Genomic DNA, 1,038,288 nt, shown 5'->3' on the forward strand with positions numbered 1-1,038,288 from the left:
TTGACTTAAATAAACGAGAAATGGAGGGCTGACAGAGACAGCAAGTGAGAGACTGCCCTGGGAGGCAAAAGATGTAGTGGAAGGCAAGAAGAGGACAGCTCAGCTCTGCTGCTTGCTATTCCAGGTGTCATCTTTTCCAGTTGCTGCTGATTAGCGCTTGAACATATCTCCTGGGGAGAAAATTAAATATTGATCTATTTTTCTCTCTTCGTCCTAACTCCCATCCTCTTTTTTACTCTGCTTCTTTTTTATATAGAAAAGACCACTGCTGATGGAATTTCAAATGTGACTGGCCAGGGGTAAACTGCGTTAGGGAGCTTTCACATACAACAAAAACTCCCCCCCAGTGCCGTTAAGTTCATTCATCCAGTGGTTTGTGCAATGCAATGCCAGCTTTTTATTGCCCTCTGTTCAGTGCAGTCAAAGCTGCGTCTTGAATGCTTGCAACAGCATGGTCACATTCTCTTTGTATGTCTAGAAAGGAGGGATCCAGGAGACTAAATTGAAGTTTACTTAATTACTTTACAAAGACAAGGTTGTAAATTAGTTTATCATAAACCAAATTAAGGTATATTACTTGCAGTTCTGTTGCATCCTCAAATGTACAGTATACTTGTGCACACAGTATACTTGTGCACACAAAGTGGGGCGTTTATTTGTCCAATAATGGCTAATGTATTCAGTACATTAAGTACACAGATCCATTTTCACTGATATTTCACTGAACTCTGTGGATCCCTAAAGCACTTCAAGAGATTTATTTTGAGAGTATATGCTTATTCCTTCGGTTTAGCAACTTGAATATCCTTATTTTTATGACGGCCATCAATCATTATGTCGCTATTTTGACTTTCATTTGGATAAATTGTGAGAAGTCCTCCTGTACTGCGTCCTGAAATATGAAACTGAGACTGGCAATGATAGAAAGTTCTATGGGGAAAACCTTTGCTTTGCTTATGTGAGAACTCCAGTTGAAAGCCCAACTGACTGTCAAATTCCTAATTCCCAAATCCTGCTAATTATGAGGAAAAATGTTATGGTCTGTTCAATCATGTAACAGGTAATACAGCTTCAGCTTGTTAATCTCTCAGTGGGAGCCCAAATTCCTGCTGTGGGTCCAACGGGGGCCTGACTGTGCTGTGAATAAAGGGATTTGTTTAAATGGCGTGGAACAAGTGTGACAAAGGGGACTACTGGTTAGATAGTGCTGTGTACAGTGTGTCATTTGAATCACTGAGAGCAGTTGCATAGCCTATATTGACACCATGCCACTGCTATTGACTATTTCTGAAAGTACACAGAGAAGGACATAAAATGACCACACGACCATAAGGTGTATCACATATAAAAGACTAAATGATAAAACAAGAAGTATAATGTAGTCTTCCACCCACTCAGGTGATATCATAAGTCCTCCTACTCCACCTGAGTCCTCTGGGTGGCATAAAAAGAACAGCCACGCATGTAAATCCTTGCCTTTATGCCCCTTGTCCCTCCTTTCCCCTGTGTCCTGTTCTTCTCTGCGGAGCAGTGGCTTTCAGTGTGACGGCCTCAGCTGTGAGGGCCCAGACTAGTTGTGACAGGCCGGGATAGCAGCCGTTCCCCGCTGTCCGGGAGGATTAGCTCTCCTTCTTCAGGATGACTGGGGATGCCTCCTGGCCCCCATACCTGGCTTCTATAGGGTCTCCACATAACAAGGCTGATTGGGCCACTGTGGACTTTGTACAAGATGATGAGCAATGGAAATGATGCACCAATGATGATGAATATTTGTTTTTGTTTATCTTAAATGTGTATGTGCTTTATTGCAATTAAAAATGAACAGCATGCATTTATGTTACTTTGCCAGTCCTGTGAGAATGGTATGTATACACCACCAAAATGTACCTGGAGGTGCTACGCCTGTTAGTTTTAACTGAACTAAACTACCACACTAATGTGAGACATTAGTGTAACTACTGTACAGAAACAAGACTATTGCGAGGAAGACTATCAGCGTCCACCAGTCTCCATAATGCATTATAACGTACTGTACTTTGCAGACTGTTTAATGGCACAAAACAGCAAACAGAGCATGAGTACACCTTTATTCAAATTTACCTGTTCACCAAGGCCTATGGCCTCTAGTTAATTCTGTCATCCCCGGCAATCATTGCAATTATTATTTTCTGCTCTTGTATTATTTGTTTTGTCTGCCTCACTATGACTACATTTACATGCACACTAATATTCCACTATTATTCAGAATATGACAATATTCAGAATTTGATATTGGTCATGTTAACAGCATACTCCATTTGAATACTCTGAATTAGGCCCTATTACGAATGTAGCATTTTCCGATTAAGACATATAGGATATATATCGATATTATTCAGGTTTTAGGAGCATTCTTTGGACATGTATACAACACTTTTGGAATATGCATCTCATTTGGGGTTTTTATCGCAGTTAGCAGCATACAGCCTCTTGCCTGTTTATGGTCAGCTCTGTGCGTTGTAAACAAACCAACTAGCCAACAGTTTGCAAGGCTGGGGTAGGGATGCATGCCCAAAGGAAAAGCCCATATTTGTGGTCAGAAGGAGAAACACACATACTTTTAAACATTTTGAAAGACTTTGATATCAACAGATGTTTGGATATGCGCAAATATCGCAACGCCGACTTTTTCAAGAAGGTGAACAAATGACAGAGGGAGGCTGTGCTCGCACGGTCGAACAAGTCTCCCACTGGTTAATCAGAGTATGTATGGCTGCATATAAACAGGAATATTAGTGGAATATTCATTTTCATTAGCCGCGTAAACAGCTTAATAAGAATATTGTATTTTTACTAATATGGAATAATTCCAGCAAAAACTGGAATATTTTGTGCATGTAGATGTTGTCTAAGTGTAAAGCATCTTTGGGTCTCTCGAAAGGCGCTATATAAATATAAGTTGTATTGAACAGATCTGACAGGGACTTAATAATTGTCTTTTTTTCTGTAAGAGGCTTATTTTATTTAGTCAAAACAACACAGTATTTATAATGGAACAACAGGCATGCTATGGTAGTATGGTTATTTTGGACAATACAGTATGTGTCTAAGGTGTCTTCTCCACCTCCACCAGATGATATGCATGTATGTGTTTTATCTTCTATCCTGATAGGACGCAGCAGTGGTTATGTAGCATGTAGGATTAATTTTGAGAAACAACAGCTACAGTGTCATGGGTATATTTATTTACTGTGTGCTCTGAATTATGACTGTCTTTGTTTTTTACTTTAATAACTCAGCCGATTTATCCACAGTTTATGTGGGAGAAATGACAAAGCAAGTTTGTGTGTCCTGTTGCCACACAAACCCACTCAAATCTTTGTGGATCATTATATGTTTACAGTATGGACAAAAACAACAGCAACACAAGACACAGGAAATAATTAAAATAATTACATTTCCTTTCCAGATAGGCATAATTGGCATTGGCTGTTATTTGTTGTTGAAGTAAATTGTATCAGCAATAGCTCAGCAAGTGCAAAATAGGCAAAAGAAGGCACCTCCAGCTCAATCTGTGAAAGTTTTCAAATGTTGAAAAAGTTATTTCTTTTTGAGATCTCATACTTAAGGTAATAAATGACCAGATTTGAATTTTGTTCTTGGTGGCAAGATATTTACACTGGATGTCACAATATTGTTGTTAGTATCCTATAGAGAAAAATGACACAATTGGTTGTAATGTCAGTTTCCCAAAAGCATCATATAGTTACATTTTAGGGACAGATGCCATCGAGGAGCCATAATAATTATGACCCGGAGCAGTGAACTTTGCTACAGGAGACTTCCATCCATCCAACTACAATCCAACTACAATCCAACTACAATTGTCCCCTAACCTTAACTTCATGCTTATTATTGTAGTAATGATGACAAAGGTTGTCTTTAAGGAGTCTTTAAGGAAGTAGTAACTTTAAGCCACACCACATGTTTCTCTAACCTTAGCAAAATGATCATTTTAACCCAAACCATGATGTTTCTTAACCAAGTGGTTTTTGTGCCTAAATGTAACCACAGCTTTGACTCATCATAAAACATAATTATTTGTCACCACAAACAGTGATGTGTAATGGTTTTGGAAAGCATAGACAAATGATATTCTGCTAATTACTATCAATAGGGGTACCAGATTAGAAAACGCTCCAATGTGTCATACTGGAGAGTGAAACTACATATTTGATTGTTTGATTTACTTGTTAAAGTAGACAGATTGTAGTGATGGTACAGCTTGACTATTGTGCTTTAGACACTAGTGAGGTTGATGTATTCTTGACTGTTCAGTGCTGAATCTTAGTGTACTATTACTATTTATATGCTGACTACTGTTCAGATCCCAAGTATAATAAGCAACTTTTAGGGGCTCAAATTTAATTTGAAAATGTTTCCTACTTAAAAAAAAAAAAAAAAAATCATTCATGGATATATACTTCTAAATATTGCATTGCAGTGCATGATAAACAATTCCTCAGTGGTAATTTTAGTCACATTTGAGGAAAATAATGAAATTAAATCATCATTCTCACATTTAAGGTGCCATTGGTTCAGGCATTTAAAAGTTTACACCTGTGAAGGTAACAAAGTAATATTTGTTGTGATGCTAATGAAGCGTGTAAACATACCTAAGTTCAGCTGCTATATGCAGCACCATCAGGTTCTAGTGTCGGCTCAGAGCTGCATGTGATGATGGTTGAAATTGGCCTTTTGAGGCAACACTAAGGCATTATCATAGTAGTGTAACAGTGTAAAGGAGTGGAGTGTTGGTTTGTTAACTTACCAGTTCATCTTCAATTCTCAAAACATTTTATGGAAGAGTATTTCAAAATGTTCATTTTAATCTACCAAAAAAATGGCACAGCTGGTTTTGAAGTGGAAAGACTGAGCATTATATTTTTTTTTTCCCTGTTTTCCCCTCACAGCCATCAAGACTTATTGTCCCTGACATGGTAACTGTAAAGCAAACGCTTACAAACCAATTCCCACTTTTTCTACAATCGACCTCTCTTTTCTAGATTGGTGAGCAATCTCTATGAAAAAAAAAATCCTGACCTTTGGTTTTATAGACCATTTGCAGTATGAAAAAATGTCATAGTATGAAAAACCAAATAGCCCTCAGAAGCACTGGCCGGAAAAAGGCCTTTGTAGTGCTTGTGTGTACATAGGTGTGTAGACTTAAAAGTGTATTTGATATCAGTACCTTTACCCACAAGTTCAATTTGAACTTTCATGCACCATAAATAGCCATCAAGCGGACATTTTAAACTTGTGAGATTGAGGAAAAGACAGCTCTTGCATTAAAAAAGACAACCCCAGAACAGATGGGATGCTTTGCTCTGCTGACAAAGCCCAAAGCCTAAGACCAGACTCCATCATGATGACCAGTCCACCGTGGATTCCACAAGAGAAATAGCAAGTAAATCTTGACTGGCTGAGATCCAAACATTCAATTATTCATCGTCAGGGAATGCCTCTCCTTTTCCCAGCCTGACTTTATTTGAAAAATTTGAACAAGCCAAACAGGAAATGTGCTTTCATTTCCAGAGGCAGCCAAGAGCCAAGATTGAACGCCATTTTAATGAGCTTTCCCAATGAGGTGCCACCTGTTTTATCCAGATAATTGGATGATTGGCCACCCTTAAACGACCCCAGTGTGGCAAGCAATCTTTCTTTCCTTCTTTCTCTCTTTTTCTTTCTGCACATCATACTACTCCCAAGAATAACCAAGACCAATCCATGTAGACAGCATATTGTTATTGGAAAGACTCAATAGATAATGAGAAAACTTAAAGCAGACAGCAGAAAAAATATTCTTTTTCTATGTGCAGAAATGAGTCTGTGGTTGCAATGATTGTGATACACCAGTGTATATACTGTTGTAGCTACCTATTTACTTCATTTCATAATGGCACCATACTTGGTCTCAATTAGACCACATTTAGAAACATCACAGCTCACTGACGACTAACAAAATAACCACTGTCGAACACCACAGTCTAAGATGAACTTGATCATTTCATCATTTCACACCTCTGTCTTACATACAGCAGATATAGCTGTCTGATGCTCTGCCTAAAGGGCATGAATTAAGCCAACATTGCTTTTTAGAAGCAAATAGACCAATATCATTGTAACAAGGGAGCTGAGAACCTGTGTTCATAACATTTCCCTCAAATGCAAGAGTTTTAATGACTGACATATGATGTATAAGATACACCTGTATCATAAATAACTGTAAAATGCATTGTGTGTGACAATTTAACAGTATTAATTGAGTTTTCTGATACAATGTTAATTTGTTATCTTTACTTACTCACTGGTATTAAAGCATAAGTTTTGTGTTATTCTACATTTTTCTTACGGTCAACAAATCCCAAAAGACAAAAAACAGCAATGAACTAATCCTACTGACAGTTACTGTCTGTGTAGCCAAAGCCTGATATATCTTATTGCTCTGTTCCTTAGAGCCGCATTGTTTTCCAAGCAATATTAAAACCACATCACTGCACAACAACATTGCACTAGGTGACATGTTCCTTCAGTACCATAAAAACGGGCTCTGTAGTTTATTTTAAGTCAGTCTCACATACACTGTCCTGCTGCTGTAAATACTCAGCAGAGCACCATATGTGTGCTAATTTGCTGCTGAAAATAGTCCCCAACAAATTCTCTCTTTACTGTTTGAGTAACGTTTGCTAAAAACTACAGTGCCCATCTGTTTCAGGAAATTACTGAGGCATTTAAAAAAAAAATTAAACTATACATTGGGGCCTGTTTTGAAAGATTCTAGTCTTCAGTAGTGACATATGGGTTTGAGTGCCACAGACAGGGGTAGGAAAGTCAGAAAGTATTCAGAACAAACTAATGCATTGATGGTGTTGATCTTTTCATGGTATTTGTCGACAGTAAGAACAATACTGAATGATGCTAGCCTTATAACTTCAGGGATAATTTCCAGAGATTTAATTTTTGTGTTTTGGTTTTTCTACTCAGTGATGGCTGTTGAAAACGTAGATGAATTGAGCTGCATTTCAGAAATATCCCAGTTTGCCTGATGTAAAAAAAAAAAAAAAATTCACATAGACACCTCTTAAAACATATTACTGTTGTCAGTATAACTTCTAGACAGCTTGTCTTTATACTTTTCAGGTTTATTCATCTTAAGCCGTAACCTTTGCAAAGTAAGCAATGTTCACTAATGGTGGAAATGATTTAATTACAATTTGGCCAAAGTAGCTTCTTACTACCAAAATAACTCATTAAAGTTCAACTTGAATTAATTGCTTGTGTTTGGTTTTTGTTTTTTCTACAACAGCATGCATATCTGCTATGTACAGCACCTGCCCTGTGTTCTCCTTTGAGAAAAATCGGAAATCAAAAGATAGTCATTTATAATTAATATTTTTTTGGTTTCATGACGCCTGCTGTAAGCTGCTGAATATCACTTCTCATCCGATGAAGTTCATAAACGAGCCTGGCTGGGACATGTCCTATTGAACTTTGGTGGGAAACATGCAGAAACCAGAGCTGTCCACTTTGGGCATTAATGGAAAATTCTGATAATTAAAAAAAACATTATTTGGGGAAGATAACACCTTAGGGACCTACAAAACAGCAAATTAAAATCTTTAAATGACTCAAACTTTTGATAGGTTGTAGTTCCATAGGCAGGTGATGAGTTGGGTCAGCCCACATTGGCACATTAGATGTACTGCAATACAATAGTATTAACATCACACTGAATGATAAAAATTCACATACAAAATGTATACTGCATATACTGAAATCAACTCATTGTTCATGTATCTTTTCAATCTATACATTACAGAAAAAGGCTCCTACAACCATCAGAGGGTTATATGACAGTATGAAAGACAGTAATTTGCCGATCTACTACTGTACTTTAGCAACTCCAAAGAGTGCAATAAACAGAGACCACAGCTTCCTCATGACTGGGGACCTGACCTTTCCAGAGTAGCTGCCCCTCAATTTGCCAGCCCACAGCCCACACAGGCAGATAATAGGCATCCCCAGGAGTCACTATTACATCTACAGTATGTGTCCATATAGTCAAGCATGCACACAGACATGGACACACATGAAGTACTGTAGCTGTACATTCAAATGTCAGGCATATTTGTACCTAAAAGGGTATAGACAGAGTATCTGCCTGGGTTGTGGAAGAACTGCTAAAAATGAAGACGTAAAGGACAGAGTATTGGAAATTAGATGGTATGTCTTGATGACAGAAATATTTTCTCTGCTAATAAAGGATTATATGGAGGAGACATACGCTATACATAAAATAGTCTGTCAACAATTAACTAAATCAGGAATAAGGGGACAGTGGAGTTGTGACAAAAGCTGTGGTTTATTTGTGTAATTCATTCAGGTGTAAATTTAAAAACAGTGGCTTCATAATAACTTTACAACTCTCAGGCTTTATGGAATGTACTGATGTCCAGTGGACATCATGGATGCGGTTTTAAGTTTCAGCTAAATTTTCACTCTAAATAATATTTTATGAAGCTAAATGATTGTTTGTCAAACCTTTTATGTGAATGACATGCTCATGTTATGGTTCTGAACACAGATGTGTGGACTCAAAAGCTAGATGCAGATTATGTGAAGTAAAAACATGGGTTTATTTGGTCAGTGTCAAGGCAGAGGCCAGTAACATGTGGTCAAACAGCAAAGGGCAATGACATGTACACTGCTTTATGCTAATAATCCCACAATGCAATGCACTGCATTTTACAGATGCAAAAATGACTGTTGTAATGTACTGTTGTCCGGTGAATGAGCAGCTGGTACATATACTGAGAGGCTAATGAGGGAGCAAGGGGCAGGTGCGCAGCTGAGGATCAAGTGATTGGAGATGGTGAGAACACTCTGATAGCAGCTACTACATACTTGGTTAAGCCACACAAAGGTGACAGTAATGCTTTGTTGCAAGTGTTTCACTTTCACAAGAGAAAAGTCTTCAGATAGGAGGTCTAATGTCTATTTTCATAGTGCATTGCCTCGTTTTTTAGACAGATTTAGAATTTAAATCTGCAATTCTTCATAGACGGACAAATGTTCATCTGTGACAGCAAGTTGTTTGATATTCCCAAGAAGAGATAAAATGAGACGATGATGGACAGGTGGTTTGGATAAGTAAAAAGGTAAAGATGTGTTCAATGTGTATGTGTCATATTTTTTAGTAGCAGGAAAAAGTGTGTATATGTGCACATACAAAGGTGTTTGTGCAAGCTTGTATGAATGTGCTTGAAATATCTGAACCTGAGAGTTGGAGGGCTGGGGAGTGGGGGGGGGCAGATTTAGCTGGGTAATTGAGTGCTTAATCCCATCAAAGACTGCTTCATGCCGTCCGCTTCTCCCATAATCTGCCCATAATTACACACTCCCAACATCAGGCACACACAGACACATACAAAGTTGAGCTCGTACACATATACACACAGCCTTGTTCAGCCTTAAAAACAGTTCATACAAAGGTTATTGATGGTGTTTTGTTTCCATGGTTACTGAATATTTGTGGACATGTTCAGACTTGAACAACACTAGTGCTCCACCCTAATATATTTAATATAGCTTATTTTGCACATAGCTCATTCATAAAGCTAATAGATGCACTAATTAGCACTTGTCTATATAACATTTAACAAACCTGGTGTTACAGATATGATGTCTGGCTTTTAAAGCTTTAATATGTTACAGTGGATTAGAGGAAAGCAGTTTTACCTCATTAATATGCAAATATATGCATCAAGGCACTCCAAAATCTTATCAGATCATCTCCTGTGTTGGTAAACCTGTATGTGTAAGTATGAAGTTTGAGGATGAAGATGACACTGTGTGTACACTCTGTGTACCAGATGTTCGGTACATACAATAAAACCTCCACAAAAATATCTTCAGCCATTCTTTATAGTATCATTCCAGTCACTCACTTGTTGAGAAATCCATTAGTGTCCGTATTTGGTTTCAGGTTGTCCACAGAGATACAAACCCATTCGTCTGTCACAGTATGATATATATGCTACACAGTGTGCGAAACACACTCTTAACCTATGGGTCAGTGCAGTGAATCCCAGCGCTGACACATCTTTGATCAAGCTACTAAATGGCTCCAACAGGATAGTTGTCCCACATAAATCCTAAATGGCCCAGGTAAGCTGAGGAGGAGGAGAAGGTGGAGGAGGAGGTGTTTTTTCTTAGCCTGGCATGGCCAAAGGGGCTGGCGCTGATGCTAGTAAATAATATGGTAAATACTGAAGCTTTTATTCCTGAACACTCCTATCTGTCTGGCCCAGGGAGGGAAAATAAATACTGGTGGAGTGGGAGAGGAAGAGGGAGAGGGAGAGGGAGAGGGAGAGGGAGAGGGATCATCCAGCAGGGCCTACAGCAGATTAGAAAGGCAGGCTTGTGACTAGAGGCACGGTGGTTTGAGCTCACCTCAGAAAGTCTGGTATAGGAAAGTGAGTAAGTAACACCCGCTCTGCACCTTCAACTATCATCAGTGTGCCCATGAGCAAAGCACTTCCTCCCCCATATGCTCCAGTGGAGCTGCTAGTCAGAAATAGATGATTATAGTTGTTCTCTGCAGATCCCATATGTAAATTTATGTATATGACTGTGTAGTATGATGGAATTTTTTAACAAACTCCAATAACTGTTCTTGAATTAAGAAATAGGTATGCAAGGTTTAAGCTATTTCACTTAAATTATTTCAAAATGAAATATGAATCAATACATCAATACATTCCCATTCAATACATTTATGCAAATGTATTCAAGAGGAGGTGACAAGATGACTGATAACAATATTGAACAGCATCAATTCCAGTTTTCTGACACGCAACATGCTCACGTCTGGACAAGGACGGTACGGTTGCGTACACCCCTGACACCCTCAGTAGAGCGGAGGTCTGTAACAGTGGCAGAAAGACATGAATCTGAATGAATCTCCTCTTCTTCAATATGTAAACTTTTCCACCTGAGCCAAGTTTTTAAAAGTTTTCTGCAACAGATTTTTTTTTAGCCCTGCTAGTGCCGTGGCTCTAGTGGTGGCAATGGTCTGTCAGTTGATCCATCAGGCTACCACTTGGGTCCAGACTGAAATATCTTGACAACTGTTGTATGGACTGCCACAAATTTTTCTACAGACATTCATGGTATTCAGAGGATGAATCCTGCTGACTTTGGTGATCCCCTAAGTTTTAATCTAGCACCACTATGAGGTTGATATTTTTGTGGCTTTTGAGTGAAATGTCTCTAAACTACGGTTGGATGGATGGATTACCATGAAATTTGGCACACGTACTCATGTCCCCCTCCTCCTCGGATGAATTGTATTATTGGTGATCTTTTAAAGTCCCATCTTGTCAAAAATATGTTTTTCTTCTTGTTCTTTCAGTTGGATGTTTGGACTTCACTGTGCAGAATGATATACAGTATGTACAGTTCGTTTCCACATTCATCTGCTGAAGGAGGAAATTTTCTCTGTGTTCACTTTAGATGTGAGTTCAAGTCATGTATCTACAAGCATAATTTGTGACATCACAACTAGTTTGAAGCCAACCGTGGTCCAGTATGCAACTTACAAGACATCTTGTGCCCAGAAGTTAAACTTTGAAATGCAAAAAGACTCTTAATGAGATACTTGCACTTTTTTGTGGAAAAACCATATCAGAAGAAAAATTAGTAGTCAAAGCATAATATTTTTATATATCTTAAAACATGTCTGCAGGGTGTCTTTGACTTTTCATCCCATCAGGTCAAAATTTTGATTTATCCAATAATTACCTGCAAGACTAATGGCATTCCCATCAGACTCACCTGTACTTGTGCTAATTAGCATATGCTGATGTCCATGTTTACTGTGGTGATAATGGTAAACATTATACATGCTCAACTTTCAGTCTGTTTGCACTGTCATTGTGAACATTTTAGCGTGTTGATGTTAGTATTATTACCTCAAAGCACTGCTGTCTCTCGTACAGCCTGCTAGCATGGCTGTAGTAATCGCTGGCATTTTTTTTCTTTTTTTGTCTGCAATGTACCTAATGTGGAAGCATGGGACATGAGATAAAAGAAGGGCCAAAACTAAAAGAGAAAAAGGGAGGACAGAGTGACAAAATGTAAACACCCATCCATTGCAACAACCACATACACAGATACACATGCTCCATCAAATGTTGGAGGTGGGCCAATGTGCACGGTGGCCAGGTCGACCCCTTGTCTTGTTCAGGTGACTGTCAGCTGAGACAGATCGGGAGTCAGGGGAGGCAGTGAGGGGAAGGATTGGGGAAGAGGAGGAAGAGGAGGAGGAGAGGGAGGAGGAGGGGGAGGAGGCAACAGACTGCCAGATCGCTCTGTGGCAGAGCAGCATGGCCTCTGGCACTGTCACCACCGTCGCTACTGCTGCTTCTGTTGTTGTTGCTGTCAAATGACGACAGGATGGAGAAAAACAGAGAAAAACAAGGGAGGGTCGGGTTAGGGAGGACAGTGCTACAGATTGGAAAGACTACTAAAATAGTTTATTCAAGTAGAAATGCTGTCACTTTGCATAAGTTTTTTCTAAATTTAAAAATAAATTGGTAGGGGAAAATGTTTACAGATATACTCTTTGAATTCGTTATAGCACCCCAAAGTTCCCCTAAATCCTAAAATATCCTCTAGGATCACAATGAATAACTGCTGAAGGTCATCTCAGTGAAACATTAGTAAATAGTCATGTAATGTTGAAAATGTATGTTATTTTCTTTTTAATGATGAAATGCTTTTTACAGTACTTTTGCTTGAACAGAGAACTTTGGAGTTTTAATATATTCCTCCACAACTTACTGTATGAAAATATGTTTTCCACTGCAGGGTTGACTAGATCACTGTCTATAAGTAAGAGAAAATAAGAGTATTACATTTTGGCTTAGAGGTTTTCACAGTTTTCTCAAGAGGGAGACATTTAATTCCTGGGTGTTAAACAAACAGTCCTCCAGTATACTGGCATCAGCTCACAGTGCAATGTTCAACAGAAGTTTCCAGCCTTTGTAAACATGCTAAATTGGATTTAGCTTGGAGTATACTGTACTGTCAGGCTAACTGCTCAATGGGAGGAACTGGGTGTCCTCCCTCGCCCCTCACTGCTGTGCTCTGTAATTCTCAGGCTGGACTTCCTGTCTCTGCCTCTAGCTAAGGAAGCCAAATGTCAGTTTAAGTCTTCTTCCACTGCCGTTGGTTTATCTTACATGTTTCTTGTTCATTTGGAGTTGGGTTTAACACACTTAAGGGCAACATGTTTGATTTGGAAAGTGGTAGGGATAACAGCTAAAAACAAACATCCAAGGATGTGAGTTTAAGAGACGGAGGAATTGATGTAAATGTGTTGTCAGAAAGAGAGTGTGAAACCCCTTGGAAAGACTTTACAGCTGGGGATAGTACAAACAAGAGTAGAGAAGTCTGTATGGATCCTGACAGTTCTGTTAACTGTCTTTGATCATTTTTAACTCTATTATTCATCACAAGTTAGAAATAAAATAATTTCCAGGTTCTTGAAACGTATTTAAACATGATATCATGATGTCTGATATTTTTCTTGTATTGCTATTAAAGTAAAATAACAAGGGGTGCAGAAGTCAATGTTTTCACGCTTTGCATATACTGTACATTGCCCTCTCTAAGTACACCAAAATACTGTATTACAGTATGTAAAACTGCAGTAGACTTTTTCCTAGACTGTTGTTTAAAAATTATACATTAAAAAGTATAATTACAGTTCACTACAATAAGTATATTTTTAAGAATGAAACACCAATTTCACCTTTTAAACTTTTTAAAGCAAACGTATGTCGTACTGTGACTTTGCAAAATCCCAGCCAATTAAATGAGTGAGGAGGGTTTGATCTTGTCAGAAAATTGCATGAGACTTGCGTGGCTCTGCCTAAAAAGCTCTTACACATGTGAAAACACAACAAAAAATCCCCTATTAAATTCTCCAGTCATGCATATCAAACCTACAAATGCACAAGTCCACCCACACATATGTGGTGGGGAAGTTTACATCGCTGTTATTCCAATTAGCTGTGTTCACACTTGGCTAGTTAGCTGTGGATGCCTGTAAAAAAGTTCCATCTGTTTATGTATCACAGCTTCATGTTCCTCATACCAGCTTTCACAGGTCATTTAGTCTGCCAGAAGTGACTCAGACCCCACAAACAACGCTATTGTTGTTGTATTATTGTTGCTCCCTTGATAGAGGTTATGTGGTTATAAAGGTGGCTCATGCAGCTGTCCCGAGTCATGACAATGACATTTTAACATCTTGTCTTCTGTTTGAGTTGCAGCTGCTGTAAATGTGAATGTTTCCATGGCTTGACATTAGGTGACTATTTTTAGCAAGAGGACATTTGATGATTTGATGAGGATTTCAGCGTCAACAGAGTTTTTATTTTTCCTGGGAAAATGACATGGAGCTAATCCTGCAGTGAGAGCAAGACAGATAGACTGTGAGAGAGTTTTATCCTTGGTCTTAGAGGAATGGCACGGTCCAAACATCTAACACATGTCCACAGATGCACACACAGACACACACATATAATTAATGATTACCAAGGAGTGGAAATCATCTGGGTTAATTAAATGCCATTATCACAATTAGACTGACAGTTGCAGACATCCCTTCACACTCCTGTACACGGATGTGCACAGACACAACTACATGAATACACACACACTACATACAGTACACATACTGTTTTACCCCATCCATCTGCATGTAACTGACTGACAATTTATTCAGTAATATAGGCATTAAAATATTGGTGTAACCTGATCGCACAGTCATATTTTTCAGATTGGTGTGTAGAATGTAAAGAGATAATCATCAAGTTCTTGTCTTGCAATAACTTTTTCTTAAACTGTTAAGTGCTTATTAAAGGATAGTTTCACATTTTTGAAGTCTGTCTTAATATGCCCATTTGTACAATGAAATAGGTTTTGCTTGATGTAATCCTGCCTGTCCATACTGGCTTTTAAGAGATCCCTTCCCAAATACTTTCAATGTAAGAGTGCCAAAGTCCTCCTTCTGTGTAAAAATACATTCCAAAGTTTATCTGAGCTTAAACTGAGATTCAACATTATGAGTTAGAAAAATCAAGTGGATGTCTTCCAAAGTTAGCCTTTCTAGTACCAACAATCCATCCACCACAGCTCAGCATAGAAACACTGTGGGAAATGAAACCTCAGATAAACTTTGAAATGTATTTTTACACAAAATGAAGGCTGCAGATATTGTCTCCCATAACCACCATTAGAAGCATGTTGGAAGGGGATGTTTTAACAGCAAGTATGAACAAAATTGTAGACTTGAAAAACTGGAACCTATCCTTTGATGTCAGAGAAGTGATGATCGTCAAAAAGGCAATGTGGCCAACTGTAACATAATTTTTCTTGTAAGGTTTTTTCTTTGATGAAATGCATCATCAAGGAAAACACTGCTGAATCCCAAGTTATTCTATTTATTCTAATCAAACCAGTAGGGTGTAGCTGTAGGCAGAGGTGTTCAGCAGCTAAATATATTCACAGCTCAAGCGTGAGGACCGTATGTGCCTTGCACTTCAGTAGCCATACAGCTATTTTTGGTTTCATTTGGGTTTCCTTTTTAAATGCAAATTTGTGGTTACATACAGTAGTTTTCTCTTGTTCTTCAAATGTATGCTGCATATATATATACATATATATAGAAATTGAATTTTTTTGTTTGTTTGGCTCCTTGCAATTTGTTGACATCAAATGGCAACTACAGTGACTTGAAGCTGAAGCCAACGCGGAAGTCCCTTAAAGTGCAGTGCCAATGACAGCCACTAAATGCTGGCTCCAAAAAGTCCTTGGCTCCAGTAGACTCCCATTTAAAAAGCATCAACTTCTCTCTAGAAATACTAAGGCAATATTTTTTTTCAACAGGTCATTATTGTCTCAACTGCTAAATTTTGGCCCTCTAATAAGTATGCTGGTGGTCATTCTGGAAATTATTGCTCCATTAATAAGATTTGAAGACTCCATTAATAAGATTGACAGCTGTGATTGACCGTTGGCTCACCTGCTGCTCTCCCTGGCTCTGGGACTCACATTGAGTTGGACTATTGTCACAATATTTCGGTAAGTTTAATGTTATTTGATAATGATACCTGCCCTGTTAGCACAATTTAGCTAAAGTAGCTAAAGAAAGAGGGCTAAAAGACGTTAAAATGCTACATAGAGCTGAGGGGATTGCTGAGACAGGTGATAATTCTCTGTAGGTTCATCATGACAAGCAACCCATTTCATATACAAGTAGTCATGTGATCCATATAAAAATATTGATTATAGCTAGTAAAATTGTGTCTGTAAGACTTTACCATTGAATGAAGTTTTATCCAATGGTGTTACTAATACTTTTACTAGTCAAGATGAGTACTTGCTTCACCACCAGCTGCATTTTTGCAGGCAGCAATCTCACAGCCTCTTATCATAACCCCAAACATAACAGACAGTGGTGTGTGCATCTGTGTATGCAGCCAACTGGAAAGGCTGAGAGTTGCGGCTGTGAGCCTGCAGCCATAATTGAAATGCTGTTGCAGCCATTGGAAATGTAAAACATATATTTTATGTGTGCCAGAGGAACTTTTCCTAGAGGAACTGTAAGAGCTGTTATGAACCAGAGTCAGAATTTGAAACACTATCATGTTGAACAGAGAGAGAGAGAGAGTAAGAAAATGGCCAATTATTTTAAAAAGTTGTAGATTAGGCTATTACTTTAAGAATGCAAAGAGATATGAAAAGTACATGTTTTCTGCTGAGCTTCAGGCTGTAGAGTGTGTGGGTTGACCACTTAATTACATAGACTGATCAAATGTCTCTTTAATTACCACATCCATGGGTATGCTGGGGCCCTTCAGACACAGCCATGCTGGTACTGCTGACTGTTAGCTTTGATGGTGTTGACCACTGTACTTGTTTTATTCTGCATTCATCTTACTGTCTGATTGCGTGCAGTGACATTGTATCTGTTCTCTGTGAATTTTACATGAGGTTTAGTTGAGCCCTAAGTGCACATTCTTTGACTTTTAGGGGATATTGAAAGTACAATTTTATTTTTTCTTTAACCTTATGCCTATGAGAGTTGTAAAGTTATAATGAGTAATGTTAGGAAAATTATCCATCCTCACATTTAAAATGATGGATTACATTTGCTGTGAAATGTGTTTAATAGATTTTTGAGAACACTGTGAACAGATGATTTTAGGAGTTCATGGAAAACAGCAATAGAATCAACAGCAGTGCTGTAGCTTCTGACTGTGACAAATACACAGGCTTCTATTCATCGCAGGTATTAATTGAGGAAACTGTGAAATAGAAAATTGGTTAAGATTTCCTGAGCAATAATTAGCACAAATTATACTGTACATGTCTGAGCATTAGGTTGAGCCAAATCTGCAGTTATAAGAGAATCCCAGACATGGGTCCACTGGGTGCATTTGTGTCCTGTCTGCACACTTGTCACACTCTGGCATGTGTTTGCACACATGCATGTGTTTGTCCGCCTGTCTGTCCCTGTGTTCAGTGTGTTGGCAGGGCTACCTCCATTACACTGTTCATCAAAACCCTGCTCCCAGGCAACCTTGTCGCCTGGCAACACGAGTGAGGTTCACCAAGGAGGGACTTCAACCAGGCGCAAAGGGAAAGAAAACAGAAGGAAAGAGAAAGGGCAGGACACACTAGCCCCACCTCTAGCTTTCCACCTTTTGGTTTTCATCCGTTCGTACAGTGTTACACAACTCTCTTAAAATCTGGCAACTCCTTTCTAAAACTACATTTTGGCAGCACACTGAAAACAGCTTGCAATTATATTCTGAAACACATATGAACACCAAGCCAGGCAAGTAAGGTGTCAGTGTCATTTTGTTTTTGGCCTGCTGTTCAATATCCCTCTGCCAATCGTCAAAGCTGGCTCCATAGGCAAATTATAGGACTACATGCAAACTCTAACCCTCCATCACCCACCGCTGCATGCATGTGCATCCGTACTGGAGGCTCAGTGATCGAATGTGAAATGCGTCTTCATTTTAGAGCTGTTACACCGTAGAGCTGCAATTACCCACTGATGCCTGCTTACCGCCAGGCAATCAACACTCCATTAGCCCCTCCACACTCAGCCCTCAGACACACATATGCGCTGACACCCACAGACACACACACACATGGGCAGGCAGACACATGTACACACAAATGCACACTCCCTTCTCTCCCCTCCCAGCAACTGTGATTCTGGAGGGGACGCAAATCATTACTGACTGATGCAGCTTTTTCTCTTTTTTTCTTTTTTTTTACTTCCCTGTTTTTCTGTCTCTCCCAGCGTTTTTTCTCAATCCTTAAAATCGTGCTGCTTCCCTAGTTTCTCCTTCCTGAAGGGACTCTGGATTTTTCCATTTTTAACATATTCTAGCAGAGGAAACCGATCATGTAATACTTTGCCTGAGGTACAGTCGAGAGTAAATGTGTTATTCATGGCCAAAGGCATTTCTATCATGTTAAGTGGAAAATCTGCTGCAGAGAGGTGACTGGGATGCAGGTGGTGCTGAAATGAACATAAACATACTCACACACACACACTGAAACATGCTTATGAATCAGTGCACGGCAGCACAGACACATACAGTAGAAACAGACAGTCAAAAATAGTGAGATAAATGTGTAAATCTGCTTTCCTGGTTAAAATAGTAAGTCTCTGCAGGGAGCAACGTTGTGCATTCCAGTTCACAGCTTTAGACTGATATATATTCCTGTTTGCTTGTGTTTTCTCTCTCTTAACTTTCTAATCCAGTTGAGCACACAGGCACCCTCCAAGTATATTTTCCACCCACAGCACATATTACTTTCCTGATCAGTCCTCCACTCTCAGCATGTGTGAATTGTCGCCGACTGCCACCCTTCAAACACTCGAGGCGAGAAGCAGGCAGTCCTTCACTTTGCCTTCATTAAATTGGCGTTCTTTTGGGGAACTGTGAACAAACATTCAGCCCAAGGTGTCATTATTCATACTGATGACTCCCCGTCTGAACACTGACTGAGGGAAAAGCAACTGACATCCCATATGGCAATATTTCTGTCTGGTAAATCTTACATAACATAAAACATACAGGCATATTATGAAATTGTCATTACCACATGATTTTTTTCTTTTAAATGTGGGTAATAACTGCAAGGGCATTCAGTCACCTTATGTAAAGTACTGCATAGACTGTGAAAATAGCCCTGAGTCACTTGGAAGGACGATGTTTGAGAGGTTTTTTCTAAGTTTGAAATATGTTTCCATTTGCATTCACATTGCGGGTCAGAAGAATTAAAAAATTTACAGAGTGAAATCTTTCTTTTTATTAGAATTTCAACCCTTCTATGCCAAAATAACCTCTGTAACTATACAGTGAAGAAGTATCTGCTTTTCAAAACAGCTTGCTGTAGCTGAACAATAGAACCACTTAAACTTACACAGGGAAATCTCCTTCACACAATACAAAATAAAAGCAAATAAGAAAAATATTACCACTTTGTGAAATTGATTTGTACTGTATGAAATGTCTCAAAGCTCCACTAAGGGTTGTTCAGACTCATCCACTTAACCTTAACAGACAGTGTTGTGAATAAAAGAAGTTATCGTTTTGCTTGTTTGTTTCGCAAGAATTTTAATTGACTTATTATCATTTTCATAAGACAAAGTCAGGGAAACCCTTTGAAGAGCACTTGTACTGTAAAATAGTGTTCCTGGACTCATAGCACAAATGTAAAGGATCTCCATACAGTGACAGTAAGCAAATCTCTTTTATTCCCTAGAGAACCATCCTTTGTTCATTTATTTACTTATTTGTTCAGTCAAACCCCCAAGTGTGTCCTCTAATGTCTCCACTGTGAATTAATACAAATATTTGAAATATGGTCTTCAGTGTGCAGGTAATTAATTCAGAGATGTTAAACTGTGGTTGGAGTAGTTAGTTCATGAGGAAGAGTATGCAGGTTAATCTGGATTAATAATGTGTATGCTAAAACCGATCTCTATGTTAAATATAGGTCAAAATGATTCAGCTAGAGAGGAAACAGATTAAGTGTTGTGTTCAGCACTGGCATGTGTAATGTTATGCAAGTATGCATAACACCTATTAAAGTGGATTTATAGTTGTCTGTCAAGAGGTTAGTATAGCTACAGAGCCTATGCACATACTGTAGCCACCGTAGCTTCTCCAGAGGCTACACCATAGTTGACATTCACCTCTTCAAAAATGTAACGACACATTAGGGCTATAATGGCTATAAAGACACCGCATGGAAACCACAAAACTGCGTGACTGGCAGGTTTTAGTAGCTTGTGTTTCTGATGGTGGACTACATTAAACAAATTAAGAAAAGAATCAAGAATCAAAGCAAACATCTAGCAAAGCCATTTTCACTGCAGACCTTCTCCTTGCCATGGTCGTCACTTACTGTCACAGCGAATGGAAGAACATAAGCATGGTGAATGCATGGCAGTAGTCCTCTGTTCAGTGACAAGACAAGGTAAATCTTCGCTCTGTCCCAAAGTAAATGAACAATGTATGATTTACTGGGTGGGCTAAGCATGAATGAGTGGTGGCAAGAGATGACAGGATAGAGGAGGAAGATAAAAAAGAAAGGAGACACACTGAAATTAATGAGAGAGAAACTGAAGAGCTGGGGAAGTCAAAAAACAAAGCCGGGACCATTAAACAGACTATGTGGTCTGTTCGCTGTTTATCCAGATAAATATTAATAATCATCCCGATCTTTAAGCATGCTTGACTAGCCTGATTAGCATGCTTTCCACCTGTCTGTGTGTTGCTTGGCAACCATTCTGCTAAATGTCGCTGAAGAACTACATTGCTTGGTAGAAAGATGATTATTTGTTATCAATAAATGATTTAATTTTTTGTTGCTGTGTTTTTATTTTATGAAACCTTGTCAGGTATATGTAGTAACCATTTTATAAAAGCAATAAGCCACAAGAGGCCATGGTTTACAGTGATTTTAGAACAGATAAGGGGCATTGTTAAGTAGGATGCGGTGCCTAACAACGCCCCTTAGCTGTCCTAAAATCACTGTAAACCACAACCTCTTGTGGTTTATTGCTTAATTATAGGTTTTGAATGTGCTGGTCTCTTGAGCCAGTTGTTCTGTTTAAAAGCTAGCTATCTAATAGTGGTTTGGGGTAGTACGGCCTAATTTTAACAACTGCCTCATGTTTTCTTATATTCTTCTCCAATTCACGATAACTCATTCTTTTTGTTCTGCGTCTTGAGCTACAATCCCATTCATTCAATCTTTGGTTGGCCACAGTCACTCTTAAATCAGTCATTCCATGGAGACAGGTATTGTCAGGCACGCAAAAACTCATCTTGATACCAGTGAAACACCTATAGCCACTTTAGCCAGAAAGAGAAATTCAGCCCATCTACTCATTGATGTTTTTTTCTTCATTCCCACTCCTGTGGTCCTACACATTTTGGACTGGTAAAAAAATTTTTTACAGCAACGTGGATGGGCATCTCTTGCAACTGGCAATGAAGAGACCCTAAGAGTCAACAAAAGTCAACAAAAGTTGCTGGTGTGAAAGTTTCTGATTAAAACAGCAGTGCTAAGGTATTGCCCAGAGATACTTTCTAAAAACTTTCCCTGTGCTACTTCTGTGGTGAATGTATGTATGACTTGGCTTTTGTGCTTAGCTGTAAAGAAAGTAAAGAAAACTAAAACATAATGTTTACTGCTACCACTATTTTCTATATGAAAATGCCATCATGACATTTTTGCTTTTTCATGAAATGTCTTAACTATTGCATGGATTACCATGAAATTTGGTGTACAGGAAGAATCCTAAAAACTTTGATGATCCTCTGACTTTTCCTCTAGCACCATCATGAAGTTTTAACTGAATGTCCCCCTCAGGTGAATTTTAATAACTTTAGTGATCCCTTAATGTTTCATCTAGTGCCACCGTCTTGGTTTATTAACAAATACCTGCAAAACTAATGACAATCCCATCAAATGTACTTTGTGTTTAGTGCTAATTAGGAAAGGTTGGGATGTTAACTTGCTAAAGTAAGATGGACTACATTTATGGCTCTCATTCACACTCAGTCACACACACACATACACGCAGACACACACATCAATGGCAGTGAGCTACCATGCAAGCTGGCCTCATTATCAGGAGCAATTTCAAGTTCAATGTCTTGCCCAAGGACACTTCGACATGTGGACAGGAGAAGAAATTGAACTGCCAACCCTGTAATCAGTGGATAACCTGCTCTACCTGCTGAGCCACAGCAGGTATAATGTTTATAATGGTGATCATTGTCATTTTGACCATGTTAGTGTGCTGATTTTAGCATTTAGCTCAAAGCACCTCTGCACCTAAATACAGCCCCACAGAGCCACTAGAATGCTGTAGACTCTTAGTCTTGTTTCAGCCAAAAACAAGACTAAGAGTAATTTCTATGTATTAGAAATCACGTATGATGAATACTGTAATTTTGCCAGTTATTAACTTTTATTTGAGAATGGTGTTCCAAAAATGATCTTGAAATACCATTGCATGTGTTGCTGGGATTAATAGAAGATTCTGAAGCTATTTGACTTTACACTTTTTTCAGTTTATGCCATCTAATTATCACTATCACCAGCTAGGTATGTCAGCATATCAAAATGACATATTTTTATGAAATTCTACCACCATGGCAGAGAACAGATCAATCTACCAACCAGGCTGCTTGCAGTACAAATCCAGAGTTACTCAGTCAAAGCCTGAAAGAGAAAGTCATCTTCCTTCATGTTTCTCACAAATCTCACTCTCATCCCTCCCTCCTTAGCCCCTCTCTTCCATTTTTTCTCAGTGACACCAGCAATGTAAATAATTACCCAAACTACTGAGAACGAAAAACAAAGACAGAAAAAAAAGAGAAATATTTCCTCCTACACAAACATCTCATAAACCACCACTCTGTCAAAAATGAGCTGCATTCCCGATTGCAGTCTTCGATCTGTATGTCAGTATTTCGCTGAAAATAGTAATTAGGTTGTCAGGGAGAGAGCATGCGAGAGAAACATAATAAGCGCCCCACACACGGACACGCACACACACACACACACACACACACACACACACACACACACACACACACACACAGGCACACACACACACAGCTTGGGTAGAAGGGACAGTTAGGGGACAGAAGAGCCATTATGAGAAGCTGATGGCAGTGACAACCATGTGCTGTATGTCTTTACTCCTCCCTGCCAAACATATTGACTATGTATTGACTTTTTTATCTCCTAAATGGAGAACATAATGTACATATCACTGACAGGTCATTAGATCTAAATATGCATCCATTGTAGTAGTGCTGCTTTATAATACACTTACATGATCATTATTCTTTCATCCAACCTTTCGACATTTTTGTATAAGGGTTGTACTCACAAATATTGCAACATACAACATTGTGGAGGATGTAAGACTGCAAAGAACACCTACCGAGAAAGATTATTATACAGTTGCCTGAGCAGATATTAACATTTAGGTGGGAATGGACTGCTGCCAAAGCCTCAGAGGCAAACAGTTGTCACTGAATTGCACTACTGTCATAAAAATTGCAATGTGCATTCAGGAGGTCAAGTACATTCCTCAAGCTTGATGTATTTGCTGGTCACTGCCCTGTATATCAGCTGCTTGTTTTCAGTAGACCTTGTGAGAACCATCACAGTTATCTGAATGGCCAGGCAAACTGTGGTGGCTTCCCCCCACTGCTAACCATGCAGGAAGTCTGGGCATACAGCGTTTTGAGGATGGGAGGCACAGTAGATGGTGGTGATACTTTGCTGATACTGCACAAATGAACGAGTCAGAGATGAGACAAGGCTAAATGGGGAAAGGTTGACAGCATTAACCAAGAGGTGGGGAAAGTTAAAGATGCAGTGGGTGAGTGGAAGAGATGCAGAAAAGAGAAAGAGAACATCGCCTCACATGCAACAACATCTAGAGAGAAATCTGCTTCATTTGGCAGTGATCTTTCTACCATCAGTCTCTATCACCCATGGCTCTTGTTAGGCCCCGGCCATCAACCACACACAGAGTGGCTAACTAGCATCCCACAGCTCCACTTCCAATATGACAGTGTCCTTAACAACATCAGCACAGTGGGACAGAGAGTGACAACGGTCTCAGATGCAAAGAAAAATGATGGAAGCATACACTTTTCAGGTCAGAAAATTCACGCAGGTAACCCTGCACACACCAGTATCAAAATAAATGTATAATGAATGGTTAAATTTATATATGCAAATACAGACACATATTTAATGTATTTACACAATTTACCAACCAAGCATCAGAATTCAAAAGCTGTCTGGATGTGACCTAATAGGCTGGTAATCCAGTTTAGGTCACAAAATCTTTCCAATTAATTGCCTAAATCTAATCCCCAGATTTCTCTCTCTGGTGCTCACGTGCTCATTTGCATAACAACCATTATCAACATTTTCTCTGTCATGGTTTAAGTCTCTACTTTGCCCTGAATGTGGATTTCCTTACTTTTGTATCATGGTAAAAACAAAAACAAGTTATGGGTTAACTCTGAAATTACAAGAGAACACACACACACAGTCACACATGAACAAATTTCAACCTCCCTGTCTTTTGCCCTGTAAATTTTATTGATCCATCATTTAATTTAACCTGATCCATCTCTCCAGTTTATTGTTGAGGTAGATGCATCTGACAGTGGGGTGGGGGTGGTGCTTTCTCATGTTCTGGTCCTGATCAAAACATCACCCCCGTGCCCTCTTTTCCTGACATCTACAGAGCATGACACAGGTAACAGAGAGCTACTGGCAGTTAAACTAGTGATGGAGGGGTGGTGACACTGGCTAAAAGGAGCAGAGCAACCTCTCATTGTGTGGACTGACCATAAGAGACTGGCACACATACAAACCGCCAGTCACCTGAACTCTCGCCAAGACTGTTAGGCCTTATTCTTCAGTAGGTTTAACTTACACTCACCTATTGTCCTGGTTCCCATAATGTTAAACCTGATGCTCTCTCCAATCAACATGTTTCTGAGGAGTCTTAGTGCAGTCCAGACACCATCCTTCCCACAGCCTGTGTGGTGGCAGCTGTGACCTGGGAGGTAGAAGCAGCAGTCATGGAGGCCCAACAGACTCAGCCTGCTCAGTTTACCGTCTGCCTAACTGCTTGTTTGTTCCTGACTCTGTTCGTATTCTGGAGCTGGGACTCGACATCCAGCTCCAGAATACAAACCAGGTCAGAAAGTTTGGTTTCCTCCAAATATTTCAGTAAAGACTGACTCAAGCAAACTCTCACCCTGGTATATTGGTCCATTTGAAGTGGAATGAGTTATTAACCCTACCACTGTCAAACTCAAGTTGCCTAAGACCATGAGAATTCACTCCATCTTTCATGTCTCACAGTTGAAGTCTCAACCAGTCCTCTTTGCCCTCCTTCCAAGCCCTTTCCACCCAGCCAGTTCATCAATAACTAGATGTGCACTGTCGTGGTAGAGGTTTGCAGTACCTCGTGAACTCGGAGGGATATGGTCTGGAGGAGAAGTCCTGGGTCCCTAGGTCCTTCATCCTGGATGCTCATCTTGTTAAAGAGTTTCACTGGGCTCATCCTGAAAAGCCTGGTGGGTTGCCTGGAGGCTCCCATTAAGGCGGGGGTACTGTTAGGTTATTTGCTCTGCCTTTCCCATCCCTTGTGTTTCCAATTTGTCTCTCTCTGTGTTTGTTTGTGTGTGCTGGGCGTGGCCTTCTGGTTCCCTCTCCCACCTATCCACCTGCACACCTGCATCTGATCATCTCATCTACTCAACAAGCTACTGCATGGCTCTTCACTCAACTCTTTGCCAGATTATTCATTCACCTATGTGGTGCAACACTTCGGCCAACTCAAAGTATCTTTGCTTTAGTATTCTTGTTTTGTTTTTGTTTTTTTAACTCAGTTTAACTATTTACCTGTGCCTCAGGTTCACCTCTGCCTGTTGTCTTTTTCTCCTGCCTTGCCCAGCTCACCATCATGTCGTCAAGCTTCAGCTTGGAACCTGCGCAGTCTACCCAACCTCTGCCAACAACCCTGGCTTACCTGCTCTGTTGCCTGTCCTGGTCTCCAGACACTCCAGCCCATTCCCCAAACCATCTTCACAAAAAATCTACCATAAACAACCTTTTTGAACTGTGGAAATGTTTCCATGTCTGAGTTCTGCTTTTGGGTCTATAAACTATATTAACTCTTAACACAAACCACAATATCAACAAAAAATCAAATAAAAATGAGAGAAAATAAGTGGTTCTCTCACATTCATAATGTCACATCAACTGTAAATGGTTAAAGCACATAATAGTTAGAAAGCTAGATACATATATATATATATATAATAACTGTCCAATACTACTATCGCTCAGTGAGGCATTACCAAGTTAGCACCACAAATATAATCAACTTTAACATACAGAATAACATATGTAGCCTTAAGTGAGTTCTTTCTGAATAATTGCTGTTCTTAATTTCGTTTTAAAACTGATCTTTCTGGTAATCTGAGTTAAATGTAATGGTAGTTTGTTCCAGTTTGACATAGCCCTATACATTACAGTTTTCTTTAAGGTATTGGTTTGAGGTAAAGGTAACGTGAATGGTCCTGTGAAGGCATGTCTGGTGTCATAATAATGTTTATCATTGGTGTGCGTTAGCTGTGGATATAACTATGTAGGTTTTCTTAAGGCACAAATGTTTCTAATATAGTGAACCAGGTTGCATGCCAGTCACTCTTCCACCCTCATCCACAACAGCCTGGCATGCCTCCCTTCCACACTGTCCCTCATTGAACAGTGAAGAGCAAGGCGGCAGCTCTGTTTTGAGTGAGCTGGATCTTATTAAGCTCTTGTTATGAAGCACTAGACCAGATTGCTGGACAGTAATCAAGGTGGGATAAGACCAAAGATTGTATTACTTGTTTAATTGTTATCTCTATTAAAAAAGTAAGTGCACCTTCTGATGATGGAAATGTCTTTACTCATTTTGGCAACCATATTATTAATGTGAGTTGAACATGAAAGTGTTCCCTCAAGTGTGACACCCAACAATTTGGCCTCTTTAACCTGCTTAATAGCTACCCCTTGCAAATAGATGCAGAATTCTTGAGCATGCCTGGAGCCAAATATTAGACTCTTGGTTTTTGAGATGTTCAATTTCAGCCTGTTTTCAGAAACCCATTCAGAAACTAGCATGAACTCTTCTTGAAGGATTTTGTCTTGAAGTTCCTTGGTATTCTCTGCAGATACATAATGTAAACTGTAGTATCATCAGCATACATGCATGCATTTTTAATACACATGGCAGATCATTTGTGAAATGGAATATAGGAGAAGCCCTAGATAGCTGCCCTGGGGATTCCACATTGTAGTGATTTAATATTTGACAGGGTACCAATAGACAAAACATACTCTTTTCTGTTGGATAAATAACTTTTCATCCAATTGATAGCTGAAGTTTTGAATCCATATGCAGATCGTGATGAGTAATGCACAGCTGTTTGCTGGGTGGTGACCCAGACCCAAATATGGTGCATACAGGTTCAAATACAAATATACAAATTCATGCAGCAAAAGGCACAAACCCCACAATGCAAAAACACATTCATACTAACACCCACACACTCATTTTCTTCACTGCCAAAGCATTTATCTTTAATACAAATTCAAACAGTGTTACATTACAATAATTATGTATTTATTTCAGAAACATAACTATTTGGTGAACCAGTTTCCATGATCAGTATATATATATACTACTAAATATATATAGTATATATTTAGTAGTATGTTTTTAGCAGTAACAATCCATAGAGATGTGTGGGCTCAATCTACTGTGCATGATAAAGTTTTGAATCATTACCTGTTTGAGGAGAAGATGTTCCACTCTTGATAAACATCACGTCATTTTTATATGTCACCTAAATGTTGTCATAGTTGTCATGATTAGCAGAGAGCTCAGGTATATTTGTTTAGTCCAGATTTGTCACATGCACATATCACATAATGTTTTGACTGATAAAAACTAGCACCTTTAATGAATGGAGGGCAAGACACAGACTTTCAGCTAGTATTGTTGTGGTAGTTTGGTCTGGACAGCAAAGCAAAGCATTGTCAGCACAAAGTCGACGTAAGAAATCTAACCAGAATGAATTTAAACTGCAGAAAACAATCTGTGTGAACTCAGCCTCTCAAAGCCTGAGGCAAAGCTGACTGGATCTGAGCTGGTCCCATATACAATTTTCTTAATCTCTCTGCCTTTTGTGCTGGTTGGTCTCAGCTAATTTGATAAAGGATTATTATGGTAAATTAGAATTTAGATCTTTGTAGATTTAGATTTTTGTAGTTTAGACCATCTTACATATTAGTAATGATAACATTGTACACATCAGGTAAATTGCTGAGATCTGGGAACACAGAGACATTCAACATAAGTCCAACAGGGCAGAAGCATGAGCACTCAGACAGATTTTAAAAACATCTGAAAGTTTAATAGACACTGAAAGGATGGCCAAATCAACTCAAACTATTTATACTTCCAACTCATACTGCTTTAAAGATGCATATTTGAAGTCTCCAATATGCTGTCTTACTTCTATTTCCACAGGAGGAAGATGCTCAGCGACCACGAGCTGAAGCTCCTCCGCCGGCCTTTCGCTACTGATTAGGATCACAGTAGAAGGAGGTGGGAGGGAAGAGGAGAACAGGAACGAGGACGAGGTAGAGGAGGGAGGAGAGGGCATCAGGGGAGCTCTCTAGGAACGCACACCAGTTGACTCTGCTGCACCCTTCACAGTGGGAGCTGTCAATCCAATTATGCCGATAGTCTGGCCCACAAACTCACACACATACAGTACATACACTCTCCACCACTAAACACAAGAACTGCTCAGACACATATATTCATGTGTACACCCTCAAATGTTGCAGACATTTATAGGCACATCTACACACTCTCTGCCCACACACATTCACACACACGCCTATGAAGACAGCTCCAGCTGAGCCCCCGACTATCACCACATCCCCTGCTTGGTAAGAGTATCACAGCAACAACATGTGCAGCAGGGGGTGTGAAACTCTCTCCAGCTAATAAAGGCATGTAAGCACCGTTATCTACACACATACCCAGACACTTCAAAGCGCCGCTGTTGTGTGATGCTTGCCTGTCTGTTGTAAATTCCCCTTTCAAATGCTAGAACAAACCCTTTGAACATCCTTCCTGTCCCTTCTTCCCTTTCTCTCCTTCTCTCCATCTCTTCTCTCTGTCTTCGCAATCCACCTCTTTCATTACAGCTTGTTTATTGTGGAGTTAACCCTTTTTGTTCCTTGTGTGCGTGCTTGTCTTTGTGTGCATATTGCATCCTATTGCATTGCCTGACTGTTGTAATCATGTCCTGGAGAAAGCGTCGCAATATCTTTTTTCTACCGTCATACACTAAACATGGCATGTTGTTCTGTTCTCTGTGCAATAAACAAGGGGAATAAACACAAGTAATCTTATTTCAAACAATCATTTCTTTAACCTAAAGTGGCTTACAGTATGGAAACTGAATGCAGCATTAAGAGCAAAATGAGTCTTTTTACGTACACATGAGTTTTCCTTCACATGTAAACTAGTCATACAGCAAAATTCTACAATTTAGGTTTAAGCTTAAAAACCTACCTGTACCCTGTAGCCCATTTTTAATTAACATATTTTATTTAACATTTCAATCTGGAGTCATGATTCAGGTGTCTGATCCAGCCAGCCCTCAGTAATTTGGGACCTGGTTCTCTCCCTCTATCTCTCTCTCTTCCTCCACCCACTTATTTGTCTCAGCTTAGCTCTCTCTCGCATGGTGTCCATGGAGCTGAGGGCGATATGCAGAGCAGACGAGCCTGTCAAAGAGCTGGAGCATGGAGGGGGGAGAGAGGGAAGAGGAGAGGCCAGAGAGGAGAGAGGAGGTAGATTTTGGTAACATCAAATATTGAATATGTATTGAACAGCTGCAGAGGAATACAATATGCTTCTCAAGTAAAGTACTGACATTTAAATAAAATTTTACTTACCCTACACTCCTAATGTAAGTCATGTAGTGTATTGTGATAAAACAAATATAGAAACACTGCAAGTTTTGCACACACTGCAAGAGTACATTTTTGGTCGCACACGATGGAAATGCTGATATAAAAGATCATATTAAGAAGGCCAATCATAAGTGGTGGTTTCCCTGAGAGACGAGAGCTCCAGAAAAGGAATTCTAACTAAGAGGAAGGACTGCAAAGCGTAAAGAACCAGTAATCTTCTTAAAGGGAACTTTCTTTAAAGGCTCTTTCTCGATTTTTGTTATTAACAAGCTGCAATTGTGATTTAATGTTTTTGTTTTTTAATTTTTGGAAACTCACAACCAGCTCATGGCATAACATTATGAACATGTAAGTTAAAGTTATTTTTATGTTATAGCCTATAAAGTTATTTATAGGCCACAAAGAGATTTGCACCTTGTTTTGTTTTTTTTTTTTTAAATAGCTGGCAGAGAATGTAGGCCATTCAGCTGGCAGCCTGCACTTGTCCACACTGACAAATACCTTGGTGGATTTTGGGAGACAAAACATAATTTTTTGTCTGCTGAAGTGCTGTCCATGGTAGGTGTGCAAAGTGCTGAAATAATTGTCCCCAATCCTGATGAAAACGCCCATGGTGCATGCATATGCATGTGCATGTGCGGTACACTTAAGGGTCCCTGTTTGGGGGTTTGGGGGTTTGAAAATATGGTCACCCCACTTCTTTTATTCTCCTTTGTTCATTTTCCTGGCTACTACCTGCAATTGGTCAAAAAACATTAACATTTATGGTGTGTTCAGACAGAACATGAAGCAAATCTTTCCCCTACATAATTCGTGCGAGTGTGTTTATTTGCCCCAAACAGCCAATTTAGCAACTGTACATTAGCTGTAACCTAGCTAGCAAAAGATGCACCAACTGTGACTGTGGGACGGTGCCTGTGTGTTTGTGTTCTGTTAAGGTTCTAACTGAAATTAGAGCTCACCTAAAACTCTGGTTACTTCTGTTATTTACCAAATATGTGGTAAATTTGTGTCTACTCATGTCTACTTACGTCGTTCCAACAGACAGTTGCGCCACCTCTAAAATTCACTTTATGTTCAGTCTGAACATACAGTTAGAAGAGAATTTGCACTGTTGCAAGCTTTTAATTTATTTCAATGTAAAAAATAAGATACAAATATATTGTGAATAGTGTTAAATAACTATATATAACTATATAAAATGTAACTGCCATACTTCGTATGTGCAAAACAATACTTCACACATTTGAAATACTATTTTAAAATTTCGAATAAACACATCTATGCTTTTGGTCTACAAATAAAATTGAGAGACTGTGGTAGCGACGGTGGTGGTGGTGGGGGGGATGAGATTAGGGAGAAAAGTGAGAAAATGTGGTGAGGTGCAAAACATATAGTTGAAAGGGGTGGTAGAAAAGTGAAACTGGTGAGTTAGAGGGAATGAGATGCTGACTGAAGGGAGAGAGAGGAGATATAGAGGTAGTTTATGGTACAAAAGATACACATGCCAGTCTTCTCAGAGAGAAAGGTTAATGGATTTCTCTTGTTCAGCCCTCATCCTTTCTGAAACACACCCCTGTCCACTGCAACTTATACTGAAAGCTCCGGACACTCATCACGACTCACTGCCTGAAAGTAATGGTGGTTCTCTTCTAATAAGAAATGACCGTTATTATGAAGTACTTTCGTTGTTGGGATTTCCCATTTCTGTATGATTTCAATTGGCTCTGACATACTGTATGGTTGTGTCATTCAGAAGGGGTGGTTGGCTTTCTTTGACATTTTAAACACTGTGTATTACAGATCATGCTGTGATTTTTTTTTCACCAGATCTAAACTATACTCACACTCCATGCCTGACATGACATATGATAATGAGTTTTATGTGCACCGTTCCCATGCATGACATATATCTTTGTCATATAATGATAAATGCGGGACCTCTTCCCTAGCCAGATTGATTTTTTTATTCAGTGATTTCTCAGTTGAAAAAATAGCTGTCAATGTCTCTTGTTCTGTAGTCGTCTTGCTCGGAGGTACACGCCCTTGTCAGCAATTAAACAACTCAAGAATAAACATTGCATTTGCTACAGAGCACCACTTGTCCACCAACAATGTAGCAGTTCATTTTTTACCATTAACATTTAAATGGCTGCCACGATTGATTGACCAAGTTTGAATGGCAATTTTAACACACAAGTGATTCCTCTCATCCCCTATCAGCACTGATGTTGTCACAACATCGCATCACGGGTGCTTTGGCAATTATGCTTTCACCGTGCACAGTATTTACTGTCAGACGCTCTCAAACAGCTCCATTTGTAATGGACTGAAATACAGTGTGACAATGGCACATGGAGTAATGACTACCTTAAAAAGTACCCTTAGGTGCACAGAAAACATACAACAGGACCAGTCATTATCTTTTGTCATATATAATCATTAGATGAGCTTTTTCATCTGTTGTTTCACAGTACATTCAGATAGCATTTTAATTGTACCAACATTTCCAGCCAACAGTATGTCACACATGATTTTAAAAAGTAGTCAATGTGAAATGACTACATAACGAAATGTTTTATATGCTGCAGATCATTTTGAAATGGGATTGTGCTTAATGCTCCATTTAATATGATTGTCTATAGAATTCCTCAGTCTAAAGAGCCAAAGCGTTGCATTGAGGTTCATTGTGTTCAGTGTGAATCAGAATCCATACATCCAACTACACATCTAAGCTTTTCATCAATCCATTATGATGTCTTTACCCAAATTTTAATCCAATGAAATTTATGATTTTAGAGCTATTTTATCTATTTGTCAGCCATGATGTAGTACCGGGAAATATTATGTTGCCTTGCTATACCTGGGTTCTGATGTCTACATATACTGAACTTTCAGTTTGTTTGTTTTTTCATGTATTATGTATTTTACACCTTTCAGATCACATGTCTGCAGGACATGCCAACAGTGTGCGTACTGAGTGAAGTAAAGCAATGTATGCTTTCATTATTCTTTTAGATTATTAAATTGTAGGCTACATCAAGGTGATAACTTATGAGATAATGGGCTGTCACTCCTTTGTTCACACAATCACTACTTTCTATATAATATACATTCAAAAGTTTACTCTATAGTGAGCAATAAACTGAGATTTCTGACACTTATTTTTTTGCGTCATCTGTGACATGTAGTGTCACTCAATTGTCGGTGGGTGGCCTCACTCAGCCGTGGGCTGTGCTAGCCGGTAAAAGCTCAGCGCTGAGCTCAGTGCTGAGCTCATTTATGAGCGCTTTGTTAGGTGCAATGTTGTGAGAAAGAAACACATCCTGCCCAACATCTTCTGTTTATGGAAGGTATGGCAGCGGAGAGGACCAAACCGAAATATCACAGTTTTCTGGCTGCTGCCCCCCAGCTGATCGTCTGTCCTCTGACACAGTTTTACGAGGAATGGTGTCACATCTGCGCATTATCAGAGTGGATGGACAAAACACTGAGACTGGGTTATTCATTCCAGTATTGTCATGTTCCTCCTCTATTTTTGAGCATCAAGGACATAAATCTATCCTCCCAAGAGGAGATTTTCCCTTTCCAAGGAGACCTATAACTGAAACAGGCCATCTCGATCGTTCCCAGAAGGACAGAAGGGGTTTTACTCTGCATACTTCCTGGTTCCCAAGAGGACAGGGGGTTTCAAACCCATTTTAGATCTCCGTATTCTGAACCAATGTATCGCTCAAAAGACATTCCACATGCTAACCATCGGGAGATTGCTGGAACTGGTTCAAACAAGCAACTGATTCACCACCATCGACCTGAAAGATATTTATTTCAATGTCAAGGTGATGCCAAACATGCGTTTCAAAATTCAGGGGATAGCCTATGAGTACAACACGCTACCATTTGGCTACTCCCTGACCCCCTACATGTTCAGCAAGTGTGTGGACACAGCGCTGCCACCACTGTGCGACCAGGGCATGAGGGTCTTCTTTTACTTAGACGACCTCATTGTCATGGCCAGGTCCAGAGAATGGGCCATTTTCCACATAGCCAAGTTGGTGCTGCACCTTACCCAGTTAGGTTTTGCCATCAACTGGAAGAAGAGCGTCTCCCAGCCACACCAGTGGGCTGTGTCTGGGAGTTGTGCTTGATGTGGTCAGTCTGCAGACCATTTTGTTGGAACCCAGATGTACAGCTCTGCAGCAGGCAGTCCTTAGATTGTAGCAGGGAGCAGTAGTGACAGCTCTGATTGTCATGCAGGTGTTGGGGCTCATGGCAGCGGGCCATCCAGTTGCTCCACTGGGGCTCCTGCACATGCACATGCAAGTTTATCCTGAGTTTATGTATTTATTGGGACCATGTACAGTGTTAAACATAAATGTTACCATTTGATGTAGTGTTCCAGAGTTAGCTTATAGCTCATTTTCATCTGCAGTCCCTTAGGCAGGACCCAATTAAAACATATAACAGCACAATAACAAACAGTACAAAGCAAAAAACACACAGGACACATAATACAATAACAGTTTTATTTCGCTCCTGGTGAAAGAAGTGTGCAGCCTGGTTACAACATTTCTGCATTACACAACACAAACTGTTTTCGTCCTCTGTGTCCCTAACACTCAACTGGCAACTACCTCAATGTCACAGTGCCACCTAGTGGACTAGTGGACTAGCATTCAATACTCTCAATTTTACATTTACCACACCCATGAATTAGATTTTTTTATTTCTCACTAAAACCTGGCATAGACATGGTAAAATCAGCTCTTTTTCTGAGTTGTGTCCTCCAAAATACGACTTTGTTAACTCACCGCAGCTTATTGGCCGTGGTGGGGGCCTAGCTATAGTTTTGAATGATCTTTTTACCTGTGAACCCATGTTAATTGACAGATAAACAAGTTTTGAATTACTGTTGTGTAAGATTGAACAGTCAATTCCAGTACTTTGTGCACTTATATACGTACAGACCCCCTAAATTGAACAAAGTTTTTATTGACAAATCCTCTAACTTTTTGTCTTTTATGGTTACTAAATCTGATAACCTTTTAATTTTAAGTGATTTCTGCCAGGAAACTATTCCATGTCTATTACTCCTTTCATTGCCAGGCAGTTCTCAGATGCGTTCTCCTCTGTTCTCATTAAAGCTCCCCCTGCTGGTCTGGGCACAGAAGAACTGGTCACAGTATTCAATTCAAGATTTTCAAGATTCAATATGCATACAAATACGTATAACGAAATGTTGCTGTGTCAAAATCCCATGCAGTGCATAATGCAAATACAAGAAATTATAAAAGCTAAGCTAATATTTACAAAATTTATACCTATTTCTGTGAATGAAAGGGCCAACAATAAAACAATAAAAAGTAAGACTATTGATAAAGAGACAACAGTATGTAAATAGCCATAGTAAGCAAAAATATATAAAATAAGCATTTAGATATTATAATAAGTATTTAAATAGCAGTTGTAAGCAAAGTATACAAAATAAGCAAACTACAAAAACATAAACATGGTTATAAAGTATAGTATAATATACATGGGTGAATGTTCTTGGGTATATTGTCCTTCAAGTGTTTATTGTTCATTGTTCATGGCTCTGATAGCCTGTGGGAAGAAACTCTTCCTCAGTCTCTCAGTGTGTGATTTGTGGCTGCGCAGGCATTTTCTTGATCACAGCCACACAAACATTCCATTGCTGGGGTGGTGGGGGTCCTTTACTATTCCCTTAGCTTTGCTTACGCACCTCTTGTTGTATAGACTCTGCAAGGAGGGGAGCGCAGTACCTGCAGTGCACTCAGCTGATCACACAATCCTCTCTGTCCTGTTCCCATACCAGGTGGTTAGGCTCCCTGTCAGGATGTTCTGCACTGCAGCAGGGCAGAGGGATAGCAGGACTTTCTGTGAGATGTCGAATTTCCTCAGCTGTCTGAGGCGATACATACTGTCTTGCTTTTGCTGTCACAGTGTCAATATGTGTATTCCTTGCTAATATGCACACTGAAGTACTTAAAGCTGCTCACCCTCTCCACTGGAATCCCGCTGATTTGGAATGGGGTGTATGACCTCTGTCGTTTCCTGGCATAGTCCACAATCAGCTCCTTGGTTTTACTAATGTTCAGGGAGAGGTGGCTGGCTTGGTACTACAGCGACAGGCCTGCCACCTCTTCTAGATAGACTGTCTCATCATCATTCAAGATTGGGCCCACTACAACTGTGTCATCAGCAAACTTTATGATAGTGATCCAGGTGCACACAGGGTTATTTAGACCCAGGTTTACTTGCCAGCCTGTATGGGATGATAGTATTAAATAAAACTACAGGGTTAAATAAAACAACAAAAATAGCAAAAGTTAAACACTATCTGATCAGAGCTGACACAACAGCGTCTGGACTCAATCGTGCCATCTTTTACACTGCACCAATATTCTCGACTAAATTGCCCCCAACAAGCTGAGAAAAGCAAAAATCCAAGCTCAGCCCTGGTTTAACTCCATAATTCATTCAGTCAGGCAGGAATGCAGGAGAGCAGAGCGTAAATGGAAAAAAGATAAACTCCAAGTGTCTAACCAGCATCTGGGATACTGTCTGGCTAAATACCAACAGTGTGTCAAAGCAAAGAGAACCAAATATTTTTCTGACATTATCTTCAAACATGCCCATAGACCCTGCAGTCGCAAATTGTCATGAAGCAACACCAGACACCAGAGAATATTTCCTAAGATTCTTTATTAGCAAAATTGACACTATACAATCTTAGATCTCACTTCCCTCCTACAATCTGTCAGAGTTAAGTTCATGCTCCTCAGCTCTCATCATCTTTGAACCGATTTCTCTCTCCTCTTTGACACATATTCTCTCACATAGGAACCTTGCACATGTGCCTTAGACATTATTCCCTCATGCCTATTTAAGAAAGTGCTGGACACTGTTGGGCCTAGTATTTTATCAATAATTAATAGCTCTCTGGTCAATCTCAAAGCTCTCATTTTATCTAGAATTCTTGAAAAAATAGTTTTTTCTCTCAACTCATATTCTTCTTGGATAAATTAAGCATACTGGACAAATTTCAGTCAGGTTTTAGGATGCTCCATAGCACAGAGTCCGCACTCTGGGTCACAAATGATGTAGTCTTGTCTTTAGATTCAGGAAATTACACTATTTTAGTTCTTTTAGATCTCTCAGCTGCCTTTGAAACAGCCAATTACTCTATCCTCTTGGACAGCCTTAAGTGTGTTGTTGGTATTCAGGGACAGGCCCTTCAGTGGTTTGCCTCCTACTTCCAAGACCGATCAGCCTCTGTTATAATTGATAACATGTCCTCTTCCTCTGCACTCATCTCCTGTAGAGTACCACAAGGCTCCATATTAGGCCCTATTTTATTTTCCCTATATATGCTTTCTTTGGGGTGTATTTTCGGAAAATAATATCGCCAGCCATTGTTATGTCGACAACACCAAGCTGTACCTCCCACTGAAACCATGTGATCCATGCAGTGTTAACTCGCTTCTAAATTGCACTGAGGATGTACAATCCTGGATGGCAAAAAGCTTCCTTCAGCTAGACCAGAATTAAACTGAGGTCCTAAACTTCAACCCTGCAGACAACTCCATAACCATAATCAATGCCCCCAGGCCTCTGTCATTGAATATAAAGCCCCACGCAAGAAATCTCAGTGTTTGATTTAAAATTTGATAAACAAATCAACTCAGTTGTCAGCACTGTTTTTTTCCATCTTAGATCACTTAAAATCACTTAAAATCATTCCTGTCTGTTAAAGATTTAGAGACTATAGTTCATGCTTTTATTTCCTCTTGCTGTAATTCTCTCTATGTAAGAATCAGTCAGTCAGTCCTATCTCACCTATAGCTGGTTCAAAATGCACCAGTGAGACTCACCGGTACCAAGAAGAGAGACCATATCTCCCTTGTACTGGCCTCTCTTCACGGGTAACCAGTAAAGTACAGAAGTGATTTTAAGATTCTTTTATTTGCTTTTAAAGCACTGCATGGACTAGCACCAGATTACATCTCTGAACTGCTCATCCTCTATTCCACTTCCAGACCCCTCAGATCTGCTGACCAATCACTGCTCTCCATTCCATGCGCCCAGTTAAAAACCAGAGGTGATCAAGCATTTTCAGTTGTTGGCCTTAAATTGTGGAATAGTTTGCCACTAACAATTAGATCTTCCCCCTCCAGTGATACCTTTAAAACCTGCATCTTTTTTCTTTAGCCTCTTAATTGTCATCATGAAGTTATGCCTGACCACACTCTGGCTTTTATTTGTTTGTATTTTATTTGTTGTTTGTGCAATGCTGTTTGTGTTGTGATTTTTTCAAGATAGTATATGCTTTTATTAATTTACTTATATCCGATTATTTATGTCTGTGTTTTTATTTTGATCCTTCCTATGTTTATATTTGATCATTCCTGTTTTTTTGTTTGATTGTAATCATCAATCGAATAATCCCATAATTTAATCTCTCTGTAAAGCACTTTGATCAATGTTTATTGTTTTTAAATGTGCTCTATAAATAAATTGACTAGACTATTTCTTGGAAGCAGTATGTACCAGTGCAGACCTGGTAAGTACTATACTCGAAAAAGTCTCAGTAAAAAAGATTGCTTTGCTCATTTTTTTTGCCAGCACTATTATGGGAGTGAGCAATCTCTGTATTTATTCCAAACAAATTTGTATTGCTGTTCTTCTTGTATGCCTCTTTATTTCCCAAAGGAATCCTACATGCCACCAGGTGGTGAACAGCAATTGTACAGCCTTGTATAAACTGAATATGGCCTACTGTAGACTGCAACACAGTTGTTTTCTATCAGCTGACAAAATGGAGCAGCAATTTATTCATATTTAATTAAATCATAATATTGCAGATCAGCAGTGTTAGTATTAGTGGTAAAGAGAAGTTCTAAGAATTAGTATTAGAAGAAACAGGCTTCACAACCTAGAAGTTGCATGGTGAACTTAGTTCCAGTAACCAACTGTGAAAGAAGTCAGTGTGTGAATTGAAATTATTCTTGATTCACTCATGTCTGAAGAAGTCACTGCTTCACTGGACAAAGAATTTCAGCAGCAGATGCTAAATGTGCTTGCTGAGGCTGTGCTATGCAGGTTTATTTCACATGTGTAGAGTAGTAGAGATATAAAATGTCAGTATAGTGTAGTTTAAAAAAGCAGAGAATTATTACTGCATCAGTCATCATTAGGTTCTTTAGATTCCTTTCTGTAATCATTGAAAAGCATGATTTGAAAAAAATGAAGCACTGATATAACAGAAACAGCAGTTACTAACATTAGATTCAGAAATGGAGAAAAAAAAACAGCTCATTTTGATATGACTTTTTTTTGCAAATCACAAGGTCGGGTTGGATTTCACTCAAAATGTTAAACCGTGAAGCCCCTGGATTGAATAATACTGCAGGTGGCCTTTTACAATACATTAATTTGATGTGAATGAGTTGAATATGAGTGAAAATGGAACAGACATGGCTGTTGTTTCAATCTCTGCGACAAAAGCCAGTCATGTTGTCAAACATCCACAGCCTTCATCCAACCACAAAAAAATGTTAGACGTACATCAAATGAATCTCTCCTTGGTGTGTGCTGTGTCTGAGGGATTCATCAGTGACAAATGGTCTCAAACCAACTCATGTGTGATACAGGTGAGGGAGGAGTATAACTAGACTCAGCACACTGATGGCTCCTCAAATGGTGTGTGTGTGTGTGTGTGTGTGTGTGTGTGTGCTGTGAGAGAGACAGATGTAAAGAGACTCTGAGCTCATGAAAAGCATGTGATGTTGGATGTCTATGGTGACGTGTTCACCTGGTTGTCACGTGCCTGACTGCTGGCTGTGCTTTGGCAGCATGTGGCCACTCAAACATGAAGTTACATTAAATTGATTTATGTATCATGTTGAGCATATGTATAGGTCTGGTGTTATGGGAAATAGGCTGTTGGGAAGTGGACTGTATGTTTTATATGTGTGTGTACGACTGCTGGTGACTATATGTGCGTGCATGTGCAAAATATTAGATTGTATTTCAACTGCCTTCCTGTCAAACAATAACACGTATGGGGAAATCTATCAATGGGAATATACAGTGCATTCGTCTCCTCCATGTACTGAATGCAAACCCATTTTCTCATACATACCTGCACATACAAGTGTATCCAAACTTTTGACTGGTACTGTACATATGTATGCACAATCCACACCTCAGCTGTCTTGAAGCTTAAAAATCCACCTCTACCTTATCTGCTCCTGTTTGTCTACATGTCCTCCTTTGTGATTGGTCTAGATTTAATAAGGAGTCAGTAGGGATAATGGCCTCAATATTGTGCCCCATGAAGAGTAAACAGCTCTAATATTTTGCACATCCAATATGAGCACAAGCACAATTTAAACAAGAACATGAGGCATACATGAACAATAAACAGAATGTTTTCACATGATAAAAAAGTGAGGGAACATTTTGAATTTCAAGTGGCTTACTGCTCTTAAGGATAATTCAGGTCTATTATAACTTACTGCACTTACATATTTTTGTGGTTTTGATCACTTTCACTATTCAAGTTAATCAAATTATCATTCAATAATCAGTCAAATGTTCATACAACTTGTAAACAAACAAACTCCCATATTAGCCAGACTTATTTGGACAGTAAACTGTCCATTGTAAACATCCTTCCTTTAAGTGACATTAACCTACCATACTTAACGTAATTGAACACACACTGTGTAGTGAAGGTATTGTCACTGACATTTCTGTCACGCTCACTTTTGGTTTTACCTCCTAATAAAGTGGTTTAGATAATCTGACTGAAGTGTTGGCTTGTTTGCATCCTGTCTGATTATCTAACTTCTTTAGTTTTTTTTTTGTCCTATCTGACATTGTTGCAGTGATGCTGCCATGATCCCAGATCAAATCTAAATCAAAGTCTTCTAAATTACTTTACTACAGAGGTCCATATGTCTTGCTTGCCTGCTTGCAGCTTGTACCCAATGCTGTCCTTGTTGACAATGAGTATTATAAAAATCAGCTTAAACTAAAATATCTCTAACAAATGCTGAAGAGAGCATCACAGAAAAAAAGAAAACATGCTCAGAGTTTTGGAAACTCCACCTTTGAAAGCAAGATGCACAATAAGTAGCTCTATCATAAAGAAAATGACAAGAAGCAATTAGAAGCGATCCACATTATGGGAAACAATGGGAACATTTTGCTGTCATAGCACTACAGAGATGCTGCTTTTCATGCTCTCGTATTTTAAAAACGTCGTTATCACTCCTTTTCTTTTCCCTCCAGCTAAAAGAATGCAGCGATGTAGATCAAAATGAACCTGTGTGTCTGGCAGCTCTGAGTGCACAGATTGAGTACTATCAAAACCAGTTTTCGTGACTCACACCACATGCTGCTGCCTTCAATAGCACACCAGCAGAATGACTGAAATAGCATTCATTTATGGATTCCCACTTTTGATTTTGCTTTTAATTGGGTTTTCTGTGCCCTCAAATACATGCGCTGTACACTTTTAGATGCACACAAGCAGACAGCACACACATACACTCACACACAGCCAATATGAAATGAACAGAGCAAGTCCTTTCCCATTGATTTCTGCTTTTCATTATGCTGGTGCGGGTATTCGGGGGTATTTCACAAAGCACTCTTTATCGCCAGCATTCTTTTATGAAATGGAAATTATAACCGTGGGAGAAAAACCTTCCACCCGTCATTGTCATTCACTGACATACTATAGCAGGGCTCGAAGAGACGTCCACATTCATGGTCAACCACTGATCTGAGCTTATTCGCTTTAAACAGTTTCAAAAAGTATCTGAGTCTTTGGCAGCCATCCTGAAGACTAATTACTTGTTGAAAAAACTAATCAAACTGTTGTCTGTGTCATCTGACATCACAGCTCACACCTGCCTGCCCTTTAAATTGCTTCTCTTCATGCGGATTCCTGATAGCGATGGCTGATAGAGGGAGAGTTTTAAAAATTAAAAATAGAAAAGCAAGAGAAAAGGTGTGAACATTTTTCTGAGTGCCTTGATGTTTTTGCCCACATCTCTTCACTTCCACCTGTCGTTCTTTTTACCTGTACTTCTTCTCTTTCAACTCCTGCCTTGCTTGTCCGGTTTCAAACGTAAATTCAAAGCCTGCTTCCTTCCTCATCGCACCCCCTACATTACACCCATATCCTGACACTACCTTGTCTTTCTGCCACATCTTTATATCAGTTGCTTCATCTCTGCTTTCACGCATGCACACAATCCGCTGATTCATACTCAAGAGAAAAGCATCGCGTCCAACAAAGAAGACAACTCACCGTTCCATATGTCGTCTTTGTGATTCACTGTGCCCGCATTTTTTTGGTAACTAGTTCAGCTCTCTTGCAGCAAACCCACCATCTGTTGTTTTGGGGGATCATAACAAATACTGTCCATATCTGCGTGAACCTATGCAGTCGAGACATAGTCCCTCTTAACTTAAACTGTATATTTCCAGGGGTGCTGTTAAAATTTCAGGGCCCCCTGAATAGAGCTCACAGTAAGGAGTATCTATTATGTCCAGGTCTAGTTTATGCTCTTTTGGGCTTGGTTTTGACTGCTTACCTGTTGCTGACATTTACCTGTCTTATAAAACAAGTCCACTATGTTTTAGTCCATTACTGTTATCAGTCATGCTTTTGGGTCCAGACCTTGTTTTACTGAGCCATTGCAGTAGGGATAAAATATTAAAAAATGCTGAAACTGAATATCCATGTATACCCAAAATTCATTTTGCTACTAGACCTTTTTTACAGAAGACATTTTGACATGTCACAGTAGGAAAAGCATAGGTCTAAATAATAAAATGAGTGATGGCTAAATTCCATTTAGATGCTGCGGTGTCAGGGTCCTGCTATTGTGCATGCCAGCCCACTATCACAGTCTTGGCTTAGTGGAATGAAACTTCAATACACCTGAGACATTGTTAATGTTATTAGTGACACCTCTGCTTTTCTTATGATGATAAGTGAACATATGCTGTGAAAAAGACCTACAGCTGTACAAAAATTGCATGGAAACACTACAATGGAATAATGAAGGAACCACAAGAGGTCTTTATTATACTCAGAGCTGATTAGTCGATCAGTGTGTTCCTGTGTATACCTTAGTGATTACTGATTTTTACCATTTATTACCATTTTTACAACATAAGTGGATTTCTTAAAATCCATTAATACCCACTAAAGTGCCCACAAAACATTCTGACACGTTCTACTTGTAATTCCTTCTAGGAGGCTGACATGAATACTCTCTCCAGTTACATGGATTCTCTTAAATCATTCCACATACCCTCTTCATTTCTAAGTGGTGCACATGATGAACACGGGGGATTAGCTCATATAATGACGTCTGCAGTGTGCTTACAAGTCTGCAGAGGGTATCCATATACAGTAGATCTCATGGCATGTACCTACTGGAGAGTGTGTGTTTATACTTTATGCACTGTATAAATACATAAATAAGTCAGGACAGTTGTTCCTTAGAGTCAAATGAGTTTGATATACCACCATACTCAAGTATCACTGCAGTATATTTTAATAAGTCTGGAGACATGTCTTATAATGTCAGTATATTAGCAAAGGCAACATCAGCAGGATGAATTGTAAGTGCAATTATCTCAGGAATCAGCACAATCTCAACAGTTCTTGAAGACGAGACAGGATGATGAAGGGCCGCTTATATAAAAGTGCAGCTAATGGAAGCACTGCATGTGGTCTACAGTACGTGCGTATGTGTAGGTGGGTGGGTGATGAGGTGGAGTGCTGTGGGTGAAAGGGATATGTGATGCTCCATGCCTTCATGCCTTGTCTTTGTGTGTGGGTGGGCCTGTATGTTGATGTCATTTGCATGTTTGTAGGGGATATGTGTGAGCATGTATAGTGTATGAATATGTGGGGGTATAAATCTTTGCTCATGTATGAGGTATATAAAAAACCGTGACAAATTCTGTTCCTTGTTGCACTGTCCCCACTGGCTGTTTATGTTCTCTCTTTCTCTTCTGCACCACACACTCGCACACACACACACACACACACACACACACACACACATTTCTCAGCATCCTGCCTGTCCATCCTTCCCCCTCCATCATACTTCTCTCCACGGAGCTGCCAGAAAAATGGCTGTCTTTTAAATGGCCCACTCAGCATGGTAAGATGACTCGCTTATCATCAAGGTCTGCTCTCTGTGTAGACATCACACTTGCACACAAAAAACACCAACACACAACTGAGGATTTGTGCAAGGTTATGCATTTGCATACCCCCATACACACAAACACATTCACACACTATAGCCCTATATGCATGTTTTTTGTTTTTTTGCACAAAAGCATATACACACACACACAAATACAACACACACACACACACACACACACACCTGCCTGCTCTGATGCTCGTTCCTCATCCTCATTTCTAGCTTCTTCCACAACCAGTGCACCCTTCACTTCTCCCCCATCCTCCCTGTTTTACCCTGTCTGCCCCATAGGGGAGATTTCACACAGAGTGAAATACAGCGTTGCCAACATATGTCTCTAGCAATCAATTTACGCCACAGGGCTATCTCTTTTGGCTCCCTCTGCTTAATACACTACCACAGAGGGCTGCATGCAGACCGGTTTGGCTCTGTTCTCATCATGTTTCCCGGCAGAATTAGCCTAAAAAGAATTATTTGCATTGCATCGTGTGACTTTGTGCTTTATTTATGAGTGTATTGACAAATAACAGTAACCAGGCCACCTTTGCGCTTGTCATTCACACAGTGAGCAGAGTTACTGAGGCAGACATTTGTGTTTGATGTGCTGCCTTTCATTTATGACTGCAGTAATGTGGAAATTGTAATCGTTGGTGCAGAGAAGGTAAGTAAAAGTAAGGAGTTGGTTTTTGATATGTGACAGTGTGGCGGTGCACATCAAAAAGGATGTCTGAATTGCTTCTGGCGTCTTCCCTAAGTGCTTTGTTTTCAAGGTAAAAACGTGCTGTTGAAATTGTAATGATGATCAGTCCAGAAAAATGTTTGTGCTCCCTGTAAACACCGTGTTGCCCTGCAGCACGCCGGAAAATCCTGAATTTCAGCACCAGTGGAGTGGACAGTTCCCTGCAAATTTTTCCTCTCTTTGACTTTTTTCTTCTACCAACAAAATAAATGGCCACTTACAGGGTGAGGGCAGTAATGCATTAAGAACACAGGAAGAAGGAGAGAGAGGAAAGAGAGATCGACTGTGGGAGGGAGAAGATAGTCTAACACAGGTGGCTGTTGTTTTGTTTTTGTTTTTGTTTTTGTTGTTTTCAAGAAGAAACGCGTGTCGGCTCTTATATGAGCGGTGATGCGGGCTCATTAACTTGCCTGCTTCTCCTCTCCCTGCTCCTGCTAAAATCCGCCGTTTCAGTCAATTGCCTGTGACCGTTAAGACAGGAAGCAGGGTGGAGGGAAGGAGGGAGCAAAGGGTGAGGAGATGAAGAGATGAAACAGATTTATGTAGACATGCATGCATACAAAGAAAACCTACAAGAGATACTTGACACACACAAACACAGTTACACACCCACATAGACCCAAAGAAATTGATTCCTTTCATTCTCTCACATGCACGTACATGCACACAAACGCTGGCCTAATCACTGCTACTGTGTGAAAAGGAAAGCTCAAATAAAGAGCTGGATGGACTGATGGACTGTCTTCATTACGTTCCAGTCTGCCACTGAAAACCACTGGGAACAGATGTGGAAGTAGGGGAGGTTTTAAATCACCATAATCCCTTCCCAGTGCCCTTTCACTCCTGCTTTTATGTCGCTTTACTTGCTCTTTTTCTTGTATCTTTTCCTTTTTGTCCATGTCACACTACCCATGTGAGGAAAATAGGTGCCCTTCACTGTGAAATAATGCTAGACTTTTTCTTCAAATAAAAAAAAATAAATGAAGGACCCCGCTATGGTCCTTGAGGGCTTCTAAACTCCCAATCAGAATATTCTGCTCTGTCATGCATTAATTTATAAGTGGTGTGGACCCCTGGCGGTAACTCCCCTCATTCAGATCGTGGTATTATTCTCAGTATTAAATGCTCCTATCAATTAGTGTTGGTCTAAGGATTGCTTAGGGCAGCAGAACTACACCTCAGTGATTCAACCTGTCATCTTTTATAGATGTTCGTGAGTCCAAGGCACATCTGCCCTCAGAGGGAACAGTGTGCCGAGTGGTCAGCCGTGGAATCCATTCTCCAGAAGTGATCCAATAAAGTAGAGGAATAATGAGCAATGGAGTGTGAAAACGTGAGGCTTGGCTGAATAACAAGGTCAGTATTATTGCATGTGCTTCGTTTATATTGATGAAGGGACTGAGAGATCTTGGTGAAGAAGTGTGCCTTTTCAGAGCACTCGGATGCACACGGTGGAGTTTTTGCCAGGACCAGTTACACAAACCATCATTGATTCTGTTTTAACCAGAACTGAAAACAAACCAGTGCAGCATTTAATGAACTTCATCGCTATTAAAACCAGAATTTTTCACCATAACCCTCCTATTAACACATTCTAAATTAACCCGGCATTTTAAGAGGAGTAACAGCTTTCTGTTAACCGTGGGTTCTGCATTTCTGCTCACTAATTACAGGTGGGAGTATCAAAAAGAAATTCTAACTTCAAAAATTACAAGATCAGCTAAAGAAGGTGCATTTAAATTCAGTACATCTGATAATTATTGATTTTCCAAATATGAAAAAATAAGCCTAAATTCACAACAATTATTCAAAATATAGGTACCTATGAAACAAGAAGGCATGGGACAAAAGCAGAACACACACAATTACAACACAGATTGGCAGTGAAACTGACATTCAAGGGGTCTAATCTTGAGGAAAATATCATAAAGTGATGAATAAAATGAATGGAGTAAAATCAGTCATGATTCAAACCTGAGGGATTTATCAACAGGGCATTTATCTGGCCAACCCACTGACTAGTGTTCTCCACACCCAGCTTGACATCCACACAGAAACCATTGTTATGAAGGTCATTTCACGGAAAATAAATGAAAAGGGTTTCATTGCAGAAAGTTCAGGGTGAGGACCTACGCTTCATTCAGCCACGGCTGCATTATGCTCCTGTGGATGACTTACACTATTCACTTAGTACAAAGCAACGTGGCCTCTGCAGCTCCCAGGTGGACCACATGAATGAAGAGACTTGGAGCCAGGCCATCAGTACTTTGTCAAAAAGTTCCCTCAAGTTGGAGAACAGCCTCCTGGGAGGCTACACACTTCCAGGAAGGTCAGGTCAAAGTGTGAATGAGACAGTGTGTGCATGGGAAGGTGGTTCTGTTTATTTGTCCAAAATAACAGGAACATGTTTGTCATACTCTATTAAATTATTTCTAGGGCTCCTGGCTTACTTGTATTTGCACTTAAGTTTTTTGTATTTTCCCATTCTAACCTCACAATCACAAGTGCTTCATAATGTGTGCACGCACAATGAGGCCATCACCAGCCACTTCCTACTCTATTTTCTATTCATAAAGGTGCAGCACACATTCATTTGGTCTATGCACAAAATTATTGGGTTAAGAAATCTGCATCCTTTTTTTACACCTGCATGACTAAAAAACTAAAAAATTTTCATAAACTCAGCCCCTGTTGAAAAGTGATTAAATCATTAAATCATAAAGCAAAATGTGCAGCAAAAACACAGTATTGTGCATTACCATTACAAGTATACTTATTTCAGACCGGTAATTGGAATATTGTAAAATATGTTTTTATATTTTATATCTACTATAATCAACTGCTAATATGTACTAATATGTACCATAGCAGTAGTAACATCTATCAGCTCCTGACCATTGTCAGCAATCTGAATCCCCAGTCCCACACACTCTTGTGGGGCGTCAATGAGGAAGCTTCTTCAAAGCTCTAAGTGTGAGATGAACAGTAATAACTGTGTGCACTGTGCATGTGTGTGTATGTGTGTGCATGCATAGTAAAAACCATGTTCACGTAACATAAAATTTGTGCGTGGACATGAGATTCAACTCTGACTTTCTGCTTTCAATTAAGCTGGTAATGAGCTGACATTAAGGTCAAGCATGGACAGCGGTGCAGGAGAGCTCTGCACATTAATCAAAAGAAACTTCTTGGAGCGGCCAAGGGATATTATTAAACACAGTATTAAGATTTCTCCATGTCTTATACCTAAACAACAAGGTGTGAAGTCTGCCTATGTGCGTGTTTGTGTGTGTGTGTGTGTGTGTGTGTGTGTGTGTGTGTGTGTGTGTGTGTGTGGATGTGGGTGTGTGTGGACGAGGTCAATATTTAGCAAGTATGTCAGCCCAATACAATTTTGCCTGATATATTGGTGTACATTTTCATTCTTATTTGGAATAGGTAAATAAAAAGTCTCTATAGCACCTTCCACATACAAGGTGTTTTACAATAACCATATGCTTGGCTTTTTTAACCTCTTAAACTCCTCAAGGACGCCAGCATCTTCGACCAACATTGCTGTCTTTCAGAGGCTGTAGTGTACTCAGATTTAAAACTAGTGTGAAGATACTCATATCACATGAAACTAGTTGACCTAAGGCATCCATTGGTACCAACCAATGTCATGCTAGCTTGTCGGGAGGGGGACTAAATAACGCTCCAAAATTAGGCAAAATTTTGGAGAGGGAGAAACTGACATGGCCATTTTCAAAAGGGGTCCCTTGACCTCTAACCTTAAGATATCTGAATGAAAATGACTTTTTTGGGTACCCATGAGTCTCCCCTTTACAGACATGCCCACTTTATGCTAATCCTATGCAGTATTGGGCAAAAACCATGCAGTGTTATGCATGAAGTATAAAATTGTTATTTTCACCTATTCTAAAAATGGTGTATTTGAATATTTCTACATACTGGGGTCCCTAAACAGTCTTGGAATTGCATAAATTTAGTATGACTGGAAAGCTGAGACTCTTGTGGATTTAATGAGTGCATTGTATTCATGTGTGATGATCTTAGTCCCCACAGTAGCCATTTCATTGTAGGGAGACCATTTTTTCAAACTTGACCTCACTGTATAAAATGACCTATTGCGACATCTAGGATAATCACAGCCTCATGAAACGTTACAACCACAAACTACAGACCAGGACATTCAGAGGATTTCATAGGTATATTGACAATAAGGGGATTTCTGAGCAATTTCCAGAGCAGAAGTGCTCGCCATCCAATCACCGAAAAATTACAGAAATCTCCAAATGTCAAAAGTTTTTGATACCAAATCACAGCATGAATTTTTCTATGGTGTTCCTCAAGGTCTTGGTGTTTTAAAATGGTATTTGAGGGATTTTTGACCATTTTTATCAATTCTCAAGTGGTAAAAAACTGGTAACATTTTGCACCAAATATGTGTAACAAATGATATCAACCCAAAAATTGGTGCAACAACATAATTGAGCATGGGAATGGCCATCATATACTTTCATGATAATGTTCTGAGCCCTTATGCAAAATTTGAATGGGCGCCTAACCAAAACACTATGTTTATTACAGATTTATGACTAGGAAAACTTGACACACGGTGCTGAGCTGCATCTCAAATTAATTGTCAGGTTCCCAGTTTTCAAATATATACCACTTCTATACCGCAGTATATACCACTTATGTAGCATATACTGCTGACCTGCTATCTCCCCCTAAAGATCCCCTGCCCCCCCTAAAAATGTGTCATTTTCACGTCTTAATAAAAAACATCTGAAATGACTGATTACACACTGACTACAGCACTGGATAGTACAATTTGAGCACCATGACATTTTACCCATGATTCAGGCATTTAACAGCTACAGCTCAATCAGGCTTTGACAGTTTCTCTGCGTCTATGACTCATTGGATATGGTATTATTAAATGCCCAAACAAAACAAACAAAAAAAATTCTTTAAAGTGATGAAATCCTTCAGTTTTACCAGCCATTACAGTAATAGCTAATCATTCATTCATAGAATTTAGAATAAAATATTTATAAAACAAACCCCACTGCAAGGGTTTATATTTTTAGAAAGACTGATTAAAGAGATTCTCTATGATAAAATACATAGTCTGGCTGAGGCTAGTGGAACAGAGTCAAAGTCATGACATAACCTCCGGGCTAGCCTGTTCCACTAGCTCCATGCAATGCAGTTTCCCATTTCTTTCATCTGTCTATCTGATAAAAACGAAGCATGTACAAAAGTTGAAATCTTTGTGATTTTAACAAAGTTAAACAATGATTCATTTGTTGCCATACCAAAAATTACAGCTTCCATGAACATGTACATACAGTAAGCATACAGTAGTTGTAACTCGATTTTTTTCCATATCCATGATTTCCATCTACACTCTCTTTAATGTCATTTTTTAGCTGTCATATCTACTGTCTAAAAACTTTATGCTATCTGTCCTGTCCTGCTCTGTCTGAACAGAAATATTAAATAAACAACTACATTAGTTTGTTTTCAAAAAATGACATTCTTATTTAGACATATAGTATAGCGTGAACCAAGCAACATACTGTTGAACATCATGTCATGCTCTAGAGATGGATTTAAATAAATTTGCATTATTACAAATGTCATTGTGATTTTGAATGAGGTTTTCTTACTGCTGACAAAAAATATATAAGTTCTGGTTTCACTTCAGTTCTCCATCAGCCAACAGGGCCAAGATGAAATACATATTTTAATAAACAGACAACTCTGAAGAATGTTCTGACTATCCCCAGCAGGACAAGACATCTTTTATATATTTCTGATGCTTAAGTTTGCTCTCAAACCTCAATCCAGAACCTTTGAGGTAATATACTGAGTGGTGTCTGTTGCCATAATAAATATTTTTAAAAATAGCTTCAGAAAATTTATCAGTGTCATCTATCAAAATTATAAAATAAAACATAGAGATAATTGTTCTGTACAGGAGATATTTCTTGTGTAACTCCGAACAATGTCTTTTCTCCTCAGCCATATGCCTCACATGAGGAATTTAGGCTCTTTTGCACAATTACTTGCTCTTTTCATACTGTACCACACACTCATCTCTCCTCCACAGTCACTCATACACATACCATATAGATTATATACCATCTACCACAAATGTACTGTCATACATTATTTCAGCATGGGGGTAAAGAGAGGTCTGTGGAGGAGTAGTTGGCAGTGATGCCAGCCACCCCAGCACACTGACAAGATTACCTCTACACCCAATTCAATTAGGAGCCCACTTTAGTCACCACTCACCCCTTCAGGGTCTCCATAATCATAACAGATGGCTCTCTGTGAGACACCCACCATCTTTCACCTCCAAGAGGCCTGAAGAGGAGCAGAGCTGGGGCTCTCATCATGGCACAGCAGTGGATCATGCTGAGTCTTTTTCACTGCATGTCAGAGTACAGTAATACTTCTTTTGTAGCTGATTATATATACGGTGCACAGCAATAGTATGATTGAAGTCATAACCAGCATTACAAGAAAATAGCCAAAGTATAGCACATTAGCAGAGAAGTCCTGAACTAAAGACCTCCATTGGCGAAAATGTAACAGATTTTCAGTTTTTACGTTAAAAGTATTGAACATATGAGCTACATTATTTTAGACTGAAACTTTGCAGTGCTCTCAATTGACTTGACTGATTGGCACTCTGTATTGTTTGGCCTTTTGTAGAACCTGGTTTGTGTTAGAGTTGTTGAAATGTTCACTTTTCTTGCTTTTCTTTCTACTTTTATCAAGCTGTCAGAATAACACACTAAAGCTATCTGGTATTTGTGAAAGAACAGAAGATGAGAACAGATGAGTTTCAATCATTTAAGTCCACTGAGTCTTGTAATATCAGGCTTTTGCCTGGAGGGTCTGAGGAGGAGCAAGTGAGGAGTCAAAGGCTTTAGTTGTCTTTCTCCTAGCATTTCAGAATTCTTGGTAACAGAACTTTGACATTGATACATAGATGCTACAAATTACAGGCTGTGCTGTTGATATATACCTTTGCATAGAAGCATAGTATATTCTGTATGTAATTGCTTTTCTTAAGCAATAAATCCATATAAGAATTCCATTTTCTTGGTCTATATATATAATTCTACACAAAACACCAGAGTCGTTATCGTTTTTATTTTTCATGCAATTTGGTTTTATGGTGTTGATAACAGAGTTGTTTTATGTATCATCCCATGAAATTAAATCAAAAACATTTTGTGTAACTTTAATTCATTCATTTAGAAATGGTTTGATCTTTTTGAGACTAGGATCATATATATCATATCACATGACTTTCATTTGGGAACTACCTGCTGAAAGCATAAACAAGGATGCACAATGTCATCGATGTTAAGCACCTGATAGCCAGGTGCAGCCAAATCATCAAATCCTCTATTAATGAACCAAAAGGTCAAAATTTTCACTTAGCTTGACATCTTCTCAATGGATGGGCACAAACATTCATTGGTCACCAAACAACATATCAAAACAACTTTCTAATCCCCTGACTTTCACAAATATTATATTGAGGTTTTTGGCATTTATTCAAATATCTTAACTATTGGATGGATTGCCATGAAATTTGAGGTCCCTAACAGATAAATTCTGAGGACTTTATTGATATTGTGACTTATATCATCATCAGGTCAAAATTTCAATCTGATGTTTTGGTTTATGACCAAATACCTGTACAACTACTGACATTTCCATCACCCTCAGCAAATGATAGCATGCTAACAGGCTAAACTGTCATGGTGAACCTGATAAATATTGCCTTCTAAACATCAGCATGTTAGCATTGTCACTGTTAGCATGTTAGCTTACTGACATATTGCTTCAAGCATTGCTGTACAGCCTCTCAGAGCCACTAGCGCAGTTGTAGTGTAATTTATGCAGTAACTTATCCTTCTCATTTTCCACTTTCACAGATTTTTTCTTATGTTGACCGTGACAATAGAGACGAAGTTGCTATTGTTGCTCTGAAACAGATCCTGATGTTCACACAATTGTTCCTGCTGAGTTTACTCTGCGTGTTTTGTTCATGTTCCATTTTGTTATCATCATTTAATTATTGTTTGCTCACTCTCAGTACCTGCTGTATGCCTGAGAATCCTGATACACGTATATGTCTATGTGATGCCTAAGGGTCTTAAGGTTTATTCATGTTTTGTGTTTGGCTTGTGTATTTGGTTGTTATTGGGGGAATATCATGACATTTTTACAGGCAATGAATTTCTATTCTTTTATAACGGAGTACTTGCCAGAAAGTAAATCCAGTCATTTGAGAACCAAGTGTGTTATACAGTGATGATACTGTATCGTGGGACCAAAGCAAAATGCACTGTTTGGACATCAAACTCCACTTGAGATGCCTCCAGAGGTGGTTCCCCTCTCTTTCACTCTGGAACAAGTCACTCTATTTTTCATGTAAACTATAAAATCCTTCCCTCTGTGTGGCTCATGCAGGATGAATGAGGTCCCAGTTGTGTCATTTAATGATACATTTTTAAAATACCCAACACATTGGTCCCTTTGTGGCGCCTTGGGCTAAGGCACATACCATGTCCTCATGTCATTACGAGTTGGGTCCAGCTCAAGACCCCTGTCTAACGCCATCACAGATTTCTTTCTCACCCCCTCTTCTCCATTTGCTTCACACGACATGACTTGAGAAGCACCAGAAATGGCATAAAACTTTATCAAAATAGAGAACTCTGCTCATTGGCTGTGTACTGTATGAACACAACACTGTGACTTTTCGCATGTGACGGGAATCAAGTTTCTACTGCTAAGAGGGAAGCTGGCACCAAAGTGCCTCGCGGTGTACACAAAACAGTGGATCAAAGGCACAAACAAACCTTTTTGTTTTGGTAAGGTGAGAATGTTCAGAGAATAGAAAGCAAGCACCTAAGCAACTTGTGGTGCAGTGATATCGCTCCAGCTTTTTTTCCTTGAACATAAATGGTATGCTATTGTGCTCACATCGATACTGTTAAATTACATTCCAAAATAATATGTAAACCACAAATGTCTCTTTATATGTTTAAGTTATTCAAGACATGGAATGAACTACACAGGGAGTGAGGCAGCAATCTTGACGCAGTTTGTGTGTGTGTGTGTGTGTGTGTGTGTGTGTGTGTGTGTGTGTGTGTGTGTGTGTGTGTGTGTGATCAAAGAGTCTCTACCCCACCATGTGTTGATCCAGCCTAGGCCAGATAGAGCTTAGTCCCCATAATGTCCTGGGGTCCCCTCTCATTGCTGCCTTTGAATCCTGTCACAGATAACACTGCAGATTATATGCCTCTCCTGAGTCACTTTCAAGTTGACTGTACTCCAAAATCGTCAATCTCTCAATCAGACTGCATACATGTCTGCAGTAGAGAGCGGCACTATCCAGGCTTCTATCTGACTTTGTTGTTTCTATCAGCGAACAACTGGAGGGAGTTTTTGCACACAATGTTGTTGAGGAGGAAGAACAACATGCACACGACAGCAGGATGCTAATGTCATTGCTAGGTGGATAAGAGGGTCAAATGCAAATGATGAGATTATTAGCAAAAATAAAAATAGCACATCATCAAAGCTCATCATTCCATTGATCTATTTTCTATAAGCATCTATTACAACCATCTGCACAGTACCTCTGCTATTTCCAGTGATATAAAAGTCAAATGATTACATCCTCAAATGTCGGAGGTCCAGAGCTACAAATACGCTGCATAACAATAATTCACAAAAGGTTTTGTACAGTTTCAGATAAAACATTTCCCCATGTAGAAAAGAATCCTGGGATCAGGGAAAAAATCTGATTAAAATAACCCTGCTGTGTGCACTCACCTCAATGCAATTTTCCCATGCAGCCTTTCGTAGCAATTTTGTAATTCCACTCTGACAAAGAGGAACGAGACAAAGATCTTTTACAATATTGTCACACTTTACTAAAGCTCACAGCATCACATGAGCTCAGTGTCTGTGTTAGACAGAGAGTGAAGAGGCAGAGTGAAACACACAATATATAGCCACCTGTCATGAAAGCTATAAAGCATTCCGTCATTCTCAGAAGTAATTAAAAACTGCAGCTAGTCCTTTGTCTGTAACTTATCATGTTTCTCTTTCCTGGGGAGCCTTTTGCAGCTGCTGAGAGGCCTTTGATATATTTTGCATCTGCTGGGAGCAGCGGACTGGACACCTTCACACACTTTCTTATCTGCACCTTTAGCCTTGGCTCTTCTGAATCAGTTATTCTTTGTTCACACTCTCAGTGACTAAGATATTTTTCACAGCAGAAGCACTCTCGGTTAAAGAGTACATGCTTAAGATGTAGAATAATCAAACATAGTGAATATTAAACATGATTACATAGTAAAAATTAACTGTATGAGCAGACATGTGCAATAAAAGATTTTCAAACTTGATTATACATGTTGTATGTGTAATTTCCCTCACAAGCCACATCAGCTCAGTAAGTGGAATGAGTCTTTGGTTTACAGGAGGAGAAATATGAGTATGCAGGTATCCGTGCTTGAGTTTGTGTATTTGTGTGCATCGGTGGGTATATGAGAGAGAAAATGTAGTGTTTGGGTGTGATGTGAGCACACTAGCACAGATATTGCAAATTCATTTTCAGGTCGTATCGACCTCAAGTACCCAGGCGAGAATTTTTCAGAAGTGGTAAAGTGTGAGAGCATTGAAAAATGTTCAAAGTTGTGCTTTGGGGGTCATTTTAGAAAAATTAGAGGATGAGCTACATCAATGAATTTTGCAGTTTTTCCTATTTTTGTGAGGTCATGTTGACACAAGAAGGACAGAGGGGCAGAATCACAATTGAAACCTAACTCCTATTAGCTAACTTTTTCCTAATAAGTTGGCTGACATGTATTTATTATGTGTACTGTCTTGCACTGTTGGGGTTTCAAGTCTCTCAGTGTCCTAACAGGCACAGTACTTTGTTGCTAGAGCACCTGGCATATGTTTTTTTCCAGAACCCTCTATAATTACTGAATCTTATATATCTTTTTTATCTTTATAAGTATGTTTTCATTAGGCTTAATTTGGAAATAAATTGTTAATACATCTGCCCATTAAATCATGCATGATTTTGTTGTGGCCAAGAACCGGGCCAATGCGGTTCGTGTGAGGATGTGTTGGTGCTGTACATGTGTGAATACAAGAAATGTAAAAGGGACAGATGGTCGTAATGTGAGTTGGGAAACTGTCCTTCAGCTGTATGCTCATGAAACAAGTAGACCATAATAGCAAGCATCCACATGTTAAAGTGCCTTTGAACAAGACAGTGAGACTCCACCAGCTATATAGTCCTTGATCTGTTTCTGAATATGCTTCATACTCCCTGTGCAAACAATGCAAAACACAAACTGTCATTTAAATATAAAGAGTATCTCAGGAAAAGGTGGCAATCGGAATGCAGAGTGAAGGGATAGGCAATAGGACAAATGAGACATTAGGGATGGGTGTAAATTGATGACTGGTGGTAGAATTACTTACTATAACTTGCTCCTCTCACTTTCATCTAACTACTACAACTATTTAAATTCTTTTGAGAGTTGGAAGTGCTGCATGAATTACTCAGATATCATGCAATATGACTTAATTCTGTGTTCCTCAGGCCTGAATGTTGTCTTCACACTGGGATAACGGGAATTGGTGATGGTGAAGGGTTCATACACAGTGCAGCAGGTTCACCCATCGATGAATCCAACTTTACATGGAAGAAGTGTTCAGTCGCTGCACTCTTTACATAATAATCATGACTATTATAGCTTTAAAAATGCAGTTCAAAATGTGAGAAATCCACAGATGTCTCAGTGCAAGAATAAAAAATCTCTTTGGAAGCATATCTGCATAGAGGAACCATTTCTGATTCCATCACTGGAGCAAATTGCAACACACTGTGCTACATGGTCAGCTGAATTAAATCTCTTGACACCACACATCACAAAGACAAGGACATTACTTTCTATTAGAACATGATTTAGTTACATTGTATACATTTGATCGGGTTATTTTTGGTTTCATATTGAAATATGCGAGCACACTAAAAAACTTTACATGACATACATACATCCTGTCGCCATCACCTGCATGGGCTGCATCTTCCTATACTTCACATTGATTCGTTTATAGACAGGCGTGTGTCTGATGTTGGGTAGCGTTCTATCGCTGTTTGAATTAATGGAGAAAAATGAATGAACAGATAAATTTCGTTGCCACTATAATAAGATTATTATAATATTATTTACATCATAAAAAGGAAATTTGTCCCTCTCATTGGTCAACACACAACTTTTTCTAATGGCATTGCCCCCTTTGTATACTTCTGCTGCAGTTTCTTTATCTTCAGGTGGCAATGCTCTCCTGTCCTCTCTCATCCTCTCCAAAAATACCTGGAATGTGTCTTATGAGTTTTTTCCATTTGATTTTTTGTAATGTCATTGGACCATATTTCAATTAAAAAACTTGGTCTCTTCCTCTCCCCATGTGCTACCTTGGCTGATTTTTTTTCTTTGTCTGGTTCAGATGTCAGCCTGCCAGGACTTCCTGTAATCAGTCTGAAAGTCTGAACCATCCAAAAAATATTTCACACCAGAAACGAACGGACCAAGACCACCTTTTTCGTTGGACCAAGGTTTGGCTGGTCTAGAGGTTTCACACCTGTAATTTTGGTTTAGATCAAACTGAAAAATCTGAAAGTCTGGACCAAACAAGTTAAGTGTGAAAAGGCCCAAGTAGCACACTGTACTTTGTTTCCTCATGCTAATGTTCTTGTTGTATGGCCTAGGAGGGAACAAGCTGAACTCTGTCAAATTTAATCTTTTAATAAGGTTTAACACTAAAGAGAGAGCCACCACCTCCATCATCCCACCCTCTAACCCGTCCCTTAGCTGGGCTGGGCCGCTGTTCCCTCATGTAAATATGCTACAGCAAAGCACAGCTTCACCCGGGACATGTCACTGCTCAGCGGATGTGACGAGGGTTTGGAGGATAAGGGGGGAGGGAGGGTGGCTGGGTTGCACACAGAGCTTTGTTAATGGGTACACAATGTGCCGAGAGACAAGAAGCAGCACACTCCAGCAGACAGCGCTGTCATCACAGAGGGAAAGACAAAGTGGGAGGGTGAGAGAGAGAGAGGGTGGGAGAATTATTATTCTCCGACTTTGTTTATCAGTTATCATTGGCAGGCACACAGACAGAACCAAAGCATTATACACACACACACACACAGGCACTGATTGACAAATGCCACACACATGTATGCACGCAGATGGGCAGATGCACACTCAGTGGTATGCAGCCAGACAAAGGCACACGTAAAAATAAAGAAATGAGCAAGACACACATTCACGCACACATACACACGCACAGCATGGTTAAATGAATCTCCTAAATCACAAGCCAGTATTCAATTCATTAGGGAGCTCTTAGCAGCTGTTCTTGTCTAACCACATCAAGGCGAAGATTTAACACATGAATCTAACACTGAACACTTAGATAAGTCTGCTTTTCAAAGGGATGGGGGAATTCTCTTAATAATAGTTTGCCCAGAAATTGGTTTTAAACCCTAAGTCATAAGTACTGTTAAGCCCGCAGTATACTGCAAATGAAATCAATATCAATGTATTCTCAGAGGCAATACGGTGGGTGTGCAACCCAAAAAAAGCCTAGCATTAGGCTTTCATTGCTTCAGTGTGCAAAGGCCTCCAGTTAGTGCTTGTTGAAATTTTGGCACAATCTACTTCACCACCCCTAATTGCACTGGTGCCTGTAATAGGTTACAGTAGTGTGCTGTGATTAGTTGCACTCTTTACATGTGAGCTTTGGGAGCATGTCTCCAGTTAATCTGTTATGTGTTATTTCCACATGAGTTAGATGGACCCTTATGATGCCAGGATGATTTAAGTAAGGACGATTCTAGTGAATCACGATTGGGTTCTATGTTTACATAGCTTTAGCACATATTTCTATCGTCAATAACAGTAACACTGTAGTCACCAATTGATGAGATCTGTGAATGTGGCAACATCACTACAAACACCTGATCATGTTTTATCAATATGTGTTAATATGATTATCCTGGATCAAGATGTAAGGCTAGCATGAAAGAAATTCTGAGGCCAACTTCTACAAAATTATGGCTTGTTACAATTCTGGCCTTATTTTCATAGTTTGGCCAACATTTCAATCTGTTAAGATAACACTGTCACCAAAGTAACGGCTGAGATCTGGGAACAGGGCAACATTAATACAGCAAAGTCTCGCAGGGCAGGTAATTTAAAGCACCCAGTCAATCAAACAGTTAGGAAATAAGCCAGCAGTTTATCCAGATAATCTAAATCAACCTATTTGGAGGTAAAACTAAAAGGGAGCACGGTAGGTAAACATTGAATCACAAAGTCGGTCTCTATGTGACGGATGTTTACGACAGTTTAATGATGTTAACATTTGCCTTTGTTTGCTCATCTAAATAAGTTTGGCTAACCTGGAGGTTTGTTTAAAACCTGTCTGATGATCTGACTGCTCGGTCCTGTCTTCTGGAAATGATGCTCATATACTACTAATTTGCAGCAGCAAATATGTTTTGAGAGAAACATAGCGTTGCTGTTTTTTTTAATCAACATAATGGAAGGAAAAAGTAATTAATTAATGTCATCTGGCAAGTTGAAAAATATTGATACTGAACTAATTAGTAAAATCATTCACTGACAACGTATTTAATTTGTTCTTCTACATAATACTCTCTTCCAAAATATATCAACTCATTGAGCATGATAAAACTTGTATGGTTAGGCACTCAAAGCACTTGGTTAAGGTTTGGGAAAGACTGTGGTCTGGGTGAAATATTGAAAAAGTCATCAGTAATTTGAAACAGAGGGCATGACTTATTTACATAATTAATATTCAACATTAGGCAACTTTATGTTGCCAAAACTTAACCAAACACAGGACTCTGGACACGGCCCAGTCTCCTGTGTCACAGTTTTTAGCTTTGTATCCCCACCATATAACCTCACTACCTCCCTATGAGTTCCATGCTATACAAAAATGCATTCATTCCCTGGACAAAAGTCTGGCACCATATATAACCCTGGCAGCAATTACATTTCCTTCAAAATGTTACTGGCAAAACAAATTAGTACTATATACTATAAATGTAATTTCTAGGAAATAAGGTCAGGCTCTTTCTCCTGCCAGATGCCAGATTTGAGCAAATTCAGTAATTTAGAGAGAATAATATTATTTTTAACTATTAAAATAAGACTAAAGTTGGGTCAGAAATTAATCTACCCAGGACTATTTTTATCATTTCATTTTGTCATTTCATTTCACTAAAATTTCCAAGACCTTTATAGTAATGCATATGGTAATTGTTGTTTCCTGCACATGCCACACTTACTGTACCGAACATAATTTCCTTCATAAGTACCTTTAGGCAAGGTTATTGTATGTATTGGCCACATTCACACTTTAACAGTACATGCACTGATTCAGAAGCTGTAATTAGCACCTTTCAGGTTGCCTATATTGGGAAAGAATTACTCCCTAATCAAGTTCAGAGATCTGCTATTATCATTGTCACTGGGTCTGAGTCATTACCCATAGATAAAATACAGAATCCACCAAAATGTAGCATTTGAAATACATTTATCAGGCAGTTAAATAAATGACAGCAAGTTAATTATTAGATGACTGTTTATTGTTTTTCCAAGTGATGGATTGCTTTTAGACATGATGGATGAGTGGGAGAAATCTTTTAATGAAAGGGGTCACTCATTTTGGAAGACCATCAAAGCAGCTGCACATGTTCACCTCCTCATCCAGAATAATAGAGAAAAAGAAAAACATTCAGCCTCCTTGTTCGGTTCAAGGAACAAATACACCATATACTTTTTTTCTGTGAAAAAAAAAGACTGTATTGTGCTGGTGTACTCACAATAGCTTTTCCCACCTGACAAAATGAGCTACCTCACTTGAGAGCATTTTTATTCCACAGGTATCTCATCCCGAGAGAACAGCTCAAATTGTCAGAACACTAGTTCAAAATCATTTTTCAGCTGGATAATATTACTGTGGCTTTAGCTTTTAGCACATCTGGAGTGTGTGTTGCCTTTGTTTTGGATTTCAAAATTTGGAATTTATTTTTTGCAACATCTCCCCCAACAAACTCCACTCTCTGGAGAGGATGGACAGAGCTCAAGCCTTTGAGAACCTGCCAGTTGTGTATACTGAAGTCTCACCTCTACGAAAATGTGGCTTGAATCACATAATGTAACCTTTAACAATTGCTCCTTTTAAGCTTCCACTGAAATACAAGGAAGAAAATGTACCCAAAAGCTAAATGGAAGCAATTTTCTAGCATCTAAAATTCTGATTCAAAGGAAGAAATACTGCCAAAGGGAAGTAGCTAATTTGAAAGAACACATATTGAGGTGTATTGAGACCCCCTCCCTAAAAAAGTGAAATATCTCCTGGTTGGCTCTGGGGTGGTTAGGTTTCAGAGCACTCCATTTAAAAATAAAGACTCTGAGCTGCTGTCTGGAGCTCACACAGTATGCACTCAGATTAACTTAAGCAACAGCTCTGTGTTTATGCTCAGCTGTCAAAAACAATAAGCTCATAGACAACATAGTGCACAGCTCAGGCTGGCAATGGTGGGTGTGTGAGGGGTGTAGAGGTCACAGAAAGAGAGACTGAGAGAGACAGAAGAGGGAAGGAAAAGGAGATGGAGGATACCACAGATAACCTAAGAGTAGAGAAATGTGTGGAACTGTGTGTGTGTGTGTGTGTGTGTGTGTGTGTGTGGTAGAGCAAACCAGTGAGTAAGCAAATGCGTATGTTAGAGTGAGAGACAGACTGAGAGACATGCCTCTACCAGTGCTGAGGGCAGCAGGTTTTTGGCAGAAGCAGCGTTTTCGTGGGCGGAGGGGAGGAAAAGGGGACGGGAGAGTCAGAGGGATGGAGGAGGAGGAAGTGGAGGAGGAGGAGGAAGAGAAAGCATTTGGCTGTACCGGTGCCCAGGCATGTGGCGATGGCAGGGTCATGTCAGGCCTGATTGGCTTCAGTCTGTGATGGAGGTTGACCTTGAGAGCTTGCTGCTTTTCACTGACTCTGTCTGCTCAGTGAACACCAACCCGACACATTCCCATGCTCTGTCCCTGAGGCCACAGTCAGCAAGGGAGGCAGCCACACATGCATGAGAGTGTACAGATGTGTACATAACATACTGACACACACATACTGCATGCATGCACTGACATTTCTGAAGCCAGCACTAACCCTAGCTTCAAGATTTATTAAAGGGTCAGTTCACCCACATTATAAAAACCCTTTTTTCTCACTTAAGTCTAGTGGTATCTAACCATGCGGATAGTTTTGGAGTTATTTGCCCAAGCTTTGAGGTATCTGAGGAAAGTGAAAAGAAAGTAAATGGAATTTTATTTTGTGCTGCTAAAAACAATGAAGAATTAGATTTGAAAAACTAAAAAGCAGTGTGTCTTTACCGAAACAATGTGCCTCATGAAAGTACATTTTCACATTCTTATCCTAATTAGACTATTAGCCTAATTGACTCTCCCCCAAATTGCTGTATAAGTCCTCTGTGTTCTGTTCCATTTATGGGCAAGTTGCATTCTTAAAAATATTACCCAAAAGTGAAGACACTGGAAAAAAGAAAAAAGAGAAAAGTGAAAACACATTGTCAAGCTTCAATTCTGCTATCTGAAATCAGTAGATGAAAACATAAATTTAGCAGTGTCAGTACTGGTGTTAGGGGACCTGAAAAAATTAGAAAGTATTAATACAGCTGCCAACAACGTGTCATCAGAGCAGCGCTGTACTTTGACAGATATAAAGAAGAAATGGTTGTTAAAAATGTCTTGCTAGATGGCAGGCAGCAGCCACAGAGGTGGAGGAGAGAATAAATGTGATGTTATGGTTACATTGTCAAACTCCAAATTCATTCAGATTAAGGTTTTATAATTCTTAAGTCAAACAAGTGTTACACTATTTGTGCATGACTTGAAAGACTAGTGTAGACCACTTGAGAGAAAATCTTAAGTAGAAAAACGGTGAAAGCAGCAACTTCTCTTAAATCATTTGTACAGGATTTTTGTATGAGGCCTTAATGTCCTGGTTACTCTGGATAAAGCACAAGACTATTTATCTTCCATTTATCTCCTTGTATTGGAGAAGTGTATTTTACTACCTGAACACACACAAAAAAATCCCTCTATAGGACAGCATCACTGTAAATACTGTAACATTCTTTGAGCATACTAAGTAAAAAAAACTTTACTGTGTTCCCCACAGTGGCCTTGACAGTACGCACAAAATATCCCCATTATTGCCACTGATTTTCTTTCTATTTTCATGTTGCTTGTCTTCCACAGCTGATATTTAGAATGAACATTGAACCTTTTTTTGAGCCAAAGATTGATTTCTCAAATATTGCTTTTTATGTGTATTTGTTATTATTACACCCTATGGTTCCATAATATTCAATCTATAAGAGTTCAGTGACCTGACAAGTCAGAGCAGGGATTGAAAATTCTGGACTTGATCCTCATTAACATTACTCAACAACTTAATACTAGATCTAGTCTTAAGTCTTAGAGCTAAGCAATAACCTATAATGGCAGCCTTTTAAAAGCTATGAGGATCAAAAAGTCTTTGAAGATTTTCTTTATTGTGTTATCTTTGTGAAGACAAATTGTCATGGTAATAGTGTAACAGCACACAGACACATATGTCATCCTATCTAGCAGTGAATAGATCTGAGAGGATAGTCGGGACCTGAGGCACCTGTGGTGATGAAGGTCACACATCTGAGTGGTTCCTGAAGGACACAGGAAAGTGATCCTGCCTTTAAAAACCCCACCGACAACACATTAGCCGGTGTCCAGGGAGCAGCAGCCATGACACACACACATACATACATACACACACACACGCACAGCCATTCAGGGGATTCTGTTTCACCATTAAACATGTGATTTGTGGGAGATCCTCTCAAATTGCACACATGATCCATGTTTCCCTTTGGGCAATATATATTAGAATCAACACTCAGAGCAGGTAAAGGATGACTATCTTACAGCCAGAGACTGACTATTTCTGGAGGCATTTGAGCATAGCATGTATTGACATGTGGTTTGCTGAAGTTGTTTTGGTATTTAGACACAGTGGGTTTAGACACCACAATTGTTGACTGATATTTTCTGTACACACACCGATCAATAATCAAATTCTAATTCTCTGACCCTCTTTTACCTGTCCTGTGTTACCACTAGAAAGACACAGCACAATGTGGCCTTGATTGATTGTAAAAGTGCATTATTCTAATACATGTTGTTATGCAGCACAAACAACATTTCTGATGCATTTTCTTATTCGGCTTTATGAAAGCCAGTCTTGCTTGATGACTGCTTTTGTTGTTAAAAACCGCTGCTTGTTTTTTAAGCCTACACTTTGAGATAAGTGCTAGGCAATTTTGTGAACGAGTTGGTCCCCGCATTCAATGATGAAAGAAAACTATGAAAGCCAAGAGATTTTTAGCTTCAACAAGGAAAAAACAATAATAATGACAGATGATTTGACAGGAGACGTTGGTCATCAACAGGATAACTTGCAGCCTTTGTTACATGAATATCTTTTGATAGTAAGATATGTTATGGTAAAAGGTCACATACACAGCTGAAAAATAGCACATATACAAGACCTCTGTAAATGTGCTGCGTTTCACATTGCCCAAAGCAGTTTCTTAAACATTAATTTTCTGTAACAGACAAGTGCCTTGTGCCATTTAAAAGATAAATGCATAGGATTTTTTTCAGCTATGAACTGAAGGTGAACTGCACACCAAAGGCGAGCAGTAACAAAAACATTTACTCATTGTATAATTAATAAATTGGTAAAATATGGAACTGTCCTTTTGCTCTGCTCCATTTCAGAGGGACTTATAATGCTTTTTAGTACCAATGCTTTTTATGTGCCAACTGCACAGTCGCTAATTGGATTAATACTTTACAAGTAAAACATACCACAAGCTCATAAATTATGATACACTGCTGTAGAATAAACTACTCAACAGCATAGAGTAATTAGAGCTATGTGCTACCTACAGTAGAACAGCTTCAACATAAAAATTCTGCACAACACTTTAACACCCTGAAAGTGACTATTGTTCAGAATGAGCACTTTTACTTTTGGTACTTTTTATCTGAAGTGAATTTGACAGCAAATGCTTCTAGCCTACTTTTACTTGAGTACATTTCTGAATGCAGGACTTTTAATGGATTATGTTTACATAGTAATATCACTAATTTACAGGAGTGAGCACTTCTTCCTCCATTTCTATACACCAACCACATTTGAAGCCTTTGGCACTTGAATGTTAAGCATGCTTACTGTAGCCATTAGTGTGTAAAACAACAATAGAGGTATACACTAGTTGTTAGTAGAAATTGTAGCAGTAGTCTTAGCAATGTGTACAGGAGTGTGAGATTCATGTGCAAAACTGAATAATTGAAAATTTGCAAAGAAAGACATGCCACTGCAGTAAGCAAAGTAGCATCACTGCTATGTCTGCTAACTAGAATAAAATGTTTTCATGATTTACAATCAAAAAGTACTGCCAATTACTAAGTTTTATATCAATAATTACATGAATACTCTTGGAACTGTTAAGATTATAACAAATGGTTTTTGGCTCTTTGTTGACATTAGAATTCAAAGCCCCTCATGGCCCACCTGCACAGAAGTTCTCAATTATTTTAGTTGATTGCACCTTTTTTCTACAGACCATGGATGATTGACATGTTCCTCACCAGCTCATTAGTATTTATGGATCTGTTATGGTGGTGCAACTTACATCTTTATTGATCTTTAAACATGTAGAGTTTGTTGATCCCAACAAGCTCCGATCGTACAGTGGCTCCACCCAACTGTGTGGGTGTGCAGGTTATCCTCAAAGGCATTTATGTCACATCTGGAAAATTGAGCCACCAATGTACTGAACAATAAAAATACAATATAACAGCATTCTGCAATTATGGTTTTATTTTTATATGTTTTAACAGTAAAAAATCTCCTGGGCTGACTCCACTTCACATCAAGAAGATAGAACTTTTGATGCTGGAAGACAGGGACATTTCACTATGAACTATATTATGTCCCAGAACAATACCAGGTCTCTAGCCCTCATGTACTATTCATTTTATATGTTTTTCCTCACACTATCTCTGTTGGATCAGCTGGCGGGTTAGATTTTTACCTCAGTCCACGCACATGGTAAAATGGTTCGCACTTTGCAAAGCCCTTTGATTGTAAAGGGCCTCTGTGATAACAAGAACAGAAAATGTGGGGAAAAAAGGACATAAAAATGCGTCTCTTCCTCAGTATATCCAACCAAGCTGAGAGTTCTATGTTTTTTCAAGTGTTTCTAGCAAACGCTTTTTCTACTGCAAACCTTTTCCTGCTCATCTCCTGAGTCTAAATATAGAGATAGAGAAGAAGGGGAGAGTGAGTGAGAGCAAGAAAGAGAAACATCTCATGCTGGCATGTTGTCAGATCATCTTTTTTTGTGTTGATTTTTCCAATTATGGCTGAGTGACATGCAGTGTAGCAAATGGTGAGGGTTCTGGCGCTCATTTCAGACAGCAGTTAATGAGCTTTTTATCATCTATTTATGTGTTTTCTGTGAGAGAGCAGATGAAAGTGAAGATATCTCTGAGAAAATGCTTCCCAGACACCTCTAATTGTGATGAAATGAAATATCATTTTTTAAACACCTGATCAGCTTTGATCACATCATTTTTTTTCCTTTGTCATTTTTAGAAACACTAAGTGCGTACGATCCGTCACCTTGAAATCTCCATTGCAAATTATGATAGTGACCCCGTGACATAACTGTATACATGACACAGCTACATCTTTCAAAGGAATCTACAAGAGCTGCAATCTACAAAAGCCTAATTACTGTCAAAACATTCAACTGATTCATGTCCTGTATCAACACTGCTATAAACCCATATTTGCCTGATTATTAGTTTTATGAAGACTACATGGAGATATCTGGGGGTTTTAAATATGTTTGCTTTATTTACTTAAGGTATATAGTGAGTTTCTAGAGTGAATGTTGGTTGTACTAATAACACTTGTATTGATTTGCACTGATAGTCAGTGTCTTTAACTGAAAACATCCCTGCTGAAAAAGTAAGCATTGAAGGGAAATTTAGTTTTTATATAAAGTAGGTCTTATTTTAGTAGTTTAGGAGGGGAAATGAAGGCAAATAGTAAAATTATCACCCAAGTATCCTTTGCAGTTTACAAACTTCCTTTGACCTACTGTACTTGCCTAAGTTGTGCACATACAGGTTTACTGTGCAATGAGGAATTATTACCAACATTTTAGTTTAGCCTCCAAATAAAGTGGTTTAGATAAACTGCTGGCTTGTTTAAAACCTGTATGATGCTCTGATTGCTTGTGCCTCTCACCCTGTTGGACTCAAATCTCAGTACTTTCATGAGTAAGATATCATAATCAATAGTCCAGTCAGAAACACTTACATCAACATTTACAGCAAAGATTTAGATTTAGTGGAAAGGGCTCAGCTCTTTCAGAGAGCTCTCAATCAATCTGAGCAGAAACAAGGATTCAGCTGGGAGAACTAGCCACTGCTCAGCAAATATACATGATTAAATCTATCTTAGTAAAGTCAACGATAACCAAAGATTGTCGCATAAGGAAACAATTGGGGTGGCATTAGAACAGGCATTGGCATGAGTGTAAGTGTCATGGGAAGGAAAGACTGGAAGTGCACAAATCATGTAACATCGCCTCTGCCACTTCACTAACTAGTAGCTTGCTCTTTAGCGAACTGTACAAATAAGCAAACTGTGACAGTGTTCAGTGATCACTGATCCAACCCATAGAGCATGAATCATAGCCACTATCCTGCTGCATTCAGTGGGTCTTCATGGTGAGGCTATAATGCAGTGCTGTAAACCTGCATGAATATGACTGGATGTTACTAATCAGATGGTAGCCAAGCAGATAATGAAGAAGTCACTGATGTTGACACATGAATAAAGCAGCTGATGCCAATCAACTAATGAAAGTGCAACATCAGTGCTGGTTTTCTTGAGTCTAATTTTCCATTAGTAATGGCCAAAAATGTTCAAATAAGACCCAAGTTATAATACACCAAGCTTTCCCTATAAATGTTGAAATCAGACATCCTTCATTGTCAAGGTTTACATTGCGAGGCAGCTGGATTCACAAAATCACAACATCACAAGATCACACAAGAGCCCATCTTGTCAGGCTTCAAGTTATGCACTTGTGTCCGAACCACTAGTAGATCGGACTAATCAGCATCCTATGAGGATTCTCGCATGATCACATGAACACATGATTGCATGATCGTGATCTTGCAAATCCAACTACCTCACAAGATAAGACGGTGATAGACAGTGATAGACAGATGGTTCATCCAAGTTTCCAAGGACGGCTTCTCAGATGGTTCTGTGTAACAAACCATCTGGAGTATCAGGTTATGTCAAGGTGGGAAGGTGTCAAAATCACATTTTAGTTTTAGGATAATCATAATCAACACAATCATATTTACACATACTCAATCCAGTTAAGATATTATTAGGATATTTAGACTTCGTTTAATTGGAATCATATCAGGTTAAAAGTTTGCTATTGAAACCTAGTTTAATTTTCATATTTGAAATGCCAGTCTGATGTCTGATTTTTAATTAGTTTCCAATGTATTGATTCAACTCCAGCAAGCAAGGTTCACCAACCCTCAAAAAGAAACATGGATGACTTCATGTTGACGGCTAGCATCAATCACCACATTAGTGGAAGCTACAGAGCATGGAGATGAATCATCCTTCAGAGGGACAGTCCTGGGTGTCCTCTACCCTCCCTCCTCCTTTGGCCTCAATCCTCAGCCCCAGGGGATGTGTGGGAAGTGTTGTAGGGGTTGAGGTGAAGGGAGTGAGACTCACACATCAGGCCTCGATGATTAAGAGTCCAGATCCAGTGACTATGAATGTCAGCTTCTACAACACACACACCTTCCAACTGCTCTGGTCTGGTAGAGTGTGAACCCTCTCCACCTGCCTCAGTCAGGGGAGGCGAGGGAGGGGGGTGGAGGCACACCTCCCGTCATCCCCCACTGATGGATGGGGGACATTACAGCTCTTGGGGACAGGTGCCACTGACGATTAAAGGCCCCAACCAGTGGCTTGGAAAGAATGGAAGTGGAAAGAGGAGAGGGGAAGGAAAGGGAAACTGTTGCCGCAGAACGAGTAAACACAAACGCTGCAGGGAAAGCAGACGTGAAATGAGTGGTGAGGTGGAGGGAAAGGAGAGGGCGTTGCAGGTAGAGGCGAGACAGATGCTGAGAGCAGTTTTTTCGCTTGGATTTTCAAGTATGATACAGTACGATTGTCTGAATACCAAAACAGTGATCAAACAACTCAACATGCCTGCTAACAGGTGCGGAAACATTTTGCTTTGTCTGTTTCAGCCCCCTTTTTTTCATGCAGCCTTACCATGACAGGCACAGCCCTCCTTGTCTGTCTGTCTGCTACAGTCGTGCAGCTGCCCGGCTGCTCTCCTCTGTGCTGTTTCGATGACATTTGTTTCCTAACCCTGTCAGCTAGCAATGGGGAAAAGTATTACCTCCCTTTTCTCAGGGGCAATTCACCTGTCTGTCATTGGCACTCCCTGTCCTGTCACGGCATCACCGTGGTGCTACCTCGTAATTGGTTCCCTACACTGTTCTGGACTCAATCATTTTAAGTGTCCATGGCCTCACCTGTGCCCCCAGAAAACTCCTATTTGCAGGTAAATACATCTTGAGTACTGTATGTTTTCATTTCTATCTCTCTCATCAGTGCAAACACAAGGACTTAGAGATTTCTCTGATATGTGGAAAGCTAATACCAAATTAGGCTTGTCATGCATATGAGACCTTCCATTCCTAGATAATGATCATGCCACTGAAATGAACCCCCCATGGAGGTAAAATGTGACAAAAATAATCTGTGTGCTGCAGCTCCTTTCCATTATCATTTCCGATCATGGAGAGAGGGACAGAGGCGTTGTTGAGAGTGAAAGACAGAGGATAGGAGGGAGAAAGCAGCAGCCCACTGGGAATAGGCTGCTTTTTGTTGATGCCAAGTTCAACAGACTGACTGTGGAATTGAATCTCTACAAGACCAAGGCAAGGAATAATAGGCCCCGGCTGAGAGAATGGAACTATACTTTAGGTTTCAACTGCAGAGTGAAATGTACTGCCATCAGCAGAAAAAAAGGAAAGGAGTAGGGACCAATGTCTATCTCTGCAACACCAGTGATTATCTGGAAATTGCCATGACATTCAGCTATAATTTGCTTTGTAATGACTGAAAATAGCTGGTGATGAGTCCTCTCAGATTGCTATGTTATCAAAAACTGCGCTTGCGAAAAACAACGTTTTCACATTTGCAAACAGCAGGGGGAACCACTTCATCAAACCTACCCCCCTTCCAATTTCAGCTGTGGCTCTTCCTCTGATCCCTCCGTTTTTTCCCTCCATCTTTTTTCAGCAAGACCCAATCCATCAGTGTTTACTGTTATAATGTTTAATGTTTGCTCATCTGCTTACCCATAATCCCTCAGCACACATTCCTTCTCCTCCTTGGCCTCTATATTAAGGCTCTGTCGTCATTGACGGATTAACTCCTCTGAACTTCTCTGAGATGATACAGAGCTAACACATACTACTGAACTATGTATGGCTGTCATACCCACCACAATTTCTCTTGGGATTGTGTGTGTATGTGACTATGTGTGTGTGTTATTTCTTTATGCCAGTATGTGTATTTTTGCATGCTCTCAAGAGAATTCTACTTCAGCAGTCCACTTTGATTTACAGAGCTTTGATAAAGACTTTAAAAACACATTTAGCAGTAACAACAGCTGTTGGTTTTTCTATGAGCTCATATAGCTTCCCGTTGACTTTTTGACCCTTTCTACCCAAGAACCAGTGAATCACATTATGGAATAAAACATATGTTCTCCTTCAAGCACTGTGACAATCAAAACTAAACAGAAGTTTGAGTTGAGTTGAATAGCCACGGATGTTCTTTTAAAGTACTTCCAGACAAAATTGTGCGTAAACAAAAACTTTTCATGGTCACTCTCTTAAAACCTATGTATCCCACCTAATTATAATGAAAGGAGTGTTCCTTCTCAGTTAGTCCACGTCTGATAGGTTGTCATGTGGGTTTCTGCTTCCTCTTGAAAGTGTCCCTTTATCAGTGAATCCACACAGATACTGCTCTGAGCCTCTTGCCAGCTTATCTCCGTTAGACCGTTAATTAGCACCAAGTGCAGCAATTACACTCGAATATCCTAAGCAACAAAGACACAATAGATGGCCCCCTACCTACCCCCACCCCGCCTTACCCTGGCCTTAAAACTAGACCAGCTCCCACAAATGAGGGGAAGGAGAGAAGGGTGAGGAGAAGGAAATGAGGAAGGGAGATATTTGAGCAACACAAAGACAGAACTCGGATAAGACTCTGCTGTCGTTTTTAATTGGTTTGTCTCTCCTGAGAGGAGCCCCAAATCTGGAAGGTTTTAGATTGTGAGCCTTTCCCTGTATATGCCTGTAAGTTTGCGAGTATCTGCATATATATATAGATGTGTGTAAGTGCACTGTTTTTGATACATATAAAAATACACTGATCAAATAACCAGCTAAAATTGGTATTAGATAAACACTGACATCGTTTTCTGTGGTGACAGTTAGCTGTGCAATGAACACAGCTCAGCCTGTAGTTGCAAGGCTTCTGACTAAAACCTTTTTGAACAGGACTAGCAGTGTACAGCCATGCCAGCAGTTCTGTGAGGCTGTATTTCAGTTAAATGCTCACATCTGCATGCCAACATGCTAACAGTGATATGTTGATGTTTACAGATGATGTTTAGCAGGTGTAATGTTTACCATGTTCACCTTACATGTTAGCACGCAAATATTTGGTAATTAGGATTAAACAGAAAGTACAGCTGAGGCTGATGGGAATGTCATGGGTTTTGCAGGCATTTGGTCATAAACCAAAGTACTGGACAAATTACATTTTGACCAAATGAGGTGCTAGATGAAAAGTCAGGAGATCAAAGTCATTAGAATATATCGTCTGGGAACCATGAATGTCTGTGCCAAATTTTGTGCCACTCCATCAAGTAGATTTTCAGGTATATAATAACCCAAATGATATATCATTATAACATGATGATATACAGTAACTAAATCGCTGCTGGTGGTGCTAGAGGAAAAGTCAGAGCATGACCAAAGTCATTAAAATGTGTCCTCCAGTGACCTTGGATATCTGTTGTAAATTTAATGGCAATCCATTGAATGGTTGTTAAGATATATCACTGAACCACAAATGTCAATCTCATGGTGATGCTAGAGGAACAGTTACGTTCACCAAAGTCAGTAGGACTTCTGGGAACCATGAGAGTCTGTACAAAATGTTATAGAAATCCATCTAATAGTTGTGGACCAACCAACTGACTGACAGACTGATAGACTGACATTGCCATCCCTAGAGCCATGCTGCTAGCATGGCTAAAAAATATAAATTGGCTGTGTCTGAGACAGCTCACTTACAGGCTCTCTAACTTGTGTATGTTCACTTTGTTGCATTTGAAGGTACTATAGGCTGAAGTTTTGTATATACACCTATCAAATTAGCCCAAATCACAAATTGCAATAGAGAAGAGCATATCATTTTCCCCGGTTGATATGCTGTGGTAAATCTAATTTCCCCTGAGGTTGGTGGAAATTTGTTGCTGTCACTCCTCAATCTCGCTCTGTTCAGGTTTAAACTTATGCTTTTTGGAGTGATGAGGTCAGAGCCTAGACATTAATATTAACTCTACATACTCTCCATTTTCTCAGCATGAAGTTCAAATGGTTCCCCAGTTGTCACTGCAGTATGAAGCACTTAATACAAGAGCCGAAGACCAACATGACAGTATGTGACTCACTGAAATGCATCTATTTGCTCTCAGTAATAGTGTCAATCAGCTGCAGAGGAGGTTGTATGATTCCAATTATGAGTATAGTTTCTAAATACAGTCTGTACATGATGTTCCTATATTGTATGTTAGTTTAAGTCAATGCCAGCACTAATGGACTGCTTTACTCAGAGATGACATGAATGGGCCACAATACGTCCTCCATCTGAGTGCAGAAAAAAAACTATTCATCTTGTATAACATTCCTATACTAGTAAGGAGCATAAAAACTATTTTAAAAAAACTAATCAGAGCATTTTTGGAACACTTGCTACGGTGAAAGGTGGTGATGACTCGAAGGGCAAAAACTTTGGCTGAAAATTTGAAGGACTAATTCTAAAATACGTCACTGTAGCTAAGTGGGGTTTCTAGTAAATTAAGATCCTCACAAGTATAGGACATGTATTTGGATGCAAACTGTATAGATCATGCCCCACTGCGTCTGTCAGTATTTGAAAGGCCTTGGGTGTTAGCTTGTTCTTCCCACATGCACAATTGGCTGCTCTGTGAACAACTGACTTGACAGCAACCAGGAAACTGGCAACCATCTGGCGCCATTGGGGATCCAGGTTCCCCCTACAGCATTCATCAGGAACAGCAGAACTCAGGGGGAAAGCAGAAGCACAAATTAGGATATAACACATAATCTTAAAGGTTCTTGCACTGTTTCAGAATTACTTTTAATTCTGGAGGTAGTTGGTAATCTACACCAAACAACAGCTGTGACTATGAGGTGTTAGTAGTATCAGCTTAATAGTTATGAAAAGCTATTTAACTTTATATTATAACAACTGAACTACAGTAAATGTCCAGCTTCTTATAGTTATGGTAGAACTCAAGATCTTGACACATTAAAAGTACTACAGTGTCTTTTTGCAATTACCCATGTCCGCTCTTGGGAACTTTTTTCTAACATTATCACTGTTTGCTGCTGTGCCTACCTTGCACCAGTGAAGTTCAGAGTGTCTGTCTTAATGTTTTTTGATTTGGTTTCCCCAGCATGGATCCCCCTCCTACAGAGAAGAAAGAGGCTGAGGTGTGATGAGAACTATTAAGGAGCCTGGAGTTGTATAAGGTTGTTGTAAACTTAAAAGTAATGCAAGGTCAGTGCACTGTCACTGCTGTCTGATGAGGAGTAAATATAAATTCCTGACGCCTATCAATCAGTATTGGTGTGAAAATTAAGCTTACTGTGGGTGGCTGAGGGCTCACTGTATTATCTCATCATTTTTTTTAATCAAGGAGATTGACTGAATAATTACTTTCAACAACCTCTATATAACAGAAGTTTTTATTGTTATTATCCAAGTAAAGTGGCTGTTCTGGCATGTGTTGCCCTATAGACATCATCACAAAGAAGCACCTGTTTGTTCCAGTGTTGTGGAAGAATGTCTGACAAGACATCAACAGTGACTATGTTAAAATAGTAGCTGCTATTCACAGTTACAAAAATATTATGTACTCTGCACCACTTACTGCTAGCTTTCAACTAATATATGGAATATGTTTTAAAAAATCAGAACCAAAATTCTAAAATCTTATGGCTGAAATGATACAATAAAAATTCATATTTTGAAAACAAACTTATCTTCATCTTTTTTTCTTCTTTTTGTGTTTTATCACAGCAGGTCACATGATTCATCTTTCTTTACTGCCCCTTGCTGTGAATTGTTTTTCTTAATCTTTTTGCATGATGTCATGGCTAACGCTCAGTGCCAAGTGCAGTGGATTTGGCCAGAGAGTGGACGGGCTAATAATCGCTTGGCAGAATGTTTTTAACTGGGACACATCACTGTGTTTCAGGTGAATGCACACTCAGCAGAAGGGTAAGGGTGAAGGGAAGAAATGGGACACAGCAAAAAAAAAAAAAAAAAAAAAAAAAATCAACTTCAGGCTGCTCTGTATGCATAGCTGACACTTGTTTTCCTGTGGTGTATTCATGAGCTGCAGGAACCTCCAAGAGATGACACTATGGATGAGCTATCAAGTCACGGCAGCTTTTTGGATCCAACCATGTTTGCTTTTAAATCCATTGCTTCAAAAGGAAAGAAAAACAAAACTGCACAACCTTACATTTTGTGAACACCATAATCATTGTTGTTGCCATCCCAACAAATGCCAGCAAAAATAACTAACATTTGAACATCAACATTTTACATTTGAGATAATATGATTTACCCACAGCTGCAGTCTGACCTGTTCATTTCCTCTCAGAAAGGTGTTTCACAATAGAAAGCCTGTGATATAATCCATTTCCTTTGTCTGGTATGTTTCCTTAATGACTGTAATCATGACCTTTTGTGGATCCTACAGCTCTACCTCTTTCCACACAGTGCTCTCCAGCCTCTTGTCTGCACAATAATTTGCTCTTATGAGAATCAGACCTTATTATACCTGAAGGTCACACCATTATCACCTGCAGTCAGAATCCAAATTTTCACATACTGTTACTTCCTCAGACTATGAGAGAGAGATGTGACATTACCATCTTTTCTACTGATGAAACCAAAATACTGGAAACCAGGCACAGATATCCAAGACAGAGATAAAAGCTCACATCTGTAAACAGCAGTAGGTTAAAGATTGAAAATAGATCTTCACAACAGCAGCTATGAAACATATCCACTGTATTTTGGGGAATGTCGCGGCCAGGGAGGCACGCAAGCAAAGAGAGAGGGCTGTGAAGGAAAGAACAAGAGTGTCACATCCATTTGTAACTCCAGCTGTGATGTCAGGATGCTGGCAGGGGCTCACCAACTGCGCGCAGTGACGTTGATTGATGCAGGTGAGTGCCCTGACTTTCTCCCCAAATACTCATCTGTGAAGATCTGTCTGTTGGCGTTCCTTTATGAACCCATTGCTGAAAGTTGGAGACAGTGAAAGATGAGAAATTGGGCCAGCAGGATAGATGAGGGTGACAAAGATAAGAGTAAAGGTGAGAGTGGAGTGAGGAATAAAATAGCAGTGAGTGTGAGAATGAGAAAAAACTCTTTGAGAAGAGTGGTGAAAGGAGAGGAGATGGAGTGGTGTGACCATTCCAGAGAAAGTCAGACAGACAAAAAGAGTACATTATAAAGTTAGTGTTTCTTCTTTCTGGACTTTTTTCTCCCTCTTTTTCCCTCAATTCTATTTAAATATTAAGGGCTTGTAATTAAAAGGTGACAGAGAGGGATGCCACAGGGGGCTCTGGCTTTATTGACCGAGGAGTGACAAAGTATCAGTCGCTGCAACTTGCAGCCTGCATCAGAGGGGAGAGATCGGGGATCTTGAGGCAAGCGTGTCTGGCTGTCGAGATGTTTTCATCTGTTTACGTCCCAGCACGAGCTTGGTCGCCCTCCCGGGGCGCACTGACGGATTTGAGGCAAGAGCCCACCATGGCAGATATGTATTTCTGAGTGTTTATGTATTGCTTAATTTGTTTCTCTCCTCCACATGGGATTGAACTCTTGCTGAGAGATGACTGGCAAACATGAAGGAGGAGGAAAAGTCAGTTTTCAGCACTTTATGGTAGCATGTAGTGCAGTGGCAATTCCCCTGCCACCACAGACAATTCTGCTTTGGAAACAAACAGGGAAATTATGCAGTGCTTAGCCCTCCGTATGTCATCTGAATGCAGAAGTTGTTTATCACTGCCTCTTGAGTGTGTCAGCATCGAATGCACACTTGAAAAGAGTGTACTGTGGTTGTCATGGCCAACTGGTTCTGTGGCTGCTTGACAATAGCCACAGAACCAGATGGTGGCATGTCAGAGGTCAGCACACTTCACCTCCAAACAACAAGCGCAATTATCGATACAGTAATTGCACTCAGGTATTGACTGATGCAGCGACACCTCTGCATGATGAACAAAACAGTTACTGTACCTTGAAATACTCTTGATAAGATAAGAGAAATGCCTGCTCATCCTCAGCTGTACATTCCTCCCCATCAGAGCGGTGCTGTGGGTTATGCCTGAAACAGACAGGGATATTGTATTGGATCCTTACCTTCATTAATCATACATGCCTTTGAGTAAATTCACAGCTCAACAGATTTAATAAGAGATGTGCTGGTAGGCCCAGGCAGTCTATGTGCCTCATATATACCAGTGTAAGAGAGATCATTATGGAAATTCTCAGAGGGAGGTGAACTTTAATAACTGCTCAAAATAAATCAAGAGGCGATATGAAAATTGACAGGCATTTCTCCCCTTCCAGACCTCAGGTAGAGTGTGGAATTGAAACAACACCAAGCGTCAGAACATCTCAAGTAATATTGCTTCTTGAGGGAGATTCTGATTATGCAGGTTAGAATATTATGTGCCACTGCTTTGGGTAATCATGTAGTGCTGCAACCATGCTACTATTGCAATAAATCACAGTTTATGATAATGACTCAGGAGGAAATCATGCACACCTATGCATCCAGAACACAATGTGCGACGTTCATGCATATTCAGCGCAGACACCTCGGTTTGTTCCTCACTTCGCTCGGAACAGAATTCCAGAGCAACATATGTGATTATGTGCAGAGATGTAAATCTGCAGCAGATGACAAAACACAGGTGACCTTTCTTAACAAATCCTTGGTGACCTTAGGGTGTGAATGCAAATTTTAGGATGACTGATACAGTTTCAAAGGGCAGTTGTAGCCACAGACAGAGACTATCTTAGCTCCCAGGATTTCACTAATGTATGTTCAGGTACGTGGTGCAGGTGCCTGTTCTCTCTAAAATGAATGAAAGGGAAATATGTTAATATGTTAAGAAGGGAATGAATATTTTCTGCATTACAAGTGTATTAGATATGTTTCCCACTATGGGAGAATTACATTAAGGACACATAAATACAGAGGAAAGAGGCAGTTTTTTAACCTTCAACAAGTGAAATGGATACACTTGTTTTCAACTCCAGCAGCTCAGCTTAATTTGTGAACTCATGCAAAGATAATTTCTATCATCATTCTGTGAGTGATGTCTCTTATTTAACCATGACCATAGCCTTGCTCTGCTTTGATACTGATCAAATTATTTAATTTGTCTAGCCCAGTCTGTGGGTGGCAATTTGTCAGTATAAATAAAAATGTAAAATGTACATATGATATGTCAGAGTCTCTATCTCTGTATGTACGGAAAAAAAGATGCAATAACATTTTGTATATGCTCAAGTGCAAATATTCAAATGTGCAGGGCAGTGCAGAGGATTCAGAGATGGTTTGTTAGACAAGGCTGAGGATATACAGAGGTCAGAGGACTGAGTTCATCATTCTGATGGCCTGAGGAAAGTAGCTATTTCTTAGTCTCTCTGTGTTTGCCTTGTGGCTACAGAGGCGTTAACAGCAGTGTAGAAGCTGGAATGCTGGGATGGGATGAGAGTAGCGGGTCTTTAGGACCCCCTGAGAGACTCTCAATTTCTTAAACTGTCTGAAGTGATAAAGGTATTGCCTCGCCTTTTTCACCAACCGTCAACTGTCTAAGGTGTGTAGATCCTCTGCTGTGTCCTGTCAAAATCTACAACCAGCTCCTTGGTTTTGCAGACATTCAATAAGAGGTTGTTGGCCTCGCATCGAACCCAACATCCGGGGTTCATTCAGACAACTCACCCGAAGTAGATTATTATTTAAATGTAGAATATGTACAGCATTGGTGTCTGGCATCTAGGCTCTGACTTTGTCACTGCCCACAAGGAAATATTGATCTTACACAGCAGGGAGTGGAAAACGACGATACTAACCTCCAAGAGATAGACTCAAAGTCTGCAGGTGGACACACCATGATCAAATGGCATGTTGGATATATGTTACAGTGAGGGGAGTATGACATATAAGTAGTGCAGCAGCTCAAGTGGGGCTGCCTGAACTAACTCACAGGTGTCGCTTCTCTTGATTTCAGCAGCTGAACTTTGTTGCATATTATACCCTTTTCTCCCTCCCACTGTTGTCTAATAATAATCTAAAGATAAATAATTGGCTTTATTGTAAGCCAAAGTGGATACTTTGCTTTTTCACATGAGAAAATGGCGTATTCAATTTGTGCATTTAATCAGCTGCATTGAAGAGTTCTTGCTCACCTCTCAAAATTGATGAGCTCGAAGGCTGTACTAAGTCTGAAATATTGTATATGCAAAAAAGATTATTTTAAAGCAGTGAAAAGTCTGAGAGTCTCTGTGAATCATCATGTACCTACATGGACTGTTAGTTGATGAAAATGTTGGCTAGAATAACCTTTCTGCTGCTCTGCATTTTTGCTTTAACAAACTGAATACAGAGATGAACTGGCAATTGTGTTTGCCAAGGGTTGTTTTTTTTACAACTTGATGTTTTCGGAATATATTTTCTGCAACAGAAAACTTTCAAAACATACACATTGTCATTTGAGTTTTGCCATATTTTGCAATTAGTCTTGAGACATTTGCCAAAGGAATATTTGTCATTTATTTACAGCAGCTAACTACCACCTGCAGAGGCTGTGTCAGAAAAATACTGGAGGAATAGTAAAGAGATAGTAACATCAGTGAGATTATTAAATCAAGCCACTTGCTACAGCAGCACATAAACAAACCACTCAACTGAAGGTCGAGATTTTTTTTTTTCTGAGTGCGGTGTTTCATCCTCAACCACAGATAAAATGCGAAGCTAGTGATAGCACCACTGCGACTGTGTGGCCTAATTACAAAGTTGAAAAAGGATGGCAAGGACAATGATCATGATGTGGTCATAACTAAGGAGTCAAACTGTTCATGTCAGAGTCATCTTTTCTTTCATCATATCCTTTAACTATTGATTTCTTTTTGGCACTGTTCTGAAAGAATGTTTGCAGTAATTCAATCGATCATTTGAGAGTCACTCATAAAATAAGTATTTATTCCTTCCTCTTCAACTTGAAAGTACAGCTAATAAAAAGCATCCTGACTTGTCACCTTACAACAGGATTTAAAAAGGAAATGAAACATAGTTTTAGTTTGTGACTGCTGAGCCCTCGGGGGATTTGATGGAAGAGCTGACAAGCAGTGACAAACTTCCATGACTGTCCCTGAAGGTGCGGGGGTGAGCATTAAGCAGGCAGAGTGATGGACCCTATTTTAGTCTCTGGGAGCTGATAAGGCCAGGATTCTGAATCACACATTTACAGTCACAGTTACTGAAAAGCAGGGTCACTTCCCTCAGACGAGCTCTTCAGATGGAAATGGGAAGCATGAAGAAAAGAAATGAATTAAGGATGGCTCGTCTTTGTCTCTGTCGGACTAGAATTTCAAGGACTTTTTCCCCCCGATCCTATTCAAGAAATAGACTCTTAATAAAACCTGTCACACCGTCGTGCTGTTTTGAACTTTCACGCTGGTGTTGTAAGTGTTTAACATTCTAAAGAGGCAGAAAGTCTTGATTTAGTGTGGCAATTACATTATTTTATTATTGCTTACTAGCATTTCTCTTTCTGCACCGCAAAATATGGTTACTGTAAAGGAATGGTTAGGAAGCATGTATTGGTACACAACTGCAAAAATCAATACAATTGCAGACTCAAATAATTGTTTTTTTTTGCTGTTCTTTTTTGTTTGTTTCTTTTTTCTAACATTGCAGAATCATTTGGCAGAATTAAATATTCTGATCCCACAACCCAAACCAAATCGTACAGTGTGTATTTGTATCTGTTTACTCTAACTCTTGACATTTTGAATAACAATTGTGCCTGTTTAAGCAAGAAAATATAACACAATTAGTCACACTAATTAATGTCCTTTCTCCAATATGAACATTTAAAGTCTCTGCAGCCTAAATTATTCATTTGCAGCAAATCAAGCTTGTTCGTAATTATTTTCTACAGCTTTGTTGGCTTATTTTTGATACCAGAGTGATTTTTGAACAAGCTCTGGAATAGCAATGAAAAAGTCATTATTTAAGTCAGCATGTCAGTTTTGAAATGACATACTGTAGCTTTATTTTGCACCGAAAATTAATGGAAGAAAGACTATTTAAAATTGCCTGGAGCAGAAGTTGGCTCAAACCGTCTTTGAAAGCATATCTGCTTTTTATTTTGTGTTGCGGTTCTATTCCAGTCAGTCTGTTAAACCAAGAGACCTCAGAAGCATTTCGGAATTTATACTGAACAAGATGAATCATGAGCTTATAAGATTCAATAAAAGAATAGACAAGGAAAAACACCAAAGTACAAGACTGTTTACATAAGACTGAATTACTCATCACATACAGCAGTGAATTTGTTATTATCAGTTCCCTAAGGCCCTATTAAAAAATTATTCAGTGAGTAAACCTTTGACTTTCATCTCCTTCTCTAGTTGTGTTCTTTTTTTTTTTTAAAGGGGCTAGACTATGACCTTGATGCTGCTTTTCCTTCTTTTTTACATCAGAAATCAATGTAGGTAGTGGCACTCAACCTGAATACCATGTCTGAATATCATCTCTTAAATCAAAGAGTTGTCCTAACACTCTATATTTATTTGTGCTCAGCATTGATGGCACCACAGTCATATACCAAAGGAGCCCAAGGTCAAAGAAAGTATCATCTTGCCAATGCAAGAATCCCCCTTCTGATAACAGCAAATACCAAAGCTGGAGAGGCCGCAGACAGAAACCACAACTACAGAGAGAGAGAAACCTCAGTGAACTTTCCCCACACTGAACCAGCCTGAGATTGATTTTCTACACAGATCTCTAAACGGGTGTTACTCTCCTATCTGTAACAGTAATGAATTTCATTATAAGGCAATGGAACACACAGAGAGATGGAGATGCTGGCCGATGGCAGGGGAGAGAGAGAAGGAGAGAAAAAAGAAAGACAGAGGGAGAGGAAGGCGGGGCTGTCATTCAGAGTCTGTATGTCAATACTGACAACTCATCTTCCCTCTGGAGACTGAAATAACAGCCAACTGCAGAGCAATTATAAACGCTGCCTACTGCTTTTCAGCGACCTATATATTCCTCGGTGAATGTCAGTGTCTTACTGTTGTGGAAGTATGTATTGTTACATACATGTAAATAAAGACATACAACTTTCCACTCTACTTTCTTCCTCAACATGTCGTAACCCGGGTGCCTAGTAACCACGGTGACCAAAGACATCCCGAGGCTGTGAGTGTATCCTGGCCTCAGTGAGTCAGGACGCACGATTGGATGACTCATTGCCTTCTTGGGGCTAAAAAAGCCCTTTCATCATTATCTCCCACTCTCCCTAACTCTCTGTCTTTCTCCCCACACGCCCCCTCCTCCTCATTTTGCACTTATCTGCACCTCAGCTCTTCCCAGGTAAATAAAAGTCATTCGGTTTTTTCCCGGACCCCGAGGGAAAGTGTTGTCGTCTGATACTACAGAGAGGTGTCGGGGCATTCTGTTGACTTGCCAGTCGCCTTATTTTCATATCTACTCTACCCTTCTGTTTGGTTGCTAAGGAAGTGAATTGCAGCCCTATCATTTTGTGGTCATTAGTATTCATGAACGGTTGGGTCAGGTACCCCAGGAGTGATTGGCGTTCATGAATAAGCCAAATGCCACCAGAGGACTTGCAGAAAAACGGTTACTCCAGTTTTGTTAAAGATTTCAATCTCAAGTGGACAGTCGCTACAGTGTGTGGCTTGTAATGCTCAGAAGATATTCTAAAGGTTACACTGGTTATTTATTTAGTCTTTATCATTATGGAAATCAATTTCCAGATTTTCACTGCTGGACCAGCCATTCCTACCAAGAACTCTGTCATTATTTATGAATCTCCATTTCCTCCTGAACAAAATTGATTTGGCTCCATTCTCATCGTGTTTCCCCCAGAAATGATTTCCCAGATGGGGCATAATGTCATACAAAAATATTAGGTTAAAACTTAACATGGACTCTGGAGTAATTTTATTTTGAAATAGGTGTTCAATAAATTGGCTCCCTGTTCCACGAGTAGATCAAATATTGTCAGGCTAAACGATTGCTCTTCAAAAGGACACAGTCAGTCTCCATGAATGCTTTATCACACTGTCATGAAACTCTTCCCCTGGTATTAAAGGTATTACATAAACAAGGTAATATTGAAACAAGTTGAAAAACCACTGAGATGATATTCCAAAAAAAATACCTGTTTTTCAAATATCTACAGATCAGGAATAATATTTTAGAAACACAAATGTAATCTTTTTTTCTGGACATGGTCCTATGCTCCATATTTATCATATAATTATTGGCAGATTTAAATAAATATCATGTGTTGCATGCTATAATGATATAACACAGAAATTATCAAAGAGGAATGGAAAAGGATATGTCACAATACCCGATTCAAACCAGCAGCTTAATATTTAGACTACAAGTACAAGTGTATTATGTGCACATATATTATCTCCTCTCTATTGCATTAGCAGCTAAATATTAATAATCTACATGAATTTGGGTAATGTACTCCTTTATGTTTGTGAGTCTACAGATATTCAAAGTCTTTGAAAAAGACAAATGATTTGCCTGCAATTATAATGCCTCTCTGCCCACATTTCTGCATGTTGAAGTTCAGATGGTGAAATGGCTGTGGGCCCGGATAAACCAGTTGGTAAAACACTGGATGAACAAGGGTCCATTGCCTTGAGTCAAACTCAGGGTTTTTGTGTGAAAGTGCAATTACTCTCAGCCTTGGTAAAGAAGCTTCTTCAAATTCTTCTGTTGGTCAGTGGCTCATGTTCCTCCCTCAGCCATAACAAATCCCAACATCTATCCTCCCTTTGTCCCACTGTTTTTAATCCCTCTACTTCACTGCTGTCCTTATCTCCTGTTCTCACTTAGTCACTCTAATCCCGTCGCTCTGTCCTCCCTTTTAGCTTTTCAAGAGTGAATTCCACTTCTCTCTTTTTATTCAGCTCTTGTTCTTTCAGTCTGGTCTTTTGACCTTATGTTCTGCATTTCTCTTCTATATTTTTCTTGTTCTCCCACCCTTGTTTGCTCTCATTCAAACTGTGCTTCCTGACAATGCACTTGGTGTCTCTATCTCGCCCCTTCCTCTCGTTACCATTCTTATCTCTTGTTTATTCATTACTCCTCCACTGCTACTGCTCTCCAATCTGGCACCTCTCCTTCCTTTACCCACTACCTCCCACTGTCCATTTCAGTCCTGACCTTTCCTCCCTTCACCTCAGGCAGCTGCTCTCCCCTCGACCCTCAGCTATGTGCTTTACATATATCTCACTATACTATGCACTTTGTCATCTCTGCCCCACAACCAATACATGTTTAATCCTTGGCTTTAATTTGATCCTAACCAGTTTTCTCTTAAAAAGCCTGACACTACAAACACTGACTCGTCCTCTCAAGTATAGCAGTACAAACACCCACACACTCTGTCCCACTCTCTCTCTCTTTCTATCACGCATACACCCATGCACATGTTGACAGCTTGTCGCCTCGGTGACGTGACTGCACAGAGGTGACACTGCGTATGTCACTCTGACAGCTGGCATTTCACAGCGATCCACTAACTACGGTACTCACAACGCAGACAGGAGATAGATAGAAAGAGATAGAAAGGAGGGGAGAGAGAGAGAGTGAGAGAAAGAGAGAGGAGGATAGTTGTTTAAAGCAAAGATCAGCAAAACAATAAAATAAAACACCACAACAGACGGACAGTTTTGCTTTAATATTTCTGCCCTTATCTTACCCTTGTCCATGAAGATAAAGGTAAACTGCATAAGCTCAGTCTGCTGCTCAGTGCTGTGCTTCACAGTGACATGCAGTATGTTTGAAGGACACTTTGTGACAATTTAGGGATGAGTTTTAAAGCAAATTCTAAGTGGCAAGCTTTGTTAATAAAGCCATATGGTCACTTAAAAGCCTTATCTGTACATTTTTGACCACATAAATTACAAGTGAATTGTAATTGAACAATTATGCACCATATGTGCAGTTAGACAATGTTGTTGGTCGATACCAGTTAGTGGGAGAACAAAAATCTGAGTAAATGTGTTTATATTGCCCTTGATTAAAAAAGCATCATGGCCAAAGTAATGACAGTTCAATGGACACAAAACATGTTTTGCAAATAATCATTGTCACCTGCGCACACCTGTAAATGGATGCTGATATATTCTCTTCTGTTTTGCACCTGAATCCTCTTCCCTGTACCACCTGCAGTGCTAACAGCTGGAGCCGCACACCATACACACAGAACCTGGCTAACATGAGAGGATAGCATACTAAATGCATGATGGCATGGAATCTGTAGGAGAAACCAAAGTGATGTATTCAGTGCTGTTGGCAGCCCAGTCGGAGGTGAGGTGAACAAGCTTAGAGTGTGTGGCATATCCGTGTGGAAGATGAGGAGAGACCACTATATCAAGTCAGAAGGAGGAATGCATTGTGAGGCAGATAGACAAACTCACCTAGATGGTTGTGGCCACTCTGGAGCGTGTCATGGCTTCAAAGGCAGTCAACATACAGTATTTGACAGAGGGACAGGTTAGATCTGCTGGGTGCTCCATTGTCACAAGAGAGGACATTTTGGACTGTTATCACTTAGGAGAACCCTGTAGGGAAGAGATTTACTGTAAGAGGATCGTACAAAGCTGAAGAGCTGTAAAGATGTGCATGTAGAGTATTGGCTATTTGGCTCACCTTCTGCTTAACACTATGGATATACATGACTATTGAGCCTTGTACTGTACACATTCTGTGTAAGAACAGCCATGTTTTGTTAGCTCCTGTTCCTCCATGTCATTACTGTTGGCCATTCAACATAAATAACACACTACTTTGTACAATGGCACTGAATGTTGGCAGTGGATGTAAATCATATTCCCCAGAGCCAGACTTGTATAAATGTAATTTATTGGGACACTGAGCTGCTGTAGATTTATAAAAGATGGCTACACATGCAACTTAAGTTATTGTTCTTGCCATATTGAGAAAATGCTGTCTGTTCTAGTGAAACAGGTAAATCCTAGAGATTTATTGTTTTGATTTGCTATAATTCTGGTGTCCAAATTGGAAAGACATCATAATAACTTATTTTATATATATTTAACTTAATGTTAAAATAAGTAAATATAACATCATAAAAAACTGAGTGCATGTATGGTGAAGGAAATGAGTTTGTTCAATTTACTTTAACCCTCACTTATTGTTTCCTAGAATATGCAATATGCAACCCCATTGCAGTAGATTTTCAGAAGTAGTAGTAGTACAGAAGTACACTTGTGTAATAACCGTCTGGCTTTAACCCTTTCAGGCATGAATTATGACAACGTCAGTCAGGATTTTTTTCCTAAGTGTTTTTATTCCCCTTTAGGCATGAAAAAAATATTTGAACTTCATTTTTTTTGAGCATGCATTTTTCAAGGAGTTTTTAACATGTCCACTCAGGTGGACAGCATGCGTTTCAGTTTTCAACTTTAGGAATATGTATTTAACAAACCAATGAATAAAATTGTATATTATTTGAAAACTATAAAATGATATATATTTTCAAAGCTGTTAAACTAATGTTTTAACATATTTTAACATATTCTAATACTGTTCAATGCAATGCAAAACCACTGAACCTTGTTCCTGACTCCTCAGCTTCTCCCCTCTGTCTTATTGCATTTATTAGCACAGGAGCTACAGATGACTTGAAATGCAGAAGATCCAGACATTCTTTTGAGGTGCCAAGCATTCCCTCAGCATCCTCAGCTCTCTCAGCATTCTTATCCCCCTCAGTATCCTCAGGATCTTCAACCCCTCAGCCCCCTCAGCATCCTCAGCTCCCTCAGTATCCTTAGCCCCCTAAAACTGCAAGTTACATTCTAATAACGTATGTAACGTAAATAACAAAACAGTTACTGCAGATTAAGTATTTTCAAGAACAACAAAGTCACAGTAATAGTATAATTGTAGTTGAAATATTGTCAGCGATGCATGATGTCCAACTTAGTGGACAGATTATTAATCGTCATTTTCTCCCAGCATAAAATCAATACTTGGAAATTTTAACAATTGTATTACTCCTTAGTTGTTACTTGATGTTACAAATTTTTATTTACCTGCAAGGGCCTGCTACCATAGAAGGACTGGCAAGATATTCCTGAACTGCTGAGCGTTTCCGGCCGGCCAGCAGTCATCTTGGTTTTGAGAAATTTCTGTTGCACTTACAAAGGCCGGCCAATGGATAGCAGTGTATGGGATGACACACTAGGATCCACTGTGGTGGCTGATGTGCAACTATACCATCAAAACTATTGACGCACGATATTATCGGCACGTCATCGGTATCGGCTCTAAAATGAAATATCAGCATCTGCGAATTCTGCCGATTATGAGAGGCCGATATGTCGCCTTCTCCTCCGCCTCCAAACTGCACTTCCCTCGACGGACTGTGCCACCCTGGCGGTCCCGGTGCTAGTTGAGAGGCTAGTGAGTGTTAGCTGCAGCATGACCGGAGGGAAGCACAGCCAGCTAGCCTCTGCTAGCCTCCCAGCTAACGTTAGCCCCGGCTCTCCATGTGGATCCAAACAGAGCACCAAGCCCCAGTTTGTTATTCAGGTTTAAGAGGGCAGAAGCAGTGGGTCTGACGGGCAGCTTGAGTGAAGTGGAGCCTGCGGAGGAAGCACCGGAACCGTCATAGTGGTGCAGTCCGTCGAGGAGCTGCTATGTTCGGCTGCATAGATAGGAAACACTACGGCTGACAGGATGTACCACTCTGTGCAAAAAAAAAAAAAAAACCCGTTCATAACGGCGGTTGGCAACCAGCGTATTAAGTGCATTACCGCCACCTTCTGCTCCGGAGTGTGGACCAAAGATTAAATCCTACACATTAATCCTGTCTGTCTAATAAACTCAAAGAAAACTCTACCACTCCACCCACTTGGCAGGTTCATTAAAGTTTTATTGCTGAACTCTTGAACTCCAGTCTTCCTAAGTTCCTCTTTAATATATTGTCTTTCTTGATCATACTTAGTACAATCTAAGCTTGCATGCCTAATAGTCTCCTCAACCAGCTGGAAAAAAATATGCGCATATATTGGTATCAGCATGGGCAATCAGCCACAGTGAGTTGGAAATATCGGCATATCGGATATCGGCAAAAAATACAATATCGTGCATCCCTAATCAAAACCCATGCATATCTAAGAAAACGGCTTTTGAATAGCTGTCCACTGAAGTGACCACTATGCATGAGAGAGTTAACAAGATAAAATGGGTGATTCTATCTATGATATGGCTATGAAACAGAGAAGTCTGGAGTTTATTAACAGAAAGAGCAATCTCAGACTTATGGAAGTTTAAGTCATAACCAAAATAAAGTGCCCTAGTGCACTCAAGAATGAAGTTCAAAAAGTTATGGAGGAAGGCAAACAAGGTATAAGTGAGCTACAAGAGAACCTGAGTCATTTCATAGCATTGAAGAGGGAAAGAATCTTGAGAAAAGTGTCAGCTGGGACAAAGCTCTGTAAGGATCCCTTTAAATTGGTCAAAAATCTCTCTTCACCGGGGAGAATAGTGGTAGTCTGTAAAGCAACAAAGCAGGGCATACAAAACACCTTGTGAAATATACACAGACTGGGGAATTCATTGGAAGTTAATATGTTTTTTAGATGATCCAGAACACAAAATGGATTTTTGCCCACCAAAATGTAAAATGATGCCAACTCCAAGGTCATCTGGAAGATTAACAGAGGTGCTCCAGGTGTTGAGAAGAAAATCCGTGGTAATGGTTGAGACCAGGAGCAGTTATCATGCAGTAGGAAGAGATGTCTTTTTACCAGTATGCTTGTAAGTGCCTTTAATTGACATCCCACAGGTAAACAAATCACTTACAATGCAAAAAAACTAATTATGAACCAACTTCTTGACACATCTGAACAAAATACAGGGCTACATGGCTTCTCAGGGTGTTTTGATCATCCAGCCAAGAAACATGCAGTGTAATAGACCTGGAAGAAGCATTTGGCTCAGCACCATACAGCCCTCTGCGGGTAGATTTTTTTTTCTTCTGTGTAGAAAATGCCACCAAAATCATGTTAAAGCCCATTTTCAAGACAAAATGTGCAAATTTTAATATGCTTCACAATATTGGATTGGTACTTACCAAAGCATGACAGTGCCTGACAATTGGTATCATGGCAGGGTGCACAATCTCTGTAGTATTTTCAATGACAATGGAGGTAATCATTAGGCCATCAAAGTGGCTTGTTGGGAGAGGCAGCAAAAAAGGACATTCAGATATTCTACAATCACTTTGTTCCAACATACAGATGAAACCAATTATAAGATGAGAAAGATGGAATTTAGCCTGATAATTAGTCTAAATTAATATTTAATTTTCATTCATTTATTCAGCCTGACATTGCCTTCATGTTAGCTGTTATCTGTTTTGGATATAGAAACTGATCTTCAGTCAGACATGTCCATCCTGACGACATCATTGATGGTTGACAATTAGAGCTAGTGGTTCCTAAAAATTGTTAACATTTCTCATGTTGACTCAATTTTTCTGGCTCTGGCAATCATAATCCCTCCTAGCTCTTATTGGCTAGGTTGTTTTTCCAACCAGGAAAGCGCAACACCAGACCCATTTGAACAGCTGAAAAAATCTAAGATGTGTACTTATATCTAAGGTAGAGCACTGTATAGGCAACCCTATCAACAGACAAGATTTAATGTGTATGTGGCCAGTGCTTGATGCATATTGATGAGGAATGAACCCGACCAACTGTGAACTGCAAAGACATTTCTGATATTTGTGAACCCATTTCCTCTTCCCATTGCTACTTTATGTGATCTAGGGAAGGAGATGCAGCTGCATGAATTGTCTTGTATAAAATACATACTACAACCTTTAGCAATGGGTTTCCAAGCATTCCTCTATCCAACTGTTCCAGCTGTTTCTCAAGAGATGGAGAGAAATGAGAGAGAGATTTTCCAACAAAACTCTTGACCTGTAGGTATCAGAGGAACCACAGGTCACACCTTTTCTAACCCACAGTTGGAATGTCAGGTTGATGAGGGAGGACAGGAACAGAGCATTAACCAAAATAGGAGCCTTGAGAGAGGGCTGTTTTCAAAATGAATTCTAAATTGGCCTCAAATCTTAAGAGCCCCACTGACAACAGGATTGTTCATAAAAAGGTGCATACTCAGTGGCAACAAGGATGTGAGAACTGACCTCCTTACCCAGTGGGGGTCTGACAGAATGGAGGTTAACCAGACCTCCTGAAGAGACCATTGCTGATAAAAGAACTAAATTAATGACTGGACTATTTAAATGACCTTTGGGTCATTTGAACCGGAGAAAAGACAAGATAGCTCCACATTAAACATGGAGAGACACTCCCCTTTTGGGATTCCACTTACCTCCAGATACTGTTGTAAATCTGAAGTACATTCCTTAGCTAACTTCTCATGTATAGGTCCTATTCCAGCCAGGTTTCAGTTGCAGTGAATTAAGCTGTCCAACAGTATATAAGCCATATAATGTTGCTTATCATAAAATTGTATAAAGAATGGTATAATTTTGATAGCTGTACAATGAGCCATTGGTGAAATATTAAAATTCAGGGATAAAACATTTCTCACCATGTGACAACATGACAACAACACTGCCCTCTAATGACTGAGATAAGACTTTTATCCCCACATAGTTTGAGCTGTGTTAAATTGTTACTTTAAACCTCTGCACATGTATTACATATTATACACTTTTATATTTTTGGAAATGTTAGAGACATGTTTAAAGAAAGGTCCTGTTGAATTTATGTTTAAATCCATGTGTTTCAGAATGTTTAATCTGGTCACTACAAATGTTATGCTTAAAATCACCTGACTGTTGTCTTAACTTTTACTTCACAATTGTATTATGTTTTCGATAGTTAAATCAATGAAGAATGTCAGGTCAAATGTTTTTATATCATGAAATAAGAGTTAAGTTGAATGTATAATGCTAAACTATGTTTTCTGAGTGGTTTTACAATACACTGATATCTACACGTTTGACACTGATATCTACAAAGATTTGGCCATAGTCACCTGAAGAGTGAAATTATGTTCGTAAACTAAATTTAATCCATGTTCATTAATGTTCACTAATTTAAGAGATCATAAAAATCAGCTATTTCATGTCACCAAGACATGATCTGCTATCTTAGGTTTCCAACCATGTTTCTTTTGAGACAAATGAATTAAATATACAGAATTCAGGGCAAAACACTTTCAAACATGTCCAAAACTCCACCTGTCCTGACTGTGTTGATAAGTATGGGACGGGACAAATCCAGACAGGCTGGCCCTCCCATAGACTCAAGTAAGGAGCTTCCTCTCTGCTTAAGCTCCCGGTTTTATTTTCCTTAAAGACGTCTATTAGTTTTCTTTCGTATTTGTCAATCAAGTATGTGCGCATTTTAATCTTTTATTAAAACAAGTTCAAGTTTTTGCTTTATTTTGCAACAAGTCTTACGTTTTAAGGCTTAAGATTTTCTTTTGAAGTTGCGCTATAATAAAACATAATTACTCTAGCTTAACTAAAGAAGTAGAGCAGCCAGTGTTTTATCTGCAACCAAGAATCACTACAAATAACAAGAAGCCAACAAAAGACAACTCTTCAAATCAAGCCAGATAAAATAAGAAATAACTTCCATAGAGACGTTAAAGCCCATAGCATCCCTCCATTATTATAACCTAAGCCATGCTTCAATTCACTATTGCCACTGAGTTAAGATTTATATTATCATTTAAAGATCTTTTATTCATTCTTTTATTTTCTGCACCATGTATTCTTCAGACATTTATCTATATGATTAAATATCTTCATTTATCTAGGAAGTTGTTTGTGTTTGTGTCACTGTTTTGAGAGCTCAAACCTCAAATGTAAGACTGATCAACAAACATATGTTTTCCCTACATGCCTTATAAAACCAGGAAAATAATTAATTTAAAGTAGGTGATCCACCATCATGAAAGTCATACATGTTGCATGGCCATCCACCATTCCAGCCACCACACCCTTACTTTCTCACTTGCTACATTAAGGGCACACTACTTCCTGTGTTTGTACTGAACATTGAGAATTGGATATAAATCTTGAGGTGCAGAATCTTTCAATATGGATGTAATTCCTGGGAATTCCTATTCCTGGTATAGGACTGGATAGATTGGGTTAATGTGCATATATTGTATATAGTCTTTAAGAGGAGTTTCTACGCATTTAAGTAAAACTAGAGTTGACACTAATAGAGTCAAAAGACTCAACAGGGAGACAGAATCTGGGTAAATTCTGTTCTCGCAACTGTGAAGTGAAAATTTCTTTGTCTGTTAATCCACAGAGGCTGCTGCTCTTCATGCCAACTATGTAGTTCTTCTATTTATTTCAAAGTAACAGCTGCTGCTACCGGAGACACAAAATCCTTCACTTGATGTGCACTTAAGCATTTGTGGCTGGATGGAGGGGAACTTGCTTTGTACTGAAAAGCTCTACTTCATTCTAGGAAAGCAAGCGATTTTGTAGCTGCTCAGATGTTTTTCAGACATCTGTGGATAATGTGATAAAAAAATGCTTTGTTTCTACACATATTTAAGCAAAACCTCTACTACTGTTTGGATAAACTTTAATTATTTCTCAGGAAAGACCAGGTACCAAGTATTTAATTAATCTGCAAAAGAAAGTAGAAAAATAGACTTTTACTTAGCAAGATACAGTGCAACTAAGCAAGGTGAGCTGAGACCAACTGATAGAAGGAAAGGCTCACCTGATGTGTAGAAGAACATGAGAGGATATTGTTATCTAAACTGATGCTTCTGTGCAGCTAGAGAACGCCAACAGGCAACAGGCCTGACTGGAGAAGGATGGCAGCCTTATCAGAACTTCCACAGACGACTGACGTTTTTCTTAATTTATTTTCACCAGATTGCCAGATCAAGACTGGCATTTCCATCAGTTGTTGCTGGCTGTATGCAAGCATGCAAGTGCCTGTGACTGTATGTGTGTGTGTGTGTGTGTGTGTGTGTGTGTGTGTGTGTGTTGTGAGTGTTTTATGGTAATCCAGGTGAATATGAAGGAGGTAGTTTGGTTGGTGCAGTAATGTGTTATTTTTGAAATACCATTTGACTCCCCATTAATAATTTTACAGAGTGTGATAGCATTTGCTTTGCAGAAGAACATCTGTCTGGGACTCGACCCCGGAGATGCTATTGTTCTGTATCTGGGGTGTGTGTGTGTGTGTGTGTATGTGTGTGTGTGTATTTGTCTTTCTAAAATGCCTCAATCTCTCTGCTTGAATGCTTCCACTTTTCTAATTTTCACTACCTCTCCCCTGCTCCTTTCACCATTCCTTCTCTAATTACCTTTTCTTTACCGTCATTTCCCTATTTAGCATATGAATTGGAACCAGAGCATCTATGTGTAGTTCACTTATTATGTTTGCATGTGTATGGATGAAAGAGTATGGGCTCTCGTAATGAAATACATTGAGAAGTGCATTATATTCAATTATGGCTGTGACTGGAACATGAGTTCAAAGTTGGTAAGTGTCTTTTGTTTATACAGTGTAATGTATATGACCTTGAATCATAATTAGATAGCATGCAAGGATGTTTGCTGAAAGCAAATATAATTGCCATGGTCTTGTTTCACAGCTTCTGTATGTCTTTTCTTTTCCCGATTATCTTCTTTGCTTTTTCCTTGTTTTTTTTGCTTGTATTCATTTCTTTTAATGTTTGAATGGTATTTAAGTAAATATGCATTATTAGAAAACTGTGTTTGTTCCATATGCATGTATGAAGGGTGAAATGAAGGGCAGGGTTTTGTTTCGTCTTGTTCACTGCACACTCTTAAAAGAAAGAAAATTGCCTATCATGACTGGAATAGGTTTATGAAAGCTGATCTGTTAATAATAATAGTAGTGTAGTCAGTAATATTGATGCAGCAGCATATTTTAGCCTGATGTTGACTATCTCCACATTTGTGCAAATGCTGTTTGTTGCAAAAGTGGGTAAATTAGGTTTCATGCCAGCAGAATTTGTCAATCCTCTAATCAAACGGGATTAGATAGACATATAGAGTTTAGAACAATCTCTATTTGTACAGCACTTTTCAAAGGCCAAGCCAAAAAAGACAAAGGCAAAAAAATCATTAAATCAAGTCTAGAATATGGTACAGTAAGAGGATTAGGAAGTAACAAGTGAAAATGATATTGAAATAACAAAAATAACACAAGCCCAGATTTGATAATAATTGGTGAAGTTGGGAGCCTGATCTCATCAGGTAGGTCATTCCAAGCTAAAAAACTGAGTAATCTGCTCTCCCTTTCAGGATTTGGTTGAGGAACTCAGCTGAGGCATTCTGTTTTTGTTTTTTCAGTCATTTATCATCTGGCTTGGGCACAGATGTTTTGACATATTTGTTGCTTTGAAAGTACATATCAAAATGCTGATGGTCAAACCTCTTTGATCATTTAAAATGCTACTAATTGGCATTTAACTTACCCACCTTTCTTTGCATATGTGACTAATTAACTACAAATTAAGAGCTCTTTTCATCAGACATTTACATTTTATTTTCCACTTGCTGTGTTTTAAGCTAATGCAGGGTGACCTGGGAATTGAACAGGCTGTATAAATGTAAAACCCATGTCAAAAAACATCACTGTAAAATTAATCAAAACAATTTGTAACCTTGTAACCTTTGTCATGTCAGATGAAAAGAATACTGTACATGCTTGAAGTAATCTACACAGTGTACATGGATGACAGGATCGAGGCTGAGAGAGAGGGAGAGTGGGCTTTGAAGCTGAGATATCACACCGTACACTTTCTCAGATTACTCCCTTCTCACATAGCATTTCTCACTCATTTCCTAATGAGCTTAATGGACTGAGAGCCGAGTCTCACCTCTTTAAACCTGATGAGGTCGGGCAGAAAATTGATCTGCCTGGTGGGCTGATATGTGCTCATGCGAAATTTGATAGATGCTGTGTACATTTTTTTTTGTTCCTCAGTCATTTTATTGCTTAAGGAATAGGGATAACTGTGGTGTTGTCATGGAAATATGTTTTTTTTTCTATTTAACAACAGAAAATGCTCAAAGTGGTGTAGAATCATGTATTTAAAAATCTTTTTTTTTTTTTTGTCAAAATATAAAACAGAGATGTTTAAAAAAAAACATGCTTCATAGCATACAATAGCTTGAGCTCATGATTAGTCTGATTCCTGTGGTTAAATTGCTACAGTATGTGTTGTCAGTCAAAAAGTGGCCTTTGAATGATGTTCAGCCATGCAGCTCATCTTGTCTGCCTCTGTCAGTGTCTCTATCATGTCCTAGTTTCACTCTTAATCAATATCATATTTCATTTTCCGTCTGATGAAATCATTGTTTCTCCAAAAGGTCACCTCTCCAAAGAGCAAGAAGAAAGCTTTGCTTTTTCTGATTAACACTCACACTTTTTCAAAGGGGGTTTTCTGAGTCTTTGGGTTGTCACATCATAATGAAGTATTTGACCTATCAATTTAGGAACAGCTTGGAAACTAAGTGTGAAATAAAAAGATTTAGTTGGTGAAAGAAACACTTGCTGTCAATCAATAAAATAAACAGTGAGTGACAGCATTGTGATCAGTTTCCAACAGCAGGTAACAAACAGGCCTGTTTAAAAAATTCAAACACAGTTCAGCTACTGGAGATGCCCATTTCTCAAATGGAGTTTTTCTTTATCAATAACAAGGTGTCTTTGAATATCATGGGTACAAACACACCACCTCACTACAGAAGACTTGTGGCAATAAGACAAAAGAAAATGTGGGAGATCAGAACTGGGAAGCAGAGTCTGCAGGCATACTTGGGGTCCAAGATGATCACAGCCTCTGCTGGGTCTCTGAGGGTCTGACTCAAGGGGAGATCACAGAGTTGGGGTTTCACCACCCTCCATGTTGGAGTAAATTGTAGACTCAATTCACAACTTGAAATGGATAGACACCATCCCCCAACTAATACAGCCCCTGCCTCTTGGCTTTTGATATATCTTTTTTGAGGCTTTGACATCCCTCGCCTCAGCAATTCCAAACAAACCAGACACGTACTTGTAGCACCTAAGCGACATGTGAGCCACTATGAAAGGGGGTGAACTGACAGAGAAAGTGGCAAAATATACGTCTCTCATTAAATGTTATACAGTCTGTCAGTCATATACAGAGAAGAGTGGGAATGGACAGAAACTTGCCTTCTTCTGCCCCCTCTCTGCATCCTTGATTCAATGATACCTCTCAAACTGTCAGTGAGCAAAGTGTTCTGTGTGTGCGTGCACATGTGAAGCAATCCGTCCATCACATTTTCCAGCACATTTTCAAATGGCAGCTATCTTGTCGACATCCATGTACTCCAGCCCTGAGAACCTAAGGGAAGCCCCTGTCAAACGTATAAACAAGCATCCTTGTTTGTTTCTTTGATAACTATCTCAAGCTTTTGTCTCTCCCACCTCTTCAGATTCACCCCTTTCCAACATATCGGAGGAGCACTGATTAAAGATTTTGCTACCACAAGGAACAATCCATCAGGGTTGTACATAAGCGATCAAAAACCTCAAAGCCACCGCTCGCTCGCTCGCAGCTTTGTCTTCCAATGAGAAACAAGGCGGTATATCAAACGGCTGACAAAACCTGGGTAAAAAGGGAATATTTTATTCATAGTTTTCAACAGAGGGTAGGAGTGAGATATTAGGACAGCAAAGAACCTGCTGCAATTTAGATCCTGAACCGTGAACTCAGTGTCTCTTCCATTCGAGCCCTACTATTGGGGTGTTTAATGAGGAAACATGATCAGAGGAGTAGGTGACATCTGAAGTGTGTCGGGACACAAGAGGTGATGATATTTACAGCAGACAGATGTCACTTCCACCTTCCTCTCTTTCATATGTCATCAACTCTCTCAAGTTATTTTTTCTCATGGTGTTGCCGGGTTACTTTGGAGTTGTGAGAACATTTTAACCTCTTAACCCTGTAACTATTACCCTAAATCTCTAAATTAAGATACTCATTGCGTATGTGTGATCATGTTAAATATCTGCAACAATTTTCACAGCTTATTTCAATTAAAGTGGAGAAAATTAAAAACTGTCCACATTGTTGATCATCCAGAAACACTTTGATATTGTTTCTGAACAGGAATTAATCTTGCACTGTCAAAACTGCATATAGTGAGTTTCTGTTTCTTTTGGAAGACCGAAGCATAGATACAATACTAAGACTTACTGTTGGCTTCTAGTAGCTTTGACTCTTCATACTGGTTAATTGAATGAAAGCAGTCTCACCCTTTGTTCATGCATACAGACTCAAAGACGGCACAACGTGGGGGAATTGAGACTTGTGGGATTGACAACCAAAAGCTCTTCTTTAAATCCCTTGGGGAAAAAGAAGCAGAGTTCTTTTATACAAAATGAGGGTAAAACTGATTATAATGGTCAACAGATTCTCAAATGTTCCTTTTACTTCTTTAGCCTTGAGAGAATACATGGATCTTTATGATTTTACATTTACAGTAAAGAATTTCTTCAAATACCAGACTGTATCATCTCCTTTAGACCAAACTTACATTACTGTAGCTCACCTCTTAGTAACAGTAAGACTGTATGAGTGCTCGTGCGCATGAAATCGCGTGCAGGTGAGTGTGCCTGGTGTGTGCACGCTCATGTGTACCCCTGGATACGCCCCCTAGCGACGTGATTGGTCGGTGACGTGGATAACGTGGTTGGGCATGTCTGAGGTAAGTAGCACCTCATTTTAACACCTTGTTGGGCATGTTTAACCTGAGGATAGTATATATATAAAGAGCTGATGCTGGCATGAACAGCTGATGCCTTATGGTATTGATGCTACATAATCATATCGATTTTGTTGCGATTTTGGTCTGATTGCTGCTATTTCGATTCCGTTTTTAACCCTTCGTTTTTTCCTGATTTTTTGTGGCTATTTCAAGCTGTTTTTATCCCTCCATTTTTCACTGCGTTTTTCTTTTGTTTTCGTGGGGTGGTTTTGCTGCTATTTCGACCTGGTTTTATCCCATCCGTTTTGCCGCGGTTTTTCTACTGTTTTTGTAGGGCTGTTTTGGGCCTATTTCAATCCGTTTTTAACCCATTGTTTTTAATTATATCTTTCTGTTTTGTTGTGCTGTTTTTGTTGCTTTTTTTTATTCCAACGCATTTTACCCCTTCATTTTGTGATATTTGAACAATGGATTTTCAATCCGGTGAGTAGACAAGTACTTATTTTATCTCATAATATTTTTTATTTCTTGTAATCCATAGTCTTGTTTTAGTAAATTCAAATTGTTGTCGTGTGCTTAAAGTTTTTATCTATTAGGTAGCTGTGGGTCGAGTGATATTGAAAACATTCCTCTCATTGATACGGAAAGTTTGTATTTAATAGTTAAATATATAGCTGTATACATTTCCTTTTTATATTTTTATCATCGATAAATGGTGTTTTCTTTCTAAACTGATTATATTGTTTTCTTTTTTATTTTTAAACAGTAGTACCGTCTCCCTCTGTTGCTGAATCACCTTTGCAGAAGAGGGTGATTTTGTAGTCTCTAACTCCCCATACAAACGGAGAGCAGCATGTACACGCCTGTATTCTATGCAAAATAGTGATTTGATATTTTTATACGTTTATTTATCATGCCTTAAAAACAAATGTGTATGTGTGTGCATTTAAATCTGAAAAGGTCAAAAGTGGCCAAGGAACAAGCTTTCTCTGATGCAGCACAGGGATGACCGCGCTGCATGCGAATCAGCCAAGCGAAAAAAGTGTGAGGAGGAGACCATACAAGATATTATATATACACTACCTGTTTTGCAGCTTGGTGATTCGCTCTGTTTAGCTAATAACATAGACTTCACTGACACACCTTTAGACATTTTTGAGGCACTACCTGATTGTGTGTGGCAGAGGGATAGCTTACAAGAGCTTATGGCAGAACAGTTGGAAGCTCCTGGGTTGCCAGAGTTGCTCGATTTGCGCGAGCTTTATGATCTTTGTAATGGCAGTGATTTGGTGCAGACAGGGCAGTCAACAGATAGCCAATGTGACATTGTTGGTAGCTGTGTAGAGGATTTGTGTAACAGTGTTAGTACACGCTTTGATCATTAAAGATTATATTAAAGAATTAGAGAGGTCTACAAGTAAAAAAATTGATGAGCTACAGCGAAGCAATTGTCGTATTGTAATATAGCTGGGCTTCTTACCCACCAAGTGAAAACGTTATCAGAATCAAAATAGTAATGATTTTTCACTCAACAGTGACACTGTTTTGACCAGTGCACAGTTTGCCATAATAGTTGTGTTTATAGTTTACATCTAACAGTCCAGTAACATGTCCCCCCCTCCTGCCAAAAAATTCAGACATGACCGTGAGGCATGGTGTGATGCATGTAACAATCAGAATGATGATGATGATGTTCCCCCGTGCGGGTTTAACATGGAATATGATTATCTTGCATTGAGACGTTTAATTAAAAAACAAAATAGAATAATACGTGGCCTTACAAGAAAGGTAAAAAAAATGGGGTAAGTGTATTTCGCCTGCTACTACTGTTGTCACTGGGGGTGCCATCGTCCAGTCGTTCAGATGATGCTTTTATGAATGTGTGTAACCCTGTCTCTGGTGTCGGGGGTGTTGCTGTGGGTGTCACTGAGTCTTTAGATGGGGGTGAAGGGCCATCGTCTAGTGGTTCAGCTGGTGCTTTGATGAATATGTGTAACCCTGTCTCTGGTGCTGGGGGTGTCGCTGTGGGTGCTGCCGAGTCTGCAGCTGGGTGTGAAGTGCCATCGTCAAGTAGAAATGTTGAATTCCCACAGACTGGTGCAGGATAATCTAGGGTTGTGTCTGACTCCCCTTCTGCTTATGGTAGGTGTCATGTGCATGTCAGGGACAAACCTGCTTTTAACGCTTTTGAACTGCGTCAGCGTGTTGATTTTAGAGACATTAATTGCAATAATATGGAGCTTATACCTGCCAGAGTTAGAGATATATTTATGAAGTGGAGAAGTGGCACATAGCTGTAGCCCACCAGTTGATAATCCACAATATCGCTATAAACAAATATATTATAACCCCCTCCATGGATGTTGGCAGGGTGTGGTGCAGCATAGTGTTTATTAAAAAAGCTGTTGGAGGATGGTATCACAAACGACTCCCCTGGATTGAAACCCAATATTTCTGCTAATCTCCCTTTAAATGTGAAACTAGTTCCTTCTGCACCCACAAAATAAACAAAATTTGTAACATGGTTATACTGTAAACTTATGCGGGCTGTTGCAGTGTTAAGAAGCAATCTTGAATTAAATTCTTTTAATATTCTAGGTATAGAATCGTAAAAACCAACAGGTAGAGACATAAACACAGGCTGTTGTGTTTTAGAGCCACTGACAATCACATCAGCATCTGTCGCTGAGAAAGTATTCCACACCCTTGGATATTGGAGCTCAATAAGTCCCATTTCATGAGGTTCGTTCAAAACGATTGGCTTTGCTAATTTTGTCCTGAAACGCCATATCTTGTTGTTTGGGTATATCTGTATTGGAGCATTGGTAGATAATGTTACATAAAATCCTCTCTTCTCCATTTTGCTCTGACACCGAATATACCCCTATTCATAAGTGAGCATGTAAACAACCAGCACAAGCCTTTTAACACACGTCGACTATATGTTTTTCAGATACTCATGAGTTAAATTTCTCAGGCCACCCCAGCCATTTCACAAGGACTAGATTTCTGCGCCCTGATCTTTTTCTGGCCAATATTTTTTCTATTTTAAATGCTTTGTTTTTAATCAATGATCACATGCTGTAGCTCTGGCTCATAAAATGTGCCTTCCACTGCTTCACAGGCGAGATCTGTTAGTCTATATACAGGCGGGTCTCTGGCTACGCGTCCCGTTATTGTAAAAAACTCGTCTGTGTATGTCTTTTCATAACCTTTTCTAAACACGCCCCTCAGTGCCCCTCAGTGTTTATCCCCCATATTATATTGAAAGGACACAATTCTCTGCGGTTTACACTTGTACAATCTGTTAAAAACTAGTTTCTCATTGTCCCTATTTACATCTATGGGTGACATCTTTATCGATCTATGATGAGAGTTGTTATAGGCATTAATAAGGTCCTGGATCACATCGACATATCTGCGGTGTTGGTGTAGAAGGCATCCCAGTGTCAGGCACGCACTTTAACAAAATAAACACATTATATTAAAATGGAAAACACCAACACACTCATCCCAGATAAGTTTACCACACACATACATTTATGCGTTCCATACTCCGATTATATATATATATAAACACACATACGACCCACCATTTTCTTATTAGTCGTCAGACTCGACTGTCGATTTCCGCCCTACACAGGGTAGTAGGGATGCCAGTTTGCGCACCGAATGATATATCGCCAAAAAAAGACGTTTTCTAACGCTTTCATAAGAAGTGTTGATTCTGTCTCTTCTGATAGCCTTGTCAACTTCTCTAAACACTCTTTGCAGGGACCGCCAGTTGCACCACTGAATAAAGAAAAGTGGTTTAAACTGCATGCTATATTCATGATCTACACTCATTCTCTCCCTGTCTTCACAAACACTCAGAAAAATAAATCTGTCGGCCGGTCTGTTGAAACAAAATGCTTCAAAACGATACATCTCAAGACCTGTTGTGCTACTCCAACGCGACACAATGGTTGTCTCAGGGAAATCAGTCATGTCAAAGTCTAAGCATGCGACAGAACGAAACATCTTCCAATATTTTACAGACAAACACCCACTCGTTGTTTCATCATCTGCAAAATCACCGCCATCACCTGAATGACTACCCACACACAGCGTAACTACCGTCATAATATTTAACAGAGTAGGCGCTTTCACGCGCACGAGTCATACAGTCTTATTACTTCTGCTCTTATACTGTATATATACTGTATGTAGGTGTATTTCTGCTTTGACACCACATCCACTCTCAACCCAGCTCCTCCATGAGAGAGAGATTTTGAGCAACAAGCTGCTGAGAGATAAAAGGTACTTTTATTGGCCATTAGCTGAAGAGCAGACACAGCTTCAATCAAGCAGTATTCACAACTGAGCCATGTATCATATCAAAAGAAGACTGCCCAAACATGACCAGTAATCCTGATGCTGCGCTCATTGTTGCTTGAGACTTTGATCAGAATGCAGCAGGACCTGATGGTATCAGTAGGCGGGTCCTCAAACTATGTGCTGACCAACTAGCGCCAGTGTTCACAATGATATTCAACCTTTCCCTGACTCAGTCCGTTATACTCACATGCTTCAAGAAGTCCACTATCATTCCTGTGCCCAAGAAAACGAGAACAGCCTGATTGAATGACTACCTCCAGTGGTACTCACCTCTGTAGTGATGAAGTGCTTTGAACAGCTGGTCAAGGATTACATCTGTTCCTTACTACCCAGCACACTGGACCCACTACAGTTTGACCAACTGATCAACGGAAGACGCCATAGCACGCATCCTCCACACCAGAAGAGAGGGAGATTTGTGAGATTACTGATCATTGACTACAATTCAGCATTTAACACCATAGTTCCCTCCAGGCTTATCACAAAGCTCAAGGACCTGAGATTAAACACCTCACTGTGCATGTGGATCCTTGACTTCCTGACGGGCAGACCCCTGGCAGTGTAGGTAGACAGACACACCTCTTCTATCCTTATCCTTAACACAGGAGCACCCAAGGGCTGCATTTTGAGCCCCCTACTCTACTCCCTTGTATACACACACAACTGTGTAGCCACTTTCAACTCCAACACCATCATCAAGTTTGCTGATGACATACCTGCGGTGGGCTCAATCACAAGTGGTGCAACGGATCGTAGTTGATCCGTGATCCATATGGATCGCCCCCCCACGGTTCGGCACGCTTGTGAACTGCAGATTAATTGCAAAATTTAATGTCTCATTTAAGACAAAGTAAACAAACTGCTGTAAGTACAAGTCATAAGCAGACAGCTCATCGCTAACAGGGATTTTGAAGAGCAACGACCAAATCAGCATTTAACAGGTCCGAAGTGACATCTGCAGGTATGTTTACATGCTGTTCAATGTGTTGCAGCTGAGCGGCTAATTAGCTACGTAGCTGCTAACTGACGTTAGCGGTGAATGTTTGGTGGCTCATTCAACAAACTAAGCTGCAGGACAAGACGTGTGTTCATGTTTGTAAGTTATCAAGTTTTGATGATGTGGACAGAGGCTGTTGTTTCATTCACTACCATGTTTAAAGGAAGAAGGTATCATTCTTCATATTGCAATTTAATTTAACAATGGAGCTTTGAATATTTTATATATTTTAAGATTTTATTTAAACATTGGACATCTTGAATGTTGTTTTCATTTAAGACCACGGGCAAAAGTTCCATGCTGTAAGTTTTTTTTACAGAATATATGGAAAACAAAGTTTAATTTGTCTTTGATCTGATCCGTGACTCAAATCCTTGATACAATCCGAACCATGAGTTTTGTGATCCGTTGCACCCCTAGTATGTACAGTCTGTTTCCACATTCATCTGCTGAAGGAGGAAAGTTTCTTTGTGTTCACCTTGTGATATGAGTTCAAGTCGTGTATCTAGCATGATTTGTGACATCACAACTAGTTTGAAGCCAACCGTGGTCCAGTATGCAACTTACAAGACATCTTGTGCCCAGAAGTTAAACTTTGAAATGCAAAAAGACTCTTAATTAGATACTTGCACTTTTTTGTGGAAAAACCATATCAAAAGAAAAATTAGTCGTAAAAGCATAATATTTTTATATATCTTAAAACATGTCTGCAGGGTGTCTTTGACTTTTCATCTCATCAGGTCAAAATCTTGAATGTTGTTTCTATTTAAGACCATGGGTAAAACTTCCTTGCTGTAAGTGTTTTACAGAATATATGGAAAGCAAAGTTTTATTTGTCTCCTTTTTTTTTTGCTGATCTGAAAAATGATCCGTTCCATAACTCAAATCCATGATATGATCCGAATTGTGAGTTTTGTGATCCGTTGCACCCCTACCAATCACAGATAACAATGAAAAGGCCTACCCACTGGTGTCAGAACAACAACCTACTCCTGAAAGGCACTGCTCTACCCTGTGTAAAGGATATTTACACCAGATGCTGGAGTAATAATAAGGCTAGGAGAATCATTAAGGATCCAAACCACCCGGATAATGGCCTTTTCAAATAAACTCTAAATAAACTTGATTGATTGATTGATTGATTGATTGACAATTGCGCTGAATGCAGGCATATTTGTGATGTTTGTGTGCAAAGGTCTGATTCTCTGATCACCAATGAAATCCTGGGATGTGAGAAGCAGGTGGAAACATGAGAAATGACCGTACATGACCTTGCTTGTAAGTGTGTGGGTACATTTTTAAGTCTGTGTCAAGTACCAACTGTTTCTCTGTGGAGTTGGCAGATTTGTCCATCTCACTTTTTCAGCAGCTGTGATTGACAGTCGGGTGGGGCAGCAGTGTGTGTGTGTGAGAGAGAGAGAGAGAGAGAGAGACAAGAGGTTGAGCCAGAGGTGATCTGTGTGTGTGTGTGTGTGTGTGTGTGTGTGTGTGTATGTGTGTGACTGAGCATGTGCACGTGTGTAAGGGGGATTTATGAGTCAGGGACAAATGCGAGCGTACCACGCTGACAGTCTCCATCACAGAGGCCTGATGTGAAGGGACAGGTCGTGTCAGAACACAGGAGCAGCAGTTTCATCATCCAAAGACCAGATGGGAGAGAAAAACTCCAGGAAGACACACACTCACACTTAGCTGGCAGTGTTTGCCACAATGCACTGATGGGCTAATGAACGCATGGAAGGACAAAGGTAATCCTGTGCTTTATCACTCACACACACACACACACACACACACACAGAAAAAAAAAGAAAAAATCTGATTTCCATCAGTCAATCAAAGGCAGCATTCAGCCAGGGGAGTCACCGGTAGAAATGGCAGCCTCAGAGCAATGTCACCCCTGTCATCACAACAGGAGGGTTGCTTTTCTCTCATCCACAGGCAAACACATCCACATGATACGCTTGGCTGAGCAGAGAAGTTTGATTTCCCATTGCAGACTAAGTATTTTCAATGAATACAGTGGCCAGTGGCTGACAATGTCATCAAAATTAACACAAGGGATTGAGTCATGGTGAAATATGCCAGGCCTTTTTTTAAAATTTGATGTTTAAGGGTCAGCTACCACTTACCACTAGAGGAAAGTGAGAAAATATGGGTTTTTTGGGTTTTTTTTCATTATGTTGGTGAGTCAACTTTTTGAAATACACCTGTCTATTCAAGGTTTATCACAATCTCAAAATTAACTGAGGTGCAATGGCTTCACATGAGTTAAATACACCACCACCACCACCTTAGAGTTTACAGACTATGCCTCAAAATTTAAACCTCCCAACATGCTATACTATTTTCAGCAACTTCAGCCTGCAAAGCAGCTGCACTGGAACAATGCAGGTTAAATGCTTTTGTCAGGGGCAAATGAATGACTCATTTATCATGCTTGTTCCCTGCCTAAGTATTCAAACTTACAACTTTCTGACAATGACATTTACTGTAAGCAGAAGACTGCATTAGTCTGCTATCAGTACAGGTAAGTATGATGTGCTGATTCCTGCCAAACACATGCGCACATAACAAGTGTGCAAGAATGGGAGGTGGTATTGGATAATGAATTGACTAAGAAATCAATACAGTCCTTCTGTTTAAAATGTGGTATTGGTTGGTTAGGTTCCACTAGGTTTTAACAAAGCTACTGTCCAACCCCTAATATGGTAATAGAACCTGCATGATTGACTTAGGTATACATATTGATTTATGCAGCGTCGGAAATTAGCGGGGGGCAAGGGCAAAAAGGCCCCAAGAAATCTCAGAATGCCCCTAAAAACCGTGATCAAGGGGCAGAAATTGCCCCCAAAAATTCGAAAAAAATAATTTTATCTTCACCAGTTTAGGTCAATATCCTAATTCTACATGATGCCATCATTTTATTTTTAATTCATTCAATTCATTTAATATCAATTTCAACACACAAACACAAACAGTGCTGTTGTTCACACTAAGATACCTGACAGAGGTGTTGCACTCCTGCTGCACCTGCAGTGAAGTTCGCTGCCAGGATGGACCGCTACCTCCTTACAAAAACTCTAACTGCTCCACCCGATGAAAGCAACCTAAGTCCCAGGCCGTCACCAACACCACCACCAGCGAGCAAAAGAAAAATAGACTGTGTGTCGAATAAACGAATAAGACGACTCTCCTCTACTGCAAGGCATGCAGGACTCACCCACCCAAAAATAGCCTGGAACTGGGAAAAAGTAATCACAACTTTATCAATGGAAGCGAACAGGTCAAAAAAGTGTCCGGCTCATCGGCACCAAGCCAGCAAACATAATCGATTTGCTTATGATAAGTAATATTAACGCTAACACTAGCGTCTTTTGTCTGGCATGTTAGCCAATATAGTGTTAGTAATTTGGCTAACTAACGTTAATGTTAATACATATACATGGGTCTTGCCGAGGCTGTTTTATACTCTCATCTCATATATTCTCACTTTTTTATACAGATATGCCGCATTTTAGCTATAAAGAAGATCCGTCACTAAGCCACCTTCGCTTTTTTTTTTTTTTTTTCACCAAACCAAACAAATCCGGCATAATGCCACCGCGTGTGCTTTTACATAGCATCCCAGCATGATGTGTAACACAATAGCGTCAGCTCCCTGTCCAGCCATGCCAGCTATCCCAAAGCTTCACACAGACGTCCATCCAGCTACGACTACCTCCGTAGCCGACGTATTGGAGGAGCAACTCTGCCCCCCACTGTGTGTCCATACCTTTTATACAGAACAGCGAGGCGGAATAAAGGCTCAGCATTCCCGCCTTGAACAGGCTGTGTAAAAAGGGCAGCAACTAACATTGATGGGCTCAGTGCATCGAGTGAAATGAGCTTTTATTCCCAAATCTAGAACATATTTTTTACTAACCAATGAGGCAGTGCTGGATAATCGAGTCTATTATGTTATTTTCATCATGTCATCCTGGTCAAAACCTCAGCAAGGATAAATTTGGAGATGAAATAAAGAATGCTAAAAAAACTTCAGCTGAAGGCATTTCCAGAACTGCATCAATAAAGAAGGAATATTACACTAGTTTTGGCTCTTTTGACAGTACGTGTAGCTACTAGACTGTAATATTGTAAATATTATATTGTAATGACAACAGTAGACTGGCTTTGACTTGTAGGAGGTCTGAATATCTGACATTATCCCCCCAACCAGAACTTTTGGTCAATTTAATTAGATCAAACCAATTAAATATCGTCATGATCTCAAGATCATTATGTTATACTGTCATCTAGTGGTTTATACTGAAGGTTCTTCCTAAATAAAATCTTAGTTGTTGAAAGGAAATTGATGCATTAATTTGCTTTTCATGTGCTTATTATTGTAGTTAGAACATTTAGACAATTATTACAAATGAGACGGTGTTTACTGAGGAGGTTTTAGTTACAAGGTGATGATCACTGTATTTATTTTAATCTGCGCTCATTTCACATTAAAAACAGCAACTTTATGCACTAATTACTATTTTTGCCCCCAAAATTTAGTAAATGCCCCAATTTTTTAGACAGTGGGGGCAAAAGTTGCCCCCCCAAATTTTTTTTAATTTCCTACACTGGATTTGTGATTGACCAGTAATATGGTTGATTCTAATGAGCATGCAAAACATTTTATTATTATCATAAACAAAGCTTCTAACTTCAAGTAGGAAGTCAATTATCATTCTAATTTCACCATCTCACTGACTCCTCCCCTCTTATGTAGTATCCAGTGAACTCACTGAGATACGACTTTTCTCTCAACCAATGATCATTCAGAATGAAGGATATCTAAGCCACCTTAACTGTTGCGCCTCTTTACAGTCTATATAACTATACATTTAATCAATGGAGCCATGCTAACTTCTGGATGATTAAAATAAAACATCTGCATTAATTCCTTTGTTGTGTTAATTTCCTGCCTGTGACTACCGTGATTGAATTACTTTTATCCTCAAATTAAATGGAGACTGTCAGAGCTGAATGCTGAGCCAGGGGCTTTTCCAGTCTGTGCCATGAGTGGACTTCTGTGTGAAAACACTGAATGTTTTTAATTCCTTGGGATCAGTCCAACCCTCTCTGGTGTGCACTCTGCTTCTAGTGCAGTGTCTACTTCCTGTCTCTCTGCATCAGTGAGACGAGAGAATCCCTTCCCTATGCCGCCATCATTCTTCATTTCCATCAGCTCCTTCCCCAAACTGTAAACACCCCTTCACCTCCTGTCTGTAGCTGTGATCTCTAACCCCAGTGGCCTATGGGAGCTGCAGTCCTACTGATGTGTCCGTGCCCCAGTCACCTCCCTCGTGTTTTCTGGCTGAGTGGAGGCAGTCTCGGAGGGTTTTCTCGGGTGACAGAGCCTGACCAGACCCAGGTCATTCACTCGGGGATGGCTCGCTCCCCACCACTCTACCAGGAAAACTCAGTAGACAACTGACTGCTGGCCATTTGTTCAGCACATTTGTCAGCTGTTTGCTGTGGACAGCATGTCAGCTGAAATTCAGGGCAAAGACAAAATGGTATTGTCAAGAAGGTAAACACACCTTACATTAAGTATGAGCCAACTACGTGACAGCTGGGGTCAGATCTGCATCTCAAAGCCAAGCACTTGTATAAATACATTTTTTATAGAGACTTTAAATTTAGGCTACTTGCTGTTTTGAGCTACCAAGGAGCAAGTGGCCTTGAGCTGATCTCAGCACTAGATGACATGCCCAGTATGAGTTTCTGGGGTAGTAACACATTGTCCCTGGCCAGAAACTGTAGTTTGTGTCTTGTCAAGTTTGGTTCATGGTGAGCACCAACGAGACTGTCCGCCCAAGGAAAATTACATATATTTATGTTCAAGTGACAAAGCCCTAGACTGAGGCAAAGGATGAAATCTGGTGACGTTATATTAGAGCAACAGAGTCTGCATAAGGAAGAGGTTGGGGTGAATGGATGGGTCAACAAAACATTGGATTTTACACAAGAGATCGCTGTTCATTCCTCATTTCCAACCCAGAGTCAACATTGTTTTTTGAAAACATGACCACAATCATCCCCTAACCTTAACCACGTGGTTATTTTTGTAGCCATGATGAGGAAGATCCACTAACCTTTATGGAAGGAGTCATTGTAATCCAAACCACAATGTTTCCCTAACCCTTACGAAGTACTTCTTTTAATTTCAACCATGATCATTCCCTAAACTTAACCAAGTTCTGTTTGTGCCTAAACCTAAACTAAATGTCTTTATTTTTCAACAGCAATTTTTAACAAGGCCTGAAGAGCCCTGCTCCATTGTATTAATATGTATTAACCAAGTGCCTCTGCTTTCATATTAAATGTTCAACTCATAATAAACCCATCATCAGAGAAATGTGAACATTTTTCTGTTGTTCACTAGCACATCCCAAGTGGGAAATGAAATAAGTTTTGAAAATCATGTACAGGACTGCCTTCTTTTCTTTTTTGTCACTGCTGTCACTGAAATGAAATCGACACAGTTAAAAAAAACCTTTAAAAAGTTAAAAAAAAAATTGTTCCTACAAAAAGTGAAAATGTGCGATATTTGATTGCTGACTGTCACTGCTGACCTGTATCTCGCTATATAAAGCAAGGAATCTCTGTCTGTCTGTCTGTCCCTCACATATCTGGAGAACCGTTCATCCAATCTACTTCATATCTGGCAGGTGGATTCCTGGGGAAACAAGGAAGAGCAATGTCAATGTGTGAAGTTGTTTGGATGAGTGGTTCTCGAGAAATATCTAAAAAAATATCTCATAAATAACGTTGATTTGCTTCCTCTTCTGCCCATGAAGTCAACGAGCGGAAATACGGACAGCACCACTCTGCCATTGCAACCCTCATTGTGGTTGGAAGTGGGATTACATCTATAGTGTTAATGGACTTGAAAAAGTTTAACAGTAACATTACTGTGAACAAAACTTGGCATGTACATGCAAGACTTAGTGCTGGATGTCTCAGGCACATTCAGAAATACATAAAAATACCTAATAAACAACGTTGTGTCTACAACGTTGATTTCCTTCTTCTTCTGCCCGTGGAGTTAACAAGTGGAAATACAGATAGCGCCACTAAGCTCTACTGTTGAACTATGTGCTGTGACTGAAACTTGGCATGTACATTCAAGACTTAGTGCTGGATGTCTCAGGTACATTCAGAAAAATATAAAAATACCTCATAAACAACAGTGCTTCTGCTTCTTCTGCACATGGATTCAACGAGCGGAAAAACAGACAGTGCCACTCTGTCGTCGCAACCCACATTGTGGTCAGAGATGGGATTACATCCGTAGTGATAAGAACTGTTTAGAGAGTTTGAAAAAGTTTACAGTTAAGCTCTATTCCTGTTCTTCACGCACAGGAACTTTGTATGTATGTTCAAGACATAGTGCAGGATGTCTCAGGCACATTTTGAACGGGCACTACAGTTCATCTGATCAACTTCCGCTCAACTTAAAATTGTAGTCCCCAGATATTCGCAATGTGAGGCATTTAGGGAACATTTGTAAATTGTATTGTCTGCCGATAGCCTGCATCTCAGGTGTTTAGGGAGCATCAGTAAATTGTAGCATCTACTGATAGTCTGCATGAGAGGCATTTAGGGGACGGGCACTGTTCTCTCTAGGTATTGAGAGATCATCCTGTTCCAAACAGGCATGTTTAGAACAGGCACTGCACTAGTTCAGATTAATATCAAATAAACCTAAAATTAAAAGTGCTCAAGCACATTAGGGGAAATGGCTTAATTTTAAGATCTTTTCAAAATTTCAACCATGGCCTCCTGCAGCCAAGCATATCCTGCTGGCTCTTCTTTAGCTTCAGCCCCTGCAGTTCTCACCCTATCTCCATCACTGCACCAGTGCAATTACACCGCAGCTGCTGGACAAGGTTAGAGAGAGTTCAGTGCTCTCAAGCTCAGTCCCATGGTCCCTAAAGGACATTGATTCCTCTGACCTATGTGTGACTGCTCTTCCTCCAACCGAGATACACCCAGCTTCTTGTAGCATGCTTCAGTGCGCAGCTAATTTCCCAAGGCTCAGTACACTAGGCTATTAGCGCTGAGGCTAAACACTAGCTGCCACAAGCTGCTGTCTTGGTGAGATCTATAACCAGGCTGGGTGGAAACCATGAGAGCTCTGATACGCTAAAGGCTTCTACCAGCTACTCATGCATGTAGTCGTTACCTCCTAAACCTGTGTTTTCCACTAATAGGACAATTTCACAATTTCAGGTTTTGATTCTGCTCATGAACCAGCTGTACCTGCTATTGTAGTATGCTTTTGCTGTCTTACAAAATGAAGTGCATCAGTCATCTTTATACTAATACCTTTGTATGCAGACATTGTGTGTTGTTTTGACACTTCTAAATGATGAAACACAACAGGCATGAAGAACTTAAGTTGCCTCATGTTCTGACAAAATCATCAAACTACATCACACAAGTTACACCTAATTAACACATTTAAGCTAATGAGATCATGATTAAGCTAATTAATACATTATTTAGCATATTTTCAGGTACCTGACTTCACAACACCCTTGGAAGCAGTATTAGAATATTCTCAGGGTGTTAAGGCATGAAGGAGTGATAAAAGTTGTAAGAGTTTTTCATTCATTTTCTGGTTGATGTTCGAATTTGATCTGATAATTTGCTCTGTAGAGGTGTATTATGAGTTCTTAACATGTTGCTCTTTAGATATTTTGTACATTAAATGTGTCAATACAGACATGCAGTGTTGTAGTACTTGAGTCCAATTCAAGTCCTGATTTTCAGGACTCATGACTCAACTCGGACTTGAGCACTGATGACTCGGACTTGAGCAGCTACGGCACAGACAGTGTAGCCACACAACATGCATGTCGCGCACACAGCGCACAGAAAGCCACAGCCACAGCCACACACACACACACACACACACATATATTGTTGGTATGGAAGTTCTTTAGCATGAGTGAAGAAGACACAATGCTTGCAATTTGTAATAACATTGAGTCCAAAAAAAAAAAAACTTGTTAAATTCTTATAAAGAAAAGAACTTTTAAAAAATTGGAAATCAGAATCAGCCAAAAATTAAAATTGGTGCATCATTAATATTAATATGACAGCTGTGTCATTTTTGTTTAATTTAGACCTTTTTTATTTGGATGTCAGCTCTTTGACCGTGAGAGAACATGCACGCAATTAGACACCTTTGATTGTCATACTAAGTACAGGTATCATGGGCTTGCCACTGGTGGCCAGGATATATCCAGTAAAAAGAAGACAGAAGTATTGCTGTAATATAGCCACCAGCCATCAATAAGCCTCTGGGTGTACTGCTACTGAATAGCACACCAATCAGTGAGTTTTGCATAGTTCGTATTGACTTTAATGCAGGAGACCTTTCTCAGCTAGAGTGATATGTCTTTTTTTGCCTGAAGATGCCTTCCAGAAGATAGCCAGCCAATACGTGATACGTAGTGAGATGGTCCCGGATCATCTAGACACCTCCAAGATACCCAAAATATAAGATATCCAAAATACCCTTGAATGCAATGTGACATATAGTACTTTACTTAATCTACAAGGAGAAATTTTGTTTTCTTTTGACCCGTCCACAGGGAGTTCAGAATTTAGGTTCAGCTTTAGCATGGAAGCACAAGAGCCTGAAGATGATACAAAGATGTAATTATGACATTTTTCAAATTATTCTGGAATAGATTTTTCATGGAGTTATTATTATAACAAAGGTTCAGGAACAAGACCACGCCCTCCCTCTCACTAAATTCAATCACCTGTGCCTCACTAATTCAATCATCCGTGCATACCTATATATATCAGTTCTCACACGACCTACGACACGCTTGCATCGCAAACACTTACCTCCCGCCTGTGCTCCGTGATCCACGTTCCTCGGCAATATACCACCCACAACTAGATCCAGCTGCACCAACAAGATATCTCCTTCACCACCACATCCACATGGAACCCTTCTCCTCCAGACGCCGCGCTTCTGATCAGCTGGGAGCCAGATGCTCCACATGCATCCACGCAATGGCCCACTCGGACACGGCTCTTTTCCAAGCGATTGACATCTTCAACCAGATGTTTGCTCACCTCCGGCGAGCTCTCAAGGGGACGGTCGTCCCACTCCTATGAAACGATGATAAAGACAAACTTTTCGACTCTATGCAGACTCCACTTCCATCAACCTTCTCGTCGGCAGCTCAAATCCTCCCGCTCTTTCGGATTTATTGTTCGCCGCCGGGCCGACGCGCACCGATGACGTCACAACGCCGCCTACTACAACAGAGCCCAGACTTCTTCAGTCCCGACTGAAGGCCAGGCTGAGCTCCGGATACAAGTCCCGTTTCGCCGAACTGACAACAAAGCCAGGTTCTTCCTGCTCCTCTCTGCCTCCACCTCCACCACCGCTCCGGATGGCCGCTCACTTCCGGGTTCCCCGCCCAGTGCCACCAGTACACCGCGCATCGATGACATCACAACGCAGCCAACTGCTTCAGCCCTCTTGCAGGGCCAGGTCGTAACTTCACTTGTGCCTGCTCCCTCCTTGTCTGATCTGTCTCATGTTTTTCGTCTTTTCTCTCATCCCCGTGTCCGCAGGCTGTACAATCAACCCCCGCACATACATCCCCTCATCCTTTCCTCTTCCCTTCCTTCAGCTGCAGCTACCTCTACGCTTTCGGCTCCACTTGCTCCAGCAGCTCCTTCTTTTATGTTTCTTCCCTCAGCCACCTCCGGTCCTGCGGTTACCACAGTAACAGTTGCTCCCTCTGATGAACACACTCAATTTCCTACTGTTCTATCCCTGTTCCCCTCCCTTCCCCAACACCCAAATGTTTTTTCTGTGTCTTCAGCACCCCCCATCGCCGATCCCCTCGCTCCAGCCGTCGTTAACTCTGTGCCTGCGAGCACTTTTACTCTGGCCTCTGCCACTCCTCCCCTCCACGGCCTACAAAGCCAGGCTTTCCAGTTCTGCCGCTCCAGCCGACTCACTTGTGGGTTCCCTACCCAGCGCCCCCCGCACTGGCACACCGATGATTCCATCCTGCCGCCACTATGATTCGGCAACAGACTGCTTCAGCCCCAGCTAGGGCCAGGTCATATTTCCTCACGTGCCTGCTCCCTACGTCTTAATTGCCTCATGTTTTTGTTTCATCCCTGTGTCTATGAGCCGCACATCTTACCACTTCACACGCATCCCTTCATCCCTTCATCCCTTTTACCCTCGATCCTCATCCCTTCATCCCTCGCCCCTCGACCTTCATCCCTCACCCCTCGCCCCTCGACCTTCATCCCTCACCCCTCAATCCTTCATCGCTTCATCCTTCGACCCTCATCTCCTCGACCCTCGTCCCTTCATCTCTCAGCCCTCGACCCTCATCCCTTCATCTCTCAGCCCTCGACCCTCATCCCTTCATCCCTCACCCCTCGATCCTTCATCCCTTCATCCCTCGACCCTCATCTCCTCGACCCTCATCCCTTCATCTCTCACCCCTCGACCTTCATCCCTCGACCCTCATCCCTTCATCCCTCGCCCCTCGATCCTTCATCCCTTCATCCTTCATCCCTCACCCCTCGACCCTCGACCCTCATCCCTTCATCCCTCGACCCTCATCTCCTCGACCCTTATCCCTTCATCCCCGCCCCTCGATCCTTCATCCCTCAACCCTCATCCCTTCATCCCTCACCCCTCAACCCTCATCCCTTCATCCCTCGCCCCTCGACCCTCATCCCTTCATCCCTCCCTCAATCCATCCTTTATGAATCATCCTGGCTCTCCTCCATCAATATTATTTGTTTACAGCACCCCATTTTGCTTCCTCCTGCCACAGCTACTATAGTTCCCTCGACTTGCCTGCTTCTTTTCATTCATTCAACCTTTATTTACATCTGGAGGTATCATTGAGGGCATGCCCTCATTTTCAGTGACATTGACTGACTGTATCAACTGCTTTGCAACAGTGAACAATTTTCATTGCAATCGATTCATTGCTTCAGGGAGCCTGGTTTTCCTCATCCTTAGTTGATACATAAAGAAGCCACAGAGCTCCCTCCTTTCTAACCCCCTCCGTTTTGTATTTGTTTTCGTCTCATCCCTGTGTCCGCAGACTGCACAATCAACTCCTGCACATACATCCCCTCATCCTGGCATCCTTTCCTCTTCCCTTCCCTCAGCTGCAGCTACCTCAGCGCTTTCGGCTCCACCCACCCCCGCAGCTCTTTTCTTCTCTTTCTTCCCATAGCCACGGTCTTTCGTTCCATTCACTCAACATCCTGACCCTCTCCTGCTTCACTACCTTCGCCCGTTCCACTCAAGATTAAATCTTCCACAATACACGTCAACGCCAGCCGAACTAACGTCTCCATAAAACTGTCCTCAGGGGCACCATACCTAGCCTTGTTTCACGCACACTTCCACATGTTATCTGTAAGTCCGAACCACATCTTATGCCAAATGTCCGCCCCTCACTTCAGACTTCCTGGCCCACTACCAAACTCTCTGTACAGGCAACCTGTCTCCTCACATTGACAAAGTCAGTCCACATTCCTAACCGTACTCTGGCCAATTCTTCCACAGTGGAGCCGCTTCAACTACTTCCAAAAAAGAAATCCCAGACCACCTGTTAAAATTAAATAAATAAAATTCTCGACCGCTAGTCTTCCCAAGATTCCATACCTACCTCAGCGACATTCAAAGAGCCCGTTCTCACTTAGTCCAATGAAGTTAACTTTGGAGGATGACAAAGCAGAAAGCTCATCAAGACATGTCCATTACATTGAGTCTCAACCCCCAGGTTCCTAGACACTCCAGCCTCTTTGTGATTCCATTTGGTCGCCGGTAGTCCCCAAAACCCCATTTTTCTCCTGTCTCCCCTCTCAATGGGCGCCACGGTGGCTCAAAGTGGTTAGCACTTATGCCTCACAGCAAGAAGGTCCTGGGTACGAACACTGGCTGTCCCAGGTCCTTTCTGTGTGGAGTTTGCATGTTCTCCCCGTGTTCGCGTGGGTTTCCACCAGGTACTCCGCTTTCCCCCATTATCAAAGGCATGCTCGTTAGGGTTGATACTTCCGCATAAGTAATTCTTCTTGTCCTATTCTAGGAACCACAGGGGGATGATGAAGCAGAAAGCTCATCGAGACATGTCCCCCACCCTGAGTCTCGACCCCCGGATTCCTAGACGCTCCAGCCTCTTTGTGATTCCATTTGGTCCCCGGTCATCCCCAAGCCATCGACTCATCCCTCTCCTCGACCATATCATCCCACTATACACAACCCGGACCAACCTTCAGCTCCCATTCATACCCCCAGCAATCGACCCCTTTCATCCCTCTCCTTGACCCCCATCCAGCCCACCATACACCATTCTCATCCAATCCTGAACCCTCTTGACAATCCAAATAAATCTACTTTTTATACCGTTCAAATGGCATGGTCTTTGTTAGTGAATTTGCAGTAAAAAAAAAGGGCAATATTGGTGGAAAATTAGTGCAATCTATGATATGTTTGCAGCCAATTGATAACCTTTGGCCTGGGTAGGATCTGTTTGCAACATTGTCTTTTCTGGCAAACTTGAGTCCCCAAACTGAAATTTTACACATAACGGCTTTAACCAGCTTGGACGCTCAATACATCAACATGGGCTCAAGTGGTTAAAGGCCTTTCAAACTCTAACCAGTACCAATGACTGAAAAGTGCTGTTCTGCATAACAGCTATTTATCTAATCAAAATATCATAATACAGTTATGTTGTGTATATCACATTATCTCTAAGTGGATACTGTGTGTAACTGAATCCTCCGTATTCATCAAGCTCATGAAGCTCTACAGCTGCTGTTGATTCCCTCAGAGGTGTAACACAGTGGGGACAAACACTGCCTCCAAACAAATAACTTATATCCAATCACCATGGAAACATTGACCCTGACCCAACCGCCCCCCCACCCAAGGCTGGGGACACAACTGCATGATAAGCAGCTTTTCAACCCTGATGCCAGTCTGGACTTTGTGTCCCTCCCAGCCCATCCAGTTATGAGGCCAGTTGCCAGAGGCCAGTGTGAATCTCATATACAGCAGCCGCTATCAGTCGGTCCGTAGGGGAGGCTGGTACTCAGTGAGGGCAGAGATAGTCGCAACTGTGAGCTAATTTTGCCACCGTTCTCTGCTACATAGTGCAACAGAATAATCACACCAATAACACTCTCTGGCTCCATTTCAGCACAGGAAATTAAAGAAACAACGAGGAATGAGGCTCTGCTCCGGATCTCACATCAATTTTTTTTCAACCCCCTGAGCTGCCAAGAGAGGACGTCCAAGGCAATAAGGCTCACAGCCTGCGGAGGGAAATGTTGTGCCAAAAATATTTGTTGTTTTCAATAATGTGGCTGTTTGTATTGCACAGAGGAGAGGAGAGGAGAGATTGTGGCGTACATACAATCTCTTGGAATGCCCTCAATTCACCATAGATGCCTTATTCTGTTACCCAAGGGATATAATGAGGAAAGAGTATGATTAGTATGATTAGTCTGCCTGTGTGGTAGCCTGAATCCTGCTGTGTGTGTGTATTAGCATATGTATGTGTTTTTCCTCTCTGTCCTATTTATATGGCTGATACTACTATTGCTGCCTGTATTTTAACCCAGGCGTGTTGGCTCAATGTCATTGGCTTATGGTTACCATTGGACCCACTTAAAGACAGCAGATCCCCTGAGACTCAATTGCCCGCACAGGCTCTGCTCGTTCTGCTTCTGACAGGCTAACTCTCCCTTTGCTAATCCCCTGGAAAGGTGCCTGGCCCTGGGAACAGCAGCCCAAAGAGTGGTCCCTGTCTCTGGAGCTTTGAACAGGTGCCCTGAGGGTCTTTACTGGCCCCAGAGACGCAACCTCCAATCCTCAGTGATCCTCAGGATGAGCCAAGAAAAAGCTGCACCATGGAGATCTTCTGCCCAGGCAAGCCAATGGCAGCCAGTCATGCAGACAGCCAGTGAGCATCAGCAGTTTCATGAAGACAGAGGGGAGAGTGGGAGGCAGGAAATTGGACTAACACCACTGGTCAAAATAAAATGGGCACACACATACAGAAGTGCACACATACAACCCTCTCCCTTCAAGTGCACAAACTTTCACTTACTTAAGGCTAACATTTGGCATGGGGATATTGCAGTTTGCTGCAAGTGGTGTTTCCCAGAGAGTGAAGCGTGTGTGTGTGTGTGTGTGTGTGTGTGTGTGTGTGTGTGTGTGTGTGTGTGTGTGTGTGTGTGTGTGTGTGTTTGTTTGAGAGAGAGTGAAGGATCCCTTTCATCTCGCCTCTGCTACCAATCGTGCAGACCCCACCACCATCATCACCCAGCCGCCCACTCTCAAGTTTTCTTTTTTCCTTTAACAGTGACTGCCTTGAAAGCCCCATCACTATTCAGGTGATTGTTCTTTCTAACGTGATGACAGAACAACAACAGTGTAACCATACTTTTTTATTTGTAGGAGCCACAGTGAGGGTGGGTGGGAGTGATTCAGAGACAGAGACTGAGACTGGAGTGTAGTGACACATAGTAAACAGGACTACAGTGGAAAGAGGCAAGTAGTATGTAATAAAGTAAATAATAAGAAATAATAATGATCTTTGTGTTCAGTGCAGTTACATTCAGACACTTTGCCATTAGCTAAAAAAAGACAAGTTTAGTGGTTTCCCTGAAGAGAAAATTATTATTATAATTATTTCTTTTGTGATTTAAGTGAGATTTCAGTCCATTTCATGTTTTATGGCTCATTATACAAAAATTTAAGTGCTAAACTTTCTAGTAAAATGTCCTCCATTTATGATGAGTTCTTCTAGTTGAATGGATTTTTTAAAAAGTTTTTTTTTTCAGTAGATTTCATTTGTAGAGTTTGGGACAGAAAACCAAGTTCTTTGTTTGAAATGTAATGTTATATGTAAGTGAGTAACTAATGCCATGTACCATGTCTGATACCAGGTCTGAACACAAATCACTTGCTGCACAGAAAAGTATGTATTCCAAGCTTTACATTTTATGCAGCAACATTATTGAAAATAGGACTATTTAGCATGATAACCACCATATGTAAACACATAAACAAATCAATGATAGGTATGGGGCTAAAACTAATTAAAAATTAATTTCATTATTGATTTATCTGGTAATTATTTTGTGTATTAATCAGTCTGTACAATGTCAGAAAATAGTGAAAAATAAACATTACAATTTCCCTGATGCCAAGACATCCCTGGTTTGTCGCACCAACACTCCAAAACACAAAGGTGTACAATTTGCATGTTATACATATCATATGAAACTTAGAAAATTAGCAAATCCTCTCACATTTGAGACACTGGATCAGTAAATGTTTGGTGCTTTTTGCTTGATAAATGGCTTATATGATTAATCATTATTGAAATTCTATTATAATGATCAGTGTCAATTTTCTGTCAGATGACGCAACTAATCATTACAGCACCAGATATGTACAGGTACAAAAGACACGATAGATACAGCCTACCAATACATTTGAGCACAATTAGCAGTGCTTGTGAGTGAGAAGCTGATGAGGGCCTGTTACTGTCACTGCACTAGCAAATCCTAGTTGGCTCCTTTGAGAAAAGGGGATTTGGGGGAATAAAATGAACCTCTGCCTGTGTTATGACCTCCCGATTAAGGTCCTCACTCTCAGGTTCAAAGAAGTGGCTGGTGTGTATCCAGGCAGACACCTGGCAGTCTACTTTCCTCAGGCCAACATAGATTTAAAACCTTCTGAATCACTGCTACACCACTACTTGTTGTACAGCTAAAAGTGGAATCATAACTTGGCTATAATTTACATGTGCTAACCATCTAAACCTGCCATGAGTATCAGAGGGTGTTAAGATGTCTCAATATCTTAAGATATGCTTGTGCAAAACCGGTTTTGACTATAGTTTGTTGTTTAAAGAGGAAACATGACCTTGCTCCAATCATTGTTTTCCTGTATAAGGGCTTCTGAATACAGTTCAATTAGAGTGCTGCTAGAGTGCTTAAAATAAATACATTCTTCTAAGGCAACAGAGGCTGACCAGATAGTGTTTTATTCACCATATAGTAAGACAATAAATGTGACTTCGACACAGATGCAAAGACTGGCATTTTCTATAAAAGTAACAAACAAGTGGAACATGGGGGTGGTTTTAGATAACACATACAGCACAACATGGGGGAGGAAAGTGTTAGCACTTTACTGAATTCATTATTACCTCTAATTAGCATAATAAGTAGTTATGCAAACCTGTTATGGGGAACTCATTGAAGAAAGGTTAGCTCTTTAACTACTGAGGGGGAGTCCATGATCAGGTGTCGATGTGCGCATGCATACACACACACACACACACACACACAAACACTGCTATACAATACAATGGTTTGCTCAGTCAACAATCACTTTTTAGCTGAAATTATTTCAGCCAAGGCCCAACAAGCTTTTGCTTGGGTTTGAGGTGTCACTTAGACGCGTTAGAAGATTTTTATACTTTCTTGTAATAACAAAGGCCTTAACAGTTGGTGGATCTGGGAGGAGCATGGCTGGTTATTAGCAATAATTAATAATTATCAGAGATAATAATCAATTATTAAATAATTAAATGATTAATATGAATTGATAATGCCAGGGCACCATCTCATCCAGCAAAGGGAGAATCTTCCAGTCGGTGGGGAAAAACTGGCTCGTAAGAAAGCAAGGCCTCCTTGGCGTGGTTACAATGGGAAGGCAATGGGTGAAGTTATGCTGCTTGCATTTAAAGCTGCGGTGATGTTACAGCTGCGTTGTTATGACACCCAGTGGTGTTGATGCCTCTCTGTCAATGAGAGACGATTTGACACCAAGGTGCAAACTGAGCAAAGCATGCTGGAAGATGGAGTCCATTTTGGACTACTTTTGTTTGACTTGGCGCCCTTCCCTGTTATCAGGCTTTGTGACTGCATGCAGGCCTGCCTTTGTCTCATGCTCATGGAGTATGATACCCAACACAGTACTATAAATAGTATTTTCCTGCATTATAGAGGCTACAAATTTCAGAGGAAACTAGTTGACATTTCTAAAGTTCAACAGACTTACACAAAAATCTTATTTTTTCATATCAGTGCAATGTGCATTCCTTGATCCTGAATATAATTTTTATAATGGATGTCAGGAGCAGGGATGATCAAATGTATTTTGGTTCATCCGGGGTTAGGATGATGAAAACCATTTTGGCAGTATTCCAGCTAGTTCACTTGTTGGCTGCTGTTCTGGGGAAAGAGTTTAACATTTTGCTTAAATTGTCAGTTTTCTGTTCAGAGATTTCCCAGCAGTGACATGCCATACCTGACACCAAATTACATTTCAGAAAATAGGCTGAATCTATATCATCTCACTTGGAGTGTGGGACACTTCTCTATTGCAATCCTAATTTACAGTTGTGACTGATAAAACAAATAAAAGTCATGCCCAGAATTTAATGTAGTTCTAATAAGCATAGCATTATAATCATAAACACACACATGCCACATTCAGAGCTAAAAATGCACTTCTCATACGGTATCTCCCAACTGACTGTGGTTTTGTCTCCTTTATAGTGGAATAACAGGGTCAAAGTTATAGCCAGGCTGGGGAAAAACAGTGCAAACATGTACTCCATTAACCTGTTTATTCCCACTAAAGCCACAGAGCATGAAATGCACCCTGCTCCCTCATGACACTGCATGAGGGAAACCAAAGTCTTTATGGGGCTTATTAGAAAGTCTTCACACTCTGTCTGAAAGCAGGAGGGAGAAAAAAAATAAAGAAGGAGTGAGAAAATATTTTGATATTTGCTGCAACAACAAAAGAAAGGGAATCAGCTGTTCATCAGCTTGGATAAAATGTGAAAAAAAGCTTTCAGAACTACATATATAGTCTTACACATACAATATTGGTTTGTACTGAGCAGGTTCTGTGGGTTTCTTCAGTGTCAGTGTCATTCTGCATTATTGTCCTGCATCAATTAACACTCAACCATGAAAGGCAACTTGCACCCCGATATCATTACTCTTCATGTAAAAAAAAATCTTAATTGAGGGGAAATCTTGTTAATTTAAAAACCATAAAACCTTTTCATGACAATGTTTTTCTAGGACTTCAGTTGGTCGTTACATCAAATACATCAAAATTATGGAGGCCAGTGGGGAAATTGCAAGGTGCACTCATATAGCTTAGCTCATGTGAGTCAAAGGTTTTTCTTGGACTTTAATCATTGTAAAGGGTAGGAAAGCCTCAGGAAAAAAGTAAGTATATACAGTACACAGTGTGAATAACAGTCAGGGCTCTGTTCAGTCTGAACTGAGCCATCATTAGTCCTCATCAGTCATCATTTGTTCCAATTTATCCCCACGGCGGTTGATATGTGGCAAGTTTTGTAGTTTTGGTGGCAAAAACGTTGGTGAGAGAGACAGAGCAAAAAGCAGATTGGAGATTGGAAGCACACACACACACATACACACACACACACACAAGGAAATCAGTGGTATGATGTCTCTTTTCCAAAAAACAGAGTGCTTTAGGGTTCAGACACTGACCTCGTCTGCTGTTGGCGAAGAAAACCCAAGTCAACCACAAAAACAGAGAGCGCCTCCCAAGCTCTACATATATTTTTACATTCTCCAGTGGATGAAGTTGAAAGGAGAGACCCATTACACTCAATAGGTATTTTCAACCCGCTACTGTTACCCACAGCCATTTTCTTTTCTTTTCTGAGGGAGTTGGCAGGAAAAAAAAAAGAAAGAAACATTGCAGTGAGAAAAATAACCGAGGGTTGTGTCTGAGCATCCAGCTTTCCTTGCCTTGTGCAAAATGAAATGGCATACTATAATTCCAAAAGTAAATAAATGTTTTCTGCGGGAGCCTTGTTGTTTAGGCTTCTCAGGCCTGTCCAAGAAATATCTTTTAAGTATGGAGATGAGTACAGAGGCTTCCTTAAAAACACACAAACACACACACATGGCACTAACACCGCTGCTGTGCATGGCATATTATTTATTTTCTGTATATCACTGGGCTGGAGAATAACAGATGAAACTGAATTAAACATCATTTTAGGGAGAGACAAACAGTAAGTATGCTTGCACAGGTGGATGTGGAAGTTTCCAGGATTTTGTGCAAGAATTTTAAGTGTATGTGTGTGTCAGGCATACTGTACCTGTAAACACACTGGCTGCTCTCTACCTTTCGAAATTCCATTTCATGACACAGTGACAGATAAAAACAGCATCACCTCCCCATATCTCCTACCTCTGGCTCCGTCTCGCCAATTCTTGACGCGCCTCAAACCAGCTGCAATAAAACTCAAAAACCCACTTCTGGCTTGGTTCCCTTACTCACATTTATGCCTTTCAGAAATGCTCACTAGCACTTAACTGACAATTACAGCACATTATACAACAGCATGGAAAAGGAAACTGGCAGAACCTGTCTCATAAGATTATTGAGGCTGTAATTGGACTTACAAGCTACTGTAGCCTATGTACAAATTTGTAGCCACCCCTTAAAGGTGCAAGATGTGTAGGTGAGTGACACAATCTGCAAACATGCAGTTTAAGTTAGTAAAAATTAAATGCCAGAGGGAAAAACTGTAAGCAAGGTAATACATATAACACTGACTTAAAATTCATATTACTTTTATCAAATACAAAAACTAATCAGAACTGCTGTTTGCAGCTATTATTTACATCACCAGGTCAAAGGCCAAATCAGATCAGTGATTGGATCATGGTTGTATTTAGTGCACCCACCATAGGATGGCTTAGTATACAGCAGGGGAAATCCTCCTGGATCCATTAATGAGCATCCAATTGTGATGCCAGTCATACATAAACATCTTCTTATTAACACGTGGGTACTTATAGCCAGTGAATGTGTGGGAAATGTCATTTCAATTATAATGGACAAATGAAGTGATATTGGGAAATAGAGAAGCATTATCAAGGCCTCATACATAAATTGCATGCAGTAATACATTCACCAGTTGGTTTAATATTACCATATAATTGATTACTTGTACATACAGCGAGTCACGTGGTTGTGGTTTCCTGTAAAAGAGGACTGAGGAAATGAGAGAACTGAGAGACAGAGGGGTGATGTGATCAACAGTGCTACAAGACAGCATAGTTACATAAACGCAACATAAAAATATTTCATAGATGCTTTTTGTTTGATTTACACAGCTTGGTATCCATATGTTCACCAAGATTAAAATGTAAAGGACAGTGCATCATAAAGATTTCATGGACATTAAAGTCAATAAAGTGAATATAACAACTGTGGACAGCATTTATTATTATTTATGTATTTATTTAACGTTTATTCGTATATAGACAAGTATATAGCATGAAATAATGCCATATACCACAGCATTTATAGTCTAAGCTAGTTTGCAATGCCCATCCTTAGAATGCATAAAACCCAACAATAATATACATATGGAATTGCACAAGACTCAACGATACATATACATGCATTAAAGCACAAAACACACAAAACTCAACAAGAAAATACATACAAAACAGCACAAGATAAGATGTTGTCTCAAAAGACATTAGCTTTGTTTTGAATGGCACATAATAGGACTGAATGACTGTGCTGAGTATAAACAGACAAGTATCAAGTCCTGCATCCCGGTTAAACTGGTTTGTATTAGCCTGTAACTTAAAACTACTGAAAATGTAAGAAAAGTAAACTTAATAAAACTGATGATTTAAAAATAATAGAAATGATGATATATGTGATATTTATTTTGTGGATATATATACTGTACGGTATAATACTTTTATCATCCAGAAAAGCTTTGTTTACCAGGTAAAGAAACACTCAAGTTTCCTGCATGACCTTTGAACACTATCTACTCTCCTGAAATTGCACCACTCTAAATTATGACTAACACTAGTGAAAGGTAAAGTGAGGAAAAGTGAGAGCTAAAATTGCCTTGTGCATGATGAACCAGAAAATTTCACAAGTTGTCAACCAGTTCAACACATTTCACATCTCATTAACTTTTGGACCTTTATTATTAACTGAAAAGGCTTTTTCTCCTCATATTTAATAGTCGAATTGTGGCTATTAAACAGCAGCGGTTATGGATAGCAAAGGTACATGCAGGAATTTAAGATTATTCACATGAATCAGCACTTCTGTAAAACCCACTGCCTCTTATGTAAAGGACATTTATTTTAATAATGAAACTTCGGGGCTTAAGTCATTATATGAAAGCCATAATAAATAGTAAAGATGGTACTAATCCATCAGGCTGGAGCTTATCCAAAATCACATTGGGCACATTGGGCAATAGTATAATATGGGCAATAATATAAAATGTAATTTAAGTTACCAAAATTGACTTAATTGGGTCTGGATTTTATCAAATTTGCAGTTGGTATTATGGTTACGTTTGATAGTCATAATAACAGACACATCATATATTAAAGCTATGATCTGTTTCTGTCTTTTTAGTAACTATAATAAAAACTGAGAGGGCTACCATTTGAGCTACCATGACCATATTTTATACATTGCATACAGCTGGTTAAATCAGTTGTACACCAATTTTAAGTCGTTATTAGTCACATCCATGCATACATAATTATAGACAATACAAAAGATAGAATATGTGTATTCTTGTCTGATCCACTTGAAAATGGCATAATATTAATTGTCATTGGCTGCACTGCATTCTGATCTCTCAGGGCTACTGTTGAAGAAGAAATCTATGATGGATGTCCTCTATGATTGTTAAATGTCAGCCTAAAATGATAGTTTCACAAAGAAGCTCTTGCTCTTTGACACCAGAACCTACCATTTACTTGATATTTTAGATGACTGAAGCTTTTCCTGTTGCCACTCACTGTCATATGGAGGGAAATATCTCAGAGTGATGATCACATCATCCACATTTCTGCAGTTAACAGAAAGAATAAGAAAAATATATGATTGAGCTGAAGAAAAAAGGGCCCAGAAATATACAGTCTTTTGTACTATTTCAGGGTGAATTTTTCTTTTGTGATTAGAGCACCTGTAATTAAGTGTAATTAAGTCTTAACTAATTTTGGAATATAATAAGCTTGGATTATTAAGATCCTATCTTTCTGTCATTTCTGGTTTTCATATTTAAAACGTATATTAACTACAGACAGTTGGAGATGAAATGTGTGTAATTATTTCTCATCTTTAAGTTTGTGATCACAAAGTATGACAGGAACCATTTTTGTTATGGTGACATAATTAAATTATTTCCTTGTGATTCAAGGAAACCAAATGATGAAAGATGAGCTTTTGCCAGGTTCTTTCTAACCTTCCATACATGGCAGCTTTACCCGGTTTTATGTCAAATGTTTCATGCTCAGTATTTCACAAATGCACCTCTTCCTACACAAAACCTTGTACATCCGAGACCATGACGTGCCATTTTTCAACTTACATTTTTGTATACAGTATGATGCAATGTTGCATTTTCCTTAAAATGCCTTTAAGCATATACAAAACAGTATATTATGAGTAAATGATGCATCCCTTTCTCAAAGGAAGTACAGTACTGTATGAAACAAATGAAGTAGGTATGTATTTCAAACACATTGTTATAGCTGTCAGTTTGCAGGTGGGCTCAACATGAATTTTCTGCTAAGTGTCAAGTCTGGCAGATGAATCCCAGCAGAGGTGGGTAAAAGATGGAAACAGCAGCAAGAGGACTAATTTGCAGGTCAGAGTTAATACTTCACCAAGACTGACAGTCACTCCAATCACCTCAGTATTTTTTTCATTTTCTTATTAAAGCTACTAGCACATGATATTCTAGGAAGTATAGTTCATGTCAGCACCTCACACTGATATGCATTTCCATCACAACCTGTTTCTGAAAGTTGTTTGACATTTAAATCAAAGTATACTGCACATGACGTTGCTGGCATTATACAGGTGACAGTGTTACAGTCTGGTATTCTCCAATCTTTGATTACACTGTGATGAAAACTAAGTAGTGCCGTTTGTGGAATACTCCACCTGGAATACCTCCATTTTGGATTCAAAACATGTCCAGATAGATGATTTTATGAGCATTTTAGGAAGAGTTAAACTAATGTGGATGCAGAATCATTAATGTTTTATTGATATGTTGACTTGTGGCACTGATGTGTCTTTGTCTTTCTCTGTTCTCAGAGTCTGTCTGCTCACAAGTAGCCTGATTCAGTCTAACTGGACAATGGCTGAGTTAAGGAAGGCCTTCCATATGGTTGTTAGTAAAATGTTTACATTAACTAAGATATCACTGATTTTCAAATCAATGACATCATGTAGACTCACTTTCTTGGACCTTCTTTCCTGACCAACACCCTCAACATCCCTTTTCTAAATCAAAATGGTGCCACCATCAATACATCAGTTGCATGTTGTACGCCTCCATACTCCACACTTATCCTCTATCATGAATGATTTTTATGGTGAACAATGGCAAAACCTCACAAATTAGGAGTTACTTCATCATTCCACATTTTGATCCAGCCCAGTCCCAATGTAGATAGTGCAATCATTCCCTCCTAGAAAGTCACACAGAGTACTGAGCATTCCCTTATTTAATGGTTCAACAGCGATACCTACCCCCTCCTGTTTGAGAGCATTGTTTCCCTTTGGTTATTGCACCATCAGTTACCCCTACGGATGCCTGGCTGACATAAATGCGTACTTCCCATGCCAGCCAAGCAAATTAAACTGAATTGAAGGTGGAGAGAGAATGGAAGATTAAGTGAGGGATGGGGCCTGGAGAGAGAGACAGAGAGAGAGAGAGAGAGAGAGAGAGAGAGAGAGAGAGAGAGAGAGAGAGATTGAGCAAGAGATTAAAGGAATGACTTGCAATCAGGAGTAAAAGAGGCCATCTCAGTTTCTCTTTGCAACCACACACAGACACACACACACACACACACACACACACACATGCACACACACACACACACTCAGGTTTGTCCGACTACGCTTGTAAAGCCCATTTCTCATTTATCTGCTAAGAATAAGCCCTTCTTTCACAGTGCATTCATAAAGTTAGCCCTCATCCTAATCTAGACCTATTTACAATCCAAAACCTGAACCCAAGGTTGAAGTGGGGCACATTTAAGGCAGGGCATATTTGCTCACAGCCGATTCACTGTACTGTGCTTGGTCATACAATTCAACAAATTTCCGAAGTGGGAAGCTGGTCAGGGATTATGTCCTTGTTACATTAGCAACTCTTACTCATTGGTGTGGGTGAAAAAAAATCTCTTTAACCAGCATGTCACATCGGCTTTTCCTTGAATATGTACTTCTAAAATATGGAATGCATCTTTTATCTTTTCAAGGGCTGGTTAAATTCATACAGATAAATAGTTTTAACTTCTATTTTGACCACTCCATTTCCTCAAGAATGAGTAAAATAATTAAATTTGATTTTGTGATCTAAAATATCCAAAATAATCCATTAACATTTATGTACAATAATACCAATATTATTTTGGTTTTATTGCAATAAAGAGTCTAAACCAACTGATGTATTCCAATCCAAAACCCCAGTCCAAACTCTCAAAGGAATACTCAGGCACTTTGGGAAATTTGCTTATTTACTGTATAACTGAGTTTTAGATGAGAAGATCAATTCCAATTTCATTTGTGCGTTCAATACAAAGGTGGCTGCATGAGGTATTTAGCCTAGCTTAGAAACCAAGTGTGTGGCAGAAGGAAACAAATGGTATCTGTCAAAAGCATTCTATAGATGTTCATATTCAACTTTCTGCAAGACTCTCTGCAAATAAGTTAAATTTGCCAAAATGTTGCAATAGTCCTATGACTATCTTAACAAAGAACTAGTGTAAACTTACCCCTTTAAATTAACTCAAATATTTATCTTAAATTAACCCTAAGATCTCATGCTAAAACTTTTTCTGACATGGATAGAACTAGAAGAACACAGCATAAAAATGTACATGCACACACACAAATACAAACATCATCACATGTACACATAGTGCCTTCCAGGAAGTGGGGAGCTCTGTGCCAATTTTCTCAGCCTTGATAGTGCAGCACAAAAGAAGCATTGTTCACCATCGGCAGGCGCTTTCCATCTCAGGGGGATAAAAGAGAGAGGGAATAATTGCTTACCCTCGCACTGTGTGTTAAGTGTGTCTCCTAACAGCAGCCAGGCATGATGATAGAGATAGCGAAGCTTCTTGCCCCCACGCACACCAACACAAGGTGCTGCTGTCCATTTTTACCACTGCAACGGTGATCACCAGAGGTGCCCCCTGGAAAATAGCCCCTCTTGATGTTGTGCACATAGGGACTCTGGATGCTCTCATTAAATCATATATACATGCATACAGGTTTAGATCTTGTCTGTGATCTTTACAGCAATCCATTCCATGTTTCATTCTCTCCCTACTGTAAACAAATGCAAAAATACTGACATGAATTTCACATTCAAACAGAGGCACATCTCTAATGTGTTTTTTTGTCTCTGCCGTGTATCCCTCTCTTGTGCAGAAGATGCTATCTGCAAATATGCTGATGTTGTCACTGTAGCATTATACACACACACAGCATGTCCATAGGGCTCCGTGGGGTAAATATGTTTGGAGCCATCATGCCTGATCATCTAATCATGACTAGGCCTTTAGGGAACAGAGCATGCCTGTTTTTTTTCCCTCGCCATACAGTACATGCTGATCACACATTTCTCCCACAATGCCCTTCAACACTACAGATTTATATCTCATAGGCAGTTTAGATTGCTACAAAGACAGACCGAATAAAGTGCTGCTTTGCCAATTTTCTCTTTTTTTGATGGTGATAATTGATGTGTTTTGAGTTTTTCTGTCACTGCTGTTTCTTCTGCTTCTGCGGTTTCTTCTGCTTCATTAGACAAATCCAGGTGATTGTTCAGCACATACAATTTGCTTGTGGTTACATGTCTTATTCTCATCAACCACTGCTTTTCTTAGAATCTCATAGTGTCTGAACCTCCATCAAAACTTCATTAAATATCCTGCTGACAGACATGCTTGTTGATTTACAGCTACTGTCTACTTGTGCCTAATCAGCAGGGTTGCTTTTGTATGAAACAACGGCTTTCTTCATCCGTTGGGGTAATACGTGTGATAAAGAGGCTGAAAGTTCCTGGCAAAGGAAAATTGAAGAGCACAGCAGGAGGAGCTAAACTAAGTCCAATACTGACAGCTGTAAACTTTTATGTAACACCATTTGTGTTTAAGAGGCAGTTAATTGCCATAGTTTGCCAAAATCATTTGCTTTTTTACTTTTTCTCCTTAACTACAATCTACAATCCTCCTTGTCTTTCTTTGGACATTATGTATTCTTTTCTGATTCATGAAATGTCATTTATAATATACTGTATTATCATTACTGATCATCAAATCAATGAAAAACGTCTCCTACCTGCAAACATTTCTGAAACTTAATAAACATATTTGCAATGTACAGACAGCCCCTTTTAAAGTTTTTTTTTTAGCTTACCTCACCAACATTTAGGCTACCATTATCTCTTGTTACTAAAGTAAGATGGATACTGTCTCTTTCTCCCCTCTTTCACTTATTTTCACTTACCATTCCATCAGAGTAGTACACTGCTCATTACATTCCTTTTCCCCATATTTACCGAATGCATAATAGATGTGAACTCAGTTTTATTCTTCTGTGAAATATCTGGGAACTCAACCGCGTTGATGCCCAGAGTCCAGTAGTGGAATGGTGCAGTAAGTCAATTCAAATCACACCCAACATCACAAATCACAAATTTCTCTCCAAGTTCTCCACATGAAACAAAAAAAAGAACATCATTACAACACATATAGTAAGTGTTTTCTGACCTGACATCTGATGTAGATTGACTGCAGGTACAAAAACTATTTGGTTATGATCATGTTTGGGATTTAAATAACTACTTTCTAAAGGTTTAAGAAACACTGTGGTTTGGATTAAAACAACTCATTAAAGTTGGGAGGCCTTTGTTGTCATTGTTAAACTAATAACCTATCGGGAAATTAAGGTTGGGAAATTGTGGTCATGGCTAAAAGAAACCAATGGGAAATGGAAAGGGAACAACAATCTCTGTGTGAAAGTCCCACATTTTGTTGACCCATCCATCTACACCGACATCCTCCCTCTGTGGATTTGGTGGCTCTATAACAACATCATACCATTTTCTCCTTCACTCCCAGTGGATAAGAGTCATAATTCCTACGGCGGCAAAGGGGCTTGAACATAAACAAATGTTGTTAATGTGCATTTGCTAAAACCACAGATGCTGTCATTTTTCTTGAGAGGACAGCATCAAATTTCCTCAGAGGGTAACAGCAAAGATTTGAAACTGAAATATTAAAGTCATATTTTTCTTCATGTGTCAGCATGCAAACCTCTTTTCTGTCTTTTCTTCATCATTTGTTGACCATTAATCAACATCCTTCCCACACACAATGGAAATAGATCAACTTCCCTGAAAAGTGGAGTATTCTGGTGGTAGCAAATCCACATGCCTTGCCTTAACTAGTGTAATGCCTGTTCAAAACGTGTCTGTTCGGATCGGGCCAATTGCTTGGCCTCTGATATTGCTGCTTCATCGTATAGAAAAATTAATACAATTGATTTGAGGTGTGAATGAGTATATACATCAACAACATGAAAGAAAATCACATTATATTATATACAGATGTTAAGTACTGTAATAGTGAATCTGCATTTAAGGGCTGCAATTAAACATAAAATACATAACAGAGAGAGAGAGAGCTTTTGAAAAAAAATGTGCATCTGAAAATAAAGTGGATCTCTAAGATCATTTATTTTCTGTGGTTTCAGTTGAGATCATTTGAGTGGGTACATTTGCCAAAAGATTTGTGCTTATATAAGACATACTGGTTTTTTAGCTGCCCATGGGAAGTAGCCTAAGAGTCTGTCCATTCCTGATTAAAAGCTATGTTATCGCTGCCTTCTTTTCTCTTTTTAGAGCACGCCAGGTGAAAAAACTTTTCTCTGACTCATTGTACAGCTCTGATCACTGGCTGTGCACGGTTATGGTTTTATTATTATAGAGTGCAAAAAAATCAGAAACATAAATACTTTTTGGTGAAAACTTATGCAGGGACTTAACAGCTTAATGAACACTCACACTCAACATTTCCATTAATTTAGTTATTTGACTATTACACACATCATTTAGCCATTTCCAGTTAGGCCCTATGCAATTTCCAAATCATCAGATATTATCCTGAGTAAGAATATTCACTCACACTAATCCAAATTCATTTCCAGATTCAGAGAAATGCTCCACTCCAGCAGCGGAGGGCGGTCACCACTTCAGCACAATGCTCTTTTTATTCCTGGACAGCATGCACAGCTCCTCCAACTGTGCTCATGACATGCAGCTGCAGATCACAGAAGCCCCACCCTGCTGCTAAAGAGCTGAGCAGCTCTCTAATCGCTTGTTTATTCAAAGTTTATTAAAATGAAATGTATCATTTGTCCAAATTGCACCAAATTCAACACTGCACTTCCTTGGATCCTCAGCAACACAGCTGCCAAGTGTGAAGTAAATCGGATGAACTGTTCTGGAGATAGATGAGGGACACACATACATACATACACACAGACAGACAAGAGAGTCCTTGCTGTATAGTTAGATGATCTGAATGGAGACTTTCAGGTTTCTCTCCATAACTATACTTTCACTTTACAGTAAGTACACACTGACAGCTCCCATAAATGCTGCCCCGCTGACCATTACCATGTCCTTTAGGCCAATGAGCATATCCATTAAAGTATGATTTTAAATGGTGACATTTTATGATGACATTTTATAAGTATAACAACCTATGTCACATCTAAGACAAACAAATTTACTTGTGTTTAAACAACTACCCCTTTGCTCTTTTATGTCAAGTTATTATTTGTGAATTTGATGGAAATGTGATAATGTGCTCACAACAATAACAACAAACAAGGGAGAGGCTTCTTTGGTGTGTTGACTTTTTTTCATGTCTGATTACATGGCACACTTGATTTGTCTCATTTCAGGGATGAGCAAGACGGAGATGGTAGCACTGTGATTCGGGAGCTTGGTACCATCAATTCAATTCAATTAGTTTTAATTAGCTCAATGGAGAGAAAGAGGAAAAAACAACAACCTCACAGGGTCCCCCAACAATGAAATGAATTACTCATGAGTGAAAGCTTATCAAATCAGCCAGCTTTATATGTAGAGAATATTAAATCATGGTGCTGGAAGACATACAACTGGAATGAGTTATACTGATATTTAAAAGGCATGAAATCTCTATTGGATTCAAATCAGATCATGATAACAGCCTGGCGGTTATTTGATGATATTTGGTTTGTTATACACCCAGTTGACATCTGTCTGCAGTGAGATATTTTCATTTATTTTTAGATATTGCCTTTGAATGGAAAACTCTCATTGAGCCAAACAGCACTGACTCACATTTGATTGAAGTATACATCTAACAATGACCGCAGAGACCTGCAGTTTTGTGAAAAGCAGGTCTCTGCCAAATGTTATATAGATAAGATCTCTCTCTGATCATAACTTAGACTTCTATATCTCAGGAGACATTGTGGATGTGAGAAAGGCATCAGTGTGAACAAAACATATATGGATTCTGTATAGTGACTACATACAATGCAATAGTGCAGTTGGTTTCCAACTTGTTCAGGAGGTGACCCCTTAAGCGTTGTCTACTTGTGACTTATGTAACTTATCACAAGTTGCATAGGCCTAAGAGTTTTGTGAGGATTCATTAAATGGCAACACTATACAGTATTTCACAAGGAAAAACAATTATTGTAAAAAAGAATTAAAATTTAGTTGTAACAGAGCATGTTTTTTTCCATGCAGGTAAATGTTTATGTGTTTATGTATTTGGAGCCCTATTAGCTTTCACCAGCACAATAGCTACTCTTCCTGGAGTTTAGGAGAAAAAAAACAATTACACTGGATAATAATTACAATTTCATGCAACTATATACATAAATAAATCTTAACAAGGGTGCACAAATTGTTAATATCAGTGTTGTAAAAGAGCTATCTTGGCCATTGCCATTTTTCTAGCTTTCTGATGGTGTTCATTCTCCTAGAGAAAAGGCAGTTTGGTTGGTTGAGAATACATACAAAACAGAAAAAGGTTAAAAGACTACAAACCAATCTCTCCTTCACTTTCTACAAGGACTGACCAGCATGCATTCTCTCAACTTCTCATCTAAATGAAAAGTTCAGAACTAGATGTGCTGCTCAATTCTCAATTAACTAGAGCTAATACAATAGCCACACTGGACCACATCACAGAGCAATAGTCCAGGTATGATGAAACTAATGATTGTACAACCTGCTTTAATGTACTTGGAGATAGAAATAAGTAGCAGCATTTAGTAGCAGATACAGCAGTTATCCCTCTGCCAATTTTAGTTTTAATTTGTCTATATCACTTGTCCATAATCCATTTCTTAGACCAAGGTATCAGATTGTAATACATAATGAGTGAATGAAGTACTCTGATATTTCCAAAGGACCGCCAAACATGGCAGTAACAATTGAGATCACAAAACACAGAAATGGGAGTAAATGTAACTTTGAGTTTGAACTTCAAATGATCCCCTCTCAGCCTCATCTAACATGTGAGTGCAGGCATAACTTAAAAAACTGTAAGTGACACAGCTTTCTGTCGTGACAATGGCCCACCTACCCTCTGCCAATATTGTTTTTAATCTGATATTTTGGCTTGAGAAATAAATTCTGAGAGGTGCCAATATTCTTTTGACAGGCTTCTCTCGCACCGTGCTGCTCAATAAGCCTGTGATTGATGCAGCCCCTCCAGGTTCATTGACTAGGACTGTGATTTTTCTGTCGACACAGTGCTCACCTCTGACGTAGGCAGACCTTTAAGGCAGAACACAGTGATGGCTAGATGGATGGTATACCCTGTAAAAGTACTCCAAAGACACATTATTGACTTATGTGTCAATAGTGTATGTGTGTTCAATGGTTCCCAATGGTTTCTGATTGATCATCCACCAAGGTGTAAACTAGCCATTTATTTATTTGATTTTGAATGCTTAGCATGTACTGTATATTTCCATGAAAATGTAATAATTGGTGAAATTGCAGACTTTCCAATGACATACATGTTCCAACTAAAGACCATGCTACTCTGACTGAAGAAAGTATATTCTGCAAATGAGGAGAAAAGGTTGAAATGAAGACTTTTGCTGCGACAATTTGCTGACATGATGTGGGACATGATGAGCAGACCCATGAGCTCTCCCACTGAGGCAAGTCAGAGCAACAGACCACAGTGAGGCCGCAGAAAGCTACTAATGAGAAACTTTGTCAGCCCAGTGTCTGACATGATGAGCGGAGGAAATGAAGAGAAAGTGAGACTGAGAGAGAAATGGAGTTTCAGCGTCAAATGGTCTCCCTGACTCAAATGACCCTCTTCTCTGCCCAGATCAAATGGTCCCACTTGTGCAGGTGACACCTCCTTTTTGCCAGGAGGAATGGCGATGGGCCAGTCTTAAGGGTAACAGGTGATGGTGCAGCAGAAACAGAATGGCTTGGCTAGTCAAAGCTTATCCCACTTGTTGTCTGAAAAAAACATACAGCAACAGTGGTTTTTAAGTCCAACATGGCTCAGAGGCCTGCTGGTTTTCATTTGATCTACAGATTAGATTTACACAAAGGATGCGTACTTAATGCAATTAACTAACTGGAAGGATAAAAAAGAAAACTGGCAGTACTCTGTTGAGAGGTAAAAATACTGAGATTTGAATCCAGTTGGCACACAAAAAGAAGCTATAAAGCTGTGGATATTCACATTATCTCACCAAATTATTCCCGTTCCACTTGAACAAATAGCTCTGTCTCTCAAAATTACCATACCTCTGAATGCATCTGATATTTGAAATGGCTGAAATTTATGAATGTATGAATTTAGAAACTATACCAATACCACAGCAAAAGTAGAGAGTATGATTCTCAGATCATTAGACCAATACTTTAGGACCCTAATTGCCTATAAGAATAGCATGTAAATATTCAAATCAGTAGAAAAAAATGTCAATGAAAAATACCTGCTGAGTATGCTGTACATGTAAGTTGTATTTAAATCCTCCAACACTATTCTCTCCTCTTTGTTGATAGTGCCTACTTTCCTATTGGCTATTATAAATCTTTATGAGGGGAATGTGTGTGTGCGTGTGTGTGTGTGTATGTGTGTGTGTGTGTGTGTGTATCCAAGTAAATAAACTAATGAAGGTAATGTCTTCTATAGAGGAAAATCTCTCTCTTTTTATATTGTTTTTCCCTTTATGATGATGATGATCAAATGGAGCTCATAGACCCACTGTTTCGTCTACATAATTGCCTGTAGAAATGTTTGTGGACAGTCATTAGCAAATAATAGCAATAGTGCATTTGATACTTATAAGTTTGTGACTCATTGGTAATTACTCCATTTTGACTCAAACAATGTAGTTTTTTATAATTAGGTTCAAAACTGGTTAATGATAATGCTAGGCTGTCATGTTTAATATCATTCTTGGAGGCAGTTATGACAGCCAGAAAGATCTGGTCCAGATGTTGTTCTTTGGGTATATTTTGTTGATTTTTCTGGGACTACAGTATAGATTTTTTTTTTCTTTTGGTTCATTTTCATTCTTTGATTTTCAGTTGATCAAAATGGCGTATTTTATTCCTTGAAATCACTCATTGGCTCATCTTATTCTGTATATTTATAATTAGCCTACACACACTTTCATCTTCTTTGACAACCCTATTTATAAAATTCTAAAATCTTCACTGCCTATTAGGCGCGACCACTTCCACAGAAAAGTATTTTAAACAGCATATCCAGTTTAGCCCTTCCCGTCTCCCTCGCCCTGGGTGAAGTAGCCTTCTCCTGCCTGAGCGGGGCGTGTCTCTGTGGGCGGCCTCCTCAGTGCGGTGCCGCTGCCACTGCTGCTGATGCCGCTAGCTGTCTCCTATTCCAGTGGATGCAGGTGGATATGCGTCAAAGCGCACAGAAACACCCAGAAGCCTCCACGAGGAACAGAGCGACGGAACCTCCACAATAAAAGCCCCTTTGAGACATATAAATGAAGGAGTTTTAATTTGAAAAGAAGAATCCGAAGTTGCATTTTCCGCCTTCTGGCTGGCTTGACGGCAGGGATGCAGGTGGAGCGACTCGGCCAGGACCGTTCACATCTGTCTTGAAGGAGAGAGGGGGGAAAGAAAACCTGCGTTCTGATCTGCTCAACGCTCTGGATAAAAAAAAAAAGAAACACAGAAACGTAACCTGTATCCAGGCTATATCCAGGGATATTTACAAACCTCCCCAAGTCTGGAGAATAAAATCGGAGGGATTGCCGCAAAACACAAGTAAGGACTTTTCTCTTCTTTGCTGTGATGACTATATGCTTTTGTGGGGGTTTTTTTCTGGCTGTGAGGATTTGTCGCTGTCTACACATGCTTTCCAAATGATAACAGGTGATGTCGGGGAAAAAAAATACACTCACATGGTCCATTAATGAGCAATTGTTGGCTTTGCTCTGTTGAGAGGGAGCCAGCAGCAAACGATGCGTAATGGGTCAATATTTGGAGGAGATTGGGAGGCGAGTGGATTTGAGGTCCGCTGTTTGTTTTCTGCGGCTCTGGGAGTAGACACGTTGAATCCGGTGTGGGGGGGAATGATGGACATATATGTTTTGGAGCCACGCGTGACAGCAGTGGTGGAGTGTGGGAATCCAGCAAAAAATATCTCACTGTGCTCGGCGAAAGAGAAAGTCAGTTTGTGTGCTTCTTTAAGCTGTGGATGTGTTTACGCAATGTCCAGACGACTTGCGAGGGGGGCTATTCTTACAGGTTCCGACACTCATTAAACCCGAGCTATCGTTTTCATTTTTACTGCTCCAGTTTGTACTAAAACATTAACCTAAATTGTAGCGATTTGTACTCTCTGTGGAATCTATTGATAGTATATGCAGCCTAATTTTCACACACACCGCGTGCTTACTTGTGCACTTCTTCTCTCCAAATCCGTGAAATTAAAATTAGCTGGAATTTCACCTACTAGAGTTGATTCATGTTTTTGGTCCCATCCTCTGGGTGTATTATTCAAGTCATCTTTATAATGATAGAATAAAATCTTTATGACACTGAAAAACAGGCCGCCGGAGGGTACGCTTTCTTTACTGAACAGCTGCATTAAAACTGGATGCTGAAGGGCAGTATTGCCGTGATCTGACCATCTCAGAAATGTTATCTCCAAGTAAATGTGATAAGCATGATGTGTTAGGAATGCACGCGCGTACAGTACGTGGATATCTGGAGCTCTGTAATGCGCCGACCATAATGCGACTGTGTGCGACTCCTGCGCCAACGTGTCGCCAAACGCCCACTGGGGTGCGTAACGGTGTCTCTACCCAAAATCCCCAAACCAGAAGATAAATACCAAGTCCAACAAATCGGTATATCTCTAATTATGGGATACAAGTCGGGTTGTGGGGTCAGTTGTGCTTACAATAATTAAACCGAGCCCAAGCTTGAGTTCGCAACGGCGCAGGGACAGAAACGGACGGGAAGCACGCGACCAGAAAGACGATGAAAGCAGACATCACATGAGGAGAGTCCCACACGCCACTGACAAAGCTGACCCACTGTGTCTCTTACTACTTAAGCTGTGTGATAAATATGACACCAGACTTGTCCTTTTTCACGATATTTGCATGGTGATCACTTGTCTGAAGCAACTTCCCCCTCTTTCTTGTTGGACAGAGGACTGTGTGGCATGGTGGGAATAGCTTTACTAAAGAAAACATATCTTAATACAATTTGCTTTAAATTGTATGACTTTGCTGAATAACACGCATAGTGCTGACTTTAATGAAGTTTGATGAATACAGAGAAGTGTCCCGGTTCTTATTGACTGACCCGAATTCATTGCTTAAAGGCCTATGCAAAGAAAATACAATACTGTGAGGATGATTGGCTGAGACACGCACAGGAAGTGGATGTGCTTATTGAGCCAGCTGTCTTCTTAATGCAAATGAAGCCCTGTGCCAGAAATCAAGCAAGGTGATGAGATTCATTTCCTGGTTACTTGTTTCTGAGGCCAGGAATATTTTGACTCATGCTGTCAGGGCTAAAGGCCATGTTGAAGGACTTGACCACTGGTTAAAAAATCTATTTTTCAGTCATTCAATCAAATAATTACAGCACAAATATTGCTTTTCCTAAGCATAATTTTGTATTCAGCTGTTCCCAGTGGAAAAAACCCTCACAAAAATGACTCCACAATCAGCTCAGTCTAACTACTCTAGTTTTTACAATGGCTTTGAAAATACCTGAATAGCTTCTCCCCTTTATAATAATACACACTGAGCAGACTGCCGGCAGAAAATGGGCCCATACATGATTCCACTTTTGTTCTCAGAGCTTTCAGTGCACTTCATGAAGGGTGCTTAACATTGCCTTTGTGGGTTGAGATGACTTATAATAATTGCAAATTCCCCTACAATTTGAATAATTTTTCCAGACCTTTTCACTGTTTGTTATTCGGTGAGTGCAAAAAGTGGATTTGAGGTCCTGCGCTTCTCTTTGTTTTCGCTCATCCCTCTGACATGAGGCTTCCAACAACTTTCCTGAATACAAATCTCCAGCTTTTCAACTCAAATGCCATCATTCTGGGTCAACACACAATCAGCATGCCATTTGAACACCCCAGAAAAACAACACCTTTTCAAATGCATAATGTGACTTATTGTAAAGTGTCCACTATGTGTGCTTCTGTGGGTGGCATCTGTAGCCCCAGTTTGTTAGAGTTTATCTCAGAGAACAAACTTCAGGAAGGAGCTGGATCTCATGTGACTAATAAGATATTCAGTCTCATGCTGGGTATATTTAGGCCAAGTGCAGCGCTCAAAGCAGCTGTCAGATTGGAGGCATCAGTCAGAAACTCTATTCCTTCGCAGGTCAGTGTTTTGAGCAGCTGTCATTGTCTCTTGACAGAGAGCCGAGGCACTGTCTTCTATCTCACCTCTATCAAAACATGTGCACTCACACCCTCCCCACCCCCCTGCCCGCCCCACCGCGCCCATCCAGTTTACCACCACAGAGACAGAGAGAACGAAAATGGAAGAGAAGAGAATCAGAATGGGTAATCTTCCTGTAATCCCTCGCACGGCAGCAAAGAGAGCAATCTGCCTCATTAACTCACTCTTCTGCCGCTCACCGCCTGGCCCTCATCCATCTTCCTGTTCATCCGTCCACCATCCGCCTGCGGAGTGGGAGAGAAGAGAGGTTAAAGGAGCTTAGGGGAACTATAAAGAAGGCAGACACTTTCACTTGCATAAAAAGGGGAGGAAATGCGATATGAAAATGAAAGACTCCCTCCTCCTACTCCTCACGCCCTCCATTTTAGCTGTGGGGGCCATGATGAGGGAAGACGTGCCCGGCCTGCACTTTCTCCCGCCTTTCTATCGCTTTTCTCCTTCGATTAAGCAGTCAGAGTAGAGGGGGAAGGGCTTATGATGGAGAGATGGAGTGAAGGACCTCTCATTGTCTCTGAGTGATTGCATGGTTGGATTCGTGAGAGAAAGAGAAGGGGCGATAGACAGAGAAACAGGAGGAAAGAGAGAATACAGTATGGCCTATTGATCAGATCAAGTTACACCCTTCCCTCCTGTGTGGCCATGGCAATAGGATATCCATGTCTAGGTTGGGACTAATATTAGTCAGTCTGGAGGGACATTTATTATGTAAGTTAGTACATCGCTTGTCGTGCTGTCGGCTGCAGAGGAAAAGGCACAAAATTGTCTTGTGATTGCACCAGTTGAGTTCAAAGCGCTGCACAGCTTTTAACAACTTCCCTTTGGTCTTTCTAATTGAGAAAGAGTTGAGAGACTTGGTTGTTGAAAATCCTGGATCGGTGCAACATACTCTACTGTATTCCACAAAGATTGGGTCATGAATTCATTCAGCACAGCTCACAAGTACATCTGAATCTTGGATGAGAGTTTTTTTTCTTCTCTCAAATAGTTGAAAGTAGTGTAATCCCAGCCCCCTTTTTTCATATCTGAGTAACCCCCAAAAAGCAGGCACTGCCAATGAATTAATGAAGATGTTCTTTGTAGCCTCCAGTGAGAAGCTGATTTGAAATATTTGCATTACCATATTGCTCGCCTTTTAAGAGGCTCAAGTGAGATCCTTGGCACTACAGTCAAGCTTAAATTTCTTAGAGCAAGAACAGGGGGGTATCAATAATGGAGAAATAAAATGGACATTTCAAGCTACTTTGTCATGTCTGCACCTCATCTCCTTTTGGCTTCTCCTCAAATATTATCCACCTCAGGTGTAACCCAACCTAGACCTGAGAGAACTCTTTGCCTGAGAGTTTTTCAGGACCAGCGTCTGTTTCAGGTGTGAGACTTATCTCTTTAGCACCCGCCACTGAGCCATTTAACCTAAATTACTCCAGCGCAAAGGCAGCTGCTGTTTCTCAGGTTTAAAAATATCACCCCAGAACCCCTTCCTCCCCATTTAGAAGGGCACATACCAGACAAAACAAGCTGATGTAACCTCACAGTTGATGCTGATGTATCATGTTCACCTACAACCTAAAGACAGTCCTTCATCTCAGAGTCGGTAGTAAACACTGGTGTTTTTTACACTGCAGAGCTTTTAAATCAAATTGTTCTGAGCCTCATTTTGCTTTGCATTATCATACATAAACCCCAAGATTGTTTCCATCTTTGTATGAACTGTATCCATCCATTCAAGACTATGCTAACATGTGGTTAGCTCTGAATGTATCCTATTTCAAAGTGGAGCAGGTTGCATAACAGGGATATGGGACACAAAAAACCCCACATCAGAGTTTTATGCTCATAATTGAAGAGTGGGTGTTAGTAACTAATCCTTATGCTGTGGGATATCACTCATCCACACAATTTCTAGTTTTGCATAATCATGCAATTTGTTTGCATAACACTTGCATAGCTAACTACTGTACACAATAGCATGCTTCTAAAGACAAGTGCTGGACATTACCATCAGTCAGTTACTCGCTTTTAGGAAGGAGCCTTATGCAATTAAATGAAAGTTAATCTATGATAAGACTTTTTTTTCTCCTGTTTAATTCATCTATCCTATGGTCAACAAAGCATATTATGAGAATTTTTTCCCATTTGAACAATATACAGCAATTTTTAAGGATGCAGGGAATGCAGACGGTCCAAAGAAAGTTCAGAGTCATCACTCTGAATATAAATATGCTCCTCACAATAGTTTGTATATGAGTCATACATTAGCTGTAGCTTTCACTGAGGACATAAAGCCAGACAAGCTTCCTCACTTTTAATAAATATTGTAGTGTCTCTCTTTTTGTTTTTTCCGTCGAGCTCCTTTTTGCAAGTCCTTAGCTGACTCTCAGCGGTGCACCTTGAAAAACTGTAGGTACTGTTCTCATTCAAGTACCCTTAAGAGAATTGTTGTACTCCACCACAGTTTATGCTTCTCACAGAAATCCATAAGGCTTTTGTCCATCATTCATATATCATGGATGAATATATTTTCAGAGCACCACCCCAGCAGCCAAATCAATACGAGATGTCCAAACTTGTGCTATACATGCTAAAAACTTAGACGGTAGCTCTATTCTGAAATGTAACTATTTCCAATACCAGAATGCAGCTGTTCCTTACACTCTTTTCACTGGCTGAAATTAGGTCTGGATTGTCCCCACCTGTGAGAAGAATAGAGTGAGCGACAGGGGGCACTCGGGGGCTGATGGGGGTCATGATATTGAGATACAGTCTACTGCTGCGACCAAGGCCACACTCAGCTCCAGCACAACAGTACTTTCCCCGCCAGGCGATGGAGAGGGATGGCTATTCTGCAAGCCACAATGGCCACTTCACTGCAGAGAGGGAAAGGTTTTTGCAGGGCACAATGGGTCCTTTTAGAGAGGTGGTGGTGCTGCTGCCTGGGCCTGCAATGGGTTTGTGTAGCCAGCGTACCTTCGTCAGGCTTCTCTTGTCTCCAATACGATGGCGCTCTGTTTGCAGACAGCCTCAGGGCAGAGTGTGGGAATAGCCGCCATTTATCCCATAGAACTCTCACGTCGAGCGCTCTCAACAGCCAAGGACGTAGGTTGAGAAGGCAGGGTCAAACAATTACCCAGCACTATTCTCTCCGTTGTAATGAGCCAGGAATAGAGAAGCACAATTGAGTGATGACTGCTGACACCATTTTGTGATTCAAAGGAGAAACAGAAATGAAATGGGCACTCAGATTCAATCACATTTAGCTTTATTGTGTTTTTATAGTTGTTATGTATTTTGCTTTCATGCAGTAACTGTATTTCCTTTTTTTCACATTTTCTCTGTTTTTTTTTTTTTTTTGTGGTGAAAATTGTTGAAGCTAAGATGTTAGTTCTATTTGCATCATGTGCCCTGCTCCAAACTTGAGTTTTAACAGCTTCGCTATTGATGACCCTTTCCTGTTTGTCGGGGGAAATGAGTCCTGTGTCACATTTGTGCCAATCTGCCACTTTGGCTGCCGCTTTTCCACTTTGAAGAGGAAAAGTGGAGACATGAAGGCTGAATGTGTCAGAATGATGGTGAGAGGAAAGAGGGGGAGGAGTGAGTGGAGGGAGGGAGAGCAGAGTCACAGACCATCCGTCCCTCCCTCCATCTCAGTCCAGCCGTTTCAATCCAACCATCCATCCAGATAGCTTTAGTGAGACTTGCTGACTAACTGCTCTGATGCAGTGCAGGCTTTTCTTTAGTCCTTTGGACCGCATCCCTCTCCATACTTGGACATTTTTAGCAGTTCAGTACACTGCTGTTGAATAAGTCTTTTTCCTACGCTCCTTTTCAATTATAATTCAAGGAATGATTCAAAGTGTATACTACTTATTCACAACCAAATGCAAAGCGTCTATTCCCTACTAGTTAGATTTTAGACATTATAATTAATTGTTATATTTTAAAGTTATAAGCCTATTTTTTATATCACATTTCCCAGTTTGATCAACTTTATAAGAGATATGATGCAATATGCAGTACATATGATTTTAATGTTCTAGCTGTTTCCTTTGCCACACAAAAAATGATTACTATACGTTTACAGCTCCAACAGTAGTGATTTGTTTAACTAGAGGAACTGCTGAGTTAGGATGAGCAGTAATAGCTATTGTGGCTCACATACCAATTTTTGTATGCTCACACCACATACAAAAATTGAAAAGCAGCACCACATGTGTATGATGTCACATTATTGGACAGATTGTGTGACTGACAGTGAATCATTGTCAAGTGCAGTGTAAAAACACCACAGCATGAGCATCAGAACTGCTAAGCTGCATAAAATCATGTTATTATACAACGTAAAATATTATTAGAGCCAATACTTTTTCAACTAATCAGTTTTTTAGTACACTACTGGTTTAGTTTCAACTGTGTGAAGATGCCCAAAGCTGCAACTTCTCAAATCATGGCCCAGAAATTAAATAAACCCAGATCTGATTGTTTGGGATCAGAGCCACTCTTCCTATCAATGGTGCTAATTGTGGGGGTTTAGCACTTACCAGGTTTCCAAGTCTCTCTCTCTCTCTCTTTCTCTGTCTCTCTCCCATTTCCAAATGGAGCAGTCCAGGATTCATCAGTGTTTTCCCTCACTTCCAAGCCAGTGTGACACACCATTTGGCCTGGGTGTTTTGGGACTGGCATGTATGGTGACTTGCGCCTCCCACTCCCCAGCGAGTCCCTGGAATAACTCTGTGATTTGACATGGCCCCCGGTGTACAGCAAGCTGTGGAGTGTGGGAGACAGGAAGTGTGTGTGTGTCACAGATGGTATTAACAGCAGAGATGCTTGTGCCTGTTTTGACAAAGCAGATCCCCAGGAATCTATCAGGGATTTCCACCACTGCTGTGGCCTGTTGGTCAGTCACCATTTTTTGGTTTTCTGAAATGGAGGTTACATTACAAGATTGATATGACACTTGATAAACAGCTTGAGCTAAGTTAGAATAATGTTGCAGACACCACAACCAAATAATTCAAAATTGGGTACAATAAGTAATTTTTACCCCAGATATTTGAATTTTGAGCAAGTTGCTTCCATGTAGTATGAACTTGTCTTCACTCAAGCACCAGTTTCTCACAGTAGAACTGAAACTATATTCAGTTAGATCAGAAATGTCTTTAATATTAATTTAATTATTCAACATTAATAAAACACAACAAATATTACTTTAGAAAGAGTTAGGCAAAATGTTCTCCACATAGTAAGAGGAAAGATCAATATTATCACAATGAACAGCTTCCAGGCAGACAGAGAATCTGAGAAGGGTTATAAGAGAAAAAATGAGAAAAAAAACCAAAACATAGACAAACACAGGCAGATCATAGGAACCCAGCAGACCTTTTAGGTCTTCCAGAACACAGATGCTGTGTTGAAAAGTCAGCCCTACCAAAGCCCTATCAAACTTCTTCAGAGCACTATCGATCGAAAGCTCTCTCTCTTGCCAAGCCATTTTCTCCAAGGATGCCGCTATTTGCAAGGCGGGCACTTTGCTCCAGTTACCCACTATTCACTCGCTAACCCTGTTCCGCCATCAGCCATGAATCTATAAGGCTTAGTCACACCTGTGTGGCCTGGAGCAAGTCAATGAGGAGAGAGGGTGAGTGTGTTGCTCTCTCCTCTAACATTAACATCTCCATCTTCTTCCTAGTTTATCCTTTTTGTATTCTCAGGGAGGGAAGAAACAGGAGTGAAGTCCCTGCATTCTTAAAGTGGGCTCTTTTCACAGTTTCCAAGGGTTTTCATAGATGTGCAAAATGATCACATCAGCACTTTGAAAATCATCCATTATTAATGTCAGAAGACATCATTGTTCTCTTGTTGATGATGTCTGAATACATTAAACAGGAATGTGAGATCGGATATTCCTGTTGGGATATATCAGATTCTCAGTATTTTGCTATATTAATATTAACTAACATAACCTTTAATTACCACAGAGAGGGGATTTTCAAAACATTCCCTCAAATTCATACTGCACTTGTATGTAAATGCATTTCTCAACCTTAGTGTGTGTTAAGATATTTAACTTGCTGATTGCAAAATATGGGGAGTATGAGCCCCTATTTAAACTAGACATTATGAAAAGACATTATGAAATATAACATCAATCTGAAACAACATGCCATTTTAGCTAATATATATATAAAAAAAAATTGAACCTTTGTGGATTTAGGAAAATAAGGAAAACATTTCATAACAGCTGCCATAGTTTTCACAGTTTGAAATTTGGAAAGAAAGACCAATGGGAGCCCAGTGAGTGGTGTGTTCATCGAGTCAGTTGTAGGAAGCATATGTAATATTTGAGTGTGAGAGAGAACTGTAAAACATATATTGAATAGCCTACTTAAAAAGAAAATACATAGCTCAAGGCTCAAGCTTTACTAAGCCACAATGGGTAAAGTGTAAAGAAAAGAAATATTTTCAACAAAGTCTCATTTGTCTATTGGGTATTGGGTAAAGACATCCGTAACCCTCAACCAAACAGTGACTATCTTTGCAATACTTTCCACACTTTTCTTACTATCATTTGTGTATTTATTTTTGTTCAGATCTCCTCTATCCACTACAATTAAATACTGAGTGGCGGCTCTGAGAATTTCTCTGACCGTCCTTGATATCATTTAGTGCTTGTGGCACATTCCACAGTGCATTGCCACTCCTAGCCTCTCTGGTTCAGAGCAGTGCAGCTGAACCAGAAACAATGAGTGCAAGATGCACTGTGGGATAGGCCATGAGGAGTCCATAACCAACAAGGAAGGACATGCTTTGTGCACACGGTCCATTGGCAGCACTGCCACTGAATTGTGAGCGGTTGTCAATTCAGCACCATGGACAGTTCTCTACCAACACACATTTTGTCTCTCCTACACAGGTCTGCCTGACTCACAAAGCCAGACTACTGTTAGTGAGCTAACCTTCCTATTGCACAAAGGTGTCTTAGTTTTAACTGCAGATCATCACCCTGGTAACCTATGCTGCATAACATAGCTAATATGCTCCATATTCAGGATTAAAACACCATTTCTGTAGAAAAACTGAGTCAGTACATTTAACATTTTTAGATCATTTGCCCACTCTGGTGATAAAACATTGTGTCTAACAAATAGCTGGTAGATGTTAGCTAAGCATAGATATCAATAATGAATTAAATTTAGACTATTAATTGTGCTACAAAACTCCCAACATCGATTGGTTCAGTGTAAACTGTTGCACTCATATTTCATCATTGCAGCTCTGGAGAACATGAAACCAACTTTTTAAATAGAAATCAGAGAGAGTCAATACACAGTACTGTGTTAATGGAAAGTAAAGTATGTCCACAGTGCTCTAATAATGCTGCACTGCTAAGCCTTTTTATTTATGCATTTATTGATTTTATACATTCATTTATGCATAGTGCACCTCTCTTCCAATAGCACTTTTTAACCTTTTTTGGCAATAGAAATAGTGTTTTCTTTTCACTGTTATAATGTTGTGTATTGCTCATGCTGAATCTTTATAAGATATTTTATTTGTGAAATATAAAAGCACGATGTAATTTATCCTTTTTTCTATAGATACCTTTATATCCCATGTTATTTTATATCTTGAAAAATGTATAAATCTAGGCCAGCAAAAGTGTTTACAGTCTGTTACTTTTATTGTTTTCCAGTGGTTTTATATTCTAGTCTAGTCGTCTACTTTATTTTTCTTTGATAATGTTAAAAATAAAAATTTCATATGGATCAAATCTGTTTTTGCTGTCCATGGAAAGGAATATTCAATCAGTGGTCTCATTCACAGTAACAGACAGTGACTTACTCTGTGCAAGCAAACATAGCCAGTGCTGAAAGGAGACCCATGCTGTTGATTCACTACCTTGGACAGCCACTCTACGCAGCCCACTCTGCCTCTGCTCTTCCATCTCTCCAAACCAGCCAGCTTTCTATGAGGGAGTAAGAGGGTTTCAGCACCTTGGATAGCTCCAGATCCTGGACTGCTACTCACTCTTTCCTGTTCCACACAGAGGAGCTGTTCTTTCAGCACCTAGTTCCACACACTATCACAGTTCTCACTTTCTGTGTGTGTTTGAAAGTGTATCTACCATAGACATAGTGTGTATTCTGGGCTTGTTGTTGGTGGAGCTCCCTGGACAGCTGCCTGCAGAAGGACTGCTGCTCTGGCTTTTGTATGATGGATTAGAGGTGTGTGTCTGTATATGTAGGTTGAGGGAGACTTGAACTGCATACACTATGTTCCAATTTTTTCCTCCCTCTCTGCCTCCACCTTTCTGTCTCTTTCTCCCTCTAATTATGACTCTGGGTTGGCCCTGTTGTTGTTTACCTTCCTGACACTGCTTATATTTTTACTCACTGTTGTTGCAGAAATTAATGGCAGGTCTCAGGAAGTAAACAGCCATGAAACGACCCAGTCAGGCCCATTTCTAAATACAATACAAAAGTTGTGTGTGTGTATCTTGGCCTGGTGGTGGCTTAAGCTGTTGTTTTTATTAATTATTGACTTGTGTGAAGCTAGTGGGAAGGGCTTGCGGCACTTGTGGGAAAAGACTATTATGATTATGTCTGATTTACAGCCCTTAGCTCTCCTCGTGATGACAGTACAGCAATTTCTCCTCTCCCACCACATCGTCCCACTACCTCTGTCTTTTCTCCTTTACCCCACTTTTGCTTTGCATCTAGCATTGCTTTTTTTCTTTTTAAGAAAATCAAGCTAGACTTGAGACTGGAATAATCGAGGCTTAGGGGGAGAACTGCTGACTGGAGCCCTTTGATGTTTTGGACTGCTGGTTTTGCGTCAGGTCATGGTGTAAATGTAGTGATGAGGTCATGGAGTGTTAAGCCCAAGCCTCTTAACGCACTTAAGGTAGCTGCGGAATATCTACGTAAGCTCTTTGAAGTGCATAAATTTTGTCTCATGGCATGTGCAGTGTCAGAAGCTTTTCCGTGAAGGAAATACTGTAGTGATTTATGGACTATTACAAGATAGCAATTGTGCTCAATGTGCAATAACAGTACAGCCCTGCGGTAGGTGTGTGTGCAAGAATGCATCAGAAGAGATTAGATTACATCAAATTTGAAAATGACATCTTAAGTGTCCATTAAAAAGGATTAATACATTTTGCACAAACACACAGTTGCATGACAGTCCCTACAATGCTCATTTCAGCAAGAATGATCACATCCTTTAGTGTGCTTACATGTCCTTTTAGAGAAAGTTTTATACGCATATGAATCCATATGCATATCAGCATGTATATACATTTTGTGCATGCGTGTGCCCTGTTGATGTCCCCGGGCACCACCTGTGACCTAAGGAAGGATAAAGTCAGTGTGCTGATGTGGCAGCTGATGCCTTTCCCACCCCTACAGATGGCCCTGATAGGCAACAGCACGGCACAGGGACAGCTGCTGGGTGTCACAGCAAAAGAGAGAGGGAGAGAGGTGAGAGGGTGGGAAGGAGGCAAAGGCAAAAACCGTATAAGGTGGTATTCATGTTTGTGTTTGCAGGTTGTGTGTACATGCAAAAGCAATCTGTCTCCTTACCTCATGTTCTCTTTCCTATCTTAACACTTAGAACACATCAGTGTGATAATGCAAACGTCCTGGAGGGAAGCAAGACCAATTAAAGTGATCATTACACCGCTGACTTTTGGTGTTTTTTGGGTGATGTAGGAAACAAAACTAACTCTGTAACTAGTGTTTCACTCTTGTGTGAGGCACCATCCTACAAATGTAACCTTGTATCTCCAAAATGGAAACTTCTCCAAAGCTGTGGAAATGGTGTTATTTTAAGCTTCAATGTATATTTGACATTTTCAATTGGTTTTAAAAGTTTTTTGAGCCTAAGAAGTAGGATAATTTTCTCAACGCATAGAGGAACAAAATAGCTAAGCTTAAAGAAATTAGGATTTTGCATGAAAATAACAAAATGTATGTATCGCATCCATGCATACATTCTTCTCCATGAGAATAACTGTATTCTCATGGAGAAGAATATCCCTAATTGACCATCCCTTATAGACTGCTGCAGTGACCTAATCTGTGTGTGCATCTGTTTATGGAGCAATAGTTAGTCATGCCACCTATGTGCAGCTACACACAGTAGCAGGCTGAAGTGTAGTCAGTCTGGGGCACAGATTGCTTCTACTCAATTTTAGCCTAGGGCAAATAAAAACTACAGAAATTAGGGAAAGGTGAAAGAAGAAATGATGACAATAGAAAGAAATGAGGAGAGAATGGGACAAAGTAATGGAAGTGATTTTTAGAGGAGAGATGATGTTGTAAGAGGGAGGAAGGAATGGAAGGAGAGGAAGAGGGGGAGAGAAAAACTATCCACTTAACACAGTGAGAGTCTACCAGAAAAAGAGACAGACAGAGAAAGAGAGGAAATGAGGTTTGGTAAGGGTGCAGAGCAACCTGTGGATTGACATTGACTCACCTTGGCTGTCAGTCAGTTGGAAGGAGGGGTTATCTGTCTCCCCCTGGCCCACTCCCTGCTGCTTTAATGAATTTACTCAGGCCTTGGGAATGGCTAATGCACTTGTTTATGTAGGTAGGAAAACAGGTGGCTGGAAAGTTCACCTCTAGCACTCATTTCCTGGGGGAAACCAAATAGTCCAGCAGGCTGGTGCTCATCTGCAATTTGGTTATCATTTTGCTGGTTTAAATCCAAATCCTGACCTTTGGTCTGTGTCTCCTGAGCTCTCTCTTATATTTCCTGACCCATGTAGTGTCTTACACAGTGCATCAGAATTTTGTTATTTTATTGCCCAATTTTGTATCAATTCTGAAAGAAATTCTGGCCCCAATTCATAGGTTTGTGAAGAGAATACCCAGATGAATCCCACATGTGGGTTGAGGCTTTTCTTTCCGCTCTATCTGCCTGCCTCCTCAGTTGGCCTATCGTTACCACACCATCCCGTCCTTCATTCAAATGCTCCACTGACTGTTCTGCGTCAAATAGGCAGCCCGAGGACTCAGGGGGAAGTATCCACAGAGAGATGGGATGGTGAGCTGCAGGGTGTGGGGGCAGTTGCTCTGTTGTAGGAAGACATGTGGAGGAGAGAGGAGAATGCAGCTATCATCCATTCCTATTAGAGGAGAGAGGAGAGGGAGGAGGGCCAGTAGGGAGAGACGGGAAGGAGACAATAAGTCACAAGATGCCAAGAGGGCACAGAATATGCCTCTGGATTCAATGTGAGCAGGAACGCGTCACTCATAGTCATGTTAATAACCAAGGATGAAAAGCAGAAAGAGCAAGCACAGAGAGAAAGAGAGAGGAAAAAGAGGGACTAAATCTCGAGACAGAGACCTTTACCTCCTGTGCAGTGTTAAATGCTAAATATGTTACTGCTTACTGCAGAGCATGTCTTTCTCAACCCTTCGGGCCTTTTCCTTGCCTCTGACTCCTGAGAGGAGAGAGGAGGGGTTGGGCAGAGGACTGGGTATGCCAGAGCTAGCTGTAGGCTCCTTGCCTGCCTGAAATTGCTAAGAGATCTGTCTCCCTTTGCTTTCCCTGGTTAGCATAGTTGAATTCAGCAAATATGGCATGTGACCATTTTCTGATTTTATTCTTTTTCCTGCTGAATTCTTCTTTAGTGCACAGTGGACCTCTTAAAATATACATTGGCCCAAGTTGTGTAATGAAATTTACAAGACTGACTCTGACAAGATGGTCTAATAGCGTGGCATGGCCAGAGGTTGTATGAATAGCAGAATTATTGACAGATTTCTTTTTGTATCAGGTAACTGTAGCCTATATCCAGTACTATACCTTAGTGTGCGACTGGGAATGAAATAAAGAGACTGCCCATCCCCTGTGCATCCACTGCAAATTTTATTTCAATCTAGCCATGATTTCTTATATAAAAAAGTGATTATTTAACCTGAAAATTGTATTACAGGGAACCTATTAAAGTATTAAAAACAGTGAAGATTCAGTCTCTGGGAGGCAGGAATGTGCATCTAAAATTCCATGCACAAAAGCTTTTGATAGTCTATTTCCTTTGCACAAGTGTAACATTTCGTGTAGTGCTAGAATAAATGTCAACTGGTCTCTAAAAACAACGTGAAGCCAAGAATGACCATAGTGAGTGTTATAGCAATCTGGGTTGTAGCTGTGATAGCAGATTTGAGTAAATGTGCGGTCCCTCCCAGCCGCTCCCATAATGGTACAGTCCCGCCTTCACCTGGGGTCACGAGACAGTAGTTGTCTTGGCCCAGTTCGGCGCGTTCGTCTGTTCCAAGAAGAAGACAAATTACAAAGAAGATGAACTATGGAGGAAACGCAGCGAAGTGCTTTCAAATAATGGATATATTCGATATAAATGGACAGTAAAAGTGCGGAAGGTCAAGTGTTCGAGCAGTGTTATGCCTAAATTGCTAACCTAGCATAATTGTTTGAAATTGACGCGCGTACAAAATGGCGCTTTTCATGGAGGTGGATATCAAAGTGCAGCACGTAGAACTGGTGAGTGTCCATTTTACTAGTTTATTTTTATACAGTTACTTGCATTTTGTACTCAAAACCACCGAAACTGTGTTTACAGTCGGATTACAACATTTCAACGTTGAGTTTTGAGTTCGCAATTTTGTTCAACATTGACGCAGTTAACGTAAATTTGAGCAACGATAAAATACGTCGAGAGAAAAACTAACTAAGTCATTTCACTTGTAATTTGAATCTCATACACAGACATACTGGCTTGAATGAACAACGTCAATGCTTGTACAGTGATGTCTGATACTTTTTAGCGCCGTAAGTAGTGGAAAAAAACTTCAGCGTCGTTTTAAAACGAGGAAAACTATTTTAGTCTTTGGTCGAAGTAAGGAAACAGGTGTTTTCAATAATGGCTAATTAGACCTTTGTGCGGGTTGAAGTTGGGTGGAGCTATTACACCAAACTACAAACGTGTAAGACTCAAATAAGCATGTGCTATCCTACTATATCATGTGGTTAAAAAACAAAGGATAAAAATTAACTTAAAAGACCTTGCTAATGACTGCCAATCAAGCAGTCTACACAGTCCTGAGAAAGAGACATAATTAGGGAAAATAAATGATAACACGTGTGGAGGTGATTTGTGTTGTTTGGCTGTGTCAGGTGGTGGTTGTTGTTGTTTGGTGGTTTAGTGTAGTGTTAGTAGAGGTGGGAAAAAAACCCCAAAGTGGTGGCCTTTATCTGAGTCATAACACACAGTGTGCTTCCATTTCATACTGGGAATCATTCTGTAAGAGTAGGTGTCAGTGTTTCTGACCGGTGGATGTTTCACTTTGACAGGAAACTCTTTGTATTATCTGGTACTTCAACTGGATTACAATACCTGAGCAGTATCCGTGTGGGATTTGTGGCCCTGAGACATACATGTCACTCACTCCTGCAGTGTGACTGCCACTTAGCACTGGATGTGATTGTTGTGGTGGCATCCTTGAGAAAGTGATAACGAAGAATCACTTTCATCCTGATTGTGTTTGTAAGTGTTATGCTGTGGTGTGTGTGTAGGCCTATATGTATTTGTAGTTTAATTTTTTTCAGGACAACGCTTTGTTTAGTCTGAACGAGGCAGTGATCATACATGCACTGTTTTGGTTAAGCTTCTCATGACAAAGTTTTAAGAAAACAGTTGTACTTAAGGAAAATGTATTTCAGCTTTCATCAGATGACTAAACTAATGCACCTACTATTGTGGGTAGGATCCCAGTCACATCACGACAGAACAAAATGCTGTAGTGTTGGTTTTGAAATAATGAGATGAGAACCCGTGACATTTCTTAAAGGTCTTGGTGTTTATGATTTTGACCTGAAATCCTCATAACGGTTCAAGATGGTTCAAGTTATATAGGGTCAAAAACAAAAAAAGGGATCGTTTGGCTGGATATGAGGTGTGAGTGTAGTTGGAGTTATCCTAGACACTTCTTCAGTGTTTCTAAAGCATTTTCAATGCCTCAAACTTAGTGGCACAGCCGTGGTGGCTCATCAGTGATGTCATGACTGGACAAGCGACGTCTTGAACATAAAACATGCCCAGTAGTGCAGAATTAAAAGGTCAATCATCTCCAGATGTGCGCTTCATTGGTTTCATTTTTGAACTCAGGGTCGTCTTACTCAGGTGTGTGTTTGTGCCTTAGTTTGCACCACCTTAATGCTCCTATGGGTTTCTGTGTGTCAGCATGGGCAATAGTAAATGTGCTCATATTTTTTCTGTGTGTGACTAAAGGTGTATGTGTTTGTGTGTGAGTATGAGTGGATGTGAGGGAGTATTCATGGATCCTAGCCTGTGGGCAGGAAACATCATCTTTCTTGTTTACAGGGAAGGGATGTCTCAGAGTGTAGGCTGCCTTTTGCAGAGCTGCTGCCCATTGGTATGTGAAGGTTTTATAATTGAATTAGCCCAGGCCTTATGGCCTAATGTTGGAGGCATGCTGAGTTCCAATGCAACACAGCTTGCTCATTATTTGTGAAAAGAGGTCAAGAAGAAATTGCATGTGTGTACTTGTTAAAGATGGGGTTGACATAGGGCAGTGTGTATTTTTGTGCATGTAAATGCAGAAGTTTGTGTTTTTGAGACCAGAATTCATATTCTTCCACCAGGTTAACTCACCTTGTCCCTGTTCCACATATGTATGTATTAGGTCTTGCTGGCTGCTAGATTCAGTGCTCTGGATGTGGTGATGACTGCTTCATCATCAGGTCCTGTGTAAATCTAGGAATGTTTAATTACTGTTGGACACATCTATCAATCAGAGCTCTTGGGGCACTTGAGGAGCCTGAAAACTGGCGTAATTTATCCATCAGAGAGTAGCTGTGTTCTTTTACAAGTATAGATATTGTGTTGAAAGCGCTGTGCATGCATTAGCATTGGTGCAATTAGCACCAACTCACACTAGTATGTAGCCACAGATCAGTGTGCACCACATATCTAATCTGTCTCCTTCTGTCTGCTTGTCTTTCTCTCTCCCTCTGTCTCTCTCTCGCTCTCACTTACACACACACACACACACACAGTGCACAGCAGTTACCCACAGGTGCTACAGCTGAAAATGCATGGGCACAATCATTTATTTCAATCGGGCTTCTGTCAGTTTAGCATAGTTTAGCATAGCCACCTGAGGATTGAAGAAAAAATGTATGCAGATTTGCCATTACTCAGATATCAGCTAAACAGCACTTTGCCTCCACTGATCAACTGTGTGTGCTGCATTACATCACTCTGAGATAATATACCGCAGCCCATCCATCTAATTCCCTTACAGTTCCTTTCAGTTGCGTTTTCTGTTTTTGCAGACATCTTCTCTGTGCTTCTAGATTTGTCAGGGAATCTATGTATTTGCATGTCTCCGTTTTTGCATTTACTTATTGGCTGCTTTCACTGGCTGTCTTTTTTCCATTCGAACCTAGCGGTAGATCACACAAAATACGCTTAAGACACATTTCTGCCTGGCACAATACGGCCGCAGTAATACGTTCACTTGTAATGGCCTACAATCGGTTTGGTAGACTGTGGTTTGTAACGGTGGTTCTGTGGAGGATGTTGGCGTGTATAATGAGGATTAAATCATAGATGGGTCGGGAGCATTTCCGAGTACTGTGTCGAGACACCGCCGTGGTTTGGGTTTTAGTGCACACACACTCGCGCACTGAGGAGGCCAAGCATTAAAAGCCCCACGGCATAGCAGACAAATGTGTGTGTAAGATGTTATTGTGCATAATTTAGCAAGATGAAAGAACTGGCGTGCTCAACTCACAGTCTTTAGAGTGTAATGGGTGCCGACCCAAAAAATCACAAAATAACAAATGAAGTCGTCAGCACTCAGAAATAAGTGTATATCACTTTTTTAATGATACACAGCAGCAAAAAAACGGATGCATTTCAGCCCTAGGCTTTTCTCAGCGTTATTGAAACAATTGTGGATGTGACCCCTATTAAACAGCAGCCAGGAGCCTGCTGGTGATTACAACCAGCTGATGCAAATCAGCCAAACAGGCATCATCACAAAACTAAAACAATAAAAAGCTATTTTTATTGTTAGTGTGTAAATCAATCGGTCACCATTTGGTTGTTACAATCACATAATGTGATATATCTCCTTATGGCTTAAATTGTCTTAAATTTTCTTATTTTTCTTGTTAGTAGTAGTTTTGTGATGATGCCTGTTTGGCTGATTTGTATCAGCTGGTTGTAATCACCAGCAGGCTCCTGGCTGCTGTTTAATAGGGGTCACACCCACAATTGTTTCAGTGACACTGAAGAAAGCCTAGGGCTGAAACGCGTCTGTTTTTTTGCGGCTGTGCATCATTAAAAAGGTGATATACACTTATTTGTGCTGACGACTTCATTTGCATAATTTAGCAAGAGCAGCCTAGTAGCTGTGTGAACTGGACGTCTGCAGTTATCAAGTGAGCTCACTCATATGGAATGGATCTGCATGAGTGGGCTAATCTTACCTGTGGATTGCACATGAAAGTGTGGTATATGAGCTATATGAGGAATTATGCCTAGCTGGAGAGGAGGAGGAAAGAGGACGGAAGGAGGAAGAGGAGGAGGAAGCGGATGGAAAGTCGGTAAAAAAATTGGCGAGACAGGAGGTTGGAGCTCATTGTCAGAGGGGCTATGTAAAGTGGAGCTTAAATTCACTGTGGTAACTGTGACTTCCACAAAAGCGCTCCGTGTTAGCGGGTCCTGCAGGACAGACTGGCAGAGAAAATTGCTATCATTTGATATTCAAATAATATTCAAATATTCAAATAAAAAGCTTGTGCTTGACAGTCCCTCTGGCTTTTTCTCAACAACCGGCCTCTCCATCCTTCCCTTTCCTCCTCTTCTTCCTCTGGTTTCTCCAACTGTCTGTTGTGTATCTCCTCCCCCACTGAGCGTGTTTTAACACTGTCTTATTTCAAGGCAAATGCAGCTTGAGGGGCTTTTTGACTCTCACAGGCAGTGGCTGTGTTTAATTGTGGTGCATCCAGCAATGTGGACAAGAGACTATACACTCTGTCTCTCTCTCTTTGTCATCCTGTCTTTGTAGCCATTTTCTTGTTTGTCTGTATTTCCAGTTGAACTCAATTCATTCCACTGTGTTACTGACATGAATGTTAGATGAACACTATTACCAGAGCATCTAAATACAACTGAATAAAATAAAAACAAATGGCTCATAACAATAAACATCTGTTTCATTTGTATGACTGTGTGTGTGTGGGAGTGGTAATGAAGTAGCTGCAATGCTGTGTAGTCATTCTACAGTGATTCAGTTTGTTGTGTATGTGGTTTGGGTGTTTTTTGTTTTTTTTTATATAACGAAAAATGAATTGCATAGCTTAAATGTTCAAATAATAAATCCAAGTGAACTAGATAAGCAGTTAGCACGGCCTGCCTTGCCCCTCTATGGGATGCGTCACCCACAGTTTAGTGCCAATGACTGATCTGTTTATATGATCTGCAGCGAGTCATTATGGCTGCCCGCCACTTGGGCGACATATCCCTCCCTGTGTGGCGTTCCCGGGGACATTCATCAAATGCCTAATGGCCAAAAACAGGGGCCAGGCCACACTCTCCTCGAGACTTGTGGTTTTGGCCAACATGTTTCCGTCTGCAGATGGAGGGAAGATGGAATGCTAATTAGAATCCAGTAGGTCCGTTTGTGTCCTTGGCGCACACCTTTTACCAGCTAATGTGCATATCAATGTCGAGAGGAAGAAACCTTACACAACAACTCTGGTTATTATGTTTTGACTTCATTTTTGACATGCACAGTGATTAAAATGAAATTTGATATTTTGATTTGATATTTCAGTTTACGACAACAGGAATGGTGTAATGTCTTAAGGAAGTTTTTTTTCATGATAATGTTGATACTATTAAGATTTGTCAGAAAGAATGCATATAATATAGAGGGCTGTGCGATTATTTTATATATATCTCGTGATGAGAGAAAAACGTCTTTCATATTATGCTCTATTGTTTATTTCGTTGTGACGCATATCACCCTCTTTACGGCAGTATTTTTCATCCTTTGGAGTCTGTCCATCTTTTGCGCGGATTTCATCGATAAATTGCCCTTCTTGGCTTTTTACTTGCAAAGCTTTTATTGCACTTAAAGTAACGGAATGAGTTTAGTTGTCATCAACTCTCCAACTCTCCACAGCTGTCTCTCCTCTGCTACGCTACACACACACGAAGGGCACAGCCCCGCCCACACTGAGAAAGAGCTGAGGAGTGAGACAGCGACTATAAATGACAGCAAAATGCAGTAGAGACTGTCTTTATTTATGTTAGTTACCAAATTTATGTGCAGTCATTTAATTTCAGCTCAGTGTGAGAGTCTCTACTGTGTTTTTCTGTCATTTATGGTTGCGCTACTCTCTTCTGCTCTCTATGGTTCACTGCGTGTGGGACTGAGTCCTCTGTGTGTGTGTAGCACACACACAGAGACAGTGAACCAAGTGAAATACCTGCGTTGACGACAGCTACACTCGTTACGTTACTGTAAGTGCAATAAAAGCTTCGGGAGTAACAAGCCAAAGGGGGGGCGGGCAAGGACCAACTATTTATTCATTGAATTAAAATGTGCTGTATCTGGATAGGTATCGTTATCTGGATATGAAATGACCTTTATTGGGATATGAGATTTTTGTAATATCGCCCAACCCTAATGTCAACATTTGTGTGAAATATGTCAGAATCATCTCTTAGCTCAGTTTCTTGGCGTAGTCTATTCATTCCTGGTGATATCACTAGTTTGATAGAATTACAGCAGTGTTTTACAAACAGCAAAAAGGGAGTTACAAAATAGCTGATATCACCACATCTGCACAATGCTTGACACCAAGCATGAATATGAGTGGCAGTTCAATTTTAATCACCCCTCATCAGCAGCAATCATTTAAGTAAACAGTGCACAGGGACGGGATAATTAATCATCAGTCCCTCATCCTCAATTAGTTTGCTATTGGAGAAGCGGAAGGGAATATTCCAATCGCCAAGCTGCTATAAAGGCGGGCATGTTGATGACACATCGTAGTTAAAGACTTCCACCATCCCAGGATCTAATAGGCAACATCTTGTTAGCAGTCCCTCAGTGGATAGTCTAGATGGGCTGAGAGCTGAAATTCGAGCGAGGAGAAATAAAGGGGGGAGAGAAGAAGAGATGGCAGTAGAGATAAAATGTTTATATCATATTAATTCATGTTTGTTTCTCTCAGCACTCATGCGACTGGTCTTCTTGTATAAACGGTATGTATGTGGATGTGCACTCAAGTTGCTTTTTCATCAGAGGCAAAAAGGATGAATCAATATGGTCTGACTGCTGTGACTGCACTGCATCAGCATTTTCACAGACTGGAAACAGTGGCACCACTCCCTAAAATCGATCAGTCAATGAATTCATCAATCAGTGGTGCTATACCCAAGCCATTTAGCTTTGGTAACCTTTCAATCAGTTTAATGAGCTGTTTTTGTGTCACTGCAGTGACTGAGGTAATGCAAGGCTGACTGAAAGAATTCCATGGTGACGTCACGATTTTCCAGAAAATGATTTGCCTTATTCAGCCTATTCTGTCTAATCTGATCTTTAATTAACCTGCTCCAGTATAACTAATGTGGAACATAGACTCTTATTCACAGAGGCAGTTGGGCTCATCACGTGTAAGTCGATGAGCTTTCAGGCTTGTTCTCTCCTGAAGACTGGTTTCTTGGAAGAAACACGATTAAACTTCAGTCAATCACAGTCTATTGATAAAAAGAAAAGAGCAATGGGTTATTATTTTGTATTTTGCCCCCTAGTCAGATGGTATTATTTTTAAATTCATGCGCTGTTACCTGAGCCACAGAGGTAGGAAGAAGCCGTATTGATCCTATGTCAGGCAAGGAGAACACGCTGTGAGAGGGAGTAAGGGAAGGAGGCAGCAAGAGGAATACAGGAAAGACAGTGACAGAGAATATTTGAATGTAAAGATAAAGAGGAAGATAGAGTATGGTAAGAATGGCCAGGCAGGCTGGCGTGCAGCAGCTGTCAGATAAGTGCACAGGGAGCGATGGTAAGCTGTGATGAGACAGCTGAACTTTGCGCTGCCTTCCCCCTAGTTCCCTTTGGTGGCACCATAGCCACTTTTTCAAAAGGCATTAGCTGTCATTCTGTGTGAACTTAAGATAAGATAAGATTAGTGTTTATTGTCTCCCTTTGGAGAAATTTGTCTTGGGCATTCAAGAGAACACAGGTGCCACAACAGCACACAGCCTGTCCATAGAGACAATATATCCATATACATGTACAATCAAACTACAGTTAACATGCAGTATCATACACAGATCCATATACACAAAAACATACACATCAAGAATATTGCATGATGCCCTACACCAAAATACAGCACAGATGTCTTAAACCAAGATATTGCACCCACCCCATCCACACACACACACACACACTTCTTACTGTTCAGTGGTTTGATTGATAATGGAACTAAGGAAAATTTTATAAGGCATCAGCTCATGCTCTTTGTAAAGGATATGGTTTGGGTCACAGGTGATTCTAAGGCCCTGCCTCATCACTGTCTCCTCAAATATCTCCTGGAGAGAAGATGGGGTCAGCATCCCAATTATTTTTCCAGCCCTTCTGATCAGGTTTTTGAGTTGTGAGTTTAACAGACAGGTTACCAAACCATGTTGTGATGCCATAACGAATAATAGATTCAATGGCTGCCCGGTAGTGGTATTATCGAATCCATGGACCCTGAGCCTTCACAGAAAATGCAGACACTGACTGATTCTTGAACAAACATACTCCACTTGATGAGCCTATTGTAACTGAGAATCAAAGTGAGATGACGACTTAGTTTGTTTTGACGTTTAACATCAGGTTGTGCCGCTCACACCACTGCACAACCTCTTCTATCTCTGACTTATGCATTAGAATGTCTGAATCTTTTGTCAGTAAACTGAGCATAGCTGTATCACCAGAAAACCTGATAATGTAGGTGTTTGTGTACTGGTTTCTACAGTCATTTGTATATAATGTGAAAAGAAGGGGGAGCTTATGCAGCCTTGAAGAGCTCCAGTAGTTGTAGCCAGTATGTCAAAGAGAGTTTAGTTGACTTTCACCTGCTGTTGTGTTCCTATGAGAAATGCATGATGTCATCTGATTATATAGGGATTCACCTCCATCTGTTTCAGCTTGTTTAAGAGGATCTGAGGGAGTATAGTATTCAATGCTGAGCTAAAGTCCATAAACATTAGTTTTGCATAAGCTGTAGGATTTTCAAGGTGCTATAGAATAAAATGAGTCGTGGTATTTGGAGCATCATCAGTGCCTCTACCATCTTTATAAGCACATTGTTAGGAGTCTAAGAGATGTTTTACCTCACTTCGTAGGTTCCCTACCATAATACATTCAAGTAATTTCATCGCTATTGATGCCAATGCTACTGGTCTAAAATCATTATCATTAACTTGGGCATCACTACTCTCCCACTATCTGTACTCAGTGCCAGTCCCCTGTGATGCTGGCTTTTAGTTAGCTGGCAGTACAACAACAAAGGATGACAGCAAGGGCTACACCAGCTCAGTTACCTCAGATGGCCTCCTGCTTCATGTCTCATCTTCCTATGGGAGTCCTCAGGTGACTCTGGCAGTTAGCAGTGTAGCAGCCACGGGAGGGAGCATTCCTCTCCGAGGATGATGGGATCATTATACCCATATTTTTCCATTGCTAATGTACAGTATTGCTCAGTTGTACTGAGCCAGCTTTTGATACAGTATAATGGTATTCTCTGAGCATTCTTTGGTTTTCCACAGATATACAGGAGAGGAATGTGGTAGTAACAACCTCGCCAGCACCCTATCAAAGTGGGCCATCACTAAACGTTTTGAAGTAATTTCTACATCTATAAATTATGGTTTGAATTGATTTGCTAGGGTTCTTTCACTAAATTTGAAGACTAGAGCATTTTGCTTGTCATTAAACTTTTGCAGGTGGCAAAGGCTGGAAAACGTGTGTGGTGCAGCGTACACAGTTTGTGCACACACCTTTAGTGTTGTGCGCTAGGTTAAAAAAAAAAATCATGATTTGACAGACAAACATGTCCATAGGGATTTAAATTTTATACCAAGGTGGAACAAAAAGATGAAAAATAAACGTTGTGATAAATAACAGTATTTATTTTGTAGACCTGGGACAAAACTCTTATCTCCCAATTCGAAATTATCATGATACTTGGGTGCTGATTCGATTCAGAATCGATTGAATGAATAGAAAAGGGGGCACTGTTTTCAGTCTCTTGCTCCAGTGTACTATGTACCAAAACCATTCACTGGTGTCCTTACTCCACTGAAATACAATATGAAACATTACTGGCAGATAAGATAAATGGTCCATAGCCTTTTATTTTAAAAAGTTAACTGCATTCATTAATGAATGAATGAATTAATTTGAAAGTATCTTAAAGTCTCCTGTCTGTATTAGAATAACAAACTGAGGGGGAGTGCTCCGCTGTGTTGTTATTAATGTCATGTCTCCAGAAGTGGAGAGCAGCCTCTCTGCTGCACCATTAGCCCAGAAGACATCATTGTCCAAGACACTGAGTGGGTGCAGGGTTTTTGAGGTGAAAGACTGAGAACTGAGTTAATTTCTTTACCTCAGAGTTGGTTTAAGTTGTCTGTGCTGCAGTGTGTAATTATTTAGTCATTAAATCAAAAAACATGTGCAAATGCTGCATTTTTTGAAGATTAACTGAGAGTAGATTGTCCAGGGGCTGTACTGCCCTTGCAGTTGAGTTCTGCCTTTTTTGTTTCATCAACATCGCATGCCGGAATTTTCAACAAAGGCAGAGGCCAGTAACACAAAGTAGGGCTGCTCAATTATGGCAAAAATCATAATCACGATTATTTTGGTTAATAATGAGATCATGATTATTTAACACAATTACTTTTTGACTTTCATTTTTGCCAATTGCCAATGCCGATATATGCACATATTTTTTTTTCCAGCTGGCTGAGGAGACTATTACACCTGCAATCATAGATTGTACTAATGATCAAAGACAATATATGGGAAGAGCTTAGGAAAACTGAAGTTCAGAAGCTCAGCGTTAAAACTTTAATGAACCTGCCAAGTGGGTGGAGCAGTAGTTTTCTTTGAGTTTATTAGACAGATAGGATTAATGTGTAGGATTTAATCTTTGGTCCACAGTCCGAAGCAGAGAGTGGCGATGATGCACCCAATATGCTGGTTGCCAACCGCTGTTATAAACCAAAAAGAAGAAGAAGAAAAAGTTTTTTCAAACAGAGTGGTACATCCTGTCAGCCGAGGTGTTTCCTATCTGTGCAGCTGATCACCATAGCACGACCACGGACTATTACATCCTGATGGTCCCGGTGTTTCCTCCGCAGGCTCCACCTCACTCAACTGCCCAACAGACCCGCTGCTTCTTCCCACTTTAACCTGAAATACAAACCGGGGCTCGGTGCTCTGGTTGGATCCAAACGGAGAGTCGGAGCTAGCTGGTAGTTTAGCGGAGGCTAACTGGCAAGGCTAACTGGCTGTGCTTCTCCTCGGTCATGCTGCGGCTAATGCTCTTCTAGTGTTCTGGCTAGCCCCGGCTCTCCGTTAAAATCAACCGGAGCACCGAGCCCCGGTTTGTTATTCAGGTTAAAGTGGGAAGAAGCAGCAGGTCTGTCGGGCAGCTGATCGAAGTGGAGTGTGTGGAGGAAACACCGGTTTCACTACAGGCAGATTCACTTGCTACAGTGGGCAAGGAAATAAAACCAATGAATCAGTAATAATCGTCGGAAGCCAAAATTGTAATTGGAAAATAAAATTTGATTAATTACACAGCCCTAATACAAAGGCAGCCCATTTTTGAGTTAGATAGGCAGGGAAAACCCTGTATATTTTTTCAGATTGCATTCATGCACAGTTACAGTACAGTGAAATCTTTGAGTTGACAAGGCTAAAAGCTGCTATACTTTTACTTTTTGGGAAATGATGTTTGGGAAATGATGTGAGGATGCAGAATGAGAGGATGAACATCTACAGCAACAGATATGTGGTGGAAAGTGAAACACCTCAAGGGATAGTCAGTAGTCTGCTGTTGTTTTCAGTACGAATTAATAAATATACACTAAGAGAACTTGAGTTGGTTTGGATATTTGTTAATCTTAATTAGCTGATAGTTGAGTGAGAGGAGGGTAGGCTAAATATCAAGCACATCTTCAGCGATTCTGGAGTCCATTATATCAGGAGCAGAATGGTCACTTTGATTCTCTGATTTCCAGAGGAATTCCAGTCTGACAAAGACAAGAAAGAACTATATTAATCCTGATGGAAATTCTTGTGCTATCAACATGCGCAATGCAACAGAAACACAAGGTAGAGAAAGACATTACTTAGTCAAATCTAAATACTGTGAACAATAAATAAAAATAAAATAAATAAATAGAAAAAGATAAAACAGTGACAGTGTAATATAGAACAACAGAGTTGTCAGTGACAAGTTGAAAGTGACAATTTATATTGATATTAAATGATAGAATGATGGCCACAGTGCTGACAGCAGAAGAAAAACAGACAGGGTGAAGATACCGCACCCTCGATATTGCACTCAGTGTAGATGGTGAATTACTTATTGCACATATTCAGTTTAAGGCCATAGAATGATTCATGATGTTACATGTTATTGTCCTTACTGAAAGGATTTTTAGGTGATCTCCCTTCAAAGGGAGGAGTTACAGAGTCTGATGGCCTCCAGTGGAAAGGATGTACCTGTACTGTTCAGCCCTGTACCAAGGGGCAGTGAGAGTCTGTGTGCTCTGATGTCCTTCTAGGGAGGCATGCAGGGGGATAGAGGGCTTGTCCATGATGCTAAGAAGTTTCTGCAGCATCCTCCTCTGACACATCCACCAGAGTCTTTAGTTCCACTCCCAGAACAGAACCAGCCTTCTTAATGAGCTTGTTAAGTCTGTTGGCATCAGCTCCCCTCACCCTGCTGCCCCAGCACACTGCCCAAAGACTGGATAATATCCAAGCTCAGCACTGCTGTTACATTGAGGAGCTACAAAGCTGCAGACAAATACAAGCCTTAAATGTGTTAAATGTGGTGATGTGATTAGAAAGTAGCTACAGCATAATGAGCTGGTAGACTTGGATTGAAAGCTATATTTTTTTAATTAGATAAGTATAGGGCCCTAAGAAATCGGTTTTGATATTTTCCAGATTCCACTTTTATTTTTTCCCAAATTCCCTGTTTTCTGTTTTAATTTTTCTAAATTCTGTGTTTTATGATTTAAGCACATTTTGTCATCAGAAAGAATGTCTTATCATATGGTGGATGAATAAAATTTCAACAATTCAATAAGTATTCAAAATTTAATCATACATTAAAGGAAATTAATATATATCAATGAATTTGTAATGATACAGCATAGCATTGCACTAATTTTTAATCAAAGAAAGTGTTTCAATACACAGTACAGTCAGACATCAGCACAAAGAAGTGAAACAGATATGTAAGCACTATGGCCTGAAGTAATCCTTCACATTGTTGTGAGTGATTGCACTGTGTGCCATTAAAAAAAAAAAAAAAAATAAATAAAATAAAAAAAAAAATCGCAAAATAACACTGGTAAAACGAGGCTTATAGTGAAGGGATTTGAACAGCAATTTGCTCATCCTACCAGAGTCAGGGTGTAGCCACTAACCAGCTGTAGGGATGGGTATCGTTAGGATTCTATCTTTTTCTTATCCATATCCTTATCGGTCTGGTTCGTACTCTTACTGGTTCATTTTTCATTACTAAAGAATAGGATTTTTTTGAATTATTATTTTAAAAATATAATAATTTCAGAACAGGATTAGAATTGATTTATATTTTAAATATAATATTGTTTCTAGAGCAGCAACATTAAAGTTTACACTCAATAATATCCTACTGGAAACAAATCTAAAATGTCAGTTAAATAAATATTATTCCTGATAGGCTGGGGCGGTATCTGTTTTTTTTCATAGTTTCATACTTTTCTGGTTTTCTGGTTTTTCTTCATTCCACTGGGGGATATGGTATATGACAGTATTTTTGTGTTTTTTTTTTTTTTTTTTTTTTTTTTTTTTAAACCTGTCTCTTACCTTTCATCCAGTACCACAGTACCATAGTGGAGAAACAGCTGAATAAATGTCAGGAGCAAACTTACTGAAGGCCAGCAGATGAACAACAGCTCAAACAATGAAAAGTCTTGTGAGTTTCATTCACCACAAACATAACAAGACATAACAAGATAAAATTTTCAGCAAAGTTATAAACTTTGAATTACTACTTCTGCAGTCTTTACTTCCTGTAGAGTCAACGAGCGGAAATGCGGACAGTGCCATTCTGCCATTGCAACCCACACTGTGGTTGGAGGGGGGATTACATGCTGCCTTCAAGTGCTCCTCGTAAACTCAAGGTGTACTTAAGGTTTACTTGGAGTCTGCATTTTTGACAGTATTGAAAATCATACCTTCGAGATTTCTAAATACCGATAACAAAATGTTTTGAGTTCATATGTACATCAGTCTCATCATTATCTCCTTACTGCTGCCCCCTCTAAAGAGAGGTGTTTTTAAAAAGATCAAATGCACAAAATGACTAATGTTTTAAAATAAAATGCTCTGTTATCAACATCTGTTTTTAAAAGGTTGGCAGTTATTTTGTTCACATCTACTGGAGTCAAAGTTTTTTGTTAATATTCTTGCATTTATAAACTTTTATATTATTTGAGTGATTCTTTTTTATCACTGTTTATTTACACTTGAGTTATTTCCCCATATCAATAATCTTTCCATTTTATTCTAAATTGTGAAGCTGTTATATTTTTTCTTTTAATATGTCACTTTATTAAATTTTAACATTTTTTCAGATGAGAAAGTAAACATTTAGATTACCACATGTGGTCAGTTTATCCAAATAACACCTGTTTTGAAATTTGCTTTGACATTTCTCTACTGTCCCAGAATTGTCCCACACACTATTGTTGCGTCCTAGGTGCTATTTTTACTGTCCCCAGGACAACGGGACATCCTTAAGTTCCAGCACTGGTACTTGCAGTCAGTGGAGTTGGCTGGAAAAATTGATTCATATAATAGTGATTCTTATCTTCTACAATTCTGATACAATTCACAGATCCCAAAAAATAGATTATTCTATGATGTTAATAACGTAATGCTGACAGAACAAAAAAGGCGGAACTGCACCCAGAGCAGCACCTGGGTGTTCTACAGTGTGCACACACTACAGTTGACTTGTGGTTTATCTTCATAAAAGGCAGGCGGTTGGGCCCTTTTTGAATTTAATGACTTAATAATAGCTTTGTGAAACAAAGGTTACGTATTTTTTGAAAACTTCATACGTCTTCACCCAATGACTAATGTTAGCAGAGCGGAGCAGTAAACTCCAGCAGTAACAAACAAGACTGGCTGACCATACCACACTGCAGCACTTTAGAAAACTTAACGGTTTTTTTCTTTGCCCGACCAACTCTGGTCAGGCAAAGGAAATGGCTCAGTCCGCACAGCATTTTGGCAATGATGGCTTTCCACTACTAGCGGTGCAGCAGAGAGGCTGTTTTCCACTGCTGGAGACAGAACCTATATTTATAAAATTTTAAATCAAAAACTTTTCTCTTTTTTTGTTGGTCAGTTACATTCATCAAGACCAGTTTTTTTTTTTTAATTGCCAGTTATGTGTCATATTGCACTTCAGTGGACAAAGCACATGAGTGAGTGATTTGACACACAGTGCACTGGACAACAAGAGCCCCTTAGCAGTCAGTGCACTATGTAGAAAGTGGTCATAAATTCAAAGATACAGTTTCCAGCCAAAACTGTCCCTCTTTTTTGGTACTGTACCTTTTACCTTAGATGACTTACTGTAGGATGGGATCATTGCCTGTAGGATGTAATCACAGAGCAAAGGCAGGATTACTGATGCATTCTCAAGGTCTGATTCCTCTAATTCTTTAATTTTGGCACAGCAACTGGAGATTCATTGTTCAGCCACAAGACATTTGCACACTATATAGTGAAATTGTCATGAGCTGTCCCTGAATAGGATAGTACAAGAGGACAACGTAACAAAAGAAAAATTGGCAGAACTGTAAAATTGAACTCACTGTACACAAAGTTAAATGGTACTGTACTGTAGTACAATGCAGTAATTCCCATATGTATTGTACAGTTCGTCTCCTGTGGAAAAAAACAATCAGCATTGGAAATGGTCAGGATGGAGACTGCAGAGTGTCAAATCCCATTCATACTTATTTTAATGTTTGTAATCTGCAAAATGATGATGGTATTTTGATCTTTCTGCATCTGAGCCTAGCTGGACACTAGATATACACAAAGTAGATGGATGAAAACAAAATGTTGAATCAATTTTATTCATTTATTAATGTGTAGCAGGAGGCTTGCTTGAATGCTGATGAAAAGTATTGTGATTCTAGGCCAACCCTGCCCTAAAAGAATAAAAAAGTAAATCTCCTCTCGGTCTGAGCCAATATTGAGTTTTCTACCAAACACTTGAATCTCCATCATCACTGCCACTGTGTTTCTATACAAAAAGAGATATGTGCAAATAGTTCTGTACATGTCTGTCAGTTTAAAAAAAAAAAAATTCAACACACAACAACAAAGCTAATAAGCTTGCCATTTCCCACCTTCTGGGGTATGTTTACATTAATACACAGACTTGTGATGGTGTTTGATGTAGGTGTGTGAATGCATATGTTTAACGAGTTCCCCTACCAGATTCAACTGCACTCTGGTAATTGATTCACAACTTTTGAAATGCAGTAGGTTGGAGAATGATGGAAGGGGGAGAGAAAGAGATAAAACACAGGATGTGTGTTGTGTATGATCTTTTGTGGTTCAGCCTATCCCAGAATGCATTTCTCACCAACCGGCAGCCAGCAATGGTGGAGATTTTGAACCAGGCTATTGTAAGGCTGAGCTATTGTAATTTTCGCTGCAGGATTGTTAATATTTCACTTAAGTTTTTAATATTTTTTCAGTTGAGAAAGGAACCATTTAGATTCCAAATATGTGGTCAGTTTATCCAAATAAAATAATTCACTGCATCTCTCTGTCGATGTAGTTATTTTTTTGTGAGAGAAAAAAAGTGTTAGTGGAGCTTTGAGTTGAGATTATTTTGTCACAGTACAGTCTGGCAGTTGTGTTGAAGCTGAGCTGCTGCTGTCAGCAAGTACGTTGCTGTTCCAGTTGCAGAATGACCGTACTGTGTCCTCCCGTCCTCGGAAGCTAGAGCCACTTAAGAGAAAGAGAGAGAGGATTAGCTTCTTCAGCTCATGAAGGAAGACATGAGGTTGCAGAGGCAGAGGAGAGTAGAGCTCAGAAAAGTAGAGAGAGAATGGACAGGCTTTTCTCCTTACTTGAGAGATCAGTTGAAAAATAAAAAATATTGAATGAATTAAAATAAAGTAAGTGTTAAATACATTGTTTATTTCATTTACAGCAGTCTTTACAACTTTTTACAATATACATAATAAGCACATAAGAAGTGGAATAAAAGGGTTTCTGCAGGTCCTTTTTAAAAAGTCTTAAATTCAATTTTATAAATATTACCTCCAAAGTTTGCAACAATGGGTTAGCCTAGCCTGACGACGCTAAACAGAGAACACAGAAATGTGTGGCTGCTGAGTCGCTGAGCCGCTGCCACCCCAAAGCAGTCAACCTAGGGGAAACACTGATACACTTATGTATATTTTGGTTCAGCTGAGCAAGGAGTCCCTGGTGGTGCTGCTGGACTTGGATGGGCTGCCACAATGATAAAATAAAAACTTCTGGCTCCATTTCTACTAGCTGTGTCCCAATTGTCAACTGCAGCTGTCAAGGTTGCTAGGTGACAGGAGCAGCGCTTTGTGACGCAAGGGTAAGGGCAGGAACAGCTGGTGATGCAAATAGGAAATCCTCAATAGACCAGACCATCTCATTTAACAAGACTTAGTTCGGCCTTTGTGGTCTATGAAGGGCACACCTCTGTAGACTGTGTCCTTCGAAGGATGCAGCCTCTGAACTGGGAATCAGCTAATCATCAGTCATTGTATATGAGCCAAAATGGCAGCCAGACTGCATTTTGTTGAATATATGAACAATCAGATTTTGACATGAATGTATGCTTGCTAAATTGCTGCACTTCTGCATGATATTCATATTTCATATGCCCAAAAAAGCTTGAATATTTATTAATTTAATAATTAATTTGAAATAATTTAACTATGCAAATTTTGGGAATAGTATTGTATATGTTCAGAAAATGTAGATTTGTAAACTCCTTGATACTTAAACCCATCATACTTCAGCTGAGCAAGGTGCTTTTGTAGATGTTAGAAACCGTAACTAACCCTTGACAATCTCAGAATTCAAGCAACATTCACGTCAAGTCTTTTTTTGCCCGTCACCTGTCAACTATCAATATATCAATCAGTAGTGAAATGCATGTCTTCAGTTGAAAGAGACACCAGTGGATTTATGTTTCAGCACACACTGCAAGCACAGATTAGTCCTTTAAAGAGCAAACACTGTAGTAGACAATATTAAACCCTCAGAACACTGCAGTGTATTTGATATATGAGCTGTCTGCCTTTTCCACCTCCTAGCTAATAGTAATAACATTTATTCAAACAAAATCATCCCCTTTTTTTCTCCTTTTAACCTTGGAGCTTTGTGTTGGGGCTTTCTGTGTGTTTGGAAGGCTGACAGCCTGAGCTGTTGTTGTCAGAGGCTTTGCTCTCAAATACCACTCTAAGGTTTCATTCAATCAGTCATTCTCCCTGTGTCTCAGCATGCTGTGTATCGATGTTGGTTTGTAGCCCCTCTCCCACTGTGAGCCGCTGAAGTTGATGTAGCCTTAGGGCAGAATAAGCAGCCATCCAGCTGTGGATTGATGGGGGAGAAAGACACATGTGCACATACACACAAACACACACACAAGCAACTGCAGGCTTGCTATTGATCCGATCATCTTGATGCTGACTCCAGTGTAGTGCACTCATGTCAAAAGGGCTGTGGAACACCACACAGCTACATGGGGTGCATTCAGTCAAACTGGCCACAGCTGGGTTAAGAAAGTGTAACATCACTTGAACTACTGTAATACTTCTTAGTATCCTTTTGTTGGCAAGACAGTTTCTTGCCACATGGGCGCCAACATGACCGCTTGTTTCTTAAGGAATTACTCTTTGTATTTGTCTTGGTGTGTAATAATTGGGAAGTAGTCATCAGCTAAGGGGTCAGATCACCCAAATGACCAAGACCAATTTCTCTCTTACTGCAAGTTGTATATAGCCATCCACATAGTTTAAATTTTATGTGCTGAGGTATATAAGATATGTACCTTTTGTAAAAGGATTTAGTAAAATTGAGGTGAGTGCAGTTTTGTTTGTGCTGCTCAATGCATTGAAAAAATACAGTAATGTGTCCTCATAAAAATGATGTCTATAATTCTAGGTAAACCACAATGTACAACAGTTTTCATTTGGGATTGTTTCTTCAGTAGAAAGGCGAGGTACTATAAGGGATAAGTAAGAAAACATCTGTCTTTGTGATTTTGATCAACTGCCACTTGTAGTTGTATATATTGTACCTTTATTGGACTCTGAAAATATGAATGATCCCTTCTGTTTCTTTTGTTATGAAGATAAGGCTTTCATTTAACAACATCAACACATAATAGTTCCTCAACTGCTCGATAGGAAGAACACTCAGTGGGATACTGATAGGGAAGCATGCAGCACTGTGGGAAGTCATAAAAGGCCAGTGGTTCATTACCAGTCTAATGGACAAAGAGAAAAATCCTATAACCCAGTTGGAGAAGGGCTTTGTCTTTATGAACCTGCTCCCTCTTCTCTGACCAACACCTACTATCTTCATGTTGCTTTCTTCCTTCTCTAGTTTTCACTTGCACTTGGATGACCATAGACAATGGTTTGACTGATATTAATGTTTTTTGGGCTATACATAGACAACCAAAATATTAATTTAGCTTTAGGTTTTAGACAAAGACAGACAAGAGTGCGTGTGCACACACACATACATGAGCTTCAACCTACACAAAAAGGCATCATCAATGACTGAGAGTGTAATGGATCCTCCTCAGGTTTCCCCCAGTGCACACATCTACATGAGCAGCGACAGAGCTGAGGAGAGGAGGGGTAAGAGACAGAAAGGGAGAGTGAAAGCTGCAGACAGGGAGAAAGAGATAAGAACTTGTAAGTACTCCTCTTTCTATTATCCAGCTAAAGCACTCATTGTTATCACTTTTGCACTTGCTCTATTGGGGCAAGACAGTGTTGTGTTTCACCCTGCAGTGAGTGTGTGTATGTGTATGTGTGTGTGTGTGTGTGTTGGGGTTTTAAGTGTTCATGATTATTTGGCAATGCCAAAGGCATTTTCTGATGATCACTTTGATGACGTTGTACCCACAACAGGCAGGTGATGAAAATAGCTTTGTGTTTTCTCTGAGGCGAAAGAGGTATTATTAACTTTGATCGCTATGTCTGGATGTTTATTTTAGGCGGAAAATTGAGTCATCAACATGGAAATGACTTAATTTTGACTTCATCCTACAGACATAACAGTACCCAGTTCAAAAGTGAACTGAGTGCAGAAAGGCCGTCCTTCTCTGTAGTTTTCTCCTCCTTTCCTCTCCTCTCCTCCTCCCTGCTCTCCCCTCCTCTCCCCTGCTCTGCTCTGCTCTGCTCTGTAGGGTCTTGCCTTTCATCCAGAGACTGCTAGTTGGGATCATCTCATGACATTACCTATGCAGACAGGGTAATAGGACCCATGGATTGATCCTTGCTTTCCTCCATGAGGGGATCTCTAGCCAGAGGCTTAGGTTACAAAGCTGACATCATTTTTAGTACCCCCACCTCCCACAGTCATACTCCATCTACCCCACTAAACCTTCTCCTCCAGCGAGAAAAGATTTGCATGAATGCATGAACAGCTTTATGGGCCACATAACTAAAATAGATTTTTTTGAAGGATTCCCAAAATACAGTAAAAAAAAAAAAAAAAGTAAGTTAGTTGAATTGTAAAAGAATTCACCTGGAGAATGGCCTGATGTGTCATTGGTAGCCAGAGAGCTATTAAAACACCTACTGGACTGCTCATGTTAAAGTTGTTTACAATTGAAACAGTAGTGAATAGTTAATTAGCAAAAGATTCTCAACAAGGTTAACAAATGATAATTGCTCCTCAAGGAATGGGGATGTAGAGTAACCCAGTTTTCTCTGTTAAAAAGCTGCACCTCTATTTAATGAAAGCTGGACTGCCCACATAATCAAACACTAACAGAGTTAATTCTTTATCAATAGTGACTACCAGATCGTAAAGACAGAAACTTAATGTTAGAACATTGCTGGATAACTCCAGTGTTTTTAAGGCCCTTTTATATAAAAAAAGTTCTCTTGCTGAAGTCTTGGGGACCACTGTTTCTGCAAAGCAAAACCAGCAAAAGAAAACATTTTTCACTCTCAGAAATGCACAATACATCTGGATGAGAATAGATGTGAACACTGTGAACGGAACATTCATAGATATGAACACTAGATGCAACGTGTCATAGTGACTTGCCATTCTGATGGAACTACATGGCAACCATCTTACCTTGGTCCAGTTTTAAACTTGCTGTAATTGGAACCTATGTTGAAATCTATGTCAGTCCTTGTATTTTTCTACCAATACACCATTACTGTTTTTTTTTTTTTTCAAAGGAATGAGCATAACACAACAGTGCCTGTCTAGACTGAACCAAAAAACCAAAGATTCTGGTAGAATTTTGTTTATTTATAGCTCTAAGAGAACAAATCATGGTTTCAGTCATTAATCTCATAATTGTGATAATGCTGAGAAATTGCTGGAATTTTGCAAAATTGCAAGCTTGACCTCAACTGCTGATGTACAAACCTCCTTTTTCCAACTGGATTACTTTACCTGATCAACACATGGATCATTTTTTATTTGCTTTACTGAAAGGAAAATCGTGTAAAGGTATGAGGTAAGCTGACAAAAAGTGATGTTAATATATGATGACTGATTGCAGGATTCCTTGCTAGATGTTGTGAACATGTAATGTTAATTGCAACTCCTTGTTCTTGAATATGTTGGGTGATTGTGTGGTTGGTTAGTGCTCTGTGTTGCTGTCAGTGGCTAATGTTACTGTTGTGTTGATTTGCTTGGACTTCATGTTTTGTGTAGATTGTAACATAGCTGGCTTGCTGGATTTGTTTTCAGATATTTAGATTTAGAAGTGAAGATGAGCACTTCTCCTTGTCATTAACATGTTGTATGTTTACACTTGATTGACAACTGCTTGGTGGTCAAATGCTATGGTAATATTAATAACTTTGTAATAACGTTACTAAATGTTACCTTTGATATCAAAGTTAGCTAACAATAAAACAATGTTTGCTGGTTATAACTTATCTTTTTAGCTAACAGATCAATGTTGAGAGCTTGCGATCAGCAATAACTGACTTAGAACTCAGCTGGTCTATTACTTGGTAACTTGGCTAATGGTAAAGTTACCAAGTTTACTAACTTTTTATAGTTTTAGTTGACCCATATGTTTAAAAAAAAAAAAAAAAAAAAAGTGATGCCAGCCTCCCTGGTCTCTTTGGTCCTTTTGTTAAAGTGGTGCTGCACAGCCAACAACCATAGTTGCTGCCAATGAGTAGTGATTGTAAACAAAATCCAGGTCAAATGGCAGACGGTTATCCCATGATTTATGATGTAATGTTGCATCTAGTGTTCTATGGAAAAATTGCTGTATCTCAAACTGCTATATGTGTATAATGTAAAAGAGGAGATTTTGAGGTGTAGAACGTTGTAAATTAGCTCTCAATGCCTGAATACATTAGCACCTTGTTACAAACATTTGGTCATATTTGCTTGCTCTATTTCTCTGTCATTTACACAACACAGTGTCACAATATAACATGGTTTGGCCTTATGATAACATGGCTTTAGGGCAAAGTTGATTTTTTGGTTCCCTTTCTCTCACTGTGTTTGGAGATGTTGAGATTGAAGATTTGGAGTCTTCCAAATAGCTGGTCAAAATCATTTACTCACCACTAGTGATATTAAATATGAAAGGAAGATGGGACAGAATTTTAAAAGGTCAGCTGGGTAATTTCGTATCTACAAACTACAAACATAGCAAGTGAGTGTCCCAAAAGTGTCGTCTGACATGTTCTGGATATAAATGGTGATGATGGATTCATGTATTGCACTCTTGAAGAATACTCTTGAACACCTGTGAGAAAAGCATATCTGATGAAAATATGGTTGGTATAATTGTTTTGGTCTGTATGTACAGTATGGTTCCCACTCAAATCTCTTGACTGGTAGTGTTCTTCACAGTTTTGTGTGATAACACATCAGTCATGGACATAAAATGGCAGCCAGGTATTGAAAATTATATTTAATTTTTAAACTACTTTTCAGTCATATTGTCTTTAGTTTGGAATTTGCTTATTATACAGACTAACATTTGACTGATCACAAATATGTACATCTAAATAACCTGCACCCTATACAGATAGATATAACATAATTGTGATTTAATAACTAAACAATACATTTCCAATGAAAATGTGGAAGTTTAGAAGTAATATTTTACTTTGGAGCAGCAAAGTGATATCTCACACTTAATTTACAGAAAAGATGTTGCATGGATTGGCATATGCTATTTTCTGTATCAAAGATGATGCCAAGAAAAAACAAAAGTACAAATTAACACGTCAGTGTATTCACACATAAAACCTCAATTCACATACTTGCTTCAAGAGATTTACAGCTCTTGCACATGTAAAGACTTGCAACATACTGCAAACTTTTTAACCAAAATCTGAGTTAGTGACTGACTAATAAGTCTTAAGTCCATCAATAATGGGGATGCAGTGTTCATCATGCATTAATTAGGACTTAAGTAACTAGTAAATAACTTTTACACCTTTTGTATGTTCTACATCTTATGCTCAGACACTGCTGTATAATTTTTCTGATGTGATGCATATGTAAGCTCTCCTCAAGAGTTCTTAAAATGGCGTTCCTGTGAGCCAGTTGTGTGATTTATCAGTTATGAGATGATGCTATGTGTCATGGCCAAAGATGACAGGTTTGTGTTCATCCCCAACAGGGAAGAAACAGAACAGGAGTTAAATACAGCTCAGAGATCTCCTAGAATTCATGCTCACAGATCACAAAAACAAATGCTTTGTGAAAAAAAATAAAAAATTCTCCTGAATTATTCATGGTTTTTCATGGGAATGTTTCATCAAGTTCTACTTTTCCACTATCACATCAAGTGGAGTGCGACAGATGATTTAGGCCCGCAAAACACACTTTAGGGGGAGAGACAATGGTGGAAAGAAAGGCTTAAAAAAAAAAAAAAAAAAAAAAAAAGACAACAGCAGAAGTCCCAGGGGTAGAGTAAGGCAACTTGATCCCTTCTCTGTCTCCAGTGGACTGATTGTAAAACAGCTCTAGTTCTCTGAGCAGTTGTCGCTGGTCTCCTGTGACAACTCTGTTTTTGTATATTTACTGTATATTTTTTCTCAAAAAGGAAGTGAGAGTTTGGGGATGCATTTGTTTCACATTCGCTCAATAACCTCAAATGACAAAAAGGTAGATTGAAGCTGCAACTGGCGTTGACAGCAGCCCTATTCGCATGGGACTAGTATTACCTGGGGACCTCATAAGATTTAGAAACGACCCCCCCCCCCCCCCCCCCACACACACACACACACACACACACACACACACACACACACACCTATGTTTTGTGTGGTGCATTAGCACAGGATAAACAAAGTCTGTATTTTACGCAAATTTACTGACATCACCCCCCCCTCCCCCCCGATATGATTGAAAATCTCAAGGCTCTTAACTGTTAACACCCTGTTGAAAGATAGAAAAATGTACATGCTGCCATGCATGTCATCCATTTCATCATCTTTCAAGATTTCGCTCTTGTGATGGATTTGAGGTTGCTCTTTTTGTGAATTGATTTCCATGTTGTGTAGCAAGATGAGCCTCCTGAATTTGTACCCAAAATGCTGTCAAAACTTTGATTTATAATTTCTACCATGGCCACTATAATTCTTGACCGGGAAAGAGGCAGAAAAAAGGTGTGGAGAAAACAGAAAACCTTGCTTTAAAAAAACAAAAAACGACCCCATGTCACGAGATGCCGATTCGCACAGGACTACTGTTATCACATAACCTCTGTGTTTGGCAAAATATGGTAGGTAATTTGTGGTGGAACTTTTCCTTTACACATTACAGACATAGCAGATTTGCGCGGGATTAAGATCACAGACGACCTCCGCAATTATTACAAATTACTAGAGGTCCTGAGGTAATACTAGTCTCGTGCGAATAAGGCTTATGATGGGGTTAGGAGTGCTTTTGACTTGTTGTCATGGAAACAGAGAATGCACTTTTAGAGATAATTGCCATATACGACAAAGCTATTAACAGACAGTCTGATCCTCTCATTGGGTACTGATCAGTTAAACTCTGACAAAGGGAATATGGCAAGAACACTAAGAAGCTGTAGTGTTGCATGTTAAGTGTGTGTAAGCAGGGGTGTGTATGTCTTTGTGTTGGACAGTGAGTGTATATCTGTCTGTGAATGTCCGTTTTTCGGACCCTGTCTCCATAACAACATGATGTGGACAGTTTGATGTGAGTACTGCACTGCAAAAGGCAGATTCTGGCCATTCATGTCTTCGCATCTCTGCACTTCTTTTCTCTTGCCTGTAACACGTGGTGTGAGGGCTGGGAGCACTCATTACTCAGCTCAAGTTATAATAAAAAAGAGACAAATATATTTGAATCCGGGGAGTAATATTGCTATAGCTGAATACATTAGTACCCTGTCCTGGCAAAATACAGCACTATTTTGTTGGCTCCCTTTTGTTTTTCTCATTTTAGAGGAGAGGAATGAAGGAGATAGCAACAGTGCCACATAATTTAAAAAAAAAAACAAAACAACAACCCAAAAAACCAAACAAACGAATGTACACGAATGCACATTTAAAACAGACCCACACTAAAGACACTACTGTGTATAATAGATGAGACACAGTCCAGTAGGTGCAGACTAATTTCAAAATGACAGATATCAGAGAACTGTGTTTGAAGCTAACCTTTCCCCTTCAGCCATTAGGGAAAGATTGGGCCTTGCTAGACATCGTTTATAGCCTGGCTGGCTCCAAACAGCCAGTAAAAGACACTGGGGTCACTGTGGGTATTAAAACATGGGGCAGTGATATCAGCACCATTTTGCTTCGAAATACAGACAAAGCTCCAAATCATAGTTTCTGGAGAGTGCTCTAACACACACACATAACCCACAAATATAACCCCAGTGCTCTTCATCTGTTCTTGCTCTAAGCACCTTGGTAGCATAAATCGATGGCCTAAAGCTGCCTCTTAAAGCAATCTTAAACCATGCTTTTAAAGTTTGGAGATGAAGGATATCATTTTACCAATGGCCTGTGATTTTTAAATATGAAGTCTTTCGTGAAGTGCCTGGCACAAAAGGTGCATATATCCTATAGGCATTTTAGATTGAAGTGAGTTTGTGTAATATGAAATATTAATGAAAATCTGATTTTACCCTTAACTGAACTCAAAAGAAAACTAGTCAAAACAGAGTGCACTCACGCATCGTCTGTAGACCCCACCTCCACTTGTCCCTAGGAGTGGATCAGATGAAGGGATAGGAGACAGAAGATAGAGGAGAAGGAGATGTTAGAGTTCCTTAATAATTCATTTCCATCTGCCGATATAAAAGTTCTAAATTCCACTTGAAATAATACATGAATCGCTGCCACAGACACACCCGTGTCAATTTTTAATGGTCGCCTCTTTTCCAGTGACTACACCAAATCAATCATTGTCCCAAAGTCAAAAGTTGGAAAGTTCTTTTTTTTTTATTGCTGTACCCTATTTCATCCAATCGACATTATTCACAGATCCCAAGCATGGAGGAGTTGTCTCAAATGGTTTTCAAGGTCTACCTTGAACGGACGTGCGGGGACAAATTTTTCACAGTGGCATGGAAGTCCTAGTGAAGATGACATTTTTCCTTTTTTTATTTTTTTCTCTTTTTATTCCTGTTGAAATATGCATCGTGTTGCCAGAGATCCCTGAGTGCCTTCTCCTGTTCGGGACTTGAAAGTGGCATGCACTCCTCTTTTTGTTGTGTGCCACATCTAATTCTCTTTCCTCTCCAGTAGTGTATTAATACATGCACGCCAGAATTAGTGACACTCAAATGTCCACACAGTCTCTGTGCAGACTTAAGTGTTTGAAGTAGGTTGGATGTGCTTGTCCTGCTTGAGTGTCTATTTGTGTGCACAGCCTGTGCAGACACTATAGAGTTATATATTGTTATATTGTTGTGTATTACAATTGTCTTTTCATAAGTGTTTGTATGTATCTTTGACTCTGTATGTGTTTGTGGTCAGGATAAATATAGTTGCCTTGTCTATCTACCCATGTTGGTGGTTTGGCCTGCAGTTTCTGTGCCTTGCATATTTTACAGGCTGTGGGCCCGTCAGTTGGCCACCTCACACCAGCCCTGACAAGTGTTGTCTGTGTCGCCTCACCTCTCTCTCCAGACAACCGCTCAAAGCACACAGAAGCGCACACATGAATCACACACACAGGCCCAAGCACACGCACAGGCCATACACAACTGTTGTGACAAAGTCAGATTTGTTTTTTCCTGGCATGGCATGCTCTCACTGCCAGTGCCAAGGTGCTGTTATAGATTCAACGTGACATGTTGAGCAATTATTCATTTTTTCATATTCAAAATGACATGAGGAAAAAGACTCCATGGTAAAATCAATTATGCTGAATTGTAATGGCCTCTTCCTTATCGACTGACATCTCTGTTTATGTATAATTGGTTCATGATAGCAGTCTCTTTGCTCATATCGCCTTATCAAGTGCATCTCTCACAATTTACCCCAACACAGAAATGCATTTTAATCCAAGATACATCTCTCGGGCTTTATGATAACACTAGAAATCTATAGGGTCATCTATACTAGATCCCGTCATCATGATGTTTGATAATGGCATATAGACTTATCTGAAAATGTCTATCTTTCAGACTAGCGAGTCCATGTAAGCACAAAGCCAGTGAAGTGTAAAGAACAGCTTAGTGGGGTCTCTTCTTCCATCTCTGTCTCGACATGTTTTAAGGCTAGTTCCCTTTCGCATCCCTCTGGCCTCATTTCTGTTACCCTAGGTGCTCTGCTGGTGAAACGAGACAATGGAAAACCAGGAATTGACCATTACAGAACACTGCAATAATTAAAACAGAAGCTCCTTTGTGTTTCACAAAGTGGGCACTTTATTACACCACATGGGTGTCAGTTTCAGGCAGGAAGTGTTGACGGTGACCGACTGTGAGCGAGGTCCTTGTCTTACACGTTTCAGGGTCTCCAGCCGCTACTACTTAAGCCTGCACACCTCAGGCCAACCTGATTAGGCCACCTCTGCCTTGTTTTCATCCACTTCCTCTTTATTAGCTAATAGGCTTAGCTCTCTCAGGGGGCCACATACACATCGGATCAGCACACCAACCTGTGCTCTGTCTATCTCTGCCTCATTTTCTACCCCCACCTCCTTTTCTTTTTCTTTCTCTGCCTCATTAACTGTCTTGTGCAAAACCTCCTTTTTTTTTTTTTTTTTTTTTTTTTTTGACATAGCTGCTTCACTTCCTGCAAACTGCAGAGATGCATGTAGGAATGCAAAGGAAGCCATCTTTAGATACTCTTGTTTGTATACCATCTATGAACACACAGGCATGCACACAAACACACACATGCACATTGTATTGACTCAACTTAAAGTGAATGAATTATTCATGTTTCTTTTCTGCATTTAGGGACCCATCTCCTTCATCCTCTTCTTTGTTTGTCTGTTTTCCCTTTGGGCAGAAACACACACAAGCACACGCGCACACTTGGAACGAAGGGCAAGTTTTACTACTGCTTTGCTGATTCTTGGTGTGGAGTCATAAAAACAGACAGCATCATCCCTGACTTATCACTGGCAATATAAACATAATAACTCCACTGGGATGCTGCATTACACTGTAATTGACCCTTCCTCATCTGCAAAATTGAGCCCATCATTTCCAACTCATGTGTGGCAAGTCTTTAGTCTGGATGACGAATTAAATTAATATGAGGACTAGCTTAATGCTATCAAAGCACATCCACCTTGAAGTTAATTGTAAAAATAAAAATGGGATAAATATGATATGATGACATGATTATTATAGGGCATTAACACTAGCACTGCCAAGAAGTTTGGTACAGCTGCCCCATCTGTTGGCGTGTCCACTCCAGGAAGGCGTGGTTATTCATTTTGTTCATTTGTCTTTATTAATTTGTTTGTTTTTAATAAGTTAATTTTATTAATTATTTTGTGTGGGATAAAGCATAGACGAGGCTGTTGTTATAGCGCAGCCAGGTGGCATCAGTTCCATGCCAAGCTTTTTCAGCGCAGCCGCTTGACAAACTATATTTTGTGAATACAAACGTGAATACAGACGTTCATGTTGTACATAGTATAGGCTGTAAACAGTAAGCAACACCTATAATTATCCCCACTAATAACAAATAAGGAATTATAATGTAACTTAATAAATCTGAACAGTGGAAACACCAGATGTGTTGCTGCCTGCAGTCCAGTGCACAAGCCACACTGGTCTCTGTGAGATCTCGCATGCCATCTCCAGGTAGAACAATTATTGTAAAACACTTTAGGCTATTTTGGTCAAATCAGTTGTACAGGGTATCCTTGAATCTTAAAGTCTTAAAAGGCTTTAAATTTTATTTTCAGAATTTAAGGCCATATAACAGAAGGATACTTCGTACTATTTCATCAGACAGGAGAGGGACAAATTGATCAAAAAGTTGCATTTATTTGTGACATTTCAGTGCTAAACCTTCATCAGGCAAATGATTTGTGACAATGAGAAGCCATCTTAAATAGGGTGTGGCTGTAAGCCTGTAACCAATCACATTCCCCATGTGCAATATAAAGGCATAAATAACAATCATCAATTTACTATATGACAGTCTCCAATACCATACCGGGAGCTAGAAAAGTAAAACACTCTGTATAGCAACAATCATTAGGTAGTATGGGTGGGTACAATTAAAATAAAGGCCCCAAAGGCTAAAATGCATTCTCAAAAAAGATACTCCCAAATATTGCAGATTACATTTGTAGATGAACCTGTAGGGATACATTTACATGCCATGTAAATACATTTACATGCCATGTAAATGTATCTGCATTTATAAATAAATAGAACCCTTCTAATAAATACATCAAGGCCTCACAAAATTCCAGTGGGTAAACACTATATCAGTGGATACATACTTTATGTTAAGTAGCAATAATCAAATTTACCTCTACCCTATCAAGACTGCATACATTAAATTAAGTAGGCCCTTATAAATACATTATACAGGTCCCAAGAGGTAATTGCAGTCAAAAAAATGCACATATTTAGCAGGTTACACTTATGGATGAACCTAACATAGCATATATAAAAAGTCAACACCAATATTTTACTTAGAACCATCCAAAATACTAAATACAAAAGACATCAAGGCCTCAAAAAATTATTCAGCATCAATGCATCATTGGTAAATGAATCTGATAATGATCTGGTATGGACATATTCATATGTATCCAGGACTGTCTGGAGCTGGACAAGGAACCCCTTGGATTAATCTTTAGCAACAAAAAAAACCCCATTGCTATATAGCCCACAGAAAACTATCTACAGAATATATTCATTATAAGGAATCATAGGAAAATTTTAACAAGTAATTCATCGTTCAGTCCCTTAGTAGCCCATGTTTGAAGAGTATGAATCCAGTAGGCCTCATGCTGTTTGAGTATTTTGTCATGGTCACCACCCCTGGGGGGTAGGGTGACCGGTTCGAAACATAATGAAGGGATGTTATGGTGAGCTTCATTGAAATGCATTTCTGCGTTTTGTGCTTTTGTGCTCACTAATACTTTAAGTTTTCTGGTGGTTTTCCCATGCAAACTCACAGGGACAATGTATCATATACGTATATCACGTATGTGGATGCACAAGTGATGACGCTGTTGATGGGAAATATTTTGCCTGTGTGGGGATGGGAGAAATGATTAGTAATGGAATTTTGTGAGACCTTATTGCATTTATTATGAAGGGTTCTATTTATTTATTGATGCTGATTTTTAACATGACATGTAAAGGTGTCCTTACAGGTTTGTTTACAAATGTAACCTGCAGTATTTGGGGATGTATCTTTTTTAAGAATGCTTTTAGCCTTTTGGGCCACAGGCATTTATTTTATAGTAATCTACCCATTTAATGTAAGCATTTTTTAGGTAAACTTATGATTGGTGCTATACAGAGTGTTTTATTTTTCTAGCTCCAGGTATTATATTGGAGACTGTCATATTGTAAATTGATGTTTGGCACTTATGCCTTCCTATTGCACGTGGGGAATGTGATTGGTTGCAGGCTTACAGCTACTCCTTATTTAAGATGGCTTCTCATTGTCACAAACCATTTGCCCGGTGAAGGTCTAGCACCAAGACATTGCAAATAAATGTATCATCGCAAGTTAGACAGTGTGCAAGTGTTTATGTGCGACTTTGTGAATTTAAGACCATAAAGTGTCTTAAGTCGATAAGCCAATATGACAGGTCTTAAATTTCAAGACGATGCCTAGACTCCCAGAGGATTTAATAGGCTATTTGTTTAAATATAAAATCACTTTGTCATTCGTCAGTCTCAGACATCAGTCTAGTTCGTCAGTTCATTTTTTCTCCTTACCTTATTGTAGCCATTTGGCCCAGTTCTGCACATATTTGCAACTTGCTCTTACAATTTTCCCTGAAGGAAACAAGTGACAAGATTCAGGAAGTAAACACATCATTTACTGATGATGCTAAGCTAAAGACAGCACCAGAGGTATTCAAAGAAGAGGCAAAGTCTTGTTACAGATGTGGCCGAAATTATTGGTACCCTTGCATTTAATTAAAATAATGCACCATTCCCCCTGAACAGTGTTGAAATTAAGATATTGTATTATCAATGCATCGCTATGTTTGGTTTGCAGTGGAGCAAAACAAAAAAGTTGAGAAAATAACTAAATCCATGCTTATTCTACAAAGACATTCTAAAATTGCCTGGACAAAATTATTGGTACCCTTTAGAAGTTGTAAGAAATAATTGATTTGTAGTGATACTTTAAGCAAGACTATTGTGTTTTTAAAGGAGAAAATTACTCACTCTGCTATTTTGTGCAATTGTGTGCATCACATTGAACATGGGAAACAAAGAAAACCAGAGTGGTCTGAAAGCATTGGAAAAAAGGTAATAGCCAAGCATGGTCAATGTAGAGGTTACAAGACCATCTCCAAAGAGCTTAATGTTCCTGTGTCCAGTGTTGCCAATATTATTAAGACGTTTAGGGTCCATGGAACTGTAGCCAACATCTCTGGACGTGGTCACAAGAGGAAAACTGGCCCGAGACTGAACAGAAGGATTACTCGAGTAGTCGAGAAAGAACCAAGGAAAACTTCAGTACAGATCCAAGCTGATCTTCAAGTTCAAGGTACAATAATTTCAAGTCCCACCATCCGTCGCTGTCTGAATGAAAATGGGCTCCATGGTAGAAGACCCCACTTCTAAGAGGGAGACACAAAAAAGCCAGACTGGACTTTGCCAAAATGCATGTTGACAAGCCACAGTCCTTCTGGGAGAAAATGTTTGGACAGATGAAACAAAATTAGAGCTTTTCGGTAAATCCCATCAACCCTATGTTTACAGAAGAAAAAATGAAGCCTTCAAAGAAAATAACACGTCTACTGTGTCTACTGTGAAACATGGAGGAGGCTCAGTGATGTTTTGGGGTTGCTTTGCTGCCTCAGGCACTGGGTGCCTTGAATCTGTGCAGGGCACAATGAAATCACAAGGCTATCAAGGCATTTTGGTGCGAAACATACAGACCAGTGTCAGAAAGCAGCAGGATAATGACTCCAAATATACATCAAAAAGTACCCAAGAGTAGATAAGAAGAAAACGCTGGACCATTCTTAAGTGGCCTGCTATGAGCCCTGATCTGAATCCCATTGAACATCTGTGAAAAGAGCTGAAACTTGCAGTTGGGAGACGGCATCCATCAAACCTGAGAGAACTGGAGCAGTTTGCTCAAGAAGAGTGGGCCGAACTACCAGTGGAGAAGAGTAGAAATCTTATTGAGAGTTACAGAAAGCGTTTGACTGCAGTTATTGCCTCCCAAAGGCTGTGCTACAAAATACTAAGTTAAGGGTACCAATATTTTTGGCCATGCCATTTTCATTAGTTTTATTGTGTTAAATAATATGTTAAGTAGTAAATCTAAAGCAAAGTTTAAGTTGTATTCAATGTGAAATAAACAATGATGGATACCATATACTTCTGTTAGTTTCAACTTAATACAGAGAAAATTTAATTTTTTTGTTTGTTTTTTAAAAAGGTGGAAGGGTACCAATATTTTCAGCCACATCTGTATATCTGACACTTCTCAGAATTTGGACAGTACTGTTCGTCTTTGGGTTTAACACTGACCTTCAATATGTTACACATATTGACTGAGAAGAGGAGACGAGAGGACTTTTTAAACTGATAATCACTTTGGCAGGTATTTTCTGTTTAAGTTAAAATAGACAAAAGGTCAGTACACATTTGTCCACAATGACTGAGGTCGACGTTAAATAATTAAATATGTTTTAACAAACGGCGAGAAAAGAAATGTGGAGAACTTGTAGTCTGAGAGAGCGTGAGCGGGGAATCACTTGTGTAGTAGTGGTGGGTGTGTTACAGACACTAAACTGTCCTCTGTCTGATCAGCTTCATGTTTTGTCATGATGATGATGTCATATTTTCTGACCTTGTAGTATGAGCAAGGTTATGTTGGCAGTTTAAGAGCAGTTAGTCTGTAAAAGTTCTGAGTGTGAGATGCAATTGGATTGTTTGGATGTAGTTGGCTCACCAAAACCCAAATCAAGACAAGAACATGCAACAAACACAACAAGCGACATATAGAATTACCGAAAATATAGCACTGAACAGAAGAACATGACATAAAATACCAACACCTGCAGCTCAGCTTTTTGAGTTTATAATGTTCATTGCATTAGGAATAAAAGACTTCTTAAAAATACCCTGTGGCACCTGCTGGAGTTCAGAGTCTCAAATGTCTGTCAGATTGCTTAACACTTTATTTCTTGTCCTGACTGTATTCAGTTCACTCAGCTTCATTTGGGACTTAGTTATTTTGTTGACAATACAAACTATTCTTGCTAGCTAACTCCTAAGCCTTTAGTTCAGGTGACCTAACCACGATGTTAGATGGAATGTTAAAACACAGAAGCACAGTTTGAGCATTTTAAACATTTTATGCATTTATATGCTTGTTGGATTTTTATGTCACTGTTCCTAGACTGAGGCACCAATCAGGCAAAGTGAAATAAGTAATTCTGATAGCACTGATAGCAGCGGGTATCTTATTGTCTCATATTGATAATTTTATGTGATATTGCATATATTTGTTATATGGTGATACATTGGATAAAATAATCCATAGGTAAATAATCCATCCAAACGTATCATCCAGCCTGCTGTGGAAAAGGTATTAAATTTTCTTTGCTGTGGTCTTAAAAGGGTCTTAAAAAGCATTAAATTTGATTTTTAAAAAGTGTGCAGACACACTGATTGTAACTAATATACCCATGGATATTTGTGGGCAATATTTGCAAGCCCCTGTTATTCAATGTTGTTTGATGGACCTGAAAACCTTCTCATCCAGTAACTTACGAAGCTCTGACTATGCCTGTCATTTACATTATATATTGATATGTTGGGCATAAAAGTTGTTAGGCTTGCATAGATAGACATTTTTCAGACATCAGGGCTGTAGAACCTGTGAAAATCTTGTCTGTCCTTTCATTGGCAGTAGATGGTACTCACCTTGAAAGAACATCAGGCTTTAAAAGCCATGAGACATTTTCCAGATGAATATTTTGAAGACTTATGCCAGTGATACTGCAACAAGGGTAATTGATCCATCTTAGCTTGCAGTAAAAAAACAGAACAGCAGTCTTTTGTGGGTAATGCCCAGTCATCAAAGGTTTTGTGTGATGAAATGTGTAAGGACTAATTAAGCTTAACCTTTCACTGCCCTGAAATTTCTGCAATGAAATAAAAAGCAATTTTTTATGATGTCATTTAAATGGACAAAAACATTATAAATTACAGCATTTTGCAAACATAACTATATTTAAAGCATAGGCAGAATGTCCAATAATAAAATGTTGACATAAACTCACCAAGCAATTTATTAGGAAAACCTGTGTCTAATCTAATGCATTCCAATACAACAGTTCTGCTATTAATTCTATGTCTATGAAGCTTATACATTTTTGGTTTTTGTTGGCATTGTCAGAAAGATGATAATTCTACTTTATTATTGAGGTAGTAGTGGGTGGTGGTGTACTGGAGGGGTGCATTAAATTGAAAAGTTTTCCTAATATTTTGTCCACCCCATTAACATACATGAGGGTGGCAAGATATTAGGAACATGTTTCAATTTAATAAAAGTATAGAAAAGTAGAATTTTAAGTAGAGCTGTTGTATTTGATTGCATTAGATTGCACAGGTGTTCCTGATAAAGTGCTTGGTGAGTGCATATTTACAAAGGCAGGTTTTTATTATTTTGCTATTATTGCAGATATCCCTGAGTTGCATTATGCACAATCATCAGTCCTACATCAAATTGCTCTACAGTATGCCATCATTTATTATTCATACATGAGATTTTCTCCTGGTCCTAATAAATTATCTGACTTGTGTGGTGAGTGCTGCTTGAGTTGTGTTGGAAGCAGTCTTTAAGTTGTCCCTTGTGGGATGGATGATGCTCTGAGATGCTGTTGGCTTGTGTAACCATTGGCGTGCCATACACTTTTGTGGTTGCAATGAGAGAATCCCATTGATTCACAGATGAGATTAGCCAAGGATTGTGGTGCTCATGAAGAGCGTGACAGACCATGCCGTGCATGTGCAAAGTTGGTTGTAGCACAGTAGAGTGGTGGAGGAAGGAGAAAAAGGAGATGGGTTATATCCAAATCTTTTGAATGAATTTAGTGTAACAAGTTTTTGTGTTTCTGTGTAGATTTTCAGTGTGTTTGCAACAGATAAATGTTCTGAAATGGCAACATATGCCTACACAGTCACCCATTGCCTTTTTGTACATGTGTTTGGCAAGGCATCCGTTTCAGCAGCTCTAGCAGACCCCTCTAGCCCTGTCCTATTGCCTACTATTGGGCTATACATCTGGGGCTGGGGTTGTGACAGAGCCCCCCCCAGCCATAGAGGCTAACATTCAAGTGAAGAACAAACGAAACCAAAGGCTGTGAGCTAGTGTGATACCATTACCCAGATACTATCAGGGAGAAATGCTGTTGCCTGGCCAACTAGGCCCACATCCCATCATTAGCCAAGTGCAGCATTTCTACACTTCCTCCCCAAGGAGTTACCTGGGTACTGTTTTCTCCACTCACTCACACCTGCATGTGGGCCAGTCTACAAAAGATATACACAGCTATATTTAGTAACTAATCCATTTCCGATCCTTTGTTTATTGTAATGCATTGTCCTCGGTGTAAGATCTACACTGGCAGTACTCTATGGATACTATGCCAAACACTGGGAAAACATTTAAGGGGAAGCTTTGACACAGCCTATATTCTTATTGCTTTGGCTTGATTTTACAAATTTTATTAGGCATACTTAAGTGTACATTATGTAAAAATATATACATATCCAATCATGACTTTGTATAGGCAGATACTCATTATTACATGAGTTTGAAAGGGATTGTATGCAAACCAATTAGGACATTCATACATATCACATTTGCAGATCATACAGTAGAATGATAATACTAATCACTCCATCATAATCCTGACTGGAAAATTATATCGGTGTTCCCTTACAAAAAGACTACTGTTGGGTAATTTTTTTTGTTGTAACCACTGTGTATTGACTCCTTAAACTCTTTTTGATTTAAAAAAAAAAAAAAAAAAAAAAAAAAAAAAAAAAATCTGTTGCCATACCAGTGAATACCCTGTGGACAGCAAATAAAGATTCCTTTAGTATACTTTCACCACAGGTGGCTCCACATGTAGCGCAGGCAGCTGGGCTCTTTATCAAAGCGTATATACTCTAGAGCAAGCCAGCAGAATGCATGTAAGCCATGTCAATTGAGAATGGTGTGTCTGAAAAGGAGGGCAGCCATCAGGGACAGATAAATGTTTGGTCTTCCCCGGTGTTTCTCTGTCCAAGTCTTAAATGAACCAAAAAAATTAAGCTTGGTGTTGTTGGGGTGTAGTGGCAAATGTCAGAAGGGCGTCATTATAAAAGCCTGTGGATGCATTTAGAAACATCCATAAGAGGAGATCTCTTCAGCCGTCTCAGCCACATTTTCCAGTCATCCATCTCACGAGCATCTGACGGAACAGATACCCTCCTATTTTAATCTATCCAACTGTCTACACAGGCTGTGTAATGGCTCGCATTTCACGCGCTATAGGTGCGTAACTGTGACCCGAAGCATATTTTTAGGTTTCAAGTCTAATTTCCCTCCATCTTATGCGCGTAATTACAGTGATTGTGTATTAGGCATAGAATGCTTCCAAAATGCAGATGACCTACATTCAACCCTGCACCTGAACGCCTCCAGTGTAGACACAGAAACAGAGCACTCAATGCTGCTGCTCTGCTGAACGTGTTGCTCACGCTATGCTTTCTGTGTAGACACTGTGTTATACCATCACAAGTTCTGAGCACTGTATACTCAGCTCTGACCTACTATGTGAAGCACAGTGCTACAGTGTTAAATCAAAGGTAGGTTTTGTTTGTTTTTTAAAAAGGTGGAAGGGTACCAATATTTTCAGCCACATCTGTATATCTGACACTTCTCAGAATTTGGACAGTACTGTTCGTCTTTGGGTTTAACACTGACCTTCAATATGTTACAATATGTATCAAAGGTAACTTATTGTGTCTAGACTGTCGTTTAGTAGTTTGTTGCATCTGAGTTCCAATTTCAAAGGTCTCTGTTTCATTAACAGACAATCCAAGACAAAAGTAGTTGTGAGGTGACGGACTGAAAAACAGGAGGAAACAAAGATGGATAGAGTTCAGACAAAGAGTGAGACATGGATTGAGAAAAAGAGACAAGAGGAGTAAAAGCGAGAGAGCTCACTGGGAGGAAGTGTCAAGAGAGCTCTGGTCTTCCCTCTTTCGAAGAGACGCTGATCATAGAGTGCGTGGCTGTTGTGGGATCAAAGGCTTTGTCAGTCAAAGCCCCTTAACTCCGTCTCTGCAGAGCCTACTACAGGTATTCAGAGAGGCATGGACTTGGAATTATTCATGACCAGAGAGGCTAACCCTCAGATGCTCTCTGCAGAGAACTAGACGGCACATCTGGGGTCACAGGTCTCAAAGCCTCCCCTTATCTGCCCCCAGGCATGGAGTTGAGAACAGCTGTTGGGTTTGGCTTCTTTTCCTCTGCTGTATTATCTGTTTTAACACACATACAGCACAGTAGTGTGTTTGGCACAGTCATGCTGTGAAGTGTTTGTGTGTGGCATAGATGGCATGTTTTGCATGTATATGGGTGGGCAGGTGGGTGGATTCTTGGCATGAGATGTGTTGTTTTTCCTTGTGTATGTATATATTTAGCTTTTCTACCCATGGCTGAACTAATTCTTCTTGCGAACGAAACAGTTAAATCACATTCTACTCACAGATCCAACTTTCAAACAACATATGGTTTGGGCTTGCTGGAAGCATATATGAATACTATTAAGTCATCTTTTTGCAGTTCCGTTACACAAAGCTGATTAGGCGCTCAGGCAAGGATCTATGTGAATTGAATATAGATCTACTATAATCTGAATTTGAACTGACATAATTGCACTTCATTTTCCATTCCATTTTTATTTTAAAACAATTAAAAATAAAATTTCTCAGTCTATATTCACATTTAAAGCAAAACGGGTTTCTGGGAAATTCAACTGTTGTCCTTTATTATCTATCAAAATATTCATACAAACTCACAAATGGTTTTCATCATAATGTATCTGCCTGCTATTGGAACAGCATATGTAACTTACCTCAAACCATTAATATCTCTCTCAGCTTCTCTCAAAAGTGTGGAAAGGCATCTTGGAAAAAACACAAGATTTCACAAGTTGTCACAACCAAACTCTGTGAAAATGATGATGTCTTTAGTTTTCTTGTTTTGTCTAACAGTCCTAACATTAGGAACAACAATTAATTAATAGCAATTTACTATCGTATATGACAAAAGAAAACAGCAAATCCTCACATTTGAGAAGCTACAACAATAAACACAGAAGAATGACTGAAACAATTAATTGATTATTAAGATAGTTGCCAATAATTTTCTTTCTATCAACAAATAAACTTTGTGGCTCTAAGGTCCCTCAGATAAACTGCACTTATATAGTGCTTTTCCACCTGAATGGACAAAGCACTTTACAATATTTGCCTCTCATTCGCCCATTCGCACACACACTCACACTAATTACGACAAGCTACCATGCAAGGTGTTGGCATGACCATTGGGAGCCACTTGGGTATTCAGTGTCTTGCTCAAGGACACTTTGACACATGGACATGGAGACCTGGGGATCATACCGCCAACCCTGCAGTTAGTGGATGACCCACTCTACCTCCTGAGCCACAGCCGCCCTCACAGGCTTTGTACAGTCCCCAACAGCCTCCACCAATCAAATATCTAGGCTTAGTTAGTAGGTGGTTAAGGTTATGTTTAGGGCCTTGGTTTAGTCTAGTGTCATTCCTTGTCAGGCCTGTAAGGAAATGTGACCCAAGAGGCTTATATCAGGGCAACAAAGTTACCCAACTGTGATACACCTGTTGGAGCATGTATGTAGGGAAGTCCTTGTTTGATATAGTCTCACTTTATTAATAGTAAAATTAGAAGGTTTATATCTTAATTACAATGTGCATTTAGTATAAGACCAGGCAGTTAAATGGTTTATTTTCCTGCCTTTTCTTGTTGTTCATTGGTCTAACTAGTACACTGCAAACATTGCTTTTTTGGCACCAATCCCTGTTCAAAGTACTTAGTAAGGGATTAAAAATTGAATTTAAGAAAAATCAACCAAGAGAAAATTGATAGATGCATTTTCTTCCGATCATCTGAAATCCTTTTGTGTGTGTTTTTTTTTTTTTTTTTCTTTTTCCTTTTTCTTTTTTTTTGTACTTTTAGGTGCCAGATGCCTGAGGACATAAAACACCTCATTACATTTGGCATTATTTCAATTTAGGCTGAAAGAAAGCTGGTACACTGAGCATGTTTAAAACTAAAACAATTGTTACAGTAAACATAGGTCTGCTATGGAGCTAAAGCCTAAGCTAATGTCCATTGTACACATTTAAGTCATACAGAAACAACATGATGTTCGGACTGATTTTGGTGTTGTAGGCAGGATTCAGCGGAACAGTCCACTGTAAATGCCAGCTTCAAGCCTGGAATTAAGTCATTTCTAGGGCAAGGCCACTTTGGCCTTTGATAAATACAAATTTATTGGGGCATCATGGCCAAAATATAGGGCACCAAAGCCAAAACCAATGGTGCAACAACATTAAATGATGATTACATTGTATGAAGACAAAACAGTATACAATCAACAATTAGTAGTCAGTGTATTGAAAAATAGTATAGAGTTTATTAAAACTGTACACTGAATGTCTGACTTTTTCACAAAATGCTGTCTGAAAAAATGTGAACAATTCATTATATTATTATATTTTAATGATAAATTCTATAAATGGGTAACGGTGATCAATATTAATCTAAACAAGTTTCAACACGTGTGCAACTATTAGCATTTGAGTCTGAGATCATAGGAGCAGTCACAAAAATGACTTAAAACACTTTTTACACGTTAAACATTAAACACACTGATGAGAAACGTCTCAAGGAGAGACTCAGATGAGAGCTGCCAGTCATGTAACAGCCGGCAGACTCTCCTGATCTGTCTTAACTGAGAAGTGACCGTCTGCTTTCAGACTGTGTGTGTTAATGTCACATCGTGCTGAAACAGTAGCAACCCATCAGGTCTCACAGCAAGTTATAAATGCTATGTACATTTGTAGTTAGCTAAGTTAACACCATGCAGCAATATCCTGGTTAGGACGTCAACAGTTAACTGTCAAGAATATTTTTAACTGGTTATGCATGTCGGTCTAAGGGTTCATTTGCATACACACTGCACTAATGGCTTGTTCACTACATCGATCTTCTTTGTCAATGGATAAAGTACCGGTGTGAAACCGACTTCAACATGGAGTTTTGCATTATGGGCTGTTTGTAGCATTAATGTTGCTAGGCTAGCGAGTGTCTTAATGTCTGTTCATAGTGAGTGTGTTGGAGTCAATCAGCACTAAAAGTTTTTCGTTACTCCAGTTCAACCTGCAGCAGTTGCTGAAGGATCATGTAACGTCTTTTTCTGCCACAGAGGAAATAAATTCATAACGAGTGAAAGTGAGTCCAAAGCATCTGCCAACGTCTCTACTACTACAACAAGCTGCTAGATAAGTTATCACTGTCACAGACAGGTGAAGCAGGCGGTTTTATAAATACTACGTTAACTGCAAGAGAAAATCATTTTTGACTGCTTCCGAGAGCCTGTTAGGAGAGTGTGTGACTTAACTTTAAAACACAATGCAGTGTTTCCCCTACAATAGTACAGGCCTAAAAATATTTTTTTAAATGCCAAAAATAATGCCAAATATCTATTCATTCGGAAATCAATAGTGTATGGGAGCCTCTGAGCAGCGCTGTTTCGAAACGCGAGTCAACGTCTGTGTTGTTGCCTGGGAAACTGCAGGTTGTGTAACTCCTTTTAAGGAATAGGGTAGTACCAGTGAGTGAATGGTTAAGCGAGAGAGTGAGCATCAGAAAAGTGAATGTGAGCACAGCTGAGGAAAAGGTTAGCAGTAAGCCCGTTTTCAGACCAAATCAGGTGGTGCGGCGTTCAGCCATAGGGTCGAGTGGAGATGTGTGGGCGTGTTTATTTGTCCTCAGGAACGTAACTGCTGTGAAACAATCAGAAAATAATGTTTTATTGATCTGATTCACCGTCTTTCTCGCTACCAGCGCTCTCTCTCTTCATTCACTCTCTAGCTCGCTTGACCACTGCTTCTCTCTCTCTCTCTCTCTCTCTCTCGCTCTCTCACTGGTGCTCTCTCTCTTTCTCTTGTCTTTTTTTAAAATGAGTCGGGAAGCAGACAGCAAGCCTTACTTTACTTTTAACGTTAGTTATCATTAGTAAGTTGTCAGTCTGGCAATAAATGTACAGTACAGACTACAGTGTGTCAGTTAATAAATGCTGCAGCTTTTCAAGACCAAGAAAAGTCACGTCTGTTGTTTCCCCAACAGCTGGAAAAGTGAAGGTGGTTAGCTCCGAAGTTAGCAACCATGAGTAATCTGACGACGTTAAACAAGAGAAATAATGAACAGACAAGTTCACCAAGCCACTCAACCTGGGGGAAACATTACGGCATTACGGCCACACCCCGGGGCATCCACGGCACTGGCCATTTGGCCGTGGTATAATTCCTGCCCTGCAGCTTGATGGTTGTGACTATCTGTTGTTGACTTACTGATGGGATTTTTTTCTTATACTCAACTTTTGAACTATTCTGCATGTGCCATGTCGAACAACATTTGTTATAATAGTTTAAAGCTTCCCAGCAGACTTTATTTGAAAGACTACATGAACAAACCCCTTAAAATGCTTGGGGATCTATTAAACCCATTGCTTTGGATGATGCTTAACTCTAAAGTAATTGTTTTCAATTTGGATCTGATTTATGGCATCTCATTAGTGCTTCCTAGTTAGCAATGTTAACTCATCAGAGGAATGTAACATTTTGAAAGGCAGCTCAATTCTCCTTTCTTTCTTGTACTTGCGTTAACATGAAGCTTGAGAGGGAAGAGCAGCTTGTAATACTTTTTGTGTGCACTCACTTGTGCCAACAGTTTGGTGACAAAATTATGTTTTTGTGATGCAGCATCACATTTAGATCACTCCTAACAAAATCCAAGTGACCCCTGTCTTTGCCAGATCGCTTTGTAATCACTTTGTTGGCATGACAAGAACTACAAGAAAGAAGGCTGCTTTTTTCAATTGTGTAGTTTGGACCAGCTGACAAAGCAGACGGAATGAGATGGGTGTGAAGAGTGTCTAGGGTGAAGCAGTAGAGGTATAGAAGATGTTGTCTGGGCATCAGATGAACCCTTTCTACCTTAGCCTCCCCTTGTCTTTGTGCTCCCCTTTCTGTCAATAATAAAGCAGTTGTTTCACCAGAACAAGACATTCTGCAAGCCATGTCTCACTTTCTATTCATGGTTTCCTCTACCTCCCGCCCCCAAAGCTTAATAGTGTATGCAAGCAACCATTGTCTCTTTTCTTGTTGTGGTAGGAGAAAGTAAGATGGTGCAGGTGTTTTATTCCCCTGTTACTTGAACATCATTGACAGATGGTGAAAAAGGTATTGACATATGGGCTATCCCTGCATTTAGTTTTTGAGCTGGTAAATATGAACACTATCCAAAATTTCTTATATTGCAAATAGTCGTCTTTATTTAAGTTTTGAAAAGTCTCAAAACATTGTCAGTCATGCTAACTGAAATTTTGTCCATTTCAGAATTTATGCTACTTTTTTTTGGACCGTAAATATTCCAGAATTCCAGCCATATAGAACAACTACCAGACATATATATAAACAGCCATATAATAGCCTACATTTAAACAACCATAACACAAAATGCTATGATCCAACAAATATCAGCAACCAAACATACAAAATATGCTTTGGGACAGCGTTGGGAACATGATGGAAAAAGTTAGTTTCAAGCTCTGCAAGTTATTACAAATCTCATGTACCCTACTTTGACTTAAACATTTGCCTAAATTTCCTCAGTTACCATCATCTTTTCGAAATGTTGACACATTTCTCCCATCCTCACTGGGGCTGGGGAAAAGTTGAACTTCCTACTGATCAGTTACATGATATTGAACTGTGGAGCTCTGGGCTGATCCATTTGGTTCACTGTGCCAATAATGGATGTAACGCTACCTGAGAGAAAACAGTAATACTTTTCAAAGTCGTGTTAACTACTGTTGAGGCAAAGTGCAGGGCTAGAGTGTGCGTCGGCTTTTGAATCTCATGCCATGCTTACATCTGACCAAACACTCTCAATGTCTTAACAGCGGAGGCAAAACCGAACTTTTGCATAATTTAAGTTGTCTTGGCAACATATTATAGATCCCACAATATTAGGCTATTTAATATGCTCTTAATGAATGAATGAATTTATTTATTTGACAATTGGCATATTTCCCACCAGGCATTTTGGCCATTTATGTTTTCATCTGCTGGACAACTATATGTGATACTGGCAAAAAGCTGGTATCACGTGCTAACGGCTAATGTAAACCCTGGTCCATTTTATTGTATTTATTTTGTGAATACTTACTGTATTTCTTTGCTAGCTAATGTGAAAGATGCAACAGTACAAGCAACAGTACAAGCAACAGCTTACCTCAAGACTTTGAGAGCATATTCCAGTTATTTCTGTCAACATTTTCATTCACATTTACCTGCATTTTATTGCATTTTTCAAACCTATAGACAAGTGAATTTGATAAACTGCATTGGGGTTTAATTTTGCGGAGAAAATTAAGTCAGTGAATATGATAAACAGGGTGGACAGTGATGAGGATGAGAGAAATACAAGAATTTAATAATGAATAATAATTGCAGCCAATTTTTGTTGGTAGAGAAAGGAAATGATGACCTTGTGAACTGTTAACCTCCCTCCTGCCCAACCTTGTCAGCTTTTGGTGAGGGATTACAGGATTATTCCGTAATTTGTATCGCAGTACAGGGACACCCACTACCTTTCTCTTTGTACTTTGATCTCAGTCTTGACAGGAAAAAGTCCCATGTCAACCCATTAGAATATCTGTTGTTTTAAGAAATAAATGAGAGGGCATGGGGAAACTGAGAAAGTAGGTCAGGGTGAATACGCAATGTAGGGAGTAGGGGGAGGGAAAGACTGAGCAAGGGGGAAAAATAGGGACAGAAAGGGGGTACTAAACTCCAAGGCAATAGTTAAGTGAAATATGGAGCTTGCTTTCAAGTGTACACCCAAATCAGCACTTTGCATTTTGATAGAATATGAGACAGTGTTGAAGTCACTTGATGAATTTATTTATGTGTGGGTGGATAGCATCCACCCTGACTCTGCGACACGCTTGGTCGGACTCTCCCTCATACTTGCAAATTGCTGGCAGGGGGCAAATAAAGGTGACTCAGGGTCTCATCTACTCAGTGTACTACAAGCTGTGGAGACCAACCATGTAATGATCGACTTATTTACATAATGTCCCCTCAATGTGGCAAATCATATGGATTTGTATGGGTTCATTAAAGTTTGACCTATATGGGTTTTTGAAGCCAATGCAGACATAAGATGAAGCATTTTAAGGCTGTTTGCAGCACAAGCAGATGTATTTTATGGGGAGGTGGGAGAGGGTTTGAGCACTGCTTCAATAAAAATAGGATTGTACATGATGGTCTTCCACACTGTCTCTCTTTCCCCCTTTTTTTCTTGTCTTGTCTGTAATATTTCATAGATGTTCTCTCTTTTTTCATGCACTCGTCACAATCATAAATGAAACATGGTGGGCGTGGGTCATTGGAGCTGGTGTTGTGGTTGGCCTGAGTAGTTTGCTCTTGCATACATGGACACATCTCTACAAACACACATCAATCTCGACATTCTCATGTATAATTATGTGTAAAATGGTTCACCACACTTGAGCATGAAATAGCTGACACCATTTGAGAATACTCACAAGGGATTTGACATTGGATTGGCCCGTGGCTCACCACCTGTCCCTGTCCCTCTTGATGATAAAATTACCAAAGTTGTGAGGCATCTACTTTCAGTGTAAAGTCTAGGACCAAATTTCAAACAAAATACAACAACTCACTGCACTGCTTCATCTGAATGAACCTCCCACCTGTTTGCACCTCTCCTCCCCCCTGTGCACTGTGTGCTTTGTGTTTCAAGGTCAGTAAAAAAACAGTCGGAGCACTGTGCGTGCTGCTTGTTGCGCCTCCACGAAAATAGAAACCTAACTGTTAAATTGTTGTTTTTTGCTAGACAAAACATTAAAGAACAACAAATAATCTTAAAAAACTGCACTATTTCATCAATTACAACTGGATTTATGACACATGATTCCCCCTTATGTTTACATGTAGCATTTTAGTTTAATATCACTCACAAAAATATTAATATAATCACAGAAAAAATTGAAAAAGAATAGAACAAGTGTGCTTACAATACGAACTGCCTAAAATGATAACACTGTATTAAAATGTATTGCAAAGCATATAAGTCATTTAGAGAGCTGTGTGCATCTGAAGACAACTTATATACAATACATCACTGATAGAGCTTTTATCCATCCACGTTAAGAGCAAGAATGTCATCATGAAATATGTCCATCTATTCATGCCACACATATTGCCAGAGCTAATGGGTTTCCTTTTCAAGTTGCGTTTGTTAAGACGGTCCACTTTGCAGCATTAGATAGTCAAACTGGGTAGTGTTCGACCTGAAATACTTTTCCTTTCTTGCCCAAACAACAACCAGAAACAAGTGAACAACCAGTCATTGGTTTGGTTAAGGGATGTTCCCGACTCTGGATTTTCAGTCGACTTGTGATGTGTATTCTCATATTGCAGGGTTGGAAATGAACTTTTTTTTGTTCACTTGCCACTGTGGTTGGTGGATTCCAAAATCCACTCAGTTTTTTACCAGCCACTTTCTTGATTTAATTGGTAGTCTGCATGTGAAAAATAATAAAACAAAATCTACAATATTCAAACAAGAAGCTATTTTATTTCATAAGATAAATGTTATTATTATTATTATTTAAACTCTTAAGGAAAATGCTCTCTCTCTCTCTCGCGCACTCGCTCGCTCTCTCATACACACAAATAGTACACACTCACACTCACTCATTTACTTACTCACTCACAGACACACATATGAACTGTGAACTGATGGAAGTTACATTTGAGTTCAGTGGTGCTTTCCTGAGTGTTCGTCTTCCCCTCTATGAATTCTGGCCTTCTAGGAAGGATGCTAGCCTGATGCCAGAGTTGGATGGCAGGGGTGAGGTCAAAATCCTCTAGAGGGAGTGGAGAGCAGGACATCAGCAGGTCACACAGGCTTCTTGACGTAAGACAGGACTTCAGTCACTCTTCATTAACTTCATTTGATCGAAGCCTCTTTCACAGTCTGCTGTAGTGGCTGGTAGGGTAAGAATGACGTCGACCAGGCTGAGGAGGTCAGGGCATTGTTGTCACAAAAACCTGTTGATCACTGGCCAGGTCTGTGTGTGAAGACTCTTTCCCTTCTCGTACAGTCTTGTCTTGAGGATGGTCCACTGGTCTGCTATGAATTCAATAGCGACCCCTGAGGATGTCAGGATGCTATGGAATTATCTTGTTAATTCCTCCACTTCCGATTCACCAAATTCTGAAAAGAGACGTGAAAGTGAAAAAAATATTGAGTTATATGCTTTCAAGAATTTCATCGTCTGAATCTGAACAACATACCTTCTCTGTGATCTGCATCAGGCCAACTGTTACGATTCACCAACTTTGTAGCTGGGAAAATCGCTGTGAATTGACTTTGCAGACTCTGGCAGAGTTGGTCAAGCAGCTTGAAGGTAGCCTTCATAACACAGTTCAGGGTGTTGTCGTCATTCTCGTGCTGGTCCATATAGGCTTTCAGCTTGGGCCCAGGTCTCTGGTATACAAGTATGTTTTTTTTCTAGATATTCAGCTAAGCAGCAATTCACAACTTGTCAGTTCTCCCAGTCACTTACCTGGTTTTATATTTTGTGAGCACTGTCTGGGTGGTTTGAAGAGTTTTGAAGAGTCTGAGAGAGGCTGCTGAGGTGGGTCAGGCAATCATGCATGAAGTTGCATAACATGAAAACTGCTGGATCCCGGCAGGTTTGAAAGTAGTGGCGCGATTTACTCCTCTGCACTGGATTCACTCCTTCAGCATCTGGTGACTGAATCTTTATACAAAATCAGTCAAACAAGAACATTTTTTAGTTCAATGGCCACTTTAAAAAATAAGTTAGTTCAATTCATGATATTACACTGAACCTAATTCATTACAGTCAATTGACCTAACCTTTTAACATTCAAGTAATCTATACTGTTATTTAGCCTTACCTTTTTCTAGGTGCTGGGTAAGTCCCTGGTAGGCTCTCAGAAAATGGTCAATGGACCTGAAGAGGTGAGAAACCCACGTGGTACCTCCAACCCTAGTTGGTTGAAGGGGCTTCTTGTCTTGAAGCTGTGCGTCAGTTTTGCCCTTTTGTGAGTGCTTTTACAGTAGAATGTATGCAGCCCTGAGAGCAGATCTTCAAGCTGTTTTGCCATAGAGCAGCTCTTGGTGGCATCCTTGAACACTAGTTCCAGGCAGCGAGCCATACAGTGAATGCCCAGGACTCGCATGTTAATTCCTCTCAGCCTGCTCACTATGCCTTTACCTGCCCCTGCCATCAATGCAGCACCATGGGTTACACATGCCACCAACTTGGCCTTTCATTTCCCTTCTCCGTGGACCTCCCTCATCATGTTATCTATTGCCTGGGCGATGTTCTCACAGTCTGCTCTCTCCACATCCTTTAACCTTACGAGGTGGACCTCCACCTTGCCTTGGTTGCATAGAGCATCTCATGTTCCATCACAGCAGTGTCAGTAGACCTGTCAGACATGATGAAGAGGAATCTTGCTGCCGCTGTCTTTGACTGTAGGGTCTTCCTCTCAAATTCAGCTATGTGCTAAATAAACACCCTGGCTTGCTTCTGATTCATGTATGTGCTCCCTGTGCTTATTCTTTTTTTTCTCATCTAATCCAGATAATTTAAAAAAAAAAAAAAAAAATAATAATAATAATAAACGTAAATTGTCACTAGAAGTCAATGGATAGCCATCTTTACCTTTTTGCTAACTACATGTAGCTAGCTAGCTAATGACATTACATGACAGCTATATTCCGACCTTAAGTCAACATTTAGTCTAACGTTAGTAAATGGACTAAAAAAATGATAATGTACTTGCATTGCCATTTGTAATCTCAAAATGGCCTTCCTTTTTTCGCGATTGCATGGGCATTCCTAAACAGTATGCTCGTCCTCTCCAAACTGGGCTGTCTTCAGGCTGGTTAGTGCTGTATCCTCTGGGGCTGATTTTCCCTGTACTGTCTTTCTTACCTGGATGGGGCAGTATGGCTTTTAGGTTTTTAGTCGCAATAATGAAACTATTAGTTCTCTCATTGTCTGGCTTGTCTCCTCGTGAACTAACCAATCATGGGACTCTCTGTTTTTTTTCTCCACGGTTTTTCTCTACTTCTCATAAAAACAAAAAACATTTCATTACCTTTGCCTCTTTGGCCTGTGTCTCCTCCTGGGAGGTCTTCTCTGCAGACCTTTTAACCCCTGCGATGTAATGTCACATTGTTTCTCTGTGTCTCCTTGTTAAAGTGTCCAAGTAAAACAAGCAGACTTGCAATTCAATCTGCGTTGTGGAATGTCACAAATTGCTGTGTTACGCTACTTTTATGTACCCGCCAAAGTAACTGGTAGGTTGAGCAAATTCACCCGCCATTACACAAAAGCACCCGGATTTGGCAGGTGCTAATTTCCAACCCTGCATATTGTCATCAATATTTCTCTATATTTATCTCTTTACATATATTTGTAAATTAACCACCTGCATCACTGAAGTGTTTTTAACATGAGGTCAGATCATGTACACACGCATACCCGTCAGACCAGCCATATGCTTGTCATTTGTGTCCAAAGTGGTGATTATTTTCTTCCTCCTGTTTGTCCACCAAGAAGATAACCTTTACATTTATTGGCCAGTGGTCTTGCTGCCTCTGGCATCCTCCCTGGCTTTAATTAAACCTGTAATTGTGCAGACAGACTCTTCTCTCATTATATCTAATCTTTTCTTTCAACCTGCTTGCTGTCCCCTGTTCAATTAACTGAACTCACTGTTGTTGAGGCAGCGGTATAACACAGGGTGAGAGCGAAGTAAATGAAGTTAGAAGTATGAGCTTGTCAATTTCTGCTCTGACCACATTGACCTTCAGTGCAGGTTGCATTTTCTTGTGAGATGTTTGAAATAAGATGTGGAGCGTTGGACATAGGACTCTATTTATTATTTATTATATATATATTATTTATTGCAATTATTGTTGCAAATAGTGCTGCAGCTAATTATAATTTTCATTGATTAGATTATTTTTTTTAGATTAATTGTTTGATCTATTAAATATCAGAATTTTTTTTGAAAAAGCTCCTCACAATTTCCCCAGAAATCTTCAAGTTGCTTGTTTGTTTGACCAAGAGTCAGTCCAATTTGAATTTAATTGTTAATTTGAATGATTATTAATGAATATGAATATAATGATATAAAACAAAGTGGGAACATTTTCTTACAACAATTATCAAAATTGTTGACCACTAATATTCTGTACACCAATAAATGAATCAAATAATTATTTCAGGACCACTATGATATGTTCTAAAACCTCTTCTGTTGCTTTTGAGAATGAATGAAGAGTGGCTCTGTTGTGTTCACATGAACCTGATGTTGGAGAAGCAAGCTACTCTGTTGTGTGTAGACCTTGTCAAGGTCAGTTTTTCTCCACGTTTGCTGTACTGTGTGTCCAAGGTTGGACAGTCTGCATGCCACATGCTGGTAGCAGCCTGTATCCTGCTGCTTTCAAAGTCACAGTATTTAGCATACTCCACAAGCCTCTGATTTGTTAATGATGGAATAAAGGATATCTGTCATACCCTGTTTATTTCTCTTTTGTTCTGCGGTCTCATGGTGAGAAGGAGATTGTCAACAGTAGGAAAATACAACCATTATTGTAGACAGAACAGACCTCTGCCCTCTCTTATTGTCCACTGACAGTCCCTGTATACAGTGCATTTTCCTCATTATGATTGAAGTGGATTTAGCAGGACAGGATTCAGGGCTTTCCACAAGGATATGGAGTAGCCAGCTAGGGGGCTCCAGGTGCACGCACCCCCTGATTGATCAGAACTTTTGTAATTAAGAATCATTCGACCTTATTTATTTTTTAAAATTTATTTACTGACACCTTCACTGTAAGGTTTATCAAGACATGCCATGATGATGGTTAATGTCTTGTTTTACTAGAAACATAAATACACTCTTATTCAATGAAACAAGGTTATTTTAAGAAGGAACATGTTTTAATCCCATGTCTCATGTATCCTATGTATTGGTTTTAAATTAAAATATTTATAAAATAAACCTGTGCCTAAAATAACATGTGAATCACTTGACTCAAATCATGTGAACCTACTGAATCAACTCAACTTCTAGTCATCTTCGTCTTACTTTTCATCTTCTCTACTCTGAGTCCATACTCAGCTCTAAAGTGCCCTGCTGAGCTGCTCCTGTTACTTTGATAATTCATTCATTTCAATTCAAGATAATTCATTCATTTGTTCATTCATAAAGCCATAAATGTCTGTGTGGAGTATATGGAAAATGTAGCACTTTCAGCTTATAGCGCCTTTCTAGTCTTCTGACCACTCAAAGCCCACCATGCGAGGCCCCATCCTACCCATCAGAGGAAATCATTGACACACATTTACACAGTAACGGCACAGCCATCAGGAGCAATTTGGGGTTCATTATCTTGCCCAAGGACATCTCAACATGCGGACCGCAGGAGCTGGGAATCGAACCGCCGATCTTCCGATTAGTGGATGACCTGCTCGACCTGCTCTACCTCTTGAGCCACAGTAGCCTGCTTAATGAGGATGTCCCCTGTCTGTGCAATCAATGCAATTCTTAATGTGTTTTGTCATCAATTATTTTGCTAATATTTGTCAAACACTGAAGACGGCTCTCTACTCGGCAGGCCACAACCTCTCAGCTGAACGCACGCACACACATACATTCATATAGAGTATGTGGGGGGACGAGACTGATACAGACAGATAGGCATGTTTCTCTATCATCATGCTCTCATTGTTTTGAAGCGGAGGCTAGTGGTTGTAAATGTTCACACATAGTGAATCACAACTTGTTAATCAAAAGGATTTTATTAGAATCAAAAATTAATCTAATAAAATAGCCAGCTGGACTTAAATTAGTAGTTGGCTCTTCGGCCAGGAGCCGGCACTTATGGAAAGCTCTGCAGGATTTGGTGTAGAGCAAATCCTCTAGTGTTAGCATGAGCATTGTCCAAGAGGTATTGGAAGATAAAAGAATGATCAAGGAGTTAAACTGAGATTAGAAGATGACAGTGAGGTCTAAACAAAGAGGTGTGTGTGTGTGTGTTTGTTGTTGTGTATGGCAAGTAAAGGTGACCCTGGATGGACAAGGGATGGAAAGGAAACTTAAGATCAGTATCTACAAACTTATCTCTGCTTGGGCCTTGTACACCAGATTGACAGAGGAAGCCACACTAGAGAGGGTGGGGTGTGTATGTGTGTGCATTTGTTGATGGGGACTTACATTTCACAGTCCTAAGTATGTGACATAGCATCCTTAGTGCTCCACTTAAATAAATAAAATATCTTAGTTTTAGAAAATTTGAGTAAGCTGAGGACATAACCAATTTTTTTATTAATTAGAAACAAATCATGTAACTGCCCTTTATTTAAAGTGGTTGATAGTCATTTCAACACCTTTAGGTCAAATGAATAAGTGTAACATTCATATTTGTAATTAGGCTATGTCGCAGTAAAACATCAACAATAACATTTTTTTAATTAAACCACAGCCCAGATGTGTGCTATAGTCAGTGGTAAGAGAAAACCACAGCCTCCTCCACAAATTGTTTGTGCAGGTATTGTGCCAGTCTGTCACAATTAAGTGCTGAGAACGAGGTGATAATGCCTTAATTATGTTCCTTAGAATCCCCCCGCGCCATTAAAGCCAAACACAAACCCCCTTTTGTTGTTCGGCAATTACGTTGCATCTTCACTTATGCTCCCTTCGCTTTGTCTGGCATCCATTTTCTGGAATGGCCTCCATCCTTGCGTCTTAGATATGACCAGAAAATAGAATAGATATAAGGAGCTGAGAGATTGCTGTTGAAAAGGAAAGCAGCAGAGAGTGAAAGAAGTCAGGCAGAGCAATGGAGAAAAGGATTATTGAATGTTGTGCTATTGTTAGTCAGGGACGTCAGAGTGCATGTGTGCGTAATCCAGTTGGGGAAGCAAGGGACACACAGAGCCATGCCAACTGTTACTGACGGCAGGCCGTAGGATTAGCGCTGCACTTGTTCACTCCCTTATTATTTTCCACTCACCCCTCCTAAAGAAACAATCCTGTATACAAGGCTGTGTAGCCTTAGTGTAGCTCTGCCCTTTTTCCTCATCAGCTCTTACACGTGTGAAGAATACATTAATTTGTTCTGAAAATGCTATTACACAAATGGAATGTGGCAACAAGGGTATAAAAATGTACTGTATATTCTGAGGAGAAGAGTTGCAGCATGCTCATATTCTGTCACAGACATGCTCACCCCTACACCTATAGTATAATTAAGATTAGCGGTGCCCTTGGCTAATGTCTCTGCTGTATAACTGGCACACTCAGGGGTCAAAGGGTAATGAAACATTTGCAGGTACAAGCACTGACCCTGATTTCCAAAGGCACTGCTCTTTGCAGTCAAAAAATGCATATTGTTAATTTTAGTATGCATTATTCTCCCGGGCAGACAGGCTATACATAGCTTTATGGCCTAGCTTTGTGGCCTCCGGTCAAGGCACTTTACCTCGTTAAAAGATCCTGTTTAATAATTAATTGAGTCCATCAGCTTCAAAGGCAGTGATCAATCGATTGAGCAACTCCTTCACCCACATTCCTGAGGAAGCTACAGCTTCCATGAAATTGTGTTTCCCTCCTTCACTAATGATTTATTTTCAGTGCTTCTAACCAAACACACTAAGACTAAGAAGTCAAACGGCAATTATGCTGAAATGTGGTGCCTACCCTTATATCATCCTTGATCATCCCATTTCAAAGAAATATTGGTTATACTGTGTTTTTTAATGAAAGCTGCTTCAGACAGATCTATCCAAGAGAGATGGAGGTTAGTTGGGTAAGGCTGACTACTATTCTTGGCAGAGATGATGATAGTGATGATGGCTGAGGAAGAGCGGCCCTGAGGACTGTTGCTTTGCTGTCAGCTCTGACCCCTTGCCTCAGGGTCAACATCAGTGGTGTACATCTCTGCCTCTGGGTCTCCTCAGCAATGCAAACCGGACAGTGCCTGCATTTTTTCATCCAGTTGACACTGGTATCCTTAATCATCCACATCTCCTTTGCCACCTTAGCTCCTCCCGAAGCCCCTGGCTTCTTTCCTCCCTTTTTATTCTTTTTCAGTCCCTCACCTCCATGCCTGCTCTCCATGTCTTTGTGTTCAAAGTTTAGACTTACTTTTATTTCACACAACTATTCCATAGTGTACAGTGCAGTATGCTCTATGTAGGACTCTTTGATATGACCAAAATCTAATATCCTGATATGGGTAATTTCATATCCAGATAATGATACATATCACGATATAGCACATTTTCTGTAAATTCAATGAATAAATAGTTTCTGGTTTGTGTCAGACTTTTCATACCCAAACCATGTCCATGCAATATAAGTAGCCCCTTTTTAGGTACAAGCTCCTTTTGTCTTTGTCCATCTTTTGCGCAAATTACATTAATAAATTACTCTTCTTGGCTTTTTGCTTGTGAAGCTATTGTTGAACTTACAGTAACGTAACAAGTGTAGTTGTTGTCAATTTGAGTACTTCATCTGGTTCACTGTCTGTCCTTCTTCACATGGAGGGCTCAGCCTACCCCTGGTGAGACACAGAGCAGAGGAGAGTGGCAGGCCCATAAATGACAGTAAAAAGCAGTGGAGACTCTCACACTAGCTGAAGTGAAACAAGTGCACATTAATTAGGTAAATAACATTAACATTGTCTCTACTGCGTTTTGCTGTCATTTATGGTTGCGCTACTCTCCTCTTCTCTGCTCTCCATTGAGGGCAGGGCTGAGCCCTTCATGTGTGTGCTGTAAACAGTGCAGCAGAGGTGGGACGGTAAACCAGATGAAGTACTTCAGTTGACGACATCTACAATCTTTACGTTACTATTACTCGGCTCAAGCACCTCGTTCCTGGCCGCATCACTGTCGTGCTAACAATGGTGGTAAAGCACACCCTCTCGTGTAATATTGCGATCATACAACAGTGACCAACAAAATAAATAAAAACTAAATGTATTCATATTGTGAATACCCCCCCCCCCCCAAAGCAGAGTTACTTCGTCTTCGAGGGCAGATGCATTGTGAAGATCTTTTCTTGAAGTATTGAAAAAATATAAAATAAATGAACGTCTTTGTGTTTCTGTAAGTAGGGTGATGTATCAGAGAGAAATTGCTAATTATTTCAAGTCAAATGGCCAATAAAATAATCACCATCTTTGTATTCATCCAAAACTGCTGCCACACTGAGAATCACTAGACTTTAATGAGGACATTACTGCCATCAGTACACCAAGGTCATCTGTTTTGTCTTTTGCCCTCTTAGCAACCAACCAACCCACCAAAAGTCAAAAGTGGATTTCCCTTTCCGTTGAGAAAGTCAATTAGTTTCATGTGATCATATTGTCTGTATCATCATTGCTTTTAACACTTTCCCCGTAGTATAATTCAGTTATGTAAACTCTCACCATTCAAATAGCAATAGATATTATCTTCTAAAATGTTTGTTAAACATCTCACAATAACAGACTTAACGGCATAATTTGCGAATTGTGAATTTTGCAAGATACTGCAAAGTGTTCATATGCATAGTATGTGGGATAATATGCAGAAAAGCAGTGCTTTCTGTAAATAGTTTTAATGACATTCTTAAGAAATAATGTAATTCAGATTGCATGCTGATAATTTTATAATAATGCCAAAGATTATTTCTCTAGATTATATCATTGCTTTGCATAATGAGTCAATATAAATTATGAAGCAAGGATATTATGAAATGATTTAAAACTCCAAGTCTTTAAGCCTAATTACACTATCCACAAGAAGATACATTGGGTTTTTGTGTGTATTCCAGCATTTAGATCTTAAAGTCTGTTTTTGGGTGTGCTTCTTAATGTGTGATTCTTTGTCAGTCTCTGCTTTCACGCTTTCCTAGGTTAAGATCTCAGAGCATTAGGGTTGACAAACAACTATACCTCCACGCAGAGAATTAGGAGTGATTGCGTGTGCCAGAAAGGAGCAAAAATGAAACAATAAGTTTGAGTAGGTGGCAGTACACGCTCAGACTTCTGGTCGGTGGAACTGGGTCATCCCAGCTACAGGCCATCACTATCCTACATCTAAATTTTTATTGGCAGAAACTCTGTGTTCCTACTTCCACAGTGATTTTTCCCCCTCTAATAGGCCACAAGTCAAGTAATATTTCTGAACTACAGAAGTCTCATGCTTTGGGCTATTCTCACACACAGGTAGTGTTATCTTCCAACAAAGCTGATATAAAAATAGAAGACAGACATAGTAGCAGCTGCAATGTTTTACCCTCTGTATAAAGACTGTTCTGTTGTTTAGAAACAAAATCTGGAGATACTGTGTTTTGTGTGTGGTCCTTGTGGATCATTTGGTTCAATAGGCCATGTTAACTGTAGGGGTTAAGGGTTTGATTCCCAATGGAGCCACATATACATATATAAAATGTATGCCTTTAGGGTACTTCTAAGTACTCTCTGACATACAATCATCTAGTAGTGGCAGATAGTTTTAATCATGCAAGCCTTCCTCTGAGGATGAGTCCTGTGGAGGCAGAAAACATCTCATTTTGTGAGTTAGACCTCTTTTGGTAGTCAAAGAATTTATTTATTTCTAATATTTGCACTTGTGCTGTTAGCATGAACAAATCCAATCTATCCACACTAATTTATGTCTGTCTTCAAAGTGCTCATATGTCAGCCAATAGCTGCATACCTAGGTAAGCTGGTTTTCTGATCAGGTTGACTTCCAACATAATGACTGCTCATGAAAAAACGGAAAAAAGTGTAGATTAGACTTTGATAGGTTTCTCTCAAGATAATATTTTTCCTCAGAATAGCTTTTCTCCCCATTAAAGGTTTCTATAACTAAACTCTAATCTGTCACCAAGTGACACGTGTACCAAAGCTGCATGTGGGTCTTCATTTCTATCTCCTGTATGCCCATGACATTTGACCTTTGCCAGCTAAAGGAACAGACATTGATCCGTGTCGAGCTGGTTGTCCACTCCTTTTTAGCTTAACTGCCACTGGCTCATTGTAATGATTCAGTGTCCTACAGGTGTCATTGGACCCCATTACTGGAGACAGGCTTGATTGGCTATGCAAGAAACCTTGGCTCATTAGAGGCAATGGAACCGGTGAGAGTCCCATTTCCACGGCTTCCCTCATTCGCATATTGGCCACAGATTTCTCGGATATTCCATTGTTTGAGTGGCAGGATTAAAGTGACAGGAAATTTCGGATGGATGAGTTTCTGAATGACAATGCACTGCCCATAATTGAACTAAGGATTTACATGTTTGCCTTACACAAGTGGGCAGTAGCTATTGCCTACACATGTAAGGCTATTCAGACAAAATATTAGGATTATTATATATTTTTATTTCATATACAGTTGTCAATATATAGTATATACAGATTTTTTATTTGACTTTGTGAATACCTCACAGTATTGCCTGCTCTGTATTTGTCTGAGAATTTTGCTTAATCTAACAATGCAGTCTTTTACACAAAACCTGATTTACAGCCTTGAGACATTTAGGTTTGAACTTATCATGTATTATTGCCTGTCTGAGAGCTATTGGATTTGACGGGATATTTGTGCTCAGCTCGCCAGACTGGTGTTCTGAACGTAATGTGATGCAATTTTGATCACCCCTGACCTTGTCTTTATTCTTGTGGTTATAAAGCCCTACTAAGCTTAATCCACACTGGAAACACAATATACTATTAATGTACTGACCATACACACACGTACATACAGATGCATAACTAGAGATTTCCCCCCGCTCTGTGTCTCTATTACTTAATTTGTTAAGTCCCAGAGGAATATTATGCATAATGTAGGATTTTGAGAGCTTTCTTGCCCTCAACACAATCTGTTCTGGTCTCAGTGAAGCTTCACTGACCAGACCTCGGTCAAAGAGTATCTGTAAATGGCAATGTTGTTATGCTTCTTGGACCTGATGTGTAGGGTTTATTTTTCAATAAATATTCACAATTAGATTATTTATAGAGTTCAAACCAAATGCATAATAAAATATAGATAGGTTCAGTAATTATTTCCAAAAGTTTTATTGGGAGAAGTTTAATGTTAGTTTTAGGGTATTAGGTCACATTATGTAACTATAATAGAAAGGTTTGCTGATATTGTAATTGTCAGAGGTTGTTGGGGGCCATACACAGCTTGAATATTGAGTTCAGGGGAGAGAAAGTCCTCCAGACATATTTGCAAGGAAGTGGTTTGTTGCTGATGACTGATTTTAGACATGAGCTCAGACAGTGGTTCTGAAGTATTTTATGTTGAAAGGTGGTGTACAAATATTGACAATTATTTGTGAAAACATTTTCACAATAGCTGCAGTTTTGTCCAATTGTGATAAACTGCACTATTTAATAGATATTGGATTATATATTGTTATGACAGGATTTCAAATTCCAAGAGAGATTCTGCTTTGTCAAGTGTTTTTGATATCTCTTTATATAGAAGAATTAAGGAAGTAAATGACATAGCACAACAAGTTTTTGCCCTTTTTAACAATCAACTCTGCTTAAAGAGTGGAGAACATATTATAAACTGTGGAGCACACATCTGTTTCTTTTTCCAAAAATCTAAAAAGTGCCATAAAGTAAAAAGTGTTATACACTATTAATAGTTGTATCTTCAAAAAGATTTTACTGGCAGTCCTGTTATTATTTTATGAAGTGTTGCTAATTTATTAATAAGAATATTATATGCTTTTAAATATTAACCTTGTTGTGAAATATAGAAGCCTGCATTTGGATTAGGCATTTTAACTGATGAACAAATGGATTAGTTGGGTCAGAGGTGGTATGACTTTGGTATGTCTTGAGTGCTGCAGACGTCAGCTAATGTCACAATGTCAGCAGTAGTAAGGGGTTTATAGGTGACACAAAGGAGAGGAGGGAGGGTGTGTGCATGTAGAGGCCTTATGTGTGCCCTTATTCCCATCGTTATCACCTCACAACCTTACCAGGTCATTGCCACTCTACAAACACACACTGACATATCCGTACGTCTGTCATGTACACACTTTTGTCCAGTCAGTGTTTCAGCAGTGAACAGGTTATTTACAGCTGTGGCCTCAGCTCTCCTCCACACGCAATTAAAAAGCTGTTTGGATGCACTCATGTGTAACTCATCGGCCATCTATCCTTCCCTTCTTCCCTCCCCTGTTTCCTTTTATTTTTCCTCCGTTTTGCTCACTGAAGGGGAGCTTTTTCATTACACCACACATGACATCCTCCTTTTTGTCAAGGTCGCAGAGGAGAGTCTCCCAGATGATTGTTGTCACCTGTCACCCCTTTTTCTTCTCAGCATTGGTTTTCTTTCTGTGATGTGCAAACCATCACATACAAGCTATTGCAGGGGTCTGCACTTGCTCTGCTGCCATGCTGATTGTATTCACCCTGAGTGCAAAGTGTTTAAACAAGTCATTGTCACAGTGCAAGTGGTAATTTGCAAAAGGCCGTGTTCTTTAATAATGCTTTTCATGGGCTGAGTGTCATGTCCTGATGGCATGGCTTCAACTGATCCATTTCAGTTCTGGCCATAAGCTCAACCATACTTCATATAGTTCATTATGGAGAGAACTGGCTGAACGCCAGACTTGAACACTGTCTGGATGCCACTATTCTCAATTAGACTGTGTGTGTGTGTGTGTGTGTGTGTGTGTGTGTGTGTGTCAGTTAGAGAGCAGAGGTCATTATTTCACAACCATTATCCAACCAAGCTGAACCTTAATGCCCCTCCTCAAAGTCTCATGTTAATTCCTCCCTATTCATGCTCTACTGTGAATAACTGTTCACCTGAGATTCTCCTCTACTTCTCCTCTTCTTTGTTGCATCCTGCCATGAACTGCTGGTACACCCTCTTTTCGGCTTCACTCCTCTCCTCCTCTCCCTCCTCCACTCTGTCCCATGAGTTCCCAGAGGTGACAGGCAACGAATGAGGACACTCATTGTTACGCCAGCCCGAGCAAAGCCATGCATTTTTAATCTGCTCTGACACTATCCTCCGTCCCTCTCTTTCTCTCTCTTTCTGTTTTCCTCTTCTATCTCCCTCGGCATCCTGTCCCCCAGCCACAGCTTGATTCACACCCAGCAGAGAGGCATTTCACCTGGGACCACAAACCTCAGTGTCCTGCCTGCCCCTGGTGCTTGTGCCCCGCTGTGTGTATGTGTGTGAATGGGAGACACCTCTGTAGTGTAACTGTGCTTCAGGGCTTCACAGCTTGTGTCTGGGGTGCGGTGGGGGTTGGGGAGGCGGTCTGCATCCACTGACCTTCAGCCATTAGCAAAAGGCTTCTCTCAAACATTCTGTCCACTGCGGGTAAATTTTGCTCAATGAAACTAATAGCACTATTACTGAAGTCTTTTGGTTGCCAGCTGACAACGGTCTCTTGTGTGAATAAATTAATGGATTTATCAATAAGACATTTGGTGGATATTTAACATTGCTGATTTAGATAATGAGAATCCCTCACAGAAACAGAATACATCCGCTTTGCTGATCTTACACACAGACATTGACAAAAGTTTAAATTTATATTGAAGGATTTATAGTGATAGAAAAAGCATCTCCACACTCCAGTCTATATAATATTTGACATTTAACAATTGACACTTTACAATTTATTATATATATTATAGAGCAGTGGCTCTCAAACTTTTTGACTTGTGACTAGATATGGGTATTATTAGGATTTTATCTCTATCAATACTGATAATGCTTATTGATACGTATCGATACTCTTATACTTATCGATATGTGTCAGTAAAATTTTTTGCTGACACAGGATATCAAACAAAAGCCAGAGGCTATATCACATTAAGTTGCTGTGAGCTGTAAACTCACCACTTCTAAACAGAAGACAGAAGATAACGTTATCTCGGAGCCTGACAAGCCTGGGCAAGGCCTTTCTTCCTCCAGGCAGCTCTCCTGCTCCCGCCTCCGTCTCAGACTCACCCTGGTCGGTGGCTGTCTCCTTGGCCTGCTGCTGGCTGTGCTATCTTCTTCTTTTTTTTTTAAATATTAAGTTTACTGTAATTATAGAATAATTAGTTGTAAAGCACCTTTCATACAATGCAGTTCAAAGTGCTTTATGTTAAATTATAAAAAATCTTTTAAAACAAATTAGATGTGGCAAACGAAGCATTGGAATAAAACAGCATATAATTGGAATAAAATTTCAAATAAGATGAAAAGAAATGAGTAAACTTTCAGTAAGATTAAATAAGTGCCAGACTACTAAAAGCAAGATTAAAAAGGTGAGACTTAAGATGTTAGATTGACATGTAGATCAACAAATGTAATCTTCTAATACAAAAGTTATGTTTTAGAAAGCCTTCACCATCCCTAGAATAAATGATTATATGTATGAATACTAAACTTGTTTGTTATAACCATAGCTTATTTTATTAAGATGTAGAGTGGTTGGTGTCAGTCTCAAAGCCTGCAAGAATTCAACTAGGCCTAGTTTTAATATACGTGACTAATTAGGCTCAACTGTTACGTGTATTTAGTGCTCGTTTTTAGCTTGTTCACACCAATTTGTGATTAGCAGAATGAGCTGTCCATGGCTGTGTAAAACATTCTGGCTGAGGGTGAAGATGGACCAGCAATTGACTGCGGGGTGAGACGTCGAAGACCATTTCTGCAAGTTCATTACCTGCTTGTTCAACAGGTGTTTGAAAAATCAGTCCTGCCCTCATGCATACACAGGCAGGCACCAATACCAAATGCAGAGGAGAGGAGAGAAAAGCAGAGAGACGTAACTCCCTATTCAGAAGCAGGTTTTGAGTGGTGTCCCTTGTCTGTAGCCAATGTAAAAAGGCTCAGGATTATCGTATTCTTGTAATTATCGGCTGAAATTCGGAACAATAACAATAGTTTTCTTATTTAATGTTGTATTTGCCACCTATGTTATGCATCTCTTGTAACCAGATTTATGAATGCAATAACATGCCTCTGTTTGCATTATATTCACTTCCAGTTTATTTACATGGTTCTCACATGTCTGTAAATGCTATAATGGAAGTCATTACTCTCCCGCTCTGTGCTCCATTCTAATAGGGCATCAATATGCTCTTAGTGGCGCCATTGGTATTGAACACTCTCCCTCCTTCAGAGCAGACTTACTGCTGCTGGGTCTTTCCTTCATTCTTCCCTTCTATTTCCCTCCCAATGTCAACTCACCTCTTTTCCTTGTCGATCCCCTTGACTCTCCCTCCGTAACAGCCCCCACCTTCTTTCCCTGCTGTTCTCTCCTCGTGCTTGAAGATGGTGAATTAGCTCCAGCCTTCAACAGGGATCTGCCTGTAATGAAGCCTTTGTGTTTGTACTCTGAGCCGGCGCCGTTTCGAAATTGAATTGGATGTTCTCTCCCCGCTCGGTTCCTCTTACCTTCCTGCTCCTAACACGACTTGGGCTTTCTCCATTATCTCTTGCATTCCTTGCCACAATGCTCCACATCGTGCGCCTCAATATGCGAGCATGTTTTTTGAACGCATGCAAATGGTCCCAGGCACATATCCAAGTACCTGCACCTGGTTGCGTAATATGCTACGCATGCACTACACACACACATATATACATATATATATATATATATATATATATATATATATATATATATATATATGAACACACACACAGTATATACCACTTTGTGTTGTATGAATGCTTGGAGATGTACACATATACATTCTCCCTTGCCATGTTCATGGACCAATTTGCACTAATGCTCTATTCTGGCGCCCATAGCTCCCCACACACTTGTATTTGCATCCTCTCTGGTGTACTTATCTCTCCCTCACTGCCACTGTCATCAGTGCTTATACCTCAAGTTTTTTTTTTTTTTTTTTTTGCAACTGTTTTTGCTGTTCCCAATGTGTGACTCCCTGTTTCAGGTCTTCCTGACCTCTCCTTATTCTTCACACGTGGCTTCCCTGCTGTCTGGGAAGCCATCAACAAAGATCTGCACTCACCAAATCCTGCCTGGGTAGCAGGGGGCCTTCTTGTGTCCCCTCGCCATGCTTAGGCTGTTACCAAGTGCTTTAGTCTCACTTGCTTCCTCTCCGTCTGCTCCTACCCCCTCTCTCCCTCCCCTCCCATATTTTCTCCTCTACTCTCCTGGTAATGGTCAGGGATGAAAGAGAGAGCTTGTTTCTGTTCACTGATGCCCCAGTTGGCTTCTTGCCTTTCTTCCACTATTGTTGTCTCGGCTTAGCAGTGGTTAGCAGGCGCTTAAGAAGGTAAACACAGTAGGAGGCATGACAGGAACATGACAGAATACAGGCGGTGAGGGTTTATTTAGGGAAAATGAAAAAGAAATACATGGAAAAAGCAGGTGGAGTGTGATGAATGATATATGATGGAATGCTTTCATATTCAAAGAGGGAAGAGTAGACTGAGGGCCCTGTACTGTGGCAAAGAGTGCAGAGGGCCCAAAGTGTGACAGCTGCAGTCCAATTTTCAGTTTATTTTGCTGTTTTTAATACTTTTCTTTTATGTTTTTCTGACATACAGCAACTTGACAAAAGTCCATTGGCATTGCCTCTGGGACAACATGTCACATATCCACCAAATACCTCCCTAAACTCTCTTTGACACTGACACTTTATGTAAGGATTATAGAAGAGAGATGCAAACATGACATTTTGACTCACTGTTTGACTTGGCAGAAAAATAGCCCAGAACAACAATAGTCGGGCTGTAAAAGTAGCACAGACAGCAGTCGAAAGAGGGTGAGAGGGAGGTTTGGGTAGAGTGAAGAGGCCAGGAGTGTGTGTGTGTGTGTGTGTGTGTGTGTGTGTGTGTGTGTGTGTGTGTGTGTGTGTGTGTGTGTGTGTGTGTGTGTGTGTGTGTGTGTGTGTGTGTGTGTGTGTGTTTTTTTTTTTTTTAAGTCTGGAAAAATATGAGAATCTTGATTCACTCTAGGGCTTTTAATGACCATGAAATTTATAAACAATAATTCTATCCCAGTTCACCTGTATCTGTGTTGTTGAATTATATACTCACCATTACTAGAAATGACAGCAAAACAGAGCCAGGTAGACTTTACATAAATGCCCAGCTAACCTTTTCCTGTGAACTCAATGAGACTTTCCATTGGCACGTAGCTTATTTGACACTAGCCCTGTTACTCTGTGGGAGAGCTGGGCTTCCGTTTACATGCTTCGAGTATACATCATTATGGAATATCACATTACTACCACATTATAACTAGTTTAGTGCCGGTGGATGGGCACAGTGTGTACTGGCTGTTGTTCACTCAGCCATATGGCAGAGGTGATTGCCCTAGTGGTGTCTTGCTATAACTTCTACAGGTGGCTCTGTGGTGTAAACATATCACTGAAAGGAAGTTCTTTTTACAGTTGGTAATAATTGTTGGTCTGTGAGAGTTGTAATGAATGTGCGTATAAAAACTTATAAGCCTTGTGTGATCCTTTTTAGTTGGAAAATGGTTTGAAAGCCCCCTATATTGTAGCCTGGTTATGTTTTTAATGAAACCAGTGCAGTTTGTAAACCTTGCTGAAGGGCAGAGATTTATCCAAAGCTGGTATGTTTCTGACTGCAGTTTTTTTGTTACCCATTTATTGAGGCAAACATGCACACACAATTTGTTAGATGTTATCATCGGTTGCATGTGTTATTTCCTGTATCATTATTTATATTCTATTTTTCTTTGCTGTATTTATTAATATTTTTAAGTTAGTGACCCCATTTTTCATGGGAATCATTAAAGTTTCATCTTATCACATAGATGCACTCATGCAAACACACGCACATAAACACAAAGTACAACACACACTAATATGTAAATGTATGGACAAAATACAGATAAAATATAGACGCTCACCTTAAAATGCATAACAACAAAATCCATGAATACATATTAACATTATGAAAATAAACATGTCACATTACAGATGTTGAAATGATTCATTGATTCATTTTTCATAGCTACTAGCATAGAAAAAACACTGACCCTGTCAGGTTCATGATGTTTGCTCACAAAATGATTGCACAGTGATGATTATGTGCTCAGCAATAATGTCACTGGGGAGTTGCTTTGTTTCTTTTTAATATGTAATATTATACTTTCCTTTCCTACATCCCACTTCAACACACTGTTGCACTGTTTCCTTACAGAGAAAATAATTATTCAAAGGCATTATCTTGATTTTGTTTGTATGAGAGAGAAAAATGGAGAAAGTGCATGTTTGTGTGTGTGTGAGAGAGAGACTGTAGGTGTCTGCTGCATTGGCCTGAGAGGTTAAAGGTTCCTCTTTGCATTAGCGAGTGGTCAATGAGTTTATAGACTCAGAATTGTGTGGTATGAGGACAAGGAGGAAAAGCTATAGTCAATTTGAAACACACACATGCAGGCAAGCATACATCACACACAACTGTTCACTGCCAATGCACTTCACAAAACGAACTCCAGCCTCTGTTATGATGCCAAATCAATAGGTGAGCATCGACTTCATCTCAAGATAATGTGATCATCAGCATCTTACATTTCTAAACAAACACACCTGAGACAACATCTATGCCTTCTCCTGTGCGGGCAGATTTTACAAGGTCATAGCCAGTGCATTTTGTATTGATCGACTGAACTACTGTCTTTTAGCTTTTCCACTTGGTTTCAGTAGTAAATCCTGAGGCACTGAGTGGTTTCAATTGGCCTCAGAGGCAGCTGGTGTAATATTATTTTATTCCAGGGGTCATAATTTATCCTGTCTGTAATATCCCCACTGAGGCTGTTGGGAGAAGGATGCAGTTTGTCTTGCAAGTTCAGGTCGGATGCTTAAAGAATTCCTCCTGCATTTCTGGGCTTTTTTCAGAAAGACAGTGAGCATTAACTGTTCTTACATAATCTGATCCTTTATTCTCAACTGCAGCCCCCCCCAATCCAGCCTGTGTCTCCTCTCTTCTCTCCTCTGCCTAACCTACTTCTGCCCAGAGGCTTGCAAATGTGTGTGCATTCTGTCCCCTTTTTGACAGCTCTCTGTGTGTGTCTCTGTGTCTATATGTGTATGTGCACACACAAAGCTGTGTGTCACCTTATATCTTTTCAAACCAAATTCTTGCCACTTTTTTGTTCTGAGTCACAAAGCGGCACCGCATGCCTGTGCATGTTCCCGCTCCCTCAGATTTAGAGCTGAACTAAAGCAGACCTGAATCAATGTTTTCAGAGTAACTTCAGTTCAATTTTTCATCAGTTATTCTTCGTTACTTCTTCTTTCCTCCTCAAAAGAGGAGAGAGAGCTGATGAGAGAGACGGACTTGATACTGAGGACTACATGTGAGAGGAGCTGGGTGAGAGGTCTTTTGTAAGACACTGCTTTCAACCATATTGCCCAGATCAATATGCCACCAAAGGAAGTGTGCTGAGTGAATTGAGAGGCCAATAATGAGCTCAGCGAGTCTACAAGGTCTGTGAAATTAAACACATTGCTCACCTGCTGCAGATATCACTGGGCCTTGACTCTTAGTAATCATATCGGCGCCCGAACGTCAATGGAAATCGCTAAGCTGGAACGTTGAGTAGAATATCCAGGCCCCAGTTTATTGCTTCTGTCGGTCCCCAGGTCTCCAGTGTGCTTGTGTTTCTTTTGATTTCTCTGAAATGTTTGTAACAATACGACTCTACATCAGCCTTAGCTGGGATATTGAAATGTCAATTCCATTTATAAATCTGCGGTTGTGGTGATATCCTCTCAAATATATAAAACATATCCTCTCTTTGAGAGTTTGTGTCATCACCCGCTGAGTTTACGAGCTGTGAGGTCTAAAAGCCAATAAACATTAAAGAGGCTAGTTATAACTGCAGGTTTACTTCTAATAAGATTTGTTGCTAATGGTATTTTTATGATGGCTGCAGTCGATAGAATCTTAACCAACAAAATGTATTAAACTTTCCAACTTCATTATTCCCCATTGATACTTCCTTGCCTGAATTAAACATTTGGTATTCTATCAAACTGAGTAAAAATTTATCAGCATTATTTGTGTGAATAGGCATTTAAGATCCTTTTGAACCAAACTTCCATTAGTGATGAGTGTCAAAAACTCAGAAAGCCTATTTAGTCTGTGTTTTTATAGTGGTTACATTATAGGACTTTCTCACAGCTTTTAGCCTTTTATCTCCGGTTCTATTCACCAGCCCCTTTCACTCAAAAAAAAAAAAAAAGTGCTATGTTAGACAGGCGCACAGGTGGCTTATGGGAAAATTGGAGCTCAGAGAGGTTGGAAGGTTGGCTTCTTAAAATATAGGGCAGCCTCCCTAATAAGGTGCAAATATCAGGCCTGTGGCATGAGCGAAGCAAATTGCTTTTTGACAGTATATTTAAGATGGTAATCGACTGTCATTTACCACAGCCAATTCGCTCTGAATTGCTACGTGTGCCTCAGTGTCCCTCCCACTCCTACTCTGTCTCACTTCCTTTTCTTTCTATCTGCTGTCCCTCTCATTTTTCCTGTCTGATTCTTCCATAATTCATTGGTGGCGACCCCCCAGCCACACACCCCCCACTTCACAAAGCACAGTAATGCACATAATAGATGAAATTCAGTATTATATTCATAAATCCCGCACTTGCTCTGGGCTTAAGGAGAATGTTATTTGACAGAGTGGCAGCTTCTGTGGCTCCGTTTTAGAGGACATGAACAAGCAGCAACATGTATAAAGGTACACAATAAACCAAACTATATTTGTGTGGCTGTGTGCACATAGAATATGTGTGTGTGTGTGTCAGAGCATTTAAACCAGTGGTTTTGTTGACTGAAAACATACTGACATCAAATAGTTAAATTAAAATTGATAAATGAAAAAAGTGAAGCTATAATAACCCAGGTGTACTAACATCCTTCCCTTCCCACAGTTTTTAATCCCTTAGCTCACCAACTTCTATTGTTATTGCTGTTGGGCTCATGAAAAAATAATAGCAATGCTTGTGTTCCTTCAAGGCTGTCCCTGTACTTGCTGCCCTCTTACAGGCTGGTTGGCTGCTGCTGAAATGCTTCTTGTCATTGGCCACTCAGGAACTAGAAATTGCATCTAATTGCACCTGCCACTGCCCCAATTAATATGCAGGAGAAATGGGACGGTTGCCACCATATACAACCGCTAATGGCCCCTTTTTTGTTGGTGTAATTTTCTAGAAGCAATCTCAAGCTGTAGCATAATGCCTTTGAAATGCATACACAATTTCAGGCTCATGTAGGCGAAGATGTAGACAATATGCATCCTGGTCTCAGAAATGTTTGACAAATGAGCTTGACACAGAGGTGTAATAGCAAATATCTTTACCTGTTGACTCAATGACTCAGACTCGGTTCCTAATTGATGTGTGTAAGTTTTCAAATTCAAGTTGAAATTTACTTTTTAACAAGCTTATCTTAACCACAGTTGTACTTTGTACATAAATATAACTTGTAGCTGACCATTTCACATAATTTGGTTAACAAAATAATCTATTTTCTCACATAAGGTTTTGTGGGGGAGGTATTGAATATTTACATCATGTCCATGAGGTATTAAGTGTGATAATTTGCACTAATTTCTCAACATCTGTAAGCTTAGAAGAGACACAGTTAGAAGTATATATGTATCTTTTTTACACTCCTGGCTTTGTTACACCAATCTCAACAAATGTTATCTTGTTTTTCAGATGATCATGAATACTTATTCTATACTATAACTCAGCACAAATAATTTATTCAGAATCAAGCTTTCTAAATCATTACAAATTACAAAACCTGAAGAGGCACTATCTTCCTTTGAATAAATAAATTCTTACTTTCCTCTTTTTAGTGCAGTGAAACTCATCCTTAGATTAACAGAGGTTTGGTATTTCACGAAGTTGTCTCCTTTGACCATTATGAAGCCCAGTGTACAACATGTGACTGCTGCTGAAAGAGTGTCCTTTTTCCACCCTTTACTTAACAATGGCTATAGAAAAGGCCCAGTGGCTATATTGACAGCATGGTGTTTTCTTCCTAAAATAGACACAATACCTTTGTCAACACCACACTATCAGTTCTCGCTCCCAACACTAAGGCTCCGACAGGTCTTTGTTTCTTACCAAGATGGTTCTCTCTTGTCTGATGGGGAGAAGATGAAGGAAGGAAAGAATGTGCATGTATGTGTTTGTGTGAATGGATAGGAGTTGGAAGACATCAAGCAAGCAGGCATCTGCAGAAGCACTGTCTGGCAAGATGACTGTGGAGCGAGTTCTCCTTTTTTTCCCCCCTTCTCTCCTCTTCTTGCTCTCCCAAGCCTTACTTTTTTCTTTCTATTGCCTTCCAACCTTCTCTGTCTTTCCTATGTCCTGTCTCACTCTATAACCCCCCCCCCCCCCCCCTCTCTCTCTCCATTTCTTTTCTCCCAGATAAGGCCAGTAGAGCTGCAGGCTGCTGGGCTGGTTAATTGGAACGGGGAGAGTCTCGAGGCCTGGCCAGTGAGCCTTGTGCTTCTACCAAAACATCTCTAGGCACCAAGACAGCCACACGCATGCCAGTGGGCACACACACACACACACACACAAGCACACACAAACTTAATCGGCCACATTTCCACACGCCCACAGCAAACATTTTACATTTCACGCATGCAAAGCAACTTAGAATGGCTGAACAGGTAGGAGTTCAGTATCTTACTCAAGGAAAATTGCAGAGGAAGCATTTACATAACTTACATATATATGAACTTGTATGCCGTAAACATACTGTTGGTGTCCAGGGCTGCCTTTAATTGCATTCACATATGCATCACCTTTGGTACTGATTGGTCCTTCTATATGTGCATATGTACCATACACGAACATACATGCACAAACATACGAAATTAACCCCTCCAGGCATTAAAGTACAGCTATTTCACCCTCTTCACTGCAGTGGTGCAAACTGATATTAATCTGGGACAGCTATCACCCCCACACAACAGTGATAACATGACAGGGCTTAACCCAGGGCGCAAACAAACCGCCAGTTCATTTTGCTTTAGCATTAAGTCAGATTCATTTGAATTTAAACTTGCAACACTGGCTGTACCTGTTGTCCACAAGCACTTCTGAAAGGTTGGAAATAGCTGGAACAGTGGGACACAGTGGGATGGTGATTGATGGCAGGGTGAACCGAGAGAGGGAGTTAAAGAGAGAGGGAGTGTGAGGAGGGAGGGGCGTGATGGGAAATGAGAGGCATTATGAGGAGGTTAGTGTCAAACAGGGAGGAAAAAGGAGGATGGAAGGACAAGTGAAAGAGGTATTTAGAGCTTGGATGAGCAGGCAGCCATACGCTAATGTTACAGTATGTGTGCAAAAACTCTGTCAGTCTTTCTGTCTCACACCATGATTGGTACATTAAACTGCAGTATGATGAGGCTGGCTGATGGCACGCAGATCTAATGGAGCTGTTGTGTGGAAGATGACGTGCGTGTGAGTGCGTGTGATAATACATGTCAGTGTGATTTTGCCTCAAGTAGCATGGCATGCTAAGTGTCACTGATGTCATCTTTCTGTTTTTTTTTTCTTCATTTATGTCCCTCATGCTCAGTTTCCTTCTGCTCCCCTCTGCTCTCTACTGTTGTCGGCCATTTTGTTTCGATCAGGGATGTAATAATGCGACTTGCTAACACCGATTGGTGTGCTTCCTCTGGTCTCTGTTGTCACAGGCCTACATGATGTAGTATGTGTATCTTTTCCATTTCTGTCATTTATGTGTTCTTGTTTTTGGTGTGAGACTGTCAGCACTGCCATCACAAAGGCTGCTGTGTCTTGTGTCTGTAATTCATCTCTGACTAGTCAGACTAGTTGAAAACAATCTTTACCACACATTGTGCCCTTAAAAAGCCTTCATTATTGCCAGCCAGAGTTTACTGATTGACTTGATAAAGTGTCTAAAACAAGCAGCAAAATAGATGCATGTGTTTATCTTTCACTACATCCCTTTTTATACAGTTCCCAAACTTAACCTGTATGATTGCCCTGTTTTTCAGCCTGATCTTACAAAAATATGTGACATGACCATGACCTCTTTAACATATGTTATTTTAACAAATCTTGCCACTACCAAGTAATGTGGTGTTAAGAGGCTGTGGTCTTTTCACATATTTCTGTGAGATCAGGATGCTCTTTTTTCACCCTCACAACATTTCAGCTTGCAGAGCAAATTCATTTACTCCCCATGATTCACCCTGTCAAGGTGTCGTGGCAAAAGGAGCAACAAGGAGTCCCGCTAAAGTCATTATTAATCTGGCTGTTACAGAGCTAACAGCAAGGCTAAAGCCCTTGATCTGTTTCATTAGCATCTCCTCATCAGGGCTAAATGCAGTTAGCACTAACAGCCAGAGCTAGTCACTAGTGGCTTACAGCTGATGGGGCTGATCAAAGGCAATAGTCTGATGTAGAATAAAGGCCCACTCACCTCTGTGTTAGCTCACACGCTCCACATGACTGGAGGACTGTGTCATGGAGCTTGGCTTTCGTAATACTCATTAGTATATTTTTTTCCCCACCCAGCTTTAAGGTGCTCAGTCTCCTTCATTTCCTCTTTGAAATGCAGGTTTGTTCTTTTTTACAATATCTGTTCTCTGTAATTCCTCCTTCCTTCAATCCCTGAATATAAACCTGTCTCTCCAGTCTAGAGCTGCATTCCAGCGATGTCAGACAGTCAGAAATGTGGATTTTCTAGTTAGAAAGATGTGCTACAACAGCCCTCCAGAATGAAACTCATACATGATTTCTCAATCCAGAAAACTGACATGACATCAACATTGTTGCAAAGACTGCAAACAACAACATTCCCTTTCTGAAAATGTGTAGGCTATAATTTTTACTTTTGCACTTCTTGACCTAATATCAAATTACCTGTCAGAGATTACCCTATACATTGAATTTTAATGGTGAAATTGCACTTAAAGCTACTGACATTTTTGCTAATAAGCTAGTGCATGCCAAATTGCATTGATTTAACAGGACACATGGGGAATAATTTGATAAAAGAAAGAAAATTTTGCAGTCTTTTGTATTTGCTCCCTGGTTTTGCTAAGATTTTCCATTGAAACACACACGTTTGATTTACTGCTTTCTTGGAATTGTCTGACTTCCAAATCATCCCTCTTATCTCTTCTCCCCATCCAACTCTGTATTCTTGATAATCAAAATGTCTTGGCACTTCTCTTTCTATGTTTCTCTGTGCTACCCACTCTAACACCACTCCTTTTAAAAAAAAAAAAAAAAAAAAAAAAAAAAAAAAAATCCTTGTTCTCTATCTTGACCAGGAATATTAAAAGTGGCTCAGCGTGCCTCTCTGGTTAATTAGAGCACAGCAGCCGCAGCGGCAGCCTCATGCTGACGGATGGTACACTGCTGAGCTTCTCACAGGCCAGGATTAATGTCTCCTGCCTGACAAGGATATGGTGTGTGTGTGTGTGTGTGTGTCTGCTTGTTTGCATGTGGAAACTGTGTGTATAATGCATACATGCGTAGGTGTATTTGTGCATAGAAAAACTATTTGTGTGTGTAAATATTTGTGTGGGCTACACCTGTATTATCCTTTTTCTAGATTATTGTGCTGTATAAATATATTTCATACGCTTCAGCCATTTTTATTGCACCTGAAAAGTGATTGTGTCATATTCACAATTATAAATAAGGTTGTTGTCCATTAGAAGGAAAAAAAACAAAAATGCACAACACTGAACTGTATGTTGCACTGTTAGGCAGTGAAGTATTCAAAGCAGACTTCATCTGATTGAGCATAGTGTTTGCAGAAGAAGGAAGATGAATACCTGGCACAACTTCACACAACAGGTGTAGTCTGGTCAGTGGGGAATCTGAGGACTTGGGGCCAAGGCGGAGCTCTGCAAGAGATGGATTAAACACCAAAACACACATTCATGCCAAGGCATACTGTAAATGTGTGTGCACATACTGAAACTCATGCTTCCACAACAAAAACAAATTCAACAAGAACAAATTCCCCAAAACTGATCCAACCACACACAAGCAAGCATACACACATTTTTAAAGCTACATTCACACTACAAACCTTCATGGCCACTTTTACATTGTTGGCTAAATACTATATGTTTTAAGGGTGTTTGCTTTTACTCTAGGATGTAAACCACATACAATATAGTATCATGGCAGTTCACAAGTGCTTAAAAGAGAAGCATACATGAAGTGAAAACACAAAAACAACCTCACCAGCTTCTGTTTAGATTTCAGTTTCTTTCCATTATTGTGTGGTCTCTGCGCTAATGCTGGCTTAGCTTAACTGCTGTGGGCAGGAAAATCATGACAACTGGCTCAAATCAATGATTTAACATTATTATAACAATTTATTTTCATGCAAGTATTATTATTGAACCCTTCCAATTAGTGCATTCAGATAAGTACAGAAAATTTTCTTAAGTATTTTATTGACAGAAAACATCCCATCTTTGTCTCGAGTGATGGAGAAAAATAATAAATGGGACTGTTTCCACTGCAATGTGGATGTAGCCAAAGACTCTTAAAGAGTTGGAGCAGAATTTCTGTCAAGATCTTACCAACATTCCCCATGGGATGATGTGTGAGGAAATGGGTTGGTGGGGGCTCACATGACCATGCAGTTGTTCTGAGGGTTGCAGAGCTTCACTTTGACAAGAAGTCAAGTCGGGGTGTATGAGGCTGGGTACAGATTGAGTCAAGCTGCCTGGCTATGCTACAGCTTAGCCAAGCACTGTGAGTGAGAGAGCTGTTTTAGTTTCCTTGAGAAAAGACTCAAGGCTGATGGATGTCATGCTAACAGTTAGGAAAAATGTTTTTGGACTGAAACTGCACTGAAGCTGGATCGTACATGTCATTTGTAAAACAATACTGCGGTCAAATGCTGTAGAGGGGACATTGTTGACTGTAACTTTGTCAAAAATCATAATCCCAAATGCAGGCATAAAGATAGACGCACACAAACTTGCGCTTCCAGATGAACACTGCACTGTCACACAAGGACAGTTGGTCAGTTGAATGCAGACAGCTGCACACGCAACTAGAATCAATCACAACCACACACACTCACACACACAGCTCAACCCTCAGAGCTCTAGTTATCTCCTGAGGCTTGTTATGTTTCCTCAGTGTCCTTGGGATTTAATGGTACCATCAGGCGAGCCCGCCAATACTCCTAAATAAATAGCAACACAATGCATAGAGGATACACTGAAACTCAACATAGTGAAACTTCATAGACAGTGCTGTGAAAAGAGCAAAAGACACTGCTTCGTTCGGTAGCATTAGAGTCCCCAACCAGACAGAAATAACTCAATGAATATTCAATTTGGCTAGGGAATATTCCAAATCTATTTACCCATTAGGGACACAGATGTGGTTAAAAGAATGGTTGATTAAACAAGTGTAAGCTCTCAAATTGTTCACAAAATGCAATTCTTTTGGTCCCAAAGTGTTCAGGGGTTTTATCATGTTTTTGTTGATGTTCATAATTGCCATTATGAACAATGTAATGATTTATGTGTGTGTGTGTGTGTGTGTGTGAGGTGAGGTGGGGGGGTTGCATGCATGTTAAACAGTAGGCTTTCTGTTCATGATGTAGTATATGTCTGCAAATTAGTGGGAAGCGTATTTGCTTCTGCATAATCAGATGTACATGTATTCCTTCCAATGTACATTTAAAGTACAATATACCCATCCAGATGTGCATCTTAGAATGCCTTTTATCTCTGAAGAGGACCTGTTTCTTCTCACAACTGCTGTTGATGAATCCTGTGAATCATGCTGGATCATTTGCAGTACCGCATGTATCTGCAATGCTAGTGTGTGTGTAAACGAGAGAAGAACGTGTGCAAACATGCAGATTGGGTTCTGTCACTCAGAGACCAAAATAACCCAGCCCCGGTTTTATCACTCCTAGAGGCATGTTGTGCCTGCCACAGATTAGAAGACATTTTGTCTGACAGTGTCTCACATTTAACAATCTGACATACAGTAAGGCTGAATTCACACCAAATCAGGCATTGCGACAAAAATGCCAGTCCTCCCATTCATTTGAATGGGGGTAGTCTGTTTAGGCTACAAGAGCGGAGGCTGCAGGGGTGCCGCAGTGGCCTGCGGCAAGAAAGTTGAACCATAATCAATTTATGGAGAAATGCAACCTGACGTCACGCTGCCGTGGCCAATCACAGCCGACAATCAGACTGATCAGAGCTGTTCAACTCTGCCATGAGGGAAGACAAAAACGTTACTAAGAAGAGGGGAGGACATTTCTCTTCGTTTGATAATGTAAAGTAAAGATAACGTCAAGTTAGACTTTGCTGACGGCTTCCCGACTCATTTTTAAAAAGATGAGAGAAAAAGAGACAGCTAAAGTGAGCTTAGAGAGAGAGATTGATCAGCGGTCGAATGAGCTAGAGAGTTAATGAAGAGGGCTAGCAGTCGTAGTTACAAAGCTGGTGAAAGAGAGGAGTAAAATGTTATTTTCTGACCGTTTCACAGTGGTTACAAACAAACAAGCCCACACTCCTACCCACACCCCGCACCTCCACACAACACTGCAGAAGTGTGCTACAATGCCTGATTTGATGTGAATTCAGTCTAAGTCATGTGTTCTTAGTGCCCGATGTGTACACATAGTTGGAATCATGAAGCCTAATACAAAGGACTGTAGCCCTACTTTTTCTGTCAGAAACTGAAAAACTGTAGTTCAGGAGGCCATACATTCAACATAGACAGCAGATCACATACACAGAGGATTTAGGATGGTAGCTAGTAGGAAAACCACAAAATGGATAAGATACGTCCCAGAGTCTTTTTTTTTTTTGTACTCTGTCAGTACATCTGTGGTCATGCACTTCACCTGGTACAAAACAGACAGATAAACTGCCATCTGTACCTTGTTACCACCAATGCTCTGATATCCACCAAAGTGAGCACACTTTGACACTGTAAGATTTAAAATTAAGTGTTTATAATTAAAACCCTTTCATAATATGGTAAACTTTGAATTTAGTTGGAACGTTCAAGATGGCTGGATTAAATGCTATGACAGGATTAAGCAGCAAATAACCACAATTTTACCCTTTTTGTTGCAACAGTATGTCGCCTTTTAGGTATGGTCTCATTTGTATTGATCTTTAGTTGTGACATACATTGACATGTATGAGGATGTTAGTTTAAAATTTTTTAATCTTTTTTGTGTGTGTTGTATTTTGGAACAACACAGCACCCATTTTTTTCTGTCAGTCATCTAAGCTAATTTTCTCCACACCTACACCACTTAGATGTCAAGCATAATGTGTTCTGTGCTTCCCATTTTGAAAATGGGACCCTATGAGTTCCATCTGGAGGCAGCATTACTTTCTCTTGCTTGCCAATATGAACATCACCCAGAGAAAAATAGCCCCAATATTATTTGTGTTCTACCCTCTTCTATTTCTCACAGGTCCGTCTGTCCCCTCTGTCCGCCCTCCTCTTTCTCCATCGATGTTAAGCCTCGCCCCTCTGAGATCATAATTATGCATCCTTCTCTCTCTCTCTGTCTCTCCCTCCTTCTCTCTCTCTCCTCCGCCCCCTCCTGTATCTCTCCCCCCTCCCCGTATCTCTCTCACTGTCCCTCCCTCCCTTGCTTGCTTGTAAGCTAGCGTCATCACTGTTGTCACTATGAAACCAGGGAGGATAGCATAAGGCAGCATGAGCAGGGGTGAGCCTAGCTTTAATTGTGGACTGTGGTGGAAATTAAATCTCACTCAAGAAATAATGGCTGGGGATTAGGCTGAGCCCCAGGGTCAAGACCAGCTATTCAGATAGCTATTGACTCTGCAGCACTCCACTCTGAAATGCATTTGATTTAATGATGTGTGTGTTTGCATATGCATGTCCATAGCATGTGTGTGCCACAGAGAAAGGGTGTGATTTATTAAATATACTCTTACTGATTGGCCAAAAAGTGTGTGCAGATGACAGCTCTCCTCAGTGCAAGAGAAACCATTATGTTCAGTTTCAGTACACTGCTTGACATATCTATTAACATGACTGCGAGAGATCAAATGAAATAAGACATATATATTGCTCAGATCCCTCTGGGAAGTATGGAGCCATGCAAAATTCACAAAGCTTATTTATTGCTGGGCTCTAGACAAACTTTTTTTGCTTTCAACTGAGAAGAGCATAGGAATTTTTATATATAGTACATGGTGTCTAAAACTGCAGAGGAAAGCAAACTACCGGCGAAGCAGATGAAAGATGGGGGAAAAAAAAAAGCATTTAAAAAAAATGTTCTAAGGCTATCAACAGAGTAATTGCTGATTACATAATTTTTGGATATATTTGTGTGTAGACTTTCCCTGTTTTGTATAGTTGTGATGAAATGCATTGAAACATATTTGCATGTAATTTATGGTTGTTGTTTTTGTGTGTTTCCTCCAGATCCCCACCTCCCACTATAATGATGGGACCCATACCTACCTAAAGTCCTGTGGTCAGTAGGTTTCAGGAGAAGAATGGGTTTACACTGAAACCATGACTGCATCTCATGCTCCAGCAGACACCAGCAAGCTCTGACACCCATCTCCTCTGGGCTCTCTTTCCATTTTGCTAATTTTATTCTGGCTGCACCCCCCTTAAAGAAAGATCAAGATCGGATAACTCTTCCCCAAAGCTTTTGGTGGCAGCTGAAATTTCTTGGAAATTACACTGAGATCTGGATTCTAGAGACGAAGATTCTATTTTCGGTCCAGGATAGACCAAGAGGCTTTTGAAGAAACGGCTGTGTTGAAATTATCATATTCCCCCCTCTTATACTCTACCCCATTCTTCATTCTTTCCTCAAAGTCCCAGAGGCACCAACTGATGGAGAGACGAAGGAGAGAGTCAGGATAAGGACAAGAATTAGAGCATCAGAGAGATAAGGAAAAATTCTGCTGATTCATTAGGAAAATTGGAGTAGTGCCCTTGCAAGGATTACTTCACCCAGTGAGCTGCATATCTTAGTTCAGAGATATATAAAAATTATTGTTTACATTTGAAATCTGTTAGCCACCGCAAAGCTAGGCCCTACCTCTGTGGTTTATTTAGACCTATAAGGCATCAAATAGAGAAGGGGAAACAGGAACTTTGAGGATGACAAGGGGGTTAAGATTCCTGTGTTGGCCCCTGTGGCCTCTGGCCCTCCTCAGCCTGCTCACTACTGTGAGGATGCTGGAATTCGGTGGGGCACCCGGTCAGTGGGCACGCTACGGACGCTGGGAAGCTGGATCAGTGGGTGAGCTGAGCTTTAGCCTCAAGACCAACATCAGCAAAGCCTTGGTACTCTACCTGGATGATGGTGGCAACTGTGACTTCTTGGAGCTGCTGATTGCTGGTGGGCGCCTCCAGCTGCGCTTTGCCATCCACTGTGCCGAGCCCGCCACTTTACACATGGAGACACGGGTGAATGATGACCGCTGGCACATGGTCTTGCTCACCCGCAACTTCCGTGAGACCCTTCTGATGGTGGATGGGGAGACTAAAGTGGCTGAGGTCAAGTCCAAGAGGAAGGAGATGGCAGTGGTCAGTGATCTGTTTGTGGGCGGGATCCCGCCTGATGTGCGTCTCTCTGCGCTGACATCCAGCACAGTGAAGTATGAGCCACCCTTCCAGGGCTTGATCTCCAATCTGAAGGTGGGGGAGATGCCTCCTACTTTGCTAAATAGCCAGGGCATCCAGAGTGACCTGGAGTACCTCTGCACCAAACAGAATCCGTGCTTCAATGGAGGGTTTTGCTCTATTCAGTATGGAGAGGTTCACTGTGACTGCACCCACACCCGCTTCAAGGGGAAGTACTGCAAGGAAGGTAAGGAACCAACATACTCTACCTACTCTATGCTTTTTTCAGTGCATTAATTCTGTGCACTACAAGTGGCTAGCAGAGTGTGCTCCCCCTTGGCATGATAACGATAACTCTGTTTGCTTGGTTACTGAAAATCACTGTTATGCCATGAGATGTTGCAGATTTGGCCCTTACCTTTGGTGGGTTTATCACTTCGTAGCAACTTGGTCTCTTTGAGGATAGGATGAGTTGTACAGTTCTGATGTGTATAAGTTATACTAAAATAGTCTTTTTCTTCACCTTTTTTCTTAAGTCTCTTGAAGAGAGGTCACAAGTGACTCATTTCTTTGGTGTGAGGCAGCAAGTAATATCTAGCTCAGTAAGATGTGTTCTAGTAGGGTTTAGAACCCAATGAGGGCTGAGAGGAAGGAGGGTGAGGTGCTTTCTGAAAAGGCTACTGGCAAGCATTTTCAGTCAATCATACAATGTTTTTAAGAAGTTTCTTTTCTTTTAAGATTGAGTTGTTGAAAAAGCATTTGGGATTATGTGAGTCATACAAGATTTTTAGACATGGCACAGGTGCTACATTGGATTTGGCTGAGAATTTTTTTTTTGAAAACAATACTTAACATCAAAGGTGCTGAATATCTGAACAGAGTATTTCAAATGCAAAATCACACACTGTAGGTCTGCTTTTCAACTGGCTTTCTTTCCTTCTTTCTATTTCATTCCTTCTCTATGTCTCTTCTTTTTTCTTTCCAAGCCTATTGTCTCTGGCGTGCACCCTGCTCCTGCCTTCATTTGCTCTTGGGATGTGCTCCTGTGCTGTCAGCTCATGTCAAACTGTGTTCTGTTTTAAACCTCTGGCTCCCTCTTTCACTGACACATCCCATTTCCATATCTATAGTTTTTCCCTCTCCTTCACGTTCATCCATCTCTCTGTTTCTCTTCGTCCCGCAGCATTTCCTTCACCCGCCTCCTACCTTCTCCTCTCAAGGCTATCTGGGCTTTCCATCTCTCTTCACCTCCCTCCCTCTCTGTCTCTCCCGAGTTCACTCCCTTACTCCACTTATCTCTCTTTCACCTTTACCCGCTGTCAGCACTTCCTACTCCTGCCTCCCCTCCTCCTGCACTTATCTCCCTCCTCTCTTTAACTTTCGTTCTGTCTGCATCTCCACACCTTGCTTGTGAATTCACATTCCCTATGCAGCCATCAGAAATTGCTTGCTCTGTCTAGATCATTTGTAATAGGGGAAAAGCACTTCAGCCTACATTATCTCCAGTTTTTTGCTGTTATAATATATACTATTAATATTGCAACACAACCTTCACAATAATCAATAGACTGAGTAGCGCCTACCTTGTCCTGTGTGATGAAATGACTTGTAATTACTGAATCTTCAAAAGGTAGATAACTAATTTGCCAGCAGTTATGTACCAATTGTTTGAAGTCTTGCATTTTTGTGGCACTCACAGATAAGCTTTGACAGCGCTGAAAAAAATTAACCCAAACAAAATATTTTGTTCAAATTTTTGTTAGAGTATTGCTTTTGAAAGATCTGAAGTAATAAGAATAAAATCAGCATACAACCATAATTTAGATCAAAGCTTTTAAGTTGTTTTGATGTAGAAAGTCTAGAACAGTCTTTAGTAGCTCAAGAAGCTGTATTGTTTCGTCTTTTGCTCTCCGAAGGAGCCAAACAGAGGCAGAATCCTTCATTTCTTGCAGATGAGTTATTGCCGTTTAGAGACTCTGTAGCACAGCAAATGATGTCACTGCTGGACAGCCATGTATGTCTGTCTGTCTCCATCTCTCTTCCTGTCTCCCTCTCATATTTTACAGTTCCTTTTTAATTCTTGAAGCCCTTTCTCCTCCTCTCTCTCTGTGTGCTCTGTGTCAGATTGCTGTGTGGTTGCTGCAAGCAGATACTGCTGCTTGGCTCTTGGCTAAATTGAGAGCAGAATACCAATGCAGTGCTACAGTGACTGCAGGAAACATTTGTCCTTTTGAAATGAAGAGAGAGAGAGAAAGATAGAGGTTGAGTGAGGGAATGAGATGGAGGTAAGGAGGAGAGAAACAGAACAAGAGGAAAGAGGGGAGAGAGCAATGGCTGATCAGTAGTGAGAAATGGAGAGGAGCGCAAGAATGAGAAAGACAGCATGAAGATATTCATTTGCTCAGTGTTAATTTATTTTCAGAGATGTTCTTTGGTTTGAGGATTGTAAATTGGGTCATTATGGCTGACTGCCAGTGCAGTGGTATATTTATTCCTTTTATCTAACACGTGGATGAGAATGTAAAGGTCTCTCTCTCTTTTAGTTGGTTTTAAGACACTCCAGATGTCTGTACTACTAACAAATCCATGTCTCGCTGTGTTAACTCTGTGGTGAAGGGGCCATGTCAAGGGAAAGCTTATGTTTAAAGGGCTGCTGCCTGCTCACTTCAGAGAGGGAAAACACATCATTTCATGGAAACATTTTTAATGATGAGATGTGGCACTTGCTATATATTCATGTGTCTCGTTGTAGATGATTTGTGATGTGCTACTTGATCATTTAGGCATTTAGCTGATGCCCTTCCTCACAGAGATTTACAATTGATAGAATCAGCTTGAATTCCTAGATCACTAAAACTACAAACAGCTGAAAATGCACAGTTCAAAGATTTGAGCAACTATACATTATTTTATCAGAATACAATGGAGGTGATTTAAAATTGACCTCCACTAAGGATTTTGTACTGTAGTAGCTAAATTAGGCCATTTGCATCACCTTGTCAGGTATTCAAATTAGAATTATTGTCATCTATATTTCTCTATATTTATCTCATTACATATATTTTGTTCTTATAGGCCTATATACTAAACAACATTATTACTTATTGATTGTTTCTTCAATACAGCCTCCTGTGAGAAATATTATTCATGTCTCCGGCCAATTACCACAGTTACAGAGCCATTTGTACCTAAAGAGCAGTCTCCCCACAATTGATATAACAGCTACATGGGTCTTGTGTTTTTACCTGTAAGACTTGTGTTGTAATGCTGCTGTTCATCCTTTGTGATGTGAAAACGTCACATTTCCACACAGAAATACAATGTGCGCGTCCTGGTATTAGTTCATCTTGCCTATAAGAGTCAGTCACACTGGACGGTAGAAGAGGAGACAATAGAGATGCTGGTACACGTCTGTTTAAACAGTAGTTTAACCAATTATCCTGTCCTCCGTTTCCATCATCCCTCTCTGTTTCCATCACAATTATGTTTGTAGGTGTTTAAGAAACAAGAATCTGTAAAACTTTACAGCCTGTCATGCTGTCATTAGGGATGGGAATTGTTAAGACTTTATTGATACCAATGCCATTATCGATTCTGCTTATTAGTCCAATTCTTTATCAATTCCCTTATCGATTCCTGATCAATTTGTAGAAAAAAGTAGGCCTACATAAGGTTTCATTATCAACGCAACTGTTTTACTATCTCCACTGTTTCTCAATGACCTTGCATGCTGATGAATTTATGAAACATAACTGGTAGATAAGATAAATGGTCCGCAACCAAAAGTTAACTGCATTAGTTAGTTTATTAGTTAGTTTAATTAGTTGTCAGGCATATCTACTTGTTCATATGAAAATCAACGGACAGAAAATGTGTTATCATCGTCTCCATTGTGAAATTTCTTTCATTTTCAAAAACATAAACATGCTTCCAACCCAGTTCACTTTTCTCAACACATACTAAAGAAATTCTATTTGCTTTCATGTCTCCATTATAAACTAAATCAATAAACAAACACACCTTTTCTCCTAATGTTTTCTTCTAACGTTACACCCCCCCTCCACCCCGACGCCAACCCTTGCTGTAGTTACTTGTTTGTGCGAAGCAATAACGTTACTCAAACTATGTTATTACTATGCAATACACATCATCACAATAGCTATTGCCTGTTCCCAAATTCAATATAAAATTGTGACAATTTCAATTTACCTCTTCAGTGAACGTGCTTCTTTCTTCTCTCAGTTTCAAGGTAGCGTTGATCATTTCTTCACGGAGCTGTGCTCTGAGGAAACGGAAAGTGATCTGGTCGTCTTTGCCATAGCAGTGCAAACAATAAAACCCAGGTTGAAAAGTTGTCTGTTTCCACTTTAAGTTGATTAGTTTAAAATGTTAATATGATCAAAGTTTAATTAATTAATTAAACTGATGTGAGTTGATCAGCTAGATAATTTATCTAGAGAAGAGTACCCACTCTGTTGGTCCCTGTTGAACTACAAAAACACACAGTCCTCTTGAGGTCATACAGTGGTGTTACAGAGTGATCTCTTCATTCATAATCTTTGGCAGAATACAGACAGCAGCTGCAGAGAGCACATTAACCAGAGAAGAGCCAAACTTTTCATTTTAGCTGTTACAGAATTAATGTTAATTAGCTACAGCTGATCTAATCTGCTGCCAGTGATGTCTGTCATTTTAACCAGCGACGCCAACAGTCAGCTAAAAATCATAAGCCTGCTAAAAGAGTGAGGAGAGATAAAAGGTTTGGTAAGAGATTCATCAGATCTGGGTCCAAAATAGACCTAGCAATCAGAACCCATCCTTATGCAGGATATCATATTTGTCTAAAATTAACCTATCAATTCAAACATGAACATGCATCCAGTAGGGCTGCCACTCAGAGCAGCAGCTCATTAGCAGAGGAACTGTTTATGAGAAAAAATGCCAAAAACAGCCTTTTCACATGTGGGTGGAAACAAAGCACTGGGATGTGAATCACTGAAACAATAGATTGTGGGCTTTTACAGAAAAAATAAAATGAAACAGATGTGTTTCATTGACACCAGATAATTATACAAAATTGCAGGACAAATGAAAGGTACCTGTCCTTTGAAAAGAAACAAAGAAAGGGATTTTAAGAGAGAAAAGAAGCTGAATGTTAATACAATAGAAACTGCTTATGATCACGGTTACAGTGATCAACTGCTTATATGGATCAAAAAGCCTGGGACAGAGTCATTCCTATACAAATGCTGTTTAAATAACTCACTTAGAGTAACCAAGAAGTCTGCTTACAGTGTCCATTTTGGGTCTTGGGTCACCATATCTGTGGAAAATGCAGTCTCTCAAGTGGATAAAAAATTAGCTCCATTCAGCCACTAGCTCCGCTAGCTGTCAGTTCCGCCAGCCGTGCTGTGGCATCCGCTTGGCGGCTGTCAGCGGCTCAAACCACCGGGATCAGGCCCAGCAAGTAATGCCGAACTGTAGATCAGTTAAAAAGACTTAAGTCATTATAAAACTGTGTTCATTTCCTATATTCAGCGAGGAAACTTTTAAAATGTCAAGAATTATAATCAGGGTTTGGTGAGAAACCAGATCACTGTCCGATTTAGCGCAATGTAAGTCAGAGACCTGTACTGTATTTTGAAATGGTCAGTAAAATTCCGTAAATGGTGATGCTGTCTGTTTCATTTCTTTATATTCATGTAATAAATATACAAATGTCAATTAGATGGTAAGCTGCATGAGAAATAAAGAAAAAGAAGAAAAAATCGATTGTAGTGATCATCCACTTATAGTGATCAATTTGAGCAGGACAGACGTGATCACTACCAGCGGTTTCTACTGTATATAGTATATAATGTGCTATGTGGTGTCCTGTCGTGGAGTCTTGAAGGAGTTGTTTAGATATGTCTCTGGATTAAAGCCAACATTTTGTGGTGATAGTCAGCATCATTTTCACGCCAAAATAAGGACAGATATGACACCTTTTTGAACCTGTGTTATGAATCACCAATAAAGATGCAATTAAAGACTGACAGCCAAAATTAGTTTGGTAAAAGGTTCACTGTGATTGGCAGCTGGTCAACTGTGATGCCCACCTATTGAACAATTTATTGTCAGCTGTCAGTCTGAACAGCATTTAGACACTAAAGTCACCACTCAAGCCCAGTATATAAAGCAAACCGTTGTGTATTGATCAAATCTTTTAAAAACTGTTAAGTAAACAAGCATGATTATTATTTCTTAGAGATGGATAACAATGGCTGATGTCTGATATGCTGTTCAAGAATAAAGGTTTAATAAAAAAGTGTGAATAAAATCTAGTTTTTGATGACAACAAATAAAGAAATATTTGTTAAGTACAAAGTTAACATTATTACAAGACACTAAGCGAGAATGTAGTGATCAGAGGAATTGTTGGTTTTTTCTACTGTCCTCTTTACTGATAGCTGCTCTATGCTCATGAATACAAGGCTTTGTAAGTGGCAGGCTTTGATGTACACATTAGAGCATACCGAGAGAGAATGGGGTTTGACACTAAGAAGTTGCCTTCAAGTCTGCCTGAAGCAAAGATGGAAAGGAGAAGAGCCAACTTGAACCATGTGATCTTAACCACATTGTTACATAAATCTTCTCAGCATGCACATTCAACAACCACACTTTGACAGCCTGTAGTGCACTGTGGACTAATTATTGAAGTAGAAGCTATTAGCCACAAAGGTCTAATTTACTACAAAAATATTGTCTTCCAGACTTTTGAAATCCCTTTATAATGATGAATGTCAGCCCAAAGTGGACTCAGTAAAATCTGAAAAATTTTATATGACAGCAGACGTTCTGTAATTTAAGAAGGTTATGCCATCTCATCTCCCTCAAGCACTGTTTTTTTAATCTTACTGCTCCCTTTGTAGAGTCTGTGTCTCCTGTTGCGTCCATTTGAATACCATTGATCTCACTCAGCTGTTCCTTCATCCATGTCTGCCACAGAAAGTTTCAGCATTTTTGCTCATTTACACTGAGATTGTTCTGGTGAAGTGGGAGGTTGTTAAGAAGAGAACATCAGATTGAATGTGAACATCACACAGTCAGCTTGATGTCTTTTTGAAACTGACCTCCTCCACAGACAAAATTCAGACTTTACCTCACAAATATTACACTGAATTCTTATACAGAGAAGCAAACATACATATTACCTGAAACAAAATAAGCTTAATGTATGTGTGTAGGTGCACCTTTTCTGCTATGATGGTAGATTTGGTTAACATTAGCATGCATTTTGAAATAGTCACGGGCACGCCTTTTACCATTAGGGGTTGTAATTAAAGCCGCTATGTGCCTCTGTGGGCCATTGTTTTTATAATTGATGCTGCCCCTGGCTTTGTTCTCTGTTGACCCCCAAACGGCAGCACTGGGCAAGAAAGCTATGCGCTCTTAACTCAGTGTAATTAGAGGTTAAATGAATTTGTGAAAATGAATGCTGTGATATTAATACATTCATTTACTGAACAAATTATGAATAGTCTTTCAGGTTTCCACAAGGCTTGACTTCAACCCAACTTGAAAGCAATTTGTCATGTTTCTTTTAATATATATAGGCTATTTTTAAATGACATGTAAATGGCTGTGTATAACCAAGCTACAGAGGCATGCTGTCTGAAATCGTAGTCATCTGGCCAAAAAATGTCTGTTATGAGCCACTTCTTTCTCACAAGAAACTTGATTTCAGAACATAACTGAGTCAGACATCAGCATATTGAATGTATTGATCTCTGTGGCTATTTCACATCAGTTTGCAAATGCGCTGGTCAGTGAATTTAATTATTTTCATATTGATTTTTGAATGTCAGGGGATGGCAATTTTCAGTGTGATTGAGATTTCTTTGTTTAAAATTGTATTCTGTCAGTAAAGCGTATTTGACAGGAGTTGGGCAAATGAGCATAATGATTTACTCATTACAGAATAATGTCAGTAATATGTATAATTTAGTCATTGTCATTGACATTAAATTTGGGAAGTTTGTAATCTTAATTGGATAATCTATAGATTTAGGTGTAAAATTTCATATTCATAATGCTACATTATATTGATTACACTTTTTGGGAGATAATGAGCAGTCAGTTATGGTTTACATTTGAAAAATAATCTTCCCCAGCCTCATCAGTCATATAGCGTGGGAGTGCATTTACTTCTCTTATTCAGCTTGTGACAGGAAATTATATCTAGTAGTGTGACAGAAAATTGTTATCCGTCCGCATTTGCTGCCTGTTTCTGGCAGTGGAATAAACACTACCCCATTTATGAGGAAAAAAGGTTGATGCAGCAGCCCTTTTCCACTTGGCAGCGCCATATAGAGAAGTGCTCAAAAACAGCTGCTTAGCTCATTACTGCTCACACTCTCCAATTCACTTTCATCATCACTTTTTATTATATACGTTGGAATAAAGCAGAAACCTGTGTCCCTGAGGAATGCTGCTGTTAACCGGCCTGGACCTTGTATTTTGGCATCGCCCCCTTAAAGCAAGAAGCTGTGACCTCAGGTGAGCCTCTAGCTGCAGAGTGAGCGAGACAGAAGTGAGACAGACAGAGCTGCATTCAGGGAGCCAAGGCGTCAGATTCAAATGCACACTGTCCTTTTTATAGCCTGTGGAGATGTTTTAACACGGTTTGCCATGAACAGATGCTATTTTCCCTGAAAGGCCAGAGTAATCTGGGTTTATCAGTTGTTGTAATTCATGAATGATAAGGGCCCCGACACTCTCTTAACACCACAACACCCATGAACTTGGCATTTTATATACTGCAGTTCTACCTCATTTTAGGTAACGTTTGAACATTGTTTTTTTATGTTAAATTACATTCACATTGAAAGTTGAGCCTGAATATAATTATTATAATTCAAAATAGCTTTACCTTTTCTTGTCTCAAGCAGTGAAACAAGAAGAACCTCACCTTTACACCCATGAAGTTGACATTTTGTACTGCAAGCTTACATTAATACAATATCATATTAATATTTGAACTTAATTTTGTGAAATTACATCTCACATAGTGAAAAATGTAGGTTGTTACTGAAAATGGATATTTTGAAAGAAATACATGTATCCCCTTTACACTACAACCTTATGCCTAATGGATGTTAGAATATCATACTACTTTAAATGTGAGTTGAGTGAGGCGGTACAGAAAATTTTAGTACTAATAGTTGGGGTAGGACGTTGACAGAACAGGGCTGGGGCAAAGAGCGGAGGACACCAAGGAGAGTCATACATCATGGTGATAATTACGCTCTCTCCCCACTGGCAACCACAGAGGGAGGAGGTGGAGTGAGTTGGGGTTGAGTGTGTGGTGGTGTGGTTGGGGAGCGGGGGCTCACTGCCTGATAATTGAACTCCCAATTAACTTGTCCTGTATACATAAATAAGCATATTACTAATGAGGGGGCTGTACCATGTAAGACTGCCTGAAGAGGTTCCATAGATAACCTTATCAGCAATATGTTTGGCTGTGACAACACATGCTGACAGAATCTAAGCCATGTCTTCTTGCCCACACCAACCAACTACACAGATAAAGTCTAATGAAGCCCTCCATGCTTCAAGTCTCCATTGGATCTTAGTGCTGAGATTTTGTTGGTGTTTACCAAAGTAGCTGTGTCATATCTCTGCTGCTGCGACTGCTGCTGCTACTGTGTGCTGGTGGGATTTGGTGCTTGTAAAGTAGGTGTCCTTATCTTTCTATCATTTTGGTATTCTTTTTCCCTCTCTTTCTCTTGTTAACCAATAAGCAATCCCCTTAGTTTCAGTTTGTGTCGGTTGGTACCCTACGGGCACAGATGGGAAGACTACGGAAATATTTTACCAAAGTGTATTGTTAGAAGTTTCAATGGTACAGTTTTTCCCCTAAAGTTACAGCAGTAATAAAAGTAATAACAGACTTAATTATAGTGCACTTATCCAAAGAGACTTAGTCAGTGCATAGAAAATAAATGACAATAAATGAGTAAACATGCACATAATATTATTATTGTTATTATTATTAATAATTACGATGATGATGATAATAAATTCATTTGTTTGCGTAATGACACATTAGCAGAGCTGCCCCCTCCCCCATGGAATGAATGAAAGAAACTTGGTTTTGCAGTAGAAGGACAAATTCAGGCAGTAACTGGAGGGAATATCACCAATAATCATCTGAAATCGCATCTTACTTTTCTCCTTGCCAATCTTTGTTTCTGATGTTTTAATAAGTATCTACACTGTCTCTCTAGTCATCCCGCTTTTTTCATCTCCTCCCCTTCTTCTGTTCCTCTTTTTCTCATTCTCTACCCATCACCTACTCACTTATTCTTTTTTATTTATTTATTTTTTTTACTTCTTTCAACTGTGTAGTCTTAGCTTTTTGCTGGCTGAGCAATCCCAAGTTCAAAGGACACATGCTCCTGGGTCTCCATTCTCCTGTTGATAGATTCCCAGCTTCTTCGAACTGACAGCAAAGCAGAAATCCACTATTTAGGCATGGGTACCCAATATTCCTCAATTCCTCATACTTTCATCAAAGGATGTTTCACTACACGCTTATCTCATTCTTTCTTGCCGTGCTGTCTTCCTCCATATTGCTCTCTCATGGTTTTTCTTATATCTGTGCTTTTGCACACAGGAAGAGCATATATTAATCTATACTCCAAATAACTGATTCTGATCCAGTCTTTTTCATAACCTGGTCTTCGTTGCATTAAAAAAAAAAATCCAGTAAAAACTGCTTCAGATGAGAGACTTCCTTAAATCCCTAATCCCCTAATTCCTCCCCTCTTTTTTGCACTGTATGAATACTTTCATGCAGATTGCTTCTCCTCGCAGAAGCATAAAGCAAGAATTAATGGATTAAAGTGTGAGGTTAAGTTGCCTGACTCAAAGCAGCCGGTGAGTATTAGGCACACTCAAAAACATGTTTGTTTTGACTTGCATGACGCAATGGGGTGGTAGTGTAGGATGTAGGTGGGGTGGGTGCAATCAAGCGAGTGGCTTCCAGTGTCAGTGTGATGTTTCCAGCCCACCACCTTCTTCACCTTTTTCTCAGGTGAGTCTTTAGTGGCTTGAAGGTCCCTTCTGGCGCAGTCGTCCGTCACATGCAATTAAAACTTGCTCTCTACCCCAGCTGTCACTCTACAAGTGGAAAAGTGAGCGAGAGGTCTGGCACACACATTCCTGTCACATGTCACTTGACATCCATCCCCATTATAGCTGAGCTGTAGGGGTGGCAAGGAGACAAAGTAGGCCCAAAACAAACTGATCTTTTTGAAAGCTTGGTTACAGTATTTTTTTTACTTATTGCGTTAAATGAATGCTAAATGCTTAGTCTGTTGCGGTTCCATGAGTTACTGCAGCGTCACCATATAATACAAGTATAATATACAGCATTTACTTATGAGACAGTTATTGATAATTTGCACATGTGACTGTGAGGGATTGTTTTTTAAATAATAGATGAGAAAATCGACATGCATCTCATTGCAATACACGCATTACAACACACTTCTGGAGTCCATTAGACAGCTTTCCCAATGCAACAACAAAGCAAATCAATAAGGGATTCTCTGATGGCTTGTTTTTACTGTGTCGAGCATGCAGCATCAGTATCCTAATGCACTCACGTCAAAGGCTTTAAATTTAATATATATAGATTTTTCAGTGTCTGGTGCAAAGTTTTATTCAATTAGGCTTGATTTTTTTTTTTTTTTACCTTCAGGGTCTTCTGATTATTTGTGTACACAGTTAATTAAAAGAAAGGCGGCTCCCCAGAGGCACCAGCCACCAGAAAAGGCGGTATTATGGGCTGCACAGTCAGGGCTTTCCACAAGGATATGGAGTAGCAAGCCAGTGGGGAAAAAGTAGCCAACTAGGGAGAAAAACAAAAATTTTGGTTGTAAAAACCAAAATTTGGTGGCCTCTGGCACAATCTAATGCCACTATTTCACCATATACTTACTTACGCCTATCACTTTTTTTCATGGAGCGTAGGCCATTGACCACAGTCCGCCAGAGTCTTCTGTCTTCTGTCCTGGGCCATCCTCTCCAGCTGTTTCCATGTCAGCCCAGCAGATTGATGTCTGTCTCAAGGTCCCTGCACCAGGTGTTCTTGGGCCGATCACTCTGTCTTTTACCTTGGGGGTTCCATCTAAGGGCCTGCCTGGTGGTGCTTGGGTTTCTGGAGTGTGTGGCTGGTCTATCCCCATCTTCTTCTCTTGATCTCCTCTTCCACAGATGTTGGCCTGTTCTCTGCCAGAGATCATTGTTGCTGACTATATCTGGCTAGTGGATGTTTAAGATCCGCCTCAAGCAGCTGTTGATGAATGTTTGTACTTTCGTCGTTTTGGTCTTGCTTGTCCTCCACATCTCTGATCCATAGAATAGTATAGGCTTTATGTTGGAGCTGTCTGAGTTTTGTCTGCTGGCTGATTTCTTTGGAACTCCAAATGTTCTTCAGTTGGATGAATAAAGCCCTTGTCTTGCCGATTCTGACTCTGACGTCTGCCTCTGTGCTGCCCTGCCTGTCAGTGACACTGCTTAGGTAAGTGAAGGCTTCTCCTTCCTCAAGTACTGTTCCCTCCAGGGTCACTGGGTCTTTTTGGGTTGTGTTGACCTTGAGGACTTTAGTTTTCCCTTTATGGATATTGAGGCCTTGTTGAAGTCTATGAAGTTGATACAGTGGAAAGTTCCGTTCAAATGATTAATCGATTATGATAGAGGGTTGCAATCTGGTCCACACATTATTAATTCTGCTGAAAGCCTGCTTGCTGGTCTCTTAGCTCTGGGTCCACAGCTTTTTTTATTCATTATTCAATTTTTATTTGTTTTTATTCTGTTGAAGATCTTTCCTGGCACTAAGAGAAGCATGATTCCTCTGTAGTCATGGCATTTGCAGAGGAGCTGGGGAGCTTGACCAGGTCTTTCCAATCTGCTGGTACTTCCTCTTTCTCCCAGATCTTCTCAAATAGTGGGTGCAGCTTCTCTACAGAGGTGTCCATATCTGCCTTCAGTGATTCTGCAGGAATGTTGTCTGGTCCTGCTGCTGTGCTGTTCTTCAGTTGTGTGATGTTCTTTTTAATTTCCAGCTTGGTGGGCTTTCCACAGTAGCTGGGCAAATCCGTCTCCGCAGGTTGTATGTCCAGAGGGCTGGGTGGTGTCAGTCTGTTCAGGAGTTCTTCAAAATGCTCTGCCTACTGTTGTTCTATTCCTGTGATTGTCTTCCCTTGCTTGTCTTTCACCGGTTGCTCTGGCTGGCTGATCTCGACAGACAGCTACTTGGTAGTGTCATACAGTTCTTTCATGTTTCCTTTTGCTACTGCCTCTTCTGCTTCTTTAGACAGGTTCGATGTAGTTTCTCTTGTCCTTCTTGATGCTCTTCTTTACTTTTCTGTTGACCTCTGTGTATTCTTGCCTTGGTTGGCCTATGACAGTTGTTAATCTCTGCCTTCTTCTCTTTCCTCTCTTCTGTCTTGGGTAGCGTTTCTGCTGATATCCACTCTTTCTGCTGGCATTTCTTTAGTCCAGTCTCTGACATGTTGTTGTGATGGCCTCTCTTGACTAACTCTGAACATTTCTTGCAATACTTGGCATCTGTTCTTCAGATTTAGTGTGTACTCCTCCCTTTCCTGTGTGTCTTTCAAAAGGTAGATGTTGAACTTGTCTCTTTGTTGCTGCTTCAGTTTCAGTTTCAGCTTCAGCGTGGGGACTAGCAGGTGGTGATCTAAAGCCATGTCTGCTCCTCTCCTCACACATAGGTCCCACAGTGATCTCCTGAACTTCCTGGTTATAAGGAAGTGGTCTATCTGGTGGTTCGCCACACCACACCACACCATCTGATGATACCCAGGTTGCATTGTGGATCCTCTTGTGTGGAAATATGCTTCCTCTGATAACTAGGTTGTTCAGGGCACAGGTGTCCACAAGTCCATTCCATCATATAAGCTGATCTTAATTATTGCATATTTTAATGAGTTTGCCTACCTGATTGTAAACATGTAGAGAATTATTGTAAAGGAGAATTAGGCTTCTTGTGTGTTTTAGTCCACACAGTCTGTAAAAATGTAAACCATGGATAAAATGTATGATGTGGAAAACATATAAACTTCATCATTTATATTATTGCAGGAAGTTCCATTACATCATATTTTATTTTTGAAACATAATTTGGGGCATCTAACATTCATTTGCATAATTGGCCAATGGCAAAAAATACAGAAGAATTCTAGGATATTTCAAACTAAAATTACAGTGTGAGGCTGAGGCATAGCCCACATTTTCCTCATAGGACATAGTCCTGAAACTTTGACAACATTGCCTTTGTCACATCTGTTTGGAGTATATGGAAAATGCAGAGCTTTCAGCTGACTATTTAATACTGACTGCGCAATTGTCAAGTCTCTGCCATTTGTGTTTTCCAGTGTTTTCTGAAGTAGCCTATCTAATTAGGATGCACCCTGTTTGTCCATTCAACGCAATTCTTAACGTGTTTTGTCATCAATTATTTTTGTAATATTTGTTAAACACTGAAGACGACTCTCCACTCTCTAACCAGCAGAACACAACCTCGCATGTTGGGACAGGACTGATATAGACTGATACAGACAGATAGGCACATTTCTCTATCATCATGCTTGCATTGTTTTGAAGCGGAGACTAGTGGTCATAAATGTACACACATAGCGAATCGCAACTTGTTAATCGAAACTATGCTGTTAGAATCAAACATTAATATAATGAAGTAGCCGGCTGGACTTAGATGAGTAGTTGCAGCTCAAACTCAGCAGATAAAGCATTGATTTGGGCTAGTTGTAATTAAAGTCAATCAAGTTACACCTCTATTCATATTATTTTGGACTGAAAAGGACTTGGGAATCCAAAGCCACAATATAACACAGTTTAGAGGGCAACAATGGACATATACATATTTACAAGGGAGGCACTTGGGAATAAACCTTTGGAAGTGAGATCTTTCATGCATGATTGCACATAAAAATGCTGCACTATGTTATATTCACTATTACTTTGTAGCCTGAGGAGGAGATGTAGTGTTACGTTTAACTCTGATAATGGTCTATATTACTCTAAGTTTTTATTAGAACACTTTGTAACCATGAAAGAACACAAATGTTAGCAATCCATTTTTGTCCCACACCCACCTCTACAGTGGATATTGTAGGCTACATATCAGCAGTACATGTTAAAGCCTACATAAAATAGTCATAGCTTATTGCTTTTATTGTTTGATTATTAGTTTATTTCTTCTCTGGCATCTTTTTATATTCTGGTGTGCTCACATCTTGGCAGCTGTAACAAATTAAATTTCCTACTTGGCTGAATGGTTTCACCTTACACTCTGCTCTTGATATGTTGCTGTTACTGTTTCGTTTGACACACACTCAACGTCCAGCTTTGAGTGTGTTCTCACTCAAAGCTGGACTTTGAGTGTGTTCTCATTCAAGAGTGGGCTCTCACTCGAAGGCTTGGTTTAGAGCAAGTTGGTTAACTTTTTTTTGACAATTGTTTAAGGGTCACCAGTGAAACCAAATGGTTCAATACGTTTGTGAGACAGGCCACAAGATATTATATGATATTATGTTTCATTAAGATAATGGCTAACATTATCTTAATGCAAAGAAACATGGTTGCCAAAGAACTGAGGATGTATAATATGGCCCTTGGATGCTACATTACATCACCCGGAACCCTTGTGCATTAATATATGTTCAGATTAGCCATATTGTGCCATTCACTTATAGCTTGGCTCAAAAAACACAACTGCTGCTCTTAGCACTACACAACTTGAGTCTACACAGTCATGCTGGGTGTTTTTTTTTGGACTACTGCACTTAAAAGCTCAAGGAAGCCAATCTAAGCATGGTTTATTGCACCTACATGTGAAAGGATCTGGAGAGAAACTAAAAGAAAAGATGGGAGAAAATGAGATTGTGAAGTGCTGAACACCCCACCTTCATAGCTGCAAACTGTTGATCTCAGTCAACCAGTTTTGCTCTGTAACCCCAGGCTCCTGGTGACAATGATGACTGACTGTAATGTGACTGATAAGAGATGCTTGTGACTCCATGCATCAGGTGACCCCCTGTGGCCCTCTTCTGGACAACTTGTTTGTGCACTGAGTCAGAAACAAGATACATGGGAAAGCAGGGAAGAAAGGTTTGGGGGAAACAAATAACAGGGTGAAAAAGGGGTGAAAGCTCAGAGGAGGTTTTGGACCAAAGTGAGGCTTGGAAGACATTGCTTTCAACACCGACTGAGGGAAAATCTTCACCTTTCTTCAGTCCCTCCCTTCTTTCTGGGATTCCACTTCAATCAAACACCTGCCAGCTGAGCTTCAAAAGAGGACTGTAATCCCCCTCCCTTCACAAGCTAAAGACCCCTGCAAATGTAATATTACAATATTGATAGACTGAATAGAGCAGGTTCTGATACTGCCTGAGGTGCCTTTATAGCCCTGACTGAGTGTGTGACTCGAGCCCCTGTCGATACAGGTACAAACAACCCTGCACTACACTAAAGCATATAAAGGAAATCACAACATGTAAGACTCAAATTGGCCTTTGGAGACTACCTAAAGGAGCTAAGTTGTCATCACTGCTGATTTCTGCATGAACAGGGTGGCATTCATTATTACTTTATACATCTCCTGTGAACCGGGCTGGTTCTATGACATTTATTTATTTATATAGCCTTCCAAACAGACGGGACCACCTATGGAGTTAATACAGCGCCGGCGACACCAAATTACTAGGAAATGAGGTCTGATTGCTGATGTGCCTGCTGCTGTAATGCCGTCACTCAAGTTGCAAGCTGTTTGTGCTTGTGGCTCATCAGAGCTCTCCTGCCTCACTGCTGAGTGAGACTGAGGGTAAAACTTCTCTTTTATTTATTTTTACACTACTTTCAATTTGACTGGTGCATTTTTTCAATGAAATAACCTGGCTAATTGAAGAATCTGTTGGGTTCTGCAAGAGTGTGGAGAAAAAAGCGAAAGATTTTGGGCTACATTTTTTTTTTTTTTGACTAAGCTACAATTAAAGTCAGCATGCTCACTGTGCAGGGCAATAACCTGGTGAATTAGCCCACCAAGTGCCATGTTGTATAGCAAACAGGACATTGACTGATAAAGGTCATTGCGGTTGAAACACAATAAGATGGCTGAACTTGTTTGAGCTGGAAATCTGAGGTAAGCAAATGGCACCATCAAAGCAAAAGCTGCCAAAGGTAGAAACTCATAATGGGGGGTCCAGATAGTTAGGACACTCAGACAGGAAGGAGGACATTTTTGAGCATGTGGAGAGCACCAAGATATAAAGAGAGAAACTCATCTTCGGCTAATTAGCAGACAGAAATACGCTGCATGGCACAACAGCGTGGCAGTGATAGTGACAAAGTCGCCCAAAACCTTAAGAATGGGCTTATGTCTCTGATGGATTACCTGGGGTGATATTTGTCAGGGAAAATTGAACAGCTTGAGGGGCACACTGTGAGTGCTGGGAGGGCAGCACATAGTGATGCCAGTCTGGAGATTGTGTATCTGTGGGAATGTTTAGAATTGCAATCAGGAGACGTATGTGAGGAGTGTGGGACTCACCCCAGTGGTGAGGCCTTTAGCATGGCTTCTCTGTGTCTCACAGGCAGGTTGACAGATGGTATGGAAATATTCACAAAAAAGGAGCAACAAAGAAAGGTAGACAGAGACATTTCACCTTTGTTTCTTTGTACATCCAGTTCCTCCACTGATATAACTGTTTTGCCACACAGGCATGGACCTTAACGATAAGTTTTCAGTTTCATTAGCATCAATATGATGACATGATAATGTGATGCAAGAAAACAGACTTTATTTTCACATTCTGAAATTATTATTGTAATTATTCACTCTTTCCATGCTTTTGGAGCAGTCATGACAACATAGCACCACATTTATTCATAGCCACCCTTCTCAGCAGAAGGACTTAATCACACATTTCCATAAACACATAAACACATTGACACACATCCTCTGGTGTCACCGCTCACAAACCGAGCAGGGAAGGTAAATATTGACTGACAGTCTTCTCATTAAAAGGCTTTTTGACTATCATACCCTGAAAAGGACATATAGTACACTAATTGCAAATGTTAGAGTGCAAGGGGCAATGTGTGCTCATGATAATGGTCACCCTTTGTCTACTGCTTCTCCACTGGAGACCCTGCGTAGGCCTATTGCCAAGGGATAAGGGCAGAAGGGTGGAATCAGATTGGAGGTCATCCTGGGTCTTGGGAATTACACGATTTCACTGTAAATGCAGAAAACATAGTTCATGTGAAAATAGGGTTAATCTTGTTATGCCGGGAGATCATGCCAAGTTTATACAATGGACACAGCTTCTAGAACCCATTTTCTCTGCCAGCTGTTGTCTCTGTATTCCACTAAGCCGTGCATTTTTAAAAACCATCTTTACAGCTCAGAGTTACAATAAGCATAATGCCTTCCCCTAATGCTTGTTGTTCAGCCATGGTTTAAATTAGGTCCATCATAGCAACAAAGTCATACAAAGTCACCAATACCATTGGTAAAATGTGAAATATTATAAAAATGAAACTGCACAGTAAAGACTTATCTCATGAATATGGAGACAAGAACTAGAGCAAGAGAGAGTAAAGAGACAAGACATAAAATAAATCACAATCCCAAAGAGAATTGTTCTGCTGTTCACATGTCTGATCAAGCTTAAAAATGCTATTACTCTATTGTCACTGGGGCTGTTCTCCCTGGTTTAACTTCGAAAGATGCACTGACTTTTCCACTTCAGGTCTAATACGCGCCAACAGTTCACCTCTCCCTTTTCTTTGCGAGAGGATAATACTAGCTCCTCTTTTTATTGTGATGAAAAGGCAGTGCTGGCTTTAATGTGATTTCATTTCCTCTGCGCTTGGAGCTTCTATAGGCAGAAGTCCTGACAGTCACTTTACCTGAAAGCAATCAGTAGGAATGACCGTTGCTTTAGTGTGTGATTGAATACCAATAAATCTGACCCTCTTATTTCCCCTTTGAACACAGAATGGTGGAGGGATGCCAGCTTGTACAGACAAGAGAGTGGATTATCTTCCCTGGTGGACTTTTAGCTACATGATCCGGCATCACAGTGCAAAGCTTCCGTAAAATATGTAGTGGAAGAGATTGATTGAAGCTGATACAGTAATCCATATTATACTTACAACATTTATATTACCTCAGCCATTCTGTATCTCTCTGTTGTACTGTATGAACAAGTATCTCTTGCCCTTTGACTTTTCATTGATATTGGAGGAGGTTAGAGTGCAGAGGTCATAGTGACTCAGGACTGTGTTTGCAGCCTGCCTTCCATGGACCTCTCATTGATCTGTCTTTGAATTTTTCTTTTCTCCTCTTTTCCATCTGTACCACAAAGTGTGGAACTTGGCTCATACATAAAACAAGTCTAGACAATCACCATCTGCATCATTCTATCCCCTGAGTTTCAAAGACTAAACCATGACGCAAGCATCTCAAAATGGCTTCCTGGATGGTTTTGAAAAGAAAGGGCAGATGGGGGTAGGGATTAATTCCATGTTTTATTTGTGCTGCTAATGACAAAGAGGCTGTTTTGGCCCTTGTGAGGGGAGAGGCAATCTTGAAGTGAACTGACAAGATTTTGACCAAAAATAAATATATTCCCATAATACTTCTATGGCAACAAGACACAATAGTCACACCCACATAGCTGGTAATGAATGATCAACCTAGCATTATCCTTTTATCTTCGCCCACAGGGGTGTTAATGAACTATGTCTGTGTAAAACGGAAGAGGTAGGTAGGACTTAAAGGATCCTTTTTAAAATTGGGTAGAGAGTGAAAACTGAGGCAACCAAAGAGCCAACACCAAACAGTAAGTCAACAATAATTTATTACAAAAAGCAATAAATACAATCTGTTAAAAACTATAATATGAACTATAAAATGTTAAATAAAATTATACTACTAAAATGAATAAATTTTGAAATAAAAGTACAATGAAAAAAAAAATGTTGAAATTAAGAATACTAAAACTATAAAATGTTAAACGTCTATAGTGTCGCTTAAAACAGCTTGAGGGTCTGTTTTCCTTTAGAGAGAGGAGAAGAGTCTTTACACGTCTTAGAAGTGACCAGAGGGGAGTTTTGGACTGTTGGCCTACCTAACAATGACAGTAGGTGACGCTGGCCTTATCTGTAAGTGGGGATCATTTGTAGGTTGCCTGCTGGCTCTTCCTCCCCGGAGCCGCCGACCTCTTCTGGCTGCCGACCTCTTCTGGCTGCCGACCTCCGCTGGCCACCGGCCCACACTGGCCGCAGACCTCTGCTGCTCACTGGTAACATCTCGTTAGAGACAGCTAGCAATAACTAGACCCAAAACCACCCGCTTGTCCCCAAGAGTACTTTTCTTGTTTACCCACACAACTGGGCAGAGCTCTCACTCTGCCCGCTGTCTGTGTTGCGCTGTAGTACTCTGGGTAGTTTCCTCTCTCGTCTCTACTTGTTTCTCCTCTCTGTCTGAATCTCCTGCATGCCCTTTGGCCACCTGGAGGGGAATGGTACTTCAGGAAACTGGGGAGTGTCACCCTGCCTGCGGTCCCTGGTCGCCATGGTGGGGCACCTCCTGGGCCTTTTCCCTCTCTCCCTCTCCCTCCCATAATTCTGCCATGGTGCGCCCATAGGTGCACCCAGGGAGAGAGGTATACTCAAGCCCTCCATGAAAAAGTTGCCCACACCTGGTTCTTACCTGGACCACAGGCAGGGCTAAACACTGCTCAACATGTCTGTCGTCCCTCCTCCTGACATGTGCTCTCTATTCTCCTTCCTTTTCGCCCGATTCCCCCCTGTTGCCATGTTGCTTGGCTCAGCCTTTGTTTTCGTGTACGGGTGTCTAGTCCCTCTTCCTAGGTGTGCTGTTGGTTCCTCCAGCTGCACCCTTGTGTCTGATTGGTTCACAACAATGTCTATCAATGAGCTCAACCAGGTGCAAGTATTTAGTGGTAATCACAGTGGTAGGAAGTTAAACATGCATCAAACATTAGCAACAGCAGATTTCAAACTAAAAACATGCAAATAAAACCAAGCACAGCAATAAAAGCAATTTAAAACACAACACATAAAAACATGCAATATAAAATAACCACAGAAAATATAAAACTATAAATATAAGGAATCAAATAAAACCACTACTTCCACCGTGTGACATCTGGGCTGGATTTTTATCAGTGTGATACATTTATTATGTAAATTCAAATACAGACTTATACTTTATTCACACACAAACATACATGCAGGGACAGACACACAAACCTACCGTAAACAGATGAGCTAGAGATGGATGTGTTTACTTCGTCTGTCTTCAGCCAGGTAACTACTGTGATATGGCCTGGTTTTTCAGTGTATTTGGGACTGTGTGTGTGTGTCATCGCACAGCACAGGTGGCGGGCAGCAGGGACGGGAGCAGGCCAGTGAGCAGGTAGAATACCACTGAGGTGGAAATAACACAGTCTGGACTCCTCCGTTGCTCGGAGAGGCCTGGCGTGAAATGCTGCAGGTAATGCTGACCGCACACTGTTGCTCCCCCTGCGCTGAACAAAATCTGGTACAGGTGCATCTGTGTGGCTTTGTATATCTGGGCAAGTCATGCAGGTATTTGCTGGCATGGATGCGTAAACAAGCAAATGCACACAGATAAATAAACTGTACATATGTAAACAAAAAAAATTTCAGCAGTTTGACCTTTGTGACTGTTTTATGTCCAGATTGGTGCTTGATAGCTGATACTGACTGTTGAACTTGGAATAGAATAAAAATAAACCAGTTGCGAGCTAGAAGGTATTAAACAGTCTAAAACTTGTATGCTTTGAAAAATGGTCAGTACTAATGTAAAATAATAGTAATGTTCCTAATATAAGACACTTTTGCCCTTTAAAATATTCAGTTCAACATCATACACGTGATTTGTAGTTGAGTGGCTAAAATGTGCCGAATCAGTGGTGCCCTCTTAATGGATAATGATTGTGCAATTGATTATTGAGAGAAAAAAATGGTTGCTTATATATTATATTTTTAATATTTTTTATATTTGATTGCTGTGTGTGTACTGTTTGTAGATGACATATCCAGGGCCTTTGTTCACATACTTTCACCTGTTGCCGCTGACCAAAGCCAGCACACAGCTGAGAGCCCAGCTGCTGTTCCTCTGGCATATTAAATAGACAGGTGCCATTGCCAAAGGCAATCATAAACTCATAATAGTCCAAAAGTTCCTGTAGTTTAGCAGCCTCAAACTCTGTGATTACACCAAACACTGGCAGCAGACAGATAAGGATAAGATAAGAGCAGATAAGATAAGAAAGACAGCATAATTGAGGAAAACAAAAACGCTTACCAGCTAGTAAATTAATAGTTAATTCTAACACCCCATACTTGAGAGCCTTAGTTGCTGAAACATGTATTATACGCTTGACTCTGTCTGACCTGCATACAAGAGTGATCAAGCTTCCTGGAGTGTGAAAGTGACTACGAGGAGGAGGAGGCAAATAAAGGAGACCAGTCAACACCCTTCTGTTTTGTCTCCTCCAAAGCCCTTCTTTTGTTCTTATGTTTTTGGCAGTGAGCCTCAGGTCCAGCCAACTTTCACTGCACTGATTTGTCTGTGACACATCAGTAGCTCACAGAGCCACTCACTACTCTCGTCTTAAAGAGTTTAGTGGGGAGAAGTGAGGGGTGAGCCTGAATGCCAGTGCTAGGTATCCTGTAGACCTGCATTTTGTTCAGGCTGTCGTATCAGAGGCAATTCTCCTCAGCAAATAAATCCATATCCCCTCGGAGACAGATGGATAGATTGCCAGACAAGCATGGAATCAGGCGGGCAGCTGGGCATACTAGGTATGATCCCACCAACCAACTTTCCTTACCCTTACCAGTTTCTATGTAGGGGGGTTATGCACCAGGTTAGGTCAGTAAACTCAAGTCAGTTGAGCAGTACATGTTGTTGTCTTGACTACTTCTGACAACTTTAACTTTAGAACCTGTTAGGTAAAATGTAGAATATAAAGTGTTGATGGAAAAGCATACATCTAATTGCCATATGAATATGCAGCAGAATTGATTGAAACAGAGCAAGAAATGCTGAAAATGTATATGAAAATGTGGTGACACACAATGATGAAATAAATGGTGCTTATATTATATATGAAATATATAACAACTAACAAAAAGATGAGCATATAATTAAAACTTTTACGGTACTATATACTTAATATAGCATAAATCAACAGACAATATGGAAGGCAAGGCATGTATGCAGACTTTCCAGGTGTGTAGAATTTCATCATAGGCTACAACATGCATTCAAATCATCAGATTATTCAATTTAGACTCTTGTACACATAACCATGGTATCAATGTGCAAACATTGTGTGTGCATGTAAATAAGAATGCCCACAAATCATTTTAATGCTAGATAGATATAATAGACTGCACCTTCACTGAAAATTTGTGTAAATATTCTAAGTCTGTATTTATGTGGTCATCTGTAGCTGTATTGATGTTCACTTTGCCCAATTATGTTGTGAATATTTTGTGCTCATTTGAATTGACATTGAACTTGGCCTCTTCCTGCATATTACCATCTGTGAAATATTTTCTGATTGTGTTTATGCTATCATTGTTTCTCTGACATCCCAGCTGTCTTTACACTTTCTAATTCTGCATACTGTATATTCCAGAAGTGCTTCTTCCTGCTGTGTTTCCCATGGAGCTGTCCCATTTGGTGACTCAGTGACCCCCTTGCTCATGTACAAATCTGCACACTGTCCCTTTACATAATGCCCACAGCCCATTTCATTTTCACTCTGGTGAACAAGACTGAAACAATGGCTTAGTACACACCCCCACCCCAACTCTTTTCTTCCATATTCCCTCCCTATGGTTCAATGACTACTGTCTCATTGAGGGATGGAGAGCCGATGTTCCCATTGCCACATCCACATAAAGGAACAATGAATGTGTCAGTGCACTGGGGGACCGTGAGGGGCTGGAGACAAGGTCAGGAGGTTGGTTCGGGACAATAATGCATACAAGTCAGGCAGAAATGAATGTTCCAAATCCCTAGCAAGAGCTGGACTCCCCTTTCGGGCACAGTTCTGCCACAGGCCAAAAACTCATTCCCTCAAACACATTCAGCCATTTCTGCAGTGCTGTGTCCGGAGTGTGTTTTAGTCTGTGCATGGCGCAAACAACACACTCCATTTAGAAATTACATTTCTTTTCCAGTGCTGAACTTTTTATTAAAGCCGGTGTCCAGCAGACAGAGCCTGTGAGAGAGTAGGAGATGGTTACCAAGTAAAACCTCAGGTAAACTTTGTGTACTGTGCAGCTACAGATCCTACCTTGGCGGTAGGAGAGATTTTCACAAAACTGTGTCTTTGCAGTCCTGATTTTTCGCTGTTTTCTGATGATGTCTGGTTAGGTGTTCAGTGCAGTGGTTGACCTTAACAGAGAAAGCAGCATCTTGAAGTTTGTGCTGTCTGTCTCTGTGATCTTTGTGTCTTTGGCTTTCTTGGTTGTAGATGTGAATTATTGTGTGAACCTTGTCGAGGCTGAACTCCATTGAACTCCATTCCATTAGTATGATTCACTGGGGTAGGTCACAACAAAGCCATACTGTATCTCCCAACATATTATTACATGGGATGGGTAGTATCAACTAACTAACTGCACTCAGATCATTGACAGCGCAAGAGTCCTCTTACTGGAAAAAAGATGCATTCTCACTCTTGCAGTTCATCAAGAGTGAGAATGTATTCTGAATTAAGTCCAAGGATGCTAAAGTGCAAGAGTTGGTAGGTACAAGATGACAGGTGATGACATGTGATAGCTCTCCTTGGAAGGCCAAGCAAATCAAATTGAAGCAAGGGAAAACCACAGTCTAGACTGATTCTCATATCCAGCTATTGTTTCATGTGCTCCTAACTTAAATGAAAACCACAGACAAGTCCATCATGTTCAGGTAAAGTTGTAAAACAATACCAGAATAATCATTTTCCCATTCCCATCACTTTTTACTCAAATATCTTTCACCTTTATGGCTAAATCACTGATTTTTACTGGCTGGGTTATAGTTGTTTATGCATCTTTAGTTTGTCTTGATTATGAAAGTGTAAATATTGTTTTAGAGAAGTGCTGTATACATAAAGTTATTATTACTTGACTCCGCTTTCAACAAACATGAATTATGGAATGCAAAATGGCGCTTGAAGCTGCTCAGGGTAATTTACATCAGCATTGAAAAACAATTGACTTTGTAATAGCTTTCGAGTTAAGATCTATCTTTTGTCCTCAATATCTATCTTCCCTGCAATATTGAATTTCCAGCTCCCTGAGTTGAATGCAGTGACCCAAAGCAGCAGCAGCCATCACACACCTTACTACCTTATTTGAGATTAAAGGCAATAAGATAATGGTGCTCTTGCTAGCAAAGAGCAGGCTAATAAACCCCAGGGCCATCCACCAGGCCACATAATGATTTGATAGCAATGATTCAGTGTATGACTAACTCAGAGAATGAAAAAGGGAGAATTTGCTAGTGGGTGCTTTTGAAAAATTTAGAAGATCCCATCTTTATGTGAAACTAAGTCTCTCTTCACCATCAAAAATTGCTTCTTGTTTGCTATTGAATGAATTTGGCTTGTGTCATTCTGTGTTTCGCTGATTATACAGAATCATGTATCAAAGGAACAAGTCATAAAGTATTCAGTTATTCAATATTGTGAGAACTGAGTGACATAGTATATGCAATCTGAAATTATCTACTCAGTGATTTACATATTTATTGTGCCACATTAGACCAAGAAAGATAATAAGGTAGATATCTTACTCATGTAGTTTTCAGTGATAATGCATATGATGAGCTGAACAAGCCCTCTTATATGTAATCTGGTTTATTAAATCATTTAATATTAGATTCCCCTTTGTAGTACAATAGAGAAGAGGTTTTTTTTTCTCCAAATAACCCAGATAATATATCTATATGCTATGCAGATTAAAGACCAAACAGACTAGCTTTACATTATTCCAAGACACATTTTATGTACAAATCTCTTTTGAGTGTTTTGGTCATGCAAGTTAATAACATTTACATTTACCCCTCTTGAGCAACATTTTGCTAGTTCACTTGGGCACCTCAACCCAAAATCCATTGGCCTTGCCTCGCAGACTGTAATGTACACATTCATTCTGACATTCATCACTTCCTGACTGTAGGGAGGTGTACTGCTGTGGGCTCGCTACCACCAACAGCCCAGAGTGTGGTGGCATTTTTGGAGATCTATGAGGGTGTTTATGAGCAGCTTGAAAAGGGCATTTTGCAGATTTATGGATGACAAGGCTAAATGATCTATGGAAAATGGGGGGCGGGGGGAGGAAATTGTTGTTGTTGATTGGAAAGAGTGTGTTTAGAAGTGTGCATTTTTTGTGTGTATTTCAGAAGAGTGTGTCCATCCCTCCCATCCCACGATGTCAGGGACCTTTCACAGTACAATATGACAGGGACAGGGACATGTGGGGATATGAATGAATAAATAAAAAGGTCACGTCAAGCCATTTTCATAAAAGCTCATTAACTTTTATTTGCTGCAAAAGATGTCTGTGTAATTAGAATAACAGAGATTGAGCTAATGAAATTACAATAAACAGTGGTGGAGTGGAACCAAAAAATAACACAGAGCTCACGCATGTCTGAGACTTAACTGCACATTATTGGCAGGTGACCTTTCAAGGAGATTGAGTTAGATCCCAGGTGTGTTTTGCAAGGTGTGGGTTAAGTTTGTGTGTATGCATGTATGCATACTGTATGTGTGTGTAATCTCCTTGTTCCCTGAATATTTGAGCACCCAGGATTTTCTCGTGTGTGTGAGACGGGGTGGTACAGTAACAGAGATGTTTTTATTGCTACTCCAACCTTCATTTATTGGCCCTATCATTGTCTGCTGGACAAGTAGAAGAACAATATATGTTTGACAAATGGCAAGTTATCGAACTGGCTTTCTCTGCACATTGTTAAATAAAAATGAGCAATCAGACACATAGATTTTTTTATTTATTAGCAGATTTAATAATGAGGGTAGCTACCTCATCCCTGGCTTGCAGAATGCAGTGCAGATCCTGCTCTGCCATTTCCCCAGCCTGGCAGTGTCATGTTAACAAATGCCAGAAGAATGAAGGTTTCCACTGCAGCCACAACATGAACTGATTTCAGAAGGAACTACTCAGTGAAATGTGCTTGGTGCTGTGTTCAGGCAGCACACTCCCAGCCCTACATGATCAGGCTTTGTGGTAGACATGATTGGACACCAGCTCTCTGCTCCCATATATTATTGACAGCGGGCAAGTATGGGTTTCATTGTGTGTCATTAGCAAGAGCAGGTCATAAATGATGAATGATACCTGATGTTGCATTTGTAAGAGATGAATGAGTAAAGCTCTCTGTAAAACAGTAATCAATTCTTGGTCAATTTAATCACCTCATTGGTCTGATGTCTGTCTTCGACCTTCAGAAGGGAAGTCATTCAGTTGGGACAGCGATGCTGATACATAAGAGCAACGGTTCATATTTTATTAAAATTGAAATCATGTATGTAATAGATTAATAAGTGTGAGAAAAAAAGGATTATTATATGGATAAGATTGTAGGGATTTGCTCCAAAGTCGCATCAACCCCATCCCTGTGTTATTCCAACACCTCACCTTTCTAACCTGCATGATATCTGGCTTGGTTCCATAGATATGAGGGAGATTTGTCAGCCTCCCTGTTTGTTCACTGTGTGTGCTGATAGCCTGGCAGCCTGTTTGTTTATTCCCTGTCTAGGTCAAAGCTGATGCCCTCGCTCTTCTTCTCTGCCTTTCCACTCTCTCACCAAGCCTCTGAATCTGAGTCTCTGAACTCATACAGACCCTGTTGTGCTGACCTTTTCAGAGAACTATATGTGCTGTAAGGTAATGTCACAACATCCAATTCTCAGATCCATTGCCTGTTGTCTAAAAAAGCTGAAGGTTGTCTCTGGTGGTCGGTAGATTCATGAATCAATTGTTCATTTGAAAAAGACTTGAAGGTGAACAATTCACATGGGCTTGCTAAAGCAACTGCATCAAAATGTCGAATTGTTTGGCTGTAGTTAGACTGTTCTTGATACGGTCTTAATGCAGAATATACTAAAGTACATGCAGTAGGTGTGGGCGGAATCTATTTTTTAATACGTTCATACCTTCCTGACATTTCACCGGGGTATACGATATATGATGGTATTTGTGTGTTCAAAAAAAAAAAAGCAAACAAAAAATTGCAAAATGTATTGACAGCATCAGGATTTCTAAATACCCTGCTATACTGTAATACCTTGATACTACCCAAGCCTAGTAGACAGTGCTTTTTCTGTGACCCTTAAGTACAGTTGATTCATATATATTGCATCCCTTGAGGGATCAATGGTATTTTCCCCTATTACAGAAACAATAGTAAACAATAGATTGCATGGCACTGAATGTACCTTTGATATATATCCACCAGTAAATGAGAATGAGAATGCTTTTTCCTCAGTCTAATTAATCAGTATGGACTTGATTTATGTAGCTAAAAATACATCATATGTTTGTGTTTACTATCATGGCAGACCTGTTTTTTTTTCCTCAGAGAATATCAGATCTTTAGTTTTTTATTTTCCCAGAAATAAAACACACATTTTTCCACAAATGTTAGTATTCCTACAAATTATCAAGTAAGAAGGAGAAAATCTTCCCCCCATTTTTGGTAAAGTTTGGATGGATGGAATAAGCTTAAGGATAAGGAAATGTTTGGGATAGATAGGATGCTACAGACTAGCAGGCACATAGAGAGATTATCTACTCGATCATTCTGTGAGATAGTTCATTAACGTGCTTTGATGTTCTGGTGAACTATGAGGATTAAATTCTGCCGATGAGAACCTTACAAACAGGTTTTCATTTTGTCTTCTGCTGATGTATTCAGAAATGTTCAGTTGACCTGAATCATTTGAAGCTTCAACGTTATGAATCATCACAAAGTAAACAAATCTGACCTGCTGTCAATAAGAATGTGAACATCACACTACTCATCTGAAACATTTCAGTGAGCTCAAGTGGGTTTCTGTCTGATGGATCCATTCTGATACATTATGTATCGCAAAGGTCATCAGTGTAATAAGATGCTGGGGGGGTCAGGAGATTCAGCAGCCACACATTTCTCCGTTCTCTTTCTCTGTTTAGCATCTACAGGTTAGGCTAACCCATTGCTGCTAACTTAAGAGCTAACCCCCTTCACTTTTTCAGCAGTTGGGGAAACGACAAACGTGACTTTCCTTGGTCTTGACAAACTGCAGCATTTATTAACTGACACACTGTAGTCTTTACACCGTCACTTTCTGCTGCTTACTATCTCACTCAACCACTCACGCACCCACAGCTACGCACACATTTTTAGCACTGCCTTATTCCTTAAAAGGAGCTACGTTACCAAGAGTTTCCCAGGCAATGACATAGAGGTTAACTCACGTTTCGAAACTGCGCTGCACAGAGGCTGTCAAACGCTATTGATTTCTGAATGAATGGATATTTGCCGTCATTATTAGCATTAAAAACATTTTTTTTTTGGCCTGGTGGGGTTTCTCATTCTACCATTATAGGGAAAACACTGCAGTAACATGCTGCTTACACACTGATGCTTCAGTATTAATAATCTAATGATGTCATATATTATAATATATCAGTCAGAGGGACCAAACCTCTACTTTCACTGCAATACTTTGACTATATCAAGCTGATAATACTTACGTACTTTTACTTAAGTAGGATTTTTCAGGCAGGACTTTAACATTGCTGTTTCGGTACTTTTACTAAAGTACTGGTAAAGAATCTGAGGTTTGCAGGCTATTTAAAAAAAATCACCATGTAAAACCTTTTGGCACTTTTTGCCTTTTTGCTGAAAGTGCAGAGTGACTGAAAACATGGGTAGAGAGAGGGGTATGACATGCAACAAATGTCATTGCGGATAGGTGGCATGTGTCTTAACCAGTAGGCTACTGGAGCACCTATTTTGACATATATTCTATGCATTTTCTTTTTTCTTTTTCTACTTCCATTCTTTTCTTTTATTCTATTATAGTTAGGACATATAATTTACACCTTGGAGGACATTATTCACAGGGGATTTAATGAAAATGGCCCTATTTTTCTTCTCCTCTGAATGAAAAAGCATAAGTCATCATAATTTAAACCTTGGAGAGCATTCTTCACAAAAAATATTGGTTTATTTCTATCTTACAATTATATACCATTATTGATGCATACTCAATTCTTAATTTTTCTCCTTTTTGTTGCAAACAAAGCAATGTAATGAGAAGGTTTTGCTCCATGGTTACCATACGAGTTGGCACAGCAACTACAGCAGTTGATCTTAATTTATGTGTAGCTGTTCTTTCTAGTGGTTAGCCTGGCTAGAATAGCTCTATAACCTCTTACCAGTCACCCCTATTTTTGTGCATGAGCCCTAAAATATGTACCAGAAATAAAAAGGTTTAGTGTTCATAACTGTGGTTTCATTTGAAAGGCAACTCTTAAAATTTCACTACCAAAAATGGTATACCTCAGAATGAGTATAACTGATCCTGAACCAAAGTTACAGAGGCTAAACTGTCCCACAGGTAGGACAGTGTTGTTTAACAGATTAATCAGACTGCTTGGCTAGGATGACCTCACTGTGTAAAAAAGGAATCCTTTTCAGGTTTCACAGACAAGCGAGTTTCAGCTCCCAGTCTGTAGCAACCCTGATCATTTCCTTACAAGACAACAGCCTTATTACCAGACCGCTTGATCTCTGCAGGAGAACAAGCTCCTGCTGCGACATACTTCTTTAAAATAGCTCTATCCATTTTCAGATTCTGATTCAGATTCTCATGTGGGTAGAGGGATTATGACAAAGTGCAGTGAAACATACTTGAACCCAGGCAGACACTCACGCTAGCACACACTGAGATAATGTAGGTCAACACACCCTCACATACCCACATGAGAGAGACACACACACAGAGTATTGATTTACTGTCATACACCTTGAAGGAAGGCAGGTGGAAGGGTGCCCCAGGCTACCAACTGTTTTCCAGAAAGTTCACATATGACTTGCATTGTTTACTTTCTGAATGCATATTCTCTCAAAGACAGCAGCATTTTTGGCACAGCAGTGAGTTAGACACACATTGGCACCTGGCAAGACGGTTGACTAAGTGTTGAAACTGTGAAGCAATCGTTTTGACAATGGCATTTCTATTTTCTACCCCCCTTTTTTTTTGGGCAGGTGTAAACTCTGTGAGCTGGTACTTTTTTCTGCGCACTCTACACTTTTTTCTGTCTCTCTAACTGACAAAGACCCAGCCTCTTAAAGATGATGGTACTTGAAAGCTCAGCATTTCATTTTCACACTTTTTCCACTATCTTTCACATTTCTTTCTCTGAAAGTGAACAACAATACTGGACATGCAGTGCTATAATGCCACAATTGACATAATCACTCACATTTCCTGTATTTTACCTTTTTACTGTAGCTCATGTAGTTGACTTTTAAGATATTTTTTGTCTGTGGCTAGAAGGTAGGTTTATTCATGCTAAGGGCAGTTGATGAATACAGCAGGTCATTTATAATGGACTCAAATGTGCTTTAAGTGTAACATGAAAGGAACGTGTTGTTTTTTGTTGTCCATTATGTAAATTCATTCGACCTTTTCAGTGGGTACATGACCCTTGATTTGACAGAGGTGTGCCTTAACATCCACAGAATGACCGGCCAGTATGTGACAGTATGTGTTCATTATTTCAGTGGCTCCTAAATTTGACCCATATATTGTGGTACTATGTGGCTGAAAACTCTGCATGAATTTGATGATATGGGAATACAGCAGATATAAAACATGTTGACAACACATTAAAACGTGCTGTATTGCAAAGGCTTTTTTCTCAAAATCTTTGAATGCAAAATTCATTAATGTCTCAATATATCAAGCAGGTAGCTCAGATCAGTCCTTCTCTGTTAAGTTCATTATCATCACAAAGTGCAAAGATGCCTTCAGGTTGCAAGATGTTTTCATCATATGCCAATTTTGCTTTTCTGCTTTTTTATTTTTTAAGCAGTAAGCAAACTGTCTAGGAAGACTATGAAACTGTGTGACTTATAATCTATACTCTGTTTTCTACTTGTAGACCTGGCCAATAATATTGGTGCCTCCACCTGTTTGAAACTGACCAAAATATCTGGTATACATCATTCATTATTTCACAAATCATTTGCATTGATTTACTTACTTCCATATTATTTAATACAATAAAACAAATGAAAATGGCATGGCCAAAAATATCGGTACCCTTAACTTAGTATTTTGTAGCACAGCCTTTGGAGGCAATAACTGCAGTCAAACGCTTTCTTTAACTCTGAATAAGATTTCTACACTTCTCCACTGGTAGTTCGGCCCACTCTTCTTGAGCAAACTGCTCCAATTCTCTCAGGTTTGATGGATGCTGTCTCCCAACTACAAGTTTCAGCTCTTTTCACAGATATTCAGTGGTATTCAGATCAGGACTCATAGCAGGCCACTTCAGAACAGTCCAACGTTTTCTCTCATCCACTCTTGGGTACTTTTTGAGGTATGTTAGGAGTCATTATCCTGCTGGAACACCCATGACCTGCGACTAAGACACGGCTCTCTGACACTGGTCTGTATGTTTTGCACCAAAATGCCTTGACAGTCTCCTGATTTCATTGTGCCCTGCACAGATTCAAGGCAGCCAGTGCCTGAGGCAGCAAAGCAACCCCAAAACATCACTGAGCCTCCTCCATGTTTCACAGTAGACATGGTGTTATTTTCTTTGAAAGCTTCATTTTTTCTTCTGTAAACATAGGGTTGATGGGATTTACCGAAAAGCTCTAATTTAGTTTCATCTGTCCAAAGCACATTCTCCCAGAAGGACTGTGGCTTGTCAACATACATTTTGGCAAAGTCCAGTCTGGCTTTTTGTGTCTCCCTCGTAGAAGTGGGGTCTTCCTGGGTCTTCTACCATGGAGCCCATTTTCATTCAGATAGCGACGGATGTTGGGACTTGACATTATTGTACCTTGAACTTGAAGATCAGCTTGCATCTGTATAGAAGTTTTCCTTGGATCTTTCGTGACCATTCGAGCAATCCTTCTGTTCAATCTTGGGCCAAATTTCCTCTTGCGACCAAGTCCAGAGATGTTGATGCTACAGTTCCATGGGCCTTAAACTGCTTAATAATATTGGCAACACTGGACACAGGAACATTAAGCTCTTTGGAGATGGTCTTGTAACCTTTACGTTGACCATGCTTGGCTGTAACCTTTTTTCTAATGTCTTCAAATCACTCTCTACTTTCTGTTTTCCATGTTCAATGTGATGCACATAGTGGCACAAAACAGCAGATTGAGGAGTTTTCTCTTTTTAAACTGATTGCGTGAGTGATTGTAAGATTGAAAACGTCTGTGATACTAATTAAAACACAATAGTCTGTTTAAAGGACTAGTTTGTAGGATTTAGTGGCATCTAGTGGTGAGGTTGCAGATTGCAACCAACTGAGCCTAGGAGTGTAGGAGAACCTACGGTGGCCGCGAAACTTGCGAAAAACACAACAGGTCCTCTCTAGAGGCAGTGTTTGGTTTTTCTATTCTGGGCTACTGCAGAAACATGGCAGTGCAACATGGCGGCTCCGTGGAAGAGGACCCGCTCCCTATGTAGATATAAAGGGCTCATTCTAAGGTAACAAACACAACAATCTTATTTTCAGGTGATTATACACTAATTCTGTTTCTGCCAAGTCCCTTCTGCTAGATGCCACTAAATTCTACACATTGCACCTTTAAAGTATCACTACAAATCAATTATTTTTTACAACTACTAAAAGGTACACTTTTAGGGCTGACTGACTCTAACACACTCACTATAAACAGACTTTTAAGACACTCGCTAGCCTAGCAACATTAAGGCTACAAACAACCCAAAATGCAAAATAAGAGTAATAAGAGAAAATAATAAGAGAAATGTAAGAGTTGGTTTTACACCGGTACTTTATCCATTCAAAAAGAATATCTGATGTTGTGAACACATAAGTGTCAAGCCATTAGTGGAGTGTGTATGCAAATTAACCTAAAGACTGACATGCGTAACCAGTTAAAAATATTCTCAGCAGTTAACCGATTGTTAACTATTGACATCCCTAGTGTGAATGCATTTAATTAGCTGCTGTGTTGCAAAGAAAATAAAATAACAGATTTGCCAGTATACATTTTATAGAATACAAATTATAATTGTTTTCACCCCAGTGGAATGGAAATCGGGGGGCTCTAAAGTGACTGTCAGACATACTCGAGGTCGTTAGCAAAGAACTGTGCATAATATTATACCTAAACCACTGGTTGGTTATTTCATTTATTTTCCTATCTCTTTGTTTGCTGTTAGTGTTGTAGAGGATAAAATATTCTCCTAAGCCAGAGGAAAATGATAGGTGCTTTCTACAGCACATTGTTGTGCACATAACACCCCATCTTTCAAAGCTGTGGAAAAACAAATCAATACTCCTCCACTGAAACAGAAAGCAAGAAATAAAACAAGAATTCCAGTTCACCTGTGTTCATAAGGTTTTGCTCTTCTTTAGCTTTTGCAAACAAAGATAAAAAAAAAAGTTTCTCCCCTTCTGCCTACTTTGTATTTAATTCTTGCACTGTGTACTTTTCTATTTTAGAATTCTTTCGTCCATGTAATCTAGGGGCGTGCTGCTCAGCACCTCGGGGCCACACCGGGCAGTTCCAGACAAAGTCACATTAGCTTCTCTTGACCTCACAGCTGTAATCGGCTCTAGTGGGAAGCGGGGGGGTTTCATGGTGTTTTGCAAGATCCCATGCTCACCGTTAATAGTTTTGCAAGTGTGAGGCCGAGAGTGTTACAACAGCTTACCTGGAGATTACAGCATCAGCAGTTCCCTTACAATACAACCCCATGGGATTTGACTGCCATTACCCTACCATGGCGATTTTTTTTTTTTTTTCATCTGTGGCACTTAGAGATTTGGAGTGACTTCACCAGGCAGTTATCGGAAAAGCGAGGATTGAGCTGTGGCTCTCCATCTCAGCACACACTTTGTGAGGACAATGACAATACGAGCTGTTGTCATTGCAAATGGAGCATCTTGTGTTGTATTAATTAGGCACTTGGCATCAGATGACATGCTGTGATCATTTATTTCTGTTTTGTCATGTCTACAGCAGTTTTGGATGCATCAGCCGGCATGACAGAATCCTGCTCATCACAATGCATGGCTCTGCACATGCTGTGCGCCCGCAGATTTATTTACAATGTCTCCAGAGTGAGGTGTTTCCCTTCATACTGTACATTGTCTAAAAGTCTATTTCAGCGATGGATGAGAAGGAATGGAAACTGGCAGCCTTCTTTTTCTTTTAGAAATCCCCAACAATACCAGCCATGTTGTTGGACTGGAGAGGCTGGCTAGCTCAATCCTAACTCAATCGAGGATCATCAACAATTGTTACTAAATCAGCCCCTTTAGTCTTTAGCTTCTCTCTCAATTCATTACAAGTGAATGGGCTTTTATTGGCGTGACCATTTTAACAGGGACTCAGGGAGTGTGTGGAAGCTTGTAAGGCTGAATCGACACAGGCAATTTACGAGGGGATCGACAGGCGACTTGAGGCCAAAACCAACACAAAACAAACAGAGCTAGAGAGAGTGAGAGAGAGATTAAGAGATTTGTCAACCCCCCAACCCCACTGTTCCTCCATTTTTATTGTCCCTCTATTTTTTTTTCTCAGCTTGTTTGTTTTGCTCTGCTCATCCCCCTTCAATCTTGGATGCTGTTGGTCTTCCAGGCTGGCTCGTCATTTTTCTGTGCATGTATTTTTCCTTCTTGAGATTTTCCCTGGCAGTCTTCCCAACAAATCCTAACATGTCCTCCACTGAGACTGCTATTCAGACTGTATTATATTATTCCATGCCTTCATTTTTTTTTTTTTTTTCAGAAAGTGTTCTGACAGTTGACTGTCATTTAGATATGACATATTTGTCATATGTCAAATGTCATAGACTGACATTTAAAATGCAAAGAGCTACTTTGAGTGTTAGTTTCCCCATTTAAACAACATACTGTTTGCTGTAGTGCAAAAAGAGAATATTTTGAAAAAGAGAGAAGAGGAAACACAAAAATCCTGGTAAAATATCTTCTAACGATTTCTTCTTTTCAATCATCTTGTTGTTTTTCGATTTAACTGCCTTCTATAGCCATTTCAAAATCTTTAAGGTTTCACTGAGGTGTAGGTGTTTATATCTACAGGTGGCATTGAAAGCATTAAGACAAGTTATATAGGAAGTCTGAGATATCAAAGCAGAAAAGATGAATGTCCTCATTCCCCTCAGTCAAACAAGAGTTGAAGCAGGTCAAATCTTTTAGCTCTTGTCAAATGCCCTACCAGTGATTCCCACAATGCGTGCCAAGTATGACACATCTTTCCTTCTTCATCCTTGACTTATTTGTGTTTTGAGGGAAAATCCTCCAGTCGAACATAATATCTGACATCTAAGACTGGGAAATACTGGAAAATTATTTAAATTAGGCTAAATGATTTGAAGTTTTATCATATTGTCATATGATATTGTGAGATCAATATCAACACAGAAAAAATCTATTTAAGCAGTTAATTTGACTTTTTCAGTTGAGTGTGAAAGATGTGGCACACTGTGTTTATTTCCATTCTTTGTGTAATTCTGATATCTCTGTAAGACAAATAAGCAAATGAGACCACAAGTAAGAAGATTGACCATCTAATCATGTTGAACTCTACATGCTACAACATGGATGCATGGCTGAAGGTCACAGATAGGTCAGGGGTGATGATCTTTGTGATAAGAAGCCACAACGATCAATGGCATTGGGTTACCACAGTCAATAAAAATCCACAACTCCTTGTGGTGACTTGAAACTCCATTATAGTGGTTCTGGAATCATCTGGACATCACATGAGTTGTTGTTGTCTATGTTTGTTATTTACATTGCACCAGTAAACACACAACCAGTTATACCTTTGCACTAGAAACTTGAGCCATTTTCATAAGTTTTTGCTGCACGGCTTGTTGTTTCATCAAATTCAATGCCCCACCCTTAAACAATAGTTTTCAGTCTCATCCTGTTTCTTATTTCACATAAGAGATAAGCTGTCTGCCAAGGTTTCTTACATCTCATATCTTCCTCGCCCCCCTCTCTGTACTCTTCCCCCTTCCTCTCTCCCACTCCTCTCTTTTCCCATTATCTCCCCCCTTACTCCCATCTTCCCTGTCTTCCTAGCTTTGCAAAGATAAGATTCGCTCTCCCCAGTGAGTTCCTGGTGTCGATACTAATGTGCTGCTATCATCGATGAACTGTCAGACCACCTCCTCCCATCCCACACAATTCCTCTCCTGACCTTCCTGCAACAGTAATACACTACAAAAACTTTAATGACACATGCATGTTCCATATGACTGACATTTTAAACACAGGGTTTAATGCTGAGTGACAGATTGATAAAATATTTCTTTTTGCCTTGTTCAGTGACACACTTTTTGCACCATGCAAATGAGTCATAGAAACTTAATTATTATTAATAAAAGCCATCTACATAGCTGAATTAAACATAATAGAAATGTATCATTAGATCACAACAGAGCACATGACGGGAGTGGCAAGAGGCATCAGCCCACTCAGTCATTGGTCTGGTTGAGAAATGGAGCAACAAACATGTCACTTAATGTGTGATGATGTGTCTTTGCTCACAGTCTTTGGGCTCAGGAAGGGAGCTGAGTGGCTGCCAGCGAACAGTTAGTGACATCAATGAGGTGGATCGACCGCTGCTGATTGAACCTAACTATATGTGTCATCCTGGCGAACCCTGTTATCCAAATCACCTCACAGCATCATAAGTATGCATATTTTTAGCACAGGGAACCCCGGTGGTAACCAAATCTCAAACCCGGAAACCATTAGTGTTACGCTCTGTCTGTAGAGCTGCACATGGAAACGACTTTGTATAGTGTCTTTGCCATAGGGGTAGAGACTTGAGCTGCTGCGCCCAAAGGGTGAAATGTCACTGCAATGCTTTGACGTCAAATGACAGTTGTTTGACTTTTTCTTTACACATGAACCATAAAAGTAAAATCTCCCAAGTGTGGCAGCCACACTTACATTTCATGTCTAATCAACGCAGATAGCTTAGAAAATGGCTTCAACTAGACAGCGTTTCACAGAGATTATTCTTGCAGGCTGTCTCGAACAGCCAATGATGTCATTTACTGTTTCAGTTTCTCCTTTTAGATAAGTTTTGCAGTCAATAATTGTCAATCTTGTAAATACTGACTGTATTACAGGCCTGTTGTAGCTCCTCTGTAAGAGCAAATGGCCACTGTCTGACTGGAATTCACTTCTGTCCTTCATAGCAGTTGCTTAAAAGCTCTTAAAAGAACTCGATTTGTTACGACAAATGCCCACTTTCTTACATTTTCTTATGTCAGTGTGTCATGAAAATGGCAGGAACAGTTCACAAGGTTTGTGTGCACTCAGGCAACATTACATTGAGTGTTTGAATAAGGGAACAAAGCCAAACATGGGTCACTTAATAGGAGACCCATCAGACATAAATATCCATATACACACACATACAAAACAATGTTTTTCATCCTCATGTGTAATAAGCATTATGTGTACAGTCTGTTTAGGATGAGTGGATGTAGATAATTGGTTGACCCTATACAAACTCCACAAGTAGCACATTAACAGTGCTCTTGCTTTATCATTTGTTGAAATCAAAAAATGTTTTCATAAAGAGGTCACTGGAGAGCATACAGTTAATTCAGGATGAAATGAGAGTTAAGAATATAACATCCTCCAAATTAAATGCTGACTTAAAAAGACCATTCTGAACACAACCTTGTATGTTTGTCTAATAATCTAACCTTTTGTTTTATGTTTTTATTCATTGGAAGAAATAATCTGACAAGAGGATTTGATAGTGGGGGACAAAAGAACATGATCCCTTCATGTCATTTGAGTTCATGACCATGTCAGATTTCAGGAGCAATGGAAACACAAGCTATTTTAGGTCACCTTGAACATGGATTAGTAAGAATACAAGAACTATCATAAAAAGTCAGATTTGTATAGATGTAGACAAAATATTCTATATTCAGGGAGAATAAATGTCGTCATTTAATTTGTTTTATTGATACAGTTATGTTTTTTACAAACCCAGGTCAGGATTTTAGATTGTTTGGTGTGTTAAAACTTAAAATACTTGACCAGCTTGCATATCTGGACACATTTGTTGTCTGGTGATGTTTTTTGTCTCATGTCCACAGATGACTGTCCAAATATAGATGACATGATGCCATGTTGAGATGAGTCCAGCACAGCTATTGAGCAATTTAATTGCAGAAAAAAAATCAGCAATCTGAAACATTACCAGTGCACGCCAGGTTTTGGTTTCAGCCCCCTATAATCAAAGAGCAAGGGCTTGCTAGAGCTTACAGGAGCTGCCATTTTACATCAGTGTTGAGCAGTCATACAGGGAGAAACTTACTGTACTGTAGAAGAAGCAGAAATACCCCACTGACAGCAGCCCTAATAGACCAGAATGCTAGGCAGACAGCCACAAGACATGTTTTGTTTGGATTGTGTGATGGAGTACTCACTTTTTCTTCACAGGATGAAACTTAATATGCTCAGCTGTTGCTTGTTTCCACCTACACATACAACCTGCAGCATTTTCTGGGGGTTGTTGAAAGGCATTGTGGGAAATGTAGTAAAATACTGACTGATGTGGAAGTAGAAAGGTGGGTTGTGTACACTACAATGTTTTATCACAAAAGGACTCCTGAAGTGCTTTGAACATCACGGAGTGGTGACATACTAATCAGTGTGTCTTTAATTTGTTACCTCTACAGAGAACAGTTCACTCCTCTGCCACGATAAATCTCACAAAGAAACACAAAAACACTTCTCCTACTCCTAAATGAATATTTGATCACTAGTCAATACTTCTGAATTATATTGTGTTGTCACGTAAATGATACTAATACGAACTTCAATGATGTTTAAAACCAAGGTTAAATGTAGTGAAAAATGAGCAGAGTTGAAATCAAATGTCATTAAGTCCGCTAGGCTGGAGGGCCCAAATGGACAGGAAGGCAGCCAAGCCAGGCCAATGCTTGATTGGTGAAAGATATACTCATTTCCTGGCTTCTCACACACATGCACACAAAGGAAATATGCGAAGTACATATTTAAAATATTCATATTGTATGGGGTTAGGGTAAGGGTTTAATGGTGTTTTAAGCTCTCTATCCCACAAAGGTGCAATCCATTAATCACTGTACTTTTTGTCCGTGGTCTGCTTGCTTGCTGTGGCTGTCTGCACACAGTCACCAGAGCTGGAGATATCAGCTCACATTTTCTGCCATCTATTTGCTGCCATCCATCCTTGTATATTGTTAAAAACACATTTCACAGGTTTGAAAACAGTCCCAGATAATCCATCACAGCAAACATGAAGCCTTCATTTGATTTAGTCAAAGTAGTCAGTTTTTTTCAATATATCATTGTGCCTCAGTTCAGGTTTTTTTTTTTTTTTATATATTATATCAGTGCTGGATTATGTTACACTTTGCTTTCTGTCAATCACCAGACACCCGCCGGAGGAACTCAAGTCACCTTACAAACTTTATTGTAACACTCATGTCTTTTTATTTAGGTTGCCTTGGTGAGTGGAACAGCATTTTAAACTAAGTTTAACCTCGCAAAGCCTCTTTTATTGCTGCTCTTCACAGACAGGAGTTGGGTTGTACTGCATAATCTCATGTTTCTGATAGCTCCCCCACCCCCCCACGCCCATATCTTTTTGAGCATCAACAAATTGTCTTCCTTTACTGTCTTTTTGCCTCCTCTCGCTCCTTGCTTTCCCCAGTCAGCTCCTATCATCTCTTGCCTAATTAGCTCAGGCCGTTTGGAATCAGTTCTTTTCTCACCTGCCGAAACACATCATTGCTGTTTTCTTAATAAAAAAAAGACTAAAATGATCCAGCTGCTACACTGTTATACAGCTCATGCACCTCAAATTCTGTCTACAGAGAAGGTGTGGTAAAATGGCTTTTTTTAACTAGCTTTACACTCAGTTAATAAACCACACAGCTGTTTAAAAGAGGATCAGTTTAGTATCTAATACTGCCCACTGCAAAGGAAGGAATGTTTTATCTCTACTTTCAGCCTTTATTTTATCTCAATTTCTTCCTGTCTCTTTATTGCTGTTCATTTCTCTGACCTTGTCCTTGTTGAACCTTGTTCGAAGGGCCCTGATATATGTCAACCATTGCCTTTACCCTGTCCTCTAACTTTTACTCTTAACGCTGTGATGACATTGGTACAAGAGGTGACCCCCCCATTCATTTCTCAGGTTATTACCTCTCCCTGAACTCCCTCTGAAACCTGCTTTTGCTTTATGAGTCAGCAGTGTGTGAGGTTACACCAGTCTCTCTTTGTTAAGTTTGAAGGTACTACGGACATAGTACTTGATTGTTTCTATGAAAAACGTGTCTAGGGAGCACTCAGTGCTTATCTCTGCCAAGGATAAACAATCTTTTAAATATATTTACAATAGAAAAAGTTATGAGGGTAGAGCGATGGACAAGGGAGATAATGTATGATATGTAATGTTTCTTTTTTGTACTTTTATCAATAGAAAATTGATTAAAATAAGAAAATATATAGAAATGTTATCCCGAAATCTGGATCCAGATGTGCATCAAAATACAAAGTGACAGTCACAGACACAGTAGATCATGAGAATAAGGTAAGAATGTTTCAAAATGCTAGCCGTCACACTGTGTTAACAAATCCTTTACAAATGTCTTGAGCTGCACTGAAAACACTTCCTCAACTCATGGCTTACAATTTTGATTGAAATCCATTATATGTTTTTATTTGTTGCCCTCCAAGGCAAGATAAACTGCAGTGACTGCTAACAAATGCAGAAAAATATATCCCCATCTAAATTAACTATTAGACATGTAGACATTGGCAAAATGAACACCTAATATTTAATATGTTCAAGCATAAAATATCCAGTGAATATCTGCCTATATTTACCAAACAAACAAACAGGGATTAAGAAAAGATTAATATGAAGGCATCTTAACAACTCATTTAGTTGCTTAAAATTGTTGATTCAATCTCTTTATGCAAGTGGAACAAATCTGCTTTTAGGTTGAGGTAATTTCATTTCTTTCTAATGTTGATTATTATTTATTATTTCTCATAAATTAATGGATATTACTTTGAAACAAGGTGGGTATACAATATACCATGTTTTCTGATTTTTAAAAAAAATCTAGATACACCTTAGACGGAAATGGCTTTTACTGTTCAGTGAAGAAAAAACCCTATACATCTGTTTTATTTTTAAGGTTAGTGCATTTCTCAGATCATTCCCATTTTGACCCGTTTCCTCTTTCCCCTGCTACATCCTGTGTTTTAAATGGGGATACTCTATCTATTGTGTTGTTGCTAGATAATTCAGTCAATTTGTTTATTTTTTTCTTTATCAGGATTAGAAAGCCTCAACTGTATTTGCACAGTTGTTGGGTGGAAGTTTTGTGTTTTGCTGTCGAGATTTGGTATGAAATCTGCAAAGGCCATGTCTTGCGGATTAACTTGTCAGTCAGAGAGAAAGTTTCTGACAATGTGAGAGAGTTCAGGACAAAGCTTCCCTCTGATTAGAATGTAAAGAGGAAGGAAAAGGCTGTGTGTGTGTGCGTGCACATGTTTCTATCCATCTGTCTGTCTCCTCTCTACTTACCCTGTCTCCATTATTCACTAATGTTGTCATTTCTTTTCCTCTCTGCCTGTCTGAAATGATGTCAAATAGCCTTGGATGGAAAGGGCTTTTTCTCTTTCTTCTTGCCTTTTGAAATCTCAGTTCACTGAGTGACACTCTGCTGGCCAAAATAATAGACTTTCAAAGTCTTTCCAGTGCAACCAGAGTGACTCACAAGACAGGGACCATGTAAAATAATGGTTGGCATTGAAGTTTGGAATAAAAGGCTGACTCCAAAGCAAGACACAGAAATTTCAAATTAAGTATCACTTTTTTGTTCCACTGTAATTAGACTCCAATATGAGGTATACCAAAGAAAGCAGTAGCAGTGTCCACAGCCCTGTTAGGCTCTTTGTTGGCATTGTTGCCCAAAAGCAAAAACAGCCCACTTTAACTCTAACCCAGCATTGTTTGGCTAATGTGTTCACCTGTGTGGATCCAAAGAAAATGTTGTATTGTGTGCTGCTCCAATATCCACTCTGGTGACGTGTTTGCTTTACGCCACATTTATGCTACAAAACACAGGGTGGGTAAATTGCAGCTGGAAAACTGATGGAAACATTAGTTAACCAAACCACTTTATGGAAATTTACAGGTGTATATGCTCAGTGACCAAAATGAATTTGTATATCTGTAGCGCATATTGTATATTCTAAGGTCAAAAGACAGTGATGTTAGTATAATTTAATGTTACCATTTACAGGTTGTAGTGGCACAATGATTTGTTGTTTGGTCTAAGGGATTTAGTTAGCACCAAGCTGCACGGCTGTCCTGAACACCTTTTGGCTGCCATCAACAAGAAGGGCTGTGGGCCTTACTTGAACCCTGGTGAGCCAGCCCCAATCCTTGTCTTGGGTCGGCAACTGTGCACTGTTCTCTGTTATTGCTGTGGCTAAGAAACAGACAGACAGAACCTAAACCAAAATGATTGTTGGATAAGGGTTGTCATTTATTGTCCATCATAGCCTCAACAAAAGAGTTAAGCTGTCAGCAGCATCCTGCTCTCCTCTCTTCTCTCCACTTCTCTTTATCTTCTGGCATCTGCCCTCTGACCTGCTCATATTAGGTAAGAGCTCTTTCTAGACTGTTGACCAATCATAACACAAATAACAACCTGTGACTGTGACAAGAGTTCAACCTCTTTGTTACTGTCTCCACAGGAATTTAATATTATAAGCTTCACAAATGTCATTGGAGTGCTGTTGCATCGGATTACGTTAGACTGGAAGGTATTCTTCTTATATTGTCCATTCAACAGCAACATGCCACTCTCCCTTCTTGTTGTATCATGTATAGAAGGTAATGACTGCTTAGTGTAATATGTCCCTGCAATTATTTTAAACCATTGCAATGATGCACTGTTTTGTATATGAGGAAAAAATATAAATACTTACGAATACAAATACTTAACTCTCATCCTGAAACTTTTTTCTTTGAAATTATGATGAACTCACCATGGGCTTTGATTTTATTGTCCTGACTTAATTGTCCAGTTCATACATATGTAAACACAGTTTTACAAAAAGTTAAAGTAAAGCTCCCCGCCACTTATCACTTTTATTTGTATTTATTAATTAATCCAAAAATCAGTTTTGAGTTTATCCAACATGCAATTGTGTAGATTTGATAGTACATGGATTGTTAATATCATATCTGAAAAGTTTTCTTGGTGATAGGTGTCACTTGTTGTGTGTATGAAAGTGTGTGTCCATGGTTACATAACATCTAAGTTCTTAAAATACATTCAGCAAAAAAAGTAAAAAAGTGTTGCTTTTATATCTCAGCAACAGGAAAGAAGGCAAGAACCAGAAAAAATAGAGAAAAGTACAAATACACCACTATGTATTTCACAGTTTGTGTCTATTTCACAAACTTAATTGAAATTGTGTTGGAGTGTGCGGGGGGCTTGATGTCTGCATGATTCGCACGTGCTTCTCCAGCTGTGTGTAAGTGTGAGAGAGAGAGATATAGTCACTTTCTTGCTGCCTCTGATGTTGAGCTTGAACTCCCTCTGTGATGACTGCTGCTGTGCTTCAGCCTTTTATCTATAATGAGAAGATTATTATGAAAATTATAGATGATTATTTTTTAAAAGAAGTCAACAATCACAATAGATTGTTCTCAGGAAGCTCACTGCTTGACTTCTAAGGCCTCATCTCTTATTAACTGACTACATATTTATTGACGGAATGACTTTGAGTAAAAGGACAAAAAAGAACTTTTTCATTGGTCACCTAACAGCTATTTGTGCAACCAACCATATTTCGTATCATGTGTTTTTTCTTGAGATAAAGTTCCTGAATAGTAATTATATACTAATCATAGTATTTTAACATGTTCAACCGGCATATTTACAACTAGTGTTGTACCTTGCAATATTACTTGACACCCATTCATGCTCTTTTTGTATCCAGCAAACAGTTAATTGTGCAGCTTTCTTCATGTGCAAAGAAATGGGAGGATAGTGATAGAGAGGAGGTTGTTTTTCAATGCAGGCATGCTTTTCTTCCCTCTGTAAATCCTTTAGTTAGCTTGGTGAGGATTAGGTCTGAAAAGTCTCTCATTTGCCTCCAAAGCCCTCAGGGATTCATTGGTGAAGAAATCCAGCTTCTCTACTGCTTCCGTCTGAATTTTACTTTGGTATTTATTTATTTATTTATTTTTATTGCAGCCCACTTCTGATTTATGCTCTTTCATACCCTGTGACTGTCATCTTTATTAATTTCGACATTTTCTTGCTTAGGGATGTAGGAAGAAATGTCACATTTGACTGGCTGTCATTTTTTATGTGAGCTTGTGTCTATATTTCAGCCACGTCTTTTAGATCTGGACTGGAAAAGGTTAGAATAAAGAACTAGTATTCTTTTTTATTATTGAGGGCGTAGTAGATGACGATGGTGTACTGGAGTGCATTATATTGAATGGTGTTCCTAATATTTTGTCTACTCCATTAACATCCATGATAACGGCACCCACTACAACCTCAATAATAAACATAAAGTAGAATTATCGCCTTTCTGACAATGTCAACAAAAAGTGAAAATGTACAAGCTTTGTAAAGGTAGAATTTATGGCAGAGCTGTTGTATTGGATTGCAATACAACAGCATTGGATTGCATTAGATTGCACATGTGTACCTAATAAAGTGGCCGGTGTGTGTGTGTTTTTTGTATATATATATATATATATAATATATATATGAAAGCTTTTGAGCGTTTTCATCAGAAAAATGTTTTCCACATTCCCATATGAATAACAAGGTACATTGAATAGACGAGGATCCCAGTGGAGCTTACAGCCTGAGGCTATGTGGGATATACCCTAATGGAAAACAGCTCCAGGATAAAGGTAATGGGTGGTAAAGACTACTGGAACTTATCAATGGGATAAAAGGGACAAGCTTAGAGGGATGGGGTCTATTCCACAAAGTATCTGACTGAAATCGTATTTCTTCCTTAAGGCTAGACTTCAAAACCATTCCCAGTGTGAAACAATGCCTGCTCGGAAGGAATACCTGTCAATTAATAGTCAGTTAGTTTTGCTCACCTTTTCCTGTGGTATGGCCTCTTGAGGGGTGATTCTTAATGTTCTTAAGAGGTAAGGAATGTCTTCCCAGGTGGAATATGTAGACTGTGACAAAAAAGTTGATGAAAAAAGAACTTGAACTTGATTTATTTAAATAAATATGTTTTGCATTTCAAGCAGTGCTCCAAGTTGTTTTTATCTGGCTTTTATCTAGAAACTCAAAACTATGCCTTGAAATTGAAACTATTATCGTTTTTTCTTGGTTTTTGTCTTTTAAAAAAAGTTTCTTTGCTTTTAAGTAGAACATAATGCAAGAAGATGGGAGGTTCTGAAGAGGGTGCTTTTCCTCATGAATTTAAGTAAACCAACATCCAGACTATCCAAGTGAGTTATTCTAGTGTTTTAGGAAAAAAAACCCAAAAACAAAACATTGAACAGAAACAATTTTCCTCTGTCACTGAAGGATGGACTGTATGAAGCTGGGTTAAACAAAGAAAGCAAGAGGGACTATGTTGAGAGATGAGTGGAGGGGAAAGTCAGAGTCATGGCCGGTGATGATACAAACAACCTCAAACATCCTTTGCTCCTTGCTGAATGAAAGAGGAAGATATGAGAGAGCACAATGAAAGAAATGATGATGGACTATGATCCGAGATGAGACGAGAGGATAGGCAGTCATGGCCAGTGATTATATAAACAACCTCTACATCAGACTAGCAGAGTTCCCATGCTTCAGCTTGACACATGCTCTTTCATTCATTAACGTCTTTCAATCAGTGTGCTGGTATCCTTTCAGCTGGTTAAATGCACCCCAAGCTTTCTACACTCAACAGAGTTTTAATCTTTATAGATTTATGTGGATGGTTTTATGTTAAATGGCAGTACTTATGACATTCACTGTGACCAGCTGGACTCAATTCAGGCAGCAGGGATACATGGTGACACCATTCTTCAACTGAAGAAGTCCCAATGTTTTGCTTGATGTCCTTGAGGGTTTCTGTTTTTGTCTGGCTGACCTCCCAGCTCCATGTGGAGGGGGACAACTGTGGTACAAAAAGAGAATGTTTTATCTTCTGGAGTCATTATTTTATTAACCCTGTGGTTTTAGTTAACTATAATCTCATTGTTAAAGCTTAAGACCCTTTGATGCTTTCAAAGTGGTCAGTAGTAGTACAAAATTCATAAGCAGATGTAAGATTCAGTTAATGTACGGGTGAATTCAAGAGCTTGCATTCAAGAGAAGCCCTTTTCAGGAACTGCTGGTGTGTTATGGGAAATCTGGTTGGCCTTTCAGCTACGTTGGGACCCTATTTGTGCGTTTCAGATCTTTAAATGGCTGCTGCTATCATCAAATGTTAATGTTAAAAGCAACTGTACCTATGTACAATTGCATATAAGTCTTATGTGTTGGAAACAACACATATGAATTGTATATAAAAAATTGATTTGTTCCTTGCAGCTCTAAAGTGTTGCATATTTTTCTCTTTGGTTGACCTTGTAGTTCATGTATAAATTGTATGTGGCTCAAAAGGCTTATGATGATACTGTATGATTCTTCTGCAGTTGTTTATGCTGTGAGTGAAATACGGTACCAAAAAAAGACTGAACCAGTACAGTATAGAGTCACAGTGATATATTATTGACCAAGCTACAACTTAATACAGCAGCATCTGCTGAAGACCCAGGCCCAGCAGCCACAACAGCAGATCAAAATGCCAAGTTCTCCACAGGAATGCCATGCCAAGCTAGAGGCTGTTTTACATTCTTGGGTAGCGCCTTATCTTGGCAGTCGTCTGCAGTTTCGTTTTTTAGCATTACAGATTGGCCTCTGTTGCCGTAGGGTAGCTTTTTTAAGTAAAGAGTCCTGCTGGAGCCTGATCTCTTTGACTCCCCCTCACTGTGTCATTAAGCCAGAGAGAAGTGAGAGTCACTGTATCTCAGTTGGGAATCCTCTTTAACTGAAGCCTCCTGTTCCCTATGGGAGGTAATGTGGTTCCAGTATGCTGGTTGAGGGGGTCCCATACACTCCTATTAGAGATTTCTTTAAAACGGTAATATGTGTATTTGTGGGATAATTGGGGGGCCATTGGCAGGCTTTTAAGAAAGTCAACAGATAAACAATGTCAGATTACATTTTCAGGGGAGCAGACTTTTGTTCTGCTGTCAAGATTTCAGTCCTCATTGGTGGTCTTTATTTAGATTTTATCTCATAAAAAATTAGTTTGGAGAAAACATAGGAATACATTTATTTGAAAAAAGTAACATCTAATAAGTGTGCTCTTTCTGTCTTTTCTCTTTTGCATGCACTCCCTTTGGACTTCCCTGAAGCTGAAGAGTATGCTGTTGAAGGTAAGACTGATGCTTTGCTTCTCAGGCCCTCTGATGGCTTCCCTTTATGCTGTCATGGATGCTGATGCTGGCTGCTTGTTAATGCTCTGTGCCCTCCCTCTGGGGAGGGGCATTGTCAGTTTGGACTGCGGTTTTAAGTGACTTCAAGGGGGGCTAAATTACAGTTTCCGAATAAGACAAAAGTGACAGATGTACAACCCAAATTATCCCTGTTATATCCCTTGTTTGTTTTATCTTGTGTTTTTAAATTTTATTTTGTTTTGTGGTTTCTCTTTTATAGACAAGAATATAGCTGTATAATTCACACAAGAATATATTTATGCACTTAAAAATAGAAAAATGTCAAGGCAGCTTGGCATTTGTGAGTCAATTTACCACTGACAAGGTTTTGTTAAAGTTAACAAGATATGACATGCTGAATTTGAGATGCTGTCTTCCTGCCTTTTTCCCTGTCCTATCTACAACAAAGGTGAATGACGGCTGCCACTTGGGGCCCCTGAGGGGCCTCATTAGCCCTTAGGCCAGGCACTAAGCCAGTGCTGGGTGTGGCAGACTTTATGGATAGATCAGCTTTAGCTTGTCTGTCTGCAGGCTGTTGCCTGGCTCAGCTCTGCGCTGTTCACGAGGAGGTTCACCCACTACTTGACTATCTGTTTGTCAGTCAAATCAGACACTCAGATTGACAAAAACAGGCTTTTTTGAACTTGTGCGTTGTGTGGTGAACTGGTGTCTAGGCGTGGGTGTGTGCGTATGTTTGCATGTTTTGGATTTGCATTTCCTGCTTGCTGAGTTTGAGGTGATGTATTGCCTATCACACAGTCTGAACCAGCAAGGGAAATCACTATGACAAACACCTTCTTGCTCTAAGTTTGTCTTTAAAGCTGAAAACTTAAATGCTGCAGTTATTTCTCAATCCTTGTACCAATAATGAGTTGTTTATCTTGTGGCATTTTGTAAATACAGAGGCATATGTCATAGTTTAATTTCATTGTTATCAGCTAACCCAGTGAAGTTCTGAATTCTGGTCTGGGCTTGGTATGTAATATGTGGACACTTGTAGACTGCTTAGAAGCTGACATTTTCTCAGTTTTTCCTACATGAGAAATGCAAGCTTCCTGTAATGACTTTATGTGTGTGTGTTGTGCGTGAGTGCCCTTGTAGCCTGGTCCCATGTCTGTACTGTGGAAGCCCTTGATGGGAAAATGTCAGGGGAAGTTAAGAGAACAGCAATTGTTGGACAGCGTAGCCCCTCCAGACTGATGTTGAATGAGGTGAGGGGTGAGAGAGCTTTGTGAAAGAGAGTTGTAGAGTGAGCAGAAGAGGGTTGCCTTATGCTGTGATGAAGAGTAGTGATTTTACTCTGACAGACACAAGGGAGATAAGGCTCCTCCCAGGCCTAACCTGTTAACTTTCTGACTACAGAAGTTAAACCAGACTGTACAACAGATGCACAGTGCAGAGTTACGGTAAAAAGTAGTGGACCTAAGTACCAAATAGTTTGGACTGTTTGTGTTTGGGAATGTCAAGCCAATGTCACTCAGGCCTAACCTTTTATCTCAGTACCTGCAGTTTTCTTACTGATTGTAAATGTTTCTTTGTGCTGGGCAAGGGCAGGCATGGTAGGTTTGTTCCCTATTAATAATGTGGGCTCCCAGCAATTTGCAAGAGCAACATCTTTCCTTGTGCAGAGGTCTAGGTGTTTTCTGCAGTTACACCATAACTCTAATATGAAAGACCCCTTGGGTTTTTAAAGAATTTAAAAAATGGGGTTTATTTTGACTCAGAATATTCTCCAGGTAAAGAATACATTGTTTGATAGAAAAACTAATAGAGAAAAGTACTTAAATGTAAATGCTAATGCCTAAATTAATTCGTGTTCTCTGAAGAAATGTAATTTAATTTAAAACAAGGAGTTGTGTTTCCAATGTGTTGTGTATCAACAAGACAGCTCAATAGGAAATTTAATTAATGGCTCATTGTCTGTGATACCAAATCCTTAGAGTGCTTCTGCACTCTTTTCTCCTCTATTTTTGGGGTTTCCCTGTGACCCTATTTGGGCTAATTAGTGTTGGTGACCATGTGTTCAAAGGTTGGTTGAGTGATGATGTGGAGAAATGTTGAAAGCCCCAGGGAGGCCGGTGCCCCTGGAAGGTGGCTGTTGGCCCTTGCTCTTCCATCGAAGGGCCTCGATTGATGATCTGCCTGCAACACTGACCTGCTTTCACTGGTGAGCAAACCGTGTACTGCCATCTGCGTACTGATAGCCAAACATGTCCTCTCCCTGGGGAGCTGCTTGTGCAGTTTCATTATATAAGCATAGGTTTACCCCATTGCCTGGTGCAGTGGCGTTGCTGTAGTGGCTAGTAAAGAGATGACACTAACACTGAAGGTAGTGGTAGCCTAGAGGTTAGACAAATAGGATAATGACCTGATCTATAGAGAGAAAACAAACTGCCAATTAAGTGTTCTTGTGCAAGGCATTGACTACCTTACTGGACCAGATTGTGTTAAAAGTGCTTGAGAAAGGAAGCCTGTAGTGGTATTGTTGAATTGTTGGTTTGAATCTATGTAACTATGCTAAACACAAAATAAGCACCAGACACCAGCCAAATGCTAGTAAAATATGCAAGTGTCTGGTAGATTTGCTTTCCTCACCAGCCAAAAAAACAATGGTAATTTATTGAGTGGCTGGTAAAATTTCAACATTCCCAAGCCATTTGGCCGGTGGACAAAAAAGTTAATTTTGCTTGTAATTATGTAAATGTGAAGCATAGTTTCTTAAACAGGCCTGTTTGTGGTCAGCTGACCATCCTGGTAAAGACAAGTTTACAAAAAAGGAAAAACTGAATATTATAGAGGCAGTAAAAACACAGGCTGTTCATTCAGATGCAGAAGGATAGCCATTCAAAATTTTCTTTCAACTGATGGTTTGACATACCATGACCATGGCTGGGAGAAAAACTAGTTCATATACAGAACTAGTTCATATACAGTTGGACAATACATATCAAATCTAAACCTGGTCAGTGTGGCTGGCCTCTGAGACTGGCTGATAGATTTCGTGACTTGGTGCTTTGTTTGGATGAGGGATGTTCTGAACTGCCCACACTGATCTTAATCAATCTGATCAAGGCTAATGATCTTTTCTCTCTGAGCCACGCAGACCTCCAACTTAATCTCATCCCCGGGAGAGGGTAATAACAATTCCCCCCCCCCCTGGTGTAAAAAAAAAAAATGGAAGTTTGATGTTGGCCGGAGATACAGGATTATAGATTTGAGTGGGCCCTGTGGTTATACGAGATTGCTTTGGATCATCCAAACCAGATTATGGATTTTGTTCTTATTTGCTCAGGAGAAATAAAACAAACTCATAGACCAATAACTTGTTTTTCTAAATGCTTGTGCGTCAAGGCAGCAGAAGAAGAAAATACACAGTCAAGCAAATATTAAATGTACCAATGTCATTGTGGCATTAACCTAGATTTTGTTTGTTTCTGGAACAAATGGTGCTTATACGTGATCCTTATTCAAATTCCAACTGCTGTTGGAACCATTGGCTAAAAGACAGACCACCTGGGTGATGAAAACAGTTTTGATCTTGCCAAAAAATGGTACATGAGAACGATAAGGTATTTATTTATATAACAGTATAAAATAACAATGCTATTTGTCCATTCCTCCGATCAATAAAGCTTAACTGTGCATTTTTCATTGAACGTGCGAGAGATTTGCAGTGTTCAAACAAAATAATCGATTGTGGAAGATTGCTGGCTAGCTTTTTACTCACAAGTACTTGAAAAGAATAGGCTGCAAACAAACACGCGCACACACAGTAACCTCAATGGATGGAAAAAAATTGCCAGGAAGGGTGGAACAGAGCTGAATGGCTTCTTTCTTCAGCTCTGAAATTGCTCAAGAGCCTTTGGACAGTAGGATGCCTTGATGTTGCCTCTGCCTGCCCAGCCTCTGCCAGATGTTGCAGTGAGATTAAGCCTCCTCAGGTCCTGGAGGAGCCAAAGTCCAGCCATGCTTGCTCTCACAAGACGTTAATTTCACCCCACACAGCTCACACTCTTTTCTCTCTTTCCATTTTACTGCTTTGTGATAACAAAGTCTAAAGGGATGAAGTAGGCGTCCACTTGTGAGCAACTCCAGATGCTTCAGTGTCAACATGCGTGGCCTCAGGCAATACTGTTTACTATGATGGAGAGAGAAATGAATTGGACAATGCATGGCCTGGAGTTCTGGATGTTGTATAGTGTTTGTGTGTGTGCATGAAAGAGCATTGGGTGGGCCAAATTTTGCTGAGGTTTTTCTTTGTTTTCTTTTGCATTTGCCGACTACTACAGTCCTGTAAAACTCCAAAATGGCTACATATTTGCTAATTAAGCATCTGTCTGATATCTCTGTACATACTGCATATATTTTGTTGACTTTGTAATCCTGATGCTTTTCACTATTGGAGTTTTGTCAAAATTTGCTTCCCAGGTTAGTTAAATTCTTTTGACTCATTTGAACTTTTTGATTCAATTTGGAGTAAGGTTTTGTAGCTGAGAGGTTGCAGCAGACTTTATACCCTTTTGAAAGACCACCACCAGTATTTTTGACATATTACATTTTTCACAACTTTGTTGAAATCAACACCCTTGAGTTGACTATTTTCCCTCTACCTACCACACAAGTTGTAGGTTCAGCACTTCTTCTATATTACAGTGACATACCACAATGAGCTTTTGGAGGGATTTCAATGCTTCCTTCAAAGCACTCCTTCCTCCTGTGTACTAAAATGAGAATTTGATGTTCACCTATGTCCCTTTGTTACTTTTGAAATAGGAGAAAAAAAATATTTTAAGCGTTTCCCGTTGGACTTTGGGGTTTTGAGATGTATGGAGTTTATATTGCTCTCGTTTTGTTTTGTCTTCTTGCCGTGTATATGCACTCCGGACATCTCTGCCTTCCTTTCCTTTTACAGATTCTTCCATTCTTTTTTTCTGTCCTCTCTTCTTCATCTCAATCATCATCTTCCCTCTTCTGGCAGATCAACTTATAGGTTGTAGCTAAGAGGCTTTTTGGCGAGATTCCTATATAAGAAGCTGTGAAATACAGCTTTACTGAGTTATTGAAGGCCATATAGACTGGACCAGAGAAGAGCACGCAAAAGAATAAGAGGTGGACCCAGGTTTATTTGCTGGTGCCCACATTGTGTAGTGAATACTGTGACATTTACATTCTTACCTGTTTTCACAGCTATGAAATGTAATTGAATTGGAAGACATTTATTTGCCCACATATTGCAATATATTCAAAGGCAACACCTCAACACTCCAATGTTAGCATCCATTTTAAGTCCTTAATACAGCTTTAACCTTGGTCTTTTGGAGGCTCTTAATGTTTGACACTATCATAAGATATCATAGTAACTAATGTACAAAGTAGGTGATTAACCTACTAGGGCTATGCTGGCAGTGGTATCAGTGTGCAGTTTAAGCCCTATTGGGAATAGATCAGATTAACAGTTGAATGTGGGATAATGTAATTATTAGCTGAGCATCTCTGTCATTTGTCTCCCTTTTTTAAATCTGCTATGTCCATACATCCCGCATACCATACTGCTGTCAAAGATCCTGGCCTATAAGGTACACATAAATAAATAAATAGATAAACAGAAAAATAAATGAATGAATTAACGGTAACCTTGAATAACACAGACCTGTTGGAACTGACAAGATTGATGCTACTCTACTTCCAATTTGGCTAAAATAATGAAAACAAACAAACAAACAAAGGAGTCACAACTCTGGATCATTTGCAACTTTCCTTTGCTCCTGCACCCATGTTGATAATAGTGGTGCCACAAATGATGGAGATCTTTTAATGCTTAAGGCATGGCCATTGATCATGTACATTGTCCTAAAAACTGATGTGTTCCAAATAGCACTGTACATGATTTCATTAAATACATTCAAAGTGAGACATCAAACAGGTTTAATTAGTCATTCATAGGAATGGAGAAGTATCCCAAAGCACAGATCTATGCAGTGTGTGTGTGTGGCTGTGTATGTGGGTGTATACTGGCATGCTGGGATACATGTAGAAGCTGACACATTCCTATTTTCCACCTAACACCCACTGTCACTTTCATAACCAGATTTGTCCGCTGCTCAAGTCAAGAGTCACTGCTTCTTCTTTTTTTTTTTTTCCTCTCTCACCACACAACTTGCCATTATTTCCTCAGTGTTAGAACACTCCTGTTGTGTACCTGCAGCCTTTTCTGAATTCAATTATGCCATGAAATGCCACTGACTGCAAAGCTAAGAGTCCATGCTGGCCAAGTGACACTGTGAGAGATTGCGTTTGGGCAGGGCCCGGTGAAAAGTCCATCTCCTGCCCGTCCCCCAGCCGACAGCCAGTGCTAAGAAAATAAAAGCACTCACACTCACTCTCACTTCCATCCGGCTGCTAAGCCAAAAGGTTGAGGAAAGTCGTTACTGCCAAATTTATCTTTCTCGTAGGTGTGTGTGCATGTGTGTTTTTTTGTGTGTGTGTGTGTGTGTGTGTTTTTGTGTGTAAATATGTTCCTCTTAGGACAGACTCTGAAGTCCGCTTGCTTGTGTCTGCATCTGTGTGATGCATGCATATATGCTGGTGTGTGTTTTCCCACTTCATCACTTAACCTCTTCCAATCCCCCCCTCCCTACCATAGATCCATTTTTAGGGAGGGGCAGGGGATCTTTAGGGGGAGATAGCAGGTCAGCAGTATGTGCCACATAGAAGTGGTATATATCACCTGAAAGCTGGGAACCTGAAGGTTAATTTAAGATGCAGTTCAGCACTGTGTGTCAAGTTTTCCTAGTCATAAGTCTGTAATAAACATTGAGTTTTGGTTAGGCACCTATTTAACTTTTGAAAGTTTAGAGTATATAAGAGCTTAAAACATTATGATGAAAGTATATGATGGCCATTCCCATGCTCAGTTATGTCTCATAATTTGTTGCAGCAATTTTTGGGTTTATCATTTGTTATACAGATTTGGTGCAAAATGTAACCATTTTTGGCCAGTTGGGAATTGATTAAAAAAAAATGTTCAAAAGTCCCTCCAAAATACCACTTTAAGACACCAAGACCTTGAGGAACACCATAGAAAAATTCATGCTGTGATTTGGTATCAAAAACTTTTGACATTTGGCGATTTCTTTAAGAATTGCATTTTTTGGCGATTGGATGGCGAGCACTTCTGCTCTGGAAATTGCTCAGAAACCCCCTTATTGTCAATATACCCATGAAATCCTCTGAATGCCCTGGTCTCTAGTTTGTAGTTGTAAAGTTTCATGAGGCTGTGATTATCCTAGATGTCGCAATAAGTCATTTTATACAGTGAGGTCAAGTTTCTAAAAATGGTCTCACTGCAATGAAATGGCTGCTACGGGGACTAAGATCATCACACATGAATACAATTAGGCTCCTTGAATCCACAAGAGTCTCAGCTTTCCAGTCATACCCAATTTATGCAATTCCAAGACTGTTTAGGGACCCCAGTATGTAGAAATATTCAAATACACCACTTTTAGAATAGGTGAAAATAGCATATTTATACTGCATGCAAAAAACTGCATGGTTTTCATCTAAAACTGCATGGGATTAGCATAAAGTGGACATGTCTGTAAAAGGGAGACTCATGGGTACCCATAGAAGTCATTTTTAGTCAGATATCTTAAGGTTAGAGGTACAGAAACCCCTTTGAAAATGGCCATGCCAGTTTTTCCCTCACCAAAATTTGGCCTAACTTTGGAGCGTTATATCATGGTAGCTCCCAACAAGCTAGCATGACATGGTAACAATGGATGCCTTAGGTCGTCTAGTTTCATAAGACACCAGAATCTTCACTCCGGCTCTAATCTTCACTCTAGCCTGCTACAGCCTCTGAAAGACAGTTATGTCAGCCGAGGATGCCGGAATCCTTATGGAGTTTAAGAGGTTAAGCTTGTCTAAAGACACACTCCTCTGAAGTCTAATACCACACCGTCATACAAATTCAGCCTCCCTGCCTGAGTCATTTTCTCAGTCCAGAGCAGACAGGTTCTTCACTCTGATTGATTCACCGGGTGAATGTTTGTTTTAACTGTCTTGTTTAGGGCCTGGCCTTTATTTGTTGTCCAATTTTCATTTAGAAGGCCTACAATTATGTATGAAGGGCTGTTGGTGGCACAGAGGCAGTGCAAAGAGAAATGGTCTGGTAATATTGAGATCAATAGGCTGGTGAGATGAATGAGAGTGACCAATAAAAGAAGGGAAGTGGGGAATAGAGCTATTCTCTGCTCATCTCTCCCTCAGTTACATAATGGGAAAATAGTAACACTTGACTGAGCTTGTTTTGCCACTGAATACCTCCCTCCGTTTGAATGTGAAATGATATTCTTTTGGAATTCAAGTAGGGTAGATTGGAGAATGTGTTTTTCTCTTTTCTTGCTTGATCCTCCTTTTTTCTTGCATTTTCCATTTTCTGCTTAGTGGAAAATCAGAGCAAACCAAGGCATTTCTGTAGTAAAGCGCAGTGTTTACTGCAAATCTAGAAAACTCTGCCACGATGTGAGGTCAGTTAAACAATACCTTTCACCCAAGATCAAGCCTTTTTACATGTACTTATTCAAAACCTGATCTGTGATGTCTAAACATGTTCTAATCCATACACATCCTGAGTATCATCACAGCAGTTAACCACAAAAAGCACACAATGAGTTTTTACTGTCCTTGATGATGCAGGCTTTGTAATCAATGAGTGATACAGAGCTGATTGTTGTATTTCAAAGGTCCTTATAGTTTGAAAAGTAAGTAGACAAAAAAAAATATAGTCACAAGTATTAGTGTGCGCTTAAAATGTAGGCTTGTAAAATGTAAAAAAGTGCTTGGGAAAGACAACTGGACATTTAAGCCAAAAAAAACAAACAAAACCTTAAGATACCAAACCTGTCAGACCTAAACTTGGAATTTTTGCAGACCATCTCCATAAAGATTTGTTAGCTTTTGTTAACTGTAGTAATGCATGGGCAAAAAGCACTTGATTAACAAGAAGAATAAAAGCATTTGAAACTGTATAAAAATTACAATAAGTAGTGAAAGCATTGTCACATCTCCAAGATCTCCAAATATCTTTAGGCTCAGCTAACAAAATGTTTGAATTAAGAATCCAGATGTATGTTTTCCACATTAATTCTGTCTCTACTAACAAAGTATATGGTGTGTGCCTTGGTGATAGACTGAAAAGACTCCTCTGATTCATTTCTCGTGTGTTGATGATTAGTTCTTGTTGACAACTTGACATAAATCCAGAATTTATTGTTCTTAGATTCTAGCCAACAATTTAGTCTAACTTTTCACCACAGCTACAGCATCAAGTCCAAATCTGCAAAGTCACAGATTTAGTCAGACTTTGTTAGATTAGGACCAGGCCTTACATTACTTCCTCTGTCCATGAAAGCAGAGTCAGACATCACATCCTTTTGAATTTTGAATTCTAATTTTTAGCAAATTGCTGTTTTCCCACCCGTAGTCCCTGGGCAGGTAAGTAGAATAATAATATAGTCAGAAAATTACACAAATTACACATGTATTATTTCAACATGTATCCCATTCCCTAATTTCAAGTAAATTACACCCACATTGTAATATTTAATGTATTGTTGTTTTGTACATTACAAGGTGAAGTAGGCAAGGCTCAGGATTGCCATCTTAGAATGTAGAGGTCAAATCTGTGTCAGTCTTACTGTACAACAATTGGTACTTAATTGGTACCACAATTGTAATTAAACAAAAACATAGTTAATTGGACCATGTCTGTGGATGCTGAGAATAGTATTTATGCCATTTTCTTGTTTTAAATGCCAGATAAACAAAGGATAGAAGAGACACATTTTCTAAATGGGGGATATACACCAGTCTGAAAGCTGCTATTTGGAGTATTTTGAGGCCATTATGTTACTAAAACAGTTGCCTAATTGAGAACTGAATACTGAATGAGTGCTTTCTTGTCCTGTAGGAAGTTGGCTTTTCTTAGTTTATGGAAAATGAAAATTGACAAAACAAAGACATTTTTCATAACATTCCTGTTTGAGACATCAAATTTGATTAACATTACATTTATATTGCAGCACACACAGGGGTAAGTGTTTTGGTAATGAATATTATGGGGGATCTCTGCTGTTCTAGACAGCTCGGTAAAAAAAACAGATCATTTTGTCTACACAGCTGATTCAAACTCAACATGACAAAATTACAAAGTCTTTTTAGCAAACACTTTAGCAAACTATACAGCAGGGCATTTCTTCATTCATCACAGCCGGTCTCCAAAAAATGTTTTTATTCATCAGTGTTTAATTAGTAATTTTTGCTCTGCAACTGTGAACATCACAGCCCTCTCACTTACTTACTACGTCTTCTCTATTTTGAACTGGTGTGAACTGTGTCTTTTAATAGTTCAAATCAGACTGAGCTAGCATGATTGAGATTGATTTATTGAGTTAACCCTGAGTATATTTTGTGCTTAAGCCAAGTCAGGATTCTCATATCGAGCTCTGCTTTTTGTGGCCTTGTTTGTGCAGTTGCACGCTAGTTTACGATAAACAAAACAGACATCTCTGAGATAAATAATTAGCTGAACTGTCCCTTTTACAACATCCCTGCAGACAAGACTCGCCTCTTTTTTTCTCTCCACTGTCAGTATGGCCTAACCACTATGATGAGTTATCAGAAACACCATAAATTTGTTCAGCAGCTGCCACAAAGCCTCACTCGCTACAGCTCTTATTTATTTATCTGTCGCCTCTCCAATTCTATGGGGACCAGAGAGGAGGAGCTATAATGCCACAGACCCTCAGTGCTCCCTGAATGGGCTGGGTTAGGCCTGGTGTGCTTGCTTTCTCAGCATGTAATCATTTTGGGGGGAGGAAGAGGACGGTGGGGGTGTAGAGGGAGATGAGAGACAATGAGCAAAAGAGAAGAATGCAAAGAGAGGAAGAAATAAATCGTTAGGGATGGGAAACAAGAGACAGGGGATGGAGTGAGGAATAAGATTGGCTGAGGGAAATCTCAAGAGCTCAGGCGTCAGACCAGCAGGCTGTTTCAGTAGAAGGAGACATGGCCTAGATACTTCACTAGGATTCACTGTTAATGACTGTTCAGCTTGGCCAGGGTTTCATTTTGTCAACTAAGCCAGTGGCATTATACACCATGTGGCTTTTTAGCCATGTCTGTGTGTGTGTGAGGAAGTCTGCAAGGACAACATAACAGTGAGTGAATTAACTTCAAAGTAGCTATGATTTTTACACATCAACTATTGTAGTGTTCAAATTTCTCTAACATATGAGTATACATCTCTTTTGCAGGTAGGATATGATCAAACAAGTTATCAAACCCGAGCTCTCAGTTTGATGGATAATGTCCCTAACCACTGGGTTCATCAACCAGCTGAATTTGCTCCATATTGCTGTGGATATTTTGGTGATCAAATCCTCATTCACATTTCTATTTTGAATTGAGACTGTCAGTCCTTGTATCAACAGGTCAGTCAATTTTATTCTCAGGGTTGTTGGAGTCATCAGTCCTGGAAAATGAACATGTTGAAAGCAAGCAATGTAGCAATCCTGGTGCCACAGGTGGTCACTAAGCTTGTACTCCATATTGGGCCTTGAAATCTATCCTAGCAATTTGATTTCTGCAGGTTTCACCAGGAAACTGATAGAAAGACAACCGTTTGTTTTTATGGCTTGACAGAAGCCAATAAATGGAAACTGATCCAATCCCCCAGAACCTCTTCTTCCTCTCCTTTGCTTTGTCTTCTTTTGCAGACTGGAAACACACAAATAAACATACTTACCCCTGTGCAGAATCCAGAGTACATCCACATCACTGCAGTAGATTGAGCATGTGAATATGTCTGTGTGCACATGGCCATGAGGGTGTGTGTCTGTGTGTGTGTGTCTGTGTGTGTGTGTGTGTGTGTGTGTGTGTGTCTGTGTGTGTGTGTGTGTGTGTGTGTGTGTGTGAGAGCAAAAGGTGCTTGTGCATGTTGCAGGGCCCAGATTAAGCTGTCACACAGGCTGTGAGTGGTTGCAGACAGACTGATCAATGTGGGCCAGCTTGCAGATAATAAAGTGGTTGGGTCTCCCCTGATGCCTTTAATTGAACAAGTGTCGCTAGCTTGGCCCATCTGGACAGAAACCATCCTGGGAATTGGGTGTTTTCATGTGGTCTGTGGTCTGAATGGTTGGTGAGAAAGTAAATTTGGAGCCATGACACCCTGTGAGTAGCCCAGGATACAGTAAAGAGGCAACATGTGGGAGGACAAACAGGCAACATTAATCTTTTAGCTTAATGCGCTCAATCTGCACTGTACTGTAAATGTAGCCTACTCCTGTTTGTGCTTGAGTGTGTCCTCCTTCAGAAAGGAATTATGATTTAAACTGTGATACTAAACATTTTATAAACATTCCACTCCTTAATTTATCATTTCTCAGTTCAGTGTCAGTGAGGCTTTGAGTCTGTGTTGGATAATCTAACAACAGCAGGGAGAGTAGGAATCTTATTTTGTAGTTTTTCATCAAAGTCAATATTGTTTGACCTCATCTGTAAAAGTTTTAGCTAGCACTATTCTTTATTTGTGTGTGTTCATATCTCTGACCCTCAGGACCAGTATAGGTGGATTGTACTGTTTGCTCTTAAAATTGAGTCCAGCTAAAATGTCTTCAATTGGAAAAAGTGCACATATTGTTCTGTCAGTGACACAACTTCAAGTGAAAGGCCGTCTCTGAATGTGCTCTGGCCTTAGTTCCTTTAAAATATGAAAATAGAGCAGTGTGTGAAAGCACATTTATTTACATCCTAGAGGACCAAAGGCATAAACATAAACTGCCTAAGGGTATTGTTTCTGCATGCAGGGAGAATTTATTACAATCGAGGAATTCTCTTTTTTGTGCATGTATGTGTTTTGCTGTTTAATTCTTTACCACTGTCAAAGATCCTACAGTTAAATCTGCAGGCACTAGGGAGTGCAAGATGAACAATTCAACGCCTTAAGCGAGTGGCCCAGTTGAATAAGATAAGGTCAGAACTCCACTCCTGATTTAGAGGATACAGAGCAGCTCCCATCTGGACACTGACAAGAGCAGCCTCCCTCTTCTCTCTAAGCTAAGTCAATGAAGAGACCTTCTACCTGCCTCGTTCGCTGTTTCTCCCCTCCGTCAGCCAGAGCCCCTATACACTATTCATAAACTTGGGCAGAGGGTTGTCTGACCTTTTTGCTGAAATGTTAGGGCAAATGAGTTGTCAGAGTAGTGGACGTGGCAGCCATGCTAAGTCCCAGCTCCGGTCCTATACTCTCTAGCTCCAGCCCACCTCTCTTTTTTTCACCTTTTCACAGCGAACCTGCCCTTTCTGCCTCTGTAGTATTAGTCCCACCACCACCACTTACTGTCATGAAGTTCTGATTGCAGAACAAGGCGCGCAGAAAAGATGCAAAATATTTTGAACCATGATGTTCACACATAGTCACAAAGTTATCACAAAGAGGCGAATGCAAGTTATTCTCACACTGTCACATGCCCACTCTGAGAAAACTGGCCTTCAAGCTTATCAAATGCAATACAAAAAGGTAGCCCTGTGGTCCATTCCTGCTGGTAGCTTTTTCTCCCCAGGTAAACTGCAGGTCAGTCATTTCAATCAGAAATGAGTGTAAAGTGCTTTACAGCAGTCTGATAAGCATCCTTTGTGAATCACTGCCCTAATTCAGTCTGTACATCACAAATCCTTGAATTACTATCACCCACTTTTACCCTGAAAACAGAGCAGCTTATAATGAGCCCAAATGCAAGCAGCACCCTTTTAAAGCAGAGTAAACACTAAGCTTGCTGAGCCACTGGCCCCCAGGGTCTCCGCATATTCATTACCTTACGTAATGGCTTTTTAAAATAAACCCCACTGCATTCAGCAAGCATTAGTTATTCCTGCATAGTAATTAGCTATTCCAGACTGCTTTTTGTGTATGTGTTACTGCTGGTGTGCTTTTTCAAAACACAGAACAAAAGTGAAACTTTGTGGTTACTCAGGAACAAGCCACACATTTATGTTTCCACTCGAACTATTCCACTCTCAACAGATTTGTACAGTCTTACACTTTGGCTTTTAATTTTTTAGACAGAAGGATACAGAGGGGTGATGTGGCAATGCAGGAGCTCGGTTACCCCTAGATTTTAAGCAGCTTTGCATACTATACTAGCTAGCCCTCAGACCTGATCCATCAGCTCAGATACAGGAATATTTTACTTGTGATCAAAAGCACCCCTCATTTCCTGTATTCCCCTCTACTTGCCAATTTGTCCTCTGCCTGAACTTGATCTTATCTTGTGGTTCAGGGCTCAAACTCATCCCCTCTCCCCATAGACCTCTTGCCTTTACTTTCTGACCTTAGCCTGACACAGATCCTGCCTTTTGAAGACAAGTGAAGATCAAGTGTGGATCAAGGGGTTAGTCGCTCTGGTGATACAGGGTTTTTTTCCGTCTCTGTCTGTGGTTTGTATATGTCTGTGCTCTGTGGGGCGATGAGTTCTGCATGCTAAATTTATGCAGTAATTGGGTGTGTGCCTGTTTGCCGTTGGCTCCGGCTCATCATTTAGATTGAGAGGAAATCTATGGAAGGGTGGTAAACATATTGCTAAGTAAGGGGAATGTAGGCCTGTGAGTGTCATTGCACTCAGTGCTGTGTACATAGGATGATAGCATGCGGACAAATGCCCCCACTGTCATTGGAGGTCAGCTTTTTTATTACTGTGGCAGACTGTAGCAGGACTACGCATGAGTAAAGAGCAGAGTATATATATATTTTCCCTCCTTAAAATGAGTTTTTACACTTCTATTTGCATTTAATATGGCAAAGTTTGTCATTAACAATAGCTTGCTGTTTGAAAGACAGGCTTTGAATCAACCAACTTAAACACAACCATTGCTTCTCACCATGCTGTCACACCACGCTAGCAAACTAGTCAGTGTTTACCTGCCTCCCAAGCAGTTACAGTCACCATATCACATCTCGCCTGCCCTTACTGTTTACTGAAGGCCATGATTAAGTGCCATGATGGAAAGCATCAACATTCATTTCATCCATATTTGATGAGTGAATGTCTCCCTCCTATTACAGACAACAGAGGGAAGCTGTAATCAACATTCACACACACTGTGAATAATTATTTACCCAGATAATGGCTGTGTTTATGCAAGCACAGAAAAAAAGGTTGATTTTTTTTTTTTTTTTTTTTTTTCACTCCATGTTATTTTTCCCTCTATGATAAAGAGAACACTGATTAGGTAATAGCATGACTGATTTCCTGTCTTTTTTATTATTTGGGTTATTTGGGTTCAGACTACATCCAGATCTGTAAACTAATGTTATTAGCCTTCTTCAAAGATAAACCTTTGTCAACCCTGGGAAAACAGCACCAGAATAAACCTATCTGTGATGGAGCTGACATGCTGTCATTTGACCGCACTAATGATTTGGCATAATAACTGATCCAGTGTCTATTACACATTCTGCTCACATGTAGACTCAGCAGAGGGGTAGATCATGACTGCATTGAGTTGTGTTATGCTCAATTTCAGAGTAACCCTGTAAACCTTAGATTTTTATGAGCTAGACCCCATTTCTGCAGGGTATCGTCACATTTAAGTGAACGTGGATCCACAAATGAGGTCAGCAGAGCGGGCTGTTTCGTTAAGGGCATAGGAATCATAGTTCCTGGCTCCGACTATTACAAATGACATGTAACGATTAGCATATAGAGATGGGAACTGGTTGTTAGAAATTGTAAATCAGGACCGTGTCACATTGACACTGTAACATATGTAGCATTAGCAGCAATCAGTTTTTATGGTATGTTTTTCTTTCAGGTAACCTGTGTAGAATGAGCATTTGTAGAATGATGGATCATTTTGGTCAGTATGGTGGGTGAAATTCAAGCCAAATTCGTATTGTCCCAATTCATCCAGCTATATCGGTCTCTCTGTATGTACTTGTCATCTTCAACCAGAAGCTCTCCACTGGCGTGATAGTGTAACCCCTAAAATGAACTATTGTGCAGTCAGTGCTCTTGTCCCAGCAGTTTGCTAAAAACTTGCTAACAATGCAGAACGTCATGAAGAGGAATCAGCTCTAACCCTGCTGATAGGAAGTGAATGGTATTTCTATTTTGACAAGATCATGCCCGTACCACAAACTTTGGCATTCTGCTTCTGCTCTTTCCCCTTACTCTCTCATACTTTTCTCATTGCTTGCCAGTGTTTAGTGGGCACTATGACAGCACTGACTGATGCAGGCCCAACCAGCATATGACAGGCAGACACATGCCCACTCTTGGACCTCATCTCGCCAACCTGTTTTCATTTCCAACAGCCAGGCAGGTAGATAAATTGAATGATCCCTGTTTGAATTATTTTTCCCCGTCTTGAATGGTGGGACCTGTGGTTGGTTCAAAACGTTCTCCCCACACCAGCCCTTTACACCACGTCCTTAGTAATGTATCTTTGTTTCTGCCAACTGAAAGAGATGTTGATGCCAAAGAACCACAGAGTGCAGTTCAGGGGCAGAAAGAAAGCCATGTCATGCTTCTTCATGCTGCTGTGTGTCAGCAAACAATGAATTTGTGTTTGGATGGAAATCCCCAATGCTTCAAACACACACTACACTAGTCCAGGGAGGAGAACGATATTTGGAGTCAAGAATTTCTTGAACAGTTTGATTGCATCAGAACAAAACATCTGACTTGTCTACGTGGGAATTTGAGTTGATCTAGCCCACCATTTCTTTAGGTCCATATTCTTGAAACACGCTTAACACCACGTTCACACTCCCAGGAGAGACTAAAATCAAAGTGGTTTTAGAGACTCTTGAAATTGGCTTTATTTCATCTCACTGGCTCCCCAACATGCCTTTAGAGAGAGATTATGTAAAGAGTGAAATCACTTTGAGTTCATATGTATATTTATTTCCCAAAGCAAACTTTACATTGCTGAAATGGAGATTAAAAAACAAAAACAAACAAAAAAAACTAATATAAAAATAAATGAATAAAAAAGTAGAATGTCTTCATGAGCTGTAAATATAGCCCATCAGATCCCTTTTGACTTTTACAGCCATTTATACAGATTTGCTACTCTGTGTTGAGCAGTATAGATAAAGGTAAGAGCACTCTTTATGTGTAGTGCGATCTGTCTTTCTCCAACATGAAGGAAAAACAAGAGGGGAGAGGTGGGGACAACAATGCGACAGGTGGAGTCTTAATGCTGAGACAAAAATGTCTGCTCTCCTATCTGAACTTTTTTCCCAGCTGCTTGGTAGAGTTTTTAGCTGTGCATGGACTGGCATCACATGTATATGGTAGGGGGAGGCTTATGCACTAATTATTGAGCAAGAAAGTAGTGGCCACAAGGCCTGGTCTCCTAGGACCATGCTAGCTATTATATCACCAAATTCATATTAATTCTTGTTCCCTGTAGCAGCAGTCCCCGTTTTAAAAGGGACAGGAAGAACTCTTTGTACTCCACTTAAAGGTGTTGTCATTTTGTTGCCATTGCACATTGCTGTCCTTCCATTTTACAAGACACCAGGGCTAATCTCTGTGATGTGTAATGAAAGAACTGCAGTGACAGGATTCCATTGCTCACCCTCCTCTTAACATTTCTCTTGGCAGTTTTCCTTTAGCTCTTTAATGCTTGCTATGTTAAGCTAAGGTCTAGGAGGCAACTGTTGACTGTTAACAGCAGGAAATGTTACAGCTAGCCTCAAAATTAGCAGAAATTAATTGGGATTTTTACACAAGTGTATCAGAAAGTAGCAGACAGCCACACTAGCCATTAGTCCACAAAGCAATCCCAAAGACCCAGAAGAGACCAATTTACCTGCTATTTAATGCCACAACAATCTTAATGGGAGACAGAGGGCACCCAGAATGGCATATCTTGTTATTACTGTTTCTCAGCTTAATTATTGTCACCATTTGGGGACCCCAACAGGGCTGCCCTCTCTGCCCCCATGCTTTTTTCATAATAACCCAATGTTATTAGTAGCCATTAGCATTCTCTGTAGTAAACTGTACACTTCAGATCCACAGCTGCTAAACTGCTATCAAGATTATACTTTCCCTAGGCAATAGAGATTAGCACACCTGAGGAGCTGAATCTCCAAAGTAACACACTGTTACTAGTAGCACACTGTTTATCCCACTCACACAGCAAGTCTAATAGATTTGACTCAACCCTTCTTCTCTCATGCAAAATGTGAAATGTAATAAGCTACTCAGTTAGATGGTCTGTTGAAACCACAACATATTGATGAGCAATTTTCATTGAGCGAGTGTTACATCTCAGCAGTTGTTGTGCATCTTTGGTCTTTTGAAATGTCTGCTGGTGAATGACGCATATTACATGAGTGCTGTCATGGCTCACACCAATAACAAGCATACATTTCAAATGCCACAGTGTTATTGTAGTTAGTCACTGGACCCAGGTGTGTTTATGAGCGACATGTCTACAGCTGATGTTGGCAAGAAGCATAAACTACGCATGAACCAGAGTTTATAGGGTCATTAGTGCCCATCTCCGTCAGTGAGTAGATTTGCTCCTGTTAGTGCTGTTTAATATTGTGTTCTTGCTTCCAGACATCCAAAAAGCTCAGAGCTGACCCATTAAATTTGCAGCTGCTTTTATATGACCTGAGCTGCCAAACCCTCAAAAAGAAAGTCCCTCTTTTGAATTATGAAGCAGTTTGTGTGTCGGGTCATTATGAAAATGGATTTTTGTGAGACTTTCTCATAGACAGTGCTTGGCCTTGGTTTATTTCTGCCTTTGTGATTTTCTCTGGTGTGAGTGCTCTCATACACTGTTCTTGCAAAGTAAACGCACAAACATGCAAAGATGTAAAGAAACATATGCTTGCATGTGAATTGCTCAAGTGCACACAGAAGCAGCCGCATACAACAAAGCTATTTTATAGTCTAGATGCTTGCAATGGCATGTTCTTTGCTTACAGCATTTAAAGCAGTTTTTTTCCAGTTAAAAGATAGTATGGAATACACTTCGGGGAGTAATCTGTTGCTTGCAGCTGCCCTGCACTTCCCACCCCGCCACAATCTTCACACACCCTTTTATGGTAACTTTATATATCCCTGTCCTTTTGTCTCTCCTTTTCTCTTTTACACATACAGACAGAAACGCGCACACACAAATTCTAATGGCCCCCATTATAGTCCATTGTAGTATTCTTCAGGCTGTATAGAACCACAGAGGCTTATCCTTGTTGTTTGCTGGACAAAGGAGCTCTCTACCACTGTATGTAGACAGAGGCTCAGGTAAAAACACTAATTTCGAATTTTCAGATATACTGTCACTTTGTTGACTTACATCTGGTGACAAACACACAATACATGTGTTTGGCTGCTACTGTAGCTCGAGATAGGCTCAACAAAAGTTGAAAAGGGGCTGAAAGGACAAAGACTTGCACTGTACCGAAATATAATCCAAAGTCAGTCATAGGAACAGTACTGTACTCATATTATCCTCTGACCAAATGTACCCATTCACTATTGAGTTGCACGTATGATATATGCTGTACTTCCTAAATTCATGTCAAGACAGCATAACTAGTAAAACTACAGAACTACCTAGCAAAGTAATCATAAACTTTGCATGAGATGATTATTGATTTGTTGATAGTCCTAGTGGGTGGTAAACATCTGGAACATAAGCTGTGGGGAGAAAAAAAATCTGCTCCTGTAGGAAGTGACCCATTTTCTCTTGTCATTATGGCAAAAGTTGATAACAGTAAAAAGAAATGCCCATTCTTGGATGTGCAAGCCCTGTTTTTTATTTATATATATATATATATATTTCTTAAAAAGAATTAACGGTTTAAAACAGTAATTCAAGTGTTGACTGGAGGTTTATTTGACGTTTCCCAGTTTAGGATTTTATGGACACACTGTCAGCCAATTGGAATTGATTATCCGTTATGGTCATGGTTTAAGTAACACATATAGCTCCACACAGCAGATGTAGACAGTCACTTGAGGAAGTAGGTGATAGATGCCCTGAAGCAGGATTGGCATCTGTAGTGTCTCATATACATTCAAGTAGGTGTTTATACCCTGTCAACTCGACAGACCTAACCCCAGAGTGCAGTAAACAATGGAGGAAGTTGACGTCAGAGCAAGGGGAAAGCCGTAAGAGAGGAGTTTGAGGTTGAAGAGAGAGATGCCAGAGTACAAGGAATCACAACTCGACTTCCCTGCTTATTCATCCAGAGCTCTGCATGGAAACCCCATTGGTGTTTTTAATAAAAAGTGGCATCACTCAAAACGAGGCACTGACACATTCTACCTCCTTTATACATTTCCTTCCTCCTCTTTTTTTTTTTTTGGTCCCTACTTGCACTATTTCCTCTGTCCTCCTGCATCTCTACCCTTCCTTTCTCTCTACATGAAATGACATCAGACACCTGATAAATATTTCATGACACTTCTTTACCCCTGTGCAAATAATGGATGCTATAAAAACCATAAATACATCTCTTTTCATCCTGGAGCTGTGTGTGTGTGTGTATATATATATATATATATGTATGTATTCGTGTGTGCATGCATGTGCACAGTATATTCATGCTCAGAAACAGGTACTTCTGCCATCAAGGACATTGTTTGGAGAGATTCATGCATGGAACAGCACAGTTCAGTGACATCATATCAAGTCAAGGCTTGAACACATTAATCCATATATTCTGGGTTTCTTTTTCTTTTTCCTCTTTTATTGTTCCAGATTTCACTTTCACATGCCCATTGAATACACCCCTCTCATACTCTCTATCCCTCTCTCTCACCCAAAGGCACAGACACACACGCACACTCTCCCTCTGTCCCATTTCTTTTATCACACCCCTGACTGGGTGGCCCCAAGCTCCCTACATAAGGAATGAATTGGTTGATATGCACAGTGACAGAAATCCAATACAGCTCTCACAAACCGGTAATACTTGACTTGTGGTGTAGTTGGAGGATCCTTAATGGATTATTATGAAATATAACACAAAGCAAAATACACCATGAATCTGGTTGAACTCTGATAGAGGTTATTAGGTGCTACACTGTTGTGTTGCAACAGTTTCAAGAATTTGTCTCCTGGAGGTTCTTCATTGTTTATATTTCATATTATGTCATGATCTTACCTTTTGGTATTCTGATAAACATATGATGAAAATGTGCTGAGACCATAAACAAGATTTATAAGACTCCACAAACACCAACCAAGCTTTAAATAACATTTTTATTGATTACTATGACTTGCATAAACATTCAGTTGCACTCTACTTAATTTTCAACATGTTGCATTTCTGTGACCTCAAGGCATTTTTTGTCCCTTGTGTTTTTGCACTAAATTATGGAAGCATAGCCCTAGCTAGAAAATAAATGTCAATTTACTTGCCTGACTTTTATCTGGAAGGGTAAGGAATCATCTTGACTCATTTCTTTTATGTTTGGGCATTTGGTGGAGCAGTTCTGCTCATCAAATATCCGGAAATTGGGCTCGAATGTGAATCATCAGAAAGTGAGGCATCCAGGGTTTTTTGTTCTCAAATTAGCTTGGCTTTATTCAAGGGTGATGCTGGCCAGATTGAAGTTTTCCTTTTGCTTTGTTTCTCTTTATCTCATGGAAGGCAAATCAGAGATGCAGACAATTATTATAAATGACTTAGCAAGATCCTTATTTAAACATGCTTTTATCTTTCGTCCTTTCTTGCTTGGTGTGACAGCAGCACACTTTGAGTGGGCTATTCTGTTTGTTTTCTTGTCTCTGTTAGGGCTGGGTATCACTTAAAAAATTACGATACCAGTACCCTTAAAGTGATATCGATACCAATAGAGTACTTCATGTGACACTTTCTACTTCATTCGATACCCATCATGTGAATGGAAGCATTCAGTTGCATAAAATGCCATCACTCCTCCCCATCCAAATGGTTTTTACATGAGTACGTTTTGAAAGTGTTTGAATTATTGGAATGTTTATTAAATAACTGTACAAAAGTGTACAATGTAGTATTATCACCACAGACTGTATGGGTTATAGCTGCTGCGGTAGTGGGCCAATCATGTCGCATTAAATAGAAGAATGCTTTCGACGATTGGCTGCGAGCAGAACCATACAAATAATCATTTTTTTCTAGATCTGGGTACAAAAAGGATCAAATGCAAGTATTGTTTGACAGGAGAAGTTTTGATACTACTTGGTATTGGGTTATTTTGGTCAATATTTAAAGGTATTGAGTACTGATACTCAACCTTAGTCTCTGTGCATTGCAGTGAACTTTGATTTGCTTTTAAGGAAGAAGTGGTTTCTTAAGATTTCCCCAGCTGCAGTGAAGTGTGTGGTGTTATAGCAAGTCAGAACCCAAAAGCTATTATAGGCCATTAGGCCATTAAGAGGCATTTAAAATGTTCAGGCTTTGTGTCCTCAATGGAACATAATTGATGGCTTCCGTAACTTTTGTGAGCACTGATGTGTGGGTGTTGGTAATGTAGTCAAGTCCGACACAGGGCCCATAAAGACATTCAGAGCATTTAAGTAACCAGATTACTCAGAGAAACAGTTATGCAGGTCATTGGAGAAGGCATTTACATGAACTGTAGTAATGCAGTTACTTCTTCCCTACCCCTGACCTTATTTGGGAACCATGGCTTTCTGTATTAGTAATAGAGTACGCTGTGTCTGACCTTTTTTTTTCCTGGTGTCTGTCACTTCCTCACAACACGCAAGTATATGAATTTAACAAATAGTCAAATGTTCAATTGTGGAAAGACTGCATTTTCAGTTTTAGTTGCACTTTGGATGGAATCATTTTAAATACAAGGGCACATCACCACACATGATTTAACCTTTCATCTACCCGCTCTGCTGTTACTCGCGCACATGCATGCATGTAAACTCCCACCGTTCCGAACGCTCTCCTGGAGCTGAGGAAATCCGATGTCTCTAATCCTCAACCACGAATGCAGAAAACAGGATTCTTGTTAACATGACGTTAAAAAACACAGCTTACTGGAGAAAGCGGGCTGTAACCCAATCACTTAAGTGCATATTAATGCACTGATTGGTATTGTACACAAGATAACTCACATTTGTCGTTAATGTGGTCCAAAAGTGGTTGTATTTGCTGATTTTAAAGTCAGTGTGGTAATGGCTAGGCGTAAATGTGTTGCAGTTTGCCAAAACACTGCCATGGTCTGGTAAATTCTGGCAAAAGACAAGACTAAAAAGATATTTACAAATCACAATTTTCACAGTTTCCCGCCAGAACATTTTATAGTGTCAATAGTGTTGAGTGAGCTTTGATTGACTTTCTAAAATTATTTTGATGAGCCATTATAGATTCAAGACTAAATTTGTATTTATTGGGCTCAATGTCCAAATAATCAGAATGTAACAGACAAAAATAAATGATTTTATGTCTCAGTGAGTACAGATACAAATAGATGAGCATCAATATCTGGGAACAGAATTATCAAGTAGACATGGCACCAAATTTTACATAATGCTGAAAGACGAGACTGCTGTTGTAATGCCCACTACTTTTAAACAAATGACGCCATTTGTTTTGATGCCCTATGACATTTTCAAATTTTAGTTGGCCAAGTACAGTATTCCAGGTTCCTCATTTTGTTTGCAGTAAATACAAAAGTACTGTATTTTATGACTGTGTGAATATGAACCTGTTTTATTAAGTGAAATTCCTTTTGACATATTACCTTTGAAACAAACTTTTCCAAGAAATGGGTACTTGAAGACTATTATAGCATTTATTCCAAGTGTCTCTCTATTTCCTCCTCTCACACTGGCCAATCAATAGCTAATGGACACTAATACAAAGAGCAGAGCAAATCTCACACACCGTGAGTGCCCAATCAGCCAGTACTTTCAAATCAAATCCACTTGAGTCATTGCTGATGGAAGCCTGTGGCCTGATTAAGGCAATTATTTCCTTCATGTTACCTTACCTTACCTTACCTCTTATATGTTCAGCCCTCTTAGAGTATGTACAGAGTCAATCATATGTGCACAAACCTATAGATCAGAATCAAATGATCAGGAATGAGGTGTCCTAAAGGTCCACACATTTAATATGATTTAAAACATGTGATTATTCATTGTATGGCTATAAACAGCCTACACTTAATCTTTGAATAGATAAATCACCTCCTTAGCAAATTAATTCATGTATTCTCCATTGTTCCTTTAAAGCATTTATTGTCGAAGTGGCTTCCTCTAATGTTTCCGACTCTGAAAAAGTAAGACACCCACGGTGTCTGCACCACTTCTGATTGACTCCTATTTTCAAATCGACACATGCAGCGCTGTATCTCTCTGATTGCTATGCAAACGCAAGAACTCATACATATTCGTATGGTTATTCAACATCTTTCCAGAGTGAATAAATCTATATTCTTTCAGTTCCATTAATGGCACACCATATACAATGAAGCCAGCCAATTTCCTGGATGAACCCACACATAGCAGCCTTGACATTTAACCCAATAATCTTCGATTGTTTACTGTAAAATTTCACAGCAAAGAGAGAAAGAGGAATTGAAGAGGGCAGGCAGAACACTAGAAAGGTTTCTGACACAGAGACACAGGTGAGGACTTAGCCACTCACTATGAAGGCAATAGAGACAGAGAGGAGGATGAGCTTTGATGGGAGGGGTGGTATTTGGTTTGCAGGGTGAGCTGCTACCCACAGCAGGGTAATAACACCCCCACACCTTGACAAAGATCAGGCCAACTTGGCAATCTAACCCACCAGGCAACTGTGAGGTCCTTACCATGGGATTTATTCTGCCTTTGCCGTATAAACAGTTTCTTATCTTATCGCTTCCCTGTCGGCTGCAGGCCTGCCCTGACAGCATGCAGCTTGATAGGAGCCATCATTAGGGAAAACTATGCTATGTTCACACAGCAGCCAAAAGTGTCCCACCACTGATTTTGTTTTCCTTCCCCATGTTTCACCGATAGGATGTTTGAGAAACGGAGTGAAGTACAAAAAAGCTGGACCACAAGGATGTAGTTTGTCCAATAAAAAAACAAAACAAAGCTACAATGGGTCCTAAGCACTGTCATAAAAAAGTAATACAAACAAAAAGCAAAACTTTTGGTGCTCACTTCAGCTTTGTGAGCCGGTGAACAGTAAAGTTGCCTGCTTGATTTTAATTTAAATACATTGCTCAATCAAGACAAAACCCCAAGCCACACTATATAATGGAAATATGACAAAACACAATCTGTTATTTCATTAATATCTGATGACGGCTCAGATTAGATAAATATACATTAAAATAGTTGCAGTAATAAGCAGAATTTCAGAATTGAGCATGAAAGCCCTGAAGTGTGAACAAGCCCTCTGAGCTGTAGCACCCAGTAGAGAAACTGCATTTAGTGCTGCTACATTGTATCCTATGAGTGTGTGACTGCATGTACATGCTCACACGCAGGTCTATGTTTAAAACGGTTAGCGATAAGAACAATCAGCTCAGGTGTGTTGTTGCTTTAAAAACATTCTACAGTGAAATTACAAGATAACCATCATCACTACTGCTTGGTATTATCTGGCATGATGTGCTTCAGCATCCCAAAATGAGGGGATAGAAAACCATTTTGCAGGAACTGCTCCTACAAAACTGTTACCTGTGTGAGTATTTTCAGGTACAACGCCCTGTTAACAACTGCTTGTGTGAACAGATGGTGGGTTAGTCACACACACGCACACACAGATATGCATACACCAGAGACTGAGAGAGATTGTAATGGAACTGTCCGTCAAGTCAAATCAGTGACAAACATGGAATGTTTCAATCTATTCTAGCAGCAGAGGAGAGACAAAAGGCTTTGGAGAGGGCATGATAACAGCAATGAAATGTGTTCAAAATATAGATTAACAGCAAATGGATATTTCAGGCTATTCAGGAGCATTTTCCTCTTTTCAGTGCTTCCAAAGGGGAATATACCAGTTATTTTATTCAGATTTTTGATAGAATGTATATTTGAATGTGTGAGGCTGAGAAGTGTTGTTGTGGAACTGCAGTTAGACCACTGATGCCAGTAGTAGGGGGGCCAAGGGGCCATTGGCTCCCACTTCATTGTATCCCCTCAAATGCCCCTATATTGCAACACTTGCGGTAAAAAGATGCAGGGTGTTTTCTTCTCACAGTCCTGTAGGTCCTGAGGGATGCCACTGCGACAGCCCTGAATGGTTTGAGTCGAGCCCCACACATTTCTGGTCTTCAAAACTGGTATTTTAATGTAAAAGAGCAGAGTTTAAAAGAAATATGGTGCTGCACATAAGATGTATACAGGCCATGGATGTATGGCAACAAAGTTACTTTTTACAGTGAGCGCAGTGGTTTCCAGTGTTTCATGCTTTCCTCCACATTTCAGCATAGAGATTGGTCCATAATGAAAACTGCAGAGAGCAAAAAAGCCTCATGGTGTGGCTGTAGCAGAGGTGTGCACACACAGAGCTCGCCACAGTCACAAACCAACTTCAATGTATTTTGCTTCTTTTACTTCTCTAGTATTTCATATCTATAACATAATCTACTGAGATGTCCATCAAAATATGGCTATTAATGTGACTCAGGCAGGTCTGAAATGTGTTAGATTAATGTCTGAATCTTAAAATAATGTCGTTCAGGTGTCACCAAATGTATCAGGGATTTCACAGAAACGTCAGCACTGATGTTCTGTTTGTTCCCCACAGTTGGCTGTGTCAGATTTTCCTCTTACTTTATTAAATACCCGCAGCACCACACAGCAGCAGAAACAATAAGTGTGTCTTTAAATTGAGAGAGTGATGTGCATGTTTATGCACGTGGCACAGCAGCAGTAACTTCATTAACATGTCAACAGAATGGTAATTAATGCTCTGTGTTCTGCTACCCAGTTACACCATTAAAGAGGTCAGCTGTTACACACAGATTCCAGGTTTATAAGGTGGAATTGTTTGTAATAAAGCAGCACTTATGGATGAATCTTGAGCTCCATCAGAGCTGTCAGCACATTTTTATTTGAAGTAGCTAAAAGTCTAAGATAAACCTAAACCCCATACCCACTTGGCAACCCCTCCCTCCGTGGTCTGCATGCAAGTCCACAGTTGTCCACTGATGTGGAAAGTATGAAAAGGCTTTAATACACACACGCATTTTGGCCCCTGCACTTCTGAAATGAATCCAGCGCCTCTGAGTTAGATGACAACGTTCTCTTAAGCAGTGTTTGCCACTAATTTTATTTCTCACTGAATTCTTAACCAGAAACGGAATGAAATGACTCAGTTAGATGACATGACAAATAAGATACGACAGTTAAAAATTCTGCGGAGGAATGTGCTGTCTTGTGGGTGTCTGAAAGTTTGTCTTTCTCAGTTTGGTTTTCACTGTTTGCTTTTTATTTGTGTGTGCATGTGTGTTGGTCTTTGCCCATGCACCTGCATGCGGAAGGTAAAAGGGTTATAAATCACTGTCTCTGTGTGCGAGCATATGTTTTTGTTTTTCTTGCCTTCTCGGCCCATTATGAGACGCTGCTCGTCCTGACAGTTGGAATGGATGGCAGTCATTATTTATGATGCCGTCCACTCGTCACTGCATGTTGTCACCAGACGAGCTGTCAGCTGTCACAAGATGGTAATCGCACAAATGCTATTTGGCTAGAATCTGATAGATATGTATTTGAGGTAAATAACTGTATGGTGTGCTCTGCTCCTTGCACGTGTGTCACTGAGAGAGAGATAAAGAGAGATAAAGACAAGGGCTTGGATGGAGTCTTCTCCACTCTGATCACATGCATGTGCCAAATGAGATTTCCAATTTAAATCTGAGATGGCTTTCAGCCTAAGGCTGACAGTCTGCTGAGTGTGGTTGTGTCTCACGTAAAGCATTTCTTCATCATATAATTATGGTAAACACACACCAAAAGAACAATTTGCAGCCTCTATCACAGTGCACACATTCACTGATTTTAACTTTGCACACACCTGCTTTTATGTGGCAGACACTCTGCTGGATTGCTTTAACTAAAGAGAGAATCACTGGCTAGTTTCAGTGTCACATTTGCATCATCAATATTGCCAGCATGCTGTAAGGTTTATAATAGTGTTGCCTCACATTCCATATACTGCAAATGTCCTGCGCTTAATCTAGTTCACCAGCCCAGTTCGCTTTGTATTGAGCTCTGGCTGAAATCCATGCTGCGTATATACATCTTTTTTTCTTCCTCACTGGGAATAAGTTCCTTGGAATTTTTATGCTGTAGAATTCATCCATAAAAACAGTTTGTGCATTTTTCAACACAACAGAAAGGCTGGAGAGTTGCACACATCACACATCAAAAGCGACATCAGAGCAAGAGCACTATTCCATATTTTAAGTTTTCTGCTTCTGTGAAAAACATTTTTTTAAGCTGGTTAGAACAAAGATAATTAAGATGTATTTAGTTACAATTTCATGGTTTTTCAGTTTTCTGTAGCTTCAAATGGTATTTTAGCAAAAGCATCACTTTTTTGCATGATTTTCAGTGAATTTACTCATCTTCCCTTTAACTGATCTTATTTAAGACATTACATCTCTGTCTACATTCAAAATGTTCTATTACCTCTCTTCCATCATTTTTTGTAATTCTGGAGCCAGCCATTCATGTCAGAAAAGTGTGGGAGCACTTTTCATTCGCAATTAAGTTTGGATAATTACAACCTGAGTAACTTTGTGTAATCACTATGTATTTTGAGCACACATTTTTAATGTGAACCCCTACCCTACACATCCTCTCACACTTAACATTGCATTTAGACAGCTGTTAAGTGTAGTAGGTGCTTTGGTGTACACCAGTTTTGCCCTGAAGCTGTGTGGTGTTGCAGGAAGGACGAGGTATAACTGAAGAGATTACGAAACCCCTCTGAGGTAACTGGTGATTTGCTGTGCTTCAAACCCACACCACTCGCCACTTTCTCTGTGTGCATTTCCCTCTCTTTGTCTCTCCCCTTCCCCTTATGGTGACATTTTTCAGGGGTTTGTGTGACGCCATGAATGACAACTAGGGGCTCTTTGGAGTGTATGTCGGCAGAGTGGCCTGGCAGAAGGAGATAAGGAGAGGAGAGGCCGCACACATGCACACACACGCCCACACACACACATGCATATTGCCCATGCTTTAGAAAAACAGGACACAAATACCTACATACAGAAAATCCAAAAGAAGTCCTGATATCATTCTACAAATGTTTTTGTAAATTGTGTGATATGCATATACCCATACTCAGCCACACACCTTGTGGACATTGATGCACGATTTTTGCTGTCCAATGTTGTTAGCGGTCATGCTATCAGCTGACAGCGTCAACTAGTAACCAACTGAAAGTGACAGTGTTATTAAAACTTTTATTTGCTGTTAAAATTGAGTTGCATACTTTTTTTCTGCATATTACAACACCTATGGAGAGACTAATTTACGAACAAGTTACAGTAAAAAGTTTCACATGTAGCACTTGTAACAAGTGTACACACATGTACACGTATTGCATTGCCCAATTCCATCACTTTGTGAAAACACTTTGATTGCAGCACCAGCGTGGGTCTTGTTTGTTAAATTGTTTGTCAGGATCTGAGCCCTTTAAGAGTCATGTTAGAACACGGTTTGAATTTTAGGACATGTGCACAAGCTACAACACACAGACACACACACACACACCTGTTGCTGTGCACTGCCCCAATACTGTGTGAAAACACTAAAAGCATTTCAACAAGAGTACTCCCCATAAGGCACAGATGCTTATTAACAAAGCCCTTCTGCAGCCATGTCACACCTCAACATCTGTCTTACAGAGATAAAGGCCTGGATGTTAAACAGCAGTAAAACTGACGCTCTTCTTACTGGATCTCCACTCCAGATTCAGTCATCCCCCATACTTCATCTCACCTTTGACAGCCATGATATCCCCCTTTCCTCCGCAGTCACTAATCTGGGTGTTAGGTTTGACCCTCAGCTGACTTTTAATGACCATATAAGACATCTATCCAAAATCTCTTTCTACCATCTCAAAAACATCTCTAAACTCTGCCCCTATCTAACCCTGACAGATGCAAAAAAGGCCCCCAGTACCAAGCTCCAGACCATGGGAGATTTAGTCTTCTGCTCTGCTGCACCACACTTGTGGAACACACATCCTAACCATCTGAGGCGGCACAGACCCTAGACTCTTTTAAAAAAAGGCCTCAAACATTTCTATTCAGGAAGCCTTTTTCATCTTAACTCTTATTACTATGCGTGCGTTCTGTGTTAGTAACTCAGGGTGATACACATGCACACATATATTCTCCGCTGCACCAGTGTAGAGCCCTAGCTCCAGCTTGCCTACCTTGGGAATGGCAGCAGCAGATGGCGCCTGTTCAGAAGTGCCGAGTACCCAGATCTGTTGGTTGGATCCTCGAGAGGCGCCGTTGATCATAGAAATGAAGTGGAGATGACACTGATCACTCTTCCTCCTCCTCCCCAAGCTCCCTCGCTTTCAGTAAATACAGAGGAGCGGAGAGATACTTAAGGTGCAGAAAGGGTAAGGAGAATGGAAGCAATATGGGAGGTGAATGCAAACATAACAGAATGTTTACATGGAGGCAGTGTCTGTGGGAATTTGAATGCAGACAAGGAAGTGCTACCACCTTGTTAACTAAAAACAACACACATAAAAGGGTTCAATTGTCAGTGAAGCCTGAACAAGAAAAAAGAAAAAAAAAACACCTCTTGATTGATTTTGGTATTTCTGAGGCAGCTCTAATTATATGCTTTTGTTACTGACACTGATGAAATACTCAGAAACAGTTATTGATTTGGCTGCCTGACTCTTTTTTCTGAGGCAGATCCATTTCACTACAGCTGGCATCAATCTTTATCCCAGTTTCAGGTGCCTTCTTTAGCTGAGCAATTAGTTTTAATTACAGCTTATATGGAAATTGATTGATCTGGATCACTGTAATATGGGCTATTTCTAAGACACCGCTTCCTTTTCAGTGTGGTTCAAAATTAATATTGTGTATCTAATTTATTCTTTAAATTATGCACAGTACATCAGTCTTGAGATTGTATTTATTATGCTTTTTATCGCAACCAGTAAACAAGACATTTATTGAGACACACTGCAGTCCACACAAACCTTTGTCTGGCCGTTGGTCTATAAACATGTTGCTGTTGAATATGCAGCCTACTTTGACAAACTGTACACAATATAGTATATATCTACACAACATAGCACTAAAATCAATGCATTTTTTCCCAAAGTTGTTTTCCAGAGTGATTACTGTCAGTTTTCACAACTACATAATGCCATATTGTGGTGTTTTTGTTTGCTGGCTTGTGTTGGTTTTGACCTTGACCATTTCCTGCCTGTCACGATGCCCAACATGATTGCATTATATGTCTTTGTTTTCAAGTTGGATGGATTGATATGTTGCACATAAGAAATCACAGGGAAGGATACGAGTCATATTTTGATGGGACCTTAGATTCCAAAGTTCTGTCATGATACTGGAGATTATACATGAGACAGTGTTTGTCACTAACTTGATCCTTAAACTTTAACATCCTTTGAATTTATACTGTTAAAATAATCAAACCTAAGCAGCGTTTCCCATACATAGGCTCTACTTGGGCGGCTTGCCCAGGTAGATTAAGTCCTCCCCAGGTAGATAAAATACAAATTCCAATTTTTTTTCAATCAAAATGCACAGTTGTCATTTCATAATGCACACAGACCAGCAGACCTTCAGCCCCAGAAATGCCACCAAGTATAAATATCACAACACTGCTAACTCAGTTTGTGCCTCACACAGATCTGCTAGAGTGAGCAAGTCACATAAGAGACAACAGAGAGGTGACGTTGTGTTAATAACCTAGAGATGTATTCCTTTTTCTGTGGCGGTAAACGCAACACATAACTGGCCGATAGCTAACTGTGCTAACTGTCCTTTCCCATTCACTTAGACGGGATTGTTTTTCCATCACAAGCTCAATGTGACATGTTTCCCAGTATGAGCTAACGATATTTTCTCTGTTGTGAAAACGTGAGTGTAGAGCAAATTATGTTTTGTTCTGCTATTTCGTTAATTGTAGCTCATGGGAATGTGGGTTAGCTTGCACCTGTTTTTGAGCTATAACGAGTGTATCCTTATAGCTGCCCTCTTTTAAAACATTTATTAGTTTAGAGTTTAGTTTATTGGTTAGTTTATGGACCTGAATGTTCGATCAAAAATGATTTTCTTTTCAACGATCATAGATCATGGTCATATTACATTTAAGTTTATAATTATTGTAATAGTTAATTGAAGAACACTTTAATATTCTAAATTAGAAGTGCAATAAAAACAGAAACAGGACTGTTACACCTATTTCCACTTTTATTCGAATGCAAATAATTTTGCCGCCTAAAGAATACAGATACAAATACTGGGCTCTCTGCACATCCATTGCACACACGCACACACACCCACATTTGAGAGCCTCTTGTAGAGCCACTAGCTCAGCTACAACACAGGTACCACACAGAAACTTTATAAAGGGCCATGAATGTGCTTCTAGTGATAGGCAAAGCTCTGGCGGACTCTGTGTTTCCAGCGCAGACACAGAGAGTCTGACAGCAGCTGCTCATGGCTGGTTATTTTGCTTGCATTTCTTTTTCATTGTCACCTACAATTTCCGTCTATCTGACCATCACCAGTCTGTTGAGCTCCTCCATAAGGAGGCGGAGGGTAGTGGCAGTCTGGCAGAGGTGAGCCAAAGTAGCTGAATCAATTCTGTGCTGTCCCATGTTTTAAAAAAATGAAAAAAAAGTATTGATAAATATCGCGATATATTGCAGTTTTGATTTTTTTTTATCCCTCCCCTAATACAGATAGAAATGTTTTGTTTTTTTTCAAAGCAAGAAACATGAGATGTTCCAACAGGGAATGCCAACTGTGCAAATAGGCACATGATAAAAGGATCCAGAGAACAACTCTGGGCCAAAAGCAGAGTTTAAGTGTTTTGATCTCTTGAATATATTTTGAAAATGTAAAATGTATTTATTATGTAAATAGTTATTTATTTTTTAATAGTTATTTATTTTGACATGATCATCAAAAAGCAGAAATCAAGTCTGTGTTTTGTTCTTTAATATATTTTGACAATGGAAAATGCATTTTAATATGTAAAGTTATTTATGTCTGAATAGTCATTTATGTTGACATTGTTGTTTATTTTGAATAGTTATTCATTTGCAATAAATAGTTTTTCATAAATCTTTGTTTGACGAATTTATAACTGAACACTCTGCGCCACCCACCAGTATGTGGTAAATTCTCATCCTGTGTGAAACACTGCTAAAAATCCTAGTTACACATGGCAACTTGTCAAACGGATACATGCATTCACAGGCCACACACTCACCCCACACACAGAGAGCCCTTCCAGAGAAGATATCATGGCCAAAGGAGTGTATCCCATTTTTTCAATTTTCCCTTCTCCCCTGTTCAGATAAAGCTCTTCTTTGGTATAAGACACACCGGATAATTGCATATAATTTGATTTTGCAGTTCAGTGACCTTGTGGTCAGTTTGTTGCACTTGACAGTAGATAGCCTGAGAGAAAGATTCAGTATGTGACCATCTTAGTAAATGTGTGTGTATACTGTACATGTCAGCATATATGTTTTAGGCTTTTGAGAGAAAAGATGACACAGACCAGTGATCAGCCCAATCCCCAGTGACCTGATGTCAGATACTCAACAGTAGTCTGAAGCTAGTCCTGGCACAGCAGTGTACAGTACATGCCCTGACTATTTAAGACTTGCTAATGTTATCTTGTGGATCATCAGAATCTTTTTATAGTGTCACATAATGAGAAGTTCTAATAAGTAAAGGAGAGCAGTGAAGGGCCACTGGGGATTTGAGTTCTTTGTACCTCAAGCCAGCACATTAGCATTCATAGAGTATCATGGATTAGAGCGGTAATCCTCAGGAAGCTTGTTTTTTTTTTTTTTTTTTTTTTTTTTCAGATTTTTGCGATATCTTTGGTGCTAACCAGACATAGCTTTGGTGTTTTTACACTGTGCTGCACAGAGACTGTATTCATATTTCAAAGAGTGGAGCTGGCATTGTCACATCTCCGTTTACATTGTTGTTTCCGTTGCTCTTCCATCACTCTTTTCCTTTTCTTATTCAGTCACAGTGACTGTCACTGTTCATGCTAACTAACTGTTAGATATTCAGTCCAAATAAACCTGAAACAAAAACCAAATCATTCTCTTCCACAGGATATATTTACCCAGGAAAGACCCAACGCACACAAATCTAGGTTTTCATAAACTAACAACCTTTAGCAAACTCGAATTTCATTTACAAGAAAGGTCAGATATTATATTTTCAAACCAGAATAATATCCAATACAATCTTAACTAACTGTGATGGAAAAATCCATTGGAAGTAAATGTCTTATCTGCCCTCTTAAACTTGTAAACTGGTGACCAAGTAATGACCCCCTGCCACTAGACACAGTAAGGGACAAAGGCACCATATTTTGATGTCTCTCCCTCTCTCACGTGGGTTCTGAGCCACTAATCCAGTTTCCTCTGGGCTCCCTAGAGATGAGCTGATCCAGCAGTGACTGGTATTCAGCCCCAGACACACTGCTAGGAACGACTGCCATGGAGGGGATGAGGGCATCAAGTGCCAAATAGCTGGTGACTCAGGCAGCACCAAGCCCCTCTGATCTACCGCCAGATTCCTCTGTGGAGGTGGAGGTAGTGTGTGGAGGAGGGTGGGATTGCAGATCAAGGAGGTCAGGCTGCCCACCTCCTGAATCGAAGTGAAAATATTGCTTTGCGACGAGCAACCTGCAGCTATTACGCTTCCCTTTCTTCTGCCAAGAATTCAAAAATAGCCCAGAGAACAGATTGAGTGGTTTTCTTAAAGAGCTGTCATGGGGCTTGAAACAGCACGGTGGATCTGAGGATGAAGTCGTGACAGATGGGATCAGTGGAGCCTAGCATAACAGCCTTATCTGATTAAGCAATCCTACACTGTATGAGCACTAGCCAAAACGACCGCAGTGGTTCTGGTTTTGGCGCAATGGTGATGACAATATTTACTCTGCGTTACACTACCAAAGTCCCTAAGGTTTTGGCAAAAGCACACCTTTGCTCGTACGCATGCATGCACGCACACACATGCGCACACACACACACACACACACAATGATATCAGGTGTGGCTGTGAGATAACATGGACTTCTTGCACCTGAGGGTTGTGTTGGTCTCCGGACAGCTCCTCAGGGTAACAGGCTGCTCCAATCTGTTTATCTTGTTATTTTGGATAGCCAGGTGCCGGAGAAATGGATATGATAAATATGTTCCCGCACCTCTAATACTATATTTGATACACCAAAATACATATAACACTCTAAACATGCAATTGATCCATTGAGTTTGATTTTGCACAACTCTTAGCCTGACTTGCTTATTTCACATGATGGTAATGTAATTCAATATAAATTTAAAAACAGGTCTGTGTTTGTTCCACTCGTCTTGCACTTCATCAGTGTCGTTATGTATGCTGGTGAATGCTTACGGTTAAACAATATAGCCTTGGCAACATGGACTTAATGGGCCACAGGATTTCTGACAATATAAAAAGGATTTACCCCCAAAAGGCAATTTTGCTGCAGTGGGAAGGTCTATTAACGGGTTAGTTTTATTCCATTGCCCTATACCTGCAATCCCTGTTAGGTTTACCTCTGTGGGCAATGAACCAGGAGACAATATTTTTGTGAATATCATTGCTGATGCACCCTTAATATAATTACTGGATTCTCTTATTCGCTTTTATAACCTTTTTCAAATGCAAATCCCCCTTGACTTTTCAGGGTTGGGCATTATGTATTTGGGTGGATAATGTAATAAAAACACACAATAGCAAGCTTAATTGCTTCTAGAGAAAGACACACTGGAAGGGGAGAAGCGAGCTCCACAGTGTTGAGGCCAAATGAAAAAGGGGGACAAAAGAAGTGGGGATGATGGAGGTTAGGAAACAGAGTGAATAGAACATAAAAGTCTGGCAGAAAAGGAAAAAAGGAGAGTACAGAGAAGACATTATCAAAAGATGAGAATGACAGAAAGATAGCAGAAGAATGTGAAGCAGTATGTGAATACACCAGTATGGCCGCCGTCATGGTAAGAAAGATACTGGAGCCAGTTGCCATGCCAACAGGGGTTGGGCTGCAGCATCTCATTCATTTGTCCACAGAAGGCCTAAGAAGTGATGAGTGACTTTCAAGAGAAACAAAACTTGGAAAGAAAGAAATTCTGTGATGTTGAAGGGAAAGAAATGGATTTCTGTCAGTCTTTTCTCTTTCACCGCAACATTCTTGGGCTGACTACAGTAGCTCACATATTTCAGGGAAATATGGCTGACACTTCAAGGTGGAACACTCCATGTCGGTAAAGAAAAAATTATTAATGAGGGCAGTGACAGCATGTTAGGAATTTCCAGGCAGGTGGTACAATGAGCAGAAATAAAGGTTCTGCTTAACCTCTTAGCCTCACTCTGCTCCACTGGTTATATTTACTGTATGTGTAACTTTCGGATTAAAACGTATTTGTATATTAGACCATTTTTTTATTGATACCCCTTCACAAATACACACGCACTTGATGGATTTTTTTCCCTTTTTGTCTCTTTTAGTTAAGCTTTTTCTCAGCGCTCATCATACGTGAAACCCCATTCCAAACAGAGCTGGGCTATTTCACAGCACAGCGACACCAGACGTCTCCTACATTGTGTTTAACATTGTTGAAATATTTGTTTACAAGGTTCAGTGGCGTTTAATTTTCTTGTGATCAGCTCTCTCTCTTCTCTTTCTCCCTCTCCTTAGCTCCTTCTGCTTGCTCGAACTCAGGAGCCCTTTTGTTTGAATATGCAGAGGACTTTTCTCTCTCCACTGGTATTTGTTCAGTTTGCCTAATTAGTTTGGCGAGATGAAAGCAAGCAGCAGGGCTTTTTGCTCAGTGGCTGAAACTAAACGAGATACTTGTGTGTCTGAAAGAAAAAACAACTTGAGATTTTTTTGTTTCTGTAGTTTAGGGTTGAGCTCTGCCATTTATGGTGTGGCATTTCCTTTACAACAGATGAATAGACAAAAGAATGGATGTCTTTTTTCTGTCAAATTAATACTACTTCTCTTTTCCACATTAGTCTGACAATTTCCCACAAATGCAGTCGTCCTTGCATAGCAGAAATTAAAAATAAAATGGTGAAAGTTCATCTTAAGTGACGGTTCATCTCAAGAATGCTATTCAGTCCTCAATTTTATGACAATGGGTGAAGTGCATAGACCTAAGTTAAGATGATGTGTTTTTAAAGTTAATTCATCTAGTCGACAAATGATCTTTTTGCTTTAAGAACAGTTATGATATGAAACTACAATTTTATTTTTGCACAATTCAACCTGCTCAAGTTCTGCTTAAGCAACTTTAGAACTGTTTTATTCACCACTGTGTAACAAGAAACACACCATTATGCTGTTGAATGAATAAGGGATAGTTTGGACTTTTCAGTCTCAGTTAAATCAAGCTGCTTATTGTTCCTAACAAAGATCATTCCAGCCTCAGAAAATAGGCACATGAAATATGGATACATTTGTTTCACAATTTCCATTAATTTTGCCATAATTACCCAACTCCCTCAAATGACTGAACTTCCAGGAGCACTGCAGATTCCATGGTCTAATGGGGTTTACCCAGCCCAATGAGCTAAATGAAGTTAGTGTGTCGTCTCAGTCGGAAGACATTAATTTTCCATTATGGGATGTTGTTGTAGTTACCTGCTGAGACCCACCCCCTGACACAAGACAGGAAGTCGCCCTAACAAAACCTCACAGGGAGCCACATTTCCAGGAAAAGTCATTAAGAATTTATTTTTTTCCTAACATGAAACTACAGTTCACTGCTGTGCTGTTAGTGGAGAGGAACAGGATATGAGCTCCTAAACGTTGTCTGAGGGAAGAAAAACGCTCAAGGCAAGGTGTTATTTTGTGCTAATGTCCCTATAGATTACTTTGTCTCTGACTTGAGCTTCCATGGCTCAGAGAACCAGATTTTGTTGTTGTTTTTACTTCATCTCAATGACATGGGCTTACTTTTGCAATAGAGGTGAAAATGATAGCAAAAATATCCACCTTGGAGGAGCCAAGATGGTGTTGTAGAAGGAACACCATACTTCATTGAGCTTTAATGATATTTGTCCATTTATCCGATTATTTTACGTATTCGCTTGGCGAAAGTATCATACCTTATAGCATGACTCTTGACAATTAGTTTTTGAAAATACCCTGCAACATGCCCAGAACCTTGAAAAAATCGTCTGAACGTGAAGATGCTAGCAGTAGCACCAACTCGAACATTCTCCAGGCAATGGACAGAATAACCAATTGTATCATGAAGGCTATAGATACTAAAGTTGACACAGTACTTGTGGCTATAAGGGATCAAAGAACCCAAATACAGGCTCTGGGAGTTCAAGTCGGTAAGCCGGAGGGTAGAATGGCTAGTGTGGAGACCATTATGGTATTGTTGCAGTCAAGTGACTGCAAGTGACAACTTGACTAATTCTATGGTTAGGTGTGAGTATAGTGCTTGGTTGATCTATTTAATGAGGATATTTCCCCATTTCCTTTAGGCTTTATTATATATTTATTTTTTGTTTTTTTTAATGTTTTTACACAGCTAAGTCATTGTACTTTTCTCTTTTTAAATGGAGTGCTTCAGGGTATTTCCAGTCCATTTCCAGTATGTCTGCATTAACAGTTTAAATTGATGGCAAATAAGCTTCAGGTCTGTATTTGGGATATACAAGGGATTCATAATCCCATTAAATGTAGGATAATAATTACCTTCTTGAAAAAAAGAATATATAGATATTACACTGATGCAAGAAACCCATCTTGATAACATAGAACATTTGAAGTTACAACAGGAAATAAAGATGTATTCTTTTTGTCATTTATAACTAGAAGTAGGGGTTTTGCTATACTTATTAGACAGACTCTGCCTTTTAAGGTGCTTAATTTTGTTAGATAAAAATTATTGTTATGTTATAATTAAAGGTAGCCTACAAGGGCAAGATATTGTTCTTGTTCTTGGACCTTACGGAAATGACAGCTTGATACAGTAATTGTGGGCATTGATTTTAATCGTATATTAAATTCAGCCTGTGGTTCTTTCTCCCCAAGCAAATTCTCCTTGTGCCATTTGTGAGGATCTCAGATTTGATGATGTATGGAGAAGTCTTCACCCCTCTAACAAAGAGTATACTTTTTTTCTGCAACTCATAGGTGTCAGACTAGAATTGATTATTTTTTTCTACTCAGAACTGAATTACTCAGTTTTTTCTTGTAGTATAGGCAGTACAATTATATCTGACCATGCCAGTGTGGTTATGGATATAAAACTCAAGGGTTCAATATATATCATATATCTTGACAATGGAGACTTGGAGACTTCTTATTCTTAAAGACAATACTTTTACATCTTACTTTTCCACTGAACTGCATTTTTGTCCATTAACTTACAATCAACAGCTAATGGCTTTTATGGAAAACTTGCGAAGCTTATGCAAGAGGTTTGATCATATCATATTCTGCCACTAATAGGCGCCAAAAGCTGGAACTGTCAGATAAAGAAAAAGCTTACATTAGCTGTCCATCACCTACTTTATGGAAAGAAATATTTGCTCTCAGATCAGCTATAAATTGTCTACAAGACTACTAGTCTAAGTATACTAGACAGAGGTTTTATGAATATGGAGATAAACCAGGGAAATGTCTTAGCATACCTTGCTAAAAAAAGAAAAGAGTAGAGTCCCAGCAGCTATTGTTGATGCTGCAGGCAACAAGGTATGAAAATAGGTTGATAAATGACTGCTTTAAGAAATTTGATACAAATTTGTAATATTCTGAACAGACAAGTGATGTACCTCAATTAATGGAAGACTTTTTTGCTCAGATTAATCTCCCCACAATATCAAAATTAAAAAAAAGAGATGAAGTAATTAAGGCTATTAAGAACCTCCAGAGTGGGAAGTCACCAGGACCTGATGGGTTCTGTGCGAATTTTACAAGGAGTTTCAGGACCTGCTTTTAGAACCATTACTTGAAATGTTTAATCATTGATTTTTTTTCTGCAGAATTACCACAGACTCTAAGGAGGCTAACATATCACTTAGGCAATATTACAAAAAGGGAAATGCCCTGAGCCTTGTTCCTCCTATAGGCTGATAGCTCTTCTAAAATTCTAGCTACTCATTTAGAGGACCTTTTGCCCATACTAATTAAAGAAGATCAGACTGTTTTTTTTAAAGGCCAGAATTTAACTAACAATGTTAGATGTCTCTTTAATGTTATTCAGGCCTTTGAACAAAAATCTGTAGTCTAGTGCTTTCCCTAGATGCAGAGAAAGCATTGTTGAGTGGTCTTTTTTATTTTACACATTTGAAAAATTTGGTCGCGGTAATAATTTTGTGAAATGGATTAATGTCATATATAATGACCCTCAAACTGCAGTGATGACTAATGGATTTAGATCAAAGTACTTGTTTTTACACAAAGGTACTAGGCATGGCTGTCCTCTGTCACCTCTTCTATTTGCATTGGCTATCGAGCAACTGGCTGAGCCCATTACAATGATGCCCTCTATATATGGTTTACAGGTTGGAGATGTATGTCATAAAATAACTCTTTATGCTGATAAGGATGATAAACCTGTTTAGTAAATTTTCTGGATGTGAGATTAACTTAAACAAGTCAGAGTTTATGCCCCTGGGTAGTCTTACTACCATACCTAATACTATGCCATCCTCGCATTTCCAATGGTTCCCCTTCGGTTTTGTCTATTTAAGTAGTTTTGTTACCTCATCATTTAATCAGATGTATAACGCCAATTTTGTTCCATTATTTGGTAAAATAAGACAAGATTTAGAGCGCTGAAACTCACTTCCTGTTTCTTGGTTAGGGTTCTCCCAATTTGGTTATATATTTGTTATCCCATTGCTGGTCAAGTCAGTATCCAACATTACTGGCAAAAATTCAAGATTGTTATTTATTGCGGTAAATGTGGAAGTTAATTTGAATCTTCCCTCCAGACTGCGGACTGATCACCATGCCTTCAGATTATTGATTTGTTTTGGACTGTTATTGGACCGTATTCGAAAAACAATAGAGGAATCATTTGGATGGGATAAAGCAATCTGGGTAACAAATTCATTTTTACCAGAGCTATTTCTCCTAACCCTAACTCTGTCTCTTAAGGGCCGATGTTAGGTTGTATTCATTTGACATTTCATTTGTCTGCTTTACTGCCACAGTGCTGCCACAGCGGTAAAAGAGGGGGCTGAACTAGATAATTGTAAATGCTTGGTGGTAGTAGAGTGCTTGAATCCTGCTGACAGCATTTTAGGATAATACCCCCCTGACCACAATGTAATCATTTTACCTCCATTATCTTGTTTTCATAATCGTTGGAAGCCAAAATTGTAATCGAAAATAAAATTTGATTAATCGCACAGCCCTACTGCACATGCTGTAGTTGTGTGTGGCTCTTTGTTTGTCATGTCTTAATTCAAGGCTCCCTTGTCATGTTGTTTGTTTGGTAATGCTCCTGTGACATCTTAAAAGTTGTTATGGGTTCATATGGGTTATTATGGGTGTTTTACAGCGGTTATGTTCTAGAGCACAAATAAACACCCCCTCCCCCACACATCTCCGTGCAATCCTGAGGCAGAGCACCGCAATGCCTGATTTGGTCTGAATACGGTGGCACGAGATTCAAAAGCCGGCAAACTCTCCAGCAACAGCCCTGCACCTTGGCTCAACAGCAGTTAACACGTCTCTGAAAAGTGTTATTGTTTTCTCTCAGGTAACGTTACATTAAACGTTACATTGGCATGGTGCAACAATCATCAGATAAAGTTTTCAACTGTTTCCAACTAATAGAGGAGAAACCTCTGTTAACATATTGATAAATTTAACAGAGCCAAGCTTCCCGGAAACATCTGCTCCTTCTAAAAGATCATTTATGATTTCCCATAAAGACACTAACTCATTCTTTGAACATTTCACATAATTCAGTATTAATTTTACCTCCATGTAAAGTGAATAAACTTGATGCTTCCCAGATAATGCATCTGCCTTAACATTGTTAAGGCAGATGCATTAACAATGTTAAGGCAGATGAGCAAGTTTACACATTTGTATAAGTGCTGATTTATTAAACTGGAGTTCTACTGAGTGAAACATAATGACAGATTTAGCCAATGATATTTTATGATGTGACAATGCTGTGTTTAAGGTCTGGTTAGGTTTAGGCACAAACACCACTTGGATAGGATTCGGGAAAGATCATTTTCTGGATTAAAATGATCACAACATATTAAGAGCAAAAAAACACTCTAGGGAGAGTGTGTATTTTTGGAGCAACGGGCCTTCAGAGCAGTAGCAGCCCCTGGGACCTACAGGATGGACCCAAAGCTTTGCCACCATGCTCACAGCTGTTGTGTTCACTATTGCTGTCGACATGAACACAGACGAGATGCAGGAGGTTTTCCGTGAATGATACACATCCAGAGCGTTTTGGAGTTGGTTTAATACTGAATATTAAGGGAACAAATGACAGACCCTTTATCAATGGTATTCACCCTCAGTTTGGTCCATTATAGTTAGGCTACAGAGAAAACCAATTATTAATTTACAGTCAGTATCAGAACTTGTTTTCTTATGTGTGATTACTAGAGATATTCCTTTCAAATGGAGTGAGTACCTTTTTAGAAAAGAGTATAACCAACCTCTGCAATAAAAACAATTAAAAAAAAACAAAACATCAACTAAATTAAATTAATAACCTTGACTTTTGGTTTTCCACATTTGAAATATTTGGAGCTCTTAAATGTAGAACAGGAATCACAGTTTCCATACTACTTTAATTGGCTGGTTTGCATTTGTATAGCTTACAGCATTATCATTTCCATGTGAAAGCTGACTTCTCTTGCTGTGTTAGGGGGGTTGGCTGTTAGAGGAGAGGCTCTAAGCCGTTTTTCTACTACATGGTACTGGCTCGGTTCAACTGTACTTGCTTTACTTTTCTGGATTTTGTTTTCTATTGCAGATAGTAACCCCTCAAAGTAGGACGGTTGGTTATAGTAAAGAGAAGAACGTGAGATGAGTCTGAGACTTTCATGAGACAAATCTGAGAAGTATGATCCATAAGAGATCTCATCATTTCTCCTCCTTGTCAGATTTATTTCTCTTAAATGTCCAACTGAGGCTATATATGAAAAGGTAGCATAAGAAAAATGAGAAACAGTTAAGAATTTAATTAACTGTAGTAATCAGAATCAGAAATTGATTGCGAGGGGAAATAGTGTTATTTTACAGTTGCTCACATTCTAGAAGTGAAATACATGTAAGCATAGAGAAATTATAAAAAATAGACCACAGTGAATGCACAAACAACAACATCCATCTTCCACATATACCTGTTCGTTAAGCCATTAGCTGAGTAGTTTTGTTGGATGGCTCAGATTCAGTCATCTGTGTTCTGAGATGTTTCAGCATTTATTTGAGATGTTTACTGTCTCAAATCTTTCCAGCGCTGCTCTGATGCTCACTTTTTTTCTGACTGCTGAGCTCTTGCAAAACCCAAGCCGGAAAGTGTGTTGTGTTACTATGACAACCCGCAACCGTGAGTTGTCATGTCAGCTACGACTACCTGCATATTAAAGAGTTTTTAATACGGAGATTTTGACATTTATTGCTTATTTATTCTGTTTTGTTATGTTCAAAACGCAACCTAAAACGTGGGCTAGTTAAATGTCACTGATTTTTTTTTTTTTTTTTTAATGTGGTGAAACGTTATTAAAAATGCGCAATCAATGGTGAAATCTTCGGTTAGACATTGGCTTGGACGAAGAAGGTATGGGGCAGTAGACTTATCTTGGACTTTTTTGGTATGCACTGCTACTCCTGGATAAATTATTTCACTCCCCTTCACTGCTGCTGCGACATTACCGTGGTAATAACGTTTTGAAATGAGTGACATCTGTATATGAGCTGGTTCCTTTGGAATATCTTACAAGTATTCTACAAAGTCTGGCAAGTCTGAAGGAATTCTTCTTCTTCCAAAACAAACGCAATTTTGAGGGCCTAAACGTGCACATCTACATGTCGATATTGAGTCATAGTCATAGCGCCACCCACTGACAACAGGAAGTCAGTGGGTGGCGAAGCTTATGCAAGAGGTTTGATCATATCATATTCTGCCACCTTCGCAAACATCTGATTCACATGAAATTTTCAAGGTGTGGTCTACAGTTGATATACAGCAACATGTTGTTCATTTGATGGGTGTTCTCTAGCACCACATGGTGGACACAGGAAATGATATTCAACTCCTTCGTGCAAAGTTCGATAAGAGTCTGATCCTGAACACTCAATAAAAGCCCTTCGACTACACTGTGCCTCGACGTGCGCAAGGGTGCGAGGGCCCGGTCATCACTGCGTGCAGCTTTAATTCCTTATATGTTTGTATTATTATTATTATTATTATTATTATTATCATTATTGTTATTCTTGCGGAAAAATAAGAAAATCCAATAAATCTATACAAAATCCATCTCTACAAGTCATTTAATATACTTTAGAGGTGAAATGTTTTATTTCAAGTGGAGAATGATAATTGCTTTTTTTCCCTTCCTTGATTTTTGGAGTGATTAGCCTTATTTCAAGATATTGATAGTCGAGACACGTCAGTAATTGGAAATTTTTATAATCATTTCATCCTGGATATTTTTTCAGTGGTTTTAGATAAACTCATTTATTCAAATTTGAAACTCAGTGTGAAATGTCATGATTAAGAAAAAATTAGAGAGCAAGAAGATAATTTAGACTGATGCTGTTTGTGGAGGGCTAGAATATTTTACATAAGAAAGGGGGCGTGGTTGCATCTGCTAATTGTCCACTTGAGGACTAGCTTCCTTCCTCTCCATCACATCTGACATTGCAATCACAGCTTCCAAAACAGGGAAAAGGAACAAGAAAAAACAAAACTGTAAAGACGGCATGCATTTTGTTGCCCATTCCCCACTTGCAGCTTCACTAATGAGTGGGGTCCAGAAGTGGTAATCAGAGCCATCCATTCCATGAAATTGGCTCTAGATAGAGGGTGGATGGACCAGGGAACAGTTGTAGGATACCTCTGCAGCACTGGCAGTTGAAGATTAGGAAGAGGAGAGGAAGGACTGATAGATACTCTGCGCAAGGACATCAGATCTCAGTGGGGACTAATGATTAGTTTTGACCTCATAAATGAAAGGAAAATGGAGGTCAGACATAGAATGTATTGGCTGTTGCAAGTTGGACCCAGCTTGGCTCTTTCTGGCCAGAAACTGAAAACATTTGGTTACTGGGAAAATACAAACAATGAAACGAAGATGCTGCCAGTTGATTTTTTTTTTGTTTGTTTTTGTTTTTTTTTTAATTACACAATCAAAAAGGCACATGTCATACTGAAGAGATTGCAATTAACAACAAAAAAAAAAACCAAGCGAGCAACAACAATAACAAAAACAAAACAAATTACAAAACAGAAATAAACAATAACAAAAACACAAGTTGTCAATCGGGAATTTAGGTACATAGATATTAATAAAGGTATAGGGCTTTATGAATTTTACAACATTTTACATATTTTTTTATACAGTGTTGTTTGGATATGCAGCAAATATAGGAATAGTTTTTAAAAAGCAACATTTGTGTATGAAATATTTTGCCAAATTAATTAAATTATAATTCCCAAATTCTGTTTTCTTGTCCTCCAGTTGGAGACCAAATTTTATATTTTCATATGTTAGAATCAGAATACTTTGATCATTATGGGTTATCCAATATTTAAAAGCATCCCAAAAGGTCCTATCTTAATCTACAGGAGAGAAAAAGATTTCTATGGTTTCAATGTCTGAGTTACAGAAAGAACAAATATTTAAATCTAAATTAAATCCTTAAATCTAAAATTAATCTTTAGCCTTAGGTGGAATTGGAAAGGAGAAGTAACTAGTTCTTATCTTTGAGTGAGAGTTTTTTTAATCCAAAAAGCTACATCCACTAATGAAGGCCTCTGTGGAATAACCACAAATCGTTTCTTGCAGGATTGCCTTAATTACTGTTATATTTCCTATTAGTACTAGCAAGATAGTATTTTTCAATGAAAACATTATGTTAAAATATTACCACCGTTATCTAATAAATGTACAATAGACCAGATACCTTTCTCCATCCATTCTTTGTAAAAAAAAAAAAAAAAAAAACCCAAACAAAAACAAAAGAAAAAAAAGATTTTCTTTTAAATAATGCATCTATGATTCCATATTGTGTGGGGTAAAGTCAGTCGGTTTCCATTAACGGAAAACTTGTTAATGAAAAGCAGACAGCTTAACTTAGAAATGTCAAAGTCACATCTTAATAAGAAATCTATAACACTAAAATTCCCAAAGATTTTGGACGGAAAATCAAACTAAAAACTTTCACATTTTCTAATAAAAGTTTGTAACCATTTTAATTTGACGGTACCATTCATTGGATCAAAGACAATTGCATTTAGACCTCCTTTCTTAACATATTTCACAATATCACTTCTCCTTAAATAATGATACTTATTTTTCCATATAAAGTTGAAGTTAGAAGATGCTAGGAGTTCAAACTTTGGAGATGCACTCTAGGACAGGAGGATGCTATATTTGCTCTATATTTTGTTATTCAGTGTTGGAAGCACTCCTCCTTTAATTGAATGCAGTTGGGTTTTATAGAAAACCTAGCAAAACACTGTAGGACCTCTGAGGATCTTTAGTCTGTCTGGTGTAAATTAGCATAAGTGAAGAAATCATCAACATCCCTTCTGTGTGTTAGCTTCAGTGGCTAAAACATGAAATTAGTCCAAGTTCTCTGACTCGACATATGGAAGTCCTATTTATTTATGAACTGTTTAATTAAGATGGAAAAGCAACTGTTCAGATCTCTACCCCTCACCAATCTCCAAGATGCTCTGATTTATTTTTCCAGACATATCCAATGACATATTAGCTGTGTTTTAATGAACAAAATGTGCGAGTCAAAGTGATTCACTCAGCGTTGTGCAGTTAATTAGGAGATGTGGGGGAGCATGATATCTTCATATGAGAGATTTTCCTCTATTCTGTATGCGGAGAGATCCTAGTCAAGTCTCAGTTATTACGCCAATAAACAACACTCAGAGTGTTTGTTTTTATTCAGCAGGGGCTTACACATATTACAGACATATTATATGGACAATTTTCAAAGTGTGAAAAGTTAATGTTTTATATCTTTAATTTTGCAGTATGTTGTGCCATTGCTTACAGTAAATCTAAAACACCAAAGCAATGGCAGCAAAGTTGGAGCCAAAATCAGGACAAACAATAATGTTTTGGATTATCTATCAAGGCAGTATTGGTTTGCGTACTCTCTGTCTGCAAACCTTGGCATGTGCCATCTTAATTATGTAGTGTGGTCCTGTCTAATTGTAACTTTGAATAGTAAATCACATCATTTGACAGGCTTCCAAAATACTTAGTGCATCGCTCCTGACAGATGATGGCTGTTGCTGCTGTGTTAAGTAGAAAGTGACCATAAAGATTTAATGCTTCACTCGCTCAGCTTAAGTGCCTTGCCTGGGGTCAACAGTTCCCTGTGGTATTTCCAGGGAAATCACATGCATATACACACACACACACACACACACACACACACACACACACACACACACACACACACACACACACACACACACACATACAGAAGAGAATACTGAAATGCTGTAAAAGGAGTGCAATTTTTATTCAGATACCTGGAGAATCTAGGGCATCCTGCCAGAAACCAACACACCAACCAAGAAATAAACATGTACTCAGATTCTTACGTATATTCAGTGCGTAAGTACTATGAAATAATATATAATTTACAATGTAAATTTTACATCCATATATTTACAAGTGCTCCACTAATCACCAGAGTGAATATGACATCATACAAGATCACTAAGTAGCATAAAACCTGTGCAGTGCTTTTTGTGCTTTGATTGGTTGTCGTCACTATTAGCTTCACACACGCACATCTTGTGTCAGTCATAAAATAAATGAAGTTTGTTTTTCCAAACTGACTGTTCAGGTTTTCCATTTTCCAAGGAGTATTTTAGAAAACCCCCTTTTTGCTTCATTGTTGCTGAAGTAAAGATGTGCCTTTGCTTCACTTTTCAGACTGCTGTGGTAACTAGTCAGTTGAGAGGGAATAAGATTTGTGTTGCAATATAATCAGATAGCTGTGGTGCTGCAGCTAATGGATCCTGCAGTATATACAACCAAGCCACAACCACAAGAGCTATATGCTGCAGCCAACATGTAAGTGTCTCAAGGGGAAACTCCCAAATCTCTGTAGTGTCAAATACCCAACACCTGTGGGTTTGAATGTGTCTGTTAAAAACTGGTAGTTTCATCTTTCATAGACCTGCTATCAGCTTGAATTCATGATGTTTCCAATGAATTCCAGTGGTGACAAGCTGTGAAAGCTAAAAGTCTTATGAAACTTAAAAACCACTCCTGCAGTTCGCTGTTCATATGTTCATTATGTCTCAACAACGCTGCTTCTGTTGGTAGCTTGCACAGTTGGCTGTTTTGTTACTGTCACTACTTTCGCTATACTTATGCGTCATTGACTTCATTTGCATTAGCCTGTATTTGTCATAACTGGCATGGACAGTTACCTTCACAAGTATTTTACTTATTTTACTATTGGAATAATATACTAAAAGCCACTAAATTGAATAAAATGAATTTTAGTCATTGTTTTATGAAGACTTACAAAGAAGAGTATAGGTTCATGTGTGCTTGACTGACATGTGACCACCTGTCAAATTCAATCTACTGCATGCTCAATCTACCTCAGCTCCATCCAGGTTTATCAACTCAAATTCAGACATTTGCAGCATGTGCAAAACCCAAATCAAAGCTTTAAAACATTCACTCACCTGTGGGTGATGTACTGCATCCATGATTTTCTACAGTGTACTGTGTGTGTAAAACTGAGGACACTGCAGTGACCTGCAGACTAGGTGTTATACTGTACAGACACTGACTCAGTTTCTTTTCATGTGCAGACAAAAGCTTAACCTATTGACCATATAAGGACCAATGGATCAAAGCTTTTCCAGTCTTGGTGTTGCAAATTAACTGAGGGTCAGTGTAGACGTAATTGACAAGGGTTCATCTCAGCAAGCCTTGCTATTTTGTCTTTTGTTTGTTTGTTTGTTTTTGGCAGAAACATCAATAAGGCATTTTGATGTTCAGCAAAACAGCAGATGGACATTTCTCAGTATATACAGCATGTAGGGAAAACCAGGATGAAAGTAACACTTTTCAGATAAACGTCATTTTAAAAAGATTATGTTACAGACAGAAACTAATCCTATAATTTGACTTTGAATGGAGGTTGCGCGTTATTACTTTCAATCTCATCAGTCGGATGAAAGTAACCCGTGTGGGTCAAAAGTAACACAACAGCATAAAACTGAGTTGTTTATATTATTTTTGTTTTTATTAAAATATCTGACAATGTCCTTGGTAATATGTAATTGCAAACCTATTATGTCCTTTATCTTAATAAAAAATTATTAAATTTCATTTTCAATTTCAATTTTCAGTTTCATCATCAACATTTTACAACAGTATGAACAATATAACATTTAAAGAAATTTTAACAGTATAAAAGTGTAAAAATAACACATTTCATTCACTGTATTACCAAAATAAGTTCTTTTTTTTATTCATTGTCACAGTTGTGACAGTTGTGTGATATAGTGCTCTGTGCCCTCAGTACAGGCCTTGGACCAGTGCAGACAAAAGAGACACTGCACCCACACTTCACCAAGCAATAATGAGCTGAATGTCTCCCCACACACAAGACATTTCTCATCCTTGACCAGGGAAACTTTAGGTGCAGTGGTTTGATCAGAGTACAGCCTGCTGTAACACACACAGTGTGATCACATTAGCGGCGGGACAAAACAAACAGCTGTTACAATCGTCCCGGCAATGACTCCTGACAGTTGCTTCTATACTGAAAAAATCTGACATGGCAAACGTCAAGATGTGTTAAAGTACTAAATAATCTGTCAAATGATCATGACTACGACAGATGAAACGCAATTTGTCATTCAAAAAAAAAAAAAACACTTGAGTGAATTCAGAAACAGCTTTTCGGATAAAACTCTGCAATAGTATGATGTATCCACAGGATTTCTCGAGGTTCTGGTAAATGTTGTGTGCTATATGTGCTGACGCAGTTAGACATATCAAACTTGTATGGGCTCGGAGAAAATTGCCCTGTTACTTTCATCCCGTGTTACTTTCATACTGGCTTTCCCCTACTACACATTATGAGCAAGGCAAATGCAGGATGTGTTCACTGTAAGCCTTTTATCCCTTATTAAAATCACAGTGAGCTGCAGTCTATGACTACACTGTCAGTCAGCAGCTGTGGACCCAGTGAGAAAGATTTTCACTTGATGTTCAAGTATAGAATTTTACATGTTTCTTCCTTTTGAAATAGGGCATGCTCTATGTTAATAATTTAAAACACTGAAATATATTGAAGCCTTTAACATCAATCTATAACTCTGCAAGATTTTAGAAGTCTTCTTAGCCCCTTACCTCCCACTATCTCTCCCTTTCTCTCTCTCATAGAATAGATATCCACAATGAATTATTAAAGCACTTTAAATTCTACCACAGTTTCTATATTACTTAAGCTGTGCAAAGACACTATGCATTATAAATCATCCTACTGAGATGAATATTATTCATATTCAATCAGAACCATTTTCCAACATCCTTTTAAGCAGATGTTTTTACAAATCGCACTGGTTTGTTTCTGAGCCCCCAAGGGCCATGTCTGCACTTTTTGGCGATATGAGACATACCGTGATGATTAAGTTGTGAAACTTTATCTATGCCCAGGCCAAGTAAAAGCCAATGATTTGTGGGTGTGTCAAACGTTTTGGTTATTGTGTAGTTTTATATCTTGTGCCAAGGGTGCACCAAGCAATAAGCTGCACATAAAACCATTTATTGCTCTTACTTTATACTTCATGACTTTTATATGCTTCTTGTTGATATTTCTTGCTTTTTGGTAGCGCTCGCTCCCACTAAAGTCATCGAAGGCGGTATCTTTTAAAACATTTTTTAAACCGCTGTTGCATGATTACCATTTTGTGATCACTAAGTAAAGAGGAGGCTCTTGTGTCAGTATGGCATGTGCCTTCAGGAGGCACGTGAAGTACGGTGGCCATATGCTGGTTAGAATCCTTGGAGGATGAAGCTATTTAACATGCCATCCCAGCACCACAGGGGGCTCGCGAAGCAAACACATTCTTCCTTCTGACTTAGTCTATGTGTCCATCTGATGAACGAGGGATAGAGAAAGTGAGAGGAAAGGAGGTGCGGAAGGGGTAGAAAGGGATAATGATGATGACTACCATTTTTCTCTGTCCCCTCCAATTGTGCGTTGTTGCTGCTGCCCTGAGACCCAGCACATCTGTTCGTGTGTGTGTGTGTATGTGTGGAGGATGATGAGGCTCATCATAATCTGTGAATATTTCAGGAATGTTGTGATAGATTAATTCCTGACAATGTTTTGAAGAACATGCTGTACCTGTTGAATGCTGTTTACAAAACAAGGACTTTTTTTTTTTTACCAGTTCATTACAACATGATCAGTGTGTCCAAATACGATTTTAGTTGAAAGTTGAAAACACAAACAAACACTTGACCTCATAATCAGTCTGTACTCAACTTTTAGTTGGAGTGGGAGAAGCTGACACAACTGTTTCGTTGATGCTCACTCGCCATTCAATAATTTCTGGTAGGCACTTTTTGATTAATTCGCTCATCTTCATCATTACAGTAGGCAAGTATCAGTCTTTGGTGTATCTATGAATTGATATCCATACAGTACATATAACCCTGGTTGGCATTGCCCGTCTTTCATGCAGTATCATCTATCATCTATCATGCAGTATCTGGCAGGACACTGGTGTTGGAGCCACCAACAGTCATTTAAATGAAATCAGTAATTTGCCAAGCAATAGTGACTTGTGCTCATGAGTCTTGAAAACAGAAGAAAGTGGCAGATGTGGAGGAAGAGAGCAGGAGGCAGCTGCAGCTGGCTGATGGAGGGTTGGAAGTGAAGACAGGGAGCAAGAAAAGCTGGGGAAAAAAGGGGAATACAGAATGGAGGAGGAGTGGGCAAGATTAGACGTAAGCACGTCTCCTCCTAATGGAAGAATTATGAGCCTGCTCCATCTGCCACTCAATCATAACCAGCCAATCAGCAGCAGTTCCGTCAGGCACTCCCATCTGTATTCGCCACAGAATTAAGGATGTAATCAAATGCTCAGATGTGAAGGAGGTGGGGGGTGGGGAGTTCATAGTTTGGGCTCGGTTTTGGTCACGTTGCCAGCATTTGAGGCAAGCGATACTGCTTGAGGCTGTGGTAATTTGATTTGTGCTTTAATATTGATGCAGAATGAAAGTTAAGAGAGGGAGAGCTTTTTCTTATGTTGGTTAAATTCGGATGTCTTACAGTGATCAGTAATTTAAATTTTCAGTCATGCCGCCTTTTCTCCCTCTCACTCCACTTGCTAGTGAAAGCCATCACATCCTGATCAGGATCTGGCAAGTTAGGAGTCTGACATCCTCTGCTTCTGCCAAGACAACATAATGTGTGTGACTGGCTGTGTGTGTAAGTATGTGTGGAGCTTTTGTGTCTTTCTGTGTGGGAAGAAATGTTGTGTGAAAATAAGTTTGCCATTTTGTGTGGATCAAATTGTAACTTTCAAATATCCAGTTTCACCCTCCAATACAATACCTTGGAATGAATTGATTGCTTTCTGTGTCTTTTTTGGCACCATGCAGCATACCTGTCTGAAAATCTCCGGTTAACACAGGCTGTGAAGATGTCATTGGACAACTGGCTGCCATTTCTCTGGCTTTTTTCTTCTTTTCTTCTGTGCATCCTTTTCTCACCTTCTCCTCTTCACCTTTTCTTGTCTTCCTCTGCCATAAAATTGTGCCACTGTGTCTTTTCCCCGCCTGAGCTGGATGAGGCTGGGGTGGGGGGGGGTATTTGAATGATTTGGTATGCAGCGACAGCACCGTTCTGTTTCATTGCAGGAGCCCTAGCCTTATCTCCTTAATGGATTATGAGCAAGGAAACAAAAACAGAGGGAGGCAGAATGAGAATGATTGGACTCCCTGCAAAGGGCCGGCAGGAAACGGACTGCAGCCAGATTAATAAAACACTCTGCCTGTACATTTCCTCTGCCCCTGAATCACAGATGTTATTAGGAAAGAGGACAATAGGAACAGCTTGTTGTCAAGAGTCATTTGAGCTTCTGTGGTCTTTGCATTCTGATTTGCCCGCTCACTTTTGGTGCTATAGATGTGTTTTGTGCATTCACGCTGCAGACTAACAGCTAGCCTCAGGTTATGTGTTAATTTGTTTTCTGGGACATTAAACTATCGTTTTCTTGTTTGTCCGCAAGAAAAAGCAGGCAGCAACTGAATGTTTAGGTAATCTTGGATATCTAGCACCACATTTAGCCAGTCCATGGTCTAAACGTTGATAGACAAACCTTTAGTACATTTACTGTGCATGGAAGCTGAGGTTTTGGTATTGATTAGGGCTGCTTTAAAGGCTATCTCTCTTTTTAACTCCTGCTAGAGTTCTGAAAACGGTATTTTACCACATCCTTGATTCAAGAGGGTAAGTGAGAGGCTGTATTGAGTCATCATATTGCTGTGTCTAAATGGCAGTATGCTGCCTAACCTCTACATCGACAGATCTCTTGATTTGACCATCATCAGCCACAGAAAATGATGAGTGCAGAATACCTCAATTTCTTTGAAAAAATAGTATCTTTAGATCAATACTGTTCCAAGCTATGAATCTCAGGTATCAGGACAAAAATTCAAATATATTTCACATGTGTGGTAGCTAATTCCATAGCTGAATATTAATGAAGTGCAGCCATCAGTGATGTGAATCTTTTCAAGTCTTTTAGGTAAAAAGTATCTTGAATTAGAAAAAAAAATAAAGCACAATACTTCAAGGCTGCAACACTTGACTTCCTTGATGCTGAAGGGCTATTTAGACTGAGCTGTTTGCTGGTAGTGCCAAGAGTCTTATGTTTGAAATGGTATTGATCAAGGTAAGACAGGTTGACTTGAAAAGATTTGACCTTTTGGGGCTTCTGGTCCAACAGACATAATGTTGTTGATATTCTGTGCTGCCTGGGGTTAAATCCGATTTGCTTTAGCCACTCTGTTTATTTGGGAATAAACCCTTGCTTTAGGCTAGTTAGGACCATATTTCATTTTTATTTAAGTTCTATTTCTCTGTTATACAGTTTGCTTCCAAGAATTCAGTCCATGAGACATGCTGCTGTATGTTTACAGTACATGAACACTACCAGCTAGGATGCTTGAAAATATTTTGCTATAATTTTTACCCTCCTGCCATGTATTTGTCCCTGATGATCCCCCGTACAGTAGCATTCTCAAACAGGTGCTGTACGAAGGCTGAATGTTGTATTATCAACAGTAAGAGCTATTTTTATGCATGTCATTGTGGTTGTAAACTTGTAAATGCTGCTGCTTGAGCATTGTGTATTATATTTTTTCACAATCTAGACTGGAGTGTGTATGTTAACACACACAATAAGTTCTTTTATTCTTTTTCAGTATTTTTAACCCAGTAAGTTTAAGTAATGACCTTGTGAGAGTGGGAATTGTTCAGCCTGTTGCTTCCTTGGCCACAGTTCAACCTGAAACTGGAGGTATTTTGGTGGTCATTTAAGTTCAGTTTATTTCCCAGAAGTGTTATTATAAATTTTTGCACATCCATAATTTCCTATATGTTTTTTGTCTGTATAGGTTGTTTCTGTCTGTGAAATGGTTTGCTGGGTATTGTTGCCTGATTCAGAAGGTACTTAATGGTAACTATTGTTCACCAACAATTGCAGGAGACCATTGTGAATGTTTTTCTTTGAAATCTATTGATATGCGGTTTTTGCTAGATGTGTGCACAATAGCCTACAGTAAGCTAAATAAGTATTTTAGGCTGTACTCACATCTGTGTGGGAATAATATTTGGCTTTGGGTTTCTACAGACAACACAAAACATTTTATCCTGTAGTGTTTTTCCTGGTTTATCTCTGACCCTCTCTGTGTGAGACCTTGCAGAGCTCAGATTCTTTTTTTATGACTTGAGTACAGTAAGAGATGAGGAATCCAGTTTAAATCTTTTCTGCCAAACAGTTCTCTGTGTGTTCCATAAGTACTCCAGAGGAAAAAAAAGCATTTGTGAGAGCAATAGCCTTCGGGGGTTGCGCCAAATGAAAATGCTTTTTTTTCTAAACCCCCCACACCTCACTCAAAAAGTGTTTGCTTGTTTTCTGTTACTATTCGCTCTCTCTCTATCTCTATCTCTCTTTCTCGTTTTTTACCTTTGATTTGAACTCTGACATCCACGTCTGCCCCAGGATGTCTGTCACAAACTGCAGTCCAACGTTGTGACAATGCTTTTTTTCTTCCCGTGCCTTTTATGACCTTCTTTTCTTCCTCTTTCTGTTCTTTTTTTCTGTTTTTTCCCTTTCAAGGTCTGGCGCACCTGACGTTAAACGACCAAGGTATGGGTTCATTCCTTTTTATTTTGGTTCTGTTTTTTTTTAGAGGAATTGACTCAGCCTCTTCGCCCCTAGCCCCTTGAAACTGCCGCTTTCCCTCACAATTTCCTCCTCCGCTTTTTACCTTTTCTCGGTGCCATATACCTCCATTTCCCCCCCAAAATCCTCCCTTGTCTTTTTAACCCCTTGCAACATCCTCCCCTATTGCTCCCCCTTATTTCTCTCCTTCCATATCTCCACTTTTTTTTTTCTTTTTGTTTTGGTTGTGCCTCCTGCTTCTCCTCCCTTTCCCTACCGCCATGTCTTTGTGCTTTTCTGTGACCTCCACCAATGTGTGTCCACCCCTTGTCCTGTCCTATGGCTCACGTCCTGGACCTTCACCTCTGACCACCTTTGACCCCGACGACCTGACCCTGGGGCTGAAGGTAACACTTTTCTGCTATCCCTTCTGCTTGGGTTTAAACAAAAAGAAGAGAAACTGCTGATTCTATTGGAAATGTGTTTGCTGGTCAAAGTTACAAAAGCAAAATGTGTTCACACTCCCATTCACTAACACTTCAAGGTGAAAGTGTTGTCGAATGTGCAGAGTTTTCATCACCACTCTGCTGACATTCCCATTGTTTGGCATTCAGATTTTTTAAAGGGTTATCATTCAAGTTCTGAACCTTAAATTACATGTGTTATATTTCTTTTTTTTACAAGAAAATGTGTCTGCAATTGTTTCGATGTTTCTGTGATCACTAGATGTTGTTTTTGCTGCTGTTATGTCTATATAGCACAAATACATCTAACACCACAGCTGTTTAATCTATGCCACACTACACAATATAATTTTGGGAAATATACACTCACATTACTTTGTGTCCCACCAACATGTTTCTGCTCATCTTCTGACCTTTTGCACATTTGACATGTTTTTCAGAGAAGGTGTTCCAATCATGAGCAACACATTTTTTTATGTGCGAATTGGATGTCAGTATTTGTACTTTTACAGCCAAGATGCATTCTAAACTACACACCATGCTCCTGACTCTTTACTATTCCTCACAATTATATTCTCCTATTCACTGACCTATATCTTCCGCTGACCTCCCACTGAGGCCTGTCCACAGAAAAAAGTGTTAAAACAAAGTTCATAAGAAGAAAAGAAATGAACAAGTGCAGTAGCCAGTGAGTGTTCTGACTGGGCATGGATGAGGCATTGATAATATCGGCATGTAAGCGGTATCGACCGATATAAGCTTAAAATGACATATCAGTATTGGCCTGAAATGAACATTTTTGCTGAAATGACGGGCCGATTCATTACCTTCTCCTCTGCCGCCTGGCTGTGCTTCCCTCCATGGACTTTTTCACCCTGACGGTCCTGGTGCTTCCTCCGCAGGCTCCACTTCACTCAGTTGCCTAACAGACCCACTGCTTCTTCCCACTTAAACCTGAATAAAAAACCGGGGATCAGTTTTCCGGTTGGATCCACATGGAGATCTGAGGCTAGCTGGCTGTTTTTCCCTTCGGCCATGCTGCGGCTAACGCTTTGCTAGCCTCCCAGCTAGTGCCGGTTCTCCATGTGGATCCAACCGGAGCACTGAGCCCCGGTTTGTTAATTACTTTAAAATGGGAGAGGGTCTGTCGGGCAGCTGAGTGAAGAGGAGCCTGCGGAGGAAGCACTGGGACCCTTAAGGTGAAACAGTTTGAGGTGCTGCTGTGTTTGGCTGCACAGATAGGAAACACCTTGGCTGGCAGGATATACCAATGTGTTTGAAAAAAAAAAAACCTTCTTCTTTTACTTTTGTGGTTTATAACGGCGGTTGGCAACTAGCATATTAGGTGCATTACTGCCACCTTCTGCTTCGGAGTGTGGACCAAAGATTAAATACTATCCATTAATCCTGACTGTCTAATAAACTCAAAGAAAACTCTACTGCTTGACTCACTTGGCAGGTTCATTAAAGTTTTAATGCTGAGCTCCTGAACTCCAGTCTTCCTAAGTTCTTACTTTATATATTGTCTTTCTTGATCATACATACAATCTATGATTGCATGCGAAATAGTCTCCTAGGCCAGGTGGAAAAAAATATGTGCATATATCAGTATAGACATCGGCAATCGGCCAAAATGAGTTGGAAAATAATGGCATATTGGATATTAGCAAAAAATCCAATATCGTGCATCCCTGGTTCTGACCTTTTACTGGTGTGAAGAGAGCTTCCTCTCTTCTATAATCGTAGTAAATGATCTACTGGGACTTGAGCAACGACCCTTTTCCTTTGACTCAAGTGAACAATTGAGGGAGAAGCCCAGGTTTCACCGGCAAATTCAAAAGTGAACTTGTTTTGGTTCTAATAGATCACTCAGACTTTTAGTGAACCTTGTTGAACCTTTACTTTACCCAATATTTAGTGTGAGGATTGGCACCAAAATTACCTCAGCTCATGTGTTGGATTTTAATTTTACAAAAAGTGAGGGGAAACATGTAGAGAAGAGTTAATATTCCAGTATGATATCCATACTCTTTCATTCTCATTGTAGATTATAGTATATGGAAAACAGATTAGACATAAATTACTGCTGTGAACACATTAAATAATTGCAGCAGTAGAATCAAAGTCAACTGTAGGCTACCATTAGGCTCCAAATCTATGTGTAAACTGATTTGAAGTGATGATATGAATTTGATTCATCACTTTAAAAAAGGACCACAGTTGTTTCCACTGGAGATGAAATGGTGCCTGAAAGATTGCCAGTAGATACGTTGCAGGAAAACAGTCTGTGTGTTTCATTAATTTTAATTAGTGTAAAACCTGATTGATTAAAGACAAAGTTAGACCAAATGAGTATGCTCATGAGAAGCGTCTCCATCCATGACACTTGACGCGACTTAAGTTTACATAAGAGGCAAAGCAACGTTAGCCAGACACCTATATCACAAGGTTGACATTTTTTTTAAGGTTAGGGATATACAGACTATAATAATAATAATGTGCACCAACACAAACAATGTATCCTAAAATATGTCCTCATTCGTTGGATGATGCTCCTAACCACAAATGTAGCACATGCACTTAGTAGAGTAACTATTCTATATATTCTCACTCACTTCTCACACTCAATCCCATACAGTAAAAATATTGTGTTAAAGAATCGGTTTTATACATAGATGAAACCATGAAGTTTTTTGTATTAACAATAGATTGTCAGCACTGACAATCTATTGTAAATTACTTGTATGGAATGGTTCTGTTGCACAGTACCCACTTTTTTACTGTCATCGAGCAAGATGCTTACCAGTTCATTGCTTCTGTACGGCACGATACAAAGGATGAACAGGGTTTCCCCAGAAAAATTGTTAGGCCTGGTGGCAAGAATCTTTTGAAGGGGGCCACGCCGGCAGCCAAGTGACTTTTTTGCCAGCAACAGACTGATGGCAGCATTAAGGTGGGGCCCTATAGTTTCTGTGATAATAGAATCATGGAAGGAATCGCAGAATTCAGAATTTAAAAAAGCTATAACACATATAACATGGGGCCCTACATTAAGTCAGTGCTAAAAGTTGACATAATGTGTCATAAATAAGTCATTTATTCACACACATTTAAAAAAATCAACAACTATAGTAGAGTCTTACAAAGAATCTGGCAATTTACAGTCTTGGAATGCTGTGTTTTTTAACAATAGCAAAAGAAATTAAATTAAATATCAAAGTTTTTGCACTCTACAAAAAAGTCCTGATTGGCTACTGATTCTTACAGCCTTGGAATGCACATTTCAAAAACAACAAAATAAAATCAAAGTTTATACCATAGCTGGTTGATAAGCTCTGACACATCTTTACTGCTTCCTGGAATAAATTGCAGCTCATTCATGTCACTACAAGCAGCAAAATTTGTCTACACAATTTTCCGGAACTCTGCTTTGCCTGAAGGACTGCATTTTTTTATTTTTTTTTATTTTTTTTGCAAACTGTGGATCATAATATACATGTCCAGCTACATTCACAGTTTATGCTGCTCACCCAGCTCTACACCGATCAGCTCTACACTGATAGCAGCCACCACCGCTCCCTCACTCTCACAAGTTTACTGTTAGCTGTTAGCCTAAAACACTAGCGGTGCCTCAAATTGTCAAGACTGCTCTTCAGCAAAACTGCTAACAAAACTTTATGTCCTTAACTTGCAAGCTACAGTAAGTGGTTTTCCAACTATTATATCTGTTTCCAACCAAGCTGGCGCACTGTAACTGTTAAAAAAAACATCTTAAAAATACATTTAAAAAAAACAAAAACTCCCCAATGCTAAGGCCTGACGGGGGTCAGCTTAGGCCTGGCAGGCCGGTGGGCTTGCAATACACTGATGGAAACCCTAGATGAATATATTTTCCTATCCCCAGCAGACAGTCGCTGCCACCAGCAGATGAATCATAACCATAATCCCTTCATCTCTATGCAGCGTCTACTCTGCCTCCCTATAACATCTCCTGCAACCTACTGCCATTTAATACTGATCCCTAGCTGTAGTCCATCCAAGACGGGGCTGACTGTTTACTCCAGTCACACACTCATAGCTAGATGAGCTCACACCAGGATAATAGAACGTACCAGAAGAATGGAAGATCTGATATTAGAGTATCTATCAATCTCCATCATCCCTCCCTGAGACACGCCCTGATCTCAACATCAGACATTCAGTCTCTGATCCACCATGTGTAGAGCATAGCTGTGCTGTTCCTGTTAACTCTGCCTCCGCAAGCAGCAGGATCTAAACTAAAGGTTGCTGAAACAGAACAGTTCATAACTTTTTAAAAAAAAGAGAGAAAAGAGGGGTTGGGATTGAGGAAGATAAGGTGGGGAAAAAGTTGTAGAGAATAAATGGAATCTTATCACACTCACAGCTGAGCTGCCTTAATTTGCATGTCACTGACTGCAACCCACTTCCCTGTCTCTCATACATTACTTTCTCAAAGACTGATGTGTAATAAAAAACATCTCCAAATAGGCCACAGGCATTCAATGAAAGTCTAATTCATAATGCTTTATTTTATCTCAAAACAGAGACTACTGTACAGGTAACAATATTTTTTTTTCCCTTTTTATTATTTATTTTTATCAAGGCTAACTAATGCAAGTTAAATAAGGCCTACACAATGAACAAGGTAAATAACCTGGGGGAGGGATGCCATATTATCGGAGTTCAAAGAAAAGTAGCTGATTATGCTTGTTTTCATCAAACAATGCCTAGCCAGCCATTTATATTGATCACCCTGTAGCCAGAATTAATACAGTGTTTGTTCCCAATGGACAGGCCAAAAAAACATCTTAAAAGAGGAAAATCAATAAACTTATTTGGTAAAGGCCAGAATGTGTGACATGTTAGCGAATTAGCTGTTTTTCACTGAAGGACTTAAGCACCTCTCAGCTTTCCAGGCATCAACTTCCCTTGAATATGTGTGTGTGCGCGCATGTGCGTGCATTTATGGATGTGTTCATGTGAGCCAGGATAGCCCTGTTTTTAACAAAAAAAAGAGCGGTTTTGGTCAATGTTCATGATCAGAGGCAGGGGCGTCAGCCATCACATAACCAGGGCTAGAAAATCAATGTCAGTCTCCTCTCAAACCCAAGGCTGTCCTTCACAGCTGTAGGAAGGACAAACCCCAGGCTTCAGTCACTGCTGATCTCTATCTTCCTGTCTGTAAGACTGCTGCCAACCTCACACACTGGGCTGCATGCTTGGCAAGCTACAGATTACATTTAACAATAAGATAATTATTTAAAAAGAGCCATGACAGACACGGACTCTCTGAGCAATAATTTTCAACAACCAAAGTAATTAAACTTGTCTACTCTCTTGGATGAACATCGCCCTAAATATTTGCATTTAAAACAATATTTACACTATAGTAATTGACAAATTCAAGAGCATTTTCTGGCATTACCCTCTGCTCCCCTCACCACTAAGGACTACCACTCATACCTAAATATTATTCTTTAAATAACATGAGGCTTGTCAACTGTCATGGCAGTTGAGTAACAAAGACTAGTCCTTATATACAGATACATTATTAGGCAATGGTTAAAATTACGTGTAACAAGAACATTTAAATTTTATTGCACCAAAGACATTTTTACTGCAATTTGAAATGAAAGGGTTCTCAACTTCTGGTTATATCAGAGAAAAGCATATTTGATATTTTTTAATGGATTTTGGATGCAAAAGAATAACATGCACAGAGATTGTCATGGTGAGATACTGTAGATGAAAGATTGAAGAAATTCTGTACATGCAGCAGCAGAATAGAAGTTCAGCTATTGGAGCTACCTCTGTTTGTAATGCAAAAAGGCAGTGCAGTGTTGACCCTGACTAAATGTGGTCAAACTTTCACTGAGATCAACTTTTTAACAGAAATGGCAATATGTATATTGCCATTGACTATGGTGAGAAAAAGGGCAGACATTAAGACTTGAATAGGATAAGATACACTTTCATACTTTAGTACTTTAAAATTTATATTTTTTAATTATTTATAGTATTATTATTGTCTGGTATTTTTCAGTATTTTATTCCCATACTTTGTGTGATATAACATGTTTTTTTTGTTTCTTTCTTTGTTTTGTTTTTATATCTTATTGCACCGGGACCTGTATAATGTTAATTTCATTCCCTTACATATACAATGTGTTGGAATGACAATAAAAACCTTGAAATTACAATAAAAACTTGAAATAATTGAAATCTTACCTTACTCAAGTCAGACCTTGATTTTGACCCTCAAAATTTGAGACCTATTAGCCAAAAAATTAAGGTAGTTAATACATCACAGTCTTAAAAATCTTCTCATACAATTTGGTCCTATTTGACCCAAGTCTTTTTACAGAAAGTGCATTATTATACAGGAGCACTTTCATAACAACTTATCTCGTCAGAGATGAGACAGCACAGTCCCTAGGGAATGTGCACACAATGCATATTTTAAACATATGAAACATTTATTTTATTTTTGAAATTTAAACTGTGGTCATCTAGTATGGTATACTAGAGGACTGTTGTTTGTCTTACCTCTGGCTCATACAAAAATATAACATGACCTGGTTGAAATTAATTGTCGAGCAGAAGTCGCAAGGTAAGTTCATATGGAAGTGCAAAGTGACCTATGAAACTATGACAGCATGTAGAATTTAAACAGGAGCTTAAAATGCTAAAAGTACTACTGTATGACAATGTACTGTATGTAATTATAGACGTAGCCTATTTCCTTGGGCCAGCAATTTCCAAGGTGTTGATGCATCACTCTAAACAGCTGCCCTGAAGCTGTTTCAGCTGATACAAACTAATTAAGGGGCCCTTAAATAAATAAAACTGCCGTTTCCAATAATAGGAAAAAAAGTGCAAGTTAATGGCTTTAAATTGCCAACATTTCCAGCCCCTTTGGGAATGCAGATGTTTTTGCCCACAGATCATTTGGTTTCTGTTCGAATGAAGTCCCCTGCTGCCACCAACACCACCTCCTCTTTTGGAGAGGCCAGCATGATGCATACTGGGAATCAAATTAACCAGGCCCTGGGAGATTGTCTCTTGGCAGGTTTAATGTAGATCTCTTTGGAGATACTGGAGGGAAAATGAAGGGAATATCCAGTCAGATCTGTATCTAACCTCGAATGTAATAGACTAGGTCCAGGTCAAGATAGCCATCTCTGTCTGAGCTCACTGAGGGCAGTTTATGGAGTCCATGTGCCACTGTGTTCTGCTCAAGCTATTTAAAACACACTGAGAACTGCAATGAAGTTCAGTATAAGTGTGAAACCAGTTGGTCTTCATTTTCATGCTGTTAAGTAACACTGATCCATTACTTTATTAGCTCATTGATAAATCAGACCAATACTGGCTAATAATAAGTGGATATGATCCATATAGTATTGTTCTCGTCTCATATGATGAATATGAAACAGTCTGATTAGGTCTGTCAGTTATTCAAAACGTTTCTGTCTGGTCTAAGCATCACTCCTGAATTGATTTATGTAACATTGTAATCTCAACTGACAAAAGTTTGCATGAATACACTATTACTGTGTTCATATTATGTATCCTGAGTTATTTAGAGCTTGGCTTCATATTCTAAATGATATATAAGATTCTAGGGCAAATCATTAAATTATTAACTACTAAATAGTGTGAATGTTAAGTTGATGGTTATTTAAAATTTTTTGTACAAATTATTGTACTATAATTAAAGATGCTCCTCCTGAGTGCCATGTGACTTTGAGTGAAGGCAGCCTGCTATTCACTGCCCACTGTCCAAGCCTTATTTGAGCAGTAGAGGCTTTCTCCAATAAGCTTGAACAGGTTTATGCACACATACTTTTATAAACAACACACAGACAAAAATAAAAAATGCACACATGGACAAAAAAGCACACAGAGAAATACTCATAATTTGCCAATCCACTGGCCATGGCTTGACAAAGGCAACAGAATATACTTCATGTTTTGATCATAGAAAATGATATTTAAAAATATGTGTCCTTCTGATTCATGATTTAAAATATTTATTTTCCAGCACCAAAATATGGGCTACATTATTACGGTAGCAATGTTTCAGAAAAAAGGATGACCAGTGAAACAAAGAACCAAACAAACACTGGAACTTCATTTTGGTAACAGATAATTCCTTTGTGACCTGGGACCACTAAGATTTTCTTTAAAATCATCATATATCAAGGAAATATGAAAACTTTCATGCTCTTTTTCAGCAACATCTTGCTTCACGCTCCTAACAGATTATGGAAATGTCCTGTACAACTACTGTCTGAAGAAGTGAAAACCTTTCAGTTCAAGTGCTTTCAGACAGCAAGTGGTTACTGCAGTATCTTCCGCCTGGCAAAGCCATTATTCTGTCATTTGAATGGGCAGGAACAGGGTGCAACTTGACGACAACGACAAAACATGGCTGTGTTGCTGCACAATTTGATCTAATGTGACAATTGGTGATAAGTCAGTCAGAATAATCTTATAGCTAGTAAACAGAGGTTTAAACTTAATCCTCTTTTTGTAAGTCTAAGATAACTTATATAAAACTATAGGGAATAAATATGAGCAAAACCCATTTGCTACTGATATATGCTGTTTTCTATTAGTATATATTAATCTTGACAAGCAATACATTATCATCTTACTCTAATATAAGTTCATCGTTATTAGCTTTGCTAAATGTTGACATGGCTCAGCCACTCTCTCCAGAGTTGAATTAATCAGTTTCAGTTCAGCACCATAAGTACTACGCTGCTGAAATGAAATTATGCTTGAATTGGATTAATATTTTGGCAAAGTAAAAATAAAATTGATATTCAGATGAACGTTTGAATATACTGTGCTAAAATTCATTAACGCACTGTGATTCTAGTTCAAAATTTTATCCTCATTGTAAAACCCAATGGATGATCATTTTGATTTATACAGTGATCTCTTCCACCCTGTTCAGCAGCCTGAGCTTGGTGGTCTGTTTGGCTTGAAGCCTGCGAGGCTACTGCTAAGACATTAGGCCTGGATGTAGAGCTGCCACAGTATTGAATTTTTCCCTACCACACAAATTAGCGAAGCCATTCAAACTGTCACAGTAACTTCCATTTAAAAAAAACAAAACAAAAAAAAACAACAACAACAAAAAAAACTCGGATGTTATAAAATTATTGGTTCCTAATTACCATATTGGCCCAATATAAGGCGATCCTGATTATAAGAAGAACCCTCCCTTTTCCAACACCTGTTTTGGGAAAAATACAACTTACATCATAGTAAAGTTAAATACTCACACACTCTCCTGCCAGACTCTCGGAAGTGGTCAAAAATTATTTTCTCCAGCAGTTAGCATTTATTAGACTGCCTGTATGTCTTTTTGAACTCCTTATCATCTGTGATAGTGGTATTTGGCAGCTTGACATATTCCATTTCTGCAGTAGAGACGTCAGAAGATGCTTTGGACTCGTTTTCACTGGTCATGAATTTATTTCCTCCGTGGCAGAAAAACATGTTACATAAGCCTTCAGAAACCCATGCGGGTTAAACTGGACTAATGAAACACTTTTAGGGCTGACTGACTCTAATATGCTCAATTTTAACAGACTTCAAGACACTTGCTAGCCTAGCAACATTAAGGCTACAAGCAACTCGTAATGCACAGGAGTTGGTTTTACACTGGTACTTTATCCATTCAATATTTGATGTTGTTAACACGTAATTGTCTAGACCCCGAATATAAGACAACCACACTTTTCCAGGAAAAAAAACACATCTCATATTCAGACCAAAATGGTAAACTTTTCAGATGCATTTATTCCTGTAGTAGTCTATTCTTTATATCCTCTGTAGTCTAAATGGCTATCTTTATTCCAGTGTTGACATTAAGAGGCCGACTTTGCAGCAGGAATATTGGTCGGCATTCGGCAGGCATGTAATTTTTTATGTCAAGCCTCAGAGAATAACTAATGTCCCATCACTTGAGCTGCTCTGCTCACTCAGCGGTGAAGCGGTGATCAGCTTTACTCCGCGGTGGGCCTGATGTGATTGCGTTACTACGGTAATTCGGTAACCACAGCAGCTCTACCTGGACAGCAGAAGTCCTCACACAGGCAGGAATTTCTCCTGACACAGCAGCAGGCTAAAATGGATGGAGCTCTACAGCAGCCTGAATCTGCTTCGCACAGTCCTCACAGTCATACAGAGAAAAGCCTGTGATGAGCACGTCTGTGGCTATGTGCCCCTGTGCCTATAGCATATCAGGGCTACTGCACTATTATCAGAGTTTCAGTTTCTACTCCAAACCAAAATTTAAAATATCTAGACAAAATTTATACACATGGAGTTGAAGAGTTAGAATGAATATAACATATTTTGTCTCCATCTTAAGACAACTGTAACAGACTAAAACAATAATATGACTTTCCTGCTTCATGAAGCAGATGTAAAAGAGGATTTGCCAGAGCCAAAATGAAAATACATAAAATGTAGGTGGTAGGAGGTTTTATGCCCTTGAAGCTGTACAAAGATGAGTGTACAAAAGTTACTTCATGCAACCAATGATAGGAAGACAAAAGTAGCAGTCTAATTAACAATGTCTATTAAATAAAAGATCAGAATCCATAGTCGAGGTCAATCATGTATGAGAGTTCCCTATTAATGGTGTAATCACAATCACAAGGCTAATGCTGATTGACAGGGCTGGACTGAGGCTACCCTGTGTGACCTTCAGTGGCTCCCTGGGGTGAAGCCAATCACAGTGTGTGACAGTCCCCAGTCCCTCTGCCCCCTTCTCTGAGATTGATCAGAGGCCTGCATTGTGTTTCCTAGGCTAGGCACGCCTCATTATTGACAGCCTCACTTAGAGAAACTGACAGGACACATCATACACCCAGCGAACTCCCACTTTGCTTGGCAATGGACATTCTGGGCTGTTTACACATACATGCACACACAACAACAGACTTTCATTTAATGCCTCAATGTGTGATAGGTTGCAGCTCAGTCAATTACTAAATTCAATCCAATTGCTCCTGAGTTCGATAAATCATAGTATCATTTATTTGACTTTGCTTTTGTTGCACCTTTTTGGTTATAAAAAAAAAAAAAAAAAAAAGCTATTTCTGTTGGAAGGGCACTCTAAAGAGGAAAAAAGGACCATACACAAGCATACCAAAGAAGTGCAAAATCATTATTTTAGCATTGTAAGTTTGCATTAATATGACCATTGCAATAAAGAAATGGATCTCATCACAGCTTGACAAAGCAGTGCATACGATGAGGATCAGAAAACAGCGAGGCTCCCATCTGTTAGATGAATTCCTGGAATACGGGCATAGAAATGTAACAACATTGTGTAACTATTGTTTTCAGGAGCTGAAAATTGTCTGAAAGTTTTATACATAGTATTTTTAATGACACTTCATCTCACTCGTCTTTATGTCTCTCTGTAATCCCCTCCTGTGAATTTGGAATTTGCATGGTATGACATGTAGGAGTATTAATACTTTATTATTGAATTACCTCGTTATTGGGGGCACCACCTCCTTTTGGTTAGGAATTGTTAGTGCCAAGAGGGAGCACTAACTCTTGTTCAATTTAATCAATGAATCAGTCTCATAATCGTAAATTCTTGTCCCAAACAGTGACCTCTGTTCACTACAGCTCAGAAACAACAAAACACTTCTAGGATAAATTAAGACATTTATTAATAGCTAAATGTCTTAAGGATACATGATAAAGCATAAGATAATGTACAGAAAATAATAAATAAAAAGAAAGTAAAACAAATAAATAAGGCCTAGGAATGATAATAAAAATAATAAAGAAAATTATTCAGCAAAAGTGGCTCGAAGTGTGTAACTCGAGGCTTAATGTGTTGCACCAGGGAATGCTAAGGGAAAGCTAATTCAACTTCTCTAAATAAATTCTTATAATTTTAACATTATTCAACATCAACCCTTGATCACAAAGCGAGGTTGAAGTGTTTTGTCGTGGTAGAGGCGTCATCGCGGCAGGTCCAGCACATAGACTGTTCAATGCTGATCCAGCATTGTCTGATGCAGCATCACCAGTGGTGTTGAAGTGAAAGAGCACGGATCAGCTGTGGCTCATCTTTGTAGGTGTAGAGAATCAAGCCGTGTCAGGCTGCTCTGAAAGAGTCTTTAGGCCGGTTTATCTTCTAGTTTGTAGTATTGCTCTCAGAGAGCAGGTAGAGGTTCAGTTTCAAGCATTCTTCTTATTCTTCTTCTCCTTCTGGAGCTTAAGTTGAGGATTCAGGCTGTGGTTGGCTTGTAGTAACTCGAGTTGAGTGCCCAATAAAGTTTAGTCTGACTATGCTCAAATCTTCAGCAGTGTCTACTTTAAACTGAAATACTGTATGTGTTTACTTCAAAATTGAAGTACTATATGTGGAAATACGAGACTTAATATTACTAATAAAACAATTAAATTAACTTGTTGATATAAAAGATTAAATACGGACATATTTAGCTGAAAAACAAATAAAAGAGACCTCTTCAGATTTTTCTTGAGTTCTTGGAGGCCAGCTCAAAGAGGAATCTCTTCAAGGCTGTTTTTATAAGTTAGGATAAAACGGGAGGAGTTTGGGTGTGTTCTAAAGGGTTTTGCACCGAATTATTGATGGATATTCAATTACTTTGTTGTAGGGGCTTTAGGTGTGGCTGGTGGTTTGCAGACTGCGTCTCCTGAAGTAAAGGAAAGTAAAGTCATGATATTTTCTGATTAATAACAGTCCTGCAGCTTGTATCGTATTTGTAAAACCATTAAAGAAACAGTTAAGCAGTTTACATGATTCATAAGTCAGTTCTCCTAAGAAACAAACATTAATCTTCACATTAACACTTCATGATGTTTAAGCATATAACCTCCATTGATTCATCTTTCTCAAACTATTTACACGTCTTAAACAATCTACTGAAATCAAGTTTAATACTATAGTGAAAGGAAATAAAGTTAGGCAACACTTAGGTGATTAGATTACTTTCAGAAACATATTTAAATATTACTTCAACTTCGTAATATAAAGCATTCAATGTGACTATAGTTTAACAATAAAAGAAAACTTTAAACTGAAATCCTTCAAACATATCTTTACATTCCTATTACTTCAGAAACGTCATTCTTTTGATACAACTACTTGTCTAATTTAACTATTAAAATATGATTGTCTATGAGGTTAATAGATCACAAGTTAAACACTTGGGTGACTTTAAAATACAAATACATGGTTACCAAACATTCATTAACTCTTCACATAAGGGAATTTAACTCTTGTCAATAGAGGGGAGTATGGTTATATGTAGTGTAAAAGGTTAATAAAATCTAAGTCCTATATCTCTTTAGTAGATAGTCATACACCTAGGAAAGTTATACCATTCTTCTTGTATTTACATGACAAATAACATGATATAAGTTGCATAATGATTAGTTATTTCATTTACATGAATCACAGGTTTGCCTCAGGTTTGCAGGGAGGCTTCACAAAGTCCTCAGGAATGTGGGTTAGTTTATGGCTTTGGTGATAAGAGTCTGTGCTCCATATAAGATGGGAGTTGTTTTTCTCAGGTCCAAGTGGCCTTTAGGATCAGTTCATCCTTTTAGTTTGTGTCATAATTCAACTTATCGAAATGATTTCTTAGGAGGTCTTTCTGAGTCTGTTGAGCATCACTGATCAACCCCACTTAGAGGGTTACAAAGGTCAATTCTGCAGGCCGGGGGTCTGCGCTACAAACTTAGGAATCCAGGGAGTCTGTCTCTTATTTTCCAAAAGCATCAAAGATTAGTTAACACAATTAAAGAACAAGCAGTTGTCCTCCTACAGACACAATATGTGCCATATTCTAATAGAATAAATAGTACAGTGTAGGACACAGTTGAGAGAGCTCTGTCTGTGGCACTTTTACAGAGCCTTTTAATAACGTTTAAAAACATAATTTGCTTTATTGGCTTAGCCATCAGGAGCCATTTAGGTTTCACTTTGACATTACTGGAGAAGCCATGGATTGAACTGCCAACCATGCGACTGATAGATGACCCACTCTCCCTGCTGAGCCATAGTTGCCCTTGTTTTAATATAATACGTTAGCATATTTTTGCACTGTCATTATCAAAAGAAATCACAAAATCTTATATAGTTGACAATAATATCAAAGTCTTATCCCAGACTTTCTTCTCAGTGAGGGCAAAACATTTTTCTTATGCCTATTTAATCTCACACTTACATTATTTTCATTTGTCTGTAAATATGCATAACCTAGTACAAAGTGACAACCTTCTAAATGTCACACAAATTCCTTGCAAGGCCAGAGGGTGATGTACTTTTCATCTAGACACAATGTTTCATGTGATTTGATTTAAGGGGAAAAAAGCAAAAATAAAATGACACTTAACGTGACCAAGCCCAAGGAAGTCATGAGACATCTGAGTCTGGCTGAGAATCTAAGACAAGGTTTAAAATATATCATCTGTGGGCAGGCATAATTGAAGCAACGTCAATTGTGTAAATGAATCATGAAATTTAAATGATTGTATATTAAAGGTGAATACAATGGAATAATGAGGACAGGCTTGAGCAAGGTTTGACCACTTTAAAAAAGTTGCATATGAACATAAAGACAGAAATACAGAGAGAGGGACATTAAACTGGGTGCACAGTAAACAGTAAATAGGTTTAAAAAAAAAAAGAAAAGAAAAAAAAAAGAAAAACCTTTTCTGTAGACAAATTATAAAAGTGTACAGATCAATAACCAGAACTTATCACTGGAAAAAATGGTGCACCAAGAAACCACAACATTCTTCTAAAATGCAAATCAAATGTAGTAATACTGGCTTATAAAAACTTCAAATGTTGATACTCTCTTGGGGGGGAAATATATACACAAATAGATGTGTCTGGAGCATGAATATATTAAATGTTATGTGCATAGAATTCATTGAGCTGATTATGGTTGAGATGATAACATGACTTCCTACCTCAAGACACTCCCAAACTTTGTGAAAAAAGTAGCCATTATACTGTAAAATCAAACATGATTCAGGGATTGCATTGCATATATTAGAATTTTTATGAAAATAATTTTGGTGACTACAACAATATCTGAGAAATGTGTATTGTCATCTTTTCCATTTTCAAAATGGGAAGCAAATACTATTCACAAATGAGTGACTGGGACTTCGGTTTAAAAACTGTTTAGTGCCTGCTGTATGGACCAATGGTGCAATAATACAGTTTATGCAATCCGTCCACTTTTAAATAGGGTGTTAAATGCATACTAAACCATGCCAATATTTTAGCATCTTATAAATATTAACATTTTAACCTTTTAAATAAATGTACAGAAAAATATTTAGAACAATTGAACATATCCTAACACTGGAAATAGGGAAAGGAGAGCAGAAAATTCGTAATTAGTGCAACCCATGAGTGAAATATGAAGCACAGTTTTTCACATTTCACCACATAATTAATAAACCTAACTGATAAAAACTTAATTTGTGCTTAGACTGGCTTGAGGATGCATTGTAGTTATTGAATGAATGAAGTGAGTGAGTACGGGGAACTCAACTTCTACTCTAAGACTAAAAAATATTTAGTATAATATAATAAGTTTTAGGCACCAAAAGTAAAGTGAGAATGCGTACAAAAATATTGCCATAAATTGTTTTAATGTATCAATTAACGTCTTACAAAGTTGAGTAAACAGCAGAAACCTAAATGAAATCAATATTTGTTGTGAGCAGCTTTGCCTTTAAAACAGCAGCAGTTCTCCTCGGTACACTTTAACACAGTTTTTCATGGTAACTTGCAGGTAGGTTGTTGTAACCATCCTGGAGAAAGAATGTTCTTCTGTGGATTTATTATTTAGGCCATCTCAGGTGCTTCTTCATGTAATCCCAGATTGACTCCATGATGTTGAGATCAGGGCTCTGTGGGGGCCAAACCACATCATCATTCTTCTTGTTGCTGAAAATAGTTCTTTATGACTCTAGCTGTATGCTTGGGGTCATTGTCATGTCATGAATAAATTTGGGACCGACCAGACACCTCCCTGATGGTATTGCATAATTGATAAGAATCTAAACATCTAAAAACTTTTGCACAGTACTATAAGCGCTAATGGACATAGACATGGAAAACAACAAGTTCATTGTTTTAGAGACACTACTACTAACACTTGCAAAAAATTCTAACAAGGTTACGTTAAGGGGCTGCCAAAGATCAGGGGAGGTAGAAGCCAACCAAAAGTTGTAAAGAACACATATATTACGAGTTCCATGAATCTTTAATAAGAGTGGCTACTTTGAGACAGTGATTGACTAAACAAGGTAACCAAATATGTCAATATTTATTGAACCATTGATGGATAGGGGCCATTAATATCTTGAACACATGAGCCAAAGCCCAGTGCAAGCAGAGTAATTTCAGTCTTCTTCATATGCAGCTATTGCCCTCTGTCCCTTTTTTCCCTTTAATTTAGTGGACCTTTACCCCAATGTTTTTTTTTCTCCAAGAATCAATGAACCGCTCCCCCCTCCACACACACACACACACACACAAACCTTTTTTTCCCCCCTTCTTTTCTTTGTACCTTTGTTGTCCTTATTTAGAAGGGTACTTAATTGAATTTGGCCAATGGGGCATTAATCTTGGGGCATTGTGGTCGGAGTCTGGAAATTGGATCAGGTCAGGTTTTTACATGTTGTAATTAAGGTCACCAGGGGCAAGAAGTAGGGGGAGACGTGACGAGGGAGGGTGGAGGGAGTAGCACATAAGATAGAATAGAGAGGGAGGAGTATAGAAGTGGGAAAGTGGGAGAGGTGAGTAAGGCTGTTTGGATGACTACTAAAAGAAAATACAGAGCAATAGCAGTTAGGGGTGGGTGGAAAAAATGAGGAATTGCATTTCTTATCTTGTACAATTCTGAATCGATTCACAAATTCCAAAAATCAAGTTTTGTAACATTATTTGATAGCATCATGTTAATGGAATGAAATAGGTGGGACATAACTGTGAGGCACAGTGCAGTACCCGATGCATGTACAGCGTGCACATGCTAGAGTTGTTCACTTGTTGTTCATCTTCAAAAAAAGCAAGCGTTTGGGTGCATTTTGGATTTAATAGCATAATAATTTGGAAGAGAAAGGTGATGTATTTTGTCAATACTTGCCCAAGGGCACCTTAGTGGTGTTGATAAGGGTCAGAGGATTGAGTCTCAAGAAAGCTAAAGAGGAGAGAGCAATGATAGATTTACAGACTAGATGAGAAAGGGAGGGCTTGGAGAGTGATGAAAGAGCGATGAGGAAGGGAAACAAGATAATAAAACCTCACATATTTTCACTGGGTATTGGCTAAGCAAAGGCATTTTGCTATCATAAGCATAGCCAAAGGGCCAGTAATTACAAAGGATCTCAAATGTGAGAGAAATACAAGTCGCCTCTCTCCCTCTTCTCTTTCTGCCTCCACCCCTCTGTCTATATCTGTCTGCTTCCGTCTTATTCTTGTCATCTTTTGCTTTCTCTCCATCTGCCTGTTTCTGGCTGTCTCCTTTCTCTGTTCTTGTCTGATCTCTGGAGAGACAACATCAGGCGGTGAGGGGAAACTGATGAAGACAGGGATATGTGGAAATAGAGAAGGGGATGTGGAAGGAGGGGGGGAGGGAGGAGGGTTGGAGAGATGAGGCCCATCAGTAGATGAGTGTTACAGGAGTAGAATGATAATGACCAGCGAGCCCTTGCTTACCACTGCGCTGTCTCTCCACAGTTGTAGTGTCACAGAAAAAAATCTGCAGAGCACACATGTACTGTAATGTCTAATCTAGTTCCTGCCTACACATGGTCTCTATACTCCCCTACGTGGTTCAACAATACAAAAGCTGCTATAAAACCCTTGAGGGACCATGAGCTCCTAACAATTACCACAAGGAACATCAAAGCGATCACACACTCATAGAATTATTAATCTCCATCTATCACTCACATATACTCATACAGAGTTATTGAGATGAAGCAGTCTTGCTTCATATCTTATTTCTACAGTCTTAGCATTGTTCGAATGCACAAAGCTCATGAATACTCGCTCTGTGATAAAAGCATTCCAGGCGATGAGTTTAGATAGCCAAGAGTTAAAGCCACACTCTAGTGCCACACTCCCTCTAATGTTCTCTAAGCATTTAAATGTAGACTGCAGCAAAATTGAAAGCTGAATAAGTAAATTTCAGGCTGCATATTTAATAGTCTTTTCAGAAAAAAAGCTCTGGCTGGCTGACTAGAATGTAATGTAATGAACAAAAATAATCACTCTCTCTTTCACAGTTCAGTTTCTCTTCTTCTGTCCTGGGAAAATGATATTTCTGCATTTAGTAAATAAAAAGAAAGAAGGGAGAGCTAATCTCTTTGGTGGGAGAGGACGGACTAATGAAACATGTTGACACATGTATTAGAGACTGCCATAATTGAATAAGGGGATTTGGAAGAGAGAGAGAACATTATTAAGATATGTGGGGATTTAAAACGGTGGAGAACAGAGGCAAGGCCAACTGAGTCAAACCAGTGCCTAGAAACATCTTTCAAGTTGCCTTGGGAAAGAAAGAGGCTTGGTTTATTTCAGTCCAGCATTTGTGTGTTTATATTTTATGGTTATGTTCTGTTTACCTAAAATAAATAAATAAATAATTTCATTGAAGACTTTGACCCCATCTTGCAACTGTAACTGTAACTGTGCACATTTGTAGAATATCTACACAATTAGAAAAAAAAAGATTGTTCACATGGTACGCAGATACAGCGCGTAACAATAAAAACACCCATCCAAAACAACAAAATCCATCCAAAAAAATAAGTTATAAGTATAAAACCGGGAGGTAGGCCTTAGAAAAGATGTTATGAATATTACTTCTAGTATTAAAGAAGTATTGATCATACACAGTCCAATGGACAGGGTCATGCCATAGATACCTATCAAACTTTAAATGCAAGTTAAGATAGCTGTAATATTAGAACTACAGAGGGCTCAATTTTTATTTAAAAATGTACATATCTTATATACATATCTTAGACTGCATCACAAATAGTGGCTGCACAAGAGAGAACGATATCGTTCGCACTAATTAAAAAAGTGTTGATACACTCTATTTGCTCGAACGCATGTGACCAGTTATTTTCAGTGTGTGGTGTCAACCAATCAGGTGCCACCAGGAAAAGCCAAACATATTACATACGTACTGCCATCGTATGGAGGAAAGTATGCCCTTCAGCACACAAAGGTTGTAGGCAGCACTTTTGCATTAGTCATCACATGTTTCTGTAATTATGTATAATTTATGTGAGAGTAACAACTGAAATTTATACACACACAACATAACAATAACAAAAAATATTTTTCATTAAAAAATGTATTTCACAATTGGAATTGCAGTATGAGGCAGCACCCATAATGGACGACACACCCCTGCTATCAGAGTTACTGTAATCATACATACTGAAAAAAGATAAAAAGAGCACACAACTAAATGCCAGTATGTTTTAACCACACATTAGGTGAAATAACAGGATGTATGACTATTCTTCAACTGGGTGATGAAGCCCCACCTGGCCTCTGATCCTCTGTCCTTCCCCCTAGAGTGTTTCAGTCATATGGCTAATTAGTAGATATTCACACTCTTCAAACGCTTGCCTCCTGCTAACCTCCTGTAATCCCCCATAGCATGCATGCATGTCATTTTAATAATTAAATATACTAAAGCTGGGAAAATTCATCTTCATGAGTTACAGGGCAGTGGATGTACGCATAATGGCTAATGAATGCACATAACTGGTCTAAGGTTGTCAATTGTGCTACTATTACTGAACTATGACAGAATAAGTTTGACATTAAACTTCACTGTACTAATATAATATAATCATTGAAACAGAGTAGGTACCAGTTTATTTTATTAATAGGCAGACTGTTAAAGTCTAATTAAGACAATGACTCACTTAGGAAATGGAAAAGAGTGTTGAAAGGCTTATTAGTGTTTTTTGATAAATATTTTAAAAAAAAACTTTGATAAATGACATGTTTATATCATCATAAACCCTGATTATAAGGCTTGCTTCAGTACTACTCTCATAATAATGGAACCTTAACTCTGTAAAGCATTTTATTTAAAACATGCATGATTTAAGGTGTAGAGAATTGAACAATATCCATTAAATCTGGAAAAAGTAATATTTGGAAGACACTAGAACTTTTTATTGAATCTATGAAGATCTCATCTTTTTATGCAAATGCAGTCTGAAATCCAAAACTGACACCTGTGAACACCATGGCACAGCTTAGTGTCAGTAGGAAGGTATATAGCACGGCATATTGTAGGTCATGACCTTTCCCAGATGAAGCCGCACAGTTTGTAATTCCTCTCTTTACATGTGGGAAATGACTCACAATGACCTTGTCCTCCAAATAACTCCTTTCGTACTGATCAAAGCTACCTATCTTATCTCCAAAATGGGCTTAATTGGGCAGATGATTTGTGTAGTGAAAGGTTTTAACATATTACTGAGGCTAGGTGAACCAAAATAATTCCCCCTAGTTAAGAGAGAAGATAAGAAGTCAGTGCCAACTGTCTGAAGTGCTTTCATTGCATTTGCTCTACGCTCCTTGCATCAAGGTGAACTGTCGAATTAGCCAGACAGCAAGGTTACTGGGAATTCACAGGTTTTCATTTTGAAAAGAAGCGTTAACAATTCATTTTATGCTTTTAATACAACCTTACATGACATTGCTTTGTTGCAGATACAATTGCTGAGTGCATGTACTAATCAATAGTTGAAAGACTTGAATGACATCTTCTTACCTATTGTATTGTGTTCCTGAATGAAAAAAGGCAACTTTCATGGTTTAACTATATTTCCTTCAGATAATACATACACATTTTCTTCTTGCAAATCAAAAGGAAAGCTGGTGAAAGGTTGTCACAGCATCTCTGAATTAAACATTTTACACCACACAAAATACTCCGCCTCAATTTTTCCCCTTGCTAATTTTGAGAATTCACAGGGCAGTGGGTGGTTTTGTGCTCGCCGGAGCATACAAACGGAGGCAATGAGGCAAGTGGAATAACATTAGAGCCTCTTGTTTGAAACTGCAATCCACGGAGCAGGTAGACGGGAGGAGGGACGGGGGGGACGGGCATTTGTATTGGCGGCTCAGATCAAGTGCATAACTAATGACTACTGCTCTAAATGTCAGCAGAGACGTAGGGCTACCCTGACGGATGCTTTCTAAGCTGAGATCACACAAGAAATATCAGATTACAGGAAAAGATCAAAACCTGGGCTAATTTTCTCAGCAAGCACCAGGGGACAGAGATATTATGGGGAGAAAGAGGGGTGATGGGACTGGATTCAGGATCTTGATGAAGGGGCTGTAAAAAAGAAAAAGAAGTAAAAAGAAACATGACATCAAATGGAGCCATTGGGCAGAGGAGATGGCCTTCATGTAGACTGTGCTTTTATGTTGATTGAGAACAAAAGAGTTGCTGTGTAAGTTATAGGCTCACGCAAATGTTTCCATGAGGCTGTAGCTGCCACGATCACATTCATGAATAAGATATTGTAGCTATTTCTCTGTGTGCATGATTTGCATTCCCAATTCCCAAAGCCAGTTTGCGAGCATTTTTCATTCCAATGATTCATCAAGTGCAATTGCTTTCAAAGAAAAGGGAAAAAAACAAAAAAAACTTAAAAATTACAGAAGACATTAGTATGCCTGAGACCTTATGGACAAACAGAATACTCTATGAGCTCTGAGATCTTCATTCACAGATCTGACAGAAGTGTCTAAACTGATGTGCACTTTAATAAATCTCTTTTTACACTAATCCCATTACTTTAAAATGATAATAAAAATCCCATTGGTAACACAAGCAACAGGCCTGCATCCACAGGTAGCTATGCACGTTTCACCTGCACCACTCTCAAGTGCCTCTGTGTAAGGACATAGATTTTTACAACAATGCCCTCCTGAGGAAATTTAAAGTAAAACAGTGCATTGGCAGTGCTCATTCAAACTCAAACACTGTTTATATTTGTGCATTAATAATTTCCTCTCTATCCAACTCCATCTGTATTTCTGTCTGGCTGTTTGTTCAGCTATCCAGTTTGATTCCACATTACACAATCAATATTCATACTGTCGTTTTAGACATGCACAATCAGAATTGGTTAATTCCCACCTTTGATGGAAAATCCATCAATCATGAAGCTAATGAAATTCTTGATATGATTGAAACACTGCCTTATTTGAGCCCCTAATACCTATGCTGTTGTGGTGTCAATTCAGGGCATATATGAATAATATCTAGTCACAGGAATGTTCATGTTATCTCATCTTCCATTCTTTTCTACTGTCTTTCTCAACTGGAAAGAAAGAACATAGGGAGTGTGAAGTTCATAAACCATATAACGCTACAGAATGTTTTATCAGTGACCTTTATTATTCTTCCCAGAAACCAAGAAAAAGTTGCAATTTAGATTTATTGACATGACATTTAATCTTGCCATCTTAACATTGTACTGAAATTTGAAAATCATTCCTTGCCCAACTCCCAACTCTAAACTATGTTTCTTCTTACACAAAGCCACTTTAATGATGAGATTAGATTCATATCAAACAAAATTATGAAAGGACATCGATACTAAAAACCAAGTTTTTGTGGTTTTTGGCAGTGAAAGTGAGCATACAAACACCTCTTTTAAAAAAAAAAAAAAAAATTAAATGTACATTTATTTAAGAAAATCAGGAATTACTGTTCTCAATAATCAATTTAAACAACACTGTTTATTGGACTATTTTCATTAAGCCATAAATCAAATGTGTTTTTACATGACACAATGGCTATTACTTCATAGGTAGGGTGTGACCAGAGAATTTGTCCTAACTGAAGAAGACATGTACAAGCTGGTTTTGAGCAGATAAAGTCAGTTTTACACACGTGTATAGTTGCAAAATCACCTGTAAGAGTCTACAGTATGTGATTATCTGTAAACATAATTCAGTATAGAAACATACTGGTGTTACTGTTTACCGAAACTTTATGCATATGCATCCATGCTTTTATCTGTGCACAGGGTCCAATGAGCTAATTCAGAAAATGCCAAACACCTGTTTCTTAAGATTCATGAGAGTTCTTCAAGTGGAAAGATCAGCCGTGTAACAGAACAGCTCAGTACAGAATCTCAAAATTGGTTAAACTGATGTAGTTGAATTGACTTTAGGCTTGTAACACTGAAGGAGGATCACATTGTCTCTCTATCAAAGGTAAATATTCACTTGAACTCTGTAATGAAACACTGATAGTAGGCGAATGGATTTAGACGTGAACCCATTACCTTTTAAAGAACAATCGCTACTGTGATGAGAGGTTTCCTTTTTTATGCGGTTAAGGAGATTTGGGTCGATGCCTTCTGTATTCCACTTATCCCATAATTCCTGCCCTCCATCCACTTATTAATTATTCACTTTCTGCCCCCCAACCTCCACTCCACTCCCATCTTTTTGGCTTCAAGATAAGCTCATCAGGCCTTCAGTGTTTCCCTTACCTTTGCCTTAAAGGGGTGGCACGCCCCACCAGTGGGACCCTCCGCCCCTCCTGAAAGAAACAAAATAGGCTATGTTTGTTTTGTTATTTATGTACACTCATTTCATTTCAGCTCAGTGTACAGAAATACACCAATACAAACAACCGCCTTAATGCACACATCTTTGACATCAATGTTTTTCACAGTACCCTGAATGAGCAGATCAAAACTATGCTGAGTGTCTCTACCGTGTTTTGGTGTTCTGCTCTCTGTGTTGGTGGTTGACCGAGGGTGAGGCTCAGCTCCCTCACGCACACAGACACACAAACACACTCACACATTGGTGGACACAGTGAATCAAGTGAAGATAACATGTAACTTGCGTTTTTTGAGAATGTTTGTTACTGTATGTGCAATAAAAGCTTTGCAAATAAAAAGCCAGAGTAATTTATCAAAACACCTTTTCAACAAACATAAACATACGGAAAAGCGATACTCCACCTGCTTTGTCTGCAGTATTCTGATATGTTTTACACAACTACAGTGCGCTGGTTAGGCCAACTGCTAATAGTAATGAACAGGCTAAAACCAAAGCTGTACACTTGTGCAGCTGTACATAGTCTGTTTATCTTAGTTTGTCACATATATTGAAACTAGTCAAATCCTTGTAAAATTGAAGCAGTAAATCACCTCAGCAGCAGAGGTAGGACAGAGGACAGGAGGAATGACTGATACTGACTGAAGTATAAGTTTATATAGTGACTTTGCTGTTGTAAGCATTACTGTTGCTACTCTAGAAACAATATTTTGCTATATTTAAAATATAAATCTATTCTAATCCTGAATGTATTCTTTTTTAAAATAACTATATTTAGAAACTATAAGCCTTGTTTTACCAGTTATTTTGTGATTATTATTTTTATTTATTCACTTTTTTTTTTTACTATTTACATTGTTTTAAGCTTGCTAGGCAGTGAGGGAGGAAGTCTATCACTTTTAGTTTCGAACCAGTCTTCTTTGTAAGTATGTGAATTCCAAGTAAGGAAATCAAAAGGAAGGGACACTAAAAACATAGATCACAGTTCTAACATTCACACTATGTGAATAAATGTTTACTATCACTAAGAAGTTCCAAAAAATACTGACTTAGGAGCTCACCACAGCAAAAATAAAAAAATTTAGCTGTTTGTCAAGCCTATTTCTGCTTTATATTCATGCTCTAACACTAGTTCACTGGGAGCAACTCAGCACCTCCACTGAAGCAGTTAAAGATTAAGGGTGTGACCAAACATTTCTGGAGCGCTTTATATGAACTATGAAGCATTTACTATTTGTTTGGCCAAGTGAGAACAATACCATTCAAACTTGGCTGATAAGTCAACCTCAATATGTCTGAAATTCAGGTCTCAATCTTCCTCCATGTGAACTGTTATACAGCTTATCAGAAGTAAGAGCTTTATTCATTACTGGAAATAACCAACCACAACAGAAACTCAGTGCAGTATGTACATGCATATCTAAACCTAATCATTGAAATGCTGTATAATACACTTATGACCATTTTTGAAGGTTTTTGAGGTTTATATCATCAATACTAGCCAAATATATGCTGCAAATACCACTCAAACACCCTTACAGTAGACAGTGAAACTATGACAATAGACATGGATAAAGGCTAGAGGATAAACATTTAATTGCCTAATATGTAAATTGCATGCCCTCCTATGTTAAAAAAAAAAAAAAAAAAAGATGGAGCCAGCTGCAGCAGCAGCTGGAGGTGAAACCAATTAGGTGTGAGCTCGGAGATGACCACACAATGCTGATAACCAACTTTCTTGCACCTCGGTTAGAAACAACTGCTTAAGAGTAATAAACTATGTAATTGTTCCATAACAGATCTGATGAAACACAATCCACCACAAAAGTTGCATTGCGGTACCATTGGTCTACATTTTTGCATTTTGTTTACAACCTGAATGAAAAGGCTTCTAAACTTGCAAAGTTACTCCAAATTATGCCACCAACTTATCATTTAGTATGCTCTTATATAGGCCAATGCATTGCATTCTCTTTTAAATTGAGAATGTCACACCTATTCATACATATGGCAATTTAATGTGCTCTTGATTTCAGCAAAGGTACATATAAGATATGGACAAATAACTTCTCTAAACAGTCAGTTGCTCTGCAGTGACAGTTATATGGTTAAATGTTGGCTGTAAAATATATATGGTCAGTATGTTCAGCACTTTTAGTTCATGATTTAGGATTTAGTTTATGGCTAAATCCACTATTTCCATCTAGAACATTACACACTCAATAGCTGCACTTCCTATAAACACAGTTGGTCAAGTAGTTTATTACAGGTTTAGTGAATATTAACAAAACAAAAACAAAACATAATTTTAGTCAAGTGGTAATAACTACCTGCAGTTATTACCACTACTACTGTTAGAATCACCTGCCCAATCAACTGCCCAATTCTGGGCAGTCTTTTGCAATGTGCGCCATGTTGACCCACTCCATCCTGGTGGCTTACTCTGTGCTGATGCTGATTCTCTAAACTTGACAAATGAGGACAAAGATGGTTCCCTTCACAAAGAGACATCTATGATGTGGAGTTACAACACGCAGAGATAACCAAGAATTGAGACAGAATTATTCTAAGGAGCAGCAGTAAGTATTCTAACATTTTGGCAAAAAAATATCTGCATATGGAAAACAGTGAGCATGCATATGGGCAACAGATACACAGATTATGCTGTAGCAGTCGCTTGATATGTTTATATCCAGTAATAAAACGTTTTAACACTTTATTGCCACTGTGAAAACTTGTAGTCTTTTGATTCCGACCTGACATAGGCAATGTTCTTTGTATAAAAAAAAAAAAAAAATCTAAAAACCTGTCAACTAAGTATTTGATAGTGTTTGATATGCAAAAAATAAATTGATTATGTACTAATTGAGCAGGAAGGGGTGTAGCAATATAAAGGAAACCACTTCTAACACTGAATTTTTGTTTCAATAAATATGTGCATTACATTATTATAACACCAGCTCCAGGAAGCATGTTTACAACATCATGTCCACACTGAGTGAATATCAAATAACACCACCACCATTTTTAAGTCAGCTCGTACACAAAGTTTCAGTAACAATCACTTTGACCCAGCCAATTAATTGGTAGATTAATCAACTAATACTAATATTAAGTGAATAATTTAATCAAGCAGCAGGGCTTGGCAACACTAACCTCAGACCATTAACTCGGGTAGAGCATTACAGCATTAGTCCAGTCACATCTAAGAGAACAAGCACACTAATCATAAAGGAACAGAGCGGGGGCCTTGATAGCGGGCCACTGCAGCATTTATAAAGTACCCTTCTTAACCCTCACAAAGCAGCAAAGTATACTGAAATGTTGCCTGTTTGTTGGATCCAGGAGAGCCTTCAAAGTGTCCTTAATATCGTTATTTTACCCTTATGCATAGACAAGTCACACTGTGCCAGATCCTTTATTTTCCCTTTTAAATGCATCCTCTTCATTCGCTCCCTTTCTCCTTTATCTTCTTTCCTCTTCCACCTCTACCTCACTTTCAAGTTCACCCATAATTTCTCCATTTATTGCTTTTGTACAATTGGCTCGACATTTTAAGGAGTCTCTGGCAGACATCTTGTAGAATCGCTTATGACTTTCATTCCCCCGATCAGGTGCCTTAACGATTTCAAATGAGCAGGAAGCCTGTGGGCCATATCCATCTGAGGAACTGATTAAACCTGTTGATCATACAGATATCCAACAAAATTAAACCATTCAAAAGGCTTCATGCACAAATTCTGAAGCATGTCAGTTACTTTACATCATGTAATGCCATCAGAGTGAACAAGAATACACTTTAAAATATTGTCTATTGTATGTAGTATGCTTATAGAGTAATTATATCTGCTTAGTTGTTTTGTACACCATATTTCCTACTGCAATACATTTTTCTTTTTGTTTTATCATAATACAGATGTCCTCTCAGATGAAAACGGTAATCTTACAAGATGTGATTGACAGTTTAATACCAAAGTGTGGATGACATGAGAAGCAGAAAATATCCCTCTTGGTGTGGCCATTTTATCATTTATCTTTGTATGTACTCTCCATTTCTAAGAAAGAAAAACATTTCAAGTCGATTTAGTGTTTAGTGTCCACATTTTGCTCTTGACAGATGCGCTCAGACAGTTTCAATGGCAGGCTGAAATTACACATTGTTCTTGTGGAGGCTCTATAATGGCAAATTGGGGAGCACTTTGGTGTTTAGCAAGAAATAAAGAATTTAATGAAATCAGCGATCAAATGTGGATGTTTTTTAGTGACAGGTTTGAGAATGGAGAAGTAAAGAGGAGTTCATTGTAGAAAACCAGGCGACAAGCAGACCTAAGCTATGCAGGCTGTAAACACTGACACTTTGTCAACTAAAAATCCTGTAAAAGCAGTCACTGCAAACCAATAAAGTAGTGTTCATGGTGATAGTTGAGAAAATTGAATATTGAGGCATTTGTTAGAGGTTTTGTTTTGTGTACATGTAGTATGTAGCCTTAATGTGTGTTTGCTATGTTTATATGTGGGTGTGTCTGTCATGCTGTAAGCATGTGTGTGTTTGTGTGTGTACTGTCAAGGAGCACTTGACATCAGAGGAGAGGTATGGGCTGAGGGTAGCAGAAGGGGATTTGGTGAATTACCAGGCTGCAGCCTCAGCATCGAGTCCAGAGGATTAGAGCAAGGACTGGGGTCCAGGAAAGAGATGTGCAGACGCACGAGAAGAAGGGGATCAGTGTGTGTGTATGTGTGTGTGCGTGTGCATGTGTTTGTGTGAAACATTGGTCAAACACGGACTTCAAGCACTAAGAGGTACCATGTCACATCACATAAGAGCACCCTCAAGGTCACTGGGATGCGCAGGAAGCGTGATGTGTGGTGTGCCAGTTGAAATAACTGCACTATGACGGATTGAAACACACACTTATAGAAGCAACCTTTTACAGGACATATGCAAAATTGCTCTAATTGGAGGAATCACCCAGCTCTCCTCACGAAGTACACAGATGTTGTGAATTTTGGTCAAAGCCATTTTACCCTTACTGAATACTCATTAGTTCTATATTGATCAAAAGTAGAAACAAATGTTGAGTTTGAAAAAGGGCTGCAACAATACACAGAAAGACGTCAGATGTTTAACTAACTTGTTTAATTAACTGCCTTGTATATGTACATAAGGTACATATTCACAGTATCATTTAGATCTAGTCATCTAGTCACTAAAGTTAAGTAACCAGTCAGCCACTGCCTACAGAACCCCCCACCCGCCCCATACTGACATATGCTTTGTTATATTCATACAAGGAAACACAATTTTTCCTTCTCAAACCCATTTTATTATTTTTCCACCCTTTTAGCCACTGCAATGTCCTTCTCTCCCACAATGCACTCAAACAGAGCTATGATGAGAGTAGCGCCCATCAGTCTTATTTTCTCTGGGGAGACCCACTCAAGCCTGCTGGCCACTGGGGGTCCAAAGGACCAATGGTTCCTCAGAAAACCACTGTAGCTATCAACCCAGCCCAGTCACTCAACTGTGTCACTATTACCTGACAATAGTGCTTTCTCCTGCCTCCTCTGGCTGCTGCAGGATAAAAAAAATAACTAAAAATCAATTCTTATGGTTAAATATTGGTAGATGTTATTTCGACAATTGTAAGACAAAGATTTAAATCACATTTAATAATTACGAAAGGTTTAGGTTGCTTGAGTTGATTCACCCGAGCAGGTAAAAGTGTTATAAGGTAAAAGTGCCCCCCCTCATGTATGTTAAGAGTGAACAAAATATTAGGAACACCATTCAATATAGTGCACTCCAGTACACCACCACCCACAACAACCTCAATAATAAACATAAAGTAGAAAGAAAGAATTATCATAATTATCACATAAAGTAGTTAAGTAGAATTATCACCATTCTGACAATGTCAACAAAAACTGAAAATGTATAAACTTCGTGGATGTAGAATTTATGGCAAAGCTGTTGTATTGGATTGCACAGGTTTACCTAATGAAGTGGCTGGTGATTGTGTGAATGTGTGTGAGTGTGTGTGTGTGTGTGTAAACTTAGCACAAAAAGTAAGGAAATTTGTGTTTTGTGTTTGTTGTAACAGTGCTTCTTGGCAATAAATCTTATACCGTTGGAAAACCTATTTATTTCCCTTTTAAATGGTGCCACATTTGTAAGGAACATGCATTTGTGGGATGAGCAACAGAGCTGAGTATGTGGTTGTGCCCATGAAAAATTTGCCAAATCTTCTCTCCCAATGCCAAACAGCTTATTTTGCTGTTGCTATTGACTCTTGTTTTGAGCCTCTGGTACCCCCAGGTACCTGAGTGGCACCTGATTGGCAGCACCTGTGAGCATGGGCCCTGCTACAGTGGTCAGTAGGTGTCTGCTTCAAGAATCGGCATGCCATGTTTGACTGATCTGGATAGGGCCCATGCGACAGGGCAACTTCAAGCTGGTGTTCCGTAAAACCAAGTTGCGGCATTATTTGGAGTGAGCCCTAGTACCATCTCCAAAGTGAAGACCAAGTTCCATGTAACGGGGGATGTCAGAGACAGGCCGTGAAATGGGCGTCCCAAGAAGACGACACCCCAAGAAGACCGTTTCTTCACCTTGTCAGCACTTAGGTACTGTAGGCTGTCTTCTACAGACTTGCAGTCAAGGTTTGCAGGATGATATGGCTGATGGCTCCCTGCCCAGACAATCTGGAACAGGCTGCACGCAGCCATTCTCCGGTCTCATAGGGCTGCTAGGAGGGGTGGCATCTCCCTCACTGGAAAAACGAGGCTTGTTATCATTTGAGGCAATCTCAATGCAGAGATATATCGAGACGAGATTCTGCAACCAGTGGCAATCCCACATCTCCACAGTCTGGGACCGAACTCTATCCTCCAAGATAACAACGCTCGCCCCACAGAGCAGGGTTTATCAGAGACTACCTCCAGAATTTTGGAGTGGAGAGGATGGAATGGCCTGCCAGTAGTGTCCTCAACCCTATTGAACCACTTGTGGGATCAGCTTGGGCGTGCTGTTCATGCCAGAGTGACCAACACAACCACATTGACTGACTTGCGTCAAATGCTGGTTGAAGAATGGGATGCCACACAGCAGTGTGTGACCAGGCTGGTGACCAGCATGAGGAGGAGGTGCCAGGCTGTTGTGGCTGTGTATGGTTCTTCCACACGTTACTGAGGCTCCTGTTTGTTAAATGAATAAATTGTTAAATTACCAATATGTCTTATTTCTTCAAACTTCAATCATCTAATCCACCAAACAAGAGTCAATGGCAGAATAAGCTGTTTGGCATTGGCAGAGAAGATTTGGCAAATTTTTCATGGACGCAACCCACATACTCAGCTCTGCTGCTCATCCCACAAATGCATGTTCCTTACAAATGTTGCACCATTTAAAAGGGAAATAAACAGGCTTTCCAATGGTATAATATTTATTGCCAAGAAGCATTGTAACAACAAAGAAATTTTCTGATTTCTGTGCTACCTAATTGGAGTTGAGATTACTCTACATGATGCTGCCCATGCATCAAGAAGAAACACAGTGGTGTTTTGTGCATGTGAATAAACACATACACCCACATCTTAAAAGTTTCACCAGCGGCCCCTAAGCAAAATGGCAATCAAATGATTTAACCATACCTAAATATTTAATGTGAGAGTTAGATCTTCCTCCAACTTACAAGAAGTCAAACAGCTCCAGAGCTACTGCATATGTTTAATGGGAGCTATTTACTGTATAATTAGGACTTGGACACAGACAGCCTACATAAAAGACTAAAGGGTAGCTGTCCTATTTCCAAAATTCCACTCTTCACAACCGCCCTCATGTCTCTGGCAAAGCTGGGCTGATTAACAGTCTCCCTCTCCCACTTGTTTTCCTCCCTTGGACTGGCAGTGGTGGAGGCACATAGGATTTAACCCCAATTGATTGCTTGGGATTCCAGTAATGACCCTGGAATATGATCAAAAGCTTCAAGGAATTTCTAAACTCCTGAAGCAGAGTAAGGGAGAGAGGAGGGTGAAAGAGAGTGATTCCTGTAAATGCTACACATAAAAAAAAAATCATGAATCTGGCATCCAATAATCCTGTGAGTTTGCTGGTGGTATGGTGAAAGCTCTAACGAGCTGCATGCCCCTCACAATTAGAAAAGCAGGGCTAGGGTAGGGTGGTCAGACTCTGACAAGAGGCAAACACAGAGGAAGCTTAGGGAAACAGCAGTTCATCTGTCAACTGTGTATTGCCACCTCTTGAATCCTGCTTCTCATTTGTTCATCTCTTGCATACTTGTTTGTTTAGCTGGATTCATATTTGTACACATTGGCTCTATCTCTTTTTGTGGTTACTTATATTTTTTATGATATCATTATTCACAATAGAACATGTGAAATGTGATGTTTATGTTCATGTGACAAAGCCCTCTAGCAGCCTTAGTAATTATGACGAGAGCAAAGGAGGAAGTCAGGTGACATTCTTATAGAGTGACAAAGTTTACTTAATTAGGACGTTGTGGTGGATGGATGGGTCAGACTTTAACATAGTAGACCGCAGTTTGTTTTCCTTTTTCCAACCGACACTCAATGTTCACACTCAAGATCAGTGGTTATTATGGTAACCATTATGATGAAGTTCCCTTAACAACCTTAATGAAGTTGTAATTTTAATCTAGACCTTCTTCACCTCATTTCCTGGCCCACACTTACTCCAGAGATGGTTCAGAAAGTGTTTTTTATATATATATATATATATATATATATATATATATATATATATATATATATATATATAATTAATAGCACATCTTTGCTTTCTCATTCTAATGTTACAATGTTGCAACTTATAATACACACACACACACACACAGCACTTTCATCCTGACCAGTGCTGTGTGATCACAGCCGGGTCTTCTTGGATCCACTCAGATATTACACATAATGTTCAACAGACCTCGTATCCATGGCAACAGAACGGGACCCAACCCAGACCCAATTGACTGTATAAAACATGGATCTGAACCCATATGGATCCTAGGTCTAGTCTCAGGTCCTAGGGTTCAGGTGGACCCATGAAGACCTCTACAGGGCAGGGTTGCTTTCCACAGTGGTTGTGGTATTGGCAGAGGGGCCCTTGTTCCAAACTCTCCTCTTACCACCCAGACCAGCTCAGTAGCAGACTTGATGCCCAGTGGAGGTCTGAACCCAGGGTAATGAGGACTCCATCCTTAAGTGATCAGAAAGATCTAACACTGCTTCGGCATGGAAGAAGTTATCTGGTTTTGCTTCCTGAGTAACACGGCATTGTTCTTTCCTTTTTTCTATGAAGAACAACAGCCCACCTCTGGGGTGTAAAATGATGGCGCCTCAGGGCTTGCTTTCTGCCTTCTCTCATCTCAGTTTTCTCCTGTTCTTTCAACATTGAAGAGTTGTGGTAGCATGGGGGGGGGGTAAAATGGTGATTTCTACCTACAAATTTACAATTATAATTTGTACATTACGATTATAATTGAATTAAAATTTATTGACAAAGTAGTCAAAATTTGCTAATTTGTTAGTTGTGCATACTGAGCAAGTTGCATGCTCTGCCTACTGGTCTAACCTTTAAAAACACTGACTCTATGGGGTGAATCAGAGTTGCTGGCTAATAAATTTTTTCAATGAAGGCAACCTTTCCCTGAGATGACCCACCCTGTAAAGGACATAAATCATTTTGCAGTAATTACACTTACAGAAAAGTGCCTTACTATTACTTGTCTTTTATCCTGAAAAGTGTTATAGACTGCGGTGTAGTCTGCAGACTCTCACTGCACCCAAGGATATCTCCAGCCTTGAAAAATAACTTGCCAAAAGGGGCGAGGGCAGTAAAAGCAGTAGAGAGAGACTGTTAAAGAGAAACAGCAAAGCAGAGATAAAGAGGCAGAATGGGAACTAACATTCAGGAATTTATCTTCATTTATCCTTTCACTTATTCAAGAATGATGTTATTCCCTGTTCAAATGCACCACTTTGAAAGTCAGTGTACCATAAGTTTGAATCATTCTCTCACTTCATTGTTATGCATGATATTTGGGTAACATTTTACCACACATCAGTAGGAACCTATATGGTATAACACAGCTGATGAGCTTCATTAAACTCACTGCTTTGGCAGACATTTTACCTTTGTGAAAATCAAGTGTTCTTTTGAAATTGTCATGATAGCTAGCACAGCCATGCGCATGTCCACAGTGGAAGGCATAGAGCTCATGTTCATGTTGGCAAATGAAAAGCTTGAGCTAAGAGGAAGCCTCAGTCTCCATCTCTGTGAATGACACCCATTGCTCCTCTCATCTCTCATTAAGAATAAATGGAGGGCATGTAATCACTGTACAGCTTAATTTATATGCTGTTGTTTGACTTTCTATTTGGATTTTAGTTGTCACTTTTTTGTTTAGATAGTTAATTAGAACATCAATTACATGCCTGATATGTATTTTGTCCCCTTCACTGCCAGTGCTGTACGGGCAATCTGTGCTGTCTATAATTATTATTTCTTACCAAAAAATATTAATTTTGGATAGTCAGCTTTCAAACTCATTGATAGGTGTTTTGTGGAATACCTAGAGTTGGAAATATATACTTTTTTTTTTTAAGGTTTTAATCTTTTTTGTTTTATCTAAGGGGGTTTAGTTGTATGATTACCATCCTACACCAGGATAGCATTTTATTTGGTTTTCAATAAAAGTTTCCTGTTACTTGAGAGTGTATTCAATAATGTAAACTATGCACAGGTGATCACTGTCTATGGTGGCCCTCTTGCATGTAGTTTCAGGGTATTTTAGTCCTGCACAACTCAAGAGCACAGTGGTGTGAGAAGCGTACTGTTTCTATCCATTTAGCTTATTAGATGAAATCCACCAGTAATAAGATCTTGATCAAGGCAGAATGCCAGCAGATTTCCCTTGTTTGCTCAGCGTTGTGGAAAATAAGCACAAAGTCATTCCAGCACTTAGGTTGTCACCTCTATGTGTGAAAATATGCGTATAGATTTTTCCCTAGAGTCTGTTGGGGATTCAGTAAATGCACAATCATCTTTTCTATTTCCATACTTTGCTCACTGTACTCGAAGACTCTTCTTGAAGCATTACATTGTTACCACTGACACAGTATTATCAAACTTTAATAACTGTGTTCACATTGCAATAAGGACCTCACCAGTTTTAGCTGTTGTTTGTAGTCAGTAGACAGTACAAGAGAGATAGAGTAGGGGGGGTGAAATATTAACAGTGAAACAGTTCAAGAAAGAGTCATTCTGAGTTGGAGTTTTTGACTGAATTCATTGATTCATAATATGTTGTTCTTGATGTCCCCACTGTCTCTCTGTCTTTGTGTCTCATATGCATTTTTCAGAAGTAGCAGCCCTGAAGGCATAAATGATGTATATTTGTGGGCACAGTTAGCTTTAAAGCAAAGAAGGAGCTCAAAATGTAAAAAGATGCCAATGGCTTCTGATTCATTCATGAACCCTGCTATTGGTTTACAATCAGAAACAAACACTTCCTACATATATTCAGTTTTTATTTCCCATTTCTTTCATTGAAAGAATTGAAATCATTTTTCATTTTGTAACAACCTGTGAACACTTATCACTAATCAGTTTATCTCCGTTTTGAAACTGAGAAGCAGGGCCTGATGGTGTTCTCTATATTTTATTTAGTAGTTCATTAATAATGTTCCATATAGGCCTGGATTTATATTATCCGTTGATTCTTTAAAGTCCTTTTGAGAATTTTTTTTTTTTTTCTGAATTTAAATAGGCACAAAGTTATTTGTATATGTTATATATTCTTTTAAATTTAGGGGAGTTGGATTTAAAATACTTTTTTTTGTTTTTTTAGGAACTGAAGTAAACCCAGGTTTATCTAAATCAGCATTCATCTTTCTTCTTGTCTTTTTGAGTTGAAAACACTGGTTCAATAAACCAAATACATGTATAAAATTTGAGGCTAATTCGGGATCTTCCCCATGAAGAACATTTTCCCATGAGATATTTGCTATCTTAGACCTGAAATTGGGTCTGTGGATGATTCTCTTTCTTGAACAGATCGATATCACCTATGAGATAATAAACATATCCTTTTGATATAAGTTGGAGAAGATCTGATAACCTTTGATTAAAAAACAATATCTGTATTGTGTGCACAGTAAATAACTCCATCAATTACACTTCTTCCCCCAACTGAGAGGCATGATGTAACTTCAATAAAAACAGGTTCTGCAACATTAGATTCAAAAGTCACAAGATCACCTCTGTTGACAAATTGGTAACTTTTGTGGATGGAGAGAGACACACCTCCTCCACTACTCAATCCCCTTGTTCAATGAATAGCAGTTTATATAATCAAACCACAGATTAATTTAGCCATGTTTCAGTTCAAGCTACAATGGAAAATTTATGATCCAGACATGAGGGCAATGGGTCAGACTGTCATAATTCTTGGATAAGCTCCTTACATAGAAATGAAAAATAGAAATGTTTTGGCTGTAACGGGATGTGCTTAGCACATCTAGAACTTGTATCACTGATTTCTAGTGGACAAAAAATAGAAGTTTTTCATTTTAAATCTAAAAATAAGCTAACCAGTCTCAGTAAGCTACATAATAGCAAACTGAACTTAGTTTTTTGCCTCTAATAACTAAAGCTATTAATTGTTGGGCTGAAACTAATGATTTAAAAAAATATGTATAACTGGCAGTTATTTTCTTGATTAATCAATTTGTCTATAAAATGATTTGGGGGAAAATGGTGACAAATCTTAATCACTGTTTCCCCAAGCCCAAGGTGACATCCTCAAATGTCTTCTTAGATATTTAGTTTACTGTCATAAAAGTAAAAAAAACAGAAAATATTCACATTTAAGGAACTGAAAAAAAAAAAGGATTCAAAATAGTTAGCAATTTCGGTTAATAAACTACTCATTGCACCTTTTAAATAAATGTCTTATTTTTGCACATGTATTTGTTTGTACTTATTTATGTGTCTCTTTTTTTTGCTTTTGGTTTTTACCTGAAATATGTATTTCTTCTTAATGTGTTCTTGTATTATTCCTCTTTGGTATATGTGTGTTGGTGTCCTGCGTCTCACTCCTTAAAGTGTATCATGTTCTCTCCACACTCCTCCTGCTCCACATTTATGGATGAGAAGGGTTGACAGCCAAGCAGTGCTGAGAGAAGTGTGGAGTGGTGGTAAGAGATGGAAAGTAAATCGACAGCAGACAGGGTCCAGTGCTTCTCTGTTGTGAGACTGAACTGCTAAAAAGTAAAGGGGAGGCCGGTCAGGGGTCATTTTCCAGCTTGCTTTTCCAATGATGGCATTATGGTCACAAAAAGTTTTCATGCATTGTTTGGTGTAATGAGGAGTATCATACAGTGTAAAAACATTGTGTGTGGAAGAGGTGACAGGCTTACAAAAAACCAACAGCCTTGGCCTCAATGTCTTTCCTCCATGAAATACTGAGCAACAAACTGTTGCTGGCATCCAGCTGGGGTTATTTACTATACTACAGGGGTCACTAGAGACTTTATAGCTCTGCCCCTGGGTCCTATCAGCTCTCCAGAATGATATATCATCTATAAAACATGGTCATCCCAGCTCTGCGCCCCACACTGTAAAGATGGCGTGGCTGCCATAACTTTATATTTGTACACAGCTGCCATGACATGATATTACATGGGACCACATATACTGCTCTGTACATCTTTATGTCTCTTCTGGTGTGCTCACTGTGGCCTGGGAGAGGTGGAAAGGCATGATAGATGAGCTATATTTGACCAACTATCTCTTCATTTGCTCCATTCCACTATCTTAGCTCCCTTTTATCACACACACTCACTTCCTCCTTGTCCCCGTCATTGGCTGTACCCCCATGTGTAAGAGCATGTTTGTCGATGCCTGAGCAAGCAAGGTGCAGCTGATAGCACTTGGGAGCTGGAGATATCCTTGTCAAAATCCAGGATATTAACAAACACGGCCTGGGAGACTGCGGCCTATTGATTGCGAACATTCCTCTGGCACCTTTTCTTCTGTTGCCTTCATTCAACACTGTGGTCATTTAAGCTCTGCCTCAGCTCTTGTGCCTGAACTGTAGATCAAGAGCAAGGCCTGCACCGCAAGGCAAAGTGCCCTGTGCTCCATCTGCTCTGGCCGAGATTCCTATTCTGCCCCATGTGTTGGGACTGAAGAGGTTTCTTTTCACCTTGGACATAGAATGGTAGCCATCTCGCCAGTAGGGATGGCAGCCTACTTTGTTCATGGCTGGCAGTAATAAAATGGAATTAACTAGCAGCTCAGTGAGCTAAGGTGTAAATTTCCCTTTCCTGACACTGTGCATTTGAGTGAGACTCCTTTTCCATTGTGTGTCTTGAAGGAAATTCTTCAAACACACAGATCCAAAAAAAAAAACCCAACAAAAACCTTAACATGATCTTAAAGATTTCATTTATTACCATACAAAACAAAGTGTGATATTTTTTTCCCACTCAGTGCATCAATATGACACTTTTTTAAGTTTGTAGTTTTAGAGACTCATTCTTTAGAGTTGTACTGATTTATTTATTAATGCAATATTATGGAAGATACTCTGATTTCGTGTCCCTCAAAACATATTGTACCTCTGAAATGTCATAAACCAAAAGGAGAAAAAAAACCCCAAAAAACATGGCAGTTCAGTTTTCTTTGACTAATCTGTTATCTTCAACCACAACTCACAATGTTAGCTGTCATTTTAGGGAAAGGAAATTCTTAAAAAGTACAGTAGTGCTTTGCTTTTTCCACATATTTCCCAGAAAATTATGCAACTATGGTAATGTTCGACAGGTCATTGACAACAGAGTACTCCTTGAGACATCCCCAAATTTTGCAGCAGGTTCAGAATTCTGTGTGTACAGCTTCCTTGAGGAAAAAAAAGAAAAGTTGCTTTTCATAACTTAATTGGATGGACTCTCCACCCCAACATTGATCAACTGTATATTTGCTGTAATACTTAACACCTGCCAACTGATGTAGCAGCTCCAATCCTTAATTAGAAATATGGCCTGACAGCACGGATCAATATTTTTGATGAAAATTATTCATGTTTATTAAAACATTTTTTTTCTTTTTCTTTTTTGAATCACTTATTGAACATTGGAAGGAATCCAAAAGGAGTAGGGACAGGGCTGTTAATAAGCTATGGGGGTGATATTGGCTTTGAAGTTCTTTAAAACTTGCTACCACTCCCTACCACTTATTCTTTGTCTTACTCTATCATGCTATGACTCTGTGTATGGTGTCTGCCTGAACCATCATAGGTTGATGTGCCATGCTATTTTTTCAGGAGGTGACAAGAAGCAGAAAGCAATGTGTATTGTTATGTTGTTCAACCAATAACTATTTATTTTAAGTTACTATTTATTCATGCTACTGCATGAATGCAGATTTCTTTTTTTTTCATTACCGGTTGCCCTCTTCTTCTTTCTGTTTTAATTTCATTATTCTCTTGGCTATTTTGGTTTTGTTTGGGGGTGAAAAAACCTTTTAATTGGATAAACTGGTGGTAAAATGTAAAAAATAAAACATGAATAGTTGCAGTTAGGAAGAATGTTTGTTTAAGTGTCTGACAACATGTCTTATTTTAATGAGTTTGAGTCTTAGGGGTCGTTATTTGCAGAATAGAGGGAATTGGAAAGTGAATGTCAAGAAGTTAGCTGTTGCCTGAGAGGTCCTTTTTTGACCTTTTAAGACTTGCTTTTACAGAGATAATATGAATGCTGCATTCTGATCATCCCTGGTAGTCGTTTTCCTCTATCATCACAATTAGCAGCTCTGTGTTGAGGCTTATGTGTGGATTAGCACTATAGTAGACATCTAATGCTAATTGCAGTCTCCCTGTGCTATTATATCTCATGTTGTCGTGACTACCTTTGAACTGATCAATCCTTTCTTTTTCCCTTTTCCGTTTCTTCTCTTCCAGGTGACTCATCTCAAGTTGGTAAGTTGACTTCTTTCCATAATTTCTGCTATCTTTTGCATGTTCTTTTATATGCACTCACCTCGCTTCCGTAGGAAATGTGTGGTTCCAGCCCATCTTTATTATACAGTGCAGTTAGGTTTGTGTGAACATTTACATGCACGCACACATACAAACAAAACCACCAATTATCTCTTAACCGTAGTTGGTGTGCAAAATGAAGCGAACAGTTGAATATAAATCTTTCTCTTTCTGCCTTTGTTTTTCCCTTGTATTTTTATTCTTTATGCGTTGCAGCCATTTCAAGTTGCCTACTACATTACCTTTCATTTGTTTGTACTGTATATTGATGTGGGGATTTTCCATTGTTTACTGTGAAAATCACTCTTAGCCCCCACTTTGGGAGCCACATAGGCATTATTTTCCAGTGCAAATGTAGACGGTTTTTGTGAATTACTAGTTAGTGTGGGAGCCCAGACACCATTCTGTGTTTCAGTAATATCATACTGTACAATGTTGTTATAAGGCACTGACTGCCTCATAAAAATCCAGAGCTCAGTGAGTTGTTTCTCATTTTTAAGTTTATGAAGTTTGTGAAAGTGGCTCATGTAGTGTCTCAGATGTAGTGCCTCAGATTTAGAGGTATGGATTTCAGTAAAAGACTGTGTGTAGTTGTACAATTTTTATTCACCCATTATTCATCTGCCTCAAGTTTTTTTTTTTTTTTTTTTTTAATGCTACATTTATCAGACTTTCCATTGGTTTGGTTGAGTGCTTCCCATGTTTAAATGGGACTTTTGATAGCAATTCAGACATACAATGCAAATCCTCACAACTATTTTCGGCTCATTTCTTTTTTGCTAACTCTTCCACATTGTACTAATTTTCAAAATGACCTTCTCATTCATGTAACTTATGTGGAAAGTTATAGGCAAATTTTATTTCATCTTCCATGTTGTGGTGTACTGGACCTGAAATGCTGTGGACCATTTAGGCATTTATTAAAACACAAACAGAGGCTTTATGTGTAAATATGCTGACACGTCACAGTAGGCTAACTTTCTATCAGCGTAGCATTTGGAATCAGCGGGGGAGAAATACATGAGCGAGGGATAGGACTGGGGTAGAGGATGAGATGGACAGACTAATGGGACGTATCAACACCTCACACAAACAGCAGGAAAATTAGATGAATAGAGTTTAAAAAACTCTAGCTCACAGCACTTTGCAGCAGCCAACTCCTGCTTTAGTGATGTGTCAGTGTTATCTCTTGCCTTCTAATAATTAGCTTTGTCTCGCTGCAGCACCCACTATGCATTATGAACTTGTAATAGTAATCTACGGCACAGCAGAATGTGTGGCATGCAATGAGAAAAACATGCAGTCATGATGATAATAAGGTTTTGTCCAATCCCATGGTGTATAATTTCCCCTATGAGTTCTACGCTGTAATAATTCAAGCATATCTCCTGATCCTTATAAGTAAATGGTTTTTTGTGTGTGTCTGCTTGTTAAGCTTGGTCCAGACTGTTTGGCCTAGAGATCTGATGTTGTCTGAATACTAATGTGGCATTTTGTTTGGAAACGGAGTGGGGACTGGAGTTTTGGTTTAGGACATGTTCACCCCCGGGGTGCAGTGCCGAGTATGAACGAATATTCAAATACCACACCCGTTTCTTACCACCCTGCAAGAATCAAGATCCAGAGAGGAGAACAAAAAACTAATTAAAATTTGATCTGGGAGGCCAATGCAAATCGAGTTTCATCTTCATTAAGACCACTGGGTAAAGAAGAGGGAGATAATTCCTTTCTTTTTTGAGATACAGGACAAGGTGTTTTTCTCAGTCTTCAAATTCAACATGGCCACGTGCTGGTAGGCATATGGTTTCTGAGCAGTGCACACTGTATAATGATAATTGTGATGATGATAATAGATATCATAGCAGTAGTAGTAGTTTGCACTGCAGTCCAAAATAATAGATTCTTAATGTTCTCCTTAAGAACCAGTATTAACACAATAATTGTGTACACTAAGGTAGATATTTTTCAAACACAGTAGAAGTTTTAATTAATAAATACTATTGTTAGTTTTTTTATTTACAGTACAAAAGTCAAAATGTACATTAAGGAAGTCAGTCAATCTGTTATTGTAGGACCATCTCTGTCCAGTCAGTTTTACTGGCCTAAATGTAATGCAAAAGTTTTCTATTGGATCAGTGGTGTAAAACTGCCAGATCTTGGTGTTGCAGTGCACACATATGCACACAACTCCATTATTCTCCTGATGTTTTTCAAAATTCAGTAAATGCAGTTGAAACTCACATGGGTACAGATGTCACATCCCGCTCCACACCAGTTAAAGAATATGACAATCAGTGTTGCAAAATATATCATTGCTGGAAGTTAATATTGCTGTTTTTTGTAGACAGTCAGATTTCTCTTTTCACTGCCAGGCTTCTGAGGCAGGTAGTGGCAGAGGTAATTGTTGTCCCTTAGAAGAAGAGGCAGGCAGGCAGACTACGAGCAGAGATCCTTATCCTCTTGCTGAATTCTGACTCCAAAAATGGCATTGGCAGAGACAGGGACATCTTTCTGTGTACATCTGTCTGTCTCTGTCTCTCTCAAGCCTTGTTCTCCACCGCTCAGATGATTAGCATCGCTCTTTCCCTTTTTTCTCTCTCACTCCCTTGAATGCCAACCCCAGGCTAGTCAGAGCCAGCAGAAGCCTCTTCAAGCTGATGCTGCACTGGGATTGGCCTGCTCTCCACACATGGTACCAAGAATGATCAGTGAACCACACATCCAAAATTTGGAAGAGACAATGAAGGATTCAGGCTCTGTGTTGGGTGGAGGGTGGCACTTAGTAGAACATATTGTTTTTCTCCACTTCCCCCCTCCAGAATGTTCAATAGTAAGACAGCCCCCCACAAAATGTGTCAATGCCTCAAGCTATTTGTTTTAATTCAGCCTTAGTTTTTTTCTTACATCTCCCAAAGTCTGGCATTATGTATTTATACACAGTTGGGAAACTCATTATGTATCCTAAACTGCTTTAGTCTGAGATAATACAGACATGGAGGAGCGGCCTGCTGCAAACATTGAGATGGTTCCTAACTTTCCTAATTTATGAATTCCTTTCCTCACCTTGATTATTATAATGCTGCACACTGAGGCAGTGTTCTGTTTGATCACAGTGACCTGGCTACTTAATTGAACAAGTCTTATACATCAGCCACAAATGTGGAAACCAAGACAATAAAATAACCATTTTCCCCGGAAATATAATTGGTGCTTCAGTTATTTTCCCTTCCTGGTGATAACCAGCACGGTCTCAGAACAGCACAACAAAATAGCAAATCTGCAGTGTAACACCCGAGCCTGTGGCCACATTTACATACTAGAGGAGGGTGGTAATGAGATAGCTACCTGAGATAATTACTACTCAAGGCATCCAGCTCTCATCCCCTACCACAGGGAACCAGTTTAACTCACTACAATTAAATGGTCACTCATTTGCTCCATTTGAGGCACCATTTATGCCCTTTTATGCTTCACTGTGTTTAAACACAACAGTGACTTAAATAGCAGAAACTTTGACCAGCAAATGTTAAAGGATATATGTTCATATAGAGTTATTGATATCAAAATAAAGGACAGACACTGGGAAGTGATCATTTAAGCCCATGGCTCTGGCTAAGCTTAATACAACACACTGGCAACATTTGTGTGCCTACTACTTGATTCCAACAAGCTCACTTTCCTCTGGCATTGTTGTTCATCTGTCATTTGGAATCATCTGATTTAACTGGATTACGTTTAAATGGTAAAATGTCTCTTTCCAGTATTAAAAAGATCCTCCTGTAATATATGCATTCTTTAAAATTGTAACTGGACACCTTGTCTTGCTTATTCCCCACCCGCGAGTATCCATACAGTTAGCAGTGATAGACAAGGATGTTATTTTTTTATCAACCTCTTTCTCCTCATTCTTTCACATTTATTTTTTATGCAATGTTTCTATTGTCGCTATACAGTATGTGGATCTGGGACATAATACATGCAGTCTTGTTATCATTGTGACCTTTTTTTTCTGGCTGGAGCTTAATATTCAGGTCTGAAAACAGTCTTCATCAGGACAGACTCCTGTCTGTCAGACTAAGGACTCAGGAGTCAAAACAGATGTTAATGCTTGGTGGAAAAAAGAATTGCTTATTTGACCCTTTCTCCCAATATATAAAACCATAAATGCCTGGCGGTATATTCAGCATGACCGTGGTGTGGCTTAGAAATGACATCATTAACACTAATGACAATAAATCCTAACTTGTAAAATGTTTATGTTGCTGACGTTGACTCAGTAACTGCTCTGCTGACATTCCGCCTTTTTTGAAGGCTGGAGAAATCCCTGACATGGCCATCAATCAAACCTACTGCCGTTATATTTCATCCTAGTCTTGTCTCAAACGAATAAATTAAACTGTAATATCTTGACTGCTGAGAAATTGCGTTGAATTGTTATAAATGATGGTGTGTTGATGGTGTGTGATTGTTGAGCTTAGTTTATTCAGCTGAGCAACGTGAGACTACACACTAGGAATAAGAGATGGAGAGCACTGTTAGATCTACATTGGTGCCAGCATGTGAAGATTAACGGCGTCCGCTTCCATTAGCTTCACAGTAATTGTTAAGACAGCGATGAACAGTCCATAGCTCTAATCCTCAAATCAAAGAAGTTGCACAGACCACCAACATTCAGGTTTAATTTCTCCACTAAAAAAAAATGTGACTTAATCTTTCCATCTTATTCAGAGATCACAGCATAGAGGTGACTTACTTCCTGTCAAAGTATCTACTAATTAACTGGAATTTGATTCCGGGCTCTTGAAATAGTTTTTTCGGTAGAAAGAAGAGGCTATGCAAGCTTTGTCAATGTAAAGATGTTGATTTTAATGATGGAGCTGGTGGTGCTAAGCAAGTTAAGATTCTCTAACGTACAATAGGGCGTGACATACTTTACACTGTGACAAAAACCTTCATCTCCTAGGTGAATGAGTATAGCACTGTGAATTCAAAGACAGATGAGTGAAAACTGTATACAGAGATGAAAGATTCAGGGAGAACAAAGCATGTCAAGGAGGTGAGAATGGAAGTGTATGCCTTGTGCATGCTGTACTTGTAAGACACAGATGCAGAATCATGAGGACGTGTGACTGTCAACAGAAAAAACACACAGACACAATTAAAACTTGACCTAGCCTTGCAGCTGATCCTCCTAAGTTTTAAGTAACACAAAACTTCTCACAATTTGATCTGCATTCAATCATTTCCTCCTTGGCATCCACTCACACAGTGTCCTTTGGTGTTTGTGTTGAGCCCAAGGCTGAAGTTCATTACAATGCTTGGCAGGCTCATTGCAGATCTATTAGGTTGATTTGACTCCATGAGGCAGTAGAGAAAGAGCTAGTATAAGAGAAAAGAAGGCAGAGTAATGTGGTTGTATTATGGGAGCAGCAGGGGTGTTTGCTAAGTATAGGGCCAGGCCGTTGCTGTAGCTGGGCCTTGGTGCCCTCTAGCTCCACAGCTTAGAGGGAGCGTTCAATAACAGCCACAGCTTATTACCAACAGCTGGTGCTGGGTCCTGCCCAGGGCCAATCGCATACATTAACACACACCATCACACACACGCACCCACCCACACACACGCACACGCACACATACACACACACACACACATCCATCCATCTATGGACTTTTATTATTATGATTTTCTATTGACTACATCCATTCCCTAACGTGATTACATTCTTTCCTTTTTTGATGTATATGATGCTGTGAGTGCACACTGCAAACAAGAGATAAGAAGCATCACCACAGGGGGACAAATTTGCATACTTTCTGTGGCCTGAGCTCTGTCAGTGTCCACTATGTTGCTGTTGATTTTCCTGTTGATGAAATATGAGCTTCTGTAGGTGGCATTACTGTGTGTTTGTTCATTGCGACATTGTAGTTATTGCACATTACAATTATTACACATGATTAACAACACAGCTCATCTTCTGTTTATTTCCAACAACCACTCCTGCTGCAGCCTGCAGGTCCATGTAGCACATCACTTGTGTTTTAGAGGACTTTTATAAAGAGAGATCACAGTGGCAGTTGATGAGCTTGTTTTAAGTGGATTCATAAAGAAAAATGAATTATCTTTTTGTAAAATGTTTACTTTTCTCAAACTATCATGATTCTAATGTAACTTAAACTGTAAAACTGTATAACCCTGAAGCACCCCTTTGAAGAAGTGACTCACAAATGAATCACTTAACTTGGCATACATGTCCTCACTCACACATATAGACCAACACTTGCCTGTGTTGCCTCAGGGTCATGACAGTGCAACTGTGGGTCTGAGGAGGCGATGACAGAGAATCAGCAGCAAACTGTCCACTCCTGCAGGCTCTTACTGTGTGCACACACCTCTGAAATCTACACAGCAGCACTGCAGACATACGTGTGCACCTGAGACAGAGGAAGATCATGTCTGTTTGTTGTTCAACTTTATATAAATCTGGTTTAATTGAGTCCTGTGATAATATTGGAACACAAGTGTGTATGAGTAGAGTGAAAGTGATGTGAAAAGTGTGATGTGAGAGGCTGAGTTTGCCTTTAGACAGAGTTAAAACACTGCATGTTTATGAGGAGCTGCACTGACTTTGGAAGACTATTCAGGCACCTTAAAACACCTGATATGTGACCCTATGATTGGCAAGGATATAATTTCTGGTGTTGTTATTTTCCTTATTTGTTGTCAGTTAGTTTGAAGGTTTGTTTGTCGGAGTGTGTTTGGCTCGTTTGGGGAACTTGGTGTCATCTGGAGGGATTTTCTTCTCTTGCAGCGGTGACAGCAGGGGTTTAACTGGCGGAATGATTAATATAATAAGTTAAAAAAAAACCCGTCCTTTGTGAGGAGTGTGTGTGGCTGACACAGAAGTATCCCCAACTAGACCCCACCATGTCCGTCAGAAAGAAAGCTGTTTTCACCTCACATATTATTTATTTTTAACAATCCAGCACATGCTTCTTAACCTTTTTATGACTAAACTAAATATAAATGAAATTTATGAAATGATATGAAACATTCTATTATTGATTGCCATTATCAAAGTCAAACTCTATGAAGAAAGATAGAGCTGGCAGTAGCAGCTCTGCAGCAGCAACAATGTCTGTGTGGATACTGCAGACCTGCGTCGCCCAGGTGTTAGGCTTATTTGAAGGACTGCAATTGTGATACATGAGGAGAGCTGCTATAAGTAGCACAACTTGATTTATGGCCAATTTCCTGCTAAGCCCCGCCCTTGGCAAAGTTTTTTGATCAATGGCAGCCATGGCTTTGGACCAAACTTGCCCATTTATAGTAGAATTGTTTAGGTCAGTCCCACAAGGCGGAATACTAAATTTGGTACTGATACAGTTAAATTCCAAGAAGTTGATGTCACATTACTCTTTTCAGTTTATGCAAAAAATCCATCATGGCAGACATTTATGGTCCAATTGGCTTTTTTGTAGAGCACATTGAGCTGGACTGAATTATCACTGTGTGGGTGTCCCAGCCTTTTTTTTTTTTTTTTGAATGTGAAATTATAGCGCCACCATCTGGCCGATTTCAGTCAGGTTTCTTGTGAAGCGTTTGCACATCATTTCCAGTTATTGGGCCAAGTTTCATGTCTCTAGCTCATTCCAGCTCATAGCAATTTGAGCCGCGGCAGAATAAAACAAATAATAATAATAAACTGGCACAAACTCAATAGGGTTCTACTCCTGTGTGCATTAATTTTTTGTGTCAACTTCCAGACGACACAGTGAAGCAGGTATTTCTTACATCATTATGACATAGACGGACCTTCTGGCACATTTTGCTTCTCCACAAACACACTCTTCCTGTTTCTCTGTCTTGCATAACATAAGCTCTGAGGCTGATATCAGATTATATATCACCACAGCAGAGATCTGATCTGAACTGTGCTTATGTAAAAAAAAAAATCTGTCCTTTTTCTACTGCACAGACAAAAATCTAAAGATTATTTCTTTCACATGGATATAACAAAAAATTCCCTTTGTGTTGCATTTAAAGTTTTCAAATTTTTAGTGAGTATGATTTAATGTCAATGTGCGTAAATAGACTATGGTGGACACAGTTGCCATTCTGTACTTCTGTAAGCAAACTGTTAGCTTCAAGAAAATATACTACTCTTTAATTGTTTGTACATGTCATAATACAAAATGATTCTATTATTAGTGAATCTAATATATATTTTATTGCTTACTTTATATTCAATTTCCCTGCTCAATTGTATCTGTCCCCAATTGACCTCACTCTTACATTAATCACTTCATAATTTCACATGCCCCATTCTCAGCCCAACCCCCGTAAGGCTCCACGGCCCATGCTGGCATACCGCAGCCACTGTGTATCTGTTAGCAATAACTGCTGTGTGGTTCCCAGGCCACGGTCAGCAGCAGCCCACAGCCGGCCTGATCGATAGGCAACCCAATAGGAGGGATGAGGCCCATGAATCAACCTGTCTGTATATGAACAACAACAGGCACATACACACATATGTGGCAGGATGCATACAATAGCTTTGAACATGCACATGTGCTCACATGTAAAGACAAATTATCCATGGACACCCCCCGTCACCAGCACACCTACTACTACTTTGCATGCACACACACACACACACACACACACACACACACACACACACACATACACACATAAAGGAAATAGTTGTGTTTATAATTAACATTTAAATCTCCCAATCTAAGTAGCTATGAAGGGACTGTTACTAATGTATTTCATAATATTAGATCCCTTAATTATAGAATATATTATGTGGTCCTGAGAGCTCAATGCACTGCAACTTAAAAAAACACAAGCAAGTAGACAAAACACAAGCAAATTAAGTAAACATCTTCATCAATTTGACAACACATGCACAGCATTTAGAAAACATGCTGCAAATTCAGACAAATCAAGTCAGACACAACACATTACAGACAACACAACACAATACAGCAATGTGCTGCAATTACACCAAATGATAACAGAAGTGTTTCCAGAGGACACTTAAAAGTGATGAACACATCTGGACAGGCTTGTTGTTGCCACGGTTTGTGACTCACAACATTATTGAAGTCAGCTATCTGTCAGTGGTGTTGGAAAATAAGCTAAAATGTAAGTGTTTCCGGTTTATTTTAACATCATGATCGCATGATTCAAATATTATTGCAGATATCCAGCCATGTTCATCACTTTTAAGTGTCCTCTGGAAACACTTCAGTTACTGTTTGGTGTAATTGCAGCACGTTTCTATATTGTGTTGTTTTGTCTGTAATGTTTTGTGTCGGTGTTGTGTTGCCTGAATTTGCAGCACATTTTCCAAATGCTGTGCATGTGTTGTCAAATTGATGTTTTCTTAATTTGCAGCATATTGAGCTCTCAGGGCCACCATACTATATTCTTATTTTCTTTCAACATTGATTAAATTAGTAATCCTCTAGTAATCAAGTATACCATGAACTTGTATGTAGAAATATTTTAAGCTGTCGGTAATGTTTGCTGGTTTCACTGCCTTGGATTTCATTACATAAATGTAGTTTTGTAGTCTTTATTTAGAATAAATGTGGACATCAAATTCATTGTTTATCAATTCACAGATTTCATAACTTACTGCAAAAAGGAAGCTCAAACTAGTCCATGAGTTTCTTGTGCCTAATCAGAGATGCCAGATACTTGAACAAGATCTCATCTATTTGTTTTTGTTCAATATCACATTTCCGTACACGCTCTGTAATAGTTTCCTTACTGTACGTGAGAAGTTGAGTAGTTATTAATGTTGCACTTTGTGCTTTTGGTTTAAGGTTTTTTACACTTTTTAAGTACTACAGTATAGCCCATCTCTATTACCTTGTATGATAAGACACTGTGGGTTTTAAAAAGTCTGTTTTCCGCCATCTCAGCAGCCAGGTTTATGTTATATCACGTCTCATAAACCATAAGGAAAAAAAAAAACCCTCCACAGCCACCAGTACAAGGGCCAAGAGCCTAGTTGGTAGTGTGGCTAAGGCTGTTGCTTTGCTGTTTTATAGTGGACTAGCTAGTGTTTGATAGCACCCTGGTTTCCTGGCTTGTGGTCTCACACAGTGTGTGAATGTTTCCAGGATGGATGTTTGGATGTCGGCGGCTGGCACAGGATTTCATAGCAGCCCCTCCCCTCTCTCTATATCTCTATCAGAAAAGTATTCAGTTCATGGACGGCAGTCTACAGTAAAGTGTCTAGTAGAAGTAATGGATCTGAGGAGATACTCCAGGTTTTGAGAGGTTGAAGACATAGACACACGGAATGCATTAATTTCCTCCTTTGTTTCATGTTATTGCTTGTGCAAACACTTTATACAGTGATGCTTTCCATAGCTGTCTTTGTCATGCTCATACAAACAAGTAAAACCCCTATTAGAAATGTGAAAAAATCACATTCCTTCTGTCGATATCTGACTTTGTTATCCATTTTATTCTTATAGCATTTTCCAAATCCAAATTCAGTATACTGTATTTCTTGTCGACATGATGTTTAAGAAATCAGGTCACTGCATACAATATTCAGCATACCATAATCACTGTTGAATGATGTTTGCCACTTTGCAGTATCTCAAACTTGATAAGTTGTAGAGAGAATGTGAGCTTAAAACCATCTTAAGTCATTTTTAAACTTTTGTTTATTCATGGTGGCAATCGTGGCAGCTTCATTTAAGAGATGCATTTAAAATCTATATGAAATATGGCAAACATAATGTACCATTTTGAAGTAGCTCTTTCTTTGTGTTCATATAGACAAAAGTGGGTAATGGGTGATTTGTGTTTGCGCAGCATATGCAGCATATTAGTTCTAATCTGAAACCATTTTCGTATGTAAACGCAGCTTCAGCAAATGGAAGCTTTAAGTAGTCCACGATAATTTTTGTCAGTGCTTGCAGTTACTTCAAGGTAAATTGAACAAGTGGGGGGAAAAGTGACATCATTGCATTTGTAATTCCTTCAGCCTCCTCGGTTGTCCTGTGGTGTTGCTGTTGAGTAAAACGTGTAGTGAGGTGGTTCTCGGAGGTGATGAATGGGGGCCGGTGGACCCAGAGTGTTATCAGTGCTACTAACGCCTGCAAACTAGAAGAACACAGGGTTTGCTCGGGGCTAGGACACAGCCAGGCTATGAGGCTAAGGTTGATATATCGCTACACAGTCACAATAGGATTCATGTTGTAAGGGCCTGGGAGAACATTGTAAGAGCAAGAGGGCCAATAGCTGCGAGAGTGTGTATTTATGGAGAGTGTGAGAGAAAAAGAGGGACTATGCAATTTATGTCTGTATGTGTGTGCACGATCTAAGAGTCCTTGTGCAGTTTGATATGAATCACACAAAATTTTGTGTACTTCATTGAGTATACTGAAAGGTGAAGTATATTCCACTCTGCTGCAGAAATGATTGAGTTTTTAGTAGAATGGCTGTGTGTGTGTGTGTGTGTGTGTGTGTGATTGATAGATGTGCTTGTTAAAAAAAAAAGGCATGCGGCTGTGAAACGACCGACCAATTAAATCCAATCTGTTCCAGAGGATAGATGACATCATAAAAGTACGTCATCCTGCCAGTGACTGCACAATGCCCACATGCACACTCGTACACAAAGAGATAGATACAAACTGTAAAACAGCTCCTAGTTTCCACAGAATGACATTTGCTTACTATGCTAAAAATATGTACATCATCATTCACCTCATTGTTTTCTTCTCCCTCCTACTTTCTTCCTCTTCTCCTCACCTGTGTATGGATGTAGTGTGTGTATTTGGATCAGGCTATCCCTTGAAGCAAAATCAAACTGCATAGTGAGCAATTCAATGGGTAAAATATCAAATGTATATTAATATCAACATATTAATTTCAAGTTGTACCATTCAACAGTAGATATCATGTTACTTGTATTCAACAGACAATTCAGTAAACAGTCTTGTTTCCTTATCAAAAGTGTTAAATAAAAGGAAAAAAACAGTGCAACTGAATAAAATTAAATAAATTTAGCATGTATTTTAATCTCCCTCATTGTTATATTATCACAGTGCTTCAAACAGCCCTCTGAACAGTCATAAGCTATCCACACCTACCAATATACAGCTGGCCTATTTAATGCTGGAGGGAAAAAAGTGATTTTTAGATGCATCACGATGGAGACGTGGATGATTCTGCATTGATTCATGTATGTCAAAAATCGATTTTCTAAACGTTAGTTAATGCCGTGTTGTTGACGGAATGAAAAAGGCGGAACTCGACTGTGAGGGCAGTGCAGCACCCGGACAGTCCACAGCACACACACACTAGAGTTATCTTGTAGTTTATCTTCAAAAAAGGCAGCAGTTGCAAGCATGTTTTGATTAAATGACTAAATAATTACTTTTACGAGACGAACGTGAAGTATATTGTGAATACTTTTACGCCATCACTTGGAGACTCATGTTAGCGGAGCGGAGCAGCAAACTCCAGCAGTAACAAATGAGACTGGCCAACCAACACACACTGCAGCATTAAACAACTTAAACCAACTCTGAGGTGAAGAAAATAACTCGGTACTCAGTCTGTTTCACCTCAGAAACCCTGCGCCTGCTCAGTGTCTTGGAAAACAGTCGCTTTCCCCGGAGCTAATGGTGCAGCAGAGAGGCTGCTCTCCGCTGCTGGAGACATGACATTAATAACAACACAGCGGAGCACTCGTTCCCCTCAGTTTGTTGTTCTCTGTAAGATGCTTTCAGATTAATTAATTCATTAATTATTGCAGTTAACTTTTTAAAATAAAAATGGTCTGCAGCCTGGTTTGGCACGCGATATACTGGAGCAGGAGACTGAAAATTGTACCCCCTTTTCTATTCATTCAATCGAGAATCAATTCTGAAATCGAATCAGATGCCAAAGAATCGGGATTGAATCAAATGGTGAGATACCCCTGTTTCACCATCTCTGTCTTCTATTCCCTCTCATTTAACTGTAAAGCTTACGTTCTGTTGCCTAAGAGGTAATTAATGTAGACGAGACAGTTATGCAACACTTCTCATCTTCTCAGCCTCATTGTGTCTCTCCTCCATTTTTTTCAAGGCTGTTTTGTCACCACAGATAAAGTGGGTCGCACTTGAAAAATTGGATTTAATGTCAGATTTTCAAAATCTTTTTGTGAGACACTTTTTTTTTTTTTCCTCTGATTAATTTTTTTGGCTTTATGTGAGGGTAACCTTCCATATGGCAGTATGGGGTTTAGGACAATGAGGGGAATATTCAATGTCAAATCTTTGCCACCCATATATACTGGGTGATGCTAGCTAAAATGTCAAAGACCCACCTGCTCAATATGAAAATACTATAAAAATAGGTAAGGGGGAAGAGAAATGTCCTCCTACCTCCAATTCGGAAAACAAAGACTGACAGCAACTTGTCCGCCAAAATTAACTCAGGGAAGATGTGGAGGTAAACTAGAAGCTGTCAAGCGGCCTTGCACATGTGCAGTCTGAAATGTCTTAATCATCATCTTCTTTGGCTTTTACGGCAACTAGTGTTGCATTCCTGTCACCTTCTGGATGTAAGAAGTATCTCAGTCCTAATTCACTTGAATGGTTTGTGATTAGAAAACACATTAACATTTTGTACAGATAAAGAGAGACACAATTACATTGACTTTGTTAGAAAAAAATATTTAAACTTAAAGAACATAAAGAAATGTATTTCAAGTAAACTGAAAATAAACAAATTAATATAAGGTACACAACCCCACCCTGTTCACTTTTTTGAGTTTATGTTAATACATAAAACTTTATTTACCATTTGTCACACATGTAGGAGAATGAGCCATATTCAGAGCTGTAGATGCTAAAAAATAGATGTGATAATTAAATTAACATGTGCATGTGGTTAACAGCCTGCAGAACACCAGCAATAGCTCAAAACATTGTCACTGGCTGTGAGATTTTCTTACCCACATGTGTAAATCCTGTGCAGTCTGTCTTTCACAGCACAAGAAATAGGAAGTCGCTTTGTTTGTGATTCATCCCAAACAAGGAGGCGGTAAAAAAAAAAAAGGATGATGGAGGTGTGTGGAAGGAGGGGAAAGAGAAAGAAAAGCAGACAAAAACAGACAAAGAAAATATCTGCATTCCTGTCAGCGTGCGAGGATGACAGAAAAGCTCTCAGTTATTAAAGCGTTGACAGCCTCTGACAGCGATATAGCTCTATTTTGCTCCGGCCCCATCAGCGCCTTGACTGGAATTCAAAACAGTCTACATGTCATATAGAGCGCTGACAGGTGTTTGTGTCCCCTTTATGTTAGAATTGCCAGTAATAAAATAAATAAATAAAAGAGATCTTCTGTCCATTCCCAGCATCCCACTTGTTTGATACAATAGCGTAGGAAAGCTGATTTACCAGGATGACGCATTCTCACTCATGTTGAGGTTTTTGATATGCACTCGGATTTGTTTGGCTGCCAGCTGTTGGACAAAATATGAAGTATAATATGCCAAAATCTGACTTCAGTGACAATGCTTCAAAGTTTAATATCTTAAAATGGGACTTGGCGTTTACAACTTTTATGTCAGGTGTTTAAGTGATTCCTCACTCCCGTTGTGTTGTTCGCAACTAGTTTAGTCAGACTGGGATTCAGTTCAAAATATGGTGGACTGTGTAATATGTTGCAGTCTTTAAGCTGCTCGACCATGCTTGTTGTCCACTGGTAAATAGGTTCTTCTACTGATGTGTTTTATCAGAAAATAAATATTTTTTAATAGAAGATTCAGATTCAGTTTCAACCATTTTGGCATTCATAACCAAATTTTGGAAAATTGTTGTTCCCTGTCCAGTGTACAATAGTTTATAGTAATTGTGAAGATGTAAATGAGCTGCAGACTACGCACTAAACACATTTCAAGTCAAATAAATAAGAAGATTACAAAGTCACGGTTAAACTACAGAATGGCTGCTCAAATTGTATTTTAAAAATCCAATTTCTGAGTTGATTTTCATATCAATCATTGTTTTTGCCTATTTTCTACTATTCAAACACAAACAATTCCGATCTTTCAATGGAACACAATGTATCGCTTGGTACAAAGGCAAGACTTTGTTTGCAGTTTTTCTTTTTACTCTGTGTTTTCAGTTTATTAGTAGCTTATTCTAGTAAACTGTACAATGCACGGAGATAGTTGCAGTTGACCTCTACTGTGCATTGTGCCCTTTAGAATGAATTCTCCTCCAAGGACACTGTGCCATCCACGAAGAACCTTTGATAAATGCCTTAGGGTGTAACCAAGGACTGCTCTGATTCACAGGGGCTGCGGTGACAAACAGCCTTTACTGTGTAACATGGTTTAATGGGCATAGGAGTGGACGACCTTCCATACGACTTACACAACATCTTCATCATTGTATGAATGTGGGGTCTGTGTTGTGTGACTGTGAATGTGAATGTTTTTGGTATGTGGGGAGGGGAGTTACTGCTGTGTGGATGGTGTAGAGACAGTCACATTTGCACCTATATTGCCTGATTTTCAGGGTCTTTGAGAATACTCAGTGGATAGAAACGGACACATTTCTGGGTGTTTTGTTCTATGGAGGCTGACATTGTTACTCACAGATATCTAGAATGCAATTCACTTTCTACACTCTCTGTACAATTTGCATGAATTTCAGTTTACTGTGTGCTGTGTATGGAGAGGGAAATGTAAAATGAATCTTCACTAAATGGTTTAATGTCAAAGATGCACAGAAGAATATAGCCTTGTAATATTAGTGTGACAACAATATAATAACACTCCATTATTTAGTGTAATAGTAAGCATATATGATATTACTACTGTGAAGCAAGTGGATACATGATGCATACTATAGATACCTGTGGGGCCATTACCACCACTTCTGCTAGGGTGAGTCATGTTTGTCTTTAAACATTTTTTGTTACAGACAATTTAATGATGATTTTTGGCCTTAATAAGTTTGAATGTCATCAAATAATATGGACAATACATTCCCAGTATAATGCAGCCCAATTCTCTGTCAAGCACGTTCAGGCTCAGTAAACTCATATGAGGCTCATCAAGGGTCATCAAACAGCTACTTGCCTTGGAACAGAATGTCCAACACTGTTTGGAGCCAAATTTACGTAAATACAGATAGGTGATGTCAAAATGAAGACGCAAATGACTGAAATATTAGGCTTTTGTTACAGTATTGCAGGAAGAAGGTAGGACATTCTGCATGGTTCATGTGATTAAAGTTGTATATAGTGCTCCATCATTTGTTTATCCACAAAAATGTTGAGGTACACTAGATACCATTAGTGTCAGTTAGCATCTCCACTGAAGTTAATCAGACTACATTGAGTTGGATTTGACAGCTAGCTGGTCCCCATAGTGGCAGGCAATGCTTTCATTATTCAGCAGACCAACATGCTCTTGCAGAGTCAGTGGGCACTGCTGGTATTTTGAAACTGCTGTTGTGTTTACAAAATTTAGTTAGGTTTATGTTTATATTTTAAACATTTCAAAATAACTGTAGCAAAAGAAATGCAGTGTTTTTATTATTTTGACAGTCATAGGTAAAACTTTTCTGTAGTACCACAACAATTCCACTGTTGAAGTTCACTTTAATATTTCAAACCATACAGCCACCAGCAGTAAACTTGTGGTGGAAACAGAGAAATGAAGCACACAAAGAGCGGAAAGGTTAGTAAAGGACAAAAAAGTTGAGATTGCAGAAAGTAGAATCAGAACAACCAAAGGCAAATTTCTTCAGTAGGATGTTTTTCTGTTATTTACCAAGATATCCCAAAATTACTAAACAAATTTAGTAAAAAAAAAAAGTGTGGTGGAAAGTTCTGCCATAGGCCTGTAAACTGCTGAATAGTTTTTGCATATACTTCTGGATAAAAATTATCAAACCAAGAGGCATAGAAGCAAGTTGTTTCCAGAATTCCTTAAACCAAGGAACCCAGGCTTATTTGCACCCTTACTAAGAGTTATATGATACATATATACATGTCTGTATGCTAACATGACTGCCAACAGTCAATTCATTTAGATTAGCACAAAGACTGAAAACGAGGAAACCACTTTCTTGGCTATGTTCAAAGATAACAAATTCCACCCACCAGCACATAAAAAACTTAATGATTAACATGTTATAACAAGTATATAATGTACTACAATTCCTTTTACAAAGCCCGGAGTTCCCAGAGGGGATCCAAATATTCCCTAAACCATCAACCACACCATCAGCAAATCATAGTAATTGTCTTCCACTTCAATGCCGATGCCAATTTTAAAAAAAGAAAAAAAAAAATCTAAATGGTCTCTAACATTAGAATAAAAATCATCCTAACTTACAAAACCAATTTTAAATTGATTTATGATAATAATATCTATTTTCAGTGATGCTCCAAAAGATCCACACTGTTTTGACTTCAAACACTCATTCTCCTGTTGGTTGTGTCTCTACTTTGCATCCTGACGTTCCCCTCTTTCTATGTAATCACCATTCTAAACAGGTTGTAATCAGCCTTACTGTGGAGAGGCTGAATCTGAAGCCTCCGCTCTGATTGGGAACAACAACAACATATATATATATTTTTTCTTCTTTTTTTCCCTTCGCTGTTGACAGGCACAAAAAATGTATGAAAATGTTGGGGCATGGTTATTTTTTTTTTTTTCCTCATCAAAAATTTACTTTTGAATTATGGACACATTGAAATACAAGAAGAAAGGAGAAACCTGTGAGGGATTACAAAAAAATGAACATGAGACATCAAAAGCAGCTAAGAATGGAAATAACGAGCAAAAGCACTACCGAAAAACATGCTGCTGGTCTAAGTCTCACTCATTTGCAGAGAAAATCCAACACAATGCTAGTTTTACCTTTTGTCTTTAAATATTAACAACACTTTGACAGGAACACCAAAGCTAAAAATACAAATATCATATATTGTTACACAGGAACGTTGACAAAGCTAAGGGAGACAACCAAAGAGAACATTTAAAGAATTTATATTACAGGTTTTGCTTTTGTATTTTTCAGCTCTCTCCCCCAACAACGCTGCTGTAATGTAGGTGTTGATGTGGGGCCTCTCAGTCTGTTCACTTTTGCCTTAGAGGTGGGGAGCTCATTGCTATTTCTCAGCAGGCTGTTTCTTTTAGCTGGAGGCTCTCTTGGGTGTTGTTACATTTGGGGAGTCCTTTGTGTCCTTTATTGGTTTCAAAGTCAGCTGCTGGAGTATTTTATGTGAGCACATTTACTTTCCTGTAGATGTGTGGATTCAAGCAGAGGTATAAATATTAGTGTTAGACTGACATCTCTGTTTTCTTGTATGTATAATCAACTTATAACACAAGGCTGAAAATGTATGGTTTCTCTGGGGTTGTCACCTATTGTTCATGAGCATACAGTGGTTGGTTAGATTCAGGTATGCTGCAAAATGTTATCAAACGTAAGTTTTAAAGAATTGCAGAATTTAGTGATACTAACACACACAATTAGAACACAAGTGAGGTATGAAACAAATTTAGAATACATATGCCTACCATATCTTCACAAACAAATATCAAATGTATTGTGGAACAACTTTAATGTAAATATTGGCCGTACATATATTCTGTCTCACCAAAGGGTACCCTATAGTGTAAAAGCAGTCCATGCTGTCATTTTGTGGGAAAAATATGTGAATTTAAAATCGTCATCAAATTAATAATAATAATAATATATTGATGCCTATATTGACTTTTGGCAGCTGTGATCCAAAAACTTTGATATCTTTATCAGCCTTTAGAAACCTATATATTTGTGATCTTATCACACTTTTCAACCTCCTTTTTGAAACCCTCTTTGTGTAGCTTTGTCATACACACACACCTAGAGTATTCACAGTACATTGTTGTAAGCAGCAGAGTCTATTCCCTTGGAATTGTTCACAGCAAGGCCACCTCAGATGGATTCTGTCATTGTCGTCCACAGAAAAGCTTCTCTGTGTTTGATGCAGTGTTACAAACGCTGCAGTTCACTGTCCAAAGGCTTTTAATTGTGTTGGGAAGCCGCAGGCCTTTTTGTACAACAAGGCTTTTGACAATACAGCTCTGATTGTGGTTTTGGACAAACAATAGCGCTGTGATTTGAGCCACTTGGCCCGTGATTGCTGCCAGAGCAGACTTTCTGACTTTGTGTTCTTGTGATGGAGATGGCAGGGGACGACATCAACATCCTCCACATGAAGCACTTCAGATTGGGGTTGGTTGTGTTTGTCTGTGTGTGGGTGGCTGTTTACTTTTTTCATTCCCTCAGACATTCTCCATGTTCGTTTTTCTTTCCGGGAAATGCCCTTTGTCAACCCTTTAATTTTTGATACAGAAAACCTGAAAATACCAAGTGCGCAAGTTGTATTTGCCTCTCTTTTTGCCTTTCTTTGTATATATGTAATTTCAATCCCTGGTGGCTAACGACGGGGGCTATGTAGTGATTTAATGGCTGATCACACAGTTAGTGATCACAACTTACGTTGGGAAGTGAGTGCAGCTTTACATTGAAGACCACACAGATGGGAAAGTACCTTTCAAAATAAACAAAACTCAGCACCAGCCAAAGTCATTGTTTATCAAATTGGAATTTGTTTAACAACCCAATTAACCCTCTGCCAATCCTCTATACTATGGTCAATTTGTGCTATGAAGCAATGAAAATTTATTATATTTGTAGCTTTTAATTTGTAATGAAACTATCAACCAACTACTTTGAATACTAATAATATTAAAGGTATAATGTGTAAGAATTGGCCAACAGCATATCCCCCCCAACCCCCCCACACACACGCCACCCCACCACCATCATTCACTGAATATATCATAAAGTTTACTGTTTACAGTGAATCTGTGCTTTGGCGTTGTCAAGATATCAAAGTGCTACAGAGACATTAGAGACAGTGGTAAATTACAAACAAGCTGCACAGACCAGAAAGCGGTTGCACCAAAGAGATAAGTTACAACATAACTCTAAGTAACAACTAAATATTTACACACATGCCCCTAGGGTAGGTGTAAATCATAAAATGTCTCAGAACTCAATTATTGTAGAACAGCAGTTTTTCTGCCACACAGCATCATTTTTTCATTAATTGCATGCCATTTTACAACACAGTAATCCAGTAGGAGACCTAATATTTTGATTAGTATTATTATATTTCAATATTGATCCAGCTTACTATGATGTGCTATGATGCCAAATGGCTTATGCCAGCTTTCATATAGCTGATGTGTCGGCTCAGCTGACATGAACAGCTGATGTCTCTCAAGCAGTCTGCGGCAGCTGCTCCGACAATGTCAGCTTTCCAAATAGGCGTTAATAGGTTAAACTGACCACATATTGGGAGTCTACATGGTTACTTTCTCACCTGAACAAATATTAAAACTTAATAAAATGACATATTAACAGTTAAATTTCAACAGCTTTCAGCCTGGCTCCGCCATTAATGCCGTTGCTACATCTCCTTTCTCTCATGTTGGACTGAGGGCAGACATGAGGCTACAGTGACTCACTATCACCCCTGTGGTACAAAATGGTATTACTTCAGTTAGCATGCTAACTTCAGTAGATATCTCTGCAACACAGTACATATAGGTCTATGACATAATATCAAAACTGTTATTTCCTCACATGCTGTTGATAATTTTAGTTAATTTAGTAATGTTTTAAGCTTAAAATTTTGGCCAATTCTTACACATTATACCTTTTTAAGTAAATGCCAGTTTGCACTATGGCTGCAGCAGTATTTCAGACCTGGCTCCGTGGACTGAGTGGAAGTCGAGGTCACAGTGAAGGACAGGAGGTCTGATGGGTGTGTTAGCTGTGGGTTATAGGAAGCCAACAGACGAAACACAGCCAGGGTTGAGAGCTCAATATCTGCTCATCGCCCGCCACTCTACACTGCCTCCACCTGCAGCAGGTGGTGTGACCCGAACACTTGACACACACTCAGCCAGACAGAGTGATAGATGACTGTTGGCCCACTTTGTCATGATGAGAATGGGTCAGTATGAATGCACACACTCACAAATGGCATCCCATCAGGGACATTGCCCTGCCTCACACCTAACAGCTGCCCCTTTGGCTCAGCGTCACTCCCTATTTAGCGTTCCTTTTTTTTTAGTCACTTCTAATGTATTCAACTCAATAACAAATACTTTTTCAGTCCTCTCATTGATATGTTTAACGTCTTTACACACAGCTTGCCTATTCTCTGATGGCCTGACCCGGTTGATCTCGACCACAACGAGCTAATATGTGTTTGCTAATGTCTGTCTTCTCATTACACACAAATTATCACAGAAATTCTGTGAGATTGGACTACTGACTAAATGCAATCAGAGTCTGAGCTGGAGACACAAAGTGTTTGCGCGGGTGTCGGTGCACTCATTCATGCTTGTAAGCCTGCATGTGTTGAAGTTTCTTGACTAATGAGGCTTCCCTCCAGGCTTCACTGACATCAAAACACACCGAGACACTGCAAGACAGATACATTTGATGGATATGTTCTGCTACCTCGCCAACCAACAGGCGTACAGGTAGCTTGGCACAGGTGCCAACAATGAATATGCACCGCGAGTTTGCTGTTATTATCACAGTCATGTTTTACACTGTTTTCCCCTAGCAAAGCCTCAATCTTTTCTCTCTAAAGACAATGTTATTTTTTGGCTTTGAATGCATAATTTATCCTAAAATATCAGGTATTCTGTTTTTAGAAAGTGAATCCAAGGATAATGGCACTGCTTTGTTCAGCAGAAGTGATTAAAAAAGAGACAATGTAATTAAAGGTCCCATATTTTACATTTTTCCGGTGTTTTGATATCCATTAGAAAATATTTTTGTGGTTTTAAGTACCATAAACCATCTCAATATAGATTTACATCTCCTCTCTTAAGCTTCTTTCTGGAACTCAACCAAGAACAGCCTGTTTTGTGTCTTCTCAATGCCCCTCTCTTCTCATTGCCTGATTGTTTTCTGAGTGACGCACACCCAGGCTAACCACAGGTAACCAATTGTAGCCTACTGTATCTATGTTAAACCAGGGCTCTGGGTAAAAGTCATCGGTAAATTTTGATGGCCCCCACTGAAGATAATGTTATCCAACCTTTGGAAGGCTGAGCAATGGAAAATATGCTTCCTGACATCCAACAACTGTGCAGTGTTTCCTCCACGTCTGTCTCTCCTCTGCTCCGCCCCGCCCTCTGGTGAAACACAGGGAGCAGAGGCAAGGAGAGAAACTAGCACGAACATAAATGACAGCAAAACACAGTAGAGACTCTCACACTGAGCTGAAATGAAATGAGTGCACATAAATTAGGTAAATAACAAAGATATTTTGTTTATTTTGCAAAAGCTGAGTGTATAGTAGTGACATAGCAACCTAGAAGTCCAAACAGCTTGTTTAAAGGCACAGTTTTTGAATACGGGCTGTGTGCATTTCTCTGTGGACTGAGCATTTATTTATTACTTTCACAGTATAGCTGCTTTATAATCAAAAAAAGAAATAGAAATCTCACGTTCTACAATATGGGACCTTTAAAGTTAGTTATTTGGACACAAAGAAAAGAAGAGATTTATCATTTTCTCCATCAATTAGCTGGCAGAAGCAGCTCAGGCATGGAACGCGCTAACAATGTGGAGGCTGTCTTCATTTAATTTGATCCGCAGAATGATCTGAAGAACAGCGACCTGGCAGGGAGCATTCTCTGCTAATGTGAGGTTTTATTTTGAAATTATTAGGTACTTTTTGCTTGTTGCATTTCAATTTAAGGTTGACTGGTCCACAGTCACAGTCACAGGCAGAGGCAATAGATATCCCAGCATGCAGGTTTATTTTATATGTGCCCAGATAGATAACAATAATAACATGCAAAGTGTTTATCCTTGATCCAGAGCACTTAAATGTACCACGACTGTATGACTGCATGCATTTTCACCACAGGTGTTTTTAGTAACTGAACCTTTTGCTGAGCAAAAACTCAAACTCGGAAGAGACTTAGCAGCCATTTGAATGAGGAGAGGGAGGATGACTCAAAACAATTCTACGGTAACTAGGGTGTTTTCGGGCTTGCACAGTGTGCGAGTGAAAATCATTAGTAGCCTATTGATATTAATGATCGTGTGGATTTTTAGCAGGGGCGTTCATAATTTAGCAGCAGCAGTACACCACTGCAAAATTTAGGGAATACACTGCTATTTCAGTGTTTCCCCAATTTTGCAGCGTTTTTTTTATAGCTCCGTTAAGGAAAAAGGCAGTGCGTGTGTGTAAATGTGAGTGTGTAGTTGCGCAAGTGGCAGAAACATGATGTGAATGTGAGCGGAGCAGAGGAAAAGTTTAGCAGTAAGTTGTCAATCTGGCAGTAAATGTACAGTACAGACTGTCAGTTAATAAATGCAGCAGCTCCTCAAGACAAAGAAAATACTCATCTATCGAAGGGGGTTAGCCCCGAAGTTAGCAACAATGCGTTAGCTTAACTTGACCAGGCTCACTTAAGGTGGACTGACTTTTAAGGTGGACCAGCAATTCTCATTTTAGTGTCAATCTCAGCAGCTCTTTAACAGAGAACAGAGAAATGTCTGGCTGATGAGTCTCTGTCTTTCTGTCTTTAGTTTTTCATATGCCCCCACATATGACAACCCCACACCCAACCCCACCATGAAGCCGCCACCACCGCTCCAAAGCAGTCAACCTAGGGGCAACACTGTATTCTATTACAAGTGCAGTCTTTCAATCACTTGCTCCCCAGAGACAGCTTTTGTATTCACTACAAATATGCAAATATTCAATCAAAAGCAGAAAAATCTACTTATAGGCATTGAGAATTCATCTAGCAAGATGACGATACAAAACATGTTTTATGGCCTGGGTTAAGTGAATGATAAAATTGCAGGTAGGAAGCCTGTGTGGGTGGACAGCGAGAGAAGTGGAAAGGTAGAGAGAGAGGAGTGGTGAGGTGGCAGGATTGCATTGGAGGAGGAGAGGATGGCAGGAGGGTAAAGCGGCTTTCTTCTCTTGGCAGGGTTGAAGAGGAGGGTAGGAGAGCAGGAAAAGGCTGAAGGTGGGCAGGAGAGCATACTCACTGTCTGATACAATTAACACCACATACTAGAAGCAAAGGTGCTGCTGCTGGGATATAGATACAGAAACATATCGCTTCTGACATTGATTTTTATTAAAGCTCAGATGTTCACCAATCCTGTCTACCTCTGATATGACAAGAGGTTTACAACACTGACTTGTTGACAATGTATATTGTATATTTTCATTCACACATCTGATTTTAGAAATCATTCCAGTGTGGTGTAGTAGAATTTTACTGAAACTTGCATCAAACCTTTATTTGCACAATGTCAAATACAAGATAAAATAAAAAATGTCACAGCATTATTATAACATGTTAAAACTCAAGAAAAACCCACTCAATCAAAACAGTTGTTCAGGCAGAGCCAGTTATTTTATTTCATGAACAAAATAACTGCAGTCATCAATCATATATACAAACCAAACTTATTTTTAAAATGTTCTGGGTTTTCAAATTTTTGTGGGAATTAAACTCCAAACTGTTGCCCAGAATTTGGGCATTTGAAATTTGAAAATGCAGGCCAAGGCTGATGAATCAGCCTGCTCCCCTCCCTATCACGTATTGTCTTAACAAGTGTAATCAAAGACCATAATAAGGCTTCCTGTGGTGTATGACACAGAATAAAGGTTCCCTGATGCAGTGGTAATGTAGAATATATCAAGAACTCCACCATGGCTGTCACTATGTATCTGCATGGTGGGCTCCACATTACTTTGATAATGGATACAGAAATATAACTTTGGCATACAACAAGGACTCTGGAATTGGATTTTGATAGGGATAGTAAGAATGAAGACTCCCTACATCTTAAGATTTTCATATTGCCTCAAGCCACGCTCATCCACTCATTCAGCCCGACGGAGCTCATAAAGAGAAGAGACGGAGAGAGTATGTTAAGAGTCTCTGTTATTCTGTGCTTGATTTGATTAGGGTGTTCTCCATGGCTAAAATTAGCCCTAGTGTTCTGGACAGTGCCCAGGGATAACTCTGTGGATTGCACTGATGATGTATTTTTATTCATAAACTTTTGCCCCATTGCCTGTATTTTTTTCTTGAGCAGTGGTCATAGCTACAGAGTAATGCCAACAGATGAAACTGACAGTAATTTGTTATGATTCACTCACTGCTGGTGGGGATTTTTTCATCGCAAATATAACATTAAATATTTGTTATTCTCAAGCTGATTGAATTTACTGATGTTTTCCATACAAGCTTCAGAAGTCTATTTGACGAGTTTCATTCCAACATTTAATATCCACCAAAGAAAGAAAAAAGGCTGCCCTCCAGTATATTAAGTAACTTAAATTCTTGGGTAAATGATAGTTAACTTAAAGGAAAATATCACCACTTCAGCTGTGAATGCCTTGTGGATGCCCAGTCTTGTGGTAGCAACTCTGCTTGTGCTCGTGTTTACCTGTCTGTTAAGCTAAGTTCCTCATTATATAGAAAGGGAGTCATGTACAGGTATACAGCACATTTGTCTGCAGGACATTTCTTTATGAAAATCAAACCTGCATCCTTCCTCACAGTCTCCAGATTTGAATCTGAAACTTGACTGCATCTGTCATAAGTTGTCCAGGTTTTGAATGACATTTCTGCTGAGGGAAAACTTTAGGGATGTTCTTCTTGATTTGGCTTATGAGTGTCCTGACAAAGTCAATCATCTATTACAGCTCAAATTCTGATGCACACAAGCTCTGTGGATCTTTGTCAGTCTCTCACCAAAGCTCACTGATACTGCTTTCTATCTCATTCTGCTTTTTAACAACAGAATATTACATACCACTCATTGTTAGTTATGATTGGACAGCCCTTACTCCTGTGCAAGTTCATGTTGGTATGTGACTATTGGAAACCTGGTGTTTCTCTAGCGCTTCAATAAAAAATCAAAAGGAGGCTCTGTTGAGAACAGTTTAATTGCTTGGGGTTTTCTACGGCAAAACACCAACATGGTAGGAATGAAAGAAAATAAGTGCTATCTACTGAATAAATTAAGGAAAAAATGCTGATGCATTGTTTCCTTAAAATCCCAGCTCTACCGTCACCCTGTTCTTTTAAAATACATTTTTGGAGTCTCTTAAGTTGAGATTCTCACTAAGTTTTGTTATCCAACTGTGCATACAGAAATAACAATTCGTCAGCATAGATCATTAGTCTTTGTTGAGCCTATACTGTTGATTACACAAAAAAAGTCTGGGGGAGAGTGAGCATTAACACTGTGTGCCACAGGTGGGCTGACTCTGCAGGACTTGGTCTTGGATCACAAACAGCGTCCAGTCTGAAGCACTGCCAAATACTGGTCAGTAATCACATTACATCCATCCTGCCTAATAAAGGCCAGAGCTTGAAGCTACTACCAGTGTAGTTTAATTTCACTTTTTTGGAATGCAATACATATGCATGCACGATTGAACATGTGATGGATTACAAGCATCAGAATGCAAATTACTGTACTTCCAGAGCAAGCACAGTTATTGGTTTGACCTAAAAACTGCTTTTATACAGTGGACATTTTTTGTTAAAATGAGTGTTTAAATTTATTGCCTTTTGTTGCCCCTAAAAAAACAAGGAAAAAACCCCTCATACAAACGCACGCATGCACGCACACGCACGCACGCGCACACACACACACACACACACACACACACACACACACACACACACACACACACACAAATAAAGCAGACAGAAAAGGGGATGCTTCTGGTTCTGTGTGCTCATATGTTCATCAGTTCTTTTGACTTCATATATATGCAGGCCTGCTTTCTGTACATGTTCCTATTATTGCAAACCTCCTCATTGCCCTCCATGTCAGCCCATGCAGCTCATTAGGGCTAAGGGCATATCTTGACTCTGCCATCGTCATGGCAACACTAGAATTAAACTTCTCAGGGCATTTCTGGCTGTTTCAGTGCTCTCATCTCCCAGGCACTTAGAAAATCATGTGGAATTTCTATGTTTTTTGTGTGCAGCTGTATCCACAAGAGGCGGGCTGAGAGCAATGTGCACTGTGTGTTTGTCTGTGCATGTGTGTAAGGTTGTATATGTATGTACATACAGACATGTAGAGACATATACATACTTGTGGGAAGAGGCACTCTATAGGTGACAATCCAAATTACCATGACCTGTGTATGGCTCCATAGCCACTTGTCTTTGCCTTGAAACCCCTATAAAAGTTGTCTGTCTGCAGCAGTAGCCAGAGCCACTTATCTACCTGATAGGATGAGCACAGAGTGGAGCAGCAATTTGTATGCACAGAAACACTCTGCTGTCACAGGGTGGGCTAACCCAGGAGATTAAGAACCCGTAGAGGCTTTAGTGTCGGGAAGAGATCATGTTTTGGTCCTAGTGATCAGCACTAGCTGCCACATGACAGCGTGATAAACAGGGGACTCAGACGCCACATCTTGGTTGATTTAAATAACCCCTCACACTCACCTCACTATTAACGGTGCCGTAGCTACTTTGAAGGATGCGCACTCAATGCCTCATGAAATATCTTGGTTAGGAATGGAAAGGGGAGGAAGAAGATGATATATGACAACATATAAAGAAAGGAGGGAACATTTACTGCATGGAATTATGATCAAGTGATGGGAATAAAAAAGCACAGAGTGCCAGGGATCACCCATAATCCTTGACCATTTTGTTTTTAATGGTTGTTCGATTGATATCTGATTAATAACAGTCTTTAATTTTTAAATTATGTTATAATTGTAATTATTTATTAGTTATACTTAAAGCTTGATTTTTCTGAACTGACTCAAACAATAACAGTGAATGAAGACAACTTCATTTTCTTCCTCTGTCATGTGTGTGTCTGTAGGTGTGTGGGTCTACTTGTCATACTGAATAAGGTTTATATCCTCCTCTGGTCTGCAGTTTACTTCTTTGATTTGTCTGTATGTCAATACGCTGGGTCCATTGTAAAGGGCAGTATTCTCAGTGTGGACATTTTCAACCCAGTTGGCTTTTACTGTATGACTGGCAGTATTACTCAGCATGGTTTACCAACCTTCCTCTAGGCTTCTCATAGGGTGAGGTGACATTGGTTTTAATGACATACGTCTTTGTTTTCAAAAGCTTCAGGGCAATGCATTCAATAACTCTAATCTGGGTTTTGGACAGAACAAAAAAAACATCCGCATGAGAACGGATTTTTCCTTCAAATGAAGGCAGTCTTCTGTGCTTACAGTGGTGGATATGCTTTGTGTTGGCCCTTTGGGATGCATGTAAGTAGGCCTTATCCATGTAGCATAATTCCTTATAGGGCCTGCTTTGTTGTCACAAATAGGATTCAGCGTCCACTAGACAAGTACTAATCCAGGGCAACTGTATGTAGCTTTTTAGTCTTATCAAGATTTACAGTATAGTGTTAACCTATTATATTAACCTCGCCTGATTTAATTTCTCTCCAGTTCAGTTAGTTGGCAGAGAATAAACAAAGGAGTGTGCCAGCCAGTGTATTAGGACTTTAGGGCTCCTAAAATATATAATCAGGCATACTGTAGCTATTGGATGAGGCGTTATCAGGGAGCAGAATGTGCACAGCTTATTATCTTGGCTTAGTCTTTCACTAACTGCCTTGCTACAAGACCTTTTTAACACCTGATGCCAGCAAACACTCATAACAATCCCCTTGGATGGTTGCACAGAGATTTAAGATGTGGATAGAGAAAATTAGACAGAGGGATAATGATTAGGTGATGGAGAGATATAGATGAATAAAGAAAAAATGGAGGGGGGCATCTCAGTTGGGGGAACATAATGGATCTGAACTTAATCAGCAATGAGCATTAATGTTGATGTAGCTGTGTTTATTCAAATTAATCATCAAGGACAGGACACCCCCCTCCTCATGCCAGAAGAGCAGAGAATTTGTCTCCGCAGTGCCTTGCCAAGGAAATTGATGATGAATTACTCCGTTTATCAAGTCGCCCCCATTAACAAGCCTGCTGACGGCCCTGTCTCCATCCCAGAAGACATTTTTTTTTGGCTTCAGTGGATGGTAATTTGGATCCTGAAGATTTTTTTTTTTCCTCCCCTGCTCGTCGCCTCAGTGAAAAGTGAAACTGCAACAAGCTTCAGTGGTAATGGCTAGGTGTGATGCTGAACCTTAATGCATTTCACTTAACATCTCGCTGATTAGATAAGTGGATGAGTAGCAGCGGAAGGAGCAGTTACACCGAAGTGAAAAAGCGAGTGTGTGCATAAATCCCAGGGTGCCTTCTCTGGCAGCTGCGGGTAAACACAGATTAATGTTGTTCGACCAACACATCAGAGAGGATGTGTGCTTAGATAATCAAGACCTACTCAGGATATTGGCTCTGTTCAGATAAATTCTTGTCAAAGTTCCCCTCCCATAATCTGGGATCAGTGTTGTCTTTTCCTGATTAATTTAAAGAAGTCAGACTGAATGCAAACAGTGAAATAAAGTTTAAGTCAAGCTTAGAAGTGCTAATAAATAAAAGTTAAATCTCATTCAAACCCATAAGAGAAAGTGTTTCTTTACACTACCTTTGACTTAACTGAACAAAGGTAAGTATTTGGCTTAGTTCAGCAAAGCCAGGTCTTACTTGTCAGGCTTTAGATTGAAACTAAATGAAAAACATTGGCAATTCATTAACCACCGACCTTCCATGAGAGATGGATGGCTGAGGATGGCAAAAAAAGAGGTAGGGAAAGAAAAAGAAGCAATCAGATGAAAGGATGAAGAAAAGCTTGTGGCAGAGGAAAAATGGCTAGATATCGGAGGGCGCATTTCTTGTGTAGGCCATTCGTCATGTACAGCTGGAATGGGAAGGGGAGAATGAATGGAGGTGCGGAGGGGAACAACGAAGGAGAGGCGGGAGAGAGGTAGAGGCTGGGGAGTGATGAACAGTTGGCCTATCCCATCAAGGATGCCTTCTAACCTGTGCTACAAAGAGGGGCATCCATCACGCAGGCAGGCAGCAGTGCTTTACACAAATGCACGGACATAGAAACACACTGCTCACATGCTGGGCTCACACTCACAAAGGGCACAGTGATCACAGCCAGGGGCTACTGTGTATCACCCAACAAACTCTATTACACCCTGAAGTGTGGGATGATGTTCCACTAAACCATTTTTAAGGTGCAAGAATGTGCTGCTTTTCATCATCATTTTCATCAATCAATGTATATCTTTTTCAAAATGTATTAAAAACATGAATTGGAAAGACAGATTTTTAAATTTTATTACAAAAGTACACATTTGGTTTCTTGAAGAATTATATTATGAGTCATTATGATAATGTAGCAGCTCCACACCAATAATGACAGAAGCCATCCTTTTACATGTCCCACTTGAATTCAGTGACATCTTAAAATTGTACAGCAGAATGTGTGTCGTAAAAAAAAAAAAAAAAAAATCAAGCAAAATAGGTGATGCTCGCATTTTGTTGATGTTGAGACTACTTGCAATACAGTTAATAGGATAGCTGCCTCCATTTTGGATTCCCCTGTTTTATCCATTCCCTCAAAGGTCAACACTGTCAAGACTGTTTAGAAATGTTCAGCAGCAGGGATTTTTTTGTCAAAGTTCACCAAAGTTGAACACAAAAAATTCACTGATCGCAGCAATTGCATCAAAATAAATTGATTTTGATCCATAATTTCACTGTTACAGATTATGATGAGTCCTTGTGCTTATGTTTCTTAGAGTAAATGTAACATACTGTTTGTGTTAAATAGTGTGGGTGTGTTAGTGTGTTCATACCTGTGAATGTGCATTTCTGCATTTCTGTTCCAGTGCAAGCTTTTTATCCTTGGAGGAAACGCCTATATTTTCCTTGTGCTGCAGGGCAAGCATTTATCTGCACAACCTTGACACTTACCCAGCTGTGTGTCAAATGAGCTGCATGTCTTACGTGAAAATGTGCATTTCACACTGGTGTGTATGTGTGCAAATTGAAGCCCGTTCATCTGTTTCCTCCGTGGTTGGCCTGTTTACAATACGGGGACAAAAGTGTCGCTCTCAGCTTGGCAGATGTTGGTGCTAACGCTGCTCGACTGTTCACTCTTAATCATGTGGGCACACGTCAGACACCCTGCTGCTGCTGCAGTTATGGATTAGTCTCTTCTAGCTATTGACTGCGGGCAAAGCTGAAGGCTGGGGAGAGGCTGATAAAAGACACCTGAGTGTGTGTGGCACGCCAGGGCCCTGGCTGTGGGTTTTATTGACTACCTGGCCCAATCAACACTCTGAGCCGAAGGGAGAGCTTGTTAGCAGCCATGTACTGCTTAGATGCCTTCATGATGTAAGAGTGTAGATTGGTGGATGGATGGGGGGTGGGTGTGTTTGTGTAAATGTCAGTGTGAGTTCAAGAAGATAAAAGCAAGAGCAGAAAAAAATCACACACAAGTACAGATGCAAACACACACACACACACACACACACACACACACACACACACACACACACACACACACACGGTACATGCCATCACTTCTGTTGTTAGTCTCACACTCCCCCGCCATAACTGATGTTAGTTAGATATATCCAGTGGATTCAGATAGTATTCAGACCCCTTCACTTTTTGTACCCTTTTGTTGTAGATTTAGTGAAAACATGTTCTTACATATATAAGTATTCAGACTGGTATAGGCCCTGTTAGTCAATAAAAATGTAGTAAGACATCATAATTTTTCTATTTAAACAGAAATGATACCTGGTAGTTTGATGTGGTTTGGAGAGGAAGAGTTGCAGTTCCTAATTGGATTTCTTCTTTGAATGTACATTATTTACAATCCGATGGAAATTGAAGGTGTTAGTCATGTAAAATGAGTTCAAAATTTAATGGATTGTACAATATTCTTACGCATAGTGTCTGTGCAGCTCTGTTGTTGGTTCAGCTCTGCCTTTAGTCTGTATGGTCTTGCTCATCAGTACTTAATCATCCAGCCATATCTATTTCTCATGTCTGCACTCTTTTGCAATGTCTGATCAGCTAAAGAGCAGGTTGGCTATATATTGCAGTTTCAGTATTTTCTGATGGAGGAGTTTCGGTTAATTTAAGTTTTTCTAAGCCAATCCTACTGTGTTTGGCAATACAAACAATGGCTTTTGCTGCTGCTTCAGGTCTGGGCTGTTTGACTGGAATCATTATCACAATATCAAGGATATTTTCAGTTATGCCTATATTTCATGATTTGGAAAGGGTATGAAAAATGAAATCAAACATCCTCAAACTGATGTTCAAAACAATGAGCTGTACTCCACTGGTATATGTTATTTGACACCAAAAACTTCAAGAATTTAAGTGTAAACCTCGCCCACTTATCGGACAGTAGTGCATAGGAAGATGTGTCAACCCTGTCTCCAAGTTCTAACTAACCGTAGTGTAATAGTAGTTTATGTAAACGCTTGCAGACCAGAGGAAAGAGATTGGTGCTCTGGGATCCATTTTTAAATCATTCATGCTGTCCTTCTTCAGAGACTCTGGACAGTAACATATGTTTAAACTTAACTAGATTATTTCTGCCTCAAGAAAAGTTCTACCTCCTCAGAGACATGTTTGTATAACTAAATCTCCAAACTTTTTCTTATTTTTTACCCTCTAAATCTCCAAACTGTTCTCAAACCACAGCCCTAAGTGCTGTTGACACACTTCACAGGTTTGGGTTTTATTTGTAGAGACAAAGAGGGAAGAAGAGGAAGAAGAGAAGGTGAGTTTGGTGGGGAGACACAGAGAAACGACACCCTTAGTTAAGCATTATTAAAAATGGATGAGGGCATTACTTGCTTTTTTCAATATCTGATTTAGAGTTAATGAGGGAAATTAGAGCGAGGGGAGGGGAAAAAGACTGATTGTACCAGGGATTGGGAAGGAAACTCGGCTGTGGTGCTTGGAGCCTTTGTTGCCATGGAGATCAGTGGGGAGGCAATTAGAAATGTGCAGATCGTGTTTGAATAGTGTATGCATAATTGATTAAAATCTTTTACGGTGTGGCTATGGTGATGTTAGTTGGAAGTTCTTTATTAGGAATAACCCCTTGAGATGCACCATCTCGTGTTCGAGGGGGTCCTAAACGACAGTAATACAGTATAAGCACAATTAGAACAGTTAACAGAAAACAAAAATAACTACAAGAACATAGCCTCAAGCGGCAGTTTGCAGGTTCAAACCTTTTTGCGCTCACCACAAGGAAGCAGCTCAGTTGGCCAAAATGAAAGCGACAAGCAGCAACAAGCGGGTTTCAGACTTCAAGTCACATCAGCTAGTTTATATTTTGTTCAAAGGAGTGAAACCAATCACACACTTATTTCATCATCACAAGCCTGTAGCATTTCAATAATTGTGCACTCCAAGTTCCGCCATTTGTCCCCCCTTCATCATATCTGAACGAAACTCAGTGTGTATTTTCAGGTGATAGTGCAGGATGTCTTCAGTGAGTTTAATTGGGATTGCTCAAAGGCATCTTGAGTTATGAGAAAATATGTGATAGGCCACACCCACTCACACCAATCAGTATGGCACTTCAGATTTTGGTTAATACTCACCCTTAGAGCATGCACACCAGTTTTGGTGAAAGGGTTAGGGTTCTGTCCACTGGGTTTTCAGATGCACAATTGTGGCGCCCCTATGGGTTGGGCTTAAAATGCTTTGGTCGACCTATTCACAAAAACACTAAAGTTATGTTCCAAGATTTATGATGATTGGACAAATGGTTATTGAGTTATGGCACATTTCCTCCTATGTCCTGCCCTTTGTGAAGATATTTTGGTTGATGGTGGCCATGTTTTTGAACCAATCTTGCTCATTAATTGTAGAATTGTATATCTCAGTCCCCCAGGAACATAGGGCCAATTAAGAGTTTCATACATTGTACAATGATGATTTATGAAAGCACAACCAAAAGCAAATCTGCATAGTCTATTATAAACTATACTGAGAGGAAGATTAATTTTGGCTTTGGCTTTACAACATAAACATAATCCAATATTGGTAAAATGAGTTGTAAAAATGAGTCGGTAAAGAACAACAATACCAAAGTTCATTTTCTTCACAATATGATTAATGTGGCATTTCAATGGAAGTTCAGAGTCAAGCCATAGGCCCAGTGTGTTCAACTCTTTGCAGTGGTGTGCCATCAAGACAATGGCATCAAGGCAATAATACATGAATGAGCTTTAGGTTTGGATTTAATGCTTTGGCAATTACTGAAAATCATAGTGTGAGATTTACTTGTGTTGAGTGGTAATTTATTAGCTGCGAGCCAGTGTTGTAAGATATTTAATAATCAGACCGCAAAGCTGATTCAATCTATACTAAATTAGTTTTAGATGTGTATATTACCATGTCATCCACATAATGCTGAACACAACATTCAGAGCAAATCGAGGGGATGTCATTAAAAAAAATGGAAAAAGAGAAGTGGACCAAAAGTTGAGCCTTGAGGCACAGCTCATGATTGTGCTAATGTATCAGATTTGTTTCCTTGTATGACAACACATTCTGTAATGAAGATAGGAATTGAACCGAAGTAAAGCATTATGTGATGGACCAACAAAGTACAGTTTACCTTAAGAAAGGTAGTGGTCAACCAGATCAAAAGATCATCACAGGTGTTATTCTCCTGAAAATAAAGGAGCTGTGACTACACAGTACATTGATAAAATCACTACCAGCAGAAGGATCAGGCATTATGGCAGAACAGACTGAGGAGAAATGCTGATTAAATGCTTGAGCAACTAGAAGTGGATCATGCAATATAACATTGTCAACTCTTATCTGATTAAGTGACGTTTTATCAGAAACATTAATTAGTTTTGATTTTATTCCAAAATTTTTTAGGATTTTTAAAGTCGTGAGCAAGAGATTCTTTATAATAATTGGATTTGGCATTTCTGGTCCTAGTTTTGCTCGCATTTCTCAACTGTCTGTATTTTTCCCAATCAGCAGGATCCTTGGACTTTCGAAATGTGGCCTATGCATTATCTCTTTGCCTGAAAATACTTACAAGATCAGAAGTTATCCAGGGAAGATGCCTTCCCTTGACTTTAGTAGTTTTCAAGGGAGTATGTTTATTTATAACTTCAGTGAATTCAGAATATTACTTATATATAATAATATATATTCAAAATATATGTTTCTCAGAACTTAATACAGAAACCTGCAACCCAAAGCTCTTCTGTGTTTGGTAAGTTTTTTTTCTGCTTGCCTGTCTGTGTTTTGGCTGTGTTTTAATGTATAGTCTGTGACAGACTGGCTTGCACTAATCTGCTTCGGTTTTTAAAGCTGTGAGAAAATAAGGTCTAGATACTATTTTCCCACGTTAAACTAGAAGGTTTCTTCTTTCTCCAGTGTTCTACAGTGCCTGCACTATTTTTATGGTCCACGAGCAATCAAAGCCTCATTGATGGTTCTCAGTTTTGTTGTTGTTTTGGGGTTTGGTTTACAGTGTTGTTGACCTTCATTTGCACAGCAGTCTGCTCTAGGGAATATTTTTCAGCTGCACAGCTGGCAGTTGGCACACTATGATTGTGTTATAAAAAAGTATGTGTGTACAACATAAAATATATCTCTTTTTATGTCTGTGTGAATGTGTTTTCCATATGTTTCATTTTGGGATCACTTGAATGCAGTTACAGTACATGCACATTTTCCCATCAAAACAAGTCTGACAGTTATCAGGAATATAATTTTGAAAATCTTATGAATATCTTTATCTTTAGAATGTGCTTCCTGGCAGAAGCGTAGGGATTGTTTCTGATCAGTGAGTAAAGTAGTTCTTTTTTTCAGCTTATACAAACCTTGTGAAAAATATTAAATTAAATAATCTATTAGGTCATTTGTTTGTTGTACTTTCTTAATTTTTGTTTCACTTTAAACATGAATAGAAATGATCCAGGTTTTTACAAGTTGACCTAACAATCACCAATATTTGTCTTCACTAATTAGTAAATTTGAGAGTCAGGTATGGTTACCTTCTTTTATGAAATACCTTTTTCCCCTTTCCCCATTTGCCAACCTAACTTTTCTGAAGGGACAATGATAGCAGATCAAACAGTGTTTAGTCAGAGCCCGTGAGCTCCATTTTTCTCCCTCGAGAGCCACCAGTTTCTAATTGTTTTAACCCTGCTTTACTTTTTGGAAGTTGAAATCCAAAATCTTGTGCATTATCATTTATCTTTGTCATAATGAACCGATTTTTTTTGTGGTTGTTGTCATTTTAGAAATCAAGTCTTGTGGAGCGGTTTTGTGCTACAATTGAAGATTAAAAGAACAAAATTCACACTGACCACATTAATGTTTTAATTAAATTCTTAGCCAAAATTGTATTTGCAGTATGAAAACCAAAATGAGATGAAATGTTAATTGCAGCTGTATTCTCTTTGTTATCCAAGAGAGAAACATTTAAATTGAGGATTGAAAGAAACATGCATTAGATTGTCCAGCAAATTTGAATACAATGAATAATTTTAAACAACATATTTAGTTTATATTGTTGATACTTTTGTGACTTATATTTTATATTGTATTTAATTATAATTATTATTATTTTTTTCTTCTTTCCAGTTCTAACTCACTCAGCCTAGGTGCTGTCCAAGGTGCTGAAAGTGCCCAGCGCTCTTATACACTAGATTTGTGTGTCCCACTGTCACAAGAGTTCTGTTTTTTCTGTTTTACATCATTAACACCATCTGATCATTTTGTGGACCACTATGCCATTAGGAGTAGTTACCAGTAGGTGTGGTATGGAAAGGGCTGTAATTCATGACTAAATCACATCTTCTCCTCCCCCTAAAAAGCAGTCCACCTGGCACAATCTTGTCATGATTAGGACACTTCTCAATAGTGAATGTGCCACCAAATCTTACTCAAGTTTGGAAGATCGTGACAAATGACTGTATTCCTCCTAATGTAGGAGATGAGTCAGTGACAAATAGCCATAACAGAAACAGCTGACTGATGCAGCTGAAATTGTTTGGCTTTAGAGGTTTGGCAGTACCCGACAGCTGGCTTCTTACCCCTACAGAGGATGTGACTCCTGAATCTCCATGCATTGGTCATACCGACAGCTGTGTGTTGTTGAACATTAATTACATAGTCAAGTCAAAATCATGGCACGTGCCCACAATACAAAACTATGCAGGAGAAACAGAATAGGGCTTGATGAATACATCAAGCAATAATGAAAACCTAAATCCTTAGAGAAACACACAAAGCAAGACTTTGTCCCCTTCCTGTATTCTTTTTTTCCCTCTTTCTCAGCCAACTGACATCCAAGTCCAGTTTTCATCTCTTACACAGGATGTGTATATGATGTTGAGCAGTGGCGTGTGAGAGCAGTGCCTCCCTCTTACAGTCTCTTCCTGGATATCTGTTGCCTTCTCTCTCTTTTTATCTTCCTCTCTTTCTTTCACTGCTATGCATTTTTCCATGGCTTTGATATTGCCTACCTCCCAGTCAGGACCCGGTCTCCATGGTGATGGGGTGTCCATGCCACTGCCTGGCATTGGCACTCCAGAGAATGGCTGTTTGTTGGGCTTAGAGCCAAGCCTGCATCTTTGCAGGTGCCAGTATGTTGTGAAAAAAATCCATGACTGACACACAGTATTGTTTGTAGCTTTGTAGTAAATTTGACATCCTAACTCCTGAAAAAAGAGACAAAAACTTCAAGAAAGTACTTTTGTTTTGCCCCCAATATTGAAATTCACATTTCAAACACATTGCGGTTGTTGAGCCACACAGTTGTTGGCTAAATGTATGAAATTTTGAGTGCTAAAAAATTACATTTCTAGTGTGCTTGTCAAATCACATGACAATACCCTTTAACTTAATAGGAGCAGCAGTCTACCTTGCAGTTTAAGCCCCTGTTTCATTTTGTTATTCTAGGATTTAAGCAGGAATACTTATGTATTGGCTCTCTTAAAGAGATGCAAAACACAGGCATTTGGCAGGCATTTGGTGCTGTAAAGACATGTTTCATATTTGCTTAAGGAAATCAAAAGAGTAAACACTCTAGAGTTTTGTCAAACCGCTTGGTGTGGACACATGACTACGGTTTCTGTCTAGTTGATCCTTTTATGCAGAGGTCTCTGCACAACCCTGTCTCCTAGAAAGTACATTTATATAGTACTAAATTGCAAAAGCAAATATGTTTTGCAGAAAACATAATGCTGGCTGAATTACATTATCTCTCAACATGATTACAAAATGTTGCAAGTTGCAAAAAACATTGATATTGAACTATTGAATTTTCCCACCAAAATATCCAATCTTGCAATACAATATCCGCTAGTAGTGACTACAGCAATATTAAACTCTTTTATGGTTATGTATAGGCGAAAGTTCATTTGTAAAGCACATTTCACCAACAGGGCAGTTCAAAGTGCTTTACATAAAACACAAAAGGCATCAAGACAGAATGTAAAAGCAGCATAAGGCAATATATAAAGACATTTCAAGACAATTAAAAAATGTTAAAATGGAAATAAAAATAAGCTACAATAGGATATGACAGATAAAACAAGAGAATAAAAGTTACAGTGCAATGTAAGATATTAATTAAAAGCCTGAAATTTGACTTAAGAAAAGGCAGCAGCAAACAGAAAAGTCCTCAGCCTTGATTTAAAAGAACTGAGAGTTGCAGCAGACCTGCAGTTTTCTGGGAGTTTGTTCCAGATATGTGGAGCATAGTATAGGCACTGGCAGCACTTGGTTAAGGTTAGGGAAAGGTCGTGGTTTAATATGGGAAAAAGGCTGCAGTAACTTGAATCACAATATGTTTATTAACATTTAACTAAAACCATGATCTTTAAGTTACCTTATCCAACATGCTTTTGTTGCCTAAACCTAATCACAGTCAGGACTCAGGATATGCCCACCATCCACTCTGACCTAATCTTTCCTTCCTCAGTGCGGTATACAATACAAATGTAGTACTTCACTTATTTAAAAAAAAAAAAAAACGCACTGCCTGTGAACATAATCCAGATAGTGATTGTCAACACAACATAGTTGGGATAACAGTTTAGTAGTACATAAACTTAATTTCTAGCAGACTGGGTTGACCTGCAGTTAAGAGATTTACGTGATTATGTGTCTTGCTAAAAGACACATCATACAGAACACTTTGCAGTTACTGGAATCAGCCATGTGATCTCCTGATGATTACATATTCCTTTTAACCTCTCTGGCACCTTTATGCAGAATGTGATGTAAAAACTGTGACACAAAGATGCAAATATTAGCTTAAGCCAATGTTTTCTCTGTAGTAAACCTTGTAACCATGCAAAAGTTGGGTCTAGACACTCTCACGTGTTCTTGGGGAAGTTCTAATGTGAGTCCCCAACAAAAATTTAACATATCACAATATTTGAGTTCGCCGGAAATGACTCAAAGTGCAAAATATTTGTAATCATAGGTATTACTAGTCTTATTTGCTGTTTACAATGTTCACTATACAGTAAACAGATGTAGAGTTAAGTTTTTATACCTTGATCTTTGCCTTCTGAGGCCCTTTATTTATTTATTTTATTTATTTATCAAATAAGGGGCTTTACATTATGTACTATATATTTCATTTGAGTTTTGTGACATGCAAAAAATTATTATTACTTATTTTACATTATTTCTCTTTGTCAATAATGAGAAAATAAAACCATCTGACCATGGAACCCCAAATCTATAACTTCTTTCAAGTCAAAGAATAATGATGTAAGATACTGTATATAAATAGTTGGATTTCATACACAGAGCAATATCGACTGTGTGGGAGGCTAGACGTTGTGGCCAACTGAACATTTTTCCTCGTATCTAAGTAACTCTTTAATAAGGTGATACAAAGATCTCTGCACTTCATGGCTCGGTGTATGAAAATATATTTAGCAAAAGGATATAATAGACTAGCAGATATAGTTTTGTCACCTTCGCATGCATGTATTTGGATTTGTCTTCAACTTAAAAAAATTAGGTGGATTTGGGAAGGGATTATTTTACGTCTTCATTTACATTTAATTAAATAATTAAAGGCAAATTCATCCCCGATGTATCAGAGAATGTGATGGATCAGTTGAAATGCCTAGAGTACATTTCTCATTTTATCAAGTCGATCCTCTTTAATGTACACTAACATTTCATCAAACATGGTGAAAACAGTGGCAGTTTAATGATGACAATATAAAGTCTATAGCCCATCTCTGTTCTCTCTGTGTTGAATGCTTCCCTAATCAGGATATAACAACATCTTAACACAAATAGCAACAATGACACAGATTTCCACCACACTGTAGATAAAAGGGTGTGCTTGATGTTGACTCTGTGACACTCCTATTCACATCCTCATTAACACAAACAGAATGGCTTTGTTTGCTGAGACAAACGCAGTTTCATTCCTCTGCCTTTGACTTGGAACAAGGCACATTGAATTGCTCCACTGTCAGTCCATCTTTAAGGTCTCACCTGTCTCATTTTCTGTCTCTCTCTCTGAACAGACAAGTTTGTGTATGATATGTCATTTGCATCAGCTTCCGAAGGTGAGATGTGTAGATAAAAGAGAAAGTTTTCCTCTCATTAAAATCACAGTTTCATTTCTGACATGAATGAAGATGACCTCTGTCTCTGTGACTGTTCCATCCGTTACAACCCACCCTACCTGCTTCCACCCTGTCTCTTTTAACTTTTTTTTCTGTGAACACTGCCTGCTGCCACCCTCTGGTTGTGCATCAGATAGACTCTCTCTGATTTCCTTCAGGGCTTAGCTGCGTGTTAAGGCTATGCTGGCATGGTGTGATGTGGCTGCCTTGTTTTATTTGTTGGCTTTAAATACATTTTATGAACAATAAAGCATGTACAGATGGGGATATTGATGTTAGATAGGCGTATCCAACATTATGAGTAACACTCCGTTTGACATGTTTCTATTTCTATCAATTAAACGGAACGTGGGATCTCTGAGAGGCATGCATCTGTATTTTTTGTCAATTATAGACCTCTACAAATGCCAAACATTTGCTGGTTCCAGCTTTTAAAATATGAGGATTAGCTGATTTTCTTTGTCTTATATAATAATACATCGAATACCTTGAGGTTTTAGACTGTTGGCCAAACAAAAGCAATTTCAATACATCACATTGGGCTATGTTTATTTAGACAAAAGTCATTTAATCAAAGAATTAACTTAGATTCATAAATAATAAAAATAACCATTAGATTTAGCCCAAATGCACATACAATTGATGCAGTACTTCATAATAATCTGTTGATGCTGTAACTATATCCTGAACAAAGAGATCCGTTGAGTCAATTTAAACTGAACTTATACTGTTCTAAAGGATGTAAAATCCTGTCCTTCAGGGTGGAATCATCGGGGAAAACATGGCGTTGGTGTATGTCTAGTCTGTTGTGACAGTATGTTGAAAGGTGTGGGATAATGCCGCCTCTGTTGACATGAAAATTGGATTTGATCCTGTAATAGCAGATTATGAGGTTGGATTGGATACAATAGCTGAATGCAGTTTTTGTCATAAAAAAGCTATTGTAACCAAAGTGTTCCTCCATCAACCTCTATAGTGTTATGTTCACCATTATGTGCCATTGTAATAGCTGTCACATGCTGTCAAAACATGGCACTGAAGCTCAGACGTTTGACTGAGGTCATGAATTCACTTGTCCTACAGAATGGCTCCATTCGACAAACTAAGATTTGTATGGGATGAAAGGAAAAAAAAGGTAAAAAAAAAACAACAACAATACCATATGCATTATCACATTTGCAAAAAGTAACATTTTATCTTCAATAAACAAATAAATCACTGTTATTATAATCATCATCACTATCATCAATGGCATTATCTGATCAATAGTTCAATTATCATTATCTTCGTCAGCAACATCATTATCATCATAGATGGTGTCATTATCATCATCATCACCATTACCCACAACATGAATTGACCTTTTTACGGCTTCTTCACTCACTGACAAAAAGACACATACTTATACACAACAGTGTCGCACTGAATCACACGTCAGGCCTCCACTTCACTTAAAGGTCATCAGAAATGGTTGACAGTGACAGTCGCTGATAAGTGATATCTCACACAGCTCCACTGTAGGTCGGCACGTTCATCAGTTTTCCTTAATTCTGAGCAGGTATGTAGTGTGATCACATTGGAAAATTGATCAAGTTAAGCAGATATCAGTAGGCATACTAAATCTGTTTTTCTTGGTAAAAGAGGAGCTGCTCATATCTGCAAATGATAGATATAAATTGCAGATGAGTCTGAGACAGTTCCATGAAGATCTTTTGTTTCATTTGATCGACGTCCATCAGCACATGTTTTGTATCATTTCCTGTTTGTACTAAATGGCTATACACATTGATTTCTAACTACAAAAATAGTGTACAGCAATGAAATGTATGTTGTACATAATGTGAACTACTGGTATGTAATATAGAAATGAGACACGGCAATGGTTTGTTTTTTTCCTCTAGAATAATGTAATGGAGAATATGAAGAGGCTAAAAAGCATGTTACACATTAGATAAAAGGCATAAATATGTTATCCTTGCTCTTTGTGGTTGTCCTTAGACACACCAAAGTAAATTCTTAGCTGGCTTCACTTGATGGCATAGTTCCCATCTGCAAATGTTGTGCATCCATCTTGAGGATGGAATGATTGGGATTTAATTCAAACTGATAACAAAAAAAATGTCTGTACATGTGAGTGTGTGTTTGTGTACTCCTATGCACATATAGTATACAGTGTATATATATAAATGCCAAGACAATATATACTCAGACATCAACTGTCAGTCACCTTGACATTATCATCTCTCCCCCACACATTGGCTGCTCCAACTGTGATCTGTTCCCTCTCTCTCCCTCTTTCTTTCTCTCCCTCTTGCATCATCTCAGTATGCGATAAGTCGCCTAAGCACCTCATTATGCATGTTGCAGCTCTACATGCTTCATAATGTGACATGCTCAGATTGGTAATGGTTAAAGATAGTTTGTGCGGAGGGTGGTGGATTGTGGGTGGATAGTGATCGCGGTGTTGGAGAGGGAGGGGGGTCCTCCTCCATAAATCAAGTGTGTCAAATTACAAGATTGTGTTACATGATTAGCATCTACATAATGAGAGGAGTTCATTACCCTCCTTTATTAGCTGTGATTGGGCTTTCGGATGCTGTGTCGGAAAAGCTTACAGAGTTTGGGTGCATTTATGTTTATTAAGGTGATGGATTTAGCAACTGCATCTCAAGGGGTGCAGATGTGGGTGTGTGGGTGTGGCTGTGTTTTGTGGTTTCTGGTGTTTATTCAGTGAGGTATTTAAGCATAAAGCACTGTATGTGTGACAGCATGCACAAACACATAAATGCTTGCTTGAAGTGGTGCGAGTGCGCACAAACACACTGTAACATATACTGTGTGGGCACGCACATATAATGATGTGCTGTTTATAACCTCCACACACACACACACATACACATCATATGTCCCTTCCCCCAACACACACCCCCAGCCCCCCTCTGTGAAGCATCTGCTCAGTTCGGAGTGTGTACTCACCTGCCCAGCATGCCAGCGCAATCCACTGTTGCTAAATCCATTTAGTCCATATGGCTCTGCCACGTCTCTTCTTCAGTGTGTGCAGTGCATGTGTTTGTGTGTGTGTGTGTGTGTGTGCGCGCGCGCAGCTTCCCTCATACCTGCCTATGCTTTGAAATCCTTCTCAGAGGGTCAGCCTCTCTAAAATCTCCCCTGGGATCACTCAGGATTTTCCCTGCACTCTTCAGCAAAGATTTCACATCTGTTTTAAAGTCTTTCAACTTGTTTGTGCTTTCTGTGCCTAATTCCTCACCATGTTGAACTTGAGAAACACCTTTCTGTTTCTTGTTGATAATTAACAGTATAGACTTTAATCAAATCCATTTATAGATATGTTTCATGTTGTATAATAAACCTTTTCCCCCATTTCTTATTATCACCTTATGTGATTAGTTAGCATGACGATTCAGTGGCTTTTACTTCTGTTTGACTGTTTTTCACTTTGAAAAAAAAAATCACGATTTGTAATGAGAACTGCTCTAAAAATAATGTCAACAAATACTGGTGTTAACATGTTGACATGGCTTAAATAGACTTAAATCTGAATGCACTTTAGGGTAGCAAAGTCATTATTTTCTCAGTACTGTCTGGTTTTAAGTTACCGTAGCCTGGGGACAACCTCATTTTTGCGTTACATAAAAATGTGAATATAGCCTCCCTAAAAGTTAGATATATTGCACACATTTCTTCAGTGATACTTCTTAGTTAACATCTTTGTTTGCAATGCACTGCTGAAAGGCAGTTTTTACCACAGTTCTTTCAACTGAATTTGATCTCAATGCATTTGTCCCTGATTACCCACTTATGTCCTTAACATTGATCTAACCCTAATTAGTATCATTTACATTCCTGCTGCAGGGAATAGTCAAGTCAAATCCATCTTTGTATCCCACAAGGACACGCTGTGGTTTTGTGGAAATACAAAACCACAGAAAACAAGAAAATGTGTCCAAATATATATATATTATTCTTATCTGAGGAAAAACCTCTTTTGTGCTGCATTGCATGCTGATAACCATGCAATACGTTGACTCACCACACCAGCACCATGTTTGCAAGACACAGCACAAACACACAGACACATATTCCCTGAGTGCTCTTTGGCCCTTTTCGCCCCTTTGTTTTTGTCTCTCTCTTCATCTGTGAACATATTGCAAGTGTGGGATAAGGATGTGAAGTAGTAAGTGGCAAGACATGACCCCTCCTTCCCCTTGCACACACACGCGCACACAAACACACACACAGTCTCTACTGCTTGTATCTTGCCCATCCTATCCCAGTGGTACTGAGGTGCTATCTTTCTCTAACCTGCCAAGGTTGTCAGGTGCTGATGGATGGCAAACAGATATGGTGGAGGGAGGGACAGAAGCACCAGGACATAAACAGTGCTTCCTTCAGCAACCTGCTGATGCTCTGTCTCAGCCTCTACACACAGCTGGTGGTTGGTGGTGATGGTGGAAGGATCACTAGTGGGTATACTTTTAAAACTTCATCACTTGGGCAGTTTTCCAAGAACAAAATGTTGTTGCATTCTGTTCTGATATCTTAGAGTGCCGCTGTAGTATTTAGAGTAGCTTAAATGGATTTAACTGAATTGGGCTTTGACAAATAATATTTTTTTATAATCTGTTGGATTTGTGTAATAGGGTATATTTAGTGTCTATAATCTGTATCGACAGTTGTGATGATTGCCATGCCAAACATAATGTCCATTCAAAAGTTCTATTTGAAATTATTACTTATTATATAGAAGTTGCAAAGATTCTGTTGCAGAAGCCTCCATTGAAACCCATGCCAACAAAGTGAGTAAAGCCAGATGATTGATGATTAATTGCAGGTTTTGCAGATTGCCATCAGTAATCCTGCTGACTGAAATCATAAACTTTACTGATTTATATCAAAAGGCAAATATCATCAAACAAATACATGTTTCAACCCAATCAGGACATTCAAATTCATGACATCAGATTGCAACTACAAACGTGATTTGATTGATAATTTCGGTGCCATTAGAGCTAATAAGGAGCGCTGGAGCCATGATCCCCAACTGACACTTCCTCTCACTGGGTTTCAGACCCCGCAAGCCCCCTTGTCTCCTGGCCCTGGCTTCTACAGGTGACTTGAGAGGGAGGCAACCACTCTTTCCATCATGCTAAACCACCAGAAATACCTTGTCTCTAATAGACCAGGAGGAGAAATCAGGACACTGGAGAGAGGGGAGGCATGGAGAATGTAAAGATGTGTGTGCGTTTATGTTCTCACATAACATTAAAAATATATAGTGATATTATTCCATATTCTACATATTCTAGATATTCATATACCTGTGTTTCCACATACAAGTACAGTGGAGAGCCCATAACTTGCACACTTACTGCTGAAGTGCACATGTGCACACAGTGTCAAAAAGCTCTCAGGGATTGGTACATGGAGATTTACCATGCCCCTTATTTACGGTGGTGAGCTCCATTCGGAGGTCAACGTACGCTGCATCTTTGAAATGTAATTATGTGGCGATTGGTGAAGTGTGGATGCGGGTGTGACGATTTATAGGCGACTTAGTCCTAATGGATGGCAACTGAGCCACTCCATTCAGTCCACACACACCCCTCACCCCCAAGGCCCTGGTAAAGATTAGAATAAATGAAGTATGGAGGTACGGAGGTTGAGGCGATGAGTGCATGGCCCGGGACAAGGAGAGGGCAGTGGAAGTATTCTGTGTGTGACTGATCTCCCAGATGATGCTACCTATCTGATTCAGGGTTAATGGTATAGATTTCAAGCTAATGAAAGTTTGAATGGCCGTTTTAAGTGAAGTGTGGGGCCACTTGAACTATGATATTGTAGCTACTGTATGTTGCAATATCACACATATTCAAGTCACAGTTATGGTGGAGAAGGATTTTTTTTTCAGTTTTTAGTTTAACTGAGTAGATGTTAAAAATGGAAATCTACAAAACACCCATTCACTCTCATGCTTAAAACAACATATAGCTTGAGAGCCTCAAGGTCACTTGCTGGGTATCACATGAGGACCAATTCATTGTGCTTAAAGAGCGCTGGCCTAGCTGGGATTGTTTTCCTATGGACATAATTAACTGCAAGCAGAGATTAGGATTATTTCATTTAGGTAATCTGGCCCAGGAGTCCCTGGCCAGCAGTGGTTGGGAGAGATAGAGGAGGATAAATTGGTAATGTCTTATAATGAGCAGCTACAGCATGCTTTGGCCCCAACCAGACAAATAAGCATGCTGTCGCCCCATTGCCTTCTCCCTCCATTGTGACAGGGCCCAGAATGGGAAATCATTTTTCCATTTATTTTTTAATCATTTTCTCAATTTCCCTCTCCCTACCGTCCATGCCGAAAGTAATTTAATCTCTGGGCCACTTCAAAAGACACATTTTTGTGCGCATGCTCACGCCTTGCCAAATAACAGATTGCATGTCTGTAGACTTGGACGCACATGCACACACGGACACACTTCTCCCCTTTCCTTGAGGGTATGGTGTCATTTTGGGGAGATGTGTCCTTAAGCTGCTTTCTCTTTCTGTACTAAATGTTGTTATTTACTGTAGATATGTGTTATCTCTAGAAGGTTATCAGTAGTATGGACGCTCAAATGATGAGGAAACATGAGCACAAAAGAGAATCGGAGGCAAAACAAAGTTATTTTTGGTCGCATATCTGGAAATCATCTCGGAAAGTGTTCCACCTCCACTTTGGTATGGATGGCATTTGCTTGCTGTCATCCTAAAAAGGCTTAGAAAAAAAGCATGCTGGTTCAAGCTTCCAAACTGCTTTCATCATGAAGCCATAGTTGACACCAGCTTTGCAGTACAGACAGGCTTAACAGTTTGTCTGCATTCAAAGCACAGCAGCAAATCCCATCCAAAAGTATACATTTTCTCTCCCCAGCAATCACAGTGGAAAGAGTCTGTCTGTCTGTCTGACTCCAAACACTGGTTTGCTTCCAATTCCTGGGCTGAAGATTTTTGTTTACCCTGTTTAGACTGATGGTAGCGGTATAGAGAACACAATAACCAACGATGAGCTGTGCCCCTATAATTTTCTCAATACATGTATCTATGTAGCAGACTTCCAGAGGCTAAATAATTTCTGCTGACAAATAATAAAGGAGAGGTGGGGGATTGTAGGCACTGGCCCATAAATATTTAAGGAGTGGAGAATTATTACAGAGTTGGGTTTTATGGGAAGCCTTGACTCTGATTGTAGTGGTTTTGAGGGATTGTGAATGTGTGCCTGTGCATTTGTGCTGCCCATGGTGTCATGCTTCAAATACATTTTACCAACTTATTGGTGTTGGTTATTTTGTTTGTTCTTTTTATGATCTCCTCAGACATCTTACGACTGCACATCCAGACCTCACTGTCTGTGTGATGTGTTTATGTGATCTTCAGCGCGCCCTTTTTGTTATTGTGATAGAATTTCTTTTGAATTTTGCAGCAATTTCTCTTCACAACTTTGATCCCAAATAGCCAATATAGTTGGACTGGTATGAGACAAGGCAATTACGTGATAACTGCTTTACTCTCAAAGTTGTCTGATGGCGTCTTTTTTATTTTCTATTTGATTTGTTTTTGTTTTATTTTTAATCATACTTTTATTTTTTAGCTCTAAGCTGTTACTGGTTGTTATTGGTGATTTTTTAATCATATTTTTGAATCACACAACTTTACTGTAAACATTAATTTTATTTTTAGCCATTTATTGTGGCTACAGCAAAAATAATTTATCACCTTGGGGTGATGTCTCAGGAGGCTCAGCAGCTACATAGCATTATACTGTGGACTGAAACCTCTATTTAGTGAGTAGCACGCATAGGAAGACTGGCAGGGCGAGGAAGAAAGAAAGCACACGAAGAGTGTATAACACCAGGGTCTTTTTCGAGGAATCCCAGCATGCCCTGCGCAGTCTCTTTTCTCATTTAGCTCACTGACCCTCAGCCACTTCCCAGTGGTGCAGACCAGCTCCCACCTTCTTCTTGGCTTCTATTGGTTGGTGGATGAGGAAAAATGACTGTGACATTAACTATCGATTCCACATCAACGCATCGGGCTCCAACACTGCCCCAGACACATTGATTTCTATTCTGGTTGTCATTGGAGAACACAAAAAAGTTGAGGTCTGCTCAGCTTTGAGAAAGGTGCCCTTTTTTAAATGGCTGCCAGCTCACAGGTCAGTATTTTCCCAGAGCCAAAGGTATCCCACATGGCTGAATTTTATGTAAGCATGCAAGTTAGCAGTCAAAGGATGTATTTGTTCCCTTTCAGCTCAATTTTCCCTTGGCATGCACTGTGCACTGACCAGCATGCCTAGTTGAGGATCTACACATCAGGAGTCATTGGTCTAGATAGGTTTGAAATTTCTAGAGATGTTAAGCTATTGTTCCTGGCCAAGATGTCAGCAACCTGCATTATAAACAGCAATGCTGCATTTGTAGAAAATTCACAAAACATGTCCCGCCATGAAAGAAGAACAGACTAGGCTCAGGAATACCCCACGTCTCAGCCAAATTTTGAATAACACTGCATAATGTGCCACCCTTCAGCTGTGAAAGGCCTTTTGCATATGTTGATATAATTAGCCAACACTGCACAAATGAGTTGTGTAGCTGCTAGTATCATGGTCTTTGTTCAGCATCTGGCCTGTGGTGCAGAGCAAGGCCTGCATACAGGATAATGGGGCTGATGGCAGGTGGCGATTTGTGTTAGGCAATTGAAAGCCATTCCCTCCTATGATTGGCGGAGGAACGGTCATGCCAGGGTGGACACGAGAGAATACGCCAGGAAGCAGTGTCCAGCGCTGCCAGCCAGTCACTTTGTGTGCTCATTGGTTGGTTGGTGTGCTGGTGATCTGGCAGTCTAAACACTGCAGGGCAAACAGTCAAGAGTGAAAGTATCGATTACATTTATTACTGTTCCTTCAATTAGCAGTTTTTTTTTCTGTACTACTTTGATATTTGAGGTAAAGTCAGTGATTTTACTTGCACTAGTGTTGTAGCGAAGGGAACGATGTACCTTATTACAATTGGAATCACACTGATTACAGTGCACAGATGTTAAATATCTTTAACAAGACAACCACTGAGTGCTTAAAAGGATCAAATGTTTTACTTTTACTCTAGTATATATCTTAAAAAGTACCTCTGCTTTATTAACTTGCCAATAAAGTAACAGTATTTCATCATGTGTGGAACTACATAGTACATTCGCGATTTAAATGTGTTTGTGTGTGCATGTGGTTCTAAGTGTATATGCTAATCAAAAACTAAGTATGAAATGATTTTTGTTTGAATTCATTATAAACTTGTGTGTAACATAAAATAGCTGCTGCCTGTTCTCTTCTTTTTATTCCCAACCAACATCACCTTAACCTTAGCAACAGTAAAAGTTTTCAGTTGCTGAATAAACATGTTCTAGCCGCACCTCTTTTATGGACTTCTTTTTTCATTTTTCATGAATATTTATAGAAACAGTTTTACCACTTGGCTGGCTGTAAAGCACATCATTCTGGCAAAGTGGCAGAAATGCAGCTGGAATGTATGAACTGATCACTGCATGCATCTGATTATTCTGTACATAGCCACAAAGTCCCATAATGGAGAAAAAGGAGATGCCTTTCATGACTGACATACCGGGGAGAATATCTCCCATCACATCTGATATGTGTATATATTATCTAGAGATATAAATGTAGAGAAATAAATATGTGTTGATAGATTGACAGACATGCTCTAAACCAATTATATGTGAGTTAAAATATGTTTTTCTACTCATGCTTGGCTATTGCTCATAAAAGCTAAGGCTACTGTATGTAATGAGTAAGATAAACGTAAGTTTTTTTCTTGTCCGTGGGTCAAGAGTACAATGCTGAACCTCTAGGGCAGAGGTGACATTGTGTTTGTTCACATGTAAGTTTGTGTGTATGAGGGAGAGAGTGCACAAAAGTAAGAGATTGATGACTAAAACAGGGTGTGCTTACTCATAAAGCTCCTTCGGTCATCCCTTGTTCCTAAAGCTGCCCTCTCAGTCACCCACGTCAAGACCACTGAGTGTCAGACGTTAGTTGTGCAGTTATGATTGACATGTACATGTTCTTGTGTGTTTTGATAAAGGAAGGATGAGAATAAATCAGACATTTGGCAACATCTAAAGAAAATCATTTTAAAAAACTGGAAGAAAAAGAAAGAAAAGAAAATACATAATCATGACGTGTCAACATCCTATTTTATCTTGTAAATCTTTAAGCAAGTAAACTGTCAAAACATGAACGTTTGTGCTGTTTGATACTGTTGAATGTTTACACGAAAACATTCTAATTGCTATGGTGCTGACAGACTAACTACGGTGGGATGATCACTGTCTGGTAGTGAAGAATGCACAAAGAGAAACAAGGAAATGGTTCCTTTACTACTGTAGATACCCCATAACACACAGCAGCACAGTTTCATCTGGTAAAGTCAGGTCACGTATGTCTTAAAGCTTTTTGGAAGTGTACTGCCTTTCACTGTAAGGACTAAATTACATCTTTCTTATTCTGGACACACACCAACCTTCCCTCACCTTTTCCCGCAGTCCCCTCACTAACCAGTGGTTCTTGAATCTTCCTCTCTTCTCTTGCATGAAATTTCAGTTTAAAGATAGCCAAACACTCAGTGCATGCTCCTTACTTCACCTGTCTTACATTTAAGTTCTATTTTTGTGACATAGAATTAACTCAACCCCTCCATCTACCTCACAGTTGTTGCCAAGCTTTTGCTGCTTCTTAAACGCTGACAGTTGGCTAGAGTCCAGCTTTATTTGTACTGAGAGCTTCTTGACTGTAGTTTACTTTTGATCTGGCTGATGAAACAGGTGTGTTTTTTAAAGTTTTTTTTTGTTGTTGTTTTTTTCTTTTTTCCAAAAGCTGCTACATGCCTACAGGGCGGCCGACATAGTAGATGAAGGACAAAATGATAACAGCCTCACATAAGGTATAGACAAAGCATAGACCTGTTCAGCTGACAGCTGTGACAAGAAGTGTCTACACTTCATATTATCAGAATGCAGCGTTACTGTGATCATCTTGAGAATGTTCATGTCAATCCCTCTACTTTAACGCTGCAATGTGGGACTTTTGTTTCCCTGTTCTGGCAGTGAGAAGAATTACAAAAACAGTGTCGACACATGCTCCACTGTAGCCTACTCTGTCGCTACTGTTGCGGCTGTAAATTGGTGGATAAATTGTTTTGAGTGTCACACAATCCCCACAAAATGACTTGTTACTTGTAATAACATTTTGAAAATCTAGATAGCTGCATGATTAAATTATTTTATGCTACTTGAGTTAGCAGAGAGCTAACTGGAAGTTAGCTGGCTCGGCTGGCAGAAGTCTCCAGTAGAACATGCGTGGTATACATTCATCTGGCCAGCACGGAAAGGCCAAACCCGACACCAGATTAAAATCTGGGAGAGATTTATCTGGTGGTGATAGACTTAATCATCATTGTGTGAACTTGTTTGGCAAAGGCTTAGATGTAATGGATGTTCATTTATACGTGAAAGTTCTGCACTGCAGGTTTAACAGTGATGGCAATGAACTAGGGACGCAAATTTTAAATTTTTTAATTGATAGTCGGCCATGTTAACAATCGATTATCAGTTAATCATCAGCAATTTATGAAATATTGTTAATGACTATAATCTAAGTATCTTAAAGAGCACTGATCACTTTGCATGACTGTCAGTATAAATTAATCTAAAATGATACTGAAAATGGGTATTAGAAGGAGATATTTGCATATTTGAATGACATGATATTATTAGGCTATAAAATGACATTCATCACATAATGAGATAACCCATGTTATTTAAATTACCAAAATAGCCTTAATACCCCAAATGGACAATAATGAGCCATAATAATAACAATAAACAACCACCAAACTTATGGGTGATTTAATGTCGCAACAAAATCCACAACAACATCATGCGTACAATTTCACCAACTGAATTATTAATTTAGGTATTTCAACATGTGTGAATAAGACAACATCACCAAGAAATACATTTATGTATGTATGTATGTATGTATGTATGTATGTATGTATTTATTGGGACCAGAGAGTTAGCTTATAGCTAATTTTCATCTGCAGTCCCTTAGGCAGGTCACAATTAAAACATACAACTGCACAGTATCAAACAGTACAAAGCAAAAAACACACAGGATACATAATACAAAATGCAAAGCTACACACAATAGCACATCACATACACCCACAATGTCAACTAGAAATTAATAATGTAAGCTTGTCAAATTAAAAGCAAGATTAATTGCGTTCATGAGAAGACCATGAGATGAAATTTAGATTTTTGTTAATTTGATTTTGAACATACGGATGGAACTGCAGCTCTTGAGGTAACCATTAAAGCTTTTTTTAATTCATAACATAATGCAAATATATATTTATCTTGTGATGTTCCATTCAGGAAAACAGAGTAAGGCAATGTGAAATTAGGCTAAATAGCTTATAAACAATAAACAGTAACACAGTAAAACAAAAATGAATGAATAATCAATTAACTAAAAATAAGTTTTACACACAATGAATGTTTGTGAGTAGAATAAATCATTTGAACACATCTGATTATGCGTGTCCCTCCAACACACTCTGAGCAGACATTCAGCATCTTGACTGTACATTTTTCCTGCACTTCAGGCACTTGGCAAAGGTTTTTTGCAGGTCATTCCCCTCTGCTCTTTTTATTTAATTTAATTATGACTTGTCAGACACACACTCCAATGAATGCTGTTGTCTAGCCACTTAGAATGTTTAAACATGAGCCGCACGAAAATAAATGCATTTCATATAAGAGTAAATTTTACCCGGTGACAGTAATAAATGCCTGTGTTTCCTCGATTCATCTTCACTATTTTTAACAATAGGGGATGCTTCACAACAGTATTTTAGAAAAGGTCAAAGACTGGGGGACATGATTTTTTTTATTAAAACATAGTAACATGCAATTGAACAAGACTAGGTGAAAACCTCATATATGGTTGGACTGTGTATGGTCAATTTGTGAAATTGTGGCCAATTTGTTTCAGGGATAGTCAGTGGCAGTGTCTATAATGTGAATTCCTGGATATTAAATGTTCACCTGCAATTTTCTGTAGTGGTCCCAGTAATATTTGTTAGAGTGTACTGAAGTAGCATCACATGACATGTTTAAGCTATGTTTGAGTCCAAAAAAAAAAAAAAAAAAAAGGTTATAAATGCAGTTGCAAGAACAATACTTTCCACTCATATATTGGAATGTTTGATTTCAAATAGAAGTGATTTTCATTCTAATTATAACTATTCTAATTATCTGTATCTCCCCCTGCTCTTCCATCTGTTTCACTTGGCGGATGTCTCTCGTTTTTCACTCTGCACCGAGTGTTTTGTCAGAGTGATGGTTATTTGGGGTGCTTTAACTTATGCCTCTATACATGTTTTTTCTGCCTCTTGTCTGGCCAATGATCATGGAGGCTGTGGTGGAAATTGTAAATGTAAAAAGTTTTGACAGCATTTTGGGTGCAAATTCAGGAGGCTCATCTCTGCCGGGTTATCTGAGTTACAGTCAACTCAAGTGCACCTGCAGAGCAGCAATTTAGCACACTAAACTGATATAACAGCCTACATGAGTCGCATGTTTTACCTGCAAGACTTGTGTTTTAATGCCGTTGTTCATCATTTGTGATGTGAAAACATCAGAGAAATAAAAAGCTTGCGTCCTGGTATTCAGTCCAGTTATAAAATCCAAACACACCTCGGGGGGTGTCTTCTGCCGGCTGCTGACAGTGCTGTCAGCTGGGGAGTCGATCACACTGGACGGTAGAGGAGGGTAGAGGGTAGAGACGCTGGTACATGTCTGTTTAAACAGGAGTTTAGCCAATTTCACTGCATTTAACGCCGGAGCTGAGAGCGTCAGAGCTTGGAGCAGGAAACACAGTTGCTCTGCGTTGCGCTGCTGTCCTCTGCTTCCATTATCTTGCACTGATTCATTTTGAAGGAGCAATGGCAAACGAGGAAACTCCAACACTCGGCTGCCAGTCACTCACTCACTCACTCACTCACTCACTCACTCAGAACCGTGGTTATAGTGCTGGTCCATTGCTGGTCCAGCCAATAACCCACAGGTGACATGAACATGCCTGTTGTAGTGTTAACACTAGAACCGCCACAGGGTAACAGTTGGATGGTTCCCTACAGTGAACCATCCAACTGTTTACTGTATAATTCTGTATATTACTATTTACAGTACAGTACTTTCTACACTGATTGATGTTGATTACCGTATTAGGATTCTCCAGCCTGTTTCTCGACATGTTAGTGGGTGCCAGTAGAGTTGGCACAGTTGTCGGGGAAATATGTTTGCCACAGTTTACAGTGCCAGAGGCCTGTGAAGAACAAAAGACACTGTAGAGCTTTCATGAGAAACATGGTGGGGAAGTGTTTGTACCTGAGAATATTTGACTGTTTGTACACCTCCCCCATCAATGACTGTCCCCTCCTCCCATCCTCTCATCTTCCACTTCTCTATCCAGCAGCTTCCCACTATCACCTCTTTCATCCCCATCTCGGTCTCTTCTCCGTTCTGCTGATTTCCTTTGAAATTTCCCCATCTCACAGCTCGTTTGGTTGTATACGCAGGGCTAAATGTGATCAGGTGCTGAATTAATTTACTACCTCATATCTTGGGAATGTTTGGCATTTGCACCTTTAAGCTCGACTGATGAGAAGATGCAAGTTTGTGGACTGGATGTTCATGGGATGATATGATAATATAAGAAAAAAGGAATGGAGAAATGGGGAAGGGAGGAAAAATAAATACAAGACTGCCAGAGAGATGGAAGGATTCATGTGTGTTTTTCTAGTATAAAGAGGGGGAGATGTGGGAGGACAGAGAGCATCATGGGGGGAAAATGCAAGACATATCCAGCAAGAGAGTAGGGGAGATGATGGAGAGAATGCAGACACAGATATAGAGCGAGAGGCAAGATGATTTTGTTGATGATGATAATGCATCCCCAGCAAAGTTGATAAAGAAAGAAAGAGAGAAATGGATGAGGGGAAAGAAGCAAGAGAGGAAATGTCCGCACAATTACTGTGGCTGCCAGAAAGAGGCTAATCAAATGGCACTTGGCACAGCGGGCCTCTGCTCCACGCAGCTGGTGGAGGAGGGAGAGAATGGGCTTTGACAGCAGGGAGAAAAGATGGGGAGGGAGGAAGTGAGGGCTGCAGAGGAGGTTGCAAAATACAGGGAGGAGGGCTTCAAAACACGGGGAATCTTGTATACAGGACAAGGAAGGGGGAAGACGGCTTACTGTAGAGAACGGGACACAAAATTAGAGATGTCAATCCTCGTGAATGTGGAGAGAGGGAGGAGGAAAGGATCGAGAGCATGAACAGCAAATGGAGGGAAATTTTGACATGCCAGAGAGAGCGAGTGGGCGGGTGGGGAGTGGGAGATGTCATATCACAGGTCATGATGCTTCTTCTTTTTGACAGGCACTGCATATAGTATCAACATTTACACATATCGTTCTTACACTACAAGCCGCCTTATCACCAAGAGCTGGGAAAAATAGTGTTTTTGTGCCAGTACAGTGTTAATATTGCAGACGCTTGATGAGTGAGAGTGTGTGTGTGTGTTTATTTGTGTGACTGAGTCAATCGCAAGAGCAGAGTTTAATAGAATGAAGAGAAAGCTTAGGCGATCAAAGCAGAGAGAGAATCTTTGCTGGCACTCGGCAGCAACAAGATGGCCAGTCAATGCTAATTTCAATAACTCTTTAATTATTGGTGTCAGAGCTCCTTTGGATCATTTTGTGCTGTGTGAGCAAGCAAGACAGAGAAGAGAGAGGGAGGAGAAGCAGTGAGATAGGGATTCTTAGTACTAAAATATTAATGAAATATGAATGACGGGAGATACAGGAGGTGAGAGGAGTGGGTACTGTAGATGAGAGAGGGGGGAGAAAACAGTGATGGAAACGTCTCTTCTGTAATATTGATGCTGAGAGTTTGGTTGTAGGGGGAACTTTGGATGGGAGTGAGGGAGGAAGAGAGATGGAAATTTAACATCTTTCTCGCTTACTCATGTACTTCTCTCTGTATCTCATCTCAACTCCCATATGAACTCTAGCTTTCATTTAAAGCCCACCCCACCCCCAACTACCCCCCATCCCCCCACCTCCACCCCGGTGCCCTCCTCCTCTGTCAGCTCTTATACTCCTCCCTCGTTCGAGGGAATATCTGACATTATGACATTGCCTCTTCTTCTTCCTCCCTGTTCTTCTGCTGTGTCACGCTCCTCGAATGGTATACACAATGAACTGATTCTTGACACAGTACTGTGCCATCCATCCATCTACATGTCACATTTTGTGCGACCCCAGATGCAAACAAGAGTAAAACTGTTTACTCCTACTCCGTTCCATGTCCTCTTCCCAGGATACATTATACTCAAATGTGGCTAATTAAAGAGGAGACAGGCGGCTCATCAACTAGAGGGAGCTTTTATTGCTCTATACAGCTCACATCAAGGATTGGAGAGTTACCAAAGAACCCCAAACAAAGCAGCTAAAACTCAGATAGGAGCAGTTTCATGTGGCAACTTTGCCTTTTACACAAGCATGGACCCTGAACCCATTAATGTGTGCATCAGACAAAATTGGCATGTGCCCAAAAAACCTTCTCCTGACTGATCCATGACATTTTTAAATACCTTCAAAGTGAATGGGATATGGCAAGACCTTTCTACCTCTAGAAAAGGCTGTCTTTAGGCTCCTCCACCCACAAATACCTTACAAACAAACCAACATTTATCACTATTCCCTATTATAGTAAACCACAGTCTTAGTCCCATCTGTAGTTTAATTTTAATGCAAGAAAATGGGGTTCAGTAGGAGTCCTCATTGCATCAATTCTCCAAGTGAAAAGAATGGCATGTTAGCATTCTGTGCAGCTAATTACCCTGAGTGGGAGGTTTCCAACAAACACTACCAGCCGTCTTTGTTGTCAGGATGCTTTCATAATTGTTGGCATCACCGGGGCTGATCAGTTGCATTTTGTGACGATAACACTTCTATTTATTTTTGCTGATTTATTTTCTTTAGTAAAAACAGACGTGATAATGGTTTTCTGAACTCAAAATGAACCAAGCATCATTTTGGAAATGCTATTCACCGAATTGTCCTCTGTTTATTTCTCTCTTTCATCACTACATTGGTAAATTAGGGGCAAGTCTAAAACACATGTAATTTAAATGTTAGTTAAGTATAACACCACAGTAAAACAGTGAAACTTAATTGCAGACCGTAAAAACTGTATAAAACCTGCCTAATTACAGTAACAAGATAATTATAATTTGTTACTTCCAGTCTTAGCTTAGCCACGTACCACTTTTCTTCTCTTAGTTGTGGAGAACAATGCTGGTGCTGTTGTCACTTAAAAATAAATTCATTTTTGTACCTGGAAAGTATGACCAACAATCCTTCTTCATTGATATACCCCTAAAAACTGATCTGTTATTAACTATAATAGAAACTACAGTCTGTCTAAAAACAGATGATTGGATGGATGCTTTAAATTAATGTCGCCATAAAGAAAGAAAGAGGTGGTAATGTTGACTACAATCTTTAGTTTGTACCATAGATATCATATGAATTTTCACATAATGCACAGCAGAAGACTGTCACTGTCTCTTCACTGTAAACAATGGCTGGAGTTGTCATAATACACCCTGCAGTGTCAAACGTACCTTATCATTTTAGTTCTTCATTCAAGGTTAGCTAGCTGAGCCTCGGGGAACCCTTCAGATGTCTACAGCGTAAAGAGTTGTGACATTGACACAGGAGTCACAGCGGAGTCACGTCTCCCGCATTTGACAAGGTTGTGATGAGGCTGCCATCATATTAAGGGAAAAGGCAGAACGTGCAGCACAGTTTTCAATGCAGAGAGAACTTGGGGAAGAAGAAATCTTCTGTTTGTGGATGGTAAGCTTAGAAAGAAACTCAACAATCTCTCTAAATACCCACAGGCCTGGGGAAACACATTCACACAGCAGCACACACAATAAAACTCCCACGTACACTGGCTGAGCCACTGCCCACACTACTGCGCAGAGGAAGTGTGTGTGTGTGTGTGTATGCGTGTGTGGTTTCACTGAAGCAGCAATACTCTTCTAAGCCTACAGATAGTCAAGGAGAGACAGGGAATGAGTGGGACAGATAGGGCCCAATGTCTAATTAACTTACTGCCTTCAGAGGATGTGTGTGTCCTTAAATCCAAGGCAAATGATGACCACTGGGGAGAAGGAAGGGAGGGAGAGAGAGAGAGAGAGAGAGGGGAAGAAGGAGACTGCAGTGATGCAGAGGAAGAGGGTACTGAGACATGAAAAGTACCACTGTAGTTCATATTAAAACAGCGTGCAACAAAGAAGCTCTATGTGAACTTTAAATATAGATTGTCCCACTTTTCATCAGGCATATGTATATTACACAGGGTTCTTCCTGTTATAGAATATAGGCTGATAATAAAAAAGAAAATACAGTGGGATGTGATTTTTTTTTTTTTTTTTTTTTTCCCACTGGCTGCAGTGATGATCAGCCAGTGAAAAGGGTTTTCCGTGTCAGCAGCAGCCATCAAAAAAGTACCACGGCATGCCTAAAGAACAGATCAGAAAACATCCTGATGCACCTACGTGAGCAGAAAATGCCTGAGCTGTTACACACAGATTTATAGCGAGTGATAGAGATGGTCCCGATCCTCCACAGGCAGAATTCTCCTAAGCAGTTGCAAACATGGAGACCTGGGCCAAATATTTCTGGGTAGAACACTGCTATGTGAATGATGAATACAATACAAACATCTGATGGGTATTTGCTCATATTGTAGGTTCAGTCTCTCCTAAACTGAAGTTCCCTGTGATGCCGCATCTACAGCATTTGCTCACAGAGTTGTTTTCAGTGAAAGCAAGGAAAGGAAAGTGTTGACAGCTAGTATGACTGCAAAAATCACTCTGTGAGACTGAAAAACAAACTCACTAAGGCACAAAAGACAGACAGGAAGAGACTGAGAGGCAGCAGCACAGGGAGATGGTTTATTAGAGTCTTTAATTAGACCAGACATAGAGTGCTGTCTGTGTGTATAACACAGGCTAGGCCTAAAGGGGGGAGTATAAGGGGAAAGTCACTTTCAAGCTCCACTAATATAATGGGGCTCCCGTGGGACTAAGCAGGGGGTAGTTTTTTTTTTGCCTCATTTCTGTGTGCGCACAAGTGTGTGTTCATCTATCACCGACAAAACTCTCCCTTTTATTCAACCTGTCTCAAGGTTGGCTCAAACAGCTGAAGACATCACTGCAGACCATGAGGTTAATGTGTGACTTTTTGCCATTATCATCCTCAGCAGCAGCGCACACAAACAGAGCCTCTTGCTAAGCCTGGTGTCATATCAGTCTTGTGTGGCTAAGCAGGCTGTTCAGTGAGATGTGAAATTGAAATGCAGCCTTGGTTATTAGACAAACAGGCCATCACCCGTACTGCTAGTTCACTGTCAATAGCCGCTGTAGCGTCAACTAACAACAGAGCTCATTCGTTGATTAAGAAAAGCTGTGCATGTTGTGTATGTTTATGTGTGCATGAGCGCAGGTGCAAGTTAATAGGTTTGCGTGTGTGTGTGTGTGTGCTTGCATTTGGGTACCATCAGCCTATACATCACTGAGACTACATGAGTGTGAAATATTAATCTTTAGCGGAAGTACAAATGAAAACATGACTTCTGGTTTAATATTCCATTTGAATCCATTAACCTGCTGACAGAGACATACAAACATTGATTTACAGTTATTGTGTGGAAACAGCCTACAGGGCTTCACCTGTATGTAGATAACAGTGGTATGCCCCAGCTACACACTGGAATAGACTTGAGTGAATGATCACTCTATTCATTGAATTCTGCACTAATTAAATTGATTCATTTAGTCCTATATAGGAAGTAAACCATAAAATAAGCATACTTACAAAGGCCCTGAATGTATTTTATAGATGGGTAGGATAAGGGCGTCTACATGAAGTCAAACTGGAACAACCAGCGGCAGAGTGTTAATCAGGAAGATCTGGAGAGATCCTGGTGGTTCGGTAACGCTTTTGGTTGATTTTTGTGGCCTAACTAACAGTATTGTGTCTTGCTGCAGGCTGAGCTGATAGAGCTGTGTGCTTGCAGATTCAGTATCTCCACATACAAACAAACACATTTTCTTTTAGGGCCCAAACCTAACCTGCAGTATAATTGAATGACCTCACCTTGGAGTTGCACACTCCTACTTTGACTTGACATTTTAAGAGCAGGTTTCCTGGTCAAGTTAGGCAGGTGTGGGTTAAAAGATATCGATTTTTTTTTTTTTTTTTTTTTTTTAAATTGGAGGAGGGTGCAGTCAAGTGTTCCAAAAAATATTCTGTGCGTATGAGAGATGTTTGCACTTCTTTGTTTATGATTTGTATGTAAAAGATTAAACTGCAGCACAGGTCTCGCCACTACACATACACACAAACACACACACACACACACACACACACACACACACACACACACACACACACACCCACACCCACACACACACACACACACACAATAATTCAGCCCCAACATCTGTCAAACCAACAGATGTGCATTCTGTCTTTCTGAGTGGGTGAGCAAACGATGCATTGCAAACACTCCATTTTACCAAGTCGTTAACTATTATACTTTAATTTTGAAGTCTTATTTATGTTAAATCTGGATTTATGGAACTATGGAGTGAGAACAATCAAATGCTGTTATAGCAGCATGTTGTTACAGCAGCATTTGGTTTAAACAATTTTATAGTAATGAGTTTTTGGAGCTGGTTTTAGTTTGGAATTGTGTCAAAAACAAGGTTTTGTTGTTTAGCAGTCATTGTTTCCCACTCTTCTACTTCACCCCACCCCTGAGAACATCCTTCCCTGAACAGAGTGGGTAGACATTGGCACCACTCATTTATTAGTAACCATGCTGTCATCACATCTCTACCCTGACTTCTTCACAATTTGTACCCCTCATGTGACTCTTAACAACTGCTCTAACTGCCATATGACCTCAAAAACTCTCATTACCTTTAGCTCCATGCCTAAAAGAACTGGCAATGCCTCTCGAATGAGCAGCAAAATGTTTTCAAAACTACACATCATGTTCATCTTCTTTTGACTAATTACTGCTACATACCACTTTCCTTTTTCCTCCCACAACTGATTAAGTTATGAGTCTGGTTCTGTAAATGGGCAAAACACTATCTATAAACGTCTGAACATGCTACAGTTTATCATATTGCATCAAAGTACTTTCTGGCCGGGAGTGGCCTTGTGCAATCATGATATCTGTGTCAATGACCCTAAACAGCTCCCTCCGAGTTGCTGCCATTGAATGCTGCACACAAGGGCATGACAATGATGTGTAGTTACTTAAGGAGATAAAAGCTTCTTTCACTTTCTCTGCTGGAACTTTGTGTTTTGGGGAATTGAACCAGTAGTCTTACAGTCAACTGCCCCACTAGTTAGAAAGAACTAATCTTGATATTTTTAGTTTTATAAAAGGGAGCTGATTTTGGAAACTGAACTTGGAGGACATGTAACAATTTACACAGAACTCCTTTAATTTTTCTCTTTTGTATTTGCTCTGAATTTTACATACATTTTACAAGCAAAAAAAATGCTATCTACTCTACTCTTCTATGGTATTCTATCTAATACATCAGCGGACTAAATCCCTTTTAAGCTTCTGTGTTCTCTTTGTTGTCCAGTCTCTGAACCTTCTGAGCTGATAATTTTACATTCACTTTCAAATATCAGTGCACATATTGATCAAGTATGAAAGCTTACAAAAAGGAGTTTTCCAAGAGTCTTGCTTTGCTGTCTGTAGGCATTGTACATTTCATTTCCACCCACAAACTCAGATTAATTCCAGAATTTAGTTTTTTATGTGTGGGCTTCATTAGGATTCCACCAGAGTACCAGAGGGGTACAAGTTGTTGTAAAAAATGTTTGTTGTTGAAAGACTTGCCAGATCCCTGTGGTATTTGTTACAATGCAGTTTTGACATGTCACCCTTATTTGTTTAATAGTTTAAAAGTTGTCAGATACACAATGCCAAATTCTCCTTTCCTTGCCTCATACCAAACTCTCCTCTTGTCTGCAAGCAGCCATGTTTTCTAGCTCCTCCGTGGGCAGTTACACAGTTTTTCGATACCAGGTTCAAGAGGTCAAATGCCTTTAGCAACAAGTTTCGCTCATTAAAACTTCCTCAGCTGAATGAATGCCTTATTAGCGGTTCAACTTGTTGGATTAGTTATTCCCTCTCTTTCAAAATTGGCATTTACTCAAGTGTGACTTGAACTTTCTTCTTCTTCTTATGTGTTTGTGGGTTTTTTTGGTTTTTTTTACTCTAAGCGATCGGTCTTACCCTTTGCAGCTTCCTCATGGTTACCATTGTACTCCTGTACAATTCTCCAGTACTACAATTTTCTATGGTCTGTAGTCTCTGTTGGAAGGATATGTGCTACTTCCATGACAAGGTGTCCCCAGCTACTTTTTTTCACCTGCCAGGGATGAGCTTCACAGGGTGGGTATAACGTACAGGAAGTTCACACTGTCGTCCTGAGTTTCACCCCCAACTAAGCAAGGCTCCTAACCGATCGGTAGAAGTTGCTAATGCAGCAACAATGATGTATAGACTCATCGGTTTCCCATACAGCTGATTGTGTTTGTTGGAATACATGACTATGGTGGAGGTACCTCTATGGGAAAGTGAACTAATCTTGGTGGTGTCAAAAGGTCAAAGACATCATTGGAGGGAAATGGAATGAGAAGAAGTATCTTGTCTCGCTGTGTACAACATCAATTACTCAGCATCCACCTGAAGAAATCAGACTGTCCTTATTTCCCAAGGATTATGTTTATAAAAGAGGAGGCCAACTCAATGCTGCAGCACTCATCAGCTTTAATATAATAATGGGCATACACACACACACTCACACTACTACACTAAACTGCTACAATACACTAACACCACTGCCGGCGACGACATTAACATATTAAGTAAAGCAGTTTACAATGGATAATTCTTCAGGCAATTTGCCAAGGATTCTCATACAATTAAAAGAACCCACATAAAACAGCATCAGGCACACGTCCAAATAAACGCATTGTCTTTCATTTTTCTTTGCTCTATTGGTAGTAATTTGTGATAAACTTTGTAAGAGTGTGCATTTCATTAAATTTGTTACATGCGTCTCTTTAGGCTGTCAGTTAACATTTTAATATAACTTAAGTCTGCTTTTTGTAAGAGTAGCTTATATATTATATGTGCAGGCGGTATGCACGTGATTGCTGTTTTTGAAAACGTCTTTGTGCAAATATGCAGAATATGCAAATCTTTTTTGTCTTATGCAAGACATTTTCACCACACTTCAATATAGAGTTAATGAGCCAAACCTGACCAATGCTCACTGGAGTCATAGGAAGAAAACAATCTATACTTCAGTATTCCACATGGTTTCTTTCATGTTGCTGAGGTAAAATATGAACGTCAGTCTGATCACTCTAGCAGAGAATGGCCATCTATGTGAAATAGGAAGTGTACAGTTACAGTTATCTTGGATATAAGTCTGATTTCCTATGGTAAATAATCTTGAGTTGGCAATTGCAAACAGCTACCACACAGTCACTTTTCATAGGAGTTACAGTTCTACCACCCATGGTATTGATTTTGGTTTTTAAAGTTGACTTTTCTGGTCCTAAAAACGTTTAAAAAAAATAATCCAATGAAAAGGTGGATGGAGGTGTTTAGGTCACTCTGCCCTCATCTTGATTCCAACACCGAAGAGAGAGGGTGTCTCAGAAATAAGTCTTGTGTTAACTAACAATGGCACTCTGTAATGTGATACAAGGTTATGTGTACAAGATGTGTGGGTAAGTGCAACTTGATGATGTGGGGGCTCACATTGCTCAAGCGAGGTGCATGTTCTGGCTCAAGTTAATAGGGCTTATTATGTACTTTGTCTGCCTTGCAATCAGCTCCCTGTTTGCTAAGGAGCCCACCATTCAGGAGCACAAGCCTATTGTTAGTGTCAGTTTATTTGACGTTTTCTTTGTGTCCTGGTTGGGCATGAACAGCTCTCCACTGTAATAATAAAAGAAATCACCTGCTAGACACCCACAGAGAAAAGCTCAAGTTTGTCATTTCCATTTAAAAAGTACCATTATACATTCAAATGCCATGAAATGCAACTGCCTGACTCTCTCAGCCCTTAAAACTATATATAAATAAGAAAAAAATAAATAAAAACAACAATAAGTAAGAAATCCCACAAATAATAAATCACTGAGTTATGTGAGTGCTTACTGTTCAGTAATCTAACAGCCTCGGGGTAAAAACTGTCTTTGAGGCAGCTAGTCTGAGTTCTGATGCTCTGTAAGCGTTTTTGCGAGGGAAGGAATGAGAACAGACCATGTGCTGGGTGGTTTGTGTCCTCCATAATACTTAGGGCCTTCCTTCTGCAGTGGGGGGTGTAAATGTCCTGAATCTGTGGCATTGATGTTCCTATGATTTTTTTTTTTTTTTTTTTAAGCCGTTTTTACTGTCCCCCTCAGTTGTTTGTGGTCTTGTTCAGTCAGGTTGCCAAACCACACCAGTATGCCTCCATTAAGGATGCTCTCTATAGTAGCCTGGTAGAAATTGACCAGGGTTTTTGTGGACATTCCATATTTTTTAAGGTATCACAGAAAGAATAGTCTCTGTTGCGCCTTCTTAATGACACAATTGGTGTTAAGAGACCAGGAGAGGGAGTCTGAGATCTGAATGCCTTATTCACAATTTCAATATGGACATCATTGATGGAAACTGGTGGCTGAACAGTTTTGGACTTCCTAAAATCAACAATTATATCCTTTGTTTTCTAACCATTTAGAGAAAGGTTATTGTCTTCACACTGTATGGATAGATCCCTCACCCTCTTCCTATAGGTGTTCTCATTGTTGTCATTTATCAGTCCAATCACTGTGGTGTTTCACAGTCATGTGTGAATAGATTGTAGAGTAAGGGACTATGGCAACAACCCTGTCGTACTCCTATGTTGAGAACTATGGCAAATGAGTAGCTGGTATGTGCTCTCACTGTCTGAGGTCTGACGGTCAGAAAGTCATGTAGTTTACAGATGGAATTACAAAGACCAAGTTCCCTAAACTTTATCACCAATTTAGATGGTACAATGTACAGAGCTATAGTTAGTAAACAATGTTCTGACATAGGCATTTTTATCTTCAAGATGTTTTAACTCAGTATGCAGAGCCAGTGATACAGCGTGTTCCACAGATCTATTTGTGGTTGACTGGAATGTTAAGGTTTATGTATTTCTTAACTAATTTTTCAAAGCATATCATTATTACTGAGGTAAAACAACAGGTCTATAGTCATTAAGACAGGATATAGGTGTTTTTTTGGGTACAGGCAAAATAAGGGTTTTCTTAAAGCACATAGGAACCACAGACAATGACAGATTAAAAATGTCTACAAAAACATACAATAGCTGACTAGAGCAGCTCTTAAGGACACGACATGGATACTGTTAAAAGAAAGAAAGAGCTGAGGAAAAAGGAACAGAGAGAAAGAAGAAAGAGTGCATATGAGGGAGACAGAGAAAGAGGTGGAGTGGAGTCATGAGGCTGCTGCCACGGTGTCTGATATTGCGGTTACAAAATGGATTGTTTCCAAGGCGACAGACAATTAAAGGCAACTGTTTTATCTCCATCAAACCTTATCCTTTACTACTGGAAATGATCAGTGGAGGAAACAGGACAGGCAAAACTGTCTCATGAAAATGCTAGACGTAAACTCCTAGAGATGACAGTGAGGGAGGGGGTCAAAAAGGTCCTCACCACACAGTGCTGACACGGTCCAACTCGAGACACACCTTGTTTTCAGTTTCATGTCAGGGTTATGAAACCAAACTTACAGTAACAGTCTACCAATGAAGAACACATTTTATATGCAAATCACGCTTGTTTCTGTTCTTACAAGCTCTACGGAAAGATTTACTCTTTCCTTCTTTGCCACCTGCATGCTCCTCCAGCGACCTTCAAATACTGTCAATCAAAGCAACTGCATAAGGGATTTAATTAAAATGAACCATGCACTCTTAAAATGTGACCTGCAGCTACATTTAAAGGTGGAGGAGAAAAAAAGAATCTAATCAAGTGCCTTTATGCCAAGGGCTCTTAAAATGCATGTCCTCTACGAGTCTATGGACTCCTTGTAGACATACATTTTTACTAATAAAGTCAAGTGGGTGATTAGAATGGCAGATACATGCACATTGTACAGGTAAGGTCTACCATACAATGTAAAAAGATGAAACCATGTTAAAGTAACTAATATATTGCCTCAAAAATGTATTTATTCCATCTGATTTTTATTTTATTTTAGATGTAATTTATTTTAGTTTGGCTAATCTTGAGCTAAATTTGGACATATATTCTCTACAACTTCTCTAGAACAGTTCCCACAACACAACAATCCACCTCATATAATAATGTCTGAATCCTGTAGTGTTTTATCCACTTGTATCACCCCCAGGAAATGTGAGGCTCTCTATCATCTGAAACCTGGCTCACCCAGATTTCAGTATCAATATTGTGTGTCTGTAAGGCTCAAGAAAGTAAGGCTCAAAAGGCAATGGAGACAACTTAAATGACTCATGCATTACCTCACTGTGGACAGCTCATTCGATATTGACACTGATGCTCTTTTGGTGGCATGCCACAGAACAAAAGATACATTGTAAATGATATGATAGTACATTTGCTATGGCTCAACAAACACCTCTTAAGTGGGGAGGAATGGTCAGTGCAACAAAGAACTTTGGCCTACAGCAAATGAGCTGGGCAGATTGCAAATTATAGCCCCTTCATTACAGGATTGCAATCAGTCCATGGATCAATACATCCAGTAATCACCTGCTGTACAGAGAAAGGAGAGTGGAGAGGATTGACGGTGGGAGCAATGTTCCTCTTTTAAGCCTTGTGTCAATGGCCCCACAAAGAGGCAGAGATCCATAAATGTATCCACAAATTACCAACTCAGCTAACTAGATAGTGTCACAGGCTAGGTCAGTGCTAGACGTAAAAGGGGGAAATAGAGACAGCAGACACCTATAATAGAGAATTGCTATAGGAATTCTACATTAAAATGTATGATTTTAGTGATTCATGAAATATTATTATACGTCATTTCATGAAAAACTCATAATAGCAATAGCATAGTGGCACAATAGCATTGTTGATGTTTTGGTCAAGTTCATTGCAAACATGGCAACCAACTAGGGGTCCTGTTACACCCAGTTCCGGAAAAAATAGGCGGGGTGACCAGTTGGGATAAAATAAAACACATTTGCCACGATGCAGCTTGGCATCATCTGGAAACATCTGGCATCATCTGCGTTAGCCAGTCAGGTGCACATTCCTCGACTAAGTACCTTGTAATGTGATTTTTGAGAGGAATGATGAAAAGATTGCAACCCTGATAAACTCCCAGAGTTATAAATTCTTGTTTCATTTTTATGATCGTTTCTATGAGAGTTTTTGTTCAACACAGTGCTGTTTTTGACCTGCGTGAGAGGCTCCATTCTCAGTAAAAAAGTCTGGGTCGGCTTCAAGTTGATTTGGAGGTCCAGGCCAGTTAGGTTTGATTCAAAATTGGCAAAATCAAGTATCTTTTTCAAAATCGATGCAAACCCTGTCAGTTTTGGTGGATAAAACCTCTCTGTATACTGTGTAGTGTAGATCTGTCTGCTGAGAGTCTTTAGTTCTTTTCATTTCTTTCCTCCATTGTGGCATGCTTCATGAAAACAGCTGTGGATATAAAAGGGAAATGTTATGTGCGCCAGAGTTCTATATCACTGCCTAGGTATTGAGTTGGTGTGTTTGTCTGTTTGTTTACTTATGTGGTGTTTTTTGATTTTTTTTTTTTTTTTTTTTTTTTTGTTCCCGTGCATGTGCAAGGTCTTTAACACTGGCCAAACGTTTAATAAACAAACTGTTTTTCCCTGCAGTTCATTGGCCTTTGTCTGTGCCTCAGAGCTAGCACAGGACACTAGCCACTGTCTGTGGACCCAGCAGGCCTGTTTGATTCATGAAGCAGCATCAAAGCGTTCATATGCCCCGTACATCTCCCACTACTTTCTCTCATCTCATTGTTGAATCGTTTCACCAAAGCTGTCGGATACTCTCTCTGCAGGGTGGACGGCACTCGTCGGAAACTAATAGAGGGTGACTGTATATGCACATGCGGGTGTGTTGGTACGTGTGGGTGTGTATGAACAGTGAAGTAATGTGATGTGACGAGTGGATTTGCCAGCATGTGGTCATCTAGAGTTTGGATGCTTTCAAATGCACACACATACATACACTTGTGTTATTCCATTCTCTCTGTTCTAATTCGCCTAAAACTACCTAATTACTCCTGATATGTAATCCAATTGGCCAAAAAGCACTATGTTAAGGTTCATTATGCGTTGACTAATGCACCACACAAGTTTGGATGGAGCTATTCATGCAGCTCATCTTATTAAACCTGCTCTCTCTCCCAGTCTGAGTGGAATCCAATTTAATCACACATGCCGCACTGTGCTTTTATTACAGTAATATCCACCAAAGACTACTACCCTAAAATGGCATTTTTGGGGCAGCATTGACAAACACAGATTGCATTTGTGTTCTCATGACATTTTATAGCCATTTATGATGCTGTGTTTTTCCAGAATGGTGACACTTGTTACAAATATCAGTAGATCATAATTCATGACATTGCTATTGCTAGCTCGCAAGCTAGACAGCATACTAACTTACACAACCTGATACTTATTCACTTGTGGCTCTGTGCTCAAGTTAAGCTATAGCAGCCTGTTAACACAGTATGTGTGTGTGGGTTGGACTGCACAATGGTCCAAGTCAATGGCATTGATTCTACACAGGTTGGAATTCCATCCTCTTCCTCTCTCCCTCCTCCCCTTCACTCTTTCACTGTGTATTTCATAGAAATGAAGTTCCCCTTTCAAGAACAATGATGTCGCAGAGAGCAAGCTGCTTGACACATCGACTGCAGCAAAGTCCTTAGCTATTGCCAGTGACATGATTGTGACAGAGGTGGCAGTGGAGGTTGAGGTCACTGAATCCATTTCGTGTATAAAAGTAGAAGGGAGACTGGAAAAGTGATTTCTTTAGGATGCGGTCTAAACTAAGTTGGATCTGGAGTGCTTGGAAAATGAGGTGATATTGCACTGATCCCTTGTTTGAAATGTCTAACTCAGCCAGCAAAAGCTACAACAGTACTATTTTTATCAGCAGATTCATGCCTGCTTTTCCTTCTTCTCTTTTGTACTTGCATCTTTACATTTTTTGAAACCATTGAACTTTTGAATCCGACGTGTAGGAGATTTAGCCTGAAGTGCAAGCACTACCAAAGGCTTCTAAAACCGGGTAGACGTGGGCAGATGACAAACATCGGGTTCCCTCATCACATCTGCTTATTCATGAAACAGTTGTTAGGTTATATTGCTCTGCCTAGACACGCGGAGTATCATTTTTGACCCCTAAAAATACCAAGTACTAAAGGTCTGCACCCCAATTGCATTGAAATCAAATACCAGAGGAACTCAACATTTAATTAATAATAAAGATGCTATTACGGGTGGCTAAATTTCAAATGAGTCATTTCAGTAATGTAGTCAGGGCCTTCTGTGAGGTTAATTGAGACCTTGACAGCACTCTAGTCTCTGCTGCGTGCTCGTGTGTCTTGTCTTACCTCTGGCTACAGCGTCGGCTCTTGGGCTTTATAGAGAGAGATTTGATCTGAGTGAAAAGCGTATACTGTTAGTGTGTATGTGTATGTAGTCACAAGAGTGCTATCATGGGAGCAAGAGGACAAGATAGAGATGTACAGTAGATGCAAGAAGAGAAACAGATGTATAGCGACAAGCACATATTCATGGGAGCTGAAGTGGTCTCAGAGAAGGGAAAGAAAAGTCATTCTTTATATTAGTTTTTGTATCTTGAAAGCCGAGGCTGAAGTGATCTTCTTTTCTCTCCGGGGAAACTGGGAGGGAGGCTTTTCCAGTGTTCTGCATTGTAGAGGAGGATCACCAACTTCCTGGAGCATACAGGATATACAGAAAATTACTTAACTCAACTAGCAATATGAGATGGATCAGTGTCAATTTCTGGATAATACTGCAATGCATTACTGGCTGCTTAGTGTTGGTTTTTGCTACCTCTGCCTCTAAAGTCGAGAATAAAAACCATATGATTGTGTTAATTTTGAAATAATCCATTGAGGGACATTATTGGCATTGTGACCAAATTAACTAGTGCAACCGTGAAAACCGTCCCACCCGTCCTCTCCTGTCACTCCCTGATCCTCTCTAGCTTTATCTCTTCCTCTCAGCCTTCTGTTCATTAAACAGACATAAACAAAAGAAAGTTTTTTGTTTGCAGCTCGTGTCTCTCCGTTGCATGCGGCTCAGTCTCGCTGAGCTCATGGAAGCAATAACAAGCAGTTTGTTACCGTTAACAGCCCATACTTTGGGAGGGGGTCCAACTTAATACATAATTGAAAATGGTTGCTGTGGTCCATTTGCTACGCTTTTGTTCTTCCTACATCAGCAACGCAGGCACCGCCAGGAGGCTGCTCTTGGGGGATTTGCTATTTTTTCTCTGTCATTTTTCCCCTCCATCTCTTTCTCTCTCTCCTTTGATGCCTTTTTTTCGATGACAATTCACACTTCAGTTGAGATTGCTCTAAATTTCTATTTCAGCCAAAATGCTCTTTTAAGTAGCTGTCTCTCTGTCTGAATGCCATTCGTCCCTCAATTCCTCGTTTTTACCACCACATAAAATGTTTTCTTTTATGTGAGTGCATGCACCCATATTATGTGGCTATGTTTGTCTCAAAGTGAGCTCCATCATCCCTTTTTAATGTTTCAGAAGTAGAGCAGTTAGAATGTCACTTAACACAACACTCGCTCGGCCTCTCTTCTTGAATCACATTTCTTTTTTCATATAAGATCTGTAAAGCATTTATTTCTTAACTCAATGTTAATGAATTTGTGTGATCAACTTTTCCTTGAGTTGGCCATATTTAACAGTCCATGGTCATAAAAGGTCACATCTGTCAAATGGACACAGTATTATCCATCACCACTCTTCTCCTCTCACCTGAGATTGCTCCTGTGCGAACTCGCTTGCTCATGAGATTTGGCTTTCAATCTGCCAGTGGACCACCCCTCTGGCTAGCCTCAGCTTCTCTCCCTGGGGAAATGCACCAAGGTCTTGGACTGATTTTGTTGTAATGGAACTTGAGGATAAACTAGATTTGATGATCCATACTGGGACCTCTCGGAGGTTTGAGTTTGCGGCCCCCCCGTTTCAGACCTAAACCTCATTACCTGAGGCTGATTCTTCAATCTGGTCTCCCCAAGGAGACAGAGGTGGGCAGGGGCAAACGAACACAGGAAGTGGAGTGTCACTTCAGATCACAGCTCATGTTAGGAAACCAGTTGATTTGTATCACTGCGGCGCGGAGAAGATTTGTGCCAAAGAATATAACTATATAAATAAACTATATGTACATATAATCACAAGAAACAGTATGGATTACTGAGTAGATGAATGCTAATTTTTCCCAGGCCCGCTGATGTAAGTGTCCACACTTTGACTCGTGTGATTGAGGTGTCACTATTGTGAGTGTTGCTGCAGCTGTACTCTCTGTTCTGACAGCTGCAGGTGTTTGTTCAGTTCCTGACAGATGCACATTGTGTCCTCCTCCTGCTGCTGTTAGGCTGCTGTTAGACATGTGTCCATTGTACAAACTGGCTGTTTTGACTGGCAGTGTGTGAACAAAGCTCACTGCAGTGGAAGGAGGCCATGTGCTACAGAGTGACAGACAGTAGGAAAGTTGTCAAACACCTTTTCTTCGCTTTTAAGTTTGGCTTTTTCGAGCTGCTCCTCTTGGCTCCACTTTGTCTGGTCTTGGCATTCATTCTTCTTCTGTTATTTTCTCTGCTGTTTCTCTTCCCCCCACCCTTTAATTCTAAAATCCCCTCCTCTCTAATTTCTATCCCAGCTGTTTGCTTTGCTCTGATGGAAGTAATTTTATTTCACACATGACACACTGCTGCTGCTGATTTACTCCAAAAATTACTCCACTGCACATGCATCATGCTGAAAGAATTGTATATGTTTCTTTAATGTGTTGTTAATTTATCCATAAACTAAAGCAAATGTTATTTTTGCCCTGTGAAGCTTTGATGATGAGAACATTTCTCGAGTCCATTAGAGTTGCAACAAGAATCAATATTTTAACATTGCAGTCCCTAACCACATCTAAATGGTTTCATCTCAAAATATTTGACCCGTGACATCTGGCACAGAGAAGTGATCACAATTAAGTGTTACATTAGTGTTAGTCCAGTGCTTTTTATTTATGTATGAAGAATACCAGTGTTTTAGGATTTACTCTGCTTAGAGGCGGGGTTTTAGACTTTTAATAGCAAGAAACAGCTTCTTTTTTTTAAGAAAATGCTTTTTAAAATAGTTTCTTTTAAAATTATGTTCCTTTGTAAGGGAAACACCAGTGTTCCTTAATTCTATAGTAGTTAAACAAGCTTCGGCAGACTGATTTTATGATGTAATCCTGCATTCATATGAAATTCCTTTTAACTAATATCCCTTTTTTTTCTTCTTCTGTTTTCACTTCCGCAGGTAAGGAAGAGTCAGTGGCCACCTTCAAGGGCAACGAGTTCTTCTGCTACGACCTGTCGCTGACACCCATCCAGAGCAGCACTGACGAGATCACGCTTTCCTTCCGCACGCTGCAACGCAACGGCCTCATGCTACACACCGGCAAGTCGGCTGACTACGTAAACCTTTCCTTGAAGAGCGGTGCTGTTTGGCTGGTCATCAACCTGGGCTCAGGGGCCTTTGAGGCCCTGGTGGAGCCTGTCAACGGCAAGTTCAACGACAACGCCTGGCATGACGTGCGCGTCACCCGCAACCTGCGCCAGGTAAACACTGCCCACGTAATCCAGGGCCACCGCAGTCGGAGTGGTGCCTCTGTCTGCTACCCACCTTTATCTTTGCTGCTTTATTTAACTCTTTTTTGCTGTCTCCATCTTTTTCTCTTATCTCTCTGTACATAGAGCACACAGGGAATGTTTGTCTCACCTTTCTTCTCTCTTCTCCTGATGCTTGCAGCCCACTTAAACAAAAGTTTATTTTTTTCCAGGTCGGCGTTGAACAGAAGGCAGGTGCCGGTTTTTGTTTTGTTTTGGGATTTTTCTTCATTTCTTTCTTTGCTTTATATTTTTGTCCAAAGCAACCAAAGATCCATGTCACCATCATATTCAAGGGTCATTTAAAGACAAAAGGTGAAAAGTAATCACAGACCTGATGAGAATAAAATACCAGTCATGGTGATAATAATTAACATGGATTGTAATGAAATCAAAGACAACTGTGCATATTTAAGGTGTTAGAGAGGGCATTGTTTCTGTGCTGTTAATGAAAAACTGATGAAAAAAAGTGTTCTTCTCAGTATGTATGCACATAATGTACTAGGCTACACAAATGGAATGCACCCTAATTTATCAAAGGTGACAATGCACTTAAACCCTTTCTGAACAAATTACCCATCGCATCTTTACAAACCTTTAATCGTAGCTAATGGAAAACAAAAGAGCTCTAGCAAACTGAATGTCTATGCATATGTGTGTAAATTGGTGTGTGCCTGTGCATACCAGCTTGTCTCAACTACTTAATTTTTGCACAATGCACAGCAAAGCACTAAAGTACATGTACATACAGTACACTCTCTAGGTGCTGGGCTCTCTAGATGTACTGGGTCATCAATTGGCAGTTGCAGATACCAGCAGTGAGATACAATCAATTTCACTTTCACTTGCCGTGCTTACTACTTCACATTTTTTTTGGTAATTGTAATTGGAATGAATGGCTTGTCAGACCTAATAATGGGCATTGTAAGTGGCCCCGAATGCAAAAAAGCCTGATGTGAATGCATTAACACAAAGATGGTGCATCAATTTCTTTTGTGTGCACCTGCAAAAACATCCCCTGAAAGTTGACAAAAAACAAGCAATTGTATCAAACTTCTGTACTTTTAGCCACTAAAGAAACTCCTCTCCACGCAAAATAGGACAACCTGAGAGAAAAGTGATTCTTAATGTGGACTAAGTGCTGTTAAATTATAGGGGGAAATTTCCATGCCAACCACACTCTGCAATTTCTGTCATGTTGCAATAATATTAATATATATTTGAGTGTGGTAACTTAGACGTGGAAATGGTCCAAGATTTGTGGAGCTGATGTTTTGTTAGCATATGCTGCACTTGCCTTAGGATAAGGGCAAAAATGATCATGTACTCGCAGACACACACACATACAGAGTCTGGGTCAAATATGTTCTCCTGTAGAAAATATGTGTGATCAGCAGAGTGAGACTAGCTTAATGAGTTTGAGAAGCCAACACAATTTTAAAGATTTACAGCTTGAGCCAACCCACCTACCACCAACTGCAACATAACGACCATTAGGCAAATGAGTAACACAGGCAGATACACACATGCTAGACTGAGGTCTGTCTGTCTGTCTGTCCATCCGTCCATCTACTTGCCTGTCTGTCTGTATTAACATTTACAATAAAATTTGTTGCATTACATTTCTCATTTTCAGTCAATTCAGGGTAGTACCAATACTACCAGTTAATAAACTATACTTTTGCAACCTTATTAAATATAGGTTTGATCACAAATATAAAGTATTATTATAAAGCTTAACTAGAATTTAAATTTTAAAACAAGTGGGGGAAAAGTCTGCAAGTGATTAAATTTGTCATCCAAAGTTAAATCACTTCAGAATTTACATATAAAGTGTTGCTTCCTTGAAACTATCAGGAAAATCTATTGCTGTTTGGGTGATCTCATTTTACTCATAGAAAAGTTAAAACAAAAATAATGCAAGTTTGTCTTAAAAACAAAAAAAAATATTATTGTAATATTAGTTAAATGAGTTGTCTTCTGCCCTGCAAGTTGTAGCTGAACAGATATGCATGAACCCTGTCCATGCCTTGAACTAGAACTAACCACCCACACCATCCTGTCCGGGTGATCTCCATTAACTCACATAACAGCTTGAATCCCCAGTGGATCATTGTAATTGACATAACAGGCAGCCTAAGTGTTAAAGAGCTCTCTAGATTTACACTGGACAATCCCACTGAGAGACACAAGGAGAGAGGTATTGATGACATTGACCACCCCTGACCCTGTGTTTACTCCCCGACTGATACCCAGCTGATCAATGAGCACTTGCATGCTTTGAGGTCTCATAGAAAACACATGCATTTACACAGTTACACACATCAGAGAAATTTGAGATTCAGACGCATTGCCTTTGCATTCATATGTTCACACAGTTGTTGAGAAACACCTAAGGATGACACCTGAGAAACACTTAAATGTGTGTGGGAAGTGTTTTCTTTACATTAACAATTACCAACTACCATTTCCAGTCTGTGAAGCAATTAACTATTAGGCTTTAGTTTGACAAATATGACGGTAAAGATCTCAGCAATAACCAATAATAACATATGAGCTGGTGCACAGTGCAAAAAAGAAGCACATGCATATTTCATGCAGCATATTTCAAAACTCATATTTAGTCAAAATATATGAATGAAAATCTGAAAGAAAAACAATCCGATTTGTTCCTTAGCAGGATCTTTTCAATCGTAACACACAGTGTCCATAACAGCGGCATGGCAGTGTGTTTTGTACTCTGACAAAAAAGGAAACTGAAGAAACACCAATAATCTGTATACCGTCTGTTTTACAGAACCATGGGAGAAATATGACAATTTATAGCATATACAGGATATGTACATGGAACACATTTCAATGCAGTGCTGTCCAGTATTAAGACATTACAAACTATTGCTTCCCAGAAAGTTGTTGAATCAACACTTCATTAATAGTCTAATACATATTGACCATTATAAGGCTTGCAAAGATTGTATTTATAGCAGGCCTGTTCATTTGCATTATGGTTTATATTGCACAAAAATGGCTTTCTCTCTAAAATAGCCCCCCCCCTCCCCATATATTGTTTTGTGTATGACATATTTTCAGATTATGTGTGGCCATACACACTTAAAATTGACAAATATGAATTGCAGACAGTTGTCCAACAACATGCACGCCTTGCCCTTCCTACTGCGGTTGGCGGGGTTTAGATTCTAAAAATACTGTTAATTAAGTCAATTTATCTTTAAATAGAATTGTGAATGTAAACAGCGCACCCACACAAACACATCATTATTGTTCTCCACTGCTCCTCACATTAGGGTTAACATGATATCTCATGCTAAAGATTGCCTGCAGTCTACAACAAAAGCATTACATTCCAACTGAGGTTATTGTACAGTCCTTGTGGTCTCAAAAGTCTCATCCACTCTCTGTCTGGTGTTTATAATGGCTCGTGCAACGTCACGCATATCTACTGCTGCATCAGTAAGCTCCAAAATAAGTAAAGCCTGTGAGCTTTCTCAAGCCTTTTTCTCTCTCTGACTCTCTCTCCCTCTGTATGTGTATATTCACCGTCTTTCTCCACAAAACCTATGAATTTGTCAGCTTTGTGCGGGATTAAAATGAAGCAGACAGAATTAGGTGAGGTGATAGGGACTCTCCACCGAGAGAGGAGAGAAATGAGAGGGGGTTGGGGAGGAAAAAGGGTATGTTATGTGCTTAACAAATGATCACAGGTGCAGAGCTCCCCTTGGTGGCATCTGACAGTATTGCAAGTGTGGATGTAGTATATGTTTGAGGAGTTTGGCTAATCCCTTTGGTGTACTGTTGATAGGCAGGCAAGGACACTTGCGTTGACCTCTCATCAGTGCAAGTCTCTCCCCTACAATACACACACAATCCACCCATCCCTCCCCACCTAACGCATACTACAGTTAGCATAAGCAGTAAGCCATCTTTTCCTCTTTATCCCTCCCTCTTCTCTCCCTGACATGATAATGTACCATCATGAAAATATTGTAGACTTCAGCATTGGTGACCACCCTTGACCTAACTCTCCCTCAGGGTCACACACACTGTCTAAACACACTGCAGAAAAAGGAAGGGCAAAGACAGAGATACAAGCCCTCATATCTGGGTGTCTTGGGAAACTATAGATATATCTGAAACACTGCACCAAAACAGAGCACAGTGTGAAAATAGGTCAAATATGAAGTGTGCAAGGACAACGACTCTAGTCAGCATACATCTACTGTAGCAGTAATAGCCCTTCTCTTAATGTATGCACAATGCATAGTTGAAATAAAAACTGCTCATTGTCTACTGTACTGTATCTTCCATGGGTATTGATTTTCTGATATTATTTTTTTTCAAATCCCACTTTTGATCTTCCCAGAAACCCTGCCAACACATGAACTAATCCACATACTGCTGTATTCCTGCAGGGATACCTTATCACATTTACAACTGGAAAAATCAGCCACAATTCAATAGAAATAGCTTGGATAGAAACTAAAACCACTGGCGCCTGTGTTATTATGTTCATACCCATTACTTCCATTACAATAACTCAAAGTCAATCAATCAGTTTGCATGTATTGCAGACTAGCAGTAATACAAGTGCAGATCAGTCAGTGTCTGATGTTGACTGGGACTGATGAATATTTAGTGGCTAATGTATTGCCTTTGAACTTAAGATTTACACACATGTTCAGGTATCAGCAGTGACACAGGAGTATCAAATGAAAGAACAGGAGTCAGCTGATTCAATTCATCAACTTTCACTCCTGTCACATACTCATTATTTCCATAGCTTTGCAATTTAAACCAGCAAATAGAGCAAGTAACTATTTCTGTAACACAACTTAATTATGATTACACACTAATGTGAATTTACTATTGTGGTTTGTATTCCTGTAGTCAAGCTATTGTCAGGAATTAATATGCCAGTCCAAGTAACACAGTTGATTGCACTCAAAGTTTGTCAGCTTTTACTTTATTTAGTAGTTCTGTTGGTTTGAAATTCAGTTGCTGCTGCTCTTTTTATGAGGATACAAAAGCGGTAAGCAAGATGTTCTCTTTAGACATAGTAAATGGAGAAGCCATTGTAGAAATAAAAGCAGTGCACTGTGCATAAACTATACAGCATAATGTAAAAGATTAGTAAAAGAATCGCCTGCAGTGTATGACAGGAATGTTTCACTCAGCAGCTCTATAGTTGACTGTAGTGTAGCTTTTGTGGTGGTATTTGTAGGACTCATTCACTTACCTCAAAGATATTGTCAATGTTTTGGTTTTTGTCCGTGGTTTATTGAGATTATAGCAATGCCAGGAAAAATGGGGAATGTCATGCTTTCGATCTAATGGGAAGATAGGAATACAGAAATACAGTAATCTATATACTAATGTATTCTTGGAGGGCCCGCTTCCCATGTTGATGATCACTGCAACAATCAGAAAGGCCTCACATCTCAACGTTCTGTCTGTATACTTAGCAGGCATTTGGGTACCACAGGACACTGTAGGCAGCCAGAGGAAACATGAGACACATAACGCTATGGGAAAGGGAATGTGTGCTTGTGTGTCTGTATTTTTGTGTGTTCATCAGAAGTAGAGTGTAAGAAAATGATTGTGTTCACTACACAGAGTGGGAAATGAAGTTTAGTGCTGCTATCTGAGAGAGGAGTATCTGAGCAGTGGGAGCATGGAGAGAGCACTGGGAGAGAGACAACAGTTTGTTCTCTTCTAAGAGAAAGAGAACAGAAGCGAGCTTTCTTTTAATTCCCCAATGTGACTTTACAACCGAAAGATTCAACATCCCAATGTGTCACAGAACTGGGCCAGTAGCTTTGCCAGCATCTAGAGAGAGAGTCCTTTGAACTCAATATATCTTTTTCTGTGAGCACAATTTTTCTTTCTGTATCACCGTCACCCTTTCCTCCCTTTTATACTCTCACCTACAGTATCGTTGGTCCTTCTCTTGTCTCTGACTGTCGGTCTCTTTCAGTCTACCTTGATGTTCTTTAAGTCCCTCCACTCATGCACATCTCTTTTCCATATAATTGGACCTTGGGTGGACCTATTGGATTAATGCATGGATCAAACAGATTTGCTCATGTTCTTAAAGTGCTGAATGTAGATCCCTGAGGTTCAACTGCCGGCCCTTGGTTCAGCTCGAGCAGGCGAGCTTTGATCTGCATTAGGATCGAGTTCAGCAAAGGCCACATTGAGAATGATAATCTGTTCCACATAGGCAGCAACCGCTATGAACTGTATCAGAATCCAGTGAGGTATTGCAACTTTGAGTAAGTGGATTTCTTTTATTTACTTTTGGACTAAAGAGCCTTAAAAATCCATAGAGTAAGGCAGATAGAGACGTTTGTTTTGCTGTATGCCGGATTGACATAACACACTATAGTGATTCAGCCTACTGGAAAACCTTCATATCGGCTGTTCTACAATCCCCTGCTATACAGGAAGTGTTGTCTTTTACCTATCTAGCAGCAGCAGAAGGGCTTTACTTTCTTTGAATAAACACGTTAGCAGTAACAATAGCATCATTGCTATAACACAAAGAGAAAAAATAAACACTACTCTTCTCTTCATTTTTTGCTGTTTTAATTACTCCCACTACTAAAATGCATCATAAAAAAGTTACTTTCAAAGTTAGGGTCATTGTCAATCCACAGGCGCGTGTGGCTGTTTATGATTGTGAGGCTCAAGCACACCCTCATAGTCAATAATAGATCATAAAACTTTACACACACAAACTTTACAAGCAGCGAGACAACATTACATAAAAACCAATAAGGCAAACATAGTTATTCAGTTGAGCACACACACAGACTACACTTCTTCTAGCCACCATGCATGTCCTCCATAAATAATAAAAACTGGTGCTATGTATTCACATTCAAAATACAACACTGTTCTCATGCCATTCTCACATATGCCCTTTCACCCATACTACTGTATGGGTGTTATAAAAAGAAACCAAGTTAAGGGATGGAAAACCTATGGAAAAAATTGACTTTCCACCCAAAAAATTATGGTTTACTTTTAAAATTAAACACTTGCAGCGCAGTTGCTGTCATGACTGAAAAATCAGGGAGAATAGTGGCTATTTATTAGTGTTGTAAGTTCTGCATGCTGTGCAATCTTCTAAAAGCTTCATCTCATTTGAAAATAATGTGTTTGTTGTATAATGTTAAACCCTTCAATCATCATTCAGTCCCTGATATGTTGTAATCCCAGTTACTAAGACATCACGATATTTAAGAGTAATGTTTTAATCATGGACTGTATAAAAATAATGGACATAGTCATCGTGACGTCACCCATTGGTTTGTGGACTCACGTTTTGAAGCCTTGAGTCTGGCATTTTGACTATCACCATCTTGGATATTTGAAGCCATAAGTGATGAGAAGTGACCATATTTGGACGAGAGGTCGGAGCTGACCTGCTAGCTTGGTTAGTACGGTGCATCGGTTATGGTTAACTGATAATGCTAATGCCAGTGTTAATTTTCGCTAGCGAAAATTGGACGTAAAAACGTTAAACACACAATATGTAATTTCAGCCACTAGGGGTCTCGCAATCAAAACAATAACAAAAGATGGAATGTGTTGACATTGTTAAGTAGTGTGGGATCATGAGAGTAGTTGTCTTCATTGTTAAACAACTAGCTTCTTCAGGTTTGGATTACTCCAGTGTTTGTCATTTAGGATGTTTTTACCAGGAGTTGATCTATCTGCAGAGGTCTCCTCCTCTCCAAAACAAACAGACCCGGTGATTAAAACAGGCAAAAACACTGAATAAAGCAGTTTCACGTAAAAAATCAGTGTTTCTCTGACTCTGTTCAGCGGGCACAGGACGTCCATTAGGGGCTGCTAGCTGTGCTGCTACTAACGTTTGCTCACCTTGTTTCTCTGATAACTTAAGATCCAGATGTTCAGCAGGTTTTTAGCGGGAGCTGAATTATCCACAGAGGTCTCCTCCCTCAAAAACAAATATACACAGGGATTAAAACCGGTAAAAATACTGAATAAAGCTATTTCACGTAAAAACAAAAAAACAGTGTTTCTCCGCCAATGTTCAGCGAGTACCAGACTTCTGGGAAGGGCTGCTAGGTGAGCTGCTGCTAACGTTTGCCCAGTTTTTTTCTCTGATAACTTATATCCAGACGTTTGATGACTAAAATCCTTCATCCAGTTAAAAGATATAGTTAAAAATGACCAAGATCTAAAAAGTTTATCATAAAAATGTGGCTTAAAACTGAACAAAAGTCAATTTATTACAGAGTCTGTCAAACAAACACAACGCCGACATATTATCTTGTATGCATATACTGTACTCTTTGGTAGACGCCATTGTGGCAAACAGCCACAATGCCGATTTATTATCTTGTAGGTGTATGTTCTATGGTAGATGCAATTGTAGCGGACAAACACAACACCAACGCATGCATCTTGTGCACGTATACTCTAGAGGGGTATGATGCCATTGACAGGTGACCAAATGAAACGGACTGTTACCTTGATTAAAATTACAGATTTCTCTGGGTTTGGAAACATTTGGGATAATGTAAGTACACAACTCAACAATATATATAACACAGGTCTAGTTGTTTTTAGACATTATAATGCGAAATAGTTACATATTACAGCTTTAAAACAAAATGCACATACTGGAAAAACTGAACAGCCTAATCCTTAGAGGGTCTTTTAGTACAACCAAATATTGAACAAGACTTTTTTAGATTCATTCAACTTCCATGAACTGAAAACAAACTGAATAGTGACAGCTACAGCTACATCTATTCTCTGAATCCGGGGTTATGCCATGGTTATGTTACCTAACCAATATTGTTGCCATGGTAGCAACTTGTCAATCACAACATAGCCACACCCTAAAACATACCCTGCTTTATTGTCCCATTTAAATTAAATGGGACCATAATTTACAAAATGAACATCATACTGTATTGAAGACGACTTGAAACTAGCAATTGAGTCCATAAACTCATTAGGAAAGTGTTTACTGAGGTAATAAATCAAGGGTCCTTTTCTCATAGCTTTCCATATAATCAGACTTCTTTTGGGAGCCAGTGGAGTCGCCCCCTGCTGACCATCAGAGAGAATGCAGGTTTAAGTCAATTCCGCATTGGCATCACTTTTCAGACCCGGAACTACCCGCTTGGTTTTAACTGGCAGGGCATGGTGGGAAAACAATCACATTTATTTCAGATGAGCCCAACCCCTTCAATCAATACTAGCAGATGTCTGGACACCCCCCTTCTCATTGTTGTCCTTTCTATATCTACCTCTCTCACTTGTTCTCCATTCATTTCTGTAAGGCATGATCAACTGCAATTACCTTGCCTCCTCCTCCTCCATCCTTCCTCTCCCTCCCCTCTCATCCAACTTTCCTCCAAGAGGCAGCTAGAATTCCTAAGGGAGAGCCAATCAATCCCTCTGTTGCTCCTCTTCCCCTCCCTCCCTCTCTTATTTTCACTCTGTCTCTCTCGTCCATTCTTTCCAGCAATTTGTCACTTAGCAACAGTGTCTGCTATGCTGATGGGTAGTGAATCGTCCCTGGCTGCAGTACTCCAGCAGTTGCATTAACCCTTTCCCCACAACTAAGTCCTACAGAGAAGCACTATGATATTACTGATAAAAGAATGACTGAAACATCCTTTTTAGTAGGAAACAGCATTTTGAAACCCTCTTTCCTTGGTCCTCTGAACCTGCTATGTACTTACATGCAAGTGCAAAAAAAGACAAAAAGTAATTCTGCTAAACTATTGGGCAAATCAAGTTAATGAGTGACTGGTTACTCCAGTAATTTTACTCTGGAAACGAAGGTTTACATGTAATAGCCACCCCACACTTACACCTTGTGGATTAGTTCACATGTTAGCGTCTCAATAAGGTCAGAACAATGTGTTTAGCATAATGACAGATTGAACCTCTTGTAGCCGAATTGAAAATGCAATTTAGAGTGCTCATCTGTGCCAACACATACAGCACACACTTTTACATTGGTGATAGGAATTGCTATTCAAGGCAGGCAGGAGTAGTGGATTTGTTTGATGTACATAATGACATGCTAACACCTCTGTAATCCGCTCTGTTTACTGCCAATGACATTTTAAGTATTCCTAATGTGCTCCAGCCGTGCTGAGAGGAGATGGGGGGGGGGCACAGTTGGTGTGCGGGTGGATGCATGTTGGGAATTTTCCCCCGTTTCTTTCCCCATGCTGATCAGAGGTCAACACCTAAAGCGCAGCTTCTGCCTGTACATTGCCCAAACTGCAAACACCTCATGCTATGAAACAATGGCACAACTGTTTGATACCAACACTAAGCGGTTCTGTGCATTTGAGGAAAAAAAGTTAATTTGCATCACATTTACACTTCATTAGCATATCCGCCTGCATTCCCACATTCACTCATTCATCAGCCTCATTTGCCACTACCTGCACAAGCACTTTCATGTTTATTCATCCTTCTGTCTCACAGACCTATAATCAGATAACAAATCTAAGCACCATTAGCACATTCAAACAGGTGGGAACAGGTCATAAAATGTTGCTGAGACAGAAACTGGTAAGAGATCGAGAAAGAGATTAAGGGACAACACAAGACCTGTGAACAGTGTGAAAGACTTTGGAAGAGAATAAGGAAAGGAGGTAGTAGAAGAAATAACACAAAGTCCCCATGAAATTAAGTATTTTTAATTCAATTTAATTGAAAAAGACCCTGCAATCTTGCTTCACCTTTATTGTTTATCTTTTTTTTTCTCACTTTAAATAATTGGTTGGATTCTACAAAATTCCCTTGTTGTTTTTTTGTTGTTGTTGTTTTGTTTTTGTTTTGTTTTTTTCTTATATACCACAGCCAAGAAGGCATAAAGGAGACGCAGATCTCCACCAGGTGTGTCTGGGGGCATGTATAGTCTCAGCTTTCTTTAAGATGCATAGAATATTGTAATGGTGTTGTAACTGAGCATCCTCCTGGGTTCGCCTAAATGTATAAACTTAATAAGGAAACAGTAAACGTGATGATAAGTCCAATCTTCTCAATTTAAACATTATTTATTTAGGACATTTTGTTGTAACACACCACACAAAATAAAACCCCTCTTTACCTCCCTCTCCCCTCCCAAACAAAGAAGAGTTGAATCCCACTCACTTGCCCCTCCTGGCTCCCTTACAGTCAAAATGGTATACCTAACTCTAGTTGTTGCGTATAAAACGCGTCATAAAATAGGTTTTTCGACAGTTGTGAATCACTGCACCTACAAGAGGTCCTTGAGCATACATTCATAAATGTGCACAAAAAATATTAGGCTGATGGGTCCAGTAGTATGCAAGATTAGCTGCGGACAGATACACACACGGACACACATGACCAAATGCATAATCTCCTCCAGGCTTACACCTGATGGAGATAAAAAATAGTCCAACATAATGTCACATTGTTTACTTCACACAATGAAGGTACAGTGAATTCAACTGAAGAATGTACCGGTAAGCTTCTCCTTAAAAAAAGCGGTTGATCAATATAAATCTTGTAATTTAGGATTGTATAGCCATATCCCGATGAGTTGTTACAGTAGCTCAGTAGCCAGTTTACAAAGAGAGATGCAGCCATTCAGTCAGAGACAGGGATGATAGGAAGAAAAAGAGAGTTATGACCATCCGCATTGCCATACACAATATCTTCGACTGCAATTTTCATGCACACACACACACACACACCTACACAGAAGCGCACACTCTCACACACTGTTTGTTTGCAGACTTCTCCCCACCGTAATTGCAGTGACATTTATATTTGCACCTGAAGCCTGTCTGCCAGTTTCCATTACTTGGAGCTAGACTTAGAGAGAGGCAGACTAGAGTGAATGCCAGATGATTGGAATGAATGCAGAATCAAATGTACCTGAAAGAGCTATTCTGAATCAAAGCCCTGCTCCTCTCTATCTGACAGGGTCACCCACAGAGTGTCTGTGTTACAGAGAAACACCCAATATACCACAGAGGCATAAATACCCAGCAAGGCACATAAATGTACTGTATATAATATGGATGCTCAACTTTATACAGCCAAAAGATTTAGATTATACTTAATATGTTTAAAACGCATACCGAATTTTCATGTGTGAAATTTTCACCTAATGACAAATGGCACCCATTCCCTCCCCTCCCACCCCATAATACTATTCCACAATATCACTTTTATCACTTATTTCTAAAGGCTCCAATTGGAAATTTATGAGAGAACAATCATCAGTCATAGAACTTTCTCAGTTACAATGATAAATCTATCTGGACTGGGAATCTTGGCTCCGCTGCACAATCCATTGATCATTTTCACAGCTTTGTCATTAAATATTTATTCAGCTTATTCACTGGTGGCCACAGTTCAGTAAGGTCCACCGTGACGACTGTGTAAAAGATCAGCAACTCAACAAAAAACATAATTTTACATCTCATTCAACTCTGGTTGGCATTCTGCGTGTCATTATCTTCATGTTGACAGAGGTATGTCAACCCTGTCACCTGTCTGTGAAATGTACAGCTACAAAACGCAGATTGTGAATTACCATGTGAACAGTATGAAGATTAGCTAATTTCTCCTCCTTCCCTACCCCATTCCCCAATATTTAATACATGAAGGTTTTCTAGCCCAGGGGGTCCTTTGAGACGGATGCAACACAAAGTTGTTAGTCTGGGCCCGTGGTTGTTTACATGACTGGGAGTTTTATCCTCCATTAGCAGACATCGGCATTCACAGCCTTCGTTTTCCCACATGGGTCAATTACAGAGAGGGTGATGGGCTGTCACAGCATGGGCTCCAGGCATGTTAGGTTTAAGGCTTGAAACAAGCGCAGTGCATGGGAGAGGAAATTTACTGTATGAGTAAAATTAGTGGTACGGAAAGGGCTGAGTCTGTCTATTTTGGATACTTATGCATTCCGACTCCCTCTTGTGTACTGTAGTTGTTTATCTCCAAAATCCCTTGCTGGATTTTTTTTTGGTGCTCTCAGTTGTTGTCAGCTCACTGTATTTTCTCAGCACTATACTTTCCTCCTTTCTGAGGAGAACAATTTGGCACTCCTGGGATACTTTTAGAGACCTCATTTACACTTAGTCACTTCATGCATCTTGGGCGGATCGGATAGATATCCAATCTCAAAAAAGCCAAGTGCAAATGCATCCAAGAAGCATTCAAGATTGATTGAAATATAGCCAGAAATACAGTATAGCCAAATGTTAAGGAGGTGTAAATGCATCCATCTGTCTAAGACTACTCCTCCCAACTGTAACTGCGTCAGCAAACAAGAAATAGCCTCTCACAGGGTCTGTCCTGTCTTGTTTTCCTTGTAATAATGGCCAAGTTACACTGAAATTAGCTGCCATTCTCTCTGTCTCATTAAAGCAACAGGAAAACATGCCATGCGTCTGATCAGGATTGAGGGAGCATTGATCATCATGAGTGAGGGAGCGGCATGAGTGAGAGCCTGTGAAGAAGATAAAACTTTTGTCTCGCTTGTAGTTCATAAATAATTTTCTTAGCAATGTATTTGTGTTAGTTTATGGATAATTGTTTGCTAGCTAGTATGTTAATTGGTGTAACTTAACTGGTAAAATGCTGTTATTTTGCAAGTTATTGTAGTTGTGGTGTTCAGCTGCAGGTGTATTACTACCGCCTTCTGGACTGACCCTGATTTACAGGTAGCCTGGAAAAACCAAAACATATTGCAATCAGATTTGGGATCTAGCCAACAGATATGGTTATATGTTTCTAAGTGTAAAAGAAAGTGTCTAAATTTAATCTGGAGTTTTTTTTGGATCGGAAACACTTGAAATGACAAGTGTAAATGGAGCAAAAGTGGGACAAGGATGGATTCCTCTCATATGGTCTGCTATTGCAGAAGTCACCGTGGATTTCCCTCTATACATGCCGCAGTAGTACTGCAAGCACTTCCTTCTTGTACATCTTGGAGCAGAACAAAATTGGAAAATCATGACTGAAACCCTTTAAACCAACTGGTTACCATACCATTCTGTCAACCCTTTGATAACAAAAATAGAACAAAAGTTTAATTTTCTGCACAATTGATCTTGACAATGGAGCACCAGTTCAGCAATGCTTACAGTTCTCAAGCCTGCAGTAGAATGTCTGATTTGTGTAATAGCTACGCCTCTAGATCTCCTACACATCTACTTTCACACACAGTTTCAATGGCTCATTTTGCTTCACTTTCTAGTCTAGGAGTTTATTCATTTAACACTTAAACTTCTTACTCTTCAAATCATGAACTCAGTCCAACTGCTTATGCAGACTTTCTTTTAAGGGAAAGCTTGGGTAACTTAAAACTCTACACTAGACAACATAATGTAGTTAATTTCCATAATTTAATCTAATTTCCAGTGGCCCAGTATGGTGAATCAAGACACCACTATAGATGAGACAAACAACTCAGCATCTTGAAATGCAAGTCAATGTGACAATAAAACAAATTGAGTAACTAATTCGCTGAATTCAGGTTATACATACACAGATTCCAATTTATGATCTGTGCAGCTCTTTTATTTATTTATCTGGTCGACATCATATCCATTTATCGACTTGTCTTGACCCTGTAGACTTAACCTTTACCTGAGAAAGGTTTGGGAAAATAGATTTTTTGGGTGTACTGCTTACTGAAAGAAGCACATGTTACACGTGTATGTGTACTTTTAGAGGCCTATGCAGATACCATGCATACCAAAGTCAAAATGTAATCTTTTCCTTCATTTCCACCACCCATGTTTTCACTCCACTCACCACCATAACTTTATCATGCCATTTCAAAGATCATCAGCAATTTTAAGAATACATTTTTTCACAACTATACTAGGGCTGTTCTGTCAAAGAACTGATAGAGAGATAAGTTCAAAATCCAGACATCAAATGTTTGAAAGGGATCTAAAACCTGCAGAATTCAAAATGTTGCTCTTAATAACCTCTAATTTTTTTCCCTTTCTGTATCACAGACTATCTTTCAATGAGTTTTGAAAAGCCCACAGTCATTGTCACCTTTGTAGGGGTACATTTGTCTAATTTAATAAACCATTGTCAGGCTCGAAGTCGTTGAGCTCCTTATTATATCCGGTCTTGTATCAGCGATGTATCAGCTGTTGTTTTATGAAAGCTCAGGGAAATGGGAGTGCAGAGTGGTGTGGATATGCAAATTCACACCCACCATTGAATCTTATTTACCTAATTAATGGATTAAGAGGAGTCATTAGACAAAGTGGGTAAATGGTGACTGCACTTTAGCATGACCCTTGATCAAAGAGTGGGTGTGCATGAAGCTTCACATCCCCCCACTAGTCCCATGTTGAGGACTTTGTTTATGGTTACCACTCAGCTCCCACACAGATGGCATGGACACATAGTAATCCATCCCACATACAAACACACCCACAGTACTGTACCTACTGTACATACAACAGGGACAGATTCACACACATACACATGGTTGTAGACAAACATACAGGTATAACTGTTCAACCAAATGTGCTTTCCTACACTTTATGTTGTGGAGGCCATTGTCATCTATTGTATATATCTCAACAGCTTGACTTACAGCTTTGTATTTATTGCTTCATATTTCACATTGTTGCATTTACAGTGGGCTAGGCAAGGTAATTACTCAATGTAAAATCTGATTTGTCTCAACAGCCTAAATGACAAATTTCAACAGAGAAAACTGTTCTATTCCCAACAAGTGGGACCCCATAGATTCACCCTTTTTGCCCAAAGTCTGTGTGCCAGATATGATCACCAGCAGCTGACAGTTTCAACTTTCAGATCAAGATATAAGATGTCCTCTAGATGTCCACTCCGTCCTGAGGGAAAGCTCAGGACAGATCTCATTGTTTGATCTTGCCTCTCTTACCTCACTGTGATTTGCCAACTTGCCACATGCGTATAAAGCTGGGACATGAGATGGTATTTTAAGATGGAAAGTGTACATATTAATGTTCTTCTGCACATTGGCAACAAAGTTCTAAATAATACAGATCTTTAAAAAAAGACAGGAAATAATTGAATTTACAGGTGTAAGACATAACATGTAAAACATGGTTTCTTATTTGTTGATTTTATTTATTTCCATTTCACATTCTATTTTGCATGTTTATCTCTCCCAAAGGGTTGCAAACACTGCTACTTACTTTGGAAATGGCTTACATGATTAAATGAAGATTTCTCTCTTTTTCAGATTGCTGTTGATACCAGAATCCTTAATAAAATGTCTCTCTCTTCCTTTCTTTCCCTTCCTATCCTTGAGTCTTTCTTTCTCTCACTCTCAAGAATATGCAAAATCAATTCTGTCGGCCCCTGATTATTTCATATCACTGCTTTTAACACTGGAAGTGCACTGTAGTTTTAACCATAACCTGATAGCCAACTTGAGCTGATATGTGTCCATTTTTAATATGCAATACTTTCTTTTTGGTTTTCTCCTGCATATATCACATTCGACCATTATTGAGAACTTGGAGAAATTTTGCCTAGGGATTTGCACATTTTGAGTCTGATTGGATCAAAACCCAGTCCTAGAACATCGGAAGAACATCATTTTGAAATGGAGTAGACCCAACCGCCAGCCGAGCCCACTGTCCAGATTAGCCTGTCAGAGTGAATACTAATACTTATGTACTTTTCCCTCATTCCCTTCCTCGCTCAAAACAAACATCCCCATCAAAACTACCCAAAACCCCTCTGTGGAAGTTGATTTGCTAACTCTTGTCTCTTTTACTAACAAGCTTCAGAATTCTTCCAATTTGATTCTTTTCATTGGTGAATTTTTTTTTTCCTTACCTTTTATGATTTCAACGACTAACACTGTGTCATCACGGAATGTGAACCATCTGTTGTTTTCTCTACTTAACTTACGACTTACATACTAACAAATGTATTGTTATCCTTCTATCAATTTTGTTCTTTTATATTTTTTTGTAGACGTCCCTAAACTAAAGTTTTACAGTTGCTTTCTTTATTTCTTTATTTGGATGTTTTACTACATAGCTGTAGGAAAAAGATACATTCTTTTAAATTATATTTACTATAACATTGAATTTTTGCTCAGAATCTGATCGCCTATTGAGAAGAGAAGTTGGTTTTGCACAAGGCGATTTTTCTTTTCTTCTTTCTCCACCTTTTTGGGGTTGAGGTGTGTTTTCTTGAGTTTAAGGTTTGTCATTATTTTTTTCTTTCTCCTCCCCCTGTTTTCTCCTGAAGCACGCAGGCATTGGACACGCTATGGTAAACAAACTGCATTATATGGTAGATATCATTCTAATTGTCTTATACTTTGGTTTGCCCTGGGTTTTCCGTTACCTCTTTCTATTCTGTTTGCTTTACTGAAAGTACAATCCGCCATCAATTCCAAGGTAGCTGAAAAACTCCACCTCTCTGTTTTTCTTTTAGCCCTCTCTATATATGTTATTGCTTTTTTATTGCCATCCAGTTCTCCCCCTCCTGAAAAGAATTAATGTATTCATCCAAAGAGGTCTGCCCAAAAAATATATAACTTAAATTTTAAGATTTTATTTTTTTGCTGTTTATCTTCCTCCTCTTTTAGTTTATTTTTATTTATTTTACTCCAAACACTATCCGTATGAAGAAATAAAGAATTATAATGCAAGATATCTCTCAATTGAGTACTTTACTTTTTTTATGTTTCCTTCTGATTTTTTTTTCTTAGAAAAACCCTATAAAGTGAGCGTACACAGCAGATTTCTCAAGCAGACAAATACCCTCTATAGCAACTCCAGTGAGGGGAAGTAAAAAGAGAGAGCTCATCATTAATTTTCCCAACTTTTCAACAACATGAGAGCAATGGCGCCGTGGTGGCCATCTTGCTGTGTGTCCTCAGATGGACCTGTGCCTGTTACAGAGCAACTTGTTATCTAGGCTTGCCGTCCTATGGTTTATGGAGTCATGAAGAGTATTTACAGCTCCTGATTTAGTGGACAAAGCCTTCACTGTAAAGTAGGCCTCAAATGAGGCCTTGATCCCATTAGTGGCCTTAGGCTGATTTATGATCAATATGGAGCTGTTCCCAGACCTGTGTACCCTCTTGTACACACACATGTACACACTTATGAAAGTGCTTTAATGTGGTAATAGTCCCCTGAACTCGGGTGCAGAAATGAGCATAAAAGATCATTATTGAAAATAAAATAGCAATTACACCTTTATTAAACTAAAAAAACTACAAAAAGAGGAAGTTTTTCAAAATAGGTTGCAGACGTGTATGTTGTAAAAATTATGATTTTTTTAAAATAATACCTACAACACAATAGTGGGATCTTATTTTAAAAACTGTTATCAGGCTGAATCTGTTACAGTGCTACCAATGTACACTGGTAGACCACGCTTAGTGCGTAGTTGTGGTCAGTCTTACTTGCTTTCACTGGACTTTCCAATCAATAAATGAAGCTCTCTGCCCATTGCTGCAGACCATAAAGGGAACTGCCTGGAAAAAGCTGAACTGTGTGCGATCGACCCCTCATTAACACTAACACTAACTTATATTTCTTATACTTTACTGGCCTCACCTCTTGCATGACGAGACTTGACCCCCCCCCCTAATCTTTTTTTGTTGTTTTTGATATACAGATTGCATTGAGTATATATGCATATGTATATATCATGGCTAACATATATACATACATATATCAATTGTCCTAATATAATCAATATGGCCATAAAACATGTTAGCCGCACCCTCTTGTTGTTTTATTTCTTTATTTTACTTCATTTCCTTTTTTACTTTTATAAGTTTAACTTCAAAATTAACTTACTAAAATGAATAATGACCTCACACCTTACTTTGCTGAAACAAAACTAAGGGGAAAAAGTACAGAGGGGAGACAGATTTTCATTTTCTGGGTGAATAGAGGATTGATGCCCAAGGAATAAATCTGGCTAATCCATCATAACACATGAGCTGGAGAAAACTGTTGTAAGTGTGTGGAAAGCCACTGTATCTGCTAGTGACTCGCTCAGTCTTGGCTCAAATTTGACAGAAGTGATGAAGCAATTTTGAGCTCACATCAGAAATGCTGTGGTGAAATTATAGTGGAGGCATAATAAGAACTGCAATCATGACTGAGTACAGATTTTTGGAGGACAGGGATACTGATGATACAATATGTCCTGCCATTGGAATACTAATTGCTCTATTCACCAAGACAGGGATGTCCTCTCTCTCCTTTCAATTTTCCCTATTCTTTAAAAAACCCTCTCATTTCCGTTGATTTCATCTGTGATTGATGACATTGGTCCCATCCTGTCCCACTTCCACCTCCAAACTTACAGTATCCAGTGGTTGTATTCCTGCATCCTGTTTGCATGTTTCTATTGGCTAGAACATCTTAACATCCGCATCCTCACAGGGTCTAAATGCTGCTCTAGCCCAGCACGTGTCAGTCTGTTGTACACGTGTCTAGACTTTTTTTTTTGGTCTTTGGTTTTGTTCTTTTTTGTTTGTTAGTTTTTTTGTTGCCGTTGTTGCATACTTGTCCAAATAAAACCTTAACATTGAAAGCTCTTTTCCTTTCCCCATTTGTCTGTTGTTGTGGTACCCTGAAATTAAATTTACTTCCCCACTACTTCCCCATTTTTTGCTGCATCTTGCCAGATGTTTTTTTGTTTGTTTTTTTATTTAATAGTTGCTCTGTTTGTGTTGTGTCTGATGGAATTCTCCCCCCATTCCCATTATTCCTGTCATCTTTCCATTTAAGTGCATGGCTTGTGTGTCACCCTGTTAACTTGGATGGATTCATTTTGTTTCTTCTTAACCAAAACAAACCCTTGTCACATGAAATAACACATTCAATCCAAATCTGGATCTGGTTTGAGCAATCAAATTGCAGAGGACTTTTAAAGAATCCTCACCCACTCCTACTACTTCAACTAAATTTACTAAAACAAACGTGTTACTAATCTGTTTGAATCAAACCTTTGTTGTAACTGTACTAACAACCATTTTTGTGTCTGACTTTCCCTTACTTACAAAAGTACTAACCGATTTCGTTCACCCTCCAACCCTTTTAACTCTTTTCGGCACACAGCTAAAGAATCCCTGCCCCTCTTTCTCTTCCCTCCCTTTGTCAACAGTCTCCAAAACAGCACTCACCCCACACTTCCCAACCTTCCCTCATGGCTTTACTAACCTAGGGATGTAGCTTCGTTCGTAGTTCTATGATGTTTTAGTTTACCAAACTAGGTTCAAGGTTGTTTGGTTATTTAATGTTGAAAGACAGGACCATCTCTCACAATAATTGCGCCCGGCCTATATATATATGATCTGCCAGACACCTATTGAAGTCCATTGCTGGATGGGAACCCCTTCTTTCTCTTTCTCTCTCGAGCATCCCTCCTTCCTGTTACCTGATAGGAGGGTCAGTGTGTGCGCTCTATTATGACACGTTTCTTGTATGATCCTTTAACTAAAAATGTAATGCATTAACTCCAAAATATAACACATTGTTTCTCCCTGCAAAAGATCCTTGACAGTAATCAGACGTAGTGCCAACAAGGGTAAGTGATGTACTTTCAAGGTAAGCGCGTTGCCTCCTTTTTGCATGGGTTATGATGTGAAATATATAAAGGTACTGATAGGTGTCCATATTTGGTAAGGCTTTACTTTACAAGTCAAAAAGTCAGAAATTGCTGACAAAGAAACTAGACTCAAAGCAAAGATTGGATGTTCAAAATCATGACTGCAGTTGGGAATTGAAGGAAAAACATCATCTGTACTGCTGAATAGAAGATGTATGCACTTTGAGAGTGGGTGACTCACATAAAGCAATTTTCCATTGTATGTGTTGAAGGGCTGACAAGAAATAGCTTCAAATACCATAGACTGTAAAATTCTTCTTCCTTTTTTTTCTTTTCATATTGGGGATATGGCTAACATAAGCTTGGAGACTTGCTTTGATACTTCTACCCAGCCCCTTCAAAACCACCTGGGTTCTTTCAGATGCACTTCTTTATGGAAGTAGTGGCTGTTAAACTCATGTTACTTTCTACTCACGCTTCCTCATTTCTTTTTTTAAAATGTTATAGTCAAGGCATAAGTTGCTACCGGACTCCTGAAAATCAGTAAAGGCAGTAGATGAGTTGTGAGCATTCTCACTATGTAGGGAACGGTGTGCATGTGTATACAGCAGGGCTCGAGACTAACAGCGTCCCATCGTCCCGGGGACTGTTGAAAATGTGTTTGGGGCGAACAGAGTTCTTACCCAGGATGCCTCTGGAATTAAATGATTTTATTTATTTATTTAAAACTGTTGCTTAGCAAATAAGTTAACCAAGTGCTGACTTCAATAGAGTGTGTTCTCTCATGCTGTTACTATAGTTACTATCACTGGCTGGCTACTCAGCATGAGACCTGAAATGTTCTTGCGCTACCAGTCCATCCATCCCCTCAGTCACAAACAGCTTGCTGGCAGGAGCTTGCAAATATGTTGCGTTGATTAAACAAAACACAGTGCTACCCTGGCTGTGTGTGAGTATATTAGCTAAAGCATACATTTAGACATTTTCAATACATTAATGTGGTCTTTTTTGTTATAATCTAAGCTTCAAACACTAATCAAACACAGCTTATACGTGGACAGTAATGATGTGTGCCATTGCGCGGATTGCAGTTATATCCACAGGCACTGCGATTAATCGGTGGATCTAGTGGCTCGGGTCATAAAAAATTACATTTGGGTAATAGCAGATGGATTTCAGGATGGATGCATTAATCAGGAAAATATTAATTACCTTTTCTAAAGATGTGAACATAGCAGAGAGAGCAGAGCTGCGGTCCGCTGCTGCTCTGCTTCATTTTTCGTCAGGCACAAATTACTAACTCAGAACCAAGCAAACTAACAACAGGGAATAGCAAGAAATATACAGGCACTAACACTAACAATTATATAGTTGAGATTGCTGTAGAAATTGGTGCAGTCAGCATATTACAGTCTTTCCAGACCACATGCGTTATCACGTGCAGAAACGGGACCGCAGTAGGAAGCATACATAGTAGGCTATATAAATATGAAACTGTATTGCAAAGGCACAATTTACAGTTACTGAGAGCAGTATCTCTAATCTTTAAAGTAAATCATCAAAGAAAACACTCATACATCAACAGAGGTAGATTTAGTGATTTGGGGGGCGCAGGCAAACTCTGTCTTGCTTTACAAAGTAAAACAACATTTTGAGTTTTGGGATGGTTTGCATTCACTTCGGGAAGGTTAAAATTGTTTCTCGGGATGGTGGTGAAAAAAGTTAGTCCGGAGCCCTGGTATATAGTATAACATGATCTAGCTACATCACCAAATGTTATTTAACCAAACGCATTATTTACATTCGAGCCCGCTTAAATTGAAACATGGTTTCCGTGTATACAGGATCTGATTAGTCTTATCAATTCAAGTATAGTGTTATTGTTTTAATTCTATTCAATAAGACTTTTTTGTGCCATATAAGTAATCCCTAGCACAGCTGGAATCATATGGACTGGGATCATATGTTGTTTACTTGATGAGAGGGGGATCTTCTTTACAGAGCCCTCAGTATTCAGCAGCCTGCAGTCATGGAGTCAGATATGGTTATTGAGCCAGTGACACGCTCAGCTGAGCACAGTTCAGGACTCCACACAGAGTGCAGTTCTAGTTCACCATACACTGTATGTGAAGCCCCATCATAAAAGCTGTGCTATTCTGCAGGCAGTTGGTATTTTATGAGGAACAAGCACAGAAGTGAAGGATTGACTGAATAGAAAAGAGGTTAATAACATCATATAAGACATGCCCCCACCACAGGACTATCAAGGAAGCTAGTTCAGCAGCATGTGGATGGGTAAAATGGAATTTGAACTTAGAGCTGTGTCAATCCCTTCACAGTATATTCAGCTGTAAACAGCTCTAGTGGGTTTTCTAATGTATCTGGGACACACAGGTTCAGCAAAGATCAGCCAGATCTGTCTGGTTTCTGTGTGCATTGGACTAAAGAAGCATTTGATAAGCAGCTGAGAAAAAAAACAAGGGATCCAACCGAGGCAGCAAGTGGGCTTTTGAGTTAGATCATTGTATTACTTATACTCACCTATTTAAATAGTTGAATTTTTTTTTAGTGGTGCAGTGTTGGTTGCTTGTTTTTAGGCACCCGTGAAAGGTGGAGCAAGGCCATATATGTTTTTTTTGTTTTGTTTTTTTGTTCGTTTTTTATTTTATTGATTTTTAATATATCCTTGGGCAGAGTTCAAACAGGGAAAAATAATAAAGGAGGATGATAGAAAAGTGTTGATTAGCCAGTTACATTTAGTATTAATAAGGTTTTGCTTCAGGAGTTAAATTGTGATCACAGAATTACAAAGAATTATTATCAGGCCATATTGTTGCATTTGCTCAGGTTACTCAAAGAGATTTTTCCCAGAAAAAGAAATCACAGATGCTTTCATACTATAAATAATGTGCTAAGCCACCATTTCATGTTAATGAGAAAATGGTATAAGAAATATTAAAACACAAGTAATCGTAAAAGATGCAGCATTTTGGCACAGGAGTGATGGTCACCATCCCTGGTTGTTCTGGATGTCCTTACTCGGTACTGCTTTGGGGTCTGTCAGTTTGATCACTTTGAATACATTCACAATCATAGAAACACAGACACAGGTGGTATTTCAGTTGGATCCAACATTTCAACCATCATTAATTTTACCCGTGAGCTATTATCACCATTAAGTATAGAGGAATAACAGAGGGAGCTAATATTGTAGGTTCACCTCTGTGGATATTAACATGTTCTATCAAAGTGAAACTTTACTTTAAAGTGACTTTATAGTTTCCTCTGTGGCTCAGTCAGATTTACCTCCACCACCATCCAGTTTATAAGCTGATTCCAGGGACAGAAGAAAATGGTAAAATTAAACTATAAATTGGTAATTTTCTTTCAGAATCATTCCCCAGCTGCCAGCTTCTCATCTGGCTTTGCCAATATATTAATAAGATATTCATTAATAACAAATTCTCATGCACTTTAAAATTAAATATAAATGCATGTCATATTAAGAACTGTAAAATAGCGCATATAGTGTGCTAACTATAATTATGACCTAGCTTTGTTATAAAACCAATTATACCTTATGAGCACATTCAAATATTTCATATTTTTTAATATTCAGGTTTTGTGAGAGAAAGGTCCTCCTAATTTGGCGGATCTGTCCACATCTGCACTGGGTGACATGTTCCTTTGCCCCAAAGATTACAATCATGTTAGTTTGTTTAGAGACGGTTCCAAAGACAAATGACGACAATGAAATTTTCAGCCTCCAGGGACTAGTTCCTTGTACAGCAGACACCACTGTGTATGCGTAGGAACATAGTTCTATTTATGGAGCTTCGCGAGCTTGTGTTACATATCACAACTTCTTGACTTTGTACCGAAGTTCTCTGAGAAATTTACAGCACAGTGGAATACCACATAGATCAGTAGATGAGTTCATGAGTTCATTGTTGGTTTGGCTCTGCACACAAGAAAAATGTAATAAATCGCCAACCCTGTTCTTTAATATTTAATTTGTTGGAGTTAATTTAAAGAAAGATCAGTCTGCATTTTGTAGCAAATGTTTTGAGATGGGGATGTATGCAGATTTCCTCCAGACTGTATGACTTCCAGGCAGGCAGCACCAAGGTATTTCAACTAGCAACCTGTTATATCATCACCCTTTCCTTCCTCCAGCCAGTGATGCAACTGCTTGTAATGTTACTCAATGGGATGATTGTGCAGTCTGGAAGAAGCAAAAACTAGCTAACTCTTCTGAATAATTACAAAGTTACCACAGAGGAAACACTCGGATATTTGTTTTGATTTTATTCATTTTTTGGACTAATAATGCATGTGCTTGTTTTGGATCTCTGACATATTGTCTCTGTGGGGTTTTTATTGTTTAGATCCAACCTCTGATCACACAGCGACTCACTGAATATAATATGATTGCCCCAGGCATTGTTTTCGTAATACTGCATGCATTAAAAGCTTTGATGAACTACTAAAGTGGTGTAATCTAGAATGATAGAGAGGGCAAGAGAAAGAAAGACAACAAAAACATTGCTAATTTCTCCTTTTCCCTCTTTAACTGGGAACTTCATAGGTGTCTGGCAGCTAGCCAATGCTGGTTCCTCATGTCTCCAATCAGCACATCAAGCCACAAAAATATACTGTCAAGAACCCTCCACAAAATATGATCCCAAATTAAAGAGCCTAACTTGGCCATAAAATATGTTGGTGTTCTTCAATATTTTAGACATTATAATTTCAGAAGCTTTACATGTCTTTACCTTTTGACATCGCAAATCCTATCTCCTTACGTCGAGAAGAGGTCATGCCAAGGGTAGATGGCTTTGGCCAAAGACCATAGGAACATGCTTTAAATGCATTGTGAGACTTCCCTCCCCACCCCCCGTTCTTCCTCCTAAGCCACCAGTAAGGTTTCGCTGCTCACTAAAATGGCCCTACTGAAAGCCTCATCTGAGATCTCCAAAGACGACCCCAACACACCACCACTGTCAACTGCAGATTCTTCATGCTGGATCCATCTGGCCAATATGATCTTCTTTCTCAATAAGTAGCAACAGCAGACATAAAAATGAGTTGCCCTGTTAACAAGGGAAGTACGGCAAAGAAAAAAAGAAGTGAAAAGAAATCAACAACAAAAAAAAGACGAGTATTCAGCTGGGACGACTGATCTGTTGAGTGCAGTTGCTAAGGTTTCTTTTCAGCCCCCTGCTTTAGAATGTTATTTCCATGGCTGAGACCTATACTTCAGGTTAAGTTACAGCTTTTGATTGAGGATAAATTGCATTTTTATAGATAGAAATAAATGCTTTTGTGATTTTCTTTTTTTAAACAAACTGAAAATGTGCTATTAGTGTAAAATTCAATCAATCTATCACACTAAAGGAAAACAATCTCTAGATCCAACATGCAAAAATACTTCTATATCCATAATCACATAGTAACTGAGCAAATGTAAATTTGAACCTCAGATAAAATGAAGGTAGTAGTTTGTGCTAGCATTACATTTGAGTGTGCGAAGGTAATAAAAAAACAGATGGTTGTGTACGTGGCTCCCTGCAGTGCTGTATTTATGCTGTGTACACTTATGCAGAATAACAGATGTTGAATCAGAGACTGGAGTGCCTCACTTTCACCCAGGCCAGCTCTATTAGAATAATTAGACAATAAATTGGTCACTAACTGCAAAAGTCCCTCCCAAATCAAACAGCAGGATTTGGCAGGATGTTTGTATCGCAGCATAGCTGATAGCAAATACAGCCATGATGTAATACAATCAGCCAAATTGTACTTATTAGCATTTTCAACAATCACTGGAATTTGTCACATTGTAATGAGTATAATGTAAAAAGACAAGGTTTTTATTTGCGATGACTGCTGAAAAAGGAGGAAATCCTTATCCTCATTTGAGATGCATTCTAATATCAACTGAGCATATATCATGTCTCATTTTTATTCACTCTTCAAGTACTCTTTGAACTGACAAGGTAGGGACTGGTGTTACATTTAAAACAGTTGCCTCACCTCATTCTGTAAGGTCTAGTGTTACATCAGTACAAGAGTAGTCTCTACATATGCTGTTGTAATTTAGGTTAAAACTCTTTTTGAGCAGGTCATGTTCCACTAATAGGCGGGCACTGAGACTTAATATTACAGACATCGAAATACCATTTGAGCTTAAAAGAAAAAAAAATGACAGCAATCTCACAGAAAAGCCTGGGGGAGCCTCAAAAATGTACCATTTTTGCATCGTACCATTTAAATTAATTAATGAATTTAGTTTTGGGGGGGTATAACAGTCGTGTTTGTGCACTGCAGTCCACACTATCTTATACTATCAGCTTGCAGCTGTGTGTTTGATTCCACTTGGTGCTTCCTGCTCTGTAAGCAATCAAACATGCAGCTCAGAATGTGTAACCTTGCACTAAAGACAAGACTGGAGGCAATTAAATATTGAAAAGGAAGTTATTTTTACTGGGAGTTCCTTGAGTGAGGACTGGTTCAGGAAAGGAATATTGCAGAATAACTATGTCAGTGAAGGAAAGGTCATTTGATAATTTAAAAATAGTGTTCCCTGTAAGGTATCAGGTATTTGTACTCGTTTCGTGAAACCACTGATTCAGTGCATTTTTTTAGATAGTTGTGTGTTAATTATTGGCATGTTTATAGAAGAAGGCTGTTTATACTTAAACTGTTTATTACTTATATAGAATTCTAAATGTCTTTTCAGCACACTAAATCCAGTTTAAGATACAGGTAATTTCTACTTTTGCCTTTACTCACCTAAATAAAGACTGTTCCTCTACCACAGCTATTGATTATACAATGAGAACAGAACTGTTCCATTGGTTTACTTTTAGCAACTGCACTCTAGAGTGAAAGCCCCCAGTCTGACTGGCACCAAAAGCAACCAACCAAGCGATACCATTTAGGGGTTGGCCCAGCCTATAACTTGTGTTTAATCCACTTTCTTCCTTGTTTTTCTCCTCATTCTTCTAATTTCTCTCTTCTCTCTTCATTCTTTATTTCTTTCTATCCCTGCTGTATTTCTCTCTCCCTATCTCTTTGTCTTCTTTCATCTGTCTCTTTTGGGCCATGCCTATGCCAGGTGACCATCTCAGTTGATGGTATATTGACCACCACTGGTTACACCCAGGAAGATTACACCATGTTGGGCTCAGATGACTTCTTCTACATCGGAGGGAGCCCCAACACTGCTGACCTGCCCGGATCGCCGGTCAGCAACAACTTCATGGGCTGCCTTAAAGATGTGAGTGACTGGGTTTGATGTAATGTGTAGTGTTGTGATTATTTACTGTATGTAGCTCAACACGCCACCATATACACCATCGCTTTGTACTGTGTCCTTGCCCCAATGCTGGTAGTTTACTTGCTGTTAAAACGTTTCCACTGCACCAGCCCGCAATGCAGTCTAACCACCAGCGTGTGATAAGTTTAAAATATCACAGACGCTCATATTGCCTTATGAGAAAATGTTTATATTTTTTGTCAGCTGATTACCTGTTTTCATCAGTTAAAGGACCATTATGTAGGATTTAGTAGCATCTAGCAGTGAGGTTGCAGATTAGAACCAACTGAGTACCCCTCCCCTCAACCTCCCCGTCCAAGCGTGTAGGAGAACCTAGGGTGGCCGTGAAACTCACGAAAAAAGCGAAAGGCCCTCTCTAGAGCTGTTTGGTTTGTCCATTCTGGGCTACTGTAGAAACATGGCAGTGCAACATGGTGGGCTCTGTGGAAGAGGACCCACTCCCTTTGTAGATATAAAGGGCTCATTCTAAGGTAATGAAAACACAATGATTCTTTTCAGGTGATTATACACTAATGAAAACATACTTATGAACATTATATTCCATTTCTGCCAAGTCCATTCTGCTAGATGTCACTAAATTGTACACACTGGACCTTTAGAAGATATCTCTAAACTCTGGGTAACGATTTTCTGTTCCAAACAAAATGAAATGCAATGGGAAAAAATGGTACAGTTATTTCAAAGTCGCAAAAAGAAAACACAACATCCAATTGTGGTATAGCATCATCCTCACACATGCTCACACACACATTTGCGCGGACTCTGAAACAGTCACTTGAGAATCATCAGTCTGTGCAGATATAACTCCCATGAGTGAGAGTAGGAAGTGTCGGACATATAATATCCTGAATTCCTTTCAAGTTCCTCCCTTCTAACCATACTGCAGACAAAACACATCCACAGTACTCACCATAGTGGGCTGGGCTGAAAAAAATCAGACTGAGATTTATACACATAGCCATGCCAGCATACACATATGATACTAATACGCCGCCACACATAGTCATGGATGGACATGTAAGGGACAGTTGCCTCATAAAAACTTTGTTTCTTCAATTTTGTCAAAAATGACTTATTTTCACCAGGGTTTTATTTCACTGCTTAACAAGCTGTCAAGAGGACCAATCACAGCTTAAAGTATTATGCCCTTGTAAATGTAATGACTTGTATAGAGGCGACGCAACATGGTGCCATCGCATTTCCTCATAAACCACGCTGATTGAATAAGTAATTACTTTTGCCATCACTTTTAATGGATCGCACAGTAATCGCCCTATCTCTAACTTAATTATGCCTGTAGAATTACATTTTCATTATTTGGGTTGCTATTGGAAGGATCCCTAGTGGCTCTTAAACTTCCCAAGGCGTTTAACTATCCTCTCTCTCATCAAGACAAGGCTGGATTTACAGTCAACCTACAGACAGAGCAAAGGCAGTGGGAGGGGTGTGAACAGTAAGGAAAAAAAGACAACTGTTAGCGCTAACAGCAACAAATAGAGGTGAAAGTAAAGAATCAAAGTGAATAAAGTGCTGGGAATGGAAAGTCAGAGCAGATGGTTGGAGAGCAGAGCATTTAAGACTCTGTCAGATAGACTGATTGATCTCCCAATAAATACCAAAATGAGAGAAGATGCTGCACGGAGAAAATTAGGAAGAAATAGCTTGAATTAAGAGTGCACGTTTAATATGTGTAATATTGAAATGAGAACATGTTTCAAATAATAATGGAGCTGCATTTATCAGCAGACAATTTTAATGGATCGCAGAGCGCAGACAAAAGTAAGAAAAGGAATGTTAATGAAAAATGGATAGTTTTGAGGCAGAGGGTGAGAGGGAAGGGAATATGTTCCAGAAAAAAATCCAGAGAGAAGTGGTGTTACTGTAAACATCAGACATCAGCATTCATGTTTGACCTTCTGCCAATGGCTGAATTTTTCAGTTAGCAGCTTGGGTTTGGGTCAGCACTGCAAAACATATCTCAAAATATTGTACAGTCAAGTATAGAATGTTAAAATCTTGTTTTCCACAAATCAATGGAAACCGTTTGCTGACAGCATTAGGCAGTTAGTCTGAATTCCTATGGGCCTGCTGTACAGCAGACACAGAATTTTAAAGATTCCCATAGTGTACTGTTTACTCTGACTCCAAAGTGAACAGTTTCTGTACAGTATGGATCTGAGATTAGCACTGAATCAAATAAGACAGTCCTGTATGTCTGCTTTTCTGAGTGGCGTTACTATGCTCCTTCTATGTTTGTATGGGTAGCTTCTGGGTGCTCGTGTGTCCTCGTACTTTTTTTGGAGGGAGCGGGTATTTTTGTACTGTTTTTGGACTAAGCTAGACATTGCCCTTGAGAAAATCATGGCTTTAAACTGGAGATTTTTTCAGGGCACTGCAATGGAGCGGATGATGATTTTACCCCAGAGGATCAACAAAAATATAACAAGCCTGTATATGTGTTACTCAATGTCAGACCTTTTTTTACTTAAAGTAATACATTTAACACTCGATACCAGTCCCCGTGGTATCAAAAAGATATACTGTTGAATCCAGATTTGAGCTTACTAGAAGTTTGCACTGGTCGTCTTTCCTGGTGTTTGAGTCATATGGGCTCAACTCTTCAGCTGCAGTCAAGCTTTAATGAATATATCAGCTGAACTGAGCTACAAAGGTAACTACGGAGAAGGACTCTAAGAAAACCCACAATGACAATTACTGAAAGCGCCAGGTAGAGTAGTAGTGGCTGAAAGTAAAGAGGAAAGTGAGTGTTGGGGGGTTAGACGGCGGTGTGTTTCATCCTGTGCTAGTTCAGTGGCACAGCTCGGATTATCAGTGGTGTTATGGTCCGGGGCAAGGCTTTCATGCCGCCACCGTGGTCAAACGCCTTTGATACGCTTGGCCAGCACCCTCCAGGCAGCAGGAATCCAAAGGAAGAGCACAGCAGAAGAAGAGTGAAAAGGCACCAAAAGACGAACTGAAACCCTTTGCTGTGTGTATATGCGTGTGTGTGCGTGCGTGTGTGTGTGTGTGTGTGTGATCTTACGTGTGTATTCAAAGTCACCCACATGCTATGATCATACACTGTGTGATGTGTGTTTTCTAGGCTCCCAGTCAGAGTGGTGGGGTGTGAAATCAGGTCTCCCTGCTCCTCAGCCCCCCAGTCTTGTTTCCACAGATTCTTCTCTTCTTCTGCATGTCACCATCTGTCTCTCCACCGCAACCTCCGCCTCTCCATCTTTCTCCCAGACAGTGACCTTGCTATCGCCCATTTCACACTCCTCCCTCCATCTCAGTCTCTCTCTGCTCCTGCTCGCATCCCTCACTTCACCCACCTCTCTCATCACCTCTCTCTGCCTCTCATCTTCCCTTTCTCGGGGGCAGTTTTGTGTAATTAAGTCCATGGTAGCGCTGTTGGTACGCCAGCTTTGCCATCCTGACGGCCAAATTAAAAATTGATTTCTTCGACTGATTCCATGCACTGGATGAATGCTCTCGCCCTCCTCCTTGCCCTCACTCTCTTTCACTCCCTCTCCCTTCCTGCCCTCCCAACTTCATATTGATGCTCTATCTGCAGCCCCTTTCGAGTCTCACCTTTGTTGCACAATAAAATCTTCTGGAGTCACCCATCATCCCGACTCAAACTCCACCTACCTCAAGTCCATATTCATTTTAGACTTTGTTGTCGCAAAGTCTATTCTTTGCCCTTTCCATTTGTGCTTCCTTATCACTGAGGCAACAGTAATCAATACAGTGTGGTAATGCTTAGCATAGAGGATAAACCGCCAGTAAATGTCACTTCAGTCGATAAATATATAAAATGAGTTAAATTACTTCATATTAACACCTTGACGGATTGATTAGTGGATTGTCTATGAATCTCTTGTATCCTTCCTGCAAGATCAGGCACATACTGTGTGATATATGGCCGAACATTCAGAACCCTAAGTGCATTAGGAAAAAGTGATTATTTTTGTACTGCTGACCTGCAGGGTTTTGGATTTGCAGAGTTTCTCAATGACAAAACAAATCAATCGAGTCACCCCTGAGGAAGGCTTTGGCGATACATTACCTTGTTTGTGCTTTTTCACTGTAATCACTGATCCAAAGTCCATGTCCAGGGCCTCAAACAGTCTGATTTTTAGAAAAATCACTGACGTTAATCAAAAAACAAAAACACCCTGTGGCTCTGTTACCCAAGTCAATGAATTCTGAAGTCAGAAGTGATGATCAAATCAAAAGGGGGGACAAAAACTGTGTTGCTAGGCATTATTAACTCTGTTCAAGATTTCAAAGTTTTTTAAACCTTTGACAGTGAGCCTTTTATTTGTGGACATAGCAAGTGAGCTTCTCTGCAGTGGGTAATTGGGTTGTTAGATGAGCTGTTGAGACTTGCCCTCCCAATATTGAAGAGGACATATTACAAAATATCTCTATAAAGCCAGACAGCCTCAAGGGTTTGAAGATATGAAAGAAAGGCATATGGTCTAGAAGCTGAGTCAGCACATGCATTTATAAAGCATCTGCCCCTGACTGAGGACAGGTTAGCTGGGTCCTTTGCTTTACAAAGGCACAAGTTTTTTGATAAACCTTTCAGAAAGGGCCTTGCTTGCCTCACACCCTTTGGTGCTCCCATACATCCCTCTGTCCCTCACTGACCCATGTCTTTCTCTCATTTTTCATTCAGAGCTGTCTTCTCCTGCGTCTCTCCTGGCTGTACACCTCTCCTTAATGTTCGTCCACCTTCTTTTACCTTCAGCTCTTTGCTTTTTGTCGCCCCTGGCTACTCCTCTCCTTTTATGTTTTTGTTCTTTTGCTAGAAACACTTAAGTGACTGTGGATAGATAGTTTTTCACACACTTAATGACTGAAAAATGCAGTGTTTGTTTTTTTTCTGTTTGTTTGTTTGTTTTTTTCCTTTTTTTGTCTGGCCCTCATTGAAGTGCGCACACTAGAAAGCAAACTAGAATTGGACACACACACTAAAGCAAACAAGCACTTAAATGTGTACAGATGATCTGGAGTGCCGCAGTAATAACAGTAATGTTTACCATGTACCACCTGACATCTAAACCTCAGAAAAAATCCTGCACTTGTTGGGGATCACAAACATCATCACCATCAATAACCAATCATGTCGAATGTTAAAGCGAGTTGACTGCCTTCGTTGTTGTTTTAATTGGTGACACATTGGATTGCACAAAATCCCTCTGAAATTGGAAGTCTTGACATCAGTGACATATTGAAAGCTGGCATGATAATCTGTCATTGTGCTTGTGACACCCCATCTCTGCCTCATCAGCTAGTTTGATCACATTCATGACTAAGAAACCAAAAAACTCAGAGGAATGCATTGTTAGCTGTTAATTAGTATTTTAAAGACATTCTGTAGCCTCACATGCAGCTATTGCTGGTCTTCATGTAGATAGGGGTTGTTCACTGACTCGATTACAGGCAGATGTCAAGACTTAAGATTTAACCTTTCAGTCTAAAGCCCAGCTAGCAGCTCCTAGTCCCTAATCAGCAATTTGTCTATTATATTGTGTTATCTTTTGTTTACAGTTGCCATTCTAGGTTAGTCCAGAGAAGAGTAGTGTTAGAGGAAAGATCATAATATGTTATGGCCAAATAAGAATCTTGATGTTGCTTTTTTTTAACAAGTGGCAAATCTTTTCTGGATGGTGTTGCTAAGAAAAGGTCCTGAGGTCTCAGGAAACCATATGATTTATCATTTAGGAAACAAGACTATCCATAGCAAATATAATGGCAATCTGGTCATTAATTTTTTTTAATAATAATAAACTTCTAAACTATTTATAGAACTATTTTTAAAACAAAGTTTACAAAGTACTTTACAACAAAAAAACAGAACAGGTAACCACAACAGTGCAATGAGTATAAAATAAGGCAAGAATAAAAATAAATAAATAAAACAAGATAAGACAGGATTAAAATATTGTGGTTAAGATAACTAAATCAATGTGATTAATAAAAGGGAGCCAAATTAACTATAATTGGAGTAAACTATACAATTAAAGTGTGCTGTGAGAAGTGAATCTCATAGTATTTCAATTTACAAGAAGGTTTGTATGGACTTTTGAAAATTCAGTGATTTAAAAGTTATCAGTAGGCGTTTAAAACAATTCTAAAACAAATAGGCAGCCAGTGCAGAGAAGCTAAAATAGGTTTCATGTGATCTCATCTCTTGGTTCTAGTTAAAAACCTTGTGGCTGACTTTTGTACAGCCTGTAGCCTGTCTAATGCTTTTCAATTAAGACAAGTAAAAATGCATTGCAGTAATCAAGTCTTATGCTGTCATTAACCTCAGGATTAATGAAGAGACAATTTTACCTAACCAATATAATTAGGTATTATCTTCTTGGGGACTCAAATGTTGGTATACTAACTTCAATATCAATCTGACAATTATTTGACTGGATAATTGGTCTGGAACAAAGTGGTAAATTGATCTATTCACAGCACCTTATACCTTTCAAAACCAATAAATAATAATCATGTTTGATGTCGCTGGTACTGACTGGGAACAAGCCTACCAAATAACTTTTACAAACTATTTAGCTTAGACCTGGGCTTAGACTTTGGTTGGAATTCAAACTCTGTCATTAGAGCCATATTGCAAATGCAACAAAAGTTATGTACAGTATGTCTCCAGATTTATTTCCAGCCTCATCTTTTCCCCACATGTTCTATGATCCTTTGTAAAAAGCAGTACACCAGGCTGCATCCAGCAGCATGGGTAAACAAAAATAAATACCTGAAAATAAATAAAATAAAAATAAATCTTCTCTTTCCTCCCACTGCCTTTTCTCTCTTTCACCTATCTATCTTTGTTTCTAACACCTTAAGCCAGGCAAGCTCACACCCCATTAGCTGCCAGTTTTAGCATTATCATGGCTAATTATTAAGACTAATCTCTGCTAATGATGGCATTATGAGGTGTACAGTACATGTGGCAGTGTGACCAATGTAGGAGATAACAAAGGAGGCTTAAGTTGGTATATATGTGTTCCTGTAGTGCATTCTGGGTCTGTGTGTAGGTGTAATGTATCTGTAATGCATGCAGGTGTAATTAAACTAGTTAAGGATTCTCTAAGAGATAGAGGAAGGCAAAGGTATCCTATCAAAACATCCAGATATCAAAGTTATGCCCAACTTTACCCTTAAAATTGAATCCTGACAAAACTCATTAGAAACATCATATCAACTTATCTCTATTACCTTTCAAATCTCTGCAAGTTGATTTTCACAGTCCACCAAAGGGAATTGAAACCAATGGCTATATGGAGGTTTATCAATCTAAAACGGTATTGTATGAATTGAAAATGGTGTGCAGTAATATCAGTTTACGCAGTTTGTAGTTAATAGACTAAATCACGGAAAACCACTTATATGGCCCTTGAATGCATTTTGTCAAAGGAAGAGGGTAAAGCTCCTAACACAACAAGCAGGTAGGTCTTCTGTGTGTTTAATCGGGGCCACATCAATAGAAACATGTCTGTTGTTGCGATCAAACCTAAGACTTTACAAAAACAGAACAATTTTCTTCCCTTCGAAGCTGCAGCAGTGGAAGAAAACAAAGACAGAAATGTGGAGAAGGAGATTTTTTTTTTCTCCATTACCTGTCAGAGAGTATGTTTGGGTCTGTGAGAGTGTGAACAGCGCTACAATCAGGAGAGAAAACACACAGACAAACATGAAGACCTCAGCTGCTTCACACTATTACCTTGAGGACAGCCTCTCAGAACGCTGTCTACAGAGTGTTCAACAAATAAAAGGAGAACTAAAACTATGAAAGACAAGGATAATTTACTTTGCCTTTAGCACTTAATCCATTATGAATGCACACAGTGAGGCATAGACACACACTTTGAGCTGAAACAATAGAGCCGTATTTCATCAAAGGCTGTTGGAGACATTTGCATTAAGGCTCTAGGCAACATTCACTTCTCTGTGTCTGGATATCCCCTGGAGCCTTTTAATTTTTTCCGTTTATTGTACATACTGTATATACTGACATTTCTGAGCTACATTTTTTTACAACAACAAATACTTTATACGCTTTATGGATTTGACTAAGAGTTAGGAGTTTATACAGTAGTGATCAGAGCTTGATGCACAGAGCAAGTTGTGGACCCACACAATCCCAGCACACCCAGGCATCAGTGAAATCAATGAAAGCATGCCCTGGGCAACTTGGTGGCCCCAAGTGGTAGCTCAGTGTTTGAATTTTTCAAAGTGTGAAGGACTTTCTTAGTAAATCATGTAACATCAGTAAACTGAGCACTCCTCTGACCTAAATTTCTTGTTCTGGGATTGTGGGTTGGAGATGGAAAAGCAGCTTCTGTAGCACAATGAATTTTTCAGTCATGTATTTCATTCATGTTTCGATTCATCATTTCCCCACGCTGACAAGTTTTCCCAGCAGCCACTATAACTGACACTTGGAATTAATTTGGGCAATTAGGATGCATCTGCAGCCTCTAAGTTTTGTGGACAGAATGTGCTTCTCTATCGCAAGCTACATTTTATGTTTTAGGCTATTTCAAAGTCCATTTTAGAATAATAATGCAATTCTATATGCCGTATTTGAATCCACAGTCACACGTCATCACCCCTATTTTAGAGAGGGTACATGAAGAACAGAATTATAACTTGGTAAACACTTGCTCTGTTCTCTGCTCTCCAGGTGGTGTACAAGAACAACGACTTTAAGCTGGAGCTGTCACGGCTGGCCATCGAGCGTGATCCTAAAATCACCCTGAATGGTGACCTTGTGTTCCGCTGCGAAGACGTGGCCGCCCTAGACCCTGTCACCTTTGAGACCGCTGAGTCCTACATCTCCCTGCCCAAGTGGAACACCAAGAAGACAGGGTCCATCTCTTTCGACTTCCGCACCACAGAGCCCAGCGGCCTCCTACTGTTCAGCCACGGCCGCCCTCAGGGGCCCAAAGAACAGAAACCTGGGAGGGAGCTGAAGACAGATTATTTTGCCATGGAGCTGCTGGACGGTTATTTGTACCTGCTGATTGATATGGGCTCTGGAAAAACAAAGCTGAAGGCCAGCAACAAAAAGGTCAATGACGGAGAATGGTGTCATGTAGATTTCCAGAGGGAAGGGAGAAAAGGTGAGGAGTGCTTTAAACTCTGGTAATTTTGAGACTGACATCTGTTCAATAAGTTGACTGAGCATGTGACATATTCTTATTGCAGTATTGTTGGAGTAGTCATTCACATTCACCACCCACATCTTTGAAGCCAATCCAGATGTTCTTATTTTCACATTAAGAGGCAGATTCATGTCAGTGAGATATTTGCTACTTTTGATTGCTCTTTTTACTTTGTAAGATTCAACGTCTTCACAGTTAGCAGTATGTCAGAAAATTATAAGATTATATAGACTATTTACTGACCTATATTAAAAAAGGAGATACTTTCATTGTATAAGGATAAAACCTAGTAGTGTAATTTTACCTGGCAGTCATAATGAAAGAAAGGAGAAAAAAAAAAGTGAAATCATACTGTGCTATCAACTTTACCTCACATTTAATGTGAATTTCATCCAGCCCACTGTCTAGCCTTTTGTCGTGTCAACAAGAATATCTTTTGTCTGTTTTTTTCTGCACACTACTGAAAATACAAAGTAGCAAGAAAAAAACTCTTCACAAAACACGACACCACCAGACAGCACCGACTATTCTTTGCAGCTTTAGAATTGCTTTTCAAATTGCTGGCTACTATAGCTGGCTCCTCAGCATTTTACAAACCACAAATGTGTCCTTGGTTAAAACATGCACTTATTCTTAATCTATTAATATTTCTTTATTGAATTTCATTGTGTTTTGTAGCTTCTTTAGGCAACAGATTGGAGGTGTTCATTGGATAATGGTAACTTAGTGTCACAGAAAAAGGAGACTGAATTGACCCCTAAAACAGTCTAGCTCCCCATGCTAATCCAAGCATGCCAAAGCCAAAGCTAAGAAAAGGTTACACATACTATTAATAACACATGTAGTGTTATTTATTATTGTGAGATTATTTTTCATACCTGTGTGTTGGCTAGTGATATCTCTGCCTGCATGTGGGCGTAAACAGGAGCATCTGCATGCTTGAGAGTGTGGTGTCTGATGAACGATCTGTAGGTGGGCAAGCACCTTGGATATTATATCTCCCTCTAATGGCGTGTTATAATGAGGAAGAGTGTGAACAAGTGTGTGTGTGTGTGTGCGTGTGTGCGCTCACTGCTACTCCTGCTGTAATTGGCTTTTAATAGAAAATTAAGACGGAGTCGTTAATCACGGAAAGAGAGAGGGCCTTTTGTTTCACTCGCTCCCTGCTGCATTCTGCTTCCCTTCTCCTCCATTTAGCCTATTACAGACACATTAGACACACACACTCTCCCTCTCTCTCTCTGCTGTCATCTATTCTCCCTGTCTCATGTCCATCCCTCTGTCTGTGTCCTGTGCCCCCCCAACCATTCACTCACTCACCTCCATGACCACACACATCAATCATTTGCACTGTCCCTTTGACATGCACAGGTACATATGAGCCAAGTTTTATGTTATTTATTTTAATAACAATTATGATATTAGCCAGTTCATATTGCACTTTCTTGTTTCTGTTTCTGTCTTTTAGGATCTATCTCAGTCAACAGCCGCAGCATGCCCTTCAGCTCCCCAGAGGGCAGTGAGATCCTTGACCTGGACAGTGATATGTACCTTGGTGGGCTGCCTGAGTCAAAGTCGGACCTCATTCTGCCACCTGAGGTTTGGACGGCGCTACTTAACTACGGCTATGTGGGCTGTGTCCGTGACCTCTTCATAGACGGCAAAAGCCGTGATGTCCGCCGTCTGGCTGAGATCCAGAGTGCGCTGGGCGTCAGCAGTTTCTGCACCCGTGAGCTGCAGAAACGGTGCAGCAGTGCCCCCTGTGGCAATGCAGGTCTATGCAAAGAGGGCTGGAACCGCTACATATGTGATTGCACCGGCACCGGATACTTGGGCACCAACTGTGAGATAGGTAAGGAGGGTGGTGGTGGAGGAAAGGGGTGTCTGTATGTCTGTCTGTTTTATACACCCCTGCATGCATAGTTTGTAATATTGGGTATACACAAATCAGAAAGCCATTGTGTCGTCCAAACCAAGGTACACGAAACGACACAGTAAGCTTTCTTACAGTGAAGTAAAAAGGAAATTCAAAAAATTGAGGCACTATACACTACAATATTTATAAAATGTGCAAAGGGGATCACAGATGGTCCCAATATGACACAATGTAATGTCTCTAAATCTTTGTTGTACAAATGATGCACAATTCAGTAAATGAACCAGAGCAAGAAAACAAGTGTAGAATGAACATTTGAAAACATTTGACAATGTGTTGCTTTGTGTTTGACACAGCCAAGCAGCTGCTGTATAGTAGGAGCAAAAGCTCCACAGGGAGCTATGTATGAACCAAATGCCACCCGAGGGTGGGTGGCACTGGGGCCCTCCAGTTGGGAGGGGGGAGTCGAGGCTAAATAACTGAAAGGCTGGCAGCAGTGTGGCAGAGCAGCCAGGCCTACTGCTGCCATCTGTGGCAGTCACGCAAACCCAGGTGGCGCATACGCCATCACGATGCGAGGTGAGCCAGGCAAATAGGACCACGTACGTCTGATTCATCCCAATTAGCTGCAGGCGCCTCACTTCATGGTTTGTCTTTGCACATCCGTGGGGGTGAGTGAGCCATGACAGTATGGGATTTTGAAGGAGAAGGAGGGTAATGAGGGAAGGCGAGATTGGATTCAAATCAGGACAGTGGAGGTAGAGGATGAAATGTCTTTATTTTTGAAGGGTGATATTTTAACAGTTTTGTCTTTGGGTGCTCAGATGACAAGTGTAGTTTTAGCGATGCTCTTCTGCCATCTAGTGGAGCTTTGTGTTACTGCAGAGTTATGGCACAGGGCAGTTTTGTATTAACCAGCAACACATTTCTCTATGCCAGTAGACTGAGTGGATAGATTAACAGTGTGTGGACAATCAACGATATTGATTGGAGGAAAAACTCAGAGGATATTACATGATCCCTCCAAGCCACATAAAATTAAAATCATTGATGATGTTTTGAGCAGGCATTAGGGTGATAATGAATATTTTTTGTTCACTGTGGATTGTTGTGATTGATTGTTAGAATAATGCTGCATTGAGAATATATCACATTTATATGTAAGTGGGGTCTTTGTCAAAGAAGCCAGTACCTGTTTGTCCACCCATCGCATGGTTTTTCTACATCTTTTAGCATCATGTTTTTTGTCTGCCCTCTAAAACCTAAATGTTGAAAGTACCATGTGACAGTGACTCTTGTTAGCCTGTGGTGACACATATCGACCCGAACTGCAAAATAAGAGCAGTCCTCAGGGAACTGTCACTCTGCACAGCAGTATATTTATGGCATGGCTGATTCTAGAGAGTGTAACCACGGTTGTGTCTAGTGTAAATAAGGATGTCTCGGAAACCAGCTGCACTTTTGTTTTTTGTCATTTTTCTAAGCCTGAAGTGAGCCTGACATTGGATTCACTGATATTTCTTGTGGTTTTCTGCCTTTTATTATATTGAATGTTTTCTTTTTGCGTGCTTAATTGTCATCCGATGACAACTGATAATAGGGACATAAAAGGCCCTGAGCAAATTCTTTACACAGTCAAACATGAATTTGACACAAATTTAGAAATTATTATATTTATTGACAAAAAGAAATGGTAGCTAACATAAAGGTGTATCTGGCATCACTTGCTACTAAACTTTCAAACCCACCGAGTGATATTATCCTTTGATCAGTGATACATTTTCAGTCATCAGACCAACATGACTTTGATCATTGTTTCTTACTGAGTGTTCCCTTGATCCTATTCTATAGATGCAGCACTCAGATACATCTGTTTTCACAAATGAATTTTGTGTTAGTTCTGTATCAGTTTTGAAATGATAGTAGTTAAGTAAATACCACAAAAAATCGAAAAAGGCAAAAGTATATGACAGGTATGTAGTGGAAAATCGCTTGATCACTCAATAAACACACAAATAGATCATTGTCAGGTTATGAAATAATGTTATCAAATAATACAACAGAGGTACAATAGTACTCAGCCAGTCCTTTAAATACTATTGTACAAAATTTGAAACATCTCCTTTCTAACTTAACATGTCAGTAAACAACCCTCAGATAGAAACAAAAGTCAAGAGTTCAACTAACCCAGGAACAGTCTTTCCTCACAACCATATATGACAGCACACACGCATGCACTAAGTAGCATCACAAAGTAACATTGCTACCATATTAAATTAAGAACAAACAACACTGTCCTCTAAAGGCTTATCAGATTGACACATAGAAATCTACATAACTATGATTTATCTTACCACTGGCTCAAACAAAAGTACAACAGAATAAACTAACTGTTAAAAGACTCAACTGTCTCATTTTACACAGCAAAGAACCAAGTTTAGAATAGACACAGCATAAAGGAATTTGGAACAGGTGTAGAACACAAACTAACATTAAACTGAACTTAAGAACGCTATTTGTAACATGTATGATTTATACAAGAAATACATCAAATGATAACCTTCTATTCAATTGTCTCTCACAGGTACCACACCTTTTAAGAAAGCAAGTTGACATGATGATGAAACATTAAAAATCCATCTGTAGTGTTTGGTGAAACCAGGTTAAATATATAAAATATTTAAATCTGTTCCAATCTTATTTAGATTGACATTGAATTTGACAAATGTTTACAGTATACTTGACTATCAAATGTTGTCTGTACACCTCTGTCCTGTGTTGTGTGACTCACTTTGTCACTCTCATGTCCTCTCCTTCACCCCTATCCAGAGGCGACGGTGCTGAGTTATGATGGCAGCATGTACCTGAAAATCATCATGCCGGTCACCATGCACACGGAGGCGGAGGACGTGGCTCTGCGTTTCATGTCTCAGCGGGCTTATGGCCTGCTTATGGCCACCACCTCCAAGGAGTCAGCGGACACCCTGCGACTGGAGCTGGACGGAGGCCGCGTCAAGCTCACAGTGAACCTTGGTAGGCCACCGTGATTCATTGTGGATGTTCCTGCTAACCATTCCCCTACCATCCCATCCCCTCATCTTTGCTCTGTATTTTAGCACTGCATACCGCTGAACTTAGAGTGATAGTTTGACATTTTGAGTTTTACAGCATTATTTTTTCCACTCTCAGAAAGTTTGTGGGAGGGGAAGGGCTTCATTATTTGTCCCTCAGTTTCTTCAGGTTTGTTACATGTGATATAACAAGGTTTATGCAGTACAATAAGCTAACAAGCTAGCCTTGAAACTGGATGCCAACAGTGCTCGAAGGCTATTTATTCTAGAAAACTGAGTTACAAATACAGGAACTTCTCCTCCACTTACTCATAAAGTCCCTGCTGCAGTAAGATAACACTAAAATTCAAAATGTAAAGGTATCATTTCTCCATCTGTGGGGAGCCACCCTGCAGTCATTTCTGTCCCATACTCTTTGACCCCTTGACCAACCCTATCCACTTTTCATTCATCCTATTCTTTTTGTTCCCTGTGAAGCCCCATAGTACCTCCTCCCGTTAAAAAGCTCCATCTCTAACAGAATCACTGGCCCAACCCTGAGCCTTAACCCGTGAACCTGTCTCTAAAAGCTTCAAGGTGGTCTTGTTCCTATCTCGTTCTTCCTCACGGCCCTGCTCTTCTCCCTTTTAATGGAGTTTGCTGAGGGGCTGTTTGGCTCCACTTCTGCCTAGCAGCGCTGCTTAGAGAGATCCAGATCATAGGTAATTACAGATGTGTTCAAAGAAGAGAGGGATGTAAAGAGGTCTGTAAGGCAATTTTTGTGGGGAGAAGTTCAGTGAAATTATATGACGAGAAGGGTTTGTAAGATGGTGTTCTTAGAAGGGGCAAATGCAATCCCTCTAATAACTGACTGCCGAAATGCAGACCTTTTGACTTATGAAAATTTAATTTCAATGAATATTAGTGCTCTGGGCAGATGTGTATGACCTTCCAGCTTCAGATACTTCTAGTCTGTGCTGATCCTTTGAAGGAACAGACTCTCCGCACTGAGCAGGGGAGGAGCAGGACAGAGGTGCACCCCGGAATATGGGAATTTAAGCCACCATAGAGACAGGAAGGGGGGCTGTGGGATAAACGAAGGTGGCTGTTCCTCTCTCTTTTTCTCTTTCCCTCTCTCTCTTTCTTTCTTTCTTCTGTCACTCATGAACTCACCCACCTGGCCAAGACTCAGACGATGGAACTTTTCATCCCTTCAATGGCCTGTATGTCTGCGGCCCTCGGATCAAACAGTCAGAGAGACCAGCTCACAGCTGTAGTGGTCCCAAGTTGCACACACACTCACGGTACACAGGGCCACAGCTACAGCTCTTCTCAGGATTTTCATAGCTCTTGCAAGGAAATTAATTAATAACTAAAGTGAAACACATCTCATAATCAGCAGGGAATCCTCAATATCTGTTAAGACTTTCTCTCCAAACTTTAATCCTTGTTAAGATAATTAAATCCCTGCTAATTAATCACTAGGAAAGGCTATAATTGGACAGAATTAGTCCTAATGCTATTTATTAGTGGTAGATGATGATCCTAACCTTTCTAATGTGGAATGTGTCAGCTGAAGCTAAGTCTCTTATTTAGACACTGTCAACTAACACATTTATTTGTATATTATTTGTATTATTTGTATTCCCATGCAAATAGTTTTACACCATAAGACATTGTATTTGATGATCACTGAAAGGCATTCATGTCCTGTTGTGACTTTTGCTTCTCTGAGCTAGGGACAACTTTTCCAAAAAGTATGGCTTCTGCTCCCAAAATCATTCACTTCAATAAACATCACTACTTACCAGCACATGTGGCCCATAGATACATTTAACATAACAGTATTTGTGTTACCCACACCTCTCTACACAGTGATGCTGGTCCCTGGCTGTTTGTGTCCACTATTCTGTAGCGGTTGACAGCTCGAGACCACAACCCAACCACACTGCCACATGCACACATAGCTCAGCCACAAAATGGCAGAATAGCAACAAATTCATTTCACTCTGAGATTCTGTAGGGAAAATAATTTGATAATTTGAATTCTGTCAGAGGTCTACGTTTTTTTATTCCCTCTCAGACAGGGTCAAAGATCAGGGTAAGCCACTCAACAGGTTCCAGTTTTTATTCCAGGACATTCAACCAGGGCGGATGTTTACTGACAATCCTGTCTTTCAGTTGAAGGACAAAGCTTTTTAACCAATACTCCACCATCCTGCCCAACCTCCATATGACAGCACAGTTTGTAAAATGATAACACTTTGTGTTTTTGTTGCACCACTTGTAGCAAATAGTACACAGCAGGGTCTTATTTCATGTGGTTTGTGTGCACCAGGCATGAGGTGGCTGGGATGTGCAGATCACCCTTTCTTGTCATTTACACTGTTGGGTTTCTTATGCCCAAAGAGCTGCAGAAGGCAAGTGCATCTCTCAAATTGCCAGGAAGGAGGGCTAAAGTTAAAGGTGCAAGACATTGCATCTGCTCTTGTGACGGCACAGCAGATGCAGAAAAAAGGATATTTGTACACAGTGTGTACTGTTTCACATTATTTATTTCCAATCCTTGTCAAGAAAGCAGCCACCTGAAGTTATTTAGGCCATCTAATTCTGACTAAAACATTTTGTGCAGTTGAAATTATTAGGCTCTATCTGGCATGCTAAATGAAGTTAATCATATATTTATGATGTTTGAACTGTTGTATTCATTATACAGTCTTTGATTTACGAAGAAAAAAAAAACAAACTTTTGACATGAAATATTGAAAACGATGAAAAGTGCATAAAGGTTTTGCCAGATGGTATGTTAAATCTTTGATGCTCACTATTTCAGAACTGCACTCCACCCAGATAGAACCTTATAATTGCAAGTACACAATTAGCATTTTGATATTGTCTCTTTTTTATGTAATCATATGCCAACAATAGAGCACTTTCTGTAGTTTAATACCTTAAATATGGAAGTGTCATCGCTTTGTTGACATTGCATAATGCTCCCCTACTGTATGGATCCCGTGGTGCAATTCTTGCCTTCTGCTGAGCTTTGGGAATATTGGGGGTGGAAGGAGGGATGGATGGATGATGGGATTGATGGAGTAAAAGGGTGATGCTGACTCAGAGCCTGTCCCCGGATGGTGGCCCCAGAGCAATTCTTGGTTGTCTGCAGAATGTACCTTGAAGGATGTAAAATGTCTTTTTTCTCTTTTATCCTCTCTCTTCTTTCTTTCTGTCTCTTTCTTTCTGTCTCTTTCTTTCTCCTTTTCTTTTTATTTGATCTCACCATCTCGCTCTCTCTCCCGCCAGATTGTATCAGGATAGACTGTAGCCTCAGTAAGTGGTTCTATCCATTTTTCTGACTAAAATGTATCTGTGTATCTTATCTGAATTCTGTGCAGTAGCCCTTTTCTGCTTTCTTCTGACTTCATGAAGAGGGACATCTCTCTTATTACCCACATCTTCAGTCCCTACCATATTTTTTGCCTGTGAATAAATCAGTTGAATTTCTTTTTTTCAATTACACACCTTTTTCTCTCATTATTATTTTTCATTTGTGTCTTTCTTACTGCCTCATTTGTATGTCCCTCTCCACCTCTTTTGCCAATACATGATCTAAGTTGTATTTTTCCTTCTTTCCATAAGTTCTGTCATTTTAATTTCCCCTTTTCTGTCACAAATTTAATTATTGTTTCACTTGCATAATTATCTGGATTTTTCATCCCGCAATCCCTCTTGCTTGCTTACCACACTCTGCTATGAAATTATTTAATTGCCTCTCCCCTGCTTATTACCCATTTTATTCATTTTCCTGTCAACCTTCTCCAAAAATGCATTCAGAAAAGGGCAACTTGACACTCCCCTGTTGGATGTTCCTATTTTCTATTATGCAGCGCTGAGCCTCGGCTCCACTCGGCTGCACACACAGGTGTTGCTTGTTTTCTATGTGGGACAAACTGTAGTTCTGGCCCCCAGAAAGCTAATTGCTTATCCACTGAGAGACAGCACCACCTGGTGCGTGCTTGTTTTTGGAGCAAGCTAATGTTTTCCTGCCCCATGCTGACAGAATGATAGCAAACTGTTATTTCTATCATGGCCACTGACAATTGAACAACTAGACTACAGGTAAGTGCTGCCAGCCATGGTGACAAAAATGGAGAAAACCTGATGTTTGCCATAATGTTTGTGTCTTTGTGTGTATGTTCCTCATGTTTAATGATGTCTTTGTTAGGGTAGAAAGGTGGGGGCTTGACTTTGTTCAACCTCTAACAGTAACCGAAGGGGCAGCGTCACAAGGGGCTTTTTCATTTGCTGCCTTAGAAAAAAGTGTGTTTAGAGAAATTGGCTGAGTATATTGCTCCTCATTGCAGTCAGAAAGATCAGGTGTGGGCAAGGATTAGGGTTTGCATTTGAGATTAAGTAAAAAAAATAGGATATCGTCAGATTCTTATTGTGTTAGTGGTGATGGTTAAAGAAATAATTTTAGTCAGTTGAAGCCACCATGTAAAGTAATAGTAGTATAGTATGTACAGTGTGTACCTCAGTTGCTGATGGTCAACTGTATTCTTCTACTGTATGTGGTTCACGTCTCTGCACTTAAAATACATTTGAACATTCTTTATGTCAGACTTTATGGAGTGCAATTCAAAAACTTCAAAAGCCTCTGCCAGGCATGGAAGTGGCCTCAGTATGACGAATTACACCCCTCGTTATGTGTGGAGCCACTGACATGACGCACATTCAAATAATGCATAGAAGATTGCTATTCCTCTGTTTGACCACTAGATGTCGCACAATCATTGGGAATATTGTGTGCTTTCCCTGCAGTAGGGAGGAGTTTGTGACTGAAGCTGTTTTTTTCTTTTCTTTTTTTTTTTTTTTTTTTATCACCACAGGTCTCTAAACCATTTCTCTGACTGGCTAGTTGGAAATGACTTGGTCTCTGCATTATTTCAAATCTTATATGGTAGTTGAGGTCTCAATAGATTTGTATGTTTTAATGTGAGAAATGTTGTGCAGATAGAGTTTTTCCACAGAATCTACCAGGCTTTCTTCATAAAACTACCACTATTTTTGATCATTGTTTTTTTTTTTTTTTTTTTTTTAATTTAGCACTTGTATTTAAATATTGATGTGGTTATTTACTGATGCTGCTCAAGCAATAATCTGTCGCAGTCTTGGAACATTGTGTTTTATTGGTTTTGCACAGAATATTTTATTTAACTTTTATATTTTTTGGTTGACTGAGCACCCTTGTACAGCACTGTCCTGCTTCAGTCACACAAAACACTATATAAAAATGCCAAAATATGACTGTGTGAGTGTATAAAAGAGGGGAAGAAATTGAATGTGTGTGAGAGAGAGACCAGAAGAACGTGAGAGACAGAGCAAACCAGGGCAGAGGTACAGACAACAATTTATTCAATGCCATGACATCTCCCAGTTGATTCCTCCTCCAGAGCCCTACAGTAACTAAAGCCTTGAATTCCAGTAAGAAAATCAGGGTGCCAAAGTCTCTCTGCTGGCTGGTCTATCTAGATAGTTTTTCTTGTTCACATTTATTTCAGCTTTAATGGCAATACATAATTAACAGAACAAAACCTTAGCAGGGTGAGCAGCACTACTAATGTTTCACTAAATACAGTAGAGAGAGATTTATGGATTCTGACTGCACTCATTGATTGAAAAGACCAGAGAGTACTGGAATAAAATATTAAATACTATATATCCCCGATTTCTATAATAGAGGAGGAATAAAAATGTAATGTCTTGAGCTACTGTCCTCGAGCAAAAGTGGCTCATGTATACAAGGTGACTGCTATGAAGATTAATAATAAAAGATAATTTTTTCTGGGGCAAAAGGACAAATGCAGATACAATATATCTGCAACAGAGTAGCTGCATTTTCCATCTATTTTCTATCTTTTTTTTTAAACAAGGAATTATTCAATTAGTGATAAAATACACAGAAATAGGTAACTGTTTAAATACAACGTGTTACATAACGTGCATTTCAACAAAAGGGACATGGGGTTATGTAGGGTACATATGTGTGAGTGTGTGTGTGTCATCTTGATTTTCTTCTCATCTCCTGTTGCTTCATTTTCGGACAAACAGTGATCTTGCCCACCGTAACTTCCACATCACATCACTGTATCATAACTTGCAAACATAAACCAATGAAAAACAATGGGAGTAATCAGAAGAAGAGGAATATGTTTAATTCGGTTGCATTTTGGGATACTAATGGACGCCCAGCAAGCTCTGCTGAATGATTAGCATACAGATTGCATGAGCACTCAAATATCATAGTCATACAAAACTGTTTCTCCTTTACTTTTCTCTGTTGTGGTGTTACTACTACTACTGCTATAACTACAGTCTTTCAACTGTTGACCCTTTTCACCTTTTTATTTCTGGACTTTGAAGTGCTTTGTGAGGCTTAGGAAGTGAAGGTTCAGCCTTGTGTTTTTATTGCAGAACATTGTGACCCTGCTTTCCCACCTTAATGCAAGTGGATATGATATGGAGCAGAACTGTAGCCCTCAGCTCCAGTCAGGTCAGAGTGTCAGGCTGATGAAATCTGTTTGGAAGGTGGCCTTTCAGCAGCCAGCAGCACCTTCTTAGCGCAAGATGAGATGAGATTTGGCGTGACATATGGCCAGCATGTGGGGTGCAAGCACTCCGTCTGCTAATATCATGCCCTTTGGCCTATACACCTGCAGGTCCTCACTCCAGAACACACACAGGCACACAGTGTGGCAGTGTGTAAAGAAGACAGTTAATTTAATTGATTATGGTTCAGCATTCAAAAATCTCTAAAAGCAAAACTTAAAATTTAAGTTTTGATTTAAAAAATCACAACGTTTCAATTAATTGGCGTAAGTGTCGCCTAGATGAGTGGAGACATGTTCTGTGAAAGTGGCCAGATAAACTCTCATTTTTTGTTATCTGACAGTAACAGATGCAACCAGACAATAAAGAGCCAGGCAGTTGGCAGTGTAGCTCCTATGTGTTGATCAATGGCCAACATTTTACTGAAGACTGATAGTTACTGTATCTGGCTTGGTCACAATGCCATCATTGTGCTCTGTGTAAAGGCAAGCTCGACTACTCAGTTTCTGGGGGTTCCTTTGAACTGATTTTTATTTATCTTCACATGGCAACTAAGTGGTTATGGTTAAGAAAAAGGCAAAGATTAACTACAAGTCTGTGAAGGGATAGGAACTCTGGAGTCCCCCATGGAAATTATGATCCCTTACATGCCCATTCACCACCCTGACCTCAACACCCTTACTTTCTGCTGCTGCAGGGGCAATTATTTAATAGCCATGCCTTGGAGACATGGTTTTAGGCCTATACTTCATTTTCCTAGTCAGATTTTTGTCATGAGTCAATGTGGTCTGAAAATCCACTGAGTTTTTTTGTATTTGTGTTTTTGTCTGATCAAACCACACCCACAAAGTCCTGATAAAGCAGATTAGCTGAGTTTTTGAGAGTTAAGCTCTTAATGAATAATAACTTGAGATGTTTTTATTGGGAACATAATATTAAGTTAAAAGATATACTTAATATTTGAAACCAAGTTTTCAGGGGCTTTAATATGGAAATTAATGTAGTCTCAGACCTCTATAGCTGTCACAAAGATGGACACCATTTGTAATCTCGAAAATATCTTAATTATAAACGAGCAAACAGTTCCTTACTTAATTAGGATCCGCTCACCACTTCCTTGTGTGATGAGATAACCTTGAATCCTGTCATTACAATTAAGCAAATATTTACATCAGAAATATATGGTGTGGCAAACTTAGGGCAACCCAGATGTTTTTATCACAGTTTGTGCAAAATACTCATTCTCTATTCATAACAAGCATGTGATATGAATATGTTTGGTAGTCTATCAAAGGAGGGATGACTTATTTTTGAATTCTGATCTTCACAAAGTAAACATGCTCTTTTTAGTAGCAATATACCAGATATACCCCTGAGGTTATATATAAGTGCTTGTTTAGAAAAGTATCCTTTTAACTTTATTTTTCCAGTTTATTCTATCTTAGCATGTATCCTGAGTAGTCTGAAAATCAATTTTAGTGAGAGGGAGCCAGAGAGACAGGCCAGGACAGAAAAGTTTTATGAGGTTAGTGATTACAGGGATTTGCCAAAATGTTACACTTAGTCTTTGATGGTCACTTGGCTGAAATCTATACATATCTTATACTCACACCACCATTAATATTTTATGCAGTGTAATATGAGCAAAATTGGATCTAAACTGCTATTAATGTTAATGATTGGTGAGTTTAAGTGTGACTGTTTAGCTCATTTATTTTGATGTTCATTTGCTAATATGTATTTCTTTTAATCAAACTGAATTTTAAATCAAACTAACTGACTTTAGTAAGCATGGAATCCCCATAGCAATACACAGATAGTGGGGAGATAGCATTAAGATGAAATTCTACTGTGCTGTACTAGGGGTACTTAAAATTCTGAAACTCTGTCATCTACTATCTGTGAACACAGCACTGCTGGATGTGATCAGAAGTGTGATTTGTTATGCCTGCAACTAATGCAGAAATATGTTTTCTGTGTTTTGACCCGTGGTGTGGTCAGTATAGCCTCATGTGAGTAAAAAACAAAAACAATGGTATCAAATTAATTGTAAGGGTCAAACCAAGATGAAAATCAATCCATTTTGAATCATGCACAAAATCCTATTGATTTTCATTTAGTAGTAATTAAATACCTCAGCACATTTTCCAGAGAGCTACTGGTCCTATAGTTGAGTAATTTTACAGATAAGTTAATTTAGATCCACATTTTTAGCTTTTTGTTTAACAATACCGTAGGCTAATAAGAATAGCACAATGATGACTGATATTACCATGAGATTACTACATTGCTATTCAATGCTGTCACAGAAATGTGCACACCCACAAACATAGATGTACTTGTACGCACACATGTATACATGCATTCACATATTGTGGGCAGAGGAATGAATGTAAGTGAGATTTTGCCCACACACATGCACACACACACACACACAAACACAGCATATCTCTGTCACTGAAGCTGTCACCCTCCTCAGTCTTAACTGCCTCCACCCAGGTTGCCAGGTGTCACACTCTTCCCCCATGTGTTTTGTACGGTCACGACTACTGAAATATGTAGCGCAGTTCATGTTTCCATTTTCACTGCAGATACAGTACATGTGTTCAGAGACGGCGGGTGTCATGGCCATTTTATATTTGAATGGATGGTTTGCTCCGTCTAATTTGTATTGCATTGGTTTCTTATCTGCCGCCCCAGCTCTTTCTCACTTGTCTCCAAGCAGATGGCTCTCCTACATTCTTAGTGAATCACAAATATTCAATTTGAATGAGTTTCCAATCGCTCACTTAAATCATGAGTCATCACGTCCTATCTCAGCCAAATAGATGTCCAAGAGGGATATGCAGGAGGCACTAGAAGTTGCCCCCAGCACGCATAACATCCTACAGTTTGTGAAGTTCGAGTATGTATCAGGGTTAGACTGTATAACATTTATTTTGGAGATGCTTGGATTTGGATTTGATTTTTAAAGGCAATTTAATGCTCCAATGGAGGACCACCATTTTTTTTATTTAATGTTCATTTTATCCTCCACAACTCCAGGCCAAATGTGATGCAATGAGCCAATAAGAGGAGTATGTTATTAACATAATGCCTATATCTTTGCACCCTCAGATGGATATGTCATTTGATATAAATAGATTTATGTTAAAAGCAATCATCTAGCTCAGCGAGGGAAAACAGAAATTAATTGAACATTTCTCAGCAACAAGTTTAACTATAATTGCAATAACAGTTGTCTCTGTGTTAATAGTGCACTGCTAAGCACCAATAAGAAAACACATGTATGTCTAAGTATTTAAACACACTGGATATAACTAACCTTCCTGGTAGTTGCCTAGAAATACTCTACTGTCACACACAAATCATCTTTAACAGAAAAAATAAAATAATAATAAAAAAATACATACACATACAGTAAATATCGCCTCCATGGATGCAACTTCATTTAATTTCCACACATTTTATCGTATTTTGCTCCGTGCATGTTTTAATGGAAATGAACCAAATGCTTCTTAAAATGTTAAACAGAAATGACCTAGTAAAAAAGTGCTTTGAAGCCTATATGAACTTCAAAGGAATATGTAATCAGAGCATTTTCCTAACTACAGCTGGAATGGGATGTGCAAGGGTGAGTGTGTTTGTGTGCAAGCATCCATGTGTGATGCATTGTATATGTATCTGTCTGCGTCTTCAGCCACATGTGTCTGCAGATGTTTATATTACAGTTCACCAGGTCTATCACTATGCACAGTGATAATGTGATTATAGAAATTCCTGTTAACTGAGGTCACAGTTGATTTGGAAGATAGCAAAGTTCTGGTACCAGTAGATGCCATATGTATTATCATACTGAAAATAAAGTAAAAGCTTAGTTAGGAAAGATTTCTTAAGCAATAGGCATATCCCAAATAAAAAAACAGATGTAGATTACATGTTTTTATTACTGTTAAAAGCAACTCAGAGCAGAGACAATCCGCCAAAACATACTCCCCCTTTTGCACATAATTGCACAAATGAGCCGGAGAGCTGTGATTGCCAAGTACTCACAAATGAAAGGGCAATACTCTAGCTGAAGGACATGCTGGGAAGGTGATCGACCGTGGTTGTATAAAAACTACTGACCTTACAGAGCTTAGTCTTATATCATTTATTTTGCTATTTTTAAAGCAATCCTCTATTCCCATTCAGTGTTCAACAGCCTAGAAATTTCGGCGACTGTCTCACTGTCAAAGGCCCTTTCTTCATTGTTGAACCCAAAGGAGAGATAAGTTTAAGCAGGAGGGAGAGATGGTGAAGAAACCTAAATTGACAAAGCAGAACGAGGGAAAGATGGCTAGTAGGGATGGACTCTGACAACCGCTGACAGATGAACGAGTGGAAAGAGAATGAGGGAGAGAAAAATCAAGGAATCAGGGACGATAGGGATGAAAGTAACAGAGTGAATGAAGATCTAACAAGGACGACAGTGCCTTGTAGTTTTTCTTTTTCTATTTACTTCAGCCCTCTGTCTCTTCTCTCTCTGAACTTAAGACACCTGAGGCAATCTACTCATTATACCTAACCGGGTGAGGAGATTGCCTTCCTGCCCTTTTTGTCTAATAAGAATTGTCCACATCAATGTCCCAGTGTCTACTTGTACTCTGGCCACAATTTCAGATCTTTTACTTGGAAAAGGTAAAGAAAGGTGTGTTCTGTCTTTTCACCTGGGACCTGGTCAAGTACTGGGAACCAACATGTTTGAGAAGATCACACCTGCCTTCCTGGTCCACTGAGCAGCTTGTGGAGCATGTTTGACAGGAGGCTGGCAGGCTTGTCTTGCTCAGTGCCTTCTGATACCTCAATAGTCTTCAGATTGCAGCCTCTCCTTTCAGGGACACAACTTAGGCAGCCAAGTGGTTTGAAGCCATATTTACAAGTAACAATTTGTGATTTACACATACACACTAGCTCATATCTGTGTAGTGGCTAGTTAGTTTTCAGTCTTAAGCAAACCATTCTCTGTCTGGTTTACCTTCTTTTCTAAATGGACTGTACTTGTATAGCGCCTTTCTAGTCTTCGGACCACTCAATGGGTACAGCTACCATACAAGGTCCCAACCTGTCCATCGGAGGGAGCTAACCATTCACACACATTCATACTCCTGCTCCTGATACTGAAACTGAAACTACCAAGATACTCCTAACCTAAATTGAACCCTAAATTGCTGCAATTTGGGGTTGCAGCAATTTAACCTCCTGAGCCCCTGTGGCTCAGGAGGTTTTGTGGATGTCTTTCAGTATATTAAGCTGCAAAGGTTTGTCTCCGTCGGTGGTTGCTTTGTTGAGTTTTGAGGGCATTATGACATTGAATACAACAAAAAGGAGCAGAACTCAGTAACTAGTAGAATAAGATAAATATAACCCAGATCAAAAGAAAAAAATGCAGGATAATAGTTTTGAAAGACCTATCTAATAATCCATTAGACATCGTCTAATAGCATTCCATGAACACTTCATTATCTCATATACATGTTTGGGATCTTTGGGCTGGTGAGACCAATATAAAATCAATATGACTTAACAATATTCAGAAAAAAGGGGGTCTTCTGATTAGTCTTGAGGTTCCACTGAGAATCATTGCCACACTAACCCTAGTGTGTGAAAAAAAAGGCAAACGAGATCCAAGTACTTATTGTGGATCCCAGAAAGTGCTTCAGTCCTACTGATTCCAGGGTTTTCATGAAAACTTCAGTTGTGTGTAAATTTTGGAATATTACAAGACTAACAATCTGGTGCTGGACATAAATTAAGCACTTTTAATGGAAAATAGCACAAATTTGCTCTTTCTTTATTATAGTAAATGAACATTTAAGCCCAAAAAGATCATTAAAGGGTGGATGCAAGGGGAGCTTGCAATCACAATTTAAACAAATACACTTAAAATGTTTAGTATTCTGCTCAAGTGCAGAAGTGCAAAAGATCTCTTTTACTCTATCATCAATAGGAAAAGATTGCCTATATCCACTTGGGATTTGAGCTCCCTCTGTATTTATTTTTACAGAGTTATGTCAACAAAGTAGTTGAAATTGTTCAGATCTCAATGGGCCTTTCTCAATACCAAGTATGCCAAATTCAAACTTGGCAAGTTTGACTCTGGATTACAAACTTCCGAAGACGGGAGGACACAGTACGATCATTCTGCAATTGGAACAGCAGCGTACTTTCTGACAGCAGCAGCTCAGCTTCAACACAATTGCCTGACTGTACTGTGACAAAATAATCTCAACTCAAAGCTCCACTAACACTTTTTTCTCACAAAAAAATAACCTCATTGACAGAGAGATGCAGTAAATTATGTTATTCGGTATGTAATGTAGCTATGATAAAAATTCAAACTGTTACATACCATAATAAAATGAAACTAAATTTAATATAGACTGATCAGTTCATTTTAATGAATTTATAGTTATTGAAATGTGGTGATATCTGTATATATGGAGCCCCAGAGGCAGCACTGGCGTTTTGTCCAGTAAAAACAACATTTCATCTGTGAGACCAACATTTATCTTCCAAAAGGAATTATATATCAAAATGCTGCAGAGACATTAGAGCCAGCAGTAAACTACCCAAGAGCTGCATAGATCAGTTCATCAGATCATGTTCTCCTCAGGATGACAATGGACGTTGACCGGCCGATCATCTCAGGAGTCGGACTGCTAGCAGCTGAGATGACCAGCTGGTCTACCAGGCCAGTGGCTCCTCACATCTCCAAAAACGTAGGAGCAAATTTCCAAATAGGCGTTATTTAAATAAACTGACCACATAACAGGAATCTAAATGGTTACTTTCTCGCTTGAAATATATATTAAAACTATATTAAATGCCAATTGGAGTGAAATGCATTTTTGGATACTTGGCTTTCCTACGTCCACACAAGTCAGCTCCAGATGTATCCTTTGGTGGGTGGAGCAAGTACACATCCGGGCATTTTGACTGCACTTGAACTTTGAAATGGAACAGTACTTGGGCTGCGACTGATGACATTTCACAAGGACACAAGTACAGACAAGAACGCAGATTGAGAAAGGCTCAATGAGTGCACAGAGGACAAGAGCTTTGTGTTGAACAGGGATATGGCTGCCTCACCAGCGAAGCCTTAGTCCATGATCAGTCTGCCTCCTTTCATTGCTACGTGGCACCAGCGACAGGTTAGATTGGGACTCATTACAAAGACTCTAATGAGAGAACCAGCAGCAGCCTGGAGCTGTCAAGATGCATACCTCCTTGCAGGACTGATGGTTATCCCATGGGACCATACCCTCCTGCCACAGCATGCAGGGAAATACGGTTCAAATCATAAATCAGCATCCCCCGGGACCTTTTCCTAGGGAGGGAGGGAGGGAGAGAGATGTGAGGATGGGTGGAAAAAAAACAAAGAAGGAAGCAAACTGATAAGAAGCAGGCAATAGAGGGTGAGTGTGAAAAGGGAAAGCAAGGAGCCAGTGTGCAGATGGCTGTACGAAAGGGAAGAATGGAGTCGTCTGTGTTTGAAGCTCCAAAGGGAGCTCTGAAATTCTGGAGAGGACGGGTGCAATGAATGATTCATTTCCTCCTTCTCGAAATCAATGTGCTGTTCTCTCAATATCTTCCCAACTCAAATGTGTCTTCCTGCGGTGGCCATCTGCAATTCTAGAAGATATCAACAGCGGTTATCTTGTCATGGATGCTAAAGCACCAAGCACACCCCTCCCTCACAGGGGCGAGAACAGTGGGAAAGAGAAAGTGTGTGGCCCCTGATAGCAGGCATTGAATACAAATGTCTGTGTGTGAGCAAGCATCACACACACATTTTGCTTCAGAGAAAGGAAAGTAGACACACTTGTGCGCGCGCACACACAGGCACAGGCTGCCTTATCTCTGTAATTGGCACAGGGGGTCAGAGCGGCAGGCGTAGATAATCATTGCTGGGGGTCATAATCTGTTTGCCGCTCCCCTCCCTTCTTCTTCCTCCTCTTCTCTCTTCGACCCCTCCCTTGCCATCAAAACCACACACACCCAGACACACTCGGCCACCTCCAGCCTTTTTTTTCCCCCCTGTTTATGATGCAGCACCATGCAGGAGATGTTTGGATGTGGCCACAGGGGGGCTGTTTTGCTGTTGTGTCAGCATGCGACTGTGTCCTCAACTGACTGCCAGACCCCCCACTTACCACTCCCCAGTCCTCCCATGCACCCACACAAACAGATCCCTCCAACCCCTCCACCCTCCTCCCAGTGTTCTCAGAGGTACAACACATACTGTAAAACAAGAAGAGCTACATTGCAGGGGGTAAAACTTGATAGATTACAAGGAGAGAAATGTAGGTTAGACTGAAAAAGGTGATTTGGGGCTAATAAAAACACAGGAAAGATAGTAAGGGCCAGCAACAAAATGAGGAGACAGAAAAGGGAAGAGGGATAGATGGAGGAGGATCTTGATGTAGATGTCTCCTTGCATTTTTATCAACATTATCAGCTCATATCTTTCATTTCCATCACGCCATCTTTGCTGTTAGAAGCCATTTATATGGCACACATGCATGCACACACACAAACACATACTCATACACAGCTTTTCATTAGATCTGCGGCGATAGGCCTGCGCTCCTTTGAGATAGAAAATATGATATCTTAAGATAGGAGCCAAATGGAATTATCGTCAAAGGAGGTCTTATCCTGATAACTCTGAAGAGCAAAGTAAATCCTGTCTCTTGCCATAGAAACCACATTAACTTATGCAGCCTTATGTAACTATTGCTATCTGCCTTTGCTTTTACAGAAAAATAACAACTCCATATGGGTCAGTTGCCTCCATCGAAGAACCCTCAGCCCTCTCATAAACCACATTCCACAGCAGTAGAAAAGTCATTTCCACTCCCATTCCCACATATGGTATGTGTATATAATAACCATTTGGTAAATGATGCTGCAATGCTGCCAGCAGAGTGACTGAGGCAAAAAAAAAGTACAAGGATATAAAGAACTCCATCCCAACACACACATAATGTATATACATTTTGCCTATGTGACTCACCCATAACACACTTTCCAATTTAGCCATTGCTTGGCTCATTTTTAAACAAGACACTTCTGAATCTGAAAGTCAATGAAGGCAGTTAACACAGTTACTGGTCATGAATCATAAAATGGCACCCCTGGGTCTCTGAATAAGGCATCATTTACATAGTCCTACCTCTGTAAATTCAATATTAGCCAAACATGCAAGAAACAGCTTAGGTTTCTTGATAGTGGGCTGACTGGTAGGGGAGCTGTTTTGTTATGTTTTTGTTTTTTGTTGTTTGTTTATTTGGTCACTATGGGGTGGAGAAAATCTGTTGGGAATTATTCCCATTGGAAAAAACATGCAATTTTAGTGAAAGCATTTTAAATCCTTTAAATCATTGCAATGATGAATTGCAATCATTGCATTGATTATTTGGATTCCTTCCCCATCTGGACATATTGACCATATCCATACATATATAAATTCAGGATTACTTAATTGGTTACTAAAGCTATACATATTAATGTTCTGCCAGCATGATGCTGTTAGTATGTATCCTGTATGTGGGTGAAGAAAGTCAAGAATGACAAAAATTCATGTTCTGTTATATGATTACTTAATCAGATGACACCTTGTAGAGCAACATGTGTCTGACATAAAAGACAAAAAAAACAAAACAAAGGGTGACAGTGGCTGTTAGATAAGCTGCAGTCAGCATCCTGTTGCTTGCACTATTGCAGGTGATGTCTTTTCCCCCACTTTCTCTTCTCATAATTACATAAAAAATCTCTAACATGGTGTTTTGCACCATTTTTTAGCAAAGCATCTCTCGCTCCCTTTCAGTTACCCCCGCTGTATATTCGTTCATACGCATGCACAAACACACACAAAGGTTTCTGCTGTGCTGTGGCTGCTGGCGAATGAGAGCCAATATGTGTTAATCAACCACCCAAACCTGACCCCTCCTGCAAACCGCCAACTTCTTTTTACCAACCGTGTTTACTAAATACCAGTAGTTCTGCTATCTGTTCTACTATCACTTTGGAACTTGTTTTCTGCTCCTTTGTTGAAGAAATAATGTTTTAGGTGTGTGTGCTCAGGAGTGGGTGACTTTTTATTGCTGGTGTGTTTTGTTGTGAAATGTGTAGTGGTTGACGGAGGCAGCTAGCTGTTTCATTAGCTGGAGAGCTAATATCCACGGGGTGTTTCTAGTTAGATAGCACTGTTTTTATTGTGTTGTTTTGTCATTATGCCAGTCATTTGTTGATCTTAGCGGGAGAGAAGCAAGGCACTTTGGAGCGTGCAAAAAACGCTTGCACGCTCCATCACTTACGTTGGATATTCGTGGAAAATCCGTCCCAGGTCCTTCGCATAGAAATCAGTCTACCGGCTGTTACAGACAACTGAGAAAGTTGGGGAAGGTTTCATTTTTTATTTTACATTACTACCCGTTCACTCATTGGCAATAAAAAAAGATTCATACATGTAATTTGCCTCACAATTCTACATATAGAACCTTTAACTGGGACTGATGGATGAATGATTGAATGGATCGATTTACCATGTCTAATTTCTATTAGGTAATGACACCTGCATTGATATTGTCCCAAAATACAGTATCCATGCTCAAATTATTTACATTGTCATCAGCACAGTTTAACACAAAGCAGGTATAACAGCCTGAGGAGGTGGAGCTTATCAACCCACATACAACCCATATAACCATCTATAAACATGAAATTTCACCACAGCTTGTTTACATAAGAGATTATGATTAAATGTGAAATGTGTTGTATGTTATTATATTTCTCTGTTATAAAGGCAGCAAGGGATTATACTACACAGCATACTGTACATAACCACAGCTTTAGTGGCTTACAGCACTATTATCTCGCCTGTTCCCATGCAGGATGTACAGGTAAAGAAAAGGTTTTTACAGAAACAAGCTAAATAGGCTTTTGAATAAATCTTATAGCCCGCTGATTCAGTTTGTGTGTTAGAGGCAAACATTGAACCAGTGGGAAACGCTTGTATTGTAACATTTCAGGAAATCATTTTCCAGAACACTATATTCACCTACTTTATCATTTCAAACTGTATTTAATATCCCTATAAGTAGTGACACAATATCTATGATAGTGTAGGTACTTAACAGTGTCCTTAACATATATTTAATCCTGAATTAAGAACATCTATATGATATTTAAAATGTGTTCCCTACTCACTCATCGTTTTTATTCGGTAAATTGCTGCTTATATAGTGCTTTTATCCAAAGCACTTTACAATGTTTCTGCTGTTCACTCACCCATTCACACACACATTCACTCACCAATAGTGGCAAGCTACCACACAGGGTGCTGGCGCTACCATCGGGAGCAATATCTTGACCAAGGACACTTCAACATGTGAACAGGCAGAGTCAGGGATTGAACCACCAACCCTCTAATTAGTTGACAACCCGCTCTACCTCCTCTGCCACAGCTGCCTTATCTATTTATACTCTCTGAATTTATCCAACCCTCATTTCTCCTGTATTTTAGATTGTTATGTAATGTTATATTATGAATGTATCAGTATAATATTCCAATGACCATTACTGGGGCTATATGAATTATACAATATGTTAGTGAATCCTCCTAGCTTTTGTTGTAGTTCATTTTGACAACTCAGGCTGTGCCAGTCACTGTGTTTACCAGTCAGCTGTCACAGGTGATAATGCACTAGAAATACAACATGGCAGTAGCATACAGAGATTCCACTCTCACCAGAGCAAAAGCAAAGCACTGGGACGTTATTGACTGACTTGTGCCACTTTACTGCTATCAAACTAGTCCCCGTGGTGTACGAACATTTCACAGTGTTTGAAGTTGTACCACCTGTACTATAAACTGTAACACTACAGTGTGTCATTTCTTGCTCTGCAGTTTATAGAATTTTCCAAAATAAGCCATGGAGCCTAACATTACCTCACTTTCAAATGGAAATCAGACAATGATCACATGCAGCAGCAAGCCCACAGTGAATTACTTCAAACTGAATGAATAAATATGTGACCTGCATACTTCTAATTAGTATTTGAAACATTTTATGCTGTCCTACCCGTCAAAATTAACTTTCGATTTGTCCTTGTTAAAGGCAGTGTTAAATAGAGATGTTACAGTACGTGTATTCATCCCGAACCATCATGGCACGGACGTGATGGTTTGGTGCATGCAGTCATACGAAGAATACGCTCTGTCACCCAAACAATTACTGTCAGATAGTTTAATAATCCACTTATTCCAATTTGCAGAACAATAATTCTAGAGCATGAAGTCCACGTGGTACATTTTGACAGCACACCACTTAGCATAGCATGCTCATGGGTATATGCTAGCCAAAATAGCCTGGTTACCTTGGTTACCCTGTAGTATCACTGCTCTCAGATCGACAAACGAAAGACTCGTAACACTGGCCGAGTACAACACTATGATTAAAATATGCTCTGTTATCTCCCTAGTGAAATGATACCGTGTCTCCTCGTCCCCCTCCCCTCTCTGTGACGGTCGGCTTTGCACTCCGCCTTTGAGTGAAGTCATTCAGAACAATGATGAAAACATTAGATTTTTTATGTGGTCAGACAGCACATCATAAGAACCAGTTTTGAGAGAGGAAAATGTAGTTAGAAAGTATGAAATTAAAAGTAGTGGTTTGGTCTTGCTTATTTAACCAGGACGTCCTTTGAGATTGAAATCTTTTTTTAAGGGAGACCTGGCCGAAACAGCACACCAGTTACAGTTTAAGTAGAAATAAAAAACAACAGATAAAAGATATAAAACTGACCAAACCGACACCAAAACCGAGATACATACCGAACCATGAATTTTGTGCACCATTACACACCTAGTGATAAATCATACCCCAGCCTCCAGTTTGTTTTGGAAATGTAACCTAACATAAGAACACAGAGGGTTGCTCCTACTTCTCTATGTCTTACTTGCTTTTCAGATTTGACACTGTATTGTTTTGCACACAGCTTCCTCAATATCACCTTAACATTTCTGATGAACGTGGTTAGCATATGAGAGTGGTGGCAGGGAGGGCTTTGGTGTCGCGGAGTTGTGGCCTCGCTGTCCAGACACCAGTCGACTGAAGTAATCAAGTGTGAAGGTTGTGAGGAGCAAACAGCCATTAACTTCCCAAACACAGGCCATCATCACCGTCTGCAGAGGACAGAGGGGAGGGCGTGTGTGTGTGTGTGTGTGTGTGTGTGTGTCAGTGTCACTGTGTGAATGAGAGCTAGTGCCAGGGCTGCTGAGTGTAGTATAGGATTGTGTGTGTCCTCTTTATTGCTATCTGATGGGTTGAGTGGATTGTGTGATTGTGAGTGTGTCTGATGGGAAGTGTATGAGTGCACGGTGTGTGTTTGCAGCTACAGTAGGACTATCATCAGTTTGGCAGAGGGGATTGTGTGTTTGTGTGTACTTGTGCATGTGTGCACTTCTGAGATGTGCAAGTTTGAAGCCTTGACTACAGCCTAGTAAATAGTAATTGGCATGCATTTGTTGTACTTTCAGACTTGCACACATACACTCTGGCATGTATCTATTTATTCAGATTTGCTGGGAAATCAGGCCATGCATCCCACTATGTCTGCCTATCCAGTGTGATCTCAGTGCACACTATTCCCATATGGCATTACAGTGGGACAGTGCTTGGCATGCCCAGGCCTGTGACCGCCTGTTTGACATGCCACTGTGTCAGCTGGTGTGATGCCATGCTGAACCAACCCATCTGCTTCGGGTCGAGCTGGCACAAGGGGGAACTCATTGGAGGCAGGCATGAGGAAAAGGGCATTGGACCAGGGGTTTGGTAAAGCATGGCATCCAAAAATCTCCTGAACTACTGCCCTCAAAAGGTCCAGAGCATGAACAAGGGTGTGATGGAGTGCGTGTGTTTGTTTTCAGTATAGACTAGGAGAGTAAATTCACTTATGAGAAGTGGATAAGCTGTCCACCTTACTGACTGTGGAATAGTTCCCCTACAAGTGACAGCTGGTGGAAGAGTGTTTGAATGGAAGCCAAGCGTAATTATTATTTCTTTCTTTCAGAAAATGTAATTGTGTTTTGTTTATGGGTCAATGACAAATAAATCATTTAAAAGGGCCTAAAGAATCTTACCAAGGATTTGTTGATGCTATATTAGAATATAAATCTGTTCGATGATGCAGTTTTACAGTATGATGAAAGACATTGATTGATGTGGTGATGTGTTCCTCATGATGATTACCAACTGGGGGTCATAGTGTACTCGCCTTATTTGGCATTACATCATGAGTGTGATTGTATGTGGGTTGGTGATGTGTGTGGGTTATAGGAGTGGTGTTGCAAGCGTGAGTGTTTTTGTTGAGGACCAAATTGGTTAAAAACATTTCAAATACATATTAATTGGGCTTTTCAAACAAGAGGTACATTTGACATTCAATGCAACTGTGTTTGCATTCTGTACAATGTAGTATGTCTTATCTAATTGAGCTTAAGTTGAGGCATACAACAAGGTTCCAAATCCAATGAAATTGTCATTTAAGAGTTAAGAGTCAGGTAAATAGCAGTTGTGATTAATGTTAGATGAAATGGTTGCAGTTTTGGAGTGTAGTAGTCCAGGTAAAATTCCAGAGAAGACATTTAACTCAATTGAGTCCCCAAAACACACTAAACCGTGGGGCATATGTGTGAAAATGTGTGTAATTTCGGGTTGAAGTAGGCTATCAATGTGTGGTTCACAACACGTCAGGGGTCCCTTTCAGTGCAGCAATGAGATGTGCAGTATTTATAGGATTTGTCCATTTGGGTGGGAGGAGAGCATTCAGCCGTTTGAACTTAAGAGGCAACACGCTGTGAGGCTCTGTTTAAAAGAAATCAATAGCAAGTCAAGCGGATTCAGAGGAGATGCAGTTCAGGAGGGTGTTTCAAAAGCAGCGATACCTGGGACAGATCAGTTGTTTGTGAATTTATGTGTCTGTGTATAAAAGATGTGTGTCTGTAGGCAGCAGCTTGCAGTGCAGCAGTCATTTGAGGGTATAGAGAAAGTGTTGAAGGAGGAGAGGATTGTTACAGAGACAGACATAAAGAGAGAAAAGAGTGTGTGTGTGTATGTGTGTGTGTGTGTGTGTGTCGGAGGGGGGGTTGGAGGGGGGAGGGTGTTCCTCTTCATTACCGACACTAAGGAGCCATGCCAGGAGCACAGATGGCAGAGGAGAGGAGAGGGGGCATGGAGTTGGCACATAAACTGCAACACACACTCACACAGCACATACATTCACACACTCAAAATGACATTAAAAATATGTAAATCAAAAGAATAAGTCCTCAAAGCTCAATATGTACACCTAATAATAGTGAAATACATCACATGTATTACAAACACACGCATTCATATAGCCTAGATGTTGTCCTAAAGATCACCTACCCCCACACATACACACACACACACACACACACACACACACGTGACATCAAGCTATCCCGTGGTGTTGCCGCACCAGTTTCTTGGCTGGGGAAGCAGCCATGCTGACACTGCATCTCTTTCTTTATCTTTTGCCATCTCGCTTTCTCTAACACAGACGCACACACACTCTGCCCTCCCATTACACCCTTCCTTCAACCCCTTGCCACCACTGATGCTGTAACCTAAGACCTAAATTAAAATTTTAACAGTATCTTTTTGAAAATGAGTCCCACTCTCTTTCTTTCTCTCTCTTTATCTGCCGCATTCACACACACACATACACACACATACATACACACACCCCAATGGTCCAATTAGGAGTAGTGGACTGTTTGCGCGGCAGGAAAGCAGGGCAGCATGTTTGTGTGTGGGAGATGTATCTATTGTGCACAGCATGTACTGCTCTCCTCTGCAAGGTTGAGCGGAAGACCAAGCTCTCACACACTCTCTCACAAACACACACCTCCCACAAATGTAGGAAGCAAGAAAGCCATGTAGTCTCAGTTCATACCCTACAGTACCTACAGTACACCTAAGAAACACCTACTGTACCACCTCCCCACTCTTATACATAACTGAAGTTACTTTGTTACATAAAAATCTGTGTTTTAACACCAGATATTGTATGTCTGATTTTTTATTATTATTATTCTATACATTATATACTATGGGCTATTAGAGGGTTACAAGACAATAGGATTGGTGAAATATTGATCGATTGCTATCTCAGTGGCAAAAACAAATATATCACAGCTACTATTGCTTTTTCCACCAACATGTAGTGAAGTTAGTTTGATATTCGCTGTTCATTAGCTACTAGAGTTGATTTTTTAGTCCTCAGTAACTTAGAAAAAACACTGGTCATTGGGTTATGGATACTGGAGGAACATTTTGTATCCACTGGTTTTAGGATGATTTTGTTCGGATTTCATATTTGATTTTTTTCTTCAGGCATAATAGAGGAGGACATGGCTTTCAGGTGATGATGCCATGTGGCTGCCTGATTTTAATGCCTTTTTACTTTGTTTTGGGAATTTTTAGCTCCAAACTTTTTTGTAATGCAGTGTGTTTCTTCCTTGCAAGTTGTTTGTGCTTCTGTGTAAGATGATGTGATGATGTACACAGACACTTTTAGACTGTATTGAATTAATTTTTTCCCTCTTTGTTTGATGATACATGCTTGGCTGGCACAGGGCAGAATCACATCATAAAAAAACACATGGATGTTATTTCAAATCAGTTGTGTTTGTAAAAAGTACAATACTACACATATGCTAATCCAACAAGTGAAAACAGTGGTTCTTAAATCTTAAATTATTTTATTTTTTACAACATTTTATTACTTTTACTTTTGCAACATTTAGATATGTTTTATGTTAGTGTAATTCTAACAAGACTGAAAGTTCTGTTTTTCATATAAAAATGTTTTATGCATCCCAGCCATCGGTTGATGGCACAATCCAATCAATCTCAAATTTTCTAAGCTAAGCTCTGATATAAAGGAATACACAGATACAATGACTTGGTTATAAATCAAGATATTTATTTAACTACCAAGGGGTAGTTATATACATATATACATATATACATATATATACACATATATACAGCTAATTTGAATGAAGAATGGATGCATGAATGAATGGATAAATTAAATTAAGTTATTGCCGACAGGATGAAAGAATTAATAAATGAATGTTATAAAAAATGAGTCAAAAACTAATGAGGGGCCAAGACTCTAACTACAGCCAATAAAAATTCAAATTTTGAATAGCTGTTGCATCAACTCTGACACAGAAGCATGGTAGATGGTTTCCTGCTGTTTCCTTGGTGATGAAGGGCTGATTATGAGGAGCTTCCTGCAAAGCGCCAAGCAAGGTGAAGCAGACTCGGGGTCGCTAGAGTAACAGCCAGATGAGAACTGCTGCAGTAGGTTCAGTGAAAGAGCTTTGGTTCACTGCTTCTCAGGAGGATGAAGCCAGTCTCAGACTAGCTGAGGCCACGTAGTGGACACACACAGAGCAGAGAGGTGTCTCAGTGCATTTAGTGGCAGGCTGCAGAGTTGAATGCATTGGACTCTAAACTAGTCAGAAGAGTCCTTGGAAAAGTCTTCAAAATGTTTAACTACACAATAAAAATAGGAGAATACAAAAATAACAGGTTATTCAAATGCCAAATGGCATTGCTTGGCTTGTGGCTTAGGCATCTTTGCCGCCTTTTGCTTCTTAGTTTAGTCTCTTTCTGGAGCTCTCAGTCATAGAAAAAAACAACACCGAAATGCCAGGTCATCCCAGCTGCAGGGCTGAGAGGAACCCAGAAGAAGCTGCAGCGGTCATCAAGGCAAAAAGCAGAAGATGAGCAACTGCCAAAAGGGCATGAGCTAAGAAGAGAGAGACAAGCTATAAGACTTCTTATAGCTGGTTAGATAAGTCTAGATACATATTTTTACACATTTTAGTAGTATTTCTCACCATTTCAGACACATATTGTATATAAAAGAAAAGAGAGGAGGGGAGTGACTCAAAGGAATGCAGCTTCTCCCAAAATTTATGACTTGAGAGATAGGAGCTAGCTGAAGAAGGGAGGGTGGCCCATCCAGGTTTGGGCACAAAGTCGTTAATTTCCAAAACTGTACATTTGCCTTCTGTGGCTGGTAGTGAGAAGGCTGGATTGTTAGTTCTGTCCAATTTTTCCATGACATCCTTATTCCTTTAGGTCAGAGGTCATTAGGTACGTGTGTGTGTGTGCTCCTGCACCTACACAGACAGACTGTTAGGCCAAAAGGAATCATAATGTTTTTGAAAGAATCAAACTTTGCCTCTCATTCCTGGGTTCATTATCCTACATACCTTTTATTATTAATGATCAATGGCATCCACTAAACACATATGATTTGCATGCCTTTTTATTTTACTTTATACATTTTAAAATTTTTATTATTATTATTATCAAAAGGAAGAAGAAAATGTCTTTAGGGAAATGCATGTGAAAGACTGTGTTTGATCAGCAGCAACTGACAGGCTCAGCCACGAAGTGACATTTGAAGATGACTTTACCAGTGCACTTTTCCATGGTGAAAGTTTGGTGGCTCATTCAACAAGCTGTGGTGCAGGACAAGATTTGTGTTCATGTCTGTAAGTTAGATAAGGAGGGGACTTTAGCAGGAAAGCTAATGTTGCATAGACTATAAAAAAAATAATGGATGTAGCCACCATGGCGTCACCCATTGGTTTGTGAACTCCCATTTTGAAGCCTTGAGTTTGCATTTTGACTGTCACCATCTTGGATTTTTGTAACCAGAAGTGAATATATTTGGATGAGAGGGTAACACTAGCTGCTAGTTTGGTTAGCACAGTGCATTTACAGTCTATGGTTTCAAACAAAATGTACTTGCTGGAAAAACATCCAACTCCCTAGAGGTCTTTTAGTACCACCAAACACCGAACAAGACTTTTTTTAGGAGACCAAAATGTTACAATTAACTATCATGAACTGAAAACACACTGAAATAGCAACGGCTACAGCTATTGCTATGGCTACAGCTTTGGCCTGCTTTGTCATCTGTTTTACTCCAAATGGGACCATAATTTACAAAATGAACATCAAGCTGTATTGAAGAAGACTTGAAACTAGCGACTGAGACCATAAACTCATTAGGAAAGTGTTTATTGAAGTAATACAAGTGAGAAGATGGATCATTTTATCATAGACTTCCATACAATCAGACTACTTTTTGGAGCTAGTGGAGTTGCCCCTGCTGGCCATTAGAGAGAATGCAGATTTAAGGTAATTCCACATTGGCTCCACTTTTCAGACCCAGAGCTACCTGCTTGGTTGGTTGTTGTTCAGAGTCATTGGATCTTGTGTAGCAGGATGCTCTCTGGCTCAGTGTGCTTCACCTCCTATGATAGATGGCTGACATTACTGCTTTAAGCAAAGATTTGATTGATCATATTGAAATAAGGTCTCCATTTACGTAGGCAAGGAACAGTACTCTAACAAATTATTAGATATAAGATGGGGGCACAATCATGACACCAAAAATGATTAAATATAAATTTCTCCCTTTTGGTTTCTGATTTGTTTCTCAAAGGAGAACACGGAACATGTGACTTACAGAGCAGATATGTATGCTCTAGCAAACAAAAACATATTCATTTGGGCTAAAAAAGTGTACATTCTTTTTAATATATTCAAAGCTATATGCACCTGCATATGCATACATCTGTGTGAGTGTATACGGTAACGTGTGTTCACCTCACAATGTGCTTTCCCAGATGGGTGCACAACAGGGGGTTGCCTGAGGTCTATCACCTGGTAGTGAAATGCTAATCATGAACATAAATAAATCCTAAATCCATGCACATACACATATTCCCACTTTAATTACAGCATCTGTCTGTCTTGCTAAGCAGGAATTTTATGGAGATATGTTATTCTTTCCCCTTTGTTTCCATATGAATCCACAAAAAAGCCAGGCATTACAATTCCCCCTGGTCAGCATTTGGTCTCTCTGATTGTGTTTTTATCCTCCTCTGCTGCTCTGCATGAAAAATCCATTCCAATCATCTGGTATCCACCCTCATCTCTGCATCTTCTCTCCTCTGTCCCCCCCTCAGTCATTCTTTCTCTTGTGCCCTATTTTCGACAACGCACAGTATCAGCATCCTCCCTCTTTCCTCAGAGTGGGGCTGCTGAGCCAAGAATGAAGCACTGAGGAGTGTGGATCTTTCTTGAGCCCATTTTAATTGGACTGCAGTGCACTGTTATATTTTCCTTTTTCTCATGGGTGCCTGCAAGTGTGCGTGTGGATGCACGCATGTGGGTAGCTTCGTTGAAACTCATGACCTCAAAAGTCCCGAGCGCTAGCTGCTCATAATTATGTTCTCTTCCAGGGAATTTGAATCACAAAGCTCAAAGTGGCAGTCACTACTGTATCCCATACTTGAAGATGGCAGGTTCTGTCAAACCTCGTAAAAGAGAATTTGATGCTGTTGTAAAAGGGGATCAACTTTTATGGAACTCGACTAACATAGTAGTTCAGGTTCCCCTGTTTAGTTGAGTCAGTATTGAGATGAAAAAAGGCAAAGTGGCATATTCAGGGCACAGCATTGTTCTATATTACAATATGTCTCTGTTCAGTGTTACATATATTTCTCTCTCTCTCTCTCCACTGCTCAGTCCAGGCTCTAGTGCAACCCACTGATTGGGGCATAAACTGTCTTGTTAGCTCAGTAACATCATCACATTCAATCCCTCCTAGCAAATTTTGACCCTTTGACTTGCTGACACACCCTGCAGTTACTAGTGACCCCTACAATCTCGACACTCTGACTGCATATGCTTGAGTGACCCTGACAAACAGCAAGCTTCGATGGCTTGCCCCCATGTATGACTCATGGCTGGTTCTATTGTCATCTAGTGCACCAGTTTTGGACTTGCCAGGAAATGCCTGTGGCTCTCTCATTCTGTGGCACTGTTGTTTTGGCCACTACGTTGGCTAGCAGTGATCGTTCCTCTCTGGCCAGCTTTGAGCCCTCTGGCCAGCGTCAGACTTTGGCGCACTTGTTAGCATAACAATCATGTGGGGAAATCTCACTTGGTTTGCTGTGTGGCCAGTATCAGTCAAGGGTCATTCTGACTGACGATGGGGATGTTAGCTGGACCACACAGTGCTCTGCTTTCATGTAGAATGCAAAAGATATAAAATGAAACATGCCTCATAGTGGTTTTATCATTTTTAGTTAAAGTTGGGGCTTTGAGTTGTGGTGACTGTGACAAACATGAACAGGAATGAGTGAAATCATTTCACTTGGCGACATATTCACATTGTAAGATGTTTCTATTTTAAGCACTTCAGGCTTTTGAGAGTGCACACGTTTTCATCAGTGGTCTGAGAAACATCTTGATCTTGGTGCCACTTCTGCACAGTCAGAGAAAAGAAACATTTCTCATTCCTGATTGTCATGACAGAAATGATTTCATCATTTCCCACTGCAAAGTGACGATCATCTTCACTGTCTCAAGTTGTTTTGATTGGAGGGTAGACATGAAGTTGTATTTACACAACACAAGTTGTATAACATAATGCTGCAGTAGCAACCACACAGCCTGAATAGAGACTGATGGCAACAACCAGCAGCCATTGGCTGATGACTTGTGTTCCATTGATCCAATTGCATTAATCAAGGTTGTTTACAGAGAGAACACAGCTACCAATGATGGATGACTACTGGTAATTATGCAACAGCCCGCAAACATCACACCCCTCATTTATGGTGTGCTGACACAGTCAATGAAAATAATCCACAATCCTGGCTATTTTTACATGTGTTAAGAAATCTCTCTGACACCTCTTCATCTCCCATTTGACAGGTTTAGAAAGTACAAGGAAGTGACAGACTGAGAGTTGAAGGGAACAAAAGAGATAGAGAGATGAAGAGGGATGATGCTTCTGTTTATGTGATCACAGTCCTTTGCCCTGCTGATCTCCAAGAAAAAAATGAGAGGGCAGAAGTGGCAGGATAAGAATTAATTGCTTTTTAATAATCGCTGGTTCTTTTATTAATGAACCCTGGTCCCCCTTTGTTTTTCCAGCAATGAGTCCTTCTCTTTGCCAGTGGCTGCATTAAAGGCTTGTCGGCTCATTTAACCCTGGGCCGCTGGCTCTCAGCTTGCAGTGTTACCTGACCAGTAGAGGCTTTGCTTCACTTCACTTCACTTCACTGTCAGCTATACATCAAACCCAGCCAGCATTAGGTGCTTCATCAATATATGGGTTTGAGGCAGTCATTGTTCTCAGTAACACGGGTGACATTATGACCTGAGCATGAAGCCAATGCTGAAATATTGAAAATTATGTAAGTGAAAGTGTTGAATTTTAGAGTTACAGTTGTGATCTCAGCAAGCAGTTATTTAACCTTCCACCCCCTCAACCCGCCCGCAGAGACAAGAGTATGACAGTGAACTTGCATTCCGAACTTGTGCTTTTCCTCAAGTGTTGTTATTACTGTACGTCACACTTTGCCCCAACAACCTAATGGATCCCTCGCTGCATTTTCACCACCTTCTGCCCAGACCTTTTTCTTGCTTGGCTAGCTGGACCAGAGTAGCATATATATCTTTTGCCCCATTGTTAGTGGTATTATGGCCAAATGGCTCTTACTATATGTGCAGCAGTGGCCCTTGCTCTCCTGCGGCCTGTAGCAGCCAAGTCAAATAAATATTACATGGACTCTATTCTAAAGGGTAGCCGTTCCCATTCATTTGCGCTGCACTAGACTCTTCTAACTTTTACGATCTTACATCAGCCAGCCGGCTCTGCTGCTGCTCTGTTGCACTTTGTTTCTCAGTGTTTAGTTCTTTTCTAGGGTTCTTTTTTACTCCTTTTTCATCTTCATGTGTTTTCATATTTCCTCCCCTATCCTCCCATCTATCTTTGTATCAGCTTTAACTTCTCTGCTGGCAACTTTTGTTCACTCTTGCTCTCTTTGCAGCAATATAGCAGCCTTTTCCTTTATATTTACTTCACACATGGTGTGATCAAAAGTCTCTCTATCCAATTTCACGTGGCTGAAGACAAAAAGGCCATGAAAAAAACAATATAATAAAAAAGTAACAGGAGTAAATGGGAAAACAATTCTCCAGTGGGCCGTGTGTGTTCTTCCCAGGCGGTACCATCAATTGATGGGACCTTTTTTCCTCTAGACTAAATAATTTCGCACACATCTGGGAAGAGGACAATCATATTTTACCAGGCTGTGCTATTATCATCCACTCCAGCACCTGATATAATACACTCAGGCTCCAGCTAGCCAACCAGTCAGAAAGGAGCCACTGACCCTGGAAGTGGAGTGGCATCTCTAATAGTAGATCTATAATAAACAAAGCACCAGTGCTAATAGTGTAAGAAAGCCAGTGGCTTTTGATGTTGTGGTTTCTTTATCTATGAGCCACAATGGCCCTTGCTCCACTTCAGAGCTGCCTAAAAGCACAGATAAGTACAGAAGGTGGCTTAATGGAAGTGACTGGTTTCTTGCAGTCGGTTGTCATATCTCATACTTCCCCTCTCTTTATGTATGTTTATTTTGAATCCTTTAACCAACTTTGACACAGCTATTAGCCAGCATCAGCCATCGCCTTGGCTTTAGCCATGGATCATGTCAACTCGTCATGGTGCATTGAAAGAGGGATTCATGACTGCTGACTTAATCAAAATCCACACTCTTTCTCCTGCTGTCATTCCCTCACGCCTGCAAATTGTTCTAAAGTTGATGTAATAAGGCTCTGTCATTGGAAAGATATAAATACCCTGTTCCCCACTTTCAAAAGACGCTTATGTAAATATGGCTCTAATAAGCATTTCTGCAACACCATATGCTGTTGCATCAAATTGTCTCCTTCAGTGGTCGAGGCAGGACAACAGCAAGAGAGTCAAGCAGAGCAGAAGGGAATTGGGAGTAGAGAAGTGGAAAGAGGGAATTAGAGAGGACGGTGGTTTGGGAGATGAGCAGTTAAACCGTCTGGTCTAACCCATCAACTCTCCCACTTACAGGGCGCATTAAGAGTCCTCTATGTGCTGAACTGAGACATGTAATGTTCTGTGAAAGCAGAACACGACTTCCTATAATGTTTGCAACACAACATCTTCAGTCGTCGGCGGCTGCCTGTTCTAATCTACTTCCTCAGCTGGTTACGACTTTTTTGTCCTACTTTCTTTGATGACATCCTGCTGCAATGCTGCGAGGTTTTGAGAAGACGTTCGATTTTACAGTCTGTCAGGCCAGATATTTGATTCCTTTCATTCCCAGCATACTGGGAGAATCCATAGTGTGAATGTGTTTCGCAAACATGCAGGTTTTCTCTACTAGCTCTGTCACCTACTGTGTGTGAACTTTGTGTGTGTGTTGGGGGGGTTGGGTGGGTGTGTAAGTAGGCGCACACACCTTTCCCACTGTGCTGTTTGTGATTTGAATTCCCCCCCTACTACAGGCAAAGGACCTGAGACACTGTTCGCGGGGCAGAAGCTGAATGACAACGAGTGGCATGCGGTGAAGGTGGTGCGAAGAGGAAAGAGCCTGCAGCTGTCTGTGGATAACGTCACAGTGGAAGGTTAGTCGTGTTTGAGAAACAGATGGATTCTTTTGAGGTGAAAGGCAGTCAGTGAGACTATAGTGAGTGTGAGGATGGTGTTTTACCCAAAAATCCACACACATTATCCCCAATATAATGCATCTACCCACAGCAAAGGTATCTGTTTTGCCATTTGTCATTAAAACTACTCGTTTAAAAGAGGAATATGATTAATTATGATGATCTGATATTTAGGGTGAGTGGTAAAAAGTGCTTTATTGACAAATGTCATTAAATTGCTAAAATTAATATAATTAGTTCCATTACTCATTTATGAGTAATCCTTAATACCCAACTCTGGTCACAATGTTAGCCATGTTGACTTACAGTATGTCTCATTTTAACTAAGCACGAAGAACAACCTATAGCTGAAACCCCAGCAACTCTGTATACATATTAAAATATCTATATACTATCTATACATATAAATAAAGCTGAAAGTATGAAATATATGTAATTTAGACAGAGCACAAAAAAGAAATGAAAGAGGAAGAGTTTATTCAAACATATACTGACTGTGAGTGAGCAGCTGTGTACAAAGTACAGAGGTACAGGTTCTGCCAGCTACTAAGAAAATAGCAAGAGAGGGATGAAAGGTCAAGAGACGAGGTAGAATCATGGGCACTCACTGTATTATGGCCTCAGGTGAAAGGATGGCAAGCCAAAGGATGAGGAAAGAGGTGAGAAAAAGGTGTGAGCTAGATGAAGAAAATAGAGTGGGCACACTGAGGCCAGAAGCAAGGAATGACCCTGTGAAGTTCTGCCTGGTTCACAAACTGGTTCACGGGAAAGAAAAAGCAGGAAGCGCCCAGAGAGTCCTTGCAGGACTGGCCAGGCTTCAACAGGGAAGGCATTTTATTTGGCATTTGGCCAAGCTCATTACTCCATATCTCTCAGTTAACACAGTATATATTGTGGCGGGTAGAGCAGTAACACAAGATTTTCTGCAATATTATGCTTGTATATTTTCCTTCACAGCAGGTTAGAAAAATGGGCTCAACCTTTGTGAACATATGCAACAAAACCATATACTGTACACACACTGTTTTTTCAAGCAACAAAAATCCATTTTAAGATATAATAAGCATAATAATATGTCAGAACCATATAAAATGTGTTTATCACTAATTTACTATTACAGACACAGTACATTAGTTTGATATTCATTGCCTTACAGTTAAATGTATTATACATGCATTTTAATATTACCATGGCTTTTCCATGATTGAGTTTGACCTACAATTTTCACAGAAAGTGTAAACCTCTTGAAGCTTAACTTATTGTGCCGTGACACATATTGAATTACATTTTGCTTAGAATAGCTATAATTCATTCACAGTATTATAATGTGACATAATCCTTAACATTTTCTCAGGATGCCTTATATTGCCTATTGTATAGCATTACAATTAATGTATTACCATTTATGCTCAAAGTTGATACTGTTTTTTCCAGGCCAGATGACTGGTGCCCACACACGTCTCGAGTTCCACAATATCGAGACAGGCATCATGACTGAACGCCGCTTCATATCTGTCGTGCCCTCAAACTTCATTGGCCATCTCCAGGGCCTGACCTTCAACGGGTTGCCCTACCTAGACCAGTGCAAAAATGGGGACATCTCCTACTGCGAGCTGAACGCCCGCTTTGGCATGCGTCACATCATCGCAGATCCGGTGACGTTTCGAACGAAAGGCAGCTACTTAGCGTTAGCAACATTGCAAGCTTACGCCTCCATGCACCTCTTCTTTCAGTTTAAAACCACTACGCCTGATGGCCTGATGCTCTTCAACTCTGGAGACGGGAGCGACTTCATTGTTGTGGAACTGGTGAAGGGGTGAGTCCCATGTGTTTTCAGTTACATTGATTGACAAGAAAATTGAGATGTTAGGTGTAGCATTTTATGTATTGTTCCCAAAAACACTCTTGCCTACTGTCACAAAAGAGCTTCTGTTTTCCATAATTCCCTCTGTATTTGGCTTTACTGATCACAATATATACATTACAGACTCCTCTTCAAATCTGTCATTGACAGAAAACATGAGAACCAGTCTAGCTGTAAATACTGCATTTTGTTATTGGATGGAAAACTCAGGTCTCAGGTATTTATTTTACAATCCATTAACTGATAACTGTTAATGCATAATTTTGAGCATTAATTTTGAGTGCATTTCTCTGACCAGCAAAGTATTTGGCAGATTTTCTATAAAGGCTTGAAGAAGCCAGCAGAAACCAGAAGTGGTTTGTGCTTGCTTGTGAACGGTGAATTGTATCACCCTAAAAGCTGTACATAATTAGAGTATCAAAAAAAGGTTTTTGCTTGTGTACCTCCCTTCCTCTTGTGCTCTATATTCAGCACTGTTACAAACACAAAAGCTTGAGCTTCCTCTGCCACACAAAGACAAGAGGCTACATAAAGGAATTGGAATCAAGGTAGAAAAAAACGCATACCTTGAATGAAACAGCCACAATAGCCTTAACACAAAACACAAAAGAGCCATATTTGTGTGAAAGAAGGAACTGTGCCACCTTGTCTGCCTGTGGGCAAACAGGAGCTTTTAGACAAAAGCAGATTTCTATATTCACATGTCAAACCAGTCAGTAAGCAAAAAAGAAAAGTGGGCTCATATGTGCTGGTAATATTACACTATTTTCCTTAAAAATATGCTCTTACACAGTGAATGATTGAGACATTAGACAGCAAGTAAGAGAGTGGAATGACATCCAATCTTCAATCATTTCATCATGACAATTGGAGGTTGAGTGCTGTTGACTGTGACCTGTCATGAGTATCTGTCATTGGAAGAAAACATGTCATGATGAGTTTGAATTCTAAAGTGAAACCGAATCACTACTGACATGATTGTCCCCATTTTCTGAACAATTGTTCTGACTGGCATGCAGTGATTTTGATTTTCTTTACTTGAAGAATTGGTTTTGAATTACATCTGTAATAATAATCACACAAACACACACTCTTACACGTTTTCCTTAATCTCACATCTTTCTTGTCAGATATGTCCACTATGTCTTTGACCTTGGAAACGGGCCATCGCTGATGAAGGGCAACTCAGACAAGCCACTGAATGACAACCAGTGGCACAACGTAGTGGTGTCCCGGGATGCAAACAATGTACATACGCTCAAGATCGACTCACGCACCGTTACTCAGCACTCCAATGGAGCCCGCAACCTGGACCTCAAAGGTAACAGCAGACAGTCCAGCATTCAGTGATAGATTCTTCCAGAAAACATTACCACTAACGGGAAATAACTATTCCAGTGTCATCCCTGGCCCTTAAGTGTTGTTGGAAGGTCGCCATGAACACATGCCAGCTCAAATCCATCTAAATTAGACCCACTTTCAGGATCACAGTGGCTTTTAGAATAGCTCCACTGTACATCCACTTACTTTTCTTAGTCACTGAGGAATTCTTACTTTTTGTAGTAGAGTGTTTCTAAAAGAAGTCTTGAAACCTTTTGCTCTTAAATAATTAACAAAAATATAATTGTTAGAACACTAGATTATAATTTTCTTTGCTGTAAATACACAGAGCACAATTTTAATCTCTTCTAATCTCTTCTTCTCAATCTAATCTTTGTGAGGTATATTTTTCTCTGTGCATACCTTACCAAAAAAAGAAAAGGTTTATAGGAATTTGCATGTGTTTGCTTGGACATATGCACTATTTACTATTGTCTTTTCTTTTATTTAAAATTTTGTACGTTTCAGTGCAAAGGCCCAGGATAAACAGAGAAAACTAAATGATGCTGCCAAGTGTAAATGTGCTTGCCAAACAAGAGTGGACAGGGGGTGAAATAAAACTTAACAAAAGCCTGGCAGCATCTGTGCTAGCCTGTCCTCTTCACCTTGAGAGATGATCCCCCCTCTTTCAGCAGATGTTGGCTTTACAGGAACAGGGCAATAACAGAGCAATATCCTTCACCAATCGGTATCCCAATATTACCTAAATCCAACATTGCAAACCAAGGTGAAAAAAGAGTCATACCAAAAACAATAAAGGCTTATGCCTTCATCCTTCTGCGCTTTGCTCCTTTTTGCTGTCACTTGCTTGTTTCAACCAAGCAGCCTGTCTGTCACATTTGGTACACTTGACTTACACCCACAGTATGATGACTATTATTTGATGGAGACACCTTTACTTCTTTGACTTTAAAATACCCTGTCCTCAGGAATCATCTTGAAATAATAGCCATGGTTACAAGGCACTTCAGTGTGAATTGGTATCTCTGGTCTGCTTGGAGACTGAGACTGGAAGCTTAGGTAAATGTAGGCTTTAGACCTCAGAAGTCAGGTTCTCTGATGTGTTATTTGGATGCTTAAGAGAGGCTGTCTGTGGAACAAAAGAGTGACAGAATGGAATTAAAAGTAGATTCAGAAAAAAAGACAAAAGGAGATACTTACATGGAAGAAAGACACTATGATGTTGACAGTGGACAACAGAGTACATAGGATAGTTTTACCAAAACTAAACTCTTTCAAGTGCCTGTCAGTACTAACATTAAGCTTAGCTGGAGGTGATTCACCTTTATTTTTGCCTGCGTCATGTCCCAGTATTTGGAGTGCTCTTGAAGTTACTTGGGGTTGTTGTGTAAGACACATCAGAAGTCAGGGTGAGCCCCCAGGGCCACTGAAGGCTGTGAGGAGTCAAAAGATCAAAAAGTGCCCCAGGCTTCTTTGGGAAGACATGATTTAGTGACGGACTTAACCTTTTTCAGTTTTGTCCATTGAGGTATGCATGGTGCAATTAAAAAAGGTAACCATAAAAGGCATTGGGTATAGAGGAATGGTACTCCGCCAGTGTCCTTACACCGGGATACAGACAAGAGTACTGGATGTAGAACAAACTGTCATAAGCTGGAGACATAGGGAATGAAGAGTATAAAATTATCTACAGTGGGTTTTAGCAGTGAGACATGTAATTAGCAGCCTGGTCTCACAAAATTTCATGGTGAAATTCAAATAAAGTGCATCATGCACATGGCCAATTATGTTATTGTCACATGCTTTGAAGGAGGAATGTAATTGTTACATTATTTATGTGTCATTATACAGTAGTTTGTGCTCATTTCACAAGACTGTGATGTCAATAGAGTAATCAGAAATTTCTAGATATAATTAATGCCTGCTTTTGTGGCTATTAAGTATAGCAAGCAGCAGCTTAATATGTATTCATTATGCATTGTGAGTGATTGATAGATAAAATGGGTCTCCTGTGCATCCATGCAGTCTTTGCAGCATATCTATTCTGGTGATCTCCTACAGTAAAGTGAAGTAATTGATGTCTGTAATTACGAGGGTTTTGTTTTTGATTGATTGTGTCTGTCTGGGCTGTGGCAAAGACTGCTGTCAATCAACTTTGAGATTAGACAAGAGAGTCATCAAGAGACAGTCAATGAGGTTTTTAAGGGAGTGTGCTGCTATCTGGCAGCTGTTGGACTATTTTTTTTTTGGTTTCCGTCTCACCCAGGACCATTATCCCACATCATTCCCATCTTCAATTTCTCCCACCATTTGCAGTCATGTTGCTCTGTCTCTTTTCTAGTCAAGCAGAAATGCTTCACAACCCTCAAGCAGAAGAGATATACCCCCCAGTTGTCATTTTACTTTACAAAATGTAAACATAATATGTCTTCCCCTTATTGGGACAAGCAGTGTTCTCTAAGCACTACAACTGGTGTTAGCATTCCCTCACTCAGCTTGAGTGATTAATAGACAATTGTACTTCCTTATAAAACACCACCAACCAAGCGTGCACCGACAAGATCCCTCAGCTGCCCACCACAGTACCATGGAGCGACACTAGCTCCATTTGCATATTCGAAATTACAGACATCCCATTGAATGATTTGTCTCTACAAATGAAACAGAAGGCAGCCGTTTTGCCTTTTCAGTGTCCCATCATCACAATATACATGGCTGGGGAGTAACTTTCCATCTGTTATTAATCTGTGAACCATTGTATTAGAGACTTCTTTATTTTCAGGGGTCCTTTGCTTTATTTGAAGAACTCTTGCCTGCAGGGGCTGGTGGCTAAGGCAGTTTGGTGCTAGTGGGAAAAAAATAGTTGTAAATCTTGCCTCAGAGGACATTCATGGGAGGGGGAAGATGTCTCTATCCTCAATTCCCTTGTCTAATTGGACATTCAAACCTTGCTCTGTAGTTCTGCTGTGACAATTCCCCTGCCAAAATATCATACACAGCTCAAACACTGTAGTGTCATCAACACTACAGCAAAGCACCAGACCTACACATGTGTGTAGTTGGAGAAAGACTCTTGACAAATACATAATCATATATTCTACCAAACATTATAGGCAGAATTTTCTTTCCCTTACATCTGTGTACACATAGACACATACAGTATGCTATGTTTGCTTTTCTGACTGTTCAGCAGTCAGACACAAGGCTTTGCAAATCAAACACAGAAGAAATAGCAACAATAAGCCATTTCTTACAATCTCTTTGCTCTGTTTTAAAACCATTTCTGCCTGCATTTCAAAGAAAATAAAACAATTCTCCAAGCTTTATTCGTGTAATTGCCCAGAGAAAATGGGGAAAATGGATTTTGTGCTCTCTGTCTTCCTTCTCTTTGTTTTGGACAGGCAAAAAAATCTTCAAGGCATCCCTCTTTGTCAGCTAAAGTATGGTGAGGGAACAACACACACAGTCCCCAAGGATAGCGCTGAGTGGATCTAGTTTTTTATAGTGAATACAAGTCTCACAAGAAGACATGTTGAACATACACCGTAAAGGGAATACAGTTCTATCATTCCTGTTGACAACCTGCAGAACACAGTGATAGCAAGCTATTACCATGTGTTTACCCTGAAATGGTCTCGTTGATCCTACAGTGCAACACAGTTTAAAAGGATACTTATCAAATATGCTAAAAACAATATGAAGGTTAAGTATGATAATACAAAACAGTCATTTAGTAATACCATTGGAGTTTAAAAAACAAACAAAAAAAAAACTGAATAGGATTTCATTTAGTGATGCACGATATTATCAACATGTCATCGGTATCGGCCGATAAAAGCTCCAAAATGAAATATCGGCATCGGCCATTTTTGCCGATTATGAAAGGCCGATTTATTGCCTTCTCCTCCGCCGCCTGACTGTGCTCCCTGCCACGGACTGTTTCACCCTGACGGTCCAGGTGCTTCCTCCACAGGCTAGCTGGCTGTGCTTCCCTCCGGCCATGCTGCTGCTAAGGCTCCGCTAGCCTCTCAGCTAACGTTAGCCCCGGCTCTCCATGTGGATCCAACCAGAGCACTGAGCCCCAGTTTGTTATTCAGGTTTAAGAGGGAAGAAGCAGTGGGTCTGATGGGCAGCTTGAGTGAAGTGGAGCCTGCGGACGAAGCACCGGGACCGTCAGGGAGAAACAGAAACAGTCCATCAAAGAGCTGCTAAGTTCGGCTGCACAGATAGGAAACACCTCGGCTGACAGGATGTACCACTCTGTTTAGAAAAAAAATCTTTTTGGTTTATAACGGCAGTTGGCAACCAGCGTATTAGGTGCATTACTGCTACCTTCTGCTCCAGAGTGTGGACCAGAGATTAAATCCTACACGTTAATCCTGTCTGTCTAATGAACTCAATGAAAACTCTACCACTCCACCCACTGATCCACCAGGTTGATTAAAGTTTTAAGGCTTCCTAAATTCTTCCTTCATATATTGTCTTTCTTTATCATACTTAGTACAATCTATGCTTGCATGCATAATAGTCTCCTCAGCCATCTGGAAAAAAATATGTGCATATATCGGTATTGGCATTGGCAATCGGCCACAATGAGTTGAAAATATCGGCATATCGGATATCAGCAAAAAATCCAATATCGTGCATCCCTAATTTCATTATTTAGTACCAAACAGTGAGTGCAGATTTTTGTAACTTTAAATTTGTGCTTGTTTATTTCATGACAAGTATCACACACATCATGACCAGCAGACCTGACTACAGGTCAGAGCTGACTAAAATCATTGTTCACTGTGTTATTATGATAAAAAAAAGAGTGGAGGGAGAGAAAAGTGTTCCTTAGTCTATGTACCAGTGGTCGGCAAATGGTGGCTCGTGAGCCAAATTTGGCGAGCCTAACCAAAACTGAAGTTTTCCTTTCTATTGATTACATCAAATTATTTACATGACTTCTCATTAATCTACAGTACATAACAATGTAAACAAGGCTAATGTAAATTCCAATAAGTATGACCTTGTTACTGAACTTCCATTATGTATAACACAGGCCAAATTATGTTTTGTACCTATCAGAGAACAGATATGTGTCAATAACAACACTGTGCTTCAACCATAAATGAAGCAGCCCACTGTTTATAGTGTGTGGGAAAGAAATCAATCATATTTTAACACAGAAGATATGCTAATGTTTAGTCCTTTTTTGCCAAATGAGTCTTAACATAAGCTGATGTTTTATAAATTAATGTTATTCTTGAATTAATCAAAATAAATAAACAAACAAAACCTACTTAAAGCATATTTTGTGGCTTTCACCGCGCCTGTGCAATGTCGGCTTCCCAACAAGCAGTGCTGAGAAAATCTGGCCCATGGTTGAACCCAATTGCTGACCCTTGCCATATACGTTTCACAAGCATAGTACATCATTATCAAACTAGAACTACTTGTTCGGGTCAGTTTGTTCTCACTTCAGTCAGAAAAAAATTCTTTGGATGCTCTGTTACTTCCAGGGCAGTAAGGGTAGAGCTTCTTCCCTATTCAAATTGACAGGAAATAAAATGACCGTCATAGAGCATCTAAAACAGAGTTTCTAAGCTTTCTAAGTTGCCAAGCTAAAATTAGTGGTCATACCTGTCATAAATCCTTATAAACACATTGATTCCACGAATCTATCTATTATCTGTCTATTATCTGTTAGGTGTTGCAGTGTAACTGTTGTTATCTCTGAATAAATCAAACAGTGAATAAGGGATTCCCTTCATTAAACACATCCACAGCAGGAAAGTGTGTTTGATGCTTCATATTGTGAGGGCTTTTTCAGTAGTGCTTTCTGATATGTTGCCACATGAACCTGATGTGGCATTGGTTAATTTTTTTTCACATTTATGTGAAATTGAAAAATTGTAATGTTCAAACTCTTAACAACAGCATGAAACAAATATGTTTCATTTTTTTAATGCTTGCCAGGTGTTACTTGTGGCATTGTAACATTAATAATTTCCATGTTCACCCAGAAGACAAGCAGCCCCCTCTAGGGAACAAACAGAACAATTAGTAGCATCCTCTGTGTGACAGGAAGTCATGGGGACTTTATCATGTGTCTTCATTTTAAGGAACATTTGCACCAGTAATACCTCTTGGGGTGGACAGAGGCTAATTGTTTCCATTTGTTAATGCTAATTATGCCAAGGTATCACAATTAATTTAACAATGATATATTGATCATTAATTAATTAGTGCTAAACATAGCACCTAAAACCAAGAACACTTAATAATAATAATTAGTGAATATTCTCTGACTAACTATGAGGATATACTGTATGTCCTTCACCTTATCCTGTAACATCATTTAGCAGTTAACAGCAATACTGTCGCATAGCACAGGGCAAGAAATGCAAGCATCTGTAGAAGTTCAAACAAATTAATTGTTGCATTATTAATATAGCAGCACCAAAATGTACTGTACTGAACTTATAATGGCATTACAAATTCAAATCTCAGTAATGTTGTTTAAAGTTTGTGAAGAATTATTTATGGTGGAAATTAGTGATTGATCTTTCCTTGGCCACAACAGTGACATGCAAATTCTTAAAACTAGAGCAATAAATTATCAAAGATAGTCACGCAAACAAAACAGATGACTGCATGTTTTAGTGATTGCATGGTCTTGTAGTCCTGTTCTGATTGCATCTTGTATTATTGCCCCCTGTAAAGCTGAAGTTGAAGTAACATCCATTTCTCTGAGGAGAATACCCTGCTTTACTGTGATATCAATGCCACTATTACATACAGTGATAGGAAATAGGAATAACAACAACAATATAATAATTATTATTAAGAGTTTTTCAGGTTGAGTAGATGCAAGGAGGAGGAATAATTTGGCATACCATATTCAGACAACGCCTGTCCCTTCTTTTTGAAGATGTTTGCTAATGAGGCATACTTGTGTAGAATTGTAAAGAGATGACATTGAATGTGTTCCATTTTTCAACAAAAGCTGAACAAATTGAAACACAGTATGGAGGAGAGGTTTGGCAAAGGAAAGAGAGGAGGAGAAAAAGACAAACAGGTACACACATTTTAATGAGCTCTGCTCTTGCTGGCGGTAAAATTGAGATTAGCCGTTTGATCACCCCAAAGCTTTTCTTTCTTCTTCTTTCTGGTTAATATCAGTGTCTGACAAACCAAGCTAAGCTTGTCACTAATCCTGCCACAATACCAAAACCTCTGCATTCCTCATAGCAGACCAGGTACAACACTAATTCTAGCCATTGTCTTTCCCCCATCCCCACCAAGGCTGTACACTCTCCAAGTGATAAAGCTGTAATTTCCACAATGGACAGTACAGGCTGTCCCAAAGGAAAAAAAAATTAAATGAAGTTGAGTGCTTCCTGTATTTTCAAGTTTTTCTGTCACACAAAATCGAAAGGCTTGACGATGATCAGTGTTTCTTGTACAAAAATAATTTTCGGCTGCAGAGTAATTATCAAATTTGAGCAGGCACTCTTTGTATTATTGCTTAAAAGTTGTAATATATTAGAAATCCCTTCCCTTTGACCATATCCCTGAAAATGTGTTAATAGGTCTACATCTGACAGAATTTTCGAGCATAAGACCTGTTAAGAGTTTTTGCAGCAGAAATACTTGGTAAATTTGGGGTTATTATGATGACACTTCAAGTAGGTGTTTGAATTTACAAATAGGTAAACAAAGTGCTGTGCTGTCTTGATAATTCTAGTAATGCAGATTGCCCTAGTTTTTTCATTACAACCCCAACAAAGAAAGGCAACACATTCAGCACCATAATACTTATTCTTTGATTTTTGTAAACTGCCATCTAACTTAAGTGCAAATGGTGGACAGTGCCAGCACCATGGTAGGAAAATTACAATCAGGATATTGAATGGAAGAACAGTTGATAAAGTTGTGATGGAATGAGGGGAATTCTGTTACTGATATGTGGATGTCTATATAAACCTTCAGCCCATAGGTAATACTCCTTCTCATGTATGTTAATGGGGTGGACAAGATATTAGGAACATCATTCAATATAATCCACTCCAATACACCATCACCACCCACTACGACCTCAATAATAAACATTTAGTAGAATTATCACCTTTCTTACAATGTCAACAAAAACTGAAAAATGTATAAGCTTCGTAAATGTAGAATTTATGGCAAAGCTGTTGTATTGGATTGCATTAGATTGCACAGGTGTACCTAATGAAGTGGCCGGTGAGTGTATATAACCAGTAAACAACTTCAGTAGTGAAGCTGGCGGTTAAGTGCCTTGGTCACAGGCAGCTCGGTGGAGTGCATTATATAGATCTAGATTACAGACTCACATAGCAAGTATACGGCCTCTTTGAATAGAGAGCTTTTCATGGTGTGCAGACGTTTTCATTTTCCGCTTTACCAGCTACATTATGTGTCTCCAAACAGAATTGGTTAAGACTCCAGGTGCCTTAAGGATATCTGACCCCCTGTGTCTAACACTCCAGATGTTAAGATGACCAGATCCTTACTTAATTACTGGGGGTGGGCACATTCTGATCAGTGACTAAAATTAAGCCTTTACATAGTAGTGACCATCAGCCCACACCTTTGCTAGTGTCCAAATTGTCCAACCATAAAATCATAAGCACACTGACTAGTGGCCCTCAATGGTCAGAATACAATTTCCTCAACTCCTCTGTGGTGGGTTTCCTCCATCCACCAATAACCAGCCTTCTCTCTGGTTATTTGGGTCAGGGTCACAGTGGCAGCAGGATAAGAAAATGAGCTCAGACATTCTCCTGCCCTCCTCTTCCTTTGGAGAGCTTGATGCATTCTTAGGTTAGATGGGATATGTAATCCCTCAAACAAGTACTGCATCTTCAGCAGGTTTTTCCACTCTACAGGAATACCTACATAATCACATACTACCTCAACTGGCTCCTTCCAATGTGTCAGACCACCAGTTCCACTTTGAGCTTTTTCTGGATGTCTGACTTCTTGTCCCCTCCTGACCCAATGAGCCTCGATATCTTGCTAAGGATACTCATTTTAGTCATTAGTTTATATAATGTCATTCTTTAAGTAACTATCCTAAACTCATGATCAAAGGGGGTGGCTAGAATGTAAACTGACTGGCAATCAAGCTCTTCACCAGGCTCAAGTCTATTTTCAACACAACTTTGGTTCACTGGCCACTGATAGCAGTGGTCATATTACTGTCACTCATGAGCCAGATCACAAAATACTTCGAACATACTGTTAATGTCATACTAATCACCTATGGGTCATTTTCACCTGCTAGCCCTCTCTTCAAGAGGTATTTTTCTCATGCTACCCTTCTCCATAAGAGAATCGGGATGAGCAACAGTACAGCAGCCCTTGAGCTGGAAGGGATTGGCTTGCTCAGTGGCTTGCTCAGGGACATAACAGGGGATATTTTGTAAAAAGGGTGATTGTACTCACCTTCTTGGATGAAAGGAACATGGCTCTAACCTCTTGAAACCCTGACACAGCAATCCAGTCTCACATCAAAACATGTAATAGCTACGTTGGTACACAGCACAAAATGTATTAGTTTCATAATAATGGCTATAAAATTGTTAGATGTCTCCATTTTTTGGCCTTTTCTTTTCTATTGGCCTGCATCCTCATCACATGACTGTCAAATTTCTGTCTGCTCAAACACAACAAATGGCTGCCATTCCCTTTATTCTCAGTGGAAAGTGCAATTTGTTTTGATAACATTTTTAGCAATAGATGTGCATTTTATTTTAATAATCTTTGTTCAGTGAATGTATACAATGTTTAGTTGGTCAGTTATTATGAAGATTCTTGCAGGCTTTCTATTGTTGCTATAGTTGTTGCTATGGACACTGCTGAATTATTGTCTTTATGTTGTGCAGTTATCTGAGCTGTCATGTCATTTGTGTTATTTTATGTAACTGTTTGATGATCTTTCAATAAAAAATGTAGAAACGTTAACATGGGACAGTGAGGAAAATACTTCCTTGCGGGTCTGCCAGTCAGACAATCGCAAAGCTTCAAATTCTGGATTTCAAATTCAATTCATCCCTTCGGCACTCTAAAATCTACCTTTTTTTATTGAAATATCATCATCAAACAGTTTCGCAAAACAACACAAATAACATAACAGCTCAGATGACAGCACAACGCAAAGACAATGATGCAAACAACATGCAACTGCGTGGTTTCAGTGATAGCAGCGTTAATAGCAACCACCATAGCAATGACAGAAAGCCTGCAAAAATCTTTGTAATAAGTGACAAACTAAACATCATAGACATTCACAGAGCGAAGATTATGAAAACATAATGCACATTTCTTGCTAGAAATGTTATCAAAACACATTTTTATGCCAAAATTATTTTAAAATATTGCATTTTCCACTGAGAATAAAAGGAATGGTAGCCATTTTTTTGTTTGAGCTTGTTTGAACTTGACAGTCACGTGATGTGGACACAGACCAATAGAAAAGAATAGGCCGGAAAAATGTAGGCATCTCACAGATTTAGAGCCATAATTGTGAAACTAATTCGTTTTGCACTGTGGACCAACGTAGCTATTACATGTTTTCATGTGAGAGTGGGTTGGATACAGCTGCTGTATGAGTTTTACACGATCTAGAAAATGCATATTTTTTCCTCTTTTTTCATCTGTTCAGGATTTGGCCTTGAAAATACTATTGTTAGGGCAACACTGATTTGCTGCAGTTACTCACCATGAGCAGTACATTGTCACTAACACTGTGCATGCCCATCCCCTGTCTTGAGTACACTGACACCAATGCATTAACATATCCACCTATTCAAACTGAACCTTTGTCAGGATGGACATAAAACACAATCTATTCGTCCTCTGACGATACATACATTGTTACATCCTGAGGGTTTTCCTGTCCTTCCATTACATTGTGTGGAGAGGAAATGACATTACCATAATGCCAGGATCTAGTCCATTATGTGAGAAGAATACATTTCTCTTCTCCCTTCTCTTTGCTTCTTATTATCGCCTTCCTCTATAATGTCACATCACAATGAATAGCCTTTAAAATCAGCATCTCTGGGGCAACAGTAACAAGAGGACTGTACAGATCCATTAAGTGAAGGACAAGACAGAGGTGTGATCATACTGAAGAAATTTATTGTCCAGAATTGGAAATTGAAATCCTTTTCATTTCTGCTTCAACCACCATGGAAATAGCGACACAAATATTATGAAGCGAGAGGCAAAATACTGCAACTGTTTGTCTGTATAGCACTGATCCCATAATTTTTTTTCAGAAATGTTCTTGTCCTTGTAATCCTTAGAAGAGTATACTGTTAGCTTTAAGGGGTTCAAGTGTTAACATGCTTCAAGGTTTTATTAAGCCAACAGTTTTGGAAAGCAATCTCAAATGTCTATGGTAAGCGGAGATTAATCCAGCTGAATGCTGAAACTATTGTGCAGGTGTTTCAAGCTGCTGCTCCTAATGTGTTGAATTTATTGGACAAATACTCCGTTTCTCTTTAAATACAAAAAGAGTCTGTTTTCTCTACTAGCTATGGTCCCACAGCTAATTTCACCTCTACTGTGTGTTTTGGCATATTCATGAGTAGTCTCTCATGACAAAGATATTAAGGCTTAAAGAAAGTGTGGGGCATGTTTACTTCATTGGAAAGTGTCTCAGCCCATCATACTCACCTGGCTCCATAAACTTTGGCTTTTCTTGGCTTCAGTAACTGCATAGCAGACCCAGAGAAAAAATCTTATAGGTTCATAATTTTGAAGTCTAACTCAAAACATTGCTCACATAGCCACATTTAAAGTTATTAATCGCTGTGATCACTCCATATGTCCATACTGGCTGTGAAGAAATTCCTTCCTAGTGCGTCTCCAGTGTAAGTGATTGGGACAAAATTCACAGTCTTCTTTACATGCAAAAATGAATAAAGTTGATTGAAGCTGATATGAGGCTTAAGCAGTCCAAATTAATCAAATCAAGTGGGGATCTTTCAAAGTTTGTCTCTTTAGTACAAAATTCCCTCTTTTTATTTCCCCCAGACAGTGATTCTCTGCAGTAGAGGGATAGTAACACAAAGCAGGAATTTTATTCAAAAAGATTGTAACTTACTAGCTACTTCAGACTGTTGAAGCCCCTTATGAACTTAATCTGAACTAGAATTAATTTTTACATAGAACGAGGGCTGTGGGTTTTGTTCCACGTCACTTACATTGGACTAGTAGTATTAGGAAGGGATCATGTCAGTATGAACAAGAATAATACAGTCTAAAAACTGTTGAAATTCAAATATGGGCCTGTCAATATTGTCCTAAGATAGACCAAAATTGTGAACCTCTTTTTCAATAATAATAAATAAAATAATTCCTCATGTGACCAATATACTGTAGTTCTTTGTACTTGTTTGATGATTTCTCTTGAAACAAGTGTCAGTATCTTGGAACTAATCAGGCTGCTCCATAGTGTCATATTGTTAAGATGGATTATTTTGTTTTCATACATAAAATTACCAGTGTTCCAGAGTTTTTTTTTTTTTAGTGTGTTACTGTAGTTTGTAGAACATGAATCATGATTTAGGTGCAGAAGTAAGGTTTGGGTTGAAATCTGATGTTGTATGGAAGAGCAAACTGAGCTTTTGGGTATAAGTTTTGGTACCTTTACAGGATTTATAACATGTGTCCTTTATTCAATTTCCTCTTTAACACTGCTTCAGTTTGCACCTGGTGTAGGATTGCAAATGACAGAGAGGGAGGAGGCTTTGTAATGAAGATCTGCCAAAGCTGACACTGAATCCATTTGCATAATAACTAAACAAATCACATGCAGCATAACTGGATTAGCACCTCATGTCAGATAGTATGAATGTCTCAAGCAGTTACTTCAGCCTCTTGAAGGGGAAGTTTCACTGTAGGAAAGTGAAGACAGTGGAAGCAATTTGGGATAGATGTTGAGTTTATCTGCACTTTCCATTAATTTGTCATAATCATCCTCAGCACAGTCAGTGATATTGCCATAATCACTGTTCTCATCATCCTCATTATTAACGTTTTCAATCAACAACAACTATTCTGAACAATTAAAATGAATCAATCAACACTGAATCACCATCGTCACAGACCAAAATAGATTACAACTTTTAAAGCCAGTTATTGAACCTACATCATCAGATAAACACATGCGTTAAATAACTGTTTTTTCCCACACCACCTCTTTTTTACACTTATGTGTTGTGTAGTTAATTGAATGTTGTTTCTAAGTCAATATGGCAACATCATATTTCATGTCAAGTCGTATATAGTCAATATAAATCAACCTAAATATATACGTCAATCACTTAGTCCTATAAAGCCTCACCTTCCCCTCCAGATTCTTTTTTGTTTCCTTTTTATTCATTTCCCTCCCATGTCCTTCTCTAGCCCCGCTATTTTTCCACTCAGTGTCAGTGCTCTTTCAATAAATGATGGACTAGGTAGCTTGAGTGCTGCAATAGAGCAGTGTGTTTTAGGTTTTTTTCTCCCACTGACCTGTCTTACATTACAATTTACTATGGCATTACTCAGAGCTTTGGCTGTTTTCCCATCCTCTCTTCTCCTTTCTCCTGCTTCATCTCTTCTCTCCATCAATAGCCAGCTTCTCCACCATAGCTGGAGTGGAGATAGAGACAGCACCTCTACAGAGTCTACAGAGTCTAATCGTGTGTCTGTCTGCACAGGTGTGCACATGTGTAAAATCTGTGCTCAATGCTCTCTACAACCTCAGTGCAGACGTATAAAAAATGCCTCAATATAAAAATATCCCATCCCTAAATGAAAAAAAGACTGACAATGTAATAAAATAGTGCTGAAATGGTAAGTCCCTTAATTGAACAGTTGATAGCTTAAAAATGAACCAACAAAAATTTTTACTATAAAATCAATACATATAAAATAATCAACAGACTAATCAATAATAAAAACAACCATTGGTTACAGCCTTAATGTGAAAATATATTATGTCAGATTCTCTTTTAGTGAAGAATGTTTACTCGTTGCAGTCATAGTGTTGTAGGATATGTCCACTTCTTATATGTAAAACACATATAACAATTGATTAAAAATGTCACAACTTTTTTTTTTTTCAAAATTAATTTCTGCTTTCTGCTCTATGCAAACCAAAGACAGACGGAAAACAGGATGGAAATGAAACCCTCTACTCTGTCTGTTTTCATAATGCTGTATCTAACCTCTATCCAGACAGATAGACCAAGAAAAAAAATGTCTTTTTTTTTCAATAACTGTCACGTTAAATGTAGAAAGCCTCTTTACTGAAGGAAGAATGGACAGGAAAAAAAGGCCATTTAAAAAGAAAAATAAAAACAGAACGATTAGTGCAGACAAACATTTTATTAATGTACAAAAGAATGTTTGTGATAATGGTAAAAGGTAACACAAAGGAGGGGAAATAAAACAGGGTAGGTAAGAAATATTGGAAACTGACTAATACTATAGAGGCAGTAAGTGACATTGATCTTCTACTGTTTTGGTTATATAACCTTTCAAACTGTCCCTTCACCCTATGAAGTTTGATTTTCAAAATTACACAAGAGATTAACAGTTAAAAATACATTTATCACATTCTATTGTGGGGTGATTTAGAAGGAGGCCTGATTGGTTGGCCTCTACTCTCCTGGCAGAGACCTGAGTAGTAATAATTCCCCCTGATGAATGGGATATTGTCATGGGTCATTTTGTTTTTTACACACTCACAAGTCCCATTTTCCATCATCTTAGAAAGAGGAAGAAAAAAAGGTTGAAAGAGGAAAGCCTGCTGTCATCCATTAATATATGATTTCTCACAACAACAATGGTAGCCATCATTAGAGTCCACTTGAAAACAGACATATCATGACAAAACAGTGGGACATTTACGTTTTGTGCAAAAATCAAAAGGAAATTCCACCTTTATACATTTTATGAAAGTAACTTTTACAGAATTATAGAGATTTAATTTGTAGGTGTGAATAAGTCTCCTATTCCTTTGAATAGCAAAGACCGATTGCAGTGAAATCCTGGAACTGCTCCATGGACCGTGAATAATAGAATAACTGCTAGGATGCTGTGACAGCAGTCATTGGGATTGTACTGCAGGATTTGGGTACATTGTCTGATCACATCTGGGATTCCTTCACTGAGATCAAACTGATTTAGATGTAGTATCTTAAATATCAGAAATGTTCTGAGCCCACAGTCAGTCCCTAACTCATGTTCAGATTGTCACCTGAAGACATCATCATTTCAAAAGTGCAGTCTGTGGACATTTAACATCTGCTCGTTTTAACAGGTGCAATGTACATTATACTAATAAAAAACTGATACATATGACCTGTAATGTCATCTGGGACAGATATCATGTAAAGTAAATGGAAGAAAGAGGGACAGATAAAGATAGACAAAGTGAGGGTATTGGAAGCACACAAAAGCGAGGGTGGAGAATGAAAGGGCAGGGAGATGAAGACAAATATGGGGAAATGGAAAGTAAAAGATAGTGACTGAGCAAAGTAAGAAAAACTGAAGTGCAATTGAAAGGAGAGAGCGCAGCCAAGGCAAAGCGAAAGGACACAGAATACGGAGTGACATTTCATAGATGGAGAATGGAAGCATGAAAAGTGTGTAATGATGCCTATCACTATACAATCTTTCAACGAGTGTCATAAGCAAGCACTGGCACGTATTCAGAGCCCTCTCAAGGACATGTATACCAACTGATTTGTGTTGTGTTGGGTTATTGAAAAGTTCTCTATTTTTGTTTTAGCAGAAATTAATTATTTTCCCTCTAATGTAGATATACATCCTTGAGGGGAAATTTGCGTTTGCAGCTTGTATAATGTTAATACAACAGGCAGTGCCCTAAATGATTATAGAGCAGCTAAGAGACTTTATATACTGTATGCTGTAAAGCTTGGCATCGAAGGGTTTACATGTAATTGCATAGACACGGTGCTTCCCGAGAAACATGAGCCCAATTGGGCAGATGGTGGCACTGTAATTAATGCCCCTTACACTGTAAGTCTGATTGACTCGAAATTTCACACACAAGTCCACCTCAATGTGCTCTACAAAAAAGCCTCTTGGACCATAATAGTCCGCCACGATGGATTTTTTGCCAATTTGCATAAACTGGTAATGTGAATAGAACTTTTTTGATTTTGACTCTATCAACACCAAATTGGGTATACAGCATTGTGGGACTGAGATACACATATGTATTATAAGCGAGCAAGATCGGTCCTAAAACATGGCCACCATCAATCAAAATATCTTCGCAAAGTTCGGAGTTTAGCAGGAAATTCATCATAAATCTTGGTAGGTATCTTCAGAACATGTAGTGTAATAGGTCTACCAACGCATTTTGAGCCTAACTCAAAGGGAGTGCCACAAATCCTGAAAACATGTACCTCAAAACCCAATAAACAGAATTTCACCAATTTTGCTGTGCATGCTCTGGGGTCAAATATTAACTGAAATCTGAAGTGCCATATTGATTGGTGCAAATAGGCATGGCCTATCACATATTTGCTCATAGCTCAAGATGCCCTCGAGCAATCCTGATTAAACTCACTGGAGATATCTTGCACTATATCCTGAACCTACACACCAAGTTTGGTTCACATCCAATAAAGGGGGAACAAATGGCAGAACTTTGAGTGTGCAATTATTGAAATGCTGCAGGCTTTCTGATGATGAAACAAGTGTGTGATTGGTCTCACTCACTTCTTTGAACAGAATCAAACTAACTGAAGTGACTTTGTTCATCTTTGTGAAGACTGACACCTGCTTGTTGCTGCTTGCAGCTTTAATTTTGGCCGATTGAGCTGCTTCCTTCTGTTGAGTGCAAAAAAGTTTGAACCTGCGAATTGCCACATGCAGCTATATTTATTATTATTTTTACCTTTTATATACTCGGTGTCCTGATTATGAAGTGTGGTTAAACTGGAACCATGTTTTACATGTCCGGATAAAGAATTTTGACTGACACCTTCCAGCGAATCAGTTTTTCTTTTTTTATTTGCCTTTGAAGTAGTATATCCACTAATAGCCTGTTGTGAATCAAACTGTATATATTAATAATAATTATACATTTTATTTATAGAGCACTTTTCAGGGTACAAAGACAATTTACACAAGTTAAAATGATCATAGAAAACAACCAACCAAAAACATATGACACACTTTGTTAATCACAAATTAAAAGCAGTTCTGAAAAGGGGAGTTTTGATTAGTGATTTGAACATGGACAGATCAATGTAGTCTTGGATGTGTTTGGGGAGAGAGTTCCGGAGGGAGGGGGCAGCTATGGAGAAGGCTCTGTCACCCCAGGTCCTGTGCTTGGTCCTGAACGGTGGAGACAGGAGGTTGGCATCAGAGGAGCGAAGGCTGTGGGAGGTAATGTGGTGGTGGTGTAGGTTGATGAGGTAGGAGGGGTCAGGGCAGTGAAGGGCCTGGTTATTGAGGGCTTTGTGAGTGAGGAGAAGGACTTTGAGTTGGATCTGTAGTGGGATAGGGAACCAGTGAAGGTTCTGGAGGACAGGGATGTTGTGGTCACAGGAGTGGGGCTGGGTGAGCAGGTGAGCAGCAGAATTCTGGATGTACTGGAGTTTACTTAGGGATTTCGATGATGTGCCATAAAGAATGCTGTTGCAGTAGTCAATTCTGGATGTTATGAAAGCATGGATTTCGGCAGCAGAGAAGAAGAGTGATGGGTGGAGATGAGCTATGTTTTTTAGGTGGAAAAAGGGAGTTCGGGTGATTTGTTTTGTGTGGTGTTCAAAGGAGAGGTTGCTGTCAAAAATGACTCCCAGCTTGTGGATGTGTGGGGAGGGAGACAGAGTGGAGTTATCAATGGTGAGGCAGAAGTTGTGAATGGTTTTGGTGAGGGATTTGGGACCGATGATGATTGTGTCTGATTTATCACAGTTTAGTTTGAGGAAGTTGCTTGCATCCATAATTTAATTTCAGTGAGGCAGTTGGTCAGGGTGGAGTGACTTTCAGTGGTGATGGATTTAGTGGAGATGTGGAGCTGGAGACCATGACGATGTATGATGTTACCAAGGGGGAGCATGTAGAGGATGAACAGGAGAGGACCAAACACCGAGCCCTGGGGAACCCCTTGCTACAGAGCAGTGGAGGGGGTGCAGTTGTTGATGTTGATGAACTGTTGTCTGTTGTCTGTGAGATATGACCTTAGCCAGGAAGAGGGCAATACCATTGATGTTAAGGGAGGATTCAAGGCGGTTGAGAAGAATGGTGTGGTTGATAGTGTCGAAAGCTGCAGTGAGGTCGAGGAGGATGAGGATGCTAAAGTGACCAGTCTGAGGAGAGGAGGTTGACTTTGAGGAGGGCTGTTTGAGTGCTGTGCTGTGAGCGGAAACCGGATTGAAATGGTTCAAACAGGTCTTGGGAGATGAGGTGGGCTTTAAGTTGGAAGGCAACAACACGTTCCAGTATTTTTGACAGGAAGGGGAGATTGGAGATGGGCTGAAATTGCTTAAAATATTGGGGTTGAGTCCAGGTTTTTCGAGGATGGGGGTGACAGCAGCCAGTTTGAGTGTTTGGGGGGACTGAACCAGAGCTTAAGGAGGAGTTAATGATTTCTGTGATGAGTGAGGAGATAGCAGGGAGGTGGTCCTTGACAAGATTGGATGGGATGGGATCCAGAACATAAGTGGAGCTTGTGTGGAGTTGGATAGCGACATTGGAGACACAGGGGATATGCTCAACACATGGTATATATTTCTTATAAACAGTTTTCAGGCACCTGCAGGAATGTTATCTTTGCTATCAAAGTATTCAAGGCTAGACAGATTGTTTGTTGATCAAGAAGCAATAATGGGCCAATCACAATAGCTTGTTCCCACAAGGTTCTTGTAAGAGCAAGCCGGGTTCTTACAATAGCTTGTAAGAACCCCCCCCCTCCCCATCTTGCTCTGTTTGTCTGTGTTAAAATGTGGTGAAAGACTTAATTTCAATGAGTAATTTTAGGCATGTAAACACGTACTGCATTTTAAAAACAGTAATTAATGCATGACGAACACAGTCAAACATTAGTCGCTCAGTTTCATGCTTAAGTAGTACTTGTGTATCACAGGTTCTTTTGCCCTTGCCTAAACATTCTTAGACATGAGCAAAGAAAGACTTGAATATTGATGAGTCATTGCTCAAATTTTGATATGAATAAAGCTTGATTGTGGTGACAGCATGCAAAACATTTGCAAACACAGTAAATTTTACTGCATTGTAATTGTTTAACATTGCATTTTCAGTCACTGTTTCCAATTACAGCTTGTTTCCTATCACTTAGCTGCCTACATTCATAGAATTAGAGAGGGAGGGATAAAGACACTTTGAAAATGTATTGCACCACCTGCGGTTACAATAGAACTGAACGAGAGCCAGCATGCACCTGTTAGTGAAAACATGTCACTGCAGTATCAAATAATTACAGCTTTACTTTGCTTCAATCTTTTGTTTTTTTCCTTACAGAATTCAAAACACCTCTTGCTATACCATTTGTCTTCAGATACACACACATCCAAAGCACAGTGACACAACACACAACGTAATTATACAACTTTTTTTTTAGCATCTGCAATTAACTCGCAAGCAGCGTCAACATTTATTCTCTACACCAATCGTCTTGTTGTGGCATCTTTGCAGATCAGAGCGCCTCTGTAATTAGCAACCACAGATTCCCTGCGTCTTCCTGCTGGCTGCCATTGTCCCAGCCCTGCCTTTAACACACACTGCCACCGCCTAAAAGTCATTCATTTGCACAGCCTACAGCATATGTGTGTGTGTGTGTGTGTTTTAGTGTCTCTCATCATTCAATCTTTGTCAATTAGAGCCAGCATGAGAGCAAAGCAACACAAACAACAGAGAGGAGAGAGTGAGGACTCAAGAGAGGGAGGCAGAGAGTCTTAATAGAGCATTTAATGAAAGTTAATGGTCGGGTTTGTGTTCACTAGGGAATTGGCGAGAGGAAACTGAGTATTGTATGAGATGAGACCAGGCATTGTGTATTCATGACTTAATCTCATTGTCAAACTTATATTCTTAATGATGGATATGTGGTAAATAATATATATCACAGTATTTCTAGATGTGGGCAAAGACTGCAATACCATCACTCCACTTGGGAGCCAATTACAGGCAAGGATGAAATACAGGTCTTATCTTGAGTTGACAAGATGTACTGACCAAATAAAATGAATAGCTTAACAGTGCTATTGAATTTAAACACTATATCTCCAAAAAAGTAAACTTACACAATAAAAAATCCCCATCTCAATTATTTGACTATGGAAAATACACACAAAATAAAGACTATTTGGATGGTTGAATGGGTGTCATGGGTCTTACACCCATGAAATGTATTCCCCTTGCAGATAACTCAAAAGATAATGAAAACAGTGAAATTGGAGCTATAAGGTTTTCAATTTTGGAAGTAGCTAGTTCTTCTGACCAAATAATACATGTATAACACAGCCAAATGATTTAACATTGCACCTCTAAGAAAGATATCAAGAAAATTACTAATATTCTCCAGTCAGTGCTCCTGTTTGCTAGATATTAAAGATCAAGTTGTGAATGGCTGTCATGAGTCTTAAGGTCATCCACCCATCTCTCAGATGACTCATAGATCAAAATTTTGGTTTTGCAAAACTAGATATATGAGGTTTTCACATCATGGAAGACAAATGAAACCATCATCACAGAGATCTATATTTCACTTTAAAAAATCTCTGAAAACTCTGATTGTCCAGTGTAAATGTTAAGTTAGTATGCTCTTCCAATTGTGCTGTCAGAGTCTTTCAAGGGCCCCGTATCATAGCATCCCAACTCCTCACACTAGCCCCTGAGAGGTCATTATGGTAACCGTAGAGATGTGGAGGTGGTGGTCTCTGCGATGTCTGGGAGGCTATAATTGGTCCCATCTTGTGGATTGCTCTGAGCTCTTGAGCTGCACAAGCATTCATCACTGCTGGGACAGCAGAGCCAGACCAGGACACAGTTTCTGGCTGGGAAAATGGTTACTCATCATTCTAACTTACCTACTCCAGAGCAGTCCCAAAAACTGTAAGCCAAAAAAGCAAATCAAGTTGTGTAAGTAGCAATAACACATCTTGTGGCACGCTCAAATATCGGTCTTACCCACATTACTGAGTAAATGACAAGAAACAAGTTGTATAGACATTCAAACTTTATTTAATTTCTTAGTTGTATAAAACAAATTTGATAACCCAGAGCATATAAGCAACTAATAGATGTGACCTAAAGATGTGTCAGCATTTCACATTAATGTTTTAGGTGTTACTTATATAAGTGTGGAAAAACCAACCTCCTTCAATAAGGAATAGTTTCTTTGAACAAATATAAAAATTGTAAATGTAGCTTCATGCTCATTTACATGTTAAATAAAAGTGTTCTACAGTAAAAATAGAAAAGAAATAGTTTATAAAAAGTTGCTGTTGGGTCACTCTGCATGAATTATGCATGTAGCACTACTTGGATCAGTGCTTGGTATGACATTGTGAATTTCTCACATGCTAACTTGGCTGCTTGCAGCTTTTAGATGTTAGGAACTGGTACTTTTGCAGTAAACAGTGCGATACTGCAGCTATGTCGCATTTAAAAACAAGGTGGATACGCTGTAATGTATGCTGTGGAACAAACTGTTCATGGCCCAAAAAAGGAAGTCAAACTTTACCCGAAGAAATCTGTAATTCAAATTAAAGTATCCAACTCCAAACTAAACACAATGAGAGCCCAGTTCTTTTAGTGGGAGTGTGTATGTGTGTTGCATATTTATTCATCTTCTGTAGTCTTTACGCCACTGAAAGAAAACAAAACTTGCATGACTAATTTTTATAGTACATCTGGCGCAGCCCCCCTCTTTTCTTGTCTATTCCAGTTATGCAGTCAGCCAGTGGAATCTCAAACATACTGTTGACTTCTGCAGGAAATGTGCTGTTTGCTCTTTTGAGATGAACTCTATACCGATAATTTCATATTTGCTAAATGGTTCTTACAGCCGCGATTTCAGGACATCACTCAGTCGGACAGCTAATGAATTCATTTTATTGATTATAACGCCCGGGAGCCCCAGCTGGGAAATATGAAGTGTCAAGTACTCATTAATTCTAGAGAGAAGTTGGCAAACATCATTGACTCATTCCATTACACAAAGTCCACATATAATTGACCTCTTGGCTCATTGCTTCTCAGAGTGCTAAAGTTGAAAGTTCTGGTTTTCAGCTGGTAAAATATACTTTTTCAGTTTTTTCTAAGTGGGATAGTTTTCTGAAGGCCCTATCTTTTCTGGTTGTTCATTTTATGCCTACTTAAATATAAAGTGTAAAGTAGGAGTTTTGATGACGAGAAATGCCTGAAGCATTTCAAACCGTGTTTATTCTTATGCACTTACATCAAAGGCCTCTTTGTGTTTTTCATAATTTTACTTGGCATTTTCTGCACAACTCTACAGAACAGAGGGGCTGAGAGAGGAAAAGAGAGGGAGATAATTGGGCTTAAAAGTGGATGGATATTTTCTTTTATGTTGTAATGTAAAGAGACCTTAATTGTACTTGAGCGCTGAGATATCCCAAAATTCAGCTTTATCTTCTTGCTTCTTGCTGATTCACAAATTCTGCTCCCTTCATGAGAAAATGCTGCTGGGTACGTTCTGTTCTCCTCCCGGAAGGATTCAGTATATGGACAGGCTCACATAATAAATCTTTCTAAGCATCCAGTGTCATTTCCAATGCTTTAGCTTGATGCTGTACAATCTATACATGTCAACTGTAAGCTACTTCTTTGAATCATGTAATTATCAGAACGTTTTCTTGGCGACTCTGTAATGACAAGCATTATGTCAGGGGATGTCTCTTAGGGAGGCTTTCCTCCCAACATTCACACTACCTGTCTTTAAAATGTCAGTCCTCTGTCTCTTGGTGACTGTAGTGTTTACTGTCTGCTACCCGCATCCAGTATAACACACCTTCACAATTTATCAGCAGCACACTATACTCTAGAGGCACAGTCTGAGATTCAAATGTACCTAAAGTACTGAACACACACGGGTCTCATTTGGCCTTTAACAACAACAATTCTGAGGAGTCATTTGACATTTAACAGATTAATCAGGAAGTTAGAACAAAACAAGCACAGACAGTCCAGTGTGCTGTATATAATAGTAATGGACTTAATTATTTAATTATGTTGGCCTTGCTCCCTTGCTGATCTACACTCTTCTCTTCTTAACAGACTACAATAAAGTTCATGTTATTTGCATGTTTGAAAAGAAATTTTTTATACATGAGTGTGCCTTATTATACAAAGGCAGAATATGGCATCTTATATATATGTGTGTGTGTGTATATGTATATCCAACAACATTCAGTTCTCTGCTTCCTTTGTAGAATTCTGTGAATGTTAAAGATCTTTGATGGGTCACGAAAGACTGAAAACATTGTATTTGCACAATTAGGTTTCTGTTTACAAAACCATATACAGTACAATGAGTAAAAAGCACAAACTATGAAAAGCACATTATGTGTTGTGGCTGCAATTTCAGTGTACAAGAATTATGTCATGAAAATTAGCTAGGACTCAATTTAGACATGCATGTTTGGTTGTGGTCAGACAGGACCAGAATATTAGAATTGGGAATCAAACCTGGGTTTGAGGCAGATGTATCCACCCATCCATAACCCATTTCTAAGATGATGATACTACAAATACAGCTGTAGTTTTTTGTAGCTGTCCAGCAATTGTCCATTTACAGTGGAGCATTTTAAATATTTTGCTGGTTGAAGCAACAACAACAACAATAAAAGGATTAATTACAATAGGGATTGTAGAATATATTAAAAAATAGAAAAAGACTAGTAGCTCAAGCCCTTTTTTCTGCTTCCTTACCCTGACATTTTAATTTCTGTTTGTTTTGATGTTGAACTTGTGATGTCAATATCTTACTAATAGGCTGTTTTATCTTTGCCTCCCTAACACTGATATGTATATTAATGTTGTTTGAGTATGTTTAATCTCTCTCTTTTTATATTTATACACAATGTGTTTAGTATAACATGTCACTAGGAATGCAGGATATTGGATTTTTTGCCGATATCCAATATGCTGATATTTCCAACTCATTGTGGCCAATTGCCGATGCCGATATATGCACATATTTGTTTCCAGATGGCTGAGGAGACTATTATGCATGCAAGCATAGATTGTATGTATGATCAAAAAAGACAATATATGAAGGAAGAATTTAGGAAGCCTTAAAACTTTAATCAACCTTCCAAGTGGGTGGAGCAGTAGTTTTCATTGAATTCATTAGACAGACAGGATTAATGTGTAGGATTTAATCTCTGGTCCACACTCTGGAGCAGAAGGTAGCGGTAATGCACCTAATACACCGGTTGCCAAGTGCCGTTATAAACCAAAAAGATTTTTTTTCCAAACAGAGTGGTACATCCATGGATGTATAGTAAGAGCTGGATAGGGCGCCACTGCTCAGCTATGCAGCCAATTTTTCCTAGTGGCCACTCGCGATATTGCAGCGAAAAATCCCCCTGCGGCCCAAAAAGGATTTTCCCTATAGACCACCATTGTAAAAGAGATGCCTGTAAAACTGTTGACAGGACACCTCGAACTGCAAACAATGTCAATTATGACTCTTTCTGTTATGAACTTTTGATCCATGGAGGTTTTATGTTTGAAAAACTTTCCTCGAGCCGAGAAAAAAAACGTCATCACAATGTAAAGTCCGTGGGCCGAGCAGGAGCTTGTGGGCGGGGCCAGCGGGGGAAACACTACTGCGCACATTCAGTGGGCCGCACAACGCGGAAGCTAGAAACTTTTTTGGCGTATGCGCCAGGCGAGCAATTCCTATAGGACTGAATGGGCGCCATTTTTAGTCCAGTATTCAGCTCTTATAATACATCCATGGGTACATCCTGTCAGCCAAGGTGTTTCCTATCTATGCAGCCGAATGTTAGCTGAGAGGCTAGCGGAGCTTTAGCTGCAGCATGGCCGGGGGGAAGCATAGCCAGCTAGCCTCTGCTAGCCTCCCAGCTAACGTTAGCCCCGATTCTGCATGTGGATCCAAACAGAGCACCGAGCCCCGGTTTGTTATTCAAGTTAAAGTTAAAGTGGGAAGAAGCAGCGGGTCTGACGGGCAGCCTGAGTGAAGTGGAGCCTGCGGAGGAAGTACCGGGACCGTCAAGGCCTAAATGCACTGGAAGCGTGTGACGCGCATGTTTTGAATTACACGAATTGTTTTCAATGGCCGAACACGCACCAGAAGCGCTATGACGCGCGTCTAACTGCCTTGACGCGCCTACTCCTACCTTGTTTTGATTTTTGAAGCGTCAAATGAGGACCCAGCACCCAAAGCTGTTTTCTCTGCAGGCGAAAAAGAGAGAGATAGCGCAAGTCAGCTGAGCACTTGCGAGCAAGCGAGAGAGACAGCGCGGCGGTGGTCGAGCAAGGAGAGCCAGCAGTAGTGAGAACAAAATCGCCGAATGAGAGAAGTAAAACGTTATATTCTGATTATTTCACAGCAGTCACGTTTTAATGCACAAATAAATAACCATCAAACAGTCAACAAATAATTTACTGTGGACACTGACGCTCTTAGTTTCAGTTTCATTTTCCTCCTCTGCATTTCTCCTTTTCATTCATTCATTACATCCAACTAGCGTTTAATACGAGGACAAAATGACAAATTTGTGTTGGTTCTGTGGTGTTAGAATTTCAACTCTGACGCTTGCAGTGCGCCATAGGAGCATCAATTGACGCGCATCAGTTACCGCTCCCAGTGCGTTTAGGTCTTCAGGGTGGAACAGTCCGTGGAGGGAAGCACAGTCAGGCAAGGGAGGAGATGGCAACAAATTGGCCTCTCATAATTGGCAGAAATGGTCGATGACGATATTTCAATTTAGAGCTTTTATCGGACGATTCCGATGATGTGCCGATAATATCGTGCATCCCTAAATGTCACAGATTATTTTCACACATAAGTGTGTGGTGTAAGTGATGAATATTGTCTACAGGCAATTGTACATTATTACAATTCAATTTCTCATGAGTGGTTTCTATGTCTGTTTTACAGGAGAGCTGTACATCGGTGGCGTGACAAAGACCATGTACAGCAATCTGCCCAAGCTGATTGCGTCCCGGGATGGGTACCAGGGCTGTCTGGCCTCTGTGGACCTGAATGGGAGACTCCCCGACCTGATCGCAGATGCCCTCCACAGGGTGGGCCAGGTGGAACGAGGCTGCGATGGTAAGTCAAAGAATAGTCAAAGTTATTTGTAACTCTCCATTTCAAAAGTAACAGTTCGTGGCTTGACACCCAGGGTGTGTTGTACTTAATTTCTATTTTTCACTTAAAGACAGTGAAAAAAAAACACATTTTTTAAATGATTCAGACACTGAAAATACATTGTGCTAATTATTACTTAGAAAGGTACAAACGTTGTTTTCAAGTGATCTTTGATACGTCTCACAGTATGTAAGTACATTTTTACACACCACCTTGCTTCTCTGTTTTAAATAGCCTCTCTGCCTTTTTCTGTTTTTTATTAACAGCCATAAATTGGACCTGTTTCCCTCATTGGCTTTATTACACACAAGTCTGACACTTGCAGAGATTCTTCAGTAAAAAGACACCAAAACAGCAACTTGGTGCATTTTTCTGTGGCTGTTATTCCCTGATATACACCAATAACCACACCCATATTCTTCCAGCTCTGGGCAGTCTTTACAGTCTGAGCCTCTGTCCTCTGTATATCCTCTCTATTGCCCCATAAAACCTGCATGAGGGAGGTATCTCTCCTCTAATGTTATTGTCAGTGTGGCTAATCTCAGCGACACCCCGCCCTCATTGGCTTTTGCCTCATCAATCTTGCATTTGTTATGTTTTTACCTCTGCTGTGCGCAGTTCGTCACCATGTCTCAGGCTGCATGGCTCCAGTGTCAAGCAGTTAATCCTGAGTATAACAGTGGATTTAGGCTATAGCATTTCCCCCTTTCACACACCCTACCCTGAACCCCCCCACACACATACACACACACACACACATACACACACCTTTCCACCACGTCTCAATGGCGTACTGAGCATTGGAGAGCACAGACTTGATTTCCCTAAGGGCTGCACTGGCCGACTCGATGCGGCACTGATCCAGCTTTTTTTTTTTTCTCCCTCGATTCCTAACACGGCTACCTCTGCCAACCAGCCTTATTACCTGCCTACAGTTATACACCACAATTACTTCGCTTCAAACACAGTTTAAAACTGCATTAAGCTATCATATTGACTCCTGCAGGCACCCGAAATGGATGCTAATATTAGTTAATGATTGGATGTGCCAGGGAGCTGAGTAGTAGTAATTGACCAGTTTTGGAAGGGTGGATGTTTTTGACAAATAATAGTATACCTGTACCTGGGGCTGTTGCAAATCTGTGTATTCCCTTGCTGATATTACAGGAATACATCAAAAACAATTGTGACTACTTATCTAATTCTCTTATAATCAAATTCAGAATGTTATTCCTTACCATACACCAGAGAAGCCAAACACTGTTGACATCATATTAGTTCAATTAAATCTTTTATACTTAATAGTTTGCCATTGTTGGTTGATCTCCTATAACAATAACAGTTTAGCTAGAAAAAATGCCATATCTGAATTCCAGGGTTTCTAAAGCAGTAGTAAGAGTAATGAAGATGACTTTTCCACAATGCAGTGCTGTCCTTGGTGTGGATCACTGCCAAAGTCCTGACCGACTTGTTTCTGAGGTCATTGTTAGCTTGTGCACTGGGGATACAGAGTGGTCAGAGGTGGCTGCTGGTCCAGTCTCTCTAGACCTAAGGCCAGACAAAGGCCAGAACATTGAGCTTGTTCTTGTAGCTCTCTACTGACTCAGCGGATCACAACAACAAAGGGTCCTAAGTGTGAGACTTAGGGAGTACAGGTACATAAACATAGCTGCTGACTCACTGTGCCTCAAGAGAGGAGACACAAAGGGAAAAAAGCCCCCAAAATATGTGAAAAACATACTGTATCAATCAATTTGAATGAAATCGCATAGCATTAGTAGTTCTAAGATTAGTAGCATGAGCATCTGTAGCAGTTGGAGAAAATGTAGTTCCAAGATTAATACAAATAAAAACTTAAGATTTAGAGATTCTGTTACCATGTCCAAAAATTGAGAAGCTCTTGTTAAACTATTTGTTTCCTTTAAATATTATTTTATTCCAAACCAAAAGCTCCAAGCGATCTCCAGTTGAGCACTGCAGCCTTCTCTACACTGCCAATATGAGAGCAGATGTTTCAGTTGTAACCCAGCTGTTAGTTGCAGAAGCAGGTGACAGCAGTGAGGGAGTGGAAATGTGTGCTCTCTTTAGGTTTTCCAACTAATGTGAGGCTTAGTGGCTCCTTATATTGTCCAGGACTTTCATGAACATTTGGAGCAAAGGCAGCAGATGGAGTTTTGTGCGCCAACACACCCAAGGCACCCAAATAACAGGTCCTCAGGCAGCCGTAAGAAGGTAGTGTGTGACCGATCAGTATATGAAAGAAGAGTAAGAAAGTAATGACATGACTTGGTTATTAATTATAACAATATGCTTAATTAGATCCTCAAGGGAACCTTTTATAAGTGAGTAATTAACAGGGCAATTAGCCTGGTTAGGAACAACTAACAGAATAAGCTGATAGGAAGGAAATGACATTGAATTTAAGTGGACATTTTAGAGCAGAAAAGCTCTCATAGATTGGTGGTTTATTTTTACTTTTTTATTATTTATTTTCTGTGGGGGAGGGTGGGGCCTTTTTTTAATTGGGCCATTTGTAAATGGCACAGTGAGATGTCTGTTTATCTATGCGGAAACAAATTAGTCTGGCACTGAACCACGGTTCTTTGGAAATGTTTGTGTTTAATTGAGATTTTAATGAGAATCCCCACCAACAACAACATGACAGCCACCACACATACTTATTTTTAGAACCATTCTCTTGCCTAAGACTTGATCTGCATCCTAATGTTAAATCTATCATTCAGCCTTTTCCCTCTAATTTTGAGAACAATTATTTGAAACCAGGTTTTGTTGGAAAGAAAACTAATGATGACATTGTCTTCTTTCATTTCCATCAGTTGTATTAGCCCCTTATGCTACACAGTCAACAAAGGCAAACACTTTCCATATCATATCAATTCATGTGCCAATGCCCGTTTGGTCAATAGTATACTGTATATAATGTGAAGTGGAAATTAGTTTTCAAAGCAGTCTGTCACATCACCTGAGTAAATGGCTGGAATTCCTGAGAGAAATTACTACGCTGTGGTTTCTAATTGACAATTTAAATGCCTTCATCCATCCATGACAGTGGGAGGGAACAACAGGAGACCCCCCCACCCCCCCACAAAAAAACATGGACACCAATATACTGTAGATGCTAAACTGAAGCTGCCTCCACCACCCTACTAATTTCCAATTCAAATGTGTCCCTAGTCTGGCGATTACACCAGGTTTCAACCTTGAATTAATGTCAAATTTAATCTGAATACATTTCTAAGCAACCTTAATCAAATCACTTTCATTCGGCAGATGAGCAGCTACTGTTTGGTCGCAGTCAATGTGTCTTCTCACATAAATATTAAAAACGTCAGGTTTATGTTTTATTTGAGACTTTCCTAGAAGTAAACAGTGCATTCTACATAGTTAATTTGAAGAGTTAATTTAGACAAATTACATGTTATTTATTTCCTTAACATGTTTATCATGAGGTGAACCGTACATAACTCACACTAACAGAGCCTTGATCTATCATGATATATTGTGGTTCATATGGCAGTTGACTCAAACATCCAGCAGGTATGAAGCAACATGAGCATCCCATTGAAGTCCCCCTTCTCAATGCTTGACGAATCTAAATCCAATTTTCACTTTTTTCATCCCAGTTTAGTTCACCAGCTCCTAAGTAAATTATCTATGTCCCTAATACTCAACCCTTTTCATCAGCCTCTCTTCACCAACACAGTGAGTGAGTTGAAGTCAGCTAAAGGTGTTGAACCTCTGTGGGATTGACAGTACTGCTAGCAGCAACCCTCTCACATTACTTTAATGTAAATATCAAAAATATTGCTCAACACAGCTTTAAAAAAAGTATCCTCAGCTGTCATTTCCAAGAGATGTGAGATGCTAGCAGAGCTGCCTGAGGGTTTTATGCCTGGGTCAGCTGAAAATGCTATAACATGCTCCTCATTAGTACATTTTTGTGCATTATGTAAGGTCCTTTACATGAATTTAATATATCTTTGAACAGCAAATTTAAGTTTCTTTGCTCTTGCCCTTGTTATGCTCTTAGGACCCAGTACCACCTGTACGGAGGAGTCCTGCTACCATCAGGGGGTGTGTCTCCAGCAGTGGGAGGGCTTCACCTGCGACTGCACCATGACGTCCTATGGAGGCTCATTTTGCAATGACCGTAAGTGAAAAGTTTTCAATTTAATGACTGTCATGCTTTGTTTGCAAAAGACTGAGTGTGTATGGCTGGCAAGAGTGGTGCAGGTGGATAGCTTGTGCTAGGGTGCTAAGTTAAAACTCCACAGGCAACTTTGCAGGTCTGTTGTTGAAGAGTCCATTTTTAAGGTTTTAGGGAATACATTACTCATTGGTGAGTCAGCTTTTTGTCACTGAAGCACTAATTTACAGCTCTTTAGTAGACCATTTGTGTGAATCTTCAGGATCTCAATTAGTAGAAATGGGATGCTCTACTCTGCTACAGTCTTAATCTGTCATTGAAGCTGATAAGATGTTTGCATTTTTACATACACAAATACACAACCTTATGCAATTTTGAACAGCATCACATTAGATCTACGGGAACACATTTTTCCTCACGGATGTTTAGCCTAATTGCTTGAATTGCAAATGCTTGTGTCCATTAACAGTAAAACTTGTTAACATATTCCTACTAAGAATTAAAATGTTGACACTTCAACAGGGCCACACGGATTGCACTTCACATAGCGTTCACTCCTCTTCTAATATTCTATTACTCACATGTTATTCCAAGTAATACTTTAGATTGTACAACTCAGACTTCACCATGAGATTGGTTCTTTGGCTACTGAGGCACTGCTTAACACATGCTGTGAGGAGAAACAGTGATTTAAGTCCTGTGTCTCTACCATGTGGTCACCTGCTGGGTGGCTGGCTGCAAGGGAGAACATGGAGGAAGGTATGGAGAGGGGGTACAACAGGTTTCTTGTAAGCGTGTTTATTTTATTAGTTTTAAGTGTTGCTTTCCTCAGTTGGCAGTATGTATTTGTTGTAATATGATTGTGGTTAATGATTTTACTGAGGGCCCAGTGTTGAAGCTACAGTGTACATATCTATATAGAAATTGCTTAGGTGTGAACTATCTGCAGTCAAAAGACTTCATCTTTAGCATAATGTTCATTGAACATCAAAAATGACCTCTTTGAAAGAAAACATTCTGAATTATTGTCAGGGAACGGTTAATGCACTGCAAAGGATATACAACTAAAAGAAATCTTTTGGTGAGGTTTGATCAACTCAACTGTACTAGTATGTAGTATATTGTACTGTGTTAAATTCAACAGATGAAACAGCATTGGGAACTTTCTTACCCAGTAGCAGAAATGTTCACCTGTTCGGCATAAAAGATCAAAAATACAGTAATAAAAGATTTGTTGAGACTGATACTTGCAGTGTTTAATAATTGTGTTGGTTGCAGACCTCCACAACTACCAGCTTGGTAGAGCTTATGTACAATTAGCATTCAGCACTCCTGACAGGCTTGATTTAAACAGGGGCAGAGGCAGGGTGACAGGCTAATAGACTTGTTTGCATAAGTCTTTGTTTGCTTATTAAGTGGTGGGTGCCGAGTTAAGCTGTATCACCCTCTTCTCATTTTCTATTTTTTCAAACCACCCTATGTTTCATTTGTGATAGAGTTTATCTCTGATTGTTGTGTGTTGTTGCCCTTGTTATGTTGTCTGTGATGTTAACTAGACACAATATGACTAGGCATGACAGCAAGGGGCTGATTAGTGAGGTGCTCTTTTGGCTCTTGGAAGATTCAAGCAAGTAGAAGGTGATAATAACTGCTCTTTCGGCATGACAGCCATGCCGAGATAAGCAGAGAGACCCATTGCTCCTTGAGAGAGGAAAGCAAATGATGAGAGGAGAGAGGTGCTGATTCCTGCATTTGAGTTGTTGCCTGTGGGGAGCGTTAGTGGCTTTACCGTGCTGGTTTCAAAGATGACAGGTGTGTGACACCAGGAAGAATACTAACATGTGTTCCGTGGAAAGACCTAGGAGGTGTGTGTGTATATGCTTGGGAGTTTTGTGTGAGTGTGTGGAGTGGAAGAAAGGACGTCACCAGCAGCCTGATCAAAGATTGCAATGTATAATTGCAGGCAACAGAAGAAGCATTGTATGTAGAGCAACTATCAGCCTCTAACAGTGGAGTCTAAAATGTAACTATATGACCAATATGATCTTAATGAAGTTCATTAATCTAGCATGGAAGTCATATAACAGCTTGATGGGCACATTTTTTAACACCACATGTGGTGTTACTATAAGTCATTGGCTGCTGGCTAAAGTCCACTTCTCCTGTCTTTTGTCTTCTTGCAAGTTATTACAACTTTCTTGATGAGAGGTTGTCATACTCCATCTGAAATGGATCTTTGACTGATGAACCAGCACCAGCTTACTGATGGTGTTGTATATCGTACAGGTTGTAAAGCCATCAAAGATGGATTTGTGGTTTTAGGCAATATATATAAAAACAATATTTTTTTTCAAAAAGTGAATTTCAGTATTCAATAGTCAAAATCGGAAGATAAAGTTTGATGTAAAGTAATTGAAGAAGTGTTTTTTAAAAAAATGTGTTTGACAAAATGCTGGCTGAATGCTACACAATGATTGTGTCATAGTGTACATACTTATTTTACCAACAGTATGCCAGCCTCTTTCAAAGTGTGCATGCATTGCTATTCAATAGCTGGTTTCTATTGCAGCACATCCTTTTCTTTCCTGACAGCAGCTGCACATCTTCAGACTTGGCCTTCTGTCTTCATTTCTGCCAGCTTGGAAAAACATATTTCATCTCTTGACCTTGAGAGCCTGCCCCGGTTGAACTTTTGCCTTGTTCCCGTTATAGTCTTCTCTTTCGTCTCTTTGCGTTTCCTCGTCATATACACTCCTTGAAACTTTTTCTGGGCTTACCCAATAACTTAATCAACATTTTTCTGAACAACCTTCAAGGATTTTTTCTTGGAATTGTCTGCTCTGAAAACCAAGGTAGGACTCATTACATGTGGTAGCATTTTTAATTTGTGTACAAAACTGATGTTATAGGTCTGGAAATCTCGCATCGTTTTTGTTTTTTGCAATGGACACAGAGGACTTGCAGTGTTACTCACAGCCCTATAAACAGGGTTCCCTTCCACAGTAAAATATCTTTCCCCTTTAATCTACCATGTGCCCCAGATTTTTCAACATATCTGAAATGGATGGCTTTGAAAGGTTTAAATTCCTTGTAGAATTTTCAGTGTATTTTTTTTTTTTTTGTAGCCATAGAGATCATATACAGGAGCTTGTGTCCTACTTGCCTGTCTCTGCCTGCATAACAAGAATGAGACCGGGATAAACAGGTGAATGGGATGCATCTCTTTGTAGTTTTATAAACATGTTATCAAAAGAAGGGACAGAAATTGGGCCAGTAGAATGAATCACAAAGAACCAGCCTGCCATGTGATCACACTCTTTATCTGTCACTTTGCCACCACACTGTGAGAAATACAGTGCATACATACAACACACACACACAATCACACAGACCTTCTACGTGACAGGCCAGGCACACAGTAGTTGCCTCCTGTCTGCACATCTTCAAACCGTGCAGCCAAATGTAAACACAAGGACTCACCAGCAGTATCTTGTATCAAATGTATCTGTCTTCCAAAACAGCCTCTTCTCTTCAGTTCTCATTAACAGTTGAAACATCTGGTGTATTTGCTATAACACTGAAAAACACATCACATTCTGTTGGAGCTGGAGGTTGTTGCACATACTGTAGAAGCGTGTGCATGCACACAGATGCATTTATAGAACAACAAATAGAAAAAAGGCTGTCTTGTACCCCTCTTCCACACACACACGCGCACACACACACACACCACAGAGCATTTGTTATTCAGCAGCAGCCTGCAGTGATTGACTGGTCTATTTGTCTCTGCGTAGCGTATAAGTGGGCCACTTGGTATTCTGCCTTATTCATCTGGAACCAACTCAGACAGAGATGCTGTGTAAGTGCGTGCGGTACGAGGGGCTTTGTTTCTCTCTCACTTCTTTCTCATTCTCTGTTTATGTGAGTGAGAGAGCGACCACAAGAAAACAAGATGGAGAGGGGAGACGCTGGGAGGAGTAGGCTGTGTCTGTGCAATAATTTGTTTAACTGTATGTATTCATTGGGCGTTCCCACAACACGTGCATGTGTACAATGAATCCAGCTGCCGGTGCATAGTGCTGTCTGTCATACTAATTGAGTGCAGAGTGCCAGTGTGTTTGCAGCACTGCTGATTTCAATCTGCCTCCTCTCCCAATCCTTGATCTCTATTTCGTCTTTGTCTGTCACCATTCCCAGGCTCTCAGAAATAAGAAAAAAAAAAAAAAAGGAGCAGGAGGTTGTTGCACATACTGTAGACCAGAATTGTACCCTATACACATACTTTCTTTCAAGTTACCATTACCATTATATACCATTTATATATTCAAAACTAAAATTACTGTATATAGGTCTAAACAAAATATTAGTTTTTATTTTACTCAATACTCCAATGATGCCTCTCAATTTGAGAAAAATTGTTTCAGATCTTTTGTATCAGCTTATAAAAAATCAGCATCATTAGTAACAGTTGGCCGACAGTTGGCGCATTTTGAAAGAATGCTACTGTGCCTGGAGTTCAGGCCTAAAGTCCTGACAATTTTGAAACCACTATATACCTTAATCTTGAACCTTTATTTTGGATCAAAAGGTACAAATGTGGTCTCATAAGGGTCCAATATGTGGCTATTATGGTACATCTGTGAAAATGAACTTTTCAGTAGGAAAATTGACCTCTATTTTTGAGTACACTGTAGCTCTTCATTACTTGAGTCCTTTATTTATGCCTTATGAGGGCCATAACACCAGGTGAATTGATTTCAACAATTCTCAGGGACTAAGTGCAGCTCACTAAGTGTTGTACTCCTTGCTTTTGCTATCCTACTGTTAATGCTTGATAAGCTTGATAGGTTTCAACAGGTATTGGTCACGCCTAGTCCCTCTTGCAATCTCTCCTCACCAAACTTTAATGAAACTTGATCACTGAAATGCATTCACTCTCATCCTCTCTAGTGACTCAACAGGTGATCATTTGCTTGACACATCGCTTGAAATGCAGAAAAAGCAAAAAAAAAAAAAAAGCAGAGAAAAGAAAATCAAAGATGGCCACTCGTCTCTAGAGCAAAATAGCCTGAATCCAGCCTCACTGTGTTTGTAATGCACTTGATTTAGACTTAACATCGATTGTAAGGCCACTTGTTGTGATGAAGGTCACACTGGCTTCAACATGGACTCAGTGCTCAACACAGCATGGATCAGGACAGACTTAAGGGGAGGCTTTAGCCCTCTCAGATTCTCATCACCAGCTCAAAACACTCAGCCCAAACTCAGGAGGAATGAGTAAGTAGAGCTGCAAACCTCTCAGAGAGGAAAAAATTCCCTTCAACCCCCCCCCTCCCCTGATTCAATGAGGGAAATCAACTGTTTTAACTCAAGAAGCTGTCTGGGAGAAAGACAAGCATGGTCGTGCATGGAAGGTGTCTGACTTGCTTTTTTGGCTTATACTCTCTCTAATTCTTGATTCTAATTTTTGTTGATTATTGTTATTCACTCCTCCCACCTCTTCTGTGGCTCCCATCTTCTCTTCGCACTGTTTGCCAGCCGGCCCCAAAGAGCTGCTGTCCGGACCTAGCAATTAACCGCCACCTCATTAGGCCAGCAACGCAGTGTGAATCCTGAATAATTACTTGGCTTGCTTTTTTCATGCCCATAAATACACACACACACACACACAAAAAGCACCCTCTCTACTTCTCAGTTGTGGGCTGCTCCAGAAATGAGATGGAAAGAGACTGGGGAGGTTGCAGCTATCTTCCCATTTGCAGACGCTGTGAGTGAGAGCATGGGCAAAGAAATGAAAGGATGAATAGAAAGCAGTGGAAAGAAAAGAGCGAGAGTGAGGAATGAAATAGGGTTTGGGCATGCAAAGGCAATTTTGGCTCCCCCAAAAGAGGGCAGCGTTAAGCCCATTGGACTTTAGAAGTCACCATGTCAAGAGCTTGAAGGGGATTGGTTGAGGGTGGATGGTCACATTCTGTGGCCAGCAGTGCTGAGGGCGGTAGGTGAAAGTAATAGCTTGGCTTAAGATATGGCTTAGTTGGGAATAGTGCTTTTACTGTAGTAGTTTATTGGCTTGAACACTTGTACTAATTGAAATTTTTCATCGATGTGCCATTTTTCAAGACATACAATACATGTGAGGTTATATGGTAAAACAAGGTGAAGATATCTCACCCACAATAACAGTGATAGTGTTGACTTGGATTACAGGTATTTCATTCTGGTGTCAAGTGTCTATTTGTGAGTCTGGAGTCAGGTAGCTTTGGCAGGTAAGCCAGACGTCTGTGTCTTACTTTGGGGTAAAAATACCAAAAGAAACTTTTCTCCTGATGAGTTTTTGTTTTGTGTTGAACCAGTGCAGAGTCTCCACTCCTTGCTTGGTTTTAATTAAAGATTGGATGAGCTTTTAAACCACAATGTACATTAAAGGACACTTAATAGGGCTTTGTAATTGCTTCGAGACCACTCCAGCCACTTGCAAACATTATCAAAAGCCTTTCACTATACTCTGGAACAAGAACAATAGAGGTGGGGGGGATTTTTGTGCATGTCCATGTGGATTTGAGACAGAGAATCAAAATATAAAAAAGGGTGAAAACAGGGGAAAGCAATTATTTCTCACAGGCAGTCAGTTTAAACTTTTCTTATTAGTCAATTCCTTTGTTGACGCTTTGTAAATAGCAGCATCGCACATCTGACTAGTGTCAATATTCTGGACCTGATTGAATTCAGTGGTGCAAATGCACTTGCAAATACCACACACACCTTCTGCAATCAAACTGATGTAAACAAGACTACGAGAGATCTACTTTGTGCGTGATATGTATGTATGTGTGTGTGTGATGCATTTGAATACTACTACAGTGTTAGCATGACACAGATGGCAGTCACGGTTAGGTGCTAAAAGGCTCTCCAGCTCATATTTTAGCTATTTTCAGTCATTTTTCAGAATTGTTCTGACTCATGATCAAATGGGATGGATATGTTAACCTATGAAGAGCATTACCTTTCCCCCAAACCATTTACTATCCATACCTCTGATTATACCAAAAAGTGCAATTCACACATATATGTAGTAAACATCCATGTTATGGTTATTAGAACATAATGTAGTGTATTCTGTTTCCTCTTTGAATATCAAGTGTTGTTTTCTTCTGAGACTGTCCTCACCAGAAAACAACAGCACCTGTTGTTTCTTCAAATCTTCAATTTTACTTTTCCAGACAAGAGACCTCTTGTGGTCACATAAGTAATGACTGCTCTCCTCCAGAGGCAAAAGCAGAAGTGGTGTTATGTTCTTCTGGAGGCCAAGATGGATAACTGTGTGTACAAAGAGTCTGACTTTGACACAAGACAGTAGTTCTCATCTTTTGACATTTCTTTTAATCATGTTCATGATTTTTCTCTAATAGAGAAGAGGCTCGTCTTTAGAAGAAGGCATGAATGACAGCAGCAGTACAAGCAGAAGCAGTGTTTATCATTGGCAGTACTGAGCACCTGAAATAATAGCCGGTGCTTTAGGGATGACTGCACTCCCAGAATACATTAAATTTCGGACGACACTGTCCACACATTGGATTTGGTGGGTGGAAATAGTGCTGTGTCAGACAGTCAAATTCCTTCATATTGTCTCTCTCTTGTGCTTGATCGCCCTCCCCCAGACACACGCTTACGCAAATGCACACATGCACACGCCTGCAAACACACAAAAAACTCTTCTGAGAATGTCAATGTTTCCTTAGGGCATCAGCACGGAGCGAGACCTTTACTCAAGTTGACATGGTAGATGATCAGGACTGACACATACACACATGCACGCCCACGTGCACAGATACAAACACACACTTTCCTTGTATTTATCCCTGTGGGGGTTGAGCTGTCGGTTAGTTGAGCTGACAGTTTCCTCTTCACCTTGTCTTCACTCTCCATCCTGTCCTCTACCTTCCTGCCTTTTATTCCCTGTTCACGTCCCATTACTCTCTTTTCCACTGCTGCTCCCTGTAAGCTGAGGGAATCCCATGTTGCTGTGCAGCAAGCCTCCTACTCATAGACAGAGTTGATCCATATTTAACATAATTGTTAGTCTCACACTGGTGGTATTGTGTGCTCTAGTGTCTCTCACATCAAAGATCACAATTCTTCTTTCGCATGGATGATCTTATGGTAATCAAAAAATGTGTTCTCAGGAAAAACATTGTCTTTTAGCCCTTCGCCTCCTCTCCCATTGGCTAATTATGGAAATCCCAGCCTCATTTGCAGAAAGAAGAACAGCGACATCTTCTTGCCTTGCGCTATAAAGCAACATGTGGATGGTTAGGAGGCTCTGTTGAGGCGGTGGCACCTGACCGTCTTGCTTTTCTCTTTTGTCTTTTGGGTTTATGATAATTACATCTCCAAATGATAGCAGTAGCGATAACACATGCTAACACTCTAAACTTAGAGAACCATAACAAAAGTCAGATTAGAACAGATTAGATCATGCACATAAAAGAATAGGTGATTCCTAACTAGATAATACACACATACACACTTTTTTACATGCTTCATTATACACATCATCCCCACATTGTTTGAGATACTGATGATAAAGCATTTGAAATCACCAATTATAATTCAGAAAAAAAAAAATCTTTTCAACTTTTCTTTAGATTTCGGAAAGAAAAAGAAAAATCCAAACATATCCAATGAACTGATCAATCGGAGGAAGCTAATGAATGAGTTACTTGTTGAAAGATGTCATCTACCGGCAGTGCATGTCCATGAACTGTAAACAGTGTCCTTGAGCAAGAGTGCTCTATTCGCACACTCTCTGGAACTCTAAATTGATTGTGTGTTAGGTAGAAGGTTAAAATAACTTGTGAAAACACATGAACTTCATCTGAGGCCAATATTTTACTCTTCAGACATATTTCCCTTTATCTCTTTAAAGAGGGAGATCAACAGCATGGATCATTACTGCAATGGACTAGTAGCAACACTTCCCATGAACTCTAGCAGTAGTTAATCGGTGACAGGTTAGACTGACAGAACCCTTTCACAGAGAATCACATAAAAGCACTGGGTTGGCACATACAATACAATATGATACACATTTTATGTGGTAAATTCCTTATTCCCCAATTTTCTATGTAATGAAATATTCATTCCATGTCTAATGTTAATTAAAAATGGTCCATTTCCCATATAACTTTAGTGATCGTTCTTTTTAAATAGTAATATGTTTTAAAACAGCAGAGTTTATGTCCACCACCAGTGTTTTCTTGTTTATACGTGTGTTTTTTTCTTCTGGGTGTGCATGTATAAATGTGCCTGTATGAGTGTAAAATGTGTGCTTTTATTCATAGAAGACATATAACCTTTATTTAAGTCAGGAGCCTCAGGATACTGAATCACTGCAGAAATACTCAGACCTGAACATTGTCTGTTATATGTTGTGCTCTGCAGGACTAAAACTACCCTCACATCTTCACCTCTGTCCCTAGACCAGTAATGGAATTTTCCAAGCGGAAACGCAGTGGCCATTTTAAAGCCGGCCTGAATCAGGTGGCTAGTGATGTGATAAATGATGGCGGCCAAAGAGGGCGATAAATCAGGAATATCCTTCACTCCCCTTCCCTAAAGAATTAATATACATTGTGATACTTTTCACTGCATAGATTCAAGTTGTGACATTTTAATAGATTTTTTCCCCCTCTCGCTTATCCCCAAGCCACTTTTGTTAAAGCCCTGTGCAGACTTTTGTATCATCTTGTGGATATTACATTGTGTCCAGAGAGGAATCTTACTGATAATTTGTCTCACAAGGAGTAAAGTCTTTTTTTATTTACTGCTGTGATAGAACTGCATTATAAAACCTGAGCTTTAGTGTATGTGTATTGTTGGCTTTTGATTAAGACTTTTTGGCACACTTAATTTAAAGAAGATGTGAGCTTGTATGTCCCTGGGTGTGTTAGATGCAGTTATTATACTGGGATGTGCTATGTCTCTGGTTTCTGTACTCCGATTGATGACATGGGGATAGGCTGAGTGTAGATGAGAACAACCTAGAGAAAGAGCATAAGAAGATGTAGACAGAGAGAGAGTGAAAGAGAGAGAGAGAGATGGCACTCTTTTCAAAGCCCCCTTGCCTTAGCTGTCTAGGGAAAGTTTGACTTTCACAGTTGGAATGTATAATCAAGTCAGCCTTCTCTCTTCCTTTTAAAACAACTCCTATCACTGTCTAACACAAGAGGTTTGCTTTTTTTTTTTCATTTTATTTCAGTTTACAGCTATATGTTTTGAAGTTTTGGTGCTTATAAGCATTGATTCTGACTTTATAAGGCGCAATTAATAACACAACAAATCTAGATCAATTATTTACTCATGCGTGACCCCCCACTGCTGCATCATTTCAAACATAGATCAATGCATTCATTTTCCCCTTGATTCTTCACAGTCCTCTTTTTTTTTGCCATAAGGGACACTATGAAAGTACAAATCTTCTATTTTTCATTCACCACCTGCACCGCAGTATTCCTAATTTTTATACTCTTTATTCATATCATCCATATACTCAGCTCAAAAGCAATTGAATAGTTACAGAATAATTTTTCAGTTACTGAAAGGTGGACATCCGTCAGATTGGAAAGAAAAAAGTAAAATTACTTAACATACATACAGATAAGAATAAACAGGCAAGTGGATATAATTCATTGCACATTGCTTTAACATAGTTGAACAGTTTCATCCATCATTTTTCACACAAAGAAATGGTACCTTGTTTTGAAGACTGAGGAAAAAACATCATTGGTCTTAAAGCAGCATATATTGGTGCTCAGTGCCAAAGCTGGAGGTAGTGTTGGCGTTGCAGGGGCATTGGAGTATTGAATGGGCACACAGAATCTTTAAGTTGAGCTTCGGACAGTTCATTTGCATCCTGTCTACTAGCATAAACATCGGTTTCCTTTAGTTATGATGGCAGTCTTCGTCTAACCTTATTCTAGTGTTTCAGTTGCCTCACTTTATCCATAGATTAATCCAATCAGAAAAGTCTGAAATGTCTTGCTGAATGCACTCATTTAAAAAAGGCTGTTTTTTATGTGTTTTTCAAATATCTTTAGTATGAGGAATGAAGGAATATCCTCTATACTGAGCTGTTGGTTGAACATAATTAAGCTTTGAAATGAGGGATGACTATCCTGAATGAGTTTTACATTTAATGTAACTGCAATGCTGCATAACAGTTGTTTTCCAAGCTATAATATGCATCATTTCACCTTGAGGCAGAATGGTGGCTTGTTTGTCCTATGACTCAGTTTTCAAGTTCCTACCTGAACCTTATTCATCTCGATTAGCTGTCTATCTTTACTAAAATGGATTCTATAAAGCCACATCAGGCACTGAAGAAAACTGAATGCAGTGCTGATATTCATCGTGTTTTTATGTATGTCGTCTACATGTGTGGCTGTGCTCTTGTTGCTCATGCTTTTCTCCTCTCTCGTTGTTGCCATGACTTCCTGGCTTTGGAGCCAGTAGCTTTATCTTGATAGCTGCTACCAGCGCACTGCAGGCCAGAAGATGATTACATGCTCTTGAAAAAGAGATATTTGAATGATGACAGGGGTCACAGGCAGACACAGACTGATGATATTTTATTCTACTGATATTTTCATGCCAAAAATGAATATAGGTGCTTCAATCCCAATACTTCACACATTCTTAAGTGTGTATGGTATCACTCACAAAATAACTATGGCTATTTGAACTCCAGTTTGCTTCCTTGTTTGCCTACTTTCATTCACACAATCTTGTTTTTTTTACTTAGTTTCCTGATAATGTTTGTCAGAGTTACATTTTCCACGTTTTCCAGGGAATATTTGTGTGCAGATTTGATAAGTGAACTTACATTACTTTGCAGACACATACTGAGGTAGGAGTAAGTAATATTTAATTTGTATGACTAGGATAATGTTCTGTAAGACTTGTGGATCACATTTTAGGACATTGCTATCTTATACAGATCAAATATTCCATTTGCTTGATGTGTTTAAAATGAGAACATCTCTGCTATCCTTCTTCTTGCTGCTTCAATTTAATTACAATCATTTGGAAACTGCTCTAGAATTTTGTATCCTTAAACTTTAGCATAAATAGGACTCTATCTTTTGCTTTCTCTCACACACATCCCTCACAGTACATCTAAGGAGGGCCAGGGATCGATTGAGGCCAGGCATATGAGCATAACAAAGTAAACAAGTGTCCTTGAGCAGAGCAGAAACCACATTAATAACCCCCAGTGACAGCCTACTTTTCTCTGAATGCCATTCTGACTGTAGCTGAAAATGCTTTCTGTAAAATTGATAATACATACATTCAGCAAATTTGTTATCCGGCACTCATCAGAGAATCAAGAGGAATTTCAATTGTGTTTTGGATGCTGTGGAAGATGGAACTGTAGCATCCTACTTGTCTCCATGAATCATCCTGGACGTGTCATCAGCAGACATTGGATGTCTTTTCATTGCTATGCTAATGATACCCAGCTGTACATCAAAACTGCCCAATGCCCTTCTGCAGCCATGTCACGCCTCAGCGCCTGTCTTAAAGAGATAAAGGCCTGGATGTTAAACAGCAGCAAAACTAAAGCTCTCCTTATTGGCACTCCACACCAGATTCAGTCATCCCCCATGCCTCATCTTGCCTTTGACGGCCAAGACATCCCCCTTTCCTCTTCAGTCACTAATCTGGGTGTTAGCTTTGACCCTCAGCTGAATTTTGATGACCATATAAGACATCTATGCAAAACCTCTTTTTTATCATCTCAAAAACATCTCTAAACTCTGCCCCTATCTAACCCTGTCAGATGCAGAGAAACTTGTCCATGCCTTTACATTCTCAAGATTGGACTACTACAATGTGCTCTTCACAGGGATCCCTCGCAGGAGCAACTAGAAGCTCCAGTACATTCAGAACAGCACTGCCAGAATCCTGATGAGAGTGTGAAAACACAAACATATAACTCCAATTGTGTTTTCATTGCACTGGCTCCCTGTCTCCTTCAGGGTTGACTGCAAAGTCCTGCTACTCACATACAAACCCATCAACGGACATGCACCTCTCTACCCACAGGAACTGATCATACCACAAACCTCTGGTCCAGAAGTACTAAGCTCCGCACCATCAGGGATCAAACCGTCTGCTCTGCTGCACCACACTTGTGGAACAGCCTTCCTAACCATCCGAGGGCAGCACAGACCCTAGACTCTTTTAAAAAAGACCTAAAAACATTTCTATTTAGGAAGTCTTTTTCATCTTAATTCTTATTACTATTTTTTATATTGTGTTTTCTATGTTATTAATACTGTAGCAGTTTGACTTTCACAATGAATGAAAAGTGTGGTACAAATTAAATGTATTATTATTTATTATCTTGCTGCTGAATACCTGGCTCTGCATCCTCTCTGTCTAACAGATCACTGACTACAGATGTTTCTATTTTGTGTTTTCCAACAGTGTTTTCTTGCCTGACCAGCCAGAAATAAGGCAGAACCTCTTCCCCACTCCCTTGTTTCCATCCCTGTGCTTGGCACATCCTGTATTATTCATGGCAAGACTGTTCTTTGTAAATAGAGTAACCCAGGCCGCCCAGCCAGGTGACGTTTATCGGTGGGAACCATAGACAGGCCTGACAAAACATCCCTACTGTAAGAGCTTTTAAAAGCAAAGGTGTGAGGGAAATGTGCAGAAATTGACACTGTGAAACAAAATGCTGTGTCAACATTAAGGCTCCAACAGTCCCACACACTCGCATAGACGCTCACGCAACCAGTAGCCTTAGCCGACTCTGGCTTACCAAACAAGACTGGAAAGCACATTTACCCCTACCCCTTCAAATGGTAGAAAAATGTGCTTCCAGCAGCAATGCTGTTGAATAATTTATTTGCATTGTGGTTCTCCATGTGTATGGGGCTTTGTTGTCCTAATTCCTTCCATTCACTCAGGATTACATAGAGAACTTATTAGTGTCTTGAAATTTAGGTGAGCCATGTTCATGGCTAGTGTTTAAAGTTGAATTTTCTTTTTTTCCCTTGGGACTAGTAAGGCAAAAATATACAATGGGACTTGTTTTAGGTTGCAGTAATTGTGTAATTTTTGGGCCATGCTAGCGACATGCCTCTAGGGATGGGTCAGACTGTAATATGTCAACATCTATAGGATCTATTGTCATGAAATTTTGCACAGACATCCATGGTCCACACAGGATGAATCCTACTGACTTCAGTGATGCTCTGACTTTTCATTTAGTCCCACCGTGAGGTTGACATTTTTGGTTTTACTGAAATATATCAACAACTATTGGACGGATCGGTACAAAATTTGGCACCGACATTCATAGTTCCCAGATGATGAATCCTACTCACTTTGGTGATCCTCTAGCGTCACCCTGATGTTCACATTTGTAATTTTGGTTAACCCTTCTCAACAACTGTTGGCTAGATTGCCATGAAATTTTATACAGTCCTTCATGTCTCCCTCAGGATGAACCTTAACTTTTCATCTAACGTTTCTCATATCTATCATCTAAACTAGAGGGTATGACAGGACAATGATCCTACCCCATCCCTGATTAAAACAAATTAGGTATGGGTGGAATCCTCTGATAAATTAAATGAATTTCTCTCAGGCAAGTATTAACACATCATAAATGTTTATCCAGAACTGCTCATGTTAGTTGGTAAGTGTTATTATTTAACATGATGGTCTCTTGTGAAGCTGTAGAGGATTGTTACAGTAGGTCATCAACATCAGTGGTTCTTCCATCATGCTATCTGCAGTTGTTGTCTCAAGCCTCTCTGTCCCCTTGCAACAGAGAGATGGCTTCCTCTGATCTGAAACCCCTGCGAGCTTGTCCTTCACCTTTCTACTCCATGAATGAACAGGCTGGACAATAACTGTCCACCTACCTAGAGGGGAAATGAATTGAAAATCACATGCAGTTCTGAGATTAGCCCGAGGGCCGTTTAAATCTCACTGAAATGCTGTGAAAGAAGAAAGAGAGGAGTTTGAATTGTTTTTTTTTTTCACTCTCGCTCTCCTCTTTTATACCCCCCCCCCACTACCATTCCACAACCCACATACACTACCACCACCCCCCATGGTTCCTACAGTTAAATTTAGCTGTCCTAATTCCTATTGTCACCTCTCCATTCTCTGCCAATAGCTCTTTCTTTGCCTTCCTCCCCCCAACCATGCTTCTGTTGTTATTCATTTCAATTTGGCATTGGCATAAATGTTACATTACCTGCGTAGCCAGTGTGTTGTGTTTGTGTTAGTTACTTTTCCTCATTAATAAAGGACCTGAGTTGCTGCATATTAAGCTCTCACATTCAGTTTCTCTAGTGTATCAGTAGATCATACATTTTATGCAAAATATAAAAATTAGATAGCAGTTTAGTTCATTGTAATTTATAATTACATTAGATCAAGAAATCCATCTTCTCTTCACCATCATACTGGAAAGTAATGGTTGGCAATTTCACTCCCCCTGCTCTTAGTAATACTTGCAGTTGCTTGGGGAGCATTTCGTTTAATTTTTCCATGTATTCTTTATGGAAAATAATAAAATATTGCTGTTACTCAATAAGAAATATCCTTCTCCTTTCCTTCAATGATTTTGTGTTTTATGGTGAGCTTGACTTTCCAATAGATGGCTTACAGACTCCTAAATTGGCCCATCTTTGCTACTTGCCACAGATGGAGCATGCATGAGTAGTCTGCATACAGGCATTAAGTGTGTTTCGATCTAAAAGCCCATCAGCGTGACTCTCCCCAGTGTGCAAATGTGCACACAAGCTGACGTCCAAACCCTTTGCACACACTCACAAAGACACGTACACACAGCCCTAATAAATATTGCCTCCCTATTTTGTGTCATTCTACTCCCTGGAGAGAAGCCCATATCGACAGGCAGCACAGCTTTGCGTGATCAATAGTCTCTTTCTCTACCTCTCTCTTTCTGTCTCTGTCTCTTGCTCCCCACACGACTTACCCATATCTCAGCTCCCTGTTCTCCCTCTGATGTTCTAGCTGAATTACTTCTCATCTTAAGCATTTAGCCAGAAAACCACAAAAGCTCTGATCAGTCTCATTTGGTTTCATTTTCGATCAATTACCCAGTATTCTACATGTTGGAAGAAAGTGTGAAGGCAGGCTTTCTGTATTGGATTGTGTATTACAGAAATCTCCATGGGAAGGTGCACGGTGCCTCAACCCTGATTTGCACAGCCAGCTACCGTCAGCACCACTATAATGTGTTGCTGTGAAAAGGCCAAAGGGTCACATGAAACCATTTAAGTCCAGCTAGATTGAATACAGCTACAGTGCTCTGCAGCTTGCACTCTGATGAATAGTGTATAAAACCTAAAGCCCTTTACACACACTCACTTGTATGCACACATGCATACTGGCAGAGTAGATGGCTCTCTTTGCTTCATACATATTCACAAATGACTTGTTTGTCTTATCTCATGATTCATATTGCCCCCAGAATTGAAATGTCATGTTGATTCAGTGTAATACATATATAACCGCTGAATTGACTCATTTTTATAACCATTCATAATGAGATCATAATTACTACTACTACTCCTGCTAATTTTCTAATAATATATAACAGAAGCAACAAAAATAAAATGTTTCTCATTTGAGTGGACATCAGAATATCAGTAAAATTGATCCACTTTAAAATTCAACAGAAAAAAGTTCCCCCAATCACTTCTGAAATGAAAGGAAAACACATTAGAATTTTATTTGCCAATCGTGCGTCGTCCTTCTCTGTGAATCCCCAAATTTATTGGCTTTTCATGTGTTATGGACTCTCTATCAACAGCCAGTGTAGTATTGATCAATTCTACAATAAAGACATAATGAAACATGGCTGCATTCACTATGTCTGAGGTGGATGCAAGTCATGGCCAATGTGAGCTTTTTAATTAAAGGCCAACATCAGCAAAGCAATTTAATGGCCTAAATTTGAATGTAGTACATGAAGAAAGGAGGGATGAGAGAGGGAGGTGGAGGAAGTGCAGGCCTGCAGGTCCCCCCCCTGAGGGCCCAGCCACAGCTTTGTGTAAATACATGGCAGCAGTACACAGCAGACAGAGGAGTCTCTTGCTCTGAAGCAAAAAATCTGGTTATTTTAGGAGCTTAAACAGCAGGAATGCCTTCTCCTCCTACACGTGTCTACCTTTTGAAGTCACAACGCTTTAAGGAATTGTCTGGACCAGTTTAAAATTTGTTAGTTGTGTGATTTGCAAGTTAGACTGCATTTGAATTAGCTTAGACTGAAGATCCACAGGCTAAAAACAGTCTTATAACTTTGCCTGTGTGTGTTTTGTGGAGATAATTTCTAATATACAGTATAAGGGATGAAGGGAAGGAATGCAGAAGGTAAAAGAGGGAAAGATTTTGACAGAAAGAGAAAGTAAACTGTGACTCCATGTATAGTTTGAGTATATCACTCCCCACCCACACTCATCATTGGTGGCATTTGGGGCTGTCAAGGACCAAAAAAGGGTGGAAAAAATCCTAACTTTTGATCCCTGCAGTGATAAAATATTGAAGCAGTTTTCAGCTCACAGTGCAGTCACCGCTCTTCAAATATTCTGCTTCAAGATAAAAGGCTGACCCCCGTACTGCCGCTATACTTCACCTCACCCCTTCTCATCAATTACTCTCCCTTTGTCTTACTTGTTCTCTCTGTCTTTTGCTCACCTTGTCTCATAGTTGTTCTTGTCCCAGCTCACTTATTTCCCTGTCTATGTTAGAAAGAGGGAAAGGAAGTGTCTGTATGGGTGTATGAATGACAGCAAAATAAGCAGTGATAGTGCTGTTGGAAATCAAACGGATGATTTGTTTCATGCAGGCCTGCCTGTAAGCTGACACATGTTCATTTATGACCCTGTTCACACTGAGTGCTTAAAGTGGAAATAGACAATCTTCCGAGAAAATGAAGGCTCAATTTACAGCACAAAGGAACGTCAACCATTGCGCAACCAGAAGAGGAAGAGGATAGTGCTTTTGTTTTCCCCAGAAGCTATTGATAGCTATATATCATAATAATTTGTTAGGTGGCCAACCTCTTTCTATTGTCTTATTGGTATATGATAAATGTGGAATATTGCACAGGCAAATCTGATGACACACTACTTATATCTGTGTACGCTACGTTTTAGTTGCATTGAGTATACTACCTGAATAAACTTGTATTTTGATTTGATTTGACCAGAGGGCTTTCTTCCTGTTAGTTAAAGAGTTGTCTGTTTCTACTTTAAATGTGTCTTGGCATGCGTGTCATTGGCTCAAGATAAACATGTGGTTCCACCCCAAACACTTTACAGACACACAAAGCCACATTCAGGGGAGTTGATGAACCACACACTGCTTGTACTGTAGTGTTAATGAAAATGTGTCTTACCACATTAAAGGTTTGCCCAGTCATCTGTGTGTATAGCACAACAAACCTCCCACAAACAGTTGGATACTGGTAGCTAGCTGATCCCAGCAATTCTAACAGGGTTTTAATGAGGGTTTTGGATCTAAAGCCAGTCTCAGACATGCTCTTCATTCTGTAAATGTGAGCTTGAAAGCTAAATCTAATCACACTGGAGATGCCAATGTCGGGTGTGAACTATAATCTACTTCAGATGAATGTTGACACAGTCTGGATATGTCCAGATACATTATAGGTGTGAATCGGACTAGAAGGTAGAGCCTCAACTTTTGAGAGAGTAGAAGAAAGAGGCTCTTTTGTTGTGTGTGTGTGTGTGTGCTTCAGTCTGTGGCCAGGACTGTGTCATTCTTGCAAATATCATGTGTATTTATGTGAGTTGGAATATCCAGCACCGGTACCAGTATTCTCAATTCCCCTCATGCCTATGCCTCTGTTCTCCTCTATCTGACTCTCAATCTCTCTGTCTCTCCCTCTCTCTCCATCCTCTTCCTCCCATGTGGCAGTGATTCATCACAGCAGTGAAACTGTGAACACAGGGAGATAAGCCAGTCAGTAGCGTATGGTAACTACAGCTGGCACATTTAAAAAAAAAAAAAAAAAACAGATGAAGAGGGAGGTAGAAGATGACGTTGGAGAAAGGGAATTTTATTTTCCAATATTTTAGGTTCATGTGACATGTTAATTAGGTGGCCAGGAAAGGTCCTTTCTTAGACTGAGACTTCTTTCCTTGGCATTGCTGTACTGCAATTGCATGTTACATATTGGTATTGGCAGATATATCAGCCAGATGGATTTATCAGTTGGGATTTACTAAGACATAAGGAAGACCACAGTGGAACTGTTATAGTCTTAGCTGTACTATCCAGGTTATGTAATAAATTGTCACGATTAACATGAATTTGGTGATGATATGCCATATAGCTTTATCTCTTTCAAAAGAAATATGCAAATAAGGTGTCAGATATGATTTCTGTTTGTTCAGACTTCTTCATAGTCGCCATCATTAAAAGGATTGCTGAAAACTCTAGATGTTTGCCGTTCTCATGGGATTATGGTTTTTATTTCTGATGGCATGCAGCCATTATCTCCCTCACTCCACAGGAAGCAATGAGATGTGACAGTCTATTGTATGGCTGCTATTAGAAACAGCATAACAATAAGATGTCATGCTTACTTTCATAATTAAATTGAATGATTTCTTTCAATTAACTATAGCTATTGTATTTTTTGATTTCTATAGAAAAATGATAGAAATGTAAAAATGAAGACAAACCTCCCTGCAGAACAGCAGCACCATACTTTTGTCCCCTTTGAGACGGGAATATTGCACATACACCTAGAATATGTGCAATTACTGAATAATTATAACTCACTACCTTTTAAAGTAAATATATTATTTATATATTCAAATAATTGAAAGTCACCTTTAGAAATTAAATTAAATAATACAGAAAATAAATAGCATTTAAATCATCAAAGCCACAACATGAACTAAAAAGAAGTACAATACATTGTCATTGCAAGACAAAGGGATGGAGTGTATAATTTATTTAATGGGTTTTAGAAACAATAGCAGGGTAGGATAAAAGACCACCATGAGTAGAAGAGTGAGAGAAGAGGTAGAAGAGATCCATACTGTAGAAGGAGGAGGAGATCGCTCCTCCGCTTCCTGTCGTCTCCAGAGAATGAACTAGCAGAGCAGCGGGAAGACAGAACACGAATGTGAATGTGCAGAGCACACACTCACACACATATCCAGCATGTTCAGAGTGCTACTAGATAACAAGCAGATCAAGCTTTAAAACCTTCTCCAACCTTTTTCCTGATTCATTCCCCTGATTCCCCCCCTCCCTCTTCTTTCCCCATCTTCCATTTCTCCATATCTCTGTCCTTTATCCTTACTTTAACCTTACTTTTTTACACACACATGCTTTTTGTTTTATCTCCTGTGGCCTAGCTTCCTCATTCCCTCCCCTTGAATGACTCATTTCCATCTTTATTACTTTCTTCTTACATTCCTCTTTCCATCCATCCTCTTCTTCCTCCCCATGTCCCATGTTGTTTCCATACTTTATTCTTTGTCTTTTCTTATACCTCTCTTCCCTGTCTACCCTCCCGGACTTACTGTCTTTGTGTTTTCTTCATTCTTCTCTTCTTATATTCCTCATCCTCCGCCCTTAATCTCATTTCTTCATTCCCTCTTTCTCTCTCCTGTTTCCCTTTATCTACAGCTCCTTCCCTTGCTCTCCTCCATCCTTTCCCTTGTGCTGTTCCTACATTTATACCATACAACAGCTACAACCTCTCTAACAGAGCCCACTCTTAAGCCTTTCTAATTTAACAGTGCACTACAGCTGGGGCCCCCAGGGGCCCTAAGGACTGTCAAGTTTTTTAGGTGGAAAAGAGGGAAAAACAGTAGGGGAGTTCTCAAGGGAGCAATTTCAAATGGGGACAAGGAAGTAGAAGAGGGGGAGATAGAAAGTCAGAAAACTTAAGGTCATCTGTGCATCACTTCACTAAATATTGCCAGTCAGATCTGTGTGTGTGTGTGTGTGTGTGTGTGTGTGTGTGTGTGTGTGTGTGTGTGTGTATTGGAGGAAGTTAAAAGTCAGTGTGGGAAAGGTGAGAAAAGAGAGCAGGTGATTTGAGTTTAAGATGCAGTCTGTATGCTCAGCTCTGAGAAATCACTCAAGCTTTGAACCCAGTCTTTACCCTAGTTTCATGCATAAAGTAGTTCTGTGTGTGTGTGTGAGTGAGTAAGATAGAGAGAGAATGTGTGTGTGTGTGTGTGTGTGCCACAGAGAATTTCAGACAGAGCAGGGAAGAAAGAAGTGTGGAGAGAGCGAGATAAGTTATGCTGATCTCTGTATGTGCACGCGCCTACGTGTGCAGAGCAAGTGAAGAGAGCAAGGCACTCAGTCTGGCATTAATGAGTGACACACTCCTTAGCTGGGCTCTAGTGGAATCCACTTCACTGTGCTCATCTTCACATCACTTTTACTTTCTTTATGTCTGGTAATCAGTGATCTGTCATTGCCGTGACTTTTGTCTGTATTTTGTCTTTGTCTACATGTTAGGTGATAACCTTACTCTCTCCTGTCTTATCTTTTTTGGGAACTAAGATATCAAGCCTTGTTTTTAAAATGACACCTCTACAGTTTTATGATTATGTAATTGGTTTTGAAAAGGTTTCATTCGAGGAGACAGTCAGTTATAGCATTTGGTCACCAGGGAACAAAGCAGCAAATGCTGATTGTGCTTTGATTTGCTCCATAAAAAAATATGACTTATTGGCTTTTCCTTCTGACACCGAATGTTCTTTTTCTTCCTTTCACTCCTTTCACAACCAGTATTCTGAGGATTGAAGGTTCATAGGGCATTTGCAATAAGATATTAAAGACATGTAGGAACAGTTTTGGATGCTACTTGAAGGCATTCTTGAGAAAGTAGTTATTTTTGTTCGGTACATGCACATGTGTACAACATTTACACTCAGAAGAAGCAAAATGATGACATTTGATTCAGAATAAGGTTTCTCTTTTTTCCCCTTTTTTCTAAATTATGATGTTCAATCTTCAATTCATCAGACAGGATGAGTCCTGTGTTCTTCAGATGCACAGGGTTCTGACCCCAGGTCAAATCACACTAAATTAAGTTCACCTTTTCATCTCACCAATATCATTGACCCCCTGACAACCCCACTCACTCAAAATGTATGTTAGTTATTTTGGTAACTGATCTGTTCCCCTCCTTCTAGCATATTCTTCTGTTGTGCCTAAACCCTTATAACAGTTCCTACGAGGCATTATTTGTGCATTATAATCAGCCCTAGAGGCAATTAAGTGGCAGCAGGATGCCAAGGCCTGCCCAGCAAACAGGTAGTAAATTATTAATAATAGGCTTAAATGAGACTGTTAGTCATTGGCTGAAAAGCGGAGGTCCGTGTGTGTTTGTATGTGTGCTGGCTTGCTTTTGTGCATTCAGTCACTGTGGGGATAATTATTTAAAAGGAAAGAAAATGGAGAAACAAAGAGAAAATGGCTCTAGAAATAGAGAGGGATGAGGGTGTAGGGAAGGAAATTGGGATGTAGACAGCATGTGGAGAGGATGAATTGCATAATTAAAAAAAAGTAGCCAGTGCATAATGATTGCACAGATCCTGGGATAGGATGGTAGAGGAATGGCCTGGGAGTGCAGCTGTCCCCAGGCCTGAGTGAGAGATAGCAGGGGCAGGGGGCAGGGATAATACGCTTCTACAAATGGAAACTGCTGCTCATTTAACAAAGTTATCTGTTTCATTTTGATGGAAACATGCAAGAGCACGCATATCCGTGCATTGACAAACAGAAAGGCAAATGCATATATTGGCATGGTGCCACGCAAACATACTGCCGATACGTTGACACACACACACACACACACACACACACACACACACACACACACACACACACTTGCAAACATGATCAGTATTCTCATCCTACAAGAGGCATGAAAACCCACATGCACAGATATGGACACAAACAGAGACCTTTAATTTGTGGATCCTGCATCCCGTGAAAAATGTTGGCCTGCTGTTCTTCCATTTTCTGTCACTTCCATTTTTGGTAACACATGCTGTTGAGGAAGCCAAAAAAAAATAGTGTGTGCCCCTGGGGAAGGAAAGTGAAAGTAGAGAGAGACAGGGGTCTCCTGTTCAGCTGAGTCAATTTGGCTGCTGGTCCCCTGTCAGTGTGTTTGAAGTGTATTTGTTTGACCTGTAGACCTACAAAACTAACATCCACGCATGAGTTTAGATTTACCTTGCTGGCAATTGTAAGCAAATGGGTAGAGAGTAAGAGAAGGGCAAAGAGAGTTGAAATGTTTTTCATGAAAAACTTTCTCATCCAACAGTCAATATTAAAACCAGTTAATGAAAGAGTTGGTATTTTAAAACATGTTTTTTTTCTGTGGAATGCTGATGTTTGAAACTGTGTAGGTTCATTTTCAAGAACTGCAATTTGATCTGAAGCTGGTATCATTTTCAAATGGCCACACATGGAGAACTTTAGGCAAGGTTTCATTATGTCCTGATCTAAAAATAGAATCAAGTCAGCACAAAATCTAAATATATCTGAGGATACAATTTAGATGCCACTCCTTTATGAGAAAATCATTTTTATTCCCTCCTAAAGGTGCTATTGATGTCTTCCAATAATGTGCCATAGCCATGGTTGAGTTTTTGCTTTCATATCTAACGCACAATGTACTGCACATTCTAGTTTTAATGAAAAGCAGATTGGATTCAGCTTAAACTGATTATAGCTCACACTTTTAAGTGCACCTCTAAACACCTCCCTGTAGACACCTAACAGAACCTGCAGGACATCATAGATCAGTTTATTTCTTGGAGTCAACAACAACACTGTTTTAAGTTAATATTTTCTTCATGGAAAACTAAGCACACTGAGCCCAAGGATATCAGCAAGGTAGTATGGATTCAATGATAATCATTTATTTTTTAAAACATTATAATTTTGTATAAACCCCAGCACTTGCTCAAATATTGTACATTTAATAATTACATGAGTATACGCATTCTCAAACACACTTAGCAGTATCAGCATTCTCACTTATATATATTTCTATCCACCTTCCTCCACCCTGCTGTGCAGAGAGAGGTTGCACGGATAGAACTTTGTCTTACATCAAAATGTCATCGGCTCCAGCTGCAGCAAGGTTTTTTGAGACTCTGTTTTGTCAGATGCAAGATAGTGTGTTGTTTTTACACCTTATACCTCTCAGTTTAAGTCGGTCAAGTTTGCCGACTCCCGCAGGTACCACTGAGTGGGAAATGTCGAGTGACAACGTCAAAGACTTCAAAGGAGAGTGCGTGGTGAAAATGTGCTTGAATGCAGAGGGAGCGCAAAACTGTGTACAGAGGGACACGTACTCATGAATGCATAAACAAACACAGGCTCACTTAGACCTACAAGTGTAGAGACATACTCACACACTGTCCCACATGCGCACGCGCACTCTCTCAAACACACACTCCTGTGTCCTCTGACTCACTCTTTCAGCTTGTCTTTGTTGAATTTATCAACATAATCCCTCTGTCTTTGCTTGTTCAATAGAGAAATGGGGAAAAAAAAAAATAAGCCAGATAGGGTGAGGAGGGGGTTTGAGGGAGGGGGGTGGCAATGAGAGAGACACACCCGCAAAGTAGTGGGAAAGAGGCAGGACATTAAAATGCATGGATGCCCTTGCCAGTTCTGATAAAGCTCACAATACACCGGCATCAAATCTCATCAAATAGTTATCACTGCAGACAGTATATAGCAGGAAGAGGTTCTTAGCATTTTATCCACAAGTCCTGTCCACGGAGCTACATGAGCATATGAGAGAGAATGTGTGTGTGTGTCAGTTTGTGTGGACCTGACCTTCCTGCAGGCCAGCCCATGTCCTTGTGTTCAGTGCTGTCACCTTTTGACCAGCACTAATAGCATAAAGCACTGCCTCTGACATTGGACACACATCTGGATTGTCCACTCTAATGCAGAAACCCTCAAGGTCAATCCCAAACACCTTGACCTCATTCTTCTTCTCTTTGATCACCCGCCTTATGATTTTACTGTATTCCCTCTTTCTCTCTCTCTCTCTCTTTCACCACTTCCACCTCTACTCTCTTTCTCTAAGCCTCATTCCCTGCTGTACACTACCTGTCTGGAATCCTAAAGGGACTGTACAGGAGTGTCACCTCTCCACAACACAAACACATTTACCGATGAACTGTGGACACCCTCCTCTGCTCTTGATGAACTTGGCCCGCAGGGATGTGCTGTATGTGTGTGCGTGTGTGTGAGAGAGAGGAGGTGGAGGTTGGAGGTGTTAGAGGAGGGTGGGGGGGAAGAGGAAATGGGCTGTCAATACATGCCCTGGGCCGAGAAAATGTCAAAGACAGACATGGCGGATGGATTGAGAGACACTGGGTGTTCTGTTCACGGTGTTATGCCTTGAAGATCGATCAAGAATAGCCCATGGTCATCGCTGCTTCAAAGTTAAAGTGCTGCATGTAAAAAATGCAACCTGCTGTGGAAGCCGATGTTTGCGATGCAGAGCTGAGAGTGTGCATACTGAGAACATGTATGTAGACATGTGCAAACTGTAAATGAGAGCTACTGTACCAGGATCCGCAAGTGTCAATACTTGCCTGAGGTGGTAACAATCTTTATTGACGTCAAGATTAATTTAATATTCTGATCTTGCAAAGACACGATTCATTTGTACTGTATGATGGTGAAAGAAAAGTCAATAGCAAATTGAAATTGACACCTCCAGCAATGCTGTGTTTCCCTATCTCCATACTGGCAAATCTTTGAAATTTGACTGTTTCTGTAAGGTTAGTTAGTGAGAGAGGGACAAATGCTGCACCCACCACACATGCCATAATACTGTCATGTATTGAACAAAGTTTTGTGTACGCAGGTATAATCATGTGGTAAAGCACAGAATTCGGACACCAGCAGTAAGATATTGACATTTAAGTTGGTAAATAAGACAAATAACTAGCTAGCTAACTGCAACAGGTTTTTGCCCTTTCACAATGGCACCCAAGCAGTCCTAAAGCGGGGGCCAGGTTCAGCTGAGCACAAATACCAGAGCAAGTGGCAGGGGAAATAAGGGGGTTGAAATGTCTCTGCGCTCTTTGCCTTTTTCCTCTCTGATGATTGATGGTGGACATTGTTCAGTGGCTTTTAGTCACAGTCTTGTAATTGCTTTTTGATATTGTTACAAATGAGAAATTACTCTGTCCCATTACCAGCACAGGAGATAAACAATAGGGTGGCTTCGGCGGAGTAAGGGCGATAAGACGATGTTTACAAAGAGAAGCACTAACGCTCACATTCCATTTATTTGAACGGAGCTACATTACACACAGAGGAAGAGGAGCAGTTGAGAGCACTGGGAGAGTGAGCGACCTTAGGATGTAAATTATTGAGAAATGTCTGTGCTTTATCATTATACAAAACTACACTGGCAGACAAGGCTATTTAATAAAACTAACTTCACTTTTCACAACACTGATTATTTATAAAAGATATATCATGACGAGAAGACAAATAGAGCATTAGTCTGCCACCTCAAAAATCAAATGGTGTCTTCAATGCTGAAGAACACTATATTTTTAAGTGTAATAACAATCCCCATGGTCAACAGGATTTAAGTGGACCAAATTGATTGAAGAGCGTGGTGAAAGAGGATGAAGGAGAGTTTACTGCATGTGTGTGCAGCCCATCCAGCCCCCATGGAGGCAGCATCAAGGAGTTATATTAATGGTCCCTGTCTCTTCACGTCAGGCCTTGTGTAAGTAATGTCCTGGAACGTCACTTACTGTTCCTTCCCTGCCCCCTAACAAGGCACCTTCCAGCACCCTTCTCACCCCACCCCCCCCTTTAACATACTGCACCCCCACCCACCTCCCGACAACGGGGGAATCAATGCTAATCACCCATCACTTATCTGATCCATCACCCGGTCACGGTGTGCCATGCTGATGGTTGACAGATGAGATGGAGGTTGTGTGTGTGTGTGTGTGTGTACGGTCAGGTGGTGGGTGTTTGATTAGTTCTCAGTTTGAGAAGATGAAAATCTAATGCTCCAAGGACTACAGACTGTTATCCCTATTATCACAAGTGTGGACACGATCCTGTTGACACTGGTGACATTTCCCATATATCACTAACACAGAGTGCATGACCCTGTGTAAAATACATCATGCGTATTAAGATGTGTGACGAAAATAGCCTGTTGGTTGGTTGTCGACTGCCTCACTTGAAATGACTGTGTTTACATCATAGCTGGTTTTTGTGGGCAAGTCTGAAGTCTCCAGTCGATCAAGACAAGTCCAACTCAGGTCACGAGTCCACTGACCATTAAATTCACACAGTGTTTTAAAGATTTTGAAGGTTTGTTTGTTTTTTACATAGTCCTTTCAATTTCTAGGTCTAATAGTTAATTATTCATGGTGTGGTTATGTACGCAAGGCCTGTCTTGTTTTATTTTTTATTGTTCTGGAATTTTACCAGGTCTTTGGGAGGTAAAGCCTCATAGCAATCAAGTCCAAATCAGTTCTTTCACATTTTTGTGTTTTATGCCTGACTCGAGTCCAAGTCTCAAGTCCACAACTCTGGCTTACATTCTATAAAATGCTGACATGTGAGCTCCACTGCACCAGTGAACACACTGATTTGTTGTTTTACACTTCTCAACCCACTCATTCGTAGAATATCCCATCAGGCCTTCCTCTGTTATTCCAAGCCACTCATCTTCCCATTCCCCCTGTGTCTCCAGGCCAGACTGACTCGAATTTCTCTCATTTCCCATCATTACCACTTTTTACTTTAAAAATAGATGAATCCTGCTCCTTGCCTGCCACTGTACTGTACTGTACTGTACTGCCATGGTAATCTTGTGTGTATCAATGCTGCAATGCAGCACTGAAGATCTCCATTTTGCTCATGAAGACTTTGCCATGACAAGAATAAATTTGACTTGACCTGAGTAAATGATTTGCACTTGTCTCAACTGACCTGAAACTTGACTCGGACCACCAAGTTGATTGATGCTACAGTGATCATTTTTCATCATCTTGGTATCTGTTTTGCAGATGTTAGATATGTGTCTGACTGCATCTGCACATCAAGTGAACTTTTAAGGGCCACCACATCAACTAACAATAAATTTGGTTCAGAAGAACAAGCAGCTTTTTTCCTGATTATTGATGTGCCATTGTGTTTGAGGTTTGAAGACATTGTGAATCTGTGATGTCTGATTTGTGTGTATCAATCCAGACATCACAGGCTTTAAATCAAACACTGTCTCAGCTTATAAATACCCTTTCTACTTCTTTTGCTCTGTCGGGTCTACTCGGCTCAATGACAACATAGACGCCGTTGCTGATTTTTAATTTCTAGAGACTTTTGACTGGTTAACTTCTTAAAGATGGCACCACCAAATTCCCAGTGTTTTGCCACAAGTTATTTTGTCGCTCCCTATAATCACAGCCCTAGAGTGTTTTGTGGTTTGCTTTGATTCGTACACCCGCAAGATTCATAAAAAAAAAGTTGTTTGCCAGTAGTAAAAAACAAACCAGCTCTCAGGGGTAGCAAAGATCCCTGCAGAATACGTCCCTGCCTTAGTGACAGAGGAACACTGGCGTGCAGTAAGTCCCTGCACTCAAAATATGTTCCCTCTGTGTTAGAAGATTCCCATATGATTCCCACCTTTGCCCTTAGACGTGGAAAACAACTTCCCTAATTGATAGGAACATGTCATATGATGCAGGCTGATGAGACTCAGAATGAGTGTGTGGTGCCTGAAGGTGGTGCTTTCCACATGGGGTTTTTTGGCTTTGCATGTTGGAGGCTAAGGTACAACACTGATTGCATGTCAATTAGTCTGTCAGAAAGTAAACAAGAGGTCCACTACAAGTGTGTATGTGACAGTGACTGAGAGAGGGAGACAGATAGAAGCAAAGACCGCAAAATAGTTTGTGGGTGCACTAGTTAGAGGAAGCCATTTTGCATTCTCCAGCCATCCGTGCTTTCCAGATTTTTTCCCTTCTTGCACAGAATACTAATAAAACCTCCAACCACACACAGCAATGCCAAGGAAAGTGAGGATGAAATATGCAACTTAAGTTATTTTTTTTCTTTAAATTTTTGGGCGTCAAAGCCAAGGTTATTTGTCATCTCATGGAGAGGGGTTCTCAGGCTTAACTGATTATGTCTGCTATGGGCTCATAAGAACAATGATCCGTTAAGGGTGAAGGAGTCACTGCCACCAGATCGTTTGTCTTAACTTGGTAAAGCAATAAACAAGGTTCAAGTGCTTTTCCTTTTTGCTGTGTATGTACAGTGCATGTGTGCTGTGTGTGTGTGTGTAGCGTAGTTGACATTTTTTTTAATATCAGTGTGCTCACATTTGTCTGCCTAAACAGAATGTGCTAGAAGGCTTGACATCTCTTCATTTTGGCTGTGTTCTTGCCACAAAAGAGAGGTGATAATGAAACAGGAATCAAACGGTAGCCAACCCAGTGAATCTCACATGTCACAAGGTGTCCCAATTTAATGATGCATGCTTGACTGAAGAAGAAAATCACCCGAAAACCATAATTTCAGTGTGAAATGCAAAAGGAATAAAAATTAATCAGAACCCCCCGTTGTTCCCACCCTGCTCATCTTGTGCCAGAGATTTAGGAGTTTGTACTGTCCTACACTAGCACACACATGCACATGCACACTTTGTCTGTAACTCATGTTTTGATCAGCCTTGTGCGTAGTATGCTTTGTGATGTATTCTCCAGTGGATGCCATCTCTGAAGTGTTTAATCACTGATTATTCTGTCACCCAGGAGCAGCTGGCTCAGTGAGTTCTGTGTGTGTGTGTGTGTGTGTTTGAGAGAGAAATAGTGAGTGAGAGCGGGTGCAAGAGAGAATTTATTAAATCGGGAGACAATTAGAAATAGGTTACCAAAACATAGAATCACAACTTTGCAAAAATCCCTGCACATGTATTTCTTTCTGTCACTCTAACATATGTGCATGTGCAGTTAGGTATCAGGCTTACATGCAAAGTGAAATTAAGTGAATGTGAAATGCAGAGCTCATCAATACATAGTGTCTTAAACAAACTAATAAACATGAATGCAAAACAAATCATTTTTAAGAAACACAACAGAATTCAGGGCATAAAATTAATGTAAATGTTGATAATGATGTAGACATATGCATTATACTCTGAATAGATGCTGTGTTTTTTCTCTTATTTTGTTACATTAGCAAGAAGAATTTGTTTTGGTATTTGCATTTTTGATGTATTATGATTTTATACATTTTGAAGCAGGCGGGGCTTTAACTGGACGAAGTTTCTATCTAAATTATTATTAAGATACAATATAAAAGTAGTATAGTATAATAATAAATTATTCTAAAATGAAAAAAAAAAAATCCATGCTGACCTTGCTGTCTGCTGGTATGGACATAATTATCTACATTTCTAATTAGAGTTATGGAATGAATAATATGAATATCTTCAGTCTTAACTGCTCTATGGTATTGTGCTGGTTGAAAGCTTGATCAACCTTCCAGTTCTAACTGGCAGATAATGAAGAGACAGTTATGAACATTGAAGTTGCTTTTGCTATGAACTGCTTAATGATTTTATACACTTTGTATTATAATCCTTGTGCTGTGAGCTTCACAACAACCCACCCCCACCTGCAGACACACTTTGTAGGAGACATGTATGTACTGGGAGAAATCTAAAAGATCTTCGTGTGCATGTGCATATGTTTTCATAAAGGTCTGTTAAACCTACTTCAGAGTGTGTATTTCAGGGCTATTATACTGAATTGCATTTTATTATTTGTTCCTGTTTATGTGTCCACCCCTGTAATTGAAACAAGTTGATCCTGTCTTTTCAGTTGTGAAGAATGAACCCAAGTGTATTTGAGGGAGCTGTCCCTGGTGCTGAATTCATTTCAAACCCTACTGGCTCTTGTTAGTTTCAAAAAGACTAAAGTAAAGATGATATTTGGAACAGGATGTTAGGAGGGAGGATGGCAGTATTGCATAATTCAGAAAGGAAGGTAGCGGGGGATGTGTTTGAGAGAAAACGACAGAACATCAACAGCCCTGACAGGAAAAAAACGAAGATGAAGATTCTGGTGAGAGGGAGGGGAGAGCATACTACAGAGGAAGTGTGCATGTGTCAGGAAGGTGTGTGTTTCTAGTAACAGTTGAGCCAGCGAGTATGTGACCTCTGCCACAGTGAAGGCAGTACCCAGGGAATAGAGCAGATGGATGAGTAGCTGGTGTCTCAGCACCTCTCCAGTCCACTACTGGCATACTCTGTCCATTTGTCAGCATTAGGGGAAGGAGGAGGAAGACAATGGGGGTTGTTTCCCCTCTTGCTACTCTCCCTCTCCTTATAGATTTCTAGATCAGATAGACAGATAGAGGTGAATATTGTTTCCTTATCTGGTCAAATGTTAAATATTTTGACTATATGTACAACATATTTGCAACACTGAGACCCTGAAATGCAAGATTTTTCCTCAATAGGCAGGCACCTCTGAGTAGGAGAGGCATTGGAAAAGAAAAAAATATGGCAGAAAGGTGACACAGAATTGGAGTACATTATAATAAATCCACCAGGGAAGCACTTGAGCATAGCCGAGGAAAGTGTACTAGCGCTCAGTTGAAAAATGAGCATAGTTGCGTCATGTCCATTTTGAGTTCAGACTCATTTGGATGTCCTCTGAGCTGCAGACATACAGTACCTGGCTCAATATTGTAGCTCTAAAAGCATCAAACTCCAGGCAGCATGTCTCTTTATTGATGTTTTACATCTCATACTGAAGCCCTTCATCCTCCATCTTTGTACTATGAACACAAAGATGGACTTGAGGCGACTGAGGCCTAGGAGGTCATCTACTAATCATAAGATCGGGGGTGCGATCCCCAGCTCCTCCAGTCCGCATGTCAAAGTGTCCTTAGGCAAAATACTGAACCCCAAATTGCTCCTGAATGATGTGTTATCGGTGTGTGAGTGTGTGTGAATGATTAAAACTCCTCCTGATGAGCAGGTTGGCACCTTGCATGGCAGCATCTGCCATCAGTGTATGAATGTGAGTGTGAATGGGTGAATGTGAAATGTAGTGTAAAGTGCTTTGAGTGGTCTGAAGACTAGAAAAGCGCTATATAAATGCAGTCCATTTACCATATGAATAGGTTGGCTCTAATCGATGCAGACAGCTATACAGATTGTGTTTTCATGAAATGCTTAATTTGCGCATGGCTTCTGCTTTTGTGAGACTGTGCAGCCATAGCTGTGCATTTTGAACCTATCCACCCATATGAATACTTAAATTTACTTCATCTACATGTCAGGAAACTGCATCATCATTTGAATAATCTATCAGCGTGTTATCCTGGAACAGAAATGATGCCAACCACACTGTTCTGACCTTGTAAATATATGTTGATATGCTCTTTTTATCCAATATTTACAGCAAAACACCATTAGCTAGTGGACAGTTGATGCTTTTGTCTTGCTCTCTACTGGCTGTGTATTAGACCAAACTGCTGTTTTTTATAGACATCATGCTGCAGGAGAGACACAAGAAAATGTTCACCAGTTCAGAGGATGTCTGAGGTTAGACAACCTCAGCAGGTCAAAGGTACCTATGAGGTTCATTGTGCCTTAGGCTTTTCTGTGATCTTAGTGTGTATTTGTGTGTGTGTGTGTGCGGGGGGGGGGGGGGGGGGGGGGGGGTGTTGCATGTCAATGTGCTTGGTGTGTGTGTATTCCCTGGTTAAAAATGTATGCCTCGAGGCACATCATTTGAGTGTCTTGATGTTTTGTGCAGACATTGTAATCATTATGCTACAGTAGTTATTATTCAACAGTAAAAATCAATGTTGCACTTAAAAACAATGATACATACAGACAAGCGAGGTAGCATTGCCATGCCTTCAGGGTAATCTGCAACACAGTGGCACAGTAGAGAGCAGCTCCTCATACACAACAAAATCCCCTTTAAAAACAGCCCTCAACAGCGGGGGCAAAATGTTTTGTTTTGTTTTGTTTTACACATTTTCATGCACACAGTAACACTTTTCGCCTTGCATATGAATATCTTGATCTGATGGTTAGTGATTTTCTATGGAGCCATACTCATTCATAGAACCTGTTTCTAAAAGGGAAAGAAAACATGTTTTTATAGCTACGATGCTCCAAAAAGGTATTTCCATCAGCCTTCTAGTAAGTGCCATTCAATGACATCCCATATTATTACCAAGCCTACAGCCATTGGAAACTGTAAGACTGAATGCCTGAAACCAGAATGAGTTCCAGGATGAGGGTGGTGATTTTAACATTGTATGCAATGCTTGTATATGCTCACGTATGTAGAGGTGGAAATTACAAATTGCTTTGGTGATTCAAATTGATCAATCGGTTCCTAGCAGCCCCATTCAAACACACAGCAGTGTATTCATTATTACACAATTACATTACCTTTCATAATGCCAAGATGTTAACTGTCCTCAGTTCTGTCTGAGATTCTAAGTAAATTTAGTCTAGTCCTGGTTTTAACAGTTGTGTTCAGTTCAGTAGAAATATGATATTAACCTGTCAGCACATAGATTATTACATCATGATTGTTTCTTTGGCTTTTGAAGTCTTTCAATGAGCACATCTGAGCTGACAGTAAGGTGAAATGCGATTGCTAAAAGCTACTAGTTTGGTCAGTGATAGTTCAGCTTGATGATTCTTTGTTAAAGAATTTTGTTGTTAGTATACTTCCATGTAGTTGACCGCATGTTGTAATGTAGTATTTAGTATGTAGTATTTTGTCAATATCCTGCTTTCAGTCTGGGACAAGGGAATATTTCAGTGCCGCACAGTGCTGTGTTTCCACAGTTGGACACAGCCTTGGGTCTCACATAATGTCACCATCCTGCAGAAGGAGTTTTTTTTTTTTTTTTTTTTTTAAATCCAACATCTCAAACTGAGATTCACAGTCCCCACCCAATTGTTGCCTATGTGTTGTTGCAGCATTTATAACAACGTTATCAGTTTTCTTGGCTTGGTCACGGATGTGAAAGCATTTTCACACCTGGAGCATGATGCCCTGTTAAAAGGAAATAATAGCAAATAGTTGGGTTTCTGTAGTACACAAACACAGCTGAGTCACCTCTCTGCAGCTTAGTTAAAAATCCTGAGTTTATATGGGAGGCATTTTCAACATTTCAACATTTTTTCATATACAAGTTTATATCCAAACACTTAACAAATACAAACACTTTCTCACCCTCCTCACTTGCATTGTGAGCCCTAATGCTCCAAGGGTGGCAGAGCATATATGTGTGTTTTTTTTTTTTTTACTTCCAATCTATTTTAGTCATTTATTTATTTTCTTAAGCCCCTGAAGCTTTGCTCCTGGTGTTATTCACAGTTGGCACCTCACCTACATTAATTACATTACTACATTAGAGTGTGAGTCAGTGAGTTTAGGGGCAGGTAGGTTAAATTATATTAATCACACATGGGGAAAGGCAGTACTACAAATTTAGTTAGGTCACTTTGAGGGAGGGTGGTGAATGCTGTTTAAGAATTGTAAAAGAGAGTTGCAGAGCAAAAATGCTGAGTCGCAACAGGACAGATGGTCACTCACTGTGCAAAGACACGTGTAATTAGACAGCACATACCTTCAAACTGTTAACTGATTCCTGTTCCCAGCAAATTAAAAGAAGAAAATGTGGTATGTATGTGTGCATATATGCTATGTTTGTGTGTGTGTGTGCATTTGTGTATGAATGTTGTGTGTGGCTGTGTCTCTAAAGTGAGAACAATTGGTTCCTTGAAACACATGCACACAGATTCCTCAGCCAGACATTAGGCCAGTGAGCCACAATCCTAGTGCCATCTGCTGTGGACTAATACACCAGTTAACAAGAGTCTTCCATCTCTGCTAAGCCCCACTGCCAGTATGACTGATTACTATTCCAGCTGTTTTGTTTGTGAGTGTTTACACTTTCAGTCCAGCAGTGCAGTGTGAAGTCATTTACCTTAAGCCATGTTGAAGGCCTCTTTAGAAAGTCAACAACTAGAGGACAAAGCTACCAGCTGCCATTACTGGCATGCTTATGCCATGTATTGTCTATTTTTGTAACTGTTTAAATAGGATTTATTCTTATTTAACAAGTTGTGATGTTTTGTTTGGAAGAACTGAGATAGATTTTGTTGTATTTGCATTTTTGGATGTTGTCCCCATGCCTGCGTGGGTTTTCTGTAGGTGCTAAGGTTGAGTTGTTAAGTATACTAATTTGTATCTAGACACTCCCTATCTCTCACTTTTTGTCTGGTCTTTACCATTTTTATCTGTCTCTCTCTTCTTCTCTCTGTTTCTGTGTCTTTCTCTTGTTTCCTCTCCTCTGAGATGGATCAATGGCTTCCACTAGCCAAACCCATCTTATTGACATGATTGTGCTCTCAGAGTAACAGAACACTGGTCAGAAAAGAGTCATCCTCCAAACTCAGCCTGCGGTATAAATAGAGTTGTCAGTTTGAGACGTCACATAGCTATTACAGTTACAGTGTCATGTTTCACACTTGCATTATTATAATCAGTAAATTGCCTGACCCAGGCATTATGTCCGGCACACATTCCAATGTCCAGTGCTGGATCAAGTCCTCAATATTGGTACACATTTGCCTACTTGCTCACATGTAAATAACTTTTTTTCAGCACATCAGTCTCTTCCTTGAATGGTGGCTAAGATGGCAGCAGGGAGCACAGGTGCAGTCGCAACTTTACTGACACACTTTACTTTTAAACTTTTTTAATCAAACTGTCATACCTGATACAAAACCACTTTTTAATGAAACCTGTCACAACAAAAGATGAGCCACCAACCTGCTAACTCAATCCATGAATCAAAACAATAAACACCTTGGATTTGGGAAATACGCCCTTGTCATCATACCACTATACCCATACTGGAACCAAAATTATACAAAGACACATCCTTTGCTTTTAAAACATCAAAGGCAAAAGATGTGTATGAGATGGATACTGCCATGTTTAAAGATCTAAGCACATCATTAGTCTCTCCCCTCACAAAGATATTAAACCAGTCCTTCTCCCCGGGAGTCTTCCTGAGTGCTTGGAAGATGGCTATTGTAACACCGATTTTTAAATCTGCCAACCCTCTCACCAACTGCAACTACAGGCCTATCAGTATCCTACCAGCAGTATCAAAGATAACAGAGAGATGGGTTGCAGAGCAATTGGCTTTTCACCTGAACAACAGCACCTTTTCCCTGCACCCAATGCAGTCCAGATTTAGAGCCAGGTTGCCTCCATCTTATCCAACACAATGGCCTACGTTACCAAATGGTTAAATCATAGCTGTATACAACTAAACGTGTCAAAAACTACTAGCATGTATTTAACAAAGAAAACTAGCAATATTGTTGAGCCACACATACTTTTATTGGACAAAGATTAGAAGTTGTCAAAAATTCAAATATCTTGTGATCATGATAGACTCAAATTTCTCCTTCAAAACTCAGGCTAAGAAGGTTTTCAACAGTGTCAAGTACAACCTAACAAATTTCAGATTCATAAAGAATTGCATGTCAACCGAGGCTGCTAGAATGTACATGAATGGTGTGATATCGCACCTAATCTACTGCTTAACAAGCCAGTCACAGGCAAGTAGTTCACCATTGAGGCCAATAGAATCACTATATAAACAAACCATGAAAACCCTTGATAAGAAACCTAATAGTTTTCACCACTGTGACATGCTAGAAAAATATGACCTTGTGAGCCTGGAAAAACTTAATCAAGCATGCAAATATATGTCTCATCTATAAAATTATTCATGGAATGTCTCCTCCCCCACTCAGCTGCTTTGTTAGGCAATGAGTAAATACAAATCAGATTACAAGAGGAGTCACAAGAGGAAAGTGCATTATCCCAATAAGAAAATCTGCTTTCACTCAATCTGCCTTTTCAATTAAAGCAGCACATGAAAAGAATGCTATACCAGTCCAAATCAGTGAACTCACCACTTGTAGGTCCTTTTCTAGACAGTTAAGAACATGACTTACAAGCCACCAAATCTGTCAGCACTAGTTTGGATGCTTTCATCATTTGGCAAATGTCTGTCAATACACAACTTGTATGTTGCTGAACTGTCCTGTTGCTTGACTTAGTGCTACTGTTGTCCTGTTGCTCCTATCTGTCTTTGTTTATGTCTGCTTTTGCAAAGCCATTCTGTAATTTAAGCTATTCTGTAATTGTTTAAGCTGTTCTGTTGTTGTCTTTGTTGAACCGTAACTTGCTCTGCTTTCATTGCTGCCCATGACTGTGTTCTGCTTATGTCTGTCTATATTCTGCTTTTACTCTAATTGACGTGCCTTACATCGTGATTATTGTTTTAAACTTGTTTGTTGATTTTAGACTGACATTAGGCTGCCAACTTCACACCCTGCCAGGGACTATGGATGAAAACTAGCCTTCTGGCTAAATCAGGCATTTTTACATTAATGTTTATTAAAATGCACTGTCCCTGAGAAATAAACTGAATAAATAAATAAAGTTACTTGAGTTCCTCCAGCTTATTTAAAGATAAGCACTTTTTCAGTCCTCCAGGGCTATTTGGACTAATGGATATTGAGCGTGTTAATATTTTTCTGCTCATTTCAATGGGTTTATATTTTGCTGCCTCAGCCTTTTATGGTAATTAGGGAGGATCTGATAACACTGAGGATATTTAAAACTAAAAACCTCTGAACTTAGAGAATAAAGCCAAACGACTCCCTCTTGTTTTTTCTCTCTTCCTGTAAAACTGTTGTCTTCAATTTCGCTAGCTCTTTTTAAAGAATTTAACCATCATACTTTGGACCTTGTAGCACTGTGGTAATGATGTCCTCCTCAAAGCATGTCAGCACAAGAACATTTCAGCCTGTCACTCAGTTGCTAGGAAATCTACCTCTTTCTTACACGTGCACACACACAGACATGCAAACACAGAGGCCTTTTTTCAGATGTAAAAGCCTGAAAAGTTGGGAGTGTGGAGGCAAGTAGAGCAAAGTGTAGTTAAGTGTCGATAAACACAAAGGGCAAGGTGACATTGACAGCATGACTGTCAACCACACACATCTCTGCACTCACGGGGCTGAGAACAGCAGCTCACACAAAGTCCAGTGACGTACTGTAGAAACTGGAGAACGGACGCAAGAAGGCGAGAGTTATGGGACAGACTCAGCTCATCTGAATGGCCTTGTATGAATTTGTAAACTTTTGCATCTCTCATACAATCCTATACATGCCTGCATGAAAACTGTCCCAGTTCCCATGAAGTGGAACATTGTATGCTTTTAGTAGTTAAACATTGATTTTTGACTCATGGCTTCAGTGATTCATCAATTTTTCAACCCCAAATTTGTGATTTATGTTAATATATGATGGCTTTCACTGTTCAAAAAAGGTACTATAGTTGAAAGTTTTTTTTGTTCTTCAGTGTTGAAAAGAGAACAACTTCACAGTGAGCTATAAAATTCTCTATATATTGATAGTCACCATTTTGCAGTTTGGCTCACTGTGTTGAAAAAATTTAAATACTGACATCCTCAGCTTCAAAAATTCAAGATGTCTAAAAACAGACAGACTCCTTTTCCTCCTACTTCCAAGGTTGTTTTTTTTTCTTTCACAGTCCCATTGGTTAAATGATGATTTTAGAGCACAGCAATGGTTCCCAATTGATTTGGCTCTTTGTCACCCCTGCTTGCTCTGGTACACTCCTCTCTGCCTCTGTGATAATGCCTTGCAGCAGTGAGCTTAGGCTGTTTATTTTGGATGGTGAAAGAATCACAGCCTGCCAAAATGTGATTGGTTAGGCCAAGTTTCCGAATGGCCTGTTACCTTTTGAAAAGCTCTGTAAAATCGGACACAGAACATAAGTCACACTCCTTGAGGTAACCTTCAGTAAATCTTCTGTGCCTGTAATTTGAGTCATTTTAATGATTTTGCCATGGAGACACACTGAAGGTGCCACAGTATGTCACCCATTTTCATATCAGTTGAAGATGGATTTTGTGACAATAATAATAACATTATCACTAAAGTTTCCCAGGAAGCTAGTTTGCCCAACATCCTGTGAAACATATTTTTATTTCTTGATAATTTAAAAGATAATTATAATTATCTTTGTATAGTTTAAAAACTGGTGATGCATTATTTGATCATGTCAAGGATTGTGCTAAAGGAAAACTCTTTGTCTTGTAAGGGGAAAACTCAGCTCAGGCCATCGCTACTGCTTCCTCCTTGACTGTACATTGAAAAATATCCTCTATCAGATTATTTACATATTGCATTTTGCTCACTCTAAAGCACCTTCATGTAGCCATAGTAAAGCATTGCTTGGGAACTCCATTAAGTATTGAGTGGTCTGTCAGAGTCAAACAGGCTTATGGGTTTCAACCTTACCCTTGTTCCCTTGTCACTGATATGCACATATACAAATTACAAGGCCTGTGTTACACTCACAGGGGCCCACCTCAATCTCCTTCTTCCCCACGGCTCCATTTAATGACTTCATCACTCATTGGCAAGATTTTTTGTATCATTAGGCGGACTCTGGCCAGTGACATGCTTGAGATTGGTTTGACTTGCCTGGGCAGACGGTGAATCATGCAAAGGGTCTTGGGAGTACCGAAGATCCAAAGCTCCATGATTATCCCCTTCACTCAGGCTGGATGTAGGCTGAGCTGGCTGGACTAAAAGCCCAGATCAGTGCCTCTACAAATGGGACCCTAAGCCCCAGGGCTTCTAACCCGTCTTTATTCAAGCTGGCACACTGGCAGAACTTAGTATGTGGTGATGTAGACACATGAGGTCAGTTGGTCTCACTTTCTCTGTCTGACCCCATTTTTACTTCCCAGTAATGGAATACATAGATATTATTCTTTTTTAATAATTCTGAATCTGACTTATGAAAGATATACAGTGAAGATTGAAAGAAAGGTGGAAATGACACAAGAGAAAAGTCTGGATTCAAAACCAGGACACTGCAGGTATACCATCTTCCCCTTATATACCTGATGTATAATAATGAATAAAAAGAGGATTTGAGGGGAATGGAGAATCCTTATTCATGCTTCTTTTCATTTCCCCCCTTTTTCTACCAATTTGGAAGGGATAATTTCCCATAGTCCTTGTCGTTGCTGAGTCCCTGTGTTGATTGAGTGTAAGAGTGAATGCACCATCAACAGTATACTCTATGACCATCATTGTGATGACCTCAGTGCAGACTTTGGGATATAGAAAAGAAAAAAAACCTCCAATATGGTTATTGAGAGTTAAGCTATCATAAATCCCTCTCTGTCTGTCTGAGAGCTTCCCCTTGAGAAACTTGTCTGAAGTTAACTGGGACACTTGTGAAATTACTTCCATATGGCTGTGAGGGGATAAAGGGAATTGCTACTGTACATACTACCTCCCCATGGACTAAAACCAGCAGAGTCTACCCTTTTTTGTGACAGCACCTCAACACCATAAATCTCTGATGTAAGCCCAGAAGAGGCTACTGAGTCTCTGATGTGAGTGAGGCATTGGTTGAACTCCATTTGCAGCCTTTTAAAGCTGCATCTTTTCACCTAGTGTGCAAAGGTTTACACTGATGGCACTTAAGGAAAACAGCTGAATGAGGGGCCATTTCTTTGGATTCAGGCATCTTTCACACAAGCCTCCTCCATCTCCTGCCACTTTCCTCATATGCTTTTCCCCTCATGCCATTTTTAACCTCCTGTATATGCTGCTGCACATTTTGACACCTACAGATTCATGGCATTTTTTCTCCCCCTTCCCCCTTCCTTTGGTTTTGCCTCAATATCAGAGAAGTTGAAATAATTCAGAGCAGGACAGGGGAATTTGTGTCTGTTAGAGCTGCGTCCTAACTTGTCACGCCTTGTGGGTATGATGGCCTCAGGCTAGATTTACAGCCACAGGCCTGGTTTCCCAAGAGCTAGCAGAGCCACCACTCCAACACCTTTGGTGAGGGTTTATAGAGGGGGTGTTGTGGTTATGATTTGCTGCAATACTGTATGTCTCTGGATCATTCACATAGTGTACAAGCTGGTGTCTTACTTGTTTGCCTTAGTTACTCACTTACTTTGCAAACACACGCACATGTTAATGAACACATATCAACCGTTTATTGGTGCAAGCTGTAAGCTCTGTATTCTTAGCATCATCTAATTGCTCTGTCTATCCACTAATACCCTTCCAGCACTAGTGTTTGCTTTCCAATGATTTCTATCCCCTACCGTGTCCCCCTCCATAGCCATTCTCAAATAAATAATGAATTTGTTTGAAGCTAGTCTCTCCCCCCTGGCTAACCGCAAGCTACATCCGTTTAATGTGATTCTCTTTAATGTGTTCTTGCTCTTCTCAGCAGTCTGTGACCCTTGGAGATAATTGTGAAGCCATTATGTGGAATCACTGTCATTATGCAGGCTGTCATAGCATGATTGTTGTACCTCATGCATTTTACAGTATTGAACAGAGTCATTGCTTAGGTTAGAGATGTTGTCATATTTCATGTGCCATGAATTTAATTTAAATGTTAATATTATTATTATTATATCTTATTATGTTTGGTCCCCAAAACATTAATTACATGACCATGCAATTAGGTGTCTAACATAACTTGAACCCTAATAGCAGCAAGGTTCTAGCATACAGCATAGCTTTCAGCATGCATACTGAGGCTGCACCATTGTGTGAGATCAACCACATCAATACAAAATTAAAACACGCATGGGGTAGCACAAAAATGCACAACATATGAAACACACGTTAATTGCACTGCATATTGCCTCTCATCTAAAAATTAACCTCTCTAGACTTAAACATTTGGGTTTTCTGTATTATCCACACAACAGTTAACATTCTGTAATAAAATCTTTAATGGTTATGTAGCATCACCTTGAAAATTATTAGTAATGTTAGCACAGCAAGAGTTTTCTTCATCTTTTTTCTGCCTACTGTCTTCATATTACCTTAAAACTGAAAGACTCCATGATACTAAATAATGTTAATAATGGAAGTTTTATGGAGCTTAGACAGTAGCTATACATATGATTTATTATTGTTCTTCTGATTATCTCTCTCACCAAAGAGTGTTAATATTCAACAATTCTACAAAATCCTTGATTACATTTCAGGCAACATTCAATGCCAACATTGATCAATTTATTATTCCTACAATATCTGCAACTACAGTTTGTTGAAGGTATGTTAGGACTAGAAAACTAAATACTTGGTTAAGTTTAGCAAATATTGTCACCATTAAGTGCTCAAAAGAGACAACTGACACTTGATATAAAATGTGTTTTGCAGAATTGTCCACTGTGAACCATATTCCTAGAGCTGAATTTTCTGGCAGATTTGATTTCTTTTTCAGTGGAATGCTGGGTATAAATTGTGAAAATTCACTCAGTGTGACCACATCATCAAATTCACCAGAACAGAAAATATCAAGGATTAAATCTTAAGCATCTTCCTTTAAACAATAATGTCTATATACACTGCACCTCTCCCCCAAACACGTTATCATCTCCAGCAATTCTTTTGCTCACACAAATCCACAAAACTTGTACTTAAACCACACACATGTACGCATCCGCACACACACACATACCTGTGGGCTTCCTCCAAAGGTTCTGAGAGATGGACAAGTTGACAATACAGTGTAGTCATCTGTGCGCAGTGGCATATGTTTCACACTCTAGGCTTGGACCACAAATGCAATCATGCATGCATGCACATGCACAAACACACACATACATAATGTAAACACAGCAGACACAATCATCCCCCAAAGAACTTTAGCCTAAAAAGTCAGTAGGTCTGTGTTTAAGGCCCAGGGGGCAAACTAAACACAGTCTTCTGCCAGACTCAGATACAGCAATAATAATCAGATTTCCTTTGGGATCAAAAGCCACATGCTACACTTAGCATGAATAGAGATTCACTGGATGGTACAGAGTAGAGTGCATACTTACTCTTTGAATACAGATGACCATGAGAGCCAAGTAGGCTCACTCTAAGCCTGGGGTGAACAACTTTATGCAATTCAGAATTCCCTTTCAGATGACCTAATTGGTCAGTAATTGAGCGGTTGTGAGCTGATGTGGAGTTGCTCCTTTCATGAAATAAAAAGGAACAGGGCAGCGATTGACTGTACAGTAAATACTGATGCAGGTCCAAAGAAGCTTAAGCATTACTTTTTTCTTGCTCCTTTGAATTTACTCCCAATTTTTCTTTCTTTCCTCCTTCCTCCACTTGTCCATTTTACTCATACACTAAATTAACTCCACTTCCTGCATTTAACTTTCTTTTATGATTTTCTTTTAATTCATGTGAATGTCCCTTTTCTCTAAGTTTTAAAAGGGTTTGTATTCTCTTTGATCTCTGAGAAACTTTGTTCCCCAAGAGAGACTCAGAGAAAAGGAACAAGAAAAGGCAACTCTTAATTCATTTTTTTCCATTGCTTTTGTTACCATATCATTTGTACAGTAGCTGCATGACTTGAGGGAGAACATTTATTATTGCGTATTACAAAATTATATTTTAAAAAACTTCTTGTATTTGTACAACTTTTCATGATTTGTGTGACAAAGATCACATTACATCGGACTTGTTAAATGTAACACAAAATACACAACCCTGAGGACCTGGCTATAGAAGTAATCATCATGTAGGGACTGTTTTTTGTTTTTGAGGCAATCATTTCTTTGTTCAGAGTTCTGGCACCAAAGCTTATTTCTGTCTGAGACTCGAAACAAAGTACCAGCAAGATGTAAGGCACTATTTTCTATTATGCTGTGGATTGTGGCTGAAATGCAGTGCTAGTGCAAAATGATACGTTATTGCAAACATTACTCATACTAAAAGACACCAGTCTTTTCATGCTGGAAAATAACAGCCTACTCTCAGTTTAGTCACACCTCCTGTTGTGTAGGCTCTGCAGGGAGGGGAGTGTGGTACCCGTAGTGTGCTCAGCCGGACTTTTTGTGAGACCTTGAATTTCCTTGGCTGTCTGAGGGTGATACAGGTGCTGTCTTGCCTTTGCTGTCACAGTGTCAATATGTGTAGTCCATGTTAAGTCCTTGTTAATATGCACACTGTGGTACTTAAAGTTGCTTGCCCTCACGTCTGGAGTCGATGCATGATTTGCAGTGAGGTGTAAGACCTCTGTTGTTTCCTGGTGTACTCCACAATCAGCTCCTTGGTTTTACTGAGATTCAGGGAGAGGTGGTTGTCCTGGCACGACTGCAACACGCCTGCCACCTCCTCCAGATAGGCTGCCTCATCATCATTCGAGATCCGGCCCACTACAACTGTGTCATCAGCAAACTTTATGATGGTGTTGGAACTTTGTTTGGTCACACTGAAAAGTTTGTATTAGGAGTAGAGCAGAGGGCTCATCACGCAACCTTGGGGGGCCCCAGTGCTGAGGATCAGAGGGTTGAAGGTGTGCCCGCTCACCCTGACCACCTGAGGTTGAGCGGTCAGAACATCAAAGTGTTGTCAAGGTGGGAGAGTGTGGTGTGCAGTACCTGGGAGATGGTGTCGTCGATGGATTGGTTTGAGTGGTAGGCTAATTGCAGGGGGTCTAAGGTGCTTGGCAGAGAGGAGCAGATGTAGTCCTTTATTAACCTCGTTGGCACAGGGACAATAGTGGACCATTTGAAGCATATGGAGCCAACACTGGAGCCAGGACGTCAGCGCAGGACTTGAGAACCCGCCGGGAGATGCCAGTTGTCAATGGAGCAGTTATTGATGTAGTATAACCATATATCTCAACAAAAATACAAATGATGATTATGTTTATCTGTTCCAGTTTGTGCTTGTTATTTAACACATAGAGCTACACTATCTGACCTGCTTTGTCTGAGCTATGATAATAATACATTTTATTTATAGAGCACTTTTCAAGATACTCAAAAACACTAATAGTCAACCCCCCTTTGTAAATTATGCATACTCTTTGCTCTTACTCATCATATCCTGCTTTTACTGCTTCACATTAAAAACGCTTCACTGGTACTTGCTTGCTTCATGCCTTTGGTTAGATTTCACCTGTAGTGTGGTATTTTGGTACAATGGTATTTTGTGATTAACAGAAAAAAATGTTAATCGATATAACACTCAATTTAGACAACAATGCACTAGTCAAAAAGCTGTTTTGGTTGGAGAATTGATTATTCCCCCAAATCGCTGAAAGGCTATTTACTGTGAATGCAAGTCTCTCTCTCCTCTGGCTCACTATTCAAGTAGGTAAATGACTGATGTGTTGAGATGAATATCATAATCAAAACCCTATTGAAACTCAGAGCTTATGAAGATACAGCGCCATAACAACAAAAACAGATTCTGTAATACAGGTGGAGAGATATTCTTAGTATCTAGTTGGATGTTAATGATGTGTTTTATGATGGGTTTCAACACTGATTCAGGCTGTGTTACATCATCCATTTACTGACAAAATGTTTTCAGGGTTTTGTTCATCATTAGTAATCACTAAGTCATTTTATTTGCAGACATGAAGCCTGTTAAGAGAACAATAAACTTGAATAAAGCAGCTAATTGGCTTGCAGGTGGAACCCTACTGGCCCTGATATTCATCTGCTGTGTGCAGTTTGGTGGCTGGTCTCTCATATTCTGCTCTTGCTTTTCTGGAAGTTGTTTTACTCAGACAGATAATGAAGTAGAAATGGTGGTGAGCAGGAAAGATGGACCAGTGCCGAGGCTAAAGTTTCAAATAGGGAAAGGTCAGTGAGAGGAACAAGCAAAGCTGTCACTCTGCACAAATGTCAGCAGCACAGTTCACCGGGTGTTATTAGGTAAAAGGTGGGCCAATTAATCCTGATTAGACAGCAGAGTGTTCAGGGGGTCGACAGCCAGGGTGGAACCTCAAGTCTTTAGTGTATGAAGACATGGAGAAAGGATTACCAGAAGCAAAGTCTACATTTTCTTCTCTCAGATAGGCTTTTTGTTGGAGAGAATAGCAGTGTTATGGTTACATGTTTACTTGCAAATTATCTCAGCGGAAAATATTTTTTTGTGGGTCAGTGTGGATCATTTCAGTGATTGTGTTCTGTCAGCATGTGCAATTTCCATCACAAACAAAACCTCCAAACAAATAACCTGGAACCGTTTGTGTATTCTTATGTGTAAATACAGTACATTTTCTTCCACTTCACTAGTAGAAAGCCATCATTAACTCATATTGCCACATGTGACCGTTTATTTACATAAACGGTTTGTCCTGCCAGTTGATTTTTATTCACTGGCATGTTTTACACACATTTTCCCTTTTGTCTCCACCTGCTTTTATTGCTTCACTGTGTCCTATTTTCTTTAATCTAAATCATTTCCCAGAAGTGTCTAGGTGGTGATCTGCACCCAGTTCCACTTTGCATCATATCAACTGGCCCTCTACTTTTGTTTTGGTGATTTACAGACATATGAAATCAAAACTGTTGTGCAAATGAATAAAATAAATTGATGGATTGTCCCCACCCTCAGCTCATATTCACTCAACTTCCTGCAGAGCTCTGTAAATGTGAATGCTATTATACCAGTGAGCTTGCAGTTCCTGCCATGCCAGCTGTTATGACCTGTGTTATATATCATTTATGTTCTATGTTGTTATATATATATCGTTTATGTTCTAGACTTCATCCCTTTATATCCCCAGTCTCTCCTTTGCTAGTTCATACCCATCCTCTATCATCTGCATGCTCCTGTCTGCCGCACTTTGTGGTGCATGGTTTCATGATGATTTCGCAGGTGTGGTTTAATCTGTTCCAAAGCATGAATTATGACAAAACAAACACAGAGGAAGGAACTGAATACAAAGAGGCGTCACTACAATCTGCCCTCACTTCCAGGAACAGAGGACAGTGGAGCTATCCCGGTGACACAAACCTGATCACCGCTCCCTCCCAAGTGTGGAGAAGCATGTCCTGATCATTCCTCACTCTGTGCACCACCAACAGGGACAGGGTGGGCTTTTCATATCATATTTTTTGTCAATAGTGGATTCATATGTGAGATGGGTAATGCGATATAAGTTTGCAATGTAACAGCCCCTCAATCAATGTCAAGGCCCTTCCTGTCATTGGAGAGTGACACTGTTATTAACCACTGCTACCACTCTCACCCAACAGTGATTACAGTGGATGAGAGAGGATCAGCAGTAGAGCGTTTTCACTCTCCTTCTCCGGCCTCTGTCATCTTTCTCTGTCCAGCGTCATTAACATCAGAGAGATGTAGCAAATTAAATGAACATGGTGTTTTAAAATGCAAAGGAAATGCTGTGGACTGGAAAAAAATATATTCTAACATCACCACAAAAATAATTATGAGTTGGAGGAAAAAAAAGACAGTAAAGAACAATATCTCACATCAACCAAATGATGTGTTGCCTAATCTAACATGACTGGGCTGGCTATTAATTGGTGACACTTGGATGAAGCCTTTTTGTGCATGAGGAATGAGCAGTGATGAAAGTGATGGTAGTGTAAAATGTGTTATACTTTTTAAAGTATATTTTAAAGATTTCTATGTGATATAATATGCTATATCTCATCTGATGAATTGTCTTTAGGATCACTCTCTGCCTCTATATATCTACCCCCTCTACCCTTGCTCTACTTTGTAGTTCTTGCATGTTTCTTAGTCCCGCACTTGTGGCCCTGTGATAGAGTTAAATCACTTTAATGGCCTATGTGTGCTCCATGAATGCTCTTGTAACACAGCAGTACAGCTCAGTGTGCCCTGGGCGGAGCACAGTTTAGAGGGATGAATCTTTCCGGTCTGCTCATTAACTGATGGATCTCATAACAGGAAAGTGTATAAAGAGCGATGTCAAGAAAACAGAACCACAACTTGATGTGATGAGAGCATCTGCAGATGCAAGGGAGGCATCTGTTAGTCCTAGGGGTAGTCATCAAAATGAATCTGTGTCAGTCCACTGGAATTGCAGATATGCTTTAAAACTGATGCTTATTTGCAGTTTTCTAACTGTTGCTTCAAACCTGATTTTGATCAATTTGTTTGTGATGTCTGAGAACGCTGGGACTATTAAAGCACTATCTTAAGTACTTTGAATTTTTAATGGTGCTCTCATTTAAAATGTTCCAAATCATCTCGTGATATTAAGCCGGAAAAGACTGACAGTGAAGTTCTTTGGTAGGAGAATTAGTAGGTCTTGTGGGGCCCGAAGGCTCCATATACAGTTTGTGCCTGTTAGAGATAATTTGATACCTGATAGATTCAGTCATGGTGACTGTGACTTTTCAGTGAAAGTGTACAAGTCTCCATCCTCTTTACACTGCCCTACTGTGTCTTTGTTTCTCCTTTGGCCTCATGTCTGGTAGATCCAGGCCTCACCCCAAACCTCCCTCACTCTGCCTATCTACTTCCCCTTCCCTGCCTCTCTCCATCCCTCAACTCTCTCCTGAGGGAGTTGGGAAGCTAATGGCTTTGTGCTGAGTCCTCACCATTAATCAGGCCCCCATTAGCCGAGCCCATATAAAGCTTTGGACTAATGGATACACAGGAATGAGAGGGCCGGTGAGGACAGGAGTGTACAGATGGAGGGACAGGACAGGGTGGAGAGGGAAAGTAGGGCAGGGACAAGGTGAGGTCGTAGTGTTACAGTTAATTTATACTTTTATCAGTGGATGTGTCTGTTATGCCTCCCGAGAGTCTGTCTGTGGCACCTGTATGTACTGCAACATCTGCAGTCAGGAGTTTCAGTGTGTTTTTTGGATTAATAGGATTTTAAGTGAACATATCTCTCCATAACGGTTCATTACAAACAGCTCGAGATGCATAAATAGAGAGAGCGATATTATCTGAGCGCACAAAGTCATAGAAGGCATATACTGCAAGTGATTTGTCTCTGTTGTGAGCATCTCTTTACATTTAATGTCTTTGTCTTTTCCTTCTCTCTCTTTTTTCTGTATTGGTCTTGAGTAGACAGTAGGTGCTTATATATGGTGCCATGGTTAGATCATGTGTTAGAGTTAAGATACTCTCCAAAACTTTGTGCATAATTCTTTGGAAGAAAATGTGTTTGAAGCTGCTGGGGCTAGAAAACAAATCAGTTATCATTTATATCAAGTATTTTGCAAGAGTTAGAAATGAATGGTACCAATAAAGTAATATCTTAGGTCACTGGCATATAATGCTACATTAAAATTAAAAGTCAAAATGATCTCATATTTTCAGCTATTTAAATAATAGTAATATTAAAGCAATTAAATGTAGCCTTATTACATTAATTGAGTAGCTAATATAATTAAGCCAGCCAGGTAGCTATTCCAGCACTGGACTCTAAACATCAGATTGAATTGCAGCTAAATTAGCTGTAACCCCACTGTTTGCTGCTGTGTAAATAAGGACTATTTAGAAATTCCCTTTATTTCACAAGTAATGCTGAAATCTCCAACTCAATAGAAATGACTAGGGCAACAAAGACACTTTCACCCCCCACTGCCTTGCAGGTAATCAGTTCAGTAGCAGTAGCCTGCCCTTGTGTTTCCCAAGCATTAATGGAGTCCACGTGGGGTTCTTTGATTAGCTCTGGTGCTCTGTGCTACTGTCTATGTCTCTATGCTTATGCCAACTGTACGGCCAGCTTGCCAACCTGACACTCTGACACAGACACACATGCGCACAAACATTTCCTCATTATGAGTTGGAGGAATCCGCTGAGTTGGGAGAAGCCAGACAGCAATTATCCAAGCCAGAGAGTCAGCAAGCAGCACTACACCAGAGGAAAGCCTGTTAGACAGAGACAACACCTTGTTGTCAGAGTTGGATAGTCCTCATCAGAGCCTAAGCCGCTCTGTGACTGACTATCCTGTCTTTGGTCGCAATGAAAGAGAAGAGGGAAAACACTGACAGGGCTGATTTAATAGGTTGCAAAACAAGAGTATTGGAATGCAGGTGGAAAAGAGAAGGAGGTATCCAGAGGCACTGTTATGTGATGTATCACTCTGCCAATAGTAATGGCATGTTGGAAACTGGAATCATGGTGCACAGCTACATCTTTAAAAGTTTCTGAGAGGCTGCCTTTTTCTTCCCCAATTGAATGAAAAAAGAATTACCATTGCTTCTTTTTTCAGCCCACATGCAGTATCCCATATTCCATAAAGTGGTGACATGTCTCATCTAATGAGAGCAGACGGGGGAAAAAACCCCTCTGCACAGCCTTCAGTCTTGTGTTAGTCTGTGATGCCAATTATTATAGCTGATACAGGCTCTTCTATATTTTCAAATGGAGCTTTCTTCTAAGTATTCCAATCATTTAAATGTTGTGTGTATCTTGTGTTGGGATTGACATTCGTCAAAGTGAACATGCAGAGTGGTAAAGATCAACAGTAACTTGACTTTCCAGCCAAGGGGAATGGGGGCATATTTGTCTGTACCTAAAATCCGTCACTTTCTATTGCTGCAGGTTTCCCCCATAGTGGCAGGCTTTCCACTTCTTGCATGACAGAGGCTCTGCCAAGGTCTGAAATATATATGAGGGGATGCGGGACGGCGCGCCATTTCAGGACCTCCCATTATGACTGTGAATCAGAGCATTCTCCTCGCCGCTGAATAATTCATGCAGAGAAAGTATCTGCTTAGTCAGATTCATTTTTTTTCTTCTTGATGTAGGGAATGGATAGAAAACAGTCAGCACTCATCCTAGAGTAGCTAAGGTATAAAGTTGCTACTAAGATCAAGTTCCAGTCTGGGGACTTACAAAGAGAAAATAAAATCTTTGATCTTTGCAAATGGCAGATAGATCTTGAAAGAGAGAGAATGTCCCTGAATAAAATCTGTTTTCCAGGAAGCCTTGTTAGAATTCAGGAAGAGTATTTTTGATCCCCTTGCAACTGCCAGTATTTGAATTGCAATGAGTGGAATAAGGAGCAGGTGAGGTGGAGGATGAGTTGTTGTGGGAAGGGCTGTTCCGGACGCCCCTTTATTTATTCCAGACGCTCTCAGTGTCCCATTACTCACGCAGCAGCCTAAGAGCTCTAAGTCATTGAAACCCTGTTAAAACCCTGCGTCAGCAACACAGACAGACTGAGAGAGGGGAAAGCAGAGAGAGAGAGAGAGAGAGAGGAAGAGAGGGCAATAGACAAAACGGAGGTGAGACAAAACAACCGTCCTACTCTGAGCCCCATTTTTCCTGAGTATGTCTGCCGGTGCTTGCTATCCAAACCTCCATTAGCTTCCATAAATAATGAAAAGGAACAATGAGTGTGTTAGCATTGAGCTATTTCCCGCCTTCACTGCTGGGACCTAGACCCCTGTGAGCAACTGGATGGGTATATAGGCAGACAAGGTTGAGAAACTAGAAAAGATGAGCAGGAAATGCCTGATCACGCCCAGACTGACCTAAAGGAGAAAGTAAGAGTTCTTTTTGGAACTAGTCACCCTATCCATCTTGCTGCTAGATGGGTGTGTGTCAGGGGAATCATCCTTTATAGACTTCTTATCTGTTTAAGATGAAATGCCCAAATTGAAAACTTTGTTTTGAGTGATTGAAAAAGTTAGAGATTGAGTTTGGTTTCACTACACATAATGTTTAACTTAGCGGAGAGGTTTGAGTACTGAGAGCTGTTATTATCGTCATGTGTTTGTTTAGTGTCAGTGCATAGCCAGTTAAGTTGAAAGTGAATGTCACTAGTTGTGCTGTCAGGTTTATTTGCATCATCTGCATTATAAATGTTCTGTCTAGTGATTCTTTCACATATGATTCATACTGTACTGGAAAGACATGAGAACAAAACCTTTGCTGCCCACTTGAGAAGTGCTCTCAGAATTTTGGATCCTACCTTTTATGAATGCGTAATTAGAATTATTCCAATATTACACCAATATTTGTACTGCAAAGGAGTCTGGAAAATACATCCACAATGTAAAGAAGCCTGTAGAGGACTAACTCAATATACATTTGAAGAAGTCTCTTGAACTCTTGAGGCTGTAGCAGGCACTGTGTACTTTGGTGGCCTGAAGTTCCAGCTGAAACAAACAAGGACTTAATTGCTTATACCTTTTGTAAAGTGACATTGAAAATTTGTCCCAATTTTAACCTTTAATAGTGGCTTTTTTTTCTGGAGTAATCATTTGTTGCTGATAATGAAAACGATTTTCTGTCTTCCTGTGCACCAGTAAGCTTACCAGCCAGTGACCTGAAACAATTTTGGACAAAGGGAACATATAGCATTTCAGTTAAAAGAAACTGTTTGGTTGTCTGTATTCCAGCCTAAATTTTCTATTTACACTGCAGATATAAAATATATATTTCTGTTAGCCTCCAACACTTTCTCACCCTCTGCTCTGTGATCCACATCCCTCAGCTGTTAGTGCACACACACACCCTGCCAAGACCATCACTATCTCTCCTTTTTGTTGTGAGAGCACTTGAAACAGCTCAAATCAGACCACAACAGCTGGCCTCAGACCTCTGCTAAGAAAAAAAAAAAAAAATGTCAGGCTAGGAGTAGAGCAAAAGAGAGGGGAGGCAGTAGTGATAGTACAAAGGGGAAAGAGAAAAAGAAGCTGAATGAAAGAAAACAAATGTAATAGAGGCTGCAAAAGGTAAAGACTGGCAGTAGTGAAATGAAATAGATATGTGAAGTAGACCAAAAAGAGAGAGAGAGTTGGAGAGTAAAGCCGTGAAGACAGACATGAGAGCACAATGTATTTATCATGTCTCCTCACTCTATTCAGCACCTCCCTCTTAACAACAGCACGAAGACATGTGAGGATGAAGGAACAGAGGGAACATGGATTTGTCAAATACATGACACCTTTGCTCCATCACGTCACTTTGCAGGGATGTCAATTACTTATGACATGTGACACTGCTGCATCACCTTTCACGGGGCTTGTGATAGATTGTTCTGGCTCTTCGAGTTATTTTTATATTCATGTTGTTTTCACTTACTTCCTACCACATAACATGACAGATGTGGAAATTAGAAAGTGAAATATCATGTATGTTGTCCCTCAGAATCACAACGATCCGCACATGCACAGAGAATAATAATGAAAGATGGTTAAATAGTCATAATGCATTACGGCAGGTAGGGTCTTTTATTTCAAATAGGCATTTGTAGTATTCTTTGAACATCAAGCATGTTATCGGGCTGCATATGGCATAAATAGATGCTATACTTTTTAAAATACAGGAGATACATACAAATAAAGCCTTAAACTGCTGCTTGTGATCATTTTGTGTTTGTTTATTTAATTTGACAATTAGAGACTTAGATCTTTAATTAGACTGAGATTAGACTTCAAACTTTCCACTAAAAAGGTAAAAGTTGCACCAAATGGAAGTGATGATACAACTAAGGCATTTTAAAAGATGCACTGTGGGTCAGATTGGAACATATGCACACACATCTGGACATAGGATTGTGGAATTTCATACCTGAACACAAACTACCACCACCGACCATGACAGTTGTGTTCAGAATTTTAATTGGGCCTCACACCTACATCTGCACACACACACACTGCACCCCCTATTCAGCCAGATAACTCCTGTGACCCTGACTGTGGCTCTGGCATTAGTCCCCCATAATGTAACCTCAGCTGCAGCCTTGCGTGTCACCTCGGTCCGCTTTATAATCTTGGTTGGCTCTGCGGTCATGGTGATGGTGAGGTTACATGCTTGGATGTCAAGAATCTCACTCAATTGCTCTCCTCTTATGTTAGCCGGTGCAGGGCTGCACACGTGTGATTTCATGGTCAGCCATGCGTGTTCTTTCCTCAATCCTTCCTCCCATCTTTCCCTCCTCTTCATTCTTGTCTCCCTCCCTTATTCATAGGGGAGAGGGCGGGAAGGAAATGCAGGTGAGAGATTTTGACAGTCAGCACAGTTTGTTGTTTTTTTTATCCTATTTGCTTTTTTCCTACTACATCATCTGCCTTTGCTCCTCTGCCTTCCCACTCAGGCTGCATTGCATTGGATCTCTTTCCTTACCTCGCCATTATCTCCCTTTCTCTTTCTGTCATGAATGCAAAATCTGTATTTGTTTTGGAGATTCTCAGCATTTGCTTCCATAGGAGACATGCTGTAGGAAGCCGTTTAATGGTGTGTTTTGTTTGCATCAGATTCCAGCTAGTGCTTAATGTTTCACTTTTTAGGCTTCACAATAGCATTCTAATGCTGACAGTGTGACAGAGATGCTGGGGTGCATAGTATAGCACACGCCCACGCATGCACATACATGTCTGAATTAGGACTCCTCCAGAGCCTGTACAGCCCACTTTTCTTTTTCCATTTCAGCTGCCCTCGTGGAACAAATATCAAGAGAGAAGCAACTGTGATGACTATCAGGATAAGATTTCACTTCTAAAACCCTCTGTGAAGCAAACATTAGCAGATACAAAATGTAAGAAATGTAATCAACATCAGGAGGAAATAATTATTTTGAACATATCGACAAAATAGCAAAATATATATGCAAAGACATTTCTTTTGTTTTCTGTACAATACCCACTCATGGCAACTAAAGCATTTGGTTTAGTTTAGGCAACTCAAGGCACATGGTTATGGTAGGGGAGAGATCATGGTTTAGAATAAATACCTACAACATCATCGTTTGAAAATAACTTGAAGAACAAGACTAGATGCTTTGGCTGGAATTGATGTCGTTTTTTTTTTCTCTGCCTTTTTAGCATTTCTAGCTTTGGTTGTGTACAGTATACTTACTAGAAGAGGATAACTATCCTTTACTCCGACACTCCATTTTGATCTTTCTCTCTGTCTTTCTGTCTGTCTTTGTCCATCTGTCCTCCTGTCTCTTTCTCTGTCCACCAGTCCTTGGCTTTGTAGTGTGTGGGATGTTCAAAGAGAGAGTCAGGCTAGAAAGAACCCCCTCTGTTTGATTGCGGAGGGGTCAGTGATGATTGCTGCAGGTTTTACTTCCTCAGAGAAATTGTCAGAAGAAAGGCACAGTGTGCATCTGTCTCCACGTGTGTAGGCTGGGGTTTCTGTGAAGCATGTGTGTGTGTGTGTGTCCGTGTAGCTGAATGCTGGTGCATATATGTAAGAGTAAATCAGCTCCTGAAAGAAAGAACCTGAAAGAAATGGACAGCTGTGTTGAGGTCTGCTCTGAACTCTCCTCATGCCTTATTATTTGCTGGGATGTTGTGCCTGAACGCTGTGGCTGGTTATTACCACCTACAATCTTTTACTTGCAAGCAATTTTACCAAGCTCTTCCAAAGCATGACCCAGACAGTCAGAGTTGGTGAGGGCAACAGAGAAGCGATGAGGTAGGGAGGGTGACCCCTGGCAAACGACTGGCTCTCTTCTGTAGCTTTGAATCTAATGTGAACTTTTACTGAAGGAGTTGATGTGAAAATCAGCATAGGTCATAAAGCGGTATTCAAACACCAAGCGAGAAGGGCTGTTTCTTTAACTACAAGATGGGAAAAAAAGTGCAGCCATTGATTCTTAGAGGTCAAAGGGGGGAGCTCAATAGATGCACTGTGCAGATGGAGTCAAATGATAAATGGCAGTTTAAACAACTCACAAACACGCTCTGATTTCATAAAGGCATCAGTGTGTGTGTCCAGCCTTGTGATGAAGTGCAGTTCTCATCTTCATATGTTAATGATCGCCTCTCCCAACCTCCGTCACCCTAGAATGACCCACATCTCCATGGGAACAGACCCATTTAAAGCCACAGCTGTTCAGAACAGCCCATCTTAAAAATTCTCCAGGCTGTCTTTTCAACCCACCAGTCTAATTTACAGCCATAATGATCAAGCAAATTTAAAGCAGCCGCCATCAAGGGAGCTGGCCAGGGCAAGGAAAAAGTTTGAGGAGGGGAAGACAAAGAGGGAGAGAGAGAAGTGATTAAAGGTGTAATGGGTGGGCGAAGGAGCCGGGGGAAGGTGTGTTCTTGGTTCCTGGGACAGAGAGAGGTGGTGAAATATGAAGTCTAAAAAGCAATGTGACAGAGAAAAATGTCTCCCTCCCTTTTTCCGTTTCCCTCACTTATCACTGCGAATCAGCCCTGTGTCGTCAAAACCTCCTCAGGTGTAAGCCACACCTCGTGAACACTACTAAAGAGGCCTAGAAGATAGGGCAAAGAAAAAACAAAGTGATTACTTCTTGCTGGCCATGTTTAATCAGTCTCCCACTATGCTTTAGATAACTTTTGACCCAGGCTTGATAGGAAATTAAAACGATTTCTCTGGTGATGGAGAATTCAAGGAGTGGTTTCCTGAAGGACATTCTTGTCTTTAATTATATTCTGGGCAATTCTCCATTACGGGGTCAACACATACAGCCTTGTTCAAGGCAAAAACCAGGAAGTGAATCACTAGCATTCATCTTGTTATTGGTTCTTCTGATGCCCCTGTGACCTTACTAACCTTCCCAAGGACCCAATGTCCCTATTAAAGCCTAACCGTGTATTAAAGGGCACGGTGTGAAATAGGCAGTCATAACATGAATGGGTCTCATAAAATGTGACTTTGTGCAATCGTGTTCCCAACTTTTTAACACTTAGTCCCATAGAATAGCCCAATAACCCTGTGCAAGACAGCCATTTTCACCACCGGTCTGTTCGACTACAAAGGGGGTGATATTTTCCACAGAATAAAATGCTAAACAGAACTGAGGGACACCTATGAATCCGAGATACAGACCACAAAATATGCATTCATAGACATTATGAATGCAGTCAATGTCAATGCAGGATCTGTTTCTTAGAGCAGCTTTTGTGTTTACAGGGTTTCTTTTTCACACTGTGGATAAACACTGCTTTGCTCTGACAGCATCTTCACGCACTTGGCTCTGGTTTGCATTCAGTCACTGCAGTCACTTCCTTGAGTCCGATGTCTAGACAGTAATTTCATGAATAAATACAATAAATATCACCTCCATTTTGCCCTCCTGATTGATCTGTAAGCCCTGTGTTGATATGATGAATACAATAGAAAGAAGTGCTGTGATGCATATATCTGACTTGACTAGAAAATAATGAATATTTGTGTGTGTGTGGCGACTCCTCACTGCCTGTCAGCATTATGCAGAGCACACACATTTACACACTCGTGTTAAAATGCACTGACAGACAGGAATACTTAAAAAGACATGAGCAAATATTATGGACACACAAAAACTGTTTACACACACTTGTACACAATCATGAATGGAGTCAGTAATAGACGTAGGTCAGACCAAATGAGAAAAGGGCATTGATTTCAAACAACTAAAAGACTAACTATCTCTTGATGCATTGTATCACATCCTAGCCTCTGTTTACATATTGATTTGGCTGAGTTGGGTGCATGAAAATCCCCCAACAACAGTATTTTATTTTGATGATACTTAAGTACCTTCTATGGCTGTAAAGTCAACATAAATATGAGCAATGATATGGTGCTCTCCCACACAGTGAAGTAATGTTCTGGGCTATATGAGCAAGCTGGGAAAGGTCTTCCTCTGCCAGTGGTGCAGAAGATGGAGAAGAGGAGGACGGGGGTGGTGGGAGAGACAAAGAGTGCCAGCAGCTTCAGCTCTCATGTCCATAGGGCCTAACTTTCTCTCTTCTCACTCAAATGTCGACTTGTGTGACCTTATGGATTGTATGCGTGTGTATGTAGGTGTTCAGGACAGCATGGAACATGGCTTGAGAGGAAATCTGCTATGTTTCATTATCATTTCATACAAGACATTTTTACATTTGTTTTAGGATAAAAAATGAGTAACCAAGTTGCTTTAAAATTTTGAGTCAACTGAACTAGTACTATATAGTTTGCCCAATTGGTTCAATTAACTGAACTTAAGAAAATAAGACACACTGACAGCGAATCCCATGAAAAGATCAAAACCAGCTCTGCCTTCATCTATCTCACAATGTCTGATTGTGACACTCAACCCTAAACACATTTGTTCCTACTGAATACATCAATCTTTAAAATTAGGTCACAGATATCTAATTTTTTTCAGGCTCAGTAATTTCTTTAAACAGCCGGACACCGTTTGTTTTTTTTTCTAATCAAATCTAACTCAAACAAGATTAAATAGTGTATTTGTCAGGGACTGTTTTCACATTTTAAACTCATCTCTTTTGTAAGTCTAGTTGGGTTTGATTTCCTGTTTGATTGTGTGTTAGTGTTTATTTTTTCACAAATAAAGCGTTTTCATGTTGGATCCCTCATGGGCCACATAGCCTATTAATTGCTGCTTGTGTTTACTGCTAGCAGCCACAGCACTGATAAATAAGAAATGTTGTATATGGCTGAAATTCCCTACATACAATGGGTATGGGAATACAGATAAAAAGGATAGCTATCATCACGGTTTGTATTGTTTAATTCCGAGGGAATTCCAGATGACCCATCGGAGACATTTGAAGCCAAATACAATGCATACTTGAAAATAACCTAATAAGTCAACAGTGTATGAAGTTATTTAGTCAGACAGACCATTTTGTTTGACCTGACTTGAAACTGACAAACCTACCTAATTACACTGAGTTCATGATGGAAGATCAGTGGATTTAATTGAATTCATCATTAAATTTGACAACGTATCAGTCAGTTTGTGATGATATACACAGCCCAATACAATTCCATAGACTTCACTATAGCAGAGGCTTGATGCATGTACGCTTTGTTCGTTTATGTGAGTTTATTTCACCCTCCATCAGAGAAACATTCACCGTGTTTGTGCTTTAAGGGGCTTGGTGTGTATGCTGTGATCATTTCTATGATCCCCTGATTAATGTTAGACCAAAGTTTGATTGATACCATATGATGATGAGAATGCACTTGCCCCAGTGAAAGTATCTGATTGATATCACAGACAAGTACTCCACAATTACTAATTGAAATGTTTCTGGCTGACCCAAAATGACCTTGTCATTAGTGTGTCACAATGGCTGCTGTGTCTAAGCTTGATGGTTAAATGCATTTTGAGAGAAAATTAAAGGAATAGAAGAATGCTGGTAGAGGAAATGACATGAAGAGGACACTTGAAGGCAAGACTTTGTCTAGCACATTTCAACAACAAGGCAATTCAAAATGCTTTACATAAAACATTAAGGCATCAAGACAACATGTAAAAGAAACACACAGTAATATAAAAACACATGAATATACATAAATACAATTAAAAAGACTTAAATAGATTCACAATTAGACTGCTAATAAAATAGTGGGAAAATTGTTATCAAATGGGAAGCCATCTCATCCTTGTTTCCATTATGATTAATTACTAAATTGAATAATATATGATCATAGTTTGCACATACATACGAATACGAACAAACGTATTTGAATATGGTTACAGATAAGTCTACCCCACACAGTTTTGAAAATCTGCAGTTTCAGTTTGCTTGCCCCCCGCCAAATCTTCTTCACACTATAGATTACCTGCTGTGATATATCACGCGGAGAATGATGGGTAGAGGGAACATCATCTACAAGCACTGAGAGATGATAGTGGCAAGGTGAGGAAATGGGCTGGAAAATTCAGAATAGTGTCGTACGATGATGATACCCATTTCCCGTAAAACAAGATGGAGTGTGTGGCAGCCTTCGAATAAGAGAGCACAAGGGTGGCATTGTCTTTAGACTGATGGGGGAGTTGCGCTAATGGTCACAGATCCAGTGAGAAAAGAACAGAGGTAGCAAGTAAAACAGCATATATACAGTGTAATATAATAGGGGAAGGAAGTATCTTTCTTTTTTTTCATTGTCCTCACTTGAAAGAGCAAAGTGACCTAAAACTTTTGTGTTAAGCAACAAAGAGTAAGTCAGCATTTTCGAGTCACACATGTAGTCTGATATTTAAATCTATAAAGCCTTTAGCTATACATGTACAATAGCTCTAGTGGGCAATGAAGCAAGATAGGCTAATGTGTTGAAATGCTGATGCTCTTTCAGTTGCCCGTATAGCTGGCTGAGTTGCTGTCGGTCGAAGGGAAGAAAAACTGTCCCTGTTCTTGTAGTCATCATGGCTGCAGGGGAGTTAAAGAGGGTTGCGATTCTATGCACCAGAAGTTTTACATGATCATTTAAAGATCCCATATAAAATGTAAATAGTTAAGCTAAAAAGTGAGCCTTTGTAGAAGAGTTACACACCACTGGAAAAAATTTGCTCATGATCTTCAAAACTTGATAATTCTCTCTGTCAGTGACTAGATAATAGAAGAAAATGTGTCCATTCCATTCAGTATCTGGATAAGTGCATATGTTGGGCATTTGTCTGCAAATCTGTACACATCAACATTTATTCGTGTGCTTTTTTACCATGTCAGGTAATGTGTCTGTTCTGTGAAACAGGTGTCAAAAGTAGAGCCGCAATTGTGCGATTTTGCTGCGGCTTGCCCGCCGTACTACATTTTACTCACTCTCACTGATCACATATTCAACACAGGTAACTGGCTAGGCCTCAAGTCATTTCCAGATTATAGTGCCTGATACTGAAATCAAATTAGACTGAATTAAAATGAGCCTCTTATAGGTCTAATTATGGAGAATGGAATGGCTGCTCTTTGCTTCAGGGTGCCAGAAAGTCATGAAGCAAGGGAAAGAGTTTTATATTCTAAAATCACAGATTATATCAGAAAGCAGTCCAATCATAAAGGAGACCTGAGGGCACAAAAGTGAAGGGCCAGTGAAAAATGTTTTGTGTCACTGATATGCATTTACCATTCCTGGATGACCCTCTAGGCTTTTGTCTCCAGGCTCACAGAGTAATGCTGAAAAAGGAAACTGCCTAATGTTGTCCTGCAGGTTGTAAGACATGTTATATAAAAAGACTTAAGAGAAAATATCCCATGACCAGTGTCTGCCCTTTCCCACACTGTCCTCTCCAGAAGCCATTAAACATCACTGCAGACCAGTGTTAGAACTTCAGAAGATGTAGTCATAATGAGAGCAATATGTGTGTGAGGATGAGTGTGTGCGTGAAATGCTTGGCATGTTCCAAAATGTCTTAATCAGTGCCAATAGCTCAACGGAAGCCCCGCAGCTCTGGTGGGCCAGTGGCTGGTTGTCTGGGAAGGAGCAAACAAACGCTCACACACAAACACAGACACCGACACAACTGTGAATGCCATCTGGCTTTTGGAGGCCCCTGTAGAGAGGCCGGGCCCTCAGAGAGATGCGCTAAAGAGTGGGTGGTCACTGGAAGGGGAGAAGGACAAGGATGGAGCGAGAAAGAGAAAGAGGGTTTTTGAGTGTGTGAGATTGCAGACGGATAGGCCTCCACCTGCCTACTATTTATTGCTAATTGGCCGTCAGGCTATTATGCTGTGCCAAAACAATAGCAGGGTGCCATAACACAATCTGACTGCCATATTTTCTATCTCTATCTCTCTCTCTCTGTCCCTCTCTGTTTACTCCCATGTACTTTGCTGTCGTCCCTTATCCTGTCACTGCTTTTAAGTCCACAATCTATGGAGACCACATGTAATTGAAGAGTAATGTGATCTGAAAGGCCAAACCTGGAGGAAGAAATAAATGCCATGGAAGACAGCTTATGCTCTCCATTTTCTTAAGAGTGACTGTCCCGTGAGGCTACAGTGAATCTAAATGCCTACACCATGGGCTTAAGAAATGCACTTTACACAAGCAGTACATTGCTTTTGCTATGAATTGGCACCCATTGACCTTACACTGGGTTAAGTAAAGTTTCCCATGGTGGCATTGTTAGCTGTACATGCTAACGATGTCTGTGGGTGTATAACGTACTGTTGATGTAAGAAGATCCATCTGCAGACAGCTGCTGACTCTTCCGTCTAGGAAATATATTAGTGAGTCCTGTTTGAACTGTAATTGGAACGGTGGTAAACCCAACTGCAGGTGTCCTTGAAGAGTTTGCTGTTTTGGTGTGTGCAAAGGTTTGTTTGATCCTCTGTGTGTGTGATCATAGCAAGCTACTTTTCCATCATCCTCGGTTATATCTTTGGTCGCAGGTTAATGTCTGGAAGGATATGTTGTACCTTAGAGGAAACAATTCAATTGGTGGCACAAAATAAGAGGGGTGAATGGGAGTGGCTTTGTTTGCTTTTTTGGTGTGTGTGTGTGTTTTTGTGTCTTCAATTTTCCACCCCAGAGGCTTGCAGAAATTCTAAAGATTAATGTGTAGCCTAGTGATTTTTCATTTTTACAATCAAGTTTATCTGTAATAATAAACACATGGATAAGATTTGAGGTCACAACAACATAGTTAATGCACAGCTTGAATCAAGGACAAACAAGTTTAGTCTAAACTGTTTAGTCCTGATTTTAAATCAAACTGAATTGAAGCAGGATTTGTTTTATTGGGAGCAAGTGGTAATGTAATATACAGCAGAACATGTGGAAGGAATAGAGGGTCAATTATGGTCAAGTAAAAGTGGCTTTGATTAGAAATGAGTATGGCCACTTAACCGACAAATATTGACAAGTGGGTTGGGAGTAATTAATAGCCCTTCATAGAAGAGCAAGGACAGGAATAGTTAATATTAAGTTTGCATTGGCTAAGACGAGAGGATAATCATCTGCCGATCAAAGTTGTTTGCCTTTAACAAACCTTTTTTTTTTTAACTGAAGAAGAGAGACAAAGGAGAAAATTTACCCCTGGGGAGTCGAAGCATCAGTGAAAGAGAGGAGATGGCAGAGGAGGAAGAATATGATTATGTGGCTAGGCATTGCAAATTGAATTATTTAAATGTACGCACTGTAATCTTGGCCAAGGGAGTGAAAATAAAATGACGAGCCAACGAATGAACCAGAATGAGGAAGACAGAGAGAAAAAGTACAGGACAGTGTGTGGTGAGATTTAAAAAAAAAAAAAAACTGTTGCAACCATCCATACACCAAAGCTCTCCGTTCCATAGAAATCCAGTCGGTTATTTCAGTAAAGCTGTTTGAAATGCAAGGTTTGCCTGCCCTCTGAGGTGGAGAGGTGCCTCATCTTCTGCAAAAGCAGACTCCAGATTTTGACCACAACAGCAAAGAGGGAAAAAAAAAAACACAATGAGAAAACATTAACAATAACTGTCATGGCACAGCCTGGTTGTCAGTGTCGCACACATTTATGTAACATATAGTTGGAGCTCCCTCACAAGCCAATCCCAGACAGCCAGATCTATTTCCTCCCCTGATTAAATTTCAACTCAATCGTTTTGTGTGCCATTAATCCTATGTGCTTTTTTTATATTCCTGTTCCCTCTGTACTTCCAATCATCCTAGATTAGCGATCCTCCATTACATGTTCCCTTTCTCATTTCCATAAGCATTCATCCTCTCGTGTTACATGTTAGCATTGGTGCCTATCTCTTGGCTAACAAAAGGACATCCCTGCCCATTTCCTATTATTAGTATAGAAGCCTAATGACTTTATCAGACCCTGTCACAGAGCAATTCCTGTAAACCCCTGCAGTGCATGAGCGGGACGAGACACAGAGCAGAGCTGAATAAAGAGTGTAAGGGTCTTTAATTAAATGTTTCATCTTGGCATTTGATAAGCCCAGCAGGGCATTATGGCTGCCAGCTATGGAGCCTGATGGAGGGAGGGGACTGAAATCAAACTCCCCCCATCTATCTTTGCTACCACAAACAGGAAAAACACTCCCACAGATATTTAGACACTCACACAGTATATTTGCATTCACACCGCCTACCTCAACGAAATGTTACAGTAAATAACCCAAATAATGTTGTAATACATATTAAATCAGTAAGCCTATCAGTATATTTACATCTCATTTATCACAGGTCAAGAATGCATGATCTTTTCATGCAATAATGAAGAGAGAGTAACACCTACAAAGCAATTATGTGTGAAAATAGTATAATTCAGTGAAAGCAAAAGTCAGTCTGCTTTAATTAATTTAATTCTCATAGATTACTATGAACAGAAATAGAAGTAAAATGAAGAGAAGATGTGACAAAGCAATCATATACTGGCAACACTGACCTACTCTTTCTGTACTAATATATTTGTTATCATGAATCAAAACGCCTAGTCCAGTATTCCTCAGAAATTTGCTGTTTATATTGGACAGTTCGGCAACACGTGATTTATGTCTAACACCAACTTTCATTTGCAGTGCAGGAAGTAGTTGCCCCCCTTATGTAGAGAGATGTTAAGTGATGATGTGAAGGTCGGGGGTCGTAGGTGAAGGTCGGATGGGTGTGTAGCGTGTCGGACTTGAATTTGCTGATTTTTGTATCTGCTGTTTTTCACTCCAGTTCCCACTTGTTGTCTACTAACTAAACTTTATATCTTGATGGTGGCAGGTAGTGGAAAGGTCTTTCAGCAGTAGTGTATCTAATGATGTCAGCACTTTAGCAGAGATTTCAGGCAGATCACTCATGAATTCACCAGACAACATCTGACATCTGAGAGTAAAGATTAATGCCTTCAACTAACCCAATCTTCAAATATGGATTGCACCTAGAAAGTGCTCACACAGCCCTCTTCCTCAATCTAAATTATTGAGTGCATACATGTGATGTGTTTACTTGGGCCTGTGTCCGTATGAATAAGTAATGCTGTGTCACGCACAGAGCATGTAAAGAGATATGACGGCTGGAGATTTCACAGCAAAGAGTGAGGGAATTTAGGAAAGAGTTTTGGTTAGAAGAACGTGTCTGGATTTGTTTCTGTACTATGATTATATCTGAAAACACACAAACACAAAGATGATAAAACCCTCTTTAGTGAACACATCATGTTGGTCTTCACTTTGTATTATGTCTGTCTAGGGTTATTCTTTTTCTCTGATCTCTGTAAGAATAAGGTGCTAGGATTTCAAATGTACAAACAATTTTCCATATGCATCTTGATCTTGATCTGCTCTTAACTGCCACTATGAGACTTGAACAGTATTTAATCATGAAAAGTGAAAATAATCTCAATTCACTTCATAATTCTGTGAAAACATATGCTGTTCAGCATCGTGGATTAAATTTGCTGGTTCGAGATCTAAGGGGGTGTCTAATACTTGCTGGCTTGATTATTCAGTGATTGACCCAGGATAGTTCCTGTTGTGTAATTCACCTCCACCTGACACCCCAACCCAGCAGACTAAATGTCAACCTGCTCAATGTCCTGTTTGCCACTGAAGTGCTTGTCAAGATTATTTCCTCACCTTTTCTCTTGCTCCTAAAGGCTGATGATACTTTCCATAATATTTTAAAAATAAAAAGGACACCTTCCTTTGTATTTCAATAAAATCAGTCAGGGACAAAGTAGAGAGTCCACAACACCACAGGCAGTAGCACAGACTGGTGCTGAGATGCGGTAAGCATTGAGTTCAACAACAGATTCATCTAATATTCTCACTGATTTATTTATAACCAAAATTGAAGTGAATAAAGACTAATTATGGATGTTTGACTCACCAGTTGTTGTCCCTGCTCAGCCTGTAGTTTAGTGTAACGTTAGTCCATTTGTGTATTCCACCATCCTCAATAGAACAAAATAATCCAAACAGTTTAACAAACTTTGTACATATCATGGTCCCTTATTAAAACTTCATCCTCCTCTCCTTCGTGCTGGCAAACCTGCCAACCACTTTGTCTTTGTCAATGTTTATGTCTTGCTCAACACACGACAAAATGAGGTTGGATAGTCTGGCCTCATCCATGCATGAATGCGCATAGCTCTTAATGAGCCTCAGATGGCAGAAACTTCGTCTTGCGAGTTTCATTCATCACAAACATAAGAAGACACGAGTATCTCATTTTTTTAGAACTAACAGAGAATGAATAGAAAAAGTTCAGAGAGTGACTAGTCCTGATGTGCTGCCAGGTTTGGTCGCACGCTACGTCCCCGGCGGGGCCCCTCCTCAGTGTGGGCCTTTGGGCAGTGGCCCCCTCTGCCCCCACAGTCGCTCCACTTATGACTCTACTGTAGTTGTGTGTTTTCATATGGTTGCTCTCTTTCTTCCTGCTGGCTTGAGATGACTTAATTTAATAACCACTGATACAGACACTTGGGGTTATTAAGTCTCCGGGAGAAGAAGACAACAGCTTCATGACTAATTATGATGTTGGCCACGTCACATCGTGTGTTGGCTCTTGACTTGTGTTCATGTTGTGCATGGGGATGAGAGAGAGGGAGAGAAGCACATAAGAACTACTGAAAAAAAAGAATAGATAGAGCCAGAGATTAATACATTCACTCTAAATATTGAATCTATTTACCCATCAACTTACTTTGCTGTTGTTTGATAATAATTTCAGTGACTCTCCCTTAATTAACAACTCTATCATTCCCTGGCCATTAAAATGTGCATCACAGCACTTTTTGCAATCCTGATTGGCAGCAGCAGTCAATAGCATGATGGAAAGTCATGTTCACATATTCAAAGCAGGCCTCCCCATCTGTCTATTGATAACCTCGACATGTTAACCCTTCAACCTTGTGCTGCTGCAAGTCAACAGATAAGCTCTCAAACTTAACGTCTCCATCAGCCTCATCCGTAATGAGCCCTCATGTAGCCACTTGATAGGAGACCTGCACTTAGGTAGTTAATGTCCTCTATTGAGCTGAAGCACTAGCGGCTGTCAAAGCAGGGAGAGAGCATGAGAGAAGAGGAGAGAGGTATGGAAATGTCAATGATATTCCTGGACATTTGTCTTTCTGTGTCACTATTTTTTCCTCTCCATTGTTCCCACATTTTTCTCTCTCTGTCACAAAGCGAAGGCAAAATGTAAAATGTAAAAAATCATCAATGAAGCTTTTAAGATCAAAGCCTGAGCTGATGTTTATTAAAAAAAAAAAAAAAACACAATCAACCGCAACCACTGGATGGCACCTCACTTGTGATTGTCAATACATTATATATTATCTCTATGGAAGAAAATTGGATGTGAAGATTGATCCGTTAAGTGCAGGGATTTGTGATAAAGAAAAACTGTGGGGTTGCCAGGTGTTCCCAGCCCCTGACCTTTAATAGTAGGTGTGGAAAATCCAGTTGGGGGTTGGTTGCAAGTGTGGAGGCCTGCCTTTGTAGGGGCCCGACGCGGGTGACTGGATCCAAGATCTTGCTGTCAAACAGCATCAACAATTTAGCACGCTGGGCCCCACAGATTACTTTGTGGCTTTGATATAAAAAAACACCACAAAGTGTGCAGTAAACAACACTAGCAGGCATGCTACATACACCAGTTTTTGTCAGGTCAAAAGGACAAACAGTGGAGGATGGGAACATCAGGAAAGCAAAGAGGAAAAAGTATTAAATTAATCTGTGCATTAATTGAGAGCAAGACCATGAAACAAAGTAATCAGACACGATGCTTCCAAAGACTGGTACACAGGACACCGCAAAACCAAACAGTTATCCTTTGTGTAATGTATTCAGCTGCTGTATTGCCCTGTTGCGGACAGCAGCGGTGGCTTCTGTGTGCAGAGCGTGTAACGAAGGCTGACACATTGAGGAGGCAGCAGTCACCCTGTCCATTAACTCTGAAATCCTGATTCCAGTCAGCTATACTGCAGCAGAGGCTCTGCACTTTTGCTGCACTCCTAGTTGGCACACACATAGGTTTGCAACACATACACAATCTGTCTCAATGTAGGCACAAATTCACCCAAAACATACCCTAAAAGGATATTTTCTGCTTCTGTTTTTGAAAAGTTGTACTTTGCTAGTGATAAGTGAAACTGTATACAGAGAACTGGGAGGAAATATTTTCCGCTGAGGGGAAATCAGTGGAAAGTGTTTATTTCAAGGGTTTCTCTCTGAGATAAGAGATGACACAAGAAGGAGCAAACATCAGAAAGGGGGGATTATGACCAAACTGCCTCCCAGAGGGAGAGAATGATAAAGACTAGAGCTTTAAAAAAAAAAAAAAAAAAAGAACTCGTCTAAGCTGGGAGTTGGTGTTGGGGGAAAGGATTAAAATGACAGGTATGAATATCAAGAGAAGATTTGGACATCCTGGCGAAAGGACACTCAGTGCCAAGAAGCTGTGCAAACTGATATCTGTGGAGACAATACTGTCTGGCATTACGTTATTCACTGATTTACACTCGACTTATTTACTGGATAAATAAATATCTCTATTGTTTCAATTACAATTGTGCTTGTCATATAGTGTCTCTTCACTGAAGTTCTGGATTGGTAGTATTTTATGTAATGTATCTACTTCGTGCATTTTTGTCCATATGCAGCAGCTGTTCTATACACATAAATAATAATAATGTGCACCTGTGCCAAAATGTAGTAAATACTGTCCAACATGCCTGGTGGCTTTTCTGTTTTTGTTTTTTTATGATCACATTTTTATTGTTATTCAACAAACCATACAAAGAAAGATATATTTTGACTTTATGAAATATAAGATTGCAGAAACACGGAATTAACTTTCTTTCAGTAAGCATATATACAACCTGCCTAAGACATAAAAACATGTCATGCATTAGAACAGAAAGTAATGATATTGACAATAATGATTACATAATGATTAATTACAATAAGGGATAAATAAAGTAAAGAAATAATTAAAAAGTGCATACATACATACAAAACACACACATGCACATCAAACACACACACTCAAAGACAAAACAGAGGGTGCTAAACATCTAAGCACACTAGATTGAAAAAGCTAGAGGCAATATATTGACCTTACAGAGTGTTTTTCAAGGATTCAGCGGTACCACGCCAGGCATTTAATGTGTTCTCATTGGCACCATTAATTTGAGCTGTTGAGAGCTCCATGTATATGACATCTAAAAAGAAGAGGGTCTAAGATCTTATAGTAAGAGAATGAAGTGGCTTCCAGTGGGTTGCAGTCATTTTCTTGGATGCTGTCAGTCCGGTAAAAATTACACACTTTTTGAGTTTGGAAAGATTAAGAACTGATAGGTGATTTAGAATCGAAGCACATATAGTTACAGGTACTGTTTCATGTATAAAATTGGATAATTTGGATGCAACATTGTTCCAAATTGTCTAACAAGAGGACAGTCCCAAAACATATGAAGAAACGTGCCCTGAATCATCACTGAGCACAGGTCACAAAAAGAATAATAATGATTTTCAAGCGATGGAGTTTGACAGGGGTAAGGTATGTTCTTTGCAAATATTGAAGTGAATTTGCTGATGATCTGGGTTGCGAGATGCATCATGGATAACATTATCTGCTGCCAGACTTGACTGGCTTGAAGCCTGTCTGATCAGAATTGACTAGTGATGGCATGTGGTGCCCGAGATGGTGGGCAAGGAGCTTCACAAAGATCTTAAAATCAGAATTCAAGAGACTGAGAGGGTTGTAACTGGCCATTCAGTTGGATCCTTGTCTTTTTTTAAAAGCAAGGAAATGAGGGCAGTATTAACATCCTTTGAGAATCTTATATCCAGAAGAAATGGATGCAGCTGCTCCCAGAAAGTTACATAATATTCAGGGGGGAACCCATCAATACCTGGTGATTTACCTCTCTGCATGGTCAGTGCTGCTTCCCTGAGCTCCTCTCAGGTGATTGGTTTATCTAAATTAGTTGAGTCTGTTCATGATAGCTGGGGTAAGTGTAACTGATTTAGAAATCTGTCACATTGATTTTTGTCTGGGAGTATCTCTGAGTTATATAAATTGGAGTAAATTTGGAATATTTCTTTTACCTGTTTGGGATCAGTGCAGATATTGCCATCTGCAGGCTTAGTAGCAGGGATATCTGAAAAATGGTCACTGGCCCTAATTCTCATAGCAAGAAGGTGGCTAGGTCTGGCACTATAAAAATAATACTGTTCTTATGTTCTAATGTTCTGAAAAATTGAGTTGCAAAATGGAATCTAACCTAGTAAATTCTGCCTCAAGATTTTGTAAGCGAAGAGATCTGGTTTTGTGTGCATTAGAGCTAAACAATGTTGTGTTCCTAATGCTCCTAATGAAGCCCTTTATCACATCCCGCAGTATTCTTGAGTCCTCCACAGAACCAGCAGTAAAACCAATAAATTCCCTGAATTCTATGATGAATTGTTAAGTATAGGCTTTGTTTTTCAATAAAAAGGTGTTAAAGCACCATCTGGCTGCACGCTTAGACAGACGACCCAAAGTGGCAGAACAAAAGACACTTTTATAGCGCTATTGGGAGTAAAACTATATAATTAATACAATGAAAAAGCTGAGGGGACGCAAAAAGAAAATGTATTCTAGAAAAAGATTTATGTCTACCTGAGAAAAAAGTAGAATCTTTTACAGAGGGGTTGACTAATCACCAAATGTCTGTAAGCCCCAAATAACTGGCTCAGGTTTTTAGAGTGTTCCTGGCCTCCACTGAGGATGTTGCATTCAATCTATCAAAGACTGGATACCACACCCTATTGAAATATGCACCCACAATAGAAGAGTAATCTGTTAACTCTAAACATTTTTGTAGTGATTGTGTTGTAGAAAGTACTGTCAAAAACATTTGGAGCATTTGCTGAGACAGGGGCAAATAGTAATCACAATTCTACCCATGTTGTCTGCCCAAGATGTCAACACTCTGATTTGGAGATTGCATCTAGCTACAATGGCCATACCTTTAGATTTTGTATTAGTGGAGGAAAATGCTATAGTATAGAAGAATTTATTAGGAAGATGATCGGCATCTTCGTTCAACAGATGCGTCTCTTGCAATAACGCTATGTCAACATTTTATCTCTTCAATAGACCAAGAGTGCTCATTCATTTGTGAGGGGCATTCAATCCACCACAGTTCCACACTAAAATGGAAGGTTCACCCCTAATCTAAAGTAATTCTCTAAATGTATTCATAGAAAAAATACTATCACAGCCCCCCGCTTGATTCAATTCTGGCATAACTGTACCCAAAGTAAAGTCCCTCTTTACACAAGATAAACAAGATGTAGACACAAAATATAAACAGGAGAAAAAGGATAAAAAAAGAACATGCAAACAGGTCATAAACTGTAAGGTCGGTCTGTGATCACAAAAGGATGTGGGGCAGCCAAAGAAAAAGTCCAGCTCAGTAATACAACAACAATGTTTATTGCTGATTAGATTAATTTAGCTAGATAATGACCCAATGTAGCTATGGCAACATGCACAGTAGCTATAACATTAGCCTGCAAAATATACATTTGAATGAAAATAGAACAAAAAGTAGGTTATTTATTAACTTAAAGATAATTATACTCATTAATTATGATAAGCAATGTTTGGTGTATTTGGGGCCAGTTGAGGACATTGGGCTGTCATCACCCCAAGAGCTCATACAATTTTAGCCCTTTGTGTCCAGCAACAACAAGATGATCAAAAAAGTTCAGAAAGTAAACAATTCAATTCAATCTTTTTTCAATTCAATTTTATTTATATAGCGCCAAATCATAACAAAAGTTATCTCTTTTCACATAGAGCAGGTCTAGATCGTACTCTTTAATTTACAAAGACCCAACAATTCCCCCATGAGCAAGCATTTGGCGACAGCAGCAAGGAAAAAACAATGCAGACATAGCAAAGCAACAGTCCACAAAAGTAGAATTGCCAGTCCAGCAGGTAGCAGGCCAACTCAGTGCAGAACTAGAGCTGTTCTCGGCATCATCCGAGGTGGACTCCAATGCTGCTGTTCAATGTAGAGGTCTCCAGACGCGGGGCCGCCACAGAGGTCAGAAAATCCTTCGCTTCTTTTAGAGAGGTGAAGGCCTTGTAAATCCTCCGCTTATTTGAGAAAGGTGAAGACCTTGTATTGAACACTGTCCTTAATCTTCAACATGGCAGGATAAAGTAGAAAAAAGTCCAGACCTTTAGCTCAAGCTGTATCCATTGCCTGATGGAAGGCTTGGCCGCATTTAACAGTGAAATTGCTGTAGTCAGGACAGAAGCGAATTCTCTACCATTAATGGAGAGAGGATTTTTCCTGGCAGCACCTAGAATGGTCTGGCAGGTTGGGTAGCGAAGCACATTGAAAATTAGGGGTGCAGTTACAGTGACACGAATGTTACATCTTCTGTTCCTGTCCTCCATATCCGCTAACTTGAGCTCAATTTCCTGAAGAGCTTTGTCATGGCTATCCAATGTACTGGAGTCAGTCTCAACAGTGGTTTAAGTGTATTAACGTCCGATCTGATCGTGCCAAGGCCTGCCGTCAGCATGGCTAGTTCAGCCTGAATAGCTCATAGCTTCTCATCAGTGTCTTTCCCTACCTGTTGAATCTGGATGAGGCACTGTTCAAAGGAGAGATGCTGTTTTTCCAATACAGAATCAGCAATGGCATTGATGTCCTGCCATTAGCTTTTCTTTTCCTAGATATTGTCATTAGCTAACTTTAATCAATGCAAGATAAGCCAACATGGAACCCAGTAGCTTGAAAGATCAACATTTGGCGAAACTGGGCTAGGAAACCCTGAAAACCTAGGCTGCCATCTTGTCCAGCTGATCACGTGACTCCACTTTTCAGTATTGTACTTGTTCATCGATATCAATGACTGTTTGCAAACCATGTTGGATGCTATCAGCTATAGATGAAATTGCAGCTCAAGCCATGTATCCCTTATGTGCAGGATAAAGCAAAGAGAATTCTCTCCCCAATCTGTTCCCTGCAGATTTCTCATTGTTGTTGTGTGTTAATCTCAGTGATAACAGCGAGGACTCGAAGCTCCCTATCTGGAGTTTAAATCAATAGGCACTTCCATTTATCGAACATAGACACCAACAGAGCATCAAAAAGGGCTTATGTCTTAAATAAGCTGTTGTACAGTGCACACTGTCGGTCTGTCTTTCTGTTGATCTCTCATTTTTTCACTGTCTTTCACACACATACACACACACATTAACTGCTGTTCCTCTTCACGTAGGCTTTGGATAAATTAGATGTGATTCAGCAGGCATTTTAAACACTGGGGCGTCTCATACCCTAGAGCTCTGCAATCTGGCTCCCCAGAAAGATGATGACTCTTTCTTTCTCTTTCTCATGCACTCTCCCTCTCTCCCTCTCTCCTCTCTCAACTTTCTCTCTTGCACCATGCTCTGTCTCCCTCGCTCCCCAGAGCTATTGTTGGGCCTTCATTGCGTATAGAAATTGTATTTAAAAATCCTTAAATCCTTGTCAAAATTTCTCCCTGTGTGCAGGAGATTACTGTGAACCAGTATTATTCTGGAATGGCTTTACCAGGCACTCTCCCTCCCCACCAACCTTTGAGCATGTACCCTGATTATTACCTTCACAATGGCACGCAGAAAGGAATTGCTTTCAGGTCCCAGTAAACCTGTAAATCACCTTCTGAAGTTGTTGCAAGGCAAAGAATAAGCACTTTTAGAAAAATGAATGTTTCACTGCTAGTGCTAATTAGAATAAAAAGGCACTGCGGCTTGGAGTTTTGTCATAGTGTTAGTTGTACTGACACCTCTGTCTATTAGAATGGACCAGAAACATTTCTTTTCAATATTGTTTTGGCTCAGTGAGAGTAATTCTCTCCAGGGCCAATTGTCCATGGCCTTAGGTTAGGGGCCACCTCATAGACATCATGGATGAGGGAGAATGAGGTGGAGTTGAAGCCCATCTGGCCCAGACAGCTGGGTCCACAGCTGGAGGGACAGACAGTGACAGCTGACTCACCACACAGTGCTAGGCTGCAGAGATGGATGGATGGATGGCTGGAGGGGAGGGAAGGAAGCAATGGAGAGAAGATAAGTAGAGGTGAGCGAGAGAGCGAGATGGGAAAAGGTTGACAGCCTACAGCGCTCTTATTTAGCATTTTTAAAACAGTGAAATTGAGGCAGAAAAAGAGAATGTTTTTCTTCTCAGTTTTTGGCACAGATAAGTAATTTTGTTCTTGAAATAATACACACAAACTAACATTTTTGTGTGTGTATACATAGTATTGCTTATACAGTATGTAAGAGATTTCAGCAGTAACACAATCAGCACGCAACACAACCTTACATCTGTGTCTGTTTATTTTGCTACACAGTGGTATATGTGCAGCTAACTGGTATGGATTGTCTGCACAGGAGGCGTTCAGCTGCATTTTTCAGTTGTCGTCTCGCACACGTCTGATGGAACAGACACGCTTCTATTTTAATCAATAAAGCTGTCTGCACAGGCTGTGTAAAGGCTTACTTTTTAGTCTATTCTTATTTAATCTAAATCTATTTTCTTCTCTTTTACCCATGCAACTACACTGATTGTGTATTGGGCTCTGAGCGCTGCCAATTCGTGGGTGATCTACACTCAACTCTGTCCCTAAATGCTTCCTGTGTAGACACAGACAGAGAGAATTTGCTGGTGCTGCTCTAATGTGCTCATGCTACACCCTCTGTGCAGACACGGTGTGGGCTGATGTAGTTGGCCAGTACTGCTGACACAATGTCCGGTTTAGGATCATAACAGTAGAGAGTGTCAAGGGGACAAGAGCAAATGTAATATGAATATGAAGTTATTAATATCAAAACACAGCTTATAGCCTAACACTCTGGGTGCTCCTCCCTGACTGACCAGAGTAGCCACAAAAACCTGTAGATTAAAAAAGCCCTGACACCACCAGGGCTCTGTAGATATCTGTATATGATATGCTTGGTTAAAAAGTGACCAAGCAGCTTGTTTGGAGCATCGACCGTGGCCCAACCCCAGGGTGAACCAAGCCTCATCTATTCCTGTAAAGGAGTAAATTATTTTGACTGTGGGTGAAAAAAAGCTGATTCAGCTGATGAGACATTCTTCCAGCACCCTGAGGAGTAAGCCATCCCGGTACTGTTTAAATATTCAACATGCCCACCTACTGATAGATATCAGACTTTTGTAATTACCAAACACCCAATTAACTACAGAGCTAACATAAGATTGGCAGACAGTGTCATTCTGCGTATGATCGTTAATGGAAACTTGGAGAAAATGGCTTTTATGGTGATGGTGGAAAGGATGGATGGGGGGCTTTATACTTTTCCTCTCATCTCCTTGCTGTCTCCCTTTCTCTCCCCCTGAGGATATATCATTTCACATGATTAAGATGTGTGCAACCTGCTCCCTCCATCCAAGCGAAACAGGAGACCCCCCCCACCCCCCCCACCAGCTAGTTATCTTTCCCCCTTCTCTACCGAGCTGAGGCTTCTTTTGCCCACAACACACACATTTTCCTTTAATCCCTCCCCTCTAATTACCAAACACTCTCTCTCTGCTTTTTTCCTTTCTGTCTTTCATCCTGATCCCTTCTTTTTCATCTATCGTATCTCTTACCTTCCCCATTCCCACATAGTGCATTAAACTTCTTTTTCACTTCCTGCTCATTATACGCCATATAGATGTATTCATTTAACCAGATATTTTTAGTTTTCAATGCTGGTGAAGCCACAATGCTATTAGTGGCTTCCTTCCTCTTTAACTCTGTACTCTAATGCAGCAGTTCTCAAACTTTTTCATGTCAAGGACCCTAAATTGATACAAATTAGACCACAGATCCTCATTTGATAAGATTTTGTCCCGGGGTCCCCCATCTGAGAATATTTTTGCTTTTAGATGTTTTATTACAGAAAGTGTATGAAACCAATGTCCAAAATAGTCATATATGCTGTCATTGTGTTATTTATGGATGGAATTTATAGTGAAAATAAATTATTCCCTTTTTTGCTGGGGACCCCCTGGTACCCCACAAGGACCCCTGGAGGTCCCAGACCCCACTTTGTGGACCATTGCTCTAATGCACCCATCAGTTTTGTATAGATGGCTTAATATATTGCTTTCATTCATGATTTTGATCTTTTTGCGGCTTACTTTCAAGGCATTGTTGGGTTAATGTATGCACCTGATTACCAGCAGGATAATTGATGCAGGTTGGTGGAAAACCAATAGATTTTAATTACCAAACCTCCATGAGAGCAGCATATTAAAGTAAGTAAATAAACAGTGTGAATCCCATTTCAATCCACAGTCAGGCTACAGATCCATGTTAATGTCTTTGCAATGTTGCATGTCTGTGGATACACAGTTATATTAGCTAATGTATTGTATAACTGCCATGTTGCTCTACAAATGTCAAAGCATGGAGTCTGTAGCCCAATTATTTTGACAGTGAGCAGATAAAGTCTTTATCTTTTGTGTTTATTTTAATGTTTTGTGAGCAGCCTATAGCCTAGGTCTATGGCATAGAAGCTTGGTTTCATACGGCTGTTGTGTTGCATACGTGATGTCATTGAATCAGATAGTGGTAACTGTGCTATAGGCTGCAGCCAGCTGGCCCACAGTGTTCCATTTTAATGTCTTAAAAATGATTAATCGCTAACATTGTGGTTACTCTATAGTGTGGATAGGTCATAATGTTGTTGACAGAAGATTCAGACTGTTGCCTGTGTTGTTGAGTTGAGTTAAATATATGGAGAGACCGTTCAAAGATCTGTTTCAGTCTTTGTTTTTGTATAAGTGAATGTTCTTAAGAGAGAGAAATGAGACTTTTCAGTTGCCTCTCCACTGTTAGTGTCTTGGCCATCGTCCAGTCCAGCACCGCGGACAGCACCACTGTGTTGCTGTCCCAGCGGCATTCTGAAACAGAGATGAAAGGGAACCTGTTGCAGAGAAACCCTCATTAACAAGAGATGTTTTGCTTATGCATAGAAATAAATCTATTTAGAGATATTTGCTTACCACAAAACAATTCTGTGAACTGACAAGGATTGAAATTAATAAGCTCTGTTAGTGAAAAATCCTTCAGAAAGTGAAAACTAGTAGCTTTCTATTGAAAAATCATTGTGCAATCAATTTGAGAAAATTTAATGCCCATCCATGAATTTGTTTTTCCTGCCACGTCTAATCCCAACCCACCCAAAAATCTCATGGTTGTGGTGGGTGTTTGGGTATACAAGGTGTCTTACTTGGACACATGACATGTTCATTTCTTCTTATTTTAGATGTCCGCTCTCAAAATACTACGCAGTAAAGCCAAGATAGCTACTGCATTCAGTTATGTTTTGTGGAGTATCAGGAGAGAGATACTGTTTTTTCTGAATGGATGACGTATTATTTGGGCTTCAAACACGATCCAACTGAAGCTTTCTGCTGTCAGATCAGTTTTCCTTTTCATCTTTTCAGAAAGTGAGCTATCTGATTATCATAGGTTGATAAGGCATGTTTGTCATTCCACAAGTGAAGTGATTTTGAATACCCTGCCTGCTAAATGACAGTTAACAATTGACAACATAGATGTCAAACTGCTTTTCGGGTGTTTCTGTTTGCATTCCTGACATACAAGGTTATTTCCCTGTTTGCAGTATCCAGCAGTGCACTTATATAAGCGGACAACATCGGGGCTCAGTCTAGAGGAAGTTTCCCAACAGTGCACTTACATAAGAGGCTAACATCGGGGGCTCAGTACGGGAGAAAGCTACTGAATAGCACAAACAGGAGATGGGAGTTAAAAATTGATGACTTGCTTTTTGTGTTTTGCCTTCCCCTGCTGTGCGAGCAAAGAGATCCAGCTTGTCCTAGTTTCCTGACCTCACCCAACGGAAAAATCCAAGCCTTCCCTCTACTTCCTTTTTGGGTGCCATGTGTATTGCTGCTTGCACCCTTTAAATAGATCAATACATTAACATTGTATATACAGCCACATGGACTCTTTAGCGTTTGCTTCTTTGAAAAAAAATCCCCTCCCACTTTGTATTTCTGTCATCTTTGCTTCTTAACATCGAGTGGTGTTTGAGCTCTAATTAATTAGGTGTCTAATGCCAAGAAGGTTTCCTCAGGATTAGAATGTAGACGAGAGGCTTTGATCCCTTGTCTGTCAGTAAACTAATCCCACTTCCTCCATCTATGACCTCACTTCCCCTAAGGGACTTTGGAGGTTGTAGTTTCACTGGGGGGAATATTTAGTGCAAGGCTTTTGGCCTCTGGGATGTGAATGTTGCATCACTCAGCAGTAGCACCGACTTGACATGTGTGTGTAGTGCAATTAGTATGTGCGCATGTACGTGTAGTGATTGTTTACCTGTGTGTATTTGTGTACTCTGTATTCCTTGTTTTTCTTTTGCCAGAGGGGAGCAGAGCAGCAGGTGTTGGCAGACCTCTGTGCTTTTCACTATAATGAGTTCCCAGTCCACACACTGTCCTCTGAAGGAAACATCTATAGTGTCAGCGTCTCATAATGAAACAGCACATTTTACATATACTTATATACTATATAGATACTTTGAAATATCTTTAGAGAGAAGTTTTATGATAGACGTTATTATAATCTGTAGGAATAACACTACACTTGAAATTAATATTATGCATTCATAAAGTTAATAGGGGCACCACCTCCGTTGATGAATTAATCAGTTAATACTTAATTCATTCATTAATTAGGAGGAAAAATAATTAAATCAAATTAATCAGTCTTATACCTGCTCTGTCAGTCATGAACCCCCCATCTATAAAATAAAAGAATACAAATATGACTTGGTGATAAATCAAGATATTTATTGAACTACAGGGAAACACTAAACATATGCACATATATACAATCAAAATGAATGAATGGATGCGGGAATGAATGGGTAAATTAAATTAACAAGTTATTGCTGACAGAATGAATGAATGAATGAATGAATGAATTATCAAAAATGAGTCAAAAACACAGTGAGGGGCCAAGACTCCCCAATAAAATTTAAATTTTGAATAGCTCTTGCATTAGCTCTCAGACAGAAGCATGGTAGATGGTTTTCCAAAATCTGTGTGTCTTAGGACAATTGGAATAAAAAGATTCCAAATGGGCAGAAACACCTGCACAATATAAGTCACTTGAATTGAATATACTGAGCCAATCGGTACGTCTAAACCACTGCACTGGAGGAGAAAGAGTGTGAAATGAAATAAATTAACTTTTACCCACCCAATACTTCATTTAATGAATATGCAACATTTCAGACCAACTTGACTTGAGTTCATACTGTACAGTGACAACTTGAGTTGATTTGTTGTTTGTGTTGTTGTTGTTGTAGGATTGCATGCTGCTGTTACTTTGCTAAACATCTTAGCACCCGAAAGCAAAAGAAAGAACCAGAAAGATAGAGAATGGGAACAAGCTTTTGGATTTGGACACTCTACAGTTGGATGGATTGTGTGGGTTTGTCTGAGATTCTGTAATCTTCTAAGTTCAGCAGTTCAGTCTTGGTGCAAGTTCAGGACTGGTGTCCCGGTCACCCTGGGTGTCACATCTCCCTCACCCTGACAGCAGCCAACACAGCATCTCTTGATCCCCCTGGGATGTTCCCACCTGGCAGAGGTGTATGTGTGTGTCTGTGTGTGTGTGTGTGTGTGTGCATGTATGTGTGGGAGAGAGTGAGTAAATGAGTAATAGTCCGGATGCTTTCTCTCCATCAGTGCAGAAGACCTGCACTGGCTTTTCCTGTTTTGGCCATTTTTCTTGCTTCTTGTCTCTAGCACTGAGCTCCCGTCCCAGCTGAGATCTCTATCAGCCATGATTTATCTGATACACAATCTCCCTCTATTTCTCTCTTTCCAGCTCTTTCCCTCTATCTCTCACGCTCTTTCATACTACTTCTCCTCTTGCAATCCAACATTTACATTTCTTTCTACACTGCTCACATCTTTCTCCTCCTCATTATTTCGCATCCCTTGTTCCTCCCGCTCCTCATGTTTTTTTCTCGGTGTCCCCACCTGTCACTCTTTCTTTTTCTGTCTTGCCCACACTTAAGTACCCTGCCCTCCTTTTGGCAAGAATAGCTGAAAATGAGTACATGGAGTGCAAGGAGAAAATAAGACATGCAGAGGGGGAATTGAGGTCCAAGCTTGAAAGGGCGTGCTTAGAACTGAGTGCGGAGAGGTCAAAAGAAAAAATGAGAGGAGAGGATTAATAGATGATAAGAGATAGGAGGTGTGGATGCATGAAATAAAACATTAGAAATATTATAGAGAGAGAATATTCCTTAGTTAATTTGACAGTTAGTAAATAGTTAGTATTATTGAGTTCTTCATTATCTTTATTATCTGCATATGTTGTTTGTAATTGTACCAGTATGTGTGTGTTATTGCTGTACTTACTCAAGAGAATGTGCTCGCTGGTATTGTATCCATTGATTTAAAAATCTGGTGCTTCTGTTTATGTGTATGTGTTCAAACAGCAAACCCAGCATGCATGTGTGCCTACCATCCTTCCTGCGTGCGTGCTCCCCTCCTTCCAATTCTCTCCACTCATTCCCCTCCCACTCTCTCTCTCTCTCTCTTTCTCTCTCTCTCTTTCTCTCTCTCATTGCTCCAACCAGACACACAAACACTCTCTCTCTCTGTCTCTGCTCTGCCCTATGTATCATAGTCACCGTTTGTGCATTCAAAGGATCCGAGTGTGTTCACCTTTCCCTTTCGGCTCTATTTCTGCCCTGCCTAGTGCAGAGCCTTGCGCGTCTACTGTTGAGGGGGGGGGGGCAGCTGAGTTGATCGGAGGAAAAGGAGAAGGGAGAACTGTGCGGGCAGGAAGGATGCGCTCGTTGCTGCAGCTTCTGATTCAATTAGCATGAATTTCACAGCAGAGGCAGCAGCGGCAATAGCGGCAGCAACATCGTCAGACTCTCTCAGCAAGCCAGCAGCAGCACCCTGTGTCGGAGCTCCACCGAGAGGATCAGCGGCTGCTCCTCATCTGCCTCCCACCCTGGAAAGCAGTGTTTGAAGGGGCAGAGAAAAAGGAATCATATTCTCCTAGGGTGAAGAGCAGTCACAAGTAGGACGGAGCTTGGTTACAAGTCTAACGGTTGGAGGATTGTTGTGTTGAACTGGACATCAACCACTCTGATGATGGTTCAGAGCTTTGGTTATGGTTTAATCCTGTTAAGGTGTCTTCTTGGTGCTGCTCTGCGTTCCATTACCCATATTGATTTATTTTGTTAGAAAAAAGGAGATTGAATTCAGCACTGCTGCACTTGGAAATAGCCGACCAGTTTGTCCTCCTTCTCGCCATCCCTTTTTTCTTTCCAGTCCTGTATTCTATTTATTCATCCCTTATTTTCCTGCTCTCAGCTGAACACTGAACAGGTTCGGAGCGCCTTCAGGGATTTGAAGCTCTGAAACGGGATTTGGCTACTCCTTCATCACAGCACCCCTTTTCTCAGCTTCGCCTCTCCTTTTGCACCCTGGTTTCACTCTTATGTATTTTTTCATCCTACATGCTCTCCATTTAAATCATCTCCAAAAAGCTCAAAAGGGATGGCGGGAGTCTTTTTCTTCACGATGGAGGCTTGGATTATGGTTGGAGAAGCCCTGTGAAGATCTCCCCAAGGCGAAGGAAACCCTGTCAAACAATTAACTCAACGAGCTGTACACAAGATATTTTTAAGGAGCTAAAATGGAGTCTTGTGTCTGCTAAATCAGTGCTGCTAAGCTGTGATTATTTAATTGAATTTGCCAAGGAAGTTGCATGTTAGACAGAAGAGGTTAGGTTTTATACAAAAAGGTTTAATTGTCTTTGTAGAGGAGTGGGAGTTGTTGTTTTGGTTCTCAAGGATTCAGGCAGAAGCTTTTGGATATCGACACTAGACTCTTGGAGGATTTTTGGGGTCTTTCTTTTCAGGAAGGATTTTGTAATTTTTTTTTTCACCGTTTTTTTTTCTTTCCAATCATTTTTGGGATTTTCAATCAAGGATCTTTTTTTTTCCTTTCTTGGCTTATATTTTTAATCTGTATTTTCTTTCACAATTTTTTTTTTTTTCCTCCCCGGGCTCGAAAGCAGGGGATCATGGGCCCTGGATTCATTTGAGATGTTCACTTCCTGTTTGTGTCGCATGAGAGGAAGGAGCCTTATGTTCCTTTCAGGCCCTGCCCCCATGGAGCAGGAGGTGGAAGTGGAGGTGGACGGAGGGTTACTACTGGTACCCAGGCCAGCAGCGGCGTCACCCGTGGTGTGGGCCAGTCCAGCCTTCCTGTTCAGGCTGGTGCTCTCTCTGGCACTGCTGGTGTTCCCCTGTCCAGCCGTGGCCGCCCGAGTCTCCTCCTCCCTCAGTACCACCCACCATGTCCACCACTTCCACAACAAGCATGGTACTGTGCCCATTGCCATCAACCGGATGCCCTTTCTTACACGTGGGGGCCATGGTAAGATCCGCTGTTTTCGTTGCTCTTTTCCTAGACTGTTCTGGAACTGATCAGCCAGTGATTGACCAGCAATTTTGCTGAGCGACAATGCAAAAGTGCATATGTGAGTTTGCCTGAGAGGAATGACATGGACTTAAGGGGTCAATGGAAGTTAATTTTCTTCAAAGGTTGATTTATGGAGGCAATGAGCTCTAAGTTGAGTACATAAGCCCAGGCAATTGGTTCATCCATCTATTGATCTCTGTCTTCTCTGGAAAGACTGAGAGGAGCCAGGTCTGGGCGACCAACATCACAGCCTCAGCTCCCCATAGGCCGATGTCTTGATTCATGTCCCCAATTTGGCGGATGATGTTTCCAGAAGCTATTCCTTTCTGGCTTTTTGCAGCACATCCCAAGCCAGCTTGATTCCGCTACTTGCCTTTCGAGCTCAGCAGCCATCTTGGGTGTACCGATGTATTGAACTGTGGCCAATTTAAATTCATGTTATCACCATCTGTGGCCATAATTGTTGACGCATGCTGGCAGCCGCTAAAAGAGAATGGCCTTAACTGGTTGTTGAGATGCTAAATCTCACATGTTGTGTGTCACGGTACATTGTGTACTCAGGAAAATCCATTGATAATTGCCTGAGCACTCCTTATTTTGTCCTACTTTCCGGAGTATGTCTTTGGCTCAGTGCTCTGTGGTGCATCAGTTGCTGCGCTGTTCTTAGCCTAAGCTGTCACGGACAAGGCAGGGTTTCACACTGATGATTCCTTTGATGTTCCCCAACCCAAGCTTTTTTCACTGCAATTTTTCTTCTCTTTTTTTCTCTCAATTTATTTTCTTGGTTCTTTTCAACACCCTGTGTTCAACACCACGCTACTTTGACAGAAGACGTTAATAGCATTTATTGATTCCTCAGCATGTTCATGCTCACATTCTTCCATTTGCATCCACTTAGTTTTTTTCTAACAAGCCCTGCTTCTATCTGTCTGTCTGTCTGTCTCTCTCTCTCTCTCTCTCGCTACCTCTCTGCCCTCTCTTCTCTCTCGCCTCAGCAAAACCTGTAATCTGTATCAATCAATCTGGTGTCAGATGAGCTGAGGAGCCTCAGATAGTCCTCTGCGGTCAGTTGGCTGTGGTGAGCTTCTATAGGCATTATCAGCGCACAACCTCTTCCCCAATTCTTAGTACTGCATTGGATTTATGGTTATCCACATTCTCCTCCCAGCCCACAGCTACATGTGCACAAGTCGTCACAGTCAAAGTGTGACTGAGCACACAAATGAGGGCTAACCTGTGTCATAGAAGAGATATGAAGGAATATTCACAGTGTTGTGTCAATGACAAACAAATGATCTAACCTTTCTGTGGCGCTCAGTGGGGGTGTAATGTTTCATCAAATCCATTGATTTATTGATTTAATTGAATTAATTTGACTTTTGATTCTGAGGTCAAACCTAGTACTTCAGAGACAATTTAAGTATAACATATATATTGTTATCATATTGGTCTTGATTTAAAAAGAATTAAAAAGATTCAAAGAATTCAAAAATTAAAGAGCCCATCAGAAAATATTTGTTTCTTTTAACAACATCCAATGCTCTTGTAGGCCAACACAGTTCCAGTTTAAAGCATATTTAACAAATAAATCAATGATTAAGTATAAACATAAATTACTTTGCCATATATCATAAGTATCGTAAGATATGTAGCCATCCAACTTTGTGCACCATCTGACCGCGTTCAGATGGCGTTCAGTTGTGTTCTGCAACATTTTAATGGCAAACATGTTCCACTACATAAAACACTCACAAAAAGAAAAAGGGTTACAATTTTCTTTAATTGATTTATCTAGTAAGAGCAGGGCTGCCTGTCAGTTATGTTTTGATTGCAGCTGAAAATGTTGCCTACATCGTCCCTGCTTTTAAATTTCCTTGTGATGTTTGTGTGCTGCTGTGTAAGTAGCATTGTCTGACATGAAATGAAGAATTTGTGTCTTACATAAAAGATATGTTTTGTTTTGTTCATGTTACAGAATATTTCCATATTACTTATCTGATCAAAGCAGGAGGATCTTTCGTGTGCTCTTCTCCTCTCAATTGTGTCACATAACCCTTCACAATTTAGATTAGCTTGTTAGCATCAGTGTTGCTGTTACTACATCTGGGGAGTTTGAGTCTTGCAGTACTTGGTCAAAGTTGACATATGATTTAAAACTTTATAATATATAATTGACAGTGTTCCACCCCAATGCAAACCCTTGTATGTTGTTATCTAAAGTAAAATCTTAAAAGCACATGGCAGTTCATCAGAGAGAAACACTCAATAACAGCACACAAGCAGTTTCTCTCTCCTAAAATGGCAGACCAAGCCAGTGTCTTCTTCTTATTGCTATTTCCTTTTATTTTCCTGCCTTCTCTTTCATCTAGCTTGGATAATTGGATTGCACCTCTTACATCTTGAGTTGCTAAGCTATTTAAATTGACATAATTAACATAAAAATGTTCTCTGGCTCTCTCTGTGGATTTATGACTGTCGGAAGATATTGGCCTGCAAGAAAAATGGTCTGTTTGCCCTGTGAAGAGGAAAGGCTACATTTCCATAGCAAACTTAGAGGCCCAGGCTCAGGCGCCAGATGTCACCCGGCACTGTATGGGCCTGTCAGTCTTCTGTGTTTGTTCTCATGTGCTGCATGTTTGACAGTCATGCATAAAAAAGTACATGTTGAGTGAAAAACGAAGCTAAGTTCAAGCAAGATGGAGAAGTTATTTTGTTGGTTGGCTGTGTTTGCTGTTCTTTTTTTTTTCCCCTGGCAGTATGCTATAACAGTTACTAATGTACGCCTACACAGCATACATTGCTGTTCCTCATTGGGTTTGTCTTTTTTTTTTTTTAGTAGCACACTTCCAGCATTTTCATTATCTACTACAAGACAGCACACGCACATTAGAAGACTGCTCTTGTGCAGGGAGTCAATTTCAATTGCCATCATAAATACTTCCATTGCAGTCTGGCATATCAAGTCCTTGTCTGAAATGCCAGCTCTCCATGTATTGTCAACCAAGTGGCACAGCTTATTACCAGCACTAATACCCCACTCAGTGATAAGAGCCCACTTGCTTCTGAGCATTTTTCTGTAGACAGTTTCTCAACTGGTTGTCATTGTCACAACACTGTAGTAGAGCCTTTGCCGCTACGGACATGTACCTTGGTCAGACCTCACGTCAGCCTCAAAAGCCTCAAAAAGCCTTCCACCTGCCTGCCTGCAGCATGCCAAGCAAGTCTTACTGTCTGCAAGGAAAGATGGTCCCCACATCATCCATTAAGCTGTCATTGTGGCCCTGAAGCCACCCCTGGGTTTTAACATATCAGGTCTACGAGATTCAAGGCTTACGCCTTATCTGCTTCTCTCTTCCCACAATGTCATCATTATGCTACATCTGTCTGGATGAGCTCCTGCAGGGCCATGCTGCACTCACTTGCTGGCACACGCCCACCCATCCATGAATACACACAAGCAGCACAGCAGATAGAATGATTGCAGTCTTTTACAATGATGAAGACATGCAGGGAGGAGCAGTTTGTTTATTTTATATGGGCTGAAATGGAAATATATTGTACTTACATGTTGCATATACAGTAATTAAATGTGACTTGGGAAGCTTGAGTGCAAGTGGAACCATATTGGATGAATTGTTGTCATGAGGCTTTGTTCTTACATCTCTCTTTATATCTTTAAAAGTGATCATCAACAAATATCTGTGTTTAGACAGAATGAAGGGGCCTGGTACCCACCATTGCCACTGATTACACATCTCCATTGTTTCATCCGCTGTGATGGATGAAGAGCTGCCCCATTTAGAAGGCCCTTTCTGTTTCTGTCTGTCCGAGACAGCAACCAATTGCAGCCTTCTATATGTAAAGCAGTTCATTACTGTCTATTCAGATGCTGCAACGTCTCACCCACATTGCTCTGATAGCAGCTAATTGGAGAGTCTTGACCGATGAACTGTGGCATTTCAGTAGGCTGTCTGCCCGGTGATAAGTGACCCCTTACACACATAGACATGCACACTTTACTACTATGTATTTGTCTCTCACTTAGATCCGCGGGGAATGCAGTGGTTCTTGTAGCAATGTATGACTTTCTTATTATGAATCTTCAATGCCTCTGTGAATCCATACCCTATTGTGCTGTATAGATGTGTTGCTTTTAAAGAATACATTATGTTCCCTAGATATTTACAGTATGCATGATTACACAAGCACTGCAATTAGAGTGAGCTTGCACTGAGGTGTGAACGGCCTACATCATTCCAAATACAAACCAGTAAGCTTTGCTCAGGGCTTGTTTATATGTGTGATCATCGCTCATTCGCACCAGTGGCATGACCGGGGTTTTGTTGGTGTTTCTGGCTTCGTTCATTGCTCATCTGTCAACACATCTGTGCTTACAAACACACACACACACACACACACACACCTATGCACACTCATGACTCTGGATTGGAGACAGAGAAAGGAAATGTTTGCCATGCGAGGTAATCCATACCTGAACACCCCACTGCATAGGGCTAAAGGGATTAAAAAGCTAATTTTGATTCAGGCTGTCTTTGATGTTTTAGATGGAGAGCTTCCAAGAGATTTTAGTGCTGGGTGGATCACTTTGTCCTTGGCACTGGACAGAATAAATCCACTGGGGGGGTCCAGGAGTGAGCCTGGTGTCTATATCCACGTGTGTACACTTGTTTCTAATCTGCACAAGTTTGTGTGGATGTCATAGACAGGCTGCCAAGGATGAAACATCTCCCGCAGCGGCTTAGGGCCACATTTCGAGAAACATCAGCATCGTTCAACTCTCGCTCTGCCCATCATAATTGGCCACCTTGGAAACTGAGGACAGACTCAACCTCAGGTGTGTTTGTGGAAGCAGGCAGCTGATGAAAAAAAGGCAGGAAATGGAAGGTTGACCTTGATCACCTCGAACCATCAAATGAATCAAGATTTAGACAAGACTATAATCACTGCTGCTCACACATCACCTGATCCTTCTTTCAGCATTATAAAAGCGTGATTTGTGTGAGTGTTTTTGCTTTTGTGCATCATAAGACTGTCTTTTATGTCCACACTTGCAACCTGACCATCAAAGAAAAACACATGAATTGTTATCTCTGCAGAAAAGCATCGCTTACAGCAAGGCAGCTATTGCTAAAATAAAAAATACAATAATATTGCTTAGCTGAGGCAAAGCAGGCTGGATTTTTGTTGTTTGTCCAGTTTTAAATATGAATTGCATCAATGAAATGAACACAGAAAACTGAGAGCAGGGAAATGGAGGGCTAATCTAAATAATTATAATGATGGCACAAATGTGCATGTGCACGCAATAAAATACAATAATTTACAGCAATGTTAAATAATGGCAACAGTGTTTGTCCACATTGAGTTATATCATGAAATAACCTGCAGCTACAGGGTCCATACTTGACTCGCACTGTGTGTAAATGTTAATTACAGGGTTGCTGTGGTGGATGCGCAGCCCCCTCCCCCCCATGTCAGAGTGCCCTTGAAGTAATTGGAGAGATATTGTATATTCACACATTTTTGTCCTCCCTATATGAATTCAATTCCCCATTGACATCTCTGGCATGGATTTCTTTACCTTTTTAACTTTAGGCATATAATTACCATACCATTAATACCAATGTCAGTGTTGTTTCTGAAACGCTCTATTTTCTCTCCATTGTTGTCTTTGTTTTCTTAGTTGTATTTCCCCTCTATCACTCCAGTCACTCTACCTTCAGTCTATAGTACATGTATCTTCTAGACCTGTTGATCCTCCAAGACTTTTTTCTCTACATCTGTTTCTTTTCACATTGTCTCTTATTTTGGAGCCATGTTTTCTGTGTGCCCTGGCCAACTTCCTTTGGGAGAACAGTCACTGTTTGTAGTGCTCTGCGCGTTGTTGTTTGCTTGGCTTGACTGCACATGCATACTGATGAAGTCAGCTGCTGCCTATCTATCTGCCCTATCCTGGACAGGCAGGGCCACTAGCCCTCTGAGTCCCAAGGTGCGAGCACCATTTTTGCTGAAAACCACCCAGTGTGTGGCCCTCTCTTCTCAAGTCCTGTCCTTTTCTTTCACCAATGGCCTATATCACTGGTTACTGTGCTAATGACAAGCTGCTATGTTTGATAATCACCACTTTATCTCTGGGCTGCAGGGGGAGGTCAGGTGCAATCTGTGTGTGTTCATCTGTGTGTAAGGATGTTGAGGGGGAGAGCTGTTGAGCGCTCTCCTTTGAGAGTCAAGTCACAACCCCTCTCTTTCAGAGAACACTATTAGTATTCATGATTCTCCCTCCACACAAAGTCCAAGGCGCACAACCACATGCACGGACACGTGCATCGTGATGAGAAACAGAAAGGACGCCTCAGGTGTTCTGGCCAGTTAAGATAAGCTGGCTGGTTTGACATTTTCTGTCCTGCTCCCACATCCCCACCCTTCCAACCCCTTTTTACACCTGAGCATTTGTGCTGCCATGAAAAGGGGACATATATAAGCCAAGTGTGCCAGGCTGCACTCTTCCGAAAACCTGTCAAGACCGAAAATGTGTCATCAACTTCAGTAAGTTCAGAGATATTTGACTGTTGAGCCCACCATAGCAGGAGTTAGATTAACAGGTTTTCTCTTTTCAATAACTTCTTGGTCTCTTGCTTGGTACTTGGCTTCAGGCAGGTTGCATTTTTGAGATTTTATGAAGTGGAAGGAAAGTGGGTGTTTGAAGCAGCACTCTGCAGCAGTTTGAATCCACATTCCCATTGTCTGGTGCCTCACATGCACTGCAGCAATACACTCAAAGGTTATGTTGCCTAATCTGTGTATATGTATGTGCATGATAGCATAGAAGTGTCTCTTTGGTGGCTGTCTTACTTTCCTAGTGAGTATTTGCACCCCTCTGACAGCTCTCAGCCGAGCGCTGAAGTGGGCTCTGTGGGCTTGTCCTCCTCTTGTTTTGGCTGTAGTTGCCTGCTCTGTTTGTTACTGAAACATAAGGTCAGCACGCCAACAGGCAGTCAGCTCACTGTTGGGTGATCACTCAGAGGCTGTAAAAGGAGATGCAGTAGGATGTGCAGAAACACTGTACTTAAAGACAAGTCATTGCAGTCATAGATTAGTAGATTTTGACTAAATTTTCAAGACTGTCTTATAGTTTTGGATAAAACCTAAATGGAATGGCAAATAACTAACCTCTACATTTCTATGCCAATAAAAGTTAATAAGGTAACACTATAAAAGCAGAAGATCTTTTGCTTACAGCTCAAATAACAATAGAGGCAACAAAAAATAATTCAGTCTTTTGGTGGAAATATTTTTTATTTCATTAGTTAATTAAAGAAAGAAGCTGCTTATTTGCATCTGAAAATCAGCTAGTCATAATTTGTGATTTTGGCAAGGAAGTCTTCAATGAAACCTCATTATGCAAATATAGCTTTTCCACCTTTTTATCTCCAATTCTTTAATTTGCTGTGTTGTGTAAAGGAACAATCATTCTCATTTGCTTAAAGGTTGCTTCAATTCCACATCCTTCTATTAGTGTGAGAGGGAGCACAGTGAAACACTCTTGTTTGGGTAAAATAAAGATCAGAATTGTTTGACATATATCAGTACACCAATCACCTGTGTAGTTTTCCTGCATGCAGCCAGCTAGCTAGCAAGCATATCTTCTCTCCCTGCCCGTAAAATTGATTTGCCCTGTCTTGCTCTTGTGTGTTCGGCCACCGACACGAAATAAGGTGTCACACGGCCGCAGGGGCCAGATGAACGCATTCCACCCAACACAGCCATTAATAGCTTTTCTATTAAAACCAAAGAACGAGTGAGGGGAGGGAAGATACCACTTTCCTTGGTTGAGTTGCTGAGGATCCTCCTCTGCCTTGGGTTTGATTAATGCCCCTCTAAAGCAAGAGAAGCCACACACTAATCCATTTGTCACAAACTAACTGATATGAATAACAATCTAACGTCATTTAGAAGTTACCTATTAGTCTCTGGTCTTTCCATTGTTGATGTTGTCAGTCACCTTTGCCAAACAAAATATTGCACAGAACATGGTTTTAGTGTGCTATTTGCAGTATGTGTGTGCTGTCTTGAGCACTTGATGATTTTGAAATCACATTTTCCTCCTTGCAAGCTAAATTGCAGCCTTCATCAGCAGCAGCAGGTGCAGTTATTCGCAGTTTCTCTTGGGTTTTAACAATAAATTGTTTCCTCCTTGAGATTTAGCCATCTGAAATTTTGTTAAAAGTTGGCATTGAGCTTAGGGGAAGTGACATGGTTACTCTTGCAGTGTGTGGTGGGGATGTTCTCTCATTCCCACCCACCTTCCCTGCCACGGCACATGAAAGCACCACGGGCACATCAGTGGGAGCGCATCACGGCGTGGGCAACGCCTTGGCTTTGTAGACAGCAGAGACGAGGGGGCCAGATCTTCAGAGGGTGCGGTGATGTAAGCCTGCTTTAATTATTTAGCCGCCAGATATTAAAGCGGTGCGACTTGGGGGCCCGCGCCAAGGATTTTAGTGTCCACTGGGAGTGCTCGCCATTAATGAACAAAGTGGCTTATATTATGCATGACTGATGCTTTGAAAAACCGCCACCTCTGCCACTCTACTCAACCCTAAGGAGTTTTAGGAGGCAGAGGAAAACACTTTCATTGGCTTTGAATGCAGCCCCTCACCCTCCATCCCGCAGCTAATATTCTCCATCTCCAACCTCACTTTTCAAGGGGCCTCTGCTGTCCAAGAACTGAAATATGACCAAATATTATATCATACTGGAAATTGTACAGATCTGTTAGCAGGCAGTAAATTTGAGGTAATGTACATGAATGCCTTTCATGCTTGCAATTTTCATCAGTATTTACAAAAACAACAATCATAGTGTTAATCTTGCGAAAGGTGCAATCATATGCTTCCTAGCATTTAAAAAAACCTCAAATTTATATATAAAATGTGCACTGCATCATAATTATATGCATGAAAAGACCACAATACACAAGACGCAAACATTGTGTCTTCATTTACAAAGCACATAATTGGACATTTTACAACACGTATGATTGTTATAGATTTTTTTCATGGGACAATCAATTCTTTGTGTGGACTTGAATACTCAATATAACCAGTTGCATCCAAAAGGGAGATGACACATTAAAAGTATCTACAATAAACCTGGTGTACAAAAATGGAGGACATATTTTAGAAACCACTTTGTATTGGTTTGATTTCAGTGTTTTGAAAGGAATAACAGAGAGAAAATTCAGTGACTGGAGACAAGCACTTATGATTCCTTTTCACAGTACCAGTAGTAATTCACCTGAATAATTTTCCTTAGTTGCTGATACATGGTTAACAATAGTATCCCATCATATCCCATTCTGTCTTACACAAATCTGTTAAATAAATCTCTTTATAAAAAGGCTTCATCTATTCAGTTGAATTCTGTGTTATAATGGTGGTGGCGGGGGGAATGATGGTGGTGTTGATATCTTACTAATCAAGGGTGGCACAGTGGTGCAGTGGTTAGCGCTGTCACCTCACAGTGTGGGTTTGAACCCACTGGCTGACATGTTGGCCACCAGTTTGCATCTTCTCCCCATGCTTGCATGGGTACTCTGGCCTCCTCCCACAGACAGGTTAAGTGCATGCAGGTAAGGTTAATCTGTGACTCTAAATTGCCCATAGGTGTGAATGTGAGTGTGAATGGTTGGCTATCTCTATACTGTATGTTAGCCCTGTGATTGGACCAGTCCAGGGTGTACCTTGCCTCTCACCCAATATCAGCTGAGATCTTACTAATCAGTGACACATTAACAATTCTTTGTCTCATTTCTCCCCACCTATGGTGAACACTGTATGGTCCATTAAACATTTATCTATAGAGATAGCTTTGCTCAGCTGGTCTTCTGCTTGGCTCCATCCATTAAAAAAATCCATGGTTGTATTGCCTTCAAATATTTAAATGTGATTTTCTTGACTGAGAGCACTCAAAGCAAGCAGGATGTCAACAGGGGTTTCCTTGTCAGCTTTTGTTTATTCCGTCTGGCTGACAGAGGAAGCAACCCATGGGACAAGGCAGTATATTGGCTACGCTTGTTTTATACCCATGATTTATTTTTACTGCAGTCCTTTGGGAACACTGATTTCTTGGCTTAATTGGTCTTTGTTGCTGCATGGTGTTATTGTGGAGGTTCAAGAGTATGAGACAAAATGTGATATATTGTATCAGTGGAGGCATGCATTTTCACGGTTTGATATAATATGTCAGGATGTGAAAATGAATGTTTCTGGAGGTGCTTGACAGACAGCAACCTCCTGCTGTGTGTGTGTATACGCCGTATCACATAAATACACATGTACACACATGCACACACCCACACATGTTCTACTGGCAGAAAGTAACTTTCCAGAGCTCAAGTGAACTTCAAAGATCTCAGCATCTTCATCTGACACATCTGTGTCAGGGCTCTGATGACTGACAGACGTGACATCCATCACCATCATTCCCCCCTGCCAGTGCCACTAATGTGCCCACAAGTCATCCCTGTATGCAGCTTCCATATTGGAAAAAGGAGGAGGGGAAGATGAGATATCTGGTGAAAACGAGGAAAAATGGTGGAAAGAGAGGAGATTAATAGAGTAGGGAAAAGAGAGAGAGCTGCACAGCAGGGGAGGCAAAGGAAGGTTGGAGTGCAAGAGAGAGAGAGAACTATAGAGAGTGATAGAGTCTTGGTATGGTGTGTTTGAAGCCCTAACTCATCTTCTTGCACACAGAGCCTTGACACACTTAAATCTCCTCCCTGGGGGCTTTGGGGGGCTGTGGAGATGAACCAAGGCACTACTGGAGCAGAACCAGAGATAGGCGAACCCCTGCTACTTTCCACTCTGCTCCACTCAACTCTGCACCACTGCCATCTTATCCCAGCCCATCAGTCATTTCACTGCGGAAATAGGTTATTCAGGAGTGTGCCCAGGTGACAGTCCCATTTGGGGCTAACCAAAGCCACACTCAGCTTCACAGTTCTGGACCACAGGGCCCTAAACCTCTGCCTTTCAGCTCAGTCGCTCTTCTGACCATGGCACAATTGAAATGTGCATTGACATTTTTCCTTTTCACCACTTACCACCCTATTACACACATGCAATGGAAATTGCCCTGACTCAAAAGAGCACCTGAGCTGATACAAAATCATTGACTGTCTTGCCATTTGGCAGATAGCTTGACTTTATTCTCTGTGTTACATGAGTACTAGCATAGGGTTGATTTTCCGTAATGGGACCACTATAGCAGATCTTAGAGTAGCTTATGGCGCATTTGCAGTTATGTGATTGTATGATCTGACATTCAGACTTGGTGTGGACAAGGTGCAGGCTGTTCTCTCATGGGATGGAGGAACAGCGTAGGTCAATATCTACTCTGAGAGAGTCAAGTGAAAGTGATAACTCAAAGTGGCTGTAAACTAGATTGATTGCAGTGGAGAACAGTGCAGGCAGAGCATTCCTAATGGTAGTGGCGCAGTGAAGGCCTATCCAGCATCACCCTGTACTTACAGAGAGTAGAGTCTATAATCTGTCTGCGACGATAACTGTAATGTGGGGGCCTTTATCTGCCAAGGGGGAAACCAAGAGGCTTATCTCATGGCCTGTATGTAAGGCAAATCACTCCGTCGCCCATCGTCTGCAAGCTTCACCCAATCCACCTCCTCCTCCTCTTCTTCTTCTTCCACATACCAGCTAATGTTTCCTCATTGGGCAGATTATTGACCGCCAATGGCAGGGCACGTGGGCGGGCTAAGAGGCTCAGTCTGGCAGAGAATTTGAAAATGGATAGTTTCCTCAGAATCTTCCACTTTAAACTGCACAGCTAAGTGTAGAATGTCTTCCTGAAAGATATAATAGGGAGAAACATGACATTTCATCTGCTTATTTGTTTATGCTGGAGGACTAAATGGCCACTAAGTCACATAAATTGAAACTGGCATGGAATACTTCTCATAAATACTGAAAATTCACACTTAATTTGACTCTCCCAAGTAATTTAGCCTCCTTGAAATATTTTCAATTAAACTTATGTGTCCGGTGACCTGAAACCTTGGAGATCTCCCCAGTTAGTGCGGAGCTATCTAACTGCATATTCATCAGTCAGGATAATGGCTGTCCAGTACATAAGCAATTCTGTCCTTTCAGCATGGATAGAAGGCCAGGTTTACCCACAAACTGGGTTAGATTACAACTAACTGTCATCATGAAACTAAATCCTACAGGGACAAAGTATTATTGTAATTTCAGTGTGCCTGTCATTGGTTAGGTTGTATTTTTAGTCATGCTGGCTCCTGTAATTATTAGATTACAGGCCTGCTTGATCTATAGTTACCAAACCAAACACCCGGGCATCATGTCAAATACAAATAAATTGAAACAATATTCATTTGGGGGAAGCAGAAAAGTCATTCTGCATTTGAGGAATTATACCAACAGACATTTAGATGCACAGTTGCCAGACAAATCTAACTCAAGGTAGATGGATTGTTGGCATGAAGCCCATTAAGGCTACATCCTGTCAATGCCAAAGAAACGGCCTCTACCTGGACACCATTTCTTAGATGAACTGAACCGAACGTGCTTGACCTTCCGCTGTCCACTTGTGTCTGTGTCCGCGTCTGTCTGCATTTGAAGCGTTTCCCGAACAGGAGCCTTGATCTGTTTGCCAGTGATTTAGTGCTGTTCTAAAATTCCTTTTTTACCCATGCTTTCCACATATCTCATCAGTCCTCTTGTTCTTAAATAACCTCCCTTGCTTTTCTGCCGTATTTCAATTTACATTTCCTTTCCCCTCCATTATTGAGGGCCAGATGACGAGAGCGTGCTTGCAATGAGTGGCTGGAGTGATATATATCCATCTTGTGTGCTTGGCTTTATGCAGAGGCGGAGTTCCCAGCACTGCACTTGACTTGAATCATTTCCCCAGTTGAGAGAGTGGCTGCCTACTTGTCAGTCATATGTCTTTCTTTGTTAGTTGCCTCCCTCCATTCATAGCCCCCTTCTTTCTTTTTGTACCTGCTCTGTGGTCTCACATACAGTGCAGAGAAAAATTAAGCTCTCCAGGTATTGATTGTATTTCACTCACAGGTAGGGGCTATAGTCCATAAGCCCTACTTTGCGGATCAAAAGGTCAGAGCTCTTGAAGAGTAATAAACAAGATTGATGTTGGGTTCTCGTAGAGGCCCTTAAGTGGTAGATAACGGATGGACTGGTGTACTGTCTCCAACAGGAACATTTAAAACTTTTTGTTCTCATTCTGACGCTCACTGAAAATTGAATTTCTGTTCTTATAAAGCTGTTGGGTTGCGTCCCCCACCAGCCCACAGTATTATATATGGAGATCATTTTAATCCTGTCCCCTGCGGAAGATGTGGGATTCCATGACTATTTTTACTATGAGATTTCAGTGATTCAGAATAGCTGAAAGTATGCATATGATTCACAAGTTGTGATGTGGGGAGACTTTAAATGTACTGTATCCTGTCAATCTGACATGACTCATTCCATTTGCGCAAATGTAACAGTTGTTCCAACACACACGGGCACACACACACACACAAAAACAGTTACTAATCATGTCCCCTCCTACAAATAATGCTTCAGAAATGCAATTTAATGTGAGTGATTTTCTGTTAAAATGTTAAACACTATGAGCGTGTTTATCACATTTAAAAATACCATACCTTTGTAATCGAGTCCTTGTCTCACAAATCCTCCACCAAGCAAATTATTTTCATGGTGTAAATTTAACTTGCAAAACATTTGTTCTGTGATGTCAAAGCTCAGGAGCAATTACAACAAAACCAAGGTAATACAATGCAGGTTCTGATATGCTGTTTTCGTATTCAGGCTCCTTTATAGCTCACATGCAGTTGCATGTGTTCCTAACAATAATCACATAGAGGATGATGTAGGATACTTCATGTCATAATCAAAATACAGGCCACATGAGTCAATTTGTGCTGGTGGCAAAGGTAGCAATATGTGTTATGGGTACATTGTTACTGGGTGTGTCACACAAGGCCAGATAGATGGAAGGATTGATGAATGCAGGCACAGTAGGCAGGTGAGAGATGGAAAGTGTTATTTTTCCTCCCTCTCTTTTCTCTCAGTGGCGGGAGGTGACCTCTAGCTCGGCGATATGAAGAGAATGTCACGCAACATTACCCCTCCCTTTGCCCCAGACGCAGATGAAGTTTTATTTTTTGTGCCATGCTGTGGAGAGAAAACAATTCTTTTCCATCTTGATTAATGTCTGGTACGTGGGCAGGCAGTACACAAGAAGGCAGTAAAGAAAGGATTGGTATCCCTTTATACTGTACATTCTTTCTCCCTGATCTGCCACATGTATTAATCAGACTGGTGACAGTCTCAGAGGAGAACCAGTGTCCAGGGCTTCCTCCCTCAGGATGTCACCTATGGTCCTCTCACATTGGTTAGCTGACCTCCCTCCAGAAGAGACTGCTATTTCACACACAAACAATTTCATTTAACAATTCAAGCTTTTCATAGGAAAATGGGTTCCCAGTGGAACATCTTTGCAGCAACTTTGCTTTTTTACAAGAAACAGAACTAGGGTCAAGAGCCAGCAGCCATCATGAATACCTAATATGTCCCTTTATTCAATGAATAACCAAGGCACACATTCTGTTATTTTTTCTATCTCTGCTTCTGTCTCTGCTGCCAGTTGTGTCATATTGGACACTATTCCATACTTCCATACTGTTGCCAGCAACTGTGACCATTGCCATATGCAAAATCTGTCAAGATGGCACCAAAGGATATGTGTATGGATATGATAATTCTCCATATAGTGCACCACTGACATGTCAGTATGGTTGATTACCAGGCAAATATTTGACTGTTTCCCAGATGGACAGGGCAGTTTGCATCCATGAGCATCCGTCCATGTGGTTAATTACTGAGTAAAGAGAAACCCCACCCCCACCCTCCAGCTCAACCAGCACTTCCTCTCTGTAATTACCTGTCAGACCTGACCATCAGATAAGAACAGTAGCTTTATGTTTGGTACAGGACCTTCTATTGTTTACCGTCAACACCATTCAGTCAGTCTGCTCAGTAATCAAATGCTATTTGTAGCTTATATGGAGTGGGAGTGAACCTCATCCTCTAAATCACATGTCCAAGCTTTTCAACTGGCAACAAGGCGTGGCTTACGTTTAATGGTAGCAAATGTCAGATCTGATAGAAGGTCCCTTCAGAGGGAAGCTGCCAGAAGCTTGTCAAGAGTGACATGTGAAAGGCGAGTTGACATAGTTGTGGCATTGGACACTGGGTGGTGGGGTCGACTCAGGCTGCCTGCACAGGGACCTGGTGTTTGTTATTTTAGCTGTTTCTGTGTCTGCGCCTGTGGGACTCACCAAGGTCTGCAAGAAAACAATATAACAAAGCAAGAGTGAATATCTTGAGTATTTCACAAAAAAACGCATACTGTAAAATGTATTTGTATTGTAGAAGAATGCAAATACATTTTTCAACAAAAAGTGTCATTCCATGTGAAATCAACAGAGGCCTCCTGACAGACCATCTTGGATTTGCTTCATACAGTACTTGTAGTAAATAATGTCATTGTACTCAACAACTAGTGTGCAAAATTTTTGGTTTGTATCTTCTTTAGTTTCTGAGATACGGAGGCTTTAAAAGGGGGCATGACCTGCCAAAACTGAGTGCTGCTAAAATATTACACAGTTCTATAAGCCATTACTTTTGAACTATTCATGCTAGATGCTTGAAATTTTAGTTTGGTTCAAGGCATCAACTTCATATTTTGTGCATTTACTAATTAAAGCATGCTCTTTCCAGTGGTATGATTATTTTTATGGTTTACTTTGTCATACACGTGCAGTATCTGCTTGAAATATAGGTGTGAAATTTAAATTTGAATGCCTCATAAATCAGAAATTTTGATTTACACCATCTAGTTGCTAAAAAAGTACTATAACATGAGCGTTAAAAGATCTGATGTGGTTCAGTGTGCTTTGGAGTGTACTCCAAAGCACGAAAGAATTTTTTTAATACAATTTTCAGCAAGCCATAAATTGGCAAATATGCAACTGTGGGCCAACTATTTTATAAGTTAAAAACATCTAATAGTGTAGAACATTCTCTGAAAATTTTAAGCATCTAGCATGAATAGTTCAAAAGTAATGACTTACAGAACTTTGTGATTTTTCAGCAACAGGCCAAGACTCCTTTTTAAAGCTCCCATCTCTCTGAAACGAAAGAAGATACAAGCCGAAAATTTTGCATACTAGTTGTTTGGTACAATGACATTATTTACATAAAGTATGAAGCAAATCCAAGATGGTCAGTCAGGAAAATCTTCTAAAATCTGTTGATTTGACCTGGAAAAGCAAGTAGTTGCAGTCAAGAGTTAGTGTGTATTTGTGTCTTTGTGCATGTTTGTACAATTTGTGAAATAGAATCTGTTACATAGCTTATGAGAGAGCATGTAAACGTACTCTGCTAAGTGTCATCTCAGTACCTTTTGATGAGTGGAAACTGACAGAGGGTTTCTCACACTGCGCAGAGTGGGAGGTACGTGTGCAGTTATGTTAATGCACATGTGTGTGGGTGGCGGCAGAACTGACATCCAAGCATCTGGAAAGGTGACTTTCACTCCAAGCAAACAGTTGAAGCTGAGGATTGATTGGCAGGAGAATATCCACTCCACTCTGTCTACTTCTCATTGCTATTTAATTACGAATTAAGCCCTGCACGCTTGAAGTGAACAGATACCTTGTTATAGGTGTGGCAAGAGATAACTGATAATCTTTTCCTCATATTTACTCAAGACTCAAGGACATCTTACACAATGAGGAAGCAATGAGACAAGGGATTACTGCATGCGAGAATCACAGTGTTTGCAGGGTTTATCTTTTTTTCATCTCATTACCCAAAAACAACTATAGAAAAATACATTGTACTTAACTTAGTGCTACATTTAAATAATTTATGTATTGGATCAGGTCAATCTGTGTTACTGTAATTATACTGTAGATTTCTGTGTGGCACTGACACAAATAGTCGATACTGGAATGAAAAATGTTTGCTGAGTGATTAGTCAATGATCCCAGTCTCAGTTTTTCTTGAAGTAATTAGTTTTATCCTTTTAGAAAGGGAACTTACCTTGAAAGCTCAAAGCAGTGATGGCTATTGAGCAAGGCAGGAGGGAAAGGTTTGGAAACATGGAAGAGAAACAGGTCAGCTGAGGAATAACTTTGAGAGTACTGCACTAATTACATTATGCCGTTATGTTTTGCCTAATTTTTTGTCTGAAATTACAGACATTGGCTTTTTTTTACCAGACATTATCGGTATTAGTTGCCATTGTAGTGCAGAAATAAGCAATAACAAAAATGGACAGCGTTTGTCTGTAACTTATATGGAGAAAGCCGTCATTTTACTGTACTATTAAGCCTGTGAAAACTGTGTATCTCTGGGGGGGCTCAAGTCTGAGAAAATAACCCTAATGATGTCATAGCGATGTCATCAAGGTTATCTTTACTTTCTTAATAACACAAAGCCTGCGTTACAAATTGGAAGGGGCATGGAGTTGAAAGGCATGGATGTTTACCAGGCAGTGAGGGTTTAATTAAAGACATTATTAACTTGCATTATAGAGAGTAGTTTTGGAGCTTGACTGTAACAAGGCACTAAAAGTTTGATCATTCTTTTTTTAAATCTATACCTCGCAAGTTTCCCCACTCCATAGAAATGCACTAAATACCCCTTTAATAATTGCATAATAATCATTGCATATAATGCATATTGCACAGACTGATTACCAAATACACATCTGGTTTGACTGAATAGTTCACTGCATTGTGCTAGGTAGGTCAGTGACAGTGTGATGAGGGCAGAGTAGTATCAAAGCTGTTGTGTGTGTGTGGTCAGTTGTTGGTGCAGCCCTGGCCTCCACATTTTGGGTTTTGAATATTTGATTGAATTTCCAATTAAATCCACTTTTTCTTTATCTTACAGACTATTAGGTACCTGCAGGCAATTAGTTTCTTATGAAAAGATTAATCTTCCAAAAAGTTGGTGTAGTTCTCTAAGCTGAATTCTGACAGAGCAGACATTTGGACAGGAAGTGGTTGGTGACATCCCAGTGGTATATCTAGCTGAGGTGTGCTGGCATGACAGCCTTTTCCCGTTACATGACATAGGGAGCTTTTCATCCCACCCCGAGCCCACGGGTGGCTGCCAGTGTGACTGAATCTGAAGTCAATGGTGCCTTGACTGGACACCTCTGTCAGAGCTTTCCAGAAAATAGCCACTGAATGAAGAAAATAACAGAACATAACAGGAAAGGGACATAGCACTTGTGCTCTTCCCCCTCAAGTCACAGCTCATATTCAATTAGTGAAACCAAATAAAATCCACAGAGGCTTTCAATAAGGAATCAATGGTGGAGAAAAGAAGGCGTGTGGGAATTATGAAGAAATATGGAAGAGCTGTCTTCTTAACCTCATCTTTGGAAACAACAGTGTTATTCATGGCAAGATGCTGCATCTCACTTTGCAGAGCTCCAAGGTTGTTTCAGGCAAACTCTTGAAAAAAAACAAGGCAGGAATTTGATTCACTTGCTACAGTATATAAATGGGGGCATAAGAATGCATCTTGGAATGCATAATCACCCCACCCCCCCCTGCTGGTGATGTGCATCATAAGCGTTATCTCAGAGGCCCCAATTAAAAACTTCCCCTGATTCAGTAACATTGTTGTGTTCTGAAAACATCATACTGCTTACTCTCACTTTCCTCACCTCAGTGATCTCTCCCTGTCTTTGACAAGAAGATGACGACGAATTTAGTGTTCTGCACTCCGTCGAAATATGAAAACAATTTGAGAAATAGAGCGAATGGAATGTTAAGAGGATATGGAGGACACAGGAGAGGGAGAAAAAAGGCATTCAGAGATGTTTGAAAAAACCAAAATTCTGTAAATCTCAATGTCAGAGATAAATAAGTGTGGCATTGCTTAGCTTGTTTTGTGAGACTTAATACCAAAAATATACCAGTTTCTCTGAGTGGTTATGGTTGAGGAGGTAACATAGTTAAGTGTTTTAGTTTTTCACATTTTAATTGTAAAGTTTCTTTACAAATGACCAGACTTTTATTGAGCAATAAGCACAAGAATCAGTATTTTAATTGGAATGGATGTTGCATTTTCACACTTTGAATTAGGATTAATAGACGGGTCCAGTTTTATGAATCAATATCCTTTTTTGGTGAAACTCATTTTCCACAGCTCCAGTGAAGGTGTGACTGCCTGTACACAACCTGAACTCTCCCTGTAGTCCCCACTCCCCACAAAGGGTTCCTCTCCAACATACCGTGATCTCTTCATGCTTTCAGGTTGACTGCTGTCTTCATTCATCCCTTCTCCCCCTCTGACTCTCTCATCCCCTCTCAGCCAATTCTACACTATTTCCCCATCCATGATGTGGAGCTGGGAGGCTTTCAGGGCTGTGGCTGGAGCAGCTGTCACCGACACAGCGGACTTTCTTAATTGGCTCCCCTGGGGCAGTCCCCTTGGTGGAGCAGAGCAGGGCAGTAAGTGTGGAGGCATGCCGTAGAGAACCAGAGCCCATGCAGGCCTGCTTTAAAACCCAGTCAAGAAGCCTCTGGGCTGCATTACTTGCTTTATAACTCAGTTGACAATTGGAGGGAGGAAACCCATTATACATTTTAAAGGAAAGCCATGCCAATTGTAAATGGATTATCTAATGGTGTTTGCGGCTTCTCATAGATTTCTTTCTTTCATAGTTTTGTTGAGATACACACAGTCAGTTTTTGAACTGCCAATCAACCAAAGCAATGGTTCAATCTGTTTGCTAGAAGTGTTACTCTTGATATGAAACAATAACTTTACTTTAAAAATATCATGATGGATTTTAAAAATGCTGTAAACTAAAGAAGAAAAGTGACCTTTGGAAAGAGTTACATGCAAAAAAGCAAAACATATTCTCAACATACAACAGAAGACATGTCAAACATGCGGATACTTCTACATAATTAACTATATTTTCCGTTTGAACTGGTTAAGTGTGCATGTCATGGTTATTTTCTATCCTCTCCTAATTTAACATGTCAGCAAATTGCATCATTGGCATCCCCAAGCTGATTTAAACAGTACATCCTTGTACTTACTGTATGTATATATGTACACAAAGACAGGACATATTCTGTCACAGCTAGTGACTGTCACCCTCTGGATTTATGCATACAGTAATTTAAAGGATTTCTGTAGGGTCTATTATCAGATAGAATAAGCCACTCTAACTGGGATCTCCTGGCTCCCAATTTCCATAGTCACTGTGGAAATCATGTCCACATCACTTTGTGGTGTTTTGCACACGTTCACTCGCAGTCTTTGCATTTTCTTTTGTCTCAATTTTTTTCTGTTTCATATAATCTTTTACCTTAATATACCTACATCTCTCTTTGGCTTTTCTTCTTTTTCTCTATCTTGCTGGCTTTGTGCAGCTCAGTGCCAGAGCAGAAGGATGAGTCAATGAATTAGACATCTGTTTTTCCCTCTTCCACTCCCTCATTTTTATTCCTCAGCTCTGCCATCCCGCCTGCACCTCTTCATGCCACATGGCCCTGATATCCTTAGTTTCCCTGTCTCTGAACCTTCTCATCCTCTCCCTCATTTGCTCCCTCCTCATTTGTCTTCATCCTTCTGTTTTCTTTTTTTACCACCATCTCTTACTCTACCATCCTCCTTTCATCCATTTTGTTTCTGTCTCTCTTTCTTTCTCTTGCTGGAACAAGGAGGCTTTATCTTCAACCCAGTCTCATGGCAGTTCATGAAATAGTCATGAAATTGAATCTATAGATTCGTGCACATGGACACGAATTTTCCATTTTTTTGGTGACACTCAGCACAACTTTTAAACTAATGTATTTCAATTGGAAGTATATTTTATTTTGGGTTTTTTTCTTTCATTCGAGACTCAGGAGCACAGAAGCTGGTTGTTATCTTTGTTTTCTGTTCCCCTCATTACAGCTAATGCAATTCCAGCACTTGTGTTGTTTCCCTCTGCCTTTCACCCCACTTTAGCCCAGCCCAGACTGATTAGGTGGCATCGTTATGGGACTCCAAATAAAAGCGTGATTCTGTGCCTTCTTCTATTAATTGAGAAGCGAGTTGACTGAGGGATAGATAGATGAAGGGATTGAAGAAGAATTAATATAATCAGGGAGGTTTGAAGGGGATAACTTCAGAGAGCATTGCCAATTTCACTAATGGTTGTATCTCAGCATTACTCCAAGATTGCCTTTTTGGCAGGTACAGTGGTTGTAATTTTTTTTCCAAAGTATATTCAGCTAACATCAGTGTCAGCATGGGGTGAAACTGCTGAAAACACACACACAAACATTTCTGTGTTGACTTCCCTTCTCCAATTAATTGATTTGACTTGACAGCTCATTTTAGCTCTGACAGAAAGAATCAGTCTAATACACCAGAGCAGAGTCACAAGAAATGCACGTAAACAGCAGTTGGACATAAGAGTCTTTCCAGCAATGGAAAAAAGCCTATGTGTATTAGCTAATGATTAACATCCATTCACTGGTCTATTAAATGGTATCCAATTAGCACTGAGTAGTGAGGAAGAAGCAACTTTACGGTGTGATATTTTCATAGCCTCTGGTTCCCTGGCATTTTCAACTGATTTGTTAATTAAAGTTAGGTGGGGGGTGGGGGGGTGATTGACCTTTTAGCTCAATTTGTTTCCTAGCTGCCGGAGGATCGGGGGTGTATTTCCTTTTTTTTCTGGTGAGTAACTGAGCGAGGAGAAAGGGCTGCACCCTCGGGTATCCTGGAGTCTGAATTATACAGTCACTGGGCCTGACTGTTTGTACATGTACTGTACAAACACACACACACATATTCATAGCACGGCAACAGAATTATGCAGCTGTGTCAGTTATTGTTAGCAAATAGTGCACACACAGCAGGTTTACACCTGCTCTGACGCACCTGCATTTAAAGACAACAACAACACAGAGTTATTGTGGCAGCAACATGAACACATAATAATGTGCACATACAGAACACTGGTTATAATGTGTTATCAAATTGAATGTTGATATAAATAATGTCAGGAAATCTTCCTAATCTCGAGAATGCATTTTGTTTGTGACTCACCAACCTGTCTCAAATTGAAAGTTAGTTATCAGTTGCAATCAGACTCACTGACAAAATATTCTCTGCTGACAATTTTCCTGACAGGTGCTCAAAATATGAGGAAAACCAGAACTGGTTTTAATTCACACATAGTGTATATTATCAGCAGTTTAGCAGAGCACTTGAATGCACTCTAACTGAACTTAAGTTCACTAAAAAATATTTTTGATAATAACAAACCAATAAATGCCCATTCCCCAACCAAGCTCTGGAGAAAAAGTCAACAGCCAACTTTGTTTCTGCTTTGTTTATCAGTATCAATACTGGTGACATCATGATCAAATGGTTCTATGTTTTAGTGAAGTTGGCATCTATTTGATCTGCTTAACAGAAAAGCAACACTTTTATATTCAGCTTAGTGCTTAGTTCAGTGAAATTCTGAACCAAATGAAACAATTGAAGCTATTAATCTTCTACTGTGATTATTGTTTAAGTATAACACTTAGCCCATTTAAAATATGTTACTTCCTTTAGTGTTATAGCTAAGGAATAAATCTGGGGAAAATGCTCTCCTAATTTATCCCAGTGAGTCAGTGGGAGACAGTGGGGTCTCCCACTGACTCAAATGAAGAGTGATGATGGGACTAGACTGACAGGCACAGTGACCACTGAGATTGATGAAAGGTGCCACTGGGAGACAGATGAGGGTGTGATGGGAAGGGACACATCACATGGAATGGTGGACGAAAAGGTCAAAGTTTGGGGCACAGCATGAAAGGGAATCCGTACTCTGTGCGTTGTGATCAGAGAAATGAAAGGTACTTTGAAGTGGTGCCTCATGGCGAAGAAGGCTTTGACTATGAAGTCAACATGGTGCTTGGTGGATGTCAGAGGGACTTCACACCCTGCGTGGTGAACACTAAGAAAACACACTGTACTGTAAATCATTTGTTTCATTTGTTATTCTTGAGTGTCTTAAAATATTTTTGCTTATGTTTTGAGAGGAAGATATGCAAGAAAGCAACAGTAAAGTAATAGACAAACATGGTATATGTTACACATATAAAAGACAGATAACATTTGACAAAGATACTCAGTTAAAATCAACACATTGTTACTAATCTAATAGGACGCCTCACGCCTAGAGTATACATCAATAAAAGCACCTGTTGGACTTCTTTTTTTTGTTTTTTTAAATCACTAATTGTCACCATGGAGAATATATATATGTGTGTACATATATTTATGTATATATGTACATAAAGAATAATAATAAATAAAACATTAGGAACACTCTGAGAGTTCAGTTTCCCCAAATAGAATAACTAAGCTTTGACTTAACATGTTGATTCAGATGTGGTCTTCTTCATTGTATTCACACACACATTACAAATTTATAATATCAGAGTACTCCATGAGTTCATTGTCAAGGCTTCCTCCAGATGTGTCCTCATGAATAAACAGTAATAGAGTGAGAAAAGGAAAGAACTCTAAGTCCCCAGTCATTAAAAACATATAAGCAAGAAAGAGATAGAGTGTGTTGTCCTTCTGCCTGATAGCACCCTCCCCTAGAGGCCACCTCCTGTTACAGAGAAGAGCATACATTAGTCTGAGTTTATAGCCCAGCTGAAACACAATGGCAGAGAGGAGGAAGAAGGGAGCTAAAGAGAGGGAAATTAGGCAGAAGTTACAGTGTAAATGTGACAAAGAAAGATAGAGGGAATCACCAACTGGATGAATAAGAGTTGAGAGTGAAAGTGGAGTAGGCAGTCAGACAGTAACCTTGAGGTTAGAAAAGCTTGCTTGTGACAGAGAAGTAAGAATACCAATGTTATATCTCAAGAGAGGCGCGGCCAAGGCACATAACCAACTGTTGCAGTATGTCTGTGCAGTGACCAGCATTATCAGAGTCTGATCTTTCCGGGCATCTCCCAGTAGAACTGTATGAATGTCAGAGTATTGCTGTAAAAGAGCATTCATGCTCAGTTGACTGTCCCTGCATGAATAAATGTTTAACAAGACTAAAGGTCTACAGCCCTGCTAGCAGCCCCCTAGAGGCAATGTGGTTAATTATACCCAACAATATGCAAATTCCTGCCAAATTTCCCATTATTGGAGCCTCCCCAGTAGTATGACGAGAAGTATAAAGTTTGTCCTGAGGGTGACGCTAGAGGCCACAGAGTCATTAAAATTCAAATGATTCATCTCCTTGGGAATGGGAATGTGTTTGGCAACATTCATGGTAATCTGCCACCTACTTTGTGATATAACTTGTCATGAAAGTGGCACTAGGAGAAAACTTATACTACTCAAAGTGGAAGGGTTGAAATTTCTATTGTACAAAAAGAAATGAATGCCCCAATGGCAGAGCTAAGGAAAGTGTCAGGAGGTCTTGATCATGATTAATCCTCTGGAGACCATGAATATATACTTAGCCAATGTCATAGAAATATCGTTAATGTAGTTTTTGTAATCATTGCCTTTTTAGCACCAGCAAGTGTTGGACAAGGGTAAAATTTGACCCAACAGTGGAGGTAGACAAAAGGTCAGAGGGTCACCTGAATTGTAGAGTATTGTCCTCTCAGCACTAGATTCCATGGTAACCTATCCAGTAGTGGTCAAGGGCATCCTGAAGTCTCGCCACTGGCAAGGGGGAAGAAAAGTAAACAACATGAGTCAGGGTGTGTGTGCATGTCTGTCAGAAACTGTAGCAGAGGTAGAAATAGATTGAGAGAAAAGTGCTCCCAACAACTTCTTCCCATGTCACATTAATGAAACCTAGGCGTATAATGATGTTATCTACTCCCACTCGCTCATATGCAAATCCACACTCGGAAAGTCGGCTCTCTTTGTAACACATGTTCCCTCACCTAAAGCACAAAAGCTGTTGCATGTCGGCCCAAGAGAGTAAGATGGATCATCTCAGTCAAGACCTTAGACGTTTCTATTCATGCCACCTCTCTCTATAGAAGCTAATGGATTTTCCCTGCAGCACATCTTTATTGTCTAATGCACAATAATGTCTTGGATGCTTTATGAGCTCGACCTAGCAAGCAGACAGAGAAGAAAGTAACGCCAAGGCTGATCGATGGCTAGGTAGTTGATGGATATAACCATATGGAACAGGAAGGTTGGTGGGGGGGGGAACAGAGCTGTGCTGTAGAAAGCTACATTAGATGCTTAATGCTGTTCTGCAGAGAGACATCTGGGCTTAATGCACAGTAGAAGGATTCTGGTATCTTATCTGTGGAGAATTATAAATATGGATATGTGGGAATGGCTTGCACACTTGGATAGATTTGGACAGAAAGGAGCCTAAGGGTTGTAGTTAAATGAGCTGTGGTTATTTATAGACATATTTATTTTCTGCTTCACATTATATTTGTTTCATTCAAAGGCTTGTAGTGTTTTCTCTCTTCTGATGGGGATATTTTAGCTGTTTGCACTGCCTGTAGTCTTATCTTCCACTGACTTCCTCTAGTGACAGTGATGCACACCAATTCACCACCAATTTTCAGCTGAAACTTTATTAACAGGAAAAGTTATGAAATACATGAAGGTTTCATAATGAAATTCTGCAATTCTGATGGGACACATCACAAAAAAGGAATATGATCTAAAAAATATGACATTGCGTTCAAATACTGTACAATGGATGTCCTTGTGTATATGCATGCAGTTTGGAGTCACTTTGTACAGAAAAAGATGTTAGTTCAGTAGTGCATAGCATGAAGGAATGGTTCAGCGCTCCTGTGGGAGTGGATCTGTACCTGTCTCCTTTATGCTTTCAATGCTTGGCTGCACTAAGCACCCATCTGTAGGAACACATGGGGTGAGACAGAGTCGGGCGAGCCAACCGCTGATGAGAGAATCGGTAACATTGTGATGTTAGAGCGAGAGCAGAACCTCCACAGCCGGAGATGCATGTTGTGTATGACGGAGCGGACAAACACACATACCTAACTTCTCCTTACGCAAACAAGTACACAAATAGCTGTGCGATGGGGGTTTGACAGCAGGCTGCTTCACATCCCAAGTTTCAGCATTCTGGACACTGCACAGCTCCAGTGAAAGTTCCTACACGGATACTTTTCTCTAAGCATTTCCATTCATTTCCCCATTCTTCACTTTGATCTTCACATGGGAAAAAAGCCACAAACAGCTAGGTATCTTGCAGTTGCAAATGTAATTTTAAAAGGTATGATCTCAGTTTTCTCTAAACGGAAAGTCTCATCTCTCTCCCTGTACTGATGGTGGTGTTCAGTGGAAAAATGATACCACCTGAGGAAATGATGTCAGAACTAAAGGTGAGGCGCTTAGCTTGATTATTATGTTATTGTCTAACAGACAAAGAAAAGCTCCTCTGCAGCCATTTTGAAATCTTAAAAGATGAAAACATGGCCGGGAATACTGCGTAGCTCTGCACATGCTGAAGAAAAAGAGCGATAACCTTCCACTGTGGATGGATTAAAGCAAAGACCTTACCTGCAGATAAAAGTTTCTCTCAGCACGCCAACCAGCCCACGTTCCACCGCTGTGTTTCGATAGTAGACTTTAAATGGTAGTGTGATTATTAAACCCAGTTCAGGTTCTCTCTCAGCTTCCTGGCTCCACTGACTTCGCCCTCTCTTTCTTTCTGAAGCCCACATCAAGGTGTCTGCAGCCTTCAAAGTCACTAGTCTTTAGCCAGCCAATCCTCTTAGCACCAGGAAGAGGATCTCCCTTTGACACAATGCTGACGTTCGCTGCATGAGACCTGTCAGATGTGTGTGAGGTGGGAGTGTGCGTGTCTCTAAGAACTTAGGTTCTTTTTATATATAAAGAAGCCTATGTGTTTCAAAGGAAAGGTGATTCCTAAGTCAGACAGCCATTGACATGTCAGCAGAATTAATAGTATAGTATTTTTCATTCGTAATGGACAAAGCATGCACGTGTGTGTGTGCGAGGGTCTACCACACATGCTGCGTTTCGCCTGAACCACTCTTATCTATATAAACAGCCATATAGTGCTTGCTGATTATGTCCATGCATTTGGCAGGCCTCATGGGCAGTATGTCTCTTTCAACAGTCCCGGTAATCTTATCGCCACTTTTTGCCAGCGTTTTTGTGATGCTGTCAACTCCTGATAATGACCACAAGTCAGCAGGGTTTTTATTTATGCCTCTGATGGTCAACACTCAACAATCCCTCTCTTGACATTTAACTGCCAAAATGTTCTCTTTTTTTTTTTCCAACATGCGGTTGCGTATGACCTCAAATGTGAGGATGTGTTCACGGGCGCGTCTTTGCCTGAGTGCATCTGATGGCTCAAAGTGCCAGCTTTTATGATTTAATAACAGCAATTATCACTTTGGGGAGAATAGAATAGACAGTTTATTGGTTTCAGGATAGCTTAGACACAGCACGCTGTGTTTGTGTCGCTACTATCTCTGTGCCACACACAGACATAATGGAAGTGTAAGGTACATCTGTGTGTGGGTGTGGCAGAGAGGAAAGATGGTTTGTTGTCTATCCTTCAGCGCCGTCCTTGTTGCTTATTTGGCTCATTCCTCTCAATGTGTTGCTTTTCAGGGTTGAGTGGAAGGAAGAAAGATGGGTTGAAGCAGAAAAGAAGAGAGAGGAGAAAAGAGAAATAGACATTGCCAGGGGAATTCGAGAGAGCGTGGGTAAAGAAAGAAGTTGATGATTGAGAGGAAATCATCTCTGCTATAATATTCTATAATGTTTAAATGAAAAAAACCATGGCCTCAGTCCAGCTAGATAAACTCTGAAAGAGACTCTGGGGAAATGCTGAGGAGCCAGGGAGAGAGTAAGAGTTGCTATGGACACTGATTCACTCAGAAAAGACTTTCCTTTCATTGGGATCCATTTATCCATCACTCATTGTTATTTCAGAAACAGTTGGGCAAATCAAATATGGGCTAGAGGAGTGAGAGAGAGAGAGAGAGAGAGAGAGAGAGAGAGGGAGAGTTAGCGTGTTTAAAGTACATAGATAAAGGTGGTGGAGCAGCAGAAGAAAGGAGCACTTTAGCCTAATGCGTCCTGCTGCATGGCTCAACGTACATGCTTCACACATCTCTGGAACTGACATTAGACCTGCATATTTCATAAATGTAATGTTTATTTCATCACATGTCTATCTCAAACTCTCGCTTTGTATTGACTCGGTCCAGCCCTTCTGAGCCATTGTATCGCCTCTGTTTCTTTCTATGTTTCTTTTTTTATCCATCACTGCATCCATTTCTATTTTTCGTCCTCCTTTACCACCATTAATTCCCTTTAGGTCACACTACAAAATCAGCTCACGCAATCTTTCTTCTTTTCTTGATGTTTTTGCTTTGCTCAAAAAAGGCATTGACTGGATGTCAGACAAGTGTAATGTCCAGATTATCCAGATCTATGATTAAGATTTGTATTTTAGTCTGACAAGAATACAATCTGTCCTTTAGATAATGATCAATGATCAGGACTTACCAACAGAAGGTTCAGTAAGTCCTACAACATGAAAGACAAAATAGATAATCTGTGTTTGCCTTCCAAAACTACCCAAAGGAGTGTTTTGTGATCTGGCAGGCCTATTGCCGGGACAACATTGTTGTCAGTGCCCTCCATAAAGCGTATAACTGTTAGAAAAATGATATAATCTGAGGTTAAAGAAAGAAAAATGATGGTCATGGTTAAGAGAAGCCAATGTTCACAGTAGGTAGAAGATGATAAGGTGTCAAAGTTGGACAGTTTGTCTTGCTTTAATCTCTATCAAGCTAAAAGATATGTAGAGACACACACACACACACACACACACACACACACACACACACACACAGCCATTTCCATCTCACATTCTCACCACTGTTAACAGTCTCCCCACAGCCTCAGCCAAAGAGTGCATGTGGTGTTGCTGGGACCGCTGCATTGCTCAGGGGCCATTAATTTCCAAGCTGTGCTTAACGCACTTGGCTCTCTGTGGGGAAGATGACATGTATATGTATGAGTTTTCAGGGACCAGGAAAGAAGCAAGCAATGGAGGAAAATAGTGAGGGGAGAAGGACTGAAGAAAGGCAACTGAAAAGAAAGGATAAAAAGGGGAGGAGGTGATTAGAAGGAGATATGATAAAAGGAAAGAAGTAAGTCAAGGCACATATTTCTAGTGGAACAAGGAAAGAAGAGGAAGAATGGAAAAATAACAATAGGCATATGTCTCATTCCAGACACATAGCTCAGAGAGGTGAACTGAAACAGCAACTCAAGGTTAGATGCAGCATTTCGACAAGGCAGCATGCACTGCGAATTGTATATAACATTATTTTGAATGTGTATATATCATTCACAACAAGCTTGCACTTTTCTGCACTGCATGGTGTCAAGGTCATTAAATTGAATGATTGGGAAATGCATCGGGAAACTTGACAGCATGTATTTCCCAGACCTAAGTTTGTTCTTGGTGGTGAAGTCATTTGGCAGCAGCTTCAGTTATTGTTGCTCTTGCTTTTTAGGAAGTGTTTTTTTGTAATTCGCTTACAAAAAGAATTATTTCCTCAAGATATGGAAGGTTCACACTCAACTTGAATGTGGTACCAATACTAATAGGATAAATCAACCAGGTCTCAGTCAGTGGGGATAAGACAACTAAGTTTTTTTAACTAGACCACTGGAGCAGTTAAAGTTTGAATATCTAATCTCCAGCATCAGAAAGAGAGGGTTCAGTGTAGCCAAAGACAAAATATCTGCAACAAGAGATAATTGCAGCTGAAATCATTGTTTAACACAAACTCAATGCCAGAGAGAGCCACTAACTTGTATAATACGGTAATAAGGTATGGTAATTGCCAACCAGCCTATAGACTGCTGGTCCGCATCAAGATGTCAATCCCCATCCTCTGTCCTCACTAACAACCCATCCAGCCAATTAACGCTGTTTATCTAAGAATGGATCATTATCAATACACCCCTGCGACATAGCAACACCCGACACAAACTGAGATCATCGGGGGCCTCATTATTCTATTTCTTTTATTCTTTTTTCTAGAGGTGGGATGACCCAGATATGAAGAATAAATTGATAGGACTGTCTGCCTAAAAAGAAATCCCCATTATGTGAAGTAAAGCCAACAGTTTTCTCAATCTGGGTTTTTTTTTCTTCTCTATCGTCCTCCAAATGTTTTGTGCAGGTGATTCTAATTTTAATGAGTAGTGTGAGTATTAGCCCTTGGTTGAGCCTTGCTTTTGAGGTGCTCTTTTGAAGCAGGCTCTGCTAAATATTTAGGCCATGGGGCTGATGATATAAATAAATTCGGAGATGTTCTCTCTCCAGTAAAGCCTGCCAGTCTCTGCGCCTCCCTCTGCTCGATTCTGTTATCCGTTATGTGTTTTGAGAGTTTAGATTCAAGAGAGATTCCAAAGGCTGAGAGTCTCATATTAATATGCACGCTCCTATATTTAGTCATAATAGTTGTAGAAAAATTCACAGCATTTGACGGTTGTGTCAGGATAATTAAATGCTCTTTGGCTACAGTGTTAATTCCTCATTACCGTATTCACTTTGACCTATTAGTATAATTGCCACAAAGAAGTGACACATTGCCAAGAAGAGTAGTTCCCACTACATTGCTTTGTTTATGGTTCAACTTTCATGGAGAATCAATATTATGGTTTTACAGCATATCTTGATTTACTTTAATTATCATCCACATACTGTAACAATGAAGGTTTTGTCTAAATACCGTCGTGCTGAGATGTGAAATGTTTAGTTGATCAACTGAAAATTACAATTCTGATATTTTGACAATTTAATTTGTTTAAGTCAGTTGTCAAGCAAAAATTTCAAACATTCACTGATTCAAGAGTCTCAAATGTTGCTGTTGCCTCTGTAATATCTCTGTAAGTTGAATATCTTGTGTCAAAACAAGTGATTAGAAACCCTCGCCTAGGAAAAGTCTGATCAGAATTTTTCATTACTCTATAGACAAAACAATCAAATAATAGCAAAAACAATTGCAATTTAAATGACACTGTAAGTAATCCTAAATTGCAGCCCTAAAATACTCCTTAACTTGACTCTGAGAGACATGCAGGCTGCAGGAAAAACAACACAAACATAGTCACAGAAGCTTTTACAAACCAGGCGGAGGTGTCATATGTTGTGGTGTCTCCAAATCCCTGTCTTCTCTCTTTACATCTTCTCATCTGCCTCAATCTGCTTCGAACAGAATCCTCGGTGGATACTGGATAGATGATGGAAACGAGTGTTGAGACATTTAAGGACTTCAGAAATCTTTAATTATTTCTCCTCAACACATATTCCAAAATTCACTCTCCCTCAACCAACTGAAACAGTAAAATGCTACTTACATGTCAATCATAATATCAGTATTAATCATCCAGTAGTATTACACGCACAGGATCCATTTTTCTGCATTAGGAGTACTCTTATTTTTGATACTCTAAGAACATTTTGCTTATAATACTTTTTATGTAGGTGACATTTCCAATGCAGAACTTGTAATGGCGTCTTTATACATTGCAGTCTACCTACTTTTACTTAGGTTAAGCATCTGAATTCTTCCTCCCCCCCATCATAATTTTCTCTCTGTTGTCTTTCCCTCCTCTGGTGGTTGTAGTCAGGTGTCTCATTAACCCAAACCCAAGCTGCAGAGCAGAGGTTCTCTGCCTTACTGCCAGTCATATACTGGTTTCCACCCTCCCTTGGTTAGGGTACAGGCCTTCCCCCCCTGCTGTTCCAGCCCCTGGCACAGGATTTCCTGCCTAGAAAGCTCTGGCATCAAGAGAGCTGAAGCTTTCCAACCATGATCCAAATTAACTGTGACAAGAATCTAATGCACGACTGAGAAACTCCTCTTTGTTTTTGAGGGGTAGCTCCATCACTTTTGTCTGAGGCTTTTTTAAAAAAAATTGTTTGCCTAGTTTCACATAGATTTTTTAATTCCATGCTCAAATTGTTTGTCAATATCCACAATCACACTGTAATTTAGGGTGTGCTACAAAATCGAAGTGAGAATATTAGAAATATTGATTTAATACATTTACATGCATCATGTTTATCTGGTTAATATGAACAGCAGTTCCTTGAAATGACCTCACTGACCTCAGGCTCTTGAAAAATCCATCTGTGTGTGTGTATTGTATATGTTTGTGTACATGTTTGACGCAAAGCCAACTGTGTTCTGTCCATACCACTTTAAAGGGTCAAGTCACCCAAATCACACAAAAAACAAGACATTTTTCCCCATTAACCCCTGTTGGTGTCTATGTAGACATATATTTTTGGTTTATTTGTCTGAATTTTGACATATCTGTCTCTGACATTTCTACATTTTTCCACACTGCTGCTTGTTTTCAGCTGCAACACCCTACCTGTTCAGCCGTGTTAGAAGAGGCTGGAAAGGAAAAGTAATGGTCCAAGCCTTGTCATGGGTTTGGCACACTAGGTCAGGATGGGTTTAGTCTAGATGGGACAAAGAGTGGTCCTACAGATGCTGTTACCGGTCAGATTGCTTTTGGCAGCCAAATGTCCAGGAACCCAGCTGGGTATCTGGATGGTTACACAGGCATGGAGTGGATATCCAAGAGTGCACATGTGTGTGTGTGTTGAGAAGTGTTGGCTCGTCTGCGTGCTTTGTGGTGACTGTGTGCCCTTCATATGCCTCTTCTCTGCTGTTATGCTTTACCAAAGTTTTTGTCAAATCCACTTTAAATTTTACGTGCTGCTTTTATGATGTTGCTGTCATGTACACTTTAATTGGACCTGTGAGATTTGGGGATTTGCTCCTTTATGTGTAATTACAGGAAGAAGTATTTGTGTATTTGCGCTTTTATTTGCTTCCTCTATCTTTTTTAGTTTTATATTTCCCCAAAGTTTGTTTTCATTCCAGTTTAATAAAAACCTAAAGCACAGATACTGTATGTAGCATTACTAGATTTTGCTGCGGGCATAATTTAACAGCAGCTTATGGTAATGCAGTCATCATCCTTTTCTCTGTATGGAAATGACCAAAATATTGCTGTCTGAAAAATTATTTTAAAAATGGTTCCTTCGTGAAAACACATTTGAATTATCAATCACACCTACTGAAGCTTAATTTCTGTATGAGCTCTCAATTTAAATTCCCTCAAAATGAAATAAACAACCAACCAAGCAAACAGATTAATAAATAAACAAAAGCATGTCAATAGATAAATATCTCCACAGCTCATTAACATTTTGCATCTTACTCCCTGTGTAGCCTCACAGTCCCCGTATTTTCAATTAACCCTTGATGAAATTGCTCAGTGGTATTGAGAGAGAAAAGGTTATAAACCTTCTATCCTCCTCCAGCTCTCACCAATCCACACACACACACACCACTCTGCTAGCGCTTGGTTAAAATGGAGGTCAGTAGAAAGAGCAGGACACTGACAAATCAGAATGCTGAGGACGTAGACTCATTCACACACATGCTTGTGTGTAGATCAATCACAAGGCAGCCACAGCAGGTGCTAACATGGAAACTGATGGGGTGGTGCAATAGAAACACAAGTCCTTTCATGTGTCCAATTAGTGCTTGACACAGGTGTCTCTTCTACAAAAGCATAGCCATTATAGTATACAAGATTGTATACTATAATTGTATACAAAAATATTCAGCTAGTACTGTTTTATGCATATTTTCTTTGTTGTTGAATGCAACCCAGTGTGGACCTGTAAAGTTTCATGTAATCTAATTCATAGAGGTTAAAGAAACATTATTTACATGCCTGTTTTCCCTCTGAGAGTGTGAGATGGGGTTGAAACCTCCATCTTTTTTGGTAAGCTATAGATTCTTGGTGAATCTGATAGAAGTCATTGTACCTGCGCAGCGTAGACCCTATTAAAATTTAATGAATGGCCTATTGTTCATGCCCAGTGGTTTATTATTCACTGTCCGGAAGATGTTTTTCTGTTAGTACAAGGGCTGTCTCTCTTGCTACCACTAGTACCATGTATAAACATGTATATTGCTTGGGGAAATGGCCACTGAGTGGAATGTCTCTCCCAGAGGGACGGTCTTTGGTTTTAATCAAACACTACGCTGGTCATGAGTCTCATTTTGCTGTCTTCTGAAAAGCATAAAATTAAGAGAGTTAAGATTCTGAAAGAGCAGAGTTGTAGTAGAATAAGAAATTACAAAAGTGTTAAATATTGATAATGTTTCAGTATTCGAATGACCTATTTCAGACCATCACTGTGTGTCTTTTGACAACCTAACCTTAACAAAGACTAAAAGGAAATTTTTGGTTCAAAAGAGATTTCTAGATGATGAGGTTGAAGCAAAGTTCTCTAATGTTATGAGAACATTTGAGTCATACAGTTATGACTGCTCTTTAAATGACATGGTTGAAAATTTCAGCAATAACTTGTCATCTGCTTTAAATAGAGTTGCTCCACTAAAGGTTAAAAAGAGGTCAGCTGACAGAATCTCCCCATGGTTAAACAATAACTGTTAATGAGATCAAGAGAATCCGTTGGGCAGCTGAAAGAAAATGGAGGGAAACTACAGTTGAACTCACAGTTCACTGTAATATATACAAAGAAGCCATGACTGTCTGTAACAAAGCAATACGTCAGGCAAGAAAGGATTACTTTTCCAAGATAATTACAGAGAACACTGGGAACCCTAGAATATTGTTCTCCACTATTGACCAGCTACTCAACACTTCCCCCATCCCCCCACAGTTCACTGCATCAAAATGTGAAGAACTCTTCAATAACAAAATTACCTCAGTTAGAGCCAGTATTGCTGCTGATGTAAACACAGATGATCTCAGCAAATCCTGCAAAAATGATGTAACCAGGGGGAAATTCACCTGGATTACATTAAATGAGCTTTGCAAAACTGTCACTGAGTGTAACTCCTCCACCTCAGGTATTGACCCTGTACCTACAGCATTTTTAAGCGGATGTTCAACAGTGTTTCAAGTCAAGTCCTGAAGATTATAAATACATCTCTTAAACCTTTACTAAAGAAACCCAACCTAGATGGTAATACACTGACCAGCTATAGGCCGATATCCAACCCTCCATTCATGAGTAAGATACTTGAAAAGATCATTTCCAATAAACTCCTTTCTTAAAGAAAACAACATCCTGTAGGAATTTCAGTCAGGCTTAAGAACACACAGCACTCAAACTGCTCTTACTAAAATAGTCAGCAACCTCAGTCTAAACTCTGACAATAAGGTCTCAATCTTTATCCTCTTAGACCTGAGCACAGTGTTTGATACGATGAGCATTTTACCATTGACCATGATATCCTAATCAATTGTCTTGAAAGGTTGGTTGGTATATTAGCACAACTGTACAACTCTGCTGAACCAAATGATGCTGCAGCTATAAATTCCATTACTACCTGTCTTCTGGCAATAAATAACTGGATGAGCATAAGTTATTACATTTGTGCTTCATTAACAAACAACAGACAGAGAAGAATACTACAAGCACCCATGGCCCACTCAAATTACACTTGATTACAGTGTGTTCCTGTAGCATAATTCAAGAGGAAGGTCAGTAAATGGACCCACCTCTTTGTTTGTATTGTAGTGATCTAACATTGCAGAGAATTCTAATTTTTAGTCCATCACAGTTTGAAAATATGGGTAAGATATAAATACTTCTATATTTAAATACTATATATATATATATCTAATATATATTGTCACCTTCTGAATCTCACTCTTAATATTTACACACAGTATGCCTCAAGACTCAATAGTGTGTCTTTATTTCGATGCAGTTCTCTCTGCATCTACTGTCTGGCACTGGCAGTTGCCGTTTTCTAAAGATGACACACCGCACACTGTGCTTACAGGTTACACAGGGAGAGAGTGCATACACAGCATCCCAAAACACTGATTGTTGCTGCAGGAGAGGATTCGTGAATGCTGATGCCCACTCACACTGTACACAAGCACACACACATTCAGGCTACAGGTTAGGTCCTATTTTGCTGGAAACATGACTGGCTGAGCCCCTGTCAACAGTTCACTGAAACATTCATCACACCCTCTCTTAATCCATCCAAGCCATGTTCAACAAGACCCATCCCATGATAGTCTACCACATGTCAAATGTTAACAAAATAAATTCAGAGTTAAATGGCTCTATGGATAGATATGACTTTATTCAAATGAATATAACTAGTTATCAAGCTCCTTTTAAACAATGTTACAAAGTGCTGCAATCAAGGATATCTCAAATCCAAAGACAAAATTAGCATTCTTATTTTAACACACATTCACACCCATTTCCACAAGTTCCACTTGTGCAACTTAATATGCAAAGCAATACATTTTTCTTACATGCTAAACAGTGAAAAAGAACAGCATACAAAAATAAGTCTCCTTACTCATTGCAAACACATAGCAGCCAGACTCACACCCAGGCTGTAATACTCAAATATTGGATTTGCCAGAATGCATGGCAGACTAATAATATACATTATAATGGAGTATACCCATGATATTGCTGTTCATTTGTGATATAGTCAGGTTTGAACCCACCATGCCGCACCCCATCTCCCACACAAGTTATTACTCTAAGCCGATGCAGCCAATTTATTATGTTATTCTCATCCCTGCACATACACATGCAGACTTGATAAGGTGACACAGGCAGTAAAAAATGTAGGCCACTGTATATTGTGCAAAGTAAAGTTTGCTATTCATTTAGCAGAACTGGGATGTAAATAGAATTTCTTTGTGTCTGTCTCCCACCTACATTTTATCACATTTACTTTCAGGGCAGGGGTGCACATACACACACACAGACTGTCATAGTGTACTACATTGTGACCTTTGATTTAAATTAGGCTTTGTTGGCAGTTCTGATATGTAGGAGGCACAACAGCTTTAGCCCGCTTTTCCCAGCCAACCAGTTCATGCAGTGGTGTTACTTGATAATGGTGTTTAAAAATTTGTATTTTTTCAACCAGGCATAGGTTTTCTGTGTTTTGATAAAGGCAGCTGAGGAAAATGTAGTTATGTGTGTGAAATGGATTTGCTCTTTGAGCTTTGCATTAAAAGGGGCCTAGAACATTTGGAAATGAGAATATTCCCCCCTTGCCAGGGTTTTATCCTTCATTTGCTGTAATGCACATTAACAACACCTAAGATATTTTTTTTACAAAAATGCCTTTGGCAAGTATATGTGCATGTGTGTGTTTGCTGTGTCCTTGCCCAGGTCCTATTTCAAACGTGTACCCGTGGCTTTTGCCGGGAGCCAGCCAGCTCAGGTTCATCTCAGATTAGCACATTTTTGTTGTTGAATATATTTCTGTTGTGCTTCAGCCACCGCCAGTTAAATTGAGGGGAAGAAGTGAAACAAACACAGATTTCTCTCACTGTGTTTGGCATCAATGTAGCTGTCATTTCTTTTTGTCTTTTTCTTTTCTTATTTCTTCTTTTCTGTCTCTCCCACCAGCGTTTTTGATGGTTTCAGAAATCAGGATAAAATGTGGTTGCTTCCCTTGTCAAAAGAAATGCATCTCCTTTCAACATGTCTTGTCATGATGAGCCAATGTCAGCTCCATCAAGGGCCAAACAGTCATCTGAGTGCTCCAGGTGCTGCACTGTGCGTGTCCCAGTGAAAATAGCAAGAGCCTTCTTGAACTCTTTCTGTTCATTACTATCCCACTTAAAGTGGCAATTTCTGCTTTGCACAAAATGACCATAATATATCTGCAGGGGCTGTTGATCAATACCAATTACGAAACATTTCCTTAGCCATGTGGAGAGATTTCTTTCAAAATTAATTTTCTTTTGTTTAGGAACAAAGACCTCCGCTTAGACTTTCAAGACCCTTCATAACCTCAAGCACCCCTAGAGTTGATAAAGATTGAGTGTCTTGCTCAAGGACGCTTCAGTCTTTTATTTCTCTAACAATGAGACATTTCTGCTGTTTGAGTGCAATAAACATAGATACATATGCAACAGAAATGCATAGCCCCCAATGCACAGGCTGTAATTTAAGACCGGAAGTATGCTGTCATAAAATGCGGTAAAACATAGATTCACCCTGGCAATCTGGTATGTCTGGTACCTACCAGGACATGTTGTCTCACTGGATATTTGTTGTAGCATCCCTATAAAGAAGTAATGTCACGTTAAATGTCAGGAAGCTAAGAGAGTGTTTTTTTCCCTTGTGAATGCTCTGCTAATATACTCATAGAACTACCTCTGAATGTTTCCTCCAGTCTCCTGCCTTGCCTCAGGGTCCTTAGCCCCTTTTGGTCCTTGCGCGATCAATAAAAAGAGGGGGACTTTCGATCGTCTCCTCACCTCCCCGCCATTCCTTTTTCACATCAAAGACAACCATCGCGCAAATACACCCACATACACCACAGCGTCCTCTCTCACGCTATTCCCCCTCTCTCGATCTTTGTCTCTCGCTCTGTTTCTTTGTGACTCGCTCCATCCCCTCTCCCCCTTGTTCACACACTTACCCTTTAACGTTAAACTTTACTGTCAAATCTCTGCGGGCCACCGGAGCGCAAAGACAAATGTTTCCCGTCGAAATGAGAATTGATTTTCCCAGCGGCCTCCGTAATCAGCAGTTCGTACATTTTCATTTCGATAAAAAGTGGCGAGGGACATCGTTGCAGTAATGACTGTCCCCGTGGGGAACTGAAGGGCACCCGGGGGTGAGAGGGATGGGGGGCTGGGAGGGGGTTCATTGGTGACCGGAACATCATCTAGTTGCTTGGAAGCTTATGTTCTTGCAGGAATCTTGCTACCTTGTTGATGAGATCCTGTCACTCATTACCACAAGTGTGCTCTGGAGACCACTTGGTCAGAAGGAGGTAGTATTGTTGTAGCTGTAAATTTCAGGTTTTCAACACTCTAAAGAGGCTAATTACATTATAACAAGATGATCTGGAGTACCACTTTACTCATAACAGTCATTTATATACATTATCAACCCACAAAGATGTGACTTGGTGCTTCCTCTCACATGCACAGGAAACAAACAACAGAAGAATTAGCTGAGAGCACCTTCATGAAGAATGAGGTCATAAAAGGTAGCAGAGAAATTGAGAAAGGTTAGACAATATTATGCAACGAGGAAGTAGGATGAGTGACAGTGGACACAGACAGATTTAGTGACGGGAGGAGATGGAGGAAAGTGGATGTGGAGGGCAGGAGTAGGAGCCAAACTTAATGGCCTATGCAGTGGGGAGTAGTGAGGTAAATCAGCCTATAAATCCATGTGCTGATGTACCAGGCCAAGACTTGACACGCTCCTCTGCCAGCGGTTAGCGGTATGCTTTGCACCTGACTTCCCCCATTCTTCTGGTTCTGATTTCTCTCGTTCTGTCTCCTGTCTTATTGTCCCCGTCATGACTCAGACATCTGCGGTTTTATTTTAGATATGCAAAGAGACAGACACAGAGGAAAGACTTAATCACACGTAAACCTTAGTGCACAGCAGATTGTAAGGTTCTATGCACAAATATACTTAAAATGCAAACCTAAAAATAAGGAAAAACATGGAAATCTGTTGTTTTTCAAGCTGACCTGGTGGCTAGGTGAGCTTTCAGCCATGATATCAACCAGCTGTGAGCCTTTTTCACATCAACCTCTTGTCTCTCTCTCTCCCATATATCGTCTATCTCTCTCCACTGAGACAAAAACAAAAACATCCTTTAAAGTTTATGCATGCAGTATCATTGCATTAATATAATAAATCAAACACACTTGACAGTTTTATTGCAACACAATGCAGCTAATTTAATTTAAGGTGCCATATATATGCTAGTGGCAACTAGCACCTCCTACACATGGACATCAGTGTACTCTAGGGAGAAGTGCAGTCGTTGTGGATTTGTTGGAGCCTCACTGCTGTAGGCTACAGAGAAGATGAGATGAGATTGATTTGTCATGACTGATGCCAGGCCCAGTGGTGCTTGGTCGCACAGCCTTTTGGTAATGTGTTATTTTGAGTGTCTTTTTTTTTTTCCACCCTCAATTCTCCCCAATTTGGTATTGCCAATTCTGCCGTACTCCAGTGCTTACCATTTCTGACTACACTTTTAGCCTAGAGGGAGCCACTGAACCTCTGATGGCCATATCAACTGTCTTGTCTGTTAGTTATTTTTATGGATTTAAAGATGGAAATCAACATCTTCTCTGAGTAGTATTGGCTCCCATCGTGTTTGTGAATGTACAAATTAATATGGTTTTTCAAAAGCTAAAAGTGTATAGCCAGCTAATACTAGGCAAATGTTGTTTGAAAGTGACTGTCCTATGACTGAGTCCAAGATGTTGTAAGGTATCTAAATCAGTGGCAGCTGGTGGTCAAAAAATTTGGGCAGACCGGAGGAAAACCAACCCACAGTGTCATGTTATCTTACACTAGTTGGCTACTTATTTCTACCTTTGTATGCTCAAGTTATGTTATGTTCTTATATTCAATGCAGAGCCATACTGAGATTTGGTAATTGTTTATTTCAACCAATTACTCTTTTTTGTATTTTGATCTCCCTCTTGCCTCTCAAAAATAGAGGAAGCAACTTCCTCTGTCCCTACGGACCAGCCTCCTCTGATAGTGCATGAATATAAAAAACAGTCAGGGTGGAAAAATGGATACTGAACAAAAATAATCCTATCTTGCTGACATTCTTTAACAGATGCAAAGACTAGGAGGTTCACTAGCACTTACTGTCTTGCAAATACATAGACATGATGTGCGCACACAGTGCTATGACAACAGGTATGACCATGTCCTTTTCTCAGATGGTGTATCCATACTTGGCACCTGTTTGACGTGTATGTAGTGCATCATTCTCACACTGTATTGCATATGCATCTAACCCAAGGCAATGTGTTTCTCAAGCACACTGACAAAGCCAAAAGCATTTGCATTAAGACACATGGTGCACGTCAAACATCACCTGTCCACCTTCCCGCGGAATGTCAGAGCGTTGAAGCATTCACACTTTTCTCTAGGCCACTGCTTCTCATGATCCAGCCTGCAATTTCCCACAGTCAAAGAAAAAAGAAATCGTTTTAAGGCAAGGACTGCTGAGACACGAATGTACTGCATGTGTGAATAACTGTGTGTGTGTGTGAGCAGTGTGGAAAAATGAGTGGTGGGTATATGCTACCTTTTAGCCTTTACATCCCTTTGACATTTAATTCACTCTTGCCCAGTTTGCTTTTTCTGCTTTTCAATTTGATCATGAAAAGATCCTGTGACAGAAAGGTACAGCACTTTCCCTTTTCTGCTGTATTATTCAGCATAATTCCCCCACTCACACAAGAAAATGAACCCTTTTATGGCCTTTCTAATGCTAAGCATTACCCAGATCTAGCACGTTGAGAAAAACGGGGAGGACTCACCCCTGTGGCTTAATGCGGTGTATATCTCTTGGTAGGCTGGACTATTCAGACTAATTGAAGCACAGCATGGTGTTTGATAAACAAGCTGTTCCCCCCACTGCATGCGACTAATAGAATCTCCTCAGTCGAATTAATAATGGCACAATAATTTAGTCCATGTTTATCTGTGACACTCGGGATTGAACAAAGGGGGAGAATGCTAAGCTGCAAAAAAGAAAACATATACTAAACATAATTTAGTTATACCTCCATAAGTACTTTAGTATTTTGCAGCCAGTCTTAATATGGTTTAGCTATTTTTAATTGCAGATATGTCATAAATTTCTTTTCATTGACTAAAATATTTTCTTTTTTGATTGTTCCATGCACAAGACATGAAGAAATCCATGTTACTTTAGACTGGATTTCCACTTTAAGGACTGCTGTTTTCAGCCCTAGTGTAGCTTTAAGTGGCTACCGTCGAGTGGCTAGTTGGTTACAGAGTGCCAAGTACCACTTCACAGATTATTCAGTGTCTGCAGTAGAGTTGCCCTGTAGCAAAGTGGAGGATAAGAGTAAAACACGATAAAAACCTGTGGCAAATGGATACATCTTTTCTCAGGCGGGCAGTGAGCGGATGGAGATAGCTGGGCTCTGTTTGCTGGGTTATTGTAAATGCGCTGTCAGTGAAAGACCGAAGGCTGTCATTCACATTTGATTGAAGCTGACATTTTGTTGGCGTTCACCCTCCCGCCCTCTCTTGATACATGGAATCAGCCTGGGTTTGCTTGTCGGATGGTTTCCATTAGTTGGGCAGTTAGGTGTATTAGAACTACTCTCTGGTGGATTACAGTGTTGATAGTCTGTCAATCTCTCACACTCAAATGCCAGGTTTCACACAGGTTTCTCCTCTTTCTTTCTCTACCTACCATCACTCCCTTACTGATTGTTTATCCTGAAAGCCTTGATTGATGTCTACACTGCAAGAATTCATCTCACAATAATCACCTTCCTTTCCTCATATTACATGCTCGTGTGACAAATCACATTTAACTAGGTGTGAGAACCGAGAGTGTTGCCTCCCTCCTCTTCTGATTTAACACACAATATTGTGAGATCCTGAGCATGGATGTGCTTACAGTATCACAGACGGTGTGGTAGTGCATGACATGTCGTAAAATATTGGTTGCGGTGAATTTGTGACGAACAACAACGGTTATTATTGTCAGGACTGTTTTAAATGCATGGTTGTAAAGCACATCATGATATTTAGGGGACAAAAAGCTAGTGAGAGTACTTTTTAGTTTTACTGGGTTTCACAATACAATCAATCAACATTTCTGGGAAGTCAAGTTTGAATAATAAAATGAGGTGATTTCCATCCACGGACATATCGGAATCAAGGAAAATCCTGCCAGTAAAGCAAAGATAAGCCAATATTTTTAATAGCACAAAGCAAAACTACACCCTCTCTATTTCTGCATGCAGCAGCAATGCTTCAGCACTAACAGTAGCTAACATGCATAATAATAGAAAAGAGACATGTAGGAGTTATCTGGATCTGTGGCAGCTCACTGAAAATCTATTTTCTCCTGTGGTTTGTGCTTCTTGCATAAATCTGCAAATATCAGAGTTGTATGTATCATCCATATTTAAGTTATTGTGTAGGAACGCACAGTGTTGGCTGTGAGGCAGTACATTTACACCAGTGACCAAGTCTTTAATGTTAGACAAGATATGCGATGTCTATCACAGTCAGCATGTGGGTCCAGGAGTATTTCAACAGTAATTTCCACAATCTAATATGTTTTATCTGTCAGACCTCAGTGACAATATGACACCTTCAGTTCACTGTTGTGTTTGTAGCACTGACTTTCAGCTAGATCAAAGTGTATCTCTTGATATGTAGCAAAGGATATTGCTTTTGCTGAAGAGCAACAAACAAGTTTATGAAAATTCTTGTTTTCTTGAGATTCCAATATTGATAGAAGCCCCTTTTACTTGTTTTGTCTTTCTCGTGAGCATGATCTTCCTTTTTCAGGATCTGTACTCATAATTGGACACAAAAGATTAAATACCTCCAGGATAACTGTTCTTTAGCAACTCGTAAGCATGTTGGGTATGAGGTGGAGCAGAGAATAAATGTGCAGCAATGACCCAATCTGTTTGAGGATGGAAATTAATTCAGTCTTAAGCAATTCTGGTTGAGTGACAGGCCTGGCGAGAGGCCTTGATTTCCCCACAGCGCCGTCGCTCCATCTTAAAGCTAACCTCATACATAAAAAGACCACCAATTAGGAGTTAGGGCTGCCCATCGTCCTGGATTATGATTTCATAATTGAGTGTGCTGGAGGTCACTACACTTACTTTATCTCTGTGGGGGGACTTTATTTGGAAACGGCCTTGCCAACAGAAGGTGATGGCTTCCTAATAGCTGTCAGCTCCAGGCAAAATTGCCTGTCAATGAAGGTAATTGGGCACATAAGCCATTGTATGCACTGTCACTCTGTCCACATTCCGACGCTCTGTAAAACCTTTAAAAAAGGCAGTCAGTTATATCACCATGCTGTTTAAGCGCACCTGACATGTTGGGTGATGGAATAACCTCTGGTGAGACAAGAATTCAATCTGTTATTCTAGCTATTTTTTCTGTTTTACACTGCATACGTCCCCTGTATTATTGGTATCTAACTATTTAATAGGTAATTGTCAGCTCCACGAAGCTCATCAGGTGTAATTGAGCAGTCAGTGCTGGTAGATACCTTCTTTAGGGATTTAGTTGGATTAGCCCATCCTTCTCACTGCACTGCACAACAGTATTCAACTCTGGCACTTTCTTTAACACATCTGTCTAGCCCAGCTGGCTGATTAGCCTGGGCTCGTACATTTTCTCACTGTCACTAGCTTTATTTCTCTTTCCTCACTTTGTTTCATTTTTTTTTTTTTTTTTTTACTAAAATTAGCAGGGAATTAGCTGCATGATCACAGGTGTCTAACACTGCTTTATTCCCTCTCCCTGTCCTCTCTCCTTCACACCCACACATCCCTTCCTCCATTCAGTTTCTGCTTGTGCACTCACATGTCTCTAACCCACTAGTGACGCCAATGTGGTTAGGTCTGGTGATCACAGAGCTAATGTATTGAGAGGAAGCTGAAAATAGCACCAAACAATCGACAGGCAAGCACTGAAATGCAAGAGGAGGAAGGAAATGCATAGCAATTGGTGCTCTGGGGTAGCAGGAGCACTGAGGCAGTAAGGCAGCAGCTCAGGATCTCATATACATTCTTACACAGGTGGATCTCTTTAATGATAAAGCTCATAGACGAAAACCAGAATACATAAATGGATTTGTGTGGTTTTGCTGCGGGTAAGAACGAGTGTTGACTTTAATATCAACTGGAAGTGAAAACATACACTTGAAGTATTCATAGGATAATCTCTAAGTGAGAAATGAGAGATACAGCCAGTTTAGACCTGAAGGGGTTTTGATCTGGTACCAAAGAGAGAGGAGAGAGAGGGGCTCTGCCCCTCAGCCATACTTCACCTTCATAGCTTCCATAAACCAGGAAATGTTCCCAGATAAAAAAGGGAAATTGATTTGCAAATGGGGAAAACTGTAAAAAGCAGAGATGAAACACTGTGTATGTGGTAGGTCTCGAGTGTGTACATAAAATACAGTAGCAACTCAGCCTTGCAGTTTGAAGACACATACAAGCACATCGTTGAGCTGAGCTGTTGAGAGTCCAGTCGCGTCCCTCACTGTCCTCCCCTCTTGTGACCTCCTGTTCCATTTCTGTATCTCACCTATTTTCTGTCTGTCCCTCCTCCTGCCCCCTCTCTCTCTCTTTCATCTCACAGCTTCTTTTATTTACCATGTATCATTTTTTGCGTAGGCCTGACCCGAAACCATGTCAGCTGCTGATTGAAGCCATCAATTATTTAGCTAAACGCAACAGAGTTCTGGCCAAAGTCCTCCCTTCAACTCCTGCCACTGACTCAACTCTAAAGCTGCCTGGTGAATAATTCACATGTGCCCTCTCTTCCCCTTGGCTACAGACCTACAGAGTTACTTCACTTTTGGACTTCATTGGTTTTTAGCCTAAGGTGGCAAATAAAGCCTTAGTTAATGCACACACTGCTGCCAGTTCATTCTGGTTTAACTTCCATTGGGGTTTTATGTTGCATTAGCTGGTCTTGCAAAGACATAACATTACCTTATGGCTTTAAAATGATTCACATGGGGTTGCTAGGCTGGGGCTTCAGGTGCAGTTACCAGGTGGGGCTACATGTCAACCAGTACAGCAATACTATAAGATTGATTGCTCAAAGGAGACATAGCTGGAACATAGGTCTGGTAAATGATCTAAGAACAGCTTCGTAGATGTAGGAGGTGATGAAAAACAGCATGAAAAGCATAATTCAAATGGAGCTTTTGTAAAGCGGTATCTGGAGATTAGAGAAGAAAGCAAAGTTTTACATAACCTCTGCGGGGGAAGGCTATCATGGGAGGCTTAATGTCTATAGGTCTATAATGTTTGCTTATTCTTTAAAACCAATTCAATCCTTGTATGTAAACAACATCAGCAGCGTGTTTAAGTAGCGGTACGTAGGTGAGAGTGCGGTCAAAGACCGGACAGGGCTGGTGGAGGGATGTGTGGTGGGGGGGGGGATGTCTGGATTTACCATTTAATTCAATAGCAAGCACAACTGAGTGCACAGTGCGGACTCTTTGTATTGTAAACGTAGGAGGCAGGCCTTTCACTCTCCCCAGGACCCGACTACTGAGGCTCCCTGAGGCTGTGGTGCTGGAAGAACACACGCGCACACACACACACACACACACACACACACACACACACAGTCAGACTGCATGACTACACCCGCCCACTATGTGGTGTGCTCAGACTTTCTTTATCTGAAGCATGTACAACATGCCCACACATTCCTAATATAGCTTAATAGCTACATCAGTCATATTATTCCAAAATTAGATTAATTCCTTTTGGTTTTCCTCTTGAACACATTTTTATGATAATCAGCTGGAAGAAACAACTACACTACTGTTTATTTAACATAATAATAATTAATATGTATTAAATGATGAAAAGATTTCAGGTTCTGGCATAAAGTTCAAGTAAAGATTTGTAATGTGTCACCGTAGCTGTGCAATGGAAGAGGCAGTTTTAAAGTTGAGCATTAGTGAAGGAATTCAGTTTAGCATTTAGCTTCTGATGCCTGCTTTGCATCTATCTTTGAAAAATTTGTGAGTAAATGGAACCCCAAATGAGATAAATAAGAAAGCAGCAGGAAGGGGGCACTGATTCAGCGAGCACGTTCATCAGGATTTGGCAACAAGAAAATTGTGAGCACAGGTGTGCTGCTTATTAGCAAAGTAGTACTTTCCACAAACCCATCTCATATTGATGTACGTGCATGTGTTTGTACTTTGGCTGTCTAAGGTTGTGGAGGATGTGTTTTGTATTCCAGATCAGACCTATAATTTATGGGCTGAGTGCAGTCATCGACCCACTCAGGACGGATATTCACAAAGGAACACACACACACACACACACAGGCAAAGGCAAAACAAATCTTTCTCCACTGACTGTACCAGAGCATACAAACTGTGGATCATGGACCCTTCATTACGTCGCCTCTGCAAGTCTCAGTGGACACCAATGGGAGCTGGCTAGCATTGATTGTGCTGGCCAACACAGCTGGTGTGTGTTGGCTACACTCATCACCAATATCGACTGGGTTATTAGCTTCCCTTGACTGATGCCGTCACACGTATAAATGATTATTGGATTACCGGAGAACCAAATGATACAACATTTGGAAGAAAAGTCAGTCATCCATGTAGGTTTTATTGACCACCTAACATAGAAGAGGAAAGGGAGAAGAACATGTCCAGGAACATGGGGGAAAATTAGAGTTATACATGTAGTTCAGCAACAAGTAAATACATTTCCTTTTGTGTCTGTAGAATATCACAAACTTAAATATTTATAATTGTACTATAAAACTTGTGGTTGTATATTATAGGATTTGTGTCATGTCAGGTAATAAAAAGAAGATACTTGTCTTTTTTCCTTCTGTTATTGCTCTTTAAAAACCATCTCTCCTCCACTCACAAGGACATTGTGGCTCCCCAGAGTGAAGACTTCCATGTTTGTCAGTGCGTTAAATGGGAGGGGAGACAGAGCGGTAGCACTCTACGATTTGACTGAGGTCATCCTATTGTTGTCTGTGGCGTAGCTACACGGCTCAGCCCGTCTGTAAAATCAGTAAAGGAGTTGTCCTTGGTGGGATTGGCTGCCTTTCACTGACTCATGGCAGTTTCTTTGTGTTTTTCTAACACATTGTAGTGCAATAGATTAGGGACAAATGATTAGCTGGGTTTTATTGAATTAGCTCAGAGTAATCGCTGTTTTATTGTTTAAGTGTTTTCTCTTTGGAGAAGATGGAGTGTTGAAGATTAAGTGTGTGGGTGTTTAGTTTGTTTGTGTATATGCACACATCGTATACTTGCTTCCACAAGCGCTTACTTGATAAGGTTTTTGAAAGTCAGTACCAATATTTTAGGAGTTTTAATTTGAAGGTGCCCCTAGGCAATATTTTGGTGCTAATATTTAATATTTTATATTTGTCCATTAACTTGTCAAAAGTTTCCCTTCAAAATTTGTCTCAACAGGAGAGATATAGTGTTTTTGCCATGGGAAGGTGAAATTCTCCACTAGAGCGAATGCAAATTCTTGTTAATGGATTTGCAGCTTCATCCTTTTGCTAAGGGGTGTTTGGGCAGGTTTCACCCCATGTTTTATAGACTGACAACCCTGAAACTGTGAGTAAAAAAGGAACATCCATCACTTCAGAGGTAGACAACGCTGACTGATATCTCATTCCTTTCTGTCCTCTCCTTGTCTGATCTTAGAAGCTACACTTTATATTTAGGGTATTGTGTTAGGTTACTTTGCTTGTTCCCTGATTTTGCACTCTCTCTCATCTTTTGGGAGCTCTGACATTGCTAAAAGGTTACAGTGAGCAAGTTTTCGGGACATAAATTAAGTGGTTGTTGTGACAGACAACAGTAGTAAGACTTCTCAGTAAGTCAAATACTAATGTCACCCATCTATATCCTTGATAGTTTATTATTCTGAGCTCTGTAGATGCATCTTTAGAATGAATTACAGAGGTACAATACCATGAACAATGAATAAATTACTTCTTAGTTACTTAATGGGATTTTGTTGCTGTATAACATGAACATGAAATGTGGCCATAGGACAATTCACAAGGTAAAAACAGCAAACTAACCTAAAACCAAAACAAGTTGGTTAAACCAATATTGACTCTTGGTAGCAGACAGGGTGTGGACCATAGTGTCTGGTGTCACAGCCAGATAGTGTGTATGTCCAAACATCCACCCTAACCTCAACATGAGGTCTGGCATGGCTACAACAATATAACACTACTTCCACCTTTGCTTCAAAAAGAAGAAAGTCATTAACTGCTATTTCAACATGAGCAGTGTGGTATGACAGGGAGGCGTTGTGGTTATAGAGTCTGTCTTATAACCAGGATCTTACTGCTTCTGTCTCCTCAACTCTCCTGTCCGTCAACAGCAATGCATCCTCATAAAGTGTCCATGAAGAAATCCTATTAACTTATCCATTCTAACTCAGTCTGGATCATGTGTAAACAAATTGAATCTAATGATAATTGCAGTGGTTCAGTGTCTTTTCTCTTCCTGATCCCATTCTCCATCCTGCAGCCTCCCTCCTTAGTTTCCTTGAGCTCTCTGCCCACTTCACATCCTCCACCACGTCCTTCAGGGGAGGTGGAGGCACTGAAAGCAGAAATAGCCTCTCATGCATCACTACAGTCACACAGCCTTGTTCACTCCTCGTCTCTCACTCCATCTCCCTTTTGTCTTTAAAACAAAGGGGCCTGAATATCAGCGAGAGTGTTAACCCTCTGAGAGAACTGCACTGACCCACCACTTTGCGGCTCCTACGCTACTTTCCACTTCTCCATGGTCAATTTTTTAGCTCTGGCATGAAATGTAATAACAGCAGAAACAGCGTGTGTATTCATGTCAGTTGAGTGAGACACGTGGGGCAGTGATTGTAGGAGGATTTAGTCTGAATTGCACAAGGATCTTCTGTCATGGAGAGCGTTCGCCTTTGTCTTCCACCCTCCCTCCTCCATTCCTCTTCCAGTCTTTAGCTCTTTTGAGTTTCCAGGTTTTCTCCTGGATCCTATCTATGAAAAACAGTTGCATTAAATAGACCAATAAACACAAAGGAGAGAATGAAAAAGACACAGACATGATTTGAGAGTTTCCTTTTAAACATCGGTAATATTAAGCTTAAACTTAGAAGCACTTAGGACTAAAGTATGTCCCTGAAAAAGCAAAGTGCACATTCACGCAGGCGCCTTTCTTTCTGTTTGTACTCGTCTTCTGCATGTAATTATAGTTTGACTGACTAAAGCAGCAGCTAATTACATTATCAGCAACAAGGACTGCTTTCTAGTTAATGCTATTGCCATATTGGATTAGAGACTCATTGAGGATCAGGCTACAGCTGAAGTTTAATGAACGCACAGCCGCAACTCTGTCCGCGCTTTTTCTGTTATAAAATATATAATAGTTATATTATGTTGATTTATTATCGGTTGTGTTTCTCTTTCCCACGAGCTTTGTCTTGTTTTACTAATTCACCGTAGCTCCACTGCACACTTTTGTGGCACGTTCACCCTTTCTCTACTGTCACTAAGATTTATGTAGAATGCAGATTCATTTAAATCCCTCCTCCCCACCTTCCTGCACATATGTGCACCTTGTTTTTATAGAGGAAGGAATTTCCCACCATTACTGATTTCTGAAAATTGCATGAATCCATCACAATGCGTACTCAACCACACTGATCATATCTTCCTATCTTTATTTTCTACACAATTCTCTCTTAAATGCATATAAATGAGGGAGAGAGGTGCACTGATTACACAGAGTGCTCCTCTGTGCTTGGGTGATAAATTACACGCAAGTCTTTAGCTGAACAATGCATTTGAAGAAAGGACTTCGCCAATTTGCCCCTTAGTGTAAACAAACAGTTACAGTAGCTTCCAGCCAACACACACACACACACATGCAAAGCACTTTCCTGATGTTTGCTGTTAATGCTAATGATGTTGCTTTCTTGGCACTGATAATTGTGCAACTTCTACAGCATCTTAAGTAAAAACAAATATAAAAGCATAGGCACATGTGTAGAAATCACACAAATTAATTATGCGTATGGCTACTGCATGCAAGCTATTTGCCTTCAAAGGTCATCCCGTAGTGCTGTTGCATTTATTATTAGTCCTCAGGGAAGTAAGTGGATTTATCCAAAACTGAAATTTAGACATCTTCATTGCTCTAAGCTCCTCCAGGTGAAGTTTTGGAATGTACCTCTCACCTATCCTGACTCCAGCCTGTTCCTCTGTCCCCAGGTTGTGTCTGTTTGTTTGTGTGTAGGTGTGTGTAGGCGTGTGTGTGGGGGTGTGTGTGTTGTGATAAATTGCTGGAAAGACTGCAGTGTGTCAGAGCATGGGAGAGTCCTTGGCATTGAGATTGATCAGGCGCAGCATCAGAGCAGACAGGCCACTGATTGCAGACAGTAATGATCACACGTTAGGTGCTTAGTACAAATACCCAGATACACTTGCACAACAACACACTGAAATGAAGAATGAGGGTTGCGTGTGAACTCTGAGCGGCCCGTGGCAAAAGTAATGTGGCATTTAGTAGTCCAGATCTTCTCTTATGTTCTTTTCTTGAGGGCTTATCACTCGGGATAGCTATATGCTACTGTAAATATCAAGATCATATATCACCCAAAGGTTTAAAAAGTATTGAGATATTTTTTTAACCTTTCTGCTTAGCAGGAAGACATACAGGATACATCAGTTCAGCTGTAGCATGTTGACAATGCATACGTGCCAACAGCCCTTTCTTATTGACATTCACATAGTAACCCAAACACAGTGAAAGCATTGCAAAAGAAAGGAAGTGAGAGGTTTTTCTGAGGAAAAATAATGAGCCTCTTATTAAAAAAGGACTTTTGTGGCTGCGTTACATTCTGGTCTTTTGAGCTACTGTCAGTGTGAAATGACTGTCTCTGCCTCTCCTATGAGAGGGTCTTCCTGTACATGTTGCAAGATGAGGAAGATGAACTATTCTGATGGGCTGATACCCAAACCTGAGATCGAGTGTTGACATTTTACATCACAGAAAACTTGTGATAAAGTCAGCAAACAGACAGTTACACAGCAGTATCTATCTAAAGTATGCTAACATTAGCCAGCATTAGCTACTGGTCAGATCAAGTGAGACTGTGACAGCAAAACCCCTGAGTGTACTGAACTGAACAAGAGTGTGATTTATTAATCATCTATTCAACTTTTCATTTAATTCAATACCTCCACTCAAGCTGGACAGTTACAACACTCATTCACACAGTGCCTATACTGTATAAACATGTATGTATCTTTGGCTAACATGTCACTGATATACACTAAAAACTCACACTCCCAAATACTCACTAAAGCTCCAGACCAAGAATCTCACTTTCCTTTTAAAACATGAAAGCCTCTAAAATATTTTAATAACTATTCTCTTATGATGAGGCTGTGTTTGTGTGCGTGCTCCATCTCAGACTTCAGAAGCAGTCACAATAACAGACCAGGCCTAATAATGATTCTTAATAGGGAGCAGTAATTGGAAATAGCAACTTCATTAGTGAGTGACAGCAGCAGGTGATAAGACAGGGGAATACTGTGTAGCCAGTGATGCTAGAAACTCATTATCTGCTATGCATACCCCACTCCTTAATTATTTGAGAGGATCTTCACACTCTTCAGAGCTCTACTCTCTCTTTGGCTGAGGATTTTTAAGTAGTGTCTTTAAAAGAGATATTTGGGGTGCTTCTGTTATCTGTGTTTGGGAGGTGGATGGCCTTGGGATGAAAGTGATGAAACGGAAGAGGAGCTGTAATGAGAATCTCCGTGCTCCGGCCTTTGACGCAAAGCAAATGCAGCTATCCATATTTCCTTTTATTTTGTGTGGGTTAGCCTCACTGCAGACTGCCACAGTTGTTTGATTTTTTTAATATGCCCGGCATTACTCGCCAACGTTTTTCATTAGCAGCTTATTATTGCTAACCAAATACAATATGTCACCAGCAACGCAGATATTTAGCTTTAGCACGCAGCCAAAAATATTCCTCATTTTCCCCCTGAATGCCAGATTCATTATAATAAGCAGCTTTGTGGAAACATAGAGCTCATATGATGCCTGTCTATGTGATATACACTGATACCTTCAGTAGTTGGTTTTGCAGCAAGGAGAAGCCAACCATCTGACCCTCCCAGTTTCCCCCTATAAATCAGAAACTCAACCCCTCATCATGGATGAAGATCTGGATTTACCTACAAACACAGCACATAAAACATGATCAACAAGAATTTGAGACATTTTATATACAGTACGTGCTACATTGTTGATAAAAATATGCATTGTAAGTTGACTATTTGTGATTTAGTGTAAGCTGTGTAACATAATAATAGTGTTGGGAAAGCAGCATTGAGTGTGTGTCTATCTGTGTGTATATGTGTAGACGGTATGACCTGCTGTAGAGTTTGATTACCTTACAATAGTTCTCTCTCATTTGGGCTGTGATTGGCTGCCACTGGGAACGGTGGTGGAGAACTAAAGGAGACAGAGGGAGAGGCAAAGAATGAGAGACAAAAAGAGCACTTGAAATCTTGAGTGGCACTGGTGATGCTAATGCACTGTTCAGAGACAGCGCGAGAGAGAGTAAGAAAAAGAAAATTGAAGTAGTAAAAGTGATTGAAGGAAACAGGGGAGTCGGGCAGGCTAATGACACTGAATAGACAAGATCACAGTGATTGAGAGAAGAGATAAGATTATCTCTGATTATCTGCACTTGCATTAAGATCAGAGGGAAAAGAAAAGAAACGGAGAACAAGTAAGCTCATGCACAGTGCATATAGAGCGGCTTGCTCCGATTTTACAACAGAAAAGACCTTAAACATATGCTTTTGATCAAACATAATGACCAGAGATCACAGATATTTTGTGAGCCAGGCTGAAAGGTCAAACACATCACGCTTAATGCATCGCATGATCTAGTGTTGTGTTCCCAAGGCCATAAACACATACACAAGGCCACCACTCCACTGTGTTGCAGCGAGATGTAACGGGGGGATGATTAGCTCCCCCTTTGTGTTGTCCTTTGTGCCATGCCCTTGCCAGCTCCACATGCCTGGAGGGGCTCCCAGCTGTTAGGGTGTAGAGTGATATGGGAAGCTAGAGTGACAAGGTTGACCAGTTATAATATATACAGCTACAGCTACATCATTCAGGATTATGAATATAGATTCATAAACATCGGAAACACCCATAAGCCGAGTTAATCCATTGAAGGGCCAGAACATTTTTCAGCCTGGAGGTGAATAATGCATCATGAAAAACACACACAGAGAACCCAGGTACCCTGATTCTAATCAGAGGATGTTTTCGAGGGAGATTCCAGCATCTCGTGGCCATCTGTGGTCGTGAGAAGACTAACAATAACATTTTTACTGCCAGGACCAGTCAAGACAGCAGCGGTGCGGCAGCCAAAGAACTCTCGCATCCATCCTGATTGGAATTCAAATGGATCACTCTCACCAGGATCAATACTGCATGATAATGATGTTGTGACATTTGGAGAGGAGATTGTGGGTGTGGATGTGTGTTTGCAGCGCTCATGGCGTGTCTGTGCTGGAAGTTGTCACTAAGTGCTGTGTGTGCTTTTGAGTTTGCAGTCACGCAGCCGTCCTTGTTTCCTCTAAACAATGGTTTGTTTTCTTATGGTCACAGTGTTTTCATACCAGAAGCAACATTATTACACTAACCTATTTATTACTTATATGATTATTTTGCTTTTGCATTAGATCACCAATATTGGCAATGACATCCCCTCTTCCCTTTAAAACTTAGGATGTCTGTGTGATTTGCTCTTCTGCAGATCACATGGGAAACCAGATAAGTTAGATGTTCTCAACTGCCCTCAACTGGGTGAATTAAAAACATGGTTAGAATGTGTGCACCCAGAGAGAGAGGAAGAAGAAAACGTTTCTGCCATTTTCTGATCTAATTTTCATGAAAAAATCATGGTGGAAATCAAATCAGGGGATGGCATTGGGCAATAGGAAGTAAAGTGAGTGAGTAAATCTTTCTACTTATTGCTGGGATAACCAGTAATAAAACTGCAACATGTTTCTGTATCAGGTTTCCTCTATCAAACACACCTTATGGGGTTTTGAGACTGAAAATAAAAGGCAACTATAGCAAGATTTGGGATTTAGAAGCTGCTGACTTCCTTATAGCATTGAAATATCTCAGCTTTCAATTCTCTGATTTCTCTTAGTCCAACTTTCTGTTCCTGTCAGTGTTTAGTTTTTACTTTATATATACTTTATAAACTGAATTATATTTAACCGCCATACCTTTCATTGGCCACATTTTTGGCCTTAGACCACCGAGATCCACCCGTGCTAAATTAGTTTTAGCTGGGGCAGCTAGCTTTATGAGCGACATCACCAATCTATCAAAGATGTTGCAGACAGCCCTTTAGCATCCATTGATCTCTCCACTCTGCAGAATGTGCATATATACCCTCTATACATCACCGGATGACGCTTTATCAAGAGAGATGGATGAAACACAGTGGCAAGCTTGGTGCATTAGAGATACTAAATATTTCTGAGAGTGCTTGTCCTCCTGATTAATGGCTTCATAAAATGTCCACAGCTACCCCTCATCTTTGGGCAGCTTTTCGATCACAGAATACTGTCATAGAGTGATCTGCTCGGAGCTTTGGGATGTAGTGAAATTTGAATCTGATTTGTGCCCGTTTGTTTTTGCATTGAAACATTTATATCTGCATTCTCTACATCCTGCGATTAGTGTCAAGAGGGGCATCCATCTGGTCTACCGAACCATTTTTGTTCCTCTTCTCCCTGTATCTGTCAATATTTTCTGCTCATCTCTGTCTCTTTCCTTGCTTCATACGCTTTTCAGCTCATCCTGTCTGTCCAGTCCCTAAAAGAGTTGGCTGCGTTGTAGTGAAACACTATTAATTACCTTGTCATCCCTCGACAGTTGCCAGTGACAGGTTTTAGACCAGCTCTCTGAGGAGGTGGGCGGACACCAGTACTAAATTAAAAAGCTGGGAGAGCTTGTCATACTCTGTCATTGGTTTATTTAATGAAAAACCAAACGTGTGTGTGTGTGTGTATGTGTGTTTAGTCTAGCAAAAGACAGGAAGATGGACGTACAGAATTAAAAACAGATGGGCAGAAGGAACGAATCAGACACAAATCAACTAAGTGAATGACCAGGAAACAGCTGGTGGTTACATGGACAGAGGTCTGGAGACACTGAGAAATGAGGCCAAAACATACAGCATAGGCAGCAACCAGAGAGCATCAGAACAACAGCCCCTATCATTTTTAAAATGCTGGTGGTATCTCAAGCATGTACAGGTAATAACTTTGGACTGTAAACTATACCTCATTATCCTTTTGTCATTCACCGAAATGCTATTTTGAATATTCTGCATATGCGTCCCTGCCAGTTCTTTTAGCTGGCATTTCTGAAGCTACGCGTGAGGAAAACAGATGGAACACTCATGTCTCCTCCAACAGGCTACTACTCAAAGGAAAGTTCAAGTTTCTTGCAGCTGAGTCTTTAGTTTTGGAAATTTGGCCATTATTTCTACCAGTTAGGAAAACATAACTGTCATAAGAATAATAGCTGAGACCTGGGAACATGGAAATATTGTTATGACGTGGTCTGAAACATGAGTAATCAGACAGAGTGTAAACTGTAATGGATGTTTCAATGCAAGATGGCTCTGTGGGTTTGTTTAAAGCCTGTCTTATCGTGTGACTGCTCGTGTTTCTTACCTATGGGCACTGAATGACAGTGCAACTCAAAAGTTATGGTATACTCTAGCAGCTGCTTCTTGGTAAGGTTCAACACATCACATAACAAGCTGTGCTACGCTACCTTCTTTGAGTTTTGTCCTGTAGAGAGATGAAGATTTGTAATTTAGATATACCAACCTACCACTTCACCTAATGGAAAAGCCATGTCATCTTTCCCAGGGCCTTGTGCACGCTGTTGCACCACATAACAGGCAGGCCAGGGACCTGTGTGCGCAGTGGTGAAAAACTCACAGTCATGGCCTATCCTCTGTAGTGTTGTTTATCCTGGTCCAGACCTGTGTTTGGCCTGGTGAGTGTGAACAAGCAGTAGCAGCCCAGGGGAGCTGTCCATGGTGCAGAAACCAAAGATCTCTCCTCCACTGCTGGGACTGCTGATCCTCTGCTGCCTCAGTAGCTGATGATCCAACATGGGGAAATTGTTAGCATTGTTTGTTGGCCTTCTCCTCGACTAAAATCCATGAGATTCCTATTTGATTTCAGTTTAAGGTCTTTTTCTAATTTTAAACATAAAATAAAGATGCACTTCTTATAAATAATACATTTTAGACTAACTATTTTAGATTGTACTAAGATGAAGACACACAAATTATGTTGCTTGAAATTTAATCTAGTACTTTATGCAATTAAAAGGCAGGAACTAGTAGAATTGAAAAACTACACAGCAAGTTTTCTTTATTTGACATTTTCAAAATGAATATCCAAACGCACAAGTTTGTAAGAGCTTTATAAAAGGTCACAACCATGATAGGAAAATTGATAGTAAAAGTAAGATTCATATGAAAAGTTTACTGAAATGCTTTTACTCCTTCAGCTCGTCCTTAATCCTGTTTAAATGAGAAAAGATTAGAAATGTAGAAAAGTCTCATCCTGACTGACTTAAAGGGGACCTATCATGTTCATTTTCAGCTCTATATTTTTATTCTGGGACTCCACTAGTGTAGCTTTGCATGATTCACAGTTCGAAAAACTCATTTATCTTATACTGACTCTTTATCCAGTGCCTCAGTTCAGCCTCTGTCTCTAATAGGCAGTCTTAGCTCCTGTCTCTTTAAGGCCTCTCTCGATGAGCCCACTCTGTTTTGATTTGCCAGCTTTCTGGAAGCCTGCGGAGGGGCAGCCATATCAGAGTCGTGTTAAGTTACTGCTGATACAAACCAAACATTTCTTTCTTTACTCTTTAAATCTCTTTAAAAAGCTTCTGATGACTAAATAACAGGAGATTTTTATTGTGAAGAATTTACAGGAAATGAAACGTGTTCCTCACCGAATTAGAAGACAACATATGGAGATATTTGCCATAATGTTAGTGGAGTGTAGCAGTGCATTTATGGGCTGTGTGTGGAGCAGATGACCATATAAAGAAATCGGTCACAAGCTGATGTCAGCTCGGGCTGAAAGTAGAACAAACTGTTGGAAACCAAGCATCAGAGTAGTCTGAAGCCAGTGCTTTTAGCTCACAAGGATTACTGCTACATATGTTTACCTCATAATTTGACACTTTGGCCACATTTAACATGAATATCTGACATTGTAACATTATATAAATTACTGAAAATAGGAAAAGCATAATAAATCCCCTATAACTAAAAGTTTCCGTCATAGACCTGTTCAAAATTTCTCAACTTAGTCATTTAGATTGCAGGACAAAAAAATGCTTTTGTTCCTTCGAACTAGAATGTCTAAAAGCCTTTTACTACCTGATGTGCACCCAAAGGGAGGCATACAAATTGAATTATCCTGCTTGGTTGTGATCACTGAGATGCTGTTGTAACAGGTGATAGCGGGCTTTGCTGCAACAGCATGTCCTCGTCTGACACTATTAATGGCAGTTTGAGTCGTGGGAGAGAAAGCCCTTTGGGAAGGGTCTGTTATTTTCAGTCCTCCACTGAAGAGGGGTATGATGTGACTGCGGTATTATATCTTGAAAAAACTGCTTAGGAGGGGGAAAGAAACTAAAAGAAAGGGAGAGAGAAAGAGAGAAATGAGCCCTGGGAAATCTCCTGCCCCATCTCGCAGGCACCTCAGCATCCCTGTTCCTCTCACTCACCTCACTGACTTTCAATCGCTGGAGCCAATTTGCTGGGAGAGAAACCCCACGCTGGCAAGAAATGAAACCACCTCAACCCCTCAACACACAACTACCCCACAGCGCCGTCCTTCTCCTCCTCTCCATCCCCTCTTCTTTTCACCTCTCTCCAGTCTCCCAGTACATCAAAGGCCTGGAAAAGAAACATGGAGACTCGCTCGGTCGCCTCTATGCCTCCCCGCTCTTCATTTTGTACCGTGGCATCACTCCACCCTCCTCTTACTCCTAGGTTTCTAAAAAATAAAAGTAGCTTTCTATCTTGTGCCAACTGAGTCAGAGAGAGAGAGAACAGGGTACATTTGAGTGATAGAATGCTTGCTTGCTACAGCAGTGTCAAAGGAAATTAAGAAGTTGAGGCATTTATCCTGTATATTCAATGATAGGCTCGTGGTCCTTTTCTAGTATCTGCTCTCTTTTGTTTTGGTTTTTGTTATTTGTCCCTCTGACCCAGCTTCCAGAAAAACTGCATCAAGCTGCAGCAGTGTGATGTTTAAGAGGCAAATACAGTAGCAAATGTACTTGCCTGAAGTTATATTCATATTTGATGTACAGCTCTTTTTAAAATGTCCATTTTGTACTGAATTCCAACATTAAAAAAAACACTTGAACCTGAGTGTTTTTGGTCGGCAACGGTTTCCAAACTCAATTTTTTAAGGCACACTTGAAGTCAACATGTGAACGAATGTGTTGCTCTATCTGCTACAATACTTTGAACCCCAGTCGAGTGAGGAAATCATTAGAGTGCCATTGCATAGAAGGGAGGGAGACAGGAAACAAAGGTAGAGAAGGTAGAAAAGAGCAACGGGTTGTTTGCCTGAGGCGCTGGCTCTCCCCAGCACAGTGGTGGCAGTGTCAGGGGTTTGAGACTGTAAATAATTTACCGTCTCACAGCAAAGAACACACACACTGCACACTCAAGCCTTCTACCTCTCATACACACACATACACACACTCACATTTCATCTTTTGCAGGAGTGCCAGACACAGTACTGTTACCTTGAATGTTTTTGTATATTTTCTTTGTTGACATACTAGGAAGTAGAGAGGTAAGGCAGGGGCCAAAGTTAACTCCTCAGCCAAGAGCTAATACACTCATACAAAACAATGGAGACAAATCAGTGCACACGTTTTCCCAACATTGCCTGTCCCCCAACTCTTTTATACTCCAGTAAATTGGCAGTTATCAAAGGCATGTTCAAATATCCTCACCGCAGGCCGATCCCCTCAAAGCTATCACTGTATCAGGGTTAGTGATGACACTAAATTACCCCTGTGTTTGTTATTATCATCCCAGCATTTAATTGCATTTTGAATGCCCTGTGGGAGCAGGTTGCACCATTTTACTGCTGCATTGTAATGGTTTTATAGTTATTCTGCCTCCGACATGAAAACACCATTACTCCCCAGAAGGCTTCTCCTGACATTTAATGTGGAAGTGTTGGGTGAGGGTTGGAGAGGGAGGGGTGGGTAAAAAAGGATAAAGATGTAGAAGGTGGTGGTGGGGAGGGGGTTCTGGACGTGATGGAGGGCTTGGTAATGGGCGCTGTAGAACGAGGGTGTTTGTGGAAAGGCAATGCAAAATGTCAGATGTGAGCTGCACGGCGCGCTAAGAAGTGAATGTCAAGGGGCGATGGACAGCTGTTGGGCAATTTCCTGGTCATTAGCAAGATACCAGTGACCAGCGGCGCTGCTGGTGACCTCAGCTGGCTCAAGGCAGGTGTGAACCAGCCTGTCAGCAACTGAGCCGTAGGTTAATGAAAAACATGTAGTGTTGATGCTGTACAGTGTACAGACATCAGTGACCATCTGCAGGATGCAGTCTAACAAGAGTGTAGATCAAACATAAAAACAGCGACCCTGTCTCCTATAGAATCATATACAACTAACTTGGAGTAGCATGTACATTTTGTAGTAAACCTAATGTTGTCAGGATAACATTTTATTCTTGATATGTACAGAGAAGAAACATGTTCATTGAACATATCCACAAAATGTTCACTGTCAACATACCCTTCGTTAAGGATCTGGTTGTATGCCTGGGTTGAACGTAATCGGTAAAGCAATATTTGGCAAACCGGAAGTTTAGAACCATCTATAAATGTATTTTTTAGATTAGATTAAAAAACTGACACTGTTTCCCCCTACATCTCAGTATTATAAAATCTTTGGCAAAGAAGAGTGAGAAGAAAATCCAACACAGCATGGGGTAACACTTAGCATCATTTTCTCACTCTGATCACTAAACAACATCATGATTTGCATAAAAAAGTGTTTTTCAAAAACACACACATACGCCACCCCTCCCTTCCCCGCCTTGTTCCCTCTGAAATGCCAGTAAATGGTAGGGGCTCTACCGCAATCCCAGCATCCCTTATGGTCTCATGTTCCCTCCTGGCATGACACAGATGGAGAAGGCCGTGCCCCACTGGTGCCACTTTGTTTGGGTGGTGTATTGCTGTGATTCTGAAGCCTGTGGGCACTGGCAGGGGCACACAGGCCTCTCCTGGCATGGAGTCGTATCATGGAGAGGAAAATGGATACATGATGCTGCAGTGCAAAGAGATGTGATATGACTGCATATATAGAGGAATACACTGGATATGGAAAAGGTTTCATATATTGTATTTTGCTCAGTCTGGTTGGTGTAAACTCTCTTGACAATGTGTCACCGCAGTAGCAAAGGCTTATCTGCTCTTTCTTTGCACACTGAAGGATGCACTTCATCCCTTTCTCCCTTGATTCCTTCCTTCCTCTCTTCCGCATCCACCTTCCCATCTTTACGCCAGCATGTTACTAATCAGGGTACACAGAGCCAGACAGTTTGTTTGAAATCCGATAAGAAGGGTGGACCAGAGGGAGAGGGAAGCGTAGGGAGGGAGAGACATTCTGGAAATATCAGCAAATTGGATTTAGCAGGAGAAAATAGCAGGTATCTGATAGCACACAGACTTGATTCTATTAATGCAGGCGGAGAAAGTAAAGCAGGTGGTGTATCTGTGTGTGTGTGTGTGTGTGCATGATTGTGTGTGTGATGATGGTTTTAATTAAGGAGGTGCAACGTGGAGCAGATCCCCCTCCACACCCTCTGTGACAGAAGATAGGTGTTTGAAAGCTGTCACTGTCTGCCCCATCCTCCCCACCTCCACCACCCCCACCCACCCTCTTCCTCCCGGAGCTCACACACACCCCAAACCCCAACCCCACCACCTCCTCCTCCTCCAGCCCCTACGGGCTTCTCACTCCCTTGAAAGGAGGCCAAAATGCTCAACAAAGCAGTTGTTGCTCGTTGCTTTTGATATGGAAATTTTAAAGATAGCTGATAATAAACAATGAAGTATAACCTCTGCCGCTTGCCAAATTTTCACTTGGAGAACAGCCTCTCCCTTTTTTTTTTTTTTTTTTTTGGTCAATACCCTGCTCCATCTGCACACCATTTCACCCAATCGGAGAGAAAATTGGAAGCGATCAACGACTGCAGACACACACACACACACACACACACACACACCCTCCACACCACCATTTCCTATGCTGTTCTTTCTTTTTTCCTCCTGCCTTCCTCTCAGTATCTTCCTTGGCTGACCTAGATAGTGAAAAACGGGGAGATGGAAAAACATGACTTCAGCAGAATCAAAATGCTTTTTAGCGCTCTTGCAGACTAGCCTTTTGTTATGCAGCTCGACAGGCACTTGCATATTCTCCCACTTCCATGTGGCAGCTTTTATAGCAAAGGTTGCTGTTCTAAAACCTCATAGCCCCCCCCCCCCCCCCCACCCCTTTTGCTAAAGATTAGTAACTTTGAATATTAGAATTCCTGACTGTCCTGACTCTTGGTTTGTGTGTCTGCACAGAATCTGGGACAGAGTCATGCATCTCTTGTATCCTTAGATGAGAGGAAATTGCAAAAAACTAACATGCTCAAACACATTTTTATCAGTGATTTCAACCACAAAGCCTCTTTCTCTGACCCTCTTGCCACAGTAAGGAGATGTATTTCACAACCACACACTGGCTGCATTTTTCAATCCTATAGTCAGGCATGGAGAAACACTGTCAGAATACATGCATGTCCTGCTTATAAAGCTCTCCAGCTCTGCCAAAGTAGGTCATCAGACTGTGGATATCAGAAATATGAGCAGTCTTATGCTGAATAAAAAAAAGCCTGATATGTTTGCCATGAACAGACAACAGGCTAAATGTCTTTTACCGTGGTAAAAGGTCACTGGGGGCATCATGGATATGAAAAAGGACACACATCTCTGTTTATTTGGGAGGCATTCATTTTGCATCATGTCTTGAGGCTTATACCACTTGATCTTTGTCTCGGATTTCTCTTTTGTCCTGGATGAATGACTTTGTGTAAAGGACGGCATTTATTACATCCTCTAAAGAGAAGCCATGGCTAAGTATGATGAATGAGTGATGAATTTATCAGAGTGTGATGAATGTACAATCTTGTTGAGGTGCATTTGAACTAACCAATTTTTTTCTCTCTCTCTCTCTCCCTGCCTCTCTCATGCTCTCCTCCGGCTCTCACTGATGCCTCGAAAACAACCAAATAGGTAAGTGACAGAATCCCACTTTACACACTAAAATGTCAAATAAAGTTATTTGGTTCATTTCCTTTGCTAGAAAAGATAGAGGCTGTATGACACCAAGCTTTGGCAGCAGGTACAAAAGAGATGCAGAATGGGCTTCAAGGATTCTTCAATAGACAGGCATTTCCACTGCCTGATGACTTTTAATGGGATTCTTGTCCTTTTGAATGAGAATGACAATGGTTTACATCCTGTAGCTCTGCAATTTTGGAGCAAAGAAATGTGTTGGGGAAAATAGATCTGTGGTGAAGAAAGTATTGGTTTCATGATCCCTTTCTTCTCTGCCCAGTTTCTCCTATAGTTACAGAATTTAGTGGAAAACTCAGTGCTGTCATTCTGGCAGTGATATAAGCACACGCTGCTGCTTGTTTTTAATTACATATTTAACTCAAATGGGGGAAAGCCTTGACTATACTATACTATATTTTCAGAGAGTCTGCTCTTGTGGCTTAGAAGTTAGGCGTAGCATTAAATTTTAATTGACAAGTGGATTGTTATGTGTCTTACTTTCTTCCACCACTGACTAATTTCAGCTTCCTCCTCTATGTATCATAATTTTAATAGTCAGGAGACATTGCAATATTAATACGTATGATGATTATAAAAGTGGGCAATTGCCACATTTTTGGAGGCAAATTACCTTCTTTGGAGGCGATTGAGGGCAGCTCATGCCACCACCTCTGTGCTGTTGATGGGGGAATTTATATTAAACCAGTCAGAGGAAATTTAGAGTTTTCTTTGACTTTTTTTCACTCTATGCTGCTTCCTTTTCACAAAGTATCATTGGGTTGCTCATTAGAGCTTACAGCAGACTGCATTAGAGACAGCACGCAATGCTTCACTTGTCGCTCACTTCATTTCGCCTAGCCTTCATGCTCTCCCTCCGTTTCCATGCGCATTGTGCCACCACCCTCTCCTTTCTCACCAGCACAAAGGCAAATTGCTCATCTGTCTTTCTCGCTTTATTCCATCCCTCTGTCTTTTCATTATTCCTCTCCGTCTCCTTTTGTCCTTTTCATAATAATGAGAACCATCTTTTCTGTCTTTTTTACGCTCCCTCTGCTTCCTCTACATCAGAGCGGCCACGTCCTGTGCTATTATTCAGCTCACACCTCATAAAACGGGAAAAGAGAGCAAGATGGCGTTTGTGTTGCTTACAACTGGAGCTCATGTGTTCCAATTTAATTTTCTCATTTAATCTTGTCAAATGGCTGTATTTGGAATACATGAGCTTGTTTAAATTCATGAGGTCAGCTGGAGTGCTTTCTATAATTGGAATCATTTACACACTTCTTGAGGATGCCCTATTAGCTCATTGTTGACAACAATATAATCAGTGTGAGTGTAAATGTCCACTATACTCCACAATACAACCAGATCTGAAGCAATATCACTGCATTGTTATTGAAATTGTTGTAAGGTTTGAATTTAAATGTTTCTCAGCTCACCGCCCTCTCTTTAGCTGCCTAGCTTTAGACCACAGTGTCATGAGAATTCAAAGATCTTGTGAACTGATAGTGTTTACAAGAAACAGCCACTGTAAATGTCCTTTTTTATGTTTTAGTTTAGTGCACAGCAATATTTATCCCCAAAATGTATACTGAATACTGAACTTAGATATAGAATTCCATACCAGAACAAACTGAAAAAGGATACCAACGACTGGCACAACACAAGTTAACTGTTGTTATCTGTTGTGCAATAAGCTGCCTCCTCTGACCTAGTTGAATGTGTTTCTGGCTGGACTGCAACAGTGAGGCCAGCCCTACACATGCAGTTGTCCATGACGGACTGACACCACTGGTCTGCCAGCTGAGTGTTGGAGTTTCCTCATTGGCTGTTGCTCTTTCAAAACAAATCAGCGCGAACAGTTTTCTATTACGTTTACACAGGACTAGTATTACCCCCCGTACACACACATACACACATTTGTGTTTAGTGTTGTGTTAAGCAAAGTCTGTATTTTACTCGAAATCACTGACATTATCCCCCTGGATATGCCTAACAACATGACAGGCTGCCAACTTTTAAAGTCTTGACCGTTATGACAGTTATGACCTATATACATAACTGTGATGGAAACAGAGGACAGCAGAGTGACTGACACTCTCAGCTCAGGTATTAAATGCAGAGAAGTTGGCTAAACTGTTGTTTAAACAGACACATACCAGCGTCTCTACTCTCTCCTCTAATGTGCAGTGTGATCAACTCTCTGGCCGACAGTGCTGTCAGCAGCTGGCAGTAGAGATGCTCCAGGGTGTGTTTGGATTTTATAACTGAGCTAAATACCAGGACACAAACTTTTTATTTCTCTGACGTTTTCACATCACAAATGAGGGAAAAACCGTATTAATATGTGAGTCTTGCAGGTAAAACATGACATTCATTTAGGCTGTTATATCAGTTTAGGCGGCTGCTCTGCAGGTGCGCTTGATTGTTCTGTAACTGCAGTAACCGGGCAGAGATGAGCCTCCTTAGTTTGCACCCAAAATGCCGTCAAAAACTTTCATTTACAATTTCCACCACAGCCTCCATGATCATTGGCCAGGAAAGAGGTGCAGAGAAAATAAAAACCTTGCAAAAAATAAAAAATATGACCCAAAATCACCAAGATGCCTATTGATGAGATGCATAATGTTATCACATGACCTGTGTTTGGTAGGTAATTTGTGGTGGAATTTTTACCAATTACAGACATGGCAGATTGGCATGGGATTAAGATCACACACAATCCTCTGCAATTATTACAAATGATCAGAGGTTGCAGGTAGGCCTAATACTAGTCCAAAGCTATTGACTGCAGCTCATTCCAAATTTATCACACACAGAGAGGGAGAGAAAACAGCTCTCCATGGGCCGGGACAAACAGTTTGAGCTCGCAGGGTAGGAGAGAGAAAACAGCTCATCACCGAGAAGCATGAGGGAGAGCGCACAGTTATAGCACCCCAAATAACAATCACTCTGACAAAACACTCAATACACAGTGAGTCTTAGAAAAACAAGAGACATCCGCGGAAACAGATGAAAGAGCAGAGGGAGTTAACAGATCATTAGAATAGTTATAATTAGAATTCAAATAACTTCTCTTTCAAGTCAAACATCTTATGAGTGGAAAGTATTGTTCTCGCAACTGCATTTATAACCTTTTTTTTTTGAGTCAAATGTAGCTTAACCATTTCATTTTATATGCTACTTCAGTACAAACATCACTGGAACCGCTAGTACAGAAAATTGCAGATGATGCACATTTAATATCCAGGAATTCACATTATAGACACTACCACTGACTATTCCTGTAACAAATTGGCCACAATTTCACACGGTCTAGCCATATACTAGGTTTTGACCTAGTCTTGTTTATTGATGCAACATAACTCATCAGTTCCATTTTATAGGCATCCTACAATATCCTCACTGTGCTTTGTCTTTGCTGCCATATGAGCGCTGCAAGTGATATCTCAAGGAAAAGCAGCAGCAGCAAAAAAAAAAAAGAGATGAACATAAGTTTTCTCTCCAGAGGTGTAAAAGTGTAGAGATACTTGGAACAAAACAGACCCTACAAATACAGCCTTGTTACAGCACTATCACATCTCTACACTGAGGGAAAGCAATCAAGGCATGTAGTGTTGATTACTCCTCTACATTTAGCCAGTGCAGGAGTGTGTGGGAGAAGTCATTATCGTTGTGGGTAAGGAGAAAAAAAAATGTGCTGTGTTTTCTTGTATCTCTTAGAACCACTGACTTTCACTGGTTGCTGTGTATAATCCAAGATGTTATAAGAGTGTGCTTTCAGAACAGTGGTACGAGTGTAAATGAGAGGTAAGAATAGTCGAAGCTCCGTCAAACAAGCCCCCATTCAAGAAAATTATAGATCATTGTTTGACAACAGTTTCGACAAGCTGTTGACTGGCTGTAGCTAACTTAGGTTCTTTGATATAATAATAGTGAGAAATGAAAACCAGCACCTATTCCAATGACTACTTCATGCCCTGACCAAAGAAGAATTTCACTGCACTGATTTGAGGTGTTTGACTCTAATTGATAGTTATTCATACCTTTGTCACCACTGCTACAGAGATGTCCTTTTTGGAAAGATCTCATTTAAATATTTAATACTGAAATACCTTCAGAGCATTCTTGTGTGCAGCCCAGTATATCATAAGGAATTATGTTCATACTGGACGTTTTATATCTGCAGATTTGCATCCAGTGCTAATGTTCAGTGCCCATGCAGGAAGTATCCATTCTGTATCCAAGCCAAATGCCACTGTGTGGAGGTTGATGGTGGATGGACATGCAGCACATAAGAGATCAGTGTTATACACAACTTTTTGTTGTGAAATTTCAATCGTTTGTTAATGCTACAGTGCAAGAGTTGCCTCAACTATCAGTCACACGAGTGAGTAGTATGACAAGCAGATCCATTGATGTACTGGTGACTATGATTGACATTATCCTACACAGCAGATAAGCTTGCCTAATATTTCAGTCTCTAAAAGTGGTGCTTGAAGTATGAAATGGTATTACATTCACCTTGACCGTGCCTCAAAACCAGCTTTTTCAGTAGGGTTTAGCTGTAATGCTGTTTTAATCTTCTAGAAAAGGCAACTTGCTTATCATTCCTAGTGTTAGTGGCAGGCATAAAGGGCAATGTTTGCATGTAAAAGAGATTAGTATTTAAAATCAGCAACTCACCATGCTGCATGTACACTGCTCTGTGAATGACCATACATCTTACAGACATCGCAGAGGTGACAGTGAGATCCAAGTGTTCTCTGTTTTTTGATCCTCTTTTGCTGTTTGGATTTGTCGGCGTGACTGACAGTCAAAAGGCACCTTCGGGAGAATACCTGCTTTGTTCAGCCGTGACAAAATGCTTATGCTGATACAGTCCATGAACACATCAGAACATACAGACACCAAAGCGCTGCCCTCTCCTCTAATCATTCGTGGCCCCGAGGAAGAAAACGTCCAGGGAGCTACCAATCCACACAACATACACTCTCAAATCGTACTGCTTTTCAACTTCATATGTGATTATTCCACCAGACCTCCACATTATCTCTACAATATCATGTTTTAATGGTGTTCAATTTTAACATATAAATCATCAGAGCCTGCACACATTTTTCTTCATCCTGTGTGGGCTGCTTAGATCTGATAGCACCAAGGTCAGAGGAATTAATAGGGTTTGTGTCTTTTTAAATGGTGTTCACAATGGAGGAGCAACAGCTACTGTAGCAGTAAGGTCATCTATCATCTATTTGATCAGCAATGTTTGAACAATGTATTCACTCCTTGGAGATGTATTGTTTTCTTTGCTCATGCATTTCAGTAGAATATGAAAATCAAAGTTTATAAAAAAAAAAAAAAGTCAAATATGAATCCTGATCAGAAAGTATATGCAGAGGAAAGAGACGAGCAGAGAGACAGGGGGAGGTAGAGGGAGTCAGGGAGAGCAGATGAGTGAACATCATGCAGAGACGATGTGTGAACAGAGGTTTGTTACTGCAGGGAGTCAGGCTGCTGGTTTCAGTGGTGCTTTAAATGACCCTGCTATCTCTCTTGCATTAAACACACTGCCCTGCAATCTGCACTAAGCCTCAAGCCTCACTCTGTGCAATCCGCTTACCCTTGAATAGCTCTAAATTAGCAGTTGGCTTTTTCACTTTATGCTTCTGAAGGGCCAGAGGCGAGTTGAGAAGTTGTTTTTTTCCCCCTCCTTTTCCAGAGGTAAAAACTTAATACAGCCTGCAGAAAAATGTGTTTTTAATTAACTTACCTTAAGGGTGATCCCTACCCTGAAACTTTTGATTAATCAGATAGGACTGGTGCAGATGACGGAGCCCGTGGCTGACCCTGGATGCTACACTATTTCTTAAAGGACTTCATTACCCCAAAATCCTGACATCAATAAATTGTGCATTCCTCAGACTTTTCTTCTTCATGTCTGATAGGGAGGGAAGTGGTCAAGAGACTAATGTGGCTCTGTGTTTTAATAACATCTTTCCCTGTATAGAAATTCGCTCCTCACTTCTTTTTTTCCCTGTGTCGACTCCTCAGCTTTATTGTCATCATATACACCACTGCATGTCCATGTTTCATCTCTTCGTCCTCCTCTTTTGTATCTCTTATCGGTCAGTCATTGCTTCTGCCACTAATGTCTTCAGGCTGACGTGTCTTTGAGCAGTGCTACATTAAGTCTCCCATCTGGTGGGATTACAATTACAGGTATTCAATTTGGCGGCACATCATTAGTGCTTTGTTATGCTGTCTGACACAGTCAAGGCTCCTTCTCCAATGACAATGACCTGTATTAGCAGAGATTAGATGAAAGAGGTGATTGGGAAGTTGACACAGGAATCGGGTTACACAGGCATCAAATCTCAGGGAAAATAAATTAAAAGAGGAACAGACAATATGAAAATATGCACCAAAAAGATTTTTAAATACTAATAAGTTATCTTATCAGCTTAAATCCTGCAGTCCTCTCTAGAGACACCATGGATTTGGCTTAATTATCCACTTAAAGTCTGAAATATTTCTTGATGCACAATAAGGGATTAATGAAAATGCTAAACCGCTCCTAAACAACACTAGATGAGTCCTCTATCCAAAGACACACCATTAGATCTTTTTCATCTTTTCTCCCATAGGTGTACTTGAAAGTATTAAAGTATTGCCGATCCAGTCCTTTAAAAATGTCATTCATTTTATTATTCAAGATCAGACTATTTCAAACAGGTTCTATTTTTGCCACATGCACTTTTTAAAATGTAATATCCTCAAATTCACTCCAGACTTCAGTGCTACTGAAGTGACCCTCCTTTGATGGAGTCTTCTTGTCACCCGAAGCTAAGCTTATCGCCTGCTGGGCTCTAGCCTCATACTCATATGAAGGTCTTATTGATTTTCTATTGATCATCTCAAGAAACGTATTTCATGAAATATCAAACTGTTTCTTTAACATGCTCCCAACATATCGAAAAAAACAGATTTGTGTGATTTGAATGGCTGCCTAAGGCGATAAGGCCTCACGAGGTGTGCAACAGAAAAAAAAATGGACTCGGAGCATAAAATAGTGTTTGGACAGTGTGTGAACGTGCTTCACATGCATGTCCCTCATGTGGATTGATAAATCTTTAGACGCAGTAGTGTATCTATTCCATGAGATGGGTGGGTAACAGATGTCTGATACTCACTAGAAATGTTTCAGAAATGCTGGCAGTGTGGATTGCTCCTAGTTGCACTCTTCAAGGGCGGTACCTCCATCATTCAGAACATTAAACAAAATGAAGTGGTAGAGTGAAGAGAGGTTGACCCGGGTCAACCAGATGATCAGAGCCAGCCGTCAGAACACCTAATGGATTGTTGTATGTCCACTGTCTGCCAAGGAGATTTACAGCTAGCCCATCACAGGAACATCAGCATCTGCTGTTTAACATGCTGCAAGCAGCCTGGCAAGACCAATACACACACATACTCACACACACACACACACAGATGTAGAAGAAGTGATTTAACAACAAAAGTAGACAGCTGTGGGATGTAGCAGTGATTTAACGACAGAGAAAGCCTCACAACATCTGTAATTGTCTGTCTTCCATCTTCAGCTCAGCCCTGCTTTGTTATGTTTCAGAGTGCATGTGTGTTGTCAGATGTTGAGCGTTGGTAGGCCATATTCACAATGACAGGTGTTGAAATGGAGAAGTGTTTGGTGCACGGCGGCTGACATTTTTCAGACGTGATGTTCTCGTGTTGCTTTCATGCTAGTCAATACACTGAACATGTTGTTTGCCTTTGCTTTACACCGCAGTTCGGCTTCCGTGACATTTCAGATGAACAGGATTGCAATTTTGAACCTTTGCACCTCCCAACCGGCCTGTTAACTTCTGCATGCACAACGTGGTTGGCTAAATCAAACACACTTACTAAAATATAAGGAGCCTTTTGGTGCCATTGATTTCCTCCCATAGACGCCAACTTCTTGCCTCTTGTCAGAGCAAGGTTTTTAATCAGACGCATGCAGGAGTCTGTTTTTGTCCAATGAAAAGAGAATGAAGGGGCTGACTGAGGGTGTGTGGGTGCGAGGGAGGGAGGGGGGGGGTGAGGAGGAAAGGGAAAAGCGCAGAACAATTGGCATGAAATGAACTGTCGTCAAAGCCAGTGCTTCGCTGAGCATAAAACAGTCAGGAGGGGATGATTTATTGTCGCAGGGAGAACAAGGGCTCTGCTCTGTATGCATATTGTATGTGTTCTGATGGAGTTGTGGCCCCTATCAAGGAGTATTTCTAAAACATGAAATCATAATAATACCCAGAGTGGGGATAAAAATGGTTGAAGCCTACAAATTGAAACTTCTGACTCTCGCTGTCTTTCCCTATTCCGTTTGCTCTGTTGAGCCTCTCCCGTTTTTCTGTTGTCATTAATTCTCTCAGTCCGTCAGCGTCTCATTGTGCATGTCACTCCCCGATTCGCATTCTGTTTATTTTCCCCTGCCGTCCATCTCTCTCCTCCTCTGCCAGTATGTTTCATCGCCTCTCCCATCCTTCTCTTTCCATCTCCTATATTCCCCTGTCCCCCCCATGCACCCTTCCTTTCATCCCTTCAGTCCCTCTCTCCCACTTGGAGGCCAATCAAGACAGCTCCCTCCTTCCCCCAGATTCAAGGGAGAGTGGGGAGGGAGGGGGGGGGGGTTGAAGCAGCAGCGAGGGGGTCTTTGTAGTCAAATTGACTTGTGCCGTGTTCACCAAACGGATGAGCAGGGCAGGTCTCTGCCCAGGCTCAACAGTATGCATGACACACTCATTTGTCATGCATTGGCCTGTGCGTCGACTCCTGCCAAAACGCTGTCCTGGCTCCCATCCCAACTCTCTCCTTATTCACTCAGCACTTAGGCTTGGGGGGAAAAACACAGGCACAAAATGGCTGCCACTGTCACTGCACTGTTCTTTCACTGAGTGAAGGAAGAGGAGGAGGGAGGAGGCTGTGATTTTTATGTTTTATGAGGAACGAGGTAATGCAAGTTTTAGAGAGTGGCTTTTATGTGCAAAATATGGAAGTCATGGTTAGTTAGGATCTCCAGGATTGTGGTTTTTGATGTGACCTTTTACTGGCCGTTAGTGACACAGAGAGGGTGGAAACTGATCATTCTTTGTTTGTGATTTATAAACTAAAGCTTCATTTTCATCATCAATGGTCATTTCTCCTCTATCCATCCACTAAATCCATTGAACGTGTAAATTCAAAAAAATAAAATGAGACTCCAGGACCAAAGTTTTCTCCGAGGTGATAGTTTAGTGACCTACTTTAAGTGATTTATTACATTGACATGATTTATTACTTTGACCTTAATAATATTTAGTAAGACATTAGTCATCACGTCATTTTGTCCCCCAGAAATTGAGGGCCACAGATTGGTTTTGAACCTCTGAAAGCAGCTCATACACAGAGACTTTCCTCCAGATTAGAGGCTTAGTTGCATCAGCCACCATTTTCTCACTGACAAGCGTCCCCATTTTGTTAAAGGTCAGCGTTGTTTTCTTGTGCTCCTTACGATGTGGGGTTGTCCCCTTTTTCATTGTTCCTCCTCCGTTCTCTCTCTCTCTGTTTTCCCCCTTCCTCTCTGATTACATCGTAGCATGGACACAACCGACACTGTGTGCTTCTTATTAAGGCCAATTTCCATCACTCCTTCTCCCCTCCTGTCACCAGCACGCCTCCGCCAGGGAGAGAATGGATTTTAATGGGCGGTGGTTGATTAGTGCAACACTAACGACAAGTCAAGTTGTGTGGACGACTGCAGAGAGTGAGGCTGATGGAGAGAGGCAGACAGCACAGTGAGAGGTGATGAAACAAGAGAGCGAGGGAGTGACTGACTGATGGATTCTGGCAATTGTGTTTTTTTTTTTAATCTATCTATCCAAATACATATATAACATTCATAACAGCTATTCATATGTAGACATATACACACACAGTGCTTGCAAATTGAACCCTCTGACTCAGTAAAGCTCTCTCATTGTCACCATCTCGCTGAGTACGTCTCTGATTCACATTTTGTTTGTTTCCTGTTTGTTGTTAAGCAGGGACCGGCCCACTCCCCTTTCATCCTCTCCACTTCTATGTCAGCTTTTCATGCAGCACCATCGCGGTAAAAAAAAAAAAACAATTACTCTGACTTTCCGCTGACATTCTTTCAAATACAGACGAGCCCAAAGTGTGCAGGGTGAGAGTGCAACTCATCACAGGCACTTTCACTTAATAAGGAAGCTTCTTGAGTTATTTGAAACAAAGTGCGTTCTAGGAATAGAGTTTTGACTTTCAACCCTCTCTAATTACATTAGCTTTCCATGCTTCTAAAGGAGCTTTATTTCAGAGTATGGCAACCACTATATAGAATGTTACATGACAGGGATCTTGTCAAGAGTTGCCGCAACAAACCTCATGAGAGTGTGTGAGCTGTGATGCGTTTATTAAAGATCTCTCTCTCCCTGCCTGCAAAATCAAAAGTAGGTCATTGCAAAACTGTGGGCCACTGAAAATCACTCCTTTTGGTGTGCTTTAACTCCCATTTCTTTGATGCACTCTGTTTTTTTTTTTCCTACATGTATACCCATATATTAACACAGAGATCATGTTTATATTTCAGACGTGTCAGCTCCCTGACATGTCGAGGGTAAGGATCTCAAATTGCATTAAGGGGGCAGGATTTATTGCAGGAAGCTGCAGGCGAGGTAGCAAATAGGCTGATGTTGCGCTTCGCAAAACATTTTTATCATGTTAGAGGATTGGGGGTGTTGTTATTAACCATGGCAATAACAGATAACAAGACTAAAACCTGGTTTGTTTTAGTCTGTTGGATAGTCGTGAGCTCTTGTGCCTCAAAGATGAAGTCACATCCAGTACCTGTGTGCTCCAACTCCCTAGCTGGTCGCTTTGTACTAGAACAGAGGATTTATGGAGGATGTTTGCAGCTTTTAATGCCATGCTTGCTTTCAATAAGCCAGTGTTAAAGTTTGTTGAAGAACTGTATGTATAGCATAAGCAGGGGAATATATTATTCTAAAGCTCTAGATGCACAAGGGATGGATGACAGAGGAGGTCCTCTCATTTGCCTGCCAGCCCATTCTGCTAGTTTACCAGTCATCTGACTGGGCTGCACAGCGGTTGTCCGAAGCTAACAAGCTCCCCCCCAAAAAAAAGAAGCGAGGGAAAACAAGCAAGAGAGAGGGAGAGACCGAGGAGAAGATGGGACACAACATTATGGGAGGGATTTCAAAGTCAAGCGTTCCAGAAGAAGGCTTGTGATGGCTGTGGCATGAGTGATTCGCAGAGTTACTATTACCATGCGGCCGTGTCGCCGCTGTTCACCGAGGGGCAAATGAAGCAGGGGGGAGGACAACACACACGAGCCACAGCCTCAGTGTAGCCTCTGATTACAGCACTCCTCTCATCTCTCTCATTAATGTCTACCCCCTCTTTCTCTCCGCTCCTCTATGGATCAGAGCCGCCTTGTTTTGTGTGAGCGGTTGCATTATTCACCAAAGCTATCCCACTCTCTCACACACACACACTCACACAGTTTGTGTATGATCATGTGGATCGTATAATCAATAGTTTTATTTAACATTGTAAGCCACTTTTTATTGGAAACAGAAATTCAGACTTGATAATAAACTGTTTACTCCGAAGGATTTCAAAATACATCTGATGTCTTTACGTACATCTAAAGTGTAATTCAGCTAATCTATAAGTCTGTTTTTTTTTTCCTGAAACATCTAGAAAAGCCTGACAGTAAGGATGTATTTGTCAGAGCATTCTCTCAAATACATTTTCACCAAACAAGGTAGAAAAAGGCAGATTATTCCACCATTGTAGTAAAAAAATTGCATTTTCCTCTCTTAACAAATTTATTTGCACTGACACATCAACTGTCATCAGATGTTTTCAACTTGTTTAAAGAAAGATTACATTTCAGGGCACAGATAAGGCTTGTTACAATGGATTTCAGCCCAAGCATCAGCACTAACATCGCATTTTAATCAAAAACAAAACACAAATCTTCAGGTATTACTCCGTTTATTTTCTCCACCCTCTTTCTCTTGGAGCTGCAGTCTGATTTTAACTGAACAAATCACATCACCCCAATTGTGGCATCTCTTCACCATCTGCCTGTTGGAAGATTACTTTTAAGATTTCATTGATCAATTTTTCAAGCACAATTAGGTCTGGCCCTCGAGTTATATCATGTACTTATGAACCCTCTCTGAGCCAGTCTGCATCCTCACCTCTTGATAAGCAGAGATGAATGGTTTTGGCTCTAGATGACGTGCCTGAGGACTAGGGCTGCGATTTGTTCAAAAAACGTTCGATACCGGTTCCTGAACAACCAATTTTATAAAATCCATTTTAACAAAAAGAAAATTACGTTACAGTACAAATCTTTAGTTTTATTTTTCAGCTCCTTTGCATTTTTACACACTCAAAGCAGTTTCGTAACATAAAAAATATAAGCCTATTCACCTAGGGCTGGGTACTGCAGAAAAGGGCCAGGAAGAGGCTAAGGCTAGCAAGGATATCGCTGCATCCTTCGCTTCGTCCCCTGGCGAGCCAGTTGTAAAGGACAGTGGGCAAGATTTCCTAATGGGACTACACGAGGCAACCGCCTCTCGCTGGGCCGCCACCGTGGGTCGGGAGGACGTTGTTAGCAGCAACTGCTGTATGAGTAGCATCACTCGCCTGTGCACTCCTTAGGTATTGAAATTTGGTACCAAACAAAAAGCCATTTTTAAATACTCAGTAGTATCGAAGCAATTCAGTCAGTGCTGTAAAAGTATTGAAGTTTGGTACCCAGCCGTACTGAGGACTGTATTGAATTCCTTTATTGTCCATGTGAGAGCTTTCATTTCGATACTGCTGTCAACCAACTTTTCATTTTCAGAATTAAAATGCTGGACTTGACCTGACTTGATTTAACTGCAGTTTAAAAGAAAGCCTGGTTCCCTGCCTCTCCCTCCATCTGCATCTCTTTTTCTTTCTCATGCTTTATTCCTTCTATTCCTCCCTCATAATCCCTCCATCCTTCCCCCTCCTTAGTCTAACCTGTCCCTGTGAACCACTTTGTGCTGGTGTTGCTGAAGGCGAGGGACGCAGTGGATGTTTGAAATCTCACTGAGGGTATCTCATTAGAAACAGCGAGGCATCCTCCACATTCCTCGGACAAGCCTGCCGGCAGAGCGTGGCCTGTGTCGACTTTTACAGAGCAACGGGGAGAAAAATTAGGGCAGTGATTGAGGGAGGTAAGGAAAGAGACAACAAAGAGAGAATGTAGCAGCAGTAGCAGCAGTTGAAGGGCAAGGGATAGAAGTAATAGGCAGAGGCAAAGGTGCAGGTTAGCAATCTTTCATCCCGTCTTTCCCTTCTCATCATCTCCTTCCTTTTCGCTCTATTTCTCTCTCTATGCATCTCTGTCTCTTTCCCTCTCTCCTTCTGCCTTCGCCTGCTGGTAGCAACAGCTGTGGGAGGAAATGGGGAGCAAAATGTCATCTCATCGCTCCATCTGCAGCCGCAACTAACATGCCTGTGTCATGACTGACACCCGCTCATTCCTTCCCTCCCTCCTCATCCTCTCTTCCCTCCCTAAATCTCACCTCTGCAGGTGACTCTGCTTAGGATCGAGATCTCGTGTCTGCTGTCTTTACTGACAAGCTCACCCAGACCTTATACCCATGCAACTGCTCAAACCAAGAGTTTGCTCCATGTTAGATCCTTCTGGTGATATGTAGCAGTATATGCAATATATCTTAGTACGCTTGCATACTTGGCTAATAAACAGATTCTGATTCTGATTTGTAACCATGATCTTATATACCCATCATTCCCTTCACGGTTTGAGTTTCAGGCAAACACAAAGGTCCTAACACCAAGTTATAAATATCATTTAATATATGTTTACAGAGAATTTAAGTCCTTGCCACAGAAAGGCTGCTGTTGGTATGAATATGTGCAAAGACAGTAATCTTAACAGCTTAAATTGCTCACTGGGGTTGCAACAGAGAAAAGCATCCCACCCTCTTACTGAAATGCTATAGATTAAGTCTTTTTGCCACCTTTGTGTATATATTGCACTTGAGCTCTTTATGTTCATATCATCTGTATCCAGCACTTTGCAAAGTGCAATTGTTGCTTTTTGTGACCATGCAATTTACTGTAGCTTCAACCATTCATTGAGACTGTCCTCCCAAGATAAACAACACAACAGGTCATGATGTCAGTCACCCAAAACAACTACAGTATAGTCATGTTTGAGAGACGTATGCCATCGAGTGGCCATAGTAATAATGACCCGGCATCCTGTGCTGTAACAATACTCAATTCTATCTCCTCTGTCTTTTTAAGCTATTTGAAATTTTGAAATTCACAGCTCAAGAGCTAGCGGTATTGAGGCAGAACCTGTTACTATGTCACACCAGACAGTCAAATCTAATATGCGAGGAAGCTTTAGCATGAGTCCACCCTTGCTGTAACTTCTGTAGTCGCAGTTTGCATTTCAGCCGGATGACAAGCAGAGTAGGACACTGGAAGTGTGCTGTTGCTGGTTGTTCAGCAGCTATAAAGTCTTAACAGCCTTCCAGAGTATGAACATTTGCACCGGGAACGGCTTCAATTTATTTTTGGTGACAATCTTCCCTCCATTATCAGCGAGTGGCTGTTTGTGTGTTGTCTGCTTAATGAGACTCGGCAGGATTTTCAACTTTTTGATCCTCAATTTTTAGATGAAGTTTATCTCGTTAACAATGAAAATAGTCGCAGAGTGGCTCAGTTACTTGTGTCTCACTCTGAATATCTGAGAGAACAGTGACCATGTGTTTTTTGAATAAACAAAAACAAAAGGTTTTTCCAAATATTTATATAGATAGATAAAAAATTGGAGTTTAAATACTTAGGTGTTACTTTAGATTCCACTCTTACATTCAAAGGCATATTAAAAAAGATGTGCCATGTATTGAAATGTAACTATCTAGCTAATTTTAGACATTAGGAATTTGTTAACAGTTGAAGCCTCTAAGACATATTTGAGTGCAGTGATTTTTTTCTTATTTTCATTACTGCATGTCATGTTGGTCTCAGGCAAACACGACTGTCTTAAAGCCAATTAGATCTTTTCATAAACAAGCTCTGAAAGTGCTGGACAGGAAGTCACAACACTATCATCATTGTGATATACTTGTTAAATAAAAAATGTTAAGCTTTAACAACTCAATTTTTTATTCAGATGTTCTTTTAGTGCTCCGCTCTGAGCAAATGAGCAGAGCCTTTGCACAATCCGCTTTTTCTTTTAAAGCCATTAAAGAACGGAATAAGCTACCTGTCAATCTGAAAACCTGCACAGATTTCCATATTTTCTCCCATAAAGTTAAAAAATGGATTTTAAGTAACCAGTCTTGTCAGCATTAATTTGACATTTTGAGAACTTGTTTTTATAACTTTGGACATATGCATGTAATACTGGTTGTACTGGATGTAATATTTTGATATTTGTATTCTGCTTTGTATTTATTCCTCTGTGTGTGTGTGTGTGTGTGCGCACATGTGTCTGTGTGGATATCAATAGGTTGTTGGTCCATTTGTGGTGGAGATGATAGGTTTACTCTGTTTTATATTGTTTGTGTTCATATACCCAGGGACTACAGATGGAAATTAGCCTGTAGCTAAATCTGGTACAAAGCATTTTAATGTATTTTGTACATGGTCCCTGATATAAATACATTTTATAAACTAAACTAAATTAGGTAGTATTCCAATTGGCTGGGGATGAAGATGGGGGCCACACCTCCCTGTAGGAGGAGGAAAAAAAATTAAAATAAGCTAGATAGTGTAAAACAGATAATACAGAAGATATTAATCAAAAGCCTCAAATTTGATTTAATAAAAGGTGTCAGCAAACAGAAAAGTCTTCAGCCTTGATTTAAAAGAAGTGAGAGTTGCAGCAGACCTGCAGTTCTCTGGGAGATTTTTCCAGATATGTGGAGCATAAAAACTGAATTCTGCTTCTCCATGTTTGGTTTAACTCAGAAAGCAGACCTGTCTCAGATGACCTGAGAGGTCTGAATGGTTCATAACATAGCAGAAGATCAGAAATGTATTTTGACCCTAATCAATTCAGTGCTTTATAAACCAGCAGCAGTATTTCAAATCAATTCTTTGCTGGACAGGAAACCAGTGTAAAGACCTCAGGACTGTAATGATTTGACCCTTTTTTTTTTTTTGGTCTTAGTGAGGATCCGAGCTGCAGCGTTCTGAATCAGCTGCAGTTGTCTGATCGATTTTTTTAGGGAGACCTGTAAAGACACTGATACAGTAGTCAAGTCTACTCAAGATAAATCCATGGACAAGTTTTTTCCAAATTCAAACCAGTTTAGCACTGTGCCAGAAAGTCCCACACAGTTTTCCAGTTGGCCTAGTAATATGTTGTGGTCGACTGTGTCAAATTCAGGACATCTGTGTTTAAGTGGATGTCATTGAAGACCTTGACAAGAGCAGTCTCAGTGCTGTTGTAGTCAAAATCCTGATTGGAAGACATCAAAACAGTTGTTTAGTACCAAGAAGTACCAAGAAGTTTTCAGGAAGGATTTAGCAAAATCTTTGGTGCATAAAATGTCACCAATATGTTTAAAATTGACTCAGTATTTATAAAAAAAATAATCAAAAAAGGCTATAATGCCAGATCTTTAAGGAAGTAGTAACTTTAACCCACACCATGTGTTTCACCAACCTCAACAAAGTGATCATTTTAACCCAAAACATGATCTTTACCTCAGACTAACCAGACCTTAACTATAGCGTTGTCTAATTACTGCCGATAGGGGCACCTGATTAGAAAATGCTCCTATGTGTCATCTCAAGTGCACATGGTCAAACTACATAATTGGTTGTTTAATTTTGAGGACATGTTTTATTTCATGTTGCCACTACAGTACTCTGCTAAAATGTACTGTAAATTCATTCTTATAGAGTCAATTCCCCCAATGACAAAAAAGTATATTTTGTCACTTATCTCTAGTGGTTTTATTTGCCTTGTAGTTTAGATTTCTGCCTTTGTCCCATTTACAATGTAGGTGAATGTAATTATCTTATTTTAGTCTTGTGTGTGCGTGTACTCACAGTGTTGAAAGATTACATTTTAAAAATATCAACAGTGTCTTTCCAGTAACAATGTCCCTGTTATTGAGGATAATCCACATGTTTCAATGGGACTACTTCCTTCCAAAGAAATAGTCCCTATGAAACCTCTTCACAACAGGTCAGTTCAATACATCTTTCTGCTATTCGGAGCCAGCAATTTGCAGAGTTTCCAAGTGCCAGTTTTTCTGCAGGCACATGCAGTTTTGGTACCAGATGTTTCATCTTTGTGCAACTGCTCTGATAACTGTAAAATAATTGTCAGAGCTTTCTACAGCACTCAATATGACTCACTAGTGTAGCTGCCTTTGTGATTTAGGAATGTGACACATTATTTTGGCCATTTCCTTGGTGAATCTTGTTTGAGTGAACATCAGTGCAGTTTCTCTGTATGAAGGGTAGGGGGCCTCTGGTTAGCTGTGTGCACTGTATTCTCAGAATGATGCAGGGGGAGAAAAAGAAAGAGAGAGCACAAGATGAGGAGGTCTATCCCTGTATCCTCATACTCAAACAAGAAGCTAATACTTCTTGACATCCATGACACTCTTTTTTTTTTTAATCTGCTGACTGAAAGTGATGGGGAGGGAAAGGGAATGGGGAAGGAGAGGAAAGAAGAGAAGAGGAAGTACTGCAGGAGTTTTATGTGTACAAAATCAGCTCCAGTTTGAAAATGATCCTCTTAGGTTTTTTTTTTTTCTTGAGTGTTGTTGGCACGTCCTTTGGTCCTGCTGAGAGGGGCATTCAGCCATGACGCCTGTGCAAATCCTTTTTTTTTTTTTAAAGCAGACATCATTTATTGCAAGGTTGGAGCTCACATCACATATCACAAACCCTGTTAAAGTTAATGTACTGTACAGGGATGTGTTTTTTTGATGAGCCTTAAGGCATATGGGGCTAATTTAGAGGTAAACTATACAATTCATTTTCTTTTTATGTTCACTCTCTGTACATCCATTAAACAGGACATGTGGATGTCATGTAATTCACTTGTTTTGACCTGTGTTCAGACAGCACAAAACATGGTATATTACCTTGGCCCATAGTGACAGTAAGAAAAAACAGACCTATCAAAAGATAGCAGGGGTACAGAAACATCACTATATAATTTAATAAACATGCAGAGAAAGCTTATATGTCATACATCTTGAAGGTTTTAGAAGATTGCTGTGATCACTGTAATCACCAGTTTCTGTCCGCTCTTTGGCAGGGAAGCTCTACTAATTACAGAGAAAATGTTTGCTGTTTGTTTACCAGCGAGAACTGGCTGAAACAATATATTTCCTTGCCATTGTGAGGCCCCCCAGTCTGGCTGTTGTCTGAGATGTGTTGACTCGAATCCAGGTTGAACTGTACTCGTTATTTGTCTAATTCCCCTCATTAGCCACAGCGTACACACTAAGTATGAGCTTGGGAAATGAGTTTGGGTTGTTTGGGGTAATGGAGTTATTGTGGTGGCAGTCATGCCACTGGAGTGTGTGGACACTGGAATGGCTGCCTGGTTACATCAAATCACATTTCTGTTTATGTTTGGGGGCCACTGTACTGTTATCTGCTTGCTGCTGTTAATAAGACAAGATGAAATAAGATTTTGCTTTATTTGCCTCCAAGCGTTTCTTTCAGCCATCTTGGCTCCAATTCATTTCTATAACCTGTGTTATTTCACTTAGTGAGAGCATAAACAATCTTTTGTACTTAAAGGCACTTGAATGAGCATTCAATGAGAACAAATGTCTTCGCACCAAAGAGGCAAAGCTTGGTCCTTTTCCGCATTGAAGTAATTCTTCCTTCTTTACAGGATTACAAAATCGTGACATTTAGGAATTGTGAATGGCTTCGTAACAGCCACAGCCCATCTTACCAGTGCTGCCATGCATTGTCCAAACATTCTCCACAGGCTCTGAAATAGCCTGCAGCTAAACACTTGCCTGTGTTTTTCCCCACTGTTCATTCCCTCATGAAAATGCAGTGTCTTTGTATTCAGCAACACTGCTTAGGTTCAAACACCCCTCCTGGCTAAAAGTGGAGGAAATTAAATGTGAACGTCACGGTTTGAAGGTTAGGGAAAGTCATGCTAGGGAAAGTCAACAAAATCCGTGAGAGGGAAACATGCAGATTAAAATGCATGGAAAGATACATTTGGGCTAATGCAGTCAAAGTAATGAGCAATAATTTAAGATATTTTGAAGCCTCCTGCCATCTACACACAGAGGTTTCTTTTTTACTCAGAGCTCACCTATTATTTATGCCTCTGAATTAGAAATAGTGCAATTTGTAAAGGTTGAGGGACAGCTTTTTTCAGAGGTGCATCTGAGCATCAACAATTAAATAACTATTGGTATTCAGTATCTAGTACCAGCACGCCTGTGACGTCTTTGTTCTAACTGGAGTCGAAGTGCAGTGAATGGTGTCATTGCATTCACTAAGCTAAATATGTCTTTTCCACTTTCCTTCTCCTTGGCTAACAAGTCCTCAAGCCTAAACATCAAAATAGGTAGTTTGTCTAACAAGTCTTTTAAATTACATAACAAAATGTATTGTAAGTAACCCCAATCAGCAGGACAAAATCATTTGTCAGTGCCTTCCAAAACCACTCGTATGAAAAATGATTCCTGTTAGCGTTTTCTGATCCACCACCTTTACGGTTCATTTTTGATTAGGTTTAAGCAACTAAAAATACTTAAACAACAACTACAAACAATTTTGGCTGAATTTCTTCTTCTTGATCATTTCTTTCTTTTTCTGGCATGTGTCTTGTTTTTTCCCCTCTTCTTTGTACATTTTATTTCCTGTCAAAGTTTTTTTGTGGAGTTTCTCCTTATCTAACTCAAAGGTCTGAAGACAGAGATTGTTGTAATAGATAATAAATCCCTCAGAGACAAACTTGGGATTTAGGCAATATAATAAACTTGACTTCTTTGCACATATAGTTCAGGCTCATGCAAGAAAGCCCTGTTTAATCTTGTCCCAGTGACTCATCATGCAGGGCTCTTGCGTATGCAGAAAGTGAAGATGTGCAGTAGCCTTCAAACTAAGGGTAAATTCCTGTTAAAGAAGATGTATGCACAGCTTCTATTTGTAACAGCCTACAGTGTGTTTAGAAGTGTCAGAGACTTTGGCAAAACATTATTAATCCCAACAGATTGCTTGAGAGTCCAGTTTGCTCCTCAGCTTACATGACGCACCAGCGAGGAGGAGCATTAGGCCTCCACCAATAACCCCAGTGTTTGTTTTCTATCTTCTTACAGTCTGTGTTTGTTTGTTTGTTTTTGTTTGCACAAGCGTCTGTGAATTTCCCCCCGTTAAGGGCCTTATTTGCTGCTTATGTATTGGCCGCCAAGCAGCCTCTCAGCACTGGCCAACAAATGGATTGTTACATAACGGCCACAGCCTGTTATGTTTGACTGCCAACCTGCAGAGAAAGAGAGGGGATGGAGGGACAAAAGGCAGGGTTAAAGATAAAGAAAGAGAATGAGAGAAAGGGAGGCAGGCAGTTGGAGAAAGAGAGAAGGAGTAAGTGATGAGCCTCTGGCTAAATGTTGTGGTTCCAGACACGGCACAGCAAATCTCCTTTTGTGTTCCCCTTTCTCTCCCGTGTTTGGGTTTTGTCTCGTCACATTATTGGTTTGGCTTGATTTGTTTTCCATTGAAGGGCTCTCAGCAAAGTACAGACAGTCATTTATTTAGGATCTCACATTCCTTGCCTCGCTCGTCCATCTTGCCAGCTCTCCCCACATGTGAAATATCAGCTCTGTGACAGGCATGCTCAGACAGTCGCCCCTGTCCAGGAGTCCCTCTAGGCCGGTGAGATGAGGGAGGGAGGAAAGACAAAAAGAATACAATGGACTGTCTCTGCTTTATTTGGGCACTTCACACTGACTCGACATCAGAGAACAGAGGCACCAATGACATTTCAGATGACTAGCCATGGTCCTCAGAGAGCTGGATTGTAGATGGTTTTTTGAAGTTGCCTCCTTGCTGTATGCGCTTGGTCTAAGCCATCCTGAGCATTTAGCATTTGGCTGCTCAGTTCAGTAGCATCCAAAGCAGTGTGTAGCAGGTTTCAACTTTAAATCTCACAAGATCAGAAAGGACCTGGACCACCGTTAGTCTTCAAAGACTCAGCCTTATTTTTGTTCTATTTTTCTTCTAAGACTAATCTTTATGGATGCAAGCTCATGGTACCTGAGTGAATGCATAATGGACCTTCTCTGTGGGCTGAAATGGATGCACATTGGTGCAACATTGAATCCCACCCAGCAGCTTTCATGTGTCAACAACAGTCAAAGCTTCACAAGATTCTGAAATCCTATGTGGACTGACCTGTGCCAGCTCATCATACGTGCGTGTCAGAACACATTCAACACACATGCACACAATATTTAATGCATGCACCTCACACATCCACCACAGACTATGTCGTTCTTTCATCTCCCCACTTCATCCGCCTCCGCCTTTGATGTGGGATACCCTGGAGTCTGAGGAATACAGTCCTGGGGAATGAAAGAGTGGATCTGCACTCTTTCTCCTAGGAAGAGCTTTCCCATTGATCCCCCTTGCATCTCTTGGTCTCTCTCAGCCTCTTTCTGTTGCCTTCAATCACTCACTCCATCACCTCCCCCACTCTCTAACATCTATCTGTCCTTCCACCAACATCCATTAGAAACATCTTTTCTCCTCATCCAGGATGAAGGTCATTATTCCCTCCACTGTACACATTGTTCTTTCAACCACTCCTACACCTCTAGTACCACAGTAACGAGTTATCCGAGCCCTACAGCTCACTCAACTCATTTCATTAAAGAACCATTTAGAATGTTGCTTTAACCTCTGGTCAAGTGTACTGCGGGGGTCCATTTCATGTTAGGCTCTAAGTTGCTAAAGTGGAGGTTGATGTTGGCCCAGACAAACTGATTGTGCAAGGTGTTTGCTTGCTCACTCTGTTTCTGACAAGAGGTATTTCCAAGAGGCCATTACAGCTATGTAACAAGCTGGAGAGGTGCAGTGGAGACTAATTTTATCAAGTGCGAAATGCTCACAGAGTACGGGAGCTCTGGTAATTTAACTCTAGTTTGGCAAGTTCTGCATGTATTGGAATGTTGTACAGTGGTTCAAAAAATGGAGTCAAGGGACTAGATGTGGAATTAAGTGGTTCTTTGGTGTGACTTTTTGGTTTACTATGGAAAAAATAGTCATTAATCATTTGAATACATGTATTTAGTGAAACTGTCAAACATATTTTAGTTTCATCCTATTAACCTAGACTACCAGTTAGACCAACAATTTGAGGGCTCTAGGAAATTGTGGGGTATTTTTCACAATTGTCTGACATTTCAGTTTCATTTTTCACTCACTGATCACTGATATTGAATATTTTCATTAGTTGGATGCCTAAATTTCTTCATAATTACCCAATCTACAGTAGGTACTGTCAAGGGTATAAAGGTGAAACAAACAATTTTTCTCTGAAACCATTTCTTAGTACAAATTGGTATCTGAGGGATTTCTGAGGAAAAAAACATTTCTATTTTGTGGTCCTTGACTTGGAATTATTTGAAAACCCCTTATGTATCAATTTCAGATTTGCCAATTAAATGGTGCGTGAGCATAGTTCACTCAAACACCTTTCCACTTATGTAATTTCACAATTTGAGCCGCCACAATTTCATAAGGTCACCACTTCAGGGATGGAATAGCTAACACCACCTTTAGCCTGTGTTAGTTTATATAGGCCACTCTAGCGCAATTTGGATGATGTTAACACTAATGGGGCCCATTGCTATTAAACATTATCAAGAAGTGCACACACTTACTTTCACATTTATATCCGCTCAGCACACACACAAGCAAACACCTGTATTCCCATAGATGTAGCAGTAATAAAACAATCTGACCTTTTCAGAACATCACAGCTTAATGGCTGTACGGAAAATAAGGATGTTATTCTGTACAGGTCTGTTATTATTGCTTCATCCAGTGCATGTCAGTATTTGACAGTACCCATGTACATACATGTCTCTTCAGATCTCTCCTTTCTCTTTCCTCATTTTTCTCTTTTCCTTTTTATTATCTCTCATTCATACTGTCGTGTAGTGATGCATACCTTCCAAACATGGTGAATAATTAAACAACAGAGTCCGAGTGCATCGAGCTAAAATATTCACACGTCTCTGTCTGCTGCTGCCATTTGATTGGCATGTTATTACGAGAGTTAATGTGAAAAGATGCTGCTGTGTGTTTGTGTGTTTCTGAGTTGGGGTGTGTGTGTGTGTTCATGCGTCTTGTGATTGTGAGTAACGGATATTAAGGTGTCAGAGCCTCTCTTGTATGAACAAAAATGTTATGCATGCGTGAACAATGCACATTAACAAAGATAAACACAGTCACTGCAAAACTTAAAAAAACCAAACCAAATTAAATGGTGCACTGATGTGCTGTGCTGTCCAGTTCTTGTTCAGGGAAACAGTTCTTGCAGACAGTTGTGTGTGAAGTCCGTTTATAACAAACCCTCCTCATAGAGGCAATGTTCTTACAAATTACTAGATTACCTTAAATGAAACATTTGATGCACTTACTGTATAGCCATAGTTTGTTTGAGGCGTACCTGTGCAGGTGAATTTCTTTTCTTTTTGTTATGAATTTCTCAAAGACTAGATGTTGCAAGACATTTTGCTGTCATAAAATCAACATTACTTGTTTACTTGTTTTTCTCTTTTGAGTTGCTCATCAACAAGTCTGCATTTTGCCTGCAGGATCGTAAGTCCATTTCCAAGCGATCAACAGAAACAAAATGGAATCTTAAATTAATTAACTAATTGTTTTAATGTGTTTGTGTACTGAGCTGAATCAGACAAACAAAACACCGATCAGACCCTCACTGCTTCTGATGTTTTCACCGAACCACCTCGGCAGCTCTTCTTTCCAACATTGATTCAAACATCACAGTTACACAACAGAACAATGATGACTCATGTGTTGTTGTCTCATTGTTTTCAAAATGTATTTCTCAAATGACATGATTGCTTTTTAGTCCTCTCCACACTTAATAAGATGCAGGAGAAACAACAATTGTTAGCTAAACTAAAACTAGTCCTGACATTTACTTGCTGGGGTTTATGGCATAGTTCCTGATGCAGCATCACCAGTGGTGTTGAAGTGATAGAGCCCATATGAGCTGTGGAACATCTCAATAGATGCAGAGGCATTGAATGCCGGTAAAGAATCAAGCCGTTTCAGGCTGCTCTGTCAGAGTCTTCAGGCTGGCTTCACTTCTGGGTTGCAGTCTTGCTCTCAGAGAGCAGTATCAAGTGTTCTTCTTCTTCTTCTTCTTCTAATGTGATTAGATTACTTTGAGAAACATATTTAAATATTACTTCAACATATCCCTTACTTCACAATATAAAAGCATTCAATGTGACTATAGTTTAACAATAAAAGAAAACTTTAAACTCAAATCCTTCAAACATTATATCTTTACATTCCTATTACTTCAGAAACTTCATTCTTTTGATACAACTACTTGTCTAATTTAACTATTAAAATATGATTGTCTATGAGGTTAATAGATCACAAGTTAAACACTTGGGTGACTTTAAAATACAAATACATGGTTACCAAACATTCATTAACTCTTCACATAAGGGAATTTAACTCTTGTCAATAGAGGGGAGTATGGTTATATGTAGTGTAAAAGGTTAATAAAATCTAAGTCCTATATCTCTTTAGTAGATAGTCAAACACCTAGGAAAGTTATACCATTCTTCTTGTATTTACATGACAAATAACATGATATAAGTTAATAATGATTAGTTATTTCATTTACATGAATCACAGGTTTGCCTCAGGTTTGCAGGGGGGCTTCACAAAGTCCTCAGGAATGTGGGTTAGTTTATGGCTTTGGTGATAAGAGTCTGTGCTCCATCTAAGGTGGGAGTTGTTTTTCTCAGGTCCAAGTGGCCTTTAGGATCAGTTCATGCTTTTAGTTTGTGTCATAATTCAACTTATCGAAATGATTTCTTAGGAGGTCTTTCTGAGTCTGTTGAGCATCACTGATCAACCCCACTTAGAGGGTTACAAAGGTCAATTCTGCAGGCCGGGGGTCTGCGCTACAAACTTAGGAATCCAGGGAGTCTGTCTCTTATTTTCCTTAAGAATCAAAGATTAGTTAACACAATTAAAGAACAAGCAGTTGTCCTCCTACAACAACATGTGCACATGTGAGGCATTTAAAAATAACATTTAATGTTCTCTGTCTATGCAGCTCTGTTGGGCATCACTGCCTCAACCTCACCAGACTATTGAACAGGCTATCAGACAGAGGAGGGTATTTTGAGCTGATCGATAAGCCTTCCAGATGATATATATGCAGGCTAGATGTGCTGTCCTGCCTAGCAACCTCTCAGAGTGTAAACCAGTCTAAAAGCAAGACCCCCATCACCTTTTTCCATGTCCCCCCACCCCCCCATTCTACTACCTCCACTGGAGCCCTTCATTTAAAGATATTTGGAAAAGACAAGGGTAGACCTCTCAGTACTAACTGGGGAATGGTATTTTTTCCAAAAAAAAAAAACCCACTCTCTGATAGTAGCATCCCTCCAGGGACATTTTGAAATGTTTCAAACAAACCTTGCAAGCATATCATTGGTGTCAAAAGCAAAAGAGGAGCAACATGTGAATCTTCCTGAACTGTGAAAGGTACAGCTGTGTATCAAGTCCCAACTGACAGATTTTGGGAGGGGAATAATCAGTAGACATCTCAAGATGACAGGAGTGATTTCTGTTTTAGGGATGATTCAGAGAGATATGTGAAGGGATGGGTTTTGATCACAGGTTCCATTTTGGTTATGGTTCCCAGTTGACAAAATAACCATGTTCATTAAGCTCTGATGCTAATGAATATCTTGTCAAACCTTATCTCTCTCTGTTTTTATTGCCAATAGCAGTGGAAAAGACAGGGGTTATTGGCTTCTCATTTTTAGCTGACTATCCATGGTTAAAATGACAGACATCATTGGCTGCAGATTAGTCAGCTGTAGCTAATTAATGTTAATTCCATAACAGCTAAAATGAAAATGGTTAATGTGCTCTCTGTGCCTACTGTCCGTATTCAGAGATTGTTTGCGAGTGCAGCGATCACTCTGTAACACCACTGTATGACATTGAGTGGACCGTGTTTTTGTGGTTCAACAGGGACCAACAGAGTGGGTACTCTTCTCTACAAATAAATTATCTAGCTGATCAACTCACATCAGTTTAAGAATCTCTCAGTTAAACTTTGATTCGTTCTATATCAACATTTTAATCTGATCAACATCATAGTTTTGAATCAGGACATTCAGTATTCAGAGTAAGTAGTTTGTGAAATACTGAATGCTACAGCTGCTAACTGAATGTGTCAGATGCATATAATTACCATTTCATATTTTATGCTGCTCATCCAATTTTCAGGTTGTAGGTACAGGTTGTGAACATTTATTAGGTTGCCATTAAAAACTGGAGTGTTTCTGCCTTCTGAGCCAAGAAGAGGTGATTAACATCTTCGAGTTGTAATTTTTTTAGCATTTAGTTATTTGCAAATGTTAAAAGGTGAACCTAATAAGACTGATAAGGATTCAATACTGGATTTGAATTCAATAAAATGCTTTTGAACCCCAAGCTCACAACTGAAACCACAATTTAAAGAAAATACTACAGTATTCTTGGTATCTCTAATTGTTATTTTGTGAACATTTTAAATTAAGTAAACCAAATTTAGGAATTCTAAACAAAAGCCATTTTTTCAATTATCTGTCACTATGCTTTGATCTTTAAAGCCAGACCGAACAAAATGTGATTTTAAGAAGTGCTTTTAAGCGGGTGACAATCTGTCACTGAAATCAGTTCCTTTTTGTTAGTAGCCTACAATTTAATACAGAAAGAGAAGACTAAGCTATTATTCCATTGTTATGGCTATCATCCTCAAAACAAATAAGCACCAATAAGCTTCAGAGAAATCTATCACTCCCTCCTCTGTGCCTCCCTAATATTATGTTGTTGACTCTGTAAGAGTTCACACATAGACATTATAATTTCAAAGCAACTACAATGTTGAGGATATCCACCTATGTTAAACTCACAAACTCAAAGGAACCTATATGTAATTGGTTTGGTTATGAAAGATTGAGATGGAGTTGATGGCAAGTTCGCTCATACAAATATGTATTGAGATGCAGCTATAGTGGCAAAATACATTATGTCAAGTTAAAAGATTGCTTACTGGAAAGAAGGTAGACAAGACACAGGGTGGCACAGGAGTAAAACGCTGACCCACCGCCACAGTCACCCAGTTTGAATACCCAGTAGCAGCATCTCCAGCTTGGTCATGGACTCTAATGAATATAATTGGCTGTGTTCATCAGTGGAAGACAGTGAGGGCTTATGTTCTTGTTGCTGCGGCAGTGACTCCTGCTGGTTGATCGGGACTGAATGCCTGCAAGGAGTGATAGTGTTACGCCATTCTGTCCAAGCTGGTGACCCGTGTATGAGGGAAGGCATGTGGCTGTCCACATCTTCTCCCCTGCTAACAACAGTGGTGGGAGCAGTGACAAGGACAACAGTACGAGGGAACAGGTGTTATCAAAGTTGGAAGAAAAAGTAAGCAATGTAGTGACTTCTTTCTTTGACTGATAACCTTGCTATGTGAAGCCTAGCTTACGCACCCACCTGGATGTGTGGCTATAGTCGAGCCATAACCATAGGTATATTTTTTCAGTTAGTGGCAAGTATGAAAAGCTTGATTACATTGGTGCCCTTCTCTGTTACACCCTTACACTGGGCTTGCACTACTCTAAGGTTACTTAATTTGACTACCGATTCAATTTTAATACTGAAGTTCATTTTTGACCTTGATAGAAGTATGTGTGACAAAATAGTTTCAACATAAAGGTTTCACTTAGGTAGGTATCTTATCCCAACTTTTCAATCAGATGTCATGGTTTCATCAGCAAATGGAGCATGTCCATGTGTTAACATGCAAACGTAGGTAACGTGGTAACATTTGGTAGTAATCAATGTCTCAAGAGTGGTCTTGGGTGTGGGATATGAATGGTGTCCTTTATCATTCTTTACCTGTCAATGGACTCCCTGTCAATTCCCTTTCTATTGTTACTTCCCAATTAGGTTTTTTTTTGCTCATGGCTGAAATTCCCACAGTGCCCTTAACCATCAGTAGCCCCCGAAACAAAATCTATGCTAGCTGCAGCTGCTATATACCAATCCTGAATGACATTGAGCGACCTCTTAGTCTGACATACTATACAATATTCTGAAGATGAAACTGCATGTTTACTCATTTTGACTTAGACATTTTAATTGGTGACAGCATCACTCGAGGAGATCTTTATACTTTACAACTGTAGTTAAAAAGGAACATGTTTCAGCTTCTGATTTGGTGATATAAGGGTATGTGTAGCATGTGAAAAATGTATAATCAGTCCAATTATTTCCCAAGTATAAGGTCAGTCCAATTACTCTTTTCAAATATAGTCCAGGCTACTGAGGTGCAGTGTCCCTGTCCTCAAGCTAGTGCTGCAAAACTCTCCAAACCCAATTACAACTGAAGCTCTTATCAGCCTGTTGAGATCAAACTAAGTCAAAAAGACATAAAGAGTTTAGATTTCCTTGAGGTATAAAATGAATGGGATTTAACCACACCTGAACAATTATATATTTTTTTTCAGTCACAGAAAACTGTGTCTTTAAATGGCTTTCAAATACATCCTTCTTAGTGTCTTCACCTTCTCACTTGTATTACTAGAACTGGACTCAGGAAAGTGTTGGAAAGTTTGACAATCCAGTAATCGTGTCGTCTAACCTCTTGTAACAGGAAGGACCGTCTCATCCTTTGAAGCAATCTTGCAGAAAGTATAGATAGAAGAGGAATATTATCCAACCACATCACAGAGGGATGACATGCTATTTCCACTTTAGATGCAGCCAATCTTCAGGATTCCATTTCTACATTTTTCTATGTACCGCCACAGAGAAATGACTATCAGAGCAAGGGCAGCGATGTTGACGAGGTAGTTAGACAACCAAAGGGGCGTGTTTGCATCTGACAGTGCTTGTGTGTGAGGGTAAGAGATAGAAAGACCCTAAAATGTCAACAAAATGTGTGTGCTCTTCACTAAGTTCTTGTGTGTGTGTGTGTGTGTGTGTGTGTGTGTGTGTGTGTGTGTGTGTGTGTGTGTGTGTGTGTGTGTGTGTGTGTGTGTGTGTGTGTGTGTGTGTAACTGCAACTTCAAAGATCAACAGCTGTCTGGAAACTTTTGGCAAATGTCTCATCTTAGCCCCTTTCTCTCTGTGTCCTTTGTTTCTCCCAGTCTACACATTCCTTTGTAAGTTTCTCTGAAATATATGTTGTGTCAAAAAAAAGGAGCAAAAAAGATTTCATTCTGCTCTTTAAAAAGGAATCAATAGCTCTGTCTCTTTCCTTAACTGCCTCAAAGAATCAGCCTGTACTGATGCAATAATACATGAAGGTTGGAGGAATCATCTGTGTATTATTGAGTTATTGTTTGAGAGCCAGTTTGAGAGTTTAAAGTAAGAAGTTTGTGTACATTTATGTGGGTGTACAGTGCTGTGCCTTGAGGCTTATTGCCTCTCAAGAATTGACTTAATCACCACCATCAGGCCTTTCTTCCTCTTGGAGTTTTCATTTTAACGCTGTCCTGTCTCATAAATTTCACGGTGTCAGCTCCCATGAGGCTTTGCAGCTGGTGTTTGACACTGCAACATTGACCACAGGCCTTAATGAAAAATCGTGGCGTCTGCTTTCTCCAATATGACCTGTTTATCCGCACAGTAGATGGAGATGGTAGTGGCCTAGAATCCACTATCCTAAATCAATGGCCCCTAACAGAGAAAGCATCCCAAATGATAAACTCAATCCTAACTACAGTCCCCTCTTGCCCCACTGTAGAGAAGAAGAGTGAGGAAAAGGGAAGGGGAGGGGGCGTAAGAAATCAAAATCAATAAGTTTTTCATTACTGTTTTGATTCATGAGTCTTTTCTGATTATTTTTCCACTGGATCTGTGGACAAAGGAAAATGTTTTTGGTTTTTTTTTTTTTTGTCCGTTCTTCTTCAAACCAAATTACCAGCCGGCTCCTGTGAATGGAAATAATAATCTAGGGGCGTCCCGCAATGTTTTGATTCATCTATTTGCACTCTCTCCACCTCTAGCGCCGCAGGTAAGATTGATTGGCCAGATCGATGGCGCCAGAGCTAATTGGACAAAAGTAATAAATATTTAGCCTCTTTTTTGGATGTGGGGGGGCGTGAAACACGAGTGCAGTAGAGCATTTCCATCATTATTGTTATTCTAGCGAACACGGCCAGGCAGATTGCTTGATTAGACCACGGTGGACTGAAGGTCAGAGGAATCCATACTCTGCCAGGTTTTTGTTTGCAGACAACTCCCAAGGCAGCACTAATTTACTTTTAACTCACAGTTTCCAATAAAGGCAAACAGTTGCTGTTTGGAAGAATTCTGATGCAGATAGCTTTTTTTGCCATGTTTGCTTAAGCAGTTTTACACACTCACACGTTTTTATGCACCAACAAATCCACCACAGATACACATGTAAACATGGTGGTACATGCAGTATATACATTTACTCTTACACACATACTCACATGCACACACATTTAAACAAGTCCTAATACCTAACACCTTCCTCCCTTCCAAAATGACCCATATGACCATTAGAAAATAAATCATATGATCTCTATGGTTTAAGTTTGCTTTGGTTTAGGCACCTAAAACTCCTTGGTTGAGGGTAGGGGAAGAACATTGATTGTTGGGAGGAGACTGAATGTCAAGGTCAGACACTTTTTACTCCAAACCATAAACCCAACCTCTTTCATAATGGTTATCACAGTGCTACGTCATGCTAGTTCTACCTTTGCTTCAGAGAGAGGACAGACAGAATTCACAAGACCACAAGAGGTGGGGAAGCCGTCAGCACTGGTTCTTTCAAGCAGATATTTTATGGTGATTACATAGCCATACCAGTGTTTCTTTTCATCTTTCAATCCAGTAACGTCTTTACCGTTACAATACATTACTGCTGCCTGTTTGCAAACCCCACCAAAAGTGTTAGATTGATTTATTGGCAGACATTGTATTCAAGTTATTTTAGCAAGCAATAACTTGAAATGTGTTTCTGTTAGATATGTGATCACAGTGAACAACTCACTGTGTTTATCTTTGTGTCAAAAGTGCAATACAGTCACCTGTTAGAGCGGTTGCAAGACTCCTGACTTTGAGCCCTCAGAGATCCACTCAAAGCGTATAGATGTTCTCTGATTTGAAGGAGATCATTCTCTTGAAGCCAGCCAGAGACGAATGCCCTCCAGACTCGTCTTCTTTGGTTTGATGCACACTTTCTCTCTCTATTTATCTCCTCCTCTTGTCCTCCTGTTAGTGTGTGTTGCATTGCAGTATTAGGTGGTTTTCGCCTCAACCAGAGCAGCAGGTGTTTGCTGGGAGAAACAGTGACACATGGATGCGCCCTGTCAGGATACTCATTAGAGACTCTGCACCTCCTTTGTCTCCTCATTTAGAGGCGAGAGGAGTGCACATACACACAAAGACATGCAAGCACGTATACAAGCACACAAAGCAGCAGGTGGCCACTATCAACTGGACAAATCAAAACAGGTAAAGTCAACACCACCTCATAGGATGGTCGTAGGAACAAGAAAGAAGTAGAAAGAGTTTCTAAGTACGACTGGAGTTTTGAAATTGTTTTTTTTTTCTCGACTTTGGCACCACTGTTTGTGATAGTGAGGTGAATGTGCTGATGATAAAGTAAAAAGTGATAAGAGTGACTGTGACAGTGGCGGCACACAGGAAACTCTAGAGAACACAAAACATATGGTAGATGCTCCACATGAGAGGGGTGTTAACTGATAAGACTTAATTCACTGTGAGTACACACGTAAGGTATGCAGTGACGATTCGTGCTGCATGTCTAATTTCGTGTGCACCCTAATTTAGATATATTCTAGTGTTAGATTCATGTGGGTGTTTGGGGACCCTTCTCCCTTTAGGTCAGATACCCCATACAACATTCAACACTAATATTTAGTAAAATCAAATATACTATTATGTATGGCTGTACATGTTCATTAAATTGAATGATTAAATGTTTTATGCTTCATTTGATACATATTTTAGTGGAATTTGGCAAATGTAGCATTCATGAAAACCTCAGGAGCTTAATTAGAACCTAGAGTTATGTGGGTTGACAGTACTTCAAAACACAACACATGTGATGACGGTTTAGGTAAATTAAGAGGGACTAGAATGGGACCTGTGGGACCTTTTGTCATATCAGAGATGGACCACAGTGACAGACAAATACTTCATAATAAATGGACAGGATGATTATTCTAGCTCATTAAAAACGTGTGTTATATAAATTTGTAATTGCGCGGTGTGTGTTGTATCAACTTCAACCGCTAGCCCAGTCAGAATAGGGATAAAGTTCAAATATGTGACATTATGTTGATGAAAGGCACTTTAAAACAGCAACAGAGACAGAAGAGCATTTCAGGTTTTGACGTCCTTGTTGTGTCGTGGTTGTGTGTATGCAGCTATCTAGCTAGCTGAATGAAAATGTCCTTGACCGACCAGGTAACATCCTCTATTTGTTATTCACAAAAACACAGTTTGTTTATTATTGAAAAGAAAAGTTTAAAAAATAATATATATCCTTCTATTTACATGAAAAGAAATCTGTAGCATGCACTATTGCACTTTCATAAAGTTTAAAGACTTCAAAGAGACTAGAATTTAAAAAGAATATCCAAAATTGATGCAGTAGAGGCAAAGATACCCAAACTCAAAACCACTGATTCCTACATGTCCCATAATGCAAATTGGTTGTGTTTTTAGACCACATCCATCTGCTAAATGCTGCCATATTTCAAACTTTCTTTGCTACATAGGCTTACTGTTAAATAGTCCAACCCTGATGACAGGATTTCTTCAGACATCAGACATTATACAACTGTTTTTACAGGCTGAATACTTCCTGCTAGTTGTAAATCATCACTCTTTTTGTGTGCCAGTGTTTGTGTGGCAGCTAAACCTTCTTCTTCTCCTTCTCAGTCTCTTCTCTCCTAGTATGCATTCACACAGATTAACAAGCTCAACTACCAACCACCATTAACTATTCTCTCTCTTTTTACCCAACATGGCTACACTCTCATCTATCACAACATGGCTCCCCTCCATCTCCCTCCCTGTTTGTCGGCCATTTTAGAAACCTTTCCTCCTCTTCCTCCACAGCTGTCTCTCGCCCAGCTTCTGTGAGGCTCCAGTGCTACGCTGTTAATAAACACAGGAAAGAGAAAAAAAAAAAGCAAAATGCCAACTTTCTTCTTCTCTCCACCATCCACTGTGTGCACTTTCCCATCCTCTACACTCCCTGCCTCCATACAGTGTCGTCTTTCTTCATCCTCTCTTTTTCCCCCCCTCCTCTGGCACACAACCTCCTTATAGCCCTCCTTGCCATGCTGCGATAATTAGTCAGCGCTAAAATAATACAGCCTCCAGAAAACAACAAGAGCTGAGCAGAGGGCTTAGCTCCACTGGGAGGGAAGGAGGAGAGGAGGAGGAGGGAGGGAGGGAGGGAGGGATGTTGAGAGCCAGAGAGAGGGAGAGAGAGAAAGTGGTAGAGAGAAAGGGAGGACAGTTGTGTCAGCTGATTTCAAATGGTTACCAGACCAGTGGATACTTAGATAATGAAAGTGTCAGGTAGCTCAGTGAATATGTGCGAGTGTGTGTGTGTGTGTGTGTGTGTGTGTGTGTCTTGGGTGGGTGGGGGTGGTGGGTGACTTAACTCAGGGACACACACCAGACTTAAAACCAGTTGATTGGGGACAGCTTGTGCAGTCGGGGACAAAAGCTGTGACCCAATTGGCAAAAAGCTGTTCTTTTGATCAGTGGTTAAGTCTTCAGGAAATGAATGTAAGTCTATTTAAATTCCCCAAAAGTGAGCTAGGTAAACTGTGTGTGTGTGAGCGTGTGTTTGCACAGAAAAGACTGCATGTCTCTATTCTTTATCAGGCTGCCTTGTTGTGGGGTTTGGGGCATGTTTCTGTGAATGTCGTTTGATGGCCTGTTGGCCCTTCAGCCATCACAGCTCTGCTCTCCATCCTCTCTGTCTGGAGCACACCTAGAGAGAGAGAGATTTGTAGGGCATGAAAAAAACAAGGGTGTGTGTGTGTGTGCGTCCTTGAACCTGTGAGTGTATGTGCTTCAATATACAAGTGTGCTACAAAAACCTCATGCTGTGCACAACTGTGTCCACGCGTGATTGTGCATATTCTACGTCAATCTACAGTACTGAAATTATTTGTCAATTGACAGATAATGAATGGACAACAATTTTGGTAAATTTAAGTCATTTCATAAGTTGGTTCTAGCTTTTCAAATATGAGGATTTGCATTTGAATGCCTTTGGGTTTTGGACTGTTTGTTGAACAAAACAAGCAATTTGTGGAGAACAGTAGTAGTCTGGGAAGTTGTGATAGAATTTTTTTTTCTCTTTTTGGACATTTTATAGATTAAACCAGGGGCACACATGACACAGGGAAAAAATGTGTCGAGGAACAAAAGTTGACTGAATCATATTCATTTGGAAACAAAAACAGAAGAGAGTGCTCTGATGTTGGCAAGCCTCTCAAGATTCAGGTTTGCAAGATTTATTCAGAAAGCATGTACAAGATGGTGAGGGGCATCGTGGAAACACATCTGTCAAATCCAAAACATGAAAAAGACTTTCTTGCTTTTGAGTTTGCTGTCAATATAACAGAAGTGCTGTGTGTCTTTTATATCTAAGAAACTTATATAGAAACTTCAGAACTTCAAAACTCAGAAAAAGGTTTGGGGAATGTTTAGCTAATGAGACATGCATGAAAAGAAACATGCGGCTCATGTTGCTGACAGTGCTATTTTAATAGAATTTAAACTGAGCTCCTCCAGTTTCTTGTTTACCCAGTATTGCTACAATAAAAAAATAAAAAATCACATTGATTTTCACATTAGGGAGGAGGGTTGTGGGGATTTAAATCTATTTCACCTTCCAAAAGGGTTCGTGACAAAAAAAAAGTTTGGGAACCACTGGACTAAAGCAGTGTTTTTCAACCACTGTGCCGTGAGATATTGTCAGGTGTGCCGTGGGAAATTATCCAATTTCACCCAATTGGTCTAAAAAAACATTTTTTGAAAACGAATTAATTATTATCTGCAAATAATGTGCCGTTGTCGAGTGTCTGTGCTGTATAGTGACTGGCAGAGTAATCATGTAATACTCTTCCGTGTCAGTAGGGGGCAGCAGGTAGCCGATTGCCTACTACTATTGCCTATTACTTTGAGACAAGAGAATTAGTGATGCATGGATGCGACAGGTGGTGGTGATTAGGGCGTTGTGGCTAGTGAGACTGTACGGTGACAGTGACGGAAAAGTTTTTGAAAAGGAAAAATGCTAACTCCGAACTGGAGTGGAGGTCAAAAGAAAGCAAAGACGGTGAGCTCGAGTTAAGTCTCTGGCGCGAGGCAACGACACCGACTCCGTTGTGCTTGGTGTGTGGTGAAAAGCTATCCAACAGTGCTGTGGTCCCAAGTAAGCTTAAACGCCATCTCCAAACGAAACACCCTTCGCTTCAAAACAAGAATGCGGACTATTTTGTTCGCCTGCGTGAACACACGGAGAAACAGGCAACTTTCATTAGAAGAACCATAAAGGTAAATGAGAGAGCCCTTAAAGCTAGCTACCACGTTGCTGAACATGTAGCTAAATCAAAAAAGTGCTACACTGTGGCAGAGACATTAATACTTCCCGCCTGCAAAGCCGTTGTAAATGAGATGCTCGGACCTGAAGCGGCTAAAGAAATAGCCAAAGTCCCTCTCCTAGATAACACAATTTCCAGACGTATTGATGACATGTCTGCAGACAGTTACATTTTATCTCTCTTCAGCCTTCACTGAATGCCTTACCTGGGTTAGGGACCCTGATAGCTCAGCATCAGTTGTTGGAAAGGACATGTCTTTCCAGGAGCAGGAGGAAATAACTGAACTGAGACAAAATCGTGGTTTAAAGCTAAGCTTTGCTGATCTACCTTTGGACAGTTTTTGGTTGGTTACTGCCAAGGAGTTCCCCATTCTGGCAAACAAAGCTATTTTGACATTGCTCACATTTTCCACGACATATCTGTGGTAGGTGAGCTTTTCAAGCCTGACTGCTATAAAAACAGAAAACAGAGAGAGACTGAGAGCTGTTGAGGAAGAGCTTCGTGTGTGTCTGTCTTTGATTCCCGCCAAGATATCAGCTCTGTGTTCATCCAAACAGACCCAGGATTCACACTGAGAGAGTAGAAATATGAAAGATTATAAAAGACCTTTTTCTTTGTGTTTATATGATTCCTATTCAAGACACTTTGACGAGAATGACTTCATATTGTTAATAAAGGCTGCAGAGTTTCAGTTTTTAACATTTTCGGCTGGTGGTGTGCCTCATGATTTTTTCAATGAAAAAAATGTACCTTGGCTCAAAAAAGGTTGAAAAACACTGGACTAAAGGATTAGTCAATAAATCAAAAAAAACTTAAATGTTACATTAATAACAAAGATGTTCTTTGTTGCAGTTTTACATGCATGTGAATCTGTATGTGAGTGTGTGCACGTCTCTCCCTGTCTGTAAATGTGTGTGTCATTAGAACATGTAATCGCCTGTGTGCATAAAAGTGTGTTTGAATTGCTGGGTCATGTGTGCGTGTCGAGTGTGCATGCATCTACTGTGTGTTAGCTGTATACACGTACAGCCTGTGTTTTTGTTTATGTGTATTTATGTTCCAGGGAAGGCAGACAGCCCACAGGGTTTAGAGCACTTCACTGTGGTTTCATTACTCTGTTCTAATCATAGCCAACGCCCATCATTTCTCATTCACCACTGGGCTTATTGGAGCCGAGCCAAGTCATAACTCCTCTGTTACAGTTCAAACATGAAATCACTCAGTGTACACAGAGGGCAGATTTTTTTAGGCTGAAATTCAAGATACTGTTGAGGCAAAGTTTCTTTGACAGGGAAATCTGAGGGATTTCTATCGTTGATGTTGAGAAGTGCTGGTTATACTAACAGCATAGCCATCACAAAGTTTTTCAGCTCACTCTAGTTTGAAAGCAATGCAACTGAAACTGCAGTGGCATGGCACATTAACATTTCAAAGAGGTGACAGCCAGCACTTCATGATCATGTTTTACACTGCTAGTAACTATATATTTTTTCTCATCTCATATTTTTCATATTTTTTATTTTTCAGTCGATCAGTATGTGACATTTCACTTATGTGCTTATAAGTCATCAAACTTGGTTTGAAGTACAAAATGATATTCATCATGCTCTCTTTAGGTGGTATTTATTTAAAAGAGGAGGTGTTATTTGACATTGAATCATAACCTGCAGGTTATTTTCACAAACTGCAGTTTCTTCAAAACAACAACAAAAACAATGACATGAGAGAAAGAGATAAATGCCATTTTTATAAATTGTTAATACAAAGACCAAAAATATATGGGAATGTATTCGTTTTTGAAAACAAACTTAATTAAACATCTTTCTTTACAGTATTTAAAGTGCTATTATTGTGTCATAACCTCCCCTATTCCTTTGTTTTACAGCTGGGACAACTTACATCTTCGGACGAGGCGGAGCCCTCATCACATATACCTGGCCACCCAATGACCGGCCGAGCACACGGGCAGACCGGCTGGCAGTGGGCTTCAGCACGCAGCTGAAGGAGGCCATTCTGGTCAGGGTAGAGAGCGCCAAGGGACTTGGAGATTACCTGGAACTGCACATAGTAAGATATCCTCCCTTCTGGCTATTGGGGTGGGGGTGGATTTGATGGAGGAATGGGAAAGTACTCTACACTAAATTTGGTCAGATGACGCACTGGGGAAAGCCCAGAAAGAAAAAGTAGGGATTGGGATGTATGTGCATGAGCTACTATCAGCCGCCAGGTGGAAAAGACAAGGAGGGTGATGAAGGATGCCAAGAGAGTGGGAGAGCACTTGGGGCGATTTAGACTTTTCACTGGTGAACAAGAAGCTGGAGGGAGGGAGGAAGGAGGACAGGTGAATTAATGAAAGGAACAAGGAAAAGCAGGCAACATAAAGGAAGGATGTCAAAGTGGGATGAAGGATGGCCTGCACCAGGGGACTGAGCATAAACCAGGACCTACAGATAGTAAGAGGGAGGCTAAAGGTGAGAAGAGTAGAGTAACTGAGTCAGTGGATAGAGGCATTTTGTTTGCAGTAATTTCTTGGTTTTAAGGATAGGACTATGAACAAGATGACATCATAAATGTTTCTTGACTTTGATATTCAAACAGAAACTAATTAGGTATTTGTGTTTTATGCTGGTTACAGATACCAGCTTGACAAATAACAACTTGATATTTATGCTTAGTCATGAACCTTTTGGATCTTTATGACCCTTAGTCATAAATTTTTGGGATTTAAAGGATAATCCAATTTATGATGTAACTTGGGTCTTTCACAGTTTTTACCATCATTTCTATTAGTAATGATAACCCACTAAGGTCATTTCTGAGATCTGGGAACATGGTGATGATGTTAGAAAGATCTGCAGGCTGATTATTTGTGTTTCTTGCCCTGTCTGTCAGACAAGGGTTGCTTAAACAAACAACCCTTATTTGTAGGTAAAACTGAGAGTTAGTGCATCCAAATGTTGGTAATACTACCTCATTGCACAGGAAAACCGCATGTACACACAACCAAGCCAAATACAGTGCTGTTGATCAAAGGGAATAAAGTCAGTCTGTAAAGTGTGATGGATGCTTACAGTAGACAGTCATTTTACTATTAGGGTTTTTTGTTTGTTTTTTCTGCTCTCAAATTAGGCTTGGCTAAGATGGGGGTTTGTTTAAAACTGCCTCGTCAGACATAAAGTTCTTGCCAAGTTCCCCTTTCTTTACAATTAACTTGGTGAGTACAGTGCCATAGAAATGAAGGTCAAAAAAGACCTAAGTTGTAATAAAGCAGAATTATCCTTCAAGGTTGGACTGGAGTTCAGATGTACTGAGAAGTATGAAGACAGACAGTATGTAATAATTAGTAATATCAGGTTTTATTCAGGTTTGGCTCACGTTAAGCTCTGTCCCTTTTATGCAGGATAATGTATGGTTCAAGCTTTTCTGGGTGTTAAGGAATCATCTTTGAATGGTATTTAGTTTTTTCGGCGTGTAGTACTTGCAATGTTCAGAGAGAGGCAGGGTGTGCAGAGTCCAGAAAATGACTACTCACCCAACAGCCTCTCTTTTTATCCCTTGTTAAACTAGTATTAGCCTCATCTCCGCTTTCATTGCTTTCATATGTTAGGCTTAAAGGTCATTTCAAACCACCTCTAATGATAACTTTAAATGGCAATTAAGGGACAGAGGGCATTTAAAAATGCATTTACACAGGCTCTAATTGTCTCGTTGACCCCATGCTTTCTCTACCCCAAATTACATTCAGAACTCATATTCATTTTAATGGGGGGTTTCTGTTAATTACTAACCACAACCACACCTGGTGACTGTGACCCACTCATGTTGCTGGAGCCACACAATTAAACACACACTGTACATAGTCAGGTCCACATCTACAGTGCTTTACTGTACCAGCTGGTGGATAAGATGTCCTGCTGTTCCTTTACACTCTCTTTAAGTACGCACTGATAAGACACTATCACTATTATCTACACTTATCTACACTCCACCATCTGCACACCCGCGTCTGTCTGTGTGTGTGTGTGTGTGTGATCACACCACTCCAACATCCTCGTGACCCCAATTTGTTTGGGTTGCCCATGCCTGGAAACGACAGGAACATAGTTGACCCCGGGTCACTTCTCATCCAGCGCTCCGTAAACTGAGAGGGACAGAGGAAGGGATGATGGGGAAAGAGGGAGGGATAGGTGAAAGTGTAGAGGGGGAGAGGTCTGATGGATAAACCAAGGAGGTCAAGGCCAATTTGAATGCTCTTAACATCAGCGATAAATAGTGATAATGACTGTAATGATGAAAGATTACAGTTTTAAATGCAATGGACACAACAAATGATGCTGGAGTTGAAGTGATGATGTACCTTGCAAAGTTCAGATGCAGCAACTTTGAACTTTAAAGGGTCAATTTCTGTCATTTTTAGTAATATTTCTTCTTTTTGTTATATTCAGAGGGTTGTTTAGAGAGAGTCACATATGACTCAACCAATGGGCCATATACAGTAAATCTCAGTAGAATATCATAGAATAAATAATTGTAGTTGAACCACTTTCAACCAAAGTGGATTATGCTGGGTAACAAGACACAGTTTCTGAGATATCGCTGTTGAATTTTTAAATGCAATTTCCAATGCTGTGAGCGTCACAAGAAAATTCCATTTGCCTCTATTGTATTGAGGTGTTGCAAGAAATCTCGAAGGCAGATACTCTATCTCAAAACCTGGGGAAATGAAACCAAAACTATCTGCATGGCTAGATACCACCAGAGGTTGGTGAGATAACGTCTTTTTCTTTAATTTACGTGAACTGATCCTTTAACTTAGAGTTTTCGGTGAACCGTGATGCATTCATTTTTTTATTCTAAACTGAAGGAAAGGTTCCTTCTAGTTTATCTGTGCCTGTCGCTCACATTCCCTCATCAGTCATTTTTTTTGCCTGCTCCTCTCTCAGGTGCATATTCTCTATCTAACTTCTGTGTATTTCATTTACTCCCTCATTCCCCCATGTCTGGCCCATTCATTCTCTCTCTCTGCCTCCCTCTCACACACACATCAGTGCCTCTGACACACTAGCCCGGCTCCTCTGCTCCCATTGCAATTACATTTCATTTGCTGCCGTTCCTCCCGAGTCGCTCCCCTAAATGACTCTGTTCAGCCATGGTGGGTGTTTTGGTGCTGTTAATTATGCCCGTCTCTCTTTGAGGGGAGAAGTACAGGCAAATTAGACCTTAGAACCCAGGAGCCGTGGCCCCATATCATCCCACCTGATGGGGGCCTTACGGACCCAATCACACTATAAAATAGCTCAACGTTCAAACGGTGATGGCGGTCTTGAGGTCCAATACCAGGGGCGTTATCCGTTAGCTCTGACTAGTGGTTCAAAAATTTCACTTTTTATTCCAGGTTAGCTTGTTCCATGGACTCTAATAGGATTCCAAAGGTTCTAAACCTGACTGACAAATTTGAAAGTGGGCATGCACAATGCTAAGAAACTGTATTGGTTTTCTGTCAATGATTCCTTGATTTCTGCATTTTGAAAGCAGACAAACAACTAAATTCATGTTTTTACTCATGAAGCAATCGATTAATGTTAAGTTAAGGCCCTCCGTAGCCTGTTTCACTGAGTCAGAAGCCCACAGACCCATATCACAACCATTTCTTTTCATTACAGCATATTACACATTGCTGATGGATATCGGTCTCTGTCTGTTTAACTAAAAATACTGGCAGTGGTGGGCACGGCTGATATTAATGTGCCACCAAGATGAGCATTATTCCTTATCATTCACAAACCACTCATCTCTTATACTATTACAGTATATTATTATATATTCGCTTCCTCCTTTATTGGCCTCCTCTTCTTTCATGCCACCTTCCTTTTCCATTTCTGTCTATTTACCTGACAGAGGGCAGGTCATCACTCACTACATCTTCCTGACAGCCTGTCATCAGGCCTGGGGGTATGAGATGTAATGTCCAGGTTGTGGGATAAGGTGCTTATACTGAATCTGCTGACTGTGGCTGGGTTTAAAAAGGACATACTATATCCCCACAAGACCTTGTTTCTTGCACTTCCCTAATTATTTACTGTGGGTGTGTCTGAAACTTTCCAGTTGACATTTTGAGAGTTCTAGATGAAAAAGCTTTGAAATTCATTATCTGGAAAATGCCATAGGAATGAATCATTGCAGAGCAGACTAAACATGACTGCACATATTGCTGTTGCAGTGCAGGATTGCTCATATGTCTATAAAGATTCTCTGTCATCCAGGTCAGGGAATATCAAGTAGTAATAAACCAGAAACAGCTGGATTCACTGCCTGGCCTTGAAGAAAATTTGCTGTTCATCCAGTAGACTTCATCATTTCTACTGACTGGTGGGAAGTTCCTCTGTATTTAATCACCCAGAGAAGTTAAATACCACAGAACTCCCCAAGAGTCAGTAGAACTAATTAAGCCTTTTGGATGAATGGTGAAACATTTTCAAGAATACTCACTAAGTCCAGTTGCCTTTTACTCACTGGGCTTAGATGAACATGTTGGTAGCTTGTAGCTCAATTGTAACTCCCAATGTCTGCATTAGTTTGAATTAGCAACCGTTTTTGCGGTACACAGTCACTGTTGAGTTTTTGTGTCATTTGTCACATTGGTGTAACCAGCTATCATGACCTGAGCTTGCTGCTCATTCAAACTATAGTTTGTCTTTATTTCATCCCAAACAGTCGCAGTTGTTGCTGCCATATTTCCTTCAATGCAGAGACATTTTTGGAAGGTCATTCTCCTTGGAAGTCATTTTGGAAATTTTGGAAAAGTCCACTTTTACTTACTTACTTTTTCCTGGATTATTCAACCATACCCCATGGCCTTCTTCTGCAAATGGAACTTGCTCAGGTGTCATCACATGACTTAAGTACAGGACCATGGTCAAGTCAGAACAGAGAGTTGTATATGGGTGGGAGATCATATCTCCCGGTCCATAACTTTGATCCGATGCAGCTGATGGCCAGTTTTGGTTTGGTGTTCATAGAACTCCATGACCAGGGACCTGCACATAGGTCACCTGATGACACCTGAACAAGTTCCATTTGCTAAACATGACTGCGATTGGTTCATAAGCTCCAGGAAGAGCTTAGTAAGTGAGCAAATACCTTTGGTTTCACCACTCACAAGATGAATTCAATAGGAATAGATACAACTTTTATTACTCCAGTGAGCATTTCTGTTTTCTTAGATGTAATAGACAAGGTGTCCCCCAGTCCCCACTATGTCTTTCACAGGATCTTAGCTCAATAGATGTAAACATGGTCATTTGGGAGAGCAGAGCATCGTTTTTTTTCCAATATTCATGACTTTTCCCCCATCAAATTCAGGGAATGAAGCGTACAGACAGATATGGAAGCGTATCTCTATCTTATCTTTACTTTAAAGCACAACATACTGTATGTCCTGATCAACTGGAAGTTCTGTATGTAAGTATGCCAAAAACTGGGTCCAGGTGCAAGAATTCAAAGTCGCTGATCATGTGTAGCTGGTTGTGTACAGCTGAATATGTAGTTTTATGTTAGTGGTGAAATGTAAGAACTTCCAGAACAGGTGAACAATTAAATGATACTGTTTTTCAGTCAGTACACCAGTCAGTTGTAGAAAGGATACACACTCCTTCTGCCTCAGTCTTACCACACTGAGTGTAAAAGCTACAGTTGTGTGTGTGTGGTGTCTGGTGTGATTTCCCGCAGTCATATCTCAATGCAAACAAAAGTACAACATTGTTTAGTTTTGTGCTGAGTTGATAGTCTCAGTCTGAGTGTGTCCATGTTTCCCTGTACGCAAACATTGACAATTTGAAAACTGGGCATGCAAAAAGAAGGGCTTGTCTTTCTCCAGCTTCACGCTCTGCTGTCCTTGCTGCCTGGCTCAGGTGACAGCACCCAGCGTGGTAAACATAGGCACTGAGGAAAACACATTTTCGGAGACTTTCTTGCATTTTGCTTCCCTTGTCCAAAAGTATTCGTTGATCACAATATGGAGAAACTGGCTTGTGTAGGGAGGCCTCACAAAACGTAACTATCTTCAGCCTTATGACTCATCAGAAATGAATAGAACTTACCCTGCAGGTTCTTGAATCTGTGCAGAAATAATATTCCTTTCTTGAGACTGTTAAAATATGGAGTCTCATGTAGCTGTTTTCACTCAAAGAAAGAAGCACATATCAGTGCTGTTCTCTCAATGAGATATTCATAAACTTTCTAAATGGCCTGACAGATGGCCGAATAAAGTTGTAGCAGTTTAGTCGCACCTCTCAAACTAGGACTTGCACAATCTTTTTTAGTATTTTTTAGAGGTGTCTGTTTGTATTTATTGCTGTTCACACGGGCACCACTCACATTTGGCAGTCATTATGTTTACAGCTGGCGAGTTGTCGCGCTAACTGCTCTGTGGGAAGTGTCTCATCTGCAGTTATGGGCCAGTGCACAGCGTGCAGCGGGCCTCCCCGAGTACCTCCATCACTGGCTGTCCGGTCCCTGCTCATAGCATTAAATAAGAGCTGCCTCTGATTACCAGTGAGGGAGCCATCCCTCACGACAAGTGTCTACTTTGAGCAGGGGCAGGGTTAGAGGCGGGAGGGGGGATAGCAAGAGGGACATGGCTATATTTTCTCCTCTTGACCCCACCCTTACCCCTCTCCCAGCATGTGACAAATGCTGATTGAGAGAGGAACAGAGGGACAGCGCACCCCGGTGTTCATGTTTCTGCACATAGGCTTTTTGTTGCCAACATCCCCACAGTCCAAATGTGAAGTGCAGCATCTGACTTCATTACCTTCACCATGATCTCTTTTCCTCTCACTGCTGGCTAGTGAGAGAAACTCTCCTCTTTTAGGGGGGGGAGGGGATATACCATATGCCTTTTTTTTTTCATTTTTACTTTATAACGGCCACAGGTTATCTGTCAAGGGTTTAAGCCAGCGACTGTTTAATTATGGGTTGAAAAATATGATCTGACATGTGACGGCAGGCTGGGATAAGATGAGTGGCGAGGAGAGCAGGGTGGATGGAGAGCTTTCACAGTGCAGTGGGGAGCCGAGAGATGCTGGCGTCAGATAAAGGCAGATGGTGATGCGGATAAAACTGTCAGAGAGAGGCAGAGGCTTTTATCCTCTACTCCCCGCCCCCAGTAACACAGACACACACATATACACAGAGGGATATATGAGTGCATACACGCACACACATTTAGCGACACACAGTACACATTAACTCCTAACTAGCTGTCAGTGGCATGCACACAGAGTCACGCACCGCGCTCAGGTTCCAGTTAGCTGTCAGAGTTGCACACAAACACAATTGCAAGGACACCTTCACGTTCACTTACAAGACATATATGATTAACCTAGTTCACACTTTAATTCATGCACAGTCACAATTTACAAGGGCAGCCCTAAATATTCTCTGCTACACATTGTGTTTTAGTTATTTCCTTATTTATAACTCCCACCTTTCCTTTCTTAAATGGATGTCACTTCTGCAACCTACCCTCCTTCATCTTGTCAGGGAAGAAAAAGCCAAACATGCAGGGAGGGGACGGAGGGATGAAGCATGGAGAACAATTGAGGGAGAAAGGGAGGCATTGCTTTGATGAATGCAGCTGCCTCGCAAAGGGGAGCGTGGGCCGCTGTTAGTAATGAGATCGGGTCCTGGTGGGTTTGGCAGGGTCTCTCTCCTCAGTCGGCGGGAGCTTGACAACATATCGATTAATCCTTCGCTTTCGCATCACTAATTAATTGTCCCTGTGGTTGGAGGGGCGGCAGGGTGTGAGCTGAAGGGGGGGCAGAGTCTAACTTAGAGCTTCATCATGGGTGGCTAACTTTGGATTGGCAAGGGGTTTAGGAGCTAGACCATCCTATGAAACCCACCTCCTTCTCTAGGATTGGTAGACCCCTGTCATAATTAACCATTCTTAATTAAAATCCATCCATGATCATTTGATTGGTGTTGCTTGTAGAGGGGAGTGCACAGCATGGGCTTAATTATCATCGCCTGAGAGGTCTTTCTCAATACACATACCTCTTGCAACCCTTTGGATGACCACTTCAAAGCAGTGCCTCTGCTGTCATCTGTTTGGTCATTTGTCTTGATTTTTAGACGCAAAGTACTTCAAAGATCCAAGAAGTTACTCAGTACTGCTGAAGCACACAGCGAGCATCACTGCACATGTGTGTGGACTTGTTCATTTGTCAGATGTTATTATAACTGGACTATTAGAGGGTCATTTATTCTGTCCGCTGTACAACAACTGAAGGAATGAAAGGGTACATCCATACTGAATTACATCATTTTGAAGCATTTCAAGCACATACTGTATTAAGCATGTTGCACTTTGTCTCACAACAGCTATTTTGCCTTTGACAGCTGATGAAAGCACCCGCATTCACATCACTGATTGATGTGTGGTCAGACCTGCAATGGGATTAAAAACTTAAACGTATACAGAGACGGGTAATTGCAGCCAGATAATACAGTGTTGATTTACTGTTGAAGACAACGCACTCAGGAAGTGATGGATGACATTATTATTAAATGAAGATTGGTAGATCTGCACTGTACTGTAGCTAAAAGGACATCCATTTGGTTTTGTACACTTCAGCCTAAGTGAGTCCACAAAAAGGGAAGCATTACATTACACCGGACCTATTTGGCAGATGCTTTCGTCCCAAAACGACTTACACATTAGGAGCAATTTGGGGTTTAGTGCCATGCTTAAGGACATTACAACATGTGGACAGGAACTAGGGATCGAACCGCCAACCCACCCAGAAAACATTATCTAAAACCATCAGGACCAGCTGTTCTTTCTGGCTGATAGTTCAGTGGCTTACACTTACACATCTATGAAGACAGGTCAAAGTTCTACTGGCAAATAAAATGATAGCTTTTTATTAATTTGTTTGCTTTGCTTTGTCTTAACCGCTTAAAATATGTTATACTGAAACTAACTAACTGATGATAAGTCCATAAAAAACCCAATCATTTTGTTAACAAGGTGGCCTCAACTATCTTTACTGCCTGTAGGTCACTGTACTTGAAACTCACCCTGGCTATGTATCCTGTAAGAGTAAAGTGGTGGATGGGCTTTCCAGATCAATAAGCTATTAGGGTCCAAGATAGCAGGCCTGTCTGCATGGCTTCAGTCTAGCCTTTAATAATCACCTGGGAAGGCAAAACTACCCTGTTTCTATTCTTTCTTGCCATTGTCTGCTATCTGCTTCCTTCCACTCATCTTCTTCTGCACTCTGTCTACATAATTGTAGTGTTTACACAAGTGGTTCATCAGCTTAGTGCAGATGAGTACTGTATGACTGCACAACAAGATAACTACCTGCCTACTAGCAATCTAATATGAAGCGAGAGTTTTATTTTCATAATTTTCCACACAAATTATGTTATCAGCATTGTGATGCGTTGCACCGACGGTGTCGTCTTTGCTGCTTTTGTCGTTTTATTTAAGATTTAACGTGCAGCGTTTCACATTCGCTGTGTGGTTTTTTTAATCTTCGAGATTAGGATTTAACTCAATGAGCCTGACATGTACGGGTTCACAATACGACTCTGTGAATCAGTTTGAAACCTACATACAAAAGAAAATGTATGTATAGCTGGTCCTCACAATCCCAGTAATCTGGAGAGAGAGCAGCATGTGGAATGAAATGAGGAGGGAGACGGAAAGAAGAGGGGAGGGTGAAAAGAAACGGATAGAGCAAGTAATAAGATGGAGAAGAAAAAATGAAAAGAGTGCATTTATCTTGTCCTTTTTGTATTTAGCGAGGTGCCCCGAGGAGAGGACCACTGCAAGGTCTTCTCCAAATGTCATCGCTGCACATCCGGCCCTCAGCTCCTGCTGGATGCACTTTATCCAGGCCTCCAGCCTCACTCACTGCTATAAGCACACAGCCAGCACAGACAGGACAACCTATTTAATTTAACACAACTCTAAACTCATCCGACACAACATAGCTAACATTACTCATTAGAAATCATACCTTCATTTGCATTCTGATTCATCTACACTTACAATTTCTGCTGCTGCTGTTAACGATTCTCTGTGACTAATCGACTCATTTTCTGTTTGAACGCTCAGGTGTCTGCACTATTCTGAATGGTCTCATTAAAACTTTTCTCTTCCATGATTAACTCATAATGCTGACACATGCATGAATTTCATAGTGGATACATCATCCTTAAACAAACACCGATTGCCTACAGTACTTGTATACAAACTCCCAATTCTCATATCTAACACATTCCCCCAACTTTTGACTGTGTGTTATAATTCTCTACTGCAGTGGTTCACAAAGTGGGTCCCCAGCAAAAAGGGGAATCATTTATTTTCACTACAATTCCATCCATAAGTAACACAATGACAGCATATATGACTACTTTGGTAATGGGTTTCATACACCTTCTGTAATAAAACATCTAAAAGCAAAAATCTTATCAGATGTGGGATCCTGGGACAAAATCTGATCAAATGGAGGTCCATTGTCTAATTTGTGTCAGTTTAGGGCTCCTTGACGTGAAAAAGTTTAAGAACCATTGCTCTATTGGGCATTATTCAAAGCTGCCTATTAGCATTTTATCTAATACTTTTTGGACTTTGGCTGACCCTTAAGTTTTCCCTCCTCTTTGATTCATCACTGCATCCATAATTCATCCTTGCCCTTTCCATAAAAGTTTGTCCATTGACTTTCTGTACTGTTTTAATAAAGCTTATGTCTTCTATTGATTGTAAAACTGCTATCAGTCCATGCCCCCCTTTAATATCTCAATCGACCACCAAATGAGCATCCTACATCACTTTTGGTCCACTTTCCTGGAGGATAAAAAAAAAAAATCTATCTCTTATTGCCCAAACACCATGAGTGTTGTATTGCAGTGAGGAAAACCAACACAGTCAGACTTTTCTGTGTTTACTCCATGAAACTGCTTTGAACTTTTTCCAACCTATCTCATCCACTATCGTATAATGGTGGTCAGCTTAAAGCCCAAACACTGTTAGTGAATCTTTTCTCACCCTTACTGTGTGTACTTGCTGACTTTCTTGGAGAGGATGTTTCTACCATGAACATAGTCGAGCTAAAAGGAGAGACTGAAAGCAGAGTAGGAGAGAATGGACTTAAAGACTGAAAGAGGGAAAAAAGCAACAGAGCTGGAAAAAGATCGATGGACTGCAAGAGAATGTCTCGGAGGCCGAAAGAGGCAAAAAAAGATGTTTACATCTGCTCATCCATGCAGAGTGCACGTCTATGTTTCCAAGCCCTCGGTGATGTACTCAAGGCAGAAATGATAAATGTATCTTTTCTCAGTAGCCACTCTTAACTTGGCGAGTCCATCGACCATTCCACTGTGACAGACCAGAAAAACCAATTCATTATTCAGTGCTTTTGTTATTCTGAAAATGAACACCATTAAGAATGAATGTGTGGTGCCATCAGCATAAATTTAGTCAGAACCGAGAGTGAAACTCTTAAAAAGCAACTGGTGAAGATAAGAAGACTTTTTCTTAAACTGTATTTCCTTTTTAGGAATGAAAGAGCTCTTAATAAGGGCCACAGCTGGTGTTCTGCAGTGAGTTAAATTTCATGCAGCGCACCTCTAAAGAGGAAAAAAAAGAGAGACAATCAGCCGGGGCAGGAACACAGCAGTGTCTGTGTCATGATGTTTCTCCATTTATCGAGTTCAGACTTGGTCACACCTCCAAGTCCCTCAGGTTGCTTCACTGATAAAGTCGGTGTACAAAAAGTGTTGTTAGATGCACTGTGTCAGCGTGTTAGTGGTCAGCGTGCAGAGTCTGCAGGCCAAGTATATTTAGTCTCCTTGCTGTAACTTGAGCAGTTGGTCTGTTAATTAATTTCCATTGTTTGGAGAGGAAAGGAGAGGCTGAATGAGAAATGACACAATTCTGATTTATTACATTTGGGGTCATATTTTGTAGTTTTGGCTATCATTTCTATGTTGTGATAACATTGTACTGAAACAAGTACTTGATGAGATCTGGAGTCAGCAGTCAGATGATCAGACAGATTATGATTAAGCCAATAGTTTAGCCAGGTTAATTAAAACCGAAAGCTAGTGCGTCAAAAATATTGGTAATCAAGTTGCATTATGCCAAGTGGGAAGTTACCATAATTACCCGGTGCTGATGTGTAACTGTAATTCAACTTCCACATCAATTTCCACTGGGAAACTTGGATGATTGTGAACCTGCTGATATGTATCAGACTCAATAATATGGATGTGCCTGAGAAAGCAAACAAATATGGATAGCTCATACTTTCGGAGTCTGTCATACTGTCATACACAATTTAAATGGATATTGTCCTACAGTCAATGCACAGTGTTTTTTAACACTCACTGGACCGACTCGGCAATCATACAACTGTCTTGAATTTCCCGGTGACATGAATGACATGTAAACATGGCAATCTGTCTCATCTGTCATCCATTCTGTATGATGGGAATATTTAATATGTTGTCTCTTTTGCAACAGAGACCTGTCTAAAATGGCAGCATATGGTAGATTACTGTACACAGTCACACAGAAATATTATATATGTATATATCTTAGTAAGGTGCTGGGCCACCATGTGCTGCCAGAACAGCTTCAGTGCGCCTTGGCATTGATTCTATAAGTCTCTATCCCTCCAGGAGAGAGATGAACACCATTCTTCAAAAAGATATTTTCTCATTTGGTTTTTTGATGATGCTGGAGAGCGCTGTCTAACACGTCAGTCCAAAATCTCCCATACGTGTTCAATTGGGTTGATATCTGGTGACTGTGAAGGACATAGCATATGATTCACATCACTTTTATAGTCATCGAACTATGCAGTGACTCCTCGTGCCCTATGGATAGGGTTATTGTAATCCTGGAAGAAACTCTCTCAGGATAGAAATATTTCATCATAGGATAAAGGTGATCACTCAGAGCAACTTTGTATTGATTTGCAGTGACCCTCACTGTAGGGGTCAAACATTCAGACCTGTACTGTTCTCTTCATGTACGCCACACATGCACTCGCCCACTTGTCAAGAATATGGTGAAAGATGACTCATCTGACCATATCACCTTTTCCCACATCTCTATAGACCAGTGCCAGTGGTTTTTGCACCACTGAACTGTCAAATGTGCATTCATCTTTGTAATGAGGGGTTTATGCACTGAAGCTCTACTATAATATCCCTCTCTATGTAATTGTCGATGGACTGTTTGATCACATCCTGTCATCATTGACGTTCTCAGTCACCTGAGGAAGAGTTGCTCTTCTGTTTTTCCTTACACATCATCACGGTCATCAAACGCGCGCTGTCAACCACAATTTCCGATCCTATTTACTGATGTCTTTCCAATAGATCGAAATGCAGATGTCACTTTAGTCACCGTTCCTACTGAAACGCCAGCCAGCTGAGCAGTCTTTGTGACTGAAGCTTCTGCCATCCGTGCCCCAACAATGAACCCTCTTTCAAAGTCACTTAGTTTTTTTCCTCTTGCCATCTTGATACAAAATCCGGATGCCACAGAGCATGATTGGATGTTGATTGCTTAATCGTACAATGCAGTGCACCTGCGTGGAAGCGTCTGCGTTCGTTATGTTTCTCCACTCATTTTTCAAGTTATTCCTGTAATTTGTCACCTGTCTGTATATATATACAGTGTGTGTATATAAGCCTCCTCAGATGACAGTAATTACCTTGTTGAATGTAATGTCATTTTTTCTGATAGAAATGTCGGCCAAAACTAAGGAAATAAGACCCAAGTTGTTATAAATCAAAATTATGCTTTAACAGCAAAGATGAAAATGTTCTCTTATCTTTCACATTTACTCCATCACCCTCTTCTCTCTATTCCATCTTTTCTTCTCTATGGGTCGAGGACTACTTTCACCAGTAATCCATCCTCACTGATATGGGTTACTGAGGGTCTTAGCTCACTGAGCTGAGACGTCGACTGCTCTGTTTTCCTCTCTCTTTCCCCAAGAGATGAAATCCTGTTGTCAGACCGGCGATAACCGATGCATGATGGGCCCCTGAGGTCTGTGCAAACCTGTCACACAGACCGTCCTGTGGATGTTCACTGCTGAATCTTTCATGCGCTATCACCCGGCCGATAAGGTGCAAATAGGATTCGCTTGCTGCAGCTGCTGTATTGCTTTGGTAAATCTGCTGTAAAGACCATTTTTGGTTTGATTTGAATGGAAGGTGTTGGCCAAGTTGAAGGCAGGTGTGTACAGAGAGAATGAAAACTGAGAAGAAAGGGGATGAAAAGGACAGAATGTGGATTATGTTTAGCTACAAAACAGACCTATGTAGTTCAGTGATCCTCTCTAAAAATCCCTCCTCTTTGGCTTTTACTAATCCAACCCACGTAAATGTTTTTCATGTAAAAAACATTTAATGTTTAAGTTATGACGACTTAAATACACACATTTTGCAGTAAATTAATGCTTTCTACCCTCACTCAGTCCCGTCCCTTTTCAATAACAATCTGTGTGCCTGTCAGTTTGCTAGACAGTATATATTCATTGACCATATCTTCTTTTGTGTATTTCATGTCAGCATTGGCTCTGAATTTGATCAGAGATGGAAGAGGAGGGGTGGGGAAATGGGAAGAAAAATATAACCCTCACTCATTTTGATAAATTTCTGCTGCCGTTCAGTGTCTCACCCTCTCTCTCCAGGGAGGGGGTCAGTTGGAGGAAAAATTCACAAGCAGCCAAAATTGCAAATGACTTCAGAAAATGAAACAAAAAAGGGCTTTTGTTTTGTTAAGCTCGCATTCCCAAGAGCTGTGTGAATCGAGACCTGAAGAGGGAGAAGATCATTTCTTTTGTGACACGTTTATGAGATTTGAAAAAAAAAAAAAAAAAAAAAACCCCAAACAAAACAAAACTCTGTGTCATAAGGAGAATATTCAGAGAAGTGGAGAATCAAGACAGTTTCAGGCTCTTTGATTCTCGCTGAGCTGCATTGTCTCACATACTCCCCCTAATATTTAGAGGAAGTAAAGCCACAAGGGAGGAACCTCTAATAAGTGATTGAAGGATTGGTGCCATCATATTATTCCTGCACAATTTAGGAGGAGAAGGAAGTTCATCATTCATTCATCGGCTGCTGCCGCTGGGAACTGGGTGTACCGCCATTTCTTAGGTTCATCCGGTTGGGTTCGGGACAATCACATGCAAGAATCAGCAACAGCCTTCAGTCTTTTAGTTTGTAACCACGCCTTGTCTTGTACATTTCATTCTGTCTCTCCATCATGTAGGAACTCTTTAGCAGCTGAGTGCAAAAAGCTACTTGATCATAATTTGTAGGTGGAAAAACAATGAAAAACAAAAGTAATCTTCTGCAAGTAAGCCACGGGCTTATTTCATCAGGGAACCATGAGCTATCAAACACGGACATCATTAAATGTGTTTGCAGCTCCTTTTTAAACTTTTAATTTGACAGAATTGATAGCTACATCTAGCGGGTTAAGGTTATTCCTGTTTGTGCCCTCATTTTCAAACTCTGTCTCTCTAATTCTTTTATTATGTCTGTTTTTCTCTTCCACTCCCTCTTTGCTGAGTCAGTGCTTGTACTTACACAGAGCTAGGCTTCAGAATGATATGCTGAATAAGTACCCTTATATCCGTAGCTGATGTAGCAAAAGGCTGAGGAAGAGTCGGTGAAAGTAAGAGAGGGAGAAGTCACCAGTTTGACTTTAATGAGAGTTGGAAACTGTATTTTACTGCCTAAAAAAAAAAGGGAAATGTGCTGACTTTATTTCAGCACAGGCTATGGTGTGAGACGTTTAGGGACACGGCCAGATTTGCTAATGTTTCAACAGCAGCGAAGAATCTGACATTTTCCTGCAGATCAGTAAAGTTAAAGAGGATACTTGGTGGTGGCACAGGCTCATTAGGGTTGTGCAAGAAGTCACTTACATGACAAAAAGTTCACCGACTCCGACTACTATCCTGTGCATTTTGGACACATGGATCTTCCCACTCAACTAAGACTGGGGCAGTAGCCGTCAAGCTGTTCATGTCCTCTGCAAAGAGCTGGGCCAACTCGAGGGAAAAAAAAGCCTTGCTAGTTGGACGTCTTCCCATTGCAATTAGCTGAACCCACATGCCTGTTTGATTAATACACAGATGAAAATTAGCTTCTCCCAGCCACTCTGCTTAGCCAAAGCCCCTTCCATCGTGACCAGGTTGAATGTCAGGTTGTACTTTGCTACTGGTGACTCATCTACAGGTCAGATCTAGGATGTAACATTCAAAAAAAAAGCATGTCGGATTTGTATGATCCACGTTACTGTAGCATGATAAATGGACGAGGAGGCAGACCACAGTCATCCATGTTGACAAATGAAGCTTTTTCCGCGTCTTGCTCATTCCACCTGCTCTCCGGTTTACATTGCCATGCAATCGTTGCTCAGTCAACCGGGGCGCAATCCATACATATGTGACAGATAGGGCATAGTTATCAAAGCTGGCAGTCCCAATAATTAGAAAAAGGCAATAGCCGAGGCAGATGAGACCATTTCCCTGATGGATTAACAGCAATCACTTACAGCGGCGTCCCAGAGCTGTTTACACTGGCAGTCATGAGGCAGATGTATGGAGCATCAGTAATGCCTTTCTCTGGATCCACTTGATCAAAAGCAATCGGCTAGCTAATCAACAGATGTAATAGCACACAGTGGTCTGTCTCCAAAAGCTGCAGATGTATTATCATCAGAGAGAAAATAAGATGCGTAAACAACAGGCACCTTCCCGGCTCTCCGGACTCTGTGTCTCTCTCATAAACACACACACACACATGTTCACACACACAAGCTGCAACCCACATGGGAGGGATGATGTGAGCACTGACTGTGATGCCAGCTACACAGAGAAGAGGAGGACACCCAGGAGCTTTTCTGAGGGCCCCCACCCGTTGTTTTAACAAGTCCTAGATCAGTGAGCCTTCTCTGGGTCAGATGGCCGGGGGGTGGTGCCTCTCAGCTCCTGCGCCCCCCCGCCTGGTTTACAGCTGTGTGTGAGGGATCCTGCTGCACTCTGTCTGGCCTTCATGGGTAGGCTAAAAGCTCAATGCTCACAGGCTACCATTGAGCTTATTTAAAAACGCACAATACTGACATCACTATTCAGTTACATCAGTGTTGACGGAGGTATCCCAGGGGTTGGAAGGTTCAGAGGGGAAGCAGGAAGGAAAGTTCTTCACACTCAGAACTTCACGTACACACACACACAAACATGCGTACAGACACATGCTTCATAAATCTCTCCATGCTGGAGGCTGTCACGGCGGGGTGTCGAGATGCCATGCTTGCCATGACAATTAGCTGCACATCTGGCCTGATGATTTAGAGAGTCGGCCAGACAGCTGGTGCAGCACAACCAGTGTTTAATGTGTAAATCTGGAGGGTCCTGGAACATTGGGAGCGGATGCAGTCTGAAGGGAGTTGTCAGAGGGGGCTGCAAGTTAGCCACTGAATCTAATGTTAAATGAAATGTGTGGCAAACACACTGCGTATGCAGTTGATGTGGATGTGTATTGGGAAATACCGCTGCTTTTCCCAGACAGTATGTGATACTCAGCTGTAATGCGAGTAACGGAGGCTGTCAACACAAATTATGGGCACATAGCAAGTAGATAGATAAAGACATTCAGTGAAAGTTAGTTTTGAACATTCTCTGGCTTTCTCCACCGTTAAATACAGATTTTACCTTCAGTCTAACAAAATGTGAGTGTAGAGGCCTCAGATCACTCTGTCTGCAGGAAAACTTGACTAGAAGGCTCAGTGCTTCAAACATTAGCAGACTGAAAACAAAGACACATATTTCATTGATACAAGATGTGACAAGTCAAGATGTTATTCATTGTACAATAGTACATTAAACCTAAATTCAATTTGATCATTCTATTATGCTGACAGGAATCTGAAATTACAGAAATCACAAGTGGCTGCAAACTAATGAAGGCAGATACAAATGTTAAATCTTTTTTTTTTTTTTTTGTATATATATATATATATATATATATATATATATATATATATATATATATCTTACTATCACACCTGCCTTACTGCAGCATGCAATGTTATGGTTTTATTCCCTAACGACAAAAACAATGAATGAACATCCAAAAGAAACAGCAAGAACCGCCTTGTGGCTTCAGATTAATATTCACTGCAGCTGGCTGCAGGCATGCTCAAAAATATACATTTTCTTGAAGCAAGAAATATTGATCTGGATAATCCATGTACATGCATGCAAAGTAAGTGCTTAAATACACATATGTGAATTTCAGTCACAGCCATCACTCTTATGTCAGTGCTCAGCTGGGTGAAACTACAGATAACAGGAAAGGTTATCCCAGCATGGCAGTGTAATTGGCTTTATGATTACTAAAGCAATCAGGGATCAGGGATTTAGTGGAAGATTGGTTTCAGGGTTTAGATTCACATATCTGCTGAATAATGGTAAACGGACTGCATGTATATAGCACTTTTCTAGTCTACCGACCACTCAAAGCGCTTTACAACACATGCCAACATTCACACACACACACACACACACACACACATTCATACACTGATGGCAGAGGCTGCCATGCAAGGTGCCAAACTGCTCATCAGGAGTGATATAGCACTTTACAGTGTTTCTAATGCTCACTCACCCATTCACACACACACACACTCACACACCATCGGAATCACAAATTGGGATCAAACTCCCGACCTTCTGATTGGTTGACGACCCGCTCTGCCTCCTGAGCCCCGCCACCCCCTGTCATATCACACATAATATGTGTGATATGACATGTCATGAGGAGGTGTATGTTGATGGATTAAAAAAAGGAGAATGATGATATTTGGTAGAGGTGATCATAGGAAGATAAGGGGAGGTGTTAGTTCCTGTAGTCGTATCTTAAAGCAGCTGCTGATGTTTGACAGGTGAGGAAATTGATATTCAGTGCAAAATCTACCACAATTTCTATTTTGTTATATTTAAAGAAGTATTTCTCTGGCAACAGTGGGAGCACATCTTACAGACAGATCTTATTATACATAAACCAACAAAGCATACCACTTACCAGTTATTACTGCTTCTGTCAAAGTGATGTTTTTAAAGATAGTCAAACATGACTAGCGTTATTGTCAATTTATTAACAAACTAATTAAAAATCTTTCATTTATATCTCAAACCATCTGAATACACTTTGTTCAGCTCTGTGGAATGAGATTACAAAGAGAGGTGACAAATTCACAGTAACTTCCACCTGAACGACCACTTAAGTGAGGAAAAGCCTCCTTGTGAAGCCGAGAGAAGGGTAGCACCCCGACACCCGCCCACCTCTCCACCGCCAAGCCTCCAACTCTTAATTATTCCCTGGAAATGATGAAAATGAAAAAGAAATAGTAAAGATGGAGCCATAGCCGTGGCGGCTGGTGGGTCATTTAGCCCGAGCATTTATAAAAATGAGATCCCCGCTCAGTCTGGAGTCATATTAGAAAGTCTAATGCGTGTCTGGAGAGATAAAGAAAGGTAAGGTCGCCCTCATCTGCCAGTTATAGGAGCGACGTATCGTGACAGACAGAGAGAGGGGAGGGTGTGGTTATAGATACACACCGGCACCTCACTCAGACAGCTTACTCTTATCACACATATTTAGTATTCTACCAAAGTCGGGCACTTTCTCGTCATCAGACAAGGCAGATGGTGAGATAGTGACAGATACCTAAGAGAAAACACCTGTGTCTGTCTTTTGGCAGTGAAGGTTGTCTGCTGTTTATCATGCCAGTCCCCTCTTTGACAATAAAGTCATATATATATATATATATATACTGTATATAATAAACAATAAGTCTGCAAATAAAATAAAAAATTTCAAGAGAGCCAAACTATGACGTACATCAAACAACGAAGCATCTTTTTTTTCCATTTTACAATCAGCAGCACTCGGAGACTTACCGCCTTAAAAAGCACCAGCTGCAGAATCTAAATACTTCATTATTGTATCCTCAAGATACATTCCCATACACTTCAACCAATAAATGTATGCAGCCATGACGCTCATTACGGTTGCGTTTATTCCACAAGAATCGTAGCAGCATATGCCTGACTCCTCACTCCCGTATTTAGAGATGCGGCGCTCGTCTTCCGCTCCCCATTGGCTAGTGATGGGGAGAAAGCACCAATTCCCTCATCAAATACAAAAGTTAAAGCAAGCTTTAATTAAACTGTAAACTTCCTCCCAGTGTCCTACAGCACATTTAGTCTGTTGCTTTGATGCTATTAGCTATGATATAAGAGTTTTTTTTTTTTACGATGGCACTGATCCCCTCTAATTACTGGAAGCGCTGTTATTCCCCGTCCTTGGGCTCTCGGACATTCGTTCACGACAGCCATTTTGCCCATCGAAACGAGAGGGAGAGAAATGTCAAGAGAGTCGACTTTGAATCCGACGGGAATCGTGTAATGTCACCACAGCTGTGTTCAGCAGCATCTGATAAAGCAGAAGCAGCTCCTGACTGCATTCTCCAGCGAGAGCCGGGCAGCCTCATGCCATCCCCTCCTCACATAGGTGAGTCAGCATGCGTACAAAGGGATCCTTCCCAACAGATTCTCGTTTATCTATTCCTTCCCCCGCTCGCGTCCAAATATGAGCCGACTAGACTGTCAAAGCCAGGATGTTACCTGCGTTGGAGAGAGGTTTGATTCGGACAGTCTCTGATAGGTGGAATATGGTTCACGTTAAGGACATAAGGAGACAGATAGAGAAATGCCCACATAGCCAGTATCAGCAGCTTCTTCCAGGCGACTGTCATTGACCTTTATGTCAGTCGGCTGTGTAACGCATCATGACCTGCGGTGTCCTCCAGCGAGGCCTTGTCCTCGGCCTTTCTCACCCTGTCGATGTCACTCCGATGGGTTAGTGTCAACTTAGGCCAAGGTGCCATGTTACCTTTCACTCCTTATCAAAGTCATGATGGATACAACCTGCCCTGAGTCACTTATACCGACACACTGTCTCTCCACATCTGTAATCTGTAATGTTCTCTCTCCAGCTGTTTTTCTCACTTACATCAGTTTTTATCTGTCCCGTGTTTCACCTTACTTCAAAGAGCTTAGTTCTTCCTTCTTGGGTTTAACTCATATTTAAGTTTTCTCATAGCCTAGCCTGATATATGCCTGTGATCAAATATCAGATTTTCAGTTTCTCCCCCTGCTATGATGGTCATTCCTCTTTATCTATAAAACCTGCTGATGTTTAAATTTAAAAGCTCTCTGGATATCTATCAGAAATACTTCTTTAGCCTCCAAGCCTGTGAATAGGCACGCTGCTATTCATGCTTGATTGACAGCTGAGCTGGCAGGAGCACCGAGAAACAACGACTGTGTCTGAAATAACTCCCTTATTCACTCATTGATTACACCTTGTTGAATACCTACCAAGTTTTTTTTTTCTCTCTGCTGTAATCAGGTCTCTGTCACAAAAGAGATCTTGATCTAAGTGAGATTGCCTGGTTAAATGAAGAGTTGTACATATACACACACGTTTATTGGCATCAGGCGGGATAATCAAACTTTGAAACTGATGTTGCTCCAAGACCGTTTTTCTCCATCTCATATACTGCATCTTTTTCACTGAAGGTGAAGAGTTAAACAAGTAAAACCATTATCAACTCAGGTGGTGCTTCCACTCTGACCTCTGTGACACTGCTGCCATTATTTCTGAAAGTATCATTAGGATTCAGACACATAGTTGCAGAGGGTACATGTTGTGGGCTGGGTAGCAAAACTGCACTGAAGACGGTTGTTTACAAGCCTGGGTCAGACTATGTTTAGTTAACAGTGGTGTTGAAGAATAAGAACCACATCATTTAGCACCTAAACTGACTCACATTGACATCTGTTTTAAAGCTGTTCAGTGTTCTACAGCTGATTAATTTCTTAGCTATCTAGCCTGCAAACTGATATTAGCAGAGCACTTTTTAAATACAGTATAATATGGTGATATGGAAAGAAGACAAAAGCATTTTGACGGGTTAATGCGCAGACATGTGGCACCATCATGAAGTTGAAAAATATAAAATACAACCCTTTTGTGTTTTGACTTTTCCTTAAAAGAACACATGAAATGTTATTTACAGAGCAGATCTGAATGCTGTAGAAGGAAAAAAAAAAAAAACATGCAATTTAAAATCACTCGGAATTCAAATATCAGCTCTTGACAACCACTTTCTCGTGTCATCTTTCTAAAAACCTTTATTGAACCATCCTGCCTTCCATCTATATTGACATTCCTCTGTCCTTCATTTCCTCTTTCCGTCCAACCTCCTCATTTAGTCTGTCTCTTTCTTTTTTATTCACCTTTCTCTGAAGATGGTCAACTTAATGTATGTTCAAAAAGCCTGGGCCCTGCCATGTATTTGTTCCAGTCAGACAGGGTTTAGCCAACTCTGTAATTGGCCTGCGGTTAATCCCTGCCTTTCTTTTTAGCCGCTTTCAATGGAGGGTAAATGACTTCTCCGTCTGCCTGTGGCACAAATTGGTTTAAGGAGTGTGTGTTTGTGTGTCATGTGCCTACTTCAAAAGAAGAATTATGGCATGCCAAAGGTTCTAACATGAGAGTAGGCTGCAAATATTCTCATGTGTCAATACCAAAACAATGAGAGTGAGTAAAGTAAAAGCAAAATTGGAGTAGTGATGAAAAGCTTCTATGTGAAATAACATAACTGTGCACCCTGCTGAAACAGTGTGTGATGGACGACATGCATGTTATTTTTTGAACAGCTTGGGGAGACTTGGGGGAGACTGTAAAACTCACGCACAATTAGCATCCTCAGGGTGACAGGCTGTGAATCTGTCACGGGTTAAGCATCACAACGCGTGAGGCGCCAGTCTAGAGGCCCAAGCAGTATAGCGGTATGGATCGCTGTGCAGATACCTGCAGAAAGCCAGATTAATAGTGATGGGAAGATGAGATGCCACAAAGAATTCATTTTTCCCCCTCTTAAATAAATGAGCCCTGGGCTGTGACTTCACCGCTGCCACCTCAGATATAACACACGCTTTAATAAGAGCTGTCGGCAGGACTGTGCCCATGAGCATGTTCATCCTTCTATATGTATTCATGTGCAGATCTCTATTTTTTGCTTGTGTCTTAACATCTACACACGCAGCTCTGCACGTGTTACAGGGGAAGATGTAAGGGAATAAGGAAGAGATGTGTGTGAATTGAATCTTGACTCGAAGTGAGCTGCATTTTTGAGACGACGGACAATCATTTATTGCTTCCAGGAATGCTTACAATGCACATCCCGCTGCCAGCCTGCCCGGAAATGCTGGTTATGGCCATCTCATTGAGTTTCCCAAACACTCACTCTATGGATTAAGCAATCATCTTCTGATGTATAACTGTCTGTGTGTATCTGTACCGCCATATTTCCACGAACCATGCAATGATACCCTCCTGAACTGCAGCACTCTGAAAATGGCAGCTTTACAATCTAGAGAAGCATTGGACATAATTTACCTTTTTTATGTTGTCGGTGTTCATTCATAAGATGCAAAGTGTTTGACAAAGAGATAAAGTACAAAGTGTTTGGCTCAAAGGGTACGTGACACCAATAATGCCATAGTGGGAGAGCTCACATACTAAACAGGGATGCTATACTTTAATCTTTTATAGATTTTCATATAAAAATATATTTGATCAGGCCCATGCATGTATTTACATCCTGCAAGATGTTCTCAACAGTATGAGCTATTTCTCATTGCTTGTGGCAACTCAAAGCTAAGATAAGTGTTGCGAAGACACACAAAATCCACCAATTTTATCTCATTGACTGATTTGTGTAGGTGTAATTCTTAGAGTACTGTTTTACAGATCTCCATGGTGTAGTGTCCATACATTAGAGACCTCCAGTACAAGTTCAGTCAGGTTCTATTATCAAAGACGTGTGTGTTAGGGTTAATACTCCTGTCGATGCTCCTGACCAAGGAGCTGGCAAAAGAACTGGAGTCGTTCCCCGGGTGCTGCACTGCGGCTGCCTACTGCTGCTTGTGTGTGTGTGTGTGTGTGTGTGTGTGTGTATAGGATGGGTCAAATGCAGAGGATCAGTTTCCCCACAGGGATCAATAAAGTACTTCTTCTTCTTCTTATATTCTATTCTGCTCTATTCTGTACCATTCAACTCATGTCCAACCTCTATGTGTGTGCTCTAAATCTGTCAAGTCCATTCCAGCGATTGTGTGGTCTGTCACTGAGGGTGCATCATCTGCTGGACAGTTTCAACAAGGACTCCTGTTCCCCACCCCCCCGTTCCTCCACCCTCTCCCTGGCTCTTATTTTCTCATCATGCTGCTTGGCACTGTCTGCCATGCTTTTGTCCCGTCTTCACTTCCAGCCAAAATGGAAGCATCTGGCTCCGGCCTCTTCAGCACAGGCTGTAGGATGGTTGTATTTACTGGTCCAGTAATTGGGGTTGCAGAACTTTGTTGTTGGTGTTTTTTGTGCAGCAGGTGTGTCCGTGTGCGTGTGTGTGTGTGTGCGTGTGTGTGTGTGTGTGTGTGTGTGAATCACCTAGCCCTAAAAAGCAGATTCAGAAGATTCAGTAATTAAGAATTTGATCACACAAAACACATACTGTATTTTTAGATCATACCTAAATGTAAAAAAAAAAAAAAGCACATTATTCCGGCAACATGTGAAATCAAATGGTCTTTCCAGCCTTCATTTTGGATCACATTGCATCCTGTTTCTGGCACAGAATAAGCAAGTGACTCCCTAAAGCCCATGATTCCTTCCATCATGTGTGGACAGAATGAGTAACACTGGCAACTTCACAATCACACAATGAAATGTTTTAATGAGTAAGAGCTATTTATAAAACAATGTATGTCTTATAGGTTAGTGGGAGGTTGAGGTATTAGATTTTTCAGAGGGGCAGGGTCTTATAATGGATACATTAGTCCATTAATTGAGAAGGTGGGTTGGCGTAACAGAGGTGGAGGAAATGTTTAGTGGTTTTATGCCCTGCTGATGACAGCACACGGCCTTAAAAGCAACCGAATGACACTCCAGACTCATCCACAAACGATGTTGAGCAGAAAGGCTCAGTGGGCCTGGGGCTATTCTTTCCGGTACACCTTGCATCAAAAATGTGTGATTACATTAAGTATTGTGCAAAGCTAAAATCCACCGGGAGAATGCAAAGTGCATTGCAAGAGACTAGCACACACACACTGTACTGTGAAACAGTGATTTGCTGGCAGTATTAGGGAAGTGCATTGATGTGGTCGCCACCTAATGCTGGCAGTGTTGCCTAGTTGGTTGCTTAGTAGTTCAGACATATTGGCCCAACAACAGTATGGTCTTCATTAGTGTAGAATATATAGTGGTGTGCATTGTTGTACACCGAACACTGGTGTGACTGACTGGGGGAGTGTACTACAATCAAACTAGTGGCCTAAATCTTGTTTTTTTAAACTGCTGCCCTTTCCAAATGTCCTTGCTAGAATTTCAGTGTGAACAGCTGGACCAGGGTTCACATCAACCCAGTCCTTGACTGCTCTAATTTGCACAAATGATGACTGAGTCAGGTCAAGTGACCTGAGTGCCTGTCACTCTATCTCTCTAACTGAGGACTGATGGGTGATTGACTTTTTAATAACGTCTCAATCTGCCTCAGGCACTTTGTTCTTTATCATTTTTTCCCTGACTGTTCTCTCAGTCAGCCCTCCTATCACTCTTCACTTTTTTTTTTTTTTTTTGCTTTATTGCCCTCTTTTTCAGCACTCCGTCCATTCCTCCCCTCCTATGGGAGACATGATTCTCTGTATCAGATTGAGTTTGTCAGAATGATATTTCTAGTCTGATCGCAGAAGCCCACCATGTTTCTGAAGGACATTGTAATGGGGACGGGTGCTGAGTTGCATGCTAAGCCTAGAGGGAGGGGCCCTGACTTTGGGTCAGTGCTGTCATAGCAACTCCCTCTACCCCCTCCCACCACCACCTACCTTCTATTGACCACCTCTGTCTATTGAATACACCCTTACCTCCCTCAAAAACCTGTAATTCAACACAGAAAAACTACTATCACCCAGAGTGAAAGCATTTTATTGTTGTCATTTTCCTCAATTTGAGTCACAGCAACAAAAAAAGCCTTCAGGACTTTTCAATTAGTGATCACAGTTTTTTAAAACGCCTGTCCCCCTCTCGCTACAAACATCTGGCCCTCCATCATTTGACGGCTCCGGCACAAAATGCGGGCACCATTAATAAGCTTTATTACAGCACATTGACATTTCAGTGATGTCTTTTTAATTACTTAGATTGATAGTTTTGGATTGAGATGAATCCAGGATGGCGGGGCAGGAGAAGAGAGACTTCGATGATTGTGAATCAGTAACCTTTCCAACTCAGAGCTTAAATGTAAATGGCGCCCCAAGGGTGATGATCATACTATATATCAATGCCATTTAGATTCGCTCCGAAAACAAATGAGCCCCTCTAAGTGAATATTTCAGTTTTTTTCTGCCTCTGGAAATGTATATTACTAGAATTTCTGGTCAGAGAAGATAGATATGAAATGATTATGACAAACACTAGCTGGAGAGGCTTGCAAGATATCGACTAACCACGGCCAGAAGCTGAACCCGTCAATTCCTGTCAGCTTACACAACATGGCGAGAGACTGATTCTTTAAAAACAAAGGATTCATCTTCTGAAAGAGTGTCTGTATCATTTCTTTTGCTTTGGACTTGGTGGATGTTTTTATAATTGATTTTTTTTTTTTCTGAGGAAGAGTCAATACGGTGGGTTGTTGTCTCATCTGTTGTTAAATGACTTGGTTAAACTCTCATGACTGCTTTCCTAAATGGCAGAAGGAAGCAGAAGATAGAGTCCTTGTTTCACTGTTCAGTTAGGCTTTGATAAAGTTGCATGTTGTAGTCTCTAGATGAAGGAAGAAATCAAGTATTTGCAGGGACTAATTAAAAATTAACAATACTCAGCAACATTTAAAAGGAACATTGTACCTGAAAATCCTAGGGTCACAAATGTTTTCACTCTTGCCCTGCGTTTGCTCATTATTCTGCCATAAATAAAGTCAAATGGTCCAGGATACTTCTGCTTCATTTAAAGGCCACATGTTCATTCAAGGTTCAGTCAAAGTTCGACGGTGCGTCAGTCTAATTACTGTACAGAACCATCACAGGTCAGTCACTCTGGATAACAGCCTTTGCTAAATGCCTCAAATGTAAATGAAATAGTTTCTGCTGTGTCAGTGCGATGCCCGTAGCTTACACCGCTGACAGAAGCATTCCCAGCAGAACAACGACAACAGGCCTGAGAGGTGTTCTTGTCTGCCCTGGTTTACTCTAAACTATTTATCAAGCAGGACAGCAGACATGTTTTGAGTCATGATAATGACCGTCCTGATAGGTGAGAGCAGGAGAGGGCTGATCTCATTTCCTGCCGTGAAATGGTAGGATGGATGAGGAATGTGGTGAATCCAGCCAGGAGTGTTCAAATGTTGCAGTTCCCAGTTTCCCCACATATTAAATACAGTAATATATTTTAATGAGCCCTGCTCAAAATAAATTTTACATGTACAGCTAGACAGTGGGTGGTTGTTGGGATCAAAATCTGGCTGCTAGATAAATTTTACTCAGAGAGATACACATTTCACTGCACACTCAGACAAATACAGTAACAGTATATCTGAATATTCAATCAGATGGACCTGATCTACAACACAGAATTGTTCACATGCCTAATGAAGTAACAATCAGTGACATCCACTGCACCTCCCATATCACCAGATCATCTACTTTAAGTGTTGCCTCCAATATTCATCTACCTGAGAGTGACGATATTAATAGCTGTTACTATGCTAAAGATGGTCACCGGATGTTAGACTTGTTCATATTGCTCAATGCTGTTGGAGCAGTGGATCTATATACTTCTAAATGGTCACTTTGAAGCAGGAAATTAACATGTCAAAAGCTTAACTGTCTCACATTAACTGGTCTCCAAGAATATCTTATTTCACAGACCTTATTTTCCTTTCATCACTCATCAGGGTACTTCATATTTCTGAGCTTAAAATAACTTCATTACAAATTTAAATAGGTACACGTCACACACTTATCTTTTATAGCAGTTTGATTTCAAACTGTCACAGACTTCAATTAGGCTAAATTCGGTATAATCTATCTTTTGAAAGCCATTTCTCTTTTCCATGTGCAACACATATGTAAATAATGGTTTCCCTTTTGCCAGTGGGTGGCAACAGCTGTGCTGACTAATTCCAGCAACATGAGCTGCGCAGTACATCATATCACCTCGGCACACAGCTGTAGTTTGCCAGTTCCATCACAGAGTTCACTCACTATTTATGACAGCATTGAAAATGATATTACTGGGTTTCCAAAATATTAATATGAAAATTTTGGAGATAATTACTTCAGCTTTTACCCTGCCAGACTGCCATGCAAAACCAGTTGCAGAGGGCTCCATCTCAAGCACTGCAGTCTACATCAGTGTGGAGCAGATGGAGGCTGCAGAGTAGAGGCTGTTACCTGGAGCTGTCCATGGTCTGAATCCACCGTACACTTTGTTACAGCCATTCCCAGATAGTGGGCAGTACTTACTTACCTTTTATCTGACTTGACCTTACTTACTTTACCTCTACCTTCTTACTTACATGCCTGCATCTTTTTGTTAGACTACATTTTGTTTTGGAAGCAATCATTTAAACAGAAATTAGTGGATTAAGTGTGCAAATAGAGTAATCTGTATTTAGAACTAACATTCAGCATATGTACATTTGGTAAGACTATAAATGTACAGTATAGGAAAGCTTTTCAAACAACATTTAGACCTTTATTGGACCTTTGTGACATTGAAGCTCTTCAATAAAACCCATATGAACAAAACCCTCTTACATGACAAGGCAGTATTTTAACACGAGGAACATATTTCCCAGAATATCAACTACATTGCCTACATTAAGAAGCAACTCAACATTCCTCTTAGTTTAATTTTTTTACTAACTTCCTATTAAATTTCTGCCATGCATTTTTAAATTCTCTGACCTTACTTTCCAAGAGTCTTTTCATCGTTACATTCCTTAATTTTCATTTTCTGCGTCTTTCTGCCTCCCTCTGTCTTCTGCCATCATCACTTGATGTCAGACAATGTGAGCCTCTTCTGTGAAGAGCAGGTTACTTGATTGGGTTGATAATCAAAATCTCAAGAGGAATTGCACCTTGGTGAGAATGTGCTTCACGCACAATTTTGTGTCTAGTTTGTCCTCCTTTTATCCTTGTAGGTTTGTATCATTGGAGGTGTTTTTTAAGAGGTCGACATAATTGATCATGAAGTGGGATACCTCTCATTCCAACCATAAAGTACTTGACACTCTTTGAAATATCAGAAACTGGAATTGTTAGAATAGAAAATTTCTTAACAAGAATTTCAGGTCAATGGGGTTGAAAACCATTTTTCTGGCAAATCACATGCAGTGTACCTTCTACAGAGCATTCTAACTTTCTGTTATGACTTAATGGTGTGTTGGTAATAATTCTCATCAGCACCATTCTGCCCCTACCTTTGGTGTAATTCACCCCCTAATGAATATGCTCCAGTATGTAAATTTTGAAGTATTAGATTGTATGTGGGTTTTTTTTTTTTTTAATTTCCTACCAATCACTGTTCAAATACTGTATATAAAACAATGTAACTGTCTTTCCCTCATCAGTGTTGCTCACTGAGGTATTGGCCCAAGCTGTTCTTTTCTCATCTCCAGCATTTAATTTAGCTTTAATTAATACAGCAAAGCTTCAGAGTCACTCAGAGGACAATGTTCATTTCTCACTCAGAAAAAGTCTCTGTATGACTCCTTAACCCAACAAAGTTGTACAAGACTATATTTGGACTTAACTTTATAAAATGTAAAAAAAAAAAAAAAAAATGTATCCACTTTGTTAGATTTTAACTTCTGAGGGGCCTCTGTTATAGCAATGAGGTCCTCTGTTCTCAGCTCTTTTGAACGCAGACAAACCTCTGTCTCGCAAATACATGCAAATATTAACTTCAGAGGCACATTGCAGAAGAGGAGATGGTACATTCATTGTTCGAGGAATGCCTGAAAAAGCTATTAGAGGCAAGATAAAGTGAGTGAGATTGAGAGTGTGAACGAAAGATATCCATCTTTTATGAGCATTTCCCACTTCTTCCATTGGGCTTTCTGTGGCTGAGTGCGTCCAACCTTATACCCTCTTCACTAATCCCATTTAGCAAAAATGTAATCAGAAAAAGCCCATTGGACTTTCCATTGCCCCGCTCTCTTCCTGTGTGGGCTCAGCGGCAGAATCTTACATCATCACCATTGTTTCAGTTTCTCTCTTACGGTCTTCACTCAAACTCGCCTCTCATTTTTGTCTCATTGGTGCTCTGAGGAAAGCCACCTATGGGTTGTGCTGTCCGTTCGTGTTGCAGATGATTGCTCGTTGGCCTGTCTCTCTGTAGGTTTAGCTGCATGTTCATTTGTCATTGTCTTCTATGCAAGGAAAGTCAACTGAACTCATTGTTCTTTTTAGATGCTTCACATGTATACAGTCATTCTGGGGACTGTAATAATACTCTTAAAGCATAATTCTAGTTTGTGACAGTATGGATTTCATTTTTATAGTTCTGGCCATAATAACAGTCAGTGAATATAAAAACCAAGCTAACTGCTTAGGTCTGGGAATGCAGCAAAAAATACAGTATGTCAGGGCAATAAAGGGAAGCAATCAAACAGGGTTTTATAGTTTTAAGGTTTTTCTCTAGTGATATAGATAGGTTGTTCTAGTTTTTTTTATTGACAACAAAATCCATACAAAGCCCAAAAACTGCAATAACTTGATTCTACGAATTAGTCTTGTGTGTCTATCCAAAGCCTTATTATATACCTTATTCTTCTGTTGCATAGAGATCAAAAATGTTCTTTAATTACCATGAACACACACACTGTAAAGAAGATTCGGGTGGGGGCATTTTATGGCATTATTGGATAGCCAAGAAGAGATATGACAGGAAATGAGGGGAGAGAGACAGAGAACAACACGCAACAAAGACTGGGGACAATCTTACTGTGTGATTTTGTTATAACAAATTCAATATGTTCCCAGATCTCATTAATGACCACCACTAATATTATAACCAAAATTATGGTCAGAACTACTAAAATAAGGTCCAAGTGGTGATAAACTGGAATTATGCTTTAATGATGCGTCATTTCAGTATGAAAATTGAAGTATATGATATTTTTTGTTCTTAGTGAGGTGTTACAACATATATGTTTACATTATATTGATTCCTCCAAAGGTGTGTATCATTCATGGGGATGATATTTTTATTGATTTCACTGCTTCCACTGTGGAATCATTATAAGATTTTTTTATTGGTATTTATTGGAGTTTGTAACTGGGTGTTAAGGCCTGTGATATAGATGCAAATCATGATCCTGTTTTATTAATAGCAGTAGTAAAAGCACATTATCACTCTCCTGGCTGATTGACAGTCTTTTCTAGTTGATAAATCCTACTCTATGCTTGTTAGTCTGTCCATCTGCCTGTCTGTCTCGGCAAGTAACCAGCCTGCAGTCTGCCTCCCCCCCCCTTTCCACTCCACCACCAACATTTTTTATGGCTTCATGGTGGTTTGAGGACAGCCAAGCGTAAAAGAAAACATCCTAATCTAGGGCACGAGCTGCATTCCATTAGCTAGGCCTGCCAACCCTTATCCATTGATCTGCCTGGATTTGGGAGACTTTCTAACTTTATATTTTGAGGAGTTGTGTGGAGTGGGACTAGCGCCTCACTGATCTGACAGATAAAAACAAAGATGAAAGAGCTGCATTTAGGCACAGGCCTGGGACAATAAGCAGAGATGAACAGAGTGGGATTGAGCTGGAGATAAAGGGATGAAGTGGTGGATGTAGAGGAATGTGTGAGAGGCAGAAGTTTGCCCTCCAACACTGGTGAAGGTCACAAGGTTTGGTGTACAAAAAAAAAAGATTATGGACAGGTACGTTTCAGAATCAGCAATCATAAAGTGGTGCACTGAACATCACACTCATGCATTCCCTCAGGGACATGCATTCCCTTTAATTAAAAAAATAAGTAATCCACTGCATCCTATATATTCCCCTTTTCAGTAAATAAAAGATCAGACTGTCGAAATGTAGCCTACCACCAACCAACCCGCAGCTTTCTCTCTTTTAATCATGATTTTTGACAGCGGGCACAGTTGGCTTAGCTTCCTGTGGCGAACTTTCAGCCAGTGGTTCCAGATTGCTCACACTGAATGTAAGAGACTTGAAAAGGAAAAATAATGTCTGCCTCCCATGCTGTATAAGTTGACCTGGAAATGCATATTTACCCAAACACTTCCTTAATTAAAACTGTCGCTCCTCTCCTCTCGGCTCGGTGGCCCGTCCTAGCCCCTCAGCCCTCACTGACAGCCATTCAGAGCAGAAAATCTGCGGACTGCATCGCCCTGCTAGCGGGCTAATCTCTCGCTCTCACACCCTGTTTCTGAATTAACTGTCCTCATTATCGCATCCTCCCAGAAACTCTCCCTCTCCTCTCTTTTTCTATCATCCCTCTCCTCCTCCTCCTCCTCCTCCCCATCCTCCTCTCTCATGTAGCTCTTCCCCTCTTCCTTTCCGGCTCACCCCCAAAAAGTAGGACGACAGGAGAGAGAGAAAGAAAGCTTTTTTTTTTTTTCTCCTATCCCCTCGCCTGAAGTTGAGAAATTCTAAATAGCATCGTGAGTGGCCACAGGCGAGAAAACGCATTTTGGTGTCAGCCAAATGATAATTGCATTTCAGCGGTGGTGGTGGAGGGGGCTCATTACATAAGCAAAACATAAGAGCTCGCCATGTTCGGGGCCAGAGCTGTCACAGAGGTGTTTTGAAATGTAGCCAAGGGAACATGGCTGCATTACCAGAGCTCAACCACAAATCATTTAGTTAAGCCTTTTTCATTAACCCCATTCACCTCCTAATGATGCCATAGCCAGCCTACTGTAAATGTCCTTGTTAGTAATACAGTAGTGAGTGGTTCAGGACTGGACGTCAAGATTGTTATTGTAATCAACCATAAAATAGTAATTCATTTATTTTATTTTTTATTAAATATGACACTGTTAGCATAAAAGTTAAGAGTTAACATAAAATATAGCTATATTAAAACGTACATTCATAACGTATTAGCTAATTTTATTTCACTCAAGGAAAACCTGGTTCGTCGTAACATCACCTGGGAAAAATATCTGCCTTTTTAGCTGGTAGATGTTCCACTATGTTCACCAGCTACTTGCTAACTTTGTTGTTTGGGGCTTGGCAGGTAGCATACAGTGGGTTTATCAGAGCTTCGAGGCCTGGTCATACAGCATTTAAAACAACCAAATTTCACTGCCAGATCTGTTCATTTCAATGGGATTGCTGCCATTAGTGCATCCACTCAGAGGGGTGAAGTACAGTAAATATGTGTAAATATTTCACGTCAAGTTCAGCACTGGTGAACTTGGACACACAAATTTGCGCCGTTAGAGGGTTGTCTTGAAAGAGCTGTTCTTTGAGTAGGCAGAGAATCCAAAAAACAGGAAGCTATGGTAGCTTATTAGCCGTGTTGCATCACTCACTTTTATTTAATCCTCCTCTGCCAGAGTATAAACTGCTCCACCAAAGAGGCATGCTACAAATATATCTCTCGAATAAACTGTGAAAAAGTTAATGTCCTAGTAGCAACTGAGTTAACAAGCTTCCTAACAGACAGCAAGCAGCTAGCTTGGAGTGCTATTGTGACTATAACAAAACATGCTAGTACTGTGACTGACTAGTACTAGCATGTTTCTGGCTGGCTAGTGTCTTATGTCTTTTTTATTTATTCGGACAATGTACAGTGTTAAACATAAATGTTACCAGTTAGCTTATAGCGTTATGAAAATGTTTACATAAAGAAGCAGCTATCTTCATCTATCCTTAACAGATTGTCTGTCATCAATGAATAATCACTAACTTTTTTGCTCAAGGAAGATCCTGCTTAGTCATAACCACATCAATACAGTCTATTTAAGCAACACTTGTTGATAATTCTAGTATGTGATACTTTTTTAATTTGTTGCACCAATGACGTTATTGAGTTTATTATAGTATCAACATCTGCCAGTTTCTGCGGTGTGAGCTTTTACATTCATATTTCACAATTCACCTGCCTGCTAACAGTTATATAACCGAGGGTTCTGTTACTCGTTCATTATGACAAGTTGTCCAATCAGAGGTGATCTAAAATGGTGTATGGGATAAGAGAGCAGCCTATATTTATGACATAAAACCTGGATACAACAAACTGTGCAGTCTCTGTAATGACAGGTGCAGAGTATAGGCTATGACTGAGTCCAAATGGGATTTGGCTTGCCAGGTGATCTGTCTTTTGCCAAATCTAGCCCGTCTCCTTCAGTGCGAGTACAATACATGTTCTGTAGGGAAAAATTCTGCCCAGTGAGGATTCTTATCAGCAGCTACCACTGGCTAGTTTTGTACATTTAGAAGGCTTTATGCATAATGCCAGACATTACTGGATTGTCTCTGAGGCATGATTTATTATATACATTGAGCAGATCAAGGCAGTAACCCAAAATCCTCAGCTTACCTTAGCTTTTCACAGTGTACATGCACATCTGTTGTTTGAGTACATATACTGCAGTGAGTGAGTGAAAGGTTGAAGGCCATGACTGAAGACAGCTCCTCAACACAAAGTGAAAGTGTACAGGAGTAGAGTACAACATGCTCTGGTACTGATAGTACACTCCATCACTTGTCGACCACACAGCAAGCTCTTTGATAGCCAACACTTTAGCAAGATGGACCATTCCATTGGCGAGGATGCAGTTAAGGGTTCAGAAGACTGATGGACAGACACAAGATGTCAGGCTACAGTGAGTCACACAAAGACGAATCTGAAAAAAAGATACAAGGCTGGGAGAAAGGAGGGAGTAGGAAGGGAGAGATGTTTCAGATGAAGACCTCAAATGCTTTCATTATTGGCTGTCAGATGGCAGCATGAGATACAGACTATCCTCAAGACATTGGGTCAGGACTCCAATCTCCAGCCACAGGAGAGTGAGAGGGGCTGCAGAGGAAAAACAATTCGACACTGCTGACATGTAGGCGATGGAAAGAACCTCAGCAACACTGAGGCGACAGCACACTCATAAACAGAGACACACAGGCTGAATGGTGATGCACAGTGCACCTGTGTGTGGGTGTGTGTGTGTACATATATATGTGTGTGTTTTTGAGAGACATCACTGAATGCACTGCTACAATCGATGTAGAAGCACACCTGCACTCAACACCAATGTGTTGCTGAAGAGATGTAACTCTCCTCAAACACATCAGTTTATACATCACACGTACTCACACACAATGCAAACAGAAAGCTCTCACTCAAAAACAAATCCAGAGTCTCTTATTTCTTTCGAGCATCATTCTAAGAGGGGCATCATTGCATTCCTCTCGGGACACTATGGCCTCTCTTTCATTTCAGAGCTAATGATGTTCCCCTGCTCCATTCACTGAGGCCTATTTAATGACACGTGGAGAGGGAGGGAGGGAGGGAGGCAAGGGGGAGGGGAGGCACATTGACCTGCCTTTTATTGAGAATAATGGAGCCAAAATGGCTCCCATCAGCTCCAATATTTCCCACTTGGCTGTTCATTTATCACCGGACTTGCGCTTCCCAGGAGAATCATAATACAGACAGAAGAAAACATTCAACTCCCCATTAATGGCCATACAGCCAGCGCTGAAATGTCTCTGCAGGAGGCATCCTTTTATATCCGCAGGCAGGACGCACTGTGTCTTTGTCTTATTTTAGTTCAGCATTTCCAGAGTGCTCGCCTGCTGTAATATCTGTATGGTATTCAGACTGACAGTGAGTGTAGGTGTATTGGGTGATGTTGGGAAAAAAAAAGGATTTGAACCTTACAGTCAGTGGGGGGTTTTGGTGATAGTAATATTTTAATAACTTTGATAATAATAACTTTATTTGTATAGCACCTTTCATGCAAGGATACAGTCCAAAGTGCTTAAGAAAACAAGAGAACAACAAACAAACAAAAACAGTTTGATCAAAATACAATAAAACATTAACAATAATGTGAAGTGAAGTTAACCCCAATTAAAAGTGAGATTAATTGGGGGTTTTTCATTCCTCAGATGAAAAAAAAATGTTTTTGCAACCTTGTTAAAAGGTAAAAATGTAAAAATATTTTACTCATCCAAATGTTGATATCATTCAGACAGGTAAAAAGAGCATTTAAAGAAGTGGGGTTATCTGGCAAAACAGGGATATATAGTTGTGTATCATCAGCATAAGAGTTTTGTATTGAAAGCAGGTGTGGATGGAAATATTTGGATCCAAATGAACTAGATTTCTGTCACAGCACTTGCTTAAATTGCTGGGCTTTTTCGTCCCACTAACCAGGTTTCAACAGAGGTGCTCTCCCATTAAAGTGTAAAACATGCTCCGTCTAACTCACTCAATCCATTTTAAGGTGAAATCCCACAGTACACTGAATTTCCTTAGTGTAAAAGTGAAGCACTGAGGCAAAACACATCACTCACTCTGACAGTTTTACTCGCTGTATAAAAAGATTCAGAAAATTAACACAAAATGGACTAAAATACGACAGTCTAAAAGTTGTTTAGTGTGCAGCAAGCCAACGTTTCACAGCTATACTAAAATATTCATCGGGCAGGAGCTTGTCCCAGACAGGCGGCATTGACAAGAGTGGATTTATCTATTTTGTCAGTCTCTGCTTATGGCCAAGACGGCTTCACAAAAACATCTCTTCCTCCAGGGGATTTAAAGCTAGCATTTTACACCTTGCCTCCTTCTCTCCTTCTTTTCTTTTCCCTTCACTTTTTTTTTTAATGCGGTGCATGTCTGTGCTCAATGTGTCTCGAAGCATTGGCTGTCCAAGAAAAGGGTCATGCTGCAGGTGTGCAGTGTACCAAAAGGCTATCAAAACCAAAATCAGAAATGTATTCTCTCCCCGCCTTTGGCACTGAAAGCTCTGGGACTGGCTGGAAGGCAATATTAGGTTAAGGAAGAACTCTCTGAATCGCAGTGAAGTTGAGATCACTTTGACTCATGTAGGAGGTGGTATGCTGGGATCACAACTCATCCTCCACAGAATACAATTCCTTTCAGCTCTCCAGCTTCACTCTGTCACTGACTAACAGCTCAATAGTCTCCTAGTGCTTTTAACTGTTGAATACTGTGCAGACAGAGCTATACAGAAGTGGGACCAAAATTCATGTAAATACTCTACAAATTGATTTTAAGAAGACATTGTAAGAGTTCTGTTTTTTGGTCATTGTTAAACATTTTACTCATTCCCTAAATTCCTGAGATCCTGGTACCTGGTAATGTTGATATGGAGCACATGCTGTCAGATGATCAGACAGATTGTAACAAATCTCCAGTTCAGTCACAATTATCTAAATCACTTTTTGGGGGGCAAAACTGAAATTGAACACAACGGGAATGTGTGTTACAATCTGCAGTTGCAATGAAAAACTATGTGCACATACCCACTGTGAATTGGATCAAAGATGAACCAGAAGGTTGCCTGCAACAACAGACAGATAGTTTAATAATGTTCAACATTCGGCTTTATTTTTTCTTTCAAATATGTTTGGTGGAACCATTCTGAGCGCTGTTATTCCTGCCATATTGAAGTTGGCAAGAAAAGTGTTATCATAATAAGACCCCCTTTTTTTAAAGCTGGATTTTCCTTTAAAAAGTAATCTAACAAGAGCTGAAAATCTTGTACTTGCTTACTGACAGTGGTCTAACTTCTCACCTTCCTGTAGTGATGTGAAAGTGTATGTCAGGGTGGGTCTGTACACCGTCACGTGACTGTTGGGTGTGACCTCTGACCTCACATATAGATAAAGGTTGACCCTTTCAGCTTGAGTATAACCTGAGTTGGTGGTTCAGTTTTGTGGCCTCACAAACTCAAAAATGCACTAAATGCATTCATGGTAAGGCACTGTGGATAAATATTGCTGACTGAAATGGCAAATTATCATGGACTACAAATGAGAACTATTTGTTTTCCCTTTTCTTTGACGATCACAATGGGGCTGAATAATCCCATTTCAGCTGCGTCAAATCAGTGAGCTATCTATGGCCCATTACCTTTGCTAGATTGCTATCTGTTGGATATGAGAGGGTCTTTAATAGAGAGCTCAGTGCCAGCGTCCAGCCATTGTTGATAGTGTTTGATATGGGGAATTGGAGCCCTCAGCCTTAGTTTATGCACTCTAATCCTCATAGAGAGATAAGGAGAGACGGCCTTTAATGTGGCACACACTCACACACTGAGGCATATACTCAACATCACAACACATACAGTACACAAGCACAAACTGAAGTGCGCAAACACCGCACAGATGCATTTGTATACACACACACCTCTGATATTGTGCTATCTCAGTGTTTGACACTATCTCTGACACATGAGCAAAGAAGCAAACACATGCGAAGACACACGCACACAGAGACGCTGTCAAGATACTTACAGTGTGTTGCCAGATCTGAGGCATCTGGGTTATCTGGAAATAGGACTTTTATCTCATGCTTGTCATCACCTCACAAAACTGTGGGTGAGCCTGTGTGTGTGTGTGTGTGTGTAGGCTTTACCACTACTGACCCCAAGTACCATTACTCCTCCTGTTGCCATGATGAGCGCATGGTCCTATGTGTGTGTGTGTGTGTGTGTGTGTGTGTGTGTGTCCCTCCATATTTGTATGCGGGGGTTGCTTCATCTCCAATTCAGACAGATTCAAGGCAGAGTGGCAATCAGTGTTTATTTTCCCCCTGCTTCTTCTCTGCCTGCCACTTTTCTGAAAGTCAATGCCTTACCAAGCAGAGCAGAACAGCCAACTATTACATGTACACTGAGCCGCGAGGCTCTGACATGTAAACAACTCTCAATAAAGCATTTCCAGCCGGGCTCTGACAGACACACACTAACCTATCAGATCAGCTGCCTTGATCAGTGCCGCAGTAATCAATCTCTGTTATGTATTATCTCTGTGATCAAAGAGCGTGCAGACACGCATTCGCATACACACACATCATCATCGTTTGCACTCTGTTTATTAGACCAAATGAACTGTACCATGCACATTGACGCAGCAAATCCATAGTCGCAAAAAAAGAATGTCTGTTCAGTCTATAGAAGCCAAATAAAACCCACAGACACACTGAAAGACTAACAATCTCACACAAATGCATGTTTTTATAGTTAAATATACCATAAGAAGTGCAATTAGCTCTGCAAGGCTGCTATTTTTCCACCCCAGCGGGCAGGGTATGAGTTAATATTTAATGTTCACAGTGGAGAGAGGGAGAGAAATAAGGGGAATGACCGAGACCGAGGCTGCAAGAGAGATACTGTAAATAGAAGAGGACAGAGTTCAAGAGAGAAGCAAACAATAACGAGGACAAAGAGACGCAGGCAGAGAACTACCAGCTGGGTCGTATTTATGCAAATTTTGATTTAGCAATTATGAAAATGAATGAGCAGAATAGAAGCAGAAACCTTTTGAATAAATGGCCTCAGTATCACAAAAGAAAATATTTTATGCTTAATTAGAATAGAAAGGTGTTTTGATGATTAAGATGTGACAGAGACAGCAAAACATTTGTTAAATTAACAGTGAATTAACGTGTTTGTAATAAAAGGTGTCCAACAGCGCTAACATAAATGTCGTACATGCTGCCCCCTCTAAAGTATAAAAGTATAGCTTCAGACAAAATGAAATATGGCCAAAAACTTTACTAAGACATCTATTTCTATAGATGATATTAAGGAAATCAACCCAGCCAATAAAAATGCATTTAATTAGCATTTCAGTTTTGCAGTGTTTTTAAAGTTTGCTTACACTTTGGTTGGCACTCGCATGAAACAACACTAGGGAGACAGACACAGGTGCAGTGAGAAAGGCAGACAGGGAAAAAAGTGAAAAGACAGGAGGTTGGAGAAAGAAAGCGAGGAGGCTCATTAGGAGAATTTCGGGCAGAAGCAGTTCTGCATTTTCCTTCTGCTCTGTAATTAAGAAATGGATTAATGAGAAAGAGACAGACACGTCTGCCAATGCCATCGCAATTAACAAGCTGAGGAAAAGTTTGTTGTTCCATCATGGCTGCGTGAGAGAGAGCAGAGTGCATTCATGATGTTACGCTCATTGACTTCTTGTCTCTTTGCATCCTTCTCCGTTCCCTTTTTATGCAGTTTTGGCTCTGTTTATCACCACCGCTCCCAAAATACCCTTGTTCCTCTCTTTTCTGAAGTTCTCCCATTAGCCTTCACCTTCTCCTGAATATGTAGGCTACTTACAATTGGGTCAAGTATGTGCCAGTGTGTGTGTGTGTGTGTGCATGTGTGTAGATTTGTGTTGTTGTACTTTAATGAAAACTAAAGATTCCAGTCCTTTATTTGAAATGGGTTTACATTATTAATTATTAATTGTTTCTGCCTTTATAAGTATATTTTTTTTCATATTTCAGTAAGAAACCCTGTTTCTCTCTTTTATCTGCCCAGCCCAGGTTTTTTCAACCGCTGTCATGCTACTCTCCATGTAACACAACTTCCTGCAAATTTGAGCCACATTCACAGCCTTCCAGTGTCTTAAAGGTCATAACCCCTGCCTTTCCTGGCAAGCCTTTTGATATGAAACATCTGGAGGAAATTTTGTTGACACTGGCTTAATACCGACCAAAAAAATGGCAAAGTAGAAGTGAATGAACAGTATATTTATTTTAAAAAAACAGAGTGGTAGGTTGGTTAGTATAACATTAATTTACCATGTGAACTGTCACAATATAGGTAACAATATAGGTAAAAGCCTTTATTTCCAAGGCTAAGTAACCCTTATATTGATACTGGCTTGAATTTGAAAAAATATGGTACATTTTTGAGATATTATCATTTTTAAACTTATTCAATGGGCTGGTTTTTCAGGGCTCCAGCTTCAGGGTCAAGCAATGCAACATAATATTATGCTTTAGACATGCTAAATAATGTAATAAAGCTCAATAATCTCCCAATAATATGTGAGTTAGTTTTTTACAATATGAAAGCATTCAACAGAAGATCCTCACATGTACAGTCAAGCTAACAGCTTGTTTATACGCTTGTGTGTGTGTGTGTCCCTGTCGTAAGCCATCAGCGTGTGCATGTGAGCATGCAGCAGGTGGTGTGTGTCGGGGGGTGGCTGGTGCGGGGCGGGGGAGGGGGGGCAGGTGTCAGGTGCACGAGGCTCAAGCGGAGGTTGAGGTGTCGTGAGGTGTGTGTTTGTAAGATAGGCGATGATGCATGCTGGCAATGTTGTCAGCCCAAGTCTATTCCCACATTTTTCTGTCTTTATCTCTTCAGCACACACACACACACACACACACATACAAACACACAGACTCATTCATATACTGTAGATAGCTGGCTGTCCAGGAGGGCATGTTTCTCTAAGATGAGGATCACATTTGAGCTCATAACCCCAGTGGTCTCAGGATAGGTAAATAGAAACAAACATTTTCAGATTTTACAGTCTGGTTTGAGTCATGTTTTATTTTAAAAAAAAAACATGTTCAGACTGTTATTCCTCTTGATCAAATATTACCTCAGGCAATACCTTTCTTTTGCTTCCAAGTGAGTTAAACTCCACATGCGCTTCAGCAGTTTACATTTCCTTCCCATAGGATCCATATTGTAGCTGTTATTCTTTTTGCCATTATTGTAGAAGCTATCGCTCATCTTCTTAAGCCCTGTCACTTGTCATAGAATCTCAATCGGCTCAGCAGAGTGTATTATAACGCGATGCATCATAGCTGACATTGATCTCATCTGAATGAGAGTGGGCTGTATGTTTCTGCTTGTATATCTCTCCCTTTCAGCCTACCACCATTTTCAACAACACACACCGTACCGTACCGAGCGGCTGCAACATTATCACCCATGTATGGCCTTTGGTTTTTGCCATAGCTATACAGAGAGGCTGTTGAATTGTAGAATATTAGGTATTCATGGATCTCTAATTCAATTACTTCTGGATGTCAGTAGAGAGCATGCACAATGTCTGTGCCCAGAGCCTGAGCACGACACGCGGTAGTGTTTGCATGTTGCACACTGTGGAAATGCACAGCCCACATTAGTACACAGTCGGCCATGGCCTGTCATCGCATCTGTGTTTTGTGTTTGTGTGGTGGTGAGCTCTCATACAAATCTGTTGTAAAAATTTTCTGCATGCGTGCGCACATGTATTACATGATCTCAGTCAAAATGCAGGCAGTGACATGAAGAGGAGGGAGGATGGCGAACAGAGCATAAACCCAAGCCAAAGGTTTTTCTATTTGCCTCTTAGCTTTATACTGCATCTCCTGCACAGGAGCATTATACTGGGAAGATATCAAACTCAATCATGGGAGTCACATGGATTGTTTCATCCTGACAGATGATCCAATTCTTTTTTTTTTTTCTGTGAATTTGCAGAACCATCATGATTCAGATTTATATCTCTAAAAGCATAATGATAAGGTTAAAACATAGCAACATTTGAAAGGGAATTAGTATAACCTCAGTATAATTTTAGCAGGCACAGGCAACATAACCTAATTATTTTAACATCAAGGTGTTTTAGCTTTCAGCTAGCTCACATTTGTGTCTGATTCAAGGGCTAAACACTACAGCGCTTTATTCACTTTGAAATGTCCTTCGTTTGCATTTAGTATATAGAGACATGAACATGAAGAGGTTTAGTTGTGAATGTTTTGAGTTTAAATCACTAGAATAAGAGGACTGAATTAAAGTTTAAAAAAAGCCCTCCTTCTTACTTTCATTGTCCTTCTGCTTTTAACATCCCCTCCTTGTCTGATTTGCTCATTTTACTCCCTCTCTTCATCCTCAATCCATCCATTGTCCCTCTGCTGCCACTGAAGACATTTATTTTGAGGGAGTGATGAGGTGTGTAGTCTGAAGAAGGTTTGTCTGCTTGATTGGCTGATAAGATGTCTGGTTAGGGTGTTAGTAGGGAAAGGCGGTGAGCGGGTGAGGGCGGGGGTGGGTACTGTCTGAGTATCGAGCGAGGAGGCTCTCGTATGCGCTCCCATGCTCCTCAAAGCGGTAATGAGAGAAGTGGAAGCTGTTGGGGTGCCCTGTGATTGATATTTGATGTGTGATTTCTTTTTTTATTCAGCTTTTCTTTTTTTTTTTTTCCCCCTTCCTGCCTTTGAGCTAACACAGTAGGGTGGTGTTTATATTTTACGCCTCAGACATATGTGGCGAAGCAGGCGACACACGCAAGGAGTGGAAGTAAATAAGGGCTCACGTTAAATCATCCTGGATTTATAGGGAGGTGAGTTTTGTAGCTGCAAGATGGGAGGGTGCTGTGCACACACACATACATACACACACACGCACTGACTGTACAGTAAGTGGTTCTGCCTCAGCAGTGCTAAACAAAGCCAACAGTCCACAGTTATAGACAGTAAATAGAGCAGAGCACTACCTGTAAATAACCAACAACACAGCCTCATAAATCCTGTGTGTGTGTGTCTTTCTCACACACTGAGTGTCTTTAAGGGCAGCTGTTTGTGTATGCCCACACTTCACTCAGTATCCATATACATGTGTATGGATACACGTGTTACTCTGTGTGTGTGTGTGGGCAGTAGGGCCAGGCGTGAATAGATACCAGAGGCCAGAGGGATGAGACCTCTCTCTGACCTTCATGCTTTTGCTTCCGTTCTTCCACTCCGCTCCATGCCAGCACAGGTCAGGTGGGCATATGTGTGCACATTTAACACTGGAATCCTTCCAGTGACCTGACCGAGGTAGGCCTGCCCACTGGCACAGAAATCAGAAGCCGGCCACAAGCAGGGCACCGACACATACGATGAAGCAGTCCATTGACACGGGATATTTGTTTCTAGGGGTGTTTCGTGTGGAGGAAATTGTACAACTTGTCTGCAGACCTCTCTATGTCTGAGCTTGAGAACATTTACAGCTCACCAGGTCATGAGAGAATGTGCCTGCTGAAGTTGTAGCAGAGTTTTCATTTAAAAATTCCAAACACTCCTCACTGTTAGTCTTTCTGCTGTTAACATTTGAACCGTTAATGGGTTTTGGAGGGTTTAAAAGAGGGCTAGCAAGATGTCAGCTGAAGGGAGTACACATCATTAAAATTTCTTTTGGTGATTTTACACATTTTACAACTGTGAGATTAGTCAGAGGTAGTCAACAGCACAATCAGGATAACTGACTTACTCCCTGCTCTCCTTTTTTAGTGTAACCATTCATTCTGCGGACAAAATTTAGGCGTATAGCCAGAGTGTGTATCCATGTATGTGTGTTGGGAATCATTCAGTGATGTCCAGACATGCAGTCTGACTGTATGTGTGTATGTACTGTAGTGGGTTAGGGTAAAAAAAACTATTTAGGGAAAAAAATAGGAGGGGAGAAACAAATTGAAAGCCAGGCTGTGAGTGTTCAATATCACTGGCCTATCATTTTCTTGGCGCATGATTCATCACAGTTGACGACCATTGCTGGCGGCACTCTGAACTGGCACGGCAGGTTGCCATGGTGACACAGCAAGAGAGGAAAGAGCACCTGTGGCTGGCGAGACAGCGGCGTTTATCACCTGCTGGGGGTGCCGGGTCACACCTGGCAAGCTGACCACCCACACATATTCACACACACGTTCATTCAGATGGAAATATCTTCAAAAATAAGTAAAAGTTGAAGAAAGTTAATGCAGCATTTGATAAAGTGACACACAGATGGATTAATGAATACTTGCTCAGGCAAGATTTTCTATACAAATATGAAGGTTTTTTGAGGTGATTGTGTGTAAAAATGCATGTAAATTGACAGATATGGAAAGTCAGAGTGTAGTATAGAAATCTTGTAACTCCAGAATGTCAACCTTGAAGGAGCTTAAGCTTGATGAGAATGTATTTTTGATTGTTTTAAAAGGGTTTGGGGAAATGTTAGGTTTTTAGAAGAAGTGGCCCTTTCAAGAATAATAACAGGTTTGGTGATATTCTCAACAAATCTGATCCACTGATGTCCAAAAACTATTTAAACACATCAATGAGCCACACATTCCTTTGTTACAATGAAAACACACACTGTAGTTGATTTTGACTCAGTCTCACATACACTGTTGTGCTGTTGGAACTCACTAGAGCACCAAATCCACTGCTGAAAATAGTCCCCAACAAATGCACTGTTTACTCCTGTTTTAGTAATGTTTGCTTAAAAGAAATACAGTGCCCAGCTGTTTTAGGAAATTATTTTGCCTTTTTAAAAAATGAAGCAATATGTTAATGATCTGTTGAAAAAGATTTACATCTTCAGTAGGAACCAATGGGCCGAGTTGTGGGATGGATGTTGTTGGTTTTGGTATTTTCATGTATCACCAGCCTCATCCTATAAGTTGTCTAAAGACATGAAAATTAACAAAGTTATAGATACAAGGTATTCACTAGACAGCAACAATGTGTGGGTTCTATGTTTTGGCAACACTGGCTAACACAAGAATTAATGAGCTGGAAGGTGTAAGTAGGTTGTCTGTAGTTGTGTGTGTGTGTGTATGTGTGTGTGTGTGTGTGTGTGTATCCGGTCTTGCTCTGTCACATTGTCACTTTGTATCTCATGTTGTCTCATTTGGAATGAAGATCCGCACTCTGACATCCCCCCGCTGTAAGTCTCAGGAAGAGATGGAGAGAAATTGTTTGTTTTTTTTCTCTTTTCTTTTCATTTGGTTCAAACTGAGGTCTTTGAAGACTGTGATGCCGCCTTGTAAATAAAGATTGCACACAGCTGTCACTGCTGGAGACAGCTTAAATGCTTTTGAGCAACTTTGTAACTGTCACTTGTGAAGAAATACTATGTTTTTTTTAAATACTTGCAAACATGAGCACTGTATTCCGCAGTGTTTACCTTTGCTTTTAAAAATCAACACCACCACCAATCACAAACATCACCTTAATTATTTGGCATTTAGCTCATAATGCACTAATTGCATAACTAGAATTTGATGATCATTTATTGTACAATATCAGTGTACAGTACGTCCTTCTGCTCAGCAACAATGCAGTGTTAATTTTTCATCCAGATCATGTATGATTGTGAAAGCACTCGCCCCAGAAAGACACAGGGTAAAGGTTAGAAGAAGGTAATTTATACATTTAATTATTCATTATCTGGTGCAATTTGCTGCATGATAATATCCTAGATGTTTCATTTGTGTGCACTTTTTAGCTCTGAGCATATATGAGATAATTAGCCCCTGTTTAATATACAATGCACAGTATGTTCACAGCAAACCTGCCGCTACCTCTCATGCTTTTCTCTTCAGTAATCTGTGAAATTTATAGACTATTCACTGTAGAAATTATAGTGAATTAATGGAGTAATTGTGCATGGTCACTTGCTTGCTCTTTCAGGTTGTGTGTGGGTGTGTTAGAATATGAATTGCCTCCTAAAAACTGCTTGCAAAGAGCATTTTTTTGTACTGTATGTCACAAAATTGCACCATCTTCTGAACACATTATCTAAATGCAGTCAGGAACATCACGACTGCGATGAAATCATCAAAAATGTCACAAAAATTAAAATAATTGACTTGTGCCAAGGAAGCAAGTGTTTAGTTACGCACTCATTTATAACACTGTCCACCTTTATTACAAGCTGAGTGCTTCCAAAATGACTGCTAGAGGAGACACATTCAGATAAAAAGAATTAGACAACCAGTTAAGGTTACTTTGAAAACATGCATGTTATCTATTATTTAATGTTTTCTTGTTACTGAGCAAGATAATCGACTGTAGCAGTTCAGCTCTATATCGGTATTCTGATGGCTTATTGAATTTTTCATATGCCTCTGTAGATCCTAACAAGCAATTTATTTTGATCTGGGAGCTAGAATTTAAATGGTGCTGTAATCATATACAGCAGTGATTAATAATTATTATTCCAGCTTGCATAAAATATTGTTGAGTAAAACAGTATCTCTTTAATGTTGTTGTCAAATTACCTTTTCTCTTTGGGCAACACTGAGTGAAATCAAAAGTAATTGATTTCATAAAGCAGTGAACTTGTTACATTGCTGCAAAGCAAATTTCCCTGGACTGGAAATATAGCTTGTTTTGTGTTTTTTACTGTATCTACTCTGCCTACTTACATTTATTCCAACCTCATGTCTTTGAATACACAACGGAAATTACAAACACAAACCAACACAAAAAAATACAGTAATTACTGCTTCAATTCATTCACTAACTATGAGTAACATCACATAAATTGTTCATCTTACTAATTCATGTGTGTATTATGTTTCTCTTAGAAAAGGCAGTGAAGTGAAGGAATTCTATTTGATTTTAAGTAACGTTGCTTATTTAGAGAACTGCCACAATCACTCCACAAGTATTTAGAAGCTGTAAATCCCACTTAATATAAGCCTTAAAGGTATGGGAAACTCAAAGTCGTAAATTTTAGAAATCAGGCTTTTATCGTGTTTGTTTTCCTGCCATGAGTTGCTAACAATGTTAACCATAAAACCTTAATGGAGCTTATTCCAAGTGAGAAAGAAAGTTGACATTTGTGTGCAGTGCATTTTATTTTCAAGAAAATCAAATGTACACACTCAGAGTGAAATACACTCTGTTCAGATTGTGGAATCAATTTGGTGTATCTGACAATTAAGGTCTAATTCCTCAAGTGTACGCCAGTTGCTTGTTCAGCACAAACAAACTCAGTTTAGTTTTGTATTGGGTTAAACTGTTTTGTTTCAGCCTAACTCTGGTTCTGTTTGTTGGGGGCTCGTCTGGCTCAAACATATACCTGATGGCTGTGAGATTCCTCTTGATACCTTAGACAAGTGTGTATGTGTGTCTGCCTTGTTTGCGTGTTGCCAAAGCAACCTAAGCCATGAGATTTTTAGCTGTTATTTGATGTTTTCTATAACTTTAAATGCTTTGAACAGGCATCACCTGTATACCTATATACAGATATGGAAGAACCATGACTCTGAATCAGGTTTCCTATACCTTAGAACAACTTCCAAGTAAATTCTGATCAAAGTGTCCTCAATTGTCAATTAATCATACAAACCCAAAGGGACACAAAAGTAGAAGCAGGCAGATTAATTTTAGGCCTGGAGAGCTCTAATGGCCAGGGCCGTCACTCAGCAGCCATGAACAGAACAAGCTCTTCAGTATTACTCGACAGATGTGAGTCCAACAACCCGAGGCAACAGCTCTGGCTCCAGTAGAGGTGCTCGGGGGTGAAGGTGGCCTGGCACGCATGGATATGTCATGAAATAGCACGTTATGACTGGTCCACCTAATGACAGAATATAGACTTGAATGAAAACGTGTCTGGTATAGTAATGTTTCTGTTGAAATGTTGCACAAATAAAATGTGAATCAGTGCCTGATTCCATCGACTACATTTATGGTGAATATACTGCAAAGGACATGACGACATTACCCGAGCACCATCAGTGCTGATCTGTTCGGGCATCTCATCGCTGCTTCCCACCTCAGATTGTATTTGTGTGTTTCTATGACAGAATTAGTCTATTCTGAGCTACATGTGCCGTGTGCACAAGTCCCCCCTGCTTGGACTTAACCCAAGAACATTGCAGTTACATATATCTTTTGATGCATGTCATTAAGGTTTGAGAAATCAGTTTCCATCATCACCAGGCTTTTTTTTTTGACTCTAGTGCACTAATTGAAAATATGCACAAAAAAACCCCCTGGAGATTAGTAACAAACACAATCACCAGACAAGAACGTTGATCCTGGACCACTTTTCAAATTCTGAATTACGTTCAAAGACGACTTTCTTTTTTATGTCCAATGCCAACGTTTTTCATTTTCTTGCTCTCTACAGTATCTTCCATGCACCTACAGTATGGTTAAAGGAAGGGAAGGATCATAGTTCTGGCAAATAAGCTATGGTTATGACATAGTTTGGGTTAGACAACTAAAATTAATGGCATAATCATCCAGTATAAATGTGATTCCTGTTACCAAGAGCTGTACATTATAAGCTTCACAATCGTAGGGTTTAATGCAGGGCTGTTGGATTAGATTGCATGAGATTGTACAGGTGCACCTAATAAGCTATACACTGATGTAGACAGACACACACCAGAAACGGATTATGGTATCAGATTTATCCCTCACTCAGTGATTTGCTTGAACACAACATGTGCACAGTGTGTGCGTTGGTTAACAGCAGTCAGCTCTACAGCCACGTAGGAAAGACAGGAAGGGAATGAAAGGACAACAAGGCAGACAGCCAGGGACAGAGAAAGAGATTGTGTTCGCTTTATCCATGTTTGCTCAGTTTAGCACAGGGCAAATATTAGCCAGTGTGCTTGGCAACCGTTCTTCTCTACTGGGCTTCAACCTCACACCCTGCCTGCAGAGACTAAAAGCCAAAAAGAGAGCAGGGAGGGGGGGAAGGTAGAGGATAAATGGGAGAGAAACTGTTTGAGACAGAGAGTTATCAGGGTAACAGATGGAGAGACGCAAAAGTCGGGAAAGAGGAATTGTACAGAGACCAAATTATGGCAGAAAATAAAGAGAGTAAGAGAAAGTAGGAGATGGAAAGAGGGCAATCTGATCAATCATCCGACAGTCTGCAGCCCAAATCAAAAGAGACTCTTTTTACTGTCAGAACATACTTAGGAGTATGTCTTGTATCAGTGATTTCTGCATAGCTTTTCATACTACTACATTTTATGGCATGTGTCTACTTCAGGTCTTTTGATGGAAGCACAGCGTGGCACTTATTTTGCAGCTCTTGCTTTCAGAGTGTTTTTCTTTATCACGCCAGGAATGGTGCACTGTTTAAGTCTGTCCAAACCCCAGACTGTACAATATGTACCATCACTGTTTTCAATTGAAGGAGGTTTGGAACCAAGGAGGAGGAAAGAAGGGGAACGAAATAAAACAGAAAACAGATTCATGCTGTTTTTTTTTTTCTTTGCAGCTCTGCTCTGCAGTGCTGAGAAGGGAAAGAGATAGAGTGAGAGAAGGAAAATGAGGCAGCGAGGATGGAAAGTGGAGACGAGTGGAGAAAACAATGGAGATAGAAAACACTTTGCTCTTGATTTTGTCCAAAGGTCACAGTCATTCCCTTCAATTTCGGCCAGCTGCCTGCCTCGCCTCTCCTCAACAGCGAGGCTCTGGCCGCTCCAGTACACACACAAACACGCACACTAAAATAAACATGAATACACATATCTCACTCATAGCTACACACAAAGTCATGCAGTGAAAGTGTAAAAACATCAAAAAGATTTTTTTTTTGCTTTCTACTTGCTACTTTGCTCTACCAAGCTGGCTCATATCGTGTTCACTCAGGTCATATAGTCAGTAATGTCCCATTTAAATGCATCAACATTTATGAACATAATGCAACATACAAAACAAAGATCATGACTTACAATGGCAATGTTCTCCAAATAAACTTGAATTTGGAATGTTTGCAAAGCCTGCAACTTGAGGCCTTTTTGCTTTATGATATCCACACTAGATGGTGAAGTGATATGAAACAATCCATTCTGAAATAAATTTATCACATGGCATTATTGACCAGATAACTATGGGTTAACTTGTGGGTAGAGGTTTTCACAGCTCCACTCTGTACTCAGACCAGACTGATGACTCAAGTCAGGCCACGCCCAAATTATATTCAGTCGAATCATGTTTGGGTAGGAATTCGTTCTATTGCTGTGGATCTCTGGTCTGTCTGTACTACACAAGTGGATCCAAGTAGACTCCTTGATCATGTGATGCATCATACTGTAATCATTGCAGGAAAAAAAGTGTGTGTTGCTTCTTTTTTCAAAGGTGCCTGCTTGTTAAATGGTGGAGCATCATGGTGCTGCCAGTGTTGATGCTCTTTCTCTATTTGGGTCTGATCAGTGTGACCGTATTTTGGATCAGGTCTAAGTGTATTTCGAACAATGTCTGACTGTCCTCTGCTGTGTTCTTCTTATTGATTTATACACATTGGTAGGTTTACCAAAGACCTGTTTGGGTTCTGTGCCAACATTTTGCACCCTTGAAGACCTCATACCGAGGTTGAAAAACTACTGTGTAAATTTTTCAACAGGCTCGGATGAAGTCAAATGCAGCACTTTGTTTAGGTCACAAAAGCAGCATTTTACCCGTGGTACTATTTTTAGATTTGTTTTGGAGCATAATGTTAGACTGAAATAAAATGTTAATCAGCATTTAGGGATTAAGAAAGTACTTGAAGAACATCTTAACAAATTATTGTATTACTCTTTCAGGCCATGTGTATCTCCAATATATTAGCCTTTATTGTCAAGGTTCATGCCTTAATCAGGGTAAATAGCACAGTGATGATAATTTATTCATGCATTCATAATTTTTTGGCCTTATTCCATCCACAAGTAAGACATAAATTTAACACTGTGCCACAGAATTAACCCATACAATGTCAGAAAGGATTATTATTGCACAAAGCTGCTAAACAACAGGCAGATTAAGTCCAATATTCAAGCACTCAGCTATCTCATTTCACAGTTTGCTGACGAGATTTATGCTGGCAGTCGAGAATGATCTACCTATCTTATTTTTGACTTGATGCACCTTTCTCCAGAGCCACAGAATTCACTCTGACTATCAATTCTTTCTCTCAGATCACTCACAAGAGAGTGTGGATCAATTGGATTCTACCAAATCCATGTTAGCAACTCCAGTCAACACAGTAATGAGCCTCTGGGGAGTGAAAGAGCTGGTGATGAGGGCAGACAGATTAGAAAATTGAGAAAAAGGAGAAAAGGCATAGGAAAGGTAAAAAGCCAAAGTGAGAGAAATGATAATGGAGGACATTTGAAGGTGAGGCACTAGCCGGACAATGCTGAGGAAAATCAGGAATGAATTTTGAAGCTTTTATCGTTTTATTGGGCAACAAAGAGCAGAATTGCCACAAATTTGAAGTCATCAAAATAAAGTAAGACGCAGGACTGAATCCTGGTTGTTTCTAATACTCCTATAACACTGATAAAATGTCATGTTAGTCATCAGTCATTGCTCCACTTTATCCCTAAATAGGTAGTCAATATAAGCAGGTTTGGGGGAAGATGCAGGAATTATTGCCATATATTAGCGTTTAGTTAACTGATTAAGGATTACGGAGAGCTGATAAAGGAAAAGGATAATTGAATATAAAAGAAAAGGATAAAAGAACGCTGATAGGGAACTTATAGATCTTGTAAGCCTCTTTATCCCACATTAAGTCACCCAAATATCTACTTGTGTCTGGGCCTACCAATCCTTTTGGTTAAAGGATGAAGAGTGGGCGGATGGACATCGATTTCTACCGCCACAGTAACAGAGATTCTTTTCTGGCTTTTTGCCTCAAGGAATACACCCCCGCAGCTCCAGCATCATGGCTCCCTACCCTTCATTCTCCTCTTTCTTACCATTTCTTCCTCTGGTAACCTGCTTCCCTCTGTTCAATGTTTATTTGTCTTTGTAATTCCTTCGTCATATCCTTCTATCACCGCGTTTTTCTCCGTTCTTCCATACCGGTGTGTGTATTGTTCTTCTCTCCACTTCATCTCCTCCATCCTCCATCCATCGCTGGTTAGCGACTTGACGAGCCGCTTGACATGAAACATCTTTGCTCTTTGAAATGTTCAGGTTTCACTTGTGTATCTTGATAAATGTAATCTGTCGTAACATATCTCTTGGCAGAAGGAGAGTCTGAGATGTAAATGATGACTGTATTTTCACACTAAGGTGGCATATTCCCTCAATACCGCCTCTTAGATTTGTTCATTTTTGCTATGATAAGGCACTGAAAGGCAGACTGGCAACTCCTGATGGATGTTTTAAGTTTATATCTCACTTTTATAAGAGGGGGAGAACTTCTCGACTGTGAAAGCTGGTAAGACAAGACAGACTGGACTTTATGGAAGGGTGGTTAGCGGAGCTGTAGCAAAACATAAATGTCAAAGGTTTGATAGCCACGGATAATGCGGCAATGAAAGTGTCCTTGTGGAGGACACTGTTGCCTTTCATGTCTTTGTAAATTACAGTTAAATTCTACCTTGTCTAGTTGACTGATTCACTTAGCACTCACTCAAACCAGCATGTATTAAAGCTGCTCTAAATTATATTTTATATGAAAAATTGATCTAATGACCACAGTGACTATGATGATGGTTTACGGCCTGCAACTTTACTGTTTTGATTAAATCTCTCAGTCTCATCAGCTTCATTTACAGCTGCAACTGTTTTAGGCAAAAAACAGTTCTAATAAACCTACTGTCCACTTCCTGATCAACTCTAAATGGCTGACAGACAAAGCTAGTGGCTAGCTGGTGAACATAGGGAAGTTGGTAGAAACCAGAGCTAAAGGGATTGTGAATATTGGATTTACACTTGTCAAGTGACCAGAAGCATACCTGAATGAATGCTAATGTTAATGTTTTAAGCACTGCAAAGCTTTCATGTAGATTTCATCCCTGATCTGACACCCACATTTGCCCCACTGACTAATTGCAAAATATCTTTTGACAGTGCTGACTTTTGAGGGAAGCAAGGTTATTAGTTGTGTCACATGACCTCAAGTGGTCACTGCATCACCATCCTCACAAGGACACATATTAGCATGGAGTTTTTACATTTTTATTTTATTGCTTAAATGTGTCCCACGACAATATAAAATACTGTACATCCAGACAAAAAGTCAGACACAAAGCAGCTACACCCCACTTCAGCTGTATATGATCAGTTGGATACCAGCCAATAGGAAAGTGCATACATAAATCCTGTGTGTGTGTGTGTGTGTGTCCATCAGTTTTCTGAAGCTTTGTAAACAAGGCGGTGGTGTGTGGCGGGGCTCAGCGTAACCTCGCTCAAGGACGTTCCCATGTTTGCATATAACTATGTGTGTGTGAGAGTGGGTATGTTAGGCGGGATTCAAACCTACACGTCTGATGGTCATTGAGCTGAAGGACACCATCCATCAACAGCCCCAGTGGTACACATCATCCTAGAATCAACTTAGAGTGTGTTTGTGTGTATATTGTGTTAATATGTCTGTCTATGTGTTGTTTTTCTGAGATCGGAGGCTGACACAAAGTGAAAGACGAGTTTTGGCGCTAGCTGACAACATAATCAGGATTATAGAAGATGATGCTTGCGTTGATTTATTTTTCCCTCACGTCTTTCTTTAGCTTAAATGTTGCTTCTCTCTGCAGTATTTTGGCTCACTGCCCGTGTGTATGTACTCCGGGACAAATGGGCAAGCCCTGTGTGAGTCATACTCGGATGTGAGATTCAGATACAGACGCATGCACACACACACCCACACCGCATCTGTCTAACTCATCGATTTTTCAATGAGATGTGATTCTCCGTTAGAGCGGCCGCTCGTCATTTTCAGAGCAGGAAAGAACAAATAGCTGTGACCACAGTCGCTGGAGAGAGGGAATGAAAAGAAAGAGTGGAGAGGGGGGGGGGATGGCTGTAGGGAAGGCGAGATAAAGTGCTATTAAGATGAGGAGATGGGGGGCAACTTCCCCAAGGTGACTGCCTGAGATCACAGCAAACACATACAAATGAGTTGGCTGAGCAGAAACAGAGTGAAGGTGTGGTAAATGAAACCAAGCATATCCTCTCCCGCAAAGTGAATGTTTTGTCGCCGCTGTCCTCTTTTTTCCCCCAAATCCAAAATGACACACATGCAGCTCCGTCTGCATTTCCTCTTTATGTATGAGCCCTTTGTAACTTTAAGTGATGAGAGGGGAGGAAATTGGAGGACTAGATAACAGTATTCCTGATCCAAAATGGCTGTTTGCCTTCAGTCTCTTCCTCTTGCTCTCACAGACACTCTGAAGACGTTAAGCGAACGGACAGTGGGTGATTTAGTCGACGAGGAGTCTACATGTTATGCAACAGCCTATTTCTTCTTACATAACGCTGCAGTTTCAGAGTGGAAGATTAGCCCCACTATACTGTTCTCCATGTAGCAGATTCCACAGCCGATCTCCTCTCGCAGGCATTATGCATACATGTTGACAAGCTGATTATCTGTACAGAGCCAGAATTACCCTCTAAAGGGAGATGCAGAGATACCATATGAGGCTATAGCAGGCTCAGTGGGATAAGTTACAATAATATTCCTCAATATTAATCTGTAACTGAGCACGTAAAATGTAAGTTTAATGCAGAGAGCTGGGATATAAGTGGAAATGCTTGCTCAAGCTGCAACACTATGAAATATTAAGCTGCCTTACACCAGTTGGAAGTGTCAGATGTGTGTGCGTGCCCATAGAAAAAGGGTAAAAAAAAAAAAAAAAAAATTTAAAAACTGATTGCTTTTCGTCGGGCATCTAGTAAAAATCTATTTATCAGTCATTTCTCTCCATGCTGCTCCACTGGCTGATTCATAAGCTAATAAATACTGCAGCTCTGCATACTTACACTGCTGTGTCAAGTTAGGCTAAGGCAGATACAGGCTGTGATAGATCATTATTGGGGAAATGAGTAAGAAGCTGATGAATAGTTTGCATTTCCACCACCTAGGGGACTATTAATATGAAATCCGTCAAACCAAATCATCAGCATCAGCAAATTCCTGAACTGGTCAGCCGCTGTTTTTTTTTCTAGACCATTTCTTGAAGCCTGTTGATAAAGCAAAATGCAAAGTGCAGCTGTATCTGTCAGAGTCTTGCTGAATCCACCAGCAGTAGCAGCTCTGTTGTTTCTCTGTTGTTTTTCTCTTTCTAATTCGCCTGTTTGGCACTTATGTATCAGATCTAAGAGGGAAATGCAGGAACACATTGAGGAAATGCAAATAGATCAAGTAGATGTGTGTGGAGGAGAAGCTGTAGGGGGTGTTTCAGAAAAAGAGCATCATGATTAAGCTGTCTTCTGCCTATAAAGAAATGAAATCAAGAAACAAATCCCTCAAAAATGCATTCGTATTCCCCCTTTGTCTTTTCTCCCCCTTCTTAATTGACTACCACTGTGTGTAACGGAGAGAACGAAATCTTGACATCTTCAAAAGGAGCTTTGATCTCAAAGCACCTTGAGGCCCTGGAGGATCATCAAGGTTCCCTCTGTCCTTTTATCACGCAGTGTTTCTCTCTGCCCCTTGCTCCTCCTCCTCCTCCTCCTCTCCCTTTTCCTTTTCTGCTCAGCGTGATCAGGGAGAGCTCTCTGAGGCTGCCTGATAACCCTGATACACACACGCCGACTGCAGCCTCGTTCTGGAGTCCCTCATTCACATTCCGCTCTCGCCAGCAGCGTTTACCTCGATGCGCTCCCGCACTCTGCAAGGTCATGTTGAAATATTTCAGATGGAAAATGCTCTCCATATTCCAGCACTGCTCTCTTTCTCGTCTGTGGCTGCTGCACAGAATTCCAAAGGCAATTTCTTTGTCTTTCAGAAAAAAAAGGAAGGAGAGACCCTAATGAGAAGATTACACAAACTTTTTTTTTATTTTTTTGGCAGATAAATTCTATCCTCCACTTACTGTTGTGTGAGAAGCTGATCAGCAGTTTCTGCTCTGCAAAAACATCTTTTTTTGTTGTACTGAGATCTGAGATATTTGACAAGGACAGCAGGTTTGTGCTTGAGTAATAATAAAGATAATCAAGTAGAAATCTTTAAAAAATGTTGAGTTTTTCTTAACTAGTGTTCTCATCAAATGAAACCTTCCTTGAAGAAACAAAACCCAAAGCATTTCCCTCAACCTCCCACCACTGAATATTGTTTAATTGAACTCAGTAACTCAAAGAGATGCTGTCTTCCCCAGGCACTTGAGGTTTTAATGGGATATAATTGAAAATGTATCATAAAGCAGAGCTCTTTGCCTCTGGTCCACAGTGGACCCCCTACCTACACCACTGATTGACCCACAGACAGAAAAGTAAGATGAGCCAACGTTTGGATAAAAGAGCAAAAACGTTGCATTCTTATTCATGACATTAGCCGACAGCTGCAGCAGATTAAGGGCTGCTAAGCAGTAGTTTAGAAGCTGTGGTGTTTAAAGAGCAGCCAGGGCTTATTGTCAGTTACCTACCAGTCCCTTCATTTCAATGTTGCAGGCTTGACTGCTTCCAGTCATTCAGAATTTTTTTTTTTCCTTCTGTTTCCAGAGATATGTTCGCTTAAGGGAAATGGCCATTAAAATGTCATTACCACTACACTAAAATCATTTTTAAAAAAGCACTGGTTCCCAGCGGCTTCCCGTCGTAATGGACTCAATACATTCCCTCAGCACCAGGAAGAACCCTAATGTTGCGGAACACAAATGCTAATCTCTCTGTAAATATCACTCAAATTCACTCTCCCTTCTGCTTTTCAGACTAATAGCATGGATTCATTCTGCTTTGCCCTGGCAAATTGAATTAATTCACCAAGCAAAGGTGTTATGATTATTCTAAGCTTCCTAGTGCGTGGGCTGTAATGGAGATGATCTTGGCATTTCCGTTCTAACCAAAAGCGTTTCACTCACTATCTCTATTTTGTTTTTTCTCTTGCTGCAGTATCTCAAAGGTATCAATAGCCAGAGCTTTGATTAAATTTTCATTCACATGTGCCTCACTAATCTCTCTCTGATAGAATTCATATTCATGTCTTAGAATCAATATTGGTCTTGGGGCAGGCATGGGGAGAGCAGGCAGAAAGACTGCAAGGGTCAGTCCATAACATGAATCAATTGATTAAATGCCCAAGAAGCTGGAAGCACTTTGCCATTTGAGACGCTCAGCTCTCTTTGCAGAATGAGATCATTTGTTGAGCAGTCCATCAAGCTCCACTCTTAGAAACTCATCCAAGTCTAACTTAGTTCTGATCTTCATGGAGAGCGCTCAACTGTGTCCATTTCCTGTTACATGTCCACATTGACTCAGAGTGCATTGTTTATCCTGACTGTTCAACTGTGTCTTTTCTGTTGATCCCTCTACGGCATTAATCATGGCCACCAGCACTTCCACTTGAACCGCAATTTGAGCATGCTCAATTAATACCCTAATCTCCTCTGTCATCAGTGCATGGCAATACTGTGGCCTTGGCTGAATACGGTAACTACTTTACACAGCACCAAAGAGTGGTTAGGATGCACATAAATTTGGCTGTGATTATACCACTCATTAACTTACTGTACAACCTCTGCACTTATTTACTCAATTAACTTGCTATTTTAAGTTCTGTTAACATTAGGATGGTTTATTTTCCTTTTTTAAATACTTAATCAGCCATGAATAATGGAAAACTGCTGCAAGCTAAAGCCACACGCTCACCTCTGAATATCTCGGCATATGAAAAGTGGCAGAATAAATGCACATAGCTAATGAGACAATGGAATCGATGAAGTTGTCCTGGACGCATGGCTGCAGTGGGAAGATAGCAGCGTTGCAAAAGTGACCCCGTCTGCAAATGAGCTTGACCTCTAGTGACACCCAGGAAGTGTTCCTGCCAGTGGTATGGACAGCAGGGCAGTTACTGCCTGGGATCTGATGGCAGTGCAGAACACAACTGTAACACTAGATTTATTGCCAAACAGAGAATTTGTCTGTAATGGTGCTGTCTGGTATGTACTCTGTCTGTTTCTCTCTCTCTCTCACCCTTGTGCTATGCCTCTCTGGCAGACTGTAACTCTGCAAATGACTTTGACCTTTCCTGGGACTGAGGACAGGAACCACAGAGGGAGAGGAGAGAGATGGCGGGAGATGAGAGTAGAGTAGGCGGTTGACTGTAATAAACTCGAAGCAGTGGGCGGCTGTCAACACTAATAGATGGGAGAGGGGAGGGGGTCACCGGGTTGATGAATACTAAAGGTGCCTGAGTCCTCAACAAGTACTCTTGTTCTTTTTCAGCCTCAAAGCATCATCACAATACAGGCAGTGAGGGCCTTTTTGGTGACTCAAAGAAAATATTTTTTGATTTTTGCCAGGAATGCCACTTATACAGCTCCTTCTCAATCAATCGCTGTAATGTAATTGTATTGCATTGTAGTGTGACAGTACTGTTTGACTGACTATTAGATTGCTTCAATGTATTGCATTCACAAACATAGGCACATTGTTGTCTAAATGGACTTACTAGAATCTTCTTCCAAAACCTTCAATATTAAAAAAGTGCTCTGTTACCTCTGAAATTTTCAAGAGGCTCTGATAATGAAACAACACTGAGTCTACAGCCATGCTAGTGTCTCTGTTACGCTGTACTTGGGCTGACAGCAGGTGAAATGTTTACTGTGTTCACTATCTTAGTTTCACATGCTAGCATGCTAACATTTGCTAATAAGCACTAAAGACAAAGTACAGCTCAGGCTGATGGGGATGTCATTAGTTTAGCAGATATTTGATCACAAACCAAAGTTGGACAAATTGAAATTTTGAACGGATGATGGTGCTAGATTAAAAGTTAAGGGATCACCAAAGTTATCACAATTCATCCTGAGGGGAGCATGAAAGTGAGCACCAAATTTAATGGCGGTGCATCCAATAGATGTCGACACATTTCTCTCAAAACCACAAATGTTAACCTCTTGGTGGCGTTAAAGGAAAAGTCAGGAGATCACCAAAGTCAGTGGGCTTCATTCTTTGGGAACCTTGAATATCTGTACAAAGTTTGATCTATTATTAAAGGAAGATTGTTGTTATTAATTCATGAATTGGTATCAAACTTCCTTGATGTGTTTTTGCTTTTGAAGCAGTTGTTGGGGAAGGACATTAGACAGTGAGGAACAGTTAGTTATGGAGAGAAAGGCAGGTTGGTCTGATAGCATGGGCAGAGTGGAAAAACATATAATGACTTGGTTGGACTTTCTGTTTACACCCAGCTCCAAAAAATATTTTTTTCCAGGAAATTAAAGTTTCAGAGCTTAAAGGTGCGGTGTTTAGGATTTAGTGGCATCTACTGGTGAGGTGACAGATTGCAACCAACTGAATACCCCTCCCCTCAACCATGAATTGCCAAAAACATGAAAGGCCCTCTCTAGAGCCAGTGTTTGGTTTGTCCTTTCTGTAGAAACATGGTGGGCTCCGTGTTCATACAAAGCACTCATTCTAAGCTAACGAAAACACAATGATTCTTATTTTCATGGGATTATACACTAATTAATACATACTTATGAATATTCCATTTCTGCCAATAGAGCCTTCTAAATCTTACATACTGGTTCTTTAAAAGGTAACAAATGTGGAACTGTGAACTTAGTCTGAAATGCACTTGTGAATACTTGTTTTTTCTCTGTGCTGGTATGTTGTTCTCACAGTGTTCTTCGTCCTTCTCTGTCCATAGGAAAGGGGAAAGATCGGCGTGATCTTCAACGTGGGAACGGACGACATAATCATCGAGGAGAGCGCGGTGATGGTGAGCGACGGCAAATACCATGTGGTGCGATTCACACGCAGCGGTGGCAATGCCACACTACAGGTGGACAACCAGCCTGTCATCGAACGTTTCCCTTCAGGTAGGAGCATGGGCCCTGATCTTGGGACTTAGAGAGGGAGGGAGGGAGGGAGGGAGGGAGGGAGGGAGGGGGGAAGGTAATATTATTAGGGTAGTGCCTTCATAGTATTGAATCGTGTGGTAAACACAGTGGAGAGAGAAAGAAAAAGCTTTGGAAAATAATTACTATTCATTAATTCAGCCTCCCATGTGCCACTGAAAGTGATTTTTATAGAACATTCTGTGAGGGTTCTGGTTTATTTATCATGACATTCATATTTAGAGCGTGTCTGCATTATTCTAGGTGATTAAGCCAGGTTCTAGTCTGAAAGGCAGGAAGAGCCAAGCACCCTTCCTGAGGCAAGCAATCTCCCATCTAAGAGCATCCAGCTCACTGCAGTTAGTCTACCATTGTAGCTCCTGGCACTGTGAAAGCCAGCGTTGAATCCAGGCCAGCAAAATGTGAATATGCAAGCCAGGTATGGTTTGTGCGCTTGGGTTTTGGGCAGCGTACAGTGGGAGGATACTTCATGCTGGGAAAGTACGTGGAGGTGTTTATAAGTCATGCCTCGACTCCAAGATAAACAGGGACGCAGCATCATTACACACACAGACTCTAAAGGAGGGCAAGCATCCGATGAGTCACTGCTGGGAGTGTGCTAATTCCCCCGCTTGTTTAACCATAATCATGGTATTCTATTTCGTCCTGAATTATAAGGCTATTTTGGTTATGCTGAAGCTCTCTCTTAATTTCTCTCTCCATTGTGTTTCCCCTTTGTTCATTGTTGTTCAAAGGAAGACATTTTGTGTTCCCAACATGAGTTTGCATTTGTTAAACACCAGGTTAAGCCAGGCTGTCTGCCTGCCAATAGTAGATATTAATGATCACATGAAGAACTAATAAGGTAAATACAAAAATAGGTGTTTTTTTAAAAGCCTTGAGTCACTGGTACATTCATGAATCACCAGTGTTTTGATTCTACATTGATCCTGTCCGACTTGTAAATCACCATCCCCGCTGACGTCAATGCCTTCCATCTGCGTTATCTGAAATCAGGTATGGTCATTGTTTCAAACAGGAAGGAGAGTGCTGCTAACGTGGCCATGATATTTACTATAGTTGGCATATAGAGCAATGGGACTCCGACATCCTCTGTCACAGCAGTGATCCCATATTTTGAGGCTTTGTTTTGGCATTGAGAAAAGCGTATTCTCTTGCTCATCCATCAGCACAGCGAGGCCGTTCTGAGGGGCATGCATCACAGCCAGAAGAGGAAGCTCCCTGTGACAGTTCACTCTTTTCAGTTGTTATTATGATGGAAATGCAGCCCTTTTCGCAACAGCACATGCTCCAAAGAAGAGCCTCCATCTAACAATAGCACTAACCACTCAGAAAATAACAGCAGAGCAGCCTGTTAACATTGGCAAGTGAGTGTCATCATCCAAGTCTGTGTTTTGTGTCTTAAAGAAACATTAAGGCGCCCATATTGTATTCTTTTTATTCCTCTTTCCTTCCGCCCTCCTTACCGCCGCTGTTGTCTTCGTCAAACATTGCTTTCCTTTTCCTCTGCTGATCAAGAATTGAAGAGTGTTATTTTGTTGTTGTTTGTTAGTTTACTTACTTGGGGGCTGGAGCCCGACTGAAGTTTGAGGTTATGGAGACTAAGGGAAGGAAATAGATGAGGGGGGAGACTAGCAGGTTGGTGTGTAGAGTAGCTTTGATTCATTTACTTTGATTCATTTATGTGAGCTAGATACACTCAAACTATTTTTGGGCACCGGCTTTGAAGGCTCCGGCACCCGCTTTGAAGGTTCCAGTCGTCATCGTCTGGTGGGGCGGCGTCCTGGGGAAACAGAGATGTTACACATTAGGAAAGCAAAACCTCAGATGAGGCTGAGGCACAAAAGGGCGGAGGAATACGTAAGGGAGAGAGTGAGTTGGGGATGAATGGGGGGTTGTGAGGATGACAACTTCCTGAGACAGGAGGTGTGTGAAAGGGTGAGGTTTTATTTTGTAGAGAGGAGAAAGAAAAAGGGGGAGCTCCCTCGCTGAAACAAGTCCCTGTGACCCAGATTAAACCATCTTCTGATTCTTTAAACGGGACAAAATACTAACTATATTGGAACGCGTTCAAACCTACTTTATTTTCTTGATGCGTCTATTATACAATATCATAGTCATGTTGTCCCTATGGAACACCGAAAACAGCTTAAAATGTCCATGTAGCCAGATTTAGAGGAAAGTAGAACAAGTTGTCATGAATGATGCCTCCAATGGGGCCCACTGTGAGGTGTAACAGGTGCCACATTTGTCTGGTTCTTCAAACAAAACAAGGAAGCACAGTTTCCTGTGAAATCTCCTTCCCCAAAGGGACTGCTGTGACCCACATCAGGCAGTCTCATTGGGATGGCATTGCAGTTTTGAGCCCTATTTTATACTTGTGCATACAGAGTTGCTTGTGGGATTTCTTTTCTTGTAGACCACGGCCCAAGAAATGCAAAAGATCCCAGAGGAGAAGGACAAGGACAAGTAGAAATAAAATAGAGAATGTAAATCTGTCATCCCTCATTAGAAAGGCAGCAACGGGGTATCTTTCTGTATCTTTTTCTGACACACACACACACATATTTAAGCACAGTATAATTAGTGTCCAAAACATTTGTTAGATTCAGAATAGTTTCCATGTGAAGCTGGGCTTGCCAGCAGCAGGCTTATAAACAGAAGGCCACTGCAAGGTGATGATTTGGAGAGACAGGATGTTGACAGCAAACATGGTCGTCACGGGTCAGGCACATTCAACAGCAAAACAACACGTCTCCTGATGTCCCAAGAAGTGATGTTTGTAGTCCTCAGGGACTGTGTGTCTATGGGTGTTTTGGCCCGTGTCTGATTCTACGTGTGAGAGTGCACACATCCATCTGCGTGCATGACAAAGTGCATCCTCTGTGTGTGTGTCTGTCTGTGTGTGTGTGTGTGTGTGTGTGTGTGTGTGTGCATGTATGCATTTGATGGACAGAGAGCAGACAAAAAGTGTCAGAGGAGTGCCCGGCCAGCTAATCCAGTATGTCAGGTATCCCTGGTGGATCCTGCAGCAACAGTTATTGGCCCACCCTACCTCCCACATTTCCAAAATGGCAGACTCAATAGAAAACATCCCTGTGACACACTGAGCACCTCAACCTGGCCACAGATAAACAGGCAGGTGTTACCAGCAGCGCCATACGGACTATAATTGTACAATTTCACACCCGATTCCCTTTATTTACTGGTCATCTGCTGTGAGAAAGGTAGCAGATCTGATGTGGATAATTGTTTAGTCTGAAATGGTTTATTTACAATTTTATACCATTGCCCTGAAGAATATTCAGTTCTGATTGGCTGACGGGTGTGTTGTTATTCAGATAAACACACAGCTAGGACATTGCAGCCTCATCAGTGTTCTAAATTAAAATTCATAGCTGAACCGCTGCCAGTTTGAGCTGTGACCAGGCTAGAGCTTCTTCTTATTAGTCGTAGAGCAACTTTTATTCCAAGGAAGATTGTTTTGGAGAACATTTGTCACAGAATCTGAGCAAAAAACACTTACTTGGGATCCACCCTGACCCATGCAGTTATCAAAACTTAATACACAATGCAGAAGAAAACCAACCTCTGGTTTGCGTCAGGGGTTCTTATTTCTCAATAACCTCACAGCTTCTTACTTAAAACAAGACTATGTAGCTTTTGAAAGAAGAAATGACACATTGTTACTCTGACAAATAAAACTGTTGAATTTATATGCAGTAAAAACATATCTTTACCCAGTGCAATAGAATTTTGTTGCTATGGCCTCACTTGGTCCAGTAGCTAATGTTAGCTAACTGTAGACTGATATTGCCATGAACAGTAACTGATATTACTGAGTCTCTCTGAGACTCTTCTCTGATTCCATTACTGTTTCACTACATTTAAGATTATCTCATAATTGCAGCTTTTGGCCACAGTGGCTGCAGCTCAGCCAAAGTTCCACAGGCTTATTATAACAATCTGATTTTGATACTTAATTAATTACTAAGTCTGTGGTTCTCTGCATTAATCCCTGTTTTGATTTTGCACTGTGATCTCTGCAATCAATTGCTAATTGTGCAGTGCAACTGCTTTTACCTTAGATTTTCATTTGTATAAAGGATTTCTCAAACTTTCATTGGAGACTTAAATAACCTTTTGCAAACAAGTAAACATAGGTTCAGTCAATACTGTGTTCCTATATATCCATCAACAGTCCACTACTAGCAACAACAGTCCAAAATTATTAGATCGCCATCTTGAAATTTTCCTCAATTCTCGTCCTTTTTCCTTCTTACCTTTTTCCTCTCCCAGCTCTCCAGCTCTCTCACCCCCTCCTCCTCACCCCCTAACTGATCATGATGTTCACACACTCAAAGGGGAGGTCAGATTTAGCGAGTGGGGGCCTGCTACAGCATTAATCCCCCTCTTAGAAGGAGACGGCCGCTCTTCCAGCAGCTGCTGCTTCCAAAAGAATCCGACTAGAAGAAAGAAAGAGCTTCATGGGAGAAAATGTTCCTGAGTGGTGAAGGGAGGCGTGTGTGTATGTCTTTGTGAGGTGTGTGTGGCTAAGTGGTTGTCTGTGTATACTCACTTTTCTGTTTAGATACTGTATATTACAGTTTTTCTCAGTTGCTTTGGCTCAATTCTCGAATAACAGTTGAAGTCGTCGAAACAATATGTGAAATTCTTTTGTTACATTTTGTTACTTGTGCACAGCAGAAAGAGCATTTCTCATTTTTGTTACCATTTGCAAACGTTTTAGCACATTTAGGCAAATGAGTGAGTACAATCATCTACAATTTTTAACAATTGTTGATTGTAGGTCTTTGTGATCAAAATAGATTGTTTTCTTCCCGGTGGAATAGTTTTATTCTCAAAAATGTTAGACTTCTTTCACTGTGTAAGTCATCTCATGCAGAATAGTCCATCTAATTGTCAAAATCCAAGCCCATGTTTCATGTTAAATTGATACAGAGTAAAGTCTGCCAAACTGATAAACTGGTTGCCAAGTGAAACTTGAACTTCACTTACGAATAGGGAGTTTCTCACATCGTAGATCTATCAATGGCACTATTGGGGCAAGAAGAGTGACAGTTAAATTTTGGCATTGAAAATAAAATTTGGCATAGAAAAATAAACCTGAACTGAAAAAGGAAACATTGGCATTGAAACACTTGTATTGGAAAAAATTGTATTGGCACTGAAAACCAGTGACACTGAAAAAAAACCTGTCACTGAAAAAAGATAGACATGAAGAAAAAATCTGCAGATTGACATTGAAAAACACATCATAATGCAAAAATATCGAACTAGAATAAGATTGTATGACTGTCATTCTTTAATGCTTGTGTTTTATTTTTCAGTGGAACTGGTTTTCAGTACCAATACAAGTGTTTCAATGTCAATGTTTCCTTTTTCAGTTCAGGTTGTGTTTTCAATGCCAAATTTTATTTTCAATGCCAAAATCTAACCTTCGCTGTTCTAGCCCCATATGACACATGCTGTCCAGCTAGCTTACAGGTGGAAGTCATGAATATGAGTTTTGTAAAATACAGTTAGAGTTTGAGGGCAACAGAATTACTACAGTTTGTGAACATGGAGGCGCCTGCTCAGACGGGGATGGGGGCAACGTAGGTGTAAAGTGGAGGTGTAAATATACGATCATCGACCATTGTCATCACAAGCTGCAATGGATGCAGCTTGTGATGACATAACAGCAGAAGTGTGATGAGGATGGTTGCGGCATTGCCACGAGAGCATTAGGTATGAGGTTGATGAGAATCTGTGGCCAACAGAGAGGATCGACAGGATGATTTCCAGCACTGTCACTGTATTTGTTCACTATGCTGCTGAATATAGTAGGCCTGTGTTTTGTTTCTGTTGTCTGTTTACTGTATTGTACTGTGTTGTGTGATCATTGCAGGAAAATGAAATTGTTTTTCCTCACATTACATGCACATCTAAGTGCTCTTTTGCTTTACAAAGTGGAATGTGAAACCTTGTACTCATGAAATCAGTGTCTGAAGAGTATTCACTTTGATAAAGAATAGCAGTCAGTTCACTATAGAAAATATAGAAAAATAACAGTCTGGTACAGTAGGCATTCAGTGTCAGTGAAAACATGTCGGACAAGACTTCACACTTCTAGAGTCCACTGTCTTTCTGACAAAACATCTGAACATTTCGACCACCTTGGTGTTACACTATGTCACAGAAATGTGTCATTTTGGTAGCAGTGACTTTGACACAGTAACTTAATTTTGAAATGAATTAAAAGTTTTGGTGAGTTACACCGTTTGCTGGTTAACTATAGTGTTTTGCTGCACGTATGAGCTGTTTTGAGAAATGCATCTTCATCGCTGATAAATTTAAAACTGTTTAGAGAAATGTGCCAAAGCAACAGAGAAGAACTGTAGCATTTGTTTGAGGATATGTGTGCTCCTGGGAGTGTGTACGGAGGTGTTGTTGCATGAATGCCTACCTATCTCTCTCTCTCTCTGCTTTGTCATACACTCCCCCATCATCTCATTGTCATCTCTCTTTGAAAATCGCCTCACATTGACTCTTTTTGTGATTATAGTCATTTGCCACAGTAAATTATGACATTACGGTAAGATGGGAGCTTGTGGTAAAATCCATCCATTTCCTGAGGGTTAATACCACACTTGGCATTTTGACTTCATTGCGGTCCCCCTGAGCTTTGGATAATCATTATACATTTTACAACCGTAGTTATATTGTCACCATTGCAGTGTATTGGCTGTGATTACCATATTTTGCTGCCTCATAACAGTGTCATTATGACCAATGAGAGCACACAGTGCGCCATCTTTCTTCCTCACTTACTCTGTTTCATTCTCACTTGCCAGTATTTACAGGCAGTAGATCTATTAAGAAACTGTCACTTTGCTTTAGTTTCTGACTGAGCTGCAGTTGAGTAGAATAAGACGGAGGAAGTGGCAGCGGGTGGGGGTGTAGTAACGCACGGAGAGACGGGTTGACGGCAGGGGAGATAGAGGAGAGGAAAAGCAATAATACTCTACAGCAAAGTGCTGGGGATGCATTGCTGGGAGATGATGGACTGAAGGAGAATAAGAATGAAGAGATGGAGAAGGAGAGGTGTAGGGAGGGGAAAATACAGAGGCGAGATCCAGTATGTGTGCTGGAAGCAAGCTGCTGTCAACGCTGTGATGGATGAGGCTTTGCATGTTACTGAATAATAAGCACTTCACAAATTGGATTGCATCACAGCAGGAAGGATTACATAGAGCCTGTACGTTACGATGTAGCATGTGCTCGCCGCTCACATGCAGGCACATGCACGCACAACGTAATATTGTCAGAAATCATTTCATAACAAGCACGCAAATTACTTGCTACTTGAAATGCATTGGGACACAACAGCGTTCATTTCGAGGAGACCAACACACCACTTAATACAGATCATAAATCAAGAGCATCAGAGGAAAGAAGCGAAGTACAAAGACAGAGGTTTTGCCGTTCCCTGTTGTCATTCTGTAACGCTGACCATTAGAGGAAGGGACAAGGGAGGAGGAGAGACATGGATTCACAGAGAAAGAGAGAGAGAGAGTCTTTGTGCCAACAAGGTCAGTTCCAGCTCATCTGACTGAGCTGTTAAGATGTTCTCACTCCTCAGATAAATGGTCTAAGAAAAAGGGTCAACAAAGCTCTCAGCTGCACTCTTTCCTTCCTCCTACCCCTTTTTTATCCTTTCTTTTATGTCTCCACTGTTTCTAGATATCCATCTTTGTCTTTTTGCGACCTCCACAGTCATAGAAGGAAGAAAAACCAAACGTGAATACGCATGAAAGATAAAGAGACAATGTGAGGAGAGGAGGTTGAGGCAGCCCAGGAGATGTGCTTCCCTCTTCCCTTTGGCAAAAGCAATATAAAAGCACTCAGCGGTGCACGTTAAAATGCTAAAAGTAGGGGAGAGCAACAGGATTTGGACAGGAGAGGGGTGTACTTTTTACAAGACAATGCAGTCAGACAAATGGCTGGAGGCATACAGACTTTAGTTGTGCATGGACTAGATTTCACTTCACCAGCTCGGGCCTTCAAGCAAGAAGTATGGAAAAGAGGCTCTATGTGACTTTGATGGTCCACTGAGCAGAAGATGATAGATGATTGTGTGGCTGTGAGCACAGTGTGGCTTTGGCAGGAAACCATCTTTACTATCTTATTGCTCAGGAGCTGTACTTGTATACTAACCAGGCTTCTTTCAAGTGTTTTTAGTAATTAAAGTATGCACCATTTCAACAGCACCAGGCCCTGTGGCGAAAGTCAGATTCATTCCACTTTGCAGAAGTCCACATATCAGGCAGTGGTGGAAAGGATCTAAATACAATTATTCAAATTTAAGGTATTACTCCACTACATTCCAGAGGGGAATATTGCACTTTTTATTCCACTACAGAGGAATGTTTAACATACAAAACATCTCATCAGCTCATTATATATAATGCATTGTCTTTGTCATAGATTAAACTACCAACATAAAGTACATGAAGTAGTTTAAATTAATGCCAACTAGCTATTACAACAATGCACTCAGCTTACACTACTGCAGTGTAATACAACAGCCCAGGACTATTTCTTACCTTCATTTATATAAATGTGGTAGAAACACCTCTCACAATATACAGTAACACAGTGCAACTCAACAACAACACAAACAGCCTCCAAAATGACCATAAAGTTGAATCAACAACAGTTTTAAAAACAGTTTCAACAAAACTGAACTAAGGCTGTAAGTAATAAATATTTACCAACAGTCCAAAAGCCAAAGATATTCAGTTTAAACTGATATAAAACTTTAAAAACAGCCAATCCTCACATTTGAGAAGGTGGAAATCATTTTTCTAGGGATTAACCAATAAATGGACTAATTGTTTCAGCCCTAAAATGAACATTAAAACCATCATGAAGGGAGGCTTTATTGAAGGGCTTCTGTATTTGACTGCATTCATTAGCTAAATTGGAAACTGAGTGCACACTTCTCTGAAATATCTTGAGTACCTTCATTTTTACCAGCACACATTTTAACTCAAGCACACTTTTTCATCTGACTTTGAATGCAGGACTCACTAGTACTTGTTAAGTATTACAGCCTCCATGCTCCCAAGAAGTAAGCTGATTTCTATTTCAGTCTGTGTTGGCAAAATAAATTGGCACATAAATTAAACATGTTGTGGAGTGGTTCTCTTATAATTGGTGTTATAGCAGATGGAGTTTTTAAAGTCACACTCCAGTCTTATAACACCCTCAAGCACAAAATGTTGCAACTGCAAGTGCTCCTCGGCCACTGATCTGATATGATGCATGACTGACATTTGTCACAGTTTGGATTTCTGTTTTACTTGTCATTATGTTCAGGAAAGTGTGGCAAAAAAAAGTCAGAAAGAGTTAATTGAAGTCAGCCAACTTAGTCACTTGTCACTGATGACAGTTCCCTCTCATTCTGCTGCTTCTTATTGGGCCTCTGGTGCTCTGCGACACGTTCTGATTGGATCTTGCACAGTTGGAAGGTATCTCCAATTATTGGCCTGTGGCTATGGGATGATGGAGAAAGACAGAGCGAACAGAGAAACTGTGAAGAAAGTAATGATGAGGGCAAGGAGAGAGAGAGAGGGAGAGACAGCTAAGTAGTGCAGAGCAGGAGAGGGAAAAGATTGCTTTGGGTAATTAGAGAAGTGACAACTTTGATTTCCACATGAGTGGGGGGGCTCACTCTGGCAGCCACCCTCACACAAATCCACCGTGGCCAAGATGAAAGGTGGTGAGGATCCTGTCGAAGCGAGAAGAGAGAGGGGAGGAAATGAAAACGAGCTGTTGGATTGATAACTACTGCACAGATGAAAGATGAGCGAACAGTTATAACAGTGAGATGTCGTCTGTTTCAAATGCACGCCAACACCAGCGGTGGACGACGTGTTTACATTGAACAAAGGAGTGTGGTGGGTAGGTAAATCGCTTGCTTTTCCCGCGCGTTTCACATAAAGAAACACAACTTGTCTGCAATCTTTGCCATAAAAGAGTTGGGGGAGCAAAACGACGCTGCCTAAAACCTCATCTTATCAAAGACGTTTGATTAATTTTTGAGCCCTGAAAGTCTTGTTCTCTAAATAAGTGAACAAAAATGGCTGCACACGAAGATTATCTTAACAAGTTTCGAGAATTTTCTACAGTCACGTCATTTTTCTTGATTTTAGTGCAGCATTGTGTCTGCTGACACCCTAGAAATATATCAGAAATGGTTTAAAATAATTATTTTACTGCACTGTCAGATTTTGTTTTGAGAAAATAAGAGTTTTAGGACTTAATAATAAACAAAAATGACTTTACTAGCAGGGTTACAGGGTTACTACAGGGTTACAGTACATGGAACAGTGGTTTCTTCTTCCCATCTGCTCTCAAAAACAGCCAGTGGGTGAGGGCAATCCATCTAAAGTTACCTAATGAAAAACAGAATGAGGCTAGCTTGACAGAGAGAGGTTTCTATAAGAGGGAGGGAGAGTGGGATGGCTGATGGCCAATCGTCTCCAATGTAATCTCCATTCTTGTGGATGGATTTCCGATGTGGGTGTCCTGTACAAGGGCATCTGGCTGCCTACAGAGCTACATGATATACAGTTGGCTCCTTGGAGAGTCTCAACACACACACACTCACATGTATTCACACAGATGCACACACATGCAGCAGGAGACAGCGAGCTAGACAGAACAGTGTGTGATTCATATGCTGGATTATCAGCTCACCAGAGTCCAACTCTCCCAGACAGACACAGAAACAGATACTCTGCACTCCCAGCATGCCGAGATGGTCTCTCATCTGTCCTCCACCTTGCTTTGTGTCTCCCCGAGGTGCCAGTCAATCAGAGTGCCCTTGCGCTGCCCCTTGCACAGCAGCTGTGATACCAACTCAGGAAGGGTCCCATCATAGCTGTAAATCCAGCTGATGCTCCAGGCACCGAACACAGGGCACAATAGGAGGCGAGACAAGTTTCTGGCTTCCAGAGTTAGAGATGAACACTAGTGTTTCAGGGTGAACGCTCCTGGCCTCAAGGGCTCAAGAGCTACAGGCATGTTGGCTGGAAAACATACATGATTAGTGTGGATAAGTGTGAACCAGCCTCTGATGTTCAGTGTGAGTCATTAGCAGGGACCATGTATGTCTGGTTCAAGATATTTATATGCACCTTTAATTAGACACATTTTTGCCCATATGTCCACATATTATACATGCCTTATGAATACAAAATAACAGATTAAATAGATTCACAAAATAACAACAACAAAATACATATGTCTCTTTCTGTTATCTTTAAGACCAGTCCTTAGGAAAATACAGTTCTGACATGTGAAGACTCATTTATTTAACACTCGGGGCCATGTTTCAACTAAATAACTGGCTTGTGACTGCTGCATGTAAGTACAAAACATGTAAACATCTTATTATTCCATAATACTACATGCACCACAATCTAGGATAAGAATCTTAACTAGGTTGTTGTGAATGATACATAATGTTTACATGTGCCAGCTCATAATCCAAACACTACAAAAACATGAGAGAGAATACTTCAGTGATTTAATGTTGCACTTTCATAATGTTTGGGGACTTGTTGGAGACAAATTTTAAAAATGGACAAAATGGACACAACAGGGGCATCTTAACTTTAAGTCACAGATAGGGGTAAATGTCCAAAAACACTGTATCCTACACTTCCCATAATGCAACCAATAGCATACTTCCTTACACCCTTCCTGACTTGTAAATTCCTGTATCATTCTAACTCCTACACCCCGAGATTGTAGCATAAGCTTTTGATTATCAATTTGTAGTCTCAAGCCCACGTGTAGATGACCCTGATGAAATCGCTATGACATTACTGTGGTTATTTTCTCACACTTGACAAAGCTCCTCTGAAGCCACAGAGGAAATTATACAACTATATTCAGTATTTTTCCAAAGGAGAAACACATTGAGTGCACATTTAGGGAAATCTTAGTCACATGTAAACATACAATAGCCACTGGTGTCCATTTGGCTATTATATCAGATTTCCTTGAGCGCCAGGTCGGATAGCATTGTTTCTCTGCCTTTCATATCAAGCGATGGGAATAGTCTTAGGAGCAGAGCGAGTGCGATAATGACGTTGGGGGAGAAGAGAAGGGCCCAGCTGTTTAATCTATCCCCCCATTCTCATGCAGAGCAGGCTTCAGCTGGTGCGGAGAAGAGCAGGAAGGGAAAAGTTTCACCGGTTCGCTCAGAATGACTTATTTCTCCAAGGATCCGAGTGCAAACAGATGCAAACAAACAATCAGGACACGTAGGAATTCAGATTTTCATACACTGCAGTGTAGATGACACAAAAAGCTGTCCAACATAACTTTGTGCCATTTTTTTCTATGGTAGTTCTACATCTAATTTCGCTCAAATTAAACTCACAATCACATTCTGTTCTCCATTGTCGCTTCCCCAGTTTTCTTCGCCTTGTCCGTTTTGTTTTGAGTAGATGCACAAAACCAACCTTGGTTATTTTTTTGGTTGTTGATGAGGATGTTGTCACTCACTCCTGTTTGCCAGGGAAAGACTGCACACACATTTGCATAATGTACACACACTTCACTCATAGCATTTATTACTTTACCCACTTTACACTTAGTCAAACTGTGTGTGTGTTTGTGTCGTAATGGATGGTATTGCCTGGTTCACAATGTGGCACATTTAATCTCTTAGTAATAAACCCACTATGTTAGCAGGCAATGAAGAAGGATTGAGGGATAAAGTGAAGGTAAACAAAATAAAGGGAGGAAATTAAGGGAGCAAGTAAGAGAAAAGTGCGAGGATGGAAGAGGAAAGGAGGAGACTGTGGATGAAGGGAAGAAGGAATTGAGAGAGAGAAAGAACAAACTAACTGCAGTTGAAGAAGGTGAAGAGGGAGAGTGGAGGACGAAAGGGGGGAAGTAGTGGATGAAGAAGGGAAGAGGAAGGAAGGTGCTAAGTAAAGAAGAAATAATGGAAAAGGAGTAGGAAGCGAAGGTGCCAGGAGAGAATGGTGCATGGGAGGAATTAGGGGAAAAAGAAATCAAAATGGACTTTGGCAGGAGGGTAAGAAAGAGGACAGAATGAAGCGTGGATGAAGGATTGTTTGAGAACAAGGGGGGGACAAGGACAGGTGCGGATGGAGGAAAAGAAGCAGGCAAGAATGAGGTAGAAGTGAGAAAGAAAAGGAAAAGGGATTAAGGAAAGAGCGATGGAAGTGAGAAAGTAAGGAAAGATTCTATAGAGGGAAAAAGGAGGCTAAAACCATTTAAAGGACCAGTGTGTAAGATTTAGGGGGATCTATTGGTAGAAATGTAATATAATATTCATATGTATTCATTAGTGTATAATCACTTGAAAATAAGAATCGTGTTTTCGTTACCTTAGAATGAGCCCTTTATATCTATATAGGGAGCAGGTCCTCTTCCACGGAGCCGCCATGTTGCGCTGCCATGTTTCTACAGTAGCCCAGAATGGACAAACCAAACACTGGCTCTAGAGAGGGCCTTTCACAAGTTTCACGGCCACCATAGGTTCTCTTACACGTTTGGAAGGGGAGGGATATTCAGTCGGTTGCAATCTGCAACGTCACCGCTAGGTGTCACTAAATCCTACACACTGGTCCTTTAAAACATCACTTCCCGAGCTGTTTCCTGACTGCAGTGTCTCACAGCTGCCACTAGAGGGAGAAGGACATCTCTCCAGCTGATGGTCCATATGAACTATTATTTGGATGATGAAAAGGATCTTTCATAGGATTAAGTTACTAGTGGTGACTGACATAGATCTACACTTTCCCTGCCTCAGTGTGATTCAGACAAGTTAGGAGAGGGAGAAGATTTAGTCAGGATTTGTGGACGAGATAGTAGATGCAGCAGTAGGAGGAGAATATACACTCACAGGATTGATTCATCTCACTAAGGATTACTGCCTCCCACTATTTTCCTTTCGCTCTGTTATTATTTTGATCGCCTTCTTCTCTGCAAACCTCCCTTCCCCCACCCACCACACCCCTCTCATTTTTTCCCATCTTTCCCTTTGCTCTCTCTACTCCAGCAGCAACAGTCTCTCCTCTTCTAGTTCAGTGATTGCTGCAGAGTGTCTGTCATTTCTAAAGTGGGGTTGTCTGCCTGGCACAATGTTATTGCTGCACTGCTTCTCCAGGAGGCTAATCACCAAGTGGTACCTGGCTAATCTTAATATTTTCCAGTTTAATATTTTCACTATTGTGGTCTATTTACAAACAGCATGTTAGCATGATTTCATGGTCAAAAAGCTCCTAGTTACAGCTGTATAAGCCATGGATACAGCCACTATGTCTCACTTACCATTAGTGGAGTTCAGCTCCCGAGGCAGCCTGAAATGCTAAAAACACTGCTGTTGCTAGTTGCTACAGTAACAATGGCTTCGTATCAGTCCTACACATCAGCCCCCTACATGTTCGACATAAAGGTGTTTGCTAACTTTAGCTGGGACATTACCATCAAAAATAAAATTTAACTACTCAGCTCCTCTGTCCTCTGATGCTGGGGTCCAATGTAGTGATTTGTGCTGGTCTTTACAGTCAACAACATTTAACTCGTAACTTAAACATATTGTGTTTGCTACCAGTCCAGCCACTTTTCCTTGTCCAGAAATCGTGGGTGAAGAAACAAAGATGAGGAGGCACTTACATTTTCAACGAAGCCCTAAGTGATGTAAGAAGGGGCATCAAATCTGAATGGCTTGTTGAATCACATGAGTTCAGAGCAAGCCAGCGCACACCAAACTGACTTCCACATAAACTGTGGAATAAGACCACCCTGTGGAATGTCTTTAGTAGGCACATCAGAGGCCCAAATATAAACACACAAGCAGTGAAAAAGTGAGTTTATCATAACATGGCCCCTTTAAGTGTGATGTGAACCATTGGTGTGATGTAATTGGTCACACTAATATGCTACAATACATTTTTCTCTGAATTTAGAACACTTTGCTGCCATTAGAGACGGGAAAAATGTAGTATGTTCCCAAAGAATATTTGTTATCACAGGTAAACCATTCATGCAATTCTGTTTCTAAAGAGTGGCTTTCAAATCACTTAAACTAAAGGAAAAAAAAATAATAATAATTATAATGGTTCAACCTTTTAGACTTTTCAGACCCCCTGCAGGGTTAATTGAGGGATTATTGCAGGTAATAAAAAGCATCATTACCAGCAATTATATATTATAGAAACATCAAAACATCCAGTAACAATTTAACTGCTTCAGTTCCCTTCTGTCATTTCCTGCATCTGACCTGCACCTGTGAGTCACTCCTCACCCAGATGAACACACAGCTATAGGTGCAGTATATGAATGCCACTGAGTCATATGGCTCATTGGAACCACCTACTCTTACATGTTCATCCTGGCTGTCCTACACTTCTCCATCCATCTGCCATCTGTCATTCAATTTCTTCTTTCTTTCCACTGCCTTTCTTTTATTTTTTTTTTCACTGTTGCCCTCTTCCTCATGCATAAACAACCGTGTATGTTCACATAGTGTACAGTATGCACATGCACATGCACACTCACACACATACACCTCCTCAGCCTGTGTGAGACATTATTGCGCAGGCAGGCGTGGGTAGAGAGACCCCTGGGGAGTAGAAGTAGGTACTGCAGAACTGAGAGGTGGTCTATTTTAGATCTCTGCAGCAGCACAGAGTGGGGGAGCAAAAATCAAAGGATACTAGTTAAGATGCAGTATATACCTTGAGCTCTTCTGTTTGCTGTTTAGACTTTGCTCCCAAACTCTTCAAGTCTTTCGCGTGTTTCATATCATTTCGGCAGTATCTGTCCAGTCCAACGGCTCTGCAAAATTTCATGTTTCAAACTTCAAACTCTAATTTGCTCAGATTGTGTTTTCAGTAACTTTAAAGATAAAGATATTGTATTGTATGATATAGTTATGTATGTGGTTCATTTTGACTTGCAGTGGCAAACCATAGCAGGACCAGGAGTAAACAGAACTCAGACTCACAAGTAGATTGCTTTATGTGAGTTATTAGGTGCTTGGGTTAGTGGGAGGTAATTAAGTGCTCCAGAGTTCAAATAAAACACTTCAAACACATGCTCATTGGTGTGAACACTCTCTTGCAGTTGAATCGTGTCACCTTGTATATGGAGAGATACACATTTTAGATTCAATTTCTCACACCTGCGTGTTGTAAATTAGATAATTTCCAGTAAATTATAGTGATAATAGCATGTTCTTCATTTTCTGGGAACCCCCTGGAACTTTGTCCCTCCTCATGGACGCCATGGGATTCCCTGACCCCATTTTTGGAAATCACTGCCAGCATAGCTCTCTGATTTTTAGCCTATAATCTGCAAATATTGCTGTTTGACATAGACAATAACTCCTAATTAAGCCTCTGACATTGCCACCACACTAGACTTCATCAAAGCCCCAGCCCGGCCGCCATCAGCCCTCATCTTCCTTAATTCCAGCTCTGTCTCTGTTGACGGTGTTGGAGATGTACGCAGCATGACCCCGAGGTTGATTGAAGTGAAGTGAGGGATAATAAGTTTGCACAGCGGCAATGAAACTTCTTTGACACGCTGATGAAGTGATGCTAATTGCCAAGTGCCACTGAGAAGTGCTCAATTAATGCATAAGGAAAAAAACCTGAGAAAAACAGAGTGCTGACAGTTTCACTAAATCCTTTTTGCCTTAGTTGAAGTAGAAGAGTCAGATCCAACAGATGCAGCACAGGCAGAATGCCATCCTGTTGTCGGATTTGTGAGGTGGTGATTTGCTAATCAGTGACTTTGTGTGAAACGGGAACTAAAATATGTCTTCCTTGAAGCAACCATGAAATGTGTTTTAGTACTGTGTGATTATCTCATGCTCATGTGAAATAACAATGGTTTATTGCTGACACTGAAATGTCTTTTTTTTCTGCTTTATTCTTCCACAGTGTAATAATTCTGTTGTTCAATGATTGCTGGTTCTGTGTGTGATTCTAGTTTAATTTACTTCATTACTGCTAATGCATTTTTAAAGTGTATTGACTTTGCGGATAGCTATCATAAGTTAGCCATTCTACAAATGCAATACTATATCTAAATAATTTATAAATCTGTTTAACTTAAAAAATCATTTAAACTCAAGGTAACTAGAATGCTGTTAACTTGCCTAACCAAACAAACCAGCCCAAAAGCACATCCTCAAGTTCTTCCTGTCCTAACTAAAGCTGATTTAAAGTACATAACTTGCTAAACATTTGCCATGTTGCCCTTCTAACCTCTAACCTTTCAACTTCCAGATTTTTTGTAACCTCTCTTAATTTGTCTTCTCCAAATTTCTTAAAGGGAACTTTGATAATGAGCGCCTGGCTATTGCTAGACAAAGAATCCCATACCGACTCGGTCGGGTAGTTGACGAGTGGCTACTCGACAAAGGTAATAAAATCCCTTTAACTCCACTAATGATCTAACCGCCTAACCTACCGTTAACCACCACTCTGGAGGAGGTGCAGTGCCACGCAACAAGGTTGAATGTGATTTGGCTCTTTAACAGACCTGTAGGTCCCCTCTCTAATCCTCAAATCTAACAAACCAAATAATGATTGGCTGATATATCATAACTCATCACTTTCAACTATTCTTTATTTCTATTAGTATGAAAACGAATCAAACAACATGGCAATAAGACATTGCCGGAAGATTTGTTGTTTTCGACATATTGTTACATTACAGCTTGCTGTGTAATAATTGGCAGTCAAAATAAACTACAGTATAATGTTTTGAGTAACAGCACCATCCTCTAGCATTGGGGTGCAGATATCCAGGGGACCATATCCAGAGCACCTTAAACTGGGGCTGCATCTCTTCAGAGGATTAACCCCCAAATAACCCGACATAACCCCCTTAATAACTTGACCACATGTAAATAGACTCTTGATTACGTTTGCTTCTTTCCTGTGTCTTTTGTTGGCTGAATGTGAACTTGCATTGACTATATTTAATCACTCATGAAAACAAAAAAAAAAAATATCACTTTATAACTGGATTTTCAAGAAACAGAACCCCCCCATGGAAGTCACTAAAAGTTAAAGGGACTGTTGTTCAGTAGTTTGTTCAGTGATTAATCTACATTCATTGCAGCATGTGGGCGCCACTTTCCGCCCAACATTTATGCATAACTAGCCATAACTAGACCATCCAATGTGGTCCCATCAAAGTGATGACTCTTTAACCCTTTGAGTGCCGAATGTCCCAACCTCTTTGTCTTTGTCTTGTGCCGTGTGTTTGTGCTGCTGAAGGTGGTTGATTCTTTAAAAAAAAAAAAAACTGGAATAAAATTAATTTGAAAGAAAGTTAAATGCAGCTGAGTCCCAAAATAGTTTCCGTGTTGCAGTGAAAGCATTGCAGACACTCATTTCTCATGCACTTCTGTGCGTATTGTGAAGTCTGGTAGATTGAAAATCAAGGAAGCGTAACTAGAGTATTTAGTGTATAAAATCGACCATGTAGAGATGAGAATCTATGGGTTTTGTGTGGATTATCAGAATGTCCAAAGCTAGAGACTTTACAGCAAGTTTTGCATTAGCTTTTCTATTTGCATAAGAGATGTATTGAGATTATGAATTAAGAGTTTTAAACATTAGCCAATTAGCTCCAGGGGCTCCTTTGAAACGGTAGTGTCAACGATAACACATGCAGGGATGAATTCAGATGATAAAATTTGTCTCCGAGAGCAAAATAAAGTATTAATGCATCAGACAAACAAGATAAATGAAGCACTTGCATATTTATTTCATGGAAACAAAACAATCCTTGCATTCATCTCGAGCTCCTATAAACTGACTTCTCTGCTCTCCTCCGGTGCGTCAGGGAATGCACTTCTGCTGAGGGTAGTTAGGACACAAATCAGAATTAAAAAGGCTTGGGAGATGAAAGTTGAATGAAAAACTGGATCAATAAAAAATGACTTACCCACTTATGAAATGATTTGTGCATGTTATGAAACTCTAAAGAGAGTGAAACTGAATGTATTATTCTCTTTCTTCTATAGCTTGAAATGAGTCTGTATCCAATCATTTAGATGAGAGCATTGGGATAAAGTGGGAAGACGAAATAAACAAATAATCTCCATCAAACCTCAAGTGGGGGCTTTGATCAGGGCGCATATTCAGAAATATGTAACTTATTTGTTAATTTGATTGGGTGTGTTAATGAAATGTCATACACACGTCATGGACTGAAGAGGCAAAGTGGTTTCTAAGATACTGTTTGCATAAAGGACATATCAGTCTAGATAATGAGGGGGATTAGCGGACATTTCCCAGCTCAAAGGGTTAAAGGCTGTTTGTTGCTTTGATAAGGAAGCGGCTAGAACTTAAAGCTGAGAGACCTCTAAGCAGAATCTAACCACCTAACAGCAAATCAAACTCCACCCACACTAACCGCTGAGGGCTTCTCTCATGACACCCCACCTTCCACCGCCAGCCGAAAATTGAAACAATTTGACAAATTTCCAGCTTTGCCCTGCTGGTAACAAATTCAGAGAGCCCTCAGTTATAACCCTGTTATAAATTATGTTTTAACATTTGAAAATTGCAATTTGCAATTGGACCTGGATGTCAGTATTTGGAAGAACTTGGACAGGTAGCAGCGATCGCTCGAGACAAAAACTAAATAAAAAAGCTAACTAAGTTCTAACTACTACTAAAAGACAAAAATCTCCAAGTGGCAACTTCCTCCCCTTGTCTCCACATCCCTGTACTGCAAAACTCAGAGGGTTAAAACAAAGCAAATAACTGAACACCAAATTCAAAAGTGACGCACCTGCTCTGGATCATTCAAACAAAATATATTTGAAGAACTCAATGAAGGTCCCTTTAACATTTATTGTTTTCACCACTGAGGAAATGGAACATGTTTTTTGTGTTTAAATGTTCTGTACTGTATGTCCTTTGTTATGCAGGGTGAATGGTGTATGAGCGTTGTGTGGTAAACAGCCTGGATCATTCCTCTTGTAATAGATGTCCAGTAATGGTCCAGGCTGTGTTTTGCTCTCCAGTCTCTGGCGACTTCATTTCATTAATGCCTCAAATGGTCTTAACATGCTTCAGAGCTCTTGGCCAGACTGCACAAAACAATCAGCCCCATGGGTCTCCTCTCTCTGTGCTTTTAATGTTTTGTCAATTCTGTAAAATTCAACAAGCATGAAAGACCTCCACGTCTTTCAGATCTCACTGGTCTTAGAACTGCATCATTGATCTCAAGACTCGTGCACTTGTGGAAGTCATTGGAGCCAGCAGTGTCCTAGAAGAGAGCTGCACTGTGTCACCGCATCTCATTCTGAAGCCCTTATCCCATCTCCCCTACTGTGTGTGAGGCAGATCAGAGTGAACATCTCTAGCTGACTCTGTGCCTGCTGACTAAATCCAAAATGGCAGCCATTACAGGGACCCAATGGAGGGGAAAAATCAGAGTCCCAAAAGTTTTCAACAGCTCCATCCAAGCCAAAACTTACTCAGATGCGTCCTCTTTTCCTTGCATCGCTCTCTCTCTCCTCATGATAGATCTGTCATCCCAGGTTTTCTGCTATTTATCTGCCCTTCATAGCTTTTATTTTTTCCTGTCTCTCCTTAGATCCTCCTTTATTTTTCCTCAACTACTGCTGCCATCCTTCACCAAAAACCTCACAGGCATTTCCCTACGTCAGTGTAGTTTGTTTCTTTAGAAACAATAACAATGTGTTGCAGTTTCCTGATGTCATCAGGGAGCTCCACTCAAAAATAAAGATTACAAATAACCAGCAAGAATCAATTTCCCTTAGCTGTTCCCTTTTAGCAGATGAGCAAGGATGCGAATAAAGCTCCCCAAAGAATCGGAGCTTTACATCTTCTTCTGGCAAGAAGTCTATCCCTCTGGAGCTCTCCAACAGCAGGACGATCAAGCTCTGAGATGAGCTACATGAGCACAGGAAGGAAGAGGGAGGAGGAACAGTAGGACACCAGGTCTCTGTGGCCTAAAAAGCAAGCTTCCACAACCAGGTTTAATGTTCAGTGTTTAATGGTGTGGTGTGAGCTCCCCCTTTCCCTAATCGAAAGCAATCAAGTCCTCCCACTTGGTGTGGGGCCAGAACCCAAATCAACATCTCCAGGCCAGGCATTGGTCCAGATCTGCTATTCCTGATTCCAGCTTCATTTCAGAGATTCTCTCACATCAGGCCACAGTCAAATCTGTTTGAGTCTCTTTCAGCCCCCCATGATGAGCTTCATATCCCGCTGACTTACTATCTTGTTTTCTCATTTTAGCCCTCTGCACTATTATGGCCATATTTGAGGGAAGTAGGGTGAAATTGTTTGAATTTTAACATGCTTGCTCATGAGCAGAAAAGTAGCTAGAAAGGGGCTCTGTAGCTGCAATGAAGAGACACTTTGCTGTTATTTCATGGTCCCCTACCATGAAATGGCCTAAAAACAGCACAGTCACAGCTGGAGTGAATAAAAAGAGAAAAGATTGTCCCCTGCTAACCACCATGCTATCTCTCTCTGTGTCTCTCCCTCGACAGTATCACTTGTTTAAGATCTACGTACAGATATAGGATCAGAGATAGAGACACATCTGAGTCCTGCAGATTTACCACCACAATCTTGGCGCCCTCAGCTGTCTTCAAGGACCTCAGGGCTTCACACTGCCTCACAAGGCTTTCAGTCTTAACTTCATGCTGCATTTGGCCCCTCATCTCCATTGTCAAACACAATTAATTCATAGTGTTCTACCCAAACCAGCCCAACTTCTGAGGAGTAAAATAGCAAAACGCTCTTAATTACCAAAGAGAGCCGTGTGCTGAGGAGATAACTTGGGAACACTTCATAATCGACTTTGTCAGCATCCCACCCCACCCCCATTGTGCTCCAGTCTTCTTCGACTTTCTCCCTCCTTATTCTTTTTTTTTTTTCTTTAGAGAAGAAAATGGAAATTGGGGGAGTTCTTGTTTGTTGATACACATACTAGAAATTCTGCAGGCGCATGAGGGCTTTGTGAACACAAACCCATAAAGACTGTGTGCAAATGGTCCAACTTTCTGTTATGCACATCACAAAGTAGTGTATTGACAGAGGTGAATTGTGGGCCATCCCTCCCACCCTGCAACTCGACTAAGAGAAAACATTTCAGATAGAAGCTCCTTGCAACCATATGGCATCCTTCCTCTCTGAAAGATAACAGGAGTGGAAGGAGGATGAGAGAGGCGTAACGATGAGGGTGGTGGGAGAAAGATGCTGCTCTCTCTAGCTGCAGTCCTTTTCATATCCCATCCACCGTAAACTGAGATCATCCTTTTACCTCCCCATCCCCCCACTCCAATCTTCCTCTGCCTCCCTACAGCAATCACCTCCTCCAGGTGATTGCCGCTCACAGCCGGGGAGGGGCTAAGCCTTGCGAGAGCACAAGCCCTCGTCCCCTGCCCTCCTCTCCACCAACATTCTGGGGGTTGTAGCAGACGTACAGCCATTATTTCACAGCCTCCGACAAGCAATCTGTGCATTAGCAAGCCGAGCGTGGCCCAAGCCCAGCCCACTCCCCTGTTTGGCTCAGCTCAGCTAGTAATTACCGACCACAGCTCATCTGAGACAAGCCATTTCTCTCTGTTCAGAAAAAAAGCCGAGGATGGTGCAACGATGCAAAGCTGCAACTAGATACTTGCTATTACTCCTGTTACTGCAACAGCTTCTAAGGCAGTTCACTTTTCCCAGAAGAAGTCATCTCAATAATATTCTGTCCTCTATTTGTAACTGACATCAGAAAAGTGTGATGCAACCTGTACCCAACTGATAAAAGCTTTTAAATGTGCAGTTGGGTCTTTTGTTAGAAAAATCGTCAGGCACACAGGAAGTGATGTCTTTTACATTTCCCATGACAGATAGAATACAGACAGTTAGTACAGTAAAGCCACTCTGACTGATCAGACAAAAGTCAGCCATCCATAAAATTTCAAACTTTGTTAATAGATGAAGACTAATCTCAATACAACCAGGTAGAGCCTCCAGTTGTTCACAACTTTCGTCTCATTTTCCTAGCTTGGGCCATCATTTTTATGGATTATGATGAACACACTCACCAGAGTAATTGCTGAGACTTGGGAACACAGTGACAACTCTATGAAGTCCAAGCCAAAAGTTCAGCCACTTTACTTTTGGAGGTAACAAACCTGAGTGAGTGCACCTGAATTGTCCCTCAAATCCCTCATTACCTCATGAAAGACTGAAAGCAAAGAAATCAATTTACTGTGGGCGTCAATGATCACAAGCATGTAGATTTTGTGAAATCACTACAAGGTTTCTAGGAAAATTTTCAATCCTTTAGAGTTTTGCTTTTCTAGTCAGTGATGCGTCGCCTGCTGTCCCACAATGCTTTGAGAAACAATTCACTGGAGTCAGATAGAAAATAGATCACATCTGACAAGTCCCATCTTGATCAGTGGGTGTTCACAGTTACACAGGAAAACTGTGTGCACATACAACTATGTTTGAACCAGGAAGTCATTCTGTGAACTGATAGGTGTATACAATGGACAGTTTGGGACTGTCCACCTTTTTCTGTTCCAAATAAAACTAAATTAGGATTTGTTTAAAACCTGTCAGATCAACTGACTGTTCATTTTTCTTGCCCCTTCTGACTACTTTTTAGCATTGTCGCTGTGTTCCCAGATCTCAACAATTAACTTGGAGAATATCATCTATCATGACTGATAGAAATGATGGTCAGTTCTACAAAAATAAGACACCAGTTTTGATCAACTGGAATTGTTATGTAGTCTAAACCAATCAGTTTACAAAGTACATAGTTTTTTCAGTATTACAAAAAGTATAGATTACATTGTCTCCCTCTGACTTTTTCTCAAAATACGTCTATTTCACACCAGCACTTTTGACAGCTCGTCTAGCTGAGCATGTTATTCCTGTGCTATATATACCTACGTCCTCTATATGAGCTTCTTTTCTGGTCAAACAGTGTGACATGCAGCAGGAAGCTATGGCCTCACACTAAGACAGGTACATATCATAAAACCCTGTCATTACCACAAGGTTAACCATATGATTAGCTGGCTACACTTGACTCACTTGACTGCTCTCACCAGCCATTCGGTATCCCTTACACGGGAAGCACTTCAGTGCACCGTCCTGTGCCTCTGCTTTTTTTCATAATTCTTACTACCTCACTATTCTTCCTTCTACTTCTTTCTTGCCGTCTTACTCATGTGTATTACTGTACATCTTTATCTTCCTGAGCCACTGTCTTTTACTGCATCTTTCCACTTGTTCTTTTTATCAAGCCTATCATCTACTCCCTCCATCCCTCCCCCCATGCCCTCACTCTGTCTCTTTGACATTCTATCCTCATGCAGGTTCGCTCTTTCTGTCATACTCGTCTGTCATCCTGCCTCCCTCCTGTCATCTCTCATGTCCCGATTCTCTCAGTCCAACCTCTTCTTTTGTCATTCCTCTCTCTCTCTCTCTCTCGTTCCCTCTCTCTCTCTCCCTCTCTCTCTCTCTCTCTCTCTCTCTCTCGCAGGCATTCAATAGATAATTCCTATGGAAGGAGCAGCCCTATGGTCAGTTTTGCCTGTAAAAGAGGACTTAATTACATGCCACATACCAGTTTCTTTAATAGGATTGATGTACTTGAAACAGTTAAGTTCTGTTACAATTACTGTACATCTTCTGTTGTGGGACACTACTGAGGACAGTCTCATTAGAAAATGACAGGCCTGTGTAGGATGTACAGTAGTCTCCCTTCATATTGATTTCCTGCCAGCTATGGGGGGGGGCACTGCACTGCACGCTGCATTTCACGGTGCATTATAAATGTAAAAATAACCTCTCTCCCCCAGCTACACCAGATGCTGTGACATGCAGGGGTCATTACCGCAATGATTCGGCGAGGTAATCGAAGTCAGAGCGCTTCTCACTCCTCCATGACGCCTGCTAGGCTATCAGCCACTAAGCCCCCCCAGGGTGATCCAACCAAAGGCGCGCGTGATTGCAGATGATAAAGCCTCTAGAAATGGTCGTTCCCGCCTTCTTATACCCCGATCCCCTATTTAAGCAGCAACGAGCGTACAGCTTCTAGCCAGGATAACACGTTTTCCACGGCTGTAGGAAAGAGCAAAGATTTACCAAGCTGCACTACCTCTGAAGCACTATTTCTAGTCTACAAACCTTTGAAATGGGCAAAAAAATACATCAACAAACATCAACAATCTCCACTGACAACTTAGCCTTGAGATTTACATGACTTAAAGTATAATATATGTTTTACTGCTCAGTCCTTCTCATGCTGCCTCTCCACTCTCTGTTGCTTTACTCTCAGTTTCCAACATGTGTCTATGCATATCCCTTCATTATCCAGAGCTATTTTTATTCACTTTGTTGTGACAAGTTTGAGGGGCACTGTGTGCTACTTAATGCTTTCCATATTACTCGGTGGCTGTGGCTCAGGAAGTCACCAATCAGAAGGTCGGTGGTTCAATCCCCAGCACCTCCAGTTGGATGGAGGGATAACATAGACAAGAGATAAGATAGATAAGCGGTGCATCAAAATAATTTGAGTTATTCCTTTTCAATTTTACACTGTTGCACTATGTGTAAAATGTCTACGTTGTCAGAACATGCACAAAAAGGTTATTATAATTCAAGAAGTAATGTAGCTGACTACATGAGCTGTCTTGAGTCATGACAGTCCCATCATTAGCTATGCTACAGTTTATGGGACAGTCGTGACTCCAGGTGGCTCGCTGGCTTTGGCTGTCTTGTAGTTTATCCAAACAAGCACATCTACAAGATGCACTTTGTTGACAAGATATCATATCATTACAAGAAGTGCAGTCATGGCAGTCAACAGAACAATGTGCAGCTTTTACATTGTTCAGCCTGTCCCTGTCATGTAGCCAGGTAGCTAACACTAGCTTAACTAGCTGTCTGCAGATATTAGGCTGATGTCAAGAAAAATGAACAGGAGGAGTAGATTAATTAGTGTGCTGACCTTTCTGCTCTATCTGTGCAGAAACTGATTATTAATTGGGTGTCCGTGCTCTATTAATAAAGGTTCTGGTCCTGACAGTCCTTAGCTAAAAGGGGTAGCCTGTATTTTTTTACCCATGCTAGCAGCAGCCATGCTATGGGTAGCAGTGATTGTTGCTCAATCCACCAATTTGGTCCAGACTGAAATATCTCAGCAACTATTTGTTGGATTGCCATGAAATCTGGCACAGACATTAATTTTTCCTTCAGCATGAATTGTAATAATTTGATGGCCCTGACTTTCCATCTAGAATCATCATCAGGTCAAAATTGTAATTCATCCAGTACTTTGGTTTATGAATAAATGCCTGAAATAACATTCACATCAGCCACACTTGTACTTTGTATTGAATGCTGATTAGCAAATCTAAACATTGAAACACACTGAACTAAGATAATAAATATAGAAAACATTTTGTCTGCTACACATCAGCATGTTAGCATTGCCACTGTGAGCACATTAGCAAGCTGATGTTCTGACTGTGTTGTTGTTTTAATCGTATTTTAGACTTGCAGGGAAGAAATCAATTAAAAAATTGTGCCTAAGCTTGAATAAACTTTCGATTTTTACCTTTTAGTTGTATTGCCCAGTGCTACTAGACGGACAGATGGATGGACAAACAGATACATGGATAGATGTATCAAGCTTGAGTCTCAGCTCAGTGTCTGCAGTAGCTCACTGCATAAGCCTGACCATCACACTCTGCACTGCAGTTAATTAAGGCTTTGTGTACGGCTGTGAATGCCTGTTATAATGAGTAGCTGGCTGCCTGCCACCCCCACTCATCCCAACCGCCTCACCCCCCTCCAGCCCCTCCCATACCAAAGCCTCTGCCCATTAAATGCCTATCACCTTAAGAGCTCTGGGGAGGGAGGCAAGGCAGCAGGCACCCAATCCCACCAAATTGGTCCAATAGACTCTCATCAATATGAAAACCCCGTGTGCTGTGCTGTCTACTGCACACACACAGCTGTCAAAACACACACACACACACACACACACAAAGAGAAAGGCGTATGTAAATAAATGTTGGGCATATAGACACTACTTGAAAAGGCCAGCTATCACACACATAAAGGTCATTTCACTGACATATTTCATAAGTTATTACACACACACACCCTATCTTCAGCTGCAGCGCCACATCCAGCTCTGTCATATTAAGCGCTGTGATTGCTTGTCATGCAGGGTCTGCTTTTTCTACCCTCCCGCCCCTCCACTTCACCCCACTCATGGCCGCCGCCAAAATTGGCTCTAAAACCGCATGTCACTTTTGATTTGACCCGGCAGACCCTGAAACAATAACTTCATCAGGGCCTGTTAGAGTCTCATCCTGACCAGACAGCTACAAAAACAAACACTGATTCCCCTTCATCTAGTCTAGAGGGCACCTTTCTTCTTTCTTGTTCTGTCTCTTTCTCAGATGAGATGAATGCATAAATGGCCATCACAATGCTCTCCTGCACTCAAGGCTCATCTCCCCTCACTTTTTTTATGAAGGAGGACATTGTCACAAGCTCTACTAGCAATACAGGATTAAACAGGCCATGGATGCTTGGACTCTTTAAGAAATATGTAACGATACACCAATGCATGTGCATTGACTTTTGGAGGTATCACTAATCCCCCCTACTCTGCATCATAATCATAAGCCGCTTGTCAATATGGCTTACTTATGACTGTGTCACTGGCTCGGAGTGTAACTGTGACACCAATTCACTTAACTCCTCCGAGTGAACTGTCCTGTCTGAACAGATCATCTTCTAATGTGGAGATGCTGCTCACATACACACACAGAGGAAAGTCGGCCGTTTCTAGAGGAACTTGAGCTGTTTGGTAAACCAAGAGGACCGATAGCTTTCAGGAATACAGAGATGATGTATGTCCTCAACTTCTGCCGTACTCCATGACCCTTCCACTGGAGAGTGGGGGCCCACTGGGGCTGCTTGTGTGAAATGGGAGACCCTCTGGTCAAACGTGTGGGTGTGTATGTACATGTCCTCTTGCCAAGGACACTGGAAGAGTGATACAGGGGGCTATGAGGTGGGCTGAGACTGATTTTGTGCATTTCTGAATGTGATCCTGTCTGTGTTCTTGATCTTGTTGTTGAAAGTTTCTCTCTGCACATACACAAGCATGGTTATCCTTCTGTATTTTATTTGCTGATGTCCACAATTTGACAATCTGTCCCTGCCATCCTCTCCCATCCCCTCTTTTGTAATATCACTCCCACACCAAACATGCTCAGTGATGAGATAATAGAGTGAGACTCAGCAGTGTCTACAGTGCATATGCCAGACATTAAATCTCATCATTATAAAGTTAGGAGATGGGAGCCGGGTCCCTTGTGGGCCCCTGACGGGCCTAATGATCTAATAATGGGATGACATGTGTAATGGCCCATCTCAGTGGAATATATTTATCTCTCAAGCACTTCTCTAGAAAACATACTGATACACGTATATACTGAACATGTGTTTTTACGCCCACACACCCACACGGATGTGCATCAATAGACATTATTTTCTGATAAGCCCACCCACATTGGTGTTGCACATACGTCAAATCGAGTGTACCAATATAGACTGAGAGTAAATCATAATTACAGTGATGAAGCACCCTCTCAGCTCTTTTAATTGAAAACAAATGAGACCCGGGCCTGTCCCCAGTGTCTTGTGCTATGCTGATAGGTAGGAGTATGTCCCACATAGAAAACAACAGCAACATTCAAAAGACATTCAGAGGATTCATTTGTCATTATTAAACACAATTACACATGCACAAATGCAAAAATGCAAAAATACACTGGATTGAATAGCATCCATACTGTCCCGTACCGTACCTGTGTAAGTAATAAATCTGCATACATGCATCCACACATGCACATATACACACTCCCATCAGGCCAGAGGGGTCTCTCATTACAGAAGTCCATAGCCTGCCATCTCCAGAGAGTCTATATTTCACTCTCAAATGCACACATTAGTGTAGTATTCCTTTCACAAACAAACACGCTCCCTCTTTCCTTACAGGGATTGATTAATCCATAAAAAAAAGCTCTTTGGCTTCTCCTGTCCTTCTCCTCTAAATAATTACCCCATCAAGTCTGTTTTTAACCTCCTTCCTTCTAACAGTATCCCACAATAACACTCCCCACCCTCCACTCTGCTCTCCTTTTTCCTCCTCTCCACACGAGTCATCGTAGGGGTCAAAGTTTGCATCAGTTCAAGTGCCATGGTGGGATGTGTCCCATGGAGAGCAGGGTTACAAGAAAGAAAAATTATAAATAAAATCTAAACTGACATCAGCTGAATAAAATACAAGGAGAAAAACTACACCCATTAGACCGCCCCCACTCCACCCCTTCACCACAAGTCCTGGTAACACATTAGTATTGGACCCTGGTTAAATGGTCGACCCTATCCTCCCTTCATCCATCTATCCATCCAGATGAATAGTAATGACCACAGAGAGAAACAGCCCCTGCTGAATTAAACATTTCCTTCCAATGAGGATCTTATTTTCCCCCCTTGGATGGCAGAGCGGGGCGACAGTTTTTCTGCTGGCAGAGGTACTTTATCATTGTGCAGCTCAGGTGCATTGGAGGTCAATGACACAGACCCAGCATTGTTCTAATATATTCCATTTCAGGGCAAATGAGATGCATTTCACTGTGCACCTTCAGTCTCAGGGTCAAGCCGCAACTGCCCCTGCAATCTATTTGACTGCCAGATTCAGGCTGCCTCTCTGAGAAAGTGGCACGTGCCCAGCCCCATAATGGCTGCACCTGCAGCAAGCCAGGGTCCAGGCTCTCTAAAGTGTTACCCAGGAAATCCCATGTGACCGAAACAGTCCCTCTATCTCCCCTGTTTCACACTGCGTCTGTGTATTGCTTTGTGTTTCATGTGCAAGCTCACCCAGAGACCATGACTGATTTGTACTCTCTGCCCTCTCTCTCTTTTTCTTCCCCTTTTTCCATGATTTCTCTTTCTCTGTCTCTCTCTCCTTCACTTCCTTTCACTTCCCTCATTTCTCCGTCCGTCCTTTTTCGTCTCTTGTACGTCAGGTCGCCAGCTGACCATCTTCAACAGCCAGGCGTTCATCAAAATCGGTGGCGGTGGAGAAAAAGGGCGCCACTTCCAGGGCCAGATTTCAGGCCTGTATTACAACGGTCTGCAGGTGCTCAAACTGGCAGCCGAGGGCGACCCCAATGTCCAGACCCAGGGTAACCTGCGGCTGGTGGGTGACGTGCCCTCGGTGCTCACTACTGACACTACCTCCACCACCCCGCTGGCTGATATGTCCACCACAATCATGGAAACAACCACCACCATGGCCACAACCACCACCCGCAAACAGCGCTCGCCCACCATGAGGGACAGTGTCACACAGGTGAGCAATCCAGAGTTTGTAATCCAAGCTTGTTTACATGATTCATAGCAAGAAGCTAAAAGAACAAACTGTATCTTAAAAAGGACTGCAGTTTGAGTCATTGAGCCGGGGAAATGTTTTAGTGCAGTGCGTTGTGATGGAACACTGCCATTTACTTTTAATTGGCTTTCTAAAGTTCCTCCAAAATCTCAAAGTGCTGAAAACAATATTTGAAAGATTAAACAGCATGGCCAAGTAACCAGATGGCCCTGCTTGGACAAGTAGATGTGCATTTCAAACGAAATCATACGTCAGCAGCAAGGTCAAACAGTCACGGCCTGAGCGTGAGTGTTTTCTGTGTGCCTCCCCTTGTTAGCTCAAAGCCACATTCAGATGTTCAAACAGCCCTCAGCCCGAGAGCGAGTTACATAACAGCATTGTGTGGCTCATCCTATTAGACCAATCAACACTGCAATTTTGATTTTCTCGGAGAAGATATGTCCGAATAAACCCTAGACATGTAGGATGCTATGAATTACAGCACATCCAGACCGATCAACAAAGGCTGAGGGAGGGGAGTAACAGCACAACAACTTGGGTGCTATAAGCTTATATTTATGACCGTCCTTCATACATGTGTGAAAGACTGTGATTTACTGTCTGATGATTATCCACATGTGCTAAAGGCAGCCATCACCATCATAGTAAGCAATAATTAGCAAACAGTAGGAAAACACTGTTGCCCACATACTGGGAGATGGGAGAGGTGGGTCATGCAGGCCCACCGCTCTCATAAAAAGAGCTGATAACAGGCTCCATGTGTTCCAGGGGGGATATGCTCCAGTTCACGCTCAATATCATTCACTACAATCTGTGTGGTATGCAAAAAGACCTTGCTGCATAGCAAAAGATGCAAGCTTCTCTTCCATGTTTATGCAGGATGTACATGATGTCAGCTATTTCTGTCTTTGCAATCACTTGGTAATGTAACTACTTGAAAGCTCTCTTCTTTAAACTTCAACTGTCCAACGAACTTTGATGTCACAGGAAACACATAGGCGAGGTGCCAATTACCAGTGCATTTCTCTTATTCTGTTGTGTTCATTAGTGCTATTCATGTCCACAGAAGCTTATCTGAGATCAGTCAGCAAAGGTATTCATGCTCATCCCTGACAACCATGATCAGCAGATTCAGAATATATTTAGACCAGCTCACTCTTTGTCCCTTTATCATCATCTCAAACCATAGCAGATTCTCTCCTTTGAAAGTCCTATCAGCCTCCTTTTGAATAAACGCGGCAGTGCCAATTATGGTGAAGTCAAGGTGAGGCTGTTGATGGCACAAGTGCACAATTCAAGTCACTTTATACTGCAAACAACCAGTTCAAAGAAAATCAGAATGTTAGTTTTGCATCAACTGTTTCTTTGCTGGTACTTGTTTTGTCTTCCTCTTGTAAAAGTCACTTATGGAGCCTCAAAGTAGTGCTCTGATGCCAGCTGACAAAAGATATGAAAGTGGTCATGTTCAAAAACGTTCACCCCAGCACTTACTTTTAGTCATGGTTGTTGTTGCCATGTAATTACAAGCAAGGAAGAATTGAGGACTTTGAGAGGTCAGTCAAAGCTTCTGTACAGACATTGTCTCCAGCGTGCCCAGCTGGCATGACTTATTTGGATGAATGCTCCGTGGTTTAGTGTTTCTGCGCCTTCTCTCTAAACATGAGATCAATGGAACCTGACTCCAAGATGTCACATGTAGCCATCCACTCAGTTCAATATCATATCTCTGGCCTCCAGACTTCTTGGCGGAAACATTTTTCCGCGTTCAGCTTATAACAAGCTTTTACAGCAGCGATCTGTGATGTGAAATTGGCAGCCATAGACAGCGCTGTTTGATAAATTATCTGGAACCATTTTAGGATAGCAGAGGACTCTGAGTGTTTCTGTCTCTCTGTTGTTACAAGCCTTAATGTGTATTGCCTTTGCTGACTAACATTTATGTTTTGTCATAAAAAGGCACAGTTCCACCTTTAGAGTGCTTTTTATTGCCAAGAATCTATTCTCCAGTAAGCGTCCACACATTTAAACAGCATCGTCTTTATTATTATGTACCTAGCTGAACATGGTGTATCGTCACAATAGCTCAAAATAGCATTAAGGACATGTGCTTGAAAATGAATAGACATTACCAATGAGTCACTCATCCACATACTTTAATGTACAAACATAAGAGCATAATTGGGGCGTATAGTTCCCTAATGCAGACCTGATCATTCATACAGATGGTACTAGTGTCACACAGCACTTTTTATTCTGGAATTTGTCTTATTTACTAAGTGGTGTTGAGAGTCTGGCCCCCTCAATGAAAAGGAAGAATAAAACAGAGATGCTGCATTGAAGAGAGGGAAAAATTGTTAGTACACACAGTTGTAGTCAAGTAAAATTAAGCGAAAAGTCATGAAAGGTTGTGGATTTCATTGATTTTAGAACAGCTGAGAGGCACCAGACAGTGTGTGAAATCTTTGATATTTGCTCTTCTAAACACTTGGCGTCTGCTATGTCTGTCCTGGGAAAAAGCCTGTGGTGCACAGGAAGTGTTGTTTGTTTTTATATTTATGGCAGAAACAGCAGTTTGGAATAAATAGAAGAAAAAATGAGGATTTAACATGAGCGGCAGTGTGTATCGTAGCTGAACAGACAAGGAAAAGCAAACCCTGTATTGAAACTAAACTTATATATAGCTCAAACTCAATAAAAATCACAGATATTCATTGTAAATGGCTGAGGTTTGTGCAGTATATGTGCAGCAGTATGAGAGGTAAATTCTTTTATGGTGGCTAAACAGTGTTTAGGAACATTTAATTGAAGATATTCATATTTAAATTAAAGGTTCAGTGCTTACAGATAACTATGTCTTTGAAGGCCAGACTGTCAGTCAGAACTGAGGACAAAAACAATCTTTATCATATAACAGACATTGCAAGCTCCAGAAGTGGTTACCTTCATTTTTACAAATTAAATGTTTGAAATAGTAGCCCATGACAAATTAATGGGAGGTTTATTTTGCCCTAACCAATCAGAAGTGACTGTCGTTTCCATCTTGTCAAAATTGTTGTCAGTCAATACAGATGCCGTAGTTGCTATGAGCAGTTGAGCACATATGTACTGATTTAAGAGTTGTTATTTCTGTAAGTCAACCCAGGACATTTTTCTGGCTCTGGCACAGGAAGATGACATGGCTTTTTTTAAAGGAACGCCACCGATTTTACATCAAAGTCTGTTTACAGGTCTTGGGGCGCAGGTGAAAAAAGTTGTATGCCTTTTGTGGCTCCAGAGGGAGCAGCACAAAGTTTGATAAATAAGTGTCTATAACGACTTCAAGTTTGAAAATGTAAAAAAATGTGTGAGTTAGAAAGAAGTGAAGTTACCAGCCCTCTGTAGCCCGCTCCTCATCTCTGCTTGAGGCTAGTGGCTGGAGGCCACATTAGCTGCTTCTAGCATAACACCCCCAAATCTCAGACCGAACTGTTAACAGTCAAGTAGAATTATGAGTAATGGGCACCAGGTTTTGCCAAGGAAGAACAACGCATGGAATAAAAAAGAAGACATCTCTGGTTCTGCTGCATCAATTTTAATCCTTTTCTTTAAAAACTGTCCATTGTTATAAGAGTGCAATGCTAAATTGGTGAAGTACTACTTTAATACTATCAACAAAGCTCTGATTGGCTCAATTGTTTTTTCGAGGAAACAGCATTCATTGAGCACAATACCAAACCTGTTCTTGAAGATCTCTGTTTCGTACTCTTGGCGGCACCATACGGCATTAAGCAGTAATTGCAGGTGTGTTTTTGGACCTCATTGCTGTTAGGGATGTGCAGAGAGCCCAGTATTTGTATTTGTTGAGGCAGCAAAATTGTATTTGAATAAATGTGGAAGTAGGCATAATAATCCTGTTTTTGTTATTACACTTCTAATTTTAGGATAGTAAAGTGTTAAAATAAGTGTTCTTCAATAAACTGTTTTGCAAAGTAGGGTTCCCACACAAGGTCTTAAACCCCAATCTCCCAGACCACAGATGACTGCACTGGCCACTCATCCAAAGCTGAGCTCTGCCAGACGCACAGACCTGCAGCTATTTATACATCAATGACACAGAAACAGACAGAGTGGAGCAGAGGAGAGAGACAGCGACTAGCAGCTCCACCCCGCTGTGTGACGTCACGCTAGCATAAGTGAACTGAAGAGCGAGTGTGTTGCGTTAGGTCTGCCTACCCTCTCTGGCAGATCAACTACTGGGTGATGGAAAACGCGTCACTAACTGCATCGCTTATAATTTGAATGCGTGGCAGGAAAGTTGCCACCGACACCTAGTTTGTAATAATCGTAATACTGCAAATGCAAGAGCTTTCATCAGCGGACCATAGGCTTAATCACCATTGTGTTACCTCATTCAGCGATAAATAGAGACTTAACAGACATTCATTTAAATTAAAATCTTCGAGATTATAACTTTAATCTTCATTTTTCGTGCTGATTATTTTCCTCGGCTTTGATTTTACCTGGTTGGTGGTAGTTTCATTTTGTGTTGAGGAAGTTGATAGGAACTAATAAACCGACTGCCCTAATACTCTTTGGTTATGTGATGGTTGATTTACCTTCAAAACATACAGTATACTGAAGGAAATTGATAATCCACTAATGGTTATTTGGATTGTGTATTATCCTCTAGAGCCAAGATGTTGATAATAAGCCATTAGAAATATGACTGCCACAGAAAAAAACAGCAGCAAAGATTGTAAATGAGTTGAGGGAAGAGAGGGAGAGAGGAATTTTAATTTGCAGTTACAGCTCACACCAGTATCTTAACACTATACATTACAGTTTATACAGACAATCACTGATCCGCAGCAAAGTACATTTTGAAATTAACCTCTAGACCTTGCATCAGTTATTTTAGTCACAGTCATAGTCCCATGAAGAAATGCTGTCTACATGATTTCTTTCTCTCATAGACACACACATATAGATATATATAGTCCTTTTGAATAGTTAATTATCCATCCTATGGAGCCTGTGGTGTAATTTTGTGCTAGAACAAACATGCAGTAGTAATAGCATTTTAAATACTGCAGTGGGCAAAGCTAACAGGAAATATGGCGTTCTAATGAATATCCCCAGCACCCGGCAAGATACAGCGGAGACAGGAGACAGGCCAGGGTGGCGGAAAGCAAGCAAGCGGAAACCCAAATTTCAATTTCTCCAAAAGCTCTGAGCTACCCGCCGCGCGCTGTAGCTTTGATCATAGTGGAATAATGCGCTTTGATGCTTAGAATAAAAGATCTACCTTTTGATGTGTGTGTGGGGGTCTGATTTTTCTCTCCTTCCTTCACCCCTTGATACTGTGGGTTTCCATGAAACAGTTGGAGTCGTCATTTGTCTCGCTCTGACCCAAATTTGGTGTCAGGATGTTATAAAACTAAGATCACAAGCTACGCCCTTACTGCTGCCATCTTGAGTCGAGAGCATTCCCAGGTGTTTGTGATCTCTCTCTGATTTGTCAGGATGGATGTGTTTCAGAGTTGTCTCCTTGTGGATTCGACTTGGAGACTGATGAGAAAAGTTCTGACCAGGTCAAACTGGAGTTTGGAGAGTGCTCCTTCAGCTCTCCTTCAGCATTTATCAGTGCACTGGGTTAGTGGGCCTTATGTAACAGATTTCCATCCAATAAATTACACTCAACACTGTGGTTTAAGCCTGTTTTGAATGTCCGGGGCGGGTGGGGTTGGGGTTTACAAGTGCTTCACAGATGTTACACTAAATTACAACCATGATAACTCCTGGAGGCTGACATTTTTTCATTCATAAAGAACATGTAAAAACCCTGCCATGGGCATTTATTGATGTCTGCGTTGCTTAATTTAAAGAAGTGCACATTTTATTTAGGATTCATTATGTGCTGTTTACTATCAAGTTAGGAAGAGTGAAGCAGCCGATTGCATGGATGGAATAAAAATGAAAGTGTATGTTTGATGGAGATGTTGCCAGGAAACTGAAGCAGGATCATTAGACCCATTTGACAGAGTCAGGTGATGTGGAAACACACTCCAACTCACACAATCTAATTAATAAATTATTACACCCAGGTGTTGGATTAATAACAGAGAGAAAACTGTGCGTAGCAGTGTGGCGCTTGAATCAATTATGCTGATAAAAGCCCCCCATTTTCTATCGGATGACCCTATCTTGAATAACAACCAGAGGCTGAGAAGCAAGGAGGGGGAGGTTTGGGTGTCTAGACATGCAGTGAGTGTGAGTCATGCAGTAGTGAGGACAAACCCTGGCCACCAAATTGGAACCACCTTGTCAGATTTAATCGGTTTTCATCTCGAGACCCCTGCCTGCTGTACCTAATGTACTTTTAAACCCTGCACTAACAGGTGGGCTTCGTGTATACTGTCTTCTTTATCACATAGTACAAATATTGTAGAGAAATGTCTACAGGCTGGGTCATGGAGAGCGAGATTCCTGATAGAGAATATTGTTGGGGTAGCACTCAATAGTTGTGCAATAGAGCTTCCAGTGTCTGACTTTTGTGCCCACACAATGGAGGATACCTACAGTTTTAGACACGCTACTCCTCTCTGTTCTGTTGGTTTGTATTTGGTCAGAAAGGTTTGTTTCACTGCGGATTCCTTCAAGCTTCATGTCTCTGCTTACATAATATACATGGGTGCTACTCATAAAGCATACCACCTCCGTATTTTCAACACATTTTCTGCTACTACCAAACAGTTCAACTATAAATCTTCATGTTGTAACCAATGAAAGATTATTTACTTTCAGTTTGCTGTTTTAAATTTGGTTATATCAGCTTGTGTGTAAGTAGGTTTCAGCAGAGCCAGAGACCTTCACTATAGCTGACGGAGCCTGGCTTAATCCTCTTAGATGTTCTATGTGTCCAAATACACAAATACAATGTGTCCTGACTCTTTCTCCTTTCCCTCCCTGCCTCTGTTCTTCCAGAATGCGGATGACCTCTTGGTAGCATCAGCTGAGTGTCCTAGCGATGACGAAGATTTGGAGGAGTGTGAGCCTGGAAATGGTGAGTTAACTCTGAGAGTTCTGTGTTCTTAGTACTTGGTATCCAGAAACAAAGTGCGGAATAAAGTAGGACTTAGAGCAGTGCTATATCTCCTTCTCCACTTTTATATGACATTTTGTGACTGCACAGCCCTCCATATGCAGCTCTGATTGGCCAGATGTGTACCCTCCAACCCCGTTTCTTATTGGTTTTCAAAGCAGCAGGCAGTCAACAGCACCGTGGTCCATCAATTGCTCAGCCAAGTGGTAGTGTCTGGCATTTACCCAGCTGTTGCACCAATCTCCTGCCCCGATTTTAACAAGGCAGGACAGTTTCAACGTGGAAACACAGCTTGTTCTGTGCAGCACACAGCTGTAGCCTGGCAGGCTCGGTGGCTGAGGCACTGTTAGTGTGAACAGCGGGTCAAGCAATGTTCTGACACCATGACAGGAGGTGGAAGTTAAAGGCCATGTGTTTTACTCCCTGCCTCTGTGGTTTCTAGCTCTATTAAGTTGGCCATACTTGGAAACTGCCAAGAACCATGTACAGTGAAGCAATGGGATTCAAATTACTGCTACCTCTATAGCAACGGCTCCTATATATTTTTAAAACCACACGCCACATGACATTTTATCCTTCTGATGAGATTTTTGTTGTTAAATGGCTTCACAGATTTAAATGAGTCTGGTGTGGGTGAGATGAAAAGAATAAAACCTGTCATTGAAACAGTGCCAGTATAAAGGCTGTGATGTTTCTAACTTGTAGGGATTAAAATAGCAGAAATCATTCCTCTGGAACCGCGTTAATAACACCTGGGGCACAAGTCATCATTTAAAATTAAGTTTATAAATGTTGGAGATCGCTGTTTAGATTGCAAAAAACACAATCAGTAAAATATACTAGCTACTTAAGCTAACCCTTATTATTAGATTCCATGTTCATGAGGAGGACATTTGAGAAATGAATGAATCAAACCTCAACCAGGCTCTTTTGGAAATGTAATCAGTGTTTTTGCAAACTTGGATCCAAATGTGTGCAAGCTATCCATCAAAAGCCGTTTTAAATGACCAGTTGGGTTAACTAGTCACCTCAAATGACATTTAATAAATGTATGTATACAGTCGCAAGTTCAGCATGAGTATCAAAAGTATTTTAATGTTTACAGAGAAAAGAGGGGGATTTTCCTTTAAAAAATACTCAAATGATACATATATATAGATACATATAGAGACATCTGAACAATGAACACATAGAAACAGAGACTTGAAAAAGAAAACTTCAAAAATGTTTATTTCAACCATAGCACAACTGGCTTTCTTTAAGAAACGATGCTTACATGTGGTCTTAAGTATACTCTTAGTTAAGTTATACATATTTACTTTGTATCTTTTTGCACATAAGCATTGTTCATACATCCTGCCCCAGACCCATCCTTGAAAGCAACTGCTGTTGGGGAAAGAAAGCAAGAGAGAACATACAGCTTATTATGAGCTCATTCAAAGGGTTTTTCAAAATAGAAAGAACTGTATTTGAAAATGTATCACTAATCTTAGCATGGCTCCACAACGGATTATACAACATTGAGGTCAGATTTGCCCAAAATCTACTCTAATGTCCTGAGGGGAGAGCAAATCATCATTAAACAATAAAAGAACAAACGCGGTGAATAATACAAGAACAAAAGAGTTAGGATCAGCATAATGTCTTTGTTTATGAAAAGCATTGCACAAGTCCTGTCAGTCCCCATTCCTAAAAGTTTTTTTGGGAACAGAGATTAGCGATATGAATAGAATATATGTTAGACTGTAAATAGCAGGAGATTATAGCAATCGGAGTGTTTATGTGAGGACAAACTGATCTGAACCTCTGTTGAGAAACTCAAGTGTAGCATTCTCCTGCGGTTTTCTCTGTATGTGGTTGGGACCAAAATAGAGACTCAATTCCCTTCTTATCGAAAGGAGAAATGAGAGTTTTTCGGTGGTGGATGCTATGCCCAGGCTTAATCTCCCATGGGGAAACACAACTCTCTCTCTCTCTCTCATATGCCCACACAAACACACACATACAGTGGCAGACATGCTCACCTTTCCAGACAGACACTTGTCTCTCTCGCTCTGTGGGTGTAAAGTTTTCTCTCTGCAGCCGTCTCTCCTGAGAAACAACAAACACGCTCGCGCACACGCACATGCTCCGTATCGCACCTTCCAGATGCCAAAAGAGTTCCAGCGAGGCAAGCTAGCAGGGTCGGATAAGCTTCGGTGAAAACTGTGGACAAGGAGAAAAGAATCAACATTGTCCGCAAAACATGTCCCCTCTCCATCACTGCTCCACAGACACAGGCCCGTAGTCGTCATTGTATGATAGGACCAATTCCCAGTGTTTTCAATTACATGTGAGAATGCGGCTCTGTGTTATCGAATTGCCTTCAGGAAGGAGGAAAAATGCCACGCACAGTTGTGGATTTTCTATTAAGCCTAGCGAGATATGACTGCTGTGAATGCATGGGGATCAATACAACTCCTTCCTATACAGCCAGTGGAGCTCCATCCCATTTACAGATGTGTTTACCTGCAGCTGTAGTACTACAACTCACGACAACTTGTTTTCTTACAACTGCATTTCGTCACAGCACTTGGAACTCGTTAGGTGGACTAGTTTGAGGGCGTCCATGTGAAAAGCTCAGATACTAGAGCAACAGTGTCAACACTCAGAGCGGATGCAAAACAGACAAAGCACTGGACGCAGAGAGGGAGGACAGAGACCCAGACCCGCGGAAGAGATGAGTAGGAGAAGACCTGGAAGGAGTGCGTTGTGAAGGACTGACCCTCATCGAGATTTGTGTCACGTTCCTTTGCGCTCAAAGCAGAACAAAGAAACGGGGAGAGGAGAGAGAGATAGAGGGAGAAAAAGAAAGCTTGCAAGAGAGAAGGAAGAGGAAGTGGAGGAGAGGATGCAAAACTGAGAGTGAAATTCCCGTGAATGATTCCTGCCTTTCCCACCAGGCTAATTAAACTTTGACTTTGTTAGGGAGCCTTAATTACATCACCCAATTAAAGCTTTGCTTTGGATCCTCCAGTGTTGTTAATGAGCCCCCCGTCAGAAGAGCGACAAGACATAGGAAGTGGGAACCAGGATTACAAAGATGAAACATGTCCTGGGGATAGTGATGACGTGCACACTCGTATAGATACACCAAGAAATATGTACATTTGCATAGAAACTCATTTAACACACATAGATGAAAACTCATGTGCATACAGTAATTGTATTCACAATAACACACAACTGAAGATACTGTCCTTCTCAGAGAAACAACAAATGTCATTTCTCCAATGAGCCCTGCACATGAAATCTTTCATTTTATCTCTTTATTTCATTTTGTCTTTTCTCTACCTCAGCACTACCTCACTTTCTTTGTCTCTTTCATACCTCCAAGCTACTTATCAGTCCCAAGATGTTGTAGGTGCTATATCGGTTTCACTCTGACAAGATCAGAGCTTTGAGGAGATCCTCAATAATTCATCAGACGACATGCTATAGAGTCGACCTGCGAATGTTCTTTTTAGGTCAAGGAGTGCAACTAAGAGATTGGGTGACCGATGAGGGGTGACCCCAGCTCTGAGCCTCCATACACAGAGCACGCACGGGATCAAACCAACACTGTTTGATGGGTCTGGGTGTCAGATATTTGTCAGTGAGATTCTTTATCGATCGATCTCCACACATAAACAGCCCCAGGTTTACCGCAGGGGTTGCACAGGTTAGATGTTTTGCAGTGTAGTAGCTTGAACCTGCGTTGTCTGGATGATCTCGAAACAATACACCATCCTGTTGCCCCAGAAAGATTTCAGAGTTCAGATTTCAGTCGTCCAATCCATGCCACATCTCGGGCCCTGCCTCAGCTCTGCCTGAAATAAAAAGTGCAGTGATTAGTGATTGCACAAACAATGAGGTGACTAGTTATATTTGTGTAAATAACTGCAATTAACAGATTGTGTAAATTGTAAATGTCAAAAGTAGCTGACAAAGTATAAAATTACTGATAATAACAAAGACTGTTGATTATATTGAGTATTAATACAAAGCAAGCAATCCAAAGTGCTTTATATAAAAAGAAACACAAGGCAATATCACAAGAATATTGCTTTGTATAGAATAAAAATGAGCTAAAATAGAATAACATAAATATAACAAAGTTGTACTGATTTTCTAACTAAATATCATGTAATTAAATATTAATAAACAATTACATAATTTACCAAAAATAAACCTTGACATGACTAATCAAAATGTAATTTCACCAATCAATAATAAATATATATATTAATTCAATACTCATTTATTTTTATTTTTTCTATTGAACAGTGTTATAATATATATACTACTTTGTCATTGGAGATGCATTTGGGTAACAATAGTAGGGATCATTGCTTTCATAGAGATAAATCAGGGGAATTAGTTATTATGTGTTGGCTCTAAAGACATAACATTCTCAGTCTGCTGTTAAATGTGCACATCAAAAACTGCATTATTCAACATTATTCACATTCATTGCAGCCACTTTGCTTCAAACTGGTAAATGGTGCATTTTGTCATTTACAAACAAACAAAAAGAATTTCCCTACTTTAGAAATTTGACCTGCTGCAAACGATCGCTGTTTGTGAGATCTTAATAAATTTGATTATAATTAAAATCTGATGTTGCCCCAGAGCATCCACTTATGAAGGCTGGGTTCTTTCTTCCTGGTGCTACTGTTTCCTCAGCAGGGTGTCCTTCTGCTCAACACTTCAAAATCCGAAGAACCATAAACAAATGGCGTAGTTTCTCCCAGGAGCATGGTGGAGAAACACTGGTGCACAATTTGTCTGAACCACCTAACCTAGTTATTTCTTTTTTTTAAACTTCATTTTCTATAACTTTTATATTCTAAGACCTTTTCATCTAACAAAGACACCCAAAAAATAAAAGGTTAGTGTGAAAAAATATAATATAATGTGAAAAAAAGAAAAAAAAAAAGATATAGAGACCATGGAGTGGTCCAGATAGGCAAATGTAAAAAGCAGGGAAGCAGTGCATTCTGATATCTCTCCATTAGGAGATTTCTCTGTGCATGACTTGCCTCTTGTTCCTGAACAGCTTGTGATTTATACCACAGTGAGGCAGAAACACCAAGCTGGCAAGAAAAACAAATCCAGCCAGCTTCATGGAGTCGATCCAGGTGCCGGGGAGCTGTAGGGAGGTGACTTTGACTGCAGCCGGTGTGTGACTCTCAGTGAGACACGATATGAGTAGGGTATCATCCCTTTGTGTCAAAATAAATCACTTTGCTTGAGAAAGACAGCAGCAAATGCAGCATTTATAAACAGTTTATCCAGTCGTACATATGAAGAAACAGGTTTTTTTCCCGCCATTGCACAGATTATATGGCCATAATTGTAACTATTGTGGCATGATTTAAAAGCAAGCAAGGAAAAATATATTATGCTTGGACACGCTGTTGGATTTTCCATCTGCAGCCTAATCAAAGCTGAATTATAGAATACTCAAACTCCTAACAACCTTTTTGCTCTAAATATTTAAAATGGATGTGAGCAGGGCGACGTGATTGTTAGAATAACTATGTTTGTCAGGAGACCGACATAGATGCATCACTATCCATCTGCCCTGTTCTCATTTTGAGTAAATAGAGGGGGGATGACTCATACTGGCAGCACTGTGGAGTGGCGTGTGGGTAAAGATAAAGAAGAAATTTCATCATGTGGGCTCAACGTGGTTCCACTGCCTCAGCTGTTCAAATCAATGGAGTCAAACTCAATCAATCAAGTTGAATATCTTTGAGTCTCTCTCGCTTTCACGTTTAAATGACAGTGTTACAATGTTAAAGACAGAGACACCCACACTCCGGAATCATAATATATATGCATTTGTTTCCAGTACTGTTTGGATCAGGCCTGGTTTTGGTTCAAACAGCTGTGTATCAGTCCAGGGTGATGGTTTGGATATAAAATAAAATGGTACTAACAAAGCCTGTGCCTATGTTAAAAGTACCTAAATATCTTATGCTCACTTGGGTTATAAACCCATCAAATCCTGACTATCCATCTATCAGTCTGTGGAGCTTGGCAGCTTTCAGCAGAACAACACATATATGAACATATGTGTGTTATTTGTGACACGTTTGTGCAACTTTCTCAGCCTGTCATCGACCTGCCTGTGGGTGTTAACTGAACAATCAGAGCTGCATCATGAAAAAAGAGGGTGCAGTCATGGAGAAGGGGAGAGCAAATTTGAAGTTGTTGATTGGTTTAAACTATGGGTGCAGTAGGCTTGGGTCACACAACAGGAAATGAAAAGATGGTTGACTTGATAACTGCCTAGAGTGCTGAGACATGGCTCACTCTGTGTATGAGGACTGAGATTCATTATTTTTCTAGCAGCCAATGCCTGGCAGTCATGTGGGATAATACCATAAAACCTTCAGGCTTTGGCTCTGCTGAGAGGCACAACAGTGGTGTGAGTGATTTGTCAGAATCATCCTTTACTTTTAAAGATACTTTTCTACACTAAATCACCCAATATTAGATAATATTTTTATTTAGCTCCTGAATATTTTAAATCTTATAAACATTGAGCTAAGGGTTCATATGAAGTGGATTGTAGACTCCAGTTAAGCAGTGTTCCTGATTCTGCAAGGCTTCCTAGAAGTATTTACTGTAACAAGACCATCTATTTGCAATGTCAGCCACATGTACATGTAAGTGGGGCACACAGTGAGTGGAGGTAACTGCTCAGTAATGGGTGGGCTGCACACCGATCAGCAGGTAGAAAGCTTGAAATTGCAATTGCAGCATCTCTCCCATACAGACAGATGGCAAAGTAAAGATAGCGACACTAGCATCTTGTCTGTCACCCTCAATCACACATATGCTACTGTATCTGAGGTCCCCAAAACTGTTTTTTTTTCTTTTAACTTTCTGTGACTTTGACAAGTTATTTCACAAAACCAAAGATTTTTTGAACGTGCTAAACTTGTGAAATCCCACTTTGTGCAGCTCGTCTTTGTTCCTCAAATTTGCCACCACGCTCTGCTGTCCTCTCAGCCGTCAAGGTGAAACACGGCCCTCGCACACAGAGAGAAAGAAAATATAATCTATAGAAATAACTTGAGCATTGCCATGGAAACTAGTTGTTCCAGCACTGGTACTGAAATAAGAAGTTAGGAGAAAGGTTGAAGAATTGCTAAGTTTTTTTTCCCTTTACAGCTCTCACATTTTGCTTCATTTCAAGGCCTGTTTCTCTGAAGTGTGTTGTATATATGCTGATATGTTTAGTGGCTTTGTTAACTCAATGCATCACCCTTTGTAACAAAGCCTTTGCCATTCTCTGAGTGAAAATGTATGGTTGTATAAATGACAAGATTTGGGGGGCTCAGGGTTTGGGGTGCTTGAGCGTTGCTGAGCTGTATAAAGGCCACGGGGGAATTTTAACAGTCCACAACCTTCCCTTACACTTCCCCATCATTTTTGAACTGCTTGATCCAACACCTCTCCCACTGAGTCACTCTGATTTACCTCATCAAATGAACAAAGAGCCAGAGTCATGATTTTATGCTGGTGATGTTGGCATTTCTTTGGTCATGTTTTACTGTTACCCCCTCTTTTTCTTCCCCCAAGATGTGCCATAATCTAATTCCCCCTTGCCATGTTTTTCAATTGTTTTCTCAACTGTGACCCTAACACTTTTACAAGGCCGAAGAGAAAATTGTTCTGATTTAAAATGTAGTGTATAAATAGACTGTGTTAGACTGATATTCTGCCATGTTCTGCTAACATACTCCCAATATGTTTAATGCTTAACCTTGACCCTTCTGAATGACTGCAACTTTTTACACCCAATAATCCTTATTTAATCTGGGGTGTTCTTTTCACAGTGGGCTAAAAAGATTATATAACTGAAGCTTGACAACAAATTGTGGCTCATTAAGATGATTTTTTAACTGTGCACTTGTGTTGGTGGCTGTTTATGAAGACCGTCATTGCCCCATGTATATCTGTGGTGTTTGGGAGGGAAGTGGGCATCAGGGGACTCATGTAAGAAAGACAGCAGTAGTGTTTAATACTCTGTCTCTCAGTGTACTGTAGTGTGTACTGAGAGTTTGGGTTAGAAATTAGGGGCATCAGTTTCCTGCAGGGTTTGCATACAGATTAAGCTAATTAGAAATGAGCCATAGAAACCACCATGCCCAAAGGGGGGGAAATCGGATTGAGCCTATTTTTCATGAGAATTTGGGGGAAAAAAACACAATGAATAATTCAACTATATTTTTTAAAATCCTGATTATTTTTCACGCAATAAAGAAACAAAAGAGGAGAGGAGGTAAAGAAGGGAGGGGGGGAGATGTTTATCACTATCCGAGAACAATCTTACACAGCTTTCTTTTTGTAATTTTTTTTTTCATGCAAAAATCATGCGGCCAATTTGTTGATGTAAGTGACCTGAACCTCGTGGTTTGCTATCTTATTTAACCAATCACAGCAGAAACATCTGAGCGTTAGTGTAGTAAGCATAGGTAAGAATAGACAGTTAGCAGTGAAGGATAGGCTGTGTAGTACAATAGATGTTAAGTTGTTCAGTGTAATTTGTAGTCTACTTTTATCTTGTATTAGTGAATTAACATGTAGGTCTATGCAGTATAGGGAGATAGGTCAGAGCAGTCAGGAACAGGTGCAGGTTAGAGTATTTTCTTACATCTTGTATTTTATTCCAGTTGGCAGACAGTTAGTCAGCATTTTAATTTCTTAAATAGAACAGACTAACTAAACTTATATAACTAACCTCATGTGAAGTTGTAGTGCTGTTCTAATACTGGTGTTGCTGTATTCATTTGAACTGTTTTTCTTTTGTTGTTCTGGAGGAGGTCTCTCTCTCAGGTGGTCTCTAACACTCTTTTCCTCCGTTGTCTCTTTCTTGTCCTAGGAGGTGAATTAGTGTTGCCCATTATAACCGTGGACTCCCTAGACCCCCCATCCATCGCCACCCGCTACCCAGTAATCCCCCCGCCCCCCACCACCTACCGCCCCTTCCTCACCCTGCTCGAAACCACCAAAGAGTCCCTCCCCTTGCCCAACGGTCGGCCCCCATGCCCCCTGGACCAGGAGGACTGCGAGGAGACCATCGAGGTGTCGGCGTATGGCTCGGGGGAGATGCAAGAGTCTGATGACGAGGACTATTACAAAAACTCCCCCCTAGTCACCGACAGGACTGTCCTCCCTCCTCCCCCGGCCGTTGAGGGTGGCGTCCAGAACCCCCGAGACCGCCATTTCTCCCGCTTCCCCAACTCCCACCGCCCACCTCTCTCCTCCACCCCCACGGCCAACCCTGACCAGCTCAGCCCGCGCATCAAGCCAGCCGCCGGCGGCAGCAGTAGTAGCAGCAACAACATCCCTGCCGGGAAAATGAATACCCGGGACCAGGTGCTGCTGCCGCCGGCCCACCCCTCGTCAGACCCCGGCCACCGCCGAGTCCCCGGAATAACCTACCCCCCAAATTTCCCCCATGTTCCCACTCCAGACCCCACGTCTCCTGAGAGAGGTCTCCCAGGCGCCGTAGAGGTGCAGCAGTCCAGCAGCACCACGGGAATGGTAGTGGGCATCGTAGCAGCCGCCGCCCTCTGCATCCTCATCCTGCTCTACGCCATGTATAAGTATCGCAACCGTGACGAGGGCTCCTACCAGGTGGACCAGAGTCGCAACTACATCAGCAACTCAGCCACGCAGAGCAACGGAGCCCTGGTGAAGGAGAAACAGCCCACCACTGCCAAGACGGTCACCAAAAACAAGAAGAACAAAGACAAAGAGTACTACGTCTGAGGGAGCACCGCCGTGACACACAGAGACAGACAGCAGACACACTTAGAGAAGGAAAGAGACAAGAGAGAAAGAGAGAGAGAGGGAGGGAGAAGAGGCAGTATATGGAAAATGGTGAACATAACACAGAGGGTTATTTATTTAAAACTCAGTATTGTCAGGTGCATTGTCATGCATGTTACCAATTCCAGTCTAATCAGGGGGAGGCAGAAAAATAAGATGGCAAGGTGACATTGTGGTTCTTCACACCTTTCAGCATCGCTTTGATTGATTTGACTTCTTATTCAATGTTAACCATGGTGTGGATTTAAGGAAAGGCTATTACACCTCAGATCTCAACACATACTGTGCCAACAACTGCGTACCACATGCTGATAAAACAGTGATTTATGGGTTAGCATATGACAGGTTATTTAATATCTTGAGTACTGTAGGAAAGCACCAACATCAGTATTTGTGTCAGGGTCTGTAATTCAATCTGAGGCGAGCTTGTGGTGTAAGCCGTCACCTTAGATAGTATCAACATATTATTTTCCAACTAGGCTTGAATTAGCAACTTGACGTCCCTCTGTAAAATCAATATACTGCCAGCATACAGAAACACTGTGTCAAATCCACCTCTCCCACCACTGTAAGTGTTCCACATCTCTGATCTCATCAGATCTCTCTCTCTCTTCCTCTCATTGGCTCGTGCACTCTGTTTCTCTCCTTGTCTACGGTGCTCAGCAGCTGATGCAACGTTAACTCTGCCGTGTTTCAAGCATGTAGTATTCATTAACGAAAAAGAGATAAAAACTGTTTTTCTTTCCGTGGAGTTCAAAAAACAAAAAATATGACGATGATTGATGATCATAACAACGTTAAACGTAGCAACTATGTGAGATACCACCGCTCCAAACTAATGGAAGCTAACTTGTACGTTTAGCCACCAAAAACTTGTTGAGGCCAAAACCCCTTGGTCGTCCTTTGTTCCAGCAGATCTGTGTCATGTGTTTCTGGGGCTCAGAGGTGCCCCCTAGTGGGCCAGCAGAGAAACTGTGTCACGTCCTTACAGTTACTAATCACCGAAAAACAGAAAAAACCTCCAGCAAACAAGATGAACTCTGTTCTATATAATTATAAATATATGTATAGACGTTGCAGAAACCTATGGACCTAAATTGTGAGCGAGTGGAAAAGTTGCTGATACTGAAGGGCGAAGATGGACTTTAGGATTTTTGACGTCGGAACAGTTTCACCACCCAAATCCCCAGACCCCCCCACCCCCCTCTCATGAACAGTATGACTGATGCAATGCCTTGCTGCAAGACTCAGTCACTTTGGTTTGCTCTTTTCTTTTTTTATTTGATTCTTTTCTCCGGAGAAATGAGAGACATTTTAGGGAAATTCTGAATTCATTCTTGCTGGGGTCCCACTGTGGAGAGAGATACCTTGCAGCTGAAAAAGCAACTGTGTCTTTCGCCCCTCTCTAGCCTGACTGGACTGATGGCAGCCAATGGGCAAAGCAAACTTTGTGGGAAGAGCACACAAATATAGGTGAACGGCAGTTCCCTGGAAGATGAACAACAGAACTCTAGTATTCCAATTTTCTCGACTCTATTAAAAAAAGAAAATTGTACCATGAAAAGAAAAGAAAAATCCTGAAAAAAGTTTGTGAAATGTCTAAATATTTGACTCTCATCCCATTACTAAGAGAAATGTGTTTTCCCTACTATCATTCCTGTTTGGAGAAAAAAATGACTATGATTCTGGGAAACAAAAATTTCTATGTATTTTCTTTTGGTAATTGAGCAAATGTGATTTGGATTATGAACATGAAACCAGACATTCTCCTTTTCCAGGGGAGAAAAGTTCCTCTCCTTTTATTCCATCCTCAGTCTATTTTTTGTCCTGCATCTATTCCTTTTTTTCTGTATGGCAGATTGTCTGTCCTCATACCCTGTGGAGAAAGCAGGCTCTATCCATCCTTCATCTATTTTTTTTATTTGTTTTATATCTATTTCTGTCTATATGGCTAGAGACAAGATGGCAGCCATTTCATTTGACAGGCTCCATCGATTCACTCTCCTGCCACGTTTGTCTGGTTTCTCTCTTTCTCCATTCCAAGCATACTCCTCCCAGTATCTTCCTGTTCTTTCTAAATGTTATTGTAAAGTGTTCCAGTGAGATGACTCTAAATATGTGTACATTAACAGAGGGAATACACTTGGTTATATACTTCTTACTCCCTGTGTCGTGTCGTCTGTTTATCGTCTCCTTGTCTCTCAATCCAGTTTAATCTTACCTGGTGATGTGTGCAGAATATTTGGACAGTTGCTTCTAAAAACCTCAGCTTGATTTGAAAACAGTCATAGCTCCGTATCAGGATTATATTTAATGTACAACACTGATGGTTAAAGCCACCATGTGTAAAATTAGATCATTTCTGACTTTAGTGCCCCCCAGTGGTAGAATCTAAAAAAAAGATACTAACAGACAGCTGAGATAATTTCACAGAGAATCTCATTTTTCTTCAAATGAAATGTTAAAGTTACTACAAGGAACTTTTAACAGGTTATGAAACAGTCTCATGATATTCATGTATTCAAATATTCATGTTACTTACTAATCTACAAAATAATTTATAGAAAATTGATTAGGTCAGGGTATTTTCCACTGATTGGAAGAGTAAGAATCTTTTAAATTTTGCCGTGAAGAATGCAAGATTGGCTTATTACCCACTAGGCTCTCCACTTTGAAGGCAAGTTATCTTCTAAATTGTCTGATAGAATAAGCAATAGTTGTTCAGCCATTGAAGCACTGACTTTAGAAGACAAGTTTAGTTCAAACTTAGCTTTAACTACAAAACCTGTACTCTTAACTTACAGTATTTACCAACCACTTTTGAAATGAGTGCTGTGCAGTTTTAGATTTGTGGATGTATTCTTCCTTAGAGGTATATTGTAGCTACAGGGATTTTTTGTATCACTTACCCTAGCAGAGAGGTCTGGATCTGCTGATAATTCAGGGTATTGCTCAAGAACACTTCAGCATTGAAGAGCCGCTTTCACTGTGAGTTGAAACAAAGAAAAACAGTCAACCACCAGGCTAACCAAGCTCTTGTGATCACTTCCTGTAATTTAATCACCCCTGCAAGGCAGAGCTGCTGATTTTATTTAATCATGTGTTAATTTTGTGTTTCTCTTCACATACACAGATGTTATTCTATAGGTGTGATCCCACAGGTGTACCTATGTAGGCATACTCAAAAATATCTTTCTTGTTCATACATATCACACACATATTATTACCAGCATAACAGATTAGGAAAGCATTTTATGACAAACCTTTTGATGATTTTATGTTACCATACCCTCACAAAGTAACTGTACTATGCTTTTCATGAGAATCTTTAGTTTAAGAAATGTTGTCCACAGTTTAGGAAAATGCCACATTACCATCAGTTGAGTTTGAGTCCTCATGTACAGCCTTCTTCACACCTCTAAAGGAAATACTTTTCACATAGTGAAAGTTAAATCATCACAAGTAGCCAATCAGTTTGGTGAAGATGTTTAAAAACCGTGGTTAATGCATGCTAATGATCCAAACATTAAAGAGCAATCATGCCACTCAAGTGCAGTCCTCAACACCTCTCCAATCATGAACAACATGCAGAAGCAGCGTTTCTTCATGTTTAAGACTGTCTCAAAGACAGATTGAGATAAGTGCTCTAATGTAATTGTGACTTACTCATGCCAGTACAGTTTTAAAATTGATTCTTCTCTAAAGGAGACATAATTCAACCTTTTTTTAAACATCAAGATTGTGAGCCTCATATGACATAATATTTACCATTTACATCTACTGCCAAGATATAAACTACATTAATGAATTCATTAATAGGCTTATACATACTTATATTTGAAAGCCTTATCATTTTGAGTCTGCTAGTTGTCCATTGCACTGAGAACAGATGAGGAGAAGAGAAAAATGGTAAACAGTTAGAAATTGAGTTGTTTAAGGAGAACCTGTGGCAAACTAGATGTTTCTTTGTGAGCGATATTGGCTAATTTTACCTACTTTACATATATTACAGTAGCAATGACTTGCCATACAAATTTGCTGTTGCCTTAAAGCTGAATCTGAGCTGCTTTATATGACAAAGACCACATCAGCACATCAGTCCTGGGGCCTGGATCATAAAACAAGATTTGTGCATTAGCCAACTATAATCTGGGCTTCACTCAGTTTCCAGTATCATGAATCTGACTCACTTTTTTACCAGGGCACATCATCATGGTAATCTTCCACCAACTTGCACCGATTTTTTAAATCTCAACAGTGAGAAAGGAACACATATTGAACACTTGAGTGAAATGCAGAGACAACACACTGGACAATAGGTAGGCTATGAATCATGACATGAATGATAACAATCATGTCACTAGACAACCACTGAAATGCTGCGAAAACACAAATTCTTCAGTATTTCTTTAACAGAACAGTTATGGACATTCATTAGAGAGTTTGCCTTGCTAATATACACTGCAATCCACATGGGAAAGGGAAAGAACAGAACAGAGGAAAAAACACAAAATTTAATAAAAAAAAAGACAGTAGATGGGGAAATGAGGACAACATGAACTGTAAACTTCAAGACTTGTGGCTCTGTACTGAAATCTGATGAAGTAGATCACAAACTAACAGCCACTGATACCCTCTCACTCACAGTGCATAAGTTGCTCCCCACTTTTAGTTGGTTTTGTTTTTATTATTATATCTGAATTCCAGTCATAAAAATCATGTTAAAAATAATCATTGTAAGACCGATGGGTAACAATTTGATCAGAGGACAAACGATTAGAATCCTTCAACACCCAACACTGTAAGAATTCATCATCCTGCTGTCAACACCATCTGACCCAGACTTGACCCAGCTCGGATCATTAAGTCATCATGCCTAAATCATATTTATTATTGGCTCAACAATGTGTGTCCTGTCTTAACCTGTTCCTGAACAGATTCAATTCAGAGAATCACATTTATCAACACAAATAATAACATAATTATAGATGAATGGTAACTTTTACAAAAACTGCACAACTTTTATGCACAGTTAGAGTAGCAATGTCGGCTTCATGTGATATTGTATACTGTAGCCAAATTACTAGCATCTATGTCCATAGAACAAAAAGAGACAAGCACCTTAATAATATCCCTCTGCTGCATCAGAGGTATAACAGTGCAGTAGGAGCAGAACTTCTTATTCTACTGACACAGTATATTCTCCATATCCCCGGGTCTCAGCCGACCTCTCAACATGGAGACGAGCTGTCTTACTGATTGCTTACATAGGCAATATCTTTGCCTAATCTGCTCATCAGTGTGTCTCATAACAAAACAACAAACTAAGCATAACAAAGTGGCCTGTACCTTCTTGATTATTTGCAGTCAGCACACAACCAGAGCACAGTGGTTTACAAAGTCTGCATCCATGATGGGTTAATTAACCAAATGAATGCACATCCATACACACCACTGAAACACCTGATTCCAATTACAGATCAATTAAACAGCTTATTCCAACTGTCCGTCCACCTAAGTAGGAAACTATAGCGCTCCACCTGTCCACACTACACAGTGTAAACATTTTTGAATAATTACTGGCAAATCAAAATCAAAAGGAGGAATATTGTGAAGAAAAAACAGAAGTAAGGCTGAGCAGGGCTGGCAGGACTCAGTGGTTCCACAAGTTGCAGAGAGGCAGGATTCCAAAAAAATTAAGTGATCTTTACAGCTGGAGTGCAGGACTTTTGTCTCCCCCTGCTGGCAGTGAGAGTAAAGGGGGGCGTTCAGCTATGATTGCCTGACATGGGCATGCAGCACGCTCTCATGTGCAACCTGAATGACAGGCACACAGAGAAGGCCAGTAAAAACGGATTTGTTTTGATGGCCCACTGGCCCACCAGGATTTGTCCCAGAACAGTATGCTCGACAGCCAGTACACCACTGGCCATAACCCACTGTTACGGCTGTAAAACGGTGGATAAATTGTTTTGAGCATCACACAACCCCCATAAAATGACTTGTTTCACTATCAGAATTTGATCCATTCGGTTGTATAACATTTGGAAAGTCTAGAGGAGCCACACAATTAACAGCCAAATGGTCAACGTGGGAACATCACCCCCAACATGAGATTTAAAAACTCTGTGAAATACAGATTTATCTGGTGTTGATAGGCTTAATCAGCAATGTGTGAACTCGTTTGACACGGGCTTGAATGTAACGGACGTTTATTTATATGTAAAAGTTCCACACTGCAGGTTTAATATAGCAAAAAAACATGTAGCAAAATTAACTACAAAAACCTGCCAAATCAATTAGCACCACAGCCTGTGTTAGATTGCTCATCTCTCACTGCAGCTTTGGCTGTCTAAACCCTCCATATGTGCACTTTTGTTCCCTCAGCTCTCAGTACCTGATCCGATGCTGCTTCAGTCTGTTTATTTGGGAAAAAAACGAGTTTAAAAAGGTAAGGAACACACACTAGTGAGCAGCTAGTCTCAGTCTGGATGTTTGCTTGGCTAAGTGAGTGAACACCATGGCATGAGAGTAGAGTTAGTGTTTGGTGGTTCATCTGCTCTGATGGAAGCAGAGAGGCTTATTACATTGCATGTAACAGGTTATATTCTAAAGAGGAAAACACACATGCTGCAGAGGTAGTAGGCCTGTTGCTGAGATGGCCTGGACCAGCTTGTTCTAGGTGTCAAGGGAAACAGTACTGGCAGTTTTATTGCCAAAAATGTAAATTGGGCAGCACAAATGAAAATATTATTATCATTACAGAGTAAATGTAAATGTATGCTTAAAAGATGGTATTGCATTAGTTAAGTCAAAGCACTAAAGCTACATTTGCAGCTAATTAGCACAAATGAGCCCTTAAATACTTCTTCAAACAGCAAGAGTTGTGTTGCATGTTATTCCTTCCTAGCAATGGCTGAAGCCAGATAATATGGATGATAAATTGGCCATAGTTCATTGCAATATGGGCTTATGTTGGCCAGTAAGTAACAAAAAGTTGCAGTACAGATATGCCAAGTTTGAGGTCATTTAGAAACGGTGTCTAAATTGCATAAGTTTGGACATCAGATACACTGGTCATTTTATTTTTCAACTACAAAATGTCCCGCTCAGTACATATTCTGGCCACAATTCTTTGAAAAACTGATATAAGGACTCCTCATGAAAAATGTTAGTTTGCTATGTCTTTATGTTAAAACATGTAACATCTATGCTAGCAGCTCTGTGATACTGTACTTAGGCATAGCAGTGCCAAAGTACAGTGCTAGGCTGCGGTCTATCGTCTTTTCCTAACCACTTTTCCTTGACCTTGATGGAAAACATCACAAGATCAAGGAAAGACGTGAAGGAGAATTCAAAAGGACTTAGGAAAAGACAACCACAGTGCTAAGAGAATCCATCTGCACTTACACTAAGCTACATAATTATGCAACATGTTATTGACGTGGGTCTGCTGTGGTGAAACTACCATGTTCTGAAGATTACTACAAAAAGCGCATCTTAGATACTTCACCCCATGCATTTTTACTGTGTTGTTTCATGCAGGCTATATAAACATGGACAACACGGTGAAAAATATTACTTCATTACCAAGGTTGGAATTGGATTAAAAAGAGGAAAATAAGCTGCCAGTCACAAAACTGAAACAAAATTGTCAGATTGAGAATGCTCGTTCACACTCACCCTCCTGAATCCCAATTATTTTATGAAAATAAATGTTAAATGTATGCAAGATAGGCAGAACATGTTAGGCCAAAAAATATAACAGTTATAATTGACACACAGGGTAGTATAAACTAATTGAACCTCTTACTATGAAAAATTCTTATTCTTGCTTTAAATAACACTTGGCAACTTCTGGTTGCTCTGACTCTCAGCAAACAAGTACAACAGCCATGACAGGCCACTAGTCCATAGCTGTCCATCATTCATCCTCAACTGGAAGGACACTTTGGTCTCCTTCAGTCAAGCTGTGCACAGGGCATCAATATTTTACCATAAACTGTATGAAAATAATGGACGTAGCCACTGTGACGTCACCCATTGGTTTGTGGACTCCTGTTCTGAAGCCTCAAGTTTGGCATTTTGACCGTCACCATCTTGGTTTTTTGGAGCCAGAAGTTATGAGAAGTAACCATATTTGGATGAGAACATGGAGCTGGGGAGGAGCTCCTCAGGGTCCAACTACAGCACCTCACACAACATCATGGTAGTGACTTGTCAATCACAAGGTAGCCACGCCCTAAAGCATACCTGCTTTACCGTCTATTTCTACTCTAAAAAAAAAAAAAAAAGGGCGGGACCATAATTTACAAAATGAACATCATGCTGTATTGAAGAAGACTTGAAACTATCAATTGCAACCATAAACTCATTAGGAAATTATTTACTGAGGTAATAAATCAAGTGACAAGTTGGGTCATTTTCTCAGACTTCTAAACAAACGGATGTCTTTTTGGAGCCAGTGGAGGCGGCCCCTGCTGGCCATTAGAGAGAATGCAGATTTAAGGCACTTCCGCATTGGCTTCACTTTTCGGACCTGTAACTACCTGCTTATAGTTTACTTTAGGATTTAAGCAGCTCAATGATACTTTGTGCCGTGCTGGCACAATGAAGAGGTCACAACAGGCACCTAATTGATTTTTTAATTAATACGTTTAAAATGCATTGTAGCAAAAGTTAAACAAATATCAAAAGTAGACATGCACAGTAGTCTATCAAAAGCGTACTGGTAAGTGACAACACACTGTTGTGTCATTCATATAGTCATGCTATTTCTAACACTTGATAGTGCAGCAAGAGGAAGAAATAGCTAGACATTGCTAGCATTGATAGGACATAGCTAGCAATGGCTCAAAAAGTGTTGTGTTTTTGCATTGCATTCTGGTCTACTGTTATCTACCTTTTTTCCAATGAATTTCCCCATGCATGGTGTTGAATATATTGCTGCAAAACAGAATCCCTGACACCAAAACCTGGAAATATCAACTTCAGAGTGGAGACTTCCAGTGAATATCCATCAGACCCTCATCTTCTGATAACAAAAGTCTTATAAGCAATTACAACAAATCGCTGGTATTGTTTAAAACCAGTTTAAACACCATTTCTATGCCCCCTTTCCACCAAGGATAAAAATATTTTATGGGCAGAAATATGTGTCACTAGAAACTGAATTTGAATCATTTACATTTGAATTTGAACTGCTCAACTTAAATAATTGCATTTTTAAAAAAAAAACCTGAAACTGAATAACATAATTTTAAATTGAATTTATTGGTTTGGAACTGACTGCTCTTCCTCAATGACCGGATGTGTGATTCAGTAAACTGAAGTTAAACTGTGAGAACTGAATTTGAATTGTGAGAACTGAATGTGGAAGTACAGTATATAGAGAGTTGAATTTTCAGTGAGGATCAAATGCAGTTTCAAAGCAACTGAATCCAACTTCATAATATTACATTCAGTTTCAAAACTGAAAAAATAAATAAATTACTAAAACTTCAGTTTCTAGTGACACATATTTCTGCCCATAACATTTCATCTACTATCAGGTTTAACACATACTCAGAGAAACAGTATCAAATCACACGCTCTGTTTGTGAATCTGGAGCAGAGGTTAGTAAAGGTAAGAGAGGAAAGAAGAACGAGACGCCTCTACTCCATTTTGTATGGTGTTTCGTTACTATTTCATCATCTATTCTTCAATCCAACTGTGACATGTGCCCCATGGCCACCTTTGCCGTTTACTCACCAATCCTCAAAATATGATACACACATGCATGGACCACACTACAATAGGACATGTGTTAAACTTGGTGATCTCCTCACCCTCTGCTCTGCTCCTCCCACAGAGAGAGCATTGTTTTTTCCCCGCTCTGCTCGACACTCATCAAATTAAAGATGAAAAAAAGACAAAAAACAAAGCTGTGGCATCATTTCCCCGCCGGCTGAAAGCGCTGCAGTAAACTTGGCTTTCACAAGAAATATGACATCACTGGTTAGATAGACAATCAGCCATGACACCATGTCCGCAGCCGCCCCTGCCATGCAAATTATCGGCGTTGTGCTTGGGTGTGTATCTGTACACATGTGGGTGCATGTGAGCATTAGAGAGGCAATGCAACTTCAGATTCAATTTGTTTATTTGCCTCTCTGAGTAAAAGCTCAAATGGGCTGTGTGTGTGCGTGTGTGTGTTTGTGGTCTGTCATATGCTACTTTTGGGGACAAATTTCAGACTTAGGACCAGTGAACTAGGGACAGCTTGTCCAAATGGCAACAAAAGCCGTATCCCCAATAGGGAAAAAGCTGATTTTTGGGTCAGTGGTTAAAGTTAGGGTGAGGTTAAGGTTAGGGTAAGGGTTAGGGTTAGGCAAGTAATGGTTATGGTTAGGGTAAGTCTCTAGGAAATGCATGTAAGTCTATGTAATGTCCCCAAAAGTAACCATGATCTGATATGTGTGTGTGTGTTGTTTGATGTTTAATCATGTGTGTGATCATGCACCCCAAGGCAGCGTTTATGACAGAGGGGGGCTCCCGCAGGGATAGACTTTGTTTGAAGTCCCCGAAGAAAACCAGGCAGGTAATATTCACATTCTGTCACCTGGCTTAGTATGCAAGAACCTGGAAAAACATGTTAAAAGCAACTCCAGAGACAACTGCAGAGTATACAATGAACACTGCTGCTGTAGTTCTAAGAATACGACCCTAAAACATATCAAGACAAAGTTAACTAGATAGCAGATATTATATGTGGAGTAAGGTTTTAATGAGTTGATCCCCTTTTTGTCAGTATCTTGTGCACATGTTGGAAGACACACATTGCAAATGCACAAGCATGCAGTGACACCACAAATTCTGAAAATAATTCTGAAAAATACTTTCATACAATTCCACTAATCAGCAGGTGATGGCGATAATGGCCAAAGAAACAGCAGCAAAAGGCAGGGTAAAAGAAGACTGCTTGCTAGGAAATATGGATGTAAAATCATGGATTTATAAAGAGAACTGGATACAGGAAGAGAGCCGGGTTTTGAAGCAAATTTGACATAGCAGCCAAACCGTGTAATTACAATGTCATGTGATGCACACTGGCACAAAAAAACTTTTTCCCATAGACTTACATTGTGAAAGAGACGTCTGTAAATCCAACGATTTACAGACATGACTTGTCTAACTATCAGAATTTGATCCATTTGGTCCGATCACATTTCAAAAGCCTAGAAGAGCTGCACAATTGAAGTGTTTAATCTCCATTCAAGTTAGCCGAAGGGCTAAACCGGAAGAAGTTGACTCGGCCGGTGAAAGTCACTACTGCGCTTGCTCTATGGGCCGCACAGATGCGTAAGCAAAGCGGAAGTTGTTGAACTTTTTTGGCTTCATGCGCCACTGAGCAACTTCCATAGAAATGAACGGGGCCCCGCCTCCGACACTGCATCCAGTTCTCTTTATACATCCATGTATAAATAAGCAGATTTTTATGAAGGAAATGCATTCAACATATTTTTAGGCCACACAATAGATTCTGCTAAGAAACGTTACCTGTGTTTATTTACAAGAAAACAGAGTGCCAACCTATAATGTAGCTAACATTAGCCACACAAGCTAATGTTTCTAGTTCATGCAACATAACAATTAACTCTGTACCTCACCCATGTCAGTTACTATTCAGTGGAGATGTAGGCATTTGCAAATTTAAGATAGCATAACTTTATGTTCAAAAAACCTAATGTCTAAAACACCCATAGTTAGCTAATATTAAGTACTTTTAGGCAAAATTTGCAGTTACATTTAGCTAGCATCCATACCAATTATACCCACATGCATTGCATTCACTATGTCAGGGGAAAATACAGCTCCACTTCTCATGCCATTGCATAATTCTTCCAAGTAATACTGGGGGCCATAGCACCATGAACACATGTTATATGGAACAGTAAGCAAAGATATAATAAGGCCATGTTGTGAACTCAAATAACTTGCCTACTAAACTATCACAGACTAAGAACAAAGGTTTAATATGCTTCCAGCAAAAAAGACAGTGTCTGGATGTCTTGTAGTCTTTGGGAATTTTCTAAAAAATATTTGTTGCCGACATAAAACGTATAAACCTGCACCATATATGCATACAATATGTCCACCCATTCCATATCAAAAAACCTATCACTGAGAGTTGTCTGTTCACGCAGGTGTTTTCACTGTGGCTGATTATATACCTCTTCTCAGAACTGTTGGGCATGGTTACAGACCGCATGATTGACATCTTCTCTATTAGTTTCGTTACACTTCAGGGGACAGGATAATAGACTTCTCATGACAATCATTTGACATGTCACAGGTGTAACTAATAGCATTAATGATGACATGTAGGTGTGCTATATGTCATGCCAGTGATCCAGCACGCACAGTAACAGCTTTGTGACTGGAACTCCTAAATTGATATTATTAGTTACACCTATGCCTGAGTGATAAAATGATAGCGATATGTACCAGCAATATACACTTCATCAATAGCAATAAGAAAATTGTTCAATAGAATGTTCAATAGTTTCACTTAAATGCATTAAATGCAAAACGCCATGAAAACACATAACAAATAGTTCAGTTGAATGAACAAATCCCACGCGTGCTCCCTCCCTGGCTCATAATCAGCCTATCATATCCCTTGATAATGGAGCATGATAGGAGTGACACGCAAACAGCCAATCATTTAACACGCGTGTTTATTTCGGTTGCACCATCAACATGTAACACAGCGAAAGAAACAATGTGGAGTGAGAAAAAAAGTCAGGGACTAGCTAGTTAACTTAGAGTTAGCTAACTCCAGCACATTTACAATGATGTGGAAACTGAAATGTTGATTAATGTGCACTGTCCCTGGTAAATTAATTAAATAATTAATTAATTAATTAATTAATCAATAAAAAAGGGTATCTATGACTTCAAGACTTCATACCCGCCACACTCACCTTAACCCTGACTCCTACTATATTGTCCAAACAGCTCCTCAATTTGTATTAAATCCCTCCACAACACATCATATAATTACTCATTCATAGCAGGGTGTGTGTTGTGACTAAATGTTTACATCATCATGTGAGTGTACATCTCGCCCAGCAGGCCTTTCTAACATATGCTGGACAGTCAGCATGTGCAGCATCTACAGTGTGAATCCCAACACCCCCCTATATTCAGCAGCTCTCCCGGGGTGAGTGTCTGATCCGTGCTTCTCGCCAAGATGCTCAGTAGGTTGGAGTGGGGGTTTTGTCTGATGACACTCGCACTGATCTGGGATCTGCTCCACCACCGGGGGGTCCCTCTATGGTGCTGCACTGGGCAAAAGCCTCCAACTTGCCTCCTTCTCATTCTCCATGTATTTACTTCACTTTCTGTCTATCTCTCTCTCTCCCCTTTTCTCTGGTCTTCCTCTCACTGTTATTTTCCCTCACTCCCTTCTTCCCTCTTTCACTCTTCTCTTACTTTCTCTCTCTCTTCACAAGATGCGTCACGGTGTTTAGACTAATTGACAGCACCTCTTGGGCATGACACAAATAGAGCCTCAATTTACAAGTCAAATATGTATAAGGAGCGGTGCGTGAATGGAAGGGAGCCAGGCAGAGCTGCGAATGCAGCAGGAAGGGGATGAAGAGGGTGGGGGGGGTGTTGAATAAAATAACTGGATACAAGATGGTGAGCAAGGGCTGAAAATGGGGCATAGAGCGAGCTCCAGAAAAGTAAAGAAAGCCTTATACAGTGAGAACGTGTGTGTGTGTGTGTGTGTGTGTGTGTGTGTCGCTGCTCATTGAAGTTTGTCTTTTTGTCTGTCTGTGAGTGTGCTTGTGTCAGCGTGAACGCATGAGTGTCCATGCATGCATATGTGACTAAGCGTGTGCAGGCACAAGAGTGTATTTTTATACAGTAGGCGGTACGGGTTTGCCCATGCATGTGCGTGTAATATATAGGGGCACAAACATCAGTGTGTGTGCACGTGTGTGTATGAGAAAGTGGTTGTCACTGCATTGAAAAATCTAGACTGCGGGGCAGAGAGGAGGATGATGGATGAACAGGTAGGTGCCTCCAAACCTCCGCTGCTGGAATGAAGCCATACAAACACACCACACTTACCTATCAATCTGGCTGTCAGCAGATTACACCATCTGACACACATACAGTACACACTCGCAGAGAGAGAGAGAGAGAGAGTGTGTGTGTGTGTGTGTGTGTGTGCACGAAAGAGAGAGTGCGATCGGAGTGAGTGAAAGGGAGAGAGAGGTGAGGAACAAAAGATGGAGAGATGTCAGGGAGGGAGGAGACAAACGTGCAGCGAGATTGCAAAATCACTCAGCTTCTGTGAGGGTTTGTGTGTTGATGAGTGTGTGTACGTGCGCACCCTCCGCCATCCCTCCCCTACTATTTTTGCCCAGTTACCATGGCAACCATCATCCTTATGCTTGTGTGCATGTGTTTGGGAATTGAAAGTCAACGTCTAGGCTCGCAAAAACTGCATTGTCCACACCTCAAAGCTGAGCTCGCCCCATCAGCTCTGAGCACCGTGGTGACTGAACAAAGCTAAAACGACTCCCAAAAACACACTTCACCAATAATCCCCCTCCACACCCGACCCTGACCCCCACCGGCCTTAGATAATCATTCACAGTTTGAGATTATTCATGGCCTCAGTTATGTGGAACAAATTAAGGACACATAGAATGACTAGGTGCTCATTAAGGTCTATTCCAGATAGGCTTCCATTATAGAATGCTTTAATTAAACTGCCGTGGCATTGAAGCGGCATCCGGCTGACCTCACCGCCTCCAAAGACACTTCAGCTCTATCATGCAACCAGGATCCACTCATTACCACCGATGCACTCTCACTGGGCTAATGAGTGTGTGTGTGTGTGTGTGTGTGTGTGTGTGTGTGTGTGTGTGTGTGTGTGTGTGTACGGAGCTTTTTGGGAAGTGATTTAGCTTTATACCGCAGACCCGCCCGGCTGAGAAAGAAGATGTTAATGCACATTGTGTCCCAAACACTTTACATGTCATATTATATATATATATATTGTCATATACTTTACATGTTTTACATGTCCACACTGATACACAGAAAACAGAGTTTTTAAAATCTGCACTTCAGAAGGCGTTTTAAGAAATCTCTGTGTTACTGACTGTTTGTGTGTGGATGAGAGGCCAAACGAAGAGGAAAATGTTCGTTTTGCAAAATATCCATATTAGTGTGAGCAAGGCCATAGTTAAACACAGTGGTCCAACCTATCTGACGTTTTTTGCTGTGATTATTTTATGCACTGTGTTGTTTTGCTAGTGTCTTTGATAAACCAAATCTACCCAACAGTGACATTTCACCGCCAGTTGGACTAACTGGTGGCTGTCATAGTGGGAAGCCGCCTTATCACTGCTTTACTCATTTATACTTACTTATGCTTACTTTTAATTACTTTTCTACTTACTGCTTATTCTTATTTACATATGCTTTTTTGTTTACTTCTTTACTTGCTTAAACTGACAAATATATTTTCTCCACACCATTAAATTGTATGTACATGACGCAGGGTTTTTACCCAAAGTTTTTGTTGGATCTATATTGATTGGTTCTATAGCGTCAATGAGTGTCATTCAGCTATAGTTGTGGATAGTTCCTGGTGGGGCGGCGGTTTGATCATAAACATAAAAGCCAAAGCTGATAATTACTGGTAACAACTCAGTTTGGTGTGAAAATTAATATATGTATTGTGAAACTGTGCCACCTGCCAGAAAATTGACTGCACGATGCCCCTGTGTGTGTGTGTGTGTGTGTGTGTGTGTGTGTGTGTGTGTGTGTGTGTGTGTGTGTGTGTGTGTGTGTGTGTCTGTACGTTTCTGCATCTGATTGTGTTACTGTAGCTGTGCACAAATGCGAGTGTGTTAATGGGTTTGTGTGCATACACACTGTACAATAAGTGTAAGTGTGAACACCTGCAGTGTGTAAACGCATGTCTGAATGAGTGTGAGCACATTATATGCATCCATGTGAGACCAGTATATGGTTATGTATTTCTGGATGTGCTGTGTGTTGTCTGTGTGTGTGTGTATGTGTGTGTGTTTGTATGTGGGCATGAGAAGAACTCGTGTGTTTTCATGTACACTTTAGTATGTGTGCTCTTGTGACTAACCCACACACATCACTGAAGACACAGGAAGATGTAATGGCTTCAGCTAACATTTCAATATTTTCCAAGATGGCCACAATAAAAGAACACGAGTGAATAAAATGAAAATGTATCAGTAACATGAGCAGAAGGGAATGATGAAATCTAAAAGCTGAATAGGACTGGATAAGGCCACGTTCTGGCATGCCATATTGAATTACACCTTAAAATTGAGAAATATCACTGCTGCTCTGCTTTCTCAGTGTGCGATTGTTTATCAGAGCATTTCATATTGCTCACAAGTCTGAGTTAGAGGTCTGTTTGCAGCCAGGCAAGTGTCCTGTCTCACTATTTCATTGAAGGGGCTGTTGACCGTTGCAATTTACTGGCACAAAAATGAACTGATAGTTTCATCAGATGATATTCTCTGAGCATCAGTGAAATTAAAATGAGCCTGAATGATAACCATGACACAATTCATTTTGGAAGTCCAGTCGATGTAATTCTAGACTTTTTTTTTTTTTTTAACGTCTGCTTTGAAAAGCGCTTTATAGTTCTCACCTGAAAAACTGCATTTCTACTATCAAAGCTATGATTCAAAGGCACCTTAAAACAAGTTGCATCTTTTTTTTTGGTTTTTGCTATCATCCTGCAGGTTCTCCATACCCTATCAAAATGAAACCATAAAAGTGATTGACAATAATGAAAATGTAGCAGAACTAGAACTAGACCCATACATTAACCAGGCCAATATATCAGCTGAGATTAGCTTAATGCAGATACTGCATATATAAGCAGAGCTATGCTGATTTATGCCACAGTGACAATTACCATATTTGATTTTCTTACAAATCGGTATTTTCAGACGAGATCATTTCTAACTTACTGCTGTCTGTTAACTTACTGTCATCCAGCATTTAAAAACATGCACTTATGATATAAAGTATCAGTTATGTAAAGACAGAAAAATGGGGTTTCAAATAAAATCAACTACAAGTCTATTACTGAGCTGTTTTTTATGCAACTTAATAAAACCACACTGGAGTATTCAGTCAGTGCTTGCATATGTCTCTGTGGTTCCCCTGTTTGTGGGAGTTGGTTCACCAAAATGAAAAAGGGACATTTATATGGTTTTCTGTTTGATTCTGACAACAAACCTGGATCTAGTAATATTTTTTTATTTTCTGAAAGTCTTTAAGTGCCAATAAAGCGTTCTGAGTAAGGCTATATCATTTGAAATGTTCTGATGCTAATTGCCGATACCACATCTGCTTTTGTTTCTGCTACCAAAACAATACTCAAATATTCAATACTCAAAAAAGTAAGTCTGCAAAATAAAGGGTTTTAAGTGGATGCTTAAAATCATTAAAATTGGCAATGTATTCTATAAATGGCACTTACCATTGTTAAGAGAAAACATTATTTAGTAATAATAATAACTGATGCTTAGAAGCATTGCTTACATGATAATATGTTTAATGTTCAAATCCTATTGATACATTCATAAGTACAAGGATTTTTGTTAATTCAGTTTTTTTGTACCTTAATTCTGCATTTTACTAAACTTATTTAAATTACATTAATATTAAATAATTAGATTTTAATCATTTACATGTATATAATGTGGTTTCAGTTTACATCCAAGTACAGCCAAAGCTTAAGCATTACAAATGTAGTGACATTTTTAGAAAGGTGAATATATTCAGACATATTTATAGGTGACAGATAAAACTACAAGACGTCTTTTCCTTATAAACTCACTGTCAGTTTTATCAAATTGTCCAATAAATGTCAGAAAACGCCTCTATATACAACACCTCTTAGCGTAACAGTTCATAAACCATTAGTTGCTCAGATCTGTGTCTCACTGGATATGTTAATTGTAAAGGCTCATTATACATTCTGAATGTGTAACAAATCCATTCCCAGGATGAGGTCTGAGCCTCCCAGAACCCTCTCATGATGTTAGCTGACATTCAGATCAACGGCATTGTTCAAGTTTTCCAAATATGCCTTAGTCCAACCAAAGTGAAATTATTCTGCTCTGCATGGACATTTACCTTTATAAGCATAAACCCCTTTGTCTTTCATTTGGCCCCTGTCTGTCACATATGCAAATGAGCATAATGATAACATCACATAGGATCTCACTCTGAGTCTCTTGAGATCTAATTTACTCAAACATTTTATCATCACCCTCAGATGTAAACACTCAAGATTCACATGCTACAAAATATGAAGGCGTGTAAGCTGCTTCATAAAAATCTGCTTGGATTTCATCATCAACATCCTTCTAATTGCAAGTTCTTCCTGAATATATAATTGTCAAACTCCTCCACCTGGCTACTGCAAAATTATCACCAACGCGACAGAGAACCTTTATTAGAGCTATTAACAGAACAAACATAATTAAACTCAGAGGAATCTATTACTTCTACTTTTCAATCACTGTTACATAAAGTCAGCTATTGGATGCTAACATAGACACATAACACAGTTCCAAGCTTTAGTAGTTATTAACTGTCTAAAAAGCAATATCTCCAGTCTGCTGTCACATTGCACTCATCAGTTACAGTCTCAGAGTGAGACATGATGAAACAATAACTGTAAATGATAAATAATGACACGTACATCCTCAGTGAGAGGTAAAATGACTATGAAATCTTCATTACAATAATGGAAACCTTGGGAATGGCTGCTCGGAGAAATCTCCTTCCTGCATCAGCAGACTGCAGTGGATGCACAAATCACAAATGTCACTCCAAGCTGAAGTCAAAACTTGGCAGCCCTGGCTAATGTTAGCTACTTTAACTTAATTGTGCCAACAGGGCAGGTATCATTAATATGTAACATTAAACTTACAGAAATATTGCAATATTGCTCTCCGACTCAGTGTGAGCCAGGGAGAGCAGCAGGTGAGCCAACTGTCAATCACAGCTGTCAATCAACGCCCACACGGCACACATCAAAGCTACTATATGTCTTCAAATCTTATTAACGGAGCAATAATTTCCAAAATGACCCATCAGCACACTTATTAGAGGGCCTGAATTTAGAGAATTGAGACCATAATGACTTGTTGAAAAAAAAAAGAGTGACTTAGTATTTCTAGAAAGAAGTTGAGGCTTTTTAAATGAGAGTCAGTTAGAGCATCTAGCAGCCGTCAGTGGCACTTCAAGGTACTTCCACATTAGCTCCAGCCTCAAGCCATGGTAGTTGTTGACTGGCATCAACACAAACTCTGTGTAGCATACGGCTCCTAACACTACTAGTTAGTAAGGATTACAATTATTTTGGACTAGACTCAGAGGATACCAGATTCAAACAGGAGGCAGAAAAAAGCTATTTGCAATATTCAGTGACCACATACGACAAGGAGATATTAACTGGTACCTTGCATTTTTAAACATAAACTAAATTAAATGACCATGGGTTCACTATATGGTTCAACTCAACAAATTTACTTTAGTTTCAATTTAGCAACAAATTACTTCTTTTGTCACTTTTTCTTTGGTTTTGAACCACTGAGTTCTTTTCAACTACTTTTCTTTTTGACTGTGTGCACACTAATGTAATCTCAATTCTCAATATTTGGATCCAACATTGGGAAGGTAACAATATTAAAACAATACCTGGTTCAATATTATCACTTCACAACTCACTTCAACCTTACAATGGTTTGCTATTCACTGCACCAGCAATAACAAAATCACTGTAACAAAAGACACAATAATACACCATATCAATAATATGGATGCTCAGTCCACTCACATAAACCACTGATGGTTATGACTCATTCCTTCCACAGGCACAGGGAATATATTTGAAGAAGAATGAAGAAGGTAAGTGTCTTTTCCAAGTCAAGGAAAAAAAGGTAAAGTCAGAGTCTGGGGTTCAGAGTTGTGCAAGTGGTGCTGGGAGTTGAGTGTAAGAGTGGTGCAGCTTATGATGTTTACCGTGGCAGGAGAGAGGTAAGGTTGGCAGTTCTCAGCTCCGGGCTCTTCGATTCAGGGATCTTCAGTCCAACGTCTCGTCTGGTTTGGCTCGCCATCAACTTCAGATCAACTCAAAAAACCTGACCTGCAGTCATTGAATGTCTAATTAATCAATTGCCATTCTGATTTGCCAGGAATGGTTAATTCCTAAAACTACAACAAAATATATACATATAATGTAAATTGTACGATCAACACATTTTAAATTACCTTTACAGTAAATACATTTCTGAGTAAAATTAAGTGCGAAATTTACACACTATATTCTTATGTCTTCTGTTCTTTTTTTTTTTTTTATCAGATTCACTTTACCAATTAAATAAAATACCCGACAAAACATAATTTAATATGTTGCTTCGGTATTCAACAGTTCAGTAGCTTTATCGGCCACAGAAAACATTGAGCAATTAAACACTCTACATGTCACGTTTTCATATTTTTTCCAGTTGAGTTGTCAAACAGTTTTACTTTAGTTGAGCTCTACTGTCGGCTAATTGCACTGTTCAGCACTAAATGCTAATTTTGTTAGCTCTAGGACCATTCGCTTGAACTAACTAGCTTAGCCTAGCATCGTGTGGCGCAGCATTTTATTAATTACTTAAACTACGACTCACCAATTCGGGATTTCCTCTCTGTCACTCGGCAGGCTTCATTGACCCGGGCCTCTCTCACACACACGTCTACAAGCTTACAACAAAGTACAGGCTGTTACTGTTCTGCTTTGACAACATTATATGGTGTTTTTACTGTTTTATCTGAGTTAACTTACATTTTTACCATTTAGCCGTATATCCCCTTCACACAGCGTCACCCAGCGTCTGACTAGCGCATGCTGTCTAGCCGGCCAACGTTGCTGCGGACCTGCGTTCTGATTGGCTAAGGCACTTCCGTGTTGTTAACGCTTTGTGATCTGAGGCATGCACTGAATAGGATGTTGGGTTCACAACGTGTCAACACCTCAACCAGTGTCCAATCAGTTCACTGGAAAAAAAAGAACCACCATTCCCAAGAACCCGACATGGTCAGCAGTCCTGAATTACAATAAAGTGACAAGAAAAAAAGAGCAATATATATTTTTATAGGTCAGTGGAGACGTTTTATTGTTCCAGGCTTTCTATTTCCACTCTGGTTTTAAAAAAGAGCTTCTAACAAACGGAGAGATTGTTTACTAAACAATAATGATGATTTTAACTGCATTTTAATTGTGCAAAGTTTATTTTATCCCCAGAGTGACAGCTGACAGTGTGGTTGATTTTACACTCTGATTCCAGCACTGCAGCTCAGAATAACATGAGACAACTATGTGATGATAATTGGAAATAAAAACAAAAGATTGTCTTTTAATAGAAAAATAATCCACACACTGTTAATTGGCTCCCATGATTATAAATGCAACATTTGGGTCAGATAGACCTCATCAGTTATTAACTACTTTTCCTCTCTTTGCTTTGGTAGCAGAAACAGTCTGGCATTACTTTTAAGTCTTTTTATGTGACATATTCAGAATGGTTTCTTCATCATCCAACTAAATATCAAAAAATACTCACTCTATACTGAAGTCATATATAGTCATTCCTACATGTATTTTAAGCCTTAACCTACTTTTAATATGTGGAAATTATTTCTAGTGTTTCTACATCTTCTTATTCTGTAGTATGATTACAGGCTCGTTTATATTTCACTTTGTTGACTATGACTTTTTGATTTGAATTTTGATATGTCCAACACATCTAGTCTGATCTAATTATGTCATCTAATGAAGCTGGAAGTTGTTCAACCCTTTGCTGTTTTTAATAATTTTTGTCTGGCCAGTTGCTGAATAGACAGCGACAGACTAGAGTGAGAGCTCCATAATTTTAAATTAAGTCGTTATTTTGAGTTATTTAATTCATCATTCAAGTAACTTGGTGTTTATTTTATCTGTTCTTTGAACGAATTACTAATGTAGCCTACTCTGATTTTGTGTTGAACATAGGTCATGTCAGTGGTTAATATGGTTTTATAATGGATATAATAATCGATTGTTAACATGGCCGACTATCGATTAAAGAAATTGCTTAAAATTTGCATTCCTATAGCAAACAGTTGCTTATTCACACATTTTGCAGATATTGAGCTACATTATCATTTATATGGAGTCATGTTTCTGGCCACCAATATTTTTTCTGTCTCCACCAACTCCTGAGGGAAATATCTGGCTCCTTAACTGCTAAATGTTCCACTATGTTCACCAGCTAATAGCTAACTTTGTCTATTGAGTTTATCAGAGCTGTTTCACTGAAAAGAGCTGCCTGTTGTAGCTGAAAACTACACTAATGAGAGCAGTGAGAGTGAACCAAAGCAATAAAGTTGTAGACCGTAAAACTTAAAACAATGAGCTGAAAAATGCTACAATGCTCCTTAGAGTTGAGGGTATGAGTTGAAGAGTTCAGTGATAAATCTATGGGTTTATCACTATGACTAATATCTTTCATTGATCCATTGTTAATATGAAAATATTAGATTGTGATTGCCACTTTTTTTTTAAAAAAAAAAAAAAAAAAAAAAAGGTCAGACCAATTAAAATATAATGAAAATAAATATGTTTTGAACCTAGATTGGCCAAGAGGACTTAGTATAGTAACTGTTATAAAGGAAGAGAGAAGGATAAGCAAAAGATTTACAACCTACAACATTCTTTCTGACAGCTAGGGCAATGCTAGCTAGGGTGGATATAGAAAAACAATTTAACTCTACCTTGGATGTATGTATTATGATATTAAAACCCTCCCTTCTACCAATCCATTGAAGTCCATTTAACTGTTCTAAAGCTGGTTAAATGAGCGAGCTACCAATTAGAGTTGGGAAATAAGATTACATACACCATGACATTATAGAAATTTCACTTTAATATCCCTTGTTGCATGTGGCTGTTGAGGGCAGTGCTGCAAATCAGTGAGCACCTTTAAAAAAGGTGAAGTTTTCAGTGGAGTATTCCTTTAAAAATATAGCTTGGCCAAGCCAGACATTAGTAATGCTCAAACAAAGGATGGATCTGTGTCTCTGTTGCAATTTATAATTAAGATTTTAAAGTCACATTTTTAGAACAGGAATGCTGGTCATGGTGCATCTTTTAAGTACCACAAGTGCTTACACTGACACTAGCAGGCTTGCCAAATGCAAGCTGGGATAGGATCCACCTCCCTAAAACAGTGGAAAAATGGATGAATGATACTAGTAGAAGTCATAAAACCAATACTCCTGTGATCAATATTTAAAGTACAAGTCATGTAAGTGAGATAGAGTAGTGTTGGCTGTGGTAGCTTATTTATTTAGCTTTACTTGTATTTATGCATTTATTTATGTGAATGATAAAACTATACTGTTGTAAACTATTCTTCACTGATTGATGAAAAAAGTGAACTTAAAAAGCCAGAACAACAATGAGAAGGAGGAGGTGGAGAGGGACAATAAAGGAAACCAGCACACATTAAGCACAGAGGTGGGTCAACTCATGAGGTCTATATACAGCCAACAACTCAACCAATTTATTATCTTCTAAGCGGGATGAATGGACTTCCCGGATTTCATTTGGATAAGAAATGAGGCACAGCAACAAAAACCAATCCGTCATCATTTCCCTGTGCTCAGGACAGGCTATGAATGGCTCTTAAGAGCACCATTTATTAAAGCTTACGCTGTACTGTATACCCCTGGTTCCTTTTAAGATGTTCAATTGCACCACCGCTGGTCATGAATCAGGACATGGACTCTCAAATCCCCTGGGACAAAGTCTCAGGGAGAAAAATGAACTGCACCATCAGCCCTCTGCAGTAGCACAGCCTGCTGGCGGTGATGATATCATCATATTCCTCATCTTTAGGCTCAGTTTTGTTCTTCATGGTATTGGAGGAACAAATCTCAGTCAGTTTATTCTCTTTTTCTCCTTTACTATCACCTTCTACCACCATCTGTCTTTTCTGCCCTTTGATTTTCTGACAGATCAATGTTTTATTTAACTTATTCTGCTTTGTAGTACTGAAGCCAAATAGCTGCTTCAAATTAAACCCTGACCAATACACCAGCTTATCCCAGGCACCCTAACAAGAGTGTTGCAGTGCAGAAATGCCAAAGATATGTTTATAGTAAAGAAGTCAATTTTGTAGCTGTTCTGGAGCCTTTTGAATATAGTCATCATCAGTATTTGAGGTCATTTAGAAACAGTGTCACCATTCCATAGAGAACAGTGATTTTTCAATTGTAAAATTCTATCTTAAAATAGATAAAATCTATTTTATCTAATTAGCAGTACATTAAGTAAATGTATGTACATTTTAAATCCTGTGTCTTTATGTGTCTTTGATGAAAAAAGTCAACTAATAGCTCTTTATCTGCCTCAAAATCCAGTATGGGTCACTCTTATATTTCATGTTTTATTCTAGTTCATCTGCTAATTTTGCACCGTGTGTGAAGATGGGCTGGTGATTGACCCCTCTGATTAAAATCAAGTAAGGATATTGTGATTTCTCTGGATGCATTTGTCATCTGACCTTTCTTGACACACATCTGCGATTAAAGAAAGTCTGTCTAACTGTGCTCTACTGATGGATACTTTGTCATAAAAAGATGAGTGTGAGAAAAATTATATCTTGGCAAGACAAAGCGACAGCTTGATTTATAGACAGTCTCATGTCATCGTCAATTACAGCAGAGATAACTTATGAGTAGTTAGAATACCTTGTGCTGCTGTTCCTGAATTGGCTGAAGCCAATACAATGTAGAGAAATACATTAGAAGTCAAACTCACATCCATTATTAAATTAACCTAAAGATCTGATCATCCACAATGGATCCACATTACAGTACTTAGACCAAACCTTGTGTCCAGTACGGCTGAGTTATTTTTATCCGTCAGCTTGCAGAGTTACATTTGAGCTTCTTGTGCCTTTTACAGCCAGCAGCCTGCAGGAGAGTGTAACTGCTGACATACAGTATCCAATGAGATTTATCCCCCACCGTTGGGGACTTCTCAAGCTAAATTAGCAGCAAATATCTGCTGTCTCGGCCCGTTTTTGTCACAACAATGAAGCATGTAATTGTTCTGTACACATGCACGAAGGCCAACTGCAATATTTACCCTGCAAACACTTCTCCCTCTCAAGTCTTTCATGCATGCAGGCACATTTATTCAGGGCTCTCTTATCGGGTGCCACAAAACAGTCAGGTTTTGTGGCGGCCTTGTGCTGTGTAATTGTTTGTGCACTGCTGGCGTGCACTTCACAGTCCTATCTCGGACATGCTCCTGTTGAAGTAGGTTAGTTGAGAAATCAAGCAAGAGGATGGATGTTTTTTTTTTTTTTAATGTAACGATATGGGCCCATGAAAGGCAACCAGGACATGTGGCCAATTTGACACGGAGACAGGTGAAGCATGTTGTGACAAATTGCAAAATGAATCTTTGATCAGTAGGAGGTTACTGCAGCAAATATCACCACCTCAGAATGTCTGAAGTAAGCCTTTTTAATATGTGTTAGTGTTTGTGCAAAGTCCATAACAATAGCGGGAATTATTGGGAGTCACAATGACATTTTTTCATGCTTCCTTTCTTCTTGCCTTGATACTCGCTCTGTTATGATAAGGAGTGAAGACTGACAACTGTGTAATGTTTTAATTCTGCATACATTTCCATAAAGACCTTTTGTCTGAAATTTCCATGATCTCAATCTGTCAATCACCCCTCCTCAGTTATGTGTGCAGCTCTCTGTGGTGGGAGGACTGACTTTCCCTAAAAACATCATTAGTCAGCCCCGCCATGCAAAGATATTTCTGACAGCAGCTCATCAAGGAGGCTTGAGATGAGTGAAGAGAAGGAAACACATGCTCAACCTCTGACCCGATGCACTGTTGTACAATTCCCTAACAGTGTGAGATGGGAAACCACAGCGGCAAACTGGCAGGCTACAGTGATAACAAATAGAATAGATTAGTGCACAAAGTCTCATGTGATTATGTGCTGCAGTAGCTGCCCAGGAGGCAGCTGTGCACTTACACATTGCCCTCTGGTGGCTACATCTGCACAAACATAACTGACTGGATATCCTCCTCAGTCTGACAAATGCATGTAGGGAAAGATTTATCTTTTAATTCAGAGCATGCAACTCTATTTTGTTTTAGTGATGCTTCTACTTTCACTATGACTAAATGTATACAGTATAACAGACAACAAACACTTTCATCTACTGGCTGTATGACTACATTTTGTCTTGTCCTAAATTTTGGTTCAGTATTACAGAAAATGAGCTCTGTTATCCTTGGCTTGAGATGTCTTGGTTTTCCATTATTACAGCACTGGGGACATCTTTGTTCCGGTGTCAGTTTGCTGTAAGCCAGTCTTATCAGACAACTGTTTTTTTTTCCTCCCTGGCTCACTCACTACCAGCAAAAGGACTTTCTGTAATTTGGCTGTGTGAGCACATATCACACATCAGATTGGCACACAACAGATTTAAAGCCTGAGGTTCTGACATTTTCTAATAGAGAGGCTGGAAATAGCAAAGATTTTGTGGATGGAGTTCTTATAGAAATAGTGGAGATCTTGTGTACACTGCTGCTACTGTTTTTCAAAATCATGGTTGTAAATGTCTCCCTTTTCAATAGTTTAGTTTGACTGTTTACAGCTTTTTTGAGGGGGGAGGGCATATTTAGGAGGTTATAGCATGTTAAATACCTCTAACAGCCCACAATTGTATTATAATATAGATAGATATACTAGTATTATATATTTTCAAAAAGACGAATGCAAATATGGACACATATATATACACATAAGTGAACTGACTGTTTAACATTGAGATAGGAAAACATTTCTTTTAATGGTTATATCTTTCAGCTCCTCAGCTGGACCGAATCTTATGATGCAAATGTTAATTTTGCCATTTTCAGTGTAGAAAGAGAAGCTCATCCTGACCTCAGCGGTCTCTCGGAAACTATTTCTAAAGCTAATTAGAACCTTTTCATGTGGGTTTATATTTAACATGGGCTTGCTGATTTGATTAGCACCACCTACATTTATGAGAATGAGTTTGTGACCTCCTGAGAATTACCTGCATCCCTGCAGCAGAAAATATTTTTCTCTTTTTATGCTGGCTGTTTTTATGCTTACATAACTGCTTCAGTAGACAATCCTGGATTGGAAAATAAAAGTGAAGCTTTAGATTTAGGAACTAGTATGAAACACAGTTTCAGTTCAGTGATATATTTGTGGAGATCTTGCATAAAGGGCTCATCTCAGATCATGCCACACCAGTGGGGTATTTTTGTTTTAATACAGTGGTTATTGTGTCTACATGGAGAAGCTTATTTATCAAGAGCAAAATTTCATTAAAGTGCAGTACAGCAATAACACCCACTAAAGATCTAAGTAAATTAACAGATTTTGGCACACTTATTGCTTAAATCACACTCAATAAAATGACTAATTTGCAATCTTTCTGAGAACTGATGTAAACATTTACAGCACCTTTCAACAGATTGTGAATTCTGCAGCTCAATAGACTCACTCATGGGACTCAGACCAGACCTTAGGGTGGAATGCAGGGTTCAGGCGCAGCACAAGTAAAGCAAAGTGTGGCATTCTGTGATGGGGAGTAACCCTACAAGCACCTTTAAGAAACTGAGCAATAAGGTCGCAATAACCCTCTGCCATTTTCCGAGGTCCAACATTGCTGCCTTTATCGCTGTAACTATTCCCCTCAAAGTTGAGGGAGACTTGCCCACCTCCAACATTTCCTGGAGGAACTGGAGGATGTCATGGGCCATGCAGGAGAGGAGATCCACCTGTCTCAAGTTGCATCATGATTGAAACACTCACAAACAATAGAAATATGCTGCCCTAGTTGATGGAGCCCGGGCTCATTGCAGAGTGCCAACCACAGACTGGGGCAACCCATGGGTATAAATTTTGGCCCTCTCAGGGGCCAGGTCCAAAGCCTTAGCCCCTGAGGAAAAGGATGAAAAAGAGTCCTATGGGCCTGGGACAGGAACAAGAACAGGGGACTCCCAGGGGTGTCCTTGAAGGAGGGGTGCAATTGCCGAGAGCCAGATCATCTGGGGACAATTGGGGGCCACCAAGATGAGGGTCACCTCTTCTACCTGGACTCTCTATAGGAGTGGATGCAGGAGGATCACTTACAACCTCAGGATGCAGCCTTCATTCTCCAAGGCGGGATCCGTCCCATTAACACCAAGAGGTGGAGGCACAACATCCAGATTACCCTGGCCCCCAAACAGAACTGGGACAAGCAAGCCCTGAAGGCAGCCTGTTTTCCTGGTGTTAGGGAAAGAGTTCCTGCCCTGGCATCCAAACACATGCCTAGGAACTGCATGGACTGTGTGGACTGGAGCCTGCTCTTCCCTCTGTTGAGGCGCAGGCCCAGGTGCTCTTTGTGTTGCAGGAGCTGGGTCACACTGTTGTGGCACTGCTCCTCCAAGTGAGCACACACCAGTCAGTCATCCAGGTAACTGAGGATTCAAAGACCTTCCCCCCCTGGGTTCTGAGAACCATCAGGACTGAGGAGAAGGCTTGAGGGGTCATGGCCCCATCTATTTAGCTGACCATGTTTGGGTTTGCAGCTAGGTCAGAGCCACCCTCCGCCAACTGTTTGGTCAGCAGGCACTGATACAAGGCTAGCCCCCGTGTTAACCAGCTGTCCCTGAATTGCCACAGCTTCATGCATTCTGGCAAGCATGGCATCCATCATTTTCGTGTTCCTTGCTGGGGCAGCTCGACTCCCCCAAGACTGACTTGGTGAGGGACACCAAGGCCCCTAAAGCTTGATCCATGGGTGGTGGTGTTACACAGCCAATCTTCTCCTGACCATGCACACATGCCAGCTGTTGACATAGACCCAACCAGTGATGGGCTCCAGATGGTTTAGCAAATTGTCTGAGTACCAGTTCCTCCACATCAGGAGTAATGAGTAATGAGTAACGAGGCCTGAGTAATGAGCTGGTGATAGAGGGGAGGTGATTGCTCCTGCACCTGTTCCTCCTTTACCTGCCTTGCCTCTACACACACCTGACACAGGGGTAGGTCGTCGCCCTCTGAATCAAACCCCAGGATGTCAATTTACCCTTCATCTGATGCATCCAATACAGGGCACACCACATCCTGCTCCTCCCGTCCTAGTCGGGTGGAGGTGGGATGCTGAGCAGTAGATGGGGCTGTCCCTGTAGCCACAAAGGAGGACAATGTCAACCCTTTCCTGGCAGTCACACCCAGGGTATGAGGTGATTGAGACTCTACCCCCACTTGGTCATTACAAACCACCACTCTTGGCTGCTTTGCCTCTGTCTGTTGCAGCTGCCCAATGAGAGTGGCTGGATGTTTGCGAGAAAATGCTAGAGCCCTAGTCTCCCTAACTCTACCTAACAGGATAAAACAATTCATGCAGGAGGCCAGGTCCTGGCTGGCCATGCGTGCATGGTCCAGCCCTAAACAATGCATACATTGATCATGACCATCCTCCATAGGCATTCTTATCCCACAGCCCAAACAGGTGTGTCCTACTGGGCTTGTCATTTTCTCAGCAAAACAAAACTATGTGAATGCTTGTGAACTAAAAGAAAAGTACGCACTCAGTGGCACTATTCATCCTCCATACGTTCAACATGCAGACATGGAAGCCCAAGTTGACCATGGAGGCATGTCAGTCCCGTTTCTTTAGTTTCCCCTTGGGAATAACCCACGGCTAAAGTATGCCCATTCGTGTGATCCCACTAGGTTGGACTTCACAAGAGATTATGGCCATGAGTGTCAGATGGTGCTGCCGTTGATACACACAAGCCACACTTGGCCACAGTAGTGTAGCAATCAGCTGAGAAGCACGCCTGTCACTACCTCCAACAAGGTCAGATTTCACAGGAGACACTGCCTATGCAAGCATACCAGCAAGCCAATCCCGCAAGCTGACACGTTTTCAACAGCCTGTGTAGGAAAGACAATGCAGTGATCCAGAGAGGTTCCTTGTAGACCAGCTCTGCTCCTCACAAGGTAAGTGGATGACGCTGATGTCAAAACACACATACACAACTCAAATTCTCTCAAGATACACACACGTCTGACTGCTTGACCGTGGAAATCAAGGAATCAAAGAGGCCATGCATGTGTAGCTTTTATATGACTACGGGTGGCCACCACAGGTGAAAAGAATAAACCACGTCAGCTGCTCCCATGGGGGTCAGTCCCCATACATATGGAATATGTAGGGTGGAGAGATAGTCTTGACACAATAGAGAACATTATTTATCACCAACAATGTTGATAGTTGATTTACTCTTTTAAGTCATCTATTTTGCAAAAATGCCAAAACAAGCAATTTCAATACATCACCCAGGGCTCTGAGAAATTATGATGAACATTTTTTCACTCTTTTCTCACATTTTATAAACAAACAATTGATCAGTTAATCAACAAAATATCAGACTGATCCATAGTATAAAAATGCAAATTACAGCCCTTAAAATGTGATAGAAAGCTACAAGAATCATTGCATATTGCAGCAATGTAAATTTATGAAAAAATCAGCTTTTACACTTAACTATGGATTGGTAAAAGTGCAAACACACACACACACACACACACACACACACACACACACCACACACCGAGTCCACTGTCTTTAGTAACAGGCTATGTACCACAGTCCTTTAAAGTAGCTGTAATTAAACCTCTTCTTAAAAAGCCTACTCTTGATTCAGGTGTTTTAGCCAATTATAGACCTATATCTAACCTTCCATTTCTATCCAAGATCCTTGAGAAAGCAGTCTCTAATCAGTTATGTGACTTTCTACATAACAATAGTTTATTTGAGGATTTTCAGTCAGGATTTAGAGCGCATCATAGCACAGAAACAGCACTGGTGAAAGTCACAAATGACCTCCTAACTGCATCAGACAAAGGATTTGTCTCTATACTTGTCCTGTTAGATCTTAGTGCTGCATTTGACACAATTGACCATCAAATCCTTTTGCAGAGACTGGAACATTTAATTGGCATTAAAGGAACTGCATTAAGCTGGTTTAAGTCCTATTTATCAGACCGATTTCAGTTTGTACATGTTAATGATGAATCCTCCGTGAAGGCAAAAGTTAGACACGGAGTTCCACAAGGTTCTGTACTTGGACCAATTCTATTCACCTTATATATGCTTCCTTTAGGTAATATTATTAGGAAACACTCCATAAATTTTCATTGTTACGCAGACGATACCCAATTATATTTATCAATGAAGCCAGATGAACCCAATCAGTTAAACAAACTCCAAACATGCCTTAACGACATAAAGACCTGGATGACCTGCAATTTTCTACTACTAAATTCAAATAAAACTGAAGTTATTGTGCTTGGCCCTAAACACCTTAGAAACACATTATCTAATGATAAAGCTGCTCTGGATGGCATTACCCTGGCCTCCAGCACCACCGTAAGGAATCTGGGAGTTATCTTTGATCAGGATATGTCCTTTAACTCCCACATAAATCAAATTTCAAGGACTGCCTTTTTTCACTTACGTAATATCTCAAAAATCAGGCACATCCTGTCCCTAAAAGATGCAGAAAAACTAGTTCACGCATTTGTTACTTCTAGGCTGGATTATTGCAATTCCTTATTATCAGGCTGCCCTAACAAGTCTCTAAAGACTCTCCAGCTGGTCCAGAATGCAGCTGCACGTGTATTGACTAAAACTAGAAAAAGAGATCACATTTCTCCCATTTTAGCTTCACTACATTGGCTTCCTGTAAAATCTAGAATAGAATTTAAAATCCTTCTCCTAACTTACAAAGCCCTTAATGGTCAGGCACCATCATATCTTGAAGAGCTCATAATACCGTATTATCCCACTAGAACACTGCGCTCCCAGTATGCAGGCTTACTGGTGGTCCCTACAGTCTTTAAAAGTAGAATGGGAGGCAGAGCCTTCAGCTATCAGGCTCCTCTTCTATGGAACCATCTACCGGATTCAGTCCGGGGTGCAGACACCCTCTCTATGTTTAAGAGTAGGCTTAAAACTTTCCTTTTTGATAAAGCTTATAGTTAGGGCCGACCAGGCTCGCCTTGGATCAGCCCTTAGTTATGCTGCTATAGGCCTAGACTACTGGGGGACTTCCCATGATGCACTGAGCTCCTCTCTCCTCCTCCTCCTCTCCATCTGTATGCATTCATGTAACATCAATGCATGTCACTAACTTTGCTTCTTCCCCGGAGTTTTTTGTGCTTTCTCATCTCACAGAAAAACCTGACTCCCGGGCCGAACCTTCGCGGTCCTTCACAGTCCTGATGGCATCCTTCCCTGTCTATTGATGCTTGTGCTTGTTGTTGTTTGTTGTTGTCATTGTTTTTCTTCTGTCCCCCCTCCCCCTTTCCCTCTCTCTTTCTCTCTCTCAACCCAACCGGTCAAAGCAGATGGCCGCCCACCAAGAGCCGGGGTCTGCTTGAGGTTTCTACCCGTTAAAGGGGAGTTTTTCCTTACCGCTGTCGCCAAGTGCTTGCTCATGGGGGAACTGTTGGGTCTCTGTAAATTAAAGAGTACGGTCTTGACCTGCTCTATGTGAAAAGTGCCTTGAGATGACTTCTGTTGTGATATGGTGCTATATAAATAAAGATTGATTGATTGATTGATTGATTGATCTCCGCAGAGTCCATCTCAACCTAAATGAATGCTGTATTCCTAGAAAAACATCTCGTCAAGTCCAAGAACATTAAGTCTTAGATGGCTACAATTTTACATGAGAAACTCAAAAGCACCCTCTATAGGTCTATAGCTTTCATCAGTACTGGATTTAATCAGTTAGGGAACATCAGAGGAGATACATCAACTTGCTCAATGCACATATGTGAATCATGTCCCATACAGGCTACCTGTGGGTGACCTTCTTTGACAACTTGCAACTCACAACAAGCTCACCTTCCAGGAGCAAATTAAATTCTTCACAGACCACCTGGTATTCACTAGTAAAACATTGGTCATAGAGCATAGAACCTGTTGCAGTGTTTATTATAGTCTTACACTGAACAAGGTGTTTCCTCTTTGCCTCCTTCTGTGCAGTATTATCCACAAAGATAGTAAATTCCAATTCCAATTCAAATTTGGCACTGAGCACTACACATCATGATTCTTACAGCTCCCATGTTTTGGAAAATGAGCACTAACACTTGGTGGCAAAGGGATAATTGTCTTTGGAAGCCACTGTTGCATCAGTATCTGTGCCACAAAAACAGTCACCATGTACTCCACTTTCTTTGATGTTTTCATCCCCAAGTGGTCCTCCAAATATATCCCTAATGCAGCTGCCTTTGCTATATAGGCCTCAGTCACTTTAATCAATCAATCAATTAATCAATTTTTATTTATATAGCACCAAATCACAACAAAAGTCATCTCAGGGCACTTTTCACATAGAGCAGCTCAAGACCGCACTAATTTACAGAGACCCAACAATTCCACCATGACCAAGCACATGGCAACAGCGGTAAGGAAAAACTCCCCTTTAACGGGTAGAAACCTCAAGCAGAACCCAGCTCTTGGTGGGTGGCCATCTGCTTTGACCAGTTGGGTTAAGATTTTTGTTATGCATCCATCCAACCCAGACATCCTTCATCACAACACCCTCCAGCTCCTCCTGGGGGATCCCAAGGTGTTCCCAGGCCAGAAGAGATATGTAACCCCTGCACCATGTTCTGGGTCTTCCACAGGGTCTCCTACCAGTTGGACATGCCTGGAACACCTCCAGAGGGAGGTGTCCAGGAGGCATTCTAACCAGGTGCCCAAACCACCTCAGCTGGCTCCTTTCGATGAGAAGGAGCAGCAGCACTACTCTCTTGGTTGTCCGGCCTTCTCACCCTGGCCTCAGATTTGGAGGTGCTGACTCTCATCCCGGCCGCTTCACATTCAGCTGCAAACCATCCCAGTGCCTGCTGGGGTGTTGAAGCCAACAGAACCACATCACCAGCAAAAAGCAGAGAAGCAATCTTGAGGTCCCCAAACCGGACACTCTCCTCCCCCTGGCAACATCTTGAGATTCTGTCCATAAAAATCACAAAAAGAAACAGTGACAAGGGACAACCCTTGTGGAGCCTAAAACCCACTGAGAATGAGTTTAACTTACTGCCAAGAATTCAGACAAGGCTCTCACTGCGGTTGAGGACCGAATGGCTCACAGCAATGGCCCTGGTACCCCATACTCCTTCAGCACCACCCACAAGGTGCCCCAAGGGACATGGTCGTAAGCCTTCTCCAGGTCCACAAAGCACATGTAGACTGGATGTACCAACTCCCATGACCTCTCAAGTATCCTTGCAAGGGTGAAGAGCTAGTCCACTGTTCCATGGCCAGGAAGGAATCTGCATTGTTCCTCCTGAATCTGAGGTTTGATCGGCCGGGGACTCCTTTCTAGCACCCTGGCATGTCCAGAGCCTTCAGCATCTCAGGGTGAATCTCATTCACACCCGGCACCTTCCCCCGAGTTGTCCAACTCTGCCTCCTCCATAGAGGGCATGTCAGGTTAAAGAGATCCTCAAAGTGTTCCTTCTTTTTTGTTATCTACCAGAATTAATTTTTCATGAATTAAACACTTAACATTCAAATAACTTTATCCTCTTATCATTCATCCTCTAGCTCTCAGACTAAGCCATTCACAAAATGCAAATCCATCAGTCTCTCCATCGTTAATATATACAATATTCAGATAGACTGTATAACCCAGCTCACAATTACTCTTATATTCTTCTGTGGTATTTCCTCCTACAACTGGCAATTTATTGATTGCTCAATCATCATCTGATTGTCCAGACCCTGAGGCTGCAAAGCAAAGCAGCTCCAAATCTTGATGCTCACTCCACCTCATGTTTCACAGCTTGGATGAGGTCAAGGTGTTGATATGCATTGCTTTTTCTACCATAAGTAACAGGGTTATCTTTTTTTTTTACCAAAGGGTTAACTTTTTCTCATCTGTCCACAATTCTCTGTAAAAAAAAAAAAAAATCCAGAACCACTTTTGTCCAACGACTTTCTTCCTGTGGACCCATGAAAACAAATGTTAGAAAGTGCAAAAGAGGGCTGCAGATTTGTCACTTTGATATCTGTATTGCAAGCTCTGCAGAACAACTTGTTCTAAAGGGCAAGACACTGGTGTTGGATTTCTTATATTTGTTCCTAAATCTTTCACAGAAGCTTTTGTAGCCCTTTCTCCTCTTAAATTCAGCATCTTCTTCTCTGATCCTCTGATATCGCTTCTGATCAGGACATGTTTCACTCTTTTGATAGCCAAACAGAACAGAGCATTTCTTGCCCATATATGAATGTCATCAGACTTACCTGACTCCAATTATCAGTTATCATAGAACATATGATATTGTATAGGGCAAAATACACCCCTAAACAATGTATTTAATCCAAACAAAATTCATAAAAGCATAAACTGAACTATTCTTAATTGTGTGTCATGGCATCAAAGATAATTAAAGATCAGGACAAATTACAGCAGAAATCCAGGTAGTTTCAAGATATTCATAACAATTTATATTTACTGATATTAAATCTGTTTTTACTTGCCAGGGCAGAGGTGATGTAGCTCTCCAGGCTAAATCGATCCTTTCCTCTCTTGTTTGTCTTGTGTCTATAATCAATTTCAGACAGAAGATTAAAAGCTGAAGAGCTGACAATGCCCTGATTAAGGCAGATAAAAGTGCCCAAAACAATTATTATCTTTGCAACTTCATGAAGTAATGAACATCTGAAACATTCTTCTTCACGGCTTCAGGATTAGAAATCAAGTTTAATCACATCTTGAGGAAACATCCGAGTTTGTTCTTTTTTATTTTATTTTGCCTCTCTGCCAGACAGAATTGTTTCACTTCAAAGGCAGCTGAGCAGAGAGAAATGGAAAGAGACAGAGAGAACTCCATTCCCACCCTTCATTAACATTGATAAGACAGTCTCTTTTGGGGAATAGAAGACGCTCACTAGTGAGAGTCTGATTTGATTACTGAAATGAGCTGAAAATTAGAATATCTGACGCTCAGCTGTATATGTACAGATGATGCTGAACATGATCTTTTGAGCTGTGTAGAGAAAAAAAGAATGCTGAAGATGTCTGGGGGTAAATTACAAAAAAGGATTAAAAATGAGAATCTTCAACAAAGACTCAACAATACATTTAACAAATAAATATGTTGGATTATTCTATTTTATTTTATCCAAGTGAAAGTTTGACGCTGTGATTGTAAGTACTTTTTAAAAACTGGGAGGAAAAGAACATTTGTACTGTGGGAGGCATGTGGATGCTCAAGGGTTAAGAGGAAGTCTATATATATATATATATATTGTTAATTAAAGCTGCAGTAATTATTTTTTGGTCACTTTGTGGCAGCAAATCTAGTTGCCAACACAATGTTGACATATAATCATCTTACAAAGTTGCTATGATGAATGAGCTATCAAACAATTGCTTATGTATACATCTAGCATGTACAGAGCAACATTAGCATTAATTTGGAGTCATGTTTCTATCACCCACCAAATATAAAGCCAAGATTGAATGGCAAGATATCTGGGTCTTTAAAATATTGATTAATGCAGTTTTAAGTATAATGTGATATGATGCTTCATCTAAAAGTAGGTATTTAAGTAAAAGTATACATATTTATGTAGAAAATATATTAAAATGTTATATTTAAAGCTGCACTAATCAATATTTTAAAATATTTTAAAGCTACACCAATCAATAGTTTTAGATTAACAATGGACCAAATGATTATGTGTAATGTGTGAAACATCTCACTCATGACGACAAACCCACCAACAACTCTGCAGTTCCCCCTTTTAAGCATCTCTCAGCTCATTACTTTAGTTTTCTGGCCTGCAAACTTGTCAGTCTTGTGTCAAGCAGCAGTAGTCAGCTGTTAATAGTGTGAACATTCTGATAAACCCACTGTTAGTTAACCAGCTACCTACAAAGTTAGAGACTAGCTGGTGAACATAGCATTAGCGGCTAAAGAGAGTAAATACTGGATTTACGTTCAGTAGATGGCCAGAAAAATACTCCACCTGAATGCTAATGTTACTCAATGTCAGCAGGAGGTGTAAATAGACAGTTGTTTGTTAACACAAAGTTGCTAACAACTTATATACATATAAGGTGATAATACATCACATGTGTTTAAAGTTTGATCTGCTGCCCCCAAGTGATCAAAAATCATTTAATGCAGCTTTAACTCACACTGTGTATATAGTATTTCATTTTTATTATTTTTGTAATATCTTATGTAGATTACAGCATTATTTTCAATGTGGGTATATTCAATTCAACTTCACTTTAAAGGTACAGTGTGTAGGATTTAGTGACATCAAGTGGTGAGGTTGCAGATTGCAACCAACTGAATACCTCCCTCACCTTCCAAGCATGTAGGAAAACGGTGACCATGAAACCTGCGAAAAAAGCAAAAGGCCCTCACTAGCGCCAGTGTTTGGTTTGTCCATTCTGGGCTACTGTAGAAACATGGCAGTGCAACATGACTGCCTCTATAGAAGAGGACCTGCTCCCTATGTAGGGTTCATTCTAAGGTAACAAAAACACAACAATTTTTATTTTCATTTGATTATACACTAACGAAAACATACTTATGGGTATTATATCCCAGTTCTGCCAAGTCTGTTCTGCTAGATGCCACTAAATTCTATACACTGCACCTTTAAGTTTTATGTACACCATATTGAATATAATGCATTAAATATTCTATTCTGTTTATTCTATTTAAGCAGAATAGCTATACAAAATAAATCACGAGTAATATATTTAAATAAACCAAATAATGCTTGACTGCTCGGTGTGAGGGCATTGCAGAGCCACACCACTGCGCTTTACAGACTTTCATTCACAGTGTCCATGGCAACAAGAGCCTTGGAGACTTGTGCCGGGGTAGAGGAGGGTCAGGCGTTGCAGAGAGTTTCTCCATCACGTCCTCGCTGACGCTGCTGATTCCCTATTCTCTGTGTTATCCAGTTGACTGACAGTCTTGATGAGAAGGGAGAGAGTCGTAGTAAAGTGCAGCGCTGTGTCTCAGCGTGTCCGTCCACCCAGCCCGCCTAACTCCCCACGTCGTTCCTCTTATTCTTCAAACAGATTCATATTTGAGATGATGACCTCTCTCTAGAGAGATTTGATATTTGAAGATTGCTGTCTGCACTTTCTGCTGTGCTGGATTGGCTGCAATTTCCTCGCAACCCTTTTCAGTTTCTGACATCCCGGCACAACGTGTTCAAACAAACAAGAAATATTATATCATATCTGGTGTATCTACAATCCAGATGCATATAAACACGCCTACACTGCTGAGTGAATAATAACTAAATGGCTCCTAGGCTCTAAGGAGTCCCTGATGTTCTTCAGAGTGTCCCCAACCAAATGAGTAATAGCTTAATCCCACTGTTATTTAATTCTACAGAGAGTTACCCTGATATTAGGCTTCACCCTCATCATTATTTCCTTAAATCTTCTCGTTCAGGGAGAAAATCTGATTAGACAGAAGTCTGAGGGGTCTAATATGTGTCTATTTTGAGGCAAAAAACACTAGAGAGGCCCTCATTGTCTTTTCTACTGCATTATATCTTGTATTCACTCAGGATGGCAAGTCAAAGACTGAGTCAGAGCATCAGGGGCCAGATGTATAAAACTCTGTGTAGATTCATGACTAAAACTGTGTGTACACACAAAGCCAGAAATATGCATTCTTTTCGTCAGACTTATAAAGCTGTGTGTACATATGGCTCTATTTTATACAGGTCAGTTATTTTGGAACCGGGCGCACGTGCACGTTTTCATATCAGTTCGCTGCTTGCTCTAACAGTCTGCACAGCTGTCGGTGAAACAAACGGGAGAGAAGCAGTGCAGTTTCACCAACTGTGTTACACCGACAAGGTTCTCCCACAGCCAGAGGAGCTGTCATTACGCGCGACCGTTACGCACGACTGTGCGGCTGTTTATAGCGTCCATATCATTAATTCATCACATGGACTGTAAACCATCGTTGGCAGTGATATTTCGGAAATGTAATCAATGATTATTTTGTAGCGCTGATATCTAAACCGACTTTACAAGCTGTGACAACTAAGGATAAAATCAAAACAGCAAAATAAAATGTTGACTCCAGCATAAATTAAAACAATGATAAAATTAATCTCACAAATGTAGTTAATCAATGGTACGTTTATAAATGCGCAGACCTCTGTATAAACAAAAAACACCTTATATCTCACCTTATATTTCATCTCCACCTCATCACATCACCTTTAGGAAAACATATGTACGCCTCGTCTGAAGAGTGCGTGAGGTGCGCACATTCTGTGTTTAGAAATACCAGTTTATTTGCGGGAAATGGCATGGTTTTTGTGCGTACGCATCGTTTATGCATCTGGTGCATGGTCTCCCAAGGCAGTAACACGGTGAAAAAAGTATGAGTGCCCTTATCGGTCTGCACGAGCGGCCCAAAATTTATGTTGTTTAAAAAGACACACACACACACACACACACACACACACACACACACACACACACACACACACACACACACACACACAAGCCAGCGTTGTCCTCACCCTGTCCTCACCTGTCATGTAGCTGTAAAGCACCAGCTCTCACCGCTCACATTATTATGCCCAGGTACAGATATAGAACGTGCACACACATACACACACACATACAGCCATTATTTCCAATGGAACTTGCTTGCATTCATTCCAATTTATGGACCGTGAATGATATGTGAAAAGATGTCATAACAGTAATAACAGAATATTAACGTCTGCGTCTGTGGCAGGACTGAAATGATGTTTCATGTTAAAAGGAGCTTTTAACTGGAGGAAAATGTCCACGTCTGTCCCCGAGAGGTGACTATGGAAAGCCAGTGAAGACAGTAGGTACATTTTTCTTCATACTTTTTGTGAGTATCTAGGGATTTCGGTAGGTTCAGTGTAAATTGAAATATCCCAACAACTACCAGATAGATTGCCATTAAAGTTCATACAGATATGCATTGTCTGTTTGGTGATCTTTGGTGATGCTCTGACTTTTTCTCTAGTTCTACCAACAGGTTAACATTTTTGGCTCAGAATGAAATGTATCAACAACTATTGGATGCATTTCAAAGTAATTTGGTAAAACATTCATGTTCCCAATAAGGTGAATTGTAATAATTTTGATCAAGACATTGAAAAGCTAGGCTTTTCTTGAGCTCACAGAAGAATCATTAGAAAACATTTTATTACTTACTAGACACACAGTACTGACATATTATAATTAAGAACATATGTTTTCTGGTCCTGATGAAGCTCATGTGATATGATCAAAAATCTCCAGAGCACCTACTAATAAATGAGCCTTGTGGTGTGACTTATTTTGTCAACTGCTGTTCCCAAGCTCAAGAATCAACTTGAAAATCAACTTGACAAACACCATCAGCTGATGAAAATCGTGTGATTTGATTGAACAGCTACTGTACTGACAAAATAAAGACTATGATACAAACCTAGGAATCTCAAAATAATAATATTGTGATAATTACCAAATATAATAACAATAATTCATAATACAATGAATACACTTAAATGGTGAAAGGAAACAATTTTATCTGCAGTTTTATGACTGGCAGAGATCGCTAAAGGAACAACTGACTGATCATGAAACCTTCAAGGTTGAGACACATTTCCCACTATAAGATGAATGAGACCACAGACAACTCAGGAGTGTTACATTTTATTTGGTCTTATCTCTTTTTGAGCTTTTTCCTTTGTTTTTTGTTTTTTCCACAGGTTAAAACCCATTATAATCGCCAAGAGAAATAAAAACATTTCACATACTGTATACAGAAATAATTCTCTTGACACACAACAATAAAAACAGTTGATTAGGCCCAGCCCAGTGCGAGATTTCACAAAAATGCAACAATAACGAATTTTCAAAGCCCGACGACCGCAAAACCCCTGACTCGCATGAGCAGAGACAGTTCTGAGAGAGATGTAAAAATGGCTGCCAGGACAATGCAACAATTGCGTTATCACATCGCCTAGGTTGTAATGAACACACACAAAAAAAAAAGACATGGAAATGAATCTGGAACAATAACAATAAAAGCAAATAGATACAAAGACAGAGAGGAGGTCAACCATGTCTACTACTTTAAGGTAGTGACAAAAACCTCATCTCCATCTAGCAGTTTTATGCACATAAAAAAAATTCAGTATGGGTGCCCCAAGGAGACATTAGACTGATTTACATTTGGGACTTTGCTGCAATGTACTCAAAGAACCGGATTTCAAGCTCTATCAGGCAATTCTCTTGAATTTTCTGCTACACACATATAGTGGGTTTTGACTAGGAATCATTTTGATACAGATTTGGTCAAATTGGAGAACTGGAATGTAAAGTTAATCTGCCTCATGTGAAGCACCCATACGTACATCTTAAATACTCCAGTGAAAACCTATACAATGTTTTGTTCAAATGAAGCAATCAATCCATCATCCTAATGTAGACTGTGTCCATGGCCATCTAGAAAGAGAAATAGTTTTAATCCAGTGTGTAAAAAGATGGCCATTCATAAATATCCACTTTTCTTCCCCTGTATAGAAATTTTGTATATGTCCTTAGCTGGCTGGTAGGAAGTTGTCAGAAGGAAAAGCCCTTTACAGTACTGTAATGCTGTGAGTGGAGGAGACTTGACCAGTGAGTCATGGGGATTTGTACCATTCACACCGTTTAAAATTGCCTCTGTGGATCATTTAGAGTTCAATTATTTAAGCCCAAGCATAAGCACCTGAAAGAGACCACCTACTGTTAAATACCTTCAAGCCTCAGTCAAAGTCTTTACCCTTAATTATATTTGTGCCTTGGAAGACTTTAATCAGGTTGAGTGTCAACCATACTCACGGGCGAAGATTTGGGTGACATGTCCCTACCAATATCAAGGTTTTGCTGGATTGTCCCTACCAATATTTTTACCGATCTCAAACAATTTAGCTGCTATAACTCCATGTAATGTTAACAGTAAGATCTGTGCAAAGTTGCCAGGTTTGTGTGTTTTCTGCAAAAAAAGTGTGCTATTACGATAAAGAGTGAAAGAGCAGGATATAGGGGATAGTCGACCTGATGGTCTGGCAACCCTCAATTTCAAGCTGTACGTATTGTCGACTAGCAGCAGCACAACAACAACAACAACAGCAGCAGCAGCAGCAGTAGAGTCATCAGTGGAGAATCTTAAGCAGTTAGTATTTATAGTTTAACGTTTTAAACAGAGTTGAATACGACTTCACTGGACAACACTAAGATCATTTGATATTATATTTCATTTCAGGCATTTGGTCTTGTTAGTTAATTTGTGAATGTTGCTCAGACATACTGTTTAATTAAACTAATTCCTCCCAAAAGCAAATTAAGACATCTGGTCCTTTTAAAAGAAGCGAACCAAAGTGTCAGTAATAGCTGAGCTTAGTTAATAAAAATGTTCTATAATAAATCCAAAATTAATCTTTGAAATTAGTGAGAGAAATATTTACTATTTACTGTCAGCTCTCCCCTTTTCCATGAGTGGATCAGGAGCAGGGTTATTGCATCATTAAGACATGAACATCATTTCTAAGCTAAATTATCCACAGTTTGTCTTACTGATTTGTTTGTGATTGTCAGGCATTAATTTATTCTGAGAATCCTGTCAGCAGCAGCCTGAGCAGCACAGAGACACACAGACAGGTGAGCTGCAGCCTCTCAGGTGAGCGCTGATGTCATAATGAAAGATCTAGCCTTAGGTTCAGGAGGTGAATGCAAAATAATACAGATAGAAGTTTTCGAGATCATTTAAAAGGTAGGTTTGGACATCACTGTGGCTCTGTCATGAAACTCTTGAGTCGTGTTGTCCAAATCCACAAACCGAAAGGAGGACAGAATCTCAGGTGAGGCTTGAAAACCTTACAGCAGGTAGTTACAGGGCAGCACATTACCGACAGTTTTCTACACATTTATTGTGACAGTCTATGATATGTTATTTTTAAATATTAATTTTGGTCTCAGATTTATAGTTAAGTAGTCTATCAATAAAAAAATGTAAAAATCAGAGAAAAAATCATGATACAAGTCCAGTTTCAGTCAAGGCAGCAAACGCATATTCAGTAAACATTTTGTGTTTTATGTTTTTTTGTGTCTTTTATGCTTTATGTGTGTGCGCACATGTGCCTATAAAAGAGAAAAGAGTGATAGAGAGAAAGTACACATATACAAGTATTTTGGCTGTCCGACAAAAAAAACGCCCCTACCAAAGTTAAAACCAAACCTATGCCCTTGTCTGTAGTCTTAGCCCTGAACCAGGACCATCACTCTATAGAATCATGATGCTGGATGGTTAGTGGAAGGGATCCGGACATTTTAGTCATTCATGACTAAAATGCTATTCATAAAATATGTTAAAACCAATTTGTTGCAACAGTAGGACACCAGCGGCAGCAGCCGAGCATGTTGCTGCTGACTTAAATGGAATGTTTTTTGTTACTTTACACCTGTTTGACATTGTTTGGTCTACTATCTGAGTTCATATTTTTAAGCATTCTTTCTGGAACACATTTTAGGAATGGCTGTGCAATAAAAATGTCCAGGTTCCATCTAATAGCCACCCAGAAAACCTTGGTCACACCAGCATTTAAAACAGTGCCATTTGGGTGCAATATCAATTCATTTCAATGGAATGGGCACAATAAGCTGTCTACACAGAGGTGAAAAAATGCCGATGAGTTCCTACTTCAACTGTGGTGAACTCTTACTGCTAATTTGTGCTGTAAACCAATTGCAAACCATCTTGGCAGTTTGCCACTTTAGAGAGTCCAAAAGGGAGGAAGCTATCATGTTAGCCATGTTACACCAGCCAATTTTATATAACCTTTCTCTGCCAGAGTATTAACTACTTCACAATAAAGATATGACATGGACTGCAGTCATCCATGAGAGAGCAGCTGATACAAACACGTCTCATGAATGAACCGTGTTAACATAATATCTGGCAAACAACTGAGCTAGCTAGCTGTACAGCATACTGGCTTCAGAACCAACTGGAGTTTTATACGTAGTATTAGCTTAGCACCACCACACATTAACTTATGCACATGTATATGGGATATGTAGAATGACATAGTGTGATTAAGAAAAAGGCCATAAAGATCAGCTATCTCATTCCTTTTATCAGCAAACATTGTTTAGCAGATGACAATAAATCATTTTGCGCTCTCTTTATTTGAGACACGAGGGCTGTTTACTCAACCAATTGGTTTGCAGCACACTCATTCAACACTCTAGAAACAGAAATTTACAGATTGAGTGGCTTCTATTCCAGGAAGATCACGAGGTAATTGAGTGTCAATAGCTAGGCAGAAAAATAATCACGACCATGGGGCTGTTGTATGCTGTCGAGTGGTGGGGGGATGAGTGTGTGGGCCTTGGACTTAATAACCTCATAGATAAAATCCATGTTTATTTTCTAAACAGAGCACCAGCCTTCTCCGAGAGCCATCACTGTGGTCTTGGAAATGAATTGATCCTCCCTTCATGGCTCCCATTCATTCAGGTTTCTTTGTTACAGAAAGAGGACAGCAGATGGTGACCTTGGATGCACAGACTGAGAAGAATTAGGAATAATATTCACACTTTGAGAGACTGAGCATTAGCTTACGCACCTGGCGGCGCTTCTCGCAGACATGGCTTTTGTCCACGTCCCTATTGGGTTGTGCAATTCCTGTACAGCTGATGAAAGGTCATATTTGATCGTTTGGTCTCGGCCTGTTAATACTAGACAAAGGCCTGGGCAGGTGTTTCAGTTTATTATGAGCCAGAAAGAGCAATAATGTGTCTCTGGCACTGATGGCTGGCTGTTTGAAAACTGAAGAAAAGCTGATAACCAGGTATATTTGTAACGTCCAAACAAACAAGCAAGCAAAAGCAGCAAAGATATATGGGGTTACAACCACTGAAATGCCAGGCCATCTATTTCATACACTCAGAGTTTAGTCTTCACTGACCTGCCAAAGTAAGATTTCATCAACAAATCAAAAGCATTTTTTTTCCTCCATCCTTGTTGAATCCATATCCAGTTTTCTCAATTAACCAGGAGAGAAAACATGCCTTAATTGAATCTACAGCAATTTAAGAAATGCAGTCCTCTACAGACCTGACTTGCTGATATACTTAAAGTCAAACACTACAAATGGCTTTGTTTACATGCACGCTGTGCTCTGTTACTTTGAGTAATCAAAGTACGGTTCAAGTTTCATGTGTTTCTATCCTGAAAATCAGTTAATTTACCTAGAAGGCTATGCAGTAACAAGATTCAGCTGTTCTCAGTATGAGGCCCTCTATGTTGCTCAAGCTGACGGGTGCACACAACACCTTAATGCAGGGGTTACAGTCTCAAGTGTTCGCTGTTCAACGCAATCATAACAGCACTTGTCTTTTCTCATCACAATTAGAGAAAAATATTAGCTTCTGTCACCATGTTCTTACTGTGACAAACACATTGCGCCTTGATATATGTCTATTTCCCTTGTGGCCATTTTGACACATTTATGAAAGTGAATCAGATCACATTGATCTAACTGCACAGTGTTGGAGACAGAAAGATGGAACAGAAATCCTACTTGTTACATATTAAAGACTTCACTTAAATCCAATTCACACAGCAGTATTTAGGGACCTGGCATAATAAAACACATTTGTCTAGTATGTTAAATTAATGCAGTGATCAGTGCAATATGTAAAAATGTGTACAGCCTATACTTTATAATATTTTACTTATCACGTCTGGGTTTAGCCAAAGAACAAGAAAGGTTTGTGGTATGGACCCCCAAAACCAGCAAATATAGAAAAAGATTATCAAACAAGTCGAAAATATAACTCAACATCAATTATAAAAATTCTATAAATAAATAATTAAAATTGAAGTGTAAAAAGAAATATGGAGCTTTATATGTGTAATTTCAAGATGAAAGTTAGCTTCAGCTAGGTAGTTAGCAGAAAAGGCCAGCGTTCAACGTGTTTAGCTATGAGTTAAGCTAGCTAGCCTCACAGTCCTCTCGAAATGAAAGAAATGAAATGAAAATAAAATGAGTAAATAAAAGATTAAAAGAAGAGTAAAATTAAGTTTTAATTCAGCTTAACTGATTAAATAAAAAATTAAATAAAAAGATTTTTGCTTTTATTTAAACAGCTGATTAAAGATTAAACGAAAAGTATAAATCTCTTAATTACACTATCTCAATTATCTAACAATGTTATTAATTGATGATTTTAGTTACATTTTTGACTTGACATTTTTGATATTACGTTATATGTATATATGTCACATATGTATTTGACTTACATATATGACATGTTTTTTACTACATTTTGTCAGTTTTGGGGCTTCATACAACACACGAAATGACGCACCAACATCAGTGTAATCTTGCGTTTGACAAGGGATAGATTACAATTACTAGGGAATGTCCACTTCCAACAGAAGGTACGTGTTTGCACCAGAATTTTGACCTAAAAAATTACAGATGTGGCAGGTTTGTAAGGGGTTGGCACTATTATTTCAAAGGTTATTACAGATTACTGAACGCCCTCAGGTGGTATGAGCCCCATGGAAATCATTAAGGCATTCACACGAGTACTGCTATAGCGGAATCAATGGATTAATCAAGGTAAATCACATAATTAGTATGCATGTAAATATGTCTGTTGTTCACAAATTAGGCTTTAAGTGCATGTATAAGTCCAATGGTTGCATTAGGCAACACTTTCCACTATTAATCATTTACTTCATGTAACCACCTTCACAAAGCCAGTAAATTATTAGCTTGCAACATGCTGTTCTTTTCTTCTGCATAATGGCTCTGATTTTTCACCTTTGAAATTCTAAAAAACAACTACTGCTTAAAAGTAGCCTTCTGGCATGAGGAGGGTCAGAGCCTTGGGTTCCTCCATTGTGCAGTCTCATTAGCTTTCATTCATGTAATGTACTGACCCTTTGATATTGACGGATTAGGGGGCAATGGTCAGAGATTCAACTTTGAATTAAGATCATCAAATCATGCCTGCTCCCTGCCGCTTTGGGGCTGAAAGTTGATTGCCGGTGGCCAGATATCACTCTAGTTCAGCTCTCCTGTGGAGAATTCACTTCCATTCTCCCTGTCAGTTTGTACTCTGGACGCTGATTTGTAATGACGGATGGGGCGATGCCTGGAAGAGCAGAGCGTCACAAACAACTCATCAGGAGTTTCTTATTGGAGTGCTGGCTGTCAGTTCCGGCAGGCGAGTGGCAGCTACGGTTCCAACAACTGACAGCCAAAACCAAAAATCGGACATCCCTGTCCACAAAAGACTTCCTAAAACCTGTCTTGCTCATTCCCACAGCAACCAAGGAGTTTTGTCAGATTCAGATTACACCTGAAGAGCCGGAAAACAAACATTTTGAGTATTCTACAGTATTTCCATGCACGGGTCATTTTTAAAGCAAGTGGGTTTCTCACCACTTCAACTGAACCACTCTTAGAAGTTATTACCAAGAGGAAAATAATTCCCACTTAACTTAATTATACCTGAAAAGCTCTGTGACTGCTGTTTTTGCAAGTAATATTTCATCAAGTCAATTACTTATTGCGCACGCTTGATGGAAAATGACAGGTAACACTTTTCAACATTGGGTTTGGGGTACAATTAAAGTCTAGCGCTGAGAGAACATACAGACAAGACATGAGTGGCAGGTTGAAGTGGATACTTGACACACACACAGAATTTGTGACAGAAATAATCTGCCAGAGGTTTCAATCATCTCAATTTCCTTCATGTATCTTTTCTCCTCACAGAGCTCGGTTGACAATAACATCTATCCGAGTCTAATGACTATCAGAGGATAGCTCTTGTGGCTTTGTGTGTTGACACGGGGGGAGACGAAGCAATAACTCATCACTTGTCACTTCTGTAAAATGTTGGTGGTGAGGGCAGACAGAGGAGGAAGGTAGGGAACACTGCTGAGAAAGACAAATTCTATATTAAACCTCCTCCCTCTGCACACCATGACGGACGAACCACACTGCTCATGTCTAGATGACGGCAGGAGTGTTGGACATGGCTAAACGTCAACATAAAACAACTTTGGAGAAGCAGTTGGGTGAATTCCTGTGTTTGGTTGATCCTGTAATATTCTGAATAATGGCCTTAGAGCGCTTATATTCTTGCTTTTACCAATGTTTATCTATAAAATGCATCTATGTTTCAAAGAGTAATAGACTACGACGCCACCGTTGTTAAAATCAAGTAGCTCCTCAGACTTAAGGCTTCAAACAAACTTCTTCAGATCACCTGAACAGTGTCTAGAATAACCTTTACAACATCATAATCTGGGGGCTGCAGCCAACAATTTTTGTACCTTTCTGAAACGTGCAATCAGATAATCATGCCCACTTGACGCAGAAATTGCCGGGTGCGCCGAGGTTTGAGAGTAGGCAGTGTTTCTCTCTCAAGCTCTTTTTTCACTCCTGACACAACCACTTCCGTCATTTTTTGTGTGTATAACCAAATGCAACACCATGAACCTTTCGAGGAGAGACTGTCTAATAGTGAGCATTGTTTTCCCCATTCATACAATTCATTATGCATGTTTGCCTTAAAACCTGGTCTGACATCATGCCATATAACCTATTTCATTTGAAGCATACTGAGACCTCAACAAGCAGTGTGTCTCTTTGCTACTGTTCAGTATTCCTCAGATGTCCTGTGGATGATGATTCGACACATTAATGTGCCATAGAAATACACAATAAAGTTCCTGTTTCAATTTCAAACCAAATTCACCTGCCTCTGTAAAATGAGCACTCCTCTGTAAATGGGCTCCATCCTAGAACAAATGTCATTTCTTTTTCCTGGATAGAAACCTGGCCGTTATTGAATTGAAGGCTCTGCAGTGTCAGGACAAAACTGCCCTCAAGAAAACTTTCCGGAGAAGAAAAAAGCAAAGGAATAAGAGTAAGAAGAAAGAAAGAAAGAAAGAAATCTTCCACATCACCTGAGGGGGAAGGACATAGAGGAAGGCTCAACGGTGGAGATTTCATCTGGTCAGCAGCTGAGCAGCCAGTGGCAACAGAGAAAAAGGAGCGATGGAGGGGAGAGACAGGAAAACCTGTCTTTGAAGCTTTATGCAAAAAAGAAAAAAGGGCACTGCTTATATCGAAATATGAACTGATGCAGGAAGCAACTCGACACCTTGCAAGCAAGACGCAGGGCATTTTCGTAATGTTGGGGCAAATTAATTAACCAAATATCTCAACGCTTTGTTAATGCTCTCTGCTCTTATCAAGAGGCTAATTATCACTATCAGCCTCCTCTGTTCGTCTGTAGGATTATTAGGCTAATCACAAAGCTTTCCCCCTTTGGAGACGAGATTTTCACTCTTCATCAGAACAAAGCCGTTATTGTCTTCCAATGACACGGTGTCAATGATGAACCCAATCAGTATTTGTCCCTCATAATGCTGAAGTAAAGAAACGGTGTGACAGGACAGTGCAGTGTGTGAGTGGATCTCTTTCAGTTGCTTACATGCTTGACCTACACCAGTTGAGTGCCATTTAAGAAAATGGATGCTTGGATATTGTTAGGTATCATGTTTGTGATGTTCAACATATTGCAGGAGTTATTTTTTTAATGAATTGTTTGTTGCTACAGCCACTTTTCCCTGCTTCATCTACTTCTGTTAGTCATTTCATACATTGCCCGGTATACTTTCTGAAAACCCCCTGAGAGAGTGCCTGAACATGTTACTTATTAAGTGGAGCTATCAGTGGGAGGGCAAGTTTTTTCCAGTTGTAGCTGCAGCCTATTCTGGTCTTATATATATATATATTTCAGTTTCTACAGATTGGATTTCTATCTGTATTATTGTGCTGGAAGTATGTCAACTTGACATCTCAACTATATTCAACCACTAATCCACAGGATCCTACCAGATCATTTTAGCTGTGTTTTTGGGTGGATTTTTAACAGAAAAAGGGAGGGAAATTTGTTTTGGGGCCCTGCTACTCTAGCCTCGCAAAGCCAGACTACAACTCACCAGCTCAGTTTTAACTATGAGACAAGACATGACAATCGGTGAGCTTTATAGGTGGTGGTACGTTTTTCCAGTCTTTATGCTAAGCTAACTCTCTTCTGGCTCAAGCTTCATATTGAACAGAGTTCAACATAGTTCCCAAATTGTTGAATTATTCCTTTAAAAGGAGGTGTTATACAAAGGTAAAATGAAGCATGATTTTGCCTCTTTGCTGCCTTTCTTATATTTATTCATAAACTAATTTTTATGGATCCATTCAGAAGAATGAAACATCCAGAACAATATTTTCTCTAGCTAAAGGAAGGGGCTAATGGCAACCTAGCGAGTCCATCTGTAGAATTGTGGGCTGGCTTTGTGAGGCTACTACTATTCTGGTGAAGTGTACAAATTAATCAATGACACCTCTATACTTCCTACATATTGTAGCATTTGCAAATACTTTTAAGTATTTGGCTGAACCTTCCTAAAGCATCAGAGGGGTGGTGGTAGGAAAGTCTGGATAGTGTCAAATAAGCTAAATAATCACAGAAAAGTATATTTAACTTGTGTTTAAATACTGTCTGTGATTGAATCAACTTTCACACTATCTGTGCTGTCCAGTGAGGCAAACCCCACCCGTCTGGCACTCCATGGAGGTAAAAACAACTCATTTGCAAATACTCTTTGTCCCAGCCCTTACACTGTCACAGTGGCATTCTTTGGCATATGAAGGGAATGCGGAGGGCTCCCCCGTCTTGTTTCCTGTGCTCTGTCGCACTGCCAGCCGCATGAATCTGTCCAATCCCTGGCATTTCCCGGGGAATGTGACTGGAATGTTATCTGCTTCCAAGTGGAATGCATGGGTCATGGTTTTGTCTTGAATTTCATGAGCGGCCTGGAATATTCACTCTGAGTGTTTTCTCCCATAATGCAACAGGCAGACGCTGTTTAAAAAAAAAAACAAAAAAAACAGTAAGCTTTCCTTGAACAATGAGTCTAGACACACATGCACACACGCACGCACACACACAACATTTTCTTCCACAGCAATGCTAAGCTGCTTTGCAAATTTAAGCCAAATTCATAGCATCTTCCCTACGCACCAGATTAACCATTCAAGGAACCTTGAAAAGATATATATTAAAAACACTTCACGAAATAAGGCACTCCAATTTTCCATTGTCCTGAATGCTTTCAGTCTGCAGAGAGGTAGAGGCAGATGAAGCTGTGCAAGTCGCCTTATCCACCTCTGCATTGTCACAATGCTTCAAAGGTAGGGGGAGATGAAAGCAGGTGATATGAGCAGTCTGATAAATCTGAAGATGGGACTAGTGATCTGTGTTCTGCTCCTTCAAAGGGATAGAGAAACAGAGATAGAGAGGGAGAATGAAATGGGCACCAGCTATTGGTTCACAGGCAGCTATCCCACAATCCAATGGACCATCTTTTACTGGCTTTCAGGTTCCCAAAGCAGCAGGCTGGCATATAAATAGGACCTGCAATGATTGGGGCTCCCATGAGGGAGACCTCCCTCAGTGGGTTGAATGATGAGTGTGCGTTTTTTTTAAGATTCCAAATCCTTGTTAAAATGTAGGACAAAGTAGTGGAAAGGGTCCCGGACTATGTCCCTGTGATAAAAACCAAAAGTTTTTAAAATCTGTAAGTGAGAGTTGGCCTTGTGCCATGGGGGCGAGGCCGGTTTAGAACCTGTCATCTCTGAGTTGCGTCGGGGACTTGAAGGGCTTGAGCCCCAGTGTCCTGCGGGGGTGAGCTCTCTCTTTGGTGCTATCCAGGGGCTTGCCGCAGGCCGCCCATCCCAGGTCAATGAGGGGCGAGTCGGCTGGGTTGAGGGGCGCTATGCGAAACGAGGGCAGTGTGGGCGAGCCATTGGTGGAGCACGGGGCAGAACGGGAGGTAGGAAAAGGCGCCGAGAAGGGGTCAAAGGGTGAAGCCGTGTCCGAGGCGCTTGAGGGGTCAGCCTTGAGGGCGAAGGGGTCGCAGTCCGGCGAGGGGAAAGGGTCACAGTTGGTGAACGGGTTGGTAGGGGAGGGCTGGAAGCCCAGAGGGATGCTGTCCGAGCGGTTTGGGCTGCGGCCGCCAGCTGAATTCCCACCACCGGCTGAGATGAAGCTCCAAGGGTCAATGCGGGGACGTATAGGGGAGGGACGAGGTCGGGGAATGACGCTGACCTCCAGGCGGCGGGTTTTGGGGCTCCAGAGGGCAGGGTTGGGGTGGAGAGAATAGGGCACTGAAGGCTTGTCATCAGAGTCCTGGGTGTCTTGGCACAAGGGCAAGTCCAAAACTGGAAATAACAGAAAGAAAAAAACATTAAAGGGCTACTCTAGAGATTTACTATTGTACCAATATAAAGTTGAGGGACTTGCGAGAGACAGATTAAAAAAAGTACAGTAAAAAATTGTAGCAGCACAGGCTGAAATATCAACTTTTAGACCCTAGAATGAGTCAAACTTCAAAAACGCTGGTTCATACAATTCCCACAGTGCAACCCAATCGCATTTTTCATTAGACCCTCCCTGCCTATTAAATGTCCTCATCTTTCAAACGCCATTCCCCCAGTACACAGGTTTTCTGTCAAACATTTGAAGCCTCAAACCAAATCCAAGATATTTTCTTGGATTTCAGAAAGTTCCTCCATCATTCCTATCTATGCATGACAAATAAACTGACCCCTATGTCTGAAGTCGGTGGAGTGCCCTTTTAAACCAAGACACAAAATGAAAATAACTCTGACACAAAAGAGAAAGGCTGAATATTCAACATATTAAACATTTTCATCACAGTATCTTTCATTTTCTTGCTTGAGGAAGCTTTAATTGTTAATCTAGAAATTAGTCCAAACTGCTGTGGTGTTGCCCTGGTGCTCATTTATGCATTGCTCTACAGTCCAAACTCTGCTTTTGTAATATTCAGCAAGACACGAAAACCTGTATGACGAAATTGATCCAAACACAAACATGAAAGTGGTACATTATTGTTGCAAAGAAATGGAACAATCAGCAGCACAGAACATTGATGTAATTAGTCTAAATTAAGTATAAAATAGCACTGTGTAACTAGTTGACAGAGCTGCAACAGCAGCAAACAGCAATTGTAAATTAGCACCGACAAGAACATTAAATTTGGAATAAATCAGCTTGAATGAACATTTGCTATTTCCAAATGTGATGTGTCTGCCAAATGGCATTATTTACATCAACAGCAACTCTCTCAGGCTGCTAAGCTATTCAGCTGACAAGAAAGAGCAATCAGGAGTCACATGAGAGCAGATGAAGAACGCCAGTGAAGAAATCCTCTGAATTCATCTCTCTCTTTCAAGCACATATTCACCGCCAGCAACCTTGTGGCAGTCTGTCTATGCATCTGAGCCTGAGTCATTACAGTCAATAAACATAATAAGATGTTTAGCTAAAACACTCGCTGTTTAATTATATGTGGCTCTTTGCCTCTGCATGCCCGATGTAATGAGCGCACACGGTTTGTGAGATTACGGTTGTTAGCTGCAGAACAGGCGATGCATGTCTGCTCCGTACCTGGGGGCAGAGCTGTAAGAACCTCTCTGTGGAGAATCCAAGGCTTTGTGAGTCAAGCGGACCAGATATAGAGTGTGAAATGTTACTAGAGGGCACTCTTAAAGCCCTCGTAAAAGCCCACTCACTCTTAAAACAACCGATACCAACGCCTCCATCATTACGACTCTAAACTGTGTCAGTGCTTCTTTGGGAAAAAAACATGTAAATGTACTGTAAATGAAAGTGTTGCAGATATGCAGATAATGTCTGCTAGCATGACACTGACATGAATTCAAACAAAAGTCTCAATATGCCCCATGAGAACTGAAAATTGCCTATTTTCACATGTATTTTGAGGGTGAAAATGAATGCTAATCCCTCTAGTATGTGATCTTTTATCATGTGTGCATTCTTTATCGTATAGGCACACATTTGACATGCCTCCATGTGAGAATTTGCTGTAACTGGAGTGTAAATTCACCCGAGACGCACTGTTGAGCTCCAGCCAAACTCCCAACCCATCTGAGAGAGTGGCCAGAAAGACACTGCGGTGGCGGTGAAGTCAAGAATAGATTAATAGCAATTTTGAATCCGGTACTTTCTGTCTGTGTGACCTCAGCTGTGACGCCTGATGTTTTTGCATGAAAACTGACTTGAAAGAGGGGAAAAACAACAGAAGATTGGATGCCAGCTTTGCTTAGCAAGTATTAGCAGTGAAGTATAGTGGGCCATCTGTTACCTGAGATATGCAAATAGCTGAAGACGAGCTTTGATGTAAATGAAAAAGCTCGTGCAGCATTGAAGCCTCCCTTGTGCCATAAAGATCTGGCTAAAAAAAGGCACAACAATAATTCTGCAAAAACTGTGAGGCAACGTTGTCGTGCTGAGGAAGTACATTATTCAAGGTAAAAGTTGGATCCCATTTCAACATGCTTAGTGCTCTTGAATTTCAGAAATGCAGATGAATCAAAACTAAATCATGGATTCAATCTGGAGGGAGGACTGTAACTGGAACAGGCACACAGTTCCCTGTTTCCATACAGTTGAAAAGAACCGTCAAAATAAAAGCAGAGGCCAAGATATCCTGACGTTTAGTGCCTAGTGGCTCCAGAAACATTAGACTTCTTACTGACCTAGCTGAGAGGCATGCAGGCCTTGGCTGGACCTCCTCCTCCTGTCAGCTCTGTGCTCCGAGGCATCATAGCCAAGTTCCCCGTTGGTCAAATGGAAACTTGGGTTCCATTCCCCTGGGCTGGCCCCACTGTGCTGCAGGGGGGTCCTGGGGCTCTGGGGACTGTGTGGCGCCTGCGGTGTCCGGTGGCCACACCTCTCGCGGGGATTCGGCGGAGGCGGCGTCAGGGGCAACGGCTTCAGTTCTTGGTATTGCAGAGTTAAATCCAAGAGTGGCCTTGGGAGCGGCTCAGAGGTGGAGAAGGTGATGAGATCATCCACTACAGGGGGGTCTGAAATAAGGGGCTTTGGAACTGAGATCTCCGGTTCAGAAGGGGTGCGGTCCTCAAGGGACGGGGGGTTAGTTCGAGGGGGCACCCTTGGTGGGATATCCAGGCATCGACCTAGTCCAATGGAGGCCAGGATGGAGCCACCGCCAAGCAGGGCCCGGTGGGTGCTCTTGATCAGGCCACTGAGGGAACCCCTCTCAGGCCTGGGGGAGCCAGCCGGGGAGTAACCCCCTTCCTCGCTGCCAGAGTCTCCCTGAGGTAGAGGAAGCCGCAGGCTGTCCTTCACTGAGGAGCCTACACACAGAGAAAAGTGTTTTTTTAAAGTTTTAAAAAGACAGAGAAGGAGAAAGAGACAGAAAAGAAACTCCTCAACACATTTATTATTCATTTAGCTTCTATTTATAATTCACACTCATGCCAGTGTGAATTATAACAGTGGCTAATGGAAGATATGTGGCTGACGGTTAGGCTGGTGATGGAGGGCATTGGATACCGTTCTGAGCAGGGGGAGAGGTTGGCGTAGAGGGTCTGTACTCCTCAAAGTCATCCTTGGATTCTCCGTTCTCATTGCTGTCCGACACCAGGAGCTTGGCTCTCATCGACAGACTGAAAAGAAATTCAAAAACATTTAGGTGATAAATTAAAAGTGTAACAAATTCTTTATAAATCTCAATGTCACAAATGAATCAAAAAAGCAGTCCTGCTGTACCTGCTTTCCTGGGGACTAAGGCGCAGGACCTTGGGACTCTTGGGACTTTTTGGGCTCTGGGGCCTCCAGTGGGGGCCCAACCTCAGGTCTCCATTGGCTTGTTTAAGAGAGGGGGCCTCTAGGGGCCAGACTGAGCTCAAGCCAAACGTCCTGCTGTTGTCACTAGGACTGACTGCACAGAAAAATGGAGAAAAACAGGATGGATTTAATATCAGCTTACATATCATCAGTATGCATACTGCCTAGCTGTATTCTAATGAGGTGGGCATTTAAAAAGGCAGGTTTCACCAACAAATCGATGCAGTCCTGCAATCATCTCCAACACAATGACCTTTAAGAGGTGCAATATATGACATTCAGCCCTACTAGATAACACACTGGCACCAGCATCTCAGACCAAAAAAATGTGTGCCTCGTTTACTCAGTAAAGTTGGGAAAAAAGAAAAAAAAAGCAGCATCTGAACAGAAACTCGGATCAAACTGTCAAACTAGGCAGTGCTGATCAAATATGAATCAAGAAGCTGTTACTGCATTTCCTATTTCTAGCCTCAAATGTTTTCAGAAACATATTTTAGTGTACTGTTTAGCTGTAATTTGAGAAAGTTTGTGACCCGGCTGCCATGTTTAAAACAGCCGTGGGGAGGACAGCGAGGGACAAAGTGGGTAATTCCGGGTCTGAAAAGTGAAGCCAATGCCTTAAACCTACATTTTCTCTAATGGCCAGCAGGGGGCGACTCCACTGGCTTCAAAAAGAAGTCAATTTGTATAGAAGTCTATGGGGAAATGACCCAACTTCTCACTTGATTTATTACCTCAGTAAATACTTTCCAAATGAGTTTATGGTCTCAATTGCTAGTTTCAAGTCTTCAATACATCATGATGTTCATTTTGTAAATTATGGTCCTGTTTAATTTAAATTTGACGATAAAGCAGGGTATGTTTTAGGGCGTGGCTACATTGTGATTGACAAGTTGTTACCATGGCGACAATGTTGGTTAGGTAACGTAAACATGGCGTAACCCCTGATTCACACGCTAATCACACGCTTTAATCACATCCCACTACTCTCCTCACCCACCGGCTTGTGCTGCTAACACAAAGTGTGTGAGTGGTGCGTAATCATTCAATCACACACGACATGTATGCCTCAGACCAGCAATACATCATCCAGAGTGGGCTCTCATCATCACGCCCCATTTCCAGAGAAAACAGAGTAAGTTGAAACATGTCTCCAAACTTAGTTTTTAAACAAACCAGTTTAAATGAATAATGCTGTGCTGTAGAGTTGCTGTGTAGTTGACTGCACCAACAATAAATCCAAAAATGTTGATTTCTAATTTGTTCCCCTGCCATGTCCTAAAAAACATCCTGATAGCAGGGCTTTATGGCTCCAAGGTATATAAATCAGAAAGAGAGTGCAGGCATTGATGAAAATTAAAGGGATGTTCTAATGGCTTTGGACACAGTTGGGAAGGAATTATGGACAAGAAGGCAAAGAAGAGTACACTAATGAGAGGTCCTCTGGCCACTAAGGTAGGACATGCGATCCTGTTCTATTTGCTCATGTGTCGGGCGCTGCGCTGCTCATTTGCCAGTGTGTGAAACAAGTCACCTGTGTTACTTGACCCTGTAAGCTTAGCTTAGCTTATGTTAGGGTCGGAAAGACAAACCATTTTGACTTCCATGAATTTATTATTAACAGCTGTTGCCTAATGTAAGTAGCACAGATGCCTGTCAGCCACAACACATATTGCAAGGGCAGGACAGTGGCAGCAAGCCTGTGTGTGCTCATCCACATTGCAGAATCAAGGTAGCTAATAATTGTTTAAAAATTCATAGCTTCTTGTAACCTACATTATATAAAGAATAGGTTGTAGTGGGGCTCGGGTTCTTTGTAGGCTACTAACAGGTACTGGCTGGGGCTCAGGCTAGACTGACTGAGCTAACGTATAGGCTACCATGTAGCTAGGTCAGTTGTCAGAGCACAGTGCTATTGCTAGCTAGCATACTATTTGTAGAGCAAGACTGAAAAGTAAAATATCTCACTGGTAATTTGCTTACCTGGAGACTCAATAAGGTAAAAACAGACATCCGGGTAGGACACCTCTGGCCATGGAGTGAGGTTATTGCACCTGCTTGATGCTGGGAGACTGAATGGACATGACTGAAGATGGATCAAATAAATCTTTTTGATGCATCTTGCGTGTTTTATGGCAGGCAGAGTGGACATATATTTACATATTTATGACATAGTGTCTTTGGATCATTTATAAACTAATTCTGGTGGTGTTCTATTGGTTTTATTTTGTTCTGCTATTTTACATTAAAGTCTATATTTGTTTTCCTCCAAAAAGGGACAGGGACATTTTGCAAGCCAAATTTCTCGGATGTACTGGTCTCATGTATATATTAGGATTCCTGCCATAACACCTTGCAATACAGACTCCATCACATCCTTCACAAGCCCTAATGGAATGTTCTCAACCTAACACCTGACATGTTAGTCACAAGAAGAGACTAAACTGGTATGGATACGACTGTAATGTCATGTAAATCCTAAGGAAAAAAGTTACTATTTTTCCCCCTGAGTTCGGGTGCTGCTTATTTCCACTGATTCCTTCATTCATGTTGGTTCATTTCACCTTCAGAAATACAAAAAAGTAAATATGGTCTCTGAATGGACATGTTATTTTTTTGGCCTTTTAGTACTCTGGAGGGCTGGCTGATGCACTTTGCCTCCCATTACTCTTACAGCACAATGTTTTCAAAGCAAGCACAGAAGTTAGGTGATAGAGTCAGCGTTGCAATTTCATCAAGATCAGGACGTGGCTTAGAAAAATTCCCCTTTCCCAGTATATTACTCCATAAACACATTTTCTTTTGCAAAATGTCACAGTTAATGTCTCATTTTGATTTAATCTTTCTTGATGGTTGCAATATTTTTGTGTTTGCTCATCATCTGCAGGGGACAGATGTAATACTGCTAATGTCATTGGGAAAGGAAATATATAGAAAAGACTAGTTTTGTTACCGTATATGAATGACACAGATGGCATTCTTTTTTGCTGTATATCAAACAAGACAAAGAGTCTACAGCCATGCTAGCAGTCCCGTGAAGCTGTACTTAGGCACAATGGTGCTTTGAGCGAAATGCTAACTACAGCATGCTATCATTCTCACAATGACAATGCTAACATGCTCGTGTTTAGTATAACAGGTTAGGCATGATGTTTACCATGTTCACCATCTTAGTTTAGCCTGTTAGTGTGCTAACATTTGCTAATTAGCACAAAACAGAAGTTCAGCTGCTTAGCAGATATTTGGTTATAAACCGAAGTATTGAATTTTTTGATGACCCGATGATGGCGCTAGATGAATAAGACAGAAGTAACCAAAATTATTACAAATCATCCTGTGGCAGATATGAATCTCTGTACCAAATTGTGCGCCAACAGATCGACTTAATATTGAGATATTTAATTGGATGAGTGAAGATTTTCACCTGGTGGCACTAGAAGAAAAGTCAGGGGGTCACCAAAGTGAATAGGATTTATCCTCTGGGGACCATGAATATCTGCACCAAATTTCATCCCAATCCTTCGAAAAATTGTTGACATATTTCAGTTTGGACCAAAGTAGTGGCCAGACTAACTAATGCTGTCATCCCTAGAGCTACGCCGCTAGCGGGACTACAAAGGATAGTAATTGTATCATTACATAAACACACTAACTTCTATACCTCAGGTACTGGAACTGGAATGAGGAATTGGACTAGGAGAGAGGCACAGGAACCAAAACTAACCCTCCCCCCACAGATAAAAAAACAAAATAAATGATGTCAGCAATATCCATAAGTTGCCAGCACAGACAGTATGATAAAGTCAACCAACTGAGATAGACTGAGACTAGAATATGGTACAATAAAACAATTGACTTTGGACACAATTATTTTGCAGGTTTTAATGTGCCATCCTCCACTAATTTCGAGCAAAAATCTTGTTGAATGGAGCTCTGTGGACTAATGCAAATCAATTTGGCAGTTCTCTAGATAAATAAGTTTGGGAGGCCCCTGCAATAAATCACTGCTTGCTACTGAGAGGGCAAGAATAAATATCCACTAAACACATTTTAATGACAGGCACACTCATGGCTTAGTGATTGCCATTAAGGAGAGTCATTAGTAAGTAAAGAAAACCAACCATCTATTTAATGAATAAATGAAGCTGGCAGATGTTTTGGATTTACTAACCACTTATAGAAAAATGTTTCACCGCAATTTGTGCTTCGATGTCAACCCTTGGTGGTAATTGTTTGGAAAAATCATTTTCATTGCCTGTTGCTACACCACAAATTTCCTTTTGGGTTTTGTTGAGACGCCCCGTGACCTACTGGCTACAATTTCCCTCGGAAAGGGAGAGGATCTCGGGGCGTTTGTCTAAGAGGCTGACAAGCAGAAGAGTATTGTAAATCTCTGCTGCTGCTGCAACCCTTCTCAACCCCTTCTCCTGGAGCAATAAATTCCTCCCTGCTTATTTTTAATTCAGTAAACCGCACTGTAGCCACTACATGCATATAAAACTGTGGAGTCCTTCTGCCAGGAAAATACAGCTCAATGGCTCCCCCCACTGCAGCAACGGAGTAACTGCAGATAGGGGGAGCATAGCAGGGCTGCAGTGGAAAAAAGCTGCTGAGAAGTGCTGAGCCGCTGAGAGGAAGTCAGATAATATTTGGACTGGAACAGACTATTGAAAAGGGAAAAGGGTGTGTGTGTGTGAGAGAGAGAGCAGTAAGGCAGGGAGGGGGAGAGAAAGAGAGAGAGGGGCCCACAGGGAAACAGGGGAAGGCAAAAAAGACGAGTGGGTGGTTGAGAGCACATGAAAGGAGAGAATTTGGAAACAGAGATATAATGTTGCAACAGAGTCTGTGTGTGCATGCAAGAAGGCGAGAGATCCCACATTCTTTGATTTTTTTTAAATGTCTCTCCATCTCTCCACGCACACACACATACTGTTTGTGCACCTGTGTACCTGTGTGTGTGCATGTGAGTGTGTATCCAAGGGAAAAAATGATTGCACTCACGTTGGATTGCACGGAAACGTGGACCGAAGGAGGGTGAGGAGCCCGAACCCAAATCAGGAGAGTTCCGCCTCTTCTCCAGGCCTGGAGATGCCTGCACTGTAATCTTATGGATGAAATCTGCAACACACACACACATACAGTATATGACAGAGGTTAGACCACCTGGATGGCAGAGACCAACCAGAATATACACACAAGTTTGGGTTTCCTCACTCGACTCCACATTCATACATTTAAGAGTTGTCAGTTGTTTTGAAGGTTGCAACACTTTTTTTTGCTTCCTTATTTCTCTTAAACAGCCAATACTGACTGTCATGGCAGTGGTAATTTAGTGTAATGCATGTTCTCAACTTGGTAACAAATGCTGTGGTGAGCCAAGTGTCTCATAATATTTAGACCTGTAATCAGATTTCAGCTTACCGTTACATGGCTAATTTCTGTGCTGTTTGGGAACTGGCCATTTAATCTTCAAGCTACCAACTCACTGTGTGCTAACACTGCTTATAACAAGCTACAGAAGCCAGCAGGTGTCAGGAGGGAAAATTTTAATAAATCATTCCTTCAAAAGTAGTAATTCAAATACAAATCATGCCTTCAAATTAAGTGCTTTCCTTCTCAATTCAGTAATTTGCATCCTTGTGTTACTTAATCCCTTCCCTTGAATGAATGATTTGTGCTGTTGAATTAATAAGTCAGATTCTCAAATTACTTAATTTGCGTCTTTCTACCTCATGTCATCACCTCTGCAGTGTCCAGTAAGCTAAAAAAGGGCAAAACTAGTGTATATCTGCCATATACTACTGTATATACTGTAGTATATCTTGTACATATTTAAGGTATGAAAACAATGATAGAATGATGTACTTCAAAACCTTACATGGATTAAAATAAAACTATATTAAATCAAATGATTTGTACTGAAAGTGTGGACGAAATGAAATTTGTGAAGTGGTGATGCCATTATCAGAACTTAATAACCCAAGGTTAGAAATTTAAGGGATGGTCTGAAGCACTAAATCGAAGTATATTGACTGCATACGTTACTAATTTGACAAATGATTTACCAAAGATTTAGCCTGACACTTGTCGTGCTCCTTTTAGCAAGTAAATGTTAGCGATGGCTAAAACATGTGGTAAAGGTAGCAAGCTACCACTAGCTTGCTGCTTATATTAGAAAGCACCAATCACTAATAGCAAGCTTTACAGCCGAGTGGGTATTGGGAGGTAACAATAATAATAATATAAAAATAAATTATTCACTAAAAATTAGTTATCCAAGCTCTCAAATTATGAACTATTACCTCAAATGAACATCCACTCAATATATCCATGTCCTCTCCTTGATCTGTAATTTGCTCATTTGGCTTTCTTAAATCCTTCTCTTTCATTTTTGGTTTGTGCCCTCAAATTACTAAATTATGTTCTTAAATCATTTATTTATTTACATATGGGTGTAAAGGATGAAGAAGGATGTTAAAGATGATTCAATGTCACATTTAAGTACCAAAGCCTGAAGTATTACTGCATACAATGGAATCAAGGAGATCATCATGACTTCATAATTTAATTGCACAAATTATAAATTCAAGGAGACAAATAAAGAAACTCTAGGATTTGACTTCCTCAATTAAGGTAACACAAGTGGAATTTGTAATTTGACTCTTTTGAGAGAGAAAAATGTTGCTCTCTGACACATATGCTGCAAAGCAAGTGCTAGCTGGTACTTGCTTGTTGACATTAATACTGTTTTGCTAACTAGCTTGCTGGCTAGTTAGCAAAAGTAGTCAATATTCTGTTCATGTTAACCAAGCTGTCTCAAGCTACATGGTGTTAAGAAGTAGAGACCAGGGCTGAAGATAAAAAGCAGTAGATTTTGACACGCTTCCTATATAATAATATTCATTTTTACTTCAAATGTGATTGGAATAACAGCCACACCACACAACACTGATGCTCAGCAAATCTGGCATTTGTTTCTCTGTATATTTAGCAACTATACGACCATGTCACAGCCAAATTTGTGATGCAAAGCCTCTAAAAAAACATTATAATTTTTTTATATCTTTGAATACTTATCCTTTATATTTCTTTCTCTAATTCTTATTTTTCATATTTGCCTTGCCTCGGGGCCTTAAGAGCATGCCACATTGCATTTCACTACACCTGTTATTTGCGTATGTGACAAATAAATCCTTTGAATCCTTGAATACAGGTTTGAGCTCAGGGGTGATGGAAAAGAGGTAATTTTGAAGCACTTTCTTTTATTTATATCTACTTCTAGAGAACATAAGATAAACCATGATATACACGTTGCTCCACAAAGGTACAAAGTGCAAGAGAAACACAGGATGAAGGAAAAGATAATAATAATATTGGTGGAAAGAGGAAGGAAAAAATGAAAGGGAGGTAGGCAGATATGGTTAGAAGGAGAATAAAAACACTAACTAGGCAGCTGTAGGGGAAAGGGACTGGGAGAGAAAGGATTTGGAGAGGGATACCTAAAGAGAAAGAGGGAGAGAAAATAAGCGAGAGAGGGAGAGAGAAAGTGAGAGAGGCCAGCCAGCAGTGTATCCATGGACAGGAAGTGTCGAGGCGTGGTTGGCTCACTCTCCCCTCTCATCAACCCCCCCCACCACCACATCACCGCCCTGCTGCTGCTGGGAAAGGCCTAACCACAACACACACACGCACACACACACACACACAGTGCATTTACGCATGCTTGCTCAGCCCAAAATACACTCAACACACGCATTGAAACACACTGGATGTGAACTGCTGCAGGCTGTGTGACTTTGTGATAGTAGGGGATACATAAGAAACAGCAACCAGCTGAGTATGAAAGGACAAACAGGAGAAAAAAAAGTGAGTGTGTTGGTCAGTTCAGATATCAGCATGTCCGACCTGTAATGTCACCTCTCTAACTATGTCTAACGATGGTCTGAATGATCTGCAGCCTCCTTTTCAAAGTATGAGCCACTAACCCTACGTGAGTCCAGCCCTGATAGGACCTTCAGCAAAGCTGAGCTGCAAAATTACAATAGTTGGACCACAAAACTCTCCCTCACTTCCTCTTCTCTGCTCTCGTGTAGTTTTTGGCAGTTGTTGTTGTTGTTTTTGTTTCTTTTTGAGACTGAGCCAGTAATGGTCCACTGAAATAGGATTTCTCGTAAAGACTGCTGGTCGACACAGCCCAGCTAATAGTTGATTCCTGACAACTCAAAGACAGTTCAAACACACACACACACACACACACCTTGGGGCATGCTGATCTTCTCGCCATTTTTGGACTTAAGCTTGTGCTTCTTGAAGGTGCCCTTCCTCTTCTTAACGTTGGGTTTCTCCTGGTTCTGGTTCAGGTGGAGGATGAGGAGGCTGAGCTCGCGCTCAAACACGTCCTGCTCCCACTGGGCCAGTTGCTGCTCACGCTGCCGCAGGAACTCTTCATGGGACTTCTGCTCCAGCGCTGCTCGCTTCAGCTCTTCCTCACGACATCGCAGCTCCTGATGGAGGAGGAAAGACAAACGGATGAAAGAGGTTAAAGCGTGTTTAATATCAGCGGGTCCCAATCATGTGTGACAGAGGTTATGCAGGCTTACATTCTTATCTACTCTTGGGTGGCAGTGTGAAATGAGATGCTGAAGAGGCTTGGTTGTAATGAAACCTTTCATCAAAATTAATGACGAGATGACTCACAACTGCTGTTTGACATTTTATTTGATGCCCAGCAGATTAGTGTTTGATCCTAAAGGTGTTGACCCAACTGAAAAGGTTGCGGTATACGGGCTTTATTCTCCAGGGATCTTACATTTAATACCATACAGGCCAAATGACATCAAAGTAAAATTAACATTCAAAACTAAAGTGAACACTTCTGTGATGAGTTTTTTGTAGATAAATAACTTCTGTTTCATGTCTGTGTCAATAATATATAGGTGCCTGGCGAAAATAGCAGCTATTTATATTTGTTTGCAAAATCATATCTAACTATACTTTACAGTTTCATATTAAAGGGAAACTTAAGTATTTTTCAACCTGGACCCTATTTTCCCATTAATTTTTTAAATTTGGTCCAGTATAGAGCAAGAGCGCTGCAGCCAGCAGCCACAAAACGGGCTGCAATATAAACCGATGGGGCGATAGCGCACCGTCAACGTGTGTCCATCCTTGCCCTCGATGCACCAGTTACAGTCACACAATCACCTTAACTCAGACAACCTGAGTCATCTTTACACTCTACTGCATGTCGAGCATCTACATTAATGTTTTATGTTACAAGCTACAAAGACACTTTGAAAACAGTCACAACATGTGTCTGAGGAATATGTAATATTGTTGTACATTCAACTCCCAAAGCCTAAAACAAATCTAATTAAATGTCAAGAGTGGATTAAGCCGTGTGAAAGACCAGATCAGTATCATCAAGAAAGATATTTGTCTATTCAAACTTACCATTATCATCAAAAGATGAATTTTCTGTTTAAATAACTAGCCATAGCTAACATGTATAAAACAACATTACTTAAAGATACAGATATCGCAACATCTATACACCTTAAAATCAAATAAATTCCATAAATTCAGAAACAAATGAGAACTCTGAATAAATAGGAGAGTGAATTGATCAAGTAGTTACAAATGTATACAAAAGGCTACTTAACCTAAGCCATGGCTAACTGCCTCTTACCTTCTCTTTAGCCCGGAGTTCATCGAACATGTCCTGGATCTCCAGTTTCCAGTCCTCCTGCAGGGAGTGGAAGGAGTCCTGCGGCATCTCTTCCTTCACCTGCTGCTCCAGGGCCGTCAGCTGGGCCAGAATGGAGCAAAAATTGGGTCTGCGGTGGGGGTCCTGGTCCCAGCACTCTGTTACACATACAAGCACACACAGTCAGAAACCAGGGTTTACCACACTACAGCATTCAGATACAGAATAACACTTGTTACTATTACAACTGCATGGCTGTCCTCACACACTGACACAAAAATAATAGATTACCTAACAGGAGCAAAACGGGTATTAAGGAGTTTCATGCTGGAAAATCCTAGTGTGTGCTTAACTTACAAAGAGGTTATTTAGAGTTAGCTATTTAGAGTTAGTTTGGTTGTAAAATCTTGTTTCCTCAAACTGAGTGGAAAACATCTGACAAAAAAGTGAGACACGTTCACTTGTGTCCAGTATGGTTTCACTTCTTTTGAGCGTTTTCTTGAATCAAGGGACATGAAAGGAGGAAGTCACTCACTGATTCACCATAATCCTAAGAGTTACAGATCTGCACTGAAGAAAATGTGAATTTTATCACCCTGTTGAAAGGCGTTCATTAGGATTTTAACACTTAAAATAAGGCCAGATTACTTACTGAAGTGGATATTTCTGCACTCATTACACTTCATATCCTGCACTGCCTCTAATTTTTATTTACACATATTTCAGGCACTTGTGTGAGCACAATCTAGAGTCAAGCTGATCACTTATTCAAAGTGTTATGCTTAATTAACTTGCTGTGGGGGGTTTTGCATAATTTGCTGCAACACTTTGGGCATTACAAGCAGATCAAAAACCAATCCGATAATTAATTAATCCTCTGAGGTGGCTATCGGTGGTTTTGTGCACTGATCTCTCCTTTTTTTTAAAATACAACCGTAAAAGACAAGCTGACATCAAGAGAAGGGGCTAAGCAGAAAGAATAAAAATATCTTTCTCTGCCTGTTGGGAAGTTTGTGTCAGGAATGACGCAGATAGGCCTTTAGTGTGTTAGCAAGTGCAGGTGACTGTGTGGATCCACTGGATTTCTTTTTTGACAAGAAACTGAACAAAGACAGAGGACATATGGGCACAAACATATTGCACAAGGTGGCTCCAGTGCAAAACACTTCCCCTCTACAGCCACGTTATTAACAACATACAGGAATTTGTTTTTCTCAATTTCAAACCAGCTTTGGGGAAATGGAAAGAGAGCGTGCTGGGGACACAAATTTGATCTCACGCAAGAGTACTCTCACACCAGTTTACTGAAAGTCACTCTTCACAGTGCTCTGAGTGCATTCAATTACATCTCTGCACATATCAACACACGTCCCACCTGACATGAGCTGGGCGAAGGGCTCGGGACACGTGGAAGGGATGGGCAGGGTGAGCTTGTTGACGGCGACTCCATAGGCGACAGCAAGTCCATCAATCCCTTTGTAGGGTGCCTCTCCTGTTAGCAGCTCCCACAGCAGAACACCATAGCTGGAGGGGAAAAAATACAGACAACAAGGCATGAGAGAGCACATTCAGACCACAGTTAAATGCAGGATATAAAACCAAACTAGCTTCCTGTTACAGTATTTTCACATTTTTACATAGAATTACACCTAACCACTACAGCATTGTAAACCAGTTACATATGAGTTACATATGTTCAAAAGCTGCAAACTCAATACCTCCTCTAGATGCTTCACAGTGAAAGCCTTCTAGCTTGAACTGATGATGACTTTTATGGTGATCTTAATGCCTCCATATGTAAAACTCTTGTGTTATTAGAGCAGCATTTGTTTGCGGGAAAACAAATGTGTTGCTTTCAGGCCTTTCAACTCAGTGTTCCGGGGTCAGATTCCTGGGTCTGCCATAGTGTCTTCTGTGATGCTACCAATAGAGGGTGCCAAAATCTACAATTTTTAATTTCCACACATAGTGGCTTGTATCAATTCATTTGTTGGCCTCTGGTGGGCAGTGGAACACGCTGAGAAGAACAACACTGTCATATTAAAACCTTATAAAGCTGTTGAGGCAAATGTGGTAGCAAACGATTGCTAGTTCTGTTTTGGTCTCCAACGGCTCCTCAAGAAAATACCTGGAACTTATTAGCTGATAGATGCTCCACTAAGCTAGTCGCAAACTTGGTCTATCTGTTGTTTGGGCAGGTAGTGTACAGTGAGTTCAGAGCTCGTTTGCTGACAACAGCTGCATGCTGCAGCTGGAAACAATGACAATGAGAGCAGAGTTTACCGGCTGAAAACCAAGACAATGAGCTAAAAAAGCTAAAAAGCCTCTCACAGAGCTGAGAGGGACTGCAGAGGTGGGTGATAATTTTCTGTGAGTTACTCATCACGAGTGAACACTTTCACATTACACACAGTCATTTGAACCACTGTTAATATCAGAAATATTGACTAGTGCAACTTTAGAGGTTATGGGTGGTTTAAATATACATTTTGACATTGTTCTACATTTATAGACAGTAAATTGGTTAAAAGAAAGTCAGTCACACTAAGCTGTCAGCTCCCAATCACATTATATTGCTGAATGTAAGGCTATTCGTTAGGTTTGGGGAGGGAAACACTGCTGAAAATCCAGTATAACTGGATCAGTTCAGTTAAGAAAAAAAAAGTTGTTTACATATTGAAATACATGATAATGTTTTGTCCTCTGACTCATGCCTGCAGACATTTGCAGCACAGATACTGAGAGGTGGTATGAAATGTGTTTTGTTACAAAATGGGATATTTCAACATGACTGACACCTATGTCCTTACTATTTACATACTGTATATGATGATGTTTTTAAAAGAATAATAGCCCATTTAGTTCTGACCTGACATGACAAGATAACACTTTTACACACTGGGTCGTCTATGGTGTTTGGATGGTAGCTTTTTCTGCTTTTTGCTTTGCAGAACATATTATTACTTATAGAAACACATTTACATTTAAATACAACACATTTATCATCATAGAACTGACAGAACAGAACCAGGACACATTTGTGCGATGGAATATTTTTGCTTGTTGAAACATATGCTTGCAAAGCAATGTGAACTCGTGCATGCAGCACTTGTACAAACACAAATACACACAAACACACACACACACACACACAGAGAGGACTTTTGAGCCCACACAATGGGAGCAGCCCTGTGTCCTAAGAAGATGAAGCGTGGCGCAGGACTTGGATCTCCCACACTGTCAATTAGCCCTTGCCCGGACCTGACTGAACGCACTGTGGAGGCTCGCTAAGTGGAGAGCGCAGGCCGCAGCCTTTTTTTATTTAGTTCTTTAATTACAACTTCCACACACTGTGACTGTGCAGAAATGCTGCTTGTCGGCTCGCCCCGAGGCGGTCGTCGTCTCTGCGTGGCGGCTTTGGAGACGAGTGGCCGTAGACAGATGAGAAAGAATAGTAGAACAAAGATTACCCTTCATTTTCAGAGCAGGGCTGCCTGCCTGCCCGCCTGCTACTCGCTCATTTTGCTGTTTTCCAGATTGTGCAGTGATTGCTGTGAAAATGAGCCTGCGTGGGTTTGTTGTCGATAGACGGGGGAGATAGAAACTGAGAGGATGTGTGTGTGAGATAGTGAGATGGCACTGAGCCCATTAGGGTATAAAAACTGTACACTCTTACTAAATTGAATTCCTTAAAGTACCAGAAAATTCCTTAAGTAGCTTGTACCATAGCAGAATCCTTTTTGATGTTCTCAAGGACACTTTCAAAAGGGTCCTCTGTAACAGCATGCTCAATTGCTTTCATATAGGTTCTGAATGCTGCTGCAAAGAGCCATTTAAGAATGGATGAAAAGATCCAAATCCACAGAATTAAAATTAAACCATAGCATATGAGAATAACTGCTATAAACACAATGTAGCAAAGCTGTGAATGTGTTATTGCTTTAATAGATTATTTATATTTTCCCCTATCGCCGAGCAAAAACACCCGCTTGCTTCATTTCAAATGCAAATTCATGTGGCACTTAAAAGCCATCACGAATCACATAAAAAAAAAAAAAAATCACAGTTGTCAATGTCATTGTTATACAACCACAAACCATAATCAAGAGACTCTTCTCTTTTTGTGTAGATGTGACCAAACACACACACAAATACTGTATGTACACACACACATACACACACACACACACACACACACACACACACACACACACACACACACACACACACACACACACAGAGCTATTCACAGATAAAGGGCTGCGGTTAGGTCTGGTGTGTGGCCTCCTTCTCTGTCTATACTGGAGACAATGGGACAGTGTGCAGTACACATGTCCCACAACAAAGCACAGAGCAGCTCTTTGAAGAGACGCCATCACATGGCTGCGGCTGCCCTGCTGCAATCCATCACTATGTCCCTCCATCTCTTCATCATTCTGTCTCCCACCATCACTTCTCTGCACTTTCACCCTTTTCCTGCCATTTTTATGAGGTTTTCTGTCCACAGACCGCTGCAGGAGGTCCACTGTCCTGCTGAGGAGCGGCAGATAATTATTTTATACTACTTCAGCTACTATAAAAGCCTGATCTCAATATTGAACGTCACAGGAGTATATTCCATGATTTAATATCGCACTTCCATAAAGTTGGGTGATTTGCTAGAGACAGATTTTAAAAAAGAATTGTCAAAATTGATGCACCAATTTATACATTAAATAAAACAGCTAATTATATTTTCGTACTATTTATATTAGCGCTCCTTCAAACACATTAGTGAAAATGTCACTGACTTTAGTGATCCCCTGACTTTTCCTGTAGTGCCACCAGCAGGTTGATACCTTTGGTTTTTGATACCTCTGCTTGATGGACTGCCATGAAATGTATTCACACAAATGGGTTCATGTTCTACTCAGGATGAACTATAATAACCTTTCATCTGGTGACACCATCAGGTCAACATTTCAATCTGTCCAATACTTTGGTTCGTCATCAAATGCCTGCAAATGACATTCCCGTCAGCCGCAGTTAATTAGCAAATGTTAGCATGCTAACACACTAAACTAATATGGTAGACCTGCTTAATGTCAGCATATTAGCATTGTCGCTACGAGCATGTTAGCATGCTGGCTTGAGCATTGAGCTCAAAGCACCGCTGTGTATAAACACAGCCTCACAGAGTAGCTATCATAGCTATATTTACTTTATAAATGTACAGGGACGAGAGGGAAAAGGAGAGAGAGAGAGACTGGAGGGATATAAGAGAATGAAATAGAGTCTCTGGTGAGTTCTGAGTCCATTCAGAAGCTGAGCTGAACACAAACTCACAGAAATACTCCAAAAGACACGGTTGGTGCGTCTGTTGCTAGCGAGCTTACAGCTAATGTACAGTTGGTATTTTGACTGTTTGGGGAGAATAAACAGAAATGGTCCAGCGTTCAAATACCTGCAAGTGAAAATATGCTTTGTGTTCTATCCGGACATGCAGCTAGTCTTGTTTTATGTTAAAGGAACAGTTAGAAATTTTGGAAAAGCTAGATGAGATGTCTAAGAGAGGTATCACTCTTCACATCTAACTCTCGGCAAGAAAGCAAATAACTGTATTTCCCAGTATCCTTAACTATCCTTTCAAGGTACTTTGATTAAATCTATATCCCATTTCCTTAGAAAAATTCAGTTTTCTGGTCTGGCTATGCTCCACTGTATTTTACACGGCTGCTGAATATCTCTGTGCTTCAGACACTTCCACATCCCTGCTCACACAGAAACACACACAAGCACTCACCTCCAGACGTCGCTGCCCTTGGAAAACGTGGAGGACTTGATGACCTCAGGGGCCATCCAGGCGTAGGTGCCAGCAGTGCTCATCTTGGTGGTCTTGTGCCACTCTCTCGCCAGGCCGAAGTCAGTGATCTTCAACGTCAAACCCTCCATACATTCATTCTCTATGGGCTGAGCCAGAAGGACTGGAGAGAGAGGACAGACAGGTAGGCAGGGAGAGAGGGAAGAAGGAGAGAAAGACAGGTCAGGTTTTAAACAGGTACATGTATGAAATGGTTGTATCACTTTAGTCTTTTTCTTTCCTGTAGAGTGAGTTCTGTCCTCACATTCACACATTCTTTGAGTCTTTTTCACTTCCTCTTTTTCTCCTATTTAGGCCACTACAATCTAAGCTGACACTGAAACACATTTCCACATATCCTATGACACACTACACTTCCATTTTGTCAAATCAGTGTAAACAACATAAATCGCTGCCCTTATAACAGACACACCATGTTTGAGTGAGCATCCCATTGGTCAGTTTAGTGAGCTTAGTTCACCTGGTAGGTTCGTACTTCACATTCACACTAAGGTCGGAGGTTAGCATGTTTTGGCTCAGCATGCCGAGCTGAGATCATGTGCTTGGGAACAAGGCCAAACGTGCTGCGACATCAGTGAACTGGCTCAACAATTTGGGTCACATGGGCGAATAGAGAGGAAGCATAATTGTTAAAATGAATTCAGCAGCTCTTATCACTGCTGGTTTGTTTGGGGTTTTCCTCCACTCATCTTATTATCACTTTATAGCAGCTTTTTTTTTTTTTTTTTTAAAAAGGATCAGTTTTGATTCTTTTATCTTGCTGCCCAACAACCACCCACACTGCTCCCGCATCACAGCCTCTGATCACAATAGCAATAGTGTATGATAATGTGTTGCAGCAAAATTCATCACACTATCATTTACTATTGTGCCATTGTTTGCTGAAGCACGCTGGAGTTACAAAACTGTTGGTCTAATGACTCAACTGACCAACAAGTCAATGTTTCTCAACAAATTATTCCTTTAGAGTACAGTGATATTCATCTTTCCTGTATCTTATCTCATACCTGCAGACCACCATCATATAGCTGCTGAGTTACACGTTTGTTCAAAGCAGAACCCTCTTTCAGATGATCAGATGTGTGTCGGCTGTCACATGGAAATCTTGCTATTCCTATTTTGGTAATAGGTAGGTTATTTTTGGATTTTTAAAGTTTTGTTTTGCAGCAAAATTGGGTTAAAAGTAACCAAAGAAATCAATGGAAATCATTATTATGACATTGCATCATAGACTCAGATGCTTATTTGATTATCAATTCATATTATCAATTCATACTTCCTGTGCAGCAAGCAAAGCTGTAACAAAGTAACTGACTGTGCAGTCTATTAAGCCCTCAATGCAACACAAGACGGAAAGCACCAAACAAAACCACATTTTAAATGTGTCAAGATGATAAGACTGAAACCTGGTAAAAGAAAACTGAAATATGTTTAAATGAAGAACAAAATAAACCCAAACACTTCAACTGATCAGGTGCACAGAACCAATAAGTGGTTTTAATTAAGAGGGTCAATGATGATGTAGTTTGTTAGTGCCGTGTCATCATGCATCATTGTGAACACTTCTGGGTTGATTTAGCTATTTCTTGCAGACAAAGTAGGACAATTTTTCAAAAGTACAAGTTATCTCAAGTTCTGCAGGGACTGGCTTATTTGCATTAATTATCATGACTGAGAAAACTAAAGAGTTTATAGGCTTCTGAAACTCTTTCAAAATATCAGTGCAACTTCAAAAATGCTGGCGTCAAAACACTGCATATGTCATAAATTGAAGTTCCAGCTTTTTTTTTGTCCCAAACAGTATTGTTAGGATTTCTAATTCATGCACTGATTTGGCTTGTCAGACTACTCTTAAGATCCTAAATCCACTGGCCATTCTCATGCTCAGTTCTTCACACTGACACCTCAGCTAAGGTTGAGTAATGAATTGGAACCAATTCCAAAAAGGATTTCACTGGATTCCTGAAAGTGAAGTCTGGATCTACCTCACTTCCATCTGCATCACCGTACGCATGTGTCAGCAGCGCATGAGTTATTAAGAATGTGGTGGACCAGAAGTGACGCTTAAAGGTGTGGCTAAAACTTCCACAAAAGACAGGAATGTCAGGAAAGGATGTATTATTACTTAGCAAGATTTATTTCATGCCAGGAGGAATGTGGTCTAACGTGACAAAGCATTTCCTGTAATGTTTTTGATGTTCTCAGTCGTGGTCATAATGCTCAATAATTTGCTAACAATAGGACATCCGAGGAAAACGGCCCACACTCAGCTTTTTTATGTCAAGACAGAGAATATTTCTGGTTTTCTTCATTTTAGCTTTCAATCAGAAAGAATCACAAAATATTTATTACATCAAATGACCCTAGTGAACATGGATTTGGTGATTTGCAGGTTAAAACTGGGCTTTATGGTTGAAAACTAAATAGTTTTTAAACATCTAGATTACATTAAATGACTGTATTTGAATGTGCAGCAGGTCCTAACTACCTATTCAAATATAGTCATTGCTTGTGAACCAAGGATCATAAGAAACCTAGATGTCTTAAAAACATTCACTTCTTAACCAAATTTAGCCCAGTTTTCACATAAACGTCTGTAAACCTTTTGACCTACAAATGACAAAAACCATTCTTACTCTCACTGGGGATTATGAAACCTTAAATCTACTGAAAACTGTGGTTTTTGCCATCAACATAACCGTGTTGCTTTTCATACTTCAATAATATGACAACAATCGGAGCCAGGATTTGATGAATCAATGGTTGAAATCCAGATTGATTAAAATCTCAGCAGTAATATGGAACAATCAGATATGGATGACTGACATGAAAGTATAGGTCGATCTAAACATAGACACACAAACAGAAATCCAAAATGAGAAAAGTACACACTGTAAAATGTAATAACCTATAAGTAAACACATTTTGGTAACCAGCCAATGTTGTGTAACCACACAGTGTTGGAAGGCTCGCCGGGCGACTTTCTATGAAAATAGAATATAATGTCGACGACGTGGGTTGCTGCGGTGTGACTCTGTATCACATGTCTCAGTATGATCGGCAGCCGTGCCTCTCTTCCCCTTTGCTGGCAGGCCGGGCATTGCTCAGGGCAAGGCTGGCCGTCAAACACAGGGAGGAGAAGCAGCAAAGAATTTGACTTATTATAGGGAAGTAAGACTACTGCTATTTGCAGTCACTTTCCGACTTTCTGGGCTCGCCGCTCTTTTCCTTTTTTTTTTTTTTTTTGCTCCTTCTTTCGACTGTATCTTTCACTGAAAAATCTGTCTTTTCTTTTACCACACATATTTCATCTTTCTCATACACATACTCTCTCTCTTTCTCTCTTTGTTGTCTCTGTCTTTGTCTCTCTCTCTCAGACATCCTGTGCTGCGCCTCGTAGCCCAGAGGCAGCGAGTTTGACGTCACAAAGGAATGCATCACAAGAGGTTGTGTTGTCTGCTCTGTGTGTGTGTGTGTGTGTGTGTGTGTGTGTGTATGAATGTTAAAGGGGATAGGAGACATGGTTCTTTCATAATGTAGTTGCAAGACAATTTCTGCACACAGTTTTGCTGAAACCACACATGCAGATACCTTCCATAGCAACACGTGTGTGATTTTGTGCATTTTATGTCTATAATGATGACAGGTGCAAAGACTGATAGTAAATGAAGGCTTTTACTTCACATTGGTAACGGTCTTTATTCTAACAGCCAGACAGCTTTCTAATGGGAAGAAACGACACTAATGTATGTCCATCGCAAACTTTCGCATCAACTTCTGCCTCAAGAGGAAGGCGCAAACAATAAAATAGCAAAAGTAGCCAGTGGCCAAAACAAAAACCTCTACAGTGAGAAAAAAGTGCCCACTCATTTAACCTTTTTGCAGAAAAATCAATTTCTGTCCATTCTACGGCTGAGTCATTGTTTCTGTCAATTCCGCAGGCCCTCAGGGAGGGGGTGGCGGTGGTGGTGGTGGTGGTGGTGTTGCTGGGAGGGGGGGGGCGCTGGTATTTACTGCAACAGGCCTGATCCCTTGCTCCACTTCTTTTGTCCGCTTGCCGATCAGCGTCTGGTAAAAACAAGCCCCGGGCAGTCACCCCTATTTCCACCCGGCCGCTTGCTCGCTGCGCCCGCGACCCCACTTCCAGGAAGTGACGCCGGTATCGGCCAATTAGCCTCCGGTGGCGGGACTCTCCCTTGAAAAAGAAAAAAAAAAAAAAAAAAAAAGGAAAAAAAAAAAAGCAGGAGCCGATTTGCGATTCCCGCTCGCTGTTCATTGTGCACAATAAGCAGAGCGCTATTTTAGGAAACGGAGGTTAAGAGGGGTCATGTGACTCCAGACACTGACAGAGACAGGCGGGGAGGGACATGGAGGTGCTGCTGTGTAGAGCAAGAGAGGTGTGTGTGTGTGTGTGTGAGAGAGAGAGAGAGATACAGAGAGAGAGAAGAGATAGAGAGAGAGAGAGAAAAAGAGGGAGAGAGAGGTGCTGAATGTTGATTGTTATCATATGATTGAGTGAGACAGAGCACAGCTAAAAGTGGCTGCCTGGACCTAGAAAGCAGAATTATAGATAATGGTGCACACACACACACACACACACAAAGCGCTCTCTCTACATTGGCAAGCAGAAACACATACACACACTTAACACAGGACACACATTCATTCACACTATGTCTGTTTTTTAGCAATATGCCCGGCTGCACACAAGCAGGAAAGCATGAGAAATCTCTGCAAACACACACACACACATACAGAAGCATATGCACCTAAAGGATACATGCATATACAGATGAATACACATGCCAGGAAACTACCATACACAGACACAAACTGAGGTGTAGTCTAAATCACAGGGGTGTATGGGTTGCATTACATGCCCTGCATTATTGGCATGTTTAGACCCAATTTGTACCTTTCAAGTAGTCAATGGGAAATGTGAGATTTATCAAAACTTCTTGACATCAAGTACTGTACATAATCTGTCAAAACATTTCTCATCATCAACAACAACAAAAAAAATCGTCTGGATGGTGTACAGCTTGACGCTTTCACACATTTCTTGAGCTGCGGTGGGAGAGGTGAGGGTGAACCTCAACAATAAAGCGGCAGTCAGACAGATGAACAATGATCTGAAACTCGCTATGTAGCTTCCTACAGAGTGGGGTGATAATTCTCATCACCACAAGTGATGCCTCTCACTTTGAACAAAAATATTGATTGTAGCTGTTTTAATGTTAGTCTACATTGACCCAATTTACCTCTGGTTTAAGTCATGTAATCGTTCAACATTTTGACTTTGTTTCCGAGAGTGAGATGAGACTCACTATCAACATCACATCTGCGTTAAATATAGACGCGGAGTTAGGACATGGTTAGCCTAGCTTAGCATAAGGATTGGAAGCGGGGGGAAACGCCTTTCAACATTGTTTGTTTGACATACACAGGACTAAAAATGACAACTTGTGATGTGATGTCATGCATGATGCAAATATTTCTCGGTGCACACAGTGACTATGAAGGGCATCTTGAAGTCCTGTGGTCACAGTGGTTGCCAGGTTTGGTTAAACTGTGCCTGTACAAAGACTAAAACCTGTGATCAAAACTGTACGTGGGGGGCTCTGCACAGAGGTGTTGAGCGGATGGGTACTGAACTGTTGTTCATCAAGAAATAGAAAGACAGACAGCCTCATAGCATTCCATCCATCCTGTGATGTTAATAGGTTTAACAACAGTCATGCTGGGAAAAGGGGCAAATACAGTCCCTGGCTCCAGGCCTGTGCAGGTGCATGCACCCACACACACACACACATACAGAGACAGATTTATTGTAAAGGCCAACAGGCGTATATATAACAAGGTTCTGACAGTTTCATAACACACACACACAATAAATATACATAATCCATGCATATAAATGTCCCTCTGCACTTAAGGGACAGATATAGCCTACCTGTACACACACATGCATGAACAAATGTGTCCACACACACACACAAGTAGCGACAAACACGCAAATTACACAAGTAACAAAAGCATTTTAGTAATCTTAGTAGCACACATACACACCACATTCTTTTTCCACTTCCTGAGTGCATCCACAGTTCAGCCCTGTTCAACCTTCCTCCTCTCGCCACCGCCATCACACTGACGACAGCTGCCGAATTAGTCAGTGGCTTACTGGACGGCGTGTGGCAATACACTGTGTCCAAATCAGCCAATGACCCAAATAACATTAAGTCTGCTGTTGACATCTTCAAAACTGTAGCGAAAAAGTTGAGAAGTTTCAAAGTAGTGCACTTAGGTGTGGACAGGATGACTCCAGAGTACAGAGGCAGGATCCATGGGAAAACAGGCTCATACGCTTAATGACCTACATGCTGTACAGTGAGCTATAGCAACAGCACAAACACAAATAGCCTGAGGTCTTTTGCATATAATCAGCGTATGTAGGACACCGGAATTTAAGAGAAGGAATTTTTTTTTTTTTTAATTTAGGGTTTGGAGCTGATAAACTTGGAATTTGATGAATTGTTTTGGGCTAATACATGAAAGATACATACATGTGATTTTTATCTACATCCTCTGCTATCTCCTACCTGACATCACAGTGTGAGAAGGTGTGTTAACAAAAGTGGCAAACAGAGCAGGAAATCCACCTTTCCTTCAAAGGATAACAGCAAGTAACATGACTAGATCAGTCTTGCCCAGACAGAGCGTCTTCCTGATAGAGAGGCGAAACCAACAATGTCGCCACAAAAACACCATGATAGATCTCCATGGCAACAGGACTCTGTTTGGCATTGTTTGTTGTTCAGAAACAAGAGTGTGTCAGTTGCAGACATGACTCGTACTAGCGGCTGCATAGATATGAGTTTGGTGCTGGGACTGACTCAACCCAGCAAACAGTTAGCTTAGTGAGAATACCAGTGTCAGGGATTTTTGCACGGGCCGTTCCCAGGCTGATTTAACATAAGCTTACCTGACTGATAAAGTATAAGCATGTCACAAGCATGTTTACATTCCCCACACTTTCCACATCATTAAACAAGAGCCTCAGGTCTATTTGGATTTCATAACAGTTGCCTTACGTGCAAAATCAGTTCAACCTTTTGGAAAAAAGACACTGAACTTTCAAATGAGGTGAAATACTTTCATTCAGGGAACTTGCTCTAACGTCATTACCAATGTAATGACCTTGCATTTCAAGAAGTCTTAGCCGCAAAGCATAAAACTGCCAAAATGAGTGTCTGCAAAATCAGATGGCTGGTAATGCCTACATAAAATTGATCTTTATGGAGTGTGGTGTCTTTTTTTTTAAAGGGGACCTATTATGCTCCTCTCCAGCTCTATATTTTTATTCTGGGACTAAACCAGAGTAGCTTTGCATGATTTATAATTCAAAAAAATGATTTTCTTTATCTTATATATCTTATACTGGTTCTTTATGCAGCCCCTCAGTTCAGCCTCTGTCTGGCCGTTTCAGCTCCTGTCTCTTTAAGGCCCCTCCTCCCGATGAGCCCACTCTGTTCTGATTGGTTAGCTTCTGGAAGCTGCGTCACAGCCGACTACCAGCTGCTCGGGAGGCTACATAAACAAACCGCGAATGAAACTACAGTAGTAGGATTTCACTTCTTTTTCTTGTTCTTTCTCGAAATGTCAACTTCTCAAATACATCTGTACATGTCTGAGCCAGAATCTGATGTGAAATATGCAAGTGAACAATGTAAACAACACATGGAAAAACAGTAGCAACTACAGAAGGCTACAGAATGGGTGGCAGTTTACGGGCATGAGCAATGAGGTGACATCAGCTCTTCGGCAAGGTACAAAAAAATGCCATTTTGAAGCCAATCATCAAAAGTTGAGTATGTTGAGTTTTTGCCTGAGACCTGTTCACTTTAGCCTCAGTTTTTTAGCCATTGAGTGCACTATATTTAAGACCCCATTTCCAAGATTCTTGTCTTAAACAAGTGAGCTGAAAACATCAGTCAGCCAAAGACTTACTTAAAATATTTTTTCAACCAACTCATGGGGCTAACATAAGCTTAATTAGCTAGATAGCTATATTCGTTAAAATCTTCGTGTGACCATTGCAATTTAAACAGCAAAACTGACAGTCAGTGGCTAGAAATGAGAAATGTGCTTTTGTACACCTCTGAGAGCAAGAACCCATTGTTTTAAAAAATTACTAAGAATTTCCGAGTGGAAAAGTAAATCCGCCGCTGCCATCATTGTAAACTGCATATGTGCCGTGTGAGAAAGGAATGCTTGACAGGCATAGCAACAGTAACTTAAGGGGAAGCGTTGCTTAGGGAACAGTCAGTTACACCTACAGCTCCTGAAATACAAAGAGCAAAAGCAAAGGTTCAACGTCCTGCTCAAGGACATTCGAGAGGACGTGGCGGTGCTGAACATACAGTGCATGTAGTGATAGAGGCTGTAACCTTTCAGCCGCAGGGCCGTCTCTCTCTAACCATCCAGTCACGATAACATGCCAGATGGAAAAGTCAGCTCCACAAAGCCGCTCTCTGCCTCTTCACTCTGCACCTCACTTAATTATATTTTCTCTATAATTCGACGCTAGAGCTACATCTCCATCTCTCACCGCATTTTTCTATGTATGCTATCATTTCTCACCCTCACCCCCCTCCCAATCTCTGATAGGGGTGGACTGATACATTACTGTGGAAGTATATTAAGCCGATATTGGCTAATATGACTAGAAATCTGATATTGTGTGTTTATATTCCCAACCAGAAAATAAAATTTACATTAAAAATATGAAGAAAACACAAAACATTTGTAAAAAGCTAGGTAAAAAGTATTCTCATTTCAATGCAAATACTTTGCATGGAAATGGTTAAATTTAAAAGGTGGTGAATATCGGTCCAAGCCAAAAAATATCTGTATTGGCTTTTACATACACACATCGGTTCAACCTAAGCCTCCTCTATGCTCTCTCTACCTTCCTCCCTCTCCCCCCTCCCTGCCCTGCACCCGTAGGCGAGGGGAGAATTCCGGCAGGGTGGGGGCTTTCCCCAGGAAGAACGGGAGCTTTGTCCCCTGAGGGACGAGGCCATAGGCTGACAGACAGTCTGGCAACCTCTGACCAGGCAGCCAGTGAGCGAGAGAGTGAGAGAGAGAGAGTGACAGGGCATAATCATAGTGCGGAAGATGTCAACTCATGGGTGAAACTAGCACTCGCTTCGCTAGAGTTTCGTCTTAGCTAAGGGCACGCAATATATTGTTCAGTGAAACCAGGAATTGGGCAACATTGGTAACTTTATAAGCCAGGCCACAGTCAAGTCAAGTTAGTTTTATTTATATAGCACCAAATCACAACAGAAGTTATCTCAGGGCACTTTTCACATAAAGCAGGTCTAGACAGTACTAATTAATTCACAGAAACTAAGCATTCCCCCATGAGAAAGCACATAGCGACAACAGTCATAGTTGACTCATAATTATGAATAGAAGATTCTGAAATCAATCTGAGGTGACATTTCTTCCTCATTTGATGTGTTAAGAGAGATTGACCCTATACACCACAGTGTTGTCATTACATAAACCTGAAACCCCTAATGTTTATTTAATCGCTATATGGATATTGTATCACTTTGCATGGTGGCAGGTGTTGAAACACTTGAAAACAGTTCATTTACTGGAAGACACTCTCCGTGCTCTGCAATTGAGAAATGTTGATTATGAAACCGTAAATAAGTGCATCACAGGTGTCGGCAATAATCCGTCATTTACAGAAAAACAGGAAAAAAAAACATGTGCGAAAAAACCCCAAAAACAAAACAGCAAGTACAGTCGGTCAAAGTTGAACCAGGATAAACCAAATAATTTTACCGTTCTTCATTTTCTCTTCCAATAAGAAAGGCTAACCTGTTGGTTTGTTTATAGCCAAGGCCCCATTGAACTCAATGGTGCTTTCCCTGATTTCAGTAATAGTCTAGTAGAGGGTAACGCAGAGGAAAATAAATAAAACCCAACTTGAAATAAACCATTATTTTTCTTCAGTCAATCATTAGTTGAAAGATAAAGAATCCAAACCCCATTTATATTCAATTTAGATATTTTAAAAGAAAGAAATAATCACATTTGAGAACATGGAATTAGCAAATGTTTAGAATTTTCTTTCTAAATTACTCTATATAAATTACTCTAAAATGTATCAATTGCCTGACTGTACTGTGACAAAATAATCTTAAGTCAAGGCTCCACTAACACTTTTTTTCCTCACAAAAAAATAACCTCATTGACAGAGAGATGCAGTAAATTATGTTATTCTGTCTATAATGTAGCTATGATAAAAACCCAAACAGTTATGTAGCTTTGATTAAAATGTTTAAATAAAACAAAATTTAATATAGACTGATCTGTTCATTTTAATACATTTATATTTATTGAAATGTGGTGATATCTGTACATATAGAGCCCCAGGGACAGCGCTGTTGTTCTGTCCAGTAAAAACATGATGCTTCTCTTTACATTCAGGCAATCTAATATGGCAGCTAAAATTGTCAGATTTAATCTGTGAGACCAACATTAATCTTCCAAAAGGAATTATATCATGTATCAAAATGTTACAGAGACATTAGAGCCAGCGGTACATCTCAAAAGAGCTGCACAGATCAGTTAATCGGATCACGTTCTCCCCTGGATGACAACGGACATTGACCGGCCGATCATCTCAGGAGTCGGACTGCTAGCAGCTGAGATGACTGGCTGGTCTACCAGGCCAGTGGCTCCTCACATCTCCAAAAACATTGGAGCAAATTTCCAAATAGAGTTATTTGGATAAGCTGACTTACCTATTGGGAATCTAAATAGTTACTTTCTTGCCTGAAAAAATATTAAAACTTAATACAGTGCTACAGCGAAAATTACAACAGCTTTTAGCCTGGCTAAAAATTTCCGCCATCGCTGCCAGTTGGTGCGAAATGCATTCTGGGATACTTCGGCTGCCTTCAGCCAACCAATTGTGTAGCTTCATCACTCAGTAACTCACTCAGTCATGGACATTTGTGTTTATAGGGCTGGCCCTGCTGTTGCAGTCCAGTCAAAAACAGCGCAAGTTTAAAGATGCAGTGCGGAACTTTTGTCTCCCCCTTCTGGCAGTGAGAGTAATTACACAAACACTATGGATGTCAATGCCCCAGACCCCTGACGCTTTTTACGTGAGCCAGTCCCCGCCCTGGTGACGTGACGCGGTTATGGCGCACTGAGGACAGTACACCCTGGTCGACAGTTGCAAACCAATCATTGCTGGCTGACATAAAACGCATCACTACTAGTTCACCAGCACGGGAAAGTCACCACAGACACCAGATTTAAAAACTCCAGTATACAGAGAGATTTACCTAGCAGTGATAGGCTTAATCAGCTTTTTGTGAACTTGGGCTTCAGTGTAACAGATGTTCATTTATATGTAAAAGTCCTGCACTCCAGCTTTAAAGCCACGTTTTGCCCTCACAGGGGTGAGTGTTTCATTATGAAAAGATAGATTTGGGGTTCATCACATTTCCTGTAAATGCTTCACAGTAAAAGTTTAACAGTGACACCTTTGTATTGCAGATTTCACTGCATTCTCAGCAGTGTGTTGATCCAACATGATTTTGGTTTATAAAAGACACAATGTGAAATCAATATCAAGCACTCAATTTATACAACAATGAACAAACAACAATTGATTTTAGTAAATCAAATATAGGAAATCAAACTTAGCTAAACAACCAGGACAAACCTGTTCCTATCAAGCACATTCTGGAAAACAAACTACAAGCTAATCATCTCGAGAGTCTGAAACACACCTTTCAACACACACAAACACAAGGGAATTTTCTGTTTCTGGGCATCCACATTAACGCTGTCAAAGTGGAGTTATAAATGATTCCCTGTGCAAAGTATCCAGTGCCAGGTAAAAACACTGTGAGGTCTAGAAAACGGTCACTCATTAACAAGCCTCCACTGCTCATATGTTGAAATTTAACCTTCATTAGCGCCATTTTCTTAGAAACTCAGATAGGGGGTCATTACTGGATTGACTCCAGAAGCTCTGAGGTCAAGGTAGTGGTGGGAAGCAGGGGTGACGTACTGTGGAAGTAAATATGATGGATCAGACACAACCAGGTAAGAAATGTACTGCAAGTACATGGCTATGCCAATTAATTCGTAACTACAGTATAAAGCCCCTAAGTCCAAGGAACTAAGGAGCTGAACTCAGGAACTAAATCAGGAAAGTCCCTTTTGAGCAATCCTGTTTGCGTTTACACCACATCTGAAGATCCAAGAAGATTAGACTGATGAGAGATTAAAAAATAACGTCATTGTCTGAAATGTAATTTTCCCACACAATGAAACAACAGAGTTCTTGTGTTGTTTTCCGGCGGTTTACTGATTTGTAATTGAGACATCCCAAGAGTTCCTGGACCTGAAATGACTATCTCCGGAGCATGGAAAAGAACTACGGCCGAAAACTAAATATTAGACCCTGGTTTCTCCGGTCAAATCAGTAGCGACATCAGATTTACATGAATGTACTTTTTGTTGTCTATATATCTAATAGGAACTTGACTAAAATGTTCTTGGTGAGCAGAGTAGCATTTCAGTTATTAAAACATTTATCTCACAGGCAGTGCCGCTTTGAAGGCAGAAATTAATTAATGATTCTAATTAATTTACACTAAATAAATCACTACAGTATATGCAAATGCACATACGCTGGCATGTATTCAGTATATAATGCCAAATGTACATGAAAGAGAAGGAAAGAAGGGGGAAAAAAAACAAAATTCCCCAAAATATGCAAGTACATAAAAAAAAAAAAATTGGAAAAAATACTCCTGGCCCCAACTTAAGCACCCCTCATCCCTCCACTCAATTTCTACAACGAAATTGTATGGAGCTGATTTTGAGCCAATGTAATTAGCTGTTGTTCATTAACTTAAAATTGAAAACTTAACCTGGATATGACATAAATTATACAATAATTAAATGACAATTTGTTTTTTTGGCAAACAGAAACACTGTATTCCAGTGATCCAACCTTATAAACTGACATTCAAGAAAATAAGAAAATCAGAGTGATCATTTTTGTATTCTCTTGAAATAGACCAAAATATTATAGGGATTACTGTATATTGATACAACACAGGGATTTCTGATGTGCCAGTGGTAAATAGTAATATCTGATAGTAATCTTATCACACTATATGATATTTATTTATCTTCTCTGGTGTTAAGGCTTGTAATAGTTGCATATTTGTACCCCAGTGTGATATCAATAGCCTTATAAAATGTATTATAAAATTACTACAGCTCTTTTTATTGAGAGTGGATAACATTGAAGGAAGGTTAACAGAAAGATTAAAAAAAAAAACATTTATTGAATTCAGATGAAAAGGTCAAAAATTCTATTACCACCAAACCAATCTTTACTACATTTACGATCAACATTCCTTTGGCTGTTTTCCTTCCTGAAGTCTCCAAAACAAATGTGTCCTAATCCTCATGACCATTTTCTCTCCCACAGACAGTCATACAGTATGTAGGTTTTTTGTTCATTTGTATGGGAACTGTCTCGTGATGTGTATGGTGAGAAGAAGGCCAAGCTGAGAATGAGGTTTCAGACCAGAGAAGGGAAAAAACAACAACAGATTTCACTCTGGCTGAGTTCTGGAAACCCCTCTACTTCCTGTGGGCTCTGACCTTCCACTGTCTGCTTTTCTTTCTTTTTTTTCCTCCTCCTCCTCCTCCCCTGCAGTTCTGTTGTTCTGCCCCCTCACTCATCCTGCTTGGACTACATACACACACATATTCTGCAGCTTTCATGACTAAGCATGGGTATGCAGTCATTGTGTGGGCATATCTCATTTTGCACTTATGCACTGTGCTGTATGAGACTGGATATATGGTCTTACAGAGATATCAGGCCACGATCTCCATCGTATCAAAACTCCCACGTCAGCATACAGATATTATTTGTTACATAATGATCACTATACAACCTGAATTTAATTTAGTGCAATATTTTGGTTGGACTACACCCAGATATGCTTGGATATTTTTCACCAATATTGCTATCACCCTGAGTTTTAATGTAGATTTGCCCTGGAGAGAAGAGAAATCTCAGGAAAGATATGATGGCATAATAACTGTCTAAACTACAGAGCAAATATTTAATAATTTCTGGAGGAAATGTGTGTGCTCACTGCTGAAAATTTGCACTTGAAAGATTTGAAAAAGTTGAATAACTGAACAAAGTGCAATACAATGAGTAAAAGAAGTTGCAATGGTAGCTAAAATGGAAGGGCTGAAAGACGTTGAAGTTTCAGATTAAGTACTGAAAGAAGTTGAAGAGTTCATTTGAGTGAAAGCGCTGCGAGGAGTTAAAGACTTAGTTGAGCTTCAAGCAATGAAAGGAGCTGAAATGTTGGTTGAAGTACACTGTGCTAGAAGGGTCAGTCAAAGTGGCGGTCCAGAAATAAAGAAGTGCCTTTTCAGATGTCTAAATGGAAAGTAACTGTTGCTATGTCAGCTGAAGAGTAAGCACTGCAGGACTGTCTAGGAAAACACTGAGAACACAAGGAATTTCCAAAAGGATGATAATCATAAAGAAGTGTGCATCATTAAAAACAACTATATAATTATTAATAACTCACATTATGAACCTAATTCTATTAGGTCATTTCTTTCTGATGAAGTGCATTAAAACAAATAGTATAATATATACTATAATACACTGGGAATGTCCGTTTTACTGAGAGTACTGCTTCCCTTTGCTATGCTAAGCTAGGCTGATCACCTCCCAGCTCCTGCTCTGTATTTAACAGACATGAGATTGATGGTGATATTCTCATATCATTCACGGAAGGAAAGCGAAAAATACTCAACTATTTCTTTACACAGCTCAACATGGCATAAAATGACTTTGAAGCTCATTTTTTGAGGACATAATAAAATTGAGATCAGCACAAAAACTGCGGTCCCGGAAGCTTTGATCTAAAAAACAATGGGATCAGAACTAGGCTTGAAAAACCGACAGCTGAATTCTGTTCATGCACACATGGGGGAATCTCTTCAATCTCCAGGTCTGACCTGCTCTTTGATTCAATGTGAACTTGAGGTCAATGGAGGCTTCCTGGATCAAATAATAACAATAAATAATAATAATAATATTAAAAAATAAAAGGACGCAGGGAGCCTTATCACCCTCTGACACACACTCTGAGCCAGCAGCAATGCACTACCCCAGGTGACCCCCTTTGACTCCCTGCCAGGACACCCCAGGCCTCCCTTGGATATGCGAGTCAGCAAAAACTGGCAGTGAAGGAGTACGTGTGTTTATGGATGGGTTACTTCATGACGATGCACTTTACACTTGACTTTTGAGGTTATGCCTTCTGCTGAATAAAAATACATTTGCTCTTCATGGTGATGCGCCTCAAAAGTTGTGAATTAGTTGAGAAATAAAGTTAACTTTGAGAGCAGGTATTATATTTCAGAGTCTAGTTGTAGCCCATGATGCATATTGTATAACTTAATGTATTCACTGTAGGTTACTGAAAGATCTCACAACTCTCGTGCACAGAGAGGAAACTGTTGTAACATTTTTACACTGTATTGCAGTGACAATGCACAAGTTCCTGAGTTTCCTTCCTTGGTGTTGAAAGCTCACTGCTATTTCACTGCATTTCCCAGAGTTCACTAGTGCCAATCAAGCAGCATAGCTGAATCATCTTTTCCCTTGAATTTTCTGTAGTTAAAGTAGTGATTTTCTATGGTGTTTTTTTCCTTCCTCTTTCAGTCACGGTGGCTATTTGTTCTCACGCTAACAGTTTTCTTTTAAACAAGACTCCATTGCTACTGTCTGACATTTAAATCACTTCTTGTATGCCAGAGGCTATTCATCATCTGGGGCCAGATAAACACATGATGTAGATTCATATACAGAATGCATGTACCAGTGTCTATACGGAAACTGTAAAAACATACAGTAGATGTAAAAACACCCCCTCCCTTCACGCATGCTTTACATCATGCACACTCAGACTTATTACAAGTCAGCTGAGTTGAGTGTGATGAAGCAGTGAGGCAGAGGAAGGATAACATCAACAAGGGAATTCCTGTGACATTTTCATTGAAGCTGTAGTGTTTTCAGCTCATCGTGGATCTCAGAGTATCGGGAAAGTTTAGTATAACAGCATGCCTACATGTGTGCCTTGGTTCTTCTCCTTTTTTATTTTATTTCCTTTATTTCTATTTTTATTTCCTTCATTTGGATTGTTCAGCAGAATATGCGTATGTGTTTGTTTTCATCTTCTAACTTTAAATTTTAGTTTAACACTTGGAACGTATAAGCAGTATTTTTTCACATCACAAGTAGTCTGGAAGGCAATCATGGTCCAGTATGCAAGTTACAAATGTGTGATTTGGAAGCTTAAAGCCTCGAGTCAAGTACAAATACACTGAGAATAGAGTAGGAGACACCTTGCATCCAGCAGTTAAACTTTTGAAATAAAAAATTGTGCATACAGTATTTATTCTGGACTTTTCAATAAGGGAGAGGGAGTACATGTAATATGAACATTTTTAAAAGGGTAACTACACACTCCAATTCTGCTAATACCCTCGACGAGTGTAGGAGGTGTGACCTTGTGGGTACATGGTGTGAGATGTGAGAGGTAAGGGGACACTGTTGGCATATGATGTCATATGGTGGTACCATATGACATCATATGACAACAAGAATTTATCATTCATCATGATTTGTCATTATGTGTACACTGCAAAAATAATCATTTAGTGTGGAGCACCTCTTTAACTAAGTAAAACTTATTTGTGAAACAACCATATCACTGAAAATCCAGTTTTAAGGGGCGGGCCTACCAGCATGATTTGTGACATCACAACTAGTTTGGAGCCAATCCTGGTCCAATATTCAACTTACACAAGTCTGATGTGGAAACATGAAACTTCCAGTGCACAAACACTGAGAATGAAGTTTATAGTGAATTAGGAGGCATCTTGTGTTCAGCAGTTAAACTTTTAAGATTAAATATATTTGCATATTTATAGATTCTGGAATTTTTAATGAGGGAGAAGGAGTAGATGTCATTTTATGTATTTTAGCAAGATAATTGAACTTTTGGTGGAAAAACCATATCGGACTCAAATTATTATTCAAAGTAGTCTTTTAGTAACATCTTAAAACATTTCTGGGGGGGATCTTTAAAGCAACATTTTGCAACTATTTTACCTTAAAATAACAGCTTCAAAATCACTTTGATGATACACTGACTTGTAATTAGGGAGAACGAAGCCTCTTTCATTCCCACTCTGCCCTGAACGCCTGTTCTTGCACTATGTAACTTGGGTTGAACAGGTACGATCACTAAAAATAGTAGTTATCTGGATGAAACTTCAGTTTAATGAATACGTGCAGATGGGTCTTCAGCTAATAAGCGACAGCTGATGAGCCCTTTGGTGAATTATACCCACTTGTTATCTTGCCAATATGTTACTATTTCATTATCAATAGAACTAACATACATACATGCTAGCAGCCACCGGACTGTATTTTCTGCGGTGTGTGAAGATGATGTGTATCATAGTGGATCGTAATGTAAGTCAATCAGTGTAATGCTAGCTGTTAGCAACTACATTTTAAGACACAGCTTCTGTGGGTTCAAATGTTGGCGATCACAAAATTAAGCAACAGTAACAACAGTAACCCTGTGTCTGCTAGCATAGTGTGAGCAGCATGCTTAGCTAAGCAGCAATGGACCGGAGCACCTCCTGTGTAGACACAGACGGAGAACTCACTGCTGCTGCTGCTCTGCTAAACGTGCTGCTCACGCAATGCTTGCGGTCTAGATACGGCGTTTCTGAAGTTTTGAAGTCTGTTCCCTGTGAAATAGTGTTCCCTTACGTTATACAATAGTGTGGTACCCTCAATGCTCATATCAACAGAAATAAACGAGGCTACTGTTGCTGCTGCTCAGCAGAAGTTACAGTCTTCCTTTAAGTCACATGACATCTGAGCAAACTCCTTTGCTGAAGACGTAAAGAAATGATGTTAAAGTTCTCGGAAAGGCCAGCAAGTGGACCTCGACATAAGATTCATTTGTCAAGCTATTGTTATCTATGTCAAGAGGGAATTTTCACATTCAAATTATTCAATTGAGCAGCGGAACCCAGACTTGTGTTATCAATATGTTGTTGTCAATCGAACATGCATGACGACAAACTGATTTGGTGATGTTAGACAAAGGATCGTTTTTTTTCCAAACAAGGGAACATTAACTTATGAATAACAGTGGTAGTGAGCAATGTGCATAGTATGTGTTTTAGTCTGAAATCTACAAAGTCGGCCCCTTGTAATTAGAACAAGCAAGTCAATACATAAAGTGTCTAAAGTTTCTCTAATGAACAAAAAATAAGACGTTGGTTCCAAAAGTTGTTTTTTTTCACAACCTGAATAGCTAATTTCCTTTTATTTTTAAGTTTGTCCTGGCAATGACTCTGCAAATTGCTGCATTAAAAGGCTACTAAGGCTTATCAAGGGATAGGTTTCAAGGTCAGTTTGCCTTGATTGACACTTCTCCCAGCTTATCACAGCCAGTCTTATTGGTTGCCGTTTGCTTGTCACGCCCTCAGTTCAACTCAGGCTCTGCCCTTGACCCAAATATGGAGCTTCTGGCTCAAGCTACAGAACCTACGGTTTCAAATGGACCAAATTACCATTATCTTATATCAGTTGAAGATAGAGAATATACAAATAAAATGCTGCTTTCATTATTTAGATTTATTTTATAACAGATCATATGTGAACCTGGCCTTACTCAACAGGAACAGAAACATCTCTGTTCCACAACTAACAGCACTATCTTTATGTTTTTACATACACATGCTGTTTTGAATAGGCCTGTGTTGGTATATCTACTCAAAGGCTGTTGAAGAACATGCAGTAGTCAATAAAACATTTGACTGGCAAAAGTCAAGCCTTACTGACATTCTTCTCTGACACATTTACATCTGTAGATAGGATTTTTATCGTGTTCTTTCTCTCTCATGGCCAATTTTACGTCGGTATTTGTTCACCTATCACATAAAATACACAGTTAAAAGATAATGCAGCTGCCTTAACAAAATACAGGTGCATATTCAGACTTATCAGGTTTAAAATCCCCCTACTCCATTCACTAAATGACTGTACAATCAACAAAATGGCTAAAATGTCTGAATTGCCCTAATAATTCCTCCGGCTGAACGGGGGAATGTTGATGTGTGTGTAAGTGCAGTGGTAACAGGAGTGCAGTTCACCACACACATGCAAACATCACACGCCCAGCCGCCAGTACACTCAGACAGACACACACACACACACACACACACACACACACAGGGGATGTTTTGAGTGCACTGCAGTGTGGGGCACTGGGGGCCCTGAATGAAAACATGCTGGTAGAGGGATGTATCAGATGTTTGTCCACTCGTGGAAAAAAAAAAAAAAAAAAAAAAAGACATGTTGATCCAAGATCTAACTGTGGCTTCTTCCTGAAAAAAAGGCCTGTGAGTTCCAGCCCAGCAAGTGCTTAGCTTGGCACTTTCCCCACCAGTTCTAACTAAAGCCTCTGCAGAGTTTTATGGCATGTGGTGATGCCAATAGCTGTTTTTGGGTCTATGAAGGCTTTGTGCAGATAACTGACAGTGTGAGGATGACAGTTAGACCAGTATGAGCTTTTGAAGGCCATTAGTGATAGCAAGATCTTCACTGAAGCACAGCAAGATATGTTGTGCTGATATTTTAATTACAAAAAAAACTTAAAACTGTACTAATCAATGTTTTATACAAACAATGGCTTAAACAGCTATGTGTAATGTGAAAAGGGGGAAAGGGCCAAACCCACAGCGAATTACCACCGACTCTGCAGTTCCGCTATATTTTATGGAGCCTTTTCGAGTCTTTGGTTTGGTTTTAGGGCCTGGTAGGGAACTGGTTTGGTTCATTCTTACCACTCACACCAATCACATTCCAAACAACACACAAACTAGTTGGTGAACACAGCGGAGCATCTAGCAGCTAAAGAGACATATTTACCTCAGGAGTCCGTAGAGAACAAAACAGAGCGAAAAGAAGAGTCAGTATTGGCCTTACACTCGCCAGGTGGACAGAAACACAACTCCAAATGAATGCTGTTTGCTAATATATTTTTTGTTTTAAATCGTGATCAGGCTCTCACTGCCCTCAGTACCCGTTTTAAACAAATGCAGGAGTTTGGCGAGATGTTTGGATGTCTTTCTGATCTGACCACACTGTGTGAAATGGAGGAGACTGACCTACAAAGACAGTGCACAGGACTAAACGATGCTCTGAGCATGTCTGAATCTCAGGACATAAACGCACCGGACCTCTTCCACGAGTTGCAGATACATCGAGAGATAATTCCAAAAGGAATAATTACAGCACTTTAAACTTTTCATTTCCTCTAAAAGGACTGAAGCAACCTCCCCCAACTGTGAGATTGCACTCAGGATCCGACTGACTATCCCAGTAACAGTGGCATTGGGTGAGCAAAGCTTTTCAAACTAATTAAAAACTATTTGCGCACCTCTCTCTCACAGGACAGACTACGTGGGCTCGTTGTTCTATCAGTTGAGAAGGACATTGCATCCAAGCTGGATTACAAGGATTTTATTACTGAGTTTGTGGCCAGGAAGGCAGGGAAAGTGACTTTCACTTAATCCATTTATGTGTATGGTGAGTCGGACTGAGTCCATCTTATTTGTTTGAGTTACAGTACAGTGCACACTACAGTAGGCTAGGCCATGTATGACCTGACCAGTATGAAAAAATAATCCTACATTGTAAAGAAATGTACAGATCTGAAATATTGAATTGAAAACTTCCAGCTTAGTCACGTTTCCATGGAAATGTCATGTCAAATTAGTCACAGATCAGATGACTGTCATCAGTGGGTGTAAAGCCAATAGGCTAGTTTTTACTGTTGATTTTTTTTTTCCTTTGAAAGACTATAGCAACAAGTGATGAGCTTATACAATGTACACAGGATGCGGTATTATTCTAGCCTACTTGTTCAAAATGTATTGTCTATATATTACTGCATTGTCCAGCCTGCAGTAGATCTAGAATAGCTATATGCATGTGACTGTGACTGTGGGCTATGTGTAATGACTGGTTTGAAAAATGTTTCGAAATCTGTATGAAATGTAGACTATAGAGCTGAAATACTGAATTGTAACTGTCATACTTCAACATGCCAACATAAAGTGACAGCTGAGCTGACTTGATGATGTAAAGCCAATAGTTTTACACTTGATTTTTTTTCCCTTTGAAAGACTGTAATAGCAAAAAGTCATAGCATGCGTGATGATGCTGTATTATTCTACTTGTTACAAATGTATTGCACCAAGATTACAGTTGCTGTAGAACTACAATAGCTATGTTGCGTGTGACTGTGATTCATGTGCATGCGTGTCAATGACCAGTGCCTCGCATGTCAAGTTTGCACGGGGCCTAACACACCCCCACGGCAGCCCTGATGACCATCATGTAACATCTAAACTGAGCTGTTGTGAAATCTGCACATATGTTTTAAAGCTGTTTGAAGTGCCGAAGCTAACTGGTTAGAAAGCTATCTAGCATGCACTGCACTTTTCCTCTGGGAGGTTTGTTTGGTGGTTCGTTAAGCAAACCAAGTTCCAACGCAAGATTTTGTCCCCGTTTGTAGATAAAAATGAGACAGTTCAAAGTCTGAGGTTCTTTTTGTATTGTCTGGCTCAGAGCTGCACTCTGGTCCAGTGACCGCTATGGTCTGACTGCTAGTGTCATATCAGCCAATGATAGAACGGTGATAGTATATGCTCAGACAGGATGGAATGTCATGAAACAAAAAAAAATAAAATATATAAATTTCTCCCTTTTGGTTATTTTTTTTTTTTTTTCAAAACAGAGCAAATAACATGTAATTTAGAAAGCACATCTGTATGCTGTAGCAGAAAAAACATGCAATTTAATTTCAGTTGGACTTAAAACAGAGTATTTACTGTAAAACCGTATGGCTGACAGTAAAAACCTGAAAGCACATTTAGATACCATGATATACGAAAACATTGGTCTGATAAAAAAAAAAAAAAAAAAAAGCATTAGGTGTGACTGAGGGGATATAATCAAAAGTATGTTGAATTAGCTCTCATCTGCAGACATAAGGACACAACAGCGAGTAAAAGAAGCTCCTCTATTCTCTGTTTTGTATTTACTTTTGGTGGAATTCCAGTTATGGCCTCTAGCTTCGACCCAAGCGTCCCACCATGCACTTTCTTCAATGACTCTGTTTAATCAGCATCTTCCACACAGGCCAATATGCTCCACTGGTCATTAGCTACAACCGCACCTCTTGGCTCTTGTTAACAAGCTCTTCAGGGATAATGACTATTCACCTTAATCCATCAGTGTGACAGCTGGGTCTAATGCTCCAAAGTCATCGTATTTCTAACGCGGTACTGTGCCGGTGGTCACTATCTTCTGCTAGTGTTTTGGTTAGGCTGATATGATATTTTAGTGCCGTATGATGTAAAAGAATGATCTTTAACCATCATATCTGCATAAAAGGAGTTTATTTTTCTATTGAATGATCTTTCCCTCAATTTGACTCATCTACTTTCATCATCATTTTTTGCAATGGACACATGTTGTTGCCACGCTGCATTACGGTCCACTTGAGACTACAGTCGGAAATAGAGTTTCTGTCTCCTCCTTGACAGATTTCTCCCTGTATGACTGCAGACGGTCGCAGCAAAATGGCAGCTCAAGAAAGAAGAACTTGCACTATTTTTCTGAGGAACTGACACCATTATGTGAGGTTTACCATTGATACTTTAGTACATTTTGTACCGTCAACCTCACTGTCTCATTATTTTTTAAAACAATTCCATTAGGTGCATTTTTTACGTTGAGATGCTCTTGCACCTGTGCATTAAACCTGTCAGCACTTCACTTACAGCGCAGCGCATTATTGTCAAACTGACAGAGCCCCCCCCCCCCCCCACCCTAACACACACACACACACACCGTCCCCACTGTTCCCATCCGCCCCACACCCCTCCTCCACCACCACAACAGGATATTGCTCAGTGGCACAACAGGGTTATGGCTGTATGGAGACATGTAGGGGCAGGCCAGGGACATAGATTCAGAGAAGAATTAAAAAACAAGAGGCAGGAGGAGGCAGGAGAGTGATACGATCTCCCGGCGCACAGAGAGAGGGATTGTGTTCGCTTTGGCCGGCCTCATATACAAACACCATATTAACATAACTCCTCTTTCTTTTGCGCGACAGGAGATGTTTTCCAGTGGAGAGGTCTACCTCTACTGGGAATGAACCCGACACAGGGGTGAAGATAAGCGAAGGGGTGAAACAGAGTATAAGCAGATGCTGAAGGGAACAGGAAGAGGAGGAAGAAGTGAGGCTACGAGGTGGTTGATGATTGAGACTGACAGAAGCAGTTAGTGCTCGTTCAAACGTTAAAGCTGATAAAAAAAGTGAAAAATACAGAAATGTTGAGAGGAGTCTAGGAGAAAGGTATTCTCAGGATGTGCTGAATAGGGGCTCCTTTGCTTTAAACAAACCTTGAAACCGAGGAGTGAACCTTCTGCTGCTCCCAACCAAGGTTGTTTTCTCAGAAACTACAGTACTGAATGCTTTGCGGTGTCAGTCGTTCCCAGTTAAACATGGAGCAACCCTGATCTTTTCTATTTTAGTGTGTTTTGGCAATCAGGATCTGCAGTAACAGACAGGATGAGCTTTAGGAGGTTGGAAATCTTTTGTACCGCAACAGATACAACCACAGAGCTGACAGGGATTATATGCTGCATGGCAAGAATGATAATAACAGAGGGGAGGCTGCTGTAAAATTCAGGTGGCTCAGTGTGTAGGTTCGCTAAAAGCACCGTTAGAGCCGAGAGAGCCACTTGTTATGCTTCAAAAGGGGGACAGAAAGCTTTATCAGCGATACATCTCTCTGCAATGTAGCTTTAATGACAAGGTCCATTGCGTACGTGTCTGCCACGAGGGCCAGAGAAACTGACGCAAGAGCATCCCGATACCCCTGGATGGCATCAAAGTCCAAAGTGGTGATGAGACAGGAAGCTTTCTCTTGAATTCCTGACCTTTGCTACCATTCGTAGCAAAGGTCAGGAATTCTGTCCTATCAACAACGCATATTTGCAGGCCTCTCAGTCTCTGCACTCAGTAGCCTTGGCCTACCTTTTACAGCCGGAGTTTCACATGACTGGGCTACGTTTCAAAAAGATGTGTTGTCGTAACGCTAATCTTATCCTTAAATGCTTTGTCATGATCTTGAACTATAACACTCAATAAAGCTGATATATTAGCAACGACTTGGACTGCAGCGATGTGCAACATTCAGAATAAAAGAGAAATCGTTCAATTCCCCAGGTTAATGAGCTGTTCGTGTTAATAATTCTACTGGAGCACAGGCCTTACAGTATGTGGAGAGAGTTAAAAATGTTTCCTTTGTTCTAGACATGGCCTTGTAAGCACTGAGAGGCCATTAGCAGCTTTATATACACTTGTACACCATGTTCCATCACTGCCATGGGGCATATTGCCACAGAGAAGGCCCAGTATATAAGTGTGCACCATTTATTTTCACCAATCTAACACTGACAGATTTGGGATAGACCAGTTTGATTGGTGAATGACTTGTAGTGCAGGCTTGAAGGACAGTGAACTTACTGTTGTTGGACTTGAGATCCCGGTGGATGACGGGGACGATCGCCTCGCTGTGCAGGTACAGCATCCCTTTGGCAATCTGTACAGCCCAGTTGACCAGGACATGCGGCGGGATGCGACGGCCCGCCAGCGCCCGGCTCAGTGGCCCACCAGAGGCGTACTCCATGATGAGGCACAGGTTGGGCTCCTGCAGACAAACACCTTTCAGGGCGATGATGTTGGGGTGGGTGAGCATGGCGAACAGACGCGCCTCCTGCCTCACATTCTGCGCCGTCACGCTGATGTCCTCATCCGGGTCTTGGCGGGCGGCCTTCACAGCCACCAACCCGCCTCTCCATGTACCGCGATACACCTTCCCGAAACCCCCGACCCCTATGACCTCCTCCAGGTTCAGTTCCCGAAAATCCACCACTGCGGGTTCAAACTCACCCACCACGGCCGGGCCGAGCTCAGCGACCACGCCGGTGCCCGGAAGTTTCCCATATCCACTGGGCTTGAAGGAGCCATAGTTGGAGGGAAAGATGCCCACCTTGTTGTTGACCTTTCCCGCCCACCAGCCCTCGTCCCCTGATATCTCAGAGTCCAGAGAGAGGACTTCCACCAGGTCACCTTTACGCAAGGTGAGCTCATCTTTACAGGACGCCTCATAGTCGAATAAGGCCGTCCACACTGGGTTGGTGAAGTTCCCTTTTTGTGATTGTTCCAAATTTTTCCAGTTCGACAGCGGGCCTCGACTGAATATGTTCTTCAGTGGCTCCATGGAGCCTCACGCAGATGTTTTGACTGGATCTGATTTTGCACCCCAAGGGTTTGAAAATAAAGTACAAAGGAGTACTTTATTGCGCCTCGCTCCCTTTCCTGTCTTTCTTGTTGGTTCATCAGGGACCACTGAAATGTGTTCAAAAGCTTGACCAACAAGTGGGCTACACAAGAGGATTCAAAGATAACTGAATGGTAAGTGTCTTTCATTCGTCTTGACATTAAATGCAAAGCTCTTCATTTGAAAATGCACAATCAGTCGAGAGATTGCTCTTGTTTGATTAAGTGTTTCAAAGCTCGGAAAGGCAGCACTGTCTCTACTGAATTTCTCTCCGTTCAAGTGATGTGGTGTGTGGTTTCCCAACACATGGTTTGAGCACAATATAATTTCACCAGCCTGTATTTAAGAGACTCTTGAATCACCTCATTATGGGTGAATTAGCTCTTCTCTTCCCTCATTCAATTGCCACCTGTTGAATTCTGATTTGGAGGGCTAAAAGTGCCCAAAGCTTGTTGTAAAGCACTTCTAGTGCTGCAATTGCAACTCCAAGGTGAGGTTCACTCTGCATTTAGCTGTCCATTTGAGTTTTTAATGTATTTTTAGCCATTAAGTGCAGTGGCCACCACAAGCAGGAAGCGCTGAGAAGCGGAGAAGAATAGCAGGAAAGGAGCATTCAGTCCAGCCAACCAGTGTTTCACGACAAGTTTCAGAGCTGAGCAGTTCGCATTATTAAGCCCAAATCTCCAATAACCGCGTGTGACCGCAATGTAGCGGCGCTCCCGCAGGAAATCCCGCATCCCATTGCGCGAGAGTATCCATACTCACGGTGTTATGAGAGCAGAAGCACGCGATGAATTGGGCTATATCACAACACACAAACTTAGGAACCGCCGACTTTGTAACAGGAAGAGCTATCCAAACCTGCTTGACTTTACTTTCCAGACAGAAACACGCAGTAAAAACAAATCCTGCTGCTTCCTAGTTGGAGTTCATTGCGTGGCCTGGTCCCGCTCGGTGGTCTTGTTGTTACATTCGGTATCCAAACAGCGCCATAACTCCATCATAACTGATTATCATACTCCTCTTCCTCGGTCAGTGTCCACTCGCCAGGACCTCGAACCACTTCTACGTCTATGCTTACAGTCAGTAAAGAGGGTGGGGTTTCAAAAGTTTTTCTGTCCCAACAGGAAAAGAGTCAGATGACAGGCCAGAGTCAAGCTCGAGACAATTAGAACGTATCCGACCGTAACTGTCATAATAAAACCAGGATACACGAGAGCGCTTTATTTGAGGTAAATAGAACAAATGCAGTTTGTAGAGGTTTGAATTTAAAAGACAGAAAAATATTAGTATACGTCCGAATGAAAAAAAGTAAGCAGTAGCTAAAATAATATTAGATAATATAATAGTCTTAGGCCATTTACAGTACAGGAATTAAGTGACTGGGCATTTAAAGGTGCAGTGTGTAGAATTTAGTGGCATCCATAGGAACCGCCTTGGCAGAAATGGAATATAATATTCACAAGTATGTTTTAATTACTGTATAATCACCTGAAAATAAGAATCATTGTATTTTCATTACCTAGAATTTATATCTACACACGGAGCAGGCCCTCATCCACGGAGGGCGCCATGTTTCTACAATAGCCGTGAACAGACAAACCAAACACTGGCTCTAGAGAGGGCCTTTCACGGTTTTTGCAAATTTTGCGGCCACCGTAAGTTCTCCTACACACTTGGAAGGGGAAGGTTATGGTTAGGCAATCTGAAACCTCACTGCTAGATGCCACTAAACCCTACACATTATTGTGAAGTGTGTATCAAATATATCAGTGAGGACAAAGCTGAGAAACTCTGATGACATAATGTATTATCATATAGTCAATATCAAGACTCTTTATAGATTTTTTGTCATTTTTGCTTAATTTTGCTCTCCATTAGGATAAAAACTGCTGTTAATGGGGAGCCCACGCCACCTGCACTCAGCACAAATGTGATTTAAAGTACAGGTGTAGCAGTACTGTATGTGTTATATCAAATTGAAGCTAAATTACTGACCTCAGATAATACTCAACAAGCTTTAAGTGCACACCAGAGATACCATTTTACAGTAATGAAAGTGCATTATAGATTTATCATTCACTGTCTTAAGTGAAAGGAAGATATGGATTCAGATACTAGTGCACAACCCACTGTTAATGTATGTAATATTAGCCTATACCTGTGGTTCCCAAACTTTTTCACGTCAAGGACCCCTAAACTGACACAAATTAGACCATGGACCCCCATTTTTAGAGGATTTTTGCTTTTAGATGTTTTATTACTGAAAGTGTGTGAAACCGATTACCAAATTAGTCATACATTCTGTCATTGTGTTACTTATGGAAGGAATTTTAGTGAAAACAAATTATTCTCCTTTTTGCTGGTGACCCACTGGGGGTCCCCAGACCTCACTTTGAGAATCACCGGCCTATACGCATGTATTTTTGAGACTTTTATTCTGAATTCATTAATTTCCGGTAGTTTTCTGGCCACTTCCTGTACTCCTCTACACTTTAGAGGAGCTGGCAGACAATACTTCAGAGGAAGTGCTTTGCCTTCAACTTAAAAGAGTGAAATTTCTTACATTTTGATTACAGCAGTACATGTTTAAATGACCAGCACAGTAATTTTATTGTTTGGGAAGAAAACACTTGTATTTTGATTTACAGTAGATATTATCTACCAAATACGTTTTAATCTGACTTTTTATTTTGAAACTCATGCCAGAAGTGTTTCCTGTTTTTGTGTCTGACTTCACATACATTTTCACAGGTGGCACATGAAACTGAGAAAGATCAAATGCTCGTGAAACATTTACCAAAAAGTAATCCACTAAACCACAATAATTCATAGTCTTTCTACCCAAGTTCCTACGGGTAGACAAATATGCAAACATCAAAAAATTATCAACACAAATCACAATTTTCCTGAAAATATGCCATAAATATAAGTGTTTAATTTCCTATTTTGTTCTTTCCTTTAGAATGTCACTATATATCTGTAATAGTGTTAAGTAAACACACCCTGCATACGTCCTGCAAATGTGATTACACTTCATTTGTTGGTAGGAGTATGTTCAATACATACCATTTGCTTTTTGTTCAACTAAACCCTGATTGTCTCTCTGTTCCAGGAGTAGTGTTCTGAAGTGAAATCAGTATCTTGAAGTGTCTTCCTGCTGAATCAGTTGAAATATTAAGTTTATTCAAGAGTTTTAAGTTAAGAAATAAGATAGTATTTCATTACAAATTATCCCCAAAGAAGAGAGGATAAACTGCTTCTGTTGGATTTCTGTGAGGAGGAATTTGTTCAAGGGTTTCTTTTGTCTAGTGTTACTTTGAGCAAAAAAAAAGTTTCAAGCTTCTCTTCAAGCAACACTCTTAAAAGTCTTCAGTGTGTGGCTGCTTTAATGTTCTTTATGGAGTTTGATGGGCTACTTACGTGTGTGGGGTGGAAGGGCTATTACTGAAAAAAGCTACATTCGACTTTGTTTTTAGTAAAGTCAAATGTAGCTTGTTTAAAAGTTTTATTTCAAGGAGAATACTCTTACTTTGAGTACAATTTTGTTATATTGAAAGCACTCAAATTCAGAAAAGTAGTTCTGCCTCAACAAGCCAGATTCTGACTGACTATACTATAGAATATACTTGACTGATTGGTTTGCCACTGGCCACAATATCAATGAAAAGCCGACAGATTTGTCCTCTGATGTGATTTTCAGCCTATAGAGGTCCATTTCCACCCATAAAAAGAAAAGAATTGATGAAAAGGCACAATAAAAATTAAAATTATCATTGTAAGTCATTGTGGATGTAGTGTCTCATAATTTGGATGTGCCATGAGTATTTAGTTTAACCTGGAAAAGTGCTTTTTTCTTTATTTCCCAGGCTTTCTCGGAGTAACTGGCTAATTTAAAGGTTGGTACATCAAACAAATAGGCCTATGCTTTTATTCTTCCATTACATTAAAATATATGCAACAATAAACACTAATCATTTCTGTCAGAAGTGTCCATCATATATTCTACTTCACTGCACTGACTTCAAGTTTCCCCTGCTGGTCTATTAACCCCTGACAGGCCTTTTAAGATTCTTGAAAGCTATTGTATGAGTCATACTGCTCTCTCAGGTCATCTAACACTAGTGTTCTTGCTTTCCAGTAATGAGCATTGTAAATTAGTTATTGAATAGGTTATATGTGCTTGCTGTGGATTTCCCCATCTATGAAATGTGCTGTATGATTAAAGTTTTTCTTGCTGTGCTCATTAATACGACTACAGTCACTCCCTCAATGACAGAATATCTCACATACCTCCTACCAGGGTGAAGCCGGGCTGTAATGATAAAAGAGTATTCAAAAATAGCCTCCAGGTTTGAGAGAATATTAATGAGTTGGTTCCCAGCGTGTCCTCTGATCAAACCCACAGCAGGGCTAAAACACAAGGTGCATTTTAAACACGAGCTTTTCAAGTAGCCACTGAAATGTCAGGGAATTCCTTTTTGCCACATTTTCCAAAGTGCAGAATCCATAAAAACCAGTGGCTTCATGGGAGGGGGGTGGGAATCAGAGGGCCACCTTTGGCCCCGCCGGCTGCTGTGTGGAAACAGTGTGCTTCCTTCTGTTAGCCCTTTGATGGCTCCCCTTCCCCTCCCTCCTTCCCTGCCCCACGGCTGCCGTTTGTTTGGACACCGACCTCCTAAAGTCAACCACCTACAACCCCCACCCTCCCCCCTCCCCCGCATACACTCACACACACATATCGAACCCCACCCTCCTCTCAGTCCGCTGAGTCAACGCTTGTGCAGGAAGGATGCAGTTGTTTTTGCAGTCCCGGCTTGGGGTTGCTTGCTTGCATGGGTGGGTGATTTGAGGGGGGTGGAGGAGTCGGCTGCATTTACACGACAAAATGGACTGTTTAAAAAATAAAGAAAGCAGGAGGAAGAGGAAAGGGGCTGGACACGCTACTCTGAAAGTAAGTACGATGGTAACAATCACCCCTCTGTGAACACCGCTCCCCTAAACCTGTACTTTCTTGTACTTATCTGATTCAAATACCAGGAGGAGACTGCAGTGCGGAGGAGTAGAAGTACCAGCTTTTGTCTAACAGGTTGCATGAGTCACGGGGTGGTAGATCAACACCAAATGCATTCACGGGAAACTTTTCTGAAAGTACAAAATATCAAGAAACTTCTTAGAATATCAAAAGGTGCAAAGACAGAACTTGATGTTTTGTACAGCTGTGAAATTGAAAAATACAGGTAGCACTTTGAAATTTTCTACATAAAGATGCAGAAGGAGTCAAGTTTTGTCCTTCCAGCTGATAAACACTGAGCTGTATCTAGAGGTGAACGCTGTGGCAGTTACATGATGGGGAGAACTTTTGAGGTTATTCATCTCTGGTATGTAAAACAACAAACCAAAACCCAAGTGTTGCTTTTTTTAATTGAAATGTGAACTTTATTTCACCCATACAAAATAAAAAGAATGTTAAAAGTTTACAATACAGTGTCAACATTACATACTGAGACTGACACATAAATGGGAGCCCCATCTCTGCTTTCAATTGATACATTTAAAACAATCTAAAAGAGGGGGAGGGAGGGGGGAAATGTTGAACATAAAAGAAGAGTTACTCATAATTGGGAGGGGTGGCCAGAATAGAAATAAGAGAGGACAGAGGAGACAAACAACTTTAAAAACAAAGTTATGGTCCAAGTGTCACAGTATACTTCTGATGGGAAGTAGGGGGAAATTTCATGGTCATAAAGAATTATATACCAGTTCCGACCGCCGGAGCAAAGAACCTTTGACAGCGTCAAAAAACAACAACAAACAGAATGGGAATTAACCTGTTGATATGGTTGACTTCAGGGCCGTGGTTGTGGAGGGTTACAGTTCTCTTGATAAAAACGTGAATTAAAAATAGAAAGGAATTGAAAAAAAGCTGTGATTAGCTAACCTATAGTAAAAATACACCTGCTTCCTTGTTTATGTTACAGCCTGACAATTGGACTGACTAGCGAGATGTGACAAAGCCGGGAAGTAGGGCTCACATGTTAACTGCAGTATTTCAGAGTCGATCGATAACATAGTAATATAACACTTCATGGGTGAGACGATGACCTCTGTTACCTCAGACGAGTGCTGATCACCTTCCAAATACTTTACAAACTGTTGCCCTGAACAAATCTAAAGTAGCAGTCTTTGTATGCGCATCAAAGGCTTTAACTACCACTTACTGAATTTTTTTTTTTTTTTAAGCCAACCTGAGGGTTTGAGTGACGATGACTGATATGCTGACTTCGTATGCGTATCACTGAGGATTGAAAAAGAATGAAAAGTGCCTAAAGAAAAAGCTACAAGGCAACACAAACCACACCTATCCTGTCTGCGGGGGGGGGGGAGAGGGGGGCTCATGGAAAAAACAGTGACGACCGCCATTTTTAATAGTCAAAACTGAACGACTTACTTGTTAAAAAACATCCTGGTTGGATTCTCCTCTACAATAAAATAAAACCTTTAAAAAAAAAAAAAAAAGAAAGAACAACTGAAAATTAAAACACATAATATACAACCAGTTTCCTGTCTCCAGCGGCGGCGTCTCGTATAGCCGGTTGTCGAGCGCTTTTCTGTCAAGCGGGCAGCGACGAAGAGTCTTTCCCTCCTCTGCTGAGAGCGACCGCCGTGAGAGCAACTTAAGAAATTGAAAAGAACGTTGAAAGAGAGCGTGTGTGTGTGTAAGTGTGTGTGTGTGTGTGTGTGTGTGTTGGGGGGGAGGGGAGGGGGGTGAAGACGGCAGAGGGAGCTAAGAGTCATAGTCTTCATCGTCGTCATCCTCGGTTTTGTGTGTCGCAGGGGGTGGGGGAGGCGGTGCTGCGCTCATCATGGAGGGGTGCGGGACGAAGGCCATGCCGCCTTGGGGCTGTGCTGGGGCCATGCTGCCCATTGAGACCATGTTGCCCATCTGCATGTAGTGGGGGGGTGCGTTAGGGCTGCAGGGGGGGGCACAGGCAGAGGTGTAAACCAGATGTTAGGAGTCATGTCCATTCAAATGAAAGATTATACCTCTATGACAGTTTATAGCATATTATGTTTTTGCATACATTGTTTTAAATATACTTTTATCATGTTATACTAACAGGAAATTACAACTGCATGTCAATCAAACTGTGACATTGGAGTGTCACTACCAATTCCCAAAAATATACCAGCGCTTTCATCTCCTTTGTGTAATGCATCATGGGAAAATAGTGTACATACTGAGGCTGACACTTTCCCCTTGTGAGCACACTACATGCTCCAAACCCTGTAGTGTGGAGTTGAAACACAGCAAAGGTTTTAACATTGTTTCTAGTGGGAAAACAGCACCCTCTCCCTGTTTTAGCCAGTAGAGTTTCTTCTCTGTCTGAACAGGTGGCACAGGAGCGGTGAGCTTCTAGTAGCCACATTTAGAATCAAACAATTCATCAATCATGTAAATGTGTCATTATCTATGACGGTTATGGATTGCTGACATATTGTTGCATATCTCAGCTGTACTGTAACGGCGTGTCTTGAGTGATGCCGTTATAGTGAGTGCACGGTGATTCCACCCATCAAGGCACATTCAGCGGTGTTCAGGAACACATGTAGTGTTGTGAAGAGAGAACTCAAAGCTATTTTATTACATGCTATACTTAACATTTCTGGCCTCAGTGAGCTGTTGAAGTGACATAGGTAGTTTTTACATAAATGTTGCTCATTGGTTTATTCTGGCTGGTCTAATCATTACTGTGGGTGTACAAGATTTAAAAAAAAAAACTCTTTTACGCCGCACCACAAAGGAAAAATGTATTTTTAGACCAAACTGATAAAAGAGGAATCTCCCAACAACGTCTTTTGAAGTGTTTCATAGTTTACTGAACAAATCTGACTTTCTTTGAGGATATGAGGATGATATTTGACCTTGCGCTGCTGCCGCTTTGATGTTAACCTGACAGCATTCAATTCAGACTTGTGTCATGGAAATGTTCAACCTAGTAACATTTCTGTTGTGACTTTAAGGTTAAAGTGATTCAGGTGCTTATTCAGACAAACTATCGACATGTAAAATTGCCATCATGCTTACATAAAGAGGTTCATGTCTGAAAGGGGCTCAGAAGTGTCTCTGACCACATTGAAGGACTGCCTTGTCAACAGTATTGCTGTCCAGTGAAAACCATGTTGTGGTTGGTGATTTTTTTTTTTGGTGATTTTTTTCTGAGGAACTGATGGATTCAATTTTTGACTTCTTATATTGTTAAAACCATTTAAAAACCAATGCATTGTCAAATCTCCTGAAAAGTTTTGAGGATACATACGAAGTACACATTGTGATGCCAGGTGTGAACTGTAATCTGTCTCCAGTGGATCTACACACAGTCTGGATAACCACTATCTCCACACTGAGGGTCTGTGTCCATACCTGTGGAACCTGGATGCAGCCTGCTGATTTGTGCTTGACTGAGAGCCGTCCTCCTCGTCCCCGTCTGTCTCGCTGTCCTCGGAGTCGTCCTGTTTCCATCACAAGAAACGCAACAGAGCCTCATTACCTCAAACACACACACACACACAAATCAATGAAACTGCAGATAGCTATTAACCTCTGCATGCGAATCAATTCCCACCTCTTGTTCCGACTCTGTGCCGGACAACTTCTTGTCCTTGCCTTTAGAGCCAGCCCCTCCATTCTTACGACCAGACCCTGGTTTTCGACCCCTGGTGAAGCAAACAAAAAAGAAGGAGACGTTACTATTTTAACTTTTGAGGAAAGACATTTTTTAGGTTTAATTCATGATCATGCTATAAAATTCTACAGATATTCCTCATCTTGTATAGATAAATGTTCACACAACGCAACAGCTGATCACACACTTACTGATTTTGTCATTCAAAAAGATTTTTCATAAAAGGAGCATTTCTGATATTTCCCCAAAGACCTTTTTTTTCTTCCTTTTGACTGCAAAATGGTATGACTATATGTGATTTTAGTTGGACTTAAAGCCATTTATATTCAAAGATACTCCACATGCCTCATCTCAACAGCTGAGAGAGTATCCAAATATTAGGCGCTTACAACCACTTTAATCTGAATCATATCAGCCACACTCTTCAGTAAAAAGACGACTTCTTACTCGTTTAATTCATGTGGAATTCTCTGCCAAGTTCTCTGCCTCGATATGGCTGCAGTGCCAGTGTTTAGTTCGACTGTCAATATAGCCTTTTTTTTTTCTCTACAATCCACAATAATTAGTTCTCGCTCTGTGGAGCACATGACCAGAGGGAAATTGTGGAATTAAAACCAGAGTTGAAAAGACCTTTTTCCACAGCAGATATGTTGTCAAACACAGGTGTAATAACATTATTAACTGCTGCACGGCATTGCAAAAAGTGTTGGAACTGAGCCATTGTTAATGGCATTAGTTCTGCCTGTGCTATTTCTGCAATAACAAGTCTAAATGTGTGGAAATGCTTTATGAATGTAATTTATTTGTCATTGATAAAGAAACAAGTGTGCTCTGATGCTAGCAATGCTATCCAACAGGTTAATGAGATTTATCCACAAAGTAAAATAGCATGTGAAGTATAAGACTGACAGACTCTTGAAAGGGGGAAAAAAAAAAAGAAAAACTGGTGATCAAGCAAACATCTGACTCAAATCAGTCATATTTATATGTCAAAACTGTGGGCAAAGTTTAACATGTGCTTTTAATTTGCAAACCAGAAACCGAGAAACGTTTGTGAAGTGGAAAAAGCAGTTTCGATGTCATTCTGTTGCAGTGTATGCATTTGCGTGTATGCACAGTCTGTCACTTTGAATGTTTTATTTATACAGCTTTCACACCTCCGTAGTCTTGCTGCTATACAAATATGTGTGAACGTCTGTATGAGAGATACCTGCGTGGGACTTTTTCTCCTCCCCCCTCAGTGTGGTTCTCCTCCCCCTCGCCCTGCATGTCTGGCACTGTTGCCACCAGGTCTTTTAAGAAATCAAACTGTTGCTCCAGCTCGATACACTGCTTTCTAAAAAACACACACATTTCAGTCAGCACATTGTTTTTTTACACAGACTTACACACACTTTAATAAGAATGTACGTTATTATCCAGCAGTCTGAATTCACATCTATAGTATGTCAGTCAAAATGAATGAAGCAGAGGATGTCTTAGACTCCCAAAGAAGTCCAACACAGTGCAATATAGACCAGACTCTATATTAAGACACACACAAACACAGAAACTTACAAATGTGACGTTGTCATTGTCTTTGCGTTCCTAGACTGGGTGACTTGACAAGCCTTTGTAAGCAACGATTCCAAGAAAAGCTCCAAGGCTCTCGCTGATGTCTCGGTCAAGGATACAACGTGTCTGTGTTCTTTAAGAAAATGAAGCAGATTCACTTCTACATGGCCTAGCTTATACTGGAATGGCACAGAGCCTGAAAACATTCAAATAAGAAAATTAAAAACATGAGCAGCTTGCTACGTTTTTAACAGAAGAGGTTAAATGTGACACAACCATTACAATAAATATTACAGACACAACAAATATTAGTTTCTACTGCTTATGCCACTTATTAGAAATACTACCTGACAGAGTCTGACCACAATTGATTAATCTTTAGTGTAGGGGAAAAAAACTAAAATTGATTCTTTGTTTTGATTAACCAACAGTCCAAATTCCAAAAATACTCAGTTTACAATACTTTAAAACTCAGATTTTTCCTTGATTGATGACTTTACTGAGTAATCAATTTACACAATTGTTCTCAATAAATTTACTGTTAATTGATTATGTACTTGTTTCAGCTCTGTGTCAGACCATTCGTTTAAGGTCCCTTGACTAAATGAATAGTACAATTTAGATAAATCAAACACCATACTGTGCATTCAAAGCGCTCACAGTAGGGATTTCTGGCACAACTTGGAGAAGGAGAGAAGTCTCACAATAAAGTTGTTCTCTATACTAAAAGTGGTGCTGGAGCATTGACCCCCTCCATTCACACACACTCATACAGATGATCAAAACCTTGGAACTTGCACAGTGAAGATATTTGGCAGGAAGGATACAAATAATAACAGGTACTGCTGCAGCCACTTTGCCTATTTCTTCATCTGTTTGCATAATCTTCTTAATCCTTGCCTGTAATGAGAGAAGGAGGTATGGTTTTCAGTGTGTGTGTCCAGTGTGAATACATCGACACAACAAAGTTTTATAGTTTATCATTAATAGACTTCAAGATAGCTTTCTGAGTATCAAAACCCCAAGGCTAAAATGATTCCACAATACAGTAAAGCATATTTTCAAAGGTCCAGATCATGGTAAGAGAGCTTTCATAGCATGCTTATTTAAAACTATTAATTTCCGTCATGTTGATGAAACTTTCTATAGTGTGAGCTCTGCGAGTTTGCCAATTATTCAGTAACAAACAACAAATTTGCTCAGATTTATAACGTTCGGCTTCACTTAGCTCGTCATGCTAAAAACAACGTTAATTAGTGGACTCGCTGGCTAACGCAGGTCGCACACCTGTACCTTAACAAACATTGGGACGCAAGGTAAGTTGTTACCTCTCACAATTTACATATAAGTGGTCAAAGAGTTTGCGTTTGCTAGTTGGCTTGTTAGCTCCCTATGCAACAAAACAGGCCATATCCCACTCAAGCTAGCTAGAGAAGTTAGCTTTCCATCAGACAGTGCGCTAACGTTAGCTACTCTTAACACTGCTTCGACAAAGTTTAAACTTACCGGAGGGAATCTGGCGTTGTATTTCTTCTTTTTGCTGGGCATAATTAAATTACCTGGATGGCTAACCTAAAATAAAATACAATATATTCTGGATTATTGCTCTATATCATATATAAATCACCTCCACCGCGCACACACCAGATAGCGATAGCTATCCGGCTAACTGGTTAGCACGTCGTCGTCACTCGTTCTCGGTTGCTTGGCAGGTCACTTTGGTTCCGCAGGGTCTCAGTGCCGTCATGTTGCAGCTCACGACGTTCCACAACTTGTCCATGATTATAATGTAATAATCAACGGTGGAAGAAGTATTCAAATCCTTTACTTAAATGAAAGTACCAATACAGCAATGTAGAAATAGTCCTTTACAAATTAATATCCTGCATGAAAAATCCTACCACAGTTAAAGTACATAAGTCTTATCAGCTTGATTTAGTTAAAGTATTGCCGTAAATGTAACGTTAGCGGTTTAGTCTCCTCTAAAGGGTCACCAGATACATCTGAAGGGTCGTCAGATGATTAATGGGAGAGGAAAGAGGAAAAAACAAAGTTCTGATACGCAAATCTGTTTTCAATTTTTTTGGCTTTTTCTCTCATTTTTATTTTTCGGTAAAATATTGGATTATTTGAACATTTATTGAAATGAAACCATGTGAGAAGTTTAATGGGAAAAATCACTATTTGGTGGAGCTGTTAACAACTCATAGACATCTGAAATGTGACCCCGACTACACACTGCTTTTTGTAAGAGGTCAAAAGTCAAAATGGTTGAAAACCACTCGTTTCATCTTTAACAATGTGTTGTATTTTAAAAGCTTGTTATATTATCCATTGTGTCAAATCTTCCCCTGAAAAGTAACTAAAGCTGTCAAATAAATGCAGCAGAGTGGAAGTATAAAGTAGCATCAAAAGGAATAACTCAAATAATCCTTGTGCACCTCAAAATTGTACTGGGGGGGTGACAGGAGGAGAGGAGAAGGAGAGAATATGGGAGAGGAGAGGAAAGGGGGAAAGGAGGAGGAGGTGGAGGGAAGGAGAGGGAAGGAGAGGAAAGGAGGAGGGGGGGGAGAAGAGGAGCGCACTACCGGGTCTAGGTTTGTGCGGAAGAACGCTGGACAACAAACTTGAACGTCAGCAGGTAGCTTTAACTGTTAAGCGTTTACTGTTTGTGATCAGCGTGAAATACATTTGGTGCTCTGTATGTAAAAGGTGCTTGTTATAATTGATTACAGCCGGCTGTAAATAATAACCCAACACATTTGTCCGGACAAACATCGAGGATCGGTAAACTGGCTAGCTAGTCGGTTAGCTACATAATGGAGCCAAGCTATCAAAAATGTTTTCTGCGTGGTTAGCTACATGTTAATTGTAAACGTACATGAGTAACACAAATGAAAAGGATAGTAGCGTATTTTACTGTTTAAGAATCAATGTTGGGAAAACGTTAGCTACCCATTAAACAAGTGATGCTAATATAGCAAGCTAACTAAATAGCAGCATTAGTAAACATCCGCGAGCAGTGCAGCGGCCCAGGAGGAACTATAAACTAGCATAAGCTGCACCTGTGGTTTAAAAAAACTTTCTAATACACTGCACCTTCCTCCCTTCGACAGGATTATCCCAACAAGGATTTGTTTGATACTCTCACACTGACGACCTTATGGAGGAGGAGGAGGCCCCCGTAGATGGCGAGATGGCCCCCTTTGCTGCAGAGACCTATGCCGCTCAGGCCATGGCTGCAGACATGGACCCCTGGATTGTGTTTGACTCGAGGAGAACTCCCAGATCCGAGTTTGATGGCTGGCTGGAGAGCAACAGGCCTTCACAAGTGTACAGATATGGTGACGAGGAGGGTGGTGTGAGCCCTGTGGGGTGGATTGCTGTGCGGGGCCCGACATACTGCCCCAGCCGTGGGGATGTCACGGGTCTCCAGGAGAGCTGGGAGAAACTTTTGGCCAGTGGCCGGCCTGTCAGCTTCCAGACAGTGAGGGAACTGGCTCTGAACCACGGAGTGCTCTCGGGCAAGTGGCTGATGCACTTGGACTCTGGTTTCAAGTTGGACAATGCGTGGGAGTGTGTGGCCAGAGCAGTCCTGGACGGGAAGGTTTCCTCAGCTAAGGTCAGTACCTATGACCCCAAGGGAGAGGGCAAGCAGGTCATTTGTGCCTACAACCAGAACTTCACAGACGAGAGTGAGATTATGAGGCTGGACTCCATCATCCGTGCCACAGGGGTCAAGTGCCCTCTTGCCTACAAGCCAGACGTGTACACATACCTGGGAATCTACCGAAACAACCGCTGGAAGCTTTGTCCAACCATATACGAGAGCAAATTTAACCTGGAGTGTGTACCCAGGCGTTCCCACATCATCAACAAAGTCACCAATCTTGAAGTAACATAAGCCTGTGATTAAGGGGACAGTTTGATGAGGAGGCACTTATTTCAGTGATCCCATCTGCGTTTCACTGACTGAAATATCTCAAGTTCTTCCTTTTGGCAAAAAAGCACTAAATCTCATTTCAGTCTTGTCTTCTCATGCTGTTTCGAAGTGACTTGAAATATTGTCACACTTTTTTTTTTGGAATTGAATCTATTGTATTCATCATCAGTAAGACTATTTTGTACGTATTCTTGAGATTCTGTGTGTAACTCACTAACACTTACCTGACTGACAGGGTGGCTGGAGAAATCCTTAATTTGTATGCACACGTTCAGAGGAAAACTTGCATCCAATGAAGCATTTCTTTTTTACAACATACATTTGTCTAATTTATTCTTTCCTTTGTACTAAACAACAATGAGAGTTGCCAAATAAAGTCTACTTTTGAAGACCATCTTTATACTGTATGTCTTTATTTCCGAGCAAAGTGTTTTGGATTTTGACAGAAACAATCAATTGTTACAGCAAAGATTACATACAGTATAATCTGCTTACTATGGCAGGATAAACATTACTATTTCATCTCAATTAAACATATTTCAGTACATAGTATAGCAAGCTGACCTATAGGTCTGAGACTGTTAAACTGCAGCCATTATTCATAAAATAACTGTAGAAAAACTGATTAGCGACCACAAATTATATTGCCAGACAAAAAAAAAAATTCTTATAGAGCTCTGAGAATGAAGCATAAACATCTGGTACACTTATCTGCTATAAGCATGTACTATATGCATTAATGTTGCTTGTCTGATAATTATTTACATGTAGACCTTCATTTGGTTCTGAACAATACTACTATATTTTGTTGAGACTCAACAAAGGCACCTGTATGAAGAAAGTGGTATTACTGCTGACCTTCAGAAAGCATGTGAAACATCCTAAGATCCAAAGTAATACATGGGGATATTTAAAAGTACAACTGGCATATTTTGCATAGACTTACCTCTATATCTGATTACAATTCTTACTGAGAATACCAGCCCCTTTTTTAAAAATGAACACACTTTTCACTTAAGACAGTGAACATCACATTAACACTGACTAGACCTACCAAAATTGTTAAAATGACAGTACAAAAACATGCTTAAGATGTTCAAGAATGTCAACAGGTAATCATCTTTGCTGGTATTTCAATAAGTGAGTCCTCAGTGAGCAGCTCTGCTACATTCTGTCTCCACAAGCCCTTCATGTCCACCTTGTATCCTTTTTTGTCTTTAACAACAAAGCATCTTTAGTTCCCAAGACTAAAGTGGCAGATGCAAGTGGTCTGATAAAAAGAGCTTGTTAATATGTCTGTAAAAAAAAAAAAAAAAAAAAAAAAAAAATCACAGGGACAACCTTTAAGTCGGGTGTCCTGACACGAAACCAGCTTGGCTTCCACTGTTAAAAATGGAAATAAGACGATCCTCGTCAGCTGACATTAACTCATCAAATTCATCCAGCATGACAGGCCGGTGGTTGTTGTTGTTGGATGCAACGTCAATCATTCCCTCATTCTGGAGTAAGTTGACGATGCTGTTGGGATAATTCATCCAAGTGCTTCCTGGGTTGCTGGCAGGGTCAGAAGTGTTCTGGGCGGCGGTTGAGGAGCTGGCAGGGGCAGCTTGTTGGCATGAAGCTTGGGCCAACATCGAGGCGCCGTTTCCACTCTCGCTCATGAGGCGGGGGTTCAGAAGGTCCACAAAGTCATCCATGTTTAGGCTGTCCAGGGTACCTTGAGCCTGGGTTTCAGGAAAGCTAGGGAACTCTGGGATATCCTCCTCTGCCAGTGGCGCGTCCACCCGGAACTGAGAGCCCTGGAGGGTGAAGGAGCTGTTGGCTTGGGCAGAGGCCGTGCTTCCCTGTGAAGCTGCTGACTCCTGGGACATGGCTGAGGAAATGTTGGGGAAGAATTCATGAAGGTCTGACAGGTTGACGGTTGAGTAGTCCTGGTTGGCGGTGGAGGTGGTGGTAGAGGAGGAGGCTGGTGCCTGGCTCATTGTGAAGCTGGGCACTGCAGTGGCTTTGGGCTGTGGGCCTAGGTTCAGACTCTCCATGATCTTCCATGTTTGATTTGTGGTTGTAGTGGAGATGGAGGGGGAGGCCTCTACCTTAGGCTGGACTGAGAAGAGCTGGCCTGGCTGGATGTAAGAGAAGGCGGGCTGGGGTTTCGCTCCACTGGCACCAGGGGGCACCACTGCTGCTGAAGACACACACAACACAAACACAAGCAAGTTCAGTTCATCTGCTGAAAATCCTACTAGTGTAACATATTCTTTGTGCAGTTGTTTTTAATAAGAGGGATTTTGAATATAGTAAATACATTCATATAGCAAAAACAAATTTGCACATGATTAAAGTCTAGCTACTTCTTTGCTGATTATTTTGACAATTGTTTTTTTGACTAGTCCATTTACTTTTTGGTCTATAAAATGTGAGGAAATCAAGAAAAAAATAAAATGCCTTTTCTTCCTTTAAAATATTCAATTCATAACATTTATAACACTGAAATATAAATAATAGAAAAAAGCAGCATATCCTTACACTTGGGTAGCTGAAACCAGAGAATGTTTAACATTTCTGCTTGATAAAACAATCCATTATCAAAACAGTTGCAGTTTAATATGTCAGTTGACTATCCAATTAATCAACGAATCATTTTAGCTCTATTGAAGTCGCAGCCGATGTCTGCAGTGAAAATAATCACCATGTGAATGAATGAAACAGACTCACCAGCTTGTGCAGTCATTGGTACAGGCTTGACTGTTCTCCTTGCCGGGCTTATGTGCCTTCTATCTGCGGGAATGGACACTGAAATTCCAACAGACATGATTATATTACAATGCAACTACAAAAAAATTACTATCACATAATTACATTATGACAGAATGACAGAAAACAAATCTCATCAACGTACCACTCGCCAGCCCGGGCCCCAGCTTCAGGCCCTGGAATATGTCCCCTGTACGTTTTCTCTTCTCACTCAGCCTGTATTCATCTATAGGGAACATGTTTAAGAAGAATTAAGACTGAGTTTATAGAGTTGTTTTGAGACATCTTAAATACTCTCAGCAAGAGATTTCATTGGATGTGACATTATATGGAAACATAACTCTTACCTGGGTCAGCGGGCAGGTACTGGAAGTCCATTGGCTCGCTGACCTCGCGGTCAGAGGGCCGGCGGAGCTGCATCTTGACTCTAATGGGCTCGGTGAGGTTAGTGTCACGGTAGGGCGGTGTGCGGAACACAATGGCCACCTGCCTGTGGACATCAGCTTGGGAGAAAGTGCCCTTTCCCTCCCAAGAGTCCTGAAAGAAACGCACCTCGATGTCCTCTGTAGGGGAACAGAACATGGAAAATATGAGGAGATATTAAAGCTGAGAGTGGACTCACCAGTTAAAAAGAAGAATCGACATCAGGCAATGATCACACAGAGGCATTTTTCTCTTTAGCTTCAATGAAAGGCAAGCTGTGAGTTTTACTGTTGACAGAGAGCAAGAGCTCATGCAAAGTTACATCACTTCTGCTGCTACGCAACACAGCGTTTGACAACATCTCGCGAGCCTCGTAATTAGCTTCAGCTGTCAAACTTGAAGTAAAAAGGGTGTAATGTTCAAAGTAAAAATATGACAGCTCAGCTTGCTGTGGAAATATGGCATTCTCTTGAGGATATGAGGACTGAGGGTTTTATCATCTGGTCCAAGATTCAGGATTCAAGGGCTTTTTTCACGCTGATGTAATGTTGGCGTAGCTTAAGCTGAGACATGGAGTACTCCAGGGAGCATCCCACAACTCCCATGTCCAAACATAACGTGACTGCATTGCATTACAAGCAGCAAACACCGTGACAGGCAACAAATCCTAAACCAGTATGTGTCAGCAGTGATGGCCAAAAATATCACTTGACACACACTCTGTATGTGTGATGGGTCATGTGAGGGCTGCTTTTGTTGAAATTCACACTTACAGCTACATTAACTGATGGGCAGTTTGATAATAGAAAAATATTGATTAGTGCAGCATTAAGGTTATTGTATGACTGGTAATCACTGACAAATAGGACAATTGCTGCATAACAGAACACAAAGTTGGTACCACAGCCTTCAACATATATATACAGCAAGAAACACCCTTTGCTTCAAGTGAAAATGAGCATTTTTTTAACCTTCAAATCTTAATATGTCTTGCTAACAGTATCTGTATGTTGTATTATAATATTGGATATATTCCTCTGTGGCCTCAAGTTAAATTTAGGTAATCATGTCTTAAGGTAAGTACAAACAGTTTTATGTGACTGTAGCCTTCCTTGTAAAGTCATCACCTGTGTTACTCATTTACTTTTCAACTGCATCTGTCGAGAAGGAACTTGGACTACGAATGCATCACAGTAATTTATGAGGTTGTCTATTTCGTCATCTCCACTGAGAGAACATAGCAACACACTGAGCCACTATGACCTTGAGGTAATCACTAAATGTAGTATACTATATAATGAGTATCAGGATTGTATGTGTGCCTCTGTACTGTATATAACTGAATATGGCAGTCCTGCAGAGAGCACAACTCACACTGATGTCTTGTGGGTGTTAGGGGTTTACACCTTTTCCACTCTAGATGTACTTCAAACTTCACAGTTGAGTTCTATTCATGGCTTATTAAATACGACTGTTCCTTCTAGAATAAGTAACTCGTCAACTGACAACAGCACATTCAGTGCAGACATACAGCACTGTACCTTTTTGCACTTTGTCGCAGAGCAGAAAGATTTCATCCCCTCCTTTGCAGCTACCAGAGTTGCGGTTGACTCGGCAGATCTTCAGCTCAGCTGTGTTTGGGGCCCCTGCAAGAAAGAAAAAGCGTCAATGAGCAAATAAATGCAACAACAAGGCTACAGATTAATTCCAGACTGCTGCTAAATGCTGAGGCATTTCGGCTGTGGCTGACAAATCAGTACTACACACTTTAGGCAGCCAAAGAATTAAATTCTTTTCCCTGTATAAATGTAAGTTACTTGTTAAGTCTTTTGTGTTTCAGTTTTACTGTCATTTCTTTTTTTTTTTTTTTTTGATTACGTAAGCTACTGTAATTTGTCTGGTTTTAATTTCACCACAGTGAAGCAGACGGCATTCATTTTGAAACAGTCTGCCTTGCTTTAATTGAAATAGCAGATGTCACATTTAGAAAGTGAAACGAAACTCATATGGAGTCTGTGGGGACTACTGATATATCTAATCTGTTTAATTTTCCTAATCTAAATAATCTAATATGAGCAAAAATTGTGGAGATTATAAAAGGAAAATCTATATTTAGGTGTAGGTTGTTAAGATGTTTTGGTGATCATTATTCACATTAACTGCGTTTCACGGTGAAATAATAGCTTATTTTAGTGTAGCACACATCATATCTTTTGACAATGACGTATTCCAAAGCAATTCACACAGTCTCTCTGTATAGACTTGTGTAATGGGAAAAGCACTGAGTCAAAAAAGGTCAGAGTTACTGATTAAGAATGAAGATACTGTTTAAAAAAGGGACATGGTTACTATTCAGACTAATTCTTGTAAATACCTTCAGGCTGACAAGAATAGTTATCATGCAAAGAGGAACAAAGAGTCTTTGAGGATTTTAAAGGTTTCAGGGGATACATAGGCTAGAGTATGAACTTTGTGTTGAATGACTGTGTGGTGTTTTCTCAAAATCCAATCGCTTATCAGCTTACCCTGACAAAATCTTGAGGTAAGCACTGAAATCATGTGACTTTGGGGAAATATGCAAATGAAATAGTTAAAATATTTTGAAGAGCACACAATAGTTACTATCAGCTTCGACCTAAAAGTATCAGTATGAACATTCAACAATGTGCATCAGCTGAACTCTAATATGCTGAATATGTACTTTTGTGTATGTGTAGTCTGTTTACTTACTGTTGTCATAGATGGGCTGTGATACCGCGGGATCAAGAGGAAACAGCTCCCCTGTAGGCAGAGTAATGGAGGCCTGGAAGCAAAGTCGCACTGAATTCAGGTCAAACTCCTCCTCCCACACCTTCGCCTCGGGAACTGCAGCCAAAACACAGCAGGGAAAGGGTGTGGTGTACAGTCAGGCGACAGCAGTCTAGCAAAGAACTGCATCCTGTCGTATGTAGACTATCAGTCAAAATCAGTCAAGGGCGAAAGTAGCAAATGACACTTCCTGTTGTTGTTGTAACTGTATTTATACTGCTCAAATTACAAACAACTGTTAATAATCAGTCACATCTTTTATCTACAACTATAATTACTTTATCTTTATTCTGGCAGGACTATGACATTTTCTTCCATAGCTGTTCTGATGGTGCTATTTTTCTGTTGAGCCATGAACTTGATGCTTATGCTAACTACCCCATTAGTTCCACAGCAAAGGTCAAGGCTGAACTGGCTACAGGTTGAAATACTGATGTGTTGTGTGAATTGGAGGACCATGATGCAATTACAGAGTAAAGATATCACTATCTGTAAGCTTCAAATGCAACAGTGGTGAGCTTCAAATGAGTCAACAGGCATCTATTAGCCACAATATTTTACCACTGTTTTGCATGAGAGCAGCCACTTTCAAGCTAGTTTGTTAGCCTTACAAGTTAATTCTAGCTAACGAAAAAAGTTAGCGCAAATTTACTAATACTAGAAGTGATTTTTGGGAAGAATAAGCATTTTTAGTGTTTTCAAATAGATTAAATGAATTCTCATTCTTAAAGTCATTTAGTAACTTTTTTGTGCATATTTTAAATCAGAAATAGGGCTGAACAATTAATCAAAATGTTATCAAAATCGCACTATGGCATAATTAGAATTTGTTTTTAATTCGTTCAGCCCTAGCCAGAAGTATCAGTTCTAGTAGAGTAAACCTCCAGTAAAGTAATAGTCATTTGACAATTGTTCATTTGAAGGGGAAATTTAGGGACTCAAAATAACTTTTCACTTTTTGACATATTTAACACCATGGAGTACTTTGTGTTGTACACTCATCTCTAACCATGACGACTTACTGTTGAAGGGGTTATTATTGGTCTGCAGCCTACATGTGATGGCTTCATTCACATCCTTCTTCTTCACACATTGTATGCCCAGATTCTGAAAACTGAAAGCAAACACAGTCTAAGATAGAAACCACAGAAACATACATGTACTGTCTAGTCAGTATGATGAATTCTTAGGCATCTCTTAGTCTTGGGTATTGTTTTGACATAAAACAACACACTCTCAGCCTAACAGAACTATGCTCATCCACTCAGCTTCGTGTTTACACATGGTTTGAGTATTAGCTCCATTAACTCCACTTATCTTAATGTACTCCAACACTCTCATACTGTTTTTTGATCTCAGCCTCCAGGCTATTGCTGTAAACAGTTAATGTGCTCTTTTAAAGTGTACATTTTTTAAGAGAAGACAGCCTTGACATTTTCTCTGACAGTATTTGTTTAACCTACTCTGATAACAATACCATCGTAAAAACAGTTTTAATCTTCTCTGCACCTCTATTTTGGACACTTTTGGTCCCATAAAAGCCAGTTTTAAAAATAATATAGCATCGTCACTATGGGTCACTGACCACATCCACAAGTTCAGAAGACAGAGTAGGAGAGTTCAAGTGGGAAAATACTTGACATCAAGTGAACTGCCAATAGATGAGGACATTTGAAATCCTACTGTATAATAAGCCTGTTAAGAATGCAAGATTGAATTTTTGCCATACAGTACTTCCCTCCAACTCTTTAACACAGTTGATCATTTTTTAGATCATCTTACCACTTCCAAATTCTTATTTAAGTACTGAATGTACTACACAATAGTGGAAACCTCCCTTTCTACTGGCTGTGTTCCTGACCATTTCAAAACTGGATGTGTCCGGCGCCTGCTCAAAAAAAGAAAGCTGGCCTCAATTCCTCCTACAATGATCACAGACCTTTTTTCCAGGCTCCCATTTATAGCTATAATTTTACAATAGTGGAACCGTTGTTCAATTTCGCTAACCGTGGCAGATTATCCTATTTTTTTGAAAAATATCTGTCAGGCTTCTGACAGTATCACAGTTCTGAAATGTGGCACACCAATCACTATCTCATATTTACTGATTGGCCTTTCAGTAATTTTGACTTGTATGCCTCATCTGTCATTTATTTTGTTTTATATACTGTACATATATACAGTACATGTTATGACTGTTTTACTGACATTCTATTATATTAGTTTTTATTATGTGAAATATACATAAGAATTTGATAAGAACTCAATAATAAGCAGCTCTATTCAGGAAATATTTCTTCTTGCTTAAAAGACACTACCCTCATATTGCATATTAGAATATATTTACTATGATGTCTACTTCTTTATTCCAACCCTTATTGTAAATGTGGAGCTTTTATAGATTTAATATATATCTTCCAATGTGAAAAACAAATGACTAATACAAACCAATGTTCAGTCTGTATCACAGTGCTGGCAGCAGACTACAGTACACACTGTTTGTTTGAGTTTCATCACTCTTGTGATAAACATAGACTGACAAACATCATCCCCCCCTACCCAAATCTACTGGTTAAATTATGCAAATATAAGTTTAAATTTATGCAATAATGCTTCTCTTGTCAGTGACAGTCACTCGTTTTTTGTTTTTTTTTTTATCTCCAGACTTTTGTTACACAAGTAAGTTTTTCATTGTCACGCTCAATAATGCAGTGAAAGACAACAAGAGCAAACACAACTTGTCATTAGGTAATGTTCTACTCATCTCTAAACCCAAGATGTAACTTATTTTTACCAAGGCGGCAGTGAACACGTCACCTCCGACAAATGATAAAGTCCTTATCTGACCTTATCTAGGTCAGTCTCAAACAAATGCGTCCTTGTTTTGAAGTGGAACTGCAGGTTCCCCTGCGGCGATTCATTGTTTGAACACTGCCATGAAATCACAAAGTGCATCATTTCCCTAAAGTTTCTCTTGAGTGTGTGAGACACAGAGTGTGGTGTCCTTCTCCAGTCTACCTGTGTATTCGTCTCTCCTGCAGGTCGGCCTCGTAGTAACCGTGTTTGCAGTCTTTCCCAACCAGTTCGTGGGGATGAGGCTTATGCGGTGAATTCTTCGTCACCAAGGAGATACGAATACGCAGGGGGCCACTGTAGTTGTGCACCTGTAGGAGGAATATGTCATTCTTTACTGAATCCAAAAAGCAATTTTAGGGCACTTTAAAAGAGTGCTTGCTTGCAGTTGTCTAGTGTCGAGCTGTACTGCTCAAATGGACAAATGTTCTTATAATAGCATCAATATTTTTAGAAAATAGAATACACTATAAATCATGCTGCAAGGCTTCAGACCAATGGAAGAAATGGAGAAGTGCTAAAGCTGATTCTCCAGAAAAAGCCTTCGAAGAAATAATTTGACATTTTTTAGAAACAGACTTATTCACTTTTTTGCCAAGGAGGAAGGAACGAATAATCTGCCTATAAGCACCACTAAAGCTCACTAATTGACATGTTATATCTTTGTTTGTTTAATCTTGACATACACTGGTGAAAAAATTCAAATTCACAATTTTTGAATGCACTGTTTTATGTGCCTGATTATTTGTTGGCTGGGACAAGTTAACTTCCTGGAGTCTCAGCTGTTCCCAGCCAAGACATACACACATAACCCCTGTAAAACATCAAGTTGTTGTTATTTTTGTGTGGATTACACATACGAGATAAAACATGTTACTAGTGAGCTCTTGAGATGCTGGTAGGTGGATTGTTACCTTTAGAGAGGGCCTGGCTAGTAGTTTCTCCTGTTTTTAGTCTTTATGCTAAGCTAAGCTAACCAGCTTTGGCTCCAGCTACATATTTGCTGTACAGACATGAGTGTGGCATCAATCTTCTCATCCAACTCCTAGCAAGAGCAAGCAAATAAGTGTATTTCCCAAAACTATTGCTTTGAATTGTATATTGCTACTGCATATCTTAACCTATTTCAGTACATGTATCTGCTGTCTGACACTGTATCTAAAAAACTGAGTGCATTTACTGTCTCTGCCCACAAACTTTGGCACAGTTTACCTCTCATTATTAGATCATCCAATTAGATCATCCAAAAGTCTTCAAATGTCTTGTGTTGTTGTCCAAAACTCAGACATATTAAGTTTACTTTCAAAGAGGACTAAAAGAAAACGGAAAATGGAGCCAATGGATTTTTTCCCCCCATTTATGTTTAAAAAAATAACTTCAACGATACATTAATATATCAAAATTTTTGCTTCTTCCTTTTGTCTAGATCAACTAATCGGTTGACTACTTGTTTCAGCTCTACTCATTTATATTCCCATGCTTTTCTTGAATGATATTTTTGCTCTTTTGTTTTGTTATTTCTGTTTCAACTCTATTTTGTTGTTTCATTTCTTTTTTTGCTGGTTTGCTGCAGCTATCCTTTCTGCACAAATGTCTCAATCTACTGTTTTGGCCTGTTCCCTGTGCTGCTGTGACAGTCTTGCAGCCACATCTCAATTGAATTTCCACCACACTACAGTTTATATTATTGAAAAACATACAGCACAAAGCTGCATACTGCTCACCTTAATGGCTGGGTGGGTCTTGGTGGTGTCGTTGCTTTTTTCTCCGGGTATGCTGCCGGCTGAACGTCCCTCACATTTATATCTAAACCTCATCCCCCTCTGTTTTGGCTGCTCAATGATCTCTATGAAGGGGTTCGCTGTTTGGACTGATGGACAGGTGGAAGAGAGAGAAGAAGAATGTGATTAAAAAGCAGTGTCAGTGTCTAGAATCTGAATCACTGTCTTCAACTACTTTTCATGAATCAGTGTGTCAACACAGGAACAGCTCTGTCATCACTCGTCGGCACACCAGAGTGTTGAAATATTTACTCATGAGAAGTTTTCAGTCATTATCAGTACTCTTTTGTACATAACATTGATAATTTTCGGGGAACTGCTTCTTACCTGGGGTGAGTGAGGCCAGACCCCATCCATACACACCTGTGGAGGACAGAAAACAGGAAAAGAAACTTATTATGTGAAGGCTTTGGGTGAAAAGCAGGTCACCCGCAACACAGCGGCAGTGAAGATGACAAAAACCAGAGAACTGCTTCAGCACATATTTGCGGTTCAGTAAGAATTTGTCATTTGTGGTGTGGTCTGGGTGGAAATCTACTAGACAGTGCATTGACCAAAGAGGTCAAGGGACAGTGAGATACAAGGACCGCACAGCTAAATATAATTACTTCTCATAAACTGACTGGCAAGCTTGCAAAGGAGAAGAACTGCACAATGAAGCAAACAATGACAGGCAGGGTGTAATATTGGTGTCAGGTTACCCGCCTTGTTGCGAGGAGCCTCCATTGTGGGTGAAGTGGTTCAATAGAATGGCGGCGCTCTAGTTTCAGGTGCTCGGTGAATGAATTGGTGAGATTTACAGAAAGAAGCGAGGAGTGACACTAGATCGGATGGTCAAAGCTCCACCCATCAGCTAGTAGGACTTGTTCAGTGTGAAAGTGTGAGTAGGATGCTTTCCAAGTTGGAACATGCCTGCTTCTCAGCCTCAGACCACAGTAACAGAATGTGGACTCTATATTATCTGAGAGTTCACTTTTCACACACTGACATTAACAGTAACCTATTCTGGCGTATAGAAAACTAGAGTTTGCAAAAGAAACCAACAAATTTCTTTGACTTTTCGCTTTTGTCCAAACAGTGACACATGAAAAAAGTGTAAATCAAGCCCAATAGTTACTGTTAAAAGTTAGGATATGTAGGACTAATATGAATAAATGTGGATCTTGCAATTAGACAAAGCGTAAATGCCAATAAATGTGTAAGAATAGTGACGGTACAGTGGGCTCTTTATTTGGAAAACAAACAATGAATATTTGAGTGTTGAGAAAGTGAAAGTAAATGTCTACCACAGCACCATTATTTAGTAAATCACTCTATGTACTAAAATCAAAACAAGCTGAAGCATCTGAGACACTGGTGCGTCATGTTCACTCTAATTGCCCCAATAAAAGTCACTGCTTCAACATGTATTTATGACTGTTTGTTGACTTTTTCTGATATGGATTCATTTGAACAGGGTTTTACTGTCTTCCCCTATTTACATTCCAGACACGGATATGAATTCAACACTAAGTAACGTTTACCAACAATATCAATCTCTTTTGAGAGATCTATTGTGTGGAAAAAGTGTGGAGACGCTTCGAGCTAATAATGTATCAAAACTCCATTTTAAAATCTTGCTATTTATTTTTTTACTTACATGCAAAGGTAAATAAAAGTGTAAATTGAAACAGGGGCAGTTTTTACTTGTCACAAGATATTCGTCATATCGGCATATACGTGTCCCACTAAACAGCCGGCATCTGACCACAACTTGTGCGAAACTGGTGTGTTATTTCCAAAATTTCCGTCCAGTAAAACAGAGGTAGGCGGTTGCGAGCAGCGTGGACCAGTTATAAAGAGGAGGTTTTTAATTGAAACCAATGCTACCTGGTGGGTTACAAGTTGGCCGAACTGAAGAGATGTTATTCATGATAGCCTACAAGCTTTTAAATTGTGATTTATCATCACAAGTTTCCACAAATAGACAGTTAAACCTTCAATTGTGAGATTTTTGAACGAAGTTTGGCATGTCTAGTCGCTAAAGGAAATCCATGAGGCGGAATAACCCGACAGGCCTCTTGGCAGCTCGACACTGATTCACCCGTACTAGGTGAGTTAGTCATATACAGAAGAATAAGTACAACACTTGTAACAACAAATTTAGCTCTGATATCACTCACATATGTAATAAAAGCACTAAGTTAAGTCAAACTTCCTACTGTATGTTAGCTTAGTATCCGGGAGGAACGCACTCCTGGCAGCGGGGCTTTCCCCTGTGCGCAAAACAACTGCCTGTACAGTTTCACCTAGAGTCTGTACGCTGAGTAAACAGGCCGAGCAAATAAAACCGGCTCCACTTACCGTCCATGGCTGTGTCTGAGTCCGACGACACGACTCTTTATCCGTTGTTTATTTTTTCAGCTAAAAGACGTTGCAAACACGGCACTGAGGACTCAAAAAAACTTCTTGACAGTGCTGTTCTGTCGCCTGGTTTGCTCCACCTACATCTGTCTGTGTACAACAAGCTTCAGAGATGAAGTTGTACGCGACGACAGCGAGGAGTTCCGGTAAAAACAGCACACAAGTACAACACCTATTTAAAGAACATTATGCTGCAACTTCAGTTTGTTTTGTTTTGTTTTGTTTTTGCGTAATGCACTGTTCCCAGCGTTAACATGGCGAGTTCAACATTTACCAGACCTTTGTATATGAAAATACAACCTGATTTTCTTCAACTAGATCAGTAGTTCTCAAACTTTTTCATGTCAAGGACCCTAAATTGACACAAATTAGACCCCCATATGATATTATGATATTACAGAAAGTGTATGAAACCCATGACCAAAACAGTCATACATTTATCACTGTGTTACATATGGATGGAATTAAAGTGAAAATAAATTATTCCACAACTATTCCCCCTCAAGGACCCTTGGGGGTCCCTGTACCCCACTTTGAGAACCACTGATCTAAATGAATCAGAATGTCTTCTTTCATAGTATTGAGTAATTTAGGCCACAGGTTCACCGTGTGGCAATCAGATAGTTTGTGTTAATGCGGTTAGTTGATTTATATAAGCAGAAAGGGAAAGGATTGTGAGGCCACTCCTGCATTTGTATTGGAGATTACATGCTGCTTAATCTTAGGTTATAGTGTCATTACTCAAAAGTCAGAATCAAAAACTTAATTTCAATTTAAAATGAATAAAAAAAGCCAAAAAAAGCCTTTTTATCATGTAAATAAAACCAGTGTACTTTGGAAAACTGGTACACAATATTATTTAGGTACCATAAACATATCAGTGTTTTCCCAATTTCCAAATATTATTTTGACATTATAGTACTTCATAACATTTTCTTTTTCTTTACTTTACCACGATGACTAAGTTGAAAGTCAAACGAATTGAAAAATAATTTTCCATCATATTTGCAGAGCAGATTCTGGTAATTACACAATATTTCAGCAGTTGCCTAAACAATAGTCAGTGATGTTCATTTGACAAATTCCTAAAAGTAATAATCAAACTGTACGTTAAAAAACACATATTGAGTAGTTTAGCCTTCCTTAAAAATAACTTACTAGCCATATATAATGTGTTTCATGGTTTGTGTATTAATTCAGACTATCAGGATTACAAAATCAGGAAATGATAAAGGCAGCGTGTTTGTAGTTCAGGCAAAGGGTAAAACTTTATGCTATAATTTTGAAATGATGAGCCGTGTGATTTCCGTGTGATTATATTGAACTTGACGTCGCTGTAGCGCTCTGCTTTTCCTCTGCAATGCAACTTACCACCACCCACTCAAAACAGTGCGGAAATACCCAGATGACGCACTTGAAAGGAACAGAAAAATAAGTTGCGAGTGGGAGAGGCAGATTCTGGCTTTAGTCATTATAACCTAGGAAACAGTTTCAGACTGGATACTTCTCTGATCTTCACTAGAAGTTTATTCTCATGTTATGCTCATGTAAACAGAGTTTTTTCATGGGCAGGATGCAGCTGTATTTATATTTATAAGTGTGTGTGACTGTCTTAAAACCCTACGCACTGACCAATACTGCAGGTTTCCATTCCGCTGGTGGCCTACGCAAACATCAATCAGTGATCTCGACACTGGAAAAACAGTGACAATGAACATGTAGCGCCCCAAACGCTTTTATTAATGATTATTTTTTCATTATTTAATTCCTTCAGCCATAGAAAGGGAAATATTGTTTTGTTTTGTTTTTTTTAAATCACTAAATCATCACATAAAAGTTTATCCAAAAAAAAATTCACACTCAAATTCACATTCTGACCAGAACAGGGCGTTGTAGGCGAATAAATCAGGATCTGCTGTCATCACAGCACTTTTCATTTGTACCTTGATGAAAATTGACTGACTGTTGAAAAAAAGAAAAGTTTTCTTTATTTCAAATGTATTTTATGTCCATAAAATCGGCTTATAAAAACATATCTGAGAAGATTATCACTATTATACCGGTAACCGGAAGTCAAACAACGTAAAACTAAATATTTAATTGTTGCAAAAGTTGTCAACTGAGTTTATTAAATGTCTTTTTTTCAGAAATTATCTTATCCACCATTCATTATTACAATAACCTGTTGCAAATGCCCTGGTTATATTGATACATTCAGGTGCTGTTGGAAATCATAGGATCAATTAGGGAACAACAACGAATTAGTACATAAAAGTAAAAAGTTGGGGATTGTCCGACCTATTTTTTGGAGTTTCCATGTTGTCAGCTTTTTGCATAGGTGTCATTTGGCTGCCACGTAATGCAAGTATAGGTCTGTGTGTGACTTTCAAATGCAGACAGGAATGAATTTGAACATGAATTAATTTTCTGCTGTATGTCTGTATTTGTCTGTCTGTCCTCGCCCAGTGATGGTCTCAGCCCCTGACGAACCGTGATCCTCCATCCATGTACTATTTTCTGCAGGACTTTTTCTCGTAATGGAGTATTTTTACGTTGAGGTAAGTTCTGAGAGCCTACTTATTGATTATGTAAATGAATGGAGTAATATCTGCATTCAAGGCAGGAGAAATATATTCAGAAATCTAAAGCTCTACGCATGCACAAAAATGTTCATATGTATATATTAATAGACAATAATATTAATTATTTAGGATATTAGCTTGAAAGTAGATTCTTCACTTTGGAAAAGAGTGTAGTGTCTGTGCAGACTATGAGATGCGGTTGAAAGTTAGTAAGCGGACCTTGAGTCAATATTTTTTGTCAGACAATTGGGAATATAACCATAACTCTGAAAAACATCAGCAATGTTCTCTGTGTCAGAGTAAAAGCTATCCACTTTTCCTCTCTCGACGTTAGAAGTTAAAGTATCCGAGGGGTATTTAAAGGCAGCATAATAGCCTTAAATGGGAGGAGGTTGGCGGTGCGTGGCGCTGCGGTGAGGCGGTGCCTGTCTCGCCTGCTCCAGACTGCGGCGGGCGGGCAGAGCTGTTCGTTACAGAAATGGCGGAGGGGGAGTTGGACGTGGACTCGCTGATTTCCAGGCTTTTAGAGGGTAAGTCCACAACCACATTCTTCACATATTATCTTCTTGTTGCGGTATTAGTTCTCCGTGGTTATTTGGGTTTCGTTCTGACGCCAGTAGGCATCAGAAAAGGCCCGCTGGACTTGCTAGCGTAGCCCGGTGCTGGAGTGAACAGGACTCGTCCCGTCTGTCGGTAATAGGAATCACAGGCACACCTTTAGTCAGCCGCCTCCTACTCTCTTACTTATCCCATGATTAAGATGAAGTTATCGTTATTTTACATCTATTGACACTCGAGTGTTTCTATAAAGTGATAGTTGAGTGTTACAGTTGTGCGACGGTTAAGTGGTAACAAAGTTGTATGTTAGCTAGCTGAAGGATTGTTTGTTGTTTGTATCCGAGACAAGCTCCAGTAGTCAGACCAACCTTAAAACTATTGTCATTTATCGTGTTCTTGATTAATGTTGCAATAACTGCATTACACCATTAATACTGTCATCACTTTGGTATGCAGCCTACAACACACTATCTAAGAAGCTTTAATCACACAAAATGTGTTTAAAACTGTGCTGCTTTCTACAACAAAACACACAACAGTGGGCGATAGTTTATGGTGTATATCAGTCCTAAAAGTTTTACATTTCTATTGAGACAAAGCGCAGCTTGGTGCATTAAGTATGCCCGAAAGTTTGAGCACAGTTGTCTGGTTTCATAAGAGATCTAAAGTCTTGATGTATGTATATCGTTTGCCCCCACTGATAAGAAAAACGGGGTTTGGCACAAGGATTCCTCAGTTGAGAAGACAAGGCACGTCACAAGTTTAATGTGTTTATATGCGAACATTGCTGAATAGTAATGTTTACACAAGCCACAGGGCTTGATGATATTCCTCTATAAATAAACCTGCAGAGTGTGTACTCTGTAAGCATTTCAACATTATGTAACTCTTATTAACCTTATTCCACGGACGTTATAATTCCCTAGCCAGTAGTTGAAAGACAAATGTGTAAACCAAACTAGGTGTTTAAAGTTGCTATTTCTCTGTTCTGCACAGTGCATGGACTAAATTCTCCACTGAAGAGTGACACAACTTTACATCCAATTACTTAGTCTGTTAATTCTGCAGAAAAAGTAACCTCATTACTTTCGAAGAAAGCATTGTTTTTGCTCCCGCACCACTGTTATGTGTTGGGTAGCAGTGGGTGACTTTCTTAGCAGTGCTAAATAAGGGATCTTGACATAGGTAAGCTGATCTGTCTGTCTTTCTCATGCCTTTCATTCTCTTGAGAACACAGAGACAGTGTCTCTCTGTGTCTTCAGTAAACATGTGGAGAGCTGAGGCAGTGGTGAACAAACATTCACCATTGATTGTCTCACAGACAGATTCAGTGTGTTGGAAATCAGATACACACAGAAATGTACACAGTTTGTCAGCATATGCTAATGAATGAGCAAGGTGTGGATCAACATGTCAGTATAACCTAATCATCTGGATTGATCGGGACTGGTTATATAATAGTGCTTGTTTTCTCTATGCATATGTGTCAGCTGTGCAGTAACACAGCAGTGTGGTCCTGTATGTCAGATGGGCAACGCTATAATGTTGCTAGTTAACTGGCTACATATTTAGTTGCTTTTTTATGCGGCGACTAGGAAACCTCAGTGGAGGAAATTGGAGGGATCTGGCCCTAAAAGCTTCCAGATGTGAGCAGAGAATATATCCAACCATCCATCTCCCTTCAGCTACTTTCTCTTTCCATCTACAGTTAGTGTGTATCCGGCTTGCTCATTTTTGGTGGGAATTTACAGACTGTTAGGTTCAAGCTTATGAGAGGCAAGCTTAACACTAATAGTTTTATGAAGGCTGATACTTCCGGATCCAAACCAAAATTTGATGTAAATAAAATCAGTTTCAGAAATCACACACAGAGGTCTGAGCCCAGCGCGCGGTGAACCACAGAGCGCAGACGAGAGTAGCGCGACCATAACTGACAGCAGAACATGGTAGAGACTCTCACATTGAGTTGAAATGAAACGAGTGCACATGAATTAGGTAAATGACATAACTCTACTCTGTTTTGCTTTCATTTATTGTTGCGTTAGTTACTCTGTTCTCCCGTGCTGTGTGTGTGTGTGTGGTTCAGCAGGGGTGGAGATGAGCCCTCTGTGTGTGTGTGCTGCACACAGCGTAGCAGAGGAGAGACAGTGAACTTGGTGAAGTACTCGAGTTGACAACAACTACACTCTTATGTTACTGTAAGAGCAATAAAAGCTTTGTGAGTAAAAAGCCAAGAAGAGTAATTTATTAATGTAATCTGCCCAAAAGATGGACTCCAAATGATGAAAAATATTGCCATAAAGAGTGTAATTTGTGACACAGCAAAATAAACGATAAAGCATAATATGAAACAATGGACATTTTTCTATCGTCACATGATATATATTATCCTATTGCACAGCCCTAGCTTGGAAAAATAAGGGTCTACGGTTTTGTCCTCAAAAAAAGGTACAATTATCTCATAAAAACTTCATATTCCATCTATTCCTTTTCCCCTCATTGAAAAAATCTAGAATTGATGAATATGCAAATACTGTTCATATCAAAAGTTTAACCGCAGGACAAAAGATGTCTCCTACTTCACTGCAAAGTCCACTCTCAGTGTTTGTGCACTGGAGGCTGCAAGTGTCCACATCACACTTGTGTAAATTGCATACTGGACCACGATTGGCTCCAAACTAGTTGTGATGTCACCAATCATGCTGATGTTTGGTCTATAAAGTGTCAGAAAATAGACAAAAATGCCAGTCATGATTTCATAAATCCCAAGTTGACATTTTCAAATACTTTGTTTTGTCTGACCAACAGTCTAAAACCCCAAAGTATTCAGTTTACTGTCATAGAAGACAAAGAAAACTGCAAATATTAACATTATAGAAGCAGAGAGCAGGTTATTTTCAGGCTATTTGTTGCCAGTTTTCTGTTGATCAGTTAATCAACTAATAGTTCTGCTCTTAATCAAAGAAGATTATGAATCTGACCAGACATTCAGTACCAACTCTCAGTACTTTCTATACTTGATATTACGGCCATATTACATTTGGCGCCAAAAAGATATTGAGGTTTGATATCCAGCCAGCCCTACTTGGCTTGAAACTGGAAGTTGACCACATGACACTAAAACTTTCATAAAGACCCGGGATGATAATATGACAGCCATAAAACATTTTTCATAGCTATGTCAAGTTAAAATAGATGACATTAGAATGGCAGGTGTAGTATGAGCAGTTCTGCAAATAAATCAAGTCGCATCACTTCCATCATATCGGGTGGTCAGAGCTGACTTGCCTTTATTTTCTTTTTAATAAAAGGACAAAAAAGGCAAAACCCTGTTAGTCTAATAGTAGCAGACAGATCTGGGCCATAGAAACAGAAAATGCACTCTCTCTAACCGTCGCTGGTGTATCCCTTGTCTCTGTAAGGACTGCATTTTATTTTAAGACATGACCTTTCAACAATACAAAGACCTCTCGCAGGCTTTTCCTCGCTGGTGAAACCTTGATATCTCTCATCTTAGTTTACTGAACTAGATTACATCTACAGCCTGCTTTCATGTAGACATTCACTGACTCGCCTGTCAGTGACTCTCTCTCCTGGCAGTCAGTTCAAGAAGCTCTGAATATTTTCCCTTTGCTGCACTGGGGAGTCATTTCTTCTTCTTTTACACAATAACAACACCAGGACTCTTTCACTAAGGTGGAAAGGGATTTCCTTAACAAGAGAAGCTGGATCTCTAACTTTTTCCATGAGCACTGGTGCCAGTCAAGAACCTACAGAGGCACATACAGGGAGCTCTCTGATCTCCTATTAAATGTCAACAGGCACAGCTGTCCCTGGTAGAAATTAACCTACCCTTTTGGTGACACACACACAGGGGGGAGTGTAAAAAGGGCAATACATTAATACAGTAGACTTCCAGCTCAGTCGTAGCGGTTGTTTTTTTTTTACTTCTCTAATAATCCAGTCTTAATATTTTTTCCATTTGTCTCTCAGGTACACTGATGATTGGATTACTCTAAAGATACCACAGGTGTCATTTGAACTTTATTAAATTATTAGCTGTTGAGAAACGTCACTTCCACAAAATGTTTATGCTGTTAGGTATGACTAAAGAAAAACTGCTGATCAGTTAGTCAGAAAAGGGCTGAGTTTATGAGTAGCATCACATGCTACTTTACAAGTTAGCCCTTATCATTGGCTAAATTGACTAGATTTCTACTTATGTGTCGCTAATACCAAATCACACTAAGGCTCGCTGTCTGACAACAAAGTGTAAATATGAATTGCTTTGTGTGGGGACACACATACAGTGCACGTGTCCTTATTTGGTGGAGGGGTTGACAGGCATTGTCTAGCCCACAGGCGTTGTCTAGCCAACAGGCTAAACCTGATCGACTGACAACATGGTTTACAATCACTGGTGTCTCCTCAGTGGCCTCAGCATGCAGGTTTCTTCCCTCTCTGGTTTCATTTGTCACTTATGTGTAAGTACAATGACTTGTCCTTTACCATTTTTTTTTTTTTTTTTTTTTTTTTTTTTTTTTTTTTTTTTTTTTTTTACATTCGTATATCTGTCTGGATGTTAGTATTATGCAGTCAGTTTGCAGATTAAGTCTCCTTCATGAACACATCATGTTTTTCTGTTGCACTTGTTCAGTGGAGTCTCTGGTCCTAGAAGTTCTGTCCCAGTGGATTTGAGCATAGTTTGTTACTTTAGGCACACTTGATGGTGCGACTGCATTACTGCAATGCCACAGTAACATGACATTAACACTGCATATGATGGGTATCATATATCCCTATCTCAGCTCATACGGTGTGTGTTGATTTTTAGGAAACTGAAGTGTTTGCCCTCTTAACCGCTGATGCAATGTGCTATTGCCTTCTATGAGAGAAAATCAATACACTCACAGCCACATTACACTGTATTGCATGACACTGTGGGAAATCAATCGGTTATCTGTTTTTAGTACAACTGCCAGTAGCATGTTTCATATTTCACAGTGAAATATCTGCGGTTGGTTATAGCACAGTCGAGCTGACCTTGCGTTTTTCACAGTATTCACAGAAATCCTTCGCTTGTCTTTGCACATCAGGATGCCTCTGCAAGACTCCAGATTTTCCTCACTGCATGTTTGTGTACAATTGGCTGAACGAGGCCAGTCTTATATTTTTCTGTTTGTTTGAGTTTTCCACACATGGCTTCTCCTCCTCCTCCTCTTCCTCCTCATTAGTTTTTACTAGTACTGTGCTCTGTCTATGTGCTGCGATCCAGCACAGCAGCTATTACAGGCCCCAGCTTTCCCAACATGCCCACGCTAAGCCCACGCTGGCCCAGGGTTTAGCGACAACAGGCCCTCTGTCTGCCCTGCCAGCACCGGTGTCCCGTAGGCTCACCGTGGCACAATCAACACCATGGTCCCATACATCAGCCAGCAACAGAGGGGACAAGGTGGGATGGAAAGTTGCAATTCAGAGCCATTTTGTCATTTTGGTTTATGGGCTAAGACACCAGCCAGGTTGTAACTCAGTATGGGTACACCAAATCTGCTAAGAGGATTTCTCTGTGTAGGAGCTGTTCAGGTTGTGTTTATTTCCTGAAATGGAGTTTGTCCCTAATTGTTGAGCTGCACAGTTTTTGGACAGTCTGCATCCACTTTCCACACTGCAGCCCAGTAGCGCCTTATAAAGGCATTAGTATAATCAAATATAGAGGCTGATGCTGTACATTAGGGATATCCCAGTTTTGTATGTACCTCAGTTTTTTGGGTCAGCAGGGAAGACAAAAGAAACACAGATAACAATTTAAGCATTGATTTTGAGGATTCTGAACATAAAACCTGGGCATATGGTCAATAATAAAGAAATGAACATATGTCAGTCCAACCATATAAATCTACCAATGGGTTTCTAGGACAAATGCAGATTCAGGTGATCATGTCACAATGATTTAACATGTGGATTAATACTGTTCCCAGAGATGTCACATCACCCTACGTCAGTTCAACAGGCACAAAGTTTTCGTTCATTTCCCTATTTGCCTGCTGTTGCGCTAACTTCCTGGGAAACTCCCAAATAATAGTCCTTAATGACATTAGAGGCTCTTTGAGCACTGGTTTCACATTTAGGTCTGCTATACGAGGTACACTACCAGAGGCAAACATGACTAACACGGTCTAGCTAACAGACAACAACTGTTTCACTGCCAAAAACTGTTTGTGTGGAGCTCTGGCATTTGAGAATTTATGTTCAGGACAACTATTGTTTATGAATTTGATGTTTTCTCGACAAATTCCTTTTTAAATATTCTATTAGGTTAACTGAATTGTGTAAATTCTTAATTTGGACAGTGTACAGTAATGCATTTTTACCATTTAATAGGTTATGGACCTGAAACCTGGAAGAGATGTTTGTCATGGTTTCTCAATCGTTTCTGGCCTGTGATGCCACTTCTTGGAGCTTTTCTGTAGGATGTCACTGTCTGAACTGACAGTTAAATAGTAATATAAAAATATAATACACTGCATTTCTTCTGCTCTACCATAATCCATTCCACCCTGGTGTCACCCTGCTTGTTTTTGTCGGATGTGGAGGACTGCTGCTGTGTTGCTGGTGTTCAGGCTGCTGGCGTGGCACTCTGTTATGGAAACAACAATGGTGGAGCCTGTGCGGCGGGGGAGCGTTCACCCCCTGGCACCAAACGTGGCACAGAGCTCACCCAGGCCTTTCAGCTGCCCAGCTAGGCTTTCCAATAAACCCTCCCTCCCCTCTCCTCTCACTTCTATTCACTCCCTCGCCTTCTGCGTCACCCCCACTCAAGCTTCACTTTCTCCCCACATTAATCTCATCTTCTCCTCCTCTCCATCTCTCCCACTTTCTGTGTCTATACTCATGCCTCCTGTTTATTTCTTCCCCCCACTCTCTCCTCTCAATTTCATCCTTTCTTTCGCCCCACAAAGACAGCCATTCACCCGTGGCACTTAAAGGCGAACAAAACGTCCTCTGAAAATGCAAAGCCCGCACAGAAATGCCATCGCAGTCGGGATTTCTGCCTTAAGATTCGCTCTCTCTCCTCGCCAGAGTTACTTTGTTTTTCTCGTTCACTGAAGGGTCACTGTTTTCCGTCGCCCCTGTGTGGGAGAGGGTTAGATGCAGGAGTGGAGGGGGAACTGTTGGACTCATGCCCGGTTGGAAAGAATGGAGATGGAGAGCTAAAAAAGGTCTGACTGGGCATCTTTATTGGTGCTGCGAGGTGCAGCAATGACTAAAACATGCACAGTCATGCCTGCTTTAAATTCATGGGTCTGCTTGACCCATTAGAAGTTCCTTTGAATATCTTTGCTGGGCAATTACGAGAAAATGAAAAAGTTTTGTTTTGTTTTTTTACTTTCCATTTCAAGTCAGAAATATTAATATGTTGTTCATAGTGACAACCCCACAGAGAATTTTCACCTGACTCTGCAGTTCCTCTCAGCGGTTTAGCATCTTTCAGCTCTTTGTTTTGCTGTTACGTGCCCACAAATTGACTGTTCTGACTCAGTCTCTCGGCTCTCGTTAACTCAGGTGGCAGCTGTTTTCAGTAAAAAAGTTGTTACACCTCTAGACCAGTACCAGATATTTTTCTCAGGAATTGGTGACCAAACCTCAGTTAAATAGAGTGAATACTGGAAACACACTTCCAGATGAATGCTAATGTTGCCTTTTGGGGGCTGAAAGAAATTTCTTTGCAGCATAGAGTATCAAACTATCAAATATAGAAAGCTGGCTTGTATCATTTAGAGAGGGTTCTTATATGTCTTTACAAGAACTTTTGTAAAATTAAAAAAAAAAACAAAAACATTTTTTCTGACACTTTTGCCTTGATTTGACAGATGACATCACAGGGACAGAGCAGGAGGGTTTACATGCAAAAAAAAAAAGCCCCAACCTGAAATCAAACCAGGGATGTTGCATTTACATGGTACACTGGTTAAAGGTTAAATAAAATAAAATTAAAAATAAAAACCTCTTGGCAAACCAGGTCACAGGGGCATCAACAAACAAATGTGTTTACATTTCCTAAAGTATCAAAAGTATAGCCTAATTTTAGTACTGTAGTAGTATCAAAATATATTGGTTGTAATACTATGAAGTTTAAAACAGTACCTGCCCAGTCTTACTGTAGTTTTGGAAAAAACTTTATAACTGCAGCATAGAGACCTTGCACATTTCTAATCCAAAAAATTTGTAAGATGAAGGCAAGATGAGACAAGTTGTGCAGCAAATACTCAATAAGCTCCAGCAAAGAAACACTAAATAATAAAAGCAACAATTGTGATCACACTAAACTTAAGTAGACACAGTCTCAACAAAGTTGTATCATTAGCGTTACAAATGCAGTTTTCATTGTAGAGCGGTTTTAGTGCAACTAAAGCAAAGAACAGACTACAAAACAAGCCAGAACACACCAGTTGAATAATTCTTATAGGGGTCAGCCCTATTTTTATGCTGCTGATATTGCGCTGACCTCAGTGTGTGTGTGTTTTCCTGTTGATGTGAATGGGCTTACGCAGCTCTTTGCAGCTGACAGCTGGTACATTGTTGTGGACCTTCTCTCAGTGATGGAGCCCTGGCCCGTGCCTGGCTGGTCTTGTTCTCTTTCCATCAGATACAACAGAGCCTTCAAGCGCTCCCTCTTTGTCCTGACAGCCTATTTCCTCCTCCCTCCATACAGTAACGCCCATATATGGTAATGCCTCGAAGAAGCAATCCGACTGTAATTCACTCATCTTTCACCCTGTCTCTTTGGCTCTTACACACATTGTTCACGTGAACTCTGCTCTTTTTAAGTGAATGGAAAAATAGTTGACCTCCTTGACCTGTAGTAAGTAGTAGCAACCAATGACGCAGAAGAAATAACTGACGACTAAACCTCCTTTTAGAGGACTACACACTTGTGTCTTCTAGATTTGTTATTTATGTTTAAAAGTTATGTATTTGATTATATTTTAAGCTGATATCAACAGAATTCAGGCAAATAAAAAGTTTCCTTCGGTTTTTTTTTAATTGGTAAATGTCAAACTCGTGGCAGTCTTTGCTTTAAACTCGTGAACCACAGTGTCTCTTCTGAATGCTCTAGCTGTGCCGTGTCCTAAACTGCACAGACAGGCTTGCTCTCACTGTTTTTCTGTAAGGTTTTGTTTTCCAACGATCTTAAATCTGTCATAGTGTGATTGAGCGTTCAGTCTGTCAAGTTGCACTACAGTATGTCGTAACAACTCTCTGGTGTGGTTCAACACGCACAGCACAATAGTGGGTTGGGCAGCACCCAAGATCCTCCCAAATATTTAGTGAGTTAACTTAGCAACTACAAGGCAGCTAGACTTTTTAATTCAGGGAACGTTGGCTCATTTTTGTACCTGGAAAGATCAACCACTGTAACAAAGGTTAATGAGCAGTGCTGAGGGAGGGTAGTGCTCTAAAGTAAGCATTGGCTCCCTCCTCTCACAGTGGAGAAAGTATTTCAGTTAGTAGTAACAGTATTAGGATTTTTTTTTTTACTGTTTATAAGAGTGGATGCAAGTTGCCAATACTAAAAATATAGCTGTGTTATGTTAAAAATAACATCAAGAGTATTTATTTAGCCATTATTTTTCAATTGATTAATCATTTTGTCCAAATAAGAGTCCAAACCAAAGATATTCAGTTTACAAAACAGCAAATCCTCCTTTTTTGGGGCATTTTTGCTTGATAAATGATCAATTATTAGAATTGTTGATGATAAATTTACTGTCGATTTTAGTTATTCTGAGCTTTTTTTTTTTTCTACCTAAATTTCAGGCCTCAAAAGTCAAATTAAAAGCGGCTCTGGTGTTGCGGTTCCTTTTTGTATTCTTTTCGAATAACATGTCATAGTTTTATAGTCCAGATCACACGAAGAAGCATTTTTGAAAACTTGTGCTGCAGAATATTTGTAAAGATTTTGATGGAAGTTGCAGATGCTCTGACTGGTGTTTACTGAAGCCTCATTGCAGCCAGAGCTGTCGAGGTCTGAGCGGTCCGTGAGCTGCCTGGAATGCAGAGACTACACTGGGAGGGGAGGGGAGGGGAGGGGAGGGGAGGGGGGGGTGTATGAGGCAGAGCTGTCCTCTGACGTCAGCACAGTTCACTGGTAAGGCGGAGGAGGAGGAGGAGGAGGAGGAGGAGGATGACCCAGGAATTCAGGCACAGCCAAGAAAGCAGCCTAAAGATAAACAAATGAGGAGGGGAAAAAGAGTGAAGTTGGAGGATAGGAGGTCTGGGAAACAGAGAGAAAGAGAGTAGCAGCCTGTAGTAAAGTGATCCGCTTCAGTTTGAGCTACAGGAAGGACATAGCGTTCAGTTTCAGGGCTTCAGAGTGTGAACTATACCCAAACTGAAAAGCTTAGGAAAACAGACTCATGCACCTGACCAAATTAGGAGAGATGACTCAGAACGTGGAGAGGTCTCTCGAGGAAGGGCTCTTGGGAGATTTTCAGCAATCGTGCATAAGAACCAGCTGGGAAATGCTAGTCGATGAGAACATTGGTTCCTGTCAGTCGACACGAGGCTGTCATGAAGTGAAGCCCGACAGCTGTTTTAGCCACAGACCTGGTTCATTTACACTGCTGCCACTTAGACAGCAGTGACGTTCACTGATAAACACTGTGCATCTGTTAGCAGTGTCTGTCACCTTCAGAGCATATGCTTTAAGCTTGTGTTTACATTTATTTGATAATTAGTTTGCCTTAGTGTGCTTCATTTAGAAATACATCTGAATCATTTTTAGTGCTAATCAGTTTTAGGGCTGCAACCAACGATTATTTCAATAATTCTCTTTATGAATTGATTAATCATTTGATGTAAAAAATGTCATAAAAGATACACTTTTTGAATGTAAAACTGCAATTAAAGAAACATTTGTCATCATGTCAGAAAAGCTAAATTTTGCACTAAACTGCACATCATCAAAAAACAAACTAGCAGCAGCCTGAGCCCTGCGCAGAGCTAACGGCTAACAAAGTTTCCTCTGTCTTAAACACACAGCTACACATAGTCTAGTTTCTACAAGTTATGTGCCTATCTGTCACGATGAAGTAATCAGACAATCAGCTGTAAATTTCCAATGATGAGGCCGTGTTCAGATTGACTTAAACTGTGCATGACAAAACACAGCCCTGTCATTCATTTGAATGAGACCAATGTGGCGATGCAGAGAGCTCTTTAAAAAAACGGCCCATTGACGTGTTTTTAATAGGACAACAGTGGAGCTCTCAGAAGGCTTCTGCTACACAGAAAATACTTTATAATATAAATATATATAGATACAGTACAGCGTAGTCAGTGGTCACTTCTCATCAAACATTAGTTAAAACTGATGCACCACTTGCCTTTTTATGTGAGAAAAACACACCGACAAAGATCAGAAACTCACTTTATATCTTCGCCAACCAGAGAATGAATACCCATCCAAAACAGTTAGCTGGCCGGCAAGCTGCTACCTGTTGCTGTCACTCCTGTTGCGCGCGCGCGCGTGTGTGTGTGTGTGTGTGTGTGCGTGTGTGTGTGTGTGGCAGCAAGCTGGACAGAATGTTTCTGCTGCTGAGTGACGCACGTGTGGTGGATACCAGTATTCATCATTATCGCTGTATTATTTGAACTGTACTAGTAGGACTTGATAGTAAGATTTAAGTATACATGGATCAGACCTGAACCTGCAGCATTCACATGAAAACCAGATTGTTGTCCACCTCTAAAATACACTATACTCACTTATTGAAATATAATAAAATGACCAACAGCACCTCTACATCCTCAGTGTTTCCTATCTTTTTCCATTAACGGGGAAGAAATTTAAGGATTTTAGAGGCATTTTGAGGCCTAAAATCAGGTTTGGAAAAATTCACACTGGGAAGTTTCATTTTTAAGCTGGATTGTGCCGGCCTGATATCAGAGATACTGTTTGTGTGTGTGTGTGTGTGCGCATGCAGGCTTGTATTGTTCCCTTCACTGCTGTCAGATGCAGTTCATGTTAGTATGCAGGGCGTGGGTTTGGCGGAGATGCCACTTTATCTGCAAATCAGCTCCTCTCCCTCATGAGATACAGCAGCAGCTCTGCTCACCAACACCTTGCAGGCTGGAAATTGGTCTTGCTGGGTTGCTATGGTGATCAGATGGGGGGGGGGGGGGGTACCACCTCCTGTTCTCTCTCTCCCTTTCTCGGTATCTCCCGCTCCCTCTCTTCCTCTTCACTGGGGAAGCTGCAGTGCAGTGGTGACAGAGTAAAGGATGCTGGGATACCTCCCCACAATCCCATGGTGGTACAATCTGAAGTCAAGGTCACTGGTTCACTGTGTGTATGTGTGTGTGTTCCCGGCACTGCCTTAACTTGACCAAAGAGATCCTCTCAGGCAAGTGAGGTCAGTGGGTGCTGGTTGTGGTTTCTGTCTTGTATGTGTGTGTGTGCGTGTGCGCGCGTTTGTCCTATATCAGGCCTCTCTCTCTCTCTCTCTCTCTCTCTCTCTCTCTCTCTCTCTCTCTCTCTCTCTGTCAGCTGAGCCAGCACAGACTGCAAACACGTTATCAGAGAGCTGAAAGGGAGGGGTGTGAAATCACTCTTGACAGCCGACACACACATTTAGGTGGACACACAGACACTCCTTGCTTGTGTATTGTGCTCAGTGTAGGATACGTTTTTTTTTTTGCATCCATGTTTTATATTTCAAAACCACAGGAAGTTTTTAAGGGCATGCTGACCCCTGACTTTTGCAGCATTTAAAACCTTGCAAATCCTACACATGATTTATTTATGTATGTTTACCTGTGAAATCCCTCCTTTGGACAGTCTAAATACAGCCCGGGTCTCACCCTTCAGGTGGGGGTGTGTGATTGCAGGTTGTGTTTGGCTGCAGCGGTCAGAGACAGACGAGTGTTTATGGTTCGCGCTTAAGGCAGAAATAGCAGGGTCACGTTGCACATGTGTACACACACACACACAAACACACACTGCTGCACACACCTTTAAAACTGGATGTAAAATGCCTTGAGAGCTTCAAGGCACACAAGGGAGAGTCACCTGCAGGAATCTGCTGCACATTTCACCTCTTATAAACTTACAGTTGAGGGAGACTTTTACATTGTTTTTTCTCCTTCTTTACAAAAACAAAGACTTCTAGCTGTGGAGCTGCAGGATTCCTCTGACCACGTCTGTTTGATTGACTTGTTAAGTGGCGTTTGATGCCTGTGGGGATTTCCATCATGTTGCTGAGGTGTCATCTGACAGCAGCAGCGGTCTTACTCAGCTTTGGCTCACTTCTGTGGTTTACCATGGAGGAGAGAAAGAGGAGGTGATCCTGCTGTTCATGTAAGCACAGCGGGAAGAGATATAGGACAGTCACAATACATGCAGGAAAGCAGGGAAAGTTTAAAATCTCAAATTGCAAAGGCAGCTATACGTGGTTGTCGTCAGTGGATGCGTGACAGTAGCCGTACCTGTATGTGAGTCAACAGTTTTTCAGAGGCCATTAGTGGCTGACATGCAGGGGCTTTGTTCATAAATAGTGCAATGCTTTTCATTTGGCAGGAAAAACTTTTTACTCAGAGGGAGTTGAAGGGAAAGTGATGATGTGCAGGGCCACTTACAGTACATATTTTGCATTTTATGCATTATATTATCTATTAAAAAAATATTATTGCTTTCAGTTACTCTCACATTGCAGTGCTCACTGTGCAGTATATGCATGTGCTTTAGCTCAGAGAAAACTGTTTTACATAATTTGTCTATCAAGATGAAAAAAGCGGCACAACCGTTCTTCAGTGTGCTGCATCACTCTTTATTCCCCACATGTTTTCTGCTAATAGGCCTTCATCAGAGTGGTATACGAAGTTGTATACTATCATCACCATCATCATAGTCCAACTTCAGTACTCTTTTTGGAACTAACTGAAATGTGTCTCAAGTATTGAAAGTTGGCATTGAATGTTGTTCTTTGATCGGATAGTTTTGCTAACTTTAGATAAGAGAGATAAGTTCTTGTACAGATGTTTTGTATTAAGACAAAAGTAAACATTGAACTTATTTTGTGAAATGGGAGACAAAAATACTGTCAAAACATTTTTGTTTTCTTCAAAGTAAGGTATTGAAAATATAATTTTGCTATTGGTACAGAGACTCAGGTGTTGTGTTGGTACAGGTGTCAAAAATTGATTGTGATTAACAATTATCTTCATTATCAATTTAAATCTGCTGTTTATTTTCTGGATTAGTTGTTTAAAAAATAACTGTTATAATATTGTGGAGCTCATGGTGACGTCTTCAAATACCTTGTTTTGCTGGATCAACGGTACAAAATCCAAAGATTCAGTCTATGATGTGTGACACAGAAAACAACTAAAACGATGATGTCAAATAGTTTAATTGACTTATCAATTAATCACCCGATCATTTTTTTAAAAATTCTATTTTAAGAAGATGTTCATATTGCTGTCTAAATGATTTATATCTTTTTGTAATTTGTTTCTTTCATACCGCAAATTGCTGGACTAAACCAGGGAATAATTTACTACCCAGATGCAGGAAATGTTTTGAGAGGAGTTGTGCGACTTGCTCACACTTGTCTTCGGCACCTTTTGTGCTGTGTGCAAACTAAAATGTAAAAATAGCCAGTACAGTTACACAATAATGTGAGCAGTATAATAAGTAAGTTTAGGGTTTGTCACTTGTCTAAAATCTCCCACCACTGATGTTTTAAGATGTAAGTTGGGGCAGGAAACAAGTAAGTTTTATGAAGCATCTGTAATTGCCCTGCTGACTTTATTACCAGTCCTCAGTGCCTGGCGTCTTAGCTCCTTGTCACGTGACCACAGTGACTCCCCCCTTCTCTTTTTCCTTTCAGTTACACAACAGGAAGTGTGTCCAAAAACACTCCCAACAACATAAACAACACCCTCACAGGCTATTTCCATCCTGTCTTTTGGCTAAACCCTGCCTCCCATATTTAGTTTGAAGCTTTTTTAAAAGCTCACAGTGAGGGAAGCGATGTGTGGGATCATATCCCTGAGGAAAAAAAAATCAGGGGGATTCTGAGAACACTTTGATTGCTTCACTGTATGCCTGAAAAGCTGGATAAGTTTGTTAATGATGCTCTCGAAAACACACTTAGAGTTATTGTTTGACTTTATTCCACCCTCCTCTCCCCTCACCAGTGCGAGGATGTCGTCCAGGGAAGATCGTCCAGATGACGGAGGCTGAGGTGCGCGGCCTCTGCATCAAATCCCGAGAGATCTTCCTCAGTCAGCCGATCCTTCTGGAGCTGGAGGCTCCGCTCAAAATCTGTGGTCAGTACCTTCATCCTTCAGGAAACCTCCTGTTCGGCTTTGTTCTTCTAAACTGTAAGATATCCGTCTCTTTAGTATCTCTTTCCTCGATTCATCCCTGCTCCCTCTCCATCCTTCATCCCAGGTGATATCCACGGACAGTACACAGACCTGCTGAGGCTCTTCGAGTATGGCGGCTTCCCTCCAGAGGCCAACTACTTGTTCTTGGGCGACTACGTGGACAGAGGGAAGCAGTCGCTGGAAACCATTTGCCTGCTGCTGGCGTACAAGATCAAATACCCCGAGAACTTCTTCCTGCTCAGGGGCAACCACGAGTGTGCCTCCATCAACCGCATCTACGGCTTTTATGACGAGTGTGAGTGCTCTGTTTTGTTCTGTTTTTTTTTTTTTTGCACTTCCCCTCAAGTCCCATTATGTCAGATGTAGTTCCATAACGTCACAGCCCACAAACAAGCAGAAGTTGCTATAGAGCAGCGGGCAGATAAACCTTAAATAGAATGCTGCTAAAACCAAAATGTGGACAAACGTGTGTAATCTAGTATGATGTATTTTGTGGTGCATTTTTTATGATAGATATTACATGTATGACAAGAAATGAGCATATTTCCACCTTCAATCTCTTGAGCAAACATTATGGCTATAAAAGACATAATTAAAAGAGGACAGCAGACTTGGTTCCAGATGTGTTCCAGTTCCAGTATCTCTAGACTGAGCGGCCTTGTACTGTTCTCTGCCATGAGTCTTCCCGACTCACTGTCTTGTTCATGTTGCAGGTAAACGCAGATTCAACATCAAGCTCTGGAAGACTTTCACTGACTGCTTCAACTGCCTGCCCATCGCCGCCATAGTGGACGAGAAGATCTTCTGCTGTCACGGAGGTATATTCATGCGGACAAACTGCCGATCACGTTGCATGTTTCCGGCTGGTGGTTTGCACTGAATCCGAAATGCACAGAATATTTTTGGGTTTACTAATCTGCTGTGAAGTAAATGGGTCAGGACAAGTCTATCACTTCACAGATATGGGTTACAGTTAATACCTGTACAGATGATGAGGTCATTTACAGACTGATTGCTTTGTGTCATTGTTCCGTCCCGCAGGTCTCTCTCCTGATCTGCAGTCTATGGAGCAGATCAGACGCATCATGAGACCCACAGACGTTCCTGACACAGGTAGGTCAACACACACACACACACACACACAGCTGGCCTGATGTTTTACATGTCGTGAACATCCAGTATAAAATGATTATCATTTTGTCGGCTTAGAGTTTATCACATCTGCACTGTAGTTTTGTGTTGAAAAGTAACTTGGTACATTAGCATGAGTACAGTTTTGAGGTTTTTGTACTTCACTGGAGGACTTCTGCTCCACTAGATTCTCAGATTTCACATACAAAACACATGATCATTTTATAAAATGTGATTCACTGTTACTGCATACTACAATATTAAAATCAGTATAATTCATCTAATATATAAAAATATATCAGACGGGCCATTCTTCTGCAGAAAGTACACTTTGCTTATGTATTTTCACTTCAGTAAAATTTTGAATGGAGGACTTGTAATGGAGTATTTTCACACTGTATATCGCTATTTAATTGCTACTTAATTAAAGGATCTGAATATTTCCTCCCCTGGTTTGACAACAGTGAAAGCTTTTTTTTTTTTCTGCATTTGGGTGTTTAGTTCATTTAGAGCTTGTCAATAAGGATTGGCACAGGATCGGGATCAAGATTGATCTAGGCATTTAAAAAAAAAAAAAAAAAAGGATTAATTATTGGCTATTTAAAGCCCAATCCACTTCCGATCTTTTGTTTGCTTTGGCCACACCAAAACGTCCTACCATGCAGTGTGAAAATGATAGTGACACATGAGTGTACAGAATAAACAAACAGCAGCCAGCAGTTTCAGTCAGTGATGCAATGTGATGGATGTCATGTCGGTTAGACTTGTTAGAAGAGCTGCTATGGGTTAAAAAAAAAAAAAGTATTGATACAGATTACTATAGGAAGTTATTTAACAAACTGTGATGCAGGTTATATTTTCTTGCAGAACTCTTCAGCTGTCACACAAACTGCTTTATTAACTGTAATGTAGGTTATCAGATTGACAAATACTCAATATTTAAGGGGGACCTATTGTGCACATTTCCAGCTCTATATTTTTATTCTGGGACTCCATTAGAGTCGCTTTGCATGATTCACAGTTCAAAAAAACTCCAAATTTATCTTATACTGGCCCTTTATGCAGCCCTTCAGTTCAGCCTCTGTCTCTAACAGGCAGTCTTAGCTCCTGTCTCTTTAAGGCCCCCCATCTTGATGAGCCTTCTCTGTTTTGATTGGCCAGCTTTACGGAAGCCTGTCGAGGGGCAGCTGTATCAAAGTTGTGTTAAGTTACTGCTGATGAAAACCCATTTCCTGCTAAACTGCTTCACATTAAAAGCTTTTTAATTATTCAATAACAGACTTTTATTGTGAAGAATTTACAGGAAAGTAAACATGTTTCTCACTGAATTAGCAGAGCTTTTTTAGTGGCGCTAAAACCTAGTCGACACATATGGAGATATTTGGAGCTCTTTGTTGAGCGGATCAGTCAGAAATAATGCAGGGAGGAATAGGACAAGCAGAAATGGCCACAGTGATGATGATGTTTGATGAAGCGCTGCAGATGACTAGCACACCTCAAACGGGTAAACAACTTATTTTACTTTGCCCTGCTGTATAATGGAGTCATGGCTTGACGTGACTACCCCCAAAACAATGGAAAAATGCCATAATGTTAGCAGGTTGGAGCAGTGAACTGGCACGCTGTGTGTAGAGCAGATGACCATATAAAGAAATTGGTCACAGCCAACATCGACTCAGGCTGAAAGTGGGAGAAACTGATGCAAATCGAGTGTTAGGAGCAGTCTGAAGCCAGTACTTTTTGCTCACAGGGATTACTTCTACATACGTTTTACTTCATTATTTGAAACTTTGGCCACGTTTGATATGAACATCCTACATTGTAACATTATATAAATGACTGAAAATAAGGAAAAGCATAATAGGTCCCCTTTAAGGGCACAAAGACATGTTTGTACCTTTTTTATTTTCTTTTGCTTCCTAAATGAGGTGTAGTTTTTAAGTTACAGGAAACTTGTAGGAGTGAAGCCTCTCTCAGTCTTAGTCTTTACCCATCTTCATCAAACCTGGTCTTGGTTCTTGTCCTTATAAGGCTGGCAGGGTTTAGACCCTGGCAGCTCCTGTCTCTCAGATCCTCTTATGGTTCTCTCAGATCCTCTTATGGTCTTTCAGGGAGACTCGCTGTGTCTGGATGTCAAGAACGTATGTTTGTTTATATACATAGGGCAGCCTGAAAGTTTTAATATCTGAAAAAATGCCATAAATTTGACTTCACAGCAGAAACTGTTAAGTTCTGTGACCCAGACCCAGAGTGTTTAGTTGCAGGTCTCATCTGATCCAAAAAGTAAAAATTTAGTTGTATTTTATGTTTGGTTCCCCCCCCCCTCCAGGCCTGCTGTGTGATCTGCTGTGGTCGGACCCAGACAAGGACGTCCAGGGCTGGGGAGAGAACGACCGCGGCGTTTCCTTTACCTTTGGAGCTGATGTGGTCAGCAAGTTCCTCAACCGCCACGACCTGGACTTGATCTGCAGAGCCCACCAGGTACCACCCACACTCATTATTTAACTATTTAAACATAGGCATGCAGCCACATACAGGACTGGACTCCCATGTACCACAGTCACATGTAAAGGTATTTCTCTGGACTGATTCATGGTCTGTGTCTGACGCCCTCAGGTGGTAGAAGATGGCTATGAGTTCTTTGCCAAGCGGCAGCTGGTGACTCTGTTCTCAGCTCCCAACTACTGCGGAGAGTTTGACAACGCCGGTGGCATGATGAGTGTGGATGAAACCCTGATGTGCTCCTTCCAGGTGGGCAGTAACGACAGCACTGACACGCAGATGTTCAAGCACCAAAACTCATTTGTTGTAACTGAAGCTCTCTGTAGTTTTTGGTTTCTACTGATAATGCTTTGACCTAGAATGGTGTTGCTAATGTACATTCACATATATGATGTGGGAATTTCCCCATTCATATTAACCGCATTCTGCCGGTATATTTAACCACATCCTTTCCCACCTTTTCTGATGAAATGATTTGACATTAGATAACGACTTCATAAATGATGAATATTGTTTTGTTTTTTTTGTTTTGTTTTTTACAACTTATTGTGTTTATCAAATGTCAGATAATAGTAAAAAAAAAAAAAAAAAGTATTTTAAATCTTCCACTTGCTTGTTTTGTCACAGCCTGAAACCAAAAGTCAGGGAGTCAAAGGTCCGCTTACTAGTTTTTTCTAGGGCTTTCAACCACATCTCACAGTATGGAGTTTGCTCAGTTGTCAACATGTGACCTGATTCTACAAAAGTTTGCCTTTTTCTTCTTGTTGAATTACTTAAACTATTAATGGATTTATGAAAATTGCTAGTGATTGGCTACTCAGTTAATTACTAATGATTTTATGGCAGTCAGACACAATAACAGTGATATAACAGATATGTGCAGTAGCAGTGTTTCCTGAAGTGTTGGAAGTTTTTTGTGTTTTTTCCACGGTGATGATGAATCCAGGAAGTTAGAGAAACTTTGTTATTAAGCATCTACACTAGTACGACCAGTCATGACACAGAAAACATTTTCATTCTTTTAATTTAAAAGCTAACGCTGTTGCCTGTCTGATCCTAGATCCTGAAGCCATCTGAGAAGAAAGCCAAGTACCAGTACGGAGGGATGAACTCGGGTCGGCCCGTCACTCCTCCCCGCACAGCCCAACCCCCAAAGAAACGATGAAGAAGGACGGAGGGAGGAAGAGACACAGAATGAGAGAGATGATTGTCAAAGATTGTCTCCCGTTGGCTTTTCACAACACAAAATAAGTCAAAGCAACACTCGGCAGAGGAGAAAACAGATGAACACAACTATTTTAAAAGACACACTCAAACCAGTCTTTCATTTACTTTTTTTTTTTCTTATCTCCCTCTGAACTGCTGTCACACTCTCTTCTTCCTCAATGCTTTTTCTCTGCATCTGTGTAACCTTGAAATGTTTTTAAAAACAAGTGTTGAAAGAAAAATGAGAAAACAGTACAAGGATGTCATTCTGTAGCATATCAGAGTGTTTTTTTTGTCTTTTGTCCTTTGCCTTTTTTTTTTTTTTTCTTTACAACAGAATGACGACTAGTTTAGTTTATCACATCTCCTTACTCCCCTGCCTGTACAGACACAACAGGTATTAATGACGGCTGCTGGGTTTTCAATAAATAATACAGGGAAGAAATCCACCTGTTGTGTGTTTCTTTCAGTGAAGCGCTAAAATCACCTCTCCAGAGAGATCATTAAAAACATGAGTAATCTGGGATAACAGTGCACTTCCATTCTATGAAAATGACTCAAATTTAACTAAAAAGAGACAATTTGTTTCTGATGAAACATTCCATACCTTTTAGTGTCAGACCATCCCAGACTAAATTTGGATTCCCTTTTTTTTATTTTTTTATTTTATTTTAATCTTCAAAAATTTGAGGGGTCACCAGATTACTTCTGTCCAACAAAATGTCTATTCTTTTACTGATGTTGCTGTTTTTCGTGTGTAATACTGGATACTCTAAATCTCCAGGCTTCTGAATATCCTCCAAATGAAAGAGTCCGAGAAAAAAAAAAAAATCACTCTTTGGTTGAACTGTTTATGTCCGTCCACAGCAGTGGTGGCTGGTGACTCAAAAAATTGGGGAGGACAGGAGGAAAACCAACATGGAATCTTACAACTGCTTTCAAAAACAAAAATCCCTGAGTGGTGAAAAGGCCGCTTCTTTAAAGACATTTAGCATAAACATATTGTTTCTAAACAAAGAAGTGCTCATTTTATCCCTGGAGTGGTTCTGAATGTGTCATTTTATCTACAAAGTGAAATTCAGATTTATAGTATTGTTCTATTGTGACAACAGATTTATGTTCTCATCAAACAGACAACATATCACATGATTTACACCTGTTTCCTGTGTATTTTCTTAGTATACAGAAATATATAAAGTACCACAAAGCTTATGATCTGATACAGGTACAGATCAGTGCTGAATACTAGAAAGATTGAACACTAAAAACATTCACAGATCTAAAAGTGTAGCTTCACAAAAAGTATGAATGCATGTATCAAATACATGACTTACACACTCTTATCTATGTGCACCACATACAAAATATAGTCTACAAAGCTGACATGTTATCACTTGTTATTCTAGTTTATTTAAGCTTATTACTCAATATACGACTCAGCTTAAAAACGAACAATGAAGAAATTGTCACAACAAGCAGCCAGACCTCCTGGACACTCATTCACTAATCACACATCAACAGCTGACTGAACAACCACTCAATTCCAAATGAATGAGTGAGTCCAGACATCTCACTGTAACTTCAACAAGCAAACTACCTACAGAACATTATATGATCTCTGCTTGTTAAGGAGATAAATTCACACAAGAGCTACTCAGAGACATTTAACCATCAGACATGAAATTAGCGACCAAAGAGACAGAGAGAGAAGCTGTATCTGACTCACGTCATCTGATGTCTTCTTTCTATCATGGAGATGAAGTATCCATGTCATAACGTCCATTTGTAGCTGTTGGTCATCTTGTTTGTTAGTTAACAGAACATTATGGTTGCTGGTTAACCAGTCTGATATCATTAGCAACAATGACAAACAAGCTAACTCTCCTGGTTGTTTCTCCGGTTGCTTCTCTCTCCAGCCTCCCTGGCGGTGTCCTTCTGCTCCTCCGCTACATAGTCCAGATAATTTCTCCGTTTAGCTTAACAACAGTCCTTAAAAGTCCTTCCATGGATGTATAAAGAGTCCTTCAGGCTGCCACAACAAGCCAACTGTTGCATTGGCTAACGCAAGGAGCTATCTACTGCTGCTACTCTGCTTTACAGTGGAGAGAACTGAAGATGAAATCTGGAAACTATCATTGGACCAACACGATGTCAATATTGCATTCTGGTTGTTCATTGGTTAGGGAGGACATCCTCCCTTGGAGCGTCTTGGAGAGTGTCTTGGCCAATCATAGGTTAGCATGAAAAAAAATGAAGTACATTAAATTTATGTAAGAGATCCCGCCCTGCGGAGGACAGCAGGTACCCGTCCTCCTCTGTCCCCCACTCCCTCTCACTCTCCCACACTCCCCCCCCCACCACCACTTCACACAGACTGCTCTTTCTCCTCCTGCCCTGCAGGTGTCGCTGTTGAAGCATTTTAACCAGACTTTCAATGATGGATTTTTTTCCAAAGAAGAGAGAAAAAATATTTTATAAATAATACTGACATTTGGTAATGGTTTGTTTCAACCAGATATTCTTTTCTTATATTTTGATCTCCCTCTTGCCTCACAAAAAGTAAAGGAGGAGCAACCTCCTCTTCCTCTATGGACCAACCTCCACCAGTCCACAGTAAGGTCATTCCCTGTGATGAGGTCACAAGTAGACATTATTTTAAAGGGTCAAACTATAAAAGGTTGGAAACCGCTGGCCTACCAGATGTTTGTAAATACACAAATCTGATTTAGATTTCTCAAAAATGTACATGATCAGATCATGTACGCGTGCCACATAACCGTTAGTTCACCGTTAGAATCCAGCAGCAGACCTTTGTTGCATGTCGCCCTCCCATCTCTCTCTCTCTCATATCTACGCTGTCCTTGTAATAAAGGTATAAAATGCCCCAAAAACTATTAAAAAATGTACATGTTCTCATCTAAAATCATAATTATATCAACATGTTTCTGTTGATGCCTGCTTGGAAAGGAGTCATTTGGATCTTAGCATAATCTTAGCCATATAAAATAATCCTAATTCTCATTCAGCTAATTTGGTTCTTTGAATGGTGTTAGAGGAGCGATTTATCTTCTGTAAAGGTGAGCTCTTATTTTGTGATAAAGGCATCTCACTGTAATTAGAGTTGAAACCATGATCAGCACTCCTGATTGGTTGGGATTTCACTATGGCTACACATGACACTTTTATTCCTGCTGTTGTACAGTAGTTCATTTAAAGCTGAGGAACCTTAAACATACTCTAACTATGAAGTGAAACCTGACAAAATACATCATAAAGCAGATTTAATTGTATCATATTTCCAGCAAACTGAGTAAATTTACTCCAATTTAAAACAGATGTTTCAGTCCATATACACACAGTCAGTGAGTACATGTATATTTAATACAATTTAGTATTCAAATTTCATTATAATGTTATACCTAAGTGCCAAGTTTTGTTTTTTTAACAAAGTTTTAGTTAAGCTAATGTCTTTTTGCTCATACTATCCCATAGTACATGTACATGTAACTCTTTATAGGGAAAATGTTATTATGATGATTACACCAACAGACTGTAAATGTTTCTCAATAAGCTCTTAAAATTCTTGATCACATCGATGCAGATAAACTGAATAAGATTATTTTCAGCTGTTTGTTGCTCAGACAAACGACAGAATTAAAAAAAAAAAAAAAAAAAAATCAGGCTTCCTCAGACAGTAGTCTGCTTTCATGCAAATGAGCATCTCCAACAGCCACAAACACACACAGCTGTTTGAAACCGTCCGTTTATTGACAGTCAAATCTCTACAGATACATTATAAACATGCAGGAGCATGAATTCCCTTTACTGCAAGTCATGAGACATGTGGTCTGTGCTCTGTCAGCATCTGTTTTTATAGATGCGATCTGCATATAACGGAGTACATGAAATATTAATTCTGTGGTCACAGTCAAGCTAATATGATGTGAACACCATATGTACCTTGGAAACTGGGTTTGATCACCATTAACCCTGAGAACTGTCATGTCCAATCATTTTAAATGAATCTACATTCTTTGACAGGAAACTTAGAAGTAGAAAGAAAAGGAGAATTTCCAATAAGTTTGAATTCTTTAAACCTGTAAAGGTTTCTTCTTCTTCTTGAAGTATAGTATGAAAGGACACAAGATCCTGTTGTAAAAAAAAAAAAAAAAGTCACAGTTCACACATCTCCATTACTGATGCTGCATTTACATTCTGTGGGAAATATGGTACTAAAAAAACCTTCTTTTTGTGGCTCACATTGCCATATTTTCTTTGCTGTAAACCATGTACTTTTTTGACTTGAAAATGCATGTGTGTAAAAGAAAATTCCCACTGCATGTGAATGCAGCATAAATCAAGTCATGCTTTTAAAAAATCCCATTATTGCTACCCCCTCTTGTTACAAACTTTTCATTTACAGTTTCATTGAAATAAACAATTAAAAAAACACACACATTCACACTTTGAATGTTAAGCATAAAATGAAGGCTTATGAACACTTGAGCAAAGTTCAATCAACATAAATGATAATGGGACTAAATAAATCTATAATCTGGGGCAATAAATTAATTTCTATACATCAACAAAACCAATGTTAACAGTAACTGAAGCATAGAACTGGCAGCAAGTGGCAAATGCAATAACAATACAATACTAAACAGAGGAATTACTCAGTGCCTTTTTTCAACATTTACTCCCATTTCCACATGATTCAATTGTATATTCATGATTTACAACAACAACAGCATCACTAAACTGCTTTTAAAGTGAACTGAAGTAGTCACAGCTCTGACAGGTCACGAAATATACATCAGAGTTACAACAGTTGCTGTGAAGTCAGTCATTAGTTCCCACTGTCCTGATAGTGTTTCATATTTAAACTCGGAGGTTTTAAAGTAAAAAGAAATGAAGCTGAAGTCGTTTGACCAACAGATGGCAGTAGCAGCATTCATGCTTGAGAGACTGCTGGCGCTGGTGAAGGAGACTGGGAGGGGAAGAATGTCCATTGAGGCAAATCATTTACTTCCCATTGCATATTTACAGTACGACAGTTTAATATAACAAAGACTTTTTTTTTTTGTTTGATCTACTTCTCTATCATAGAGCTATTTCATTAGAAAATACAAAATAATTCAAAAGGAGAAAAATCCATCAAAAAACACTGAATCTAACAAAAAAGGAATCATTCAAGCCATCAATCAAAGTAGAAAAAAAACTCAATCTGATATTAAAACCTGACCAAGTAAACAAAGTTCATTTTGTTGTGGTGGAAACACGTACCTCTGTTCTTCTTTAAAATCAATCTTGTCAGTTTTTCTATGGTTTCCCTTCTACATAGGATCATCTGAGGATAAATGCCTAAAAAGCTACTTACAACTAACGGAAATTAAACATAAATAAACCTAAAAATGAACAGTTCACATAAAAAGTTGACTGTACTGAGAGGAGACCTTTTCTAACCTCTGTTTTCAGGTCAGAAGCAGGTAAAATGATGAGCAGTCTTCCCTTACTCCTTCTCCCAAAAGGAATCTTGTCAAGTGTTTGTGTGTGTGTGTGTGTGTGTGATGCTAGGGATCCCTTGTAGACGTGTGGGCACTGGTACTACTCCATAAACTTCCTAATCATGGCTGTCACGCTGTGTAACACACACACACACAAACACACCACTTCACAGATGAATGGAAAACAGGAGGTTGACATTATTCACGTATTCCCATCAAAGTGTGTATGACTAGACCAGAGCCCGGAAGGGGAAGGACAGCGCTGCTCCAATGGACAGACCCAGAGCCAAGAAGAAGGTCATCAGGGCTCCTGCAGTCTCAGCATCCTTTGGCTCCACTAACCTGATGAGAAAGCAGATGTCAGCTATGGAGTATTTAAAGCTGAGACCAGTCTGGTGCTTTCAGATGTCTCAGCCAAAAATCAGAAATCCCTGCTCTCACTTCATATCACGTAAATACACACTAAACATCTGTGATTCAACACAGTGAACATTCAGCCACCTTTGGAGTTTTTTTTTTTGTTTGTCAAAGTTATGTTACCATGGGACACACCTTGATGGTGCGTTCAAGGACACTCCAAGACCTGCGTTTTTAAACTATATACTTAAAAACCTTTCCACATATGATTGAAAAACATAAAAATCACTCTGCTTGTTTTTTTCCACAAAGAGTTCAATTAATTAGTTAAAAATTCTACTTCTCCCATTAAAAAAATCTTGCATATTGGACCGTGATCACGCTCCAAACTAGTTGTGATTTCACAAATCCTGCCGGTAGGTACATGCCTTAAACTGAGATTTAGTCAGAGCACGTCAGCAGATGAACGTGCAAACAAACTCCAGCTTCACTGTGCAGAACGATGTGTGTGCAAACATTCAAGAGACGGAGTGTAACTATTAATGCTGTTATCAAAATTATGAGCTTTGAGTGTTGATTTTACTACAATGAGATTTTAAGGCCTGTTTTATATACATTTACTAATCATTTACCTTTTTAATATTGTGGTTTTGTTACTTTGACTGATTTGATAGTTTTTTTTAGCAACATGTTTGTTTTTTGCAACTGTATGATACATTATGTTCCTTGGTTCGTATACACACAGTAGCACAATCCTGCTATGCTTGTTTATGATTAGATGAGCTTATTGACCTTAACTGGTATAAATAGCAGGAGGCGCTGCTGGCGTGCTGCTAAGTAAAGATTTATATCTACCATATATGGTGTGCTAGTATTGTTTGACTCAATACATTCTACTGAATGAAGGTCTGAAATAATAAAGTGTGCTGGAATCAAACTTATACCTCTGTCAGTATTGGTCTACACAGCTCTTTCTTAAAATTATTTGAATGTTCTGTAAATGAGATTCTCCCACACACCGGTCTTACAGGCGTGCATTAGACTACACACTGTTTAGCTCACCTTAAGAAAAACTCAGATGATGAGCAGTGGGCAAAAATATGTTGTCAAAGACATAATGTTGATCATTTCTTTCATGAAATCTAACAAAATCTAACAAAATAACAACACATAAAAACAGTGTTTTATGAAAGTGTACCCTGTAGTCTGATGTCAGTTAAGATGTAAAACAACATTATGTAACAGTTCCTGCTAAACAGGTTTGATTGTTCTGATATCAGACAGGTATTTAACTACTGACAGCTGTGGACAGATATGACTGTTGCTGCAGTTCTCATTAAGCAGTGATATTTACACTGGCTTTATTGTCACATGTACTCAGTGTGAGTGACCAACGTGTTTGGACTCACTGTGGTGCGTAGGACATGGAGAGACAGACGAAGTATCCGCTGGACAGAGAGAAAAGAACCATGATGGCAGCGAAAGCACCGTCGTGGGCGAAGTAAACAGGAAGGAAGGAGCGACTCTGGACATTGCAGAGCATCAGCAGAGGAATGAACACCACCCTGGAGACAACCAGCACCGGGAACAAACGGGACTCCTTACGAGGCTGGAGAGAGAGACAGAGACAGAGGGAATCAGGGGAGAGAAATGAGATTATGTAGAGTGTCAAGTGGATTTGGAACGGGTGAGAACATTAAAACAAATGAGTAGGAGATTAAAATACAAAAAGAAAAAAAAAAAAAGTATCTCCCATACAACACCTCACAAAGAGAACAAAGAGTCCTGTGTGTAGGAAAAAATTATTTTCTGTTGGAGGTTGGATAGAAAGTAGAAAGGGAGTGTCTGATAGTGTGGATGTGGGCCACAGGGATTTTCATATGTAGGCGTGGGAGCTGAGAAAACAAGAGTTGTGTGGGAGAGACGGGACCATCTGGCACAGGAAAACAACACAAATGTGGTGCAAGCAACTGACAGAGTAACTACCAGAGCCAGAGCCAAGTCCCCTATCACTGCATGCCCAGCAGCCAGTGTTTAATATTCCATTATTATTGTTCCAGTGGAGGAGGAGGGAGGTCATTTCCAGTAAGGACTCAGTCACTGAGTCACGTTCGCTCCAGCAGTTCAATGACTGCTCTCACCTTGGATTGGATTTCATATCTGTGGGTGTCTTAAGCAAATTAAGCCAATGTCCAGCGAGCATTACTGCTTCATGACAATATTGAATTTTTAAATGATTTTTTGCATCAATGGGATGAAGTAATAGTCACGTATTTAATTTACTCAATTTAATGAAACTGACATTTCTGTCTGTTATTTAATAAATAAACAGTTCTCAAATGATTTTCCAGAAAATTCATTAGATTAGGATCTACTATATTGATGTAGCAATAGAACACTGTATACTTAGTAAATGTAGAAAATAATGTATAAATAATGTATAAAATGTATAATTATGAAATATGAGTCCTAGTTGGGAGAAAAAAAAACAAACACTAACACTGATGATGATGATGATAATAATAATAATAATAATAATAACGGGCTTCCATATTATAAAGAAATCAAAGCAGGAAAAAAAAACTTTTTCCTACAACAAACTATAATTAACTTGTAAATTACTGGATAATTTTCCTTTTCAGGCCTCTAAAAAGTGTTCACATTGAACAAGGAAGAAAATCATTCTCAAAGCAAAAACACATAAAACCCTCACTGTGGTAGACCATGTCAAATTCCCTTTTTCCATATGCAAAATGGAAAATGCAAAATCCTCTGAATATGGCTGCAGAAATCCATCCTAAACCCAAACTGTGCTTACTTTCTGTAAGTGTTACTTAAGTAACACTGTATAAAGTTGCTACAGAAAATTATAGCAGGAAGTGATACACACCAAATTATCACTTTACAAATCTTCATGCAGTATAAATATTTGTCATAACTGACGTAGGTGAAACTCAGTCTTCTAACTGCTCTGTGCTCTCTCTTGTGCTGGTTATACATTACTTTTGCATTAGTTATCAGGCATGTGCTGTCAAACTGGATAGATTATTACACTGGAGGGTAAATGTAAATGAAGCAAACAAGTGCTGTAATACAATGCAGGCCTGGGCAGGAACAATATTACAGTGTAGTTTGGTTATGATGTCTGAAAATTTTTAATATTTCAGGAAATTAAGTCATGTACATTAATCACATCAACAAATGATCAGTTTCTGTGGCAGCAAACAGAATGCAGGAGAGACATTGCACTACTATGTTAAAAAACCAAAACAAAAAAATCTAATGAAAATCAAATACTCACCCAACGTATCAAGGTGGTAATTGTCCGACCAAGCCAGTCATTAATGTTGAAAATCAAGAAGCAGCACACTGAGATAAAGAAGCGCTCTGAGGAGAGAATAACCAACAAGATGAATAGGATATTACACCAGACTTCAGTAAGTGTGTTAAAGGCAGCAGAGATCTAATCAGTGAGGTGAACTAACTGACTCCGTCATACCCCATTTTCCTGGGAAAGATGTTCTGACATCTGCTGTGACAGCAGGGAAGACTGACAGAGTGACTGTGAACACAAATGTCACGCAGAACGCCATCACCCAGATCTTAAAATGAAAGGAAAAGAAAACTTTTTAAAACACTTTAAACTGCTTTTTTTCTCAAGTAGTTCTCAAGTCAGTCACAACTAACACATCACACAACATTTGGGTTTACCTTTTTAAAGACCTCTATGACCGAGGCCTTGGCTTGTCCCCTCTCGACCTGCTCCAGTGACAGGAAGGCCTGCTTGGTCCCATCTGGACTGTTGACCTCTGCCTCGGCTGGACTGCTGTCATTGGTTGTGCTGCTGGGCACGGAGCCATTAGCATGGCCGTTCAGCTTACCGTTTTCCACTGTGCTGCTCTCTGTAGTTGAATATATACAGTGCTGCTTGAAAGTTTGTGAAACCTTTAGAATGTTCTGTATTTCTACATGAATATGACCTAAAACATGATCAGAAATTTACACAAGTCCTAAAACTAGATGAAGGGAACCCAATTAAACAAATGAGACAAAAAACCTTTTCATTTATTTATTGAGGAAAATTATCCAATCTTCCATATTTGTGTGAGGCAAAAGTATGTGAACCCTTGCTTTAGGTAATTGGTGTGACCCCCCTTTGCAGCAATAACAACTAAACATTTCCAGTAACTGTTTATCAGCCCTGCACATCAGCTCGGAGGAATTTTAGCTCATTCCTCCTTACAGAACAGCCTCAACTCAGGGATGTTGGTGGGCCTCTTTGCATGAACTAAACTTAGCACAATAAGTAAGGAAATTTGTGTTTGGTAGATTATTTCTTTGTTGTAACAATGTTTCTTGGCAATAAATCTTATACTGCTGGAAAGCCTGTTTATTTCCCTTTTAAATGATGCCACATTTGTAAGGAACATGCATTTGTGGGATGAGCAGCAGAGCTGAGTATGTGGGTTGCGCCCATGAAAAAATTGCCAAATAGGTTATTCTGCCATTGACTCTTGTTTGGTGTTTGGTGATTGAAGTTTGAAGAAACAAGACATATTGGCAAATTAACAATTTATTCATTTAAGAAACAGGAGCCTCAGCAGCATGTGGAAGAACCATACAAAGCTACAACAGTCTGGCACCTCCGCATTTGTCGCAAGTCAGCCAACGTGGTTGTGTTGTTCACTCTGGCACTAACAGCACACCCAAGCTGATCCCACAAGTGTTCAATGGGATTGAGGTCACGACTGCTGGCAGGCCATTCCATCCTCTCCACTCCCAAATTCTGGAGGTAGTCTCTGATAAACCCCGCTCTGTGGGGGCGAGCGTTGTCATCTTGGAGGACAGAGTACGGTCCCAGACTGTGGAGAAATGGGATTGCCACTGGTTGCAGAATCTCATCTCGTTATCTCTCTGCATTGAGATTACCTCCAATGATGACAAGCCTCTTTTCCAGTGAGGGAGATGCCACCCCACACCATCACACTGCCTCCACCAAAAGATGTTACTCTATCAGTGCATCAATCAGCATAGCGTTCTCCACACTTTGACCCTACAATCCAACTGTCGTAGGCAAAATGTGGACTCATCGCTGAACATCACATTCCTCCACATGTTCAGGTTCAGGTTCCTGCCAATCAGGTACCAATGAGGCTCAAAACAAGAATCAATAGCAACAGCAAAATAAGCTGTTTGGCATTGGCAGAGAAGATTTGGCAAATTTTTCATGGGCGCAACCCACATACTCAGCTCTGCTGCTCATCCCACAAATGCATGTTCCTTGCAAATGTGGCACCATTTAAAAAGGGAAATAAACTGGCTTTTCAACGGTATAAGATTTATTGCCAAGAAGCATTGTTACAACAAAAAAATATCTACCAAACACAAATTTCCTTACTTTTTGTGCTAAGTTCACATGCTTCGGGTCCTTCCACAGCATTTCTTTAGGATTAAAGTCAGGACTTTGACTCGGCTATTCCAAAACATTATCTTTCTTCTGCTCTAACCATTCTTTGCTAGAACGACTTGTGTGTTTAGGGTCATTGTCTTACTGCATGACCTGCTTTCTGTTGAGTTTCAGTTCATAGACGGATACCTTGACATCTTGCTGTAGAATGTGCTGGCAAAACTGAGAACTCAGTTCTATCAATGATTGCAAGCCGTCCTGGTTCAGGAGCAGCAAAACAGGCCCAAACCATGATACTACCACCACCATGTTTCACAGATGGGTTAAGGTTCTTATGCTGGAATGTAGTGTTTGCTCCTCACCAAAAATAACGCTTCTCATTCAAGCCAAAAAGTTCAATTTTGGTCTCATCCATCCACAGAACATTTTTCCAATCACCTACTGGCTTATCCACGTGGTCTTGAGCGTACTATAGTAGGCAGCAATGTCCTATTTGGAGAGAAGTGGCTTTGTTCCTTGCAACTCTACAATGCACACCATTGATGTTCAATGTTCTCCTGATGATGGACTCATGAACATTGACTGTAGCCACTGCAAGAGATTCCTTTAGTTTCCTAGACGTTACCCTGGGGTTTCTTGTGGCCTCCCAGACTATTACACACCTTGCTCTTGATGTGATTTTTGTTGTTCGACCACTCCTGGGCAGGGTAACAATGGTGTTGGATGTCTTCAATTTGTACACAATCTGCCTGACAATCGACTGGTGGATTTCCCCTTCAAATAAATTGATAATCCTAGAGGTTCACATACTTTTGCCACGCACAAATGTGTAACGGTGGATCATTTTCCTCAATAAATAAATGAACAAGAGTACGGTTTTTGTCTCACTTGTTTAGCTGATGTCTCTTTATCAAGTTTTAGGACTTGAATGGAAATCTGATCATGTTTTAGGTCATATCTATGCAGATATATAGCAAATTATAAGGGGTTCAAATACTTTCAAGCAGCACTGAACAAATGACTTCCACTGTGCCATTTACAAGTAAAAATCCTCATTGTTCATGCTCATGCTCTTATGCTCATATGTGCTTGAAGGAAATATTTCAAATATGGTGTCTGGTTTAGTCAATGATTTGAGTAAGTGCGCCACTTTGGGCTTTTTAACATTCATGAAAAACACTGACAAAGAGTGTGAGTGTGTGTGTGGGCCTCTGTGTGTCTAACAGGCTCAGTCTTTGTCTAGGCACTGCCAGGACTCTAATTGAATAAACAGTGGGTAAACTGACTTAACAAGATAATGTTCCCCTGAACTGATTTCATTCAGCCAGACTATGAAGCACAGAATCATGAACTCAGTAGAAAAACCAGCAGAGGTTCACTCGCTCAGGCAAATGCTTGATGATCTTAATTCTACCAGTGTTAAAGAGCTTGCACTTCAGAATGAGGAGAAATGCTAAATTTACAGTGTCCCTGTGATGCCAACTTGAAGACAAATTACATTAAATCAGCAGGCATGAAAAGGAGTTTGTTGAAGCCTAAATCTCACCTGTCAGGGGTTCTGTGGTGCCCACCTCGTATTTGTTGTTTTTGTCAAGATAATACTGAGCAAAGTCCTGTGTGGAATCACCAGAAAGCACAAAATAAATACCTCTGTATACATGTTTAGACTAAGATAGAGTCAAATGGGATTCTAGTAGTAGTAGTAGTATGTAAGTATGTGCAATATTTTCCTGCTTAGATAAAAGTGAACAATTTAATCCACATTTAATTTAAATTCAATTTAAGACAGTTTTATACTTTGGCAACTCTATATGCCACCAAGAGGCGCCTGTTTCACTTTTGAAGATTTGATTATTGCAACCTTTTTTAACAATGTGCTAATATTGCTAGGTTTAAAATGCTATTTAGTTTGATTGGATTGTGGGTAATGTAGTCATGCAGAGCTGACCAGGCGGGACAGGAGCAGGTAGCTGAAGAGTGTCAACAGGGTCCCCACACATGGCGTGATGAAGTAACCCAACGCTGCCGTCTCAGAGTCTGCTTCACCTGAGAGACAAACACACAAGTAACTAAGAACTCTAATGATTTGTGTCCTCTGAAATGGAGCACAGTGTGGTGTCATGCTGCATTTGACTAGCTCTAGATCCATTTTGAACGTCCTTTGTTACTAGGCAACTGAGGGATTAGGCACCCACTAGTGGTGTTTTGTGTGTGAGTGTGGGTGGGCTCACTGGCTATGGCTAGCAGCATGGCGATGGCAGCGAAGGTCCCCGCGAGGCCCTGGCCGCTCATGAAGATGGCACTGTACTTCTGAGGCAGCAGTCCCACCAGACCAAACAGACTGCCTTGAAGCACGGCACCGAACGCTGGGAGAGGAGAGCTCATTAAATGTGACATTTTATCACTTAGACACACATGCTCACCTTTATCTGTCACTATCAGACTTCCTCTCACACACACACTCAGTAACTCTGACTTACAGTTGATGAACCAGATAGTAGCCATGGTGACGGAGAAGAAGCGGTCTTCCTCCATGGGCACTTTGACCAGCACTGCTGTGAGGATGAAGAGCAACAGCATAAAAACCAGGCTTCCTGCAACGCGCATTGCCTCCGATATCCTGAAACACAAACATCAGCATTATCACTGCAAATATTTGAAGCTGTATAAAATTGACACTTCAGTCAGAAATCCTCTCTATTTAGGCTGATTTAAATCAGTCAGGGTTAAAATGAGCTACCTCTGGTAGAGGATGGAGTTGAGCAGAGTGAAGAGCAGCAGGGGCAGCTGGGACAGCAGGGTCATCCAGTTGTTGAAGTAGTACTCTTTTTGGACTGCTGTGCCATTGTTCCATTCTGTTTTGTTTAGGCGCCCTTGGAAATACTACAAACCCAGAGGAAGCAAGACAGACATTACATTGTTGAGTTATCCTGCATGCTTCCATTTCATTTACATGTACACTACATTAACCAGTGATGGAAAATGAAGTAAATAAATCAATCAATATTATGATCAATCAATCTCTTTCAAATGTTAAAATTCTCAGGACAACTTTTCTTACTTCTTTGAGACAACCAGTTTACATTGTTTGAGAAAACTGATTCTGCTCAGCTCACCAGCAGAAGAAAGTTTTATTATTTGGAGAACTTGCCTCCACATAAAGACATTCACATATTCCTGTCGAACTCAACACAACTCCCAGAATCCTTGTCATGTGCGAGAAAAATATACTTCTACATTTTCCATCTCTTAGACAATAAAGTATATAACTTTAAAGCTACCACTAATCATTTTTTTTTATATTTAAAATGGGTCAAATGACTGTGTGTAACATGAGGAGTCACTCAGAGTGATGAACCCACAGAGAATTGTCACCCGACTCTGCAGTACCCCTCAGATCAATGGGGAGTTTTAGTGTCTTTCAACTCATTATTTGGTTTTTACGATCCTCAACTTTACTGTTTTAGTTCACTCTCACCACTCATCAACCCCGTTTCCTGATGCAGGAATATATCAAAGTTGTATTTATAGCTTGTCCCTAACGCCTTATTTAGACTGTCAGCCCAAATCCTTTTTTGGCACACTGAGATTGTATCCAGATTGATTTTAAAAAGTCTGGAGAGCAAAAAACCACATGAAATGTGAATTTTGCAAATTGGATCCAAGCCACATTTAGAGGTTGTTTGAAATGCGATTCTAATCAGATTTCTACAGACGTGTCTCAGTCTGGACACTCAGCTGCTCCAATCGGATTTCAAAGTGTCTTTTGCATCACTCGCAATGCGACACACGATGACAACGTCAAATCCAGAGTGACAGAGGTGCATCAGAGTGGCTGAGCAGAATCCATGCTGCTACTAGCAGAGCAGTATGGAGGACGACACAGAGAACAACAGTCCATGGACAGACAACTAAAATAAGGTCTGCTGGCACTTTGGGGGAATGATGGATCTCATTTCTCAGGCTTCCACATTGGAAACCCGCATCACCAACGTACGTAGTTACTGATGCCTATGTCGTTACCACAGCAACACATGCAGATAGGTTGGTGATGTCTGGACACACAAATCCAATCTGGTCACTTGCAAATAACAATGTGGACAGTCTGTCTTAAAGATCTGATTTGAGAAAGAAATCTGATTTGCCTGCAATCTGAAAAAGACAAAAGAGGCCCAAAAGAAAAAAAAAACAACAACTAATGCAGCTTTAATGTAGCCCAACTTAAAGCCAGTCCTCTAGCACTGTATCCTTGTATGTGCTATAATGATAATGTAATATGCAATCAAGCAATAATAAAATAATCCAAACTTGTAATGTTGCTGTAAAGTATCCACAAAGGAGATGAAGGCACTGTAGCTAGGGCTGGTTAATATATCAATATTATATCGATACTGTGATATGAGACTAGATATCATCTTAGATTTTGGATATCGTAATATCATAATATGGCAAGTGCTGTCTTTTCCTTTATCCACTTACTCATTACATCCACATTACTGATGATAATCAAAAATCTAAACTCATTGTGTAAATATTTTGTGAAAGCACTCACAGTCATCCCTACAATATTATTGCAATATCGATATCATGGTATTTGGTCAAAAATATTGCGATATTTGATTCTGTCCATATCATCCAGCCCTAACTGCAGCTAAGAGGAATACTAATCTTACAATCTGACTTATTATTCATTAGCAGCCAAGAAACTGGTACATACACACATTGGTACATGGCTCTCTGGCACTCATTACACTGGCCTTCTGTCAACATTAAGCAACATTTTCATGATAGAGGCTGTGTGGGTGGCTGATTAGAACAGAGCTCCAGATAATCTAGTGAAGATAACACATCACAATACCACTAATAATACAGCTCTCTTTTGGGTTGTTGCTTGAGGCAAACTGTTGTGATGCTGGTCACTCTTACAACTCTGTGCTCTCAGTATCAGCAAGCAGCTGAAAATCGCTCTGACTGAAGAGTAAATGCTTTCAGCAGGAATCGAAGTGCTCGCAAGGCACTGGAAGAGATGCAGGTAACGTGTGTGATAAGAAGTTTCACATGTGTACACATGCAGTAACCCACATGGTTAAAGTCATATGACAGACTGTGTGGATTTATGGGTTCCTATGGGTCATGACATTTTAATACCCTACACACAGACTGCAGAACATGCAAGACATCTACAAATCACTTAAACCACTCGCTACATAATGCCAATTTGACTGATCCAATCCATCGTGTTTACCTTAGTTTCATTCTGTAGATCCACTAGACATTTTCTTTAATGATGTAAACAGCTTTCTGTCCATAAACACTGTTAATTTCCCACTAAGACCACTGACATCCGTCCAGCATAAAAGGCTTCAGATAAAAGGCTTTTACAAAGATCTGACTGGAAAATTATGAAATATTACCATCTTATTGAGTTTATAGGTTTTAATGCACTAAAACACTTCAGCAGAGGAGCAGATAATGTGTCAGAAGCCTCTGATGGAAGTAATTGCCATGTTTTTACCAATGAAGCAGTCATGAAGAAGTTCCATGGTAGCAGCGTTCCCAGGCCCAGAATGAAGAATATTATTCCCACCAAGCAGCCCCTGTAGGTGAGAAGTAACGGGTGTTGTTTGAAAAAGGGTTACCAGTATACAACTAGGTGCTGCCTACTTAAAATTGATGGAACTTGAAGTTATAATCCTGGAGATACTATTTATGGTCAGAAATTTTTCAGCAACAGCCATTTGATGTATTTTCTTTCTGTAGATACCTCTAGATAATAGTTTTCAGTTGTGGTGGAGTCCGCCATTGAGCTGGATTCAAATTGCCTTCATACACACAGGAACCAGAGTACACAGTATACCAGAGTTTTTAATCTGGTGTTGGGTTTTAAGAAAATGAAAATCATTTCAATTGTCACATCATTGCCTGTTAGCAACAACCTGTTTCAGAAACTACACAGAAGCTGTGGTCGAGAGAAACTGTGGTTGAGAGTAAATATTGGGAAGTGAGAGTTTCTTGTTTCCATTTCATTGTTTCCAGTTCAACTCACCGGTCCGGAGGAGCGTCTCTGCATCTCTTCATCCTGATGTAGGAGGTTCAAGTGAAACTACAACAACAGAAGGGAGGAAAAGTCAGCTGCACCTCCAAAGATTACGGAGCATGTATTTTGTTTTCTAGACACTCTTCTGCCAAGGTTTTCCTACTTAGTCACGCAGGAATCCATTTACATTCTGGCAAGAGGCTGCGAGGGGCTGTCCAAACCTGCCTCCAAAGAAGCACTAGAGTAGCTACAGTGGTGTGATGTGTTGGAGAATCATGGATGTCAGATAAAGAAGAGCAATAGAATGAACTAATTACTACAACAACGTGTAGTTTAACGTGAATATGCCACTACACATGGCAGGAGTCTACTATATGTCCAATCAAATGACCTGACTAAGTGCAGTATCAATGATTTTCCGCTGAAGCTTTGACACTGGAACCAGCACCCTAAGGCTGGGAACAAACTCGGTTCCTCTTTAATGTGTACATTAGTCAAGAATCTGATAGTTCGCTTCTTTGTGTTTTTGACTCACTAACTGGCAAAGCTTTTTCCTCCACTAACAACATTGCCACTGGCAGTATAGGGTATTGCTGCTCTGCTTGTTTTGACTTGTTGGGAGGATCTAACTAGACAAATAATGGAGCTCGACTCACATTTGTCCTACTTTAGGAGTCAGCACTAATTCCTAAAAATACAGGAGGAGGATGTGATCTAACCACCTCCTTTTTTTTCACTGACTCCACTGTTTTGTTTTGCACAAAGGTTTTTGGTTTCCATTTGTTTGTCAGCGTTTGGTTACAGGACTACTTCACTAAACTTGCCAATCGACACCAGTGTTTCTACAAAAGCAGGTGTAGCACAGACGTTGGTAACCGGATACAAAAAACAGCTGCGTCATTCTTAGAGGGCATTACAATAGCACATACTCACAATTCAGTTAAGTCAACATCACTCAGACGGTGAATGTCCATGGATCACAGGGTTAGTGCACTGTGGAGCTTTGCCTCTGACTGTAACTAAGCTAAAATAAAAGCCTGTTTTCTCCCAGGTGAAATAGCAACTCATTACTTGACTGGACACGTTTTTTCTTCCCCTTGACAAGTAATCAGCTTGGTCAAAAGTCATTACAATCTAACTTGAAAGCATGTTTTAGGCAACAGAGCAGAACTAATCAGAGCCAGCAAGTAAATCATGGACTAAAATGATGTGGACATACCTCACAGAAAAATCAAAGTATGTGTTAGGAGTATTTTTATATTGAACACAGATTATGAAAGTGATAAACATAATGGGAAAGGATAAGACAGTAACAGTGTTTGGCTACAATTTAATTATAACTGACTGCTTGCTGCTTCAAAGCTCTCCTATTAAAAGCTCTATTCCTCTGAAAAAAAATGAAAGGAAAACAGCATGAAGGGCAAGAGTTGGAGAGTTAATATCATAGTGTCCTCTGTGCAGTCTGTGTTCTGGCCAGAAACATTCTGTCTCTAATTGAAACCAGTCAAACCACTCTAGTTATTTATACTGATTTGTTATTTGCTTTGGTCTCAGACGTCATTCTGTGCATTTTTAAAATATGAGGTTGTGGAAAAAACAGACAAAAACAGTAACAAAAGTTCCTCACGGGTTAACTGTGACAACACGAATGTCAGCTGGTATAATTCCACTCAGAGCCTGATATAAGCTACTTAAAATATGTTTATGACCAGAAGTGTCCGTCCTTATGAAACACAGTTGCACTACATTTAAGTCGCATTTTTAACTGGATTTGTAGGTGAGTGGTTCCTCACGATTAGTACGAAAGTAATCAATCTTTTGGACATAAAATGATTACTATCAATAGTGTACAGATCTTTGTCACCAAATTTTTGTAACTACAAAATAACTGTGTGTGAACTTGTTGTACGATAGGTTCATGGTTTTTCAAGTCAGTCTGTAACTTTGGAAGATAACCCCTTGATTTGCCTAACTCAGACTGCTGAAGCCTCACATTAGCTCTGGCTTGTAAAAACAATGGAAACAAAAAAGGAACAGGGCTAAGAATGAAACTTACATTTTAAAAAAGGCAGAACTTCTCCCAGCATTGAATCGTACAAATCTTTACTCATTCACATTCTTTCTTTCCACCCCCCCCCCCCCCCCCCCCCCCATCACTAGCAACATGTACAGGGCAGACAGGATAAGTAGCCTCATTGTTTCATGTGAAAGACAACTCCCACGTCATTGAGACAAACACGCTAAACGTGAGAAAACTCTGAAGTGGGATTTTATAAAACACATTTGCATTTGTAGGCACCTAACTCATTACACTCTTCAGATGTTGATCCACTTCAAATGCAGCATCTCTAAAGAAATGTTTACACACAGAATCTTTAATGTGGGGACAATCTCTGTTAAAGTCATATTAATTATAGTTTAAGGGTTTTTGTCAGCATAAACAGTAGGTGTAATGACACCACTGCTGTGCAGCAGACAGTGGTTGTTTAGCTTGAGGGCTCCTAGGAAGGTATTTAGGTGAGAGATGGGAAAGCATGAAGCATAAACAGCAACCAAAACACAAGGCTGAAAATGCAGAAACACTATTTGTGTGTCTCTTTTCATTAAGGATTTTTCCATAATGAAAAGAGACACACAAAATGCTCATTTGTCTCCAGACAGCCAACTTCTTTCATTCAATCTTGCTCAACCCACTCTAATTTGTACTTTCCAATGCAGAGTCATTTGCTTAAGTAACATACGCACAGCTATTTTTTTCAGTGCCAGAAATCACTCTCTCTTAAAAGAGCCTGTTTTTGGTGGGTGTTTCCACTGACAGTATATCAAACTGTTCCTCCCGTGTTAAGATGCAGGGGAGCAACATGAAGACTGCAGAAACAAACACCATATTCACAAAGCCAGATTTCTTTAGTTTCTTCCAAACAAAAACTTGTTTTAAGTTGATCTTCAGACATTCTTTGATTCTGTCTGTAGAGTATCTCAAAATAAAAAAAGCTTTAAAGACATCTCATTTCTTGAAAAACATTATGGACAACATAGCTAAATGATTTAAAGTGGTTTGAACATTGCTTATTCCCTTTTTAAAGTTATACTTATTTATTTTTCTCTCTTAATTTCTGTATTATGCATCTTTTACACTGTACAGTTTTATTTCTGCTTGTGTTTTTGTGATTATTTTAGTTTTTTCTCCAATACTCCCTGTACAGTTGTTTGTATTGTAATATTACTGCAGAGGCATCTCACTGGTAGCTGTCACTTTTTGAGCCAGGCCTTGCTGAACAATTATCCATGCTAAATCTTCTGTCTACACACACGCTCACACCCTTTATCACAACTTCCAGAGACCAACAGGCGGCTGCTTGTGAGTCTATACATTTAAAATGGCAATATTTGACTATGAAAAGGTTAGAATTGGGAAATTGTCAAAGATATTATGGGAAATTAATAAAAACAGCCATAGTTCAGTAAAGGATAGGTTCACAATTATCTATAAGTGTCGTAAACAACAGTCAGGTGCCCATAAGGACCAATGAAACAGGCTTTGCTTGCTGTAATGATTCCTCCTGACTTTTAGAAGATCCATTCTTAATGTGCTTTCAGCTCTAGTGTTGTGCAAAAATATATTCAAAAGTTCATCTAAAACTTACATGAATCCTCATACGTTCAAATTAGTCAAGTCAATTGAAAGTTTAAGTCTTTTTAGTATAACATTCCCTCTGAGTGTTTCCCTGTTGAGCAGCAATGAAAGGATAGTAGTAAAACGACTGCACTTAAGTTTACTGATTTGGAAGGCTGAAGCCTCATGTAAGCTTTAGATAAACTTGAATACTTTTTTTTGCACAAACAGAGGACTGTGCATTTTCATTTACATTGAAAGCACATCAAGAACTGATATTTTAACAGATAGTATGAACAGGAGGAATGATTACAGCAAGAAAAAACCTGTTCCTATGTTCATATGAGCACCTGACCATTGCAAATTGAAAACCTATCCTTTAAAGTAGAAGTGGTCAAGGAAGGTTAACAGAAAGTGGACATGTAACAAAAAAAAATGTATTACAAATCTATGTATCAAGACCTCGGTACCTTCTACTTGCTGCTTGTGTTCCCAGTGATAAACAGTTCCTCGCCTTACCTGTTAACCCTTAAAAAGCTGTGTTTCACTCCTGAGTCACAAGAGATTAAGGCTCCCTTCCATAATCCAGACTGAGTCGCACAGAACATGTGTTCATCTGTGGCAGGGACCATATCGCTCCTAACACCAGGAAAATACATGTGTAGTAAATAGGAACAGTATCAATTCCCTGCTGTTGAGTAAAGTGTAGCCTACAATGTAGATCCAAACAATAGATGTATTGGTCCAAACAGGCGTACTGTAACGCCAAATAGAGTGATTTAATTGTTTCACTGTGTAGGTTATTTAAGACAAAACAGACTGATTTTTCCCGGGCAACTGCGTCCCTAACAGCTGTGGTTAAACACCATATAATTAAATGTGAATGGCAAAATCATATTCAAGGAAATGTCGTAAAATATTATCTTCATTAAACCATGTGGAACCATGTTTTATCAGGACATAGCTAACTTAACGATACACTTGTTATGGTATTATATTACAAAACTATTACTGAATGAAACTATTGATAACATATACAATCTGGTGTTAATTTTAAAAACCCTGTAAGTTAGTAAATGGTATTTTACAATCAATGACATCCATATTTCAAGTCTGCAAGAGACAGAGGAGCAAACCAGAGACGCTTTTTTGTTTCATCACTCAACCGACAGTGACGTAAACACCACTTCTTCCTTAAAAAACGACTAAAACATTTCCATATAAAACACAATGTTGCCATCTATTAACATGAGTGCTAGCTAACGTGATGTAGGAATGTGACAGACTCACCTTGGAAAAATGCTGGTCTCGTCACTGTATTTTCATAATGCTCCCACCGTCGATTCAAGTAATTTAAACATATCCAAACGGTCCAATATGATTCACTGGGAGACTAATTTTAACCGATGTGTGTGTTCGTCGTTCATGCACGTGGCGGCAGGATATACAAATGGCTACGGTAGTTCATGGCTCTGTACGCTTTTTCTAACTGTCAGCTAGTATAGGCTGCTACACGTTACGGAACCTCCACAAAAAAAGGTAGTACTTCCGGTGCCCTGTTAAACATGTGTTTCGTCACATTATGTTTCGTCTTCGCGGGCATCTGACAGAAGACTGGCGGGCAAAACAGCCCCTTCCCCACTCTGTATGATTGTACACAACAACCTACAGATGAGATGTTGTGAGGTGTGTAAATTGGTTGGAAACACTTGCTTAATTCTTTAACTGAGTATTTCCATGTTATGCTACTCTCTAGGCTACTTCTACTCCACTACATTTTAAATGAAAATATTGTAGGCTACTTGTAACTCACTAGATGGTTTGTTACACGCCTAAATAAAACTAGTATCATTAAAATGCTTCTTACATGTTAATAGATCAGTAATAATCAGTAATATAGTAATATATCAAAACACTCTGAAAGGGTCCATTCTGAGTTTTATTGTATATTATAGATGTACCTCTTTTATTTAGGTAGTCGTTGGACATTGATATGTAACATTAAACACAAAAACATGAAACAGTAATCAGTAAATAAAGGGATTTATTAGCTGATCATCAAGAAAAAAAGCTTCTTGCACACCACAAAGTCTTAGTGACAGGTTCCTATATAACAATCATTTTTAAATGACAGTTAATCATATTTTAATCAGTTATATTTGCAATAATTCTAAAAAACTGTCATGTTTGTTCAAAGCGTTGAATGTGGAGTACAGGCAATATAATGCAAATATCATGATACCTGCCAAGTTATGCTGTAAACTGTAAGGGTAATTTCACTGCACTTACAGGAGTTAATACACCATATGTATCAACTTACTTGCTACTAGGAAGGCACCTCCAGGAAAGTGTCACAATGTGCCTGTTGCATTTCTTGTGAATTATTTACCACAATACTAATTCTCAAGCCTCTATTCATAGTTTACCAGGCCTACAGCACAAGGACATGAAGTGTTGCATGAAACCATCTTACACATAACTTCCTGTGGTAGCACACTCTGGTGATAGCGGATGTTGCCACCATAGCAGAGATGTTATATAAGTAAAACTGAACTATTTTTAAATAATGGGAAGATGATTCATATTGATTACAGACTGGCAATTGTTTTCTGATGCAACCACCGAAGTACTAGTGTTTAATGCCCTCTGCTGGTACAATTTTGAACTGAATTTATCAGCACTGTGCAGTGGTAATAATGTATATTTGATGGCATCTATGTGTGAATGTATTATCTTATAGGATTGATTAGCCCAGTGGCATCACATTACTGTTGAGATGTCCCAGATGTGATAGATTGAAAGAGATGATCTTATAAAAACTCTAAAAGTAATTTTTAATGTTATTTGAATTTTCTGATGCATACAAAATGCACCACCAAACACTTAAAGAAACTTTCTTAACATAAAATCCACAAAAAGAGACACCGGATGGCAGGTGAGCTTTAAGAATTAAAAAAAAGAATTTGTCATTAAAGCACTGTGTTTCACAGTGGAAACCGAGTTTCTGAAAAACTGAAATTTCACACCATTGGATATATTAAGTATCATGTTTATAAGCACATCAAATTTTGAATACTACTGTGGTAACGAGATATCAGATAAATCATATGGTTTAGACTGTGGTAGAAGTATAAAGGTAGTAGCCCACAAACACCCCACATTTATAAATACTACTCAGGTGCATGAAAAATGAGGAAAGGGCTCGCTGCACACCAATAACCCTTGGTTCTTTAACAGTTTTCACAGCAGACGTTTTAATTTGCCGCAGATGGAAAAGTGCAGGTGTAAGTAATAGCACTGACGATGTGTCTGTTACATCATGTTTCCAGTTAAGCCCTTCCAGTGAGCCAGCATGGGCATTGCCAGGAACCCAGAACTGGCTGACCTGAATGGAATGCAGCCATCATTAACATTATTAATTATACCTGTGCTTTTTCTGTTTTACATGTCAAAATGTCTGCTATGAGAAAGGTCTATAGCTGTTTATATACAGTTAATGGTCTAGAGCAGTTAGCATAAATTAGCTAAGAGTTTATCAAAATAGTTAAATAGTGAACCTAATGGTAAATGTGTTTTCAGTTTATTCTGTGTAAAAAAATACTGCAGTTAGCTAGTCAAAATGTGGTAGCATTAACCATATTTTAAGCATAAGCTTGCCACTGTAAAGTTAGGTAGAGCCTGATACTCATGCACTGACATTTTAGGGGTAATGGTGGGCTCATATTGGAGGCTGAAAAATATATCATGTTTGTATCTGCCACAAAATTTGTAGCTTTGAAGCTAATGGTAAGCTAACTAGTTAGCTCAAGTTTTTATGCAACCATTGGTGAGGTGAGTACAGCTGTACAGTGCTGTTGCTGTGATTATGGTATGGCTTTAGCTATGGTATTGGTTGCGACTGTTCTGATTACCAAGACTGACACATACATTGTATCTATGTGCAGGTGCAGTAAACTACATGAGAAGTGAGTAAATGGTTGAGTTTGTCCAGCCTTGTGGTTAAGCTATTTATGAACTCCTGGTGTATTGGTTACACCTGTCATATCTAAAGGAAGTAATCATTTCAAATCCTTGCATGGCATTACAAAGTTTTCTTTGCTAACGTTACTGTCTAAGGAGCTGTAAACAGTGGTCACACACAAACACAGTCACAAGTGATGTTTTCAGCACTCAACCAGATCAAAGGGAATGCCAACTTGTGCTGTGGTCATAAAAAGTGGTTAGCAGCTGTCATAACTCGGCTTTCCTTAAAACTCATCTCTGAACTAACTTAAAGCTTCTTGGTATTTATTTAAACATGTTCTGCTGGTGGAACTACAGCTAACTTGTATTGTAATACAACTTTCCCTTTCTGCATGCATCACTGTGCATGCACTTTTGTGGTGAGGCCAGGGCATTCAGCAAGTGAATATTTCAATCACTAGATGGCAGCAAAAGCTGAATTTTCAACTGTTGTAATTTCTCACTCTCTGAAGAGGATAAAACTCACACTAAGTTGTTCTTTATACTACAAGTGTTGCTGGAGTTTTGTCCTCTGCAGACTATTCCCCTTCTCGATGCACCTTGGAAGTAGGTAAATTTTGCCTGAAATCGCCAATCTGATTTCTCACTTGGTAAAACACAAATATTGCATTTTGCCCTGAATCAAACATGACAGAAAATGGCTTTATAAATAGATATAGATAAGCTAAAGCACCGGATGCCCAAATGAAAGGTCTATGTCCAGTATACTGGCACAGACTGATGAGCTGATTGAGGGCAGCTGCGACAGCACATCTCACATACAAGGAGGCAGCCAGGAACCGCTGGTGGATCTATAACAGACACAGGGGTTAATACTAAGAAACATTGGAAGACTTAGGCTAGTTGTGACAGCCTATTACTTTTTTTTACTTTTGTTTGAAAGATAGGTTTGTTGAAGTATACCTGATTAATTAAAATGTGTAATAATACAGTCTGCAGGTCCTCTGCTGAGGTTTCTGGTGGAACAGTGGAGAATAGCAACCAAGGGACACAGAGCCATACTGTGATGGAAAACTTAACAGGCTCAATAACCATAAAGAAGAACTGGAATTAAACAGACACACAGAGTGAACACAGGAACCCAAAAGAACAAAAACACACAAGTCCATGACAAGCTCCACATTATTAACAGATGAAAATGCGAACACATGCTTCTGGCACTATCTTGAACAAAATGGGAAAGTGTGTAGTTATACAGTGAAAGGGCATGTCTCTATAATACTTCAATTTCAAGCTGGCAGACAGGAGACAGCACTCTTCTGTAGCTGCTACTACTGGAGTCCAATGTTGTGTTTCTGGAAGCAATACATAACCTTAATGGAGCCTGGCTGCTAAAAATCACAACAGATTCGAACATAATATTGTATATTCTTGTGTAAAAACACTAAATACCCGATTATTAAAACAGTTTGTATTTGAAAGACAAAGAATGAGAGCCTTGAAAACTAAAAATCCAAATAAGGGCTCCATTAAACCGGGAAAAGATGTATTTCATCGTAGAGCCTAACACTGAGCATTAAGTGTTTAACTGGAGTTTGTAATATACACACATCTGTATTATAAACATAGTGGAACAGAATGGGCCTCCATAGACTTTATTGCATTATTTAACCCATACTACAGCATATAAACTGTACATCATGATAAAGTTATGTACAGTTTTACAAAGTCATAGCTATTGTATTAGTAGCATTAAAACTGTAGAGGTAAATAAGTACCATTTCAGGAATAGCTGATTAAATATGGAAGCTTTATAAAAAATACAGGAAACTACTGTACATAAAATTACGCACATATGCATGTATGAACAGTATATGTAGCATAAATGGGTTTTATGTTAAGTTAAGGATCTCCTCCAAGCATGTTTTAGGACCATAGGCTGTAAAAGATATGGGTGTAGCCACTGTGATGTCACCCACTGGTTTCTGAAGAGCAGTTTTGAAGCTCAAAGTGGGCGGCTCTGGCTGTTGCCATATTGGCAGTGCCTGACTCCACCTCACTCCTGGCTAATCCAAAATGGGCAAAGAAGTAGACATGTTTATTTCTGCTGTAAAGTTGGGCATTTTAAAATGGGGGTCTATGGGGATTGACTTGCTTTTGGAGCCAGCCTCGAGTGGCCACTCAAGGAACTGCAGTTTTTGGCACTTCTGCATTGGCTTCATTTTTCAGCCCTGGAGGTTGCTGCTTGTTAAGGACATGTTAAAATCCTCTGATTGGAATAATGAATTTTGTCTGACATGTTTTCCCAGCTTCAAGTTTCCACATCACACTTGTGTAAGTTGTTTACTTAAATTGGTTTCAAAGTAGTTGTGATGTCACAAATCATGCATGTAGGCCCGCCCCTTAAAATCATGAGCCCAGAGAAACTTTCCACTTTCAGCAGATGAATGTGAAAACAAACTCTGCACATACATCATTCTGCACAGTGAAGCTCAAACATCCAACTGAAGGAACAAGAAGAAAAACCCATTTTTGAGTGGATGAAGACTTTACGTTTGCAAGACAGTGTGCTGTTGCACCGCAATCACATGATCTCATGCTATTTGGTGCCAGTACAACAAAAGCTCCATCAGTTTTTAACTCTGACTCTAGAACAACTTACATGGACCTAAAGTGACAATATAGTGAGGTCAAAGGGAGAACACAATTCTCAGAAAAAGTTTGTCTATGAATTAGCAGCTGTGTTTGTTGAGCTGCATGTCACAAACAACATCTCAGTGCTGCTAAAGAGCTTTGTCAGTTATACCTTGGAAGACTGAAGATTTAGCAGTTTGTGGTTGATGGTCTTCCTGTCATCACACTGGCAGTCCAGAGCACAGAACACCAGGCCACATCCATTTAGTAGACCTTATAAATAAATGCAACATGAGGTCAGGTCAACAGTGCACCTTGTAAACCACAGTGTCTCCAGAAAAGTCATGTATTTCTTTTCAGTATAAATTTGTATAGTACTACTGAGATATGTCTTGAAGTCCTTATTTTAACATTGTTATATAAGAAACTGCCATTACACACATAGTAACTATAAGGAATATATCATTTCCATTGTACTGTGCTAATAACTATGAAATCTGTTTAAAATGTAGAAATAGAACAGTACAAACTCCAGAGGGAAATTCCTGGCTCTGATATGTTCCCTGGCCAGCTGCTAATTATACAGCACTTTTATATACAGCGATACAGCACTTATTTAAGATCCTCAAATAAAAAACACAGCCTACCATACATTATTATCTAAAAAAGTACATAGATTTGTTTTTGGACATATTTCAATACTGAATTACAAAAGAAAGGGAATCTGTCACTGCAGTGCAGAAGAGAAGGAAACATTTCTTTAAGCTTCACAGTGAGGGCAGAGAGGGGAGGACATACCTCAATTGTGGCTATTTATCTTATAGATTTTATTTGTCTTTGTTTTTTATCTAGTTTTTATAATCACATTTTTATTTCACTCCATTTTATTATTTTTTATAGTTTTCAAATCTATTTTATTTTATTGCATTTTCAAAATTTTATTTCTCATGTGCATTAGTTTCAGATTGTTTCACTGTCTACTGTCTACATTTGTTCTGTCTTATTATTGGCTTGTCAGTTATGTAACCTGTATGAAAGGTGCTATACAATTGTATCAGTAATGACTGATTGATGAAATAGAACCTATAGCTGCCTTTGACTCTTCTAGAGGGAAGGGAACACTAGTCATGGTTTTATACATTACAAAAATTCTCAGAAAAACCTCAAATGAAGATGATGCCTTGCACCTATTGTCTTGTGAGTGTGTGTAGGTGCTTAAGAGATGAGTTTCAGTATTCAAAGGTGAATCGCTTTAAAAGGATGAAGCTTCTACTGAGCAGTTTGCTACTCGCCTCTCTACTTGCCTTCTCATCTTGGAGTAAGTAAAAACACAATTATTATGCAACTTTAACCTTCAAATCACCTCTGTTTAAAGCTGCATACATTGATGGTTTTTCATATTAACCGTGAATCATTACATATGATCAAAACCAGAGTTATGTATTTAGGGAATTGAAAAAGGATGATTGAGTCACACTATCTAAAGATTTTTCAAAATCAAATTTTCAGGGTGTGATAATGGACTGGAGGTTTTCTTTGAAACCACACATAACTTATATAAGCACTTCAAATGTATTATAAATCAAAAAAGTATTCCAGCACACACCAGGATATTAGGATTGAGACTATTTTATTAATGGGTCACATTAAAAAACAAGGAGCGGACTATGTGTTTCACACATTGCTTCATCAGATTTGCTCTGTGCTTGATTGCCATCAGGTGTGTCTTTAAATAGCCAACAGGTTCACACACAGAATCTCATTTTCCAATACAAATGCACTTAGTGGGAGTTAACTGGCTGAAAAATCAAACAAAAATTAAGAATAAAAATGGCATCATCTCAACAAAAACATCTCAAGGATCTCTGCAGAAGGAGGCCTGTAACTGTTCAACCTTGACCTTTACAAATATCACAAGAGAGGACTCAGGGATATATTTCTGCAAAGTGACTGTAGAGATACCATTTTTAACTGTGGCTAAAGGAAATGGTTCTGTCATCACAGTTAAGACCAGAGAGAGAACAGATGAGAACACACAAAACGACGCAAAAGACAACACAGATGGTGGTAAGTGATTACACATCCAACATACAAAGTGTTGCAGTGACAATGACTAGTTGAAAATCAACATGTATCACCTTTGATGAGTGTGTGATGTTGAGGATAAAAAGCAGTAGGCAGCTGACACTGTATAAATCTGCACTGCACTGCTGACATGTGTCTCTGTGCTTTCATTCTGACGTTTTGGCCAAGTAGTTGTCCACACAGCAGACATCAAAGCTACTATAATTCTTCAAATCTTATTAATGGAGCAATCATTTCCAAAATGACCACCAACACACTTACTAGAGGGCTTGAATTTAGCGAAGGAGACCATGACTTAGTATTTCTGAATTGAGGCTTTTGGAATGGGAGTCAGTTGGAGCATCTAGTGGTTGTCAGTGGTATTGCACTTTATGGTACTTCCACATTGGCTTCAGCCTTAAGTTGTCTAGTTGCTGCTTGTTGTTGACACAAGCCCTAAACACTGATCCCTCATGGATGTTGATATCACCTTCCTAGTTAGCATAAGTGTGAGTATATGAGCCTACAAGTGCAAAATATGAGCTATGAGGAATGGATGAGTGACACTGCAGCAGATTGGAACGTTAGAACTGAGTTCATTCCTCTAGTGTGGCCGTAGACTTTTAGTCTTGTTTGCATTTAAAGGCAGAAATGGATGTCAGGTATTTGGTTAAAGTATTACTGGTATTAATAGCAGCTTATGTGTAACTCAGCACTTGCCTTTGCTTTGTGACTTTCAGGTTCTCAGAGGGAGGAAGTGTTAGTTTATGTCCTGCGATGTCTGCTCATCCTCGCCCTTGTTGCAACCTTCTTCTACCTCAACAGTTCAGGGGTTGTTGCAGCATGATGTGCCTGTCCACCTGGAAGACCATGAGAACCAGAGAGGGAGGAGAATCTCTGCACACCTGGCAGATGGTGCGAGGAGGCCTGAAGCCCACAGCAAGTGTCCCTGCTGCAGGGATGACTAGGTCAGACATTAGAGGTTTTTATGTTTTATAATAAATAAAGAAAATGTCCCAAATTGTGCATGTTAGTGAATGTTTTGGGACACATTTAGAACGACTGTACAGACTTATTGAACTCATTTACATCACAGTAACTTTGCTGTTAAGTTCCCATCAAATGTGACTGATTTACAGCTTCACTTTGACTTCAACTTCAAATTTAAAGTTCAAGTTTTATTGCCCTTAAATTGAAATTCTGGTAATACTTTATTTTTCTTTATTATTCCTTTAATTGTCTAACAATTTACAGGAAATTTTGGATGTAGTTTGCAGGAATATAACGGTTCATTTCTATGACATTTTGCAGAAAGGGTTTTGCAGTTTCTTACAAATAATTAGAAAAATTGGAAATAAGTGTTAAGTTGGTTTAGCTGGTAAGTAACCAGTAATTTTATTTGGGTTCCCAGTTGCTAATTTGCAAATGCCACCTCCACTTGCAGGTTCTGTCAGGAGCTGCAACCCAAACCTTCGCCTCCACCTGCAGGTTCTGTCAGACTGCTGCCACTATTTGTCTTTTACTGCAGACTTCAACCACATGCAGCTCCCACTCCCACCTACAACCTTTGGCACAAATCCTAGTGCAAGCTGCTTTCTCAGCAATGAAGACCAGCACCATGAAGACCAAGACTAGCACTGTGAAGACCAAGACCAGCACCATGAAGACCAGCACCATGTAGCTTTATTCTTCACAAATTTCACCCCTGTTGTTTTCTATTTCAGGTCCTCTTGTTGATTTGGGCATCTTCCTGTCAACTTTTTCTCCTGCATTAAAGTTTCTCACTCTGCTTTATGTGATGTCATGTGTCTTTCTCAGGACAAACCTGTCCTGTAATTGGTTATCGTCAATGGATTTGCCAAAGCATCATCAAACAGACCCGAAACTGTGTTAGAAGGCCATGAAGAAACAGAGGTAAGACACATTTGAAACATTTGTAATATGAGCAGAAAGTCATAACATACATCTGCTGAATCTATTTCCCTGGTTTGTTGTTTTTCTTCCATGGAAAGTCGGAGCATGAAATAGGAAACCTTTACAAATGTTTCGGTGGTTTCAAAGTGAAGAATTTGAATTTTGTTCCTTATGAATTTTTATTTTTGGAACTTTGACTCTTCTTTGGTTTTATGTTGTAGGTCACATTAATACTTCTATTATCTCTTCCTCCTCCAGGAAACTATATTCACAATATAGTTGTCAAGGCATCGTGGAGTCTGACTTCATTAAACTTTTAAGCTGTGTAAACAAACAAATCATCAGTTGACAGAACCAGCGGAACTGATAAAACTGATCTAGATGTTTAATTAAATCAACATTAGAATCTCTTAAAATAAGTTGACACAGCAGAGTAAACAAAAAGACTGTGTAACTGGCTGCCTTTGAGTTTTCTCAACTTCTACAATTTGACCGTGTATCTAATGGATCTGATGAGTTCAACATTCAAGATGTCAAGGTTTGCATAGAAAAACGACAAGTTTTGTAGAGTTGGTTACTCCTATTTTGATTTCTCTATACTGAGTTAACTTTAAACAACATGCATGAAAAACTCTTGTTCCACAACATTTGTCTCAACAATAAATAAGAAAACTTTGTCACTCGTAATACATTGACCTCAAAAACAGCAACACTACAGGAGAGCTGCAGGTTCAATCTACAGCAGTGCTACTCAACACTTCTTCTGCACTTGACCTCAAGTTCTCATCCATATCACACCTCATGTCCTCTCTTCTAATGCACCTGGGAAAGATTCTTTTTGCATCCCTGCAAATCTTCTGCAGATGCAGTATGTCCAGACACTTCCACCTTCTCGACTGAAATTCAATAAAGCTTTGCTGGTTTACACAATTCTTGGTTGTACAACAAGTATTTTCTAAAGATAAACCTACACTTCTTTGTAGGACTTTAGTGCCTCCTAGTGGTGGTACCAAAAATAACACTTAACCTGTGACCATGGATCTGACTGGTTGATGGACACAGAGCAACAAACTCACAACAAACTCATTAATCAAGCAACAAGTGAACTGAACCAACTTCCACCAGGACTGTCTATGATTTCTACAAACAAACACTTGCGCCTTCAAAATGATTTGAAAGGTGGTACAATCACATAAAAACTACATAAATAGTGGCTCTAACCAGTGATGGGAAAAGTATTCAGACCCTTTACTAAAGTAAAAGTAAAAATACAATGACGTAAAAATACTCAATTCCTGAATTCAAAATGTTAGTGAAGTGAAAGTACAGAAGTATCATCAGCCACATGCACAAGTATTCATTTAGCAGGACTTCTTTAAAAGTACAATATTATTACAAAATATTATATTATTTGTTTTTATCACTATATCACTCCTACAAATACATGTCAAAACATTTTAATGTTTTAGTTTGTCAATGTGGAGCCAACTTTAGATACTTTATACACTACTGGGTAGATTAGTAGTAATGGTACTGCATCATATTGTATGAATGTATAATTTGATTTTTAACTATAAATGGAAAATACAAGTAGTGGAGTAAATAGTTAAGGGGAGTAAGCAACATAAATCCCTCTGAAATGTAGTGTAGTAGAACTTTACAGCAGCATGAAATGGAAAGTAAAAGTACCTAAAATTGTACTTAAGTGCAGCACTTGAGTAAATGTACATAGTTACATTCCACCACTGGCTCTAACCAAAGTAAACCAACAAAATACAGTGTATGACTACAGGTTACACTTATTGGATGCTCAAATGCTGATAATGAACGTACTATAAAAATACATCAGGTGAACTTAGGACTGGGTTTAGTGTTAGAAATGGAGTCCATGTTGAAAAAACACAGTCTATGAGAATAAAACCTTGTCATCATTATAATCTCAATACATTTATTTCTTAAAAGAAATACTGACTGTTCCAATGCTTCTCTCCTCAGTATCTATTTAGTTAGTAACCTACTGTATGTCAGTATTTTGAGTATAATAAAAGAGGATCTTTGTCAAGCAGAAGAGCAGAATGTCTTTTTTCAAACTCTTTCGTGAGAATTATATTAAACAGACAGAAAGTCATCGCCTTCTTTCTTAAAGGGGAAGGAACAGACATCGTGGTTTTTCACATTTCTCTGCAGGAAAGATGAGGACACTGAAGAAAAGATGATGCCCAGTATGTATCTGTTGTGTGTGTGTGTGTTCATGTGTGAGCGTATGCTGGGAGGGACTTGCAGCAGATGTGAAGAGATGAGTGTCAGTCGTCAGAGGCGAATCATTGTGGAAAGATGAAGCTTCTACTGAGCTGTCTGCTTCTGGCTTCGCTCTGTGATCTCTCATCTTGGAGTAAGTAGAAATACAGACATTCTGCAAGAATATGCGCTCAAAAACATCTCTTAAAGGTCAAAACGACGACAGGTTTTTGTAATTACTGTCTTTACCGACTGAATATCAGAATAGTAGTGCGTGTTATAGACTGCCAAAAAAAGTAGTGTATATATATATATATATATATGTATATATATATATATATATATATATATATATATATATATATATATATATATATATGTTTCTATGGTTTGATACACCCTTTTTACACTGAAAAATGTTTTTGGTACAGTCACTTTCAGAGCAGTATATTCACCTGAAAGAGAAATGAAAACCTGTGATATGATGTGATGTTTCACTACTTTACTGGGATGTTGACAACTTTACCCACAATTCAGACTGAATCACATATCCTGTTGTTGAAAAGTGCCAAAAACATATTACTCACTATGTTTAGCTTCTGTTGTGATGCAATTTGTACAGTCTTGTGATAAATTACCAAATCATTTATCTCTCTTTACTGTCTCTTTACAGGCATACTTGATGTGAGCCAGACTGCTGATGTCTCTGTCATGGAGGGGGAGACGGTAAACATCACCTGCTGCTGGACATGGATGTTTGAGAGAGTTGAAAGAATGGGAGTTAACTGGCTGAAAAACCAAACAGAAATAAAGAATATAACTAGAATCTGCAACTCAACAAATACATCTCAAGGATGTCAGCAGAAGGAGGCCTGTAACTGTTCAACCTTGACCTTTACAAATATCACAAGAGGGGATGAAGGAAAATACTACTGCAAAGTGTCTGTGGAGATACCAAGTTTAACTGTGGTTGAAGGAAATGGTACTGTCATCACAGTTAAAGACAGAGACAACATAAAGAACAAAACAGAAGAAGGTAGGTGACAAAACATTAGAAATTTGTGTGTTGCAATAAGAGTTTACTAGTATATTGATTTTACAGTGGACGGGGCTTTTATTGAAGTGTATTCAGAATGGGATGAGGTCTGTTCACAAAACAGCAATTTCTATGACCTCAGTCAAACCTTATTTGCTTGTTATACAAATATAAACTATAAGATTCGTGCACTAATCGGACTGTATGTAAAAAAGCATTCACTATCTTGATCTCATAATTGACACATTTGTGTTTTTTCTCACAAGAGAGTTTTTCATCTTCTACCGGCAATCCACTTCCCCTGATCATTACCCTGGCTGTAGTGGCTCCAATACTGCTCCTCACTCTTGTGTGTGTCTGCATCCAAGGTACAAAGAAAAGACACTTATTCTTTTCTTACTTACCCATCGGAGTATCTGCTCATGCAGCTATTTATGCCTCAGCTTGCCTGAGTCTTCTGCCTCCACCCAAATACACTAGAGGTGAAAGTTAGCACATTGAAAAATATTACTTCAGCAGGAAATGGTTTCATGAATGTTCAAAGTTCATCTGTGTGAGTAACTTGGGAATGTTTTTTGAAAGAGATAACGCTAGTTTAGATTGTAATTAATGCAATTTAATGTAATTCATGTAATTATTTTTAATGTAATTTTCAATGCTGTGAATGCAAAAAAAATCTATTCACCTTCAATTTATTGGGGTTGCAGCAGAAAACTCAGAGACGGACATCTCAAAACATGTGCTAAACCCCCCAAAATATCTGCATGACTAGATACAGTAACACTGGTAATGTTAGTGAGAAAATATATTTTTTCATATCTTTCTTTCATTTCTGCAAGGACACAGAGCAGAGGATTGTAACTTAAACAAAACTTGACATTTAAAAAAAAAGAAAAATATCCTCCATTTCAAACAAGAACCTGCGTATTGCGGCTGATAAGAATTCTTTGAAAGTGAGAAGCAGATTGACACAAGAAGCCTCCGAGTTACCCAAAAGTTCAGAGAGAGATTGGATGGTCGCCAGCTTTAACAGCTTCATAGTGTGAAACACTGAAAAGCCAATAGCAAAAACAATAATTAGTAGTAGCAAAAAAGAAGAAGTTGTAAAGACTTAAAAGAAGAGAAAATGTAGACGACACAGTTACAGGATGAAATCATGAGCGACAGTGTGTTTTAAGCAACTTTAAGATTCAGAGATACATTTTAGCAAACCTAACAGTTCTATAAACCTACAAGAACAGTCAGTTGTCTTAAATTTGAACTGAGGAGTAAATAAAAGCAATTGATAAATGCTAAACCTTACTGTGCTTTAAAGATGACCAACAGGCTCTTCAAATGAATTCTTAAACCCATATTAACTGATTTTTAAAAAGTTGTAAACCCAAAACGAACATGTTAGTTTATATAGTTGATATTGCAAATGTGTTAGCAAACGTTTGCATATTTACACATCCATCAGATCATCCATCAGAGCAACATTTTCTTTCATTTAGAGTCGTGTTTCTGGCGACCTATTGAATATATGTCCAGTATTCACTCTCCTTTTAGCTCTGTTTCAGTGTCTACTTTACAGTCTCTACTACTACTGAGGCAAATATCGGGCTACTTATCCACTAAATGCACCATGTTTACCCGTTAAGCGCTCTGATTGCCGCTTTTATGTTTTTTATTTATTTATTACAGCTTAGGCTTCATTTTACAGAAGCGCATTGCGTTCAACAAAGAAAAAAAAATTGGAGTCCTCATCTCATAATTCTGACTTACTATCCCATTATTATATGACCGACTATCCAGTAATTATGACTTAAATTTCTTATAATTATGACTTACTATCTCATAATTACGCAATGCGCTTCTGCATCATTTTTCCCAACAATTCTAATAATAATTTGAGTGCATGTGTGTGTGTGTGTGTGTTTCATGGGTTCAGCGATAGCAGCCAGGGTGATCTATGAGGTTCCGCACTTTAACTCTGAGGTGGCAGACATGGACAAACACAGCACCAGCTCCTCCAGTGGCTCCTTTCAGTGGGTGAGTCCAATATCAGACTGAAGAAAACATATTAATGTGGTGCTACCCAACAAACATGATCCTGATTCCCTTTTGTTCAGTGTGGTGAAAGAGAAGTCAAATAGTGTGAAAACTGATCATGCTGTCCAACATACTGCATAATGAGTGACCAGAAAAATACTTTTATGATGTAATACATTGCCTTATATACAATACAACAGCCATGCAAATAATGATGTATTATTTAAAAATTATGTTTCAAGACTGTACTTTGTGGTGTTTTGTGTTAGACTAAATTACAGTATATTCTAACATGTTTTGTCTACATAACTCACACATATGAAAGTGCAAAAGCATATGAAACACCATACAATACACTACAATCCAGTACAACAACATTACAAGCTACAGCCTTGATACGCTGTCAGAAACAATGAAATAGTATGTTTCACAAACTGCAGTAATTTAAGCTGCAACTTCCAGTGCTGAGAAATTATTATGAAATATAACTGACATCCTGTTTCTGATGAATAGTGTCTGTTGCTCACGCCTACTCAGTTTTTTACTGTGCACATTAGTAAAGGTCTAATCATAATATTGACCTTTAAGCAGATCAAACCATCAGCACAATGTGTAATTGCATTAAAAAAAAAAAATCTCTCTGTCTCCCTTAGTGTCAGGTGGTGGTGTATGAATCCTTCGATTACCTTGAACACACGGAGAGGAAACAAAGTTCACAGATTCTGAGACAGAGGGACTCCATCAAGCCTCTGAACTTAATCACTACAGCAGTGTACTCTTCATCAGATGTTAGAGGAGCCTGATGAGGTGCTCAAAAAGGCCTAAACCAAAAAAAAGGAATAATGAAGTTGTAATACTTAAAGGAGTACACTGAAAGGCAGGAGAAGAGGTAGAGGATGAAAAGGAGGAAGAAAGAAAAACATCAGGAGCAGCTGGACACCCTTATTGGCATCTTTGGCAAGTTGGTGGAGAAGCACAACTAGCCTTTTCTTTTTGGTTTGAATGTTTTAGTTCATGGTTATCAACCCTATGGAGTTGTTTAAGTTCAGTTTTTTGAAAATATGTATAGCTATAAATAACATGTCTGTTTCCTTACATCAAATTATTCTTCAGTTCAAAGCTGACATTAAACATGAGTTGCTTTTTATCCATCTCAGTGCAGTATTCTTTGAATTGAGATCTTCAGCATGAATATTGAAAGTGTTTGTTTTAAGGGAGATTTGTGCATGCAAAACAGAAATGTGTTTTAATGTCATTCTTGGATATCAAAAAACTTGTATAGATCCATCACAAACAAGAATCAAAGAAGGCAGTAATGTAGTTATTAATAGCTTTATGAGCACACCAAATTAAACGATTTCAACAAGTTGAACAGAAATGTTATAAGGGCAACACAGGGTTGTGGTAGCTGGTATAAATTTAAACTAAAGTATAAATGTAAACCAAAGGGGATTTGACTAAGCCCAATACTTAAACGTATAAAACTTCATCTGCTGGCTTAATCATGATCCCTTCATGGGGCCTGAAGATGTTGGGGTGCCAATATCTGGGCACATAACCTGTCCCTCATGTGGGCCCCAGTCCTCTCTTGGATGTCATGTAGGTCAAGTGGCGCAGGGGGACCTGGTTCTTCAGGCTGGAGCTCTGGCTCTTCCATGACATCTCCATGTGTAAGGCACACAATGTAGGGGAACGCACAGACCAAGGCAACATCAGAACAGAAATTGAGTGCCTTGAATAAGGTGGCTAGCCACCATGCCTTCATTACCCCAAATGTCCTCTAAATCAAGGCCCAGCCATGCGTTTTATTGAAGCGCTCCTGCATCTTCCCCTGTAATGGTTGTCTGATAGGAGTTACAATCATAATTAAAAGCTGAAGACAAGGGTAGCCTCCATCTTCCAAGAGAAAGAAAGCAGGTGGGGGGTACAGGGAACAGAAATAAACAGGGCCATTTCTTAAAATCCGTGTGTCATGTACTGAACCTCTATAACCAACAAAAATGTCTAGAAATCACCCAGAGAAGTTATGCCTTGAAGTTGAGTGGAGTGAATTTTGTTTGTAGTTAAATAATCTAACTGGATGTGTTTGGGTGGTTTAATTCGGACAATTTGGATTTCGACAACCATCGGTGCCAAATTATAATTACAATTTGAATAAATGGGCTACCATACATTTTAATGTATCATGTAAGTCATAATAACTCATTAACTGTGTATGTCATCATAATGTGCTTATATAGTTGAGCCTAACACTGAGCATTGAGGTGTTCAACTGGAGTTTGTAATATGCACACATCTGTGTTATAAACACAGTGGAACAGAATGGGTCTCCATAGACGTTATTGCATTATTTAACTCATAATACAACATATAAACTGTACATCATGATAAAGTTATGTACAGTTCATCCATGTTTTACAACATAAAATAATATAAAATATACAAATCCTTAAAAGGACATCTATGCCTTCTTCTCATTGGTAAATCCAGAGTCTATGAATATATAAATATTGTTCATTTCAAAAGTTTAACTACTGGATACAAGATGTCTCCTACTTCCCTGTTAAGTCCATTTTCAGTGTGCACTAGAGGCTTAAAGTTTCCACATCACACACTAAATTATTTACTGGCGCTCGATTGGTTTCAAAGTAGTTGTGATGTTGCAAATCATGCATGTGGGCCCGCCCCTTAAAATCATGTTTTCAATGAGCCCAGAGAAACTTTCCACTTTCAACAGATGAATGTGAAAACAAACTCTGTACATACATCATTCTGCACAGTGAAGCTCAAACATCCAACTTAAGGAACAAGAAGAAAATCACATTTTGGAGTGGATGAAGACTTTACGTTTTGCAAGACACTGTGCTGTTGCACCGCAATCACACTAAATGGAGACTGTGCAGGATGATCTGATGCTATTTGGTGCCAGTACAACAAAAGCTCCATCAGTTTTAACTCTGACTCTAGAACAACCTAAGTGGACCCAACGTGACAATATAGTGAGGTCAAAGGGAGAACACAATTCCCAGAAATGTTTGTCTATGAATTAGCAGCTGTGTTTGTTGAGCTGCATGTCACAAACAACATCTCAGTGCTGCTGAAGAGCTTTGTCAGTTATGGCTTTGAAGACTGAAAATTTTGCAGTTTGTGGTTGATGGTCTTCCTGTTTTCACACATCATCATACTGGTAGTCCAGAGCACAGAACACCAGGCCACATCCGTTTAGTACAGGGGTTCTCAACCTTTTGTAACTTAAGGCCCACTTCTGATTGTTAAAACATTTCCGAGAAACACCTTCCAAAATAAATGAAAAAAACATAACAAATAAATATGTAAAAACATGTTATGTCACTGTCAGTTGTAATGACCAAAATAAATATTCAGTTTACTCTCAGTGAGACACTTGCTTCTGGGAAATAATGAGATCAAGTCATGGTGGGATGGGTGAGAGACTGACGTGCAGAGTAGCATTCCAAGTTGCGTTCAGTTTGTTCCTTGCCTTTGAGTTTGTGACAGTCACAATGGAAACCCCTGACTCACACAAATAGGTGGTGGTTAAAGGCAACAGAAATTTGATTGCTTGTTTTGACAGAGAGGGATATTGACTGGCAGCCAGTATCCAGAATGAAGCAAGGTCAACTTGTGTGAGCTGAAGCTTCAGGCTGCTGTCTGCTGATAGTTCCATCAGTTCATTTTCCAACACAGTGGATAGAGCCATGTCTTCTGAAGCAGGACCCACATGGAAGCTAGCTGGCTAACAGTGGCAAAACACGTTTGTCTCTACCTAATGATGTGTCGTTATTGGCGTGGTGATATTAAAATGTAACTAGTCATTGAAATTATGCATTTTAATTTGATGTTTTTATTTATTTAGATATAAAAATAACTAGCTTTGTAAACTTTGTAAATTATTTGGAAAAATCTTTTTAACCATTTGGAAACCACTAG

At 40.0% G+C, this 1,038,288-nt stretch overlaps 8 protein-coding genes and 2 long non-coding RNA genes across 22 annotated transcripts; 4 read left to right on the forward strand and 6 right to left on the reverse strand.

The window, feature by feature from the left end:
* Positions 1-74,719: 74,719 nt before the first annotated feature.
* On the reverse strand, positions 74,720-87,555 carry LOC122973758. The gene is made up of 4 exons (XR_006400125.1): positions 87,370-87,555; positions 85,732-85,875; positions 77,260-77,347; positions 74,720-76,256 (listed from the first exon to the last, which is right to left on the reverse strand). It is a non-coding gene; the product is annotated as an uncharacterized LOC122973758 (long non-coding RNA).
* A 50,209-nt stretch (positions 87,556-137,764) lies between these two features.
* On the forward strand, positions 137,765-851,904 carry nrxn2b (neurexin 2b). 6 transcript variants are annotated; one of them, XM_044341047.1, is made up of 21 exons: positions 137,765-137,948; positions 230,745-232,149; positions 280,801-280,821; positions 336,737-336,766; positions 376,939-376,956; positions 450,609-450,910; positions 478,695-478,856; positions 487,621-488,059; positions 489,570-489,953; positions 492,807-493,010; positions 524,143-524,262; positions 525,739-526,120; positions 527,299-527,489; positions 553,677-553,850; positions 557,941-558,060; positions 741,422-741,603; positions 802,027-802,198; positions 819,635-819,724; positions 832,428-832,753; positions 839,756-839,834; positions 848,791-851,904. In XM_044341047.1, exons 2-21 carry the CDS (start codon positions 231,438-231,440, stop codon positions 849,681-849,683), a joined length of 5,001 nt encoding a protein of 1,666 aa, XP_044196982.1. In that variant the 5' UTR covers positions 137,765-137,948; positions 230,745-231,437; the 3' UTR covers positions 849,684-851,904. The 6 variants fall into 6 exon arrangements, with proteins under 6 accessions (XP_044196982.1, XP_044196981.1, XP_044196984.1 ...); XM_044341046.1 differs by lacking the exon at positions 137,765-137,948 and adding an exon at positions 152,839-153,124; XM_044341049.1 differs by lacking the exons at positions 137,765-137,948; positions 819,635-819,724 and adding an exon at positions 152,839-153,124.
* Positions 841,091-870,776, reverse strand: LOC122973484. 5 transcript variants are annotated; one of them, XR_006400034.1, is made up of 6 exons: positions 870,650-870,776; positions 870,495-870,567; positions 869,842-869,965; positions 852,653-852,729; positions 841,898-843,721; positions 841,091-841,256 (listed from the first exon to the last, which is right to left on the reverse strand). It is a non-coding gene; the product is annotated as an uncharacterized LOC122973484 (long non-coding RNA). The 5 variants fall into 5 exon arrangements; XR_006400031.1 differs by having other exon boundaries at positions 841,091-841,259; XR_006400032.1 differs by having other exon boundaries at positions 841,091-842,078; positions 843,605-843,721; positions 870,650-870,760.
* Positions 870,777-890,651: 19,875 nt separating this feature from the next.
* On the reverse strand, positions 890,652-948,064 carry LOC122973423 (mitogen-activated protein kinase kinase kinase 11). The gene is made up of 10 exons (XM_044340910.1): positions 946,145-948,064; positions 921,276-921,456; positions 916,869-917,017; positions 915,476-915,651; positions 914,045-914,291; positions 910,789-910,905; positions 905,710-905,881; positions 905,494-905,606; positions 904,674-905,294; positions 890,652-902,312 (listed from the first exon to the last, which is right to left on the reverse strand). The coding sequence occupies exons 1-10, from the start codon at positions 946,899-946,901 to the stop codon at positions 901,711-901,713; spliced, it is 3,135 nt and encodes a 1,044-aa protein (XP_044196845.1). The 5' UTR covers positions 946,902-948,064; the 3' UTR covers positions 890,652-901,710.
* A 4,303-nt stretch (positions 948,065-952,367) lies between these two features.
* Positions 952,368-958,940, reverse strand: drap1 (DR1-associated protein 1 (negative cofactor 2 alpha)). The gene is made up of 7 exons (XM_044341630.1): positions 958,709-958,940; positions 958,030-958,102; positions 957,206-957,299; positions 956,859-956,984; positions 955,589-955,679; positions 955,387-955,475; positions 952,368-953,935 (listed from the first exon to the last, which is right to left on the reverse strand). The coding sequence occupies exons 1-7, from the start codon at positions 958,748-958,750 to the stop codon at positions 953,749-953,751; spliced, it is 702 nt and encodes a 233-aa protein (XP_044197565.1). The 5' UTR covers positions 958,751-958,940; the 3' UTR covers positions 952,368-953,748.
* On the forward strand, positions 958,419-961,539 carry c22h11orf68 (chromosome 22 C11orf68 homolog). 2 transcript variants are annotated; one of them, XM_044341629.1, is made up of 2 exons: positions 958,419-958,518; positions 960,319-961,539. In XM_044341629.1, exon 2 carries the CDS (start codon positions 960,366-960,368, stop codon positions 961,104-961,106), a length of 741 nt encoding a protein of 246 aa, XP_044197564.1. In that variant the 5' UTR covers positions 958,419-958,518; positions 960,319-960,365; the 3' UTR covers positions 961,107-961,539. The 2 variants fall into 2 exon arrangements, with proteins under 2 accessions (XP_044197564.1, XP_044197563.1); XM_044341628.1 differs by lacking the exon at positions 958,419-958,518 and adding an exon at positions 959,725-959,843.
* Positions 961,540-962,446: 907 nt separating this feature from the next.
* Positions 962,447-974,310, reverse strand: rela (v-rel avian reticuloendotheliosis viral oncogene homolog A). Of its 2 annotated transcripts, none has more exons than XM_044341625.1 (11): positions 974,108-974,310; positions 972,092-972,127; positions 971,708-971,853; positions 970,149-970,294; positions 968,153-968,244; positions 967,053-967,187; positions 965,864-965,968; positions 964,247-964,462; positions 964,045-964,125; positions 963,861-963,938; positions 962,447-963,327 (listed from the first exon to the last, which is right to left on the reverse strand). In XM_044341625.1, exons 1-11 carry the CDS (start codon positions 974,112-974,114, stop codon positions 962,489-962,491), a joined length of 1,881 nt encoding a protein of 626 aa, XP_044197560.1. In that variant the 5' UTR covers positions 974,115-974,310; the 3' UTR covers positions 962,447-962,488. The 2 variants fall into 2 exon arrangements, with proteins under 2 accessions (XP_044197560.1, XP_044197559.1); XM_044341624.1 differs by having other exon boundaries at positions 962,447-963,330; positions 974,108-974,308.
* A 2,834-nt stretch (positions 974,311-977,144) lies between these two features.
* Positions 977,145-997,988, forward strand: LOC122973854 (serine/threonine-protein phosphatase PP1-beta catalytic subunit). The gene is made up of 8 exons (XM_044341626.1): positions 977,145-977,279; positions 992,509-992,640; positions 992,765-992,995; positions 993,414-993,518; positions 993,742-993,813; positions 996,161-996,312; positions 996,448-996,582; positions 997,394-997,988. The coding sequence occupies exons 1-8, from the start codon at positions 977,228-977,230 to the stop codon at positions 997,496-997,498; spliced, it is 984 nt and encodes a 327-aa protein (XP_044197561.1). The 5' UTR covers positions 977,145-977,227; the 3' UTR covers positions 997,499-997,988.
* Positions 997,989-1,001,286: 3,298 nt separating this feature from the next.
* LOC122973562 (equilibrative nucleoside transporter 2) lies at positions 1,001,287-1,019,951 on the reverse strand. Of its 2 annotated transcripts, XM_044341193.1 has the most exons (14): positions 1,019,751-1,019,951; positions 1,018,980-1,019,099; positions 1,014,854-1,014,910; positions 1,014,323-1,014,404; positions 1,011,548-1,011,690; positions 1,011,288-1,011,427; positions 1,011,039-1,011,173; positions 1,010,756-1,010,853; positions 1,010,354-1,010,420; positions 1,007,112-1,007,302; positions 1,006,900-1,007,002; positions 1,006,702-1,006,787; positions 1,004,810-1,005,009; positions 1,001,287-1,003,385 (listed from the first exon to the last, which is right to left on the reverse strand). In XM_044341193.1, exons 3-14 carry the CDS (start codon positions 1,014,883-1,014,885, stop codon positions 1,003,274-1,003,276), a joined length of 1,389 nt encoding a protein of 462 aa, XP_044197128.1. In that variant the 5' UTR covers positions 1,014,886-1,014,910; positions 1,018,980-1,019,099; positions 1,019,751-1,019,951; the 3' UTR covers positions 1,001,287-1,003,273. The 2 variants fall into 2 exon arrangements, with proteins under 2 accessions (XP_044197128.1, XP_044197127.1); XM_044341192.1 differs by lacking the exon at positions 1,018,980-1,019,099 and having other exon boundaries at positions 1,019,751-1,019,950.
* Positions 1,019,952-1,031,998: 12,047 nt separating this feature from the next.
* Positions 1,031,999-1,035,166, forward strand: LOC122973902. Its single transcript, XM_044341706.1, has 4 exons — positions 1,031,999-1,032,309; positions 1,032,576-1,032,677; positions 1,034,240-1,034,340; positions 1,034,994-1,035,166. Exons 1-4 carry the CDS (start codon positions 1,032,027-1,032,029, stop codon positions 1,035,141-1,035,143), a joined length of 636 nt encoding a protein of 211 aa, XP_044197641.1. The 5' UTR covers positions 1,031,999-1,032,026; the 3' UTR covers positions 1,035,144-1,035,166.
* The last annotated feature ends 3,122 nt before the right edge of the window (positions 1,035,167-1,038,288 follow it).

The sequence above is a fragment of the Thunnus albacares genome, chromosome 22 (assembly GCF_914725855.1).
Source record: "Thunnus albacares chromosome 22, fThuAlb1.1, whole genome shotgun sequence".
NCBI classification, from domain to species: domain Eukaryota; kingdom Metazoa; phylum Chordata; class Actinopteri; order Scombriformes; family Scombridae; genus Thunnus; species Thunnus albacares.

Coding starts and splice junctions, on each gene's coding strand:
- LOC122973423 (XM_044340910.1), bottom strand. CDS start 946,901: ATGGAGCCACTGAAGAACATATTCAGTCGAGGCCCGCTGTCGAACTGG. Junction 917,018..921,275: donor AAGGGCAGCGACGTCTGGAG/GTGAGTGCTTGT, acceptor TTTCCCCTCCAG/CTATGGTGTTCTGCTGTGGG. Junction 905,295..905,493: donor CTCTCCCCCTGCTCAGAACG/GTATCCAATGCC, acceptor CTCTGTGTGTAG/GCTCCTCAGTGAAGGACAGC.
- rela (XM_044341624.1), bottom strand. Junction 970,295..971,707: donor AGACCCACCCAGCCATTAAG/GTGAGCAGTATG, acceptor TTCCTCCTACAG/GTGCACAACTACAGTGGCCC. Junction 968,245..970,148: donor CAGGAGAGACGAATACACAG/GTAGACTGGAGA, acceptor GTTTGCTTTCAG/TTTTCAGAATCTGGGCATAC.
- LOC122973902 (XM_044341706.1), top strand. CDS start 1,032,027: ATGTTTGAGAGAGTTGAAAGAATGGGAGTTAACTGGCTGAAAAACCAA. Junction 1,032,310..1,032,575: donor AAAGAACAAAACAGAAGAAG/GTAGGTGACAAA, acceptor TTTTCTCACAAG/AGAGTTTTTCATCTTCTACC. Junction 1,032,678..1,034,239: donor TGTGTGTGTCTGCATCCAAG/GTACAAAGAAAA, acceptor TCATGGGTTCAG/CGATAGCAGCCAGGGTGATC.
- nrxn2b (XM_044341047.1), top strand. CDS start 231,438: ATGACAAGGGGGTTAAGATTCCTGTGTTGGCCCCTGTGGCCTCTGGCC. Junction 450,911..478,694: donor TCACCCGCAACCTGCGCCAG/GTAAACACTGCC, acceptor TGCCTATGCCAG/GTGACCATCTCAGTTGATGG. Junction 488,060..489,569: donor CCAGAGGGAAGGGAGAAAAG/GTGAGGAGTGCT, acceptor TCTGTCTTTTAG/GATCTATCTCAGTCAACAGC.
- LOC122973854 (XM_044341626.1), top strand. CDS start 977,228: ATGGCGGAGGGGGAGTTGGACGTGGACTCGCTGATTTCCAGGCTTTTA. Junction 992,641..992,764: donor GGCTCCGCTCAAAATCTGTG/GTCAGTACCTTC, acceptor CCTTCATCCCAG/GTGATATCCACGGACAGTAC. Junction 993,814..996,160: donor CACAGACGTTCCTGACACAG/GTAGGTCAACAC, acceptor CCCCCCCTCCAG/GCCTGCTGTGTGATCTGCTG.
- drap1 (XM_044341630.1), bottom strand. CDS start 958,750: ATGCCCAGCAAAAAGAAGAAATACAACGCCAGATTCCCTCCG. Junction 957,300..958,029: donor AGCAGTACCTGTTATTATTT/GTATCCTTCCTG, acceptor CCGAGACATCAG/CGAGAGCCTTGGAGCTTTTC. Junction 955,476..955,588: donor GCACAGAGTCGGAACAAGAG/GTGGGAATTGAT, acceptor TGATGGAAACAG/GACGACTCCGAGGACAGCGA.
- LOC122973562 (XM_044341193.1), bottom strand. CDS start 1,014,885: ATGAAGAGATGCAGAGACGCTCCTCCGGACCG. Junction 1,010,854..1,011,038: donor CATGCTGCTAGCCATAGCCA/GTGAGCCCACCC, acceptor TTTGTCTCTCAG/GTGAAGCAGACTCTGAGACG. Junction 1,007,003..1,007,111: donor TCATAGAGGTCTTTAAAAAG/GTAAACCCAAAT, acceptor TTTCATTTTAAG/ATCTGGGTGATGGCGTTCTG.
- c22h11orf68 (XM_044341629.1), top strand. CDS start 960,366: ATGGAGGAGGAGGAGGCCCCCGTAGATGGCGAGATGGCCCCCTTTGCT.